Source organism: Rhinolophus ferrumequinum, chromosome 3, assembly GCF_004115265.2.
Source record: "Rhinolophus ferrumequinum isolate MPI-CBG mRhiFer1 chromosome 3, mRhiFer1_v1.p, whole genome shotgun sequence".
In the NCBI taxonomy this organism is placed as follows: Eukaryota; Metazoa; Chordata; class Mammalia; order Chiroptera; family Rhinolophidae; genus Rhinolophus; species Rhinolophus ferrumequinum.
In genome coordinates, this window is record NC_046286.1 from 96836914 (window position 1) to 97990346 (window position 1153433).

The window sequence follows — 1153433 nt, forward strand, 5'->3', positions numbered from 1 at the left end:
GGCAAACCTCACATCCCTAAAACTAGAGAAAAACATAGCCTCTGGCAAATCTGAATTTGATGTAATAATCTCTTTTTCCTTTACTTACTCGTATGTTAAACCTTACGTTTCTCATACCTTTGTCAAACCAGCACACTTCCAGCAATAATTCTGTCCAAAAATAAATAAAACCCCAAGGCAAAACTTAGCAGTTGAGAAATATCCAGAAAATTATAAGGTGAATTTTATAGTAAGATCAGTGTTTTTTTTCTAATCCAATATCGTACAGGTTATAAAACCTATGCTTAAGTCCCATTATGTATCACAAAACATGTACTATTGTCTTACTAGGCTTCACCATGCAATGCCTCTCACATAGTTGAAGAAACATCAGAAATGTCAGCTTCTGTGTACACTTTAAGCCAGTTTTTAATCAATAGATTTTTAAATACTCACCTTCCAGGTGATTCGCATGAATGTATAAAAAAATTACACAAGCAGAGTTAACTCCAAACATGAATAAAATCAAGCGTCATTGGCCAAGCCCAAAAGTGGCTGTACCAGAAATAGTTTATTCCTCTTCAAGGTGTCCACCTCCCACATAATCTCCAAGGAAATAGCTGGCGATAGTCTCATCCCAAAGGAAATGATACAGTGATTCCATTCACTAGGGTGGGAGCAGAAAGGGAACCACTTGTCTGTAAAAACTAATCACACATACGCTAAGTGAAAACATCTAAATTTGGCCTCTATGACCATCCCATTCATGCCATGGTGGCAAAAAAAAAAAAAAAGCGCCATGATGGTTATTCTTTTTTGTGTGTTTGTTTGTTTGTTGTGTTTTGTTTGTTCGTTTACGATTGTTATTCTTTGCTCGTAATATTCAAATGTCAAAGAGATTTACTTACTGGAGCTCTTTAGGGGATCAAAATTTATGTGTAAATATGTCTTAGGATTCTCTGAAAGCTAACAAACTTTAATTTGGGGATATTCGTGGTCTTTGGACCAGAGGCGGCAACAACTTCTTGACTTTCAGGGGGGGGAACAGTAACAAAAACAACGCCCACAAAGTTCATTCTGCAACTTCCGGTTTGGTATGGAAAGAACTAAGGAGAGAGAAACACATTAAAAATGGACAAATACTTAACAAGAAGACTGAAACCCGACAGTAACAGGAGTTTTCAAAAAATCATTTGTTCTCCAGGGGATGGTACTGCTCCCTCGAGGCAGTTTGGGAAACGTGAGGGCTTTTAAAGTGCCGGTGACTGGGAGGACCACGAGCTGCTAACAGATGGAGCTCAGACGCTGCATAAGCCCTGTGGGTTAGACCCTTGACAACAGAGACGTCCCCCATTAGCACAATTGCCCCACCGAATGCTTCTGCAGGTGGAAACCCAGTTTGAAATTACTTGAGGCTCTAGATCTCATTTTATCTATAAACACACAGGGAATTCTCGGCCCAGTTTGAAAACATGTTGGATTTTACGGGAACGCTATTATTCCATACGTTGAGGGAAGCCTGAACAGCAGTGAGTATGCGCAAAGACACCAGAGCTAGTCTGCTTCAGATTGAATCCCAGCTCTGTTGTTATCAGCTGCGTACCCTTGGGTAACTCCTGACGTGTAAAACGGGAATGACAGTGGCACCCATCTCATGAAGCTGTTAAATATTTATGAGGTTGGTGCAAAAGTAATTGCGGGTTTTGCAGTTTGTTGTTGTTTATGTTTTTTAACCTTTTAAACCGCAATTACTTCTGCACCAACCTAATAGAATGACGCCCAGCACCCAGCAAACACTCTATGTGTGTCGCTATTACAGACTTCTGTTTTGTCTAGAGCTTTATCAAGAATTGGCCACATTTTAGAAAATCACATTGTTGATGTCAATCTGTCCCTGGTATTGAGATGCCAACATAGCAGGCCTCTACTGGTCTGCATTTGTAGCTGCCATATCCATGGTGATTTTATATATAGATACAAGAATGAGCCTTGTGTCGTTATTTCACTATATCTTGTAATATAATTACGCTAGAGCATTTAAATATTAAAATAATTATTTCATTATAAAATATTTATATATTTATATCCATTTATATTTCCATTAGGACATTAAATTGACGTATGTATACAGAGGGCAGTTATAATCCCTATTAATTTCATTTTGGAATAGTAAATGGGGGCGACACTTTTGTGTGCAAAGGTAGGTTTTACCATCCTTGATTTTCATTTAATGACTGTAGTGGTATTATAAAACATTTATTATAAAAAGGGGTGAATGTTGAATTGGGTCTGGTAGTATTTTTTAAAAATCACTGTTTTAAAGTATCATGTCAAAAAGTGTCATTCTGCCTCTTCATATGTTAACACATGTCCACCATTAAACCTGGCTTACTACTGAGGCAAGCACTTTCTATTAGTTTCTAAGAAATCAGTATTGAACTATTATTTATATATCTCAGCAGTAGAGAAACACATAAACTTTTTTAAAGAAGCAATCTATTTCTCAAACACTATTCAGGAGAAAACCCCAAATAAAAATACACATGAAGCTGTGGAGGCTGACTGAAGGTAGAGAACCCGGAAACTTTTCTGGCCTTCCCATAAGGTTTCTGGGAAGAGTCTGAAAAAACACCCATCTGTCACAGTCATTTAAGTTGGGCACTGCCTATAGTTACGACTGACTTCTGAAAATTCATTTTCAGGATGGTCATTTGATCACAAGTGGCATTTTCTCCCCAGAAAAGGAGTTAATCTCCAGCTAAAACCCCCAAAGCTATTTTACTCATTACTCAGCCGAACTACAGCGCTTAGACACCTCCCCTAAATCCAGGGAGTGAGAGGAAGTGCTGCCGCCCCATTTTCTGGGCGTAAAGCCAGCTCAACTAACAGTAAAATGGGCAGGGGCTGGCTCCTTTTCCACAGCTCCCTCCTAGTCACCAGGGCCCTATTACCAGACCTCCCGGCCCCCACACTTGGCCCTTACCTTGTGTTAAGCACCTGATGAATCACAATCACACATGCCAGCCTCTCCTGCTCTTGGTTTGCCAAACTCCTTTCCAGCCCCCATGACACATTCATATTCTCACCGCAGTTCCCTTAGAGGTAGATAACATGCTGGCCTGACTGAATTCAATCACACAAATACCTGTTCCCTTAACCCCACCAGAAGCACTTTAAAAGGAAGATGTTTACTAACTCTAGGAATCTCCGATGCGCTGAATTTCAGTAAGTTCAGCAAAGTAAACAATTCCAGGGGTATGGAGTGTGGTGGTGTGGCGGGGAAGATTTTTGAATAGGGGATACCAGCTCTGCCTAGGTATAGACCTCAGAATAATTCTCCAAATGTAATGTACTTTATACACACTTCCTGGACACTCCCATTTCTAATCCATAAAATCCCAAAATGCGTGGAAGGGTTTATTTTGCTTTTTAACAATAGCACCCGTGGTGGCACCAGCTGTGGTGGTGACTGGTAAATCTGAAAACACCTTGAACACTCTTTTTCATTAGCTTCATGTATGACGCAAAACAGAAATATTTCAATTACATGTGACTAAGAGTAAGAAAAATATACAACTATATTTAAAACACTTTAAATTAATGAGATAGTACTTTTCCATTCTAACAAAATATCATACATTCAGTTTAAACAAGAGTTAATATATCCAGACACACTTTTCCAAAATACCTGATGCTAGTTGAAAAGTTGTGACCGTGAGACTTCCCAAGATATTTCTCATTAGCAAAACGTATACAATTTTGAAGACCTGTCCATTCTTTTCTGGAAGATAGACATTGAATAGGCCAGTGTGCAAACTCATGTATCTCTTATCAACCTAAGCCTTGTTGCTCCACTCTTCTGAATAATACTTTGGCTGCCAGCAAATCTTACAGCTTCTTCTCCTTTGAAGACAATAATATATAACAACAACAACACCACCCCTCAGAACCAACAACTTCTCTGTGTGTAATAAGCCCTATCTCAGTGTGTTCCTGTCTTTCTGTATTAACTGACTTACACTGAGATTGTTATGAAAAGGGAATTAACCAAGTGTAACATGCCTACACTTACACATGTGTTCTGAAACAGAGGCAGACACTTCCACATGTTCTTTCAAAGTCAAAGCTGCTACACTTACAACGGTGGGGTGTGGCTTGAAAAATCAAAACCAAAATGCTTCTCCACTGCCTTTTACAGGTGAAGAAGTTGGACCGCAAACCAATACGTCTATGTGACAATGGCCACCAATTTTATCTTGCCCCCAGAATGAACAATACCCCAGTTCCTCCTCATAACTCCTGGCAGAGGCTCCGGTTTGTAGAGTGTGACTCTGCGTCCCCACTCTAAGGAAACAAGGAAAAACAGACCCTACCCATTTCTTTCCTTCAGCCTCCACAAGCCATCACCTAAGGCTCTCTAGATTTGTTCCCACCCAATTAATTCAAAATTCTGAGAAGGGTGGCATACAATTCTCCCCCCAAAAAATATTTTTTAAAGAATTTGCATATGGTCTCTACATAATACTGTGGATGAAAATGACAACAGGTAGTCCACTGAGGAAGCAAGGCACTTGGGAGCAGGAGACAGCGAGGGGGTCTCCAGGAGGGCAGGGCTCAGTGAGTCAACAATTTCAGGCGAGTAAACCAGCTGACCAGCAGGGACGGTTCTGTGGAAGACGACTTGGCCCCCGAGGACACGGATTTCTTTTTGGTCCCTTCCTCCTGAAACGGAATGGTGGCGCTGCTATGAAGATCTGAACTGATGTAGCACCTGCTCCCTCGGATGTAGTCTGCGCCTCGGACCAGCTGCCTCTCCATTGTGGGCCTTGAGAAGCGGTATGGAGGAGAGGAGCTTTCCTCGATGATCGGAGGGATCCGTTCATTGCTGAAATACCGGCAAAGAGCGTCCTCACCTGTTTTCAGACAAAGCCCGTAAGTCCATTGAAATAACCATCCACCGCGCGGCGCTGTTCAGCGAGCAGGCTTCTGATGTCCCCTGAAGGTGGGCGCCCTACCCCACCCTCCTCCCGGGGATGGGCTACAAGCTTCGCAGATGGCCAAGCCCACCCCACTAGGTGTTCAGAAAGCAGAAATGGAAGAAGGCCATCATCCTTCAGGCTGCCTTCACACCTGAGAAGTGACACAGCGCAGAGCAGATCAGAGAGCCTGCCCTTCGTTTACCACTGTGAGAATTCTCATGATTTCACTTGAAATCAAAACACAGAGAGAAAGCTATATAATTCTATTATTCCTTCCCCATCTATCCTTTCTCAGTGCCTGCCACGTTGTAGCACATGCTTCTAGAGCAGTGGTTCTTATCCTGGAGCGTCCCTAAGGACCATTTAGAAAGGTGGGTGTGCCTTCAGTTGTCACCCTGAATGAAGGGCAGGCACTATTCACCTTTAATGCATGGGGTCCAAGTCCAAAGATTTTAATGGTCTGCAATGCTTGGGACATTTCGGAACAAGGAAGCATGATCCTACCCTAGATGCCAGTAGAACCCCTGGGATGGGGGTTGGGGGTGTTTACAAAACTGAATAGAAACCTACAATGTATAGCATTCTTTTGACCCAGAAATCCCACTCCTAAAAATGTACAAAGATCTATGTACTAGGGTACTTACTAAAGCATTATTTACAATTGGGGGGAAAAAACAGAAATAACTGAAATGTCCAACAGCAGACTGAATAAATAGGAGCTATACCCATAAGATGAATCACTAACGCAGCTATTTAAGAAAATGTTCTAGATAATATTCACCTTACATAGTATTACTGAACATCTATTTCTTCCATTCGGCACATTTTTTCTAAGTGTATGATATGTATATATAGGAACAACAGGAAGACACACAAAACATTCAGAGTGATTATTTCTACATTGGAGACGCAGATTATAGCTGAGTTGTATTTTCTCATACCTTCTGCATGTTTTTCAATGTACTGGTTTGGTTTTGTAATCAAAAAGTTACTTTCAGAAAAGGCCCATTGTCAAAAAGCCACATATTTATATGAAATGTCCAGAATAAGCAAATCCATAGAGACAGAAAGTACATTAGTGGTTGCCAGGGCCTGAGATAGGAAGGAATGTGGAGTGACTGCTTACGGGTCTGAGATTTCTTTTTGAGAATGATAAAATGCTCTAGAATTAGATAGTGGTGATGGATACACAACTCTATGACTATGCTAAAACCACTCAATTGTACACTTTACCAGGGTGAGTTTGATGGTGCGTGAGTTATAGCTCCATAAAGCTGTTATTTTTTTAAGTGCCCATTGTGTAGACACCTTTTTCATTCTAAAATGATCATACAAGAAAAATATGGAAAGTAGGACGGGGGGTCAAATATGTTTCCGTTTACTGATTTCACACTCCCCATCCTACCCCCATCTCTCAATATGTAAAGAAAATAAAAGGCTAAACCGGGGCTTAGAAGCCTAGCAGAATGGCAATGAGGAGGTTGACATTTTTAGATCAAAACAAAGGACAGCCCTGCCACCTGCTGACTGCTCCACAGATTTTCACATGCCAACTAGAGGTATCTTGGACCTTAGACACTTGTCTTCTCCCTTTGCCACATTAGCATAGTCCAGGTGACACGGGTACTTGGGTGACAAACTTTATTTACCAAGTCCCAGGGAGATGTCAAGGTTGATCACTTTGGAAGTTGGATCTCCAGAACGTTTTTCTTCTTCCTTTTACTATATGAGGCCTGCTGGACCTGAACTTTTCACCTGCTTTGTTTCAGCACTGCAAAAGCAAAGTTATAATGCCCTGCCAGTGTTGATAATCAAATATAAACTGGCGGAAAAAATTACAATATTTATAAATTTCCCTCAAGACCAGTGTAATAACCACTAACTGATTTCAGAGTGAATTAAACACAAGTTTCTTTTCCAACAGTAATTACTCTCTAATACAACAAGGATTTGGGAGGGGACAAAAATCCGTATCTGGTCATAAAAAAAAAAAAAAATCAAACAGACTCCAATAATCAGTCGCAAAATTTAGGATGAGATAGTTTAATGAATAATTTCTTTCTACTTGCTTAGAAATGGGACCGTTAGTGTCTACGGCCTTTTCAAAGCACACAATACTAAATTAGGAGATTTACAGTCACTAACTAGGATTGCATAATTGTGCCATTCTAAAAATAAGTAGGATCCGAGAGACCTTCAGCAGATGAGAAGATGGGACTCAGAAAAGCTCAGTCCTCTATCCAGTTATCATACCGTTAGGAGCAGGGCTGAAACTAGAGGCTGGGTCTTCCGATGCCTTATATGATGCTATTTGCTTAAACTTACCTTTCTTCCCATGACCCCGAGGTCTGGCGAAAGGGTCCACAATCCCCATCCAGCTCCCATCCGCAGGCATGGACAAAGGCCGGGGCTTGCCTTCAGAAGGAGTAGAAAGAAGGGGACAGAGGATGAGTTTGGGGACTTAGAGAATCCTTCCCTTTATTTGTAACTTAGACCACCACCCCCACAATCTCACACTCACTTAAGCAGAAGAAATAACGTATTTTAAAATAAGGAAAGTATTTTAAAGCATCATATTTCTGTAGCAAGCAATCAGGACAGGGGCGTGCTGAACTTAAATCTGTGGGTGTACAGAGCAAAGCAACTCCAAAGTTAAAAATGCAGCCTCTGAAAGTTAAAACTGTAACATGATCTCACCCACTGGGCTTTGGGGCCAGGCAGAGCAATGACTCAACAAGGCTTTGCTTTAGAGAGATGAATAAAGGTCTCATACTTAGAATTTCATTGAGGTTTATGTTTTCCTCGGATTACCCTTGGAGTCTGCCAAATTCATGCAACGATTCCAAATAAGGAAGGGGGTGGGGAAGAGAAGAACAGCAAACAGCAGAACAAAACAAACACTTGGAAACACACCGTAAGATGGTGTTTTCTGCCTCATTTTTGTGAGCAAAACACTGGTTTCCATCGAATAGCCAGGCAACTGATCAGAGTCAGCAATGGTAAATCTCCGTCGTCTGCTTTCCTGGTCCAAGAAGGAATTTGGGGACTCCGAACCCTTAGGACCAGGCAATGGTTGTTTACATTTACTGAATCCACCATAAACAGAACTCCCGTTCTCATCCCTGGAAGACAGTAGGCAATAATGAAGTAGCTTACAAAGCTCCTCTCATACCGAAGAATTATAGACCTAGACATAAGAAAATGTACATCCCCTTTTCCACTGCAGGGAAAAAAGCATTACTTTCTCAGTCCCAGTTGCCCCTCAAATACATAGAGATCCTCTTAAATAGGACTAAATACCACGATCCTACTAAATTAGGGAAAATGAAATTATTTTCGTATGTGTTCAAATGGTACTAATATGCCTTTAAAAGACATCCCTGGTTTCCAAGTATAGCTGTCCTATCAATCAATCGCCTGTTTACTACAACTGAAGGGGTGATCTGTCAAGAGTAGCATCTTTGCCAAGGTCCAGCAAAGAAGACACTTGATGCGTAATGGAGTTGTCAGATCTGAAAATTGTCAAAAAAGACAAAGGGGCCTTTATAGTCCCCAATGGGGAGTGTCTATGTTCTGAACGAAGTACGGAAACTGGCAGAAATTGGATCATCCATTCCAACTTAATTCTTTCTAAATGTCAGTTGATAATAAAAAGTTTAAATGAATTTTAGTTGAGTCCAACTTACCAGTTAGTACAATTTTCTGCATCTAGTAAATTCCTTTAAATGATCACTGTAAAAACTACTAGACAGAACACCGAATCAACTGCGTTCAGAAACAATCGGAAGATGAGCCTAGCCTGTGTGGTATTCCCAGCGAGCCAGTTGCCTGCATACCTCTCCGCCTTGACTGCATCCCCTCCTACACTCTTAAACCTGGCATATGACTTCCCCATTCACAAAGCTTTCATGACTCACCACCCGTACTCTGTAACCGTTTGCATTTTTCATTCCTCAGAAAATATCCTTCACTAATGGTGTGTACGTGCGTGCGTGTGTGTGTAAGTGTGTGCGTGTGTGTGTGTGTTTCCCCCAGGTAGATAAAAAGCCCCAGTTCCACTTCTCCCTCACTATGAACATTACCTGTTTTCCTTTTCCACTGCTTCGGTGACCCATCACTGAGACCCAAATAAGAATATTCAGGGTTGGGGGATGTCCCCCCCGCTATAGTTTCTCATAGAACAACCCACACACACTGGTCATTGGTGAAAATGTCTTTTCCATATGAACAGGCAACTACCTATCACTTTAAACACACTTAAGATCCCATGGCCACGTGACTCTGGTCTGTGACCAAAAATGGCCCTGATCACCTACGGTAACTACTCTACACACTGTAATAAGTTCTGGGCAAACCTAAGACTCAAAAAAGAAGAAAATGACATTAATTCTTCTTTGTGCCTAGAGCAGAAACACAGTAGAAGCAAACAGTTCAGCTAACAACAAAAACAAATAAAAAACTCCACTATAAAGTAAAACATCATTCTAAGTTCTGCTTGAACTTTGTCTTCTGAAATATTATAGCATAATTACACATTTCTCAATTTATTCTTGACCAGTTGACTAAGACAGCTGGCAGTTCTCTGGGGGCAAAAACTACATCTGTTTTGTATAAGATGGTAACCCAGGCCCAACACTAAATAAATGCATGTTGAATAAATGAGCCCAGATTCTCTAATTTTACCAACATATGTAAATATGTAAGTTGATATAAATAAGCCTGTATTTCATACCTAAACCATCCTCTAGGTACAACTATTCTCATTATATCATATCACATTTGAGATAGCCATTAAGAAAGCAATGATCTTTAAGAATTAAGAATACGCACACATAAATACACATGCATGTGCAAATATAGTGCCCCCACACCTACAGTCACATGGTTTCTTTCAGTGCTATGAAGAACACATGTCCTTCAGCAAAATAAAGCCACAACTTTAGTTAATCTCCCCAAAATATTTATTATCTTCCTCTCCAGAGATGAATTTGCAATGCAGTTCATGAAACTTCAGCTTTAGGGACCCCCAAACAGCCTCTTACAATGTCCAGGAGAAACCAAAACAATTTCCCAAGAGTACTTGCTTTCGTAAAGAGCCCCTGTAAAGCTGTAAAACTTCAGGACCCACGAAACCCGGATCTGTTTCCACACTACCCCCTAAAGGATCACCGTTTCATTGAGACATAATTGACATAACACTGTACTAGTTTTAAGATGTACAACATAATGATTTTAGATATGTATGTACTGCGAATTGGTCACCCCAGTAAGTGAACGTCCATCACCTCACATAGTTAGAAATTCTGTTTTTCTCGTGATGAGAACTTTTAAGATCTACTCTCTCAGCAACTTTCAAATACAAAAACACAGTGTTGCGAACGACAGTCACCATGCTGCCTATTCCAGTCCCAGAACTTACGAATTGCCTAACTGGAAGTCCGTGCCTTGGACCACCTTCACCCACTTCCTTCCACTCCCGCACCCAACTTCAGGATCACACCTTTTCACAGCCATTTCAAGACTCAACCCTGTGACACTGAAACTCAGCGACATTTCCTCTCGAGATCCTCGTGATCTTCACACCACCCTTAGAATCTCCATGGACAGGAGACAAGCACACCACGAAAATGGACATTGACATACCGGGGAGAGTAGGGAACGGCTGGTGGGGGAGGGATATAAAGATCCAGGATGGCCGGCTTCTCCTTCTTCAGAGAGGTATCCATGGTGCTTTCAGGAGACTGGGTAGTCGTGGGAGGAGGCGAGGTCTGAAACGGGAGCAGGTATGAAAGGGTAGAGGTTACCTCGGAGATTACTTTTGGTGCACGTCTCCCCTTCCCCAAAGCCAGCACCAGCCCTGTGTACACAGGGGCAAGGTCACACCATGTTTATAGCTATTAGCAACAGTCAGCTTGTATTCTTCTTTGAGACACTCAGCATTAACTGCGAGTTCTGAAAGACTAGATGCATAGCGAGAAACAGAGGCTTGGGAGCCAGGTGCCCGGGTTAAAATTCTAGCTCTGAGCAAGTCATTTAAACACCTGTGCCTCAGTTTCCTCCTCTGAACAGAGCCATACTGACAGTACCTGTTGCATAGGGTCGCAGTGAGGATCAAATGAGTTAGTGCATACAAATCACTCACCATGAGACCACTGACCAGGAGTGTGGGCTCGGGACACGGATTGCTGGATGCACTCCTGGCCACGCAGCAGTCCCACTTATATGTGGGGGGTACATCCCAAGACCCCCAGTAGCTGCCAGAAACCACAGATAGTACTGAACTCTATATACACTATGTTTTTCCCTACATACACATACCTATAATCGAGTTTAATTTATAAATAAGGCACAGTAAGAAGTTAACAATAGCTAATAATAAAATAGGACAAGTGTAACAATATGCTGCAATAAAAATTAAGTGAACGTGGTCTGTCTCTCCCCTCTCTCAAAATATCTGATAGCCAATCAGATAACCAAGACGGATACCAAGGGACTAAAGGGCAGGTAGCATCTACAACATGGATATACTGGACAAAGGGATGATTCACATCCCAGGCGGGAAGGAGCAGGACAGCAAGCGATTTCATTGCACTACTCAGAAAGCGAGCAATTTAAAACTGAAGAATTGTTTATTTCTGGAGTTCTTCATTTAATATTTTTGGACCATGGTTGACCACAGGTAACTGAAACCGCAGGTAACTAAAACCATGGAAAGTGAAACCGCAGATAAGGGGGAACCACTATACCTCTTACTAGCTGTGTATCTCTGTGTAAATCACTGAACTTCTCTGTGCCTCATCTATAAAATGGGAATAAATGGGGGTGAGAATAGCACCAACACAGGGTAGCCATGAGAACTAAGTGAAATAATATTCGTAATGGGCTTAGCATACTGCTTGTCACGTATGCCGTTTAATTTAGTATTATATACATATACACATACATACAAGTTAATTTTTAAAATATGAAATCCACACAGCTTAATGTTAATTATGTTATTGGTGTCAAAAGACCTATTTTTTAAAATCCCGTATGAGAATCTTTTCTGTAGACTAACAAAAGCAATGACAAACTTTTTCTGGTTGGCAAAGAAACAGCAAGGGAATCTCAGGGACAAGGCAGGAAGATGTTTGGTGAAGGCCAACGGCAGGCACCACATGAGAACCGTGCTAGGCCCTGGGCAGACGTAAAAAGGCACCTCAACCCTATCTAGCCCAGATGGTGATGGATGACCCCAAAGTCTCCCCAAAGTGAGCTAGATTCTAAGGACTGGAAGGACTGGAATGGCCAGTGCTCACAGAGTGGCAGCCCCATTCTCAGGGGAGACACCGAGGCAGAGAAAAACGGGCTCAGTCTTTACCTCCTGTTGCGTAATCACCACATCCTGGATGCTGGCCATCAATTGATGTTCCTCAATTCCATATTGAGTACATCACCTGTCAAGTGTACCCAACATGTGATTGATCAACATCTCAATCTGTTAATCTCGAACAATGTCTGAAAACACGGGGCCAGGATCCAGGCCCTCGACAAGTAGAAGAAAAGTAAACTGGAGCATTTTCCCAGACCAGACACTCAACAAAAATTTCAACATTGATGATTACCTCTGGATTGATAGCTCATTTACCACGACTGTGACCTAAGAGCAGAACGATGACAGTGGCAGGATAACACTAATGAGGTTGACAAGAATTAAAGAAGCTCTCTTTACTTGAATTGTCCTCTATCACTTCAAACTCAGTGATGCTCAAAAGACCTAGTATCATCTCTGCCTTCCAGATGGCTCTTTTTTGATGTTCGGATATCACCACCCAGGTTCACTGCCACGTTTCACACCTGCTGTGCTTGTTTTCCCCACCCCCCACCGCAGAACCTTTTCTAACAGTCAACACTAGTAATTAGAAAGATTAAAGACCTTGTCTAAGGTCCCACAGCTAATAAGTGGCAGAGCTGGGATTTGAACCAGAGGAATTCAACTCCGAGCCCCCCTCCTTAGCCCTATGCTGTGCTGCTTTGCGAGTCTTCTTGATCCGTCGTCTTCTAATTAGCCTCTTGCATTAGTCTTTCACTGGAATCACCCATCACGAGCCTTTTCCAGAACCACATCACCCACCAAGAAGACGTGCAACAGCTCCTACCTGGTGTTTCTGCTGTTTAGATAGTGTCACCAGCTGAACTGTGACCCACCTCCCCCCTCAAAATTCGTATATTGAAGCCCTCACCCCAAGTAGCACAGAATGTAACTGTATTCGGAAATAGGATCTTTAAGACATAATTAACTTACAATGAGGTCATTAGATTGGGTCCTAATCCAATATAACTGGTGTCCCTATAAGAAGATGAGATTAGGACAGAGACACAGAGAGGAAAGACCATAGGAAGACACGGGGAGAAGGCGGCCGTCTGCAAGTCCAGGAGCGAGGCCTCAGGGGAAGCCAATCCTGCCAACATCTTGATCTCAGACTTGCAGCCCCCCAAAATTGTGAGAGAATAAATTTTGTTTTAGTTACCCAGTCTGTAGTTCTTTGTTGTGGCAGCCCTCGCCAACTAATTCAGATATTAATGTAAAAAACAACTGTCAACCTATTACCTGTGGAATGAAGCTCATGCTCCTCAGCCTGGTCTTTGCCCACCAGTCTTCTCTCCTACCTTACGCCCTGGGAGGTTCTCATCTACGTACACCTGCAGTAGGACTGTGGTGCCCATATACCACAGCCCCTCTGCCAGCCAGCGAACCCAGCTGCCATGAGTGTCAGCTTTCTCTGGAGAATAACCCTCAGCTGACAGCTGCCCTCCTGAGTACAGCTACTGTGTTGCCCCCAAAATAAGACCTAGCCGGACAGCTCTAATGCGTCTTTTGGAACAAAAATTAATATAAGACTGGTATGTTATATAAGACCCGGTATTATATTATGTTATATAAGACCCAGTATTATTATATTATATTATATTATATTATATTATATTATATTATATCCGGTCTTATATTATATAAGATCCGGTCTTATATTAAAATAAGACGGGGTCTTATATTAATTTTTGCTCCAAAAGGAGCATTAGAGCTGATGGTCCGGCTAGGTCTTATTTTCGGGGAAACTAGGTACAAGAGCCTGTCACTCTGTGGTTAATACCTGTACAACAGGCCAAGACTAGACTTTACCTAAGACACCACCTCGCTGGCTTCCTCCTCCTTATTCTGCCACTCTCCCTCCCTTATAAGTTCTACCTGAAGGACACACCCTCAAAAATCATTTTCACAAGAATCTGTGCCACAGCTGCTGCTTCTAGGAAATCTAGCCCAAGACACCGCCCTTCCCTGATGGGAGCATATAGACGGTTTGCGGGCGTGTGTCTAAAGAACTGCGTCCATCTTCTCTGTGCTGTGCCTTCCCATCTGCCAAATCCCACCCTGTCTTCCAGACTCCAAAGTGGGGATTAGCGCAGGACATCATTGGGGGTCACCTCCATGGGAAGAGGCACCGTCACCTACCCAGCTCACCCCAATCACTCCTTCAGAGCCCAGCAGCTACCCCATGCACGGGGTAGCTGGAAGAGCCAGCATGTAGCAGGCACTCCCTCAACCACTGATGATGCGTTAAGACAGCCACGATGCTAAGTAACACCTTCTCCCCAATTTTAAAGATGTCACACCTGCACTGAGCAACGCAAACAGAAGTAGCTAGGGCATGATCGACACACGCAGTTATTATTTAAGAAAAGTGATTTTAACTCCATGCCCCTCCTTGCTGCACCCTCCACCACTAAGTTACACAGGTAGGCGTATTTCTAGTGCTCTGTGCATTAGGAAGTATCCAAATAGATGGCTTGAGGTTATCCCTGTTCCTTCCATTTGAAGATGGCCAATAAAATCACAGACAGTTACATATAAATTGCAATCTCAATCTTACAAAAGGGCATTAAAATGTCACGGCTTTTCATCCAATGGTTTAGAAAATAAACACTAAGGACCGAGGCGTAACAAAGCATTGGTCAGTGAGCACGGTCTACCCAGGTGCAGGCAATAAAGGAGTAGACTGTTTGTAGAGAATTTAAATAATAAACTCACTAAAAGGCAGTCTGCGTTTTATCATCACCCAAGACTGGCAATGTTAAACAATGTCTAAACAATAGTGATAACAAAGAACCACCTGCTCACCCCTGTGTGGATTATTCCCACTGCTCTGAGCCCCGCCTCAGGAAACCAGTGCCAAGGCCTCAACCCCACGTGGTCTCTCTAAGGTTACTGTTCAAAGTGGATACATTTCTCTAAGTATGGGTTTGAAATGAAGGAAGGAGAAGGACTAGAATGAACTTTCTGAAGTGATGGCAGCTACTAGCCATATGTGGTTACCAAAGATCTGAAATATGGCCAATGAGACGGAGGAACAGAGCCTTTCATTTTATTTAAATAGTCACATGTGGCTAGTGGTTACCATACTGTTCAGTGCAAATCTAGAATGTATATTTTCATATAAGTAGGATAATAGGAAAATTATGCAGACACAAACTCCTGAAACCAATCTCCTTCCAATTTTCATCTTTCTTTTTGACATTTCTTTTTGACATCTTTCTTTCAGACATTTGACATTGTTCGTGCACTGATACCAGAAGGCTTACACAGATAGTGGAAATAGACCAAATACCTGCACAAGAGGTGGCTTCCACCGTAGGTTTTTCAGGGGAGCAGGAGTGAAGTTGAAAGAACCTGTGGGGCGCTTCTTAAGCAGTAATACAACTCCTGTGGGATTTTCTCTCAATTTTCTCACCAGATTTTTTAGCTGCCATCCCACCTTCGAAGAAAGAAAATGAGGAGAGGGGACTCGCTCATGAATAAGGAAAAACCAAACCTGTGAATGTATCTCAAGGAAATCAGTCGTGAGCACACAGGTAGACAAATAGACAAATACAACACAAGTAGGTTCATCTTAGCACGGCTTAAAATTGTGGAAAATTGGATATAAACTGCAAATTTTAAAAATTCAAGCAAAATGGTGTTGGGTTTAGTCAAAAGTTCTCGAGGGGACTATTAGGTCTTAAGTCTCGATGAGAAACTCACCACAGTTTGCCGGTTGACCTGAATGACTTCATCACCTGCATGAATCTTCTGAGATTTGTCTGCAGGAGACTGTTAGAAACAAACAGAGAGACCTATCTTAGTTTTTAACCTTCTACTTCTTTCTGCTTCTACTTCTTCTTCCTTCTATCGTCTGTAGACAATGAGCAACGGAAATATAATTTTCTCAAGAAATATTACAAAGTGCACATGAGTGCGCTGAGACTACCTAGTTTGTAGAAGCCTGTGTTATCTATTGAATTAGTGGTCTGTTAGAACAGATAATCTGTCATTTCGGACAGCCGAGCTCATCTCACCTGTCAGGGAGAGTGGGACACACTGTCGCCAATGATGAACTGAAAAAAGCCACTGGTTCATCTAAAGATGCCTTATATGAACCTTATCAAAATTAATCTTACAGAAGCTGACCAACTGTTTAACAGGTAAAGACTCACTGTAACTCTGTCATCCCATTTCCTTTTAAGTGATTATTAAAACGGTCTTATTTTTTACTCAACCTTGTTTTTCTTTTATCACAATGCTACTAAAATAGATAGATGGCGAAAATAGAAATTGTATTTCTTTAGAGAAAATGAATTTAAAATTTTTCCATTTCAGTTGCATTCACAATAAATGAGTTTTCAGTAACAAAGCAAACTTCCAGACTTTGTTTTCCCAAAGAATACTTTGCAACAAATTTGCAAGTAGATGTAGATATAGATATATTCACGTGTGTATAGATAGATAGATTAATGTAATGTATTTGTCAAACATTTTGCCCATAGTATTCTTGTTCATTTAGTCAAACTAGAACTCTTTATGACTAAGATACCTCATCTGAGCAAAAGAGAAGGAAAGGATAAACCTTTGATTTTAAATTATAATCAAATGTTATCTAGGCCAGACTATTTTATTTGGTAACTTATATAACTGGCTGAATCTTCAATTTACAACTATCCTCAAACAAACAAAAAAAAAAAGAAAGAAATAGCACCTTTGAACATGTTGAGGGAGGTAGCAATTAAAGCCAAGATACACTTGCTGAATTTTCTCACTCAACTGTTGTGACAGTCTCAACAAGAAGTGAGCAAGTGACATTAAACTGTAGAAACATTCCCACTGATTTATCTAGGTCCAACACAAAGCACAGGTGTGACTGTTATTTTTGAAAAACATTTAACCTGCCGCCATAACAACCAGCAGTGCCTCATCTGAGAGACTAGTATCGTGGGTGCCGCAGGGCGATGGCCTAACTCAAATTTCTCAGCCACTTAAAAAAAAACAAAAACAATGTATCAGTGCTCCTTTTCGATCCTGTGTGTCAGATGTTTAACCCATAGCTTTCCAGTTAATCTTCCTGGACTAAGCATTCATTTATGGTTGGCTTCACATTATAAAAGATGGCCCCAAGGCCAGGAAGTCCCTATTTACAGATGTGCAATTTAAAAAAAAAAAAAAAAAAGCCCCAGTGTCCTGAATTGACTTCCTTTCCTAAGAATCCTCATGCATTCATTTCTCAAATGTCCTACCAAGCGATTAAGAGTTGTGCTTGGCAGAACACTGGTAAAGAGAGACCTTGATACCAAAAGTCTCCCTAGGGCAGTAGCTCTTGCCTATCTTCACCATGAGCCAGACGACTGAAAAATGATGCCCATTTTGGTATGGGGCAGAAGGGTGATGACCTGGAGAAGAATGTATCCATTCTTCAGAGGCTAATCTAATTCCCACCTCATCGTGAGGGTGGAGGATAGCAGTACGGATCGGATCCTGTCGAGATCCTGTCAAGGTCTTGAGCATCATCAGAAAAAGAAGCCAGATAGAGGAGAATCTCTAGATACTGCTTAATCTGACGTTGGAATGATCCTAGCTTCTCAGATAACCTCAGAAAAGAACAAAGGAAAAAGAAAAGGACCAAAGGACGAGATGGCCTCTGGCATTGCTTCAGCCTACAATCCAAGACAGAGGACACGGGGACACCTGGCTTGGCAATGCAATGACTGATTTCCCACCCACTACCATGCACCACACTAGGTTTCCATGAAGACATTCTGACTCTGAAGTTTTAGCAACCTTAAATGATAGCTGGAAAGCTTTCCTGGTTCTGGCATTCTCTTTCATCATTTAAGTATAAAATAATCCAGCATGAAATATAAAACATCCAGGTTAATCCCTGGGTAGGCTTAGGTAAGAAGTGGATTCTTACCTAACTTCCCACCCGCATCTATGAGACTTAGCAAGTGTTCAGCGTATTCTGGGTACTCAATGAACACAGCTGAATGACTGAAAGGATGAGTGACATTTTCAAATGGATGACCACAGGCAATAAGTTTTCCTTTTTCTGATCTTTAACTGGATGGAAACCACCTTCCTCTGGGATGACTTATACACAGTCCTTTCTGGGAGTACCAGAGTCAACTACATTCAGGTCAACCCTGAATCTCTCACCCAGTCTTTTAAATCTGGTAGGAATTCTGGTAGGAAATGTATCATTACATTTGACAGACATTTCATTTGATTCAAAGCAGCTTGTCTAGTCTCCCATTCAACGCTCATCTTTGAAATAAAATGGGGGACAGAAGGGAGGGATGTTTTGAAGAGGAGAAATCTGTGTGCCTTCTGATAGCTATATTAGTGTCTACACACTTGCCAAAGATTGAAATTGCTTCAAGAAGACCAGCGAGAGTCTAGAACCACAGAGGTCTGCTTATTCATGCAATCACCAAATTGCTAAATGACATTCACCATCCTTCTGAATCCATCCAACTCCAAAATAAGACACTGGGTGGCTACTATGTGTGTATATTCTCGTCATGGTTCAGCTGAAATATATTAAGTCTATGACAAGAATAGGGGATGAACTGTGTAATGCATTATGCATTTTTTCTTTTACACCATCCCCAGCCTAAGAGGCTGTTATTGCCTCTCAGGTGAGGCGATGTAAATTTTCCTCGTAGTTCTCAGTGTGTTCTCATTGTTGAACAATAAAGAATGCTTAAAGACACTACCATCTATTCATTCATCTGCCACAACCACACAACTTATTTATAAGTCATTGATTGCCTTAAGCAATGTCCTTGTTTTCTTACTACAAAAATCAAGTGTGTATAACAAACCCTCATCAAAGATCAGGCCCTTTTATTTTATCAAAATACCCACGCAGCTGAAGCTCAAAATGCAACATGTATTTCCACAAAACAGATTAGAAAAGTAGGTACCAATTTCTTCTATTTTAAGGAATTCTTTCCTCTTGTCTTAGTTGATTAAACAGATTAATTCCACAGACACATGCTTCTTTGACACAGATCCTGGAAACTATTCAAACATTTTAAGCTTCATATCAATGTCATTTAAAAGCTAGCCAGATTGTAGGTTGCAAAAAGAAAGCACTTAATTAGCTCTACTTTTCACAAATTCAAAGAGCCAGGAGAGCTCTCGGCCTCACGTGGAAAGGTGCTGGCTCGGTTACTGGATGGCCATCAGCTGTGGCTGGGTGGCATGAGCTGTTGCCGGTTAGCCACTGGCCACTAATATAACTGCTGTGACCACGCTAGTGGGTTGGTTTGGTTGGTTGGCAGAGAAGCAGACTGCGGATCGAGGCTAGCAAGTGCGGTTAGCAAGCGGATTATGGATTGTGGATCGTGTTGATCCTACTTCCTGTGTCTCGCCCAGCCGCCAGCGAGACTGGGTGCGGGAAGACCCCTTGTTGGGGTACTGGCGGATGTTTGCTTTTGTGTCTCGACCAGCCGCCATCGAGAATATAGTGGTATGACTCCCCTATCTGTGGCTCTGTTGTTGTTCTTTTTTGGCCTAGCCATATTCTGTGTCCACCCACTGAGAGCAGGACCAGAGACCCTGCATGACACACACCTTTCGTGTAGCAGAATTTCCAAAAGAAAGACAACAGTGTACAAAGTGTCTCACCATAGCAACAGCCCTGCCTTTTCTATTCAGAGGATTAGAGGGGGGGAAAAAACTAAATTTCAATATCATGCCAAATATTATGAAATACAACCCTACAAAAAGAATCTATGTCACACAAAAATCCTTAAAGAGTTGCTCCGGTGACACATAAATTCCATGAGACAAACAAACAAAAGGTATTTACACATTTGGCTAACAATTACAGTTCTTCTAGGAGTGATTCTCAATGGCAAAGAGATCATTGTTTTTGTATTTATGGATTAACACTTCCAGGGTGCAAAAGGAATAACACAAGCATGGGGGTGAAAAGCTAGGCAAGGTGCATGAGCAATAAAGGACAATTTAAATAATAAATTGACAACAGCTGGTGAGAAGCAGTGTCCTAGCAACAGAAATAAACAAAACAGGCACCCTCACGCTCACTAAGGATAATAAAACAGCATGCATACATTTAAATGAAAAGCATGGGGACTCTGTGTCAAATTTGCTTAAACATCCAATACCGTTTACATTTAACGAACAGGTACTTACATTCTCTGTGGTTCCAGTAATCACGTGCAATCCATCATAGGTTGATTTGATGTACATGCCCTAGAGAGAGTCACAGATATTATTAACTCTTTACACCAACATGTAGAAATATAGCCACCAAGTGAGACTTGAACTTACAAAACATTAAAGGCAGTCCCTGCAGAATAATACTCATTTTTAAGCCTCCTAAAACATTGTGAAACAAGATCCAAAGAGAGGTGAAGGAGAACTCAACAAACCAAAATACTAGTGAAAGAAATCAGAAAACAAGATCTCTTTGATATTGTCATTTGTGTGCCAGGAACACCGAATTTTGCCATAACTCTGGGGACTCAGGAGGCATCTTCTCAGCCCTGAAGAATGAATGAGGCCTTTCCAACAAGGGCGGTTCTCTTCTGACCATCTCTTTGTCTAGTGACACAATATGATCAGTTAACTTTGGTATCAGCAGTCATTACAGGGTGAGTTATTCAAGCCACTCACAATCCAGACCAGGATGTATGAATGAAGGTTGTTAAATAACGCAACATAGGAAATAAATTAGAAACAGGTACTTTTCCCTTTTAAGGGAAGCATGAGACACATACGCTCTTTTCCTAAAAGGCCTGATAAGCAAACTCAGGGGTGAGTGCCCTATCGTCGAAGAAATATTTCTGTACTCTGGCATATCATGTATAAAAAGTGTTTACTAAATTTTTATAAGATGAGGAAAGATAGCAAAAAGTAGATTGGGCAAAGAGTAGTTGCTCACCTTGGTATCAATATCACAATAATGCATTCTCTTAAAAAATCATTTTGACCCCGAACTTGCCCCTACACCACTCTATAATGAGAATCTCCTCACATACTGACACCTTTAAGGTTCTCCTTCTTCCTCTCCTTTTCGGTTACCTTCATTGCCAGAGTGATCAGATTCTCCCTCCATGCAGTCAGTACTCCTCTTCCCTGAGCATTTGCTTGTACAACTTGACCATCTGAAATGGCAACTCCATTTCTGCTCACGCAGGCATTTCTCTGCTTCTACGTGACTATAAACTCACCTCCTGAAAGCCTTCCCTGTCGAATCTATTATAATCTATCATTTACTTTGAAGCCGAGCAGCCTCCGTATACATTTCTCCACTTACTACGAATGCAGCCTGGTCATCATTTGGCTGCTTTTGTTTTCCTGTCTGAGAGTAAAGACTGTCTTGACGTCTCCCCACAGCTACGTACACGCGAGGCACGCCCCTCGTCATGCCCTCATGAAAGCAGCTACAGCAGCTGCAGCCACCAATCACCACTGCACATGTCCTGTGCAGTCCCACATCGGCCACTCAGCATCCATCATCTAAATTAACACTTTCAACAACCCTGTGAGACAGTTATTATTATTCATTTTTGATGGATGAGGAAATTGACACATAAAGCGGTTACGTCACTTGAGGGCTGAGATTTAAACCTTGACTCGACGCCTCTAAGTTTGTCAATGGGCCTCACAGCTTCTTCACTTAAATTTCAGCAAATTCATCTCATTGGCTGCATGCTAGGGACTGGGAGAGCTAGGTATCTGGGTGCTGGTCTAAGTAGTTAGGTATCTACCTACCTGGATGTATTCTCAGGGCTTGTTCTCATAGAGCTCGTACCTTACTAATGAAACATTTCTGAACAATTTTTCAGAATCATTTCTTCCAAGGAGACTCTTCTCATATTCTTCTGAAGTGCTAACAGAGACTTTCAGAGCAGATGTTCTTATGTACCCAGAGACCATCTTTCCTTTGTGTAAATGCTTTATATTTCCTTCCATTGCTAAGTCCTAAAAATAAAACTGTTACGGTAATTCCTTCAAGATATGAGTGTACAGTTTTTAAATTGTACTTATTTTTATACTTTGAAGACATAAAATATGTCAACAGTTCAAGATGGTAAAATTCTCACTACATAGTGGAAGACGGCCTAATTTAATGCTATTCAGAATTACAGTGAAAGCAATAAGGAATTATGGGGGAAATAAACTTTAATAAATGACGATGTGTTATCATTTGAAAATAAAATACGTGTGGGTCAGAATTCTTACCAGGCCTTCCCCAGGTTTAATGTTTGGTAAGTGAACTTCCTCCAGACAGGCACACTGGCTCATGACAGGATCCCTGGTAGAGCGGATTGTTTTGTCACAAATGCCATTTAAAACCTTGACCTAGAGTTAGAGAGGCAAAACGTCAGGAAAGGTTCAATCATTAATGAAGTTTATCTCAAGCTGAGTTTTAAAGAAATGCACTTGACCTATAATCTCTAGCTCTGGGCGGCAATCATTTTGATACTGCTCACCGAATGCACAGCAGCACTTGGACTCCATATTTGCAACCTGTACAAATGGTACCCGGCATTTCAACTTTGTTTAAAATGTGCAACATTTATATTATCTCATTTATGACCACTGAAGAGCACAGGCAGGGCAGAAACAGAAACCTCCATTTTGACAGTTAAAGAGAATCATGGATTCCCAGCCACCTGTATTTTTTGTAGCGATCACTCATATTCTCTACATACCAAATATTGACAAGATTATCTTGCCTGCACCTGTTTTATTTTTTTCAATAGATTTTATTTTTTAAAGCAGTTTCAGGTTGACAGAAAAAATGGGCAGAACGTGCAGAGTTCTTATATACTTTCTATCCCACCCTAACACAGTTATAGTATTATAATATAGTTAATAATAAAAAGATATTATTAACACCTTGCATTAGTGGTGGTACATTTGTTCAAGTTCATAAACCAATATTGAGAGATTATTATTAATTAAAGACCATAGTTTACATTAGGGTTCTCTTTTGTGGTGTGCAATTCTACGGGTTTTGACAAATGCCTCCTGTCATGTATCCACCATACAATGTCATACAGAATAATTCTGACACCTAAATATCCCACACTCCACATGTTCATCTTTCTCCTCTTGCCCCACTGTGAATCCCGGACTTTTATTTTTTTTTTTGGTCTCTGTTATTTTGCCTTTTCCAGAAGGTCAAATAGTTAGAATCATACAGTATGTAGCCTTTCAGATTGGCTTCTTTCACTTAGCAATATGCATTTACATTTCTTCCAGACCTTTTCACGGGTTGAGAGCTCATTTCTTTTTTTTTGGTGAATAATATTCCATTGTCAGCATGAACCACAGTTTATTTATCCATCACCTACTGAAGGACATCTTGGTTGCTTCCAAGTTTTGGCGATTATGCATAATTGTGCTATAACACTCTGTGCAAGATTTTGTGGCTATAAGTTTTCAATTCATTTGGGTAAATACCTAGGAGTGCAACTGCTGGAATGTATGGTAAGAGTATGTTTAGGTTGTAAGAAGCTACCACGCTGTCTTCCAAAGTGTCTGCACCATGTTGCATCCCCACCAGCAACGAATGAGAGTTCATGTTGCTCCACATACTTGTCAGCATTTGCTGTTGTCATGTTTTGAATCTTGGTTATTCTAACAGGTGTGTCGTGGTACTTGTTGTTTTAATTTATAGTCGCCTAATGAAACATGATGTTGAACATCTTTTCATACACTTATTTACCACTCGTATATCTTTTTTGGTAGTGTCTGTTCAGATCTGTTGCCAACTTTTTAATTAGATTGTTTGTTTTCTTGCTATTGAGTTTTCTGATTATTGAGTTTTATATATTTCAGACACAAGTCCTTTATCTGATATCTGTTTTGAAAATATTTTCTCCCTGTCTCAGGCTTATTTTTTCCTTCTCTTAACAGTACATTGCATGGAGACAAGTTTTGAATGTTAATGAAGTCTATCTTACCGATTTTTTTTTTCAATCTATAGTGCTTTTGGTGTTGTATCAAAAAACCCATTGCCAAACCTAAGGTCACCTAGAATGTCTCCAGTTTTCTTCTAGGAGTTTTACAGTTTTGTGTTTTAAATTTAGGCGTACCATCTTTTCAGTGATGGCGATATTCACATTCTCTGAATGCAAACACTAACAAAGTAAAACTTTAGAAACGATGTGAAGACCCCTATTGAGTAGTCTCTGTGTAGAAATCACAGTGGTTACGTGTGGTTACTTCCGCCAATCAGATTCATCTAACCTTTCAAAATTAAACAACCAAAGAAATCAGGAAATTCCAGAGTGACTTTTTTTTTCCAAGGGGGAGAAACCAAGAAGTGACATTTTGCACATTCCTCCAATTTGTTTAGCCTCCCTATTTATGGAAAATATATTTATAGTAGTTTCATTGCTAAATTCCTCAACATCAGTTGGAGGAAGGCCTTATCAAAAGAGCACAGGCTGGCTTATGTCAAAAGGAGGAAGCGATGATGAATAGTTATAAAATGCCTTTAAACAGTCACAGTACACCCCCCTCTATCATAAGGTTTTTGCCAAGAATATTTTTTTAATCAAACTGGTCCTAAAGTGAAATTTGCAGATCAGTTCATCCTTGATTAACAGGCTAGGTATCAATTTAAGTATCACGGCACTCTGATGAAATGTTCAGAGGATAAAAAAACAAAGCAAATGAGAAACCCCAATATATCCAATTTCAGCACAGGAATTTTCACAGTAGTTGGTCTTGTTGTTAAACGACTTTATTCTTCCTTTTCTGTCTAAATTAATAGACCCATATCCCAAAAACCAACATTTCAAAGTATATCCTGAAGTAATTAACCACAGTGAATTTACTTTAAGTAATGTGATTCCCACTGGTTTGGGGAAAGGAATTTTATGATAACTTGCAGAATATATACTTACTATGGTTAGAACTTTATCTTCCATTTCTGCTACAGGACAATCCTAAAGAAGGGAAGGAGAAAAAAATAAAAACTAAATTCAAAAGCTTAAAACTTCCAAAAATTGTTGGCTTGCCCGTCTGGATATTTCCTGGAGCTCAAGATGGTCCCTGACATGCCCCCCACCCCCACCTTGCAGCCTGAACAGTTCTGGATGGAAAGAGACCTGGATCGAAAGAGACCTGGACAGAGAGTGCAGCATACAACTGGAGCTGCCATTTAACTCCTCCTGAGGCTCTGCTCAATCCTGACCCCAGGAGCTTATCATCCCAGGAACCCATCTGAACAATTATTTAATCTGAAAAACTACAAAAATCATCAAGCTGAAATCCACCTACTGTCCAGACTGTGCAGAAGGTAGTAAGCCAGAAGTCAAAGTCCAAAAAACCTGACAATGGCTCCCAAATGGGATCCCAGGCTCCACGAGCACTGGGCCAGGCGTCTTTAGCTCTGGACCTGCCTATAAGAATAGCTTTCAAATGAGGGCTTAAATAAGCTCAGCCACAAAAGTTTATTTTAAGCACCACTGAGATTAAATCAGATATTTCAATCCTTCATAGATGAAAAAGATTCAACAAAACATTCATTTAACACACTGCCAAAAAAGTGGTCTTGAGGTATGCTATTGATGACATTAAATAAAAGGCTGGAACGCAAAGCATTATTTACTCAGCTTAAGAACAAAAGACTGGGAACTGTTAGCTGATTATAGGAATCACCATTGTCCTGTCTAGAAGCAACCAAAGCAAAACTGCCCATGTGAAATTCTCAGAGTTAACCTAGAACTTGCCTGCAGCAGAAGAAAAGGGAGACCAACCACGTTCTTCAGAGTTTTTTTAGCACAGTTAAATATAACCCTAAACTGGGGCTTTCCAGAGAAAATGCTGATTATTTCATGTACGTGAAGGGTATCAATCAATTCTGTTGAAATTGTCACTTTCACTTCGATCAAAAAGTCATTTCAGGTCATGAAGGGGGATAGAAATAGCTAACCATTTCTACCCTATGTGATTTTTTATAATCAGATTTTCAGTGTCTTTAAATTTTTAAAAATTTTTCTCTACTAGGTAAAAATCTGAGAAATAATTGTAGTTTCTCACTGCTCCCAAAATTTACATTGACTCTCAGGAAAAAAGTAGGCAAGTAAGAAAATGCTTAAAAAAAAAAAGTTATAAATTTAAACTACAGGAACAACTTCTATAAAATATGAGTGATTACAGCTCAAAAACATGCTTTTCTTCCTCCAACTTGGCACTAAACCATCAACTACCATGATGGCTCGTCCCCTATTAACACCATCTGAAGGACAAATTTATTAAACAAATGACAACTTTAGAAAAACAGAACACTAAGGTCCTGTGCTAAAACTAAAACTAATAATTTGTGTTTATGATCTTTCATTACAAATCCCCGAATGATATGAGCATTGTCATCGTCGTCAGAGGGCTCCAGGTGAGCTCCTGGGCCCAAGATTCAAGGTGGATGGGTGACCTCACAGTTCCTGATACTTGAGTCTTTGATGGAGCCAAGTCACTTAGAACATAGGTTCCTCACTGTAGCGATAGAGGCCCTGGGTGAGGGGAACTCTGCTGCCTCCCTGAGTGGTTCGAGTCAGCATGTGAAAGTGCTCACTTTTTATTTTACCTTCCGCCACCATGAACGTGGAGGATCCCACACCCATTCCTACCAGTAGGAAGCAGCTGCAGGCGTGACTTAGTGTTGTTTGGCATGAAGGCCATGGAATGGAAAAAAAGGAGCCCTGGAAATAAGTCACCCCCTCATGAGTCAGACGGTAGGAGGAACTTTGCCACATTCCTTGGTCACCCTGATCAGCATACTCAAGCCAGCCTACCTGGCACAGACCTAGCCTGGGCGGCTATCAGGTGCCGCTTCCCTCTGCCGCTGCTCTTCCTTATTCTATATTCTTACTACCTAAGTAGCCCTGGACAATCCATTTAACTTCTCCATGCCTCTGTTTCCTTCTCCATAATTCAGGGATGATCAAATCTACCTCAGAAAACTGTTGCGAATTAAATGTGGTAACACATGTCAGCATGTAACACACAACTGATTCACAATTGGCACTCACGGCTTTTTCCTCGTCTGCTTTCATGCCTATCCTTCTTTCCATTCAGTTTTCGTCGGCTTGACATTGCTCATTTCCCTCATTTCTTCCCTCATCACACTAGAATTCAGCACCTGCCACTGTCCTTTTGTCTCTTGCCATTGCGATTCCAGTTTTCATGTCATTGCAACTTCAGGAGGAGAGATTAAAGATAGAGACCACGGTCCCTTCCCACCTCGGTTTCCTTCATCTGAAATTATAGCCTGAAATCTGGACAGAATTATCAGTCCGTGGACAGAGTGTGAGGCTGTGACGGAAGCACGGTTAAAAGCAGTGTGCACTTTCCTCACAGGGGAGAAAAGCAGCAAATATTTACCCTTCCAATGGGGAGACTTACATGTTATCAGCAGAGCGAAAGGTGCAAAGAAAGTGACAAGAAAGAAGTAGGGGACAGCACCTATGTTCTCTGATTACTACAGAAAACACACGTTCACCAAGAGCTAAACATGTTTTTTCAATCTAAGTTCATAAAATGATACTCCCACATACCATGTTTCCCTGAAAATAAGACCTAGCCGGACAATCAGCTCTAATGCGTCTTTTAGAGCAAAAATTGATATAAGACCCAGGCTTATATTATATTATATAAGACCCAGGCTTATATAATATTATATAAGACCCAGTCTTATATTATAGTAAAACAAGACCACGTCTTATATTAATTTTTCCTCCAAAAGACGCATTAGAGCTGATTGTCTGCCTAGGTCTTATTTTCAGGGAAACAAAGTATTTTTATATATTGCCAGTCTTAATCCTTAAAAATTGTTCAAATTTAAATAAACCAAAAAAAAAAAAATACCAGAATGTAAGAGTAACATATTTGTTAACTTCTCCTTAAGCCATCAAGCCTGGTTCTAGAAAACTAGTACAAGGCAAGATTTTTATATTCCCTACTATCAGCTACTATTTCACGGTGCTTTGCATATGTTATATCGTATTTAATCTTCCTAATGATCTTTTGAGGTAGATATTATTTTTTAAAGTTTATATTATTTCTCTATTTTTAATTTTACATGAGTTCATAAATGTGATGATACACACATTTTTTGTAAATGAAAAAACTTTTTCTTTTTTTTTTTTGGCTTGGTGCTCATGTGCGTGCCTTCCCCATTTCTCTCCCTGCCAAGATAAACTCATTCTTCTTCCAAATTGTCCATTGTACTTATGTATTCCTTTATGTATAGTTTTTTTTTAGATGTATGTGTGTATTACAAATACTTACATACATACATTTAATATTTTTTTGGTCACCACTTGTCTTCATGTTATACTTTTCCCTCTTTTTTCTTTCTCAACAATAACTTGTAGAAATCCCACCAAATCACCTGGTAAGGTAAATATTAGTATATCCATTTTGTAGATGAGAAAATTGAGGCTCATAACTTTTCAGTGACTTGTCCAAGGTCTCAGGGCTAATTAACAGTAGAGGCAGGATTTGAACCTACGGCTGTCTGTCTCTGAGGCACATGCTCAATGAACACCAAAGGCAAAACAAAAACAAAAAAAACAAACCACAAACAAACAAAAAACAGGGTTAAATTTCTCTGAAGAGACAAATTCTCATCAGCGAATTTGTCAAAAGCATTATCTCATTCGTTTAAACGCATGTTTAAAAATCACCATTAACCATGTGCCTGCCAGGTGTCGTGAAGACCCCATAAGCAGGGGCATGATGAGACGGTGCAGTGGGCACTACGTGACTGGATCCAGATCTCCACCTCCCGGGGGTAGATTTTCTTAATCATTATTCCTAACAATCAACACCTTTATGACTACAAGGAAAATATCACCTGACAACGCAGTGAAGCCCATTCCTTCGGGACAAGCACTGAGTCACACTGTTCGGATCACTCTACATCACCTTCTCAATGAGGGTTATTCTAGCCACATATCTAAGACTGGATTCCACTCTCAGTACTTCCTGTAACTTCCCTCTTCAGCACTTCTCTAACGTGATACATAGTTTGTTTATTTATCTTTTAATTTTCTCTTTTCCCCAAAGACTGTATGTTCCATGAGGTCAGGGATTTTGTTTTTAATCTGTTTATTCACTCTAGAATCCCCACTGCCTAGAAGAGTGGCAGACACATAGTAAGTGCTAAATAAATATTTATGGAAAGAATAGTCCAAATACCTACACAGCCAACATCAACCTGCTTAGGCAAAGCAGACTGATCTTGTGAAAACAAATACTACCACCTCCACCCTGGACTTCATCACTTTCTCCTCCTCTCCCTACACTACTGCTCCTAGCAGGAGCAGCCTGAATCAGTCACACGTCTAAAGATCCTTTAAATAACACAAAGAAACACCTGTGAGCAAAACTTGCCCGTTTGCTAATTAACATGTTTAACTCTGACACTGTCATTTTAATTGATTACAAGTAAATTCTTTTAAAAATCAAAACAGAAGGCAGAAGGAAGAAGAAAAAAAAAAGAAATGCTCAAGGTATCAGAAAAATAAATGCCTTCCACCACAAGTGCTAGGACTTGGTAGCTGTCTGATTAATGTGTAACTATTGGTATCAGACGCTTTTGGTGAAAATTTCTTTACACATCATAAAAAAGCAGAAACGCAGATTCACTCTGGTTGCTCTGAGGTTTTTTCCTAAGAACATGGCCTCAAAAGCATGTGATGAAGTCACATGTGCCTTAAGTTTGATGGCTGCTCAGGACTGGACCTCAAACAGCTGCCACGTGCAAAGCCAAACTTCACTCTTCATGTTCCAGAAACAGGAGGAAAGCACATGGCTTTTCAGAATTGCATGTATTATATGGCATGGTCAGGACTGAGGAAAGGACATTCTTTACTTTTTGCCAAATTAGCAGTGGAAACAAATGTGGGATCACAGAATTTTGGAAGCAAGTGGGAGGTGAAAAAAGAACAAGCTCTTCCTTACATTTTATAGCCTCAATTCAATTCAAAACTATTTTACAAGTGTCTGCTAGGTGCCAGGTAATGTGACAGGAAGTGATCTTAGGAGCTGATGGTCTAATAAGAAATATTTTTAAAGTTCAGATCGCAGAAACTAGTTAAGTTACAGGTTGACTGATATCAATCTTCCTGGCCCTTACTAAGATACTTGGGGCTGGCCAACAAGCTGCAAGGGAAATTTCCAAACCAGAACATTTGTCAATGTTAGAACCTCCAAGTTTCTTGTCCCTCTGACATGGGGACAGGGAATGAGATACTGGTTGTTCTGTCAGCCTACATCCTAAACAAAGATTATAGTGATATTTAGTTACTCCAGAATGAATTTCTATTAAAAAAAAATTAGGTGCTCTTAATATTTTAGAGAAAGTACAGGACGATTAGCTCAACTATTTTAAAACCAAAGAAGGTAATCTTTCAGATAAAGGCCACTGGTCATTTTTCAGAAACCATGTATACAATGTATCTAATTTAAAGCCTTTCATCTCTCCCGAGTTCTGCTGGGAAGGCAAATGGAGAGAGAGAGAAAGAATGGCACTTCATACATGCATGTAAACCCTTTGATGAAGAGGAAAAAAGGAAAAAAAGTTTAGGAAGCGACAATAATGTACTCACCTTCTGGACTGTAGTGGTCAGATCCAAGCAAAGCTGAATGATTTTGTTCTTTGTTACTGAGAAATCGGTGATCCCTGTAAATGGAGCCCTAGAAAGCAACAAAATTCTCTTTATAAATTAGTGTGAGGGGGTGGAGAACTCATGGGAACCCACACTGTCTGCTGACACAGCATAGCTACACAACGGGCTCATTTAAATTATTTGTTATGTAACTGTTTCCTCTCATGTAACACACAAATGAGGAATCTGAATGAGACAGAAGTGCTAGATTAAAAATTAAAAAAACACATTAAATAAATGAGCCAAGAGAATGAACATCCCTTCAGGAGCTGACTAACCATCATACAACCAAATAATCATTCACATTTAACCTCAGTAAAACATCTTTAGCAGTCTTGCTCTTCTCTAAGCTGAGGTTAATTTGTTCCTGCGAGTCACTTTTCAGTCACTTCCAAAGAGACCCTACAATCTACCACTGATCCAGAACTACTGGAAAGGCCCAGTGGAAGGGACAAGACAGAGACGATGGTTCATTTTCCTGAGACAAAGCACAGGCCTCTGTGCATCTCGGGCCCTCCTTTCATGGAACAGTAGAACACACAGCAACTCACCGGTCCAGCCAAGATAGCAAGGCCTTGGCAGGGCCTATAAGCTCCATCACAGAAGTCAGGAACTCATTGGAGGGCTTGTGGGACGTGTTCCCATCATAAGCCGGACTTTTCCGTCGACTACTTATGTAATTCTGTAAGTTGTGGGAAGACGCTCTCAGTTTCAGAACCAAGTTCTTCATATTATCAGTTTCAAGGCCATAATTCTGGAGGGGTCGGGGGGAAATCAAAGGGAAAAAAATCAAAACAATGTCCAAATTCTCATAATAATTCAAAAATCCCATTGAGTCACTTGAATAACTCCTACAACAGCCACAAAACCCTACATGATTTACCCACAGGGCTGATCTCATCCACTATGGCCACACTGGCCTTCACTCTGTTCCTCCCACAGCCTACTCTTGCCTCAGGGACTTTGTTCTTGTTAGTTCCTCGTCCCAAAATGCTCCTCCCACAAATTTTGGTGCAGAAAATTCCTTCTCATCACTTACATCCTTATTGGTCCAAACAGCATCCCTCATCCTTGAGGCTTCCAGGGCCATTTAGAGCAGAGGTTCTCAGCCTGGACCCTACTGACATTGAAAGCTCAATAATTCTTTGTTTGGGTTGTGGGGGGAGGATTCCTGTACGTTGCAGGATGTTTAGCTGCCCTCTACTCATTAGGTATCAGAAGCATCCCCTCCCCAGTATGACAACCAAAAATGCCTCCTCCAGCCATTGCCAAATACCTCCTCGGGTCACTCTTTAGCACCTCACCTATCTGTCGTCTCCCTGAACCATCTGCTGGTTGCTGTCTTCCTCGCTGGGATGCAAGGTCTGTGGGGGTGGGGGGCCCTGCACATTGCTCACGACTGCATCTCCAGCACAGCAGACAATACAACAGTGATTGAAGAGATGGATTTCCATCGGATGAGATTCACACAGAAACAGAGCAGAAGTGACTACACATCAATTCACCTAAAATGTAATTTCCGTCTTGGGAGCTTCTAACCTGTGTTCTTTCTGAATAATGTTCAACTTACTTGGGTGCTTCCAAAAAACCAATTTCACGTGACAATATTGCCCAGACTCACTTTCAGATAAAGAACGAATCCCAGGAAACGACACATAGATCTAAGATGACTTTGACCGAAAGCGGGCAGTGAAATGTCCGTGTTATCATCTGTTTTATCACTTTAACAAAAAGTGAAGCTATTTGTGGGGTATATTATACTGTGTGGGTAGCATCCCCAGGCAAGAATGTGGTACCATTTTAAAACTGGGACTAATATAGTGGCCCACGTGACTGAACACGTCCTCTATGCCGGGAAATGGGTTAAGCTAGACAAGCATTATCTTAGGTAAACAGCCTGTGAAGCTCATGATGATATTATCTCATTTTATAGGTGAAAAATCTGAGACACAGAGACATTAAATAAATTCTCCAGACTTACACAGCTAATCAGCGATAAGGATGGGGTTCTAATCTAAGCAACCCGCACTGAGGGCACGAGCTTTGGATCACAATGCTCTATGTCCCTCCTTCCACACTCCCTGCCCAAGGAAGGGCAACGTGATAAGACAGAAACCAGGGTGGGCAGTGGACAAGAAAAAGAAAAGTGGCCAGTGAGCCTGGATCTAGCTTAAACTGACAAGCTGGTTAACTTCCCCAAATTCCATGCTGACCTGCTCCGTGCCCTCTGAAGTGTCAGCAGCTTCTTTCAGCTGTCTTTAGCCATCCAGACCTCATTTCTGAGAGGCCAGTAGGTCGTGTTTGGATCTGAGCACTGCTTTTGTACCCTGCATCTAGCCTGTCCCTTAGCCCCTCCTTTCTCACAGCCCCCATTTCTAACGCCCCAGGGAGGGTGAGCCATGTCCCCAAATCAAGATATATAAAGCATATCAACCTGAAACATAAATATAAATATACCATGAATATACCAGGGAGTTTGGGAGAACTTTTTTGGGTAGGGAGGGGCAAGATGTTAAGTAGTAACCATAACATGTTAACCCTAATGAAAACAATCCTTACTTTAACTAGATTTTATCTGAAGTTTAAATTTATGTTGCTTCCTAGCATAATAAAAAATCTTTTTAAAAAAATTTAGATAGATATTTTTTAAAGTTAACTTAGTATAAATATTAATAAAATCTTCCCAGATCTATTAACTGAAAAATGTTTTCTTCAAGCTTTAAAAAGAAAAAGGAATTTCACACAAAAAATGAGTGTCCTGTATGTATGTTCTACCTAAACCTTATGTTTCTTTTTTTTCTCACTGTCACTTTCTAGAGATTAAAATATAGTATTGTCCTCCAACACAGAGGCAAAAATTTAAAAAATGGATTTTCACCATGGCTTTTTCAATTCAGAGAATCAAAGACTCACGAGTGAATGGATAAAGGGCCACGTGACACAGTTTGCTCTAAAAGACTGGTGCTATGATTAAAAGGAACTGTCCCCTCCTTCAGTATCACGCAGACTGTCAACTTCTATCAAGAGTTCTCAACTAAAAGCAGGAAAGTCAGCTTTCTAGATAGTCAACGTCACCATAAATTACTTGGAACTTTCATTGCTATACACATTTACTTCTTGAACTCAAATAGGATTACATGCATGTCAGTGTTGCTAGAACATTTACACTTCAATCTACAAACCTACCACTTTTAATATTAAAACAAAGGGGAGTGTAGCTTCTTATTAACTGGTTCCTTTCATTACCACTCAATTTGCTCTGATTCTTTTTATTTTTCCCCCAAAGCAAATCATGGGACTGGAAAGATGGATAGATATGACTCTAATAAAGACTAATTTTTAAAAGGAGGAAGGAAGGAGCAAAGGAAGGAAAATTCCTTCCCCTTGCACCCCATTCCACAATAACAAGGGAACAAGAAACTGATTATATTAGCTCAAATAAACCTCTACTGTAGAAACATAATCAGGAAAGGATTATTGACTTAAGTGCCCCACAATGAAAGACAGAAAATGAATAATTTCTCAGACCAGATTTGATTATTTTCACTAATCTTTTCCTTTCTGTCTCCTTCAGAAATTGCTTTAAGATAAGGTATCAAGAAAATACAAACTAGGTAAGAAATGAAGTGAGTCTCCAAAAATCTACAAACATACGAAAAATTTTCCACCGAGATCTCACTTCATGAGAAGTCAGCCATCAGCAGTCATTTCCTGGTCTAGTAGAGAAATAACACAGGGGACAGGAGAAAAGGAAACATAGATTCTCCCCATTCTGGTGCCTTCAATTATACACATTTTAGCTGAGGACGAATCTGACACAACTTCTCTTCTACCTTCTTTTCCCATTCCTCCTAGCTCTGTTCATTATCTAATATATGCAATTAAGGAATGTCAGAGACACACAATCAAAACCATCTTATTGACTTGGGTCAATTAAGTTGCAACCTAAGAAACACACTTCACAGGTTTCCTAAAGGCATTTAATAAGCTCATAAGCAAGATCAAGTTAAACACAAATTGCCAGCAAGGATTACTCCTCCTGCATGGTTTCTCCCCATAAGAAAAAAAGGGTAACAGTTTTCAATGATTTGCCATGTGGGTAAATGATGAACAGTGAATACTCTTAGGGGTACAGAGTGTACAGAAGTACTCGGCAGGTGGATACATTATAGGTATTTCATTTAATCACACATTTAGGTGGCATCACTTAACACATGGACTGATTCAACCTTGTTCACTTTCTTAGACTACTTCAACCTGAAAAACACATCTGCCCCTGCCTCGGTCTTCAGATAACTAGGGTCTGGTTGATGGGGCAAAGAAAACAGGTGACAATTATACTTTCTTAACTCTCAACCACATCCCCTAGACCAATGCTATTCCACAGACCTTGCTGCTCTGATGAACACATTCCCTATCTGCACTGTCCAAATATGGCAGTCAGTAGCCACAGGAGCTACTGAACACTTGAAATGTAGCTACTGTGCCTGAGGAACTGAATTTTATTTCATTTTAATTTAAATAGTCATTTGTGGCTGATAGCTCTCCTACTGGAAAGAACAACTCTAGAGTCTATCCCAGCTGGCCACTGCCCCAGAGATAGAGGGAGAAAAACTGGGCTCCAACTCTGAATTTAATCCTGGGAAGCAGTCTTGGTTCTGCCTCATGATACAAGTCACTGTCTTAAGCCACTACTCCAGCCCTCCAAGGCCAACATTCACAAAAGGCAGTTTCTCTCCTTGCTCTCCACCCAGCTGTCTGTGGTCCATCTGCTCACTGGTTTTGGAATCTTAACCAATAGCCAGTCCCTATTTTAGGTTCCTATGCGTTCTATCTGTCCTTTTCTTTCCAAAACTTTCCAATGGTTTTGTCTTTTCCTCCCCCTTCCTTACTTCTAACTCTATTCATTTCCTGTCCATCATAAAATTAACATCCGCTAAACTCAGTTTACATAAAAACCTCTTTTATGACACCAGGACCAACTGCAATACACATTAACTACCCAGGGGATGGACTGTTCAAGGCAAAAAAATTATCACACACACACAAAAAATTACCAACTTACACATACAAAGATCTATGTGATCTAAGTGGATCAAAGAGACAGTGTAATTAATATATGCATCATAATAAGACTATTTTAAAAGGAGATTAGATCACGACAAAAAGCTATTTTAGTAAAACTCTCTAAAATCCTCCCCAGCCCAGAAAAGGCGTATTCGTTTGCGAACCCTCCCGTGACCCTCCTGTCAGATGCATTCACTGGCACTCTACTGCACAAAGCATGTCCAGAACGAGTCTGAGGTCAAAACTTTGTCTACAAAGGAAATGAGAAGGAAATTGTAGGAGATAAAACACAGCTTTAGGTTCTGGCGTTTGTCCAGCTTTGTTCATTTTAGTTCTAATATTTTAAGAGGTAGGGAAGGGGGAAAGCAAAGAGAGGCAGCTGTTACAAGTATTATCCCACTCGCTGCACACAGCATGCGTCCTGTCTGCCCTTCCTCCTCACCTATTGTGGATTTCAAAGTGATTTACCTGTCCTCAGAGTCCTAGCGCAAAGTTGAAAGAGACGATTCAAATTAGCAGAAAAGACCAAAAGGCGTTGTTCCCAGAGAGCGTAATAAAAGTCAACTCAAACACGTTTCACTGTATAAAAGAACATACAGTTTTAAGAATACACTGGACTCTTAGACATCTTCTGGGCAGTGCAAAACACTTGCATGCTAGTACATGGCCACTTCCAGGGGAACGTTACTGTACAGATGAGGAAAACAGACACTACCGTTGCCCTGGAGGTCGTCGCAGAGTGAAAAGCGTGTAGCAGAGCCAGGATGAGAACGCAGAAAGCCTGCCTCCAGGGCCAGCACTCACACCACTTGGCCACGGCGTCTCCCCTGTGGCAGCTCATTTATCAACCACAAATAATTTCCCCATTACTTTCCTAAACAAGAGCAGCGCATCTCAGAGCCAAAGACAAGCCTCTGTCCATTTTAAGAAAAAGAACATGCACAATGCAGCAAGTGTTATACAATCAATGGAACGCAGACCAGCAATGGCAGAATAATCGGGAGTGCATTCTTTCCCACCATTCTCAGTGATGTATTGTCTAGACCCCTGGCTCAGGTTCATGGCGTTACTAACCCAGCTTGAATGCTGCCCAGTCTGTCCAAATCCTGACAGTTCAGGAAACTCCATCCTTAGCATGGCACCATGACAGGCAGAGTGGATCCCACCCTATGCCAACCAGTTTATAAACACAATGCCCTTACAGGTGTTTTTTAGCCCACACCTACAAGAGCTAGCCCTACAGCCACAGGTGTTCATACACGAGTCAGAATCTGGCAGGGTTTAACTTAGTCCCTGTGAAGCCAAAGCTCAGTCATCTGCGAAGTGGAACTGAGTTCACATTCTTCCTCATTGAGCTACCATTTCATAGGTTGATTATTTCAAGCGTGAGCATCTTTATTTAAATATCACAAATAGCTGTGAAACATAAAAACGCTTTTCATAGTAACAAAAACGGACACGAAAATCAGAACCCATTTCTCATCTCGATTTAGAGGATATTTTCATTCAGGACTAGTTCCACCTTTTTATTTTTTATAAAAGATAAAGAAGACTAACACAGACTTTTTCCATAAGAGGCAAACTTTAACCATTAAGGGCAAGATAGTAAGCATTTTAGGCTTTAGGAGACCATAGATCCCCGGTACAAACTACTCAATTCTGCCATTGTGACAAAAAGCAGCCACAGACAACATGTAAATGAATGGGCAGTGTCCCCAAAAAAACTTTATTTACAAAAACAGACAGCAGGCCAGATTTAATCACAGGCCACAGTTTGCCAAGTCTTAATGTAGAAAATGCTTTCTTTTCTTCCCTTCCTATGTTTTCTTCAGCTCACTTCAATGGATCATTAAGAAAATGATATGTTAAATTGCAAACGATGATTTAAGAGCAAAAATTCTAAAGCACGTCATCATGGTACAGATCCCGTTGTCCTGAACTAACCAGTGCACAGAGAAGGTCGACGGCCTCCAACACAAGTTCCTGGTGTCCAATTCGTGTGACACCCAGCAACTCAAGATCCTGATGGGAAATCTGCAGCAGCTGCTCTCCATTTATCTTCTCCCGTTCAAACTTGTGGACATACTGCTGCAGGCAATCATCTAACCCTACCAAAAAAGCAAAAAAGGCCATTATTGTCATTTTGTTCCTTTACTCACAAAACTGCCCACATTTCAGTCAACCTAAGAAATCACCAATTACGTTCCACTCTTTGACTGTCTGCATAACACGTATCCCACCTGATGGACACCATTCAAGTGTGTCCTCATCTTCTCATCTCATACAGATTTTAAATGTGCAGCTTAACATTTCCAAATGGATCTGGCAGTTTCGTGAGTTACCTTCCCATTCCCTTTTAGCTAAAGGAATAAACACCAAACCCCTGTGGACTTGAAATGTTAGTTTTCTGTACTAGACATATATGGCTGTTTGCTAAGCAACTTTTCCTTTGGGAAACCATCCCTCTCCCAGCCCATGTGATCCCAGTGGGCCTACCGTCAAGATGCTTTGCCACAGTGGTTGCCCTAGTATTTCATCTACCAGACAGTGTTAGGTTCCAGGTTGACCATGTGACTCAAGCAGAACCAATTAAAATCTTCTTGATATTTGATATATGGACACAGGAAGACAGAGGCTCTTCCTTTCCAAATGGAAGTCACAAGGACACAACCTTGGCAATGCTGGCAGTCATTTTTCTCATTAGTTTTATGTATATAAATCCATTTGAAAGAGAAAAAAAAAAAGCCCCAGTAATGTCCTCTATGCCTGTCCCTTGCACCTGAAAAACTTCTAATGAACACAGAATCTAAAGGAGAAGGTACCAACAGCAGTACCAGAGAAAGACAACATTAAATGGGTTAGCTTGTGGGATTTTTCCAGGCCACATACTACTGCCAACAGTGTTGCATTCTGGTGTTCTTACACAATGATTAAAATAGGAAAGCCACAAACAACTTAGGAATCTGTATGCCTGTACTAGGAACTCTCTGGTCAACTTGTTTTAATGGTTTTGCTGGAATAAAATTTTATCTGAATTAATTGAACTATTGAAGCCTAATAATAAAAGCCATCATAGTGTTTTAAACGACTAGATTTATAGGAATCAATCCCAACACAAAGGATAAAAACACAATTTAACTAGAACAACGTATGTAGAAGGCATGCTGTTGTATCCTCCCTGCCTCAAACACACACACACACACACACACACACACACACACACACACTCCATTTACCCCGCTGCTATGTGGATACCCTCTGGACTAGGAAAAGTAGACACAAGTCTAGCACTTACTTCTGGCAATGCTGAAGTCCATGGATCTTAAAATCTGATGCTAGGCTAAACGACATCTCTGTCCCACAAACCTTCCTTCCCCATTTGCCTCCTGGTAAGATATAGGAAGAGGAGCAATTTCCTGACAACCATTTGGGGCTATTAAATATGAGAAGAGGAGGTAAGAAATAATTGTATGGTAACCAGATGAGTTGGAACCAACTCATGTTCCCTGAAGTGACATCTGTCTAGCAGAGGGGCTCTGTCAGACACTCAGCACGTGAGGTTGGGGACATTGATATAAACCCAGCTCCACTTTGATGGCCTGGAGCCACAAGTGAATTCTATGGCACAGGAGTCAGGCAGGCACTGGAGGCCACACAAGTCAGCAAGTATTGACAGCGATGCCCCATGTGGGCTGCAGAAGCTGGGTCTCAGCACCCGGAGCCAACCAGGGCGTCTGCAGAGGGCCAGTAGCCATCTGCGCAGGTAACAGTGACAATGGCCAAGAGCCAAGGAGAGCCTCCTAACAACTCTATTACTACTTCATAGATGACTGAATTAGGGCTACATAACCTGTCCACATTCACAGAGCTTCCAAAATGCTTCATAGATGACTGAATTAGGGCTACATAACCTGTCCACATTCACAGAGCTTGCAAAATGCAAAAAAAGAGAAGGATTTTTATAGCCATTTTCTTCAGCTTGATAAGGAAGAAAAGTGATTGAATCCAAATCAAGATCTATCTGACACAAGCTCTGCTCTTTTGCACCCCAGCTGGCAAACACAGGATTATAAAAATGCCTCTCCAAGCATCTCCCTAAACAAGCAGTAAGGTCTAATTATAAAAGTTATTAAAACAGAATCAAGTACGGACAAAAGACTAATTACTGTGAATTTTACCCAGCAACACTTAGGCAGTTCTGAGCCAGATCACAACAATACCCTACACCCTCCCCGCCCTTAGCATGTTGTCTTCCCTTGCCTACTTTTAACCCTGGTTATGGCTGAATTGTGTCTCCACAAGATTCAAATGTTGAAGTCCTAACCCCCAGTAGCTCAGAACATGACTTCTGGAAGTAGCATCTTTACAGAGAAGATTAAGTTAAAATGAGGTCGCATGGGTGGACCCGTATCCAATATGGCTGGTGTCCTTATAAGAAGAGGAGACACACAGAGAGGGAAGACCGTGTGAAGACAGAGGGAGAAGACGGCCATCACAAGCCAAGGAGAGAGGCCTCAGAAGAAACCAACCCTGCCGACACTGTGATCTCGGACCTCTGATTTCCAGAACTGCAAGAAAATACATGTCTGTTGTTTCAGCCACCCAGACTGTGGACTTGGTTATGGCAACGTAGCAAACCAACATAAACCTAATAACATTTTATTTCATATTCAACCACATGTGATAAACTCTTTCCTAAACAAAATAAACAAGGCCCAATGACCAACTGAACTGAAATTCATGTTCCCCATGCCAAGCAAGTTCATTGCTCAAAATACAAACATAAAACTAAGAGACTCATATTAGCTTTCATGTGCAGAATAAATTAGTCCATTAAAATTAAAGTGAAGAAACCATGCACAGTGGATGTTCATGAAACTTCATCCCTTTATAATAAGTAGAAATAAAGATAAGGCTGGATTTCTCTTTTAACTAACTGAGGAAAGTTTCACCGAAGAAGCAGGATTTCAGAAGTGGCTTTACAGCATTAAGGAATTATTTTAGACAGACAGAAAAAAGTTGAGATGGGAAGTCTGGTGAGGATTCTAGATAGAATGAAGAGTGAAAATTATCAGAGATTGAAAACTGAAGAATACAGAACATTTCCCCAAAAAAGAGGCCAGAATCTCCTTGAGGATTCTGAGGGAATATAAACTATCTAACCTCAAATAATCAAAAGATCCCTGAGATGTAGAGGAATTATCAAGCAGAAATATCCTGGTGCTACCTAACTAAAAACAGAATCTAGAGTGGCTTTTTAAAGACTTTCCCTCAAGGGACACATATATTGAGTATGCTAAGTTTTAAATAGTATTGCTCCCACTTTTATTATTCCAATACATTATGGTCCATTGTTCAGTTATCCTATTGTTTAGAATACAATTAAAAATTTATAAACAGCTAAATCAAACTATTATGCAGTCCCACAAAGGAGGGGAAAAAAATTGCCAATGTCAAGAAAGCCAGTTTTAGAATTTGCAATAAACCAAACACTTTTAACTATTTGTCAAATGTGCCTACTTGCCAGTTCTTTGCTTCAAGGGGAATTTACAGAAAGTCTAGCAGGACCAAGAGAAAAACAAAATGAAATCAAATGAGATTTAACACATTCCATTTACACAAATTAAGTTAAACAAATACTTCAATGTGAAAAGAATTGTGGAGGAAAAGGAGAGGGGGCTCCCACAGAATGGGAGCCAGAGTAACAGAGGGCACAGACTCCCTCCATTGTCACCAAATCGGGCTGTAAATAATCCTAAACTTTCAAAGAAATCCCAAATACAAAAAGGATAAAAAGAAATCTTTTATGGTTTTAAAAAATACTGTTTTATGATTTACATCAGAAAGTGGCCGGGCAGTGGCTAAGAGCCTGAGTTCCAATACCAGTCTTAATTTTTACTAACTGCGTACCTACGTAGAGCAAGTCACTCATTTGTGGCCTCATTTGTAAAACAGAGATGATAATATTACCTACTACAAAGATCTATAATAAAAATTAAATATTAATATTTATAAATGTTAATATTTATAATATTTATAAAGCTTAGAATACTATGAAGCACATAATGCTCTATATATTTTGTGAAATTTTTAAAAATATAATTTATTCAGGTCCTCAATTTCCTAAGTGTTCAGAATAAAAGCAGCTATAGACACGGAAACTCCCAAACGCTTAGGTAGCCCCCTCTGGAACAGAGTAAATTGAGATAAAACAAAATCTCAACAGCTCATGGTATTACCTTCCCCAGAAAGTGTTCCCAGATTTGGTAACTTGCCATAATCATTGATACCACCCAAAAATGTTGTAGGATATAAGGTTATAAGCTTATATAAGGATATAAGCCCCATGAAAGTAGAGGCTTCTTTTTGTTTATTGCTTATCCCTCAAGCGTCTTGAACATTGCTGCTGCACTATATTTGTGAAACAAACAAATGAATGCATAAAAAGGCCAAAAAACTTCACATAAATGTTTTCAAGGTCCATTAAAGCCTTCTTAACACCCAGTCACTTGAATGTCATTCCCGTGCTCCAATCCCTGCTAGTTTCTCACTGCACTTGGGATAAAATCCACAGCTAGCAAAGTCCAGTCTGGTTTGTCTGGCTCCTGCCTGCCTCTCTAACCTCATCTCACGCCACATTCTCCTTCAACCACCATACTGGACACTGGTTATATCTAGTGTTTTGAGACCTCAAGCTCTTTTCCACTTCAAGTCCTGATGGCACGATGTTCCTTCTACCTAGAAAGTTCTCGCCTCCTCAATTCTCAGTCTCAGCTCAAATATCACATCGCAGGGAGGCCCTGGCTGATCCTAGCATGTAAAGGAACCCCATAACCTCTGCCCTCCCTGTGTGTCCTGTTGGCTCCCTTCACAGGACTCAGCAAATGTGTGAGGATTTATTCATGAGCCTGTATGTGCCTCTCTCTTTCTCTAATACATAGGACTGTGACTGTGCCTGTCTTGATTATTCATCATTACACTTTGTGCATTACATGGCATAGAGGAGGCACTCAAATACAAGTTGGATGAGAGAAAAAAAGAAGGAAAACCCAGTTGAGGTTGAAGACTATAGTTTAGAAGTTATAAATTGATAAGGTTGTATGTTCCCCTCCACCCGTCAGAATTCTTCCTAGTGAAGCTGTCCAACTCTCACCTTTTCCCTTTCTTTCATTAACCCCGTGACAAGAACTGTGGACATTCGCAATGGGAAATTAGGAAGGTAGATCCCAGCCCTTGCAACGTCGGTGTACACAGTGTCAGGGGAAGAGTCATTTACATTCCTCAACACAAAATTGCCACAAGGTTGACATAATCATATCTTGATAGGACATCAGCTCTCATTTCTGGAGTGATTAAAGGGAAGCTTTTCCCTTATTTTCCAGAAAACCCAGGCTTTACTACACTCTAGAGGCCAACACATGCCCAATGTCCTATGCTACTTGAGTGACATCACTCTCACAGGTTCTCTCCTCTCATAAAGTCACCTTTATATTGTGCAGGAGGAAGAAGAGCATGGGGGCCTATGGCTCGAATTCTTTCCAGCTATGTGACCTCGAGCAGGTGACTTCACCTGTTCACTCAAGTGTGAAATGCGGGGGCTGGGAAGTTGATCATATAGTCCCACCAGTGCAACATTTCTATGATTCTGCAATCTCAGGGTGCCACCTTCTTCCCATCTTCAAATTAATAAGACACCACAGTCACCCAAAGCCCTGTGAACAGAAAGGTCAAGGGCTCGAATATGAAAGCCAGCTTCCATCAACAGGGCAGGTAACTGACACTAGATATGTATAGTCACTGACATGTGAAAAACAGGACTTCTGAGGTTATACATTATAAGATCGTAGAGGCTCAGGATTAGAGCAGAATTTTAAAGATCATACTCTTGCTTTTTGTATCATACTTAACAGAAAACCAGGTCTTCTGCTGACTCAGCAGGGACTGACTCAGGACACAGAGCCATCGGAAGAGCAGATGAGGAGATGTCCGGAGAGCTTTCTGAGCCACTCAAAAGAAAAAAAAAAAGGTTCTACATGCAGAAACATTCCCATTGACATACAGTACCAAGTATAGACTTTCTAAGTACACTAAAGAAAGTCAAAGGCCTGAATGAACGACAAAGCCTAAGCTGCCAACATCCTCGCCTGAATGCTATCATGGTACAGGAGCAAATTCAGGTGAAAAACCACCAAGAGTTCCGCATTGGGTGAAAAAAAACACGAGAGTTTTGGTCTTAGACCTGCAAAATTGATGGCTTCAAATACATTCTAACATCTTTAATGCGAAAATCAATAGGATTGATAGAGTGTACAAAATACTATGGACAAGAAGAAATCATTTATATGTGGGATATAAAACTGAAAGCAACAACCAAATAAGATAAACAAACAAGCAAAAACTCATAGACACAGACAACGGTTTAGTGGCTACCAGAGGGTAAGGGGGAAGCGAGGGTGGTAGATGAGGGTAAAGGGGTCACATGTGGTGATGGGAGAAGAACTGACTCTGGGTGGTGAACACAATGCAATATTATAGATGACACGTTATAGAATTGTACACTTAAAACCTATATAATTTTACTAACCAATGTCACCCCAATAAGTTTAATAAAAATTTTTAGAAAAGAAAGAAATCAAGTTTTCTGTGATATAAACTTAAGAATAAACTAGAATATAAACTAGGGGAAAACAAAAATATAAAATGACACATATAATAACAGCAAACGGTTAAATGTTACTTACTACATAGCAGGCACCTGTCCAAAACTGAATATAAACGCCTTAATCTTCCTAATGTCTCCAGGAACACGTACTGTAAGGTCCCGCACTGGAGATGAAGAGCTGAGGCACAGAGAGGGGACGTGACTGGCCCAAGGCCACACAGGCCAGGGCTCACACCCAAGCTGGCGTCTCCGCTCTTCACCACCAGATACTGCCTCTCCATCCTCCACTGCAGAATGTTCACAGATGTCCCTTTAACTCATCTAAGGAAAATACAGTTTTATATAACAGGAAATTACACAAGTCATTAAGCTGACTTAGTTAACGGCCTATGCTTGCCCTCAGAAATTTTAATGGCCATGTAAACACCAATGGCTCTCCCACCCAGATGGGTCAAATGAGAAAATTAAGCACTGAGGACACAACTCCTACACTCAGGTCATATATTATCAATAAGCCGTCTGCAGGAGTTGATGGCCCACGTTACTTAGTAACACTCTGAAGTATAGGTGAGATGGATTCTTTTTTTATTTTTCCCCAAGAAATCTGAATAGAATTCTTCTCTCTTTCACTTTTGAATGTGCCTCTAGAAACTGGTCCTTTGGGCCAGTGGAGACCATATAGGGTAGCAATACACCAATAAAACTGGCTGCCTTTAAAGGATTGAATATCTGTGGAATTCAGAAAACTCGCTACCCACATTTCCCAAAGTTATTTTTTAAAAACTAGAATTTAGAAAAAGACAAGTTTTCTGTATGCCATTAGCATCCCAGAAAAAGATGAAGGCAGAGAGAGAACATACTACAAAAAAAAGAGAGAGAAAATGAGAAGTAGCTGACAGTGCAGGCCCACACCTATCTGTATATCCTGAGGCTACAGGGGGGAAAAAGAAACAAACAAACCCTGTCTGTGGTTTGCTGCGTAAGCAGAGAACAGTCCAGTTCCTGCAGCTCTTGTACCAACTTGCATTTTACCACAAACAAAAACAAAGGACGCACCTGTCCTCCAGGAGCACACATAGCACCAGCAAGGAGGCTGCAAAACTGGGAAACAGCATAAAACTGGAGGATTCACTCTACCACACTCTGAGACCCAGGTTTTGCCCTCAGAGAAAGAATTGAGAACTCCCTGAAAGAAAACTTGTGCAGGGAAAGGGAGAAGAAGGGTGAGTGAAGAAAGATGTCTTAAGCTTTTCTCCTCCACTTGTTTGTTTTGTTTTGTTTTTTTACAGAGGGGAAGAAAATGTGGGAGGGCTGCTCTATGAAAAAGAGTTAACCAAAGAGAGAACAAACAGGGTAAGAATGTAGGAAGCAGGCACAGAACAGCGAGGAGGGAGGTAAAGCTTTGGGGAGAGTAAATGCAGACTAGATGGCTACTCCGTTTCCACTGAGAACCCAAAGAACTGTGACAATCATTACCAAGACCAGTCCTTGAGTGAAACAGCTACTGACGCCTTTGCCATGGCACCTCCTACCCTACCCTCACCAAACACGACCACCACCACCCCCCCAACTCACTGATATCTGCCTCAAATCACCCCCATCCTTTTCTCTGTTTCTTATTTTGGAGAAGCACGGCACTATCAACAAAACAAAAGCTTTCTGGTTGGGAGTTCTAAAGAAAAGTGACACTTTCCCCATAATAAAGAATTCATTCCATCTGAACCAACTTCAATATATTTATTTAGCATCAACCAGACACTGCCCTACAGCACTTGTGTGTTTGGGGGTGGGAGGACTTACAAAGGGCCAACAAAATGAAAATGCCATCTTCTTCTTATGATCATCAAAACATCTTATGACCTAGAAAAAACCACAGGTCATATTCCTAAGAGGTAACCTCTCAAAGTAATTTTGCATGAGGCTTATGCCTGATTGGAAAAACACACATCTAGAGTGATATTTTTCTACTAAAAAAGAAGTATTTAATTTGAAATTTATTTTTATAATATATTATTTATACTATATGTAATATAGTATATGTGTATATAGATACACACAACACACACACACACACACACACAGTCAAAAAGTAGAAAATGACAACACACACACACACACACACAGTCAAAAAGTAGAAAATGACAACACACACACACACACACACACACAGTCAAAAAGTATACAGAAGACCAGAACAATGTTTTAAACTCAAGTCTCAAAATTTGATCCTGTAAGGTGCACTGAATATGTCTGAGGGTATGCACTACACTGTATGTTCATCTTCCTAGAAAAGTCTTCAGCTAGATCTTTGCCTGGCTGACTTCCTCAAGTAAATCTAAAAAAAGTACATCAATGTATCAACCAATGATTGTTGGCACCAATTCAGTGCCAACAGGAATCCCCAATTTGAGGTGCGGTGCAGAAGGGAACTTCATTCAGTAGAAACAGCGTTTAAGTGTGTCACAGCAGAACTGTGAGAACAGCACGGCTAGAGAACAGCTCAACAGTGTTACAGCTCAAGTATGAAACAGCACAGCTGTGGAACAGCACGGCGGTGAGGCGGCTATGAGACGGCCCTCGGGCAAGGGTCCTCTCTGGCTAGACAGCTCTGTTCTGTTCTGCTCCATTTTGGTTTGCTTCAGACTCGTCTGGTCTGCTCAGCTCTGCCTGCTTGCGCTGCTCTGGCAAGATGTCATCGGTGTTTCAGTTTGAGCCAGAGAAACAGTCTTGAATCTTCGGTGGACAGGCAAAGTGTGCTCCTCAAGACAGAGGGAAGCTGACTTATAGAGAGAAGTCTCCGTCTCTGGTCCCTGATTCATCCATCCTCATGCAAATGAGGAATCCAAATTCTGGAAGTCTGATTGTTCCAAAAAGCACTGTCCTTTCTAGTCAGAAGGGAGCCACTCTAATTGGTTGAAGAAGATGCTAATAAGGATATAGCTGCACAGCTCTGAATGGACAGTCTCAGTCCTATTGGTGCAAATAGAATTCCAGGAAGTCCTGTATAAGGGTTGCCCCAGTCGGTAGGAACACAGTGCGGGCAGGTCTAGCGAGGGCCGTCTCATAGCCACCTCACAGCCGTGCTGTTCCACAGCTGTGCTGTTTCATAATTGAGCTGTAACACTACTGAGCTGTTCCCTGGCTGTGCTGTTCCCTAGCAGTGCAGGAGGCAGGGCAATTCAGCGCAAGCAGCGAGCAGACAGTTTAGTGTAGGCTTCTCCCTCAAGTGTGGCTTGCTTGAGAGGTCCCTGTTTAGAAACAGCTGCTAAGCTCTGTTGTTAAATTTGAGCCAAGTTAGCCACCAGGAGCCCTTCTTAATAGGTATCTTCTTTATTGGGGTCAACATGTATCACATTCACTTCTATCATACCACCTTTTAATTTCCTTCTTAAAGGAAATTACTATTTGAAATTACCTTGTTTATTAAACTATTAGCCTCCTGTCTGTCTCTTCCCTCTAAACCAGGGGTGTCAAAACTGCAGCCCGCGGGCCAACTGCGGCCCGCAATCCATTGTTACTTGGCCCGCAGCAAATTCCAAAAATATGTTTAGTTTACTTAAATAAACCAGGTGAGGCAATACGTACTTCACCTCGAGTGAGTGGCCCGGCTGTGTGTGTATTTTACCACATATGGTCCTTGGTAAAAAACGTTGAAAAAAGTTTGGACACCCCTGCTCTAAACTGTCTGCACTGTAAGAGTTAAGAGTCCTCATCTATCTTATCATCTTCATATCTCCAGCTCCATGAACAGATTCTTGCTCATCGGAGGCACTCAGGAAGTAACTGTTCAATGAATGAAGAATGGATCCACACCCTCCAAAACAACCAGAGGGTATGATGACAGAATGACAATAAGGTAGATATGGCGTCAACAACCTGGTTTAAAATCCAGCTTGACTTCTTCATTTCCTATGCTTCTAGGGACAATTACTTACTTTTAGACCTCAGTTTCCTTAGCTTTAAACTAAGATAACATGAAGTACTGTGTTTGAGGGTGCTTTTTAAATTATGAAGTACTTTATTATTGCTATTAAAGACATCTTGAGTCAATATTTGTAAGTGGCATCAATGAAAAGGTAAACTGGAATACATCCTCAAATAAGTGAAGTAATCTGGCGAGAGTAAACTTTCCTATCTTCAACCCCATTCTGCAACTCTGACCTTGGTGGGCTACCTCTCAACTGTGTGACAATTTGTTTACAAATTATTGTAGAAAGTGAAGTATAAAGACCCAGTTTCAAGGCCGTACTCTATCATTCAATTTCTTTAAGTTTCAACCTCCTCTCTTACATATGAATAACCCACATACCTTAGAGTACTAGTGCGAAGATAAAAACATACGGTTACGCTTTGCACAGCAGGTTAGAACCTACCCATGTCAGTCTATGTCAGACTCTGGTTCCAAAGGCCACGTGGCACCACGGGGAAAAGCACAATCCTAATAGCAAAGGGGCAATGGCAGGAGTCCCATTCCATTGTCAGTGGTGACACCGCCACATAAAGCCTTCTCTGACAAATCACACGTTTTTATGCTGCCTGATTTCTTTTATTAAAACATAATAAAAGACATAATTCCTATACCATAAAATTCACCCTTTTAAAGTGTATAATTCAGTGATTTATAGTATGTTCACAAAGTTGTGTGACCACCATCTAATTTGAGGACATTTCTATCATCCCAAAAGAAACCTCAAACCGCTCTACCCAACCCCTACAATAATTAATCTACCTTCTCTCTCACTGGACTTGCCCATTCTAGACATTTTCTATAAACGGAATCATACAATATGTGGCCTTTTGTGTCTGGCTTATTTCACTCAGCATAATGTTGTAGTACGTATGAGTACTTCATTCTTTTTTATGGCTGATATCTATTGCGTGGGTCTACGACATTTGTTATTCCCTTCATCAGCTGATAGACACTTGGGTTATTTCAATTTTGGGGCTTTTATAAATAATAATGCTATGAACATTTCTGTACAGGGTTTTATGTGACCATGTTTTCAATTATCTTGAGTATGTACCTAGGAGTAGAATTGTTGAGTCAAATGGTAACTCTATGTTTAACTTTTTGGGAAACAGCCAAACTATTTCCCAAAGGGACTGCACCATTTTTCATTCCTACCAGCAATTTATGAGGGTTCCAACTTCTGTATATCTTCACCAACACTTGTTATTATCCATCTTTCTTTATTAGAGCCATGCTAGTGGGTGTGAAGTAATATTTTATTGTTATCAGATTTTAGCAACCAAATTTTAAATAGGTCCTCAAAAATAGAAACCAAATGCCAGCTAGCAGGAAAAAAAATCCAGTTACCAAAGCATATTCCCAAACTGCAGTTATTCCAGAACTCCCTTTAGGATGTTTCCAAATTTGAGTGTCATTTCTACTACACTTACTTTTTAAAAATCAATTCAATTTTAAAATCATTTTTGAAAGAATCTTTAAATCACAGCTAAAAGTTTAGTATCTTGCCATAAATAGAATGTATCATAAACATAAATATAGTGAAAACAAAGCAAAGTGAGCTAGATATAATTGTCTCCCAGGGCCTGCTTCTTCATGTTAAAAGAAAAATCACAAGTGACAGGTGTAGAACAAACTCTAGCTACAAGCAGTCTTCCCTTGACATAGTCAGATAATCGAAAACCAACTCTAGTTCTATCGCAGGCTGCTCACTTTGGAAGTCTCTGCTATAACGTTTTAGGAAATACTCTTCCTGAAAGAGAAGGTCAGAAAATGAATTCCACAGTGATGATTATACCGGGGGGTTTCAAAGGACAATGCCCTAAGCAGCTGTCGTATGTTGGTAGCCTGTTACACTTGGCTGAGGGGCGTCCCTTCCCCATGTTCAAATTTCCAGTAACTCCGTCCATACTCGAGCTACAAGCACCTGGCCCTTCAAGTTTCAACAAAAACAACTTTCAGAGCAAATATATGTAATACAAATTAAAATAAAGAGCACCTGCCTTTGGGTAGGCAAGCCCAGACAACACGACCTGTAATGTGACAAAGTGCCTGGATGGGCCTGACTGACAGCACTGGCCCCGAGTGTAATAAAAAAGAAAACACAATGCCTGATTGTGCTCAAATACTTTCAGCCTCCCTCACCCAGCCCGACACACATACTATTTATATACAAGTTAGATAAAAACAATCAGTGACAGCATATTTGGGCATCTCCAGAGTTGAAGACTAATTATCATCTGTCATCATCCCAGCTTAGTAAAATACTAAATAGTGTCTTACATTAAGAGAAAAGGGGTGAGTATGAAATCTGAATGTATTCTATTGCCTCTTTATTTGGGCACTCCCACTCAGCCTTCAGCTCTTGGTTCAAACATCCCTTCCAATGGGAATACTTCCTGGCTCTCACCACCCCTTATTGTGTATCTCATGGCACCTATGCTTTCCCTTCATAACATATCTCGCTTTATAATTTAATACTTTTATGGTTGGTGTCTGTTTCCCCAACACAGCAAGCTCCATGAAAACCACAACCAGATTGGTTTTGTCTATCATCATACTCTCAACAGCTAGGTCAGTTCTTGGCACAGAGCAGCTATTCAAGAATGATGTGTTGAATGAATTAATTCAAAGGATGTCTAATTGTATTATACAGTATAAGGGTGGGCCATGGTTATGGTTAGAACGACCACCAAGAGTACATTTCAAAAAGGCAAAACCCCACGGGGCAAGGCTCTTCCACTTCCTGAGTTTCCTGCTAATGAACCATAATCCCATACAACAGAAGCCTCCCTTTGTTCCAGGTAACTTCCAAAGAACCAAGTAAGACACTTAGTCTATTGATGAGCTTTCATGGAGTGTCTGCTGATTAGTGGAGGAGTTGGTGACAAGGGAGGTTTGGAAAAGGAAAGAAAACTGAAGTTTACGGAGTGCTTAGAATGTGTCACGTAGTCCTTATTTAATCCACAGAGACCCTTTTTTATCACCATGATACAAATGAGACTTGTAAAATTTAGTGGCTTGCTCGAAGTCACACAGGTACTAAGTGATCAAACAGGAAAAAGTATCTGGTTCTTTGTGAGTTGAAGAAATTACACAAATGCCACAGAGACATACAAGTTGGAAGGAACAGACAAGCTGAAAAGAACAGACAAAAGTGAGCTGAAAGAGGCAGAGGAGGGCGTTATAACACAACCACTTATAAAAGCTCATGTTCATTGACCATTTTCCATATGTTAGACACAAAACTAAACCACCTGACATGCTTCATATAAACTCTGAGGTGATCATTACTATTGTCCCCATTTTGCAGAGTAAAACTGTGGCTTAAGAGAAGCAGATCACTGGTAAGTGTCTGAGAGCTGAACCCCAGGCTGCATTAGTCACAGGAGAGCACTTACCCCTTCCTCCACCTCCCACCATGAACTAGGGAGGGTTCAGAGGGGGGATAAGGAAGTTATGCAGTGCATACATTTAGTTAAGTGTGTCCTGTAGGTCAAGACAAGGCCCGGAGTGTGGTGAGCAGAGATGAATGGCATAGCCCCTGCCCTCTAAGAGTTTATATAGATGAAAGACAAGAAAGACAGAGCAGGTCTTAAGAGTGTAGGGTCTGGAGCCAGGCTGCCTGCGTTCAAACATTGATTAGTTGTGTACAACCTTGGGCAATCACTTAATTCCTGTGTGCCTCAGTTTCCTCCACTACAAAATGGAATAATAGTACCTCATGGGGCTGTTACAGAGCAAAACGGGCTAACACAAATAAAGGCCTTAACACATACCTGGCCTTAACACATACCTGGCACACAATAAGCACAAATAAACGTTTCCTATTACTAGGCTCAGAACTAATGAAAAACAAGGTAAAATGGAACAGGTATGGCCAAGTCAAAGGAGTCTGGAAGGAGAGAGGAGTTCTGTAGTATCTGAAGAATGTGCAAGATGGACGGGGGCTAACTAAAGTCACAGACTCCCTCAGGAAAGCTTCTTTCGTGAAGTGATGTGAGCCCAGCGCAGATGGCATCACAAGAGAAAGCAATGAACAGCATCAGATGACAAACTAGAAACGTCGCATGAAAGGCAAAAATTAATCAAAGACAACAGCAAGAATTTGAACTAAGTTGACTGTGAGAATTCAAACTCTAACGAGACAGAAAACGGCAACATAAAAGGGTGAACATATCTGAAAGGGAAGTAAGTGTAGGAAGAAGATGAGGTAATGCATTTCCTCCCGCACCTGCTGAGCTGACTGTACCTTTAAATGAGTCAGTAAGTGAGCACAGCCTGTGGGCATCGCAGGCTCCAGACGGGCTCTGAGTAAGGGCCAGTCCAAGGAAATTGCCATTTACCGAGCATATGCTAGATTTATATAGTGCATGGTCAAATACAAGTCTCATTTATTTTTCTGAAGAGTCCACAAGATCAGTCTTATTATCTCCGGGCCTTTCATGAGGGAGTTGATGTAAGAGGGACTAAGAAAATTGTTGTAGATGACACCACTAGAAAGTAGTAGAACTGGTCTTGAACTCCAAGTTCATCCAACTCCAGAAGCCATTGTCTTCCCACCGGGAGGCTCAGACAGAGACGCCGGGGAGATGAACATGCTTTCTTGAGAGCAGAACAGATCAGAGTTACAACACACACCTGGCCCTTTCCCTCTTCTCCCATCCTCAGCATTATTCTCCTCTTGGTCAGCCTTCCCACACCTTCTCTAACACAGCAATTGCACACTTCAGACAAGATTCAACACTAATCCTTCCCACTTCATGAACCGCCCCTACCCACGTGGAAGTGATCACCTGTCCCGACTCCCACTGTCCACCCCACCCTTCTGACATGCACAGACAAGTGTTAACTTAGGTTTGCTGATCTGGCCACCAAGTGCCACACCTCTGACGAAGAGAACTGACTGCACTGTGGCACCTTCCCTGGGGTCTCTTGCCCTCAGTGGCATCTGCATTATCTTGGAAGCTGTCTCCTCAATCCAAGGTCAACCTCCCAAAGGAAGAGACTCCTGTTCAGCCATGGGCATCCTTAGGGCTGCACTGCTCTCCTGCGCCTTCTGACAAATTCCAAGTACTGCAGCTCTTTCTCCTCCACTACTTCCTCTTCCAAACTAGAACTTGAATTTTTAGGAAGAAGCCATTTCCTGTGTTGTTCGCAAGGCCTTAAATGTGGTAGCTGCCCAATGAATAATCATTATTGTGAAAGATGGTGAAAAACCACCTTCAAGATAGTAACACCTCCAGCGAGCTCACCTCACACACCTTGGAAGCCAAAAAGGTAAGCGAAGAGCCATCTAGACAAACAGTATGAGAGGCTTGGGGACTTTTTTTTCTTTTCACTCTGCACAGCCAGCAGCATGCTCAGTAGAAATAATGATATTATAATCTTTTTTTTCAGATATGGATGCTTTAATATTAGGAAAATTTGAAAAATGTAAAATGAGTCCTCTTTCTTTGAAATGTTAAAATATAACAAATTCCATGTGCTCAAGTTCATTCGTTTGTCTTACACAGGACGTCTCATATAGAGACTCACCCAAAGCCTATTTACTCTCCTTTTTTTTTCTTAATTAAAGTTTATTGGGGTGACAATTGTTAGTAAAGTTACATAGATTTCAGGTGTACAATTCTGTATTACATCATCTATAAATCCCACTGTGTGTTCACCACCCAGACAGAGTCAGTTCTTCCATCACCATATATTTGATCCCCCTTACCCTCATCTCCCACTCCCCTCCCCCCTACTCTCCTTTTAGAAAGCAAATAAGCTACTATGTTTCCCAGCCTCCAAAAAGACAAACTGAGTAAATTCAAGAAAGGTACACCGTGCTATGCTGGTAGAAGCATCTGCTACCTAAAAACCAGGGGCATTCTGGGCGCACTCCCCAAGGAAGTCAGAACTATCAATAGCTTACACACTAATATCAAATGAAATGAGGCATATCTTGATACGATATATAGTCCTTCTTTGAATGAAGATTTTAAAAAAGTATAAGGAAAAATTTTGGAAGGCACATGTTTAACTCAAATGCAGGTTCCCCTCCCCCTTATCAGAAGCCAGATAAATATAAAATATAAGGGTTAAAATTCCCACCTCTTCCGTTTTTGTTTTTTACAATAGTTATGTCTATTGTGATCATCTAGTCATTTTTTTTCTATTTATTATGAACACGTTACTTCAATAATACAGGAAGCAGATATCCTACAGATAACTGAACAAAGCATTTTCTTTTTAAAAACCTTACGTTTAAGTTTAAAATTAAGGGTTTAGGTTAAGATGATTAAGTCTTAAAGTAATAAAGTTCGGCTATCAAGAAAATGTACATATGTGGAACAGTTCATTCCTTCATCAAGCCCAGTAAACAGGATGAGACCGCATATCAGTTCTCTCAAAAAATTTTCAGAATGTCCACTTTCTCATCTTTCTTAATTTTGCAGACAACTTAACTGCAAGACGCAAATAGCTATGAAGTCAGCTGTCTTGAAGCCTATGAAAACCTATTTTTACGTAAAGAACCCATTTTATATCAAAGCATTCCATGCATTTCAAAGAAAGATAATTCATTAAGATTTCTCAAATCTTTCTATTACTGAACTAATCAATAAGTGAAGAAAATGATTACAGTCACAGGCCACTTAACAGTGGGATACGCACTGAGAAATGCATCGTTAGGCCATTTCATCACTGTGAGAACGTCGTAGAGTACACTTACACAGTCCTGGATGGCACGGCACCACACACCTAGGCTATGTGCTACAGCGTATTGCTCCTAGACACAAGCCTGTGCAGCACGTCACTGTACAAAGCAACCGGAGATTCAATCAAGGACAAGAGACAATGATGCATTCAACAGATGTGGTAAACAGGAGATAGATGTATATGAGGCTGCTGCCGGCATAACACCGCATACTGTGTTACAGCAGACATTTTTTATCGGAGTAGAAACAGTCACATTCTAAAAGAATGTTAAAAAGTATAGTATAGTGACCACACAAATCAGTAACATCGTCATGTGTCACCATGTTGCGTATTATGTTCTGTACGTACCTTGCTATGCTTTTATATGACTGGCAGTGCAGTAAGTGTGTGTACACCCGCATCACAAACACGTAATACATTGCCCTACAACGTTACAACAGCTATGATGTCACAAGGTGACAGGAATTTTTCAGCTCTCTTATAATCTATGGGACCACTGCAGCCTATGTGGCGTGTCGTTGACTGAAATGTCGTTACGTGGTGCAGGACTGCATATTATGACATCATGACGTCTCCTGGAACGCCTGGGCAGCTATTGGCTTTGTGAGCAGGATAAACAAATTCTCGGAGCGTCTCTGTAATTTTCAGTAGTTTCAAAACACCTCCAGTAGAATGGGATTGATACGAGCTATTGAAAATGAACCAGGTAAACAAAGCTTGGGCCCATCCACCGTTGTCCGAGCAGCAGGACCACTGACATGCTCCCTTCCCTTGCCCTCCACACGCACCACGGAGCTCCCTCCCTAAAGACCTGTCGTCAGCTCTATGTGTCAGCCACACTGCTCATTCTAACACCCAAATACGCTCATGTGACCCCCACCTCGATTTAGCACTCAGAGGATCAGGTCCAAACTCTGTAACGTCACTCAACGCCAGACACTGTTTGAGGCACTGGGGATACAGCCAGACCCGAAGAAAGTCTGTGCTCTCGTGGGCCTTCCACCCGAATGACAAGACACAGGCATCAAACAGACTAACCTGTAAGAGGTCAGGTGTTAAGTGTCATAGGAAGAAAGCTCAAGCAGGGAAAGGACATAAGGAAAGAATCTAATCAGAGAAGGCCTCTCAACTGAGGGGAGCGAGGTCTGAAGGAAACAGCGTGACCGTGTGGCATGCAAAAGCCCCCCAAAGTTGGCCACAGGCATCCTGGCCAAGCTCCTCACCTGCCTGTCTTTTTGCCTCCTGCATCCTACAGCTCCTCTGCGTTAGGATTCATTCTCCTCACACACCTTGCTGCTTCCACTTTCATGCTTTTTGCATTTGCTTTTCTTCTGCCTGCAACGCCTCCCACACTCCGGTCTGACCTGGCAAACTCCTCCTGTTCCTCCGAGACTCACCTGAAGTTTGTCCTCCCTCAGGAGGCCTTCTCTGCACACCAGGCACACACCACTCCCCACCTCAGCCCTGCTTTCTGCCACGTGGACCGTGTGCTTTTATTCACGTCTCTGACTCCTTGGGAACACGGAGCTCCTTAAAGGTGGAACGTTGAGTCTCGTCCCTGTGTCCCCAGCACACGGTCCTTCAAGACAGCGTCAGCTAAAGAATGAATGAAATGCACGTCCTCTTTTTCTAATGCCATCTTTGAGAAGACCTGCCCATGAAGAAAGCATAAAGCCATGAATGCCATTTTATTTAAAACTCTCTTTGTAAAACGGACTCTTTTTTTTTCCTGAAGGCTGCATGTTTTAAGTCTTTTGGAGTGTTTTTCCCCCTATAAAATTATCTTGACACCTAGCCATGTGTCATGGAAGCAGCTATAACTCTGCAGTTGGAAAAACACTGTGCTGGGAAGGAAGAAACCTTATCTGCCAAGACACTAAAAGGATTGCTCAAGATATAATGAAAATGTAGTGCTGGACGCAATGAAAGCAGCTTATACTCTCTTTTTATGGTCTGGGATCATTTTCACGAAACTTTCTTTTTTAGGAGGATAAATTGTTTAAAAGCGGGGAGGAACACACACTCGTTTTTGGCTTTTCTTTTTCTACAGCTGAACTCTGGACCTTTAACAACTCAGCCTACACCTTTCCCATCCTCATGGGACTCAAGCAGAAGAGCAGTCAAAGGAGAAAAAGAGAATAAAAAAAAAAAAAAATAGCAGAGACCAAGACACAAGACATATGGGTCTCAATAAAGGAGACAAATTCCGGGTAAGAACTTCTTCCTTCAGGATCAAGTCCTCTACCAGTATTTTATTTTGTTTTCAGTGTTGGGCAAGTCAAAGTTTTGGAAGGGGGAGCCTCCGCAGTGGAGAGATGCTGGGTTCACAGTCAGGTTTTAACTGCAGGAATATGTGAGCGCTCGTGAGGACCAGCCTGGGCCACGCTGCCAGCTGTCCGTCCTCAAGCCCGAACTACAGTTCTGAAACTGAAGATCCTTTAAAAATAACAAAGGAAAAATTCAGCTGCTCCATCCAAACTCCAGCACAAAAGAAAGAGGGGGGAAAATCGTTTCCATATTTCACATAAACACAGATCTTACTGCAGCAGCAAGGAATGCATGAGTCAAACACGGGCTGACAACGATTACCGCACAAATTGAGCCCCTGCTAAAAATTAATACAGGAATGTGCAACGTAGAACTATAACGATGGTCAACCCTACTGTGAAATGTTTGTGTTTACGTATTTCAAACTGGCTTTTTTCTTTTCTTTTTTTTTTTCTTTTTTAATAACACGTCCTTTCCCATGGAGTTCTAACGTCTCTGTTCAAGAGGAAGCACCTGGAAGAGACTTTCAAATGTAAAACTGGTGCCAAAGTAATTTGAGATTTTGTACTTGCAACTTACTGTAACTGTATATTGTCACTGCCCCCCGTCCCCTCCAGCCCCCTCCTTCACACTGTGGTCAAGATTATTCCTGCCTTTGAACAGATCTGGGTGTACTGCACTGCAGTGGTCATGATGGGGGAGGAATGGAGGCAAATAAATCAGAGAATGGCTGCAACTCCAGAAGGGTAGTTTTCGGAGAAAGTAACTCTCTCTTTGTTGGCTGTCAGCAACAGAAAGTTATTCCTGGTGAACAGTGTTGAGAACCAAGCACCAGCACGTCTGGGGCTGGGACCAACTCATTTCACGACTAGGAATACAAAAGAAAAAGAAATAAATGCATCACAACTACCATTTTCTGAGCCGTTCTGTATTCCACAACATGAGCTGGGCACTCACTCCCCGTGTGTCATTAACCTTCATGATAACCATATGATGTATCATTATCCCCATTTTGCAGATGGGAAAGCAAGCGCTGAAGGGCTAAGAGCTCAAGGTCATACCACCAGTAAGCAATGGAGTGAGAACTCCATGGTTTTCTACTCTGCCCCGGCCTGGCTCTGTCTTCTCGCTACTGCAGGTGAAGCCATTATGCCCCAGTTTTCTTGAGAGCCAGATTAAAATAATGAACTGTGTGTATGGCATCATATCCAGACATGATGACTTCTTTATAAAGCCATGAGAGTGATAGGCCCACACCTGCAAGAAATTTGAAGTTCCTTCTAAGGCTTATTTGATAACAGTTCCAATAAAAATCCATCTCCTCTCTAGAATTTTCCTCTTTAAGGCAGCAACTGCCTTAAATGCAAAATATAAGAGACCCGATGCCTTCCAGAACAGGGAAGATTAGGAAAATCATCACATATTGCCATGTGGCCTTCATATTTTGTTTTTGTTTTTGTTTTAGATTTTATGATTTTGTGCACTTTTAAAAGAGATCTGAAGACCAGGTTCTGGTCATTTTCAAAGCACTGAAGATAAAGAATGTCAGCAGGTGACTGGCATATTGTCAAGCCATTAAGGCGTCTTCCCCCTTTGTCTAAACAGTATGTACTGAGGTCATAATGACAGCATTCCAGCAGCAATTGCTGTTCCTGAGACAACTGCTATCACACTTGGGGAAGTAGCTTCAAATGCCCATGGTCTGTTGGGGTTTGCTAAGCTCAGACACACAATACAATTTTAGCAAGTTGTCATCAAATGCTTCCCATGATGTCAGCAGGCCATGAATGTATCAAAACAATGGCCTGACCCATTTCCTTTTCCAAAGGGTCCTCTTATCAATTCTGGGTCCCACTTTTCTACGTTAAAATGCAAACTCACGGGCCGGCCTGATGGCTCAGGCGATTAGAGCTCCATGCTCCTAACTCCGAAGGTTGCCGTTTCGATTCCCACATGGGCCAGTGGACTCTCAACCACAAGGCTGCCAGTTCAATTCCTCGAGTCCCGCAAGGGATGGTGGGCAGCGCCCCCTGCAACTAATATTGAACACAGCACCTTGAGCTGAGCTGCCGCTGAGCTCCCGGATGGCTCAGTTGTTTGGAGCGCGTCCTCTCAACCACAAGGTTGCCGAGGTTCGACTCCTCGACTCCCACAAGGTGGGCTGCACCCCCTGCAACTAGCAACGGCAACTGGACCCGGAGCTGAGCTGCGCCCTCCACAACTAAGACTGAAAGGACAACAACTTGAAGCTGAACGGTACCCTCCACAACTAAGATTGAAAGGACAACAACTAGACTTGGAAAAAAGTCCTGGAAGTACACATTGTTCCCCATTAAAGTCCTGTTCCCCTTCCCCAATAAAATCTTTAAAAAAAAAAAAATTCAAAGTCACCTTGTCCTTTGAGTCAAAAATCGATCAATCTTTCTCAGACTTTGCAAAATTATGAGCAGGCTTTGGAGAAAGATACAAGTCCCACATTCTCCCTACGTCATAGAGATCTCAAAAATTTTATATGTCAGGCCTCTCCCTTTGATATGATCCTGGTGTAAGGAAAGGCTAAATGTCCGTTTGAAGCAGAACTGGTGACACAGTAATAAGCTCTCATAGCAAGAGATGAGTTCTCCCTTGTCAGACTGACCCGAGGTACTCTGCCAGGGGCCAGCCCGCCTGCATGACACATCCTCAGTCTGCTATTGAGTGGGCGAACAGCAGAACACCCAGGTGGGTGGAGCAGGACACGCTCCTGTTCCTAAAACGCACCCGGATTTTCATTCAGCCATTCCTAAATTCCTGGTAAAGTCAATTATGTCTGATTGTATACAAATCACTTGTAAAATGTTTGAGGTTTAAGTAACTAGAGTGATGTGGAGACATCGGTAAAGCAGTGTTAAACGTAAAAAAAAAAAAAAAAAGCAACTATGGATCAGATTGAAGCCATGCATGAATCCATTTACATAAATGAAAATAATTATATATGAATATGTATAAACTTTTATGCAAATGCTTAGGAAGGGTTCTGGGAGATGCTCACACTCAACTCTGAAAAAGGAGAAGGGTTTAGCCAGGGAAGAAAAAATTAGGTAATTAATTACCTAAAGTTATAATGCTTAAATTTTTTCACCAGAAAAATGTATTTCTGTATTACTGAACAAATAAAACTAACATCTGCAGGCAACGGAAAGACAATGGGGAGAGAGGTAAGTACATGAAAACAAATCATATTCCATAGCTCCCAAATGTTTAATCAGAGAGGACTTTCCATTAATATCCTTGTCATGACCGAGTTGCTCCATGAGGTTACATTCATTTCCTCCTGCCACGTGAGATGCAGCTGTTTCCCATCTTTCCTTATCTGTTTCCTCCACGGCCACGAAAACTGAAAGGCACTTCTGTCTGGTTCCAGCAACTGAACGTGTAAATCTGCACCCACACCTTCTCCCCAATGGCTTCCTAGAGGAAAGGCAGGAAGGCTTCAGACACAACCTACTGCCTTTATATTTCTGCGGCCACAGCAAAGCATTATTCCTGCACCTTCCTCCTTGACCCCATCTGAGCCACGGAGCCCCCAGGCACCTGACCATCCACACTCACCAGGACCTCTGTATAGTCACACCAGCCATCATATTCAAAGACATTAATATCCTTTAGCCTACAAGAAAACAGAGGCTCACTGATGCACTTTCGACGCGACACCTCTTTCCATTCTGAAGCAGGCCGGAGACAGTGGACAACGTAAGTACAACCTATTGATTTCTGCAACTGGAAGGGTTCCCACTACCAACTTCCCCTCCTAGCACTGCCAGTGGACTGTTTGGTCGCCTCGATATCTTCACCTAGAGGACCGCACCCTCATCTCCCATCTGGTTGGCAAATGCCCCTTTATCCTTTCAAACCATCCTCAAACAACTGTCCCCTGAACTACACACACGCACACACACACACACTGCATTCTGTGCTCCTCTGAACGGCTCCTAGACCTGTAAACACGTCCACTACTGAATGGAACACACCATATTGTGTAGTAATTACTTAGTGTTGGCATCTCCCTGCTAGACAGACTGAAAGCTCCTGATTGCTAGATCCCCAAAAGCTGACAGTGAGTCGCGTACATCACAGACGGCTACCACAGGCTTCTGTCTGGACTGCAGCACAGACGTGAAAAGGGCTGTGATGCCCACACTACTGCTGGTGAGGGGGACCAAAAAGGCCATAAATTTTAGAGGATTTGGGGGAGGAGGGCCATGACGGCGAGGCTGGGAAAACAGTATAATCAGAAACATTCAGAACTGGGAGTCTGGAGAGTTCAGATCTAATCTAGGTCCTGCCACTACATCTTAGCCATGGAACTCTCTGAGCCAGTTTCTTTAACTAAAAAAAAAAAAAAAAGGAAACAATTTATTCACTCAAAAGAACATTTATTTGGACTGCACGATCTCCAGTTTTCACCAACCCTCAAAATTACAGTTAGTGATGGGAAAAGACATGGAAATCACAGCACTTGAACCACAGTCCTAGTAGAAGTCAAGAAACACCCCAATTTTCCTAATATGCAGGCCATCTTCTCGTTCACAAACCTGAACAGGAGTAAAATCTGAGCACTGCCAACCACCTAATGTTCCTTCACTGTAAGGATCCCCCTGGTCTCCCCGATCTCAAACCTAATATGACTTTTCCCCACACCTTCCCCCAACTAAAAGGAACAAAAACGTGAAAATAAAACTAAGTTATTACCTTAATTGAGGCAAAGGCATCTGTTGCAAATTTAAGCATCGAAGGCCATTGACAGCACATGCTGGGTGCTTTAGGTTTGTGAACAGGTGGTACTCGGGCCGCCCCGGCCCCGTGGCTGCTCCTGACCTGACTGCTTCAGGCCTTCGGAGGCGGGATTTTTAGCTTGGCTCATCACCCCTGCTTTCTTAGAAAGCAAACCTGCCAGTCCCACTGAAGACAGTGCTGCCAATTAGCTTGGATTTTTAAGTCTCTCCTTATGGAATTTTTTTATGGACTTTTTTTTTAATTCGGTGTAGTAATTCGTTTTTAATTTTTTCAGTTTGAAAATTAATAGCATCTAAAATATACTGTGCCCTTAATCCATTCTTTATTGATCACATCTCTCTCTACGGAGTTCTAAAGCTATAATGTTGTGAGAGGGAGGATATAGATCTCTTACAATTGTAATTTTTAAAAGTAATGCATAAACTGATTAGGCAAATAGGTGACGTTGGAAACTGATCTGGAGGAAATTGGGTGCCAGTTTCTCAAGGGGGAAAGGATCTTGTTTGGCTAATACAGATTTATCAAGTTTTACAGCAACTTTCCTACATCGTTACTGCTGAAATCCTAGTCCGAAAGCAGGCACACATGGACTGAAATATAAAAACTCCCCTCTCCACCCCGACACACATAAAGGTGCCTTATAAAAAGTCGACAAATCAGGTAAATTCTTCAGCTTTTTATTTAACCTTGCATGCCGCCCGGCATAAGCATCAAGTGTGATGTGTCTTGCTCATCACCCAGGTCTTCTCTGAGCACTGAGAAGACCGGCAGGTAGGCATGTCTCAGGTAGGTAGGTAGGCAGGTGCCCGCTGCCTGCCCAGGTGCCTCTTTGAGACCTGATGGGGATCGTTCTTTCTCCGCTTTGCTCCTGTAACCTCAAGTCCTCTGAGAAGTTTGCAACTTTCTGTGACTTTGAAACCGAGGGAAGAGACTCCAGTAACTCAAGAACAGAAGTAATCCCCATTCTGATAGCTATTCCCACAGTGCTTACAGGAGCAGCTATTACGAAATAACTTCTTGGCTCCCGAGAAGAAACCGGACGGATTTCCATAATTGGGCTCGGTGAGACCGAGAGCCTTCCACGCGGGGCTGATGGCCAGATGAAGACAGCAGAGTATTAGTCAGTGGAATACCGCGGGCACACCCAAGTTTGACTGTCACACCTACCAGTTATCTAAAGCCACAGTAAAACAGGAAATGTGACAAGCGGTGAACATTAGCTGTGATAAAACAAGAAATATGACCTTGAAGGGCCTGCTCTGGTGACAACCTCCCCTCTGGCTTTCAAGACTATACAGATCACTACTTGCATCTGTCAAGTCTCAGGACACTGTTCGTGGATTTAAGAAATCGTTCCCATCTGGAAGTTTAACAGGTAGAATTGACCTCTCTGGTCAATGTCGTTTTATATGCACACACTCCCCAAAGGATGTGATCCAGTCTTCTCTTCACCATTCTTTACACCAACTGTAATTTACCACTTGTAAAAGGCAGGGTATCTTTGTTTAATTGGAAACCATTCTGTTAGAAATGTGAATTCCTCCCCACCCCCAGGATATCCCTATAATCTATGCAACAAAACAACAGCTAGGGTTTTATTAAGCACTTACATTTACTGCGGTCAATGGTTCACCTGCATTCTCTCACTTAATCCTCAACATCAACCCTAAAAGTTTAGTAATAGCATGACTCCAAATTTCAAAATAAGCTAGCTGACTAAACAATGTACAAATTGGCCAACATCACACATCTACTAGTAAGTAATGATAAAGAATCCGGACTTACCCCAGTCTGAACCACAATGTAATACTATAGCGGCCTAAACTAAAGGTTTAGAATGAGGAATGGCTCACACACAAACACACAAATGTATACAAGCATAACAAAGACAGACAGACACACCATTTATGAATGGATACATGAATACATTTTCTTTCCAGGCAAAATCCTTAAGAGTAGAACAATTATTCCTCTGTTGCAGGCAATAAACTACAGGCATATGCTCTTACCTTCAACCAAAGCAGATACATTCCACTGAAAGCCATAATTTTTAAATGCTGATTTCAACTTTGTCAGAGAGTCATTAAGGTTTTACCTTCCTCCCTACCAAGTATCTACCAAAGACCTTTACTGCATAACCTAGCCTTGATTTGAGTAGATAAACAGACACCATCTCTGACCATCTCAAGTGCAAATGTTAATCCTATCATTTGGCTTTGCGATAAAAATGATCTTTTTAAAAAGAGATAAAAAATGTTAACTACATGAAACAAACAAAAAAAAACAACAACAAAAAACCAAAACTCTATTCCTTACATCTCACTGCAACAATATGTCACTTTCATTATAACTTTGGATCTGTAAAAAACAAATAAAACCAACAATTACAGTAATACACAGTCTGCTTTTATAAGAAAAATAGTTTTATGTCTTCGTAACATTATAGTTACATAGTTATCTCCAGGGATGATAATTACCTACCTACCTTACCTACAAAATTGTTTTCATATCTTGTGATCACAATTAAAGTCATTACAAAAGACTGGTTTCCCTTCATTTATCACTTCCAGGAAGTCTACCACAATTGCATTTAATAAGATAGATTTTTCTCGGATCCTTAAACTTCTCCCTGAATTCCTAACATTGCTTACAGGCATTTATACGTGTGTTTTTTTTTCCCCTTTTGTTTATTAATTAGTCTTAGGAAAATGTTCCTTTTCTCCTTGATTCATTAGAACATGATTTTAGGAGACTGAATTTCTATGGCAGAACTGGAACAAGATTTATTATCTACCGCAAATTAAAGTTAACTATAAAATCAGAAAATAGAAAAAGGTACCAATAAGCATGCTATAAAAATATTTTTGCAATATCCATTCTGGGGCTTTTTAAGAAAAGATGAAGGAAAAAGCACCCTCAGGATGTGAAACTAGCCCACTGAAAGAAAAAGTTACAAAACAGAATTTCAAATTACTTCAATATACAGAGAAGGGCATTAAATTGATGAAGGTAACAGCTATAATTGTCCCCAAGGGATCACATACTCTGAAATCATGGGGTGGGGGAGAGCGGAAAAACTGGCCGGTTTTTTTTTTTTTAAATGGTAACTATTAAAAACTAAAATTTTACCATGTTCAATTATTTTAAAAGCCACATTCCACTGAATTATAATTGTGGACTGCGGAAGATGGAAGCGTTCCCAGACGGAGTATGTGTTTGACCCTGGGAATGATGTGGCAATGTCAACCACCCACAACCAGATGGGAAACAATGCAAAGCAAGAGACAGGGCAGCCACACCCCGCAGAGGTGGGTCCTCATTTTGTTGCTTTTCATCCTACCATAATCAAGCTCCATTAGTTTTAAGTATAATCTGTGTGTTCTTCCCGAGTTCAGGACCTCAGAAATGAATACCCACGTGGCTACTTCTGGAGCTGGTATAGCAAGTATGAGTCAGCTGGGCCTGGGTCTGAAATATTCCCTGGTATGTGTTCTCAAGATTTAGGGAGAAATTGCACCAAGCTAAAAGTGGAAATGGGGGTGAGGGGGCCAGTATGTCTTATGCTTTGCTCAGAAGTCCTTCTGGGGTTGGGGGATGGAGAGGCCTCCTAACTCTTGAATGGTATTTCTGACCACTTCTAGAGAATAAATTCCTACAAACTGGCTAGAGTTGAAGACTCTGAACACATAAAGACGACATTATATGCAGAGCTAGAAACAATGATTAATGATTAATCAGCTACAGGGAGCAGATTACAGGTGATAACACACAGAACACCCACAGCTCAAGGTGTGACCTGCAGGCTACACCCCCCACATTTATTGCCTCGGTCCTCTGTCCTCCCCCACCACCTCCCCCCTCCGCTCTGCTCCTCTCACTGCCTTCCTTTCTCTCCCACTACCTGGCAGCCCAGCTCCAATCTCCTTTTCAACTCCAGTCAATGTTTTAGTAGTTGCTTCTTTTTTTAGTGAAAAGTTTTTATGTTTCCTTGTGCTAAAAGTCCTATCAGTGTCACATTTCACAGATCAAAGGAAATAAATACCCAGGAAGTCAAGTTAATTTTTGCTCAGAGCCTTTAACTATTTCTCTTGAGATTCAGAGGCTCCCCTGAAGTAGTGACAAGTTCACTCTGGGTTTAGAACCCCACAATGCTGTGTTCTACAAAGAGTGGCACAATGCATCACTAATGGACTCCTGAATCACGTAACATATAGGAACCTTCAAAAATACATACACATATATGTATAGTTATATGTATGTATGTGTGTGTGAGTGTGTGTGTGTGTGTGTGTGTGTACATACATACATATATACATATCGGGGGTACCAAAAAAATGTATGTACAAGTGGACACTTTGGTCAATGTTGCTCAAGCAGTAGTTTGCCATAATCAGAAGTGTCTGGACACTGATGGTAACCACTTTGAGCAACTCTTGTAATTGCAGAAGTCAAACTGTGACTTATATTCATCTTTTGTTATCAGTATACATTGAGTATTACAATTTTAATACAGTTTTCCTTTCTTAAAATGTGGATACATGTTTTTGGCACCCTCTGTATATGTATATATTATGTACACACACATATACCTCCTCCACATAGGAAGGCCACTCAAAGATATGTCCTTCATTGGTTTCCAACTGTTCAGAGGCATCAACAGGGCCCTGGTGATCTAGCCTCCTCCCCACACACCATGTCTCCAGCCTCATCTCTGTTCATGTCACCTCATGATAGATTTAGTACAATCAAGTTCTTTCAGTTGCTAGTATACGCCATGCTCTCTCTTGCCTCCCAGTTTTCTGACCAATATGCTATTTCCCCTACTCTATGCCTGACTTCCTCCTGCTCATCCGACAGACCGCAATTTGGATGTCGCTTCCTCCAAGAAGCCCTCCAGGCTGTGCCCTTTTAAATCTGAGTTAAATATTCCTCTTCTGCACTCCTCAGATGCCCTGCAGCTTAAACACCTGTGGATGTGTCTGTGTACTCCACTGGATAGAAGGTGCCAAAGACACAGGGACCCTGTCTTGTTCACTGCACCTGGAAAAGACATTACAAATGGTAGGTGCTCAATAAATATTTGATGATTTATATTTAAAGTTGACTGGTTTACCTCTACTTGCACAATTGTCCTGTTAAGAAATGGCTTCCACTCAGCGGCTGTAACAGACATGATTTATATATGATTTCATGGCATTCTGAATATTTCAGGTAAATCTTAACAATATTTGAAGGTAAATAGTCAGCAACAAGGGATTCTTCCAAGGATTTGGATCCATCCATAACAAATCTTTTCTACCCAAGTGGGTAAACTGTGGGATAATACAGAATTCAGATAGAGATTGGTTTACTCTCATTTCCAAAAGAAGAAAAATGTAGTAGAGGGAGAGAATTTCTGCTGTATAACTCTTCTCTGTAGAAACCACCAGTACACAGTCATTCACTAAATGAATGGCTTTGTTAGTATTAAAATAAGAGATTGCATAATCTACAGTATACTGTTACCCAGTTCAGAGAGGGTGTAACATGTCCAAATTTATCAAATATTTAATTGCCAAACAGTTATCTATTTCAAAAGTTGATTAGCGATCTTAAGCAACTAAAGTAAAATGCACTCAGTACTTAAGTCCTACTGAGAATAAAAGAGTGCCATCTGTGTTCCTTCACAGATACACTTTAACACTGGGTGGCCTCTTGGAACATCAATTCCTCTTCTCCCATTTGCTCTTGAATTTACTTACTTTGTCCCCTGCAACCCACCAAAACTACCCTGTCAAGTTCACTAATGTCCTCCACACAGCTCAACACAATGGCCCATTCTCAGCCCTCTCCTTTGGCCTAACGGAGTATTCGGCCCGGTTGATCACTCCTTCTGAGGACCACAGTTTGAGAGAACCACTGACTTGTAGGAAGCTTATGCTTGATTCACTGGATTTTAGGGAAATAATATGGGGGTTTGAAAGGAGGCATATTGCTACAGAACTGTGGAAAGTGGGGCGCAGTGATTGCAGGCTGAGAGACCAGCTCTAGGAAGCGTTTGGGGTGGTCTCTCCGTGGGACGTGAAGAGGCCTGGCCTATAGCAGAGGCCTTGGGAAAGAGAGGAGGGAGGAAATGGTGAGAGAGGCAGCCTTCGCAGGGCCTTAATGTCCAGGGTTTGCGCCTCAGTGTCTTAGCACGACGGCACCATTACAAAAGTGTTGAATTTTGGGAGGAGCTGTTTTGCGGGTTCAGGAATGGGCACAACTATAGATACCAACCTCAAAAGCTGGTCTAGTTTGTAGACGCTACATCTTACGTGGTACCAACATCTTGCATGATTTAAACACTTAAAAAAACACCCTTTAGAAAGTGCCTTCTCTCACTGCAGCAGTATAATTGTCTCATGTTTTAATGAGGTGCAAATATCATGCAGTTTGGCACATGAAATGTGTTAAAATAGGATAGTGTTAGATGAAATCCAGGTCCTCACCCTTGAGTGTGAAATGATTCAATATACATGAATATGACACCCAGAATTCTTTCCCCAGAGCGCTTTCTAAGCCATAGAACACAAAATAAAATAGAGAGGATTGGAGTTCTACAGGATAGCGTGTAAGTGGAGATAGAAAATCAGTGCTGATAAATGCAAAATGCATCTTGGAAAAAGCCCTGGAGTCCTGTCCGGTGCTTGAGGAGATAAGCAGTTGTGGCTTGCAGGTCTGGCTACAATTGCTATGTGGGTGGGTGAACCGGTTCCCTGAGATTAGTGCCTCCTTTGGGTTGCCAAAGCAAGCGGGTGAGTAGAAGGACAGACCGAAAGAGAGCCAAGGGTGTGCAGGGCTCTTCATGGGCTTGGCATGAAAGGGAGGGGGTGGCAGGTCCTTCCTGAACAGCCATGACGTGGCCCGTTTTCTTATTCATCACTGGCCCAACCAACCCTCAGAAGGAGATGCAGGTTCTCCTGTGAGTTCCCTTAGGTCAAGTGAACCTGATTCTTTCATTCATAGTAACAGGATTCTTTATTCAATAGGCTCAGCTATAAAATGATAGATTATTTTCCTTAAAAAAATCTTCCCCAGTGCTCTGCACGGCGACATTTCTATTAAAACTTGCTAATTTTTCACCTGTAATTTTCAAATCAGTAGTAACTCCACATACATGATATTCTGAAGTAATGCCACTTGTCTTTCACACTGATTCTAGCCCTGGAAAGGAAGTTTTCCAGGAAGCACTGTATCCCAGGCCCCATCAGGAGAAATAGAACTAACTCTTTGCAACGCTCAGTCTGTTCAATAGAGTGACTTGTTAACTGTCTCCTCTGCCAAGACTGGTGAGGGTCAATAGTTGCCATGCCTTCATTCAATAGGTTTTTGTTAAGTGCCTACTGTGTGCCAGGCCCTGTCCCAAGAGCTGATAAAACAGCCGTGAATCAAACTGGAAATAGTCCTTATCTTTCTGGTACTGATATTCTGGTGGGGGCAGCCAGACAGTGAGTAAAATTCACAGCACACAGGAAGGATCTGTGCTGTGGGGAAAGGCCACGGGTGGGTGCGGGAAAGGAGTGGGGATGCAGTTTGGGTGGGAAAGATTTCAGTGAGCAATGCGGCTGACATGTGGAAGAGTGTCCTTGGCAGACGGAGCAGCAAGTGCAAATGTCCTGAGACAGGAGATGCCTGACACACCGAAGGAGCAAGGAGACCCGTATGGCTGGAGCGAGTGAGCGAAGGGAAGGGCAGCCGGAGAGGAGATGGAAGAGGAGAGGGAGGTCAGACAATGCAGAGGTTTCGGGCTCTTCTATGTATTTTGGCTCTCATTTCGTGTTTTGGGGAGCAGTTGGAGGGTTTTGAGATGAGGGGTGATACCAGATTTATATTTGAAGATTACAGTGGTTGCTGTGTTGAGAAGACTGAGGGGGCAAAGGTGGAATCAGGGAACCAGTCAAGGTGCTGTATCAATAATCATATGAAAAGTGACACATCGGACCAGGCGGTAGCTGTGGCCACTGTGAGAAGTGGCCATGTTCTGGAAGGCCAATAGTATTTACCGAGAGATTGGATATTGCTGTGAGAGGAGACCCATAAAGTGTCTGGTCTGGGGAGCTGGAAGGATAGATTTGCCATGTACAGTGAGGTGGAACAGTGTGGGAGGAGGAAGTTAAGGGAACATCTGGATTTTAAATTTGCAATGCCTATTAGTCCACCGAGTAAAGTTTTATAGATTATATATTGGAGTGAGTACGGCACTCCGGTTTCAGTGCTTTTCTTGTTTGTTTTGTTTCCCAAGTCAGAGCAGCAAGAAGACAGGAAGACCTGAGTCAACTGGTAACTTACTAAATCAAACAGGACCCCACAAATTAGCACAGGAATTTGGAATATCTACCCTAATTTCAGTTACACATGAAATCTTTCTGTTACAAACAGAACAGTTCTGCCAGGGGCCAATACCACACAACCAATGGCAAAGTAAACTGAATCAAGAGAAGACTGTTTCTACACTGAAAACTAAGTACCCAATGGTCTGCTGGGTTCATCAACATAGATGAGTATTTCTGCCTTAACAATACCTGCATGGAATTACATATTGCAATTTTAAAAATAATGGAATTAAACAGCAAAATGAAATTATAGATAACAAACAGATTTCCTAAATAGTTGATGAATTACTACACAGCTCTTTAGCTCTTTGTAGTCATAAAGAGGGATCTTTATAGATATGTTTGTCTCTTGGACAACTAACATCTAACCGTGGCTGTCCATAGAGGGAAATGCAAACTGGCCCACAGATATATTTGTTTTATGAAAAAAAAAAAAAAAAAAAAGAAGAAGAAGAAGAAAAAACTTGACGTTTTTCTAAAAACTGGGAAATGTCACATAGAAATCCAGATTTCCAGCTTCATTTGAAAACACCAACAAACAAAAACCTGAAGACCTGGAAACGGTAGGTCCACCATCAGCAGGAACTGAACAATAAACATGTTTTTTTGTATTTGCCACAGTTTTCACCATTCCCTGTTGTCTCTAATGCCCCACATTTAAATTCCTGACATTGCCTGCCTGACCACTGAGTGTGCAACTTTTTTTGCAAGTCTTGATGCCATTCCTGGTCTTCAGCAATGACTTCTGTAATGTAAGTATCTTTTTTTATTTTGGACTCTCTTGGCTTTTGCCAACTGCAGAGGGGGGTTGGGGCGGTCTCAAGCACCATCTGCACTGATCCAATGTCCATATACTAAAACAAAAGAGCTGTCACCTTGAGCTGCAACATACTGTGTTTCCCCGAAAATAAGACCGAGCCAGACCATCAGCTCTAATGCGTCTTTTGGAGCAAAACTTAATATAAGACTCGGTATTATATCATATTATATTATATAAGACCTAATCTTATAGTCTTATATATGATACTATATAAGGCCAGGCCTTATATTATAGTAAAATAAGACCGGGTCTTACACTAATTTTTGCTCCAAAAGATGCATTAGAGCTGATGGTCCCACTTGGTCTTATTTTCAGGGAAACACGGTATTTGCCACTGAGTACTTCTCTTTCCTGTTTTTTCTTTCCCTCACTTCTCTTTGCATCTGCATGCATTGTTCAAAGCCAAAACCTGAGTGCTGGTGAGAGAGAACTATCCACCCTCTCTCAAAATGGAATGGGGGAGAGGGTGTTACATTCTGCTCCTCTACTAGACCAAAGTCTGGAAATTCCACACAAAACCTAAACAGGTCCCTTCAGACCCTGAAACATTCCCCTCCTTCTGTGTTTTCCTGAGGCTGAACACTCACAGAAGAACACAACCAGAGGACCCCAGGGCCTGGGGTGGAACAGCTGGCTAGGAGCCCTTGGGGGGGGTGACAGCTTTAACTCCTACCTGCCTGCTTTGTGGAGAGGGCACTTACAAACTTAGGTGTATTAACTCATCCACCGAAACACAGAACAGCTGTCCCTACTGGAAAAGTCCTTACTAATCAACCATCACACATTAGCTAAAATCCAACTCTCGACAGGAATTATGGGGGACAGTCTGACTTACACCATTTATTTTTGTACACTCCACATGAGGTATAAGCCAGTGGGTCTCACATGTTAGCCAGTACCAGAATCACCTGAGGGACCTGTTAAAACACAGCGTCCTGTGTCCCACCCCCAGTTTCTGATTCTGTGGGTCTGGGGTGGGGCCCAAGAATGTACATGTCTGAGTTCCAGCGTAATGCTGATGCTGAAAAACTGAGTTCAGGAACAACAGTGACCAGATATTGGGAGGCCCCAACATCTTGTGGATGGGAAGGGCCTCTTGAAAATCTCAGTTTAAAAATATCAGGAGTCGGGTACCACAGTCGTATCTTTACAGGGGCTCATTAAACATCCCAATCAGACGGTGCCAAGTAAGAAGGAAGAATTTCTCCACCTCCAACAAGGATCTTTCTTTACAGATCAGCTTTTTATGATTCTCCAACTTGGCCTAGGGGTGCTTATAACCAAACCACTTCATACTATGTATCTCTAGACGTCTTGCTAACAAGGAATATTTATGGTTTTTTAAATACTTACTATGAACAATTTTTAGACTTCAGTGTTGTCAGTCATTTTCCCAAGTGCTACTCACAGCCGTGTCATCTGCCCATGGTTAGTTTAAGACTCCAGCTGGAACTCGTGTTAAGACGGTGCTGACAACTTGAACAGGTGGTACCTTACATGAAGTCTGGTCTACTCTATACAGTAGGCTAGTTTTCCTCTATGTCAAAGATCATGCTCCAACTAGTCTTTGAGACATTGTCATATAAAATTACTCTGAGAACATAAAGGACTGTTCGATTAACACAGGTTAAAGGTGGAAACACACACACACACACATCCACTCCTAAACCCAAAAGCACTGAATTTCCCCTCTGCTGCCAATCTCTGAAAATAGGAAATAGAATGTTTCCTTTCACTAAAAAGGTTTTCCTCAGGAAAGCATGATTCAGATTATCATAATCACTGCCTTTGCTGATAGATAACACGTAGGGGTTTTCCTCTAAGAGGGCTGACAGATATTATTCTTAAGGGGGGGAGGGGCTAGGTGTGTGTAGTGAGAGAAAGCTTCCAGGATATTCTAAGCCTACCTACCTTCAATTCTTCCCCGCTCCCTCCCCCCCTGTTGAGAAGTGACGCATTGTTTAAAAAATGTGCTCAACTCTTACTTATTGAAAATTTCTCCAAATACCAAAAGTATTGTGGTTCTATTTCCTAAAGCAAAATTAAGACAGTCTGTTAATGGAACAAAATATTTTAAATCAGATCTATCTATCAGTTCCTTTGATTCACATGTCTTTTAAGTTTTCATATAGAAAAAGTTTTCTGATGTTCCCAACCTACGGACTGTATTCTAAGGAACTGTTTTGCTCCAATAAACACAACTGCATTTGCCCTTGTGATCCCAGGTTAAAAAACTGTTCAATCAGCCATTTGATGTCAAAGAAAACAAACTAGGCTAAGTCCACTTTCACAAAAACCCTATTCATAGATGAATAAACAGCTTCAGAAACTGTAGCTCCCAGTAAAATGTGCCAGAAAAGAACAATGACGTGAACAAAGCATGTGAATGCAAAAAGACAGATTGCCACTCTCTGTTTTAAATGACAAGAGAGTATCAGGACGAGGGGAGGACGGCAGAGAGCTCTCTTAACCCTGGCAGAGAAAGAACAAACCTATATACATGTAGCTCCATCCCCATTGCAAATATAATTTGTATAACTCCTTGGATGCAAAGCGACCCATGAGCCAACTGTACTTAGAACCTGACTTCTCAGATGCTGGCACCATCACTACCTTAGACCCAGATAGCATTACCTCCAGAAGACTGCAGTGCCTTCCTGCTGGACTTCCTGAATTCATTTCTGCCCCAAGAATCCAAGTCAGATCATGTCATTCCCCTGCTTTCCAAAACAACTAAAAAAAAAATTGCAAATGCCTGACCAAGACTCGGAAAACCTCACATGATCTGGCCTCTGTGGCCTCTGTGTGTCTGTGTCTCATCTCCACCCACCACGACTCACGTCCTTGCTCTTCATGCCTCTGCCACCGTTCCTTTCCTCAAACACTCCAGGCTCATTCTCACCTCAGGGCCTTTGCACTAGCTGTTCCTTCTGCCTACAATGCTCTTCCCCCTCATTTTCTGATGGATGGTTCCTTCTCGTCATTCATGCCTCAATGTCCTCTTCTCAGAGAAACTTCCCTGATGACACCATCCAAGAAGCACCCCCACCCAGTCACGCGCCTTCACATCTCTGCTTTACTTTCTTCTTCACGCTTATCCATGGCAGGTATTTTCTTGTGCATCTGTTTTGTTGTGGTGGTTATTGTTTTTGTTGTTTGTCATCCCCACGTCTACCATAACAAAGCAGGGGTCCAGCTGGTCCCCTGCACCTAGAACACAGCTAGATTTCCAGCACCCAGGATGATACCTGGAACTCAGTAGGTCCTCAGTAATTATTTGTTGAGTGACTGAAATTCTCTTCCTACTACAGGGTGGAATTTGTCATCAACGTAAGTGTTCCTCCTAAGCCCCTTCCAAGAGAGCTAACACTAAACCTTTCTGCAACTCGACCTTCATCTAAAACATACAAGATCCTTAACGGAAGTGAGAGGAAAGTGTCAAACGCTGAGAAACACAGAAAATGAAGTTGATTTAACTTACCACCTATATACTAATAAAAGGGAGGAGAGAATTGTCATAAAGTTTTAGTAAGCATGTGAAAAGTGACGATCAGCCAAAACAGTGTTAAATATTTAAGCAAGAATAATCCAATTATGCTATATATTAACTTGGAGTTATTGTGAATTAATCAATAATTAGTTTGTTAACATTTATATGGTGTGCATTATGCAAAATGCTGCCCCTGTATTACCTCTTTTAATTCTCACTAAAACCATGTGAGTTGGTTATAATCAGTCCCATTTTACAGATGAGAAAACTAAGGGAGGCTTGAAGATGATGTTACCCAAGCTTTCAAACCAGTTAGTGTCAGATACAGAATTTGAATCCAGATCTATTTTATTCCAAAGCCAATATATTGTTCACTATAGCTGCCTGAACTTCTCTCCCAAACAGTTAAAATGAAGAAGTTATGAAGAATCCAAGGCAAGCAGGAAATGGGGCCATAAAAATTGCAGGTGTTGTTTAAGGAAGTTAAATGTATTTGTGTGTGTGTGTGTGTGTGTATGATTCTACTAAACAGAAATGTTAATTATATCAGAGAAAAAAACTATAATCTGACACTCAAAAATAAAAATTATATTGAGTCAAAATGATAAATAATTCATTCCATTACTGAGTTGCATTCTGAAACAATTAAAACACAACAAGCTACAATAAAAACAAATAATTGGCAGTAAGTAACTCAAATGCTAAAGGGTCGGGTCCAAAATATGTAGGGTCCTGCTTAATAATTTAAAAAAAAAGAAAAAAAGAAAGAAATATAAAGGAAAGAAAAGGTATGAGTCCCATGAGTATAAATCCTGAAGAAATAATCGGGAAAGACAAAAGTCTGAAGTTCTTTAAAGTTGCCCTTTCCCACACTTGTCCATTACGAGAGAACTGGATGCACCCACCTCACCCAGAGGAAGAGCCAGGAGCTGGACAGAACAACAGCACAGAAGCCTGTGGACTCTGGTCCCCACTCCTGGCCTTTGACCTTGGACAACTTCTTTAACCTCCAAAAGCTTCACTACCCTCATCTGCAATGGAGATGCATCTCCTGGGCTTATGAAAAGAGTCAACGGGGAACAAATAGGAAAGGCCTCTACAGAGCTCATACAAACAAAACTTGCTTTATTCATTAACAGTCTAGACTATGGCTAGCTAAGCCAGTGGTGAAAACTGCAGAAATGGCACGAAATGAGAGGGAAGAGGGAAAACAAGGTGAGAACATGAATGTCCCAGAGCTAGAACACAACAGGCTAAAAATGGTCAAAAATCGAAGCAGCGACACACAAATAGTGAGACAGAAAAGAGAAGCCCGCACAGCTCTACACAATGAGGTGAACACCAAAGGGAGGCATACAGGTAAAGCCTGAGCATGAGGAGGTCACCTCCCAATCTCCAAGGACAGACAACTGAGATACCTGGCCTCTCGGTACAATCTATTCTTTCACATTTTGAAAATCGCCCTGGTTATTTATTCCTGAAATGACATTCACTGTCATTTTCCATCATCAATGAAATCTCCCCCCGAATCAGCTAAGTGTGGAAAACCCCACATAGTCATAGAAGAGTGTGACTGGCCAAAATCCCATCTCATCCTCCAAAGTCCACCTGAAGAAACTGAGACCGAACTGCAACTGCAGTGACCATCCCACAAAACACCCTTCTTACTATGTGTCTTTAAAAAACAAACAAAAAAAACAATGGTGTTATAAGAATACTCCAGGTCCCAACAAATATGTAAGACAAATCTCAAGGGAACTGTCTCATTTAGTTTGCTGAGAATTACCTGATACTGTGATACTGTTGCTAGGTGGTGCTTATAAATATAAGCACACACCCTCAGATTGCCTTTGTGCTTTTATTAGTGGCTAAGTCAAGCATCTTCAAATTAAGTGTTGTCACTGGAGAACTTAAATAGATTGCACCCATGTCATACCAGATAGCAGGACCTACCAACAAAGTGTGAAAACGTGTTCACAGCTGTGTGCTAGAGCAGTGATTCTCAAACTGTAATGAGCACACGGATCACCTGGGATCTGGTTAAAATGCAGATTCTGGTTCAGCTGGCCTATAATTCTGCATTTCTATCTCCCAAGTGACACAGATGTCCAGTCATGGACCACGTGCCAGACAGGGGTCGGCCATCGACAGCAAGAGCCAGTCCTAATGCCATGCTCTCCGAAAGTCCAGTTACGATAAGAAGAAAGTTGAGAAAACAAGGTTTAAATTTATTTATGCAAAGAAGGTTCATGAGGGGTGGCCAGATGGCTCAGTTGGTTGGAGCGTGAGCTCTCAACAACAACGTTGCCGGTTCAATTCCCGCATGGGATGGTGGGCTGCACCGCCTGCAACTAAGACTGAAAACGGCAACTGGGCTTGGAGTTGAGCTGCGCCCTCCACAACTAGATTGAAGGACAACAACTTGACTTGGAGCTGATGGGCCCTGGAGAAACACACTGTTCCCCAATATTCCACAATTTAAAGAAAAAGAAAGTTCATAATATTCGCAACAGGCCTCTGTCACTGAGCTAACCAAGAACCCTCCTGACCAGCTCCTCTGAGTGGCAGGAAATCTCTTCGGCACTCACTGGTGCCCCTGAATGGTAGGAATCAACCTTATGACACACCTGACTGCTGGGAGAGAATAATTTATGTCCTGGAGCTTTAAGATAAAAGAGGAGAGTAACCAATAAAAATAAGGAGTGGTAATTTATTAACAGCTTACATAAGATCGCACAGTCAGGGGTGACACTGGGATATAAACCCAGAGTCTGCTTCCAGAGGCCACATTCTCACCACCAAGTTCCACTGCCTGGTACAGGCCATGGAAACAATGAGGTGACAGAGAGGACGAGAGCATTTAAGAGCTGCACCGCTTATAAATATGGAACCCTGAGCACATTTTCTCTCTCTTTCTCTCTCTCCTTTAGTTTGTTTTTAATACGGGCTCATAATGGTTCGTACACCTCATTGGGTTTTCTGAGGATTAAATGAAGAAGTTTAAATAAAGCACTTAGCCCAGTGTCTGACACATAATAAATGCTCAGTGAATGTTTTTCAATTTTTATAATTAGGAAAATTCTGTGGATGGAGCCTAGGAGATAGAATAGAACTGAAAACAGAGTGAAATAAAAAGAAGAGTTCTTGACCTATGGCCAAATGGTGGCTCTAAAACTGAAAAAGACCTTCCTTTTTCAGTGACTATAAAGAGGAAAGGAAAAATATAACCTAACTGGAATCAGGATGACAGAAAGAACCAACCTCCATATGGATGACGGCAGGAAGGGCACAGGAGCGAGGAGATACACTGCAACTGACCTGCAGCGTATCAGATCTCTATAGTTAACAGGGAAATTCGAGCCCCTCCATGACCAAATACTGAGGCTGCTGACGTGCCCCAAAGTAATAGACATGCCATGGCCAGATTACAGAGAATGGGCAAATACCCTGAATCGCACAGGCACACACCTTTACTCTTGGTTCGCGATGGGGAAATGGTACCCACGTTAGCAGCGCTGGAAGCCGGTCTGAGAGACTTCTGTTCTGGGACTAAAGAAGGTTTTATAGACATGTTCACTTAATAACACAGTTACTAAGAGCCTGCCCATTCCAGACCAAAGGCAGGATGGATGGGGCTGTTGAGACAAACCAGTAGCCTTTCCTCCTTGTAGAACACACTCCCCAGTGGCCTGACAGTACAAACACAACGTGGGTAGCTGCATTTTACAATGCAACTTCTGATATTTAAATCAAGCTTAGTGACCTCATATAAGTTACGGTTTTGACTTGAGAATGAGAATAGAACACTATTTCTAAAACAGAACAGGACTGACCATAGGCTCGATGTAAGTAGGAAAATGTGATGTGCGTTCAACTTTGAGAAGTAATCTGTGAATATCAGTACCTGTAAATTACTGAGTGTCAGACACTACTGGCTGCCTATGGATATCTAGTCTCCCCTTTTTCCTCACTGAACAAACTCCAATGTTTTTCAGAGCCACAGTGTACCCAACTTTAAAAAAAAATTTGCAGCATGAGATGACCATGTGAAAGCTCTGGCAACTAAAATGTAAGTCAAGTCACTTGATGGAATTTCTAGGAGGACTCTTTAAAGGGGAGACGTGGCTGCCCCCGATTCTTTTGTCTTCTCTGGGTCTCCTTTCTCCTGCCTGGAACAGGAAGTGACACTGGAGGTGGAGCAGCCATCCTGCCTGGAGGCATCACTATAAAGATGAATACCACATGCCAAGAAGGGCTGAACAGGAGACAGAAGGAGCTCCGGGCCCTGACAGCACCAGAGTCCCCACAACGTCCTGAATTCCCAATTTCCAGACTACTTTTACAAGAAAAACCAACACTCCCATTTGGTTAATCCACTGTAAACTGCATTGCCTGTCATGTACAGCTGACCCTACTCTTACCTGATAAATATTATAAGAGACTATCTGCTTTGCAAAAGCCTTTACTGAATTATTTGAAAGGCAAGGCACTATGAACTATGACTTAATTTGATTTACAAATATACCAAACATATACCATATATAGCGGATGACTCTCCTCCACTAACCCATGGTATTAACAACTCATATCATGGGAATCCTGAAGGTCTAACTCATCAATGTGGTGAAGATTCTGAGTCTTCTAGTCGTGACCCTGGTAAGAACCTCCTGAGAAGATGGAATGGAGTGAAGCCAAAGATCCTGACGTCAAATGCTGCTCTGTCACTTCTCAGCTGTGTGACATTGGTCAAGGTACTTAACCTTGCTGTGCCTCAATTGTACATTGGAAATAGTTCCTAGCTCCAAGGGTGGTTATGCACATTAAATGAGCTAATACTGGAACAGTGCTTAGACCTGTGCCTGATACATTGCTAATAGTTACTGAGGATCAACTAATGTTATGATAAATTGGTGACAGTATAGCTAAAGACTAACACATGGAAATCGTAATATGAATAGTAAAAGTCAGAGGAATTAATTCATTCTGTACACATCAACCTTTTTCCTATTGCAAGCATCTACCTAACATCAACATGAGAGCAAGCTGTAGACTGTGGTCAGATTCGGATCGTTCTAAATTGAAGGCTTTCTACAGCGCTCATAATCACCACAGCCATACTCGGGCGATACCGAGACTGGCAAAGTCTACGTGAAGAGCTGCTTATCAGTAGGATGTATTTATAAAATGCGGGTTGAGTAGAGAGGTTAGCAAAGACCGCTAAAAATAGTCCTATAAGCAAACAAGTTTGCATACGTCAGCAGTTAATGTAAAAGTCAATACTTTCACATCATTACTATGAGAAATATTCAAGTAATGTATCACGCAACATGGGAGCATGTAGCCTCCTGTCATCCAAGAGTTAGCCACGAACTTGCTCCTTGTATCTTTTCTAGATTTTAACACAGAAAGTATCCAGGTCATTCTATGAGGCTGTACGTAAGGGTCCAAAAGGGCACGAGCCTTCAGTATAAAGTTGCCACGTGCTAACCACAGGTATGTAACCTAATCAGTATCCAGTGCTCCGGGCACCAAGATACGGAACCACCAGTAATCTCTCTGTCAGGTCAGTAGGAAACTTTCCCTGATGAAAGAATCTTGGCCAAGTCGTAACGTCAAGGCAACTGGACACCAAAAACATTTTAATCTGCTCTTCCTTTTAAATGCTAAGCAAACAGAACAGGATACGAATTTACATTTCTCTCCCAATCCCAAGAGGGCCCCCCCCCAAAAAAAAAAAACAACTGACAAATCTTGAGGGTGTGAAGATCTCACTCCATAATCTTCCTGTGTGCCTCTTACCATTTTTCTGGTTGTACATTATCAGGTAGGCAGGCAGAGGTTCAGGAAAGCCAAAGTGATAAGTTGTAACCCTTTCTTTTACTGGGGAGCAGTACTGTGCAATAGCAGTGTAAGCCACCAATGTGCGCCACCGGTGTAATTTTGACTTTTTTAGGAGCCACATTTATGAAGGTGAAAATAAACAGGTGAAGTTCATTTTAGTAATAAACTTTATTTAACCCAGTATGTCCAAAATACTATCATGTCAACATGTAGTAAGTATAAAAATGTATTAATGGGATAGTTTACATGCACGTCCCATGTGTACTTTACACTTACAGAACATCACAACTCTGACCAGCCACTTTCCAAGGACGCAAGAGCCGCATGTGGCTACCACACTGGGCAGAGCAACTCTCAAGGCCAAAGACTGTGGAAATCATCAGTTTCTTAGGTTGCTTCCATGATGGGCATACAGGTACAACAGATCAACAAACTCAGTCTGGACAAGTCCCTAGATGGGGACCTGGTAGTATCTTGAATGGGAGAACAAACCCCATTTCAAAATAGGGCCTGGGTATTTATAGCTTCAGTTAATGTTTTGTACCAAGCACTGACAATGCTATTAATATCGACTGTTTTACCCAATGTACAAGTTTCATTTTTTCATCTTCATTTTAAGTAAGAGACCTGGAAATGTTGGTCCCTGGACAAACCTCTTCTCAGGAGAGAGTGTATCCCTTCCCTTTCCCAGAGGAGCAGGAAATGGTCAGACATGCCCCACTGACACGTCGGGTACATCCTATTCCATGTGGTCTATGTGTACTGCAGGCAACAGAAAGGAGATGCAGAGATGATCAGTGTTCGTTAGGCTACAGCCAATGGTGAGACAGTTTGACAGATGACCTCATCTTACCAGTATTACCTACCTCCCAGGCTTACTGTGATGACCAAGGGCAATAACAGAGAGAGAGTTCTTAGCAAACTGTAAAGCGCTACACAATTTTAGTTACTATTATTGAGAAAGACCATCATTCCTCACCTGGAAGAGCAGACAGAAGAAAGGAAAAAAGCAGTAACTTGAAACAGAGATGCTGAGCTCAGGGGGATGGGGAAAGGGACCCATGGAAATATTGGTTGTTCTTGGTGGACTTCATTCACTTGGATGCTTATAAAGAGGTCTGAGGAATCTCTATGCCCTTTCCCTCAAAATCTTGGGAAGTAGTAAAAAGTAAGGGCGACAACTCGGTACAAGTTTCTACCCCTGCGCAATCACCCATTACCACCCCCTTCCACTGCTTTTCCTCATCCCAAACACAGCATAACTCAGGATAGTTGGTTCCAAATAGTTAGAGTTCTCCCTCCCAGGGTTTCCATGTGGCGTAAAAATGCAGCGCCACTAGGGGTACTGGCGCCTTCCCGGAGCAAAAGTCACCGAGAGTCCCGGGGATTCTGGCTCAGGGTTTCTCGCCGGCGCGAGAGCCTCAATGTTTGGCTCTTGTGCTGCCCTCTCGGCTTCTCCAACAAAAACAGAGAGGCTGGGCGAGCCGCCGGAGTCTCCCTTTACCTGTCCAACCGCCCCGTCATGCCTGCGACTACTCTGGGCAGGCGGCATTTACGAGGTCCGAGGGGAGTCACCCACACAAAGGCGCCTTGTGCCTCTGCGCTCCAGGACTGGCAGCCGGAGCATCGGGCACCGCACCCCGGCAGGGTAGGGAGAGCGACCCCCCAGTCCCGAGACCAGCACCCCCAACCCTCACCCTCCACAGGGAGGCTATCCCCACTCCCGGGTTTAAGGATAGGGCTCCTCTTGGCTTGCCACAACCCGCACCCTCGGAAGCAGGCACAAGAACTAGGGGCGCACAGACCACTCCGAGGAAGTTAGCATTATCAGCGCGCTGCGCTCTCAACGCTTCTTGCCTGCAGGAGGGGCTGAGCACCCCCTAGCCCAGCTCTCCGCCTGCTCCATCCCCGGGGCTGGAGACACCGGCCCCCAGGCTCACTCACCTCTAGTCCAGTCCACCACTTGTTTGGGGCTCCATTTGGTCACGGGTTCCATGGTAAATGGCTTCGCTCCCAGCTGGGCTAGAGTCGGAGGTAAAGTCCTGCTGCCTGCGTCTGCTGTCCTTCCCGGGAGGGTGCGCCCCGCGGCTGTCCCCGCGCGCCGGAGCGCCCCGTCAAGGCTGCATGGCTGGCCGCAGTCAGCGGGTCATCCAGCGCGGCTCAGCCGGGGCAGCGCGGCCCTCTCCCGGCGCACCGGACCGCCGTGCGGCTCCTCCTCCAGCTGCCACCGTCCAGCTGCAGCTCCTCCTCTCCCGCCGCCGCCTGGAGCCCGACACAGCTGCTGCTCTTGGGCGATCGCAGCTGCGGGGAATCGGGGTTGCGACCCCAGTCCCCTCGGTCTCGGCTCGGGACCCTCCCGGCCCGGCTGCTCCCAGCCGCTCCTCTGCTCTTACGGCCGGGACCACTTCCTCCCGTGCTCCCGCCGCAAGCTCCGCTCCCGCTCCAGCTCCTCCTCTTCGCAGCGTGCTCTCCCGGGGTCCCCGCTCCGCGTGCGCTGGCGTCCCCAAGCGTTCCTGCCCGCAGGTCCCACCTCCTGCGCCTCCCTCTCGGCCGCACCGGGGCTGGGAGCGGGGCAGACTCAGCGCGCTCGGGTTACAAAGTTTCAGCTCCCGTTGCTGCTCAAGGAATAAAAGAGGGGGCGGGGTCGAGGACCAGTGAAACTCGTGGAAGGGGGTGGGTCCTCCCGAAACGGGCGACTCCGGTTACTTTCCCTCTCTAAGCCCTGCACTCGCACACCCGGAGCGTCCCGAGCCGTACTTTCCTTTTTAAGGGGCGGGTTGTAGATCGTGCGTTCATCCCAGAGAGCCCGCTGGCTTGGGTGAGGCCCGGCTCCTATTGGTAACAGAACAGTCTGTCTCGGTGTGAGCAACCATACTCTTGAAAAAGAGAAGAAAAGAAGGATCTGCATATTCTGTTTTTAATGGCTTTATATCGCTATTACCCTGCAATGAAGCCTTCCTTATTTTAAATTTCGTAAGGTAAAATTATATTACTTTATATTTTGGATGACGGCGGCAATTTAACTCACTTCTCTCTGAATGCTATGGCAATATCTCAACTTCGCCAACAAAATGAATCATAATAAAGTAGTAGCTTTCAGCGTTATATATTGCCATATTATAGTATTCATATTTGCAAAATGAGCTAATGCTCATTTGGAAGTTGTTAGCCACACACTCCCCGCCAAAAAAAAAAAACCACGTGTGCACAATTTCAGTGACTGACAGGAGGCGGGCCTTTCCACATTTCACGGGACTCAATGTGGAGACAGAGTTACCTTTGATCTGGGGGGGAATCCTAAATTCGAGTATCTACCGCTCCTCCTTCAAGCCTCCTCTGCATCCGCTCTCTAGCCCCAGGGAGTTTTGCCTCCCCTTCATAGTTAAAGATTCTTTTGGCACTTATGAATGATTCCTACTTCCAGTCATGGTTATTTATTTACATCTTCCCCTTGGATGCTGTTAACTCCTTGAGGGCAGACCCTACCTGATACAGAACTTTCTCTCCTCTCCCTCTTCCTACCACCTAGCTGGTAGCACCTACTACAACTCAAAGGGCATGATTGGTACTTATTCATTCAATAAATATCTGTGAATGCCTCCTATGTGTCAGCCATTGCACTCATTAAATATTTGAGTTAACTGTTCATACATGTCTGTTTAGATGCACATGTTGGAAATATCGCTAGCAGCAGTGCTGAGCGTCTGTTGTATAGTGTGATGAGCTAGAGTAAACAAGAAGAAACATTTTTTAAAGTACAAGAACATCACATCCACCTTCCATGCAACTTATCTACAGGACTATCTATGTCCAGGAACCAAGACAACAGAGATATACGCAGTTATCAAATACAATGATTTTTGTTTGTTTGTTTTTTGTATTTTTGTTTGTTTGTTTGAGCGAGGCTGAGAAATTCAGCACAAGCAATGTCAAGATTCCTGATAGAGCAGTTGTCCTTTAAAAAAAAAAAAAGACCTTTTAAACTTAATAACATCCATGGTTAACCATCTTTATGGCAGTAAGTAGTGAGAAGGATCTTGACATTTGTCATTGGATCCCCCAGAAAAAGTAACCAATCTTACCCACACCTTTAGTTTCAGCAATCACTGTATGTTGTATCACTTTTTATTATGATTAGAGCAACCACATCATTTATCTCCAAACCAAGATATTCCTGAATATGAAAGGGGATTTATCAACAGATTAGAATAACATGAATAAACTGGGCCATATGGTCTCTGTAACTATGAAGACAGGTCAAGTGCTAATAATTTTGCCATAGAATTTTACTTGATGTTTTCACAATGCTTTCAAATGCATTTGCATTAGCCATTACTAGAGAGTTCAAAGCCAATATTCTGGGAGTCAAGCAAGAGTTTGCGAAATTTCATCCCAATGAGTCAATACACTGTACTCAGTACAGAAATACATCATAGCTAAAAAGGAAGGCCACGCTAAGAAGATCTCTAAACAGAAGACCAATTAACTATCTAAATGAATTAGTGTTCTGTTTACACTTCAAGTCCTGAAGGCTAATTACTATTTAAATAAAGCCTTCTACCTTAATTACAGCTGTTAGCATGTGAAAGTTTTAGGAAGGCCTGCCTCCCTATCTGAAAGGCAAACTTGAAGACATCCAAAGTTACTGATTGCATATAAAGGCAGAATCTTAGTAAACAGCCTTGGAAATTAGAGTGGATACAAAATGATCATTTATAACTTTGCTAAATTGTCTTCTCTGCTAGCTGTAATCTGTAACAACACTGTTACATTGCATATGCTTGCGTTACATATGCCACTGTTACCAAACTGCAGCTATGCCACCTCCTTCAGGCACAGACCTTCTCATTGGTACCTTGATGTTTATCACAGTTCCTGACACATAACAAGTTGCTGAATAAATCCTTTTAAAAATTGCACTGAATTTGTAGAATTGCTACTACAGCCCAGGTCACCTAGATTTCTCTTTCTAGCTCCTTTCTTTTTCTTACTTTGGGTCTCCTTGCACATTTAAGTCATTTATTCAATCAATGAAATATTTATTCAGTATTTGTAAGGCACTAAACTAGGCACAAGGAGGATTCAGAACAGACAAGGGAACTTTAATGATTGATGTAATATTCACCTTTTGAGCCAGTCCATATTTTACTTTTTTTTTTTATTTGAACTTGGGATGCAGCATTTTGGATTAGTGGTTATGATTATAATTTATTCGATAAACACAGGAGCAGCAAAATAAGCAAACTTTTAAACAAATCATTAATCTGTAAAGACCCAGTCTCCTTCTGCAGTCCAAAACAATGTTTTCCAAAATGAAAGAAAAAAATGAATAAATAAAAGAAGATGCTCCAAGTATTAAACTTTATCTCACAAACTAAGATTATTTTCTTCCCATCATATTGCTTTTTTTACTATTTTCAGAACATTCAAAATTACTTAATATTTTCTTCACATATAATTAATTGCCTCATGTATGTCTCTTATGCTATCTTTTATCTTGAGATATAAGCATTCTTATCTAGACATTACCTCACTGCAAAGTCATCAGTTAACTAAATTATCCAGGCTGCTGTTGATCTTGTCTTTCATTTAATTCCATTTGGTCTGAATTCTTCACACCACAGTAACGTAGTTATCTTTCTAAATATGCCAGGTTTCCCATCAGATAATTTCAAGTAGTAAATCCACAATTTTTTTGTTTGTTTTCTTAAGTCTTACAAGTGCTGCCCTACTTATTCTAAGTCTTTTGATCATTCAGTCACATTAATGACATCATCCTGCTATGGGAAAGCTGATATTTGGCGTGGTTTTATTTTTTTGTTTTTTTGTGTTTTTTTCCCTGAGCCCTATCTGCAACTCAGAGATCAATGTCAGTTGGGTAATTGTTCAAAAACCTCACAAGCTACGTTAAATCAGATTTGGAGAAGTTGATTAAACTTTTCTAACACAAAAGAGAAACATTGACACCGTTAAATCCCATTTTCCAGGATTTGTAGCTATATTTTTGAAGAGTTGTCACATAAGGCAATACCCACAGAAGAGTGGAGCTCCCTTACCTGCAAGTGCTAAAAGAGCTAAAAAGGCACATGCTGTAGGCAAAGAGGGAACAATCAATCCCACGTTTCCCCCAGGATTTATGATCCTTTGTGTTCCAGCTCTCAAGTTACAGAGTGACCAAAAAGAACCCAATGTTGTTCTTACAGTTGTTCTTACAGTTTCCTTTTAACTTCTTGGGATTCACGTTCTGCAAACAAGTAAATGTACTGAGTTTCAGACTCAGTAATTTTTGGTTCCGACAGAAGTTCCATGTTGATAATGACAGACACAAAAAAGATTAGTGTAAGTCATTCTAAACCTCAAAATAAAACTATAATTGAATTAGGCCAAGTAAACTTTTAACATTAGAAATAAAACACAGTTTTGGCTATCATAAACACAGTAAGCTGAAATTTTATAAAATTCTCTAAAATGTTAACAAGAGGAACATAAAAATACTTGTTTATTTCTTGTTTGTATTTTTTGAATTTGAATTTGGCATAACAGAAATATATATGCAAATGTTCCCAACTATAATTAAGCAGCTTTAATGAACTTTGGGTTCTGTCTAAAACGTCTTTGCTCTTTTATTACTTAGCTACAATTTCATAAAGAGAAGGAAACTTTCTCCTCGTTTTCATCTAGTAAGGGTATTTGAATTCTGCAGCCACAGCTAATCAACACAGCCAGATTTTCAGTAAAAGCACATTCCTGCCTCCCAATTGAGATCCTTGGACATTTGAGCTTGTAATAGGACCCTATCCCTTAATTTTCCACAACTAGACCCTTGTATTTGGAAATACTATAATCATTTGGGAAGTGGGAAAGGTGGAAAGAGAAAGACCATATGAGAAAAGCAGGAAGTGTTTCAGTCCACTTCAACATCAAAAGGGAAAGGATGAAAATTAATACCAATCAATGTTTTCCTAGAGGGAGTCAGATGATTCCATAGAATTTTAAGAGTACTCCCAAAGGCCTAATCGAAGAGGAAAACTCACACTTGCTGCCAAAAAGTCAGCAAAATGGTTGTGAAAACCCACAACCAGCTCACAAATGATAGCAACAGTAACTGTTTTACAGCATGCATTCCACTCTGGAAAAAAAAACTCTCAGATCGAATCTCTTTTTTTCCATTTGAGTTCCATATACGTTTTGCTTTTAGTTAAAGAGGAATTGGGTTGCAGCCATTCCTTTTCCACTTTTTTCTCCTCCTGAGCTTAGTCTCAGAGAAGCACCTGTGGAGTGGTGGAGGGGGAGATTCCAGGAGCCTCAATTTAGAGGCCAAGAGAAGGCCTTTTGGTGGTTAAACTGAAACCCAAATCCCAGAAACTCCCTACCGCGGGATGGAATGAAACAAAGCGGGTACCTGCATGACACTGGAGAGGTAAACCAGCAGGCCTCCCTTCTGTTCTGTTCCAAATGACATCCCCTGTGGATGCCACACAGTGGCCAGCCCAGTGAAGCAGGCAACAAGAACAGGAGAAATGCACTTATAATGGTGGCCTCACGCTGTGGACCCAGGCTACACAGTCAAGGAAGCCAGGCTAGCCTTCGGTATCACCTCCCCTTCCAGGACTTCTTCCTCCCTCTTTGTGCCCATCTCCTCTGGTTAGATAACTTCATCTTCACTAAGGGGTAGGCCTAAGATAGTCCTATTCTCAGAGAATTCATGTTTTAAAGCTGGACTCTACGGTCCCAACTAACTTTATTATCCCAGTCTCTTAACCAGCCTAATGTCAGCCATGTAACCTTGAGAAAGTCAGCCTCTTTGGGACTAGATATTTACGATTTGGGTCCAAAGGAACTTTAGGGATTCTTTGAGTTTCAAAATTCTCCTTTCTACTAGTGAGATATCAGTTGCTGAGTACAGAAGAGGGAGGAGGAGGTTTTACAGGAGGGGCTTGATGGATTTCTTCCGGTCTGCTGTAACTCTGCAGGGCTCCCCCTGGTTGTTGTATAGCCTCACGGGATTGGCTTTGAAAATACGAAATGGAGCAGTAATGGGGAAAAGAGGAGGAGATTCAGAATTGTGTGTTTTGTTTATAGATTTTAACATAGAATGAAGATGTACAATTTGCCAGAATCTGTCAATAAAGTAATGATAGCAAATTATACTTTGGTTGTCAAACAGGGTTTCCCTTATGTCAGTATTGAATTAAAATAAAGAAAAACATTAAATGTACAGAAAAGCATTCATGACTATTACTAGTCATCAGATGCCAGCTCTGGCTCCTCCTTGAGGGTCTGGCTCGCCAAGAAAACAATGTCATCTGGAATGAAGGGAGGTGCCCTAATTTCATTTAGGACCCAAGCTACTAAGTCACTTCCAGTCCTGTACACTTTACATTCCTCTCCACCCAGGAGATCTCATAAGCAAACGTTATTTGAAAATTAATTTCACTGGATTTTTTTTTTCACATCTTATATTCTGTTTAGTTCTGTGGCACTTATTCCGCCCCCCCCCTTTGTTCTCAAATGACAGCATATCCACAAAATGACCTCAAATTAAATTAGTATTTTACAAAGAGTAAAAATCAGTGGTTTTGTGTTTTCAAAAAAAAGGGAAAATGTACTGGAAGTTTCTAGCATTGGCTCCATCCACATCGCTTCACCAAATCATTTCGTGTCTCTGGGATCCGAACCAAATCAACTACAAAGTGCCTCTCAGTCCTATGGCATCCTAAATTTAACCTTTGCAACACTGCGTAACATTGTGTAAAAATCAGTGTAACTACATCTGAGGTTTGCCTCCTCCTACCCAAAAGAATTTTCAGATACGAATATGGTTTTAATCAGCACTCGATTTTTTTTTTCATTTCACACTCACTGTGTAAAATATGATGCCTTCCTAGGCCGATGAGCTTTGTTCCATCCCCCTCAATATGCATCTCTATATAACTAGCTGTATCTCAGGTGTTTATGATGCTAAACTCCCCAGCAATGCAATGGATGAGGGAAAAAGTGCCTCTCCTACGCCCCCTTTTCTCTTTAACCTCAGGCTCCATCAATAGCTTCTTCTATTTAGGGCAAGATCTAGAAGTAGAGATGAAATCTCCACACAACTGACAAAGTCTGAAATTTGAATACCGTTTCTATAATTATTTTCTTATTTCTTCTTCTGATGGCATTTGTTCCTACAGTTATTTGCTGTAAAAGTGGGAACAATTCAAACAATGGCATTCTCTTTAGTTACTAATTAATTTACTAAGAAATTTAAAAGCATTCCCTTCTGGGCAAGGGGGGTCTTATATAGTTGGCAAGAGTCCTTTATCTTCAAAGGTTCAGAGGCTAAATTAGGGTCAACATCCTGTAAAGCTGCCGTACTTTCAAAGTTTCCCTAAAGGCTTTCGCATGGAAGACTGCCCAAAGGGGAAATCCAGTCATGAAGAAAAGTTAAACTTGATGAATTCCAAATTTACCATTTCAGTCATTAAGAGATAGCCCTGGAACTGTCGCCATACACAGGTCACAAAGGGGACCTTTGTGTTCTCATGAGACCTCATGTGTTCTCATGGCAAATATGATCACCAAATAGCCAAAGAATTACTCCTCCACCCTTGTTTCTCTCTCTCTCTCTATATATATATATCATATATGTCCTCTGAATAACCATACACAGTTTCTCACCAGGTTTCCAGGCTAGAGTGTAGCTGACCACGATTTTAAATTTTAAATTTTCATCCCATTATACCACATTTATGTACAGGCAAGCCTAGTGGGTTCCACACAGAAGCTACATTTCTGTGGACTATAGATGTCCAACCAAAAGTAACTTATTTAGAACCAAAGGGATTTTTCTTTCATTCCTGGGCCATGTAATTTCAGTCTCCCAGTCATTTAGACAAATCATGTCCAACACAAATGTGAAGTAATAATAAATAATCTTAAATTCATCAACTAATACCAGAAATTTTTTAAAAGGCTCAAATGTTTTCATTCACGGAACCCTAAACAGGGTTGACACCATAGCAGCAAAGCAACCAAAGCAGTAAGAAAGGAGTAAAGCTCAAGAAACCTAAATTTCCAATGGTTCGTTGTCCAAAAATAATATTAATACGTAATAAAACAACAGTTGTAAAATAAGGCATTATATACTAACAAATTATGTGTATAAAACAAGGCATAACTCATCTTAAAATATCTCTGCAATATACCATTTAATTTGTTTAATTTGTTCTTAAATGTGTCAGAGTAACTATGGTGGTTTTTAGAAATATCTGCAAATTCTTTGATCTCTCCCCTTCAAGAGACAGAGCTTAATTCCCATCCACTTGAGTGAGCGAGTCACTTCTAATAGAACATGGCAGAAGTGAAACTACGTATGTGATTTTGAGACGATGTCTTAAAGATCATGTGACTTCTGCCTCTTTCTCTTGGGTCACTCCCCCTGGTAAAAGCCAGCCTCCATGTTGTGAGAACACCCAGACAGCCCTGGGGAGTGGGCCACATGGTGAGGAATTGAGGCCCCTGTCGAAGACCAGCAGTAACTTGTCAGCCATCGGAGTCAGAAGCAATGCTTAAATCCTCATCAGCTTTCAGGTAAGTACAACTTTGACCAACATCTTGATTGCAATTTCATGAGAGATCCTGAGCTGAACCATTAGCTAAGCTGATCACGGATCCCTGACTCATGGAAAGTGGGTGAGATACTAGACACTTACTGTCTCGAGCTGCGAAATTTGGGGCGTAAGTTCTGCAGCAATAGATAACTAATATATAATAGAATATTTGAACCATTTCTACAATTAAGATTTCTATCACATAAATGTATACTATGCCACTATCTCAAACATTATTAACTTAGTCATTGTCAATCGCATCCCACTAGAACGGGTGAACTGCAAAGAAAAATTTCTGTTTCGTTTAGTGCTGTTTTGTTTAGTCACACTTACAGGGAAAAATGGTGCATGACACAGAGTACGTGCTCAGTACACATTTCTTGAGTGTCTGAATCATTTGATAAGTTTGTTATAATTTCTATTAGATAAAAGAATAGAGGATTAAAAACTTTTCAACTATTGTTTCGTCAAGAGTAAACTAAAAAAAACAGCAAAGGGGCTAAATAGTAATAACATTTTTAGTAAAGGTAGAATAGTAACTTTTCTAATGTAAAGTTAAGATAGTTTTATGTAGATACAGTTATCTGTGAAATCTATTTGTTGGCAAAAAAAGAAAAGACTCAAATGGAGATAAAATTCTATAATCTCCACATCGTGTTAACTAACAAACAAGTATGAGACGAGAGAGTTCTATAGAAAAACAACCAAAAATCCAAATACACACACGCACACACACACACCCCAGAATGTGGAAGAATAGACTAAAAGTTCTCAAATGCATGTGATTAACTCTACCAATAACTAGAAAATGTTGAGCAATTGTAACGTGCATACAATGTGGTAAGTCTTCTGAGAGCCAAAATGAATAGTACGATTTTCACTTTCAGCACTTACAAAGCTGGTGTCTGTCACTTGGTTTTCGTTGTTCCAGCAGCTTTCCTATTTGCATCTAAAGATGCATATAATCAATCTCATTATTTTGCACCCATGTCCAACTAAATCCTTCTCTACTAAATTGACTCTTTGTTCCTGTCATACAATTCCTCTGTGCTCTTCCATGGCACTCATTGTGTCTTTTGCTTTCTTTGTACTCACTGGACATTAAAGAAATGCTTAGTAAATGACTATACTGTATTTCACCATTCAGGTCTAAGACAGCTTTAACAAGTCTGGGATTATCTTGCTATCAAGTCAACAAGGAGTTGAGTATCTACCACAAGCTCCTACTGTTCAAGCTGAGGGAAATGAAATAACATTTTTAAAAATTAGATAATCTTTTCTAAAAGAAAATATAACCCACCCCCCAAAAAATGTTACCGTAGTAGACAAAATCATCACAATAGCTTTATGTTAGGCAACTGGGGGAATTGCGTATTAATTCAGCTTTCTGGCTGAATTGTGTCCCAGAGATGGAAACGATGGAAGTTCAGTGAAGTCAGAAGCAGGTAAACATTTCAGCAAGAGAAAAGTTTAATGCCAGGTCTCGTATTGGTGCTTTGAGCTAAAACCAGATTGGCTTACATGTCCTGACGAAGCTAATTCTAGAAAATAAAAAGAGAATAGGGGGAATGAACAAACAAAAATATAATAGTGCACAAGTAAATCAGTCATACAGACCTGACTTGATAATGGGTTTCCATCTTTCATAGAACAATGATGATTGATTCTTTATGAATTATTGGTCCCTGGAGAAAAAACTAAGTCATTGGATAATCTTCTGTTTGAAAGAGGAGAGAGCGGGAAGGACGAGAAGGGGTATGAGGGGCCCAGGCGGGCAACATCCACATTCCTCCCTCGGTCAATTATTGTGGAAATTTAAATACTGATAAACATCATGAGGCAAGTATACACAGCTCTCACATAATCATAATACTAGTGGGAAGAAAAATCACAGTAAAACGAAGTAAGATGCTGAAATGCAGCCTCATAAGTAATCTGAAATGTGCCTCCTAACCCCTCCCCGGCCCCATGAGTGCTGCCATCCTTTGCTCTCTTATCCTTCAGGTCCCCAACACCACTGCTCACGTGTGCACACGTCAGGCCCTGCCTGTGCTGGCCTGGGCATACTGCAGTCAACTGAACAGACACAGATCTCTGTCTTCTTGGAGCTTACTTTTTAATATGGAGGAAACAGGCAATACATATATACAGAATGAAAAACATATATATATACAGAGGGTACCAAAAAAATGTATGCACGTGACTGGTATTCATCTTTTGTTATCAGTATAGATTGAGTATTACAATTTTAACACAGTTTTTTCCTTAAAGTGAGTATACATTTTTTGGCACCCTCTGAATATATATGATAAGTCAGTGTTAATTTTTTCACATTAAACAAATATCTTTTAATGAAATTTTAAAATAAGGGGGAGAAAGTCTTTGATATTAATTCACATATTTACCCTTACCTCAGAATTATTTCTCACAAGGAGTGAGGGAACAGAGGCATTTTTGTCCCAATCATCCTCCGTCATGGGTTGAGGGCTGCTCCCAGGGGAGTGTCAAGTCCCTGACACAGAGCAGGCTCCTTGGGCAAGAGAAAGCCATCAAATGGATGTAGGTGCTGGCGGTAGGTCAGAGGCCCAGCTGGCTCTGGAATGCTAAAGGCTGGGGAAAGAGTGGGGCTGCGTTTGCTACCCTTTATAATTATACATGCTCCATTACAGAGTACATTAGGAAAGAAAGAAAGGAAAGAAAGAAAGAAGAAAGAAGGAAGGAAGGAAGGAAGGAAGGAAGGAAGGAAGGAAGGAAGGAAGGAAGGAAAGAAAGAAAGAAAGAAAGAAAGAAAGAAAGAAAGAAAGAAAGAAAGAAAGAAAGAAAGAAGAAAGAAAGAGAAAGGAAACAAGAGGGAGGGAGGGAAAGAGAGAGAGAGAGAAAGAAAGAAAGAAGGAAGGAAGGAAGGAAGGAAGGAAGGAAGGAAGGAAGGAAGGAAGGAAGGAAGGAGAGAGAGAGACAAAGAAAGACAGAAAGAAAGAGAGAGAGAGAGAGAGAGAAAGAAAGAAAGAAAGAAAAGAAAGAAAGAAAGAAAGAAAGAAAGAAAGAAAGAAAGAAAGAAAGAAAGAAAGAAAGAAAGAAAGAAAGAGAGAGGGAGAGAGAGAGAGAGAAAAGAAAGAAAGAAGGAAGGAAGGAAGGAAGGAAGGAAGGAAGGAAGGAAGGAAGGAAGGAAGGAAGGAAGGAAGGAAGGAAGGAAGGAAGAGGGAGAGAAAGAAAGAGAGAGAGAGAAAAGAAAGAAAGAAAGAAAGAAAGAAGGAAGGAAGGAAGGAAGGAAGGAAGGAAGGAAGGAAGGAAGGAAGGAAGGAAGGAAGAAAGAAACAAAGAAACAAAGAAACAAAGAAACAAAGAAAAAAAGAAAGAAAGAGAGAGAGAGAAAGAGAGAAAAAGGGAAACCAGAAGTGGCGTGCCTGTTACTAATAGGCACACTTCCTGGGCCTCTGTGGTCCCGCTCTGGCTATGGCCCTCCCTACAAGGGGGAGGCATCTACGCAGCTAAGAGGTCATGAGCATCTGGAACCCATGCAAGCCCTTCTAGACCACACTCTAAGTAGCTGGAATTCCAGAAGTCCTGCCTGGGAAGGGTAGAATTGTGTCCCCCAACTAAAAATATGTTGCAGTCCTCATCCACAGTACCTCAGAATGTAACGTTATTTGGAGACATGGTCTTTACACAGATAATCAAGTTCAAATGTTGTCATTGGAGTAGGCCCCACTCCAATATGACTGATGTCCTTAGAAAAAGGGGAACTTTGGACACGGAGGCAGACACAGCAGAGGGAAGATGATGTGAAAAGACCCAAGTAGAAGATGGCCACCCTCTAAGTATGGTGTCTCAACCAGACCCATCTCCACTAGAAAACACAGTATTTCACATGTATCAGAGACTATTTCTATGTTCTCCATTGTTCATCAAGCCAACTAATTTGCTGTTCATATACACTGATACGTTATTGGGATAGGAATCTTTAGATTTGTTAGGCACCAAGAAGTAGCAGCTAAAGCTCAGACAGACACTTGTGAAGGGGCCATCAAGGATCAAACCCAAATGCCAGGGTGGAAAGCACTCAGGAAATAATCATATGCACATTACATTCAGCAGGAAGTGAGTCGTGCTTCAGTACAGGAACACACACAGAATCAAAACCGGAGGAGTCGGAACTTGGACATTTATCCTAGCTGAGCAGAATAATCAAGAAGTAAGAGGTTTACTAAAAATAGATGATTCCAAATTCAATACAGGAATGTCGGGGTAGAATGAAGCACATTCTAGCATAAAATGGGCAAAAGGCCAAGTCAGACTGCTGGCCTAGAGCTCAGGATTCTGCCTCAGGGTGAAGGAGCCATGAACCTTGGAGTCAGACCTGGGTTAAGTTGAGCTAGGACAGGTGCGAGGTACAGAAGTGCGATTATGGAAGTCTAGCATGAATGATGTTAGGCAGAAAAATAAGCAAATGCAGTCAGAAAAATGATAGACTAATCTAGATTTTTAAACAACCACTCAGTGGCAGATTATGATTAAAACGGCATTACCACAGTCGTCTAATAAAACTTCAGAATCACTCAATAAAAGGAGAATTAAAGAATGATTATTAACTTTCAAAATAAACCTTTGATTTATAAAGTGATGACAATTATGATTAAAAATAAATAAGACATATGTTTCAATGGGCCAAGAACAAGCTATTATTTTATTTTTTAATTTAATAATAACACTAATCTTATGAGGTAAATAAAGTCAGTAACTTCAATTTACAGGTTAAAAAAATGGATGTTAAACAGGTCAAGTAAGTAGGCCAGGGTTGCGTAGGTACTAAGTGGCTGACTAAGGATCTAACCTAAATCTTCCTGATTCTAAAGGTTTTGTTTTTTTTCCTTTTGTTATTAACTACGTATTTTAATTGAGAAACTAATACATGCAAATCATGAACTATAAGTGGTTTGAAAACAAATCATGAACTATAAGTGGGTGATAGCCATTGTTTTCTACTCCAGATATTCTGCTCCCCAGTCCTCACTCCAAAAGGAACCACTATTACCAATTTTTTAATATATTCTCCTAGAGAGTCTATAAAGCATCTCTTACTCTTCACTTTTAACGCACACGATAACACACAGTACTCTGCACCTTGTAAAGCTATTTTTCTAGACCACTACACTATATTGTTTATTTCCATATGTTAATTTCTTCTGATGATATGTAAATGATGGGATTTACCCCTCCCCTACAAAAAAAAATCATATACGCTTGTATGAATGCTCTTAGTAGCATAGTCCCGAAAAAACAATCTGCAAGTATACCTGTAGACAACCGACATTTTGGGGTGGTTTAAGTGTGACCATGCCTATTAGCAAAAGCCTCTCAGTCTCCTTTAAGCCTGATGATAATGATTTAGTGTAGCAATTATCAAAATGTGGTTTGGGAACATGTCATGGTCCCTAACACCCTCTCGGGTGCTCCACAAGGTCAAAATTATTTTCATAATAAAACTAAGATGTTATTTGTCTTTTTCGCAGTGGAGTTTTCCAGAGGCTACATGATGTGGAATAGTGCAACCGACTGCATGCAGAAACAGATATGAGAATTCAGCTGTCTTCTATTAAGGCAGACATTGAAGACATCTGCAAAAATGTGTTATAAAACAATGCCGTTCTTCTCATAAATTCTTTTTGTTTGGGATAGTTATTTTTTATCTAAAAAGTATGTTACTTCAACCACCACTATTAATGCTATTTTAAATGAATTATAAAGAACTAGTTCACAATTTTCTAGTTTTAATTTCTATGATGGGTGCATACACCTCACATAAACCCACATAAGAACCCCCTGGCGTTCTTGATAATTTTTAAGAGGGTAAAGAGATCCTAAGACTAAAAAATTTGAGAACTACTGATTTGGACATTTAGAGACCTGCTTGCTGCTACATTATAAATATCGTAAACCTGGCTCCACCGGTAGAAAAATTATCTCAACATGGAAGTTGCAAGGCGAGAGGAAGAAACAAGAAGCAGAAAAGTCCACAAGAACAACAACTCTAACTGCTAAGCGTGGGCTAAGAGTATCTTGTCACCTAAAAGCAACAGGTTTCTTTTATCCCATTTAAAACTTCTTATTTTAGAATTAGAACAGAGCAGGATGAGCAGCAAAGCAGTTTCATACTTAATCATCTATGGAAGAAGATAAAACAACAGAACTCAGCTATTCCAAGAGAAAGACAGCTTCCTAAGATTTCTCATACAAGCAACATTTGGCACCGGATGTAAGCGCAGTTGAAGGATTTTCATGGTCCCTTTAAATTGATTATAAATGGAATTTGATAATATGACTAGAATGAAAACTGTAGGTAGGGATTTCCAAAAATAGGATAGGTTTCTTTCAGGTTTTCGAAATTGTAGCTAAGAAGTCTTACTGATATGAAACAGTACACCCTCAAGGGGCCCAATCACCTTTGTGCATAGCTCTGAGCTGACTGCACAGAAGAGCAGATAAACCCAGTCCAGCACTACAAAATGGGCATAGGGGGACAAGTGTGACTTCCAGGGCTCCCATCTGCCCTTTTCTCTTTCTTCACTTTCACAGCATCAACCCCCGGACTCTCCTCCCATTTCTACCCTGAGTTCACTGCTTTATGTCCAGTGTGCTCTGCTTTCTTGACATGAGTCAGGGTTCTGGCTGGACCCCCAGCTAGCTGTGGGATGTCTCCTCTCTGGGCCTCAATATACCCATTTTAAAATGGGTATAATTGAAATTTGCTAAGATAGAAGAGCCTAAATGTTCTCACCAAGGGGGAACACATAAATATGTGACTTGATAGAGGTGTTAATTAACTACGTGGGGGGAATTCTTTCACAGTGTATCACATATCAAATCACCACGATGTGTACTTTAAATAACTTACAGTTGTATATGTCAGTTATACCTCAGTAAAGCTGAAATTTTAAAAAATTATTTTTTAACGGAGAATGCTAAATACTGCCTACTACATAGGGTTATTAGAGTTACATGAGAACATTTCGTAAAGCTCCAAACAATATTAGCTTATTATTGTTATTAACACCCTAAAAGTCACATCAATGTAGACTATTCATAGTAGGCATACCCCATACTAGCTGGGGGTGTCAGATGCCCCTAACACCCTGTGTGTCTTAAGGGGACCCAGGTTAGAAGTCTTTGGCTTCAGGAGGGTGGGTGGAAATACCGTGTTTCACTGAAAATAAGACCTAACTAGAAAATAAGCCCTCGCATGACTTTTCAGGATGACATCCCCTGAACAGAAGCCCTAATGTGTCTTTTGGAGCAAAAATTAATATAAGACCCAGTTTTATTTTCGGGGAAACACGGTATGGTACTTGGGATGGGCCCTCTCCTTTCTTCTTTACTCCTCTCCTTCCACACAGCTGATCAACACTCAAGGATTCAGGGGAGCCAGCCCTTCATCTCAATGGACCCTTCGACTCCTATATGACTGGCCCTGAGCTTTGCCTCCCTTCCCTTCAAATTGTTATCTCCTTACCCACCCACTGTTGGGATCCACAGCCCTCCGACCTCATGCTCACTCTCTTGCACCTGGGGACTGGAAGCATGGTGTGGGAGGATGGAGGAAACAGGGCGTGGATCCGAGTACCAGGGAGGATTTCACACTCTCTTGGGGGATCTAGGAGGAAAGCCATAGAAGGCAAAGGAATCCCAAGTACTCAGAGGAAATGCAGTGAGATTTGGTGACGATGATGTCAGAGAGCAATGGGAGGATTCACAGGGAACATTCTGGACTGATTACAAATATGCCAAAGCAAGAACTTAAAAATATGTGTTTTTTGTAAAACTATAATTATGGCAATTATATAAAATGCTAAACATTTGTGCTTAATTATCATGCATCTCTGTGATGATTATGTTTATTGCTGGGTCTGTGTGAGCTCACCTGTATTGTTGTCTTTGATAATGACAGCACACAGCTGGGGTGCCATGCGGGGTGGTCAACAGTCCCCTGCCCTGAGCAAGAACAACCAGGCCCATAAAACACCAGCTAAGCCTGCAGGACAGTCACAGAGGCAGCCCCTTGTAAATGTGTGTGTGTGTGTGTGTGTGTGTGTGTGTGTGTGTGTATTTTCCTCCTTCTCTGTGTCTCCCATCTCTCCCTTTTAAAGACCTGCTTCGGTTTAAAGAAGAGCAAAGGTTGGCAAGTCTTGAATACTTGCTCACAGTAACTGCGTCTGGAGTCGTGATTTAAGAGTTTTTTCAATGGCAGCAGCAAACTAAAACATTCGAACAAAAGGTCCTTGTGTGATTTTTAGCTGTAAAGGAATCTAGAGAGACTGTCCTGATTGTATATCTCTTATGTCTTCCCCAATCTCTTATGCTATTGAAATGAATAACTAATAGGCAGAAATTAAACTTCATTTCTTTCTGGAAGGTCTATGATGACAATGACCTTATTTTTTGTAAATCATCTTCCAGGAAAAAAAGCAGTGATGAGAAGTATTTTTCCCTATTAATTTATGTGACAAGTTTAGAGCCGGGGGAAAATACAAAAATAAATAAAATCCAGCCCTTATTTCAAAGGCATTACAACATAGTACAAGTATGGATACTGTAATATAAGGAGATGTTATAACCTTTGTCCATTTAACAATTTACTAGGAAACTAGTAGAACAAATTTTTATATTTTCATTAAGGTTTTAGGTTTTGGGGGCAAAAAAAAAGAGGAGGACAAAAATGCTTAAATTACAAAATATTATCATAATCTGCTGAACAGATGTAGCAATAATCAATGATAATTTTTTACGTAGAAAATCCTATATTAAGAAGCTAATCTGTGAAACAAGGATTTTTGTTGTGTGCATTTATTTGTTCATTCACTTTTAGCTTTTAAATAACAGATGAACCAACCACACATTCCCTTATGCCATTTTCTGATACAGTGGATTTACTTTCATACGACATTTAGATAACAGCAAAAATTGATACTGCATACATGAATTATAAAACATTGTTTTGGAAATAATTAGAAAAGTAGACACTATAAATTAGGAATAGGAAAAAAAGGGAAATAAGAAGCTGAGGTTTTTCTAAGAAAGCCCTGTACAGATCGTGGATGTAATTCGGGAAAGCAAAGCTGATATCAGAATTGTCCGGAGAGCAGATGGCAAGAGGTGATCGTGGGCAGAGCTAAGGTTACTCAACCTTGAGTCCTGGTAGCAGTGAGGATAGGGGTTTAAGAAACTGAGAAATGCTTAGCTACATCAAGTAGCTTAAGTAAAGTTTTCTCTGAACTTTTTCCATTGCAAGCATTCAGGTCTGCCCCTCCTGGGACCATGCTGGAAACTAGGAGACCCAAATGAACAGCTCTGAGTGATAGAACCAAAGAGGCAAGAACGTGTGGATGGAGAACGGGAAAGGGGAAAAACTGCTGTTAGGGTCTATTACGTTGTAAGGTGACAATACTTTATATAGGAGCTTAGAGAAGTAGAGAAAGCAAGCCTCTGGCTGTAGTATATGACAAGGAAGGGTTCCTTACTCATTATTATTACTTGAACATGTAGAAGGTATGAAGAAACATTTTTATTTAGTGTAGTCATTTTATTAAATGTAAAAATATGCATAAGGGACTTTGTAAAGGCTAAGTATACTTTTATCACACAAAGACTGTTACTTAATTGGATCTTTGTCAGCTTTATACAGAATTAGTCATGCTCTATGCAGAAAAGCTGTTTCTGGGACTCTCCTATAGAGATGGCAAGCACGGACATTCCAGTTTTAGCACAATAGTGGTGAAAATGCCTACACTGTTTAAGTTGAAAGCAGAATGTTAATAGTTGGCTCCTTTGCCTAGTATCAGAGCTATAGGACTGTATACAGGACTTTATATATATTAGTACTATAAAGACAATAGACACTCTACATATATATGTATTAGTATATAGATATGTATACATATATGTAGATATGTACATATGTATATATATTTTTTAAGTTCTAGAAAATACCATATGTGTGTGTGTGTGTATATATATATGTGTGTATATATGTATATATATATATATATGAGGAATTTTAAGTCAAGAGAGGTACAACCTGCTTCTGTGATCACAACCTTATAGAACTACAATAACCTAAGAGAGAGCCCCGTAATCATGAGACCTGCCCAAGTTATGATCCAGGGACCAGGGAAAATACTCCCATTGAATACATTATAAGAGACAAGTGGAAGACAAAAATAAAGTTGTATTTTTGAATACATTCTATGGTCAATGTACTAATCTTCATTGTTTTGAAACTGTAAGTAAATTGGCCAGGCATGAAATAAAAGTTTCTCATGATGATCCAAATTTGTCCACTTGAAACATAGAAGAATTAATATTTTCACACATAACACAATATTTTAGAGAACAAAATTCATTTCAGAATTACTGTCTCGGGCGGCCACATGGCTCAGTTTGTTAGAGCGTGAGGTCTTAGCAACAGTGTTGCCGGTTCGATTCCCACATGGGTCAGTGAGTTGTGCCCGCCACAACTAAATTGAAAACAACAGCTTGAGCTTGGAGCCGAGCCACTGGTGGGCGGCTGGTTGTCTCAGTGGTTAGAGCTTGGTGCTCATAACACCCAGGTCGCCGGTTCTAGTCCCATATGGACCAGTGAGCTGTGCCCTCCACAACTAGATTGAAAATAACTTGACTTGGAGCTGAGCTGCACCCCCCCCCCCACAACTACACTGAAAAACAATGACTTGACATGGAGCTAATGGGTCCTGGCAAAACACACTGTTCCCCAATGTTCCCCAATAAAAAAATTTAAAAATTACTGTCTCCTTGATACTAAAAACTGGGAACAAAGCTTGACAAATCCATGATTCTAATGTGCTTGGCTGATGTGGTAGGTTCACCTTCGTGTATTCTTCACACACCTAGGCCTCTTCCCGGGCTTTTATAGATCTTTCCTCTATTAAAGTGAAAGTTCTTTATGATTTTGAGGCCAGGGACCTCATCTTAATCATCTGTAGAGATGATGCCCATATTACATGGTACAACGTGCTGTGTAGTCAATTTTAACAACATTTCGCTACATGAATTTTCTTTAATAAGTTGTTTTGAGTGTTTATCACTCAAAAGTGTTATGCGCTATTACTCTCCTATTTCACAGATGAGGAAACTGAGACTCAGAGAGGCTGAGTAACTAAAGCAAGTTCCCACAGTAAGAGTTGGGCCAAAATTCACACCAAAGTGGGGGTAACTCCAGAGCCTGTGCTCTTCTTAATTACTTCACTGTATGCCTGTCTCACTGGTTTATTCAACTGAAAATACGTAGAGGGCCTACTGTGTGCCAAACTCTGTTCCAGATGTTGGAGACAGAGCAGCAACCCGAGAGCCCAGGCCTGGACTCTCATGGAGATTACACCCTAGTGTGGAGAGTCTGGAAGAATGGAATTGCCTAATCATATGTAACTAGGTTATCCACTTAAGGAAGGCCAGCGCTTTTCCAAAGCAGCTGCACCCTTTTGCATTCCTCCAACAATACATGTGAGTTCCAGTTTCTCTACTTCCTCACCAACATTTGTTATTATCTGACTTTTTTTTTTTAATGATAGCCATGACGAGCCTCATTTTTAATTTCTGACATGATTACCTCTAAAAGACAACCATTGGATGTCACAAATCAAATAGATTAAGAAAAACAGAAAGTCTTAAATTTTGGAGTCCCACTTAACACCAGAAACAGAACTCCTGTGTGTTACCGTAGGGACAATGGTTGCCCAGGCACTCAGTGTCCAGGACACCCACCAGCTTTTTGATGCAAGTTTCCCAGATGGCCTTGAAATGATCAGTCAGGCTACTCTTCATCATTGCAAGACCCTTCCTCACATATCTTCCTCTCTGCTGTGGCCATGAAAAAAAACAGGTAAAACACTCACTCTGTTATACAGTTAAGAGGAAGCAATCTGAGAGGTATGTGCTCATTTTCTTTCTTTTCTACAAATTTACATTTCACAAGGGTCACATTTCATGAAGACAAGAGTAGATTACCAGTACATTACATTAGATCTTTACCAGAAAAAGAAACTCACCTCTTTTTAAGTGGCTTAAATCAGATCTGGGATATTTTTAAATTGAAGAAATGTAAAATAATAAATTGTTTTATATTGGGAGTATATTTTACATCCTAAATGCAATTTTTACTTTTTAAAGGACAAGTTCCAACTTTGGGGAATATTTATGTTAAAACATGGCCTAGAACAAATAAACCACCTGTGAAAAGTAAGTGGTTCATCCATTTAGCAATTAAGTTGCATAAAGTACAAAATGTAACTCTGATATCTAAAAGCCCAGCGTAGCAACCTCACCCCATATATATTCCTGCAGAAAGATTGCTACAGGCGAAACTGTGGATTTGTAATAGGAACATAAAATGACTATACATTTGGACTTCCCCATTTTTCTTTGTTATGATTAAAGAACTGCCTTTAACTCAATAAACAACCAAGTGTATTGTATTAAAGGTTAAGAAAAGAGAAAAATGGGATTAAAACCATGGCTTCGTGCCATTTTAACTATGAAAGAACATCGATAAAATGGAACTGAAAAATTCTCACCTGAAGAATTCTTTAGAGATAGTAGTTATATGAAATTCTTGTTTCGTGGTTTCTCACTTAGTGCTTTGATCTTACAACAATGTTTTCCCATTGGAAACTCCCACTGACTCCAATTTAAATAAATAGGATTTGTTTTGAGATCAGCTTCCACGGGAACGTACTACTGAGAAGCCCATAATGCACTCAGTCTAGTAAAGTTCTGCCACATTTTCTTTTTTCCAGATATGTAGACTATCTTGCATTCCTTTTCCAACAACATCGGTGACTTTCCACATAATACAATGTTAAAATCATACTAAAATAACTTGCGTCTTTCATTGAAGAGTTCACGTGGTTCCATGGACACACCTCCTGGGCCCATCCCTTCCAAGTGTCATAAAAGCATAAACTTTCATTTGCTGAGAAGGTTAAAGTAAGATGGTGCAGAATTTTTCGTACAGAAAAAGACCTTTCAGATGGTCTCCAGGTCACTAGTTCTCAAAATGTGGTCCTCAAACCACCTGCAAACTTATTAAAATGGACATTCTCAGGCCCCTCCTGGAACTATTAAACCAGAAACTTGGGGATTGGGCCCAGACAACTGATTGTCAACAAGTCTTCTGGGTGATTCTGATGCTCGATAAAGTTTGAGAACCACAGATTTAGGCCAACCCACTTATTTTATAATGGAGAGTTCAGTTCTAGTTCTGTCTCCAAACAGCTAAGTGTCCTCAGACAAATCACCTCCTTTCTCTTCTGCTTACATTGCTACAAAAATAAGAGAGTTGTATGAGATTGTATTAGAATTTAAGATTCTCTATAGCTCAGAAATTTCAGGATTCTCTGATGCTGACTTCTAAACAAATTTTCTCATTGTCACTGTGCCAGATGGAAAAAAAAATCCATTCCCTGGTGATCAGAAAATCTGAATTCCCAATGCTTTTAATTAACTTTTCCTCCATCATAAGCCTATGTTCTTTGAAATACATAACTGCTATCATTGTTCAAATAGCAAACTCTATGAGGTCTGACAATTAAGTTCACAAACTCATCCTAGAAAAAGTGCTACATACTTCATTGCTGAATATCACTACAGTCACCTTCAAAATACTCCCCCTGGGAAGCTATGCACTGACACCTGTGTCTAGTCCACCCTTCAAAGCAATTTTGGAGCTCTTTTTCTGGAATGGCCATCAGAGCTGTCATCGTATTTATTACCCAAATGTCTTCCTTTCAATATTTCCTTTATTTTGGGGTAAAGAAAGAAATCATTGGGGCCCAGATCAGGTGAGTAGGGAGGGTGTTCCAATACAGTTATTTGTTTACTGACTAAAAACTCCCTCACTGTAGGAGCTGGTGCATTGTTGTAATGCAAGAGCCATGAATTGTTGGCGAAACGTCCAGGTCGTCTAACTTTTTCACGCGGCCCTTTCAGCACTTCCAAATACTAAACTCGGTTAACCATTTGTCCAATTGGTACAAATGCATGATGAATAATCCCTCTGATATCAAAAAAGTTTAGCAACATCAGTGCACTTAATTGCACTGAACTTAGTGAACTTAATTGTCCAACCTCATATTTTGGTTATGATCATTAAAGCAGAATTTAAAGAATGAATCATAAAACTAATCAAGAGGAAAAAACCCACCAAAAACACTGGATATTTTAGCATTCCCAAGAATGGAAATTTAACATGCACCAAAGTAAATTTGCATAGTTTACTTTGTGGATTTGACCACAGCCCAAAAATAATACTTTAATACTTAAAGCAAATAGTGTTACACTGTCGGTTAAAACATTGGTAATTGACAAATTCAGCTGCTTTTCATTTGCTCATGTGGTATCATATGTTTATAGTCATGGTATTCAATACATATGTGCCATTATACATCTATACAAAACAATTTACAACTTCACTTAAAATGAAGAGGAATCGTCCAGAAGGCGGAATCACCTGGACTGCTAAAGAGAGTCATAGTACCAGTGACAGGGGGTTACAGGATCCAAGGACTGCAATTACACTGATCTCTGATCATATTTGCAAACCGAGAGTCTGTATAGGATATCAGCATGTGGAGTGCTGATGGATTTCTTAGACCTTAAATCAGGGAGATCCCATCATTAATGCCCATAAAGTGTCTTCTCAGCTCCTTATGATTCCCCTAATAGTTGCTATTTAACAGGAAAAAGTCACTTTTCAAGAAAGGCCAAAGAGAGCTGCATTGGTGAAGATCTTTTTTCCTACCCATCAGCAGTAGCTTTTGCTTCCTAACTTAAACACAAGTCTAAAGCGATAAATTCATCCTAGATTTTACATTTCTGTGTAAGAAAGCTTTTTAAAGGATAAGAACCTTCACAGTTAGATTCCAAAATAAAGAAGTTGCAAGCATCTAAATTAAATTTGAAAGTACGTGAGAAAAAAGGAAGGGAAGGAAAAATAACAGTACTTCAGGAAATTTCACAAGTTGCTTCATTAAAACAAGCTACAGCAATTTATAGAAAAGAAAAACTGTGAAATCAGTATCACAAAGAATTAATTTCATTAATAGCTCCATGAAAATACTTGCACATTTTATTTTACTTTCATATATAAAGAAAACAAGAAGTAGAAAAGAAGTTTAATTCACTTAATAACTTCATCCAAAGATAGTGAATATTTAAAAAAATAAATTTAAAAAAGCACAATATTTTAATGGTGATATTTCAAATATTCGTAGACAAAGGAAATTAGCTAGAAAGGAAATTGTAAGTAAGTCATTTTTTAGGATAGAAAGGAATATTATTTGCTTTCAAACTATGTTTTTAAATGGAAAAAAAATGAACTGGGTATTTACATCCATCGAAATATACCCTAATTGGACCTTGTGCCATATAAGTTATATATCAAAACATTGTATATCATGCCTATTCTTTACTCTCTCCTGTTGTGTCACCAAAGCCCATGGCTCTCTGTAAAGGAAACCCACATATGGATTGAACCTGGAAGTAAACTGTCATAGGCTCCACCGCCACCACCCCAATGCCCTGTCTCCCAAAGTAAGGTCAATTTAGCACCTTCAGACTGGACCAGACCGAGGTCAGCTGGGGGGATGGACAGGACAACATCACTAAAGGGAGCCTCCGCCCAAGCATATGCTGGGACAGCTCCCTTGGGTACTGTTTCCTGTCAAGTCTTATAATTGCAATGTGGCTTCTGTTTTTCTTGGACTCAGTACAGAGAGAGTTCAGTTTTGGATGAAACCGTTGGCTTAAAAAAATACCTCAGGGGGAAAGATATCACTGAACCAGAGTTAGCAAGGACCTTAGAAGTCATAGTTCCCAACCGGTTCAGCCTCCTCAGTGGCAGCTTTCTAAATGTTGTCCTGCTTCTGCCCTCAGGCCCTTGCTCTCAGGGAATTCCCTCTCTGTGTCACCAGGACAATACTCTGTATAGGGAGGGAGGCCCTGCTGCTTCCTTTGCCCTGATTCAAAGTCTTTCTCTCTCCCCGCGTGCACAGTCTACTGGCTACCTACCTGCTACAGTGCCAGGCATTGCGCCAGGCCCTCAGCGCATAGGGGCTGATGTCATCCCAAGCACAACTCTCTACTTTACAAAAAAGGCTCAAAGACGTTCAGAAATTGGCCAAAGTCATGGAACGATTCTTCAATTCTATGTTCCTCTTCCACGTCCCCAAAAGAAGCACCTCATAGTTGATAACACTGTGTAAAATAGAAATTTGCTAAGAGAATAGAACTGAAATGTTCTCACGGAAAAACACCACAGAAAGAGTCAATACATGAGGTGAGAGATGTGATGTGTTAACTAATCCAATGGGGAATCTTTTCACAAGGTATATGTGTTATTACATCGTCATTTTGTACACTTTACGTTACATTTTATCTCTCAATTATACTTCAGTGAAGCTGGGGAAAAGTGAAATAAAAAGAAACACCCCTATCAAACCTTGCACACGTATCCCTGTGCTGACATCCACACGGCCCACCCCTTCTGGAGACTTCTCTATCAATTACTCCTGTGACTTCCCTTTTATTCCAAACCAGCCTTTCCTTTCACCTCCTGTGATGTTTCATTTTCTGCATCAGCTTAACTGGGCTGAGGGCTGCCGGGATAACTGGTAGGACATTGTTTCTGAGTGTGTCTGTGAGGGCAAATTCTTGCTCTCTACTTGAGCTGAAACATCCATATTCTCCTGCTATCAGACATTTGAACTTCTGGTTCTGCAGCTTTTGGACCCAGACCAAGGCTTAAACCAATGCAAGGATTCCCCCTTTCTTCACCTCTTTTGTTCCATTAGGCCCCCAATGGATCGGATAATGTCTGCCCACCCTGGAGAGAGATCTCTTTACTCAGTTTACTGATTCAAGTGCTAATCTCTTCTAGAAAAATCCTACAGGGAGGGCTGCTCACCTGGACCTTTGTGCGGCCATCTCCTTCTCTCTAGTTAGAACTCAGCACAGTTGTCCACTGCAGAGAGGTCCTGACCTCTAGATCAACACCCAATTTGTATGTTGTTTATAGCATTTCCCAACATAGGAAAAATTTTACGTATGTTCTGAGTTTGTCTGTCTCCACCCACTAGAATGAGGCCACACTGAGGGTAGGGTTTTATTCACCACTCCATTGCCCTCCCCTCCCCCTAGTAACAGTGTCTACACAGAATATTTACTCAATAGACATTGACTGAAATAATACAATTAACCCATTGGCTTACTCCTCTCAGCTTACACACACGCGCATGTTTCTCTCCCTAAGACATGCCTTCATTATGAACTCCACTGAGCTCCACTGCTTTCTTGCATTTCACCACAAATTTTCTTGAAAGAACTTTCTCCCTTTCTTCCAGTCACAGCTCAGCTACTGCAGCTTCACCTCTGATCCCATCACTTTATTAACACTACACAGTACCTTCCTGGTGGCAAAATCCAGGGGCCTTTTTCAAATTCACATCCTATCCAACTTGGGTCTTTTCATCTTTGTATCTCCAGAGCCTAGTTCTATACCAGGCACATGATAAGTGCTTAGTATTTGTTGAATGAATTAATAATTGGTCATTTGACCCAGATGATCAACAGACTCTTTCTTGAAACTCTGTCTTCATTTGCATTCCACAACACTGTCTTGCTTCTTCCCTGTTGGCCACTTTACTAACACTCTTCTTTCTCAATCTTTCTCTTTTTTACCATTATTTTCTTTTCGTCACAGTGGGTTCAATATCCGAAAATCAATTAATGTGATACACCACATAAACAAAATGAAAGATAAAAACCATATGATCACATCAATAGATGCAGAAAAAGCATTTGACAAAATACAACATCTCAGCAAAGTGGGACTAGAGGGAACATCCCACAACATAATAAAGGCCATATATGACAAACCCACAGCTAACATCATACTCAATGGGGAAACACTAAAGTGTTTCCTTAAGATCAGGAACGAGACAAGGATGTCCACTTTCACCATTTTCTCGGTCTTTTTCACTGGCCATTTTCTTCACCAGTATATGCTCTTCTGACTATTCACCAAGGTCGAGATCTTAGCCATCTCAATCATATCATTTATCATTCATATTGAACACTCTCCAGTCTATACCTCCTGTCCCAATTTCTTGCTTAAGCTCCAAGTATATATCCCCAACTTTCAAAATATATCTTGATATTGATAATTCATAATTATATCAAGTTAAACTTGACCAAAGTGTAGCTCATAATCATGTTCTCAGCTTGTCACTCCAATCTCAGGTGTTAGCTCAATAGGCTCATTCAATCAATTGCCCAAATTTGGAACCTCTAAACATTGTCTTCTGTTCTCCACTGACTTTGTAAAACATCAGAAGCAAAAGAAAGGGGAAACGAGGAAAAGGGGAAAAGGCAACTGATAATTTTGTATTCTACCTTATTCCCTTGCTCTTCTTTAAGCTTTACAAATACAGGAAATATGCAACATGTTTCACAGACTCCAACTGAAATGTGCAGAAAAATGTAATTTCTTTAGCTTGGTCTGTTTCCTAAGTTGGGTTAATAGAAAACCAAATTGAGTTAATGTTCAAGTCTGTTGAAAGCATAGTCCAGTCCAGTCTGATAATTTAAACAGACCATTTAGGAAATACCAAGTCTGCTGGAAAAGAAAACAGTCTGTCTAGGTTCCTCCCCCTCTTCTGCTTCTTTCTTTAAATGTTATCCAGGTTGTTGATGTAAGAAACGTCCAAACCTGTAGAGAATTTGTATAAGAGTTTATTTGAGCCAAACTGATGACATATGCTGGAGAACAAGATCTCCAATGCTCCAGAAAATAACAGCTTTGCACTTTCTTTTATATATTTGAAATTAAGGAGGGGCTAAGGAAGATGATACGGAGGTAGCAGAAAGCAAGGCGGGAACTGGATTACAGGATAGTTAACAAAGTTATGTGTTTTCTTGATGGCTGTTATTTCAAAGGTTGTTAACCGAGATGCACAGAAAAAGTGGACAGGGCTGGCTTAACGCAAAGACAAACCTTTAACTGAAGAAGCTGTGTATGCCTGGGGCATGAGAACCCACTATCACCTGCCCAGGTAGGAATGTGTGATCAGATCACCCTGTGAGGTTACTTTCCATAGACCTCCCTTTTTTATCCACAAGGTGTATTGGAACACAGGTGTGGAATAAATGTGTCTCTGAGGTTTGGGGGAGAGATACACTGGGTTTCTCAGATCTACACAGCTTGATCCAGAGTGCCTCATCATCCCAGGTGTTGTTGGAACCTGTGACCAGGTCCTCTCAGCACGATCAGGACGAGAAGGGCTCGGTGGCTGCCTCCACCTCACTTGTTGCCTTGAGCTGAGTGCCCTGGGCTCCATCTCGCCCTGCCACAGGTTGTCTTGCCATGCCCCAGAAGGCTCCATGGCTGACTTAACTTTGTTCCCACATGGAAACTGAGGCTGAACCTCAGAAGGTATCCAATTGCCATATTTTTCTGAGGCCGCAGCCTCGGGTGGCTGTGGCAATGGCTCCCCTCGCCCTGGGTGTATGTTTCCTACTGATTTAATGGGCCCCCGCCCTCTCAAACTGACTTTTTGCTCTCCTCACTCCCTTTCCCCTTCACACAAACACTCTCTGTCTGTCTTCTCCATCCTGCCAGCCCAGGACCAGAAAACGAGTAGATGTTTCTTTTACTTCCCTCACGTCCTGCCCTCCTCCTTGCTGACTCCCTCTCTAATTGGGGATAGGAGTCTCTCCCTCCTCTATATGGTGGGAGAATTCTGTAAGCCCATTTCTCCATGCTAAGTTGTTGGTATACTAAAAAAAAGGAATTAAAAGAATTTGGAAAATGTTTTCTCAAGATAGCCTGGCAAGTCTGATATAAATTAAAGCTGATGAAGTGAACTTTATCCAGCAGGCTGAGGAATTTTGATTGATCCTAAGGCAATATGAGGAGCCGCTGACTGTTGTAAATGTGATAATATTTTTTTTTTCTTTCAAAGATCACTTTGGCTGCAGTGTAGAGAGTGAATTAGATGTTAGTGCTTCCCAAATTTCGCACCCATGATGCAAATGGAAAACGGTAATATTACCAGGCACAACGGGGAACAGAAAGAGGTGGCCCCAAACCCTGCCCAGCTGCCATAAGAGCTGAGGGGATGAACACACCTGGAGTTCATTTGTAGTCACCCACTGATAAAGTACGATGTGTAAGTCTCAAAAGCAGCAAGGTCGATAAAAGACAATTGCAGTAGCATGCAAGCGACGAAAATTGTCTAAACACTAGTTATTCGTAGCAGTGGATATGGAGAGAAATGAATGGATTTGAAAGATATCAATGAAATAGAAGGACGTTTTGTCTGATTGGACAGCTGGGTGAAAGGTCATCCAAGTTCATGACGTTTGGAAGGAGTTTCCAAAGCAATGGGGAAGAAGTTGATGTTATGCAAAGTCTGAAGCAAGGAAGATAGTATTATAAGGCAAAGGTGTTGCTGATAACATTACATAGCATTTTTTCTAAGTTGTACAAGACTCTGGACATCGTGTTACCCAACCTGCCCAGATAATAATAGTCTTACTGTTTACTGAGTACCTCTTACTTTTCAGGCAATGATCCAGTTGCACTACAAATGTCGTGTTATTAGTTCACAGGTAACACTATGAGGTAGATGCTACTATTTAAGAGTGAGGGCCTGGAATCCCTAAGAGATAACTAACTTGCCTGGACAATTCAGAAATTCAGGCACATAGCCAAGATTGATATCCTGACCTGTCAGTTGCCCAAACCAGTTATTTTCCCACTATCCTACATCAAAGAGAATTTGATGTATTTTTTAAAGTTGCAAATCTACGTATGTTTTACAACTTCTAAAATGCTTTCATTTTATGCCCAAAGTTATAGAGCCAATTAATCGTAAGCCAGGATTAGACGTGGGATCCTGCCCCACCTTCCAGTTGTTTTCCGTGTCCCATCACATTCCTTTCCTGAGCAAAGTGCATATCAGAAAAAATGAGACTGCATTTTGTTTGTGAGCCATGGAGGCTCAACATTTTTCACTTTACAGCTACCTGGATACCTCTAGAACTTCCCTACTTCCACCATATTACCATGCTATCTCCACCGAGACTTCGGGATTCTCAGCTTCAGCACCCCTCTTTGTCGTAGAATTCCCATATTTAGTGGTGTTTAAAGTATCATCTGCAGGTAAAGAATGGGGAAAGAGGGACAGCTTCAGATCTCCCCTGAACCAGTTCACACACACATTACGATTCTTTTTTTTTTTTTTTCACATTACGATTCTTTAAGTTCAGATCTATAGTCACGGTTTTAAGACTTTGAAAATAATTTGCATTTCATTCACTGTAAACCTGATGTCTTTTCCTTCTCCTGGTGAAAGATACAAGATAAATTACTAACAATTGTCACCCCAATAAACTTTAATTTAAAAAAAAAAGATACAAGATAACTGTCCCCATTCTTAAGGATGCAACAACGTACAATCAATTGCCCAAAGTCAGGATGATGTCATTTCCGTGTTCAACTTACCCGTGCCCTAGCCCAAGGGGAATGACTCCTTTTACTCATTATGAAAAGTCAGAGCTTTGTACCTGGGTTAAGATATGCTTGGTGATATGATTTAACTTTTGAACATTTCTAATGCATTAGGCTTACGCTAACTTAAGCTTCTCAGTCATGTATGTTTGGGGTATAAACAAATGCCAACCTCACCACCAGCACTGTCAAATTCCTTAGATGCCTAAGGAACAATTAACAGAACTAAGTTGCTGCAAGGTAATTGTATGGATTAATGTGAAATCCTAAAGAGCAGTACACCCCTGGCAAACATGAACTCCCCCTTTGCTACTATGGGGGAGAGTAGTCGGATGGGTCCGGGGTGGGGGGAGGATTCCAAAGCTAGGCTTTTGCCTATGTGACCAGTTAGGCTTGGGTGACCAGTTAGTGTTTTGGTAACCGAGGGTTTCTAACATTCCTGAATTCTTAAGCTGCAGCTGAAATGCCCTGGGAAACCCATTCAATCCATCCCCGGGCCTGGCACCATGCCAAAAGTGTTTTTCTGAGAGAAGAGAGGAGATGGGTATTCTTATGACATTTCTTCTCGGGTATAAACTGGCAACTTCTCCTACAGTTACCACTATTTATTTTCTGGGGAAAAGAAAGTTTTCTTTTTTTTTTTTTTTTAATTTGAGTCAAATTTTTATTGCTAGTAATGAAGGAAACTTGCATACTTAATCTTTTAGATAACCTGGAAAGAATATGACAGTATCTCAAGAAATGTGCCCTTGTCTTTAGTCAAATCAATCTAGATTGTAAGGGTGGGGCAGAATCTTGAGCTTATAATCCTGCAGTAATTGTAGGCATTGCTGGTCTTCATATCTAGAAGGCTGCATCCTTCCCTCTCAACCTCCTCATTTTTTTTTTTTTTTTGTCTTTCATATGGGCCAAAAAAAAAAAAATGCTCCATTAATATTCTGACCATGTATATGGTCAGCAAATCAGAGTAAAATAATTATAATTATTGCTCTGATTAAAATATTTTCTACGTTTTACTACTATGTAAGGATGTCATAAGGTAAAATTTAAAAAAGCGTTCCTCACATTTAAAGGCAAGGGAATGTGAGGGCAAAAACAATTATCAATATGCAAAACAGATCATCAGCCTTCCAGAATAACCATCTGAAAATTTACCATCTGTGTGCCCCATTAGAATTTTTAGGACCCTATAAAAGAAAATGTCCATAGACTGCTAGGCCCAGTTTGTAGCTCAAATGGGTATGCGATTTCCCTACTCATTGTAGGTCCCTTCGATGGTAAATATTTTTAATAAAAAGCAGCATGAATTTTAGAAACAAAGTTGAATGCAAAAGTCTTCATACAGTAAATAAGAAATCATTTTTGTTAAGGTTTGCAACAAGCAAACCAAACAATATTTTATTAGAGGTACCTATTTGTGAAGTAAACTGATAAAAAGATTGCTAAATAGCGAGGAAGTGCATATACAGTATCCCTGTGTCTGAAGTTGGGAGATAGCATCTGTGGGGGTACACACGGTAATTTCAATGGTATTTGTGAAGTTTTAGTTCTTACTGAGCAGCAGTGTCATTGTTCATTTTGTTAAATCAGAATATCTAGGTGGTGGAGGCCAACCAGGCTTAAAGCTGTAGAGACTGGCTCTTCAGCCTTGGTCCAGGGCTCCAATGGAAAGGTTCTCTGCTCATCAGAAGGTTTTCAGCCATACTTAACTAAGTGCATACTTGCAGCAAAGACCCTCATTGTTTTTTCCCCATCATGTGGCTAAAAGTGAGGTCTTATGGGAGGAGGGGGAATGGGACATGTTGGTGGGCCACGTCCTCAGGAGCAATGTAGAGTATAGAAGTGTCACGTCGGGAGGGAGCCAGCAAAGGTGACCGTGACCATGCAAGTTTTGTGAGAGTCATCCTATTTCCTCACAGGGACTAGCAGCAAAATCCTGAAACAGAAAACTGTCTGTAGACTGGTCTTCAGGCAGCAAAAGTGGGGCTGGGGTGTTTCCTTTGGGCTCAGCAGCTTGTTGTAGAAGAAGAAAGTCAAGACAGAGAATGAGTTGGGGGGGGGGGAGCTTTTAAAAGATAAGAAAAACATGGCGGTTCCCCCAGGGGGTGTTTGGGAGGGAGCAGAGGGGCTTACCAATGGACAGGCCATGGGTGGCCGACAGAGAGAATCTTCTGGGGCTGATCACATTTCCTAAGCATGCCTGTCACTCTCCTGCTCCTCTGAGGACAGCACCCTGACCCCACCTGGCATGGCCAGTCAGGGTATCCTGGAAAGCTACCCATCCAGCATTCTCCAGTGGGAATGGAGGACAACTGGAATACCCCTCAAGTCACCCTAGCTCTCCCCATTCTCCTGCCCTAAGGGTCTAGCTGTAACCAGGCAAGCAGCCACAGTGGAAATGAGCCAAGATCTCAATTTGTCAGACATGGAGAAAAGGCATTTTGAAATATTGGGACATGTTTAAGCCAAAAGCCATACTAGGTTCACATATTCACTACAACAAACTGCTGCCAAGTACTAGGGAAACGCTCAAGGAAAGCAGATTTGTCCTTTTCGGATTTCCTCATTTACTAGCTTCACTGCGTCAGTATGTGTATTTATTTATCCCTTCATGACCTAACTCCTGCTTACCTCTCCAGGTTCACCTTTTGCCACCAGCTATGGGCACACAGACTGCTTGAAAATTTCCAAAGACCACTCCCTTCTCCCCTCCTGTCGCTCTGGCCATTGCTAAGTTGTTCAGTAAGGCTGACCTCCCATGTGACACCCTCCAGAAGGCTGTCCCGGACCACCAAGCCAAGTCCGGTGCCCATCCTACATCTTCCTTTAGTGCTCTGTATTTGGTGCATCAACGATACAAAAGTGCACATCTCTTGCCTTCATCAGTCGGCTTTTTGACAAATAGCTCCTTAAAACACAGGGACCGGCTCTCGTTCACTGTATCTATGGTATCCAGCAATGGGATAAGTGTTCAAGAGTATTTGCCTTCATGAATGACTAAATGAAGTTCCTTCTTGTGAGTAGCAGTTTGCAAATGAGGAGTATGGCGTGTGTGGATTCAGCATTGGCTAGATGGGTGACGAGCACCTGCAGCCTGGAGGTCAAGATCAACCATGGCACCTGTGTTGAAAGTGGTAGAAACACAGCGCTCAGCACCTTGCTGGGAAAAGAAGATTTTTAATGGCTCTCGTGGTCCTAGAGGAGGAAGACTGAAGGGTCAGTCTGGACTCACCAACGACTAAAATAAGAGATTCCAACAGAGAATTCCCATCCATTCTATCTGTCGGTCTGTCTATCTACCTATCTGTCTGTCTGTCTGTCTCTCTATCTCTCTATCTATCTAGCTAGCTATCAACCTATCTAGCTATCTAGCTGTCATTTATCGCTCATGTCTGCTCTGGATAAAACAGATAGGCTTTCTCCAAATGTTGAGAGAAACAGAAACAACCACCAGAAACACTGAGCTCACGTGCTCCCAGCTTCATGAGGAAAGCCATCTCCTTGTCTTCGTCCCCATTTTATCCTGGACAGGGGCCGCCTTCTGGCCCAGGTCACCTGTTTCCCTGCACTTACTGTGTTGAGCACTTGACAGGCCTCTTGTTTTCTTATAATTCCACATGCCTCTCCTCCCTCCTGTTTTCTCCGTTCTCTCATTCTGGCACAATTGATTGATTGTCTCATTTGTTTTACATTTTTCCTCCCATTTCTTATCCCAATGTCCTTTTTTTTTCTACTTTTGGGGAGGTTTTTCTCAGAATTTCATCTTTCATAACTTCTATTTAATTTTTTAGTTATGCCATCTTCGTTTTAATAAGTAGGAGGCTCTTTTTAGTTCTCTGAATGTTACTTTTTTAAAAACTCTCATTCTTATAAGACATTTGCCTCTCATCTTCTCTGACGATATTAAGTAACAGTGTGTGGTTTGTTTACTTGTTTTTATTTGTTTGTTTTTGATATTTTCTTCTGTTTCCTCCAAGTTGCTCTTATTTGGGATCTCTTGCATCTTAGAGGTTATCCTCAGATGCCTGGCCATTCCTGACTATCTGTTGATATTCAGGCATAAAACACTAAAATGCTGCTTATAAGTTCTGAGTGCTGGTGGACTTCACAACAGGATGGCTATGATGGTTAGTTTTATGTGTCAACTTGGTCAAACACTACTCTGGGTGTTTCTTAAGGGTGTTTTTAGATGAGATTAACATTGAAAAGGACAGACTGAGTAAAGCAGATTGCGCTCTCTAAAGTTGGTGGGCCTCATCCAATCCGTTGAAGGACTGAATACAACAAAAATGCTGACCCTCTCCCAAGTAGGAGTGGATTTCTCCTGCCTGACTGCTTTCAGCTGAGATTTTTTTTTTCCTCCCCTCAGACTCAAACTGAAACATTACTCCTTTAAAAGTGTTTCAACCAACTCCCAAATAATCAGAGTCTACCCTGCAGCTCCACTCAATACCTCTGCTTTCAGGTTGGAGATTCCACAAATCTCTGAGCCTTTCTGGGGTTCTGCAGGGTAAATTAACTCGTTACTGATCAGCGGCCACATGACACCTGCCACCCCCGGCAGGCACTTAGCTTTCAACGTTCTCTAGTCTACATCAGTTACAACTTGTCCTTTCACAGTTCAGTTTCCAAAATCTTATTAGAGTCACTTGCTGTTATCTCTCTTTTTTGTCCTTGAGTTTTATGCATTTTTTTTAATTTTATTGTTATTTTAGTGGGGCTTTGGGAAGAAGCAGAAATAAATACAAGTATTAATCTGCTGGGTTTCAGCAGAATTTCCAGGGTTACAATCACATACAAAAGACTGCCCACAGACTACAAATGGGTGTAAGGTTTCTTTAGGAGTGATGATGAAATATCCTAAAATTCATTGCAGTTATGGTTGCACAAGTCTGTGAACATACTGAAAACCATTGAATTTTATACTTTAAATAGGCGAACTGTATGATATTTAAATTACATCTCAATAAAGCTGTTCTTTAAAAAAAGAGGCTGTGCAGTGTAAGTCCTTGGTATTAATAGAATCAAGAAGCAAAGCGCTATACACCAAGTTCAGATATGGGTCATGGATGAGTGGGTAAATTAATGAATCTGTGAGAAATTATAATTCAAAATTTCTTCTAAAATCCATCATAACTCCCATGAAAAGCACAATCAAGCATTTCTATAGACTCTTGTGCTTGTAATACAACAAAAATATTTCGGTTTGAAAGTGTGAACTCATAAACAATAAATCAAGTCAGGTAAGGCAATTTCGTACAGTCCATTAATTAAAAAATATAAAATTTAAGGTGTTGAAGTAGGTTCACTTTAGCGGCTTATGTCTTAAACAGCTGTCAAAATAACATTTTGTGGTGGACACTTTTACGAATAAACTATTATTCAATGATATTTTCAGGTTTTTCTGTGCATGCCAGCTGTTAGCTTTGGGGGGAAAGCATCCTGTAATTTGAGGACACGTCAAAACCAGAAGGCATGTTCAGTTCATATTTCTGCATCAATTAAATTGCTGCCAGGAAGCAGAAGACCATCCAGGAAAACTTCAATCAGGTACCAGAAATCTACAGGGATAGCTTTGTGTTTCAGTAACCGCTTTGTGGATACACTGAGGGGAAATGAACCACTGGAAGAACAACATCTGGAGTTGTCCAGATGCATTACTCCAGATCTGGCCAGTTTAAATGTCACGAGACCAATGATACCCTCGTTTTAAAATGTTTCTGTTGAAGTGCCAGATGAGGTTGGACCCAGTATTATTCTGTGTGGCATGGACCATTTGCTCTCCTAAGATCCTGGAAAATGATACGTATTTTCTAGTTTGTGTTTTTATGACTGACTGAGACGAGGTGTGATCAAACAGTATGATGAGTGTTTAAATAAAGAAAATTATTACTGTAAAACTTACTGTAATAAAAAATTTACTTTGTGGGCCACAACTTCATCTTCAAGAAAGGAAATAAAAACCCTCATGCCCAGCACTGAACAGACCAGCAGGCCCTGTGTCTAGTGGAAAGTGAACTGAGGCAGACTCATGTGACCTGGCTCCCAGCTGATAGCACATCTGCTACATATGTGAACTAATGTGGTCACAAGACCTCTGACCTTGAGTGTCTTCATTTGTTATGTGGGAATAATCACGCCGGCCTGACCCACGGGGTAAGGGTGAGGAGCATTCAGATAGCGTCCTCGTATGTGACTACAAAGTGTTCCAAGACTGAGTTATCATTTTAAGTGGATAGAGATATGTAAGAGAGGAAAAAAAAAAGGAGAAATAAGAAGTGGGACCTCTCTAATAAAGGAAATGTTCAGCTATAATTCTAACAGTTTTAAAATCAAAGGGATACTTGGATAGCATCTAGTAGGAAACCCCCCTTGAGTCAGACAACAGTGACTCTCCCGTACTGTTTCAAACACACACCAAAGCCGTTCCCCAAATGCAGGTGGCTTCACAGTCCCCCAAAAAAGCACTTGCTAATCTTTAGAGATAATTCAACCATGGCCTCAACAAATAACTCAACGTAGAGAAAATGCCGTAGAAATTAATTTTACTTGCCCAGTTCTGAACTACCCACACAGTTCTCTCAGGAGCCTGTTGAGAAAACGAGGAGATTCCCATTTGCTGAGAGTTTAGGTACCTCAGCCATCTGAGAAAATGTTGCCTGAGTCAACAACTGACAGGGTGGGCAGGATAAGAAGTGAGGGGTTGCTCAGACCTGGGAGACATGGCTACCCAGTTTCTGATCAGGCACTAGAGGACAGATCTTAAATTCTGCAGAGACACACAAAAGATTTGCTTTCTCGAGTTCAATGGTAGTCAAGCAAGAATGATATTTAATTCTCATTGGCCTTTCGATAACTTAAACCTAATACCTTCAGCCATGGTGGAATTATTTAATTGATCACACTAACCCCTTGATAACATCCGTTAGGAAACAGGAGAAATAAAGGCATCATAAGACTCTGTGCCTGCTGCTGGAGGCAGAGGTAAGTTAGTGGAGGAGATAGATGTAGGATATAGCTGATCAGAGAGAAGACCCGTGGCCCCTTCATTTAAAGGAACCATGCCCTCCTGGAGGAACCCAACTTTAGGGTGGGGGAAGGAGATCAGAAGAAGATGACAAAATCAATATAGTAAAATATTAATAACAAATACAGTTGTCTGAATACTAATTCTAACTCTCGCACTCTCACTTACAACTCAGTCTCCCACTGTCTTCTCCCTGTTCCCTTCCCCCACTATTAATTACTACCTCTGATTTGAACAAGACTTCACCAGGATAAAAATGTCAGTGATGGAGACAAGAGGCCTCCCACACAGTATTGGCTTTTGGGGGATCTTGGGGGGAAATGTGGTTTCCTTGGCTGTCTCATGAAGATTTTGTGTAGTTAAGAAAAAGGCTGCATGGATTCAAATCCCATGTATTGAAATCCCATCTTCCTCGTTTCCACTTCTTATCCAGATAATCTTGAGCAAGTCACTTAACCTCTCCAAGCTTCACTTTTATTATCTATAAATAATAGTCTGCAAATAACAGTATTCATCTGAGCGTATGTGTGTGTGCACGTGTGCACATGTGTGTGTGTATGTGAACATTAAATGAGATAATAAATAATGTATAAGGCAAGTACTCATTAAGAATTATTATTGTTCTTGGATTTACTGATGGGCTTTCTGTTTGGAGGTCATTGTTTCAGGAAAAGATCAAACGACACTTGTAGAGATGGTTTTCAAAGCTTCAAGAAAAGTGCTGTATTAGAAGAGGGTGAAAAAAATCAATGTTAGCTTTGTAGAGAGCTTTGTATTTCAATCAGCTTCTTGATGATTGTCAAGTTCAATAAAAGCGTGCAAAGTTCTAGAAACCTGATAATAATTAATAATTAAGACTATTCATAAGCTTCTTCCTAAGGCTCCTTTTAATCACTGACTCAATATTTGGGTGGTCTTTCAATTGGCTGCTTTTATTATTTTATATCATCTCTCATTCTCAATCTGGGTTACGTGCGAAAAATTTCTAAACTAGAACATTTGTTGCAACAGTGGTCCTTCTTTCATGTTCTGGTTTTAATAATTTAGTAACAATTATTCTAGAGAAACGTTTTTCTAAACTGAATATTGTTTCAAAATCTGCTTATTTACATGTCTCATGGACCTTTCTGTGGCACACTGTGTTTGGTAGGAAACATCTGTCTGTGGGGTTTTCGTCCCTGAGAGGCAGTTCGTCACCACAGGGCATGGCATACCTGCATGCACACAGATAAGTCCCCACAGGAATTGGCACGGGCACACATGGCCACAGTGACATCCACAGCCGTATCCTCAGCTGCACGCTCATGCCCTGAGCAGAGGTCATATAAAAGTGGGGTCCGAGTGGAAATGCCCCCAGAATTTCCACGGAGAATGTGTTTAATCAGGGGCAAAACTGTTGCTGAGACAAAGTCTTCAATGTAACAGCTCTTATCAAACTGAACTCTGGTCCTTTGAGGGACATGCATTTCGGGAAGTGCTAAGTAATCAGACTGTTCATGCCCCTTTGGCAGCTCTCTTTTTCATGGAACTCTTGTATGAGAAGATTACAGCAGACCATGTATGTAAAGGGTCTGATGACTCATAATAGAGTCTGGAAAATAGATTATTACCATTATTATTATCATCATATGGATCACAGGATAAAAACACTATGATTTATGTTTTTTGTGTAAACCACAGAAAGTATTAACATAGCACACACAGAATTGAAGCTAAGTAAATAAACTGAAAGGAGCTTGTAAATTGAACAAACTAGTTTAATCCAATTATCCCAAGACTTGTATTTAGTACAGAGGGTGCCAAAAAAATGTATACACATTTGAAGAAAGGAAAAAAACCATTACAATTGTAATACTCAATATATACTGATAACAAAAGATGAATACAAGTCACGTTTGACTTCTGCAATTACAAGAGGTGCTCAAAGTGGTTCCCATCCGCGTCCAGACACTTCCGACTACAGCAAGCTATTGCTTGAGCAACACTGATGCATAGATAACATCTCTTAGAATGTGTATACGTTTTTTTGGCACCCCCAGTATTTGTAAGAGACTACTGGAGGTTGAGAGAAGAAACACCATGGAAAGTAATAGTCACCAGCCTGTGGATGATTTCCTGGAAAAGTGTTTCTTTCCAGATCTCTTGTCTGAAGAGAGGTTGGACTGACAATGAAATACAGATACTGAAGCCGCAAACCTAGGAATAAGATTCTACAAGGTCTGATCCCAAAAAGAGAAGTGCATTTTGATGATCCAGCAAGAAGTTCTTTAGTGCAGAAACACATGCCTACCATCTGTCAAGGGAGACTACAATCGCCTCATCGACTCCCACACAGCAGGCAGAGCTGTAATCATCTTTTACTAGGCCACAGAGATCACAGGAGCAAGTGTACCCTCTTAGCCCCAGGTCTGGCACCACCCTGCAAGGTAAGTAATTCCCAGATGTGTCTGTGTCTAATACGGGTTGGTGAGTTCGAGACAAGTACACAGGGACCTCCCCACAACCCAGAGAAGGAGCTCAGTCCCTGACAGAAGCTCCCACACCAGTGAAGGGACGCTGGGTACCATGTGCACTTACCTACTGTCTCTTGGGCACCAAACTTAATCACACGTAGATTCAACTGCAAGCAATGACTACAAATCCGCAAGGGAAGTGAAAACTGGAAACAGTATTGAGAGCAAAAGCTTATTATTATAGTCTGATCAGAAAAAGTAGCAAAGCATACATTACACTCAGAGGTGCAGGCCAAAGGTCTACAGACTTCAGGCTTTGGACCCTTCCAACAGGCCACCCACCCAGCTCATCGCTATATATATGCACAAGGTGCTGTGTGGTGGACAAAGAATTCTGACATACATGATTTCATTGTAATCTTCATAGCAACCCATGAACATGGCTATCATTGTCCTTGTTTTAGAGTGGAGGTCATTGAGCCTCAAGAAAAAAAAAAATCAGTTGGTTCTTCCAGAACCCACACGAAATTGATTGTGAGTTAGGGATTTGAAACTGTGGCTCCTGACACAAAGTATTTTTGTGTGTGTAGTTAAACATTCTGTAGAGTCGCAGATCCCTAATTTCTGAATGTCATCCCACAGCGGTATTGCAGCTGTCTGGAGTGGGACGACATGCATTTCACCTGTGGCTCTGGGCTGAGGCTGCATTCAAGAGCAGGTAGCTCAGAGAAACAGTCCAAACAAGACAAGTGGTCATCAACCTGAAACTCAAGTTGCCAAACCTAAGGAAGTATGTTCTGAAAGTGGGATCTTGGCCAAACCAGTAATTTCCCAAAAGCCAATATGATCACGGGCAACTGAGCTCAGTGAGATAGCAGGCTTCTTCCTCTCTCTCAGTAAAGCTCGCAGCGTGGGTTGAGCAATATTATAATATTTGAAGTTCTCGGACCCTACTGATTGAATTGAAGCAAACTATACAAACTTTGCTAGAAGGTCTAGTCTTCAACTTTGGTAATATATTTCCTCAGAGTAAAGTCTTGTAAGTATGGAATCTTGACCAAAAGTTTTGAACGGACACTTTTGCTCCCATGTTATAAACTCTAAAATTCTCGTAACCTGTTTTACTAGTTAACAGAAATGTGTGATGTGGAAACTATCTTAACAATTTAAGGAATGTGTGGACACTTCCTTTGGTGGCCACAGTTTCTCTGCCATGAACCTTGATAATCCTGCAAGCTCCATGAGAGCAGGGATTCTTGTCTCATGTATCAGTCAATATCTTCAAAACCTGGCACATATTGGAAGTTGAATGAATCAACAAATTGTGATGACATGGGGACATTTTATGTTGCCTTTTGGAAGAAAGAGTTATTTATTTGGAAGGCGAACTAAAAATAGATTCTCTCATTGTAAAATACCATTATTATCTTGGTGAAAGAATATTATCTTCCCTAATACAGTAGTCATAGCTAAGACATAACCTATTTATTGCATTTCCAATAGCATGTAGGCTTCAAAATTACCATTACATGGTTATGCGTGAAACAGATAAAATACATGAAGTATAAAAGATACTAATTATGTCAGCCATGGCTTCCAATCAGCACCGAGGATGGCACACCATAATCCTACACAAGGGATTGTGGGCTCATATCTTATATAACTTTTCTGTAAGAAGAAAACCTGTTTATATTATCTGAGTCCAGAATCTAACTCCATTTTAATTCCAAACACAAAGTATTTTTGTTCCATTTTAATATATACAGAATCCTCTCGAAATGCCTATGTTGTATAATTTGAAGAAAGACTAAGACTTGTTTTGTTTAGAAATTTACCAAAAGTACTTCAATTGACTATTGAAGAAAATTACCCTCAACAAATGTTCATAGTATTAGAGGCATCAATAAGAGAGCACCTATGTCTGTTTGTTTTTGTATTTGCTGCACTCACAGCGATACTAAATTAACATTAAAATATATGTATTTAGACTTTCACTTCCATATATGAAGTACGAATGGCTACAGGAATTATTCTGCTGCCATGCATGCACAAATTGAAAACTGAACAAAATAATGAAACAACAGTTTTCAGATACTGGAAAGCTGCCAGCACTGGCCAGATTGTGATCCCTGAAATGAGAGTTCAAATGAGGTGAGAGTCACAGTTTCCCCAGCTTACTGCCTGGAGACAGTTTCCAAGCCACAGCACAGAGACTAGCAGTCTCACTGAGTCGGGGAGACAAAGATCAGAGTTAAGGAGGCCACAGTGGCTAGAATTTGTGAGGCAAAGGACTGGCAAGGAGGAAGTAGCCCAGAGAGAAAGAGAGAGAGAGAGAGAGAGAGAGAGAGAGAGAGAGAGAGAGCTCCTGACACCTGCCAAAGGGTTTTCTCAAATCTTTAACTAAGTACTGATGACAAATATGAAAACTGATAGGAAAACATACTAGATGGGATTAATAGCAGAATAGACACTGCAGAGGAAAGATCAGTAAACTTTAAGCAATAGAATCTCTCCAAAGTGAAGCATAAAAAGAAGAAAAACTATTTAAAAAATTTAAAAACACAGAGCATCAATGACATATGGAACAACATCAAGTGGTCTAAAGCATGTATAACTGGAGTACCAGATAGAAAAGGTGGGAGGAACACAAAAATACTTAAAGAAATGATGGCTGAAATTGTCAATTTAATGAAAGATATAACCTCTCAGATTCAGGATCCTCAAACAACTCAAATAAGAATAAACACAAAGAAACCAAACTAAGGATCATTACAAAATCAGTGATAAAGAGAAAAATCTTTAAGTCTTGGGGACAGGAAGTGTGGGGACACATTATATAGAGAACAAAAATAAAAATGATAGCAGACTTCTCATCAGAAACTTTGCAGACCAGAGGCAATGGGGCAACATCTTTAAAGAACTATACTGAAGAAAAAGCTTTCTATGTAGAATTCTATACCCAGAAGAAAAAGCTTTGGAAGATAAAAACAAAATAAAGACTTATTTAGGCATACAAAATCTTAATGAATTAATCACCAGAAGAATGTACTACAAATAGCATGCACGGAAGTCTTTCAGACAGAAGGAAAATAATACCAAATGGAAATTTGGATCTACACAAGGGATTGAAAAGCATGGAAATGATAGATGTGTGGGAACATGTTAAAAGACGTTTTTTTCTCATTTTAAATCTGTTTAAAAGACATTTTAATCAAAATGTTTTTAAAAGACAATTATTTCAAGCAACAATAATAGCATGTATTATGGTGCATGTATGATGACAAAAATAGCACAATGTATTACAACAATGTAATAAACAATAGGGCAAAGACAGGCAGAAAAGAATGGAAATAAACTATTGTAATGTGCTTACATTATATATATAGCAGTATAATGTTACCTAAAGGTAGATTGTGATAAGTTAAAGATGTGCATTGCAAACCTGGGAACACCCACCAAAAAAGTAAAACAAAACGTATAGCTGATCAGTCAATAGTGAGGAAAAAAATAGTCATTTTTAAAACCCCAATTAATCCAAAAGAAAAGAAGAAGCAAGAAAAAGGAGGAACAGAAACCAAATTGGACAAATAGAAAATAACTAGCAAGATGATAGATAGATTTCATCCAAACCACATCAGTATTTACATTAAATGCAAATAATCCAAACACTCCAATTCAAAGACAAAGCTTGTCAGATTTTAAAAAGCAAGATCTAACTACAGTGCTGTCTGTGAGAAAAACACTTTAAATATAAAGAAACAGATAAATTAAAGGAATGGGGAAAGATATACCATAAAACATTAAGCAGATTTTCTGGTCAGGATGGCAGGGTAGGTAAATGCTGTGCTTACCTGCTCTCACAACCACATCAAAATTACAATTAAACTACAGAACAACCATCATTGAGAATCACCTAAAGTCTTACTGGACAGAAGCCCCACAACTCCCGACATACAGAAGAAGCCACCTTGAGACTGGTAGCATGGGCAGAGATGCAAAACAGGCTGGTCCCACACCCTCGTGTGACCATTAAAAATCAGGAGGGACATCTTGGCTGTGGAGATCCCACCCCCCGCCCCAAGGAGTGAGGGGTCCCAACTCACACCAGGCTCCCCATCCCAGGGTTCCAGTGCCAGGGAGAGAAGTCCCCATAATTTCTGGTTGTGAAAACCAGCAGAGATTGTGGCTGAGTGGGACCGAGAACGGCTACACTCCAAGGTGCTCCTTTTGGAGGGCCCATGCACAGACTTACTGACGGACTTGCTCGCTCTGAGCTCCAATGCTGGGGCAGCGACTTGAAAGGCGAAAGGGTCATACAGAAAGGAACTGAGTTGTCTGGCTGCAGGACAAGGGCTGGAGGAACAGCTTTCTCCCAGCCGGAGTAGCTGGTGGAAGCCATTATTTCTTTATTGAGCCTTCCCACTTCCCGGCGTGCAGACACAGGTGGCTGCCATGTCTGAGTCTCTCTCCACCTGGCTAACGCCGTTCATTTGCCCCGCCCTGGTGTTCTTATCATAGTCAAAAATACGAGAAGAGCTAATAAAAATGTATTGAGCACAGAGGTTTTTAGGAACTGTTAGAACAACCAAGCTAGTATTTCATCTTGATGCATGACTTATTGGTGATTAAATATACCATTTCTGGTTGGTTTCATGGAAAATTTCCCAGATTTGTGCATTATAAGGATAGTTGCACATGTTTCCTGTTGGAAGTGGATGAATTTGTATCAAAATGTAAAAGCAATCAAAAAATTGTTATTGTATGCTATGACTAGAAATTTATTTTAAAATTATGTGCACGTGCTGAAACTTGCTCCACGAAGTAAAACTTTAGTAAAATTTAAATTATGCAAGCACACAAGCAAGAATTGCAATTATATGTAATTGACTTCACCAATATAATTGAAGTGGGTGGTCTTACTATATAATTTACAAATCTGTACACAATTAGTTTTGTGTGATCTTTTTGATGTCTTTTTACAATGCTATACTTTCCTAAGTTATGTGAAATCCAAAAGCCTGTTACTAAGGGCGTTTATAGATTAGTATATGTGTTTGACATCCTTAATAAAATATCTATCCCCTTGCCATTCTGGCTCTTGGCTTGACTGATTAGGCAATAACCAGTTAAGAGAGCCAAATTGGTTCTTGACTTAGAAATTATGTTCTTCTTCATAATTATCTGCACTCTCATTGTAACCATCAGCCAACCACCATCACTATTACCCAAAGCATTGATTGAATATTTGTTTGTATGTTTCATCAAGAAAGGTTTCACAAATGCATATTTACTGCCCTCCAGCAAATAATAACTTAAAGGAAATATATATCAATTATCTGCCTGACATGTCAATATTAGCCAAATCTCTGTCTCTAATTTATACCCAGATACTTGGAATTTTAAATAGCAGTTCCAGGAAACCAAAAGCTTTTTGACCACATGTATATCATGGGGAAGCGATTTCTTATCTTCTGGCCAAAAGTTGACTCCCTAACAATGTAAGGGGATCAAATAATTACTAGAACTTCTATTTCTTTATCTTAGGCACACCCTCTTTAATGATTTCATTTGGTCTTGATAAGGTCAAGTCTCACCGAGCTGTCAAGGATTGGCTCAAGAGGAGTCTCCATCATTTGTGTGGAGCTTTTAAGGAGATGGCACTTTGCAGCTTGTGTCTTTTTTCTCCAGTTCTCCTTCGATTAAGAGCCTCTCTCTTTTTGAAGGCAGGGTTTTATGCAGCTCTCTTTTGTCCCTTGAGTGCTGTCGTAGACCACTGATTATCAGAAACAGAGATTTGCTCAAGCCACATTAAGAAAAATGGAGACGTACAAAGAAATGTGGGTACCAGAGCTTAAAAGCTATGACAACATTAGGAGGGTCTTAAGACATCTCTCCTCTTCACCTCTCTCACAGCCCAAGTGGTCCCTCTTTCAAAGTGACATTGCCTCGATCTAGGTGCCTTGATCTGTGATCTCCATGTTTCTGTGAATCTACTCTGCGTTCCCTAGAAACAGTTTTGGAGAAAACTCGTCTGGCTGGCTTGGCTAATTACCATCCGTCAATATGGCAAAGTCCTTTACAGCTGGCCCTGGGTTGGGTGCTGGTCCCAACAGAGGCAGCCACAGCACAGCTGAGAGTCAGATACTGCTTCACTGAGCAGGGGGCTGTGGCCAGGGTGATTTCTATTAAAAAAAAAAAAAAAAAAACCCTGAGCCGCAGGCACTGTAATTAACCTGCCCAATACATGTTTAATCAGAAGGCACACATATGCCTCAGCCTTGGTTAGTTAAGAAAGGATTTCACAGAAGCCCTGATGCTCCCTCCTTATTGCATGTTGAACTGGTAATTCCTAAGCTTTGGGATGCTACAAACGAAAGCTTTGGCAAAACTCAACCATGAGATATCCATCCACTTTCCTTTGTTAAGTTACCCATTTGTGTTTTGGATAATTGACCTGGAATTTTGGTCTGAATATTCTAGCCATCTCAAATTCCATTGATTTATCTGTGTAATTGGAAACAATTACACTCATGTGCACTTAATAGATCAATCAGACTTAACATCCTCTCCCACTTTCAGATATTCAAAGGGTAGATTACCCTGCTTTTTGCTAACTTTCTGGTGACGTTAATTTCGAGCACAGATTATACAAACTTCAAGTCCTGATTCCCAGCTTTGGGAATAATAATAGTTTTTTTTAAGTTTACCATTTAAACAAATAATAATCACCAAGATTTCACAAAGTTGAAAAACAAAATATACTTAAACATGTCTAACTATTTTCTCCCCAGTCTTTTCAGACCCCCGCTAATTGGGGCAGTGTACCTCTTCAGAAATAAAAATGTTGCCCAAAAGTGTTCAGTACTTGCTCTGTCAAAAAGGACACTGCTAATTGGGGCAGTGTACCTCTTCAGAAATAAAAATGTTGCCCAAAAGTGTTCAGTGCTTGCTCTGTCAAAAAGGACACTACTTAAGGAAAAAGGTCATCTAAAGGAAAAAATGACTTTGTATGCTCAGTAATAGTAGTTTGGAAGTAACACTTCCTTTTCATTACATTACCGCCATTTCCCTTAAATATGTGGTAGTTAAATACATGATAGTTCTCAGTTTCAAGAAAACTAAAACTGACATGAAATAAACTGAGAGCTAAAAATGGATCCAATGTTGTGGGTCAACAAAGCCTCTGTTATTCCGATCTGATGACAGCACCATCGCACTTAAAGTCTATGCATCTGCTTCTATCTAATATGTGCACATATTTACTCTGAGCAAATGGGAAAGCAAAAGCAGTAATGTAAACAGCATCCGTGGTACTCTCAGCAGGAATCGTTTGCCCACCTGTCTTTCTTGGAAATGTTTCAACTGGTTGTTTTCTCAGGTTCATGTACAATTTCATTAGGCCCGGGAAACACCTACTCTGTGTCAACTGTGCTGGCCATTAGAGAGAGAGAGAGAGAGAGAGAGAGAGAGAGAGAGAGAGAGAGAGAGAGAGAGGACATTATATACAAGGTTCAGTTTTCTAGATGCTTGTTCAATGTATGTTAGACATAAATATATAAACTTACAGTTATAAAAAAATATATAACACATAGTAATAGAGAGTGCACACATATTAAGCAGGAGAAAAAAAAGAACCCTAATGCAGTCTGGGAGGAATAAGGAAGGGAGTTAGGGAGGGCTTCCTGAAAGCAATGACCACTGAGACTTACAGGAACAGGAGTCAGGTAGAAGAAAATACATTCTCTAGAGGAAACAGCAATAGAAAGTCCTTGGAGATGACAAACTTTGCAGAAAGTCTTCTGGATGGGGCAGTGGAGGCAGGGAGGTACTACTAGAAATTTAATATTGCTAGAACATAAAGTGTGTAAGTTAAGGAAGGACTGAGAGGAAGCTAGTGAAATAAGCATGAATACAATCATGGAGAGGCTTGTATACACCGTATTTGGAAAAGGCTGCCATGTTACAAAAGCTGTTCAGTACAATGTAATAAAAAGTAATTATTTTTAGACTCGAGAGATTATCCAGGAGATATCTTGTCACTTTAATACTCAGGCAGGATATTAAAAGTATTTTCACATTGGAAACCTTTTACTAATTCTCATCTCTGTGACACTGCCAGCTACTCTTTCATTTTTGAATTTTAGCTACTTAGGCCGCATGGCTATTCTTTAAGGATGAAGAAATAGGAAATACAAAGTATAAAAAATAATTGTAATAAAAAAAAACAATCAAAATGCTTAAATGTTGTTTTCTGAGCTGCAAAGATCATGCTATTTAGGAAGCTGACTTGAAGTCATATTTGTGTTAACCAATGTATTTGTCAAATATGGGAGGCTGAACGTGTTGCCATTGTGCAGGGATTTGCTTAGATATCTCTCAGAGCTTCTCTAGTCAAAGAAATAAAGAAAAGTTGGGGCTGCCCCAAAGGCCTCAGAAAGAGCTATCAGTCTGTGGCACACCAGTGTCCCCAGAGTCCTTATGGGTGAGTAATCCTGCCTTCCTTCCTCCCTGGTTCTCTGTCCAGGTCCAACTAAGGCAAGTGCAAAGGACAAGCTCCGATTTGACCCTTGTGAAATCGGATTTGACTCCCTGTGAAATTGCTTCTTCTCCCTAGCACACACAAAGGGGGAAGTGGGCTCACTGACTTCTACATTTACAAAGGTCAAAGAGTCCTATAACGAGGGTGACCAGATGTCCTGTCTTACCAGGCACAGTCCCGATCTGCATCTGTGCTGTCAACATAAGTCCCAATAGTAGGGTTTGTTTGGTTTTTTTCACTATTAAAAGTATCACAGTTCGGATAATAAATTATATGGAACCTTACTTCTAACCAGTTTCAGCAGAAGTTCAACCTCTGCTCCTGAGCCTCTCTCCCATTCATTCCACACAGCTGCTGCTATGATAGAATTCCAGTGAATTCCTGTAAAACATAAGAATTTAAGCAGTGTGTTAGAAATTATGGCTAAGTGTTTGATCTATAATTTACACATTTCAGGAACCTTGAGATTAACTGTAGAATTACATTTAATAAACATAAATCCTTGTTGTAGTTCTCTGAAAAATCAATAGGTAATTTTTAAACTTATAGGGAAGGCCCATTTCCCAGCTCAAGCAAAGATGGTCAAGGAACTCAGACAACCTAGGGCGAAGAGTTTAATGAAAGCAGAACTGACAGGGGGGTGGGGAGGGATCGGAAGCTCTGTTCCCCCCTGTGCGGGGCCTGTGAGCAGGGTGTCTGTCTTTCTGAGCTAGCATTCACCTGTGAGCTCCTTGGGCAGCTCGTTCCTAATACAGCTTTCCTCATCCTCTCTCGCCGTTTTGAACAGCACGCTCAGCAGAGCCACAGATCCTCTGGCTCTCTTGCCTTCCCTAACTCGGAGTCTCTCACGGAGGAGTCTGAACTGCTGTTTCATTTTATTTATTTAAAAACAACTTTGTGGAGTCATAGTTGACATGAAACAAACTGCACATACTTAAAGTGTACAATTAAGTTAGTTTAAGATATGTTTGCTCCTCTGAAACCGTCACCACAGTCAAAATAATGAACATATCCATCACCCCCAAAAGTTTCCACCTGCCTGTTGCTAAATCTTCCCTTCAGCCCCTCCCACTCCCCAACCCCCATCCTCGTGCATCTTTCATGTGGCTTAAAACAAAACAAAAAAAACAAGCAAACAAAAACTTTAAAAAAGTGATTCTTTTCAAATACTTTTTCATTGCTTAATTTAAACCTCCTGATGCTCTCAAATTTCTTCCTAATCCATGTGAAACATACACAACAATCTGCTTAGTTGTCTGGAACACTTTGCACATTAAAAAATAAATAAATAAAATACCAGAAAATTCCAAGAGAGGAAAGAACATATTTGGCTTGTTTAACAAGCATAGGGTGAAAGAAGTATTTGCTTTAGCTTAAAGCCATTGAAAGCATTCTTTCCTATGGAAAAGGGAATGCCAGGAACAGCTAGACATAGTAATGGTCCAAGTTTTTATTCAAAAATGAGAGATGGCATTGTTAAAGGAAATACCCACTCAGATAATAGAAATAAACCATATTTCACCCGAATGAAATGCCTTCTGTTTCCACAGAGGCATCAATTATTGAGCAACTTCTCCATCAATACTTTACCTAAGAAACTAACTGGAAACTTGACTTTGAAAAAAAATTGCTCATCGTTTATTCTGAATTTAGGTTGCATTTGCTTCAGGGAAAAAGTCCACTTTCTTTTAATGATGGGAAACGTTGGGGAAAGCATGATTCTGAATGTCTAGAGATTCTTCCATTAACTGACTGCCTGAGCTTACAAGTCATTTCACTCTAGCTTCTTATTGACATAATGAGAGAATTGAACTAGAAGAATCCTCCAAGTCCCTTCAAGCCCTAAACTTTATCGCGTGTGACCCTTTCAGGAATATCGTTGTCACACAAAGGGCTCAGCTGGTACATAATTGCTCTGGAGTGGACAGAAGAGAAGTGACTCAATAGTCGCCTTCCCCGTCCCATAGCACTTCTCTGTTGTAGCTGTTGTAACAGCTACTGTTGTGTAGCTATTGTATAATTCTGATTTAAGCAGAAAATACACTTATTCAAAATTTAAAATATTAACAGAAGGAATGGAGAACTATGTCACAGAACTGGTCCTGGGAGAAAACACTTAGCCCTGGTAGCCCATGACATGGTATCTTGAGGCAACCACCATTGTTCCAGAGAGAGAACCTTCCAAGGTTCCTGTAACTGTGTCACCAGCTCCTAGTTCAGTGCTTCCCAGCCATTTTCTTGCCATAGCACTATAGAAAATTATATTTTTACTGTACACTGGAGTACATAAGGATGCTTACGGTCAGAGGTGACCTATCCAAGAGGTTTGACTAGCCCATTCCGTACCCCTGAAGAATGCCATATCTCAACATTCCTGTCACCCGGTCATGGTCTGCCACTTTGCCCCAGCACACTGGTTGAGAAGCTTTGCCCTAGGTAGTCGTGTCTACTTGGTTGTGCCTAGGTCATATTCCCTAGCTGCAAAGGAGGCTGGGAAACCAAGTATCAATTTTCACTTCTTCTGTAATAAAGGTGGGACCCATAAACTGGGAAATTCCCCCAAATGTATATAGGCAGTGCAGGGTGGGGGAGAGGGTTGGGAAGAGTTGCCAAAAATCTATTCTTGTACATATATTTACAATTGCCAAGACCAACTGTGCCATATGAACGAAGGAACTGATTTCAAGAGAGCCTCATCTCTCATGATCATAAGATCTTTCTGCCTCCCTGAAGCTATGCAAGACGGCAACACTAGATTCCATGAGCCTATTCTCTCAAAGTTGTAAGTCCATGCTGCATACCATACACAGACTTGCCCATAGACCCAGGGACTGGAGCCCCTGCTTTAGAGGGTCTGTTCTGGCCCTTCAATGGCCACACTCCTCCTGTATAGATGAGACGACGAGGGAATCACTCTGAGCCTCATCTAATGTCCCCACTCTGAGCACACACGACTCACCCTTCTAGACTATACTCTGGGCATCCAGGACCCAGAATTTCCTGCCCAAATGTCCCTGAGCACATTTCCAGCGCCAGTGTAGGCCTTTTCCTAAAGAAGCAAGCATTGCCTTTTTGGGATGCACACCCTCAGGCCTGAAGGATGGCCAGTGGTGACTGTTTGTGAGGAAAGACACGCAGCCTGGAGCATCTGCACTCGTGTGTGGAGCCAATGCAGTGAAGGACAGAGCCAGGGAGGGAAAAGAAGAGACTGGGCTGCAGGTGGCGGCCTCTGTCTGTGTTCTTCTCCCAGACCTTGCATCTTCTATACCCACTCAAACGTCAAGACTGCCAAGCCATCACCTGGCCACAAAGCCAGGTTGTCTACTTCCTGTGGGCTTTCAGAGTTTCCCATACACAGAACTTGGAGTTGAGGAGCCCCATTCAGAACTGAAAAACCATGCAGAGACTGAGCTACCCTATGCCTCGGCTAACTGGGGCAGGGTTCAAGTCTTCTGACGGCAGTGAGACCAGTTTCGTCTCCTAGCAGGCGGGGGCACACTGCTCTGAGAGGGCTGTTGACAACACTAGCTAACACCTCAGAGAACAAAGAAATGAGAAAGGAGTGCATGCTGCAGGACCGAAAGCAGATAGGGCTGACGCGAGGGCCAGCAGTTTTACTCCTGCTTGGGATCCTACAAACACAGCCTACCTCGTCCCACAGCTATGACACTTAGCTCTCTTCTTAGACCAGCCGTGCTGGCGCCAGCCTCTGTCAATCTGCTTCCTAGGGGGATAGTCAGACTCCACAGCTTAACCCTCCACCACATGTCAGACAGAAGGCCCTGGGACTGCACAGCTTCATCCCTTCTTCCTGACTCTGAAGGAGCAATGCTATATCTCTGTCACTCCCACCGTTGGATCAGTGATGGGCACCTGGTCCCAAGCCAGCCAATCCATTGGCTTCCCAGCACCCAAGTGATTACTGCTCTGGAAAAACATGAATTAATAGGTAGCCCCAGCCAGCGATGGAGCGATGGTCTGATTTATCACAGGGCTGGCAGCCAAGCTGGCCTATGTGCAAGATGAAAAAGCAGAGAAAGTCTCCTGATGGAGAGAATGCATCTGATGCACAGAGAAAAACAGAGGCAAGAGGCATGTGTCCCCAGAGGAACAGAGGGGGCAGTATCAGATTCCAGATGGCTTTTCAGGCTTTAGTCTAGTTGAAATAACTGCAGTTTCGGTGAAATTAAAATTTCCTTCCTGCAGTTGAAGTCAATGGGATTTCTGTAAACACACACACACACACACACACACACACACACACACGGACAACAACAAAAAAAACACCTGATTTCACTTGAGCACAGTTCAGTGTGTCTAGCTTAAGCCAAGAGAAACTTAACAAGTTGCTTTTCAAGATCCCATTCATACAAACCAACATACCAATGTCTGGCATTCAGGTTCCACAACCATGTGAAATGCATGAACCTCCTGGGGACCTTTGGCCCTGTGCCCCTTGTTCCTAGATGGCAGCGTCACCTACCTTCCAATGCTGACTTCCCTGAAACATCATCTATACCTCTACACTTTTTAGTGGTCTTTGTAAGAGTGGAGAAGCATTCCTTCTTTGACAATGTAAACTTTGTAAGTTTCAGTTGCTATGTGAAACCTTTTTAAAGATTTCTCTCCAAGTTTTGCAAAGCTATTAGCCAGGATCATGGTGTAACAAGACATAACATTTCTCCTTTTAAGAAAAAATTTAAATGTGTGTGTAGAGTTAAGAAGCTGTTATACATTTATGATTTAAAAAAATAACTCTAAAGAGAAAAAAAGAAGCTTCCCCCTCCTACCCACACAAAACCACCCTGAAAAAGAATAGTCGAATCCTTATGTGGTTCCTTTGGGCGCAGCTACATCACATACCAGGCACAGTCCCTCCTTTAAGAACTGCCTGTAACAACCATTCCTCACACTGCACACTGCCCTGCTCTTAATCCTCAAACATCTAACCTTTTGATATAGGCCCTGTTGCTGCACTTAGGCAGAACAGCAAGCACCATCTTTCTGGATGCATCCTGGGCTTCTCAATATCTACAATCGGGCTTCATGCCAGCTACTCTCTTCTAAACACCGTTTGCAGAACGCCCATCTCAGTCGTGATCCTTCCCTATCCCTCCACGATGGAAGTGTATTCCTGTGATCTGACCCAGATCAGCAAGCAGGTACCAACCATCCATCTTCATAATTCCATAAACACAAAACTGGTGATTGTTTGGCCAAGATAGCACCTTCCTCTCTGCGAAACTAGAGAGAGCCAAAACCCTGTGAGCCCCAGCTGTACCGAACACATGTCACACCAAACTTAAAAATCCCATCAGACACCTAGTTTACCCAGAGTCACCTTTTCAATAGAAGCTGTCACAACTGAGTTCACAGAAGCAACAGTCCAGGGAAAATGGCATTATCTGCAGCTGAAGGACTTAATCTAACTGGGCAGCGAGTGAAATTATCCGCAAAGAGCAATTCCCCAGAGAAGGCCTCTCCTGACCGGCGTAAAGCACCCAAAGAGATTTTTTTTGGATAGAGAAGCTAAACATAAAACGTTCAGTCCCTAATGAAGGGCATACCTCTGCTTAGCAGTATAAAAAGTGATTAAAGCTTTACATAGTTAAACAGACTGCCTCCCCGAACCATTCTTTCTCTTTCTGCTTTTCAACTTAGGGCTTCAGAAAGCTGCCAGTCATTCTTATCTGGGAACTCAGATTTTACCGTGACACAATGACCACCTGAAAGCCATGGAGGCTTTTGCCAAATCAATAACACTGAAGCTCTTTGATGTTATCCAGACGCAGGTATCTCCTCACCCGTCCGTCTTTGTTCACACCGTGACCCCTGCCCGTGGCTTCTCCCCTCCTCTCTGCCACTGAAATCCCAACTCTCCTTCAAGGCCCAGCTCAGATTCCACCCCATTCGGCAGCAATTTTTCTCACAGCTCTGAATTCTGAGAGTGCTTGCTCCCCATGTCACTAATTTGGTTTCTATCGTGTGCCGTGTTATGTTTCTGATTTCCTACGAAGTCAGCTTTCTCACTCTACTGAACCTCCCTGGAACTCTGATATCTCTCAGCATCTAACTCTTAGTTCGGTGATATATACATAATGAGCGCTTAGTAAATTCATTTCATTGATTGGATTAGAATATTAATAATTACTGTTTCGATGAAGTGTAGGGTACTTTCTAAATATCCCAGAGTTGTTATGTGGCTTTATTGTAATACATACAGACAAATGTGTATGCTGATGAACTGCAAAGTAATAAAAGAGCCTTAAGTATTAACAAAGATTCGATTCAATATATTGTATATATGTGCATATATATACATATACATATATATGGCTGAAATAGGTACATACCTTTGAGAAAGATTTTGAGAACCAAGATTTGAAATACATGGGTTTGTTCAAATACTACTCTTGGACTTGGGGTAGACGTACAAAGTGGCTTCCAGCTAGGACACCCCCCATTCTGGGCCTGGCTAAACCGGGGCAGGAGTTAAACCCAAGGGGTCTGAATAAGTGCAAATGGATGGAAAACTGACTGGGGCCCAGAAGAACCCAGAGTCTGAATGCCAAGCTCAAGATTCGAGAGTAAGCTACAAAATGGCAAACTAAAGGGAGTAGAGAATGCAATGTGTGGAATCGTGCAAGAGAACTGTTTCAATATTAAAGTCGTAAACAGCTGGACGTTCTGCAGAAACTCTTTTCTGTGATGCCTGGGGAGTGCCTTAGGGGATTAAAGTGGAGACTGAAACCAGGCAGTGATTCTCAAGTAGTAACACTCAAGAAACCAGAAAACCCTCTCCTACAGATCCTTGCATTCCCTCAACCCGTGTATATGTTCCATCATCCATGTGTTCCCTGTGCAACCAGAACGCTCTTGTTTTTTTCTTGGTGTATCTCGAGTGCAACAGAGAGCCTGGAACCAACTAGCTTTGAAGTAATAACATATTTATTGGGTTGGTACAAAAGTAATTGTGTTTTTTGCAATTCTTTTTAATCTTTTAAACCGCAATTACTTTTGCACCAAACTAATAGCTCTAAACTCCAAACTTAGCTGCCTTGCTCACAGTGACATGCTTAGTCCCTAAAGCAGTGCTAGACACATAGCAGTCTTGATAAACATTTGTTGAATGAATAAGAATGAATGAATTAGTGAACGGATGCTTGCCAATGTGCCAGGCCCTCTCTAGGTGTTAGGGCACATGAGCTTTCCCTCTCGTAGGTTAAAGAAATTAAATTATTGTCATATATTTTATTCACTGTCAAGTTTTACAGATAGTGAATGTGGGATGGGGTATATCACTAAACAGAGGTGAACGTGAAATAGCCATTGAATCATCTGAGATCAAATGCCCCCAGATGATCTAGGTCTAGTGCTATATACAATTAAATAAGGGACTATCCAGTCATCAACCCATGGCAGACATTCACAGTCTAAGGCGTTCCTATTTAAAATACAGGGTAATCAAATGTCGGTCACAGAAAGGCTGGGCTCATTTTCATCACTCACGTCCCCCAATACTTGTGAGAACCAAACACTTCTCAATGACAAACATATGCCATAAGAATCAGATTGATAACACTCTCTCCAAGTACCCACAACTTAACCTGCGCCTCTCCTACCACCTGGACCACTGGTGTAAGTTAACTGCCCAGTCCAGCTTCCATCTTGACATAGGTGACAGCCTCTGACCCCAGCTTCTAGAGGTTCAATCTTCAGCACACACATACCGTGTTTCCCCGAAAATAAGCCCTAGCTGAACAATCAGCTCTAATGCGTCTTTTGGAACAAAAATTAATATAAGACCCAGTCTTATCTTACTATGATATAAGACCTAGTCTTTATAATATAACATATAATATAATAAAATGTAATGTAATGTAATATAATACCAGGTCTTATATTAATTTTTACTCCAAAAGATGCATTAGAGCTGATTGTCCGGCTAGGTCTTATTTTCAGGGAAACATGGTATGTACGTGCTCCATTCATACACACACACACACACACACACACACACACACACACACTCCAATGTGGCTCCTGAAGGCAGTAGTTTAATACTTCCCTGAAAACAACAGCTTAAACACTACAAAATTAGGTCACATTTGTTAATGACTCATTTATTAATTTATTCACTTATTCTTTCTGTATTTGTTAAATATTGATTGAGTCCCTACCTCTCCAAGTATTTTTCTAGGTAATGCAAACAATTCAAAGATAAAAACAAGACACATTCCTTATCTTCAAGGAGACTACAATCAATTGGGGAAAAGAGACAATCAAAGAAAAATCAGTGTGGAGTGGGGCGTACACTAACATAGAGTTATCAGAAACGACTATAATCACACTGAGGACAGGAACACAACTTACTGAGTGCCTGCTCTGTGACAGGAGCTTTTTAGAGAGTATCTCATTCATTCATTAACAGTCTTATGAAACAGGTATTGTTATACCTGTTTTCAAGTTTCAAAAAGAAAACTCGAAGAGTTTAAGTATTTGTTTCAAGTCACACCGCTAGCAAGTAGCAGAACCAAGATTTTAATTCTTGGTTTTTCATTGACTTGCCAGTCCGTTATCTGGAATATGAGGACATGGTGTCACCAACGAGATGAAACTTTAATTAAATATCGAAAGCTTAAAAATCATTTACCAGGCAGAACTCGAGAGGGCACCTAGGGCAGGAGGGACAGCCCCTCAGAGAAGTATTTAAGGAACAGCAAGTAACGGAGCTGAACCAAGGATAAGGTAAAAGACTGCATTTCATCTGGATCAGTTCCTTGTGCTTCTTGATTTCTTTTGGAGGCTATTATTCTGGATCAAATATACCATCTCCTCCTCCAGGTCCAATCTGAGTTTGCAAAGTTGGTCTGCTGCCAGCCAAAGGGATTCTGTCACCTTCCCTTGGTTGTCAGCTTAGATATGTTTCTGTTCCACCATTGCCTCTAACTCATCAAACTCATTAGGAGGAACGCAGGCTCATCAAAGAAGCATCACCAATATTTACGTCAGTTTTCAAACTTCATTTCTCGGCATGGAGGAGGAAACAATGTAGTTGTGCAATGCTTTGATTTCATGAGCACAGAATTTCTATAATTGCTTTTCATTTTGGCTGTGGTCGAAGATACCTCCCTATTTTTCCAGTCAAACAATAAACACTTCCTTTGACTTCCTGGACTTCCTGGAGAAGAAACTAAATAATAATGACTCTGACAAATTTAATTGCAATGAACTATATTTTTAAGCTCATTGTAAACAGCATGTAATATATCTCAAGTGAAATAAGATGTGAGTAAAAGAATGATTGTTTGCCTGACACGTCAATTCTATCGCATTCCCATCCCAGAGGTTGGTCTGTCTCCAGTTATTTTCCAGGAGTACAGATTGGGTGGAGGTGGTTTCCTCCCCACACCTTTTCTGAGCTCTCTCTCCTCATACACACTAAGCCCCTCGAGGGCAGGGCCCACTTCGCTGTATCCCCAGCACCTGCCCTGTTGCCTGGTATATAGTAGGATCCTGGTAATTCTTTTGTTAAATTAATGATTCAATAAATTATCCTCCGTGGCTCTTCTACCATCTGCAGTGTCTGCCAAAAAGTTATCTGTTGCCAACACAATGAAGGAACCCAATAAGGTAATTAATTTAGGACAGTTTCCTCAAGGAAGAAAAGGCCAGATTTGATCAAGGGAAGATGAAAGAAAATTGTGTTTGGACAAAATAATAATGCACGACTACTCCTGATTTTCACCTCCCTCTTCAGTGTGTCAATTCTATGCCCTTACATCCGTGTATTTGTGCAGCTCAAAGCAGGGCTGACAGTTATACCACCTGACTTTCCTGAGTTGCTTTCTTCTTTTTAGTTTCCCCATCAATACTCTGCAATGACCCATGGCCCCAATCATGCCTAGATGGCAACGAGGACAAGATTCTGACAAAGGCATAGCTTGCTAGAAGAAGACAAGGGCTCCGTGGGCTGGATTCAGTGACATTAGAAGTCTCACAGGGTTGGCCGTGAAGGCTTCCATCCAAGCAGTAGATGAGGGAGGGAGTAAGTGTTCCCATCATCCTACATGCTAGCGAGGCTGCGAAGCATGATTGAGACACACTACCCAAATGGCCCCTTGGTTGTTTCCTTACTCTCCTCAGGGAGACAGAGAAGACAGCAAGGACAGCAAGCCTGTGGCGGAAAGGCAGCGTGGTTATGGCTTCTGAGTCAAGTCCCCAAGGCTAAAAAACAAAACCGAAAAGGAAGAAAACTGCAATGACATTAGCAATGAGGACCTTGCTATTCATTATAGAGCTTTGAGTGGATCAAAAACATTAGAACTTTGTTTTTTTGAGCCAAAAGCAAGCAGCTGCTCAAAAACAGTAGTGAATACACAGCCTTGCCAAATAGAGAAAATCTAGCCAGGCTCACGTGCCTGGCTCCTGCCGCAGCCCAATGTGACCAGCAACAAGGATGGGGTGCTGGGGACAGTGGTGGCCAAAGGCACAAAGGACTGTCACAGCAACATGCACAGGCACAGAACAAACAGGGCCTGTGGGCCCAGGGACCCATCGAATACCAGGGGGTCCCTGGGGTAGGAAGCAGCACGAGTGGTCAGGCACTGATGCTGGAGCAAAAAGTCCTGGGAGAAAAAATGCGCCCACCATGCCCTCAGGCTGGCCTCCCCTCCACCCTGCATGCCTTCTCCTCCCAGGGCGGATGGCAGTAATCCCCTGGCTGCTGCTGCTACTGCTGCTACAGCCCCCAACTCACATGTTAGACTCTTTCGGGGTAAATGGTGCCTGATTTCAACTAATGGGATTTGGAGCATGGGGAAGTGAAATCAAAATGACTTAGTGGGGGAGGGCCCCTGGGTCAATTGATTGTGTCGTTGTGGCTTCCACACATTACTTACTTGCATTTCCCTACTTCTAAGTGTAAGAGCGATTCTCCTATGCAAGATCTATGGCGTATAAAAAGGCGCTAATGGAACATCACCCCCAACCCTACCACTACCACAGCCGGCCTGTCCCCTCCCAGGTGGTCCAGTAGAAACACTCCAGAATCCAGAGAAGGGGGAAGGGAAGTCATGTCTTCCTCATGCAACATCACCACCTGCCTGAGGCAGCCAACTAGTACACCCCTGTTAAAAATAAGGCAGCAGCTAGTACCCTCCTTCTAAGCTCTTGTTGAAAGTGGAGACCTTGTGATTTTCCCATTTAGAGTTGGGTCAGCTCAGACTCAGTGACTGACAAGATGGGAGGGGCCCAACAAGCCTCACTTCTTAAGCGGAAATAGTATATTCGAGAACACAGCTGCCCCGGCTCCAGTGGCATGTTGGATTTACCTGACAAAGTGGCAGCTCCCCTTGGAGGAAAACTTCATCCCCCGCTCTGCCACTTGAAGTAAAGCCACTGGATCAATGGGGCCCTCAACCTACAGAAGTCCCCTAAATACCTAGTGACCTAGGCTGATGGTTTGCCTAAACTGAAACCCAATAGTGACTGTGGGCTGTTGTGGCTCTTTAAACCCAGGGCTGGGTATGCAGAACTGAAAAGAGATGAGGTAACTCCATTCGGTGGACAGAACGAGGCAGTCCTCACAGCCCTGGCCGGCAGTCCCCTCAGTGAAATGTGCTACATTTTTACTGACTCTTGACACTATTGCCAATGGTCTAGCTTTACAGTCTGCCACTCAGAAGACCACAGACTAGCCCTTTTGGGGGGCTCTGTGAACTGTGAGAATGAGTCATAGCTGTCACTCATGTAGATTTTCTTGGCAAGGGCCCATTTTCTGATGAGACCAACTTGAATCAAGCTAATCAAGGCTGCATTCAGATTGCCACCATTGCCACGTGAATCCGTCATTGCACGGGACATGACAATGCATCTACCATCATAGACTGAGCACACAATAGAAAACGATGGTGCAGAAGATAACACTGCAACTTGTGACTCCTGCCAAAAGTTGCTCCTTTTGTCTTAGGGTGAAAGAAGCCATAGTGTGTTGGCATTAACCCCTTCTGCTCCTGGCAAATTGACAATATCAGACCCTGACCTCGTCCCAAGGGTACAGTTGGCACATCACTACTGTTGACACTTTGTCAGGGTACAGTGTTGCTGTTATAATCCAATCAGTCAACTGACCACATTATTGTGGCTCTTGAATTGTGTCATGGTTTTCTGCTTTCTGGACCATTTATAGTTAGAAAACAATGCACCTTGCGTTGCCAAGACCAAGCAACAAAGATCAATCGTCAAGGTATCCTATGGATATTCCACGCTCCTTCCAATCCACAGGCATCAGGATTGTCGAACACTGAACCAACCTCCTCAAAAATCACTTCAAAAATATTCTGACTCAAAAAATTTCTTTTAGTACCTGATCCACACAATGTAGTAAGACAGTCTGGCCACTGAACACAACTGCGCCCAGAAAGGGTTCATCCTGGGTAGTGATCAGGGTGAAAGGGGTGCGGGGTTACAGATACTTATTTTGAAAATCCGGTATTCCACCCTCACAATTTCGGGGCATGACACGTCTTTCTCCTTTAACAGCAACCCCAAGCCATCCTGGGTGGCAATCCAGCCAAAAAGGGGCCCATCATATCCAAACTTAACTCTGGTTCGGTTACCTGAATTCTCGTGTTGAACTGACATGGTCCTAGGTTATGAAGACAGTGACCACTCGGTTGGGTACACTGTTCACTGAGTTCCCAGGGGCGCCACATGGAGGATGTAACGGGTCCCTGCAAATTAATGAAAAACACTCTTGTCCCACTTGCGCCTGATCCTTCTAGACAAAATAGTTTAGACTCAGTTAGGGAACGATTAGGGGGGAAGGCGCCCCTATAGCCCTGATCCTGATGCTTCACCTTCTCTATCTTCCCTCACCTCCTCTACCTAGAGAGAACTGTGCCCTGCCTCAGCGCCCTCGTAGGTGGCAGCCTGTGTTTCAGTCATGCACGCCCACCCCCTCCGGCGAAAACCCATGGACCGATTAGCTGGTGTGCACAGAAGGGGTCTTCGTCACAGGCCCACGAATTGGGGTGCCACGCATCTATGGGCTCTGTCTAAGAGAGGCTGATGCTTGTGACACAGACAGCCTTGCCAGGGACTTTCCCTGGTCTGATGGTGGCGGCCCCTTATCTTTAATCTTCCTCCTGCAGCTGTGGGTTCTGAACCTGAAGGCTGCAGGACAGAAGACAAAACTGAAAAAGGCCTATGCTGATGTCAAGGGGTTGGGTTCACCTTTCTGAGACCCCATAATCATTGCCTAATGGAGAACTATGCCTCACTCAGTGCTACTTCCAATATTTCCACTCCCCCCATGCTTGCCCCTCCCCCTTTGAGCCAGAGCAGAGCAGCTAGGCCTGCAGACAAGGGGGCAGAACCCTGGCTCCCCCAGTGTTTGTCCTCCTACTGCAGCCCTTATCTAGGCTGCTTTGAATTATAGGTAGTTGTTTGTCACACGTCTGTTTCCCATACAAAGCTGTAGGCTCCTGGGAGTCTCGATTTTACTTATTCTCCTCAATGAAAATGAAGTTTAGCACTTTGCATGTCCTGGGCACTCGATGAAAACCTAACACTGTGTCACTTCAGCCCTGACCTTTACTGCTTTGGATCTGCTGCCCTAGGAAATACAGGCTTGGAAGAGACCTGGAGAGGCCAACTGTGTCATTTGGGATTGGGCAGGTAAAATGTTCTTGTGTTCCAGCAGAAGGAATTGCAGCCTGAAGAAGGTAAATGACCTGCCCAAGGTGGTACAGCTGGCAGTAGGAAGGGGGCAGGGCCTGGCACAGGTTCCTCTGTCCTCTGAATTACATTAAATTACAATGGACCTTGACATCTATTGAGTTTACAGGAATAAATCTTCCCAGAAAACACTGGAAAGAACATCCATAATAGCATTTGCAAAAAATGCATTAAAAGACATTCATCAGTAAAAAGAGAGGTTCCAGCTGCCCAGAAAAGCCTGATTAAGTTTGCCAAGGGCAGGAATAGAAAAAAGTTACTTTGTCTTTTCCCTAAAGTGAAACCAAGAGCCAACTGGCACTGCACATAGAGGCCCCCTCCTCCTAGAAACCTCGGTCCTTCAGGCCAAAGAGCAGTCAGCAAGAAATGCAAGTAATGAATGTTTATGTGGTTTTGTGTTTTTTTAATCTCGAATCTAAACAATGCTTTTTATCCTCAGGTTTCATCAGCTGTTCTCATTTTTGTCTTAGATTTCTTTCTCCCAACAGACATCAGAGTGAGGAAGCGTCCACGTGAGTCTCCCCTTGACTGACCCACCTCCGTCTGGTATTAGAATTGATTCCAAATTCCTTTGCTTTGTTTTCAGTCCATGTGACTTTTTCCAGAGGTGATGGCTTCTATTAAATCTATAAATCGGTCATTTGCCGATGGTCTGGCATTTTTTCCTTTGTTATGAAACATACTACTAACAACTACTAAGTTCATCCACTTGATATTTTCATTGGGATTATATATATTAGCTCTGAGTCATAAGAAAATAATATAGCAGACAAAAGTTTACGTTCTCTGAGGCAAATGACAAGAAAAATTGTAAATACAGATTTCATTGAGTCGGGTCAGCTCACTACAGATAGCAATAATTCCCTTTTGTAGACAATTTGAAGCCCTTTTTTATGAATACATTATATAATACTATACTTCTAAACCTGGGGAAAAAGTTAGAATTTATCCCCTTCTACCATCTAATTTTCTAAAAGAAGACACAGACTTGTGTGAAATTCCTTGCCATACTAATAATGTAAGATATTAATAATAGGGGAAACCTTATATAAGGGCATTTTAGTCCTCCATAATATTTTTCTTTTTTTTTTTTTGGTAAATCTCAAACTGTTCTAAAAAATAAAGTCTATTTAAAAAAAAATCACTGAGGACGGGATCAGGAGAAAAAGCTTGTTTTTCTGTTGTAGCCCATTGACCTATTGGTTTGTTACCATGCGTCTTTTTCTCGCATCACATCCCACCTCAAAGCTACCTCTCAGGAAGGAGTTTCCTTAGGGGAAAAGGGAAGAGGAGTCACTGTGCTGTAACTTCACCAGAGCCCCCTTCCCACCCAGGTATTTGTGTAGTTTGTTCACGCAAACCCCCCGGATGGGACTATAGAGATAATTAAGATCACTAGAATTCATGATGCATGAGGACAGGGATCTTTTGTTCACTGATGTTTCCCAAGTTGGTAGGTGAGTGTCTGATGCACAAAAAGAGCGCTACAGGTATTTGTAAAATAAATGAAAGCCTCAGGATAAGACACTACCCTTTTTCAAGGCATCTAATGAAATAAAATCTACATGAAATAAAATCTACATTAAATTAAATCGAAAATGCTGTAGCTGATTTTTCAAAATTAACATGCCAAAACTTAAATATGGAAATGAGTGTGGTCCCTCCAAAGCCATACCCTTGGCAGGCACACACTTAGTTCACTCCTGCTGTTATTGCTCCAAATAATTTTAGAATTCTTCACTTGGAGTCTTCAGCACTTACAGGATCAAGTCCAAACATGAAAAATGAGACCTTCGACACGCTAGGCCCTGCCAAGCTCTCGAGACTCATTGCTATTCAGTCCCCTCCAATGGTTTCCTCTAAACCTCTTCCCATGGAGACAAATGTCCCCCTGTCTGAAACCTTCCCCCCTCCGCCTATCCATTGAAAAAATTCCAATTCCACCTTAAAATCCCAGCTTAAGGGACACACCCCCAAAACACTCTTCCTTCTCATCACATCACTACCACATCAAGAGATAATTAATCATTTTTTGGTCCCACCTCTGTCCCCTATCGTTGCCCTTATCACGATGAGTTGTGTTTATGTGTTTATCTTTGTTTTCCATATGCACCTCTGAGCTTCTCAAAGGCAGGCTCCTATATCATTCATCTCCATATCCGCAGCTACCTACAGAGCTGCTAACTTAATCAGTGCCTGCTGAATGGAACGGAACAGAACAGAACTGTAATTAAGTCCAGACATATGACATATTCCTTTTCATAACCTCAGTGGTGGAAAATCTTAATGCTTTGAGGATGAATATATGATTGGGGAAAAAAATCAAAGCCATTTAGTTCGATGAACAAAGTGAGTAATGGGATTGAGCAATGCTATGTTATACAAACCCAGAAATGTCTACAAATAATGAGAGCAATGTGCTTGTATGTCTCATAAGGTAAACAGGTTCAAAAATCAGTCTTAATATCTTATAATTAAATCTGTACCTACTACAAAATGTGTACATATGTAGATAATAGAACCTAGTTACTGCAAGATTCATTCAGTCAGTCAACTAAGTACTTTTTAAAAAATGTACTAAACATAACACTGCCTAGATTTGAGGTACCGCAAAGATGAATAAGCCCAGGTCTCTGTCCCTAACACATTCACAGTCAAGGGGTAAAGACAGGTCAACTGAGATAAACGATAAACAAAGGTATAAACACAGTATTGTTGATTATAGGTACAACATTAAATAGCAAATCTTTAGAACTTACGCATCTTTCTTAACTGAAACTTTGTACCTGTTAACTAGTAACTCTCCATTTTCCTCTCCCACCAGCCCCTGTCAACCACCATTCCACTCTTTCAAGTCTATAAATTTGACTATTTTAAATAACTCATATATGTGGAATAATGTGATATTTGTCTTTCTGTGATTGGCTCATTTCGATGTCCTCAAGTTCATCTATGTTGTCACATATTGCAGAATTTTTTTTCTTTTTTAAGGATGAATAATATTCCATTATATTTATACCATGTTTTTCTCTATCCATTCATCGGTCAATGGACATTTAAGTTGTTTCCACATCTTGGTTATCGTGAATAGGTCCGCCATGAAGGTGGGATTAGTTCATTTTGATTGGGAAGGTATTTACAAAGCGCACTCAGTGAATTGTTGTCTTCAGCCATCTTTAGCTCTGAATACCTAAGGTCGAGGTGAAAAGGTCCAAAACTTTCTCCACTGACAGTTCTCTCATCTTCTGTCCATCTTCTGTGGCCTTGCTTTACAGATGAACTTATGAGATCGACTGCTAACCCCAAGAGTACAGTTAGTGTGAAAGCATCTCAGAGCTTAAGTTACCTCCAATCTGAGCTGTCCCTACACCGTTCCTTCACTTCTTCCTTTGAAACCAAGTTCATACGGTCGTTCCTTCCAAACTTCCTTGGCCAGAAACAGAAAATATTAGCACTGGAACTTCTATTGGTTGGTCACACCCTTAAATAACAAATTAGCCTTGTAGATTTTGTAACTTGTCTATTGCAACATAGCTGCCCCAGAATCCAAGCCTTCTTGATTTCTAGTCCTACCACCTTTTCACTATTTCCGCTTCAATCTTTACTCACCTTGTTCTTCTCTCAGGTACTATACCTGGTTAGAAGTTTTTCATGACAGATAGAGATTTGTGATTCCCACTAGCTAGTAAAATCCTGGCACGGGATTGTGGGAGTCAGTGTGATGAAATGAAACATACATGGCATTTGGAGTTAGACTCAAAAGCAGGCCCTGCCACACTTTAACTGTGACCTTGGGCAAGTTAGGTAACTCTCTAAGCCTCAATTTCTTCATCAGTGAAGTAGGACTAAACCTGAGTGGGCCCAGTGGAGTGCTAAGAGGTTGGACCAGCCATCAGAAGATTGACATCTACCACAACCTATGTTTAAACGAGGTCCAATCCCTTACACTGGATGGCTTAGAGGGGGTGGTCTGTATCTGTATGGCCCCCTTTCAGTTCTAAACAATTCCTTGACTCAGATCCAGGGTACTGACTAAAGTAAAACACCTCCTTGTTTTCAAGAAGGGAAATGTTTATGCTGCCTCTGCATTGAACCATAAGGAAAAACAACAGATAGCCTTCCAAAGATATAGTCCAAAACATTAAAAAAAAAAAAAAAAAAAAAAAGAAAGAAAAAGAAAAAAACAACTTGAGCTCTCTGCCAAATGAATTCAAAATATTCTTGAAGAATTCAAAACTCTGAAACTTGACCTTATGGTCAAGGTCATCACTGCCCAATGCTGTTATTTTGGTCTTCTTACCCTGATCAACGGCTGCGTTTCCTTCTTGACCAGATATGACATCCTGTAATCCTTACCGCTGCGTCCCTATGCATGGAACTCAACTTTTTATCATTTCAAAGCAGAGCTAAGCACAAAGCCTGCTCACTGAACTCTGGGCCAGAGTATGCCATATAGCTACTTTTTTTTTTTTTTAAGTACTCCCTTTTATTAAAAAACAGAAAAAGGACCCCTAAATATGATGCACGTTTTATGCATTCAGGCTGGGTTCAGAAATGGAAAGAGATGAAATGGGTGTCTTTTTCTTTAAATACCTCTCATACTTTGAATTGTATCAATGAACATGTTGTTGTTGGGGCATTTCATAAAATAATAAACTAATTAAATTTGTTTTTTTAAGGCACTCCTTTTGGTTTTTCACAAAACAGGTGTTGATGCCTGTTCTTTTTATCCCCAATTAGCCTCCATTTCCCCAGAAAGCTTCCAAAAGCAGTTTAGGAAATGGTGGACAATTTGATCTCAGGTTTACTAAATTAGCCATAAACTTCAAGTTCTCAAAAGTCTGCTGGTAAGATGATTCAGTTCTCCCTTTTCTTTTGATTTATAGACATAGCTATGTGCAGATTCACTTTCCCGGATCAATAGTCACTTAATGAATGATTAACTAAGTTGGGAAATAATTCCAAATCTCAAAGGGCAGCTGAATCAGGCTTTCTCACTCTTGTGATTACTGTCGATTGCTCCCTATCCAGCTTCCTTGGGGCCAGAATTGGACACTGATGAAGCCCTGCCCTGTCCCTTTACCAGGCAGGTGGCCCCAGCTACACAAGGTTCGTTGCTAGTGGCTCACAGTTACCCCATTCTCGGGAGAACTGTTCTCACCAAGAACTGCCTAGAAGGTTCTATGCTTCCTACCCCTCCCTTCTGGGGCAGCGCACAGCACTGGCTGAGCTAAAAAGTGCATTCCCTTGGTGCATGCCCCAGAGCTACCCTTGGGCTTCTTCAAAGCCATGTCTTTGCTTCCTTTCTTGCCATTTCCTCACTTTCTTGTAGGTTTCTCGCTCAATAAATCACGTGCCCTAGATGAATAAGTCACTCTCATTTCAGACCCAAGCCAGTGCCTTTGGAGACACTCATGAGGACTATTTATATAAACTATACATACACTTAGAGCTGACATACACATTTATGTAATTTACATTATTTCATATAATTCATAGGTGATCACAACATAACATTTCTAAAAATTTACAAATTATTAAAATAAGCCACCAGCTCACTAACCTCCATATTCAGGCAGGCCAAAATCCAATATGCTCAGATTAACAGCAAGAGCCAATGCTCCAGAGCAGAGAAACTGGTATAGAAAGCAGTTATTATGCCGGCATACATGGTGGGCATTTAATACATGTTTAGCCACTGGAGAATTTTTTTACCAAAATTTACTACATTGGAAATAACGCCCAATTCAAGAATGAAAGTGACTGATAACTGAATGCTAATAAAAATGTCTTTGATACTTTTATGTAATTTTTTGGATCCCAGATTACCCACTTAACATGTAGGGTAACTATACAATTTTGGGGAAGAGAAAGAAGGAGCTTGGGCCACACTCCAATGTCTAATTTGCCTTGCAAATTCCAACATGACCCCGACTCCATTATCCTGCCCGACAGCCCAGAGGAAATGATGGACCCTGTCTGGGTCCCAAAGAATCGAATAAAAGTACATGAAAATGTACTGACATTTTAATTAAGCTGTTTGAAACCTTAATTGGTAGATTGATAGATTAATAAAGTGAAACAAGAAGTAAAGAGAAAATACTGACATATTGGTCTATTAGTCAAATGGAATCTATTTTTTATTCATAGGAGAAGTTGGAATTTTCCTTTTTCCAGAAGAACCTATTACATAGCATGCTCTTAATCCAGAATAATTATATGTAAATAGAATTTTAGGATTGAAACACAAATGACATCCTTTCCAATTGTGGATTCTGAGCTACAATACTAAAAACTGAAAGGCAAATATGTCACTTTCTGTGAAGAAAGCAAGCGAGTGACAGGAATGTAGTTTATCACCTCTGCAACATATAAAGAGGTTAATCCTATTTTTAAATACTCTTGAGCTCTCACCATAAAACAAATCATATTTTTAAAATAAATATCCATGATTTGAACCTCTGAAGAGCATGTCTGCATTTAAAACAGTCAGTCCAGGAGAATATATATTTTTTCCAATGTGGTTGCCATTGTTGAACAATTTAGGAAAGCTTCTTTTAGAATCACCTTCACAGACTACAGCATATTCTTTTGAAAAATTTCACTGGTGAAAAGTTTTTGTACTTTGAGGTTGAATTTGACCTTAAAAACGGCCAACACCTATATTCAGACAAGCCTGAGGAAAACTAAATGACAGGGTTGGATAGTTAAGGCAATTAGAGACGTATGGTAATTTATAAGAATACTCAGGCATACTGTGTTTCCCCGAAAATAAGACCTAACCGAAAAATACGCCCTAGCATGATTTTTCAGGATGACATTCTCTGAACATAAGCCTTAATGCGTCTTTTGGAGTAAAAATTAATATAAGACCCAGTCTTATTTTCAGGGAAACACGGTAGGAAAACTTAAAACAAAGGCAGTCACCATATCCTGGCCTTCCTCATCCCATCCCAGTTGTCTGTATGTGGGTGTCTCCATGGTGTTTTGTGTTTTTTTTTTTCGGGTAGACACTAAAATCTAATGAGCTTTTCTTACAGCCCTGAAGTTCAGATCTTAGAATATAAATTGAATCATACAATATGATAAGAACACTCTCAGCAGTAATGTCTTCATAACGTTAGCTTGAAGTGTGACTTCTTGCAGCCTGTGTGCTTTTATCAATTGTGTTCCCATAAATCTTTATGGGGCAGTGATGTATGATAAGAGCATGAACCCTGTAACCTGGCTGCTTGGGTTCAAATCCCTGTTCTAATACTGAACATTAAGGCCGGTTACTTAAACCTCTCTGGGTTTCAACTTCATCATCTGTTAAATGGAGGTAAGAGTGGTACGTTCCATGCAGATTGTGTTTTTCTTATGCAGATTGACTTAATAAATTTCCAGTGCTTAGAACAGTCTGCCACATAGTCAACACTAAGTATTAGCCATAATAATCATTTTGTATGGTAGCTGTAACAGGCAAAGAATAACCAACTAGCATTCAAAAACCAAACCAAAACAAAACAAAAAACCAGCCCTTTATTGATTCAAACACTACACGGGTCAGACAATTAAGTTTGCGAACTTTCTACCATGCACTTACACAGTGGAAAAGTTCGCAAACTTAATTGTCCGACCTTCGCATACTCTCCTAACCCAAATCAGAGGACCTTAAGAGGATCGAAAGCCACACAGTGAGTCACAGGGCTCTGAATATACAGGACACAGAGGGCTGTTGAGAGGCACTTTGCCATAACTATAGATCCCAATATAATTTTAGGAACCTCCAAAGATGTGGTATTACTGCTGTTACCAGAACATGTTGGCTGTTAGACCGTATTGTGTTGAATATAAGATGCCACAGATTGAAACAAGTATCTCTGTTTCAGAGGTATTGTCGTGCGGGGGACCCTGCTCACTGCGCCATTTGTCATGTGGGGCGGCCTGCAGAGTCTCTGGTCCCGCTTCCCCACATAAGAACGCACGATATGGCGAGGCCAAAAAGGAACCCCCACGGAGCCATAGGTAGAGGAGTCATACCACTATATTCTCGCTGGCGGCACTATAGTCTCACTGGAGGCTGGATCCACACTGTCCGCAACCCGCCATTCTAACTGCCATCTGCGCTTGCCAGCCACCATCTCCTTGCTAGCTCCCATTTTTCTGCTAGCGTAGCCACGGCAGCTATATTAGTGACCAGTGGCTCACTGGTTACAGCTGATGCCCAGCTAGCCACAGCTGATGGCCATCCAATCACAGTTGATGGCCATTTACTACCTGAGCACCTTTCCACATGAGACCGAGAGCCTGAAACCTGCACTCCTGGCTCTGTCCCCACAGGTAATAGTATGAAAAAGTGTGCACCTCATAATCAGTGACATATGGTAAGAGAAGATTTTGAGAGTACCTCCAACTGGCTAGCTAGCCTCAGTGGATTCTTCTGCATGCTAGGTGGGGCCCCAGCCCTGAAAAGGGAAACCTTCCAAAGACACACTTACAAAGGTGACAACTGAGGTTTGAGTTCAGCACAGTGAGAGGGAGAAAGCCCCCCAGGGAAGACCATGTTTTATATGAGGTGAAGAAAATGTAGAAGAAATGTGGAAAATTTTGAGTGAGCATAAATTGTTCCTAAGGCAGGTGTTAAAAATCTACCCAAGTGAGTTCTGAAATTCAGAACTATTTTTCCATCTGTGGAAAGAGTACATTGTTCCAGTTGAAAGTGAAACAACCACTCAAGAGGGAAGAACTCCCAAACTTCTCTTTCCATGTTGCCCTTTGGGTTTCTGGCAGCTTCAGGTTTGGACTGCAACCATAATTACTGTCACCTGGGCTGGCTGGTCTTCATTGAAGATACCAGAGCCAAGATACCCTGCAAATAGCATTAATGAATGCAAATGGGACAGTAGGTCCCAAAGGCCCAGATTCCATTTGTAACCATTTATTTTTATATTCCAATTCAACAAACCTTAGTCAAAGAATCTGGACTAGGTGCAGGATGTTGTTTTTAAAAATGGGACCAGGTGCAGAATGTGTTGCTCTAAGATGAGAAAATGACTCAGATTTGGCATCCACCTAGAAATCCATTCAGTACAGGGGTTAAAGGGAATATAAACTGGGAAGGAGAGGAGGGAGAAGGTAAGGGGGAGGGAAGAAGAGGGAGAGGAAGGGAGAGAGGTAGCAGGAGGGAGGGTTATCTCTGTAAACAGTCCAATTTTTCAGTGTTTTGGACTGCCCTAAAAAGAACTTTACACAGAAGTGTAGGAAAGCCTGCCTTCTGGTAATCCATTGTAATCCATCAATCATAAATTTGAAAGAAACTGAAAAAGTGGTCGTAGCTTTCTTTGTATCTAGCCTCTGAAGGTCTAATTTGTAAATGCGTACCACATTTCCTATAGAAAAATGTGACTTTTGAATCCATCTCCTCAGCTGGTTTGGAAGCATTTTTGCATAACTTTGAATCTGTTGGGCAAGCCCCTGAGTAAACCCATTGCTTTTTTGCAGATGAATGGAGAACATAGTTAAAGACTGGTTCACTTCTTAGTATAAAACCTAGATAAGCAGTAGTATAACTTATCATTATTTTTTAAATTAGGGTAGGAAAAATTGTGTCTTATTTTTATCCACTAAAAAAAGTAACTTCTTTTTAGAACACATAACAGTTACGTTTCAGTACTTTCATAGTTATTTAATAATAATATTGCTTGCACCCTACTGGAGGTAATTCTAAATTGTTTGTGTTCCATTTATGATTTGGTTTCAATGTTGCTTGAATTAGATCACTGAACATCTGGGTCTTGAAAATCTTATATTTATACAAGGATTTTTAGAAAATAAGATTGGTGTTTAGTATGGCAGAATTGGCAGAGATCTATGAGGAGACTATCTCATAATATCATTTAGCTAACTCAAATTTTCCTTGGTTTTTTTTTCATCATTATATTTTTAAACGGCAACTTACAAAATGTAGAAATGAATATTATGTTTCATTAAATTGTCTCTGGTCTCTTATAACTAACCCATCAATATCACCATTATAGGTTCTGTATTGCATTTTTCTCCTTGGCAAACTAAGTCGTAATATATTCAAAGCCTGTCAGCTTTAACTTACTGATTCTCTTTCAAGCCTGATGACCTCCTGGCAATGAATTTGAAGTCTTCTCTGCCACCCCCACTCTTCCTGGTATTTTCTGAAATGCCAAAGTTCCAAGGTTTATGCCATTCTGTCTGAGTATCTAAAAGATGGCAATGACAAAGCACATGACATCATGTAAACTATGTTATTTTGACTTTTATGTTTTCCTTAAATATAAATCCTGACTACGGCTGCCAAGGAGTTTGGCAAAGGTCAGCCCTATTTTATTCTCTCTCAGTGGTTAGAACCGGAATTCCTTGGCCTTGTGAATTCTTGCGGTCTCCATGCACTGCTCCTCTTTTCTAACATCAAGTTCATCTCCAGTGTTTACTCAAATATGTTTGGCCCACTAATACTCCTTTTAATGAGAATTCAGTTTCCTGCCAAAAGTCCCATTTGGATCATTTACTTTTTCTTGGTTGATCATATCAAGCAAATCATTACAAATAATAATACTGTAATAACATAGTTCTTTCCAGGAAATGTCATCTTGCTGATGGCATCTAAGACTGGATATTATTAAAATCTGACTTGTTTTTTTCATTCTGACTGCAATGCAATTTAACACCCCTTGATGAGACACAACGAGTAGGGATTTTCTGGCTTGTGATCAGCATTTCAGGTTGGTGGTCAGATGAAAGCTGTGATTGAACTCTTTCCGAGTATTTGTTGTGCACTCTTAAATTCCTTGTTCTATGGTGATTCAAGCTGTTTCATAAAATACCTCTGTAAAAGCAGGCCATTAAGGCAGTTCATAATTAAACGGAGAAAAAAATAATTTCATTTGTTTTTCATGTTTTGAACTCGAATAATCCAAATAACTTTATTATCCCTTAATGACAAATGAATGCAAAAAGATGCCAAACTTAACGCAAAGACATTATAAAAAGTTCCATTCTGAAATAAGAGCATTTTCCTCCATCTTTTCTTTCATCTATTCTTATTCCATCTGTTCTGATGTGCTCTACCAATTGCACAGAAAGAGATTGTCCTGAATTAAAGAAGGAAACAGTGCTGATTTTAATGAACTATACAAAATCTTTCTTAAATAATATTGGTTTCCAACAGAACTTTGTAGAGCACCTTTGTAGAGCACTAAATCATTTCTCAAAAAAACGGTGAAGTACTTCTTTGGCAGTAGATGGATAAGAAGAAAAAAAGAGTAGAAACTAGGGGGGGGAAATGCTTAATCTTAATGTCAGGATGTATTTGGCTACAATTACAGAATATCCAATCAAAAATAACAAATAATCTAAGAATGTCTACGTCGCTTAGCAGAAGCCTGATGAACAGTTGATAGCACAGCTCAGCAATGTCAAAGCTCTGAGTCAATAACATCTATTGAAAGCACATTCATTCTTTCATTCAACATGGCTTTCAATATGCCCTTGGCCCCCTCTGTGCCAGCCTGTGTACTCGAAGAAGGTGGCACAGCCTTGTCCTGGGTCCATTACCACACAGGGCTCTATAGCTGATACAAACAAAAGGCAAGGGATCAGACCCCATCTTTGTCTCTTTGCCCTAAGTCTATGGGCTATTTCAGTTTATACTCCAAGACTGGCCAGGAAAAGACCCAGGCACCAGTGTGGGTCAACCCACAGGGACTGTGACTAGAATCTCTTATTTCATTCCCAAATATAGAGAAAAAGAAATTGTGTGATTCCCAAATTGTGTTATTCCCAAATCCTTGCACTTATGTATCCAATATCCAATAGGCAATACAATATGTACAACATAATATGGATATACTTTGATAACAGGGATGGGAGTGCAAGAGAGGTAAAGGGAAATTTTAAACGCCTTGGAAATGGAGTCCTATTCCATTTACTACGGTCGTCAAATTGTCAGCACAAAATTTTGAAGGAAACGCTAACATCTTGTTTGATGAAAGTATATAACTTGGCATCGAAAGTATATAAATATATAGAGTTTTTCCTACAGAAGAAAAGCTGGCTTGGTAGAATCCAGAATGTGAATGTAAAAGGGCATAAGCCACAGATGCTGGGTCAGCTACGTTAGGGACACATCTCAGAGAAGAATGCTGCTCTCATATTTCCTTGCTGTATTCTGTACACAATCTATCCTCAATTTCCTGAAATGTCATCACTCTCCATTTAATAAACAAATGACAAAGAAAGCTCATGTCATGAAATCAGTGGCACAATAATCTTCACTTGATTTTTTTTTTTTAAACGCCACAGTTAGCTCTAAAGGCCAATTTGATTTAAAGCCTAGAACCAGTGACTTTCTGAGAAGTTTCCTGTTTTCTGTTTCGAAGAAAAAGAACCAGTATGAATGATAAGAATTTGTGGCAAATTCTAAACATAAAACCTTTTTGCATTTAAATACGCATTTTCACCTGCTTTAGTTCTCACCACGGGGACTCTGGCTCTCAAAACCTCATTTCTTTTATAATTCCACAACTATGAATTTCCCTGAATATGCTTTTAGACAGCTTTCTATTAATATTTTGACAGCCAAAATAGGAATTGACTTTATTGTTTTTCTAATAACATGGGCAGTTAGGGCAAACGTATCTTATCATTTCTGTGCCTAATACTTAGTTTTCATTTGTAAAGATAAATATTCTGAAAGGAAATTTGGGCGACTGGGAGAGACATAATATATTTCTGTTTAAACAGACATTCATTAAGAAAACTTCATACTGTGTTAAACCAGACTCTGATCCCGTCGCTGACAGGGCTGTATTCTGGAAAACCATGGTTGCCTTCCATGAAGTAAAACTCAAAATGTCAAAAAAGTACTCAGAAAAACTCTAGTATTTCTGAATAATTATAATTATGCATAAACTTAATCTCTTTGTAGTTTAACAGGGAGCCCTGGAAATACGTTCCCTGTACTTACTCTTCACCTAGTAAAATCATTCTTGTTTATCTTAAAATGACTTGGTGGCGCTTTCAAGGCTGCCTCTAAACCTCTTTCTGATTTTGAAAACTTATTTCAAATCATTTCTTTATAACATCTTTTATCTTCTCTTAGGAAGAAGGAAAGATTGAATACTTTTTATTTTCTCTCGTTACTTTCTGCATTTTTATGTACTTCTAAAATCCATAAATACTTCATTTTCAAGAATTTGCTAGTAATATTCAGTCTGTAGACATGTAATCTTATCTCACTGATCCTTCGTTTTTACATCAACAAAATGAGAAGATTGGATGCAGATGATCTCTAAAGTAGCTTTCTAGAGAGTTAAACTGAACTTCCAGTGAACGCTGAAAGGTGTTCGCAATCTGCGCTCCACTTCAGTCCGAAACTTATAACAAAAACATGGTCAACATCCTGAAAGTGGACATAAATCCAATATATTTCACTCAGTTGAATTACCCATTTTTATTTTAAAATCCTCAATTAGGTTCACTAAAAGTTGCCTAAACGATGGAGAAAGTTAACAATTTTTCCTGTGCCTCTGGTCCTGAAATCTGTATGTTGAATTTCCCTGTCTTTCTTCTGTGTGACCCTCTCAATGCTCCCACATTGGTGAGGTGAAAAGTTACAAAAAGCTTCTCTAAGGTCTGAACTTACAAAAGGACCTCTTTCTCATGGAAAAGGATCCTAAAATACATCAATAAGATTTACTTAACTCAATGTGTTAAACACTGAGTATTTTGCAAAAAGTGTTTATTTTTGAAAGGTGGAATTAAGTTCAGCCTCAAATTATGCAAAGCAAATATTTCAAGTTATAATAGTAAGATTTCTTTTGATGTTATAATGGAGATTCTGTACTATGTAAACTAACGTTTAGACTGTTAATGATCTACTAGGTAGTGCTTTAAATGTTTCCTGACCTTCTTGGGCACACCGATTTATTTCTGTTATTAGATTTTCGCTTCTTTTCCTCCAAGGAGCCATTGTTGGTTCCATACGCGTCACTTATGTGGTAACTAACTTCATGACAATGGGCCTATCAATAGCAAGGCCGCCATCTAACACTGTAACAAATTTAAACTAGAGAATCTCACAAATTACAGCAAAATAAATTACACGAAGCTCAAAGGTTTAAATGTAAATGAAGAGGGGACAGAGAGGGACAGAAACAGAGACAGAGAGAACCTTAAAAAACCTCATAGCGGAGGAGGCCTTTTAAAATGTAACTCAAAATATAGAAACCGTGAAATAAAGAATTGCTAATAAAGAATTACATAAAAGCAATGCATGATGAACTGGGAAATAGTTGCAGTTCCTCTCACAGACGAAGGGCTAACTTGTCGTTAACAGAGAGATATCCTAGAATCAATAAGAAAAAGAACAATAAACAAGTAGAAAAATGGATAAAAGGTTTCACCAGACAGATCACAGAAAGGGAAACACAAATAGCTTACTAACTTATGAAAAGATATTCTACCTCACTAGAAAGACAGGGAATGCTAATTCAAACTTTACTGAGATACTTTTTTTACATGGTCAGATTTATAAAGATGAAAAATTGAATGATGTAGTATGTTGGTGCATTCTCGTACATTACTGATTGAAACGTAATCAATGTCTTTATCGAGGGAATTTGGTGATAACTGCTAATAAAATATGCATGCTATTTAATCTAGCCAATCACACACACACACAGTGTGTGTGTGTGTATATATATATATATATATATATATATATATATATATATACTCACGCCTCTGTAAAATGACATATGTTTAAGGCTCTTCATTAATTACAGTAGAATATAAAGTATCAAAATAGCAGGAGTACCTTGCAAGTCAACCGAGAGATGGCTAATCGTATTTTGACACTCCACACATTGAAGGTAGTGCTAAAGAGCCATATAAAGAAAGGATGAGGAATCTCCCTCTGTTCTGATGTGCAACAAAAATCAAGATATATTTTCAGATGAAAAAGAACAAAATCCAGAATATCATTTGGGTAAAAATGAAGGGGGAAAAAAAAAAAAAAAAAAAAAAAAATATATATATATATATATATATATATATATATATATATATATATATATATATATATACGTGTGTGTGTGTATATACATATATATATTTATATTTATATATATAAAATTACTTGAATATACAGAGCTTATCTTTGGAAGGACATCCAAGATACTGATGATTGCCTCTGAAGAGGGGCACAGAGTAGCCAGGGAAAGAAACAGAAGTGTAACTTTTCAAGAGCTGTGAATCAGCCGAGCACTTATTGCTTACACAGCATTGCCAGGCACTGTGACACACCGCGGGGGTATCTGTCCTGAGGAAAATGCAGTCTACTACAAAGAGAAAGCTAGCAAATATGATATGTAAGAAAGCCATGACATATGAAATTGCTTGGCCGTAACTATAAATGCAACTGACACACAGAGGAGCGAGAGACAGACGGAATGTAAGACTCCTGGAAGACATCTGAGCTGACATTGAACGCAGTATTCCAGTAGGAGGTGATAACAGCACAAAGGTTTGGAGGGACCAGGCTGCCTGTGTGAGGAATTGATTAGTAAGAGATCTCACTTCCTTCTTTCCTCCCTTGCTTCCTTCCTTCCTTCCTTTCCCTTTCTTATTCTTCTTCTGCTGCTGCTTCCTCCTCCTCGGTCTCCTTTTCCTCCCCCTCCTCCTTTTTTCCTCCTCCTCCTCTACCACCTCCTCTTCTTCTCCTTCTCCTTCTTCTTGCAAATGAGGTTGTTACCATTCTTATTTCATGACCACGTGTCTTTAAAGCACTTCAATAACAAGCAAGGACACTCTAACCTCTGTGATCCTGCCAGTATGTCCCTAGTGTGGACCAAAAAAGGGGCCACATGTGAAACCTGACAAGCTCAGGAGACCGAAAATAACCACATAGGATGGTCCGAACACAAAATTTCTAACTAAAAGCTGGTCATGGCAGATAGTCAGTCACATCATAGGCCTGTAGCTTCCTTGACAAAGGTCAATCTTTACCTTAAGTGAGCCTGTCTACTGTCTTTTTGCAGCTAAGATAACAAGCCCTTGGAATGTCCGAGCAATCCCTTTTTCCGGACCAGAGCAGGAAACTACAGAATCTCTCATTGTAATTCTTGTCCTCTGATTACCACCTCTATGTGCTGTAAATAGGGAACTATTAACTATGCTATACCCACCAATGTAAAAGAAATATCTGTTTCTCTAATTTACTGTTATCCAATCCCAGAGAATCTCCTCCCCACCCCCTGCCCCCCACCCCCGTTTTCCTTTCTCCCATCCCCTTAATCTACCACCAATGGATTTCATGTAAACCTCCTCTGATTCTATGTATAAAATAAGTTGCAAACCGCCATTTTGCGGAGCATTTTCTCAGTCCGTTGAGATTTTGCTTCCCTGCAATTGTCATCAGTATGGCTCAAATAAACTCTTATAAGCTTTTTCTCAGGCTGAATGTTTTATTTGTCAACACTGGGTATAGAACAAGGTCTTTATTTTTTTCTGTGTTTTGGATAAGAGTCCAACAGTCATGAGATCATTCTTATGTACCTAAAGCTCCAGATTTGGCCAACTGCTTAATATAGATAGATTAATATAGATAGATTTTATATGTATATATACATATGTATGGATATATATATATAAAATCAATTAGAAAACACATATTAGGAAGTATTCATATTTAATACTATCAAAATTACTTCCACAGCAATAGAGAGAGAAGCTTCTCTCTCTCTCTAGTTCTCTCTCTCCCTCTGATAAGCTATTGTGAACAAGAAATTTCACTAAAATGCATTTCATTAAAATGATGTATTTTATATATGGAACACTGAAAGCAACAGAATTAAAACTTCAATATCACTGGTCTTGATTCAGCAGATTAGAGGAGCAGAGTTCTGGGTTTTATTTGCTTCTTTCATCATAAGATTTCTTCCATCTTCCCATGTCAGTTCGGAATTGAAAATTCCTAATGATTGTCTAAGTCTGTGACAGAGACACACACACAGCTTGCTTCCTACTCTGGAAATCTTCTCTGTGCTTTTGGCTGGAAAGAACGCAGGAATCAAAGCATTTCCTTAAACAATGGAAGCCAAGATAAATCTACTTATTCTAAGCAACAATAGAAATGAAATTTCCACTGGGATCAAACTCAACACAGCTGATTAGCATTTCTTTCATGCTAAGCTTTTGGCTTATATATCAGGGTAGGGGTTAGTAGAGGTGAGTCCATTAGCCGTTATATTAAACATGAACATTCACCAAAGAGTAATTAACTCGTGTTTTACTTCTTCAAGTGCCCTTTTTCATACTTAATGATCAGTATTACGCATCCAATCTTGGACCCTAATTTTTGTTTGCCTTTCACATTTTTCCAGTTTGACAGTAAGAGGCTTATTCTAGGACAATTAACAAATCAGACCACCTACCAACTGCTAACTTGTAATATTTTGTTGTTTTATGTCATGTTTTTAATCCCTCTTCAGTAGCATTTGTATCCTGTTAATGAAAAGACTCAAGTTTCTTGTAGTTGTTTCTATTCAACATGTAACCTAAGTGGACAAGGTGGGAACCTAAGAAAATTCCAAAAGATACAATATCTTCTTTGGAAGGGAAGACTGACCTTGTTTATGTACCCATTACCAGGCAATTAAGACTCTTCTCTTCATTGAAGCTAGACCTAACCACAGGTCCTGGTTGGCTCCAGAATTGTGTCACATTTACTGTATACATACTTCCTTCATCTTGAGTTTCTTGTCTCTCTGTTCTTCCCCTGGCCATTTATCCCTTCGTAGTCACCCTTCATATCAAACCTCAGGTGCCAGCAGTTACCTGTGCTTTATTTTAGCCTCTTTACTCCCTTCATGACTTTCATTCTGCAAGACCTTGTCCTTCAGTTTCACTTTTTTTTGTTGTTGCCCTGATCCCAAATTTCTGGCTTCAAAGTTTGTCTTCTTTAAGTCTTCTATGGGCTTGCTTCACCTTACATCAACCTCCAAATACCTGTCCAGGTTTTTAGACCTCTTCTTTCCTTTACTCTTTGTAACTCTATACCTGCCCTTTGTTTTTGGTGTCCGTCACAGTGAGATTACTCTGGTGCAGCTCCCCACCTTGGGCAATCAGGGAATCAGGAAATACCCATCTTGGGAACTTGTTTCAAAGGGGGCATTTTACACTTCACTTTACACTAGATTCTGTGTTCATCGAGGTCCAGCATCACAATAAATGTCTTCTTCATTGTGGTATTCCCAGCCTCCAACACAATGTCGCACCTATTAGATTCTCAGTCAACAAATGTTCACTGAGTGAATTTCTAAGACGGTAACAAATGCAACTTCTGCCATTTACCCACATAATTAAACCAATGATTTTGATCTGTTGGCAAGATGCAGGTTCCCTTCTCCAATGTTTATTTTCCTGCTTTGAGGGCTTAGCTGGATTGGGCAGTACAAAATATGCCCACAATAAATTCCATGGATTCATCTAGACATCATTAAGTGACCCTTAATGGAAAACACGAAGCTACTCTCTGAGGTTATGATGAAAGTTAAAAATCCCCAAATTGATAGATAGCAAGTAAGGAAATTTGAGAAGGCTCAGAAGAGTATCTTAAAGATAATCAAGTAGTTAAAAAATAAGAAATACAATTGGTCTGAGATGCTGTAAGAATGCCTATTATATTCTTTCCCCCAAACCTCTATTTTCTTAAACCAGCTTTCATAAGATTCTAAACTTGGCCACCAAACACTCTCTAAGGCAAAGGTATATCAGTAAGTGCATTGCTATGGAAAGAGTTTACAATATAATATATGATAATTTGATAAGACTTATCAAAACAGCATGGATAATATATTTCTGTTTCTATAAAATAGTACAGAGAGAAAAATATCTGGGAGATTTTTAAAATTGATACGGAAAACCCATACAATAAAGTGCACAAATCTTGTACAACCTGATTAATTTTTTCCTTTGTATACATCCATGCGATCTCATAAAAATATAGGACATTTCCAGGACTCCAACAGGCTCCCTGAGGGCCCTTCTCTAAAGGACGTTTCCCCAAACGTTTAGTGGGTACCCTATTGGAAGAATCTTAGGTGATTTTTAACTTCCTTCTTCACACTATTCTGTTGCTAGAGTTTTCTACATTAGCATCATCTGTATAATCAGAAAAATAACAATAGCATCATTTCCTTGCAGACTTTCTGCGCAGCAGAAATACTAATGAATGAATCTCAAGGAAAAGGATTTGAGGCATCTGAATTCCTGATTCCAGCATTTACCTAGCTTTCAATGTTAATTATTATTCTTAGTTTTCTCTGTGTATTTCTGGCTTTCCTTGATTTTTTTCCCTAAAAACTTAGCAAAGCTTTCTTTTCTAACAGGCTGATCTACTCCAGTGTGCAGGGCAATGTGTCCGTCCATGCCTTCTGAGTCTCATAGGAAGAGTCGCGTGTTCCCGACACTGAGGGGCTAGAGATTGAGTGCTGGTGTCCCTCCAAAATTCATAGATTAAACCCTAACGCTCAGTGTGATGGTGTTTGGAGGTGGGGACTTTGGGGGTGAATGGGTCATGAAGGCACAGCCATTATGGATGAGATTAGTGACCTTACAACAGCGACCCCAGAAAGTTAACTTGCCCTTTCCACCATGTGAAAAGATGACCCTTACCAGACACTGAATCTGCTGGACATTTGACCTTAGACTTCCCAGATTCTGGAAATGAGAGAAAGAAATTTCTGTTGTTTATAAGCCACCCAGTCTGTGATATTTCATTACAGCAACCTGAACACACTATGACATGTGGCCATCTGAAATCAAAGTGGAATGAGCCCAATCAAGAAAGAGACATGGAGTCAAAGAGAAAAGACATCAAAATGTAAGATTTATTCCTGATAAAGTCATACTGCACAAGGCTGTTTGGACCTGTAACTACAATCAACCCAGGACCTATGGGCATGGGTTCAGCTTCCATACCTACAAGCCCACCCGACTGCAAAGATACCACCCCCTCCAGGAAATACGCCACTGGGTGAGAGATAAAGACATATGGCTTCAGAACCCAGTGCTCAAGGAGACATAGGAACCAAGCCACTGAGAGCTCAGTGCTCTCTGCTAGTCTCTTCATCCAGTGGAGGTGGAAGAGAACGCAGATGTCATCCTCCTAATGTTCCCTGTGAGGACTACAGCGGAAGTTGTCTTTGATGGAAATATGAGGATTCAGAAATATGGTCCAACCCCCCCACCCCCGCTCCACACACACACACACACTCTTGACGAATGATCCTTAAGGGCTTCATAAACCCAGATTCTGATTCCAAAGGAAGGCTTTTGCTCTTGCTTTTCTCTCCTATCTTTCACGACAGGGTTTTAAAAAGCAAATTGATAAATATATAAACAAGTAAACAAATAAATTCAGCAAAATAAAAAGAAACTTTAAAGGAGTATATGGACTCTTACACTTAGAAAATCCTCGGTCATACACAGGGCTGAAATCCACTGAATATCCGCATTATTGAAAAGCCAAAGACAAAGCGTAACTAGTAACTGATCCCTTAAGTGCCTGAACTTCCAAACGCATCTTAATCTCATTGTCACAACCTGCAATGATGAATCACTGGAGTTTCTATGTCAAGTGCAGTTGGCAGAAGATTAAATGCTGAAGCTGAAATTCCCACCAAGCCTGTTTTTGTAACCTGTGAAACACATTCAAACAATTTGGGACCCATTTCCTGAAAGGATATTTTCAACTTTCCAGTGACTCTGCTCACTTCCAACTGAACTCAGCCTTCAACTGGAGAGTGTGCAGATCCTGAGATCCTGAAAAGGAAACGATATTTTTTTTCAAGTAAAAAACTGCAGGGTGGGGTGGGAAGGGAAAAAGTTTACAAGATACTGACTCGCTTCCCTTCAAAAGATTTCTCAACAAGAGTTCATGCATATTTATTTACTTATTTTGTAAGTTCATTTCTTTTTACTGAATTATAGCATATCTATATGGATGCAAAAGTTGGACAGTAAAGAAGGCTGACAGGAGAAAAAAATTGATTCACTTGAAAAACGGTGTTAAAAGACAGCTGTACAGACACCCTGGACCACCAGAAAGAGGAACAAGTGGGTCTTTGAGCAAATTAACCAAAACATCAGTGGAGTCAGAAATAACAGAACTGAAGCTGTCCTACTTCAGGTACATCATGAGAAGGCAGGGTGTTTTGGAAAACACAATAATACTGGGAAAAATAGAAGGCAGAAGGAAAAGAGGAAGCCCAAATATGAAACAGACTGACTCCGTAAAAGACGCCCTCGGCTGAGCTGAGCAGGGCTGTTGAGGACAGGACACTGTGGTTGTCATTAACCATAGGTCACCAGGAGTCGGAGCCAAATCAACGGCACTGAACACACACATAGCATACCTTTAGGAAGCTACGCAAGTCATGAGTGAAGAGCTTGATGAATGTTTTAAGAATGAACATGTATATGTAACTAGCCATATGGATATGTAATCAAGCCATAGAATATCACTAACGCTGCCGAAATTTTCCATGGCCCTCTGTTATGCATTATCACCCCCAAAGAGACTGCTATTCTGACTTCTACCACCATGTATTAATTTTGCCTGTTTTTGAGCTTTATGTATGTGGAATCATACAGCATACACTCTTGTGTGTCTGAATGCATTTGTTCCATGTTTCATTTGGGAGATGCATCCATGTAGTCACATGTTGGATAGGAGTAGTTCCTTCATTCTCATTGCTGTTTACTATTCCACTGTGTGAATATGCCACAATGTATGTATTCCTTCTACTGTTGATGGACTTTTGAATAGTTTCCAGTTTGGAGCTATTATAAATAGTGCTACTCTGTGGATTCTAGTATGTCTCTTGATGAGCCTTGGTACACATTTCTCCCAGTTCCAAGGAGTCGATCACTAGGTTTGTGGTAACTTGTTAACCGGCAATAGGAAACTCACATAATCACCTTTTCATATATGTATATAAATATACATGCTATCCTCTTGTGAGAAGAGGATATCCATTGACATATGGATATCCTCTTGTGCAAAGTGGCTGCCTAGTTAAATCTTTTGTCCACTTTTTAAAAATTACATTGTCGGCTTTTTTTTCCCTGTGGGAGTTCATTAAATATTCTGCCCTAAAGTCCTTTGGAGATATTTATTATGCAGTCTCCCATTCCATGACTTCTTTCTTTTATTCAGTGCTATCTTTTGATAAAACAAAGTTCCCAATTTTAATCATGCCCCATGAAGTTGTCTTTTCCTTTATGGTTATGCTTTCTGTGAATTTATAAGAATATCTTGCCTACAGGGTCATGAAGACATTCTCCAAGTTACCTTCTATAAGCTTTATTACTTTGATCCATCTGGAACTGATATTTGCATATCATGTAAAGTAGGTGTTAAAGTCTACTTTTTTTTTCCATTTAGATAATCAAATGATTCAGTGTCATTTATTTAAAAGGGCCATCTTTTCCTCACTGCATTGTCATAACACCTCACTGCATTTGTAATGACGTATATCAGGCAATTGTGTAGCTCTATTTCTAGACTTTTTACTGTTCTATTGCTGTATTTTTCCATCTCTGCACCTGTTCAGAAAAGAGTTCACAAAGCCGGCCTGAGAATGCTCCTTTACAGGCCTGCATCTAAGCCTGGTTCTTGGCTAGAGTGCGGGAACCCTCCACAGAACTGATAAGAGTGGTTCACTGTCCCTGAACTGTTTGCACAAACAATAGGGTTTATACTGAACACTTGCTTTCCTTCTAAGAGTTTGGAATTTGGGTGTTTACTAAGTAGACTATGCATCCATGACCAGCCCCCAGTAAAAATCCTTGGCACTGAGTCTCTGATGAGCTTCTCTGATAGACAGCTTTCCACACGTGTTGTCATGACTTGTTGCTGGGAAAATTAAATGTGATCCACTGGGAAAAGAGTTTTGGAAACGTGCACCTGGTTTCCTGGAGACTTTGCCTCATGTGCCTTTTCCCTTAGCTGATTTTGCTTTGTATCCTTTCATTGTAAGAAACCATGTTCATGAGAATGACTGTTTGCTGAGTCCTGTGGGCCCTCCTCAAGAATCAGCAAACCTGACGGCGTCCTTGGGGACCCTGATGCAGCACCAATACCATCCCATCTTAATTACTATAACTTGATACTTATGATACTATCCGGTAATAGGAGTTTGCTAAATGTGTTCTCTTTAAAGATGGTCCTGGCTATTTTCTGCCTCTTGAATTTCCATGTAAATTTTAAGATCATCTCAATATTCACCAAGTTCAACCTGCAGAAATTTCTATTGGGATTTATTTGATCTACCTATCTATGTGGGAGAATTTACGTTTCTACTATATTGAGTCTTCCAAACCATTAACATGGTATAGTGACAAATGCAAAACAATTTTACAAATGCAAAATAGACTCTGAGAGATTAAGAAATGTGGCTAAGTCACACAGAGCTAGACATCAAACCCAAATCTACATGACCCTCCTACTTTACTCTTCTACCTTCCCGGACTTGTGAAACACAATGATTGTGCTTGCAGTCTCTTGCCCTTTATTTAATTGAAAAAAAGTTATTTTTTCAGGGAGGAATATGTATATGACATAGAGACCTAGTTCTGGTCTAGTCCTATCACCCAGAGTTATTTGAAGATCTAATCAATATCCCAGAGTGAAGTGTCAAACAAGAAACAAATTTCAAAGAACTTCACCAAACAACAACAACAAAAAAGGCATAGAACTCTTGCATCCCACACTTCCCTGAGACATAAAAGGGTGACAGATAGAAATATTAGATACTGGTGTTCTGTGTGCCCCACCCCCACCCCCACCCCACGTGGAGGTATGAGAGGTGCCTGTTCCTCTCCTTAAGCCTAGTAAGACAGCCAGTAGACTCTCTCAGTTTGGGGTGACAGTGAACTGTTTGTTCTCCGGTTCTCAGCTGAGAAATCTAAAGTGAGAGAGAAGGGATAGCTAGCTCTGGGTGGATAAGCCAAAGGAGTAGAAACAATAATATAAATGGAGCCACTTTAAAATGGAGCCGGAGCTGCCATGCTTAAGGAACTGCCTTGCCATCTTATGCCTCAAATCTTCGAAAGGTTAAAACAGGGCAAAATGACCTTTGGACTGGGCCTAGGGCAACCTTGTGTCCCCAAAGAACTGTTTGCAAAGGTAACGAGAAAGCAGTAACTTTAACTACTGATGACTACTAGATGGAAAATTAAAAACGTTGTTCAGAATTAACATCATTATTTTATGATATCTGCACCAATCGAAATGCCTGTCTTCTATTGATGGAGGGCTTCCCCTTCCCTTTCTCATAAATACCCATTGCCTTTGTCTCTGAATCGGAATATTATTTGGGTTTCTGCCTGAATTAATGATTCCTGAATAGCTCCTCTTACTGATCTCAGTAAATGCATGTTGCCTCTCACTTTGAATAGCCTTTTATGTTTAGATTAATGGGAGTGATGGCAGTGTTAGGCGATCAGCAGCTGCAGAATTTATGGGGGCAAAGATGAGTTAATGTCTCCTAAGGACCTCCTAGGAGGAGGTTATTTTAAGTCTTATCCAAAGGGGCAAACTACAGGGGCAAAGAGAACTCAGCGAAGAAAAACAGAAGGGATCTTCCAAGTTCTAGCTGCTGAGGGAATAAGCAACCAAACATACTGAAAATGTATTCTCTGTGTATGAAAGGAAGGCAGCACTCACCCAAAATATCAGTGGAAGCACCAGCCTTCAACACCTGCAGGCCCAAGAAGCGTCACCGGAAAAGGAAGGGCTTTCCTGCTCCCCACTGTCCCCCATCTCAGTTCCACGACAGCAAAATCATGGGGGAAAATCTAAAAGAGTAAGAAGGAGACAAACCAGACCATTTAGTGAACTACAGGCTCCACCCCTCACCCCACCCCCAGGTCCAGCAGGAGAGGAAAGTAGGTGCCTCAAGTTTAAATCAGTGTGGACATTTTGACTACATGAAGATGCTTTGTAAAACCTAAGAACAACTGGAAAAGTAAACTGGGGCAGAGAAAGAACTAATCCCATTCAATAAATTTAACAGATTTAAAAGATAATTAGAAACTACAATGAGAAATCACTAAGTACCCATTACAACGACCGTCATGAAAAAGGTAATACCAAGTGTCCTCAAGGATGTGGAGAAATATGAATCCTCACATTCCTGGGGGAATATAAAATGGTACAGCCATTTGGAGAACTCCAAGGCAGATTTTTAAAAAGCTAGATATAAACTTGACCCAGCAATTTTACAACTAGGGACCAACCAAGGAAGATGAAAACACATGTTCATAACAAAGGCTGTTACATGAGTGTTCATAGCAACATTATACATGATATCCCCAAACTGGAAACCATTCTAACCTCCATCGACTGATGAATGGATAATGAAAAAAGTAACACATTCATACAATGAAATACAATTTAGCAACAAAAACAAATGAACTACTGTTACATGCCACAGCATCGATGAAACATTATGTCAAAAAATATTATGCTGAGTTAAAAAAAAAAGTGTGATGCAAAAGACTACATATTGGATGATTCCATTTATATGAAATGTCCAGAAAGAGGAAATCTGTAGATTTGCAGATTAGTGGTTACCTGGAGCTGAGTGTGGGAGTGAGAATTTATTGCAATCATCCACGGGGAAACTTGTTGGGGTGATGGAGATATTCTAAACCCAGATTGTGGTGATGCTTTCACAATCCTACAAATAAACTTTAAAGCATTGAATTACAATTCAATATAAGTGTGCATTCGCTTACAGCGGGTGACTTTTATGGTATGTAAAATTATACCTCAATAAAACTGTTAAAAAAATAACTAACGTGAGATCCGAGGTGGGAATGTAGAGGTGAAGAAAGTTTGGCAATATATTGATAATTATTGAAGCTGGAGATAGATAATGAGGTTTCATCATACTATTCCTTCTACTTTTATGTATGTTTGAAATTTTTCAGAGTAAAAAGTGTTCAAACAGTAGTGAGAGAGCAAATTAAAATTGCTTTATAGAGACACACTCTATTAAGTATTCAATATAACTCAATTGTAATGCCTACTTTTAGTTTTCAAGCCATTCCATTAAATGCGGTGATATTCAACAGAAAATTGGCCAAGGAGATGCAAAAACGACTGATGTGTTGGCTAGATCTGTATTTGTATGTTGCATCCAACAACTTTAATAGGCCTAATGCAACTCAAAAATCATGGTGTCAAGAAATCATAAAGTTAAAAGAGACTTAGAGAGGTCACTGGATGACCTCTGCTTTGGAAAGGGTCTCACCCAGTAAAGCTATCTTTTCATTTTAAAATATTTAGACATGTACATAAGAGAGATTCAAAATCCCTTTGGTATTGTAGCCAACACAAACTGGCTGTGTTAATGAATACCTTCCTTTAATCTGCTGACAGCCAAGGCAAACAAAGAAAATGAGAATTAGCAAACCATAGCAAATATGTTAAAGAAAATAAGAACTATCAGGATTGAGAAAAAGAACATTAGGAAGCCAGAAGTAAGTTATGCATCCATTATATGCCTGGCTTTTAATATAGAGAAAAGACTAAAGAAGGAAAAATTACTAAGAAATTTGAGAGTTTTTAAGAGACTTTGTTTTTAAAGTATTATGATACCCAATTGGCTCATGGGACAGATGTACGTGAACCAGTGGTTGATATCTGGAGGGTTGGCCAATGGAATAGTTGCAGTGAGATAGCACCATCTATTGGGAAGAAGAAATGTCAATCATCAGTTAAGCATTTCTGATATATGAAGAAAATGTTTATGTCTTTCCAAAGTGCTTGATAATGGGTCTTGTTAGAATTAGAAGCCACAGTTCAGAGAAGCAAGTACCAGTTTGTGTGTATACATCACATCTGCCATGGAAACAGTTTATTTCTATGGGCTGGGCTGTTTAGTACACACACACACACACACACACACACACACATGAAAAATCACTATTATTTTATATGTAAAATATAATTATATAATAAATAAAAATCTATATTAATGTTTACAGTATTATAAGGTATCTTTGAAATGTCACCACCTTTACTTCCTTCCACTATTTGAAACTCCGAAAAAATTATATGTAACCACTTAGAATCTGTTCCTCTGACTTCCTGGAAGTTTTTGATCTTGATAATTATTGTAACCCTACAGAGTACTGCCAGGTTGGAAGGGATTGTTTATAAATTTTGTACAGTGTATTAAAACCCTCTTTCCAAAACAAATTAAATATAAACAAATAGACATTCCTATTGCAATGTCAATCCTTAGAAAAAATGATATGTTTATTTTGCATTTTGAATAAAATTCCTGGCCTATTACTGTGTTTCCCTGAAAATAAGACCTAGCAGGACCATCAGCTCTAATGCGTCTTTTGGAGCAAAAATTAATATAAGACCCGGTCTTATTTTAATATTTAATACTTTAATATATTAAAATAAGAACGGGTCTTATATAATATAAGACTGGGTCAAATATAGCATAGTATAGTACAGTATAGTATAGTATAATGCAATGCAATGCAATACAATACAATACAATACTGGGTCTTATATTAATTTTTGCTCCAAAAAATGCATTAGAGCTGATGGTCTGGCTAGGTCTTATTTTCAGGGAAACATGGTACAATGCATAAACATCTAAACACCAGAATACGTAGTCCTCTTACTTGAGTTCAATAAGTGTAAGAAAGGAAGAAAATGCATTATTACTGCTCAAAATAATCTAGAAGTCAATCTTTTAGATCCAAATTCTGTCCTCAACCTTTCCAGATTCCTAAAAACTCAATGTTTCTAAAATCATTCTCTGTTCTAAAAATAGGTAAAACATGAGTAGTTCCAACTGTGAGCACGGGAAGTTCTCTTGTCCTTTCCTGGAAGATACCAGCTACTATGCAAAACAAAGTATTCTTAAAAATCCGTCTAGCACATAGCCTTTTTAAATCTAGTAATTTCTCTCCTTCAAACTATGAGTCCTAAATGTATAATTAGCTTAGAAAGAAAGTGTTATAAAAGAGTCAGAGTATATACACTACCAAAAAGTTCAAGCAACTTTCATATTAAAGAAACTTACTATATAAAATCCTCCCATGACGCCGTCTTTCGTTTCTGGATCCAACTTGCTAACCATCATCTAATTGCTTACAACTGTCAACTTTCAGATGCCTTGTTGATTCTTCTGCTCAATTAACCACTTAGGAAGAATCCATTTGAAAGAATCAATGGAAGAATTGTCAGGGGGTGTAACTTTCCATGATCTAAAAATGGAGACCTGGGGTGGGATGTCTTGTTGCAATAGGAAGAAAGCAAAAATGCATGTCGAGTAGCCAGCCAACCCTTGAGTGAAAATCCCGACTCCAGTCAGAGAAATCAACCATCTGAACATATGGCATTCTTCTCCTTTCGCTTCACAGACATTGCTACTCAGTAAGAACTGAGCCTCGATCTGTCCTGAAAATCCAGTTCAACAAGTGCTCAAGGACATTCATCTCCAAAGTGTGCAGATCTTTTTGGGTTAGAAAGAAAATACCAGACTGCCTGTTTCTAGTTTTAATTTCTGTTCTTGTAAATGTTTTCAAGTATATGCAATAAACAGTAGTGATTTATAATTAAACACACACATATATAAATGGAGGTGAAAGTAAATAAATTACATGTATTCCCAACGGATGTGAGAAATCAAAGAAGTTTAGAGTCTGCTATGTTAAGAAGCCATAACCAATTACTAGGACCTCTCATAGGAGATAAAATCTACTTGCCATCACTACCCTAGAATCTCTCTAATATACCGCAGCCTCTTTCACTCAAAAAACATACAAACAAAAACTTGATTTACTACTTTACTTCTTGATCAAAAAGAAGAGTTTTCTTCCCTTTATGCTCATGACCAATACAATAATGACTACGTTAAAATTCTATTTTTCTCCCAACCTTGAATCATGCTTTTCATTTAGTAACTATAGCAAGGAACAGGAATCTTGGAATACTTCACTTTTCAGATAATTGTATCGTCAGCGTCAGTAGGAAAAGAAATTTGATTCACAAGATTTTATTTACCAGGGTTTCATCTATTTATATATGGATTGTGGTAGCTATTAGTGCTAGTCACCAAATATTTCCAGTTCTCTGACTTCAGGACACAAGGTAGGACTGTACTTCCTGCTCCTGTGAAGGGTGGGGCCATATGACTAATCCAGCCAGTGGATGATGAGCAATGTCAGTTCTATCCAGGAGTCTGTGATCGTCAGTGTGAGAGCTTCCAGGATTCTCTCTTTACTCCTCTATCATGCTGACCTTCTCCATCAGCCTGAATATTTGAACGACCCCTATGAACAACGACCTTCTGCCAACTGCTAGGATATGTAGCATGAGTGAGAAGTAAACCTTTGTTGTTTTAAGCCACTGAGATTTGGGGGATGGTTGTCACCAGAGCATGATCTGGTCTGCCCCAATGACTTCTTGAGGGGTATCCGAAATTCTACTCCAAACCCAACAAATCATAACTCCAAGTTTTGATTAACAAGTTATTGTTTATTCTAAAAGATCCAGGCTTAATATAAAAACCACAGGAATTTCTCTGTTAATAAATTCCCTGAAGAAACAAGTTGGACCTTCCTATTGCTGTAGTTTTGATAGTGAAATTTCACCCTTTGAAATTTGAAAGGGGAACTATTAGTAGCAAGGCCAGACTGGTCTGCTCAGAGGGCAAAAGGCAGAAAACTATCCTGCGTGACTCTGACTTAGAACTTTCAGCCTCAAGACCTCACCTTTCCAGGTGAGAGCTGATGAGATTTGCTGAACAGGTTACTCTTCCAGTTTTCCCTTAATCTCACTTTAAGTAAAAGGACAATTCATCTGATATAATCAATCCTTTCCACCGCCCGCCCAAAAAAAGTCTGTCTGTTTCACAGGGGATTAGTGTCTGAATATATGCTCATACTGTTTTATTTTCCTCCTACGTGACTATGGTATTTTTTTGCCTCAGTAGAATATGAAAGAAGGGCTTTGCACTGGACTGTTCCCAAAAGCCTCACTGAGGCACGGGAGGCAGCACCCTGCAGTGGGTGAGAACCAAACTTAGAACCTCTGTGTTCACGTCACAGCTCTGTCACTAACCAGCTGTGTGACCACACAAGTTACTTAAACTCTGTTGGCAAAATGTTAATTATAGTGGCCTTGCCTCACTCGGAGGTTGTCAGTGTTTAAAGAGACCTCATTTAATGATGGAACAGTTGAGTTCCATTATTAGAAGGATCGTCTGCTTGTGGTGTTTATTATGAATCGACCCAGATTGACTGTTTTCCCATAACATTTAGAGTCAAATTGTTTTCGACACTGCTCTGGTTTTTTTTATTTCTCCTCTTGAATTTTTCTCGAGTCCATTTACAGAACCGGAAACTCTAGGTTATGTCACAAAATAGGAGAGGTCAGGTCAGGGCAAAACGGTGAGCTTCATCCTCTCCACCCCAGACGTCTTCCTCTTTCTCTGGGTGCCTTCCTTTTCTTTGACACAAATTCAAGTACCTGCAGTCACCTGAAGTTTCTGGTTTCTTCCACTACTGTCCGTTACATCTTTACTCCTCAGGCTGTGGCTTTCTGTAGTTACCAACCTGCCAGTGAACTGAGCTGATGAAGTAGTGTGTGCTGATGATGGCTTACAGGGACCCCGTGGTGGCCGTCTGTCCCCAGCACATCACTAACCAGAAAAGAAATGACATGGTTGAGGTTTTGGATCAGAAAGAAAGGGAGGACAGTATTTCGAGAAAGGGCACTGTGAATCACATGCGGCCCATACACAGAGGACACTGGGGTGTGAGACGTGAAGTGGAGGTCTGGCCCAGAGCCAGGCCCCAGAGCAGAGGTAAAGCTCTGCGCCAGTCACCAGTGGAAACAGAAAGAATACCCCCAGTCCTTCTGAGCAAAGAAAGGAAAAATCACCTTTCTTATTTTGGGTTTTTTCTTTCCCCCTCTCTCTAAGGGATGGAAAAATACATGTTTGGTGTTGCCTGCCAAAGAAAACGTTTGGAATATATGTTGCTAGCCTTGAGCTTCCAAGTTGTCGAGGAAAATACAGGGAACGCTGTCAGGGGTGCATGTGTGTGCGTGTATGATTTTTAAACGATCACTGCAGACTAGTCAAGAATTTCTAGTTTTTGAGATATGTTGTCCTGTTATTATTTCTTGTTTTGTTTTGTTTTGTTTTGTTTATAGCTATGTGGGAAATGTGACATTTTCAGGGAGGAGAGTCTGGATAGGAGGGAGATTCAGGGAAGAGGAATCAAAACAAGACTGGAAACTCCCCTAATGTTCAAGCATCTCAAAACACATGACCAGAGAGGCAGTGGCAACTGAGCGTCACAGGCAGGCGTTCCTGTGAATCATGTGCGTATTTCTCTGTGATCACAGCAGCACTTCCTGTTGGAGTCAACAGTACACTCAGGGTGGAGTTCATGGGAAAACCTGCCTTACTCATGAAATACCCATTTCCAACTCGTTTATGCAGCCAGGCAACGTTCTGGAAGAATAGCATGGCTAGGCTTTGCCAAGAGATTTTGGAAGACGTTTTAAATCTTAATATTCAAATGATCCCTACCTTTTGTCACAACAAAGTCCCTTGTTAATCTTTTGTTGATCTAGTGCCATTATGTCAGGCACAAAAGGGGGTACAAAATTAATACACGGCATGTTCGCTGCCCTGAAAAAGCTTTTGGAAGACCTTCTGGGAAGTCCAGGATCTGACGGAGAACTGCAGTGTGAGGGAGGATTGGGCAGAGAAACATGACGAGTGAAAGGCACTGGACTAACTTGCTTTCTGCAGCCCCCAGTGAATGACAAAGTACATCAGAAGCCTACCCATGCTGCCTGCTGGTCCTCTGGTTTGCTTTCTTAGCAGAGAAAGACATGCTAGTTCAGTTGTCACTACCCAGGGCCAGCCTTATAGGCATCTGCCTGTGCGGATGACAAAACAGAGGTGGGGAGGACTCCCTATTCAAAACTATTGGGCCCTCACCTGTGACAGGGTGTCAGGCTCTTACAGAGAGTTCTTCCTGTGTCAGCAGAGTGATAAAGTAGAAAGAACTTGGACTTAGATGTCAGGCAGACCTGAGTTCAAATCTCAGCCCTTCTGCTCATGATGGACTTTCAAGCAAGTCACTTCTCTTGCGAACCCATCTTTCCATGTCTGTTAAGTGAGAATAATATAAAAGCACTGATACAACAGGAACGCGGCATGTGTTATTTTCTTTCCTGTCTTTTCAGGGTCCAGAAGTGTAAATACTCCAGAGTTGAGTAACATCCTAAGCGCTTATGTGCTGGCAAATTAGATGTGTCCTGTAGGGAAATTAATTACCACCGTCAGTTGTCGTCCAGAATATTGGTGCTCTAACCACTCACGGACGTAATGACTTTGGCAAAGGTTTCTCTCCTGGGATTTTCTCCCCTTACTCTCATCATCTTCTCACTTTATTAGACCATTCTGAAATCTTATTCCTTTTTGTAGTTCTGACACATGGTATAGAAAGGACTCAATAAATGTCTGTTGGATGAACGAATAAATGAACAAATCCTCTAGGGAGAAGAGCATAAGAGAGGCAGGATTGGTTAGGAAGAGGAAGTATCCCAGGACAACCAAGAGGAAAATGAGAGGGTCCCCAAAACAATAAATTTTGTGCCCAATTTATAATTTTATCCAGAACCAGAACTGCCGCTTCTGCGTTGGAGAGTCGCTAAATCACTCCTCCAATCCCCCGCCTCCGTCCAGCTGCATCAGTCACAGCTGCCGCTGGTGCTGATACTGATGCTGATGGTACTACGTGAACAGGATTAGAAAAGCACCTTTTCTCAAAGTGGTGTTAGCAATTTTTAAAATTATTTTTCTGCTCTTTTTAGGAAATTAGTGACACCTGTTTTCTAAGCCATACCTGTTTTCAATATCTTGACTACACTAAGTATGTAACAGATGTGACTTATTTTAATACAAATACAGCCTCACTGGGGACTGGGATAAGCACTGGAGGGGGGGTGCAGGGTACTTCTCATGCTTTATGCACTTACCACTGGCCCCGGACTACCTGTGCAGGTCCAGGTAGCTATGCGGGCTGCGCTGTGTCCTATACTGAGTGTTGACACCTCACTTTATGTTTAACAGTAACTCCCACACTCAGACGTTACATCCCAAAACAGAATCTCTGTGCCAAAACAGGTGAGTCTAGAGGACTCTTAAGAGATATCCACCCTCTGTGCTAAACACCAGCTCTCTCTCTGAACCCTTAGATTCTGGATTGAGAATGGATCATCAATGCAGAGGACCACTTTCCTCAAAAGAATTTTATTTCTTTCTCTTTCTTGCTGTGGGGACAGAGCCAGGAGTGCAGTTTCCAGGCTCTCGGCCTCACGTGGAAAGGTGCTGGCTCAGGTAGTAAATGGCCATCAACTGTGATTGGATGGCCATCAGCTGTGGCTAGTTGGCCATCAGCTATAACCAGTGAGCCATTGGCCACTAATATAACTGCTGTGGCTAGGCTAGCAGAAAATCGGGGCTAGCAAGAAGATGGTGGCTAGCAAGCGCGGATTGCAGTTAGGACGGCGGATTGCAGCTAGCGAGGAGAGTCGCGGTCAGTTGGCAGAAAAGCAGACAGCAGGTCACACGTCGTGTGAATCCAGCCTCCAGTGAGACTATAGTGGTATGACTCCCCTACCTATGGCTCCATGGGTGTTCCTTTTTGGCCTAGCCACATCCTGCGTTATGTGGGGAGCAGGAGCAGAGACCCCCGCAGGCCGCCCCACGTGACACTTGCCCTTCCCTGACACTGGTTCAGCCACACAGCCACACATCCCCACACAACTGGGAGCAGTTGGGGGTCGAGGTGTCTCTGAACTCATTGTGCAGATAAACCCACCCCCCTCTCACAGCACTATACACCAAGAGGAGAGGGAGGTTTGCTAAGCTTTAGAGGGTATTAAAGGTACCTGGTCACACACTACAGTGTAACTACACCTACAGTGTAACTACACCTAGAGTGTAACTACGGTGTTACCGTGGCAACAGTAAAAGGACTGATCCAAGGCTGAAAGACTAAAAAGTACTGCTCATTGTCATGCAGGGTCTCAGCTCCCACTCCCCGCACAAGAACGCAGGATATGGTGAGGCCAAAAAGGAACACCCACGGAGCCATACATAGGAGAGTCATATCACTATATCCTCGCTGGCGGCTGGGTTGGAGACACAGGAAGCAGAAGCCATGTGATCTGCAACCTGCCGTCCGCTTCTCTGCCAACCAACCAAACAACCAGTGTAGCCATGGCAGTTATATCAGTGGCTAACGGCTAACCGGTAACAGCTGATGGCCACCCAGCTACAGCTGATGGCCCTCTACTACCTGAGCCAGCACCTTTCCACTTGAGGCCGAGAGCCTGGAAACTGCTCTCTGGGACTCTGTCCCCACACTCATAATGGCCTTTTCTTCCTGAGTTACACAGAATAGTTGGCAGTTACTCTACACCAGCACTGGACAATATGTATTGCAAATAACTGTGACATGTAATGCAAGCTGCAAAATGAAGCCCCATATGTAATTTTAAATGTTCTAGTTGTCGTGTTTGAAAAAGTAAAAAGAAAAAGGTAGAATTAATTTTAAATATATTTTATTTAATCCAGATGTCCAATAGATTAGTGTTTCAACATGCCAGCAATTAAAAATTATTGAGATATTTTACATTCTCTTTTTGATACTGAGTGTTCAAAGGGCAAAGTGTATTTTACACATACAGCACATCTCAATCCAGACTAGCCATACTAAGCATTCAGTAGCCACATGTGTTATTGGCTACCATGTTAGATGAGCTGCTCCAGATTTTTAAAAAATCTGTACTCCATTACCTAGGACAGGTCCAAATTTCTGGTCCAAGTGGTATGTTGAATTCATGTACTAACATGCGCTGTCTGATCCAAACACATGACTATCATAAAGTAGAAAATCGATGTGACTAAATGGACATTTCCTCTACTTGACACTATGTCTCACTCAATCCTAAAGCCCAGATTAACCTTACTAGGAAAACACTAAAAACATTTCCATTAAAAACAGGAAAAGGACAGGGTGTCCTTTACCACCATTATTATTTAACACAGTACTTGAGGTATTAAATACCACCATTAGATAAAAGGAAAACGAAACAGTTATAAAAATTTGAAAGGTAAATATAGAATTACCACTATTTCAAGATTATATGATTCTTGACCCAGAAGACCCATGTGAATCAACTATACAGCTATTTAAAATAAGTCAACAGATACAAAAATTGACTAGATACAAAAATTAACATGCAGAAATCAGTAGTCTTTATATATATAAACAACAACCATTTAGAAGCTATACTGGAATAAATGGTTCTATTAAAATAACAAAAATAAAAAATAAAATGCTTAGGAATTAAAGAGGAAATGTGCAAGATCTATAATATATGAAGAAAATCTTAAATTACTACAAGAGATTAAAAGAACAAGATTGAGGGCCAGCCCGGTGGCTCAGGCGGTTGGAGCTCCTAACTCCGAAGGCTGCCGGTTCGATTCCCACATGGGCCAGTGGGCTCTCAACCACAAGGTTGCCAGTTCAGCTCCTTGACTCCCGCAAGGGATGGTGGGCTCCGCCCCCTGCAACTAAGATTGAACATGGCACCTTGAGCTGAGCTGCCTCCCAGATGGCTCAGTTGGTTGGAGCGCATCCTCTCAACCACAAGGTTGCCAGTTCGATTCCTTGACTCCCGCAAGGGATGGTGGGCTGCGCCCCCTGCAACTAGCAATGGCAACTGGACCTGGAGCTGAGCTGTGCCCTCCACAACTAAGACTGAAAGGACAACAACTTGAAGCTGAATGGCACCCTCCACAACTAAGATTAAAAGGACAACAACTTGACTTGGAAAAAAGGCCTGGAAGTACACACTGTTCTCCAATAAAGTCCTGTTCCCCTTCCCCAATAATAAAATCTTTAAAAAAAAAAAAAAGAAAAAAGAAAAGAAAAACAAGATTGAAAATAGGCAAGCCATATTTATGCATGTGTAGGACGATTCAATGTCACAAAAAAATCCCAATCCTCTATTTGAATGAAGAGACATACAAGAGAAATGACATAATTTTGCAAGTATTTGGGAATACTGAAGGTTTGGGGTCCGTGCCTACTTGAACATGAGTGACAGAGACATGATAAGACCCTGCTCCTTCCACCCTGTGCCTGGAGAGCCGAATTCTGACGGAAAATCAGAGGGTACACGCCCTGACCTCCCTCTGGCTGCCTTTGTATAATAGAAGAACCTTGGGGCCGCTGGGTTGGCTTCGGCAAAGAAGGGTGGCCGAGAAGAAGGAGGGCCATTCTGCCATCAACAAGGCAGTGACCAGAGGATACACCATCGACATTCACAAGCGCATGCACGGAGTGGGTTTTAAGAAGCGTGCTCCTTAGGCACTGAAAGAGATCCGGAAATTTGCCATGAAGGAGATGGGAACCCCAGATGTGCACATGGACACCTGACTCAACAAAGCTGCCTGGGCCAGAGGAATAAGGAATGTCCCATACTGCATCTGGGTGCGGTTGTCCAGGAAGCATAATGAGGATGAAGATTCAGCAAATAAGCTCTATATGTTGGTTACCTACGTACCTGTCACCACTTTCAAACATTTACAGTTAATGTGGTGAGAACTAACAGCTGATTGTCAATTAAAGTTATAAAACTACAAAAAAACAAAAAGAACATATACCTCTTCTCAGGGTCTATGGCTGCCCCAGCAGTGAATCTACATCAAGAGGAATCAACGTCAGGGGAAAAGATGGCCTTATGGATGCAGAAAAGGTAAATGAATTCTAATCCCAATATTTTTACTTAGAAACTGTTAACTTTATCCAACTGAAAGAGATCTGGACTTTATCCAACTCACTCTACCTCTCTGAGCCTCAGTTGCCTCATCTGTAAAAGAAAGATTCAAAAATGCCCACTTCCTTCCTTCCTGGGGTTGTTGTGAGGATAAACGTTGAAGTCTGAAGGTGCTTTGGAACTTTAAAACCATTTATTATTATTTAGTCTATTATCCAACAAAAACAATTCACACTCCAATCTGTGTTTAATTGCATAATATTCACACAGCTCTAAGCACGAGATAAATAAAGGTAAGCATACGCCTCAGGTTAGTTGGTTTGTTTTTAAGGAGCTTTGAGGAATGGATCTTCTCTGGAGCAAACCTGTCCCAAGCTTGCAAAGGACTGACAGGTGTGGTTTCAAATAACAACCCGGGAATATCGGCTTCCCTCCTCTTCTTCTTTTGCTATTGCCCCCCACGCCCTTTCCTCTTCTGGAAAATGCAGAATTATTTGTAGGAGAATGGATGCAAAAGACCTTGAAACCATTCAGTTGTACAGACTCTGTATGTCCTTAACCACTTGGAAGAGGGCCACATGACAGCAGCTGCGGATGCCATAAGTGAGAAATAAACTTTTGTTGCCTCAAAGTCCCCAGGCTTCCGAGTTTACTCGATTCTGCAGCATAGTCTATGCAGTCCTGCCTCATAGCCTTTGAGTTTTATAAGTGAAGTGGTGGTCAGAGAGAGGAATTAGAGTTCAAGAACTTGCCTGTGGAGCAGATCCATGAGATGGCCAAGTCTGAAGTGTGGCCACACTGACAGTTTGCTAACGTGGAGTGAAGGTAACGGTAATTCTGATAACAGGAGGGAGTTTTGTTTTGTTTTGTTTCCATAAGTGAAGCCTTTATTAAAGGTCTCTGTAAAACTTTTCTGTAAAAATGGTCATCACTTAAGGGGTAGAATTTGATTTGGTGACTGCGAAGGCAAACTCACAGTGGGTGAGTGAATGCATTTGGGACTCAGTGTGAACTGGTTTCTTGGGAAGACTCTATTGCCAACACCTTACATTTGGACGTGGCAATACAATGAATGTGAAATTCACCCCACACTTTCCATACTCAAGACTGAGAAGCCCTGTCACTCGGAAGAGTGAATGAGAGTTAACAGAGGTCTGCAACCCCACCTCATGTGATTCAAGGGCCGTTAGCAATAAATACTTTTATTTATAATGAGGAACAGTTGAAATATGGAAGGAAATGATAGAATGACAGGATTTCCTGTAAAGTATGTGAACAAAGCAATAACACACAAGGTGTCTTCATAAACAGCCCTGGTCGTTTTTACATAAATGCCTGACATGACCTTTTGTGCTTTTGAGCTACTTCAGTTACAGTAACAACAGAGAAAGTAGCCAAAAGCATTTCCTATCAATTCAAATGTTTTCCTATGAATGTGAATCAATGCGTGAAAACCAATGCATATCCTATGTTCAGACACACTCAGAAATGCTATGTACAGGCACACAGACAGGGTAAAAAAATATACATATATGCCCTTATTTAATTTTCTTTAAAAATATTACATTAAGAGAGCAGCAGCAAGCACATATAGGCTGGGGAAAGAAAGAGCAGGCTAAACTGTTATGAAGCAGGCTTATCTTCATAACTAAGCTGTTATGAAATGGGAGTCACCAAATTAGCATTCCTAAGTCACGGGAGTCTGAATGACTTCACTGAGATTTGTCCTAAATAATTAACAAGTCAAACACTTTTTCCTGAAGAACTGAGAACTTTGCAATATTAAAGAACCATTTCATTACTTAGCCATTAAAATTCATGGAGCCTTTCAATTGTAAATACTTGAAACTTTAAGTTTAAATTACTTAACTCTTTCCTGTACTTATCTAGAATATATATCATGATGTTGCCTCAACACCAATATGGAAATGAATGGCAGGCAAGACACTGGTGAAGGAGATTAGACAAGAGTAAGAAGGAGGAAGCATTCATGAACTTGAGTGGTGGTGAGAACGCACAACAGAATAACATAAAGAGGGCCGGCCTGGTGGCTCAGGCGGTTAGAGCTCTGTGCTCCTGGCGCTGAAGGCTGCTGGTTCAATTCCCACATGGGCCAGTGGGCTTTCAACAACAAGGTTGCCGGTTCAACTCCTCGAGTCCCACAAGGGATGGTGGGCTGCGCCCCCTCCAACTAAGACTGAACACAGCACCTTGAGCTGAGCTGCCTCCCGGATGGCTCAGTTGGTTGGAGTGTGTCCTCTCAACCACAAGGTTGCCAGTTAGACTCTTACAAGGGATGGTGGGCTGCACCCACCCTCCTCCTGCAACTAACAACGGCAACTGGACCTGGAGCTGAGCTGCGCCCTCCACAATTAAGATTGAAAGGACATCAACTTGACTTGGAAAAAGTTCTGGAAGTACACACTATTCCCCCAATAAATTCCTGTTCCCCTTCCCTAATTAAAACAAAAATCTTTAAAAAACAAAAAAGAATAACATAAAGAGCTATTTTAAAATGTACATCTGAGGCCCATCCTCTGAGATTCCAGTTCACTACAAATCTTATTAGTAGGCCCATGTGTCTTTTCCACAGTGGTTATGGGAACACTTGAGCCAGGTGTGAGACCCACCTGTATCAAGGGACTAGAAGCAGGTGGCATAGCGTTTGCATCGTATACCAATATCACTCCTGGCCCTGCCGACTTTTCTGTCTGACGTTTTCTATTGGCCTCATTTTCCTGGGGGAATTTTAGTTGATCTTGCTAAATTGTGAGCATCTTCATAAGTAGATTTGAATTCCTTTCACAATGTGGAGAATTTCAAGTAGGGGAGCCGGTAATAATGGAGCAGGACAATTTTCAATCGGGAAATTTTAAACTTCGTTTTACAATTCTGTCCTTTCCATGACCTTTCATTCACTTTAAAATTCCTGTGCTTGGTATTCACTCCACACGCCATCAACTCTATTCTCAGAGAAGCATTTCATATCCATGATTTACACTCAGGATAAACTTATATCAATGTGCTAACCCTCCGTGGGTGATTTGCCTTTTCTCTGGTTGCAAAATAAGATGTGTTCCCTCTTATATCAATTTCAGATATCAGGAAATGGGAGAAAATGAAGGAAATAATCAAGGACAGAAAGGTGTCTTCTCAAGCCTGCAAAACTTATACCATCCACCTGGGATTATTTTTGCTCAGGACATTTTAATGGAAAGTGTTAGGGTTTAAGTAACGATTTTAACGTATTACTTTATTAATAGTCTTGTGTGAGTCATATGAAGAGCCAAATTAATAAAAGTGCTGAAGAGAGAATCAAAGAGTTTACTGTGCGGACATTGAAAGCCATCTGAAGGGAGTTAAATAGCCACCGACTGCCCACTTACGTGGAGGGGAGACAGAGAGATGGAAAGTATTAAAGAAGAAAAGGTTAAATGCAAATAATTTGACAGTTGTTAGTCCAGGATGAGAGCTTGGGGGCGGACTTTACATCACACAGCCTAAGAGTAGCTGTGAGAGCAGTTACTGTTTGCTTTGCATTTTGGAGAAAATTTTACCCTCTTAGTTCAAACTCCGCTGTGTGGACTGAGAATATCAACTTCCCTGTTATGGATTGAATTGTGTCCCCCAAAAGATGTGGTGAAGCCCAGTACCTGTGAATATGACCTTATTTAGAAATAGGATCGTGAGGTCATAGTGGATTAGAGTGAGCCAATCCTCAGCCTTCTGGCCTATGACTAATGCTCATAATTATTTATGGGACGAACATATATTCGTAAATAGGATATACACGGATTGAATACTTGACTATGGTGAATTTTTTGTTTTATGATTTAAACTCTTCTTAAACTTAGTTTTTCTCCTTTGCAGATACATGTTTTGGTTCATTCAGATTAGATTTAAACGAAATTTTGTAAGAGGTAGGAGTGGAAGTAGAGATTTGGCAAAGGTTAATAGAAAAAAAAAAAAGAGAGAGAGAACTTATTAATAAACTTGCCAAAAAAGAAAATGAATTTGGAAATACACTGTATGTGGTATAAAATCCAAGATTGTTATAAATGAGGGCATTGTTCACAGGAATAGTAAAGTGATCATTCTATTATACTTCAAAAGAATTTAAGACCTAAAGGAACAGTGTGACTTTCATCTCAGGTGTGAAAAATCCAAAATAAGAGCTACACCAAACCTAATTTTTTTCTTTTTTTTTTCCCAAGGAGGCACAGCTCACAGTGGCCCATGTGGGGATCAAACCAGCAACCTTGGTGTTATTAGCACCACACTCTAACCAACTGAGGTAACCGGCCACCCCCAAACCTAAATTTCTATAGCATATTCGTGGCCTAAACTTGCTCCCAAACACCAACACCTTCAGTATTTCCTGCATGGGGGCGGGACATGGAGAGGTGAGGTGGCCTAAACCTACCAGCTATTTCCCAAAAGACTTGACATTTCACAGATGAAATAAATGATTTTTGCTCCCCAATATTTGGGACTAAAGTCAAATTCTCTTCAAAACAAAGGAAGGGGTAAAATAAGAGGAAGAGAAGGTAAATTGGGAGTTCTGGGATCTTGTGGCATCCTGGTTCTCTCAGAGAATAAAATCTGTGATAACCTAAGTGTCCCTTTGCAAGGCGTTAGCCAGGACGTAGCATAAAAAATTTCTACTCAGTATCCAGGGTGTTCAGGCCCACATTAGGTCATATGGGACCTACTAGTGAGAGACTAGATTCTCAAAGGAGCAGGGACTTTGAAGTTAGGTTAATTGGGTTCATATCCTGCTTCATTTATTTACGTAATAAGGATTCACCAAGCACCTTCCATATGCCAGACACTAAAACTGAAAAATAAGTAGAGCATGTCTTTCCTTTTCGGAACTTAATTACACACCACATGCCCTCGGGCAATACCAAACCTCTGTTAGCCCCATCTGTGAAATGGGTATTGTCAATAACCTCCTCCCAGATAGATGCTGTGGAAGAAGGTAGGTTTTCTTTAAGTGTTCATCTTCCTCCCCCACATAGCAGAGTGATTTGAGGAAGCTTTTCTGACTCCAAAACCATCTCTGTGTCCGCTAGCTCCTCATGGTAGTGTATTTAATAATGGATTCAGACTGTTAGAGATGAAAAAAAAACCTAGATCATGGAAGTATGTTGAAATATAAATATCATAATATGGTAAGATCTTATTATATTCATTTACTCTCCTGTAGAAGCCTTACTGCTCATTCTTAATTTTTTCCACTCCTGACTATTATCCAGTCCTTCACCCAAAAATTCTCTCTTCTGTTTTTTCAATTGCGGTTAAATATACGTAATGTAAAATTTACCATTTTAACCATTTTTAGTGCAGTTCAGTAGTATTTAGGATATTCACCACCATCATGAAATCATCACCTCCACCATCCACCTCCAGAACTTTTTCCTCTTCCCCAACTGAAGCTCCATACCCATTAAACACTTACTCTCCATTTCCCTTCCTCCAGCCCCTGGCAACCACACTTCTACTTTCTGTCCATATGAATTTGACTACTCTAGGAACCTCAGGCCAACTGTTTCCATAAACAAATGTAAATGCAATTTTTAACAGTTGATCATTTTTCAAGAGAAGTGGGAAAACCTATAATTTTATGTTTATACTTGATTCCTTTACAATTTGGTCAAACTTTTTTTTTTCAAAGTGGGCAGGGCAAATGACACTGCCAGTCTATACCTACAAGAGAGACACTAAAAGAGTGAGGTCAAACGTCATGCATCAAATCAGAAAGCCAGTAAATATTTTCTTAAATTGATATATTTACAAATAATTATTTTAGTACATTATTTCAACCTGTGAAGGTAACTAAGGGAATAAAAAGCTTAAAGCATTAAAAACAGTTGTCTTTAAGGACAGCATAAGAAAGACTATAATTTTTTTATTAGTCTAAACTATGTCAGTTTTAAAATTTTTTGCCTGTATTACTTTGATAAATTAAAAATGAAAAGGAGTAAAAATAAATTCCTCCACAAAATCCAAACTCGAATTTGACTCTCCTGGCTGGAACATGTATTCCCATCAGAAACCAGAAGCACCTGATTCCTTGCTATAGCAAGGTCATGACAGCAGCTTTACCAGCTTTGCAGAAATGTTTATGGTGCCAAGGTTCATTGAGCTCTGTGCCCGGCTTCTGGATCTGTACCTTCCTCTCCTGCACCGGCTTGCCCGAGATCTTGTTCTTTGTACATACCCAATATGTATTTCTTGCTGGCTGCTCAAGGAGGACAATGGCAATGTCTTATGACCTGCAGAGCAAGTGCAGAACCCAAGGACCAAGCAGAGCACCCTGAAAGCTTCCCCAGCCCTGTCCATTATCCAGTGACTACACGGCATTTCATCACCAATCTCCCTGCTTCCCCCCATGTCATTAATTAATCCAATGCCATCCTTGGGATTACATATCTAATTCAAAAATTAGAATTAGAATCAACCACCCGATTCACAGCGTTAGAATATCTTTGTCCCCATGGATTCTTCATCCAGCTTATCTGAGGCCATGAGCATATATTCCTATCCCCGCTTTTTGTAGAATCTCTTCCCCCATCCTTGGGACCAGAGTGGTCTGTCCTTAGCGTACCCCCAACAAAAAGATGGCAAGAAACTAATCTTATCTAAGAATGATAGAAATTGCAGGGATTTTATTTATTTTATTTTGATAAAAATAGCTAGCAGTTGTTGAAAGTTTTACTATCTGTAAGGCGTGACCCAGTAAAGGAAAAATTTAGTAAGTGGCAAAAAATGTTAACCCTAGCTCTGACTCCGGAGCCTATTCTCTAAATGACTAAAGTACATAGCCTTTCAGTGTAAAACAACACAGGAATGCAAAATGATAAATCCATAAAACAGGCTATAAGCATGAAAATCTAATTCTATTCTGTTTAGGAGATCTCTCTTTACAGGGAAAATAATTGAGCATTATTAACAACTCAATACTTACAGTCTCACGTTTCTTCCCCTAATTTATAAATTGTCTAAATGGCATGCTGAGCCTTTATAAATTAAATTGCAAAGAATATTTCCAAGTCTTGTTCGCAAGAGGTCACTCTTTTAACTGTGGGGTCTAGTTAGAGCTGAAAACTGCAGTCAACCAACAAATGCTGGTTACCATTCGATGTGTCCAGCAGATGTCACTAGAATCCCACGGATCCTGAGGCCGATTCCTTAGCTAAACTACTTTGCTTAACGTAAACATCTCACTTCTGTCAAGGAAGGTTCATTATTTTAATAAATTTTTAAATGTAACACTATTTGGTTGTCAAGAGAGTCTACGCCAAACTGACCCACAACTCACTTATTTTCTGGGAAAGCAAAACAAAATATTTTGCTTAAAATAACAAGGCAACTAAGGGGAGAAAATGAGGGTTAATTGACAGGAATGACAACTCAGATTGGGTTTGAGGTTGTTTTCTCAATGGCTTTCACCAAACGCCATACTACACCTAAGATCAGGAGCACAGATGAGTGCATATGGCTTCCAGTGTTTTCCACTGTCTGTTATCACGGTGCTCCCAAGTGTCTTAGCTTGGGCTGCCATAACTAAATACCATAGACTGAAGAGTTTAAACAACAGAAATTTATCTCTCACAGTTCTGGGAGCTGGGAAATCCAAGATCAAGGTGCTAGCCAATTTGTCTCCCTGGTAGAGGACTCTCTTCTTGACTTGCAGATGGCTACCTTCTCAATGTGCTTGCACATAATGGCAGGTGGAAACAAACTCTGGTATCTCTTCTTACAAGGACACTAATCCCATCGTGAGAGTCCACCCACATGACCTCACTTAACCCTAATCACCTCCCAAAACCTTATCTCTAAATACCATCTCTAAACCCCACATTGGGGGGCTAGGTCTTCAACATGTGATTGGGGGTGGGGGGCACAATTCAGTCCGTAGTACCAAGTTTAGTGGTCTATAGAAGTCAATGCAACCCAAGTTAAGTGAGGACTTGGCTGGGTCAGCGGAATCCAGAACACAGGCTCATGACCTTTTGAACCATGTTAGGTCTTGGAGGCCATGTCAGCCCCCCAAGGATCCACCCTATTACCTTATAAGGAATTTGTTGCTGCACCAATGGCTTACTTCAGAGTTCTAGTTCCTATGCATCAGCATGCCTTCAAAAGCCCTACCCTTACTTTCCCCCTGAGACTTGGCTATATTTATCTGGAAAGCTATCTCAATTTATCACTTCACGTGCAGATGCAACTTATATAAGACATTCATGAAAGGCTCGTGTCCACAACCCTCCCAGCCTGCAGTGGATCATGCTGATTTACTCACTGCTCATTTCATAAACACAAAATTCCGAGAACAAAAAATAAAAGGCTACCGGGTAAGGATGAGTACAGGGATAACCTTAACATCTTTTTTATTATTATGACTAAGCTGAAATCATTTAAAACTCATAGTTCCAGTTATGAAGGCTCTATTTTACCTCAGATAAAACCTACCCCCATTTTATCAACACTGGAGAGAGTGTGAGAAGTGGCACCTGCTTAAAGAACCAAATGCTGAGAATATCAGTCACGTGTTTGAAGGACACGACCAAAGCAATCAACCAGTACTTCTACTTGTACTTTGACTTGTATTAGCTTAAAATGTTTAAAAACATATCTTCATATCTTGAAGTATAAAATGAAAGAGGTGAAAGTACCGAAGAACAGTTAGTTTTTAGGCAAGTTGGGATCCTGAGAACAGATTTTTCATAGGTAAAGGGTATAAGGGGATCAGAGAACTCAGCCCAATTGACAGAATGCATTTCTGGAATATTCTGTGCACATCTTTTGAGTGTCTCTGCAGAGGACATCTGTTTGAACTGTCCTCCCTGCCTATAAATGTTATTCATCATTTAAGGTTAAGTTCAAATAGTTCCTCCACTGTAAAATCTTCTCCAACCTCCTCAACCATGGTCAGAATCAATAGCGCCGACACTTATTCCCTCAGTACGTTTTACAAAATGGCCATCATTAAAGAGCTTATCAAATTAAATTATTGCCAGACAGGTAAGGACGGGAAGGATTACCAGAGCACATCAAGGACAGGCGGGGAGTAAAGGGGAGATGGAAGAACACCGGTCAACTGCAAAATTTTCCATGGAGACCCAGAATTCATACTGATAGAATGTCAATGATTGTAAAACTAAGTTAAACCCTTATTTGGAGGAATTGAGAAAATATCTCCAACATGTTGAAAATATTGTCCAGTCCCAAAAACTGTTTATTAGTCATTTCCTGATTCTTGCAACAGGATTGGCAGTGCTCTGAAGAAGCAGAATGTACTACACCAAGACACACCGTGGCAATAAAACCTAGCTAGCTTGACAGGAAAATGCTGAACCTCCAAAGACTGCGGAAGAAAAGACATGGATTTTAGGAGCTGAAAACAAAGAAACCAAGAGTTTCCCCCAAGGAGTTTGGAGGCAGTTAGAACTATGGGAGATCATAAGGGAATTCTTACATTACTTTAGAAAGGCTGGATGCTGGGAATTGTGCAAACTGAAAAGACAAAGGTTTGGATTGCTGAATTTAGAAGCTATTATTAAGTTCTCTTCTTTTTATGTGTCTCTTGTGCAGTGATTATTATAACCACAAAGGAGACATTTTGAAGCACTTTGTTGTTTCATGTGTGTTCTTTCACCTGACTGTCTCTAATTCAATACAGCTCAGATTTAGTAGATATTACAGAATTTTGCTTAAGATTTTACTTGCAATCAATCAAAATGCATTTATTAAGTACCCTATACTCAGAGCACTGTACTAGATACTTCAGAGATTGGATTGCGTACTTGATACAAGTTCTCAAGTGGTTCATAATCCCAGTAATTCAACTGCAAAATGGTTCAACTATTAATTCAGAGCTTGAGCAGACTGAGATAATATGTTTAGTACTTCGTGCTTACACAGCGATTTCTTTGGCTTAACACCGAGGGTATTTCAGAGTGTCTCAAATCAAATACCATTTATTATGAGTCTGGAAACACATTTTCAGAAGGAACATCAAAGACCATAAAGTTCCCCCCCACCTTAAAGCTCTATTGAGAGTTGGTTATATATATGCCCACCAAGGGATCTTCCTGAGTAGATTAGATGACTCTAAATGAACTGAGTAAAAGGTTGTTCCTAATAAAGTATCACGTGATTATGACTACTGTGGGCAAGGAAATAAAGGCCCAAGCTCTTCTACCCTCAACCCTAAGCCCTGGCCCACCTCCCTGCTCCATTTCTGTGTGTGACTTCCTGTGAACTTCTTCATTCTCTCCACACCATCACCAACTAGAGACAGAAACTGCAACTTCCCTTTTTGAAAGTGAAAAGTATCAAGTGAAACTCTGATACTCTTACTATACAATGTCTTCCTGCTTTCCTCCCCGGTGTAAGATACGAGAATCTGTAAATCAAGCATGATTTCTCTTTAGTTATTATGGGGACAAATTTCAGAGTTAAAAAGTAGAGAGTACAAAGTATCATTACTCAGCAATGAATCATTTTATTCTTCACTGGACGTTGTTGTCCTCACTTCCTTTAGCAACTTACAACTTGGGGAACTCCCATCCAGCCTCTTCTAGCAACCAATGGGTTCTTTGCTCAGTCTCAGCTTTAAATAGTACTGAAACTACTGTCAACACACCTCGCCAATCTTAAGATCTAGGTGCATTCAAACTTGGTAAATCCTTCCTGTGGCCATGACCTGAGCTTTCATGGAGACTATATATTCTCCTTTCTAATTTGCTGAGAACAAATCCCTGGGGGCTCTGATTCCCCTCCTTATTGTTAGATTCCCTTATATAGGTGCCTCTGCCTTCTCCTCCCATTTCTAATTTCCTTAACCCTATCTGCCTCTCCTTTTTTCTCAGCTGTTCTTGAGATATATGACTCAGTTGTGATTTACAAATAAAACTTTAAATGTATTTGCCTCCACTTGTGACCACGTATAATAATCAAGTCACAGAGCATCTCATGAGAAAATGTTTCCACTTACAAGGAGTCTTTAAATATATATACACACACACAGAGGCAGCAGTGGGGAAAGCTGTCTTTTCAATGAATAGTGCTAGGTGAGTTAAGGTAGTGATACAGAAAAAGATAAAAATAACTTTTCCATACTTCACACTATTCACAAAAATTAATTCCAGGTGGATTATAGATCTAACTATGAAAAAAGCAATAAAGCTCTAAAAGATAACATAGGAAAAGAGTCATGACCTTGGGATAAGGAGATCTTTCTTAAGTAGGATACAGAAAGCACTCTCAATAAAGAAAGTGGTAGAAAAAAATTAAACTTCATTAACTTTCTGCTTTGCAACAAAACACTGTTAAAGCTGTGAAAAGGCAAACCAAAGAATAGGAGAGGATATTTGCAACTGCTGTTATTGACTAAAGACTTGTATCCAAAATATATAAACTCCAACAAATTAGTGAAACCAAAAAGCCTAATAGAAAAGTAGACAATACACTTGAACAGACACTTTATAAGAGAATAATTTAATGGCCAATAAACATTTGAAAATGGTCCCAAATTCATTAGTCACCAGGGCAATGCAAATTATAATGGCAATAAGAAAACACAATATGCCCAAGAGTTAAAAATAAAAAGACAGATTTCTGGTAAGGCTGAGAACAAGTGAGAATACTCCTACTCTGTAAGTGAGTATAAATTAGTATACTATGTTAGGAAACATCTTCTACTGAAGTTGAGTATGTGTGTGTGTGTGTGTGTGTGTGTGTGTGTGTGTGTGTACATTTTTTATGACCCCACAGTTTGACTCCTACATACACATATACCCAACAGAAATGCATGCTCATACACCCTAAAAGACATGTACACGTCCTCCTATGTTCAGAGCAGCATTACTCACAAGATCCAAAATCTGAGGGGAAATGTACCTGATTAGGAGGTTAGGTAAATAAATTACAGTTTACTGGTACAATGGAATTCTATACAACAACAAAAAAGAATGAACTGCTCCTACGTGTAACAACTTAGTTGGATCTTACAAACACAATGTGGAGAGTAGGAAGACAGGCATGAGAAAACATACCACATAAGACTTTCTTTACATGAAGTTCAAAAATGATCATTAGAGGACAGACTACGATAAACTTTGGGCAGACGGGACAGATAGTGATTGGTAGGAAACGTAGATAGGGCTTTTGGGTTGCTGTTAATGTTCTAATTCTTAACCAGGTGGTAGTAATCGAATGTGCTCATTTTGAGGTAATTGAGTACTTACACGGTGTGACAATTAAGTTTGCGAACTTGTTGCATTGATGTTGCTAACCATTTTTGATATCAGAGGGATTATTCATTATGAATTTGTACCAACTGGACAGTTAACCAAGTTTACTATTTGGAAGTGCTGAAAAGGCTGCGTAAAAAAGTTAGACAACCTGAACTTTTTACCCACAATTCATGGCTCTTGCATCACAACAATGCACCAGCTCACAGGGCACTGTGTGTGAAGGAGCTTTTAGCCAGTAAACAAATAACTATTCGAACACCCTGCCTACTCACCTGATCTGGCCCCCAGTGACTTCTTTCTTTACCGGAAGATAAAGGAAATATTGAAAGGAAGACATTTTGATGACATTCAGGACATCAAGGGTAATATGACGACAGCTCTGATGGCCATTCCAGACAAAGAGTTCCAAAATTGCTTTGAAGGGTGCACTAGGTGCTGGCATCAGTGCATAGCTTCCCAAGGGGAGTACTTGGAAGGTGACCGCAGTGATATTCAGCAGTGAGGCATGTGGCACTTTTTCTAGGATGAGTTCACAAACTTAATTGTCTGACTATGTATGATTTGTATGCTTTTTTTCTATGCATGTCATACTATGTACGTGATAAGAAAAAATATGCGTCAGATAAAAGATAAACGTCTAAATATTAGGACTGGAGAGAAGGTCAAAGCTGGATCATTAGCATTATTAGTAAGGAAGTTTCCACTCAGTTCTAGACAGGTAGACTCTCTAACATGCTTTACTATGTCCTAAGGACAGCCGTGGTCCTAACCACGTAGTGATATGAGCTTGTAGATAAGGTTCACATAGTCATGGCTGTGTCAAAATGAGGACTATCGAGGCGAAGGAACATGGGGTACATGCATGGGGTGACTTAACTTGCTCTAGAACCTCCAGCCAGAGCAGTAGCTGATACAGTAGATACAGACTTAAGAGCAACCTTCCGAAAAAAAAGTTGACCAGACATTCACGAGGCATGGACTTACTGAAAATAATTTGAATTGCTGTAATTTAACGTTTTGCATTAAAATTAGGCAGACTTCTAGTTTTACCTAGCCTCTTCACAGAAGAATAATAAATTATAAATAACTAATTTGTATACTATGGAGCACAAGTTACACTAAATAAATTCAAGATGTAGATTTACAACAATCTCTAAATTTCTAGGTGTCGTCTAAAATAGCTTTGTTTCCTCTCACAGCAGGAGCTAAGTTTTTACTTAAACAAAATGGTTTATGTTTCCAAAGGAACTCTAACTTGTTTATGTGACTTTATTTTTCTTAACTAGATTTCAATCAAGAAATTCTCTTTTTAAACAATCGCATTTTAGGAGACTAATAATACAATAACATTTTGAACGACCAATTCATAAGCAATCATTATATTTTTCCCACAGGTTATCAACAAAAGTAATGTTGTTGAAGAGGCCAAAAGTTTCCTGAAATCTCTGTGATTTACCAAGTTGAAAATCAAGGCTACCCAATGAACTGACTATACACAGACTCAAAAACACCTAAACTCATAAAAAGGTTGATACAATTTGAGTGGTTAAGGGAAAAAGAAAAGGTTAGGCAAGCAGCTGTAGTTCAATTTATCAAAAGCCAACTGGAAAAATGAAAGAATACATAGGAAAAGAGCAGTAACCAAGCAATCAGAAGACCTGTCTTCTAGGCCAGGCTTTCCCACTAAATCGCTTGGGTAACCTTAACCAAACTAGCCCTCTCTTTGTGCCTCAACAAAATTGTGGCTTTGTCCCTGAAGGCCTTTGTGGAATTTAATTAACAATGATGAAATGTTTACAAGATGTGTTAAGGAGGGGCCAGGTAAAGTCAGCACCAGTACTACAAACTGGCCAAATTTCGGAAAAGTTTAGTTTGGCTTGCAGGGCATTAGTTGTACCGTGTCTTAAATCTGACTTTGTTGATCACATTTATAATTTGGAAAACACCATATAAAATTACAGGTTTCCAGCTTCCGCTGAAAACAGATACAGCAATAGTGGTCCTGAATACTCATGTCTAAAAAGTGGTCTGACGTGAGATGTGGCTGCTCCTTTAGGGAAAGCACACATGTCCCGTTTGGGATGGTCTTTATACTTTCTATTGTTGCCTTGATACTGAAATTGACTGACTCAATTTCTCCCAATGCAGTTCCACTAAAGCCCAATTAGCCACTTGGGAATTAGCCACAGATACACAGAAGTGAACAAAAAGAGCTGTATCCCCAGGAAGCTATAACATGGGGACCCCAAACCTACTATTGTGAGGAGGAGGGCTTCTGGCTAAGAAACACAGGAGAGAGCTGTGTACAAGCTGCCAACCCCGCAATGCAAATAAGGACTGCCATGCTTCGGGGAGGAGAGAGAATTTCAGTGTTTCTTGCTGTGAAGTGAGACAGCTGAAAAACTAGACCACTGAATCAGTACTGCTTCCTTCAGTTTCATCACGGGCTTAGTTGTGACCCCACCTCCAACCCAAAATTCATATGTTGAAGTTCTAACCTTTAGTATCTCAGAGTGTGACTGTTTGGAGATAGGGCCTTTGAAGAGATCCTATGTAAAATGAATTCTTACGGGTGGGTTCTAATCCAATATGACTGGTGTCCTTGTAAGAAGAAGAGATGAGGACACAGACACACACAGAAGACCACCTACAACACCAAAAGAAACCAAGACTGCTGACACCTTGATCTTGGACTTCCAGCCTCCATAATTGCGAGAATATAAATTTCTGTTACCGAAGCCATTCAGTCTATGGAACTTTGTTATGACAGCCCTAGCAAACTAATACACGTTTCTTGTGCGTTTTTTCTTTCCATTTGTAACAAAAAGCTACATTCTTCCAACAATAAAAGCACAGATAAATCTATGGAATCCCTCCTGAGACATCGCATTCCTGCTCCCATCCAGACTGACTGCTCTCCAAACCTGCTACATCGTGTCGTCCTGGGATTTATTTTTCTTCCTCTCCTAACTCCTCTCTCGAGATCATATTTCCTCTTCCTTCCTGTTTTCCCCTCATTTTACTGCAATATACCCTAAAGTAACTTCCTAAGAAATGGTGTATGGGAAGTAAATTTCCTGAGTCCTTGCATGTCAGAGAAAAGCCCTCATCCAGCCCTCTTCCTTGATTAATAGTTTGGGCTAAGATTAGAATTTTACGTTAAAAATCAGATAGCCAGTCTGCATGTGTTTGCTGGGGTGCTGTAACACAATACCACAAACTGAGTGGCTTAAACCACAGAATTTTATTATCTCACAGTTCTGGAGGCCGGACGTCCAAGATCAAGGTGTCAACAAGGTTGATTCCTCCTGAGGTCTGTGAGGGGGAATCTGGCCCATGCCTCTCGCCCAGCTTCTGGTGGTTTGCTGGCCATCTTTGTGTCCCTAGGATTGTAGAAGCATCTCTGCCTTCACCTCCACATGGCATTTTGCCTTATGCGTGTCTGTGTCCACATTTCCCTTTTATAAAGACACCAGTTGGATTGGTCCTACTCCAATATGACCTCATCTTAACTAATTATGTCTGCAATGACCCTATTTCAAATATATCATATTCTAACAAACTGGAGGTTAGGACTGCAACATACGAATTGGTATGGGGGGCATATTTAACCCACAATACTCTCTTTTCAATAAATGTGCTGAACAATTACCACAGAATTTAGATACCTCCTCCCCCACATGAGAATGCACAGAAGAAAATCTTTGTGACTTGAATTAAGCAAAGAGTTCTTAAATATAATAACAAAAATATGATCCATAAAATAAAAAAATTGACAAATTGAGCTTCTTCAAAAGTAAAATCTTTTGGGCGTCAAAAGATAACCTTAAGGGGCTGGCCCGGTGCCTCAGGTGGTTGGAGTTTCGTGCTCCTAACTCCAAAGGCTGCCAGTTCGATTCCCACATGGGCCAGTGGGCTCTCAACCACAAGGTTGCCAGTTCAATTCCTCGAGTCCCGCAAGGGATAGTGGGCAGCACCTCCTGCAACTAAGATTGAACACGGCACCTTGAGCTGAGCTGCTGCTGAGCTCCCAGATGGCTCAGTTGGTTGGAGTGCGTCCTCTCAACCACAAGGTTGCCGGTTCGCCTCCCGCAAGGGATGGTGGGCTGTGCCCCCTGCAACTAGCAATGGCAACTGGACCTGGCGCTGTGCCCTCCACAACTAAGACTGAAAGGACAACAACTTGAAGCTGAACAGCACCCTCCACAACTAAGATTAAAAGGACAACAACTTGACTTGGAAAAAAGTCCTGGACGTACACACTGTTGTCCAATAAAGTCTGGTTAAAAAAAAAAAGAAAGAAAGAAAAAGATACCCTTAAGGATAAGGATAAGACAAACCACAGACTGAAAGAAAATATTTGTAAATCATGTATCTCCTAAAACACTAGTATTTATAATATATAAAAGACATTTACCACTCAATACTAAAAAGACAAAAAAACAATTAAAAATGGACCAATCATATCACTATTTTATCAAAGAAACTGTGTGATTGACTAATAAACACGTGAAAAGATACTCAAGCTCATTAGTCATTATGGAAATGCAATTAAAACCACAACGAAATACTTCTTCACTTGACTAAATTCAAAAAGTTACAACAATAACAAGCATTGGTGAGGGTGTAGAAAAACTTGAACTTTTGTACATTGCTGGTGAAAGTGTTAAATGGTACAACAACTTTGGAGAACAATTGGGATATTTCTTAATTAGTTAAAAACAAAAAGGAACTTCCTCTTGATATGTGCTACAATATGGTTAAACCTCAAACACATTAAGCTAAGTGAAAGAAACTAGATGCAAAAGACTACATGTTGTATAATTCCATTTATGCAAAATGTATAAAAAAGGCATATCTATGGAGAGAGAAGCTGATTGATGGTTGCCTGGAGCAGGGGTGGGACTGAGAATTGACTACAAATAGTTATAAGGGATCATTTTGGAGTGATGGAAATGTTTGAAAACTGGATTGTGGTAATAGTTTCACAACTTTGTGAAATTACTAAAATTTATTGACTTTTTAACTTAAGATGTGTGAAGTTTCATGGTATGTAAACTATACCATAAAGCTGTTTATATAATCATATAGCTTCAAATTTTTAATGTACCACCCCATGTTTTCTAGTATATTCAATGTTGCTATGAGAAGCCTGTGCTAGTCTGATTCCTGTTGTTTCTGGATGACCTGGATTGTTTCTTTGCTTTGTTTAATCTCTGGAAATGTTTTTTTCTACTTTCACTATCAAAAACTGTATAGACTATCGTTGGGATTTTTAAATGTACATATATTTTAAATATACATCTGAATGCATCACTTTGCAACCTGCTTTTTTCCCTTCAACATTAATTTTTTGGGAGTTATCCATGTTAATACATAGTAATTTTAACTATTATACAATAATTTGTTTCTTTTCTATTATAAACAATGTTGCAAAGAATAATCTTATTTATGTTTCCTTAAGGAAAGGTAGCAGTTTCTCCAGGGAATGTATCTATAAGTGGAATTGCTGAGTTACAATCTCTATGCATCTTCAACTGTACCAGGAATTGACAAAAATGCTCTTCAAAGTAATTGTTTCAATTTACACTTCCACCAACAGTGTATGATAGTTCTCATTTACTCACCCCTCATTTGTATATTTAAAGTTTTACATTTGGGAAACAAAATTCCTGAGCTGAATGATAGAAATGAAAATAATCTCTTTAGCCTGGAAGTTCTGAAATTTCATGATGTGTTCAGGTACTGACTTTTGTATTCATTTTGTTGGGCCTCCAATGACCTCTTTAAATTTGAAGATGCATATCTTTCAACTCTGGAAAATTCTTATTCCCTCTTTTCTGTTGTTTCTAATCTCTCTCTCTAGGTCAATGTTGTACTGCTGTACCGTTTGTGACCTGCGTGCAGTTTATAACTGATGCAGTGATAAACAACTCACCTATTGTTGGACCCACTGAAATGATGCTCACCTTACTTTTTTTCCATCTCTTTTTGCTCACCTTTCTGAGAGCGTTCTTCAACATTTTCTCTCCAGATATTCCATAGCATTTTTATTAGCAAAATCTCTCTTCTTATCTGAATGTCTCTTTTTCAGGGTATCCTTCTCTGTGTTACACACCTAGAATTTTAAAGAGACTACTAATTAGAGAAAAACAAACGTATGTTCTCTCATGTTCCCTAAGTCATCAGCTTCCTCTCAGGTGAATTTTCCTGCTTGCCCTTTTGTTCTTCCTCATTTATTTCTATGATCCTGCTTCATCGTATTGAAGACTGGAGAATTGGAAAGGTACATTGGAAGCTCTGAATCTATGGGTGAGTTTGTCACTGACAAGTGTTGGTAGTGATCTGTCCCCAAATGACAGACGAATCTGCTCTGATTTTGCCCAGACATTTCATCCTAACTTCTGAGATTTTGTACACTCATTTAATGTCTTTAGAAGAAGAAGAAAAAAATCCCTTTATTATTCTTTACATTACTGTCTCTGGGTTTAGCGTCATCCACTGTGCCGGTGCCTGCAAATTTTGAGTGTTGCCAGGGTGGTGCATAGCAGATTGGCTCTTTTTAGCAGCACCCCCTACACACTGTTTCTAGGCTGTAAATTATCTACCCTGCTTTATTAGTTATCATTGTTTCATCTATTTTCCATCTTCCCCATGCAAGTTAAAATCCTTTCTTTTGTTGTGATGATGGTATACGTTTTTCTCATCATTATAAATTTTCGTCGAGATTTGGGAAGGAAAAGCAAAAAAGCACAAGATTAGTTCACCAATTTAAACCTGAAGTCTTGAAATTAATTTGACTACTAAAAGGAATTTTGTACCCCAAATTAATGAATTAGACTACATTATTTAAGTATAATTAAGGTAACATATTGAAACTTACAAAATTATAATCCATCATATAGCAAGCACAAATGAACTTTTCCTGATTTTTTTTGTAGGGAAGCATATTAGAAAATGGAAAGAGTAGTGCCGTAAGGAAGGGAACCCACAAAAACACCAGGGAATGTCTCAGAAAATCAGAATTGGGAAGAAGGCAGACCAACTGCTCAACAACTTCCTTAGATTTGGCCTCATTTGTTCTCAATCCTACAGACAGGCCCCACCTAAGAAAAATTAATTTTACATGATTTCGAAGTGTTGGTTTTTTTTTTTTTTGATATGAGAAATATTATACATGCTCTTAGTTACTAGAGGATTTATTGATCACTGTTGATTGTCTAATTTCTGTTCATTCCCAACGTATTTATTGATGGCTTCTTACTGTATGACAAGTACAACTGCTGTAGGCACTAAAAAGAGTAAGAACAAAACCAACAACAAAAAACGAAAAACCCTCACAATCTGAACCTGAAATTATTTACAGTCTCAGTGAAATGGGGAGCTGAGATACAGGTACCCCATGAGACACCGTGGAACCATGGAGGAGGGAGTTTATCCTGAGATAGAGAAATGACTGGAAGCAACAATGTTTTAGCCTAGACTTAGAGGAGTGGAGTCTGCAATATTCACGTTGGGATTGGCATCCCAAACAGCGTGTGAGGAACATGAAGGGTTCAGAAAGCATGGGTCACTTGGAGACTTACAAGTGGTTTGATATTTCTGGAGCATGAAGTGTAACAAGAGAAGAGTGCTAACTTGCCACCACAAATAGCAAATGCAAATTCGTATGACCTGGACCATTAAAGTCACAGAAGAATTCATAAAGAAGGTTGTTATCAATTGTGCAAAAATACTTTCCTTCTAAGCCAAACTCATAGTTCAGCTTCTTTAAAAATCTCATTAGATTATATCTCAGCTTCTTCTAACAAATTACTTTGGTCAGGTTTTCTTCCTCTAGAAATGGACTTTTCTCCTTCCCTTAGGAAATATGTTGAAGCTAAAACTAACTTTTCATACACCCGAAGACAGTCATGGTTGTGTTCCTATAAAACTCTGAACAGCCACTTATTTTATCATTTCGATCAGATGAATGGGATATAGAGTAAACAGAAAACTTTGTTTACTCTATTTCAAGTTGGAAAATTGTAATTATTTGCTCTTTTCACATTTTCAGAAACTAGAAGTACCTTCTATTTTCTCATTATCTTATACAAGAAATGTATGGATTCTGAAGATTATCAAATTCACTAAAAGGCACCCAATAATAAAGACATTCAAAATAAAGTGAATTACTGGTAGAACTCAAGTGGAAGAAGACACTTTAGTATTAAATCAATATCCCATCTGCTAAACTTAAAAAAAAAAAATCAAAATTGATCATGAAATTTAAGATGTTTGGCTCGTTTCATAGGACTCACTTTTTCATTTCACATTTCTGGCTTACTTAAATATTCACAAAGGATTTTTAATTCTTGATTTTGTTCCAACATCAATGCTTAAATATAGAATCTCTGATGAGTAAGCACTTAACCAGAATTTACTCCTAAACAATCCCACATGCCCTTTTTCACTCTTAACATTGAAGTTGTATAATATACTTTTTTATTCCTTTTCTAATTAAATAGAAACATTTTAAACCAGTTAGTGTTTATTCTTCATAAACACGTCTATTAGGGACCAATGTAGCAAACCACATTTTTCAAAAAGGTATCAGTAGGCAAAAATTTTTACCAGATAATCCATTTATATAGAGGGAATGTGTAAAGCATCTACTCTCAGGATAACGTTAGGCAAGGAGAAGCAAACAGGATAAATATGGATACAGTCCCTACACATCCAGAGCACATTCTCTTCCTGTGGAGAAATACAGAGTAAACAAACAAGTAACAGTAAAAGACTATCAATGATTACATAACCAAAGAGAGTGCGATATGTTTGTTTCCTATACTTTTCCATCAAGAGTATCCCCTGGAGGAGACTGGGCCTGGGGAGGAGTCAAGGACTGTGCATTTACAAGAGGCAGGTGTTGCTCATTTAGCTAAAAGCAAAAGCAAAGTAAGCTGGTGTGCCCAAGGAGTATTTCATTAAGGAAATGTGTGTGTGTGTGTGTGTGTGAAGGAGGGGCAAAGAAGCAAAACAGGCCCCAAACCGCTGTGTGGCAGTTGAGAATCAGGAGGGATATCTTGACCGTGGAGGTTCTCCCCGGAGGAGTGAGGGACCCCAGCCCCACATCAGGCTCCCCAGCCTTGAGTACTGGTGCTGAGAAGAGGAGCCCCCACAACATCTGGCCATGAAAAGCAGTGGGTATTCCAATTATCTGGGTGGGATGGAAGGCTGCGGAGAAACCCAGACATCCTCTTAAAGAGCCCCACACAGAGACTCACTCACTCAAAGGCACTCACCTTGGGCTCTGGCGAAGGGATGGTAACTCGGGGGGTGTCGGAGGTGTACAGTGGCAGACTGAGGTGTGTGGCTTTGTGGTGAGGGCTGGAAGACAGTTGCCAGTTTTCGTGTGTGAAGGCCTCCTTTTGTGCAATCGACAGGTGGGAGCCAACTTTCTTGTATTGAGCCCTCCCCCACAGGCCAAATCTGAATCTGATTGGTCTGGTAAGCTCTGCTTGCTCCACACTACTGACTCACTAGGAACTCACCCCACCCAATTCCCCCAGCACTAGAGACACTTTCTCCGAGAGCAGCCAGCCCCACCCGAATTGCACTCTTTCTTGGAAAACTATCAGAGTCTGAGAGCCCCAGGCAGGTAGTGACTGACCTCAGTGTGCTCTGAGACTTATGCTGAGTAGCTCCAAGCTCAACACTAGCACCAAACTAGAATCTACATTGACCTGGTGACCACAACTCTTCCCACCCTAGTGACTTCCTGAGACCCTGCCTCACCCAACTTTCATATAGCATGAAGCTTTATCAGTGGTTAACCCTTAAGGGAGCTGACAGGTGGCAGCAGTCTCTGGGTGTCCTGGTTTTTGGCAGAGCTACCCAAGTCCCAGTACTGGTGGCAGATATCCTTGGTACTCATGCGCCTTTAGGTTTAGCACAGGCAGTGAACAACTGCAGATCATTTTGTAGCTCCTACCAGGTAGTCCCTGGCCAGACATAGGCGTGTAGTCAACAATATTGTAATAACTATTATGGTGTCAGATGGGTACTAGATTTGTTGGGGTGATAGATGGGAGGGGGTTGGGGACAGGGTAAAAAAAGTGAAGGGATTAAGAAGTACAAACTAGTAATTGCAAAGTAGTCATGGAGATGTAAAATAAAGCATAGGGAATATAATCAATAATATGGAGATAACTATATATAGTGCCAGGTGGGTACTAGACTAGTCAGGGAGATCACTTCTTAAATTATATAAATGTCTAACCACTATGCTGTACACCTGAAATTAATATAAAATAATATTGAATTTCAACTGTAATTGAAAAATTAAAAAAGAGGAGAAAAGGTGAAGGGGAATAAGAGGTCCAAATGTCCAGGTATAAAACAAATAAGTCACAGGGATGTAATGTACAGCATAGGGAATATAGTCAATAATATTGTGATAGCATGGTACAATGTCAGATGGTTGCTGGACTTATCATGGTGATCACTTCTTTAGGTATATAAATGTTGAGTAACTATGGTGTACCCCTGAAACTAATTTAATATTGTATGTTAGCTATGTTTTTTAAATAAAAATCTTTTTTAAAAGGGGGTAAAAAAAGAAGTAGCAAGAGTTAAAAGTAATGCAAGATTTTATTCGGGCCAAGAAAATTTTCACTATGTAGACAATGTGAAGGTATTTGAGCTGAGAAATGACATGATGAAATCAGCTTTTTTTAGCAGTACTTACCCAGCAGAGGCATTTTGTATAAATGCATGGTGACAGCCAGGAGACCTAGCCTACTCATTTATTCATTCACTTAGCAAGAATATATTGAACACCCAAATTATGTGAAATGCCCTGGGCTAAGTAGGAAGAATGCACAGCTGTAAGCACCAATGGCCCAGAGGAACTAGAACACTAATTATGGGAGTTGTCTATATTTAATCTTTTTTGGTCACTTAAATTTCTTCTTGTAGCCTGATTTAATTTAGGACTATCCTAACAGCTTTCAGTTCTGTAGTTATGCTAATTTGCCTAGCTATTTGGAGTTAACTGCATTTGTAATTAAAATGTTCTATGCAATTGTTAGAAAACTACTCTATAAGTGAGATGAAAAACAATTTTGTATCTTCTAAAATACACTTAAAATACTCCGAGAGAAAAAAAAAAAAAAAAAAGAATAAAGCCATATCGGTAGGTAGCCAGATCTTGAAATGTAGACAATAGTTAAGGAAACTGGTTTAATGCTAATGTGTTTATCAGAAGAGAAAGGAATCAATCTGTAAGCATAATAATGAATAGTGAAAAAAATTAACATTTAGAAGTATCGTTAATCACATCCTCATTGGAGGCTTGTTCTCTCGGGTGGTACTTGGTATATGTCATATATTTCACTGCAGAACTTTTGAACTCTTAGTAAAAAGAGGCACAGCCAGATGCCAAACTATTATCTGTGTTATGAGTTAATTGTATCACACATTCTAACCCGGGGAACTAGCAAATTTATTCATTTTCTTTAAATCAACATAAATCGCTTCTGAGAACCTCATCCCACCAAGCAATATAAATTTAATCCAAATTGTCCTCCCTGCTCAGTGTCAGAAGATACTAAATCCAAGTGTATCACAGAGGTCCAGACTGGTACCCACTGTCCTGGATTTAGCTTGTTGGTATATTTTATAGGCCTACAAAGTGTGCATTATGAATAAATAAACCTTGTAACTACTGGAAGACTATACAAAATCCCTTTGATCTTAGCCTATAGCCACCACCTTTTAATAAGGTTTAAAGTTGTCTTTTGCTTCATGTCCAGAGAAGGCAGTCTTAAGGGCTCAAAAGTGAGTGGTGAGAACTGAAACAAGTTAAAATACACAAAAATACAAATCTTAAGTTTATTATAAAACAGAGCAAATATAAATATTCTCAGAATGAAATTAAATAATATTAAAAGTAATTTAAAATGTATCTGAATTTATTTAAGATTATACTAAAATAAGAAAAAAGGAAGAAGGAAAGAGGGGAGAGAAGATTGAACAATTTATACTAAAACAGCTTGCCCAAAATGAGAGGGATTAAAAAAATTTTGTCTTACTGTTGGTGCCGACCATTATAGAAGTATAGATTAAAAACTGCTTGTGAATAAAATTAATGGTCAACACTGGTAAACCTCAAAACATAATAGAGTAGTATATTCTAATAATAACTGCTAAAAAAATTTCGTCGTGAACTATTTGCCAAGCACTGTACAAATTTCTTCACATGCCTCATCTCTTTTTAATCTCCATATTTGCTTTACAAAGTAGGAACTACGATTATCCCATTTTTACAGATGAGGAAATTGCAGCTTAAAGAGTATATGACACACGTACAGGTTGATACAACAAATCATTTATACAACAGGAATTAAAAGCTAGATCGCTTGATTTAGAGCACAAGCTCATTATTATTCAAATTATCTTACTTCCTCCCAATACATTAGAGAAAGTATAGCAGAGAAAACATAGTTCATATGCAAAATTATAGGGAACAGAATAGAATAACAAAAGGAAGATATAGTAAATAATTTCTTTTAATAGATATATTTGGGTAAAATTCGCATGTTAAAAAAATCATAGTAACCCTAAAACATATTCTAACTATATGCTATTTGTTGATAAATACATAAAATGAAACAAAACAAAATGATTAAAAGGCAAAAGACATGGAAAAAATATTAGTCAAGTGCAAAGACAAATGTGTTACCCCTACATTAATATCAAATAATGTACTCTCAAAATAGGCATATCAAAAAGTGAGAATTGTTTTCTGAATTGATATATTATTAAAGTATATTATTTACTTAATAGATTATATTATGAAGTGTAGACTTCAAGGAAAAAAGAATAAGAAATTTTATACCAATGAAAGTATATTTCATAATAAATTATAATTTCCACAAAGCTTTACTAAGTAGCATTGAAGCAGAATGCATAGCATCCATCTATTTGCATAGCAAAATGATTAGAAATACTGGAAAGACTAGCACATGTGGTTGGAAAATTTAACAGACCTTCCTCCCTAATATGTGATGGGCAAAAAATAACCAAGAGGAGAAATAATAAAAAAGCCCTGAAAAATAGAATATAGATGAATTTAAAAGAATAAGTTTCTGACAACAGTAAATTGTATGCATCTTTGGGATATTTACAAAATTTTTTATATTAGATCATAAAGAGACTCTCATGGTATAAGGCCAAGCTTCCAGGTCCAAAGATGATAAATGAGCTGAGGCTACTAGCTCAACTCTAAAGGAAATGGAATATTAAGACAACAATATAACCACGATACAATTTCTAATGCTTTAAGAAATACATATAAATAGCTGGTAGAATTACAGAGGGAAATTAGATAAATTGACAAATATAGCTAGAGATTTTAACAGACCCTCTCAGAAATTTATCGATAACGCATACTAAAAATAAGTGATGACACAGAGGCTTGAAAATAACATCATTAGTAAATTCACATAAATAGCTACATAACCAACCAATCAAAAAACAAAAATTCTTTTGGAACATACATGAAACTTGGACAAAAATTCCCCAGAAACACCATCAACAGACTTTTGTCTACTGGCCAGATCTGTGTGTGATGGCCACTCCTAGCTGCACAAAGCTTATAAACGAGCATTGGAATTTACCAGCCTCTATGGGAAAAGCAGCAAGGGAGAAGGATTTTGGGAATGGAAATGAGTCTGTCAAACTTCAGTGTCTGCCACATCTTGGTTCTGTCATTGTTCTGTCCTACTTGAATGATCAAGAACAACTGAATCTAAAAATTCAAGTCCCAAGTTTTTACGCTCAGAATTTTGAAGGCATTGCCTGCTAACATCCAATGCATCGAAGAGAAGTTTTATATCTGTCTCTTCCAAGTTCTTTTGTAGTTGTCCTAATGTTTACTCTCTGGAAGGTTTTAGGATCTTTATATTTATTTATATTCTTTGTTCTGAAATTGAGAGACTGTGTCCACGGGTGTGTCTTTTTAAAATTCATCGTGTTCAGCACTCAGTGAGCCCTTTACATCTAAAGACTTGAATTTAATTCTAGAAGTTTTTTCTATTGTTTCTTTGACAATATTTTCTCTAGACTTCAATTAGTGGCATATGGTGGCTCTCCTGGATTGTCTTTCTCTCCTCTTTTCTGTTTTATCATTTTGGTCTCTCCCTTTTGTTCCTTCTATATCCATGGCCTTTCTGCTCAGAGAGTGTTTGTGGCCAAGCAGTACTGGCCCCACCAGGGAGATCATTGGAAATGTACAACTTCAAGCCTCACCTCAACACTACTGAATTAGAATCTTCATTAATGAATCCCCTTTGTGATTCTTATGCACATTAAAGTTTGAGAGGTATTGTGGGATTTTATCTAACTTTAGCTTATAGTTGTACTGAAATATTTTTGTTGTAGCATTTATATTACTAGTTTATAGTCGCCCTTTCTTGTACTGTTTCTTTTTGAAAGTGGTTGTTTTTTTGGTTTTGTTTTTGTTTATGTATGTAACATTTTCTTGAGACTAATTTTATTTTAAGCCCTCTTCTGTTAAATTATCAGTTGCGTCTGGGATTTTTTTTTTCCTTGTGTATCTTGGTCTAGCTCTTTCAGGTTGCTGTGTTTTTGGGTTTTTTTGTTCCTGATACATCTGTTGACCTTGATAGTTCCTTATATTTAACAATAAAAGAAGTGATGGATTTTTTTTCATGTAGTTGGTATGGGTTTCTCCTACTCCCTCCCGATAAGCCTGTTTCTCTAAATGGCAAGTTGTCATATGGTTGGAGGGACATATCCATGGGAATGCTGTATTTCATCAAGAGCAGCCAAGGAATCAAACTCAGTGCTCAACCTCGGAAAACTCGGGCCTTCAAACTGTATAACTTTCTTAAGAATCGGGCTTCCTTCTCTTTTGTGATGCAGCCTCTGGTGGGTCAGAAGTTGGGAATGGACTAGCGCAGCTCTTCTGTATGTTCTGTAATTTGAGCTCCGTCTTATCCATCAACACACATCTGTCTAACTTTGTCTTCCCAAATTTGTTTGACGTTTCTTCTCTCCAGATCAGTCCCCCTCATCATCTTTCATATCACAGTGTTTATGTAACTTTTTCTATTTCCATAGTGTTACATCAGTGGAGTCTCAGAAGGGGCATCAGGAAAATGCGTGTCCATTATCTTGAGCCAGAGCCCTCTAAAACATTGTTGTGGTGCCATATTTAAATCATAAAACTGTGGTCATAACTGTATTCTTAAAGTTATGAAACCCACCATGGATTTGTACTTAAAGAGGATTTATGAGAGGAATACTCTAGCAGTTAGAAGGAATGTTAACTGCATTGCAGGATGCTTTTGTAGACAAGGCGACATAACGTGGATGGATTTGTATTCAATGCAGTAATCAGAAAAGACAAACTACTGTTTGATGTCAAGCTGGGAAAGGGCTTTAAAGCTGAAAAATAGACTCCTTAGTAATCAGACTTTTTTTATAGCTATTGATATAATGACATTGAGAATGTGCTGATTAAATCTTAAGATGAGGTAAAACTAGAAGGCTAATGGATTTGACAGAATCAGGATTAAAAAAAGGTAGATTGGAATGATGGGTTTAATCTAAGAGAGCAAAGTTTATGGGTTTTTTTTTATATTTTCACTTTTTTTTTTGGTTTAATTTATTGGGGTGACAATTGTTAGTAAAATTACATAGATTTCAGGTGTACAATTCTGTATCACATCATCTATAAATTACATTGTGTGTTCATCACCCAGAGTCAGTTCTCCTTCCATCACCATATATTTGATCCCCCTTACCCTCATCTCCCACCCCCCACCCCCCTAAGAGAGCAAAGTTTAATGTAGACAAGCGTAATGCTGGAACTTGGTCCAAGAAACCAACCACACAGGAGTACAGCTTAAGAGCAACAAATGTGATATGATTTAGGTGCTAAAAATAGTAAATGGAATTTTAAGTTATCCCAATAGAAGTATAATAGAGGCTTTCATAGGTCTGGCTCTTTCTGAGCATGGCAGTCCTTATTTGTAGTATTGTATTCAGTTTTGGGAACAACTATTTAAGAGGAAAACTACACTCTGGAGCAGATCTGAAGACAATGGTTTGGCTAGTGAGTTGATCATATGACAAATGACTAAAAGAAGTGAAAAAAGTATAGTTGTTTATGTCCAGCAGAAAGTGTGATAGTTTTTTAAAATGTTTTTTGAAAGACTATACTGTGGAAGAGGAGTCAAACCTGTGCAGTGTGGCTGTGAGATGAAGGACCACGACAAGTGGGTGGAAGTTCCATGGAAGCATATTTTGGCTCAGGCTGAGATAGAACTTAATAGCAAATAGAACGGAAATAAATTGGATAATAAATTGGACTTCCCCATCACTGGCACCACAAGAGCAGAAACTGTATGGCCACTTGTCAAAAATTCATACAGGAGCTAAGCATTGGTGTATGCTTTCATTCTTTTCAACTCTGAGATTTTACAAAATATGAGTGAGGAGGAAGGAAATCTATGTTTGATGCCTTCTTCAGTTAGAAATGAAAAAAGTCAACTTAGCTATTTCTGGATAATTAATCAGTGCTCTATAAATTGTGGCCTTGTTTTTGCAGCAAGGCCTAGGATATGTCCTACAGCCTTGTGATATATATCTATAACTATTATATAGCTATATATTGATATATATATCTATAAAACAGACATATTTTATATCTCAATTATCTTCTGCCTTATAACTTAATTATTCATTACTTTATTGATAGAAATTGGTTTGTTTCCACTAATATAAATAATGTATCAGTGAGCACATTTAAAGATAATACTTTATTGACTTGAAGATTATATTCTATCTTCAACAAAGGTATATACCAGGGGTGCCAAAAAATGTATGCAAGTGGACACTTTGACATTGCTCAAGCAGTAGTTCACCATAATCAGAAGTGTCTGGATGCTGATGGTTTGAGCACTTTGAGCACCTCTTGTAATTGTAGAAGTCAAACATGACTTGCATTCATCTTTTGTTATCGGCATATGTTGAGTATTACAATTTTAATAGTTATTTCCTTTCTTAAAATGTGTATACATTTTTTTGGCACCCTCTGTGTGTGTGTGTGTGTGTGTGTACATATATATGTGTATATATGTGTGTGTGTGTGTACATATATGTATATATACACACAATACATACATATATATAATAAAGTTTAAATAATAAAATGTGTGTGTATATACACACATGCACACACTAGAATACACAGGTATCAACATGGATGAATCTCACAAGCATTATATTAATGAAAAATTGAAAAATACATTATTCCACTTATACAAAGTTCAAAACATTACAGAACCAAAAATAAGTTGTATAGGCATACATACATATCTAATAAATCTGTAGGAAAAAAGCAAGAGAATAATAACTATTCACTTAATATGGTAGTTACTTGGTGGATACAGGGTACATTTTGGGGATAAAGAGTGACAGGATTTGGGATCGGCCTAATCAGGAAGTGGGTGGCAGTATAGATTAATAGCAGGCCTGAGAATGCTATCCTTAGAAAGACCTGCTTCCAAGTTTAGACCTTGGCTGGTATCTGGGAGCTTGGATTTCATCTTGGGAGAGTTCCCACCATTGCCTGATAAGAGTGGTTCACTGTGCCTAAACTGTTTGTATAAACAACACAGTGTATGCCAAACACCTGCTTTCTTTCCGGAAGTCTTAAATTTTTGTATGCACCAGGCAGCCGGAGCCTATGTGTCCAGCCCCAATAAAAACCTTGGCCACTGTGTCTCTAATGAGTTTCCCTGATAGGCAGCATTTCACACATGTTGTCACAATTCATTGCTGGAAAAATTAAATGTGTCCTGTGTGATTCCCCTGGGAAAGGACTCTTGGAAGCTTGCACCTGGTTTCCTTGTGCCTTGTGCCTTTTACCTTGCTGCTTTTGCTTTGTATTACTGTAATAAATCATATTGTGAATATGATTATTTTCTGAGTCTGTGAGACCTCCTAGCTAATATCAAACCTGGAGTTGTTCTTAGGAATCCCTTTCAGACTTGGTTATACAGTTGTTAGTTTTGTATTTTTTATATCATTCATATATTATAATTATTGTATATATTTACCAGTTAATCAAAAGGAAAACAACAAGGAAAATGAATACAAGTTACCCAAATAAAGATGAGATGGAATCGTGTAGAAAGCATTCCAGTAAAATGAAATAGAACAGCAATGTCTAGAATCAAACCACAGAATATTGCATTCGAAAAACTGAAATTAGGGACAGGGGAGTTGGAGGAAACGGTGAAACTGAAGAAGAAATCAGAAGTAGCCGTGACTCTGACCTCCAAAAGATGTTTTCTTCATTACCCCCCAACCCTATCCTCCTTCTCTGTATGCTCCTCGTCCTCCTACTTGTTGTCTATGGTGTGCTGCAAGGTTTCAGGCACATTTCCCTTCCTCGAGTCACCCTTTTTTCAATTGCCATTATTGAAAACACTATCAATTATCTTGGCAACTTCATTGAAAATTAATAAACAATATGTGTATGGGAACATACATATATGTTTTCCCTGAGTTGTCTAGTCTTCCCTATTGATACATAGGTTTATTCATACTCTGATACCACATTGACTTGAAGCTGTAGCTTTATAATAGTTTTTTAGATCAGGTTGTATAAGTTCTTCTAATTTTGTTCAAAATTGTTTGAGGTATTCTAAATCTGTTTTACCTTCAGATAAAATTTGGAATTGGACTGTCAATTTCTGGTGGTAAAAATCCCTTCAAAAATTTTTTTTTCGTTGAATCCTTCAGTCATTTTGAGAATTGACATCTTGACAATATTGTTTTCAATCCATCGGTGTGGTTATCGTTCTTGTTTGGATTATAATTCAATACAAAGAAATACAAATGCTGTATAATCTCTCCCATATGTGGAAAGAAAACAAAAACAAAAATAAACAGTCAAAAAAAAAACCAAGTCCATTGATACAGAGAACAGGTTGCTGGTTACCACAGATGAGGGTTGGTGGTTGGGAGAAATGGATGAAGGGAATCAAAAGGTAAGAAACATTGAATAAAAAACAGACATCATCAAAATGGTGGCATGAGGTGAGCCTCTGTAAATCTCCCCTGGAATTTACAACTAATCAAACAACAATAACTCCACAAAGGACTCCCTGCACAGCAGACAGGCAAGATGAAGAAGCCCACTACTGAATTCACCTAAAGGTGGGTGAATCGCATGGGGCGGGGAGGGGGGGAGAAGGGAAGGGAGAAGTGCGGAGACGGAGCTGCGGGGGCGCAGGTCGCAGACCTAGCTCAGTGCTCTGAGCTCGCTGCATCCCGGAACTACCGCAGCTGTGGGAAAGGGAAGAACTCAGACTGCTAGGGCTCTGCTTATGGCCCACAGGGCTGAGGGGGAAGCATATAACACGGCTGAACCCAACGCTCACAGCAGAGACCTTGGAGCAAAGACTGAGGGAAGAAGGCTGAAAACGGTGGTTTAAGCCCTCACTGCCTAGCAGAGAATGGAACCTTAGGCTCTGAGACTAGCCGCCCCCTCCTTACCCTCCCAGAGCTCACCCCACCCCCACCTGCCCGGTGCTAGAAGCGGAACAGTAGCAGTGTCAGATCAAAAGAACAGACTATTTGCTATTCTGAGAACTGTGGACCGCAGACACAGATTCGCAGCCCAACAAGTTCTAGCAGAGGGGAGGGAGCTGTGGAAGCAGGACCGGCTGTGGTGGTGGTCGCCACCATTGCTCTGGGCCACCTCTCACAAGTCACCCCACCCCTGGCCCCACCTATCTGGGTGGATCCCTGCAGGAGTACACAGAGCTGCTGAAACATACGGGCTCTGAATCTGGTGCAGGAAGAGCTTTGGAACTTCAAAAGTTCTCTGCATACCCACACGAACACTGCGACCTGTGACCCAAGCAAACTATTAACAGAGGAGAAGTCCATCTCCCAGGGAATCCCGCATTGTGTGAGAAGCTGGAATAGTGCAGAGAAAACATAGCACTACCGTGTGAGAGAAAAAAAAGGCTGCAGTTGGAGAGAAAAGAAAACATTCTACCAACACCTACTGGAAAACTAAAGAAAGACCTCTTCCTATCAACCTGTTGCAGAAGACACTCCTGTAGATGTCTAGGAAGAGAAATAATAAATCAGTAATTGCCATGAATAACCAAGGCAACAAGACAGCTCAGAAAGAAAGTGAAAAGTCTCCAGAAAAGGAACTTTAAGATATGGAAATATGTGATTTAAATGACAGAGAATTCAAGATTGCAGTTCTGAAAAAACTCAACGAGATGCAAGAAAATACAGAAAGGCAGTTTAATGAACTCAGAAACACAATCAAAGAACAACATGAGCATTTTATGAAAGAGATTGAAATTTTAAAAAAGAACCAAATAGAATTTCTGGAGATTAAGAACTCAATAGAAGAAATTAAAAATGAAATAACCAGCTTAGGTAGTAGAGTTGACCAGATGGAGGAAAGAATCAGTGACATCGAAGATAGAAACCTGGAAATTACACGGAAGGAAGAAGAGAGACTTGAGACTTAAAAGAAATGAAAGAACTCTACAAGAACTTTCTGACTCCATCAGAAAGAGCAATATAAGAATAATGGGCATACCAGAAGGAGAAGAAAGAGAGAAGGGAACAGAGAATATATTCAAACAAATTGTTGATGAGAACTTCCCAAACTTGTGGACAGTACTGGATCCTCGAATCCAAGAAGCAAATAGAACACCTAATTACCTCAATCCCAACAGGCCCTCTCCAAGGCACATTGTATTGAAGCTGTCTAAAATCAACGACAAAGAAAGAATCCTCAAGGCAGCCAGGGAAAAGAAGACGGTAACCTACAAAGGAAAGCCCATTAGATTATCATCAGATTTTTTCAGCAGAAACTCTACAAGCCAGGAGGGAGTGGAACCAAATATTCAAACTATTGAAAGAGAGAAATTATGAATCAAGAATAATATATCCAGAAAAGATATCCTTTAGATATGAAGGAGGAATAAAGACCTTTCCAGACATACAGAAGCTGAGGGAATTTTCTAATACATGACCTGCACTACAAGAAATAGTAAAGGAGCCTATTTGACCACCATCAACAGGGACAATTTGTGGCAACCAAAACATAAAAAGGGGGAGAGTAAAGGCCTGATCCGGAATATGGGAATGGAGAAAGTAAGTGTGCTGAAGAAAATGGAATACTCTAAATATCAAACTTTCTTTTACATAAACTTAAGGGTAACCATTCAAAAAAAATCCAGAACTGAAATATATACTGTAATAAAAGAAGAAACAGAGGGAAACATCATAGAATACCACCTCACAGAAATAATAGACAACAACAAAAAGGCAAAGAAACAATGGAGACACAGCCTTATCAGAAAACTAAACATAGAATGACAGGAAATCCTCACATATCAATAATCACCCTAAATGTAAATTCACCAATAGAAAGGCAGAGAGTGGCAGATTGGATCAAAAAACTAAACCCAACTGTATGCTGTCTCCAAAAGACACATCTCAGCTACAAGGACAAGCATAGACTCAAAGTGAAAGGGTGGAAATTGACACTCCAAGCAAATGGTACCCAGAGAAATCAGGTGTCGCCATAATGATATCAGATGAAACAGATTTCAGGGTGAAAAAGATAACAAGAGACAAAGATGGACATTTCATAATGGTAAAAGGGACTATACAACAAGAAGACATAACAATCGTCAATATTTATGCCCCCAATCGGGGAGCACCGAAATATACCAAGCAACTATTAACAGAACTAAAGGGAGAAATTGACCAAACCACAATTATACTAAGGGACTTAAATACATCATTGACAGCTATGGATAGATCATCCAAACAGAAAATAAATAACGAAATAGCAGCCCTAAATGACACACTAGATGAAACGGACATAATTGACATATATAGAGCACTTCATCCTAAAACATCAGACTATACATTCTTTTCTAGTGTACATGGAACATTCTCAAGAATAGACCATATATTGGGACATAAAATCAGCCTCAGCAAATTTAAGAAGATTGAAATCATACCAAGCATATTCTCTGATCACAAGGCTTTGAAATTGGATATCAACTGCAAAGAGAAAGCAGGAAAAAACACAAATACATGAGATTAAACAACATATTTTTAAAGAACGGCTGGGTCAAAGAAGAAATAAGAGGAGAGATCAAAAGATACATAGAAACAAATGACAATGAAAATACATCCTACCAAAATTTTGCGGATGCAGCGAAAGCAGTTTTAAGAGGGAAATTTATATCATTACAGGCCCATTTCAAGAAACAAGAAAAATCCCAAATAAATAACCTCATGTTACACCTTAAAGAATTAGAAAAAAAGAACAAGTGAAACCCAAGGTCAGCAGAAGAAAGGAAATAACAAAAATCAGAGCAGAACTAAATGAAATAGAGAACAAAAAGACAATAGAAAATACTAACGTGACAAAGAGCTGCTTCTTTGAAAAGATTAACAAAATTGACACACCCTTGGCTAGACTCACTAAGATAAAAAGAGAGAAAACACTAATTAACAAAATCAGAAATAAAAAAGGGGAAGTTATCACGGAAACCACAGAAATACAAAGGATCATCCGAGAATACTATGAAGGACTATATACCACCAAATTCAATAACCTAGAAGAAATGGACAAGTTCTTAGAAACATATAGCCTTCCAAGGCTGAACCAAGAAGAACTGGAAAATCTAAACAGACCGATCACCAGTAACGAAATTGAATCAATCATTCAAAACCTTCCCAAAAGCAAAAGTCCTGGACCAGATGGCTTCACTAGTGAATTCTACCAATCCTTCAAAGAGGATCTAATACCAATCCTGCTCAAACTCTTCCAAAAAACTGAAGAAGAGACAGTACTCCCTAACTCATTTTATGAGGCCAACATTACCCTGATACCAAAACCTGGTAAGGACAACACAAAAAAAGAAAACTACAGACCAATATCTCTGATGAATACAGATGCAAAAATCCTAAACAAAATTCTAGCAAATCGAATACAACAATACATTAAAAAGATCATTCATCACGACCAAGTGGGGTTCATCCCCGGAGCACAAGGATGGTTCAACATCCGCAAATCCATCAATGTGATACATCACATAAACAAAGTAAAGGACAAAAATCATATAATTATATCAATTGATGCAGAAAAAGCATTTGACAAGATACAACATCCATTTATGACTAAAACTCTTAATAAAATAGGTATAGAAGGAAAATACCTTAACATAATAAAGGCTGTATATGACAAACCCTCAGCTAATCCCATAATTAATGGTGAAAAACTGAAGCCCTTTGCTCTATGTTCAGGAATACGACAGAGCTGTCCCCTATCACCTCTGCTTTTCAACATAGTGTTGGAAGTCCTTGCTAGAGCAATTAGGCAAGAGAAAGAAATAAAAGGCATCCACATTGGGAATGAAGAAGTTAAATTATCACTCTTTGCAGATGACATGATGCTATATATAGAAAACCCTAAAGACTCCACCAAAAAGCTATTAGAAACAATCAACAAATACAGTAAAGTTGCTGGCTAAAAAATCAATGTACAAAAGTCCATTGTATTCCTATATACTAACAATGAAATCTCAGAAAAAGAAATACAAAAAACAATTCCTTTTGCAATTGCAACAAAAAGAATAAAATACCTAGGGATAAACTTAACCAAGGATGTGAAAGACCTATATGCTGAAAACTATAAGACATTTTTGAAAGAAATTGAAGAAGACGCAAAGAAATGGAAAGACATTCCATGCTCATGGATTGGAAGAATCAACATAGTTAAAATGGCCATATTACCCAAAGCAATATACAGATTTAATGCAATCCCCATCAAAATCCCAATGGCATTTTTTAAAGAAATAGAACAAAAAATCATCAGATTTGTTTGGAATTACAAAAGACCCCAAATAGCCAAAGCAATCCTAAGAAAAAACAACAATGCTGAAAATATCACACTCCCTGACTTTAGCTTGTACTACAGGGCTACAATAATCAAAACAGCATGGTATTGGCAGAAAAACATGCACATAGACCAATGGAATAGAATTGAGAACCCAGAAATAAAAGCACATAAATATGGACAGATAATTTTTGACAAAGAAGCTAAAAACAGAATGGAGAAAAGACAGCCTCTTCAATAAATGGTGCTGGGAGAAATGGATAGCCATGTGCAAAAGAATGAAACTGGACTGCTATCTGTCACCATGTACCAAAATTAATTCAAAATGGATCAAAGACTTAAGCATAAGACCTGACACAATAAACTGCATAGAAGAAAACATAGGTACTAAACTTATGGAGCTTGGGTTCAAAGAGCATTTTATGAATTTAACTCCAAAGGCGATGGAAGTAAAAGCTAAAATAAACGAATGGGACTATATGAAACTTAAAAGCTTCTGCATAGAAAAAGATACCATCGACAAATAAAGAGGGAACCAACTGAATGGGAGAAGATTTTTGCAAACAGTTCCTCTGATAAGGGGCTAATATCCAAAATATACAAGGAACTCATGCAACTCAACAACAAAAAAACAAACAACCCAATTGAAAAATGGGCAGATGACCTGAAGGGACATTTCTCCAAAGAGGACATACAAATGGCAAATAGACATATGAAAAAATGCTCAACATCACTAATCATCAGAGAAATGCACATAAAAACCACAATGAGATAACACCTCACCCCAGTCAGAATGGCTATCATCAACAAGACAAATAGTAACAAGTGTTGGAGAGGCTGTGGAGAAAAAGGAACCCTTATACACTGTTGGTGGGAATACAGACTGGTGCAGCTGTTATGGAAGGCAGTGTGGAGGTTCCTCAAAAAATTACGAATAGAATTACCATATAACCCAGCAATCCCTCTCCTGGGTATCTACCCAAAAAATCTGAAAACATTTATCCATAAAGACACGTGTGCTCCAATGTTCATTGCAGCTTTGTTTACGGTGGCCAAGACATGGAAACAACCAAAATGTCCTTCGATAGATGAATGGATAAAGAAGTTGTGGTATATATACACAATGGAATACTATTCGGCGGTAAGAAAAGATGATATAGGAACATTTGTGACAACATGGATGGATCTTGAGAGTATAATGCTAAGCGAAATAAGTCAGACAGAAAAAGCAGAGAACCATATGATTTCACTGATATGTGGTATATAACCAAAAACAACAAAAGAACAAGACAAACAAATGAGAAACAAAAACTCATAGACACAGACAATAGTTTAGTGGTTACCAGAGGGTAAGGGGTTAGGGGGTGGGAGATGAGGGTAAGGGGGATCAAATATATGGTGATGGAAGGAGAACTGACTCTGGGTGGTGAACACACAATGGGATTTATAGATGATGTAATATAGAATTGTACACCTGAAGCTATGTAATTTTACTAACAATTGTCACCCCAATAAATTAAAAAAAAAAGAAAACAAACAAAAAAACAAAACACGCACACACACAAATGAAATAGGTTTGTTTAAACCCAGGGATGAAATGAACCATTAATATAGGCAATAGTGTTACAAAGAGTAAGTGCACAGGAGAATTTCATTTTACTATCCATTTTGCTTATTACTTAGCTCTGGTTTTTCTTTGTGACTCACTTTCATCATCTATAAAGTAGGGATGATAATAACGCAGTTCATTTTGTTAGCTGTATGCTAGAAACATTGTTGTTGTTTTTTTAAAACATTTAATAGATACAAATTGGCACTATACTTATGTAAAATAATTGTTACATTTCTTTAGTTTTCGTTCTTTTTTTGATGAAATACTATTTAATTCTTCAAGAATCTAAAAACAGACCAAACGTGTTTTGCTGTGTGTGAACACTTTGTAAGACAAAATAAGGTGGGGGTTTAGGTTTAAAGAAAAAAAAAATCAGTACAGGGATGGAAGGGTAAAGAATGTAAGAATTTGGACATTCTGTGGAAGATTACCTTCTCTCCATTAAGAGGTCCATAACAAGGAGCAAACAGATGCATAAGGGGAGTAAGCAGAAGCTGTGCTTGTTTTCTCCACCCCTTGTGATAGGTTTTTGCTGATGGGGACCATTGCTTGGTCCCGACCTACTCCCCTCCTTTTGGCCTGAGTTTACTTTCTAATTCAAATAAAATGTAGCTTAATCCCCACCTGTCAGGGTTTGGGGGAAAAAAAAGTGCCCGTAGTATCTCAATAATTTTTTTCATGCTTGGTCCCCTAGGACAAAATAAATACCTAACAGTTCCATTATTACATGATTTTCATCCAAACAACAGTACTTATGCCTTAATTACTTAGCATCCATTTGAAAAAAAACAATGTATAATAACTTGAAGGAAAAAATTTTTTTTCAGTCTTAGATACATAATTAGTTACCAAGGAAATGTGTGTGCCTTTGGGAGCACTGTACAACTTCTCAACACTTGAAATCAGATTGGACACCTCCACCTTTATTTCCTGTTCCATATTGGTTTTCACACAGTCCTTCCCTTTTATCCCAACAGTTTTACCAACCCAACTTCACAAAGGCGCAGCCTCACGGAAAGGAAGGCTGTACTCTCTAATTTTGAAACTGAATTCCCTTGAGCTATTAGTCTTCTGGCATTCCAAGTATTGATGCATTTCCTCAGCCGTTTTCTATGCCCATCCCATGACATGGTTTGTTGCTGTGCTCTGTGGCACCTTGGGGCACAGTCTAGGAACCATGGCCGTGACCCCCGTCCCCTTTGACTCATCTTTCTCCTCTCTTTACAGAAACATTGAAAAAAAGTTGTTTATAAATCACTCTCCATCCCATTGCCCTCTGATTTTTGCACTCCAACACTACACTGAAGCTGTTTTCATCAAAGTCACCACTGAAACCTCTTTACCAAATCTAATGGAAGCTCCTAGAGTTTAAATCACCTAATTTTAGGGAAACAGTTGCTATATTTGACTGCCATCCCCTTCACATACTTTCCTTGTAAACACTTTGCTCTTGGTCCTTCTTTCATCTTTGTTGCTACTTTTCCTTTTAAAAATCACTATTGTCATGTCTTATTCATCTTTGCATATCCATTAGAATAGTCAAAATGCCAAAGTAAGAAGGTAGAAATCGTTGGGGATTTTGCAGGAGCCACAGGACAATCCTAGAAGAAAAGCCATACAAACATAACATATATCTAGGGGGAACAGACTATCTATCACTGATGGATATGAAAGGTTAACTCAGAAACTGAGCAATGAATAATTGCCAATGCAGTCACGATGACCTCATCTTCAGGGAGCACTAGTATTTCCTTTAAGGCAGAGATCACGAAGGCAGAAATATGCTAAGCCTCCAACCTGCTTGCCTCCAAAACTTTGCCTTGCATTGTGCCAACCTATTTGAATGGCAAGAAAATTCTCAAGGTTCCCCAGCCTACTAGGATACTGCAGGGTTTAGGTTACCTCAGCCCCACGGAGCACCTTGAACCGTATCTTCCCAATGCCTGCAAGTCCCTCTGGGGCCAATACAAGGTGAAAACCCATTTCCTCCTCACGCCAAAACTTAGTCCCAACTCCAAGTAAGCGTCATAGCTTTGCCAACAGTGAAGACACATTTGTATGTGATCACGCTGAGCAGTGGAACAGTGCTTCATTTTCCTGAACTTCATTTCAGAATAAAATTGTGAATTTACTTTTGGAAACAAAAAGTGTTTCCCCATCGCACACCCCCTCCTCACTCCCCCCACCAAGGGAAAAGAAGCAATTTACTCTCAAATAGAAATCCAAATCTCTTCCCAGAGAAGGACAACCCTTGGCAGGTTTTCCCGCTACTTTTAGCCCACAAGCTTTAAAAAATACCGGGGTCTCAGTCTCAGTTTTATATACCACCTCTGTTAGTTTTCTAGGGCTGCCATAACAAAGTACTACACTCTGGATGGCTTCAACAACAGATATGTATTTCTTCATGATTCTGAAGGCTAGAAATTCGAGATCCAAGGGTCGGCAAGTTTGATTACGTCCAGGTCTGTCTCCTTGGCTTGGAGATGGCTGCCTTCTCCCTGTGTCTTCATGTGGTCCTACCTATCTGTGTGTCTGTACCCCAATCTCTTCCTATAAAGACATCAGTCACACCGGATCAGTGCCCATCCTAATAACCTCATTTTAAGTTAATTATATCTTTAAAGACTTTAAATGAGAACCTGAATTCCCGACTTTGGGTTATAGGAGAAAAACCTGTATCCTAATAGTGAATTCCTTCATGCTTAAGCTAGCTCGAATTGGTTTGATGTGCTGGAAATGGTAATCCTAATATATATGTACCTATACTAGCGATACGGGTACTGACATTTTCACATCGTGGAGGGGTATAGTTGTGCATAAACCCTATTTAGTCATTGCTCTGGGCCTCCAGCCTCCCTTTAGGCCCCTCTAATCTTTCTCTACTTTTCTTCTCATGTCAAGAGTGTGCTTAGGTTGTCCTCTGCTTTTTTTTCTCTTCCTTTACCTGATCAAAGTATGCCCTCTGCTATCTTTCTGGGTGTGGAAGCTTTATTAAATTAAGTCATATAACATGTTAATACCTGATTCTATTCCTTAGCTTGAATCACATTTTAGTGTCTCAGGCCTAAGTAATTCAGTCAACATGCATTAATGAATGACTGAATAAACAATCCTTCATCTGCCAAGGCAGTGAGTGTTGAGTTTTAGAATCTGGCATGAGTAGAACTGAATCAGTCCAGGTAAACCAAGCATGGATTTACTTGCGTAATCCTAGCATGCTGGATTACCTGGACTGATGAGGACACATCTCTTGCAGGAGGGCAAAAGGATGAGGAGTCAGCAAGGGTGAAAGGAACATGAGGCGATGGCAACAGCACCGCACAGAGGGAAGAGGTACATACCAGAAGGCGGCCTCCTGAGTGCAGGAGGCTTGGCAGCCACTCTGTGGCTTTTCCTTGAAATGCAGCATCCATGAGAGGCCTCTGTAAACAATTGCTGACGGACTCTGGTTATCAATTTGGGCCCAGTTTCACCACAAGGAGTCCTTTTTGCCAGGTATATTCCTTCTTGGGGGTCAACAGTATCAATAAGCACGGTATCAACTGTAACAAAATCAGTGATAATGATGGTGGTTGGAAGTGAAAAAGAATCGTTAGGTAAGAGCCAGGTTGCATGGGTTTGAATTCCACCTCTTCTATTTCATAGCTGTGTGACCTTGGGCAAATTGTTTAGCCTTTCTGTGCCTCAGTTTCCTCAACTATAAAAAGATGATAGTATCGTCCTCAAAAAGTTGTCATAAGAATTAAATCAATTAATATAGAAATGCTTAAAGTAGTGATTGGCACATCATAAGCATTATACAAATGTCTGTTATTTTTACTGTTATTCTTCATAACTGGTTTCTACATTTGCATGTGGAAATCTTGACTTCCTCTTTTGATGAAAAATGTGCCTTCACTTTCAGAAGCTTGTATTCTGTAGTTTATTCTCGTTAAAAAAAATTAGTAACGTCAAGAAATTGGTAGTAAGTGGACCCCTCAGTTATCAGAAAAGATCATGATTTACGCAAAAAGTTTTGCAATCAGGGCTCTAACCACACCAGGTTCTTTCTAGATTCTTCATTGCACAAGTTGAAGGGTTTAAGGCAGTGGAAATTGAAGCAATTCATTCGAATACAGCTCAATGATTTGCCCTTAGTACATTAATTGGGGTTGATACTTGTTCATGCATTATGGTGAGAAACCCCTTTTGTGATCTTTGTATTTTTATTCATTAGAACTTTGTTAGTCGTAGCTGTGATGAGATTATCTGCTATGGTGCAGGCCTGTCCTCATGATGAAAACTAACACTGTGGGGAGTCTGGCTTTGCCGGGGTGGGTATGCCATGCAGCTCTATCACCTTGTACTCACTCACCCAAGGAATGGTTAAAAAAAAAAAAAAGAAAAGAAAAGAAAAAGAAGCGGCCTCCTAGATAGGAAAACAGTGCTGCCAACGAACCAAGGTCATGTGGCAGAGTGACGTGAGCAAGGGAGAAAGTTGTGAGCTGAGGTGTCAGGGCCTTCAGACCATGGTAAGCAGTTATAGCATCTGAACTGCAATGGGAATATTTTGAAGGGATTTAAGCAAGGGAGTAACCTGATCTGTGTCTAAAAAAACTCCCCAAACCCTCTGGCTACAGTCTGGAGAATGAGCTACAGTCACGCGCCACTTATTAATGGAGATATATCATCAGGTCATTTTGTCCCTGTGTGAACAGCATAGAGCTACTTACACAAACCTGGACAGGACAGCCTACTACATGCACACCTAGGCCATGTGGGATAGCCTATTGCTCCTAGGCTACAAGCCTGTAGAGCATGACTATACAAAACAACGTGAGATTGAATCACGCACAAGAGAAAATGATACAATCAAGAGACATGGTAAACACAAGATGTATGAGACTGCTGCTGGTGGAACATAGCACACTATTTGACAGCAAAGCCTTTTTTTTTGTTAAGTAGAAAGAGCACACTCTAAAATATGATAAAAAGTAAATAAACCAGTAATATAGTAATTTATTATCAAATATTATGTACTGTACATAATTGTATGTGCTATAGTTTTATAGGACTGGCAAGGAAGCAGGTTTGCTTACACCAGCATCACCACAAATGCATGAGTAATTCATCGTGCTATGTAGTTAAGACATTGTCATTCCGATGTCACTAGGCCATAAGAATTTTAAAGTTCCATTGTCGGACCACTATGTTACATGCAGTCCTTCGTTAACCAAAATGTAATCATGTGGGTCATGACTGTATGGGAAGACAAGCAGGGGACCTGTTAGGAGGCTACTGCAATTCTTGGCAAGAGATCGGGATGGCTTGGCCTGAGGATTGGAGGAAAATGGAGACGGAGAATTTTGTGACGGCATTTGATATGAAGATAGAATTAGAAGCTCTTACTGATGAAGAAGTTATCCCTTTTATCTTGTTAAGTAGCCAGTCCCCATATTAAAACTGACAATGAAGTAGACTCGAAAACCCTAAAACGTCAGAAGGGCTTGCCTTTCTGTTTCATAGGACTCTGGGATCAGCTCTTACTCAAGTACCTTGATTCCAGCAATCCTCCAAAGGAACATGCTGCCCTCATTTTCCTCCCTTTCCTTTGGGTGATCTAGGGAGAAGTGATTGCTGAAAACCACTCTCAGCACGAGGGCAGCAGTGTTCCGGGTTCAATGATACACCCTTAACTTTTAGTTTTAAAAAATGTTCACGTTTGCACGAAGTAAGAGGGAAGTCATTTTGCTAGTAGCACCTCCCATTTTATCTAGGAATATTGTATTCACTCTCTTGCTCCAAACAACCTAGGGCAAAATTCCTTTAGAATAATTCATCTTCCACAAAAGAAGAGTTCCCTTTCACCAATCCAAACCTTGTGCACCTGGGGACCCGCTTCCCGCCGCACAAAAGCACTTATTGTCTGTGCGGCATCAATCCCCCTGGATTTTATGCAGCATGAATTTCCTGCACGAGCTGCTCTCGGGCTGCAAACATACTTCCCCCATCCTCTTGCCCCCACCCGGATCCTAAGCTTGTTTCTAATGTTTCCTCTGGATGCTATTAAAATACCTGGGCACAACGTTACCAAATAAATGAATGATCAAGAACTTTTGTTTCGTCTGTTAACCTCTAGGCCACTTTCCGGTAAAGTTCTAAAGAGCAACTAAACCCAACCTCTCGTGTAAAGGGGCCAATCTGCACGGAAACAACAAAAACGTGGACAAAGTTCTTTCCTAAACTTGTGGCTTTGTAGGATCATTTGGTTGTTTTCTTCGCGCAACGCTCTGCAGTGGCCTCCAAGGACGCTCGACCCGGCTGCAGCGCTCGCTCCCGCGTCGGCCGGGAGCGGGGAGGGGGCCGAGGCGCTGGGCGGCCCGGGGCGAGAGGAGCGAAGCCTCCGGGCGGCGACGCTCTGGCCCGCGCTCGCTCGATGGTTTCCGCGCGGCCGCCGGGCCCCGCGGTCCAGTCGCCAGGGGGCGCGCTGGCTGGCGCCGCCGATCTCCGAGCTGCGCGGCCCGACTCGTTTCCGCCATATTGGATGCCGCAGCCGCTGCTGCCAGTGCTTCCTCCTCCGTCTTCGCCGTGCGCTGCTGGTTCCTGCGGCCCGAGCGGCGGGGAGGTGAAACAGGAGTCGGCTGGAGGAAGAGGAAGAGGAAGAAGGGGGTGGGGAGTGTAGGGGACGGGGCTAGAGGGTAGAAGACCGAGACAGAGCGGGGCGGAGAAGAGAAGGCGCCGCGGCCCAGCCCCTCCCCCGCCCGCTGCCAACCCGCCCCGGCAGCGCCTGTGTTCCCCAGACCGGCGCTCCGCCCGCCCTAGCGGCCATGCCTCGCTGCCCCTGAGGGAGCCCTTCCCCGCCACTGCTTGCCCTTCCACTCCTGCCCCGGGATCGCAGCGGCCGGCTCTCCCGCCAGCGCCCCTTCTCGTGGCTGCGCCGCCACCTCCGTCTAGCTCTCCCCACCCAGTGCGGTGGCCGCCGCCTCTTCCGCCGCCGGGCTCGGGGCCTCAGCACCGACAACATGGAGGCTGTGAAAACCTTCAATAGCGAGGTTGGTATTGCCGTGGAACCTCCCCTCCTGCCCACTCCTCCCCACCCGGGACGAGGCCAGCCTGAGGCGGGTGGGCACGGGCGGACAGGGCTTTCCAGGGTGGGGCGAGTGGCGGCCTAGCTGTGTCCGTGGGGGGATGGGTGTTTCTGTGCCCCGGCGCCCCTCCCCCGAATCCGAGGGGAGGGCTGGGGGAGGGCCGCCCTGGGGCGGAGGGAGGTTCCAGTGTCTCCAGCGCCCTAGTGAACGGCTGCGGGGTTGGAGGGAAGGCCCCGTTGGGCCCTCCCCCCAGAGGCTCCTGGCAGGTCTCTCCGGGTCAGTTCCGCCGAGGCCTGGCCCGCCCACCACTTTCCTGAGCCTGCGGGATTTTCTCTGCACGCAGGACATCACTGCCCAGATCTCCCGGGGTCCTTAATGAGGCAGGCACCTATTGGGGTGATGATCTGTGGTCGCAGTGCTCGTAGTGTTTGTAATCGAGATACTGTTGGCTAGGTAACCGGCCAACTAGGGACTTCAGCTAAGAGGATGGTTGGTCTAGAGGCAAGGTTATTCTGTAATTTCTTCTTCTCTTACCCCTCCCCCCAGCACGACATAAAGACACAAATGGTAGGAAGAGGTCTAGGTCTGCATGGGGAGAGGGAAGATGCCTGGGAAGCATTTCCCGTGGGCTGATTCACACGTCAAATCTAACACTAGACTTGAACAAGCGGGTGTTCAGTTTTCACTATTTATTTGGGTTTACTAGTTTGAAGGAAACCAGGTTTTGATAAAATATATCTTTAAAAATTTAGAACTCCAATTTCAATAGACCTTAATGCAAACATTAACTAAATATGACAAGTACATATCGACACAACCAGAATTATCCTCAACCTGTACACCTTAGGGGAATACAATTCTGATGTGATGTTAACTAAATTCGCGTACGTTTTTATGAACTTTTGATGTAGAAGTGCTAATTAATACACTATTCAATAGTATTATTAAGAAAAGCTTATTCACCTTTTAAAGTACCAGACGTGTTGTGATAATTCCAAGAGGACAATACGTTTTAAAAGCTTTTTACAATTTGTTTTCTTCTTTTCATTCACATGTTTTCTGTCCCTCCAGCTCTCTAAGAATTGGCATTTGGGAAGCTTAGCAGGAAGCTAAAAGTTAGATAACATTCATGTGATTTGGACTCTCCATATCAGAGTAGATAGCAATGATAACAGTTATATGAAAACAAGCACTTTTTTTGTAAAGGATTTTCTTTTTGAGTACTGGGATTTTTTAAAAACCACTTGATAAATAATTAGAGCAATAGACTTGGGAATCTTTTTCATTTTATTTATGAATTTATAGCTGACAATTTGGGACAACTTGATAAAATTTGGTTCCACCCCACAATACTGGATATAGTGTTTAAAATCTGGAATAGAAAGTATTTAATGATACAATATGTTCCATTCATTAAAAGTTTCACATCTGTGCAGGAGAAAACCCCCAGCTCTATGTAACCTTTTTATTTGCTACGTAGAGTGCTACAGCACTAACAGTGTTAAAGTTTTTAAAATTATATATGTATGTAAATCCTCTGTTATTTCCACTGCAATTATGTATCCACAAAGTTTTGAACAGGGTCTCTTATGTAGTAACAAGTGGTTAGCACACTATGGTTGTTTACAGTAGAGCACAGTGGAGTAGAAATGTTACAGTTGGTTTTTCACTTTAGAATTGACACTAAGTATAGGGGCTAACATTTACATGGCCTTTCACCTCTTACCTAATCTTTACAGGAAGTTGAGATTTGCAGTAGTATTCCCATTTTGGTGTGTCGCATTCTCCTCTCTCGCCCTATGGATTTCAAATAACTTAAAAAAAAAAAAACCCTCTTATTTACTAATATGCTCAAATGTCACCATGTTTGAAAAGTGTAATTAGCTTATTAGTAGCAGTAGAGAGTCACAGAGGAGTGGAGGAAGGGAAATATATTCAAAGCAGATTCATGAGGAGAATATGTTTTTTTTTTAAACACAACACATAATCTTGTTAGGCTTTTTTTCTGATTTTTAATATAGTTTCTGTAAATGTACATAATGCTTGCTCATGAAAATTTTGTTGCAAGTAAATATATAGCGGGAAATAGTTCAATAGTAAGTATTTTCCTTTAAATCGTGTTGCAGAGTGCAAAAATAAGAAAGGAATCTGAGTAACAGGGTTAGGAAAAAGGGAAAACAAAATGTTTACTTACAGTGAATTTGGCTTTTAAAGGCATTTTAAAATGCCTTGGGCTGAGCCCGTCAGAACTCTTCTTCTACATTTAAAGGTATCTTTGCCGCACGGAATTGTGAAGAAATTCCATTTGCTTTGTAAGGCACCACAATTTAGCCCTAAGCATAATTATTAATGTGTGTCAATGAGATATTTTGACACTTCACTTAAAATTTTTAAATATGAAATGCTTAGTTTTTATGGCTTGCTAATTCTGGGGTTTTTAAAGCCCCCCCTCCCCCATTGATTTGAAAACAGGAACATACCAGATATTTTAGTTAAGAATACAGCTCTTTAATCTGCAAATGGTGGATGAATTTCAGTCAGAAAATCCCTGACTTTATGCAGAATATGTATTGAGTCATGATTGTCATATCCCCCTGCCCCCTCCCACCATAATTTCTCAAAGGGGTTCTGTGGCCTCCCCACCCCTGTGTTCAAAATCACTGTCAGAAGATCCTTTATGTGGTAAATTATGAGTTAAGTGAGATTGAGGCTCAAGAGTGATTTAGGTGCCCGCTGTGCTAGTTTTGTGGGAAAACCTTAATTTCTAGTTAAGTGTCATGATTGTGATGAAAGAGTTAATCCTGTGACCACTAATGTCAATTCTGAAATGAAAGAAAGTTTGTCCAGATGGGAATATAAGACTCCCTGAGAGTCAATGCTTGACCTGAGCAATTGACTCGAGGAGAATTATTATGACAAGGTATTGTATCCTTGCTGCCCTAAGATGGTGGCATTTACTGTTACGGTTTAGAGTTCTCAACTCAGTGAGAAGCGTCTCCTGCTGGTCTGCTTGAATCTGTGAACTCCTTTTGGACTACAGTGATTATGGGATTGCAGCAGGTTTCTGTGAGCAGCTTGTGAGAACTCGGTCCTTAGGAATGCCGCTGGATGGAGGTCATTAGGGCAGGGTTTTGTTTTTGAAAAGAGAAGAGCAATGCATGACCCTTTCCTTAGGAAATTATAACTTCATTGTAGGGGTCACTTTTATAATACAGGAACTCCTAATATATGGAAAATACAAGAATATGTTATACATTGGTTATGCTTGTTTAAGAAAGTAACTGGTGGTGGTGAATTTTACTTGTTTATATTGGATTGTTTTAAATTTTAAGCACTTAAAAAAAAAAACATAGCCCCAAGATCATTATCGCATTCCAAAAAGTTAATAAATCTTTAACATAATCAAATGTTGATTAGTGATCAATTTTTTTGAGGTTCTTTGTATAGCTAGTTGCATTACTTTGGTTGTTTCCCCCCTGTAATCTATTTCTCTTGCTGCCCTGAATAGGCTGAGTGGGAAAATACAGGACCATATATGTAGGTATGAGACGTGTCAGGGAAATCACTGCAATTTAATGTTGGGATTTACCTTAGTTCATTAATTGAGAGGATTCTAGTACCTTTTATCACCTTTAGGATACCAGAATTCTTAGTGTTCTTGTCCGTAGGATCTTTTGGTTAGTCAGATAGCTCTTTAAACTGTTCCAGGATGCAGTCACTTTAATACCTAGTACATTTTCCTCTTCTATGCCTAGTCTTTCACATCAAAAGTGAAATCCCATCTCCGTTTTACTCTATTTCCAATTTTGCATCTGAAATGTTCATTTGCCTGACTACAGGATTTTTTATAATCTTTCCACCAATATCTAATGCTAGACATGGGTTGGTAGAGAACAGTGGGAAAAGTAGACAGAGAAATAAAAGCATGTGCATTGTTTTTTAATTTGTGTGTTTTCCCTTTGTGGTTCAGGAAAGGGAATTTATGTGAAGCAGCTATAAAACATTGCGTTTTCGTCTACCAGGCAATCTATCTACTTTGTCTTGCCTATTTTAACTTTCCAGTGGGAGTTTTGGTTAATTGTTTGATCAGGCCATGTTTTTTGTTTCTTCCTTGTGAAAAATCCCTTAAAGATGTAGCATACTGAGTGTTAACAAAGGAAGGAAGGCTTCACTAACTCCTCCTGCCCTAATGATTTAGATCAGGGTTGCTCAACCTCAGCACTGTTGATATTTTGGGCTGGATAATTACTTGCTGTGAGGAGCTGTTGTGTGCATTGAGGGGCTGTTAAGCAACAACACTGGCCTCTATCCACTGTTGTGACATCCAGAAATGTCTCCAGACAGGTCTCTTGGAAGGCAAAATTGACCTCGGTTGAGAATCACTGACTTAGGTCTCCTGTTCAGCAGTCCTAAAGCACTCCGTACTTTCCCTTCTAGTGATTACTACATTTTTAAGTACTTAGTATTTGTCTTTCCCACCAGACTAAGTTCCATGAGGACAGTGACCATATATTGTTAATGTTTCATATCCTTGGTGTATAGCACAGTGTCTTAATATGTAGTATACACTAAATAAAGATTTCTTGAATGGATGGATGATATACTAGGTAGCTGAATCACCTGGACAAAGATAGTTAACGTTTCTGAACATTTGGTTTCCTCTTCTGTAAAATAAAATAAATGACTCACTTTTTACCGGTATTTAAAAAAATTTAGAATACAAGGATAGTTGAGATTGAAACAGCAATTTTTGCGATTATATGATTTGAGGGTGTTATAGTCTTAATGATTCAAAATAAAATATACAAATTTTTTGGCAAGATTGAAACTCATGTGATATATATATTTTTATATATATATATACATATATATATGTATATATATATATAAAACACACGTGTGCATGCTCAACCACTGTATTCTAGGCTCCCATTCAGTTTGTTACAGTAATTTTGATTGAAATTTAGAAGACATGTATTGTCCAGTGTCCTACATAGTCATATTTTATTGTCACTTACTCCTTTTTTTAAGAAGTATAGTTGACTCAGAATTAGTGATAATGTTACTACGTGTTCATGGAATTTCAGATACCTCTTTCTAGGACCAGTTTTGCTGTTATTGGACAACTTCTAACTCATAATGGTATGAGAGAATGTAATCAACCTTGACCTTGAACACTGGCTGAGTTCCTAAGCTCTTAAGTGAGCTCATTTTATCTGGTGTTGTTTTCTCAACATCTTTCTCTACTCCTCTCTCTCAGGATTGTGCCTCTACTCCTGCTTGTACAGACTGCTTTTCCAGCAGCATGGACACAAGAAGCATAGTAAGATGATTATAACCCACATAAGGCAGGCTGTTTGGAAAATACTAGGTTTCAATTGGTACTGAAATGATGTCTTGATTGTATGGGCAGTAGTTGGGAAGCAGAATGAAGCTTGTCACTTAGAATATATTAGTGATCTGAAAGGGAACATGGAGGGAATAAGTTGAATTTCTTCAAAAAAGTAAGCGAAAAAGAAGTTATTTGCTTAATAGTGAACATAAATCATATATGCGTATACTCTTGTTGCTTTCTGCTCCACATAATTTCACTGTATTTTTTGTAAAAGAAGTATAACATTACCTATTTAATATGAGTAAATTAACCTCTTAATTTGATGGTTGGAAATAAAATACATCTTATATTCTTCAAACTATAAGATAACAAGTCATTGACAGATATACTGTAGGAATAGAGAAACAAAAATGACTAAATCAAATATTTGGTTTTCTAATTGTAGAGGAACAGATTTTGGTAGATGTACTATTATGAGAAATAAACACTGATGAGAAATGTTTTTGTAGCCTGTGACTTATCTGGGTTAATTCTATCAAGTTTGATTGTAAACATGATACATTTGCTCTTTCTGATTTTGGTTTTATGTGTTTATTTGTCTTTCTATTAATCTGCTTTACGAGAGTTTCTGATAACACCATATTTTAAACTCGGGAGGATATGTAAATGTGTTACAGTATCTACTGTAGGTCAAGAAATATGTTAGAATGTTTGACATTATTTAGTCAGAATGGGGAATATGGATTATTAGTTCATGTGTTTTAAAGATAGTATGGCTATTAAGTTAATGTATGCCAAATTTGTTTTTAAAATAATTCTGCAACTTAATATAATTTACATAAGTGACTTGAAAGACCTAGGATTTCATTTTTTTTCATTCATTTAACCACCACTTAATAAATGCTTACCACCTGTCAGGCACTTTTCTGTCTGTTGGGATAGTGATAAATGTGACAAGTGAAAAGCACACCTTCATGGAGTTTGTGTTCTTGTAATCCTTTGTGTGCAGTGACCTTGCTGCAGAGCTAGTGAGGCTGGGCAGGCATTTCTGCCTCTGGGTGCTTCTCTGCTAGGGACCCGAGGCTCTTGCTGTGGCATTTCTCTCCAGACTCAGTTCTGCCCTACTACTGATCATCTGCTATTCGAAATAGAAATTGATCAAGTCGACTTATTTTATTTTTTTTAAAAGATTTCATTGGGGAAGGGGAACAGGACTTTATTGGGGAACAGTGTGTACTTCCAGGCCTTTTTTCCAAGTCAAGTTGTTGTCCTTTCAATCTTAGTTGTGGAGGGTGCCGTTCAGCTTCAAGTTGTAGTCCTTTCAGTCTTAGTTGTGGAGGGCGCAGCTCAGCTCCAGGTCCAGTTGCTGTTGCTAGTTGCAGGGGGCGCAGCCCACCATCCCTTGCGGGAGTCGAACCGGCAACTTTGTGGTTGAGAGGATGTGCTCCAACCAACTGAGCCATCTGGCCACCTGGGAGCTCAGCAGCAGCTCATTGACTTCATTCTAGTTGTGAAGGGCACAGCTCACTGGCCCATGTGGGAATTGAACCCGCAGCCCTATTGCCCGCAGCTCGCGCTCTAACCAACTGAGCCACCCGTCTGCCCAAGTCGACTTATTTAAGCAACAATACGATCTATGTTATCAACAGTGGTCTACTGTGTATTAAAAAAATCTCCATTTGGTGTTTTGGAATCATAACCCTCAAAATGCAGCTATTAAGGATTGTTTCTTTTGTAAATGAGATATTCATCCCCATATGCTAATGATTAAAAATACTTTTTAAGTGGTGACCAAACCTTTATGAATTTGGAAGAAAAAATTAATTTTATTTTTAAAACAAACATTTCCTTTAAGTATAAATCTTTTTGATTCTCTCTCTCTCCCCCTCTCCTTCCCTCCCCTCTGTCTGTCTCATAAAGACTTATTTTCTGGATTTGATTCTTCAGGGCTCATTTGCATAGCTTGTGAGTGAAGGATGAAACAGTTTGGACCATGTATTTTAGTGTGTAGAACTTGGGAAATTATATAAAGATCTTTTTTTATTGGGTCACAGTATCTAAAAGGTTGAGCAACACACCTGAAATAAGTAGAATGTTATATGTCAGTTACATCTTCATTTACAGAAAAAAATGTTGACCAAATCCTAGTTAAAGGCTTTCTTTATTTTAGTAATGTTTTGATACTATAAAGTTTTATGGTAAAAAATAGATACAGACATTTGATTTTATTGAAATATTTGAAGTTATGGATAAAAAGAATGTTGAATAAGGTAAAATGTTTACAAATCAAATCATCTTACATGGCAAATATCTAGTTTCTATAACAGCTGCTCACTATGATGAAAAAAACATACCTGGCTTATGTGTTTTTGTAGTACGTTTTATTTATCGAACATTGTTAAAAGCGAGCCATTGTAATATGTAGCATTTTATAATCTGCCCCTTTTTTCCCCAACCATCATCATGTTTCAGTGGATTGTTAAGAGAACCTTGTGAGAAAAGTAGGATAAGTGCGATCCCCATTTTACAAATAAGGAAACTGAGGCCCATCATTGTGGTTTAACCCAGGAAATGCTGCTTTGTAAGTATTAGAAGACAGAATAGAAGGACCTAGGTCTCAAACACTGGTTGAGATGTTTTCTTACCCTTCTGTGTAAAGGAGAACAATCACTCGATTTTTCACAATTCCTTTTTACTGGTATGTTGTCCAAATTAACTTTATTTTTTCCCACTTTTTAAACTTTATTTTTGTAACTTTAGATATATGGAAGGTTGAAAGAATTTTTGTGTACAGTTCATCCTAATTACTTAGTTGTATTAACTATATTTACTTTCTTACTCTCTTTCTCTCTCTACATATTCATGAACACATGCAAACTTTTTTTCAGAACATTTTGAGAGTGAATTGCAATTCACGATACCTTTTACTTCTAAGTAATTGTATTTTCTAAAAACAAGGACATTCTCTTATATAACCATAGTACAATTATAAAAATCAGGAAGTTAACATTGGTAGAATGCAATTGTTGCAGACCTTATTCAGATTTCACTAATTGTACCGATAATGTCCTTAACAGAAAGAATAAATTTTACATCACACTTTGCGTTCACTTGTCTCTAGTGTCCTTTGGTCTGTAACCTTTGGTCCTTTGGTTATTACTGTGTCGTTGTCTTTTATGACCTTTGATGATATTTGATGAGAATAGGCCAGTTATTTTTAGAATTCTCTCAGTATGGATTTGTTTGCTGTTGTGTCATGATTAGGTTCCAATCATGCGTTTTTGGCCGGAATACTCCAGAAGTGATATGATACTGTGTCCTCTGGAAGCACATGGTGTCCATTTATCCCATTAATAGGAATGTTAACTTTTTTCTGCAACAGCGTTTTTTTCCATTGTAAAATTACTGTTTTTCCCTTAGTATCTTAAGGGTAGATATTTTGAAACTATGCAAATACCTTGTTACTCATCAAACTTTTCACCCATTTGTTTTAGCATCCATTTAGTTGTTGCCTGAATCAGTACTAAAATGGTTGTCAAATAGTGATTTTTCTATTACTTGTTTATTAGTTGGCATTCTTTATGAGCCTTTCATTCTCCCTGATTATTTATTTATGTATGTATGCATATCAGTAAAACTCGTGGGTTCTTTTTTATTCATTGGGGTTTTCTGATGCTTAGATTGTCTCATTTTTGACCAGTCAGAGCTCCTTCGAGGTGGCCTTTTTTAACATGTGCTCACCGTTTTTTGAGTACTCCCTTGTGTAATACTGTGTTTCCCCGAAAATAAGACCTAGCTGGACAATCAGCTCTAATGTGTCTTTTGGAGCAAAAATTAATATAAGACCAGGTATAATATAATATAATATTGGTATAATATAATATAATATTATATAATATAATATAATGTAATATAATACCAGATATAATATATAATATAATGTAATATAATATAATACTGGGTCTTATATTAATTTTTGCTCCAAAAGACGCATTAGAGCTGATTGTCCAGCTAGGTCTTGTTTTCTGGGAAACACGGTAAGATATTCTCATTCTAGTAGCCCTGGAGTAAGCCATTTCTCTATGGAGCGCTAGTTCTTCTAGTGGATATCAATTAGTAGATTGAACTAGAAATTATTTACATGTGTGGGTATACATATGTGTGTAGAGGCACACATTTTAATTTTTTTCCCCTTTTTTTTGCTTATCTAAAAGCTGTGAGTTCATCCTGATACCATTCCATCCGAATGCCAAAGGGTTCTTCTTTCTAAATCTATAATTTCTTCTTACAGCAAGAAAACTAGTTTCTGTTATTCACTATATATTGAATGATTATTTTATCAATCCAAAAATACATAGAAAGTAGTTTCAGAGTTGCTAAACCATATCTGTGAAACTAAACCTATTAACTAGAGTTTAATATTTTTTGTTTAGCCTTAGGGTTTATAGGCAAAACACTGTGTTCAAACATTGCTTGGTTAGTTTTTTTCCTTAAATGTAGGCCTGCTGTGCATTTAAAGTATAAATATAATTAGGTTCAGTTTTTTTCTGTTTGTATTCTATTTATTTTCCTCCATCCATTTTTATTTTATTTTTTTTTATTATGCAAAACAGTAAACATTAACTTTAATCCTCCTTTGCTTTTTATTATCTTCAGCAGCATAACCACTCATGCTCTGGTTAAAACATTTTTTTTTCTTCCTTAACATTCTTCAAGTCAAATAACAAGCCAAAATTCAGAGGTTTAGATATGGAGAAAGTCTTAGGTGAAAGATCTGTTTCTAATAGCACAGATCTTAGAAACAGGTGAAAGAGTGTATTCTGAACTTTTATTCTCTTGTTAATTCAATCTTCGTTCGCATGGGTCGGTAGACTTTTTTTGTAGTGGACCAGATAGTAAATATTTTAGGTTTCATGGGCCACTTAAGGTTTGTGTGTGTGTGTGTGTGTGTGTGTGTGTGTATTCTTGTTGGTCTTGCACACTTCTTTTAAAATATGAAAACCATTCTTGGCTTGAGGACCTACAAAAACAGGCCATAGGCCATACTTTGCTGGCCCCTGCTGTGAACTTGGAAACCTGAGAACTTGATTAATAGCACGCTACTTATAAATCAATTAATTGAACAAGAAGATATATTCCTTATAGGCTTTATAAGGCTTACTTTAACATTAAAAACAAAACAACTTAAAAGGCTGTGTTAGTGAAAATATTGAACAAATTTTTTGGGTACATAACCATTATTTGCAGACACTATTCTAAATTCTAGATATTTAACAATGTGCAAGAAAGACCAAAAAATAAAAACCAAACCAAAACAAAAACATAGAAAGTAAATCTTGCCCTCAAGGAGTTTACATTTAGTTTTTGTGTGTGGGTGTCTACTGCAAATGCATGTTTCGTTTTTTTTAATTCATTTAGTGACATTTTATCTAAAAGTTCTCATAGTAATTGCAGAGAGAACATTTTTTCTTGAAAACTTGATTAAAAAATGCAGCAAAGGGGGAAAACTTAAAAGTTTGGCTCGTTGCTTCCCATCTCCTTTTTTGTCAAGCGATTTTTATTTGAAAATGATTTTTAATCATGAAGCTTTCAGTGTGTAGCTACACTGACTCTCTTAAGGATAACAAGTAAAACCTCTTTAATTGGGACAAAGAACCCAGACTTAATTTAGTGATAAGTACATGTGTATCATAGAATCTTTAAAAAATATTATTCAAGTACATAACAGCAATTCAACTAATCTTTCTTTAACGTTTTAATGAATAAATGAGAATGATTCTTAAAATACTATCCTTTGTTGAGGACCGCTATGAAAGTTGTTGCTGTGTAGTTTTCGTGAAATAGGGAGAAAGTCTCCTGATAATGCTAATATTTATTTACCAAATAAAAGCTCAAGAACTATTTGCAGATTATCTGTTTTGTCCCTGTAGATTACCTGTTTTGTCCCTGTCTAAATATCAACACTGTTGAATAAAAATCATCAAAGTGAGTTTTTACCATGTTATATGTTTGTTTCTGAGATAACTTCTGTCTTAGAGTAGTTTTTCTGTAAGTGTTTAACAAACTAGTGCCCCCCCCCCCTTTTTTAAAAGATTTATTGAGATATGAGTAACTGGGTTTGTAAGGATTATTAACATCTTCGGCTTTTTTTTTTTTTTTTTTACGGCCAGAAAAGTGGTTTTTGTTCTAATAGCATTCTTTCTTGTTGAGCAGAAATGTCCAAATTCTTTTTCCTGTTCTGTCAGGGAACTCAGAACCTCTTTTAGAGGTCTGTCTCTGCTTCGGTGGCAATTACAAGATCGAGGGTGGTGACCAGAGCATCGATATCCTGAAGGAGTTAGCCAGAGGCTGCTACATCATTTTTTGTGCTTTGATTCATTTGCAGAATCAAAGGATGGGAAGTCTCAGGCCTCTTAGAGCTGTAACAGTTAATGATTCCAAATAATTCTGTGAGTGCTTCCTTTATTTTGCTAATCCTTCAAGATTGACAATTTTTTCATTTTAGTTACAATATTTTTAAATTGCTAGAATGCAATAATAGCCCATGAAAATTTCAATGTAATAGCAACTAGTGGTTGGAAAGAGTGCTAGAAGGTAGTTGCTTGTTGTATGAGCTTTATTATTTATGCATATTTGCCATTTCTCAGGCACTGTATTCTGCAGACTGGTTACCAGTGTGACTTAGATGCCTACATCTTTTTTCTCAAAGAGCTCATACTCTAATACTGGTGGGGATGGCACTGAATCACCAGAGTTAGAAGAAGGTAATGTGATGAATATTATGATACAAAGAGAGGTAGCGATTGTATACTATGTGTACACTCTTCTGTGTATATCATGAAGTACATAGTATGAGGGAGAAGACGTGTGAGGCGAAGGATAAAAATCATTTTCAAGGAAATGTCAGCTTTGGGTGGGGGTAGGGTTGGGCGGAGTGATGGAAAACTAGGCAAGGATTTTCTGATAGAGGGCCTTTGTACACTAAACAGGACCTCACTTTTAATTAAAAGAGAGTGGAGGAGATTCTGAAGGGTTTTAAATGAAAGCATAAGTTTACATTTGTGTTTTAAGAAGATGCTTAGTATCTTTGTAGAGCAGGGCAGGGCAATGGAGGGATGAGGCTAGGGAGAGAAGAAAGGTTAAATTAGTACAGAGGAAATGAGCGACTCAGCGAGTGATAATGGGAGACGGAGGGGTGACTGCAAGAGAAATTTAGTCATAATAGGGAGCTGGAAATGAGGAAGAAGAGGGTGGTGCCAGGGCTTTGGCTAAGTGACCAAGTAGATAAAATGGTACAGTACCAGTCACTGAGGTGGGAAAAGCAGGAGGAGCAAAAAACTTGAGAAAGGTAATTTGGTGAGTTGGGTTGAATGGGGGATAATTTTTTTTATCTAGAATAAAGGAAAGATCTTCAGTATGGAAGGATTGAAATCACCCATATATCAACCACCCAAAGACACCTACTGTTACTGTTATGTTGAATCCAGTAGTAGTTTTTGTACATCTTGAAGTTTGGTATCTGTGGGACATTAAGTGGGCACACACAGCTGGATATATAGGTTAGACACCTGGAGAGAATAGGCTAGAGATGAAGATTTAGGAGAGAGTACAATTGTCTAGGCACGTGATGTAGAGAAGAGAAGCAAGCTGAGGGCAAAATCTTGTAGGATCTTAACATCTTTGGTTTTTTTATTTTATTTTTAAAGGTTTTGGACCTTCTCTGTTGTATTTGTGAATATAAGGACGCTTAAAAGCTACTCTGCATGGAATATGCTTGACTTTAAATTCAGCTTATACAACCAGATGTTGTGTGCAATTAAAATTTTAGTAGTAAATTGATCCATGGATAAAAGTAAATATTTAAATTTTGTTTAATGAGATTTTTTTTAGAATTTCTTAACATTAAACCTACTCATATCGTTCAGCATTTTATTAACTCCTCAGTCACATAATGCTTTACCTTAAGTCTGTCTATAGTAACCAGTTTACTGTAAACATGGAATTGTGGTGAATTTAAAGGCTATTATCATTAGAAATAGAACCCATATTTATTTGAGAAATTCCAGCTGACACGGTTTTTGGGGATTTGTTAGGAAGAGGATTTATAATTGAATTACTTTTCCTCTTGTTGTCATTTGGCCATTTCACTGTTGTTAGTATTTCTAAAAGTAAGAGGAGGTCAAATTCACATCTTTTCATTTTGATGTCTACAAAAGACATAGGAAAGAACTGAAATTAATGGAAGATGGATTGTTTTGAGCCCAGGGAAAATTTACACTGTAAAGTCATTTTTATGTATGTGTGTATTTGTTTATATATTTTGTTTTCTCATGGAGAATCATTTCTATTCTCTTTGGTTTTAGAATAAGGTAGCTAAAGACTATTACAGTCATGTTATGCATTTGTAGCTGTAGGTATAACTAAAGTTCGTGGTTCTGTGGCTGAGTTCCTTGTTTACTTCCATGCTTAAACTTGCTTTCCAGAAATAAAAAGTTTTAGACCTGAAAGGCTTGTGATAGTATATTGTTTAACAGACTCATTTTATGGATGAAGAATCAAGACCCAGAATCAGTTTATAAGAGGCATATACTGACTTAGTGGCCAAATTAGAAATGTCTTTTCTGTGTCTGAGTGCATTTTTGTTTTCATTTTTCCGCATGGATTTTTTGAATGAGATTTTGGCAGTGTTGTGTGATTTGGAGGTGGAGGAGGACTGGGAATTGGTGATTATTAGTAGATTATTTGCATTTCATGCCAATGCTGGGCCAAGAGAAGGAATGAGCTACTGTACTGGCAAGCTTGCCCATGAAGTAGCTTGCCATAGGACAACATGCATTCCTTGAGAGGGAAGTGTTGTGCAGTGATGTCCGCTTAGCCAGCACTTTTCTAAGCAACTCAGTGAAAACAGCCTTTGAGTTCAAAGCTCACATACCTTGATTATCTTTGTAGGAGAGGAGTACAGTTACTCCGTAAGCCTGTATCCTTAGCATGTTTTTCATTTTCACATTTTAATAATGGGGTCTACTTTATAACTACTTCCTTTAGATTTTCCTAGATTACTGTTTAGAAGGCTCCTGGTATACGTGTATTAAAGTGTGACAAGTCTACAGAATTAATATGATTGCTGTCAACATAAGATGTGATAGATAACAGTTGGCAAGGAAGAAGATAGTTGTTTCATCATTTAAAAAATGGGATTAGACAAGCTAAGCTTTACGATCTCTTAAATATTAACCCTAATGAACAAGTGTTCTAATTTATTTTTCTTAGCTTTACTCATTTTAAAGATAGGGATAATGATGCTTTCCCTGACTACCTCTCAGAATTGGTTTAAATAGTGCTGGTTTTGAAATACTAAAAACATTGGTTTGAATATATACAATTATAAAATTATAAAGTATTTGGAAAACTAAAAAATAATAGTTCTAATAGTCTTGGTTTTCTAAAATAAGTTTTTCTTTTCTTAAATAGTCGTCTTAGAGAAAACTAAAGAGTACTAAGGAAAGGTAGTTTTTTAAAAAGCCACAGCTGGGATCTTTTAGTGTCATTGTGAATCTCTCTGTTGCCCTGGAAAATACCTCCATATTATAACATACTTTAATACTGGGTAAAAGTTACAGAGATTATGAGTATAAAGAAAGTGCTGGATTATATTTAGCATATTTTTAAAGTTGGAGAGATAGTTGAACAAAATTTTTTGAGCAGCAGAAAGTAACAAAACATCATGATGTATTTTAGACCAATAGCATTACTGGTTGACATTTATAAGAATTTCAGTGTTTCACAAAATCCAGCAGGGCTTTTAAGAAATCAATGTTGAACAGTTATGAGAAGGATTATTTTGCATCAGAATGTATAGTTTAAAGTATTTCACATATATACATATACATATAATGTGTGTGTGTATGTATGTATGTATGTATGTATGTATGTATAACCACTGTTAAAAGGCTGGTAGGTTGAAAATGTGGGAGAGAACCTACCAGCCTTTTAACAGTGGTTATTTCTTAAGAGAGCAGTAGGTGGATAAGGTGCAGTGAATGAGAGCTTTCAATATTTGGAATTTTTGATAGTCAGCATTTACTATATTTATTTTTTAGTATTTCCCTCAAACACAAAATACTACGTGTTTTTGCTTTTGGGAGAAGGGTGAAGTTGAACTACTTTAATATTGAATTAAATCCTTTAGAGAAAGTGAGGTTTCCTTGTTGAAACCTTGTTGAGGATTGCTTAGAATTCGTATTTAAATGGAATTTATTTAGCTGTTACTTGATCAGTAGACATTAAGCTTTGTAATCTGATGTCTTGATGAAAGTCTTCTTAGGTTGATGCTATTAAATGGTGTGTCTCCAAAGTCCTCTATCATCTTACTCAGTGCCTTAGTTGTGTGTGTATATGTTTGGTCAGTTGCTAGCTGGTGGACTTTTTTGTCTTGCTTTTGGAAATTGTGTGTCTTGGTTGCCAGAAGAACTGGGTATGGGACATGATTGTGTAGCTTAATACCAGTTTGAATTTATTTAAGTCACTTAGCTTAAGTTTACTTATCTATAAAACGAGAATAATAAATATTAGTCCAACTGATGAAAGTGATGTAGCATTTGTGGTAGTGCTTAATAATTGACAAAGTGCCATAAAGATGAAAAGTAATATTTACTACTGTCCTTTATTTTGCTACTGCGTGTCTCTTTTTGTCAGTCTTTGTACTTGTTGCTCTTATTTCTGAAATGCTTTACCCGAAGGCTTAGTAGGCTCTTGTTCTACTTATTCTCTCTTTGTTATTTGCTCTTCAGTATTTGATTCTAGATCTCTTCAACTGTTACCTCTTCAGGAGTGATTGGTATTTTTGCTTTTCCCTTTTGGGATTCAGTCCCATATCTGCTAGGTATTTTGTGTAATGTGCTCATGAAATAGTATTCTAATCACCTCAAATCTAAACTTGTCTTTCTTCCACAGACTTCTTACTTTTAAGACTTTCTGTTTGTCAGTAGTACAATCATATTCCCAAACACTCAGATTGAAAACTGGGAATTTTCCTAGGTGCCTCTCTTCTGTCTATGTCTTTTCAGTTATGAAATCCAATGAATTATTTTAAAAAGTACCTTTTGCATCCTTCATTTCCTTTTTATTCTCAATGTTAAATAATAAATATTAATACTTTAGTCCATGTCTCATCACTTCCCTCTTGGTTTAAATGTACATTGCATACGAGTATATGCAACACTGTGAAACAGGAAGATTTACTGTGTGCAAAGCTGTGCACTTTATATTCCCATCCATGTGTCTTGTTTTTGGTACTCAGTGATACTTCAGGAGGGAATTCCAGCATTCTGTTGAGATTCTCATGTATTCCCATTAGGAAATAGCTACTTCTCCAATCCTTTTTGAATATTACTGTTTGTAAAGAGATTTACTAATGACTGTATTATAAATGTAAATAGTTTGGAAGCAGAATCACAGCTGTAACAGGAATGCTCTCTTCTTCCAGTCAGCCCATTTTATTTCCATTTTCTTTATTAAACCTCTTTTGTCGTTTCCAACTAGATGGACCTTTCATTTGTCTGAATACCTCTCCCAGGAGCACTTTTTATTTTGGCACTACATTATACCATGTTTTTTTGTCTTCATGAGGCAAAAGTCTTCCAGCGTCTTCATGGATCCCCCCAATTTTACTACCACTTTCATATATTACTCCTGTTAAATGACATATGGGGGAAAAAAAGGTGCTAAGCCACTACTAGTTAAGTAAATTGTTTCCCCACACACCAACTTTTTAATATAGACATGTCAAATTGGTTCTCAATATAATTAGCCCTGATTACATTTTAGAGACCATTGGGGGCCATTTGTGAATTGTTGAAGCTGACAGTGCGAAGAATCTGCTATAATAGTGGTGTGTCTGACCCTCCCCTTCCACCTCAGCAGATTGTTAGTTATTTGAGGTGAAGGTCTTCATGTTATTTTTTGTTTTCTGAAGGGCTTAATGTTGTGCATATCTACCATAGTTAGTTAATGAATGTTGGTTTGATTTAAGTCACTGTTTAGCTTTGACCTATTAATCAGTTAGTTGAATGGCCTTGTATTTTCTTATGTGAGTGCTTATGAATAATTCTCAAAGTAAATTTGAAAATAGTATGCAATGATGATTATTATACATTATAAATGGTACTGGGGATTGTTTCAGAGTGAGACATTCTGCTGCTGTGAAAAAATAGTTCTTTATGTTCATGAATATTGGCATAGGATTATAGATACAGAATTGCAAAGATGACTAAAAATAAAAGTTCAGGGGGGAAAAAGAGAAATGTATATTATCACCAGTGGCTTTAACATTCCACTTCTTTGAGCAAAATAGATTTGTTGCATCAAAGTGAGTTTAGACACGAAGAAGCTTGATCAGTTTATTTTGCTACCTTTTATTTGGTTATCTGATTACCTTTGGAACCCTGTAAGTTATTTTATCAAAGTTAAATCATAATTGAAAATCTAATACAGGGGTACCTCGGTTTTCGAATGTCTCCGTTGATGAACATTTCAGTTTACAAACGCCGTAAATTTTATGGATCTATGGTATGATTAGACAGTAAAACTCATGTTAAACTTGCAGTTTTAGGGGTTGATTTTAAAGGTCTGGAACGGATTAATCCATTTTGCATTACTTTCTATGGGGAAACTGTGCCTTGGTTTTTGAACGTTTGAGAACTCGAACAGTCTTGCGGAAAGGATTATGTTTGAAAACTGAGGTACCACTGTTTATGCAAGGAACTGTTTTAGGCATTGTGGGAAGATACTGAAAAAAGGATACTGATATTGGTAACTATTGAGTGTTTGCAATATGTAAGGTCAGTGTTTCCAGAGAGGATGATGGATGGATAGATAGGGAGACTAAACAGAAAATAAATTATGAGCAAAATAATTTTACATTGTGATTAGATTGCTATGAAGGTAATAAGCAGGGTGTGTAAGTTACAGGAGGAGGAGGATCTATATATTATCTACACACAAACATACATAAATACACATACATATACATATACATACCATTGATGATAGGATATGATTTCATGTGTGAATGTTACTTCCTTTTCCCATTCTTCTGATTACATCTAGGAAACAATCTGAGTTTCATACCACTGTGTTTTTTGCATCTGTAGATATCTTCTTTAAAGACACAAAACGAAGATTGCACTTTAGACTCAGCCTTTGGCAAGCAGAATTATTCACCAAATTTAATCATGTTTACTTCTTGTAATTTATGTTAGTATTACTTTCTACTTAAGGGCTAGAGCAGTGACTCTCAAATTTTTTTTTACCACAACCCACAATAAGTATAGTTTGTGTGATGAGTCAATAGTTAACATATGTAAATACAATAGGAACAAAAGTTTTACCTAAGATTAGTCAGCATACTTTATTATTTCTTTGTTCTCTTCTATTTTAATTGGGATCGAATTATCTTGAGAAAATTTTCGTGTAGTGTGTTAGTTAAGATTATGGTTTGAAGAAAAGTAAAAGACCATTCTAGGTAGAAAGAATGGCAAGAAATAGAAAAAGAAATCTCTGGTAGGACTTTCGTTCTTTTTAATAAAATTCCCTATTCATTTGTTATAACATTTTTCTGAATATTTTTCCTGGTCTTGTTTTTGCATTTAATTCTTATATGTATAAAGTTGTAATTATTGCAGATATTTTATGTTTGTCATGTAACATGAGGCATTTTCATATTTGTATATTTATAATGTGTGTATTAGAATAACTTTCTCTTAGTATACCTGACAAAATCTTTTTGGACATTTTTTTAACTGTCAAAAAATGTTGATGTGAAAGTAATCGTGATTATGGCCTTTTGTTTAAAATATGTAAAGTCACTAATATTTTATAGCTCTTGTGTTTAGCACCACACTACATTTTTGTTAGGGATACTGTAATTTTTTTAGTTCAAAAAAATTTCCTTTTTTTTTTTGGTAGTTTCTTTCTCTGCTGAAAACTTCTATCTTTGCATTTATTTCATGAGTTTTCCTCCTTTACCTTATTGATGATGATTATAATTTTTTTAAAGTCTTAGATAATTCCAACACCAGTGTCATCTGGGGTCGGCATCTGTTAATTTTTTTTTCCCTCTGAGCAGTGTGGACAGATTTCCCATTTGTGTACCCGTGCTGCTCTCTTTCCTGTTTGTGGTGGTTCCGCTGTCACTTCAATTTTCAAAGCATTTATTGGTGGTTTAGGTGCACCCAGCACTTGTGCCACTCAGGAGCTGATCTCTAGGCGTTGGTTTTACACAGATTTTAGTCCTCAGAGCCTGAGCTTCTTTGGGTCTGTCTCAAGCAGGCCCCATTCCAGGACAAGCCCTGGAATGGGCTTAAGTTCTTCACACACAGACTTAGGGGATCCTCTTCTCCATCTCTGGGTTTCCCCAAACTGTGTCCAGATCCCGGGGCATCCTTTTCCCTGTGCCTCTGGCCAAAATGTCAGGTTTCTCTACAGGTTTAGCCTTCAGAGTGAAGTGGCAAGAGAGGGGAGAGAGAGAGAGAAAAAAAATGAGGACTCTCCACCATATTTTTGTATCATAGGGGCCCCTTATCCTGGTTCCTCTTTGTGGAGATGACTCCTTTCTTGGGGTTTTAGGTACTAACTGTGGCAACAGTGGCTGCCCTCCAACCCTTTGAAGGTCCTGGGAGAAAAAAGAGAGCGGGGGAATAAGGGGAATCCCCTCCCCCATAGCATGGGGGAGTCCATTTGGCTAGAGAAACGGGAGTTCCCCTAGTGGCTTTGCTTCTGGTGTTGGCTGCACCTTTTCATTCTACCAGCTCTGGGATTAAAGCCAGGAGATAATAGAGGAACAAAAAACACTACAAAATTGACCTCAACATCCACACACAGCCCCCTCCACATCTGTCACTGGTCATTACTCAGGTGTGACTCCAGTCTCCGCAGACTTGCTGAGAGTCCTCGGCTAGTTGCTTTTTGTAGTCTGGCCTTTCGGTTGGAGTCAGTGCGGGAGAGGCTGTAGTTGGCTTCCTCCATGTTGGCGCGCTGCAAATCCTGTGCACATTTTTTAAAGAGTATTTTTTTAAACCCCTTTATTCCAAGGATTTGGAGAAAATGTAAATTTGTGCATTCAATGAAAGGACCATGCAAATACATTTTTGTGGCCTAAATTTAGTTCTTTATATGGTTTTTTTTTGGGGGGGGCAGTTTTACTTTATTAACAGTTTTAAACTATAATTTGGATTCTAAAGTCAATAGCTTCCTTTTTAACAGTATTCAAAACTGTAATACTAGCCTTAGACACCTGCCATGCTTGAGAAATAGGATATTCTGCTTAATAATAGAAAAGGTTAATTATGTGAAAATGCATGTAGCTCACAGGAAAGGATAATTGGTTATAAAGCACGTAAACATTTATATTTGTCATGGTAATCTTGTTCCCACTTTTGTGTATCAAATTCTGACCTTTATTTCCCTTTTTTTTTAAACTAGAGGATTTTTTACCCCTTCAAAGGTTGGTGTATAGATTTCTTCTTACTAGACAGATGTTTGCATACTTCAGATTTATAATTTTAAGAAAATAGACGTTCTTTTGCTTTATGTATTTGTACTTTGAAACAGATTCTGGATTTGAGATTCCTAACAAGATGTATAATTTTGCATATTCTTCACCAAATAACGTTGCTTATTACCTTCATTGTGCACCTGCCTGCACTTGCAAACTGTGTGAGTTTGTTTATTAGAATATCGTCTGTCTCTGAAAGCATCCCATCAGTTTTATGACAGAGACCCGGTCTGCCGGTTCTGTTGGATGCATAGGGCCTGGCGCTAATGAGTATATTTGGGATGAGTGATGAATTCTTGTCTTGGATTATAGATGATTTGCATTTTTTGTCATCTTTGTGCTTTTTTGTATTTTCCAATTTTTCTGTACTACAAATGTTTTTATAAACAAAAAAATATGTTTTTTTTTTAAGAAAACAATTATTTATATGTTCACTCACTGTGTTTTAGACATTTCAACATTTCAGATTTTATGTGCTTTGGTGTTTACAACTACATGTGATCTTTTTTTTTTCAAAGATGCATTTGAAACTTTGTTCAGAAGTTTCCAAACTAACACATTTAGTATAAATTGGGAACCATGCCTTTGTTAAAAGCCTTATCTGGGGGCTCCTTGCAGAATATCTGTAACATATCCTTTTGGCCTCTGCTCTTTAAAAAATTCTGATTGCTCAAGAATGTTGCTACTTCAGTAGAAGTTAACCCAAGCTTATACATGGAGAGTTTTATTTCAAACATTTTTTTTATGAAGAAATTTTCTTTACAAATCTTAGGGAGAAGTCACTATTGGTTACATTATTCTTTTACAGTATGCTTTTCTTAATGTTGACTCGGGTACTGTTCATTCTAGTGATCTCTGGCTACATTTTGTTACGTCAAGGGCATCTGATTTCATGTTACTTTGTTGCATGCTTATATTGTCTAATCTTTTATATTTTATCCCGTACCAAAAGTAATATGGAAGATTGTGCTATCTAGGAAAGGATAATTTGTATGGTAGAGAGAAATTTTGGGTATACAGAATACCTAGTTTTTGACGTGTTGACATGAAGTTTGTAATAAGGTATATTGGTTCTGAGGTACTAAAGTTGGCGAGTAATACTGCTCTTTATTAAAAAATTAAATTTACTGGGCTAACATTGGTTAATATAATTTTCAGGCAGACAGCATTATAATTTGACATATGTATACTGTTGTGTGCTCACCATCCATTACCATCTCTTGGCCCCCCTTTATCCTCCCTCCAACCTCCTTCATCTCTGGTAACAACCATTCGGTTGTCTGTATGAGTTTTTGTTTGTTAGTTTGTTACTTTTTGCTTGATATGAGTAAAACGATGGTTTTTGTCCTTTTTGTCTGACTGACTGATTTAGCATAATACTCTGAAGATCCACCATGGATCTTGCAATAGCAAATGACCATATTTCATCTTTTTTGTGGCTGAGTAGTATTCCATTGTGTGTTTGTGTATACAGCACATCTTTATCCAGTCATCTCTCGATGGACATTTTGGTGGTTTCCATGCCTTGGCTGTTGTAACTAATGCTGCATGAACATAGGGGTGCATATATCTTTACGAATAAGTGTTTTTTATATTTTTCGGGGAAATACTATATGCTTTTTAAAATGACTTGATGAAACAAGTCTGATTTCTTTTTTTTCCTATATGCAGAATACTAAATTGTTATTTTTACTTTTAAAGTTATTTATGAAAAACCAGAGAAATGTTTTATTTTTAAATTTTAATTTCTAGTTTGAATAATAAAAATTTTCACGAAAATATTTATTAAAAAATCTATGTAGTCAAATCAGAAAATGGAGAAAAAGCATTCACAGCTTTGCTCTACTTTATTAGTTTTCTGTTGCTGTGTACTATGTTGCCACAAACTTAGCTTGTGGCTTAAAGCCCCATATATTCCTTTCACAGCTTTCCCGGGTCAGGGTCTAGGCACTGGTTAGCCCAGTTCTCTGCTGAGGGGCTCACCGTCAGGACTCTCATTTGAGACATGGTTCCTCTTCCAAGCTCATTCAGGTTGTTGGCTGGAAACAGTTCCTTAGTGTTGTAGCACTGAGGTCTCTGTTTAGTTTGTTGGTTGTGGGCTGGGGGCTGCTCTCAGTTCCTAGCAGCCATGTGGCCCTCTGACGTGTGTCCTCACGTGGTAGTGAGAGAAAGCTAGTTTTCTGATATCTCTTCTTATAAGGACACTAATCCTGTGGGATCAGGTCTCCCACTTCTTATGACCCCATTTAACCTTCATACAGGCCCTATTTCCAAAGACAGTCACCTTAGCGGTTGGGACTTTCAACTTACGCATTTTGTGGGGGAGAGGTGTACTGCGGAGGGCCAGTGTTGGCAAGTGCAGTTAGAACAAGATTGTATTGCATGTGATTATTGTATCTTTCAAAGTAACCTACGCAGGTACATTTTTAAAAGTACAATAGACATTTTATTGGAAGCTTTTCTTTCTCACCCTATGCTGGATTCCCCGAAGAGAAAACAGTGTTTTAGTTCTTAACACGTTAGTTCTTTTGATTATCTTCATATCACTAAGTGATATTTTTATACCACTGCTTCTTGACTGGTAAACATTATTTATTGACGTTTTGTAAGAAGAGGTGAAGCATTAGTTCATTTGTGCTGCTCTGTAACACCTAGATTTTGAGTGGTGGGCCTGTGGACTTCTACAGGACAAATTATTCTCCTTTTTGGCTCTGTCTTCTTCTGTGTGTACTGTGGTTTAAGTATTCCTCTTTGTTTTCATCAGTTACCAATCCTTACCACATTTCCATTTTCTGGAAATTTGTGACATCTTCTCTGCTGATTGTACTCCTCTCCCTATTCTGCTTTTCACTGTGAGTAGTTTATACCTTTTAAAATTATTTATTTAGTCATTTAGTTATTTATGTATATATTTGTGTATTGTTTTCCCAATAGGAGCAATAAAAAACAAATTTCTAGTAAACATGCTATTTTGAATGAAAAGTACCAAGATTGTGTTGGTTCCAGGAACTTTCGGGATATCTGATTTTCTGACTTCTTCAGAGATAGGAGGGATCGTAACTAGTACCCTCAAGACCTAAAGGACCATTGTTGGGAAAAGTGGATTGGCTTGATGACTGTTTTCACTGTTTTATGTTCACACTTCAGGTTAATTCCATTGGCCATAGGACCAACAACTTTGAAGGCATAAGATTAATCTGTAAATGAGCAAAATTTTACCCAAATTTGATGGTTCTCTGGGGGATGTCTGATGATAAGTTCTTTGTTGGACTCTTCCAAGGTCACAGTAGAGATTATTTAATACTGCTCAAATTGGGAGAGGCACTGTTTTTTGAACTGAAGAATTTGCTTGAAATAACAAGCATGGAGTGCAGCATTTTGTTAAGTTTTGGGAAATGAGCCTTACCCAGTGGTAGATGAGGGAGGCATGGATGTGCTTTCCAGGGATATGAGATTGCACATTTGTAGGATTGAGAAATCATGTCCAAATTCAGTGGTTGGCCTGCTTTTGTGTAAAAGTTTTCTTGGGACACACTACCTGTTCATATATGAATTGTCAGTGGCTGCTTTCTTTTACAGGGTAGTGTGCTAGAGACTGTGTCACCTCCAGAGCCTAAAATACTTACTGTGCTGACCCCTGGCCTGGTCAGTAACCAACAATTTAAAAATCTTTATTAGAAATGCAAGTTTTTTGGTGGAGTAGCCAGCAGCAGCTAATATATCTTAGTTTAGGTAAAAGATTCCTCCAACGTTGATTAAAGTCATTAGAAACTGATTTGATTTGAAGAAGTTGGTTTCAGATCTAAAAATATGCATTTGACCTGGTGCCTATAAGTGATAGTACAGAAGCATAAAGTGTTACTAGTTCATAGAGCACTTTTCAATGTACCTGAGGGGAGTTGAATCATAAAGAATGAATTAATTAGACTGAAAACGCAGGCTATTGTCTTTCCTTTGGGTTGATAAGTTTTGAATAGCCAAAGGAAGGGGTAGGTCAAGACAGGAGCTTCATTTCAGTCACTGGGGTCAGATGGATAGAGTTTGTCTGAGTGAAGAGTTCACACAGTGTTAGATGACGTTAGTACATAGCATATGAGGAAAAAAAGCTTGGATTCGGGAAGCAGAGTTAAGCAGGCATCGGTAGCCCTAGAAAAGTACAATAAATAGTCTTACCTGAAGGAATAATTTGATGGAACAAATTTAACAGGATCAGCAGCCACTTTAGACTGTGGAAAACATGGTAGCAGAGAGCCAGACCCCAAGCAATAGACGGTAAGTTTAAAACCTACATGTGAGAAAACTGGGCATCTGGAGAGCCCAGTGCTGGGGATCATGCAGCTGGTCTTCTGACTCAGACACAGACACAGGAATCTTCAGGCAAAGGAAAAGAACGGTCCCAGAATCAACTTGCGTTCTTCTCTAGCACTTACTTTCCCGTGTAAAACCATGATGTGTTTTCTGTCCTCAATCAACTTTTGAGAATATAGAGAGAATTACATTCCCAATTCTTGTTGGTAAGTTGATCTATCTGATTAGAGTGAGGGTTGGAATAAAGCTTGGTACTCCCTAATGGCAATCTTGCTGCAGTATTAATAAGTTAGTTGGAAATAAAGGTTTATTATTGAATGCTGGCTGTGTATCAGGCATTGTCATTTCCTGTAGGTCTAAAGATTAAATACAGTGTCTTCATATACATTGAATTATTTATAGAAGTTTAAAAAAAGCTTTGAATGGGCTAGCAGCATATTTTGTCACTATTTTTCTAAAATACTGAATGTGACATTAATAAAATTACCACCAAGTAGTCTTTGGTGGAGGTCCTAGATGATGGAGTTTGATGCTGAGGATTGAGCAAGGCTGGAATATATACTTATATTTGGAGATAGATATAAAATAGAAGGAAAACTGGATGATGACAAGCTGTCTTTGAAGTAATGTGCAGGGTTCACACTAGTTCATGAAGTGTATAAATTTATACTCCACCTACTTCAAAAAGAACTTTGAAGCATCTTACTTAGCAAAGTTAATCACAGCTGAAAATAGATCTTATTTTTGTGTACAACAAAACTAGTTAAATATAGCAGAGAAGCAGATGTTAATAGACATGTATGTTCAGACTAGTAAACATCAGCAAGATCCTTAGAAGCCAAGGAACAAGAAGGGGGAAACCTGTTAAATCATCCTTTTTTGATACAAAGTAAGCACCTGGGAACTAGCTGAGTCATTCTCCGTTTCTGAATTCAAGGAAAGTATATTTTGTGAATTCTTGTATAAGGGTAGAGATAATTATTTCTTTAATGGATTGGTAAAAGACAGTGTCCTAGAGGAAATTTTCTTTTTTTGTATGGTAACTATATTTACTCATTAAATACTATTTAAGTTTTCTAAAATACAACTTGAAAATACCCCGCATGCACGTTTACTCTCAGTATAGTGAATACAAGACCAAGTATACATGTTACGCACATCAAGGCCAGATTACAGATTTTCCTGGTTGTCACTGTCGTCTTCATCTTCGTGTTTTCTTTTCAATGCATTTGATGATTCATTGGCAGTATTTTGTGATGACACCTTGTTTGTGGTTATAAGAATGTTTTGGGGCCCAATTAGTAATGGATTAATCAGAACATTCTGAACTGATGTTGCAGGAATTGATGCTTTTACATCTGGGGACTGAAAGTGGGCATCTGGACTATAAACCTTAGCCCTGTGAGGGACATCGGAGCCCCTACTTTAGTTGAAACAGATGTGGTTTGTGGGGTTGGTGTGCCAAGTGTGGGAGACTTGGTCTGCTAGTAACTGAACCAACACTTAGTCGTGGATCTGTTATTCCTCCCACAGAAATAGATCCCCTTTTTTGTACCTTGTTTCCCTGAAAATAAGACTTAGCCGGACAATCAGCTCTAATGCATTTTTTGGAGCAAAAATTGATATAAGACCTGGTCTTATTTTACTATAATACCGGGTATAATATAATATATAATATAATATAATACTAGGTCTTATATAATATAACCGTAAGACTGGGTCTTATATTAATTTTTGCTCCAAAAGATACATTAGAGCTGGTTGTCCGGCTAGGTCTTATTTTTGAGGAAACAGAGTAGAGACTTAAGGCTGTAATTTGGAGCAGTCAAGCAGTATCTATCAGGTGGCAATCTAGGCTTGAATATGGTTTGATCAGTAGCAAAGGAGTTTGATTTCTTTGCCTTGCAATATCTAATAAAAAATCTCTTGGGAGTGGCTGGTTAGCTCAGTTGGTTAGAACGTGGTGCTGATAACACCAAGGTTGCCAGTTCGATCCCCGCATGGGCCTCTGAGCTGCACCTTCCTTAAAAAATAAGTTAAAAAGGAAAAAAATCTCTTGGCGGAGGAGAAGTAAAAGATTGGTCAGCACAACACTGGATTGCCAATTGTACACCATCTGTATCAATGGTGGCTTTTTTACCATGGCCTGAGTAAATTTTTGCATCATCTAGAATTGTGGTTACATGTCAGAAGGCAAACTCCAACATCTGATTTGTAAGTCTTGGCCCGTATTCCGTAATCCCCGTATCTTTCAGGATTTGTACCATCATCTGTGCATCTTTGGCATGCTCTTGGGAGAAGCCATCTTGCCAGATTCCATGATATCTGGTGATCAGACTTCTCGAGCTAAATCACCCACATTAATGTGTTTCAGTCCTAACCTTGGTGCAAGTTCTTTGCCTAGCGTGGTTTTTCCAACCCCTGTCCTGGTGCTCAGGATGTTCAGAAGCAGCATCTCTAGGGGAATTTTTTTTTTTTAATTGGGGAAGGGGAACAGGACTTTATTGGGGTACAGTGTGTACTTCCAGGCCTTTTTTTCCAAGTCAGGTTGTCCTTTCAGTCTTAGTTGTGGAGGGTGCCATTCAGTTCCAAGTTGTTGTACTTTCATCTTAGTTGTGGAGGGCGCAGCTCAGCTCCAGGTCCAGGTCCAGTTGCTGTTGCTAGTTGCAGGGGGTGCAGCCCACCATCCCTTGCGGGAGTCGAACCGGCAACCTTGTGGTTGAGAGGACGCACTCCAACCAACTGAGCCATCCGGGAGGCAGCTCAGCTCAAGGTGCTGTGTTCAATCTTAGTTGCAGGGGGCGCAGCCCACCATCCCTTGCGGGAGTCGAACCGGCAACCTTGTGGTTGAGAGCCCACTGGTCCATGTGGGAATCAGACGGGCAGCCTTTGGAGTTAGGAGCATGGAGCTCTAACCGCCTGAACCACTGGGCCGGTCCTAGGGGAAATGTTTTTAACCAATCTTTATAAGTTAAGGACTTAATATTAAATTCTAGTACAGGCAATTCAGAGGAATTAGATGAAACGATCTGTGCCTGGTTTCTGATGATCAGAGTTAAGAAAGAAATGAAATTTTAGAGAACCTAGAGAAATAGTTGAAACTATATGTATTAAGTGATCTTGTGAAAATTATAACAACAACGTAACTCAGTATTTCTCTGAGTAGTACCTTAACTTTATGCAGTAGATGCATTTTTGAAAGGGGTTCTCAGATGAGAGCTGACTTCAGACTGTTGAAAGTATTTTACAAGTTTACAAGTCTAAATAATATTTCTACTACCTTGTCCCCCGCCCTCCCGAAGAAGAAAGGAAAGCTTTCATGTGTTAGAATATGGACTAATACTTGATTGAAGCGTCAGGGCTTTACCACACAGAATGAAAGAAGCAATGTATTGTCAACCATAGGAAGGACCTAACATGTCGTCATTGCCCTAGTAATATAAATTACTATGCAAAGGACCTTCTTGTAACTAAGGGAATAAATGTTTGATGGATCCTTTAATGGAGAATAACTGACAAAGAGAAGGATTTTAATTTTAATAATGGCTAACCCTACTGGGCTACTTTAGTGTGTTCTAAAAGCTTTATATGCAATGTTTCTGTGAAATGAGTATTGTTTCTATTTTGTAAATGAGAAAACTAAGCTTCACAGGTTTAGCAATTTGTAGTAAGATGACATAGTTGGAATTCAAATTCAGATTTTCTGTGTAAAGCTTGTGCAGTGCTGTGTCTTGTATGTATTTGTTCAATTTATTCTTAACATCTGTTCCCTAGTGGACACAGGATACAGTTTGGAGCAAAGGAAAAAATCTAAACAGATTTAGGATTTCGTCCTTACAGCTTAGTACTCTCTAATAGAAGAGGGCAGGCGTGGATCTCTATGGGAAGCAGCCTGGGCCTGCTGAGAAATTCTTTGCTTCACACGGCTTGCTATGAACACTAGAATGTGTTGATGTTAATTTGCATCTGGTAAGTAGACTGGCATGAGTAGGAACTGAGGCTACAGATCCATTAAAATTCTCTGAGTTTTGTCAGAGGTAGCTTCTTAAACAACCTGATGAGACCCTAACCCTGGTTGAGCAATATCAACAGGTAGACACCTCTGCGGCAATTTAAAGGGAAGGATGTTTGGACATCCCCTGGGATTGATTTCAGCTTGGACAGCTCTTGGTGTACAATTAACCTCTGTTAAACTGCAGTAAGGAACTTACATCCTTTGTCTTTGATTAATACTCAAGTATTTAATAATCATACAAGTAATTATCATTACTGCAACAGATGCTTCAAAGGTGAATGACAGTACAATGAGTGCATAAAAGGTTTTGATCTGGTTGGGGAGGTGGGAAAGGCTTCTCATGAGGTGATTCTTTTAACTAAGAAGGGTGAGTTCAATTAACTAGTAGGGAAGCCCTGGTGGAGAGTATTGGCAAATAGAGAGAACAAGCCCATTCTCGTGGCTGTGTGTTAGGGAACCAAAAAAGATCATTGTGCCTGGAGCAAAGCTGGGGAGGGAACAATGGAGTGAGATGAAACTGGAAAGTAGACAGGAGTTAGAGCAGACAGGCCTTGTATATATAGATTTTTGTGTTTATCTAAAGAGTGGGAAGTCGTTGACTTTTTTTTAAGGGGTAAGTATTAATCACACGCTCAGATTAGTTTTTTTTTTTTTTTTTTTTTTAATTTATTTTTAATTTATTGGGGTGACAATTGTTAGTAGAATTACATAGATTTCAGTTGTGCAATTCTGTATCACATCATCCATAAATCACACTGTGTGTTCACCACCCAGAGTCAGCTCCCCTTCCATCACCATACATTTGATCCCCCTCACCCTCATCCCCCACCCCCCAACCCCCTTACGCTCTGGTAACCACCAAATTACGTTCCCCAGATTGATTTTCAAACCCCGTGGCCATCCTGTGGTCACCGACTGCCCTCCAATCCCCTCACCCTCCCCCCCACCCCCCACCCCCCCCCCGCCCATCTAGCAACCCTCAGTTTTTCCTCATTGTCTCCCAAACTGTTTCTGATTAGTTCATTCACTTATTCTTTTCTTTAGAATCCGCAAATAAGTGAGATCATATGGTACTTATCTTTCTCTGTCTGACTTATTTCACTTAACATAATGTTCTCTAGATCCATCCATGTTGTTGCAAATGGTAAGATTTCTTTCTTCCTTATGGCTGCATAATACTCCATTGTTCAGATTAGTTTTTGAACATGCCACACCTATTTAGGTGTTCTCTATATGAGAGTGAAGGTAATTGGGACTGCAGTTATGGTTGGAGGAGGAAGAGGAGACCAATATGGGGAAAACTGGGTAAAAATCATAGAATTCAGTGATGGTTATAAGGGGTGCTGGAGCAAAAGCTAGAGGACTCCCTAAATTCCTACTTGATTAACCAACAAATTCACTTTAATTTGCTTTTAAAGTCTGTGTAAGTTGTTTTTGCAGTGTTGTAATGGCTAAAGCTTAGTTTCTAGACTTGTATTTAATCCCTTATAGCACTATTGTTAAAATCTTAGCATCACTGAGTACTGTGCAAGTTTTAATCAGAATTCATTTAAACTTAGTCGTTTGCTTCCTAATTCCCCACCTCCTTGTCTTTGTTTTCTTCTGGGCAGTATTATTATCCTTTGCTTCTATGAGAAATTTCAACACAAAAATTTTTTTGGCAGGGGATTATTGCTGTTCCTTGATTTCTAAAACATTTCATTGAGGTATAATTCACACACCATATATATTTATATATTTATGTGTATATATATAAATATATATAACTATATATAAATACATATATAACTGTGTGTGTATGTGTGCGTGTATATACATATATGTGTATATGTATATATATGTTATATATAGTTAACCAATTTAAAGTGTATACGTAATTCAGTGGTTTTTAGAATCGTCCAACCATCACAACATTCAATTTTAGAATAATTTCATTGCCCCAGAAAGAAATACAGTACTTTTTAGTAGTCACTTCTTATTTCCCCCCAACTCCCCCAGTTGAACAGTCACCAATAGATTTCTCTCTTCTGGACATTTCATATAAATGTAATCCTATAATACCTGTTTGGTTTTTTTTTAATATGACTTTTTAAACTGAGCATAGTATAGTTAAGGTTCATCTGTTCTGTAGCATGTATCAGTACTTCTTTTTCATAGCTTGTATTTCACTGAATGGTTATAATGCATTTTGCTTTTTTAATGTTGACCAGTTGGTGGACATTTGGGTGGTTTCTACTTTTTAAATGGATTTTTTATGTGAACATATACTTTGAGCTCTCTTGGGTATTTATACCTGGGAGTGGAATTGCAGGGTCATTAGTATGTATTGCTATGTTTCATTTCCTGAGGAACTGCCAAACTGTTTTCTAAAGCCGCTGCATCATTTTACGTTCCCACTAGCAATGTATAAGGGTTCCAGTATCTCCACATCCTACTAACACTTTTTACTGTTTTTGAGTGTAAGCAAAGTGTGAAGTGATACCTCATTATAATTTGGAATTGCATTTCCCTGATGACTAACAATGTTCAACTTGATTTTTAAAACAAAGGAAGCACTTTGATTTCATTGAGAATATGAAATTGGAAATGTATGGTAATTTAATGTAATTGCTTAGAGACAATTAGTTTTGCTGAATTTAAATTTGTTCTTTTTTATTTTCATCAGTTGTATTCCCTGAATGACTACAAACCACCAATTTCTAAAGCGAAAATGACCCAAATTACTAAGGCAGCCATCAAAGCTATTAAGGTGAGTAATATTTTACTCTTGTGTTTTCAAAAGAAAATACTACAGTCATATTTTGTAGGTGGCATAATTTTTACAGATTATATGTTTTCTTCCTCTTTACAGAATTAATACATGTTCATGGGGAAAAACACAAAAATGAAAATCTAATCCCTGCAAACTCTCCCCCCTAGAGATAAGCACATAACATTTTGATAAATATTCTTCCATAAAGTTTGAAGCAGTCATTTTTCCTTACTTTTTTTTAAGGCCGGTCAGATTTGAGATATAGCCACATTGTGGAGAATGTGTTCAACACTGTTGTTGGCACAGTGACTTTACAGAATCTTGAAATGATTTCATAAAAGTTTCCTAAATAAAAAATGATGTATTGATTTTTTTCTCATTGATTCTATTATAGATTTGGAAATGGGCCATTATGGAAAATAATTGCGCCTCATTGTTTTTTGACATTGTGGAAAGAGGCCCCAGACACTTAGCCATTGCTCCTTTATTGACTCATAGATACTTCTGAAAATCTCAGGAAAAGGTTGAACCCTCTCTAGAGAAATACACATATGCACAAAATTTCTTGGCTATAGGGACCTTTTGAAACTCAGCCATAGACATCTCTCTAAGAAGTTCCTGTCACCAAAGCTAAGACACCCTGCTTTTTGGAGCGTGTTAAAATTGGTAATGAATGAATGCTTAATTTTAATTATTTAGGTAATAATCCATGAGTGTTTGGTGTTATGTTTCCCTGCTCTGAATAAGAACATCAGCCATAACCAGAGCACCAATTATCTTAAATTGTCTTTGAACAGCAGCATTGTCTATTGGAGTTAACAAATTCCTGTGTACAGAGAATTCTAGCAGAAAATTCATATACTTAGATGATTTTGCAGTGTTTTAATGGCCAAGTCTTAGTTTTCAGACTTGTAGTTAATATCTTATAGCATTACACTTAAAACCCCTGTATTTATATGCAGAATAACCAAAGCAGGGCTAAGACAGTCATGAGTAAACACATTTAAGCCAGAGAATTCTTCAAAGAAGTGTTTTTTCAGAGTATCTGGTAGGTTTAGTGTAGAATGTTGTCTCTTGTTTTCTTTGTCTGTACTATTCTACATTGTGATGTGATTTTTATTATCCTGAGAAGGTGCAAATATGTATATTGGTATCATTTTTATTCTGTAAAAATTAGTAATTGATACATTTTTATTAACTTTTTTGTTGAGCAGAATACTTTTTAATTAGAAGACTCCTTAAGGCATAGATGTTAACATTATTTCCATTTTTTAGATGTTGGAAGAGAAATTAAGTAATTTGCAGTACTAAGAATAAGTAAAGCTGGATTTGCATCCACGTTCATCTCAATCAAGAGTCTAAACGTTATGATATACTTTAATACTTTATTTTATTATTACTATTTTAAATATTTTTATTTTGAAAAATACTCAAACAGATGTAAAATATTAACACAGACTTTCCTTAGATTTTCCAATGGTGAACATTTTGCTACGTTAGGTTTAGTTCTACACACACGCAAGCGCACTTTTTCTGGCTGAATCATTTGAGAGTTTCATAGTCATTCGTAATAGCACTTAATCTTTAAATATTTGAATTTGAATCTCCTAAGAACAAAGACATTTCCTGAGTAATCACTATACACTGATCCCATGCTAGAAATTTCACTTTGGGAGTACAGCATTAGGAATGGAGACAGTGGAAATGTAATGTCTGTATGTGATGTCAGAGGGGTAGTAGATAAGTGAAGCGGGGTTATCGCTGTGTGAGGGATGTAAATGATAAATGTCTTAACTAGTACAGTGTTTTGTACACCAGAAACTAATAAAAAAAATAAAGGAAAACAAGAAATTTCACTTTGATCCAATACTTTTATCTAATATACAGTCCCCATTATATTTACCAGTTGTCTCAATATTGCCTTTAGTAGCTGTCTCCTGCACCCCTGCTCTTTCAGGATGCAGCCAAAGTCACACATTACATTCATTTGTCTTGTCACCCAGCCTTTTTGTGGTTTTTTGTTGTTGTTGTCATTGATGTTTTTGAAGCGTGTAGACCAACTGTTTTGCAGTATTATATTATTTTAAAACTGCATTTAGTATACATATAAATTGAAGTTTGAACTGCCTTTTAAATCAGATTTAAGTATTATAATGCTGTGTTTCACGATGTGGTAAGTTGTTGGTTTTTTTTTTATTATCAGCATTTAGAGAATGGATTATTTTCATGAGTGCTTGTTAACATTGGACACTGTCAACAAAACCTCATGGAGAACTTGTGGAAGAAGGCCTATGTGAATTAATAAACTTTGAATTAAAGTTTAGTAAGCATTTTTACTCTTACATGTTAATACATAAAATAACTACTTTGTTTCCCCAAAAATAAGACCTAGCTGGACAATCAGCTCTAATGCGTCTTTTGGGGCAAAAATTAATACAAGACCCAGTATTATTATATTATATTTATATTTATATTTATATTATATTATATTATATTATATTATATTATATTATATTACACCTGGTCTAATAATAAAATAAGACCAGGTCTTATATTAATTTTTGCTCCAAAAGACGCATTAGAGCTGATTGTCCGGCTAGGTCTTATTTCGGGGAAACATGATAGGAGCAAGAAGCACTGTCAAGATGTTTTCAGAAAATTATTACTTAATAAATATCACTTACTGAGTAATTATTTAATATTTTGTATATTGATTTTAAATGTCTATAGGCACCTACATATAAAGTGCCTAATAACTTTTAAGTAGTTGTTTTAGCTTTTTTACTTTAGTAATTTAAACTGTTGAGTAAACTTAGTTTCTAGGAAGGAAATTTTAGTCAAGCTTAAACTTGCTATAGATTTTCATTTGTTAATGATGAGTAATGTGGTTTTCCTTTATTTTTGATTTTATAAATATTGAATTTTATGATGCAGTTCACCTCAATGTTCTTGTCTCTTTAGCCTAGGGATATCTCATAAAAGTATAATTTGTGAGATCATAAGTATATATAGAAGCACAATTCAAGTTAGTTCTTTAAACAGAAATATGCTAATTATACAATTGCCATGGAGATTTTACAATTTATTAAGCACAACTTCTAGAAACTTTTTGTTTAATCTCTAATTTGCATTTTCTTTCATTTTCAGGTTTATTCATAGTGTTGGTTATAAAACTTAAAAGTTTCTCGTAATTGATAATATCCTATTAACTAATTTTTAATCTGTGTGCTTCACGTATGCTGATTCATTTTGGCAGATCCATTAGAACCTTATACATCCTATATTTAATTATATATACTTGCAGTTTCGGTTTCTGGGAGAAGCAGGAGATAATGAAGTTGAAAACAACTCCCTGGCGTACATTCACTAATGCTATTTGTTGACAGTTATTTGATTTTTCTACTACCCTAATTTAGTGAAAAAATGGTACTATAGGAAATCTTTTCCTTCCATGAAAGTAAGAATATGCATCTGCCAGTGTGCTTGCCACAAGTATTTTGCTGTCAGCCTAACTATTTGTGAAAATAAGCTTTCATAACGACTGGGCTAGAATTCTGTATCTGTGTTGACGTAACACACTTTAGAAACACAGACCATATATACCTACTTCCAGGATCCCTTTACTAATTAGATATCATAGAGCTAGTTGCTTATGAAGGTGAGTGACATGAATGGTTGTCTCAAAATTCATGGTTAAAATACATTGTTTTGATAGACCTTTGAAACTGTATTAAAGCAAACCCTGTGTTTAGCAAGAAAATCCTAATCTAATCAAATAGATTTTAAAACCATACTTCATTTTTTTTCTTTTAGTTCTATAAACATGTGGTACAGAGTGTTGAGAAATTCATTCAGAAAGTAAGTATATAATTTTCCATACATACACTAAATGTACTATAATGATAGATTAACACCCTGTGCTATTCTTTTTAAATCACTGTTTGGATGGACGGTTCAGAGTGATTCCATTTATTAGGTTGGTGCCAAAAGTAATTACGGTTTAAAAGCTTAAAAATAATTGCAAAATCTGCAATTACTTTTGTACCAACCTAATATTTTATTTTCGAATTAAGTAAAATGAAAGTGCCCTTTGGTTAATTTTAAAAATAATAGTGGTCACGTAGATGTTTTTGTTAATTTGCATTGCCACAGCGAGCATCTGTCCCTTGGAAAAAATGGTGTCAATATGATTTTTTTAATGAAATTACAAATTCGTTGCCTTTTATAGCTTTTAAAGAAATTCTCATTTGTCACATCCAGCTGAATGCCAAGAGAGCAGCTCTCCGTGTAGATAAGGTGTGGGGGAAATATTGCTACCAGCTACTCCTCTTCTGTCGATTTTTTTCTCATCCATTAGGGTATTATACATCTCGACACATTATATAGACCTGAAGTTCTATTTTCCAGGGTAAGCAGAGGGAGATGAGGTTGAAAGCCGCCGTCTTGCGCACAGTTAGTAATGCTTTTTGTCATCTGGGTCTGGTGACTAGATCATAGTTCTTTGCTCTCTTCTTTGTGATCCATGTCCTATTGGTGCCACAGTTTAGGGCAAGAGTACATAGACCTAAAACTTAACAAAGTGATACTATAGAAAATCTGTGTTGTAATTGAATTTAGTTTTTCCATTCTGCCCATGTTCATGTGGCTAAGTGAAAGCAGAACCAGTTTTGAGAATCAGGTAAAATGGCATTAAGGATTCAGCGAGGTTGCAATGTTTCTTGAACAAAAATAGTTGATTGGGAGAAGGGTGAATGGATCAAAGTGAGATTCCTGTCACTAACTAGCTAGGGAACTTAGAGTCAGTCAGTTAACCTTTATATAATTCTGTTTTTCCCTTTAAAGTTTTGTTATCTCAATACAAAGTATGAGTGAAACATACTTTGAGATGAACCACTAATGAATTAAGGCTAAGACACAGGGTAGTGTTTTAGGTAAACCAAAGTATAAAATAAAAATGCTGGTGGTTGGAAAATTTCATTGTTGTAAGGCTTTTAAAAGTTTTTTAAAAGGTTCGAATGTCGGGAGAAGTGCTTCTTAAACTTTTTTTTTTTTTTTTTTTAAGATTTTATTGTGGAAGGGGAATAGGACTTTATTGGGGAACAGTGTGTACTTCCAGGGCTTTTTCCAAGTCAAGTTGTTGCTCCCTCAACCCCAGCCGTGGAGGGTGCAGCTCAGCTCCAGGTCCAGTCGCTGTTGTCAGCCACAGGGGGCGCAGCCCACCATCCCCTGCGGGAGTCGAACCGGCATCCTTGTGGTCGAGAGCCCACTGGCCCATGTGGGAATCGAACCGGCAGCCTTCGGTGTTAGGAGCACGGAGCTCCAACAGCCTGAGCCACCGGGCCGGCCCCACTTCTTAAACTTTTTTGTATGGAGGAATTACCTAGGGATCTTGTTAAAATGCAGATTCTGATTCACTAATGTAGGGTGGGGCTGAGAGTTCCAATTTCTAACTGTTCCTAGATAATGCCTTTGCTTTTAGTTCAGAAGCCACAATTTGAGTAGTCGTGATTTAAAGGATAAATATGAATTTATGAATAAATGTTTTTTGATGATTTGATTTGGAGCAAGGGCACTTTTAATAAGGTATTTCAGAATCTTAGGAAGACCTTGGGTGAGTACAGTAATCTGTATTGTGAGGTAATTGTAGAGTCAGTCTGAAGAAGCAAGTCAGTATCTGGGGGAAAATGTTTTTTTCCTGACGTGAAGGAATTTAATCTTTATAGGACACTGCAAGATATGAAATTCCACATAGAAATAAGAAACCTATTGAGAAACTTTGTACAGTATGTACAATTTAGAATTGTTCAAGTGTAGTTTGTAAAAAGTGCTACAATTACAAGCCACATTTAAAAAGTTGTTAGTAGAGAAACAGTAAGACAAACTTATACCCAGTGTAGTACACAGCACACAAATTTGTGCCTCAGCTGTACAATCTAAATGACAAAGGTCACAGGAGAGCCATCCAGAACTTACAAGTACAATCTTCAGAGGTAGTTTCTGGCCCAACATTTTGATCCTCTTCCTCTGCAGAGAAATACTTCTCAGTCGATCTTAAGGAAGCTTTGTATACAGACTCATTTTCATACTTTTGTAGAGCTTCAGTTTTGTCCAGACTTCCACGTTGTTTAGTCATCATGCTAATTTTCTCAGCTTTACCTAGTTTGCCAGCAGCCTGAAAGACGTTGGAAATGGCATCCAGAATGATTTTGGTATCTTTTGCAGTTAAGGGATTCATCAACACTTGTTACGCCACCGCGAATGAGGTGTACAATCTGTTCAACTGTTCCACCATTTGTGTAGTGGGGTCACAGCCTACACCCCTTTCTTTTGTGTCTTAAAGTTTCACCTTAGAGAGAACACCAAAGAGGCATGACATTTCCTAGTCAATGTCTAGGGGAAAATTTACATGGTTTTGCCCCCTGCCCCTGTATGAATCAGCGATTCAGCAGGGGGTTAATGTAATGGTAAATTAAGTTGCATATTTTTAATTAAACTGTCTATTTTGAGGTAATTGTAGATTTGCGTTTAATCAATAGTAGATTATGGTAGGGGTGGCCTGTTAGCTGAGTTGGTTAGAGCGTGGTGCTAATACTGTGTTTCCCCAAAAATAAGACCTATCCAGATCATCAGCTCTAATGCGTCTTTTGGAGCAAAAATTAATATATGACCAGATCTTATTTTAATATAAGACCCGGTGTAATATAATATATGATATGATATATGATACCCAGTCTTATTTTAATATAATACAAGACCTGGTCTAATGTAATGGAATATATAATACCTGGTCTTATATAATATAATACCCAGTCTTATTTTAATATAAGACCGGGTCTTATACAATATAAGACCCGGTCTTATATTAATTTTTGCTCCAAAAGACGCATTAGAGCTGATGGTCCAGCTAGGTCTTATTTTCAGGGAAACACGGTAACACCAAGGTTACTGGTTTGAACCCCACATGGGCCACTGTGAGTTGCGCCCTCCTTAAAAAAAAAAAAATTACATATATATATATATATACACACATATGTATATATACATATATACACATATAAATAAATAAATAAAAATAGATTGTAGTAGTACAGAGAAATCTCATACTCTTCACCCAATTCCCCGCAATGGTCACATCTGTTATAACTGCAGTATAGTATCAGCTAGGACATTGACACAGTCCACTAACCTTATTCAGGTTTTCACCACTTTTACATGCACTATCTGTACTTAGTCCTGTGCAATTTAATCACATGTATTGATTCATATAATGGCACCATAGTCGTGATACAGAACATCATTCAGGGTCCATCATTTTTCCTTGTTTGTGTTGCCACACTCAGCTCTCCTCCCCACCGTCCCCAACATCTGGCAGTGACTAAGCTGTGTTCTCTAGCTCCATGATATTGCCATTTCAAGAATGTTATATAAATGTAGTCTTTTGAAATGGGCTTGCTTTGCTCAGTAATTTCCTTGATATCCATCTAAATTGTGCATGTGTATCAATAGTTCCTTTATGTTGCTGAGCAGTATTCCATGGTCTGCGTGTACCACTGTTGGCCTAACCATTCACCCATTCATCCGAGTTGTTTCCGTTTGGGAGGCTGTTATGAATAAAGCTGCTGGGAACATTCATGTTCAGATTTTTACATGAAAGTAAGTTTTCATTTCTCTGGGATAGGAAGTGCACGTTTCGTTTTACAGGGAATTGCCAGATTCTTTTCCAGATTGGCTGTACCATTTTACATTCCCACCAGCAATTTTTCCACATTCGTGCCATCATTTGGTGGTTTTTATTTTAGCTATTCTAATAAATGGGTAGTGATTATCTCATTGTGGTTTTAATTTGCATTTCCCTAATGGCTGGTGATGTTGAACATGTTTTCACTTATTTGCCATTTTCAGTGAATTTTTTTTTAATATTTTTCCCCATTTTCTAATTGGATAGTTTGATTGTTTTACTGTTGAGTTTTGAGAGTTCTTCATATATTCTAGGTGTAAGTCTTGTGTCAAATATATATGGTCTGCAAATACTGTTTTCTCATTTGTAGCTTGTCTTTTCATTCTCTCTCGGTTTTTAGAGGACTTCAGTAAGTTTATTTGAGCCGTCTTTTCATTCTCTTAATGCAAGGTCTTTTGCAGAACAAAGATTTTTAGTTCATGAGGTTCCAGATTGTGTATATATATATATTTAATACCAGAGGAAACTTTTTTTCCTCCTTCCTATTCTTACTGGAAGTTTAATATGGTGGAGGAGCACAGATAAAACACAAGTAAATGGGGAGTGCAGGGTTGTAGGGAAACTGAAGCCCACACCACCTGCTTTGTTTTCTGCTCCATCACCCCAAGGCACTTGAACACTGTGAAACCCACTTTGTAAAACCACTGGATTAGGACATGGTTAATAGTGGGAAATACTGTTTTAACAAATTTAGAAGAAAGTTTGTTGTGCACATTATATATAGTCAAATAAGAAATCGAAGAAGATTTGAAGTATTATTTAATGAGAGTAAACTTGTAATTTAGGGTATCATCCACCTCCGAACACTACAGATTATTCAGTTTCTCTCTACTTTCCTTCACCACCATGAACAAATAGTGCAAGGAAGGGAGGAGTGTTGCTGCAGTTGGTAATGTATTATCTGGAATTCTGTGGCTTAGCTATGAAAGATTAACGGATGGATGATGATAAATTAACAACATAAGATGATTTCCTGTGGGCCAGGAAAACTACTGGGCCTCTCGTGTGGGGTACACTCACATTTGGGTGCTTGGGCACAGACAGTTTGAAAGGAGTAAATATCCAGATTCTCACTTTCCTTGTGTACTTTTTACTAAAATTCCTTTGCCATGGGATATTTTAGTTCAATTGTTTGTCATCCACATCCCTTAAATTTGCATTTCAAATATATCTTGAGTTTATCAGTTGTCGTTAATCATTAAGATGAGAGAAATTTTTGCCTGTTGTGTTTTATTTAAGAAGTCAAGGATGTTTATATAAATGTTTCTTTTTATTGTGAAATATATGGACACATATACAGAAAAGTGCAGAAAACACGTATAGCAAAATTTTTCTAAAGGGAAGATCTGTGTAACTACCACTCACTTGAAGGAACAGAGCTTTGGCTAAAGCCCCCCAGATCCACAGTGCCTCTTTCTGGTCATCTCTCTCTCTCTCAGGGAGGTCACAGTCTGACTTCTGTGTAACCCTGTCCTTGCTGGTACAGTAGTACTCTACAACCCTGAATTCGTAAACAGCAGTGTGACCTGCCTTTTAATTGTATGTAAATGGAATCCTATACTGCGTATTCTTTTATGTACTGTTCTTTTACTCAATATCGTGTTTAGGAGTCATTCCTGTTGTGTGTAGCAACATTCGTTTCTTTTCATTTTACACACACACACACACACACGCACACACGAGTATGTATATATTCCGTTATGTGAATAAACAGCTTATCCATCCTGTTGACTGTGTATATGTTTTCGAGTTTTTGGAATTATGACCAATACTGCTGGCCCATTCTTACATACGTATCCTGTACAGCTTGCATTTCTGTTGGGGTGGAATTGCTGGGTTGTAGGATATGCATTTCTTCAACTTGGCTAACTAATACCAAATTAATTTCAAAATGGTTGTTCTAATCCACACTGTCACTTATGTGTGAGTTTATGTTGCTCCCATCTTTACCAACACTTGATATTTTTAGACTTAAATTTTTTAAAAAAGATTCTATACTAATATCAGCTTTACTCAAGTAGTTAAATTCCAACCAGCATTGAAACTTGTTTACCAAGATGTTTTTTAGACTCTTAATAGAATAAATTTCTATAGTCATGGAGCAAAATGTACTCTGGTACCAAAACTAAAAAGTAGTAGGTTGCTTTATAACTACTATTACTTTTCTTCAGATTCGGTATATCACGTCTAGCTCAACATCAGATATTTTACTAAGCTGTGTATTAAACTTGCAGTTTAACTTCGTTTCATCAGGGACTGGGATAATTTTTCTTGCTTGTCGTCTCCCTTCTTCCATGGTTGTGTAATGACATTCTGTTGGCGGGGAACGTAGTCACCCTCCTTCTCTTGCTTCCGCACTATTGTGACCAGGTTCTGTGAGTGTGAAGAGGAGAGCAGTTAGTGATTCCCCATTGCCCCCTTCTGGCTTAGGTGTTGTGGAAATAGAGTTGCTATTGTGGACATTTCTGAGATCCCACACTTTTCGGGAAAATTTGAATCATCAGAAGTCTTGAAAATGACATAGAAGTAGTATGTGTGCCATTTAAAAGAAAGTACTAGATCTGTCCATTTTTTTTGTAGTTTTAAGTTATGTAGTTTAATGCTATTTCCTTAAGAAATACTGTGTAGGTTGGTTCAAAGTTAGCAGTAAAGATCTTTTGGGATCAATTAGGAATGTTACATATGTTTAATTCTTGTTAAACCTTACTTCCCAATCTGTATGCCTTTTATTCATGTCTCACTGCATTACCAGGACTTCTGGTGTCATGTTGAAGAGCATGGTGAGAGGGGCATCCATAGCTGTTGTCATGCCTACCTGATCTCAGTGAGGGGGCATCTGTACCTGTTGTCATGCCTACCTGATCTCAGTGAGGGGGCATCTGTACCTGTTGTCATGCCTACCTGATCTCAGTGAGGGGGCATCTGTACCTGTTGTCATGCCTACCTGATCTCAGTGAGAGGGGCATCTGTACCTGTTGTCATGCCTACCTGATCTCAGTGAGGGGGCATCTGTACCTGTTGTCATGCCTACCTGATCTCAGTGAGAGGGGCATCTGTACCTGTTGTCACGCCTACCTGATCTCAGTGAGGGGGCATCTGTACCTGTTGTCACGCCTACCTGATCTCAGTGAGGGGGCATCTGTACCTGTTGTCACGCCTACCTGATCTCAGTGAGAGGGGCATCTGTACCTGTTGTCATGCCTACCTGATCTCAGTGAGGGGGCATCTGTACCGGTTGTCACGCCTACCTGATCTCAGTGAGGGGGCATCTGTACCTGTTGTCACGCCTACCTGATCTCAGTGAGAGGGGCATCTGTACCTGTTGTCATGCCTACCTGATCTCAGTGAGGGGGCATCTGTAACTGTTGTCACGCCTACCTGATCTCAGTGAGAGGGGCATCTGTACCTGTTGTCATGCCTACCTGATCTCAGTGAGGGGGCATCTGTACCTGTTGTCATGCCTACCTGATACAGTGGGAAAACTTCTAGTTTATCACTGCCAAGAATGATGTCAGTTTTAAGTTTTTTTATAGAGCCCGTACCTCTGGACCGTGAACTTCACATGTGCTTTTCTTTTTTTTTTTAAATCCCCCTTTGGTGAAACAGGATGGCTGGAGTGGGCTGGAGTTGGATATTTACCTTCCCCGTGTCGATTAGGCTCTGGTTACACTCCAGCGGGTCAGGTTCAGGTTAAGTAGTTTGTCCGGAGATCAGACCATGTTAAGAACAGAACACTGCTGCTGGCTGTCTTAAAATGATTCCTTTTCCCCTACTGTGCCAGAAGCATGAGAGGATTTTTCTACAGCATTCACGGTGAGAGCTCCTGGGGTGTGTATCAGGTACGACTGTCCTGGGACAGCCCTCTGCTGACATGCTGCTGGCGGCAGCGTTCAGTGCTTTGCAGGGGCAGCCACATCTTCCTGTTTCTACCATTCCAGCTTTGTTTTCTTTAATACCAGCTTTTAGTAGCTGAAACTGGCAGCACAAATTCTAGTAATAGAGTCATTACATAAAGTGTGCTCGTATATTGCAAAGTATGTGGTCCAATTCACCTAGAGGATCTTCTTGTCAGAAATCTGACTCATGATGGTATGTAGATAATAACTTGGGTAACATTAGAATAAAAATCACGCAAACATGTTTAAAGGTGCATTCTGTTAATGTTATTGCCTCCTCCCACCCCCACAAAGGGTTACTTCTTTGTAGCACAAGACAATGGAAATTACTAAACTAGTACCTAGTTTGAAGATTAAGTAGCTGAAAATTTAATGAAGTAGCTTTTTAAAAAAATATTTCAAAGAGTAAAAAAAATACCTCATGCCATTGGAAAGTCGTAAGAATTCTTATTTTCAGTACTGGTAGAACATGAGGAGGAAATTGAGGAAACATTTCAGGTTTTTTGGTCTTAATTCTCCCTAGTTTCTAGTTGGTGACTTATCCAACTTTAGCAAATAATTGTTTTAAAACATTGAATTATACTAACAATTTTTTTTTTTTTCCGTTTTATGTGGCCAAAATGCCTAATCTATCAGTGAAGGCAGTTCGGTCCCACAACATCTTAATATGTAGTTCGTCTAAAGATATTGTGGAAATGTTTTTTTCTTAGGCCTTATAGCTAAAACTGCTCCTGTATTTCTGAAGCTTGGTAATCTTCAGAAAGGCTCATTTATTGTATGGTCCACTCATGATTCTTCTGTATCGTGAGCTTATAATCCAAGTTTCTTTTTAAATAAATCAAGAAAAGGTGTATTTGTTGTTTTTTTTTTAAACTCGGTGCATTATTTACTTTCTATCCAGTATTAATTTTTAAAGCTCTTACCAGCAACTTATAAATTACATCCTGCTTTCCTCTCAAGATAATAATTTATATAAAATAATACATTATACATCAGATTGGGAAGATAAAAATGCCAGTAAGTCAGCTAATAAATAATTATTAACCACCTGTGTGTGGCATTAGGAAATAGATAATGTTTACCAAAGTGGATGTCCTGCTTTTCGTTACATTTTAAAAGTTTTCTGCTCTTCTCTGACATGTATGGTTTGACTGGCTAGGTACATATTTCTTTGAATGTAGGGTAGTCAAAGGAAAAGAGCGTTGGCCAGATAATGTGAACTGAAGGACACATATGCTAGATTTTGGGGAATTTGAGGGAAAACTAACTATTTCAGACTTTGAAAAATGATAATTTTAAACAGCAAGTATTTCTGAATCTTGTAGATTAAACCTAAAACTTTAAAATCCAAACAGTAACATTATTGCCCTTTTATGTAATACTTCAAGTACTTAACAGCCAGAATCTTGTGGTAGGTACTTGTGAATTGGTGCTAAAGGTCCCTTCATTTTTTTAACAATAAAGACCGTAAAGAAGGATTTTAAAAAGGACTTGAAGTAACATATGAAATACCATGTTTTTTGCAGTGAAATCACTCATTGTCTCGGCTAAAAATCTGATTAGAAACGTGTATGTGTATTCCAGGTGGATTGAAGATACTTTTCTCACTGGTACTCAGGTTTCCAAGAAGAGTTTCTGAAGAACACAGTTTTGATTTAGTGCTGTATATGATTTCCAGGAAATAACTTTGGGTGAAATGCTTTCTAATTAGACCCAAAAGTTGAACCTGCTTTTTGCAGCGGTGATTCTACTTTAGTCAGCATATGTTTGCGAAGCAGGTTTTCTTATGCTTTTGGATGTGGAGACAAACCAGGAGCGGTGAGCTTGTTAGAAACATGATTCTTCACCAGCTAGGCTGGCAGAGCTTGTGGCAGGAACGCAGGAGACATTGATGTTCCCCACTTTGAGTCGTGGATGAGAAAGTTGAGAAACGTTTATCATTGGGTAGCTAAAAAATGTTTTCATAGGCTGGATTCCGAGAGTCAAAACTCTAATGTCTCATCTTTCTTACATCTGTGATATGGAGAAAAGTTTTGGAACTTTGGGCTCAGTGTATCTAGAATGTTACAATTTGCAGTTTGTTTTTGTTCCAACATTACTACAGAAACCCTTTAATTATGTGTTTCAGATGAAGTGTAATACACCTTGGCAATGCTTTCTCTAGAGTTCGTTCCTGAATTTGCTTCCATGTGGCTTTGCAAAATCATTAAACAGAATTTTTAATGATAACAGTTCCTTGTTTGTCTTTTTTTTGGTCAGTTCAGGACAGTTATTCAGTCCTGTTTTAGAACTTAGGTGATTGGCAGTTGAAATGAGTGTGTAGAGTAGCCAAAGTAGATTCTGTTTTTTTGGGGGGTGGGGTGAGGCGGGGCAGGGTTACTGTTAATGCTGCATTTTGTGCCAAATTCCCTAAGTAGGTTCTTTAAAATGCCATTCCAGACAAAGATGGTGTGGAATAGTCAATGTCTGAATACTTGTTACCTCAACATGAAGAGTGTTTTTGTGTTTGTGTAGGATTTATGATGATTTTTGTCTATCAGGAATTTTACCTTCTTATTTCTTTCCCTTCCCACTTTTGTTTTTTTTTTATCAGTGTAAACCAGAATACAAGGTACCTGGACTTTATGTTATTGATTCCATTGTACGACAATCTCGACATCAGTTTGGTCAAGAAAAGGATGTGTTTGCACCCAGATTTAGTAATAACATCATTAGCACTTTCCAGAATTTATATCGTTGCCCTGGGGATGACAAGGTAGGCTGTTTTAAATAGATACATTACCCTTTTGGTCTTAAAACTCTTTAGATTATCTTAATTTATGATTTTATGTTATCCTTTACTCTTAGTTATTCCTGATTTGAATCTTTGCTTGTTACACTATCCATGTTCCTTTTTGTTCTTAGAATCTTCTTAAGCAGTGTGGAAAGATGTTGATTTTGCTACTTTTTAATTTATTGAAGCAGTTAGTGTTAAAGTAACTTGCTATGGTAAGCTTTTGGTATTATACTAACAGTTGTTGTATTCACACACACGACCAATTCAGAATTTTAAATATTTGACCTCGTTTACCTATTTAGTGTCTGTAAAAAATGGATTTGCCAAGCAATTAATAGAAAATAACTAAATGCATATCAGAATTCTTTTATGGTAGAGTTTTATTACTGCTAAAAACCACACCACAGTGTCTGCTAGATCTGAATGAATAAATATTCTTTACCACATAAAAAGGAGGCTTTAGATCCTGAAAGAGAATAAAAAGGGGTTGTTTATCTTTATGTGTGCTCAAAAATATTAGAAGTTTACTTATTTTGGGTGCTGATTTGGAAATTTAGTGTGCTCTTCTGACAGAGTTGATTATAATACTGATTATGTAAGAAACAGTAAGAATAGATGAAGACTAATGGTTGCTTTTAGGAAGAACCACAAAACTTAAAAGCATACCACACATCTTTTACTTCATCTTGAGTACAGCAAGATTGGGTAGTTTTTATTTTTAATAATTAAAAATGTTATTATGGAGATAAATTATTGTATCATTCTTTGTAAACTATTCTTGGATATACTTCTTGAGATAGAAGGGTTTTTTTTTTTTAATTACTTTGGTATTTTGATAATTCTGTGCAGGCAAAAGAATTTTAAGAGACCTGTTGTAATTGATTCTTAAAATAGATACCTTAGAATCCCACCTAAAATAACTCATTTAAAATTTTACGTATACATTTTTTAAAGTAAGTTAAACACTTTGATTTAGAAATTTCATTAGTTTGTACTTGGATTTCCATCACTTACTATGAACAAATCAGTGTTAAGTTTGTAGACTTCATAATAATAGTGTTTCTCAGGGAGTTTAAGATAATGGATTTTTTTTAACCACAGTAGGAAAGATTACATTGATATCATTGATATACTGTAATATCAATCATAAACTAGAAGCATTATCTGTTTGTATGTAGAATGATACATAGAATGATACCTTTCAGAGACTGGCTATTTTTGAAGTACAGGATGAGTGTCTTGGGAACTGGAAGATTTTTTTCTATAAAGCAAAAGACTAAGGTACTTTCTAAGTGCTCACGTCTTAGAAAGGAGAGTCAAATCAGAAGGTATGAAGCATTTCTTTGTGTAATTTTCTTATGCTTCATTTGAAGTACAAAAATTTGCATGTTAATGTAGTTTGGATGTAGTTTGAAAATTCATCAGTATAATATTGTAAGGGATTTAAAGGTGAACCAGATCTTCATTCTTAAAATTGCTTATTATACTATTATAAACTATGTACATTTAACAGAAGTTAATACTTAATTTCAGCCTATCATTTAAATTATTTTCCTAATGAAGTAAGTAATGTTACAGTAGTCAGTAACTAATACTTAGTGTTGTTTATATAACTTTTATATGCTGATAAGTTGTGAAAGAAAGTTTAGTTAACTACTTGATGTGAGGAAATAACCTGCCCCTGTCCTTAGTTTTAAAATGAAAGTTTTAAAAACTCATGTAAGATAAGGACTCTTTCTTGATGTTACTTATTTGTTTAAAAGATAAACAAAGTTAACAATTCACTGTAAATATCACTTAAGTGCTGTGGTGATTCCTGACCTGCCTCAGCAGCCTTAACGCAGTTTCCTAGCCAACCGTGACCATGATCTCATCAGGCTTCATTCACGTGGAAGCTGAAACCTAGTTGCCATCTCCGCCTTCTGTTAAATGTAGTTTTCATTTACCTTGTACATCTGTCAAAATGACCATTTTTTTTTCAAATGTGAGTTAGTGTTAGCAAATGCAAAATTATAGAAACATAATTTCAGGGATGGAAAGCACTGGAGAAGTAGTTTAGTCCTTCCCACCCACTGCCCAACTAGTTGCTATTTGACTGTGCTAACATTTGGAAATCAAAAAAATAAAATGTCCTTTTTCTTTATTCCTCTAGAGTAAAATAGTGAGAGTATTAAACTTGTGGCAGAAGAATAATGTATTTAAGAGTGAGATTATTCAGCCTCTTTTGGATATGGCAGCAGGGATCCCTCCTCCAGTTGTCACGCCTGTCCTGGCCAGTGCTACTGCTGCTATGAGCAATACCCCAGGTACGTTGCTTTGATCTAGAGTTCTTTTCCGAATATTCTGCTCAGACTTTTCAGGTGATTATTCATATGTAAAATAACAGTTTGGCTGCAGGAGAATTTGTCTAGCAGTAGTTAATTGAAAGGGAAAGTAATTTGAAGGAAAAATAAAATCAGATATTATATTTGTATGTAATTCTTTTCTAAAAATTAGGGAGCCGAATTGTTTTAATCCCTAGAAACATAAATATAATGAACTTTGGGGAATAGATGTGTTGGTTAGGTTTTTTTCTGATTTAGGCTGTCTGTAATCTTTAAAACTTGTATGCAAATCAGTTCACAGTATACCACAGAAACTCAGTATTTATAAGGAACCCTGAAAAACTTATTTAATGGCGTCACAAATACTTTAGTACTAATCTTAAAATCATTTTTTGAGGTATTTAAATGAAATTCATAATTTTTTATCATCATCCAAGAATTACATTTGTTAACATTTTGGTATATATTTATTTTATGGTTTGTGTGTGTGCGCGCATGTGTGCACAAATTCTTGAAGAAAAATAGTTTTATATTGCACATACTACTTTACAGTTTTTCATTGAAGGTTGTATTTTGAATATTTCGTTTCACAATTGAATTTACTTTTGTAGTAAGATTTTAAATGACTGCTAAGTATTGTAGGCTCCTTTAAAGTAGTAGCGTGGTTAACTGAAGACAAGAGTGGGTAATCTTTTTGGTACTTTATTTTAACCTACTTAATTCTGTAATGATTTTTCAATATGGAGACAATAAAAATATTTATTTAAATTTGTACATATTTTATGAAAGTGACAGCAAATCTTTCTACCTTTTCAAGCCTTATTTATTATGTATTTATTGGGTGTGATGTCGTTTTTAAAAGGAACTCCTGTGACACCTGTTACTCCAGCCACTGTGGTCCAAGGTTTACCTGATCCGTGGGTTTCCCAGATAGCAAATACTGATACGCTCACAGCTGTAGCTCAGATCCTGCAAAGTCCTCAAGGCCAGCAGGTGAGCAGCATTTTTGGTTATGCTGACAATGATTTGGAACTTACTGTATTTTCCTAATGTATTATTTCATAATATACCACCTAAAGAATATGTGTTTTTATTTTGTTAAAATAGTATCACACTATATATAGTATTGTGTAACTTGATTTTTTCATTTAGTAATGCATCCTGAACACTTTTATGTTATTATAGAATGTTTCAGAAAAAGTTAATTTTTCACCAAAATATTAATTTAGTGCACATAGTTTCTGCCAAACATTATTGTTGCTCTGGTAATGAGACAGGGAGGTCTTCTATTAAGAGATGTCTTCTTATGTTACAGGAGACAGACAATAAAAAAGTGAAAAACATTATTTAGATAGTGATATGTGACTTAAAACAGTAAATCTTTAGAGTGCCTAACTATGTCTGAGGGATGGGGTCATAATTAGAGAGGGTAGCCATGAGAGTGTGTCTCTGAGAAGTGGCGTTTGCATTGAGACTTGAAATGGCAGATGTGTGAGCATAGCCCATCCTTAGCATCTCTCTTTTTTTAAACCTGTCCTTTAAAGACCAAATTAATTGTGATCTGTAAGTAAACTTCCTGAACTTACCCACATATTCACAGGGTTTCAACTAGGGTTTCCAGGCAGGAATTCCCGCCTGTTCTCAGGAATTTTTTTTCAGTTTTCTGTTCCCGAATCCCGAGAAAAGTTGGTCGACAAATAGGGAAAATCGGCTCCTTGAACCCAGGTGGTTGGTATCGCCTGTCACTTTGTGGAAACGATTCATCATGGAGAACAGAAAACAGTTTATATTTCGGGATTCGGGAACGGGCAAGCAAAAAAATTCCTGAGAACCAGCGGGAATTCCCACCTAGAAACCCTAGTTGCAACCACCTGTAAGGTTTTGTTTAAATGTCACCCCAGTGAGGCCTTCGAAGAGTGATTTAAAACTGCAAACTCGGCCTTGCATCTCTTTATGCTCCTTTTCTCTATCACCTGCCTTAGTTCCTTCCTTAGCACTTACTACCTTCTGTTCCGTTACATAATTTACTTATTTTATTCTCTGTCTCTTCCCATTGGAATGTATGCTATACAAGGGCAAGGATTTTTGTCAGTTTTGTTCACTGCTGTATCTCCAGTTTCTATGTTATAGCAGGTGTTCAATACATTTTTTGTAGAATGAATGACTAATGTATAGAGGCATAACAATATTGGGAATATAAAAGATATTTTAGAGTTGAGTTGTCTGGAGAATAAGGTGGTCTGTGCATATAAGTTATTAGTTACAAAGTTGAAATGGCAGACTTAAGTCTGGGACCTGGGTTTCAAAACACATAAATGATTTTGAGAAATAAAGTCTTGATATGCTAAGCAGTGGGGAATTACCAGAGATTTTTATGTTGATGCCCATCACATGAACCGAGCAATACTTTAATGGATGGGAGAGGAGAAAGGTCTGGAGATAGAAGTATCTTTGTTTTGTTAACAGTGATACTGGAAGGGAAGTAATGAATATGTAAAAAATGGTGTTATAGTCTCTAAAAAGGACAGTGTCAAAAAAAAGTGGGACCATTCTAGATTTTAAAAATGTAAAAACCAATTCAATTATAGTCAAAATACTTCTATATTTTTGGGACAGTTGGTAAAGTGAATTGATAATACGTAAAATTTTCGAATTATTAATTTTATTTTGTGATGATATTTTGAAAATAATTCCTAAAACAAATATTCTCATTTTTAAAAATACCCATTAAAATAAATACTTTTGGCAGGAGAAGGGATTTTCTAGAAGAAATAGTACACAGAGAGTGAAGAAAACATAGTAATTGATAGAATATGAAGTCAGAGTAGAGGAAAAAGGATGCTGCAGTGGTTTGAACCTGGAGACTGAAAGAGTAACTGTGCTCTTGGGCAAAATGGGGGTGTCAGAAGGGGCGTAAAGGAGAGACATGGCATTTCCTTCCTTCTTCCTTCTTTTCCTCCTCTTTTCCTTTCCTTCCCCTTCCCTTTATTTCCTTCCCTCCCTCCCTCCATCTTGTCTGTTCTGCAGCTTCCTCACTGCAGTAACTCAATGGTCATACATTTTTATATTATTTTTATTTTCTTTGCTATTACATTAGTAGTCTAGTAAATGTTTATTTGATGGTTAAATGACTTGTTTGTTACAAAAAGTACAAATGTCTTGTTTAGCAATAGTTTTCCTATTTTTATTTTTCTATTCTAAACTGATAATTTTCAGATTTAATTTGGGTTTAGGTAGTGATTAGAAAAATATTAATTCTAGGATGTACTCAGGATTTATGCTTAACCATGAAATATCTTCAGAATCTTACTATCGTTTCTGTTTTTTAAGAGGCTGGATGAATGGGGGAACAGGAGTTGCTTTAAACTCCTATTGACACTGTTCAACTTTAATTTCTTTAGTTTCAGACTCTGCTCCAAAGGACAGTTTTCTTTGCTTTTCCTGCTTTCAGGAAACGTGTTTTCAGATAGCAAATCTGAAAAATTAGCAGAAGCAGTTGTTGTGTTCAGTGCTTGTTACAAAGATTAAGTTAATTCTTTGAAGAAGGGATGAAAAGCTTAGTGAAAAAAAATGAGTCTGCTTGTGATGAATTCTTTATCTGGTTATCATTGTACAACCACTTTATTTTTTTAAATAATTCTGTGACTTTCTAGAAGCCAGACAAACTTGTTAAGGAATGTACTATATATGGAACACAAGGTCTTTTTTTAAAAAAAAAATTAGCTGTTGTTTTGAGTTAGTTTATATTTTTTCCCGATCTCCAAAGACTAGAATGAATTTTATTGACTAAAAGTTTTAGGTAGGTGTTCTTGTAGGTAAAACCCAGCACCTGTTTGTATTCATTTTCCTTTTTTTTCCCTTCCAGTTTCAGCAGTTAATACAGACTTTGCAGATACAACAGCAGAAGCCTCAGCCTTCCATCCTGCAGGCCCTGGATGCTGGGCTTGTTGTTCAGTTGCAGGCGCTGACGGCTCAGCTGACCGCTGCGGCTGCCGCAGCCAGCACCCTCAACCCCTTAGAGCAGGGAGTGTCCTTTAACAAGGTAGACGTTGACACATCAGCTCTGTCCTATATCGGTTAGGGAATTCTAAGTCTGTAAATTACATTTTATCGTAGAACTATTTTAATATCCACTGTACTATAGTACGGCATCCTAAGTTTTACAAAAGGTCCAAACTTCGGAAAGAAATTAAGTGATTTTTTAATTCCACTTGAAACATTTAGAATATTTGCTTTTGACTAAAGATAAAGATTTACGGGTCAGTAAAATTGTTTATTCACCATTGGGGCAAATGATTGTTTTCTGAATTTTTAAATTTCCTTTTTGGATGTTACAAATATATTAATTACGGTTCTATGTTCTATAATTTTAACCTGCTAAAATTGAAATTGTTCAGTGTGTTAAGTTCAAAAAACAACTCTACAAGTTGTCACTGTTCTACAATATTTTGATAAGTTGAGACCTAACTATAAAGTATAATGTTTTTAAAGGTGAATATCTTTTTTGTGTAGTTTCATTGTATGGTACCCTCAGTATTCTTGTCAATTATGGGAATATTAAAATACCTCATACATGTTCTCCATATTTTTATTTCTGCTACGGTTATTTTCATAGGAAAATACAGTATTTATTTATTAGATTTTTTTTTTTAATCCAGCAGATTCCAAGTATAACTTTGACTAAATAGCTAGACCACATAAAGAGCCTTTAAATTTACCATTTAGGAAACAGTGGAAAATTCTCAGAAAACTATACTAGTTCTAGCTGTTATTTAATCAACCTTTATTGCCATTGGCAAGTCACTTAATTATTTTAATTCTAATATTCTCTTTTGTAAAGTTAGAGTATTAGTATTAATCCTGTGTGTGTCATGATTTGTTTTGTTACATAAGGCAATGTATGTGAAAATAAAGAAAAGTAAAGATCCACTCAAATAAAATGCTTTATTTCATATAGTATAACATAAAATTGTATGAAACATTTTCATATTAAGTGATAGAGATAAATTAGTGGATGGCATGACCTTTAAAATAGCATTTGTAACATATTTGTGAGAAGCACTTTTTAATTTGTCTATTTCTCTTTTTTTTTCCTTCCCCACTTAGAAGTTGATGGATAGGTTTGATTTTGGGGAAGATTCTGAGCATAGTGAAGAACCCAAAAAGGAAATTCCAACTTCTCAACTGTAAGAATTGCTATGTTTTTCCTTATAACCATAATTTTTTTCTGTTATTTTTATAAACATTGGATGGGATGTTGCAATCTGAACTACTAAGTATACTTTGAATAAGTTGGGTTATTATTTCAGGCTGTTTTGCCCTAACATTATAGAAAAATGGTAGGGTTGCTGTCTTGTTGCCTCGTTATATTATTTTGACTCTCAGATCTTTGTAAATAGTTGGGCTGTGTCAAAAGTATAGGAAAGTTGATAAATGTTGATAAATCTAGTTGTGATATTTTCTCTGTATTAGGCTTTAAATTATTTAACTCACTTGTAAGAATATTTGAAATAATAGTAAATAAGCTTGCTTCTGTTGCCAGTGGCCACTTCTAGGAAGTATATCAAATAGGGACTTTGGTTTTTAAAGAAATAGATTGTGTGTTTTTATTTAGATCAGTTACTTATTTTTTTTTCCAAAAAAATTGTGCAGAGCCCTAGGTTCTATAAAAAGGACCAGTAGGGAGTAGATTGTTGGAGAGGGGAGGTGCAGTATGTGGAAAGTGGGAGAAGGGAAGAGGGATGATGAGAATGGGGAAAGCCTCTGAGAATCTTGCTTCAAACAGAAGTTAATAGTTTTATATATTGGGATAATATGTTTAAAAATTATTTATATAATGTATAAACATACAAATAAATCCTTTTGATAAAGAGATTCTAGTTGAAAAAATTAAAAACTAATATTTTAATTATGAATTATAAAGTTAGAAGCAGCGTCTGAGATCATGTAGATCAGTGTCCTGAACAATATAAGAATCTTCTATAACAGTTCTAATGGTATTTATCCAAGGTGTTAATTAATGCCTTCCATTAGGAGAAGTTGAGTAATTGTTACTGCTGTATGTTATTTTGTTACCGAATCTTGTTTGATTTGCTGTCTACACACATATCTGTTTTGCTTTCTGAAGCAAGGAAACAAATATGCTCCATTATCTTTTGAGACATAGCCCTTCAGTTTTTGAAGATAGGTATCATTCTTCCCCTTAGGTTTATTTGCTCCAGATGACGTACTCTTTTTTTCAACTATTTCAAGACTTCTCACCATCCTGATTGTCCCTTTTGGGATGCCCTCTTTTTTGTTCATGTCTTACCTTGTGGCACCCAGAATTCCAGGTGTATTCCAGGTGTGAATTTCCCAGAGTATAGTTAAATTATTTCCTCTTCTCTAAACATTGTTTCTGTTAACATACCTAATAATGTGAATGCTTTTCAATGGAAGCAGATTAATTTTATGAGTTGATGGTCAATTATAATTGTACATTTCATATGTTATTATTGATAGAACATTTCTCCCACTATCTCATAGTTAGAGAAGTTAAAGTGACAATGTTTAAATACTTTTTAACGGTTTTTATAAGTGTTTTACTGAGCTTTTCTTAAAGTGTTCTAATGTAAAAAGTACTAATTTATTTGTATTTAATAATATGAGATAGTATCAGATCCTCATCAGAGTATTTCTAACACGTCCTATTGAAACACTATTGGAGAATATATTTCTGTTTTAACATATTAATGTTCTGAGGTTTTCCGTTTTCTTTGTTAATATTTCAGCAGTAAACATTGTAGTAAAGTATGCTTCATTTATTTGGAATTTGGGGAGGTTTGGATACTCAGTTTTATTTTCATATTATCTTTACTGGATTTTAAAATAGATTTCCACTTGTTTTTCCTTTTAGTTCTCATGTTTCGGAATCTGTGAACAATTCCATTTTTCATCAGATAGCAGAACAACTACAGCAGCAAAACCTTGAACATCTCAGACAGCAACTCCTGGAACAGCAACAGCCTCAAAAGGTTTAGAACTCTATCTTACGGTCTTTAGAGTTATTGCTGTCTGTATGCTAGGAATCAGTGTGTCACAAGTGTGGTCGTTTTTCTTCAGCTATTTCTTACTAGGACAATCAGTATTTCCAGGAGCTTTACACTTTTTCTACAGTAAAAATGTGCTCTAGCAACTTACGAATTGGTTGAGAACATTGTAGAATTTAATTTCAGTATACTGGAAGTGTAGAACAGAAGACAGATGGCATTTCACTATTACAATTTGAAACGTCATGTGCTCTCCTCTCCACTCAGTTTCCTGTCAAGAAAGCTCATGGTGGTGACTGCTGTTGTTGATGGTGATGATGACAAAATAGATTAGCTGCCTTTACTTAGGCTGTTACCACGGGGCAGGAACTTTTAGGCATGCTTACATTTATGCTTATGAGGTAGGCCTTTTGACTCCCATTTTACACCCCAGGAAGTTGAAGTTCGGTGAAGTGAAATATCTAATGCAACAGTATACAGCTGATGTATATTGGTAGTCTAGATGTATATCGTTAGCTAAGAATTTTTAATCTCTTCTAAAGGATAACATCCCATGGAGTTGTAAGAATTTTATTAATTTCAGGGCTGAGCAAATGTGAAGAAAAATCTCACCATAGAATTGATCAAATATGTCAACTTGCAATGACAGGTCTAAATCCATTATAAATCCTGTTTTTGCTCTATATGAGAAGTACTTATAGAAGTAAACTGCTTAGCATATACATGTTTGGAAATATCCCCACTCACACTTCTTCCTAATACTCAAAACTCTTTGGCGTAAATGAATGTAACACAATATCACAAACATTTTAAAATAGGGATTGCTAGACAAATGATACACACGGAGACGAACAGAAAAGCAAGACCTCACGTAACCGATTCTTTATGGAGCGACGTTCGTGTGAACACAAGGTAGAATTCTAGATTCTGTAACAGGTACGAGTGAGAGACCGGGAATGTGGAAGAGGGAAGAGTTACTTTAGGTCAAAAGGGTAGTGAACCTTAGACACTACTGGGCTCTGAAGTTGTCCTTTTAATGCAAATAGTAAATGTGAAATTAGTATTAATGATATTTGCTAGGTTGGAACTTGTACCTGGAAATTATGGAATGGAATTCCATACCTTATTTTGAAGAAATAATTCTGATAGCAGTGATTGGAGTAGATGCGGTATTTCATGTCGGGCAAATATGTTTCTGCTTGAGAATTCAGGAACTTGGAAGATGGAGCCCAATGAAGAACGTGGATGTTGTTTAAAGAACAATATAAGTTGTTGTTCAAGGAAAAGAAACAAGTTGTCAGTGATACAATAAAAAATCTCAGAGCTATTCAGAGGCGAGTGGTAGTGATGACAGAACTTATCCAAACAGCAGATTTGTTCGTGTGTAAATGTGATACTTTTGAATTGCTTTAGTTCCAGTTTTACTTCACAAGGGTTAGTAGAGGCAATAAAATCAAGGTAGTACTGTTGACCAGCTTATAATTAACACCAGGTTATTGAAGTGAAAAGTGAAAGTTAATAGAAACTTGAGACGAGTGATTCTGTCCTAAGAATCTCAGTCCCCTTCCCCTCAAATGAAAACACCTCTTGGCATCGTTAATTGCTCTATACATTATCTCCAAAATTTTAGAAGATAACTCATTAAGACCCGTTTGGAAGGAGTAGATGTTCTTTAAAGCTTTGTTGTTCAAAAATGAGTGATGAAGAAAAGGGAGTGGTGAAGAAAAACAACTTTTCTAGTGCATAAGGTGGATAGTGTTTAAAATAAATTTAGAATTGGAGAATATATTAACAGTAACAGTTAAATTTAATAAATTGTGTAGTTGGCTCTACAAATCCAATTGCCTTAGTATATTTAAGATAGGGTGAAATATACAGAAAAATTAAGCATTTTTATTTACCAGTAAGTTCAGTATGGCTGCCTAGAAGTTGTTACAGAATAGAATTGCTAGTGCCTCTCTAAACATTGCAGCCCTAACCACATCTGCATACTTGTTGAGGTCTAGTATCCCTGACAATAGGAAGATAAGCGTGTCATAAGGGGAATGATTTCTGTTGTCTTGAGGAAGTTGGAGTTCTTGGTTATGATAATTGTTTTATCAGGATATTCAAAAGATGTCAGGTGAGCTATAGCTCAAAATGAAGTGCTGCTGATGAAAATGGTAAGACTAATAAAAAGGGCTTTAAAAAGAATGTTAAGAAATAAAAGATTATAGAAGATTCAGCCACTTAATGAAGAGCTGCCAGTGGCCTGTTAGAAATATGTAACTTATTTTGCTTAAGTAATTTTTTTATATAGGAGAATATAATGGAAAGAGTAGAATTGAACATGATAAAACCTAAAATGGGTGATGTATTAAGAGCCTTGAGTTGCATTAAATGAGTTGATGTCTCTAGGCTCAAATAAATTGCATTTCAGGGTACTGAGGTGGTAGATTTATTACAATCATAAATCAAGAAAATGCTGTAGGCAAAGGATAGCATGTGTGGATTTTAGTAAGGCCTTCGACTAAGTTTGCCCTGTCACAGAGAAAAACAGAGGAAGGGGGATTTATAAATGATCAAAATGTGGCACTTAATGAGTGTTAATGCAACCTTGAAAGACATCTCTGCTAGCTGCTATTATCCTTGTCTTCTGTTTTTATTGATGCTGTGCATGAGGACATCGTTGAAGAAACGAGATGTATACTAGAATGTATACTAAGGACATATACCAGTATATAAGGAAAAAAAAAATCATAGTCACTGGGTCCAGTGGATGGAGCCTTTTAAAAAATATTTTCATGTCATCTTACAAATAATTTACAGAAGTCAGACTAAAGGGATAGGGGAAAAAACTTTTAAGAATTTTAATATAATTGAAATGTAGCAAACCTTTCTATTTCAATTTAATTCAAATGTCACATCTTCTTAGCAAAACAAAAAGTCCAGATTCTTGTCGCAAAAATACAAAATGGAGTCCTTGTTGAATGACAGATTGGATGAAAATATTCTATTTTTGTCCTTAAGAGATACATTTTTCTCTCAGTTGAGTTTGAGAAATACATCTTAGGATATGTTCATCTGAAAACTCAGTCTAATATTTCACGTAAATGTTCAATTTCACCATCATCACTGAAGTCTAGAATGAGGCTATTTCTTTGCATTCATCTTCTACTTTGTCTAATAATTGTGAAATGTGTTCCTCTGTATTATGTCATTATGGACAGAAAATGAGAAATTAAATATATAACCATATTCCAAGGAAAGCTAAAAGCAGACTACAAAGATGGTGTCTCCAAGCTTATTTATACCTTCTTGAAATATAATGCAATATTTTTGGTACTGTAGTTAAAACTGAATGGTGATTTATTTCACTATTGAAACACACTTCTCAACAATTGTAATGCTTTTTATTTTTCTTATTATTTGAGTCTTTTTTGACAATGGGGTATAATTGATGAGCAACAATGGAATAATTCTTAGGTTGATGAAATAGCAGAACATTTCAATATACTGTGTTTCCCCGAAAATTACACCGGATCTTGTATGAATTTTTGCTCCAAAAGACACACTAGGGAGTATTTTCAGGGAATGTCTTATTTTTTCATGTACAACAATCTACATTTATTCAAATACAGTCATGTCATCTCCTTCTGGAACATCGTCTTAACTTACTAAATGTGTCCGTCTGGCTGACTGTCTTAATTGGGGCTTATTTTTGGTCTTATTTTCGAGGAAACACAGTATAGGAAAATCAGCCCTATACCTAAGATTCCATAACTTATCTTAGGTATACATTTTAGTGGACTTTTTAAAGTTCAGAAATTTTCTCTGTGTTCTTCATAGGGCTTTTAAGAAAGAATAAAAATTGTGAGTTCCAGTGAAATCTCAATTTTTTTTAAGTAGGTAGAGCTGCTCAAAAAAGAAACTCAAAAACTAAAATTGGTTGCAATGGATCCTGGGAGTTACTTCCAGTGGTTAACTGGTAGATAGAAAACTGAGGGTGAAAAACAGGGAGAGGGATGAAGTAGAAATGAGGCTTAAGGTAAGTGGTGGGATAAGAAATAAATGATGTGAAGAATATATAAGTACAGAATTAGAACCAAATAGTAAGGCTCAGGATGCAGTTGAAAATTATCTTCTTGTGTTAAAAGTTTTGTTATTGTACCATTTTAAAGGCATAAGTCAGGACTGTGCTTAAAACACCTTTGATTTGTTTTGGAAGAAAGTACTGTTATTTACTACTTTTTGGGTCAATACTGTGGTATAGAACAGGTATTTAAATAATAGATGTCTTTTCTAATTCTGACTTTAGCTTTGATTTATTTCTAATCTTTGAAAATGTTACTTGTCCTCGGGGAACCTTTTCCTTCATAAATTAAGAGACTTGGAGTGGTTCTTTAATATTCTTTATGGTTCTTCATTTTATGCTATCTTTTCTTTCAGTTTAAATGTCATCTTAGACAAAGAGTCATTTTAAAAAAAAGTTTTATTGAAATATAATCGACATACAACATTTTGTGAATTAAAGGTGTACAAGGTGTTGATTTGATACATTTACATGGCGCAGTATTATACCACCGTAGTTTTAGAGAATACCTCTGTCATGTCACATAATTATCATTTCTTTTTTGTGCTGGCAACAGTTAAGATCTCGTTTCTTGGGAACTTTGAAGTTAATAAATAATATGGTTGTCTATAATCACTGTGCTAGTATTCCTTTTACACATAGGAAGACTGAAATTCAGAGTTCAAGGACCTTGTTCACAGTCAGAGTTTGTAGGGAGGGAACAGTAGTTTTCAGTTGCTCTTTACTGTAAATATTACAGTAGTTCCTATCTTGTGGGCCACCAGGAACATTTTTATTAATCTTCGTCACCAGAAACTATTTTTACTCATCTTCCACACCTGCGAGATATGTTTTAGGAGAATTTATGTAAGGAGACATTTTTTCCCCATAATGTCTCTTCTCGTTTTTACTATTACCATAGTGTATGAAATTGCTAATCAGTGTCATACTGATTAGTGTCATGTAAGCAGTGTCACTGTGTCAAGTTGCTGTAATTCTAGTCCCGGGGGAAAAACCAGTTTACATTTTAAATGTTCCTGTAATTAGGCTTCATTGCCTAACTTTCGTTAGACTTTCTGAAATGTTTTACCCATCTCAGGGTACATTCTAATGTTATTTTGTGAATTCCTCAAGGTGGAGGTTGGGGAAGGCCCAAGTTGAGAATTGTTTTCCTAGATCAGTGATTTTGATATTGGCATTTGTGCTTCATATTGCTTCTTTACACGTAATATGTGTACGTATAAGTATTAGTAGTCCCAAAATACTTTATGGGACTTTTCATTTATAGCGTTTTATAAAAATGCTAATTGCCAATTAAATTCTAGATTCATTTAGTGCCATTATATGTCATTCATCATAAATCCCTTTATTCTTGAAGGTTTATATTTTCCACACTTAAAAGTTTATTTGAATACCTACTTGATCTTACCATTCTATTGTAATCTTCCAGTCGTCTTCCCTTTTTATGATGTTCCATGCTTTTAAGTAAACTTGGATTTATACAAAAGTATAATTTTAGATTGATTATAAAAGATTAAACATGGGATTTCTTTTTGTATTGGGCTCCTTTTTAAAATTTTTATTGTAATGTTTGCATGTTTACATTTTCATTTGTAATAATATTCACTATTTCCCAATGGCTGTGTATTTGTATTCATCCTCAATAGGCAACCCCTCAGGATAGTCAAGAAGGAACATTTGGATCAGAGCATTCCGCGACACCATCACAAGGGAGCAGTCAACAGCATTTTCTTGAACCTGAAGCAAATTTGGATGATTCCATAGATATTCAGCAACAGGTAGAAAGTAAATGCTTTTCTGGGTCAGATATTTATAAATTAGTTAGGAAAAAATACTAAAAAGTATGGTAATTTTTATTTTATGTTAAATATTTTATGTGAAATAATGGTAATGTCCTGAATGATTTTCTCCCCACACTTAAGCTCCACACTCGAACGTTTTACTATTAGCCATTAATGCTACTGTGGTGAATATTTTGTACGTCAGAATTGTCAACGTACTGAGTCTCAACCAGGCATTTTGTCTGTTTGCTCTTCTTTTGACTTTTGAGGACATGGATATAGATGAAGGGCAGGATGGAGTGGAAGAGGAGATCTTTGAACAAGAAGCAAAGAAAGTGGCTGTTCGCTCAAGATCAAGAACACATTCACGATCCCGTTCAAGGTTCTACAATAATATTTAAGAATAGTTGTGTGTAAACTTTTAAAATGGTGGCTTTATTTCTTTGCATCAAGATTTAAAGAAACTTTTTTTCTTATAATGACATTTTATATTCTTATAATGACATCTTACATTCTCTCAGAAAGAAGTAATTCAGAATTTGAAAATCAGAAAATACTTTCTTCCATTTTTAATTGGCTATATCTGTGACCATTTATTTGAATATTATACATGGATCACAGCCATATCATGAGACTTAGATTTTGGATTATACCTCATCTTAGTGAATAATATTTTGATGAAACCTCAGGCTGTTAGGATAATAATGCATCTCAACAACAGTTAAATCAGGCTGTAGCAGAACAGTGTTAGAAATTCTATTGTATTTTTCTCTTAAAAGTAAAAATAATTAGTCTTTAACATTTTTTCGTACCCACTTTTCTACACATGAATACCCTGAAAATCTGAACAGTAAATGCTAGAGGAGGGGGTGGTATCTTTGATCATTTTTTTTTAGTAATTTATTGTTAGTTTCAAGAAGTTATTTGTATTTACCTCTTGTGAAGGCGAGCCTGTCAGTTCAACTTTCTCTAACTCTACCTCATGTGAACAGTATCTTGCTACAGCAGTTACAATGTTAGTGCTGAAAACTTCTTTGTTGTAGCCTAGCATAGCAGCTTCTTTATTTGTTTTGCAACACCTACATAAGCATTTTGGAGAGTTCACTGGGTATGGTTGACAGGCGAAAAAGAAACAGTGTTTCAGTATCACTTTATAATGTGAAGTTCAGCAAAATTTTACAAGTTGAAAACTTGTAAGCAGAATTATATAGTGGCCTAGTGCTCTGTTGGAAACATTCTCTGTTTTCTAACTTTAAGAATGTAACGTGTTTATCACCTAAAGGATCTTTTTATTTTTCTTTGGTATTTCATCCCTGTTCTTGACTCTTGTTTGAAAAATGAGTTGGGAGACACTAAGAGAAAGTGAGGCCCTTACTAGGATCTTGTTCTCCTGTTCTTCTTTGTGTTTGTAAATACTAACCCAGACTTAGTAAGAATTATTGAAAACAAATATCTATGCCCAGTATGGACCTAAGCAGTACATAGATTTTAGAAAATGCATGTGTGATGTTTGATTATACTTAAATCTTTTCTAAGAAGTAGCTAAATATAAGACAACCTTTTTTTCCTGTTTTTTCTTTTTCTCACCTAGTGATAGAAGAGTAACATTGATTACTAGAAATAAAATAAGGTTTTGTTTTTAGATCACCAAGAAAACGAAGGTCTAGGTCACGATCTGGTTCTCGAAAGCGTAAACACAGAAAGCGCTCACGCTCACGCTCAAGGGAAAGAAAAAGGAAATCATCACGTTCGTACTCTAGTGAGAGAAGAGCTAGAGAAAGGGAGAAAGAACGACAAAAGAAGGGCTTGCCTCCAATTAGATCGAAAACATTAAGTGGTAAGTGACACACTTGTATAAAACTGTAAGTTCTCTAAATCTTATTTTAAGACTGAGAATTTGAAAAGTGGTTTGGTAAATGAGTAGTGCTATCCTGGGTTTTGTAAAGTGATAGGGGAGAAGAGAAAAGGGAAGATCAATTTCTCCTCCAGTACTAAGGTTATTGAGAGTTGTATGTTTTTTAATGCAAGTTACAAAACATAAGCCTTGACTAATGTACCTAACGTGGGCCAAGGCTAGTGTCAGTGTCTTCTGTGCATAGTGTCCTAACCAGTTACGACCCCCAGGTCTGTAGGAGTAATTAGTGTAGGAAGCATGTGGGTTTCAAAGCCGAGGATACACTGACTGGGTCAGGACTGAAGGAGACATTCCTATTGTACAAACTTTCCCTCCTTTATGTGTTAATCTGTAATGTGTGATTAGAACAGTTGGGCAGTAGTGGCAGTTTGTTTTGGGAGAGGGCTAGGGGAGTGTTCCCTTTGTTAGAATGTGAGGTATAGGAAAATAAATTGCAGTGAGAGCCAAATTCTCCCTAAAGGATTCTTAGTGAGTGATAACTCCCGCCGTGAGCTAACAGACTGCAGCTGGGCAGTGTACATAAAATGGAGCAAATTGTCAGTTTTTGTCAAGACCGAACACTGATCAGGTTATTTGATTTCCAAAATATGTGTAAGTAAATATTTTCTGCCATGGAAATAGATAAATAATTAGTATAACTTATGGCACTGCTAAAGCATCTTGGAAATCCAGGCTTAAAATAGACGGCAGTAGCCATCTGCTTACTTAAGTTCTCGCACTTTGAACAAGCCTTGGCTTCCTGCCAGAATCCTATGTGATTATGAGCCAGTTAATCTAATGGTGCTGCTGTTCCGAACTCTGAAAGTTTCTGTGTCTCACCTAGCAAGGTCTGACCTTTAAATCTCTCCTGTGCCTCTCCCCGTGATTACAGGAGGACAGTCAGAATTGCCTATTTTAGGGCAGGGCTTTTCCACAGTCTCTTTCATTTGGTTGGTCGCCTAAATTGTCATGTTGTTGCTGCCACCATTTACATAGGTATTCACCATGGAATTCATTTCCTATCGCTGTTTTATCTTCATGGGGAAAGCACAATAAACAAATTCAGAAAGTACTTAAGAAGATGCAGTGAAAGTATGTCTCTGATTTTTTTTTTTAACCTAAAAACTTATTTTACACAGAAGTAATATCAATTTTATGTGGTCCCAACATATTTTAAACACATACAGTAATGTCTCCTTACCATTGGTCCTTAGAACACAAGAATTTTTGCAAATAATTCAGGGGCTATGAAACATCAACAAACAGTAGCATTCCAGGAATCATGTGCCCTTCTTATGGGATGGGGGAGACTCAGTATTGCTTTCTGGGGTTGGGGGGGAATGGAGTTATCCATGGGAATAATTAGATAACATTGAAAGAGTAGGGGAAATTTTGGGGAGATAAAGGCAGCTGTGATATGTCGGACAGAGTAAGAAGAGGAGGGAACTGTTCAGTGAGAGAGGTTCAGAAATTGGCTACGGTTTGGTGGAAGGTTAATGAGGTGTCCCCATCCAGACCACTGGAGCTTGTAGATATGTTGCATTGCATGGTAAAAGGGGCTTTGCAGATGTGACTGGAACCATCTTCAGGTGGGGAGATTAACCTAGATTATTCAGAAGAACACAGTGTAATCCAAGAGTCTTTATAAGAGGGAAGCAAGGTCAGAGAAAAGGTGCTGTGAAGATGGGAGGAGAAAAAGGTTGGTAGATCTGCACTGTTGGCTTTGAAGATGGAGCTGATGAGCCAAGGAGTGCGGGCTGCATGTAGGACCGAGCAAAGGCAAGGAAACATTCTGCTTTCCCCGAGAGGCTGCAGACGGACGCAGCTTGAGGACCCAGTTAGGACCCCCAGCACTGTGGGAATACGTTTTGTGTTTGTGGTGTTTTGTTGTTACAGCAGCAAAAGAAAAGTAATACATTGTCCCTTGAGACTTTGGTTGAATTTCAAGTATATGTTCTTAGGGCATGACTCCCTGACGCAAAGAAGAAACAGCAGGGAAGAACAGTGACCAGGGACCTGCTGGAGAACAATTCCGCAGGCCCACGCAGATAGGGAGATGTTGGAGCTGAGGCTAGCCAGAGTAGAGACCAGGTTGCAAACCTGTGTTCAGTGGAGACCTGGCAGTCTTAATGTGGGTCTAAATTAGCTCTCAGCCTGCCCTATTATAGGTAAAAGCTAATCAAAAAGCTGGAAACTTGTTCTTTAAAAATGACACTGACATAAATCCAAATATAGTTGACCCTTGAATAATGTGGGGGTTAGGAGAGCCGACCCCCGTGCAGTCAATTATCTGCATGTAACTTTTGACTCCCCCAAACTGACCGTGTTTCCCCAAAAATAAGACCTAGCCAGACAGTCAGCTCTAATGAGTCTTTTGGAGCAAAAATTAATATAAGACCGGGTCTTATATAAGATCTGGTCTTACAGTAAAATAAGACCAGGTCTTGTATTAATTTTTGCTCCAAAAGACGCATTAGAGCTCTGATTGTCCGGTTAGGTCTTATTTTTGGGGCAACCTGGTAATTACAGTATCAGTATCCATGGGGATTGGTGCTATGACATCCGCAGATGCCAATATCCGCGGACGCTCAAGTCCCTTACGTAAAATGGCATAGAACTGCATCCAGCTGGCCCTCCGTTTCCGCAGATCCCAGTGGGGGATTGAAAATGCTGTTTTCCATGTGTGGTTGGTTGGATCCGCGATGTGAAACCTGAGGATGTGGAGGGCTGACTGTATTTATTGAACAAAAACCTGCTTGTAAGTGGACCCGTGCAGTTGAAGCCTATGTTGCGCTAGAGACAACTGTGTATTTAAAACTCTGCAAATACATTAGCTGTAAATATTTTTAAAGTTAATGTCTTCAGGAAAAGGAGATGTTCATGGAGGCACGAACAGTGCAGCTAAAAGGAGACAAGGTGTTTCATGTGTAGCATTTGTTTATTATATATACATATATATTATATATAAAGGGAAGTGCCGTCCAAGTCTTTCATGATAACCAGTGAAGGAGTTCCAGTTCAGCCTTTTCCTGTTTGTATCTTCCTGCAAATTATTATTTCCTTAAGGATAAGATACGGTTTTCAGATTTAACTGGTGATTAGGGCGAAATATCTACTTAATCTTTCCAGTACAGAAAAATACTTAAAAGGTACGGATAGATAGGATTGCAGGGAAAAGTGGTTTGGAAACTTTGTTGCACATTAGAATTACGTCTGGAACTTTAGAACTCCTATCCTCCACTCTGTCAAACCCCGTACCATTCATCATCTGTCACAGTGGGACCCAGATACCCATAGGTGATTCACGTGTGCCTCCAAGCTTGAGAACAGGTGACACGCAGGAGGTTGACTTGGCATAGATGTGAATGGATCCCTGGGATTTTAGTTGATTTTTAAATATAATAGATACAAATGTCAACTAGCAAGTATGTTGTTATCTTAAATTTTAGTCTATTGTCATTAGTTCTTTCTTCTCAGCTCTGTGGAAGAAGTAAGTTGTCTATGTGATTTAGGTCGGTTCTCTCTTATGTCTTGCCAGTATGCAGTACTACTCTCTGGGTTGGGCAGGTGGACAAGAAGGCCACACAGCAGGATTTAACCAACCTGTTTGAAGAGTTTGGACAAATTGAATCCATTAATGTAAGTATCAGTTGTTAAACAGTAGTTTAAGGTAAAGAAAAGAATAGGGGTTTTCACTCATATAGAGAGTCCCTTCAGTTCCTTATTGGCCCAGTAGTATCTGCCTTTATAATGCACAGCTTCACAAGGATCCTTTGACTTTCGTTTGTGTTTATTCTATTGCTGTTTATTGCCTTGCTTGATTAATTGTTTAAATGGAATTCTAACAAAAATTCATAGGAGTTTTACAGCTGTGTAGCACTTGATTCCTAAAAACATTGAATGTTTGAGTTAGCAGGAACCCTATGTGTGACCTAATTTAATTCCTCTTTTTATAGAAAATGAAGAAACTGAGTCCCACAGAATTGTAATCACCTGCACATGAGCTCATACCCTGTTTCCCCAAAAATAAGATCTGGCCGGACCATCAGCTCTGATGCGTCTTTTGGAGCAAAAATTAATATAGGACCCGGTCTTATTTTACTATAATATAAGAGCGGGTCTTATCTAACATAATATAAGACCGAGTCTTATATTAATTTTTGCTACAAAGGATGCATTAGAGCCGATGGTCTTGCTAGGTCTTATTTTCGGGGGGAAACGGTAGGTAGTGTGTGGACACAACTGGAGTTGGGGTCCCAGCCTCTGCCCGCCTCCTCTCCCTCTCTTTCTGTGCCCCCCTCAAGCCTTAGGTAAGAAAACCAGTGTGGCCAGGTCATGTCCACTGACCTGAGTTAAGCCTTTCACTCCTCAGCTTGGTTCCTTTAGTGGTTTTGCTCCATCCTGTCTCCTTTGAGTATTTTCTTCCTGAAGGGCTGTCATTTTCCCCTGGGGCTAAAACTAATGAAATGTTGTATTTTTATTTGTTTGAGGAGATTTATAATTCATTAACCCTCTGATTTGATTAAGTTATACTTTTATGTCTATGGACTTTTTCTGATTATTGACTGGGCAATTGGCTGGTTTCCCTTTCCAGTGTTAGATCCCACCACTCCGCACATGGCCAAGTTTGCCTCTTCTGTGTTAATCATGGAATTCCTTATGTGAATTGAGGTTTTTCATTTCGTATTTTACTTTCAACTGTGTATGTCTGCTTGGAGGCTTACAAGAAACTGGTTAAGTAACTGTTGTTATTTTACCAGTGAGTAAACGTAAGTGATTTGCCTGAGTCACACTGATAATAAATGGTGATTGGTTAAGTGTTTCAGCTTAGCTATTTCAATTCCTTTCTCCACCATAAGAGTGTCTGTTGTAGGCTTCTCTTACTTTTTGTCTTTTTAAATTTCACCTGTCAAAACATAACTATCGTCCAGAATCCGTGATCATATAACACCTGAAAATTTTTCGAATTTTCTCCTTTCTTCTTAGCACTAGCTGCATATCAGAAATGTGTTGACATTTGAAAAAATAGGGTTGCCCGTGAGCAGTATCTTTAGGAGCCTATCGAAGAGGTGTGGTCCCACAGGTGATTCTCATGCAAAGCCAGAGTCACTGCTCTGAACAGATCCTGCCTCTGAGCAGCATTTTGGATTTTCTGGTGGCTTACGACATGCGTAGTCTTTTTTGTGCCATAGGAATCTGGGCATTAATTTGCCTTGTCTTTCTCCTCTGGATTACCTTTGAAGAGCATAGTTCTCAACAAATAATAGTCACTAAATTATTTTGTGAACTGACGTGGACTCAATGGCTGAGTGATAAAATCCAGGATTTGAAAAATTGATGTAAGATTTAGAACGCTGTTACTTGGTTTTAGGGGAGTTTGAGTACTGAGAAAAGTCTGTTAGATTTAGCATTAAGTAGGTCACTAGTGAGTTTGAAAAAACTATTTTCAGTGGGTTGGGAAGGAGTTGGATCTACAGCGTAAGAGTTGAAGTATGTAAGGGGTTAGAGAGACTTGTCTTTTGAAAGGTTTGGTATTAAAGTGACAGTAGCTTGAAATGTTAGCAAGACTGAGGGAGAATTTTTTGTTTTTATTTTAACAAATAGAGCTTACTAGGTGTTGAGTAATAATAAAGTGAGAGAACACCTTTTGAGTTCTTAAAGAAACACATGCACTGTGTTATTCTGAATTAATACATCAAGGATAATTTTATGATCTGGTAGTCTATAGAATAGTGAAATAGTTTATAAATAAAACTCTCACATCCTTACACTGAGGCAATTTTCCCATTCATTTTAAACCTCTGTCCAGAAGTACCTGGACAAAATTAAGTTTTTTAAGATTGAAGTGCCTTAGTTTTATCATTTGCTGTAGATTATAGATTTTATATTAAGGTTAAGGTACTTCTCCAAAACAAAAATTCTTCACAGGTTAATCAATATAATTGGAAAAATTAAAATAATATTGTGACTAAATTGTATGCCTTCAAATATGTCGGTTATGCATGTGTGTGTATTTTTACTTTTTAAAATAGTTCTTTATATTAGAAAAACTTTACCTGACATGACATTCAAGTTTCCACATATGTGTGTATCATGGCTTAGAGCGAGACCCAACTAGGTTTTGAATTTTGGCTTTTTTTTTTTTTTTTTTTTTAAGACTAAGTAATTTGCTGTACATGAATTGAACCAATAAACATAGCTGGGCAAAGAAAAGGGAATCACTTCATATTAGTTAATAGACAATGTTCTGTTTCATTAAAACCATAAAATGCCAGAATGAATTGCCCTCCTTGTACCCCTTCTAAAGAGACCATTTGTTTTAATAGATGATTCCTCCCAGGGGCTGTGCTTACGTCTGCATGGTTCATCGGCAAGATGCATTTCGGGCTCTTCAGAAACTTAGTTCTGGATCGTATAAAATCGGTTCCAAGGTTATTAAGGTGAGATTGGGGAGAGGGGTACATGCTCATGTTTTACTGGATTATTAGAATGTTCCTATATTTAATTCATCCTTTTTAATGTTACGGGCAAAGCTCAATGGAAATTTATTATTTCAATATTGTTGAGTTACAGAATTAGATATTAGGTAAAACAGTAACCAAACTTTAGTCAAACTCTTGCTTTGAAATCACACACACATACACATTCTTTTCATCAGCCAGGTCACCTCCATTTTATGAGCAGACCTTTTTCATTTTTACAAGTTTGTCTTTCATTTATTTTTTCCCAATGCTTCCTAATCATACCCCTTAATTATATTATTAATTTCTATTTTTTTAACATCTTGTCTTCTACAACCCCTGTGAAGGGTTTATTTATATTTTTATTTTCCTCTTAGTCTTTAAACTGAGTATTTATTGTGTATTTTTCCAGTTTTACTTCTTGTGACTAATTTGTATTTCATTTCTGCTATTTGGACATAATTTATTACATTAGCTTCTGCAACTGAATTAAAAACTTTAAAATAACTGCTTTCAAGGGAGTTAACATGCCCATACCTTTGTCAATTGATGGCAGAGAGTTTCTCTATGTAAACTAAAGTTCACTGGTCTCCTCTTTTTCTGGAGTACCAAGATTTTGTTTAAATTATAATAAGTAGTCTAATTATTGCTAATGTAGCTTGACATTTTAATGGTGAAAAGTAGATTTGGATATTATTTCTGGAAATGTCCTTTTTTAAAGTTTCAGTAAAAAGTAGAAATAAATCTCACAAACGCCATCACTGTTAATGCAGGTTTTATTTTATAAACAAACAAAAACGGAAAATGCATGGAAGAAATTTTCTTGGCTACTGTTATTCAGTGATGTTGTGCCCATTCACCTGATTTTTAAAACTAGTTTTATTTTTTATTTGTATTTATATTGTTTACATGTTTTTGAATGTTTTTTCTTGTTTTTACAGTATACATGAGCTTTCTTTTTTCTCTCTTCATTTCTGATAGATTGCTTGGGCTTTAAACAAAGGTGTGAAAACAGAATACAAACAATTCTGGGATGTGGATCTTGGAGTCACATATATACCCTGGGAAAAAGTTAAAGTGGATGATTTGGAAGGTTTTGCAGAAGGAGGCATGATTGATCAGGAAACTGTAAATACTGGTAAGAACCCTAAGGGTAGTTTTATTAAGAAAGTACACTTAAAAGGTTGTCATTGATAAGAGTTTTTCATAATAGAGGGAATTGTGTTTATTTTCCCGATTCTTTCCCACTCCCCACCCCCAAACGTGAAAAAATATGAAACACTGTGTTCAAAAACGATTTTAAAAAAGTTTTGCTCGATAGAATTGTGTATTTTGTATACGGAGGCTGTTTAAAACTAAATACAGTGGTACCTTGGTTTTCAAACATAATTTGTTCTGGAAGACCATTCGAGTTCTGAAACGTTCGAAAACCGAGGCATGGTTTCCCATAGAAAGTAGTGCAAAATGGATTAATTCATTCCAGACCTTTAAAATCAACCCCTAAAACTGCAAATTTAGCATGAATTTTACTATCTAATGATACCATAGATCCATAAAATTTACAGCGTTTGTAAACCAAAATGTTCGCCAATGGAGACGTTTGAAAACTGAGGTAGTACTGTGTTTCAATTCCTCAAATTTAAATGAGAACTGCGTACTTCAGAAGATTCTTTAAAAAACTTCCCAGATGATTTTGGTTAGTATACATGTTGAGAATGGCAGGAATAGAATCTTAGTTTAGGGAGTTGTGGTTCACACTCATGCAATTCGAGAATGCTCACTTATAACCAAGTGACCATCTGGCCTGCTCTTTTTAAAAACTTGTCTTTTTTATTTTTAAAAATTCCAGTTATAAAATGATTAGTAATTATAACCAGTAAGAAGTCTTAAAAGAATTGAAATACGATATATTTGTTATTTCTTCACATCTTAGCTCTTTTTAGCAAACTTAGCTAATTTTCAGAATATTTTTGTTCTCAGGCCAATGCATATATTCAAACTCTTTTTCACTTGTTTTCTTCTTGTCAGTTGCTCTCTTTCTTGATGGCTATTCTACCAGAGCATACATTCATGTAATAAGTATTTTAGTTCCTGCTTCCTGTTGTGTAGCAGGCACAGTTGTAGGAACTGGGATTACAGCAGTGAGGCAGATAGACAAAAATCCTGTCTTTCATGCAGTGCACCTTGTAGTACAGGGGTTGTACTAGCCCTGGGCCAAATCTTGCCGGCATTTACTCTATTTGGGCCAAATTTACTCTATTTTGTAAATAGAGTTTTATTGAAACACAGCCATGCTCACTTGTGTTTATCTATTTTATATGACTTTTTTTTTTTTCAAGAGAAGTTGAGTAGTTGCAACAGAGAACATACGGCCCACAAAGGTTGAAATATTTAGTATAGGAAAAGTTTGCCAACCCATGTTCTAGTGGAAAGAACTTAGACCGTGAACAAAATAGATACTCTATACAGTATTTCTATGTTGGTAAGTTTTAAGAAGAAAAATCAGGGAGTGAGGGAATAGGCAGTATAGGTGTGAAGCTGTTGCAGTTTTAAATGGTTGAAGAAGATCTAACAGAGAGGGTGATACCTGAAGGGGTGAGATGTGCAGGTGTCTGGGGAAAAAGCATTCCATATAGAGGGAACACCAAGTGTAAAGTCTGTTTAAAAATCCTGAGACCAGTATGGCTTGAGCAAAGTTAGTGAGGCGTGAGTAGTAGGAGATGAAGTCAGAGAGGTACAGAAGGGTGAAGTCATGTAAAGTCTTACTAGTCATCATAATGACTCTGATCTTTACTCTGAGGGAGATGGACAACTATTGGAGAAACCAGTCGAGCTTCTTCATTCGATTTTTGCATAGCTGTATTTCCAGAAAAAATTTTCTGTATTGGGTTAATATTTGTTGGTCTCCCTTGTACCTTGTGACAAAATATACAATGAGGTTTCCTCTTATGTCAGACAGCCTTTGAGATCTGTATTACATCCCTCTTTAAGTGTTTTCTCTAGATTAAATATTTTGTGTCTTTCATTTGTGTCTCGTGTGATGCTTCCTTGGACTCCTTAGGACCCTAATCAGATTTATCTGGGCAAAGCCTAGGCTGTCACCTATAGTTGTGGACACATGTTAAAGATAGATGTGCTGGGGTAGATGAAGGACTTAGACAGGCATGAAATTAAATGTGGACATAGAAATAAAATGAAAAGTTGCAGCTATCTAGAGGAAATCAATTTCAAATATTTCGTTTAGAGTGGGAAACTGTGAAAAGCTCAGAACCTGTTAAAGAGACGGTCCAGACAACTCAGAGCCCAACTCCAGTTGAAAAGGAGACAGTGGTCACCACCCAGGCAGAGGTTTTCCCTCCACCTGTTGCTATGTTACAGGTTAGTGCTGGGTGTTTTTGTTGTTGAATGTGTTGTTTTACTCATGTATTTACTTTATAAAACTTGGAGGAACTTGTCCAAAATGGAATAAATATGAGTTTAGTCAAACAGTTTTTGAAAAAAAAAAAGTTAAAGAAATGGTCTAATTCATATTTAAATGTTTATTTATTGGACAAATAAATGATTGTTGATGGCTTGCTCTGTGACATTCACTCTTCTAGGCACCTGAGATTGGGATACATCAGTGAAAAAAAACCAAACACAAATCCCTGCCCTATGGAGCGTTTGTTCTCAAAATGGGAGACAGAAGATCTAAAATAAGTTTACGACACACAGTGGAAGGATAAAGGTAGTGTAGGGTGACCAGCCTGCACAGGTGCTTACAATCCTAAGTAAAATGGTCAGGGCGAACTTGACCGAGAAGGAGACACTGGAGCCACAAGTGAAAGTTGCATTTCAGGTAGAGCATTGCAGGTAGAGGGAAGAGCCAGTGCAAAGGCTGGAGGCCAGGAGCGTGCTTGGTGTGTTCCAGGAATGGCACGTGGGCTAGAGCACAGTGAATGAGGCAGCTTAGAGGAGAGGCGATCTCTAGGAGGACTTTGGTTTTCACTCTGAGATGCGCAGCCTTTGGAGGAGTTGGAAAGAAGTGACTTGATCTGGCTTAAAGTTCTAAAGGAGTGCACTGGCTGTACTATGTTGAGAATAGATTAGTGGGCATTCATGAAAGCATGGAGACCAGTGAAAAGACAGTTGGAGCAATCCAGATGAGAGGTGATGGTGGCTCAGACTAGAATGCTAGCAGTGGAGGGAATGAGAAGTGGTCAGGTACTGGGTATATTTTGGTGGTACGACCAAGGGACTTCGTGGCATGATTAGATTTGAGTTGTGAGAAAGAGCAGAGGCAAGGTTTTGGGTCTGAGAAATTGGAAAGATGGGATTACCATTATCTGAGAATGAGAAAGAAAACTGGGAAGGAAGAGTTGTTTTGGAAAGAACTTGGGAGTTCAGTTTTGTGCATGAGAAGTTTGAAGTGTCTTTCAGACAATGAAGATGTTGAATAGACCATTGATAGAATATGAAATTTAAGAGAGAGGCACAGCCATAGTACAAATAAATATTTGGGAATTATTGTATCTAGGATGAGTAAAAGGTATTTATGCTAGGAGTAGAAAATGAATTTATGAGAAATTCAAGTCATTTTAAAGCTCCTACTGACATGCTTCCTAATGGTGGTTTGGTTATGTAACATAGCTACGTAGTAGAAACTTAGTGGGCGATGACAAGTTAAGATTGAGCCTGATACTCACTATTCAAGTAGGTGCCTGTTGCCTTACATCACTTGAATATAAGGCAGATTTCACAATCTCTCCGTGTACTATCTGTTGAACAATAATGCCTTGCTTTTACCCCAAGTGGGTTTATTTACAAGTATACGAAAAGGGAAAAAACAAAGCAACTTAATGTAATGGAGTTTGTTACCCTTAAAAAAGAAATAGAAGTAATTTACCTTTAGGTGTTCCAAGATGTAATGTTTGCTGATGGATAAAATGATTTATGGACTTTTTCTTTTCTGTCCACAAAAGATTCCAGTAGCGCCAGCTGTGCCTACAGTTAGTTTGGTCCCACCAGCATTTCCTGTGTCAATGCAGGTTCCTCCTCCTGGATTCAGTCCCATGCCTCCACCTTTTCTTCGGGCAAGTTTTAACCCTTCACAACCACCTCCTGGTAAGGAATTTTCGTCTTGTTAATGGAATTATTTAGAATATCATGTAAATTGTTCTTTTTCCAGGTTAAAATACTACATAGAGCAGTGATTTTCAAACCTTAGCGTACATTAGAATCACGTGGAAGGTGTGTTCCAGCACAGATTGTTGGGCCACCCTTTGCTACAGTAGGACTGAGGGGGAACAGTTGCAGTTCTAACAAGTTCCCAGGTGATGCAGATTGTTGGAGGCCCACACGTTAAGAAGCACCGACAGAGAGAAGAAAGGGGGTCCGGGTCCTTTAAAATCCTTGAAGTACTCTTTTCAGATAATTTAAAATTTATGTTAAAATCTTTATGTTGTAGTTCTGTATAGTTATTAGCCATTCATTAAAAAGTATGCATTTGATTATGTAGATTGTCCTTCCTAAAAATCATCGAGTTTCCATTTTGACATTAGAAATTAAATCTTAAAATGCTAATTGATTGATACGTTTTTTGACCTAATAAATCGTTAATAAACAAAAATTTCCTTAAATCAGTGTTTCTAGGTACAAGCTATAGATTAAACATCACATATCAATGAAATATAAATCATTGCTTATATAGCATAGAATCAAATAGAATACATTGATTTTTAAAAACTTATTTTTCTTTGAACTTCATGATTTATTTGCGTAGTATAACAAACAAAGTACTGTACTTTGATTTCTATAATTTAAGTGTTGAGCTCTTGAATAGAGTTCCCCCCAAAATACCAGTAAAACCAAAAAGTAAATTCATTGCTTGAGAATGGTTGTAATTTGTCATGTAACATAAAATTTTAAAATTACAGTTTAATACATAATTTGAAATTGGTGCAGATTCTAATAAAAATTTTATCTTTTTGTATCTTTTAAATATTTGGAAATTACTTTTGTCAAATATTTTCTGTATTTATGATTTTAAAATTGAAGTTTTTTTCAGAAGATATTTTTAAGTGATTATTTCAAAATTCATAACATATAGACTTTATAAAGTTATTGTCTGTCTGTCATTCATTTGTTGAAAGTCATATATCTTTATTTTTCCCTCACTTTTTGCCACTGTTTCTAATTGAATTTAATGGTTGGTGTATATTTTTAAAAAGCAAGGAAGCAGTTTTATAGTTTGATCATTTGACGTTTAAAATCTTAAAACAGCCAATATTAAATTGAAGATTTATTTCAATGTTCAAAACATAGTATAGCAACATCCAAGGTTAATGAAAGTATTGTGATCTAGTGGGTAAACAGCACATATATCAAAGATATACAGTAGCACATTTTGCAGATGAATTATTGCGTATAATGTTATCAGCAGCTTGAAATACAATGTTTAATTCCCCATGTGGTCAGCTTGCTAGCGTATAAATGGGTTACCGGGCTTGTGTTAATCTTTGATTTTATAGCATCATAGAGAGTGCCATGGGACTTAAACAAATGAGTAAGTAAATAGGATGTGATAAGGATCTCTGTGCTTCCCTAAGGATCAAGTAAGGTAGTGGACATAAAAGTCATTTTTAAAATGGAAAATATACTCACAGATATGAGCTTGTAGTAATGCAAGACGTTTTTAAGAATGTGGAATTTCACTTACAGCTATTAAAACCTTTGATTTAAAAGAAGGAACCTTGTTTACACTATTTGATTTTGGATCTTTTTTTCCTGTGTAGGCTACATGCCACCTCCAGTCCCTCCACCTGGTGTACCACCACCTGCTATTCCCCCCGTGGTGCCAACATGTGAGTGTTCTGCTCTCTGAATTCTCTCAATTCATGGTGGTGGTAATGTGTTAGTTCTAATTCTTGTGAATTCTTGCTAGTTTTTTATTATGAAAGTTTTCAGACAAACGCATCTTTTTTGTTAAATGATTTCTAAAAAAAAATTAACAGTATCATCTGACAGTCCATATTCATATTTTCTCTGTTATCTCAAAATATGTTTTTATAATTGGTTTGTTTTAGTCAAAATTCAAAAAAGAGTCCCCACATCATGTTTGTATGTTTGTGTGTGTATTAAATATCATGATATAGATTACTACTGCCCTAACCTCCCTTCCTTTTTCAATTCATCATGTCTTTAACTTACCGAATAAACAGACAGCTCACTTCTATATGCCAGATCCCAAATAATGGATTTGGGTTTTTGCTTCTTTGTGATACTAAATTTGTTCCTCCATCTCCTTGAATTTCCTGTAAATAGGAAGTTTTCAGCACCAAAGATTTGCTTTAATTCCACTTCAGCTTTTTTGGCAAAAATACTTAAAGGTGGCGTGCTGTAGACTTGACGTTGCGTCACATCAGGAGCCATGCTTTTCCCCACTTTAAATGATACTAAGATGTATCAGAGTACTCAGGTAGTGGAACCTGGTCGTAAAAAAGTTAACTTTCACATTTGCGTCAGGCGATTTCCTCCATTGATCATTATTACTTTTCATTAGTTTCAAAGTGGAGATGATCTTTTGAATTTTATAATTCCTTGCATATTTTTTAGCTAGAATTTTTCTATAAAGGAAAACTTTTATCAACTAATAGTATTTAGTTACCTTGAAATACAGTTGTGCAGGAGAGCTGGTAGGTGCTAAATTCTTTCCCGTTAAGTGCCATTTTCCAGAGCAGTGAGTGAGTTCTGTGGATATTTCCAGTAATAACCAGTGGCTGAAGCGGGGAAAGGAATTCTCTTATTTCTTCTTCTCTTCCTCTCCCTTACCCTCCAGTTCTTCCTCCTTCATTTTCTTTAGTGTTTACGGATTAATGGATTTTTAGTTCCAAGCAATTGCATTCACTTTTCTTTTTGAAGTTCAGTTTGTCTCATCTTCGGACAGTATTTTTTTGAGATGACTGTATCAGTTTTTGTGAGCTTCTTACTTTTTGGCCCAATATCGGCTCAAAGGGCTTTATTTAAAGAGAGTGTATATGATAGCTCACCTTTTGATGATATAATCCATTTTCCTTATGTTTTTAAACTGTTTTACTCTTCTTCAGTGTTTAGACAGCATTAGGATTCTTCTTTTTGGTTATTGTTGGTTAATTAGAAAGATTGTTTATTCTTTCCGAAAATTGGAAAATATTCAGCCATTTCTTAATTCACCATTCACAGAGACTCATTCTAGAGCCTACCTCCCAATTATTTCTTCTTAATTTACTCATTTTGAAAAATCTGAAATACATTTAATGGAGAAAGAGAAATACCACTGTGCTCTAGGTACTCTTCCTGTTTGCTCACTGTCGCATTTAATTCTCCTAATTCCCATGCGTGATCCCAGGTTGTTTCCTCTGTTTTATAGCTCTGTTACGTGCTAGCAGTTCGTCCAGGTAAACTAGAGTTAAATGTGAGAATAACAGTTGCTAAAAGCCTCATGTAAATTATTTAACAGTGTTGTGATATAAATTGGACTACAAATTCTAACTGTTTAATTGTGATTTTATATTTCTCTAGTTCTGTTTCATAACATATAAATGATATATACACCTGGGGGTTCTACACATTCTTTTAATTTGAATGTTTATACCTTTTTATTTGTAGTCCACCTTATTATTATTATCTCTTCCCATCTGATGAATTTCTAACCTCATTTGAAAAAAAATAGTAAATGTAAGAACCTTAGACCATTGTAATTTCAAGGGGATTGGGCAGATTTTCATTCTCGTATTATTTGTCAGTCTGCACTAATCATTTCTGTTTATTTAGATATTCATGTACTGGCATCCTTGCAAAATTATGATTTTTGTGTGTGTATTATTGAGATTTTCTTAAGTCACAGGTCCTTATTTTACTAAACATTTTTATGTGAATATTTCTATTTTTTTTCTCCTATTTTAAAAAAAGTTTGCTAAATAGAATTTATCCTCTTTCTGGTGACTCATTTGTCACTTTGCACATCAATTGTTATATAATGTTTTAGGTAATACAGAGATGCTATGAAATGATACATTCAAGCTGCCAGAAGTTAGTTTTCATTATAAATGAAATAGAGGGACCAGAAGAGAATTCCTATGTGGTAGGTCCTCGAATAACATCTTCTCATTCAACGTTGTTTCATTATAACGTTTATGAGAATCCCCTAGGACTTAACTGTTGTTTATATCAATTAGCCTATGGGAAAATTGGTTTTGTTATATGTCGTTTCACTGAACGTCACAGACCTATCCACGATCTTAAGTGAGGACGTACTGTGTGTCATGTTACCTGAGCAGTCTTACCAAACAATTGGGGAGAGAGGATAGGAAGTCCTTTAAAACTTTGGCAAGGCCATTGTTAGTCATGGTTAATATTTTAACGTAGCACATGAATTGATTAGTTAATTAAGTCTGAAATATATCTTCTCCCTCTTTAAACAGCTTTAGTGCAGCCGCCATTATCCATGACTCCAGAAACTGTGAAAGATGTTGGATTTGGTAGCATTGTTTTACCAGGTGGTTCTGTTGCCAGCAGTCTTGCTACTTCTGCTTTGGCAGCTGGAAATGTTTTTAATCCTCCAACTAAACAAGCAGAGCCTGAAGAAAAAGTACCTCATCTTATAGACCACCAGCTTCCTTCTGGTGAAAACACCAGATCAGGTAAAAAAAAAAAAAAAAAAAATCCTCAGAATCCACAGTTAAATTATAAGCAGTACTTCTCTAGAGTGGTGTTTAATTCTGAGGTGCCGTGCATTTGTAACCAGTTCAATGCGCAAATGTTTGAAATGTTGCGATTTTTTAAGAGATCACTATCTCCTAAAAACAGATTTGGCGTTCTGTTCCCGGATATTGTAGATTTTGCCGCCTTTCTCTTGAGACTCTCTCCCTGTCTTTTTTTGGCCTATTGGGGCTGCTTTCATGTCTTGCTAATCAACATAAGATTGCACCAAGTGTGTTTTCTTACAGATGAGGAAATGAACAGGTACTAGGTACAAATAACTTCTACCAGGTATTTATCTCGCCAGGTCTAGACGAGAAATGGGTTGTTTGAAAGCAGCAAGTCCTTTTTTCATGGCACCACTGTTAGTATATTAAGAATTGTTTGTGCTTTAGAAAGACTTTTGTTAAAGATGGAGAATCAGTACAAAATTTGACATTTTTGTTAATTTAAAAGATCATATAAAGATTTTAAAACAACAGTCTCACATACGTTTTAATATTTAGATGTCACTATACATGGTAATAACTTTAGTTTTGATTTTTATTTAGTATCTAGTGTACCTCGATTCTTTGGGGAATTCAAGTGGCTGATTAACTCTAAGCTAACTGCTGGAAATTATAGCATTAATAGTTAGAAATATAGTTTCCTTCTCATACCAGAATGATTCTTTTTTGTGTTGTTTTTTTCTCCTTTCCATTTTAGTGATTCCAAATGATATTTCAAGTAGCTCTGCAATTTTAGGACAGCCGCCAAATGTGACAAGCAATTCTGGAATTATGGGAGTTCAGAGACCAAATGTATCAAGTAATTCTGAAATTCTTGGAGTCCGGCCATCTAATGTTTCCAGTAGTTCTGGGATTATTGGACCTCAGCCACCAAATATTCTGAATAACTCTGGAATTTTGGGAATACAGCCACCAACTGTTTCGAGTAGTTCTGGACTTTTGGGAGTGCTCCCCCCAAATATCCCTAACAATTCTGGACTTATAGGAGTACAGCCACCAAATATCCCAAATACATCTGGACTTTTGGGAACACAGCCACCAGCCGGGCCTCAAAACTTACCCCCTTTAAATCTCTCTAGTCAAAGGATGCCCATGATGCCAATGTTAGACCTTCGTCCAGGACTCATACCGCAGACACCTGGACCAAGATTTCCTTTACTACAGCCTGGAATTCCACCGCAACGAGGAATCCCTCCCCCATCGGTACTTGATTCAGCCCTTCATCCACCCCGTGGTCCTTTTCCTCCAGGAGATATTTTTAGTCAGCCAGAAAGACCTTTTCTAGTTCCTGGAAGGCAAAGTATAGACAATAATCCAGAAAAAAGGATACCACTCGGGAATGATAACATTCAACAGGAAGGAGATAGAGATTACCGGTTTCCTCCCATAGAAACCAGGGAAAGCATGAGTAGACCTCCTCCTGTGGATGTTAGGGAGATGGTTGGACGGCCCGTGGATCCAAGAGAAGGTCCTGGAAGGCCTCCATTAGATGGTAGGGATCATTTTGGAAGACCGCCCGTGGATATCAGAGAGAATCTCGTGAGGCCAGGTATGGAGCACCTTGGCCGAAGAGATCACTTTGGCTTTAATCCAGAGAAGCCTTGGGGTCACAGAGATTTTGATGAGCGAGAGCATCGAGTCCTACCTGTGTTTGCTGGTCCGAAAGGCTTGCATGAAGAAAGAGGCAGATTTCGGGCCGGAAACTATCGATTTGATCCTAGAAGTGGTCCTTGGAACAGAGGATTTGGACAAGAAGTTCCCAGAGATTTTGATGACCGCAGAAGACCCTGGGAGAGGCAGAGGGATAGGGATGACAGAGATTTTGATTTCTGCAGAGAAATTAATGGAAATCGTCTTGGACGAGATAGGATTCAAAACACCTGGGTCCCCCCTCATGCTCGGGTTTTTGATTTTTTTGAAGGGGCCACTTCTCAACGAAAAGGTGATAATGTGCCTCAGGTTAATGGTGAAAATACCGAGAGACATGCTCCACCACCACCTTTACCAGTGCAGAATGATCCTGAACTTTATGAGAAACTGACATCTTCAAGTGACATAAACAAGGAGAAGAGTGACACAGTTGCTGATATAGAAAGTGAACCAGTGGTAGAAAGCACAGAAACTGAGGGGACATAATCATCACTCAGTAGGTAAAAGATACCTTTTGTAAAGTTGTCATCTCTCTGTAATAGCTTAATGGCTGACTGGACCATAGTTGTTCACTTTGTCTGCCAGAATTAAGTTAATCTGATGTTCATGTTCACCTTTCTCTTAAAATAATTGTACAACTGACTTGTATAGACATTGTTCTTAATATGAACATGGTAGGTAAACATTTTTTTATTTTTCTGATAAATGTTGCCCCCCCGATTCTTTTAACTTCAAGGAAATGAATAACAGCTTGTCAGAGACTTCCTATGGAAGAAAGCATTTTTTAGATACTACCATTAGGTCAGATATGGTAATAGATATATTTCAGAATAGCCAGTGGTGGTATATCTTATCCATATCTTTAGGCTGCTGCAGAATTTTAAGGTAACAGACAAAGCTGTGATATTTTATGCAAAGACTGGCTCTAGATAATTTGAGGAGCACAATACAGAGATTTTAAAAAGTGATTTTGTAAAATCTACACTATGGTCTCTGTTTCTCCAAAGTAAGTGTTTGTGATTTGTTCCTCATACTGCAGTGAGTAAAAAGAAAAAAAAAAAACAGCAACATAAATATTAAAGTACGTTTCAATGTTGGGTGAATTTTGTTTTTAGATGCCAATAAAACTTATTTGTTTGATAACAGTGTTCTAGGAATTGTATTTTTTTAACCTACAAATTCTTAAAACCCTGGATCATTAGCAGCATGTGCCTAGTTGCAGAAGTTTTCTATTACTCTTAATAACGAAATGAAGAACTGTGTGGTGCAAAAATATGTACTTTAATATAAAAATCATGCAGTTGAATTAGTTTGTATGTAATACCTGTGTGTGTTTATTGTATCAGTTATATAGGCTTTTTTTGTTTCTCTGTATTCATGCACATACAGAGAAAAACAGATAGTTTAGATAATAAAATATTCTTTCAACTGGATAGAAAATTAGAGAAATTTGACTAATTGACATTGCTCATAGTTACAGCTCTTAGCCTTTATGAAGGTAAAATAAGAAATACTGTAAAGAAACACATTGGTTTGGCAATTCTTTATTTTTTAATATAGTTCAGCATGAAGCCAGATTTCGCATGGAGCCAAATTTGACGTAAATGCTTGCATTGCTTTGTTTCACACTATTTGTTCTTCTGCATAGACAGTGCTAGTACTAAAATACTTGCCAGTCACTTGCCTGAAGAGAATATGTTACTTGTACAAAATGTATAGTGGTGGTGATGGGTCTGCAAACATTAGTTTGTATACCAGGAGCAAAGTGTCCACCGTGAGTTTTGTAGGCTCTGGGTAACATTGTTCAGATTAATCTCCAAGGTAAACAGAGTAGCAGAAAAAAATGGGGCTTGGTTTCCCATTTGCTTATTATTTTTGTTTTACTTTTCATTTATTTGTTGTTTGTTTTTCCTTTGGGTTTTACATATATGTGTGTGTGTGTATATATATATATGAAACCATTGGTGTATTTTCATTTCTAATGAAGGCTTTCATTTGGTCCTCTGAATAGTCATTTTTGTTTCCACTGCATTTCCAACAATTCGTCATTTTCTCAGTTTATCTAGAATTTTAAAGTTACATTTGTCAAGCCCCCATACCCACCCCACCCCCCAAATGGTAAGAGCACACCAGCTATTTAAAATCGGATGTTTTTTATTACCTCTGATGATCTACAGAGCTGTAAGAGCTCTAAGGTTCCTGGCCAGAAATAAAGTCTTTTTTTTCTTACAGGTTCTGAACAGAAATAGTACATTATTTATTTTGTTATTCGAAAAAGTGGATGAGAGTAGGAATTTGGTGTTTATATTGAAGGCATTTCAGTTCAGTAATGTGAGTTGTTTCAGATCTTTCCCTTAGGGTAACGGGGGAAACTGACAATGGTACAAAGTTTTAACGAATGGAAATTATATTGGCGGGGATGTCTCTCAAACTACGTTAATGGCATTTACTATAAAAATGAAGTGACATTTCACTTGGACTGAGGGATGTGAAAGAATGTGAGACTTTTCATTGAGTTGTTCCCAAGCTTTTTAATCACTGTTGGGCCGTCTTGTGCATACTTGAAAACAAAACATATGCAAGTATTGCACTGGTTTGAAAATTGTGGTGGTGTAAGTTTCTTAATCAGTTGCCAGTACGGAATCTAGAAACCCATCTTGGAAATATGGGACACTCCTAACGTAACTGAAAAAAATTATGTCTACTTGTTCTCACGTTGTCCTTGTTTTGTTTTGTTGTATAATATTTAAGTGAAAGGATATTATTCATTCTCATACTGAATTCCCAAAATTGGTATTTATATTCACCAGATTTTAATGATGAAGAGAAGAAATTGCTTTATTTGATAAGTTTGACATAGGACCTATCATGTTTTTGATGCTTTTGGTCACAGTGCTGTCACTCGAATGCTAGCAATTAGAAATATGCAAGGAATAACCTAACCAGTTTAATAAAATGATTTAAGTGTTGCAGGCAGTAACTGTGTTAGACTCCAAACCACTCAGTGTTTTGCTTTGTGATTTGTCAGAGAGAGAGAGGGAATGATGTGGCTTTCTGCAGTATCAGTGGGCTGCAGTATTGATAGACATTAGTTAACTAATTTTTAAATGCTTTTTATGTCTTTAAACATTTCAGTAAACATTGGCTTCTGTCCTTAGCCTAAGTGCATATACTGTGCTTTGATCATTTATGTTATAGAAACTTAACTTTATACTGAAGTAGTCTTTGTCTGCAGCACATTATAGGTGGAATACTCCTTTAGTCTAGTTTTCTTTTAATACATGGCGGGGACAAATACTTAGAAAGCATTGGAAGATGGATAATATAAAATTATTTGCTTAAAACTCTGAAAATTATGTAATAGTTGATAAAATTTGTTCATTATTTATTTTATCACATTCTTACCAGAGTGGTTTCTTTTGTCCTAATAATTTAGTTATTTCATTAAATTTATTGGCCATTTTTCACTCATATAAAAGATTATAGTTTATGAAGCTACACATTTAGGGTTGTTTCGGGTGTGGGACAGTTGTGTTACATTTAAGAAGAAAAAGTGACCCTTAATTTGAAAAAGTATTTTTTTATAAACACCATAGTTCATCAGATCTGAGGTGCTGTTGATTGTTAGAAGCCCCATTTAGAAATAAAAAATGCTTCCAATATGACATGCCAGTGATTATAAGACTGGCCCATCCCTAATTCAGAAATGTCAAAATGTAAAAAGTGTCTTAGAATCAAAGAAACAGGGTCTTCGTTAACTTTAAATATGTATTTTAGATGGGCACAACCTTTCAATCAAAAGGAAAATTTTAGTATTCAATTACGGTAATTTTGTTAATACCTTATGTGCCTTTATCATTATTACTTTATTGGGTGCTATATTAATAAAATGTTTTAAGGGCATTTAACTCTCAAAGAAAGAAAACTAATGTTTTAAAATATTTTACATAATATAGAAAAGGAGAGCAGTATCTTTGTACTCATTTTTAAGATAGGCAAAATAAACTAAATTGTATGTTATAAGGATTGCAATGTGGCAGAGAATTATAAGTGTTTCCTTTCATTGATTTTTTTGTTTCCTTTTTCTGCTTCCTTGAATTGGCGACGTGGTTTTATATAAAACGTCTTTTAAACTATAACTTAAGTTGTAGGCAGTCAAAGTTTTATTTTCCATTTCTGAAGAAAAAAACATCAGGGACTGGAAGTAATGTTACTAGTATAACTACTTAGATGTGGATTTCACATCAAAAACTGATTCAAGGGGTGGCTGGTTAGCTCAGCTGGTTAGAGCCGGGTGCCGATAACACCAAGGTTGCTGGTTCCATCCCCTCATGGGCCTCTGTGAGCTGCGCCCTCCTTAAAAAAACAAGCAAAACTAATTCAAATCAGTCGTTTATTTTGGCATGAGCTTTGCTCAGACATTTTTCTTAATTGTTTCTTCTTTCAGGGGACTCTTTTCATCCTGCATGTACGCTTAGAATTACTCTGCCTTGTTCTAATCAAGATAGAGAGCAACTATGCTAAGTGATTGTTATGTGTATAGTGTATCAAGAGGTAGAATGTGCTAATGGGCTAACTTATATTGTACAAGAAATGTCAGACAGTGGGCTGACCTGTAGTGAAGGACGCTGCGAGTGCTTATGCACAGGGCTCAGTGGATGGGACAGCGTGCACTTGGAACTTGAGACTTTGAACCCTGAATTCAGTGGGAATTAGATGAGGTTAATGAGCGTAATACACTTGCATAGCAGTGGCAGCTAGGGCCACTTGTCGACCTGTGTAGTTTGTCCCCTCCCCCAATCACCCTCCTGTCCCAGGCAGCCTGTCACTGTTTTGTCTTGTTTTATTTTTCTTCCTTTTTCAGAATCTTCAAGTCCTTCTCATTATAGCCCTCCAGTTTTCTTTTTGACCCATTATTCCAGGCAAGGACTATCAGTTGGGTTTGTCTGTGTTGAAAATAGTTTGCTGCCCCTTGGCTTAGTGATTTTAAGGACATTTCCCGCGTTTAATTACCGTGAGTCTGTAAGTTTTTTCTTCTGTAAAAGACCAGTTGTGGAAGCAGGAAGAACAGAGGGCAAGACTAACAATATTGGAACGCTTTTTAAGAGAGCACAGATTTTATTGGATTTTCAAAACTGGCTTTAACATTTGCAAGATGTATGTCTTTGAACAAGTTACTGTACCTCTAAGCATTATTTCGTAACAGCTAATCTGCTGGGTTACATTTTTAAAATTATTATTGATGATATTAGCTAATATTGAATGGACATGTACTATGTGACAAGAACTGGAATAATTTTATAACCCGTGTAATAGAATCTTTATAACAGTCCTGTGAGGTAGTTGTTATTTTAGTATCTATTTTACTAACGAGGAAACCTAAGTCACAAATTTAAGGTCTCGTAGCTTGTAAATAGTTGAGCAGAGATTGAAACCCACCCAGATCAATTCAAAAATTAAGTCTGTACTACCTATGGCATACATGGCATAGGTTCACCAACTAGTAATTCCTCTTCTCTTTAGATAAGGCAAATACATTGGTGCAGAAAAATACAAACTTGAACAGCCCAACTAGGCTGATCCTTATAGGGTAAGACTGCAGGTAAACACTAGACTTAGGTTGTGTTTTCGTTTTTACAAGTGTATGGGGTTGCCTTCTTTTCCTGTAGCTGAACAAGCACTGAAGCTCCATTTTCTTAGGTTCTGTCTACAGGATTTGTTTTTCTTAAGGTCATAACAACGGCATAATACTATTATTTCCTTAATAACTCACTATGTTGAAGGCAGGTTTCTGTTGCCTTGATTTTAAATAAGATTTCTTTTTGAAAATACCTTTTCCCACAAATAAAATAAAATTTCAAAATTTTTTTTATTCTTTGATGTGTTTTAATGCATGTAGGCAGAGCCAGTGCAGTGATTGCAGATGTATATTTTAGGTTGTGGCTTCGGCAGCTCCTTTTTAAAATTTGGCATTGATAACACTGTATGTCTAGTCAGAACTTAGTACTCGTTTCGTTGTGTACAAAACTCCTACATTGGGAATATTCCATGCCTTGAATGAAATGCAAGATGTAGAGTTACACGTAGTAAACATCCACTGTTAGTCTATTCACCACATGAATTCAGAGGGTTTAGAGATTAGACTTTGTTTTGGTGGCAGTGGATCATTTGTAGTTATTCTCTTTTGTTAGAATATAGCACCTGATTCTAGGTTTTCTTTCTTTTCAAGTCTTCTGTGCAACCCACTAAACTTAGATTTATATAAGGTTTAATCCACAGCACGTCATGGTGCTGGCCTTTGATTTCCTTTCCCAGAGTCTGTGGACAGTTGACTCTAAATATTGTGGCCGTATTACTTCCTGGTCCACACATCAGGGGAAATGTTTATCACCTTTGTGAGTTATACGCCTGTTTCCACTAATCTTGCCGAAGGTAATTATTATTTTGCTTCTGTTATGATTATTACATGAAATAAAATGTTCTTGCATTTGAACAATCGTTTTTTTTTTTTAATAACATGAGTCTTGTGTTTATTACTGAACTCGGGTCAGTTTACATATTAGTAAGAATATTAGTAAAATCAGACTTGTATTAAACCAATAAAATAACCTATGAAAGTCTAACAGGGTAACTATTGTTCAGGAACTGATCTTTTCCTTCTGTGATGATTGAAATTACTTTAAGCCTTTTAAGATAGGAGAGGGTAGGTAGCATTTACCATCTCAGAAGGTTCTGAGACCCTCACATGTTGTATCACTGGTCCAAGCCAGCGTAAGGGTTTAGAGATTTCTAAGCAGTAATCTGTAAAGGGCTTCAGTTAGGTAAAATTTGTTTAATAATATTTTAATTATAGCTTTCTGTTTTCATACTGCCTTTTGAATTGTTAGACAAATAATCTATGAGCACAGGTTAAAATGAATTCTCACTACAGGCAGAAAAGGGTTTGGGGTTGGAGCGACTTAATATTTTTAACCTCTGTATCACAGACATTCTACATAATTTACCTTCAGGAATGCACTGTTTGGTAGGATTTGTTACCTCTTCTTTACAAATAAAGAAGCAAACTCGAAGTCCATGGTCACTAAGCTTTTGATTTGCATGGTGTTTGAACCTAGGCTTTGCTGATTTCAGAGCAGTGCTATGCGTTCACAATGCTCCTTTGGAAAGGTAGATTTTAATATATGGTTGGTATAGTTAGTTTCCCAGGGCTGCTGTACCAACATACCAACAATTGGGGGGCTAGGACAACAGAAACTCACTCTCTCCCAGTTCCAGAGGCTAGCAGGGTGTTGGCAGGGCCTGCTTTCTTTCAGAGGAGAATCCTTCCTTCCCTCTTCCAGATGCTCTCCACAGTCCTTGGGGTCCTAGCTTGTTGGGCGATCGCTCCAGTCTCTGCCTCTGTCATTACACAGCCGGCTTTCATCGTGTATGTTCACATCAACTTCCCTCTGTGTGCGTCTGTGTCTAAATTTTCCTCTTGTAAGGACACCACTCATCCTGTATTCGGGGCCCACCCTACTCCAGTGTGACCTCATCTTAACTAATTACATCTGTAATGACCCTGTTTCCAAATAAGGTCACATCCTGAGGGACTTGGAGTTAGGACTTCAACATAATTTTGGAAGACACAATTCGTAATAGCCTGTGACTAAATTGTATTAACTATTTAAATCTCAATAAATAGACCTTTTGCATTTTGAAATATCGTGGGAAAGGTAGTACATTTTAAAGTGAGAAAACATCTATGAAATTCCATTTTTAAATTACTTTGGATATTACAACAATCAAATTTCAATCACTAATAGAAGTATTACAGACCGTTAAATACAGTAGCACTAGCTACCTTTTTAAATGAATTTGTAATGCCCATACTTTTATGTTTCTTTCGTAATACTTCCAACTAAAGGAATTTGCAAAAATCCAATAATATTAGTCTATTTACTGTGAAGTACCCTTGCATGAAAAAAATGCTGACTTTTTTAAAAGTGGAGGGTTTTCTAGACCTCATTAAATATAGCCTAACTGAAAATGTGCAAAGTGTGTTTTTACGTTTTGTTTCTATTGTTCATTTTTTTATTAATAGTATTAGCATTTTCCTTTTTGTGTATTCATGTCAATTTCCTCTTAAGTAAGTGATGTGTCTGTCACTTTGCCACTTCAGTGGTTTATTAGAAGTAGGTTGCTTTTTTTTTTAACCAGGTGACCAGTTCACAATTTTTAATTCATCTGGTATTATAACCTTAATACATTTCTTTATTTTTTCAGAGTTAGTAAAATCTATTTGATCTAGTAAAAAAAAAAAGTTTTGTATGTGACTAAAATTCAAGTTATATGGATGTATAGGTCTTTTCTAAATATGGAGAAAAGGTCTTTTCTGAATGGAGAATTCTCCTGAGTTTTATTTGAAGAGCACTTAGCACAATGCCTGGTATATATCATGTTCCCCTGAAAATAAGACCTAGACAGACCATCTAGGTCTGCGTCTTTTGGAGCAAAAATTAATATAAGACCCGCTTTTATTTTAATATAACATAAGACCGGGTCTTTTGTAAGACCGGGTATAATATGATATAATATAATGTAATAGAATATAATGTAATGTAATACCTGGTCTTATTTTACTATAAGACCAGGTCTGAATATTAATTTTTGCTCCAAAACATGCATTAGAGCTGATGGTCTTATTTTGGGGGAAACACGGTAGTACTATGTAGGTGTTACTATTGTTACGCATATAATTGTCAGTAATGGCTAATAGAGACTTCTGGGACATGCAAATCAGTGCTGCATGTTAATTGCAGATAATTCAGGGATTTGAATATTACAGCCCAAATTGGGGGGTGGTGGAAAGAGGGGAGGTAGATGTAGTTGTGTGGTTCTTGGAGCTTTATAGGTCTTCTAAAGCTTTTCTGTCTCCAAAGCCTCAACTCTTTGAACTACATTTGTGTGTCCCTAGCACCAACCTTTAAACAGCTGGCTGACTCATTTGGCTAGTGGCAAGCATCCTGCTGGCCCAAGGGGCTTGCCTGTCACGGGGAGATGACTGTGATCTAATTTCAGGAAGAGCAGTTAGAGAGCATCTTTTTGTTAATTGTCTAAATATATCCAGATAGCAGCAATTTAGTGGTTAAAAATAGCATTCCTGATATTTTTATACATTGAAGTAGAAAGTCAAGTTTTAAGAGTAGATTTTTTTTTTACATGGGACTTGAAAAAGGCTGATTCATATGAAATTAAAAGAAGATTTACACTATTCCCATGAATATATTCGCCCTAAAAAAAGTTCTGAATCATCAAAATAAACTGACTACTTCCTTAAATGTGTCCGATTCAATCCACTGTATGGGAAACCACATTTAGAAAAATGATTTAAAAATTTCGTTAGACCTTCCTATATGATACTGAGAATTAGCATAGCATATTTAGAGCCATTTTATTCCAAAGTAAGTTTCTGTCAAATAAAATTTGAGATCTCCAAAGAGATGATCTATTTGGGGGAGAAAAGTGAAGTTACCTAACTGCTGTTTCTGAAATCTCTAGTCACTCAACAGTAGCCAGTTTCAGAAGACATACCATGTTTCCCCGAAAATGAGACCTAGCTAGACCATCAGCTCTAATGCGTCTTTTGAAGCAAAAATTAATATAAGACCCAGTCTTATATTAAAATAAATTAAAATATAATTATATTACATATTATATTATACCCGGTCTTATAGTAAAATATTATATTAAAATAAGACTGGGTCTTATATTAATTTTTGCTCCAAAACACGCCTTAGAGCTGATGGTCCGACTTGGTTTTATTATCGGGGAAACATGGTAGTAGGGATACTGGTTATATTGGAAATCACAAAATGCCCCAATACACATAGTTATCTGTGCTGTCAAATGCAAAGCAGTATTTTAATTTCTTACCAGAACTTTAAAAAGGAAATAACAGATTCTTTAAGGGACAGTGTAAAATTTAATTATTACCTTGATATAGAAAGCTGAATTTGGAAGGGGGCCATCCTCTAAACTCCTATAGCTCTGATCTTTCTTTGCTACATTGGTTATTTTAAATTTATTCATTGAACTCAAATCTTTAGATGTAAGACTTACATGGAGATGTCTAAGTACCTAGTGTACCTGCCCCCAAATTCACAATTCAAAATCTTTTAATTTAAGCTGTGTGTTTAAGTTTTCTTGGTTATTTTAAATTTATTCATTGAACTAAAATCTTTAGATGTAAGACTTACATGGAGATGTCTAAGTACCTAGTGTACCTGCCCCCAAATTCACAATTCAAAATCTTTTAATTTAAGCTGTGTGTTTAAGTTTTCTTCATAACATGACTTTTTATATTCTGGGCACACAAAATCAGTAAGTAGTCCACATTTTAATCAGTGGCAGACTTAAGGTTGATTTCTAAATTAATAGCAGTTTTCCAAGGGCCAGACAGATTCCCCTCACCCCAAAAGCAATTCCGTTTGACTGATAGTAAAAGTGGGGAACGTTGGGAATGTTCATGGATGAAGGACCAATTCTGGACGACGTCTTCACCTGACAACCTGGCAGTAATGGCGGTAGGCTTCCCATCTCCTGCGCCCAGGCTGTGGTTATTCTAGCTACCCAGAAGCCCTAGGCAAGGTGTGACCTTGATTCTTTTCTAAACCACTAACGATCAGGTGGAAATGGTTTTAGGAGGATGGAGGAATGGCATAACCAGGTCTTGAAAACAGTCGTGATATCTGGGTTCATAGAACGAGACTGAAACTTTGTGGTTGATCACTAAGTCCTTTCACATAGGGTTTTCTGAACTTTTCTAAGGAAATGCTTTACTACTTGAGCAGTTTGGACAGCTCTCCATTCCTTTTTGTAGTTCCAGGTGGGTGGGGTGGTGTAGTGGGAAAAGAAAGTGATTATTGAGCTGCCTTTTTCTGGGTTTCTTGTCAAATACCAACTCGGGCACCTCAAACAGCACCTGTCTTGGCTGGGAGTGGTTGAGCCAGGTTGATTTTTCATGGTAAATATTTTTCTGCTGCTCAGTAGTGGTCTGACTTCACTTTTGTTTCTCTCTGGGCTGTTGACATTTTTTAATGTAACATTTCAAAATAGTTTCTAATCTAATCTAATTCAATTGGAAATAGACGTGTGTGTGTGTAGATATGCACACATGCATATGTGTATGTATATTTAATACCTTCTTCTCAAAGAACCAAGTCTTGTAGATGTTCTTTTATGTTTTTATGATGGTTCTTGAATAGTCTCTCAGGAATTAGACAACTTAAAACCATATCTTTTTTTTTCTTTCTCTCTATTTGAGTTTTATCACGGCCTACCACGCTTGTACTTCTTTGGGCTTTAAAGCCTGATATTTTCTCATCAGGGCCAACACAGTCTTCATGAGAAAAATGACTCCTTCAAATGCTCCAAAAACCAGAAGTTAATAATAAGAAATGTATACTCAGTACTAAATAGTCGCAGAGAATGAGAGTGGGCAAGAGCCACCTGTAATTTATAAAGCAGTAATGTTTCTGATTGCTGGCCAAAAAAATAAAAAGTACTAGCTTTACATCGTTTTTGAGTCATTGACTCATCTTCTGATGTATTTATCCCAGCAGCACTGGTTACAGCTGTTGTCCGTGATCTTCACAGCATCAGCATTATGGTTCGCTTTGTGGATGTGCTTCAGCTTCTTTCTTTAGACCGGCTGGGCCCGAAGCTGCCAAAAGTGAATTGAGGCCAAACGAGACTTCAGAGAGAAGACAGAAGGGCCAGGTGCCCGCGAGTCCTGCCAAGGTGGGCGGGCACGCGTCCCCGTCCACCTGTGTCTTAGAGTCAGTGTTCACATAAGAAGCCACCTTTCTTCTGGTTTTCCGTTTTGTGACTTTTTTAAAGACTATTTTATGGGCATACTCTTGGATGTTCTAATTGGTGGCCCACTATTCTACGCTCCATTTTATCAAGCTGATGCATTCAGAGTAAAGTGGTTTATTTCATCGAGCCAGTGAGCATAGGAGTGATTCATGAGAGTAAAGACAGTATGTTTGACTCGTCAAGTACTAAGGGTACATATTTGACAGGCCAAGCAGTAGGCCTCTTGGGATGATGATCAAACCAACAAACAAACCAACCAAAAAACCAAGACTTGTACCTGGTTTTGGGAGTCAGCCCAGGAAGGAAAATCTCTTGGTGCTGCTGCACAGGCAGCCGGATAGACACCCTGGGGCCTTCTTTAATGTTACACCTTGAACTAGTCAAGGAGAATAAGGCTCTCAGTGCCTGCGCCAGACTTGGGCCTCCCACCCTCTCCTCTCTAAGCAGAACGCAGTCTGGAATTGACCTCTCTCAACTTCTGAGACCTTAGTGTCTTTGTCCCCGGCTTCCCCGTACCCCCCTGACCTTGCAGCTTTCATCTGTAATTTAAAGTCTTTGAAACCGTAGGAGAGGGACTCATATATCCTAAGGGCCTTTTTTCCCTCTTAACTTGCACAATAGAAAGAACCCTGGGCCTGGGGAAAGTCAACATTGTAATACCCGTCAGAAATGGAGTTTGTGTTCTTGTGCTCTGGCAGTCTAGTTTATTTAGAGCAATAGAGCAAGGTTTAAAAATGTGGAAGATGTACCAGCATTTTCCTCCCTTCCCCACGAAACACGTGCACTTCACCCCCACAACTATGACAGGTACCATTAGTCTGTCCCAGACTCTTCCTGCTCAGCCCCCGGTTTTCCACATTTCTCCTAGCCACGCCTTGTCAGCTACATTCCATCTGAAACCTCGTCTTTGTCCTGGTCCTGAAGCATTTCATCATGTAGAATCGCAGGCGTTTCTTCAATGGTTGTTCCTCTCAGTTCACACATAGGGTTTTTAGTTCTTACGGTGCCGCCACATGATGTTACTTTTCCATTGTTTAATACTGTACGGATATTTTGCTGCCTTCACTTCCCTGAGGCGCGGTCACATCTTACATAATTTAATCAATCAATCAAGTGCTGCTCTCCTGAATTCTTGTATTTTTTAAAAAATAGCAGTGTAAAGTTACTTGTTAGCTCTTAATTTTATAGAAGTCATAATGCCCTGCTTATATCTTGACCTTATTTTCAGCTTTATAGGGAAAGGAATCCTCGATGAAGATGTTAAATGGAAAAATGACTTGTTTTAGCATTTGTTTTAGGTTGACTTTAACCTGATCATTAAAATTCTTTTACGTCATTATTACAAACATGCTAAGGTGTGATCTCGGAACCCAGTTAATTTTTGTTTCAGATCTTAAAATTTTATTTTTAAAAAAATGTGAAGGGGACACTTATTTGTATTGAATTACGTTGCAGTAGCAAATTTCATACGGAAACAGAATTATAAAGAACTCAGAAAAAGAGAATGGAATTAGAACTAGTGTATTTGTATTATTTCCTAAAGAAAATAAAATGAGGCCAATACAAAGACTGTGTAAGAAAAGAGCAAGCATTGTTTTTAGCACCTAAACATATCAGGATTTCTTTTTGAAATGAAAAAAGTGAAGCTTTACATCAAGCTTTCATGGTTTTGAAATCCAAGTGTGTTAGAATAATGTATTTTAAGATTATGGGTGATCGTGGAAACCGATGCATGGCCTTGATGACTTTTTAATGCTGAGCGCGCTTGAAAATTGTATCCATTTTGTTTCCATCAAGAAAAAGTAAAAGTCTCAGAAATGTGTCCTCTTTGGAACTTGACTGAACTTGAAACTTTGATTGACGTGTCCAGTAAAATCTGATTTGCTTAATGTTGGCTTTGAAGTAATTTGATTTAGTTACTTGCAATAATAGATACATAGTTATTTTTCTGTCAGTAGCTTAGGATGTGAACAGGTACTGAAATCCTTAGATTTGCTAACTGTAATTGAATTATGTCTAGATTGTTCTTTAACTATACTTATATTCTCTTTCTCAATTCTTAGCATATTTCCAAATCATGTGCAATTTTTGTTTCCTTTGAGAGGGACAGAAATAAAACCTAACAACTTTAGAGATAATCCGGTTGCTGTATGAACATGTTTTCCTTCAATAAAAGTGTTTTACTGGGATGTAGGCCTGGATGCTATTTTATAGTCAGGTTTTGGGTAAAGTGCACGGGCTTTTCCTAAATGCCCATTATCAGAGATCATGTCAGAGGCTTCAAGTGGATGGGTCACGTTGTACTTAGAGATACATTTGAATGACGTCATTATTCACGTTGGTCTTTCGGATATGAAATTTCAGCATAGTTTTTTGTCTTTTGGGCAGTACCTATAGCAGATCTGAAAGTGAATCCAATTGAACTTTCTTTGGAAGAGAAGTGGTAATATATCAAAAGCTCTCATCATTCAATATTCGATCATCTTCAGATGGTTGTGGAATCTGAAGGAGTTCTGTGCAGCAAGTGAGACCAACAATAGTGAGATTATAACCAACGTGTGGCTTCTCTCTAGTGGAGAAAAGGTCCTGCTCTTGAATATATGCTTATTCTGAGGGTTTTTTTTTAAGCACAGATGCGAATCTTTGCCTATTATATCTGAGATCATTGTTTTGGCATATTTTAGTGTGTTGGGAATGTGTGTTGAGAGGCATTCGCTCTCTTGAGGAGGGAGATTGCAAGTCCAGTTCTGTTAGCTGCACATGAAGGTGCTTCAATAAGTTTATGGATCCAGGAAAAAGAAAAATTTCGGGGGCAAAGTTTTATATTTTTGTAATAGATATTTTGGGGAGTTTTTAAGTGAAATAAATTTCTTCGCAGATCACTTTCCTTGGTAATATTGTTAATAACAAACACTGGGGATATTATTTTGCATCTGGTCTCTTTTCACTTGCATGAGGACCACTGCTCAGACTGTCCTGTCAGCAAGCACACTTGGGACATTTTCAGGAAATTCTAGATTGTTAAAACAGAAACCGTATGTTCAAGTTGTAAAGGTTGTAGTTAGAAGAGATGTTAAGTGAGGTAGCTAATTACGTCTTCTGACCGGTCACTTCTGGCATTGTGCAGTAATGAAGCTTTCAGGATGCAGCTATGAATACTAACTTTTTTCTCTACACTGAGCACAAACAGTAATGTGGACTAATACCCATCAGGGTATGAAAGTTGATACGACAGTTTTTCAAAGGTGATGCCTGATTTAAAATACCAGATTGTTTCTCTTTTGTGTCTTAAAAATGAAGTGTTGGTTGTAATGGATAGGATTTGGGAACATAATAAAAACCGTCCTGTTGAAGACTTTACAAAATTATGACTAAATTGTACATTCAGAAAAAAGAAAGTCAGTTTTTACCCCCTAAATTTCTGTTCTGGCAAACAAGAAGATGGTTGTTCTAAAAGGGAGAACACTTTTCAGGATGATTCAGTTCCTTAAATTATTAAGAATATTTTGCTAACGATCCATCAGTGTACGCTTCAAGCTCAGGTTGCTTTGGATGCTCTTTTCTGGAGAGCCCGTAAGAGGGAAGATGCTGCTTTTCAGGCCTCAGAGAATAGAAACTATTTCTGACACCCAGACAGTTTTGTTTTCCCTAGTTTTGCACCTCTCCCGTTCTCCACAGAATCGATCCAAAACTTTTCCACTGACCACAAAACATACTTTTTTCTCCCCTCTGGCAGAGGACCTTCCTCTTTAATGGTACAGCTGGTAGAAGGAGAGCACTTTGTTTGAGCAGCATCTCTAAGCTTACTTCTGGTTATCTGGTCTCTGCCTCTAAGCCAGTTGTTCTCAGCCTGGGAGATTTTGCCTCCCTCTTTCCCCCACGGGACATTTGGCAATGTCCGGAGACATTTCGGGTTGTCACATCTGGGATAGGCTTGGGAAAGCTACTGGTACCCAGTGAGGATTAAGAGCGAGGGCACTGCTAACCCTCCCGCACTGCCCGGGGCAGCCCCCTCACAGACTTACCTGTCGGACGTTGGACGCTAGACGCTCGGGCCCCTAGTCTTAGGAGGAAGTGTCACTCCTTATCTCTTCCCTGGAGTTGTAATCTTTCCCTCTTCTCTGACCTCATATTTTCCTATTAATGTGCTTAAGTCTTTCACCTGCAAAAAAGGAAAAACTTGCCCTTACCTTTTGTCATTTTCTAGTTATAGATCTCTTTATTCCTTATAGAAGATCTTTAGGAAGAATGTTTCCATTTGTCTCAATTTCTTCTTCCTTCCTCTCAGTACACCGTAGGTATGACATCACCAATCCACTGAAATTGTTCCTTGTAAGGTCCCCAGGGACATGCTGGACTCAGTGCTCTAACTCTGCTCACCTTTCCGTCTGCTGGCTTATCGCTACTGTAAACAACATGTGTTCCGGCAATTAGATACAGTCTGCGGTGCCTCCAGACTCCTTTTCTGCTTGTCTTACGTGTGTTCTACGGGGGATGGCTCCTCCTCTTCTCCACTGTGCAGGGTCCATTTGTCGTCAGGACCCCGGGCAAGCGCCACAGCTGTAGCCTCCTCTCCTCTCCCTGGGAGCGGTCGTCCTCTTCTCACTGCACACCTACCAGTGTTACGGTCCTCGTGGTTACCGTGCAGTGACTTGCGGACACAAGTCCCGGCTCTGTGAGGGCCGATCTCACCTCTGCTCCTAGTGAAGTCCCTGACTCATAACACATGTAGTCAAATTTGGTGAAGGCATCAATGAACATTAAAAAGAAATTAGAAGAGTCAAAAAATCGCGATCTGGAAAAATGCCTTCCTAGCTACACAAAGCCTTAGACCGGCAACTTAAGCATCACACTTGGAAGCTGGTTAGAGTCAGAATCTCAGTTTCTAACAAACTGAATCAAGATGTGCATCTTTAAAAGAACCTCGGGATTTGTAGGAGCGACATTTGAGAAAGTGCAAGTTCATTTCTCTTTTTCCCCTACAAATGTGGGTTTTCATATGTTCACACGGAATATACATACTAATTTTGATGTTTGTAAAGATTAGAATAGGTACTTTTATAAGTAGGCTTAATGGCAAGAAGGGAAAGAGTAAATGGACGTTTCAATGCAAGGGTAAATTTAATAACATGTTATATGTTGTTTAAAATTACATTTCTCACGAGACAGCCGTTAGCAGAAACCCAGCGTGACACTGTTTCTGACGATGTCAGGGGGAGGTCATTGTTTCAGTTAAGTGCTTCTTGGTGTATTTAAGAGTTTTGTGTGATTCTGCCTCTGATGTTTGTAGCAAGAGCCTTGAGTGCACTTCTCATGGGAATATTCTTACTTAGTCTGTAGGTTTAATTGCATTAAATCTTGGGACGCGGGCTGTGGATTTGGATTGGGGGTGTAAATTCCTGGACTTCTTTTAGCCCTTCCTGATTTGGAGGTGGCCAGTGTATCCCAAAGTTTATCTTCGCCTCACTTTGCCAGGAGCGACTGGCACTGTGCCTAGAGGGAGTGAATATAATTCAGTAAAGTATGAAAGGTTCAAAAGCAGCCATTGATAAATGAGATACAAAGATCGGAAGGAGACCGTCGGGCTTTCATCCTTTAACGTTGCGGTAAGCTGTGTGGCTCTGCTGTGCTTTTCAGATGGACGTATAATATGGGGTGAAGACTGTGACAGCACAATGTTTGTGTAATGAATGCAGGGTTTCAAATATTCTCCAAAATATGGGAAATCTGATTGTTTTGTTTTTTTTTTGATTAACAGGTCTGAAAAAAATGACAGCTCAAAGATAAATGTTTTGATCAGACATTGAAGTTTCTAGTTTCTTGCCAGATTCTTTGAAACAGTTTGCAAAACTTGATTTTAAATGCTAAGCTTTCAACTTGATTCTAAAACTCAAATAGAAATGCTTGAATGGTGAGAATTGGAGAAAGCATGTTCCCACAGGGTTTATCATGGGAATAGAGAAACAAATTCATAGTAAATTGAACAAATACTTGTTGAGGAACATATATATTTCAAGTATAAGGTTGGTGCAGAAGTAATTGCGGTTTTTGCAATTGTTTTTAACCTTTTAAATCGCAGTTACTTTTGTAGCAACCTAATACTTTGATAGATAAGGGTTGTTGGTGGTGGATGATTGAGAAAGATAATAAGGGATTGGCCAAACACAGTCTCTGCCTTCGAGAGGTTTATCTTTCAAGGTGGGAGACAGCCAGTAAACTATTTCAATAGGATGTGTGAGTTGCTCCAACAGAAGGATACACAGGAGGCCGCTGGAAGGAGCCCAGGTGCTGGATTTCAGTTAGATGTTGCCTTGTTATTTCAGCAGCTTACCTCCCTAAGCTTGTTGTCCTTGTCTGTAAAATGAAGTTAATGGAAACCTTGTTGTGAGGATTAAGTGAAAATACACGTACAATGCTTAGTACAAAACCCAACCCCGACTGGTTGCTTAATAAATGTTAGCGTACCACTACCGGTGAGTGGCAGTTACCGTGTACCTACAGAGACTCTTTCCTTTGGCGGTGTGGTTTCTGCCCCTCTTCTTCCTTTTCTTCTGTTTGTGCTCATAGCCTGCACATGCTTTGAAGGAAGCATCTCTAAAAGGTCAAGTTTAGATTGCTTTGAAAGTTTATTTTCCCTTATTGTTCTTCCTCTTCCTCTAATACGAATAACCCCAGCCTCTTCCGCTTTCCGTTTTTAAAGTTACCAGAATATTAGTAGTGTGGCCCTTTGACATTATGTTGCCTGTCAACCTCATTCAAGATCTGCTCTGTCCAGTAAGGAATCCCTTTGTCACATGTGGCTATTTAAATGTATGAAAAATTAAAAATGTGTTCCTCAGTCACGCCATCCACCTCTATTCAATAGGCACATGTGGCTTGTGGTTGTCACATTGGACAGCACACACCTGGAACATTTCCAGAAAGTTCTGTGCGATCGCACTATTCTAGAACAGTGATTGATGGTAGCATAGGACCCAGAAAGCGGGCTGCTTACCTTAGCAGTCCCCCCACTGTGAGACATGTTTTTAAAAATCCCTATCACCTTGGGTTATTGTCCATTAAAGGGCTATAATGCTTGAACAATTTAGATTCTTGTAAGTACAAACTCTGGATTGGTAATTTAATTCTCCTTTTAAGACTTCTATTAAAATACCCTGGGTTTTCAAGTAAACTTTAGTACAGTTTTAAAACAACAGTTTTAGAGAGCCATCTTTAAAATGTTATTTCTGATTAAAGTTAACTGTTTGGTTAGATTAAACATATTCAGCAATGTGCTTTAAATCCCTCCTTCTTCAGTCTTTTATATTGGCCATATGTTTTTCTGAGCAACTTGGCATGTATTTTTCAATACAGACTGTTCATTTAGGGTGTTTTATAATGTAATGTGCGCTATTACTTATGGCAGACACACACAGACATGCTGACAGACAATTTTGAATAAATCTGCAAAAATAACAAAAAGACCGAAAAGGTTCTCTACTGACTGCTGCTGGCAGATTTACAGTGAGTGGAATTGTTTGACCATTCCCAATCAGTTTGCCAAGGATTTACTTAAAACTCATCCCAGAAGTGTCCTCTTGTGTGCCTGTCTGAGACCTTTTAAAAGAAATTCTATAAGCATAATGATGTTCCTTATTTCCTGATTTGTTGCAGTAAAAACAAATTGGATTTACAGATATGTAAGTAAATCCTGAGTTTGTTTCACAATATGAAATATTACTGTTGCCTGTTCAATTCACTGTATACTTAATGATATAAAGCCGTGTTCTCTACAATATATAGAGAGAGATCTATTACAGTAATTGTAGTAATTACTCTGAAAAATTGGCAACCAGATCAGAGTTGAAGAAGAACTGAATAATCCCTTAATGTTTTTAAAAACAATTTGAACTTAAGAGTTTGGAAACGCCATAGAGATCCTTGGTTGTATTTTTACACTAGACACAACGTAGAGAGATTATGACTTTACTCATGGTGACAAACCTAAGTAGCAATTAAAAAAAACATACATACTTTACTCCATATAATGTTTGTATATAACTCACGTAGCATTCATAGTTCATACACCTCCACAGAAATGCAATGAACAAATCTGAGTTCAAAGAGACTCAAAAAGGGCAAGTTGCCTTATCTCTTGATCTTCGTTTTTTGTAAAACAGGACCAATTATTGTGTCTAGCTCAAGTGTTTGCTTTGAGGTCTTAAAAAGTAATGGATGCACGGTACTAACACATACTACAGCATGATTGAACCTGGAAAATATTCTGAGTAAAAGAAGCCAGACACAAAAGACCACATATTGTATGATTTATTTATATGAAATGTCTGGAATAGGCACAGCAGATTAAAGGCTGGTTGCCAAGGTCTGAGGGTAAGGGCTGGGGGCTGTTAGTGCATACATGGTTTCTTCTCGGGGTGGTGACAGTGTTCTGAAATTATGGTAATGGTTGCACAACTTTGTGACTATGCTTAAAACTACTAAACTGTACACTTGAAAAGTGTGAATGTTAAATGGTATGTGAATTACACCTCAATAAGAAAATAAACATCAGTAATGCACATAAAGCACTTGGGCAGCACCTGATATGTAATCAGTTCCCTGTGAAGATTAACTCCTGCTATTGTTAGGAGCCATTTGTGAGTTTTAGGAAAATAACGCAGAAAATCTAAGATGTGTAACGTTTTATTTCACTACCTGCAATACAAGTAATTTATCCACTAAAAGCTCATTTTAATGATTTTTGTCAGCAGTAGCAGTATTTATAATGTGAAAAAGATATTTGCTAACACTGGTTTCTAAATTCACATGTTAACTAGGATTTTGGGTTTTTTTGCAGGAAAGAATTCCATGTTTTTAGTTAGTATTATAATATTTCAACAGTTTTTTAAATCTAAAAATAAATGCCACCAGAATGGTCAATTTTGCATTGCATATATTTCACCACAATTTAAAAGACAATAAATGAATACCAAGTCTGGTGAGAGTTGTTCATCCTCAGTCTTTACTTGCCATGTTTATAGTCCTGTCTTTTTTATAAATTCAGAAAAAGATAATCATAGAAATCTTTTATGGTAGCAGATTATATGAGGTCTGACAATTAAGTTCACGAACTCATCCTAGAAAAAGTGCTACGTACCTCACTGCTGAATATCACTAAGGTCACCTTCCAAGTACTCCCCTTGGGAAGCTATGCACCAATGCCAGTGTCTAGTCCACTCTTCAAAGCAATTTTGGAACTCTTTTTTTCTGGAATGGCCATCAGAGCTTTCGTCTTATTATCCATGATGTCCTGAATGCCATCAAAATGTCTTCCTTTCAATATTTCCTTTATCTTCGGGTAAAGAAAGAAGTCATTGGGGGCCAGATCAGGTGAGTAGGGAGGGTGTTCCACTGGCTAAAAACTCCCTCCCAGACAGTGCTATGTGAGCTGGTGCATTGTCGTGATGCAAGAGCCATGAATTATTGGCGAAAAGTTCAGGTTGTCTAACTTTCTCGCAGCCTTTTCAGCACTTCCAAGTAGTAAACGTGGTTAACTGTCCAGTTGGCACAAATTCATAATGAATAATTCTCCTGATATCAAAAAAGGTTAGCAACATCGTTTTGACTCTTGATTTGGACGGACGGAACTTTTTTGGTCGTGGAGAACTGGCTGACTTCCATTGTGCACTTGGATGCTTTGTTTCAGGGTCGTATTGGTACACTCATGTTTCATCACCAGTGATAACACAGGCCAAAACATCGTCTTGCCTCTCCAAAAGGTCTTGGCAAACTTTGACTCTCCTTTTGTTCATCGGTGAGCTCCTTCGGGACCATTTTTACACACACTTTTCTCATGCCAAGATTTTCAGTTAAGATTTTCCTATTTTTCTTTTGATGTTTATACTTGCTCTGCTATGCTTCTCACAGTCAGCTGAGGATTTGGAAGCACAATCCCACAGATTTTTGCAATGTTTTCGTCAGTTCTGCCTGTTACTGGCCGCCCTGACCTCTCTTCACCAGTGACACATTGTCTCCCCTCAGAAAAACATTTAATCCATTTATGCACTGCCGTTTTCTTCATGGCATTATCCCCATAAACTTGGACTAACATGTCCCTGGTTTCACTTCCACTCTTGCCAAGTTTAACAAGAAACTTAATGTTTGTTTATGGCTCTAATTCAAGCTCAGACATTCTCACAACAGCACACAAAATCATGCACCAACAATAATGAACATCACCCAGCAAGACACCACTACATGTTGACGCGAACGCAGCTGTGAGATACTGATGTGCCAAGGTTATGAAACCTCACCGAGCTGTTTGCACGGTGCTGCCATGTACGTGCATGGTGGCAAGTTCACGAACGTCATTGTCAGACCTCTTACGTATCTTCAGTTTGGAGATTTAAAATCAAATTTATTGACAGCTAACATTTCATGTTCATGTATACCACATACTGCCTAGGGCATACAGGAAATAAATTCTGCACCTTAAATCCATCTCAAAATATGCTCTGATAAAAGATGCGGTGCTTTTGGTATGGGGTGTATGGGGGGAGGGTGACTTAGCTTCTCATGTCAGCTGTGATATCTGTCAGTTATCAAGTAGAAAACTCAAGTTTCAGAATCGGTAATAAACAGGTATATAGAGCTTCATATGATGCTGGTAGCAGAAAAAAGTTGATAGTTTTGTTTTAAGGACTCACATGAAAGATAGTTGAGGACAAAGACAGTTTACTAGGTGTAGCCCTGGTGCCTGGGAAAGGTGCTTGGTGTATACTGGTTACCCAGATATTTAAAAATAATTTATAGTCATTGGGATACAATTTGATAATAAAGGCATACATTATGGCAGCAATTATCAAGCTGATCCAATATGACTGGCATTTTGTTTGAGTGGGAGTCTGGATTAGGATGGAGGTATCAAGAAATTCTCTAAATGTTTTGCCTTCAAGGAACTTGGAAAGTTATTTAGGGAGGGGAGGGTGTGGAATATGAACAGTGTAATAAAACACACAGTTGCATATAGTCAAGTGTGTTAGTATTTGGTAAAGATGTGAAATGCAGTCAGAAAGGGGGAGCAGTGGTGACTGCAGTTATGGTGGAAATGGTGTTGAGGGGAGGTCTGGAAGGATTCCTAAGGTGGGGAACGGCTGCAAGGTATTCCAGGCAGGACGACTGACCCAACCTGAGCACAGGTATGAGCAAGTGTAAAGGTGAATGAACTCTAAAGAGGTTGAGATATAAAACGCGTCTGGCTGGAGCTGCCAAGGTGACGAGTAAGGTGACATGTGGTTAGATTGGTTACATTACACAGATTGTTTAGCATCAGGTGAGAAGGATTTCATCAGTTAGGCGGCGGAGAGCCACCTAGTATAGGTTCTCAAACTGAAAAATGATTGAATGAATTGATGTTTAAGGAAAGACCAATTTGGATGTTTTGTGTAGGGTAGGAGAACGGTTTGCCCTTTTGCAGGTGGCGTACACTTTTATGTGACACATAAGCTGGTCCAAGGCAGAATTCTTGGAAGTAGGTTATTACCTTCCTTTTGCCCTTTTTTTCACCTTTTCCTCTTATGTCTCTTTTATTTCCCTTGACCTCAATAGATGCTAGAAAATAGCTGTTACTGAGTTAGTGATTTTAGACATAATCTCTTTAAAACTCACTTTAATAAGTGATTTTTATAAACAGCTTTCCTTGTCAAAAATTCCTTGGAGATTAATGATGACATGACAGAGAATTCACATTTTTGGACAGGGCACACTGCCCAGCAGTATCGCACCATGGAAGAGACCACCTATAAGGATATCTCACTTTTTAAGCCAGTGTTTCTCAAAGTGTGGACCAGGCGTAACCTGAATTAGAATACTCAAAGGGTTTGTTTCAAATGCAGCCCCTTCCAACACCTGGTGGAGCTAAAAGCTTTGGGAGTACGTGGGGACATGTGCATCTTTAACCAGCAAATTCAGGTCATTTATATGCATACTAAATTTTGAGAACCAGTGATTAAAGAATTATAGTTTTCTATGGAATTATTCTAGCAGGTAGTCTGAGATAACATTTCTGTATATATTAGGTTCTTTCTTAGTGGGACATTTCCCAGTAGACCATCTCATATGTGGCATCTTATTCCCAGGTTGAAGCCAAAAGAACATAAAATAATCTGGTGGTTTGGGTCTGGTTTTGCACTTTTTTTAAATAGTGCAATCAATGTCTTGTTGCGTAGTAAAGCAAACAGTTCCCCCTTTGAAGGGTTGAATACTATCAACGAGCAGCCCATCCTGTGCTGCTTGTGTTTAATCTGTCCAATCTCATTAAATCAAATTCCTTTTCTGTTACCATGTCAGTGATACCAGTGCCTGGAGTTGAATGATTCCTGTTCTACCTGTTGGAGTGCTTATTTCAAACCCCTTGTAATTCTTAGGCTCCTTAAAGTGGGACATAATGACCACTGAACCTGCATTGTAAAATTCTAGTGACTACACTAGCCAGCCTATAAAAAAAAAAAAAATTGAAACAGTAATTCCAGAACACTGTCTATTTGGGGAGGGCGAGAGGAATTATACTAAGTATAATTTGCATCTCTCTGGGTAAAAACGCAAGCACTTGACCTTGTAGCTCCGTTTTTATTATACCTGACTCCCCTTTAGCTTCACTGATCTTTGGTTAATGTTATTTTATTATTCACTTGACTGAGACTTGACAGATAGATGGATTTCTTTATATTGCTTTTAGGTGGAGTTAGGTATGGAATTAAGAAACATTTATTCCCATGACTGCAACAGGTAGCATGCTGCTTTTCATTGTAGTTTTCTGGTAACATTGAAACTAAAATGTTTCTAATGGACTTAAACTAGAACCGCTTGTTTGTTATCTGAGAAGGACAGTAGGAAGGAAGCAGTTTGCCCATGTTCTAATTAACCTGTGAAACCCAAGAACTCTATTTGTTTAAGAAGATACATATAAGCAGCAATAATGCATTACTTATCCACTTACGATGCGGATGTGCATTCTATCTTCTTTCCTAAGAAAAGCCTTTTAACAAGGCGGGTTCGTTCCTGACTTTACCTTTTTTTCTATATATTTCCTGGGTGAATTTTTAATTTCGATTGGCCTAATAATGCATGTTTTTTAAAAGATAAGAAAAATAATTTTGTAGTTAACAGTGTTTCCAAGACTCCATCATAATGCAGATTCATTCGTGGAACTGTATAGTATAGTTAGTTTGATGTGGACTATTCAGTTATTTAGTTTGCAACTTACTTGTATATTTAAAGGAGGAACAAGTAGCTAACTAGATCCTATCAAGGTGGGTGTTAGAGCTTCTCTAAAAAAGTCTTCATCAGTAAGTTTCCAAGTAGAAAAAATAGGATTTTGAAATTCCAATTAGCTGTCAAAAAATAAAATGCTTATGACACAACTACAAAGTAAAAAAAGTCATTAGTCATAGCAACAATTAGTATTCTGCTTTTCCAGTTACCAATTTTCCAAAGATCATTTGAGATTTTCAAATCTGTAAGGTTGCGTTGTGCTGTTACTAAAATAGAAGATCAGAAAAGTCTGCTCAGAAAAGAAGACGTCCTCATTTCCATTCGGTTGTAGTAGCATTAAAGCTTTTAGCTGAATAAAGCATTTTGAACTCTTTTAAAGTATGAATCTTCGTGTCTTCAGGATTGTCAGTTATTTTTACTATATATGGTGCTAGGTTCATCCTCTTTGGAGTGTACTGTAATTTTTTATTTAAAATTTAAAAAAGAATCATAAAGGACTTAGTTTATGATTATTTTAGGGCTTAGTTTGTAATCTCCAACAGAAGCTTGCCATTGCCAGATGGTTTAACCTGGTATAGAATTCTGACTCTGATGAATCCTCATGAGGGGCAAATTCTCTACTAATCATTTGATAATTAGCTTTCCTAATCATTTGATGAATATGAGGAATATTACTGTTTTACTCTCCCAAAATGATAAATTTTTGAAAGTGGAAATGAAGTGACAGTAATAATTACAGCCACAAAAATGTCTGTTTTGTAAAATTACTCTCATTGCTGATAAAGTTGATTATGTTTGTAAGAACTCAGAACGCAGTGAAAAGTTGGGGGTTTTTCTGCTTCCTGTACATGTGTAGATTTTCATATAATGTGTAAGGTACCCACACACTGGGAATATAATCTGTAAAATACATTGTTATCCTCAGGTGATCTTGTAAAATGAGTGCAATTTACTTTTCCCTAGCTTTCTTTTCTGCTTTCTTCTCTCCATTTTCAGATTCATCTACCTCAACACCTTTCAGGAATAAAAAAAAAAAGTCCCCCCACCCCCACCCCATGCACTATCGCTGTCACACATGTATTTTTATACAGAGAAAAATCTCAACTTAAACGGATGGCTGATAAATGACCACAAGTCCAAATTCAGTTCTTGATCTTCCCACACCTCTGCTCACCCGCCATTTTCCCCACTCAGTTGCTTGTTAAGTCGTTTCTAGCCTTAGCTCAGTCCTGTTTTTGTTTTCTTCCTCCTGATTGTTTTATCTCAGTAAATCTCTACCTAGACTAGTTTAAATTGAGAATTTATATTGTGGGATTTAGTACTACATCACATAGTTGCTTTTGTTCTTTTTTTTTTTTGCCCTATAATACTTGCAAAAATTACAAGAGAAAAGAATATCCATCATAGTATCGAGGAACCGTCAAATTTGATCCCATTTAAAAGCAGTGTTGTGTTCTGAACTGTGGTTGTTTTCCAATGTTTTTACTGCCGTTTCGTTCCAATGTTTTTACTGCCTTTTACAGAGAATTCTGTCCTAAGCACAGTTTGTCATCCGAGTACCTTTAGGACTTGTACAAATCATTCAGCCTGTGTAACCACATTGCTTATGCTTTGGGGATGTGTCACCAGCTTCCCCAGGTGAGGGAGCATATAGTGTCGCCCCAAGCTGATTTCTTGGAGTGTTAACATCGGGAGCAAAAACCGAATAAAGCAAACAAATAAGAAAATGTGGGAGGATGACGTTGTAACGCTCCCATACTGAGCACCTCTCATTTAAATGTTTATTTCCTTTTAGGAATCCTGGCACTTTACCCTACCTATTCGGTCATTGCTTATTTTTTCAGATTGACATGAATTTATTTTGACAAATTTATCAAAGTACTCATTTGACCATTTGACCCGCCCCCCAAAAAAATGTTAGGTACTCTATCCCGTTCATTTTTTTTGTTGTGAAAATGTCTCATAATGCCCGGTTCCTTTCTACTTTCCACAGAACAGTTCTTTTTTGTCATTCAAAATAGTATTTATCTCACAATTATTTTTCTGTTTTGTTATTAAAATAAGACATGTTCGTCATGAAAAATGCAAGGGCCAAACGGTATGAAGTGAAAAATGCAAAATTAGCCGGCCAACCAATTCTTCTGCAGAGACAGCTGCTGTTATCAGACCTTGTGTATCCTAGACATTTCCAGTCATTCTTTTTAATGCGTGCAGAATATTCCACTGTCTAGTTAGCCAATCTTCTACTGAGGAGGATTTCAGTTGCTTCCTGTTTTTCTCTCTTATGCCCAGTCTGCTTTTCGGACATGTTCCTTTAGGGAACTGTCACGGCCTCAGCATTTACACAGAATTCCTTGATTTCGTGTTTATAATTTTAAAAGCCATTAATTCCCTGAGGGAACTAGAGATAACTTTTAGGAAATTCCTTTTGTAGCGTCGTCTTCGTCTTATCCTAAACCTAGTCAAGCATTTACCCTGTAGGCTGAGAGGAGACAGTGTGAAACACACCGGCAAGACGAGGATGAACTCACAATGGGTTTTCCCTTAGTTTTCCCCGTTCAGGGTGTGATTCCAGGGCATATTTTATGAAGAAGATTGGCTGGCGAGCAGGAGACCTGTGTGGTGGAAAGTGTGGATAGGCCTTGAGCCAGAAGCATAATTTTCCCCATTTCACCCCCAAAAAGGAGAGGAGACAGAAGATGACTACAAAAGCAGGCCCTTGAAGTGGCTACAGATAACTTATTTGGGGTGGGTGGGGTAGGGAGTTGTATACAAATCTTAGCGAGCTTTTTGGTGAAAACTGTATTTTACAGGCAAGTTATTTAAAATGTGTCCTTATTTGTTTAGCAATCCTATTTTACCTCCTAGTTGCTAATTTCTCAGGAGCAAGGATAGTGCTTTAGTCACCATTTTAGTGCTGATTGTGCATGTTATAAAACAGATACTGGCCGGTAAATTAATAAATAGCAATAATGAAGAGGAAATCTATTGTAGGAAGATTTACATCCTAGATATTGGAGTTAAATAGAAATACCTTTTTCCTAATCCATTTATTCTCACTTAAGCAATAACTAACATTGCTTGGAAAAGAATTCTACGTTTAATCTATATACATAGTCTGTGCAAAACCCAACTAACTCCCCAGTCCGCAGCTATTTATATTATGTTTTGTTAAAAAGAAAGAATGCAAGATTTAGATTTCTCTAAATCTAAATGCAAGATTTAGAGAAGCTGTATTTCCCCACAGTTGGAATGAAATTTTGTTCTGAGCATTCATCACTGAAAAGTATCACTTTGAATTCTTTCCTACTTCACTTTCTGCAGTGGAAAGTTATGGAAATTAAGTTGCAAAGAAATTATTTCAGCCTATGAGAATTAAAAATATTTCTATTGATTTTTTAAAACTCATGCTTTCCTTTGAACTCACCTACAATATTTCCATTATAATTGCATGTGTTTGACTGTTATGTAATGAAACATACGAGGGCTGTCTTTGAGGTCAGGTATTTGACATTTTTCACATGTAGGTAAAATTTGCCCTTTGGAAGTTTATATAAACTTAGTCATCCTATCTACAACTAATTTCATGTCTGATAACCTTTGAGATTTAAAAGAAAAACCCCAAAGGTTTAAATATTATTTTGAAAATAAGAAAGCGGAATATTTATGAGTAGTGGATCACTTAATATCTGACAACAGAAAGTTTCCAAACATTTAAGAATTTTAAGTATATAATTCTTGTTCTATTAGTAGTGCCTTTGGTAACTTTTCAGGTATATTCGAGGTATTTCCAAAAAAGGTTATTTTTTATAACAGTTTTGATGCCATGACACGTACTCTATTCTTGATATCACTAGCTAGATTCATTTTTTAAAAGTATTGTTCAGTTCTTTCCATTCTGTGATATTATATATCTGGTTTATTTTAGTTGGCATGTTTAATACTAGTAGAGTGTGGAAATTTTTTAATTAAAAAATTTAAAAGATTTCAGTATTAGTTGTGCCTCTGAAAATTCACTTAGGGAGAAAGTTGCTTTTCGGGATTCTGCATTTATACCAGTAGAGGGCACTGTGCACCTATGGAAGGAAACCCAGTGCTGTTGGTGACCAGCTGGTTATCCTGTAGTAACTAGTGTTCATTGTTGGCATTTGTAGGAATTTATCCACATTCCTCCCCACGCCTCACAGCAAAGTCACTTGCCTGTGGTCATCTAGGAGACAGTCATTTGTACGTGCAATGGGAGAACTTCCTGATGCTATTTCGTGGTGTCATGGCATATATATTTAGATGCATCAGCTAAAGCACCAGAAGTTATGACTTCACCAGAAAATCACAGAATCTCAGAGTTTGAAGGAACTTTAATATTCATTAGATAATAGCATCTATTATTTTAACATTTAATTTGCTAATCCAAAAATAGTCTCAAAGAAATTCTTTACAGAACAGGCATCTGCTAATTAATAGTATGGAATTTTACTTATTAGAACTGCTCATTTGTATCTTTACACCATTCTGGTGTTCCTGTTATGTAGTGTTTCATTCTTTGAGTCTGTCAACAAATAGTTCGTAGGAAAATACTGTTTTTGGAAGTTATCTCCACAGACGTGTCTGCTGGTAATAACAGCAGAGTATTCAAGAACCAAACAAATGCTCGTGTGCCCTTAAACTGCGGTGACACCCTTCCTGGTAGTCGAGGCAGACCTCGACTCCGGTCTCCAGCTAGCGTTGTACAATCCCCCAAGGTACTTTCGAGGTGGATGTAAAAGGTAATGAGGAATGTTGTAAAAGCAGCCATCGTGGGAGACAAGAAATAGTTAGACCAGTGTAATTGGGCCTCAATTTGTACAAGGAGAATATTGTGCCAGATGCTTTTACAGCTTCCATCAGTGCCAGCATCCTAACTCCTCAGTGGTCTGTGTACTGCAGAGGTTCACAGCCTGGGTCCTGGGTTCGAATCCCGGCTCTGCCACTTACTGTTTCTGAGGTTATCTTGTACTGACCTTCTGTGCACCTGAGTTTCCTCGTCTGTAACCGGGTTGATAAGCACCTGCAGTAACTAAGTTAATAGACTTAACGTACTTTGAATAGTACCTAGAATATAGTAAATATACTCAAGCTGCAGTTATTACACACCCTCATTTTTCCTTAGTAGAACCCATGCTGGGTATGGTAGCTGAATTCTTAGATCTTATTTCGTTCTTGACTGTTGGAGTTTAGTCTGTGTTTTCTTTAATCCTCAATTTTTGACATCTATATCAAGGAACTAGATGTGTATATAATTTTTAATGATTTAAGCTTTCTCCATTTTTTTGTTTTTAAAGTTGTTCTCATACTAATTCAATGAGTTTCCTTCTTTTGAACTAATACTTTGCTCTGGAATTTTCCCTGTGCAGTATAGAATCATGTTTCTGTTGCCGTTTTTAATGACTCATATTGACACTTTTTTGCGCTGAAATGCCCTAGTTTCAGTGAAAAGCACAAGACACAAATTTTTTTTTTAGCAGAATTTCTTTATAACATTCAAATTTGTTACTGTGCCTTACATCAGAAATCTATTATGTCATTTATATGGCATTTGTATTCAATCAACCCAATTAAAATATTTAAAATAGTAATCTGGCCATTTACATAAAAAGTTTCTCTATTAACTTTCAGATTCTATATAATAACAATTTATTACCCACATACCCATTCTGAATGAGGGAAACCAATGTAGACACAGTTTTATAGGTATGGATTTGGTCTTGACAAGTGAGACCAGTAAATACTTTTAAGTTTTTATTTTCACTCTATACTTTTAAACTCCGCCCCCCTAAGCAGTTGCCTGTATAGTCATTGCTTCTTGGTAGGTGGGATACACCAATCATGATGAGACAGTTTGGTTCCAGGGCGCCACAGTCTGTTACAAGTGTGTGAACTGCAGCCGGGTGTGTGTGTGTGTGTGTGTGTGTGATTTTTATCCAATTTGTTGTCTAATAAACATCTGGCATTTCTTGGGGAGCGTTGGGAGGGAGTCACTAGAAGTGATAGAAGGCCATTAACTAGAATATCTTCTTTGTTAACTTAGGAGCTGTGTATTTCTTTGGCAGAGAGTATTAAATATAATGGTGACTGAGCTGTTTCCTGAAAGAATATACTTTCCTCACACCCAGACATCTGCCATCAGACTTTTAGACTAGTCACGCATGTGGGTACCACCCCTCCAACACACACACACACACACACACACACGAACATCCTGGTGTAAACATCACACAGTACGGTATGACGCTGGCTGTTCCTTACGTGCAGCTGCACCTTGACTGTTGTATAAGTCAGCTAGCAGAGGAGGAGGCAGGTCTCTTTCTGTACATTTCTCCCCGTTATGTGAGCATCTCATGTGTGATGAATTCAGAATGTCGGGCTCTTTATGTTTATCTACAGGCCCTCGTGCCTAGGAGGCAGGGAACTTTTACCGGAATGTATTGCCATCTATTTCACAAGTCTAAGTTACAGAGGTTTTTTAAAGATAAAAATAGTTATGTGTTTTCAATGTTTTCCATGCATTTTACAAGTTTAATAAATAAGACCTGGAGTTAAAACATCAGTTTCCTAATTTATTTTAGTTTTCCAGATGACATTGTATCAAGATTTGTTTCGTTAGTAATCTTTTATGGAGGCTCAGAAAATGGCCAAGAATACTATTTAGGTCACTTTCCAGTATTTTCTTTTCATTAGATCCTTTTCCTTCTGCCCAGACCTATTCTTCGTGTAAAATTTTAACTGAAAAATTTTAAATTGGGGCATTAGGATAATGTGTGCGTGAAGAGCGTGACTTTGGAGCCAAACTTCTGTCTGACGTTGGGCAAGTTACTCAGTTGCTCTGTTTCTTCATCTGTTTAAAAGGGTTTATATAATAATAGCACCGAATACTGCAACGTGACATTTAGAATAGGACTGGCGCACGGTAAGCAGTTAAATCGTGGTAGTTATTATTTTCATTATTATTTAGATCCTAGAGAAAAAGATTTTAAGACATTAGAGGTACCAAGCCCTACTTGTTAATATTCATTCTTAAGAGAAAGTGTCTCAGACAATGTATGGAAATGGAAGGAGGGGGTGTCTTTACACTTAACGTCTCCCTCTCCTTTTAGCAGTCCTTGACTTTTTAGAAAATCATGCATTTTACAAGTGGATGATAAGGTGCTGGATATGGGATAATGCCAATAAAAGCTATAACCCCTGCCATCTTACTTATTCGAAAATAGAGAGCATTATTGTCCATAAACATGGAGGAAAATATGCAGAGAAAGGACAGCCATTCAAGAAGTAACCCAGCAGCGGGACCAGGTGGACACAGCAGTAAGAATGTTCTTTGAGAGTAACACAGCAGATGCTTCATGCTCTCTTTCCCCTCTGCCTGAAAAGGGAAAAGGCAGAGGTGGAGACAAGTCTCTGGAGGAAAGGGAGGACGCCCTGTGCAGAGGGAAGCCAAAATGGCCTTCAGAGAACCAGCGCTAGTGAGGCGGTGGGGAGTATATGAGCTGACCCGGCTCGCTGCCAGCCCCGGATAACCTGGGGTTTAACACCGAATGCTACCGGTAAAGGCACGACAGGTGACAAGCGATGCAGTTGTAGTGACAGGCTGTGACAGCTCCACGGGATCCCCTGTTCCTGTGTTGGAGCAGAGTTTGCGGTGCCTGATGAAGTACAGGGACTAGCGAAGCTGAGTGTGGAGGTACACATTCTGTCTGCGGTCCGTGAACAGATTGGCCTGGAGACTTAGCAATTTTATGGATCGTGGATCAAAGAAAATGAGAGCCGAAAGGCGCCTGAGACTTACCTCGTCCATGAATTAGAACTCGGTATGTCAACCTGGGGGAAAGCATGTTTAACGGGCTTTGTTTCATAATGCAAAATAAAACTTCAGATTCTCTTGGTTGAGGAAAAAGATGTGGCATCGGATCGTGTGCAAAGGATTGTAGAGTGTGAAATGATGACCGCCCCTCTCTCCTCCTTGTGTCCTGCTATAAAACAGGAGTGCGGGTAGCAGCTAGTTAGAATGTGCATCACAGGAAAAATTCTTGGAAGTTTGGAGAAACTGAAAAGTTGTGTTAAGGGAAGGGTGCGGTTTGTTGCACTGCCAGAAAGCACATTCTCAGTCTCTGGGAACTGAAGATAAAACAGAATTCCCTCAGGCTCTCTTTAAGGGAAGAGGAAGCAGTCAGTACAAATAGAGTTGCCGGATTTCGCAAATAAAAATACAGGACACCCAGCCTAATTTGAATTTCAGATAAACAACAAATGACTTTTTTAATAGAACTATGTCTGACATTCACCTTCCCTGGCATCCTGTATTTTATCTTCCATCCCTAATTAATTAGAAGCCTGGAGTCTCAGTAGAGCCAAGAGAAGGTCTGATGGCTTCAAGCCCTGGAATGTATACGAGTTTCACCGGGCGCTTTAGTCTTCCTGGAATTTTCTAGATCCCTAGAAATGATGTCTTTCTCCTTCCTCCTCATCCCCCGAATTGTGGAGTGTTGGAACACGCGCTTGGCCGGTGTTGATGAGCATTGTGTGATTGTCAGTGTAATTGCCGAATAATAGTAACGATCATTCTGTGTTGAGGGCCTGATTTAATAGCCCCTCCCCATAATTATCTATCTATCCTGTGAGAGTAGGCACTATCATATTACTTCACAGATGAAACGAGCAATTTAGCTCAAGTCGTACAGATAGTGTGCGCAGACGGAGGGTTCTAACCCAGGGGTGTCTGATGATAAGTCCTGTGTTCATAACATTCACTCTCTGTGGTTTGGATGCAGGCAGTGTGTAGCCAGATCCATGACAGAAAAGTACCGAGAACTTGTCGTTTTCCTTCACTGCCTACGACAGGGGCGTCCAAACTTTTTTCAACGTTTTTTTACCAAGGACCGTATGCAGTAAAATACACAAACAGCCGGGCCACTCACTCAAGGTGAAGTATGTATTGCCTCACCTGGTTTATTTAAATAAACTAAATATATTTTTGGAATTTGCTGCAGGCCAATTAAAAATGGGCCGCAGTTGACCCACGGGGCACAGTTTAGACACCCCTGGTCTACGATGTGACATTCTCTTCAGAACCACGTACTGCATTTAAATTCTGTGCTCAGTCACTTTTCAGATTGAGAGTTTGTTCATTTTGTTTGCCTAAAATAATATTTTATCTTGCTAATTAAAATAGTGCATTTTGACCTCTTTAGACAAATCTAGATTCCCTCCTCACTTTTGTCGAGTTCGGCATGAGATAAACGAATTTGTGTCAGGCCTTATATGCCACAACCTGGAAAAAGGTACGTGGGGGCCACAGTCACATGGGGCTGGGCCCCGCGTTTGTCTGCTCACTGGACACAGCCTTTGCAATGATACATATCAAGTCAAAGAATGGAAATGCATTGTTGAAAAGTATTTTATCAACCATATAATGTTTAAAGTTATTTTTATTACCGCTCTCTCACACACAACCGTCTTGTCCATCTGATTGCACTTCTGCCGTGTTCTTAGCTACAAAGGTTTTAGAAAGATAACGGTTGGTTGGGTGTGAAACATAGAATCTGTTTTTATTCAAGACTGTTGATGCAAGTTTGACAAACAAAAGGAATGTCTTGTTCTCATTTAATATGATCAGTACCTACCCAGTGAGTTTTTAGTCTACAAAATGTTCATTTTTCCTGGTGTTTAAAGATGAACTTTCGGCCTAATTGAATTTGTAGGGAGATTTTAGTTACAGGAATTGAAAACTCACGTGCACCTTGACTGGCTTCCACCAGGTGGGCCCACTTCACCTGGATGATTCCCCTGGAAGAGTCCCCCCACGTAAAAGCCCCTGAGAGCTCACCTGTGCTCTGTGCCCTGCAAGGCCTAGTTTTGGTCACCATCCTCACCTTTTAAAGCTGCCTGTGACATTTGGGAATTGCTTTCAAAATTGCATTTGGCTTTTAGTAACCCCATTTGGGTTTCTTACATATTTAAATATATAAGAAAACCACCTCTTAAAAAAAAAAATTTAAGTTGAGGGTATTTGTGTTCAGTACCTTTTTCAAAAGGAATAAAGTGGGTGAATAATGAACAAAGGGTTCAATTTTGTATAGTATCTTTTAATAGCGTTTTGGGCTAAGGGGCATGGGAGGTACTCAAATGCAGTTCAATACAATATTTTAATGTAAACTCAAACTATAACCATGAATAGTGTAAACTTGAATTCTAGTTACGAAATTAAAGTTCAGAGATATGCAGTATTTGATACTATTTTTGCAGAACCCCTTTTATATGTGGATTCTTAGGTAGAATTATGTTAAGCAGTAATAAATCATTCATGACAGAAATGATCAGGAGAGAGATTTTGCAAATTAATGACAGTAGAGCAAGGGTGGGAGTTCCATCTCATGCTGCATGTGGCAATTTCTGGTCATAATGTTTGTGACACACAGAGGTATTTGCTCTTAATTACTTTGCTAGAGAATTCCCACCCACTGATGATTCTTGACTCCTTTATCAATTTGGGAAACTTTTAGAGCCAACTTTCCCCAGTTTGGTTATTGATATCCATGAGCTAATGTTTAGATATTACTGGTATGCGGCCTTTTATCTCTGGTGCTCAGCAAAATGCCTGACCAAGCCTAGCTCCCAATAAGTATTTGTTGAATTGAAATTAATTGCCCAGTTGGGCTATTCATGTTTATTATAGTCAACAGAGAAAAAGATTTTCTTCATTTTACTTTACATGTTGCCTTGTTGTTAAGGAATGTGGAGATAGGAAATTTGAGGTTCTACAATATTTCAGTTAACAACCAAGATAGAGAACGTTTTTAGAAATATTAATAAAATCAGTTGTAAGTAAAGAGGTATTTTTTTCTCAAAAAGCACATAAAACATACTTACCTCTTTACACATAGACATCTATAAAACGAGAAAATGATGCAGAAGACACTGGTAAAATAAGAATATATGAAGACATCATATATTTTTATTCATAAAAACATATGTATGTATATTTTGATCAGCGCCTTTTACATCATTTACCCATTCTTTTTCCCTGATGCGCTGGTTTTCTAGAACAGCTATGATAGAATTCTCTAGGTAGTTTTTATGCAGTATAATGATAAATATTCTCCCCAGAAGCTATCATTAAAATTTTTGCTCTTAAAAACAAGAATCATAGAATAGCATTGACTTTGTACTCAAACTTCCCTTTAGGCCTTATTAGCAGATAACACAACAGTTAGTGTCTGCATTCTGGGGCACATCAGTGGCAATGCTATGCCCAAGTGACATAACAATAAAACTGTGACAATAACAATAAAAATTTGTGTATCCAGCTAAATATTAGATGAAAGTCATCTTGGCAGAGTAGTTCGGTAAATTTCCCTGGTTCCACGGTATTGTTCCAATAGGAGAAATCCCACTTTTATAATTACAATCAATTAGGAAACAAAAATCTGAGGTGTAAGGATTTTGCTAGAATTTATTCCCCTAAGTAAGAGTTATACCTTTAGAGCAAAATGACTGAAAGAATAGGCCCCCCCCTGAGTATTAAGTGGAAAAGCATTTTTGAAACCGTGTTTCTACTCAAAAGTTTTATATAGTAACTAATGGATGCTGCGTTCAGTTCTCCTGACTTTTTATCTGACTGTTAACGTCAATGGGGACATTTTTGGCTAAAAGATTCTGGCCCAGGAAACTTGCCTGGTTACTAAGAAAAATATAAAGTTATGTGGGAAAAACAATCTTGTCATTTAATTCTCTAAAAATACTTTGTACTTCCAGTCAATGCAAATTGTTTTACCTTCAAGCAACCCTGTCGTGGTACCCTGAGAATCTGCCCGTCTTCCTACCTTAAGCGTCTGTGCCTAGGACAGTATAACCCGAAATACAATAGGACACTGCTGTGTCATCGTCACATTGAACTTTTCCTCAGAATGACTCCAGATAGGTCCATGATATATAGTTGGAATTCATTTTGCTTCGGTAGAGATTCTTTGTCACCTTAAAATTAGCACGACCACGTATCCCAGTGTACCCCAGAGAGCCCCAGTTTGTGCCCATTGTCCCAATTGTGTTTCTCTTTACTGTGCCCATTGTCCCAATTTGTGTTTGTGCCAGTTGTGTTTCTCTTTACTCTTGAAATGTTCATCCATGGACAATAAATTAGGTGATCATCAAACTTCTAACTAGTGAAATCAGATGAATACAGTACAGCAGTCGTAAGTCTTACGACAACACATGCAATTTGAATGATTTAGGAAGGAACGTGGGAGCCGTCCAAATGTTGCAGGTTGATCTACCAAGTTGGGGTGACAGGCAGAAATAGCAATCTGCTGGTGTATTTGGGGAAGATGAATGCCAGGCAGCTGACATGTCAGATAGCTGATGCTCCCGAATGGCTTTTCACCTTGGGTTCGCTTTTAATCTCAGCAGACGTGTGCTGCGTGCCTACTATGTGCTCGGGGCCATGGGGAGCGGTGGTGACACGACAGTGAACAGGAGAGAGCTGGCTGTGTCCTAGAGCTGACTGGAATCATCCAGTTCGGGTCCCTGCCCACCTACACACACAGGTCACTATGAAACTTCCCTTTTATTTTGCAAAGCAGAGACGTAGGCTATAGATCCATAATCTGCAGACTAAGTTATGTTCTCCACAGCCGCATACCTTAACGTGCTGCTCCCGTTGGATCATAAATTCCGTGTGGTGTTTCTCTGTTGAGGGCACAGCTGTTTAAGAACTTGTGATTCACTGAATGAGTGAGGCCTCAGTAGTGCCTGCTACCTGCTGTGCTATCATAGCAGTTCCTCCAGGGAGACTCTCCAAATGGCCATTGCGGTAAACACTTAAGAGCAAAACACGTGACTTAGTTATAAAATCTTTCGGAGGAACAGGTGTTTATAAGGAGCCCTGCCTTATTTAAAGTTACTTATCCAGGACTTTCCAGTATTCCTAAACATAGCCAGTAAGAACCAGGAAGTGAGTGTCAGAGGCTCCAGAGTACCCAAAGCAGCTGTGACAAGGTGTGTTTTGGAGGAACACGTGGGACTGGAAGGCCTAGGCCCAGTACGGCATGTTTGGGCAGGCCAGCAGGTCATGGCCAGGGCAGTCGGTCAAGGTGGACATGGTCAAGACCGCAAGTCCCGGGGCTTGTTGTAAGGGGCCGTCAGGCCGCCTGGGGGTCGGTGGGGCATTCTGTGTGCGGTTACAGGCAGACTGACCGGCCCTGCGGGTCCCGCCTACGCCTCATCCACGTCGATGCAGGTGGGTTTCTCACGAAGCCCATGTGTTCATCAGAGAATGAACTCAGGTTCACATCTCAGACATGTTCATCTGTGTTTCTAGCCGACAGTAACTACAGAAATGAGGCTGACAAGATCCTGGCAGAGCAAGAAATTGCATCATCGAGTCCAGCAACTGGACTAGCGTCTAGTGACAGCTGACAGCAGGAGGTAGTAACAGCTGGCAGTTTTACACTGTGAGATAAGACAGAGCTGGATAAAGAGCCAAAGGCCTTGCATTTCACTGTGTCCAGATGTGCCACTGCGGACGGAGTTGGATTTATGTGCCATGTGTAATTGTAGTTCTGAAAAAGTATCTCGTGTGAATATCCCGTTTCTCAACATTGTAACTGAGGTTTAATGTTTATTGTAGACAACAAGTCATCTGTTTCCTTTCCAAGTTGGTACTTACATGTCTAAACACAACTGGAAATTCACATTTAACTGCGAAGCCTGATTTTCTTTCTCTGGTGGATTTTCAAGGAATCAACTTGTCACATTTAATTTTAGGCATACAAGGGGTGTGGCTATGGCCTACGCCTTTCTTGCCTACGTAGACCGTGGAGTACCAGTCTCTTTTCACTCAACACCAAATGGCTTTCTAAATATGCATTGCTTAGTGGTCTTTTTCATTTGAAAACACTTTGAAATTCTTCCAGTGTAATTAACACAGTTAATTTTTGTTGAATAAGGACAGTAGCAAGTCTGTTTTACTTGAAACTAAGTGCAAAGATAGTTTTATGTAAAACAGGCATTTTTATGTCATATTAAAGACATGGGCCTTTGAGGTTGGTCTGATTCAAACCCAGTGTCTGCCATGGCTTGGCATTGAGATGGCAGGGAAGACCTTGGTATTGCTAAGCCTAGAGCCCCTCTGTGTGGAGCAGGAATCCGGGTGGCAGTGCGTTTCCAGAGGGGTGTTGGGCATCGCGTGAGATCATATGTGTCCAGACTAGTACAAGGCCTGGTATGTAATTGATTACTTGTGACTATTATTATTTTATTCAGCTGTTTCTTTTGAAGCCTCCTGGACACTCGAGACTTAAAAATCTCTTCAAATAACATTTTAGGAGCCACTCTTGCTCCCTCCCCAGGCGCCTACTCCCAGGGGTGCCTGTGGGAACCCCTGCTGTGCTGGCCTTGACTTGCGGGAAGACAGGAGAAGGAGAATCACAGTGGCCTTGTGGATGCGCACGACCTGGCCCGCAGGGGAAAGCCGTGGAATATGTGGGAGAGCCCAATGGATCCTAGGGAAAATGGACACTTGCCATTACTTAATAAAGGAAAAGAGCTTGGCTTGTACTATGTAAGGTGAAAAACACCAGAGCAAACTTTAATTTTCCCTAAAAGGTCACTTCCAACCTTCAGTAACGCTGTCTGGAAGCAAACATGCCCCCCACACACCCCCGGCTCACGCAGCTCTAGACTACAGTTATTTGGGTGTGTATTTCATTTATCATGTCCTGTCAGCCTCAGAGTGGGTGCGTGTGTGGCAGGTATGCCTGTCTGAGGAGCAAGCAGAGCCATCTTGTATGTATTGGATTTGATGGTTCTTCAAGAATCTAGATGGGAATTGGGTGTGGCTTGCATTTCGACTTGTTTCCGGTCTCGATACCCACGGTCACCAGGCAGGCAATTAGTCATCACAATTACTGTCCAGGGCAGCAGAGCAGCTCTCTCCCGCTGACGGGGACACTTGGCAGCAAACGGTTTATAAAAGACACTTTTTTGGAAAACCCTGAACATTCCTTGTATTCCCCAAGGAAATTCTGTTTAAAATGACCACTCTTCATTATAGTTAGCTGAAAATATTCATCATATATCATCTTAAGTGCTCAATTAGGTTGACTATTTACATACATTAAACGTAGCCTTGGTTGTATTTATGACGTGGAAAGGAGCATTAAATAAACGTGTTCCTGCCTTTATAAGAAAAACCACTCGGCCATGGAAAGGAAACCGGGGAGATTGTGCAAGTTTGTGTTAGGGGTTGGAATTTCCTCTCTCTCTCTCTCTCTCTCTCTCTCTCTCTCTCTCTCTCTCTCAAGTGGTGTTGCACCTCCCTTGTGCAATGCAGAAACAGAGCCCAGGGAGCAGGGAGCAAGGTATACAGCTGGCGATACGGAGAGCAAAAGAATTAAGGGCAGACGACGTAGGTGGGACCAGAAGAGTGTAACTGGGGTAGATGCTGCCGGAAGACGCCTGTAACTCGTAGTCATTCTCAGGGGAAAGCGGAGCCCAAAGCATGAGGGCCGACCCAACGTGGATGTGTGGACGAGCAGGTCGTTGGAACACTCGCTGGTACAATGTGAGCACACAACACAGTAAAGCCTTGATAGTAAGGGGCTGAAGAATGAGTGGGGCACAGGCGTGGGTGTGTTTAATATTGCTTGGCAGATTGGGATGAGGCAGTGTTATCTTTAGAGTCTTCAGAGGGAAAGAGTCACTCGGGAAGGAAGGAGGTGGTGAAGTGACTGGGAATGCCCATTGCTCTGCCCGCTTTCTAAATAATAGTCTATTAGCCGTGGTCCTTCTAGTTTGGGGCAAGGAGGTAACGTATCATTGTGACTAGTGGTTTCCTAACAGTCAGAGGTGGGGAAATGGCGTTCTTCTGTAACAGACGTCTCACCCAGGTTCTGGATTTTCACAGGAGCTGGGATAGAGTAATGAGAGCGTTGGAAGACGGGGGTTCAGATCCTAGCTCTGACACCTGCCTTGCTCTGTGCTCACCCCTGAGCCCGTTGCTCATACAGGAGGCTGCCTTCACACCTGTCTTGCAAAAATGTGAGGCTGACTGGTGACCTTGTTCTGGAGCCAGTGCCCGCGTGTGCTTTGTAAATGTCCCATCAGTGACGTCACCTGTGATGACACCATCATCCCCAGGGCTTTGAAATGTAGCCACCATGTCAGCATTGAACCCCCTGCTCAGTGTTACAAGGACAGAGCCCTTGGCTGCAGAAGAAAGACTGCTTCCATCATGACATCCCGAAGTAGTCCTAAGAATATTCTAAATGTTCAGGACTGAAGAAACCCATTCATTCGGAAATAGGTACCGAGTACCCACCACATGTTTCAGGCAGGACAGTAGACGCTAGTTCTGCTGTGATGGTGAAAATACACATCCCCGCCGAGAGTTCAAAGAAAGTGAAGTTGCCCTAACGCCCGTTGTGTTCCGGTGTGGAGAGCGTTAGACACCAGAGTGGGCAGCCGTGATTAGTTTGCGCAGTAGAAGTTGAGCATTCTGAAACTTACAAACATTTGACTGATGACTGTCCTTGAGCCCAAATGACCAGGTACCTGCAACGTCTCCCCAGCTGCCTCTCCCTAATGTCACTGTGCTGTCCGTGGTGGCCTGTGTTGTCACCTTCCTGAATCGGCACGAGAGAAAGATACTTCACGTCCTGGGTTTTCTTTCCAAGAAGCCTGTCCACACACCGCGCACCTCGTTTCCTGCTTCACTGCTTACACTGGTGCTAATTCTACTGACAGTCTCTTGTGTATACACGTATCTCTTTCCCTACTTTGTTCTCTCTTTTCCATTCAAGGAAAGTAAAGAACGTCCCGCCCAGCCTCGTTGGCGTCCCCTGAAATAATTCCTTGGTGCCTGTACCCAACACTACACTGGTTTGTAGTTGACGGGAGGTTGACTAAGACATTGGGCCTGTATCCGTGTTTCCCGTAACCATGGCCTGTGGGTCCATAAAGCCGACACATTCTAAACCAAAAGCTGTAGGATGAGGTAGAAAGTGCCATAGTATGAGACTTCTTTTTTTTTCCAGTTTTCAAATTCAAAAACCGTATGGTAGATTTTCAGATTTAATGTATAGATGTTCAGATTTCCTATATTACTCTTTGAAATAGTACCGAAAAAGTTTGAACGATGAAGAATGAGCACGTATTTGGTCATCATTTGGCTTTAGGCTTTGTTTATTTATTTGTTCACCCAACAGATGATTGAGTGGCCAGGCACTGTGTTGGGTGCTAGAGAATAACTGCTGTCATCGGTTAGAAGCTCCGAGTGTCGTAGGAGCAGAAAGCAGGAAAGCATGGACAGCAGTGTGTACCCTGTGTTGCATGACTCCATGGGATCCAGGCCTGGCGGCTAAGAGGGACTCATCTGAAAGGTTTCATCAGGAAGGTTAGTCTCGTGGCTTTTGAAGATGGTAGGGGGTGTGATTTTACAGAAAGATGCCTGGGGTGAGAGTGGGGAGCAAGCCCAAGAAAACGAAATGAATCTCTTTGGGACACTGAGCCTTTGTAAAGACGGAGTCCAAGTTTGCTCAGGGCAAAACACAAGGGAAGTTGCATAATTTTGAAAGAGGGAATGATGTAAATACAAGTGGTGGTTTTAAATGTTTTTATCCATTAGGTTAGGAAAGATTAAAGGCAGGTCCCCATTTAAAGAACCTCAGTGAAGCTTTTTAGAAAATACAACAAAACATTTTTCAAGACATAACTGTCTATTAACCCTAGATATGAAAGACGTAAAAGGGAAAAATTATGGTGATGCTTCGTATAATTGAATCCCAGAAAATCTTGGCGCTCGGTCTGAAAATCTTGAAATAAAATGTTCTCTGGAGCATTAATTGGAAGACAGCTTGCTATCACCAAATTGTTTGTCTGCAGTAGAAACGCAAAACTGCTTAGCAGATGCACCCTACACATTTTTAAATTGTGGAATTATTTCAGCCAGCTGCCAAACCATTGATCTCTATAACTTTTAAAACTATGAAAAATGCATCTAAACCTACAGAACTTTTCGACTGAGCAAAAATGTTCCTCTTTGTACTATATACACTACGCATTTGATTTCCAAACAGACTTGCCTGGGCTGGAATTTAAATGCTACGTATTTAAATGAACTCAGGAGTTTATCTAAAAACAAATGAGATTAATCTCGTTTTTAAAGAAGAGAGTTTAGGTCACAGTCCTTGACTCTGTCATGAATTAACTGTGTAGCTTTGGACATGTTGCTTAGCATGACTAACAGATACGTCCAGGCTCCTTTAAGACCAGATTTCCAGTTTGTGAATGAACTTGAAATGCGTGTAACGTTCATACAATCAATGTAAGTTGTTAGAATATATTTAGAAAAATCCGCCAAGTATTCATGGTAGCTAGTTAATGAATTTATTGGGCCTGGGTGCCCTCTACACCCGTATGCGTTGATCCTACGTGCTCCCTTGTGGAAGTTGGTCAGCGTGGGGGAGGTAAACCGCAGGCCTCGAGGAGCCCGTCTCCACTCCTGGCCCCTCCGGACATTAAAAATATAGTTAGAAGAAAGGATGAATAATAACGTATAAGCATTGGAAAAGAAGTAGTTAAATCAGCCTCTTAAAGAAAAAAGAAAGAGACAGAACTTTGTAGAGAGACTAATAAGACAGTGTAGGGTCAAGGAAGCGTCCGGGGCTGTGGAGTCGCCGGGGCTGTGCTTCCCCTGGTTTTGCCACCTGCTCACTGGGCTGCGTGGGGCCACAGGCTGAATGTGTCCGAGTCTCTCTGCACAAGACGGGCGTATGATTTGTCCAGGTGCGGCTGGGAAGCCACGGCAGAGGCACAGCGTAAAGTGGGTGGGTGGCTGTCATCGTGGCTTTGTCCATGGGCGTGCTAGTACCGGCCTTCTCACCTAAGGCGTACCTGCTGCTCGTACCATAACGTGTTCTGGAAGACAGGTTTCAGAGGGTTCAGACGTAAATCCAGTGGTCAGAGTTTCCAAAAAGGAAGCTGACACACGCGGAATAATACGGTAAACTCAACAGTGTAATCCTGCTGATACATGTACAGTGACACCTAATGCTGATGACAAAGAAACGAGGTCCTCCTGCAAAACCTGCGCTGTGAGGGACCTGCTCTGAAAGGACACTTAGAGAAGAGGAGGATGCGTAGTCCGAGATGAGTGTGGGGGAGGAGACAGCTAAATGTTGCTTTGACATGGGGCTCGTGTAAAATACTGACGACAAGGAAAGTGTCTGTCAGTCCTGCTCAGGGTGAAAAGAACGAGGGAGGGAGAGGCCGCTGCGGGGTGGGGTGGGGTGGGGAGCACGGTGGCTTTATATTAATAGTGAAAGCAAAGACTCTACGTACCAGGGAATGGACGCCTGGGGCAGGTGGGGGGCTGTGGGAGGGCCCTCCTTCTCAGAATTGCCCTGGCCTTGAAAAATTACATCCCCGAGAACTCGAAGAACTTACAGGTAGACCTCCGAATGGCCCCCAAATCCAGGCACTGAGGAGAGCAGGCAAGGATTCTGTGCTTGAAACTAGGCAAACGTTTTGGTTTTCAGGCAAAGAAGGTGGTTTCCTAGAACTAGAGGCCAGTGGACTTGTCATCACTCCCAGCATGATGCTCAAAAGAATTAATTAAAAGATTTGTCAGCTGTTAAAATGGGATTCTCTGCCCCAACAGCACTGGCATAGGTTCACTAAGAACAATTTCTGCCAGAAATAATGATCGCAGCTTTTAAAGAGGCTTCTTTGACTGGTGAATGAAGACGGTCATACATTCTGTGTATCGGGATTTCAGTAACACGTGTTAAGAAAGTAGCTTAACGTTTCTTAAAGGGAAGGATGGAGACATAGGGCCTGGGTTGGCAGCAGCCTCAAAGTCCCAGTTCATGAGCCAGTGTCAGCCCAGAGAGGTGGGACTGCCAGGCTGACTTGGGACCCTGATCTCATGGGGGTGCCTGGGGGACACCCTCCTTACCTGCCGCTGCCAGGAGTGCGGAACAGAGACTGGAAGCCACAGCTTGGGTCGTGGGGAGGAAAGCCAGCCCGGTTGGATGAAAAAGGAGCACCGAGACAAGATGAAGGGAGCAACGGACAGGACAGCTGGGAACCAGGAGCCGCACGGCTGCCATTCGCCAGGCACAGGGACGCGTTTCAAAGATGTGGCATCATTGCCATGGCAGCGTTCTGTACATTCTCAGTGCGCTCTTGTAGATTGGCACAGGCTCATTTAAAGGGGCCGAGAGGCGGGAGAGAGATTTCTGACCTCAGACTTGCTCTCTTCATTTATTACCGATTCTAACGAAGAAATGGATACCATGCGTGCTAATCAAACCTATAGGTGACCCAAAGTGGCAAAGACAACTGAAATGTTGGCCGGCTTCTGTACCTGGGTCCAGAAAGCTCAGTTGTTGGAGGTGTGGGGTAAGGTCATGCTGCTGATCAGTCGCCGTGAGGCAGAGGCTCAGTGTCCATCCAGGCTCGTGGGGCTGTGGGACGCCGGGGAAAGCTGGGCTGCGGCGGCAGAACAGTGTGGGTCACGCTGAGACGGGTGACAGTCCCCATCAGTTACCTGCTCCCCACAGATCCGACCACACCTGAGGTCTGCTTTTTTGAGTGCCAGTTTCCACACACAGAGGCACACACTTTGAATGTGTCCATACAAGACTAACCTAGATCTGGGGACACTGTATATGTCAGGTGAGGAGTACCGTGTTTCCCCGAAAATAAGACCTAGCTGCTCCGAAAGACGCATTAGCGCTGATGGTCCAGCTAGGTCTTATTTTTGGGGAAACACGGTCACATGCTCACCCTGGAGAAAGTTGGAGGGATTTAATGGCCACGGTCTTAAAATAAATGAAGGATTGGACTTATCCTTCATAGCGCCAGGGGCATGGGTGCAGGCTCCCTAGCCCTGGGAACGGTCCAGAAAGAACTGGAAGCCTCAGGGGAGGCCCAGCCACGGGCGAGGCTGCACAAAGGCCGCTTTCAGGGACATTAGACAGCTCAGGGAGCCAAGCAGGCAACGTCTGATGACGTGCAAGCGCCTTGCGCTGGAGATTCTGTAGTTCTCATTCTATCTTTCATACTTCCTTCCGTGTGGTTGTGGTTACTCAAAGCGTCCCGTGCGGATTACAAATTGTGGCTGCACCAGAAGTGTATTTGAGATTGTCTCCTTGTTAGGAGCAGGATTCAGAACTGGAAAGTTTGGGCTATCTTCTATGAAAGGGGCATCAGTTTCAACCTGCTTCATTCTGTGAGACACATTATTATCCTTCAGGGAGGAACTTGATTGAAATGAAAGGCAGGTGCGTTGAAACTGCTGGGCCTAATTTGTGTATCTTCGGGGCCTAATTTGCATATCTGTGCTTCTGGGTGCCAAAGAGCAGAGCGATTTTTACAGGTTAAAGGGAGCTGTGTTTATGGTTTTGGTTTTTTCTTAATATTAAAGATGTTTTTTAAGTTGGCATTGTGTTAAGGATAAACATTTTATTACATTTTAAATTTTTAAAAGTTCGTTTCTTTATTGTTGTAAATGCAAAAGGAAGTCCTTCCTTACAACCTTGGGCACAAGCCGAAGGCCCAGTGCCATGGACTGAGTGATGGATGATGGCCAGGCTCCTGGTTCTGGTCAGCGCTGCCAGGACCACGACCTCAGATCAGATATTTGCCCGTGTCCTTTTGAACAGAGGAGGGGATTCAGAGCCATCGGAACGTCACTTCCAATGTGTTCCCAGGTGGACACAGCACCCCACTAGTTGCTCTGATGGGGAGCGTTGGTCCCATCAGCGTCCACACGTTCCTCCTGGTCACACGTCCCTCCTGACTCCAAAGGGACATGTGCTGGGAAGTGAGAGAATTGTTTTCCTGGTCACAGGTGTACCTTCTGAACACAGTCTGTAAACAGGGTTAACCATTGACTTCCCCAAAATGCAGGGTAGATGGTCAGGCTCTGCTGCAAAGTGAGGCAAACTCTTCATCACTTAGGATGCTGGTTTCCATGCTTCAGGGTTGGCCTGAGGGCTCCCTGCTTTCTGCCCTAAATGGCTCCAGAGTGGTTTGTTTTGAGAATGTCAGGAAACTACTCCCTCTTCCCTTTTCCTTCCCCTTCCCCCCCCACCCTCTCTCTCTCTTTCTCTGTCTCTCTCTCTCTCTCTCATGCACACACACAAACACACCCTCTCACTTTCCCACACTCCTCACACTCTCACACATTCTCTCTGTCTTAATTTAGAGAAAGCCTGAGGAGCACCCAGTCTCCATCCATGCCCGTCCCAAGCCCCCGTGACTCGTTTCCCTACTCTGTTTGCTCTGATAGCACACTTCTGTTCACTTCTTCATTTCATTCTTTCTCTAAGACAGAGGCTTTCTCTAAGACAGAGCGCTTTATTCGCCTCTTTGTCTTCAGCTCCTGGAACAGACCCAGGAATATGGTAAGCTTGCAATAATTATGTGATGGAGAATAAGAGAACTTGTAAAGGGAGTATTCTTACAGTTGGGGAAAGGAGTAAAGGACAACCATTCTGACAAATATCTTCATTTCTAGAGTGCCCACCTCGCTGTGGCACTGAACACAGCCCCTTATGTTAGCTCAGTGTTCCCGAGGTGACCCACCGCTTGACTCCCTAGTAGGGACGCACAGATACACTTAATTTCAGACACTCAACAAATAATTTTGAGTATAAGTATGTCCCATGCAATATTTGGGACATACTTATACTAAAAATAATTTCTTGTGTCTTTTCCTTTGCTAAAATGTGTAACCCTACCCATTAGTTCCCTGATCCATACTGATTTTCCGTATGTTAGGATGTTTCTGTGGTCTTTACAGTTGTCCTATGAGAATCAGATCAAATGTCAACTTTGCCCCCCAGTATATGGCAGCACTGATGGGAGCCGTGATTCATGCAAAACCTTCAAACATATGATGAGAGAGATTCACATAAGAAACACCCGCCTTTAACTCCTCTTTTTCTCCCACTCAAAACACTGAATATAAATGATAGTGACCATTATGGGGGTAACCCTGAATCCATTCTGATTTATTGCTTAAAACAAATAATTTGGAGGTTTGCGCTTTGCTATTGTCACTAAACCTGAGAAATGACGAGACAGTGAGGTTGAGGACGGGCGGGGCTAGAATTTAGTGCTAAGAAATGAGGATTGCAGATTTTATTTCACTACAGAGATGTGTTGCTTTCTTTGCAAAAGAAAAAGTATTTTGGACCCCAAAAGGACCTTTCTAAAGAGAGAGGAATGGCTGAGTAAAAGCTCGCCTCACCAGTAGAAAAACACCCCAACATAGAGTATCGTTAATAGTGAGTTGACAGTTTCGTTTTTACATGTAACAAAATAAAATTGGAATCCATCTAATTCCACTGGTGGCCATTTAAATAGTTGTAGTGAAAACCTTTTTGGAAACACAAAGGACTATGTAAATGAGAAATGAGTGTATCTCTTTTTAGTTTATATTCCCACTAAATGTTTACTTGTTCCTTAAGTGTAAAATTGCCCAGACAGTTTAAGAAACATCAGAGGCCTGAGGCACAGTTGAAATAAACCGAAAATAAAGAATATACCATAGTATCCACTGAGATAATTTTTAAATCATTCTTTTGAAACGTAATTGAGGATTGATGGAAATTTAAAAAAAAAAAAAAGACAAACCCTAACATGCTTTCGCATCTAAATTGTAGCTTGAGTTTCATTTCTTTTCCTTAAGTGAGAAATAAATGAGTAGACAAACTATTTATTTGGGTCTTTGGTTGCAGTCACCTATCTGTTGTCAACACTTCTGAAATCCCTGAAGCATGTTATGAGTAGAGTACAATGCAAACAGAACAGTGGCTATGAATCCCATCTTCCTGTCACCTGGGCCCTCCGAGTTTCATTTATGGAAACTACTAGGAGAGGATTGCCCTTCCTCCCTGAGTCACGACTCCATGCCCGTTCCCTGTGGCTACTGATGTGTTGGCCTAAGTCCAGCTGCTACCGTGTAACCCTGGACAGCTTCTCCAGAGTGACACTCCAGCAAGCATCCCGGTAGACGTTCCAAAGAATGAGCTAGAGAAAGCGAAAATTGTGTAGCTTGTCCTAACTCCAGAGAGAAAGAAAGACAGAAATGCTGACAACATTTTTGGCGGCTAGATCCTCAGGAGACGATTTGCTCACGTGCGCTTCGCTGGTGTCTCAACCCCAGCAAGGTCCTCGAGGCCTCGGGGAGCACTCGGTCGGGTCGGGTCCGTCTCACAGCCCCACAGACATTTCCTCTCCACCGGCAGCAGAGCCGTCAACAACCTCGCTGACCTGGAGACCCTTGTTGGGGGGTGAAACGCAACCCTCTGTTCAGGAAGCATCACAGAAAAGAGGACAGACTTTGGGTTCAAATGTCGGCTCCACCTCGCAGCAGCAGTGAGCGCTGAGGAGGTGGCCAGGCCTCTGGGAGCTGGCGGTCCGCATTTGTGAGCTGAGGGTAGTGGCGGCTGCTCGAAGCTCAGGAGGAGGGCTGAGGCCCAGCACCGCCTTGCCCCCGGCACCTGGCGCAGGGGAAAGGAACCCCCGTTTCCTTCCCTCCTCTCTGCCACGATAGCTTTAGGATCCCACTTCATTCCCCTCCCTAGATGTAAAAGGCCAGTCAGGTCAAAGCCATCCTTTCAGGAAAAGGAGAAACAGTTAAGGGCAAGGTTGTACTTTCTTTGAAATTGCAGAGAGGATGTGTTTAGTGGCAGGTGGTTGGAACCGTGAGGAGCAGTTTCTTTTGAAGATATAAAAAGATAGCTGAATCGCAAAGTTTTGTAAGTTGGCAGTGTCTCATGATAGACGTCGTTTTCTTGTTGGGCAGTGCTTTCTTGTAAACCGTTTACAGTCAGAGCTGTGCTCATGTTGTCCGGGAACCTGTTGGCATTCTGTTTTCCTATTTCTCCTATGTCCCAGCCGAGCCACTTGTGCCGACAGTACCCAGCCAGGTCCTTGCTCTGTCCTGTGTCATCGGCATTTGCTGTACACAGTGCTGTGGAAGTGCCGTCCTTCCACTGGGCCACAACCTATGCAAACAATACGTGGACTTAGAGGGTTTCTGTGGCCTCTGTCTCAGTGTATAGGTGTTGAGGGGAAACGGGGGGCCTTAAAGAGAAGAGATTATTCAGAACCGTGTTCCTGAGATTTTTCCAGCACCTAACTGAATGGAAGAGGTTACTTCCTCTTGAGTTATTATTTGTAAAGTGGCTCAAGCCTTCTCTCAGTACACACTGTGATTTCAGGAAGGCATTCGTCCCCAGGGAAATGTATCAATTTTCCGAAATGTGGTGCTTGATGTTGACAAGGATCTGGCTCCTAAAAGGCCGTGAGACATCTTGAAAGATGTGAATCAAGGAAGTGGCCTCTGAGTTCACAGCAGAGAGTTGCGTGTTGGGGGCGTCCCGTGTGGGCCCTAGGGAGCGCTGCGTTTGCAGTGGCCCCTAATTTGACCTGATTCATTGCTAGCGCTTACAATCATTTTAGAACAAGCCTTTCCCAACGAGTTGTGTATCTAGACCAGTGGTTTTCAAGCTGTCTCTCTGGGACTGTGGGGCAGAGTGTGCGGGGCCCCTCACAGGACTGGGCACACTGGCCCCAGCCCCAGCTGACCTGCATTCAGACATGTCACATGCTGACCTCTCACAGCTGAGAAATAAGGCACTAATTGCAAACTAATGCTGTGGCCCTCGGTGTCCCTGGCTCTACCGTGTATGGTTTCAGCTATTCCAAGCCACCTCACAGCGTGGAATAATCGGTGCTTTCGGTAAAGCGCAGAGGTGAGGAGCCTCGACAGCTAGGCAAGTGGGTGGCAGTGGGTCCCTTGGCTGGCGTGTCAGCCCAGTTGACCGCCATCCTCCATGTCTCCGCTGGGCCTTTCCTTCTCATCACTGCATACCTGTTGTAGGGGGAAATTGCGAATTCTAGTGGGATTTGTAATTTGGGGGCTTGCTAACATCTGACATGTGTCCCTCACAAATGTCTCGGGTCTCCTGTGAAAGAGCACGGGAGTCTGGACAGCGGGGTGGAATGCAGGTGCCGTGGCCCAGGAATTCTGTCCTGGGATGTTCCAGGCCACGTCGCCTCGTGAGCACATGAGGGAATTCTGCGTGGGTACTGTTAGCTCTCAAATACTGCAAACGAAGGGATTTTCTTACCCCGGTCCCTGGCCAGTATGATTATAGAAAGCAACCCATACACATAACAAAAGAAATCATGTCCCATTCTGTTCTGTGCTTTCAGATTTGCCCAAGACACATGTTCCTGAGACTGTTGTGTTTGTAGAAAATACCGTGCTCCGTGGTGGTTCATTAACTTGGGTCCGGTTTGGAGTTCTCTGTGCGCTTGCTAAACTCAGACACTGTGCCTTCCCGAAAACTATTCTGTTTAAAAAAAAAAAAAAAAAAAAAAGACATGCAGTTCAAGTATAGCGTTTGTCCCTAAGAGCAGAGTGACTACTGGATGTGCCGAGCCCAGACCTGTTATGCCTGTTAGGGATGGCTTAGCTGGCAGGGTCTTATCGTGAGTCCTGTCTGCTCTCTGGCTTTCAGTGTAAATAGGACCCTATGTGTTGCACTTGCTAATACTGCGTTGTGCCCACTCTGTGGACATGAGAGAAAGACTGTGGAATGAAGACAAATGCACACAACACATAGTAACTTGTCAAAACAGGCATGAAAGCATTTAACGTCCCGCCAGATGCACATAAGGATTAATAGTCTCTCTTTTTGTTTTCTTTTAATTTTACTCACTTACCTTCCGGGTGGTTCTTTTAAGCAGCCAATTCCCGATTTTAAATACTTATTCTAGGTAAGGAGATAAAGCACATGCATCCACCATGAAGATCTCTTGGAGGCCTAACTGAGTCCTCCATGAGGCCAGGCTGGGGCTCCGGAAGTACTTCTTCCAGCTACCTGTCCCCTCTGACCTGGACCCTTGTCCTTCCAGGCTTGCTGTCCCACGGAGCTGGGGGTGGGTGTTCCTGTCCAGAGAGCTCCAGTGGTCCCCTTTCCTGGGCATGTCAATTCTCTGCTACTAATTCATTTTGCAAATTCATTTCTGCAGCTATTAAAAAAAAAAAAAAAAAAAAAAGCATCTGCTGGACTGGATGGCCGTATCATGTCTCCTAGTTAGTTGTGAAGACAACTGAGGCCACCAGATTGAATTCGCTTTAAGCAAACTAGATCTATGAAAAGCAAAATTTAAAAGAATGGATGATGGTTCACTTTTCAAAAGGTTCCTTTGCCTTACAAAAAAGATTAACAAAAAGGTTTCTTTAAACACCGACTTCTTCCAGTATTCTAAAAATAAAATGGAATTAAAGCCCTGTGTTTCTAGAGCATATTTTATGCATCAAGGTGGCATGCCAAAAAAAAATGTATTAAAAGTCTTTCAAAGTTAACTTTTAAATTATTAAAATTTGTTATCTGATAGGTTAGTTTTACTACATAAATGTTAAATGTTACAGCGTCTATTCTTGGAAACCCAGAGTCAAACCTTGTAACCTTTAAGCTAGGAGGAGAGCTGTCGAGAGCAAACTGTCAAGCGCAGTTCAGTAGCACCTAGCGTCAGCCCCCAGCCTCCAGGCCACCAAGCAGCCCAGGTGATTCCCCTGCACATGGAATGAATGTCACAGGGCTTTTTTTTTTTTTTGTACAAATGGTCTAAAATGACTTGGGTGTGGCAAGTAGACTGAGACTTCCAAGATGACTATTTAGCGTTGTTTCATTTCATTCCTTCAGTCTTTCATTGATCGTTAATTGAGAAGCCTCGTGCCCAGGAGTGGGAGTCTTACAACAGCAAAGACAGACTTTGGCTTTGCTCTCATGGAGCCTGCAGCCTGGTCTCCCCATCCTATAAACATGCCAGGCTGTCTGAAGGTTATAGAATGGCATCTTTGATAACCTGCTCTTTTCCGCTTTCTCTTTCTGCTTCTCGTCTTCTCTCCCACGACCTACCCCAAAGTTCAGGGTGTCAGGCTGTCAAAACACAGTCTTGTCAGGTCACATGTGAGTTAACAGAAAAAAAATTGTTTTTTGTTCCTCAACAAGGGCATAAGCTTTGACTTTTTAAAAACATGCAGATGCACTGATTCTCTCCTGTGAGTAGGAATGGCCTGGGTGGGGTGGAGCGTGTTGGGAGATGGAGGAGGAAGGAGGAGAGGGTGTTGGGGCCGGTGAGCAGGGTGGGTGGAGGCGGGAAGCATCCTGACTCTAATGGCCAGAGGGGTGTGGAGTGCGTGGTCAGCAGAATCACGGATGCTCTCGTCCAGGAGGAAGGTGAGGGCTGTGGGCTTCTCGCACGCACCCCTTAAGTCATCACACAGGAGCTCACAGTTAAGGGAAGGAGGGAGAAGATGATGGGAACGGGGCCGTCCCGGGGGTACAGACCAAGGCAGGCTAGTGACTGCACCTTAGCACCTGGGAAGGCAGCCGTAGGGCGGTGTTTCAGTGGCTGGCCAAGCACTCCCGAGGTAGAGAGGAGAGGGAGCAGCATGCCCGGCAGAGGGAATGGATGGCAAACTTCAGCCTTGCTCCTGTAACCTAAGCATCGATGAGCATTCCTGCCTCCTCTGTGATGGACACTTCCGCGCAGCCCCTCACTGAATCCCCACAGTGGGCCTTGGTGCTGGGTATTAATTGTCATTTTACAGTTGAGGAAACTCACAATAGGTATCGAGCTTGTCCAAAGGTGGCACGCTTAATAAAGAGCAAAGTGAAACATGCCGAGCTCAGTGAGTCGAATTCCAGGGTGCACACTTGCACCCAGCATGCTGAGCCGCCTCTCCATAAATGAGTTTGCTGGAGGTGTCCTGCCAGACGCCGAGACCTTGGCCCTGGGACCCTGTGCCTTCCTCCCACCAGCTCACACGAGAGCGGTCTCAAGACCTGTGAAAACAGCTCAGTCCATGATGGTCCCCAAGTCTGTTATATTTGGATCATTCATGCCAAGTGGCATAATTTTTCAGGATTTGATATCTGAAATATTTGAATTAAGTGAATGAGGGATATTATAGGACAGACAATGTGTTGTAGGACAAGATATCAGAGCATCAAGTAGATTTCCAACATCTGTGTGCCCATGGGCAAGTGGGAAACCTCTGAGCTTCAGTTTTCTAGTGTTTAAAAATGAGAATTTTGTACCCTGCAAATTCCTAAGGTCTGTTTTAGCACTAATGTGATCAACTCTTTCTCTGCTGTTGGCGTTTAGTAGCTTCTTTGGGGAATCTCAAAGATTGTATGCACAATACATGTGTGGGTGTGACGCAGGAAACAAAACACGATCTCAGTTTCACAGAGGAACTCTGGGTGTCCCCCATCATAGAAATAAACTTCCCTAATGGGAAATAATTGCCTTTATTTTATTTTAATTATTCTTACACTTGGTACTTGGAAAGACCTGACTTCATGCTGTTCTAATCTAATGGGTTGTCGTTCGACACATTTTTAAGCAGGTTTTTAACTACCGAAGAATAAGACATTTAGCAAAAGATGTTAGAACATGTCTGCGCACACTGGTGCTTCCAGATCTGTGCCAGCCGTCCTGCTCCCATGTGGGCGACCAAACTGATCAGCTGGACGAGGCAGATTGGGTGCTGGCAGCGTGAATACCTCTGGCGCTTTCCTTTGACACGCCAGGGCGGGCTGGCTGCGGCTCAGATCTGAAAGTCTGTTTGGAAGGCCCTGGTGGTCTTGGTACGGCTGCATCACCTCCTCCTTCAGCCCATTGGTGATTAATCCAATGGCGTTAGTGCTGGAACACATCACACCCTGGGTAGGTTTTCTTTCCACTGGCCCCCTCCTCGCGGCGATCAGAAGAGAGCAGGACAGCAAATCTGTCAGCTTTGTGATCACTGGCAGCTCTGAGGAGCGTTTTACTGGGAGAAGAAATGAAGGTTCATTAGAAAGGGGTCCGAGCCTCTCTGTAATTCTGTCTCTCCCGGGTGTTCTCCCTGCCCTTTCTCGGCTGTAATTTAGAATTGATTCTTCAGGCTGTAGGCAGTTTGCATTTTTCTCTTTTGCAATGTGGGCTGAATGACTCTGCTTTGCAGGAAGTGAGATGTGTGTGTCAGTTCCCTGGAACCAGTAGACCCCCAGTGAGTGACCACCATGCATGGAGCACCTCTGTGCAGGTTTCCCTTAATTGTACCCCTTTTCTAAAAGAATTACCCTAGCTGCATTTCAAGATTAAGGACAGTTGCAGCAACTACATCCCTACGGCAATTTGAGCTGCAGAAAACTGGTTACTTCCAGGTAGGACTTCCACCTCCAAGCATTGCTATGTCTCAGTCTATTAAAAGAAAGAAAAGTTATGCTTTGCACCATGTTCTCATTGACAAGTGGCGTTTAGGGCCTCCCACTTTTCATTTATTATAAAATTATACCCAGTATTATGGGGATTTGGGGGCACACAGATGACGATAACAAAGAGTGATCCCCAGATGGCAGGGAATGCATCTCCGCACAAAAACTCTCTCGCTCTTTAAGGGGCTTGGAACAAGCCACCTGTCTGGAGTGTCTGCTCAGTGGAAAGTCTCCGGGGCGGTGGGGTTTCTTTATGACCCTTACAGATGGGCCTCCCTAGTGTGCATGACCCTCTGCTCGGTGGCTTCGAGTGTCCACAGTGGGAGCAGCTGTGGGACTAAAGCCAACACGGCTCTGAGTTCCAGCTTTGCTCTTTACCCGTTTCTTGATGGAAACAACTCTATCTATTTTGCAGGGTATTCTTCATAAGGCACTTAATATGTAAGGGGTAATCGTAGTAACAAAACTACATAGAAGAGATGAGTCATAATAATAATAAGTCATGAATCCATCGATGTTCAGCGTTACTGGCTGGAGAAAGCATGTAGAGAAGAAAGAGCCCTGGCCGGGGGTCAGAAGACCTGGTTCGCACTCCCTCTTAATGACGTGGTGACTCACCTACACACCGTTTAACACGGGACAGGTCACACCTCAGCTGCCTCGTGTGTAGACTGGTTCCTGGGGGATGAGGACCAGAGAGTTCGTAAACATGAACGGGCTTTAGAAACTGAAGCACTCTCCAAATGCAGGCGGTGCGACCGTGATTTCCATTTCTCTGTATCGTTATCTGCACACGTACTCGATGTTTACTTTTTCATATCCACCATCATCGGTGATGGATCATTTTACGTCCACTTACAGCCGTTCCATCAGGCAGATAGGATATATCCCAGCTAACACATCCCAGAAAACCACGGTCATAAAAATACTTGCCAGAATTCCATAATAAATTTTACTTAGTGTTTGCTTCCATTTCAAGTTCATTTGTCAAAACAGAAATATTAATAGGTTATTTCTGCGGGCAAAAAAGAAACACAGAAATTTGGTCTGTGTTGGTACGTGTGCGTGTGTTGATAGATCGTTCTTGCGTGTTCTTTACCCCACAATGTGAGCAAATGTGTGTCTTTTTCCTTTGATGCTGTATGCTGGTCTCTGTACCTTTTACCACTCAGATGCTGATTTGCTCTTGACAACAACCCCGTCCTGTTACAACCTGGCACATCTTACCCAGACTTCAGAAAATGGCTCTCTAATGTTAGACTGAGCTTATTTTCATTGTCGTTTTCTTTCCTGAGTAACTTTTAAGTCAGTGTTTGAAGGATAAACTCATTGGCAAAACACTCAGGATAATCCAAACTAATAGATGTTATCTTGGTGCCAGTTTTGTTTTGTGTGGGTCCTTCACACATTTCACAAAGTTGGATCTCCCCTTCTGCCAAAATCTCAGAACGAAAGGTGAAAAAATTATTCAGCCATTTTTCTTGTCACGCATGATAGCCAAGGGGCCTTCAAAAATACATAATACAATAATATTGTAGCATAGTATGATACGACATAACGTAACATAATATAAATAATAAATGGCTGCTTTGGCATTATCTTAAGTTTTACCAGCCATAGAGACATAAAGATCAAGTCAAAATTGCTAAGTACAGCTTTTCGATTACTGAAGCTTATCGTTATATTACTATGGGAACTAACTACCCCAAATTTCCAGATATTTAACCTAATTCCTGGTTGCACCTGTGGCAGCTGTGAAGGTCACGTTACATTTTCCAGCCCCAATCTATTATCATTTTTAACGAGATCTGGCGAGGTAGTTCAGCATAATGGTTTAAAGCATCAGATTTAGGGTTTGACTTCCTGTGTCTGGGTCCCACCTCTGCTTACCAGATGTGTGTCCTGGTAATGATACTTGACATAATTACTTAAACTCGTCCAACTAGTTGAATTTTACGGCTATGTAGTACGCTCTTACAGACTGCTTCCAGGCTATTGTCATTATTAATGTGTTTTTCAGCTTTTATAGAATTCATAATTTAAGAAAACAAGCAGATACCAAAAAAATGACATACTTAGATCAGTAAAAGATGTGGAAATGTGTATTTTCCAAATTTTATGCCCATATAACTTCATCACATCATCACTTTACGAAAACGTTAATGGCCTTCAGATGCTGAAGGATATTTTGAGATGTCCTTGATGTTCAGCTGGTTCTCAGCTCCAAGCTGAACGAGGACCACAGGCAGCCCGCGTGTAGGTGTTTTGTGAGTCAAACCATTGCCGCTGACTGACGTGGTTCTCCCTGGTGGTGCTGTGTAAGGAGCTATGGGGGCAGGACTGCACGGGCCCATCCGGGTGGTGGGGATAGGCTCCTTGTTAGAGCTCATCCGCTGAAGTCCTCTTAGGCTCTGTGTGCGGGAACCGAGGCCCAACGAGGTACCGAGGCGTCGTTAGGTGCTGGTGGAATCGCACCTGGAGTCTGGGCGGGTCTCTCCTGAACCATTCCAGCACGAGGACAGAGATGAACACTGCATACTTCATACATATTTCTTCCTTCCCTACTGGAAGAAGACATGACATTTTAGAGCACAGAAATTCATCAAACATTGAAACATTTGCTATTGTTTTGACACCATCTCGTCTTTAGGAATTATCTTGGGAAAAAAAAAAAAAACTAGGAAAAGTTATTCCGTTTACCAGTGATGACCAGTTATTGTTCCTTTTGTCAACAGGCAAGATGATGAATGAAGTTCTGGCAGCTCCCTGTGTCCCAGGCCTTGTAGAAATAAGTGAGACGTGCTCCAAAGCTCTAATGTGCGCCGCATCGGATCTTGTGTAAGGAAGCCTTAAAAGGAACCCGCCGTTGCCCTATTGAGAAGGCTCTGTGCTCTCAGGCATTGTTTCTGATTGAATCCAGAGGTTGCCAGCATGCCTCCCTGTATTACCTGTTGGAACAGGTTTAATTTTATAAATTTTAAACACAAACTCTATGAGTTTCTAGTTCATAATTGTTCTTTTTGAGGATCCACTCAGATGAACAGTCGTGCATCCGTAAGAGATACCCACTTCCACTGGACCAGAACTGATTGGAATATACAAGGCAACAGACTCCATCTGTAGCACCATCCGGTACCAGTGATGGAAAGGAGAGATCGCAAGGAAACCGCTTGGGGGGCAAAAGTCGCAGGGTGTCGGAACTACAGATTTACTAGAACCAGTAAAACCAAGGCTGTTTTCTTGAACACACATGTAGACTGTAGTTCTTCACTGGTGGCTTTAATCCATTAGTAACAGTCATCTCCTGGGACACTCAAACATTGAAAGTTTAAGCTTTCACTGAAAAAAACCCGCAGCTTTGAGAAAATCCAGGGTTCACTATAGTCTTCCGGGGGTTTTATTCCAGCTTTCGTGTCCTCCTGTCACCAACATCAGGTACTTAGGTGGTAGAAGAGAAGCCTACTGGAAGTGGACAATGAACGGGCATATTACGTTGTATTGTAAACATACTTTATAAGTACATTTCTTATTAGCTTCTTATTCAGGCAGAAATTATAAAAGTTTGCTCTACGTGTCCAGACCAGGATTTGTTTTGGAAATTATCAGTGTTCACAATACCTGTAGGGAAAAAATATATATACAGAAACTCAAATACGAGCACTCTTTACACCTAAAAGAATATTTTTATCATTCTTTGATTTGTTTTGGCTCTGTCACAAATTAAAGTGCTTGGAATGCTGTAGTCTGTGGTCTTGAAATTTAATCAATGAGAACCTAACATTTTCACAGTATGCTGTCACTTTGGACATTCACAATAAAAACTGAAACTACTATGGGTCGCCAGTCGTTTACTTTGCTGTGTAGCTTATTGCGTCTTTTGTGGTTCATGTATGTCTAGCAGCCAAGCAATTTGTGTCGCCATATATCTGGACATAGAGATGCATACATAGTTCAGGCCTTTCACAGTCTCTTGTGTTGAATCACTGTCAATTTCTGTATTTGAACAACCACTCTTTGTTATTCACGAAAAAGCTGAGATAGTTTTGAATGCCATGTCTTTTTGTTTATGCATTCTACGACATGGATTAAAGAAATTCCAGAAGACTGTACCTTCCCTTTCTTCTGATTATACTATATTATCTGTTAGATTGATTATTATATAATGCATTTTGATTATTATGTCTTTTCTACTAAATAAGTAGAAAATTGGAGAAGGCTCTGGGTAATAACCTTTTCAATGACTTTTTTTTTTTTTTTACTTTGCCCAGTGTGATGTAGTATAGTTTTATGTATTTCACAGTATTGTAGAAATTAATTTAAACACTTCAAAGAAATCCAAATACATAAGCCTGTATCGAAAACTTAGACCTTGCTTGGCACTTTCACTGAATTTGATATAGAAATAAGAAAAGACCCCTTTCCTCCTATTCTTTTGTGACTAAGCCTGCAGTTGGCAGATAGATACATCACTCATCTAGCTCCCGCCTGCCCCCACCACGTATGCCCCCTCCCCCAATAAAAACAACAGCATGGATTTGGGGATTACCATGGGCATTGTAGTGCATATAGGAGCAAATGGTTCTGGAATCTTAAAGTCGGAAAAGAAAACAAATAGGAAGTTCTGGGGTGCTTTTCTGTGGATGGGGTGGGGGGAGAAAGTATAGAACAGCGAACAAACTTAAAAATGGGATGGTTCCTTCAGAACTGAGTTTGTATGCAGTGTGGACACTTAGCTGGAGGTGCATTTTTAATGATCGGGTGGACAGCCAGGCCCCATCTGTTAGAAGAGTGATCTTTCTAAAAATCCCAAGGCGCCGTAATAAGGGCAGAGGTTGCTGCTCTTGTTCCCTGGATGAATTCCCGTTTCCGAAGCCTCCACCGCCTTCTGCCCGAGCATCTGGACAAGCTCTCTGTGAAGCAGCATAAATATGTAACAGGCCCCATATTCCATCGCTGCCTCCCTCTGCGGCACAGGAGAGCTTTCGCAAGTCATCGTCTTTAGGGACTTACGACAGGTTGAGCAGGCTTTAAAAACAGTATCTGGTGACTTTGACAAAGTGAAGCTACTTGATATTTGCACAATTAGAATCCTTGATGTGGGTGGTTTGGTTTTATAAATCAATACTGGCCTCTCACCTGAATTCTAGTACCCAAATCTCATTCAAAGGAGATAGGTGGTCTCAAGCAATTTCTTTGCGGTTAATAAATTCTTCAGAGAGGGAAAAAGAACATCTGTTTCAGAACGGTCTCTGCCTAGGAATTGTACATAGATGATGACTTTTATCCAAGACAGGTTGTGTTTTAAATGATGGAAGAATGAATACAAGCAGTTAAGAAAGTGGTCAAGTTCGATGCGTTAGAAGAAAGCCTCTTTCCATTTATTAGTAATCTCTCTAAGTCCACTGTTTCTGCCTCCCTTTGTTGAAATTGGGGCATATACCACACTGTTATGGTGGCATCAAATCAGATCATTTTTATGGCTGGGCTTTCCCTCACAGGACTGCTTAACAATTACCGGGAGAGATGCCTGGCGCAGTGTTTAGACTGGGTTCTATTTAGTGTTTCATAAATACTAACCGCACTTTTTAGTCTCTGTGAGAAATGTTATATTTACTGCTCTTATTTCTTCTGAGGCACACATCTCTTTCAAAACATTTTTAAACATATCATAGAAAAAGACTCTACCCGTCGGCTACAAGGAAAAACAAAGAAGCTCATTTTCACACATTCTTGTGTTATTGCAAAAATAAATTTTTTAACCCAAAAATATACAAACAGATCAGATGGCGATTATTACAGCCGGTTTAAGAAAGACGATTATAAACTAGAAAAATGTATATGTACATTTTATCTAAACTTTTTTTACGTACAAGCTCAAGTACTGTACTCAAATATACAGAGGGTGCCAAAAATATGTATACACAGTTTAAGAAAGGAAAAAACTATTAAAATTGTGGTACTCAATATATACTGATAACAAAAGATGAATACAAGTCACGTGTACACATTTTTTTGGCACTCCCAGTATTTTCTAAAACGATACCATTCATACTGTTAATGCAAATTTTAAAATCCATCAAAGACTCCGTAGGCCTAGAAATAAATGTGGTTTTCCAATGGCTACAACATCAGCTTATGCATTTGGGAACTAATCTGAATACACCTTTTACAATTTTGTCTGGGTGGTCATGGGTGAGGAGAAGACTATTATTGAATAGAAGCTATTGCTATTCAAAAGATTTTTAAAAATTGTTATGAAAACGGAGCCAATTCTCATTTTATATCTTCATAGAGGACCTTTCATAAAGACTTACATTACATTTAACATTTCCCCCACCATGTCAAGCAGGCTAAGGAGAGAACCACAGCAAACAGACACCCACTGGGCACGTCCCTCCTCGTTGCATTGTGTCCATCCTTTCATTACGGGCGGGAACGGGAGAAAAGCTAACGAGGAAAAGGAAGTCATTTTTGCCAGAAATGTCTATGTTATGCAGAGCTTTAGTTTGCCCGTGTAGCTGTAACGCCCATGCACATTTCATGGAACCGGAGGCCATAGCAGAGTGACCAGAATCCACATAGGTCACAAAGAAGCAAAACTGCCACAGACGAGGCCTGGCTGAAAACTGCCAGGCAACTGCAGGGAAGGAGAGGCCGGCCTGGGGTTCTGCAGTTAGAGTCAGAGAGCAGCCTCCCCGCCGAAGGTCATCACCAGCCCCAGGGATCCAGGCCCCCACTGCTGTGCAGTGTTCCATTGAACCACAATTCTACTTACAATCCAATGAAAAGTCTGGCCACAGCCGAGGGCCCATCTCCTTCACACGCTCGGACTCCAGCCCACAAGTCTGGCTTTTCATTAGAATCTTGTACGTTTGTCTCCAAATACCAATACTCTTTCATCCACCACATGCGTATTTCGGGCTTGCTAAATGCCTGGGACTGTGCTGACATCAGGTGGAGCCGTGAATGACTGTTCTGCCTGGGCACACAGGATCTGCAGATGGAAAAGGAACTTGGGTGTGTGCTGTATGTTAAACAAACTCAACACAGAAGAGGCTCACGTAGGCAGACAGAAACCAGCTGTTTCCCTAAAAATGACTAGTTGTGTTTTTTTTTTTAACTTTCCACTATAGGAAACAAAAAAACATTCTTACATGTTTTTTTTTTCCTCTTTTCTAGCCAGTAACAAATTTATTATTTATTTGGTTTTGAGCATCTTGGCCTTATTTTTACTTACACTAGGGAACCATTCCGACTCAAAAGTATATTTCCAGGGACTTGATGGGGTTTCAGTGGCCTAGCAGCAAAGTTCCCTGGAGCGAGATTTCACAAATACCTTCTCCAGTTGGACATTCCTTGCAGCAGACCCTAAAAAGGACCCATCTCTTTCTAAACCTCTAAACTTCAGCAAGGAAACAAGTACCACCATGAGGGCTGCCATTCAATTCAACACGAAACGAGACGAGTTTTAACTCTTAAGTGGAAGGAAGGGAAACCTCACTGCTCTCCAATGCAAGGACTTGGGCTTCACAACCTTTAGAAAATTATAAACAGAGAGCACAAGAAGCTATTTCTACTATCAAACCACTAGAATCAAGAGTTTCTTGAGAGATCTCTCCCATTAAAAAAAAAAAGTTGTGTTTAGTGGAATAAGAACAGAGTATAACTTGTGAGTGGGCAGAATGCATAGAAAGTTATTCTTAGTCCATAGTGACTTTGATTTTCCTGGGGCCATTCTCATGCTATACAATCAACAGGGTTGGTTTTCCCAGATCGCTGTCATAGGAAACGGATGCATAGAAGTAGGGCTGACTCAATGTTTTTAGTCCAGTTACATTGTGCCGGGAAAGATATTACTGTTAAATACAACCGAGGAAAATAAAACCAATAGGAAACCAGTGAAATGTGGGTTTCATTCACCATTAGCTCCTATCTTCCTCTGAGGTAGAAGGATGGATCAGATCTAATACAGGGGTTTACCTAACTGGTATATACCACTTACAATATGTAGGTTTGCTTTGGAAACTCAAGCATTTCCATTCAGTGATGACCGCTGTAGATACCTGGGAATACTTGTTACTTACAAGAAAGTAAAGTATTGAGTAAAAGGATGACCACCACCGAATCATTTGCTAATTATCCTGTCTTGGACTTCAGCCAAGACATAAGCAGTAACGTTCTCTGCAATTCAAATTCTACTTACCATCCAAGTAAAGGCAGTAATTCCTCAGCATGCTTAACTGGACCATCAGATTTTCCAAGCTGAGGTTCCACAAGATAACATCACAATAAACATTTCTTAGCATAGTAGGGAATTGAGGCTTTTCCAGCCAATCTCCAGTTTTTAAGGACTTTGAATCGATTTCTTAAATGCACCAACACAAGTGACCTACTTGATATAACCCTACGCAAAGGCCATAGGGCTCCACAGGCCAGCCTGGTGGCACTGAGCAGTGCCACTCATGTGCATGAAGAACCAGCTTCTAACGTACGCAGACATGAACTAGACAGTCATTCTCCCAAAAGCTGAGCAAAAAGGAACTGACTTAAGAGAAGAGCTGTGCTTAGTGTATTTTAGTTCATCCCTTAAACGCTGCGTCAGTAGAACCAGCACTCTGTGAGTTGTCTAGGCTCTCCCTGACTTAAGTTCTTTCCCTTCCCGCATTTCTTCCATTGCCCATAGGGGAAAGCAGACTCCCTTGTTCGGATGGGTCTCTTCAGCTACTCTTAGCTCAGTCTTCAGTTTGCTCCTGTTTTTATTCCCTGCTCTTGGTTTGCACGTGGGTCACTTGGTAAATGTTCGCAGTTGAAGATGCTGCCAGGAGCAAACGGTGGTTCCCAAACTGGTCTGCACATGAAAATCACCTGGGAAGCTTCAAAAACATGCCCATGCATGTCCCTTCCCCAGAGATTGTGGTTTCTAGGGTATGCCCTGGGTGTAGGGGGTTTTAAAGGATCCTAATATGCAGACAAGTTTGGGAACTACTGAGCTAGAGTGGAGAAAGGACAGGTGTGCTAAGCCTGGGCGTGCATCCTAGCTCTGAGTCCTGTTAGTTGTGTAATTTGGGGCAAGTTGTTCAACCTCGCGGAGCCATGGTTTCCTCGTCTGTAGAGTGGAGATGATTGTGCCAGCCGTGTGCTCATCTGTATGGTGAAAATACTGTTTACATTACGTGATTAGCGACAGCACATGCAACACGTGTGCACAGGAGATGGTGGCCGCCATTACTTATCTGTAGGCTAAAATAAAGCTTAATCCGTTCCAAAGACAAGGAAACACACCTTAGATGATTAAGTGACGTCAGCTTCATGAAAGTGAAAACAAGTCAGGTGACAGCCAGGCTCACTGCCTCATGGGAGGCTGTGGGGACAGAGCCAGGAGTGCAGTTTCCAGGCTCTCGGCCTCACGTGGAAAGGTGCTGGCTCAGGTAGTAAATGGCCATCAACTGTGATTGGATGGCCATCAGCTGTGGCTAGTTGGCCGTCAGCTGTAACCAGTGAGCCATTGGCCACTAATATAACTGCTGTGGCTACGCTAGCAGCAAATGGGGGCTAGCAAGAAGATGGTGGCTGAGCTAGTAAGAGTGGATTGCAGCTGGCAGGTGAGGTTGGTTGGCAGAGAAAAGTGGACGGCAGGTTGCAGATCATGTGGCTCCTGCTTCCTGTGTCTCCAACCCAGCCGCCAGCGAGACTATAGTGGTATGACTCCCCTACCTATGGCTCCGTGGGTGTTCCTTTTTGGCCTCACCAGATCCTGTGTTCCTATGTGAGGAGCGGGAGCTGAGAGCCTGCAGGCCGCCCTGCACGACAGATGCTTTCCTGGTTTTTCTTGGACAATTGAATTTTCCCTCTATTGCTGGCTTGTGGGAAGGAATGACAGAACCTTATACTCAGAGATAAGGCTTTTGTGTCGCTAAGTTCCCAGGATGGGTGAGTCGGCGTGGGGCTTTGTGAACAGGATCTGCTTGGCAGATCAATCCGAGAAAAACTGGGAAGTAGACGCTTTTGAAAAGGCCAGCTTGATTCCATAAGTTTGGTGGGCATCTTTGCTGAGGGTACCTCATCCCAGCCCCAGGCACCTACCGTCCCCAAAGACAGCAGTGAAGGGGACAGGGCTAAGGCTGTGGTGGGCTTCCCACCCGCGCCGGTCTGTTCCTCGTCCTGAGACTCTAAAACCTCATTGTAATTTTCATCGAATAAGTCACTCCTTTGCTCCTCCAATCTTTTAAAATGTATCTGTTGTCTTGCATTCACCTCAAATAAACAAAAATTAACTTCCTTAAGAAAGAACCACAAACAATGCCTATTGGGACGAAGGTGATTCCTGCAGACAGGCTTGGGGGGGGACAGCGCGCCTGTATTATTTTGTCCCGTGTCGCCCTGGGGAGGGTGGGGTGATCTTTTGTGGAGGGGTGAAGGAGGGGGGTGAGTGGTGATGGCCCCGTGACAGAATCACCGAAGGATAGAATGTCAGAGCTGAAAGGAACCTGAACAATCCGCTGAACCCTAGGGGTTCGTCCCTGTGAACACACTGAAATTATAGGCAACGTCTTAGGCATATTGAAATGTTTCCTTGATGAGGGCCGTGGCTTTTTTTTTTTTTTTACATTTTTAAAAACATTTTTATTAAAATATAGCTAACATACAATATTATATTAGTTTTAAGGGTACACCATAGTTATTCAACATTTATATACCTAAAGAAGTGATCACCATAAGTCCAGCAACCATCTAACACCATACCACGCTATCACAATATTATCGACTATATTCCCTATGCAGTACATTACATCCCCATGACTTATTTGTTTTATACCTGGAAATTTGAACTTCTTCCTCTTCACCTTTTCCACCCCCTTTTAATTTTTTAAATTACAGTTTGCATTCAGTATTGTCTTACATTAATTTCAGGTTCACAACAATGGTTAGACATTTATATAATTTAAGAAGTGATCCCCCTGAATAATCTGGTATCCACCTGGCCCTATATGTAGCTATTACCACATTATTGACTATATTCCATGTGCTTTACTTTACATCCCCATGACTATTTTGTAACTACAAATTTGTACTTCTTAATCCCTTCACTTTTTTCACCCTGCCCCTAACTCCCTCTCCTCTATCAGTCTGATAAATCTAATACCCATCTGACACCATACACGGTTATTACAATATTATTGACTATATTCTTTATGATATACCCTACACCCCCATGACTACTATGCAACCCAATTTGCACTTCTTTTTTTTTTTTTCTAATCATTTTTTTTTTAATTTATTTTTAATTTATTGGGGTGACAATTGTTAGTAGAATTACATAGATTTCAGTTGTGCAATTCTGTATCACATCATCCATAAATCACACTGTGTGTTCACCACCCAGAGTCAGCTTTTCATCAGATTTGCAAAGAGCTTGGTAACCCTCCAACACTTAAGGACCAATGTTACTAGTAAGGAAGAGGCAACAAAGAAAACTCTTCCAAGTGAGGCAGTAGGAGCACAAGGAGACTAGGACGCAAGTGGCCACACTTTTGTCCACCCCCCACTTCCCCAGCTTTGTAGCCAGCCTTCAGCAGCGACGGTGGGTGGGGGCTGCTTAAGCCACAGGTTCAGTGAATCCCCCGGATCAGCCCAAGTCAGACGGTGCCGATGCGATACAGAAGGAGGTTTCCATTTTTCTTTAACGGAGGACGTTATGTGTCCTAAGACACTAGGAAGGAGGCAGGGCTGTTATAGCTGTTGAAAATTCTCATTATTTTAACCTGCCAGGAAAAAGCAGCCTGGCTCAGAGTCCCAACCGGAGTCTGGGCAGTCAGGCCTAAGGGAACTCAGGCCACCGATTGTGAAAAGGAGGCGTCTTAGCCTGTTCAGGAGGCTATAACAGTACCACAGACTGCGTGGCTTATACACAATGGAAACTTATTTCTCACAGTTCTGGCAGCTGGGAAGCCCGGGATCAAGGCGCGGGCAGATTGGGTGTCTGGTGAGGGCTGTCTTCTCGCAGTGTCTTCACCCGGGGGAAGGGAGAGAGCAGCTCTCAGAGGTCTTTTCTATAAGGGCACTGATCGCATTCCCGAGGGCTCTGCCCTCATGATCAAATCACCCCCCAAAGGCCTCCAAACACCATCACATCGAGGATCAGGTATTTAACTGAAGAATTTCAGGGAGCATACAAACATGGTCTATGGCAGTAGACAAAGGCCTAAAGGAGGAAGGACGGTTAGCATTTTCTTTTCTCTCTTTTATGTAATTTTGTTTCCACGTGGGCTCATTGGCCAAGCAGAGGTTTGGCAGGATGAAGGAATTGGACAATTATCTGTGGGACTCTCTTAAACTGCTGACACCAACAGGACCACTTTCACAATTAGAGGGAAAAATATGACCACACAGGGCTCGCTTGTTGTGGTCTGAGCTGTAGGTGGGAGGGGTTTGTGGCATTCACTGCAAGTACTGATGGGAAAGGCGTTGGGGGGACCCCCGCTCTGCCCAGGGGAGGGGACTACCTAGTGGTTAGCAGTTCAGGCTGCGGAATCGACTTTGCCTGGATTTAAAAACTCATCTCCATCACATGCTAGCGTTTAACTTTATCATCCTCTCAGCCTTAGTGTCCCATCTCTAAAATGGGCACAACTCTGACTCCTTGGCTAGGATGACAAAATGGGAAAAGACTTGTAATTTTTTGTCTAACAGCTCCCACTTGTTCATCGTGTTGGCTCTTCTGCATTGTGAAGTCATGTTGTCACGTTATATTATGCAAAGTTAATGCTATCAACAGCACTAGGAAAGAATCGGGCCTGAGCGCTCAAGATCAAAGTCTGCGATGTAAAGAAAAAATCTTGAATGATCACCTTTGGTTTACCTTCCATATCAGCTGTGGTGTCATATTACTGACCTCTGACTTTTCTTTCTCTGTTTTTTAATTACCCAAGTAGAAAAGAATATATCCTTGTTAGAAATTATTCTAACAGGCATAGAAATTTATAGCGTAAAAAAGGTGACTAGTTCATATTTTTTCCAAAACAGTTGCTAATAAACTTTCTAGGTAAATTGCTCTGGCTGAGCCCTGCATGTGGTAAAACCTAGAAAGTGTCTTTGATGTGTATTTATTTTTTCACGTGGCCTATTAACTTAGTCTCGTGCAGTGGTTTTCTTGTGACAGATGTTTGAAAATTTTGTAGTGAAGGAAACAGTATTTCGACAGGACTGTTTCCTCCCTCGGGTAGTTTCATAGCTGCTCTAGCAATGTTGGGCCCAGGAGGCAGACTTTGGCAGGAAAGGAAGACCCATGTCCCATGTGGGGACATGGAGGGAAGGAGAGGGGAGATGCGGACTGCTCCGGGGGACAGTTCTCCTTGGAGGCAGAGGATCTGGTGTTACGGTCGCTGAGGACCAAGGCTCTCCGCCCTACTCCCCCCGCCCCCCCGCCTTCCAGAGAGGGTAGGGCTGCCGCTAGCACAGCCTGCAACTTTGTGCAAATGACCGAAGGGGACCCCTTTGCCCCAAGGGTACACAGCATGGTGAGAGGAGCACAGCTGAGTTCCAGCCCCTGCTCAACCCCTCACAGGTGCTCTTGTGCAGTAGGCAACTTGCACAACTGTGCTCAGCAGTGCCAGGACAGACCCAGGAGTTCAGCCATTCCACCCCAGCCAGGAAGAACAAGGGTAATACTGAGTGGCCAGGATCCTGCTCACTTAGGCCCAGGTTTTGGAGGGACGGTGAGGTGGAGGGGACAATCCTTGGGAGGTGGAGAGGTTAGGGACAGTCCTTTTCGAAAGTTGGAGAACGTCTCCTTCCAGCTTTTCCAGGGCTCTCTAGATGGTCTCAACCTCTCTAGTCCCCGTCTCCCCTCCCTATTGGCTGCTCTCTCAATTTCTTCCCCCCTACGGGCTCTGCTTTCCCTCCAAGTCCCCTCACTCCCTACCTGCCCCCTAGTAGCGTGACCGTGGTTTCAAAGGGCCACACAGTGACCTCTCCATGGGTGGGACTGGAGGAAGCTCATCTAGAGCCTGGCACAGAGGAACACCAAATCTCAGCTCCCCGGTGCCCAGCCTGTTACAGGGCCTCTGGGGTGTGAGGAATAAGTGGGGATGAGGAATGAATAGAGTTTGGGGCCCCTCCTCGAGCACCTCTCTCCATGTCGTGCTCTGTACACCGTGGTTTAGTTCCCAGGGCTGCCTCTGTCTCCACACGGCCACCTCCTCTCTTCCCTCTGTCGTTCCTTCTTCTCTCTTATAAGGACACTTGTCATTGAATTTAGGCCGCACCCAGATAATCCAGGATGATTCTATTTAGAAATCCTTAAGTACGTCTACGAAGACCCTTTTTCCAAATGAGGTCACATTCACAGGTGTCAGAGGTTAGGACGTGGACATATCTTTTGGGGGCCACTAGACGCCATCATCTCAAGCCTGAATTATGTCCGAATGTATTTTTCTGTATTTTCTTTAAGGTCTGACAGTGCCTTCATGCGAGCCATAGGTAGAATATGAAATATTCCAGAATATCACTTGAACAGTGCCAGGTCACTGTTAGCTGTGGAACAGAACTCCATGTAAGGGTCTAAGCTCAGGCCCAAAACGTTCACTTATGAAAGACCAACATGCCTTAAATCTGTATTTCCCCTTACTTCTGTGTTTCCTAAACCAAACAACCATCATCTCTTACTTGAACGATTCCAGTACCTTCCTGACATGCTTCCTCCTGCTTCCCTGCTTGCCTCCTTCAGTTTCCTTTCCACACCACAAAGCGATCATTCTCAAATGGGAATCTGCTTGTGCACACACACGAGCACACACAGAGACACCCACACACATCTGTTCCCATCATGCTTAAGAATAAAACCCAGATCCCTGGGGACCTGGACAGGCCTGCGGTGATCTGGCCCTACCCGCCTCTCCTCCTTCCCCTCCCGACAAGCCCCAGCTCTCAGAATTCAAGCCACACTGGTGTCCTCCCTGCCCTGGAAGGTGCCGTGGCCCGGGCACTGTGTGAAGGCACTGGATGCCCATGTGTTTATTTGAAGGATCCCAGCTCATATCATATCAAACATATTAAAATACACCCCTTCCCCACCAACACTACATCAAATATTTTGGTGCAAAGATTTTAAAGGTTTTTTTTTTGTACTTCAGCTTTTGAAATTAATTGACTATGAGTGCCTGCTTTAATTTAAGAGTACATGTGATTTCTCGGTCATCTTTCACGTGCTTGAGAAGTCTCCTGAAGTGAGAGCATCTTCACCTGCACAGTTTTTAAACTGTGCAATCTTTATGACTACTAAATCGTAACAATAACATGGACGTGTTTTGTTTTATTTGAATGTTATCAAACAGTAATTTCAACTTTGCAGTTTTCCTTTCATATTTTGGAGACAATATATTTTTTTCAGGTCTCACGCTTTTCTCTAACGTCTCCTCCCCCCACCCCGCGCCTTTGTCTGGCCAACTTCTACTCATTCTTCAGATCTCCACTCAAATGTAACTGCCCTGGGAGCCTTCCTGACCCCGCCTTCTAGGTCAGCTCCTCCTGTCTCATCATCTCATAGCACTGAGTCACTTTCCCGCAGAGCCCATCTCAGACTTTAATTTCAGGGGATCTGTGGGACCTTCAGGGGATCCTTTAGCGTTTCTCTCCAGTGCCTGACAGGCTGTAAGGGCTGTGGTCAGAGGCCACGGCCGGTTGGTCCCCACTGCATCCCACCCGCCTCTACCGAGCATGGTGGTGACTCAAAGAATGGTTAGCGTTATTCTTCTTCTTGCATGCTTAAATCTTCTAACAATGATCTAAGCATCTCTTGCCTCATTGGCTTTTTCTTATAGTTAAGCACAATCTAGCATTTTTCATTATTGTCTCGAGTGACATACTCCTAATAGCACACAATTGGAGATTCCAGATCAGAGAAATGTGTGACCTAGACATTTATTCAGTCCCCGATTCCCGGACGTGGACACTTGCTCAGGGAACAGCATATGTCCTCGTCCCTGCACATTGGTCAGCGTCCTTCTCATCATCCTGGACACCAATGCCTCGCACTGTTTACACTCTGCATTCATCCCACACCAGTGGTCTCCTAGGCCACTTGAACAATCCTCCGAGGCAGGTAATAGAAGTAACACCTCCTCTGCGTAGTTACTTGTGAGGCACATGTGGTCTGCTGTCTACAAGGCAGGTAGCCCAGGACCCAGAACCCAGGGAGCCCCCAGTCCTTTGCAGCCATTCTTGCTATCAGGCAATGAGAACCGAGATTGTGGGAATACTGTTTTGGTCAGAGAGTGCCTGATATTTAGTCCCAAATGTACTCATATCTTTGGTACTGCGGGGTCTGTGTGGCTCCGATAAATGCCAGGAGCCTCACAATGCCAGTTCAGCATTTGATTTGTAATAGGGACCCCAACCCCATAAAAATACTGTTCAGTCGTAGTCCAAATTGACTGATCATTTTGACTGTTTCTAGAAAAAAGACAAGATTGAAAAGTGATTTGGTTAAGTGTCATCAAACTTTGAGTGCTTCACTGAGAACGTTCTGCTCATTTATCTAAGCTTGGCTGGCTGACCCTCCCCCTGCGGAAGCTGGTACCGTGTACTCTCTATATCTTATTCATTCTAGAAACATTTAGTCAGTTCTTATTAAGCAAAGAGCGCAGAGCTCTTTGTAAGAGAATAAGAAGCTGAATGAGGCAAAGCGATCTTAACCTGGAGATGGTTGGGAGAACCAACATAAAACTTCTACAAGGCAAGGAGAAACCAATGCTTAAGAGAGGAGCAAGAAGGTGCTTTTGAAGGCGGAGGAGAGGGACGGAGATGGATTCACAAAGAGCTGGCATTTAAGCTGAGCTTTGACTATGGATGGGGGCGAAGTGAGCCCAAGATTAGGAAACCCCAGAGCGAAAGCAGGGAGATGGGAAAATGCGTAGGGGAGAACAGTGTGTAGCTCAAGGCGAGAGGATACAGTCCATCCATGCACAGATATAACAGGAGCTGATGGTCTGAGCACAAAGGGTAGGAACCGAGGAACTTGGCTCTCTCTACCTCTCCTGTCTCCTGGGCCTGTAGGTCAGCATTTTGTTTATTTTAAGACTTCAACAAATGTATCCATTCTTTTAATAGATCACATCTATTGTGGGCCAGGCACGGTCTAGTAACAGAAATACAACAGGCTACAGAACAAAGTCCTCGATTTCACAGAGCTTCTAATTTAGTGGGAAGAGACAGACAACAACATGAATGTAATGGGTGGTTATAGGCGCTACAAAGAGAATGAAACAGGGTAAGGAGGATGGAATGGGAAGGGGGTGGGGGGCCGTGGCTGACACTTTATGTGGTCAGAGAAGACCTCGCCGATGAGGGGACATTTGCTTGAGTAGAGATTGGAAGGATGGAGGAAGGGAGCCAAGGTTGATTAGTTGACAATTTCATAGAAAACTGAGTTACGTCTTAGGTTTGCCATGGTCGAGTAGGTTTCAGTGGTTTATGGAAGTATGTCAGCTTTTTCCCCCGTTCCCCCGATAACATCTTAAGTTCATCACTTCGGGTTCAAGCTTTGTGAAGAGGCTGTGGTGTGCTGGAAGGAGCAACATAATGAAGAGTTACGCACATTTCTGGGGAGGCAGTTGCTACGCTGGGTGTCTCTGACTCCGTGGGGAGGAGTGCTGACCAGATGTGGTCTCATTTCTGTCTCTACCACTGATTAGCTCTGTGACCGTGGACGTGTGATTGAGCCTCCTCGAGCCTCTTTTCACGTCTCTCACGTGGACAGAAATAAGATCGATGCGTACAAGGCACTCAGCTCGGTGCCTGCAACAAAAGATATTTCCAACAAAGGGTCAGTAATCGCAGCTGTCACAGTGCAGTGAGGGTGGTGCCCAAAGGATGGGTCAGCCTGGTGGTGTTTGTGTCCCGAAGTCACTTGTTTCCCCGGTCGATCTGTGGCCCCTCTCCTAACAGACTGTGGTCCTCGCAAGGACGAGATAAGAGTGTGAGTTTTGTATTCCACCCAGTGCTCTTTACACACAGTCAGGGCTACATAAGTATTTGATGGAGAAGTGGGTGACTGAGTGCAGGTCAGCTGGGACAGCACCACAGTGGAGAAGGTTTCCATGGAGGAAAAATTCTCGTCAAAGTCGCAGGAAACGAATGTGTTTTTATCAAATCTGTTTCTCTCAATTTTTCATCATTGTTTTCAAATTCCATTTTACAATAGAATTGCATGAAAAAGACATAGAATCAGGGTAACCCATTTTTCAATAGTAACCCTGGATTTTGGTGATAAAACACGCCCAGCAGGTAGTCCGCAGCACATTTAGCCAAACGGCACCGTGTGGCCACACGGGGAGGCAAGTGACACACTGCTCTTTGGAATCCATAGCCTCAGTCCCCTGTGCCTGCCACTGGCCTGGTTGGGAATCTCTGAGGCAGAACCACCAACATGGATCTCCCCTTTGGGGGTTCTAATGACTTCCGCGTCCATACGGGGAGCCTTCAGATGTGTGGATGAAGGTGGGCACGGGAACCCAAGGTACCTTCTTATGATTTTAAAAGCCCCTGGGCCCAACTTGGGCATTGGACGTAGGGGACAGACACTGCTTAGTGTTATAAGGGCGCCAGCTTGAAGCAAGATGAGGAGGGGGCCAGGTCCCACGAGTGCCTCTAAAAGGGACTCGTGGGAATCCGTTAGGGAATCCGAGAGCCAGTTTCACTCCATTGTCTGAATATCTTCGGATTGTGCCCAGCGAGAGGTGGTCATGATCTTTTCATTTACACTGTATTGATCACCGTCACGTGTTACTAAGTCTATGACAAGACTGACTGATGGTGGAGAAATCGTGCTCAGTTTTGAAGCAGCCCTCAGAATGTGTATGCGAGACGTCGAGCAAAGGCTGTGTTCTCTGTTGTATTGCCGGCCCTGCAGCGTGCTCCCGGTGTTCAGCACGACTGTTGGGAAGGGAAGCGGCATATAGAATGAATCTGGGGAGCAGGCCCTCGTACCCAGAAAACCATGGTCATTCTTTTCCTCCCCTGAACAAGGCCTGCTCGTGTGTTAGGCACGGGGGAAGACAGGTTTCTGCAATCCTTGGAGAACGTTGAAAACCTTGTGTTTAGTCAACATCAAAAAAAGAAGAAACTGATTTATATTTCACTTTTTCTTCTTATATCTACTCATCCTAGTATGCAGAGAAGTGTTTGGAAAACGGGAGTGGGAGGAGAGAGCAGGGTATAAAGGACCCTTAGTCACGGTCTTGGAATGGCCAAGGTCCGCTGTATAAGCAGCCACCAGGCTGTGGTGTTTTCTTTTCATGTTCACTGGGCCGTCTTGCGTTTGCCTCCTCACAACTTTGACTTGAGAAATTCCACCATCTTTAGAAAATCAGCATGCTGGTGTGGGGAAGATTGGTGCGGTTTCCACTTATAGAACACAGAGACATGTTCCAATATAATGTTATCATTTTTATGGAGCCAAACTGCTCGAGAGGTCCCCAAGCAACACCTGGCCCCCCGTCCTTTGCTGTATCTCTCTCAATGGCCTGAGGGCGGCCAGTGGGTCAGGCTCATCAAGTTCATAGGGATCCTGACTCAGTGAGATCGCTGATTCTTCAGAAGACCTCAGTAAAAATCGAAGATCTCAACTAGTTTATAAAATGTTCCCGCAAACCCAGAATGAAAGTCTTCGGGTTAAATGCAAGATGGTTGGTCAGTTTGAAACAAGTCCCCTTCCCCTGCCCCCTAAGGAAGAGAGCAGGGCGAGGGGCCAGATACGAGGGTAACCGGCCTCAATAGAGACCAGCCTCTTGCAGAAATAGGTTCAACGATGGAGGTTGCCAGTATCAGGGATTTTCTATGGAAGGATACACCTACCTCCCCTACACCCCTCACACTCACCCAGCTAGTCACCCCCACCCCTCACAGGAATAACTCTAATTTGTGGGGTACTTTCTATGATCCAGACATCACACCGGGCACTTTAGAAACATTTTCTCACTTAATCCTCACAACGGACCTACTAGTATTCTTTCTCATCCCTGTGATGGAATTTGGAAGCATAGGGTCACTTGTCTAATGTCACAGCTAATTTCAGTGGTGGGGCTGGAGCTGAACCCCACATGTGTCTCCCTACCTCCTTACCTGCCCACCCATCAAGATCACCCAGACAGAGACTTAGGAAGGCCAGGTAAACACCTGTGTGAGGTGTGAGGTGCCCTGCTCAGAGCCAGAGGAGGCCAGGAGCTGCGTGAAGGGAAGTAGCACTTTCATGTGCTTGGGCCAGTTTCCAGGCAGGACCAATGCCACTTCCTTTCCCGCCAGCTATTTCGGCAGTTTGGTAAAGAAAGGGATGAATGAGTTGTTGGTCAAAATTGTCCAATGAGGCGTTGGAGACCTACATCATTATGGGGCCTCCTCCTGCAGGTCCCCAATAGCATGTCTAACGTCGGTCCGCTGGCCGCATGGCTGTTGGCAGAGCATTTCACTAAAACCAAGACAGCTAAAAAAGTTGAGACTTGAATGAGGTAGGAGGGGTGGAATGAAGGGGCAGGACAAAATATGAGTACCCAACGGGTCATTTATTCAACCTTCAGCAAATATGTATCGAGGCACTGGGACCCCGTCATGAGCCAGCCCCCTTCCTATATGGGACGTATTTTATGATGCCTGAGTTGCAGGTGTGGTCTGTATGCTCTAAGATGGAAAGCCACAAAGAAATGGCGATAATAATTGTAGTGGTAATAAGTACAATGACAAAAGCAAGAGTCAGAGGGAGAGGGCAAAAAAAAAGTCGGAAGGAGAGAATTCAGGGTGGTGGTGAGAGGTAATACAAAGTGTTGCCAAGGAAGGAGTCTCTGTAAGCAAGTGACATTCCAGCTGAGACTGAAGTCTGTACGTGTCTGTAGGTGTGATGGGCAGCCCCTGAGGAGTGCTACGTGGGATGACGTTATCATTCTAATCACATCACTTCTGCTGTCACGGGGAGAACGAGTGAAAAGGGCCGAGAGTGGAAGTAGGGAGACCAGCTCTGCGGCTGTCTCCTAGGTCAAGGGAGCTACAACAAGGAGAGAAGAGGGTGCGTGGTTTTGGGGAGGGCCTCAGGAGGGCTTCCTGGTGGGCGGGGTATGAGGTGGGGGAGGGAGGGGTCAAAGGTGACTCACGGATTTCTGAGTAGATGGATGTGGTGCCATTTTCCTAAACAGAGAAAGTCATTGAAGCACAGGAACCCTGCGGTGGTCGTTTAGGGTCTTGATGAACCAGGGGAACACGGTGAGTCCCCTGATCAGGGGTGACATAGGTGGGAAGCAGAGATGGGAATTCTTGTAAGAGTTAATCCAGATAAGTATGTTAAATAAAGCCATTAGTGCAGGGCTAGGAGCTCATGATGACTCAGTACTGGCAGCTGTTATTTCATTAGGAAATGGCCAGGTTCCCCTGTCAGAGCCAGGGCAGAATAGACGAGGCGTGCATGGCAAATCTATGGAGACCCTATGAGGCTCTATGTCCTCCTAGGGTCGCCAAGGGAAAAGTAGGAAGCAGTGTAAGGAGGGCGTGGGTTTCCATTCCTGAAAAGCTGCAGGCATACGTCAGCCCTGGGAGGTTCATGTGTCCTGCAGGCTCAAGGCAGGGGCTGGAAGCTTCTAGATGTCTCTTGACTGCAGCAGCTCAAGCAGCATTTGATCACAGTGCCTCAGCCGGCCCCTGATGACCTCAGGCACGTGACCCTTTTCATTAGCAAGGTCACAAGCAGTTCCCCTCAGCTGAGCTTATTCTCCTTTCCCTGGAGAAGGGGTTCCCATCAGCCCCGGGGTGGCTTCTGCCGTTGTCCATCCCTTTCATTCCCTAACCTCTCCATGTTGTCTAGTTTGTCCAGTCCACATAGACACGTCATGAGAACACAACCTTGGAACATGAGAGGCAAATGAGAAATGGGGACCAAATGTTTTTCTGTGATCCCAATTCTTTCTGTACCAAAATATACACTCAACTTTAAAACATTTGCTTTTTAAAGCTTATAAATTGGAAAGGGACCTTGATCTGAAATCTTAACTTCTCAAATTCGATTTCCACTGACTTTAAACAGGTGCCTGACCTCAGTAAGCGGATGGAGTCAGACAGCATCAGGAAGAACTCTAACATTAGTAATCATCAGTGCCTGTCTTCTTGTCAGAAAACGGGGATAACCCCTTTACACATTTCCTAGGATGTGAGCTGGAATTAGTGACAGCTAATGTTGTTAAAAGAAAAACACTTGAGATTTCCTGGCAGGTACTTTTGAACTACAGAATATGTACCCGCTTTCTTACACACACAGGCACACGTGTGCCCGCACACTCTGTTGTCTCTTCTCATGAGACCACAGACATTTCCACGAGCTTCACCGGCAATCTTAATGAAAGTAGCTCTCACTTGCCATGATATTGCAGGAAAACAAAGGCCAGCATTGCAAGCTTTAAGTCACATGTTCCTGATTTTAAAAGCTTCTCGCTTATCACCTTCCCTTTTAAGTTTTGCCATTTAGGGTATATCAAGATTTGAAAAGATGTCAAGGTGAGGCCATTGGAAAAGCAATGTGTGCCTTCTGTTTTCACCTTTGGGAACTTCCCAGGCCTTCCTATGTCCCAAGAGGAAGGTGGGAACGTACAGACCGTCCCTATCACAGCTCATCCTTCACAGGAAAGGAAGTACAGCCTGTGCCTGGGTCTGCTGCTCCATTCTGCTCTGCTTTCCTGACACACCTTGAAGTCTCTCACCTTTAAAGGCTGGGGAGCCAGACTGAGCAGGGGGTTGGTGTCCTGCACTACAGTGAGGGACATCAGGGGAGCAACATCTGGAACCTTCCGGAAGGTTCTGCACATCCTTCATGCACACGAGTTCCCCAAGTAAAATCTTGCATGGTAGAGGCAGTTTGAATGGTCAACGGAGTGAGCCTGAAAGATGTTGCACAAAGCCACACCTGGGACTGGGGACATTTTCCTAGTATCCTTAGAGTGGCACGTCTCACCTTTTCCCATCCACGTACCTTAATGGCAAAGAAGGAAAAGTAAATTCCCATCTGGGGCCCATGGCCACAGCAGTGGTCGGTCACCAGCATCAAAATATCTCATTTTATCACAAAACTCCTCAGTGATCATAAAAACGTGTGCAAACTTTGGACTCTATTCCAACCTATAGGTTTGTTTTAATACACGAGTCATGGTTTATACAATACCAAACTACTGAACTCTGTTACTACACTTCCTCCAGTCTTTAAATAAAATCGAGGCTCTAGGACAGTGCTCAGTGTTTGTCCTAAGGCTCGGTGTGCCCTGATGTCCCCAGCTTGCACTTGTGGAGCCCTGGCCCTGGGCCTTGTCTAGGGGTGGGGCCTGTCCCGCGTAACGCTGGGCTGCTTGCAAAATTGTTCCCGTGCTGTCCCGCGGGCCTTCCAGACTCCTAGCTGCTCCATCTCGTTTGGCCTGTCAGTCTTTCTCCTTCTCTTCATTATCCGAGTTCTCCTACGTGGGTGCTTCTATATTGGGAATTTCCCCAGCATTCATTGTTTAATCTGTTAGAAACTGAGATCATCACTTTCCTGCCTCTTTTTCCTTCTCATTTCTCCAAAACTATTCAAATCTTGCAGACTTTCCTGCCAGTCTCCCAGCTTTGTTTGCCATTTGAGTATGTGGGCAGAGGCAGAGACCTAAGCACCAAATAAACGAACAAAAACAAATAGCAGCTGACCAGTGGTGTTTACAAAAGGACATGCATTGCCTCTTCTGATGCCAGCCTGGAGTTAGAGGGAATTGGAGCATCACAAATCCTAAACAGAAAAATGTTCCTTCCACATCTCCAGCGTCTTGCCAGGAAGGCAGGCCTCCAATACACCAATATATTTGGTTGAACTGTGAAACTCTGGCGAGTGATTTAACTGACCCTTCGTGCTTGAGTTTCCTACATATACCACCTTAAAGAAGTTTGTGGTTATGGTTGTTATTATTTTAATTTAGCTGACAGTGTCCCAAATGATGGTGAAAAACCTAGAAAAAAGTATGTTTTTCTTAGCTAAAGTAGACAGCGTGCAACAGTGAGGGATGAGAGAACCATCCTGGTGATTTTTTGAAGACGGTGTCTTGCCCCTCATATGAGAGTCCTATAGACACAGATAATAAAAACTCTTAGCACAAACAGGCGCTTCCTGTGGCCTGGGCCCTGGCTAAGGGCCTGCTGTATCCTGCTGCTTGATTCTCTTCACACACTCTGAGATCAGTTCTCTCATCACCCCCATTTTGTAGATAGCTTGAGGGGGACTTAGACACTTCCCCAAGGCCATGCGGCTGAGAAGTGACAGTCAATGTCCCACCCCTGGTCCCTCCAACTCAGAAACCTCACCTGCCCACTGTGTGACCCACGCAAACCCACACCCACCACCTCTCCCTCTGGAGGAAGCTTGCCTTTCTTCCAGATCAGGAACAATATCTAAAACTAACCACTCAAACCAGAACTCTGCAATCACATTTATCTTTCTGGGTATTAGTGCATTTCCAGCGTTTATTATTTTATATTTAGGGAATGCATTTAGTGAGGCACGGTGTTTATTTGTCTGCTGCATGTCATCTTGTCTTTTAGGAGTTAGAATTATTTCTAATAAGAAGATATATGTACATTCAAAATTTAGCCAACATATCTTCTTGATTAATTGTTTTAGCTTCCGAAGCTAGAACAGCTACAACCTGTTCCTGCAAAGTTTTCAACATCTTTATAAAGGCTACCTCAAGAGGGCGCTCCTTGCAAGCCTTAGATTTATTCAGTTCTCAGACCAGAAGCTTGCTTTTAAATATTTTCAGAGACTGGATTATGATCCTGTGTGAGTAGAGAGTAAGTTCCTGGAGGAGGCATGAGGAAACAAAATACAAGTTCAGGAATTTGCATTCTTAGGATGGAGGCCATGAAGATCCCGGGATTCAGATTCTGTAAACATTTACTATGAAGAAAAACTTCTGTAATTATTGTAGTATGCAGAATCATAGTACTGGAATGCCTCTCAAGAAGGTGGGGAGAATTGTATCTCCCTACTAATAAGGACTAGGGGGAGGCGGTGGGAAGTTGACAGGGTCCTCAGCCTCCTCAGTAACTGGTTATATAATTTGGGGTGCTGATTGAGTATCCTGAGGCAGGGGGTGCTAGGACTTCTATTTTTGTTCTTTATAAAGTCATATTAGCTCTTCTGAAGAAAATGCAGAGAAGCACTGAAAAAGGTAGAAGGGAAATGAGAATGGAATTCTAAAAAAATATTTTATTATTCCAGAAAAAGGTAAGAAAGGATCAGAAGAATTTAAAAAACAAACCCAGATGGGACAAACAGAAAACAAATCCAAGAGCAGGCTCATACCCAACCACATCAATTATTAACATTAAATGTAAATGGACTAAACACTCTAATTTAAAGGCAGGGATTGTTGGACTGGAGTAAAAGAAAGACCCAACGATATGCTGCCTTTAAATATAAATACAAGTAGGTCAAAGGTAAAAAGATGGAGTCATACAAACAGTATGCTTTACAAAGCTGGAGTGGCCATGTTAATATGACATAAAACAGACTTTAGGATGATGAGTATTACCAGAGATTAAAGGGAGCAATTAATTCTCCAGGAACACATTCATAACAATCATAAATCTATATATGTCTCGTAATAGAGCTTAAAACACGTGAAGCACATATTGACAGAATTTAAGGGAGTAATAGATAACTCTCTGGTCTTAGTTGGAGATTTTAATATCCCTCTGTCAGTAATTGATAGAACAAGTAGACAACAAGGCATTTGTGTTCATCTAGATCAGTCCTCCAGCAGGACTGAGCTGGTGTCAGCCAATGTGTGCTATGCTCACGATAGGTTTCTATCTAATTTTCTTGGCTAATGAAGAAACAGCTGTGTCAACATCCTTTGTTACCCAAAGGAGGTCTTGAGGCTGATTGTCATTGCTGTGAGAGTGAACCTGAGGTCTTTAGCTTGGCGGGGGAGCTACAGAGGATTCCCTCTTCACTCTCACGCTTGAGACCAATCCTGGAGTCTAGACAGGATGAGTCTCTAGTGAAAGCAGTAAATTGCTTCTGCCCACATAAGGCGAAGCACCAGGCCCCTTCCTCCAAGGAGCATTTTGTAACTCCTAGAACACCAGGCTGTCCGGGAAGTGGGCTCCTTCCAGGGCCCTTGTGCTCAGTGTTTGGTTATGCGTATGAGCCCTTGAGCGTGAGATTGGAGTTTTACCTATACAGCTAAGTGACACTTAAAATCAAAGGCCCACTCATCATCTACAGCTCCTCACTTCAAGGCCAGATTGCGTTGTGCTGGGAGCAGCCTAATAGGATTACCGTAGCACCAGGGACGGCCTCCCCTCTCTAGGCTCTCGGCTCCCTGCACAGCAGCCTCTTCTCACCCGGTCTCTTATCAGTTCGCAGCCTAACCATCTCCTGAGAATGGAAAATTTCAGTTTCCTACAGTTTTTCCAGCCTGCAGAAATAATGGATTTGAAAATGGTGGGTACTCTTTCAGGATAATGCAGAGTAGTTATTTTGATCAAAGCATCCTTTGCTTCTGTATCTGTTAAGATATGTGTGCTTGTGGAAACTAGACCCTCTGGAATCATCTGCAAGTAATTCTTATTTCTAAGTTAATGTTTTCTTGGTTAAATTGAAGACTTATTCTCTTATTATTTAAATTAAGAGGAGCTAGAAAATAGATCTGCTATTCTCCCATTCTACCCACTAGGTGGCACAGGGCCGACAAGCTTAAGTGGAAGCAAGAAGCCAAATTAAAGAAATGCACATGTTTGGTGGGTGGGAGAAAATATCCAAAATATATTTTGTTAGGCAAGAGGAAGAAGTCCTGAGATGTGTTGAATAAATAGGGAATGGGTTTCCAATAGGCTTTTATCTATAGATCAGTGACATACATTACATAAAATCCTATCCGGAGCAGGAGAAACTCAGAAAAAAACATTCGGGACAAATCATGGAAAAGAGGTAAGACTGACCACTCAGCCTAGCCTGTGAGTCACGCTGCCCTGGGACACTCAGGTTCCCGGGTCAGTGCTTTTATTTTTAGAATCAAGATTGTGATGATTGCAATATTTGTTTCTTTTGTACAGTACATTTTTGCATCTATTGTTCTTTCCATCTGGTTTCCTCCAATAGGTTAGTAACTCTACCTGATGCCAAAGAAAGTCTTTGTGGAATATGGCATTTTTCCATTTTGTCTGTAGTGAAAGAAACAGAACATGAAACAAGGCCTTTTCACTCTAGCCTCCTGAAAGGTCCTACCATTTCCCCCTTATTTTTATTACTGCTGAGATAATGAACTGGAGAAGGGGGGGCTTCTGGTATCATTTCAGCAATAATCTGATAAACCCTCTAAATTAGTTACTTCTCATCTAATGATTTCATTGCATCTTCCCAAGGGGAGAAAGACACCATTTACTTTATATAATAGATGTAGGAAAAGGGGAAAAGGGGAAAAACTTTTTTTCTACTTTTTCCTTCAAATTAACGAGTCAGAAATCATGGTACTTTAATGGCAAAAGAGCGCAGGACTTGAGTCAAAAAGATCACTAGTTGTTAATTTTGTGACCTTGGCATATGAGTGTCTTCTGAGGCTGTCCTTTCCTGCCTGCCTCATGAAGTTGTGTGAGGAGATGCACAGTACAGGTGAGAGGCTAATTACAGGTGAGGCCACGTGGTTGTCAGACAGTCCTTACCAGTCTTAGTTATAGTCTGGAACTCTTCTTTCCATTTAGTTATACCTTCTCATTACCTATTTTTCTTTCCCCTAATTTTAGGCCGTAATTCCTACTATAGCATCTCCCTACACTCCTTTTTTCCTATTTAATTTCTTCACTTGACTGGCGAGCTTAGCATGTTTTTCATTATGTACCACGTACCCAAGCTTTAAAGATGAAATGTTGGTCTTTAAAACTATGTTTAAGCCCTTCACGATACCTTCCCATTTTAAGGGATGAATTCGTGAGGTTCATTTGGCAGTTTTCTAATCTTAATGTGTGTGCACCTTCTTGTTTGGTACCGAGAACCGAGCATTTGAGTTCTGGTTTGGGAACTCGATCTGCTGGAGAACCAGAGGACATTTCTTTCTCCGACTCCCTTTCCTGGGGATGCTGGGTACTTCTATCCTCATGCTACCCTCAAAGCAGCGTAGCCAGGCCCTGTCTCCAGCAACAAACTGTACCCAGTGGATTCAAAAACTCCTTTTTCCTCATTGTCTCCCAAACTGTTTCTGATTAGTTCATTCACTTATTCTTTTCTTTAGAATCCGCAAATAAGTGAGATCATATGGTACTTATCTTTCTCTGTCTGACTTATTTCACTTAACATAATGTTCTCTAGATCCATCCATGTTGTTGCAAGTGGTAAGATTTCTTTCTTCTTTATGGCTGCATAATACTCCATTGTATAAATGTACCACAGTTTCTTGGTCACGGGTTTGAAAATTAATCTGGGGAACGTAATTTGGTGGTTACCAGAAGGTAAAGGGGTTGGGGGGTGGGGGATGAGGGTGAGGGGGATCAGGTGTATGGTGATGGAGGGGGAGCTGACTCTGGGTGGTGAACACACAGTGTGATTTATGGATGATGTGATACAGAATTGCGCACCTGAAATCTATGTAATTTTGCTAACAATTGTCACCCCAATAAATTAAAAAAAAAAAAAAAAAGAAAACTCCTTTTTGTTTTTTTTTTAAGCTCCAAACAAAAGTTCCTTTTTAAAGAATTTTAGCAACTGACTCGTCGTAAGACATTAAGCTGGAAAGTAGTCGAGTCCTTCACTGCTCTTAGGTCCCGTGTGTGATGGTGGGTGGCCTGACTCTTCTTTGGAGGATATGTCTCATTGATGTAATTCTAAAACAATTTTAAACCCACAGATTAAGAACATGTGTTTCTTCATGTCACATGTGAAGAGAGACTTCAATTCATTCTGAAATCTATACTGAAGAATGTCTTAAAGCAAAACTGCAACTTTCCAGCTACGTTAACTATAAATTATATCGTGTCTGAGTACAGTGACCCAGAGAGTCAAACCAGAGGCCCTTCCCACCTCGAATTCTTCCTTTGACAAAGGCCTCGGCTGGCTTTTTCTTGTGCCGCAGAGAAGGTGGGTAGAGTAGGGCACTGATAAGGTGGAAAGATACGATTTTCCTTCTCTCTGTCTCAGAAGGTCAGGAATGTTCCTCAAAGGCGGATCTGTCAGCATGACCTTTGCTAACTCCTTCTTGAACCTCCTTATATTTTATCGGCTACCTCTTGGGACACAAGTTTCATATTTTCATTATCTACAGTATTGCAGTACTTCCTCTTTTTGTTCTAAAATTACATCTTTCAAGCTTCAAGGAGTGCCCTCTGCCTTTAGGATTTGGACCAATGGTTCCGTCGGCATTTTCTCCATTCAGTTCCACTTGATCTTGGGGGCTTTGATGGTATCTGCTCAGCCTTTGTCAAGACCGAGAAAGCTCATTTTGGTTCAGAAACTAGAAATGTTTCAAAGGAGCCTTCCTCCGTGAGCCAAACAGCTTTTGAGCCAGGGTGCAGTGGCGTTCATTGTGGAAAGGCAGGAACACATCATGGCGACCATTGAGAAAGGATTAAGCGTCATGGACAACATTAGTAGAAGTAAAAAAACAGACCCGATCCAAAACATATAACGTATACTCCAAAATAAGCCAGGCTCGCCCCTCTTAATGGATCACTGCAGGCATGCCAAGTTCTACAGCTAGTCCATTGTATACATATGGTAAAACTTATCATACCATTCAGCGTTTGCTGCAATATGATTTTAATTACGTACAGCTTGGGTATTGGAAGAAAGCACTGGAATTAAATAGAATGAAGTTAAACATAAGCCATTTTATAAATGGCCCCGGGTTAGGTTAGGATGTATGCAGATGGCTGCCGCGGACCCTGAGAGGAATGTGTGCTTTGGGGCCACTCTGGACATGGCACATGACTCATCGTAACTGGGGACCTAGTTGTTTATCTGGAGGGGGAGAGTTTACAGAAATGGTGATTGTGCTCCTTTGGAAGTTGAAACTTACGCTGATGCTTGCACCTGGTTACTTACATCCTTCCTGACCCCCTCACGGGGTTGTCTCTGGACGAGAAATTGCCCTCAGGGCAAACACTGTTCAACTTGACAGGCTGTGGGGTTGGATGTGGCAGATGGGTAGTTTGGGAACTTTTGTTTTTTCTAACCAGACTTTATGAGGCTGTGTTCCTCATTTCTCCCAAGTTAATTTTACATAAGGAATTTGAAAGTAGTGCTGTTTACTTCATTCAAGAAAAGAAACGGCAGGGGTAGGGGGGTGGGGGGTGGAGAAAAGAAAAGAAACAGGGAGCAAATTTTGTTTTGCGTGGGCCGTGGCTGTGCAGGCTCTGGGCTGTGCTTTTCTCAACCTTTAACAACATGCCTTTGGTTTTCTTCATGACTTACCAGAATACCTTTTACTCACTGAATATCTTTTGGGTAAGCCACTCGGAATTCCAGCTTTTTCTTTTGTGAAAGGAAGGGCTGATTTAACTGAAGTGTGCCTGAAGGCGTCAGGACTTAAAACCTGGCCAAACTGCAGGCCTTGCAGACAGGGCCGCTGTGACCTCCTAGAGTGAGTGTAATACGTGGAAATGACACCCGGTCGTCTGGAGCCTTTCCTATGATTGTATCAGACCTTTTCAAGGAAGGGCCAAGCCATAATCTGCGCCTTGGCCAAGGAGCTGGGGGTGCTAGGAAGTGAATGAGGGCTGGGTCAGGCATGGAAGCTTCTCCCCAAGTATCTATGGGAAAAGGCAGCAGTGACAGGATACCCTCAAGGTCATGGCAGCAGGAGGAGCTGTGGGATCCCAATTTTTGGGGTAGAAACCACACTTCCCGTCATCTTCCCACCAGCATCGCCTTTGGCCAGGGTCGGCGGTGCCAGTTTCCATCTTCCCTGCAACGCCTTGGCTTATCTGGATGGCGGCCACGGCGGTGGTAAATGTCCACGTCCATGTCACCCACCTCTCTTTGTGAGTGTTTGTGGGTATATATGTACAGATGTTAATCTGTAGGTATATACACTCTAGTCTATTTTTCTATTGTTTGGGTTTTGGCTCGCTAATTTTTCTTGGGAAAGTCACCGATTTTAACCTAGAGCGAGTTGTGGGCTAATTAATGAATTAAGTGCCTTCAGTCTGGGGGCCTGGTTTTCCCCCGCTGACCTTTAAGTTCCCATTCTACTCGGATGCCACCACCCCTTCAAACACAGGGGCTGCCCTTTATGTAGCACAAAGCGCAGACATTTAAACACAGGATTGCAGCGCGGTATAAGAATCTGATACAGCGAAGGTGAAACCCAAGAATAGGTAGCCCGAAAAAAAGAAGCAAATAATTACGCCTGAGAGTCTCCAGGCAGGCCTTCCATAAGTGGGTCTATTGGGCAGCGTTTAGAAGGATGCATAGAGGTTCTCTGGGCAGGACTGAGGAAGGGCATTCCAAATGCTGGAGATGAAGTAGAGATAGATAGATATGCGGGCATCAAAGAACCTGATGCGTTTTGGAGAGCAAAAAATTCAGCAGCCTTGGAATAGAGGGACAATGGGTACGTGGCAATGCGTGGATATGATACTGCTGCACCAGAGTGGGGCCAAACTGCAGTCACTGTGCTCAGCTGTGATTGTTTACTGACATTTCCATCTCCTGCCAAAGTGCTTGCACACTGAGATTTGGGACTGGGTTTTACTGAACTTCACTCTTCCTGAATCCTAAGAGGACCCAATGGATTTTCATTGAATGGATGCATGAGTGGATGTTGGTTGGTATTAGAAGTTATTTTAGCCCACACTGATGAGCTGATTGGACTATAAGCTGGTCATATGCCACAGTGACTTCTCTGAACTTTGTCTCTTGGGGAATATAGAGCCATGAAAGGTTCTAAAACAGAGGAGTGATCTAATCTCTCTGCCTTTGAGGAAGTAACTCTGGCTGTAATGTGACACATGGACTGCTTTGGGGGACACTGGATGTTGAAAGGCTGGTTAAAAAACTACAGTAATGGTCCAGAGGAGATATTAGAAGGCATGAGAGGGTAGAGACTTGAGAGAGATTCATAAGGTAGAATTAGAATCCTGCCCCAACTTTTGGTGACCAGTGGAATGGCGGGGGTGGGGGGGGAACAAAGATCACTGTTGACACTAATGAAACTAAGTCCGACTTTCAAGTAGGTTTATACTCACAGATTAAAAGGACAGGAGATCCTAACACTTGGGCACTAAATGTCATTAACTTATTGAGGTTGAATAATTCATCTTAGTGTATAAGAAAAGTTAACTAAGCAATAGGATTTACATGGACGTATGATAGAAGGAGCTGTTTATATAGAATATGTGCTGTACATGTTGCTTTTATAACATACATAATATGCAAATACACAAGTAAAGAGTATGTTCTGCCGTTATAAGTATAATCAGGGCTGCCACATGTGGTCTCACAGCTTGTACGCGGCACAACTCTAGAGGGCAGTACTAATAGCAATAGGTTACCCCATAAAGCTACTGTGTGTCCTTCTTATCCTTCAGCTCCACATATTTACAGGCTATGGTTTTAACAGCAAATGAAGGCGTTTAGCATGGGAATTTGATAGACCTGCAAGGTTTAATCCTCTGACAGGAGCCCTGCTATGGCCAGGTCATTACTGTTCGATGTGTGTTGGGTCAGGGATGCTGAAAACGCGAAAAGCTTTTTTTGTTTTTGTTTTTTCCTTTTACAGGGCGTGAGAGATTATGCTCTTATGCTCCCTTCTGACAGCAACGGGAAAATCCAGCTCTTTGTCGTGGGTTATGTTTTAAGGCTTCCTCGTGTGTCACGTGTCGTAGTACTCGGCGTTTCTGCGTCTTGTTCAAAGTGAGTAATGCAGGGTGAGTGACACGTGGATTCAGCCATTAGAAGGGACGGGCTCACAGAAGCGGATGAAGAAAACACAGCCCATGATAGTCTAGACTCACAACAGTCCTAGGTGGCCTTAAAATTTATGGGGATTTTGCTCGCACGCTTCAGAGACATACGTAGCTTCAAAATGTGACAGATCAGAATGTAGGTTTGGCTTGCTGTCAGCTGTGGCCTGGTGTGGCTGGGTTTCTAAACCATCACAGCATTTCTCAGTGGCCTGAGACTCGGCTCGGAGGATGCGGGGGCCTCTGCAGAATGTGACAAAGGAAAGCATCTTCTTACATGTCCCACTGCCAGGGGCTAATGGAAGGGAAAGGAGCCTTGTTGGTTTCCAAGCCGTGCAGACCACTGCGTTGTAGACAGTCTCCAGATACTCAGGCCCTGGGGACCCAGTTGCCAAACTGTGGTCTGGAATGGGGCCTGGGCAGAGAGCAGGTAGTGTACAAAGATCCGTGCTTCTCCACACTTATTCATCTAGTGGAAACATGTCAGGCTGCCTCCTCCAGGGCTGTGCATTTATTTTAAAGAATGTCGGAAAGGAAATATATCGCTTACCATCTTCCTCCCTCTTTGGGCGTGTTTGTTGTGATTGGAAACCACTCTGGCCCACATGGCTGTGGCTTTCCCTTCGCTCGGTATGCTCCTCTGTTAAACAGCCCTCTGTGCAAATAAACAGAAAAGGGTGAAGTATTTGATTCAGCTACAGAAAAAGGAGCAAAGTTAGGTTCTGGAGAACTGGAATGGCATAACCACGGCTTGTGTCCTCTGCAGTATGTTGTTTTTTTTTTTCCCCTCGACCGAGGAGTGAGGCCAGGAGATACAGTAGGGGCCTTTGCCAGTGCTGGCGGGGACCCAACCCCAGGGAGTCTACAGTAAGTGGGAGTGCCCGCCCTGGGTTGTTTAGTACAATCTACCTGGGGTTTATCTTGATTATTCCTGTTCGGGGAGGAAATTTTGATCTGCTCTGAACTTAAAACCTAAAAGCAAGAAACAGAGCTGAAGAACGTGTGCATTTTGGATAATCATACATTTTAAAATTTAATTCCAAAGTTCATAAAACCTCCATCTGTTGTGATAATAGATTTATTTGCCATCGAAACCATTCGGAACACATTCTTAGGCAGAAGGAGCCAGATACTACCTACGACCCCTCCGTGACAGACACAGCCCCGTCGCCTTCCCCGTCGCCCCTCAAAATCCAGCCTTTGGGAAGGCAAGTGAAGGGAACCGGGCTGTCATTGTCATTCCTGTTGTCCCACTGGACCTGGGAGTAACAACTGATCACTGTATTCTTAGTTCTCTGTTTCAAAGCCATGGTTTCTTTATGTAAATCTCTTTAGTTTAAAAGAAAAAAACAAACCCCATAGGTATGGAAAGCCACACAAATCGAGGGGAAGGCCCAGTGAATTCTGTAAGCAGACACCCCGTCTGTGTGCCCCCCCCACCAATCACAGCCCCTCTTCTCCCCTGAGCACCCCCTCCTTTGCACTTCCACCGCGATCACTTCCTGTGTTTAACTGTTAAGAGCTTTATCACCCAATTGTGTGTCTCTAGATTTGAAAGTTTAATCTCACTCATTTAAAAATATTTAATATAGGGGTGGCTGGTTAGCTCAGTCGGTTAGAGCGTGGTGCTGACAACACCAAGGTTGCCAGTTCGATCCCTGCATGGGCCACTGTGAGCTGTGCCCTCCTTAAAAAATAAAAAACAAAATAAAAAGTAAAAAAATAAAAATATTTAATGTATCTCTTAATAATTTTAAAAACTGTAGATACTCCCTCTACCGTTTATAATTTACCTATTAGATTTAACTTAAATACTTTAAGTTCTACTTAAGTATTTAAAGTACCAAAGACACACTCACTTTAGTTACTTTTCTTATGTTAGCTGTAGCTTTGAGACTTTTTTTTCCTGAAGGCAAAGTGGTAACACCTAATTTTAATTGAAACATGGTAAAACCTAAAAATAGATACAATTTAAAAAGCTAAGAAGTCAAAAAACCTTCTTTTGAATCTACCCTAGCAATAGAAAGGAGGAAGTCGTTTTGCTGACGTTGTTTGATACCATTGATATATATATATATATATATATATATATATACGCATTTATCCAAAAAAATGTATGCACATTTTAAGAAAGGAAAACTATTAAAATTGTAATAATATATACTGATAACAAAAGATGAATACAAGTCACATTTGACTTCTGCAATTACAAGAGGTGCTCAAAGTGGTTACCATCAGCGTCCAGACACTTCTGATTATGGCGAACTACTGCTTGAGCCACGCTGACCAGAGTGTCCACTTGTATACATTTTTTTGGCACCCCCTAATTTTTGTCTTAAAATTTATGTGGATTTTGCTCACACGCTTCAGAAAACAGCTTACGGCTCTGTAAGAAAAAGCAAATCAACAACCAAAATCACGAGCAAGTTTAGACGTTAAAACACAACGGTTCTGGTGTCCCAGAGTCTGATTTTCTATTCTGGTTCTGTCACTGTGTGATGCTGGGCAAATCATTAGCTTCTCTCCTCCTGCTTCTTTATTTGTATGATAAATAGGACCTATTTATTAATCAAATAAATTGACTTGAATCCTTGAATCTTTACTCAGGAACTTGAGAAAATACCTGCACACAGCAGTCTAGTGGCTTGCCACAAATCCTCACCCTCACATGTGGTGTCTAGGATATGTCTGAAGGCAGTTTTATTAAAAGAACAGAAATTTTAATCACGATTTTATGCTGGTGAGGGAGATTGCAGTAACCTGCCATCCCATAGGAGGTGCTACTCTGAAGATGAAGATCATTGAAAGGACCCCACGTCCATGTCCCTGTCTCCTGCCTTCCAGACTCCACAGGCTCTCCTGCACTCTTTCTTGACAGGGGGATGGTGGGGATTCATTCTAGACCTAGCCTGCGCTTACAGACCTTCCAGCAGCTCCTACAGTTCTAGAATTAGGGCTAGGTTTGGTTTCCATCTTCTTGAGGTTTAATCTCCTCTTCTCGAGCCTGAGCCTGGCTTCATCATGCAAACACAGAACTGGTGTCATTGTGCCTCTCGTGACTGCATAGCTGCCCACCCTCTTTCCAAGGCTACAGGAGAAGGGACCCCCACCGTTCCCCTCTCTAGTCCCTGCATTTCTTTCTTAAGCTGTTCCTAGCTCTGAGCATTAGAGGTGGGCATCCCACCATTAAGAGACCTCTTCTTGGTGAGAAAGCAAAATTGTCCCCAGCTCACTCTGCAGCTAGGTGCCAACTGGACGACACTCCTCCCGCTCTCATCATTTTGTATCAAGTTCTAATAGAGCCCTTGTTACTTTGTTCTATAACTCGAGAGCTGTCACACTTTTCTTCACCATGACCTACAGAAGGAAATATATTTTACATTGCAAACCAGCACACACACAGACGTATATATGATTGATACGGGTATATTGACCCATATCCACGTGAGTTGTCTTGCCTTCACTGCATGCACGCTGACGTTTTCCATTCTCTGCTATTCTGTTCTACTTTGTTTGTTCATTCATGTATTTGTCATGCTGATCAACACTCACCAAATTAATGTCATGACCTTCTCAGGAGGCACAGACTGCTTTTTGAACCACACAGGGCCCCTCCCCCATTCCTGCTTGACTGACCTCACTGTGGGCAGGAAGCGAAGTGTGTCCATTTCTCCTTTGATACTTGGCACCCACCTTGGTGCCTGGACGCAACAGATGCTCAGATTAATATGAGATGAACTGGAAAAGTCAGCCGGGTCTCCGTGCCCATGCCCGCCTGGTGGGCAGTTGTGAGAATGGGATGGGATCACGTGTTCAAAGCAGAGGCACCAGGCCTAGCGCCAACAGCTGCTCAGTGCACATACGTTTCTTTCGGGTGTTCCCAATCTGGCTCTCCCTTTAACTGACCATCTCACTGCACTGCAGTTTTTTTTTTTTTTTAGTATAATGAGAGGTTTGAACTCCACTAGCGTAAGGCCTCAGCCAGCTCCAGTTACTTTGGATTTTCCAAGATGCCATGGAGCCAGGGACACATTGCCCTTTCGAGACAGGCTGAAGTAGGGGAAGGTCATGGGGGCGAGTCCCTTTTGTGACACCCTGGTGGGACTCATTTCTCCATGGAAAGTGGAGATTTGAGCTGATTATTAGAATTTCTTTGCAAAAATGAGACTGACTTCCACATTTTAAAAGATTATAGAATATGTTTAAAGTCAACATGAAATTTAGAGTGTTTTATGAATCAAAAGTCTTCATGAGAGCTATTGTTTCTGAAAGAGCACTGGTGGGTGAACTGATTGCACCAGTAACTGGGCCGCTAGATTGTGGGTGGGGCCGCCTCTCCAGATCTCATTTCGTCATCTATGGACAGGAGACTCCCAGACGTCTCCAAAATCCTGTGATTCCCAAATATGAACTCAGAGTCCTTCGTTTTACATTTGCTGGAACATATTAACCTAAGAGGAGGTCACCTTCCAATGGAAATATATCTGAGCTGCAGAGTCTGAATCACAGAGAGTGCCTAAAACCTTTTCTCTCTGTAACTGCTTCTTGCGACTGTCACACAGAAACACTACGTGCAATGATGCTTGTGCTGACCTGAGAGCCAAAGTGAAGTCAGGTTCTGTGTATCAATTAAGCCTCAAAAGTGAAGCTTTTACATGAATCACCGCAGCAGATTGTTCTGAATTGTACATCAGCTTGTCCATGACATGTGAGCTTTGCATTTAACGGGGTGTGAATTGATAATTCACATGTGAGTAATTTCATGAGCCCACTTGTTGTTCTCTTCTAGGACAGAAGGACGCAGAAGATCCTGGAGCCTCTAAGTCTGGCAGAATCTGAAGTCTTTCCTTTTCAGCTGTCTGGATCGAATTCAAGGTCAGTCGTGCATTCCATGTGCTCGCAGCTGGTACCTGCACGTCTTCACAGGCTCTCTATGAGCAGGCTGTCCCGAGGTTAGCAGGCTAATAAAGAGCGCCTCACTCTATAACCACCTTGGCACTAAAGGCAAGAGTTTTTTTCAGATGTCTAGGGGAAGTGCGATGCTTGGTGTGGAGAGGTTGTCAGTGCAGTTTTCTGGCCCCCACTACACACTCAGAAGCTTTTCATTTGTTCTCCCTCACCACTGCCCCCTGCGGAGATTCGGATGGAAAAGAAAATCAGATAATAAGTGGTGCCATTTGAAAGGCTAAGCTCCTGCCAAAAGATTTCAAAAAGAACTCCCTTACCTTTGTTGTTTTCAAAATGAACGTATATTCAGCTTCCCTACAAGGCAGAGGCTGTCGCATCGGTGCTGGTATAGAGAAAAAAAGACATTGGTGTCAGAAACGGTCTTTTTCTAAATCAGTGTGTTCTCTGTTGCTCACGTCCTGTCCACCTACTACCGCTTTCCATGTAAAAGAGGATGCATGTCCGCTCTTGACCCTCCCGTGGGGATGCCACTGGATGGCTCCCCGTCTCCCTTGGGATGAAAACCCAGCCTCCCAGGCTGGCTTTCAAGGGCTCTGTGTCCCCTTCCTCAGCCTCCCTCCTCTGCCTCACCTCTTCAGTCCCCGTCCTCACCCTGGGACCCATCACGTGTTGGGTTCCTCTGTGTCTTTGCTTCTCCTGTTCTCTGTCCGGCGTGGTCGCCAGCCCCTTCTTGCCCTCTGTACCGTGGGAGACTCAGTCCCGCGCCCAGCCCTCCGAGCAGCCGTTCTGGGCCCGCTGTGCTGAGTGGCAGGCCTCCCCCACGTGCTCGCGGTCCCAGCACACACCTCTGTCCTACACGCACTGCATCGTCTCCATGTTGCTTTTTTACTTTTCTCTCCCTCCTGCTGGACTGGGCACGCTTCTAGGTCATGGACTTCCTCATGCTTCGTGTAGCCCCGTATAGTCCCGGGGTGAAGGGCACAAACCCTGGATCCTTTCTACCTGAGTCAGATCCCTGTTCTGTCACCCTGGAGCCGATCTCCTCTTCTCTTTCCTCCGCTATAAGATGGAAGTAACAAAAGTACCTACGTGGCCGGGGTTTGGGGGTGTTAAGTGAATTAAAGCGAATGAAGCACTGCCGACAGTGCTAAGCACGTGGCGAGAGCTGTCTAAGTGTCTCTGTTTAATGCTCATCGCACGAAAGAGTCTAAGCTCAAGGAAACTGCACAGTTTCCCCTTGAAGATCAGAGATATGCCAGTTGCAACAATGATTTGTAGGGAATGGATATTTTCTGGCAATTGTAGAGCATTTGCTGAAGAAAGTTGAATGTGAAAATAATATTTCGTGACATCGTGTGGGTTTCTACCATTATTCTTCATTAAATAGAATCCATTGCCCGGCCAGGAAGGCATCACAGGTGCTTCTAAACTCATAGGCCTTTTGGGGGCTTCCAAAGCTCTAGCTACATTCCAGTTTCCTGTAAGGCCTGTCTGAGTCCGTTGGGGCCGCTGTAACAAAAATACTGTCAACCTAGTGGCTTATTAGGTTGGTGCAAAAGTAATTGCGGTTTAAAAGGTTAAAAATAATTGCAAGAACCGCGATGACTTTTGCACCAACCTAATATAAGCAACAAACACTTATTTCTCACGGTTCTAAGAAGTCCAAGATCACGTCACTGGTGGATTCGGTGTCCGGTGCGAGCCAGTTCCTCATAGACGGCACCTTCTCTCTGTGTCTTCACATGTGGAAGGGGAAGGGAGCTCTCTGGGAGGGGTTTCTTATCATGACCCAATCACCCCCCAGGGCGTCACCGCCTCATACCATCGCCTTAGGGGTTAGGCTTCAACATAAGAATTTGGGGGGGGCGAGAACATTCAGGCTCTAGCACCTCCCATCGCTGCAGCTCTACGGAGTCCATGCCAGGTGACCCACGGTGGGGGATGCCCGTGACGTCCTCCCCAGTGTGAAGGATGTGCTGGAGTCCCTGGGCCTCAGTGTCCTCTAACTGGACGCAGTTGTGACAACCCAAAGTTGCTGTCCGCTTGTGGGGCAGAGCGAGGAACTCGCCGCCCATCCCTGTGATGTGGCCCCTCTGTGCACTGCCCTGGGAGCCTACGGGCCGTCTGCTCTCTGTGCATAGCCCCACGGCAGCACGAGTCGCCCAGGCTCAGGGCTTTCTGGAGCTAAGGCCTTGACATCAGCACCAGGGCTCGGAGTTCCTAGAAATGCTTGGTGCCCGGCCTGGCGCCCTGCTGCCTCTCTGCGTGCTCACCAGGCTGCAGGCGCCGTCACGGTCAGCCTCTTTCTCTGGGCTCAGAGGGGCTTTGGACATAGAGGAACCACATACCCAGAAATCTGGGCCATTCAGATGTGTAACATATGCACCTGTGCCCTGGAGAAGAGAGTTGGGGTGCACGGTTCACTTCTGGAGCTTTGCCACACTTGCCCAGGAGTGAGAGTCCTTCTAACCTGCCTTAACCCTGCTCCTTCTGGTAACGCTCCAACGGGCTCCTCAAGTGCAGTGCACAGCCAGGGCTGCCGGCTCTTCACATTTTCTCTTCTTCACCTGTACTCTGCAGCCTGGCCTGTTTCCCACCGCTCTACTGAAGTGTTATGTCACTGGACACGAGTGACGGCCTTTCAGAAAGCTGCCATGTCTTTCCTGAGGCCTCTTTCTTCTTTTCCTTCTTCCCAAATCTGTCCCTGCTTCTGTTCCACTGCCCGATCCCCGCCCCCACCCCTCTGCAGGGAGCTGTCCCTCCTGCTCACCTGGCAGAGCCTGGCCTGCTGCCCTCAGCTCCTGGGCAGACCCTTCCACATGCCCTTGGCTGGGCCCTCTTTCCCCAACCCCAACAAGCAGATTCGGGGATGTGCCCAGGACCTCTCCCCTGTTCTTCCAGTGATACATTTTCTCTTCAGAGAAGTCACTGCGAGGGTGACTTCTAGATTTGAATCTCTAGCCCCGACTCCTTCTGAGTTATAATTGCCATCTGGACATTTCAGCTTGGAGATCTGTCTTCAAATGTAGCGTGACCAGCACTGACTATATTTCCCCACCTCCCCTCCCCAGTGTCTGTTAGGAGGGCATCTCTTTCTCAGTCATCTGATCTCGTAAACTAGAGCCAGCTTGGACACTTGCATGTCCTCCATCTCTTGAAAGTGTCACCTAGTTGTGCTTTTCTTTCAGAACCATTTAGACTTGCCTCTATGTTTGTCGCCGCTGGCAACAGCTTCCGTTCTGGAGGCACACTCTGGGGCCCCCTGCTGGACTGAGGACAATTTTCCTGTCAACCTCCACTCAGAAACCTTAAGTGACTCCTCTGGCCGATAATGGGTCGGTTCTTCTGCCCAGTTTCCAAAGCCCTGTATATCCTGATCCCAAAAGCCACATCTAACCACATTTCCCACACCTGGCCAGACGTTTATGGAATACCTGCTGTCTTCAAGACAGTGGCCTGGCTTCCAGAGGACTCAAACGATGAAGAATGTAGACCCTTTCCTTCAAGACCTTCCCAGGGAAGTGGCAGGTTGGCAGTGAAGTGTAGCCAGGTACAAAAACTCTAATTATGATGTGGGTGTCATTGGCCAAGGCAGAGTAAGTGCATGGGGACCCAGAGAAGAGAGCCATCAGTGCAGACACATCTGATCTGTCGCTTAGTCACTTTCTGTCAACTTGAAGCATAGCACTGTGTTTCTTGAGCCATTTTGTTAGTAACAACTCCAAATGATTCTTCTGAAATCATATGCAATTATTCAAAGTAATCTTTAGAGTAGAAAAAATATAACTACTTCCCCCCAAACAGGTTGATCTTTGAGGTAGGTTGAGAAGGGTGTATATACCTTTTTTCCTACTAATTTGCCTATTGAGCTTCTTGTTATTGGTAAATAATCCATCGAATTTTTATGTGAACATTAAACTTAAATACCTGGTTAATATGAAAATGGTCTTCATGAAGAGTTAGTTCTCTCTGTCAAATTCCTATAAAAGGACTGGTTTCAGGCGAGGTGAGATGCCCAGTTTTTCACTCTTTCTGTGAAATGCTCTCGTTTCAAGAGCTCTCCTCAGCTGCTTCCTAGGTGACCCTCCACAATAAATTTGGGGTGGAAACCTCTGTGAACCGAGGCTCCCACAGGAAGGTCTCACATCAAGAAAATTCCATTTCTGTGGAATTTCACAGCCTGCGCCCATGGTCTGGCATTCACAAGACTGTTGTGTTTGGACAAGAGGAAAAACTCGCTGCGAACTTGAAACTTTCATTTGGATGGTTCCTCCTCTTTTACTTCCTCATTGTATTAATGACTGCCCATGGATCCAAAATAAACCATTTTCCCATGCCTGCTGAGAGAACGTAGCCCGAACATTTGATGTTTTTATTGCCAAGTTATTAGGACCAGCCTCCTAATTTGCACTGGGAAATTCTAGAGGGTAAACATGTGAGCATATATTTCCATGTGCATCAAACTCACCCTGTGGGTACACACACCTTTTGTTACCTCTTTGAACTCTGAATGGGATTTCAGGAGTGTGCACTGGGGTAGACCCTACCTTTGCACGGGGTACATGCCCTACTCCAGTCCCACCTGTACGGTTCCCCTTACCGGAATATCTGAGCCAAGGGAGAATAAGCCAGTAAGTGCCAGCCCCACCCTGCCTGCCAGGCAGCTCCACCTTACACACACACAGACACACACACAGACACACACACACACGCACGCACATGCCTACAGCCCCCCACCCCCAAGCATACGCACACACTTAAGGGTTTGCAAAAGGCTTTCCTCAAACATGCACTGGATGTCCACACGGAGAGTCCCTGTATGGGAAGAGACTGTCCAGCGGCACGCCTTGAGCAATTTCTGAATGTCCTCTCCTTTCTCTTTGCACTTCCCCCGCCCTTCCTCCCTTAGCTGAAATGTATTTCCATGAGGCCCTATTCCTCATGGCTCCTATCTTTCTTCTGTCATTGTCTTTTCTCCCTGGCATTGCTCCAGCCTGAGATGGCTGTCCTTCCTATGGATGCTGCTGTGACCTGTTTTTCTGGCACTCTGTGCCGTGACTCTTCTGAGCCCGCCACCCTCTGCCCCTCCCTTTCTTAATCAATGGCACTGACAAGTCCATAGGACCACCTGGGCAAGAGAGAGCTGAGACCTGGGTCGGGCGCCAGCCCTGAGCCCCTCCATGACTTCATTCTCACCCGTTGTGCTCACTGGTACTAGGAGTTCATTATGAGCCGAGCCAGGGCCTGATTTGTGACATCAGTTTCCATTGGTCTAATGAGGACCTCTTCAGCCTAATACGCAGTGGCCATTGAACTACTCTGAGAATATATACGAACCATGTCGGTTTCGATCTTAAGCAAGTCACTGTGCACAAAAACATTGGGTGACTGTGCACGCATTTGTACAAATGTTTTCAGTCATTATTGCAGAAAATCTGGGGCCTTGCCAGTGGGATCAGATTTTAAAAGGATGAGCAAAAACACAGAAGGAGAGGAGTGAATAACCAAGGATGAACATGAGAGGAGCTGAAGGATTGAAGGATAGCAGAAGCCTAAAATGGGCCTTGGCTTGGAAAGATGCAAAAGATGTTTACAAAAAAAAAAAGAAGAAGAACCTGTAAGGTTATCTTTAGACAGAATAAAGTGAGAATGGGGGTCATGACTGCCCGCTGGAGAAATCAAGCACGGGCGGGGCGGCCATTGGTGTGGACATCACATGGAAGTTAGTGAGCAAAGGACTGGCTGGGCCACGAGACCCTTCCAGCCCTGAGAGTCAGTGATTCTATGTAGCCGATGTTGATATCCTGTCTGAAGTCCACGAATGTCCAAGGATGTGAGCTAGTCAGATAAATCTAGAAAGAGAAAGATCAGCTACTGAAAAATTATCAGTGATGATTGCTTTTCATCTAAAATGTTTCATGCAGCTTCCAAAAGTACTCAACTTAGTTCTAGGACAGGCAGACTTTATTCTCTGGGAGAACCTGATTGGTTTAGTGTGTTTCATCATTAACTGGTAATATTCTGCACTTAAATAGCCCCTTTCCTCTCTGTGACCTCAAAGAATTTTATAAGCCTTATTTTGTTCTCACATGTGACTGTGAATTTATCTGCACACTTGTGAAATGGATAGTAAACAATTTTACACCAGGGAAAAGCCAAAACACTGAGATGGTGTCTCCTGGGTGTCCCAAGATCCATCAGAAGGGTGGAAAGGACCTCATCACCCCTCGCGGTGTCTCGTCTCAGTGATGCCAAGTGTGTGACGGCTAGTGGACGAGACTTGGATGCTGATGCCCAAGTGAGCTCCAGCCCCTTCCTTCTCTTTATTTCTGCTCAGATCTTCTCACACATAAGATGTGAAATTTGGAAGAAACTTCCAGACTTCTAATCAGCACATAGATTTGAGAATTGTGTGTCCCTCTGGCTATACACAATTAGCGCTACCTTCTATTCTGTCACACACACAAACTCACAGAACTGGAGCTGTCTGGAAGGTTCTGGGACAGGACTGAACACCTTGCCGTTGCCTTGCCACCCCCCCTCCCCCGACTCCATGTCTCACATCCTCAGCCCCAGTCACCACTTAACACTGTTTAATCAGTAATAGGGAATTCCTCTGGGGTCTGAGGTGAAGGGAAAAGCCTCCATGTCACACCTTCCCACCCCCTACAGTTCACACTCTGACACTGATGTTTTCATGGTTGAAATCTAAACGTAACCTGCTGCCTTCATTTCCTCTCCCGTCATCCTTTCTTACCCCCATACTGTCCGCATCCAGCTTCTCCCCTCTGCCCTCCACTGAAGTCACTTTTTAAACAGTTCAGTGACCTCCTCCTGGAATTCCAAGAGGCATTTCTCGGGGTCATTCCACTTGACCTCCCTGATACTGCTGTCCACCCTGTCCCCCTCGAAGGTCTCTCCTCCCTTGACCTCTGTGGCCCTGAAATTCCCATTTCCTTTCACCTCTCTGGCAATTTCTCTTTTTCCTTTGCAAGGCATTCCATAAGGACCCTCAGTCCTGTGGTCCTTGAGGTTCTCTGACCCTCCTTGTGGGAACAACTCCTGCCATTCTTATCTCTGAAGGGAACAGAGATCTCTCTCCCCAACTCCCAGACAGAAAGACTGAGAGATCGTCTTCCTCCTTCTTGTTCTTTCATTTCCTATATCAAGGGGCTCGCTGAATTTCTACTTTTCCTTTGGAGTAGCTCTTAATACTCACTACCATCTCAATTTAGGCCCCTAGCACCTAGGGCATTTCCCCCAAAACTCCTTTGATCATGTACATTAACAAAATGTGTTTGCATATACTCCTCAATTTTTAAAGTTTAAAAAAATTGAGATGTAATTTACTTTTCCAATGTTTGATTATTTATGTATTATATACTGTGTTAGTCTGCTAGTGTTGACACAGACGGGGTGGCTTAAAGAACAGAGATTTATTTTCTCGCAATTCTGGAGGCCAGAAGTCCAAGATCAGGGTTGATTCCTGGTGGGAGCTCTCTTCCTGGCTTGTCAACGGCCACCTTCTCATGGTGTCTTCATATGGTGTCTTCTGTGTGCATATGGAGAGAGAGACAGAGAGAGAGAGAGAGAGAGAGAGAGAGAGAGAGAGAGAGGGAGAGAGAGGTGTGTGGAGATAATCTCGTGTCTATTCTTTTTATAAGGACACCAGATCTATTAAAAGAAGGCCCCACACTTGTGGCCCTAATTAACCTTTCTTATCTCCTTAAGGCTTCATCTTCAAATACTGTCTCATTAAGGGTGAGAGCTTCCATATATAAATTGGGGGTGGGGACACAATTGAGTCCCTAACAAATACATTTTCTATTAAACTAGTATGTTCCTTTCAAATACATCAAATATATACTCAGAAAGATGAGAACTTTAAAAGTAAATACACGTAAGAATTCCGGTATTTTCTTCTCACATCCCGGTGGATCGCCGTGAGTATACCTGGGCACATACACCGACATGCCAAATCCCGGACCTAGATGAAGACAACATGTCTTAATGGCATATCTGCGGCCAAGCTCTGTTTCGCTTTCAGCTAGCACAGACTCTGTATTCGTCTTTGTACATATAAACATTGGTTTTTGTCCCTTCTTCAGAAACCTTTGATGTCCTGTGTTGCCTAGGAGGGGACAGGCCAGCTCGCAGCTTGACCTTCCGGGCACTCCATGCCCTAACGTGACCTCTGCGTCAAGGGTCCGTTCCTCCTGACACCTCACTGGGGACTCTGCTCCTCCCCCTGTGCAGGCCCTGGGCCTCTGGCTCACCTCCACACCACCTTCCCTGTGCCCTCCACCATGCTGTCCTCGCCCTGCTAACGGCCCTGTCCCATCTTTGGGGAGATGGTCACCTGCTGCTCAGCACTGTTTTACACTTTCATGGTATCTCTCACCTGAATTAGGATCTCCAAGAGCTCACGGTCCAGGTGTCTTCTCCATTTTACGTCCTTCTCTGAGCATAGAATCTGTCCATTGTCACCACTGCACTTCTCAGTCCTCTTTCCAGGATGGCACAATTGATGGGGCGCCCTGAGCCTGCTCTGTGGTGGTGGTCGGGCAGAGACAGCCGCGGAGGCCTCGGAAGCTCTGACTTCTGACTTGCTGACCACCTGTGGACATGTGGATGGAGTGTGTTTGGGGCAGACAGCTTCCACTGCTAAGTTTCTAAACCTATTCCAGCTCAGCTTCTTGCAAATGGTATTTCCCAGAAGCTGATAATATATTCTCCTAAAGACTTAATAGAAGGGGAGTTGGCTGCTTACTGAAAAGTACGCTTCTGACTGCCAACTCGGATTACCTTAAATTAATGTTGACGAATGCGACATTTATTAGCAAAGCATCCATCTCTTTAATGCTCGATGGGGCTCAGGACATGCACGTGAATCATTCAGATGACAGTTTTCTGGACCGAGCACTTGGCCTTCACATGGGTGGCCTACCACACAGCAGTGCACCTATTCACAGGTGGCAGAGCCGGGATGTGAAGGATGATTCCAGATGATGGACACTCAGCAACAGAATGACTTTGAAACACTGAAATGGAAGTAGCCTGGAGCTGTTTGCAAATCCTGAATTCCTCTTTAAAACTCACCAGCAAATGCTGACCTGGGGATTTGAAAGCAGAGGACTAAAATGAAGCTAGAAGCTCACTTCCTGGACTTCAGGTCTGGGGCCCTGTGGCTGGAATGGAGCCATCGGTTCTCAGGTGCATCCTTGGGGACCAGGCCGTTACCGGGATGAATAGCCTTCGAGACCCCTTGGCTGAAACACTCTCTTCTTTGTTAAAGAAATAGGTGCAGACTGAACATTAATTTCTTGGCCCACTTTAGGAGGGGATTGTCCAAGAAATTGAATTAATATTTAAACTACATATTTTTTTTCTGACTTATATGATAGAGCTGGCAGACTCGGTGAATGCCATAATTGTGTTCAGAGTCCAAAAGTCACTTATGGCATGTACTTCAAGTACATTACGACTCAATGGCCTGAACCAACATTATCTTCCCAGCCTCTTTGGGTGTCACGCAATGGCCAAGGATACTACCTGGTACTGTGGGTGACACGCACGTAATTTGCACAGACGATGCAGGTTCCCATCCTGTGAGCTTTTTCAGTTTAAAGTGTAACGGCAGCTACCCTATGAGGATTAGTTATTGTAGTTTTCTCTTTGTTTCTTTATGTATTTTCATAGCTACCTATGTTTCTTACACTGAAAGCAAGGGGCTGAGTTGGAGAGAGTGCAGACTTGGGAAAAAACTAATGCTGTCCCCAGGATCTCTGTGCGTTGAATGTTTCTTGGAGATTTTCTTATTTTTTAGTTTTACATGAGACCCATGGAGAGAGACAGAGAGAGAGAGAGACAGAGAGAGAAAGAGAGTCTGTCCTGTCCAGTTTCATAAGCCCCTCTCAGAGCAGAGTTTAGCTCAGGACACAGCTTTGCCTTCCAGTCTCCACCTTCCACTGTGGCTGTTGGCAGGGGCCCCCTGGGACCATTACAGACAGCACTGGGGCAGGGATACAAGTGGTAGCTGCCATACTTCTCCTGGACTTCTGCTGCGGCCTGTGTGGGGAATACCCAGGGTGGTTGCTAAGTTAAGCGTTTTCAGAGCCTGAGTCACACAAACAGAACTTTCCTTTGTGGACACAAAACAGACTCCTAAAGAACAAAGTGCCAGTCCTGGAAGGCAAGGAAATGACCATTGTTAAGTGCCATCTAGGCACTGAGGACAATTCTCCACGCCATTATTCTGTGGCTCTGTTTTGTGAGAGGGTAATACAAACTTAGGAGTTGGTGAACATTGCCCCCTCCTCACTGTTTTCTTGAAACCCTGCTTTGCAGCATGACGGTACCAACCAGTAGGAAGTTTGGAAAGTCTGTGTTCATCCCCAGAGTTTAACTAAAATACACCAAGGCTTGCAGAAACCTGTAGTTTGGATAAATGGAAAATTTAAGGAATCAGAAACATAGGCTAATCCTAGGAAGAAAGCTCAAGTTTCCTCCCAAGCATTGGATTTCTTGCCTTCCATTTCCCTCAAGACTCATGCGTACTTGTTAAACATATTAATGATCATTTTCCTAATAAAGGATTCATCACTTTTGTAATTACAAGTATTTGGTGTTGACTCATGTAGCATTATCCGAGTGTTCATACTCTCTGCTATTCCTGAGTGATGGATTCATTTATAAACACATATTGTCGTGCACCTACTATGTGCAAAGCGTGGGGCGCTTGCTAGAGATGCAACTGTGAGCAAAAGCAGACCACTCTGGATCCTTTCCTCATGGAGCATCTCACATCTTTGTTGTGCCCCTTGGTCCTTCCATTATGTGAGGAACATGGCGTTTATCTTGGTCTTGAGGAAAGAACTTGACTTTCACAAAGTGTCAAATAGTTAAGTAAAACAAGTGATTTTGAATACAGCACTTGCCACCAGCGTACAACTATATGTAATTGAAGACATAGTTCAAGTAGTGATGAGATAGCAGATTTCTCCAAAGTACGATACACACATTACTGCTCCACGTCCAAGTTCATTTCAAAAACTCGGTAAGTCAATCAGCGGAGCTTCCCACCCGTGTTGCCAGGAGGTGGGCGTTGGGCTAAGCTAAGGCACTTCAGGACAGTGTATGTTTCTGGGCAGACAGTTTCTGCCTCCAAATCTCCTGTTCTTGTTTATAAAAGTTCAGATTCTTTAGCCTCATTCCAGGTGGGTCAGGGGTTGAGGTCAAAAATGTGCATTTCTAATGGACACGCCCCAGTCACTTTTATGTGAAATAAATTTAAGAACGTTATTTTAGGGTTGTTCTTGTCAAAACCCGTGCAAACACAATCAATCAATTGGTCAAACCAAAACAAACCCCAATCCAGTGTTTGGGGGTGGGGAGCTGATAACAGGCAGGTCTATGATAAGTTTTATTTGGCATCACCTATTCTCTCCCCCAAAATCAATAAATAATGATATGACATTGCTTCTATTCAACTGCCAAGGACCTTAATCTAGTCATTTGAGTTCTCACTTTCCTTATCTGCAAAGTGAGGGGTTGGACTTAATGATCTTTAAATCCCCTTTCATGTGACATAGACACACTATGCCGATACCTGCAATGGGTTGCCAGTCATTTTATCTTTTCCTGTCCACGTCACCCTCCACATGCTACACAAACATTGGCCATGAGGAGATTAATGGAAGAGAGAAAGAACAAACAGAATTTGGACAACAGAAACATGTCCTGAGTAAATTATGCCTAAATAATTAGACTAATTCTAATTATTTTCTCTTATGTTCCTCCTTCTATTGAAGCATGTCCTTCTTTCTTCTGATAAACAGTGATTGAGTTCACCGTCTTTAAGTCATTCATTCATTTATAAAGTCATTGATGGAACATTATGTCCCCCAGAGAGGACATCAACAGAGTCTGCTCTTGTTTTGCACGAAGAGGCCATGGGAGTGTTGGAAGGCTCCTTCCCCGGTCCTCAGATGTGAGAGGGGCAGGCATTTGATTCCATCCCTCATCCTTACGTGTTTAAAAAGACCTTCCACCGCATTCCCCCATCACGGAGAATCTCATCTGTGTTAGAACAACTTGAAACATTGTTTCCACTTCACTGTGTACAGTAACACCCAAAGAATTTGCAGGGAAAGTTTAATGGTGAGCTAAGTAAGCCACCTGTGACCACGAGAGGAGGGAAAGTGTCCTGTCCAGCGGGGACAGCTAGAAGCATTTTTCCCAGAAGGTCGGCAGAAATGTGAACTAATAATTACTTCATAAAACCAACTGTTGTGTCTGTGAGGAAGAAACACCACTGCTGGAATACAGTGTGGCTTTCAGCCTCCCTGGGTGTGGAAACACCGTGCCGGCCACACAAGAGCCTACTCACGGCACTCCTTGCCGCTCATTATTACTCACATTTCCTGGTTCTGATTTCAGACCTTTAAGTAAATTTCCTGTGAAATGGAAATCCTGACTGCTCCTTTCTGATGCATTCTTATACCTGGTAAATGGCTAATTTCTTAGAATCGAGGAAACGTCCCAAAGAAAGTAAAATTAGACTTCAGGAGAAAGCACGAAAACGTGTGTGTAGGGGGGAGATACCTTGGTATTCAAGGCAGAGTTGCATTCAATTCTTACGAATGCCTTGCACTTCCATAGAGAAATTCAGGAACTCAACACGCAGACCCGGGCAGGGCAATTTTTAACAGCTGGTCCAGGCCAGTTTATTTTCACATTGAAAAATCACCTCCTTCAAAACCCTTGAGGAGTCTCAAAATTCCACATATATCATATGTTACGTAGAACACTGTCATGCAGAGACTCAGCTCCTGCTCCTGGTAGGTGAACGCAGGAGAAGTGGAGGCTGAAAAGGAGCAACCACCATACGCTGCTCGTTGCGCCATGTGTCATGCGGGGTCTCAGCTCCTGCTCCCCATATAAGAACGCAGGACATGGTGAGGCCAAAAAGGAAAACCCACGGAGTCACAGGTAGGGGAGTCGTACCACTATATTCTCGATGGCAGCTAGTCGAGACACAAAAGCAGACATCCACCAGTACTCCAACGAGGGGTCTCTCTGCACCCCAGTCTCTCTGGCGGCGGGCGAGACACAGGAAGTAGGATCAACACGATCCACAATCCACAATCCGCGCTCGCTAACCGCTGTCTGCCGTCTGCTTCTCTCCCAACCCACCAACCCCCTAGCGTAGCCACAGCGGCTATATTAGTGGCCAGTGGCTAACTGGTTACAGTTGATGGCCACCCAGCCACCATGGATGGCCATCTGATTACAGCTGATGGCCATCTAATAACCGAGCCAGCCCCTTTCCATGTGAGGCCGAGAGCCTGGGAACTGCTCTCTGGGACTCTGTCCCCACAAACACCAAGTATAATTTTGGAAGATTTGATATTTAAACTGTAACGGTGTGAACATAGAATAAATGTGTACCTGTCACAGGCAGGGCAATGCGCTAAACACCACACTCTTCACCACAACCCAGGTGTGGGGGTGGACTGTCCTCACTGGACTCACGAGGAACTGAGGCCGGAGGAAGATGAAGTAATTTGCCCAAAGTCAACGGCTAGAAAGTAATGGAAGCAAGACTCCCATCAGCCCCATTTGACTCCAAAGCTCCTGATCTTTAATGAGCTTATGCTGTAAGTAATACACCAACATTCCCCTCAGTTGATGATTGACTGTGCAAGTGAGGACAGCTGTCACATAACAGAGCCCGTGTATTTATTTTGACTGGCACTTCATGGTACCCTATCCAAACGTATCTCTTTAGCAAGGCCGTGAGCGGAGAAGCTAAATGCAGGCTGTTTGCTTGTCCCCTGATTATCTGGAATATTCTCTACTAATGTCACTGTCTTTCCACAACCACTGTATTCAACAGCCATATGTGTTCCTTTCCCTTAAGTAATGTCTGTATATTTTTTGGAGTAATCAGGAAACAAAGCTGTGTGAAGTAAGAAAACCCAAAGAATGTGTGGTGATGGAGATTGTATGGCAGGACTAAGCTTTGAAATGCAACATAATTTCCGTTTTCCCTTTGATTGAGGTTCTGATGTAAGGTGATATTTTACCAAGTATCCCCATGTCCTTTCTCATGGTGACTCAAACCCACTTTCAGATAGAGACGTGCTACTTGGACAACAAGCCAGGGCTGTCTCCGTCCAAAAACCACCAGGCTGGTGGAGAAGGGATGACTCTGAACCCCCAGGCTGAGCTTGTTTGCTTTCTTCTTGGATGATAGGATGCAAAGTATTAGGTTTAGCTGCCCGCCTCCCCCAGCTCCCCCAGGGGTCTGGAGTGCGATTAGCCTCATACTCATCGTAGTCCAGGCTGGAACGTTCTCTAAGGCAGGAGCCACGTCCTTCATATTTCCAGGGACTGTGCTGTGCCTGGCACAGTCTTTACTTGATGAATGAAGGAATAAATGCATATGTGACGTTTGAGCAAATGGAAGATGCAGTGCCTTCTAGCTTTCAATATCACACTATGTTGTGAAAATGTTGTAGTAGAAGGATGTTGTGGCTCTCAGGCTGGGAACCCGCAGGCCAGGCTTTCAAGCAAAGCTTCAGTGAAAGAACTGGAAACTTAGAAGCTTTCCAAGAAAGATTTGAATTGTGTCTCCTCAAAATATATGTTGAATCCTAACCCCCGTACCAGTGAACGTAAGCTTATTTGGAAATAGGGTAGGGTCTTTTCAGACGCAACGGAGTTCAGATGGGGTCATTAGGGAGGGCTCTAATCCAACAGGACTGGTGTCCTTCTAAGAAGAGAAGACACACAGAGACAGAGACCTCCGGAGAGAAGGCCATGTCACGACAGGCAGAGGTTGGAGTGGTGTAGATACAGGCTAAGGAATGCCAGGATTGCAGGCAACCACTGGAAGTTCAGAGAAAGTCCTGGAACAGATTCTCCTCTAGATTCTTAACAGAGAGCATGACCCTGCCGACCTTTGATTTCAGACTTCTAGCCTCCAGAGCTATCAGACAGTAAATTTCTGTAAAGCCACCTACTTTCCAGCCCTAGAAAATAAGTACAGCTCCTAACTGGAAATGGGGGCTGCCAAACTAAGCTGAATTCAGTCATGGAAAAGGAAAGACAGATTTCTGTACCTGTCCCCACCTTTTATATTAGACTCAGGTTGTGAGCCCATCTTTTCCTTCATGGACGGCCTCTCATGTCACGTTTGGGTCCTGGCGATGCTCTGCCCTCCGTGTGCAGATCTGCCTCTCTCCACGTAGAAGTCCCCACGCTTATACCCTCAGCAGGGTCAACGGTCTTACACACATCAATGTAGCAAGTGTCGGGGTTTTTGCTGATTCTGCTGCTTTCGTGAAGCAGGCCTGAGTCAGACTTTACACAGACCAAGGAAATAGATACAGTTTACAACCATGTGTACTTTGCAGTAAAAGAATCACTCAGGCCAAGGTCTCCTCAAGGAGAGAATTACAGAAATTACTCAGTGCAATTACAATATTTTCTCATATAACCGTGTGCTATCAGGGTTGATCTGTTGGGGTGATTGAGGAGCGCCTGGGGAAGCCTCCTCCATTAAATTGCCCTCAGTGCTTAAAAGAGTGCCTGGGATTGCATCACGTACCATCGTTCCTTTGGTTCTCGAAGGTGTCGTCAGGTTTTCAATTAAAGCACACACATCCCCGGAGAAAGTTCGTAGCTTAAGCTCTTAGCAACAGCCAACAGTTGTTTACTGTGTGATTTCTCTCCTGGGACCTGGAGGAGATAACTGAGGATGTAAGGAGGGAGGCCAGAGCCAGCTCCCCACTGTGGCCGAGAGCTGGGTCGTCATCAACAGCCAGTACTTTATGAGCATCCATGTCTGGACAACGACAATTAACTTGGATGTCTTGAATGATATTTTCAAAGGAGGAAGGAGTTCATTAATAAAACAAAGAGTCCAGCCTTCGCATCCACTCTGGGCTGGCTGGTCACCCGCTCTTGACCCCAGTCAGGTTGCTCCTCACCTGTGAAATGGGATAATAATGTTACAAGATAAATTGTCTAAAGCACTGAGCCCAGCGCTTGGTACAGAGTAAATTCTCAATAAATAGTAGTGTATCATCAATCTGTGAATTTTCTTTCCCTAGGCTAGTATATAGCCGAGTTTCTCTTCATGGAGTGCTGGTTCTGTGCAAAAATCATGTGTTTTTCCAGAGTGATCCAGGCCTGTGTTGTTCATGTGAATTCAGATATGAGTCCATCACAGAGCAGTGAAGACCCCCTACGTTGGGCGAACCTGCACTGCCACCTGTTATGTGTTCTACGCATTTGAAAATGTGCAAAGTAAAATAAAGCATCAGGATAAAAGAAACCCTGCTATTTTTTTAATGCTTATATAACACTTAGATCATACTTCCTGCGTACTTTACAAATATTATCTAATTTGATTCCCATGTGATTCCATCAAATACATTGTATTATCCTCATTTTACATGTGAGGAAACTGAGGCACTGGGGGTTAGTCACTTCCTCACAAAGCTAGTGTAAGCATTGGAGCCAGGATGTAAGCAGACATTCTGACTCCAGAGTAGGGACTGTTAAACTCTTATGCAATGTAGTGAGTGCTCACGGGAAACACACACGCGCACACACACAGAGGCTTCTCCTTCCTTTATGTTTACATTCATTTCCCTGGAAAATGTATGATGGTCAGAGTTTATAGACATTTTGGGATGATGGAGAGTGATGATATGGCCAGGACAGGAAGGGGATTGGATTTTTTAATACAAAGGAGCCTCTGCTAACAGTGACACGTTTTCTGGGAGGCAGAGACGGTGGGTGAGGCAAGAGTTGCCATCTGTAAAGAGTTCTGACAACGTTCCTTATCTCCACCCTCAGAGGCAGAAGCCCACCGACATGAGACAGCGAGGAAGAGTTATCAATGGCCAGCTCCCAGATGAAAGAGGAAAACAGGAAAAAGCGGATTTTCAGAACCCAGCTATGTTAACCATGGCAACAGAGGAACCTAAAGTGACAGTAGGGGGGACGCGGGGAATGCTAAGAAGTTCTTGCCCCTGGGGGCCAAGCACTGAGTTGCCACATCACCGGTGGGGCTTTGCAAAAGCTGTGTGCCAGTGAGATGGAGGCAGTTGGACAGCAGAAACAGAGACGCCGAGTGGCATTGAAACGTCTGTGGCGTTCCACGTGCTGGGCCAGTTACAGGGACACCTCCCCTCCCTCCCTCCCTCCCCCCCGCCGTGCCCTATGGCCCACTGTCTATTGGGGAGGGGACGAGCCTGATAGAACAAACAGTCACCATTCTACAGAAGCTGAGAGCTGGCTCCACCCAGACGGACCCGGACGACCTTCACCAGCCACAGAGAGATGCCCTTTTCAGCAGGTCCTGAAGCGTGAGTGGGTGCCCAGGAGTTTGCTGCAATTCTTTGGGCAGAACCCGTGGGAATGGTGGTGGAGAGGAAGAGAGGTTTAGATACTCTTTAGGAGGTAACGAGGAGAAGGCTGGAGCTGGCGACCAAATGGCTGTGGGAGTGAAGGTGAGAAGAGGTCAAAGGTGGCTCCCAGCAGCTTGGGAATCAGGACGCTACTGACAGAGGTAGGGCACAGGATGGAGGAGGAGAGAGTCTGGGGAGGCATCAGAATGGCAAGGTGGATGTGGTAAAGGCCTCCCCTCCGGGGCGGGGGAGTCTGCAGAGGCGGGCAATCGGGTGAAACTGTGTGGGGTTGGAAATAAAATAGGAGCAACTGTAACTTGCCATGGTGGTAGCAGGTGGTGAAGAGACTGGGGTTGGGGGCCAGGAGGCTGTGGACCACGTGGGTCGCTCTCAGACGTACTGCCTGTTCATTTACTTATTTTTAGCAGGAGCCGGTAGGCTTTCGGGCCCCCAGCAAGTCTCTGCCACCACCCGTCACTCACCCCTCTGCTCACCTAACCGTGGAGGTGATGCAGCGTTGACACAAAAATACCTTGAGTACTTTCCCAGGACGGCTTGAGTCTCATTACCTCACCTCAGCCAGAAGAAGATGGATTTCTCAACCCCCGACTTGCTTCTCCAGCAGGTAAACTTGGAATGCCCTCAGGCTCCTGTGTGAGCAGGTAGTGACAGGAGCATTGCCAGTCCATTATAATCATCAGGGGTAGGTGTGTTTCTGAGTTCAAGTTCGGGTCCGGGTAGGACTCCATGCAAATTAATAATGTCCTCTCGTAGAACATGGTACTCCAACAAAGACAGTTTTCTAAAACATATGATAAATTGGGTTAACCTTTTATAACGTAGAAGGATCCTAAACTGCTTTATAAAATCTTTGACAGCATGGCAGGCTCTGAGAAGGTCTGTGCAGATGACAGACGGAGACAGTCTGTGAGGTGAGAGGAAAGAAGGGCCGCCGTTCCCTGCCCTGAGCTGCTGTTTAGTCTCCTGTTCTCAGGGCTGCTGGTGTAAAACAAGCGGTCCGTTTTTATTAGGGAATTCCACAAGGGAAAGTGTGTTCATGGAGACTCTCATTCCAATGACATGGAATAATAAAATACGCAAACATGGTTCCCCAGCCCCTTCCTGGGGGAGGGAATGGGAGTGCGGGGAGGAAGGAAGCAGGTTATTCCAGAGGCTTAAAGAGTGAGTAGCTAGCAACTATGTTTGCTTTCTTTCTTTCCCTTTAAAAAAAATGGTAAAAGGTACATCTTTTTAAAACTCTTGACCCAATAGCCAGGGAAAATTGTGGAGCAGAAAGATTTCATTAATCCTGGACTTCAGGGAACCACTGCAGACTTTGACAGTAGTGTTACAAGAATCTAGAAGATACAATTTTAATGTCAAAATGATTAAATTTTTTTAATGGAAACCTAATCTTTACAGTGTAATGATACAAAGCTAACTTTTTATAGAAAGGCTATATGTAGTCCTAGAGGAGGCTTATCTAATTTAAAAGCCTAAAGTTTGGATTTTAAAGCATGTGGCTTATTTAAAGGTTTATAATTAGAAAATTTGTGTAAAAACCAAGCAATGACCACAAGTTCAAGGTATTATGGCTATAACTTGAAACAATAAAGATTCATTAATTTATGTGTCTGTTCTTTCAGGTAAGTATATTGTGTGCTAGACACAAAATTTAAAAAGCAGATTTCTTTTTCTGCGCGACATCGTTTCTCCATTCTGTCTATCACTAAAGTTTGTAAATGCCTTTTTAAAAAATGTAACAGTACTGTGTACAGCTGTAAGTCTATATGTATTGACATTCAAATATATTTATTTCATATATGCATAGTGGATGAGGTATATGACACATTTGATGCATGCGTACTGTAATTGTCATAGGATACCCTAAGACTTTGTTTTTCTTTCTTTTGAGATATACTGGACTAAGAAGAAATTGTCAAGGATAGAAATCTGAGCTCAGGGTCAGGTTTTAGCTTATTTAATACTGCAACTTGGAAACTGAAACCCCAAATTACATACCATGACCAAATTAGAACTTTTTGAGGAGGTACATAAATGGTTAATGTATATTGAACTACACCCCAGGACACCTAACTGGATTTCACAGGAGACAGAAGTCCATGATCCACGTCATTCAACTTCAAAAATCACTCCCCTTCTAAAGTCCTGTCTATACACCAGCTGGCTCCATACCAACTACCCTTAACTTCGAATGTGGCTTAAGTTATCGTTGTCAGCAGACAGACATTTATCTGTTTTTCCTCCCTTCCTACCCACTCAGACCTGTGACATCCAAAACCCAAACCTCAATACTTTCAATAATAATAAGCAGGAGCACTTACATAACAGAAAGTTTGGAAGACTATGCCATTGAGGGCAGAGTGGAAATGACTGAACATAATGAATAGGGTTGGGAGGAAGTAAAAGGAATTCAGGAAGAGCCCAACCAGAGAAGCTGTGATGAAGTCCAAGAACAAGTTTAATGGGATGAGGGAATTGAAGAAGTGGAACTTGGGGCCATAAAGGGAAATTTGAGAGAAAAGGCATGCTCACATTTTCTAAGTTTTGCATTTCACAGAAAGTTTATGGGTTCAGCAAACACATTTCCTATGCTGAGGGCTCCAATGAAAATAAATGCTGGCTGTATAACCACTGGCGATTAAGAATTGACTGGACATTTTTAAAGTATATAGCATTATCATAGATACTTTATTTTGATTTATAAAGTATTAACTTTTACATTTTCAGCTATGTTCATCAGACTCACTTTATCAATTATGAAAAATGAAAGTAACTTAAAATAACAGCAGTTTTATCACTTAGAACAATCAGTGTCACAGGCAATTTTTTTAAGGATGTGTCTTTTGAGGGTGAAGTTCACGGTTAAGTGTTTCACTGTGTCTTGGAGGGTGTCTGCACATGGGTTACACAGCAGCCAGACTATTGCACTGGTAGACTGGGCTGCCCTGCTCAAAACTCATTCACGGTTCCCAGGGAACACTGAGGTCCTCTGTCTCCTCTTTGGAGATGCCAGAAGATGCTTCCAGCTCAGGGCTGGAGCACTGAGAGTACTGGCCCTGGCCAAGCGAGAGTCTCTGTGTGATTAAAAAAGGTTTTAGATCCAGAATCTTGAGCAGTCTTCCAAACAAACATAGAACTTTTATCATCGGGTAGTGATCCTACCAGGTAACCTTTGGTTTATCAGTATTCTTTCAAAGATATGTAAGGTAGACTCTAGCTACCGGTCAGTGGGAATGAAAACTGGTCAAAGGAATCCACGAGAAAGAAAGATCCATCACCCATGTACTGAGGTATGCACCCCGGCCCCAGCTCTGCCTGTCAGTTATACACCATACACACGTGCAAAGGGTTTGAAAGTGATCCAATGAAGAGTGGATCCAGATTTTTGGGTTAAACACAGCTTTTTGGACTTGTAATCAGTCCTACCGCCTTCTCTCTTTCAGGAGTTTGAAAAACGCAGTGAAGTGAATCATGCAAGCTCCTGAGCAGCTGAAAGACCCATTTGTATTTGGCCAAGTGATCTTCAGAAAGGAGAGAATCGGCCTTCCTTGAAAGGCTATGCCCTCGAAATCTCGACATCTCCTGCCTTTGCTAGACAGACAGCAGGACGACCAGAGTCAGTGTGGTCTTTGCTTGGTTACTAGATCCCGGGCGCTACGGAGGGAGACTGCATGAGCCTGTTAATGTTACGGGCAGGAAGTAATACAAAAGCACTTAGTGCAAGTAACCGTTTCCGGAATCCTCGTTCTGGTCCGCAAAGAGGCAATACACTAGCTGCTTTCGAGCTCCGCAGAGATAGGTATTAAACAGTCATTCTGCGCTGGAATTGCCATTGGGCGTGTGTCTAACGTCATTTCTGTAGCTGGTGGGACTCAGGGCGAGGCAGAGAGTTTACATGGCAGGGAGAGTCTCTTCCTTCAGGTGCTGGGAGAGGGAGAAAGGAGTAAAAAGCCACAACTTAAAAAAAAAAAGAACCTTCCAAAAAATGAGAAAGGGATTTTATGGAAACTCTTTTTCAGGTAGATCTCAGAGGGAAGGATGACTTGTTTGTCAAAGCCATCGGTTCAGTGTCCTGCGACGAGAACGCCCAACGAAATACGTCACATGACGGGAAAGATTTTGGAGGCAAAACTCAACTCCACAAACATCACCACGCACCTTCTATGTGCCAGAAAATGTCCTGAGACACTGGGGATGCAAAGATGAATTGGGCATGATCCTTTCCCTTATGGAGTTTAGGTCTGGGTAATTTTCCTATGAAATTTCTGCAAGAGAATATGACAAAATAGTTATTTCTAGTGAGTATTATTTTAAACTTTTTAGAAAAATAGTGTACTGTAGCTAAATGCTTTTGATGGCTAGGAAGTAAGTGGATGGTGAGGAAAGTGGATCTGCCTTTTTTCAGTCCTCACGCTGTGCTTATCTTTGCCCCAGGTGGAAATTTCAGTTTTGGAATAGATTTGCTTTGATCGGATCTTTGGTTATTCTACAGGGAACCCAATCCTGCTCTATAATGATGACCCAGAATAACTTTCTGGTTGTCCCCCATCTCCTTGGCTCCTCCTTCTCTGTTCCCTTTGCTGATCGAACATCACCCCACTTTTTTTTTTGTTTTTTTTTTGCAGAAGGGGCCGCCACCCCACCTTTTGAGGGTTCTGTCTCTTCTCTACAGTCTTGACCTTGGGCATTTCAGCCATGCCCAGGGCTTGTGCATTCTTTCTATAGGCCAGTTATTTCTCAGTCTGTATCTCCAGGCCCAACCTCTGTTCTGAACACTACACATATTCTCCTCATACTCTCCCCAAATATACCCTCCAATCTAGTCCTCACCCCCTGACTAGACTGGTGTTTAAAACCCTTCAGAGGGTTCTCATTGTTCTAAGGATAAAATCCAAAATTCTTAACATGCCTACAACAGCATGCGTGACTAGCTCTCATTTGCTTCTTTGGCCTCATCTCTTGTCACTCTGTCCCTGCTCCTGTCCCTTTGGAAGGGGCCCAGCTCTTTCCCCCCTCAGAGCCTCAAAGTCACCATTTCCTTTGTTTGTGATGATCCAACTCCGTTACCCTTCAGAGCCCAGCTCAAATGCTGCTTTTTCCAGGCGGCCCTCGCTAGCCCCTTACAGCCAGGTTAACTCTCATGATTATACTCACTGCATCTTTAGCAGAGACATAAAAAAGAACGACAGTTATGTGCCGCTTTATGACTGGGATACCTTCTGAGAAATGCGTCTTGGGTGATTTCATCGTTGTGCAAACATCACAGAGGCACTTACACAAACCTCTTGGTCTACCCACTACCCACCCAGGCTCTATGGCACAGCTCATTGCTCCTAGGCTGCAAACCCGTACAGCAGGTCATTGCACTGAATACTGCAGGCAATTGTAACGCAATGATGAGCATTTGTGCATCGAGACATACCTGAAGATAAAAAGGTAGAAAGAATACGGTAGAAAAGATAAAAAATGGTACACCTGTAAAGGGCATGTACCATAAATGGAGCCTGCAGGACGGCAGTTGCATCCACCAGTAACATAGTCATTTATTATCAAGTGTCATGTACTGTCCATAATTGTATGTGCTGTGCTTTTATACGATTGGCAGCTCAGTAAGCTTGTTGACGCCAGCACCGCCACAAACACGTGAGTAATGCTAATGCATCTTGCTACGACGTTAGGACGGCTGTGATGTCACTAGGCGATAGGAATTTTTCAGCTCCATTATAATCTTATGGGATCACCATCACTGACCAAAACGTGACGCCGCGCATGACTGTTTCTGTAAAATCATTTGTTTGCTGTCTGTCTCCCTCAGATCGTAACAATGACACGGATTTTATCCCGATTCCCTAATACAGTGCCAGGTGTTAAGTAGACATTCCATAAGTGGACTAATAAATGAGTGAGTTCATGTATTGGGCGCTAAATTTCTCTTCCTAACATAACGTGAATGTTCATCGTTACTGTAGACAGAGCTGCATCTCCATAGATTAGTTTTTGTTTAATGGTGTGGGACTCAGAATGAGGCATTGCAGCCTGGATTCTGTGGGGAGGACACTTTGGTTCCTTGTATGGGGCTCTGGCTAAGGAGAGACTCCCGCTAGGGAGCCCCATGGACGGCTTCACAGTTTGGGGACCATTATTTGGTTTTAACTTTTTTTCTTTGCCCTTCTGTAATTCCCTTCTCTTTTCCCAAGCTTTCTGTAAATTCTGTTGACCCTCACAGCTTGGTGGGAGGAACTAGGAGGAGTCCATGCCTCCACTTGGGGCAAAGCTGTAGGGGGGAAATGCTAAGAGACGACTTGTAGTAGAAAGGGTGGCAGTCAGGAAAAAATGACCAGCTGAGAGGACAAGTGCCAGCAAGGAGAGATTTGTAGAAATAATAGCATTCATTTGGAATATGCAGGTATATATTTGGGAGGGGAAACTGGACAATGTGTGGACTTTCTGAGGTTACATGGTATGCTGGTTATCAACTCATTACCTGTCAGCTCCAATTTCATCCTTTTTGCCCTGTCTGTGAAAATGGATTTGAGCCCTTTGTATAATTTCCTTTGCCAGCTGGCTGTTAAGCTTTTTGAGTGGAGGGTGTGAGGGAAACACTGCAGGACAGAGTTCTGCCTGCTGGTTGCCATGCTCTTACTCAGCTGGATCCTGAATTTGGGGGGTTTCTCCAGCGTCAGGCTCCTGCAGTCAGGGCAGCCAGCAGCACCCAGTGACCACCAGCTTCCGGCACCTTGCACTTCAGGTGATTGGGCAGTGAAGTGCTTCCATGAGACACTTCCCTGTCAACAGCTTTCCCCACACTCTAGAAGGTGTATTTTGCCAGCAAGTTCCACTGTCATGATACCAAAATGAACTTTCTACCATTTAATGAGCCATGGCCACGCCCTCCCCGACCAGATCTGGGTCTCAGCCTGGGGGAGGGGGAGGTTCATCCTTTGTTGCTCTATCTCATCCCTAGGGCGGTGGCTGCTCCTTCCATCCCTGTATCTGCGATTTCTATTTTCTTTTGAGTTCCCTTTACTTCTTACTAGTCAATTCCTCATTGCTCCAAATCCTGTTGTAGTTGATAATTCTTTATGTTAAACTTTCACTGTTTAATCACTATCGTTTATCTCTCCTGGTGGGATGTGGGCTCAGATGCCAATTACTTAGCTACCAAGGGAAGGTGTCCCTAGAAGACTGGGGAGTTGGAGACATTTGGGTCATATGTATTTTTCCAAGTGTGTGCAATGAACATATTACTTGTATAATAAAAAAAAAATTTTTTTTAAGACTGAAAAAATGCAATACAAGAAGCAAGCGGGGAAACAAAAAAGACCCCAGTGTGGCAGGTCTGTGGCAGAAGTGAATAACATGCTAAGGGGGGGAGCTCCTTGGAGGAAGTGATGCCAGGATGGACGGATGAGTGGAGTGGCTGGCATTTTCCAAGGTGTGCCCTGTGGAGACACGACCGGGTGTGGGAGTGGGGAGGGAGAGCCTCTGTAGGGGAATGGATCGGTCACCAGCTCAGCGTGCACAGAGCCAGGGGCCTTTGAAGGTGCAGAGCCAGGTCTGCTTAATCACAGCAAACCCCGGGGCTTCATTTAAAACCTGCCCCGGGGGAAGGGGGGTGGGGAGTGGGAAAGTTGATCCCATTTGTCTTTTAACCACGGGCAGCTGTGAGAGTCTTCCTTCTCCAGCTATCTGGGAGCTTAGCTGACCAAGCGCCCTGGCTGTTGTGCTCTGAAATTCACCTCTGGATTTGTGCTGAAGGCCGCACTTCCCACCTGGCTGCTCCCAGCCAGTGACTGGTAGAGACGTGGATACGAGGGCAGGTGGGTTCCAAGGAGAATTGGGACCCCTCTGATGGGGCACTTTGGATTTAGGACTCACGGGTGATCTTCCCCATACTGCTGGGAGGTTAGACTGATTGCTTCCCGCACTCCTTCACGGGGCAGATGTGCAGCGAGCCTGGCTCTCTCCCGGCTCTCGCCGCTCCCCTCCCATTTAGTTCCAAAGCCACTTCCCCTAAGAAAATCCTCCACATCTCGCCCTGCCTTGGTTGGTTCCTGCTTCTTGGAGGAGCCACACTCGCACCCCCATGGACTATATCTGCCCTCCCTCCCCTCCCCTCTCCAGGGAGAGCCTTTGTGAATGCGAGGGCAGCGATCCTAGGAAGGCAGCACTCATCCCGGTTTCTCCCGAGCGGCCTCCCCTGCCCCCACCCGGGCCTTCTGGATCACTCAGGTTTCTCTAATAAACCCGCGGTTTCTTCACCTGGAAAGTCCGAATTCTCCTGGACTCTCAGTCTCCACTCAACTGTCACCTCGATCTCTCTCCTCTCTTTCCTGCCTGCCCACGAGACTTCAGATCCTGCCTGCTTCTGTCCCTGGTGGTCCCCGAGGAAACGTAGCCACTGTAAGCTCTTTGGGGAAGGCACTGGATCTGATTCACGCCTCGCGTCTACGATGGCAGCCGGGTCGCCTAGCGCAGGGTCGGCGCTTACTCAGTGCTTGTTGAGTTCTTGGTTTTGGTTAGTTGGGATGTCCCAAAGGAAACACCGGAGGCCAGGGTCGGGTGCGGACGCCGGGGTCTGGGGATTAGAGCGAGCCAGAGTTGGGAAGGAGGGGGTGCTTGGTGGGGGAGATCGGTGGGGTGGGGTGGGGTGGGGTGGGGTAGGGAGGGGAGGGGTGGGGTGGGGTGGGCAGGGCGGCGGGGCGGGGAGCGAGGCGGGCGGAGCGGCCTGGAAGAAAGGTGCGGCAGCTCCGGCCAGCGCCCGCGCTGCACGCAGGGCGAGGGGTAGCGTGGCTGCGGTCCCGGGGGCTCCTTGCCCGCGCCGGAGAAGAACCGAGCGACCCCGCAACTTCTGCAACTCCGCCCGGGCGCCGCCCGGCGTCCCTGCGGGGCCCCGCGCGGGGGGCGCGGCGGCGAGACGGCAGCGGCCGTGTGGCCCACGGGCGGCCTGTGCCCGGCGCCGGAGCCAAGGTAACGAGCAGCGGAGGGCGAGCCCCAGACCTCTCCGGTGCCGGCGCGGCTCCGGCGGCGGCGGCGGCGGCGCCTCCCCTGCGGGCGGGCGCGATGCCGGCCCGGGGTCCCACCTCCTCCCCGCTTTGTTCCCGGCGCTCTGCCCCCTTCCTTCCCCAGGAGGTGCGCCGAGGGTCGCGGCTGCTGAGCGCAGAGCGGACGGGCACGAACCCCGCGGAGGGTGGCAGCGCCCCGGGCTCTGGGCCCGGCGGAGGGGACACTTCCCAGTGCAGGCTTACACGCGGTGCCCTGGTCCCCGCGCCCGCGAGCTCACCGCGCTCTGCCCCGGCCTCCGTGTGAGTGTGTCCGCGCCCCAAGCCTGGCCGTCGTGGGTGCCGGGGGCGCAGCGCGCAGGAGGTGCTGGCGGAGCTGATCCCGGCCCGGCGGCGGCTCAACTTTCAGCTGCGGCGTCCCTGCCAAGCCCCAGGCCCTGCCGGGCGGTGGGACCCCTTGTCGCGACAGGGAGGGGGAGAAGTCCACCACGACCGCCTGCCACGGTCCCCGACGGGCCCTGCTGCTGGGGGAGGGGGAGGGAGGTGCCAAGTTTCTGGGAAAGTCGACACGTTGTGTCCCAAATGGATCATATTTACCAAAAACAGTTTAGGAAGAAAAGAGTCCATTCTTCCCACCGTCGACTGCCGACTGCCGCCGTCAAGGTATGGGAGTAAGATTGCACCGGGGAGTTTATCTTTAAGAAGCCGTGAAACTTAATACTGATGAGCTTCCAAGCCTCTTCTTACTTTTAAAAATAGCAAAATAGGGTAACTTTACTTAATTGGGGGTAGAGGAAGAGGGGGGGAAAGGCTTGGTCCTGAAGATAATTTCCTTCATGGGGAGGTTTTCTTGTATTTCCTCTGCGGTGGCCCTGGTGACACTTGTAATCTTCTAGGCAGCCTTGGGTCGTGATATGACCTTTATTCACCACGTGATGAAGGTCTTGGGGTTCTCTTATGGTTATTCACCCATTCTCCTCCTGTTCCTCAAATATTGCTAACATAATTATTTTAACGGATAGCACCTGCCTGTCTCCAATTCCCTCTCCAATAGGTTTAAGCCTGTGTCACTATAAGTGTTTTATTTAAAGAAGTCCTCCAAGTTTCTTTCAGGCGCAGACCATATGCCATAAATATTTCAGGCCTAGGCTCTGAATAAAAAGTGTCAATTACCGGGCTCATAATTTCAGCCTAACTAATAAAACTTGTGTATATACACACTGAAAGATATTTCCTGGTGTTCTTTAAGCTTTTTGCATTCTAAAAATGCAGTATCAAGATTGGCGCAGGTCTAAAAGCAAACTCCTTCTCCATTGCATTACCTGCTTGCCTTATAGGATAAAACGTGTTACTTTAGGGTATCAGAAACTTCTGATTGGTAAATGTGAAAAATATGGCAAGGTACAACTGAAGAAGAGTTTGTTGTTTACAAAAGAAGCCCCCAATGATCTCAGAATCAGGCTTCAACACCTTAACATGCCATATAAGATGCTTCATAATCTGGTCTCTGCCTGCCTCTCCAGCCTCATTTCCTGATTGTTCCCCAGGTCTCCCTCCCCTTCCCTGCTTACACATATGCGCATGCACACACACTGCCAGACCCATCAAACTACTTCCAAGTTGTCATTTCCAGACCACTATCTGGAATGAATGAACATTCTGCTTATACTGTTCTTACTCCATTTCACCATCTGTTAACTACCCACACATCCTTCATGTGTCAGTCAGATATCTTCTCTAGCAGGCCTTCTTTCCCCATTATCTCTAGGCTGTTAAGCTCTTTCTTCTCTAGTAGTTAATTCCTCTACTACAACACGATGTTGTTATTTTGTTTGTTTTTTACACATCTGGCCATGCCACCTTGTACGGTTGTGCAAGTTGTTCACTGCACAAGGTCATCCTATCCAATGGGCAAGTGGAGGCTGAAATCCAACGTATGCTTCACTTGCCAAGGCCCTTTTGGTGCACTCCTCTCCACTGGAAAGGGGCACCTTTTGTAATTCACCCAAAGGTACAGTATGGGCTAGTGATGATCCTGCTTTGATCTTTCCCCACTGCTGTAGTCAAGAGCCATGACAGAGACTGACAGAGCAGGAACTCACTTAAGACTCCTAGAATGAGTGAGAAAAGAAAGGATCATTTCTACGGAACTCTAGAAAGAAGCAAGAATTTGGAGTCAGAATCGTCATGTAAGTCAGTATGTAGGAATGTGCTTCAGTTTGCTCTGTCTTACGTCTGGCGGTTCACGGGATCTTTAGATGTGTCTTCTCCTTGATTACAGGGAAGAATCTGACTTGTGATTTCACAGGTAGACATCAGAGATGTGTGCCAAAAGGTGGTGGGCCTCTTCTGCTGACTACCTTTCAAAGCAGAAAGGTTCGCACATCCAATTGTCCTTTTCTAAGAGGGTTAAGGGTGCAAGAATTTTGAAAGTAAGGCCATAAAGAGCTCTGTGCACATTAACATGTGCTAATAAATTGGATTGAAGTGCTATTTTCATATCCAAGAATTGAAGTCATCCTAAAGTGACATTTGCACAGAATTAAACAAGAAAGTAAGCAAGGAAGGTTTTGAGTCTGATTTATTTAGGTTCTCTAAAGAGATCAACATCTAAAGTCACAATTTACATGTGACAAATGCAGTTTCCATGTTGGGGCAACTTGCAAGTTAAGTTGGCTGCAAGATTCTTATAAGTGCTCCAAATTTGTATGTAGTTAAACACTTGTAACAATTTGTGGGGAAATCTGGAGATATCTTTTAAAGCTGCAATCAATATATAGCTCATCTCATAAAAATGTATAAAATTATGATATAAAATCATACCTTTGTCAAAGAATTTGCCAGTTATATGAAATCCTGGAATCTCTAGAATTTATAGCATAGACGAACTTTAAAGATAATGCCAATTTTTCCCTTTTATGGAAAAAGAAATTTAGTAGCGGAGACTCCTCCAGGGTCACAGAGGTTATGTAGGGGCATAACCAGGATGAACTCTTGGATTTCCTGGCTCATAATTCATTGGTCTGTTTATTCAAGTACCTATAAGAACAGCCTTCTGTGTGTTCCATCATTGGTTCAGTGGGGAAGTCTTGAAGGTCTGGACTAATTATAATATCTCAGGGACAGGGAAGATTTCCTAGCACCGAACACAATGCCCTGTGCGAAATAGGTGTGTGATACATATTTATTGAATCCAGGAATGAATGAATGAGGCAGTTGATCGCTTACTTATTTAACGTAATTACTTGATGTAGCACAGACCAAAGTCTTTGGAGTCCATTATGGTGGAATTTGGCCTAGGTGTTTGTATTCTTTAAATGCAATAAAAAGCATTAGATAAACTTTTATGGAAGAGATGGGTAGAAAGTGTTTTCTCTAAAAGTAGCCAAAACTCCTGACAGAAGGGTGTCATAGGAGAACTCAGGATTTGGAATCAGTAGGTCTGTCCAAAAACTAGCCTTGATTCTGCGAATTAAACATCACTGGCCTCGGTTTCTTCATGTAACCTCCTAAGTCTCAGTTGTTAGGATGGAGTGTGCTCACATGTGTGAAAACACTTTGCCAATTTTGGAACACTGAAGAGGAACAAGATGAGAGTAAGACTCTGTGGCAGGAAGTGCCTCCCAGGCACGGTATTAGGCTCTGTGTACTCCATCTCCTGTATTCATTTCTCTGAAGAGAGCGGCAAGGCTTCTGTGGAATGAGGAAGAAAGTGAAGCGCACACAACAGCCCCTCAACACTGAACAGGTAGTTAGTGAGCCCCTCTGATACATTGAGTACCTTTAATCTCTGAACTTCAGTTAAGAGAACTTACTTCAAAGAGAGAAGAAAGGCCAGTGACGTGAAGTGCCATAAAAGCAAATCACTTGAGTCTTAGGCAGAGGAGCAATTGGCAGGCTAGACCAGTCCCTATTTAGATTGTGGTGGGTGAATTTAGGAAAGCAAGACTGGCAGGAAGAAGATCAGTTGAAATTGTACCGATAGAATAGTGGCAGTGGAGTAGTGGGGACAGATACAGGGAGAGGTTCCTGAAATGCGAAGGAGGTGGAATGGACATGGCGAGTGAGAGAGGGTAGAGGGCAGGGAGGGTTGTATCCAGTTAATGTTCCCCGATCCCCTCCATCTGTCTCAGCTGTTACCATGTCAAGAATTGTAAGTGAATCAAGGATTTTCATGAAAACAATCTAGAATTTGAAAGCTTTTATTAGTTCATAATTTTAAGGAAGAGCAAGCAGCGCCCAAGCTGAAGCCCCTCCCACCCCCCAGACGGAGGCCAGTAGATACAGGCCGGTGCCCCTGGAACCTCCCCACCAGGCGTGTGCTGTGTATTTCCTCTCTTGGATTCTGTCTGGCCTGGGATCCGGCCCGCTCCTCTCCAGGCATTCCATCCAGCTGGACATCGGTCTGCTTTGTTTCCATTTATGAGGTTTGTACATTGAGTAACAGAATCTGGACTGCAGCTTTCATTGTGTTTTCATGGTGTTGGATTACAAGATTTCTTTTAAATTCATGGTTCGGTTTCTGAATGTGTCTCTTGGACGTGGTTCCCATTACTAAGTGATTCCTTTGCATTGAGAACAGGATGTAAAGCTAGAATCGAGAAGACTCTCTTGTCATTAGTAGTTTGGGAAATGGCATAGTAAATAAGCTTGTAAATCTTCTTTCAAACTGGTAAAAGGTAAGGAGTCCCATTGCCTTTAAATAAAGCGATGGGACTTAGTGCAATGTTTTATGTTGTTATTTTTAAGTCCAAAGTGGTTTTTTGTCTAGGAAAGAGCATTCCAGGCCTCAGGATTTTCATCTCTAAAAGGAGTGTGGCAGCCAAGCTTTCCTCATCAAAGATTATTTTGAGCATTGAGAAATTAATGAATTACTTAACGTAATGTGCTTAGAACCATGCCTGTCACAGGGAAAGAGCTCAGGGAACGTTAGCTGTTCCCTCCCTGCATCCCTCCCCCTGGTACATGTAACTCGTCTGTCTCAGGTTGTGTAAGGATGTGCAGTAGGATGGAGCTGTGTGCTGGGATAGCAAAGCATAGGCACCCTCCTTGTTTTCCCATCCCTTTGCACAGGGTTCCCTTTGTCCTCCCCTGTGCTGGTTCTTCCCTGTTTGGCAAACCCTGTTTCCTATCCAGTGAGAGTCAGCAAAGCCATCTGTTTGCGTGTGATGCACTTCCCGTGCTTCCAGGAGCTCAGGTCAGCTGGGGCCTGTATCAGTTGTTGCAATTCATTAGATGGCATTTAGCGGTTGGTGATTTCTCTTGTCACACGGAGTGCTTGGTGACTTTCTTCCAAACGCCTTCCAGGCTCAGTGTGGTACTTCAGTGATGGAAGCTCTTTAGCGGTGGTCGATGGAATGTGTGAAGTGGTAACTGAAATTGTTTTTAAAGGTAGTATAATGATTGTGGAGTTGAATGACCCTTTGCCAAATATTTGACTCTTTATTGTCAATAATACTCTGCTAAAAATAAGTTTTCTCCATCTTTGCTAAGGATGCTTTGGAAGTAGTATCCATGTCATTATGTTGGGTATTCACAGTTCTAGATTCTGGTCCTGAATACACTGTTTGCTCATTTAGTGCCTCACCTAAAGGGCCTTAGATTCCGCAGGGAGAAAATAAAATTGTTCCCTAATGATTTCCAGTGTCTTCTGATAGATGAGGCATCACATTCTTCTTACTAACTTTCCTCTTCTGGCCTCATGCTCGGGTGGTGGTTGGTAGGAGAATAGTTATATTTACACTAACCACTCTGTAGAACCATGAAGCTAGTTTAAAATGGATTTTATTGCCCTTTCAAAAGAGAGCACTTATACATATGAACAGAAACTAAGAATACAGCTGGAAAACATTAAAATGAATTGAGTTATTTGTGTTGGTGGCGTTTGAAACTGCTGAGGTCCATACCTACTGTATGAAGACATGAAGACTTGATGGATGTTTGCCAAATCAGAAACCAAAATATTGTCCCAATTCACTGGTCCATTTTGAACTTTCCCTCTGGAAAATCCTAATCCTTCCATGAAACGGGTTATCTGTAACAACGCTCCCTTAACAAGTGTCTGTTTAACTTCTTGTTGGGAAGTGCTCTGTACATCAGGTGGGTAAGTAACTTCATTTTACACAATATTTAAAAGAAAATCAGAAATCTCACTGACTGAATCCATTCATTACATATACATCCACCCCCTGCTAGCAGGGTTTTTTTTTTTTTTTTTTTCCATCTCTATCAGAATTGTAACTGGAGAATGCTGGTTTCCTCCGCCCTCCAGGCTCATCTCAGATGCCATCCTTCTGAAGCTCTCCCTAATCCTTTTCTAACCCCTCATTTTCTCTTGGAAAGTACCACTCTGTCCTCACCACTCGTAGGGTCCGTCTGCTAAATGGCTGCGTTGCCCACGCAGTGGTTGTATGTGTGCCCCCCCCTTCCCCACTCCCAGTCAGATTCCTTATGAACTACATAAAAGCGATCATTCCATAAAGTTGCAATATGTGATGTTTTGGGACACATATGACTTTTATCAGTGCCTTCACTTTTCTCCATTCTGATAGACAACAAAGGATGGACTATTTGAAAGATACGTGTATGTGTTTGATTGACTTGGTGTTTGTCCAGTCAGAGGTAATAATGCAGGTAGTCAGCAAATCATATTAAACAAAGATGGGAGCTCTGGGTTTTGGGTAGATTTGCCAAAAATAGCTGTGTGATCTTGAACAAAACGTCATTCTCTCTGGGTTTCCCTTTCTTAATTGGTAACTTTGGTGGGCAGAGCGTCACGTTGGACAAAATGGCTTTTAGGGTTTCTTTTGTCTATAAAACTCAATAATTCTCTGCGCCAATAGAGTATAATAAAGCAGAAGCAAAAACTTGATAAAAATGTATAAGTACTCAAAAACAAAAATAGCAAACAAACAAACAAACAAACAAAATGTGTAAGTACTATATTTGTCATGTGCTATTATGCTCACTGGCATTTGAGCATGACTAGGTGACAGATAACCATCACCAGTCAGGAGGACAGGGCCGGTGAATGTGTTGGGGGTCTTGGTAAATCTAGACTAAGTCATTAGTCATTGCTGAGGAGGTTCTTATCTGTGATCTTGGGGGCTACGGATAATATGGATTTCAAGTACTCTGGGACTGGATGTAGGGGAGTTCTGCGCTGAACTGGAAGAATGGCCAAGGAAGAATCTGAAATAAGATCAATGCCTTAAATGGAGGTGGTGAAGGTGGAGTTATGGAGAGCAGGGCAGGGGTAGGAGAATATATGAGAAACAAAGTAGCCATGTAGACTGCATGCAAACAAACTAGCCACTTAAATGTATGTAGAACAAAGTAGCCACTTTGGGCCCAAGGTAAAGAAAGCTACTATGAGGATGTTGGTAAAAGGACAGCATTGCTGAGTCTTAATGTAACAGATTGTAAAGATGAGTCAGAGGAGGATTTAGAGATAATGGTCAAGTCTTGTTACCTTCTCTTACAGGTGGAGAAACTGAAGCCAGTGATGGAAGGTCTCACACTTGAGTTTGCATAAATATCACTTTGGGAGCCTGTTAAAATGCAGATTCCAGGAGTTCATGGAGATGATAATTTGGGGGCCGGGGGTGCATTTTATCAAGCATACTAGGATTTGCTGGTGGCTTTTGATTGTACTTTTGAGAAATTCTGCCCTTTTGATCAGACTTGCTCTCTGAGGACAGTCAGCTTGGAGAGGGAGGTCCAGGTCCCTTTTTCCAGGCCTTTGCCCTGCATGGTCTCGTCTGAAATGGCTCAATAGGATTGTAAGATCTAACCGTGTTAGTTAATTTTCCAGAGATGGGCAAGAGATTTGGAGGTTATCCACATATAAAGGCAGTACAGTTCTCCTTAGTCCAGACTGATCCATGATTTGTAGTTTGATAGGGCTATTTGTAAAAAGACACATCTGGTCTCTAAAGAAAACATTTGTTAAATATTATAAGCATATTAATAATGAAAACTAGAAATATCTATGTTGTAATAACTATTAATGATGAAGCATTTTAAATTTTTTTCGATAAAAGCCATTTCCTAAGAAATACTAGCAGGCAATGTTTTTCTTAGTTCTGTTTTAGCTTTCTGTGTAATTGGAATTTTAAAATTACCTGTCTTTAAGAATTTAGGAATGTCACTAAATCCAACTGTTAAGTTCCACCTTAGCCATTCATGTGCGTGTGTGAGGAAATTGAATCCAGAAGGACGGTTGACAATTGCTGAAGTCTTGGTGTGTGTTGAGACGAGAATGTCATCGCAGTATGGCATTTTTTTTTTTTTTTGCAAAGCTGTCTGTCACAGAAGCTACATCTTGATGGCTTGATAAACCTCATTAGTTAGAAAATTCACTAAAACTTGAGTGGCAGCCAGCACTTGGAATTTTCAGCAACTCAGTAAATGGGTAGTTCTGAAAACAGAGGGGCACATACATATTTTATTGTTAACATTAAAATAACACCTCATATAATTTTCTTTTTGTCTAAAGGAAAACCTGTAAACATTTATAGAGTGTATTAAAATTTCTTGGGTAATTTCACAGTGTAAAAGTACATTTATATTTCTGTGTGCAATAGAAGATATGACAGACTTTAGAAGATATGTCCTTAATAGTGATACAGCCATGAAGATTTATATTCACATATGCATATTCAAAATGTCCCAAATCACAAACCATGCTGTATTACTTTAATAGTCATCATATGTCTATAGGCATTTTAGAACGCAGTAACCTTTAGGAATCATGTAATTCTACCCATTTTTCAGAAGAGACGCTTGATGTTTCGGGGATGTTAAATGACCTGCTTTAATTCCCCATTGTAAGAGTTAATGTCACGCAGAGCTGGACCTGGACCCAGAATCCCTTGCTCTAGACTTTTTTCTCCATGTTTAAAAGTTAGAAGGACTTGTTATGAGGAGTGCATCAAAAAGCCAGGACATGTGTTAGTTGTTCTGTGGGGGTAGGAATTAAACCTGTGAATTTTTGGAACTCGCAAAGGTGAAGCAACTTCTTAGCTTGTGTACTTTAGAGCCTGCTCAGAAGAGTGTTTGACTTGACTAAGAGAAAGTGGCCTGCCGCTGGAGTTGATGGGTTAAAGCCAGTGGTGTCCCCTGCACGGGGATCAGTAGGCCGTTTCTGAATTAAGTGTGAGTAGGGGTTTGAGGATACTGTATACATAAATTGACCTGAAAAGAAGCTTAGAAGCAATCTAGTTCACCCCTTTACTTTGTGTAAGAGGAAACAGCTTTATCTTGCCTTTGTTATAAGTAGTTTTAAAAATCATTGTCAGTTGTCAAATAATTGTCAATAGTTGTTTTAAGAAGAAACAACGGACATCTTCAAAGCCTATCAATTTATATTATGATAAACAAAATCATTATAAAGCAGATGTCCATGAAATTCAAAATACATTTTTGTTTTGATTATATCCAGACTAACGGGAGAAGTTAGTAATGTGGCCATAAAGAAGGTCGCTGGAGGTTGTGACTGTTCTCTGCTGTAAGGCGTGTGCCGTGCTCCCCCGTGCACCCTCAGCTGTAAGGGCAGGTCCCTGCAAGTCTTGCAGTGACAGGATGGAGTCCAAGAAGAGAAACCTCACTGTCCAGTCAAAAAGAAATCACCTGTCCATTGTAGCCTGAAGTCTGGTGTTTGAGTTTTGTGTCTTTGTTATTGGATCATTGTGCAGGCTTTTGCAGGTATGCAAGCAGGTAGGAGCTTGTGTGGGGTGAGGGCAGGGGGGTGTTGCCAAGAGATGAGGAAGGTTTTACCAATCAGATCATCGTTATGGCAGTGTAACCCTTTGTACAAATATATCTTAAGTGAAAAAATGAGCAGAAGCTGTGGCAACGTTTAAGTCCTTTGTGAGCCAACCACACTTTTCACATTATTCAATTCAGGAAATTAGTTAAAAGCTTCTCCCTTATGGACCTCCCCCCACGCCAGCAGGCCTTTCCACTTTAGGATATATTTACTTTTCAAGATGAAAGTTCATCTAGGGTGTGCTTACGAGAGAACTAGTGTAACAGATGATACTTCACAAAGGAAAAAATGAGTAGCGGGTTTGAATAGGTTGATTCGCACAGCAGTGTCTCCTAGTTTTAGACGTCTGGGCCTCATATTGTGATTTCCCCTCTGGCATTCTTGAAATGTATTAAACTAGCATGATACTGAGCTGTGGCTCACAGCGGTGAGCTAGCCGGCCTAGTGCCTCTTGCGTTTTCATTCTGCAGAAGCTCAGCGAGTTTACCTGTGTAGATGACGGACACGGACCTCAGACCTCACAAAACATGAGGTGCAGTGACATTAATCACCGCAGAGTAGGGCTGATCCAGTATCCGAGGTTTTCCCGGAAGGAGCTGTCTCAGTTTAGTAATCTTCCCACGTTTTCTCTCTTTGTCTTTTTGGTGCTCTTTTTAGGTATTATTGGTCGCTGACAGCCTACGGTGCTGTGATCCTAGTTTTCTGGAAATAAATTTCTTAGCATGTTCATCTGTTTTGAAGTTTGATCTCTGAAGGATTAGTAAATTCTTCCCTCTGGAATTATTCTCTGAAAACTTAAGAAACTTTTCTGTGACCCTTTTGGATGTGGGTGTTCTTACTCTGAGAAAAGAAAGAAATGTATTGACTGCATTATAGCAGAGTTCAAATACCTTCTCGTGAGGGCTTTACGTTTTCAGTGAGTCAGTCTCTCGTTAGGTTCAATATTTGCGGGGCAGTTGCTTCCGGTGTAGTAGGGACCTGGGGTTAGACGAGGAAGAGGAAGAGAACAAGGGAAAGACTAAGAGGGATTGTTCCAGAACTAAGATTGTCGAACTTGAGGACACAAGACTATCCAGGAGGGCTTGTTAAGACCCAAATTGCTGCCCCCCACCTTATAGGTTCTGATTGGGATATGGGATTGGCCTGAGAATTTTCATTTGTGGGAAGTTTCTGGGCGTGCTGCTGCTGTTGATTCAGGACCACCTTTGTGGAACTGCTGCCCTGGGGGCTCAGTGCTGGTCGGCACTGCATGGGGACATAGACCCATGCACAGCATTTAGCACCTCAGCGTCTGTTTTCCTATCTGTGAAATGCTACCATATTAGTGGCTTTCAAAGCTTTGAGGCATCTTTTGTTCCAAACTACATGTTGAGTGAAACTCCAAAAATACAAAAGAAATAGTGAACTGGAACTTTGTTAGCTACGGCACGGCTAGAGGGCAAAAGGATTCATGTGTCCTTTTTCTTACTCCCCTGGGGTGGAGATGGGAGAAGTCCCTGAAGAACCCAACACAGTAATGAACCAATGGTAGAGATGATTTCTGAGGCTCCAGCATTTGTAGCTTTCTCTTTGATTCTGTATGCTCTTGAAACTGTTGAAAGAGTCTGACCCCCAGACTTAACATTAAGGTTGTGCTTTTTAGTATAAGAAACTGTGCTTAGGATGTGTAAGTAGGTAGGAAGTCAGTGAGTTTGAGAATTTCATGGTAACATAAAAGATTTTCAACACATTTTTGGTCGAAATGGGTGGGGTGGATTATTTGGGTGATAGTGACGTGTCTTCTGGCCTTTGTACTCTGCAGGTATATGTCACTGAACTGAAATAATTTAACCTGTTCTTGTAAGTCTGATGGTCAAGCCTGAAGCTGAATTTCCTAACCTTTACTGGAATCTTTGCTGGAGGACTATAAAAGGGAGAGTAGCGGTACCAATGAAAGATCCCCTAAGTCACACATGTCCAAAGAAGATGTGTGCCTGCTGCTCTTGGCTCTGTTGGTCAACCACTTTACAGAAGCTCCAAAAGCTGCCTTAAGAGAAACTGTGAATTAGTTTAAACTTGACTTTGGTACTCAATGATTCTCAGTTCTGGGCTTTTTGTAAACCCTTATTTTCTCTCTTCTTTCTTAGCTCACTCTCCTGACAAGACAAGATCTAAATAGAAAAAAACTAAATATCCATAAATGTGGAACAGCCTGAAGTGAAGAAATCCAGGTGCAGAACACTGCCTGCAGTATGCAGCCCTTTGAATAAAATAGTGTTTTGCAAACTATGAGTCACGGGTAGTGACATCAGTTCAGTGGGTCAGATTTTTAAACAAAATTTTTTTTTTATTTTTTATTCTAGGAATAGACTTTTTTTCCCAAGAAAGCTGTAGTTTAATTTTTTTTAATACTTTACAAAATTCTTCAATTTCGTCTATTTTGATGGAAACTTTTTTTTAAAATCAGAATGAAACTTTAATAATTGGGAAAGAAAGACGTATAACTCGTGTAAACTAGAACATACATCGGTCTGACTACTCTCTTTCTATAGCAAATAACATAGAAGTCCGAAATCTGTAAATGTCTAATATAGTTTGTGTAAGATTTGAGGTATGGCTCTTAAAAGTCAATACTGTTTGCTTTTTTTTTTTTTTTTTTGATGCTGGCCATTTCTTTTTACCTTTTTTTTTTATTATTAGTTTCAGGTGCACAAGACAAAGTAATACTTAGACGTTTATCATTTATATAGGAATAGAGTTTAAAAAAAATATTTTGGTGGCTTTCTTTTCTTTTCTTGTTTTGACCAAGACCCATACTAAGACACACATAAGGTAGAATAATAAGCATAATATGTAATGGAAAGTATCTAAATATATGGCATATAGTGAGGATAGTTATTTTTTCTTGAACATTTTGTTTTGGTTTAATATATATTAGTATTTATATACATATATCTGTGTGTGTGTGTGTGTGTGTGTGTGTGTGTGTGTGTGTGTGGTGTATTGGTCAGGGTTCTCCAGAGAGACAGAACCAACTGGATATGTACAAATTTAATGTGTACAAATCTCTACAGGAAGAGCTTTATTATACGGGACTGGCTCACATGCCCATGGAGGCTGGCAAATCCAAATCTGTGAGCAGACAGCCTGGAGATCCAGGAGAGCGAATGGTGCGATTGAAGTCTAAAGGCAGTTTCTTGGAGAATTCCCTCTTCCTTGGGCAGGTCTTTTTGTTCTATTCAGGTCTTCAATTGATAGGATGAGGTCCATCTGCATTATGGAGGGCAGTTGTGTTCCTCAGAGTTCACTAATTTAAATGTTCATCTCATCCCCAAACACCCTCCAAGTTGGCAAATAGAATTAACCATCACGTATGGGTATGCTAAGTTACAAGGAAAAATATGTCTTACATATCTATATTTATAGATATATGTCTATATATCTGTAGATATGGATATATATCCATATATAGAGCTTTATATATATGTGTGTATAATATATAATTATATATATTATATATAATATACATATATATGGAAAATAAATATGGTTTTATACATATGGATATTCCTAGAATGGATGGATGGATTAATGGATAGATACGTAGATAGATAGATAGATACTTAGATAGATATTTGATGGATAGATATATAGCATGGAGTAGCGCTGAAGGATACACAAAGCTAGGACAGAGCGTCTCAGTCTGGAGAGAGGGTTCTTCTTCATTACCTGAGGAGCTTTTCTAAACTATGTTTGTGCTACAGCTCTTTCTCACTCTTCCCTGCCTCTCCCTTAAGAATGAATTTTAAAATGGGAAGGAAGGGAGATAGAAAGTGAGGTGTTTTTTGAAAAAGTGTGATGGACTGAAGCAGAGAAAAGACTGAAGCTCTTAACGTGGCATCTGGGACGTCAGCTAGCTGCTCGGAGGCATGAGCACTCGAGGGGCCGTGGGCCGTGCTGAGGTCCCTGACATTTCAGCGGCTCCTGTGGCCGCCGGACAGAGTAGCACCTGATGCTTCTGGAAGCGAACAGTCTCTCTGATGTTTGCTTTGCTCTCCACCATGTGGAAATCAGTGCTGCCTCCTTCCCTGCGGGCCTCAGTTTACCCCGACACTAATGTTCGTGCTAAGTCACGAAAGTACATGTGATGGTCATGCCTACGATTGTATAAGCCTGTGCCATATAAACTCCTGGGATTCCCATGACCATCTTTACAGTTTTACAAATGTGTTATTACAGCAAATCTTGTAAAACAGTATAGACATACCCTTTGAATCACAGGTGATCAACTTTGATGTGGGTCAAGTTTTCCTAGCGATGAGGGGGTGGGGCATCTGGGAGGTATTGCTATGTCCATAATATAATATGTACAGGCTGTTCATTTTCTTAAGCCTGGGAAGGAGGTAAAAGCATTCATTTTGTTAATTTTAATTTAATTTTTTGTTAATTTAAAAACTTCAGGCCTCGTGAATGTTATGGTGAACGCTATGACACGGGGTGACATACAAAATGATTCCTTAGATATTTCAGGTAGTCACTCAATTTGGAAGACGGAATCGCCATTAAGGGGTGGGGCGTTGTTCCCGAGTTGATCTTAGTTGGGGAGCTTTTGGACAGGGAACCGTTTTGTCTGTTTTATCTTTTGTATTAGGAGCTCTTCCCTTGACTCCGACCATAGAGCTGCTGCATCCCCAAAGTGTCTCAACTTACAAATCAAACGAACTGAATTGAGATTGTGTGGCTTCTCAGATTTCTATCATGTTGAAATAATTGGGTGTGAAATATTTATTTTGAACAATGTAGACAGTTACTTCAGTCACTCTCGGCCTTGAACTGGGAAACGGCGTGTCTCAGGGCACCCTGCCTACCGACTACTCTCAGAGATGTCTGATGGTGGTTTGCCTTATGACTAGTATATACTTTAAACATGTGCTAAGCATCATGTTAGTTCCTTTGGGATCAGCCTCAGTTTTTATGTCTTATCTGGCTTGGAGAAATCCATTTGATTACATTATTTTGATATTTGGCCAAGTCGCTAAAACCAGTGAACTCTCCCTTGGGAGACAGTAAACTTTTCTTGGGCACACCAATAAAAATAGAGTTCTCCTGCAAATGGACACTTTTTCAGGATTATTCCTGTAAATGCGTAGAGAAGTTGGCAGCCTTTTCATGCATTTAGAGGGATTCTGGTGGGTACCAAATGGTGCGTAGCTACTGTGTGCTCGGAAAATGTTAACAAGAGGCTCAGCTCTTCTGAATGTGTGTTTTGGCTTTTTGAGATAGCTTCCATGCAGGAGGAACCTTCTTTTAAAACCAAATGTAGACTCTGGACTTCCTCCAAGAGAAGTATTGTAAATATATCAAAGCTGATACTGTACTGAGTTTCTTTCTAGAAAGAAAAAAAGGAGTGGTTAATAAATAACATACAGTGTTTGAGTAGAGCCCACAAATTTGAAGAGATCATCTTTCCTTCTGGCCAGTTTTTTACAAACATTTTATGTTCTAGTCCCGATTCGCTCCCCCTCCTACCACCCCCCCCCCCCACACACACACATTGTCCTGTTTCATTTTATACTGTAGGACAACTCTCACCTTGGGGCCCCCTTTCTCATTCTGTTCTTTACTATGAGTTCACCCAGGAAAAGGAAGTTCACAGAGCAGGAAGAGAAAGATAATCCTTACATATTTTGATGTGTGTTTTCCCCTCCCTTTTGAGTTTTTGATGGATTGTGACCTTACAAAAAGAGTATTTTTTTCTACCTTTGTGCTGGGGTGGGGGAGGGTTTGAAAACAAAAGCAAACCCACTGACCCTGAGCAAACTCCTTTAAATCATGATTCTGTAATACACATAATGGTATTTTACAGAATTAACCGCAGGATAAATTTGTGATGCCCTTGTAGGAATCCCGTCCTCCTGCCCGCATTTGGCGACCCTGATTTATTTGAATCATAAAATACTGGGAGAGACCTTAGAGTGAGTTCAGACTTCACAGGACAGGTGACAGGAGTTACTTGCCCAAGTTTCTCCCATTGGTTAAGAGCGGGCATCACTCTAGGGCTTCTGAGTTTCCTCTCATGTCTTTTCTTGCTCCTCACACCTTGCTGCTGCCCGGCACAGGTCTGGAGCCCCCAGTTTCTTCTGAGCCTGTAGTGTGGCTGGGGGTTGAAGTTAGCAGCTAGTTTTAGATCATCTGTGCAACTGACACTGTGTGTGCCTTAGATAATCCAGAATGCAGGTAATGAACTACCTCTCTGCTTATTTACGGGGTAGGTAGTCTATAAACTTGCCATTTGGCGTAGACTGTTGTCTCTTTTGCTTTAAAATGTTTGCTTTAAAGAGCTTTGTATTTGGGCAGTGGCAGGCTGTGAAAGGTTGAGGGGCTGGCTCGTGGGAAGAGGAAAGGTGGGGCTGCTGACCTTGACTGACTCTTCTGTGTCAGCACTGTGCTAGGCTTTTGCACATAGCGCTCTCAGTCAGTGTTCCCCTCTACGACATGGAAAGGCTTTTGGAAATCTATATTGTATAGATGAGGATATTGAGACATGGAGCTGGGATTGGGTCCCAGTGTTTCTGACTTCCTCCTGCTTCTTTCTTGAGAGAGGGGGCAGGGTGCAGAGCACATGTGCATTTTACAAGCCATATGGAAATCTGAAGAGCGCCTCAGCTCAGACAGCTGTTTAAATTATCTGTGACTCCCCGTCCCTCCATCAGCATGGATGATGGATCGTGGACACTTCCCATCAGAAGAAACTTGGATCTAATCATTAGTGCTAGGCTAGCGCACATTTAAGATACTGTTAGGTAGGCTTTTTTTTAAACAACTTAGGTGGAGCAGATCATTATTTTGTTTTCTTTGACACAAAGAATGTGGGGAGCTTTCCCATGTACCAGAGTTCAGAAAACCGATTTTGACGAATCTCTTCATATTCCATTTGTATTGACTTTTTTGCCCTTGGAAATATATTTCTTCATCCCTTATCTCGTTTCATAGGTACATGTTTTAGCTCTCTAGCTAGTATTTGTACTCCTTGAGGTCACGGAGCTTATCTCTTATTTCTTTTTATCTTTCCTCAGTTACTTGGGACAATGTTTAACTCCTAGGCATCAATGAAATGTTTGAGTTATCATTTTCACTGTTTCTTTTTCAAATTACTTGTTTAAAGACGAAGTATTACACCAAATAGATTCTGAGATTTTTTTTTTTCTCTTCAAGTTTTATTTGGTAAAAAAAAAAAGCGTGGTTTAAATTCACCCTCGTGATTTTTTTTTTCCTATTATAATGGAACAGGGCTCTCATGCTGAGCTTTCATGCCGGCCATTTATAAATATCCGATTCATGAAACTCAATCAGGAGACAGATGTGATTGTAAAACGATTCTCTGCTATTTGTATAAATGGAGGATGCTTTTGACTATGGTGGATGGTTTTCCTGTTCTGTCTTTAGTGTTTGGTCATTTTGGAGTACATACATATACCCTATTGTAGTTTCTTGTCAGTTTATATTAAATGATTCAATTACTTACCCAATTTATTCTAACTGATATTTTCTCTCAACACTAAGAAAGAAAGGCACTATTTTGTCAGGGCCAGAGCTGCGGAGGGAGTTCTAAGAAGCATCTGTTTACCTTTTCTTCCCCTATCAGAGAAGGATCTCCTTGACGGGAGAGGAACCAGACATGGCTCCTGCTGAGTTTGGAGTGTGAAAGAGATGGGCTTGAAAGGCTGGAAAGGTCGGTTGGAACAGCTTGGAAGGTCTTCAATGTGTGGTTACGATGTTCGGGTTCCCCTGGGGAGGTGAGGGAAGGTTGGATCAACAGGGTCGGGGGTGTGTGCTGGAACTGGGGGTGCCAACCGGGCTCTTGCGGGAGTCCTGGTGCTCTGGGGGCAGTCTGCACCCGATGGCCAGGAGAGGGGACGGAGAACTCCCCAGGCTGGGCACCTGGCTGGATAGGGGGGCAAAGTGAGGGGAGAGTCAAATCTAGCAAAGGATGTCCAAGCCTGCGTGCCTCTGATAACGATGGCACTCCCAACAGCACCGGAGGAAGAGGAGGTTGGGCGCAAGTCAAGGGGTGTTTGGTTTGATCCTGCTGATTTGTGAGGTGTCAGCCGGCTGTGTGAGGAATGTCCCATGAGCAGTTAGAGGTCTGGCGCTCAAGGGAGAGGTCTTGGCTGGATATATGGATGTGGCTTCAGCTCCTAGGGGTGATGACTAAACCCTGTGGAAGAAAGGTGTTGTCAAAGAAGAGGATGTGAAAAGAGAGTAGAAAAGGGACGGGGACACCCCTTTGCTGTCCCTGTAATTTTTGGAAGTAAAATAAGACTATGGGACAGAGAAGGTGGCTCAGAAAAGGCTGTCAGACAAGGGACTTAATTTCCTGAGTGCCATGGAGGGTGGGAGGTGAGGGAGCGTTTTTAAGCATTATGTCTATCAGATTGTCAGACTGGTAAAAACTTTAGAAATGACAATACCTCTCGCTGGCAGGAATACTGGGAAAAGGCAATCTTCCAGCATGGCTGGTGGGAAGAGCCACTGTGGAAAGACTGGCAGAGTCTATTAAAATTTAAAATGCACATAGCCTTTGACTCAGCCACCTCTCCCCTGGGCCTCTACCCCATAGAAATGAAAGCAGCTGTGTGTAATTTGTTTGTACAAGATCATTTATTGCAGCATTGTTTGTAGTGGCAAAGAACTGGGAACTAAGTGATGCTTTCAACAGGGGACTGGTTGGATCAAATGTGGCCCATCCATGCCTTGGATTTCTGTACCGCTTGACTTGGAAGGATTCCCATGAGAAAAGAGGCAAAGAACCCTGTATAATAGGATCCTGTTTTTTGTAGAATATAAAGTGATAAAGAAAACAATCTCTGTGTATGTTAATGCTGTGGGGGAGGAGAGACGCTGGTACTGGGGGAGGAGGTGGGAGGCACGTAAGAAACAAGGCTGCTGACAAAATGTCTAAGGTAAACCACCGTGGAAAATGACCTGAGCGTTTATGTATGCATAAACAGGTAGGAGGAAGGATGGTGGTTGCTAGAATGTTCCAGGTCAGTATGTCAGAGTGTGGAGATGGAGCTGATTTTTAATTTTCTTCTTTATAACTTTTCCGTGTTTCATGCAAATGAACGAGAAGAGTCATTGGATTAGAAACTTCAGAAAGCGGTTGGGAAAGGAAGCCCCATGTCTTGCTGTCAGCAAAGTAGAGATAATGAGGGTGTGCTTTTTTTTTTTTTTTAAAGAGATTTTGAGGGAAACTCTTTGGGGGCAAAAAAAAGAATAAAAATAAAACGGCGGCTTGTGACTGGGCTGAAGAAAGGCTTATTCTGAGTGCAGTGGGAATATGGGCAGGTTTGGAAGCACAGGAGGGAAACAGACGCATTGGAAATGGAGAGGCTGCAGGAAGGTGTACTGGGGAGCGGACACACCATTCTGCGGGCCTCCGCAGGGCACAGGTGACGGCCTGGGCAGTGAGGACATCTGAGGCCAGCAGGTAGGAAGGTGAAGAGAAGGATTTCGAGGTTTGGAGGAAGGAAGTTGAGGGACAGTGTTGTTTAATATGGGAGGTGGGGCTATCTGCTGAGTGCTGGCGGGCTTTGGGGTGGCTTCGAATGAATACTTGAGTACATGCAAGGAGTTTAGAACAGCCTGTGAAGCGGAAGCTGCAGAGAGAGCGTGGGTAAACGTAGAGAACTAGAATTCCTAATCCTCCCCTCGTTAGTGACACTTCAAGACCCCTCGGGGGTCTGGCCAGTCCAGGAGCAGGGATGGAAAAGTAGACCTTTAGAATTGACTTCTGGTGCAGTCTAATAAGGTTTATCCTTGACAACTGAGGGGACAAGGGGCTTCTGGCTTGTAATGATGTCATCATGGGAATGACTGGAAATAAAGAGTGTCCACCTGAGAGAGGGAGACGGGAGATTGGAGGGCTGCTCAGAAAGGGGCCGAGGGTCAGGGGCCCCATGAGGGTGAGAGCGGGCAGATGAAACGTAATCTGGGGCGTCCTGAGACTCCAAGATCTTGGGGCTGGAGCAGTGGCTTCCGTGTTTGGTGAAAGCCCTTCCTGTTACCTGTTCTAGAACGTCACTGACTTCCTTTGTCTCTGCACAGATGAAGTCCAAACGCAGCCTGACTTTAAACCCTCTCTTTAGGATTTCTCATGAAGTCTCTGCTTTAGCCAGATTGGTTTTGTCATTGCCCCTGGAAAAAAACCCACTCCGAGCTGGTTTGCCTCGAGGCCTATGTGTCCATATCGGGTGCCACTCGCGACATGTGGCCAGTGCAACACACGTGTGCTGTCAGGGCAAAATACACACCTGGTTTAAAAACACAAAAATACAAACGAAACCACCTCATTAATAATTTTTTATGTTGTTTCCATGTTAAAATGATATTTTGGGTATATTGGACTAAAATATATTATTAAAATTAATTTCACTTGCGTCTTTTTACTTTCCTCAACATTTTTTGCATGGGGGAGGGTAACATGGCCCTAGAGCTTTATTGGTGCAGTTTCTCTCTGCAGGATGCCTTTCCAGTTTCCGTATCTTATCATTTTTCAGGGGCAATATCATTAGTCTCTCTTCTGTCTGTGACATTTATTGCCTTGCCTCTTACCATTTATTTCTAGCTTTTTGTGGGGGAACGTCACAGGTTTTCTGTCTTGTATCTTTATTTGAAACCTGCTCTCAAACATTTCTTATCTCCCTTACTAGAAGATAAGGTTGGCATTACTTTCACTAGACTATAATCCCCTTGAAGCCAGGACTGATAAAATATGTGGAGCTTTTTCTTGGCCTCTGGCAACCTCTGTAGTATTGAGTTCTGTTCCTGAGACGAGCACAAATATTTGTTGAATGAATAAATAGATGATATATTTGCATTTCATTTGATCTTAACAAAAGGCACTTTACAATTCAAATTAGTCACATAATAATACTACCTGTACGTTTTCTATTTCTTAGGCATCATCGAATTTTAGGGCAAGTATAGTATTTGAAATCGGACTGACCTGAGATTGAATCTAGAATGGTCATTTTTGCTCTGTGATTTTGGGCAAGTTATTTCATTCTTTGCACCTTCATGGCCTTGTTTGTAATGGAGATACTGATACTTATCTTTCGATACTTCTGGATACTGATTCCTTATCTTTGGAGAAAAAGCCCTGCTACTGTGCTCAGCAAATGTCTGATAAATGCCAGGTCCCTTTTCGAACTGGGAACGTTTGTTTGGAATGTTGTTTGGAATATGGGTGCCAGCTGAAGGTGAATTTACATGGAACCCTTTCTCCTCTTGAGTGCTGGAAAACTTACACGCATTTTGGCCCTTGGTTATGTTCTGATGGTAGTTTTGTTTGATTGCTTTGAGATAATTCCAAATAGCGGCAGTGTTGAGGATCCCTCCGTCTCTGCTAGAAGAGACCTTGAAGAAACATATGTTAATAGCATCCAGATTCGTAGGCAATTAATGAATGTCTGCTGATTGACTACAAATGGGAAGCTATAAGGGAATGTGTATCCAAAGGATATTTTTTAAAGAAAAATTAAGTTCTTATAAATGATTTGTTGAATGAAAAAATGAAATGACTTAAATGAAATGAAATTAAAAATCAAGTAAATGAAATTAAATGAAAAAAAACAATAATGATTAAATGAAAGTCCTTCATGGGGAGAAGGTTGAAAATGGTGGCGGTGGACTGCCTTTGAAATTCCAGCGGGACCGCAGAGGTATCTTGTCTCTCTAAACATGCTGTTCTGTGGTTTGTTGCAAAGAACACTAGACTGACAACTGGTTGACCTGAATTCTTGCCCATGCGCCTATTGGCCAGTTGTATAATCTTGGGGAAGTTACTTAACCTTTCTGAGCCTCTGCTTTCTCCTTTGCTGCAGGAAGGGGCAGATTAGAAAAGGCAGCAAGGTGGTAGAACATGGCCCCAAGTCTGACTGGGCTTTTCAGGCTGTTTGACCACTTCCCAGCCGTACTCAACCTCTTTGACACTTTTCAAAGAGTGGGAGTGAAAGGGTGTTTCCTGCCTGCTAGAGGAACCCCTGAAGAAGCTTGTGGAAATCAGCTGCAGATCAGTGGGTGACTGATCAATACTTGTGGATTTGCAGAAGGAATGGGGCAACATTTGAAGATACTTTTATTTTTAAATCAGGCATATTGATATATAGTTTATGTGCCACAAACATCATCCATTTTTTAACTTAAAAATTGTGGTAAAGTACATGTAACATAAAATTTCCCATTTTAACCATTATTAAGTACAGTTCAGCGACAGAAAGCATATTCACATTGTTGTGCAACCATCACCATCATCCATCTCTAGAACTCGTTTCGTTGTACAGAACTGAAATCTGTACCCGTTAGACAATAACACTCTGTTCCTCCCTCCTCCCAGCCCCAGGCATCCACCGTCTACTCTCTGTCTTTATGAATTTGATTGCTCTGGGTCCCTCAGGTAAGTGGAATCATACAGTATTTTCCCTTTTGTGACTGGCTCGTTTCACGTAGCATAATGTCCTCGAGTTCATCATGTTGTAGCATATATCAAAATTTCCTTTCTTTTTAAGACTGAATAATATGGCTTTGTATGTATATACCACATCTTGTCTAGCCTTTCATCCATATATGGACACCTAGAATTTTCTACCTTTTGGCTATTGTGAGTAATGCTGCTATGAATATGGGAGTACATATCTCTTTGAAACGCTGCTTTCAGTTCTTTTGGGCATATACCCAGAGTGGAATTGCTGTATCGTATAGTAATTCTATTTGTAATTTTTTGAGGAATCACCATATTGCTTTCCACAATGGCTGCACTGTTTTACATTCCACCAACTGTGCACAAGGGTTCCAATTTCTATAAAACCTCACCCAAGTTGTTATTTTCTATTTGTTTGTTTGTTTAAATAGTAGCTGTTCTAATAGGTGTGAGGGGGTGGTATAACCAGACTTTTGATAACAAAAATGTATGGGATCTAAGAACTACAAGAATTCTTCAGTAGCGTCCGTCCAGTTGCCTCACTTAAATAAGAAGCTAAGACTTTCTGTTCTTCAACTTCACTGTTATCTTTAAACCTGAAACACATACTGTGCTTTTACTCTGGATTTCAAAACCAATTCCTGGTAGGTTAAGTGACTTTACGGTGTATCTTGTCATTAACTTGTCATGGTCAAAGATACGACTAAAATTCAAGTCTCCCCACTCTCCTTGTCGCATGTACAATGCAGTCTTGTCACTCATTTATTCCCTCATTCAACACACACCACACACATCCGTCCTGTGTTAGGCGGAGGGGGAGACAAAGATGGTTCAGATAAAGACCCGCCCCTGACCTCCCAGCCTTTATGCTGCTTCACCTGAAGCCACTCAGCGTTGTTGACAGTTTAATGACCAGCTGGTAGAAGCTGCAGAATCACACTTGGTATCTCTTGCTTCTACTTCCTGCCGCTATTGTATTACTGGGCCAAAGGAGCTTATGAAAATGAGCTCACTTATCTTGATGTAGCTCTCAAAGGTTAATGTTTCCACAAATCATTTGAACAGAAAATGTAAATGAGATAAAAAGGGGGGAAAGTACAGAGGTGCTGAGTTCTCTACCAAAAGTTGTAGAAAGCCTACGGCATTTAAAGGAGATTAAACAGGGTGGGCCCTTCTCCAAGAGCTCATTTACCTCATCTCTGATACACGTAATGCTGAGTGGAGACTCCTAAACAACCTGGACGCCTGGGTTGTCTTAGTGGTGCTCTCACCTTGTAGGGAAGATTGCAAAGCGGGGCTCTCTTGTAGAAGCAATACAATGTGTCTTGTCAGAGCCCCCCAAGTTAGGAGAAGTTAAAGCTTGTTGAAGTTAGAGTGTGGTTACTACTTAATTATAGGCTCCCATTAGTGAATGTTAGAACTGACTGTGGTTTTTAGGCAAAGCATTACCAGGGCTTGTGTGCTGTTCTGGGCTTGGCTTTGGCTTTGCAGCTGTGGATATGTATAAAGTGAATTCATTTTCATATCCATCTTAGGTTTCCTGATTTCTGGCTTCTGTTTTGAAGAAGTGGTTTTTCAAACTAGGGCATTGCGAGAGAAGGAGGAACCCAGTGTTCGTTCTGTTTTTTCCTGGCAAATGAATTTACTTTATTTTGAAATCTGCAATCCTTTTTGTTCATGATGTCTGAATGTGGCTTGGATTTACTTGCAACCACTTCAGGAAATGGACTTTGGAGGAAAATCTGGGGGTGGGGGGAAAGGGGTGCGAGGGGGATCTCAGCTCTAGGTGCTGCTTGTACCTGGCACCTGGCTCTCTTTCAGCCAAATCTCAGCCTCAAGTGAAATCTGAGGGGCCAAACTCTGCCGACGCGCAGATTGTTGAGAGGTCGAGGGGAGGGGCCTTTATGATTAGAAGCAAAAGAGTTCTTAGGAAAATTTGCAGTTTAACAGCCGAGAGTTTGTCTTTCCATAAAAGACCTCTGCCCTTTTCAGCTACTTCTGTCCAAGTCTGCATGTTCTGTGAATGGGATCTGGTTCAGGCTGGCACTGTACCACGTCTGCGTGTTCTCTCCTGCTTTTGCAGCCGTGATGTGTCGGTGGCCTCCTGGCCTGAAACCAGCTGTAAGTGAATGGTCTTAAGTGGCCAAGCCAAGATGAAGATACACTTGAAGTTGGATAAAGGCAGATGTTTCCCATCATCCTTTGGAGGCCTTCTCTTCTTAGTTCTGTCCACACTCAGCGATAAAGAGGTTTAGCCCGCTTCCTTGGAGGTGGAACCCCTTGTGAACGTGAATAGTTTTGTGCTGTTTTGTTCATCATATTTAGAACTCTTACCTGAAGCCTTTGATTGCCTTGCTCCATAGACCCCTTACTGAGCTATGGGTTGTGGGTTTGTACATTAATTTCTCTGGTCCTTGCTTGTTTTTCCTCATCTGAGAAATGGAGGGATTAGAGGAAGCATTTCTGACACCTGCTTCTTCACCAGCCACATCACCTCCTTGTTGACTTTGTAGGATCCTGCCCAAGTCAGGGTCTCTGTCTGCCAGGTGCTGTCTCAGCATCCGTTTAAGTCTGCACTTCTCTAGGACAGATTCCCTCCCCCCAGTGGAGAGGGACACGGGGCTCAGAGAAGGGGAAGAATTCAGCAGCAGAGTGGGGTTGTGACCCAGTCTGAGCCCAGTGCACTTACTGTTTGGACTGACTGCACCGTGCTGTTGCCTACAGCTTCATGATTCTGGAGAAGTACTCCTTGCCACCTTTCTCTGGTAAGCAAAAGTGAATTTTGTATCTGCTTTCTGAGAAATGAAAGCAGTCTAGAATATCTGCTTTGTTAACTTCAGATTTAAGTACCAATATCTGAACCAGTGATGATAAGAGCTGAGAGATTATTAGAGACATGAAACAACGTGATACAATTTTTTTAATACCCTAGAATTTCCAGACCACAAATTTCGTGGAAGAAATTGTACTTTTTTTTTTTTGCTTCCAGAGAGTCTCATAAAAGCTAGATTTAGGAATTGTCATTTGGTGGCTGATGGACAAGTTATCTTTGATACTTTAATATTTTTACTTTATAGGAAGATTCTGTTCCTAATTTGCTGTTATATTTAGGTCTTCACGGGTGGGATCTTGTGAATTTGCTATTATAGTAGACCAAAATCTATATATAGAGACACTCAAATTCAGTGTGGTGTAAATCCATGTCTTTAAAAAAAGAAAGCAATTACTACGTTTGAAAGCCAAGCTATAAAAAGAAAGTGAAATCATAGGAGAGCCAAGACAGGATTTCATTTTAGTAAGAAAATGGCCCTAACTTTCTTCCCCTTTTGTGTCCTGCAGTGGCAGTGGGGAATGCAGATGTTTTAAAACTAGGATCCTAGACCTTTATAGGTGGCTGAACTTTGGAGATCTTCCCTGTAAACACTCATCTGATGGATTCAGAGAAAGATCTGGAAGGGTGCAGTGCTCAGGCACTCAGCTTGTACTCTGTTAAATGTCATTTTAATTATGGAGCATCCCATAGAACTTTTTTTCCTAAAAGCGTTGTTTTTTTTTTAATTGAATGTGTGCTCATACACATTGCAATATTTTTTCATCGAAGTTAAAATTAATTTTCTTGAAAATATGCATGTCTTTGGCCACTGAAGCTAGACTCCATAGTACCTGTCGAATGTGCCAATCACATTTAAAAACTGGTTTCCAACACACATACCCAAATGCACGTGAACACCTTCCCTCCCCTCTTCCCACCCATCTCCACAGAGCAAAGAAGGGCAAAGAAGGAAGGGAAGAAAAATACTTCGGAAAAGTACTTGGACCTTTTGCTGTTGAGCAAGTAAGCCTCTTCCGGCAGATTTGAGAACTAAGAACATCCAACATTCTCTGGTCTATACATTTCTCAGTAATCCCATTTCAGGAATATAATAAGCTTCTTTTATAGTTCTTTCTTGCCCAGAGGTGCTTTGCAGCCCTGCTGGAACCCTGATAATGATAGGTTGGATTTCTGTGTGGAAACATAAAACAGCTTATATTCAGGCATTTTGCTCCGTCTTCTGAAAATGCTGCGTGACTTTGGCTAGGTACTGGATAAAGGAAAGAACTTCTAAGGAGAGGAATATTTAAGACCTGGGTAAGCTGTCACATCATAAAAAGCTAAACAGCATTCCCCTTAGGGACATGTTCAGAATTTCGAATGATAAAAATCTTTATTTATTCCTCAGCAGATACAAATGATCTTGCCATCATTTCTGACATGCTTTCTCCAAGTTCTCCCTGAAGGTTCCCGTTAAAAAGACTTATCCTTTTCCAATGGGAATTGTTTCTGTTTTTTTTTTCCTCCCCAGTTGGGGTAGAATGTTTTAATGCTAAGTAGTTACTTTTATTCCCCCTCAAAATCCACAATGGTTAATTATCATGTTCTGAAGGGAATCGACCCCTACAGAATACTGAAGGAGGACTGGAAACGTTTTTGTAACCAAGGGGCTGCGTGCTAGAGGTGGATGCACGCAGGCAGGCGCTGGCAGGCGTGGAGGGGCTGATTCATCCGTGACTCATGGCAGCCTGTGTGGCCCCTTGGCCAGCCTCTGGAAGTGTAGGGGCGGAGCTTGAAAGTTAAAACATGCCACTATGATTCTGGCTTGGTTCAAGTGCGGGCTCACCCTTGGTTGGGGACTTGGTGAAATGCTGCTATAAGCAGCTCACACTCACCTTTTGGCCTTGGCACCATCTGCGACTTAGGGAAAGTGCTGGGTTTACCATCTGGGGACCGTACAACAGAACAGTGGGCTGGGAATAAAAAATACTTGGTGGTTCTAGTGCCCATCTTTTCTCCACTTATTTGAAATGCCACCTTTATCTTATTCTAAATCTCCAAACAAGTTGTATCTATTTCTGGACTTTGACTATTTCTGTCTATTAACAAACTATGAAAATTACTGTGATTTTATGGAATATCTTGCCATTTAATAGGACAGATACTCTTTTGTTATTCTTTTTTTTCTCCTCAAAATAATTTTTCTTGGCTATTCTCTACAAAGTTAATCTTCCAGATGAACTGTGGAATGAGCCTGTCACATTGTTTGAAAAATCTATTTGGGGTTGCACTAAATGTATAGCAATTTAAGAAGAATTGACCTATTAATTTAAATCTTCCTGCCAAGGAACGTAGAATGTTTCAGAATTTTTTAGGTTATCTTTATGCCCTTTAGTAAAAACTTTTATAGTTTTAAGTATAGATATTACACATTATTATTCTTAGTTCTTTAGTATTTTTTTTTGGCAGTGATGAAAAGGATTTTTCCCCTCAGCTTTTAATTGGTTATTACTAATGTGTAGAAGCCTAATTGTTTTGTATATTTACTTATGACCCCCTTACTGAATTTGCTTAATAATTCTAGCAAATTTCCAGTTGACTATCTTTGATTTTCTAAGTTGACATCATATCCATTAAAGTAGGAGCAATATTCTTTCTTCATTTCTTGATTTATTGTATTAGGGTGCATGAAATGAATTGGTAAAAAAAGCTTTCCAGGTTTTTCTATACTCAGGAACTATATGTAACATAAGGATTTGCTGTTTTTTGAAAGTTTCATAATTTCCACTCTATGTAGAGGGGGAATCCACTTTGTTCCTCAGCTACTTCACAGTCAAGTTGCCATGAATCTTACTACATTTTTTCCCCTAGGAAACAGGGAAGTGGCTTAGGTTGTTAATGCTAGACCTGAACTCCCTTCTGTAGGTTAAGAACTTGATGTTACTATGAACATTTTGTTACTATGATCCCCTGAAGAGATTAAGGTTGAGAAGGATTGCTCACTAAGGACTTGACCAAGGCTAGCCGTAAGAAGGAACGAGCTGATGATCTCTGCTTTTATCCTACTTCCAAATCACCAGTCTCCTGGTATTGTCCACCCCACTGCTAAGGGCTGGGGTGGGGGTGGGGGTCTGCTGAGGCATTGGGTACTACAGGGAGTGTTTGCTGATCCATGATTTCATTGGATTCATCATGTACTTGTGGGAAAATGTTTTAGTGAATTTCCCCTCACTTCTGTGAAATAACACTAACTTATACATCGTGAAGAAAGCTGTTTGTCTATAAAGGCGGACATTAGATTTTGGATTCTGCTGTTTAGTATAAATGTTTTTGGTAAGTGTGGCCCTGAGCTTATGGATGGCTCAAGGAGGGAGATTCCATGGTTTCCGATAATGAGATTAAACCTCTCATTTTAGTGAGTTTGTTCTATTTAGATTGAGAGCTCTGCTGTTTCTTGTTAGAGGACCTGAGAAATAATAGGCACGAAAGTCTCTGGCATGGTCATGATGTCTAATAGATTGTCATAAGATTTAATAATTTGAGAATGCATTCATGGTTTTGGTAAAATGAGTTCCCATGTGGGTCGTCTTTCTCTTCCTCGACTGTTACTTCTCTTTGTCATATATGGCCAAGAGTTTTTAGGAAATTCAACACAATTGGTGTTCACAGGACACCTGCTAACACAGTTCACCCTTTGATAGTGTGCTGAAAACGCACATTCATAAATGCTTCTTGTTCTTAATTAAGGGAGCTGATTAAAGGTGTTACTTAATTGTACTGTCAACGTCTTCGCTTTAAAAGGCCACGTACATATGTGCCTCTCTATGTGTTGGATGTATATTAGAATTGTCAAGTCTAATCCAAGGGAGTCTTTGTAAATGATTCAGTCATGGTTGCTGATATTTTAAATAATTTTTTCTCTTTTATAGTTCATCTCAGTTTTCAAATTAGTTGTCTCAAATTACAAGAGTTTGTTGTTAAAAATGGAGATGGTTCATCTGTATTGTATTGTGCCTCTGGCTTTTTAAAACTAAATAAACTGCAGAGCCTATATTTAAATAAGAGGTACTCAATGTATCAGGAGAGCTTTCTGGGTCATAGACTTCAGGATTAACACATAACATTATTAGTTTGAATGTTCTCATTCACTTTTCTTGTGTATTTAATTTGTGAGGGAATTTTGAAAAGTTATCGTCATGCCTATTTAGAAGGTGTGGAGCGTGAAACCAGGGCTACTAATTGAGGTGGCAAATTCATAGCTCCTGTAAATACTGGAAAAGACAGAAGAGATTTTCAAAATATATAATACCCTTTATAGAATATAGAATATACTGTATGGCATATAGAATAAAAGATCTATGAGGGAAAAAACAATTTTGATTCAGTGAGAGAAATTGCCTGAATGTGAGAAAGGAAATTATGTTTAGGTTGAACAGTCTAAGCCATTTTGCCAAAATGTTTTCCTTAATATTTCTGTGTGTTTCCTCCTTGTATGTACACATGTCGTAGGCCTTTGCAAACGTGTTTATCTGTGAATAAGAACTAAAAGTTGGAAAGATTATACTATAATCCTTTCTTTACTACCCCTCGCCATGGGGTACGATGGAACGGGCCACTGGGTGGGTTTACATTTGAAAAATACAGATACTGATAGTAATCTATGTCATTAATCATTAAATCCTTGTTCATACAAGCAAAATTAAATGGAGAATTGAGGCAGCTGCCAAAGTAGTTCAGGAAGAATCCTTTGAGGATGATTAGAATTTGTTTTCATCTCTGCACTCTGCGCCTCTTTAGGACGCAGGAGATTTTTACGTTAAACATTTGTGTTGTATGTAGACAAAAGGAATTTTTGGCCAATAAAAGAATTATTTCCCCTCGTATTTTATGTCTTTATGTTGAAAACAGCAATGCATTAAGTTAGTGTAGTTTCAAATTCCAGGCCACAGCTCATTTAGATTTCCTGTGTTAGCCGCATTGGCCGTCTTGCACGTGGGACTGTTTGTTGTATCTTGAACGCACATCTGGTCAAACTGGTTTTGATTTTCCTTGTTCCCAGGTCTTCTGATTCCCTTCCTGGATGTGGGGAATAGGCTAACCCAGGTGGGTCTCATGTTGAGTACATGTATCTTCACTGCCACAGTGACGGTCTTAGGACCTCTGCAGTGCTGCCTAAGCCCTACTTGAATGCAGCCCAAAGAGATCATGGTTTGTGTTGTGGCCACTGGGCCACTTCTGTGGTCTTTCAGGAGCCATGGCTAAGTTTTGTATGAGCCTGGTTCCCTAAGGGCGGCTGGCCTCTCTCTCCAAGGCAGCAGTTAAAAAGATAAAATATAGCCTTATGCTTTTGAGCAACATTGTCTGTGGTCTATAATATCTATGATTTAAAATATCCATCTCATTATATGGTATTTTGTAATCTTGTAATTGGTGTAACCCTTTGGTTCTGAAATCCAGAGTAGAAGCACAGCAAGTGTTTCAGGTTTAAAGATAACAGTGAAGTTTAAGAATAGAATGTCTTAGCTTCTTATTTAAAAAAGAGCTATGCCAGATATGAGTTATACTCAGAAAAAGAAATTTTGCCCAAGAGATAGTTGTCATGTGCCTCTTCCTCAGAGCAGCTCTGTCTGCTTCTGGGAACACCTTTATCTCTTTCCTCCTCCTTGAAGCATCTTCTGCCATTGGCCCCTGGGCCAGCTGCTTTCTCTTGGCTTTCTTTCTTTGGTCACCATTCCTTTCCTGCTTTCCTTTGGATCTTCCTCTTCCCACTGTCAAATGATGCTGTTCTCTCCAGGGTGCCATCCCAGGTCCTCTTCCGTGGATAATTGTTGTTTTGCTCCTGCCTTAAACTACCGTTTATACATGCCCATTACTGCCCAGTTAATACACTCCCAGTTGGGGCCTCTCTTCTGGGTCCAGTGCTTTTAACTTCCAAATGGATGTCTTCATTTGGATGTTTGCTACACCTCTCAGCTCAGCGCAGCAAAAAATGCAAGAAGCCTTTTTACCTCAGAGTTGCTTTTCTTCATGGAGCTCCTGCCTCACAGCATGTGCTTGAGAATCCCATTTTTGAATCCTGGCTAGGTTACTTAACCTTTTTTTCCTGACTTATCACATTGGCTAGCACCTCCAAGACAATGTTGGCTTGTTCATGGCCTTAGGTAGAAAGCATTGAGTTTTCACCATGAAGTGTGATAGCTGTACATGCTTTTGTAGATGCTCTTTATTACGAAGCTTTTAAAAATAAAATTAAAAAATATTTTTATTAGCTATTTGATTCAATATTTTTAATATGTAGAGGATCACTACTGAAAGCAACTAAAACAAAAATCCATTCTAAGTAAAATTAAGGAAATTCAAAATTATATATCAGTGAAACTGACCTAGGTCAAAAAAGCTTTCATAGCCAAAGAGGAAAAGGTAGGAACATGGTTTGGAGGAATGAGTCTATTGTTATATTTTGTCCAATCCTGGTTAAGTGCTAATTCTTCATTTGCTGGATGAATGTGTAAGTGATGTAAATTTAATTTAGCTAACTTTATATTCTTGGCATTAACTCTATCTTCCTATTGTTTAAATAGTTCAGAACAGGCAAAATGATAGTGGAATTTTGCAAAACCATGCTATTCCTGTGTGGATGTAATGACCATCATCACTGGTACTGTAAGGTCTAAGCAATTTGGAATTTAATATAGCCCCCTTTTTTCTATAATTAGGAAAATTAAACCCAATTCAGTCCCAGAAGAAGATGCCTCTGGGAAAGCCTGAAAGTTCTTATCCTCATCAGAATCAAATGTTAAAGCATTATGAACCTTGTTAATAGAAATGACCACTCAGTGGACCATGGTTAATTCTGGGACAGGGTCATACACACAATCCTTGCTTGATCGATATAAATGACCCTTGGAGGGCTGTGATGGTGATAGATTATAATTTGTGTCTCATTTGAAAAAAATATGAACATATCTGTAATTAGAATTTTTAATTTTCCTAGGACTTGAAGCTTGTGCTCAATGCTTGATTAACAATTGTTGATCCCTTTTTTTGGTAAATCTATCCTAGGCAGGTTAAAGAAAGACAAAATAACTGTCTACAGACTGTGCATCATTAAATCTTTTAGGTAGAAAGTTAAGAGATGATTAATAAGAATTTTAAAGGTACCTTAGCATGAAGTAGGCACTCATCAAACATTTATTGACAGAATGTTGAATGAAAAAAAGAGGGGAGGAGGAGATGTGTTGAAATATTTTATTTATTTCTGGTTTTGTTTTTTTTTCCCCCCCTCAAAAAGTGAATTGATCTCAAAGGTCCCTGATAGCTCTCAAACTATTAGAGTTTGGAAATCTACAATTTTTAGTTAGGTTCAGCCCTTTTATTCCAGACTTTGCCTTCATCCTTAGGCAAGAGTCTATAACTTCCGAATCCTCTTTGCCTGATTGTTACTTCACGGTTTTCCTATGCTGTTGTTCAAGAACATTCTTCCAAGTCGCCCTGGTTATCCAGTGTAACATTCTGGGAGAATTAGATCTCCTTGAGATCTTTTGGAATTAGATCTCCTTGAGATCTTTTCTCCACTAACTATTTATTGTCTGTATGCCTGTTAGTAAATTTCCTGAGCCTCCATTTTCTCACTCATGAAATTGGGCAATAAAATACCCACCTCAAATTTAGTTGTGAGCCTTAAATGATATGAAGAGCATATATTAGGTCCTAATTAAACCGGGAATATTATCATCTTTCCCCTGGGTCAAATAGCTCTGCAGTGATCTTTTTCAAATGATGAAGACTTTAGCATTTCTCTGTACCTCTATTTTCCTGAAAGAAAGAAAAAAGAAAATCACAGCCCACTCTTACCACCCACAACTAAATGCTGTTTCTCCCAATGTCGGAAATCAGCACACATAGTTTTCACTGTGTTCTCCACGGTTTCTTGCCAAGTCCTTCCTTTTTTCTGTGTCCGTGGCTGTTCTGCGTCTTTATCTGCAGCTGTGGTTGGCTGGGTGTTTGTTCTCTATCCTGTGTCTGCAATACCCAGCTGACCCTGAGGAATTCTTTGTTTCTCCATTTTCACCCTTAGGAACTAAGGAGGCAGTCTTTTTCTCCGTTCATAGGAGAAAAGAGAGCTTGACTTGTAGAAGTTTCTCCCTTGCTGAATTGCTAAGTAAGGAGCCTTTAAAAACCTTTTTATTGAAGTATGAAAGGCAGAAAATCATAGTGAGGAGCTCTGCGAATTTTCCCAAAGTGAACACACCTGTATAATAAGGCTCAAAGTAAGTTAAAGAAAAGTCCCTGACTGCTCCACGCTTTATTAAGCCTTCTCACCCTCACCATGGTTCAGATTACCCACCTGTTCTGAGGAGTGTTTCAGCCCCCTGGTGCCCGCTGACCCATCTGCCAACTGGTTCTGTGTGGACTGGGTTTTGTCTGACCTTTCTCTCTTGTCTCTGAGATGGGAAGCCTGGGGTTAAAGAGACTGGCTCTTTGTTCTCATTGTTGTCTGCATTTGAGTAGATGGCAAACAGGGAGACACAGAATGCCGTATTTCCACTTTCCCTTCAGCCGTTTTCCTTGTGGCTCGCTGGAGATGGGGTGCAGGATGCAGAGAAAATGAGGGGTGAAACATGGACCGTTTGCTTGTTCCCTTTGCCCTTTCCCTTCCCTGTCCAACAAAGTAGTGGAGGTCTTGAGTAAGACAGTGCTGATAGAAGAAGCCAGTGTATTTATGATTGAGATTATAAAAGTAAAACTTAGACTTTAAAAACTGAAGAGTAAGTGAGAGAGGTATGAGTGGTGGGAGGGAGCTTATATGGTCTATAGAAGCAGAGGTCAGAAGGAAATGGACTTGAATCAGGGTAGAGAGATTTAGGCTACCTTTTAAAGAACTTCCTGTTGGAGAGGGTGCTGATGTGTCGGAATGTGTGGGTTGCCCAGAGGTTTTGAGATCTCCTGGATAGATGGGGGAGTGTGTTTATAGTAGTCACAAAGATTGGAGTTGACCTTCCTTTCATTCTAAGTCTAAACTCCATTATTATGTAGTTTCCTAAATATGATGAAAGATAGCGGTACTTTTTACTGCCATTTGTTTAATGAGAAGTAATGGATTATACAGGCGTTCTGGTATAAATTAGGGATTTTTGTCAGAAGCAATATGCGAAATATTTTTAGGCCAAAAACATGAGTTCACATTCCAGCTTCACTGCTCAGTGGATGCAGGACCACAAACAAAGGATTTTTGGGAGGATGGGAGGTAACATATACACGAAGGACTTTATTAACTGCAAAATGTCATATACCAAAGCGAGAATTTCCACCCATATGTCAACCTGACATCTCCTCCACCTTCTCTTCTCTGGCTTTCAGACTTCCTTGTTGCTAAGTGTTACTTCGGGCCCTGGCGTAGAATTATCTTGTTGGTAGTCTGCTGTTCGGCTTAGTTTTCAGTGCTGTCCCCTCGATATAATACTGCTGGTTGAGGTGAAAGGGGAACTCTGAGAGGTGGGAGGTGTTGTATCATTTGAGAGTAAGGAAGCTTTTTCAGAAACCCTAGATTTAGAAGCGGAAACTAGAGGTAAAAAGCAAAACTGGGAAACAGACAGGCTGAGAGAGTCATCCCAGGTGTGGTGAGGGATGTGGGAGAGAACAGTGGGTTGGGCTGACTGCCATGTCGCCACTGCACCAAACGATACCCCACCCCCATAGGAAACCTCTCACTGTTGTAGGACTGGACATCAGAGTGCTCATTTCTGGATAATAAAGAATATTTCAAAGTCTAAAGTGGACATTTACAAGCTGAAATATAAGTATTGTATCTTTTTTTTAATTAAAGTGTATTGAGGTGACAGTTGTCACCGTATTTCCCCGAAAATAAGACCTAGCTGGACAATCAGCTCTAATGCATCTTTGGGATTAAAAATTAATATAAGACATGGTCTTATTTCACTATAATATAAGACCGGGTCTTATATAATATAATATAATATAATACAATACTGGGTCTTACATTAATTTTTGCTCCAAAAGATGCTTTAGAGCTGATTGTCCAGCTAGGTCTTATTTTCAGGGAAACAGGGTAGTAAAGTTACATAGGCTTCAGCTATACAATTCTGTAATACATCATCTATATATCACATTGGGCGTTCACCACCAAGAGTCAGTTCTCTTTCTATCAATATATTGGATCTTCTTTACCCTCATCTACCACCTCTTTGCCCCCTTACCCTCTGATAACAACTAGACTATTGTCTGGGTCTATGAGTTTTTGTTTCTTCATTTGTTTGTCTTGTTCTGTAGTTGTTTTCAGTTTTATATACCACATATCAGTGAAAGTATATGTTCTCGACTTTTTCTGTCTGACATGCTTCGGTCAGCATAATCTCAAGATCCATCCATGCTGTCGCAATGGTACTATTTCATCTTTTCTATGGCAGAATAGTATTCCATTGTGTACATATTCCACAACTTCTTTATTCAGTCATCTATCAAAGGACACTTTGGTTGTTTCCATGTCTTGACCACCGTAAATAAAGCTACAATGAACATTGGAACACATATATCTTTACAGATAAATGTTTTCAGATTTTTTGGTAGATACCCAGGAGAGGGATTGCTGGGTCATATGGTAATTCTATTCTTAATTTTTTGAGGAACCTCCACACTGCCTTCTATAGCGGCTGCACCAGTCTGCATTCCCACCAACAGTGTGTGAGGGTTCCTTTTTCTCCACAGCCTGTCCAGACATTACTTGTCTTTTGATGATAGCCATTCTAATCGATGTGAGGTGATATCTCATTGTGGTTTTTATTTGCATTTCTCTGATGATCACTTAGGTTGAACATTTTTTCATATATCTGTTGGCCATTTGTAGGTCTTCTTTGGAGAAATGTCTATTCAGGTGCTCTGCCCATTTTTTAATTGGATTGTTGTTGAGTTGTATGAGTTCCTTATGTATTTTGGATATCAGCCCCTTATCGGAGGCACTGTTTGCAAAAATCTTCTTCCATTCAGTTGGTTGCCCCTTTATTTTGTCGATGGTTTCTTTTGCTGTGCAGAAGCTTTTTAGTTTGATATAGGCCCATTGATTTATTTTAACTTTTACTTCCCTCGCCTTTGGGGTCAAATTCATAAAATGCTCTTTGAACCTAAGGTTCATAAGTTTAGTACCTATGTTTTCTACTATGCATTTTATTGTTTCAGGTCTTATGCTTAGGTCTTTGATCCATTTTGAGTTAATTTTGGTACATGGTGACAGATAGCAGAGTAGTTTCATTCTTTTGCACGTGGCTTTCCAATTCTCCCAGCACCATTTATTGAAGAGGCTGTCTTTTCTCCGTTGTATGTTTTTGGTTTTGTTCAAAATGATCTGTCCATATTTATGTGGGTTTAGTTTTGGGTTCTCAATTCTATTCCATTGGTCTGTGCATCTGTTTTTTTTTGCCAATACCATATTGTTTTGATTATTGTTGCCCTCTAGTACAAGCTAAAGTCAGGGAGTGTGATACCTCCAGTATTGTTCTTTTTTCTTAGGATTGCTTTGGCTATTTGGGGTTTTTTGTGGTTCCATACAAACCTGGTGATTTGTTCTATTTCTTTAAAAAATGCCATTGGCATTTTGAAGGGGATTGCATTAAATCTGTATGTTGCTTTGTGTAATATGGCCATTTTAACTATGTTGATTCTTCCAATCCATGAACACGGAATGTCTTTCCATTTCTTTGTGTCTTCTTCAATTTCTTTTAAAAATATCTTACAGTTTTCAATATATGTCTTTCACATCCTTGGTTAAGTTTATTCCTGGGTATTTTATTCTGTTTGTTGCAATTGCAAAAGGAATTGTTTTTTTTTTATTTCTTTTTCTGAGATTTCATTGTTAGTATATAGGAATGCAATGGACTTTTGTACGTTAATTTTGTAACAACTTTACTGTATTCGTTTCTAATAGCTTGTATTGTTTCTATTAGCTTTTTGGTAGCATCTTTAGGGTTTTCTATATATAGCATCATGTCATATCTGCAGAAAGTGACAGTTTAACTTCTTCATTCCCAATTTGTTTGCCTTTTATATCTTTCTCTTGCCTGATTGGTTTGGCTAGGACTTCCAATACTATGTTGAAAAGCAGAGGTGCTGGGGACAGCCCTGTCATGTTCCTGAACGTAGAGCAAAGGGCTTCAGTCTTTCACTGTTAATTATGATATTAGCTGAGGGTTTGTCATATATAGCCTTTATTATGTTAAGGTATTTTCCTTCTATACCCATTTTATTGAATGTTTAATCAAAAATGGATGTTGTGTCTTGTCAAACATTTTCTGCATCTATTGATGTAATCATATGATTTTTGTTCTTTATTTTTTTTTTTATGTGGTGTATTACATTGATTGAGTTGCGTATGTTGAATCACCCTTGTGCCCCTGGGGTGAATCCCATTTGGTCACGGTGTATAATCTTTTTAATGCATTGTTACATTCAATTTGCTAGAATTTTGTTTAGGATTTTTGCATCTGTATTCATCAGAGATATTGGTCTGTAATTTTCTTTTTTTGTGTTATCCTTACCAGGTTTTAGTATCAGGGTAATGTTGGCCTCATAAAATGAGTTAGGGAGTATTATCTCTTCCTCAATTTTTTGGAAGAGTTTGAATAAGACAGGTATCAGATCCTCTTTGAATGTTTGGTAGACTTCACTAGTGAAGCCATCTGGTCCCAGACTTTTGCTTTGGGGAAGGTTTCAGGTGACTGATTCAATTTCCTTACTGTTGATCGGTCTGTTTAGATTTTCCAGTTCTTCATGGTTCAGCCGAGGAAGACTATATGTTTATAAGAACTTGTCAATTTCTTCTAGGTTATTGAATTTGGTGGCATACAGTCCTTCATAGTATTCTTGGATGAGCCTTTGTATTTCTGTGGCATCCGTGATAACTTCCCCTCTTTCATTTCTGATTTTGTTTATTTGTGTCTTTTCTCTTTTTTTATTTGTGTCTTTTCTCTTTTTTTTAAAGACTTACCTTAGTGAGTCTAGTCAAGGTTTGTCAATTTTGTTAATCTTTTCGAAGAACCAGCTCTTTGTCGCACTAATTTTTTCTATTGTCTTTTTGTTCTCTATTTCATTTAGTTCTGCTCAGATTTTTATTGTTTCCTTCCTTCTGCTGACTTTGGGTTTCATTCGTTCTTCTTTTTCTAGTTCTTTAAGGTGTGACATAAGTTTATTTATTTGGGTTTTTTATTTTTTCTTGCAATAGGCCTGTAATGATATAAATTTCCCTCTTAAAACTGCTTTCGCTGCATCCCCAAAATTTTGGTAGGATATATTTTCATTGTCATTTGTTTCTATGTATCTTTTGATCTCTCTTCTAATTTCTTCTTTGACCCGGTCATTCTTTAAGAGTATGTTGTTTAATCTCCAAGTATTTGTGGTTTTTCCTGCTTTCTTTTTGTAGTTGATATCCAATTTCAAAGCCTTGTGATTAGAGACTATGCTTGGTATGATTTCAATCTTAAATTTGCTGAGGCTAGTTTTATGTCCCAATATGTGGTCTATCCTTGAGAATGTTCCATGTACACTAGAAAAGAATGTATAGTCTGAAGTTCTGGGATGAACTGTTCTATAAATGTCGATTATGTCCATTTCATCTAATGTGTCATTTAGGGCTGCTATTTTGTCATTTTCTGTTTGGATGATCTATCCATAGCTGTCAATGATGTATTTAAGTCCCCTACTATAATTGTGCTTTGGTCAGTTTCTCCCTTTATTTCTGTTAATAGTTGCTTGGTATATTTTGGTGCTTCCTGATTGGGGGCATAAATATTGATGACTGTTATGTCTTCTTGTTGTATAGTCCTCTTTATCATTATGAAATGTCCATCTTTGTCTCTTGTTACCTTTTTTATCCTGAAGTCTGTTTCATCTAATATCATTATGGATACACCTTGTTTTCTCTGAATACCATTTGCTTAGCATGTCAGTTTCCACCCTTTCACTATGAGTCTGTATTTGTCCTTGTAGCTGAGATGTGTCTCTTGCAGGCAGCAACGGGTTGGGTTTAGTTTCTTCATCCAATATGCTACTGTGTGCCTTTTCATTGATGAGTTCAGTCTATTTACATTTAGGGTAATTATCGATATATGAGAATTTCCTATCATTCTGTCTCTGGTTTTCTGGTAGGATGGTGTCTCCATTGTTTCTTTGCCTTTTTGTTGCTGTCTGTTATTTCAGTGTGGCGGTATTCTATGATTTTCCCCTCTATTTCTTCTTTTTTTATGTTATACATTTCAGTTCTGGATTTTTTTTTCTTGAGTGGTTCCCATTAAGTTTATATAAAAGAAAGTTTCATATTTAAAATATTCCTTTTTCTTCAGTATGCTTGCTTTCTCCATTCCTTTTTGCTGGCTCAGAGCTTTACTCTCTCCCCCCCCCTTTTTTTTTTTTTGTCACAAATTATCCCTATTCATGCTGTGGGTTGATTTCTGTACTGCAGTAGCAAGTTGTCTTTTTCCTCTTTTTTAAAGTACCCCCACCCCTTCTTTACCCTGTATGTTATATTTAAGTGTATAGTGTCCTATTTGGTGTAGGGCTTGCCATTTCCTGCTTCTGTCTCTTCATGATATTACTCATGGTTTTGTATTTTTTTTTTTTTTTTGCTTTTTTGTTTCAGATCGAATAGCCTCCTTCAGTGTTTCTTGTAGTGCAGGTCGTGTGTTAGAAAATTCCCTCAGTTTCTGTATATTGGAAAGGTCTTTTTTCCTCCTTTGTATCTAAAGGATATCTTTGCTGGATATATCATTCTTGGCTCATAATTTCTGTCTTTCAATAGTTTGAATATTTGCTTCTACTCCCTCTTGGCTTGTAGAATTTCTGCTGAGAAATCTGATGATAATCTAATGGGCTTTGCTTTGTAGGATACCGTCTTTTTCCCTGGCTGCCTGGAGGATTCTTGCTTTGTAGTTAATTTTTGACAGCTTCAATACAATATGCCTCAGAAAAGGCCTGTTGGTGTTGATGTAATTAGGTGTTCTCTTTGCTTTTTGGATTCGAGGGTCTAGTTCTTTCCAGAAGTTTGTGAAGTTCTCGTCTACTATTTGTTTGAATATACTCTCTGTTCCCTTCTCCCTTTCTTCTCCTTCTGGTATGCCCATTTTTCTTACATTGATCTTTCTGATGGAGTCAGAAAGTTCTTGTAGAGTTCTTTCACTTCTTTTAACTCTCAAGTCTCTCTCTTCTTCCATCTGTGTCATTTCCAGATTTCTATCTTCTATGTTACTGATTGTTTCCTCCATCTGGTCAACTCTATTACCTAAGTTGGCTGTTTCGTTTCTTTTATTGAGTTCTTAGAAATTCTATTTGGTTCTTTTTAAAAATTTCAATCTCTTTGGTAAAATGGTCATTTTGTTCTTTGATTGTGTTTCTGAATTCATTAAATTCCCTGTCTGCATTTTCTTGCATTTCATTGAGTTTTTTCAGAACTGCAATCTTGAATTCTCTGTCATTTAAGTCTTATATTTCCATGTCTTAAATTCATTTTCTTTAGACTTTTCATTTTCTTTCTGAGCTGCCTTGTTACCTTGGTTATTCATTGCAATTAATGATTTATTATTTCTCTTCCTACACATCTACAGGAGTGGTCTGCAACAGGTTGATAGAAAGAGGTCTTTCTTTTGTTTTCCAGTAGGTGTTGGTAGAATATTTTATCTTCTTTCCAACTGCAGCCTTTAATTCTCTCTCACACTGTAGTGTTATATTTTCTCTGCACTGTTTTCGCTTCTCACACAATCGGGGGATTCCCTGGAAAGCAGGCTCTCCTCTGTGAACAGGTCATCTGGATCACAGGGCACCACCTCTGTGGGGGGATGTGGAGAACTTCTGAAGTTCCAAAGCTCTTCCTGCACTAGTTTCAGAGCCTGTGTGTTTCAGCAGCTCTGTTTACTCCTGCAGGGATCCACCTAGATAGGTGGGGGCAGGTGCAGGGTGGGTTGTGACAGGTGGCCCTGAGCAATGGCAGCAACCACCAGCACAGCCAGCCCTGCAGCCAAGGCTCCCTCCCCTTCACTGAAACTAGTTGAACTGCAGGTCTGTGGCTGCGGGCCACAGTTCTCAGAACTGCAAATATTCTGTTTTTTTGATCCGACACTGCTACTGTTCTGCTTTTAGCACTGGGAAGGTGGGGGCGGGGCCAGCTCTGGGAGGGTAAAGAGGGAGCGGCTAGGATCAGTGCCTATGCCTTCTGTCCTCTGCTTGGCATTGAGGGCTTAAATAGCTGTTTTCACCCTTTTTCCCTCAGTCTTTGCTCCTAGGTCTCTGCTGTGAGCTTTAGGTTCAGCTGTGTTATATGCTGTCCCCTCAGCTCTGTGGGCCATAAGTGCAGTGCTTGCAGTCTGAGTTCTTTCCTGTCCCACAGCTGCAAGGAGCTGTAATTCTGGAATGCAAGGAGCTCAGAGCTCCAAGCTCAGGTCTGCTCCTGCATCCACACGGCCCCATCCCCGCACTTCTCCCTTCTCTACTCCCCTGCTTGCCCAATTTGCCCACCTTTAGATGATTTCGGTTGTATGCCTCTTAGTCTTGCCTGTCTGCTGTGCAGGGAGTCCTTTGTGGAATTATAGTTGTTCAATTTGTTTTAAATTCCAGGGGAGATTTCAAGAGGCTCACCTCACGCTGCCATTTTTATGATGTAGTCAAGTATTTTTCAAGTATTGTACTTTTATCATTGTTAAGATAATTTTCAAAAGGGTAACGGTATTAGTTATCTATTACTGTGTAACAAATTACTCCAACAGTTAGAGGCTCAAAACAACACATATGTACTCGCGTACAGTTTCTGTGGGTCAGGAATCTGGGCCCAGAAGAGCTGGCTGCCTCTGGCTCAGGGTATGTCATGAGGTTGTCGTTCTGTTGGCCAGGGCTGCTGCCAACTGGGGGTTCACCTGGGTGTTACTGGGGGAGGTTCACCTGGGTTCAACTGAGGAAGGATCTGATTCTAAGCTCACTCACATGGATGCTAACAATTAGAATCATATTTTAAATGATGTAGTAAATCTGTTTGTATTTAGGAATCCTGGTGTAAAGTGGGTGCTAGTTTGTACCCCGTTTCCCCAAAAATAAGAGCTAGCCAGACAATCAGCTCTAAACCGTCTTTTGGAGCAAAATTTAATAGACCTGGTATTATGTTATATTATATTATGTTTATATTTATTATAGACCCGGTTTTATATTAAGACCTGGTCGGCCTTATATTATATAATACCTGGTATTATATTTTATATTATATATATTATATTATATCATACAATACTTGGTCTTATAATAAAATAAGACTGGATCTCATATTAATTTTTGCTCCCAAAGATGCATTAGAACTGGTTGTCCAGCTAGGTCTTATTTTTCGGAAAATATGGTAATTTTATATAAATCTGGGATTTGATATTGGGGTTTGCTCAAAGATGGATAAACTTAAAAACAAAATACCTTATTGAGGTATATGGACATACTTTCATTTTAAAAAACATGATTATAATTTTGATCTTTTTGAAGCCAATGCAAAGAAAAAACTATGTTCCCAACCACTTACTCTCCTGTGAAGATAACTTTCAATTGTACGATGGCATTTTTTAGCTTAATAAATGAGCTTTCTTTAACTTCATTACTAAGCATTTTATATTTGTCATGTTAAATATTTGAAAAAAATTAACTAACTTTGATGGGCAGAATTTAGAGCATGGATTCTTACACCATGCTTGTCTGGCAGGCTGATGAAGATCAAGCCAGGGTGGGTTGTTTCTCCCTCTTTTTCTCATGTACTCATTGCACATGTCATATGATTTCCCATAGAGTCACCTTGCATATTTTGGGTTTAAAGATATCTAAAGAATCTTTTATTATATATAACATGTAAAAAATCTATTATATGTGTAATATATACAATGTATATATGCAATACTTATTATATATACTATATATAATCTAGTATATGTAATATGTAATCTTCTATTAGATGTGTAGCATATGTAGACTCTTCCAATCTGAAATATAGGCTCATTAGGTGATGTCATAAATCACTTTCAGAGCAGATTTCATACATCACTTTATACTCTGAAGTACCTAGTACAGTAAGTTAAGGTTCATGGTATGTACTCAGCAAATATTTATGAGACTGACATGCTACCTACTGTGCTAATGAGGCACCTCAGCAAATATTTAGAGTCTTGATTACAGTTGCTTTGATAGACATTATATTTTGCAGCCGTAGGTAATCGGGGAAAATGACAAATGTGGGCTCTCTGCTGGGCTCTCCTAGGATGAGTGATGCTTGGGAAGAGCCAGGCCACGATATCCCTGAGTCACCACATTTATGAATTTAGGACCTCCACCTTGTACGTCTCTGGGGGCACTGCTCACATTTGCTTCTCCTGAATTCCCCTTGCCTCCAGCATAAGGATTAGAGTGCATAAAGAAAGCATACTGTATAAGGTGACAAGAATGTTTTTGCTGTTTTGTCACTGCCAGCTCCAGCTCTCTTCTGGGGGTACGGCTTCTGTAGGTGGGGACCTCTGCCGTGCTCTGTACAGTAACGCTACTTCCTTAGACATGCCTCTTTCCAGGGACTGGAATGAGTGGAACGCAGCATGGTTATTGATATTGCTATCATTTGTACATTGTTTTCCCTTGACGCAGAAAGCCTTGATTTTGGTGACTGAGCTGTCTTTATGTCTGAAGTTGTCCTTGTATTTTCTAGAGACACACCACATGATGCTGCTGTTTATGGTTCTAACGGTCATGCATGGGCTCCTCCAGGGGTCACTGAGCCCAGGTGGAACTCATCCAGGCTTGGCATGCAGCTCAGGACTATCAAATTCATTAAAGAAACTTCTGGAAAGATGAAGAGCTATAGGGAGCCATAGCAGATGATGTCTTAGTTTAGGCTCTTGCAACAAAAATACCATAACTGGTGGCTTAAACAAAAAACATTTATTTTACACAATTCTGTAGTCTGGGGAGTCGGAGATCACGGCAATGGATTTGGTATCAGGTGAGGACTATTTCCTGGTTCACAGATGATCAACTTTGGTCTGTGTCCTCGCAGAAGAGTGAGAGAGCTTTCTTGGTCTCTTTTATAGGGCACTAATCCCATTCCTGAGGACTTCACTCTCATGACCGATTCACCTGCTCAAAGGACCACCTCCTAATACCATCACGTTAGGGCTTAGAATTTCAACATATGAATTTGGGGGTGGGGCACAAATATTCAGTCTATAAAAGATGGTCGTACAAGGCCTGTGAGTTACACTTTTCCCCCCAAAAGCGTTGCTCTTTGCTTCACACACCACATTCATGATCCTCGTGTTCGTGTATTGAATGTACTAGGTCAGCAGAATCTAATGGTTTAAAACGTGGACTTCCCGAATTCTGCAGTGCTAGTCTGAATTCCAACTCGTCAGTTCCCTGTCTCTGATTTGGGGTGAATTACTTTAGTTATTTCAAACCTCAGTTTTTTTCATCCTTCAAAGAACTAATAATTGTGTCCGTGGCAATATTGTGAGAATTAAATGGGGCAAGGTATGTAAAGCATTGAGTTACAATGCTTGGCACACAATTTCCTAGTACACATGAGCTCTTGTCATAGTTATAGAACCAAAGACCTCTTCTTTAAAAATGCAATTAAACCCAATCATGGTTTATAAATATGGTCAGTTCCTACTTCTCTTCGTACTTGTAAGGTGTTTTTCCCTAACTTATGGCATATTTACCATAAGTGGATTCAGGAAGTTGGTACAGGCTAGCATTCAAAGAGGGGTGGGCAAGATGTTGAGCAAAAACTGTCTCCCTGGGCAAAGGACCTGAATGCACATTTTTCCAGAGAAAGATGTACAGATGGCTAATAAGCACATAAATAGACACTCAAATCACTAATTATTGGGGAAATGTAAAGCAAAACCACGGTGAGATCACCTCATACCCATTAGGAAGGCTATTACCAAAAAAGTTCCCCCAAACCACAAAAACCCCAAGTCATAACTGTTGGTAAAGATGAGAAGTCAGAACCCTTGTGTACTGTTGGTGGCAATGTAGAATGCTGCAGCCACTTTAGAGAACGGTATGGTGGTTCCTTAAAAAATTAAAAATAGAATTAACATACGATCAAGCAATTCTGTTTATGGGTATACACTCCAAAAAACTGAAAGCAGGGATTCAAACAGCTATTTGTATATCCATATTCACAGCAACATTACGATTGCCAAAATCAGAAGCAACCCAATAGTTCATGGAGAGATGAATGAATAAACGAATTATGGTATATACCAACAATGGAATATTATTCAGCCTTAAAAAGAAATTCTGACACATGCTGTAACACAGATGAACCTGCAAGATATTGGGGAGAAGAGTTTTCCTATACCCTAGAAGGGTTCTTTCCACTGTTCTAATACAGGCACACCTTGTTTTGTTGTGCTTTGCTTTATTGCACTTCACAGACGTTGCGTTTTTTTAGAAACTGAAGGCAAGACCCTCCAGCAGTGCAAAGATTATGACTTGCTTTATTGTGATGCTTGCATTACTGTGGTGGTCTGGAACTGATCCCACAATATCTCCGAGGTATGCCTGTAATCAAGGTGACACGAGACAGGTTAATAGGAGAATAACAAATTTTTTTACGTATGTACAGGAAGCCCACATACATGGGAGAGTCAGAGACCCCACAGGCAGGTTCAGAGACAGAAAGGTAAAATGAGGGATATACCACAACGAGCTAAAGGAGGGGATAAGGGGTCTGGCCTCAAAGGGATGAGGGCAATTCATACCACAATAGGAAGAGTAGATGTTTGCCCTGCCATACAGATGGGTTACTCAGATAAGGTTGATCTCTGATACTAAGTCTCATCCTGGGCGGGACCCCCAGTTTAGATTCTTCGAGGTATTAAGGGAGGAGCAGAAGTTTCTCTTGAGCTGCAGGATTTTGATTGCCTTCAACTCAAAATAATCTGTATGCCAAAGTGACACATTTTGGGGTCTCACATTCTACTCTCCTTCAAGGACGTTATGCTAAGTGAAATCAGCCAGTGGCAAAACAACAAATACTGTATGATTCCACTTACGTGAGGGACCTAGAATAGCCAAATTCATAAAGACAGAAAGTAGAAGGATGATTGCCAAAGGCTGGGGGAAGGAGGAATGGGGTTAGTGTTTGATGGGTGTAGAGTTTCAGTTTTACACAACAGTGTGAATGTGCGTAATGGCACGGAACTGTACATTTAACAATGGTTAAGATGGAAAATTTTGTAATATGTATTTTATGACCATTAAAAATAAATAAGTAAATAAAAATCATTTAAAAAAAAAAGCCATGTCCCCTTGAATACTGTTTTACTGTGGGGAGTTAAATAAACATATATTGAGTTTTCAATTTAAGAGTCATGTTTGGTCAGTCCCACGAGAAAAATTTCATTGCCAGATTGTGTTTTCATCGTCTTTCGCAATAATCAAGGCCCCTTCCCTTGTTTCCTCTGTCCTTCCCCCAACCCGAGAAATAAAGTCCTTGAAGTCTTGTCTGGGCCCTGTCTGAAACGCAGAATCCTGGTGTCCATGTGACATCCTGAGGAGTAGCTACTTCTTTGTTGCCCTTGACATTTCCAGAAGCTGTTGGATGACTAGGTAAAGGCTGTGAGAAGTGGGTAGAGGTCCGAGGGCGATCCAGGTTTTGTTGGAGCTCAAGTTCATGCTATTTGGAGGTATCTTTAAGAAAAAGAATACAAAAAGGTCTTCTGTAATTTTTCTTTTTCTTTTGGTGTGTTAATTTTTGTTGTTGTTTCTTCTCTAACTTCTACACAAATGCTTGTGAACACATCTGGGGGCCCTTCCCAGGGCTTTAGAAGGAACTCTGGACTTTAAGCTTCATTAGTTTGTTGTAACTTGTCTGTATTCCAGAATGAGAGGCAGAATAAAGTAGGGACTGACTGCCTGCAGCCGACTGCTTACTTTTTCTGAGCTTTATTCTCAGAAGCAAAAAAATTTAGAAAAAATATGTTTCATTGAGAAGAGTGACAAGTAGCTAGGAAGCCCCAAGGGACGGAATATGGTTTGTGCAGTTTAAACTGACTCAAGTCCATGTTGAATTTAACCATTTTTCCAAACTTCAATTTGGCAATAATTTGTACTGTGATTTAGTTTTACGAAATGGCCTTTGACCAAAACCAATTAACTCTGAATTTCTCGCCTGGACTGTTACATTATAAAACTTTGGAGGCCTTTTTAAGACATTGTATAAAATTTCCATGGTAATTATGACCCTTGAGCTATGCTTATGTCACAGAAGATGCATAATCTTCTTTGTCTGGTAGTTACTTTCTCATCTTCCCCCTTCCCCCGCCACACTCTGATTAGTCTTCATATCTGTTTCCTTCCTTAGGTAAATACTTCATCAATCAGGGATTAGAATAATCGCATTACCTATGGGAATTCTTCAGTGTCACTCAGGCCTTTAATGGAGCTGTTAGGGAGCCTTTGTCATTGAAAGCATCGCTTCGTGACCAGATGAACTCCTTGGAAGCAACTTGCAGAATGTCAGGCAAGAAGACATGTATCTAATGAGGCATAACACACGCGGAGGAAGCAGTGGTGGACTCCTGCTTTTCTTATTGGCTTTACCTCCAGTAATAGCATAATATTTTCTGGGGGTAGGAGAAATGGAGCTTTCAGAAGTAGAAAATGTGTATATATTTCATATCATGAAAATGAAGGCCAATATCAAAGAATGTGCCAGGTTCTTTTTCGCAGCAGAATTCATTACCCTGAGGAAGCCTGGTACAGAGCTTCCATGGGGCCAAATCCCTTATTTTCAGATGTAGATTTCAGGGTCCAGATTGCCCATGGTTCACATGCCAAGTGGGCACTGGGATGTATTGCCAAATTCATTTTCACTTCTTGGACAAAGCCAGAATTTGAATCCTAAATTAAAAGTGAAGCACAAGGTCTCTAAGGCAATTAAACCCCATTATCATTCAAATAGGGCTTTTATGCTATTTCCGGCCACTTGAATAATAGAAGAAAAAAATATCAGGTTTCCCCCCCCCCCCCCAGAGATTTGGGGAAAACTATAAAACGTGTTCATTTCTGAAGTGCATTGAAGGCTCCTGTGCTTATTTTAGACTCTGGAAAGATGAAATTAAAATGAATTCAAAATCTGTTCCTTTAAATGTGGCAGGCATTTCCATAGGTTTGGATTTAGCCAAATTATTTTTGGCTTGATCCGTCCTCCAAAGAAAAAGGGTGTGGTGGAAAAAATGATGTTAAGGATGAGTAAAACAAAGAGGAATTTTGTATTGTTCGACTTTCTTTCTGAGTGTGATTAGTAGGCGAAGGGAGACTTTTGAAAAAGAATAATGCCAGATAAAAAATAGTTTGCATGCTCATGTCACAGCATTTGATTTGCTCATAACTATTTTCAAACGAGTGCCTAAAATTTATAAACTCCATTACCAGTGGATTCTTGGTATATAAACACACTTGAGTCTAAATTCTTAAAACCCTTTAGTTAAAATATGAACAATTAGGTTTGTTTTAAAATTAACTTCTCCATACTTTTTCCTTCTTCATCCGAGGTATTCCCATTACCAGTGTGATGTTAGTCCCAATTAGGTCAGTTTGGAAATTTTTATTTTTAGCATGAAAGGAAAATAAGTGTCATTGCTGGCACCAAATTGCTTTCAAATAAATTAACAAATGGTTTCAGTTGAAACAGTTTTGTATTGGAATGTGTTTCCTCACCCTGGCAGATTGGCTAGAAGCCAGTGTTACAGCTCTATTCTCCTTCTCCCTAGACTTTTTATCTACAGTGTTCCTTCGTTTTGGGAGAGGAAAGCCTTTTCCTGCAGCCTCCCAAGGGGCGTGAGCTCTGGCTCTGTTGTAGAAGGCTGCCCTCCCCCGCCAGCCCTTCCAGGGCTTGGCAGACTGTATATGTGACACCCCAGCTCATCTCTGAGCAGCTGCCTTCTTACTGGGTTTAAATTGCAAGCACGATCCCACTGGTTAACCTATTTTAGCAGGGATCTTAAGGATGTCACTGACCTTTTAAGCTGACTTATCTCTTCAGTTAACTTTAATTAGAGAATTGTAATAGCGATAATTACATTTTGTGGTCACCTCTTAAGTACCCGTTGCTCTACCCAGGTTCTTTACTTGCATAATTTTATTTCTCCCTTCTCACATTATGGGGCAAGCATGATTATCTCCATTTACAAGTGAGGTAGGCGGGACTCTGGCAGGATAAGAGACTAAGTCACATGGATGGGAAGAGGCAGGAAGTGCATGCAAAACCAGGTTCTGCTGCTTTCTGTAGAGCTAGAGGGGCTTTCAGAGAACGTCCTGTCCAATGGTTCTCAGCACTGGCTGCACATTAAGAGTCATCTGGGGAGTTGAAAATGAAGACTCCCTTGGTCTCATCCCAGACCAGCTACTCAGAACCTCTGGGGGTGGGCCCTAGGCCCACTGTGTTTTAGGAGCTCCCCCAGGTGATTCCACTGTGCAGCCAAAGGGACTCCCACGGGTCTCGTCCAACAGTTTTCAGAAGCCTCCGAAGCCCAGCATTTCTTCCAGGTTGTCAGCTAGTCAGTTATAAGCGTGGAATTGACCCAAGATCTTTTGACAGCCCCTTGGTCTCTTTGTTCTCATTTGAAGTACTGATACCCAGTGTCCCCGAAAATAAGACCTCGCTAGACCATCCGCTCTAATGCGTCTTTTGGAGCAAAAGTTAATATAAAACCTGTCTTATATAACATAGTATAGTATAGTATAATATAATATAATAATGTAATATCAGGTCTTATATTAATTTTTGCTCCAAAAGATGCATTAGAGCTGATTGTCCGGCTAGGTCTTATTTTCAGGGAAACACGGTAGTAGAGCCCAGATACAGGAAACATCACAGGAGAGGCTTCTTAGCCCAGAGAGTTTGTGCCACGGTGTACTTGAGGGGCATGGCTTGGTTTTGAAAGATCACAGAAAATCAGAGTGTTGTGATATGATGCAGTGAATATCAGCTGAAATACTCCTATGTAACAATAAATGTGAAGCATACTTTAAATAATATCCCTCCCTTAGTCAGTTTGGGCTGCTATAACAGAACACCATAGACTGGGTAGCTTAACATTTATTTCTTACAGTTCTGGAGGCTGGAAGTCCAAGATCAAGGTGCCAGCAAATTGGGTGTCTGGTGAGGCCCCTTTCCTGGTTCCTAGCTGGCTGCCTTCTTACTGTGTTCTCATTTGGTGGAGAGAGAGGGACAAGAAGCTCTCTGGTCTCTTCTTTTAAGGGCACTAATCCCGTCATATAGGGGCCCCACCCTCGTGGCATCGTCTAAATCTAATCACCCCCCAAAGGCCCCCCCTCCCCCGAATACCATCACATTGCAGGTGGGTATGAATTTTAAGGGGACACGAACATTCAATCCTCAACAATCCCTATATATGCACACAAGTATTATGCTGCCAGTAACATTTTAGATTTGTACAGATCTTCTTGCTTGCTAGATTATTTGCGTACATATTATTGTCAACACAGCCGGGGAAAGTTGTGAGAAGGTGTGCCTGTGACTATCTCCTTTTTCCAGAGGAGATGGACAGAAGAGGTTGCACATCCGGCGCAATCACTCAAGTTTGTCCTAGAGCCAAGACCAGTAGTAAGGTGTCCTCATTTATGGTTGGGTCTCTTGCCACTGAACCACGTGACCATCTTCAGTTTCGGAAGTGCAAGGTACGGCCACATTGCGCAGCCCTTTGGGTGTGAAGGGCAGTGCGGGTGATGCTGCAGTCACAGCATCGGGCTGTTTTCCATTCGTCCACCTGAATGCTGGTGGGGCCCTTTCAGCTTGGTGGCTCGTCTTTGGTCAGCTGGGGGAGACTATCTTCATGCTCTGGTTGTCCCCCCAGCCCCTTGTGAATGGACATTAAGCCTCTGGACGTATAGTATCCATATCTCTTAACTTTTTGTTTTGTTCTGTGATGTTTTTCAATATTCCAGCTCACAGCCTTGGTATTTAGCATGGTTCATTTTATTCCCCAAATCCACTGAAGGTTCTTTTCAGCAATCATTTTAGATTTATTTTTCTCTTGTCGAGAGCTCTTTTTCTCTGCTTCTTTTTCCTAGCATCCTGGTCTTGCTTTATGGACACAGTATTATTTCAAATCTGCCTTAAAATACGCAATTAGAATTTTTTTTTTTAAAAGGTTTCTTCTGTCCCACAAATTATGGTTCCTCTGGGGCCAGTTGTTCTGTTTGTTCATTACGGCCCTTTTCTTTCATATTCCGGGTTTCCTCAAATAACTTGTGCTCCCCACTTGGCGGTTTGCTTTAATGAATTAAGAACACCATTGATAAGCTGGGAGCGTTGACTTTGATCTTCTCTGTGGTTGCAGAGACAGCTTTCAAAATAGGCCTTTTGTAAGTCGCAGGCAGACCCTCCTTCCTTCCATAATTGTCAAAGAAAGGAGGGTGGGGCCCCTAAGTGCACTTTACCCCGGCGGGGAATTGCCTTTTCTGGTCTGGAGGTTCCAGACTACCATTCACTCTTCTCTAACACGCACACTGGGATTTTCTCCAGGCACAGAGCCCATGTTCTTGGTTTAGCTCGTGGGTCCAACCCTCTGCTGAGACTCCCAGCCTGTATCTTGTGGGAAAAAAGAGGGGAAGGAAGAGGCTGGGGAAGGACCTGGAGGGGTCAGTTCTTTGTTCCGTCTCCCTGTGACTGTCCCATGCCCATTCCTGCCTCGCCCCAGAACTCCTGTGGAAAGGTAGCTCTCACCTACAGAAGCATGGCTGACTTCCGTTTCCAGCATTACTGTTTGTTTTGTTGTCTGTTTTTCTTTATGATAATTACCCTCCCCCACCCCCCATCATTCCAGCACTAGCCAAGGGAGGCAGCCTCTTTGCTCTGTCTGCAGTCTAGGGCTAGAAGGTAGATAGACTTGGAAAATTTGAATGCAAGGAATCACCAAGTGTTTCTACTCCCCTGAGAACTTCCTCTGACACCCTGTGTCTCTCTGTGTGTGGGGGGGGGATGCACAGACTGTTATGACCCACAGGACACCCCTTCTTGAGGGGGTACCGCAGCCCCCTCCCAGATTTGCCACTGCCACTGGCATTTTTATTTCTTACTACGCTTTATTCATGTATTCCAACTCAACGTGACATGAGCGATGGCAGCAGGAATTGTAGTGGTCTGTGAAATGCATCTATGGAGATATTCTTTTTAGTCAGAGTTGTGAAGACATGATATTTGGGGGAAGGAAGAGAGAAGGAAAGATTTGAGGTAGATTCTAAGTTTCAGATTTGGTCTGGGGTCAGGACACACGACACCTTCACTTCTTTTGTTTTCTGTCCACCTCTTCCCATGGGCTGTTTGTCCCTCCCACCAATTCCTTGTTACACATCCATCCAGGAGGCTGCAGTCACTAGTTGTCCAGCATCCAAAGATCTTTATGGCTCCAAATCTGAGCTTCATGAGTAAAAGAAGCCCGCATACTGGTTCTTGACTTTCTTTGCACAAACCTCCTGAGAAGCCCTTTGAGATGGGAAACAAACAGTTTAAAGACATTGGTTAAATAAAGCACTCTCCTTCCTAGAGCAAAGAGTAGAAGACATGCATAAGGACACAGATTGTCCCTGGGTGCTTTCTCTCCATTCAGGTTCAGTGAGGAAAACAAAAGTGACAAACAGGTGACTGCCTCAGGTAACTACAGACTCAGGAATAGGCTCTGACTCTGCTAATCACTGAGGGGGGTAGAACTGAATGGGAAACACTGGTGATAGGATGACTAAGCTGGGATGACTTTAAAATTCTGATTTTATGATTGGCTGCTGTCCTTTGTAATGAGAGACATTGTTTGGAGGGGACCGTACACAGAGAAGAAAACAGCAAGTGAATACACAGGCTGCAAGGAAGAGTGTGGCCATGGAAGGAAGAGAAGGACTAAAAGGAAGGAGGCTGTGTGTGTTCTGGGTTAAAGAAGTCAGGGCAAGCGGTTGGCTCCATTGGTGAGAGCACAGTGCTCATAACATCAAGGTCGCCGGTTCGATTCCACGTGGGCCACTGAGCTGCGCCCTCCACAACTAGATTGAAGACAGTGACTTGACTTGGAGCTGATGGGTCCTGGAAAACACACTGTTCCCCAATAAAAAAAACAAAAAACAAACAGAAAAAAAACACCAAAAAACTCAGACAATACCCCAGCATGGCAGGGTTGGAGATGTGAGGAAGAGGGAGCTGGAGCTGGCAAGGCAGGCTCAGAAGGCTCTGCTGTCTTTGGGAAGGTAGCATAAGGACTGTGGGAGAGTTTTGGCTGAAATGCTCCAGAATATTTTTATAGCGTGCTAAATGCCGCAACAAACAAATAAACTCAGGGCATGCTTGAACAGAAAGAGATCTTGAAATCCTCAGTCCACTCGTTGAAAGGGCACACAGCTCCTGTTTGAGCACAAAATCGGAGGCTGCATTATAACTCCGACCTGGCTACCCAAGTACCGGTGGACTTGGGACCAGGCCTCTCATCACTTTGAGCTCCAGAGATTCTTGCTGTGGAGTGTCGCGAGTCCATTTCTGCACGTCTTCCTGGGCGAGAGGAACTGATTGGGGTAGATTACCATTCTGGGGGCCTGGGAGGGAGTGCGTGTTCACAAGTCTGCTTCTACAGCTCGTTCACTTCATGCCGGGACGATGCTGAGTCTCTAAAACAATTAGATAATAGAATATGGTTTTGTTTTGTCTCCGTGCTTTTCTAATTTTTACCTACTTAGTTGCCAAGTTTGCTCATTAGCCATGAGTCATTAGTGCTGTAATAATTGTTAGATTTGGCCATTAGTGCTGTAATAATTGTTAGATTTGGCTGTGTCTAGAAAGTTTGTCTGACTTTCCTTGCAGCTAAGTCTTGGCATGTCTGTTCGTTAGCAGGAGCTAGCCTTGCTCTGAGCGTACATTTTAACAGCCTGTTCTAACTCCAGTTTTACAGTCAGGTCACTTCTCAGAATAGTTCTAATTTGAAATAATAGCAGTCCTTAAAAAAGAGCAGTCATTAAAAAAAATTGGTATAAATGGTTGGTTGGAAAGGAAATTAGAGTAATTGACTTCAGGGAAAACAAGATACTTTCCTTTAAAATTTTAATTTTTAAGTTACAAAAAAAATCTGGTTTGTGAGAAAGTGAATGTGCTAATTATAGGGGAAAAGATGTTTTAAACATATAGCATGATAAGAGAAATAGCAACATGATGAGTATTTCGTTTGTGTAAAAGCTGAGTTGTTTTTGATAGTTTTAGCCACTTTCTCAGCTCACTGCTTCCCCTCTGCAATGGAAGCAAGTGGGCTCCATTCGAGAATAAGAAGGCTGGAGATTCTTCATGCCAAGGAGAAAGTCTGGGCAGAAAACCTCCACAAACAGAGGTACAGTTACACAGCGGAAAGGGAGAGGTTTACAGATGATCCCTGTCCCAGGAAGTAGAGCCCACTCTGACCTCTCCATTGGTGCCAGTGACGGAGCACAGGCTATGTGTTGGTTTGTTATTTTTAATCCTTTTAACAATTCAAGTTGGGTTGTATTCTCGACATTTATTTTCCTTAGAGAAGGAAAGAATCTTAGTAACTTGCCCGAGGGCAAAAATGCACTATTAATAATGAGTAGGCCAGAATTCAGACCCAAGTCCACCTGCTTCCAAAGCACACATTCTTTCTACTAAGCCATTGTGTTTCCTGTCAATCTACTGGCAAGATGTTTTTGGCCTAAAATGCCCTCTTTTCGGCTATGGTTCTTGTCTATCAAATGAGGTCTGAAATCTCACCTCTTTCAAAGACCTGAGCTAACTAATGTGAAACAAGTTTTCCCCATACTGTTCTATTTAAAGGTGTATGTTGCACTACTCATTCAGCAGTTGCCATCATGGGAAGTAGATTTACTTTTTAAAACGTTACCTGTGGTCTGTGTGGGGAGGAAGAGAGGTGGTGGGAAGAGGGGAGGAGAGGGTGGGAGAAGAACATGGTTAACTACGGTTCCTGTACACAATAAATTAAAGTGCAAAAAAATGCATAATATAATTTAAACCCCTCTGGTGATTGTACTTTTACTTGTATTTTTTTACTTATACCATTAAAATAATAATACCAGCGATTGATTTATATTTCAAACAGCAAAATAATATTTCATATTAATATGCTGTTTGAAATGATATACAACTTACTTGATCTATTGAGTAGTCATAGAAACTTAATATTCTAATTACCTCCTGATTTTGCTTAACAAACACCGAATTTTTGAAGGATTAAGAAATTGATAGTATGATATGCAGTGTAGGAAAATCTCTATTCTTCATGATCTGATTAGCTGTAAATTTTATGGTAGAAGTAAATTTTAGAAAAATATTCTGTAACTTCTGTAAGTGCTGGGACCATGTTTGTTTTGTTGACCATACATTTAACATCTAGCAGAATTGTATTATTAGTGTCTGTTGAATTACTAATAAGTATTTGTTGAATGGATGTGTATATAAATGAATGAAATTTATTTCTAAAAACAAAACCTGGACTATGTACTAATATTACTACAAGCTCACTGCAATCTTCTGTACTTTTTGTGGTATAATAGAATAAAAATGGATTATTATCATGACATTGGGCATACAGACTACTGAAACGTTATTTAAGTAGAAAGTTCAGATGATAACAGTACAAATAATTAATCGAACTATCACTCTAAGGCATGTGTATGAAGAGGAAGAAAGAGGAAACAAAGACGGTAAGGTGATGAGTGTTGGAGAAACTGAGTATCTGGGTGAGAGGCATGTGGGCATTCTTTAAAATATTCTTGCAAATTTTGTGTAGGCTTGAAACTGTTTCAAAATACTTACTACAAAATAATAATTACTAAAAAAAACATATTACTGTGTATTTTGTCACTAGTGAAGCGCTAACAAACCTGACAGCATTTACAGAGGAAAAACGATTCTCATCTTTCTCAGAATGATGAGAATCACCCGATAGAGATAGGCCTGTAAGATCTGAGTATATAACCTAACACTGCTAACATGTCTAATGCACTTTGAACATTTATGTCATCCCGTGTTTATCTGCTGTGCGAGTCGTACTTATGCAGATATCTTAGTGTGCTGGAGAGTTAGAGTTTTCATCACCAGTTAAAAGGCTGTCAGTTTCTGAGAGCTTGATGAAGTGCATCCTCCCCCGGGAGGCACTCCCACTCTCTTACCGGCATGACTTGTCCTCTGATCCTTCTCACCTGAGCTACAGCCGTGTTCTGGTCAATGGGGAATTCACTAAGATGACGGGCTCCAGGGAGGCCTCTTGGGTGAAAGCCAGTTGGCCTTCTCCAATTCTGATTTTATCGCACACCTGTTCCTTTGGACTCATACAACCAAAATTTAATATTCAAGTAAAAAAGAAAAATCTAGAAGCTAAATAATGAGTATAGATAATACTCAGATCCACCAATTTCTCTCTTTTCGTTACCTACAGTGCTGTCTGTGCATAGGAGGAAGCTAATAAATTCACTTCAAAACTGGACTTGGACAGGTGAAAAGCAGCAGAAAAAGCATGAGGTTCACACAGAAGAACAATTTTCTCTGAAGATGAGTTTATGGTCATAAATTACAAATAACGTAAAGAAAGACTCCACTCTGAAGAGGCAGAAAAAACAATAATCAGGAGTATTTGCACTCTAAGAACTTAAGATATTAAAAAGTCTGAAAGACATTATGAAATATGTGCATTAGAACTAATTGAACTTAAGAGTAGAAATAATAGTACACTATGAAATGAGATTAGAAAGATTTGAAAAAGACCCAAACAGAACTTGTAGAAATATAACATACTTAGTGCAATTAAAAACCACAGTGGATGGTTAATAGCAGATTAGGGAAAGCTGAAGAGAGCACTAGTGAATGTGAAGATAGATCTCAGATAATTACCCCAAATGTAGCATAGAGCAACAAAGAGATTGAAAACATCCCAGGAATTCAGAGACATGCAGGATAGAATGAGGAGGTCCAGGATGTCAGTTAGGGGTCTAGAAGAATAGAATTGCAAAGAGCCAATGTTTGAAAAGATAATAGCAGTTAAACTGATGAAGAACACATTTTTTTATGGGGAGAATCACACTGAATCATGGGCAGGAAATACAAAACAAATCTACATATAAGTCACCATAAACTCCCGAGTTGAAGAGAAACATCTTAAGAGAATCAGGTAAAAAAGTTAGATTGTCTACGAAGACATACTGACAACAGAGTTCTTATGTGCAGAAGAGGGCAGAAGATAATGGAATAATACTTTCAGTTCACGAGGGTATCTGTACCCATTTAAATTGTCATTCAAGAATGAGAGCAAGACATTTTCAGACTGAGGAAGAGAGGGGTTACCATGTACAAACCTAAAGGAAAGAATTGAAATCAGAAGGAAGAAATAGAATGTTAGAAGCCATGATGAACAAAGACGTTGAGAAACATGTATACAATTTAAGCCTCAGTTTGTTAAAAAACAAAAGACTAATTTTGGGGTGGTTAAAACAAGGTAGATCTAAAACACCAGACAACAATGATATGGACCATGGGAATGAAGATACTGGAGCTAAAGTGTTTTAAGGTCCATATATTGTTTAGCGGAGAATAAAGGTACTGATTACCTTCGGAGTTTAAAACTAATAAGTATGTAAACATTTTGAAAATACTGTTTTTCAAAGTTCTTTTTCTATGGATAGTAAGTATAACAGCTATGCTAAGTGAATTTGAATAATGAGTATGTGCCTTCAGATAGTATTTGTAAATCAATGTCAGAATGAAGTATAATTTAAAATGTATATCACCTGATAAAATTTGTTGTTTTAGAGTGCTATATGAACTCAGCTGTAATGTGAATAAGCACCCTAATTTAGCTCATTTTTGGAGGTGGGTTTTTATGTCAGATCCACGTATCTTGGCAGTTAGAATAGTAGAAAGTAGGAAAGGATCATGTTGATTATTGATGTCCACCTGGGCATGATATGGGGGCACTGCATCTCTGCCAACCCTGGTCTAGAAGGTCTCCAGAGCCACTTTCAGTTCTAACATCTGCAAATTAAAATACTACATTGTTCCTATGTTTTACTTTTTTTTTTTTAAGCTATACTGTCACTTAGTGCTAAATAATGCTTAGAGACAACCTCTGAAACAAGTTAGATGAGAGGAAAAAAGGAAATTGGGAAATTTTTTGGCAGTGGCCTACCATAACTATTCATAAAGTATAAAAGGGATTTCTAGCCTGTGTAAGAACAACGTTTTTAACATATAACATTGAAATTGCGATGTAAAGGATCTGCTGTGGTGTTAGTAAATAAAGGACTTAAGATTGTGTATATTTGTTGTAAAGTGCTTTTCAGCACGCTTGGGAGGACCAGAGTATTTGTGTGGGCCTTCATGACATTTGTGAAAGAGAAGGCAGGGATGTACATCGTAAAGCCGACAATTTAATTAAATGCATTGGTTTACTTGCTGTGGTCTATGTGTATATTGAGGAAATCATTTGAATGTTATGTTTTGTAGTTTGATGTGTGAGTTGGACAAGAACATTTTGTGATTGCAGGAAGCTCTGGAAGAGAATTGTTTGGCGGGGGAATTACAGTGTGGAGCCATTTCCTTCATTGGGGAGTCATTGTTTTGGGTGTGTTTCGAGTTAGAAAAGATTTGTTTGGAGTACTGGCCATTCCAGAACATATTTCATTAGAACAAGAAGTGTGTCTTTCTGGGCTGTGTATTTTCTAAGCTTTAGCTTATTCCTTTTGTGGCTCATGCTAAAATGAAAGTACCATACTTGAACAGCAGCTTGACAGTTTCAGCTTCCTTTCATACATCAGAAATATTATCATATTTCTGTGCAGAAGTCTTCCAAACAAAACATGCTTATTACCCGTGAAGTCCCTGAGGGTTAAGTTTTAGGAAGCAAGGTTATATAAGATCGAATTAATATACAGAGGGTGCCAAAAAAAATGGATACATATTTTAAGAAAGGAAAAAACTGTGTTAAAATTACGCTGATTGATAGTAACCACTTTGAGCCCCTCTTGTAATTGCAGAAGTCGAATGTGACTTGTATTTGTCTTTTGTTATCTATATATATTGAGCATTACAATTTTAATACAGTTTTTTCCTGTCCTAAAATATGTAGATATTTTTTGGCGCCCTCTGTGTTTTAGTATCATGTGATAAAAACAGTAAAATACTGACTTCTTTAAATTTTATGGGGGAATATTGGGGAACAGTGTGTTTCTCCAAGGTCCATCAGCTCCAAGTTGTTGTCCTTCAATCTAGTTGTGGAGGGCGCAGCTCAGCTCCAAAAGTCCAGTCGCTGTTTTCAATCTTTAGTTGCAGGGGGCACAGCCCACCATCGCGTGTGGGAGTCGAACGGACAACCCTGTTGTTCAGAGCTCGCGCTCTAACCGACTGAGCCATCCAGCCGCCCCCAATACTGACTTCTTGACTCAAGTTTGGAGTCCATCTTCTGAAATCTGAAACAGCTTTTGATTTTATGCATGAGATTTTCTTGCCCACTCTCCCTTAATACACATATTGAATTTGAAGAGATCGTCTGTACATAGAGACAGAAAATTTGGGGGTGTTAATGAAAGAACACGTTAGAGAAAGAAGTGTTTGCTAAAGAATTCAGCATCTATAGCCAGAAAAATCAATTCAAAATTAACTGTTTTTTTCCAGTGCCTTTTTATTTCACAAATAGTTTGCTCAAACTTCCTTTTTATTATTTTTGTCCTGTATTCTCTGTGTCCCTGTCTAACTGGCTCTACTGGATCTCCTTGTTGTTTCTCTGTTGGATTTTGGGAATTCAGTCTCCCTTTGCTTATATCTCCCTGTTTCCCATACCTAAGTTCTGCTCTTTTCTGCAAATTTTTATGACTCTTCAGAAATTTCTTTATATGCTGTCCAATGACAATGGAATGATACCATCATTTGTCACTTGGCCAAGTATCTTTTAATAATTTTTTTTGTTGTAGAACTGTTTTACGTATACAGAATTATTGCACAGATAGTATAGAGGTTTCCTGAATCTCCCACACCAAGTTTCCCCTGTTATTAACCTCTTACATTATTACAACTTTTGTTACAACTAATGACTCCATATTCATTTGTTGTTATTAACTACTGCCATTCAGATTTGCTCTTTTTCCCCTAATGTCCTTTTTCTGTACCAGGATCCCATCCAGGACACCACAATACATTTAGTCATTATGTCTCTTTAGCCTCCTTTAAGCTGTGATAGTTCTTCATACTTTTCTTGTGTTTGATGATCTTGACAGTTTTGAGCAATACTGGTTGCATATTTTGTAGAATGTCCCTTGATTTTCTGATTAGACTGGGCTATGTGTTTTTGGGAGGAAGAACCACAGAGGTAAAGTGCTGTTACTATCACATGATATGAAGGGTTCCTACTGTCAACATGAGTTATCATTGTTGCTATTAACCTTGATCACTCAGCTTGAGGAAGTGTTTGTCAGGTCTCTCCACTGTAAAGTTACTCCTTTTCTCTTTCTTTTTGGAAGAAAATCACTATGCCCAGTTATCACTTAAGGAGTGGGAGTTATGCTACATCTCCTTGAAGTCCAAGAATCTACATTAATTATTTTTAATTCAGCTTGGGAGATTTATCTGTTCTCCTGTATTTATGCAATAATTTATATCTATAGATTCATGGATGTTTATTTTATACTTTAGGTTATAATCCAATACTACTTTATTTTGTTGCTCAAATTATTCCAGCTCTGGCCATGGGGAGCTTTTTCATTTGGCCCTTGGATCCCCTTCACATACCCCCAGCTTGGTGGGCTCTTCCTGCACCAGTCTTAGAATCTGCCATTTCTCCACGGAGCCTGGTTCCTTGGTGCTGGAAACCAAGATGTGGGCGTTCGGTGTGCTTTTGGCTACTGGGATGTAGGTACTTCTATATACATATACTTTAATGTATGTTTCCTGTTCCTGCAAGCAGATTAGCAGCTCAGCCTGCCACATCTCAGATCAGTTAAGTCAACATTTTTGAGAGTAGGGCTTGGGCATCAGTGTATTGTTAAAGTTTCCCAGGTGACTTTTAATGTGCAGCCATAGAAGCAGTTATAGCCCTTAAAACCTTTGAGGATGAAGGCTGCTAGTATGAGAAGTAAATATTAGATACCTGTTGGTTGGCATTAATGTTAATAACTAATTAATTAATTAAGCAAACATTTATTGAGTCCTTGTCACCTGCCAGGAGCTGTACAAAGCAATGGCATCAAAGACTTAGCCCTTGACATTAATAAAAATGATTGGTAGCAGTCACTACTCATATTGAAAACAGACTGTGTGGAAGCACTGAGTGATCTGTGTACATCATTTCATTAAATCCTCAAACAGCTCTGTCGTAGGTTTCTTTTACCAATGAGCAAAATTGAAGCTCTGAACGATTTAAGTAACTTACCCAATATCAAATGGAATGTCGTGGAGTTGATATTTGAACTGAGATCTGCTGGGTCTCCTAAGCTCAAGATCACAATCACCCACTATACTGTCTTCCTCAGAAATCCCAAGTTTGAATGGGAGAAACAAATACATAGTTATATTAGAATGGGATCTATTTCATTCTAAAAGCCCTTGTAGGATGCTAATCAGGAAAGAACAACAACAATGCAATATTGACTGATAAATGTTATGATAGTAGCACAAAGCAATGGTATCTAAAATAGAACAGAGAGAGTGAGTGATCATGGAAGACTTCCTGGAGGAGAAGGCACGTGACCCATGTTTTAAAAGATTCCTAGTATCTGGCTTTGCAACATGGAGAGGGAGAAGTTATTGCAGGCATCAAAAGTAGGAAATTAACATTGATACAATACTATTAACTGAACTGTAGACTTTATTTGGCCTTCCCCAGTTTTTCCACTAATGTATGAGTATGTTTTCTGTTCCAACATCCAGTCCATGATTCTATGTTGCATTTAGTTGCTACATCTTCTTAGTATGCTCCAACCTGTGACCATGTCTTGGTTTTTCCTTGTCTCTCATGACCTTGACATTTTTGGTAAGTAATGATCAGGAATTTTGTAAAACATCTCTCTATTTGTGTTTGTCTGATGTTTTCTCATTGTAGGTTAAATAATTGCAATATTTTTTTTTTTAGTCAAGAAGATTTATTCTTCTCTATTTGTTTATTCAGTTATTTATTTATATCAGTATGGACCCATGACCATTTATTTTATTCTTTGGGTTATAACCCAATATTATTATGTTGCTCAAATCATTTCATATTTGTCAATTGAACACTCTTTCAGTTAGGTCCTGTGCCCCTTTGGAATTTTGGCCCTCCTGAATGGGCCAGGTCTTCAATTTTTCCCTATTCCAGCTCTAGAACGAGCCATTTCTCCCAAAGAACCCTGGTTCCTTTTAGTTGAGAATGTGATTTAGAAACCAAGGTCTGGGTCCTGGGTATGCTCATTGCTCCTGGAGTGTTGCTGCTGTTTCTAGGCATTCTCGAGACACAGAGCTAGGAAATATTTGTATATATACTAATCCATGTATGTACACGTCTGTATTCTTTCTCTCTGTCTTAAAATAGATATGAGCGCATACTGCTACCTCAGAATCTGCACACATATCTATATTTAGTTTTGTATCTATTTACTTGTGTACCAGGGGTACCAAAAAAAGGTATACAAGTGGACACGTTGGTCAGGGATGCTCAAGCAGTAGTTTGCCATAATCAGAAGTGTCTGGACACTGATGGGAACCACTTTGAGCACCTCTTGTAATTGCAGACGTCAAATGTGACTTGTATTCATCTTTTGTTATCGGTATATATTATTACAATTTTAATACGGTTTTCCTTTCTTAAAATGTGTATACATTTCTTTTTTTGGCACCCTCTGCATATTCTCCACCACCGCAGAGTTCATTCTAGCCTTCTCCCTTTTTTTTTTTAAAGCTGCTTTTTCTGACTGAAAATTTTGGCTCCCATTATCTACAATTTATTTACGAATTTGTTCAATCCTAGTATATACGTAAAGTAGTTTTAGAATTGTCAAGTGGTACTCCTGAGAGGAACAGATTTACCAACCAGAGTACAGTGTTTATGGACTTCTTATTTATTTATTTATTTCCCCCACCAACTGCAGTGAAGTTATGCCATTCCTTTGTACTGTAGCTACATCTCTTTCTTACAGGTGCGTTCCAACCTGAGATCCCTGGTTGGGTTTTTAAAATTTTGCACAACAGTTTAGTTCACTCTTTGTATTGTACAGTTCTGCAAGTTTTGACAAATGTAGAGTTGTGTACTAGTACCACCATGCCATACTCACCTGTCCTGTCATCCTAAAATTTTCTGTGGGGTCCCCCACCCAGGCAACCACTGATTCTGTTCCTAGAATTTTGCCTTCTCTAGAATGTCATATAAATGTTTTTATAAAATATGTAGCCTTTTATTTATTTATTTTTTTGGTCTGCTTTCACTTAGCAAAATGCATGTAAGATTCATCTAGTTTGTTAGGTGAATCAGTAGTTTGTTTCTTTCTATTGCTGGGTAGTATTCAATTGTACGGATGTACCACTGTTTGTTAATCATTGTTGAAGGACATTATAGTTGTTACAAATTTTGGGTGATTATGAATAAACATTTGCATACAGGTTTTTGTGTCAGTGTGTTTTTAATTCACTTGGATAGATACCTAGGAATGGGATTGCTGGGTTATATGGTAGATGCATTGTTAACTTTATAAGAGACTGTGAAACTGTTTTCAGAAGTGACTATCATTTTGCATCTCCACCTGTTGTTCCATATCATCACCAACTTTTGGCGTTATCAGTTTATTTTTAAAAATTGAGACTAGCCATTCTACTAGTGTATAGTGATATCTCCTTGTGGTTTTAGTTTGCATTTCCCTAATGACTAATGATGTTGAGCCTCTTTTCATGTGCTTATTTGCCATCCATTTATCTTCTTTGATGAAGTGTCTGTTCAGATCTTTTGCCCATTTGAAAAGCTGGGTTGTTTATTTTCTTATTGTTGAGTTTTAACAATTTTTTATGTATACTTTGGATACAAGCCCTTTATTGGATATGTGATTTGCAAATATTTTCTTTCAGCCTGTGACTTGTAACATTTTTCAAAAGAAAATAACTGGTTCAGATTTAGTGGCAAGGCAACATGATTTCATAAAAGGGATAGTGATTCAAGTCTTAGAAATGCAGTAACAAGATCTCTGCATCAAATTGTAAATGATACTTTAAATACTTTATTTTTTCCGCAATCAACTAAAAAGCAATGTCTTAGCAGTTGATCATGCTGTGGTCAACCTCTTCCTGTTTGTTTATACCACAGCTTTAATGTAATCTCAAGGATGAAGAGTGTGTGTGTGTGTGCACGAGCGATCATGTGTACATTTCCTGTAATATTTCTTGATCTGGATGATAGCTCCCTGAGTATGTACATATGTAAAAAGTTACGAAACTGTGCAGTTACAACTAGTGCACTTTGTTGCATGTATGTTGTAACTCAATAAAGAAAATATGTGGATGTACAATGGTGAAGCCTTGTGTACACGTAATAAATAGAAGAAGGTAGAAATTATGTAGAAAGAATAGATGAATACATATGGCCAGATATGCATGTGGAATGCCACCTGATTATGTCATGGAAGACTAGAGAGGCTTAGGAGGAGAGGGTCCACCAGTGTATGCCGCGTGCATATAGGCTAGATATCTTACAGCTTTGAAAATGATAGTTTTCCTTTGGGAAGTATGAGGGAGTACGTATACTAACGTGTTGGTTGTAGCATTTTATTAACAATCTACCAATTTACCTGTAAATTCCTTTTCAGCTCCTTTCACTTGGTGCTGATGAGTCATTACGCAGTAGACTTCCTTTCCCGGTGTAGGAATGTGGATGTTGTTGAGTGTTAGAATAAAATAATGTGAAATGTAGTACCTTACTTTTAAGAACTAGACCTGGAAGTTGTGGTCTAGCTTTTACAGTGCTAGGATATGAAAATTGCATAACTCGTAGAAAAGCATATAGTCTCGTAAACATTGCGACAAACCTAAAACCCTGATAAGTTTATGTATTTGGCTTGCCTGTGCCTTGATTGTGAATTGTGACTGTATTTTGGGCTGGAATTTGAATATTCGACCTCCTCAGAACTTTTGGTTTGGCCTGGGACCAAAGGTAGTATAAGAGCTGGCAGGCATGGCCGGGAAGCTCTCACGGGAATTTTATTACTGTGGCCTAGACTCTGTTTCTTTGTTTCTCAGTGGGGGCAAAATGCTTTTGAGTAATTCCAGGTGGAGGCTTGACAGGATTGGAACATTAAAATTGGTTACATAATTCTGTTCCATGGCCAGGGTGATTAATAACTCGTGTGCAAGCATATTGAAAATAAACAAGGCGTCCTTCTTTTAGGCGATGTATTTACCTCCAGTTCTAGTTACTACTGTTGTGAAGATGTACACCTCATTTTATCTTCCCTTTCCTCCCTCCTTCTCCCCGCGCACCCCTGCCTTCCTCGCCTTGCCCTCATTCCCTCCCCCTTTTTCTCTTCCTCTGCCCTTCCCTCCCTCCCCTCGCCTCTCCAGAGTAAGGAATTGGCAAAATTAATTTAGTTTATAAGGGTACACTAGGAAATCATTTCTTTCCAGTTTTGCTTATATACAAGAAATGCAAATTCTACTACAACTAAGGTTGTGGAAATCATTGTGCATTTCCTTTCTTCTTGCCCGACGTGACCTTCTTATTTTTAAATTAAAATAATTTTTTTTTTCTAAGAAAGCAAGCAGAACTTCTTTTTTATGCCTCCACGTGTGAATTTATATTTGACTCGTGCAAAGGAGAAGCAGCTTCTTTTTTTGGCATGGTGACTCTGGTTGGAAATCTGGGCAGGAATAGGCACTCAGGCCAGCTTGGCAGCCAGTCACACTGTGGGTCTGTGTTCACAGCCCCGAGCTGTAGGCGGACACGTACCAACTGGTAATTGGAAAACAAGGTTTTAGATGCAGACCTGAATCCTGACGCTGTTCTTCAGACCGGGTAGCAACTTCGGAAAGCCCAGCTGCGCTCTGAAGCTGTCCCAGAATAAGGGGCCCTTGCTGGTGCCCTCCACAGCCGTCCTGGCCCCTGGCCACACCCCCTGTCTTGTGCTCCCTCCCTCTGGCCTCTCCCCAACCTCCAGCCATGCTGCCACTTTCAGCCTCGCCTTGAAGGCTCCTCACTGTCTCTAACTCTGAGTGTGTCTGTCAGATTCTTGCTTGTCTACATCACGCTTTGTTGACATCTGCTGTCTGTTGTTTACATCGCAGTACACGTAAGACTGTGGGTAGAAATCACATCTGTGCGCTTCTGCTGGTTGCAGTTTCCAGCCTGGAAGAGTGTCTCCCCAGTGAGCCGTCTGGGTGCATGTGCACACATTCAGAGGACACTGCTGGGGACGTTTGGGTGGATGGGCTTCGATATTTTATGGGACATCTGCCTCATCTTTCTGGAGTGTCTTTCCTATCTGGCCCAGGTTTTGCATTGGTTTTGAATCCTTGGTTATAGACTTTGATTTCAGACATGGGAAGCCCAGATTTTATCAGTCAACTTAAACAATTATTTGGTGCAATTCCTTTTTACATACCTTCCTGATGTCTGTTACGTTGAAGCAAAGGTTTTTTGATGAGTTCTTTATCAGTATTTCTGTTAATGACCTTCCCAACCTGCGGGATTTGCAGGGCTACCAAAAATGTGTCTTAGTTAGGAGGGCTCTGGAGACCTAGTTGGGCAGTGGGAACTCGCTCTATACTTGGCCCAGAGCACGTTCGTTAATTTCTTATTGACGTGCAGAACAGTGTGCCATCTTGATATGGAAGGTTCCACCCTTGGCTCTTAATGACCTCTGGGGATTTCTCTGCCACAGGTGCCCAAAGTTTCCAGTTCTTTACCACATTACTTGGTTTCTCTCTTTAAGATTTGGAACTTTCTCCATTTCTGGAGCTCCTCTCCATTCATGGGTGCTAAAGACAAAGGTATGGAAAGTCTGGGAGAGGCTTTGAAACATCTGCTTTCCCTCCTCCTTCCTTCATCAGTCTCTAAAGAAGGAAAGGAGAAATTTAGAGCTTGATCTCTCCACAGATATGAATTGTGCTTCCTCTTTAGGAGACAGATGTGGTTGCCTTTTGTTTGGGTTTTGAATAACATCTTGCTTTTTTCACTCTGCCATTTTCATTCGTGTCTAGGACCCTCCTGCCGCCCTAGGTTGTATGCGATCATCCTTTGATGACAGGAACTGAATCTGTTTTTCTTTTTTCTCTGCATAACCTCAGTGATGCCCTGTGCATGATAAACACTCACTAAGTCTTGGTTAATCCATGAATTGTAAGCAGGAAAAGCCCTTACTTACACTTAAGAGATTTGGCTAAACGGAGCTTTGTATGTAGGCGCCCCTTTTTGCAATCCTTTCCTGGTTTCTGATTGTCATCTTAATGACCTTAAGGGTTTACAGGAGCTTTCGGATGAGGTAGAGGGATATTCTATTCTCACCTAGTTAATGTCTCGAGGCTATTTTTACCTGAGGGTCGACAATTATTTTGGACATAAATATAGTAATATTTGCTATCCAGTGTCTAAACATAACTTTCTGACATCCTAGAGGCAAAAAAAAAAAAATAATAATGTTTGGGGATGCATGCCCCAGTTATTAAGTATAGCTAAGTACATTATGAAGCATATGATCGCTCTTTTCATTGCCGCAGTATAAAAAGTCACTTTTTGTTATTATAGGAGCCTCACCCACCCCTAACCTGAATGCCCCCTTGTGGAGAGAACTTCCAGGACGTAATATGGAATTAACTTTACCTCCTTTCCCCAAAACTTAAAAAAAAAAAATTCTACTAGCACCATTGGAAAGAAGTTATATTTATGTGAAAAAATTATAAGGATTCCGAGAACCACCACCACCCACCACCTACGGGGGTTGTGTGGGGTACCAGGCACTGCACTGGCACCAGGACACATAGTGAATGTAGCAGACACCTTTGGTCTGAGCCACATCCTCATGACTCTCCTTCATTTTCAGACACAGCTTTGAGGGATGGTTGAGTGTGGTTTCAGACGCACTTTGTGGTGACACCCTTGTACCTGCTCTGGGACCAGTTTTCCGATGCTACAGGGGCCCACTTGGTGTGCAGGCACAGATCAGAGATGGGAGAAAGTTAACACCCCGGGCATGGCCCCAAACTAATGGGGGACTGAAGCCAATGGACAGATACTCTGCTTCGTTCCTCCAGGGGGACAACTCCAGGTGGCATCTGCATGGCTCCAGGAGGCCCCGTGGAACGGACGCCCTGCTGTCCACAGTGTTGACCTTGGTAACACACCCTTATATTTGCGGTCCCATCTTCCCTGTTTCTCTCCCTGCTCTCTCCTTCCTTCTCCCTGGGCTGACTCCCAAAGGAACCATCTGCACCCAAGTCCTTATCTCAGGCTCGATTTCAGGAACTAAGATAGTGGTACAGTTTGTCCTCTGTCTTCCCTTGAGTTTTCAGTGAAGTAGAAGAGATGTGCATGGATTAATTACCTACACAAAAATATGTTATCTCAACTATGGAAAGTTTTCTGAAGGAAAAGGCACTTGTTTGAATGAGAGGTGGACCTGTCCTAGCTTTGAGGGTAAGGGAAGGTAATAATTAGGATGGGGTGGGGTCAGGAATAGAGAATATCCTTCTACTTGGTTAACTTGGTTTAACTATTTGTCCAGTTGGTACATGTTCATAATGAATAATCCCTCTGATATCAAAAAATTTTAGCAACATTGTTGCAACAAAGTTCGTGAACTTAATTGTCAGATCTCATATATCTCAAAGTAGAGATTTATTATCCCTCTTATGTGATGTTAGGGAAGACACCTCAGAAGAACCACGTAGGTTGGTTTTGAGAATGAAGAGAAATTTGCCAAACTTGAGAAAACCGAGAAGAGCATTAGGCCAGGATGGAAGGTCTGGGTGCAGGGAGTACACAATATGCTGTGGGTTGCAGAGAATTTGCATTGGTGGCTGGAGAGGCAGGAGCTGGAAGCATCCATGGAATTTTGTATGCTATGTAAAGAAGTTTGGATTTTTAATTGTATAGGATGGATAACATTGAAAGGTTTCAAACTGGAGTGTGACAGGATCCAATTTGTGTTTTAGAATTATCCTTTGGCTGCTGTGCAAGAGAGATCTGGATTGAGAAAGGACTGGAAATATTCCAGTAGGAAACAACAGAGGCAGAGGTGAGGTCAGGTCAGTTTCTGGGGTCTGAGTGAGCACAGGGCAGCGGAGAAGAGGGAGGCACAGGTGAAGGAGGTTCAGAGGGAGAACTGACACCTGGATGTCAAGATGAGGGAAAAGAAAGGCAGGGGTAGGATAATTGATGCATTTCTATCTGTGAGAGCAGCTGGACAGAAGGGCCATTATTCTAATTTGGGTACCCAGAACCAGGTGATCTGGGAGTAGGGTAGAGTTGGAAATAATAACTTTAGTTTGGGTCATTTTGATTTTGAGGTGGCACATTCAGTAGGTTGATAAATAGGTCTGGAGCTGAGAAGATCCATTTAAGCTGGAGATGGAGACCTGGTTGTCCTCGACGACAGCGAAAGTCTTGAAGTTACCCAGAAAGAGAATATCAAAGGTAAAGCGATGAGGACCCAGCCTGGAGCTGAGGAACATCCAAGGGAGGGGTGGGGAGTGAAGGAATCCAGGAGAGGACGGAGGTTCAAGAAGTTGCATAGGGAGTATTGCTTATTTTACATTTTATGGGAATTGCAAAATGTTATGGAAAAACCGTAGTCTACAGTTAGCATTATTAAAATAGATTTTTTTTCTATAAGGAACTAAATCAGTTTTCTTTTAGATACTGCTTGTAAGTTGGTATTTCTCTTGCCTAAAATCTGCTGTTAAAGTTTAGAAATCAAAGGACTTTATTAAGACCCTGTATTAGATTGCATCATTATCCATTTTTAGTTGTCCCTGCCCCTTGTCCTGTTTCAGATTGACTAAGTACTTTTATCGAGGGGCCTGAGACTATAGCCAAGTCCTACTTTACGTAATTGCGATATTATACAAATGTTTCCACTTCAGTTTGATTTCCTCTGGTTATACAGCCTGCTTCTCACAGAGGCTCTGAGTATTTCACCTGGATTACAGAGCCAGAAAAGGGAGGTTCAGGGTCACACCCACCATAGCAGCTGAGGAGCAATTAGAATTGAAGGGCCTCTGGTCGTTGCTTAGCAGTGAGTTGCCCCACCTCCTCATAATTAAAAGTGGAGTCATAATTCTTACTTCAAACGTGACAGTTTCCTACCTGCAGCAGACACTCTTAGAAGAGGGATTCTGAACCTTCCCGTAGGGCAGAGTGGGAGTGCGTCCCAACAAATACTCATTAGCACCTTTCATCCCCAAAGATGAAAGATCTTTCAGACATCAGTAATCCCCACAAAATCCCTTTGAGGCTGGTGGGCGGAAAATGCAAGGTGAATCTGGACAGAGAAGGAGACCCAAGGGTGCTGTTCCCAAAGCAGCTTGTTAGTGGATCCACACTAAAACCAACATAGACTGATTTTATGATGTGAAAGAAGACTCACTGCAGGTACAGTCCTGCGCTGATGAGGCCACGACGATCCCAGGCCCGGCATCGGTCATTAATTCATGATGAATCAGGAGTGATACTGGCATTGATTTGCTCAAGTGCATACAAGGAATTTTACCAAAAGACAGACTTAATTGTGAGCTCCTCTCCACTCCAGAGTTAATTTACTTCTGAAGTTAGTCCTTTGCAAAATCGTTAGTGTATTGTGACTTAAAAATATCCGTGTAAGGTTTAGGATATTAATCTTATCCCATAAATTGAATGTCATGATAAACTTACTTAACATATTTGTCAAATTGTTATTATCAATAGGTCTTTTTCTTGTATGTTTACTAAGTTCTTCCTGAGAGATTGAGCGACTGTTAGTTCCTCAGCTGTGATTGATGTACTTTCTGTCTTCAGAACTAATCCCAGTGCTATTGAAAATAGTGTCGGAATCTCAGAGAACTGTCAGTAGAGGTGGATATGGGGCCTCCAGTATCACCTGGTCACCTTGCGACCAGGGCCGTGGGGAGTGAGAGCACGGAAGGCGTGGCTGGTGGCTGGTGAGAGGTGAAGTGGGTCCAGAGCCACTCTGGACAGGGACATGGGGTGCCGCGTGGGGCACCGGAAGGCACCAGATTGGGAATGTGACTCTGGCTCCTCCATGTTATCTGCTCTTATTGTGGGAAGGGAATAAGTGTTAGGTAGTAAGGGGAGACTGGGTTGGGTTAAATATTCAAATTGGATAATGTTCAAAAACTCCTCTGGTTAATTAAGTACAGAATAATGACAACAATGTGCTTAATGTCATAGGGAATATTTATAATGAAGTCCAAGTTCTGTTATAGCGAAAGATAGAGATAAGCTAAATAGAATATTGGCCTTTTTGGGTCACTACTTTGGAACTGAAAAACAAAAACCCAACAACCAACCGTTGAAGAAAATCTTCATCCTTTTTTATTTTAGTTTTCTTGGGGGTTGAGGAGATAAGAACTCTACCTTTTCTTTCCTTGCCTAATGCCACTTGGGAGTCCCTAGGGTTCTGAATGAGGTGAGAACAGGATGTGACAAAGGAATTAGTATAAAAGCACTGGTGAAGGCGGCAATATGTGTGCAGAGTGAGTGGGGACAGGCGTGGGAGGTCACCGCAGGCAGGAGTGTGATGGCGGGCCAGCCAGCAATGTGGGTTAGAGCCTGAGGAGTTACTGGTGGTAGTTGGGTTGGGGTCTGGGGCAGGGCGGGGGTGGGGTGGGGGAGAGCTCCCGTGGGGGTGTAAGAGGTACAAGGGGGTGGCACACTCATTGTGGGCCCTGAAATTTTGGTTCATGTTATATTCCTAGGCTGTACCTACCATGTTTCCCCGAAAATAAGACCGGGTCTTATATTAAGGTTTGCTCCAAAAGACACATTAGGGCTTATGTTCAGGGGATGTCCTCCTGAAAAATCATGCTGGGGCTTATTTTCCGGTGAGGTCTTATTTTGGGGGAAACGTGGCATAATGCCTTTCAGGTGCTAAAAATCGACAAAAGTGTCATCATCCGCCCCACCCCGTCTCCATTCACAGCCGTTTTCTAATTGAAGTTTTAGTTATTCATCCTCAGAAAATATCAGAGCATAAAATACTTACAGGAAATATGCACTGATTCTATCTGAAGTAATTAACATCGGAGGTCTGAAATCCTTTCGATCTAAGGAAACGCTGTGATTATAGTTGTTTAGCGATGTACCAGTCATGGAGGTCTGCTAACTGTAATTTGATGCTAATTGGTGCAGACTCTGACTTGGTCCTGAGAGGAGGTAGAGAGTGATTGCTGAATGGACGGCCACAGGAAGAGCCAAATCCGGAAAACATAACATAACACCTTCAGTCACATCCACACTTCTGAACGGTATTTGAAATTCATATCTTTCCCCTCGAATTCTTTTTATTTTGCATGTAGTTAAATAATTCACATGTAATAAATTTGCCATAAACTTATGTTAACTTATCAGCAATTCCCATTATTTGCTGTACATTGGGCCCAAAGGGTAGGAAGCTGTTTATTCTACAAACTCCTAAAGCATGCTGAGTACATTTCTTAGTGATAGGTAACTTTTCTTAAAAAACAGCAATCCGCTAGGCTTAGCTTATGCTAAACTCAGGCTAAAACCTACAACACCTGTTCAGAAGTCCCTTGCTTGTCTGGGATTCGAGGAGACCTCAGTGCCCTAATTAATTTAATTACCATTGATTTTAGAATATAATGAAAATAATTTTAGACTATTGCTGTAGATATGAAAACATAACAATCTTGAAGTCTAATTGGACAGATTTCTCAATTTACAGTTTCCCTTGAACTTATAATTTACCTACCTGCTCAGTTCCTAGAGAAATATTTTTGAAAACATCTTTTACAATATTTGTTAGTAACGAACATGTAGGCCTTGTTGTTACTGAGTCATCTTGCTAGCCATGCGCTTGTTAAAAATAATTCAAAGTTTTTAATAGTTCTTCTCACTGTGGAAGAAAGCCTGCATTTCAGCTCCAGGATTCCAGAAACCAAGATATAAGAAGAGAGAACTAACCTTTATTATTTAACCTTAACTTGGACTTGGACCTGTGTCAGGAAATTGAAAGATATTTTCTCATTTTGTTTTCACAACAGTCCGGGGGGGTAGGTATAATCATTTCCATTCTGCACGGAGGAAAATCGGGTTTAGAGAGGCAGGTAAACGAGTCAGGGACCACCAAGCGGCAGAGCTGGCCTTTGCCCCCGACCCGTACCAGGTACTCCTGCATTCTCATGAAGGAGCCCTTTTCTAGACACTTTAGGATTTCCCAGTTATCTTCATCGTTACAGAAGAACTGCTAGACAATTAATGCCCGTTCAGTGTTGATGGGTGGTGACGGTCCAGTGCTGGTGGGAGGGCTCATTCATCGCTGGCTTGTGACTTCTGCTTTTGAAGTCGTCTTCTAATGACTGAGGCACATGTGACAGCATGGACTTCAGGAGCCTCCATTTTGGGGTGTCCTGATCAGCTTCTCTCATTGCCCACACTTCATGCTGTGCCCTTCACACTCGATGCTTCTCCAGGTCAGGTGAGGTCACAGACTTCCTGGTCTCCGACCTTCTCCTATGCTGCCCTCCTTACGGGCCTCTGGTCCCTCACGTCCAGGTTGGATATCTTCTCAAGACCGGGTCCATCAGCAAGGTGTTCCTGCTCTGCCCAGCCTGGCCATGAAGTGGTCCTTGTGAACTCCTCGGGGTGGGGGATGGAGGGCAACTCCCAGGTGCTCAGTGATGGTCTGGCTGGTGTCACCCCCGGGCAGTCTTTCTTGATCCCAGCCTGCTCTCATCCTATAGGTTTAGTAGCTGCATTTATCTCTTTGGAAAAAAATTCCCTGCATCTTCCAAACCTTTTTTAATAGTTTTATAGTTTGCTCCATTATATAGGTTATTGTTTTTTTTTTGTTGTTTTTTTTTTAGGTATGTTTTTTCTTCTCCTTTTAAGCTGGGTCCAAGCTATATCTTCCTTTAGTTTAGCTTGGTGATCTCAGTGGTTGTTGCTGCTGAAAATCAAACCTCTGTTTCAGACAAGTTTAATGAATTTTTCTCTCTCTCTCTCTTTTTTTGTAAACCAAGGGAACTTTCTGATGTTCTTCACAGCGCCATCTTGCCAGCATCCCAGATGGCCAGTTTATCTTGCCTCGTTATGCAATTTATAACGTCTTCTTCCCTAACTCTAAGTCCTTTGATAAGTGCTGCTGTGCTCGACTCATCCGTGGATCATGCATTCTCAGCCCAGCAAAGCACCTTTCTGTTAATTGGGACTTACAGGTTACTAAATGTAAAATGACTTCCATGTGAACCGCAGTCAGTACAGCTGGTGATTCAGGTGTACGCGGGATGAGACTGTGGGCTGCATTTTTGGTCCTAGCATTTGCTTTATTCTAAAAGCTCCTAACGTTGGTTTGCTTCTTGGGTCATTTTGATTTGCCTTATAATCATAGAATGAAACAGCAGCAGTCGTTTGACCACTGGGGACTCTCACATGTGGTCCTTTCTGCTAAATTAATTGATAAGTCAAAAACCAAAGCAGCCTGCTGGCACGTATTTTTCTCACCTTCCAGAAAGTCATCCTTCTGTAGAGTGGCTATCACTTTTTTTTTTTTTTAATTCTTTGTTTTTATTCTTAAAATATTCCATTTTAAAAATGTTTTAAATTTTTCTTTTTTCTTTTTTTTTTAAATTTATTTTTAATTTATTGGGGTGACAATTGTTAGTAAAATTACATAGATTTCAGGTGTGCAATTCTGTATCACATCATCCATAAATCACATTGTGTGTTCACCACCCAGAGTCAGCTCCCCTTCCATCACCATACATTTGATCCCCCTCACCCTCATCCCCCACCCCCCAACCCCTTTACCTTCTGGTAACCACCAAATTACGTTCCCCAGATTAATTTTCAAGCCCGTGGCCATCCTATGGTCACCGATTGCCCTTCAATCCCCTCACCCTCCCCCCCACCCCCATCCCTCCCGCCCATCTAGCAACCCTCAGATTTTCCTCATTGTCTCCCAAACTGTTTCTGATTAGTTCATTCACTTATTCTTTTCTTTAGAATCCGCAAATAAGTGAGATCATATGGTACTTATCTTTCTCTGTCTGACTTATTTCACTTAACATAATGTTCTCTAGATCCATCCATGTTGTTTCAAATGGTAAGATTTTCTTCTTTATGGCTGCATAATACTCCATTGTATAAATGTACCACAGTTTCTTAATCCAGTCATCTACCGATGGGCATTTTGGTTGTTTCCATGTCTTAGCTATTGTGTATAGTGCTGCAATAAACATAGGAGTGCATAAAGATTTTTGAATTGAAGTTTTGGATTTCTCCGGATAGATACCTAGGAGTGGAATTACTGGATCATAAGGTAGTTCCATTTTCAGATTTTTGAGATACCTCCATACTGTTTTCCATAGCGGCTGCACCAATCTGCAATCCCACCAACAGTGCACAAGCGTTCCCTTTTCTCCACATCCGCGCCAGCACTTGCTGTTTGTTGATTTATTGATGATAGCCATTTTGACTGGGGTGAGGTGGTATCTCATTGTGGTTTTTATTTGCATTTCTCTGATGGTTAGTGAGGTTGAGCATTTCTTCATATGTCTGTTTGCCATCTGTATGTCCTTTTTAGAAAAATGTCTCTTCAAGTCCTCTGCCCATTTTTTAATTGGATCGTTTGTTTTTTTTTTGGAGTTGAGTTGAGTGAGTTTTCCATAGATTTGTGATATTAATCCCTTATCAGATATATCATTGGCAAATATCTTTTCCCATTCAGTAGGATCCCTTCTTGTTTTATTGATGGTTTCCTTTGCTGTGAAAAAACTTTTTAGTTTGATATAATCCCATATGTTTATTTTTTCTCTTAGTTCCCTCGAGCGAGGGTATGTATCAGTAAAAATCTTACTCCGGGTAATGTCTGAGAAGTTTCTTCCTATATTTTCTTCTAGGTATTTTATGGTTTCAGATCTTACATTTAAGTCTTTAAGCCATTTTGAATTTATTTTTGTATATGGTGTAAGGAGGTGGTCCAACTTCATTTTTTTGCATGTGTCTGTCCAGGTTTCCCAGCACCATTTATTGAATCGACTGTCATTACTCCATCGTACATTCTTGCTTCCATTGTCGTAGATTAAATGGCCATATAGGCGTGGATTTATTTCTGGACTCTCTATTCTGTTCCATTGATCTATGTGTCTGTTTTTATGCCAGTACCATGCTGTTTTGATTACTGTAGCCTTGTAGTATAATTTGAAGTCAGGTATTGTTATACCTCCCACTTTGTTCTTATTTCTCAAGATTGCCTTTGCTATTCGGGGTCTTTTATGGTCCCATATAAATTTTAGGATTATATGTTCTATTTCTGTGAAAAACGACGTTGGCAGTTTAATAGGAATTGCATTGAATATGTATATTGCCTTAGGCAGTATGGACATTTTAACTATATTAATTCTTCCTATCCATGAACATGATATGTGTTTCCATCTATTTATATCTTCCTTCATTCCTTTCTTCAGTGTCTTATAATTTTCTGAGTATAGATCTTTTACTTCTTTGGTTAAATTTATTCCCAGGTATTTTATAGTCTTTGGAGCGATTGTAAATGGGATTGTTTTTTTAATTTCTCCTTCTGATGTTTTATTATTGGTATATACAAATGCAACTGATTTCTGAATATTAATTTTGTATCCTGCTACTTTACTAAATTCATCTATCAGCTCTAATAGCTTCTTGGTGGAGTCTTTAGGGTTCTCTATATATAGTATCATATCGTCTGCATACAATGATAACTTTACTTCCTCCTTACCAATCTGGATGCCTTTTATTTCTTTTTCTTGTCTGATTGCTGTGGCAAGAACTTCCAGAACTATGTTGAATAGAAGCGGAGATAGCGGGCAACCTTGCCTTGTTCCTGATCTTAGGGGGAATGGTAGAGTGGCTATCACTTTTGTGTTATAATAACATTGTTCAAAACCTTATCTCTGATTTCCATACCATGGACATGAGAACCACAGGGCCTTCTCTTAGAGCTGGAACCTCTTTCTTTCACTGATACTCTTTGTCAGTGGGAGGACATCAAAACATTTACAAAGAGTGTTTAAAAGAGAATTTACTGCAAAACCTACAAATTCTTTATTTTCAGAAGTAAAGTTCCCACATTTTGTGGGCAAGGTGTATAATCATAGGTTGGCTTTTTCCTAAATATTTGACTTTGAGCAGACATTTAGGTAAAAACAACATGGCATCTTCAAGGGTCAAGTGAAGTATTGTATCTTTTAAATTATAGTGATAATGAAAGACTCTGTGGTACGTTGCTGTAAAAATAGTATCTGAAATAGTGTTTCACCCCCTCACCAACATCCTGGCCTTGGGCTGAATCAGAGACGTGTCACCAGAGGGCAGGTTAACAGTTAGAAACGAGCGTGGCCTGGGATGACCTTGATGCTTCTCTGGTGGGATCTATGGCATGAACTTTCTCAGCCAAATTCATGACTCTGAAACCATTTCCTGTAGGGCCACAGGGAAGAGGCCAATTGGAAAATATTTCTTTATCCATTAAAATATTACTTTGGGCTCTGTCTTCAGGAAGAAAACATATGACAACTTTGAAAAGTTTAGGAGAATGAAATATTTTAGTCATGTACAGAATCATTTTGTGGCAGTGTGTAGTATTAGAGCGTGTGAGAACAGAATCCAGGGATTCTTGACTCACCCCCCACAGTGAATGTGGACATGTCTAGCATCCCAGTTTGTTCATTGTTTTGTCCCTCCCTTCCTCCTTCTCCTCCTTCTCTCCACCCCTCCCTCCTTCCCTCGCTCCTTTCCCTCATTCTCCCCCTATAGTCAGTCAACAGTTGTTTACTTTTACGCACTGTGGAAAGATCATTGGTTTTTATAAACAAATCCTCTGGGGAAAACCCCACAAATTTCTTTTCCATAACATGCCACTTTTCAGCAGTTATGACTGGTCTTGGAATGAGGTAAAGTTATCCTTTGTAAAATGCCTCTGGCTCGGTCAACAGAGCTCTGAGACAAGGTGGGGCCCCCTTGATACATTATTTCCTGGGATCCAGCCTGGGCAGGCAGGTATATGCTGCTCTATAGCTTTAGGTTCCCTGAGAGTCATTCATTCCACAGGGATTTGTTGAGGCTGTTTAATGCGTGATTCCCTATAGATGGCTCAGAATCTAGAGCAGATTCGAACACACTTCCTGATAGAAAAGTGGTTGATGAATTAGTTTTATACTTGCATTTTCAGGTGCTTGCCATTCAAAGTGATGTCCAAATGTTTATTTCCTGTTTTAAAGTCAATAGAACCTCTCATTCCCCGTCCCCTTTCACTAAAGGAGCATCTGAATCCTTATTGGAGGGTAGCTTCTACTTGTGTTTTGTTCTGTTGCTCACACCATCTTTTATAAGCTATAGTGTTGTACTAATTTGCTGATACAATCAGTGGTACCTCATTTGATTTCATTTGTTTGCTTCTTCCATCCCTGTGCTTCAGTTACTGAAAAGGCAGGAAGGGGGTAAAGGAAATGATAATATGGTACAAATATTAGCTGTTCCTACATTGAATGAATGGTCATCATTTCTTCAGAAGTTCCTTTCACTGTTAAAATTGGATCGTTTGCCTGTTATAAAGATAGAGCCTTATTATGCCGAGAGTTGTGTTGGTGGAACTAAATAGGTGGGAGAATAAGAGAGATGGAGAGGTGTAAAAAGACAGTTAATTCTGAGGCCCTGCTACTTCTTAACCACCACCGCCCTATACAAGCATCTTGTTAAGTTTGGGAATTGTCTTCTTCTTTCTTCTCTTTCGTCTTGGAACAGATGCGAGGTGTGATGGGGACGGTTCAGAGTGTAGGTAGGGCTGGAAGAAGAAGCAGAGGTGGGCAGGACACTCATGTCCCTGGAGAGGAGGACAGCGAAGCAGCTACTTCCTGCTGATGATCCAGGTGGCCTCCTGGCCCCACACAGTTTTAAGTTTATGTACAAGGTGATTGCCTGACTCAGGTGTTTTCCGTGGGCCTGGCATTGTGTTGTAAGTGGGGTGTGAGCCTCCCCTAGTGCTGAATGTGTGTGACTGTTGGTGCACGGGTGCTGTGGTTTTGGACATAATAAAGAATTACTATACTGCGGTTCTCTAATGAAGAAAGTCTGGCAGCCGGCCCCCCCCCGCCCCCCCTCCCCCCGCCTTCCTCCCACTATCAGTCACTGAGTTCTGTCAGTCAACTGGGTGAGGGCCATCCCTCCGTCTGGAAGCCACAATTCAGTGGTGGCTTGAAGACAGCAATGCTGAATCAGTTTCTTTTGTCTCGGCAAGGGATGGGATAGGATCGTTAGAGGTGCCTTCTCTCGTGTTGGAAAGTATGGGGACAGGTGTCAGGTAGATAGATACAAGGGTCAAGGAAATCAATACGATGCCAGACATATGCTGCCTCAGGGCTTCAGGTCAAGTGCCTCGAGAAAACCAGGTGTACACTCGTGGCCTTATTTGACCTGGTGTGGAAATCCCGTCGTGTCACCTTGGCTGTAGTCCCACAGGTTGTAGCAGGTTCAAGGGCAGGGAGCATGGGCAGGGCCAGCCTCCTCCACAGGAGGAGTGCCGGAGAATGTGCAGACCTGTTTGGAACCTGCGTGGGATTCCAGGAGAGGACACTGAGTATGGGGAATTTTTGTGACGTAGGCATTATTGTTATGGTACGTGGCTCACACTTGAAGACTGGGCCTGGGCTACTCCTGCGAGTTTCCACAGCATCTCCCCCTGGGGACCTCCCTGTCTCCACACCGTGTTGTGCCCGATGGCTTACAGGCTGTGTGGGACTGTAGCAGGCTCTCGGCCACCATCATATTCCTGACACTTAGCATAGTGCCTTGAACACAAGAGATGTTCAACAGATACTTCTTGAATAGAATTAAGTTAATAAATGCCCTGCCCCTTAGGCACTCAGGCTGTCCTGTGCCCCCTTTTGCATCCTTGAATTTTGCCCCTGGATATATGAACTTTATGGGAATCCCAGGCAAGGCTTACTGTCGACAGAGGGCTGCCTACGAGCCAAATGGATACGCCCTGTCCTGCTTCCAGCTGTTCATTGTTGTGTGTGTTTCACATGAGCTCTTTTGGAAATCACATGGGCCTTGCTATAACTGGGTTCGTAGTAAGCAGTGAATCCGGGTCACCCCGTGCATAGAAGCCTGTCACGTGGGGAGGGCAGACGAAAACTTCTATTTTCATTGTAATCAGTCTTCCTTTTATCACAGTTGTCTGACATATCGTAGCCTACTGGGCGACTGGACAGTCTCCCTTTGTTAAGGGCAGCATCTGATGCCATCAGGTCTTTGTGCAGGAACAGTGTCCTGGTGTCAGTGTGCGGGGCTGGTGAAAGTTGTCCTGTCAGGAAGGCGTACGGCCCCTCAGGAGACAGTCTTCCCTAATGCCTTAGGGAGTCGTTTGTTATGGCTGAGAGACTGAAATCATAACTACTCCACCTGTGAACGGAGATTCTGGAGAGGCTCAGTCCCATGGCACAGACATGGGTCACCCCAGGGCTTAAAGGAGACAGGAGTCCTTTTTCTCACTCCCAGTCCCTTCCTGGCTCCTGCAAAACTTCCCACTAACTGCATTGTTCCCCGACCAACACCGACTTGAGTCTCTGAATTGATAAGCTGCCCAGCAGATAGCCAAGTTAAAAATAAACCCAGAAACGTTAAGACATGTTTTTATTCAGAGCGATGGGGGTTACAAAGGGGATTTAAGTTGAAGAAGACGTGAATTTTAGAGAGAAATTTCTCAGGGAGAAATGCATTCCTTTTACCCAGGTGGAGTAGGAGGGGCATATTTTAAGGGCATGGGTTAAGTTTCTCTCTCTCTTCCCCAGCAGTTTCTCCTTGACCTGTGTTGGGAGTTGTGCTGAGTGCTGAGGTTCTCACGCTCTGTCGCCCGACAGTGAAAGTTCTGCAAGCACTGGGCACTGTCAACCTCGTCCAGGGCTTGACAATAGGCCTCTAGACTGATTACTGCCCTAGCTGTGCTTTAGGTGTGGCCTTCCTCTCTTTTAACTATGGTGTAGCGGGAGGTCTGATTACATTCAGCTTTTAGGGAACTTTTGTGCGCAGAACCTCCAGCATTGTAAAGTCAAACAGATTTTTATCACAAGGGAGGAGAAAGTATAAAATATATTCATGTTCAATTCAAATGACATCATGGTGCCAAGCAAGCTCAGAGCCTCCAGGCCTGGCTGGTTTTCAGGCTGCAAAGAGTCTGAGTGAAACCTGTTGATTGATGACTCTGTCCATACACGGTACCTATGTGCTGTTAGAGACATACGCGTACTCTTTGTATAACTGAAAACACAGAGTTGCTAGACCTGTATTATAGATGTTGTTTACCTAGCACTGCCTTGAATCTCATAGACTTAAATACACAGCGGGCTGTTAGATCTTCCATAGTTTCAGCAAATGCCTTCGAGTGAAGAGGATATTTTACTAATAACACAGCTGAGAGAATATTCACTTGTTGAAGATGGGTTGTAGTTCATCCATCTAGATGAGAGTTCATTGTTCACGTGGCCCAGCAATACATACGGGAAGTGGAAAAGGGTGCGACGAGGACACTGGGATTTAAGGGAAAGAACTTTTGGCAAGTACCAATTTGTCACCGGGACAACACCACTGTCATCTGTTCTGGAACAGAGATGATGGAGTTGTTTGGTGATCTCAGGGCTTGTCATAGTTCTTTCCCACTGTCTGTGTGGCAGGTCTCATTTATCCTTTCTGCACCCCATTTCCTTCAGCTACAAAATGAGCAGCGTTCAACTTGGTGAACTCTGGACTTAAACGTTTGATAATCCTGTCCAAAATAATTTCAATCTGACATGATTAGTAGTTACATGAATCAGATTCTCCAGAGAAACAGAACCAGTAGGAGCCTGTTTGTCTCTCTATCTATGCATCCATCCATGCACTGAGAGATTTTTAAGGAATTGTTTTACATTATTATGGGGGCTGCTGAGTCTCAAATCCATGGGACAGGCCAGCAGCCTGGAAATTCAAGCAGAAGTTGATGTTGCAGTCTTGAGTTTGAATCCTGCATGGTGGGAGGTGGAAAAGCCAGGCAGGGTTTCTCTGTTACAGTGTAGTGGCAAAATTCCTTCTTTGAACTTGAGGAAAATGTCCTAACTGAGAAATCTCACTCTTTGCTCTTAAGACCATCCACTGATTGGATGCGACCCACCCACATTATGGAAGGTACTCTGCTTTTTTCAATGTCTACTGATTTAAAGGGTAATCACATCTAAAAAAATACCTTCACAGCTACCTGTAGACTGGTGTTTGATCAAACAACTGTGTACTGTAGCCTAGCCAAGTGGACATATAACATTAACTATCACAGTAGATAAGTTATAACTTCCCCTTTATTTGTAATATAAGTCATGTGATGGAAAAAAGCAGGCTAAATTAAATCATATTGTATTAGCAATTTAATGCATCAGTCCTTCCACTGATCCATTCATCGTAGACTTATGAGGCACCCGTATGTCAGGCATTGTGCTAGACATCAGGGAAACAAAGTCCGATGAGCTCCTCACTGTTGTTGTTTTTTTTATAGAGGATTTTATTCACTTCAGACTGAAAGCGAAGTCATATATAGAAATAAAATATTTGTTGGTTTGGGGATAGCTTAAAGGATGTGACACACAGTAGTTTACTCAATCAATTCCATTTCTGCCTTTCTCCCAATGCTCACTCTTCATACCTGCTGAATTCAAGGGCAAGGCTAAAAAAAATGGCTCCAATCTTCCATTCATGACTTCCTTGCGTGGAGTCCCTCACTTCAAAGCCACTAAAATCTGGGAAGGGAGACAGACAAGTGAAAAAGAAATACTAGGTTGGTGCAAAAGTAACTGCGGTGTTTGCAATAATTCTTAACCTTTTAAACCTCAATTACTTTGGCACCAACCTAATAGTTGCAGTGCAATTGCCTATATTAGGTAGAGTGGCGAGGTGAAGAAGGGAGAGATAACACTTCGTTTCTTGGGGAGAGGAAGGAGGAGTTCAGGGAGGGCTTCACAGAAGAGGAGATGACTTATACCGGGTGTTGAGGGGTGATGAGGAGTTCTCCAGGAAGGAGGGAACAGTATATGCAAAGGCATGAAGAATGAAAAACTATCACACTCATGACACGGCAAAGTATTTAGAATGAATGTATGGAGAGCTTCTGTCGAGTAATGGGCTTGAGACACAATAGCTCTTATTCTCATTGGAAAATTAAATTTGACAGATCTTGTATTTTGTCATTTTTTTTGGTTAGCAAATTAACATTATCAGGCCATTGGCAAAATATGACAGTTCTTGGCTTTTAAAATGGTCAGTATAATGTATTTAGATAGGGCTCACTGAAGCTTGTTTTATTTTCCATTCTTACCACTTAAAAATATTTTCTTGACTATGCTGGGTTCCTTACAAAGTGAATTAAAATTTATGTCTACATAGGATTTATCCTATAAGGCAGGCATTTTTGACCAATATGTTAGGTTTCGAAAAACGTTCTCTGAACCAATTAGGCCACCTTGGGCAAATGAGTCTGCCTCTTTAAATTCTCACCTGCAGTGAGAGGGCTCTGAGTTGGGCTGGTTTTTAGAGGTTCACCCATAGGATAATCGATGAGACTATTCATCAAAACTGTTACCTGTATTGTACCTCGTTAGACAGATGTATTTGTACAGCATGAATGTGATACCCAAACATTTTCCAATAGCGGTAATTTACAATGAAAGTAATATATTGCTACTTCAATTGAGCATTTCACTTTTCACCCACTTTATTATTTTGTGAGTACTACGCCATTAAATACTTAGAATAACCCTGAAGAGTAGCTCATAAAATATTCATTTTATAGTTGAAGAAACTGTCTGAACAGTTTAAATAACCAGGCCAGGCTCTTTCAGGTGGTAATGGGGAAGCTAGGGATTGAACCCCGATCTTGTGGTTCCAAACTCTACATTCTTTATCAAGGACTGTGACCCACTGTGCACAATTAATATCGTAACATAGTATCTTGTGTACATAGCAGAAGTGAAATAATGGCTTATGAAAAGACAAGTCTCACTCACTGAAAGCAATCTGTTTGACGTTTTAAACAATGAAAGGAAAGGGACTTTCTGGTGTTTTGGCTAATGGGACCAAAGATTTTCATATCCCTGGGTATCGTATCAAACGTAGGAAGAAGGTATTATTCTCCACAATAAGAGAGGACCCTGACACCACCTGCTTAGTAACAAAACTCCGACCCTTGACCTGACCCACGGTCACTATCCTTAGTGGGGTCTTGGCTGGTCCCTCTGCCAAGGGCTCGGTGGTCCCGTTAGGGGTCATTTCTCTAACTTGGAAGTAGCGTTCAGATCTCAGCCTAGCTGCTGTCTCAGGGAGCCATTTCCTGAGCTTCCAATTTCCAGTAGCCCCTTGTCACTCACTGTCCCCTCGTCTTCTCTCTGCAGTGCCCCGTATCGCTGCAGGATATTCTTATTTGCTGTGACTGCTTCCTCCCATTTGAATGAAGCTCAGTGAGAGCAGGGACTTTCCTATTCACAGCTCTCCCCCCACTTCTGTACTAGTAGTTTGATCACAGTAGGCCCTGCCTGCTATCTGTCTGTCTGTCTGTCTATCCATCCATCCATCCATCTTTCCCTCCCTTCTTCCTTTCCTCCCTCCTTGTATCTATCTATAAAATGCCTTGGCCATGTGAAGTTATAGGATGAAGCAGTAAATCTGCTTCTCCGGGTGGCATTTGGGAAGACCCTCATATTTTCTCTATAGTTGATCACTTAACCCTTGAATTTTTTCTTTTAGGTGCTCCCTTTTTTAATCGAGCACCAGATACAGCAGAATGCTGAGAAATTGAACTTTAATTATAAAATTCTAATTTTGAGAAATTGTTTCTCACCCCCTCTGTGTTTTTGTTTTCTCTTGCCAGGGCATGGTGCTTGAGCTACAAAGACACCTCTTCAGCCAGCGCCTTCTGGATGAATGAATGGTTACACTAAGTGTCATCCACACTACTTCAAGGGGTAAGTTCTAGGCACTTGTGTGTCTCAGAGGGGTCAATACATGTCAGTTTGTATATCTTGTGTGTCTATTTTCCGTGTAGCTCTGTCGATTGCTCTTTGTATGTGGACCTGAGTGGGGAAAGCCACAGTGGGGTCCTCAGGTACTGATAACTGAGGTTTCTTCAGGGAATTGGGGGCCAAACCTGAGTGGTTTATTAACGCACCTTAATCTGATATGCGGGGTGATCCTCTCTATGTGGAAAACTGTATGCCCATCCTCTTGGGGAGCAGAGGTGGAGAAGTTACAGCCTGAGAAGTGTTTATTTCCATCTCTTTATATATCAAATATTGGTACAGCCCACACTTCAACCCCAAACCAACTATGACCTCCTGCTGAAGAATGAACAGATCGTGAGTATATACCAGGTCTGCCAATTAAGTTCGTGAACTCATCCTAGAAAAAGTTCCACATACCTCTTTGCTGAATATCACTATGGTCACCTTCGAAGTACTCCCCTTGGGAAGCTAAGCACTGACGCCAGCGCTGAGTCCACCCTTCAAAGCAATTTTGAGACTCTTTCTGGAATGGCCAACAGAGCTGTAATCATATTACCCTTGATGCCCTGAATGTCACAAAAATGTCTTCCTTTCAATATTTCCTTTATCTTCCGGTAAAGAAAGAAGTCACTGAGGGCCAGATCAGGTGAGTAGGGAGGGTGTTCCAACACAGTTATTTGTTTACTGGCTAAAAACTCCCTCACAGACAGTGCTGTGTGAGCTGGTGCATTGTCGTGACACAAGAGCCATGAATTGTTGGCAAAAAGTTTAGGTCATCTAACTTTTTCACGCAGCCTTTTCAGCACTTCCAAGTAGTAAACTTGGTTAATTGTTTGTCCAGTTGGTACAAATTCATAATGAATAATCCCTTTGGTATCAAAAAAGGTTAGCACGAGCATTACAACAAGTTTGCGAACTTAATTGTCCGGCCTTGTAATTCCTAGTTGGAGCTGTAAGATCAGGTAAGCTCAGGAGACTTGAAGAAACCACCGAGGAAAGTAAGGTTCCATCTGTGATATTAAGGCTGTTTCGTTTTGACTGGGGTGTTTTACTAGTAGATGTATTAGTGTTGCAGGTCACGTACTAAAACGGAAAACTGATTCTGGCTGGTTCTGGGCTGTGGATAAGCTTGGTTGGGCCTGCAAAAATATGTCCCTGACAAGCATTGGAAGGGTATTTAAATTAGTTGCCTACCTTTAAAAACTGAATATTTTATATAAAAGCAGGATTTTCTGTGTTTCTTAAAAATGTGGTTTCATCTGGCAACATAGAGTTCTGTATTTCCAGGTGGGTAGCTGCCAGCCTTTTTGGGTAGGTCATGCATGGCCGGTTGCTGCTGCCCCACCCCTTCACGCAGTGTCCCCAACACTGAGTTTTTTCACTTACTTAAGTTGTTTTTCTTATCGTAGAATGGAGAGAAAACTGAAAAAGTTATACCTACTTCTGTATTAGTAGTGGCAAAACTAAAGATATTTTTGTAGCGTTTCATATTTCAAGAAAAATAGAACAGAACATGTTTTGTGTGCTGAGAAATACTGTACAAATTTAATTTGCAAACAAATGGTTTCTGTTTCGTAAGAATACAGCAGTCAGGCCTGCTTCATTCATGCATTTTAAACAGCCCTGAAGGTATGTGAGTGTGACCCCCCCCCTCTGGACTGTACAATTTTCCCTCTTCGTTCAGACACAACTTTTTTGCTTTTATTTTAGGCTGTTTCCTCTCTTTCAACAGCAGACTCCCTCTCCTTCCCTAAGATCAATTGTTGGGTCTTCGTAAAATGGGGATAGTGTGTAATTTGCACACTCACATGGACTCTGGAACTAGGTTCCAGTCTGCCTTCTCCCGTGGACCCCTAACGCTTCCTAGACTGTCTGCCCCCAACAGATGAGGGTCTGTCACCTCATTTACTGTGAGTGGGGTTAGCAAGTGGGTCTTAGCCTGCTAAGGCTCAGACCAGTCTTAGGTATCTCTCTGTGTGCATTTGATTTTTAGCGAAAAAACATAATCTGGGTTTGTTTGCTTATTATGTGTCACAAGGGTGGTTCTGGCTTCATTGTGAAGATAAACTGGAAGGGAGGGAGCAGGGAAGAACCACGAAAATTGACTTCTGTTGTTTGTAGGATGATTGGGTGAAAGAGCAGAGTGGGGTGTGTGTTGATAACGATGGAAAGACTGGATTTAATCAGTGGAAAATTTTTAGCATGGCTGGTTTGGAGTCCCTGGAAGGAATTCTCATCTCTCAATTGGTTATTAAACAGTGTAATGTGCTTCCCAATGGGGCTGGGAACGTCCCATCACTCAGTGTATGTAGGTGGGGGAGAGTGGCCCATCTGTCAGGCTCCTGTGGGGAGCTCTCAAATTAGAAGCAAGATGGGGCTGGATAGATGACCTTTCTGGGTCTCTTCAAAAACTCAGATTTAATTATTCTCTGAATTAAACTGATTAGGAACCTTTCAGCTTAAACAATTTCACTTCAGCCCATAGAAAGAAAATAATGTGAGTGGAATGAGAGCCTGAATATAACTTTTAATTACATTTAGTTCTGGGCAGGTGACTTGTACTTTCTTAAATGTTCCAATATAACCTTTCAAAAATGTTGTAAGCAGATGTGTCTAGTGGCTAGTATTTATAAGCCAGGATTTTACAAGCATATTTCCTAAATGATTTTTCTACTGAAAAATTTCATTGTACCTTAGCTGAAACTCACTTTGCAGTTTTATTTTTGGTAGCATGATTTTTAATACAGATTTTTATCATTGATATAAAAATATTACCTATTACTTATTATAAACCATTCTATTTAATTCAAAATTTAGGATTTTGTACATTGTTAGTAATTGTCAATTGTCAAAGTGTATTTAATTTGGATATAATGACCTACAGAAAAAAGTCTCTTTAAAGGAAAACTTGTGGTAAGTATTTGTTTTCTTTTTAGATTTTTATGTCACTAAATAGTTGCTCATTTTTGCAATAGTAATTAACTGGTCATTTGGTTAAATTATCGGGCCTTGCTTGTTATGTAATATAAGGTACCACTTGGACTTAATAAATATTTATGCCGTAAAATCTCTCATTTTCATGAAAATTGGCTCATTAAAAAACTTTTTTTTGTGCACATCTAATTCCTTTGAGACACTTAGAAAAAGCTTGTATTATGAAATTTAGACTTGTTGTGGCTTTAAAACAATACATGCCATGCTAGTATTTGGGATTATCTTAAAATTGACTTTTGATTTTAAAGACGTATGGCCGTGAGCTGTTCTGGCATCTTCTTGAGGTCACAACAGGCTGGAATGTGAAATGCTGCAGGAGAACAGCTGGGGAATTTTAAGCAGAAACTGTGAAAGTTTTGCTTGCTGGGCGTTGATAACACGTGGGATGGCTTATTTTAAATAAAGGGGACTTAGAGGCTCCTGACACTAGGATATAAACTGCAACATGCTATTCTTCCTTTCGTGTTCACCACCACTGCCACCACCAATGTTGTCTCTCATTCATTCATTCATTCATTCATTCACTCACTCAGTGGATATTTATTGGGTTTTCACCAAGTGCCAAGTACTTTTTAAAGTAGTGGATTCAACAGTAAACGCTTTAAATAAGATCCCCGCTTTATGGAGTTTGCATTCTCAGGCAGGCCTTGTGTTACACTATCTGCATGTACTGTTTTACTTAATCCTTACCACAGCCCAGTGAGGCAGCTACTATTACCCCCATTTTACAGATTAAGAAACTGAGAGATTAAGTCACTTGTCCAGTGTCACACAGCAGGATCTGAGGTCAACAGGGCGGAGGGTCTCTATAGCATGGGCCCTGAGCTGTTTTGCTGGCCCCCTGGGAACAATGAGTGGGTGGCAAATGAATTGCACATGTCAGTTGCACATTTGTGTGGGTTGCAGTGTGGCACGTGGGAGGTAGAACCTTCACACCATGGCAACTTTGGACATGAAGACCAGCCACATGCTCTCATGGTATTCTATGGGCTAATTTGGAAGCATTTGGGTTCCGAAACAGACTTGCTAGGTTGGTGCCTTTTGATGATGTGGGAGAAAAATCACCTCCCCAACTAATATTTCTGTGGATTTTGGGATTTTCACACGGCTATTTCACACGTGTCATTTTCTCCTAGTGTTGCCTTCAAGTAGGACAGTTTTTAATGGCATTTCTCAAGTTCTATGTTATCTTAGCCCACATTATTTGAAGAGTTGGTTTTCTGTCAGAAACAGCAGACTAAAACTGTTTTTGGAACATGGGCGTGTTACAGAGTCTTTTGCTCACTTGTATAATTTCATCAAAGTGGGTGTTTACGTATTTGAAAGATTATTTAACTTTTTGGGATCCTGTTTGGATAAAAGTAATTTTATATTTTTAACCATTATTTATTATTATTACTATTTTATGCTTATGTTTTACCAGATGAAGTCCTTAGAATTGGTATAGATTATCAATGAAGAGTGATGTTTGGTGGGATATTCTTTTTGTGTTGTTTGTTTGACCTCAAAAGTGAAGAAGAAGGAATTCAGTTTATTGAATTTTAAGCAGAGAGTTTATTTCTGACAGCTTATATTATTTTGAAAAATGTATTTTTTGATGTCACTTTTTCTTGTAACTATAGATTTACATCCTTATTTATATTTTTCTTTGTGATATGTGTTACTATTATCAACCCCATTTTATGACGAAGGAAATGGGATTCAGAAGCCTTCTAAGTTACTAAGAGATGAATTGCTAACCCAGGTCTATTGGTTTTGAAGCCTGTGTATTTCCACTACACCCTGTGGCCTATATTTTGTCATGATTTGTCATGTGGTAATAGAGTATAAGATATTTATGTCGATTAAAATTAGGTTAGCAACAAGTTTTGCTTGGTCTTGACTAGGCATATAGTAACATATGGTATTTTTGTAAAATTTTAGCTTTATTGAGGTATAATTGACATATAATATTGTAAGATATATGAAGTGCACCTCATGGAGATTTGATATGCAAAGTGTGAACAATATGGTGAATGTTTACATAAAAAATTCTCTACAGTAAAAGATACATTGCCACTAATCCCCCTCAAAATATTCCCACTCGCTTCCAACACACTTATATAATCATTCTTACCACTTTCTGAAGCAGCTCTGGAAGTCCTCTTTTGTGAGTGTCTTTAGTTGTGCTCTCATGGCTGCCTCTATGTCCTGAATCGATTCAAAACATTTACCTTTCGTGGTCACTTTGTCTTTGGGGAAGAGCCAGAAGTCACACAGTGCCAGATCCCATGAATAAGGTGGATGAGGGCACACCGTAATATTTTTATTTGACAGAAATTGTCGTACCAGAAGTGATGTGTGACATGGAATGTTGTCCAGATGGAGGATGAAACCATTTGCCCATTTCATGTTAATGTGCTATTTGTGATCCATGATTTATGGCTCACTTTAAAACACACCATCTCTCGACTGTAGCACGCACCCAACTGACTGCACCGAACAAGTTGAAACTTGTCACACACTGTTACTGAGGTTCCATGTGCCACTTCCCTTATTGAAGATCCCTGCTTTTCCATTGGTTGGCGCTTGGCAGCAGCATTTACCGTATTTTGTGATCCCAATGGAAAGGCTCTGTGTCACACATCGCTTCTGGTACGACAATTTCTGTCAAATAAATACAGTGTGTCCTCATCCACCTTGTTCACTGAATCTGGCACCATGTGACTTCTGGCTCTTCCCAAAAGTCAAAATGACCATGAAATATAAATGTTTTGAATCGATTCAGGGCATCAAGGCAGCCATGACAGTGCAACTAAAGACACTCACAAAAGAGGACTTCCAGAACTGCTTCAGGAAGTGGCAAGAATGATGGGATAAGTGTTGGAAGCAAGGGGGAATATTTTGAGGGGGATTAATGGCAATGTGTCTTTTGCTGTAACATATTTCTTAAAATTTAAACATTCACCATATTGTTTGATCACACCCCATACATATGTAGTGAAAGGAATCCCCCCATGTAGTTTTTAACACACCCATCAGCTCACATATTTATCTTTTATTTAAGTTCTACTCTCTTAGGAAATTTAAATTATATAACATAGTTTATCTACTATGGTCACCATGTTTCACATTAGATCCTCAGACTTTATCATCTTATAGCTGAAAGTTTGTCCCCTTTTACCAACCTCTTCCTAGTTCCCCCACCCCCGGCAACCACTTTTCTACTTTCTGTTTCTACGAATTTGACGTGTGTGTGTGCGCATATATATGTGTATGTCATTTCCCCAAAACCTTTTATTAAGAGAATTTGTAAAAATACAGAAAAGTAGAATTATACAATGATCAATAAGCTCACCACTTGAATTCTATAATTTTTACCATTTTGCTATATTTGCTTCTCGTGTCATTTTGCATTGTAAGTTTGAGAATAGGGTACTTCTTAAGTAGTAATTTACATAATTCTCCAGATCTTTGCCAAGGAATTTAATTTTAGATGCCTGTTAACACATATGTCCTGTTATATTATTATCTCAGAATGAAGCATTAGGTAAAGTCTAGTTTTATGATTTGGAAATATGCTGCTTTTTGTACTTTTAGGATGGAGTGCTAAACTGAGAGTATTGTATTGTAGTTGGGCAGAGTCTAAAGAACTTGAAAAAATCTTACATAGTTTGAAACCCCAAGTGACTTTATAAACTCATAGAACTAAAGTTATTTGGGTGACTTCAGTGATAAAAAATGGAACCAGACAATGCAAACCCATTGGCACTGTCTGAAGAATGTTGGAGATGGTTCAATCTTACAGGCAGTTCTGGCATACAGAGATGTACATATAAAAGGTACCAAAAGGTCAGAAGTGTCTTAAATCTGGAAGTAGGAATAGAACAGGGGCATGCAAATATTTCCATGCAGTCTATTGTTCTGATATTTTTTCATCTTCAGAAGCACATCTCTTTAAATTTCTTTCTTTCTTCTGACATAATTCCTCTCCTCCCTTCATAGCAAGTAGTTCTTGTCTCAAGGTTATATGGAAGAAATATGCTTGTTTTACGCTGGCTGATATTTTATTTTACTTTTTTGTTAGTAACAGAAATGATGTTGCTGGATCTAAAGGAATTAGAGCTCAAATGACTCAAGAGCATTCTTTCTTTTTCCATATTTACCCAGAGTATTTTTTTTTAAACACACACACACACACACACACACACACACACACACAGAGTCAAACTAACATTTTGGGAATTCCCATGTTTTCTGTTATGTGACTTGGCTTCTGTGGCAACCTTCTGACTTCAGCCCCAGGGATTGCGGTTACTTGGGTGGCATGTTCTGGCTCTGTTGCTTGCTGCTGACCAGCTGTGTGACCTTGAGCAAGTCACTTAAGGTCTGCGTTTCCTGATCCATAAAGTGAGGGATTGGGTTAACGCAGTTTTACAGGTCTACTCCACCAGGATTAAAAATTCCTTGGTTCTGTGTTCACATGTAAATTTTTGTAGAGATTCGATTAGTTTTTATAACTGGTGGACTGGTGATCTTATGTAATGGCTTTTACTTGCCAATTAAAATTAGAAAGTGTACCTTTAAGCATGTATTAACTGCATGAAAAAAGCATTCTGCTTGTGCGCGTGAGTGTACCCGTATGTGTAGATGTATATATGTGTACTTAATGACCCATTTTCTCCAAGATAAGGAGTTAAAAGCTTATATGTCTAAAGTACAATCTGGTTTTTAATATTAAGTAAGAATCTTGTCTTTTGCAAGTATAGATTCAGTCACATTTTTAAAATAATGAAAATATTACCTTAAAAAGTGGTTGTCACATATTTGTCCAGGATAACTTAAAACTTCTGTTTAAACTATTTTCTCCTATAGAATATAATTCCAAAATTTTTAACATTATGGAGATGTAATCCTGTTCTCCTGTCGGCACAGCCCTTCCCAGTAACTAATACAAACTGACCTGAAAATGCTTTATCTTTTGGGTATACTTCAAATTGAAGGTCTTGAATCAAAAGATGTAACAGAACTTAAAAACCTTTGAACCTCTGGTCTATTACTTTTTTAAGGCAACAGAATGCATATTTTTGATAAAATTGTGACCTATTGGGATTACAAAGATTGACAGATGCAAGACACTTATACCTCAGCTAACTTAAAAATGAACTAACTCCGGCAAGGAACATAGAGTAAGTGTACACCCAATAGTTTGCAAATCACAAAATTATTTTGAAGGGCTGCTCCTGAGGCTGGATTTTTATGACCATAACGTTCCAGCTGTGGTTTTGGAAACAGAATGTTTACTACCACTTTAAATGCAAGGACGGTCGGTAGGTGTGTATTCTTTCTGCTAAAAGGCTTAAAAAAGCAGCTGAGGCTCCCTTCAAGTGAGTAAACCTTTATTCAGCAAACTTTGGAGCCGCGTTCCTATGGAACTTTGGTGGTAATTCTGGAATGTGGGTCCAACAGCAGCGCAGTCATGGGCGAGCCTGGCGGCTCCAAGACCGGATGGCAGGCTGTCCCGGCTAATCGCTTCAGGCAGCCCATGGAAAACCACTTTCTGGTTAAGTCTGCATCACACTCTTCCACCAATGGAAAAAATTGAACATGATGAGGGTGTGTAGCTAGCAGACAAAAATATATCCAGCATTGCACAGGATCTGTTTTTAGCTCTTAACGGCTGCGTCTTTGAGTGTTAGACGCTGTTTCCTGCCTGACCATGGGCAGACAGAAGAGAGAGTTCGTGGATGTGCATAGAGACCTTGACTTTGTGAAACTTTTTCTACTAATTAAGCGAGTCTGAGAAAAACTGGCTACATCCAGAGTTTTGGCAAAGGTAAGGTTATAAATGTTTGTTTCCCCCCCTTTGGAGTTGAGACGTAATTTTATATGTGAGATATAAATGGTTTTTGACATGCTCCTTTGGCAATATTTTGTACTTTATTTTGTGTGCTGGCTTTTCTTTGTTTTACATTATTTTGTACATGGGCTACAGACATTGGTGTGCATAAGGGAATATTACCTTTCAATTTGAGTGTCTATACGCTTTTAAACACCTATGTAGTTGTCCACCCCATTTTACTAATTAATTCTCCAGAAGCTGATGGTATATACTGTGTAGAGTTATTTTTCCTGGTAGCTCAAGAAAGTGCCAGCTTTCAGTCTGGTCGTGGTAAAGCATGAATGATTATTACCTTATCTTTGTGAGGCACAAAAGGAAATTAAAATGGGGCAGAGTTTGTATTTTGCCATTTCTTGGTTATTATTTAACCTCACCAGGCCCTAGTTTTGAGCTGAGTGCACTACTTAGTTGAAGAGTTGCTTTTCAAACTGGTAACTTGAGGTACACTGTTTATTAAAGTTTGTCCTTAACGTTTGTTTCGAACTTTCTGAAAAAGCAATGGAACTCCTTGTAATCTGAATGTGAGAGTCACCTTGTTTAAGGAGAATGATTGGTTCATGTCGTCAGCCCACAGAGTCTGCTCATTCATTAGGCATTTGTCTCCATACTGAGCTTATCGGCAGAGATTGAGAAAGTCTGGCTTGGCATACTGCTTCCTCCTCTTTACGTTCATTTGGCCAAGCGTGTAATTCTCAGAAAATTGGTAGGTGGAGAGACAGAAATAGGAAGCTTTATTGAAGTTGTTGTAACTTGGGAGATTATTTATAGAATTTCTGGAGAGTAAGGATATGGCTGAAGAGCTGCTACAGGTTTTCCTAACACGTGGAAGCATTTCACTGTGGCCCCTCTGTCTCACTTAGGGATTCTAAAGTTGTAAACTCACTTTCAGTATGATGAGATTAGGAGTTATTTCAGGTTGGGCAGTGTGTGTTCCTTTTCAGTGTGTGTTTTCTGCGTGGATATATTTTGCATCATCAATTCCTTCACTTCCACAGAAATCTCTTTTAGGGATAGAGGAATGGTGAATGCTGTCCAGGAAGATTAAAATTAATAGAGACATTGGTAACATTTTATTTATTACTCTTTCTGTGGATCTAGAATGAGCTGCTATGACAGAGCTGGCAACCACTCAGAGCAGGAATAGAGCAAGCACTGCCTTCTTCTCTAGTCAAATTAACACTTGTCAACTACTTTGATTTTCGCCGGAATTCGTAGACAGAAACTGAAGTCTGTTGAAGAACCTTATGAGTCCAATCCATGCTGACCAGACTGTACATAATGTTTTGAATGCAAATAGATAACACCTTTCCTTCAATATTTTAGTGCAGAGGGAGTGACTTACAAAGCCCTCTCCTTAGACCAGGCCTATTCAAGGATGCCAGGAAGTGCAAGATAAGCGTCAGGCTCCTTGCCAAGAGATTGTCCTTCTGAAGTGGTTCCCCACTTAACCCTTAAGTAAAACAGATGATTCTGTCTAGGTGGTCCAAGATTGTGTTTGAGAAGAGCCATATTCCTTTTTCAGAGATTTAAGGTTAGTGCAGGGTCTCTACAACCTCTTTCTAACATAGATATCAATGGATGTGGAAAGAACACAGAGGGGAGCCTAAAGGGAAAGCCTGCACGCCTTAAATATCTGATGGGACATGTTTCTGTGTCTGCGTGTGCCTCCAGGTTTGGCCCACTTTGTAAGATTCATTTATGTGGACATAATAAATTACATTAGTGACATCACTTAGCTCAACTGTTAGATTTTTTTTTAAAAAATCATGTCCTTTTTAGGGAACATTTAGAACATAATCTTTTGGACATTTAAAACAACTTTAAGTGATAATTTGTATTTTTCACTGTTATCGTAGATAACAGCCAAGTTAAAAATGGCTTTCCTAGTAGGACAGAAAAAAAAGAGATTAGGGTATAGAATTGAAAGAAATAGCAACAATATTAAAGACAGGGAAAAGTAGTTAATAATCGTAGTCGATAAACATGAATTTCAGACTGTTGACACACAAAAGTATTAAGCATTGTGTTTATCATAGTTTGAATTCTAATAATGGTTTGAATTGAGTGTCTTTTGATTACTCAGGCCTCTCTAGAATGGGCTTGTAAGTAAGTGTTAGAAGGGTTTAACGTCAGTGTCCCAGAAATATATTCTACATTTGATTTTCAGCTACTTATATATATTCCATGGTATTGTGAGCTGAAAAGGGACCTTAGACAGTTTCTCAAATGGGAAAACTGAAAAACTAAAGAACTGAAGTGGCTTGTCCAAAGTTGCTGAGCTTGTCAGTTGCCGATGTGGGATGAGATACCAGGTATCCCATTAGTCCTTCCCTTATACTGCCTGTTTTTTTAATTGCAAATACTTTGGCATATCCTGATGTATCCTTGTAAACTGATAGAGACGTGTGTGTGTGTGTGTGTGTGTGTGTGTGTGTGTATGTATGTATACACGTATCTATCCATTTCCTTCCTTCCTTTCCTCTTATCCGTCTTCCCTTCTTACCTTTCTTTCCTCTACTTACCTACCTACTTACCAAACCAGACAGATTTAAATCTCTGGTCAAAGACAAGACAAAGACGTGTTTTTCCCGAATCCCAGTGAACTTCACAGCTGTACACTGGGTTGGTGGCTGTCATTCCCCTTGACTGTTGCCAGAGAACGTTCCAGGTACACACGTGTTACTCTAACCTATGGTGATAAGGCAGCTTTGATTAGACTTCATCTGCCAGTCTGTTCCTGTTTCAGTTTTAAGAGTTTTGTTTTCTTCATGATCCCATTCCAATAGGAGACTGTTTAGTTTTTGTTAGTTCTGTGCCTGACAAGACGCAGACTATGGAAGGGAACGCTTTAGTGCCAAGGAAATGGAAGTCACTTTACATATGAAGTGATAGGTGACATTATTGTTTCACTCTGGGTAAGGGATGTGGTAGGAGCTACACATAGTGTCAGGAAGAAGTTGATCCAGGGCATTCCCGGCACTTCAATAAAGGTTTAAAACTCGTGGGTATTTTTAGGACAATATTGGAAAGCAAAAATAATTCTTATCCAGTTTTCGCACTCGACTACGACACATCTCCATAGCTGTGGACTTGTCAGAGTAGGATTTCTAAAGCAGAGATGTGAAAAAGGGCTAACATGGTATGGAGTTTACAGGATGGGAAAGCTGGAAATCCAATTAAAAGAAACTCTGAATGGGAAGAATGAAAATAGATTTGTTTTCAAGCTGTCCGTAGTCGCTCCTGGAAGGTAGAAAAAGGCATCTTAGAAACAAATGCAAGGAATTATTATACAAAGATAGCCATAAACCAGGAAATCCCATGATATTAAGAGGTGGTCGATGGTAAAGAGCTTTGTGAAAAGTGGATGTAAATTCATGGACTACATACGCACACCCACACTCGTACATGAATGTGCATATGTTCCACTGGAAATTGATAGGATGATTACAAAGGAATCAGAAACAGCCACTCAAATTAATACAAAACAATAACAACAACAAAACCCCAGAAATAACTGGAACCTAGCGAAAACCTTTACTTACCTGCCCACCCCCAAACATGTGACTTACAGGGAATAAAGTAGAAATTCTAAGAAGACTCAGTGATAAGCAGTTTACCAAAGATTTCCTCACTGGAGTCCAGGCTGTCGTAGTCCTTGTTTCCTGCCACGGACACATATTGTGAGTCAGATGTTTCCTCTGAAGTGTCTCGGATAGTAGAGGGGGTTTGTTCTTGGGACAGTTTCTCCTCATGCGCACGAGAGTCCTTCCGCTTTGGCGACTCCCAGACAACACTAGCCGTGGGCTCTCCACTGCCGCATCAGTGTTCTCGCCAGTCATTCCATTCACATGCTGGGATTTCTCAAGATACACAAACGCAGGACAGCAACTACCGCTTTTTTAATTTTATTTTATTCCTCTATCCTTCTAGCTATCATCTGATTCCATTGTGTTCTCCATTATAGAAAAACGCCTTGAGCAAGTTGTCTCTGTTCACTGTCTTCAATTTCATTGACCTCATCCTCAAACTCACTCCAACTCAGCTTTCTCCACTCCCACTCTGCTCTGGTCAAGTTCGCTGATAACCTCCAGGGCTCTGTCTCAGTCGTGGTTGTTAGTTGAACTATCAGCCGCATTTGACTCCCGCTCAGTCTCCTCCCTGAAATGCCCTTTCTCCATTGGCTTTAAGGGCAACTTAGTCACTCGGTTTCCTCTTTAGTTGCTTCACTGATGGCTCCTGTTTCCTCCTGTGTTGCTCCTATTTCCGTGACGGCTTCATGTTGGAGTGCTATAGGGCCTCTTTGGACCTCTTCTCTTCCCTTTGTGTACTTGTCCCTTGGAGAGTTCAGCCAGTGTGTGCTTTAAACACCACCTTCCTATGGATGATCGCAAATTTGTACCTCAGGCCCGACTCGCCCTTGAACTCTAGCTCCTCCATCCAACGGTCTACTCAACATTTTGTGTCCAGCAGACATCTCAAACCTGACCTATGCAGAATCCACTCCTCATCTTCCCAGCCTGCTCTGTGTTGCCTTCTTCCAATGGCTTAGCCTGAAAATCGTGGCATCATCCCTGACCTGTCACCACTCAGCCATCCACTGGAGCCCTGTTGGCTCTCCCCACAGCTGTGTCCAGATTCAGACCACTCCTACCGCTCCCACCTGACTCTGACCCACATCCTCTCTCACCTGAATTAGCATAACAAGCCCTCCAGTTCCACTTTGCTGCCGACAGTCCAGATCCACAGAGCGGCCACAGTGGGCCTTTTGAAATATGCCCCCCGATGAGACTTCTCGAGTCACAACCCTTTAATCATGACTTTCAATCTCAGTGTGAAAGCCAAAGTCCTTAAAATGTCCCTTTGGGCAACATTCTCTGGCTCCCTGTCTGCTCTCTGACCTTTGCTGTTCTACCCACATTGGCCTCCTGCCCATTCACCTCTCTGGGCATCTGTACTTTCTGTCTTCTGTTCCTAATGCTCTCTCCCCAGAACTCACATGGTCTCCCCTCCTAGAAGTACTTGCTTAAATGTCACCAGTCAGTGAGGCCTTCCCCTACCCCCCCTTTCTAAAATGCACTCTCCCCTCACATTGTCTACTCCCCCCTTCCCTTCTTGATTTATTTTTGCTAAAGTACTTAATCACCTTCTAATATATAATATATTAATTTTCCTTGTTTATTGTTCATGTCTCCCCATTATAATATAAGCTCTGTGAGATCAGGATTTTTAAATGCTAAATACCTGTGAACTCCTATATTTTATTTTAAAAATGTAAATGATATATTTTACGATCTATATATTTCCTTATTATGGAAGCAATTTTTAAACTACTTAGCATTAGATGAAATTGAAGCTTCAGGAAGATGCCGCTCGGTGATTCTGTGGTCTTGCGTGTACCTGTCCACTGGGACTTGGTCACCATATCCCACCCCCAAGCCTGGGGGAGGTACACTGTAAGTTATAATTGGTATTTAGAATAATGGCCATGAAGCTTAAATATCAAGGAAACAAAATTCCCATGTGTGCAAATATTCTTTGTAAAGCAGTAGAGTAACTACATTTTAACCTAAAAGCTCCTCAGTTAACTTAAAACTTTAGTTTTTCATTTCATTCTCACATCCCAGTCCTCAGCTGCCTGGAAAAAAAGATTCCTTGAGAGAGAGGACTTTTTTCAGTGTTTTGTTTCCGAAAAGGGCATAGGTCACCACCATTCTTCTAAAATGGGAGCCTGAAAGTTAAGTTATACTCTCAAAAAATATATGGAATAGCTTCAGATTAAAATGTACAGGAAAATTTAAAATTATTTTGATGTATATAATACATATAAAATTATTTTGATGAAAATTTGAAATTGTTTTGATGTAAGACTTAAAAAATCCAGGTTTGAATCTTACCTTTATTTAGCCTTAGTGGTCTTCCCAAATTATTTAATCCCTGGAGGTTAAAGTTCTCTGTCTTATAAAACAGGGGTGATTATGGAAGCTTCTTGTGCCCCAGTGCACCCTGGCACACAGCAGCTCAGAATTTTTATTATTGTTAAACCCTTCTCCCTCCCTCTGTGTGTCCATCTATTATTAGCTATAATTTTTAAAATTTGAATAAATTATGAAATTTAAACTGTACCTTGTAATACTTCATTTTTCCTTTCTCTGAAAGTTTCTGTAAAGTCGCTAGCTACAATCTTACCAGTTTTGTTGTGAATGATCATATGATTTCTGGAAAAGTCCAGCAGTGATTGGTGTAGTTTTAAATGCAGGCCCAAGAACAACTTATGCTGTAGCCTGAAGACATAGACTTATAGAAACGATCTCTCAAATCGGGCTCCCAGCCGAGGTAAAGTAGAATAGTCACACATTTATGAGGGTGAGGAAAGTACCTATTTAAAACGGGGGGTGGGGGGTGGGAATATGTGGGTTTAAGCCTGTTCATTTTGTAACTTAAATGGAACAGTGTATAATGAAGAACTATTTTGCCAAGAATAACTTGGTACAATTACCAGGGTATATTTTGGTCACAGAGTGTGATTGAGATTGAGGAGTACAGGGCCTGCTTCTGATTTACCGAAGCACGTGCCTTACATATAGGTCTCCTCATCAACGAGAAGACATGGCTACAGCCTGGGATCCCGATGCATGGTCTTCTGTGTCACTTTTGGTGGAAAGCTTGGGAAGGGGCCTATCCATGCCTGCCTCGCTGTTTGTGGAGTGGTTCATGTCCATCAGCGTTACAAGCGAAGCTCATTGAAAAGTCATGCTCATCATTTTGAATCTTGTGAGTCTAGTTCTGGCATCCCACGCAGCTCAAGGTCTGTGGAGACCAGGATGTTGGCTAAATTGTGTATGAGACATGAGGTAGAATTGGTAGAAAAGGCAGAGTGGGGCTAAACATTTGATATATAAAAAAAAAAAAAAAGTCCGTTCTAGAAAGAGTGTGGACACGTATGAGATGTACTTTGAAAATCTCTAAAAGAGAAATAAGAAAAAAAGTTTTATCTTTACCAGGATTCTAAAATTTTAGACTATATTAATTTTGTAATTTTAATTGAAAGGTGATTAAAAAAAAACACACAAAAAAACCCTGAGATATTTTCAGTTTCTGTGACAGTTCAGATGTAACTGGGCCTCTCAACTCACTCACTGACATTCCAGAAACATACCAGTAATACTTGTGGGATTGTTGGTCTCACCACGTCTCTCATAAACTCAGTCCTGTTACAGTTGTCATAAACTTACTTATTGATTCTACAAATGGTTCGTGTTAATAACCGCTCCCCCTTCCCTTTGGGGAAGGGACCAGCTCATACATCCCTTTTGTTTCCTTCATCATGCCCAGCGCACAGGGAAATATATAGGAGGGTCTCCAAAACTTCATGTTGAGTTGCCACGTGGAACTCTTCTTTCACTTCAGTTCCCCAAGTCTCTGCCAACACTAAAAACGTTTTCCTCCTTTTGACAACACTGCCCCCCACACTGATCTCTGAGCTGTTGATTACTGGGGATTTCTTCCCAGATGATATCCCAAAGTGTCCCTAGGAGATGGTTCACATGGCAGTGCTTCTGGGGACAGTGGAGTGGGGGAGGGTGTGCGGAGTCGCGGGTGAAGGACTGACCAAGTTTCCTCAGCCTCCTCTCCCTCCCTCTGCCTTCTTCTCTTACCTCCTCTTCTTCATCTCTCTAAACTCTGTCCTTGACACGTCGGCTCAGACCCTGCGCCACTGATCACATTCCTGAACAGGAGTGGGGAGGGGTCTCTCCATTTAGTTCACTTGCTGATTCAGTCATTTATGGCTTCAGCAAGTGGTTATGGTACGCCCGTGTCTTTGCCTATGCCCTTTCTGTCCTTTGGAATGAATGTCCTTTCCTTTCATCATCTAGCAGAATCCCACACACCCTTCAAGACTCAGTTCTTCCATTAACGTCTTTTTGGGATCATTTTTAACTTTCATAGGAAAGGTATGACTGTCCAGTGAAAGTTTCTCTCAAGAGGTAGAATGCAAAATGGTGAGGACCGTGGGCCTAACTTGTGGTGCTCAGAGCTGCACATTAAAGATGGATAGTCCTTGCCTTTTGTCATTCTTCATATCTCTAGCTGAAGTATTTGCCTTGGGCAATGATTTTTTTCAAGTATTTTGAGACTCTCTAGACTTTAGTTATCCTTGGGTCTTACTAGAAGGGATATGCCATTCTGACGAAACTGCCACTTGCAGTTTTATGTCAATTTTTTTCAAACTCTTTGACCATTTACTCAAGAAGATATATTTTCACTTCTCAGCACAATATACAGGCAAGTGAGCAAGCACAAAAAATAATTTAGTGTCATGAAATAATATTGTACCCTTACTAGGATGCTATTCTATTCTATTCTATTCTATTCTATTCTATTCTATTCTATTCTATTCTATTCTATCCTATCCTATTCTGTTCTAGCCCATCCTATCCTATTCATTTAAAAATACTAGTATAAAGTCATAAATGAATTTCATGACCCAACAGTGGGTCATGACCCACAGTTTGACAAACACTTTTATAAGCAATGCTGCAGATGTTAGATGTTAGAAGTTTTTATAAAACAGGTGTGAGTGCTGAGACCCGGCTTGTGATAAATTGGCTTACTAAGGTGATGAACTGTGCAGGAAGTTGGACTATTGTCTCTGTGGAATTTATTGCGTTCCCTCTTTGAATACCAGCCATGCTTGTCGCCTGAGATCCTGTTCTGGGCATTCCTTGCTGCACATTGTTTTATCCATTCATCTGTTAATGTGCGTGTGGAAGGAGTCCTGCTGAACTGAACTAGAGCCAGTGGTGCTCCACAGTGGATGTGGAGCACCCTCAGCCCCTGGGCAGCAGCTTGCTTTCCTCCCACTTTGTAAGGATTACTCTTCCTAAGCACTATTCCTGTGGAGAACAGATGTTCCTTTCGCCTACTTCTTCAAACAAATTGGGTTCCAGTCTTCTTGTGATTAGAAATGAGCTCGGGTATTCAGTTCATGAATCCCGAGGGCCGTTCACTGACACAAGATGAGAAAAGCAGACTTGGGTAACACTTACAGAGTTGGTTAGTAAATTTGGATCCTTGACTTGAATGCTTGCTTTTGTTTTAGATTCTTAGGCATATTTGTTCTGTATTTTAGGATTTTTAAATGGGACAGGCAATAAAACTGTAAGGTAGGGTTCTCAGCCTTGACACTATTTATAGATGAGGCCAAATAATTGTTGGTTGTGGGGGTTGTTTTGTAGGTTATAGGATGTTTAACAGCATTCCTGAACTCCACCCACTAGGTGCCAGTAGTATAACCCCAGTTGTGACAACCAAACATGTCTACAGATAATGCCAAATGCCCCCTCGGGGCCCAAATTGCCATGGCGGAGAACAACTGTATTAAGGGAATGCTGGTTGTTCAATGAGCACATAGGTTATTTTCTAATGTTTTGTAACATGAGTACCTAATGATACAAGTACATGGCTCTGTCATCGTTTTTGTTAGCATTTGACAGATAGCTGACAAGTTAGGTAGTTTTACATGCTGTAATAATTTGGGGAATTGATCAAAATCTGACAGGTACTAACAGTGGAACTTGGAAAATTCCAAATTTATATACATAAACATATGTAATAATCAATGTCATAGTTAATAGTTAATGAAATATCTGAAACAGCAGACTATTAAAAGCTCTGCTATCATAGTACATAAAATCAAATTTATAAATAAAAATTAATAATAGCACTGTAAATTTGTGTTGCATTTCACAGTTTTTTTAGGTGGTTTCACATATATTTTCTCATTCAATTCTCAATGTATCTGATAGGTAGGTCAGGTATTTTTATCCAGAAGTTGCAAATGGAGAAAATGAGATTCAGAAGGTATAAGTAATTTGCCCAAAGACTCACATGCTATTTAAGACACAAGCAGGTCTTAAACCCAAATTCTCGGACACAAACCAGACAAGGATTCTGAGATTTGTCTCCTTAATGACTGAAGCTCCCCCAAATCTCCCACCCCCAAATAAAGGGAACCTAGTAGATATTGTTATGGGTAATGATGGTTCGTCCTATTCTTATCTTTTTCTCTGCTCTTATCACTCTCTGAAATGTTTGCCTTGGACAGTGATGAGCCTCCCTCCCATTTCAGTATAAAACTCTGGGATTATGTTAGAAGCCTTGGTGGTATCTCGTGGTGGTAGGACTTGAGCCTCCCTTAACTGCCTTGCCCGGCCGTAAACCTGCTTTTGTGCAGTGTCCCCGTGCCTGTGTTCTGCTCTGCGTCACCAGTCAGCCCCCAGCCCTCCTCTCAACACCATCTGGCCCACCAGGGGTTGCCTCTTGTTCCCCTTTAGTTGGTCCATCTGGGCAGCTGGCTGAAGGCTGGAGACAAAGCAGTGCTGGAGGATTTTAGTTCCCTTTGCTGTAAACTCTACGCTCCCTGGAAGTGGAGACTTTGGGAGCCTGACACGTCTGTTCAATCTGAAGGCAAATGAAGGAAAGGTAAATCTTGAATTTCCTCCTGAAAGATGTTTTGCTCTGGGATTTGGTAGGTCACAGTGGCTGCTGGGATGGCGGTGATGTATTTGCAAAATTCCTCCACATTGCTGGGCGTTGCCGGGGTAGTTAATTGATCACAATTGAAAAAAGAAAAAAACCCTTCCATTCTTATTTATGACTTTAGCTGAAAAAGCTAACAGAGCACAGTTATATGAATGGGGCTTGGAAGGGAATTCAGAAAATGAGACACAAGAATTTCTTTTCTTTTTTTTTTTTAGGTTCATGAAATTGTGGTCAATTTTTAAATTTTCTAATATTTTACAATTATTCAGTAATTGTAAAAAGTATATACACAGCATACAGTATACTAAGTATACAGTATACTTCGTTTTTGCTAAGTGTACACAGTCTTGGTTCCGTACAATTTATCTTAGAGTGACTTCACTTAAATTGCCTTTTGGTCAGCTGTGGGCCTCACTGCCCATTGCTATACCTGATGTGTATTATTATTGCAAGTTGGTACACCTAATGTATATAATTTTTCTATTTAAAGGCACTGAGGACTTTTACCTATTTCTTAAAAAAAAATAAATAAAGCTCACAGAAAATCTGCTGTTCCAATGTGTTCAGCACCCTATCAACAAAAAATGTTTTAACTCAAATACCATCAAATTCCCTTAGTAAAGGAGTCAGAGTCAGGGGTGCTGAAAATTTGACCTATTCATTCTCTTGCGTCCAGACAAAAATCACAGCCGAAGCAGGACAGATAAGTATCTGTTCAACCTGCCCGACTCCTCAGAACAGCCATCCCACAGTTCCCCTCAGAGATGACCCTTCCTGTCAATAAAGCCCTCGTCAATGTTGGATACATTCTTCCTGCTGCTGTGTCGGCCTGTGTTCCTTCTGCGGGGTTGACGAGAGATGTTGACCAGCTGGTCGGCATCACCCGTATGTAACAGTGCTCGTTGTTATCCTCTGTTTTTCTCTAGGCAGCACTGTGTTAAGTATCCAGACATTTCCTTCTGGCTTTATGCATTGATCTTTCAGGCAGGCCCGTTGGGAGTGAGTCCTGCTCAGTCTGTGCCCAAATCAACCTTCTCACATGTGAAGTTGCTTCCATTCAGTTCAACAGGTGTTTAGGAAATGCTTATGGGAACCCCAAAGATGTGGGCTTGCGTGGAGAGCGCCTCGTAAAGGGCAGGCTCCAGGACTACGTTTTTTTGAAATGCGATGTGAAGTAAAAAATTAAGCTATTTAAGTTTAAAAGTAGTCAAATGAGTCTAGGTTATAGTCTGCTGCTGGAGTGTAAGCTTCCAACTGGGAGCCATCCTGCGGCTTTGAATCCAGCCTTTGTGTGTCCTTGAGGGGCTGACACCGTGGGCCTCTCAATAGCAGCTTTGTGCCTCTGGTGGAGGCGAGCTTGACACCAATGCCCTGGGCACGTGACCCTCAGATCAGAAGGGCCTGGCAGAGGGGGCGGCTCTGAGCGAGCTGCCCACGAGCCCTTCACTTTCAACATCGTCACTGGACCTCGGTCTCGACGAAAGTAAGCGACACAAAAGCTCCCTCTGATCAGCTCATGTGACAGGTCTCAGTGGCAGTAGCCAGGAGCTACTGTCCACTTTCAGTGCCTTAAAATGTGTAGCTGAGAAAAGACTGACAACTCAGGTATTGAACATTTGAAAGGTGTGGTTCTCATGGTCCAGCTCGGGTGTCAGAGATGTCATGGGAGCCACCTTTTGGTGGCAGCTCAGCCAGTGACTGTTCTGTCTTTTAGAGGTTTGTGAGAGCCGCCCACTGAAAGTTAAGTGGCCGGTAACGCAGCCGTCACCATTTCAGGCCTCGTTGATGCGTTGCTGGCCTCAGTCTTAACAGACTCAATGAGTAGATTTCCTCCTGATGCCTAAGTGGAAAATCTTGTTGACATCTCTCTTTTTTTTTAATTTAAAATGCATGTGTATGGATTGCCTCGGGCAGACTTGTGTCTTGGCCTTATTGGAGAAACTTAGGTCCTGTGCCAAGTGCTTCATTCACTTTAAAAGTCCCTGTTAAACCCTCCAAAGCAGCTATACAGATGGCTAATAGGCCATGAAAAGATGTTCAATATCACTGATCATTAAGGGAAATACAAATCAAAACCACAATAAGATATCATCTCATACCTGTAGAAAATAACAAGTTTTTGTGAGGATGTAGAGAAATTGGAACTGTTTGTGGGACTGTGAAATGGTGCAGTTGCTATGGGAAACAATATGGCGGGTCCTCAAAAATTTAAAAATAGCATTACCATATGATCCAGCCATCCTCCTTCTGGGTATAAACCCAAAAGAATTCAAAACAGTGTCTCCAAAAAATATTTGTACACCCGTTTTTATAGCAGCATTATTCACAGTAACCAAAAGGTGGAAGCAACCTAAGTGTCCATTGACAAATGAATGGGTAAGCAAAATGTGGTATACGTACAATGGCATATTATTCAGTCTTAAAAAGGAAGGACATTTTGACACATGCTACAACATGGATGAACTGTGAAGACATTATGCTGAGTGAAATAAGCCAGTCACAAAAGAACAAATGCTGTATGATTCTACCTCCATGAGGTACCTAGAGTAGTCAAATTCAGAGAGACAGCAAGTGGAATTATGATTACCAGGGGTTGGGGAGAGAGGGGTGGGGAATTTTTGTTTAATGGGTGTAGAGCTTTAGTTTTGCAAGATGCAATGAGTTCTGGAGATTGATTGTCTAACAATGGGAATGTATTTAACACGACTAACTGTACACTTTAAAATGGTCAAGATGGTAAATTTTGTGTTACATGTGTTTTACCACAATTACAAATAAATCGTTTTCCAGTTTTATTGAGAAATAACTGACATCATTGTATAAATTTAAAGCATACAGCATGATGGTTTGATTTACATATATTGTGAAATAGTTACCATAATAGGTTCAGCTAATATCCAGCTTCTCATGTTGATGCAATAAACACAGACGAAAGAAAAATTAAAAAAAAGGAAAAAATGTTCTCCTTGTGATGAGAAGTCTTACAATTTTATTCTCTTAACTTTCCTGCATGTCATACAGCAGTGTTAGCTATAGTTATCACATTGTACATTACATCCTAGTACTTCTTTATCTTATAAATGGAAGTTTGTACCTTTTGACCACCTAAGTTCAATTTCCCCTCTCCCCACCCTCCACCTCTGGTAACAAGTCTGCTCTCTTTTTCTATGAGTTTGGTTTTTCTTTTTAGATTCCACATGTAAAAGAGATCTTGAGTATTTGTCTTTCTCTAACTTATTTCACTTAGCTTAACACCTTTGAGGTCCATCCATGTTGTTACAAATGGAAGGATTTCCTTGTATTTTTATGGGTGAAAAATATTCCATTGTGTGTGGAACACACATACACACACAACTTCTTTATCCATTCATCCATCAGTGGACACGTAGGTTGTTTCCACATCTTGGCTATTGATAATAACGCTGCTGTAAAGAGGGGCATGCAGGTATCTCCTCCAGTTACTGTTTTCATTTCCTTTGGCTATATTCCCAAAAGTTGAATTGCTGGATCAAATGGTGGTTCTATTGTTAATTTTTTGAGGGACCTTCATACTACTTTCCCTAGTGGCTGTACCAATTTGCAATTCCACCAGCTGTGCACAAATGTTCCCTTTTCTCCACATCCATGCCACATCCAGGCGTGAGGGGATGTCTCATTGTGGTTTTAATTTGCGTTTCCCTAATGATGAGTGATGTTGAACATCTTTTCATTTACATGTTGGTCTTTTATATATCTTCTTTGGATAAATGTCTATTCAGATCCTGTGCTCATTTTAAATTGGGTTATTTGTTTTTTTTGCTATACATCTCAGTATGAGTTCTTCATATATTTTGGATATTAAACCCTCGTCTGATACATGGTTTGCAAAAATTTTTCCCATTCCGTAGGTTTGTTTGCTTTGTTAATGGTTTCTTTTGCTGTGCAGAAGTTTAGTTTGGTGTAGTTCCACTTGTTTTTTATTTTGTTGTTTGTGCTTTAGGTGTCATCTTCAAAAAATCACTACCAAGACCCATGTTAAGGAGTTATGTATTCCCATGTTTTTTCTAGGAGTTTCATGATTTTAGGTCTTACATTTAAGTCTTTAATCCATTTTGAGTTAAGTTTTATGAGTGGTGTAAGATATGGGTCCAGTTTCATTTTTTTTATAGTGAATATCCAACTATCCCATCACCATTTATTGAAAAGAGTATCTTTTATCCATTGAATATTCTTGGCTTCCTTGTCAAATGTTAGTTGACCTTATATGCTTAGGTTTATTTTTGGGCTCTCAATTCTGTTCCGTTGATCAATTTGTCCGGTTTTATTCCAGTGCTATGCTGTTTTGATGACTATAGCTTTATATTATAGTTTGAAACTACGTAGGAAATATGACACCTCCCCTTTTTGTTCTTTCTCAGGATTTATTTGGTTATTCAGGGTCTTATATTGTTCCATGTAAATTTTAGGAGTATTTTTATACTTCTTCAAAAAATGCCATTGGAATCTTGATAGGGATTACATTGCATCTATAGGTAGCTTTTGTAAGTATTGACATTTTCACAATATTAAGTCTTCTATAAACATAGGATATCTTTCCATTTATTTGTGTCTTCATCGATATCTTTCATCAGTGTCTTATAGTTTTCAGAGTAGAGATCTTTTATTTCCTTAGTTAATTTATTTCTATGTATTTTATTGTTTTCGATGCTATTGTGAATGGAATCTATTTTTTTATTCCTTTTTCAGGAAATTTGTTGTTAGTGTATAGAAATGCTACTGATTTTTGCATGTTAATTTTGTATCCTGCAACTTTACTGAATTTGTTGATTACATCTAATAGTTTTTTTGGTTGAGTCTTTAGAATTTTCTATATATGAAATCATGTCATCTGTGAGTAGAGACAGTTTTATTTCTTCCTTCTCAATTCTGATACATTTAATTTCTTTTTCTTGCCTGATTAGCTAGGTTTCCCAGTACTGTGTTGAATGAGAGTGGTGCGTGTAGCACCCTTTTTTGTTCCTGATCTTAGAGGAAAAGCTGTCAATCTTTCACCATTGAGTATGGTGCTAGCTGTGGCCTTGTCATATATGGCTTTTATTTATTATGTTGAGATATGTTCCTTCAATGTCTAATTTGCTGAGTTTTTATGATGAATGGATGTTGAATTTTGTCAAATGCTTTTTCTGTGTCTATTGAGATGACCATGATTTTTTTCTTTCGTTCTATTAATGTAATGTATTAATATTATAATACATTGATTTGTGTATGTGAACCATACCTACATCCCAAGGACAAATTCTATTTGGTCAGGATGTATGATCCTTTTAATGTGCTGATGAATTTGGTTTGTTAGTATTTTATTGAGAAGTTTTACATCTATAGTCATTAGGGATATTGGCTGTAGTTTTCTTTTCTAGTAGTGTCTTTTTCTGGTTTTGGTATCAGGGTAATACTGTAAAATGAGTTTGGGAACCATTCCCCTCTCTTCAATTTTTTGGGAAGAGTTTGAGAAGGATTGGTGTTCACCCGTCTTTAAATGTTTGGTAAAATTCACTAGTGAAGCTATCTGATCCCGAGCTTTTCTTTGGCGGAAGATTTTTGATTACTGATTCAATCTCCTTACTGGTAATTAATCTATTTAGATTTTTTTATTTCTTTCTGATTCAATCTTAGTAAGTTGTATATTTCTAAGAATTTTTCCATTTCTCCTCGTTTGTCCAGTTGGCATATAATAGTTCATAAATTATTTTTTAAGAGGAAAAAAAGTCACTTTGGAGCCCTCACTGCTCTGCTCTCTGGGTCTGTAGAGAAAATGAAGTCTTTGTGTCCCAGCAGTGAGCACTGCCAGATGGCAGCACCCCCAGCCAGCCCTCTTCCCCTCAGAGGCGGGCCTCCTGCCCCCACCCTTTGTGTAGCGAGGCTCAAACATGTGCTTGAAGAAAACCTTTCATCTCATTTATGGGGTTAACTTCTATAACATCAGTTATTTCAGCCAAGTACTGCTTCACTGTGTTTCAGCATTTGGGGGTTTGTTTTTGTTGCTTGGTCAAATAGAGAACAATGACCTGCTCTTGCCATCTTGAAATGATGCTCCTGCAATGTTGTCAGTGTGGTGAGTCAGAGTTGTTTTCCTAGTAGTGGTGACAGATGAGCCATGACTCATTCCAGTGGTTTCACCTGCTCGCCCCTGAAACAAAGCCATGCATTTGACTCCAGAGGGCATGTTGAGTTAATGGCCTTTACAAGATTGGATGGGCAGTTCTGGCTTCCTTTATATCTTCCTAACAACCCCGATGAGTCAGGTAGTTCACAGACATTTTACTTATTATTTTGACAGTGATTCTGAACACCAGTCGTTTCTTCAGGTCATTTACATTATGCCTTTGCTTTTATTCTTTTGGGAACTTAACGTAAAATACTTGACAGAGTTTCTCATATTTCTGTTTTCCAGGGTCACTTCATGGACTTACTTCCCACACTTGTTAACCATGCTGCCTTACTCTCAGGACCACAAAAAGCCGACTGACCATTAATCTCCCTCAGAGCACAAGTTAGACTGCAGGTAAATCCAGCTCACGTGAGTTGTGGTTCACTGTCAGGTTGCATGACTCTGATTAAAGTAATAGGTAAAGGTGTCATTTTTGGTCCAGTTATTTTTGTTTTAAAATGTGTTTGATAACTGCCACCGAAGAAAAGTCGATCCATTTGACTTCCAACTTGTGGCTACCCATTCTTAGCATGAAAGAATGAAAATTAAAATCCTGCTGAATGTGTTTGGAAACATACCTGGAAGTGTCACCTCCAACATTACTAAAACTGAGAGGGCAAGGCTTGGATCAAATTTTACTCTGAGTTTGGCTTAACTAATAGGCTCATTGTGCAAATTGGGGTTTTCAGGGGAATTAAAAGAATCTCACATTTTATTTTGATACCCATATTTGATACTGTCAACTTCAAACTTTTTTCTCTCATCATGTTCCCAAATGAGGACTTTTAAAGTCTTTATAAAACTCTAGAAATTAGTTTTATTAAAATGTTTTTCTGCCCCAAATAAGAACTTTTATTCCCCTCCGTTTCAATCTCCATCTAGTTTTTGAGGACTTCTAGTTCTTTTGTGATATTCCTGCTCTGTGTGGCATATGAAAGCTCCAACAGGTTGTGGTATTAGAGTCAGGTTATTATAAATGTGGTAATTTTTTTTTAGCAGAAATCTCTTAAATTGGTGTGCAGTGGTAACTTTTCCAGTAGTTTCTGTATAATGAAAATATATCTCTCCGGTTATTGAAAAAAATCAATGTATTTGGACTGAGAGAATAAATATACTTTCCCCTCATTTTTTTTTTTCTTCTTCAAGAATTATTGATTCAAAACCTCCCAACACTAAGCCAAAAGGAGATCAGTGCCTTAGGCTGATTTTTATGCCAGTTCAATTTCTGAATTAAGTTCATACATCAAATTGTGTTCAAAGTAACTAGCGCATGAGTGTGCTGTATTTTCTATCCGGCTAACGACTCGCTTACACCACAATTCAGTCACTCTTGTTCCTACTTCTCTGAGTTATGTCAGGCACAGAAAGAAGTTGCTCAGTTCCTTTGTAATAGGAACAAATTTTTTTGTTTTAAGAAAGTTCTGTTATAATGGAATGTAATTTAGGTCATGGCTCTTACTGACACTGCTGTTCTTAATTTAGGGTAAGATGGGGAACTCCGAGAGTCAGTACACCTTTCAAGGATCTAAAAATCATAGCAATACTATTACTGGTGCAAAGCAAAAGCCTTGCTCCCTGAAAATACGCAGTATTCATGCAAAAGATGACAAGTCATTGCACGGATGGGGTCACGGAAGCAGTGGAGCGGGGTACAAATCCAGGTCCCTGGCCCGAAGCTGCCTTTCTCACTTTAAGAGTAATCAGCCTTATGCCTCCAGACTCGGAGGCCCCACCTGCAAAGTCTCCAAAGGCCATGCCTACTCCAAGCACAGGACCAATGGCTCAGGGAGTGATTTCCAGGGCAGCCACGCTGCTTTCTCACCTGAGAACGGATTCCACTGTGTTGCCCACGACCGGGCAGAAAACCGCCCGGCCTCGAAGGACTGCAATGGACACCTTCTCAACTGCTATGGGAGAAACGAGAGCATGGCCTCCACCCCGCCGGGCGAGGACCGCAAGAGCCCCAGGGTGCTCATCAAGACGCTGGGGAAGCTGGACGGCCGTCTCCGGGTGGAGTTCCACAACGGCGGCAGCCACCGCAAAGTGCCCCCGGAGGCGGCGGGCGGGCCGGTCCGGCTGCTGCGCTACTCGCCCACCCTGGGCCCGGGAGCCCCCTCGCCGCCCAGCCCGCGCCTTTCTCCCGCAGACTCGCGCCCGCGCTCCAGCAAGGGCAGCTCTCTGAGCTCCGAGTCGTCCTGGTACGACTCCCCCTGGGGCCACGGCGAGGGCAGCGAGGCCGAGGGCCCCTTTCCCGCCCCCAGCTCACCCGACCCCAGCCTCCAAGCCAGCTTCCCTCCCAGGGACGCCCCGAAGCCCTTCAACCAAAGCTCTTCCCTGTCCTCCCTCCGGGAACTCTACCCAGATGCCACCCTGGGGAGTCTGTCCCCCTCCGGGATCCGACTCTCCGATGAGTACATTGGTACCCCTGCCAACCTCAGCCATCGCGTCTCCTTCGCCTCTGATATTGACGTGCCATCCGGAGTGGGGCACAGGGACCTGGGCCAGTATGCGTCCTTCACTCTCCCCTGCAGAAAATCCAAAGCCTTGACAGACGACGCTTCAAAGAAGGACACCCTGAAAGCCAGAATGCGCCGCATCAGTGACTGGACGGGAAGCCTCTCCCGAAAGAAAAGGAAGCTCCAGGTGAGTGAGCTTTAGGGAGCATCAGGAGAGGTTCCCTTCGTTTTCCAGTCTGTGAAATGGGAGTGCCCTGGAGAGTGGTCCTGTGGCTTCAATGCGCCTAAGACCTGGCACAGTCTTGGTTGAGGTGTGGGGTTGTTGTTCTTTTCTCCCTTTTTGCACTGGCACTCTTACCCTACAACCTGTCTCTCTGATTCTGTGCAGTCATGCCTCTTGTAGTCTTGCATGAACTCCACAGCCCTCACCCAAGACGTGGCCACACTGTTCTTAGAAAGCACTGCTTTGGAGAGAAGTCCCCAGTGAATTGCTTATCTGAGAATTTTGCTAGAGCTCATTCTTAAAACCTGCACAAAAAGGATGGGAGATTGATCGTTGTTATTTTGGGAGGTGTAGCCTTCCTGAACTTCATAGATATTACTTTGGGAAAATTAAAATCTATACTTAAGTTAGTACAGCAAAAAAAAAAAGTTGATCTATCCATAGGTGTGAATATAATCTCACCAACTTCTCATGGGATAATTGAGTTTTGAAAACATCTTGTATCTAAGAACATGTAATAGTGAAAATATGATAATGCGGATAAAATAAGAATCATGATGATAAGAATAATACTTTTAATGGTGTATAATGTCTGAATGGGGGAAACAAAGTGGTTTTACCACCAAGAAAAAGTAACAATTTGCCTTTTTATGTAACTAGTAGCAATTGTTAGGTATGCAGTTGGTTGTTGTTATTTTTTGTTTTGGTTTTACTTTTAATTATTTATAGAAGAAAGCATTTTTTTGTTTTGTTTTGTTTTTTAAACTCAGTATAAGACATTATTCAAGGGACTTTGGTAGGAAATTAGTCTCTAGTAGAATTACATTTTAACCTTCCTAGACAGACTTTTAGTTATAAAATTTCATAGGGTTTTGGGGTAGAAAATAGTATCACTTCCTTGAGTAGATTGTTTCAGATCTATAACATTTACTATCACTTCTTTCTTACCTAAAGTACCCTTGCCTCCCTCCCCCATATTGTACTTTGTTGCCCTTTTTCCTCCTTTACACAGAAATAAAGAACAGATGATTCCCATCCTGTTAGGGAGCTCCTCAGATCCCTGAATAGAGTAATTCGCTTACTCCTTCATCATCACTTCTTCAGGCTGAGCCACTAAGTAGTAGAGATCTCTGACCTTTTTCTCTCAGCTTCCATTTCCCAAACAACCAATAGCAGTTGAGAATAATGGGAGAAATAGCTCCTACTTTCTCCAGGGCTGCAATTCCACACAGACAACTTTCACGTCTTTTTGAGTCAAGTGTTAGATGGCTGACTTAAATTCAACTGTTATCTGTTGAGACCGCTAATTGATGTTGGCATTGAGCCAGTTATTCCATGTCTCTTATTTGCATAGAGTGTGTCTGTCATCTACATTTGTGGCCTGGATTACACCCCGCTCTGCTGATCTCATTTAGTGTCAGTTCAATTCAAAAGCAGACTGGTTGCCACTGTGTTATTGACCCCATTCTGTCCCGTGCAAACCCTCACTGCTGGACCCACGCATGAGAAGTGAACCTCCTTTAATTCTGTATCATCCAAAGACTTAATTCTGAATGATCCGTCAGCCTGTGGAGTTAAGAACAGACTAGTTAGAAGCAAAGTATTTGAATCTGAAAGATAGAAAGGACTTCCTCTCATTTTAAAAATGAAGACACTAAGGTGTAAGGAGTTTGAAGGTCTTTTCTGAAGACACATGTCTAGTTAATGGAGAAACCCGGGCCAAAGCTGCTTCTGCTAAACCTCACACATGTGCTTTTTCCACTTAGCCACACGACCAAGGTATTATTGATAGCCACTAGTAATTACCTTGGTGTGATTGAATATTAAGATAATAAACTATTATTTGATTTTTAAAAAGTGGCCGATAAAGACAGCATTTTAGTTTTGCTTGTGTTCCCATAATTGATACTCTACAAAGGCGAACAAGGTGAACTTTTTGGGCAAGAATGCAATTTCTGTTGGCCATACCTTCGTTTTCCTTTCACAATTTAATATGAGGACCAGGTTTAGATCTTTAAAAATGTAGTCAGTGCTTGGGAGCAAAGTTTGTGACAATATACTATAAAAAAGCACTAAACACATGTATATTCGCTTACACACAAACTCTCCTGTATGCCACAGGGGCTAAGGTTCCGAAAGTCTTACCGTGATGGATAGACATACTTGTTTTGGCTTTTAAAAAGTGATGGAAAAAGAGCCACTCTTTTTTTACAGGCCTTTCTACCACTCTGGTGAGTAGGAGCCTGAAAGCAGATTACTCAGTGAAAAAATACACAACTGAAAAAGAAAAATCACTCTAATGAGAGAGGGCCGTGGGGGTGGGCACACGAGCAGGTGCTGGGGCGGAGGATGTGTTTGAGGCCAATAGGCCCTTCGTACGTGTAGCTGCCCGAGACCTGTCAGCCCTTGCTCCCGTCCTGGGTAGATTTCCAGGTCCGTCAGTCAGGGCGGGCTGGTTATGCCTAGGATACAAGAAACCCTCAAACCTCTGAGGTTTAGCACAAGCCAAGCTTATTTCTTATTCATTCTGCGACTCTGGTCTACAGTGCCCCTCACTAGGACCCCTGATTCACAGAACAGTTACAATTTGGAACACTGCCAGCCACTGTGGCTGAGGGAGAAAGAAAATCATATGTTGGCTCTTAAAGCTTCCACTCAGGAGCGACACAGTTCACTTGTGTTCACATTTATTGGCCAAAGCCCTAAAAACAAGTCACATGGACGTGAGTAACTTCAAGGGAGGGAGAGAGAGCAGGAAATGGTCCTGCCATGTGCCTTAGGGGAAGACCAGAAACATATGTGGGGTAGTTCTGATGACCACTGCAGAGGAGATTTAGGACAGACCCCGACTTTCTGGCCCTCTTAATTGTAGACTCTCACTGCCCTTTGAGGGCTGCTTGGTCACAGGTAATTTCTACAAAGGACTGGTGGCCCTTATTCCATCATGAAGGAGAATGGCATGTGAAGAACAGGAAGGTGTAAAATTGGTACTCTTTCCTACAAAGTGAGGAATGGTGATCAGAGTTTACCTTTAGCTCCCGAGCAGCTGAGTGACATCTCTTGAGCTCCTCTCTTCTCTTTGCTACAGTGCCCTGGTCATCAAGTTACATTATCCATCGTTTATGATGATCTGACTGGGGAGAAATTGAAATCAGTCTGTGTAGTGCGCTTGTGTAACATGGCACCTTATTTTCATGCCCATAACACAGTGGTTAGGAAATCTAGCTGAGAGTCAGTTTATGGACACTCATTCATTCATTCATTCATTCATTCATTCATGCATGCATGCCTTAGGCTGAAAGTTAGTCACTGCTATTAGGATTATAGATAGAAAGCTTTAGAAATTTATTAGCGACTGCGAAAGTTACCATGTCTGTGTTATAAGAATCCATTATAAATGCTAAAATGTAATATTTTCCCATTTCTCAAGGGGGAAATTTTGTCTTGCTTTGCTATGGTCAAACATTTAAAAGTTAGCGCTGCAACTTGAAGTCTCTCTCTTAGGAGAAACAATGTCAAGAGTGTTTATAGGTCATGTTTAAGTTTGGCATTTAAGTTCCTGTCTCTGGCAGGGTTTTGCTTGTTTTGAAATACCCCATGTTAGCTCCTGCTGGCAGTTTGAGAGCTCTGAGTCAGAGAGTCATATTCATTTCATTAACATGAAATCATGTTAATACTTGCTAAATTAAAAGTATTGCTTCACCTCATAAGAGTTTTTAAAGAATAACAAAGTGACATTTTTTTTTTAAAAGTCTTAAACTATTTTGAAATCTTCCTAAGTGACTCACCACAGCTGGCTTCTTCGCTCTGTTCTTGCATAAGCCTCAGTGTATAAATAAATGTGACTATGGGACACTGTGTAAGCATGACCAGAAAATAATATTTTCATTAGTGATAGCTGTGTTTGGGGCTCAGTTTTTATCACCCCAGGGTATTTGGAAACACTTAAGTCAATGATTTTCCTACAAAAGAGAGCAAGTAATTGCTACTTTGCTATTTGCTTTCTGGGTGGAATTTTGGAAGTAAAACCCCTCCACTCATTGGACTATTCAAAATAAGGCCATTGGTCAGTGATCCTTGACTCAGTTTCCCCTCATTTTTATTTTAACAGGTAAAGAAATATAATTGAAAGCCCACTAGCAGCTGAGTAGATGAGTGTTTGGCGTCTCTTTGCAGAATTACCTTAGGCTAAGCTCTAGATTTGGAATGTCAGTATTTTTTGAGCCGTTAAGTTAAGCTCACTGACTGCTGAAAAATTTAGTTACTGTTGTTTACCAATGAATGGCCTGTATGGAATTTATTTTTCTTGAGTGACTAGACTTCTAATCTATGTATAAGATGAAACATTTCGTATTTTCAGCTCTGTGCAAGCCCAGTTCAGTATTCAGTGCATGCAGTCCTAATAACTAGGGACAGCAGTTACTACATAAATATTAATTTTCTTTGGAGCCACTTACGTCTGATTTTATGTTGGAATAAATATTGAAGTCAAGAATCATCTCTTTGGTATCCCCAGTGCTAGAATAAACTAGATGTTCAAGTAAAAGGATGTGAATGGATGGTGTATTTTTTTCATGAAAGAATTTCCCCAAATTAAGTAAAAAAAATGTTAGTTATGGAAAAGAGTGACAGTTATTAGCCACTACCCTTTGTGGATGAGGAATCCCACCCAGAGCCATGGTTTTCACTATCTAAGTGGAAAAATAGGATGCTAGAGATCTCCAAGTCTAGACAGGGGCAGGTGGCGAGAAGCTAGAGCCTGTGTTTACTGGGGAGAGGAAGAGAAGTTGGTGCGTAGCAACACTGAGTCCCCATGTCCTTGCCCCCTTGACCCTGCAACTAATGATTTTCTAAATTAGATTTAAAAGGATCCAGGAGAAAACAGACTACAAGAACATGAATTCTTTCCATGAAGACACTGATACACAGTTTGCAAAGAAACATCAGTCTAGAAATCTTCACTAATGTGTTTTAAATAGACTAATTTCTTGATGGTACGCATAGGTCAGATTTAGGTGAATCGGTGGTATTTGTGTTTACGTCTTTAAGCATTGACTCGACTGGCTATAAATTGGGTTGGGCAACACTGTATCTCCAACTCTTTCTGGTTTGGAGACTTGATGATTGAAGATGCACTTTTTTAAAAAGAATATTGTTCTGTGGCAGCAGTAGGAGCAATTGACAGTATTATATGCATACCATGCTGGGGAAGGGATGCTTTGGATACACGTGACCTCTGACGGGTGTTCATCTGTGTTGCTCACAGGAGCCGCGGTCCAAGGAGGGCAGCGACTACTTTGACAGCCGCTCAGATGGACTGAACGTGGACGTGCAGGGGCCCTTCCTGGCATCTGCCTCCCTGTGGTCAGCGGGCTCGGCTCAGCTCCTGCCCCAGAGAAGTGAATCGGCTCATGCGATTGGCAGCGATCCCCTCCGACAGAACATTTATGAAAACTTCATGCGCGAGTTGGAAATTAGCAGGACCAACACGGAGAACATAGAAACGTCTACAGAAACCGCTGAGTCCAGCAGCGAGTCCCTCAGCTCTTTGGAGCAACTGGACCTGCTCTTTGAAAAGGAGCAAGGGGTGGTCCGGAAAGCCGGGTGGCTCTTCTTCAAACCCCTTGTCACTTTGCAGAAGGAAAGGAAGCTGGAGCTGGTGGCTCGGAGGAAGTGGAGACAGTACTGGGTAACACTTAAAGGTAAGTGCACTGCTGACTCGCTGAGGGCCCCTGGGTTCATTCCTCCACTGTACTCTTTCCTGGGAGATGTAGCGAGTCCAGCGTTAATTCGAGTTAACGTGAAGGGAGTTGATACAGAATCTTCTGGCATGCTTTACTACAAACACTTTCTGAAACCTGCGTAATGTGTACTTAATATTCACATTTATTTTTCAATTTAATGGTCATACCTTTTTATTTTATAGGTATGTCTGTACCATTCTTTAATACTTTCCCTGCATCTGGGGTGGGGGGAAACCCTAAAAAGTAAACAAAAGTAGTTGAGTTATTTGCAATGTGGGTCTTGAATTTCATATTCTGTACATTTCAGAACCCCAAAGAGGTGTCCTGTGCAGCTTGTCCCACTAAGAATTTCACCTGGATTTGTGTCATCCCACCTTTATGAACTAAAAGTCTAATTGTTATCATCACAAACAAATGCTTTGTTTTTAAGGCAAAGGAGCTAGGGGTAAGAAGTTGTTAAGATGACAAAAGTTGCTCACAAGCTTTGCCATTTAAAAACTAGACTCTCCTTGCTTATGGTTGGTGTATAGATTTGAAGAGATTTACATGTCCTGAGGAAGAGCGAGGCTTTAAGTCAATACAGTGTTGATTTATGCAGATGGAAACAGGAAAAGCAGCCTCACAGCCCCTGGCATTTCTGCACAATGTCCTGTGACTTTTTCAGAGGCTCTGAGTGTGGTGTTCAAACCTCATTGTCGGGTGACACTCTTCCTTATCATGGGAGAAAGTAGAAATAGGACTCACGTCTGTGGACGGTATATGTAAAAGGCCTGGAGACCTCCGCAGTACCCCTTTCTTGCTTTGTTTTTGCCTCTATTTAGAAATTGTGAACCCCTCACCCCAGCCTAGGGGTGCTGGTGTCATTTCATAATGACCCTTAAAGTGGTCAAAAGCATGTCCTCTTTAAGTGACATGCTTCCCTAACAACTGGAGGGTTTATGAAACCCAAGACCAGCATCTCACACAGATCGCTGTCCTGACCTCCGACTCCGGATTTGGCTGGTGGCTGAGAAGGGCAGAGAGCTTTCCTACTTTTGGCTTCCTGGGGATGCTGGTTCTTATATGATGGAAGGGATTTGGAAAGTTGGAATAATAGATTAAGTCTCACAAGACACAATTATGACGGGATATGTCATACTTTAAGGTTTAATCAAATAACTACTGGCGTACAGGATGGGGTGATATGGCTGCAAAGTATGACAAGTGAAGACGATTTGGAGGGTTTGATTTGCAGTCCATTCATTGAATGAGTTTCCACTGGGATAAGGCTAAAATAAAAGTACATGTGTTCTAAAAGAGTAAAAGTAATGCCTGGCTACAGCATTAGCGATGTCACGGGGTCTGCAGCTCCATCCGTCTCTCTTTCCGCTGCCCTACTCAGAGTCGGCCTTTCTCTCCTTGGGGCCAATCCTGCAGGAGACTTGTTAGTAAATAAAATGATTCTCCAAAAGGATTCTACCTGAAGCATCTCTAACTGGAAGGGAGAGTGAAAATGTCCCCTTAGGGGAGCGAGCATCTGGAATTGTTTGTGAATCACAGTCTGAAACTGCTTCCTATTTGCATAATATTTAGAACGGATGCACTCTGCTCCATAACGTGTCATGTACCTGTTTTTTTAAACGTAAAATTCATTTGTTAAAATTGATGCTTTGGGAAGTTGTTACTGTCTTATGGCTTTGAACCCCCAGTGTATACCCCATGGAGGTGAACTGGTGGTGATGGTGGTGGTGGTATGTGTGTGTGTGTATGTGTGTGTGTGTCCATGTGTCCATATCCTACTTTGAGAAGCGGGGCTGCAAGTGACACCAAAGGGATTTAGAGCCATGTCATTTGGAGGATGGCATAAGAATCTAGGAATATTTAGCCTGGAGGAAATAAGAACTGGGGTGAGAGTAAGCAACTGTCTTGTAGAAGAGACATTGAATTTAGTCTGATTCACCAGAGGTTAGGCGGGAACTAATGGAAGACAAGCTGATTCTGGATTCATGCAAAAAACAAAACAAAACAAAAAAACACCAACCAAACAAAAGAAAGACAGTACGTTCCTGGGTGCCCTGCTACTGGGGACATTTGCACACAGCCAAACTGTTGGAGGCTTCCTGGGGGAGAGCCAGGCAGGTATGACTTAAAGTTGGAAATGCCTGTCTTCAGGTTCTTATCTTCCATCCTGAAATCTACACCAGGAGCTTCTGGCTGCTGACGTCAAGGGGCAGGGACTGTGCGGGGTTGTCTTGGATGATTGCGAGGTCTGAAGTTTTGCCCGGGCCTGGCTGTCTCAGTACTTGCTAGTAAAACACTTCAAAACCTACGGATGAAGGGTGCTTTGTAAGTGTAACTGTTATCAAGTGCACATTCCTTCGTTTCCTTTGCAGCCAAGGAAAGGCATGCGATAAAGATGTCTTTTCCCCAGCATAACCTTTTCCATGTGACTTTCCACACCTCTTTCCTCTGGGAATTCAATATGTTGAGTTCAGCTTTCTTGGCTTAGAATCCAAGTTGTAATGTTTGGATTTAACTATTTGGTTTAACCTTAGTTGGAAATATACATACTCGTCTGTGTCTCTATACACACGTACATTGGTGCAGAATTTTAAAATTATCTTTGAAGTATCTAGTATGGAAGTAGACTGGGAACAGTGTTCTGGAGAGAGTAGCTATTGGCAAGCCATCTGGTTACCTTCCTACATTGAATGTATGCAGGTATGCTAAGGGCGCAAGTGTGTTTTAGGGCTTGCAGGATGTAACAAGTTTTAACAAGGATAATTCTGTTTTTCATCTGTCTTTTCCCAACAAGTGGATTTTCATGTGGTTTGTGGGGGGCAGAATGGTTGGCAAGGTCATTAAAGATATCCCTCAGAATGCACAACAGATGGGTCCATAAGTGATTTTTGGATGCTGCTGATTTTGCCCTGTGATAGACCTGAAATGGGGAATGGAGGGATGAGCGTGGGTTGAGACGGTGTCAACGAAAAGGTGGGTTTGAGTGTAGACCGAGATTAATTGCTCTCCTTCTACTGGTGATATTTCTGCTAATAGTACGTCTTCCATTATTGTACGTCCACTGCTGTTCCCAGGTCATGGCATGTCACACAGTGTGTTTTCTCTTTCTGCTACCATGACAAGAACTTCCACTGTCAACCCTCCAGGCCACCCGCAGCTCCTGGCGGGGACTGGTGGTGCTGACAGCCACAACCGTGGGGGGCGCAGGAGGCGTGGCTGTAGCCTCTTTCCATCAGAGCCTAGCGTCAGAGACGCAGATTACGTTTAACTTGATGTCATAGATTTACGGTTGATTTCCTGTTCTTTAAATTCAATAGCAACAAAAGTCTGCATGTTGTTTTAGATCCTGGGCTGGCTCTAAAACAAAATGCCCTGTTTTGGTTGCATGCTGCCACGTCAGAGCTGCATTCTGCGGCAGATAGGCTGTGAGGTTTGGCAATATCTTGGCATGTGCCCAGTATTGTAGTCATGTCCTCTAGATGTAATGGTTCAACCCATGGCCACTAGGAACACAATGTGAGGGAAACTGGGAAGTCATCGTCAACCCATTGGAAAGAATTTGGACGTGGGCATAGCCAGTGTTGCTGTGTCACCTTTGCCCTGGTCCTGGGGTTCCCAGGTCATGGCATGTCACACACGCAGCAGTAGTGTCAGACAGGCCCTTCACAGTTGAAGGACTGGGGATATTGTTTCTAATGCATCAGAGACTGATGGAGGAAGAGAAGGGCTCAGCTCTGCAGAATCAGCTGGCCATAAACCTCTTACTACTTTCCCAGGTTCTAAGAGCCTCTCTCAGCCTTACTTTGGGTGAGTTTTGTTTGTGGGAAGAGATTGCTCAGTGCTCCTTGAAATCGTGAAGCACCATGGAGGGAGAGAAGGCAGTCCTGGTGATGCTGTTTCTGAGGGCAGAGTGAGGGGCAGGAGTCTTTTTCTCTTGGCTTCTGTGCTATGCTGGGTTCCATTATACAATCTTGTATGTCCACATTAAGACTTATTTTTACAGCAAGAAGTGAAACTGGCAAGACTGAAATAGTTTATAAATTATAATTATAATAATTATAGTACACTCCTAGCTAATTATCAAAGCAGACCCATAATAACTTCTACCTACAATACTTTCTTAGGGGAAAGCTATGTACTTGCAATGATATGTGGCAGCATTTTTAGAGTAATATTTTAAAATTCCGGGATATTTAATTTCATTTCTCTCTCAATCTGAATTAGTAAGATGACAGCCATATTTCCTATCACGAGATAAAAGACTATACTAAAATTATTTTATATGGCATTTGGAGAATAAACTGGGTGCTTTCTCATAAATGTTTCCTCAGGTCTACTCAGTATATGTTGCCACATATTGTAAGTGTAAAGCTCCTTTAGTTAACGAACATGGGCTTTTCTTCTGTCTCCTGAGTTCAGCTCTCTTAAATAACGTGGTGTTGTGCTGAAGAATGGGGGCTCTGGGGCCAGAGGGTCTGGGACCAGCTGTGGACCTGCACAAGCGGTGTAGCATCAGGTTTCACACCTGTGAAATGGGTTTGTAAGCACGCCTGCCTTCTGGGGCTGCTGTGGGGACTAAGTGAGCCAGTCCGTGTGGCTTATGCAGCGGAGTTCCTGACAAGGAGTACGCAGCAATAAATGAACACTTGGTGTTGTTCTTACCCTTAGTGCCTGTATAAAAATGTCTCATTTTCACCCGAGTTATTGCTAATACACCGAGGCATATGTTGGCTACCAGAATTTCCTTTCGTATTGGATAGTTCTCTCATGCAGTTTATTATTATTATTCTTGTTGTTAGTTTTAGATGTGTCCCTTCCTCCTCATTCCTGTCCTAGATCCTCAGGACGTGTGACAGGGCCCTGGCTTTTCTTCTGTCTTCACAGGATGCACCCTGCTGTTCTACGAGACCTATGGGAAGAATTCTCTGGATCAGAGCAGTGTGCCCCGCTGTGCCCTGTTCGCAGAAGACAGCATCGTGCAGTCCGTCCCAGAACACCCCAAGAAGGAAAACGTGTTCTGTCTCAGCAACTCCTTCGCAGACGTCTACCTTTTCCAGGTACCGCTGAGCTTCCTACACATAGGTGGAGGTGACAGCTTACCTACTATTGGGAGGAGAAGGAGCGGAACTAAGGGACACAGCTGAGTGAGCAGACGCTTAGGTAGGCTGTGGATTGGGGCTTAACCAAGAGAATTAGCCTGTGTAATCCAGGTGCCGTAGGGCCAGCACAGGTCCGGTTTTTCATCCAGTGAGCATTTCCTGGGTGCCCGGGGACCCCTGGGGTGTCTGTTCCTCGTGAGCACTTGAGTGCAAGGTCCAAAATTCCCGGAGTGGAGGCTTTTTAAACGAAATTTAGAGAATAAGGAGAGAGGAGAGGTTTAGCTTCTTCCCAAGAATCCCAGGGAAGTGAAAGAAGAAGCTTTTCAGGAAACCCTCATAGAGCAAATGCTGTAAGGTCTCGTCTCCCAGTGGAAGCCGTCTTAGGACATTAAGATTCAGCTTGTTTGCTGCTAGGAGTTCTAGCAACTTTGTAGCAAACAAGAAGTCACACAGCACGGTGGTGCCAAGCCAGCTGTATTGGGGGCAGGCTTAGGTGTGAGTCCTGGTGCTGTTGTTGGGTACCTATGTCTTCTTGGAGCACTAACCGAACTTCTGTGAGCTTCGGACCCTTCAGCTGGTGGGATAATCATAGCTTCTAGGATTGCTTTGATACAGTGTACATGTGATAAGTGCTAAACACTATTATTTTACTCTAACTATTACTATTAATAGTAAGTGACTCTAAAAAAGATGGGGGTGATGGCCAGGAAGTGAAGCGCGCTTCTGAAATGCTTTCCAGTCCGCATCCAATGCTGCATGTAGGCGCAGCATGGGCTGTAGATTAGATCTGGCTGAAGGTTCGTGGAAAACCTCACAGGTCCTGGGGTCAGATCTCTGATGAAGTTGGTCCTGGATGCCCCCGGATCCCTGCAGAACCACAAAGTGTTCTCTCACTGACTCTGGTTGTCTAGAATTCTCTGAAGTGTTCCCTACAACAGGATTTCCCGGCATCAGTACCAGGTCCAACGCATTGGGCCTCTGGCCTTAATGGCTGTTCCCAACCTGACTTGACTTAACAAGAGTCAGGGCCTGAGGTGTGATTTTCCTTCTCTGAACAGAAAGGTTGCTTAAACCTTCTATGATGCTTTAAAGCAAAGTAATGAGTTTGTGTTAATCTGAATTGTATGGAAGGTAAATAGATTAAATCTGCCTGGACTTTTTAGGGGCAAGTCTGAAATGAATATTTTATTTTGTGCCTCAGGCAAAAATAGCCTTAGTTTTTAAGAAACTGTCCCAGTAGGTCCAATTGTATGATACCAGAGAGCACTGGAGATCCACGCCGTGGCTCGAATACATGTGGTTATTTTTGGACAGCAGGAAACTGAAACTGCTTTCCAGCCTGCTTAGATCCACATGTCTCTGCCCATTCTGCTTTATTCAGACTTTATTTATTGTTTCTAAAATAAAGTATTTTCCTTCCATGAAAATATATGGTCACTATGTCTGAAGGTACTGAAGAGTAGAGAAAGAAAAACCACTACCCATGTTTCCGGTATTCAAAGGCAACTGTTTTAATTTTATTGTGTACTCCCCCCATAGTCTTTCGTTGACATTTTTCATAATTGAGTCCATAGTGTAGATGAAATTTCTTACCTAGTTTTCAGAATTTACCATTTTAGTCCTCGTATTATCTCATTTTATTAAAATTATAAAGATAAGCTGCCTTTCAGAGAGTGGCGAAACGTAACACTGAGCGCTCATACCCTGGTTTCTTATGACTCCCTTGTTTGCTTATAGCTTGATTCTAGTGTGTCTTCCCGTCATATGTGGGGCTACATGATTGCTTCTTTTCTGCTTTCGATGTTCTCACAGACCCTTTGAAGTCAGGGAAGCCTGCAAACTTGAGTTGAGTGAGTGTGTGCATTTTTTAAATTAAACAGTTTTTATGAAGTGAAGGTACTTCTTGGGTTTTACACATCAAAGCCCAGCCTGCTGCTTTGGAGAACACTTTGTGGTAAAACAATTCCAAATAGGTTTTTTTTTTCCCCCACCCTTCTATGTTTAGGCCACTAGCCAGACAGATCTGGAAAACTGGGTCACTGCCATACATTCGGCGTGCGCGTCCCTTTTTGCAAAGAAACATGGCAAAGAGGACACAGTTCGGCTACTGAAGAACCAGACCAAAAACCTTGTTCAAAAGATAGACATGGACAGCAAGATGAAAAAGATGGCAGAGTTACAGCTGTCTGTGGTGAGCGACCCAAAGAACAGGAAAGCCATTGAAAACCAGGTACTATTTATTTCCATGAGTATTGTCATCCATTGCTCTTGTCACTCGCAGCAAATTCGGATGGTAGCAATATTTCTTCTATCTCTGGGGGTAATAGTTTGTGTGGCTTCTCATTTCAATTACTTAACGGTGGCGCTTTTGTGATTTGTGTGATGCGATATGCTTTACAACCTTTGGTTGCTGTATGTAGATAGTGGAATGTTTTGCGACCAAGTCTTTTTTCTTGATATTAAGTAGTTCCTTCTTGCTCAGCTGATCTTCTCATACATTGTCACTTTCAGAACAAAATCTGTATAATAAAATTAGTAGAAGATTAGACAGGTAAGGTTCTAATTCAAAGGATGGCTTTGGAAAGCATGGGTTGGTACGGCAGCTACTCCCGTGTCTGTGGATTTCAAAAAACCAGTATTTTTTCTGTATTACAGATAAGGTGCTAAAGAAAATGCTTTCTCTGGTCTAATTGCACATTTATATAATTAAACAGGTAGTTTCTATGCTGTTTGCAGGTTAGAGGAGGAGAAACAGCTTGTTAATATTTATTTTCCTTGGCTCAGACAACCTAAGCACTTAGACAAGTGTCGGTGGAAGTTCTAGCATCCTGGTCTTTATAAATGCACGATGAAAGTAGTGCTTTTGGGAGATTAACCAGGCAGTGGCTTGGAGGGCAGATTGAGTGGGGACAGTTACTGAGCAGTAGATGGCACTGGTCTGGATGTGCACTTACGAAGACCTAATCCAGATAACATCACAGAAGTGTAACAGTTTATATGGAAAATGGATTTCAGAGTACATTATTTCTATTTCTATAGAATCTTTTAAGAAAGATTTCTATTAAAATATAGCTAACTTACTGTATAGAATCTTAAAGATATTATCTTACATTCTTGAATTGAACTGTTCCTCGAACAGAATGTGCCATTTATTTAAAGAGAACCTGCCAGCAAACTGCAAACTGCAAGATCCTTTTAACAAGGAACTGAACAGGAAGTTGAAAGTGCCAAGGAGAATGAAGGAGGTGGGAGGGTGTTTGGGGTTGGACAAGAACACAGCTGCTAGAGGAAGTGCTGCCACCCGGTGCTCAGCTTATTTTTGCGTCCGCCTGCTTCCCATCGAGATGCTCGTATCTGGGAGGAGCTCAGCTCCTGATCTCTCAGCTCTCTGTCTGTGTGGCACATAGGGATGTGGTGCTACGTCAAGGGTACATGGCAAATCAGAAAGCTTGAGGAGAAGGAGAAATGGTTATCCCAGTGTTTTCGTTGTACCACGTCTCACCCATGGTGCTGAATTTCCAGGATCCAGTAGCCTCAGTCTGTGTATTGTGAGAGGTTACCTCATGGATTCAGGTGTCTGAGAGGGTTGAGGGCGCCCCAATCAAAAATCTCATTCTGATTGTAAGGGGAAAAGGTACGGTTTTAACGTGTGTGTGTGTTTTGAAAAATGATAATGTTTTATTGCTACCAGCAGGAGAGGCCTGCTGCTCCGGGCTCAGGGTATGTGTGGTCTGCGAGGAGAGGACAACTGGGAACCTGGAAGGAAAGGGGTGGTCTGGAGGCCAGCTCCCAGGACTCCTCAGATATACTTCTGGGAACGGGGAAAGGAGTCACAGCAAGCTACCACCAGGCTGCCAATAAGATATCTAGCTGCCCATCACAGTTGAGGTCCAGTTTCTTCATCATGCGGTCAAGGACACCGGAGTCCTTCCGGTTCTTTGTGAAGGCAGCCCGTTCTGTACTCGTGAAGCTCAGGAACTCAGTCTCAGAGAGATGGGACGTGTTACCGTCCTTTCCAGCATGATTCTGGAAAAGAGCAGTCAGACGCTCGATGCACTGCTTGGTCTCTGTAGGGATGATGTTTTGGCCATGTCAGAGTGGAGTGAGCAGTGAGGCGCAGAGGCTGTAAGCGGGCGCGGTGCTGCGAGCGCTGGGTGGTGGCTGGCGGCGGGAGCTGGGTTTAACTGGCTCTCTGAAATTTAAGTTTGAAGCCGTACCTAAGTCCCCTGGAGGTGATGCCCAATCTGGAGTTTTCAGTTCCTTCTATATCGTCAAATGCTTAGGTCCAGGGAGAGAAAGGAAAGTTTAATGACATCGAGCATGTCCTGGCCCATCTTGCCTCCTCCCGCCACGGCCACGAGAAGTCCAAGCCAACATTTTTACAATTAAAATTTCCATTAAATGTAATGGTATTCCTTTGCAGTTTTATTCCTAAGTTGATAAATACTTCACTTACGATGCCACAATTGGTATTATTCTCTGATTAGGAAGGGAGAATTAGTTTGACATCAATCCCTAGACAAATCCAGAGGTCTAGGATGGTTGGGTGGCCTGGCGAGAAGCTCTTTGAAAGAATTAGGGTAATTATTAGTACCTGTGGCCCCACTATCCATTCTTTGAAAGGATCGTTACGTCAGTGACTTTAAGCAGACCGTCCTAATACTGCTAATTATTAGGAGTCCCCTAATTATTCCCCTACATTCTCGAATTGAATTGTTCCTCGAACAGAATATGCCATTTATTTAAAGAGAACCTGCCAGCAAACTACAAACTGCAAGATCGTTTTAACAAGGAACTGAACAGGAAGTTGAAAGTGCCAAGGAGAATGAAGGAGATGGGAGGGTTGGACAAGAACACAGCTGTCTCGTCCCCTTCCCCTTGTTCTTCCCCTACCCCACCGGTTGCCCTCACCCTTTCCACACACACACTCACCATCTCACATTACGTGTGTCAGTTTTTGGTAAGAAACAATTTGGATGGATCTTCAGAAATTCCACCTGAAAATACTCTCCCCACCTCACGGGCAGTTTTTAAGGTTGTAATTTAGTCCTGTTTTCCCAGAGGGCTTTGCGGGAATTACATTTGTTGTGCCCCTTGTCCTTAACTCATCTGCCGGATGGTGGTAAAGAGAGCTCTTTGCTCTTTATTTGTAGATACAAAGTGTATGAAATGTTAAGGCGGGGAACAAGCATATGCTTACGATTACTTTTATGAGATGGTCTTTGACGGGAGAATGTTATGTGAGCCTGCAAAGACAAAGGTATTGACAAATCGAGACCCATAAGAACACCGTCTCCCAAATATCCCATAACCATAGTTTTCTCTAAATTACCTTTTAAAAACTTGTAAAGAGCAGTGCTTTATCTACTTAAACCATTTAAAAATTTCAACTTCACTGTAGTTTATTTTACATAGAAGAAAATATTTACTTTATTTATGTAGCCCTTTTCCCCAAAGACCCCAGGAACCGCAGATGAAGTCATTTATAGCTTAGTAATAGCTTAACTTACAGGGCCCATTATATCATGAAGATACAGTCTCTGCGACAGGTTTTCTTTGAAGTACTTGGGTGGAAAAGATCCTTGTCGCTGATCTTTCACACTGTGATCTTATCACAATGATAACGGCTCAACCTTACACTGTTGTGTGACGACGTACTTTGCTTAAAAAAGGCCTTTGCTTAAAAAAGGCCAATCGTATGGTCTTATCCTGCCCTGCAGCCTGTAGGCCTGTAGGATCTCCGTGGGTCTGGATGACACAATTTTCATCAGAACATATCCAGTGTGGAGCCGACCACGCAGCCAGTCCACGTGTCAGATTCCTTTTGAAGTTCTGAGGGAGGAAGCACTGTAAATTAAGTCCAGTTAGTACTGTAGTTTGCTTTCCATTTATTATTTCAAACAAGCGAACAGGGACAAAACCTCACCACCCTTAGGGGGTCTTGGCCTCTTCCCAGATGGCCTGCCCGCCATCCTCTCCCCACTTCCTGACTCATTCTGTGCCTTTCTCACTTCCAGTGGTTAATTAGGCCAGAAGGAGGAGGCAGTTAGAATAGGGAGATGGTCCGGTGGGAGGAGCAGACTCAGTTGGTGGGCTTGGGACGGCTCTGGGTTTTGTGAGACATGGGCTTCATTTTAAACATGTACTTAAAGTTTGAAAATCAGAAAGAGGATGGATTGAATTTAGACAATTGGAAACTGTGGTGAAGGGAACAAAGTGAACAAAGCCTTGAGGAAAATATGATATGGGGTATGTGTGTGGGGTGAGCAATTTGGAGAATAAGCCTTGGAGAGGAGAGTATTTGTGAAGGGGTTTGACAAGGTCAGACTGTGGAGTTGCTGGGCCAAGATGTGGGCTTCAATCAGCAGGCAATGCGGAGAGGATGGAAGTATTTGGGGCAGGAGATTAACATTCAGTTTAGTTCATTGAGCGCTTATTAGGTGCATACTCTGGGCCAGGGAAATTCGCACAGACTAGGGATTCCAAGATGCTGTCTTTGTCTTCAGGGAGCTCTCAGGCTAGCAGGGCAGCAGACAGTTGAGCGTGTAATTTCCACATCATATAATAAATGCAGAGCAAATGCTATTCCAGAGTGTGTGGAAGACAAACGGGAAGATTAGCCTCCTGTGTTGTCAAGGAAGACTTCCTGGAGGAGAGATGCTTGAGTTGCTTCTTGAAGAATGAGAAGGAGTTAATCAGGAGAGGGATGGAGAAGGACAGTCCGGGCCCAGGGTCAGCGTGAGCGAAGGCAGAGGGCTCTGAAGCCATGGGACGCCCCCAGCAGTGTGATTTTTCAGGCACACAAGGTGCAGGTGGCGAGAAATGTCGGGGTGAGTAGGACTGTCTTGCATCGTCCCTGTATCAGCTCAGAGGCTGATCCTCCTCGGATGGGTCTTCCAAACAAGGCCAGAGTGGTTTTTGCATCCAAAAAGCAAATCTGACCAAGTGATTACCCGGTTTCCTTTAAAACCTAAAGTCCTTCAGTGACGTTCCCTTCTAAAGTCCCTGGTAACCTCGCCTCACCTTGACCTTCATCTAGCAACACCGTACTTCCTGTTGGGTCCACTTCTTTCTTTAGCTTTTTCCTCAGGCAGAGAAGACCCACGTAGGCCATTGTGCAGACATGCCGTCCCCTCTGTCATCAGGCTCACCCCTGCTCCTCTGTGATGAAGGCTTTAGGGATTACTTCCTCCAAAGAGCTGCCCTTGACTCCCCTCCCACCCACGCCACCAGGGACCCCTTCATTGCTCAGGGTCTCTCTCTATCACTGCTCTCGCCACATTGTTTTATAATCATCTCCCGTGTATAAGGTTGCTCCTTGTATTAAATATGAGCTCCTAAGGATCCATAGCTTTCCCATCTCGGGACCCCTGCTACTTAGCTGGAGTTCACGAGTGAACGCACGCACCTATGCCTGCTTTCTGCTTTACTTCTGCGCTTTGAGTTCTTGTCTGTGTCATTCTGCACCCCACTCCTCACCAGCTCTTGGCCTCTTTCCCTCAGGCCCTCCCTCCTTCATTCCCCAGCTGATATGTCCTGTCTTTTGCCTCATACCCCGTCCTGATGGTCCCTGAGTTTTTTTATGGGCTCCCATCTCAGACTGTGATCATGTGTGATTTCACAGTAACTCCATGAGGTGAAGTTGTGTGTATGGCCCATTTGGTGGATGAGGGAATGGATCTGGGAAACGTCAGTGTCACCCAGCTGGTAAGAGGCAGAGCTGGGATTGGAGCACATGTCTGTGCTCCTAACCAATGGGCCACACTGCCTCGCAGTAAGACTTTTGTGAGTCAGATTGTGCTTCCCTTGACAATTGACCATGCGATGAATAGTTTTGTGTAGAATAGAAATTAATCCTGGATTTACTTGTTTTCATAACTTGCATTTTTTTCACCTCGATTGAATGGGAAGTATATTTATTGCAAAACGGAATGAAGTCTATGGCCTGTGAATTATATCTCAAAGGAAAAAACAAAACGGATTCTCCAAACCTTAGCTGGTTGTTCTAACCACTAGTGAACTTCAGTGTAATGTGTGTCACTGGATGAGTTTTTTTGTGAAGTAGGTTTTCGTGCTTGGAAAATACGGCATGGGAGTTTTTATTAACTTATTCCATCAAAAAGGAAAAACGAGTTATCTTGTAGGATAAACCTAGTAATGGACAGATGACCAAATGACTGAATGGTAGAAAATATCTTTCTAGGAGTGTTGGGTGTGGCGTGAATGTACTTGTCATCTTTTTTATGTGTCACTTATTCATCTGTTATTTTTAGCGTTAGACCTCATCTGCTCCCCCTTCCCACTTAGACCATAGCCTTTCTGAGCTCATTCAATGAATGTAGCTCTGTTAGCAGCAACAAGTAAACTCTCAACATTGTATTTGTGTCATTGCTTAACACTGGCAGTTTTCCTCCTTAATTTTGTTAATTTTTCCTTTTACAATGAAAAGTCACGAAAACCTCCTTCGAGTGAGTTTTCTTCATCCATGTCATTTTTATGTTTTGTGCATGGATGTGAGAAGAAGTGAAAGCTCACTGTACATAGAAGTTGCATTTTTATTCTTATGTCCTGGTATTTAGCTTAAAAAGAACAAAGAAATGTCTAGGGGAAGTTATCAGCATTTAGGGAATTTATACAAGCGGGGAAACCAATTTTGGTTTAAGGCAATTGATTTTGGGCATTTTAGTTTTCGATAATGTTAGAAAAGAAAATCTCCAGAAATTCCTTGATAAATGTAATAGCAGATAACATTACTATTTTAGTGATGAATGAAATTTACTGACAGCATATGTAAATAGCTCCAAAACTGTCCTCTATTTCTCCCTTTACATTTAAAAAAATGTATGTTTATCTCCTCCTTTACCTCATCTTTTGAGGGATAATTATCAAATACATGAAACATGACTTTAAATTTGGGCTGGAGTTACACATTAAGGCCGGTAAGAAATTGAAATGCTAAATGCCAGTATGACTAGGGCACATCAGTGAGAGTGTAGATAGTCTTACATCCTCCAGATGGACACCTGGGGATTGGTGGCGAGAAATAAAGTAGACAGTTGGATGAAAATGGACCTGAAAGTTGCTGAAGTATTTGTGTAGTGCACAGATATCTGCCTTATGAGTGAGGGGACCTGGGATTCAGGGGCGACATCATAAATACTTGGTTGTGGCTTGTCCCCCAATGTTGTTCCCATCAGGCTCAGCGTTGGGCCTTTGCTAGTCTGGAAGGACTGGGTTACTACCTGTCACCTCACTTCCCTTGTGGGTCTCAGGCTCCTCTGCTGAGAAAAGAAGGTGTGGTGATCCCAGTTGCCTTGAAAGTTCATTTTCTACATGGACGGCCTTTCTCAGTAGTATGAGGTCTGTTTTGAGCTTGTGGGTCTGATCTTTCTGCTGCCCTCTTCCCTCCAAGTCCCCCAAGCCTCTGAACCCATGTCCTCACCATGCTTTTACCTGCATATTCTCCCAAGTCCTTCTCTACAACTTCATGAGGGAGTCTGAAGAAAGAAAAGTCAAGTATTTCATTGGTTCTTAACCAACCACAAATCCTCATTTAACCTCCATGACTGATTTTTCTCTATAAAGAACCATGACCTTACGAACAAGATAATGATTGTCTTTAAATGTGGAATGCAGGTGTGACTAATGAGATCTGTGAGGATGAAGGCTTTAGTAGTTAGGGTTCTCCAGGGAAACAGAACCAACAGAATGTATGAACCAACTATATAAAGAGGTTTATTATAAGGAACTGGCTCATGTGATTATGGAGGCGGGCAAGTTCCAAGATCTGCAGAGTGAGTCAGCAGGCTGGAGACCCGGGAGAGCTGATGGTGTGGGCCTACTTCAAGACTGGTTGGCTCAAGAAGCAAGATGAGCCAATGTTTTATTTCAAGTCCAAAGGCAGGAAAAAAGCCAGCATCCCAGTTTGAAAGCCATCAGGCAGGAGGAATTCTGCCTTATTGGGGGAAGGGTATGTCTTTTTGTTCTCTTCAGGCCTTCAACAGATTAGATGAGGCCCACCCACATCAGAGAGGACCGTTTGCTTTACTCCATCTGCCCATTTCAATGCTAATCTCATCCAAAAAAACCTCTTACAGAAGCACGCAGAATAATGTTGGACCCCACATCGGGGTACCCCATGACCCAGTCAAGTAGACACATAGAATTAACCACCAAAGAGGCTCAGTTTGGATAAGGATAGGCAGAACTGTTGAAACAGAAGTCCCATCTCATTTGCATTTTCTACTAAATTCAATTTTAAAATTACCTCTATAGTGGACAGTATTGATTGAGATACTAGTTTCTGGAAATGTGATCACATGTGTGATCGAACGTCTGATCTTTATAAGATCGACTTTAAGCTGTGGGGGTCTTACAGCCGTCTTCTCTCCAACAAACCTAAGCATCTGAATCCATGTTCTGCCCATGAATTCAGCTGCCTTTTGTCCCAAGTTCTGGGTGGAGAGCTCTAGGTGTGCTAAAGATTATTCAAGCGTTTCTGACAAAATTTTATTATTTCCTGTTTAGGGTGGAGCTGTCTTTACCTTCCAGTGGTGCTTTGATGTGTAGTCACATAAGTATATTAAATGATGCCATTAAAAATACTTTGCAAACTGCAGAATTCAGTGAAAATGGAAGAGATTGTCGTCTTCCCTGATCTATAGTGATTGGCAAAAACCTGGAATTCATTTTATTTGATGTTTTTTGTCTTTTCAATCCACTGTAAATGACATGGGCTTCTTTATCTTCTGGTATCCAATGGCTCATGGGTTTTCTTTCTCTCATGCCTTCACCTCCAACAGAACCCCTGGAAATTATCTCGTCAACTATTTCACGCGGAGCTATAAATGAGAGCTAAGCTTTAATACACTACCCAATATGTAGAAATATCTACATATTAATTGGAAGACAAAAGAACGCATCTATACTTGTGGGAAATCAGCTAGAGAAGATATTTGTGAGACAGACTGGGAGTATAGATTTCTCTGGACCTTAATAGCTTGTGATAGGTGTCAGTTTATGATTACATCGTGCCCATCCATTACTTCTGGAATCTAGAATTGTCTAATACTGCAAGACCAAGCAGAGGTTTGCAGTTTCAGTTTGAAGTGTCTTGTTAGTCTAGAACAGTGGTCCTTGCTAAGGGTACGGACTGGAATTGCTGGATGTGCTTTTGAAATATAAACTTTCCTAGACCTCACATCCAATGGGTAGAATGTTCAGGCATAAGACCTGGGCGTCTTTACTTCTAAAAGCCGACACGTCCTTTGGCTCTTCATTCAAGGCTGACACCAGGATGCTATTACGTGGCTAATGAGGGGGGACAGAATGTTAAATGAGGTTAAAATCACAATGCAGATTGAGATTTTCAGTGCAAGCTGAGAATTTGTTGTTTTGCTGACAAACAATGATGAATCAACAAATTATTTGTTTAGAGCTTATAGCCATTTTATGTCTTTTGTGGAGAAAATTTGTGCAGTGACCTTCCTAAGAAATAGAGACAGAGAACTTGCAGGGGGCCTGGGGAAGACCCAGAATCGGCACTGCTTTTTTCTGGAGAGAGACTGAGGGGAACATAGTGTTAAATGTTGGGGATCTTTTAAAATATCATATTTATCCAGGATTAAGGGTTGACCTGGAAAGTTTACTGTGAAAGGTTAGGATCTGATTGGGTGCTAAACATGGCAAAACCAGAGATAGTTGTTGTAAATGGAAAGACAATTCTTGTACCGAATCTTTATTACAAGCCTTCACTACAGACCTGTTGAATTTTGAGATTGTTCTCAGCACCATGAGAAGTCCAGCTTTGTGTTCTGCTATCGAATCCCTGTGTTGGAAAGTTACTCGAGTATTCTTCACCTGTTAGTTTATCTTTCAGTGAAGGTCATACTTATACATAACGTATTTTGATATCCTCGGAAGAAGGGAGAGTGGCTCCAGAGTTAGACTGTATTTCTTTACCAACGCATGACTTCAGTTTTGAAGAAGTACATAGACATTTCTGTTGAGTAAATAATTACATGCGTTTTAATTTTATTCAGTTGTAGAGATGGTGCTGATTCTCTGAGATGGCTTACAATAGGAGTAAAGGCTCTATCTGGTCTTATCCCTCAACTCCATTTGCTTTTCACTATTTTGAGTTACTTAGAATACAGAGATGGAACGTCACTGCCTCCATTTATCCAGCATCTATTTGTGTGCAACTCAGTTAATCTGGTTTAAGATCAGAGGCTGTGAATGTGAACGGAAAGGAAACGAAGTGAAATAACTGACTTACGATTGTGCATCCTGCCTTAAATCAGTGTGATTGAGATCAGTGTTGGCGTTCTCCAAAGGGCATGCCATTTTGGCAAGGCATTTATTGGGACCCACTGGCTTGGCTTTGCTTTTGGCCGTCCTGATGAAGCACAGTGCTGTTTGACCCCCTGTGTTTTGGCGGGAGGGCTTGAGCTACAGTGAGCAGGGCAGGCTAATGTCAACCATGCCACACCAGCCAAAATGGACTTTTCCTTGAAGTGTGTGGTAGGGATCATATTTTCAATTTAACCCATGCAGACTTGTCATTTTTATTTCAGTTACCCCTGTTCTTGCTTAAACAGATCCAGCAGTGGGAGCAGAACCTAGAGAAATTTCACATGGATCTATTCAGGATGCGCTGCTATCTCGCCAGCCTGCAAGGCGGGGAGTTGCCGAACCCCAAGAGCCTGCTTGCTGCCACCAGTCGTCCCTCCAAACTGGCCCTGGGCAGGCTGGGTGTCTTGTCAGTTTCCTCTTTCCATGCTCTGGTAAGTTCCCGAAGAAGGCTGTCTCAGCAGCATCCAGGGAGGACCACAGATGCTCACCTCTCTGCAGCTGTGACCTTCAGCGCTGCTGTGACTTAACCCACTAACTGACCAGGGCCACTCAGGGGCCAGGCACTGGGCATGGAGGGTTGGAGACGCCTTCCTATAAAGAGTCCTGGCTTCTCTTAGGAACACAGCTCCTAATAGACAGTTATTAAATATTCACATCTGCACCTGCCTTTCTGTCTGTTCCACCTCGTACAGTCAGGAAGGTGGAATCCCTGAGGGGCAGCCACAATGCTGTGAAGAATGAAAGGGCTGGTTGAAGGCTTTGTATCTGCACTGCAGAGAATCTCCCTGGAGTTTCTGAAATCGCTCCTGTGCGGGTAGCTTCTGTGGGTAGGACTAGCTCAGCCGGGGGGCCCAAGGGTTGTTTTGCTGGCCCTGCTCTCCTTCGTGGAGAGGTCTGAATGTTGTAACGAACCCCGTGTTATCCAGATAAGAGAAATCTCTATGGTGGTTTTAGTTTCTGGTTATGTCAGACACGCAGTAACTTTTTGCACTGATGACAACACAATCATAGAAGGAAGGGCTTACTTCTGTTAAGGCAACGTTAACTCTCTCTGTCACCCTAATAATAGGCTTTAAGACTTTCTAAAACTGTGTTGTAAATTAGGTATGTTCCAGAGATGACTCTGCCCTCCGTAAGAGAACACTCTCACTGACCCAGCGAGGAAGAAACAAGAAAGGCATATTTTCTTCATTGAAAGGGCTGGACACGCTGGCAAGAAAAGGGAAGGAGAAAAGACCTTCTATAACTCAGGTGAGTTCCTTAGCACGCGAAGAACAGCAGACATGGAGGGAAATCCTGGATCTTCTGCCTGCTGCAAATCATAAATGTTCATCGTCCATGAAGAATGAGCTAAAGGTTGGTTCAAAGGAATGCAATCTTCACATGGACTTTTTTTCCCAAATGAAAACATGCAAGTTGCTCAGTCTCCTTTTGACATCCCCCCAAAGAGGTGTTGACACCTTGCTCACATCTGCGATGCTTAGAAACACAAACATAAGAATAATACACAGAAAAGAACCCACCCTTTTCATTGTCTTTAGTACTGATACTTATTTTTCCCATAGGTTTCATATTAAAATAAATGTGTAAAATTAATAATCATCAGTGACTGCAGCTAAATTCTATTGATAGCACCAGATGCTTTGCTCACTTGTCTTTGTGACACGAAGTAGGCAGTTTGTCATCACATTTTACAGACGAAGCGCCTGAGACCTGGAGAGGTTAAGTCACTTCCTTACCCCTGTTCACACAACATCTGAGGGGCAGGACTGGGTCTTGATGTCCCTGCATCCAAAGCCCAGAGACACTGGGATATTCCTGCTGCTCAATTTCCTTGAGGAAGGGCTGCTGTTTTAACATTTTATCAAATAAAAATAGCCTGAGCATTTACTGTTGATATGTGACCCACATACAGTGATTTTATCAAATAAAAATAGCCTGAGCATTTACTGTTGAAATGTGACCTATGTACAGTGAATTGTTTTCAGAACATTTTGAAACTCATGTCTGAAGTATTTCCTAACACTGTGAATACCGTATGTGATCTTGAATTTTATATTGCTGACTGACATGTTTTAAGACTATTATTTTTTGAGAGACTATTGAAAAGATGAGCTATATGATGATCTGATCATTTATGTGAATAGGGGAAATGTTTTTGATTAAGTCTGAGGAAGTGCTCGTTTTTATTTTTAACAGGTGGCTATTATTCTGAATATGCCGTCAATATCATCTGGGAGGGTCACATTTTATGGAACTTTATTTTCTAATTTTTGTATAGATTTATTTGATTGTGTGTAACAGTTTAGTGAATTAGTGAATAACAGGGAAAATATCAATTTCTTTGATCTGCTTATAACTCTGGAACAATAAAGGTGGAGGTGGTGGGGAGTGGGTTGGTTGATCGAAAGATGGCAGAAACACATAAAAGCTCTTTTATGTGGCTACTTTTTTTGTGTACCATACACTATCAGAAAGAATATCACATTTTAAAATTGTGGTTCTATTTGTACTTTAATTGTAAAAAGTAATCATTTGTTGGTTATAAATGGAAACGTATTTTTTCTCTATAAATTGTAGTCAACTATAAACCATTGGCTGATGGTGGGCTTATATTTTTTAATTGAATTTCTATGAAGTTTAAATAACGTCTTTGAGGCAAATTCTGATTTGGATCAAGGCAGTCAATTCTATATCATTAAATGATAAACAACTTGATAACTTGCTTATTTGTCTTAGATATTGACATTTAGCTAATTAGATACGAGCTTAATATGATCTTTACCCCGTCATATATGGTAAGTGTCCTCAACGTAAGATTTCTTGATAAATGAAAGCATTTGTTTGAATGTATTTTTTTTACAAAAGGTATGAAATTAATTATAGTGTTGGTATTTATATAACTGAATGAAGTTGACGTAGTAGGTATCCATAAATGTTTAAGTGGCCTATTCTTTAATGTTTATTATTCTGCTACAAAATCTAGAAGATAAAAATTGGAAAAGTAAAGGAAATTACTCCTAATTCCTTTACCCAAACACAACCATTTTTAATATTCAGCTATATTTCTTCCCAGTATTTATTACATGCACATTTAAAAATAGTTATAAGCTTGATTTTGGTAGCTTTGCCAACTCAACTTTGAGTTCTGTTCCACATCTTCAGAAATGTGTACTTTTTGGTTAAAAGTGACATGAAGAACATCCAGAATGATTTGAATAATGACACTTAGAAAAGTAAAATATGTAGCCATATGGGAAGGAAAAAACTGCAACTTTTTCTTCAAGTGAAAACTTTACGTGTGGTAGAGTAGTAAATAGCACAAATTGTGATATGAAAATCTTACAAAATATTATAGAACTTAAATTTTTAAGTACTGAAAAGGGTAGCTGCCAAATGAATATTGCAGAGCCAATTCATTAGTCTTTTTCCCCTCCTGTCTATCAGATATTTGATTCAAGTTGCAGCCATGGATTTTCTGGAACTCAGCTCCCTCAAAACGCCAATTACTCCAGTGAGGTAAACATTGCCATAGATGGAAGCCATCTTGTTTTACGCTGATGACACAAATGCTAAGTTAAGCAGGCAGTGCTAATTTCAAATTTTTACATGAATCTGTTGAAAATAAATTTAGAATTAAAATGGCCCCTCGTAGGTAAATAAGAGATATTCTTGGAATGCCAAGTATTTTTGAAGGTATCTAAACTCATGATAATTCCATCTTAAAAGTGGCATGACTGAAGTCAAAATAGCAACTTTATTTATTCTTCCCTATCCCTTAGCAATATTTACCCTCATTTGAGAGTTTAGTGAATTCAGAATTGCATTTTCCTCTCAGGGTTGTCAGGGAGCATCACCCAGATCCATGCTATATGAACCAGCAGCCTTTGGATCTCCAAGTGCCCTCAGTGGAACCCAGCACAGGGTCCCCTTCTAGTCACCAGAATTGCTTCTGACTAAAAATGTCCTCAGAACCATTTCTGACTGGAACTCTGGAGTAGGGTGAAGATTGTTGGGATGTCCTTATGCCTCTTCTTTGTGTCTTTTTTCAAAGCCTTGCCTTCCCCTTGAAGCTGTGTTTCATGTTACTGATCTGTTTCTTCTTCTTCTTCTTCTTCTTCTTCTTCTTCTTCTTCTTCTTCTCCTCCTCCTCCTCCTCCTCCTCCTCCTCCTCCTCCTCCTCCTCCTCCTCCTCCTCCTCCTCCTCCTCCTCCTCCTCCTCCTCCTCCTCCTCCTCCTCCTCCTTCTTCATTACCAAATCATTTTATCTTGGATTTTATGTCCAACAAACCTCTAAACTATTTGTTGAGGTTGAAACCTGATTTTAATAGGCTCAAGTAAACTTACTATGCTTCTGCAGAAGCAGGCAGTATTCATTGTAAATTAATTGGGGTAATTAGTGAATTGGGAATTTAATTTGAAAAAACTGAGGAACGGTGGAGTGTTAGACTCTGTGACAGGTCTGGGGGCATTGGGGGCATTGCATGAGGGACTTTCTGATGATCCGAAAATACACAACCCAGACAGCCACCTATTCTGCCTTCATGTGAGGTGGCCCCGACTATGGGCCCCGAGCTGCTCCGTGTGTCATGGTCGTTGTTGAAACCACTCCCAGGTGGCAGCTGAGGTGTCCTGAAATGGGGTAGCACCGCTCTGCTCAAAACCCCGTCCCCTTCACCTCCCATCCTCAGGTGGTGGGTTATGAGATATAGGTACTTGTGCCAGGAGACCATGTCGTTGGCGTCGTTCCTTCTTGTTCTTGATTCTCTTCTTTTGCTAAATCTGACCAACCACAGTGGCACAAGGAAGCCAAACCCAAAACTTCCTGTTTACAAATCATACCATCCAAATGGCAGACTTTTCATAATAAAAATTCCCAGTTCCTGCCCCTTTATTTCTATACATTCTCAGCACCTATTTCAAAATCCAGATCAAATCACACCATCCTCCAAGGATTTTATTTGATTTTGTAAAAAATTGTATTACTGTTATTTGCTTGGTTCTTACTCTATCTGGCCTTTCACTCTTAGTCATCCCAGCAAATATCTTATGTCACGTCTTCCAGGCAAGATTGTAATTAGGGCCCTTGCTCAGGATAGTTTATGTAGATCTTATGAATGCGCATATATCCTCAATCCATAGCACACTGCTAAGAATATAGTTTTGCTTAATAAATTTGCCCATCAATTGTCTAAATTAGCTGTAGTTCTTTAATGGTTGAGAAGAACTGTCATCTGCATTAAAATCCTATAATTTTCAGATTGTGTCTCTTTCAGCATTAAATAACAATTTAAAATTCTTACTTTGAACATTAAGAAATTGTATTATCAGAGCACTTTCTATTAACAGGACTTATGTTGGACTTTGAAAATAAATTTTGCTGAAATAGCCATTAATAATTAGAATTAATTATTTAAATTGGCTCCAATTACCCAAATATCTTCTTGTGATTAAATAACAAGTCCCATTGGTGCTATAACAGGTGAGAAGAAAATATTGTTGCTTTGTTTTTTAAAGCATACGTATTTAAACAGTCATCTCTATTTATTTTAACTAAGCGTTGCTTCTGGCCTAAAGACACTGAAGAAATTCCTTTTGACTTATAGGGCTGTTTTAATGGTGTATTTATTATTCCTAGTACTGTAGCACTCAGATAACTAGGTTTAAAGTGAGTTGCAAATAGAATTAAGAGTATTTTTTTTTTTTATATCTCTGGGACTTAAAATTCTGTCTCTAGCTGGTTGAATAATTAATATTACATTTCACTAGTTTTCCTCCACTAATCATTCTTGAGAATATTTATAACTTGCAGAAGCCATCTATTTGTATACAGTCAGTATATTATGTCCATTAGTGTTAACACAGAAAGGCAGTTATTCCTGAGCGTCGGGAGAGAGGGGGGTCAGGGGCATTTTTAAATATTCCACTTTAACTGGCGCATCATATAACACAGTGAGTCACCCTAATTTGAAATCTGTTGAGGTTGGAATAAAGCCAGTCTTATTTGAGCATTTTTTGGAGGACACTTTGGCTAGACCAAAATAAAAGCTTTTCATAGGTGGTACTTGATGAGTAAAAATGAGTCTCAGTCAGGATTTTATTTTTTAATTAAAAAAAAAAATTTTTTATTAGTTTCAGGTGTACAAAACAATGTAATAATTAGATATTTATCGTTTATATCCCTCACACAGTGATAACCCCCTCCCCCCATCTACTATCCCTCTGACATCACATACAGCTGTTACATTTCCACTGTCTCTATTCTTAATGCTGTACTCCACTTCTTGTAAATGTATGTATATATATATATAAAATTATAGTTGACATTCATTATTGTTCACCTTCAGCTTCAGGTGTACAGTGCAGTGATCAGGCATCTACATCATCCCTGAGGTGGTCTCCCTAATGAAACAAATGTCCATCAGATACCCTACAAAATCTTTACATTATTGATTACATCCCCAAATTGACTTTCGTAACCCTGTGGCATCTTGTGGTTACGGATTGTGCTTTCAAATCTCCTCACCTTCTCCCTCATCCCTACTCCCCACCCCCCTCTAGCAACCCTCAGTTTTTCCTCTATATCTCTGAGACTGTTTCTGATTAGTTCGTTCGTTTATTCTTTTCTTTAGATTCCACATATAAGTGAGATCATATGGTATTTGTGTTTCTCTGTCTGACTTATTTCACTTAGCATAATGTTCAGTCAGGATTTGAAGGGAGGTATTTGTTATGGAGATTGTGACAACAAATCCCCACGGAGGCTCAGGACAGACAGCTACTCCAGAAGCTTCACTGCAGAAACTGGAGCCCCAGGGCCTTGGCTCCCTCTCCTGGAAAATTGGCTTGGGGTGTCCCAACGTTCTGTGGCAACGCGTGAATAAAGTATTGTTGCATTAGTCATTAGCTCCAAACTGGAAAAAAATGCTAATGTTGGTTTTTAAAATGGAAAATATGAATGAAACCACTTCTTCTTGACTATAACATAGTAGTTTGTTTAAATAGAATATTAGTATGGAACCCTACATCACATACATACATAAACATACACACATACATACATGCATACATATATGCATACATCGGTCATTGTTTTTCTTTCATATCAACTGATGTTTGAACATCAGCCCAAGAAGGAAATAAACATTTTCTCCTCTATGACATTTTCCTGTTGTAGAGAAAACCTGGAGCATGTAAGTCCTTTTGTTTTCTCCTCATCTCACTTGCTAATCAATTTTCCATTTATCAACAAGCGTGGTGGCGTGGGCCCGTTTGTGACAGCTAGGCTGTGATTTTGCTACTCACTTCCCTTCAGTGATCCAAGTAGTAATTACAAGCCATTTGATCCAAAAGCATCTGCTGTGCGAACCCACGGAGTTTCGATTTCCTCTCCTGGAGGTGCACTGAGCAGAAGTAATTTGCCATGGTGCCTTCAGGACCATTAATGTCACAACAGTAATAAGTGCTGCGGTGGAAGTGGCCGGATCAGGATGGCTGAAGTGATTTGTCAACCTTAGCTAGTTAGTCTGCAGAGGTCAGAGCTGCGGGCCAGGGATGATGCTCCCGTTTTGTGGACGTCCTGAGCCAGACCACATGGTGATCTGAGTCACCGTGGACAGTAGCCACCACAGTCCCCAGGGGTTTGAGACAAGGGGCTTCTACAGTTGCCATCGCTGCCCACGGCGGTTAAGCCTCCTACAATATAATGCCAGCATCCACCTTGAACTTCATAAAAGTTCTTTTACCTTGTTATGGCTCTTTACAGTTCATGTACCTTCAAATGCCATTTCTCACACCAACCCCCATCCTCCAGTGATACAGGTGTGTTTCTAGCCCCCTTTAAAGGTGAAGAAACTGAAGCCCAGAGACATTAGATAACCAGCCGTGACAAGGCTGGGATTTGATCCAGATTGTCTGTTATGTTTTTACTGTCTCCTTCTGTCTTCTCCTGGAACTGGAAACCATGAATGGGCTAATGGGAAACTAACTTTTGGAGGGAGGGAGAGATGGAGTAGGAGGCAGGCTGAGTTTGCAGCAACCTTGACAGAGATAGCCAACCATGAACTTTGGGGTGAGTGGTTAAAGATTTATTTAATGTAGCAACTTTGAAAAGGATAAGCAGGGAAGAGAGTTTTCCAGACGGTTCAATTTGTTGTGCTTATTTGCAAGATCTTCTGTTTCTTTTATGAAAGAGAATGTAGGAGAATATTTTATCTGGCATATTGAAAATAAAGCATGTGTATTTCCAGTGTGCAGCATTGACCCTTGAGGAAATCAATCCAGTTTTCTGTCCAAATGGGCAAAGCTTACAACGTAGGAGAGCTGTAAGCACCAAATAGCCTTTTCTTTTTCTAGTTCAAAGTAATCAATTCCACATTCTTGACACTTTCTTGGAATAGCCAGCTTTTACCTTTCTGTAATTGTGTATACGTGTGTGTGTGTGTCTGTCTTACATACAGAAACAGTTACATATAACTTTTTTTTTAAATTAAAGTTTATTGGGGTGACAAGTGTTAGTAAAGTTTACATAGATTTCAGGTATACAATTTTGTAATACATCATCTATATCTCACATTGTGTGTTCACCACCCAGAGTCAGTTCTCTTTCCATCACCATATATTAGACCCCATTCACCCGCTTCTAGAGGCCCTCTACCCACTTACCTCTGGTAACCCCTAAACTATTGTCTATGAGTTTTTGTTCCTTCGTTTGTCTTGTTCTTTTGTTGTTTTCAGTTTTATATTCCACATATCAGTGAAATCATATGGTTCTCTACTTTTTCTGTCTGACTTATCTCTCTTAGCATTATAATCTCAAGATCCATCCATGTTGACACAAATGGTACTATTTTATCTTTTCTTACTGCTGAAGAGTATTCCATTGTGTATATATCCATTCATCTATTGAAGGACATTTTGGTTGTTTCCATGTCTTGGCCACTGTAAATAAAGCTGCAGTGAACATTGGTGCATACATGTCTTTATGGATAAATGTTTTCAGATTTTTTTGGTAAATACCCAGGAGAGGGATTGCTGGGTCATATGGTAATTCTATTCTTAATTTTTTGAGGAACCTCCACACTGCCTTCCATAGTGGCTGCACCAGTCTGCATTCCCACCAACAGTGTATGAAGGTTCCTTTTTCTCCACAGCCTCTCCAACACTTGTTACTATTTGTCTTGTTGATGATAGCCATTCTGACTGGGATGAGGTGATATCTCATTGTGGTTTTTATTTGCATTTCTTTGATGATTAGTGATGTTGAAGATTTTTTCATATGTCTATTTGCCATTTGTATGTCCTCTTTGGAGAAATGTCTCTTCAGGTCCTCTGCCCATTTTTCAATTGGATTGTTTGTGTTTTTGTTGTTGAGTTGTATGAGTTCCTTGTGTATTTTGGATTTTAGTCCCTTATCGGAGGCGCTGTTTGCAAAAATCTTCTCCCATTCGATTGGTTGCCTCTTTGTTTTGTCGATGGTTTCTTTTGCTGTGCAGAAGTTTTTAAGTTTGATATAGTCCCATTCATTTATTTTAGCTTTTTTTTTTTTTTAAAGATTTTATTGGGGAAGGGGAACAGGACTTTATTGGGGAACAGTGTGTACTTCCAGGCCTTTTTTCCAAGTCAAGTTGTCCTTTCAGTCTTAGTTGTGGAGGGTGCCATTCAGCTTCAAGTTGTTGTCCTTTCAGTATTCGTTGTGGAGGGCGCAGCTCAGCTCCAGGTCCAGTTGCCGTTGCTAGTTGCAGGGGGTGCAGCCCACCATCCCTTGCGGGAGTCGAAGCCAGCAACCTTGTGAGTTGCGACTGAGAGGACGCGCTCCAACCAACTGAGCCATCTGGGAGCTCAGCGGCAGCTCAGCTCAAGGTGCCGGGTTTAATTTTAGTTGCAGGGGGCGCTGCCCACCATCCCTTGTGGGACTTGAGGAATTGAACTGGCAATCTTGTGGTTGAGAGCCCACTGGCCCATGTGAGAAATGAACCGGCAGCCTTCGGAGTTAGGAGCATGGAGCTCTAACTGCCTGAGCCACCGGGCCGGCCCTATTTTAGCTTTTACTTCCCTGGCCTTTGGAGTCAAATTCATAAAAGTGCTATTTGAACCCAAGGTCCATAAGTTTAGTATTTATGTTTTCTTCTATGCAGTTTATTGTTTCAGGTCTTATGTTTAGGTCCTTGAATTAATTTCTGTACATGGTGACAGATAGCAGAGTAATTTCGTTCTTTTGCACGTGGCTTTCCAGTTCTCCCAGAACCATCTATTGAAGAAGCTGTCTTATCTCCATTGTATGTTTTTGGCTTCTTTGTCGAAACTTATCTGTCCATATTTTTGTGGGTTTATTTCTGGTTTCTTAATTTTATTCCATTAGTCTGTGTGTCTGTTTTTCTGCCAATACTGTGCTGTTTTGATTATTGTTGCCCTGCAGTACAAGCTAAAGTCAGGGAGTGTGATACCTTCAGCATTGTTCTTTTTTCTTAAGATTGCTTTGGCTATTCGGGGTCTTTTGTGGTTCCAAACAAATCTGATGATTTTTTGTTCTATTTCTTTAAAAAATACCATTGGGATTTTGATGTGGATTGCATTAAATCTGTATATTGCTTTGGGTAATATGGCCATTTTAACTATGTTGATTCTTCCAATCCATGAGCATGGAATATCTTTCCATTTCTTTTCGTCTTCTTCAATTCTTTGAAAAATGTCTTATAGTTTTCAGCATATAGGTCTTTCACATCCTTGGTTAAGTTTATTCCTAGATATTTTATTCTTTTTGTTGCAATTGCAAAAGGAATTTTTTTTTTAAAATTTCTTTTTCTGAGATTTCATTGTTAGTATATAGGAATTCAATGGAATTTTGTAGCCAGCAACTTTACTGTGTTCGTTTATTGTTTCTAATAGCTTTTTGGTGGAGTATTTAGGGTTTTCCATATATAGCACCATGTCATCTGTAAAGAATGACAATTTAACTTTCATTCCCAGTTTGGATGCCTTTTATTTCTTTCTCTTGCCTGATTGCTCTGGCGAGGACTTCCAACACTATGTTGAAAAGCAGAGGTGCTAGGGGACAGCCCTGTCGTGTTCCTGAACGTAGAGCAAAGGGCTTCAGTTTTTCACCATTAATTATAATATTAGCTGAGGGTTTGTCATATATGGCCTTTATTATGTTAAGGTATTTTCCTTTTATACCTATTTTGTTAAGTGTTTTAATCATAAATGGATGTTGTATCTTGTCAAATGCTTTTTCTGCATCAATTGATATAATCATATGATTTTTGTCCTTTATTTTGTTTATGTGATGTATCACATTGATGGATTTGCATATGTTGAACCATCCTTGTGCCCCTGGGATGGACCCCACGTGGTTATGGTGAATAATCTTTTTAATGCATTGTTGCATTCGATTTGCTAGAATTTTGTTTCGGATTTTTGCATCTGTATTCATCAGAGATATTGGTCTGTAGTTTTCTTTTTTTGTGTTGTTCTTACCAGGTTTTGGTATCAGGGTAATGTTGGCCTCATAAACTGAGTTAGGGAGTATTGTCTCTTTTTCAATTTTTTGGAAGAGTTTGAGCAGGATTGGTATTAGATCCTCTTTGAAGGTTTGGTAGAATTCCCTAGTGAAGCCATCTGGTCCTGGACTTTTGCTTCGGGGAAGGTTTCAGATGACTGATTCAATTTCCTTACTGGTGATCAGTCCATTTAGATTTTTCAATTCTTCATGAGTCAGCCTAGGAAGGCTATATGTTTCTAAGAACTTGTCCATTTCTTCTAGGTTATTGAATTTGGTGGCATATAGGCCTTTGTAGTATTCTTGGATGATCCTTTGTATTTCTGTGGTATCCGTGATAACTTTCCCTCTTTCATTTCTGATTTTGTTTATTAGTAACTTTTCTCTTTTTACCTTCGTGTGTCTAGCCAAGGGTTTGTCAATTTTGTTAATCTTTTCAAAGAACCAGCTCTTTGTCACATTAATTTTTTTATATTGTCTTTTTGTTCTCTATTTCATTTAGTTTCCCTTGGATTTTTATTATTTCCTTCCTTCTACTGACCTTGGGTTTCACTTGTTCTTCTTTTTCTAGTTCTTCAAGGTGTAACGTGAGGTTATTTATCTGGGGTTTTTCTTGTTTCTTGAAATAGGCCTGTAATGATATAAATTTCCCTCTTAAAACTGCTTTCGCTGCATCCCAAAAATTTTGGTGGGCTGTATTTTTCATTGTCATTTGTTTCTATGTATCTTTTGATCTCTCCTCTTATTTCTTCTTTGACCTGGTCGTTCTTTAAAAATATGTCGTTTAATCTCCACATATTTGTGTTTTTTCCTGCTTTCTTTTTGCAGTTGCTATCCAATTTCAAAGCCTTGTGATCAGAGGATATGCTTGGTATGATTTGAGTCTTCTTAAATTCGTTGAGGCTGATTTTATGTCCCAATATATGGTATATCCTTGAGAATGTTCCATGTACACTAGAAAATACTTATAAGTTTTCACTGAGGTATCTCTTGAAGGCCTGAATTTCCTTGCCCTCGGCTTTGGTAGGCATTGTCTCTTCTGTGTTCATTCCATCATAGGTCAAGTGTAGACTCAGGAATTGATTCCTCAGCGCATTTCTTGGCAGAAAGCCCTTTTGAAGTGAATATAATATGATTTTTTTCTTTTGCCCATCTCTGCATTTTCCCGTGCACTGTCTGTTGTCTAGGACTTCTTCCCTAGCAATGATCTTCTGTCCGTTTCTCGAACTTTTAGGAAAGGTTAAGAAATTGATGCTGTATAAACAAATTTGAATAAGATACTGAAAATGGACATCTTTTACCTTCCGAACTTATGCAGGACTGTGCATTTCTAGTTGCTTCCAATTCAGCGCTCATGTGTTGGGTGTGTTCTGGGTGCCGGATGCACCGTGTGAGAGGGCTGAAGGACAATGAGAATGAGGGAGATGGAGCCTCTGCTGCATTCATTGGAGCAGCCGGGGCCCTGAGAGCAGCTGGAAAGTGACTGTCCTGGTGTGAGCTGGGCTTAGCTAAATGCTGTACCAGAGGCACAGGAGAGAGGACTCACCTGAGTGGAAGTGGAGGACGGGGGACAGGAGAGACTTCATAAGATGGGAATAGCATTTGAAATATTAGGGGGGTGGAGGGTGGGAGATGAGGGTAAGGAGGATCAAATATATCGTGATGGAAGGAGAACTGACTCTGGGTGGTGAACATACAAATGGGATTTATAGATGATGTAATACAGAATTGTACACCTGAAATCTATGTAATTTTACTAACAATTGTCACCCCAATAAATAAATAAATAAATAATTAAAAACAAAAAAATAAGAAATATTGTTGAAGGTTGTTAGTAGTTTCAGCACTGAAGCCATGAGGAAGGTAAAGCCGGCAGAGGAAATTGAACTGAAGAAGGGTTTGGAGGCAAAAATGCTGTTTATTCCTTTTTGGGGAGTGTCAGGTGAGCCATTTTGTTCAACCAGAACATGGCATGTGTCGTAGAAGAACATAAAGGAATCGGGAAAGTTAAGCTGTGTCCTTCTGGGGATGGGGGAGGCAACTGCCAGGCTGATATTTCCGTATAATGTGGTAGTACAGTGGTGAGTGCTGGCTCAAGCCAGGTGTCTGGGGTCCCGATCCCCACAGTACCATAGTCACAGCCCCCTGTGTGAGTTTGGACAAGGTTATAGAATTTTCTGAGCCTCATTTTTCTCACCTGTTAAGTGGAGGGTCGTGATGGTGCCTTCCTTAGAGGGCTGTGAATAGTGAGTGAACTGACCCCATGTCAAAAGCTGCTTCCGTTTGGCCCTGTGTGATTGTCTCCATGGACAGCAGGGCACAGGGACAGGAGGGCAGGGAAGTGTGGCTGTCCATCCCCCGCCCGTCTGCAGTCACAGTTTTCTTGGTCTGCTCTAAGGGTGCAGAATTAAACAGCTTTGCCGAAGGAATCCGGACTCTGATTTCCTCTTGGCCAGGCTCTTTGTGTGGTTTCTTACTCCACAGTGACCTCTGCTGGAGTTTTGGTTTGATTCTGAGCGAGTGTGATCTGAGAGGTGGGGTCTGGGCCTTTATGGCAGTACCTTACGTGCTTGTTGCTGCCTCACCTGGTTGAAAGCACTGCCCAGATGAAAAGAAGTACCTGGGAGGTTGAACTAGACAAGAAAGTGTGACCCTGTGAGGTAAGACCCTCCAGGAGACAGTGGTGTCCATGCTGGTTCCCTGAGTCCTGTCTCCAGGCATCTGCTCCTCTGTTTCTTTTGTTTCTTTCGTTTTGGCACAGGGGGTTCACATTCATCCTGGGCTGTGGTCATCTGTCCAGGAAAACATACAGAAAGTGAGAGATCCATGACAAATCCAGAAATGTTACTTCAAAGATGAGCACCACATTTAAAAATGACAACACAGAAAGATGTGTCCTCCCTTGCTTTGCCTAAACCTGTGGGTTTTTTTTTTCTAAATTTCTTTAATACATTCTGGTTTTTAAATCCTACATAGGAGGACCTTTTGCTTTTTCTCGTTTCATGGAATTCGAAGTCAAATCTCCCATCATTGATAATTGTAATATGCGAGTGGGATTTAATACTGTGATTGAATCTGTATTAACAGTTTCTGTTGTGTAAGGTGTGTTTCCACATATATGATCTTTGCTCACAAAACTTGGTATTGTTAATGAATAACCTTAAGTAATTATATTAGTATTATCGGCTTTCACAGAAGAGGACACACAGGCTCAGAAAGGTCAATGTCCCGTTCTCGGTCTCTCCTTTCTGGAGAAGTGGCCAAGTTGGTGACTTGAGCATCAGGTCTTTTCATTTTGAATCCCACATCTTTTCTTTACCACCGGGCTCATGTAAGAACCTAGTCAGCGGAAAACATTTCTGAGTTGCTTAATCAATGTTAACTATTTTTGTTTGTAAACCATAGGTGTACTTATTAGCATGAGGTCATTGAATTACTGTGATGATGAAGTTTAGGAAACTAAACTTTTTTGGAAAAGGCTTATGTTTTGAGATGGTTTCAAAAAGGATATCTAAATGTGAAGTAGCTGAAGGATAGAAACAAACTTCCGCCAGGATTAGGGGTTGATTTTCAGAAACAAGTCGAAATAAGAGAGAAAAAAACGCTGCTTGGATGAAGTGCGGTTCAGAGTTAGGACGGGGGAAGGTGTCAGTGGCCAAGGACAAGAGTGTATCTGAAATCAGTGGGACGGTGGCTTAAATGCAGATTTCACAGTGGCCTTATCCACCTCTGGAGCAGTAAGAGTGGACTCTCAGTAGTCCTTACATGGACTGCAGTGTTCTAATTTGGGCTGAGAGGCAAAATGACATGGTAGCTAGAACACCGGACCCGGAATTAATTGCCTTCCACTCAGTCTCCCTGGGTATCAGTATGATGTGGGATAAATGAAGGAGGAAACGCTAGGCTTGTCTGCCCCAGAGGGTCACGAGGAGCTAGAGATGGGAGGGGTGTGAAAACGCTTACCCTAAAATATGCCACAAAGTGAGGGGGCATTATTTGAGTAGTTTCTCTCATTTCTTAAATCTGTCTGCATTTTCTTTTGGAATCTAAAAACAGGTTGATGAGCTCCTGCATATATATGGTTCCGCAGTAGATGGCGTTTCCCGAGACAACACGTGGGAAATCCAGACATATATTCACTTTCAGGATAATCAAGGAGTTACTGTAACGATCAAGCCAGAACACAGAGTAGAAGACATTTTGACTCTGGCATGCAAGGTAATGGATTTTGCTCCAGAAATATACTTCTGAAGAAAAAGAACCATTAATATTGCTCTCCTATGCCTTTGAAATCAATGTGGTATTTGAGACCTCACTTTCTAAACTAGGGAACATATTAACTTATTTATTACTTAACATATTTATTAATTAGCCTTCTCCTCGGTCTTTTAGAAGTATGCGTTGTTAGGTCATGACCTCTTGCCTTCGGGAAGAACCTGAGCTATTGGACTGAAATTCTATATATACTTTTATATCTAGAATAATTGTTATTAAAGGTACTTAATGATGGTGTGTGTCTAGAAGGAGGAGACGTAGGCTTTGAAGTGCTAGATTGATTTCATCCTAAATAGTTTTACCAAGTTTCTCTAGATGAAACAAGTCACTTGACACCGTTCACAGTGGCTTCATGGAGACTATGATGAGATGTTTTATTCATTATTTAAATTGGGTTTTATTTCTGAAAAGGTAGCTTATGGTAAGTCTTAAGGAGAGCCCCCTGAGATAAATGAAATAGACTCAGAACCATCAGATCATGTGTTTTTAGACCACCAGATGGCAGAGTAGAGCTGAAATAGTTTGAAGTTTTTCAGAGAAAATGCAATCAAAATAAGAAGGGTAAAAAAGGCACGCAGAGTGTGGTAACTCTTTACCATGTACACTTAATAGATGTGGATAACCTTTCATTTTAGTCCTCCTTTGTCTCCTTGATTTAAGCCTTAGTATACCACACATTTATATATGAAGCTTATATTCTTATCAATTTAATTTTCTTTTACTCCATTATGTAAGGTTTTTATTTAGACAGCCAACAATACTGTTTTATAGCAATGGTATCAGTTATTAACTTGATAAATTTTCGGAGGGATCAAGGATACCAGGAGCAGTGAGTCGGTTAGAGAGGGGTGGAGAATAGGCCTGAGATAATTTCTCACTGTTGAAAGTGTATGAGAGAGGGAGAGGGAGAGGGAGAAAAGAGGGAGGAAGAGGGAGAGGGAGAGCCCACGAGAACAAGTGAGCGTGCAAACGCATGCAAGTGTTTGTGCATAGACATTTTCCTTTTGAAAAGTTTGTAGAGCAGGAAATGCCTAATTCTGAAGTCTGTGTAGTATGAGATTATTCACATTTCACAAATTTCTCTACGTTAATAGTGGGAAACAACTTAAAGTCAGGTACAACCGGTGTATAAAGAGAGAGCATTTGCTGAGATGGTAGGATATACTCTATCAGATATATACTACTGTTACCTCTTAAAAATACATCTCTTGCTTTTAGTAGTAAGCAGTATCCTTTAGAGAAAACCTTCTTAAAAATAATTATTTCCTTTTTTGCATATTTTAATTTGAGCTGTTATATAGGTTTAAACGCAGCAACGTATATATGGTATTTGTTTTAGGAATTTCCACTTTGATTTTTCGTGAACGATGATGAATTTAGAAAGAATATTTAAAATCTGAATGACTGCCTTTTTCCTTACAGATGAGGCAGCTGGAACCCAGCCACTATGGCCTACAGCTTCGCAAATTAGTCGATGACAACGTTGAGTACAGTATCCCCGCCCCATACGAGTACATGCAAGAACAGGTAAGTGTGCGTTGTCCCTAGAAACAGAAATCTGAACCACATCCACGGCCTCTCAATTTTAAAAATATGGAATTTGGCGTGAACATTCTGTTTACATTTGGCATCTAGTTTGGAAATAATCACAATAACTCTCCAAAATATTATGACCTCAAAACCTCTGAAGGGGAGCTGACTCTGGGTGGTGAACATACAATGTGATTTATGGATGATGTGATACAGAATTGCACACCTGAAATCTATGTAATTTTACTAACAATGGTCACCCCAATAAATTAAAAATAAATTAAAAAAAAAATAGCCAGTCAGGTGAATGAAAAAAAAAAACAACAAAAAAAAAACCTCTGATTTTTTGGTTTTTCACCTTTTGTAGGTTTATGATGAAATAGAAGTCTTTCCGTTAAATGTTTATGACGTGCAGCTCACGAAGACTGGGAGTGTGTCTGATTTCGGTAAGCGTGGGGGCCACCCTTATCCATCCTTGCCTCATTCGCCACAGTATTTTCAGACCTAGTTTTTTTTTTTCCTTTACATTTTCAGAAATTGTGGCAGTAGTTTTGGAACTGTCTTTTGCTTTCTTCATTTTTATTTATTTATGTTAGCAGGCTAACAAGATATGTGTTGATATTAGGGGAAGATGCCAAAGTAATTAAAAGGAATAAATATAAAAGTTGATGAGAAATTTGAAATGATGATGAGAATAACACAGTGAATTTATTGTGTGCCAGATGCTGTTCTAAGCTGATTAACTTATGACTCATGTGACAGTTCTTTTCATCTCAGTGTCTTTGCTCTTAGCTTAATTTCGTCCACCTGGAGTGCCACCCTCCACTGCGTCCCTCTACCCCCAACCCCTACTCCCTGGTTGGATAAATCCGACTTGTCCTTCGGGAACTAACTGAAGGTCTCACTGTCTTGAAAAAGGCTATCTGATTGCTCTAGCTTCAGTTTTAACAATTAAGGGTCAGTACTACTCAAATCACTTTCTAATATTTAATTCTTGCATTTCTCTTTGTATTTAAACTTATCTTTGAGCTCTTTATAGGCTATGCTCATGCCTTACAGTTTATTTCTTTAACTCTGCCTTTTACCAGAGGAACTCAGTAATTAGATAATCCCCAATGAATGTCTCCATAGAAACCCTATTTCTTGTTAAATATAGTCATATAATTATTTTCCTGAAAAAAACTCAAGCTGATCAAATTCTACTCATTGTTTAAGTTACAATTTCCTTATTCTGATTTGTTCTTTGTTTCTTAATTTTCAAAATCTGTTTTGACCTAAATGTTACATTGATTTTTACCTCTAAAGTCCCCTTCACATTTTGTCTATATTTCTGTTCGCCTTCACTCTACTTGCCATGGTCACCCTTTGTGTATCTTCTTTGTACCTGAATGACCAAAGGACTGAATGCACATAATTGCAAACACTTTCTGGTGACTGCAGTCTCCCAGGCTCTGCCAGATGCACAGAGGAAACAGGGGAACATGCCATTCTCCTTATTATCTAAGAACTTCCAGTACTATGGGACCATGGCATGGAAGCACGTGACCCCAACGGTGGAGTCAGAGAGGAAGGCCCTCTCTGAATCAGGGAGATGCATTTAGAGGAGGAGATGTCTCACCTGGGCTTTGCATGTAGCCATGTTTAGGGCAAGCACCAGGTATTTTTCTACCGTCTTAAAATGCCTAGCCCAATATATAGTTGTTTCCTAACAAATGTTGATTTTATTGAACTGAATTTGTTTTATTTCAGTAGAATATTTTTTGGTCTTAACTTTTTAAAAAGAATTCAAAAAAATGTAATTTTTTTGGTAACATACATGTAACAAAGTTTACCATCATAGCCGTTTTTCAGAATGGTTAAAAATGACAGTTCAGTGGCATTAAGTACAGTCACATTGTTGTACAACCGTCGCCACCACCACCTCCAGGACTGTTTTCATTGTGCAAAATTGGAACGCTGTAACCATTAAATGTACCTTCCATTCCTCCTCCCCCACGTGCCCACTTCTGGCAACTCCCATTCTACTTTCTGTCTCTGTGAATTTGACTACGGTAGGTCTCTCATATAAGTGGACTCCTATAGTATCTGTTCTTTTGTGACTGGCTAATTTCACAGAGCGTAATCTCCTCAGAGTTTACCCGTATTGCCGCATGTGTCAGAGTTTCCTTCCTTTTTAAAAAGTGAATAACATGTCTTATAATTCAAAGAGTGAATAATTGTATGGATATAACACATGTATTTATCCATTCATCTGTAGATGGACAGTTGGGTTGCTTTGGTCTTTTGGCTATTGTGAATAACACTGCTCTGAATGTGGGTCGATGGTCTCAATTTTTGAATAAGGTTGTGCACTCATATTTCTTAAACCTTTAGACCTTACACGTTCCTCTTTTTCTGATTCTGCTAGATATTTGTGCTTTCAAAATCATTGTAACTTAGACTTGCTCAACATACTGTATTCATGAGAATAGATGTTGGAGAAGATACTGCTGATTAAGCTGGAGAAATTAATTAGTATGCTGAATTTAGACTTGTGTCTAAATCTCTGATTTTTATTGCCAGGGTTTGCAGTGACTGCACAGGTGGATGAACATCAGCGTCTCAGCCGAATATTTATCAGTGACGTTCTCCCTGACGGCTTGGCATACGGGGAAGGTCCGTGTGGCAGAGTGTCTCTGTTCTCTCTTAATTCAAAACTGTGGCATGCAGTCTGGCTAGTGAAATTTTCTTCTTGCAGTTTTGTCAGAAAAATGGTTCCTTCTAGAATTTTAAAGAAAGTAAACTTAATAGTGTAATTGAAAATACATATGCAAACATAGAGAGAATGTGTGTGTGTGTTTTGAAAGGGAGAGGGAGTATCTGCATACATATAGAGAGCATACATGCACATTCTATGGACGGTGGAGAAAGACTGTGAGAGCCATACAGGCAGACAGAGAGAGATACCAGGAATAGAGCTTCCCAGGGCATTTAACATCAGACACATAGAAGAACAAGTCATTTGAATGCCTCTCAAAGTGTCTCCCTTTCTGACTATTCCTTTTAATCCTAGCCTTGGGAGAGCTGAAATTTGTTTTGTTACTAGTGGCCTCCACGTACGCTTTGGTGCTATCTTTGAAGACGGCAACAGAACAGCCCCCAAAAGCACATAGTTTGAGTGCAGCCGCCTTCTTTCAACCTGGAATGTTTCTCAGTGATCCCTCTCTTTTCCCCTTCCTTGTTCCAGGGCTGAGAAAGGGCAATGAAATCATGACCTTAAATGGGGAAGCTGTGTCTGACCTTGACCTGAAGCAGATGGAGCTCCTGTTTTCCGAGAAGAGTGTTGGGCTCACTCTCCTCGCCCGGCCGCCTGACACAAAAGGAACCCTGTGTACTTCTTGGTCAGACAGTGACCTGTTCTCAAGGGACCAGAAGAGTCTGCTACCTCCTCCTAACCAGTCCCAGCTTCTTGAGGAATTCCTGGATAACTTTAAAAAGAACACGGCAAATGGTAAGCTTTTTTCTTTCTTTCTTCTTAACTGCTGGTATCAACAGCTAAAATTTTAAGGCTATTGTTTGACTTGCAAACTTAGATTATTTAAGCTGTTCAAAGAGTGTTTTTTTCATTTATTAGAACACAGATGCCAAACCAAGTAGACTTGATCAAATTTCCATGCATTTTAGTAATTATAACACTTTCACGAAAATAGAAAATAATTAATTTTACACAAAGGAACATTCTTTGAAATTGCAGAATATTTAAAAAATCACCCATGATGTTTAGTATTGTAATTGCTTTGTGACGGAAGGTAAATGAATGCCACCATAAATGCCAAAGCTGATTTTATATTCAGTTGAGTCAAAGGCAAAAACATTTTGCAGTAATCTATTGGGTTCTTAGAATAGTCGATGCTATTCAGTTCTTTACCTCTTTTGTTAAGTACAACTTTCTGAGTAAACTGCAAGCTTTTAATGCAGATCATGAATTTTAAAATCTTGTACAGGCCCCCAAATGAAAAACTGTTTGCCAGTTTATTTTTCTAAAGGTAAAATTTCCATATGAGGAAATCATTTGAAGGTTTGAATTTCTGAGCTTATCATTCATGCATATTTTATACATTGCAGTCAAGTAAATGATGGGCTCCAGCTAATACTGAAAACCTGCAGTTTTCCTCTGTGCTCCTGGAGGAAGGCAGTCGAACCTGAGGAGACTGAGCAGAGGCTTTATCCTGGAAGCACACAGTGTGATTTTTATACTTAATTACCATGATAGCGGATTTCCGATTGAAACCTCTACATGATTGCCGAAACTGAGTGAAATGACACAAAAGGAAGTTGTTAGGATCGGTTTAATTTTCAGCAGGTTTATTAGGTCATTTTTGGAATAAAAAAATCAGATTGTAAGATTTGTGATTCAGTAAGGTACATAGTGCTTTCTCCTTCTCACTGGAGCCTTCTTTCCAGTTTAAAATACTGTGAAATTGACTATTGGCATGTAAAAGTGAGTGTCATAAAACGGAAGTTGCAGTGGAACTAATTAATTGCTTGGTTCTATGAGGGCCGTGGTTCAGCTACCCTGTGCTGTGTTATAGGCCTAAGTGTTCCACTTAATACACGCCTGTGTGCCTTTGCTGGATTCATTATTCTTGAGGGATACATTCCTGCCTGCTGTATCTCTATGTATTTTATCATAATAGGAAACCTCTGCAGAGTCATAACACTTTTGGTACTTGCAGGAATGAGTTTCTACAGAAAGCAGCAAAAGTAGCAAATTTACCTTCCTTTTTTTTATCGATAGGGTCAAGTAGGTGAGTTACACTGGTTTACCACTTTTTTTGTTTTGTTTTGTTTCACAAGGAAGCAGCATAAAGCAGAGGTCCAGATATGTTAGGTAGTGCTGGCGTGACTCATCCTAGGGAACCATCCTGAGGGCATTCGCCCTTATCACTTACCCTGAGAGCGCCTGTGTGTGTGTGTGTGTGTGTGTGTGTGTGTGTGTGTGTGTGCAGATGGCCTCGCTCCCTGCTGCTTTTCCACAGTTGCTCTTCCTACAGATCCCTGCGCAGCTGCAGTGCGCACAGCTGCTCATCCTGCCATGGACGGTGCTTCCCCATCAGCATGGAGAGAGCCACTGACCACTCCCGGGGTTCCTGGAGACACTGCATGCTGTGTGGGGGTGAATCAGTCTCTCCCTGGGAAGCGCACCGACACCCTTCTACCCGGCCTTACTGTCCGGCCCCTTTACTGTTCCATAGTAATGTGCTTGTGTTGGAAACAAAACAGCCACTGTGGACTGCTTCCCCTGACACCTTGTGAATATGGAATTTATTTGTTTTCTTTTTGAAGTAGTTGCACAGCTCATGAAGGAAGTTAAATGCCTGTGAGTGAACACCTCAGGAGGAAGTCTGTGCATTTTTAAGATTAGGGGAAAAGAAAATAAGGGGTATGGATAGGTGAGAAATTGAAAAATAATAGCAATGAGCGTGAGTCTGCCATTTGTGCATAATATCATTATATGGGAAGCCTGCATTTGTGGAAACCGAGAGGTAGAGTAATGTGACAAGCATGCAGGCTTTGAGTCAGACCTTTCCAGGTCGTGTGACTTTGGGGGCTGCCCTCCACCAGAGAGGTATGGGCTTCCTTGTTTCCTGCTGAGACAAGTTTTCACATGGCCACGTGGAACTCAGTTCCAGTTCATGTGGCATCCTCATTTGCGTGCTTTCTATGGGCTTCCTCTCCTTATGGTTTTACCTTCCCTATTCCCTCACTTGGGCATCTTGGGGTCACCTTCCCGATGAACTTCTGTCCCCACATCCTGGGCTCAGACTCCGCCTCTGGAGAGCCCAGATGAAGACACTGAGCCTTGGTTCCATTCCTACCCTCGTGGGTCACTGGGAGGTTGAGAAAGTTGGTGTCTGCGCGTGTCTGTCCCAGCTCCTTACATGGCAGGAATTCCGCAAACGTGATTCTCCTCTACCCTCTCCTGTGCAGCCTAATGCTTTTTTAAAAATGACCTTCATTTGCTTTAGGAATGAATTAGAAAACAGCAATCTCATTTTCTTGCAAATAAATAAGTAAATAAATAAACAAATAGAAATTACACAAGTAAAATAATTTAAATGTCTTTGAAAAACAATTTTTTTCATACAAGTTTTGAATTATAGTTAGGAGTGCTCATTTCAAGTTCCCTGGGCATTACCAGAAGGAGCATGGGACAGTTGTCCTTCGGTATCAATGGGTGATGGTTCCAGGAATCCTATGGATACCAAAATTTGTGAGTGCTCAAATCCCTCATTTAAAATGGCATAGTATTTGCATATAACCTACACACATCCTCCCATATATTTTAAATCCTCCCTAGATTACCTTAATACCAAATATAATGTAAATGCTATAGAAACAGTTGTTATGCTGTTTGTTTAGGGAATAATGACAAGAAAAAGTGTGTACATGTTCGGTACAGACGTAACCATCATAGGCCTAACTATACAGTACACGTTTGCAACGATGTACCTTTTTCTGTCCAATATTTTCAATCCAGGTTTCGTTGAATCCACAGATGCAGAACCCAAGCATACAGAGGGTCCACTGTACTTGAGGAAAGATTTTTCCCGTTTTATTTTCCAGAGAAGCCAGACCTCTGCTTGTTAATAAAAACCAAACAGCTGGCTCTCTGGAAGGGAAGCTGTTTTATGTAGAGAAACTATAATAATATCAGCAGAGAAAGAAGAAGCCTTAAGCCGTCGTTTTGGGTGTATCGTGACTCCAAGCTGCATACCTACTGACAGGTGCTTAAAATGTGTGAGGCCCTGGGTATAAGCAACATGGAGTTCAAGGCTTTGGTCTACTTTTGATTTGGTCAGGTGTCCAGAAATTTGTATTTGTTAGCTTTAGTCTCTTAATTAGGTGTGACCAAAAAACCCCTCTTATTATTTATGTATCTGACTGAAAGAAGTCTTGGCCGCAGTGGCAGGTCCCAAGGAGCCAGCAGCTGCTGTTTAGGTTCTGTGCTTTTCTAGAAAAGAAGCATCCTACTGGTCTGAGAGACTTACTGATATGTATAACGTTTCGGGCAGTGGTTCTCACTCACCTCTGATGAGCTTATGCAAATGCAAGTTCACTGTCACGGTGCCCCCTTCAGGCGGTCTGGGGTAGTGCAAGGTCCTTTGTTAACCAGCGTTCACCCATACTGCCCAGTGGGGAGGTGGGTCTGACCTGAGCACAGGACCTACCACTTTCTGAACACTTCTGTGCCGAGGTTTTGGGGATAACATGAGATAATATGTGTAAAGTTCTAGTAAATCGTAGCTATTGTGCTTGTGGGTTGTTATTCTCTGAATTAGGGGTTATATGCCCCAAGCCTCCACCTTCTTGTGTGTATCAAAATGCAGCCAGTTGACTTGTTAGCTCACCTCATTTGTTCCTCAGGAGACACTGTCCTATCCAGCAAATTGAGTACACTGAGGAACAAAGAACTTCCAGCATCACTGGCTTTGCTGTGATATTCCCATGATGCTCTGTGAGGAGTGGAACAGACAGGAATACATTGAGACTTGATAAGCGTTCAATGTCAAGTTCCTTTGTTTCCCTAGAAATGAATAACCATTTGATTCTTGCCTTGAAGGGTTTGAATTTCTGTCCTAGTGACCCACCATAGAGAGAAGAAATGTCCATAGACTGTATTTGACTTGATCAGAAAAAGCATCTGTAAAGACTCTTTATAGAGAGAGTTAATTTTACCACTGCAATTCCCCGAAGAGGCGGGTGTTATTTTTTTAAGCCAACAAGATGAGCACTGAAGGAATTGGATGCACCAGCCCTGTTTATACCGGGTTCCTATTAATGCTGTTTTTGTGATTTAAGTAGGAAAATCTCTTTTCTAGTGTATGCCATCTTTTGAAAAATTCCAGCATCTTTTAAGGGTCTCACTGGGCTTGGAGTTCCTGAATAAAGTCTTTATGTAAGCTGTGAACTTGTTATGGCATTAATGTATTTTCCACCTATAAACAGCTATTAATACTGCATTGTTAGGGCTGGGGATTTATTTAACAGGAGACAAAATAAAAAAGACTTATGTTCCTGCTCCCATTTAGACACTATCAACCCAGCAAATACTTCCCAGATGATGAAGGTAATTACTGCCTGAGGTTCTTTTTTTAATCCCTCACCCCACTTTGAATCACTCTCTTTTTAAATTGATATATGAGTAGTGTGGTGTCGCAAACTACCAGAAGCCACTTAGATGCAAATTTACTCTTTGGAAAGAGTTGCTCCGGGAATGTATGTATCCATTATGCACCTTTTCACCAGAGGAAGAATTATAGAGCCAGCTCTGATGTGGCAAACCCACTTATTTCCTGTTTATGAGAGTAAGGGCATTTTGCCTTCCATACCCGGGTTTAGGATGACTAACAGCATTTAGCTCAGAGAATGCTCTGTGTGTGTAAAACTGCTATTCTTGTGTCTGTCTGGCTGACACCCCAAATCTCCAGATGTAAAAACATGTTAGAGTTCCTAAAGATGGTTGGTGCATTCAAAAAAAGATTTTTTTTTAAATCTGCCTGGGAAATACTTGTTTTACCAGAACATAGAGAACATTGGCCTCAGAAATATTAGTTTCTCATAAGGCTGCTGAAGGAAGTTTCAGTCTCGTTCGTGGAAGTGAGCATGTGGCTTTCTACTAGCAGTGGAAGGAATTAGGGCCGTAGGACACCAGTTTCATCATAACACTTAGGGTTGTTGGAGAATTTGGTTCTCTTTTTCTCATGCTGAGTCATTCATCTATTCACTTGCTTATCTAACAAAATAAACAACATTTTGTTAAATATTGCAGGTACATGAAGGTGAATTAGACATTATTTTTTACCCTGAAGAAACTCAGAGTTGAGTGGGAAAAATAAAACACTTTTAAATAATTGGTCATGGTTCAAAAACAAAACTTTGCCATAAAAAGAAGTAGAGGTCCAACATAGAGGTAGAATTCCACTGATTTTTCTATTTATTTCGAGCAACCAGGGCCAGAGAGGTGTGAGAATCAGAGAGAGATTTCTGGAAGAGAAAACTCAGATCAAGAGCATTTTATCTGAGCTGCAGATGGACAGGTTATATATATATAGATCAGGAGGTGGGTGGTGGGGCCCAACCTGGGACACAGAGGCTGGAAGCAGAGGCCCCCTGGCTAGTGTGCGAAGGTAAAATGGGAAGTACAATTGGAGGGTCTGTTGAGGCCAAATTGTAGAAGATCCCGACTTTTAGGAACTTAGAACATATCATGGCATGTATCTGAAAAAAACTAGTGAGTATTACATTATTTCCCCCTGCCTTAAATAAAACAGAGAGGATTTATCTGGTCATTTCATGACCACTAAAGTGTGGCTTGAGCTGCTGCCACTACTATAGTGTCATTCTTTTGGGACTTAAAGTGTTGTTTTTTATGACCAGAAGTCCCCTGTAAAATACATACTCAAATAAATGTTTTGGAGGAAAGAATGACTTACTGCAGGTACCCTATAAAACCTAAGTGCTCCTCAGCATTGTGAAGCCATATCCGCTAACGGAGGGTCTCACCGGTCACCCTACACGCAGCAGGCCCTGATGGCCTGTGGTAGGGACCGCTGATGGTAAGGGGATGCCCTGTAGCAAAGAGGAAAAGGCGGTATGGGAGCCGAGGGAGAAGCTGATAAAGTTTGCCAGCATTCTGAGTAAAAACTAGTCCTGTATTATCTCTCCTACATTAAATGCAAATACCTCTTTCAGGTAAGAATTTACAAAATTTCTCTGAAGAACATTGTATGAAATTTCCATTGGATATGTCACTTTCAATAGCCATTTGAGAGTTTTGGATAACTGGATCAAATACAGTCACTGGTGCTTACAAAGTGAGCCAGGTCTCTGTGAAATAGTAGTTCTGTGAAGCTATGGTAGCTGCTGGAAAGAAGAAACTTTATAGTCTGTTACATAAGGAGGGAAAAAAAGATCTGACTGTTCCTGTGAATGTTGCGACGGGTACTGACTGCCACATGATGCTTGTCTGCATTTCCATTTTTGTCCCCCTTCTTTTGGGCTTAAAAATGAAGTATTAATGCATTCCTGACTTACTCTCCCTATGAAGGAATTGAGACCTCCAGGAAAGACCAAGTGTGGATATCTCCTTGATAGCTCTCACTTCTACAGACTGCTGTATTGTGACGGTATCTTTAATTAGGGGGGTTGGTAATACGTGTTCATGGTACAAAAATTCGCAGCATACAAGGTTAAGCTGTGATGTATAAGTTCTCCGAAGGTATATCGCGAAATGGTTAAGAGCATGGACACTAATCAGACAACCTGGGTTCAAATCCTGTCTCTAGGTTCGCCTACTTTTCAGCTGTGTGACCTTGGTTGGACAAGTCACTTAAACTCTTTATGCTTAGTTTTTACAACTGTAAAAGAGTCTAGGATTTTTATGGGATTAATGAGGTAATATTTGGAAAACACTAGCTACTTCCTGGGAGACAGTAAAGGCCACATGAATGTTTGTTAAATAAGAAATTTCCCCCACCCTGTCTTTAGCCACCCAGTTTCTCTCCCAGAAGTAATCATTGTTCTTAGTTTCTTTCTCATCCTGGTCTGGAGACTCTTAAATGTTGGGAAAATGTTGGGGTATTTTTCTGCTTTATTTTTACTGTACTATCTTCGTACAAGGCTGTGGTAGGCAGAATAATGGCCCCCCAAGAGTGTCTACATCCTAATCCCCAGAACCTGTGACTATGGCAAAGGGACTTTAAAGATGTGATTAAGTTCAGGATCAGGGGATGGGTGGATGATTCTGGATTGTCTGGGTGGGTGCAGTGTAATCTAGGGGTCTTTATAAGAAGTCGGCAGGGTATGTCAGAGTCAGAGGAGATGTGAGGATGGAAGCAGAGGAGGCCCGTGAACCAAGGAAAGCAGGCAGCCTCTGCAAGTTTGAAAAGGTATGAAAACAGATCTCTCCCTTAGAGCCTCCAGATGGAGTGCAGCCCTGCTGACCCATTGTAGTCTTCTGCCCCCAGAACTGTAATATAATGCATTTGTGTTTATATGTCAAGCACTGTGTTTGATGGAAGAGATACAAAAATGAAAATCCGTAATCTCCATCTTCAGGGTGCTACAGTGCTGGGGAGGGTGGGGGCGGGGGTGAGATGTCTGAACAGACAACAGTCACACTCCACCATCAAAATTGCTGTAGTCCTCTGTTTCTAAACTTGTTGGGCTCCAGTTCCTTTCCTGTTGAAAATTATCGGGGACCCCAAGGAGCTTTAGTTTTATGGGTTATATTTATTGGTATTTATGATATTAGAAATTCAACTGAGAAATTTAAAAAATATCAATTTCTTTTAAAGTAATAATAATAAATCCACTTCATGTTAGCACAATAAGCATATTTTTAATGAACTGGTTCTGCAAACAAAAAAATTATAGCAAGAATAGTATTTTTTACCTTTTTTGCACAACTCTTTAATGTGTGTCTTAATAGAAAACAACTGGATTTTTATATCAGCTTCTGCATTCAGTCTGTTGTAATGCATCGTTTTGGTGAAGAAAATCCAACCACAAGTATTTGGGAAAGGGAGGAGTATATTAATAACCCTTTCAAATAATTGTGGATATTCTTTAGATATTCTTCTTTAATATTACACCAAAACTAACATGTGGTAGTTCCTTCAAGGTTAGTTGCAATGTGGAATCTGAAACATCATTGGTAGGCTTTTATTGGTTACACAGTAATTCATTGGCTTATCTTGCACTTTGAATGAATCTTTTACTCATAGATGATTCTGTAGCATGCAGTGGTTACTTGGAAAATATTAGGTCGTGAAGTTATATAGATCTTCCAAATATGGACATTTAATTATACATCATTAAAACTCACATTCATTAACATCACCACGAATTTCACTGCCAAAATCTTAAAGAATTGGGAAGCTGTCACACTCACAGTGGTGGACATAATTTTTCTAAGATTCAATTTTTCCAATTTTTCCAAGATTCAAATTTTTGTTGTAAAGTTTGAATTATAACTACAAATATTGTCAGTTTTTTTCCTTGGAAATGACAGGCTCACTTTGTTCGTTTTAAAGAAAATATTTCCTGTCAGTTGTTTTCTTGAATAAAAATTGTTTTGTGAAAAAAAGCAGCTAGTTCAGCTTGCAATAGAATTGCGTAAGTGCTTGCTCTTGAGACAGCCATTACAGAAGAGCTGTATAGGTACTTCCTGAATATGTTCTCAAGGGTTGAGATTTAGCAAAATCAATTATTTTTACTGCTTCCTTGAGGACATTCTTAAGTGAACCTGGCACGTTCCTTGATATAAGCGTGTGGTAACGAAGAATTAGTGACGACTAGTACAGGTGGTGCCCCGTCTCGATGCATGCCATGACGCCAGCAGATCACCCCACCATTGCTGTGCCCTGTCAGTACAGATGTCCTCAGATAGAAGAAGACATATGACACAGAATTATTACGAAAATAATTTTGAACTTGCAGACCCCTTCAGAAGGATTTCAGTGGCCTCAGGAGTCTACAGATGACACTTGAGAAGGGTTGTTGAGGTACATACAAGGAATGGCAATCCCATAGGAACAGAAAAGTCAGGTTGCAGGTTATTAGGGCCACTTTTGAGAGATGGTCTCACTTGTGTTAAACCCTGAAGAAAGTAGAGTATATTCTAAGTGTGGGGGAGTCTTGCTGTGAGGAGATGTATGAGTAATTCTGGGTTATTGGAGGGTCAGGCTCAAATGGGGAAGAGGAAGGAGATAAGACTGGACAGGTAAACAAGGGGTGGGTCACAAAGGATGTTGTGTGTCAGTCAGAGAAGCCTGGGTGATAAGGACACATGGGAGAGAGGGCAGGGGCTTGGTGTTGGACGTCACTGAAGCTACTCATAGTCGGGTTGAGTAATGGAGAAGGCGTCTGCCAGGTGGGGATGGCATTGAGGGGTGGATGGCCCTGTGATGCACTTCTCTCCGTCAGAGCACTTAGGTCTATAGAGGTAAGTGTCCTCCCTCAGCACGGGGACTCTATCTTACATTTTATCCCAGTAGGTCACCAGGCATAAGTAGAGCCACTCAATAAATACTAGCTTGAATGTATAAATAAATGAAGGAAGGATATAGAAATTGATAGGACTTAAGTTATGAAAAAGAAAACAATTCCCAGATCTTCCATTTCCAACGTTAGCTTTACTTTTCAACAAGATGCTAATACTTAGGCTGTATCTAAAGTGCAGTTTGTTTGAAGTGCAGAAAATAAGATACGGAGTTAAGAAGGGAATCATGGTTTTGTCTGTTAGGTGGTTCATTCTGTGGTGCAAATAATTTGACTTTGGGAGTTTTTTTTTCTTGAAGTTGGGAAATGAACTACTGTACTTAATTTTAACCTTTGTCCTGAAATGAAACCTGCAATTTTCTATCTCCACCTCCCTGGCCAAGTATTCATTACTCATGAAAAGTGCCCTAAGGCCCAAGCTGGAAAACGAGTGGTCTCTAGAAAAAAATCATTTTTTTCTGTTTTACTTTCGTTTAGTCATTGAACAAATATTTAGCGACTGCTTATGTGTCAGGTATTATTATAGGAGTGCTGGAGACACGAGAGAACACAATAGGTAAAAAATTCTTGCCCACATGGAGCTTGTATTTCAGTGTGTGGAAGTAGATAAGAAGAATAAACATAAGTGAATTATATAGTATACTAGTAGACCATGAAGTGCGGTGGAAAACAGATGGGGTAGGAGGGCTGGGAGTAGAGCTGGGGCAGGTTGCAGTTGTAAATGGGGCAGCCAGTGGTTGTCTGTAAGATGGCGACATTGGAACAAGGAGGTGACGGATGGAGCCGTGTGCACATCTGGAAGCCAAGCTTTCTAGGCAGAGGGAACAATTGCTAAGTGCTCTGAGATGGAGACGTAAGTATTATTTATTGAGTTTAAGGCTCCACAAATGTCTGTCATGCCGGGAGAGGAGCAAGGGAACTGGGGATCTGGGGAGAGGAGACCCAAGAGCACGTGTGAGGCCAGAGCAGGGAGGCCTTAATAGGTCAATGCAAAATCTGGCATCTACTCTGGAGGTAACGAGGACCATCCCATGGATTTGAGCAGAAAAGTGACATGAGCTGACTGGTGTTTTAATAGCATCACTGACTACTGAGAATAGACGGTAGGAGGCCAAGGGTGGGAACAGCGGCTTTTGCAGTGATTCAGGTGAGAGGTGATGCTGGCTTTGCTCTCAGAGGAGGTAGAACCTACAAGACTTGCTCAGAGATCCGGTGAGGGTGTGAGGGGAGTGGAGAGGAGGTAGTGATGATTCCCGGTTTGGCTGAGCAACCGGAAGGCTGGAGCTGCCATCAACTACGCTGGGGAGATGGGGAGGCTGTCTGTGGGCAGCTCTGGAGGAAACCAGGAATTCACTCTGGGACACTTTGTGTTAAGCATCTATATTCAGAGAGAATATTCCACCTGCTCCCAAAATGGTTTTAAAATGGCTTCTATTGAAAACCCATCGACAGGGATCCTACAAAATTCATCAAAATTAACATAAAGGAAAAGGGAGGAGATGGGAGTGATAAATTGCCTACTTTAAAGATTTCCACTCATAGTGTAAGGCGAAAACATGTTTGTTTATGAGAAATCAATAATGTTTGAAATACAAGTGCAGCAAATCAATGGCTATCATTTCAAACCATTCAGTTATGATTTGTTGCATCTTGTAAATTTATTTCTAACCGTGCAGGGCTCAGCTCTGATTAGCAATTTATAAATTTTCCATTCCCATATAAATCTTTTTATCCTTGTTTGCTTTTTAGCCACTACTGTCTTAAACATGTTATGGAAAAACCTGACAAAGTACGAATAACCCAGTTTTGTTACTTGTCGATAGCTCTGGGAAAGCATACTTGGAAAGGGACCTATGAACCTGTTAGCCAAAATTATGTTGTGTCTTTTGCGAGGAGCCCTGACCAGCTGCCCCTAGAGGAGGAGTAGACGCTGGACCATGTGGAGCAGTTTATAGAATGCCCTTCCTCCCAAAACTCTCCATGGGCTTCCTATGGAATCTGGAATTCCCAGGGAAGCAAGCCCTCAGAAGCTTCTCAACAGAAGGACGTGCTATTCTCACCTTTTCTGCACTCACCTTTCCAACACTAATGACCTACTGCTGCACCGCCATTTGTGAATCCAATTCTGACTTGCATGTTTCAGTTGATGAATAGTCACATCCTGCTTCTGTGAAGTCTAGGCATCTTTGCATAGTAGTATTAGCATAATTTTTTGAACTGTGTCAGTTTTTTTTAAATAAAAATAATTAAGGAAAAAGGGGGCCAGGCAATGATGATAAGAAGCTTAATACCTGTGACCCCAACATGCCAGTCATCAGGCGAGCCCTAGCCCCATATGGATGGTCTTTGGTCTTCAACAGATCAATATGTGTTCACAGGGGAAGGAGAAGGAGAAGATTAAGATATGCACCAGGTTTGTTTAAAAGGTGAGGTGTAAGTAGACATTTTATACATTTTAGATCCCTGGGGGCGGAAGTCTTCACAGAACCCATAAACTCAGTTTCTGTACCGCCCTTTTAGGACTATCTTCTATAAGAAGTAGGGGTTGCCTGTGTGTTGGCCTGGAGGGATCGTGGGTTCTTCCTCGTTGGAACTCTGAAAATATTTTGTCTATATGCCTGACACTGCATTGCCTTACAGTACCGCTCTGTGTGTGTATCATAACTTACCTACTAGGTTGAAAACCCCTTGAAAAACGGACTTTGAGGAACAGAGAGATGTGTGAGACACGGCAGCTGACGTGATTCTTGGTGAATAGTAGGTGTTTCACTCAAATAACTATGGATGGGACGAAGGTTTTTAGGGAGTCTCTTAACATGAAGTGAAGGTGGTGTTCCTGAGAGTGGGTGGGTTCTGGGGCTAAGAAGAATCCTTGGAGCTTCCCAGCTTCCTTCTTTATAGCTCTGATTGCAAGGGAATTGTGCTGAAACTGGCACAGGTGTAGGGACTCTGGGGTGGCCCCTGAGTCTGTTAGCCTGAGAACCAGACGCCCCAGCTCCAGTCTGGCTGTGTGTCCTGGGAGAACACAGCTCAGTTCAGGTCCCATGTCTACGCTGCTCTGCAAGTTTCGTGGGCTGATGGGCACCCATGGCAGAGGGTTATTCTGGCGGAGAAACCAAAACCACAACTGAAAAGGAACCGTAACTTCTGTATCACCAGTGTAGGTTAATGCTGATATGAGATGTGTGTTAAGTTTAATTTGGGAGTTGTAACATTTATAAATGTCTGTAGATCTGGAGTAAGGCGGTCTGGACTCATGCTCCAGGCTTCATGCTTGACCTTGGGCAGGTTCCTCGAACTCCTGTTTCCTCCCCTCTTAAAACGAAGGGTTGGACAAAATAGTTTCTCTCTCTCTCTCTCTCTCTCTCTCTCTCTCTCTCTCTCTCTCTCTCTCTCTCTCTCTCGTGTTCAATTATTTAATATGATTAAAGCAACAATTTAAATGGCAATAGGAATGTGCATTTCTTACAAAAGTTTGTGAAGTGAAAAAAAAGTATTATTCTAAGCTTTTCATTTTGTAGCAAATCTCTTTACCTCTTTAAATAGAATCAGGTCTTGACTGCCCTAGAGAAAGAGTCTGTTAAGTCTTCGTAATAATAGCAGGCTGTCTCAAATATAAAGATCACAGAGAACCGTAAAAACGTTAATTATCCCTTACACCATCCTGATGGAGCAGAGACATGTTATTACCATTTGACTTTCACAGCTGGGTAAGTCAAGGCACAGAGACACAATAAGTCGCTAATAACTTGGACAAGGTCATGGTGAATGTCAGGGGGCGAACTGTGTCTTATTTTTCCCTCCATGTAGGAGAAAATGTCTGGGTTTTGACCACTTTTTTTTTTCCTTTTAAAGATTTCTCTATTAACATACCTAACGTAAAACCAAATAATAATGTGCCCTGTAGTAAAACAGATTGGGATGTGGCTGAATTGGTGATGGCAGATGGCCCTTGTCTTATCTGGGTTCTTCTCTGGGAGCTGGGTGGCGATCGGAACTGATGCCCTGTGATCACGTGAGGCTTTCTCAGTTCAGGGAAAGGTCAGTTATTTGGTAGTTGTTTTCCTATCTTTATTCTCGTGCCTTTTTTGGTAATTCACACAGATTTTCATTAACCTTGCAGTACCGTGACCATACAGTTTGTGTGATTTGGTTCTTTGGAACTTACTTGTGGTAGAGTTTTACTCTCATTTCTCTCCCGTAAGAACTGCACTGACATTCTTATCTTAAAAACAAAAACAAAAACAAACAAACACAAAATCCTGAGTATAATTCACATACCATTAAATTCATCTTTAAAGTGTACAATTCAGTGGTTTTTAGTGTGTTCATGAAGTTGTGCAACCAGCACCACTAATTCCAAAACGTTTTCTTCTCTTAAAAAGAAACCCTGTACTCCTCAGCAGTCACTTGTAACCCCCCCCAATCCATCACTCCCTGGCAACCACTAATCTCCTGTCTGTTCTGTGGATATGCCTAGTCTGGATGTTTCAGATCTGTAAATGGAACGATGTAATATAGTCTTTTGTGTCTGGCTTCTTTTATTTAGCATAATATGTTCTAGGTTTATCAATGTTGTAGCATGAATCAGTACTTCATTTCTCTTGATGGATGAATAATATTCTATTTTATCTCTTTCATCTCACTGAACATTAGCACTTCCTGCAAGCAGGTGTTACACAGGTTTTCTTTTTCCTGTAGCACGTCCCCTAATATAGAATCTTGTGTGCACTGTTTTAAAGGTTTCTTTTCAGGGTCTTTGAGTAGAATTCCCACAATATATCTGTAAGGGTTTTGAACTTAAATTCTACTTTTTAAACGTTCTTTAAGTGTCTGAAATACAGTGGTGTTTGTTATATGCCCCTGAATGTAATTGAGTTCAGTGTGGCATCTGCATGGTCCTCTTAGCTCTGGTGACCATCAGCTTCTGGTAGAACCGGAACCTTGGCTGAAGATCCCTTTTGCTGTTGACCTTGTGTTTTCGTCAGGGACCCTGGTAAGGTATAGGGGGAGGCCTTTTGCCTTCCTGCCGTAGGCTAAACACATGCGCCTGTCACAGCCATAGCCTGCCTAGAGAGGGAGAATATGGGTACCCCTCCATTCCCTCTCCCGTCTTCTAAGAAGGCCTTTTCCTCCACTAGGTTGCAGTGAGCATTGGAAATGGCCTGCTGCGCATTTCTACTCTGAAAACACCTGCCACACTCCTGGTCCTCTAGCTATTCTTTTGGACTCAGAGGATATTTACCGCGTTTCCCCGAAAATAAGACCTAGCCGGACAATCAGCTCTAATGTGTCTTTTGGAGCAAAAATTATTATAAGACCTGGTCCTATTTTACTATAAGACTGGGTATGGTATAATATATAATATGATATGATATGATATATGATATGATATGATATGATATATGATATAATATAATACCGGGTCTTATATTAATTTTTGCTCCAAAAGACACATTAGAGCTGATTGTCCAGCTAGGTCTTATTATTGGGAAACATGATAATCACAAGATAATTGAATCAAGCCATGGCAGCCTGCTCTTAAGAAACATTTCCTACCAGGATTTACTTCTCTCTGTTTATCACCAGAGATCTTGCACTGTCAAGAATATCAACAACGGGCTGTGACCTCAGGTTATACGGACTTGGGAAATTTATGAAATGTACGTTTTTTTCTGGCATGGTATTTATGATGTGATAGAATTTACTTCTCTGCAAGCTAAACAATGACATTCAAACTGCTGCCTTGAATTTCCTTGACACAAGAATCATAACAATAAAGAAATATAGAGTCCCAGATACCTTCAGAAAAGTTGGTTGATTTTTATCTGTATCAGAAGTACGTGGTAGTCTTCGTGAGTGGTGCAGTTTCGGATAGAACTAGCCTTTGAATGTGGTCAACTCAAAGTTACTTTTTTCTCTCACCAAATAGTCTGTCAGTTATTTCTGTTATTCCATTTAACTGGTTTTATTTTCATTCTGTTTTGCTGACCAATGAAGAGTAATATTTGCCTGGGTGACAGAGCACAGCAAATGTGATTAATGAAAGATGTCGCAAACCACTGCATTTTTAAAGTAAAAGTGGGAGAGAAGTTTAGGGGAATCTGAGTTAATTAAAAATAATCATTGCTATACAAACTTTGCACATTTAAATTGAAAAATTGGGAGAGTTTACTCTCTGTGCAAATGAGCTCAGTGTGCTCGTGGCCCGTGATAAACTTTGCGTCATGAACAGCAATGCTGGATTTTATACGTAATAGTGGGTGAACTACAAAAATTGTAATATTGTATTTACAAAATGCTGCCTACTTCCACTGGCAGCTTGGATTGAACAAGATCTTTACCTTTTATTAAAACTGCATTCACATTTTTTAAAAAGAAAAATGATAGATAAGATGAAGGAATCGAATTGGATAACTTCTAAGTTTCTTTTCAGATCTAAAATTCATTGATTCTCTGCAATCTGTTCATTTATGGGATTACTTAGTGAAAATTCTGAGAAACTGAATAGATAAATGGAATGCATTGAGTAGATTATGAACATAATACACACAAACTGTGTCATCTGAATGTAAGTAGATATGAAACTGTTAAATGTCAAAGATGTACAACTAATGTCATGCGATTATGTAGTTGAAAACTTAAATTAACCACTTATTATTTACTGTAACTCCTTTGATCTTTGTAGTTTTTTTTCTTTCAGTCTTCATAGATTTCTATAGTTTTCACTTTGTGGTGGGGGGTGTCTACGGGTTAATGATTTAATCAACTAAGACATTTCTGAGCCTGAGATGGCAGTTCCAGCTAAATATGCTACATTGTGTGTCTGCGTGCTGTCTTTCTAATTGCTCTAGTGAGCATATTTCATCTCTTTCTTCCGGAAGTGAGGGAGCTCATGTTGGCTTTGCCCTTTCCCTGGACTGTGTGCTTTTGGTGTATTTTGCATCCTCTGATGTCACTGACCCATCCAGAAGTAAGGTGGAGGTCGTGGCTATGGAGAGAGGCAGAGATGGTTCTCAGCAGAGAGGGCACTGCCCACCAATGGTATTTTGGAAGTTTAGGGGTCTGTTTTTGGTTTCCATAATGAATTGGGGGAAAGTGGTGTTTACTGGCTGGGGACATGGTTGCTGGATGTCCTACATGTTCAAGTGAGTCCCCCACGCTGCAGAGTTGTCCTACTGGACATTCATGTAGGTGAAAACCATGCATATTTGTCTGAGCCAAGAACTATCTCCATTATACAAATAAACACAAGTTATTTTTTCCCCACAGCTATAGGGTGCTTTGACCCCTGTAGGAATGTCACAATCCAGTAAATCAAAGGAAGTTTGTCCATTGTTTTGTCCAGAACTTTGCCAAGTTTTTGTCCTTTTGGAATATCATGTTACTGGTGGCAACACCTTGTATGCATTTGAATCTCCACCAAGACACACTGGCATCGATAAGGCTGTGACAAAGCTGAGACTTTGACCGTGATTCTTTGTGGTATAAGCATTAGATGAGCGTCTACTGTGGTGGTTGTGTGCCCAAACATTTCCGTATTGAAACATACTTTTTTCATTCACAAATTATTTTTCATTTATTTTTCTCCTTGTGTTGCTATTATTGCTTTTTGTGAAGTTATGTATTGGAGGTATAGATTATATTAAGAGTGAATTTTATTTCAGGATAGTAAACGTATATATTACCAAAAAGGGGGCTTTGGCTCTGATAGCGTGGAGAATCAGTGTACCACAGTGCATGCTTTGAACCATGAAAGGCATAGTTTAAAAATAATCTCCATCCTCGTTGCCTGTCCTTTCTGTCTACTTCAAATGAAACCTCAACCCACAGATGAAGCAGAGCTTTTCCTGAGCCTATGGCCACCATCATTACTTTCTCAAAAAACGTCTTATTGTACCAAATAGGGGAAAACAAATCTCTCCTTTTGGTTTCCTGTTTTGGGCCATAGTGATTGATATCATTTTGAAATTTTAACTCAATTGCTCTTTTAGTTGCTGTTTCTGAGACCCCAGGAGGCATTCTCTGACTTTTTGGTAGGGGATCTGGATCCTTCCTTTCTAGGAACCAGCTGTGTGTCTTCCAGAGGTCGGCTCCCAGCTGTAGCACAGGCAGAGTGCCTCAGGCCCTTCTTGGTGACCCAACTGCCATGTCTCCAGGGTGTGCCAGCAGCCACCTGGATGGTGTCCGGCGACCGGGAAGAACCTGATGCTTCTTGCCTTGCTACCTGATTGAGTAAGGAGGAGGCAGCAGCCAGCAAGACTGGGATGGGATGGCATCAGCGGGATGAGCCAAACATCAGAGCTGCCTGCTGAGCAGAGTGAGAGGTCCTGAGGAGTAAGTAGCAGGCAGGAGGCCTGCAGGGTCGCCACCGCCTGCCCAAGCCCGCTCCCAGGCCTTTCAGTGCCACCCATTTCCAGAGAATTCCCTTCTGCATATTCTAGTTGGCACTCGGATGGCCTGGTGCTCCTTATGCGGACCATGGGGTGTGTGCAGGGATAAATGGCCCACATTCCTGCACACTAACTAGGCGAGATGGGATTTGGATGTAAATGTAAACTTTGAATTCACACAGTAGCATGAGCTGTGTAGGCGAGGCGACCTTAACTTTAGCATTTCCTCATGTTACTAAGTTGATACTCAGGATGTTACCTGAATGCAGATTTTGCCCTTTAAATGTAGAGGATTTGTGGTTGCAAGCTGCTTGGCTGATGGTGATACTCATGGGGTCCGTACTGACGCACAGAACAGGAGACACTGCGTTTCACGGCGTCTCATACCTCAAGCCTCGCGCTTCCCCAGTTGTCTGTAAGGAACTGTGGGGCGTGCGGGAGAGCAGGGAGACAGTCACCTCCCGGGACAGCCTGCCTGGTGTGCTGTCACTCTCCAAGAAGTGGATATTGGTTCAGGGAGAAAGCGGTCTCAGCCTGGTTTCATGTGTGGGACCTGACATCCGACCTGGTACCAGGAGCCCCCATCTGACAAGAGAAGAAATAACTGAGTCAGTCCCAGTGGAGAAACCAAGCAGCTCCACTCACTCAACTGCTGAGAGAAGCTCTTGTTGGCCACCTGGGATGTCAGATGTTTCAAACTGCTGGACCTCACCCCAAATTGTTAATTTCCACAGGACTAAGATCAGAAAGACAAAAGGGTGCATTTGCTACATAGACGTAGATGTGTTGGCTTGATTTTGTGTTTGTTTTCCATTATTTACAGTCGTCTTGGCTGAAGCCGCCTCTGGAGCCCGCCTGTACTGTAGTGTGATGAGGCCAGGGTGGGCAGGAAGCGCGTGCTGTTTGTTACCTGGCAGGGATCAAGTGCCCTAACACATGTCACAGTGATACGTCCGCATGGGAGGCTCTCCCAAGGTGGGAAGCCAGTTTTGGGTTGGGAGGGAAGGATATATTTACTCATTTGAGCAGTCGGTACTCAGGATGTGGGTAGAGAACGAGTGGGGCTATACATAGGCATTTGGCACCCAGGACAGGAAGTCAGAGCAGTGCCTATTTAAAACCGTTTGGTAAATAAGCATTCGCATGTTACTGGCCTACATGCTCTTTAGGCAGTCTGCTGTTCTCCCAGAACCCACTTTGTTCTCTTTTCTTCACTAGAAGGAATGCTAAGGCACACTACTTTTCATAGGGATATGGGCCCTGGTGAAATTTGAGGCTCCGGGAACTGGTGTCCCCAGCCTTGCACACTCTCAGGCTCGGTGTCCACTGTGCTTTGCCATCTCCACATCAGCAATGGTGCATTGCTGCTAAGGTGGGAAGAAGAGTCAGTCCCCGTAGAGGTTGTTTATCCCAGATATCAGTCAGCCTCTGGGAACTTGGTGTGGTGGCTCTGACATGTCCCATCTCGGCAGGACTCAGGAACCATCCAGAGCGTCCTCCTCTCGGGTCCCCGGGGCCACCAGCATCACTAGGAGTTGGTTCCTGTGATCCATCCTGTCCAGGCTTGTGCCTCAGATAGGATCCAAGCCACACCCATGGGCTCTTGAAGTTAAGGGGCACCAAAGGTGACAGGGGGAGCCTGGCTGATGCGCACTGAAGCCTTTTATCCTGGGGTGGGCAGGGTTTTCATAGGGAGGAAGAACATCAAATATTCTATTCCCGGCTAACCATTTTACCTCTGTAAGAGGTAAATCATGGTTTGGGGGGTTTTCAGCACTTCCGTTCCAAAGTTTTGTGACTATATGGAATAGATGAATCAGAATTCCTGTGACTGCTGCTTTTGACATCACCACGTTATTTTCCCGAGCATGCATCTGGCTCCTTCAGGCTCCAGAGCTCCTTCTGCCTGAGCCATGTCTGAGACTTCAGGGGACTCGAGGCCCCCTTCATCTTTCTATCGCCACAACTTAGTACCTATCTGACATGTCGCAGGTGCTGTAGAAATCTTCACCATGAATCAGTGCGTGCTTCTGTGTCCCGTTTCCTGTACTTGATAAACTCTTTGGAAATACCGGAGCTCTTTAGTCACAAGGTACTGCAGCAACAATGCAAATTCGCTCTGTCACTGAGGTGATGTGCTTTGCATTGCAAGGCTTCTGTGACATTGCTCTTCCTCGTTGTCCTTATACTTCTCTTCTCTGTGAAGAGAGAGGTGCCCCCTCTGAGGGCCCCTCCTCCCCAGCACACTCTGCGTTGGTGATTTCAGGGTCCTCTTCATGTGTCACTCTGTGCATTCTTCCTGGGGGCACCATCTATCCCCCTGGCTTCACTGCCAGGTGTATTGTGATGACTCCAAATCCATGTGCTTACACAGACTCTTCATGGACCACCTGGCTCCTGGGCATCTTCCATCAGATGCATCTCAAACTCAGCATTGCCAGAGCTAAGCTTGTGACTGCCACCCCCATCCTTTCCTATTCCCCAGCTACTCTGTCACGTAAGGTGGAAAAATCCAGCATCTGCCTTTCTACCTCTCTTTTCTGTATTTCCTTGTATGAAAATACAGAAAAGCAAAGAGGAGGCCTGAGGCCTCTACCTCCTCAGACTCAGGCTCTCTACCTGTTCACTCTAGTCTTTTGCTCTCTATTCTGTGTTCGTTTGGGTCCTTCCACTTCATACCCTTGGTGTTGCTATGACTTGGTGACTTATTTTTCTGCCAAGGTCTTCCCCTCTATCAGTTCTTCCATCCTAGGGCACCCTTCCTTCCCTGCTCACTCTTGCTGCTTGCTACAGCCACACTCAGCACCTTCCCAGATCCTACTGGACCCTTCCTATGATTTGCCTATTCAGCTGCCTTTCAATCACTGTCCCCACTGCTCCCCTTGCCTGGTCATCTTCAGCTTTCACCTGAAATAGATATCCCTCAGTTGTACAGACCTTGCTCAAAGGGTTTACTATGTTTACTATGTAGGCCTTTAGAGTCCTAGGGAGAATTAACCTTCCTGAATATTCTCACTTACCCCTGTGTGGACTTTTCTCACATCATCTGTGACACTTCGTTGTGCTCCTGTGTCTGTCTCTCCCTCCCTCCCAATCCCAATCTCCAGACTGGAAACTCACCTTGGGAGGAGAGACTGTGTCTCATTTATCTTTGTGTACACAGCACCTAGCACAGCGCCTGGAAAATAGCCAGTGCTCAAAAAGTGCGTGTTGGAGGGAGGGAAAAAGGGAGAGAGGGAGGTGTGTGTGTTGTGTGCTTATGCTAAACCCAGGAGGAGTATGGGCTGTCTTCTTTTGTGAAGCCTGTTGGTTGGTCTCCTATAAACAAGGTGCCCACAGCAGTCTCAGGAGCAATCGTAGGTCATTTGGGTTTAGGGTCTAATCTTGCTTTCCAAACAGTCCATCTGCTGGCCTCTGTGGTATGGTGGTAGGGACCTGGGAGGAGGGAGGCCAGTATCCCCACCTGTCACTGCTCCAAATTGGCCCAGGGGTGGCTCATGCTTTTGTGAGCAGCACTGCCTAATCAGGTTAACGAACTCTACGACCAACAACAATGAAGTGTGACCCGGACTATCTGGTCCTTTTCTGGGTGGGGTTAGGGTGTTGGAAGAAGTAAAAGAAAAAAGAAATTAGAGCTTCAGAATTCTGTAGACCATTGAGATGTTTTCTTTTGGTCCTCTCTTATCTTAAAAGCAAGTGCCTGTGTAGGGATTGGTGAGGTCAGCATGGATGGTGGACCACCATTTGTATCCACGAGTTCCCTCAATCTCTTAGGGTTCCCATAGCTTCTAAAGGTCTCCTAAAGGCCATTGTCCTTGCCCTCACCATGCTGGAGAGTTCGTCACCATCTAATCGTGCCATTTAGGTCTAGATCAACTTAGTCATGTATGAGATTGATGACTTCTCGTTGCTGCTAACTGGTATCCAAAACCATCTGGTTTCACCTAGTTAAGGGTCTACCAAATACAAGAATTAGAATGAAAACCTATGCTATATTTTGATAGGGGCTTGTCTTTCCATCTTTCTTGAATTTGTTAATTTGACAACCACTGGAAAGAATTTTTGAGATAGCCTGTGTTTATAGTTGTGGGTTGGAAAACCATGTGTTCTACTTACCTTTTACATTATTTCTTAAGCTTTACTTTGGAAGTTAAGAAAGGTTTGCTGTTCCTCTTGGGACTTTCAATGTAGGATGAAATTATGGTTGATACCAGAAAAAGAAGAATTATGCTTGCAAATGAGCAAGTGGTGGGTTGTAATAAGAATCTGTGACATTGTACCATTGGTTTTCCAAGTGATTTTGCCCTCACTTAGCCAAAAATAGGGAAGTACCAACAATGGTCACTGCTACTTGGTCCAAATTAACTATTTGATCATCAGAGTTCAGTGAAGTACAGTTTGCACAGCAATGACAAGAATGACAAGGCATTTAAGTCATTATTTTGATAGGTCATTGATCACCTTTGATCAAAACAGGCAGATATTGCTTCTTCAATTAGCCAGAGCCCAGCTGTGTTTCAGAAGACCAGCTATGTGCATGTTGTAACTTCAGCGTCATTAAGGACCACTACGTACTGCCTTCTGTTGGTTTTCCTTCCCTCTCTTTCTCTATCTGAGCCTTTAACCCAGTCATTACTAGTTTCTGCATATGGCCGAACCCACATATGTTTTTGTCACTTTTCATGCAGATTTCAGCAACGTCCCGGACATCACAACTGGACTGAAAAGGAGTCAGACTGATGGCACGTTGGATCAGGTTCCCCACAGGGAGAAAATGGAGCAGACGTTCAGGGTAAGATGCTGTCCCAGTTCTCAAACAAGGACCCAGCAGGCAAGCATTAATTTCCACCTTTACCTGAGGTGGGGAAAAAGAAGATGGAGTTATCCTATCCCTAAGTCCAGCAGTTGTTACAAACGTTTTTTTCCCTAAAGAAAATATTTTCCTTATTTATTTGAAGTAAAGTACTAATGTGAGCCATTGACTCTAGCCAGACTTCCTCCATGACTTCTGGTGTGCCACCACAGAGCAGTGCCAATGTGCCATTCATACGTTAGGATGGTTTTGACAAGAAAAATCTAAGTTCAGGTGTTCTGAAAGTCATTAAATTACTATTCTTTTCATCTCCCTACTTTTTTTTTTTTCAAAAAATAAATTAATTTTGGAATATTGTCATTTGGTTCTGGTAAAATATGTAAAACATAAAATTTGCCATTTTAACGTTGTACACTGAAGTGGCGTTCAGTACCTTCACAATATTGTGCAACTGTTACCGCTATCCATTTCTAGAACTTTTTCATCATGACAAACAAACAGAAACTCTGTACCCATTAGACGAGAACTCCACATTCACTCCAGCCTCCCGGCCCCCTGGTAACTTCTGTTGTACTTTCTGTCTGATTTGCCTATTTTCGGTCCTCATGTAAGAGTAATCATACAATATTTGTCCTCTTATTTCACTTAGTATATTGTTTTCAGGGTTCATCTATGTTGTAGCATTGTGTTAGAACTTCACTCCTTTTTAGGGCTGAAGAATATTCCATTGTATGTATGTACTTATACTGCATGTGTTTATCCAGCTGTTGCTGGACATTTGGGTTGTTTCTACCATTTGGCTGTCGTGTGTAATGCGGCAGTGAACACTGGTATACAAATATCTGTTTGAATCCTTGTTTTCTGTTCTCTTGAGTATGCCTCTAGAAGTGGAATTGCTAAGTCATGTGGTAATTCTATGCTTAGCTTTTTGAGGAGCAGCCCCGTTGTTTTCCATAGCACTGCACCATTCTACATTCCCACCAGGCATGTACAAGAGTTCTAGTTCCTCCACATCCTTACCAACATTTGTTATGTTCCACTCCTTTCTTACATTTTTTTTTTTTTTTTTTTTTTTACTGGGGAAGGGAAATGGGCCTTTATTGGGGAACAGTGTGTACTTCCAGGCCTTTTTTCCAAGTCAAGCTGCTGTCCCTTCAATCTTAGCCGTGGAGGGCGCCGTTCAGCTTCAAGGTGTTGTCCTTTCAGTCTTAGTGGTGGAGGGCGCAGCTCAGCTCCAGGTCCAGCCACCATTTTTCAGTTGCAAGGGGCACAGCCCATCATCCCCCGCGGGAGTCAAACTGGCAACCTTGTGGTTGAGAGGACGCACTCCAACCAAGTAAGCCATCTGGGAGCTCAGGGGCACCTCAGCTCAAGGTGCTGTGTTCAATTTTAGTTGCAGGGGGCGCTGCCCACCATCCCTTGTGGGACTTGAGGAATTGAACTGGCAATCTTGTGGTTGAGAGCCCACTGGCCCATGTGGGAATCGAACCGGCAGCCTTCGGAGTTAGGAGCATGGAGCTCCAACCGCCTGAGCCACCGGGCTGGCCCTCCTTTCTTACATTTTTAACTGTTCTTAGCTATCCTTTCAGAATGGTCTGATGGACATCTATTTTAATGCATAGTTCAGTTTTAACTGATTTTAAAATTATAACTATTATATTTCTTGCTTTTGTCTTAAATACAAAATAATAATGGAGGAAATATAAGCTATGTCATGTATATAAATAAAACTTATAGCAAGACCACATCTCAGCTGGGATTAGACTAACACGACCGTGAGCCAGTCCCTTGGTGTGTGGCCATGTGGGTGGCCTTTGATGACTGGTGACGGCCACTGTGAGAAGGGTGCATCAGCTTAGAGCCTGCCAGCTTCCAAGGGCATTCTGGCGGACACTGGCGCTTGGCCTGTCCTCTCATCAGCCTTTCCCTTTTCTCCCTGCACTCCTCCCTGTTCACCTCCTCCAGAATTTCCCTTCTCTTTTTTCTGATTCCTCATACAAAGCAAATATTCAACTGCCTTCACTGGTCTGGTTATGCCCCCACGATGCAATTTCTTTTACTAAACTGAAATCATCAATATTTTTAGTCTTACTACTCTTTTTTATCTCTGGTGAGTAACTTACTTTTGGGAATCCAACATTGTAGCTAGTATGCATCTACTTTTTTTTTTTTTTTGAAGTAATAGATGCTAGAGCATCAAATAGATGTGTTTTGATTGCTTTGCCTTACTTTTTTTATGAAAAGCAAATACTTCTGAAACACTCAGGAAGCTAGGCTGTCTATTTAAGGTAAGTGGGCACTGCACAGTGGGCAGCTTGGGGAAATCACTTAACACCATTAAGGATAATGAGTTTCTCTCTATTATAATTGGTTTAAGTTATACATTAAAGTTCTTAAGAAGGAAGTTAAATTTTTCCCCAAATTTTATTTTAAGATATAATAAATTAAAAAGGAGAAAAGTTACCCTGTTTAGGTCATTTCCAACTCTATTATTTAACAATGCCTACTGTAACTAAACAAAGACATACAAAATGAACATTGGAGCATCAGTTACAGATTTAGAAAAGGAGTAAAAGCTTAAAATGGGGGCTCAGTTTTAATTTTCATCGTCAAAATGACTGAAATTGGGGCTGAGTTTTAATTTTCATTGTCAAAATGGATAAAGCAGAAAGTAAATAAATAACAAACATGGAAAAATATTGAAAGAGAAGATGAGCATGATAAACATTTGCTGTCCGATTCCTCTCAAGTCGAAAGTCGTCTCACTCTTTTCACACTGGAAGATACCAATCTACTTATGGATTTCAGTTCGTAAAAAAAAATCCGAATGAAATGCCTAGCACTTACTCTGTTTTGGTCCTTAGGAAAAAAGAATCAGTGACCATCACAGTAATAATTGGGATGGATATTGGTGAAAAGAAAATTTTGAATTTAGGAATTAAGAACCATTTGTTATGTATTTTTATTTTTTGGCCTCCTAGAAACATCAGGTTATATCTAAGAGCAATCTTTTTCTGTATTCCCAGTGGTGATTTGGGTGTTTTATGGTGCGTGCCCAGCGTGTACAGGGCATGGGTCTTTCGGGATCGCCCTGTCCCATGATGCCCACAGATGGTCACTCAGCAAAGAGAAGACCTACCTCTGTTTCCAGCGCTTCTCAGTCTGACCCATCGAGCCTTCTCAAGGGCCGTTAACTTCTTTTCAGATTAGCCCCTGGTTGAACCTGGGCTGTTTGGGATATTTTACTAATAATAATCTAGACTTTTGAATAAGGAATAATTTCCCTTGAAAAATCAAGTGCAGCCTGGCTTGATAAAGCACAGCTGTAACTAGGGCTTTTGACAGCCCCACAGTTTCTGCAAATGGCTCATAATTGATCGCCTTCTTTTTCTTCAAGGGTAACTATTACTGTCATCGCTCTTTCTATGCCCCTGTCAGCCTGCCGTCTGTGGGAATTTTTTTTTCTTTTTTTTTGGTATTGTTCACAATTAGCTTGCACTATTGTAACAGTTTGGAGTTGGAAAGGAATAAACCACTTCTCTTTAGGTGAGGGGGTTGAAAGAGTTCCTGGTTTGTTCTGGGGAACTTGAGATGGTTAAGCTTCCCCACAGAAATGCTGCTTGCATTCCGGTTTCAACTCCCTGAGCTGGCTCTGAAGATATGGCACTTACTGGTTCTGTCACCTCCGAGTGGGCCCTCGCCTGCTGCCGTCCCACAGCGGGCAGCCTCACGGCATGGGGGAGAAACCCAGAAGCAGGGGGTGGGCCTTCCCCAACCCCCGTGCTGCCTGGGAGGAAGAGCTTGGTGGCGCTAGGACGCCTTGGGAATGTGCTTTGGAAGAACAGGTTGGGATTTTTCTCATTGCCTGGGGATGACAGCGAGCGAGAACGTGTGTGGCTTACTCATTACCCAACAGCGACTGTAGACGGAATCATTGCTCCCAGAGGGAGCAGGTGTCTTTGAACTTTTCCTTTTGATGTTCAGCGTGTAAGTAAACGAGGGCTTTGATTCTGAGGGATGCAGACTCTGATCCCATGTAGGCATGCTTGCATGGTTTTCTTTTCTCTGTCTTGAACGTTGATTTTACTCTAAAATGCCTAAAGACTGTTAAGCAGCTGAGAAGATGTGCCTTTCTTTCCAGAAGGGATCCTGACATTGATCTCTCAGCACTCTTTCCAGCTAAGGGTAAGAGAATTTCTGTTGGATACTAGTTATTCTGTGGCATTGTCAACTTTTCCTTTCTCATTCCACGGGTGCTTAAGTCTTTAAATTGACCTCTGAAACAATTTTGTCATTTTGAAACATGAAGCTATCAGAAAGTCCTAGGGAAATTTCCAATGTTGACTCTAAAATACCTTTGAAAAGTGAGAGGAATAATTGGAAGACCATAAATAATTTTATGCTTCGCAAATTTCCTTGGAGCACAGCATCTACTTGTATTGGGCTTAATGCTGTAAAAAAAAAAAAAAAAAATCACAAAAGTGAAACTGTTTCCTACAAGGTAAGCAGGGTTTTTACTTTAGTGATACCTATTTAATATTTTTCCGCTTTTTAGAAGAATTTTATGTAATCACCTAGTGTAGCTTTGGCCGTGATTATTTTTACAGTTTGTAGGCGTTGTGTTGATAGAACAGGGAACACTGAGAATCTGGAGATATATAGCACAGCAACTGTGTGTTGTGCTCTTTGTAATTTAACCATGTTTAAGATATATTTTGTCCTGTTTATTCTTTCAAGGTAGAATAAAGGGATATGCACTAATGGTTAGGTTTTAGTACAAAGCATGAACATAACTTGCATTTAATATTTAATGCCTCTCACCCACTCAGCTTAACCTTTTGAGTTTTTCACATGAATTGCTTTTTAAGAGCTCACATAGCTGAGAAGCTAAAGGAAAAGAAAAAGACTTATTGGGCTATATGATTTATTTTCCAGCATTCTCAAAGTAAACATCTTTCTTACCTTTCTTTGAGTCTCCTGCATTATGTCAAGGTCTCTTTGGTGGTGAGATGTTTTTGTTAAAAACTCAAACTAAGATATAATTTAATTATAAGTAGAAGCCTTTCTACGTGGCTGCTGTTCAATAGATTAATATAATCATCATCTTTTTTTCCAAACTAATACCTATTCCTCAGTGCATGCTATCTGACAGAATTCCTATATGAATGAACCATGAGAGTGCCCTCAAAGCAAACCCATTGTTTTTGAAAAATGACTTGGGATCTAACGTTCTCCAGTAGTGAGAAAGTCATCTGTCACGATGACTTAATTCCAGGTAGTTTTTTGGTAGGCATTGATATAATGGAAAGAACACTTGACCTGATAGTTGGAAATGGTTGGCAACTTGAATCTGTATCCTGGTCCACCCGCCTTTCACACTATGTGGCCTGGGGACGAGGTACCCAACCTTTCTAAGCCTCTGTGTCCTCATCTGTAAGTAACATAATGATACCACCAACGCCATGCTGTTCAGCAGATCAGGTACAACTAGAAACACAAATATGAGAGATTATTAGGATAAAAGTTTCCCTTTCCTGATCTCTCTCTCTCTCTCTCTCTCTCTCTCTCTCTCTCTCTCTCTCTCTCTCACACACACACACACACACACACACACACACACACGTTTTTGAATGCTTTCCCTTCTATTCACCTAGTGCATGCCTTAACCATCTCAGCTGCCTACCTGTCTTCTTGAGGTTATGTCAGTGGTCAGACCATGCCAAGATGTCCCATGAGACGAAAACAGATTGGAACCCAAGGACTTTGAAAATTGAGTCTTCTTAGCTCCTTGTCATCTGTATGAAGACAAAGCCTGCCCACTTTTTAGCTTATTTTTCTTGTGGTGTGTTGTGAATTGATGACCTTGTGTAAAGGGTTGCTTCCAATGACTAAACAAAAATAGTACATGTTAGATCTGCTCATCTTTAGCAGGAGTGGGCTGTGAATACTGAGATGCTTAGGGAAGCCTGAGAGACTTTCCCAGGTCTTGCAGACTTTTCACTTTTTGGAAGAAAGACGTCATGTCAGGGCATAGAGAGGTGCCAAGGACACAGGCTGAATCAAAGCTGAGCTGAGTTTTCTACCAGCTCTCAAATGCATGTTCTTCTTTCCTAACACCACACTTCCCTTTGGAGGGACTTGGTGGCAAGTCTGTGGATGAAGCAACTGTGCTTAGTTTCATTGGCGTTTGAAAGGCCATTTGATCCCTTTGTGGTTAGTTGGATTTTTTTTTTTTTTTAATTTTCCATTTTCTTAGCTTCTGGTTTCTTGTTTCTGCACTTCATGGTCTGTCCTTGATCCTTAGGGCGGATGTGTTGGGAGATACCATCTCTTTGCTGGGTGTTGCAGGAAGGGACGTGGCTGCAGCAGGGAGCCCCGAGAGCCCCATCTTCCTTGTAAAGGATCACATACACACACTATTCAGCAGGTTAGAGATGTCACCACAGTGCCAAATGAGACAGAGAGAGAGAAAACCAATTCCCAGTGCGGGCTGTGGGGAGGCCCAACCGTGAGTGGGAACAGTGAGCTGGAAGTGAGGGGTGGCACTGGGAACTCGGAGGTGAGCACACTGAGTAGTTTGGGAAGGGAGAGAGCTTGTCCTATGGAAGGATGACGAACCATGGAGTTGACGAGCAAGCAGGGAAGGCATCTCGCTGGTGGTGACCTCTCCCCACTTCCTCTCACAGCTGCCCTCTGTGCACGTGGCTGCAGGACAGTGTCCCAGGGCTGTAGGTTAGGCCAAGTGTGTCACTGGGCAGAAGAAGCAAACTGAAAAGTGGCTGGGGGGCTGTGGCCATTGGTGGAGTTGTGGGCTGACTGAGGCCCAGACACGCAGAAACTGCCAGCAGCAGGCTGTTGCCTGATGAGTGCCCAGCTATCTGTGCCTTTTCCAGGGTGGCTTTTAAAGCTCAGAGTCTGGGAATGCTGCTTGACTGAGACTTGGCTGGGGTGTGGGAACTATAGGAGGCTGTGAGTGTGTCGCAGATGTGGCACAAGGCTTGTGTGTTCTGTACTAGTACAGAATACACATCTGTTTAGGCAGCAGAGGCCAGCAGCAACAGATCTGGTCTGGAAAGCAAGCTGCACGCTCTTAGCTGTGAGAAGCCTGGGGCCAGCCACATCCCTCTCCTCTCCTGTCTCCTGATCTGTAAAGCAGGGACAAGTATCTCCGGAGTCATAGTGAAGCTGGAAGGATTAGGAGACCTTTCAGCCCTTTCTTCCCCTTACCTTTTCCTCCTGCACAACTGGCTTCCCTGTTCACAGAGCTGGTTCCCTTCTAGCCTCTTTCTTGATTCCTTCCTGCCTTCCTCTGGCCTTTGCTTTCTCAGTCTTCTCCAGACTTTCCCTTTTCATCGTATGTATGTATGTATGTATGTATGTATGTATGTATGTATGTATGTATTTGAGGGGGAAAAGTTGTTATTGAGAGTCATCTTCAGAATCACAAAATGAAGAAGAAAAAAGGAGGAAGTCACAAAGAGGAGCCGGTGAGAGCTGCAGGATGAATTACCACATGGGCTGGGCTGTGGGATCCGGGTTTCTTGGCAGGTAGAAGTGGGCTCTGGAGTTAACCTTCTGGGGAAGCAGCCCGAGTACTGCTGGGATGGTTACACCCCCTTCCTCACACTGCCAGGATGATGGCTCTCAGCGAAGTGCCTTGGAGACTCCCCAGAGCTGAGACTGCCCAAAAGTTTCACCTTGACCCGGCAGAGATGCTTATGGATGTGTGGTCTTGACTTCCAACCTCATTACGTATTTCCCGTGTTTATTTCTGATGCAGGCCTTTCCTTACTTATCCTCTCCTTTGAAACAGCAGGGACTGTGGCTTTGCTCCCATCCTGTCTGAGATGAGACTTCAAGAGGGAAGTGTTTGTCCTTTTTCAGGCAAACAAAGAGCTAAGTTCAAAGCCAGCCAGCCAGCCACATGCAACTTGGGTGGGGGAAGGGATCTCTAGCCTTGCTCCTTGAAATCTCCCCTGTCCTTCCAGCATGCCTGCCTAACAGTCAAAGATGGGGTTGGAGAGTAAGTTCCCCGTGTTCCGTGCTGGCTGAAGAGTGGACCAGATGCTTTTGGATATGGCCACGGGGGAGAAGTGGTGCCATTCCTCCATCTTCCATTCTCACCCACTGTGGCTTTCAGCCTTCTATTTGTCCACCTTTATTTTCTTCTTAGGCTTCCTGGATTGGAGATAGAGAGTTATGGAGACCTCAGTGTAATTTTATTTCTTGGGGGAGAAGAGAGCAGGGATTCTGAGTCTCTCAAAATCAGCCCTAATGTCAGTAAACCCCATTTGCAGGCTCTGCATATTCTCAGGGGAAGCCTCCAGCACATAGGGTCGTCTCAGAGGAAGAACACGGGACTTTGCCCCAAGTCTTATACTGCAATCCTTTTGTGCTTGGACAAGTCATCAAACATCTGTATCTGTGTAGCTCAGGGGTGGGTCTGCCATCTTGGAGGCCCATCCTGGCTCTGTCTGTGCTGTTGGAACACCTCTCCCAGGCTTTCTGCCCAAGTACCTGATCTAGCACAGTCTTTTGCTTGGCATAGTCTTTTTTTCCTCATGAGTTCAGAGGCTTATTTAGAAGAAAGCTAAGTTTTAGCAGAACCCAAGTAGAATTAGCAAGGGTCATTCACTGTCCTTCAGACAGTTACTGAAGTTAGAACTTCCAAGGTTTCTGAAGGTGAAGATAGTTAGATACTTTATTCGCATATCTGCTGTGGTCTTTTACTCTCTTTCCTTATTTAGGAAATTATTTAGAGCTGACCGGTTGAGACTCTGATGAAAGCGGTGGACCCTCAGAAAATTGCTCCCACACACCCATAAAAGTGGCCTACAATTCCAGGAGTTCACCAATCTCATGACGCTTAGCCATGCTTTCCACCCTTAGGACTCTAGGAAATGGAGTTTCATGATTCTGCCTTTGAGTAAACATAGGAATAGTCTGGCTTCCATCTTGACGTAATATTATTCACATTATAGAATCAATTATCAAGTGGTGCCTGCAGTGTGAAAAGCACCGTGTTTTGTTTAGTCAAGTAGCATTTTGAACTTGGTTTTTATCAAGTCTAACTGTTTGGGTGGGATTGGCTATTAGTGCTTTATTTTTTTTAATGTGCTAATAGATACTGAGAAGTGTTAAATAAATAACAACCTGTCCCTAAATGGCCAATAAATTATTATGTTGAGACCCCAAAATACAATATTGATGGGGATGGTTAGGCATCCTAGATTGTTGAATACCAAATGCAACAAAATGTGCTGGTGTTTTAGCATTTTAAAAAGTTTTACTTTCTGGAATTAGTGAAAAAACTGATTCAGAGGACCTGAATTTAAAATTTGATCTCAAACCAAAACGTTATGGAACTCGCTTTGGTAAAATAAACAGCTGTCTACTGGCCTGGACTGGATGGTTTATGTGCTCAATTCAGGGGGTGATATGTGTTTCTCTTCTGAGGGTACCAAGAGTCAAACTTCACCTTGGCAACTGTCACTTAGCAAGTGAGCTAAGTCTTTGCGACTGCTCACTGCTTTCCTTTTCTTTTGAAGAAATGACAGCTACAATTACAATCTAATTTTGGCTGGCCGCCATTTGGACACCATGCATCTTATCTACCTTTCCTATTTATCAAGAGTGGGGTTGGCGGAGTGTCCTGCTAATTTGTTCCTTAAAATCTCCTTCATAAAGGCATTGCCAGTGCTACCCATTGTTAAGAGGTCTGAAATAGTCATGCTGGCGCTTTCTTGAAATATTTTGTGTACTTAGCAACTGTCGTCAAACGAAAACTTAGTGCTGGATACCTGAGGATGTATTTGAAGCTCAGTGCCTTTTCTATGCCTTTAATCACTCATAGCAGATTCTCACTCTTCGGTAGGGTCCCATTCCCCACAGCGTGGCCGCTTTCATTTTTTAAAGAAATGAGTTCTGAGAAATTGTTCTGCGTCACTTTGCAATTTCCTCTCTAGGCTCAGCTCTGAGTTGGTGTATGTGCCACTCTGTGTCTGGAGCTAGGCAGCTGAGAGAGGAGAGACGTCGTGGAGGAACTCGGCCTAGCAAGGTTATGGCGTGCTCACCATCTCAAACTGCAGCTTCTAACTGCTGAGAGAATAAGACTGGATGATTGGTTTTGTAAATCAGTCTCCTGCTGTTCTTGATAATACCACGAAGAACAGGGCAACAAAAAATGTATTTGTCAGTAATGTGGGAGACAGGACAAAATTGAAGGTATGTGTTTGAAGGTGCCCTCCCCACCCTCCAGTCTGTCTTTTCTCCTTTTCATTCTTTTTGTTGTCACCTCCTCCTTCTGCCTTATTTTGTTTGTTCAGCTTCCCACACAAGCCTACTCCTCCATAGAGCTCACCTTCCTTACACCCTCTAACTCTTGGCTGGCACGTGGATTCTCCTGTGTTTGCAGAAAACAGATGTGAGATGAGGAAGCTCTTAGATGTGCAATTGCTTAGAAATTTCCGTACTTGCACAGGCCCGGTTTCAGTGCTAACTGCTCAGAAACCGTGAGTGTTGCGTAATATCAGGAGTCGTTTTCCTACACCTCCAGCTGCTTTGAGCTGGCATTGGAATCTCCAGAATCCATTCCCTTCATGGTTCATTCAGTCACAAGGTAAAGGACAATCAGATGAGCAGACTGGCCCGGCCACATCAGTCTGGTGGCTCCAGGACATGCGCTGCTGTCCTCTTAGTTGCCCAGCAAGGTCTTAAATACGATGGTTTTATAGATGAGTTTCCGAGACGGGAGGACTGATTATCAGGTGAGATTTAAGAACAATTTTCTAGGTCTGATGCTTTGAAAAAGAAGTTTTTAAGTTACATTCTGTCACGGTCACGTTGTCTCTGATGTCGTTTGGTTTTGCTTGTACGGCTGCCGGTCTGTGCCACGGTCCTAGCTCATCAGTTCTTCTCCTTACCAAGGAAACACAGCTTTGGTTACTTTGTATTTATTGATTTGCGAATTCTAGAAGTATGATCAAAATTGCCTAACCATTTATTGAAAATAATCATCCTAGTTTAATTTTGATTGCTTCATTTCTATTATTTAGTCAGTGTTAGATTTTAGAGATTGGTTGGTGGTGAAGTCTCAGATAAATATGTGTAAGGCAGACATTATTCTGTATGAGATAATTATTTTGAGACCCTGTCAATAAGAAATAATCCGGAATAATGTATCAAACTGATTATCACATTGCTTAAATCTAGTAAAACAATTTAACTAAAACTGCACGTAAAGATGCATGTGGGCTGTATCTGTGCTCACTCCAGGTAAACGGTGCTTTGCAGTACCCATGCCTAATTAAGGTTGTCAGGAAATTAACAGATCATTTGATGTGTCTGTCACATTTGTATGATTTTTCTACCCAAAGCTATAGTTGTTTGAAAACCTGGTTCCAAGCAATATTTTTCAGATGAATTTTAAAACCGAAAATCCAGTCCTTTTTAAACATGAAGGGGATATGGTGGGCTTCAGACAATGCTGGACCGTCTGTCCCTACCCCCATGCCATTCTTCATAAGTGGCTGTGGGGCATCCATGACACCTAGTGGGATGGCAATCAGTAGAAGTCAGTGTGATTGTTAAAGATGTCACAAAGGGACTGACCTCCAGCGGGGAATGAGGAGAAGAGTCTTCTTCGTGGAGCTACGGCGGGGGTCATACAGTGCCAGTCAGGCCAGGCAGCCATGTCAGCTTGCCCTGCATCCATGATGGCTCTGCTTCTAAGTGGCAGCGAGAGATTGTGGATGGTGAAGTTTAAACGCTCAGAAAAGTTCCTTAAGAATTCAGAATCTGTCTGCGTCCAACTTGGGCAGGGAACCGGCTTTCTGTAGCCTGCCCAATCAGAGTGCACACTCCCATCTACCTGTCCCAGGTAGGGCGACCTGGGCTTGGTTTCTTCTGGAGAATGTTACAGGCAGAGGCAAGCACAGGCTGTTTTGTGTCTCCTTCCTCGGTGTCTGAGTGTTGCTGTCACCTTGAATTGACTCTGATTGTCCCCATGGCCAGGACTATACCAAGTGGCAAATTTGCAGGTTGCATTTGGAGAGTGGGATATACTGTGTTTCCCCGGAAATAAGACCTAACCGGAAAATAAGCCCTAGCATGATTTTTGAGCATGACATCCCCTGAACATAAGCCCTAATGCGTCTTTTGGAGCAAAAATTAATATAAGACCTGGTCTTATTTTCGGGGAAACTCGGTAGAAGAGATGTAAGAGGATTCATTAGGAGGATTTCATCCCCTGCTCTGTGAAGTAGGAAAAGAAAGGTGTTTGTGTCTTAATTCACCTTTGCTGGGGCAGGTGGAAGGGGAGAGGCACCTGGTCCAGAAAGCTGGAGCCTCCCACTCGCTGGGGAGTGAGGGGGCTTTAGGAAAATCACCTCATCTCTGAATCCTTAGATCTTATCCGTGAAAAAGAATGGGGTTATATTTCCACAGCAGTTTCAAGGAGGTGAAATGAAAGAAGAGCCACATACATGAAATGGCTTTGTAAACTGCCGAGGGCTCTGAGCAGGGATGCTGACACAGCCCTTAGCGCTCACTGTGGATTTCATATCCATTATCCCCTTTAAACTCAGTTTCCCCACAACAACGCTATTGAATAGATATTATTGGCCCCTTTCATCATGAGAAAACTGAGATGGAAGAAGTTAACTAACAGGCCAGTCAGGGGTAGGCCCAGCTCTGTCAGATCCTAAAGCCACTTCTTGTCACTGCCCAGACTGCCTAGTAAGGAGAAGGTGGCCCTGATCGTAGAAGAAAGGTGAAAAAACCAACTATGTGTTTAAATACCAGCGATATGAAATATGTGTGTGTTTACCCTTGAAATGGACTTAGAGGCAGAACAGCTCTATTTCTTAAATGACAGGTTTGATGTTTGAAATCTGGACACAACTTTTTGGTTCTTTAGCTTTATTTACACTCTTGGCTAAGCTACACAAATGTGTTTTTTATTTTGTTTTGTTCTCTCCTTTCAAGAATCGATTTCATTGAGCTATGTAATGAAATTTCGTAGTTGCTAGTGTCAAATAATTTGAAATCTCTGGCAGAAAAATTCCTGAGTCCAGGGGCTCCAAGTGTTAATATCTGATATTTGCATCTGAATAGTAATTAGTCTGGAAATGTGAAGTGTAGTTTTTGTATTATATGTAGGTTGTGCTCCTACGTAAATGTTTCTACCTCCAACTTATTTTTTAACAGAAAATTTGTTTTAAAATCTGTCAGTATATAATGACCTTAAAATTAAAAGCGTGTAGTACAAAAAGTAGACACTAGTCTTTAAAAAAACGACCATTTAAAACCGTGTTTTGGGGTGCATTTAAGTACAGCAATGTTGGAGAATACCGCTTAGATCTGAATAGAAACGCTCGTCTCTTCCCCGGGCTGGTTGGGTGGCTTTCTTCTGTGCAGCTTTAGCTGAGTGTTCCCACCATGGCTAATGTCTGCATATCGCAGAGAGGTCTAGTTGTATCGAGTCTGTAATTTTGTCAGTAATTCCTAGAGAATATTTCTCTAGCAGTTTATAACCACTCACTTTTCTAATTTGAATGTACCTTTTTAATGTTGGGTTTCAAATTGGAGCTCCCTCGTTATAGAATTATTTTTATATAGACCCCAAATAATAAAAAATATCCCATCCCCAAAGGGGTAGAAGTGTCTTTGTAAATGAACTTTCCATACCCTTGCTTGTTTTTGTGTTATTTGCTGCTTTTCTAGCTCTTTTGCAAGAACAAAGTGGCACCTTTCAACAACAGTAAAAGTAGTATTAAAAAATAATTCCAGCGATAGATGTTCTAATAGCATCTATCTTGTGGATTCCTACAAAAATATCTCCTAAGATAAAATATTTGTATGGCAACAATATGTCAGTGATGATCTCCCAGTAATTAAAAAAACTCCTTAGAAAATGCTAGGGTTACATTAATTAAGAGCATTGAAGGGCAGATAACAATTTGTTGGGTCTGCGTCACTGTGAAACCCCCTGTGACCCCCCACACCCCCAGCAATAAGAGGAATCTGTGAGGGTAGGGAGAACCAAGGATTAGTTTCCAAAAGAAGGTAGACCAAGCCAACTAGAGAGAGCCAGCAGGGGATGAAACTCTACAACAATCTGGAAACTGATCTAAGACGCCCCTGGAATATCACCAGGGAACTGGAGTAGGTGCCACTGGATTATAGCTTTCTGAGCATCTTGGAAGTGCTCTCAGAGCTGAGTGCTTGGTCTGCAGCTGTAACCAGGTGTTTCCCTACATTTTATTTTTCTAGATAAAGAAACCAGGAGCCCACTTTAGTCACCACTAGAAAGAAAATATACTTCATAGAGAACCCTAGAAAAGGAGCCATCTCAGCAGGGGACAGTCTGGGCTTAGAAAATTGGTGGCTAACAAACATTTGCCCAAGCTATAGTCTGTTAAGAATTTGATTACAATTGGTGTTATTGATGCATTTTCTTTTCAAACAAAGTAAAAAAGAGGGAAAAAGAATCTCAACTCAGTACATTCTAAGACAATGGAACACTTAAAGACCTTCTCTGAAAAAATGGCTCAATAATATGTTACAATTTCCGAGAATAACGTCAGAGACATAACTCTTGAAGAGAAATGTTGTGTTAGAGAAATCCAGCAGTAAACATGGAAACCAACTAGAATGATAGTGTTAAATGAAAACATTAACCACTAAAGGGAGAGTTATTGTCAATACAAAAGTTTAAATGAATTTATATGATTATCAGAACAAAAGTTGGCTAGAGAAAAATGGAAGAAAATTAAAACGGAGCTAAGGCCTGAGATAAATACCTGTGGATGGAAAGTGGGTGAACGGTAGTGTTGATAGATAAGAAAGGTCATATCGTAAAGTATAAGATTTCCAAGAAGATGAATTGAAAGATATTGGTTTAAAGACTTCTTTAATTAGATAAGCACAGTTAGAATGAATGTTAAGTACATTCAAAGTAATCACAGAAAATATTTAAATATAGGTCTTAATGCTACAAATCACAGGAAAAGAAAACTGAATCATCCCATCCAAAAGCAACACAAAATAAAGTAAAAACTGTGAAGCGAATTTAAGTCATTTTTCTGAGCCCTGGAGCTGAGCCAGGCAAGCGCACAGGTGTTTCTGTTTTGTTTTTGGCACAGTTGAAAGCATACCACATAAAAGGGCTTATATCTTATGTGAATCAAGATGTTATTTGTAGTCTCTGGAAAAATATATAAAAGTCAGTTTTTTTAAATTTACATTTTAATTTCCTCACTGAAAAAATTCAGAATAAGGTGGCATAGATTATTTCGAGTTTTAATTCAGACTTAGTTTGAAAAGAAGAATTTTTTTTTTTTTTGATCTGGGTTCATCTCTTTATATCAGGGGTTGGCAAATTTTTCCTGTAAATGGCCAGACAGTAAATACTTCGGGCTCTGGCAGCCACTCCGCCCTGCATTTCAGTGCAGAAACAGCGGAGAACAATAGGCTGATGAATGAGCATGTGGCCAAGTGCTAATAAAACTTTATCTGCAGCAACAGATGGAAGCCTGGCCTTGGCCGGAAGGCCATAGTTTGCTGACCCATCTCTGCTCTCATCCACCTGTGTGTTTCAGAGCGGGGTCATTAAATCCTCTCTTCTACCAGAAGTCACATGTTTTTGCATTCAAACTCCGGGAAAGATGCTGGCCCACGCGCATCTTCCCTTATGAGCAGGTCTCACTATACCTCCAAAGCAAGCCCTGTGTTTTTTTCTGGGTGGACAATGGGAAAGAGAAAATGCAGTACCTGGCATGGATATATTGGACAGGACGAGGTGTTTTGTGTAAGTTACATAAGAATGACATTGAAACACCCAACATTTTATGTGGAGGAGATGCCTGGATATGTAGAACGCTGTCCTAGCCCTTGAAATATCCTTGGCAGAGAGACCGTATCTTATTCATTCCTGAATTCTAACCAAACTCTGGTTAAATAAAGAAACCGAGAAGGAGGCAGGAGGCAGGCGGCAGGCGTGTTTCACAGTGGCTGTGGATCAGCATCTTCCTCCCCGAAGGGGGCGACTCTGGTCTGGGAGCCACATAGCCCCATGTCCCTCCCTCCAGACGCACAGCTCTGAGCTGCCTTGGGCGGGGGGCGGGGGTGCCGCTGACCACTGATCATTTATTGCTTGCTACACACAAGTGCCATGGAAGAGCCCTCTGCCTTCCCAAAGACTGCCGCCCTCCCTCTAGACATCCCGAGGCCACTCCCTCCCTTGCGTCTTTGCACAAACTTCTCCTCCTCCTTCTCTGCCCCCTATTGCAGCTGCAGCCCACCCCGCAGGGCCCTCCGTATGCCTCCTCCCTGAGTTATTTTTGCCCCGGAGTCCTAACATGTCTGTCTGAGATACTGGGAGTGCCACTTTCTGTCCTCTGTCCTTGTTGCCTCTTCCCACCCTTCCTCCAGCTCCTCCTTACACTCGTGTGTGAAGGTCAAGGTTTCCATCTGTTGTGTGCAGTGCTTCATTCCCAGTGTCTAGAGCAGAGCCTGGCATAGAGGACGTGCTCACTTACACAATGCTAAATACACGAAATTGGAGTTTTCTGTTCCTTTCTTCAGGGAACTCAGAGGAAATGTATTCTTCTACACTTCTAAACATAACACAGCTGGAAAATTAAACTCCCTGTGCATTTTATAACTCTGACGGAGCGCTGGCCTCTACTGCTCCCTGGCACTGTGCTAAGTGTGTTTACATGTTTTCCCTCAGCGACTCCTCTCAAGGACCCTGCACAGTATGATCCCAGCATTACAGGTGAGCAAACTGAGTCAGGGAGAAGCCTGTCAAGGCAACAGACCCATAATGGCTGCAGCCAGCATTGTAACTCCAGAGCCTATGTGCTTAAATCTCCTGTCTGGGAAGAAGGAACTGTTTAAGAAAGCTTAGCCCGAAGCATGTGCTGAGGCACTGGGTGGGAGTTTCACACTTACAGGGGGTCGGGGGGTGGAGTCTGAGTGACACCTGGACGGCAAGCTCCGCCCTCTTTAACGCCCTCACCACCATTTACTTTGCCATCTTCTGTAAAGTACGTACCTCATAAGTGGCAGGGATAACTGTGGTGCCAGGTCGGACCGCTGCACTCAACTCCCAGGGGGTCTGTCTCCCCACACGGTTTTCCCTCAGAGCAAGGCCCCTGCCTCTGTCTCCCACCACACCTCCCGGCCTGACCTGGCTCTCCGGGAGAGGCCCCAGGTGACCCGCAGTGTCTGGCACGCTCCGTGCTTCCCCCAGCCCCAAACTGTGCTGAGTTTAGTTAAGTTTTTTCACCCTGGAGGTCATGGCTTCAATGTTCCTTGGCCCCGACCTTGCTCAGACCAGAAGAGGTCTCGCTATTCTGTTCCACAGGATCCCACACTGCTTTGGACGCTGATCAATACTCGAATTACTTGCTCAGAGCTGGTCTCCCAGCCAAACTCTGGGCACTGTGAGCAAGGGATTGTGTCAGTCTCATTCATCACTGTGTCCTCAGACAAGCAGAATGCTTACTAGGCCTCTTCTGTCTCAGATGGTTTTTGTTTTTTCTTAAGTGACAGGAAGGGATGTCATTAAATTTTTTTTAAATTAAACCACTATAAAAAATTCAGATAAGCTAAAAGATTAAAATTGAGATAACTTGAAATGTAGTGTTAACCACCTCATTTATGATGTATATGTCATTTCATTTAAAAAATATGCATGTATGTTTATATATTGTGTGTGTGTGTGTGTGTGTGTGTGTGTGTGTGTGTGTGTATATATATAAAGTTACTTTCAAAAATGCAGACCTACTTTCTTTCCTTTCCGATAATTCATGCCCTTTTTTGGTCAACGGACAGCGATCTCTCCCATCACTGGCAATTGCTGTGTATATTTAATTGCATTTTCGGGCCATAATTTATTTAGGTTAATCTTTACATTTCAATATAAAATAAGGACTCTCATCTAACATAAGCTTATGTTTAATTTTGCAAATTACATTCCTATTCCGCCTTCAGAAATAGAGCTGTCTGGTCCAGAAAATAAAGATGAGAGTTTCCTCGTCCTTTTTGTACTATTTTGATAAACATAAAAATCTCATGCCATTTCCGTAAAGTGAATGGTTGTAAAACTAGTCATCATGCGTCTGTTTTTAAACTCCCACTACATCCTGTGAAGGTGCTGAGCACGAACCCCTCCCCCGTCCGCTGAAGCTCCTGGGCGCAGCCCAGGCCTGGGGCTGCCCTCTCCACTCCGCCTGCAGGCCCCGCCAGCTGCATGAGCTTGGGCCGGACGTTAGCCCTGGAATTCTGACCTGGAAGACATGGGCAGCGCAAGTACCTGTGGTTGGACGTGCAGGATGAGGGCCTACCCTTGTTCCGTGTGGGGGGTCCACCTCCCCTGGAATCCAGTCCATCGTGTATCTGACCAATAACCTTCCTGGGGAAGCCATTTCACCCTCTGTCCTCCTCCTGGTTTCCCTCTGATGGCAATATTTGGGGTAATATTAGATTTTTCTTTAAGTTAGGGACATTAATAAGCTGCAGAGCAAGTTGAGAAAAAGTCCTCTGTACAATTTTTATTTTCTTTTAACTGAGGGGAGCTTTTCTGACTTCCCCAATTTGCTAGGATGTGACAGCTGACGCCATCGTTGCACTGTGAGATTATGTAATGGTGCAGACTCTTCCTGGCTTTCAGACAACGGACTGGTGGGTGTGTAGCAGCCAGTATGAGCACACACCATGCAGGACACACGTTCCTGGGGCCGGACAGTCCGTGAGTACAGACAGCTGGCCATTTGCCCAGGGCCTCCAGCTTGGTTTTTACTTTTCCCAGCATTCTTTTTAGGGACAGGAGGAGTAGTAGGAACCTAGTTCGTCTGTTTAGTATCCCGGTATGATGAAACTCTGTGGACATTATCCAGTCTTGGGTTTGGTCTATATCAAGGGTCCGTATAGAGCTGGTCTGTCTGGTGGGGGGAGAGGAGGTCACGGGTGGCAGCTCCCGGTCTGCCAGAGTGATCACATGTTGTGAAATGACCAGTTACCACATAGTAACGAGGGGATACTTTTAGGTCTGCGTGTTGGCAAAGTCTGTCACTGACTTCCCTCCGGAAGTTAACATCCTTTTCCTCTAAACCAGAGATTCAAAAGTAGAGCACGCTGCAAATGTTTTTTTACCTGTAAACATTTCCCTTTGAAATAGTATCCCAAATTATGCGGTACTTTTAATCCCTTTTTCATGGACTGAAGTGTTTTTGGAACCCAAGTAGTACAAACGGATGTCTTTGACAAACGAGTCCGCAGCACCTGCTCGCCCGAAATGAGGACCCGGTTGCAAACTGAGCCAGGAAAGATGGGGTGGGCCTCAGCTGCTCACCGGCTGTCACAGGTATTTCAAGGAGTAGCTACGAAATCTCATTGTCCGAAATGGATGACACGAGGGACTTATCGTCAGTGATATTTCTTTTAGGTTCCAAAACCCACAGGGAAATCGAAAAGGCTCAGGCAGTGATGCCTCCACATGAGAGCAGGGTCAGCATCCCAGCTGTCATGTGTGCTCAGGGGACAGCTTTCACTTACGGGGCCACAAGGAGGCTGGCATGATGTTCAGTGACGAGTCTTGTACTGAATCAGTTTGCGGGACTCAGAGCTTGTGGAAGAACGGGGCTCTGGACCTGAGTTTCTCCTAAGAGAGTCTGGGCAAGGCGCTTGATCATCCTGAGCGGTTTTATCCTGAGAAATGGGGCTCCTTGAAAATAGACACATGTCAACCCTAACACAAGGAAGTGATAGGTGTTCTTACGCATTTGAAAAACCAAAACAAAACAAAAATAACCCTGTCTGAATGTCTCTTTTTCCTCAATTTTGTTGAGGTATAGTTGACAATGAAAAATTTTATATATATTTCATATGTACAACTTGATGATTTGATATATGTACACTTTGTGAAATAGTCACTACAATCAAGGTAATGAAGTTACCTTTTTTTTGTTGTCATGGTAAGAACACGTAAGCTCTTAATCTGGCCATCCTGAGTGAGTTACTCCTCCTCTATAAATAAGATCAAATCATTTTCAAGCAGAGATCAGCTTCAGTGTAACCTTAAAAACATGAAAAAAACTTTTTTTTTTTAATTGCTATCACTGCTTTTCCATGTGGCATAGTTTTAGGGAAAGCTGTTTTCATTTTATTTTTAAAATTAATTCCTAAGGAAGTATTTGTTTAGTGCTCCCTTATAAAAGGTGAGGCCCATGATGACCCCAAGGTTCTTAGCACTGATCCCTACCAAGTGGAAAATACCGATCTGAGGCGTACATTTCCAGTTCCGGTATTTTCTATTCTGCAATAAGCACACACTGTAGGGTATTGAGTCCTAACACACTACCAGGCTTGTGAACATCTGTCTGTTGCCTTTGAAGCAGCACTCCTGGGGGTGGGGGTGGGTGGGCATCGGCCTAATCGAGAGGGCAGAGCTGTCTGAGGATGAGCCGCGTTGGCCTCTCTAAGCAGAGATGCCTCCAGAGGCAGGTGGCTGCCTCCTTGGCCAACTGGAGTGTGTTTGGACTCCCCTGCGTCCAGGGGAGCCCTGACCACGCAGTGGGCAGAGGTGGAGGGAGGAACAAGCTGGCTTTGCCCCATGTTCTGCTAGATACCTGGTGGCGGTCAGCCCTGTGGTGAGCGAGAGAGAAGACAAGTCTTGTGCCATCAAGGTCCTGAAGATGCCTCTTCACCCCTTAAAGTCTGGGCAAGGATTAAATGCTGGCAAGTTTGGTGAGACCACCTGTGTCTGTCTGGCATAGAGCAGGTCCTCAGCAAATGTGAGTTCCCTTTTCTCCTTGATCCGAAAGGCAATTGGAGGGGTTACTCGATGGGACAGGTACTGTTGCTGCTGTTTCATCAGCAAGGAAATTGAAGACTCAGAAATGAGTCTTGCCCAGGACTGCATGCAGGACTAGGGCGGAGACAGGACTAGAACTCGAGTCTTCTGCACCTCGTCTGTGCTTTTCAATCCCATCAGCACGTATATGTGTGAAAATACCCCAACCAAAATTGTTCCTATTCCTAGAAATTGCTGATCAGATACACCCAGAATTCCACCTTTAGCAGTTCGATGTTTATAACCATCACTAAGAAAGGAGGAACTGAAATGTAACTAAGTGATTCTTTCAGATACCACCCAAAAACGCATTTACAATGACTCCTTTTCGGGGCCCTGCCTCCTTTTGATCCCAAGCAATCCTTAAGCCTTCCCTAGACGACAGCTGGTCTATTCAGGGTGAGAAAGGTGCCTCTTCAGTACATGGGCGCGTCAGTGTGGCACCTGCAAAAGTACGTTTGCTAAGAAAATCTCAGCTAACGTTCACTTTCCCAAGTTCAACTTACCAGAAGTGTTCTTGAAATGAATTCCAATTTTCTAAAATGGCAAGATACTTTATTTTTAAAATCTCGTTATTTTAACACTGCCTCGTTAGGTGTGATTTTTGACATCCCAGCAAAGCAAAGCTGTAATCTCACCAGCTGCCATTTAACTTATGGTGCATTTTTTCAGATCTTATTTTATACAATATATGCGAGTTTAATATAGATTCTGTAGCTCTGGAGATTATTTTTCAGGATTGCAAAATTATGTTGTCTGAGCTAGTGCTGCAAATACCAGAAAAGAGATTTCAAATAAGTGAGTTTTGGAGTCTGAGTGTTATTATCTTAGACTATTTAGCTCAGGAGAGGACCAGACCCAAACCAGAGTCAGGGGTGCGAATGTGTCTGCTGCCTTCTGTCTCATGAGCTCAGTCCACACACTTTTTATGTGGCTGTCCTTCAGTGCAGAGCGTGGGGACAAGGTGATCAGGCTGGAGACAGCACCACTCCCGGGAAACCCAAACAGAATGCTTGCTATGCTGATGGTAGACCAATAGTTCTCACGTGGGCCACATATTAGCCTGACTTGGGAAGCTTAAAAAATACCCATACCTGGGGCCACAAAGATTCTGATTCAGTTGGTCCAGGAATGTGTATTTTTAAAATCTCCCAAATAAGGCCAGTGTGTGGCCAGGGTTGACATCCACTGGACAGGAGGAAAAGGAAGGGGAAGGGAAGAAGACAGAATTCGGCATAGTCTGCTGTATTCCCTAACGCTCCTTTATGATGCTTGCATCCTGGAAGAGAAGGGCAGCCACCTTTTGGCTGCACTGTTCTCTTTGGTTTTTGCTACACCTCGTTAGACTTGCATGGCAAGACTAAACAGTGTTGGAGTTTCTTCAGTAATGAATCATAAGATTTGGTTGTTTTAACCAAAGGATGATGAGACATTTTGATAGATCAAGTTGCTTTCTGATTGGTGCTTTACGATCCACCTCGTTTTCTTATTCTTTGAAAGTTTACCCAGGATGAATATCGCCTGACAGGCCTTACCAGAAATATGCTCGTGTTTATAATTAAGGAGAAAAACAAGTAGATACTGTGCATTTCCAAGGGAAATCATTACTATTTACACATGCTTTGAATTGTGTGAGAAGTAAATTCTATTACTTGTGTCTGTAGGTCTAGCTGGAGGCTTAGTACCTATTTTATGGTTAGTCTAACTTTTGTACCAAGATTAATATGAAAATAAAAGAGAAGCAGTTAGATTTAAAGAGCCCCATGGCCTGGGAGTTTCCATCACAGACATCTGTGGGGGCCTCACCTTCAGCACCCTGCGTTGGGTTTGTTATGTTACTGGGCTCATTTTCCCACTGTACCTTTGGCTCGTTCTGTGGTTCTCCCTTGGAACACACTCCTTTTGAGACCGTGTTACAACCCACTTCTTCACTGAAGCCTTCCCAGACAGCCCGTTCCAAAGTGATGCTTCAGTCGTTCATGTGTACCACATTTTTTCATTTGTTCCATACAAGCTTGTGTTAGCTAGCTTCCAGTCTGCCTTGGCAAGTCGCATCTCCTTCTGCAGGAGCTGGCTTCTGTTTCTTTGGAGACCGCCCAGGCCCTCAACTGGTACCCGTCAAATTGAATCGAAAGACTAGCCCAGAAGATCAGTGTTGAGTTTTAATGTTGATCGTATATTTCCATCAGTTGAAGGCACTGTGTTGGGCGGCGGGTAGAATAGAGGGGAAGAGAAGAAGGGAGGACAGGAGGGTCCTGTTTTCTCTTTGAGGCACTTGAGTGTGTCAAGTGACAGCTTTTATCACCAGCATGCATCAGGCCACCGAGGTTGACCAACACGCTTCTGTAAGTTGTCAGAGTTCTGAAATAGCCAAGCACAATCATGAATTTCAATGAGTATTAGGAGATGCTTCTGACATGTTCATCTTTTTACACTAGGCAGAGTGTTAGAGGTCAGGTACAAGGGCATTTAAACAGAAGAAACAAGAGTTTCAGTTGAGAGACAGAAAGTTGCCAAAGGCGGATGGATATTAGTCATTTGTATTGGGACTAAGATGCTTTGTTAGTCGATAATAATTTCAGTGTAACAGAGGTGAACTGAATACTTCCTGCATCAGCCGCTGAGCTAGGCACTTGGCTGGCAATGACAAGTGGTCCCGCTCTTGACCGTCATACAGACTGGTAGGTGGTAAGATGGGCTAGAATTTGTATGTGGGCAGAATGGAAAGAGAGACAAATAAAAAGCCATTTTAAGTGTAACCTGATGATGCCCCAGGCACTGTGGAAGCATATAGGTGTGTTTGTGACTTTCAACCACCAGCTGAAGGCAGAAGTTCACAGACGGCTTCTCCTGAGAAGGCTTTATTGCCTTTACGGTGTGTAAAGTCTAATGAAGAACTTGGCACTGAAGGCTGTTTAGTCCCCCAGACGTTCCTGCTCCTTTTTGCCTCTTCATCTGTGTGATTCTGTTCCCACTGCCTGGAATGAGAATCCTCGCTCGCCCCACATTCCCTGAGTCTGGCAATGACTACATACTTCCAAGGACCAGCTCAAGGCTCCCCTCTTCCGGGAAGATTTGCCACAGAGCCCTTTCATCCCTCTCCAGTACCCTCCGAGCTTTGCTGTGTCATCAGCGCCCTGTCTGTGCCCCCTGCTGGGCTCTGACCCCTTCATGGTAGGGACCTTATCTTTTCTATATGTCTCCATCTCTACTCCCCTTCTTAGCATCTGCAGCAGCTCAGCCTTTCTCACTCACGACTCTGCTACTTGTCCTGAGACTGCAGAGCTAAATGGTTAGAATTGAGAGCAAAACTCCACGTCCACATGGCCAAGCCATCCTAAGGTCGTTGTGATACCACACCACTCCTGAGTCTCCCAAGGCAGTTTTCTGTGGGAGACTGAGCTGTGTGAGGCCAACCGCTGAGGGCATGGAGTGGACCAAGCAGGACTGTCGCTCCCTGTGCTTTTAGGGAAGCCAGGCCCTTGATTTTAGAACGATCTCAACATTATTGCAGAGAGCGAGCCTTATGCCTTATTCTCTACTTTCAGTACTAAAGAGGCATCCGTCAGACAGCTCTTAGGACAATGAAAAAGTGTCAGGTGTAAATACAGAAGGAGCATGAGCTCCTCTCTTCACTACCGGCATCTTAAAGGATAGCCAAAGTGTTCTGTGGTGCAGGAAACCATTTGCCCTAAATATATGCCCCAGGAGATTCCTGAAAGAGTGCCGGGCAAAGATCGAGACACTGTTTGTTGCCTTGGTGGGCAGTGGATAAGAATGGAGAGTGTCCTGCACATTATTCTCCACCTCTTGTCATCTCTCAGAGTGCTGAACAGATCGCTGCGCTGTGTAGGAGTTTGAACGACACTCCGACCAGCGGCATGGAAGGACTCGGGGAGAGCCAGGACTCACCTCCAAGACCGCTGGCCCGCCACCTCTCTGATGCGGATCGCCTCCGAAAAGTCATCCAAGAGCTGGTGGACACAGAGAAGTCCTATGTGAAGGTAACAAGATGCTGCGCGTTTCTTCCTGCTCTTTCCTCCTGTCTGTGATGGCCAGTGTGTGTTGGCAGGAGTCCCCAGGTTACACCTGTCCGGGGCCCCACCATGCCTGAGGTAGACACCTGCTCCTGAAGAAAGGAATTGCTGAAGGGGAGGGAGGGTAGATGAGAGGATGGAAATGCTTAGAGGACTCGGAAAAAATGAGATTCTCAGCTCATTTTGTTACCAAGGTAGCTTTCACTATGGAAACAGATGTTCTAGTTTGTCATTTGCAATCTGTGGGAAGGGAGTCCATGCTAGTTTAGTAAAAGGGGGATGGAGATCACTCTAGGTAACAAGGAACTAGAGAACAACTTGTTCACAGGTGACCGCTGATACGCCCCCCGACCCTGCCTGAGGGTGGTCGCTGTGCAGGACACAGCCCCATGACGGATGGGCTGTCATCACACGGGTGTTGCTACACAATCACAAAGGGGGAGTGGCCGAGCATCTATAGTTCCCAAAGAATTTACTTATTTATCTCAGAAGCCTCCAGGTAGTAGTTTGGGAAACACTTTATGAAGAGTACAGGAGTTTTTTAGCTTTAAGTATTGGCTGCAGCTTTGGGCTATTTTGAGCTCTCTTCTTTGGCCGATGGCTGGAAGCAGCATGGCGCAGGGCGGTGGGCTGCGGATCCAGGCCTGGCTTTGCCTCAGTCTGCCAGCATGGCCTGTGGCAGTCCCCTCCACCTCCCTCACCTGGGGTCTGACACTGCGTGCCTGTCACAGCTCTGACTCGCTGAGTCCATGAGTGAAGTGTTGGCACACACACACAGGTGGCTGTCACCTTCTTTCTCCACGAGACAAATCTGAGCTTCCCCTTTCATTAATGTCACTGTCATTTTGTCTGGACTTTACCGAAGGTCTTACTCACAGGTAGCCCAGGAGAACTACCCCTTCCTTTGGTCCCATAGGGGAGAAAGAAAAGCTAAAGAGATGACAGTTTCATTTCATTTCCCATTACGTCTTGCCCTGCTTCTAATGTGTGGAGAAGAAATGAAAATCCAGGGAGTGCAGACAGGATATCTGCATTGTCCTGTGAGCCATGATGACGTTTTCCAAGTAACTCCGTGTGCTCTGGATGTTTGAGGCTTCAGAGCCCTTCTGACATCTAGCGGATGGTCTGGAGCTCTCACCTGCAGAGTAGAGGACAGAGCCCAAGTCCGTTGTCATTATTTCTGTTGCATTTTATTGCTAGGCCACACTGCATTGGGAGGGTCGTCCTGTGGGCATGTTGGGGAAGTGTTGAGATGGATGTGCTGGATGAAGTAGACAGAAAGGACCCTTCTCTCTGCAAGAAACCTGCACTTTGTTTTCTTAGGGCCCCAGTTGGCAGCTCTTTGCGCCCACGGCTCAGTGTGGACCTGCTCCCGGTGTGTAAGTCCCTGAGCAGTATCAGCTGGCACGAGGACTGACAACAGCCTGTCACTGTCTCTGACAAAATAACCAGCACCTGGTGTCTCACACACACATCATTTTTCTTTCTAAATTTCTTTCTGTTCTCGACATTTAACATGGAATTTTACTTGTTCTTTCCTCTAACCTGGATCTCTGCATGCGACTTGGAAATTTCAACGTGTGTGTGTTCCCGAGGATGTGATCCAGTAACTTCTCACCTCTCCCTGCTGTGGGATATGTGAGGGAGGGAGGTTTTTTTTACAGTGAAACAGTAGAAGGCATCACAGGCCTGTCCACTTGCTCTCAGGATCCACACTGGAAGGTTCTGGAAACGTCAGGCTTTACAATCTCTGCAGGTCTAGATTTCTCCATTGAAAAAGGAGGGAGGCAGAGCAGCTGACTTTGTCGTCAACTGCTTCTGGTATTTTAGGTCTCAAAACCTGTCAGAACAAGTGACACAAGAAGAAGCAATCTTTTCTGTCACTAGATTATATCCCAGTCTTGGCTTCAAATTATTAAATAAATATACCCTTTATTTAAAGGGTTTTGTAAATATAGTCAACTCCCACTGCTCTGTACTCTCCTGCTGCTGTTCACTGGAGACTGAAATGCGACCTGGATTGTAAACAGTATGACTGCTAATATTTGGAATTTTTTCCTTGCATTTGAATATGGGAGTTTGAAATTCTGCTAATACTTGGACCCCCAAATGGAACAGCCCCCCCCCCCCCCCGATCTTGTCCTGTCCCTCTCAGGCCACGTGGGAGCTGTCACTGTGCTCCCTGATGCCGAGGAGGTTCCACCTGACAGAGGCTCCTAGCCAGAACTCACTTCTCTGCAGGGAGTTGAGTGCTCTTGCTGGAGTAGTGGAAAGGCAGATCCTGGCTTCGCCAACAAGACAGTTCCTTAAGCAGAGTGGGAGATCAAGCTCTAAAAAAAAACGCTGAATCCAGCTGCTGAATGGATTGTGGCTTTAACCTCTTTGCATCAGGGGAGCAGTAATAACTGCTTTGAGGTGCAAGAATTTCAACGGGACGTGAACTTCTTCGTTCCTAATGGGAGTCATCGTTCCTAAGGGTTGCTGGGAACTCTTGGGTATTTCAGAGACGTGTTAAAGGCACTCCTTTTGTCTTTCAGGATCTGAGCTGCCTATTTGAATTATATTTGGAGCCACTTCAAAATGAGACCTTTCTCACTCAAGATGAGGTAAATAATCACTCTGTCCACTAACTCATAGATTAGTCTGTTTGCCGTTTAGCAGACCTATGAGATTATATGTACTAATCCCCAGAAAACATCTGAGACTTAAAGATCTTCAGAGAGACCCACACGTGGCCTCCTCCAAAGCCATGTGTGTGGCCTCTGTGACGCAAAGCACAGTGGCAAGAGTTTACAAATGCAGAAGGACCACTCATGCCCTTTCTGTAGTAGAAGGTGTGACCCAAAATTACTCTTTCATATGTGACTTTTTAATGTTAAATCACGGTGATTAGTTCTTTTCTACTGACTTGCATTTTTCTCCAATTTGAATTCTCGAATTCTACATCCACTTAAAAAGTTACCTTAGAATTATAGTGACCAGCACTGGAAAGCTCTCTATGCATAAACTATACCCCATAATCAATATGCTGTCTTCTTTAAAGGATTTACTTGTGTCTCCTTCTTGGTGAATAACTTGTGCTTTGTCTGTGCGTCTGAGGGTTAGAGTGGTATCTAGATCTTTATCGCTAATACCCTCTTTTGAAATCCTCCCCTTCACATAGATGGAGTCACTTTTTGGAAGTTTGCCAGAGATGCTTGAATTTCAAAAGGTGTTTCTGGAGACTCTGGAAGATGGGATTTCAGCATCATCTGACTTTAACGTACTTGAAACCCCCTCACAGTTTAGAGTAAGTATTTTAGACTGAAGTTTAAAGCAAAAATTGGTGGGTACAGTGCGGAATTCTCCCTTGAAAAATAATTTGTTGTATGTTGACAATGGACAAGATAAATTTAGTGCATTCATTGCACTGGTTTCCTCTGGCGGGTGGTACAAGAAGGCTACATTTTTGTCCTAGAGTCTGTGCTTCTGGTAATCAGAAGTCCGGGCAGCATGGCTTGTGTGGCATCTGCCTGGTTGTTGACCATGCCATGGTTTTTATTCAGCTCTACTGAAGGATGTGTAGGGCGATTGCTTCTGAACCGAGATTCGTCATCTCCATGATCATGTGACACTGGGGTGAAAAGCATAGGTAAATTGTCCTGAGAGAGGCTTCTCTTCTCTGCAGCCCTGTCTCAGGTGTGGTGGCTGGCAAGAAGCCCCTCCAGGGATGGCAGGAGAAAGGGCCAGGGAAGTACACAGACTGCATCGTTCATCCCAAGTAAAGCAGAGTCGGCTTGATTGATTAGCCTCTCAGATCATTTCGACCCCACTTTGTCAGATGTATTTTTATAGAACTTTTTCTTGTCCTTTGATTGCACCCCCTGTCAATAGGCTCCTCTGCAAGAAAGTTTTCAATCAAACTACAAATCTGCTAGGGGAAAGCCTGGGCTGCTTTCCATCTGCTGTGCAAATGGGGCAGTCCTGTGGTTATTTTACTTGATGACTTCTCTGAGGCCTCAGTTCTCTGGTATCTGAAAGACAAATGTCTAGAGACTCCAAAGCCATCAAATGCCATACCATAGCCAGCAGACACTGACTACACCATGTCTGATGTGACTTCTCCCTCCCTTTCTAGAAATTGCTGTTTTCCCTGGGAGGCTCTTTCCTTTATTATGCGGACCACTTCAAGCTGTACAGCGGATTCTGTGCTAATCATATTAAAGTACAGAAGGTTCTAGAGCGAGGTAAGTTGCTCATAACTTTTATTGTTGTGCGTTTTGTATTTTTAATTAACAAAGACTAAATTCATATTTGACAAGTAGGAATAAGTGCAACTTTAATAGATCATTCTTTGACTTTGACAGACATTTAACGGAAAGTTTTTGATTTCAGCCTATGGGTAACAGTGTCCTAAGAGCAGAGATGTTGTTTTGCCACGTGTCACTTTGCTGTTAAATTACATCTGGATTCTTTTTTTTTTTTTTTTGCCAAATTCCTTGATCTAAAAATTTGGAACCCTAAGCCTCTGAATGGAGGTAGAAAGGAATGCACACCATTTTCTTTCTTTCTTGGTAACCTTCTTCTTTCTTTATTTTATTCTTAAATATTTAAAACATTTTTCAATTACAGTTGACATACAATATTATATTAGTTACAGATGTACAACACAGTGATTAGACATTTATATAACTTACAAAGTGATCACGCTGATAAATCCAGTACCCATCTGACACCATGAATAGTTGTTACAATACTACTGACTGTATTTCTTATGCTGTACATCCCCATGACTAAATTGTAACTACCAGTTTGTACCTCTTAATCCCCTCACCCCTTCACCCATCCCTTAACCCCCATTCCCCAATCTGGCAACCACAAAGTGCTCTCTTTGAGCTTGTTTCTGGTTTGTTTGTTTATCCTGTTCTCTAGATTCTACATATAAGTGAAATAATATGACATGGGTCTTTCTTTGTCTGACATACTCCACTCAGCACAATACACTCCAGGTCCATCCATGTTGTTGCAGATGGCAAGATGTCATTCTTTTTATGGCTGAGTAATATTCCATTGTATATATTGTACCACATTTTCTTTATCCTTTCATCCACTGGTGGACATCCAGGCTGCTTCCATATCTTGGCTATTGTAAAAAATATGGCAGTGAACATATGGATGCACATGTCCCCTTGAAGTAGTGTTTTGGGTTTCTTTGGCTAAATACCCAGAAGTGGGATTACTAGGTCTTTCTTTGTCTCTTATAATAACTTTGTTTTAGAGTCTATTTTGTCTGGTATAAGTATTGCTACCTCAGATTTTTATTTTATTTTTTTTCTGTTTCAATTTTCATGAAATATCTTTTTCCCATCCCTTTACTTTCAGTCTGTGTCTCTTTTGATCTGAAGTGAGTCTCTTGTAGGCAACATGTAAGGGTCTTGTTTTCTTATCCATTCAGCCACCCTATATCTTTTGATTGGAGCTTTTAATCTGTTTACATTTAAACTAATTATTGATATGTAGTTATTGCAATTTTATTATTCCTATCTTGAATTTTTTTTTCTTCATCTTAAAAAAGTACCTCTAACATTACTTGGAATATTAGTTTGGTAGTGAGCTTTTCATTGTCTGAGAAGCTCTTTATCTGTCCTTCAGCTTTTCATTGTCTGAGAAGCTCTTTATCTGTCCTTCAATTCTAAGTGATAGTTTTGCTGGGTAGAATATTCTTAGTTGTAAGTCCTTGTTTTTCATCACTTTGAATATTTCCTGCAAATCCCTTCTGACCTGTAAAGTTTCTGTTGAGAAATCAACTGACAGTCTTATCGGAGCTCCCTTGTAAGTAACTAACTGCTTTTCTCTTCCTGTTTTTAAGATTCTGTCTTTGTCTTTAACCTTTGGCATTTTAATTATGATGTGTCTTGGTGTGGCCTCTTTGGTGTGGGTTCATCTTGTTTGGGACTCTCTGCACTTCCTGGGTGTGGATGTCTATTTCCTTCACCAGGTTAGGGAAGTTTTCTGTCATTATTTCTTTAAATAGATTTTCAATCCCTTGCTTTCTCTCTTCTCCTTCTGGTACCCCTATGATGTGAATGTTGGCACACTTGATGTTGTCCCAGAGACCCCTTAAACTCTCAACATTTTTTTGATTCTTTTTTCTTTTTGCTGTGTTCATTGGGTGTTTTCTGCTACCTTATCTTCTAAATCATTGATTCGATCCTCTGTTTCATCTAATATGTTGATTTCCTCTAATGTAGTCTTCATTTCAATTATTGTATTTTTCATTTTTGGCTGGTTCTTTTTTGTGTTTTATGTCTCCATTTTTATGTTTCCTATCTCTTTTTTTGAAGTTCTCACTGAATCACTGAGTATCCTTATAACCAGTGTTTTGAACTCTGTGTCTGGTAAAGTGCTTGTCTCCATTTTGTTTAGTTCTTTTTTGGAGCTTTGTTCTGTTGTTTCATTTGGGACATGTTTCTTTGTATTCCCATTTTGCCTCCCTTTGTATTAGATAGGGCTGCTATGCCTCCCAGTCTTAGTGGAGTGGCCTTATGTAGTATGTGTCTGTTGGGGCCCAGTGATCTCCCTGATCACCTGAGCCAGGTGTTCCACGTGTGTCCCTTGTGTGGGTTGTGTTTGTTCTTCTGTTTTATTTGAGCTGTGGTTGCTCTTGGCATGTCAATGGGAGGGATTGACTGTCAGGCTGATTGGTTGTGAGGACTGGTCATGACTACAGTGGAGGAGCTGTAGTACAGGGGCTGACCCTATGGAGCAGGATTTGCTTTAGCAGGGCTCTGGTGCCTTCCCAGTCTGCCCGTTGGGTGTGCCGTTTGTGGAGATGGCTGAGTAGTGCTCTGGTGTAGTCTGAAGCTGGCTACCAGGTGTGTTGGTTCTGGGGCCTCTTGGAAGGATTTCTGTTGCAGGCCATGGTCAGCTACTACCTATGCCCTGCCTAGGGACACTTGGTATGAGCTACAAAGAGATCTGCAGATGGTTGCCACTTGTGCTGAGCTTGAAGTTGCATGGGAGAGGATAAGCTGCAATCTAAGGCTGGCTGCTGGTAGTGCCAGGATTGGGGCCGTTTAGCAAGAGGTAGGAGGCACACTGAGGACAGATGCTGCTTGTTTCGGCCTTGTGAGCCTTTGAGAGATTTTAGGAATGTCCACAGCATGAGCCAAGACAGGTCACTTGTATGGAAAAGCCCCTGGAAGTGGCTTGGGTGGGCCCACAAGTTGGGTAGGGTGGGGTCCCAGGGAATCACCAGGGCAGGGCAAATGTGCTAGCCAGGTTGATGGAGACTTAGATTTGGCACCCACCTGCACCTGCACACTGGGAGGGAGGAGGGCTCCACAAAGGACCAGTGGATTCTGCCAGCTCCTCCCTCCAGGAGAAAGCTGCCCCTCCAGCCCTTGCCCTGCAGCCAGACAACTCAATTCCTCCCCATATGTCCCTGGTGCCTTTTGAACTGGTGCCCCAGCACTGGAACTCAGAGTGATTGAGTCCATCAGAGAGTAAGTCCATGTGCGGTCCCTTTAAGAGGAGTGGTGGGGCTGCAGCTGCCCTCCATCTCACTCAGCCACAATCTGCTGGTTTTCACAGCCAGAATGTATGTCTTTTCTACCTGGCACTGAAACCCTGGGCTGAGGAGCCTGGTGTGGGGCTGGGACCCCTTGCTTCTCAGAGGAGACCTCCACAGGTGAGATATCCCTCTCAATTTTTAATGGTCACATGCAGGTATGGGGACAGCCTGTTCCATGGCTCCACCCCTCCTACCAGTCTCAAGGTGGCTTCTTCTTTATGTCGTTAGTTGTAGGGCTTCAGTTCAGCTAGACTTCAGGCGATTTTCAATGATGGTTGTTCTGTAGTTTAGTTGTAATTTTGATGTGGTCGTGGAACAAGGCAAGCACAGCGTTTACCTACTCTGCCATCTTGACTGGAACTCTCTTGTTGACCTTCTTAAATCTGAGGAATAACTACAAAAAACCACCACCAGACAACCACCATGAAATTTATAAGAAATGTGTTAACTAAAATTAAATCCTCTGATAGAACTAGAAAAATCTCACGTTCATTACAGCTTACATCCTGTCATTGAAGTACCTTTCATCTGTCCACACTTTTATCATCTTTACTTTATTTGCTTCAATTGAAGATTTTTATTTTTTTAAGTCCAAGTAGACTGGGTAGTCAACCCTCATTGCTCTTCCCCTTCACGCCAACAGCAAACCTTCTTCTGTGGAGCTGAGAGAGATGCCTGAGCTTTGGCCACTGACTTGTAGTGGGTCAGCTTGTGGGCAGATGGTCAGAACATTGATCCACTTGGGCATTCAGGAATGGGCTGGCTGGTCAGTCCAGCCTAGAAAGTATATTCAAAGATCTGATGACAATAATGACCTTCTTTGGTCCTGCTGCTCAAGGAGCTCATGTCGCTGACAGGTGTGGAAGTATTGGAGTTTTTGTGCTGCTGTCACCATGATTGTGTCATCAACCTGAAGTTCAGTCTATTCCTGTCATACCCTAAATCGGGAATGCTTAATGGAGGCTATTCTATTACTGAAGCTTCTTTCAATCACCATACACCTCTTCAGGTTTGAGATTAGAATTCTCAGATGTCTGTCTCAGAAGGTGTTTTTCTGTCCCATTCTTTGGAATTCTCATTTCTGGTAGCAGAGACAAGAGAAGGAAGCAAAACATCACTGAGGCAGGCACAGGACATTAAGCCCTAGGCCCTGAGCAGTAGTAATTCAGCCCTCATGGAGAACATCAAACAAATACAGGTCCTCAGGAGTCTCTCCCCTTTTGTACCGTGGAAACCATCTTACGAAAACACATCTAGTGCTATTTAGGTTATCTGGACTGTCTCCAGTCTCCAGGAAAGGTCACCAGGTTACTTGTATTCTCTCAAGTGTGCTTGGAAATAAGATATGAATCTACCGAAGCTTGAACTATTAATGTCATAAATTTCCAGGATAAAAATGACTTCCTGCAGGACTTGAATGCCTTCTTCAGAGCTAAGGATGACCACCTGTGGTTCATTCCTGTTATGATTTGCTGCCTTCCTAGCAGCCGGTGAATCAGGACTCTCTTCCATGACAATGGAAAATATTGGCGGAGTGGTCTGTATTTGAACTTTTTAAGTTGTGTCAACAGGGTATTAGGAGTCAAACTAAGTTCCAAGCCCCTTCTTCTGTCTGTTGTCCAATGCTTCTTAGGAGCATTTTGAGAAAGGTTCCAGAGTTTGCTCTTCAATGTTTCTTTCTCAAAACCAGGAAAAATACTCTCCATACTATCATGGAGGGCATGCAGAGGTTTATCCCAACACTGTTAGTGTTTAACCAGGTCTAACTGACACAGTTCTATCATTTGGTTTAAATCCAGAACTCCATAGTATCCTAGAAAAAAGGCTCAAGTTTAAAAAATGGAGTCTGGGGATCTTCCAATTAACAACACCTAGCCAACTCTGTCTTCTGGAGTTCTTTCAACAGCGACCTGACTCCACTGGATTTCCTCCCAGGAACACTTTATTGACAGTATACAAGAAAATAAAAGCATACCAGTGGTTTGCTTACTTTCTCCTTTGTCATAAAGATAAAGAATCATCTCTCCATCCACTTTGTCTGGTGGTCACATTCAAAATCGGTGTGTGTCTCTTAGAAATTGTAGATTTTGCCTTTGTAGAAATCCCCCATATAAGGATATATCTTCATTCAAATGAGCTGAATTCCAAACAGCTGGTCAACCCGAGTGGCAGCTGGTGTGTCCACTGGCTCTCTCCAAACTAAATGCACTTGGATCGTGTGCTCCCTTCGTGACACTCAGACACTGAGCACAGAGGCAGTTTTTACTGCCTAGAGGAGTCTGGATGTTACACCTGGTGGAAGTTTCGAGTGCTCGGAGCTGTGGAGGTGGAGGCTGAAGTGCTAAATAACTTATTTTATAGGGGAAAAAAAAGATATTACTTTATGAATAGCCCTTAAATGTATAGGATAAGTAACAATTTGTGCTAGGACAGTTGAAAAAAATACTGGTTTATTTTGCTACATGAATCTTTTGGGGAAGGGGGTATGGTGTAGGACCCAGGTAACATGTTTTGTGGCTTTATGAATTGTTTGAAACTCACTTTTTAAGTACCTGTAACCATCTCTCTCATGAGTCTGCATCGAAATGTGCCTTTAAAGTCAGACATGCCTATATTTTGACTTGATATTCCTCTGTAGTGTGTGGACTGTACTATGCTGGCAGCCTAGTAACGTCCCTTTGCTCGCGGGATTTGTCACAGCTGTAATGCTGAATCCAGGTTGACAGCTGGGTGCTTGACCTACTGATGCATTTGGGTTTTTATTCAAGAATGGCATTAGGAGGATGATAGAAGTGGACTGATCTGTAAGTCCATTGAAAACGAAATGAAGTGCAATTGAATTCATCCTGCTGTGCTCTTCTAAGGGTCTGTTATCCATCTGCTTGTAGCTAAAACTGACAAAGCCTTCAAGGCTTTCCTGGATGCCCGGAACCCCACCAAGCAGCATTCCTCCACACTGGAGTCTTACCTCATCAAGCCTGTCCAGAGGGTGCTTAAGTACCCGCTGCTGCTGAAGGAGCTTGTGTCGCTGACAGACCAGGAGAGCGAGGAACACTATCACCTGACAGGTGAGAATGGAGGGGCCCGAGACACAACCTGACTAAGCCTACACGCGCCCCTCTGCCCCGGCTTAGTTTCATATTCTGAAACACTTCTCAGGACTGTGATTGTTCATCTTACATCTAAGTTTAAGATGTGAAAATAGCTAGATATATGGCTATCCCTTTAGATGGGCAAAATACTTGGCAAAGTGACCTCTGTGGTGCAGCCCAAGTCCCTCTGGAGGGATGATCCCATTTTCATTTTCATAAGAAGGTAATTTAAGTTCAGTGACTTGAAATCCATGGAGTCAGGTCACTGAGTCAGCAAACAGTACTGCAAGAACTGAAAATCAGGCCTGTTTTCCTACGAGTCTGTGAAGTTTTGTGGTGTTTACTGCCCAGAGGACTGCTGATCAAATACGTTGGGGGTGAGGCTCCACCTTGTGGAAATCTCTGAGCAGAGTCTGACTCCCAACACAAACTGCTCCCGGCAGGTTATGCTTTCAAGTTGCCGCTGATGTGTCTTCTTTTGTCATGGAAATTACTGGCCTAACACACCCTGTCACACAAAGCCACTCGTTTAGATAGTAAACAGAGTCTCCCTTAAAGAGATGCTGTGTTTGAATTACAGAGAAATAGTGATGTTCTGCACGCATCCAAACTAACAGTGCCAGTTACACTACATGTAAAGAAATACCTGGAGAGAGAACAACTTATTAGTAAGTGTTAGTATTACTGAATAATAAACACTAAGAAGAGTGTCAATTAAACTGGATCTTTTACTGTGACAAGCAAACTTCTGTATTATAAGTAACAAGGACAAAATATTTTTTGTATGAAAGTTAAATTCTGTAAGTAAATGCTACAAATTGTGATTAGTATTCAAAATACAGCGTGGAAAGTTAATTTAGCATCAAGATGACCTTTAAAAGGCTCTGTTAAAAACTGCCTTCCAAAACTTGCCCCAGCTGAATTAAAATGTGGAGTCAGGAGAACAAAGTATGAGGTGACCTGAAATTTTGCTTTTTGACTTCGACAAAATCATCTTGTCCTGCATAGGTCTGTGTAAAAAGTTTTAAGTAAACACCATGCATAAAGGCAACCAATTTCTCTGGCAATTAAGCATGTACAGAGACATCTGTAAGTTCTTAAACACTGTTGTAGATACAATTCCAGTAACTGGTCCAGGAGGAGAGGCAAAATTTAAGAGCAGGTGCCCTCTGGCCACTTGGTCTCGGGTTCAGATTCTGGCTCCACTCCTTATTTCTGTCTTTGGAAGTCTGGCAAACTCCTTAACCCCTCTGCACCTTAGTTTTCTCATCTGTAAAATGGGATTGAGTACTGTCATCGAGTTATTGTGGGGAATGAGATGATTCACATAAATTACTCATCACAGTACATGCCAAATAGAAAGTGCTCAATAAATGTGAGCTCTTATTATTAGCGATATTTTTAACTTCTAAAAAAACTTACTGCCTCATTTCAAAGAGAATTTAAGGTGGAAGATAATTCTACTCTTCTTCATTTTAATGACTAGATTATACTGGGCTGTTTGAGTCGTGCCTGCTGTTGTTAGTAAGTGCTGGTCTCGAATCCTGGCTTGAATCTTCAGCTTTTTCATCACTGCTGTGGGGTAGGATTTAAAGTGAACAAAAATTCTAAAACAAATCTGATTTCATATTTTGCAGAAGCACTGAAGGCAATGGAAAAAGTAGCAAGCCATATCAACGAGATGCAGAAGATATACGAGGATTACGGGACAGTGTTTGATCAGCTTGTAGCAGAGCAGAGTGGGACGGAGAAGGAGGTCAGTGGGACTTCTGCGTTCTGAGATGCTTAACGCATGTGCTCCCTGGGTCTGTAGGTGACCTCTAGGCTGGGCCACCCTGTCAGGGCTTTCCTGGAGGAGGGAATGCCTACATTTTCCCTTGTGATCTCAATGCTTATAATCCATACAGTTTAAGTATAAATCTCATGTAAAATTCATTGCATTGCTTTAAAACTGTAACCTTATGTCACGTTCACATTGTACAAAGAAAAACATGGTCACTGAGCGCATATCCCTACCTCTTCCTGCTTTCCCGTGGGGCATGTGGTGAGAACACAGCAGAGGCTGGAACCACTGTGGAGAGCGTGAGCTGGCAGAGAGAGGATGGATAGAGGAAGTGGGAACCAGCACACGGACACGATCTAGGGCTTTTTGTCTTCTTTTGTTTCTGGCTGATTACTGAATTTAGACTCTTGAGCTTCTAAAGTCTACATGTAAGAAGCAATACAGTTTAAGTAGAAAAAGGCAAGAACAGAAAACAGCTGGAATTCAATTTTTTATGACAGTCAGTTTCCGTGTTGGTACTGTTTTATTAGCAGGCCTAGTGTGGTTTATGGGTTAGAGATGGTAACTGTATTAGGTCCTGGGGAAAATGTTGACAAGGGCACTTTGGATGGACCTTGACACCCGTGGAAGTAATGCTATGGAGTAGGTCGAGAGGCAAGTGTCACACACATCTGATATGGGCATCAAAGCAAAATGCTTTCACGTTTATGTAATTTTTCATAAAGCGTGATGCTTAGCTCCTATTTTCAAACGCTCCGTTATTCAAGGCCCCATGTTAACAGCATCATAAAAAGCAAACAATGTACTTCTTTAGCAGTGACCGTATATATAGATATATGTTATTCACTATCCAACATGCAACTACCCCTGGGGTTTCCATGTCTTCTTTCTCTCCTGTTCTTTCCAATACAGGTAACTGAACTTTCAATGGGGGAACTTCTGATGCATTCTACAGTCTCCTGGTTGAATCCATTTCTGTCCCTAGGAAAAGCCAGAAAGGACCTTGAGCTCACAGTATTTGGTTAGTATTCCATTCCCAAGACTATAAACTGAAAGAGGCTGGCAGCGGTGAAGAGCGTACCAACCCACCAGTCCAGCTCACTCCTGATTTCCAGGAGGAGCTAGAGTCCTTGCTAGAATGGCTTCTGACAACGGCCAGCCTCCAACTGTTGAAAACTCTGCGCACTCATTATCTTGTTTTCTGCCGTGTGCTGTTTGGCTTAGCGGTTTGGCTTAGCGGTCCTCTCCCAGTGATACAGAACAGAGCTCCCGAGGCTCTTTTGAAACTTGCTACAAACTTCCTAGTTTGTTGCACATCAAAATGTCTTAATTCTCACTGAGAGCCGGCAGAGGGAGCATAGACTGTGTAGTCTCCCTGACATGAACACCGTGTCCTCAGCCTTCAATAAGACAAAACAAGAATTTTTAAAAATGCCAGGATCCACTTCCGATAACAGCTTTTAACTAAGCAGGTATTCTGCACAATTCAAGTGCGAACAGGAGGAATACCATTTATTTGCTCGTGTGCTGGCATAGCGGGCTGTGGGAGCTTTATAAGTTTGAAGAGCTTTGTTCTTTTAAAACGTTGAGCTCCGGTTCAACCTCTGAAGTTTGTATAAAATAATGAAAGCCTTTTCTTTCTCTTTTTTTTAGTTTTTAAGAGAGCTGTCATACTGGTTTATAAAGAAAACTGTAAACTGAAAAAGAAATTGGTAAGACAAGAATTAATTTTAATTAAAGCTACTGTTTCATGGCTGTATCTTCCTGTTAATGTTGAACTGAGATGCCAGCTAAGCACCCAGGTGTCACGGGCTAATATTACTTATTCCTAGGGCAATAGACCAAATCAAATACTTAAGGTATTTCTTATTCTTCCCACCAAAGATGTGTGTTTTAAAAGAAGATGCGGACAAATACCCATGCTGGGGCCTACATAGAAAACCAGCTTTTATATCCCTGAAAATGGCCCGGGTTTACTCTATACACATGAGAGTCTGTGTAACTTGGGTTTGTTTTCAAATGATTTTTACCTTGACTTAAAAAAAAAAAAAATCATGCTAGCTGTGGATACTATAAGCCATCAGCTTACCATTCAGAGGTCATGTGAGGACATGGAAAGCTCCGTTGTCATTCTTGGTTGGGACCTAGAACTCTGCTCCCCAAACCCTGACTCTGCCCTATCCCCGCCCAGTCTGTGAGCTCCTTGAGAACTGGGGCATGCCCGAGCGGAAGTTTCTGCACTGTGAACACCCCCACAGCTGCACGGAGCCTAGCACACGGGGTAACTTAAGGGGTCCGTACTATGCACGCGTCCTCCCTGGGCAAGAGCTTGCTGTGACACTTTCCTTGCGGCTTTCACATTACAGCCCTCCAATTCCCGGCCTGCTCACAGCTCCGCTGACTTGGACCCATTTAAATTTCGCTGGTTGATCCCCATATCGGCACTTCAAGTCAGACTGGGGAATACAGCAGGTAATTGTTTCGTGTAGTACAATGCCAGAGAAAAATATCTTAAGACATTTATTTGAATTGTGGTATGAAAGAGCAGGAAAGAATCTTGGGGATCGTTTCTGGTGTTATATAGACAAGGCAAAGAAAGACAGCAGGGGTGGTTCTGATATTTCCTTACAGACTTCTGAAGAAAGTAAATGCCAGTGGATGGCTTTTCTTAGCCAAATACTGCTCTTCATTGTTTCATTCTTTTCACTATCAACAATTTTTCAACATTTTTCTTTCCGCCTAATATCCTTGATAACCTAAAATATGTTAAAGAAACAAAGGTCCATCAATTTAAGTTTTTACACATTTAGATTCACCAGAAAATTCCTTAAGATTGAGAAATATTACAAATGGTGTACAAACAAGAAAAAAATTTTTTTTCAACCCTGTACAACACTGACATCCTTCTAGAATAACACGTTCATTCAGAGATACTTCCAGAATAACATTCTGGTGACAGTGCCTCTGGCGATGGAAAGGACCAATAGGCTAAGGAGTGCAGTGATGTCTGATTTTTGTTGACGTGCTTACGCTCCCCAGAACATGACTGAATTTGGGGCTGACCTCTCCTACCTCGAGCACTTCCTACTGTTCCTTCCAAGGCATGGGTTGAAAACAGGACCCATTTCCCCTCTCCCCCACAGAGATGGAATTCAGGGACAGGGAGTAAGGAAGCACTAAGATGGATGGGAAGCTTCAGCTGGAAATGTAAGAAATAACTAGAAAGTATTTAACTTTTTGTGAAAGTCATACACAGAAATGAACCGCAGAAGAAAATGATGAGTCAGGGCTGGGAATATTTGACATTTTAAAAAGTCACTCACTAAACGATGAATTTTAAACTTCACAAGTGTTCTTAACCACAGGCTCTTTGGGAAAGTTGTGGACTCTTGTTTGTATCGCCTTTCACACAGGGACAGAAAATAATTCCCTATGGGAGCTGATCCATACAAAGTCAGAAGTCGAAGGACGGCCAGAAACCATCTTTCAATTGTGCTGCAGGTATTACTGACTTCCAAAAATGACAGCCAACGGGAGTAAGACCGAATGACACTCTCTTAAGAAAGGGAGTTAATTTTCAGTGCCCTCCTGAACTGTGGTTCTAGATGTGTACACTGAGTAAAAACATACCCAAATCATAGTGCTCCAAAGAACTTCAGTTCTCCTTTTGTAAGTGAGGAGACCAAGGCGCACGGAAGCTGGTGATTGGCTGTCGGTCTGTCCTGAGCGCAGTAATGTGCCCCACGAGGACCGCGGGACGTGGGCTCGAAGCACCAGGACACGACACTAATGCTGCTCTTTCTCTCCCTCCCTGCCCCCAGTGACAGTGAAAGCAAAACCAACATTGTCAAGGTGATTCGATCTATTCTGAGGGAAAACTTCAGGCGTCACATAAAGTGTGAATTACCCCTGGAGAAAACGTGTAAGGACCGTGTGGTACCCCTCAAGAACCGCGTTCCCGTTTCAGCCAAATTAGGTGAGAACTGTGCTGGCCTCGTGGTTTTTCAGGAAAACACCAAGCTTCTCTAAAGGATGTATGTTGTTTTAAAAAATTTTGTTTAAATTTACTGGGGTGACATCTGTTAAAAAAATTACATGGGCTTCAAGGGTACAATGTTATACTACTGGGTGTTCACCACCCAGTGTCAGTTCTCCATCCATCACCATATAGTTGACCCCCTTTTCCCTCTCCCCGCTTCACCCTCTGGTAACCACCATACTGTTGTCTGTGTCTAGGAGTTTTTAGCTTGCTTGTTTGTTGCTTAAGAGTTTTATATCCCACATGAGTGAAGTCATATGGTTCTCTCCTTTTTCTGACTTAGCTCACTTAGCATAATTGAAGATCCATCCATATTGTCGCAAATGGCAGTATTTCATCTTTTCTTATGGCCGAGTACTATTCCATTATATATATGCACCACATCTTTATCCAGTCACCCATCAAAGGACACTTAGGTTGTAAAGATTATGTACGCCTATGATCACTGCAGCATTATTCAAAGTTGCCAAGACACAGAAACACGCTCTTGTAATACAGCAGTAAGTCGTCATTTTGTAAGTTATCAGGAGTAAACTTTGTAAGCTCTAAACCAGACACCCCAACACCCGTGTGAGAAGGTAGTGGCAACTTTCTTCCCTTTTAAGAAACCTAAACATGCCTCTTGTTCCCAGACCTTTTATAAAATAGAACCACTACCAACCCCAATTCCCATTTCCCCAGCAGCTGAAACCGTCTGCACTTACCATCTTACCTGCTTCTCCCACGGACACGTACAGCAGTGCTGGGACTTGGTTCCGCTCCCTGCAGCATTCCCCGTGCTCAGGACAGTGAAAGGCATCCGGGAAGTCAGGGCTTACTGAATTAAGATCAAGAAACCGAAATACTCGTTCTGACCCAATCAATAAGTCGGCAGGGAAACATTCCAAATCACGCTGCTCTGAAACTTTCTGCCTGTTTTTAAAATTTCAGCTTAAGTTTTTAGAACTTTCTATAGTAACAACTTTGTTACTATCTTTGATGTTGTTTTTTCAGTCTTACAAAATGTCTGTCCTTTTTGGTCACAGTTGGACCTCTTCAGATTTACTGTGTATTTTCTATTTTGTTCTCTCTTGCCCAAAGCAGCTGTGGCGATCAAAAACAGGCTGCTATCTGCAGAAACACAAGTGAGCGGAGGCTCCCCGTCCCCCCTTCAACCCAAAAGAAAGGAATTAAACACACACACACGAATGATTAAATAGTCATATTACATCTCAGCAAGTTGGTTAGCAATACCAGCAGACAGTTCTCATGAGAGATGAAGAGCATTTTTCTACTTTTAATTGAGCAGCAAGGGAAATAAAGGTGAGGAGACAGGCATAGAAATAGCGTGTAATCCTGGCTATCAAATTAATAAGTATGTTGGTGAAGAAAAGGAACCTAGATTTTATCAGTAACGAGCTTTTCAACTTGTCCATTGGCCAGATAAGAACCTTAGCCCTTATGATAGTTTATAGCTTATTCTATCTAAATAATTAGCTTGGATAACTGGCCATCTGAAAATGCCAAACTCCCTGACTTAAAAGTTTCGGAGAAACATGAGCAAGTTTCCACACTTGCATTATCTACCTGTTTGTTTTTTTGCCCAAGTCCCAGGATAGTTGGTAACTGAAGTGAGCTGATAAAATCTGAAGTAATTACGATGTTAAATCATGTAACTACCATGCAAAACTTGCACACTGTGCAATCTGTTTCTCTATCACAAGGGGAAATGTGCTTTTCTCCTTGCAGCTTCATCCAGGTCCTTAAAAGTCCTCAAGAATTCCTCCAGCAGCGAGTGGCCCAGCGAGCCAGGCAAGGGCAGCTCACTGGGTTCCGACGAGGGCAGCCTGAGCAGCAGCACCCAGGGCAGCAGCTGCCACACGGCAGGCGGCCGGCAGGATGTCCTGAAGCAGTCCCCCACAGGCTTGACAGAGTTTCCGGACGGTCTCATCAAAGAGAGTGACATTCTGAGCGACGAAGAGGAGGACTGCCACCAGCCTCGGGAACAGGGCAGCCCCACCAAAGACATTGAGATTCAGTTTGAGAGACTGAGGATCTCCGAGGACCCAGACGCCCATCCGGCTGAGCCGCAGCCCGGCACGGACGGCCAGCGGGGAGGGGAGCAGCCCAAACTGGTCCGGGGCCACTTCTGCGCCATTAAACGAAAAGCAAACAGCACCAAAAGGGACAGGGGGACTCTGCTAAAGGCGCAGATTCGTCACCAGTCCCTTGACAGTCAATCTGAAAATGCCAACCTCGATCTCAATTCTGTTCTAGAGCGAGAATTCAGCGTCCAGAGCTTAACGTCAGTTGTCAACGAGGAGTGTTTTTATGAAACGGAGAGCCACGGGAAGTCATAGTACAGTTTCAATTCAGATATGGATTGAATTGCTTGTTTCACTTTTAAACTGGTGGGAAAGTGGAAATTGCAGAAAAACTATTCCTTATTGGGTTTTGTGCAGTATACATTTTCCCACAAAATAGTTGTAAAGATTTAAGTTATTTTAATTTATTGTGGATCAGAAAACTAGATTAAACTGGTCAGAATCTGTAAATTACTTAGGTTTATATTCCTTTTGAGCAGGTATCAAAATGACTTAGGATCGTTAAAATTGCATTCTAATTATTTTAATTTATATGGAAAAAGCAAGATGGGGAAGTTGTGATTAATAGCTTTTAAAAAAAGTCCTTTTTTCCAGTCCTCTGGGCATTTTCTTTGAGTTTTTAGTTTTTGCTTTATTTAAAGCATATTTATTTTAATGTGGGTTAGGGGCACAACGTGCAGATATTTCATTTTTGTAAGGTTGTAACAGATACTGTTTTTACTAAACATGTCATATCTATGCAGTATACATTAAAAGGAAGCTTGTACTGTAACTTGATTATATTTATTTTCTCTACCAACCTGTACAGTAAATGGGAAGTAAGTCACATCTGGTAATTGGTATTTTTATTGTCATTCTGTAGAAGGCAAAAGAGTACATATGTGAGAAGCTCAACCTTGTGAAAATCAACATTTGGTAAGCTGCTAGCCCCTGAAGTGGCAGCTAGAGTCCGTAACTCTTCCTGTCATCCTCTTTTTCCTGATTTTTCCTTTTATTTTTCTTGAGTTCGTCTCTGAAATTATAAGCAAAGAGGTTTGGGTCTTCATCACACATTTTTCGGTATACATCACAGAGGCTCTTAAAATGTGAGATAGAGAGTTGCCTGGGTCGAAGAGTAGGGTCCACATCTGCCAACTCTAACAGTTTTCCAGTGCTTTCTAAGCGCTGAGCTTCAGGGAATAACATTCTAAGAAAATAAAAAAAATCAGAATTTTATTTTAGGAATTACGCAAATCACAACGTGTCCTTCTACCCTCCCTTGAAAATGACACGGTTCTGACAACTTGAAGAAGTGGAAGTGGCAGCCTGTGGGGCACCACACCAGGACAGGGACTTCAGTGACACCACCAGGCAACAGACAGGTACGACCACTGAAGGCAGAGCTAATCGCTGATCTGACTTGCAAGGCATGCGCACATGGGAAAATATTTTTCAAAGCTAAATCAATACATGCATCTTTAAGGTAAGTGTAAAGTCACGCCTGCTCATTTGCATTCTTAGCGAAATATAAGTTTGATTTGCCTCATTTTTTAGTATGAAAGTTGTCTATTCTTGTGTGATGTTATCAGTTTTGATTCTCTATAGTTTGAAATTAGCTATTGGAACTCTTTACCCCAAAAGAATGACCTTTCTTGCCAAAGTCAGAAAACAACTGATGTGGAATGCAAATAGTTATTCCCGTTCTTTAAGATATCTTGAACACCTTGAAAATGAATTAGAAGTATATATTTTGTATTTCATCTAACAAAATCGAATCATTGTTTTAAAAGGAGTAGCCAAACTGATGCTAAGTTTTTCTGATACTGAGATTTTCTTACAGCTGATGGTGCTCTCAGTAAGGAACTACATGTTCCCTACACTCTCAGGGCGAGCTGACTGAGATGTATGAGTTCAGTTTCATGGCAAGGAGGGTCTAATCATGTTTCCTAACATCAGGGACTAATTTATGATGTGACGGAAGGATACCAACAGGTGAAAGTAGGTCAGGCTACTTGGTCCATATCTGCACAGGGGACCGGGTATGTGAAATGAATGGGGCCTATCACTTAGCTAGGGGGTTGTCTTGAAAACAGTAGCTCAAACAAATTCCAGAATTTCCAAAAGTAGGAGGATATACCTTTTGTGATTTCTTCCCCACCCTCACAAATCAGGGCCATTCTATACAGAGGAAATTAAGCAGGAAATCAAAATCTACCTTGAGAAAAATGAAAACAACTTTCCAAAATGTATGGGATGCAGCAAAAGCAGTTCTATGAGAGAAGTTCACCACAATCCAAGCCTACCTTAAGAAAAAAATCCCAAATCTAATTTTACACCTAAAGGAATTAAGAACAAACAAAATCCAAAGTAAGTAGAAAGAAGGAAATTATAAAGATCAGAGTGGAAAGAAATGAATTAGAAACTAAAAAAGCAATAGAAAAGAACTATGAAACTAAAAGCTCTGGTTCTTTGGAAAGATAAACAAAATTGATCAACCTTTATCCAGACTCACTGAGAAAAGAGTCCAACGAAATAAAAAATGAAAGAAGTTACAACCTATACCACAGAAACACAAAGGATCATAAAAGAATACTATAAGTAATTATATGTCGACAAATTGAACAGCCTAGAATAGATAAATTTCTAGAAATATACAACTTTCTAGACTGAACAAGGAAGAATTTGAACAGACTCATTACTAGCAATGAAATTGAAGCAGGAAATAAAAAAAAGCTCCCAAGAAACAAAAGTTTAGGACCAGACAGCTTCATAGGTGATTTCTCCCAAACATTTACATCCTTTTCAATATATGAGAAAAAAATTGAAGAGGGAAGAATGCTTCCAAACTCATTCTGAGGCCAGTATTACCCTGGTACCAAAACCAGACAAAGACATTGCAAAAAAAAAAAAAATTATAGAACACAAATATTAAAATTCTCAACAAAATATTAGCAAAATGAATTCAACGATACATTAAAAGGATTATCCACTATGGTCAAGTGGGATTTATTCCAGGGATGCAAAGATGGTTCAATACGCAGATCAATCAACATGATACACTACATCAACAAAACCAAGGATAAAAATCATATAATCATCTCAATAGATGCATAAAAAACATTCGACAAAATTCAACATACACTTATAAAAACTCTCAATAAAGTGGGTACAGAGGGAACATACTTCAATATAATAAAAGCTCCATGTGACAAACCCACAGCTAATGTCTTACTTAATGGTGAAAAGCTAAAATATCAGGAACTAACAGGATGCCCACTTTCACCACTTTATTCAACATAAGGTAGTATTAGAAGTCCTAGCCACAGCAATCAGACAAGAAAAAGCAATAAAAGGCATCCAAAAGGAAGAAGTGAAAATCACTATTTGCATGATATTATATACAGAAAACCCAAAAGACTCCACCAAAAAAAACTATTGGAACTAATAAATGAATGCAGTAAAGTTGCAGGATACAAAATTAATAAACAGATATCTGTTGCGTTTCTATACACCAACAACAAACAATCAGAAGGAGAAATTAAGAGAACAATTTCATTTACAATTACATTAAAAAGAATAAAATACCTAGGAATAAATTTAACCAAGGAGGTGAGAGACCTAAACTCTGAAAACTGTAAGACACTGAGGAAAGAAAATAAAGAGGACACAAATAAATGGAATATACCATGCTCATGGCTTAATATTGGTAAAATGTCCATGCTACACAAATTAATCTACATATTCAATGCAATCCCTACCAAACTACCAATGGCATTCTTTTCAGAACTTAGAACAAATAATCCTAAAATTTATATGGAATCAAAAAAGACCCTGAACAGCCAAATCTTGAGAATGAAGTTGGAGGTATTAGGCTCCCTGATTTCAGAATATACGACAAAGCTATAAAATCAACAGAACATTACTGGCACAAAAACAGATGCACAGATCAACAAAACAGAACAGAGAGCCCAGAAATAAACCCTCGCTTATATGGTAAATTAATCCACAACAAAGGAACCAAGAATATACAATGGGGAAAGACAGTCTCTTTAACAAGTGAGGTGGGGAAAACTGGACAGATTCGTGCAAAAAATTAAACTGGGTCACTTTCTTATACCATACAAAAGATAAGCTCAAAATGGGTTAAAGATTTAAATGTAAGACCCAAAACCATAAAACTCCTAGAAGAAAACATTGGCAATAAATTCTGACATTGCTCTTAGTAATATTTTTTTCTGATACATCTCCTCAGTCAAGTGAAACAAACAAAAACAAATGGGATTATATCAAACTAAAAAGCTTCTGCACAGCGAAGGAAACCACCAACAAACAAAACGACAACCTAGTGAATGAGAGAAGATATTTGCAAATGACATATCTGATAAGGGGTAATGTCCAAAATATATAAGAAACTCATACAATTCAGTAAGAAAAAAACAATCTGATTAAAAACCGGGCAGAGGACCTGAATAGGCATTTCTCCAAAGAAGACATACAGATGAAAAGATGCTCAATATCACTGATCATCAGAGCAATGCAAATTAAAACCACAAATGATACCACCTCACACCTGTCAGAAACGCCATCATCAATAAATCAACAAGTGTTGGTGAGGATGTGGAGAAAAGGGAACCCTCGTGCACTGTTGGTGGGGATGTAAATTGGTGCAACCACAATGGAAAACAGTATGGTGGTTCCTCAAAAATTAAAAATAGAACTACTGTTCAACCAAGCAATTCTACTTCTGGATATTTAACTAAAGAAAACAAAACCACTAATTCGAAAAGATATATGCACCCCTATGTTTACTGCGGCACTATTTACAGTAGTCAAGACATGGAAGCAACCCAGTGCCCATCAATAGACGACTGGATAAAGAAGACATGGTACGTATAAAGTAAAATATTAGTCATAGAAAAGAATGAAATCTTGCCATTTGGGACAAAATGGATGGACCTAGAGGGTATGATGGTAAATGAAATAAGTCAGACAGAGGAAGACAAACACCAGGTGATTTCACTTATGTGTGGAATCTGAAAAAAGGAATGAACAAAATAGAAACAGACTCATAGATAAAGAAAACAAATTGATGGTTGCCAGAAGGGAAGGAGGTGAGGGATCGGTGAATGAGAATAAGAAGTACAAACTTCCAGCTATAAAATACGTAAGTCACAAGACGTAGTGTACAGCACAGGGAATATAGTCAATAATATTGCAGTAACTACGTGTGGTGGCAGATGGGTACTAGGCTTATCGTGGTGATCACACTGTAAGGTATATAAATGTCAAATCACTATGTTGTACACCTAAAACTAATATAATATTGTATATCGACTCTATTTTAATGAAAAAAACAACACACCACACATTCGCTGTCAGAAATGTTAAGAATCAGCACTTCCGGTAGTCTGAGTCCTGACTGAGCAATCATGACCTTCCCAGTACAGGGTCATTATAAATTCTGTGACTGTCGGTTTCAGTCAAAAACTGAATGACAAAACAAAACAAAACAGAAAACCTGTAAGAGATCCATCTAAAGTGAAATCAAGGTTTTTGCTTTTCCTCAGTGGCAGTCAAGCTTTGTGGTTCGCAGGAAACTGAGAGCAGTATTTATAGATAGCTTGAAGAATCCTAAAAACAAAGGGCTTAATCTTTACAAAAGTGGTTAAGGATTTTAGAAAGAGTGGTGCTGAAAGGAAGAGGAGGCATTCTTACCCAAGCCCCCGGTGGCAGTACTTCCTTCGGAACTGAAATACATTCTGCACGACTTTTTCCACCAGGTTGAACGGCTGCTGTATCCTGGGCTGTGTCAGGGGTGTGAAATGCACCACGCCCACGTCCACCTTTGTTGTAAGCAAACATACATCAGTTTGGTGCAGGGTCTAACTTTGTAAACCACAGGAGGAAGGGTTGTCAAGGGCATGGTTTTCATAAATAAACCTTTACATGGACTCCGGTTTCATCTTCGCTAGGCACGTAATATGCTACATTTGCATTTGAGCTGACTCAGAAATCACAGTTGGTTGCACTAGTTCAATAATGACATCCACTAGACCTGTGCTTGATGATCACTTAATTTTAAAATGCAGTTTTACAATGGCCTTTAAGATCAATCCAAATAATCATTAAAGTCAGTAGGCAGAGAACACACAGCATTACAATATTTTATTTAACCTGTGAATTGGTAAAAAAATAAGCTGCAGCAGCAGTTCTGACTCTTAAGACTAGTCTTCAAAACAGAGAGAGAAGGCAGATGGGCCCCCAAGGACCACTTAGTGCTAAACTCCCCAGAAAGTGAATCCATTAGGACACCACTTGTTTTGGTCCAGACACTGATTAATCAGCCGGACAGAAGTCATGAGCGGCACCTGCAGTCACATAATTTTCTGGGAGCAACTTTAAATGCCCCAAAAGGCACAGGCAGGATCCAAATAGAAAAAGGAAACCACCAAAAATGTCACCGTTTTAGTGTTAAGCTGCTGCCAGCTGGTGAGATTCTTTAATTATCAGAAAATAAAACTTTTCAGGCGTTATCTGATAAGAGACTCAGACCGTAAGTTATTCACAAAATGGGCTCCTGGTGATTCACAAGGATATATTCAAAATAACAGGAAAAATATCGAAAGCAGAGACAAAGGGAGAACGGAGTCAAAGCGGTGATCTCACACAAGCAAATGCCGGACACGAGACGTTGGTCGGGAAATGGGAAGCCTGTTAATAACTTACAGAAGCATTAGCTCTAAGGAACTGTTAAACTTGCTACTTACGCATCATACAGACTCTATAAAGGCTAAGAAAGTGCACAATTTATGAAGTGTGCATTGTACCACTGCTTTTCAAAAGGAATTCTCTTTTTTGTTTCAACTCTACAGGGGTCACCATGTTCTCTTAGGAGGACTTGCTTCTGAATAGTCTTGTAGCTATAAAAATTCCTTAACATTGGCCTGTATACTATGTGGATGAGGTGCTGTGCTTTTTGTTGTTAGGGGGGAGGACAAATACTTGCACGACATGAGACAAGAACAGAAGAAAATGACAGGATGTCGCCAGCATCAGGCGGCTTTTGGAGGCAGCGGCGTTTCTCCTAAGGGCTGGGAGCTGCCTCACGGGCAAGCTGACTCACCAGGCCCTCCCCTCTCCTCGAACACTCACTGATCCTGCCACAAATCAAGTGTTTCCGATTAGCTATAGCTGCACCTCTTGGATGTAACTAGAAGAGGTGGATGGTAGCAATGGTCCTACGCCGTGGAGTGAAAACTGCCAGTGGAGCGGTCTTTCCACACTGAAAATGTTCCCCTAAATGTCCATCAGCCTTCAGACTATTTTAGTGACGATTATGCCCCTTTGGTTGAAGACCAGTTATTCCACTTCAGAGACTGACTACCTGAAGACAACGTTAAGTTCTTATTAAATCTGAATAGTTTTCAATTGTTGCTTATTTAGTTTCACCAAGTTGAGTAACAGGTACTTCTTGTAGGAAACAAAGTGCCTTGGTTAAAAGCCAGGACTTCCCTTACTTCTTCACACCACCACCACGGAGCAGGGTCCCGGGGTCTCAGAGAGGTCTGTGATCGATACAAAGAAGAGAGGGGCTGAAGAGGACAGGGGCCTGAGGAGGGGCCTTCAGGGTTAAGTGAATGGGTACTAGAGCTTGGGAAGAAGAGTTGGCTTCATCTCAAAGCATTTCTGTAGAAGGAAAAAGGAGAGAGAATCTGAGTGGACAGTGGAAGCAGCAGCCCCAAATACACTGTAGTGACTGTAAAAGTCAGAATCCCGCTTGTAAACTCTGAAGTGTCCACTCCACCTTTCCTCCTGCTGATTTGGAACAGAGAAGTGAACCCGACTGTCAGGGAATGTTCCAGACCATTCTCTAGACTTCGCCCCACCCCGTCACTCTGTAATTCTCCATGCCATTTCCACCGTCTCAGCTTAGGGCATTCCTGCCCCTACCTCTCACCCTGCCACCCTCCGTGACTCCTTCAACCCTTTCAGTCCAATTTTTCCCAATTACCCTGACTCAGTTCTGAAAGGAATTCTTCCAGTTACCAGGTGTGATCCAACAAGACTGCCAGTCTCCAGAGGAAAGAATCTTTTAGCAAAATATGAAATAAATTTAAGCCCCATCTAACCCAAATCCATGAAATATTATCAAAATTCTACATGTTTAAACACAATTAAGAGCAAACACACAAATACTGGGATAGATGTATTCTCCTTCCAGGACAGAAACTGTCACTTCCAGCTTCCTTGGATTGTAAAATTTGACCTCATCTTTATTTGCATGATTTCATTCCTTTGAGATACAATTGGTGTTTGCAAATACAGGAAATGCCTAACATTTGCTTTATTTAAATCAAATTTTAAAACCCTGTGCAAATATAGCAGCACCCCACGTAAACTGTAGCAATAGACTTCGAAAGTTTGAATTCTGATACCCGGTTAAGTGGGCTAACAGTACATTGCAGCTAAAAAATGTTTTCCACTCACAATCAAGTACAGCTACTATTAGTGGGGGACCCTGCGAAACTCACCATAAGAAAGGCTCTCCTTTCTTATGTAGTGTGTCCTTCTCTTTGAAACCTCCTGGGCCACCTTCACCACCACCCTCTTCTCTACCCCTGCCCCCACAGAAGCCCTTCTTAGAATTACTCTAAATGACTGGAGCCCATTTTCTCTGAAACCACAGGAAAGCTGTTTGGTAACTATGGCAACAGACACAAAAAAGCTTTGTACTTATAATTGAATGCTTAAAATTATAACCATTTTGTTCTTTCCTTGACTTGAAGTCTATTAAAGGGTTTGGTTACAAAAGAAATCGGTACATAGGTACTACATGCACTTAAAAATTCTAGTTTAATGTTGCCAGCCCCTTTCCAAACTCAGTTTATCAGTACACCCAAATGACTTACTAAAATTTCAAATTAAAGGATTTATAACGAATTTCAATATTTGCCTCTCCAATTCTCTGTAACGTCAATGCTGTTCCAGGCTGAGATGATGTTTCTCAATGTCTGCAGACTTGGCTACAACAGGCTGGAGGCAGATGTTCCATTTTCCAGGCCAGGGTGTCCAGGACATGACCGATTATGGGCTCAGAGCACAGTGTGGACTCAGAAGAGACCGGGGGTAAGAAGCTATTCAATCTCAAATCTTAGATATTGACAACGCAGATCCTGCATGGACAGGATATGGGGAAACCTGGAGCACGAATGGCTTGGTTCCTGACTCTGAGATCATAATATGCCAAAGAGCTAAGTATCTACCACATGAGATACTGGCCATTATTCAAGAAAGGGTCTTTAACACCTCCCATGACGTTCAAGGCCTTAATGGACAAGCCAGTGGAGAGGAAAAATGATTAGGGAGTTACGATTTAATCACGTGAGGCAGAACCCTAACTGGGAGATGAAGAAGGAATGGTGAGAAAAGAGGATGACTACAGGGAGTCATGAACAAGACGTCAAGAACAACACGAGAAGAACGGTCCACAGTCGGTGGAACTGTCTGGGACAGACCTGTGCAGACCGGGTGGGAAGGGTCTGGCTGGTTCTGAGGCTGTGGGCACCCCTGATGGGACAAGGGGTGAGGAGTTGGGGAGAGTCACGTTCAGTGTCAGAGGAGATAACAGTTAGGTGAGCACATTGTGGAATGCTTGGTTCCTCCTCCACTACTTACTCTTCAGGTAGCGACACCAACTAATGACAGTCTGCAGTAGGACGTCACAGGCCCCCAGTTACAGCGTCCCCAGATGAGGAAAACAGAGTGGCTAGTCATTAAAGCCTGTGATTTTATAATTACATAGTCTATAAAAAAACAAAATATTTACACACAGGAATGTAAGTTCCTATAATTAATTTATTCTTCCTGTAATCCTTGTTCCAAGCCCAATTTAAGGACAGAATTTCAGTTGTAAAACCTTAAAATTCAGAACACTTTAAAAGCATTCCAGGTATTGCAAACCAATGTATTCAACAAAGACTGACACACAGTACCAACATATCTTGCTCTGAAGTTTACAGTTTGTGTTTATTATACCAATATTAATTTCTGCAGAAGTTCCACCCCACCTTTTTGTTACTCCTACAGATCTTTGAATGATTTTTCTTTCCTCTTTGGAATCATAAAACAAAACAAAACAAAACAAAAAAACAACAAAAACCGATTTTAAACAGTCATACAATGTTTCTTCTCAGAGCATAAGCATGTAAGAAAATCACAGAGAGCTGAGAGCATGATGAGGTCTGCAGAGAAAGAGGTTTTTACTGTGTAAATTATGTATGTAAATGTATGTGTGTATGCAAATTAAGCTTACTAACAACAACAACCACACCACCACCACCACCACCACCACCACGAGTCAGGGTCTCTTGGTCCCAGGAAAGGGAACAATTTCAGGGAGGTGAACACTCAATTCTAAACAAAAAGCAAGAGGGACAAGAACTAACACTGGATTAGGATTTTCTGTTACATTTAACCTCGAGCTTCCGGAGGATGACGGAGAAAACACTTCTGTAACCATGACCTTCCCCACAAATCATGACTTTGGTGTTTGTGAAACAGCGCCATCTGGAGGTGCCCTGCTCCCACGGCAGTTGTGCGTGCGTGTGGCAGGAGTTGCACAGCCTCAGGGCTGCCCCGCCAGGTGGCAGCACACAGGGAAAACCACCAGGGCCTAGCTGTTGGTTTCCAAGTCCCCAGAAACTCTGACCCCTCAGAATGAGTCAATTCCTTAGGGATGATCTAACTAAGCAAATGCACAAGACACTCAACAAGTGCTGTTGCTATAAAAAATATTATTAAAAGACCGATAAAAGAATATGGATGGAAGTATACTAATTTAAAGTGAGCCAAATATATTAACACTGTCAAAGAGACGAGACGCTTTCCTCAAGTTGCCTAGCGGGTCCATTCCCTTCCTATAAAAACCACTTATAAGTGCGAGCTCCCTCGTGATTGTGAAACGGGGGCCAGCATACACACCCTGATGCTGGATGGTCGCTGGCACCAAGCCTCAGGGCCTGAGCACTGGGCACCGGATGCCCCAGTCCAGGTGCTGTCGGCACCCAGGCCAGCCCTCCTTTCACCGAGGTGTTCTTCTTTAAATGTGGTCATGCTGTCCTGTGTTTCCTGTTTCTGATTCAAAAGACGGTCTGTGTTTTTAAAGGTGAATTCTACAGCTATTAGATCTCATCTTGACATGTTGATTTTACTAGTTTAACTCAGGGAGGTCTGGGGGGGCCTCCCAGTTCTCCCTATGTATCACAGAGGTATAAAAATAAATCAGAAATGATGAAAACTGAGGCAAGCTCTCTAATCTGGCAAGATCACAAAGTCCACCCAGGACTTTCGAGTGCGGGCCGGGACCTGGCTGGGTAGAAGGGGGACAGTCACAGGGAACAAAAGCAGAGAAAGAAGGGATGAGGAGGAGAGGGCCGCGAGGGGAGGGCCAGGCCTACAGCGGACACATTCCGCTCACAAGCTCATACCAATATATGACGGCATGTTTAAAAAAATGTCCTGCTCTTCAAAATAATGTGCAAAGAGAATGCAAGGGCAAGGCCATAACAAATATAGATTTATATTATTTATGAGATTGAAAAAACTCAGTTGATCCATGAATGTTACCACAGTCCGGAGGCAGCCTCAATATTCTAAAATAATGTGGTGAACACATTACAAAGCAATCCTCAAGGTCCTTTCTCATGAAGACAGAAAAAGGAGCAACAATATGTACAAATAAGGTGATACTATGGCAGTGCAGCCTGTATGCAGAGACACGTGCCCGACTTACCGCGGAGGTCACTGAACTAGGATAGCCTTTTTAGACATGTGGAACACACATAAACCCAAGAATATTCACCTTCATTTTCACTACAGTCAACGAATCTACAAACGACCAATTTTAAAAGTTAAGAAAGCCTTCACTCTAGTGTCAAGTATTATTTAAAACTAAAAAGACCCTAAAGATGGAGGAACACACAGCACTGATCATGCTCACAGCTGATCACAGTTAATTTCCTAAGACGGGGGTCAGAAGAAAACCATGATTTTTAAGATTAAGTCAATCACTTTAAATTTGTGGGACCAGAAGAGGTAACTACTATGTTTCCCCGAAAATAAGACCTAGCCGGACTATCAGCTCTAATGCGTCTTTTGGAGCAAAAATTAATATAAGACCAGGTCTTATTTTACTATAAGACCTGGTCTTATATAACATAACATAACATAATGTAATATAACTTAATATAATACAATAATTCCGGGTCTTATATTAATTTTTGTTCCGAAAGACCCATTAGAGCTGATTGTCCAGCTAGGTCTTACTTTCGGGGAAACACGGTATTTTATACTCTGAACTTTCATTATTTTCATGGTTGAACAGCAAGCAAATAAGAAAAGAAATTTGTTTTTAAAATCAGAACCCCAACTTTTCATTGGAATTAAGTGAGCAGTGTTTTAAACATACAATGACTGGGTATCATCATCTCAGACCAATGAAATATGAGCGACTGGGCTGGGTCCGGGGCCTCAGGCCTTTCCAAAGCTAGGTGCTGCTCCTGTGTGGGCAGGGGTGCGAAACACACTTCTGGAAAACCACCTCGTACAAAGATACGCTATTATTATTTCTCAAATATTCAGTTCAATTACCGATTCAGAAAAAGAAAAGCCTGTCTGAATATCCAGATTATCTTCACTAAGAAAAACAAACACTAAGGCAATCACACATACTTTTTTCTTAAAAATAGATGAGTGAAAACATTTTAAAGAAGAAAACAGATGACCTGCTGAGTCACTGGCCAGCTATTCTGCAGTCACTTTGCATGAGAAGAAAATGTTTATGTCTGAAGATACAGAGGTGTCAGGGTTAATTTGTCTCCACAGCTTAATCCAGACAACCACAGAAAGAAATAACTCATTAGAATGAGACTTAGAAATCCATTCTAAGTGGAGGCAGGGCTTATTCTGGGCCTGACTCCCACACCGGCTACTTACTCATTTTACGACCTTAGTCAAGTTACTTAACTTCTCTGGAGCTTAGTTTTCTCATCTATAAAATAAGGATTCCTGTTATCTCACAGACTTGTCTTGAGTGTTAAATGCCATCGTGCCTGCAACAGTCTCTAGAATATGGGAACCAGCTTATAAATGGTAGATATTACAATATCAAGGTTACAAACTTAAGAGTTGCAAAATTACTCAAAATGAATCTCTTTTGGAAAGGATAAAATTATGCAAAGGTAAGTATGGCTTAATGCTATTTTATATACTCAAAATCAGTTTCTGAATCTTTCAACAAATATTGACTGTACCCCTCCTGTGAGCCAGGCACCCACCTGGCACAGGAGAAGCAGCGATGAACAAGGCGGACGGAAATATTTGCCTCGTGAGGTTTTACATTCTAGAGGCCTTAAGCCAGACAGTCAGAGGTGGTAGGATTCTTGATCTATTTTGAAGTTTGGAAACAACTCGATTTGTTGACTGAATGGATGTTGGGTAGGGAATCAAGGATGCTTGTAAGATCCAGGGCCTGCCAAATGGAAGGATGAGTTTGCCACTGCTGGGCCTGGGGGAAATGGGTAGACTTGATGTGGGGAAGGTCACCTCTGTTTTGCCCGACAGGTCTAAGGTGTGTAATCAGTGATGTCATGCCAGAAGTTGGATATATCATACAACTTGGGAGAGAGCCGGGGAAGAGAAACACTGAGGTAAAGATAAACTAAGATAAGGCTTATCTAGGGAAGACTTAATTCCCTTTAATGTCCACATTGGAAATATATAATAATGTTGATAAATTATATTTCTCTATACACCTCTCCTTTTCAGCTCCTTTTTTTATATAAGAAATTCTGCCTGAATTAAAGGTCTGCAGTGAATGAAAGTTATTTGCATTTCAGAAGTTTACCTTTTCAAAACAGGCAGTTAATATTTTATAGGGTAAGTATTCTCATGGAGGCAGAAGAATGAAAACAAAGTTTTGAAAATAGTAATGATATTAAAGCATGCTTAACCCATTCATCCTCTGCGAAATGCATTCTGCTGAGGTCAGGGTTAGGGCTGGCTTATCCCTCCACCTGCCATCAGCCCGCCTCAGCACAGGTGAGTCGGCACGGACAACCGTGACAAGGAACAAAACAAGCCAAGCCACTGAGGGTACCTGGGGGACTCCCGATCCGGCAGAAATAACAATGCTGCTCCTGTGAGAGCCTGAAATTCAATTCTACCTCATCCAGTATTTATACAAGGACTGTCTATATATTGCCCTGAAATAAAAGAAACTTTATACATCAAAATTACAATACTGTGGCTAAAAAACAAATCCACAGGCATTAGATTTCTAACAATATCTCGCTAATGCCAGAATTAGAAAAAATTAAAACCTAAATAAATAAATAAATAATCCCAGCAAACAAAAATCTAGAAAAACCCAAATAATGGAAACATGCACTTTATTATAATTGCTTTTAAAGAAATGGTTAACATCTAACATGGCTCCTAGCAGTTTTAAATTTTTAAAAATCTAATCATAAAATTATCTTTCTTTATAGTGGCTATGAATTTATTGCTTGTAGAACTGAAATTACTTAGGAAGAAAAAAATGAGGACCTAAAATAGATGGAGGTGAAATATGTACCATTCTTCACGATCTAGAACCTCAATATTTGATTTCACTGTTTCATCTAAAATGTTTCATCACATCATTTTGATGTAATTTCTTTATAAATGTTTCTAAAAGCTCTAATATAAGTTATACTCCAGAAATCTCTCTCAATTGGAAGGAATAGAGGAAGAAAATTCAGGACACCCCGTGCCCCCCCCCCAAATACTTGTAGGTTTACTGATCAATATTCTAGTCAACAGTTGTTGCTGGTTTTTTTCATACACACACACACACACACACACACACACACACACACACACATAGCTATGGACTAAAACATAAGATTAAATAAAAGAAAGACTTTTTTTGTGAGCACCCAAATAATTCCTCCTCTTTGTACAGTGTCAGAAAACCACTTTCGGCTTTCAGGTTTCAACGAGCCCTCCCTTCCCCGCCTCTACTTTCTTAATTCTTTCACAGCTAAAAAAGTGAGATAGAGAACCTGGTATTTATCTTCTAGCACCATCAGCAGTTTTTACCTCTCAGATTTCTATGTTGCTTTTTCCTTGCTATTTGCGCGTTAACTTGCTGGAACTTCACCACTAATACCCAGAAGCTGTGAAACGGGCCTCATGTGTGTGTGTCTGTTCATCGCACTGGGGTTCATGTGAAGGTAAGTGACAGAAGGGGCTGAAGATACTGAAGGCTGCGGACAAAAGGTACGGAAAAGGAGACGCTTCCATAATGCTTAGAGACCTAAATAGAGCTCTTCAAGTGCAACGTAGTTTGAATTTTAGGTTGTAAATCTGTTTTTAAATATTACTTTTGATATAAATACTCTTGTCTGGAAAACTGACTTTACTTTTTAATGATTGCATCCACTCCAGACTTTCTGTGGGCAAACAGTTCACAAATTTAACATTCACCAGTTCTGTTCTGTACGCAGTGTTTTGGAACCAGGAGAAACTTCTCTCCTTAGAATGAAGTTCCTAAACACGACCCCTTTGCTTCTGCTTCCTTTCATGGTATTTTTCTACCACCACCACCACTACCACCAGCCCTGAAAGTATGCCTTTATTTTCTACGCAGCAGAAATTTGAGAGAACAGGCCACAAACTGTATCATGCCTGTGGTTGGAGAGGAAAAAAGATTTCATAGCACTATAGCTAAGATGCCAGTGTATTTTTACAAAACAAAAAACAAAAAAAAAAACAGAACAGTGACCTTCATTTTGGAGAACAGATTCTTTCTGTATACATTCTCCAGGCAGAAGAAAGCATTTACAGTCCAATATTCAACAGTAAGCGAGCGCTATGCTAACTGAATGCGGTGTCATATTGTTTCCGCTGATCGGGGCTCTCTGCAATTTATCACTGCCAGTACTCGTTAATTAAGATGAGCAAGCTGTCTGCAAGTCTGAATTACACTGAAATTTATAAAACGTACTGGCTAATGAGAAAAAAGGGTTATAATTGGGAAGCTGAGCATAGACTGATCAACACATAAAGGTTCCTCAACCAAAGTAAAAATGAAGAAACGGATACTAGGGATTCTTAGGCAATGTTAACAGCAGTCTCACTTTTAAAGAATCCCTAAGCTGAAAATGGGCTGGGCAAGGTACTAATTTGGCTGGAGCCTAAAACCCAAACCTGAAAACAGCTATTATGAAACGACAAACATGTGCTTCATTTTGTTCTAGAAACTTTAACTTCTGCTCTATTTTGGTCTCAGTACGAAAAGAAATGAACTGTGTGATGGCAGGAAAAGCCTAGGTAGTCACATCCTTCCAGTAGGTCTGATTCTTAAGAATTCAAAGCCTCAGGGAAAGCCTCTCCTAAAACTGTAAAATCCACACTTTAAGACTATGAACAAAAATAGAATAATGGAATTCAGAGAGCCCAGAACTTAACTTCTTAGAAAATAAATGTTAGAACTCTGGAAAGTTCGTATTTTTAATAAAGGCATGGATTAGTATGACTTCAGATATTTCCCAAAAGCCAGGCGTCAACCTCTTTGGTGAGTCTGCAATCTCTCATTCTCTCTCTCTCTCTCTCTCTCTCTCTCTCTCTCTCTCTCTTTCCCCACCACCCCCCCGCCAGGGAAAGGGAGTGGGTAAAGAGTGCGGCTGATATGATAGTTAATGGTGCGTTGTGCCTGCAGAGGTAGCATTTTCCACACTTCCAAGCACACGGGAGGATTTCACCAGAGGATTGTGGAAAAGGGGAAAGGGTACAGGCTGGAGAGAGATGGGAGGAGACGGGGATGGTGTGGACACTGCCAATGTGCGGCTGAGATCTGTGTGGCCCTGGGTGACTCATTACCTAATATCCTAATGTGACAACATGATGACTAGGTCAGCCTAAGGAAGAGAAGAGAGAAATTGTCATATGATAGAAAATAAATATCATGACATTTGCCATATGACATAAAATAAATAAAAATAGATGTCAATTATAATTTATTGAGTACTTTCTACGGGGGCAGATATTGTTTTGAGTCCTTAAAAGGCACTGAAGTATTTATCTGCATGATACAGGTATTATAATCCTTCCCATTTTCCAGAGGAAAAGACTGAGGCACAGAGAGATTCTGGAAAGCCAAGATTTGACCCAGGTGTTTTGGATTTAGAGCCCATACTGCCTTTTGTGAAATATATATATGATGCATGATAGAGACACTTTAACACATCATTCAAAGATTAATTCCAAAACATAAAAAAGCCATTTCCGAAACCACTGTATTTCTCAAAGGCAGTAAGTACTGCCAGATTAAAACACAGCTGAGCCACAAAGTAAGTGATAACATTTTCCTCTTCTTAAAAAAGAAAGAAAAGGAAGTGTTAAATTATGTTTAGTATCCGTTCACAAATAATGATGTGGTTTTTCTGTTCAGTATTTTTAAGGTTCGATGTCCCTCCTTCGGAACTGTTCGGAATAACCGGTTTTGCAGCAGGCTGTGTGCATCTGGGTCAGGGAACGATTCTGGTCCCAACTAAAAAGGATCGCACATCCTCACAGCAAAATACACTGGCTTAATTGTTCGGGTTTTGAGAATCTTGTACCTGCAGTGAAAAAAGTGCTACCCTAAGGTAAGGATTTTGTAAATGTTTATTAACTAGAAATTAGGGATATCATGCCAGTGACTATGATTTCTCTCCACGACTTTCCTCTTTCAACAATTCACCTGGGTCATGTGCGGGTACATGGTGGGCGCTTAATTAACATTTATCTAATATAACCATATTCTGAATACTTAACGTTTCTAATATATACCAGAGGTGCCAAAATAGTGTATACACATGACTTGTACTCATCTTTTGTTATTGATATATACTATTACAATTTTAATAGTTTTTTCCTTTCTTAAAATGTGTATACATTTTTTTGTATACCCTCTGTATTTATAAATCATTTTAAGGGGTGGATTTAAACTATTCTTTTCTTCCTTATTATCTGTAGAGTATTTTAATTAAGAACACGTTTTAAAAACCTGTAATGCTATTAAAATTCTTTATCAGATCACATAGCCAGAATTTGGTACGTCTGAATCTCCTAACAAGGTAACTGCCCACTTTAGCACAGGTGAAGTTTTAAAAAGAAGCAGGTGGACAGCTCGTTCCTTTACACCACGTACCCAGTACCAGCCGTCCACAGTCACACAGCAGGATGGCAGCCTGTGAAGGCCGGGTGTGAGCTTTCCCCGGGCAGCAGTGTCCTCATCCACACGGGGCCTATTCAGAGGTGCTCTCGGCCCCCACTGCACACAGAAGCCTTTCTTCTTTCTTTCCCTCCATCCTGATTTTGTCTCCTTTCTCTAGCGTTTGTTACTTGCTTCTCTGCTGCACAGAAACGGCTAAAATTTTGACCAAGAGCCATTATAATTAAGCACCAGGATTTCCTAGGCGGACAAAGCTGACGGTGACGCCATGGCCTTGGCGGGCCTCCAGCTCCTGGCTTTGGTCCTGGGCTTATGTGGGGTCTCGGGAGTGCTCGTGGCCACCGTGCTGCCCAACTGGAAGGTGAATGTGGATGTGGGCTCCAACATCATCACAGCCGTCGCGCAGGTGCAAGGGCTGTGGATGGACTGCGTGTGGGACAGCACCGGGATGTTCAGCTGCACCCTGAAGTACTCCTTGCTGGCCCTCCCCACCCACGTGCAGGTCGCGCGGGCCGCCATGGTGCTGGCCTGTGTTCTGTCTGCCTTGGGGATCTGCATTGCCACAATGGGGATGAAATGCATTCGCTTAGGATGGGACAAAGACACCAAGACTCAGGCTTCTTTTGGTGGAGGAGTCTGCCTCATGTCTGCAGGGATCTCTGGTTTAATACCGACGGTCTGGTACACAAAGGAGAGCATAGCCAACTTTCAGGATCTGACAATTCCAGAAAGTAACAAACACGAACCCGGAGGAGCCATCTACATCGGATTCATTTCGGCCATGCTGCTGTTTATCTCTGGCATGATTTTCTGCACTTCCTGCATAAAAAAGAGTCCAGAAGCTTGGTTCTACCCACCCAAGCAGAAACACATCTCTACCGCAAAGCTGGAGGGCAATTCTGCATACAACATGAAAGATTATGTATAAATAACTGTGTAACACGTATGGAATTTTTAGGTGCCCGCTGTGACTTCTGTCTTTATTTTAGATGAAAAAGATACCAGAATTGTGCTTAACTTTCTCTACAAAGATTTAAATACTTAAAAATGACAAGGTCATTTAAAATGCCAACAAACTATCATGTAACAATTACATCTGTTTTAAGGTCATTCCTCCATCACTGTTTTCATGTTTTATGTAAAGCTTCATAATTGAAAGCAGCTCTGATTGTATTAATAAGGTAATTAATTGATGGCTTTTTTTCCTTCCTTTTTAAAATAACCCGTTGATACACCTTCTGAATTGGTAATTAACTGAATTTTATAAAAGAATTAAACTGCCAAGTGTTAAGAATTAAACCTTGCCCTGGTGTTAGCAAGGGATCAGCTGCTTTTGCGATCTGTATGACACCATCACACACAGTAACTGGCTTCTGTTTTCTACCTCTCTGCCTGACAGCTTGTTAGGAACAGAAGAGCTGTCCACTTTTTCAGATGTCACCCAAACTGGCCACCCCAAGTCCCCACCTACTGTGACCGTCCTATCCCTTTGATCATGTTAGAAAAATATCTACATGAATTTGTGAGAGCAGACAATATTATATATAAAGATTATGCAGAACTAAAGGAAAGAAACTGGTAAATGCTACCACAGCAGAGCAAAGCCAAACCAAACCCAAACTCAGATCTCTAGGACTTTTAAAGCATGAAGTCCAAGCTAAGTGATAACAATAAAAGTTTGTTTGTTTGAATATGCTGAAGAAATGGCCTCTTCTGCCAGCAAGAGGATTGTCCAGATTAAGTCACTTTTCCCACTATTTAGATTTACCCCATCTCATTTAATCTCTCTGATTAGTTTTTAGATGAAAAAGTTTACTATTCGGTTGTCATTTTATTCTCAAGTTTGATTCACATTAACAAAAATAATAAAAAAAAATAACACTGCTGTTTTCTTATAAATGAGCTGCTTCAACTAGTTAATGGAGGTGAAAGTAATTTTTAAAGTATAAAGAATGCTTTTAAAAATATAAGTTAAATATCTTATGTATTTAAAATATTTTAACAAGAAAATAAAAAATGGATTTTCTAATATGCAAAGGAAACATTGCACCCTGTTGTTTATAAAATTTAATTCATGCTTAATCATTGGTAAATGGGGGAAAAAGAGCTTCTTTGTACATTAATAATTCAGGAATGGGAAGAATACCCTTATGTGAGTAAATCATTTTTATTTCTTCATATAGAAGTAGAGACTATAATGTTTTATACCTATTTTACTCAGTAGATCATTATTCTCTTCAACAATGTCATTAACTATTAATGGAATAGCTAAAATGAAAAGGTTGTGTTTCATATATGAATTAGGAAGGGAGTCATTTAAACAGGAATTTAAATGATTTTTTTTTAAATTGTATTGGGGAACATTGGGGAACAGTGTGTTCCTCCAGGGCCCATCAGCTCCAAGTCGCTGTCCTTCAATCTAGTTGTGGAGGGCGCAGCTCACTGGCCCATGTGGGAATCGAACCGGCAACCCTGTTGTTCAGAGCTCGCGCTCTAACTGACTGCGCCATCTGGCTGCCCAAAATGATTGTTTAAAGTATGTATTCCTTTTGAGTGGTCAAAATATTTTCTAAACAAATGCCGGATTAAAAATAATAAAAAGAATATTTTAATGCAAGTTAATGGGATAGGATTGCTTCGGCACCCATATGATTCTCTCATTTTGCTTAATGTGACTGGCTTTATATGCAGCCCACATTTCTTATAGTCCTATGTCAGAGTTTGTATATTCTATAGAAGTCAATATATATTTCAAAAATAATTTTCATTGAGCTCTGGCATATTTTCTTCCTAAATAGATAGAGGAGTGTTTTGAACTCTCAGAAAAGCAGCCATTTCACACAAGATAACAGCCCGAGTCTATCCAGACTGGAAATGGCGATGATGAAATGGTATGAGTCCCTCCACCCTGCAGGATTCACCCCTACTGCACTCCTCCCCGTAAACCCCTCTCACATTCACCCCTTGCCTCCCTAACCTCCCACTCATCTTTTAGGGTTCACTTGGGGCCTCCTGTGTGAACTCACTCGTGACTCCCTGAAGAAGTCTGCTGCACCCATATCTGTACTCCCAGAGAACGCTCTAGCAAAACAAATTAGTTCACAAGATTGCATCTCCAACTAGTCTCGGAGACAAGGTATGTTTCTTACCTTTGTGTTCTCAGTAACCAGTCATTGCAAGTGCTTATCTATGACATGCCAGTCCTAACCTAAATACCCTGCATACACTGACTGGTTGAATCCTCCTAAGAACTCTAGGAGGCAGGTACTGTTCTTAGCAGCTTACAGGAAATTGAGGCAGAGAAGGTTAAGTTTCTGAACTTGCCCAAGGTGGGGAGATGGTATTCACCCTGGGAACCTGGGAACCTGGGAACCTTGAGAGTCAGGCCTCCTGGGTGTAAGGTTACACAATACGTATTACTTGATCTAAGTATTGGTTTACTCATGTGAAAATGAGGAGAAAAGGTATTCACAAACTTGCTGTGAGGATTAAATGAGACTATATACACAAGCATGTGTCGGGGCTGGTGAGCATGTAATGTGTGTTGTCCAACAGTTCTCAGTCTAACCCAGTGGTTTTCCACTAGGGTGAGTTCAGCCTACAGAGGGCGCTTGGCAACACCTGCAGAGATTTCCGGTTGACACATCTGGGGGGTAGAGGTACTGGATCTAGTGGGCGGAGGCCAGGAATGCTGTTAAATATCCTACAAGGCACAGGAGAGCTGCAGCCGGTAAGAAAGAATCATCCGGCCCAAAATGTCAATAGTGATGAGGCAGAGAAACCCCGGTCTAATCTATTTGAATATATTTGCACTTTTGATTAAAAAGTTACCAAAACAACCTCCCCCACAAAATGCCAAAAAAACCCCCAGAATATCATGCTTATTTTTTATCTATGGGGCAGATCTGTGTGTATATGTATGTGTGCATGCATGTATGTGTGTGTGTGTTTGTGTGTGTGTATATCTGAAGAAATCATCTAGCAATTCTGGCAGAAATAAAGACGACTTACATTAACTCAGAATTGGGTATAAGAATGGACAGATTTAAGAGATAGGATGTAGGGGAAGACAGAAGCTGGTAACTAGTGACTGGTCGTGGATAAAGGTAAGGAGGAGTGGTGGGGCCCTTCAGAAGACCTCCAGGTGTAGGCTTGGATGACCTGGGAGATGATGACGACGTTAGCGTACTGAATATGCGGGGAGGAGCAGCCTAGGGTGGGTAGGTAGAAAGTGCAGTTTTGCACGTGGATTCAATGTTTTATCATTACATTTCTTTTATCGCTGTCTTTTTAGCTTTATGACTTACGCATACATCAACTTTATCGACTTTTCAGATTTATATCATAGCCTGTAACTCTGCGGTATCCTCTGGCATATCTCTTTATTACTCCCAATAACTTTTTTGTTTATTTCATTGCATTTTATACATATACAAAATTGTCATTTGCAACATGGCGATTTTATTTCTTTCTTAGATTTATAATTACTGTGTATTATATTCTTGAGTAATGAAAGCATAACTACTATTCAATTAGACTGTAATACTAAATACTCTTATTTTTATTCAACATTTATTTTATCTGATTTTTGAGGAGGATGACTCTGTTACTTCTCTAATTACAAAACTGGCTTTTAGTTTCCATATTTATTTTTATTTGAGACTCACCCACTTTCAAAAAAAATTTGAGGCAACTTCCAATGAAATTACCGGTACAGTAAGTACAAAAGCCAATGACAAAGGTGAACGACTAACGTTATAAAGAAAAGGAAGAGAGAAAAAATGCTAAAAAATAATCCTGGATGAAGGCTGGTAAAGGAATTAAACATGACACTTAGTTTAGAACTTCCCAGCAAACAAGGCACACAAGGAATCTGACAGCTTGGTCTGCTGGCAGGAACCCACAGAGGTTACTGTTGGCACCTCGACCTAGCTCCTTCCTCTGGGCCCAGCACCCAGGCCCCAGCGGCAGTGAGTGAGGGGAGCTGATGGCTCACAGACCTAGACCTACCTGTACTGGAAGGTTACAACATCACTGCTTCTCGGAGGAGGCCGGCAGCCACAGCCTGACCAACACAGGGGTACAAAATGCTGCTCCCTTGCGTCAAGGCAGGACTCACTCTCTGGGCCAGTTTGCACCCCAGGGCTCCCCTTCAGCCCCTACCCCAGTCTCCAGGTGGAATGGTATCTTTGCTTAGCTTTTTCCTCTGCCTTAACCTGTTTCTCTCCCTTCCATTCTCCCAAGAACATTCCTCAATTCACTTTCACAGAAATCCTTATTTCAATCTTTGATTCTACGAAACCAGACCTAACAAAGAAGAATATTAGTTAAGCAGAAAAATATTATTAGTCTTATGACTTTATGTCCAAAGGATTCTCAAATACAGGGTAAGATACAACAGAAGTAACATCCTCAATCTCAGATTTCAAAAAACACAAAGGCATGAAAAATAGCTGTTTCTTTTCTTTTTTTAAAAAACAAATTTTATTATTGGGGAACACTGTGTTTCTCCAGGGCCCATCAGCTCCAAGTCCTTGTCCTTCAATCTAGTTGTGGAGGACACAGCTCAGCTCCAAGTCCAGTTGCCGTTTTCAATCTTTAGTTGCAGGGGGCGCAGCCCACCATCCCATGTGGGAATTAAACTGGCAACCTTGTTGTTGAGCTCGCGCTCTAACCAACTGAGCCATCCGGCTGCCCCGAAAATAGCTGTTTCTATGTGGACCCATCCATTTACTAAGCTCAAGGCTATTTCACACATAGGTCGAGGCCTCAATAGCTGTGCAAGCACCGTGGAAAGCCTCTAAAAGGCTGCCCTCAAAGGCCAGTCATGGATGCCTCAAGTCCTAACCTTTTCTCTATAATATGTCATGGGTGTATCACCGTTAATTCATCTAAAATTGTGCTGATGCAATTTATGCTTTAAATCTTCACCATGTTTAGGAGTAACATGCTTCCTATACTATACATTTCCTATACTATACATTATAGGCAAAAGTAGATATAAATTATGTCTTAAAATTTATGTCTTAAAATTATAATCTGCACTACTCTAATAGGATATTACAATTTGGTCCACAGATATTTGTTTATAATCCTAACAGTAATACCTCCCTTCCACTGCCTGCCTCCATGCCTGATGCTCGTATCAGGCCCTTTACATTGATTATCTCTATTCCTCACAACAACCCTTCAAGGGCGATATTATTGCCCTAATTTGATGTATTAAAACTCAGCCTATTAACGTGACCAAGTTCTCATAACCAGGAGCGCTGGAATTCCAGTAGGTCCAGCTTACTTCAAAGTACTTCTAGTTCTTCCACTAGAGAATGCTGCCTTTCTTACGTCAATCAAAAGAAACTGTTGCAAATCTCATATTACAGCTAAGTGACTTTTCTACTAGGTTGGAGTACAGGATAGTGGTCAGAACTAACACCTGTTCATTCTGTGGGAAGGATGTTAGATCACCAGACCCATGACCACAATTTATAAAAGAAAAAAGATGACAGCAGAATTTTGAAAGAATAGCTAATAGTTCGGTATTTCTCAAATTGAGCAATATGCAGGCTAGCTGAAAAAAAAGTTACTACGAAACCCTAGAAATATGTGGATGCTCAGGGGTCTTTAGATGCCAGCTTGAGCAACTTTTAAAAAAAGTTTTATTCTCTCATGGAAGCACTTTTTCGTTGTAAATTTGCATTGTTAAACGGACATTTTGTCCTGTAATAATCGTTTTATTAACTCAACAGTGAAGTAAAAATAAAAAATTTTAAAAATTCTAACTTAAAATCCATATATGACAAACTCCAGTAGTTTCAGAAACACTAGAGTAGACCAATACAATCTAATTTTAAGAGCCTAAGAGGTTGTGTTTTCTGTATATAGAAAAGAATTTTGGATTCAAATTTTGGGGACTGCATTAGAGAAGTTAATTAAGAGTAAAGAGTTTGGCAAGACTTTTGTTCACCTTGTCAGCACAGAATTGTAATAGTTCCACAGGGGCGAAAGTTCTGCCATTAAAGCGTGATTAAGTTTGTTAATACCAGACTGATGGACAGAAGGGATAACAGAATCGCAAAGGCAAATCCTAAGGTGGTTATAAATAAGCTCTTCTTGTCATATGACAAAAGAAATTCTCTTTATCTAAGTGTTAAAGAGTTTTGGCTGAGAATAGGTATTGAATTTTAGTCAATTTCTTTTGAGCATCTATACACACCTCTCTCTTGACTCCCCCAGGAAACTTCCTGACCTCTGTTTTAGAACTTGGCCTATTTTACCTCGTGTTGTGGTTATCTGTCATTATGACTTTCTCTTTTTGCTTTCAGAGGGTTTAGCACAAGGGGCAGCCTTGTCCCGTTATTTTATCATCTCTGTAAAAACTCTTCCATTTTCTTAAGAAAACAAATTTTTAAAAACATTGTTTAATGTACCTATCATCCAAATATTTTCTGGCTTTCCTCAGAGTATTCCTGGTCTGCCCTAATATGGTAAAACTACTTCAGAGCAGAGAATTCTTTCAGAACTAAAATTTAATCCTTTGATTTACTGTTTTCCTTTATCATAATACATTTTCTCTCCACCTTGATAACTTATTTCCTAGATTAAATAAATCCTCTGCATGTAATATTTACAATCTGATGAAAAGGACGTAAAGAAAATTGCTATGAATATGTTTAATTTGCCAAAAAGCAAGCATCCCTTAAAAAAAAAAAAAAAAGAGAGAGCCAAAGACATAGCTAGCTCTTTTTTCAAATAATAAATATTTTCATAAAGCCTTCATCTTAGAGGAAAGAACGTTTAATTAACTAACAAGGGTACCTTATCCCTAAATCAAAGATAAAGGTGATAACAACCTCTAAACACCATCAAATACCCTCAACAGGGTAATTAAAATAGAATTAGAAACTTTACATTAAAAAATATTCTAATATCCACTCTAAGAAAACCTTGGTAAAATTAGGTAGCCTAAAGATTCTGGGTTATGGTAATAACTGTAACTATAAAAGCCTAAAAATAAAGATCTTGGTTTCTGACATAATTGGGTCTGACACAAACAAACATACACTCGTACCTCTGGTTTGGGGACAAAAGCCCGACCTGGAATTGTAAAGACGTGCTGAACACTGCAGAGGTACTGGGCCATAACAGAAAGGCGACTTCGCTGTTTGCTTCCTGTACCGGCTGTAAGTCTCTACGGAAAGGCAAAAAAGAATTTTGGCAAATAATTAATTAATCCAGTCTGATCATAATCAAAAGATAAACAACTAATAGAAACTATGTGAAGAGTAACTCAAATGAACCATAACCATAAATTATGCTCAACCGTTGCAAATTAGGGACATGCAAATTAAAACCATAATGAGATACAATTTCATACCCATGAAATGAACAAAATTTAAACAACAAGAAAAAGAACCTGGTAGAACCTAGTATTGCTGAGTACATGGAGCAACAGAGACTCTCATAGGTGGCTGGTGAGAGGGGAAGTTAGTACAAGCACGTTGGGCCATAATTTGGCGATGTATATAGTGAAGCTGGAGTTGACTAAGCCCTCGTGATCCTTTAGGTCTGTCTACCTTTAGGAATACGTTCTGGAGAACAGTTTACATACCTACACAGGAGATATGTGGAAGAACGTTCACTTCGGCATTATGTGTGAGATAAAAAAAAGTGGAAAAACATGAAGGTCCGTCAACAGGTGACTGAGTAAGTAAACTGTGATAATTTTGACAGTGGAATACTAAATACTACTAGTTGAAATGAATAACAAGGGTTACCAACATAGATCCCAAAATAGAGTAAAATATAATTAAGTGACAGAAAATATGTACAATATGACTTCATTTATATAAAAACTTCAAAAGATTACTCCTTAGTGTGTGTGTGTGTGTGTGTGTGTGAGAGAGAGAGAGAGAGAGAGAGAGAGAGAGAGAGAGAGAGAGAGAGAGAGAGAGAGAGAATGCATGGGAATAACGAATATAAATTTTAAGACCGTACAAATCATGGGAGGAAAAGAAAGGGGATAAAAGGCTCCAAACATATCTACATCATTTTATTTCTTAAAAAGATATGAAAAATGGCAATATGTTAAGACTGGACAAAGCTGGACAAAAAAATTAGGCAAACTTATCTTTCTGAAATTCTCCTGTGTTCTGAGAGCTCACTAGACATTCTACACCTCTTCTGAATGACGTGGGGTCAACACCACTGGAGTAATCCTGGGCTAGGTACACAGGCGGTGCGCCTCACCACTAATAGTCAGCAGCGCTTTCTGCGTGGTGTGTACTGCGCTGGCTTTTCTCTTCCCTCCTTCACGGTCATGGGCTGACCTCTAATAGATCCTTTTACTTTGCTGCTTCTGACCCGCTGTGGGCATGAAAATCACGTAATTTGGCTTTTAAGCGATTTTGCCTTAAGTAAGACTAAAAATAGGTTTTAATCTGAGATGCTGAGAAAATTTCCTACGGGCTAAGTTAACAGATTTTGTAGCATGTATTTTGTTACTCAGAAGCCACCCTTCAATCTCATTCCTTTTTCTTTTAAATTACCTGGCTCTTGTCTGTATTTGGACAGCTGAAATTATTGGGAAGTTGAGATTAAGACAAATGATGAGTATATCTGACAAAATAATCTCCTTACTAAAATGTGAAACCAAAAAAATATATATGTATATCTCAAACAAATATCAAAAATATAAACACAAATAATGAAAGTATAGATTTAAGTAAAATAATAAGGTTATGGATCAAGTGGTCAAAAATATTTCTAGTTCTTTATTAAAAAAGGAGCTTAATCTTACCACTGGTATAAAATTAATTCAAAATGTACTGGGCAAACTAGCACAGATCAAAGCAGTTGTATAAATGTGAAATCTAGCATGAATATAATCACAAAATTGGAAAATAAACCAAAAGAAATGCTTAGATTTTAAAAATTAATATTTCATCTTGTATTTTCTACCATTTTTTTTACTTTACATCTGAAAGGTATGTTTCCACTGATGATTTCAAGAGATTTAAAAATCACTTTAACCAGAAAAGCAATCCAGCGAGCTATAGAAGTAAGCTAATTTGATATAAAGACACATTTAATTGGTGTATACAAATGCAACTGATTTCTGAATATAAATTTTGTATCCTGCTACTTTACGAAAGTCATTTATCAGTTCTAATAATAGTTTTTTGGTGGAGTCTTTAGGGTTCTCTATATATAGTATCATGTCACCTGCGTATAATGACAATTTTACTTCCTCCTTACCAATTTGGATGCCTTTTATTTCTTTTTCTTGTCTGATTGCTGTGGCTAGAACTTCCAAAACTATGTTGAATTAAAGTGGTGAAAGTGGGCAACCTTGTTTTGTTCCTGATCTTAGGGGGAATGGTTTTAGCTTTTCCCCACTGAGTATGATGTTAGCGGTGGGTTTATCATATTTGGCCTTTATTATGTTGAGATATGGTCTCTCTATTCCCACTTTGCTCAGAGCTTTTATCATAAACGGATGCTGGATTTTGTCAAATGCTTTTTCTGCATCTATTGATATGACCATATGATTTTTATTTTTCATTTTGTTAATGTGGTGTGTCACGTTAATTGATTTGTGGATATTGAACCTACCTTGCATACCAGGAATGATTCCCACTTCGTCGTGGTGTATGATCTTTTTAATGTATAGCTGGATTTGGTTTGCTAATATTTTGTTGAGGATTTTTGCGTCTATGTTCATTAGGGATATCAGCCTATAGTTTTCTTTATTTGTAATGTATTTGTCTGGTTTGGGGATCATGGTGATCAAGCAGCCTTGTAAAATGAGCTTGGGAGCCTTCCCCTCTGAATTTTTTGGAATAATTTGAGAATAGGTGATAATTCTTTTTTGAATGTTTGGTAAAATTCACCTGTGAAGCTTTTGTTAGTTGGGAGCTTGTTGATTACAAGATATGGAAACAACCGAAATGCCCATCAATAGGTAACTGAATAAAGAAACTGTGGTATATTTATACAATGGGAGTATTACTTGGCCATAAAGAAGAATGAAATATTATCATTTGCAGCGATATGGAAGGACCTAGAGAATATTACGGTAAGTGAAATACGTCAGATGGAGAAAGACAAATACCATATGATCTCACTTATATGTAGAATCTAAAGAACAGAATAAATGAATAAACAGAAATAGACTCGGAGATATAAGGAAAAACAAAACAAAACTGAGAATTGTTAGGTGGGAGGGGATGAAGGTAAAGGGATTAGAAAGTACAAATTAGTAATCATAATATAGCCATGGGGATATGAAACACAGTTTGGGAAATATAATCAATAATGCTGTAAAGATTTTGTAGGGAGTCAGATGGGCACTTGTCATATCAGGGAGACAACTTTATGGACGGTGCAGATGCCTGACCACTGCAGTGTGCACCTGACGCTGAATAATATGGAATGTCAACTATAATTAAAAATATATATGGGGGGGCAAAAAACGTATACAAGTGGACACTTTGGTCGGCATTGCTCAAGGAGTAGTTCGCCATAATCAGAATTGTCTAGACACTGATGGTAACCACTCTGGAGCATCTCTTGTAATTGCAGAAGTCAAACGTGACTTATATTCATCTTTTGTTATCAGTATATATTGAGTATTACAATTTTAATAGTTTTTTCCTTTCTTAAAATGTATATACCTTTTGTGGCACCCTCTGTGTGTGTGTGTGTGTATATATATATATATACATGTACTCACAGGATGTGGAGTGCAGCATAGAGAATAGTCAATGGAACTGTAACAGCTATCTACGATGTCAGAGGGGTAGCAGATTGGGGGAGGCGGGGTATCACTTTGTGAGGAGTGTAAATGTCTAACTATTACACTGTTTTCTACAACCTGAAACTAAAAACAAAACCAAAACAAAACAAGACACAGACATTTAAGTCATTTCACTTATGTGCTACGCATCCATTCCTGCCAGGGCAGGAGCGGTCCTGACCATTGACTTGACCCATCCAATCTTTGCAGTAAATACGCGCATGGTATGGAGATGAAAACATGTGAACCATATGGCTTAATTTAGAAGGAAGCAGCACACACACCTGCCCTAACTCATTAAAGAACAATTGAAGCCACAGACCAGAAAGCTCTGCAAAGGACTTCATTAGAAGCTAGCATAAGAGTTAAGTGGTCTATCAACCATTCTAACTGAATGGATATTTCTGTGACACAGATATTATAGGTAAAGCTATGAAAATTCAAACTCCATTATAAGATAGATGACTGCAACAGCAAAAAGGCCAGGAAACCAAACCTTAATTTTTCAGTAAAAGGAAACCACTAACCCTTGAGCTTTTAAAAGCATTCTGAATATAAGAATAAAAGGGGTCAAAGAATTTGCAAGGACAGTGTTACTTTTTTTTTCCTGATTCATCTAAAAATTTTTAAGTACAAGTAGGAAAAAATGGCTGATTTTTGAAAAGTGAAACAGCCACATATCAGAGACAAAGAGAAACTATATAATTAATGAAGAGGTGACTCTCTCCCTGCTAGGGATGTGACCATTAAACTGCCAGGCTCCCCTGGAGATGGCAGGAGATAAAGAGGCTGATGCTGGACCCAGAAAGAAAAGACCATAGGTCCAGCCACACGGAGAAGGGAGCATCATGACCTTAGCAGACACATATGACCTGTGTTCAAGTTCAGCTTTCCTTGTAACTTTACCTCCATGACCTTTCTGAATGCATTCAATTACCGAGTCTCAGTTTCATCATCTATACAGTAAGGTTAGATGAGATTTGTTAAGGTTTCATTTATTGCTACCGAGTCTGATTCTATTTCATGACATGTAACTATATACTGTCTGTATGTCGCTTAGTGTGTGTGAGATGAATCCTTACATTTAGACAGTACAGTCCTAGACAGAAAGGAGTAAGAGGAGTGCGCTCATTTATTTCTGTAATGACGCTCACTTATTTGTAACTCACAAAGCCAAGCAAAGAAAGTTTGAAAGAGCTTTCGGTGGCTAAAATACAAAATTACAAATAGAATTGTCAAGAACAAAGAGAGGGTATATAAGAAAATGATGCTATGTAGTCTCTCACTGAAATTTTCACTTGCAAAATGTGAAAAATCAGTCAGAGGACCAGTGTTATCCGTACTTCTAAGGCATGCCATAAATTATAGGCTCAATATAAACTCCTTTCAATATTCATACTAAAAATTAACTAAAATCAACTTTTTTTTGTTAACGAAAAATAATCGCATATGGTGAAGTTGAAACAACACTATTATTAATAACTGCAAATAACATTCTGAGTCACTGAAAATATTACTCCACCTCTTAAGCCTCTGTTCCTTTGCTCTTTCCCAAAAAAGAATCAGAATACATATTATTTTGCATCTCTGTTGTTATTCAAGAACAGAAATACTATAATAATCATGTTCGCTAAGAAAAAAAAAATCCAAGGACAAATCCAAAGGTTGAGAAAACCAACAAAGAAAACTATTAGCATGGCCTCAATTCAAGCCAACAGAAGAGAATGAACAAATTCATGAGCACAGATTCCAAAGCCCTTTGGAAAGTACAGATGTCATCTTAGAGTTTCTAACAAACATAAAAAGGTCCTCCATTTTTGAGATGGATTTTATGGCCAAATACTCTAAAGCAAAATTTCTCAACCTCGGCAGTATTGACATTTTGGGCTGGTCAATGCTGAATAATTCTTTATTGTGGGGGCCTGTTCGTGCACTGAAGGATGTTTACCAGCATCCCTCATTTCTATCTACTAGACACCAGAAGCACCCCCCCACCTGTGACAACCAAAAATGTCCCCAAGGTGTGGGTGGGGCAAAATCACTCCCTTGAGAATCACTGCTCTCAAGGGGAAGATGGGTAAAGAGAGAGGGATAGATCTAAGAAGCAAAATTCTCATGATGCACTCATACAGTATTTGAGAGCAAGGCATCTAAAGAATTGAACTAATGTAGTCTGTCCTCAAACAAATTCTGGTATTAAAAAGTTTTATACAGAAACAACCATGAAGTTGAATAAAATATAAGAAACAATAGTTTTCATAAATGGGACAACAGGCAGTGTGGAGACGCGATCACTGACAGGGAAAGAAGGTGAGCCGAAGGCCTGCCCAGCTTCGAGCCTGGAGGCCATTGTCAGGCTGCAGCACAAGGCAGAGGACCAACATAGAGCCCAGAGGTCTCCCTGACTTGAGGAGACAGAGGCTGGAGTTCGGGGAGGCCCAGGCAGCCACATTTGTGGGGCCAACCACTGGAGATATGGAACAAACGGGTGGGGGAGGGAGAGAGAGCAAGGAAGTGAGTGAGAGCTCAGAGATACGCTCTTTCAAGTCTTTGGCTGAGCACAGGTCTGTAAGAGCATGGGCCTAATTCCTCAACACTTGGGGAAGTCGGGAAGGCTGGAGAAAGTACCACTGAAAAGCAGTAGAAGAAAATGGATTCATCAAGAACTGGAAATAGTTTTCATTCCTAAGAGCTAAAGTGGAGAGCCCTAGAATACACAGGGCTCTGGGTGGATTCCTCAGAAAGGTCATGACTTAGTAGTGAGACTTAATTACCCTCAGATTAAAAGCTGCTCTGCGCTAGTCACAAAAAGCTTAAAAGTAAGACTCAAAGCAATCTGCAAGTAACTTACCGTGTTTCCCCGAAAATAAGACCTCGCCGGACAATAAGCTCTAATGCGCCTTTTGGAGCAAAAATTAATATAAGACCTGGGATTATATTATTATATTACATTACATTACATTATATTATAGTAAAATAAGACCGTGTCTTATGTTAATTTTTGCTCCAAAAGACGCATTAGAGCTGATTGTCCGGCCAGCTCTTATTTTCGGGGAAACACGGATCTCTATGCCCAAACAAAACCCATCACTCAACTCAATACTACAAAATCCAGCCCTCAACATCAAAAAACCAAAAACCTCACAGTATTTGATATCTTGTCAAAAATTACCAGACTTGCAAAGAAGCAGAAAAATGGGACCCATGGCAAAGAGGGGGAAAATGTCAACTGGTGAAACAATACAGAAATGACAGAGGTAATGAAATTAGCAGGCAAGGTCTTGAAACAGCTATGTATGTTATACAGATGCACAGAGATGCCAAGGAAAACATGAACACGAGAGAGAAAGGAAAGCTCCTGTGTTTCCCCGAAAATAAGACTAACCAGAAAATAAGCCCTAGCATGATTTTTCAGAATGACATCGCCTGAACATAAGCCCTAATGTGTCTTTTGGAGCAAAAATTAATATAAGACTTGGTCTTATTTTCAGGGAGAATAAGACCCAACTGGAACTTCTAGAGATAAAAATGCAAAATCTGAAATGACAGAGTAGAATTAATAAGACCAGACACCGCAGAAATGTGTGGTGAATTGGAAGACACAGTAATTGGAATTAATTTTTACATATGATGAATTGCTATATTTTTTTCATAAGAGTTAACCAAATATCCATGCATTTGCTAAGTAATTCTTTCTTTTCTCTGATTTATAATCTGATCGTTATCACACACGCATGCAAAGTGGTCTGATTCCCGGCCTTCTAATCCAGCCACCGACCTGTCTCACGCTGTGTCGCAGAGCTCTGATTACTATGCTAGAGCTTTACAATACATTTTAACACTTGATAGGCAAGTCTTCTCTCATCGCTCTTCTTTTTCAAAATTTCTTACCCATTCTTGCAGGTCCATCTCTCCAGGTGAATGCTGGAACTTGACTATACTTTACGATGTTATTGAAACACATAATTTGAAAAAATAAGCATCTTTACACTAACCATTTCTCCTTCCAGGGCTAAGATATTTCTCTTGATTTATCTCAGTGATTTTTCGAGACTTGCAGTCAAGTTTTGTGGGTATTTTTATATAGTCCCTCTTTTGTTTGTTTTCTTGTTTCCAATATAAGTAATTATTTATCTCCAAGTATTTTTCACTTCTCTTTCCAATAGTTACATTTTTTATTTACATCAATCCTTACTATAGTTTCCTATTTTTCACTAATTCAATCTTAAACTTTCCCCAACCTGTGTAACTATTCTTTGAATATATGCAAACAATAGGTAATTTTACCAAATTCTTGATCTGCTCTGATGTGAACAGAATATTCTTCCTGAAGATTCCCTCTTCTGTGTTCTGCACTGGGCCTTCTGTTTCCTAGATTTCACATCATCTTTCTTCTTGGTGTCTCCAATCAGACCAGTGCTTATATGGGCTTTTGATAAAGGTCAGTGAGGGACAGACTTTTCAATAAATGGCACTAGGTTAATTGGAATCATATGCTAACAATAGTAAAATGGGCTTCTACTTCAACCATACACAAAAATCAACCCCGAGTGGATTATAGACATAAATGTGAAAGGTAAAACAACAAAGCTTCTAGAAGATAACATAGAAGAATATCTTCATGATCTCAGGATATAAAAGTATTTCTTCATCAAGACACAAACAGCACTAGCCATACATTTAAAATTATAAACATTGGCTCTTCCAAAGACACTTATAAAAAGACCGTAATAACATGTCATGGTGGGTGGAAGAGTATCGGTACCACATTTAACCGAATAAAGGACTGGTAAGAATATGTAAGAACTCCTTTAATTCAATGAGGAAAAGATAAATGCGCAAAAGGCATGCACTTCACAAAAACAGAGGTTACCCAAAAGGCCAATAAACATGTAAAACGGTGCTCAATTTCATTAGAAATCATCAAAAGACAAAATAAAACCACACCGACAACACCATTCTCCCCAGATTAACAAAAATATACAAGTCTGGCAATAGCAAGGACTGGCAAGGATATGGATCAAAATGAACTCGCACACACAGTCGACGGGAATAGAAATAGACATAAGGACTTTCGAGAACAATTTAGCATTATCTAGCAAAGGTGAAGATTTGCAGACCTTCCAATCCAGCATTTCTCCTCCCGGGAATATATTCTAGAGATATCTTGGCTGTGTTCTCCAGCTGACACAAATGTAAGAATGTTCATGACAAAACACTGAAATTCAGGGCCCGCAAACAGAAGAATGGACAGATAAATTATGACATAATCAAAGAGGGGGCAGTATACATTAGCTAAACAAATAAACCACAGCTTATGAGCAACATGAGAAAATCAGAATAAAAAGAATACATACTGTATGAATCCATTTGTATCAAGGTCAAAAATGGACAAAACTAAAGTACATTAATTACACAGATAAGAATCTTCGTGATAAACTATGCAGAGAATAACACACTCCAAATTCATGGTACTGATTACCTTGATAGTAGGTGGGGGACAGGAGATAGAATCAAAATGAGGCATACAAAAGGGGGTCAAAGATGTTGGTAATTAATTATTAACTTGACTAGTGTAGTGGGAATGCAGGTGTTCTTTTTGTTAAGCCACATGTATACATTATATACTCTTTTTCATTTGTATGTCACAATAAATTTTTTTAAAAACAATTACAGATCCCCTCCTCAACCTCTGCAGCTCAAAAACTGCCCTCGCCTACCCTGTAGGTTTACTTTCTGGAGAGGGAACTTGAACACTCCAGCCTTCGGAATGCAGGCATAGCACAGTTCAGGTGTGGGATTAGATGAAAGTCTACATACTGAATAATGAGACAGCAACCCCCTTCCTTTCTCAGCTCCAAATCAGTTATAACATTCTTTATCATCCTATTAAGTTTAACACATCAATTATAACGTATCACACATCATGCCCTATGTATTAATGCATCACGGTGTTGCGCACGGTGCCTTCCTCTCCAGGTTCCATCTTTCTCTAGTTGTTCTATGGCTGTTGTGTCCTCTGTTTACTACACTGCCTTCTCACCCAACAGCACATCATTCACGTTCTCCACGGAGAGCTTACAACGATTACATCTGTCAACACTACATGCTTCACTGTTGGCTGAGCTATTGTTGGGTTTTTCCGTGTGTGTAATTAACTTAGAAAACAGTCTGTGATAAAAATGCAGTACTATTTTGTTTTGGAATTTGATCGTATGATGAAATAGCTGGAAAAAGTTAAAACTTACCTCTGCTACTTCCTTTTGAAAAGTCAATGTCATCTGGGTTCTGCCATAAGCAAAAGGTCCATCTCTCTGAGAAACGTTTTCAAGCCACTTGATAATCAGTGGAGTTGATACACTGAAAGGCAGATTTCCGATAATGTGTACATTTGGAGGATCTGGTTGGCAGGAGAAAAAACAACTTGGAATAGTTTCATCAATATATTCTGAATACAATCTTAGTTAAGAGTAAAATCAAACTAAATATTAATAGCATCAAGTAAAAACATGCAAAGATATGGCTGAGTATTTTTCAGTCCATTTATTCTTCAAAAGCTTTTTCCCCCACAATCAGTTTGTTTTTTTTTAAATAAGGATTTTTTTTATTAGTTTCAGGTGTACAAAACAATGTAATAGTTAGACATTTATCATTTATATCCCTCACACAGTGATAACTCCCTCTCCCCATATACTATCACAATCAGCTTTGAATTATTAAGGAAAAAATTCTACCTAATTAGTGTTCGGTCAGTCAGGGAAGTTCTCAGGTTTCTGGTTTAGGAAAAATATGAAAAAGAGTTGGTTTGAGGGAAAAGATAATTTGCTTTGGACATAACGAGGTCAAAGTGCCTACAGGGCACGCAAATGAAGCTGTCAAAAGGTCAGATGCCCAGGAAGGGGATACAGGCTGGATATAAAGTTGTGTCTGCAGTATGTAGGTGAGAAGTGAAACCGCAGGACAGGAGTAATCCCGGCAAGTCTGCAGCATGAGGAGAGAGCATGCCAAAAAAAAAAAAATCTCAGAAACAACATGTAAGAGGTGGGTGAAAAAAAATAACCCTCAGCAAAGAATAGTTAGAGAAAGCTCACAGCAACGTAAAAGGAAAAACAGGAGGGCCTGGTATCAGAGAAGACAGGAACTACGAAATCTTCCATAAGAGAGTAGGTAACAGTCAAATGAAGTCTGAGAACTGTCAGATAAGATTTGAATCAATCAGGAGGTCACTGTGACGGGAGCTTGGTGGGGCAAGGGTGGGGTGCTGAGAAGAGAACAGCGTGATGGAAGGTGGAGCAGGGAGGGCAGCACCAACCACTCTGAAGGAGCCTGGCCGGGGAGAGGCCGGACACCTGGTGGCAGACAGATGGGGTGTACCAAAGTTGCTCCTCCGTTTGTTCTGAGGCAAAAAACACAGGCTATTTATCTATGTAGTCCAAACAGCTGGAACAGAGGTCCCCAACAAACACTGCCCACGAATGAAGAGTGAGAAGGATAGTGGACGTAAAGTTTAAAGAAAGGTTTGGGTCTGGCTTCACTTACTAAAACATTTTCTTAGTTTACCCCATCCCTATACGGTATCATAAAAATGACAAGCTTATTTGAGTGGAACCCAAAACATTTGAAAAATGAGACAAATCAATCAGAAGAAAAAGTAGTCAGATTTTGTATTTTAGAAGAAAGTGGGAAGCAGAAAAAAAAATTACAGTGCATATGAACTATTTAATTCTGTTCAAATAATTTTAATAAGTATAGAATATTTGTAATATATATTTTTAATATAAATAATTACAAAAGAAAATAAGAAAACCAACCCAAAGTGACTTACCATCCTCCCACTGTCTTTTAAGACTTTCTGGAAAAGCCTTTTCTATCTTAAATGTCAACACATCTCCATGGACAATTCTCAGTTTTCCAGGTGCTGCATCAGAAAGCATCTAGTTTACAAAAAGGTCAATAAAATGAGCAGCTACACTTTGGAGAATATTGAAACTAATTTTTTTTTTTTTACTTTAAATCTGTACATCATTAAATCAATCTGAAAAGCTAGAGACTAAAAGTGACCACTAATGAACTGACAGTACACGGTAGCCACTGCAACAGACAACTGTGGTGTTTCACTTTTAACACATAGGAATCAATGGGGACAGTAACAGATAATAGTATAACAAGAGCTTATAATTTCACAAATACAGAGGGTGCCCAAAGAATGTATACACATTTTAAGAAAGGAAAAAACTGTATTAAAATCACGCTGATGGTAAGCACTTTGAGCCCCTCTTGTAATTGCAGAAGTTAAACGTGACTTGTATTCATCTTTTATCGGTATATATAGAGTATTACAATTTTAATATAGTTTTTTTCCTTTCTTAAAATGTGTATACATTTTTTTGGGCACCCTCTGTAATGTTAACATAATTTTGACTCTTAGAATGACTTGCATTCCTGCATAGATTTAGCAAAAACTCAACTCTTATCTCTAAGTTTATAAATTAAAGACATTATAATGAAATACTGAGAATTAATTAGGAGTAAATCACAAACGTCGAGCTTAATTCAACTCAATCTTTATCGAGTAAATATACACAAATCATTGTACGTATTACCAAGACCTTTACCTTAATTTACAGGCAGATTCAAACCAAGCAGAGACCAAGCAGAAAGTCACTGTCAAGGCCAGGCTGCACGGGGCACTCTGAAACACGCCCCCAGCCACAGCATCCCTAATCCTAATATTTCTTCATCCACACGTACTTTCAACCTAATGAATTATCCTGTGGGTTTTAACAGTAGCTGCAATCCCAGCCTATTTTTACCTTCCAACCATTTGCTTCCCTTCCACTTCCTCAGTCTTTCTGAGTCAAAAAGAAAAAAAGGGAAGATGTGAAGTACCCCTTCCTTCATCTTTTTTTCCTTCATTTCATCCACTTTAGCACCATACCTCAAGATGTGCTGTCATAGCACTAGTGCTGGCTCCTAGCTAAAAAGAACGTTATAGCTAAGCCATCTAAAAATTTGTACTGTTTTACATGTCCCTGTAGCCAACACAAAACTTGATTCTTAAAGTCCTTGGTAAATAAAACCAGATGCAGCCCCTGAGTTTATAAAGTTTAAGATGCAGGGGTGAACATAATCAATGAGAACAAACATCACTAAAGTAAATTACAAAGGAAGAGATGACCCTCTTCCCACATTCTCAGCTCAGGTTGCTCAGAGAACCTGGACTCCAATTCAGAGAGCTTTGGTCCTGAGCATCCCTTGGGCCTGCTTCTCTAGCTTTTATCAAGCCGATTTTCTCTATGCCTCCCCTTGCCTAACTCGGGCAACTGACAGGAAGGATGAAAGAAGCATCACAGACACCAGAGAGGCCGCGTGGACCAAGGCACCCAGTTTGTAGATTACTTTTGCCTTTGGGTCAACATGTGCACGTGCTTCTTTATAGCACTTACAACACACAGCAATCGGGTACCCATAGGTTTCTTCCCTCTTAACAACATATGCTCCTTAAGGGAAGCACCTTTTATCTATCAGTACCTAAATATTCCCTGCAGCTACAACAGTACAGAGTAAGTGCTTCCTACACATTTGCAAAGTCAACAAAGGAGTGAATGACCTGATCCCATTCAGCTTTTGGTGAAGCTAGAAACTTCCTCTACTAACTTCTGAAATTTGGGGCTCCCCAAATCTGTAAGGTCAAGAAACTCGCAAAGATTTATTTCACTGATAACTCAGGTAGAATTACACAGGTAATGTTTCAGAAATACCTAACTGAATTGCCTATATTGGTAAGAGGCTAAATAGTTTTAGTTTGGGAATCACCTCATTGGGTATGTTTAGCCATGATAATTTAGCAAAAATAATTGCATACCTCTGATATTAAAGTACTTATGAATTATTTTAAATTACCATGATTCGTTAAAACTTAATCTAATGAGTTCCAAATAATAAATCTTAGAAAACGTATTAACCTCAATCTACCATACATAAAAAAGGAGATAGCTCTCTATGAAACTGGCTGTTAGTGTATAAAAACTGTGTATTTAATGATAGCATTTACCGTCAATGAAGAACATTAGAATTTTTTCTGTAATTATGCTTCACATAATTAAAACAAAACAAATTAGCATACCAAAAACAAAGAGGCAGAACTAAAAGCTTATGTTTCATGATGTCAATATATAGAAAGTAATTAAGTAATTAGTAATTAAGCCTAAAACAAAACAATGTAAACTTGGCTCTCTGGCATTAATTTACATGCTCTGATAACTCAACCACATTTGAAATGTTCATTTCTTCCACACTGACACACACACACACACACACACACACACACACAGCTGCACACCAGAAAACTGACACAACACATATTTACCTTTCTTTTCTAGGTTTAAAGTTACATTTCTATTATGTCTATTTTGGATTCCCCTTATGTCTCACTCAATGACAAACCAAATCTTCCCATTGTTTAAAGGTCTACGTCTTCCATGACTACTTTGCAGCTTGATCCTCCTCCCTCTGATGCCCCATTGTAGAAGGAATACTTGTATTCACAGCAGAGCTTTATGTGAAGGGTTTGAAGCATTTGTGGGCAGAGGGGAAAAGTGCTATCCAAACTGGAATGATAGTATGATTATAGAACACAGCCATTTAAACACCTAATGATATTCAGCAGTGACAGAGAAAGACTTTCTAACCCACCACTAATAGAGAACAATGTTTTCATTGTCATAATGATATTTGGGGATGATGGAGGCGTGGGAAAGATCCCTGTTATAGCCCTTTAGGAATAACTGTGGCGCATTACGCTTCAAAGCCCTAGAGGTATTACCCATAATGTGCTCAAAGGCACCGCGGACTATGAATGCAGGCACTTGATTACAGCCAAATGAGTATTTTTACAGACACTCTTAAATTGTTCTATCATTTTTATTTCAGTTTTCAATCCTATATTCTTCCAAAATGAGACATAAGTAAGCCAGAGTAAAAGTTATTCATTATATAAGGCTATAAAACAAGAAATAGAAAACCAAACCATGAAAAGGGGAAGCATATTTAAATTGTGAGCGCTAACAGTTCCAGAGATGAGAGAATTGTTAGCTCTTACACGCGACATCCTGAATTATATAATTCTTACTCTCTATTGGAAGTAATTATACCAAGTCTCCAAGAGAGAAAATGTTTTCTTCTGGTATTGTTTGTAAAGGGTAATGGCGCAACATAATGGAAAATGCCTTTAATGAAAGGAGAAAACAAAGGCAGATGTATTCTTCACGTGGTCCCTTAAACACATTTCTTCTCTAACAAGATCTTAGCGCACACTTTTCTGCAGGGAGCAAGTAACGATGGTCTGCCTAGGCAGTTTGTTGGTGATCTAATATGATGAGGAAAGAATTTATGCAATTCTTGGAACTCTACAATTATAAATTCCCTGAGAACAAAAACTGTATCAAACAGCCATTTTGTATGCTTCATGCCACCTTCTCATGGTGACGGGCTCATGGCAGCCCGCCAACCTTGCACAGTGGGCTAAGCACGGATCATACAGCCCAGTGTGAACAGTCTTCCTGACTTGCCACATAGTAGGAAATCAAAACACTGTTGATCTTTTAAAAACATACAAAACACATATTGAGGAAAACACTGTTGAAATAAGAGCTGGGCAAAACTGTTAGGTAAACCATACAAGAATTAAAAAACAAACAAAACTATAACATGGAATGTAATAGGTGAAAAATAAATTTTTTATTCCTAAATAGAATACACAGAAGAGACTAGTGCTATTTTTCAAAAGGAACTTCAGATGTTATAATAGACTTTTCTTAGGGTGAAGATTACAGCATGATTTCAATAGGTCAGCTGGCTTTGCTTTTTAAACAGGACCACGACAAGGAGAGTGGAAACTCATTTACTCAGGCTCATCAAGGAACTAAGACGTTTGATTTTGTAAATTTTCTATTTAACCAATGTTTACTCCTTTAATTGTTAACATTTCTTAAAAAGAAACTTATAGGTGGAAATCTTTCTAAACTGTATCGCACAATTCTCTTCTTTTTAAGCCAAGTACAATGAACCCAATTTCACCCTTTTCTTGATGACTTTTTCATTACTGCTTGTAGAGTAATGGACTGCATGGTTACGATCCCTCACTACTGTACTTTTTTTTAGTTTTTATATTTGCTTTTTATAGTTTTTCTGCCACAGTAATAACTGTTACTTCTTGCTGTAGTCAGTGGGTCTGCTTCTAGCACTGATCTCTGTACTTGTAATTTGTAGTGGACTAGGAAATCACTTTGGCTGAAGCCAACTTCTGCTTATTTGTTGAGTTTTGCCTATGTTATGATGAACCATGGTTATACCTGTATCAAGTTAGTTACATGTGTAAAATATGTAATCATGTCACAACACAAAGTTAAGCAATATTCCTTTTTAAAATTTGCTAGAGATAAAAGAATTTCAGAAAATTATTATCTCTGATTAAAGACAGCTTCTTTTGCCAGAATGACTACATCACTTTCTATGTCCCTTTATAAGATGACCGGAAGGAACACAATTATAATAGCAACCATTTATTGGATATTGGCAATATAGCAGACTCTTTACATGCCTGGCTCTTTATATAAATTTCTATCTATCCTTACAATAACCAGAAAAGATAACTTATTCCCATGCTGCGGATGAGAAAGCTGAAGCTAAAAAAGTTTCAACAATAAGGTCAAGGTCATAAAGCTAGTTAAGTGTCATACTTGGGACTTGAACACCAGCTTATTTGATTCTCAATCCTGTGAACTCTCCACTTTGCCTATCAAGTAGAAATAATCATTCTGTGTACCTATTATAAAATGCAGAGGCAATATTAACAACAATCAATGCCTTCCTATCTCCAAAATTATCTGAAATAAGCATATTACTTAATGGTTAAAAAAAATCCTAGAGGTTCTTACTCTGGCCAAAATGGACTATAAGAGACGAGATATACTCTTTTGTCTTAAACAAATAAAAAATGGACAAAATAGTTGAAGCAACAATTTTCAGACATTGGAAAACAGGAAGTACAGGAAAACCTGCAGAAGCTCAATGAGGCTCACAGACAAGAAACATAAAGGAAATGACATCAAGGCACATCACGATGAAATTGCTCAAAACCAGTGATAAAGAGAAAATCTTAAAAGCAGCCAGAGAAAAAAGACAGGAGCAAAGATAAAGAGGACAGCCGATTTCTTTTCAGAAGCAACACCAGAAAGAAGAGTGGAGCAACATCTGAGAGCACTCACAGAAAAAATCTTCCAGTATGGTTTTCAAAAATGAAGGCAAAATAAAACACTTTTTCAGACATACACATGCTGAAAAATTCATTACTAACAGTTCCACACTACAAGAAATGCTAAAGAAAGTCTTCCGGTAGAGAGAAAAGGGCACTAGATGGAAATACGGAGGAGGAGCACTCAAAACCGTAACCACGTGGGGAAAGACTTAAGAATTTTTGCTTATTATTTAAATCTCTTTAATACAGAATTGACTTTCACAACAAAAATCGCTTGTATCATGAACTTTATAACATATGGGGAAGTATGACAGTAATAGCACAGAGGCCTGGCAGGGAGAGATGCAAGTGTTAGGTTGTTGCAAAAGCAATTGCGGTTTAAAAGATTAAAAATTGCAAAAACTGCAATTACTTTTGCACCAACCTAATACACTACTGTAAGATCTGTATACTATCACTGAAACGGTATAATTACTTGAAGATAGATTGGGATACGTGAAGATGCGTATTACATATTTTCGATAAACCACTAAAACTGAACAGAACAAAGAGTTATAGATAATAAGCTGCAGTAGGCTGAGCACTGGCCCACAAAGATGGCCATGTCCTAATCCCTGGAACCTGTGCCTATGTTCGCTGGCATGGTAAAAGGGACTTTGCTGATGTGATTAAAGAGTATAAGATGGGGAGATTATCCAATGTAATCACAAGGGTCCTTGTAAGAAGAGGCAGGAGGATTAGAGTCAATAGTAGGAGATGTAGAAGCAAGAGGTCTACAAGCTAATGAATGCAGGTGGCCTCTAGAAGCTGAACAAGTAAGGACACAAATTTTCTTCTGAAGCCTCCAGAAGAAATGCAGCTCTGCTGACCTTGATTTTAGACTTCTGATCCCCAGAACTGTAAGAGAATAAGTTTGTGTCATTTTAAGCTACTGAATTTGTGGTCATTTGTCATAGCAGCAATAGAAAACTAATAATAAGGTAGACATGGTCAGATTGGTTAGAAAAGAACAAGACCCAACTGTATGCTGCCTACGAGAAACCCACATTAAATGTAAAATCACAAACTGTTTTTCCTATTTGGAAAAAAAAATACACCATTCTAAAACTAATCAAAAGAAAGTTTGAATGACTATATTAATATCAGATAAAGTAGATTTCAAAGGAAAGAATATCACTAGTGATTGTGAAGATCATTTCATAATGAGAAAGGAGCCGATTCATCACACAGTCATAACAATCCTAAATGTTGATGCACGGGATAACAGTGCTTCAAGATGGATAGAACAAAAACTGATAGAACTGCAAGGAGAGACAGACAGATCTGCAGTTAAGAGTCTGCGATTTCAATACCTTTCTCTCGATAAATAATAGAACAAGTAGACAGAAAAATCACTAAGGAGACAGAATGCTTTAATAACATCAACTTGACTTAATAGAAATTTATGCTCCATCCAACAGTAGCAGAATGCATATATTTTTAGGCAGACCGTATATCCTTTTCAAGTGCATGAGGAAATATACCAAGATAGATCACATTATATGCTATGGAACAAATCTGATTTAATTTAAAATGATTCAAGTCATTATCTGATCACAATGGAATGAAATTTAAAATTATAACAAAGATCTGAAATCTCTCCAAATTTGCAAACTAAATGAAACATGTCTAAATAACCCACAAGTCAAATAAGAAATTAAAAGGGAAATTGGATCTGAACATTATGTGGGAATTTGGAACTGCTTTTGGAAGTTTTTCTTTAAATCTAACATTTAAAAAACACTTAAAAAAAGAAAATTAGAAAGTATTTTGAATGGAATGATAATGAAAACAGAACATATAAAAATTTGTGGGATCCTGCTAAAGCTGTACTGAGAGGGAAATTTATATCACTAAAATGCCTATAAGAAAATAAGAAAGCCTTCAAAATAAATGACCTCAGCTTCCACTTTAAAAAACTACAGAAAGAACAAATTAAACCCAAAGCAAGCAGAAGGCAGGACAAAGATTTCAGAGCAAAAAAACCTATGAAATATACAAAAGAAAAATCAGTGAAACCCAAAGCCTTTTTTTTTTTTTTTAAAGAAGGTCAATAAAATTGACCAATCTGTAGTTAGTTTGATAAGGAAAAAAAGAGAGAGACCCAAATTACCAATACCAAAAATGAAAGAGGCACCTCTGCTGCAGATTCCTCAGATGATTGGTTTGCCATTAGGAAAATCAACATAATTCACCACATTAAAGAAGAAAAAAGAAGAGAAGTCATATGATTAGCTCAATAAACTCAGAAAAATTATAATATTTTTGTAAATCCAACATCCACTCATCAAAAAACAAAAACAAAAACAAAAAAACCCCCAAAAAACCCTGAAAAAACAAAAACAAAAATACCTCTCAGCAAACTAGAATAGAAGGGCCCTTCATCCTCTTGAAAAAGGAGATCTAGGAAAAATTTACAGCTAATATCACCTCACTAGAAAGAATCTGAATGCTTTCACCTTAAGATCAGGAACAGGTAAGGATGTCGGCTCCTACCACTTTTATTCAACATTGTACTATAGGTCCTAGACAGTGCAATAAGACAAGAAGAAGAAATAGTGGCCAACAGATTAGAATAGAAGAGGTAAAACTGTCTTTATTTGCAGATGGAATACTAATATGTACAGAATATACTAAGGAATCTACAAAATAGGTACTAATAAATGAGCGAAGCAAGGTTGCAGGATACAAAATCAACGTCCAAAAATAAAGAGTATTTCTACATAGTAGCAACAAACAATTAGAAATTAAAAACCAATACTGTGCAGCATAATACCGTAGTACAACATAGCACAAAAGAGTATGAAATAGGGGTAAATTTGACAAAATTTGAAAAGGCTTGTCTACTAAGAATTATAAAACACTGCTGTGAGAAATCAGAGAAAATTAATTAAATGAAGAAGGTCTGAAGATTGTATCAAGATGCCAGTTCTCCCCAAAGTAATCTATAATTTCAATTCAATCCCAAACAAAATTACATCAGGCTTTTTTTTTTTTTAATAGAAATTGACAATCTGTATGGAAATGTAAAGGACCTAGAATGTCAAAAATGTTGAAAAAGAACAAGGTTCAAAAACTTACATTACCTACTCTCAAGTCTTACTATAAAGCTACAGTAATCATTACAGCTTGCTACTGATGAATATAGATCAATGAAAGAACTGAAGTCCAGAAATGGACCAACACGTACAAGACTACTTGATTTTTGACAACAGTAATAAGGTAATTCACTGAGGAAAAGATAATATTTTCAACAAATTGTGCAAAAAAAAAAAGAATCTCTACCCTTACCTCACACTATATGCAAAAGTTAACGCATATCATACACCTACATGTAAAAGCTAAAACTATGAAAGTTGTAGAAGAAAACATAGAAATTCTTATTTTGGGTTTTGGCAATTAAAAATTTTTTTCTCAAAGTACTGTTACTCTGAAACACATATTTTTAAGTGCTAAAATTTCATACACTTACATGGGTTAAGTTTGTTCGGAAGAAATTATATTGACTCCATTTTGAGAATGTAGGGTTAGAATGATCTTGCTTAGTGTCTAAACAATCTTCCCCATGGAAAATATTTTAGAGATATCGTCATGTTTCTGCTCATTGTAAAAAGCTAGTATTATCCAGTGATTCATAGGGATTTATTGTAATATTTTATTCCAAACTGTAGATTTGTATCAAGGTTCGTGTTCCCCTCATTGTGTAAGAAGATCAAAGTGAGACTTCTGCCTTTCTTTTGTTTTGTTTTGTTATGGAGTGTTCAGAACAAAGAGCAAATTCTGGCAGGGTTATAATTCAATTCACCTGCAGCAATCAAACCACGAGGTACTCTAACCACCAAATTAAGTGCTCTACTTAACTGACCCTTGGAGAATTGGAGGGGATTTTATTTCTCTGCTTCCCATTTACTTTGAAAGCCATCGGATCTTATGTTGCTTAGAATTTGTTATTGATTCTAAGAACTTGCATATTATTCAGGAAATAAGCTTTCAACTCAATTTAGCATTCAACTTCTTTTAAAAACTTGAGATATAATTCACATAGAACATTATGTTAGTTTCAGGTGCACATTTGATATACGGCCACACCTCATTTACTGTGCTTCGCAGATTTTTTTTTTTTACATATTGAAGGCAAGACCTTCCATCAGCAAAACAGTGGTGAGAAATTTTAAGATTCACTCTCTTAGCAACTTTCAAATACACAATACAGTATTATTAACAATAGTCACCATGCTGTATATTAGATCCCAGGACTTAATTTATTTTATAACTGAAGTGTGTACCTTTTGACACTCTACCCATTTTGCCAACTCCCAGCCCCTGGTAACCACCAATCTATTTTCTGTATCTATGAGTTTCATTTTTTAATTTGTTTGTTGTTTTAAGATTCCATATTTAGATAAAACATCTAGAAGAAAACATAAGAGAACTGGAGAACTTCTGAGCCCCAATGTTTCCATAGCACTAGGGATTTTTTAGGGCTCCAAAGGAATAACCTTACCTATATCTCTTTCCAGATTAGCAGTCTCCTGATCAATCCTTAATTAACAGAGGTGCCCAAGGCATGGGGTTAATAATTTAAATGATTACTTAAATGGAAAATTGTATTGAGTGCTCACTAAATACCAGGTATTCATTTAATCCTCGTAACAATCCTATGAGCAAAATGAGAAACAGAGAGAGTTACCTGCCCAAGGACATACAAACAGTAAATGGTAGAACCTGAACTCAAACCCATGCAGTCTGACACTAGAGTATGTGTTCTTATTTTTTATTTTTTGCTGTTATTTCCATCTATTTTTAATGTATTTTAATGGTTTTCATTTTTAATTGACAATTAATTGAATACATTGTCCTTTCTAAATATATACACAGGTACTTGTATATATGGTAAAAAGTCTACTTTCCCTTTTTACCCTCGAATCCTAGAGAATCTCCAGAGAAAACCAACTTAAACTGTTGGTTTTCATTTTCAAAATATTATTCTGGATATTCTGCTATAATTTTACATATTAATGTCCATATATACATCTATAGAGTTTGGATTTTTTAACAACAAATGGGATTGTGTTATGCATGTTACTCTATATCTTATTTTCTTGTACAATATGTCCTGGAGAGTTTTCTATATCAGAATACGTGTTCTTTACCGTAAAACTATACGACAGTGCTTTCACATATTAGACATGTCTTCTCACTTCACATGCTGACAGTGAAACCTATATGAACACTATGTTCTTTCCCCTGAGCTGCTTCACGATAATACGGTAAGAATTGAATTAAGCTACAAATGACATACTTTCAGCTAGAAGATATTTTATAAATTATTACAATTTCTTTAAAAAGTAATTCTATTAGCTTAGAAATCACTAAAATGGAATCCTTAAAATAGATCACTTTTCGTCTGACTTTACTCAGTTTTATGATTAATTCAGTACCTCTAAAAGAAAGTGGTTTTACATATTGAAACATTCTTTAAAGGAAAAAGAAGTCTATTTAATATTTTAGTACCCAACATTTCTTTTCAAAGCAAATTCCTTTCCAACACACAAGGAACTAAGAAATAATTTTGCTTCTTCTACAGAAACAGATAATAAATCAAATATACATTTCCTGTAGAGTAATTTACCTTGAAATCAACCGTCTAATATTTAGAAAACAGAACACAAAACTTTTTGATAATCAATGCTACCAATTATTCACTTTCACTATTAAATGATAGAGTCAGCTAATTAGATAAATGATGCATAGCTAGAGAGAGTCAAATTAATATAAGACCTGGTATTATATGTATTATATTATATTATATTATATTATATTATATTATATTATACCCAGTCTTATAAGACTGGGTCTTATATTAAGTTTTGCTCCAAAAGATGCATTAGAGCTGATTGTCCGGCTAGGTCTTATTTTTGGGGAAACATGGTATGTGCCTAACTCTTATATGGTAGAGATGCAGCAAGGAACAAAACAGACAAAAATCTCTACCCTAATGGCTTACATTCCAGAGGGGTGAGACTGACAACTAACAAGTAAGAACATGTACATACTGTGTCAGATGATGGTATGTCTAATGAGACAAGTAAAGCAAGGTGGGTTAGCAGTGCAGGGACTGGGGGGGCAGCTGAAAAGAGAAGGGTGTAGTTCTCTTTTAAACAGTCTGTCTTGGAAGACCTTTAGTTGAGATCAGAGAGAATATGTAAATTAAGATGGGTCTGAACAAAAGTTTGATTTACCTCCTTGCCTAATAAGAGAGAACTGAATAACAGATTGAGTGTTAACAAGTTTCATTTAAGGGCAAAATAGTCAGATAAATATTCCCTATGTCCAAAAAGCACTAGATGATTAAACCTGAGGGGAATTATGTACTATTGTTCAGTTTCTTTTTATCATTTCCTAATCTCCCAATAATAATTCCACTTCCACCTCCAACTGAGATACAGATCTTAAAATAAGAAAGCAGTTCAAAGCAAAAATCATGATTCAATTTCACATTTGATCAAGGAACACGTACCATATAATATCCCAAAATAAAATTATAAATCTGAAACCAATTCTGTCAATAAAGACTGGCAAAATTAGGTAAATGTAAATACCATATAATTTCTTCAATTAGAAAAACTGGATATAGCAAAACATAATAAGAAAAATATCACTAGGTTGATTTAAAAAATCAGATGCATGCACACAAAGTCCTAGATTTTCCAACAAACTTTCTCCAATTGTTCTGGCAGAATTTAAACATTTTTCCATTAATACGCAAGTATTAGAACGTACTAATTTTAAACCAATTTGTCCTCTTGTATGAAAACAGTAATGCAGATAATTTTACTATTCTATTGGCCTCACCTAATAAATTGCTACTCATCTGAGCCAAGAGCTAAGGGCTCTTTTAAAGTTTCAGAATTAGGGAGGAATCAAAGGCCTTTAAGCCATTAAATGCCCCCTATGAAGAATTTCATTTACGAGATTGCAGCCATGATCTCTTCTACTGTTTGCCAAAGTTTTAAAAATACTTGTCTCTCTCTATTTTAAATCCACATTTGCGTCCCTCACTTCCCAACTATTTGTTTTTATTCTTTCCTAGGGAAAATCAAAACAAGTTTATCCTTTCTACTGCTAATCTTTGATAGGCAGCTCTGAATTCCTTCATTCAAGGCTTTTGACTAGTTGAAATGTGCCCAGTTCCTTTAAATAGTTCTCATATATTAACAGTTCAGACTGATTGTTTTAAAGATGCTTGTATTACTTCATTCACACCTCATCTTAAATCTCTATCGACAGACAGTGGTACAACTTCATTCCTTCACTTAAAGGATTCTTATATAAATGCCTAAGCTTCACATTAACAATTAGCCTCTAGATTTAGCATATCTTCTCCATTTTTTGCTTGTAGAAATGATTTTCTGAACCTACATGAAGTTCTCAGAAGTCATGCTGAGTCATTATTGGCATTATTTATTTTTACTTGTGTTTAAAGGAATGGGCCCTGATATGCACAACTATTAGTTTTTTTTAGAAAAGTGATACAAAACAATTTGTTTAGCATAAATGCATAAAGCAGGTTTATTCAACTGTGGTCAACAGGCCATGCAAGGAAGCTTGTTAGAAGTGCAGCTTTCTAGACCTCTCTGGACTACAGAACCAAAATTTCTGCAAGGGGACCTACGGATCTGCAGTTTGAGGAGCAACCTATATAATCCTTGGATACCCTGAGGTTTAAAAGTCATGGCCTAAAGATTTAAATTGGATTTTTAAACAGACACTTTAAGTATCTCACCTGTAATCCAGGAATAAAGCGAATGTCCTTTTCAACCACCAGAAGTTCAGCAACACTGGCATTGAGAATGGATCTTGTGATTCCTCCCGGCCCAGGGCCCACTTCATACACATAGGCATTTGTCAGATTGCCAGCTTTCCTTACAATTTTATCTAGAATAAAGAAAGTTTTAGTTACCTTGATTATTTTGGCAAATTTTGGTGTATGGAATTTAAAGAAAAATAATCTCTACAAATTCTGATCAGCCATTACTCTACATACAATATTTATCCAATTATTTCTCTCTCAGTCTAAACCAACATATAGTGGCCTTTCAATATTCTATCACATCAGTGTTTAAAAGTACCAGTCCCTTAACAAAAATAGGATTATCATGATGAATTTCCTCAACTTAAATTTAGCTAATACTGTATTTCCTATCTGTTCCTCCTCCAAACCAATCATTTCCTAAGAATCGACTGGATAAGCATGCATCACGTCCCTATGTGATACTGAACAACGAATATTTGAGAAGCAAGACTCATTTCACATTCAGAATTTTCAATGTTCCTATTTCACATTCAGAATTTTCAATGTTCCTAGTTAAAAATCCAGAAGCCAAAAGTGCTGGCTGTCTCCATTTCTACCTATAGACACCTAGTTGGTGTTCAATATGGCAGTGGCAACAAATTTCTAGATCATAGGACTTGCAGAAATTTGGATTCTTGGTCATTTTTGGTTAAAAGTTAAATTTACAATGGAGGTTTTTAAGCTTTGCAAACATGCAAGCTGATATGGAAAAATTATTTTAATTAATCAACTTCTTTAAATTAGCACACCTTAAGAAACCACGTAAAAGCGAATTTTTAAGGACTCACTACAATCAATCATCACTTCTAAAAAAATCACAATGGGCTGGTCATACAGAGATATTAGAATCCAAGCAACTGGGCTTAGCGGAAATTTAGACACTGAAAACATACCAGCACTTCTTGGTTGTTCACTGATACTGTACTTAGTTCCCATTTTTGCTTCTGTAATTGAGAAATCTACCTTCGTACCCTGTTTCCCCGAAAATAAGACCTAGCGGACAATCAGCTCTAATGTATCTTTTGGAGAAAAAAAATTAATATAAGACCAGGTTTTATATTATATAAGACCTGGTCTTATAGTAAAAGAAAACCGGGGTCTTATATTGATTTTTGCTCCAAAAGATGCATTAGAGCTGATTGTCCGGCTAGGTCTTATTTTTCGGGAAACACGGTAGCCTTAAAAAGCAAAAAATGACTGAACCATCCAAAAATAGTGTTTTTAATGGCTGTAGGGAAGTAATCAGGATCCACTGACCATCTGTCTGTCATGGGTGCTTTACATGCTTTCTCACATCCTTACAACACGTTAACTAAGAACTACTATCCCAATGTAACTACTCCGAACTTCGTAGGTTCCTTGTCTGTTTTATTTGGGCAAGGTCATCTAGAAAAAAAAATGCAAGAGAAGGGGCTCCAGCTCAGGTGTCAATTCTACAACCAATCTTTCTTTTGCCAGAGATCCATGCCTCTCAGAGATACAAAGGTGATGCATTACCCACAAGCATTATGGAGTGAACTTAATATTCTCATTTTTAAAAAGGAGAGCTATGACAGTAGGCAGGTTAGTGATTCAGCCCTCACTTTTCAGGCACTTTCAAATATAAAGAAAAAACAAAGAGGCACCGTCAGCTCACTAAGGCTTAGGTTTCCACCTTGCTCTGCTCCCACCTGAGCTGCTCACCTCAGACAAGTACATATCTTAATTTCCCTTTATATTGGTTCCCATAGAAGAGAGAATAGTATTTAGATTCTGGAATTCACTTCTGAGGGTGACTGGATCTGGGTTCCACATATCCATCTAAGGGTGAATAAAGGCTCACATGAGAAAATATATGTGATTTTTTTTTTTTTTTTTAAATATAAAGACCTTTATTTTCAGTCCTGAGAATGAAGCTTTGTACCTGGAATATGGGTAATGACTGGCAGAAAAGGCTGGTTCTGGTTACTACCAGAACCAAAGAATTTTAGAGATGGGTAACCTTCTAAACTCTTGTTGTAGGACCTTCGTCCAATTAACAGATGAAAAAACTGAAGCTGAGTTAAGCTATTTTATCCAAATTCATATTGCAACTGGCAGGATAAAGGCTCCATGGCTAAGAAACAAAACATCTTAGTCGAGCTTTGTGGACGATACCTCTTTTAACTGAAAATGAACTACTTGGTGTGATTTACTGATCTTTTTAGCTTCTGAAGAGGGGGCCAAATAGAATGAAATATTAAAACTTCAGTAATATAGTAAGTCCTCCAACAGTGAATTAACAGACACACTTGTAATACATCTTATTCTTGCAACCTCCTCTTTTATTACAGAAGGGAACATCACTAAGAAATGGTGGTAGTTAATTAAAACTCATCAAACTGCGTTTCAAACTGGAGAATTTTACGGTACATAAATTCTACCGCACGAAAAGCGACTTAAAATAGGGAGCGGGAACGTAAACACGAAAATGGTAGTTCCTCGTGGACAAACTTTGCCTTGTTCACTCCCACTTGCAGCCCCAGCACTAACATAGAGCTTGTTCAATATGCATTTACCGAAGGAGTATTTGCGCCCTCTAGGATTTCTTAGGCTCAAGCAAACGTTTCAATGACAAATCCTACGAGTGATACTCCTTTTCGAGGTGTTATTGATAAAATCCCTGCACTAATTTAAATTCGGGTAACTTTAAACTGCATGAAAAGCAAACCTAATCAGCACGTGCTGTACCGGTTCATAGTGTTAACACAGTGAGATTCGACTGTCCACAACCTTCTGCGACACGCGTACCCTTCCTCCCCTAGGAAGGCGTCTGCACGAGCTGCCTGCACGAGCCCACCGCAAAGTCCCGAGCGCGGGATTCCGTGGGCACACAAGCGTTCCACGCGTCTGCTGGGCATGGAGTTCTTTTTGCACGAAGTGATGCAAGGACCCGACTAAAGGCCGGTTGTACACCTGTGCCTGACCGTGGTCACCGGCCCGCAAGGTCCGCGCGGAACGCCCCGGCCCACGCCCCCACCGACTTTGGGAAGACATGCCAGCAGTACTGTTAAGCGATCCACCTGTTAGCCTCAAGTCCAGGAGAAAATTCTGGGAGAGCTGCTTCACCGCTTGCAGTCTGAATAACTTAATGATTTCTCGAATCGTGGGCAACGGCGGGAGACGGAAAGTGCTCAGTGTCCCAGAGGCAGCCATGAGCCACCGCGGGGACGTCCTGGCCTCGTATGGGTCTTTCTCCGCGGCTCAGACGGCACCGGCGGGGGAGGAGCCTGGGAGCACTATGGCCCGCCTCCGAGCCCATCTCATTGGTCGGAACTCTCCCGTCGGAAGCTATAAGCGCGGACAGGAAACTCCGGCGGAGCGCCTGAGCTACTTCCGGCTAAGTGCGGTGCAGGCTGGGTAGGTGCTGTTTTTCTACACTTGTGGGCGGGCGGTGGAGGAGCCCTGTGGGCCGGGCCTGTCGTGGGTGTGCGGTGGCCTCGGCGGCCAGGAGGGCGGGGCAAGGCGGGGCCTGGGCGCGATCCCGGAGGCCGGATCCGTGGGTCGGTGGAGCCCAGCCACCCGCCGGGGTGAAGTTCTGGCTGAGGGTCATTCCTAATGCTCTTCTGAACAGTTGCGGGAAAGCTGGAGAATAGAGTAGTAGAGTCAAAACTGTTGGTTGCTAACCATTCTGTCTTCTGATTAGATAGATGTGTTTAGAACTTCAGCACGGTGAGTGCTGCATGGCAGTTTTCTAACTTCTCTCAGTCTTAGTTTTTTCGTTTGTTACATGGACCTAATGTCTGCCTTAAAATTGTGAGCACTGAATGAGAGCGGTCACCTGGTGTGCAAATGTAGAGCATCGTGCAATGCCTGGCATATGGTTAGCCCGCGAGCAATGCTGTAATTATCTGGCAAGTGAATGCGCTCAGAGGGGTCACACCGGACCAGCACAGCTTGTTCGTGATAGGGCCACAGGTGGAATCCAACTCTCTGCGCCTTCAAAATGTATCCCGTCAGTGAGAAAAACCGCCTTGTTTGGCACTTTAGGAAGTGTTTTCGTATAGATCGAATATTCGTTTTTGAACCTTGCACTAACACTCTTGTGAAATAAATAGGGTATTACTAGCCTGAGTTTAGAGCAGAGGAAAGAAAAACTCAGAGAGGTGAAATAACTTAATGAAATTGACAAAGCTAGAACATTGTAGAACCAGATCCAATCTAAGCTCCCTGACATGTATGGTGGCCTCTCTTTCTACACATCTGCCTATGCGCTGAGTATGGGTTTCCAATCCTTGTTCACTTCCCCCAATTTTCTTCTTACCCCTCTGTGCTTCAAGTATTGCAGCCTCTCCTTTTAGTAACTGGAAAGCCAAGGATGAAAGGGAAGAGACCTGATGATACTAGTAATAAACATTCATTGAGTGTTTTCCAAACTACCCAGCTTCACAGCTGAGGGCTTTACACCTGTCACCTCATTAATTGTTACAGTTTGCCCTAGGCTGCACAGCTAACAAGAGGTGGACTCAGGATTTGAACTCACAAGTCTGTCCAGAGCCTGCCTTTTAACTAGTGCAGTCAATGTAGAGAGGTTGTTTGACTTGCCTAGGATACATCCAAGTACAGAGAGAAGGCTCAAATACGTATCCTGTCTTTCCATTACACCAGAGAAAACAACAGAGCAAAGAAAGGTAATAGGATCTCTCTGATCGATGGGAGAATTTACAGGGAGAATAACGCTGGTTCTTTTGCAAATTGTTGCATTGATCACAAGTGAGTCTTAATTTTTTTTTTCTTTGTTTTTCTCAGAGTTGTAAGTTGAAAATAAAGCTAATGGGAAACTACATAACTATGGGTGTGATATGAAAATAAGGAAATCCCAATGGAAAATCCAATGGAAATCCCAATGGAAAACACAACCACCTTCTGTTATAGCTATCTTAGAAGGAACTGTGAGGTAATCTGACACACCTAGCTTTAGAAAATTGGCATGTAATTTTCACAGAGGTAAGGCGATTTGCCTATGGTGGCACAGACATGTAGATAGAAAGCCTCAACTCTTGGTTCAGAGTTCTTATTGTAACCACAACATACTACACCCGAGAAGGCACTCATTCACAATTACATTCATTGTTTCATTTACTCCTCACAATGGCCCTCTGTGGATGACATTATTATCCCTATTTTACCATGAAGAAATACAGATGAGGTCATTCGACTTGCTCAGGGACACATAACAAAGTACAGAGAGAGGATGTCACCTGAGTTCTTTCTTTTCTGAGTTCTGATCTCATGGGCCACACCCATGAAGTATTAAATTTTTAAAGTTAATTATTTAATTAATGTATGTTAATTTTACAATGTTTAGATATATAGAATTTGAATCTGACTATAAACTTTAATCTTTTCATATGACCAACTAAAATCCAATTACAATAAATATACACAAAGCTACAAAACCAACACAAAAGATGCATGATGTTAAATCACTGCTCTCGATGCAGATGGGCGGGATTCTTTTTTTAAAATTCAGTTTACCAGTGCTGTAGTGTGACATGTAATGATTGGATTTTCTCATCAGTTTCTTCTGGATCCAAATTATCACCAAATCCATATTCAGAAATTTTGCCATTGTTGCTTACCTGTCTCTTGGCGGAACACGAAAGCTTCATAATAAGTCGGCTTGTGTCTGTTTTCATTAGCTTGGAAACAACTGAAGCTGAATTACTTGGCACTAATGCCATCATGAATACACACGTTGCATGGCAACTGTCGGGAGAATGTTCAGATGATCCAGAATGTGCTCACATGAACTTTTTAAAAGATTAACACCAACATAAGAACAAAACAAAATTTTTAAAAAAGGCAAAAACATTTACATGGAGAACTTGTGTATCCCTGAAAATGTCCTCAGACCTAAATATGAGAATTACTGTCTTATACCATACCATCTTAAATAACCAACATTTGTGAGGTTGTGCCCTATTATTTATTTACAAAGCAGTTTCCCATCCCATGTTACTTCACTTAATTCTCGTTTGAATTCTGTGATGTAAATTTACAGAGACATTCAGTGAGCACTTTTACAGTGCTAGTATATGAGTGTGCAGTGGAGTCTTAAATTCTGATCTTCTGATTCTATTCTTTTACTTCTGGAATGTGTTAAATAATTGTTGAACTGAATAAAAAATTCCATCTTAGGAGAATCTTCCAAGTTTTTAATAGTTCTTGAGATCTCATTTTTATCATAAATATCTGATTCTCAGTCTCTTAATTTTCAGAAAATTATTCATAACTCCTCGCAAAGCCTATGAAATCAGCAGGGGGTGTTTTAGTAGTGTATTTTACATATTAATGCAAATGGTTTTATCCCTTAAAAGCGAAGTATGCAGTTTCATCAGTTTTGAAGCTTTGAAGTATCTGCTTCATCTAGATACACAATTTAATATGCTAAAATATTGTAATTAATACAGAAATTACTAGCGCCACCTATCAGTAAACATGAAGAACTACAAATGGTTCATACTAAACCAGAATGCAAAATTCTAATTTGCACAAATCCCAGAATGGTTATATAGGAAAATTACTTATTATTATAGTATTTACTTTAATGAAAATGCATATGTGACTTTATTTGGCATAAGTAATTTAGTGTCTATTTATAGAAAAAGTGCTAATTCTTAAAGGTTGTCATTTTACATTTCCCTGAAAGAGACTTGTAAGTGACAAAGAGCAATATCTTCTTGCCACGTGGGAATTTTCAGAGAAAATTAAATGTGGCTGAGAATTGCCAAATTGAACTTTATAAAATAATTATTGTGGTATGTAAAGTGCCTTTTTCTGATAGTGTTTTATAATTCTGTATAATATGACTAAATGCTCTAGAGAAATATTAAGAGCTGCATTTTACACATATTTAGTTTTTTTTTTTTTTTTAATGGCTGTTTGATGCCCACTGTTCACAAAGGAATCTAGTGACCTACCTAGAGGGAAGAAGGAAATACATGATAATTCTGAGCAGACTAAATGCTTATTTTGTGGGGATGGAAGAAGGGTAACTTATGGCAAACAACACAGGTTAATTGCCCGAGGAAACCATGTAACAGTTTCACTATTTTTTTAAGTATAGTGTTCATCACTAGTGCAGGCAGTATTTGAAAGCCTGCTGATTATCCCCAAAGATCTGTGAATTACTGTCACGTCCCCTAATGAGATGATGAGGACAGGCAATCCTTCCCACTCAGGATGAGCTGACTCAGGGGTTTTTCCTACACAACAAAACAAGTCTTTTTGTGAATGAAGAAAGAGTCAGCAAGTGCTGAAGGCATTGGAAAACTAATTAACCTTTATTATATTAGTAGTTTATTAGCTTACGTCTCAACATTCAATTGAAAACAGATTAAGAATAAATAAAACTATGAATATGAATACACTTGGATTTAAGCCTTTTCCATGCAATGAAAAATCGATGTGGGAAAAAACTGTTGAAAGAATGGGGAGGCTCTGGGTTCAACAAGTAAATGGGTCTCTATGTCATCTTGGTGACAAACTCCCTACCTCCCCAGCAAAGGGACTATGGGTGGACCATTCAGTATGGCCGCATCTATTCCTTCTTTCTGAATTCTAGGTCCCTGGTCCTCGCGCATCTCTGCCTCAGTCCCCAGAGAGTGTAGGTCTAGGCCCTCGGAGGAAGGCATTGCTCCTGTGTGCACACCTGGCCCGTGATGCACACTCTTCTCTACAAGGGAGTGATTTAAACTCATTCACAGCAACTGGCTGCCCATTCCTCCAACGGAGAAGGGGTAGGTGAAGACAAGAAGCAGAAGAGTGGGCCGGCTTCCTGAACCTTGAGCAGGTGTGCAGGCACCTTCCCATGTCCCTCTTGGCCCCCCCAGAGCCCAGTGCCTGCAGACTACTGTTGGACTTAGCGACTTCCTCTACTCTAGTACCTCTTCCGCTGCCCTAAATCACCCCAAATTCATGCTCTCCTCACTATTCTCTACAGTACAATGTAAACCATCATTCCCCTAGTGAATTCCAGCTATTGAATTAAATGACGTAGAGCAAGCTTTCTTACTGTTCCCCAGAGATGGTTATGTTTCTCCACTTTGGGAGCGAGCACCAGCCCGACATCCTGGTCTACAGTTTAGGTTGGCAGCTTTCCTCCTTCACCTAAGGTGAGAGTCTAGACAGGCATTTCCTGCTTCAGGGAGCAGAGTAGCCGCTCACAAGGTCGGGGAGGGCAAAGCTAATGTGAACCCTCCCATGTCAGCCTTTGAAGAAGAGGAAGGCATCCTGGAAGGGCTGAGAATAAAGGAGAGTCTGTGGCTCCCAGCAATCAACATAGCCCGCATGTGTCGCCTATCTTAAATAAATAAGGAAATCATACACCTTTTGAGTCAACAATCCTCTTCAGCTCCTGCCCCATGTCCAGCTCCTCCTCGCAGCCAAACTTGTCCAGAGTTCAGTACACCTGCTCTTCTGACTCCCTCATTTCCTGCCCAGTCTTCAGCCCACTCTGTCCTTGCTTCTAAAACTAGTGTCATCAAGATTCCCAAGGACCTCCATGTCTCCAAATCCAGAGGACACTTATCTATTCTCACCTTACTCAGCGTGTGAGGGATAAGTAGATCTATCAACACTTACTACATAGCATGCTGAATGCGAGGTGCCCTGCCCACATAGACTATTTAAACATGCACAACACATTCTCCCCTTTTACTAATGAGGAAACTGAAGCACTGAGAAGTTGAGTGTCCAAGTTCACACAGCTCTTCACTGACAGAGGAGGAGTTTGAACTTGGAGAGTCTGACTGCAGCATCTACACACTTCCATTCTGGGCTGGGTTGACTCACACCCATGGCGGGCAGTATTTCAACCTCTTTTGGAAGTGCTCCGTTCTCTCCACTTCTTCCACAACTCATGTCTTTTTTCCTTCTCACATGCTGACTTGTCTTCCTCTACCCAAATTCTAAGTATATGATTTTTTGGCTCAGTCCAAGATCCTCTTCTTTCTTTCCCCTGCTTCTTCCCAGGTGATCTCATTAATTTTTATGGATTTAATGCCACCCTTATATTGATGATTCTCAAATTTATATTTCTAGCCCCAAACATGCACATATGACTGCCTGCTTTACATGCCACTGGGATGTCTCTCAGATATCTTAAACTTGGTATGTTCAAATGGAATGCTTCCTCTTCTCCATGAAACTTTGTCTCCCCACAGACTTTCTCATACGGTAACTCCCCAAAACTGGGTCTAGCTCTCCTTTCCCTCAGCACCCACATCTCATCGCCTTCGTTAACTCCTGAAATCCCATCTTGACAACAGATCTCACACTTGACTTCCACCCTCCATTTGCACAGCCAGCTTCTTCCACATACTTTCCTATAGCAGCCTCCAATCTTCTTGCTCTACAATCCATTTATATTCATCAGCAAAATAATCTTTAAAAATGTAAATTGGCTCATCTCAGTCATCTGCACACAGTCCTTCAAGGACCTCTCGTTGCATTTAAAATAAAAATCCAGTTCCTTGTTATGGCCTTAAAAACCAGGAGTTGACCCCTGCCTGACTCCATCCTCATTTAGATCCACCTTCCCAATGAATGACCACCATGCTGGTCTTCTTTGTTCTTCAGACATGCCAAGTTCTTGCTTCCTCTCTTTTCTTGCACATGTAGTTTTCTCCTCCTAGCATGGTCTCCTCCTCCTTCAGCCTGCAAACATGAATATATTAGGTTGCATAGCAAAGTGACCTTAAGGTTGCAGATGGAATTTAGGCTGCCAGTTGGCTGATTTTAAGACAGGGAAATGATCTGGATTATCTGGGTAAACTCAATGTAATTACAAGCGTCCTTAAAAGTGGAAGAGGGAATTGGAAGAGAGACCCAGAGTGATGGCAGCATGAGAAGGATGTAGCCCAATGTTGCTGACTTTGAGGATGGAGGAAAAAGGTTGAGAGCCGAAAGGGTCAAACGTTCAAGGTATACAGAGCCTCTCTAGAAGACGGGAAAGTCAAGGAGATGGATTTTCTTCCAGAGCCTCCGGAAACACAGCCCTTCCAACATTTTGATTGTAGCCCAGTAGACCTATTTCAGACCTCTGAGTTGCAGAACTGTAAGATAAATTTGTATAGTTTTGTGCCAGTGAGTTTGTGATGATTTCTTACAGCAACCATAGAAAACTAACATAGTTTCTTAAACTGCAATGTGAGAGTTGTAATGGATAATTTATAGCATTACCAAAATTTTGTAATATTAAAATATTACAAAATATGCATTGTTATATGTCATAAGATAATGCATATAATAAACCATTGAAACCAGCACATTGAAAGTATTTCACAAATGTTTACTCTCTTCTTCTCTTTTCCTGTCTCAATACACTCATCTAGCTATATATAATCAACATATGAATTGTTAATACTCTCATGGTATTGAAATCAAATAACCATTAGAATGTAGTTCCCTTAATGTTGTAACATATGACAAAGTAAGCTCAGAGAATTGCCTGCCCATTTATTATTCTGCGACTCTCATGAAAGATGTTCCCTTCTGCAGATTTTTATTGAGTGTGGCTGTTGCATATTAACTCTGTTCTTTTGCTTCATTATTTAGAGGCATTGACAATTTTAACACCAAAGAATTATCTTAAGGATAGAATTACAAATGTTATACCTTGAAATAAATATGTCATTTGATCTTACTATTACCCAGTTTAAAAACTATTCATTTTAGCCTATTCCATACTTGTTTTGTTTTTTGGGGGGAGGGTGAGGAAGGATGAGTGATTCTTCCTCCCCTTCCCCCCGCCCCACTCCGGTTCAAGCCGTTGTTTCTCAGTCTAGTTGTGTAGGACACAGCTCCCTGGCCCATGTGGGAATTGAACTGGTGACCTCCGGGCGTTAGGAGCAGGCGCTCCAACCACCTGAGCCACCCGGCTAGCCCCCAGTGATTCTAATTAGGCAGAAAGGTTCAGGTAACAGCTCTTTATACTGAAATCAAATGGCAGTACAAAACATTCAATGACCATTATAAAATGTTATATAGTATAGTGGAATGTATACACACGATGTTGTGACTGAAATACTGTAATTTTACTGCCTTAATACTATAATAATGCTACCTTTAAAACATTTGCAAAGGAGTCTCATGATGGGAGAGACAATGGGAGTACTGGCTTAGGGCTATAATAGCTATACCAGTTAATTTATACTGTATTATGTTTATGATATGACATCATGTCATTGCATGAATCATATATGTATATATATATATATATATCATATATATATATATCTCATCACATTGGACCATATGTCATATCACATATCATATAATTTACATATTGCTTATATCATGAGTTAAATAAGCTTTTGTGGTTTCATCCATGAATCCAATCATGACTTAAACTATTATTTCTATAGGCAGAATGCCTCCCAAATTCTAATGAATTTACAAATGATTTGCCACAATTGCCAAACTAAAGTCTGGTAACTGCCCCTGTCATTGTTATTCTCTTGTGCTTCAACCGGCATCCACTCCATACTCTTCATATGTACTTTTCTTACTTTTTAGACTGATCCACAGTAAAAAAAAAGAAAAATACTTTTACATTATAACCCTGTACAGAGAACCCCTCCCCATACACAAATGTTTCATAGAACACTTATCCTGTATGTGATGTAATCTATTTTCTGATCTACTCCATTTTAAATCATTTCTTTCTTTTCTAAAAACTGATTGTTATAATATATTATATTCGTTTTTAATGCTCAATAACGGATTAGATGACCTGCAGTTTGTCTTATTTTCTTATTGGCCCCTAAGCCTAAGGGATGGAACATGGTATACTTTTCCGAGATCCCCACTAGTTTTCCTTCATTCTCCTGATGACTTGATCTGTAACTCACATGACACATTTTTTTGTTTGTTTTTTAAGTTTTGGAAGTGCTAGCAGGGCAAGTCACTAGCAAATGTAGTAGCCAGGTAAAAGATTATATACTGTTTTCTCACTCTTTTATATGTATTGATTTTGAGGAGTCTCATGGTACATATCAATTTCTGGTATATTAAGCAGGACATAGAGCATTTTGCTGCTTTTCTGTTGTAAGACTAAGGATGGATGGATCACCTTCACTGTGAGAGGAAGCCTTGGGAAGAGATGGGCTCGGAGGTTTATATGAATTAGGAGACTCTTTTTAAGACAAAGAATACAAATTATGAATACAAAATTAGATATGAAAGTCAAGATTTATTTGGAATAAGGAAAAATTCACAAATTCACAAGACATGACAAATATTTAATGATAAAAAGCACAGATATCACAACATACAGAAAGGTAACCTAATACTTTCATTAACTAGCTACTTTCTTTGATAATTTTTCCCCTATATTTTTGGGACGCAAACTCTATGGCTGCCTCTTCATATGATAATATTTAGGAATTTTTTCGCAGAGGGAAGAGAAAGATAATTTAGTTTTCGCACTACCATGATGGATTAGAATTTGGTTTTTATGTTTGATAGTTTAGAAACATTTCTTGCAGCTTCCCAAATCGTTTTTGTTAATGTCATATACATTGTTAGGCTTGTTGTCACATTTGGAAAACCTCTGTTAGGTTTTTCACATAGGTGATCTGTATGTTTTTGGGGCATTCCAAGTTTCTTGTGCAGTGTTTAATTTTAAATACTTTGAATTGATGCTACTCATTAACCAGCTTGTCACAGGTGTCTTCATTGTAGTGATGTATTATGAGTTTATATTATATTAATTGATGTCAGTATTTGGTGTCACGCAATCAAGATATTTAATTTTTTCCAATGCATTCATATGATTCATTCCTCTTTATGAATTGGGTTATCAAACAGCCCATAAGCCTATTCATTACGTCTACTCAATTTATTTATTCCTCTTAGTAAATTACTGCTGCATTTGATATGATGAATTTTTTGGTTGCAATTCACATCTTGGTGGCTGTGAGTCAGAAAAAATTTCTGTTGATTTTATTGCTCTATATATCTCTGTTGCTTTTGTTTCTTACTCCATTATATTTTTACATACAATTTTTGTCTAAGCTCTTTTAATGTATAAAATGTAAAGATGGGAGAGAGCACATGCCATATTTACACAAATCAGGAGTCTATAATTTTGCATTGGTTTTACTGAAATGTTCTAAAACATTCTTCCAAATTGCATTTAAAATGTGTATTCCTAACTCAAAGCCCCTCTTCATCAGATCCCAAAGTGTCTTCTGACACCAGGATACCACCTGGGAAGAGACAGCAGTCTTAACTGTGGTTACAATGTCTCGCTTTTGCAAATTTTACAAAAGCATACCACCTTGTGAGTACATTTCCAGGGCCCATTCTAGAGCCTTGAAAGAAGCTTGTTGAGGGAAAGGTCTGACGCTTCACATTCCTGAGCTTCACGATCAATCTGCCCACATACAGGAATAAGGGCCATACTGGACGACCTCCTGGGGACACTGCCCTTAGAGGACTAGGCAGGCCACCAAGGCCAAACAAGGACTTCTTTACAGTATGAGCACTGTAATTTGTGTTGCCTTAAGATCAGAGGCAAGGATGTGGATGGCGGTTCATATGGGAGGTGATCCCAGGAAGCACAAGTGAAATGGGAACCATGCAATGGGAAAGGGAGAAAGCCAATTACATGTGGTTCAAGAGTAGTTTAACTAGGGCTCTAGGACAACTAACCCTCAGTCCCTCTGAGGGCGCTTTGAAAAACTTTGGGAGACCCAATTCAGAATTTCCCGCCAGAAGCTGGGGAGGCTCCCACAGCGGAGCCCGGAAGCTGTCAGTCCCCCCGGAACCATGGCTGCAGGTGAACTCAGGAGGACATGGGGAGATGGGCACGAACATGCACCTGCTGTGGTGTGTGGACCCCATCCCACCTGAGGACTTAGGAGCTCAGAGTCACGTAGAGTGATGAGAAATCTTCAGTGTTACGTGCTATAGTAAGTGATCTACGGCAAGAAGAGAGAGGGCTGAAAGACAACGTGGAATCACTGCAACTGGCCAAGGAACGTGCTCTAATGCACGCAGTTAAATTCTAGAAGCAAGACATTCTGAGCTAGAGATAAGTATTTTCTTTCAGCCAAATGAAAGCGTAGTTAGAATTTCTAATTCCCTCTACTTAAATTTATTAACTCCTAAGTATAAAGAACAGCGGTGAAATATCTTTGTATATACCAACAAGGAACAATTCATTCGTGAGAATGAATTTTGCCTTTCTAAGTGCTCCTATGCTGTGGCCTTATTCATTTTGAGGGAGGAAAAACTGGACGACTTTATTCCCAGACGCTGTGGTCACCTATTAAACACTGGAAATATGGTAATTCAAGGGAGAAACATAAACATTTAAAATGAGATTGGGCTAGTAGGAGAATGAAAGCCAGGCTAAGTGTTATATAGAGGTGGGTTCTTGTCCAAATTCAGTAAGCTCTGTGAACCTGGGGAAGCCATTTCCGTTCTCAGTGCCTCAGTTTCCTCATATAGAAGGCTTGGATCAGTCGACCTTGAAATCCACTTCTAGGTCTGAGGTACTGTCATTAAAAAAATTAAGGGTGTAGCAAGCATGTCATGAGGCATAGGTCTTACTGTGGTATGACGAAATAGGTTAGCCTTTTTTTGACCTTCAGTTTTCTCATCTGAAAAGTGTTAGATATTCTTTAAGGACAACTCTGCTAGATACAATCCAATGAGATAAAAATGTGTGGGGGTGAAATCTGGAAGGATGCACAGAAGTAAGCCCAGCCTGGCCACTGGGTGGCGATCTTGTTCCATGTTAAGAAAGATTTTTATAGCTTTCACCAATAGTGCCAAAGTTTGAATTAACTAAGCATAGTGAAAAAAGATTCTTGAAAGGATACTGAAATAAAATCAGGTCAGCAAAAACCCAGAATTATGGAGGAATGACAATAAATAGCAATGCCAAATAAGAGACATAAAATTCCTATTGTCAAAGCAGTAAAACAGAGGGGTGGATGACAGTTGTGCTTTGGGTATTATTTAAAGGAATATAGGGAGAGGAGCACATTGTAAATTTATATAGTTTTTGAAACGCATGGTTTAAAAGTTACTCTGACATTTAAAGATTTAACTTGTAGAGTAACCTTACAAGTGTACAAGAGCATAAACGTCTAAGCCTGCAAAGTCAAAAGCAAATCAACGAGCACGTTATTTCTTTTGTCTAAATCTAAAGGAAACACACAAGGGAATTGTAATCCTGTTCCAATATTTTAATGTTAAAGAAAAGGAACCAATCAACAAGTTTTGAGCTTTCTCACATTTTAGAGGAAAATGTGGTCTCCATAAGGCTGTCTGGCTCACCTTTAGAATTTTAGAACAATAGGTCCTGGAGTTAATGACCTACCTGCCTTGGTATCTGCAAGACTTGGAGTAGAGGTCCGTTTCTGTGGAGATAAATGAGCCTCCGTAGGAATGCAGGGGAGGATAAAGGCTTTCTGATGAAAGCACTGCCCACCTCTATCTCTGGAAAAGGTTATATTCAAAAGAAAAACAATCTCCCCAATAAAGCACCAGTGAAGGTGAAGGGGAACATCCAGGGGCTTGAGGAAGAGGGTAATGATGGAGAAAGCTGACCCTTGCATGACACCTTACATTCCCCAATATTTCAAATCATGTCTCATACAGTAAACTGAGGGGTGGTGGCCTGGCATTTTCCACCGCTGACTCCTCTGCTGTCCACGCGCATGTTTTTCTCCCAGTTACTCCTCACCCTCCCTCGGGGGTGGGGTTGGGGTGCTGGACATAGGTTTCTTCTGAAGGCCAGAGCGTGGGCCTTCTGGCTCTGGTTGCCATGGCTGCTTCCTTTCTCTCCTTTCCTTTGATACATTAGCCATTAGTTTACATAATCCTCTCACAGGATGATGTCCCCATTCAAAAAGAAAAAAAATGTTATATTGCTAAGTAACCTTTAATAATGCATAGCATTCATTATGCATCTGCTTAATGACACAAAGGCATTGTTTGCTCTATTTAAGGTGATAACAGCAGATCAAAGGCACCGAGACCAGAATGTACTTTAGAAAAGCCAGCAGAGACTGTATGGAAATAATGCTTAGCATTTATGTCGCACTTTATACTCTCAAAGGATCCTGCGATTATTAATTAATTATCCCCCACAATAGCTCTATGAGGAAGGTCAGTGTCATTAGCGCTGTTTTATGGATGAAAAATCAGATAGCAATTTAAGTGATCCTTCCCCCACCCCAAACATTTAAAGCTCTCATGTCAAAGCAGACCCAGGAGTGGGGGCAGCAGGTAAATTATGAAGTGGCTGAAGGGTAAACAGACCAGAGGTGCCCCTTGTGGAGCTTCCATTTCCTTTGATCTTTGTTGAAAACCCTCTGAATAGAATTATGTTCTGGACTTGCATGCTGCCTCCCCCTGTAACCTGGTTCCTCTTGTGTGCTTGTCTTTTCTACATAGTACTGCTTTGCACGTGATTTCATTCCGTTTTCATTCATTCATTCATTTATGCATTCATTCAGTGAACCTCAATTAGGTACTTAATGTAGTTGAAATGGGTTGGAATATGAAAGTGAAAAACAACTGATTTTTTCAAATGATTCTTGCTTTCAGGAACTTTATTTCCTAGGAGACACATACACACACCCTCCCTCCTAGGGGACATCAAGGAGGAAGGAGTCGATTTCCCTTGTGGAGTGAAGCAGAACCGCACCGAGAAGGTGATGCTCTGCCAGTCCCCCACCCGATGCCTGCCATTCAAGCAGTAGGGCCCCTAGAGACCTAGCGGAGACCAGATGCAAATAAGGGGTCCTGAATTTTGGCTACTTGACCTTTTTGCCTTAGGCCACACCTTCTATCGGCTAATCCGATAAACTCACATTCTGCAGTGTTTTAATTATTTGTGTGAATAGGTTCCCCTTTTATAGGACTATGAATAACTTGAAAATGTGAGCTAATTCCAGTAGCTCATAGCCTATGGTAGGTGATAATAGCACGAGGCGTCATCAAGTATCAGTGCCCACTCTGTCCAGTGGTTTGTACTAAACATTGTACAATCTAGATCTTAGTTAAGCCTCGCACCGACCTTTGAGGCAGGTATTGTAGAGCTCCTTTATTTTAATAGTGGAGGAAAGAAAGACTAAGAAAGTATAAACAATTTGCTCAAAGTCACATACAGGTAACCCCTGTATAACATGGCACTTCTATAACACGGTTTCCTCTCACAGGGTACAAGAATTGGGGAAAATCCTCGCACAACACAGCATCGTAGAACACGGTTTCACACTAACACACTTTGAGAGTTAGAGAAATCCCCGAACAACACGGAGCATAATAAGAGCTTTTAAGAGCAAAAAATATCTCATTTGAAATTATGGAAATCCCCGAATAACATGGAATATAATAAAAGCTTTTAAGAGCAAGAGATATCTCATTTGAAAATTTTCATTTGAGCGTGGATGCCGTATCAGATTTGACTGCAGAATTTTAAATTTATTAGAATTTTAAATCCATTTTGTGCTTGGAGTAAAGTTCAAAGGATGAAGATATCATGTCAAAAAGAAAACGTCCTTGGTTAATGGTGCTTAGTAGCGATGATGAAGAAAACATTATTTAATACATATTAATATGTTATACTTTTGGTGAAAATTGCTTTAATAAAGATATTTCTCTTAATTATAAAACAATGATACATGTTTTTTTAATTTTTGGAAACTAACCCCCTTTTTTGTACTAGTTCTTTGTTTCGTATAACACGGATTCGCATAACACGACCTTTTTTAGGAACCTAACTACCATGTTATATGGGGGTTACTTGTAGTTCTTTCGGCCATTAAAAGGAATTTAGGGATCTATGCTTTGTGCTAAGCACAGGCATCCAAATGGTGAGCAAAACAACACACTGTCTCCCTATTTTCACCTGAAGTCCACTGAGGAAGACAGACGTTAATCAAATAATAACAATATGTCGACATATAATTACAACCTATGATAACGTCTATGAAGGAAAAATAAAAGGCACAATACAGGAGACGCTAGCACACTGTGACTTGATCTGATCACAGATGAGTAGGGGTGGAGACAGATGTGGGGGAAAGGCCAAGGTCAGGAAGCTTGACCTTACCTGGAGGCTCTGATGTTTAAGCTGAGTTTTGAAACATAAATGGGTGTTAAGTAGGCCAAAGGCCTTAATGTAGGAGGGAGGAGGGAGTATTTGAGATTCGGAAAGCAGGTCTGCTGTGCAGGCGAGAGAAAGTGTGTCAAGGGGGAGGCGGGAGATGAGAAAAGGAGGAGTTGGAGCCTGACCTTGTAGGCCCTTGTACACTAGGGTAGAATTTGGTGTTTAGAAACAATACGTATTCAAGGGTTTTAAGTAAATGCATGCCATGATCAGATGAAAAGTGAGTCTGGGTGAAGTGGGGAGAATAAATTGGAGAAGAGCCAGAGCGTAAAAAGGGAAACTGGTTAAGTGGGTGTTATAGTAATTTTGGTGTGAGATGATGGTGAGACCAGGGTGGCAATGGTAGAGATGGCAAGAAAACATACTGTTTGTGAGACATTTGGAAAGTCAAGTGCATAGTTCTTGGTGACGGGTGGGGAGAGGCGGGTGGAGAGGAAAGGCAGGTGTGAAGGTTGATTCCAAGGTTTTTGCCTTGGACAAGTGAGTGAGTGGAGATGTATACTGGAAGGGACCAAGAGTTCTTGAGTAAACGGCAGAGGCAGGATTTGAATCTAAATCTACTCATCAAAATACACTCTGTCCCCTGAGGGCAAGCAGTGTGTGGCACCCTAAAATTTTATGCCTCTGTTAAGATATCGTAGTTTTAACTGGTTATTTTTAAGAAATGAAAGACTCAGGACAAATATTTGACCGTCTCCCTGACTGCCTACAAGAATTTAGGTAGAGGACCTGTTCTACAAAGGGAGCTCTTGTCGTAAGTAACTATAGGTTAATTTGAGCTAGTGTGGTCCTAGCTCATATTAAAAACCTAGCAAGGCCCATTGATCAAAGTCCTCTCTGTGCCCATTGTTAAAGACGGCCCAGCAGATATTTGTGTACCAAACATTAGCTTTCCATCTCCATGTGAGTTGCTTCTCCTTAGCTCAAAATGGCATTATAAGCCTTAACGACCCCATATTCTTAGGGAACCTCCGTATGTACATACATAATACTTTTGGTTATTTTTCTCCTGTGAAGCTGTCTCATGTTAATTTAATTATTAGACCAGCCAGAAGAAACTAGAAGGGTGGAAGGAAAATCATTTTTCCTGCCCCACACCCCACAACCTGCACATGTGTTTGAAAATCCAGTGCTGAAAATTCTTTTAGGCAGTTAGGGGGATGGTCAAATACTTTTCCTGAGTCTTTCATTTCTTAAAAATAACTGCACTTCTGGCTTGTTAATATGCATGATTGGCTTCCATCGCCAGCACTGGAACCGTCTGGAACAAATACCCTTCACCTTGGTCGTCTAATCAGTTAGTGGCATCAGTAGTAGAAATGCCCATCCAGGCAGGAAGGCAAGAGAGGTGTTTTTTGGGGAAGGGATATCTATCATTCCACACAATTTGTCCTTCGACAATTAGACAGGAAGGTTCTGGATCAAAGTGTTAGGGTTTGACACTTTCCCCCACGACTGGCTATCTCTGTGAATCTGGGCACATTATTTAACATTTCTAAGCCTTCCTTTCCTCTCTGTAAGGAGAGAATTATAATAGTATCTTCTTTATCCTGGGGTTGGTGGAAGAATCACGGCTGCTGCTAGCTTACAGGACTCCTTTACATGAATTAGAGAAGAGTTGCCATTCTCAAGTAAAAATGTGTTTGAAGTTCGTATGTTATATCTATCTTGTTAATGACTATTATACAAACATAAAACATTCTGAATAAATAATATAAATCAAAGTATTGAAGATAATATAATATACAATTTGAATTTTTAATTACAATAATTAGAAAATCAAATTTAAAAATAATAGATATCTAACAAGCCCCAAATTTTAATAACAGTTAATTATGAAATTTCCATAGCAACAAATAAACAAGCACTCTAATGCAATTAGCAGATCATTATGTAGTAATTTCTAATTTATGTCAATTTAATCCTTACTTTGTATATTGTTAATGCTAAATTAATATTAGTTATTATCAGTAATTTTTTATCATGAAACTGCCTGGATTTAAAAATAGGAACTTTGCAATCCACCCAGTACAAAAAACAAGTGCAGAGTATATGAGCTGCAGGATATTGATGCTAATAGATTTTTTTTTTTAATTTTTAGATGTAAGGATACTAATCAACCAGTACTTTAGTGAGAAAAGCAACTTCTTATTTAGGAACAAAGGTTATTTTGAAGGTTGTTAGATGATCAAGTTCGTTTAATTAAACATACTCTTCCTTTGTAAGTACAATTGGAAAGTAATTCATACAACAATCCTATTGAAAAACGACATTTTACAGTTACCTGCCACAAAACTGCCTTAATAAATATACAGCTTGCTTATCTCTGAAGTTAAAAAAGTTGTGGTAAAAATACAAAATAATTTCAGAATTGTGAGATGGCTATGAGATGGTGACAGTCTCCTAAAATGTGCTACTTTTGTGCAGTGTACAACCTAAACCACTGTATGCAGTGGTTCTGGGCAGGATTACCAGAGATAATTCTATAAAGTACACAGCATACACAGGAACTGTCATACCTGGCGTGATCAGTAATGTTAGCTTTTCATTTAAGTTATTAAACTTATGCAGTAATCGAGGTGCTTTAGGAATAAAATGCTCTTCTCCACATCCCAGTTCCCTTTTTGATCAGTACTGAACGTGCTTCGTCAGCATGGATCATGTAGTTTAAAGAGCGGTGCTCAGCTGCACTGCACAAACGCTTCCTCAGTTAACATCACCTCCTCTCTTCACCAGCGCTGCAGGTAGCGCTGTAATTATGGGATGTACAGTGCTTTGCTATTAGTTGAAGTTGCTTCCTCGTTTTCAGATTCACTACAGAGAAAAATCCACATTATGGGTTTTTCAGTGTTTCTCTTTAGTCTTGGTAATGGCAGCAGGCTGGGAAAGGAACCCTAACGCTGATTGCTAAAATAAAAACAACTAGTCGCCCCAGTGCGCATTCTGTCCTGGGATATTCAAGGGAAAACAGTGGGGATCATTTAATCCTCAAGGGTAAGTATATTTCAAGAAAAAGTAAAACTAGAACTTAGCACCATGATTTAAAATGATTCAGGAGAAAAATGAGTCAAAGATATGGGAGAGATTTTTCAGATTCAGAACAAAGTATTTAGCCCAAATTCTGTTATGAGCAGAAATGTATGAAAACGTGAACATCAGGCAGCAGCAGGGAGTGATGTGGTGAAGACTGGGCCACTGGTTTGGGCAGCAGTGTGGCAGGTAAAGGTGAACGCTTCAAGTTGAACCTGAAGGTTGAAGGCATTGGAATGAGATGAAAGCAGAGAACCAGCTAAGATGTCGGAGCCAAGCCTGACATCTCCGCACGTGGAGGTGGGTAGAGCTCAGCAGTCATTTTCTGCAGGAAGTTGGAAGGAAAGATAGCTAGTTGAGAGGAGACAAAGTTCCTCAATTTTGTTTTTGTTTATTTTCAAGAAGTTATTTTGGTTTTGAGATCATGTCCCAGTATTTTTCAAAGGCCTTTCTTTGCCTTTTTAAAGAGAAACATCAATTCAAAGCGTCATTAGTTATAGGGGGTTAATTCTAGACAAACGATTCTAAGAAAGGTGGACATTCTAAGAAAGGTGAGAGAGATGAGGAGACACAAAGAGAAGCAATTGGAAAAACCTCGAAAGGGAAGTAAAGGGTGACTGCTGTGATGAATAAGAAAACTGCTAGAGAAAAACAGAATGAGAGTGAAAAACAGACAAGCCTAAGTTCTGAAGAAGTGATAGCACTAATAACAGGCGCAGTTTTTCTATTATAGGCATGGATTTCCATATTTGCCTATCTGTCTATCTATACATATAAAATCAAGAATAATTAAGTTTGGTAAGGGCAAACTTTCCCTGCAAAACAGGAAATATTCTGCCACGTATTGAATACTTCAGGCTTTGTGGGCAATACAGTCTTTTGCAGCTAGTCAGCCCCGCCATTGTGAATCAAAAGAAGCCATGGGTAATATGTAAATGGATGAGGGTGTCTGTGTTCCAATAAAACTTTATTTACAAAAGCAGATGCCAGGCTGGATTTGGCCTGTGGGTTAGAGCGTGCTGACTCCTGCTCTAAGGAATCTATTCCCCTCACTTCCAGATAAAAATAGGAGATCCAGAGTGTTTCAGTAAGCTACCTTCTGCATCACAACTGGGTGTGTGTGGGGGTACAAATTGGAGAATAAGAAGTGTTTAGGTGTATGCTAATTTTGGAGGGATCCTGATCTTTTTAAGCAAAATAACACTCAGCTGCACTGAAATTTGGGCTCTCAGACACTTTTTAAATGCTTCACTCTGGATAATTGAGGCTTCTGAGTAGCTCAGCGGGCTTACTCTTGAAGCAACCAAGTCTTTCCATGTTAATTATTTTGGATGGATCACGTTTCTGAGATCCATTACATATGGCCACACCTTTAAAACAGCATATAATTTAACCTTTGTGAAAAAGAAGATCAGGTTTATCGTTGAAAGCCAATTTTAGAGCTAAGAGGACCATTAGGTGTCATCCAAGCAAGGGCCCTCAGAAACTACTGGGACTCAGAATCCTGCTCAGCCTACGCAAGTCCCTGTTCATTTATTCAAGGGCACCTGTCTCTTCCCCAGTGTCAGGTGCTCAGCAGTTCTCTGGCTGTGGGAGCTCCTGGTCTAGTAGCATCCATTCCCCACCTGCAGCCAACAACCAAGGTGGTCAGAAGATGAGGCTGGTCAGAACTGGGTTTCCCACGAGATTTTCTGTTCTCCCCTCCTTCTTCCTGACTACCTGCCACCCCTTACGCTAGCCGCTAGCCTAACAGAGATTAGAAGCCTCATTCCTGGGTTCATTAGTATTGCCCCAAATCCGATAGTTAGTCCTCAGGTCCCTAGCCACGTGAATGCCCCAGGCGCTGCTGCTTCCCTATTGGTTCCTGCCACACATGCCTGGTCTGTGTCCCTAATTATTTGCTGCAGCTTCTGTTTATCTCTGTTCCTCTCTGTTGGGGTTGGGGACTGCTTTGAATTTCAGCCCTCTTGTCCCAGACTTACTTATTTTTTACCCCTCCTGACTAATCCCTGTCGCCCACCTACTCCTGGGAAACAGTGGGCACCGAGTCCAGAGACCAGGGCTTCCTGCCTGCCTCCGAGTCTGGGCACAGCGGGTGTCCTTAGCACTGAATGGACATTCGAACCGGACATGAGCCGCAGGTTTCATTAAGTGCCCTGGTCATTGTGATTTGAACCATTGGCCTAATTCATCTGTGATAGACTCTCAGGCCTAACCCTGACCTTCCAGGCTGAGTCGTCGGCGCGCCTTTCCTGTCAGTAATGGAATCACAGTGGAGATGCAGCAGCTATTTCAAGGAGAAAACAGGCTCTGAGAGAAGACCTGAGGGGCTTGCCTTCAGTCAGGACACGGCTTTGAGCCAACGTACTTTTAGGGTGACTGTATGTCCGGTTTGCCTGGGCTCGTGCCAGTCTATGTTTGTTTTTCTAGCAGCATTATTAATAGTGCCCCAATCACTGTGCTGATTTAGATGAAATTGTATATGGTAACCCTACATGTCTCATCTGAAAAATGGGGGTAATATCGCCAACTGTTTCTTTCTTCTAATGTTGTTAGGAGGACCGAGTGAGATTATGTTTGTAACAGTGTTTGAAATGATTTAAAGAAAACCTGCCCTGGCAGCATGGAGGTGGTGCTATTATTCTTTGTTGTTATTAATCTATTTTGGCTTTCATAGGCTTATTAGTTCAATTCCATTTTCTTGGATATGTTTTAGATTGTTAAGGTCATGAAACAAGTTATCTCCAGATTAGAGAGGTGTTAGTATATATACGGTTCCATTAGCAGTAAAAAATCTCATTTTTTCAAGTTAACACTTCATTTAAAAATGTAATCGATTTTTACAAAATAGAAACCTTACCACCATAATTTTCCCCCCGCTATTCATGCTGGACTTCTAAATGATAAAAGAGGAAAAAAGATATACAAATAGAATTTTCAGCAAGGGATTAGCAATGAAGCACCCATTGTAGTAATATCATAAAAAGAAAAACAAAACACAGAAAAATCTAACCCTGTATGTACAAGTATGGTGTGTGTGTGTGTGTGTGTGTGTGTGTGTGTGTGTGTGTCTGTGTAGTTTTAATTCAATTTAAGACATAGAAACTTGATAAATGTACATTTTCCTGTATCTATTTATATTGAAGTGGACAAATATTCTAAGCAAGAATGGAAAGAAAATTGGGGTTGGGTAGCCAAGATGATGATGAATTAGATCCTGAATAACTGACAGGTGATCGTCTTTTAAGCAGTGACATTTCTTCTTTTTAGTAAAACAGACAATCCCATCTGTAATTAGACGTTGGTCTGATTGTTCTGCTGTATCTAAGAGTTGCCTCTGGTATAACAATGTGCTTTCTCAAATGGGATTGCTTTTCTCTTGCTCTTTATCCTGAATGACCTGATCTTCCCCGAATAGGGAGAAAATGTGTTTATCTGAAGGAAAGAATTATTTCTTTCAAGGTCTGACAGCATTATTTGGTATGTTACCTATTTCCAGGCCTCTGATGATGCCTCTGAGCAATGAAGGAGTTAATTTTCCTTAAATGGACAATGTGGGTTCCTTAAAAGGCAGAAAAGCTTTTATGGATTTCACAGGAGGTTTCTCTGGCCGGAGCTACACTAGAGCTACTTTCCTGGGCTTATTCATTGCTATTTTGTTTTCACGTGGTGAAATGTGATCTGTATTGGAATGACTCTGACGTTGAAAACTGGTAGCCTACATGCTCTGTTTGACCGGTAGCACTAAAAAAACCAACCAACCAAACAAATAAACAAAAACAAGCTTATGAAATTTCATATAATAAAAATGTAGATCTCTGGCTTCTTAAAAAAAAAATTGGAACATTTCATGTCACCAAGTTGGAGTAGTTGTTGGAAGCTGAGTCGTGAGTGGCTGTCCTTCTAATGCTAACCCCATTACAGGCCTGGGGCATTACAGACTTGGAACCCTCTCTCTAACAGACTTGGTGTCAGAGTTTGCAAGTCTTAATCTATATTTTCATTCACTTAACTAATTATAAAGACCAGTCGTATGCAAAACCCTGTTCAAGGAGCTAAGCCAATATGTACCTGGCTCCATTACCCAGAGGACCTTCTGGAATATCAGTGCCCTGAGATGCTCGGTGGAAGGCATTCCATAGACACTTGAGTCAGGATATGCTACATAGTTCCCTCTTGGAAATTCATAAAGCATATTAGCAGATTAAAGGCTCTGAAAAACCTTTCAGGAAGGAAACTTGTTAAATACTCCTTAACCATTGTTTCTTTACTAAAAAATATATTTTTAACTAACATGTATTACCTTTTCAGGAGCTGGTTCTGGGGAACACACTGTAAGAAATAGTGATCTGTAGCTTAGCTCTAAATTGAAGGCTGTTAACATTTACATAGTAATAAATGTAGCGAATAAATTAGGAACCTAGTAGAATCTCTTCCAAAAATATTCAAAGGGGAAAAATAACTGAATTAAAGACTGTTTATCTGTAACCTGCAATAAGGCCCGTAAGATGTAAAGGTTCCTATGCCTTTGTTTGTAAACAACTAATATTGGGTGGAGCTTTATATTTTCTTTTTTAAAATTGCCATTTGTGTAGAGAATTTTTCTAAAATTCAGTCAGTGTGGTAAGTGGGAAGAATAAATAAATACTCACTGTTTTGAGGACTGATTCATTAATACACTCATCTATTCATTTAACAAAGCCAAGTCCTGTGGGTTTTACTTCCTAAATGTCCCTAGAGTGCGTACACCCCTCTTTAGCTCACAGGTACTACTGTCGTCTGTCTCAGGTCGACTAAAAGGTCTCACTCTGTATGTTTCTTACACTGTCCCCAGGATGAGCTTCTTAAAATGAGAATCTGGAAACCTTTGAATGGCGTCTAATAGCTCTTGACGATGAATCTCCTTATAAAGTCTGCAAAGCCTCACATGCTTTGGGCACAGGTCTCTCCAGCCTCACCTCACTCGCACTTGCCACTCTTTTTCTGTGCTGCATTCTCTTAAGCCTTTCAGTTCTTCAGTGAGAAGTCGCCTGCCCCAGGGCCTTTGCATATGTTGTTTTTTCTTGTCTGCAATATTCTCTTCCCCATCTCCATCCCTCTCTCCCACCTTCTGCTGGGTGAATGTCTGTCTATTCAAACTCAGCTCAAATATTGTCTCTTTCTTGACGTATCAGCACCACAGCCCTACGTCTGTATCAGGTTCTCCTGTTTTATCCTTTCACGTAGCACCCTGTACAGTCATCATGATTGGTAATTACATACTCTTTATAATTATTTAATCAACATTTGTCTCCTTCTTTTGTTTACGCGTTTCCTAGCACCTGGCACAGTGAGGAACAGTCAACAAATATAAATGAAGAGGTGTGTGACAGAAGGTAGAATTTTATGCATATTGGCAAAAGACAGAATTAACCTTTTCGGAGATTTGAAAATAAGCCAAGATTGTTTATTAAGTGGGACATTGATCCGTGCTGTATATTTCCATATAAACTTTGTTGGCTGGTGGAGAGAGGCGAATGAGAGATGGGATGAAACGAATCTAGCAGCAAACAAAAACAAAATTTCTTCTGGTGAAATAAGTCATGGTTTTCAGGTTGGATAATTCTACATACACAAAATGATTGATTAAAGCTTCCTGCAAGCTTGGGCTATGCAAATATAGCAGGTGTCTATGTATATGCAAGGCTTGAGCACTGTCTTCAATTATTTTTTGTGAAAGTTGCCCCGGTTGAGTTTTTGAATCATGCTTCCACACCTGTCAGTATGTTCCAATCACTACCCAGACAGGAGTCCGACATGGCCAACGAAGCTCCACCCCCCTCCCCCCCAAAATAAAATAAATAAAGATAGTTTGGCTGCCCAGTGTGAAATGAATGTTCCAACTTACTTATTTCTGTTTTAATGAAAAAAAAAGATAGAATGCTCATGAAGGCATCAGTACCCCCTAATAAATTCATAGGCGTCTCCATAACTACGTGTTACATTGGCCGAATGCGTGAGCAAATGAGTCAGGTTAAGCAGGGAGAGAGCTCTGAGATTCTGTGGCTTTCTTCACTCGATCCCGTGGTGATCTGATATAACCAAAATCTCTTTTGGCAAATACTTTTTATGGGACATTAAATGGTGCCCTAAGGAGCTCTGAAAAAGTTGATGAGAGGGAAAAGGGCCACTTTGTTCCAGGGAGTGTTTTACCATTCAGGCTGGTCGGTGGATCAATGTTTCTGGTCCATTTCAGCCTAACTGCATTCCATTTGCAGTATCACTCTTTACAGTCATCTTCTGATCTTTTCTCCTCCTAAGTCTCATTAAGGGGCTCCTCCAAGAGCCCATGGCCACTCAAAAGTGATTTCTGTCAACGCATTTGACAGCAAAAATGCATTCTGACTCATGGTCCTGTTACTGCTCAGTTCCTCTTTGTCTTGTGCTGCAGGAAAAAAAAAAGACCATTTCAATCGGAATTGCTGAGAGTAGTGATTAGAATGGATTCACATATAACTGACACTGTTTTCAAAATCCAGTTTTTCTCATTATTGGTAAAATTTTCAAATTGACATGTATTTATTAAGTGCCTACGAGGATTGCCAAGGTTCCTTCTAATTCCAGGAAAATTCTATTATCTTTTCTGGTATAAACCATCTTAGTTTCTGATTCTGTGGCCCTGATTGATATGTGAGTCTGAGTTTAATCTCTGCTCAATTGAAGAGAATAATCATATCTATTTCTAGTAGCACAAGCTAAGAAAATAATGAGTCATATTACATAAATTAAATAACCATATTCACTGTAGAAACTGACATTAATATTTCAATTTTTTTAAAGTTAAGGATAGTAATAATATCTTAGTCGCTCTCTCAGCACCTGGGTTACTTCAGATATGAAGGAAGCAGACATGAAAGAAAACCTAGTCATTCTCATACAGAGAAGAAACGTGACAATATACATGGCAACTTCGATAATTAATTCCATTCATATGAGTGACTTTTAAAAATCCTATTTAAAATGTTTCCCAGTTAAATGTTATATTTTTTAAAAGGACAAATCTATACTATTTATCTAATGGGTTTCTTGACAATCGAGGAGGGGAGTGGGTGCTGACTCTAATGGCTAGATAGCTGCACAAGTTCAAGTTCTGCCTCTGTTGACACACTTGGCTTACTATGCCACAATGTGAAATACACTGATTTAAATGTGCTATACTTAATACTCATCTGCAACCTGAAAGTCTCTGGGCTGACATGAAAACACGTTTGTCTGGCTGATTTGCTCTTCGGAAGCTTGGCCATATATCTTAGCCTTCCTCCTCTACCGCTCGGGGAACTGGTGGAAAATTCCCCAGGCGTTCGGACCACTTCTTGTAACACAAACTCTATTCTGAAACAATCCTTTGTAGTTGACTATTTTCAAGCCTGAGATTGATATACATTTAATTATTTTAAATTATTGCTTAGGATCTTCTTACGTTTATCACAGTATTTGTGTTAAAAAGGGGGTACCCCTTAAAGAAAACAATGCCTTAAATTTAGTAATGGGCTTTGATAGATAGGAAGTAAATTCTATTACAAAAACAACTGAAGTAAGTGGAGAGAGTTTTTGGGTCCTTGTTCAGGACCATCTAAATGACACTCAAATTCTCAATGTTGATTTTGACTACTTTAAATGTAGTGTAATTGTGTGTGTGAGTGTGTGTGTGTGTGTGTGTGTGTATCTGTGCATTTGTTTTCCCTTCCCTGGTCTAAGATCCTCAAGCCCTATTTTTTTCAAATTTTAAAGCCCAGCTAACATCTCACTTCTTCAGTTATCTAAATGGAGCTAAGTTGTCTCCATCTGCAGTAGTTCCAAAAATCTCTCTGAATCAGGTGTCAGGAAACCTTACTATTTAGCTATCCCTATCCCTATGACCTCTAGTGTTCTTTTTCTGACGTCATTGAAATGATTCCTAGACTTCTTCATGTTGATTTTAATTAAAGATAATAATGTTGCCTCACTGAACTTGCCAGGAATAAAATAAGGTATTTTATAAATGCTTTGAAAACTGGAAACCTTTCACCATTTCCCTTCTCCCCTACTCGTAGGAACTGGGGCTGGGATGACTCCCAGGTGTGTAGACCACAGGGATTTTTGTCATTTTTTTCTGGCAGAACAAGAAGAGGAAGAGGAGTTTCTACAATGGGTTGAGAATAACGGGCAACAAGAATGTTTGTATGTCATCAGGAGCCATAGATTTATTTGTTCGTTCGTCCGTTCATTCATTCATTCATTCCACAAATATTTTTAGAATGCCTTCTTTGTCAAGTGGCAGGATAAAAGACTGATTTTGGGGCTGTGGAGTTTTTACTTCAGGTTAACTACTTCTGTTTTCTGATTTGTCTTCGTTCCTCTTTAAAGGGGCTCTGTGTTCTCCTACCTGTGTTTGCCACGTTCAAAGTGAGTTCAATAAATCCTTTTTATTGACAATGATGTTTACAACAAGGCTTTTAACCTAATTCAGCTGCTGCAAATTTCTTACATATGAGTTTTCCTTTTACCACAATCATTTGTCTCCTATTTTCCTTGTTCTTTTCTTTAGTATCATTTAATTTTTTTATATGATTGTTTGTCATTCCTTTTCTTCTCTCCCCTATCCTCTTGAATTCATATTCTTCCTTGGCTAACTACATAGAAATGCTTGAAGGATTTTTTACCCCAATTTTTAAATCTCTTTGATCTCTACATGACATTTTTCCCTTTCTGATAGCTCTTTCATTTTAGTGCTTTTTTCTCTTGCCTTTTATTTGGCATTGCCTTTTATTCCTGTGCACAGTGAAGTCAGTTTTTTTCGCACATTCTACTGTTTCTTTTCAAGTTGGCCTGTATCTAGTCTCAGTTTCTCTCTTTCTTCTTCTCAATAAATCTCTTTTTTTACTCTGATCTTTTCCTCTCTCCACTTCCCATTCTCTTTTCTCATTTTTTTTCAAATTGTCCAATATATCCTCATCTCTGTGTGTGTGTGTGTGATTTTCTTCTTTTCTTTTTTCAGTTCTTTTATTCCTACTTAGTACTTTAAGGGGAAGAACGATATGGAAACTTTTAATTTTTTTTTTTTTAGCTAGTGTCAGGAAAGGGTACACTTTCCAGGCCTGCCTTCCTAAGCATAACGACACGGAAGGCATTGGGTTTGAGAACCCGCCCTCCCCCTAGCCCCGTCATCAGAGCATTTTTAGGGCTAAAGAGGCAGCCACGAACCCACACCTCAGCCTTCATGCAATAATGCTCTTTCTTCTAAGATACACAGAGCCATTTATCCTTTTCTTAAAAACATTCAAGATAACTTTTAGTTTAATAAGTTTTCAATTCTTCAAAATACCTGTACCTCATTTTATGCCCAGCTTGTTGAACGAGGCAAGGTCATCTCCACTGGATGAGTGAGGCAGCTGGGGCAGGGTGAGTGTGTTTTCTGAGGTCTCTCCGCCCTGCAGTGGCCGTGCTGGGCCTGGGAATGGCATGGAGCATCATGGTCCTAGACTGCAGGTTCCGTCATTCCCTCTAGATTCCAGGAGGGCATCTTCAGTCCTTCCTTTCGTCTCTCACAGCAAGGCAGTATTTGTCACTGTGCTTCTCTCCCCTCTCACACTCCTCTTCCCCTTTACTCTTCCTTCTCTGAGAACATGGTTCATAATTAATATAGTTTTCCTTCTGTACGCCACTTGGGTTGGAAGGCATTGCACTGGGTCTCACCATCTCAGTGATTCCAGGCTGGTGTCCTCCAGTCAGGAATGCTGGGAAGGAGATCCCGGACTCTGGCTGGCGAGAGAGGACCACGTCTCTTCTAGAGGACCACGTGATTCACCAGTGGCTCTTCAGTAATTATGTGTTGTGCATGGTGGTGTGTGTGGGGAGTTTGCAAAAAAAAGACAAAAACAAAAAGCAAAAATGCAAATGTACATTCGTCTTGCTTCTGCTTAAGGAGATGATTCTTTGTTTTTACTTTTCCTGAGTTTCACAAATAAATATCCATAATTATGTATGTTCGGTCAGTCTTTTCATCTCTAGGTCATAACCCAAAATAACACAGATTTCAAGGTTGTTAGAATAAGAAGGCCCCATTCATAGGATCGAAATTTACCTCCAACTTGGAGGCCAGACACTGAATACAGTAATGTTAAGGGTAGCAATGACCTAGTTTCAGTTTTAAAAAGGGGAATATTTACCAGTGATAAGTTGTACAGACTATAAACATTTAATTTTTCAACTCTTGGCAATAATTGTATCAACTTAGTGCATTAACACTGGTTGTCTCGAGGGAAAAACTTTAAAAAATTGCCTAATGACGGGGATTTAACAGTCCAAAATTTTCCCAGCATGAGCCCAACAAGGGGAGAAGTAATGAATATGGTCGTTTGTGTTGAAAAGGTAAAGGATTCCTTCTGGGAGTCCAAATACAAATCAGTGAGTGGTTGAGGCTGAATTAGAACTCAGGAATTTTGACTCCTACTCAAGTGTTCTCACTGGAAAACAGAGCATTAATTTGTTCTTTCATTCAACAAACATTTCTTGAGTGCCTGTGATGGATCAGATAGGTAGAAAATGGGAAGACACAAGGAACAGATAGCCGAGCAGGGAGACAGCCATGTCCCTCAACAGAGTGTGACTCTGAGGTGAGTGACACCACAGGTGCTGTGGGTTCTGTTAGGGTAGGTAGAGGGTTTAGGGGAACCCCATAAACCTTATAGTCTCTGCTTTTATTGACTATTTCATGTCTGTGTTACACTTACAAAATGCGCCTATTTTATATCTCTTCATGTCTAGCTCATTTGCTTTTATCTTCTGATATTAAATTTTTCTACATATATAATGAATAGCTCTTTTTCTACTCTCAAGCCTCTCACACCACGGACGAGTATATCTCCCCTAGTCTGGTGGGTATTCAGTCAATGTTTCCTTGATGATAATGACACGAGGTGTGTTCTTCCACTTCAATGACAATCTCATAAACCCCTATTGAATTTCATTCTGTTTAGGTCTGTCCACTGTTCCAACTTGTGATCCTTATTAATTTTAACCAAGAGCATAAAGGTGGGGAGCATCCCCTCCAAATTTAATGAGCATGTTTCCAATGACTGATAAGTGGATAAGGTAGAACTCCATCTGAGGCTAACCTTTGTTCTCCGCCATAGTCTTTGCTCACCAGTGGGCTTCGGAAGGAGGCTCAGCTCGCCTAGTGTCTCCCTAGAAAGTTTTTCTATAGTCAAGGACATCAAATCAAGTCATTATTACCTAAGTGTTAATACTCATTATAGGTAACACATTAATTTTTAGTCCAATTTTGACAAGATAGAGTTGTATTTTTATGTGATCGGTGTACTTAGTCATAGGTTAAGACCCTTTCATAATCATTATGAGAGCTCTATTTTTGATCTTTTTATAAGACCTGGGGCCTAATTTTAGTATTTCAAATGACTATAAAATTTTCTAATGGTAACTTTTCCTTTATGACATATTGTTGGTCAGATTGGTAATTTATTGGATTTGAATCCTTGGTCAAGAACACAACTTCTAATTACAGGCTGGTTTCTGTGGGAAAATACAATCTGCTTTATGATGACATATTTTATGATGAAGTTTATCAGGAATTCATTGTGGCAACAATTGTAAACTACTGACTGTTAAAACCACTTCAAGTTCAAATTCTTCTCAAGTGTCCCCGAGAGAGAAAAATATATATATTATTACATTAAATAAACTAACCTAATTTCATTTTTGTTTCATTTTGTGTTTTTGAGAGAGAAAGATTTGTAAATTAGTTTACATGCTTTACAAGCAGAGAACCTAAAACCTTATTTATTTCTTATAAGTAATATTGGCATGTTTTGATTTAATATTGTGACCATTGAAAGGGAAAGGTAGAGGAAGGATATAAAAAGTGAGAAAGAAGGAATGTGCAAAGGAAGGAAGAGAGTTTGCACAAAGGAGAAATGTAGAAGAGAAAAAAGGCCCAGAGCCTTTTAAAGATTTTAAAGATTTAAAAAGAGAGAGTGCTGAGTCAGTAGAATGAAGTAAACTAACTAAATGTAAGACCTGGTAGTCACTGTTTCCATTTTTATTGTCTAAAGGCCTTTGAAATAGTGATTACCCAAGAACCACTGTACACAGACCTCCAAGGCTTATACCTGAGGTCTGGGGTGGAACAACTCAAACAGTCATTCTCTGGGATGTGGTTTCACAATGTCACCGAGGAGCAGGTGGAATTGATGCTTGATCTGTGAGATTCTCACCCCTTTTTCTCAATAATGAAGCCAGCATGTGGTACACTGGTATAGACGCCAAACCTGTACCCCTGCAAGTTCCAGAAGGCGAGTGGAATCTGGTATCAGGCAGCCTCGCCTGAGTAGAAACCCTCTGTGCAGCATTCTGCAGTCGCATTGCTACCTTCTACACACTTTGTCACTGCAAACACTGGGGAGAACGCTGTCCAAATCACGCCACAACTGTCTGAGTGTCCTCTGAGCTTACTCATCCTCAAGTGAACTAAACTCATTCTGTCATGACAAACGGATAAATGTGTGGCCCTGGTCTTAGAGAATCGCGAATAACTTGCATTCGCGCGGCACTAAAACCTCACAAACTCTTTAGCTACATTATCTTATTAATTCCTATAGCAACTTCGTAAGGGATACATTATAATTATCATTCCCATTTTACTGATTAAGAAAACAGACTCACAGAGGTTAAATAACTTGCTCAATGCCACACAGCTAGGAAGTAGCATAGTGAACGATACGACCCTCTCGTTCTAATTCTAGCAATTTTCCTATTATACCTTCAGAACGCTTCATTTACATTCAAAATAGATGCTTGATAGTATGTCAGGGCAGAGATGGTGCAAAGACTTCTTAGCTGTGGGAAATACAGGGATCTCATTCTCCCTATGGTTCCATTCTGTTGGAGACCCTACAAATCTGTTGTTCTGTCTCAAACACCTGCACTTTCTCTCTTTCACCAGCGAGGTTCCATGCCACCCTCTCTGCCCTTAGACTGATACAGCTGGTTTTGCCCCCTGAGTCTGCAGAGGGAAAACCATTTGGCTGTGGCTGGTCTGTGCTCCAGCTGTCTCTAAGCGCTGCACTTGTTTCAATTTGAGGCTGACTTCAGTTCACAAATGGCCGAGAGCCATGGAGGGGAGGCATTGGGAGAACCTTCTTCACAGACCACCAGGGCTGCCAGGGATTAATGTCTACCAACAGCAGTCACGTCGAATATCTATCCTGAGGTGCCCCTTTCCTTTTATTACACTTCATTTCTTCCCGCATCTGCTCTTACGGTTGTTGTATGTGTGTCATAAATATCACTAGAAAAGCTGGTTTATCAAATGTTAGCATAAACTACACTAATAGTATCACCTAGAACTGGATTATTGAAAAAAAGTTTTAGATCTAAGTGACATCAGGTTTTACAATCACTAAGACGTTCACATTACAATCCCCCCACTGGAAAACATTCCATCTTAACATAATAAAAATAATGTATGTTATGATATAAATTTCAGATATTATATGTAATATATAAGAATATATATTTAATATATATGTGTGTCGTATTGTACCAAAAAGACATTCAATTTATATTTCATAGAAGCTAGTTATTCTAACAAATTGCATATACCTTTATTTCACCAACTACAGTATCTTTGATGCTGAGATTAGGAGGGGAAGGATAAAAAGGAAAATAAAAATATTTTTCTTTTTTGATGAGAGTATTTTGGTGGTTTTAGCACATTGGTCTATAATTTATTATGTGGCAGGTAGTAAATAGCGTATGATGGAAAACCCCAGAACTAACTGTCTGCCTCTGAGGATTAATAAAGTTAGGTATTATTATAGGGGAAAGCATCATGGGGCTTCATGTAGTTGAATGTGGCATCTGTGCAATTGCCCTTGATAAATGGTAGGAAAGAAACCTTAAGAAACTCATGACTCACTTGCCCAAGGTTTCTGGAGAAGGTTGACAGTGAGTACAGCACAAAAGATGACCCTTGGAAGCGTGGAGGCTCGGAATGGATGGGGCCAGGTTTGGGGAAATGTAAATAAAATGTAGTTGGAGATACTGAGTCGACCTAAATAGTTCAGGAAATCCTGGGTTGCCTGCAGTCCACATGCATTCAGAAGAGGACAGGCAACTAAGTGGGTCCATCCAATAAAAAGAGAATGGATGCTGGAAAAATGCAACACAGCCTGCTGGGCCAGATGTACACGTGTCAGAAACTCAGCTTGTCTCTACTCATCCTCTGCAGCAGGCACTCTCTTTGAGAACTCTTGAGTGGGATTAGAGACTACTGAGAAGAGCAATAATTGAAAGTATTTCATGACAGAAACAAATGCTTGGAACTGAGTAACCTGGTCTCAGGAGCTCTTTTTGGCCGTCTGGTCCTGGGTAACTCCAGACTCAGCCCTCAGCCCTCCACTCGCCCTGAACACTTCCTGCGTGCCCTCATCGGCTCCTTTACTGAAATGCGAATGACTTCAGAGCTTTCATCTCCTGCCTCAGGTCCAGCTCACGCCAGACATGACTGTGTGATATTTCACTTGGGTGGTTTCAAGTATGGCAAACTCCACAGGACGAGGCTGAGTAGGCCCCTCTCCGTCCTGGTCCCACGTCCTCTCCCGGACACATTTTTCCTGTTCCTATTCACAGCGACACCATGAGCCCAGCCACCAAGTGTCAGTCATCTCGCTCATTCTCATATCTAGTCAGTTTCCAAGTGCTGTCAAGTCTTCCTTGAAAAGCTGTTGTTCTTCCTTTTCTTTGTCGTTTCTGCTCTTAATCTCCCTAGAACTGGGATACACTTTAGCCTCTTAACGGTTCCCTTTGCAGTCTCACCCACTTCATTTTGTCTGACATACTAAAGCCAGAATACTATTTTTTAAACACTTAAAAAATTATGTTGAAAAACTTGCAAAGACTTTGTTTTGCCACTGGAATAGAAATTGCATAAGACCACATGGTTCTTTAGGGACAGAGTTATGGCTAGAACCCAGGTTTTTTTTTAACTTCTTTTCCAATACTTTTTCTACTAAAGTGTACTGTGTCTTATAAATACCAGCATAGGAATGCTTTATCTGTCCTATTTTATCCCTAAATTCTTTAGTTTTTTGTGCTTCATTTTAATCTGTAAATTGCCTCCGTTCCTTTTGGAGGTAGGAGGGATCTTAAAACTTAAGTAAATCAGAACAAATGCTGGTCAAAATAAAAATGCTGTTTAAAGAGACAGGTAAAAAATACAGCGAACAGGTAGAATCCAGTTTTTTGTTTGTTTGTTTGTTTTTGTTTTTTCTTTTAAGAGACAAATCACACTGAAAGAATTTAGTTTCACATGCTATGGGCTACTGAATCCAGATGATTTCTGGTTTCGGATGCTTCCTTCACTGACTCTGCCTCCAGGGAAGAGTTGGAGGTAGCCCTTGGTACTGAATGCTGGCTCTTGTGCTAGGTTTCAAGAGAATGGAATATCATCTATCCAGGAAATGTGGGCTAAAATCCCATTTTTAACAAAATCTAAATTTGGATTAGAGAACAGGCTTTTGATAAAGCGTAAGCACTAAGAGGCCTCTTGCAAGGGGCCTGCAGCCGACTTCAGAGCTGAGAGAGTCGGGGATACTGACACACAAAAGCAGAGAACTGTAGGGAGGGCAGCCCCACAGCTCTGACCTCACAGACATTCGGGGAAGCACACTTTACTCAAAATCCTAGAGAAAGGCCGTGCTGGGCTCAGGCTCCGGAGGGCCAAAGACCCTCTATAGCCCCTCTTGAGACAATAGTTGTCTCAACTATTAGTGGACTTGTTTCTCATGCCACCCACTTAAGAACAAATGAGAAATTGGTTCAATGTGCAAAGACCTTATTTGGCAATTTTCATCTTCAGTGCACTTTCCAAATGTTACCTAATTAATCTGCTTGACAGTGTTCCATTTAACAGTTGTACATGTTTCATGTTCATAAATTCTTATAAACTTTTTAATGCTTTGATAGTTCATTTCTAGTTTTTTTTTTCCTGTGTTCTTCCAAGGCCAAATTAGCACAATACTCTGCTGTCGTGGTGCTGTATTTTCCACATTCTAAATGCCTTCGTAGTGGCAGATGGCGGAGCAAGAAAATGAGATGAGGATGTGGGAAGGAAAGAAGGAGCAAAACTACCTCACCTCTGTGACTATCACAGATGCCACCCAGAGACAGACCTGGCATTCATGCTGCCATCGCCTCTGATGGCACTACCAAGATTGATCTAGCTCTTGAGAGAACAAGTATTTATTAAGGGCCTACTAAGTGCTAGGCCTTATTCTAAGGACTAGGGATAGAAAAGTGGTCAAAACAGACCTCAGTCTTTGCCCTCGTAGAACTTAGAGATCAGAAGCTTAGACATCTCCTTCAAACACTCCCATACATATATGCCTTCTATCTATACCATTTCCCAGGGAAATGAGTTTGACATGCTTATTTTTCATGGGATAAATATAGCTGAATTTGTTTTAAAGCTTACTGTTTCAAGCTTCAAGGTCTGCTTCCAAGAATTAACGACAAAACCCACACCCTTAACATCTAGACGACTAGTTTTTGAGATTTGGGGGTTATGAACCCTGTTAAGAGTATGATGATAACTATGCATTCACACAATAGAAGAAATATAATTATAAACATATGTATATAATTTTTTTATATATATTTATATACATATATATGTATATGTGTGTGTGTGTATATATATATATATACATAATGTTAATACACACATATATGTAGAAAAATATGCATCCCATTTTAAGGAGTTTACAGTCCTTCTGAAGTCCATGCACCCCAGGTTAAGGAGCATCATCTAATCTAGAAATAACCACAATCTTATAGACTTCATCTCATTTCGATTACAGCTCTCACAACTAGATTTTATAGATTGGAGAATGCTAGTAACACTGATTCTCATAGGCAGGTGTATTCACTTCTTTGACCTCTTGGATCATTTCTTTGAATAACTTTGGCCCTTATGGCAGGACTGGAAGTGCACAGAGCATTGTAGCTGTGGATATACGATTAGTTTAGAGAGTAGAATATGATTTCTGCATGATTTTAATCTTTTAGTTGAACCAGTACATTGTCTTTAAAGTATAGCCTATTATGATGGTATGCTCCACGTTCTAGGTGACTAAAATCTCGGAATCCATCATTTTTCCAGGATAATTGGTCTTACGTTCCCCTGAATGCATTCTCTTACACTTGCCTATAAGGAATTTCATCTGCCAGTTTTCTGCTCCCATATGCAGACTTGTGAAATGTTCACAGTTTCCTCTGCATAAATGGCATAATATTTCACTATTAAAAAGAACTTAATGTCATGTGCAAACCTGAGGATTTTATTGTAAACCGCCTCTTGTTACATATTAGCATCCATTTGTGAGATGGAACCATTTAAAAATATTTTCCCTCTCTCCTCTTTTTTTGGAGCCAGTGTCGGTTCTCCTCCAAGATAAAACAGTTAATTAAATTCCATGTTTGGTCCCAAATAATATACAGCTAAATGTTAACAGTGGATGTCTCCGTTAGCTAGATTATGGATGATTTTAATTTTATTCATTTTGCTTCTCTGTATTTTCCACATTTTCTACAAAGAATGTATATTGCCTTTGCAATTAGAAGTATTCTTAAATACATGTAGTTTTTTTCAGGGAATCTTATCCCAGTATTACTAAGTATTTAAATAGAAGACATCAATTGCATTCTCTTTTCCCAGTACTAAGGAGGTGTTATCTCCCTTTCAGAAGCTATCTTGCCTTTCTTACTGTAGATTATTTTATTCTTAAATGTACAGGGGATCATATCCTTTGGTCCTTACTCATGAATGCTTGTCACATTAGCACTTTGCCTGTCCTCCATTAAATTGATCTGTCAATACAAGTTTCAATGGATCCAGAATTTCACCTTTGAGTTTCTTCTAACCTCTTGGGTAGAGCCCATTTATTTCTAGTGATTACTCAAGTTTGGGAAAGAAAATTGTGACAAAATGCGTTATCGATTCAGCCAAGAACATCCAGTTTATTTATCGCTATTTGATTTTGTACCTGTGACTGATCTGCTTCAAAAGTTAATTTAGGAGTAAGAATGTCCCTAATGCCTTCCTTTATAAACTGATTCATTCTGCTACCTCCTTTTCAGACCTGTATGGACTTTTTATATTGTGATCATCAATCAATTGGTCTCATCGATTCTCTTGTTGTCTTTCTGCCTCCCGTGATTCTAACAAAGATTTTAATATTGGGATTAGTTCCTCAGAAACCTCCCCCAGTTTTTTTTAGCTTAAATTTTAAAATTTGCATCTGTTCTGCTATGTATGGTATTCCTTATATTTTTCTACATGGACATATTAATTTTTTATATTATGTATTTTTTAGGCACTAACTTTTTTTCTTAAACTTCACTGGGCTTGCAGGTTATAGAGAAATAGGCTGTGGGCTAGATTTGGCCTGTGGGCCATAATCTGCCAAACTCTGATCTAGACATTTAAGTATGGTAGTTAGCCCTCACCCCCATGGTTTCGCTTTCTGCAGTTTCAGTTACCCGTGGTCAACTGTCGTCTGAAAATATTAAGTGGAAAATTCTAGAAATAAACAATTCGTAAGTTTAAAATTACGCATCATTCTGAATAGCGTGATAAAATCTTGGACCATCTCACTTTGTCCCCTCCAGGACGTGAATCATCCCAGCGGCTCTGCGCTGTGTAGACACTTGGTTATCAGGTCGGTTATCATATTTTGACAGAGAAAGGTTGAGAGAGAGAGAGAACATATTTACGTAACTTTTATTACAGTATATTGTTATAAGTGTTCTATTTTATTATTGTTCTTAATCTCTTGCTCTGCTTAATTTATATATTAAACTTTATCACATGTATGTACACATGTATAGGTAAAAACTTAGTGTATATAGGGTTCAGTACTATCTGAGGTTTCAGGCTTCTACTGGGGTGTTGGAACATACCCTCATGGATAAGCAGGGACTACTGTATGGCGTTTCTACCCCCAGGAGTTCTATTATATTTCCCTTTTCCATAAAATTCTGCAACTTGTTTACATGTAAGATGTCCTAAAATTCAAAGATACACCCCTCCTGTGTGCCTGTGCCATATCCTTCCTACTCAGAATTTTTGTTTGGCAGCAAGAGGCTATCTCATTCCTTACATGCTAATTGTATCATAGTCCTCACCTGTTGCCAAGTGTTCCCATCTGGCCATTTGGTCTGATAAGACTTTAATGTTTATTTGAAGAAGTTATACATACTGGATTGGTCCTTCACTGCTTCTCCCATCCATTAGCCCTTAGATTAGGACATCCTTATTTTATTATCCTCCTTTTTCTTAGATATGCTCTCCACTTCGCCCCCTGATTGCTTTATTTGAGTCTTGGATATCTCAGATCCTATGTTTTTATCCATCTTCCTCGCCATTTTTAAATTTTAAACTTTCTGAAGCTTGAAAAATATCCTTAACTGGTGCTATTTTACCTCAGCCTACGTTTTTCTGTATTGACTCTTACTCATCCAAAAGATATTCTGGTTCTCAGCGAATCGATGAATCTCTTCCTTATACCATTATCTTGTCTACAAATTCAGACTGTGGAAATCTACTTGTATCTAAAATTCTTCATAGAATCTACTTTGGAAGTTGGATCGAAGCTGCTGGCCTTATAATTTAAATTTGACACTGGCGTGATTTAAATTGAATCCATATAATTGTTAACCATTTGTCCCCTTCAACATCAGCAGCCTGTTTTGTGAAGGTCACTAAGGTGTTATGACAGGCAGTTCGGCGCACGGATCATGGTCAACATAGTCTCTTAGGAGGCAATTGTCCAATCTGCAAGTGAACCCAGCTTCTCTCTGTTCACTAGCATCCTTCATCTTGAAGAAGTTTGGTCAGGGCAAGTGATTCCGGAAAATCTTAGGAGTTAAATTTCAGATAAAGACCAATTGATTTTCGCACTATTTAAATATTTTTGTCTGGTGTGATGAAAATATCACTGAAGTAAGTTTCGAGAGATTTGAATTTTTATCCTAGTTACATGACCTTAACTGAGTTAAACCATTCTGGACCTAAGCTTCCTCAACTGAAAAGCAAAGAATTTGATATAGTAGGCCTTCAAGACTCTTTCTATCTCCAACATTCTGAGGCTCCAGTAGTGGAGTGAGTGGAACAATGGTGACATATAAAGGTGTGATTTCAAGGACCCTGACCCTTCCAGGTGAAGTAAAGTCTTATGTTTTAATTGCTTACTATGTTTCCCCGAAAATAAGACCTAGCCGGACCATCAGCTCCAATGAGTCTTTTGGAGCAAAAATTAACATAAGACCCGGTCTTATTTTAATGTAATATAAGACTGGGTCTTATATCATATCATATCATATCATATCATATCATATCATATCATATCATATATCATATCGGGTAATATTAATTTTTACTCCAAAAGACGCATTGGAGCTGATGGTCCGGCTAGGTCTTATTTTCGAGGAAACATGGTAATTCTTTAATATAAGTTTTCTTCAGGGATGATGGAAATGACTATGTCTGTCAGGATTTCAAAGAACTTTGAAAATTACAACCTTGGCTATGCATGTGAAGAATCTGAGACCCAAAAAGGCAGACTCTTCCTAAATGGGAAAAGAGTGCCAGGTCCCAGAATTAATTACAAAATTTAATAAATAATAGTTTCAGTTTGAGAAATGCATTATCATTGGTTCCAGAACATTATTTCTAATGATAGTTTCATGATATTCAGTGTATGTTGTTTCAGGTCCAAAGTTCAAGCTGGTTTTGACTTCTTTCCAAAGCCACTTTTCTTAAGAGTTACAATTATCCAAGGAGAGAGATCTCGGTTTCCTCTGGGTCCTCAGACAAAGGGTTTTGTTTTTGTGAAGAAAAATAAAGCAAAGTGTTTATGTGAGATTTCATTCAGATTTTGGATTTGGAATCTGTGTTGCTAGAAACAAGATGATTGAGTTATGACATCGAATTAAAATAGTTTATTTTAATATTAAACAATAAAATTATAGAATATACAGTATTTTCCTAATATGTCTCATATACCAGATATATTTTGCTGGTAGAGATCAGCATCTGCCCCATGTGGCAAGTTTCTGGACCTCAGGGGTGCTATTGAAAATGCACAGTGGGCCTTTCTTCAGTTTCGGCTTTGTCTGTGATGTTGCCTGTTGACATTGAACTTTTTTTGATGGCCTTGCCTACAGACACCTGACTGCTTATTTTGGCTCTCTGAGTCTGGCTTTGGTCTCTTGGTGTTTTTGCTGCATGTGTGGGAGGCTTCCAGAGAATGGTGCAGAGGGAGCTACTTGCACCATGAAAACTGGAAGGTGTTCTGACTTTATGAATTTAACTTCGAACAAAGAAAACAGGCTGTGGCACAGAGGCTTTATTTGGCATGGTGATTACTAGGTACAAGAGTCAAGTAGAAGCATGTGGTCTTATGTATGTAAAACAGCCTGGCTTATGTGTTGGTGCCATTGCTGGGTGGGTTAACAGGCAAATAAGCCATGGCCAGGCATACATAAGTGATGGGCAGAGGATAGGAAAGAAGCCACTGAAAAAGAATTGTCTTTAGTCTCAAAAATACAAAGACTGTGTGATTCCCTCTATGAGATTCCTAGAATAGTCAAATTCATAGGGACAGAAAGTAGAATGGTGGTTGCCAGAGGCTGAGAGGAGGTGGGGAACGAGGAGTTGTTCTTTAACAGGTACAGAGTTTCAGTTTTGCAAGATGAAAGAGTTCTGGAGATGGTGGTGGTGAGGGTTGCACAATAATTTGAATGTACTTAATAAACCCTGAACTGTACCCTTAAAAATAGTTAAGATGATAAATCTTACGTATATTTGATCACAATTAAAAATGTATTAAAAATCATTGTCATTAATTTATTTGGCTTATGTGTACATGTTTTCTGCTCTCATCAAAATCCACTGTATCAGTTGTTTTGCCTTATGAATTTGTTGACGTATCCTCTTAGGAAATATATGTCCTGATTATTAGGCAAGGAAGAGGTCACGGTGGTTACTGGGAGGGCGTCCAGACACTTCAGCTCCAAGATTAACTTTAGCATTTCCCCAAACCATTGAAAAAAATTAATTAGTAAAGGACCTACTAATTCCATGCTTATAGCATATGAACCTTTGTTCTCTTTCTCTTTTAATTTGAAAAATTAGAATAGCTAGGAGAGATGGTGGCAATTTCATATTTCATTCAATTGCTCTCAGAATGTCCTCCAACTTAAAAATTTAAATGTAAGACTCGTAAAACCTATTTACCTAGTTCTTTAAGTTTGTTATCTGGTAATATGTAGTATATTGTGCTTATTTACAGCACATAGAACACAAATTGCAAATCAACTGTATTTTCTTAAAATTCAGGCATTCCTGGGCATATTTGCATGACTAATAGGGCAGAAGGTGTGTCTAATTACATGAAGAACCTGGGAAAGAACTTATATGTCAGTAGAAAAATTAGAAGCTCATTGTTTGGCCCAGGATATTGGGGTTGGAGGAGGTAGGCACATGATACTCCCTATCTCTTCCATCTGAGTTCAAAATCAAAGAAGAAGAAAGGAGATGGAGATAAAAATGGCAGTTTTATTATGACACTCCACAGCGTGGCTCTGGAGTGGCAGCGAGGGCTTCCATCTTGAATTCCAGAATCAGACAAACTTACCCGCCCGATCACAGGCACAGGCTCCCCCTGTAGGCACAGAACCTTCATCATTGAGCCTTGGCACCTGGAAAGTACACCACATGAGGTGTCCTATACAGGCAGGGTCTGAGCTGCCCATGCCTCGTGCTGGCTCCAAATTTGCCAATAAGATAACTGAATCTTCCTTCTTAGAGAAGAGCAAGTGAGGAAATGGAGTGTTTGCAAGAGTGTCTTCTCACTGTTGTCCCTTCGTGTGGGAAGGTGAAACTGGCTATCAGGAAGGAGCCTTCCCTCCTCGGACCCTCACCCCACCACAGCACGGCTTGCTTGTCAGCACATTCAGAGCTGTGTTTCTGAGTCGAGCACAGCACCTGCCACACAGGCTCTTATCTGCTCCAGTGAGGCTGCATCAAGACTGGCAAACAAACAAACAAACAAAAACCCACAAGAAGAGGCTGCATCAAGACCGATAAACAAACAAACAAACAAACAAACAAAAACTCACAAGAAAAAAAACGGGAAGGGGTGGTATGGAGAGCACAGACCTCAGCAGCACTGGCTTTAGCAGCCTGGGCTGGGACTGGAGACAGCATTCCACGCTGACACCAACACTGGGGCCTTTGGGTGGTGGTGGCCTTCATGGTAATGTTGGCAGGCCCTGGTGGCAGCAATAACGACCCAGAAATTATAAAAGCAACAATAATGATAAAAGCCAATATTAATAAGCATTTAAGTGTGCCAGGAATTCTATTAAACAATTCACATGCATTATATCATCCTTTAAATTTTTCTTCTTATGAAATTTATATACTAAAACATAGAGTGTCTGAATAAGAATTGCCCATTAATTCATCATCTAAATTTAATAATTATTCAGATTTTTCTTTATTGTGTCTTTTGTTGGAGGAAGTACCTGAAGTTACAGACATCATGACATTATACTCCTGAATATTTCAATATGCACCTCTAAAATAGAAGGACTTTTTTTACATAACCATAACATTATTCTCATCCTTGGTAAAGTTAACAATAATTCTCCAATATCTAAAACTAAGTCTATATTAAAATTTCTCCAATTCTCCCCCACAAGTACTTTTTATAGTTCAGTTATATAAACAAGAATGAAATCATAACATTTATTATTTCTCTTAAACATCTTTTGATCTAGAAAAATCTCCCCCCCCTTTTTTTCCACAGTACTCCATCGCTTTTTCCCCCTAAGTTATGACATTGCTTGATGGAGAGCCCCCTCCATCTGTATTTCTCTGCTTGTTTCCTTGTGGTGTCATTGAACCTGTTCCTCTATCCCCTGTATTTAAAGGTCCAGTTAGGTTTAGTTTAAGCATTTTGGCGAGAATACGTCACAGATGTTGCTGTGCATGTCCTCTCGCGTTGCTTTGAAAGGTACCTAATTCGTGGTGTCGTACCATTAAGGACACTAAAGTTGACCACTGTGTTCAGGTGATGACAGCCTGACCCCTTTTACTGCATTACGTCATCTACGCCTCACAACTGGGGTTGTTTTACACATTCGGCTGGCATACTGACTGCAGCCTCTGTCCCCAGGTTCCCTGTAATAAAACACTTCCTTAGCCTGCCTCCTCTCTGCAGTGTCTTTCACCCATGTCAGCAGTGTGGCTGACCTCTTCTAAGTGATACAGGTCCCCACCGTAAACTGGTGCAAGAAAAGAGAAAAATGACCAAGAACTATTCTGGGTATTGCTAGGATCACCTGGTAGAAATTTATGAGAACAGAAATCAGAAAAATACATTTTGTTTTTATAGACTGGTTTCATAAATTTAAAATTTCTATTTGTTCACAGTCTTACTCTTAGATTATTTTGGCCCGAGAAAGCATGGTGGGACAAAACCAAATGTGTTAGTAGTTGCTTTCCTTCCCCTTGGTGACATAGATGCTGGGATGAGTTGGTCAGTAGCTGCAGCCAGAGTCTGGGTGCTGGGACCTGGGTAAGTGTAAGGAGGGCTCATTTGTACCAGCAGCCAGCACTCGCTGTGCCCATTCGCTTTTCTGTTAATCACAGCCAACCTTGCGCTGTTTGTTCTTGTCTTCTGCATGCTAAGTGTTATTTCTCTATTTGATGGTAAGCCCTTGGAGGATAGGCTGGGGCCTTTTGCCTTTCAGAAACAATGTTTATGGGGCAAGAAGCTGGTCTTGGGAGTCAGACCTAATTAGTTAGAATATGGGTAACTACATGTATTTGTTGGGTGACCATGTGCAAATGGTTCAACCTTCGAGTCTAAGTGTGCCCATCAGTAAGATGAGGTGATGATGCATGCTTTATAAATTTGCTCTACAGATACATTCATTCACTTGTCCATTCAACAGGTATTTATTGAGCATGTCCTACCCAGGAAGCCCAGCTCAAGGTAGGCGGGTTGCAGTGTCGATTATAAGACAAGGTCCTGGCTCTTGTTGAACTTCCACGAATCACATGCGGTAACAGGTGAAACATTTAGCATCGTTCTAGAACAAAGTAAAGCTCGAAGCTGGTTATTTCCTTCGATCTCCTCTGTACCGTACCCAGTGTTCAGCATTAGCACTAGTCTATACTGCAGTGGGGAGGCAATGACAGCTTGAATGGACAGTGAAAACATCTAGAGGCTCACCTACACTGTTGTGGGGGGATGGTGAAGACAAATGCTTGTACTCTCTCTCAGTTCTGTGGTCCATCGTGTAGTAGCTTCAACATGGAGGAAGCCTTAGAAAGAAGGGAACTGAGGTTTCCTAATTGAGTGTGTTAGGAAAGAAAGGTAAAAATACGTGTCATAAATGTAAATTAAAAAAAAAATTACATGTATACCAGAGGTGCCAAAAAAATGTATACACATTTTAAGAGGTGTTATCTATGTATTACTTTTCAAAGTTGAATGGAATTACAGTAGCAATGTATAGTATGGTGTTCGCTCAAAAGATGTTTTTGGGAGTGATCTATTATACTTCCACCAAATATTACAATTTTTATACAGTTTTTCCTTTCTTAAAATGTGTATGCATTTTTTTTTGGCACCCTCTGTATTTACGTTTTATATATATATATATATATATATATATATATATATATATATATATATATATATATTAACGTGTGTGTGTGTGTGTGTGTGTGTGTGTGTGTATTCAGACATTCTGGAGAGAGAGGCTAAATTCCTAGAATATTTTCCTTAGAAGTTAGATCATGTGGGCAACTCATTTGAATCCCCTGCCTTGCCTTTCTAATTACCTCTCCATGTGTATTTGTTTTGCTGCCCAGTTGGACTGTAAGCTCCTTGCAGACCGCTCTGCTGTCTTGTGCAACATTTCACCTAATGCAGCAGCTGTAGGTGTAATTAAGGAGTGCTCAGGCCAGAATCACAATTCAGGCGCCAGCCTTAACCATTCTGGGGTGGCCTGTGTGTCTGGTCAGCGTTTCACTGTTTCCAATGGATATATGATTTCCGCAGAAGCCTACATGGTTCTTTGATACTCTCTATTTTGGCCCCAGTTACTATTCCATACCTCTAAGCATTTTCTGCTAAAGAAGCTGACTGAGCAAACCCATGAAGATATTTTTCATTTCCTTTGATGGAGCATAATGCTTTTGTATATAAACACAATAACATAGTCATCACATATGCACTTACATTATCGGAGCGGCTGTGTACTCAGCAGCACTCCTGGCCAGGCAAGGAGCCCAATAGTTGTGCTTTCCATTCTGATCTAAATTATGTTCATAATAAAAGAGTTTTCAATCAAGGTAAATACAATTTCGTCCCAGCATAACATCTACATCCCTGCTCTCTCTCTCTTTTTCTTTTCTTTCCTTTTATTCTGGGTCACTCACCCTGATACATGTGAGATTCTCCTCTGGTCGAGATAACAGCCTTGCTCGTCCATGAACTATAACAACGGCTGTAAATGCATCTCCTGTAACATACCTCTGTGATTTGCAAAAGTGGGAATAAATCAAAGCAGGGAAGGCATGCCACGTGAAGCCAGAAGCTAAATGTTACATCATGTAGCGCGAGGCTGGGGGAAGTGAGAGGCTGCTTTTCCTGGCAGCCCAATATCTCTGTGCTCGTTACCTCCACCACGGCCCCATTAAAACAATCATTCTGAATCTGTGGGAAATTGTCACCTCTTTCTTTCCTGCCATGGCAGCTGGTAGTGGAGGCTGCAGACATTGCTCATTCCCTTCAAGGTTCTTAACACACACGCAAAAAAGAAAATGAAGCCTAATTTGTTAAAAAAGAAAAAAAAAGTGTCAGCTTACCCTCAGGCTCAGCACAGGCATCAGGGGGGGGAAAAAAGCAAAGATAAATGCCTCTAGGTGAACTGGCACTGAATCTAATTCTCCACTCACTCTGCTGCTCCCCTGTATGTATCACATTAATCACAGCGGAATGGGAGACATTTCAAAAACTTAAGCAATTTTCAAACAAAGATGCACCGTTTTAAAAACACAATAACATAACTTTATTTTGTGATGCTTTCTTTGAACCAGCAATGAATCTGAAAAATGTGCTGCAGATGTTAGTACAAATAATTAATGCTCCGGTGGGGACAGGAGGGAGAAGCAGGAGGAAACAGACAAGTGTAAGCAGAAGAGGAACAGCCGCCGCCTCCCCTTTCTCTTCTTGTGACCTTTCCCAGCTCACAGGAGCGGCCAGGACTTCCCATTCACTGCAAGGCTTAGCTCTGCCCTGGTTCCTGGACCGATTCAGACAACAGATGGGTAGTATTTAAATAGCTTCATCCCTTTGTCACATAGACTTTCATATGCGAGCGTCCCAGACCCCAGAGTCCTGGGATGTCCCTGGGCTCCGGTGTGCTCTGCTTCTAAGAACTGAACCTGCCACCCTCAGGCTAGTCCAGGGATCTCTGCCTCTGACACCCTACCCTGTGGCTTGTACCCTAACTCCTGGGTTTGAAGCTTCCTGGTGATGACACTTACCATTCTCAATCCAGTCTGTTGTCCACCCCAGATTTCTGCTACCCTGGTCTACTTTCCTTCCTGGGATGTACCTATCTCTTCTTGGAAGTCTCAATGTCCACTGTTGCCTGACCCACGGATCTTCTCTGGGCACTACTCTTTACCTTGTGTGAACAGCTGTTTTTGTACCCTCAGCTGGGCCTGCCTTCCAGCCCTCAATCTGCTGTATGTTTGTGCCGGATCCCATCTCGTATTTCCTTTCTATGCTGTGTTTCTACCATGCTCTGCTCTTACTCCAAAGTTCGAAGAAGTAAGTGCATAGCTGTGGAGTGGCGGTTCCTAGAATGTAATGTAGTGTGACTGGCCAAAGATACTGAGCACTAGAAAAGGACATCTTGGTGGACTGCAGGATCTTGGTCCAGAATCCTGAAAAATCTGAATCCCAAAGTGGCTGAGACAAGTGATTGTGTATTGAAGGATGGCCACAGTGGGAGAAGAGGCTGAGAGCCTGGGTCTCTGTCACCACAGACTTCTGGAAAATATCTGTATGTCTCTCATTGAGAGACAAGCCAGGCTTCCTTGTTACAGACACACGATGACTTGGATATGCTCTCCTTGGTTCCAGAAAACCAAGTGTCCAAAATCTCACCTTTAATTTATGGGATAGGTGCACAGAACCCTCAGCAAGGATGAACTTCAGAAACCATCCATTGAGGAAAATCCATCTGGTCCCATGAGAACCTGAGGAAGGAATCATCCCTTGTCTAGCTGAGCAAAAATCTACCAAGAATATTTTAATATTATGAAACATATCAGGTGCATACAAAATTCAACAGATGTAATACAAATTTAAAAATCCAATTTAAGAAAAATATTACTAAGACTAGTGAAGCCTTCCATCTGTGCCCATTCTCTCTTCCCTCTTATCAGAAATAACAGTGTTCTGAATCTGGGGCTTGTAATTTAATTTCTGTCCATTTCTGTGACTTATTTGCATATGATTATGTGTGTATAAATAAATAATATTGCTTTGCGTGTTTATAGTCTTATTTGAGTAGTTCCACACTACATGAATTCATTGACAACTTTTTTTCCCCCCCAATATGATTGTGAGGCTTATTCATGTTGTTCTAATTCTGGGATCAGCACGCTAACTAACTATGGCCCGTGGGCCAAATCTAGCTGGTGGTTTGTTTTTATACACCCCTTGAGCTAAGAATGGTTTTTACATTTGTAAAGGATTGAATAATAAACAAAATCAAAGCAGTAGTCACAATAGAGGCCATATATGGCTGATAAAGCTTAAAATATTTACTACTTGGCCCTTTATGGAAAAAATGTGATGACCCTTGTTATTTGATTTTGTCCGGGTTATTCTAACTCCTATGTTCTTCTAAATACACTTTTTAAATTAGCCTCTCAATTTTCACAAAATGCCTTTTTAGAATTCTGGTCGAAATTACTTTGAATTTATGGGTTGTTTGAAAGAGAATTGATGTGTCGATGATATTATACCTTTCCATTTGTGTTAGTTATCTATTGCTGCTATAACAAATTATCAAAAATTTAGCAGCTTGAAACAACGCAAATTTATTATCTTGTATTTTTTAGGTCCAACTCCAACATGAATTTCACTGGACTAAAATATAGGTGTTAGCAGGACTGGGTTCCCTTCTAAAGGGAGAATCTGTTTCTTTGCCTTTTCCGGATTCTAGAGGCTACACACGTTCTTTGGCTTGTATCCCCATCCATCTTCAAAGCCGTCAATTGCATCATTCCAACCTCTGCTTCTGTCATCATGTCTTCTCTGATTTGCACTGACTTTCTGCCTCTCTCTTCTCCTTTTAATGTCCCTATGGTAACATTGGGCCCACCCAGAAAATCTAGAATGATATTACCATGATATTACCAAGGGCATCATGTCAAAACAACCATAATTTTATCTGGAAACTTAATTCCTCTTTGTGAAATAACCTCACATATTCATAGGTTCTAGGCATTAGAATGTGAATCTTTGGGTCATTATTCTACCTACCACAAGCCCAGCTAGTAGTTTTTTTCCTTCCAGTTATTATATTTTTAAGTTCTAAAACTTGCATTTGGTTCTTTTTATATCTTCTATTTCTTTGCTAAGACTGTCTAATTTTCCATTTGCTTCACGAGTGAGTGCAGTTGTCTGTTGGAACATTTTTATGATAGCTGCTTTAAATTCTTGTTGGAGAATTCCAACATTCGTGTCATCTTGGTGTTGGAATCTGTTGATTTTCTTTTTTCGATTGAGTTGAGATTTTCCTAGTTCTTTAGATGACAAAAATTTTGGATTGTATCCTATACGTTTTGAGTATAATGTTATGACACTCTGGTTCTTATTTAGATCTTCTATTTTAGCTGGCAGTTAACAGGTTTCGGTTCAGAACACACATCCTGGCCCACTTTTGTGGTTTGTGGTTCCAATATCGACTTAGTTTCCAAAGCCTTTGCAATGCTATTCTGGTATACACCAGAGGCCAGTCTGAAACCTGGGTAGTGTTTCTCACCAGAGTTCAATTCTCTGATGATTTGCTATATTGATTCTGGTTGATTTCACACACTGGCCGCTTGGGAATTTGCCCAGGACTTTGTACACAGATTTAAGAATCTTTTTCTTCATCTCCTTCTCCCTGTAATCACGCCTCCCCGCCCCGCACCACCTCCCTCCACAAACATACAAACTCACCCTAACCTCTGTTAAATAACTGTTTAGTGCAGAGCAGTAAAAGTTGGCAGGTCTCCATTCCACAGTTTTGGGTAGGGTAGGGGACAGTGAAGGGGTAACACCTCTGTTCATGTTAGTGTGGGGTGACTATTGTTGATAGAGTTTTATAATTTTCTGTGTAAAAGTTTCATATATTTTGTTAGAATTATTTTTATTTATTGGCACCTTATATTGTTTGATGCTGTTCTTACACGTCTAAACAGTTTTTAAAAAGTAAATTTGAAGTTTGAGGTAAGCTGGCCAGAGATTTGGAAGGTGAGGCACAAAACTGTCATGTAAAAATGTAATGGTGAGGGTCCTTTCCTTAGGGGATTACTTAATTGAATCAGTAAATTGAGACTGGATGGTTATTCAGCTGTTATCTTTAATATCAATCAGGAATTTTTATAGTACTTTTAAAGTGTTTGAAATTGATAATGCTTAACACAGTGCTTCTTCTGTTCAGTCGGAGTGGAAGAACTGGGAGAAAGTAAGTTACAGGCTTCAGATAGTCTTATGAAATTTGATAGGGAGAGCAATTTAAGAATTGAAGAAAAGAAAAAAAAGTAAAAGAGAAGGGAAAAAAAACCCAGCATGATAATGGATGGTTGATGTCTAAGAAGAGACTTTCTGTTGTAATGAGGTGACCTGTGTAGATAAAAACAAGCACAACTTGCGTGCTGTCCACCTCTTAGAGAAGGGAAAGACTAGTGAGCCTGATGAGCAGGGCTTTATTTGTGCCAGTAATATGGGCTATAAATATGGACAGGTTGTTGAAGTTGAAATATGCATAAGCAATGGTGTCGATTTGGAAGTTTCTATGGTACATATCAGAGGTCACAAAAGCACAACTGAGGCTTTCATGAAATGTCTACAGGAAAAGGTGGAACAAATAAGATGATGAAACAGTGGCTTGGAATAGGGGTTTGAAGGTGTGGTGGGGGAAAAGGAATTAAAGATCACTCAGAGATATTTAATGTTTTTAGCCAAGGGATATGGGTAGACGATGGTGCCCTTCACTGAAATGAGAAAAATTGGAGAAAAAGCAGTATTATGAGGAGAAAAATAAAGAATTTGGTTGTGGATATGTAAAATTTGAGATGCCTATTATACTTCCCATGGTGGAGTAGGCAGTTGGATACATCAGACTGGAATCCAGAAAAGAAGTTATGCTAGAGTTTTAAATTTGGTATGCATCAGCAAACAGATGGTGTTTGAAGTCCTGGAAATGTATGATATTATATTACCAGGGAAGAGAGGAGACAGAAAAAGAGAAGAAGGACTCGTATGACCAAGTCCTAGGACACTCTGACATTTTAAAGTTGGACAGATAAGCCCAAGAACCAAAGTACAAAGAAAGAAGTGCTTTGAGAAGGGAGAGTTGGTCAACTGGTTCGCTTGCCGCTAACAGTAAAAAGGAGTTGAAATTCACATCCTTACGAGGTGATGATGGGCCTTGAAAATAGTTACAGCTCGGCCGATATCAATCGAATTGGAATGTATTAGAGAGAATGTGTGGACATTTGACTATGGATAGTTGGTTGATATTGGCAACAAACACACGCACATTCACCAATAAAATCTAATGCAGTAAGTTTTAACAAATTGTGCACAAGAAAAGGAAGAGAGGATTATGGAGCAAAATGGAGACCAGCACTGTGACGTAGCTTCCACTTTGCCCTACACCTCTGAAGCCCCACTTGTGAAAAGAAGTGAAGGCAGGTGAGGGTATTCTTATCTTTTTCCTCTTCTGTTGGGGAGTTATGAATGAGTAGGGAAAGGAATCAATAGAGCTGACTTTCCCTGTTGGAAGGATTCAAGCTTCACATTTAATTGGGGGAAAGAGTTGAAGCCTGGGAGTATCCCCGCATGGAAATGCATTATAGCTCCCCTCCCCCACCCAATTAGTTGGAGTGAGCCAAGATACAGGACAGTCAGTGTAATCTCAGAAGATAAAACGAGCCCAGGGACACTAACAGTCTGCACACCACCCGAGCTGAACCTCCCTCCTCTCTCACACATGGCTCCATCCCACCTGCTCTTCTTTCAGATGATAGAAAAGTGGATAAAATATGAAATACCTGGTCTAAAACCAAGCGTTAGAGGAGAAAACATGATTCACTAAAGAATTTGTACTTGAATGTAGAATATACATTCTCAACAGTACTATTAATTGCAGTGGATTTTCTTTTGTGATGATAAAAATGCTTTAAAATTGATTGGGTACAATTCTGTAAACGTGCTAAAAATTTTCAGTAGTACACTTTCAATGGCTTAATTTTATGGTACATGAATTATATCTCAATAAAGCCTTTTTTCAGAGAGAGAGAGAGAGAGAGAGAGAGAGAGAGAGAGAGAGAAAGAGAGAGAGAGAGAGAGAGAGAGAGAGAGAGAGAGAGAGAGAGAGAGAGAGAGAACATACGGTCTTAGAGATGATACAGAAAAAAAGAACTGAAGAAGTTATTCACTATATGGAAAAACGAATAAAATGTCTGGGCAGAGTCAACGGACATAAGCAAGATAAAAAAAAACACAAGGAGTATAGCAACTGTGCAGAGGAATAACAGGAAGAAAATACTGTTTGAATAAGAAAAAATAACCCAATCTAGTAGAAATCATAACACAGGTAATTCCTCAATATTGCTTCATGTAATGGAGAACTTAATGAGAACATTAATAAAGTAGAGAAAAAAGACAAAATTATAAGACAACAGAATGAGATCTGCAGGGATATTGCAGGCCTAAAGTAACAAATCAGGGCTCCAAGCAGCATCTTTATAGAACTAATGAAAAACTGTAAACAGTAAGGAATAGAATAGACACGACTGAAAGCTGTATTCTAAGTCCATAATCTCTCCCTAAGATGAAACCCCCAAATCCAAAAAACTAAGAAAAATTAGAGGATTTTTCTTGGTATCTTTGTCAGCATAATCTGTCCTGAACAGATGTGAAGTTCTTTATAACCCTTGTTTACCCAACTTGAGTATTAATATTACACTTTTCATCAAGCAACATTAAAGATTTGAGTAATGGGTACTGCTCCAGACTCTACTGGGAGCATTATACAACATAAGAAATATACATTTGTTATTTTCTAAAACATGAAATAATTTTGAATTCCAAAACATATCTGGCTCTAAGGGTTTCAGAAAGAGATTGTGGACCAGCAATAAAATAGGAGAAGCCACAAGTAAATTAAAGAGACATAGACATTAAAGTAATTAGAAATCTTGTATCCCATTAATTGAATTTCCTCTTCCCTTAAATATATCCTTTTGTAATTGTTTCAGTGAGGGACATACATTTTGGTTTTCTTTTATTTGAAAGTATCTGTATTTTGCCTTCATTTTTGCATAATAACAACCTCACTGAGCACAAAATTCTCAATTGATAGTTATGTTCCTTCAGCACTTTGAAGATATTTCATTATCCTCTGGTCTCTCTTGATGTTTTTGAGAAGGCAGCTGTCAGATTTATTGCTGTCATTTGTAGGTAATTTAACTTTTTCTCTCTGGTTACTTAAGAGTCTTCTTCTCTTTCACGATGATGCTTCTGGATGCTGAATTTTCTTTTCCTTTCCCTCCCCCTCCTTTCTGTTCTGTTCTTTTCTCTTCCTCTTCTTTCTCTTCACTCTTCTCCCTTTCCTTTGGTTTCTTTTCTTTTTCACATTTGTTTTTGCTTTTACCTTTCTTTCTCATATATATTCTCCTAGATGAACTTTAGAATATCTACCATTTCAAAAAATTTTAAAGAGAATTTAAGTTTTGATTGGAAATTTATTTAACCTATTAATGAATCTGGAACAAATTGATATTTTTAGTATGTTTATTTAATATTTCTATTTAGGAACATGCAATTTCTACACATTTTAAAATTTCTCTATAAATATTTGTTCATTTATCAAAACATCTTGCATAATTCTTGTTAAATATATGTATAGGTTGTCTACATTTTTTGTTTTTATTTTGAATAGACTGCTTTTTTTTTTAAATCCCATTTTCTATTTGGTTGTTGCGGCTTAAAGAAATCTAACATTTTGAATTTTTTTCTATTTGAATAGGTCAGATTCTACACAGTATGTATGGAAGTAGCCTAAAGTTCAAAACTAAAAAGTGGATGCAAACAGCAGAGATTTTTAAAGATGCAGCAAAATCTGTTTTTTAAAAAGACTTTATTATTATTATTTTTTAGAACAGTTTTAGGTTTATAAGAAAATTGAGACAAATGTACAGAGATTGAAATCCGCTTTTAAGGACAAGTATATTCCCATTTATTAGACAAAATTAGTTGACTAAAGAGTGCACTTTATTATCAAATATAAAGGGAAAGAAAAGTAATAATTGAATACAAACAAGAGGAAATCTTTAAATGTATTTCATTTTCCTGCTAAAGTAAAGATGGAATATACATATTTGACTGCAGAAAGTCCTAGTTATAAAGACTGAATCAAAATTAAGTGGGGAAATAAATACACAAAAAGATTGGGTGAACTAAAATGAATAGAGTTTGAATGATATGCATCAAGCAATACTTACTTAAAGATAGTGAGAAATTGCAATGCAGAGTTACTAGAAATAATTTTTGAGACATCAGGGAATATACCCAACATTGTTCTTAAAGTATATTTTAAAATCATAGAATCAATGTCAGTATCTGAGGATAAAGTAAAATAATGGATCAATTTATAATTTAGAAATACCTAAAAGAGTTTAAGTGGCTACCTGATTTTGTAACACAACTCATGTCAGAGCAGTTTAATTCTCTTTTATGACAGAATAATAGAATTAAGCATAAGATGCATTAAGGAACATTTGTAAAATATGGTCTATTTTAATTTCCATAAGTGTTTTGTTCTGTTGTATATGGCATGTTATTTATAAGCTAAGGAAGTATCGGGTGGTGTGCTGTTCTCAATGGCTAGTTATCATGAACTCTTCCCAATTGAGAGCTTATATTAACAGGTAGTGGCAAGAATGAATGGTGGAGTTCTTTGGATTCAATACCATGAATAAAAATCTAAAGAAAAGTTTTAGATATTACTAATGAAATCTGTAGATAGTACTAAGCTAAATAGTAGTATTTAGCCTCTGGTGTTAAACTTCAAAACAATTTTGACATATTAGAAAAATTAAAAAAAAAAATTCCCCAGTACTAGTAGAAAAAACTAGGTGATGTGAAGAATATTTTGGGAACACTTTTGGGGTAAGACAGCTGCAGGGTATGGAAAGATTAGCTCAGTGGGAGTATTTAATTTAAAATAGAATCCCAATATGTTTGTGAGGCAGAGGGTGAATTGGAGTATAAGTGTCAAAATGATCATAGATCAAAATGTTGTCATAAAAAGTATTTGTTAAAAGTGAGAAAGACATAAGGAAGGAAGAAAGGGAGGAAAAAATAGAGAGGCAAACAGAATTTAGTTGCATTGAAAAGCATATGGCATACAAAATCTAAAATATCACTCATCTACTTAGTACTAGTCATGCTTGTATTAGAATCTTATGTCTCATTTTAGTCAGTACATTTTAAAAGGATGTGATGAAATGGAAATGGATTTAAAGAAGAGCAACAAGAATGATTGAAGGGCTACAATATATGTCTAGGATGAAAGGTTAAGAATTCAGTGTTGTTTAGACTAGAAAACCGATAGGGAAAGGATGATTTTATTGTCATTTTCAAGTATATAAAAGATTTTTGTGAAAGATAACCCCCATTAGTGATTTCTCAGGTCTATAGAGATCAAAAAAAAAAAAAAAGAAAAAGCACAAAGGAGCTTACGTTTAAGCAGAAAAGATCAGCTTTGGATATAAGGCAGATGTCTCTGCCATCAGGGTGATGGAAATTTGAAATGACTTCTAGAGGAGGTTATAATCCGAGCCACCATGCTAGTCTCCATGTTGAATTGTGCAACATGTGTCAGTTTACCAGTCCCTTCCTCCGTGCGAGAGTTTTGGCAGTGCTCTTCCCCACAGGACTTCTTGTTGATATTCCAGCTGGAGGAAATACTACATTAGAGGGTTGAAATGTTTGCTTGCCTAAGGAAATAATCACCCTGTAGCTTGGCCATCTAGCGGTTAGAAGTGGTCCAGGAGCTTCCTGGAAGCTTGAATGTTCTTAGGAGTGGTACAGAATTGGAAGGAAGAGTAGGGAGACACCTTGTTTTGCACAGGACTTCTGCAAGAACAATAACTAGAATGCCAAGACCAGAGGAAGGGCTTTTATTACTTATTTATTTATTTCTATTTATTTTTTAAACATTGTTTTATTTAAGTGGTAAACTGACACAGGTTGTACAATGCCCATACTGTTAAGCATGATAACACGTCTGGGAAAAATTCTCTGTATCAGGGGTCAGCAAATTACCCACTGGTCCACTATCTGGTTTTGGATAACCTCTGAGCTAAGAATTTCTTCTACGTTTTTAAATCACTGAAAACAAATCAAAAGAAGACTATTTCATGACATCAGAAAATTATATGAAAATCAATGTCAGTGCTCATTAATGAAGTTTTGTTGGAACACAACCACACCCATTCACTGACGTATTGTTTGTGGCTACTCTGTTTGTATATTATAATGGCAGAGCTGAACAGTTGTGACTGAGACCACGTGGTCCACAGAACCTAAAATCATTACTATTTGGCCCTTAACAGGAAAAATTTCAAACCCACTTACACAATACATGCATTTTTATCTCCAATGTCTAGAAGCTTTCTTTGTTGTAATAAAAATGGACTCCCCTGGGGTCGGCTGATGAGTATAAGCGGCACATCCTTTGAAGGGTCTTTGAGAGAGCTTTTGGCCCACACGAGAACACGCCAATGCTGCTGCTGCAGTGAAGGTAAGAGAGGAAAGAAAGTGTTACAAAGGGGCAAAGCTAGCCAGACGCTTAGAGTTATATTAGGTTGGTGCAAAAGTAATTGCAGCTTAGGGGCGGCCGGTTAGCTCAGTTGGTTAGAGCGCGGTGCTCTTAACACCAAGGTTGCCAGTTCGATCCCTACATGGGCCACTGTGAGCTGTGCCCTCCACAACTAGACTGAAACAACTACTTGACTTGGAGCTGATGGGTCCTGGAAAACCACACTTAAAAAAGTAATTATAAAGGTTAAAAATAATTGCAAAAACCGCAATTACTTTTGCACCAACCGAAAAAAACCAGTGAAGTGGTTGTGGTTGTAACTTTATTTGTTGCTTTTTCTCCACTCACTTCCTTTTTTCTCAGATTTTTTTCCCTACTTTCAGTACCACAGTCTTTCACAGGTTCTCAGGGTCCTCTGATGCCCTGAATCGCCCAGGTAGGGGGAGCCAAGAAGATTGAGGCTGGTGGGCCCATTGACTGGGGAGGGAGTTTGTAGAGGTGAGATGGCCTCGATTTTCAGTCTCGTGACCTTGATTAGTGTTCTCTTGGATGGTGACTAGAATGTAAGTTCCTTGAGAGCAGGAACCTGGTCTGTTGTCTTCATCTCTTATTGGCATAAAGTAGACAATCAGCGCACATTTGTTGAATGAATGAATGAACACATGGTTCTGCAGGTTATTATCTGTGTGGTCTTGGGCAAGACACTGGACCTCAATCTCCACATGTGCAAAACAAAGATAATAATGACACCATTGTATGTTTAATTAAAAGCAAAATGTGATAATGCATTCAGAAAGGTTTTAAAAGTGTTCATGATTACTAATAACTTGTTCAATCCTGCCTTTTTATAGATAATACAATTTATAGTCATGTCATAGCAACATAGTTTATCTCCCCTCTTGGAATTATTTTAATTTTCAAAGAAGGCCAAATAGAAGAGTTGGAAAGGGGAAAGACATTGCTGAAATGTAGTCACCCAACAGTTGTCATCTGTAATGATGGCATTTCCGAAAATTGTTGAAGAGGTATCTTTGTCTATAGTGACTGTCCCAGGGCTGCTCAAATCCTGTGACCAAGACTACCAGCTCTTATACATAAACAACACCACCGGTGATAGGACTCAGGTTGTCTTGGAAGCTGGGAGGGGCCAGTCTCTACGTGGACTTATAGAGACCACGTTTCCCCTTCTCTTGCATTGTACTGTTCCCAATCTCTGGCAAAAGCTTAATTAGTTACTCTAGTCTAAATCAAAAGTTCTCCTACTTTGCTGTGCATAAAGTTATCTAGGCAGATTGTTAAATTAGAGGTTCCCAGGCTCGAGTCCAAGGATGAATTTTTCACAAGGTACTGAAGCACCTTGTATATGAGGCACGCTTTGAGAAACACTGTCTTAGAGGAATTCTTCGGACCCTAGGATTAGCCCACTCCACCACCTCTACCTCTTCATACCTGGTTTTTGTTGGGAAGTGCTTCTGTGGCCTCGTTCTTCTTAGCTTATATATTAACATGGTTCTCTGCCATGTATCGTATCCACGTTGAATTATGTGATCCAGGACCACAATATCCATGGTCGAATTTGATAATTCAATTACATTTCAAACTCTAGCTTCAAAGGAATTTATCAAGTGGATTCATTTACAAATGACAGTATGTTTAAAACCTGTAAGTACTATTTTTAAAGACATCATTCCCATGGCTAAATTCGAGAAAGTACTTTTGCAGAAAATATTTCCCGTTGAAAAATACGAGTTTATGACTTAATGAAACAAGTGTAAGGTGTTTATGGAAATATAAGGCAGTGGTTAAGAGTGCTGTTGGTCCCACCACTTTGTTGCTGAACGACTTCGGGAGTGTTAAGTATCTCCTCAAAGCTCCCCTGTCCTCAACTATAAAACGGGGAGAGTGGTAGTACCTCGCTCCTAGAACCTCCGTAGGATTGGACAAAACACTGCAGGTACAGCTTTCTGCCCTGTCCTGGGCACATGGGGAGCTCTCAGTAACAGGCTGCTTGTGTTACAGCCCACGTGACGTCTGCCTGCTCCATGAAACTGAATAGAGATGTGATGTAGGCTGTAACCCAGAGATGATTCCAGGTTTCCTGGATGAACTCTATCACGAGGCTTTCTGAATTCTGGATTGAAATGTGTGCAATGATCGATGGGTCAGGCAAAATCTTTCCCAGTGAGGAGTCACAGCTTGGCTCCGTGTCTGAGGCCCAGAGGTACCCTTGCAGCTAGGTTCAAAGATGCTGTTATGGGTGGTGATATTTTTCCATTAGTGTAGGTGTCACCAAAGAGATTGCCCACTGGCCCGTTCCCAACAGGCCGAGATTGCCCCTCCATCTGCAGCCACAGTGACTGCTTACAGAAGCTGGGGATGCTCTTTGATGCTCTGCCTTGAAGACTCCATTTCAAAGGCTTCTGATCGCTGGCTGCCAGGTGTACCACTGGCGTCCCCAGCAGTTCACAGCGACCTTGCTTCTTTTGAAGTTGTGGCTATTACACAGCACAGCTAAGTACACACTTTTCTGTATTCGTGTGCCTGTCATGGTCATGCAATCACCAGAGTCTCACAGAAGCCATTCATTGTGTGTCTTCCGCTAAAGCTGAAAGGCCAGTCCTTCGCTAGCGTTTGTGCATTCCTGTTCCCGCACACGGCACTTTTGCTTGACTTGCTTACCCTCCTTGCATTTGTGATTTCAAGTACAGTGATTTTGGGTCACAAATGCGAACTGTGAATCATGGAGCTGAGAATCCATACAAAGTGGTGAAGGCACAGATGCAGCAGCATTGTCTTTTTTTTTTTTTTTTTATGAGGCAGTGGACAAGTGCAACAGAACCCTAATGGGGTTGGTAAAGAAAAAAATCCTTCTATAAAGTTTAATTACCCACGATTGCTTTTAAAAAAAAGTTCCTCTGTAACAGAAATATAAAAACACGAGGCATTACTCTTCAGTTTACAGCCTGCCGAGTTGGCACACGCAGGAGGACTTGGGTCAGGGACGTTGGCGGCATTGATCAGTTTGAGCTGCTGACTTTGATGAGAAAGGGACAAATTTTACACACGCTGCAAAGATGGTTAACATTATAGCATTATATTTAACTCTGGCAAACAATAAAGAAAATCCTCTTTCCCCCTCTCTTATTTGCTAAATAACTATCATCTCTTCTCTGTGGGGTTTGAGGCGTTTTTCAAAAGAGTTCAGCAATACTATGCATGAAAGGCATTGAAAATGTCACCCACCAGGAGATTTCCGTCCCGCAGACATAAGGGAGAGTGGGTGCGCCCGGGGGTCATTCCACCATCTTGCTGGATTCCCAGTTCTGTTGCTTTGAGCCCTTCTCTCTTTAAATTGTGTGTTTGTTTTTATGTGTTGGCTTTTATGCTTGGTAAGTTATAACCCTGTAGGGGCAGACCCTAAACTCCATTTAAAAAAAAAATCAAATTACTTTATACCCTGAGTGCTCTCTGCAAATAAAATCAATAAACAGAAGCTTCCCGTGGATTTATGAAGGTTTTGAGAGAAGACAAGAGCTGCCAACTCGGTATCAGACAACGGACACAACTTCCGGTTAATCTTTCCTAAAGAATGTTTTTCATTAGAAATGCCTCCAAATGATTCCTCACATAATTATATTTCGTACAACATCTTCTTTTTCATAACCACGGACGACAATTGTGTGGACCAGTTTTTTATTTATTTATTTTTTTTAACCCATCTTGCAACTGATGGGCAGCAACCTGCTCTGTAGTTTTCTGTGCATCCTAATTACTCTGTTGTTTGTTAGGACCTACAGGCAGCCCTCCCTGACAGCTTCCTCATTGCTGTGGCACTTCTGCCCTCTTCGCACAGACTCCGTCTTCCCTGTCAAGAGTTAGGACTCTTGTCCCAGCTCCTCATCCTTCTCACTGTCCGCCAACTTGCTGAGGCTGGTCACTGTGCTTGGCTGTCAGGAGCATAGATAAGAATGTTGTCTTTGAGGGTGTCATCGTCAAAGAGCAGAGAGAAAGGAAAGTAGTTGACTTGTAGCATTGGATCCCCGGAAACGGCTGAGCCATTTTCCTGCCTATCCTGTCCCCTCCCCACTCTGATAAAACACTGAAATATACACACCTTCATACAGAAATTATCTAATATTTTTGCCATATCTAATGATTTGATAGATCATATCCCCAAAGAAACTTTGCAGAGCAATGATAAATCGACCTTGGGCTCACTCACCTCCCTAATCCCACCTACCACAAATGGAGTAGTGCCGGTAGATTTCCTTGAATCTTTCTATTTGATTATAAGTGGAGAGTTGGTATCCTCTGGTGGAAAGGCATTATTTCAATATGCTAACAATATGCCAGTCATAAGTTTATGGTGGCGTTATTTTTCTCATGCAGCTATCATTTGTGGAATTTCCATTTAAGTCTATTTCTTTGAGTATTCTGAACATTTTAGTCATATAATGAATGTGTAGGATATCCTGTTAGACAGAGGGCCTTGTAGGCTATAATCAGAATGTTAATTTCTTAAAAATATCATTTAAAACCATTTTGCACATATGCACGTACAAATGAGAAGTGGAGGGTGTGCACACAGCAAATGTGCTACCAGATGGACACATGTACTCAATTTAGTATAAAGGTATTTTTACATTCTGGAAACAATGGGTGGTCTAAAATACATTCATACAATATGGACTGGGGCTCCCAGTCATGTGGTCAGCACCTTCCTTATTATTGGGTCGGGCTGAACTGTTCTAACAAATGGTAGTATTCTTTTACTCTTTATTTTTTCCTTCCGGATAAAAGAAACATTTCTATTGAAGTTATGAAAAAATGGCCACCTCTTCAAAGTTTTTATGGTAATTAATTACATAAAGTTTCCCGCCTACAAGGCATGGTGAAGTTATTAGTAGATAAGTCGAAAGTGGCAAACTGTAAATATGTGAAGTGTAAGATCAAAGATTGGAGTCTTCTGGAAAATCATTTTGTTCAATTAATTAAAAACAACTGATCCATACATCCAGAAGGCTGAGTATGTGCACAATGTGCGTTTATCAAAAAAGTAGCTAGGTGTGACAAAAATATATTTATTTTCGTTCTGTCTACCTTCTTGGAAACGATTTGCTGATTTTCTGAATATCTGTCTAAAGCTTGGGAACATATTGAGACTGTTTACAAAAAATGAAATACAGCTTCCATTGTTCTTTAAGATACACTTTTCCATAGATTAGTAAGATGTATTTAGTAAATCTACTCTATTTTAATTGGGAGAATAACTTCCATTGTTTTAGAGGACTTTTCTATGCTTGTCTAAACTAAGCAGAGCATAGCAGTTGTGACGTGCATGCGATTTGGGGCATATCAAAGACTTACTTTTTATACTTCCACTTACTATTTGTTGATCTTCTTTTCAAACTACACTTGTGTTTTTGTAATACAGCTGATATAATTATGAAAATTAATTGTAAATAATAACAACAGAATACACTTTGCCATTTTCAACTTTCAGTCTTTGATCTGTTTAATTTTTTTCTTCTCCATTCCTTATTTGTATTCATTTTGATGTCCATCAATTTGTTTCTCTATTACTGTTATTTTTGCAATTTTCTGGTGCCTTTATAGCTTGCACTATTCTCTTTGATCTGCTTCTCTTCAAGCTTTATTTTTGGTGCTGTTTTTCATGTTCTATAAAAAAAAATATTTTTGCCCCTCTTCCCTTTATTCTTTTGATTTACCTCCTTCTTTTTAGAACAAGAACAAACTCCAGCTTTGAGCAAACAGGTAAATGTTTTTAAAAGAGTAAGCCCTGAGAATCCTTGGCTTCTCGCTGATGAATAGAAATGGTTGAGAGCCCACTTCAAAGGTCCTCAAGAACAAAGAAACTCTTTTGAGGCCACTAACAAACCCACCAATTCTTTCTGACCTAACTTTGCCAAAAGATACGAGCTAATGACAGACCTACCTTGTAAGACTAGCCAAGTAGGCTTGGGAACAAACGCATCCTTGACATAATCAGGGGAAAACATACTGTTTATCTCTTTAATAACCATCTTGAGGAAAATTAATGTTACTTTGTCCTTTGTGCAGAACCATAATTGGATTGTGTGTTTCATCTATATCTGGACAAAGGCCAGGATATTGAAATACTTCTCCATATTAAATTTTCTTGTTTAAAAATTAGATTTTATTGGCATTCTCTTTCCGAGATTTCTTCATTAAAAGCTTCATTAAACATAAATCTTCTTTTGCACAGCGGAAAACAAAATTATTTTAAGGAGGTCACTTTAAAAGTCTTTTGGGAGGGTGGTGCTAAGCTCTTGATCGGTGACTCTTCTGTTCCCAGGGAGTTGGCATTCCAGGGACAAAATGATAATTGAGCTCTGCCTACATGTGTCTAATATTAATGACATTGATAGTTGAAGCTATAGAACAAGTTGCTGTACTCTAGAGTCTAAGGCTATTTGAAATACGCCGTTTTCAAAATTTGGGCCTACGAAGTAAGCTGTAGAGGCTTGCGTCTGTGACATCCAAGCCTTGGTGGCCTCTTCTACTCTCTAAGAGATGAAGTCCTCCATATTGAAGAGAGTTTACATCCCTACTGTCCTAAAAATTTCAGCTGGGCTTTAAGTACGTTGACATAGTAAATGTTGCTTGTGGCTTCTGAAAAGGAATGAACACACTCCTCACAGGGGCAACAAGAAAAGTCACACCCATGTCGTGTTCCTATCTTCCAACTGTTCACTGTTCCTTACTCTCTGCAAAATTGGACAGACTCACTTCTCAGCGCTACGCAACATAATTCTGGGGGCAGAGTTTATGCAAACTCAGTTGCATTCTCTGTCTCTTGATGCTGTGCTTCTGGCTCACATCTTTCCTGGGGAAGGGAGATAATTAAATGGTTTGGCTTAAAAGGCTTTCCCCACTGGGCTGCGAATTTCATGTATAACAAAAATAAACAAATATTAGCTTGGTGCAAAGGTAATTGCGGTTTTTGCAATTATTTTTAACCTTTTAAACTGCAGTTACTTTTGTACCAACCTAATACAATGTGAGGTGTCAATAAAGGAAAATCATAATAAAGAGTGATCCTATCTATAAGAACTTAAAATCAAGATATATCTGCATCAAAAGCCTGCAACATAGGAATATTCATCCCACGATCATTGAAAACTGAGTATAATACATTTATTAGATGACTATATTTTTTTTTCCCAAAAGGAGAAAATAGCAATAAAAAGCCTGATGTGGCTATAACATGTGAACTTGTAGCATTTTATTAGTTTTCTGCCTATAATTTTTTTTTGAAGGAAACCACAGATAAAACGATCCAGGCTCTGCCTGTGGACAAATACCCTATGGTTGTGAGATGAAGGGTGATGACTTCCAGGGCTCAGAGGAGGCCGGCTGGGGGTCCCGGAGCCAGGACTGGGTGTTGGGAAGGGAGCCCAGAGAAACCAGATTCTCAAACTCCAGAAGCCAGGAGGGGTTCAAAGTACCATATTTGGAGGGAAGATAGGGCGTCAGAACTGAATTCTAGGCTAAGTGTCAGCAAGAGTCAAGGCAAGAGGCAAAATGGAGCAAGTGGGTTTCAGGAGTGGTGCCTGGAGAGTCCCAAGGCCACTTGCTATGGGGTTGGCTGGCTCTTAAAGGTCATCTGAGGCCGACCTAAAGGTCATCTGAGGCCGAGCCGTACGGGGAAAGTGATTGTACAGCTGGTTCCCTCCCTCCTTCCCTCAACCCTGAAGGCAAACGTTAAGCTTTTCTTGGCCTTTCTCAGAAGTCTTTTACTCTCAGGACAATCCAAGGTCAAGAATAAGTCCCCACAAGCACGCCTTCCAACTCTCTCTGCCCTGAGCTGGTGTGAATGTGGTGTGGTCAGGAGTCCAGAGACTGCACAGGGAACACCCTTGTTTTAGGTCCAGGTTTTCTCGGGCAGGTTGCCGGGGCACAGGCTGTAGAAAGGGTTGACAGGAGAATCCGAGCGCATGGGGCATGTTAAGTTGGAGAGAATTCACAAGAAAGAGGCCACTGGAATTGCATGGGTGATGAACTTTGGATGCTACCTGGTCACTCCTTCCACACCTCCCTTCTCACCAAACCTCCGTCAGACCCCAGGGAAATCTAACAAATTCAATGACAATATAAAAGAAAGTGGAATAGTTGTGACACAATGAGAATATAAGAAAAAAATGCAAAAAAAAGAGCAGCTAAACTGGCTAAAAGATGAATAATATTCACCAGAGAAGTTTTCATTCCATAGAGCATAAAAAATACTAGAGAATTATAGAAAGTTTAATGAAACAGTAACCACTATGAAGGAAGACCATAAAGTGGCAATACCAGAACTGAGTGGAGAGATGGCAGGACAATAGGGAAATCACAGGCATTAGGGAATAGTCAGAAATGCCCTAGTAGATTTTAATTTACTCTTAATGGTTCAACACTGATAAAATGGACAGAAAAAAGGGCAGGGTGTAGAAGACCTAAATGACATGATTAATAACATACCTGTGAGTAATTTAAAGTCTGTAACCTGCAAATAGAGAATATATTGCCATATCCCCCAAATATTGTGGTTCTTGGAACTCCTGTCAATCTCTATTTGCTTCTTTGGTGATCTCATCCATTTTCATGGTGCCAAACACATTTTATATGCTGACACCTCCCAATGCTGATACCTCCTAAATGTGTATCTCCAGCCTGAACTTCCCTCTACACTCCAGACTCGTATTCATCTGCCTACTCAACATTTGAACTTGGATGCATAGCAGACATCTTAAGCTAAACATATCAAAAAAAATGGAACCTCCTGATATCCAGTGCCTGCCAACTTCTCTTTTTGCAGTCATCCACATATCCTTAATTGGTAAGTCCGTTCTAACTTGAGCCATGCCTGCCTTCCACCCAAACCATCAGCGTGTCATGTCAGCTCCACCTTCAAAAAATAACCAGAATCGAATTGCTTCTCAACACCTCCACTGCTCCTAATCAAGCTTCCACCACTACTCTCCTTGCTGGTCTCTTCACGTCTGCCTTAGAACCCTTACCATCTATTCTCTCACAGCAGCCAGAAGCGATCCCGTTAAACACAAGATCGATCATGTCACTCTTCTGCTCAAACCTTTTAGTGGTTTCCCTTCTCAGAATAAAATCTACAGTCTTATAATGACGTGTAACTGTTCCCCAGTTACTTCTCCTACATGCCTTCTCCTGCTACTCTCCCTCTCATCCACTGTTCCAATCTCACTGGCCTCTTAGATCATGCCAGGAACAGTGTCTCCTATCTCAGGGCCTTGGCACGTGCTGCCTTTCTCTTTCCCAGTTGTCCACGTGGCACACTGCCTTGCTTCCTTCAGGTCTTTGCTCAACTATGGAAAGTATTCTTTAAACAAAAACAATATTAGGGCATACTGACTTTCAAGAGCCATAGATGATGGAGATTCAAAACAAAGACTGACATAGAGGACACATAATAACAATGATAAATGTTTGCATTAGTGCTTTGTACTTTACCGCGGACTTCAACATGCTGTTTGTTTGTTTGTTTTTTTAAATTATAAAAGCAACAATGACTGCATGGTATCGTCCACATTTTATGATGGAGCCCAAAAGCTTGAACAAACTAATGTTACACAGCCAGTAACATCTAGAATCAGAAAGCACAGCCTTCACTCCCGCTTTATGGTCCCAGAACAAATGCTCTTCCTCTTCTACATGCAAGTTTATTATATAATGATAATAAGTATAGTAATAATTGGAATAAGAATAATGATAGCAGCTAACATTTACTGAATTCAAAGTCTGTTTTAGGCACATTATGCATATTCACAGAAGCATAGGAGGTAAGCACTATTATTGTCTGCGGTTTCCAGAGAAGGAGACTAAGTCAGTGGCAGGATAAATCACCTGTCCAGGTGAACTGGTGGTAAGGCCAGAGCCAGGGTGTACACCCAGGCACTTGGGCTCAGATCCTGGTCTTTACCCACCGAGCCCAAAGGCCTGCTTTTATAACATTTTCTAATAACATTTTCTGTCTGCTTTGCCAGACATGCTACGTACCGCTTACAGTTGGACATAAGTGAATTCTCCAGTCGGGTGATTACAGATCACCTGTTCACCAGAGTTTTCTTGAAAACATAGGTAGTTTAAGAAACACTATCTTTAACTGAGTTTCGGTGTGACAGTTTCAACGTAATTGCTAATTGTCAGATGATATAAACCCGTCAAGCAGAGATCGTGGTTCCCGAAATACCACGACCACTGTTTGTAAGGTCGATGTTTTATCTCTAAACAGGATGCCCATTGCTGCACATTAACCGGCTTGTGCCCAATAGCCTGGCATTTCCGCAACCGTTTGTCTCTCCAGGGAGGCGCTCAGCAAGCAGAGGTGAAGGGAGTCTCTTACCTGGGGTGATGGTAGGCTATCTGCCGGAACTCATTGTTCCAGTTGGGTCTTCCATAGAAAGTTTTCTGCTTTAATCCTGTGATCACGTCAGTATTTTCATCCCAGTGTAAAGCTATGTGAATAGCCTAGAATAAAAATTGTGGTATCAGATGACATTCAGGAAAAAAAAAGGCACCTGCTACTAAATAAAAGATGAAGTAACTATGCTCATTGGTAGATTTAATACTCAAAAACATTCTTTATGGGGCTGGAAATGCTTGTCACTATCAGCTATCACTGACTCTGCATTTTAGGACAGGAGTCATATCTCGTGTTTCTCTGTACATATTCCTCCTCGGGCACTCCTGATACAAAGCCCCTTCTGCATAGTAGATGTGCAGTAACGTGAACCTGGAAGGAACACTTTTCCTGAAAAAGAGGAGAGTAATAGAGTAACTACGGCTAAGGAAAAGCAAGCACCACGCTACTTCCTTTTCTTTGCCAAACTTTTAAAAAATTAACCTGTGCCTCTGTCCCCATTCACTCACTACTAAACCCTAGGGATTTGGGAAAGCACTGCCAGATTAAAGGGATAGGAAACCTCCAGGAAGAAGATCTTACAATGAGATCTGCCTCCTAGGTTGAAATGGTTTGAAGTGTACTGTCTGGGTTCAAGTGCAGGGAAGGTGCTGAGTCTGGCAGACAGGACATGGTGGCTGAGAATAACAAGGGGCCAGGGTGGAGCTCTGTGCCCAATGGTTCGACTTCAAATAAAATGAATGCAACCAGGTCATCAGGTAACTAGTGGCTGATAGATAAGAGTCTGACCATTACCATACCTAGTGATAATTTTGTTGTTTTTGAGTTCTGGTAGCTGCTTTGCTTTTTATCTCCTGGGATTTCTGCCTCCTGTGCTCGTCCCTTAGACCCTTCTGTGACTCTTGCACTTGTGTAACTCTTTGCCACTCTGTGGCTCACATCCTAACTCTTCCTGCTCCTGTCCAGTTGGGCTAAAAACCCTATTAGGTCCAACTCTTGCCCTGCTGCACACCCGACTTCTCGGCTGACCTTCTCTTCCATCTAGGAAAACAGCTAGGGATAGGGAGGTTGAGCAGAAAATAATGGAAGTGCCCCAACAGGCCAAGTTGATGATGGTCGACGATGGCGGAATCCCAGAAATCCAGGCTGCAGGAAGTTGCCCTCAGACAAGTCTGACACCAGGTAGCACGACTGCTATTGGGACTGAGTTTGGGAGAAGAACTTCAGGATGGAGAAAAATGGCAAGAGGAGGGCAGGTTTGTCAAGACAGAGAGTAAAGATGAAGTTCAAGACAAGAGTCCAGGAATAAGAACTGAGGCGCTAGTTGAGGATTGAGCCTCGGCAGTGGGCAGAAGCCCTGTTGTCAGAGCTGGAACTCAAAGCCAGAGTTGTATTAGCCTCCAGATTAGAGTGGCAGCTTTGCATCCCCACAGCCCTCTTGCTTAACAGTAGGACTGATTGGTGCCATAGAGTAAGCTGGTTTCTGCTGTGGGCAAAGAAGACAGAGTCAGTCAATTTACTTTTGACTATTGCCAAATCTAATGACCAATTCAAGCCTTATTCTCCTTGGCTTCTTCACCACAGAACTGAAGATTGCTTCTTTTTGATCCCATTTGCATTATAAAAATCCCATTTCTTCTACTTCTCTTTGGCTCTTCTACTGATTCAAGGAAGTAACATCAGATTTTGTTTTCCTATCATGTTTTCCTGTCTCAAAAGGCAGCTGCCTGCCCAGTCTCCAACGTCAGCTCTCTGCATCTATGTTGGACCACTACTCTCCAAAGAGCTTCCATTTACCTGTTCCCAATTAACATAATCTACAAAGATGAATCCAGACTTTCTCCCCCAAGCCCTCATCTCCCTGCCTCAGTGGAGTCCAGCATCTCTAATTGCCCAAACACATTTTTATGTCGACTTCTTTTTGTTCCTTCAAATTGATCATCATAGCTAAAAAGTAATCTTCCCAAATAACGTGTGACTTCTGTTTACTTCCCCATATAATAGTCGAGTGAGCCTACAAGCGGGCAGTGTAGAACAAGGGGAGAGATACATCGAAGAAAGAGAGAAGGTCTTGGCTTTGTGAGGGACTGGTCATCGAAGGGAGGGGCAGCCCATGTGTACAGGAATCAGATCCTGATCTTTCTGCACTAAAGACAGAAACAAAGTACTCTGGAGAAATAAATAAATGACTCCAGTGAAACCCCAAGTAATTTTGATTAAGACCTTCCAGGGGACGGGGCTTTAAAACATGATTCTGTGCGGTAAGCAGTGGGGAGGAGAGAGGGCCTTAAGTGACATGTCAGGGAGAGGGGACACCTGAGGGCAGACATGAAGGTGCAGTAGGAGCACATGCATTGTTCGGTTGCTCCAGCGCCAGAGGAAAATGATGGGAATGGAACAGAACAGGTGGGTTGCCATCAGTCAAGGAAGGGCCATAAAGTACTGATGAAGAAGTTTGGGCATTATTTAATAGAAACAAAGGCCTTTCCGACTTATGGAACTGGTACCATCAAGTTACCAGTCACTAATGTTCAAGCATTTGGAATTATATTTGTTCCATATTTCTCAGCCCAATGCTCAATTAATTTTCAAACCCTGTTGATTTGCCCTGTGTAATACCTTTTCCATCTGTCCCTTCTGTGCTTGTCATTTTGCCACTTTGAGGTTGTTGAATTCAGTTTAACAATTGGCTACTTCTAAAATAGCCTCTTGATTCCTTACCAACAGAACACACCAATTAGTTTTTCCTGGAATTTGAGCATCTAAAGAATTTCCAACATGACATGGCAAAAACTGCAGAACGTGTCTATTTCAATTTACTTGTATTCAGGAAAAAAGTATGTCTTAAAGGGGCCGAGATGGGATGGGTAAAGTTGTATTGTCACAAAAATCAAACAGAGCCCCAGTCTTGCAACTCCCAGATGAGTTGCAAAACGGAAACTCAGGATCAATTCACTTCAGAAGCAGAAGAGCAAGCATGCTACCAGAAAGCAAAAGACAAAGGCTGTGCCTGAACTTCACCACGTAGATCATTAGTCAAAAATCCCACTTGAATAAGGAAAGCGTTTGGAAAATATAATTAACACTATTTAATTCATTAAGATGTTTCAAGCCTAGTTCCGAAGAAACCTATTTTCAAAATGGTCTCAGAGGAATAAATATTTAAGGCTGACTGCAAACAGGACCTTACAAATTCAGTTACCGTAGCTACTGAATTTTAAGGAAAAAAGTCTTACTCATGCAGAGGCACAGTCATTATAATATTACAGTGATGTCCTGTAGGGCCAATGTGTGTGTGTGTGTGTGTGTGTGTGTGTGTGTGTGTGTTGTGGGGGAGGGGGAAAAGTGCTTACTTGCTGCTGGCAGGAGCGCATTCACTTATAAATTTAGTGATTAATGCAAATCTGTTTGGCTCAAACACAGTTCTCTTAAACTGAATAGCAATAGGAGCTGCTACAGAAGTGCTGATTAATTAGAACACACAGTCTGTAACCTAGTAATCACTTCGCTGTTAGCTTCCATATCTGAAGATTTTAAAAAGATTTAAAATTTAATATTAATCATTTAAAATTATCAACACTGAAATGCGACCATAGTACAATATTTTGGTATACATTATTTTCGGTGAAGTCCACCGTAATGTTTCTAATACAACACACTGCAAAAGACACCTGCTACGACAGATCACCTTGATCTTTGGGGAATACACATACATGGACACAATTTCTAAGAACACCTTAAGAAAAAGAAATCTCTAGATAAATCATGCATTCATAATGATTATTTTCTGTTGAAGCTCACATTCTTTACAATATGAAGTGTTGAATGTAAATACCAGGGGAATTTTTCTTTTTAACTTGGAACAGCTCAAAGCATAAAATTAGAACCAATTAGGAGCTCAGCAAGACAGTACAACTGGTCAATAATATTCACTTGATGTCACTAAAATGACAAATGCAACTTTTAGTGACTTTTTTTTTTCCCTTGGATTTCCAAACTTGGGATTGTGTTTCACTAACCACCCTCTTTTCCAATCTTTTTTTCCATTCCGTGGCAAGTTAACTGTAAGTTCTTTCACTGCTATGGTTTGAATAGCTCTGTCTAATCTGGTTTTATTTTATTCTCCTTCCCTTTGTAAGAACATAAAAACGATTCTTTCGTGCTACTGGATAACGGTATAGCTCATTATTGAAACCATTCTTTGCTCTATTATGAAAGGACTTAGATAATATTGCTCATCTCAGAGTCTTATCAATACCTGATTTTCATCCCAGCTAGTAAGAAATATATGGTAACTGAGAAGGTGAGTGTTCCCTCGCTCACTCATGCGTGTTTCCAGTGAGAGTAAGAGATCAGCAAACCACTCAAAAGCACTGGGATCCCTGCAAATCCAGTAGAAATACACCTGTCGAGAAAAGACGAGAGAACACATTTCACAATGTGCTGATAATCGCAGACTACTTTATCTCCATTAAATTATTTGAGCTCCAATGGGCACTTCTGCAAAATAACATGCTTTTCTCTGCCAGCGAACAGTCACACTGTGATGTCTTTTGAAAAAAAATCACATTGCGTTTGAAAAAGTCTAGAATGAATTCAGAGTCAGGAGGCTGTTGGCCGTGGCTGGTCTCTCTGGATGAAGATCAGTTCACCACAATTTCTGGCTGTACTTCTTCTGAACGAGGTTAATAATCATAACTAGCTGTGCTTTTCACTGCTCCCAAAGGGGGATCAACTGTGAGGCCAGCCCCTTCATCTTTACTTATGAGCTAAGCTGGGGGTTTGAACTCTCTTCTCCAGAGACCCCCAAGGGCTTGTGCACTAATCCACTCCACCAGCACGGCCTCAGGAGGGTGGAGATTATGGTAATTGCAGAGTCAAGCCACACAGGCCAGAAGTTTCCCCTCCGCCAGACATATCGGTGTCCAAGAAAGCTGCTGGGTGGTGGCTATGGTTGTGTGTCAACTGCTGTAATAAAATTATGTCTAGGAACACTTGTTAGAAAACTTTGTGCTTAGCACGCGGCTCAAACACACTTTCCTGTGTGACAAGAAGTAGTTTGGGTTTGTTAAAAATAAAGGCTGAGTGTTTGTGCTTAGAGTTTTAGATCATTGTCTCTAGAAGGAAACATGGGAAATCGATTAATTCTGATTTTTCTCATGCTCGTACGTCCTGCTGCCCACTACTGTTTCCTGCACCTCTTCCCCAAAGAGACACATCTCTACTGCTTAACAGGATTTACCAGGGGGCTGGTCTTGGTCTCACCAGGAAGCATCTCCTCCAGTAGTCAGCGTTCTTTCTCTCCCCTCTCCACCAGTCAGCCTGCAAGCTTACCATCATTAATGAAAGTTATAGGTGAGAGTTAATTAACAGGTCAAATTCATGAGGAAAGAAAATCACAGAATGTATTTCAAGGCTAACCATCTTGTCTTTTCTCTCCAGATTTGTGCAGGAATTTAAAATACCGATAGGATGAACAGAAGCTAGTGATAGTAAAACCTTTCCTCTTAAGAATTAGGGCTTACACATCAGTGACAGATGCTACTTCGAAGGGGCATTTTGAATATTAATTCCAGGACAAATGATGCCCTGTGTTGGCCCCCCACCAATGGTTCCTTTAGGTGAATGCCCCTATGAACCCCCACAAATACAGTGATTGCGTTCATCCACTCACTTGTTGACTCAACAAATGCATATTAAACGCTTACTCTGTGTCAAGACTGTTCTTAGCACTGGAACTATAAGAGCAAACAAAAGAGGCCAAAATTCGCTGATCTCCTGGAGTTTGCACTTTAGAAGGAGAAACAAGACAATAAATTAACAAGTAAAATATAGAATATGTCAGTGGGTGATTAGAACTATGGAAAAACATAAGGCAGGCTGGAAAGGGTTGCAATATTAAATCAGATGGTCAAGGAAAGGGGGCATTTGAGCAGAGACAAGCGGGACAAAGGAGTCGAATGACTCGGTGAGAAGCTCTACAGATGGAGGGAACAAGGAGTAAAGAGCCCTGAGGGGGACCTCTCAGGGAAGAGCCAGGAAGCCGGTATGGCTGGAGCTGAGTGAGGGCGGGGAGAACAGTAAGAGAGGAGGTCCGAGGGTAAGATCAGAAGATACAGGTGTGGGGGTTCTTGTTGACGTTTACTCAGAGTCAGATGGGAAGGCACTGTCGGGCGTCATTGTCGTCATAGAGCAGGGGAGAGACGTGATCTGAGGGAGGGATCACTCTGGGTGCTGTGTTGAGAATAGCCCGGTGTGTGTGGCGGGGTGGGTGGTGAGGGAGTGGGGGGTGGGGTAAGGGCAGGACAGTGGAGGACAGAAGGCTGATTCTATATCCTATGTTGGTGATGAATACTGCTATCTTCTTCCTTTTCACTTTGTGGAGTGCCTGATCTAAATTATTCTTTGAAAACTTTATCCCTCCCTTTAACTTCCTTTGCTCCCTGTGGAAATAGAAAGCCTACTGAATGTAATGCCACTCTCCCCTATGCATGTCCCCCTCCTGCCCTCGGTAGGTTGTTTTATCTTCTTAGATAAAGCCCGAATAGTAGCATTTGGTATACAACAAACATTACTGATTTATTTTCTGTTATTTCCTCTTTTTAAGGAACATGCTTCATATACATTCATATAGGAAAAACAAACCAAAAGATCTGCTTCTTAAAAACCATGTCCATTTCAAATCCAGTCCCAATCATCCTTACTTGAAAAATGGCCCCATCTTAGCTTCCTCTACACACTGAGCCCTGTCCTTTCAAAGAGAAATCATTTCCGTCCTTACTTTCTTGTGGCTTAGCCATGGGTCAGCATTCTTAGGGTTCGCCAAGCCATTTATACCTTTTGCTTCCTTGTAATGGCTTTGTGTGTTTTTCCCTCTGAAATTGACGTATAAGTTGACACTGGGTAGCTTTTGTGCAGGAGGCAATGCAGGAAACTGAATAGGCTCAGGAGAGGTGCTCAGGCAGGAGAAGAAGAAAAGAGACTTTCAACAGAGGAAAAGGATATTTACTTTGTCTTTCTTTTATCTCCCTTCCCAGTGAGTGAGAGGGGCACTCACTGGGAAGGGACAGAAGAGTTTCACTCTTGCATTTGGGCCAGTAAGATGGACCTGGTCAATAGTAGAACAAATATCCCAAACAATAGACTGCATTCCATGATCTGTGCTTTCCAACACTCACCTCTGCTTAGTCTCCAAAAATAAAACAACCCTAAAATCAGTTACCGTGTTTTCCTGAAAATAAGATCTAGCTGGACAATTGGCTGTAATGTGTCTTTTGGAGCAAAAATTCATATAATACCCAGTATTATATTATATTATATTATATTATATTATATTATATTATATTATATTATATTATACCCAGTCTTATAGTAAAATAATATCGGGTCTTATATGAATTTTTGCTCCAAAAGATGCATTAGAGTCGATTGTCCGGCTAGGTCTTATTTTCAGGGAAACATGGTACCTATGTAAGCATGGCTTACAGGATTCTGTACCTGATACCAGAGGCCCAAACTATGGAAGGTTACTTTAAAAAGTTTTGTTGAACAGAAAATCATCCTCAGTAAAATGACGAAAGTTCTGAACTTTCATGGTAGTGAAATTATTTCTTTTACAGGACACAGTCCACACACTGTTGTAGGTATAATGGCTTCTCAGATGTTGTAGGAGACCCTTCCAGGACTGTGTAATGGGGTGAAGGGGTTCTGTGGGCATGTGGCTGGTCACAGGCGTTTGCTGTCACATCATTCCCAGGCATGAACCACCAGATAAAACTCAGCCGAGTCCAGTCTCCGAGGGCCTGGGTCAGAGCAACACTCTCAGTGCTGTGCTCTCTGCGAGCTCCCTCGCACCCCCACTGTCCCCACAGCCTAGGCTTCTCTTTAAGGATTCTGCAGTATGGCATGCTGACCAGGTTGAGGCTAACTGGAGCCCGCAGAAAATGGAGCCGTGCTACTTTTTGATAAATGATTCCATAAAATGAAATAAGAAAAGCTACTAATCTATTTTACTACCAGAGTTTACAGACACTCCCATCAGAGGTTCCGGTGCCATAGCCTGGATAGGCATCCATGAACACAAGCAGAGGACACATCCATAAATACAACCTGTAATGCTTTAGACCTCAGATCAATTTCCTAAGGATAGAATGGGTACACAGTTATTTACTTATCTATTTATTTATGGCCCAAACCCCCTCCAAAGAAGGAAAAGGTAGATGAGGGCATATGTTTAGGGAGTGATGTGGCATAATAATTAAACATTGTGGGCTCTTGAGTCCTGTAACCCGTCCTAGGCCTCTGGCTTCACCATCTATAAGCTGTGTAATTGGCAGCTATTTAACTTGAGCCTAGATTACCACATATGTAAAATGACAACAAACAAACACAGAATAACAATTTATGAGATTCTTGTGAAGATGAAAGGATATGGTTCATGGAAGCATTTAGCATAATGTCTAACAGACGCAGTAAGTGCTCAGAGCGTATAGCTGCTATCCTCACTGTCATTTGGAAGAGCTTATAGAATAAACACCACATGTTTGTGTTAGAGAACAAAGGGGGCCATTTGCCGTACTTGGAGGTCTGTGTTCCCACTAGTTACTCCTGAATTAGAGAGATGGTGGTCATAGAGGTGGTCACTGAAACTAAACTTTATTTCTAGCACGCGTCTGAGAACCTCAGCATTGGTTACAAAGACATCATCCTGAAAGACGAGCCTCTTTACTAGCAAAATGCACGCCAGTCTCCATGTGTGCTAAACTCACATGGAAGTTTTTTATAGGGTGCCAAGGTTGACCTCAACCTTGACCAACACCTCTACCCATAATGGGGCTGCAGTGTGATCTTGTTTCCTCCTGGGCAGCACTTTCTGTTCCCCAATGTCATGGATTGAATATTTATGTCTCCACCTCAATTCATATGTACAAACCCAATGTGATTCTATTTGGAGATGGGGATTGTAAAAGATGTTTAGAATTAGATGAGATCATGAGGGTGGGGCCTCCAATAAAGGGATTAGTGTCCTTCTAAGAAGAGGAAGAGATCAGAGTTCTCTTTCTCTGGCACGTGAAGACACATGGGAAGGTGGCCGCCTGTAAACCAGGAAGAGAGTCCTCACAGAGCCCAACCATGCTAGTTCCCTGGTCTTGACTTCTACCTTCCAACACTGTGAGAAATAAATGCTTTTTGTTATAACAGCCTCAGCTGACTAACACATCCACACTGTATGAAATAACAGAACTGACAGAAGCTCTGAACCAACAGGGTGATGGAGACTTTCCATCTTGGGAATCATGACCATTTTCCAAAAGGAGAACTTTTCTCTCTGAAAAGATAAAGACCGTGACTGATATTTAGAAAACATTAACAAAGCTCCTCAATAAATGGTAGCTATTATTGTCCTTCTATTTTGTTGTTCTTGCCAAGGTCAACCTGAATGAATACAACAGCAAACACATTCTGAAGCAACTATTTCCTCTTACTGAGAAGCTTCCTTTATGGGGCATCCATATCCAGTTTTAAAAAAATATAATTATGGCATTGTGTCTCTGGTTAACCATTATGAGATGGAAATGACTAAAATGTCAACCATTTTTAGTCCTTAAAACTTTTTCTTAGAGCCATTATCTTTAATGTTAACTATTTCATGGCTATACTGCTGTTTTGCCCTGTGACATTGTTGGCCAATCAAAATGTTCACTCGTAATGGAATAATTACATAAATCGTGGGATAGTAATAATACGAAATACTCTGAAGGCACCACATAAAATGAAGTCCGTAGTTATTGAGACTGAACGTGCTCCAAGCCATTTTATAAAGAAAGTAGAAACAAAGGGCATGCCTCTTCCTTTCTCCCTCCCGCCCTCCCTCTCTCCTCCTCTTTTTCTCTCCCCCCTCCCCCTTTCCTTCTACCCACCCCCATTCCTATTAATGTGAAAATAAAATAACACCCTGCATATGGAAAAGGAATGGAATAAGAGGCGTAGGATGCTCTGAACTGTTTAATGGTGAGCCCCCTGGGGACAAAGTGGTGGTGATAGTTCGTCTGCGGAGGGAGACTAATGAAGGGAGATTTTGGACGGAGTATTTTATTTGAATCTTTTACAAGGACACTGTAGTCTTGTATGGCTCGTGTGGTTAATAAACCACGATATTAAAAATATTAATACCAGTCACCTCCCCACAGGGCTGTGGTGAGGCCTGATGGGGGACTGAAGTCTTCTGAGGCCATCTGGTGAAAGATGAGAAGCACATGTGTCTTCCAGAGAGACAAACGTGGCCTCGTGCTCCCCAGTTCAATTTATGACAATGTACTCAGTGGTGAGGAGAGGTGATCAATTCCAGGGGTAGCCACAGCTCCAGCGTGAGGGGAAGTGAAAGTAAATAATTTCTCAAACTAAACAGAGTAAATTAAATGCATTTTTCATTCTTTAGAAAAGAGAGCAGGTCCTTCTTTGTTTCATTAATATATTTAAGTAGAGTATGGATTTTTGCCTTTCTTGGCCTCTGCCTTGTTCCCACTGGCCCATGCTGTCTTTTTATTTGAATTATCTGTTTATTATTAGGTTAAGAACCCAAAGGCCATTTTGCATGGGACACACTATAAATACCCATTATCATGGTTATGTATTATTGAGCTGATGAAGGAAGACAATTTATGAAGAAATTAGATTCTCTCAGTTTTTCTATAATCTATTTTATTATAGTCTGAAGATTACATATGCAGTTAAGAAAATGAACCCAGTCGTCCAGTTGGCAGTCCTCTCGGCTCCGTCTACATGGCTGTGATCGTGGGGAGAACTAAAATGTGGGAGCCAATATATTTATGTCAGCAATCTTCTCACTCCCTCCCCGCACGTGCACACCTATTTCATTCATCATTCTGACAGTTTGCACAAGCAAACTGTCCTAATTTTTTTCAAGCCCTTTACATAAATTGAGTGTGATGTAGAATTAATCATACCTGTTAGGCGGGAGTTGGAGGACGTTCATTGCTGTGGGGCCTTTATACCCGTCAGCACTCAGCTCCCTCCACATTGCATCACAGGCTTCTCAGCCACTCACACACAACCCCTTCGCTCGTCCCAAAGGAGCCTTGTGTTCTCATCTGCCTTCCACTAAGTGAAATTTGGCTCTTCCTCCTGTGTTGAAAATATCCCTTTAACATACAAAGGTCGGACAGTCAAGTTTGCGAACTTTCCACCTGTAAGTGCACGGTGGAAAGTTCTTGAATTTGATTGTCTGACCTTCGTATCACACCTTTCCCCCATTTTCTTCACAGCAAGCCATCATTATACTTATTGTTATTTGGCCTTCTTGGGAAGTCTCCTCCTATCTCCTTCTCTCCCTTCCTCTCCACCTCCTCCTGACTGTCTTTAAAAAGAAAAGATCGTTAGAGGGAAATTTTAGAAGACCAGGTTCAAACAGAAAGTGCTACACATGATCCCAAAGAAGCGGCAGGCGGTACGAGGCTCGCATGTAAAAATGTATGCCTTTGTGCCAACTGGTGTTTTACATGGGGAGGAGAAAATCCACTGCAGTTAACCATTTAGGCTTAAAATTCCAGCTCTGAACTCCTATGCTGTTTTTGCCTGTTTCCTTATTACAGAAGAGAACAATCTGAAAACTAGAGCCTGGATCTATAATTGTGAAGATGCTGTTAGGTAACTATAGACTGCTTGGCTCTGCTGTGCTTTAAAAATTATATGGATGCTGACAGTGTAGTGGAAGAAATAGTATTTATATCTCAAAAGCATGCGGGCGGCCCTGACAAATATTAGTTACATAAGACTAATGATAGCTGTACTCAAACAGACACAAAGTTTCTTTACAATAGAGAAGCTTTACTTAAACTTTTCCCATGCAGACAGACTCCAAGGGAGTGGATCTGAAGTGTAATTTTCAGCCGAAACTTTCAATAGCACGAAATCTCATTTCTTTCATAAAAGAGCTTTGACGTTGAAATCAGAAACACATGCTCCCATCCTAACTCAGAGGCTGACTTGCTGGGCAACTGCAGACAAATCACTTCCCACACTAAGTACAGATGGCTGATTTTCATTGTCAGGTGCAAAGCGAGGAGGTTAAGACCCCTCAAGTTATTTTGTGATTCTATGCTTTTAGCTTCCCTTTTCCCATATATCATTATTTCTACCTTAGTTTGCAGCTGAACATTGACCCAATATTATCCCAAATTTTTATGTTGTGAAAAACACTGTGTTTTATTTCCCATTCTCTGGTTTCTGTGTTTTGGAATAGAGATCAGTGTCCTTATTTTATAGTTTCGTGGTAACTGCTTAACCCTCCCTCTGAAACAGCCTTGAGAAATCCCCAAAACAGAGCCCAGGAATAACAATGAAATGGTGAGAGAGGAGGCAGCGTTAAGATTTTCTGGGTTCCTATGTGGACTTTAAGATTTTGTGAATTCCTATAAGAATTTTCCCTCTCAATTTGTAGTAAAATAATTGGGATGTATTATTTTAATTATAAAGTCACTGGACAAATAGCCTTTTGGGTTAAAAAAAATGAATTAACTTTAGTAATCTAGAATCTTCTAGAGAATTGTAGAGACGCCATTTTTTCATTTTTTTTGGGCACACAGACATTTATTCACTCATTGATTTATTCAAAATTTGTAGAGTGTGTGTGTGTGTGTGTGTGTGTGTGTGTGTGTGTGTGATTATGAAGATATCCAAGGAGCTCAGAGTCTTTTAGGGGAAACAACATATGTTGTGAACATGCACTGGGTGAGAGAAAGATGTTGAGAGAAGGGCGAAGGTATTGTAAGTCTGGATTGAGGACAGTGATGGGCTCTTCACGTCAGTACAAGAGGGCCTTGCACGTACTAGGTGCTGACTATTCATTGAGTGAAAAAGTGAATGCAAGTGAGACACACAATCCATCATAATCAGGTCACATGAAACATCCTGTTTAGTGTAAAGGAAACCACGAAGCAATGAGCCACCTCTATAAGCGCATTTTTCTAGGTGACAGCAAGAGGAAAGAAACGGCTTAAGAGCACTGAGAAATCATCACCAACTATAACAAAGCATTGTCGTGGGGTCCAAGTGCATAAAACAGGAGGTGTTTTGCTTGCCTTGTGCCAGAGGCTGGATGTTTCTGTCCCCCCAGAATTCATATGCTGAAGCCTAACCCCTAATGTGAGGACATTTGGTGATAGAGTCTTTAGGAGGTGATTAGGTATCTAGGTGGGGCCCACATGAGCTGGATTAGTGCCCTTGTAAAAGACTTACAGCTTTCTATATGTATGTACAGACTTCTATATGTTTTCCTCCCTGAATTGCAAACTGCAAGCCAATAAACTTGAGTCTTGCTGATTGAAAAAAAAGAAAAAAAGATCTGCCTTCTGCCGTGGGTGATGGGAAGATCTAGCTAGAAGACAGCCATCTGTAGACCAGGAAGCAGGCTCTCTCCTCAGATACCAGGTCAGCCAGTACATTGATCCTGAATTGGAGAAACACATTCTGTTGTTTCTAAGCCACACAGCCTAGGGTACTGTGTGATAGCAGCCCAGATCGACACTTTGTTAAACTTATTGCGGTATAGAGAAAAGAAGACGGGCTTTAGCACACGAAGCGCCTGGATCCAACTCTCGTTCTGGGATTTACTAGCTCTCTGTGCTTCAGATTCCGGTTCGATATGGACTCTTACTCCCTCCATTGTGTGGATCAGGAAACCCAGCTCAGAGAGGTGAACTGATTCAATCAGGGCGATGCTGCCAGAGAGAGTGGAACCAGCTGAGGGAGAGTTTCTCACTGTGAACCCCCACAGTCTGCCCACAGTACGATGGTGTGTTGGCTATGTCATCTCCTTTGGGCTGGTTATGTCATGGGAAGAGCTAGATGGGCCTGAGTTGAAGCCCTGATTCTGCCTTTTATTACCCATGTATTTTTAGGAAAGTCACTTTAGTCTTTCTAAGCTTCAGGTTTCTTAACTGGAAAACAGGTCTTGTATTATCTACTTTATAAGGTTGTTAGGAGGAATATAATAAGCAAATAAGAAAATGGATGTCAAGTGCTTGTCACTCGGAAACTCATGAAATGATAGCTAATTTTACTCTTACCTCTTAGTTGGGAAAGCCCCACTTTAGAGATCTTCTAGTCTGGCATCGCCCCCAGTGCTTCCCAGAATGTTATTTCTTAGTAAATGTTTGCTGAAGAAAGTGTCCGTGGCTAAATAAGCTTGGGAAGCGTGAAGCAAACTGAATGAGGTTTTTCCTACAGAACTTATTTAATATGCGAATGGATAATGTGACTCTTCTAGAGTGGGATTTGTAGTAGCATTTCTTAAGTTCATTTGACTGCAGAATTTTCTTTAGTGGGCCATATCATCTGACTAACGTTCCATAGGACACACACCGAGACTTGGTGATCTAATCAAGCATCTGTCTTGGATGGATGAGGAAACTGTAGCCAAAGTGTCAACCAGAAAAGAAGTGGCAGAATCAGCACCAAACCCAGGCTCTTCTGACATACTGGGTCTTCCTGAGAGGACACCACCTGGTGCCAGCAGGGCTCCCTTTCCCCTCTGCTCTAGGATCTGCTGCTGGTCTTAGGAGGGTTAAAGGAGGGGACAGAGTCTCTAAATAGGACGAAGGAAGGAAGGCAATTTGGAGGATCTAGTCAGAGAATGTACAAGCGACGACAAAAGGGATATTCGGAGCTGGATGGCAACACCAAGTAAGAAAAACCAATGAATGCCAATTATGGCATTTTTACTTCTCCTTAAGACCCTGAGTCCATGAGCGGAAGATATGGAATTGTACACTTGCAACCAGAGTATCAAGCTAAAGAGACCAAGGAAAAGGTTGCCTGTTAATATCACTAACTGCAGCCCAGTCGCGTAGCCCTTTGCAGCCTGTCCATATTTTACTGACATGAGCAATTACTCGTCCTGCAATGGCAATGAAGCAATAAAATTTATGTCTTGTCATCTTTAACAAGATTAGACATAACCCTTCTCATAAATGTAATACTGAATGGAGATTTTTAAGAACATAAGTATAGTTAAGGATCCTTGAGTTTATCCCTCATTGTTAATTAAAATCCTCCCCAAGAGTTGGCAGATGATAGATATAAGGGCGTTGAGCATTTTAATCCACAGAAGGGTGAGCTAATGATTATTTTCCATACCTTGCTCAGCTTCAGCTGGGTTTGTGACTCACAGCATTTGTACCATATCGATTTCAGAAGAGCAGCGAAGGGGGTGACCCCGATTCCCGCAGCGATGCACACACTCACTGGGTAGTGAAACACGTCTGTTAGCGCCGCTCCGAATGGCCCGTCCACTGCCAACCTGCAATACCAAAGTCTAGGCGTATGGCTCTTGAAAATAAAGCCATCCTAAGCCAGTGCTTTTATGGGATGTATTTGCAAATGTGTGCAGGCAGGCTGGCTCTGGGCTACAGAATGCCCTATTTGGTGAGCTTGAACTCAGCATGAGGATATCGGGGCCTGCCTCAGGGCGGGATGACCAGACAGTCCGGCACAGGCGCCATGCAGCGCAGGACAATGCCTGACTTCTCTGGGTCGAGCTCATGCGTCTTCCACGTGGCACACTGTTCTTACATTTCTTAGAAATGTGTGTGGTTGCAAGCATCCTCAAGCCTGGTAGAAGAGGCCTTTTCTTTCCTTTTTGTTTTGCTAGCTGCCATCAGAGAAACAAAGCGGAAGCATCAAGGTGGTTTAGAAGGCTTATCTGTCCTTTTGCTAGTGTATTTCTCCCCTGTATTTATTTATTCGGTCCCACACCTTCGTACCATATATTTATATAATTTTAGCCCACTGGAAGTCATTTGTTTGGAATAAGCAAAAAATGTTGAGATAATTCGTAAGTTACATGCAATTTCTAAAACTCGTTATTTCAGATTATGCAAACTCAAATTCTGCAGTAATTAGGCCAGGGGTGGCACTGATGTTTTATCTTTGCCTAGCAAATTTTTCTGTATAAGCATATTCCTTGAATAGAAGTGATTGTCTTTAACACGGTCCTAAGTGGACTGGCCCCTGGAGTCTGCTCCATTTGTCAGGACCCACGAGTTCTGGCTTTCCTTTCATTTCCTAAAATACGTAGTCCCCCATTCTGCCACCAGGCCTTTGCACGTGATAATCCAAGTAATGAATCACTTGGAATACCCTGCCCTAACTTCTCCCATGGACCCTTACTTGGTTAATAGTTTCCCTTTCCTTAGGTTGCATCGGTCGTCATTCCCTTGGGGAAGCCTTCATGGACCTTAGACTAGGTTAAATCCCCTCTAATATCTTTGATAGCACCGTGTACCCCTCCTCGGTAGTCCTCACCGCAGTTGACATTTTACCCTTCTTTTGAAGTGCGTGTGCATGATTTGTTTTGTGTGTGTGTTTGCTCACCACTGCCTCCCAGAGCTTCGCCTTCTCTCTGGTACGCAGTTGATCAGTAACAGTTTGTTGAATAAATCGCAAAGGGAATGTTCAAAATATTTCAGTCAGCAGAATGTATTAAAAACCTCAACTATTCCAAAAGCACACATTTACATATGAACAAAGATCTGCTAATGAAAGGGGTTTTAAGTTATTCATCACCGTTCCCGAAGGAGTGTCTGTTGAAGGCACCCCAGGTTGGCCCATTTGGGCTCATGATGTGTCATGAAAGTTCAATTGGGTTTATTTAAAAATATTACATATGCCAAACCTCCTAACAATTCAAATGAACTCTCCTCAAGTTAATCTTAATTAATAAGGCTTTGCTACATATTGATATATGGAAATGGAAGAATAAAAATAAAGGTCATTAACCAGGAAGAGTTAGTATCTCAGCCCTCCGTAGATTATTTTATAAATAATTAAATAAGGGGAATTGAGAGAGAGAAAAAGAAACTGTCGATAGATTAAAACGTCTTATTGTTAATTGTTTTTTATAATTAGTCATATTTGGGATTTGACACTGATTTGAAAAGATAACAAACCCAAGGAAGAATTGTGTCATACAACCCACAGAAATACATACTAAATAAATTTCTACATAATGAGAATTCAGAATCTAAGCTGGAATTGGCAGGAGAAAATATTTATTCCAATTTCCCTGCTAACATAGTAATCCTTCCTGCCACATCCCTGGTAGTTTGACATTTTCTGATATTAAATTGCAGGGCACCTTGTTCCTTTTAGGGGCAGCTCTAAGCATTAGAGATTTTTTCTCATGTCTCACAGAAATCTGCCTTCTGACAAAAAAGGATTTTGTCTTCTTGAGAAACACGTACCGGGTCTTTTCCCTTTTCCTGCATCTCAGCGTTTAATTAGTCATTCGTAGCTATGGTGACACCCTACTTGTTCTTTCTGGGACCAAAATATCTCCATTCCTCAAGACACCTCACAATCCTGAACCGGTGTCCTTTACCCGAATTCTCGTTTTTCAAGTTCACTCAGTGATTTCCTCTTTGATTTAGATACAGAGTTTCTACTAACGCAGCTTAGGAAACGCTTCGCAGTCCAGCATCCTGGTTGGTTATGGCCAGCAGCACCCCCCACCCACCTCCTCCACCCCCAGTCTCGTCTCTTCCAACCGGTGACCTTTATTCATCTACATCACTCTATCTATTGAATCATCACTTTCACTGTCATCTCTGCGGGAGGTGACCTTTCTGATTTTGCTAATAATCATCGCTAACTTTTCTTTATTATGCGGACTGCCACATTTAATCCTAAACAAAGCCTGAGGTACTGTTATTATCGGCTTCATTTTACAAATGGGGAAACTGTGGCACGGTGATACATACATTCTCCAGGGTCATGCACAAAGTGGGGCTCTGAACTCAGGCTGTTTGACTCTGGAGCCTCTGGCTCCAGGCAGCAGGTGAAATCGCTGAAAACTCCAGTATCAACTCTGGGAATCGGTCCTTTTTATTGCAGAAGGTAAAGTCTAAAAGAGCTCACATTCTCTCCCTTTTCCCTGGGCTCAGAGGAAGGCTTTTCTTGGCTCTTGCCTGGGTTTGCTTTTCCTCCAGGGTCCTTAGTCACCACTCGTCTCACAAATTCCTGGGCTGGATTAAATCCTTTCTGGATCCAAAGCACTGAAAAGGGACCTTGCTCTCCCCAATGTGTTTGACTGAATTCAAAAGTGAAACAATGCTGAGAAATAAAATCATCCAAGGGAAGTCCAATGAAATCCTGACTATGGTGAGGAAGTAAACAAACTCCAGGTTTTGTTTGGTTTTGATCTTGTTTTTTTGGTTTGACTGCTAATAATGTGTGCTGGCATATACACAGAGGCAGAGGTGACATGGATGAAATAATTGAAGGGAAGCTGCCCTCTTTACTACTCACTTTTATTCCTTCAGTAAATATTTAAAGCGCAAGCTACGTGGGCCTCTTCTAGGTACCGAGGATGCCAAAGTGAACCAATTTCCCTTTCCTCACGGCACTTCCATTCTCGTGTGGGGAGCTAGATGGTAAACAAGTCAACAAGCAGATACCTGGTGCGTCAGGTGGTGATAAGTACCGTGGAGGAGAAGGAAGCTGGGCTGGGGCCCCGTGGCTACCAAGTGTCAGCCGGGGTTTGTTGTTTCCTATGAGGTGGGAAGGAAAGGCTTCCCTAGAAGGACACACGTGAGCAGAGATTTAGGGGGAGGAAGGGTGCAGCCAAGCAGAGATCTGGGGAAGCGCGTTCCACGTGGAGGGACCAGCAGTGGCAAAAGCACTGAGGTGAGTATGCTCCGTGTGGGAGAAAAACAAGAAGCTGCAGGAATGGCCGAGTGCACTGGGGGAGCGGGTTGTGCACCAGGAGCCCAGGCAGTGGTGGAGGAGATCACGTCCGGCCTTAAGCGGATGGTGCACCATGGAGAGAAAGCATATCGACTACTGAGAAACATGTTCCGAGTTTTCGTCGGAGAATTGGCTGAAATGCTCACTGGTGTGTGAAGGAGAAGGCTGGTTGGTAGACTGGATACTGTGTACAGCCAGAGCAGAGACCAGGCTAGCAAATAGGATGGAAGTATCTGGCTTGGCAATGCCAAGGAGAGGGCAGGGACAAGTGGTGTACGTGTGTTTGTGTACCTACTTTTATTCCTGATTTCAAGCATTTACACTGCATTCTGCACCTTGGAATTCTGTTACATCGCTTCTTTTCCATGATGAAAAAGAAAAGATCTTTGAATGGAATAGTCAGGTGATGTCATCTGACTAGGGGCCCTGGTCTGCTTTGGTATCATACCTCTCTTTCGTACCAATGTTTGAAATGAAGGCATATGGTTCTTCCTATTCACTAAACCCAACCAAGCCCAGTGCTACGTAGTTACAGTTTGGTGTCCCATGGGAAGGGGGAAAAGGAATGATATGCTGATTCAATTCTGTGCCTTAAATTTATTCCAGTGCCTAGTGTGCCACCTGTAAATATTTGTCAGATTAAATGAGCTAAAGTACCCCTATTGGGTGCAGGTATGCATTGATTCCTTCATCACATATTTGCTTGGTACCCACTACGTGTCAGACACTGTTCGCAGCACCAGCCGTCCAGAAGAGGACAGACAGCGTCTGGCCCCAGGACCTCCCATTCTAGGTGTGTCCTTACGGTGTTCACCACTCAATTTCTTATGGCCATGACCACTGCATGGCAGTTCCTGATCCCCTCCAAGCATGGCAGAAGACAGAACCTCTTGATACTTTTTTTGAAATATTAAATTCTTTCACAAATGTTTTTCTCAACACTTTTTGTGTGTGTGTGTGTGTATGTGTCCCCGTTTAATTGGGGCCCTAAACATGGGCTTTGTGTGTTTATTGGGTAACTCTGCAGTGAGCAGGAATTGAGCTTAAGCCACTGTTTATTCAAAGGAGTCAAGGAGTGGTAGTTTACACTGGGACTTGTCATGTGCCCGGCCTTTTGTGACTAGGATGCCGTTTTGGATTGAATTGTGTCCCCCAGGTGATATGTGGAAATCCTAACCCTCAGTACCTTCGAATGGGACCTATTTGGAAAAGAGGTTGTTGCAGATATAATTAATCAAGTGGAGATGAGGTCATGCCGGAGGAGGGTGGGCCCTTAAGCCAACACAACTGGTGTCTTTATAAGAAGAGGCCACAGAAACACAGAGATGCAGACACCAGAGGGGAGAACACCATGTGACAGCAGAGGCAGAGACTGAAATGCTGTGGCTGGAAGCCAAGGAAACAAGGATTTCTGGCCAATCACCAGAGAGCAGGAAGAGGCAAGGGAGAATTCTTCCCCACAGGTTTCAGTGGGAGCACGGCCCTGCTGACACCTAGACTTCAGACTTACAGGCTCCAGAACAGTGAGATGGTACATTTCTATTGTTTTAAGCCACCTAGTTTGTGGTACTTTGTCACGACAATCCTCGGAAACGAATCCAGGTGGCATCAGTGGTCTTCTACCCTTCTCAGATCTACCCTTTGCACATCTCCCTTGTAGCAAAATTAAATCATTTGCTTACATTAGACCTTTGATGTCCTGGAGAATGGAGGCAATGTTTTGCTATCTCTACATTTCTGGCACGCAGTGGAGGTTAATTAATACTCGTGTACATGCATGCGGGGCTCACTGAATGGATGACACCACTGAATTTCTGGATTCTCAGATCATTTTGTCATTTGATGAGCTTCAGTCTGTAGCTGTTTAGTTCTTTTTCTAGTGTATGGGGCCTGTCAGATTAATTCTGACCATGAAATATCCTTCTTATGAAGACCAAACTTTACAATTATAATGAAAAGACCTCAGACTAAGAGCAGAAAGTTCACAGGACTGTCTTACTCATCGCAGGCTGCGTAGACCCAGCCAAGTGACGTTTTGGAGCTGGGAAAGCAAACTTCTCCTTTTCTCCTTCACCTGCTTTTGTTGGACATTTTTTTTTTAAAGAAATGTGTTTGCTTGTATCAGAAATCTACTAACTTACAGTTGACTCCTGAACAACGCAGAGGTTAGGGGCACTGTCTTCTGAGCAGATGAAAATCCATAATTTTGACTCCCTCCAAACTTAATGACTATATTTTTTTATATGGATTCTCTACTTTTAAAAAATGGACTCAAACTCACCATCTAGAATGAAGATATTACTAAATTCGGTAGCAGGTTGATACACTAAAATACCGTGCTTTTAAAAATATTCCAACTTATACCTAAAAGAGGAACGGGATCCAACCTTGGCAGGCTCCGGGGCTCCTTGATGGTCTGTCCCTCCGCCTCAAAGGCCGTATGTAAAGCTCTCGTCCAGTCTCCTGCTGTCCGGATGTGCACACTGAAGAAGTCCTCCTGGGGTGCGGAGGTGAGGGTGAATGGGTGCCATTCCAGTGAGGATATGGACGGGCATTGTAGCAGGACGTACTGCCCTGGTGCCATTTTAAAGTTACGCTTTTTCATGTGAAGTTCTAGGACTCCAGACGGATGGCTTACCACCTAAACCAGAGCAAGGGAGTTGTTGGTCTTTCTACTCAAGTATTAAGAAAATAGCCTTTATTCCATCAAAGGTTTTTAAATTTTTAAATCAGCTTTTTTTGAGCTCTAAGTTACATGTACCGTCTGTTATGAGCTTCCCAAGATCTTTCCCGTCCCTTTCCTGTCTGGGTTGACGACTCCAGCATGAGTGAAGTTTATTTCCTTCGCAGTGATGTCTGAAATCTGGGTAGCCACTACATCCAGGTGCAATGCGATGTTCAGCATGTGACTTTATGTCTCAAAAGGCCCCACTTTCCTTGCCACCGTTAACCAGACCCAAGAAAATATAAGCTAGCATACCATGCATTGCACTTGATTATGCTTAAAGTGATTAAAATACTCGTAGAACTATCTCTACGTCTTAAAAACATAGGTTCAGTTTTTTTTTTTTTTTTAAATCATTTCTTTTTTTTTTTTTTTTTTTTAAGATTTTATTGGGGAAGGGGAACAGGACTTTATTGGGGAACAGAGTGTACTTCCAGGACTTTATTTTCCAAGTCAAGTTGTTGTCCTTTCAGTCTTAGTTGTGGAGGGCGCAGCTCAGCTCCAGGTCTAGTTGCCGTTGCTAGTTGCAGGGGGTGCAGCCCACCATCCCTTGCGGGAGTCGAACCAGCAACCTTGAGGTTGAGAGGACACGCTCCAACCAACTGAGCCATCCGGGAGGCAGCTCAGCTCAAGGTGCCGTGTTCAATCTTAGTTGCAGGGGGCACTGCCCACCATCCCTTGCGGGACTCGAGGAATTGAACTGGCAACCTTGTGGTTGTGAGCCCACTGGCCCATGTGGGAATCGAACCGGCAGCCTTCGGAGTTAGGAGCACGGAGCTCTAACCTCCTGAGCCACCGGGCCGGCCCCTAGGTTCAGTTTTAAATGACCTGCATCTTTTCTCAATCCTTTATGATTGAACTCTGGTCTTTCTTCATTTTAAGTGGAAAATAATCTTCAAACTCACTCTGAAAGGTTTGGTTTTGTTTGAGTCAAGTCTCATCCAGGTCTCCTGCCTATGTTCTGAGTGTTAGATGTAGGAAGCATCATGCAAAAACTCTTATCACTTTTAGAAGAACTTTATGACTTGCTACTTATCAGAAGGAAAGAATGGATTTCCCTTCTTAGATTTCCATCTTATTTCCTGAAAATGTCTCCAGGCCCCCATGTCTTTTTTTTTTTTTTTTTTTTTTGGGCTAGAGGTATAAGGGAACAAAATCTAGTGTCTAGATATTCTGTGACAGTATTTTTCCATACAAAAGAGAATTTCACCGCATTTTAATCATTAGTTCTGTTTCTCCTCTGCCTACTGATATTCATTCTGATTTGGCTGTTACATTATCTCCCTAGTAACAGCTCTAGCAGATTTTTCCAAGTTTTACTGTCTAGCTTTTGATATAGCCTCATAGCCTTTGGTGCTTAACTTAAAAACAGTAACATAGAAACAGCTTAAAACAGAAATATGAAGCAATTTCCATGCATCTGCTTCCATGAAGATAGTTAAAGAGATGCTTTCTGTTAATATTGTATTAGCGAATCAGTATAGGTTTGGTTGGCAGAGAAGGTCTTCTTAGATATTGAAAAAACTGGGGGGAGAGTATTTGGTACTTCTTCAGTCTCCTGGGTGTGTTCTTGGTCTACCTGCTCATATCTTCCTCAAGCATGAGGTGAATACTGGAGAGCTACATGAATACTGGAGAGCTACAAGGTTGAAATAGGCTACTACAGAGCACTCATTGGCTGGGAGGCAGCCCCTCATATATCCTTCTTCCCTGTTTGGAACCCTTTAGCGCCCCCTTTCCCTTTGAACCCCAGAGTGTCTGTTACCCCATCTTCTTTTCAGTAATTCTAACTATTAGTATATGGGCTTGAAAATGTTTGCATGTTATTTGTGTGTTTGCAGAATCTGTGTCTTTATGTGGTGAGGGAACGGAATATGCTTGAAGTTACTATATCTAATGTAAAGCACACTCAGTCCCCCTGCCCGTTTCCCCCTGAAGAGAAACTGAAATAAGGAGGAATACAGATTCTAATGCTGTACCATAACCTTTATCAGAATTCTGTGTACCATTCTGGAGCCCTGATCCCTGCCTTCGGTAAAATTAGTCACACTAAAAGATGTGCAGGATGCGAGCAATTATTAGAACAGAAGATGAGCCTCTAAATTACTGACACTTCTGCAATAAAAATGGCAAATTAAAAACTTGGGTTAATAAAAAATTTTCATCTACACTCAGGCTTTTATTCCAACATAAAGCTACATGCGTACCTTGGTAATGACAACTTCTTGTTGAAATCGCCAGAACCTAATTACTCTTTCACATGCATACAAGACCACAGGGCCTAAAACCCATTTCCAAGCCTGCAGAGAGAGAGGAAGAGGAAATGAAAATAGAATCCAAATATTTTCAATTTGAACCCAATCAATATATACCATGATGGGGTTGACATCTCCCTTTAACTCTGGGCCAGTTATCAACAACAAAGATGTCTCCTTGTATTAAATACTATAACATTCAATTATTCCTTGAAGTCTACGAGCTTATTTAAGAGATTAAACTCTTCTGTATTGGTTTTTATGCTTACTTGATCAATGATGCCTTTCTGTAATTAGAAATAATTGAATTTGCAAAGAAATAAGAAAGCAGATTGATGTTTATGTTATATATGATAGGGTCATAAATGCTCCCAAACTCAGCCAAAGCCAAAAGCTTACAAAGCTACATTATTAAGCCAACATAAAATATAGGAAATGAAATAAAAGCATTTCGACTAGTAATTTTGGGGGGCCAACAATACAGCACAACTTGGGGGTCTGCCTGAAGAAACACACACACCTGCACACATACACACTCACATACACATGCACAGCCAGTGTTATCTGGAATAAAACACAAAGTTAGTTTCTCAGCATTTTAAATCTATGTTTACAGAATCAGAACAAAAGCCTCAACAATTGCCTGGAGAATTGTGACAGGAAATATTTCCATTCTTACTAAAGCCCATCCTACATTAACCTTCCCTGAGTAAAATCTGCATTACCAACCATCGGTTTACCAGCAGGCTATTCCTGTATCAGGTGTCTTCTTCCCCTAAAAGGGAAGGGATGGAAACTGAAAAATTTTGAAGACTTATACTAGGTCTCATACCAAACAACCCTACAAGGCATATGATAGTCTCTTTATTTTACAGAAGAGAAAACTAGGGCTCAGAAAGATCAAATTGTCCAGGGTCGCAAAAGCCATAAGAGGCCCAGTAAAGATGCAAACCCCAATGTGCCTGACTACCTGTGCTCTTTCCAGAACCCTGGTGCGTCCCTCGAGCATTTACCATGTAATCACACTTCTTCCCGTCCAACACTGACGTTGGTATTGACATTTGTTTTACAAAACATTAGAGCCGTACTCATTCAATGAATTTCAGGATGTTAAGAGTTCTTGGAAATTGAGCCTAATTTTGCATTTATAGAATTAAAAACCAGACGTTCTGGGAACGGATAAGAGTTGCCTAGAGAGACAGAGCTAGAGCACAAACAGCCAGGACTGGAACTCAACCCTGTTCATAATTTTCGTACATTCCCTCCCTGGTATTCTAAATCCACAGCCTTACTCCTAGTACATTTCCTATCTTAGAAACAGGAGGATGTCTCCTAGTTTTGAATTCAGATGTTCGCAAAACCCTCGTCGATGGACTATCTTCAGTGCTCATTATTTCCTTACCCTCTATCCTGCTCCATCTTTTCTGTTGACAGGTCACAAGCCCTTCAGCATTATTTTTACTTCTATTATCTTTCTTGTTGTTTGTATTTATCATTTGTTTATTTCTGGGTGTGTTTGCAGGGCACCTCTTCTCACCTACATCAGCCTTCTCTGCTTTTTCCCTGAGAGCCTCTTGTTTATCTGATAAAGGCTTGATTTATGCAGGCAACACAAAGCAATTTGGCCTACCTATTCTTTTCTGCCTCAGTGGGGTTCAGCAACGTGTTCAGAATAGCGGAGAGAATAAAACCTTTGTCTACCTATGCTGTGGATGAGGTGGTGATGGTGAGCAGAGGAAAGAAAAAGACAGGAAGGGGTAGACTTGAAGGATGGGGTTGGATTTAGGGAATAAGTCCTTAGGTCACTTATGCTCGAATGAACCAAAAAGTGTTTAGAGAATTGGTCTGGATATTTACAGAAATAATGGCCAGAATGCAATTCTTTCTATGTAAATTTAGAGAGATGTTTGTAAAAGCACTCACATAGTCTCTATGTATTTTTACAAATAATCTTCCTTGCCCATTTTAGAAAGTTTTAGACATCATGGCCTTCATTTTGATGGTGTCAACTCAGTCATAGTTCCTGATTTTCCCATGTTGATAAAATGGGATGGATTATTATTATTATTTTTGTATGGTGTGTCAGAAAGGAGAATTGTAAGCTATTCATCCTTGGCTCTATCTCTACTCTAGTATATAAATTGCTCCAGGAAGAGAAAACACGACTTAAGTCCACTGTGATAGTCCTGGAACCCCTGGAAGTTCGGGAGTGGGGGGGAGGTATGACCCGAGGTGAATCATAGAAGAATGTCCTCACAGCAATGACCAGGTTAGACAAGTGTGAGTGAAGAAAAGGAGGCCATAGCTCAGAGCAAAAGGGGCAAGTGGCAAGGTAGAACCTGAGCTGTGTCTCAGAGACCTGGTTTCCGGTCTTGGGGTTACCACCCCTACCCTATGCTTTAGGCAAATCTTGATCCTTTTTATGTTCAAATTTCTGTTTTGTTAAATGAGTTGGAAGAAAGTATTATTTGGGTTTGCTCCAAGCTCTTAAATGTTTTAGCTTTATGCAGAGAGATAAATACAATGTCGGGGAGATGTACCGTAGATAGCAGCAGAGAGCTGACAAATGGCGGTGGGAGAAGGCCAGAGATTCCAAAGGAATTTGAAGAGTATAGAGGTGACAACAGGTCATGGCCACAGAGTAAGAAGCTCTGGTTTCTTGATGTGGCTTTGCTGTGAATGCCCTTTTTGACCACAGATAAAAAATGAAAGCTCCTCGGGTCTCAACTTCTCCATCTATTAAATAAAGGGGCCGTACTATTTAGTATCTAGGTTTCTTTAATGCTAAAATACTCTATGGATTCTTAGCTTTATTTTTCCTTCTCCAAAACACTCAGAAAGTCATGGTACAGTGAGTATTTTATGATAGAAATAAAACCATGTTGATTTAAAAGATGTGGTAATGAAACTTGTTTCCTCTACTTTCACTCCTGGTTTTTCATCCCTACCAGAAAATAAGAACATGGTGGCTTGGATTTTATTTTATGTGTGTGTTTATGAATGGCCTCTTTTTCTAGACAATAAGGTTTCCAGGGGCAGGAACCATGTCTCTGAATCCTGCATCTAGTGCAACTCTAAGTATATAATAGGCAATTGGAAAAAATTTGCTGAATCGACTCTACCTCAGTTAAAGCTTTCTCCTGTACTGTTGACATCATTCCCTAATAACTTAAAAAGCGTCAGCCTTATCATTTTTATTATTATTGCTCTTTATTATTACTTACTGATGTCGTAGTTAAATAAAATAAGGTGCTTCTTTGGCTAAGGAAGACCAGGTATCTTTTGAGAATGGATTGCATGAACAATTCTAGAATCTGGAGTTTGTATGTGACTGTGAGTTTCAGGAGGAAAGGGGCAGTGAGACAAGTGGGGGAGAAGGAACTGAAAGATATAATTGGTAATATAATTCCAAAGGAATTGATATAATGCCTTTGATCAGTTCAGTTCCTCTGAGGTGATGTATGAAGCATCCTCCATCCTAGCATGGGGAGTAGCGCACCACTGAAGGTGAATTGATAAACATTCTATTGACAAAAGCGCCATGAAAATGCACTGAGTTAAGAGAGGCAAAAAGGAAGGGATGGAGTCCTGCCAAAACCGGGTTGGTGTGGGGCAGTGAAGCGCAGGAACCCTTCCTCGTCCTTGGGATGCCTTCTGGACTCAGTGCCTGTAAGACATCAGAGAGAATATTGTACATCCAGCCAAGCGATAATTGCACAGCCCTCACATGCTTTGAATCAGGATCCATTAAAAATAATGGGAAAGAGTGACAACATGAATTTGGGTGTGCAAGGAGGTGTTGCCGGGGAGAGTTAGATGGGTCAGTTTCCCCCTTTTAATGGTAATTAATGTCAGCCTATGCTGCTGCTGGGAGTAGGCTCTGGTCTGTATTCATGATGTGTGGGAGGGTATTGATTTTTTTATGGAGATGCTGTAGCTGAAAATTTTAGAGAGGCTTTCGTGCGCCTCATTAATATGCAGGTTAGGTAGTAGCTACTGATAGTTGAGTTTAAGACAGAGACAATCTATACTGGCCATTAAAAGAACCACATCCTAATGGGCACATCTATCCTAGCTCTTTCAGTTTTAAACAGTTTTCCCATCAGTTTTCACCCTTAAAAATCCAGTGCTTAATTTATTTGAGGATTTGAAACAGAAACAGTTGACCATTTTATTGTTCATAAGTTGATGACTGAATTCCCTAAATCCCCACCATTTATATACTATTATCCCATTTTTTATGACACATATTTTCTTTTTTTGACACTTGTTTTCTTCTAGTTTTAATCTGTTGGCTTCATTTTTTTTTTTCATGCCTCACCCAGCTGTCCCACGGTTTGTATTCTTCTAAGATACCTGAGGAGACCACATAGGATTATTATTTCTATTTATCTTTGCCACCAACACTAATGATTACAGCATACCCGGGAAAGATTTCTTTTGAGATCTTGTGGACATTATCATCTACTCTAATTATCATCTACTCTTTTGGCTACCTTAGTCATTATTTCAGTTATGGGAGCTTAATTAGAACAGGAAGTAAATGCATTTAACTCCCTATTTTTTCCCCATTCCAAAAGCTATAGAAAGAAAGAAGGCAAGCTTAGAACGAGGGTATGATTCTCATTTGCCTGTTGCTTAACATTTGTTTGAGAAGTGATGCTATTAGTTCTCAGAATGGAGAAGGGAGAGGGGAGCTGAGCTTGCTGAGAGCAGCGGGTGGCACGCCACATGGCTTTCTAATTCCTCCAGAGACATTACTGTGCTTGCGGTGCTATGAATCCTCACAATATCAGACATCCATATTTAAATGGAAGTAGAAGAACACATTTCAAAACGGACAGAGTGCTTTTGGCAGTAAACCCCTTTTAAAATTACCCATAACTCGATTTCTCCATTAACACACTTAATAAAGAAGTGGCTTTGTCTAGTGGTGACGTGGGCTGTTCTTTTCTCAAGCATATAAAAAGCTCTAGTTATTTTAACTATGGAGACAGCTATTTTAAAAAGCTCCTTGGTTCATTCTTACCGAAGGCTCCTTGCCAGAAAATTGAGGCACCGGGCACCGGGCAGCTGCCTGCCATTCGGCATAGTGGTCTCTACAGAAGGTGACGTTGTGTAGCAAGAGGCTCTCGGGAGTTTGGCCTCGCACGATCCGACTTGCCATTAAAAAGAAACAAAATGCAAAAATTTAAAATTGATTTTGTGCAGCCTGGTGGTAACACGGACATATATTCTACGGTGGGCTCTGGCAGAATACTTGCACTGTCTCGCAACGGGCTGTCATTCATTTCCCTTAGCACCTTTAAAAATACGAATTTAAGAAGCTTGGAGTAACTTTGAAGATCCCAGAAAAGAAGTGCCCCTCTGTGGTATCTGTGTTAAATTGAAAGTGTCTATATTAGAGAATTCATAATGAAGGGAAATTGTTTGAACACATCCTTTTGTAGATTGTTGAATTTAATTAGGTTACATTTTGTCCTGATTGCAGATTCGGGCTAATTGGCTAACTTTGTACTATTTGGGTCTTTGGCAGATTTATTTAACTTTTACCTTCCTTGGTTTGTTTCTGAGCACCTAGAAATTTTCAAGTGAAGAAGTCAGAAGCAGTGCCCTGAATAAGGAATTTTTTTTTACCCCAGGGACCACTGGCAGACCTAGTTTTGACAGGGTCAGAATAGGTCAGTGAGAAGTGTGTCTTCAGGACCATATTGATGAATTTGAGAGTGAAAAAGAAAGCTGGCCTTTGTGAACGGACCACTGGAACAAGAGTCCAGTAATCCTGCTGTGTTATATTTGCCACAAATGTGGTAAGGACTGATTTGGACTGGTTGCTTTGGTATAAGTTCCTCAGTTTACCCATTAGTGCCCAGGTGGTGAAACATAAGAAGATATTGAGGACATGTAATCTGAGAGTTGCTCAGTTCCTCGGTCTTTCTGAATAAAATACATTGATTTATTTTTGAGAAACATGATGCTCACAGACTGAGGCACTTCAGCATAAAAAGGCTCTTGTCCTGGGGAGTCTGTGGGGTGACATGTCCGCTTGTAAAGCACAGGGCCTGGGAGAAGGGAGCGGCAATGTCCTGGGAAACTTCCAGAGAACTGGCATCTTGGCCTTTGTCCCACTCTGTTTTAGGGAAGTCATCCAAACTTGATAACATCCCTTGGAGTTAGATGAGCAAAACTATCTCTGACTCTTCCATGAGCAAATGATGCCCAGACACAGGAATGGTGAATGATAAATGAAAGCCAGAGGAAAAGAATCTGTAAATTTTAACACTTTCGTTCTCAGGCTCATTCCCTATATTATCTAAAGAAGCCTCAGAACATTCCGATGCAGTATCTTTTTAAAAATTTTAAGTTTTTTATGTCTTCATCTATGCCATCCCATGATAGGAAGATTAGTGGGCTTTAACACATTCCAATAATCCTACTTTACTTGGCATTTCGTACAGAATTTGCAAATTACTTTTGCTGTAAACAGTAGCTGTAGCATACTTCAAGCTGAGAAGATTAAATGAGGTCCTTATCCCAAAATAAGCCTTTCAACTAAGTTAAAATGACTAAAAAATTTTATCTTATGAAATGTTATTTGGATATTAAAAATATCTCCAATGAAGCACTGCCCACTGGAATCCTCTTGTGCTTCTACAATGATCCAGGGTGTGAAGGTGGGGGAGGTGGGATAACGGGGGGTACGTGCCTAATTTTTGTGAAGAGACTTCTAGACATGGGTGGGTTGTGAGAGCTTCTTAAACATTCTACAGGGGTTAACACCCCGGCATCAGGAGAAGACTCTGCAGGGAGAGGAGGGGCTGACAGTCTTCGGGATGGAACACTTTGGGACCATACACCATCACCCCCAAGATACAAAAAGTCGGGGTGAGGGATCCATCACACATTCAGAGGAGCTAACTGCAGATATTTTAAAGCTAAAAGAGATTAGAAAACCTTGGCCAAGCAGCAGAAGCAATGTGAACACTGACTGACGAGGATTAGCAGAGGGAGAGGCAGTTGTGTAGGGTGCAATATGCCCCCAGGGGCCATTCTTCCTTCCACAGGTTTGTGTATCAGACAAGCTTATGGATGGAAGGAGGTCTTAATCAGGCATAAGCAGCAGCAGCCGATGGACGATCCCATTCTAGGAGTAGGGCGCCGAGATGAAAGGAATATCTAGTGTGTGGGGAGGTTAGAGGAGGCAGTCGACTTGCTGAGGTGCAGATCCAGAAGCGCTACCATCTGGCCCCACACTGGTCCCACAGTCACCGTGTGGTGCAGCCTCTGCTGCCATGTGTTCGCTCTTCCAGGTCTGGGCAGAAATGGAGCCCACCTCTGGTAATGAAGACCCATACTTCTGTTACAAGGTTTGGTTGTCTGAAGACTGGCGTCCTAGGTCTGTCATTTATTAGTCCTGGGAACTTAAGCGAATCAATGAACCTTCTGAATATTTGTTTCCTCCTAATGAAATGGGGATGACAGCCCTGACTGTTGGATAGGACTATTGTCAAGGTCAAATAGGTCATGCATATGAGTGTTCTTTGACATTGTAAAAGGAAAAAGAGAGGCACCAATTTATGAAATAATTAACATGGGACAAGCTAGTTTATAGACATCAATCAGTTAATTGGTCCAGAACTATTTTGATGATACAGAGGGTGCCAAAAAAATGTATACACATTTTAGGAAAGGAAAAACTATTAAAATTGTAATACAATGAATGATGCTAGCTTTCATTTGATTAATGCCATCTTTTGAGTGAATGTCATACTACACATTGCTACCGTAATTCAATTCAACTTCAAAAAGTAATACATAGATAACATCTCTTAAAATGTGTACATTTTTATGGCACCCTCTGTATTTAAAGAATAGAAAACATCGTATTGGAGAGTGTGATACTTCAGGTGCTACTCTTGCTTCCTGATGAAGAAGATTAACAGTGTCAGGTAGGAGTTGAGTGCCAGAGCAGCATTTTATGGGATGTTTGAGCAAAAAGGAATCTTAAAAGTCAAATGGGGAGACTGAAGGCCAGAGAATTTACCATATTTTGCTGTGTATAATGTATACTAACATTTGTGGCCCAAACTTTCAGGGAAAAAAATCTTCCATTTTAATTTTTTAATTCAAATTTTTATTTGGTTTCATTTAGGTACTTGTTTTTTGTTTTATAAAGGAATTTGAGCATTTATTTTTTTAACATATTATGGTACAAGAAATTTTATATAACCAATAATTACAAAACAGATACAAGGTACAAGAAATTTTATGTACCGGTAACAAATTTATGATATTATGCATCACAGAAGGCAAAGAACTCTTTGTTGTTGCAAGTTCCTTGTAAGTTTAACAAAAGCGATTATCGTATTTCAGGATATTATTTTGCATATGGATATCATTATTGATTTCTAGAGTTACACTTTTAACTCAGAAGCACAAATAGAAGAATTAAAAACATTTATATCGGTACGGAATTAATACTACCCATGTGTAATTCGCATCCTTATTTTTCCCTCACAAATCTGGGCAAAAATGTGCTCATTATACACGGCAAAATACGGTAAAGGGCTTGCACACAGTCACCCTGCTGACCAGTGACAGCGCAGGTCATGTGGTGACAGGCCATCTCACACACTATCTTCTACACCACACTGAGTTTCCTAGTGGATGGTTTTGGTCAAGCAGAAGTGACATCTGGGTGTCAAAAATACATATCCTGATTAATCCACACGTAAATTTTATTGCGCAAATAGGTTCTAAACGAAACATGGATCTCTTGTCAGCCAGCCTTTGTTACAATCCTGCATGTTATAAATATGTCAAGACGCCCCAACAGAGGTAGCTGGGAAAAATAAATATAATACTTCACCACCTATGTCACTTATTTTCAGTATTACTAAAAAAGCTATACTGTGAATTTGCCACCGTGGATGTGCTTTTTCGTGTGATTTACGTGTCCTTTAGTCCCTGCATGCCATGTTCCTCCATCCAAAGGACATTCTAAGGTTATTCTGAGGTTCGCAGAGATAAAAATCATACACACTGAGTACAGTAGGGACTTACCCTGCCCCGTGGATAGACAGACTGATAAAGAAGATGATGAACATGTGGTGTGTGTACCAGAACAACTCGTAGGAGATCTGTCTAATGAACTCGGTGGAAGAGGTCATGATTAAGATTAAAGCCAGAGAGATCAACAGGCCAGTAATGCCTGCGATTGTCGATAGCAACTCAGTGGTCGTGTTCTGAAAGAAAGAAATGCCGTGACATTAATATCTTAGCTCCAATTTTCCATTTGAGGACCAATACTTGGGGAGTCCAAGCAAGGAGCAATTCAAAATGTGCTAATCAGAGAAATATTAACTTCAAAATGGTCCCCATACACCTCAAAAAGGGAGCTTCCTTGCCCTTTTCTCTCTCCCATCTGATGGCAGACACGTGCTTTGTGATAATTTCATCAAATGCATTTCAATAATTACATTTTTCATCTGTATAAATCAATTTTCATGTCCAAGTTACTATTAATATGTGGAATCGAAATTAGGACACTATATGAAAATACATTTAAAACTAAAATACGGCAAAATATATATATATCTGAGTTTCAACTTTTTTAAGTTTAAAATAAAAATGTGGATCACCATGCTTAAGTGCATTTTAATATTAATAAACACTTTTTTTTTGAGAGGTTCCTTAGAGCAGCTGCAGAGTCTCTTCCTCTGGTAGTTATTCCTTGCTTTTGCTTTTTAATTGGAAGGACCATGACTTGCATTTCTTTCATGCCACCTCAGGAGGCTTGGCATAAGACTTTGTAAATCCTAGGTGATCAATAAAGATATAGCTATTCTTATCTGGTAGACACACTGCCAAAAGGCCAGAATTCTGACCTGGGGATTCAGGAAATGGTTAAATAGCCTGTGACGTAGAATGTGAATCACAAAGCATTTTGTTTTTATTGTGAGTTTCCCATATCTTATCAAGCCATCAGTATTCATACATTGTGTTATTATCCTTGAGAGACCATGTGCACAATAAACTCACACTGTATCTTTTGTCAGTAAAATGTCATTAATTTGTGTTGCTTTGAGATCCCGGGGTAAAATTTGGACAGGGACTTCTCCGGTGTTTACTTTTGTTTCATAGAGCAAACAGTGGAAATAAAATTGAAAGGGGTATGTCTAAAACATTTAAAATATATTTTTTTCAAGTGTACTCACACATTGTAGAAATCCACTTACATCATATGCTGTGCTAATTTCAAATCATCGCTCTTTGCTTATTAAAGCAAACCCCCCACTTCCCTTTTCTTGCACCATACTTACAGACTGGTTTGAGTTGCAATGTACCCTCTAAAATAATCTCACTGCATCTATTTAGCAATATTCTATAAAGTACTGATACTCATCTTTCTCCATATACCCCAAATTAAAGGGTTTCCTGGACTTAATCAGTACTTACATAGGATATTTCTTCTAAAATTTTGAAATAACTATACTAGAAGTAGCTTAATCATCTTAAATTACTATACGAGTATTTACAGTAAATGCTATTTACTGTATAGTCCCTTCAAAATGTTGAAGTTTATTCTTGGGTGTGCGTAGCAATGAACTTTGCAGAGCCTTAGTGGGGAAAACAGTTAACCCCAGTAGGTGCCCAGACAAATGCTGCAGCTCAAAGGAGTACACACAAAGGCATTCTCATAGGCTCAGGTCGTCTGCAGTTTTGATTTATAATTGTGAACTTTGTGCTTTTAGTTATCATCAGGTGAGAAAATGTAGCTCTACTTGATGAATGGCCTGATATTGGAAACCATCTTAGGATAATTAGGGGACATGACATGGAAAAATTTCCCCCAAGAGAGACTTTGGATTTTGCTTTTTCAAATAAGGGTACATGGACAAAATGGTCCCTTAAAGAGATGCCCCAGATGGTAATGGAGAGATTTCCATTTCTCCAGTGTATTGTCTTAGGGCTCTTCTTGGGCAATATAGATTTTTTTAAAAAATCTGCTTCATTTTCTAGATGCATATTCCAATATGGCCGTACATGGCCAAAGGTTTAGATCAACTAAGAAGAAGGAGGTAGGGGGTAGATTAAGTGAAAGGAATGTCTTAATCTCAGCAGGTGGATTTCTGTAGCTACATGTTTGGTTTTCCTTTTGTTTCCCACATGTGCTGCCACTCTGTGCACACAGGTAATTGGCATTAATGATGTCACTAGTCATACAAGTCTCATTATGAAATTAGCTACTTTGCCTAGCACCTGATTTGGCAAACCGGCTAGTCACCTGTGTGCCAAAATATGACACAGGAGAAGAGACCCAGAAGACAATTTGCAAATTGAAATTGAAGACATCTAATTGATTATCTCTGGATTTAGATGGCACTTCATATTCTTTATGATTCTAACATCAGCGGAAAAATATGAGGTGCTTTTCAATTTTAAAATATTAGGGATATAACAGGTTACTGCATTTCCTGTTAAGGTGTATTTATTATTATTTTTGCTATAAACTAATTAAGTGGCATCAGTTTTTCTCCTTGCTCACAACCTCTTAGCAATATTTATGGCAGAAAAAAAATAACTTTTTTTTTTTTTAAAAGAAGGTGAAATTGATGTTAACATTTGGCAGGAACGTCTTCTCTCGAGCTCTTTCATTAAAATCTTTTGAAATAGTGTTCCTGATTTTGAAGGGATTGGAACAGGAAGGATTTTTCAGATGAAAAACTAGATAGCATGCAAGGAGAACTCACTGTGTGGGGGGTCCGGATGGGGTTGATGTAGCTCTCATTTGGGGTGTCGCCAAGTTTGGAAAGTGCAGCCAGAAGTCCCTCCGCTTCTGCTGACTGGCTCAGGTGGTAGCGCTCCAGGTTGCACAAATGCGCCGCAATGTGGATGGCTGTGGACGAGGAGACCACACAGAGCTTACGCCAAACGGATTTCTTCCTTTGTGTTATAGTAACTCAAAAACAATGCCTATATGGTCAGGTTTCTCTGTTGTGGTTTTTATAATCAACAAGGAAGAGTGAATTATGTGTGCATCTTTCTCCGTGTCTTAAAGTGAGTAGATTGAATACTTCCGAAGATACTGTGTTATTTTCCACATTCATATTCATTATATTAAGAAATCAAGTGAATCGCAATTCACCCTAATTTAATTATAAACGTCTGATCATTCTGAAAGTAGAATAGGTATTATGTTTTATATACATGTGAAACTTCTTTCCCAAGAAATCGGAAAGCATTATTCTAGAATACTGTATCTTATACACACTGATATATATGCATATGATATATATGATAGATACCAGGGGAAGGCATTATTTTTATTCCCTTTCAAACATTATTTTTTTTAGTCCTACTTTATGTGTTTTAGCATACACACACACACACACACACACACACACACACACACACAGAGGGTGCCAAAAAAATGTATACACATTTTAAGAAAGGGAAAAAAAACCTATTGAAATTGTAATACTCAGTATATACCGATAACAAAAGATGAATACAAGTCACGTTTGACTTCTGCAATTACAAGAGGTGCTCAGTAGTGGTTACCATCAGCATCCAGACACTTCTGAGTACGGCGAACTACTGCTTGAGCAATGTTGACCAAAGTGACATCTTTCTTAAAATATGTATACATTTTTTTAGGACCCTCAGTGTGTGTATATATATATATATATATATATATATATATATATATCCCCCTACACATACACATATGCACATATATTGCATGTGGTATTCTTAGTGGATTGAAATAAGCCAGTATTTATGGAACTAAACCTCTCTGTATATACTTAAGAAGAAAAGTTAGCTTTCTACTTTTGGGAATTGGTGATGTCTAAATTCTAAATGAAGACAACAAGCTCTGGAATACAGCATTATCTAGCCTAAGTGGTGCCCAGTGATACTCTTTCCTGTCTTGTGAAATCTGTGGGAAAGCCAACAGTCACAACAAACAGACAAGGACATCCTGACGCTTTTGTTGCAAATGGAACACTAGTAGCTGGGTGGCCAGTTGACGCCTGCCATTGGAATCAGATTCAAATGTGAAATGAGAATTAATTACCAGGTATAGATAATTTCCCAGTTGACATCCTTTTTTTTTTTTTTTCTTTTTCCTATACTCACAGTAGCAGAGGCCACTACTGTATACAATCTCTACAAGTTCTGGGCAAATTCTGGAATCCTCCATGGCTTCACGTTGTGGGTTAAGGTGTGGGGAAGTGAGGGAAAAAGAAACAACAGAAACTTCTGAGAATATTGGTGTCATTTTGGTGCCTGTGGTGCTAGTACCATATTTATTTAGAAATGCCATCTTCTATTTAGCCTCTGTCACCTGAGTTTCTTCTGTCAGTGCCATTCCCTTTTCTGCCTTGCAAAGTTCTACTCATGCTTTAAGACACAAGTCAAAAGTTGCTTTCTTGCAAGCTTTCGTCAGTTCCACAGGCACAGATTATACCTCGATTATAACATTTCCAAGACATTATTGTTAAGAGTATTTATTTATACCTGTGTTTCCCAATGGACTTTGAGTCCACCTGACTGGTTCATCTTGAAACCTTAGCACCTGGCACACTGCTTAGTACCAATATGTACTTAATAGTGGCTTTCTAACTAACAATGAGATTATAGAAAGAAAGAGTCAGGAAGTTGATCTGTAGATGCAACACTGGTGGAACAGTGTTTTCTATGCTAATATTTATATATGTATATATATTTGACCTTTTTTACAGCCTTTAAGTAGAAATCAAGTCCAATATGGTTTTGGTTGAGGCCTGCCTATGACGGTAAAACCCATGGCGGTGTTTCTGAGCCGTGATGCTGACTGCCCTCATGCGTTCTGTGAGGTTAACACCCAAGAGACTATTTTCCCCTTAAGTTTCATTTGTCAACATATGCAGCCATGTTTGTGCGGTGGCTACTTTCTTTAGTCTCAGTGTCCACAAAGCTAGAAAAGCTTATCTAGGAACAATCTCTTCCAATAAGCTATATATGAAATGGGAACTTCTGCTACATTAAACACAAACATTCTCCAGTATTTCTAACCACTGTTTTCTGATCATTAACTTAATGTTTTGAAAAAACAGGTAATGTTTCTCATAGCTAACATAGATTGAATGTTTACTATCCCCCGAACACTGTTACAAATACTTTAGACATATTGTCTCAGGTAATTTTCAGTTATTAGTCTTATTCCCCTTTACAGACCAGCATTTAAAAGGTGAAGGAGCTTGTAGTTCATTAATGCAAAGGTGGGACAAACCCTGTTTGCCTGACTCCAGGGCCCCACCTTTTGACCTTTTAGTCATATTGCTTCTTTTCACTAATCAATAGTTGTTATACCGTACTTTTTACTGAAAATGAATTTCTCCTACAGGCTTGGCTAAAACACTTTGACTGGGTCACTTGGTGTCTAACCTAGAGTCAGACACCAGCTCCTATGACTTAGGACTGATTACAGCCTTTGGAGCCATCATTGAAAGTGAGTGTAAATGCTTTTCACATTCCATCACTTTGCCCTCTCTTCTCTGCTCTTAACCTTCTTCCATCCTCCCTCGGACTAAATAAAGCACACCAGACAGAGCGGAGCTGTTCCCATTTTACAGAAATAGATATTGAGCTTCAAACCAAATCAGGTGTTGTCTTTACCATTACATAATCCCCATGTGACAGTCAGAAAGGGAAAACAGGGTAAGCTCTGTGTCTTATGTTCTGCATTCTATAACATTTTCCTACTGTGTAGTGACTTGTTGATCACAGTCTATTGTCTGTTAAATTGATTACCACGTGAGAATTTGACACCGTTAAACTAAATTTAAGTACATTTATTGAATGACCCAAAATATTGCACTCTTTATTACCAGTTCTCTCCTAACAGAGCTGAAGAAACTAATGAAGTAGTATAAGAAAGCCCAAGAAACTTTTCAAGAGGTAGCTCCTGAGGGAATATGTTGGAAACTATCCTTTCCAGTTTTTTTCTTGTACTTTAACATTCATGTCTTAAATGTTCCTTTGCTCAAGCTGCCACCATCTTGGTTTTCCTTTTTTCATAGGTAGAAGATAAAAAGTGGAATAACTTACTGATCTCAGGAATTCTCAGAGAGAAAACTGCTTGGGCAAACTTTGTTTGTCTAAATGTTTTATTTCCTCTTAGATCCAATCCTAACTTTATTGTGATCTTGGCTTGGAACTAAAGCTACCCCAGCTACCAAATTCAGGGCGATTGGGACTTGATAGACACCAGGGGAGATAACGATTTTGTTCTTTTTCAGACATTATATTTTCTATTCTTCTCTTTATACATTTTAGTTATTTTAGTATGAATAGCCATGTTACCTATGTTTACAGTGACAGTGGTTTCATGTATGTGGTAAAATAGTGATATGGCTTCATTTTTCTCTTAGTCATCAGAATCATAGCATGTTATTAGAGTTGAAGTCATGCAGCAGAAAGAATACTGAACAGGATACCTCTCAGTTACTTGGCTTTTTTTCAGCCTCTGTTTTCTCATCTGTAGAATGGGTGAATTGGACTGACCTACACAATATCTAAGCTGCCTTCCAGCTGCCTGTCTCCTGGGTCTCTATCTGAAGTTAACTGGAAACATTTATCATCTAAAAGGGATCTGTAGTCCAGTCTGAAAGTAATGCAAACATGAAACTCATGTTTTAATATGTTTTCAAAATCAACACTAGATTAAAGAGGCTTTTTAAGTTTTGTGGCAAATCCAGTGCCATCAGCTGCGCAGGTCACCCTTCCTTGTGTCTCTCAGGACTTTCTGCTGAGCCCTTGGGAGAGCCCAAGATAAATATTTCCAAAACCCATGCAAACGCCAGGCTAAAAGATGCTATATTTGGGTTTTTCCACAATTTCATTTTCTCACCAAAGTACTTTTACAGTTAAAAGAGAGCAGCGATATTGGACACACTACAAATGCACATTTAATTGGTATGTGAACTTCTGAGTTCAAATAAGGAGCTTTTATTGAAGAGGGAACAAAAAAATCACGAAGGCTACAATTAGAGCCAGTTGCCTTGAGAAAGTTCTTTTCCTTCTTTCTTTCCTTCTTTTTTATTTTTCAGGAGATCAAAGGAAGCATAATTGAGGGAGAATCTTGGAAGGGTGGTCAGTTCCTGCTATCTTTTTGTCTGCCTGTCAGTGATAACAGTCATTGTGGAGTTAGTCACCTTCTAATGACATAGCCATTAGAAATAAGGACCCGGGGACAAATACTGGCAGCATTCCTGCAGCCAGAATCGGGTCCCAAACTTTCAAATTTGTGGTCTGATTTCTGCAGGAATACTCTTTGACTGTGGTACCCTGTGCATGCCACACATTTGTAAATCACATTTAATCACGCTAGGCTGGGCTGGCGAGAGAGTCTCCTTGGAGCTCCCAGTGCCTCTAGCAGAACTGGATTAGTAGCAATTCTTTTGGGATCTGGTCCTGAGAGTTGGGGCCTCTGGAGTTGTCCTCTACCTTGGGGGGGGCCTCCAAATCTTTTTTCTCAGTATGCTTATTCTGAGCGCACTCCTCTTTACCTGTCCCTGTTATTTTTATTGAGGTTTGTAAACTAATTTTAGCAACTTATCACTGAGCTGCAATGGGTCATTGTACGCCCCTGGAACTTAGCAGATGCAAGCTGCAGAATTTGCTAGAGAGCTGCCTGGGTCACTGTTTACAGCACCCTTTGAAGGAAGCTCAGGCTCCAAGTACAGCTACTCAATTGGAAGGGTCTTCGAGGTCTATTGTGGACCAGAGAGTCCAGAAAGATCTGCATTAATAAGAACGAAGAGACCGTGAAACTACGATTTGTGTACCAGTGGGGTTATAGGTGCCTGAACATGATTTATCGGTGGTGGAAGAAGGCTCCAGCAGCTCTTATCATAGGCAGGCAAGCAGGAAGGCAGGAAGCCAAAATAAGGAGCGTTCCTGTCACTGCGTTTTCGGTGATGCCCTTGATTATAGATACCACCGTTTGCCTCTTCCCTCTCCCTCCCCAGCCTACTTCCACCAGGCTCTAATTACATCCTTTAATGATTTGACCAATTAAAGCCTGCAGTTCAACTTATAGGGGAACGGATGAGAAATTAGAGGCTGGCACGCACGCTTCGATGTGGATGCATGTCTTCCAAGGTTACACACCTCTATTAAGCCAGTCAGCTATTTGAAAAGCAGCGTAATGGGCGATGCTAATAAAATAAGGATGGGGACATTTTCAGCTGCTCCCAGGCTAATACACCAGAAGGACAAAATGTGAAAAGCAAAGGTACATCTATGAAACCAGGGCTTAGCACTTTTTTCTCTCTCTAAAAGCGCAGTTGCCAGCCGCATTTCTTAGTTAATGTGAAATGTAATAATTGCTTTGTCAGGGTTGGGGAGAAGCAGAGCGCTTTCTTCCCACCCTCCTGCCTCTGCCAGGAATGGAAACAACCAGAGCGCTGCTGGTTGCCATGGTGGTCGGAGAACTGGAGCACTTTGCTCTCAAAAGCCATCTGCCTTTGCTGGGGGAGCCCCCGGAGATGTTTGGGAGCAGGCAAAGTGGTGGGTGGTTAAGTGGAAGGTGGCTGGCTGCCTGAGAGAACACTTGATTCTCTCTAGGGATTTGCAAGGGAAAGAGGGAGAAAGAGCATCCTGCTTTCTCTTGTTGCAGCCGAATGTGAGTTCATGCTCTTGGACGACTGGCATCCTTTTGAATCTCTTCACAGATCACATTCTATGTTTTTTCCACCCCAAACTGCCCCCAGTTCCCTGAATGACTCCTGTGCTGCCGGGTTGGGTACCTTTCCCATGAATTCTTTCAGCCTCTTTGGCCTGCTGGGCCATGCCTGCTCAGCCTCAGGCTGACCAGATATGCTAAGGACCTATTGTGAGCCAGGGACCAGGAAAGCCAAGATGCATACAGCGCAGTCTCAGCTCTTGGGGTGATCCGAGTCTGAGAAATTTCTCTATGTGGTAGGAGGTATGACTGTGGCCTGCAGGGGAGGGGGACCAACTGCCCAGACCTGGCAGGTCAGGGGAAATGGACCAGGCAAGAAGTCCTGGATGTGGCCACATCTTACCCAGTGAAGAAGGAGAGGAAGAGCATTTCAGACACAGAGAATAATAAGAACAAAAGCATAGACTCCTCAGGGACTGCCAGTAGCTGGGTACTGCCCAGGGGAAAAAGCAAGGGGCTGTGGGAGAGATGAGACTGGAGGAGCACGCAGCGCTAGGAGCAGAGCCTCTGGCCATGCTGAACGTGGATTTGATTCTTTTTGCCATAGCAGCAAGTGGATGGCCTTGTAGTCTGACAACTAGTCCTGACAACTAGTCTGCATATCTCATAGAGATGGAGAGATTGTATTAGTGTTCTTTTAATTCCACAGAAGGCACTTATCTGAGATCACATGACCAAGGCCTGCTGCAGGGGTTTAAAATAACTTGATTCAAGTCAATTGCTGCCCCTACATATTATACTCCATTCTGAAAACAGTACTGACCACACAGTTTCGGAAGGTTATAGCTCCTACCAGAATGTTATGTACACGGGAGACTTTTTTTACACATTGCTGATGCATTAGTACTACTGAAATATATGATTGTATATAGAGAAATATACATGCCCAAAGGTTTAAGGAGAAAACTATTTTATAACACATTTTCCCTGGTTCTTTGCTTTCTTTTCTGATGTGTTTTGATGCTGTGATTTTTTTTGTTGTTGTTGTTCCTTCTCTTTATAATATCTTTGTAACTTTTTCTGAGAGTCCAATTCTGCCTTAAAGCTATTGCATGGTGATAATAATCTTCCTGCCATTTTACTGTCGTCTCTCCTCTTTTAACGTATGAATTTAGGATTCTTAAGATTTTTAATCAGCCTAGAGAGTCCTTGAATTCCTTCTCTGAAGAGCCTTCTAAGGAGCAATCTCAACTCCACTTGGACACCAGCCACTGCAGGGAACGCAGTACTCTCAGGGAAACCTGGTTCTAATTTTAGGTAATTTTGAAGGTCTGGACAAGACTTCCATTTCTGAGCTGAAATCTGCTTCCCCGAGTCTTCATTCATTCATGTAGTCACTCATTCCTCAAAGTTATTGGCACCTATGTATAGTACTTGGAGCTACTGTGGACCTTGGAACAAAACAACGAATTAGCCTTGTTCTTTGCCCTCCATCCCTTAGCTGGTTTTCTTCAGGACATTATGTCTTTTTATTTCTGAACAAACTACAAAGACCTCTTGCAAGCATTTCCTGGGTTGGTTTAATCTGGTGTTGAGGACAATCGATGGGGAAATCTCCCCACAGGTCTCACCACACAGCCAAAGCTGTGTTAATTGGTACTTGGGCACCGTCTGTCATGTCTTGTTACTCAATTAAATCCACATTTGCTTTGAGTGTTCTTTTTCTTTGCTGTTTTTCATGCATGAGAGGATAAATACAGATGAGGAAAACATTTTATAGTTAAATTAGTTTGAGGGAAACAGTCCTGGACCATAGCTCTTTGTTGTTCAGATAGCCTTTTATTTCAATGTATTTTTTTGTCCTACAAAACCATAAGTTAGTTGGTTACTGTCCCTCTACTTGTCTTCTTCCCCAGAGTTTGATCTTGGCCTTGGATGTTAATTTTTACTGCCTTTCTCTTGAATTCTCTTGTTTTCTAACTCAAGAAATAACAATAACACTTTATATGCCTGTAAAGCTTCATATCTTTTCAAGATCTTTTTATATCCACTAGCTCAAAACTATTCAGAACCTTGTTCACACGATCTTGCTTTTCTTTTTTCTTTTTACTGCTCATGATAACATTTGATAATCATTTTTCCTACGACTGTGAATGAGATTTTGAATATAGGTCAATTTTATTTCTGATGTGAATTATATTAAATAACAAAGTGTTTATTTTTCAAGTAGGTATGTATCATTGTCAACAAGCTTAATTATTCACAGATGAAAATGAAGTTTCATAAACTTTTCCTTGACAAAGTGAAGGCTTGGTAGAAAAAACTGCATGAGTATAAGTTAGAAATTTGAAAATCCATTTATTTGATGGTCTGACAATTAAATTTGCGAACTCATCCTAGAAAAAGTGCTACGTACCTCATTGCTGAATATCACTACGGTCACCTTCCAAGTACTCCCCTTGGGAAGCTATGCACAGACACCAGCACCTAGTCCACCCTTCAAAGCAATTTTGGAACTCTTTTTCTGGAATGGCCATCAGAGCTGTCATATTACCCTTGATGTCCTGAACGTCATCAGAATGTCTTCCTTTCAATATTTCCTTTATCTTCTGGTAAAGAAAGAATTCATTGGGGGCCAGATCAGGTGAGTAGGGAGGGTGTTCCAATACAGTTATTTGTTTACTGGCTAAAAACTCCCTCACAGATAGTGCTGTGTGAGCTGGTTCATTGTCGTGATGCAAGAGCCAGGAATTTTTGGTGAAAAGTTCAGGTTGTCTAACTTTTTCATGCAGCCTTTTCAGCACTTCCAAATAATGTACTTGGTTAAGTGTTTGTCCATTTGGTACAAATTCATAATGAATAATCCCTCTGATGTCAAAAAAGGTTAGCAATATCGTAGCAACAAGTTTGCGAACTTCATTGTCAGACCTCGTATAAGGTTTATGTGGTTAGATGGAAGAAAAAGATTTCTTTTACCTAAGGGTGAGCCTTCGGTGAAAGGAAATAGACAAAACTATAAAGGTAAACCTTAGGTATTTTAAAACACATTAGGCAATGAATAATAAGCACTTACTTGCATTAATAGCTATTCCATAGGCGACCAGTTTGTGGAATTTGAGGTTTTTGTCTAACTGTCTTCTCCATGGTCCTCTGCAGCACTAGAGTAACGGAAATAAAGGTCTTGGTTAGGGAGAAATCATAGTGATGACAGTGTCATGAGAGTTAAGAGAGCAGGACTCATGCTCTGCTTCTAAATTACTGAAGGTGGGGTTATGTGACACAAAAATTAGTGGCCATTAATTAATCCAACAGGCAAAACCAAATGGTTATTACTGGCTTTTCTGAAACTTCAACTCAATAAAAATGATTGAGTTAGTAGTACCCTGGTTATAAGTCAAAACTCAGGAATGAACCTGCTAATATCCATGCTTATTTGGAAAAGGAAGATAATAACCATCATTGTCATCGATGTTTATAGTCTATAAATTAATCCTTGGCACACAAAGCAAGGCACTACAGTCATCTATATCTAAATATTTATAAAATTGTGAAGGTGAGTGTATAATAATTTTGTTTACTGAAGGTCATTGAAGGTCTCATTTTTCTGTGCAGTGTGTTTACTCTGCTTAGCAGGAGACACAGATAAGTACCTAACACAGTGAAATCAATATAATTAGGACATGTTCCTTTATATCTGGTAGGGGTTAAAACCTACATCCTAAAATTTGTGTACTCTGATTGTGTTTTCTGGGGTTGAGAATTCAGAACGATGTTTCTGTAGTGGCATTTGGCTCAACTGCATATTTGTCTCCTTTCAATCAGAAATGCTAATAGTTCAGGCTGATATAATACTTCCATCTTTGTGAATCAGGTCAATTTTATTAGCTCTACTTTTCAGATGGAGCAAATGTGTCAGGGGAAGGTTGAGTGATCAGTCCAATGGCAAAAGTACAAGTCAAGTCCGATGTACCGATTTCTGATTTTCAGTTTTAGCTATCGTGTTCTCTCTTACAAAGAAGCAAACCTTCATCTAAACACGATTATTGGGAATTTTATAGTAAAGTACATCTCTGTTTTCAATGGCACTTATATTAGTAAGTCATAACAACTGAAATTATTTCAAATAATCTGGTACTTACGATACTTGCTCCTCTTATAAATGAAATGAGGTTTCGGCTGATTGGTAATAGAATTAGCATGCAGTTAAAATTCAGGCAGACTGCAGATGCTCTTGCCCAAGCCAGTGTTGACTATTCACATGTAAAGACATGAGAAGGAGATACAGTGAAAACAAGAAAGCTGGGCCAATAGAATGTATTTTGTTTTCTGAATTGATATAGTCACCAACTCTACTTACACCCAGAATCACTCGTGTATAAAAGAAAGACTCTTCCTCTCCATACCAACGGAATGTGTCGATAAACAGATATAAATTAACTCCCAACCATAAGAGCTAGAGTAGAATGAAAAGAGAACCAGTCAATACTGTCTTCAACCTTGTCTTCTTTTCAAAATCACTTGGGGTTCTCCTTGGGGTCCAGTTCAAGTGAAATGAGCTTCTCAATATTAATCAGAGTTACTTCATGTCAGTATTTTATTGACTAGTTCTTAACAGTATGTATATTGGTAAGAAATTTTTAGCTCTCTAAAGAAGATTTTTAACACAACTGGGTATTCTTTAAGGAATTTTAAGAAAAGTACAAAACCTTCTTAATCAACATTGCTATAATGTGTTGTCTACGGTGCCAAGAAGGAAGAAATCTTTAAAAAACAACTCAAAAAGTACTCTAGAAAAATTCCAATCTCATAGTCTAATTCAAAGACTTCATTTGATTTAGAGAAACATTCATACATTATGCAAAATCAAACTACTTGACTTTAAAAATAATTAAAAATGAACTCAATTGGAAAACAACTTTACATAATTCTGTAAGGATAAATTAAATATAGCTACTGAATGTTTTCTAACAAGTTATAGTTTTTTAACCAGAGTAATACTTGAAGCTATTTAGCATTCCTATCCAAGTTATCCTAAAAATCAGAAACTATTCAATATGTATTTAAAGTTGAATAGCAAAAACGAAACTTACTGCTAATATGACAGAGACACTCTCATTCAACATCCAACACCCCATCATGACAGTTTTCCTCTCTTGCTGTTGGCAAATTCTTTCTTTCATTCACCTGTGTAGTATCCTTAGCAAGGGCTTCGCTGCTAAATTATTTTGTCTTAGGAAGCACCTACTGGGAACAGCTCTCGAGGAATTTCTAATTAAGGACGTCTTGCCAAAGGCACATCACCAAACTGACATGCCTCATGACCTGGGTGAATACAAGGCAGGTCTCTGTCTAATGATTCCTTTCTTCAAAGATCTCATAAGAAAAGAAAGCTCGTTTTATTAAATTATCCTCATGTACTTTATACCTCATTCATTTTCTACATGATTGCAGTCAAGATGATAATAAGTCTTTATATAAATTTGAGAAATAACCTAACTGCTGAATGTTAGATATAGCAAAATGCTTCCCAAGAGTTTTCTCTATTTTATTTTTCTTCTTTACTCTCCCCCACTCCACCCCTTTTAAAGCTCTTTAAAAAGATATAGAATGGTGAGTAAATAAATATGAATTAAACAATCTTTCAGAAGATGGTGAAGAAAAAGATCTTTAAAAACATCATATACGTGAGAACTCTCAAATCTAAAAGTGTGACTATAAAAGAATAAAGTGATTATTTTTGAGGGATATATGAAATAAATCCTATTTTTTCCTACCCCCACTTGGTGCACCCATGAGGTAAACAAGAATATTCTTTTGTACTTAGTGATCCCAGGAGTGGCCGTCCGTGAACCTGGCCATTCTCTGATTTTATGAAACACGGCTGTTAAACACCACTCTGGTGGGTAAAGTTGTCCCACTTGAAGCAGTTTTCTGGCCAGTCCTGGCCCAAACATTTTATTTAAAATTTTTTGACAATTAATTTGAGTCATCTGAATAATTGCTTAAGCTTTCTAGGTCTTCATGGTGAATGTATTTAGTTGTCCTAAAAGAATGAACAATTTTCAAAAACCTGGTAAGAATAATAATTGGTTATTTATTGACATAAATCATCATCATCATCATCCTAAATCTTCAATAAATAACCCAGGTCCTATGTTAAGAACATTTTGAATATTGTCCAATTAAATCGCACATTCAGTCTCCGAGGGAGGTATTACAGGTCCCATTACACAAGGTGGAAACAGGCCCGATGATGTAACTTGCAGCTGGATCAGTTGGGACTTGAATTCAGTCCCCTCTGACTTGAGCATCTTCATTTTAAACACTACCTTATGCTGCATATTTTATGAAATGTTAATATATGGATTTGTGCATCAAACATGCCTAATATGCAAATATTAATTTCATTCTTATCAATTGGACATATTTAAACTCTAGGAACTCATTTAATTTAATTTATTAATTACAAATAAATATGTTGTTATCTGTGATTCATTATGCTATCTATTTCTACATGATACCAATATAAAAACGAATATTGTCTTACTGTATGAACCATGTGTTTTGTTTTTTTATATAAAAATGTCATTAACATCTTGGGGCATTGCTGAGCAAGGAGGGACAGCTAATTCTTAATGATAGCAAACCCCTTTCATGAGAACACATCTTTGATGTGTAACCAAACCAATCCAGAGCTCATACCCCCCAATTACCTCCTTTATCAAGGTTTCACACACCAATTCAATATTCTCTCTATCCTATGTCACCCCAAGGCCGGGTAGAGGACAACTAGGCAACACCCCTGCAGCCCAGAGCCTGCTGAAATTCTTTAAACTATTCGATCTGAAGCTTGTTCAGGTAGCCATCCTGTCTTGCCCATTCTTTCCTCCAAGAACCACCCTATCGGCTCTAGCCCACGCTCTCCCCTTTGTTCCTTGGGCCTCGTAACTGACCCTGGTGCTTCCCAGGGCAGCCCTGAGTGGTGTGGTGTGTCCCCTCCTCTACGGAACTATAGGTAATAAACTCTTCTTTCAAGGCAGGTGTCTTCATGTCTATGATCTTACCATACTCAATTAGAACAAATTCCAGGTACATTTTTTAAAAACCTATATTTCTAACCATTTTGAACTTTGGTATTACAGGTTAAGCATTTTGATGAATGGGTGAGCTTTCTACTTGTCATCAGCCCTGGCTGTGTTACCTCTTTTGAGCCTTAGTTTCCATGTTTGTTTAATGGGGCTAATTGTAATACAGCCTCGTAAAGCCAATCTCGTTCCTCCTTCACCACCAGTTCCCCTAACACACACACACATACACCCACACACTCATAAACACACTTATGCACACCCACACATGAGAGGATGCCTGTTTAGGAGAAGTCTTAGATTTGCCAATAAAAATTTAACAAATTTTCTTTTCTTTAGAAAAGGACATTTTTAAAAAAGGAAATCCCCTTTTAGAAATATATATAAGTACAGGTATTTTGGAAGCATTAACCTGAGGTTAGAGTGCAGTCAGTGAAATATCTTCAGTTGCTTCTTTAACAGTGAGTAATATAAAGATGTAAAGCCTTCATATTCATTTTTTAAGCCAATAATCTTCCATGATGAAATGATTTGTTATTTCTGAAGTGTTTAGGATTTACATATCTTAGAGGCCTTATTCAGTTGGGTTATAAAAATTAATTCAGAGAGAATGCACCTAGAATTTTATCCTATCTTGTCTATTTTAGATTCAGTGAGTGTAAGGGAGAGTTGGAATTTGCTACCCTTCTGTACTCTTCACACAGTGTTACAAATGAAAGGCATATATTGCTGAATAATAATGTGTGGTCACATTGTTTTGTTGTTGTTAATTGCTTAGAATATTTCTAGTGGTAAAAATATAATTTAAAGGCTTAGGCTCAAAAACATATCTTTGCATGCTCTATTCTTATTTCTTCAATATGTGTATTCCTCATTTTGAATATGTAAAGACACATTGTGTTAAAGTATACTATTATTCATTTATAGTGTATAAAAATGGTTCATTGTTGTATTATGGATTTATAACTCATGACTTAACTTCATAGATTGTATTTTTGTAGCACTTGCATGATGCTTAGTTTACTCATATAAAAATGTGAACTTCAAATTGTATTCACATTCATTCAGAGCTCAATATTGTTGTGCAATTGATAGACATACCTTTTCTTCCCAACTTTTTTTAAATTTTTACACTTAAGAATAATATGATGAGCCACTGGTTGGTTTACAATATTTCAATCAGACTTCATAAAACTCAAGATAATTAGGCCAGCTTCATAGGGCTGCCTCTAAAGAGAGAGGAAATTGTACAAAATCTACTCAAATGATGTAAGTGCTCATAATTTGATCTAGTCTCACCTAATTGTTTTCATTGCTCATAAGTAGCACCCATTTCATTTCTCAGAATTTTCGCAGAACAAATGAAGTGAAATTTACATTGCTTGTTTCCAAGGCTGGTAGTCTTTCTAATCAAATGGGTATATTCATTGGCGCTTCCAGCAAATCCACAAAAGATGATGTGAGACTTTTTCCTTGTAAAGATCATCGATAGCAAACTTTCTGTAATGAAAAAGTAGAAGGGAAACAGAACAAAGATGATTACAAAGACAGGTTAATTGCCTGTATACATGAACACAAACTACACTGCCCACACTACATTCCTGGATCTGATTTGCTCTATTACATTTTTAGTTCTTTTTAGTTTCTTAGTTTATCACTTGACCCAACAAAGAAATGGTTTGATCCTCAAGGGCAAGATGGATCATCAAGTAGTGTTTGCTGCTGCATACTAAAAATCTAAGTTCCCTGTAGATATAGCAGAGTTCATAGAGTATAAAAATAACATTGCCGAATTTTCCTCTTCTAAGCATTAAACAGATTTTTGCCTTTTCCTAAAACATTTATAAACATTTAAGTATTAAATTGAAAAGAAATGACTAAAACAAAGAAAACAAAAAACACATAAAATCTCAAATTCTTACATGGTTATTTTGAGGAGCATTGGTTGTGATAATTAGATAAATCGTATGTTGGATGAATTCCATTTTAAAAGGAAAATCAAGATAAAAGACAAAAGTTAAGAAAGTCCATACATTAAAATATATCTGATTTAAAAATAAAATTTAATTAAGTATATCCACGAATACTCTATCCTTTTGCTGAATTAAGTATATTGTAATTTTATTTCAAGAAACATTGTGCTCTCTTAATATCATTTTAATCTGGCTTGTATCATAAACTTAGTTAACATGATCCAGTTCTTGCTTCCCCCCCACGGCATGCGTCACACGATGCCTGGCACAGTGGTGTTCGCGGTCCGGATTCCGTTATGTAGATGCTTAGAATGTAGTGAGGAAGCAACAGGTGACAAGTGCAACAACTAGAGAATCTTTCAAAGATGAGTGTGTCTTGGAGTGGCAGAGGGGGTACATCTGAAAGAGGCTGATGCACAAAGACATCTGGGTGACAGATTTAGTCTAGGGAGAATTCTTTCCAGAAGTGAAGCAGGCTGGGTTTTGTGAAAAATGATATAGTGTGCAAAAGAGAAGGAGAAAATACGTTTGAATATCTGTGTCTCTCGAAAAGTCATTTGAATAAGCTCTCCAAACATCAAACAGCACGCAAAAACACTCCTGATTCCAGTGTTCTTCCTGTGGTCACTTCTGGTCTGGAGTGTAAGCCCAGAGGGCTTCCGTGCTTCCTTCGCTTCCTGTCCTCCTGCCTTTATCTTCCTCATGGCTCACATGTTTGCAGCACATGTCTTTTTTACATTTAGCAAGTCACCTAAACCTCTTCACAATGTCATCTGGAGGACGCTGACACTGGGGATCATAGTCCTCAAGAGAACAGAGCGACTAACTCATCATTTCTTTCCCCCAATGAAGTGGCACAATTCAAAGTCTCCTATTTTTGCTAGTTTTAACTTTTTGGTTTAGGAATCTGGTGAAAGCCAGAATTATCATGTTTTCTATACTGTGTTTCTCATACATTAGAACTTAGCAAATGTTAAATAACAAGCACACAAACCACATTCATTTCTTTGCTTCTTAACACACAAGACGGTTCTGTACCAGTCCCTACACAGATACGGTTGCAGAATTTTCAAGCAGTCCTTTTTTTTCCTTAAGGTTTAAAAGTGAGAGGCAAATTTTCCTAACCATGCAGTGAATCATTTGACTTCTGAGTTCAGGAAAATTTAAGTTGAAGAAGGCTAGTCTAGAAATTCCTTCTTTGCATATCCAAGCTGTTCATCTCTCAAAAGTCAAAGTGGATGCCAGAATTCCATAGATTTCATTTTTCAAGATGAACATTCATATTTGAACATATTTCAAGCCAGATGGTTTACAGTTCATGTATTTGTTGCCATTTTCCTGCCACAACAACTAAATATTGAAGACACATATTTGTGATGAGGAGAGCACTCCCAAACCATCTTTTCCTGCTGCTCTTTTACGCTGCACACTCACTTATCCCCTGTGTGCTGCAGGGAAAGCTTCAAACAATGAATCACATTCATTTGATTTAGTAGACAGGCGAGAGGTGAAATAACATAAAACAAGCTTTCTATAAATAAATATTTCTTGTAACAGCCATGAATTATATGGTAACTAATAAGAAAGCAAATGAACATCTACTGAAATATTCTGCTTTTATGATCCATGTAGACAAGCTGGAAACTTTACTTTTAAGCCTGCTAGTAACTTACAAGGTAGTTTGCCAAATGGTGGAATGGTTTGATCAGAGTTCAGAAAAGAACAGGAAGATCAAACAAAGGTTTAGTTTTTTTTTTTTTTTTTAAAGTAAAACCATCAGATATGAAAATAGCACCTGGAGAAAGCATTGCACAATTATACCAAAGGATTGCCAATGTCACTCAACAGGTTCCATGTATCTCTCTTCGAGGATGAAATGATTTGCTCTTCACTTGTCATCTCATGTGAAATTTGTTATTATTCTGCTCTACTATTAATATTTCCATTATTACAACTTTGAAAATTTATTTCGTTGACAAAAGGCTACTAGAAAGCTGAACCAAGCTAGTACAATTTTTTTTTTTTTAATGAAAAATAGAACAAAGAATTGAAAGCACAGAAAACAGGTATGTTTGCTTGGTGCCATAATAAAATTTCTATGACTATTCAATTAGCACTAAACTGGCAAAAGGGGACAAACGTGTCCCTTGTCCACAGTCATCACGACCACCATCATTCAACAACACAGGACAGGCACACACAGAAAGACTCAGTAATATGTTTTTAGAGAGGGTTCTAGAGCTTCATACTTTGAATCAAACTTGCCCAGAATCGTAGTACTTAAGGACTGAGAGAAGCCTTAGGGGTCATGTAGAGCAATGTTCTCATTTAACAAAGGGGAAAACAGAGACAGGGAGGTTACAGCACCAGTCTAAAGGCATATTGCTGGTTCGTGGAGAAGCAGGTCTAAGAGCCCAGGTGTTCAAATCCACTGGTTGTTCCGTTGCATTACTCACTGCACCTCTGTTTTCATATCTTTGCTCTACAGCAGAGAGAGATGAAAGAATTAGCAAAGAGCATCTCCTAAAGCTCACTCTAGGAGCCTGGGTCCTCGACGATGAGTTCAGAATATGCTCAGAGGGAGGGTGTGATCACATTCCAGTAGCCTGGAGTGTGTATATTTCCGGAGGGCTACCCAGGTGCCAGGCGTTGCATACATTATGATACTTAATTCTGCAGACCAAAGAGGATAAGACCTGTTTCATCGATGAGGAAGATGTGGAGCGGCAAAGAGGCCCAGGCTCTCCTAAGACCTCCTAGTTCATAACTATCATGGCTGAGCTGCAGGCCCTTGGTGCCTGACCGCCACGCCTGTGGTCTGCCTGTCTCACCATGTTACCTTTGAGACAGATGCACAGATGCATTTACTAAACCACCGATGACAACTTCCCCGTGTACATGAATGCTTCTGTTTTGATTGACATCCAGAGCTAGAAGCATTTTATGATGGCTTGGCTAATTAAATTGAACCAGTAAAGAAAAAACGTGATTTGGAATAATTGGACAGAGGATCAGTCATCTAATGCCACTCTGTCCTACCTCACTGACAACATAACTCTTGTGAGAGTGTAGATTTTATGTCCAAGTCTAAAAATTTATACTTAAAACATACATGTTCCCAGTGGAAGAATGCAATTTAAGAGACCGATTGTCCTGAAGAAATGCCTTGTTTCTGGTACATAATTCGAAACTAAATTTTATTTTTTCCATCGCTATATTTTAAGCAATTCTTTTAGCCAAGAGGTGAAAACAAAATAATTGTTCAGCATCCATGTCAGAGTGCATTTTAAGAGAAGGATCTTCAACAAGAACAATTAAGTCCTGTGAATCAGTTGAAAATCAGTGTACGGGTCTATTGTTGCGTTTGGTGCCTAGTTCTATTCCTACATCCCTCTCCACGTGGCCTCAGCCCTTCCAGCCAATTTAAGTATCAGTTAAAGCTGTGGTGCCACAACAGCTACAGTCCTCAATCGTAACAGTTCCATTTTTCTGTTCAAAGTCTCTTCCAGAAGGTGAGACAGATGGAGTAAAAAAAAATCATCGCTGCCCATCATTTAATTTTTTGGATACTGATTGTTAAAAACTCATTTGTCCTTTGCACTTTATGCTTTTTATACATAACTTCAAGTTTTGCCTCCTAATCTCATCCTGTGTTAGCGGTTCAAACGACTTTCAGACACCTTCCTCCACATTTCTCTAGGTGGAGCTTCTTCAGCCATATACTATTCCTCCTGTAATTAATATTTACTTGATTTGCAAAGGTCTTTATTGCTGTGATATTATTGTTATAAGAAAGAGGATTTGTTGTCAGGGTGACCAAGGCGGTGCAATGTGCAATGTGGCTTTTCTTAAAACCACTTGGTCAAAATCTGCCTTTGTTCTTGTAACCAGATGACTACAAAATACCCAACAGTACCCATTGCCTCTTCCTATCTTTCCGCCTCTCCACATTGTACAGGTAGGTCTTGTCGACCTATTCATAGGTTTTCCTACTTTTGAGAACTTAATATATTTTCTAACCAACCTTGATGGCTTCCCCTCTTCCACTCAACTTGGTCTCCTCACTGATTCTCGTTGCCGTCAGAGAAATTGCTCACATCTCATAGAGTCATGGCTCAATATGATACAGGGAGAACTGGGGGGTGGAAAAAGGGAAGAAATGGGATGCACTACAAAATCGGAGGTAAGGCTCAAGGGAGAAGACGTTTTGTGGGAAGCTAAATCTACACTGTTCCTGATTATTTTTAGACTAACAGATTTTGCGGATAGGCAACAAGAAGTAATGCTTAAAAGCTACTGAAAGGAAAAAAGTGGCTCTTCTGATGTACAAACATCAGGGCTGTCTTTAATCTTCTCTTTATTCTCCCTGTATATTCTTCCATTTTTTCACTTATTTAACAAACTATTGAGTGCTGTTTCCCAAGTGTTCTAGGCTCTGGGGTGCTAAGATGAATAAGACATAGATTGACTTCAAGAAGCTACAGTACAGCAAGCCAGCCATTTGTTCATGTCACTTGATTCTGACTCTGTATCTCCACATGTCCCCTCCCATCCACTCCAGGTGCCTCACCATACACCTTTATTACATCTCACATGCACTTTTTTAATTAGTTCCTCATTGATATATCTGTCTGTAGTTGTTTCGCTTCCATCCCAACTCTGCAACCAGAGTAACTACCTTTCTAAAGCACAGAATGCATCATATCCTAACTGCTTATCTGTTTGAAATGACTCTTGTGAGAGGCTGGCCCCAGGCTTCCATTCCAACTTTGTCTCTTTCAGGTGTCAGCACAGCCTCTGAGCCAATCACACCTGAACCCATCAGCATGTCTGCAATTTGTTCCAGCTTTCTGGAATCTTCTTCCTTCTCCTTGTGTCAGTTGGGGTTCTCCAGAGAAATAGAACCAATAGGACACACACACACACACACACACACACACACACAGACAGGTTTGTTTATTTATTTTAAGGAATTGCCTCACGTGATTATGGGGGCTGGCAAGTTTGCAATTTGCCAGGTAGGCTGGCAGGCTGCAAAGTCAGGCAAGAGTTGATATTGTAGTCTTGAGTCCAAATTACACAGGGCAGCAGGCCGGACATTCAGGCGCGGTTTCTATGTTGCAGTTTTGAGAAGAATTCTTTCTACTTTGGGGAACCTCAGTCTTGGCTCGTAATGCTTCCAACTGACTAGATGAGGCCCACCCACATTACAGAGGGTAATTTGTTTTACTCAAAGTCCAACGAGTTAAGTATTATTTATATCTAAAAAATACCTTCACACACCCTCTAGACTAGTGTCTGACCAAGCAACTGGGCATCATAGCTTAGTCAAGTGGACACATTAAATTAACCTTTACATGGCTCATAAACTTAACCCCCTTCAAGGATTAGTTCAAATACGACTCTTCTGTAAGCTCTCCTGTCCTGGAATAATTTCTGCCTGGTATGATTAAGGGCTAAAAGGAAAGTGTTGTATTATAGTTCAAAGTACAGTTTGCCAGGAGGGGGCAGCAGTCTGCTCCGTTTGGGAAACGAGGAGGGGTTCTCCCAGGAGTTTGCCCTCTGGTATGAGTCTGGAAGGATGAATTGGAATTTCACCAGTAAGAAAGAGATGTAAGAGTTCTCCAGGCAGGGGCGCAGCAGGTGCGAACAGAGTCACAAAGCCACGTGGATGTACGTGCAAGCATGTACACAGAGGTCAAAGGTGAAGACAGGACAGACAAAGGGGACCGAGAGGAAGGCGAAGGCCAGATCACGGAAGGCGTTTATTAGTTTCCTAGCGCTGCTGTAACAAACTACCCCAAATCAGCAGCTTAAAACAATAGAACTTTCTCGTCTCACAGTCTGGAGTCAGAAGCCCAACATCAAAAGGTCTGCAGGGTTGATTCCCTCTAGAAGCTCTGAGGGACGATCCCTTCTATGTCTCTCGTCACTTCCGGTGGCTGCCTGGACCCCTTGTTGGGGGTGTGTAATTCCAACCTCTGCCCGTGTCCTCACATGGCCTTCTTCTCTCTGTGTGTCTCTGTGTCTTCCCCTTTTCTGTGTCTTAGGAGACACCCATCATCATATTTGAGGCCTGTTCTAATCCAGAATGATCTCATCTCAAGATATTTACCTTTATTATACTACAGAAACGTTATTCCAAATAAAGTAACATTCTGATGTTCCAATTGGACATATCTTTTGGGGACCACAATTCAACATACTGCAGCCCTGTAAGAAAAATAATCGATTGGCTCCGAGCCTGCATTCAGGGACAGACTCAGATTCTAGGTGGTTCATGTCAGTGAGTCGGGCCTGAGGTGTCTGCTGTGACTGACCCCATGTGCAGGGGGCAGCCTCTGCTTAGTTTCAGTAGAAATGTTGGCCATTATTATTGGCTTTTGAATTTTTGAAGAAAAGTCAGATTTTTAGAATTTTATGTAAAATTTCCTTATTTTTAAGTTTGGGGGCAAATTTAAATGAAAGCAAAAGACAGCACTTAAAACATCATAGTATGAGCCCAAGGAAACACATCTGTTGGCTGGAAATGGCTCATGGACCCTCAGCTTAGAACTGCCATGGTACGGGGTGATAAGCCCTGTGAAAGCACAGGTGTGCAGGCGCCAGAATATTGTATCAGAAGAAGACCTCCATCAGAGTGGAGGATGGACTGGAGGGAGTGAGCCTAGAAGCCGGAAGGCAAAGTGGGAGGCTATTGCAATGGACCAGGAGAGAGCACGTGAAAGTTAATTCAAGGTGTGGGAGCCCCTGACACATCACCGAGTCCCTACAAACACTTACTGAATGAACACAGGAATTAATGAGCATTAAAATCTCGAACACATATGAAATAATAAAACCTGAGGAAGCCACATTTTTTTTCTATGGAATTAAAATATCAAAGAATTCTTTTTTCTCTTTTTAAAGAACTAGATCTATCAACTACCATTCTACTTTCATTTTCAAATGAAAAATATAACCGTATAGACAACTAATTAAATTAATATAGCTTATTATGACAAAAATAATTTCTTTTAACTTTGTGGACAGCAGCACATTTTATATTAAGCTGCTAATACTTATAACCATATGATTTCAAAACCAACCAAGCTTGAAAAATTATTGTCTCCGACATTCCCCATGATCAAAGCAACTCCAATTATAATATTATATTAACCAAGTTAAAAAACAGTATTATAGTTTCTAAGCTTTCTCGACTGTAATTAGTCATCTAACTACGTATCCAAATTTATTTGATATATTTGCATAGTTAATGAATTATGATTTATTTAAAAATATTCCATTCGTAAAAGTTTGTTCTCCTTAGCCTACAAATCAAATTGCCAAAGGATACATTTAATTTTAAAATATCTTTTTAAAATCATGTGAAGATATGTTTAAGACATAGAAGAAGAAAGTACTGAAAATATAGAATTTATTCTCCTTAAAAAATTAAACTTTGAAAAGAGATGAGGCCTCGGTTTGAGGAACCTAAAAACTTAAATGCAAGCGAGGCACTTGAGGAGCCCTGAAGTGTTCTTCAGAACAACAAGCAACTAAATAATGAACTGGAAAAGGTAGTGCCCCTACACAGTGCTTGATGCACACCCAGAGAAAGAGCACTCAAACCTGTAAGACCTATTAGGCTTTATTACAGTGACAAATCAGTGACAGTCATGTAATCTAGACTGCAATAAAGCATCCCCATTGAGTCACTGAGAGCCTACGTATCATGCTCTAGGTCAAAATACTACAAGACGCAGATTAAATGTTTACAAAGCTTTTGAAATGAGTACCAGAAATTAAATTGGATGTATATCTACATGCACTCAAGTGTCCAGTGAAAAATTCAGTCAATTCATCTGATGTTTACAAATACTAAATTATGTGGATGAAGAAGGCTTCCAAATTTCACCCGGATTTTCTGGGCTGTGTGAATATATCTGTACAAGTTTAATTTCTAAGACTTCTGGAAAAGGCTGTGGCCTTCGTAGATGTAGAGACCTCCACTACTACTTAAAATACATAGAAATGCCAGCTAAACTATTTTTAAATATTAAGAAATACATAACCAAGTTTATGACAAAAATAGAACACCGTAGGTCGACAAATGAAGAGGGTATGAAAAGCAGTAGTGCTGGGAGGCATGGGGTTCCAGGATGGAAACTCACCTTTGGACCTACAGGTTAGAGGAGACGTCCCAGGTGTACCCAAGAGATGATAGCAGGCTCCCTGCACAGTGGAAGAAGCTGTGAATTCAGTGCCGTATTATAACCTAGAAGACAAGGGTTCGTACTTGACTGTGGGAGGGAACAGAATTGCCCTGAGTGTCAAAATCTTGAATTTGTACTGAAAGGTAATGAAACATGGAGCCATAAATTAATGTAAAAATAGTTCATAACCAGTGAAACTTTTAGGATCTTGGTAGAGACACTGAAAAATGCCTCATGGAAGGTAGGACTCAACTATTGGTTTTCCCTTAAGACTGAGGGATACTCTTAGATATTGAGATTTTAATACACGCAAGGTTTACTACAAAGCAAGACAGTCTGTAGACAATAAATTAGAAAATTACCATCTAAATGATTAGGACTAAAAGAGCAGTAAGTACACAGAGAGGAATTATTCCAAGTTATTTTTAACAAGTAATGTGAGTACATTTTGAGTTATATACTGTACAGACAAAAAACTAAAATATACTTTTAGTGGTAATATTCTAAGACTATGGTGTGTGTTGAAGTATAAAGAAAATGGATATTTATATTGATGTCATTGAGAACCAGGGTTTTCCAAAGTGATGCAGATGTGAGATCAATGAGTCTAAGTACAAATTCTATAATTATGGATTTGAATCAGAAGTGTCAGTATAAAGTCATGATGTATGTATAGCCAAAAGATTATTTTCTAGCTAAGTTCATTAAAAAGGCCTAGGGGAAAAAAAAGGACAACTAAATGGCAATGGGCAATGAGCTTCTCTTGACGCAGGGTCTGGTTACCAAATACCACTTACCAGTAAAAGAAACCATGGTAAGTGGCTGAGTCCAGATCGAGCAGGAAATTCAAGAGAGCTTGGACTATCTTGTCATACAAGAAAGCAAGGACGCTATCAAGGACTCTAATGTTAAGAAGATTTAAGAACCAAATTGAAAAAGTTCCCATTGGCCAAAGATGGGAAAATTTTAGGGCTAATAAAGATAACAACATATCAACTATGTTTAAATTCATGAATTCATAAAGGTACTAAAAAAGAAACACCTCATTTTCACCTTTGAAGCTGTGGATACACCAACTCATTATCTGACAACTGATAAATAAAGGGAAAGAATCAAACATTTTTACATTTTTATCTTATCTTTCTGTTTGAACTGTACCTATGGTAACCAAATAATTAAAGAAAAAATTCTCCTTTCAGGAAGACTGATTTCAAGCTTATAATTGCAAAAGGAATCATAAAAAATTTTAAACTAGACAATTTTCATCACTAGCTGCTAACATCAAAAAAAGAGATTCAAACAGATATTCTGAATCACTTCGTGGTATATAATATTATAAAGTAATTTTGCCAAATATAATATTGCATCCTTATTTAATCGAGCCTCTAGATCTAACCACCAATTTTCAGGAAATACTGTATTGAAGAGTATTTAAAATAATACCTGGATGCATTTAGCAAATTCCCGACTAAGAGATGCTCTAGGACAACCTGGTCAGTTTCTTTAAACAACAACAATGCAGAAGGTGGAGGTAATCTGTATATCAAAAGAGAGTTAGGAGACATTAACCAGTTTCAGAATATGGACCTTAATAAAACCTGACTGGAAAATGAAACTATGAAATTTATGAGACAGGAAGGAAAATTAAATACTGAGTGAATCTGGTGAATATATATGTATATACATATATATATATACACACATATATATGTATATATATATACACACACACCCCATATATAAAATGTATATACATATATATAAAATATGTATCCAGTATATATATGTGTGTATATATATATACGTATATATGTGTGTATATATACTTATATATACGTATATATGTACACACACATATATATGCACATATATATATACATATATACTGGGGGTGCCAAAAATGTACACATTTTAGGAGATGTTATCTATGTATCACTTTTCGAAGTTGAACTGAATTACGGTAGCAATGTGTAGTATGATGTTCACTCAAAAGATGAACATCAAAACATTAAAAGATATTAATCAAATGAATTCTAGTGTCATTTATTGTATTATAATTTTAATACAGCTTTTTCCTTTCTTAAAATGTGTATACTTTTTTTGGCTGTGTGTGTGTGTGTGTGTGTATGTGTGTGTGATATTTAGGTATGACAATGTTACTGTGGTTATATTTTTTAGAAGTTTTTTTATCTTTTAGAGATATATACTGGAATATGTATGGATGCAATAATATAATGTAATAATATAATATAATATAATGTCTTATATATTATAATATATATTATAATATATAATAATATAATATAATATAATGTCTAAGATTTGCTTCAAAATAATTGAGGAGTAGAGAAAATATGTGGAGGTAACAAACAGATAAAGATTGGCCAAGATTTTATTAATTTTGAATTTGGGACGGGTACGTGGAGGTTTGTAATATTATCCTCTCTAATATTTAATCCAGAGTTCTAGAAAAAAATAGATAAATGTGAAAGAGACTTTACAATAAATATATTTAAAATAATCAAAAAGCTAAGAGAGGAAAATGATCATTAAATAATATCATGACGCCATGAAAGACAAGTAAAACAAAATAAAGACAAAACTGAATCAACTAACCCAACAACGTAGAGGTGTTTTTTTCTAAGTATCAGCGTATACTAGGAAATACTCTATAAAATTTTTTTAAAATAGATAAATTATATAGTTTTCAAAACAAATTAGTGCAATATACTCAAGGAGAAATAGAAGATCTGAGTAGAACAGTAATGTTTAAAGAAATGTATTAGTAGCCCAAATCCTACCCTGTCCTTTTACAAAGCAATGACAAGAAAATAGGCCTAGGAAATTTTAGAAGAAAATTTATGGAACATTTAGAAGAGATCTCTATCTTATAAAAACAATTCCACACTAGCATAATCTTGATAATCAAATAAGGAAAATATAAGAAAAGAAAATTATAGACAAGTTTTGTTTTGAAACTTAATATAAAATTCCTAAGTAAAATCAAGAGCATGTAGAAAAATTTGTTAGGACTAACTAATGTTTATTAAAATAATGCAAGAGTTTCTTTTTAAAGATTAGAAAATCTCTATATATTATTCATTACATTAGCAAAGTCAAGTCAAAATCCATGCGATCATCTCAATAATTGGAGAAAAGTCATGCTATAAAAGTCAGTATTCATATATAATAAAAATGCTTATAAAACTAAGAATAAAAGTCGAGTTTTTAAGTTAAAAAAGAGCGTCTTAAAAAGTTACAATACATGTTTAATGACAAAATTTAAAAGCATTTTCATTAATGTACTTTATAAGGCAAGGATGTTCATTATGATCATCCAAACTTGTTCTAATGGACCTAACCAACAAGACAAGAAATAAACCTACAATATATAGAATTATGAAGAAAAAGGGTAAACTACAAATGATCGTATGCATACATGAGCCAAGAAAATCAACTGAAAAAATATTATAACTACTACAAGATTTTAGGACAGTTACTATACACAAAATTAACATACACAAATTAATAGATTTCTAATTTCTAAAAATATAAGGAATTAGAAAATCCCATTTATAATAGCAACAAACTTTATGAAGTCGCCAGAAACAAATTTAACAAAATATGTGTTAGGGTCTCAGAATAAATCGCAAAATTTATTGAAGAACATTGAAATAGACATTAAAGTAAGCAAAAGAGATGCCATTTTCATGAATGGGAAGACTCACAGTGATGGAGATGCCATTTCCCCCCCAAATGAATTTTTAAATTCAATGCGATTGCAATAAAAAATCCCACCATGACATTTTTGGAATTTGAGAAACAGTTTTCAAAACTGAATATGGCAAAGTGAAAGTCCCCAAATATCTGAGACACATATAAAACCAAAATTAAGCAAAAGAAATAGACATAAACAAAGAAAGAATGATGACGCTGTCAGGTACCAAGTCTTAATAGAAAGCTTAATTTATATATATATATATATATATATATATATATATATATATATATAATTTTATATATATTTTAATATAAAATTTTAATATATTTATAATATTATATATAATTTTATATATTATAATAATTTATATATATAATTTATATATAATATATAGATTTATATAATTTATATATAATATATAAATAATTTATATATATAATTTTTATATATATTCATATATAGTTGTATACTCACATATATAAAACATAATAAAAACAATATAAAATATGGTTGTAAAATAAGAACAAACTGCTGAATGGTACATAATATAATGTCTAAAGCATATTTATCTTATTTGAGAAGTTATATGAGAGGTGCCATTGCAACTCAGTGGGCAGAAGATGGACTATTTAATACACGGTGAGGTATTAAATGGCTTTCAATATGAGAAAAATATAATTCAGTCCCTTTCTCACATCACATCCAAATCAAACCTTTGTGGATTAAATGCCTAAAGGTGAAAAATAAAAATTTGAAACTGTTAGAAGAAAATACATGACATATATTTATCATCTGGGGATAGAACAGGAGGTCCTAAGCAAGGTACAAAAAGCACAACTCTAAGATTTATAAATTTGGTCACATCGAAATAAAAGTAGTAATTTATACAATAGTGGACACAATATGAGTATGTAGTTAAAGTAATGTGAAAACGGAGAAAAAATTTTAAACATATAGAACTGAAGTAAGATTAGTAACTTTAATGTAAGGAAGATAAAAGGAAATTCTAGAAATGCATAAGAAAGGAGACAAAGAACTGTCTAGAAAACTAGGCATATGAAACTGGACAATTATAAGAGGAAATCAAATTCCTTAACACACATGCAAAAGGAAATTTAACTTTATTATCAGAGAAGTACAAAATGAAGAAACAAAGTACTCTTTCTTACTCATTTGGCAAAAATCAAAATGACAGACACTACTTAGTTGGCAAGAATAAGGGAAGTGGAACTATTCCAGCCTGTGGTGGGAGTGTTAATTGTTATAATGACTTTGGAAAGTCATTTGGTAGTATGGAGGTGTCTTGAATATTTGTATACTCTGCCACCTAGCAATTCTTCTAGGTACCTGGCTTAAACTCACACTTATGTATGCAAACAGATATGCACAAAAAGTTTATTGCAGCTTTTAAAAAAAGTTGTAAGTTTTCCAAGGATGTCTGTATTGCAAAATAAAGCCAAACTCTGGGAAGAAAAATAAATAAAAAAGTAGTAAGTTTTAAACCACCTCATATCCATGAATAGAACGTATGAAAGGCACTTGATTTTGAGCTATGTTTGCTATTATAAATAATCATACTCATCTCTTGACCTGTGTTTTGCCATTGCTTTGGTGTACAGAATTCTGTTCTTCCTCGGTGATTTTCTAAAACTCCATTTCGATATATTCTTATGGATCTTTAAATAGGACAAAAAATGACCAGAAATTAAAAATAACAAAGCTTTGGTTTTAGAGGGTTCTGTTAAATAGTAACCCAAGGCTGAAGAGAAAGAAGAAATTTATGGGATGGAAGTAGGAGGAGGATGTGATTAGAGAAGCATTTGGGATGGAAAGTCATGGGGAGCTGTGTGGTACCTGGCGAAGTTGGAGGCGGCGTGAACTGATTTGGATATTAGAGGCAGTCTCCTTTCAATACTAAGTTCTAGGTCAAGTTATTTATTTATTTATTTATTTATTTATTTATTTTCTGTTTGAAATAAAAGAATGATTGAGCAAATATTGTATAAAAATCATGTTATCTCCATTAAAAATATTTTTAAAGCATATATAACCTTTCAAATAGATTCCTCTTGCTGACTTTTGGGCACGAAGACTATGAGACTATTTTCTTTTTTTATGATTACATGTTAATTAAATATTCTGATTACATTACAGAGTGATTACATATTCCCTTGCTTCAGTCTTTCCAAACGCAGAATTTTAGACAATCTTGAAGTAGTCTTTCATAAATTATCACTTAATAAAAGAAAAGAAGCGTAGCCAATTATAATTAAGTGTTCAAGAGCTAACAGTTTTTTTTTTTCTTTTCAAAAATAAGTTCTTGGAAATTGGTGCAGCCTTGTATTCTGAGAGGTGAAAAAAACCTATAGCATCTGAAAAACGACATTGTTAAATAAATGAGGTGCAAAATTTGATTTACCTTAATATTGTTACAGTCTGGTGGGGAAAATCCACAATATTCTTCATCCTGTCACTTACAAATTAGAAAAAGTATCCATTGTTTATTCAGCCCCAAGAATGCTGTGGCTGTCGGTGCAAATGCAGATGCTGTGAAGGAGCTCAGCTCTTCCACATTCAGGAACGTGTGCATGTGACACTCATGCACGCACATGTCCACTCCTTGAGGACAGGCGTGTGTGTGCGCACGCGCAATGAAATGAATGTTACTTACAATGAGTTACAATTTCGGGCCGCTGCTGGTCCTCTTCTGCTCACCTGTCTTGAGTAATTTACAAACTTTCACTCATGTGCAAATTTCGGACTCTCTATCATGCAGATAATTTAGGAGAAAATTATAAACTTTGGGTAATTGCTCTACTAAATCATTATTTAGGTTTATGTCATTGTATCCATTCAGTTTTGGGTCACCTAGGACAGTCGACTAGACGTGCCATTCAGGTTCAGGCTAAGTTTAAGCAAAATTAATTATCTGTCTAGTGGCTTATTTGGATTGTGCTCGATCTGCTAATTAAATTTCTGCAGTATATCATTAGCCAAATAAATGATGTAGGGATGACTTTGGAAGCTGACAGCATGGTACTCTTGAAGATTCTAGTAGTAGAAGATCCTAGTAGAACCTACATACTACAGGTTCTACTATATATAATATAGTTTGTTTTGTGTTGGTAGTCTTAAATTTTCACACATGACTTTTTTTCTTTTGTCTTTGTAGCCACAGGAATTAACCACTTGGTTATTCTGTATTGCCAGCCATAATGCTTTTGGGATGGGATACAGGAGTTCAACGTGGGAGGCATCAGAGTGAGGCTCACAGCTGAGGTTCCTGTGAATCCTGGTTCTGCTCTTACCGGCTGGCTAACCGTGGCTAAAGTACTAACCTTCCTGAACCCGTTTCCATGGCCGTATAATGAGGACGATGATAAAACTTACTTATAGGGTGATTGCAAGGATACATTGAGATGGTATACATCAATTCCTGGGCACAGTGCAGCATGAATGCATAAATGCATGCATGTTAGGTAGTATTATTAAAAGTCCCTCTCGTTCAACAGGAACCTACGCTTGTCTTCCATGACCCAGCCAGGAGGCTTGTGCTTGGTTTCTTTCCTGTCACCTGTGATAATGGTCCTCAAACCTGGCCGCAAATTCAAAGCACTTACGAAGCTTTAAAACTTCATACATGTCAGATCAGTTTCAAAATCAGTTGGATACGAATTTTGGCATTAGGCCTGGGTGTCATTACTTCTTAAAGTCTCTTGAAGTGATTCTAATAAGCAGCCAGGGTGGAAAACTTCTGGCACATGAAGTCTTCCCTTTAAAGAGAATTCCCTTGTTGGCTTTGGAAACGCAGGGTTGGAGTGGAGGGATCGCTCGCTCTCACTTCAGCAAGAAGCACCTGAAAATACAACTTATCCTCGTAAATCTGCTTTTATTTTCTCACCTGCCATTCTCTTTTCCAGCGATGGCAGGTAGGTCTCCCCCCTTCCCAGTGGCTTTCTAACTGCAGGATCTATGTGGTTGGCTGCTCCCTCCTCCCTTGCTTCCTTCTCCCTTGATTTTCATGGCAGCCTCATCTGGTTCCCATTCTATTCCTCCCAGTTATTCCTTCTCAATTTCCTTCCTGCACTCTTCTTCCTTTGTCTATCCCTGAGATGTTGCTGGTCTCAAAGGTTTTATTCTTGATCCTTTTTCTTCTCACACTTCATGTTTTCCATTGGCGATCTCAGCAACGCCCATGGGTTCTACCTAATGTGATGAAGCCAAATCTCTATTTCTAGACCGGCACTTCATTCATCTTGGGCTCTAGACTTTGAATTACAAGTTTGTTGTTGTTGTTGCCGCACCCCTAGGATAGTTCCTGGCACATAGAAGGGGCTTACTTATTTTTAAAATTAACCTATCAATGTATGAATGGCCTACAAGACTAATACCAGACTAAGCAGTTTGCATTTCATCTTGGAGCATTGAGAAATCATGGGAAAAATTTAAAGCATCAGCCTGAAACGATTAGCTGTGAAATTTTGGAAAGATTGTCTCTAGCCATAGGTTAGCAGATAGATAATAGGGGAGATATCATAAAAAGATGAAATAAGAGTATGGCAAAGCTAATGTGTATTGAGTTCATACTATTTGCCAGGCAAAAAGTACTGAGCTATGTACCTTACATGCATTGTTTTATTTAACACAGACACTAGCCTGTGAAACAGATTTTATTATTGTGTCCAACTTCTCTGACAAAAATCATCTAAGGATTAGAGAGAGATTTAATATTTTCATGGTGATATAAAACAAGTTAAGGTTTACAACTTGGAGCACTAACCCTGGGAAGAAAATGTGAGGCCATGAACTAAGGTTTTGGTGGTGAAGATGGAAAGGAGAAAAGTGATTCAATAATTAAGGGACCAGAACTTAGTATCATTAAGTAAGTGGTGATGGGGAAGAGCAGGGTGGTGGTCCATGAGCTCCAGGTTTTATCCTGGGCATATTCTTTTTTTTTTTTTTTTAAAGATTTTATTGGGGAAGGGGAACAGGACTTTTATTGGGGAACAGTGTGTACTTCTAGGACTTTTTCCAAGTCAAGTTGTTGTCCTTTCAATCTTAGTTGCGGAGGGTGCAGCTCACCTCCAGGTCCAGTGGCCTGTTGCTAGTTGCAGGGGGCGCAGCCCACCATCCCTTGTGGGAGTAGAAACGGCAACCTTGTGGTTGAGAGGACGCACTCCAACCAACTGAGCCATCTGGGAGCTCAGCGGCAGCTCAGCTCAAGGTGCCGTGTTCAATCTTAGTTGCAGGGTGCTCTGCCCACCATCCCTTGCGGGACTCGAGGAGTTGAACCGGCAACCTTGTGGTTGAGAGCCCACTGGCCTAGGTGGGAATCGAACCGGCAGCCTTTGGAGTTAGGAGCATGGAGCTCTAACCACCCGAGCCACCGGGCCGGCCCCCTGGGCATATTCTTTGGTCTCAATAGACATGTGGGCCCAAAGCTTCCATCCCATTAAATTATCTGTCCTCGACAGATCTCATCATTTTGCGTAAATTTGAATTGACAGTTTTGAACTTACTGTCTCCTTCCTTCAACTTGATATTATCATTTTTTTCTTCTATTTATTCAAATAATATAAGTCCTGTTAACACTTCAAGAGCTGTATCTCAAGTTTTATCTCTTCTGTGAAACTTTAAGAATATAATTTTAGCCAAAACAGAATTTCAATTCCTTAGAATATATTATTTACAACCAAATATTTAGACAGGTGATCAAAGGTTGTAGAGCATAACGTTTAAGTGCATGAATTTTGGAGCCAGAAAGACCATTGGTTCATGTGATTAGCTGATGACTTCAGCAAATTATTTAACTGCATTGAGCTGAGCTTTCTCAGCTGTAAAATGGGGATTTCAATGACATGAGTATAAAGTGCATTAAATATTAAATAAAATAATGCATGTACAATGCTTAGCACCCTGACCAACACATAGTAAGCACTTAATAAGTGCTGGCTAGTAACTGCCTTCATTATTAAATGCTTATATTTATCTTACTATTCTCATAGCGTTCTATTCTACTCGTGTATACTTTGGCTTCCCAGGAACAATGTAATTATTTCAAGTGCAAGGAAAGTGTTCAACACATCTGGCAAATTACTAAATATTCAGTAAATGCTGAACAAATGGATGAATGCACTTCTTTTGCTTTTCTTTCAGTGACTAGCATTATATCAGACCCATACTAGACACTTAATAAACACTACTTAAGTGTTTGAAGATTATTATTAAAAAGCAATGATCACTATGATCTCATGCTTGATAACCTAACTGAATGGAACTCCAAGTACATTGTAACCAAAGGAATTTTCTCTAAATTTTCTACCAGCAGAACATTGTACCGATGCATTTTCTTGGTACCATTAGTATCTGCATGGATGTCTTTACCTAGAAAATTCATAGGTCCTTCATATGTATGCCATTGCTAGGACTACAAGGTTAGGGTCTCTTAGTTTATGAAGAGGATGGAACAGATTTTCTTCCTTTCTCCTTCCTTCCTTCCGTCCTCTCTCCCTCCCTCCCTCCTTCCCTCCCTCCCTCCCTCCCTCCCTCCCTCTCTCCCTCCCTTTCTTCCTCTCTCCCTCCCTCCTTCCCTCCCTTCCTCCCATTCTTTCTCTTCCTCCCTCCCTCCTTTTTTTCTCCCACCCTCCCTCCATTTCTTCCTTCCATTCCTTCCCTTCCCTTCCCCCCTTCCTCTTTCCTTTCCCTTCTCTACCTTCCTCCCTTTTCCCTTTCCTTCCTATTTCCCTTCCTCTCTCTTTCTACCCTTTCTTCTTGTCATACCTCTTTCCTTCTCTCCCTCTTTTCCTTCCTTTCTCCATTCCACAAGTGGACATCACATGCCTACTGTGTGCAAGGCACTGCTCCAGCATTGAGGATCAAAAGAAGAACATGAAGAGTCAGTGACGATGAAGACACAATCACCATCTGAAGGAGCTTATCATTTAGGGGAGAGGATAGATCAAAGCTACAAGACAGAACAAAGCACGTGGCGTTATGGGGCAAACATGAGGATTCTTAATGTAAGAGTTATTGCACCATTTTTTGTCATCCTAGAGGTATCCAAGATGTAATTCTTTAGGCATACTAAGTTCATGAGAAAACCCATCAGTGTGGGCTACAATCTAGAAAATGGAACATAAAATTAGTCTAGAGCATCGTCTTCTCTTCTCGTATTATACATCTGATTTCACTGATAAAGTACACAATTAATTAAAACAAGTGCCTATAAAGTCCATAAAACCAAATGACCTTTCAAGATATAAAAAAGGTAAAAGGTTACTGTCATCACTCTCCACGAATCACCCCATTTTCAATATTTTGACTTTGAAGCAAAATAATAAAAAGTTTACTTAAAGCAATGACGTCAGATAATTAAACCATTCTTTGGTATTTAATACCAATATTTCAGAAATAGGATTGGAAAGCATTTCCAGATGTGCATATGTATGCTGATTGATTTTCGGTTTATCATTCTCCCCTTCATAACTACAGTGATGCAAACAGTTCCCTTCACATGGGGTGTGATTATGGTGACACTTGTTACTCTGACATTAGCTAAAACATGGCACACATGGAGAGATATAGAAATACCAAAGCAAAGGTTACAAAATGTATAAGACATTTGGTTTACTTGCATGCTGCTTTTCATTGTCTACCATATTTACCTCTTATCTAATGTTTTAATTTCTGCCATTAAGTAAATGTCCCCGAACGTTCATAAATCTATCACATAATGTTATTGCTAGAGAATACCCATCTATGTATCTGACTTATTAAAAATGAACGGCTATATATGTACTTGTGCTGTCACCCATGTGACAAACTACAAACTTGGTGTCACTACAGAAGCCACTTACGGGAACCAGAATAATTACGCCACTGCTGTAAATCACAAGAAGATTTCTCATTGGAACCATAGACTGTTAATAAGGGTTGCATTCATTACAGATTTATCAGGTTTGCATTTCTTCTGTGACTTGGCATTTACATATCCATAAATTAATTTGCATAAGAAATTGAAAGCAATTGATTGAGGCTGTTGGAAAAAGAGCTTTCAAATCTCATGAAATTGTTACCTGTATTGTTGAAGATGGAACAGTCCTAAATCTGCTGGACATGAAGCTCTTAACGAGTTTCCCTTGGCCCCCCTCAGGGAAACCATGTTTGTTTGTTTTTCTTTTCTGATAATGCTATTTTCTGAGTCAGATTTGCTAGACTACTATTTTGATCAAGCTTGCCAATTATGGGCAGCAAGATCTAGGAGAGGCAATATGCCATGCCGTTAGATAACAATGGCAAATAACAAAGGCTCTGGAATCAGATTGCGAAGATCAGAACTTGGATGTGTCTGTGGCTAGCAATATGATCTAGACCAAGTTCTCTGAATTTCTCTTCCTTCAGCTGCATACTGTAGCAATGACGCTATTTAATTTGTAGTTTTATGCTGAGAATTAAATGGGAAAACACATGTGTAAAGCACTGGGCAAGGGCCTGACACATAGTAAGTGCTCAATAAATTTTAGTTATCGTGAGACATATACATACCAATTTTTAAAGATATAATTGCCATATAATGCATTAGTTTTCGGTGTACCACCTAATGATTTGATGCTGTGAAATGACCACCACAATAAGTTTAGTTAACATCCATCACCACACGTAGCTTAAAAATTTTTTTTTCTTATGATGAAAACTTTAAGATCTACTCTTTTAGCAACTTTCACATATACAATATGGTATTGTTGGCAATAGTCAATATTACATCCCCAGGACTTATTTAGCTTATAACTGGTAAATAAGGTATATTATTTTCATCCATTTGACACACCCCATACACCCTGCCTCTGGCAACCACCAATCTGTTTTTTGTACGAACGATTTTTTTCCCTTCGATTCCATATATAAGTGATACCACACAGTATTTGTCTTTCTCTGTCTGACTTATTTTACTTAGTATAATGCCTTCAAGATTCATCAATATTGTCACAAATGGCAAAATTTCCCTTTTTGTGGCTGAAAAATACTTGTGTGTGTGTGTGTGTGTGTGTGTGTGTGTTTACCACATTTTCTTTATCCATTTAACCTGTTGGTGGGCACTTAGGTTGTTTCTGTGTCCGTGCAATGGTAAATAACGTGGCAGTGCACATGGGGCTACAGAGATCTTTTTGAGATAGTGATTTCATTTCTTTTACATAAATACCCAGAAGTAGAATAGCTACATCATATTGTAGTTCTGTTTTTCATTTCTTGAGGAACTCTGTCCTGTTTTCCATAGTGACTGCACCAATTTCATTCCCATTAACAGTGCAACATTTCAATTTTTGAATATTCATATAAGCACGTTGATTAGATTTGTCCTCTCAGATCCTTCCTCTGGTGATCTTAATGACATTGTTAGGCTTAGTATGAAAATGTGTGAGATGTAGCAGTACTTGTCCGTGTCCATGAGTTTTTGTTTCTTTGTTTTGGCAAAATGATGCAGATATTCCTTTTCAAATTTTAACAAAGTCTTCACAATTCCTGCACCCTAAGTGAAAAAACAGACAAAGATCAGAAAACATCTTCTTAAAGATAGTTTTAAGTCAGAGAAACAGTAACGATGGAACAAAAAACTAGAAAAAAATATGTTAGTATTGTATATAACACACAAAACAATTTAGTTTTTACTTAGTTTCATTTTGTTACTAAATTTATTGGGATGACATTGGTTAGTAAAACTATATAGGTTTCAAGTATACATTCCCATTATATAATACATCCTCTATATATTGCATTGTGTGTTCACCACCCAGATTCAGTTCTCCTTCCATCACCATATATTTGATTCCCTTTTCTCTCTTCTACCACCCTCCCTCCCCCCTTACCCTCTGGTAACCACTGTACTCTTATCTGTGTCTATGAGTTTTTGTTTCTTTGTTTGTCTCTGCCTTTGTTGCTTTCAGTTTTCTATCCCACATGTAAGTGAAGTCATATGGTTGTTGATTTTTTTCTGTCTGATTTATTTTGCTTAGCATAATAATCTCAAGATCCATCCATGTTGTCACAAACGGCACTATTTCATCTTTTCTTATGGCTGAATAGTATTCCATTGTGTATATGTACCACATCTTTTTTATCCAATCATCAAACAAAGGACACTTTTGTTGTTTCCATGTCTTGGCCACCATAAATAATGTTGTAATGAATATCGGGGTACATATATCTTTACGGATAAATGTTCTCAGATTTTTTTGGTAGATACCCAGAAGAGGGATTACTGGGTCATATGATAATTGTATGCTTAATTTTTTTGAGGAACCACTGTGTTTTCCATAGTGGCTGCACCAATTTACATTCCCACCAGCAGTGTATGAGGGTTGCTTTTTCTCCACAGCCTCTCTAACACTTGTTATTATTTGTCTTATTGATGATAGCCATTCTAGCAGGTATGAGGTGATATCTCACTGTGGTTTTGATTTGCATTTCCCTAATAGCTAGTGAAGTTGAGCATTTTTTCATATATCCGTTGGCTGTTTGTGTGTCTTCTTGGGAGAAATGTCTGTTGAGGTCCTTTGCCCATTTTCTAATTGGATTGTTTGCTTTTATGTTGTTAAGTTATATGAGTTCTTTATATATTTTGGATATTAGCCCTATATCGGAGGTATTGTTTGCAAATATCTTCTCCTATTCTGTTGTTTGTCTCTTTGTTTTGTTGATGATTTCCTTTGCTGTGCAGAAGTTTTTCAGTTTGATATAGTCCCATTCATTTATTTTTGCTTTTACTTCCCTTGACTTTGAGGTCTGAATAGCCAAAGCAACCCTTAGAAAAAAAGAACAAGGCTGGAAGTTATCACAACCCCGACTTCAATTTGTTCTACAAAGTGACAATAATCAGAACAGCATGGTATTGACAGAAAAAGAGACTCACAGACCAATGGAATAGAATTGAAAACCCAGAAATAAGTCCACATATATATAGGCAGATAATTTTCAATAAAGGAGCCAAACACATAACAGTGGAGAAAAGAAAGTCTGTTCAATAAATGGTGCTGGGAAAATTGGAAAGCCACATGCAACAGAATAAAACTAGACTGCTATTTGTCACCGTGTACCAAAATGAACTCAAAATGGATCAAAGACCTAAACATAAGACAGGGAACAAAATACTGCATAGAAGAAAACATAGGTACTAATGTTATGGACCTTGAGTTCAAAGAGCACTTTATGTACTTAGTTTCATTTTTTAAAATATTAACATCAGATTCTCTTACTGTGATAATGGGGTCCTTCAAACTGTCATTCAAGGATGGCAAATAATTTCAAGCACACACTACCGCTTTGTTTTTATATAGTCGGTCCTATAGACATGATATGGTTTGGTGGAAAAAACATTTAGTAGAAGACAGGGCCCTGCATTTCTACCTAATCTCTTCCTCTAAACAGCTGTATGAGAACCCACTTACCCACTCAGATTTGTCCAATGTAAAATAAGGGTGCTGGACATGTTATCTTCTAAGTTCCCTTCTACCTCTGATGTTCCGTCAACTAGGAAATTTATTACAATGTCAATATAGATTTGCAGTTGCAGAAAACCCATATCCGCTTAAGCCTTCCTTCCTATGTATAATAATGTTGGTGCTTGTTCTCACATTTGCAGCATTGCTTATTTCAGAGGGGTTGAGAAAATTTGTCATACTAGAAACATTCAAAATCACAGTCTATTTAAAACAATTAAATAATAGTCTGTGTTTTGCCATTGTGTTTGCAGTTAGGATAAAATAGCTATTTCATCTGTATAACAATTTGAAACTAATGATGGTTAAATCACCTAATACTCCTTGATATCAATGCAAATTAATCTGAAATTTGACTTCATTTGTTGGAGCATTAGCGTCTCCAGGCACTTGTATTAGATCTCCTCTAGGAAATGATTTAAAAACATTCTGACATCAAATCCTTCTTGACTTTGGGGACTGCATTTCAAAGTACAAGAATTTTTCATATTGGATCATAAATCTGCTCCATAGGAATTCAGCCTCCTTAGATTCCAACTTTTGGTTTATGCTTCCAAAAACAATTATACTAATAAAAATGTCTAAGCAGGGGATACATAGAAGTAGCAACTACATTAGAAGCCAACAAAGGTTTTTTTTTGTTTTTAACAGTCAGAGAGGGACAGACACCTCTTTGGCATTCACCATTATAAAACAGAAGATTAATGCAGTTCTCAAAAAGAAGGGTAAGTGCATAAAATAAAAGAGCACAACCATTATCCATCTCAATAGATATGCCTCCAACTTACAAATCCCAACAATACATAAAAAATACATGATGTTATTAGGTGGTGGAAGCTGGCAATATATTGTCCATAACTTATTTATATAGGACTGTGAGAAGCAGTGTTGAAGCCTGCTGGCTAGGCAGATAGGGACCTGAGTCGTTTATGGAGAGTCAGAAGGTAACTGACACACTCCGTGAAAACAGATGAAAGGCGGGACATCTTAACATCTCTGCCATTGTCTTCTGGACCAGTCCTCAGTTTTCCTCTAAGCTTCTGCTGATCTCACAAAACCAGGGTCATTTCATTGTTTTGTCTAAACTTTGTACTCAGTTGTTTACATCATTAGTGGAGGTATTAAACCAATAAGTGTCATGAAAAGTAGGAATTGGTGGTTGCAGTCAATCATGGAGTTATTTAAAAGGAATGTCTCTCTGTCTCTAGTTAAACACTGGAGCCTGGTTTGGGCTGTTTGGGATGCCAGGGGTCATTAGTGCAAGAGGTCCCCAGCAATAGTTTTTATGCCCTTGAGGGAGCTTCCTTGGTATTAATAAGAAATATCATGGGAATAAGGTTCAGCCACAGGAAAAGAACTCCTGAGTCTGGATGTTCAGGGATCCTGGGCCTTTGACACAGAAAGCATGTGGCCAGGCTGGGGCCACTCATGGGAGAAGCATTCGTTAGGTAGTTATGACAATTCATGGTGATAGCTACTATTTTCTGTATCTCCATTCTGAAAGTTTTATTGCCATAACTACCTGTAAAGTGTGTCTATATACAAACGGCTTTTACCTTTTTAAAAAAGAAAATGTATTGCTTTTAAAATAAAGATTTTAATCAAAAAGTGACGTTAATTTTAATTCAAGTAGTCAAAGCGATGAGTCAGTAAGGCCAAAATAGTGCTTATAAAAATTGCTAAACGTGTCTGTCTGTAGAGTACAAATTAGAGCTGATGTTCAGGATCCATCCTGATACTCCTTCTTTTCGTGGAGACGCAAAGTTTCCCATTAGGACATAACAGGCTGTCATCCAACTTCCTTGGTGAAAGTGCTCTTCCAATCTCTTTGGTAGGGAGAGCACATGTCTTTTAAGGTCACCCATTGATAAGGAAGTTAGATCATTTTTTTTCCTGGGGTACTACACAATTGATTTCTCAAAGGTCACCAATGAACTCTTTCCAGTGAATTGAATTTAAAAATTTAGTTTAGCCTTAAAGGGCATTGCAGTTCAGTGGTCTAAATCAGGGATTCACAATTAAAATCCTAAGCCCGGTTTTTCTGGCATATTGGTGAGGTGACAGGAGCGATTTCATAGATGTGCACTTTCCTAGCATGTGGGATCTATTTGTTTCTTTATAAAAATATAACTATTATCTTAAGAGTTTTAAGCTGATTGGATTTTATAACTTAGAACAACTTATTCTCATCAGTTAATTAGAATGCTGTTTTCCTGCTGAGCTCAGTTGTACCAGGGCGGGCTCATATGAACCATTAACTCATGAATCCACGGTACAGACCCCATCCAGAGATGCTCTGATTTGATAAGTTCATGGTTAGAACCCTGGAAAGTATATTTTGTCAAAGTTCCCTGGTGATTATAACAAAACAAACAATAGCAATACACACACTGACATATGTACACATGTATGTATATATACTTACACACTTATATAAATGCATATGTTTTGCTTAACAATATGCTACAGAAGTCTTACAGCATCAATACACTTTGTAAGCTCATTCCTTTTGATGGCTTTTCTGACCCATTAACTGGATGAACAGTTTATTTAAGAGCAAGTTTCTTATTTCTCTGTGCCTCAATTTTTTCAGCTGTAAAGTGGAGATGCTGACAGAACCTGACTCATAGTGCTGTGAGGTAAAGTGCTCAGAAATATGTGGGGAAGCTACTAGGCATTATAAAGGAGCTTGCTCTTGTTAAAATACCATTATTATTTTTAACTACAATCTGACAGCATTCCAAAGAGATATTAAAATGTGTACCCGTTGTTTCTTGTGTTTTCAGGTAGTGCCAATTGCACGAGAACTGAATAATTTTTTTTCAAACTTTTGTATGAGATGCCGTTTTGTAATTACATTTTAAGTGGACTAGAGAATGAACTAGGCGGAGGGTGAGAGGATCACAAGCTCTCTAGGAGGGAGTAGAACTTGATTCTCATTTCACTCTGCTCCTGGAATTGTGTGTCTTTGGACAAGCCATAGAGACATTGTGGGACTCAATCTTTCCATGGCTAAAATGAGCATGTGGAGGAAATGGTCTCTAAGTTTTCACCAGCTTTAACTGTGACTTGGTATTGTGGAAACAAAGAGAAGTTATATGTAATATAAAGTTTCCCCTAGAGCGTAAGCTTTACGAGGGAAGAGAGTGTGCCTTTTGCTCATAGTAGGCACTCAATAAAATTCTGTTGAAAGGATGTTTAATAAGAATGTTCAAAATGCAAAGTGAATACCAGGCACACGATGGATATTTATACCTTTTCATTATTATTATTTTTTTAATTGGGGAATATTGGGGAACAGTGTGTTCCTCCAGGGCCCATCAGCTCCAAGTCATTGTCCTTCAATCTAGCTGTGGAGGGCGCAGCTCACTGGTCCATGTGGGAATCGAACCAGCAACCCTGTTGTTCAGAGCTCGTGCTCTAACCAACTCAGCCATCTGGCCGCCCGATTTATACCTATTTTTTAAAAACTGATTATCTGAGTTTCTCTATAGGAACCTCTCTAGAAGTTTGACCAACATACCTGTTTTATCTTTCAACATCAGAAAAAAAATTAAATAGATGTAATTTTATTCTTAGCACATCAACACATATCTATGTCTATTGCCATGTTAAAAAACTCCAATTGAACCACTTCAACAGTTGCAAAATACTCTGTTAAACTAAAGAAATGGAAGATGCCTGAAAAAATTCCATTTGCACTTAGTGTGTAGAAAGTGACCATCATTTGAAAGTCTAGTTCCTCTTTGGGAAAGTATTTAAATATAGTAGTGCAATTGGAAGGACGTGGTGGACTATTAATTAGAGTGATCCTTTTCACGTTGATGAACGAGAATGAATTTTTATACAACACAAGTTTGTATGCAGTTACATTATGCTTTGATAACGTTAGCATTTGTTATGTGACTGGAGAAGAGCCCAGAGAAGTTGAAAGGTGAAACAATGAGCCCCCTGAATCTGTAGTCTTACTTTCTTTGATGATTTGAAATCACCATTTCCAGAAGTTTTGAGGCATGTATGTATCTCTGTGCTCAGAGGCCTCTGAAATAGAATTAAATTTTTCATGCCGGAGTATGGATTTTTAAAATGCCAAGATACATTTAATTAAACAATAAAACCAAACCACACTTCTTCTTAATCAGAAATATTGTGGGGGAAAGTTTGGAAAAACCGATGAATTATAATACACAATAGTGAGTTTTAATATAAAACTCACTGAAAGAGGCAACAGGTCAACCAATCTATGAACGTCTGGAGGGTAACAAGACAGTAAACTTGACATTGCACAGTATTTGACATACTGTGGTATTTGACATACAGTGAATCATTATTTACATTTTATCCAAAAACATTTACCTGAGAAAAGGTCACGACGTTAAATTTGGAGACATTTACAGCAATTGCCAAATGTTTACTATCTACATGAATGTCATGCTTCTCAGTCAAAAGCAGGTTGATGTGCTAAATGTCAATTATTTCAACTTGTTTGATGGGAGCACAGATTGCCATGCAACATAAAAAGAGGTTTAATAAATATTATATACACTGCTCACCATTAATCTTGCCTAGTGGAGGCTGGAGTTTTACATAGAGAGGATTTATGACTGGCAACAGCTCAGGACATTAAAACTCAATTATTGCAGTCCTGCATGGCTGCATGGCACTAGCATTCACTTCTGGAAGCTGCACCTTATTTCCTCTGCTTCTGCTGTCACTTTGGAGGAGGCATCAAGGAGAATGGAATTATTTCAGGAAATAGCACTTCAATGTTTTCTTTGTGTTTTCTGGTCCTTTTCGGAATCAGCAGCAAAAGAGGATTACCCAGAGTTATGTTGGTGGGAAATGCAATTGTTCCATTTTCCTTAATGATTCTAAGACATAATGATATTCTGCAAGAACTCCAACGACTGTAAGAGCACAGCAGGGAAATGTTAAGAAGGATGCAAGAGCACCAGTGTTATAAAACGTGAGGGAGCCAGCAAGGAATGACATGCAAAATAGTTTCCAGGTTGGTTTATCAGTGCTAAAACTTGAGGAAAGCCAGTTACGAAGCAAGTTATGAAAAACAAGGGCTTTTCTTTCTTTTTTTTTTCATTTTCTCCTACTAGCAAAATATGCATACAACAATGGACTCAGCAATATAATCACAAGAATGCCGTGGATCAAGTGCCCAAGGTCGATATCCTAATAAACTGGCCTTGGGCCTAAAATGAACATATATAAATGCCGTTTATACATCTATCCCTTCCTGATTTTCTTTTTATCGGTGTTTGAGTTTATGAGTAAAGTCAACTTACTGGCTTAGGTTTGCGCCTTCTGAGAAGCCCTTCAATGAGCCTTGTGGGGTCTGAAGCACAGCGCTGAACTCTGGTACAATTGATTATTGTAGTCAGGGGGGAAGATGCTTAAAATAGTGCAAGTTAGATTATGTGAATACCCCCAGAAAGGAAGAAAACCAATCCGCCAAGAGCTTAGAAGGAGAAATTATGAGCAGGATCGGGGAATTCTCCATGGAAGCATTAATGTTAGATGAGCAGGTAGAACACACTCCTTGGAAACAAGGAGCAGAGAGCACTCCAGGCAGAAAGGACATCAAGAGCTGATGTGACCATGATTGTGTGCGTGGGAGGTGGGTCCAATGGTTAGCTTTGCCTAACTCAGAGGATTTACAAAGGGAATGCGGGAGATCAGCCCAGAAGGGTAGGATTCAGATGGCCGATGAAGAATCTGGATTGCTGGATTAGACTTTGGTTTTTATTCTGGAAGCAAATGGAACCACTGGAATTTTTTTGAGCAGGTCAGAGCTGGCTTTACAAAGATTAATTTGGCAGTGCCAGGACAGTGAAAATGCCATTATGGGAAGAATAGAAAAGGGCAGGGAGACTCAGAAGGTTTGGGAATCAGGGTGACAATGGCAGGGAGACATCTTATTTAAATGCCACATCGGCAAAGGTAACCACAGGATGCGGTGACATTTCCATCCTAGGAGACTTTTAACTTTCCATCAGTCAGGGAAGGTTTAGGAGTTCTCCCTTGACAGACAGCTGAGCTATCGGGTTTCTCAGTCCTTAGAATGAAAGGATTTCTAGAAATGAGGGTAAAGAATTAGTGAAGAGTTTTCTTCCCTTGAATCTATGAGTAACCACAGGCGAATGCTTATGGTAAGCTTCTTACTTCCCACATACAAATGCAATTCAGCCGAGCTGATTTGCAGCTTATGTCAGAAGTGTATGGTCATCTCCCAAAACAAATAACATAAGCAATTATTTCAGCATTGAAACGTAGGTTTATTCTAGAATCTGAGATTTATTCCTATTATTCTTCAGCACTGGGCCCTAGGCTAGACAAATAAAGTTTATTTTAAAAAGGGTCAAAGGCGCTTGCTAGATCTCAAGATCTCATGCCTTTTAAACAACTAGGTCATGTGAGTTTGCAACGTCACATACTTATATTCCTGTTAAATATGGATGATCTCTGGTGAAATAAATGATGTTATCAGAAGAGGCTAAGTCATTCTTTCATATTCACTTATTAGTCCCAAATTCACATGGTAGATTTTTGGCAGTCACCTGGTAGGAACTCAAGAGAAATATTATAGGCAAATAAAGAGAAAAAATGGAAAGGATGTCCTGGCAGAACAAGCTGGGCAGTGACAGAAAGAAGGCATGGAGAGAGAGGAAATTCAGGAAACCGTACTTTGAGGCTTTCTTTGTGTTGTCTGGTAAAGATGATGAATAGGTAGGTAAACAAACTGCTTACTTCATAGTTAAACCTAATGTATAGCCTTCCTACCTGACCTTTGCTAGAGTCTTGGGAACTTCAATGAGCTTACAAGTTATTTTCAATATGTGATTGGCTGCATGTGTTGAAAGGTAGATTTCTGCCTGGCTTTCAGAGAATGGAATCATAGTTGGAAGCCACAGATGTTTTTCCCATCAGAACAACAACAAAAATCACACAAAACATTATATCTCCACTGTCCAAATAAACGGTGACTCACAAAGTATTGAGTTACCTGAGAGCTGAGTAGCCACTTCGGGCCTTATTATTTGGTGTGCTAGGTGAATGGGATTTAGATATCAACTGGGTGGCTGGACTAATTTGATCTTTAAAATTCCTCCCAACTTTGAGATTTTTTTGCCAGAGAGTACTGGGGATGATAAAGAGATCACACTAAGGACTGAAGCCTGAAAAAGGTGGCTGCAATAACTCACTGTGCTTTATGTGTCTCAGCTAAGTGATGAATTGGAGAGATGCAGTAACTCTCGACTACCATCTGAAGGGTAGGATTATATGTAGTGCCAAGAGGAAGCCCAATAACAAATTATGGCATGAAATTTACAAAAGGAAACTGTAGGATCTGAATTAGAAACATTTTTTCAAATTAGAGTTCAAAATCTAATGTTTTGGGCACTGTCTCCCAAGGGCAGCCATGCAGCCCCTTCGAAGAGCTCTGCGTAGCCTTGGTTGGAACAATTCAAGCATCATACACTTTAAAAAACAAAAAGCCTGTTTTGGAGGACAGGGAGGGAAGGAGTGTACAATTTCTTTTCAACACAAAGTATTCTATTGTGAGGATTTCTCCTTAGGTTTATCCTTGACGGGGCATTTCTTCTGTAAACAGGCTGCAGGCAGACCCCAGTTTACTCATGCCTGACACACATAGACTGCATAGTAAGAAACATCAGCTGGGGACATCTGAAACAGCTCTCCAAGTCTGCTCCCCTCTGGTCATGGAAGCAGCTACCTCTTAGGATAAACTTATGCATTCCATCTTTCCTCTTGGAGAATGGTTTTGGGGAGGACTGGCAGCTCTGCTTATCTTCTCCCTCATCTTTCCCCCTCCACCTAGCACTTCAGACTTTGTCTGGTGACCATCAGCCTTTATCTTCTACTTCTCTTAAGACCGAATAATCCGCTTATCACTCCTTAGACCAGTCCATTCTCCATCCTCACCTCCTTTTTCTCAATCAGATATGCCACATCTTCATTTTCACTTAAAATAAGGAGGCAGCAGCTTAGAATATGCGAGCAGTATCAGGAGCCAATAACCCCAAGTCTGTGTAACAGCCCTAGATCTTTCTGGTTGTGTAACCTAGTTATATAACCTTAGGCAAATCACTAAAACTCTCTAAAGCTCAGCTTCTTCATTTGTAAGTTGGGGGTATCCTATTTTCCTCACAGGCTACCATAGGAATCAAAAACAAAGCAATATATTTGGTGATAAAGTGTGTTAATGTGAATTAATATTATTAACAATAAAATAGACAAATCTTTCTTTGGTCCAATGACCTCTCCTAATGTGACTATGTCTTTCCTAATAAGATGTAAGTTTTGAAAGAAGGAGAGGATGTTTATTACACACTATTTGAAACCTATAAAATTTTTCAGATGATATGAGCATGCTTTATAGGGTAGAGAAATAAAGGGGAAGCTGAGAGGTTGTATCTGTTTTTTGGTAAACCAGGATGGGAAGAAACCCAGATTCTACATAGCTGGTGTTGGCCATGGAAAGAAAGTGGACAGTGTAGGTCCAGGGGAGGTGAAACAAAAGAAAAAAAGGAAAGTACGGGCTATTTTTAGATTTAATTGTTTCTGGGTTTCCTCTGAGAGAAAGTGTTATGGGCTGAATCGTGTCCATTCTAAATTCCTATGTTGAAGTCCTGACCCATAGTACCTCAGATGGGACTGTATTTGGAGTCTTTAAAAAGGTGATTAAATTAAAATGGGGTCATTAGGATGTGCCCTAATTTAATATGACTGTTGTCTTTATAAGAACAGGAAATTTGGACACAGACACACAGAGGGGTATAACCAAGTGAAGCCATGGGGGAAGAAGACCATTTACAAACCACGGAGAGAGGTCTCAGAAGAAACCAACCCTGCTATGAATAATACCTTGATCTTGAACGTTTAGTCTCCAGAATTGTGAAAAACGAATTGTTTGTTGCTTAAGCCCTGTAGTCGGTGGCATATTGTTACAGCAGTCCTAGCAGACTAATCCAGAAGGTCTGGGCCATTGTAGCCCCTCATTCTCTGGCTGCATAAACCCCTCCCTCCTCAGGTGTCAGTCATCGCCAAAGGTATGGAGTTGGCAGAGTTTGTCTTCCTCTTGGTCAGCTCAATGCCTGGTGGTGATGTGCTTCTGACACTCTAGGTTGTCATAATGAAGACATGTTTTTGGGAACATCCCCACTGCCCAGGTCTGTGAGGACAGCATTGTGTTCCAGGTCCATCATGATAGACCAGGGGTTGGCTAATTACAGCGGGGTGCCCAGCTCTGAGTTTCATTTGAACACAGGTACAGTCCTTTGTTTATGTATTGCCTATACCTGCTTTTGTGCTACAATGGCAAAATTAAGGAGTTATAACAGAGAACAGTGTGGAGACAGAGCCAGGAGTGCAGTTTCCAGGCTCTCAGCCTCGCGTGGGGGAGTGCTGGCTTGGGTGGTGGTTGGCCGTTGGCTGGAGCCGGTTGGCCAATTGGCTGCTGATATAACTGCCGTGGCTGCGTTGGTTGGTTGGTTTGTTGGTTGGCAGGCAGAAAGGTGGACGGCAGATTGCGGATCGTGTGGATCCTACTTCGTGTGTCTCGCCCGGCCACCAGCGAGAATATAGTGGTCTGACTCCCCTATCTATGGCTCTGTTGGTGTTCCTTTTTGGCCTCACCATATCCTGTGTTCTTAGGTGGGGAGCGGGAGCTGAGACCCCGCGTGACACCCTGCATGACAAACAGATAGCCCACAAAGTCTAAAATATTAGCTATCTGCTTCTTTACAGAAACAAAATGCTAACTGCTATTGACTGAAGTGGCTTCTTGTGCCTAAACCCTGAGTCTTATGGATGTACAGGTTTCTGGAAGGGAAAAAGACATTGATAAACTGCAGAATTTGCTATACAGCCAAAGGTCAGGGATTACATACTTTAAGTCTTCAGGAATGACTCCAGGGCTGACTTCCCCAGTATCTCTTAGCATATTGTCTTAATTACCATGTTCATGGTCATTTAGTTCCTACAATTTATAACAAATTAATCCTCAGGAAAAACAAATCACTCAGAACTTTCAAATTAACTTCCTATAGAGTACCTTATACTTTAAGTAAGTACTATGGGGGATTCAGTCAACAGAAAAGAGAATTCATGTCTTTAAGTAACTTCTATACATAACAATTCAAACTGCCTGGTCAATAAGCGCAATGGCAATTAATTCACGGAACTGATCATTTAAAAGGTTATTACATGAAATAATAAATATCTTTAAAATGATTGGAGAAATTAAAGTGAAATAAATTAACAAAAATGTGCAAAGCTCGTGCACTGAAAAACAACAAAATATTGTTGAAAGAAATGAAAGAAGACCTAAATGAATGAAAAAAAAAACCCCAATCTTCAGCAGATGAGTTATATATGAAGATAAATATTGTGCAAATCCTCTGATGATATGAGTTGCCATAGGACACTGTGAAATTACTGGAGGACTTTTTCAAATAGGAAAAGTTTTTATCCCCTCGAGATGGTTTTGATGTTGTCCTTAAGGTCCTCTTTGAGTTCACCGTTTACCGATGTCCAGGTACAATTTTAAAAATCAACGTTGACGCAATAGAAAAACTATCCCCTAAATTTCTCTGATATTCTTTTATTGGAGTCCGTATGTTATAAGTGAGATGCCAGATGCTGTTATTATCACCGCAGAAGTGCTATTGGCAGGGGTGCAGTGCTCTCCCAAGTTCTGCCATGGCAGGACGTTTGCTACGGAGGTACCAGCACATTTTTCTATTCCAGTTGTGTTGTTGTTGATGTCAAAAGATGGCAAATAGGGAGAATCTCCTGCTTCTGAAATATTTACATTTGGAAGGAGGTAATTGGTAATTTGTTGTTATTAGTCACTGTACCTTAATATGAAATCAAAGACTGTGGAGAAGCCAGGTGAAGAGTTAAGACTTCGTTAATGATCTGAAATGCATTCTCTCCTCTGGAGTATTGACTCTGAGTTACCAAATAAATAAACATGATATTCCCAGATTACTCACTACGCCCTAGAGATACCCCTCCTCTCTCTGCAGTTTTTTACTTCTATTCTTGTGTTTGTTAATAAAGATAATCTTGCTGTGCGTTAACTAATGATCAGTTTTTTATTATCTCCTGAAAACACAGATTAGAATACTCCAAATCTGCTCTTTAGCTTGTCAAAGAATTTTATTCTCAAAGGAAAGTTAAATTCCTTTGTTCGAAGTAGCAGGAAAGATCCTCAAAGGAGGATTAGGTCATTTGCTGGGCAAGATGCAAATACTAGCCTATGTGCTTCACTAACCTCTTGTTCAACGCCTAAAAGAGTAATTCAAAGGACATTTCCAGTCTTCACCGTCTGCGTGGTAGCTTTGACATTGTGGTCACAGTGTAAGAGTTAAATAAATTCAGGAGAGAAATATTTATTTAAACTCTCTGGCCATGATACTCTTATTTTCTTTTGTTATTGAATAATTGAAAAGGTATCAAATAGCAAAGTCTCAATTATTCATCAAGTTATTTCATTTACGAGACAAATGTCCTGTAGGCAAATAAATGACATTTGAATTAAAAACTGGCAACATCTCCCTAGGTTTGCTTATTGGGTTATCATTGCTTCAATCCTCAAATATGAAAGCTTCATATAAATTGTCCATTCACGCTTATAGAAAGGCTTTAGTATATGTGTTAGCTTTTGTTTCTGCAATAGCAGATTCCCACCGATTTAGCACTTAAAACAGTGCCCAGTTCTACAGGTTGGACAGATGTCCAGGTACGTCTTAGCTTCTCTGGGTCTTCTGCTTAGACTATCATAAGGCAGAAATCAATGTGAGGGCAGGGTTACCCCCTTTCTGGAGGCTCTGGGGATGAATCCACTCCTAAGTTCATTTCGGTTGTTGGCTGAATTCAGTTCCATGTGGTTATAGGACTGAGATCTCCATTTCCTAGCTGACTGTCAGCAAGGATTTTAGAGTGGCCCACACCGAGTCTCATACATCCCATGTGGTGTCCCTTCAGCAACAATGGGCTGAATCCCTCTTATGCTTCAAATCTCCCTGACTTTCTTTCTGCTGCTTCTTTCCTGCCTCCAGTTAGGGGTGGGGGGCGGATTTGTCTGCTTTTATGGGCTCCAGAGATAAGATTGGTCCACCCAAATAAATGCAGAATCATCTCGAAATCTTAAAGTTTGTAACTTTAGTTACATCTGCAAAGTCTCTTTTGCCATATATTTCAGCTTAGTTACGGGTTCTGGAGATTAAGGCATGGATATTTTGTGGAGCTATTATTAGGCCTATTACAGTATTGAATAGCAAGACAGAGAATTTCATTATCTCAAACCTTGGGGTTCGGAGGTTTTGTCCTACAAAATAAAATAAAATGATATAGGACTACCCTGTTAGGTGGTAACCACAATTGTAGACAGTGCACTCTCATTTCTCTAATTCCAGAACATTTGTTTTTCTGGAACTTTGTACTTTGAATTTGTACCTATGACTTATCTTTCTAATCCCTTCTTCCATTCTAGAAATGCAGCCATGCAATGTAGATTCTGATCATGCCAGGACAATCAAAATAAAAATGTACTATGTTTTATACTACACAGATCCATAGAATATACTTGTCCTGATTCTGGCTTACTGCCACCCTCTTCTATTTGTAAGCCCTATAAACTGTGTAGCGCATATACCTGGACCATGAAAACAAAACCACTGTGTTCTGAAATTCTGCCTCTATCACAGTTTCTCACTTTGTCATTGTGTCTTGCATTGGCAGTCCCTGGAAACTTTGCATTTGGTTCTTTCAACCAGACTAAGCGTCCTTCCTCCTTCCCCATCTCATGTCATTCAATCCTCCACTGATATCTTCAAACCTTTCCTGCCCTTACATGGGAAAATATTCACTTGAAAAGGTCACCTCAATGTACTATAAAACTACATTGAGGCCAAAAACTATAAAAAGCTGAGATTTTATTCTGTTTGCAAGTTAATAAGTTAGCTTGTCAGTTTCATGGATACTTGCAGAAGATGCAAGACTCCTGGATCAGAAACAATGATGTCATTATTCATGGCACAGCAGGAAGCATGAACTTCATGTTCACAATGTTTTCCTCGTACCCCAAGACCCATGGCTGTGACGTAGAGCAACGCAGGGGACACTCACATGCAATGGGTTTGTTTCATGGCTGAGAAGCCCTGAGCTTTTAAAGGCTGCTCAGGAACCAGGCTTTTAAAGGAAGCTCTGTTGAAGGGCGTGGCTAACAAACCTGCCCAATGTTTGTCTGGAGACTTTGGCCCAGAGGGAGACTATGTTCTAAGGCTCTTTGCTATACCACAAGTCCTTCACAAGACAGTGCTGCCAAAAGCTGCCAATGCCAGTGGTCATAAGATGTGCAGAAATGCTAGAGACTCATGGAAAATTGTCTTCAAACAGCTATGTCGTGTTTAAAAACTGTCTCTTTGCAGAAAAGTGGGTATGCTTATCTGATAGGAAGCAGACTAGTTTTGCTTAGGTTGAGAGAATAAGTTAGAGCCATTCATAATTAGTTAAATTATATACACTTTACATACACTTTATAATTATTTACTTATTAAAAACAAATTGCATAAGTATATACATGTATACAAATAAACACTTTCCAAGAGATATTGAAAAAGGAAACAACAAAGTAATTACCTATGAGCATATTTCTGACATTTACTCAGAAGAACAAATGAAGCAACATTCCTATTAAAAGATTGAGCGAGATATGGTTTAGACAACTGTGCTCACATATTGAAGAAAGGTTTTCTCTGGGAAAATACCACTTGAACACAACTTTGCCAAAGTTTGTTTTTTAAATACGAATTCCAACAGCTGATCCTTGAAAACATGGTCAAATAATTTGCAGGATATGTATATTTCCGCAATCACAATACAGCCTACAATATCAAAGGTTCTGAGAAGTCCTTATATGAGGAAATTGGTTATATTGTATAACTCAATATTATTCTAATCGATTTGTTAGGGAAGTCATAGTGTGTGTGTGTGTGTGTGTGTGTGTGTGTGTGTGTGTCCAAAACTTGCACCTTCTGCAAAACACACTCAAAGTGTTGTCAATTTAAGGTGATCAAGATTTATTTACCAGGTTACTCTTTTCTCATTCATCAAGGCTATTTAAAGTCTTGAAATGTACCTTTGAATTTGATTCATTCTGCACATTGCACATTCAAACACTAAATTTTTATTGGGGTTGATTATTTGGAAATGTCATTAAAGTATTCTCAGTGTCCTTCTGCTTTCTCTGATCTATTTATAAGGTCAGTTCCTGAAGTTCAATTTTCATATTAATGAGGAAATGTGCTTAATGTTACAGGATTGATTACAATGAATTTGAAAGCCAAGTAGGGAAAATCTATTCCCATCAATGAATTTGTTTTTCAAATTTTGACAACATAGTCTAGAAGTGAAAATTGCAAAAGGGTAAACATGACATTATCCCCATGTTATTTTTATTATAATTGTATATAAAAAGCAATGACTTACTGATTATAAAAATTGGATGCTCTAAATGAAACTATAATTCAAATGAAGTACTGAAAGTAATAAATATTGACGTGTGTAGATACCTAAAACTGCTTAATAAATCACAATGAAGATAAGCATCCACGAGTACTCTTTGCACTTTTAAAATATATGATGTAATACAGAATTGTACACCTGAAATCTATGTAATTTTACTAACAATTGTCACCCCAATAAATTAAAAAAATAATAATAAAATAAAATATATCTTAAAACTATTAATTAGTTACTACAAAGTACTCTAATTTTAATATTAATGTATTTATACCATTTGAAGATCTTTCCACATAGTCAACTTCAGTTTTAAATAGCCTGATTTTTCCACTGCTCAAAAAAGATTAAAACACACATCATGACACACAATAATAGGAAAAAACAACAATGTCTTTTAATGCCAATTTTAAAATAAATAATGGTAGTTTCTTTTGATTATATTTCCTTTCAATCTTTTTTTAAAAATAAGGTTTATGGATGTATAATTATACAATAAAATTAATCAAGTTTAGTGTATAGTTTTGACAAATGTATACAGCTAAGTAAGCATCACCATAGTCAAAATATAAAGCATTTTTATCAGCCCTAAACATTCCCCTGTGACCCTTTGCATTCAGTCACTCCTTTGCTCTGGTCCCTGGCAACTACTGATTTTTCCATGATTATATCTTTGTCTTTGTCACATAGTATGTAGTTCTCTGTGCCCGGTTTCTTTCACTTGCATAATTCATTTAAGAATCATCTATGCTTCGGATCAATCAGTGGTGCATTTCTTTTTATGCCTAAGAAGCAATTTTTTGTGTGGCTACACCTTATGTTTATTCATTCACCACTTGAGGTATGTTTGGTTTGTTTCCAGTTTGGCACTATTATGAATAAAACTGCTGTAAACCTTCAGATATGTCTTTGCATGACATATATTTTCATTTCTTCTTAAGTAAATATATATAGGACTGGGATTTCTGCATAGTATGGTAAGTGTACTTTCATTATAAAAAATTGTTTTGCATAGTGGCTATAGTAATTTTTATTTTATTTATACATTGAAACAATGTATAAAAGTGAAATTAATACATATTCTCACCAGCACTTGGTAGAATTTGCCTTTTTAATTTTAGCCAATTTAATGGGTATGTAGTAGGATTTGTATTTCCTTAATGACTAGTGCTATTGAGCACCTATTTATGTGCTTCTGTGCCATTGGTGTATCGTCTTTTAAGAAGTGTCCACATGTTTTGCCCCATTTTTATTCAGTTGTTTGACTTCATATTATCAAATTATGAGTTCTTTGGATATTTTAAGTACAAGCCCATTATCAGATATATATATATATATATATATATATATATATATATATATATATATATATATACATATTTTTTTTTTTTTTTTAAATATTTCCTCCAAGTCTGTGGCTTACTTTTTTACTTTTTAATTTTCTTAACAGTTTTTTTTTTTGAAGAGCAATACTATTTTAACATTATGAAGTCCAATTTATAATTTTTTTCTTATGGTTTGTGTTTCCTGTGTCCTAAGAAATCTTTGCCTAGCCCAAGGTCACAAAGATTTTCTTTTGTGCTTCCTTCCAGAGGTACACATAGGCTTATGATTCATTTTGAGTTAATTTTTGTGTATGATGTAAGGTAAAATAGTTTTTTTGGGGGAGGCCTATGGTTATCCAATTGTAGCATCATATGTTGAAAAGTGTATCATTTCCTTATTGAATTACCTTGGCACTTATGTTGAAAAGCAATTTTGAATATATATGTGTGTGTGTGTATATATATATATATATATATACCATACTGTCTTGAACTGCAGATTTATAACAATTTTGAAATCAGTAAGTTCTCTAAGTTTGTTATTCTTTTCAAAATTCATTTGACTTTTCTAAGGATTTTGCAATTCTATATAAATTTTAGAAGAGGCTTATCAATTTCCACCTAAAACTCTTCTGGTGTTTTGATTGGTATGTGTTGAAGCTGTGGATCAATCTCAGTAATATTGAGTCTCTTAATCTTTTAACACAACGTACCTTTTCCATAATCTAAATCTCTTTTAATTTCTCTCAGCAACGTTTTGTAGTTTTCAGTGTATAGGTACATATATCACGTTAAATTTATCCTTAGGTATTTTAATTTTAATGTTATTATAAGTGATGTTTCTTTTAAAAATTAATTTTGAACTCTGCATCTGGTAGACTGCTTGTCTCCATTTTGTTTAGTTCTTTTCCTGGAACTTTGTTCTATTCTTTCATTTAGAACATGTTTCTTTGTCTCCTTATTTTGGCTGCCCCCCTGTGTTTGTTTCCATTTATTAGGTAGGGTTGCTATGCCTCCCGGTCTTAGTAGAGTGGCCTTATGTAGTAGGTGTCCTGTGGGGCCCAGTGGTGCAGTCTCCCTGGTCACCAGAGTCAGGTGCTGCAGGTGTGCCCTTTGTATGTGTTGTGTGTGCCCTTCTTTTGTAATTGAGCCTTGGTTGCTGTTCGCATGTCAATGGGAGGGATTGACTGTCAGGCTGATTGGTTGTGAGGACTGGCCATGACTACAGTGGAGGAGCTGTTGTTCAGGGGCTGATCCTACAGAGCAGGGTTCACTTTAGCAAGGCTCTGATGTCTGCCCAGTCTGCCATTTGGGTGTGTTGTCCTTGGGGTAACTGGGTGATGTTTCAGCTCAGTCCAAAGCTGGTCACTGAATGTACCAACCCTGGGGCCCCCTGGGAGGGGCCCTGCCACAAGCTAACTTCAGCTGCAGCTATGCCCAGCTTGGAGCCACCTAGCATGAGTCAGATAGCAATCTATAAATGGCTGCCACCTGTGCTGGACTTGAAGGTGCCTCGAGAGGCCAAGCTGCAAAGCAAGGCTGACTCTCACTAGTGCTGAGCTTAGAGCTGCTCAGCCAAAGGTACGGGACATGCTGAAGACAGATGCTTCTTTTTTGGGCTTTGTGAACCTTTGAGAGATTTTAGGAAAGTTTGTAGCATGAGCTAAGACAGGCCATGTGGGGACAGAGCCCCAAAAAGCAGTTTCCAGGCTCTCAGCCTCATATAGAAAGGTGCTGGCTCAGGTAGTAAATGGCCGTCCACTGTGATCAAATGGCCATCAGCTGTGGCTAGTTGGTCGTCAGCTGTAACCAGTGAGCCATTGGGCACTAATATAACTGCTGTGGCTACGCTAGCAGAAAATGGGGAGCTAGCAAGAAGATGGTGGCTGAGCGTGCAAGCGGCGCAGTGAGGGTTGAGAATTGTGTGGCTCCTGTTTCCTGTGTCTCCAACCCACCCGCCAGCGAGAATATAGTGGTATGACTCCCCTACCTATGGCTCCGTGGGTGTTCCTTTTTGGCCTCACCATATCCTGCGTTCTTGTGTGGGGAGCGGGACCAGAGACCCTGCAGGCCGTCCCGCATGACAGGCCATATGTATGGAAAAGCCACTGGAAGCAGCTTGGGTGTGCCTGAAAGTTAGGTGGGGCAGGGTCTCAGGGAATCATCAGGGCAGGACAAACGATCTCATCTAAGTTGATGGAGACTCAGAGATGCTGGCTGCCTGCTTCTGCAGTCTGAGAGGGGAGAGGGCTCAATAAGGAACAATGGATTCTGCCAATACTTCTCTCTGGGAGAAAGCTGCTCCTTCAGCCCTCACCCTGAAGCCAACAGTTCAGTTCCTCTCCAGGTGATCCTGGTGCCTTTCAACCTGCTGACCCAGTGCTGGAGCTCAGAGCCAGTGAGTCCATCATTGAGTAAGTCCATGCGCGGCCCTTTAAGAGGAGTGCATGGGAATGCAGCTGCCCTTGTCTCACTCAGCCACAATCTCCACTGGTTTTCACGCCAGAACTTGTGGTGACTTCTCTCCCCGGCACTGAAACCCTGGCCTAGGGAGCCTAATGTGGGGCTGGGACCCCTTGCTCCTCTGGTGGGAAACCTCTGCAGCCTAGATATCCCTCCTGATTTTTAATGGTCACACATGGGTGTGGAACCAGTCCGTTCCATGTCTCTGTCCTCCTACATCCTTAGTTGCTCTGTATATCCTTAGTTGCAGAGCTTTGGTCAGTTAGATTTCAGGCTATTCTTGAAAATGATTGTTCTGAAGTTTAGTTGTAATTTTGATGTGGTCGGGAGAGAATGCAAGCACAGCATTTTCCTACTCTGCCATTTTGACCGGAAATTGGATTGACTCTTTTATCTTGATGCAATGTCTCTCTTAATCCCTGATAATAGTCCTTGTTCTGAAGTCTGGTTTATCTAATGTTAATATAGCCATTCCAGTTTTCTCCTGATTAATTTTTATGGTATATATTTCCTCCTTTTAACATTTAATATATTTGAGAATTATATTTAAATTTGGTTTCCTAGAGATTGCATATATATAGGTTTTGCTTCTTATTAAATATGACAATTTCTGCCTATAATTAGTTGTTAGGCAATTTATATAAATGTAATTATTGATATATTTTGGGTTAAAACTACCATCTTCCTAGTTATCTATTTGTCACATCTGTTTTTAATTTCCTGCTTTTCCTGCCTTCTCTTAGGTTAGTTTTTCATCCTACTGCTTTCTGGTTCTTTCTCCAGCATTCTAAAATTTTATGTGCAGAACAGCATTCCAGCAATGACTTCAGTGGACACTTCTACAGATCTCTGGAGCTGTCTCTGTGTAGTTCCCTCAAATCCACTATTCTGTCCTGCAAGTTTTAGACATCCTGGCTTCTCTGAACTCCAAACTTGATCTCTCCAACTCAAGGAGAACTTCAGCATCTCTTTGTTTTCTGCTTCACTGCTTTTGGTCCTAGCAATTGCCTGCAGGCAGTAAACTAGTGTAATTGTAGGACGTAATTCACTTTTTGTCCATCTGTCAGGGAGGACTGACCTATATCACTTGTCCACTGTCTGACCACGTTTATTTCATATATTTTGTCTGATTTTCTAGTTGTGTATAGCAGGTGGGAAATTCCCAGAGTAGTTACTATTTCATGGGTGGAATCTTTGATAATTTCTTTATTCTGCAAATATAGAAGTTGTGCACACAAATTTTAAGAACCATTTTGTATGTGAGTGAATGATGTTCACCTTAGAAAGTAGTCCCTACCGTGCGAAAATGGCCTCTTTCTTCCCTTCTGCAACTTTATTCTTTAAACCTTAATTATTTCTCATGAAAGAATTTTTAGGCTACAGAGTTAAATTTATATTTTTCTTAGCTGCAGCTGTTTAAGAAAATAAAGAAGGCTTTCTGAAATCTTATAAATTTATTCTTTATTAAGTTGGTTTTAGTATCTAATGGAATTTTAATTTTCTGTTCCTGTCAATTTTAGAGGAGACTTTAAAACCATTTTTCCCCCATTTACAAAAGTAGTTTTAAAATGTTCTTTTGATCCTTTGTTGGCACTGAAAAATATATAAAAAAGAGTGGAAGTGTGAAATGGGAGAAATTGTCCAATTATCAAAATACCTGTGGATATATGCAGCTTACTTTTCTACTTGGCCTTGAAAACAAACCTGTGACATGATTTAAGAAAGGGAAGGGGAAATTCAAATAGAAACAGGAAGAGGAAAATCACTGCTAGAGAAATCTAGAACAGACACAGAGGGTCTATTGTCATGTGTGGAAGAGGAGAGAAACCATGGGTAAAACAACCAGTGTGCCACAGGAGTCAAAGCCAACACCAGCATTGGGAAGAGTGGCGAGTTTACCAGTCTTCTCATGTTTGTGCAGCTCAACTCTCGGCAGACTAGCTTTGTGTAATCTTCTAGATATTTTCTCTCTGATGTGGTAGAAGGAAGGCTCAAGAGAACTGAGTTCTCTTTACTTTTCATTTACTGGGGAAAACCTCACTCGTGGCAGAAAATTGGTTTCCTGCATGACTATGCAAGCCCAACATGTTGGAGAAGTGTTTTCTCTAGAAAAAATAACCAGCTGGTATGATTAGATTCCTGCCTTGCATAGTATAAATAACCTTTTCAAAGGTGTTTCCACAACTACTTGCACTTTATAAATCAAAATTGCAGTTTTGCTTGAGGAAACAAGATGCTTAAACAGGCCCATTTTAGAAAATCTTTTCTGAGACTGTCTCTTCTCACTCAATCATTTCAAGGATGAAACCTAGTGATTTTGGCATCAAAGGTTTTTATTCAATTTCTTTTCATACTATTCTATAAGAAATGAGAGTAATCGTGCTCATTTTCCCATTTATTCTAGGTGATAAACTGTTCCCATTTCAACATCTCACAGAAATGCACTTAGACTGCCTTTAGGTATTGCTGTGTCGAGCTACACTAGCTTCTCTGCTAAAACCTTCTGTTTTAGCTTTCTCTTCCATCACTGGAGAACCAAAACGTTTCAGGAGCTGCTGCCAAGGGGTTAGCTATGCTTCCCAGGGCCTCACGGGGGAAAAATAATGTGGGCAGATATTAGTTATTAGAAATAGAAAGCTAACATAGTCAAATGCCTGGTCACTATTCAGTTTAACTAGTAAACATGTGTTGGTAGAACTTCTCTGTGACATGCCCTATTGCTTGAAGACACAAAGATGAGTAATACAAAGCTACTACTCCCTCTAGTCACATGATATTCAGATATTATCAAAACAGTGGGTTATTGCCAGGACAGAGGCCGAGGGAACTGCGAAAGCACCAGGAGCAGCGTCACCTCACCCAGCAAGGAGATAGCTACACAATAGCCATAAAAATAACTCACGTTCCTGACGTCTCTGCAACCGAGTGAAAGCTGTAAAATTCAGGAGTAGGATGTATCGCCTGTTTCTGCAATCCACCAGTGCAGGGGTTGTGCTGTTTAAAGGAGGCCTGCAGTGATGGATCCGCTGTCACACCGTTACTGCACAGTAAAGGTAGACAAATACAGTTTCACAGGAGAGTCTCTGAAGGATATTGGATCAGATCTTTGTAAACCAAGTTTTTAAAAGGAATGCTACTCATATTTTTTCTTTAAAGTTATCAAATGACTAGTATTCATTAGATTGTAACACAAATATACTTAAACACGTTCCCTTGATTTTTATATCAAATATAAGGAATGGTTCTACTTGTGAATCCCATTATAACTGATTACATCAAGTTATTTGTGAGAACAGACAACTTTCTTGTGATAAAAACGCCTGCAAGGTTTTGCAGAGTAATAAAATAAGTTTGAACAGTCACATTTACAAGTGACCCTTCTCAAGGCCTGGGATCTATAGTAATTTGTCATTTTTCTTAAAAGAGCAGTGGGAAGCCCATGTACCAGGACACCACTCTGCAGGGCACATAATCTAACAGGCAGTGAGTCTAGCTGACACCCGCAATCTGAATATTGCTTTGCTTTTCTCTACTGGTTATAATTTCCAAGTAACTCTCTTTGAAGGGGTTGAAGAAGTCATTTGAGTTTATTTTCCAGATATGACTCACTTCATTATGTAGAAAAATTTATAAGCTATAGTACGGGGTATTAATTTGTAGATACACAAAGCTCTTGGGATTTACTTCTCCCTGAATGTCAAGAGCTACTATATTACTTAGGACAAGTTGGTTTCTCAGCATCAGTTGTTTGAATTTTTGTCTCCTCTTAAAGTGATTTCCCCCCACACTTGAAGTTCCCTGAGGAGTGTTAGCACCAACCCTGTACAAGTGGGAAACGGTGCTTGGAGCATGAGGGAGGCACTGAAATTGCAGAGACCATGGATACGCAAAATTTTAAATGCCTGTTGAGTGGAGCACTGGCTGGAAGCTGCTCAAGCAAGGCTTCAAAATAGATGAGTAAATCCCAGCGGAATGTCAACTGGAAAACTCGGGTGATCTGGATAATCTTGTGGAATAGTCTAAAAATTCATATGATTGGAAAACATTATTCCGTTTTTCTCAGTCTAGGCATGTTATTGAGATGCTGCTGATCACGCAACAAGAACTGAAGCACAGTTTTCTCCCAGGGCAGTTAATGGGCCTCTTTCCTATTCTTTTAATTCTTTTATGTTCTTTTAGGTCTCAGACTATGGATCAAGGCTCCTTTATTCCTGTTTGTGAAATAGTGAGAATTTCTGATAGGGAAGGAGAGTTGTTCTTAGAGTGCTTTGTTTTTATGTGTATATAACGATGTCTAAACCGCCAAGATGGAGCATAAATTTGAGATTTAGTTTCTTGATGTAAGCTGTTCTTCCTCTTTAAGATGTTGACAAGGTTGATTGAAAACAACTCACTCCTACACGTGAATTTTGACACTCCCACAGATGCTCAGCTACCCTGTAGTATGGCGTTATGGAAATCTAATGTGCCAGCCAGCAGTCACTTGCGTCTCCCAGAAGTTAATGCCTTTAGTAAGAACTGTTTTTGCTATTAGAGATAGCTTTAAGTGATGGGACCAGACTTCACACTTCAGTGTCTAATCTGTCTTGCAGTTAAGTTTATAGCAACAAGATGGTACTGCCTAGCTATATATGCTAAATTCCTTGCATAGGTGGTATTACAGTTCTACTCTAAATAAAGCAATCAATCAATATTTCTTCTCTGCTTACACTCCAATCTTCAGAACTGCTCGTTACGCTAGCTAGATGGATTTACTTAGAGCAGTGAAAGACATTCAACAAGTCCATCCAATTTCTTGATTTATTTGCTATTGATGCATAAAATAAGCTTGTCTGTGAAATAGCCAGGTTGAAATTGCTGTTCTCATGCATTTTCATTGTTATTATTTGGCTAGACTGACTCTTGAGGGTCAAATTAAAACTCATTCATCCAGAGCTATATGAGTGACAATAGATAGCTTCTTCAGTGAAAATCAGTAGTAGTACTGTATTTGAACAAAACTGTTGAAGAATCATAGATAATATTTGGATTTACCAAATAATCTAAAAGCTAAGGAGAAAGAACATTCACATGAATTGTTCATCTTAGAATTTTGCTTAGAATTTAACATCTAGATTTTATTGTCACCAAAAATAAAAAGGAATAAGCCATAAAACCAACAATTTGATGGCAGCATATGTGGAATTTTCAAATACTAACAATAATTATGGTGATATTTGTATTTTGTATTGCCTTACAGTTGGTAAAATAATTTCACAAGTATTAAGTCTTATAATACTATATCTCAAGAGATTTTAAAAATAATTGTCAGCTTGTTTGAAGACTTGGATAATTTTGAAAACATTCCGAGAGACAGTCATTATTCAGAAACACCTAAAGGCCTGCCTGCCTTTCCAATCATTAATAATGCAAAATCCTTTTAAAAAAATCATAAATGTCTTATTTTTTATAAAAGTTATTTTTGCAAAATACCAAACGTAAAAAAATATTTTCAAAGGAAACAATATTTAGTTAATGTATTACTTTTTTCAAAATATATATTTAAAATTTTTTGACTCCTGTACTTAAAACATATGTTTCCTATTGTGCAGTGCTTAGAAATAATTCTAGTCCAAGGCTTTCATTGTATAGATGAGAAAATTAAGTCATACAAAGTTAAATGTGTTGCCCAAGGTCACACATTTAGTGTCAGCAGACACTATAAACTTCATCTTATTACTCTTAGTCTACTGTTTGTTTTCATAACACTAAATCTCCTTAATATAGTGCTATAGTTTCTAAACAAGATTATATATTGCACAGCCAGTCTCATAAGATAAAATATTCTCATGCTAAATATTCCATGTAAATCATCACCTCCTTTCTCCAATAGTGATTCTTGTTTCCTTCTCTTCCTCTGTTTTTCTCTTTGTAATCTTTAGCATCACTGAACATTTTGTTATGCTGGTTACACTATACAGTTACATATTCCTTGAAGACAGGGAAAATATTTAGAGGAGTCAGCTGAATTAGGCTTTGAATATATAAAAAATGCTGATAAAGAACCTAAACCTTTCCTAATAATGCTGTAGAATTAAAGGTGTTTTTATTATGAGCTGGTCTCCTGAAATCTTTTAGACTTAGTTTCTCTAACTTTGTGTATGTCCCTCCCATATTCCACATAGTACTGTAGTGGAAGCCAAAAAAAAAAAAAAAAAAATACCTTGATTGATTTTAGCAAACAGAAATTTGGATCTTCAAAACATATATCTTTAGGGCGTTTTATTCTTCTTGATTCAAACAATGTGATCCACAAGAGTTGAAATATTCCCGATTGCCTCCTGTATCGATTTTGGTACAGAAATTGAAATAAGGGATAAGAAGAGGGCTGTCACTCAAGATAAATTGCAGCATTAGGCAATGAGTTTTGGCTTCTCTGGTTGAGAGCCAAGTGGAAAGTTGTATTCTTGGCTTTAAGAATGCCCAGTGGATCCTAAGACCCATAAGGATTCTGGCAAGTGGTATTACAAGATCTGGTCTGCTTTTTCTTACTGTTAGACATGCACAGGCTAACAGACTTAGTCCAGGATGAAATATTGATTTGGCAATTAAATGGGTCATTTGATTCTACAGAAAACCCCTTTCCATCTCAATGTGCTGACTAATGCACCTTAGTTATCCATAGGAATCAAATGAGCTTCACTTAATAGTGAGGTAAATAGAATTCCAATATGGTGGACATTACAGTAATTTATTCACTATTGTGCCACTTTTAAGGCCACTAAACAGAAGAGACCAGGTTACGAGAATACCCAAGGGAGTCCATAAGATTTACTCCTCTTGGGGGTTTTTTCTGGTCATTTCTTCCATTTAATCTATTCTTCCCATATCTCCAAATACCACACTCCTTAGCTAGTCATTATCCTTAAAAGTGTATTTTCTTGTACTGTTGTATTTTTTTCTAGGGAAAAAAAAATAGTCTTTTTATTTAAGAATTTTGGACACATTATTTTTTATCTAGAAAAAAATCTTTTTATCTGAGAGTCTTGATCAGGAACTTGAAACATTCTATATTATCTGTTACCTTTGGCAATAAAATTAAGTCTGGAGTGAAAGAATTGAGTAACCTACAGCACATCCATTTGTCAATGTAACATCCTGCATAGTACACTTTAAACTTTTAAGCATATACATTTTTAAAAGATTTCCCTATAAATAGCTAATGGGAAAAATCTTAATGTATGAAAGCTCCAAGTCATCTGTCTCTCTCACACTGCCACTGTCATGAGAGAGGGAACAGAATTTGTCATTGAGGGTTCGGCTCATGGGGCATCCCCTTTCTGAATCTGAAAATGGCTGTAGATGTTTTGCAAAGATAGTATAGGTGCTTTGAGTAATTTGTATCTAAGGATCATGATTCCTTTATTATAATTAGAAATCATACTTCAATTATTAAAATAATAAATCTCATCAATGGGCATTATCATTGAAAAATTTTGAGAACTCTGGATGTGTAATTTTTGGTTAAACGATTTAACCCTGTCTTTCCACAAGTAGACACAAGTGACAATAGACCAAGATGTGCTGTGGTCACGCAGTGGTCAGCTAAGGAACTCAGTTCTTTGAGATGGAAATGAAATGAGCTTGAGTAAGTACACATGGCCCTGTAAGAGTCCATTGCCTTCATCTAGATTTCTGTAACTCTCTGGTGCATGGAGGTGGGAGGGTGAGGGGGATTTATATTTTCACGGTCAACTTTGGCTCTCTGCTGAGATATTGTTCTTCATTCTTTACCTTGTGGCTATTCCTACATCTCAGTCCTGGTGTTGATTCCAAGAGGAAAGACGGATCTTTTTCCTTGAGTCTCCTTCCACTCCAGAGCTGCATTAATGCCGACTGACCACACAAAGTGGGGCTTTGACTCACGATTTATGGTTTGCCTTGGTGAGCAGGCCTATCATCTTACTACTACAGTAAATAACATGACATTGTATATTAGATAGTCCTGATCTTTTACTAACCAAAGTTTTTTTCTTCGGTTTATTGTTATATAAACTTAAAAAAAAAAAACTACTTAAAAAATATTCAGTACATGCGTTAAAAATTTAAAATAACATGGAAGGGTATACAGTGAAAAATATTCTCATACCAGATCCCTGATGACCCTCATCAGAAGTAACTACTGTTAATGTTTTTTTCTAATCGTCTACAACATTTTTATACAAATACAAGCTTATGTATTATTTCAATCCCTTTTTATAAGTAAAAAGGGATGTATCTTTTTTTTCATCCTCTCCTTTCAACCTACTTATACCTTTGAATTTGAAGTAAAGTTCTTATAAACAGCATGTAGTTAGGTCATTTTTAAAAAAATTCAGTCTGCCAATTTCTGCTCTTAGTAGGCATATTTAAACATTTACCCTGAAAGTAATTGTTGATATGTTAGAAATTAAGTCTGACATCACATTATTTGATTTTTATTTACTCTGCTTCTTGTTCTTCCTTTTTTCTTCTCGTGCCTTCCTGTGGGTTACTTGAGCATTTTTAAGGATTCTACCTTGGTGTATTTATGGTATTTTTGAGTGTATCACTTTGTATACTTCTCTTAGTGGTTGCTCTGGATATCACAATATACCTACATGCTTTATCGCACATACTGTTTTAGCACTTCAAGTTCAATATGGAAACCTTACTTCCACTTATCCTTTACCTTCCCGCTTTTAAATATCATGGTCTTAAGTATTAGATGGCGTTACAATTTTAATTTCAATCAAAGCACGTATTTTAGAAAACTCATGAGGAAAGGGATAATCTATTGCATTTCTTTCCTCACTTTTTTTCCTTCTTCATGGCATGGATATCTTCTTTTTTCATTTCATTTTATTTGAAGAACTTCCTTTAGCCATTCTTTGAGGTGAGACATGAGGCTCTGACAGGTCCCTGCTGGTACTGCTTACAGGAGTGGAAGGAACGTTACCCAGCATGTCACCTCACGTGAGCCTTTGGGTGAAGGAATGGAGTCTCTGGCCTGTGGTGACAGAGAGAGCTTCGTGGGTAGGTGCTTGTTGTGGTGGGACCCTCTTTGCAGGCGCCCCGTGCCCCCACCAAGCGGTGTCTCTGTGTGGAAGAGGGGAGTCCCAGGACTGTCAAGGAAGGAGAGTGCTTCTGCTGGAGGCTTATTCTCACTGGGGCTTCTAGCCTTTCCCTGTGGTGTTTCTGTGGGCAGGACTCCCATTCGATCCCATTGTCATTAGGACTACCTGAGCCACCTTCTGTCATTAGTTTTGGAGGTGAGAAGTGCCAGGCCTGGGTTTCCTCCTTCTGTTGGGCAGGAGGTTGTAAGATGTCCTGACATCAGGTTATTTCTTCAGTCCTGGCCCCCAATCAGTGTGCCTTCCTTTTGCCACGTCTCAGAGTTCTCCTTTGATTTCCGCCTGCGTTATTTCCAGGGTTTATCATTGTACTTAGCAGGGATAAGCAGGGAAAGATGAGCTATACCTTTTATCTTGTTTAGACAGTCTCTCTTGTTAGATTTTTAAAAGTTAAATTGTTAGGATCTTAGATTCCCTTTAGTCACCACAAGGGGTTTGAGAACAAGGGGTTTCTCACTGGCCCTGTTACCCCATGTAATACCCGGACTCTTACCTTCACTATTCTATCTCCAGTGTGTCCCTGTTTTCACCTCATCTCGGGTTTTCTAGGCAATCACAAATTCTCACTCAATTATGTAGAGAACTTTGTTCTTTCTAGCCCCTAACCTATAACTCTTTTCTAAGTCCCTTTGTCTACCTTAAATCCCTCAGTGGGCTAGTGGAACAAAAGAGACTTCTGCTAGCTTGGCCAGCTCAAAAGACAGGCAGAGACCCAGGGCAAGAGATCTTTCCTTTCACAGTAGCCTTTGTCCTTTGAAGACCGATTCACTGTTTAAAATAGCATCTTCCATCACCCCTATGCGTTAACACTTACGTAGATGGAGCATGTCTGCTCCACCTTTTGACCAAAGCCTGTGATCTCCTTAAAGGTGGGGATTACGTCCCTGGCACCAAGGACAGTGCCAAGCACAGAGGGTCTGTAATAAACGTATGTTAAGTGTAGGAATAAAAGGCAGGTTGTTAGAGTCTTTCTTCCACTGTGTGAATAGGTTCAGCATGACAATAATAGGTCTGGAGGGACTCTGAAAGGTCAATTAGTTCATCTTTCTGCTTCTGTCCAAGAATACATACCAGATAACTAGGTAGCTAGTCTGAATTTAAGTACTTTAAAAGAAAAGATAATTACAGTTTCTTCTACTAACCCATTCCAGTGTTTTACGACTCCCATTGTCAGCAAGATTTTTTTTAAATATCTAACCTAAATCTCCAACATTGCATTCTTAAACCTTAGCAGGTAGAAATGTGCAGCTAGGATTTGAATGGTCTTTATTTCTTTAATTACTTTTGAGCAAGTATTTATAAGCTAAATATTTTCTTTCCATGCATCAGTTGCTAGCCTACTGTTTATCAGAAAGTATATGCACTTGTAATTTAGCTCCAACTACCAATGCCTTGATATTGGCTACTTATTGTGGTGTATTGATTGCATTAATGGTTCCAATTTGTACTATCCTCTTTGATTATGCCCTCCTGCATTGGCTCTGGGCTTAACCACATGACTTGTGTTGGCCAATGGGATGATTGAGCAAAGGCTTGAAAAAGCGCTTGCATAGCCTCTTTTGTTGTACCTCACCATGAGAACATGCTCCGGCTTACCTGGTGGAGAGATAAGAGAGCCACCTGGAGAAGAGCTGTCATCCAGGGTGAGGCCATCCAAGACCAACCAGCCTCCCGCTAACACCCCAGCTGACCACAGACACGTGAGGGAGCTCAACCAAGATCAGCCGAGCCTGGCTCAATGATCAGAAATAAGTGATCAAAGGACCCATACACTCATGATTAATGTGAATATTGTCTTAAATCTTTAATTTCTAAAGTGGTTTGTTTGCAACAAAAACTGATACTCTGCTTAGGAAGAACTTCCTGGCCCTAGTGGAACTTGATCTTACAACCAGTTCTTCTTGGTGCTTGTAAGCTTCTCTAACTCTTATTGTCTTACCTTCTTGCCTGTACATTTTCTTCGTTACTTTGCTGTAAGTGGTGAACCAGCACAAATCACCTTGAACTACTGGCTTTTGACCCTTAGCTCTTTGTTGATCAGGGTTCTGACTGTTTACCTCTGTACACGTTTGTTATACATGAGTGCCTCCCCGTGTTTGTATTCCCTGGTCCTGTCTCCTTGCTTTATCTTTGAAATCTTGCTAGAGCATAACCCATTCCAACAACACTGATATAGTATCATGACATTGTATTCTAATTTATAACTGAAAATACTTCAGAGTAATAATGCCTCCTGTGAGCTAACTAAGACATTTTGAATATAATGCTGAGTACAAATTTGTAGACTTAGTCTATATATAAGCCATTAGCTTTACCCAAAAGAAATAATAGCTGTTCATTTACATTATATTCTTAAACAGGTCAACAATTACATGAATGTACACTCCATCATAAAGGATTCTAGGCAAAAGAGAGTGAATTGCCTAAGGCCAATGATAGCCAGTACTGACACTCACATACAAGCACACCTTTTGGTGATTACGAAGGAGGGACAAATCTTTATATGAAGATACTAGAGGCACATACAAATTACTTGTGAAGAAAACCCAATTCTGTATAGAATTGGTAATCAGAGAGCGTCCATTTGGCATAACTATGTCTCATAAAATAATCAATAGAATAATTTTTTTGTTATTTTGTATAACACTGTTTTTGAATATACTAAATATTTAAAAAATGATAACACGTTTCTTTGGTGAATTCACCTAGACTCTCCCATAAAGTGGACTGATTACCAAATAGATCAAACGTTGATTGAATTCGGATCTCTAAATGTGTATGCTAAATGTGTATCTAGCTAAATGTGTATGGAAATATGCTTGAAGTACAAATGGAGGACTAGGTCTTAAAGCAAGAGATTTGGCAGTTTTTAATCTATCACCAGTTGGCTATGTAATGTCAGGAAGACTAAAGGATCTTTTGTGTTTTTCTTTCTTTGAACAATGGAGAAGAGGGAAGCTAGTAGGTGAGAACCATGAGTGATAATTACAGTTTTGCATATTCAGTGAGGCAAGGAATGGACTCTTTGACTGGAGTAGAACATGTCCAAGTCCTTTTTCCTGCCATGTTTTCTTCCATGTTTACTGAGCAGAGATAGGCACAGAAAGATAAAGATGATAAATTCATTCAGAAAGATTTTTCTATAAAAATTATTTTCTAAAGATGTGCCTCAAGGGAGGACACAAATAACTTCAAGGAATCAAAGAAATGTGGAGTGTTTTATTTTATAAAGTGAATTTTAAGATCATTTTAATACTAAATTATACCAACTTTACAGGTAACTGTGTTTCTACTCAGTAGTCTTTATATACCTCTCATGTTAATTTCTCAGTTGTTTCAGGAAAAAACCTCACTATCCTATAGCTCCAGTCCCACCTATCCCTCTCAGAAATAATAATGCCACCACCTTCTGTGACTAAGAAAGTGAAGCTCTTTTGGTATGGATCCCTTCCATGTTGTGTTAACATAAATGTGTTCTCTCCATCCTGCTCTCAAAACCCTTAATTTTGTTATTCTTTTAATCTTCTTTCATGCAAAGTTAAATTTCCCCATTTCCCTGCCAATACTTCATCCTTTAAAGTTTAACCCTTGCTAATCTCATTGTCATTGACTAATTAAGCTACATACTTAAGGTAAAAAACAATGACCTGCTACTTGTGTCAGTGCTCATATGTTTTGAGCTTTCTTGAATATTTAACACCATTAGACACCTCTGTCTCTTTCTGGAGCCAGTCTCTTATCTTTGGCTTCTGCGTTCATACATAAGACTCTGATCACTCCTTTCATGGATCTTTCACGGCTCTTCTCTCTTCACCCATCCCTAAGTGTGAAATTTCCTTAAAGTCAAGTCCTTGGCTCGCTGTCTTTTTTTCTTTATACTCTCTTTCCTAACTACACTCCTTAGGCCCTCATTCTCTCCCGATCATTTCATTCCAATACCCATCGGGCTCAACCTATTACAGTGTCCTACCCTGCCCACAGAACATATGCTTTAACTTTCAGGCAAATCATACTGACCTTGACAACTGTTGAATAAAGAACAAGTCATTTTTTCTCCTTAGTATTCAATTTGATGTGTCATAGCCAAAGTCATTTCGTGTAGAACTATGATATTATGACACACATAAATTATGTTTTGTTACTGAAACAAGCAAGCCAAACCTTGAAACTGCCAAAATCAAAGGTCTATGCATCTTTTCTTTACTGTAGATGGATGAATTTGTGTTTATGGACATACTCACGTTTATTCCAACTTATATTTCTGTTCAGTTAGGAAAATGATTCTCTGACTTTCCTTTGTTTCTCTCTTGATGTAGCACAACAGGGCATGCTAGAGAACTCTGTGGGGAAGTCTCAAAAGTAAATGAATTTTATTCAAGTACTGAATTTTCAGCAAGTTGAAGAACTTCTTTTTGAGTGATTTTATTTGGTATTTCCACCTGGTTCTTTCACTTAATGCCTCTTTTCTTTTGTTCTGTGTTGTTAAATGCATAGCCTCTGATTCTGAATGTGCCCTGGGGAGACTTGGATGCTCACAATGACCCAGTGGGGTTCTTGGCACTGGTACTCGGAGGAGGCAGGGGGACCCCAGAGTCTGCGGAGGCAAGTCAGCAGCAAGTTGCAGGCCTCCAAGGGGTGCCGAGCGTGTTCAGGTCTTCCAACGTGCCTCATCACAATTCAGGGCTTTTCCTAAAGTTCAAGGCTGAGTGGATAAATCCTATTCACAGACAAACTTATCACAGAACTTTTATTCTTTCAGTGGGTCTCAGCTTCTTCAATTTATGTCAATCACTCTGACCACTGAGTTTTATACTGTGTTGCTGTATATGATTGTGTTTCCTTTTCCTAAAAATGGGGAAAGTGTTTAAGACAAGACTCGCACTGTAGCTCTTGAATTCAAGCAATAAAGAGTCATGGTAACAACCCCCAACTAAGCATCAATAGTCCACACTTGTGAGATGAAGGGAGTTTGAATGATAGCACACTAATAAAATAATGATTCCTTCTCACACTGCAATCATGGTGCCATCAACGGACTAACCATGATCCAAAGGCCCTAAGATCACCCTTGGCATTGACCAAGTCAATGGATGCTTCTTTCTCAATTTGGGTAGCTAGGCCTTTGACAGCATGTTGCTATCCATAAAGAGTAACCAAGGGCTCACAATGAAGAACTTCGTTCTAATCCAAACCTACTGAATGAAAACTTGCATTTTAAACAAGTTCCTTAGGTAATATCTATGCGCATTCAGTTTTGAAAACAACATTCTAAGGCATTAAGTCCATATTCTAAATTTTACTCATTGATACTTCAATCTAATAACCCTTTTACTCTTCTTATATGTTTTTTTTTTCATTCTGAGTCTTATAGAGGATACATTTCTTTTGAAACACCCAACCACATACATTTTAAGATGACCCAACCACATACATTTAGTAATTCAGGATTTCTTGGTCATAATGATCAGAGTTAATATTGGTCAAACCCTGTTTAAATTATCTAATGCAAACCAGTGAGAATCTATTTTTAATTCCTGACTTGCCTATTTAATAAGCCAGTTTTGAGCTCTCTCTCTCTCTCCTTCTCTTTCTCTCTCTCTCTCTCTCTCTCACACACACACATTGCCATGGGGCATGTAAAAGTCCAGTTTTCTAGCTCCAAGTCGAGAGCCAGTTAACCATTATGTTTCAGGCACTTTTTAATTGACCCATCAATTTTAGGATCCCCAAATGTCAATAATAGAAGTGGTTCTAATACAATTCTATTGCTAGATTACTTGATTTAGGAAAATTTTTTTTTGCCAGTAGGCCATTATTCTTGCAATTATATCTTATCCAAAGAGAGAAATATTTGATCAAACTCACAACTACAACTCAATATAGTTACGCGAAACCCCCATATTCGGGTAACCATATTTGCATAGAAGGAGCAAAACATTCTTGTAGTTGACTATTGAACTTAGCCTTGTTTGTCTCCATCTGTAAGAGGAGCCTCTTGGAATTGAAAGTACATTGTGGCCTAGACTTGCTCATTCCCCAACACTAATGCCCTGAGTTTTTACATTGACTTGGAGGCTGAGCGGGATGGAGTGAGTTCTCTTGTCCAAGAAAGGAGTTAAAAAGAATTTACAGTGTTCAGGCCCAGCAGTCCTTTGGGAGAGACCATCAATACCGATTATAGAGCCAAACATCAGAAAGGAAGTGACAACTTCCATCACCAGGGATTGACTGGTCTCCTGCTTCCACTTCATAGACCTTGGTTAGAAGTCAAGCAAAGCCTGGAAAAATAAGTAGAACATTTAAGCAGAACCTAGGGATGCCATATGGAAATTCTTTCGCCTTGACTACTTTATTTATTTCTTTACTCATGTATGTATTTACTCAACAAGTGGTTATTAAGAGCTTATTACATGTTAGGCAATATTCTATGTACTTTGTTTATAGTAATGATCAAAATAAAGATACCTGCCATCTAGGCTTAACAACTTTCTAGTAGGAAGCCAGTGGGGCATTTTGAGTGGAGGTGTGATATGATTTAGCTTGTGGTTTAGGAAGATCTCTCTGGCTGCTCCATTGAAAATGGATTGATAGCATTTATTAAGTAGAATGGACTAGTGGACTATTAAAGACATCAGTGTGAGGCCTTCTCTATGTCCATCCAGGTTCATGAATATAGGTTCTCAGACCCAGATGCTTAAGACTCCAGAATAATTCATTCATCATAGCACTTTTGATTTACTATCTTTTTTTTTTAAATTTATTGGGGTGACAATTGTTAGTAAAATTACATAGATTTCAGGTGTACAATTCTGCATTACATCATCTATAAATCCCATTGTGTGTTCACCATGATTTACTATCTTATATTAAAGTTAAAGACAAGAAAATGCTTCTCCAGAAAGCATTACTTGAATCTTATTTTGCGTAGTAGACTCCATTTTACGTAGGGCAGCTTCAGGTTGAATGTCTGGTGTAGATTACTATAAAAAAAATCTTCCTAAATATTACAGTAGCTGCTGACTGTCTCCTGAAACTTCCTATCAGACTTTCATTAAAAATGCAGGTCTTGATCTCTCAATATATCACCTTGAATGAGAAATGGATTTGGGGATTAAGGGAAAAGAAGTTAACATTTGTTGATAGAATATTATGTGCCAGACACTTTACGTACATCTTTTCATTTAATCTTTGTGCCAATAATGTGCAGTGAGGTTGATATTCTTATTCCTAATTCACAAATGTGGGAAATGATCTCAGAGTAGTTAAGTATTTTCCCATGTTTCACAACTTGGTAGTGGCAGGAACAGGATTAGGAAACCCAGGCTGTCTTCTTCTGACAGCGTTATGCTGCATCAACAATGACTACCACATCAAAAAAACTACTTACTATTAGACTTCTCACCATTATTGCACCATTTCAAGTTAATTAAATGTATAAATTTAAGACTGTTGCAACTGTTACAATTCTCTTATTATCCTGTAAGTCAGATCATCTGTGTGACCACCATCTTGAGTTGCTTGCTGTACAATATTCCTATCAAAAGCCTGGCTTGGCACAGTTGATACTCGATAGGACGACATAGAAGTAATCATTGCCCACTAGGATGGCCACTATCAAAAAACAAGTCTTGATGAATTGAAATTAAAACCCTTGATGCAGAGAAATTAAAACCCTTATGCATTGTTGGTAGAAATGTAAAATGGTGCAGCCACTATGGAAAATAGTATGGAAGGTCTTCAAAAAATTAAAAGTAAAACTACCATATGATTCGGCCACCCAATATCTAGATATATATTCAAAAGAGTTCAAAGAAGGATTTTAAAGAGATGTTCACATACTCATGCCCATTGCAGTATTACTCATAATAACTAAGAGGTAGAAGCAACTCAAATGTCCACTCATAGAGAAATAAATACAGAAAATATGGTATATACATTCAATGGAATATTACTGAGTCTTTAAGAAGAAGGAAATCCTATCACGTGTTACCACATGGATGAAATTTGAGGACTTACGTTACGTGAAACAAGCTAGTCGCAAAAGGACAAATACTGTATGATCCCACTCACATAAATTATCTAAAGTAGTCAAAACTATAAGAACAGAAAGTAGGAAGGTGGCTGCGATGAGCTGGGGGGAGGTAAGAGAGGGGATTAGTGTTTAATGATTATAGTTTGAGTTTTGCAAGATGAAACAGTTCTAGAGATCTGTTGCACAACAACGTGAATACACTGAGCACTACTGAACAGTACACTTTAAATGGTTAACATGGTGAATTAATGTTATGTGTATGTGGGTTTTTTTACACAATAAAAAAAAACTGTCAAGGAAAAAAGTTACCTATTTATCAATATATCATCACTATTACCATTTGAAAATCTAAGACAGGAATTAACAATACATTCCCAGTTTACAACAGGCTCTTGGATAAATAATATTGTTTCTTTTTTTCCTTTCAAGGAAACAAAACATCTCTATAAATGTTTCTCCTGTATGGTCTCTGTTTTAAATAGCTGATTTTTAAGGGTACGTCTGAACTCACTCCTTTTAGAATAATATGGCTTTCTTGTGGAATTAGTGGCATTTTTTATATGCAAAGTTAACAATAATGCACTTACCATTAATAAAAAGAGATGATCATTGAAGGCGTTCATTTCTCCATATTCTCTAAGATCTGCCCTTGGGTGAGGTTAGGTTACTCAAATGCTATCTACCTGAAACATAATTGTTTTTAACTTTCTGTAAAAGTGGTTTGAAAATTTCTAATACAGCAGCGTGTTCTTCACCTTTATCCACGGTGGACCTAAGAAATGACTATCAAAAGTACTTCTCCATCATTTGTAAAATTGCTATTAAACACAATGTTATATAATCCTAATGTTCCTTATAAAAACACTGCTGTAATCTAGCCCTCTGATTTTTCTGAATTTGAATACGTTTGTCTACTTTCCTTATACAATATTATTCTTTATTTACCATAAAACAAAAGTAATAACACTCATTCCATTGACTTTTTGTTTAGCTTTCAGGAAACTCAGAGTCTATGTTTTTATAAAAATTAGTAATAATTTAACCCAGATTTATGGTATAATTACCACCACCATTACATTTAAGCATTACATTTTTACTTTGTATTTTATGGTGAACTAAATTTAACCTTGTTATGGTTTTAACAAAATGAAATTTCTGGACTTGTAGACCTTATCAAATCATGGTCGACTTCCCAAACTTGTCCTTGGAAGGCTTTCATACATGTGCAGTTGCCTGTTGAAGCATTTCTCAAATGTGTAAAAACTGTCCTTAAAGGAGAAACAATGAATGAGAACTCTTGATAGGATTTAGGAGCATATCCCAAATAGCCCACTACAGGCACACTATTCCTTCGTCGCTTCATGTTTTATCGCCTCTATAACTTATACACATTTTTAAAGATAAAAGGATAATTTTAAAATCACTTACCAGTGAAAGTACTTAACTCTTCCTCCTCAAATCCTTGAATAAAATTAATACTCGAGGTAGATGTACTGTCTTTTATCCTGTGACTTTGAAACCCCTTTAATTCCTAGTACTAAATGTGATACTACAGAGAAATTTAAAGCTGAATGTAAACTTGCATATAACCTTTCTCAATCCTTCATTTTCCATGTAATGAAAGTTAGGTATGGAAAAGTTCCATCAAGATCATCCAGGAAAGAATTTGTTTCTGGTCTCCTGCACTAGGGGACTGCCTTGCTCATTCTATGGTCCTATCTCCTGAAGAACCACAAATGAGGCTGGATCCCCTAATCTCTAGGTTTCTTTCCAGTTCTACTATTTTATTTCTCTGTTTCTGAAAGCCATGACCATGCTGGTCTTCAGTAATATAAGTAGAGTTTAGAAAATGGATGTCAATGACTGCTCTGAAGATGTCCAAACTTCTGCTCTCTAAACACATGGCCCAGATGGGAATATTTTAAAGGATGCCACAGTGTTCCTAGAGCATGTTATACACAAAGGTGAGTGAAAGTTTACATTTTAATTTCAACTTTCTCTTCACCTTTATTTTCATTTCAGAATGTGTCACAAGGAAAGTTATCAACGGGGGGGGGGGGATACCATTTGTGCATGAGTCCCTAGAAATACATTCAGGTCTTTGAGCCATTATTCCTCAGATAGCGCTGTGCAAAGAACTTTCTGTAGTGATGAAAATACTCTGAATCTGCCCTTTGCAATATGGCAACCACTAGCCTCATGTGACTCCTGAGCACATAAAATTGGCTAGTGCAATTAAAAAATTAAATTTTAAATTTTATTTAACTTTAATTTAAATTTAAATTGCACATGTAGCTACTGGTGACTACACTGGACTGCAGTCTCATTCTTATAGCAGAAAAGAGAGAGAGAAATTTGAGGAATGAGATGATCAACTTTCAAAACACTGATGCAAAGAATAAAGTGTAGGTCAGTAATCTTTTTTATTTGCAGTTTTTCAAAAATGTCAATTTAATCATTGTTAATTATATTAGGAAATATCTCAAAAGAGAAAATATCTTTATCTTTTTCTTAAAAAAGAAAAGACAAATGACAGTCATAAAATTCACTTCCTTAAAAAGAAAAAAAAAAGTGAACACTAATGCCACCTTGTGGATTCTGGATGCTGGGACATGTTCCGGTTCTGATGATGTGTGCTCTTTGACAAGTTATGAAGGTGAGGCAGTGTTCACAATAGCCTTTTAAATATATCTTTTGAATGTGGTAGGATGACTTGTAGTCACAGGGCCTCAAGAAATATACACAGGATACAAATCAATCTTAGAAAAAATAATCTTTTAGACTAGAATGACTGATACAGTATGCAGCTACCTGAGTTCAGTAACAATGAGCTTTTGAACAAAATAATAGTTGACTTCTGTTTTGCTTAAATTTCCACAGTAAGCCATTTAAAAAATTTTGCCTATGTCCCCCTTTACCTCTTTAAAGTATCATGGAAAAGGAAAAAAAGAGATAGAATACAGTATTTAAAAGTTTTCAGGGTTCTTGAATCAAAATAAAAGTATCTTTTATGTACATTCTTATTTTAAATTTCTGAAAATGTTGCTGATTGTCATTCGTGGTTGTATTTGTTTAAACACACATGCGCGCACACACACACACATAAACACACCTGCAGTAATTCATTTTCCTTTCTCTCATCTCACATTTGTCTCATTAAAAGAATTTTAGGGCCCTCTAGGGCAGGAGTTCTGCCCTTGGTAGCATGGTGCTGGTCAAATATTAATAATAATTTACACTTATTAATTGATTTGTCTTCTGGATCTCCTTCTACTAAAGCTTTCAAAGATACTCCCCTGGTACAACTAAGGATATGAAAATTACTTTTATTCCAGACAAGGCTTATCTGCTAATGTAAAAAAGATAATAAAATAATTTTGCACATATAATGTGAACGAGGAGGAATATTCCTGAATATATAATTATGATAAGGTATGGGGAGGAAGAGATGATTATATATTTTTTATTCCTTCCTATTTGACTCTGGGATGGAGCTGATGATTAGTATGGAAGGCATTTTTCTAACTACAATACTAATAAATAGCTTAAATTTTTTTTTATTTGACAATATCAAACTAACCATTAAGGAGGGTATTCTGTAAGCCTGAATTTGAGGGAAAGGGAAAAAGAGGGAAAGGAGAAAGTTGCAATTGATGGAAAACCTTGAATTCAGAATTCTACAAATTTAATATAGAAAATAAAAATCATGCACTTGGTGCACACAGATGTGGTAGAGATTGAAGAGAAGAGAGTAAAGACAGTAGGGACATCAGGAACTCTGGCATCAGAAGATTCTTTGTTTCCAAAAAAAGAATTTATTGGTACCATAAACTGGAATAAGGCGACACACTTACTATTCTAAAGAAAGAAATAGCAGGATTTTGAACATATCGTGATGAACAAAAAAAGGCAATATGTGCTGTAAAAGTTAAATATCAAGTTTGAGGCAGCAAGTCCAGTAGAAATGGATTAGGAACAATAGCTAAAGCTATAATAACAGACCTAGTAATTTAGGTACACTGGTGGGAATCAGGAGAGGAAAAGAGCTTCCTCGATCATTGACTTACTAGAGAATAGAAGGACCAAATTTTAGTGGGGTAGATAAGAATAAAATATAAAGGTACAGAAAAAGCTGTCTGAGAAACAAGAGGCAAATCAAGTATAATTCCCAATAAATAGAAAAGACAACAATATCAAAGCTGACAATAATATAGGTTAACATATATAAAAGCCAAGAGCATTTCAAATGAAAGAACATAGTGCTTCCCTTGCCTAAATTTCCTTTTTCAAGAATAAATTTATTGGCCAAATGTAGGTCAATGAAATAACAGTAGTAGATTTTGAAGATTTATACATCAGGAACTTCAGAGGAGTATAACTTATCCTAGGAGATATTCATGAAAGAAGACTAAAATTGTAGTGCGCATAAATTCATTTTTTTTCCTTCTGCTGGAATTTAAGTAAAAATGTTGAAAGGCAATGAGGAAAATTTATGTCATATAAGTTTAAAAGAGAAACACAAAATTAGTGTTGCCATTTCTGGTAATATGGCAGTCTAGATGATCTGAAGACTCACCTGCAACTAACAGCTAGAAATACAAGATAAAATATACTAAAACTTCTTTGAAATATGGAGCTAAACTACAAAGGGAGAATGCTAAAAAGGAAGAAATAAAAACCACTGTTGTAAGTGTGTGAGCTGAAACTGTACAACCCTGGAGTGTTTGACACACAGAAACAATCTAGAGACATAAGAGAAATTGAAGTTTCGCAAGGAAGAGAGGTGGAACTGATATACCTATAGGTTCAAAAAGCTATAGGTTCTCAAAGGGCTAAGTGCTTAGTGAAAGAAAATCTTAGGAAATTTCTGCATATTAGCTGGGGAAGATGACAAAGATGATTGTGTGTTCCAGTGTGGGCTCTGAATTGATAAGCATAGGCATCACGGCACCTTAATTTGGGGACTGAATTTATGTTGTCTCTGTTGTCTAGAAATCCTTAAACTGAGAGATTAACTTAAAATGGTCCGAGGCTGGTGATAGATCTGGGGCTCTTAGCTGAGGACAAATTATAACCCATACCACAGGAGGGTTCATTGATAAAGGCCCACATCTGCCAAATAACGATCTCACAATATTTCGAAACTCAAGCTCAAACAGCCCATCATGGGTAAAAGTCAGAATATAAAATAAATCAGAATACTGAAATTAAAAAAATTGAGATAATAAGATTGCAATATAAACTATCATATAAAATAAATGTCTTGTATATATAAAGAATTGTCCTGTTAGAAGAGGAAAATAGTAACTTATTAAAAATAAATCTTTGAAATGGAAAACCTAGTAGACAGATTAGTCGCGTCCAGCACGATGAGAGTTGTGGGGAGGGAGAGGGACTGCTCAGGGTTCAGAAAAGACAGCAGACATGACTAGAGTGCGGGCCACGGGGCCAGGGGACAGCCTCAGGGACTGAACCCCGAGTCGGGCCAATGTGTAGTTTTTATTGGTCAACTTCTAAAGAGTAAAAGATTGTTAATCTCAACATCTGTGTGTTGGTAGCCTGCTGGCTGTCTTTCCGAACGTTCCCATTGTGTTCCAGCTGAACTTTGCCTTCACACACACGCACATCTCCAAGGAATCCATCGAAGGGGAGGGACCAATATAATCCATCGAGTCTCAGTTTGTGGAGACTTCCCCTCAAAGGAGCTTTTCCCTCCATCGGGCCTCAGTTTGCTGAGGCACTCCCATGTGAAAGCCTGGGAAGAGAGCGGGGGAACAAACAGTTTGGCAGCTGTAAGGCAACACAGATTAAGCACGCTGAACATAAAATTAACGAACTATAAAATACAATGAAGGAATTGTGCAATGTTGAGCACAAAGAGATAATGAAATGGAAAATATGAAAAAGAAGTTAAGAGACATGGAGGATAGAAGGACAAGTTTCAGCATAGGAAGTAGCAGATACAGTAAGAGAAACTAGTGAGAATGGGGTAGAGGCAAAATTCAAATGCATCAGGCTAAGGATTTTCCAAAATTGATGAAAGACATACATTTTCAGATTCAAGGAGCACAATGAATTCATAGCAGGATAAAGAAAATTTCAGGTCTAGAAATACTTAGGGGCAAAAGCAGTACAGCAAAAAATAATAAATATAATTTAAGAACAATTAGGTTGTCTACACACGTCCCAGTTGCAACAAAAGCAAATAGGAAACAAAAAATAAGATTTCAAAGAGCTTTGATAAGGAATCTTAAATTAGATTTCTATACCCAGCTCAACTGTAATTTCAACATGAGGGTTAAAGATATTTTCATACAAAAAATATTGGGAGATTTTACTACTCATAAAATAATACTGAGAGCAGAATCAATGGATGAAATACAGGAAAAAGAGTTGTGAGCTCGCTCTTGTATGAGATAAAAAACAGGGATACTCCAGCAAATTGTAAACACATGGGAAATCTAAATATGATGATGACGTGATGATGATGATGATGATGATGATGATGATGATGATGACATGATGATGACAGCTGATTTAGAACGTATAAACACAAAGTTTAACTAAAATGCAGAACAGCAATAACATGTAAGATCACAAAAGTAGGATAAGTAGTAAAGCATTGTGTAGGGCCTTACATTGTTTGCAAAGAGTGTAGAGAAAATGATAAACTTTAGACTTTATTATGTTTATTTATTTAACACATTTTATTGTGTATATTAAATTTTTAAGGGCTAAAAATAAGAGAAAAAGAATGTGTGTGCATTGGCATAAAATAACTGTTTTTCCATAAAGAATCGAGAGCTATTCCTATAATAGAACAAATGGATATCACAGAAAAATAAAGACATGATTGATATACTGCATTTTGTTTATGTAACCATTATTTTATTTTTTCTAATTCAGATTGCTTCTTTAAAAAATGAGAACATTTACCTATGTATCCAAAAATAACAACATCACATATACTAATAATTCCATAATATCTTTTGGTACACATGTTGCTTACTTGTTATAAAAAATCCTTTTGAACTTACAATTTCCCCCTAAATAGAATCCAATGTTGTTTTTCCATTGTGACTGTTAGTGCTTGTTTGGCATTAAAAGGATATTCAGCTCCCCATTAACCATTTATTTAATGTTAACAACAATTGATAATCTTTTCCTGAATCAATTAAAGTTGTAAAGTGATGATTTTCAAATTCTATCATTTCTTATAAATATGTTATCTGTCATTCTTCTATAGTGCTTTTTATTTTATTAACTAAGACTATTTGGTTATCCTAAAATAAAGTTCTTTCTTGAAAGGCAGGAGAAATGCTTATTTTCTTCCTTTTACTTAACATTTTTTTGGTGTAAGGAGTTGCTTTAAAACTGGCCTCAATTGATAACAAATGATTTTTTTCCTTCTCTTTTTTTAGTGTCATCATAGACAATGGATTTTCATAGATGTCAAGTGGTCCAATCAACTACAATCATTATTATTGTTTTGATACTCCAATTGACATAATTCTGGCCATAGAAGAGCCCCTTTGAAAGGCTCCTGTGTCCTTTTAACAGACCTTATCAATATTGAAATGTTCTTGATTTTTAGCAGAACAAGATATTCCAAGATAGTGTACCTTCTTTCCAGAAGCTTGCACTTAGCCATTTCCTCAAGGACCCTTGTTTCTTTTAGTCATGAATTATATTAAAGATGCGAATCTGAGCAGTAAGGAAAGTCACTACTGCTGTGGCTACTGTCCTTTTAAACCGTTGGAGTGGACAGTCTGAGGCAGTCAGCAAGCTTATCTTCACTTTTCTCCTTCATCCCCCCTTTTCTCCTATTTTTCTTTTACTGTGCTATTTCTGCTTGTCATATAAAATTTATGTTCTTTAGCCATCCATATCTCTTACTGTATCACTGATCATCAGTAAATGTAGGGAGACAAAATTTGCCAGTTAGAACACAGAGATTCTCTCAAAAAGTCACAGATATGTTGTTTACAAGCAGCACATGAAAACATCATTACAAAGAACAAGAGTAAAGGAGGTTAGATTATATGTGCATGGAAAACAATAACCAAAAGAAAGGTAGGGTAGCTATATTTATGTTTATAGTATTAGACCAAAACAGACTTTAAGGCAAAAGCTTGTTTAGGAATAATGATGACTGTTCTGTAATGGTAAGAGAATTAATTCTTGTGCAAAACATAATGATTCTGTGACTGTACATAGCTAGCTACATAGCTTCAAATTTTATGATGTAAATTTTTCAGAATTTCTGGGGGAAATTTATAAATCCACAATCATACTGTATCATACATGTATCTGAGATGTCTTAGCATGTAAGGGAAATACTCCAATAAGCCATGGAAGTTGAAAAAGAGTCGCTGAGCAGGTTTCCTCTAATGGACATGTATAGAAGCTTGTAGCCCCTAGTTAGCCCCTAGTTACACACCCTAGTTGGATGTGCTTCCAGACATACATGGAGCAAACGTGAAAATGTCACTGACTGGGCCACAGAACAGTATCATCAAACACCAAAGCATCAATATCAGGACCACCTTCTCTAACCAATAAAATTGGAAAGCAAAATCAAAATGACAAGATAATAAAACATGTCCCTCTAAATAATTCATAAAACAAAAAAATTATGAAAAGGTTACACATCAAAACTTGTGGAATGCAAGTCAATCAGCTCTTGGAAGGAAAAGGTACAACTTCCAAATACATCTATTAGAAAAATCAGAAATTAAAGAACCAAGTGGGTGGACATGTCATTAACAAATTAAGAACTAAAATTACTTTTTTTTTTTAAAAAAAAGAAGAACCACGCAGGCAACTCTAGAATTTAGAAAAAGGAACAGCCGGTTACATGCCAAGAAAGCAAGAGAAAAAAAAAAAATAAAGTCCAAATTTAATAAAATAGAAAAAAAAAGGTAAATGGATAGAAATTGATGGAGGTAAAAACAGCTCCTGTGTAAAGACTAACAACAGAGTGGAAACCCTGGCAAATATTATCAAGAGAAAATAAAAGAAAGGCAAAAACCAAAACTGAAAATATATCGGGAATGACAAAGGACATGTAACTATAGCTTCAGTAGAAGGTAAACTCCGTGTGTCTTACTCAGGGCTGCATTTTTAACAAGCAGTGAAGTCCCCGGCAGAATGGGAACTACAGTAATATTTAGTGAAAACCTGCATGGACAAAAACTGCATGCACACATATCTTCAATAGTTGTGACTATTAATCACTATTAATATGTGGAACGAATTAATGTATCAAATTGTTTTTTCATGACAAGAAAAAGCTGAAGGAGAGAGGAATTTTCTGAAGAATAAGGTGGTGGTTTGGGAGATCCTTGTCAAAGGAATAAAGAGGCGATGAAGAAAAAAATATAGTATAGTGTAATTTAACCTCTGAATGTGTTATTCATGAGAATCCACTTTTTTTTTTTTTTGAGGAAAAAATCCCACCTCCAAATGAGATGGTAAAGAGCTTTCAGAGGTTCAATCATGCTTTTAGGCAGTAGATCTACAGTTTTCCTTAAAACTAATTTACCGAATTGAGAACAAACAGGGATATTCTAAACGACAAAGGTGTACATGAACATGGAAATGCATTTCTCTGCAGGAGTAGGTGTTTGAGCTTTGTGTCCTGCAAAGGTTTTAAGAAGGGAAAACCATGTTACCAAATTGCATGCACCTTCAAACAAAATATTATTGAAGGATTTTTCCTAAAGATATATTTTTTCTTTCTCTAATTGTTTGAAATGTTGCCAATATCTGGCAAAACCAAACCAAAAAAAAAAAAAAAAACCAAAAAATGAAAAACAACAAACAAACATGAAAGGGAAACACTGAATAACACACACAGTATACATATATATATATATATAATACCTTCATATATCTATTGAAGAGCCCACTCGTTTTGGATGCTGACATATTAAAACTCATTGCCTCCATTTAGTGTTTATTGCTAGGAAGAAATGTGATATTGAATGAGTATTGATTTGGATATGATCTTACTGTCCGTGGAGAATTTTGTATTAGAAAGTCAAGCTGTTTTTGATTGTTTTCTGAGGAGGCTGATCCTTACCAGGGTTTGATTAAGACAAATGTGGTTACATGGCTGTTGCCAAGCGATCCTTTCGGTAAACTTAGTATGAAGCATACCCTGGCTTATTTCTTAGACCCAAGAGATAGTACAGAATAGAAAAAAAAATATGCATATCACAAACTAGTAAAAAAACAAACAAACAAGATTTCATACATTGAAAGCATTTATGCTCTCGATGTCTTGATAATTGCCAAGTGATTAAGTCCTGGTGTTATAAGATTGAGAAAAGGAAATTGAAAGTTATTGTTGCACTAAACTCTCTCACAAGATGGATCTGGAGGTGGAATTCTGTGGTGGGAGAACTTCAGCGAAGGCCAACAATTAAAATTTCACAGACTTTCTTTCAGTTAAATAAAATTTGCATCTTGCACAAATTAATTGGAATTTTATAACAGATGGAGCCAGATCGAGGGTTAACAGAAAGTTTTCAGTTGATTGATGAGACTTGATGAAAATTTCCTACCTCCTTTATATAGTAAAAGAACTTTACAGAGATACTTCGGGTGCATCAGTGTAGCTTGGGCCTTAACAATGGCTACAGGCATCAAGGTAAAAATATAGTTAGGCCACTTCGGTGTCTTTTCAGCACATCTGACATTTCTCTCGTAGGAAGGTGTTTTTCTTTTTCTCTCAGTTCTGTTGGCTAAGTGATAACACAATGGAGGTAACTTTCTCGGTGTCTCACTAAGCATAGCTGATGCATTGCACCATTTAAGGGTATTTATTTCATCTTTGTGAAATAAGAAGCTCAGAGTGGCATCTGTGAATAGACTTTGTTGATTTGTATTAAAAAAAACCCATTATATCAAAGCAACCAACCACCACATTAGGTAGTATAAAAATCTCGTCTTTGTCATATGAATGGGTTAAATTTGTATAAAGTTTTGCTAGAAATGCCTTAAGCAATCTCAATATTTCTTTTTAAAGGACATTGGTTTTTTGCTTTTTTTTTTTTTTATGTGGCTTGAAAACAACAACTTTACATGCTTCTAAAAGATTGAAAAGATTGAAGGTAGAGGCAATTGCAGACACCTATGGAGATGTTTTTCTGAACATTTCTCTGACATACCTACTCAGTTTGTTGTCCTTTGGTGACCTGTATTGTGCACTGCTGCTCACAGCAGTGGTTGAATATACATTTGTCATTGAAGGGACTCAAAATCCCCAAAGTGTTACTGGCCTGGGTGTAATAAAACAGACAGCTGAACTCGAACTGATTGAAATGCAGTCTAGCCTACAGCTACAGGCAAAGTTAAAGACGCAGGCATGGCAATGCTTATAAATTGACTGAGCTTTTAACACTGACTCCATGCAGGGTCTGCCGTCCTTCTGTGTATGTGGCTTGCTGGATTTGAGGTTATGCTGGGAATGATATTCACCAGAAAGAGCTTAACAACCAGAAAGATCACCAACATGAGCTATGCCGTTATGCACATTCTGTGTGTGTGTGTGTGTGTGTGTGTGTGCACATGTGTACACACAAAGACTTGATGGCTATGGGAAAATGATGTCCAAGGGCGAAAAATGAATAGCGTGTAGTTATATTTATTGACTCATTTCACACAGAATTTTTAATCAAGTTCCAGTGTGTGGGAGGCATATGTAATTTCGGATAAGGGTTAGATCTCTATATTTGCATCTGAGACTGGAAATTGGCTTTGCCAAGAACACATCGGACACCTTCAGTTTCCCATCTTGAAAGTACATTGGGAACGCTAACAATCTCTCCAATGCCATCTTTCCTGACCCCCTTATGGCAGGGCATTACCCTAAGAAACAGGCAAGGGAGTTGCTATTATTTTAATTGGAGATTTCCAAGTGCATGAGGCATTTTTTCCCAGTGTCATTTATAGTTGTGGCCACAAAGTAATGCGATTAGATGCCAGTTTGATCTCAGAAAGGATCTTCTCATCATAGATCTTCCTCCAACACCATATGGACAACCCTCCATCATTCCAAGTCCCTTGCATTTATAGTCATATAAAGGAAGCACTGACAATCAAATACGAAATGCACGTGGGTATCGGGCCCAGGCAAGGTACTGCTCCTACCTGTCCCGGGTTGAAAAAGGGGGAGGGGTGCATTGAAAGCAGATAGAACCCGAGAGGTAAGTTAGCAAATAACTGACTGGAGTGCTCAGCTCCAGGTTAATTTAAGACACTTTTCATGGTACCTTATTGGCTAGCTGGCAAACTGTCCTTGTCCTTGTTCAAAAGAATCATAAGGGCTGAGACCATGACTAATGTCCGAGAAGAGACACTGGAGGGAAAGGAAGACCTCCACCTCGTAAGATAAAAGTATGTGTGCCTCTGGTCAGCCTTTCCGTAGAGTGATATTTCAAATCTAAAAGAACATTTCTCGCACATTCATAAGCCTGAATGATAATTGATGCAGATAATTAGAAACTAAATAAAAGTCCTACATAATTCTATCTTGAAATATGGTTTCTGAAGATGTTTTCAAATAAGAATATATGTTTTTTCTTTGTGCTACTCGTTCTTTTCTCCTTATCTCTTTCTTAAATTAGAAGAAGGGAGGGAGTGGGTGTTTTTTTTGTTTTTTTTTTGCAACATTAAGCATTGTTTACTCTGTGGTTACCTTTCTAATTAGACATTAGTACAGTTTACATGCAAATAAAGCAACTATACAGGTTTATGTGTGAATCTGCTTGTACTTGTTTCTGTAAGTGATTACAGCTAATTTTGGTAAATAATTTATATTGCACTTGGAGGCATAAAATGGATTTACAAACGAGAAAAATTAAAACAATTGTTTCACACCCTCTGACATTTCTCCACATTTTGAATGTGAAGGATTTTATCTCCCTGGTTGGCCTTAATTATTCTTATGTTGTAGTAATTCTTTCAGAAGTAATTATCAGAAAGTCGTCTTGACTTTTTTTCATCATATTGATGACACCGAAAACATTTTTTACTAATATGCTTTTATAGGCTACACTATAAAAGGTGCTTTTGAAAATATCTTGTCATTGCACATGCAACTTGATAATAGAATTTAACGTGAGCAAGCATAATTAGCCATTTGTTTCAATTTGTTAAAATTTATTAAATTTATTGAGGTGACATTGGTTAATAAAATTGCATGTTTCAAGTATACATTTCTATAATACATCATATGTATATTGCATTGTGTGTTCACCACCCTAAGTCAAATCTTCTTTCATCAGGTATTTGACTCCCTTTATCCTTTCCTACCACTCCCTGCCACCCCCCTTTTCCTCTGGTAACCACCATACTGTTGTCTGAGTTTTTGTTTGTTTTGTTCGTTTGTTGCTTTTAGTTTTATATCCCACATATGAGTGAAATCATATGGTGCTTGACTTTTTCTTTTTTTTAATTTAAATGTAAGTTTATTGGGGTAACAATTGTTAGTAAAGTTACATAGTTTTCAGATGTACAACTCTGTAATACAGCATCTGTTTCCATCTGACTTACTTCACTTAGCATGATAATCTCAAGATCCATCCATGTTGTCGCAAATGGCAGTGTTTCATCTTTTCTTATAGCCGAGTAGTGTTTCATTGTATATACAATATGTATCACATCTTCTTTATCCAATCATCAATTCCGAACAAACAAATACTCTGTTTTTCTCAATTACACCATGTGAAATGCAACTCCTTTAGTATATGTAGAGTATCTTTCCTGGGCTTCTTAACATAAAGATCCAAACACAGGCTGTACTTACGAAAACTGATTGATTAATTAATGATCCAACAATTACTTAGAGAATGTCTATTATGTACTGAGTCCAAGCAAGTTCTTAGAGATATTCATATGGGTAAGAGCCCTACTTATAGGGACCTCAAAATTTCGAGGGAAAACCCAAGTGTAAACAAATACTTAATATACGATTGGATGCCTGCTGTAATAGAAATAATCATAAGAGGCCCTGGCAATGGAACGAAAAAGTAACTAAACATACAGCTAAGCATACAGGCTAAGAGGAAGGACTCTGCAGCCAGCCTGCTGGGCTTTTCGTCCTAGTTCTACCATTTGCTAGCTCCATGGCAGTTTTCCTAGCTATAAATAAGATGTGGATAATAACACATAACTTGTAGAGTTGTTATTGTAAGTAAAAAGTGATATAATGTTTGAAAAACACTTGGAATAGAAACCCCAAAGCCCTGGTGGTAGTACGTGCTTTTTAAGTGTCTGTTTAATTAATTCTGCTAGAGAACTGGGGTTATATAGGGATGTGTTAATTGAATCTTGAAGGATGGGTGGGGATTTGTCATTGTAGATAAGGGGTTTGATCAGATGGGCAGCCTTTGAGGGTGCCACTCTATGTGGGGTGCTAACACATCACTTGACAATTAAAAGTTGGTGAAATTGTATTTATTAGAACTCCTCCCAGGGAGAGCACTGATTGTAGTTGTAAGGGATGCTATGAAAGGCTGATTGGAGTAGACGAGAGGGACTCCCAAGGGCTGTGCTCACGTAATGACAGATGGTCACTAAGTGGCTTCCTGGAGATGGGTCTGCTTAACTGCTAGGTGGTTATTTGGATGAGCTCTTACTCCACAAAGCTTTCAGTCTTTTCTCTAGATTGGTACTAAGTAGATACGGTGCCAATTGCCAGCTTGCCTTGAAGCGTGATTATACGGTTATCCCAGACAGAGCAGAGCCTGTGTACAGCCAAGGATGCACAAGCACGTGTGGTGGAATAATTCAGTGTGGGGCACAGAAAGCTTCTGAAAGAGTGGCAGGAGGTGATAATGGGAAGATAGATGGAGCCACAGGGTGAAGGGCCTTAACACATGTTAAAGAGTTGGGGCTAAGAGTTTTGGCAATGAACAGCCATTGACAGAATATAAACTGGGGACGACATAAATAGATTTAAATTTTAGTAAGATGGCTCTGGCTATGAGGGGGCTGGAAGCCAGGAAATGCTGGAGGAGGCTTTTGAAACAGTCTAGGTGCTGGAGGATGAATATCTGAAATAGGTCAGTGGTTGTGGATGAAGGATTGAACCCAAGGATGGAGAGGGGGCAGCAGCTGTAGAACTTGGTGACCAAACAGATGCAGGAGGTAGCCATTTTATTATTTATTGATTGTGAAAAAGTGAAAACTCATAAGCATGCTACGAAACTTTGCCAAATCAAATCTGAACAGGGGAACTGGGACCAGGGGGAGCTTTGGTCATGTCAGGGCAGTCTGGGCACGTGGGCGTTCCGAGGGACGCAGATTTTCTGAAAGAATTCATATCGACTATGAACTATTGTCATTCAGAAATGTAATTATTTATAACTACTCAACCCCAAACATAATGATTAAACATTGATATCTGTGTGCATGTTTTTAAGAAGAAACATTCAATGCAACTTCCTTCAGCACAAAAGATAAGTCAATGTACAAACACACTCAAAAATTATACACAATCCTATTACTCTTTTGGTTTCTTTTTTGCTTCAGTTATATTAAAGTTTCCTTGCCAATTTTATTTATGTCTGTCACTCTCTACGAGTACTAGTAAGTTCTGTTGCCTTTTCTGAAAAGAATTGGACAGATATCTATGAATCCTTTGAACTTTAAAACCCTTGGCTTTCCAGTAGCATAATTAAGGATTCTTTAGCTTAACTAGGTTATATATATCTTTGTTCCTTGCTAATTGGGCTCTGAGCCAGGTCTCTGAGCATTTCTTGACTAACATTTCTGACATATTTTTCATTGCCATTTCATTGTGGGAATGACTGGAACATCTTTGTCACTTAACATAAATTACATAATCCCATGTGCAATGGAAATTTTATTAAACTCAAAACAGTTAAAGAAAACATGTAGAGGGCTGTGATTAGAGCATTGAAATAATGTCAGCCCTAAAACCCTGTGTGAAGAGGGGCCTTCTTGATACAAGTTTTCCACATGCTGGGAGAAGCAGCCTCTGCAAGCTGAACTCTTTTAACGTGCTGCTCAGGAGTGAATTTCACTGCACAGACTGGCCCGGGTGGAAACACTGCCTCCAACAGCCCCTGTGTTTCAGTAGCTCCTGGGGAAAGAAGCACCCTGTCTCAGACTGAAAACAATACATTTCATTAAAAAAAAAAAAATCGTGGGAGAATGGCAAATCAGAATTATTCAGCAGCACCTACCGTGTGTGATGTACTTGACATACATGATAATATGTGATTCCCACTGCAAACCTGTGAAGGAAATGTTCTTCTTCCCGTTTTACAGTTGAGGAAATTGAAATTCGTAGGGGTTAATGTGCTCAAGCTCAGCAGCTGATAAGCAGTGGAGTCAGGCAAAAACCAAGTTCCTTCTACTGGCCTAGGCTGTCTCGTCAATTTTATTTTGCTTTGATTTTTTCGAATTTCATATGTAAATCCAATTTCAAAATGTGGTAATGGTACCGGGTAATATCCACATTTTAATGTCTTCCCCCCTGAAAACCGTTTATTTATAAGTTGATTGTATGGAACTTAAAGCAGGTTTTGCAAAGTAAAGATGATACTAAAATGGGGTTAGAGTAACCCTCTTTTAACCTCGAGCTTGGGGTCCTAAAATCATGGGGCCAGCTAGGAGAGGACAAAGTACATGGGGAGAAGAAGGGGAATTGAGTTCCCTTCTTATTTGCTGGGGTCAGAGTTGAGTTCCATGTAAACTCTTTCAGTTTGTAAGTTTTTTGTTGACATCTTTTGGTTTTCTTCTTTCACCGTTGGCCAGTCTCCTGGTGTCTTGTCTCAAAAGACCTTTGTATCAATCTGGGTCTAGTCAGGAGACAGAAACCACACTGTAATTTAAAGAGTGGAAATTTAATATAAAGTATTATTAAGCTGTGATAGACGAGTACTTAACGAAGGTGTAAAGAGAACTGTAAAATGTACCCTAGGAATAAAAGAGAGTACCTAAGAAAGAACAAACTTGGAAGGGGATGTCCCCTCCTTCAGGCTGGGTTTCAGTCCTTGTTGGAGAAGGTGCGATTGTGGCCACTGGATGATGGGGAAGCTTTCTGGGTTGCCCAGACCAGAGCTGGTCCAGTCACTGGGAAACCAGGAAACACCCTTAGGTACATCAAAGGTGCTCTGACCCTAGGAGGTGTAGAGGAGCCAGGGCTGGTGAGCAGGTGTACGGAGCGAGTTGGAGTGCTGCTGGGGAAATGGTGCCAGGAGTATGTGGTATTTGCACTGGGCGGACCACAGGAAGTGGCCATTGGACCTGGCCTAGGGCTATGAAGTCTCCAAGGGACTGTGAGCTCTAAGGCAGAGTAGCACCAGATGTGTCACACCTACCGGCAACACTCTAGAAGCAACAATAATAACAACAGCAATAAACATGCACCCAGACCGGGACAGGGAGCCTCTTTTTCCTTTAGTATCACTTGAGTGCCTCCTCCTGACTAAGCTTCACATCATGTTCCCTGTAAAGCAGAAGTTTAGAGTCCAGTCCATCATCACAGCTTGGCAATATGTTGCAAACTAGCCCACTTCTAACCAGGCTAGGACAATCGTGTTCCCACACCACCTACTTTCCTCTTTATCCTTACATACAGTAGTCTTATTCCTCCGTGAAGATAATTTCACGTGAATGCCAACAAAGAAAAAGCAAACCAATTTAAATAATTTTCATTGATTGTGAACCATTATCCCCAAATGTGTCTGTTGTTTTTTTAATGCTACATTGCCAGTTATTAGCACAGCACCTGGCATCTTGTAGGTTTTGATCAAGATTCATTGAATGAATGAATCCCAGAATATTTACATTTATAAAAATGAGGTATTGACTAATACTTATATTCTGGAAGTGATAGAATTTTAGATAGGGAAAATAAGTGAAATGAGAAAGGACATATAGCAAGACATACAACACTGGTAAGAAGAGTGGTTTCTGGATGAATAAATAGTTTCTTTCATTGGTGGGTGGAGGCTTAGAGCTGATATTTCAATCGATTCCCTACCTCGCCTCTGTCTTCAAAGCTTCTTCACTCCTTCATTTTTGAAATTATAGATTCACTAGACCCTCCAAATAATTTCACTAAAGTGTTTCTGAATAGAGAGAGAAGATGGATGGATCCCCTGGGCTTGGAGTTATAAGGAGAAGCAGTAGAGATATTTTCTTGATTAGGATTAATTTTAATTGGGGAACTGTCTTCATTAGCAGAAACGAGTAAGTGCCTTATTGAGAATGTGTTAAAATCTGTTTCATATCTATAGTTTTGCTTTCTTTCTTTGTCACCTAAATATGATTTAAATTTTGTTATTGCCAGGGGAATCAGCAAGCCTCAGATTTATAATCTATTTATGTGTCTGACTATTTATTAATTTATTTATGATACTCTGTCTTTTTCAAAAAGTGATTTAAAGCAAACATAATTAAACCACATCAAAGATTAATAAAAAGGCCAGGAAGAAGGATTAGAAACACATAAAAGAAGCGGGAAAAAAATCTATACCCCAAATTAGAATAATATGGTTACTGTGGAGAATGAAATTGTTGGGTGCCATATGTTGGGTGCCTAAAATATTTGTTTAGTTAGAAAAGCTATTATTTGAGTTCTAAATATCTAGAAGCAGGCTCTCTCTCTGCCACATGCTAGCTGGGTGGCCTTTGCAATCACTTTCCTAGAGTCTCAATGTTCTCATCCATAAAATAGAGGTAGTACTAACATGTTCCTGTGAGGAGTAAAAGAGCTTTTGTATGTGTACATGTTTTGGAAAGAGCCTATGCACACCTGAGATGTCACTATGAGGGAAATAATATTCATATACTTTTTCATATTAAATATGTGGGTAACAAATTGGCATTATGAAGAGATTAATTCGTATTTTCTCCTCAACAAAAGTGGTAATCCAGTTACTTCCAGGTAGACTGAAGGGTGCCTACGCTCAGGGATCAGATGTTCTCAAAAGGAAAATTCCTGGTAAAATACTTGCCTGAGTCCCAGAGCTCAGCACCACAGAATATGAAAGAGGCAAAGTGGCCTAGACATTTTTAGGAGACTATATTACCAATCATTTCCCTCAGCCAAAAGAACCCCCCACAGAATGGGAAGCATTAAATAATCCTGCCTCCTGATAAATTAGTTACAAAATATACCTTGCAGTACTTTGTAACTTTATATCCATAACACGGGTACCTTATTGTTCAGAATGGCCATTAAGGATATTTGTCCCAAATAGAACTTCATATTTGGGATGGATGGTGAGATTAACCTACAGCTTCATAAATGGATCTTGCAGGGCACACTCAGGAGGCTTGTCTTTCATTTAGGGGTTTTAAGCATGTTCCCTAGGGCCTTGTATGGTGTCCGGAACAAAAGAAGGTGTTGAATGAATGCAGTAACTAATTCTGGCTCCATAGTCTGAAAACCCCAGGAAAGCCACCTGAGGAAGGCAACGACTCCTGCGCTGACAGACCCATTTTCTTTCCTATAGCGCCACTTGTCCAGAACAGAGATAGCATGTGTAGATACTGGTCCCTCGGGATTCTGTCTGGGTTCTTGTCTCTTGCTGCTGGCCCTCAGTGTGATTGCGTCGACTCCTTTGGCATCAGTCAGTCTCCATGCTCAAGACTCTGGGCCTGAATCTGGAATTCCCACTCTATGCAGCCAACTGCCCACCACACAGCCAACTAAGGCAGTTCCCCTTGCACATGTGCTAGGCATCGCACATGCAACATTTCTGGAACTCATTATTTCATCTCCAAACTGTCTCTCCAACACAACTGACCTTAGTAGTTAAATCCAGAAACCTGGGGCTTATTCATGATAGGTCCCTTTTCCTCACTATTTCCCAATTTTCAGTCACTCAAGTGCTGTTTCACCTCTTCTCTCCCCTGAACATCTGTCATTTCAATGCCCTCTCCCATTCTCTCTGCTGCTACCCTAGATCAAGTCGCCATCGCTCTTTTACATGAGTCTACTTACGAGGTCATCTGGCTACCAACCTAAGCTTCCTCGTTTCTATTCAACCTGGAGGCCACTATTCAACCAGGAGGATTAGTCTAAAACCCACATCTGATTACATTATTTCTCTGAGGCACTGCCTGCTATCCATCCTCCAGTCTCAGTTTAGCGGTCACTAACTTGAAGAAGACTTGTCTGATTCCCTGTGGATTAGATATGCAAAGTGTGAATTATACATAGAAAGTGGGTTTTTTGTTTTTTTTCCCCATGAAAATGTGGATCATAGATAGGAAGGATACGGTGCTAAAGCCCTTTATATGTTAGGCCTGTTGAATGAACAAATGGAACTTATCAGAGTTAGTAAGAGTTATTGAACATCTGACAAAATAAACATCCCTGAAACCACAGGGTAATCACGATGTTTTTTTTTAGCACTGCATTCTGATTCATCTCCACCTTTCTAAGTCCATCTGCTTTCACCAGTTCCACTTAGAACCATCAAATCATTTGCCATAATCACCATGGTAGAATCCTTTGACCACTGGCAAATTGTTACTAGATTATTCTATCTTCTTCCTTGCTGCTTTTGGAGTGCAGTTTTTTTTGAAGTTATTTTGCACTGTGCGATTAATCTCTATTTCAGGCCTGATGCCTTGATTATATCTCTCTGTTTTTCCCCATTCTATCAGCGAGTCCCACTGTCTTCTGAATCAAATTCAATCTTCTAATAATAGCCTTGAAAGTTTTCCATCACACAGGCTCTTCTCCCGCCAGCTCTCAGAGTGATAAATCAGCTGTGGCTGTCTCCCTCTCCACGGTTCTCCTTTTCTTTTCAATAAGCCCTCAACATACAAAAACCAACCTTAGATCAGCAGTGCTAGACTTCTTCCATCTCAGAATCATTTGTGGTCTTACCTACTCAAAGGAAATTCTTCCTACTAAATATTTTTCTTTTGCCACCTGCAGTAATGTTCCCCAACACCCTCTTAACTCATTTTAAAGTCATGATATGTATTTGAACACACTATTCATGTTGATCATGTATTTCCCTGTCTTCTACAAACTTTTTATGGAAGGAACAATTTCTCTATACTGTGTAATCCAAAGTGCTTAGAAATGGTACTGTTCGCTCCACAGGTCATCAATAAATGTTTGCCGATATAGTAATCAATCTATGTGTTTATAACTGTATTGAGGATTCCATGTGGGAAAAACGAGGAGTCAAGATTCTGCCCTATGTGCTAATTGTTGTTCAGGACTGGGTTGCAAATATAATTGAATTTGTGTTACAAAGATTTTGAATATACTCAACTCCTTGGAAAAAACATCTTATAAAACCTAATGAAAAGGGAATTTGGAGATAAACTGCCATCTAAGAAATAGGTATTAGTTATTGCTGAATATGTACAGTTGAAATCTTTAAGGAGTATCTCATGTATTAGAAATATAAAGAGATATTTGGAACTTTTTCATCACTGATCATACCAATTTTTGATAGAGCTACGGACTTTAAATTATGATAATTGTCTCATGATGGCCTTTGAAAATTATAAATACTTTGCTTCAGTTGTGATTATGATTCATTAGTCAAACATCTTCAGTTACTCACTTATGATGCATTGTAGAAATTTAATGGCTTTTATCACTCCAATTTTGTAAAGTTCTGGTCACTACCTAAAAACAGACTGTGGTGGGCAGAATTCTGAAGATTCTGAAGTTCCCCCAGGATTCCCATTCCTGGATATTCAAATACTGAGTCGGTCCTGCTGCAGATGGAATGAAGGTTACTAATTAGCTGACCTCAAGATAGAGGATCCTGGAGTCTCCACATAGGTCCTGTGTATACACACGGGACTTTGAAAGCAGAGGAGGAAGGCAGAGGAACAGTGAGCTAGAGAGATAAGGCAAGAGGAAACCAGAGAGAGTCTAACCACGAGGAGGATTCTATCTGCTGTTTCTGCCTCTGAGATATAGGGAGCAACAGGCAGTGGCTGAAGGAGGGCTCTGGGAGCTGGGAGTGACTCCCAGCTGACCATCAGGAACTTCAGTCCTACAACCGGAAGGAACTGGGTTCTGCCTACAGTCTGAATCGCCATGCAAGCAGATTCCTTCTAGAGCATCCTAATAAGAGCCTGGTCCGTAGACACCTTGGTTTTCCCCTTGTGAAACCTGGGGTAAAGAAACCAGTCATGCCAACTTGAGCTTCTGACTATAGAACCTTGAGACACTACATGGGTGTAATTCTCAGCTGCTAAATGTGTGGTAATTTGTTATAGTGGCAATAGAATATCAAAGACAAATAAGGTTTGTTTTACTCTTTCCTTTCTGTAGGGGAAATACTAACTCATTTCATGTTGGGCCCTGCCAGTCACCATCCTGAAATTCACAGCGATCTATGGGTGAATAGTATGCATTCTGTTTAATATGCTTTGTTATAAAGCAAAATTTGGTGTATAATTCAAGTCAGTTTTCAATGCCATTTAGGAAGATATGTGTAAACTAAAACTGATGAGACCTCAGTTTGATAGACATCTTACCGGTAGAATGTTATTTGTAATGCAATATGTGTACAATGGCCTTTCAGGGGGTGATATTCAGAGCCAACCTCAGCAGTAAGATGGCTGAGGGTTAAAATACCACGGGTGCCAAAAAAATGTATGCCATTGGACACTTTTGTCAGCATTGCTCAAGCAGTAGTTTGCCATAATCAGAAGTGTCTGGACGCTGATGGGAACCACTTTGTTCACCTCTTGTAATTACAGAAGTCAAACATGACTTATAGCCATCTTTTGTTATCGGCGTATATTGAGTATTGCAATTTTAATAGTTTTTTTCCTTTCTTAAAATGTGTATACATTTTTTTGGCACCCTCTGTATTTATGTGGTATGATATGAGTCAACTGGAATTTTCCTCTTCATGGCAAAACATTTCTTTCATTAGCCTGGATAGAATTTTTACCTTTATAGATGAAGTATGAAATGGAGTTATTACAATGTTACCTTGGAGAAGTAACAATCACAATGCTTTTGTAGAGCTGGTTATAGTTTCCAAAGCATTTTTACATACATCACTTGATTCCCTCATCACAGTAATTCAGTGAAATAGACGGGGTAAGTTGGGTGGAATTTTTTCCCCCTTTTTGCCTCACAGATCTTTTAAAGCACTATCTCATTATCAGCACTTTTATTTCTTTATGGGGAGTTGCCTCTTCCCTATTGGATACTCTGAGTTAGAACCCTGCATCTGGTGCTCCATTCTCTGCTAGCTGAGTACCTGTGTGACGCCCCCAGACCCGCTGTGCTCCTTCCTTGGAACATGGCTGACTGAAAGCGGTTGGCACAGGTGTTCATTCAGACAAAGACCTGCTACAGTTGGGTGCCCTGAGAAGGGGCTGACCTGGCATTCTCCTTCCCCGTTCTTATTCTCAAGCTTGGCTCCCCAGTCGTCCTGTCAATTCTAGGAGCTCTTAATATCCTTTTAATAATCCCCTTTTGCTCACGTTATCTAGAGATGGTCCAGCTAATGGCTCTTTTCTAGTATGTAATGCTTTCTGCCTACCATTTAGAATGATTCTGGAGGCAATTTGGTGTAGTACCAAGAACTCTAGACTGGAAGTTAGGAGATTTGGGTTCTAGCTTTGGCTTACCATTTAATTAGCTGTAGATGGATTTGTTTCTGGAAGAAAAAAACACAAATGAAAAACACCAAAAAGGCAAACAGTGGAAAAATTCAGACTAAATGTACCTTTTCACTTTCTTACAGGCTGGGATAATCGGGCTGTTGGGAGCACTAATAATAGTAAGGAAAAGAAATTCTGCTGAATTAAACCCACCAAACATTTATTTAAGACCAATTAAAAAAAAACTTTTAGAAAGACTAGATAAGGAGAGGAAAAGACTTTGTAAGAAAACAGGATATATTGTTTGATAAAAGAGGAAACAAAAGCAGGGTTTTGGACCCTGGAGGTTGCAAACTGGGTGCAGGAAGCTACAGGATTAATGTGGCAAGTTTTCTCTGTTGTTCTTTATATTACAGTTTTTTGGGGACTTTTTTTTAGTAGTTTAGATAATTAATTTTATATTAAAATAGATATAATAAGTTAAATAATACAAAATGTGATGAACGTTAAGCAAAATGTGAGGCCCAAAGATATTCTGTCATTGTGGTGAAGTCTTAGAAACTTACACTGTCTCTTGGGAATGCCTGTTACTGGACACCTTGGAGGGACAATTTGAATATTACTATATATGGAGAACAAAGGGGAAAATTAATTATCAAATATGGGTACAACTTAGGCAACATCAGCTATTTGGCCAGTTTAAGGTAGAAAGAGAATGGATAAGAGGAGAAGAAAAAAAGAAATGGATAAATACAGCTCTGATTTTCAGTAGAAATGCATACCATAAATATACACCAATGGTTTTATAATCAAAGTTACTAAAGGTTGTTTGTTTGTTTGTTTCCTTCTGCTTTGGAGTCCTTAGTTTCCATTTTTGACATCACCCAATGCTTTCTTTTTAAATAAAAAATTCAGTTTTTTGCATTTGTAAGAAACACATAACAGTAAAACAATTCAATCAATCTGAAGTGTTGAAAGTAGATATTTCTTCCCACTGCTCCAATTTTACCCCTCAGTGAGAAGATGCTTATTTGGTTATGATTGTTTTCAGTTGTCTATATTATTAAACTCTTGATTCTAATTGTTTGACAGTTGATTTTATAAAATTTTCATATCATTGTCAAACCATGACATTTGTTCTTCCCTTCTGGTATTTATGCCTTTAGATTGTTTTTCTTATAGAAACTAATATACTGCTGAATAGTAGCAGTGACTGGGCATCTCAGCCTTTTCTTTGATATAATGGGAGTCCTAATGTTTTATGAGGCAGAACATTTATGGTAGGAGAGTTATTGATGTGGGAAGTTGTCCATATTTTTCTTTGATTTAGAAAAGATTGTATAAGATGGGAAATTTTTGTTCCTTGAAAATTGGTTAGAATTCTACCAAAAAGCTAATCATGCCTTGTAGTTCCAGGGGTTGTATCTTCATCTATGGTTTTAATTCCTTCAGTAGAGATTGTCTACCCAAGCTTTTATTCCTGAGCCATTTTGGAGAAACATTAATTTAACGTGTGCACACATTTGTTATTATACATTTTTTCTTCTAGTTTTTTAAAAATCTCCCTTATATAGTTCCCCTTTTCACACAATGTTTTCTTTGTGTTTTAAAAAATATTTTGTCTTCTTTATGCTTTCCAGTTTTCCCAAAAAGCAGTTTTATGTAACTTTTTACTGGGGAAAAATTTCACATATATACAAATGTAAATACAATAGTTAATAAATATAATGTGTCTATCATCCAGTTTCAACAATTATCAATATGGATGGTCTTGTTTCAGTCCTACCTCTACCCAGGTCCCCCTTACCCTACTCCCCAGATTATTTGAAGCAAATTCTAGACATCATATCATTTTAAATATAAATATTATAAATATTTTAGTATATATTTCTAAACAATTGTTATATTAAAAATACCAGCAACAATACTATCACATCTAAATATTAATAAGAACTTATTACTATAAAATATTAACAGTGTTCATGTTTTCAGATTATCTCACATGTATGTGCATACACACACACACACACACACACACTCAGTTTAAATTAGAATCCAAATAAATCCAGCATTGCAATTGCTTGACATGTATTTAAATCTTCAATCCATGGGTTCTCTCTCTCCTTCCCTCTTTTTCTCCGTAATATATCCATTAAACAGTCTACATGATTCGTACTGTAGAGTTTTTCACATTTTGGATTTTGCTAATTACATTTCCATTTTAACATTTCTCATGTCCCTTTTATAGCCTGTAAATTATAGTAAGATCTAGGGGCTTGATCGGACTCAGTTTTATTTTATTTTTCATTTTGGCATGCCTATGTCAGAGTGGTGTTTTCTTCCATCAGTGCTGGCTCTTTTCTTTATATGATATTTCCAGCTGGTGAGATGCTTGATGATCCCATATGAATGCCCTGAGGTTAGATCCTCTAGGAAAGGCAGGATAAATATTTGATGCTTTCTCTTTATTTACCAGTTTTCAAAATAATGAGTTTATGAATAGGAACAGTGAGTTTTTAAGAATATTATAAGTTTATAGATTTAAACATAGTTGACGTGTTTCAATTGATTGTAATTTTTATTATTATATTAATATTACTGCTCTAATTGTCCCATCTTTAGCCAGAAGGAGCTTACCCAAGTTGGATTATAAATCCTTTTGACATGACCTTTGTGGCCTTTGATAACTTTCCTCTTTCTAGTAGACACGAATCTCTCATCTTGTACATTTCCTGCCCCTGACCTGGAATCAGCTGTTTGTCTAAGGAACCCTGGTTCTTTTTAGCAAAAAATAAATTTAGAGAAACAGTCTTGGTGTTAGGGATGATCTCTGCAAAAGTTGGTCATTCTTTCTAAGCCTTTTCAGTGGAAAGACCTAGAAAATGTGGGTTTTTTTTAAAAAAATTAATTTATCATGAATTTGTAATGATACTTTCAAGTTAAAATTTATATCTTCACTGGCTTTCAAAGTCAAAACTAACCATTTTTGGTGGATTCCCTGGATTCTTAGAAGTTTAATTCACTTATTTAAATTTGTTCTATATTTCTAAAAAACGCCTTTAAAACTGTTTTTCTCTCTGAGTATTACTTTTGTTGTATTCCTTAGATTTTGATATCTAGTGTTCTTGTTTTATCATTTTAGTTCAGTACTATTTTGTTTTTCAGTTTATTTCATTGTGAACAATAAATGTTGTCTATATAATAGCAAACTCTTGGAATTTGTTGTATTTTTCTATGACTTAGTATATGATCAGTTTTTGTGACTGATCTATTCATATTTCAAAAATGTATATTCTCTTTATATTAAAAATGAAGTTCTCTATAAACTCTTAGATCAGTCTTGTTAATTGTATAATTTAAATTCTTTTGTATCTGTCTTTTGAACTATACATTTCTAAAAGAGATGTGATAAAATAACTCATTATAAATGTGGTTGTGATTATGTCAATTTCTCCTTTATAGTTCTATCAGGTTTGCTTTTCTATATTTTAATATAATTTATTATTTTATATATTTTATGTTATATTATATTATTACACACATATACTTGCCGTATATGGGTTCATGGAGTTTGTCATTTTCGTAGCAAATTTTCCTTTTATCAATTGAAATATCCCTTTGTCTGTTATTGATTTTTGCTGTTATTAACTCTTTTCACACTTGCCTTCTTTTTCTTTCATTCTTTCTTTTATTCTATGTATTACATGTTTGGACTTGTTCTAATCATCTTACTTTATGTTTCTTCTTTCCATTCTTTCTAGATTCAGTTGGGATTGATTGTATTTTCTTTGTTACACTGTGTATTTGTTATTCCTTTATGAGTTTGAAAATTATACATTATTCTCCTAGTTATCTTTAAATGTTTTTTCTCTTGTCTTCAAATTAAGTTGGTATCACCCTCTCCTTCACCCATATAATTATTATATATCATATCTGCCTCCTGGAAAAATTCTTTTCTAGAATATATCACCAAAGGATTATTTTAGGATGTATCAAATATATATTTTACAAGTTCTTGAAAACCTGAGAAGATCATTATTTACCTTCACACCTGATTAATAGCTTGTCTGTGTGCAGAGTCCTAGATTCTAAGTTATTTTTTCTAAAAGTTTCAACCATATTTATTTTTTTCATATTGATGATAAGACATTGTCAATCTGAAATGTTTTTTTTTGTATTTTTTGTCTTTCTTAAAGCATTTAAGGTTTTCTATTCATTTATAATAACTGGAAATTCAGTGGTAATATGTCTAGGGTATGCATGTGTGTGTCTTTGTTAAAATGAATTCATATCAAGACTAGATGAAGTACTCTCATCTGAGGATTTATTTTCTTCCATCAGTACTGGGAAAATTGTCTCCATTATTTCTTAGAATATTTATGTTCCATTCTTTCTATTCTTCTCTTTTGGAAATCCTGTGAGGTATGGATTTGGCCTTCTAGATCTATCTTCCATGTCTCTTGCCTCTTACTTTATAATTTTAACCTCTTAATCCTTTTATTTGGTATTCTGAAGTAACTTTTTGGTCCAGTCTTCCCTAGTCTTCCTACTCATATTTTTCTCTTCCACTAATCATTTAACCACTAAGCCCAATTGAATTTTATCTTTTCATGATCAAGTGTTGAATTTAATTCACTTTACTTGACTTTTAAAAAATAGCCTCTCAAATATGCGGCTCTTCACTGTGTATTTTCTAAAGGCCTGTTTTATTTGCCTTACAAAATGTTTTCTTGGGTGTACTTTTTCATTTTCTTGAAATTGATATATCTTGTATTGGTGCTGGTTTTTATAAATTGTTAGATTCTTGCTACTTGCTCTTCTTTTCGTTGGAGATTCCCTGTCAGGCCCTTGCTTTATCTCTTTCACACACTGCTCTGTGAGAGAGCAGGCTATTTGAAACTTACTAAAACATCTTCAGAAAGAGGAAGAAAGACATGCCTTACTGGGTGTCTTGATGGCTAGTCTCCTGGTCTCTGTTTCTTGTAGATGTTACCGTCACTGAGGATACTGATGGTGTCTCCAACACTTGCTCTTGGGTCAGAGGCAGAGGACTTCATTATTCATAGCACAGCACGAAGCATGAGCTTCCTGTTCACATCAGTCCTCCTTTCCCTGCCATGACCCACAGGGGACACCTGGCATGGCCCAGGTGGATGCTGCATCACAGAGGAGCAACCTGGAGCTTAGGGAACCCAAATTTTTATGATGAACAGCAAGCAAACCTACCTGAACTGTGCTCTGGGAGAGATATTATTTTTATTTTACTCAACGGTAAGCAAACCTGCTCTCTGCCCCAAAGAGAGATACCATCTTTGTCTTCCAAGGCTGTTTGCTGTATGCACATCCTTCAAAAAGTAGTCTTGAACAAAAATTGTCAGTGCCTCTGATTGTACAGATATACATGCAGAAACATGAGAACCATGAAGACCTGTCCCCACATACCATCTTATTAACCATCTCATTAATATTAATAATTTTCAGTCTTTCAGATTTTCTAGATACATAGTCTTAGCTGCAAATAATGATGATTTCTTTTCTCTAGTTGTTCTATGTTCATAAGACATTTTTTCTTGTCTTATTGAATTAGCTAACACCCCTAAAACAATGTTAAATAATAATGTTGTTTAAAGGATATCCCTGTCTCGATTTCTGATTTCACAGCAATGTACTTCTTTTAATACATTTGCTACTAGTTACTGGAAAATATTCTTTATTCTGTTTAGAAAGAATTCTTTGATTTTTATTTCACTTTTATTAAAAATTAAGAATGGGCTGCTGAATTTTTTTGAACACATTTTCTTCATGTGGTTATAATCATATTAGTTTTTCTTCAAAGTTTTAAATGCAGTAAAAAAACCTCAAATGCTGGTATTGAATCATCTTGGAATAAATCTTTTTTAGTTATATTACATTACTGCCATGTAATTCTGGATTAAATTTACTAATAATTTATTTCAAATTTGTATTTATAGTCATAAGTGAACTTTTCTATAATTATCTTTTGGAGGTTTGATATCAAGATGAATTAAAAAGCTTACTGTATTGAAATAGTTCAAATAACATAGTTAAAAAAATAGTTGAAATAGCTCAAATAACAAAAGAAAGCTTTATTCAAGTAAGTTATGTATAACTCCCCAATAAAATCATCTAGTAAAACTCTCTTTACCTTTTTCAAAATATTGGTTAAAACTTTTCATCTTTTATTTTATAATAACTATTATATTAACATATTTTAAGAGTCAAACAATACTGAATGGTCAACAACCAAAAAACAGGTATTCTTTGCCACAATTCTTTAAGCTTGTTCCCCGAGGCAACTACTTTCAGTTTTTCTGTTTCTCTTAATACTTCAAAATAGTGCGTTTAAACGGCCACTTTTACTTATTCATTTAGTTGCTACCTGTTGATTACCCTCAATCAATAGGTAATGAGGAATTAACTCTCTCACCTCCCTCATTTTCTCATTGCTTACCTGACCAATGTAGTGATATCATTGTTTAAAATTTAAATCAATGTTCAGTGCTTGTATTGTTGATTATTTAAATATTTATCATTTCTGATCCAGGTGCTACAGTATGATAATTTTCCCTTTTCAAGTTTTTTTTCTTAGGAGGAGGGAAGGGAGATATGATGATTGCCTCATTAAAGCAACAGGTTTTGCTCAGTTTTCTATTTACCTATTGCCAATTATTCTTCGATGTTCCATGATCAACACATCAGAAAAAATTACCTCTTGAATTTCCTTTCTCTGGCTGCTTCTCCCATCCTCTTATTCCAGTCAGGACCGTAGCATAGCCTCGACCTGTTATATAGCTATCATTTTGACACCGCTTTTCTGTCATTTTGGAAAATCCCTTGACTTCCTCCTATGTTGATCCAGTTTCTTGGATCCTGAGTCTTTCTCTTTTTTGCTTCATTAACTTAATTTTTGTGAAGCAAATCCTTCTGAATTTTTCTAAGTTAGGATACATGGAAAGTAATTTTTGAGGCTTTCCATATTGTCTATTAATTGTTTTGATGGGTATAGAATTCTAGGTTGAGCACTGCTTTCCTCCAGGATTTTGGATACATTAGCTATCTTCATTTTCAGTGATGCTGTTGAGAAGTTCAATGCAGTTCCTAGTTTTTGTTGTTGTTGTTCATTTTTTTTTTAATAAACAAAGCTTATTGAGATACTTGTATATCCTACATGGAGTACACTAATCTTAAATGTAGAACTTGATGAATTTTTACAAATGGAAGGAGCCACCTAATGAGATCAAGCTTACACAAAACATTTCCCACCACCCAGAGAAGGCTTCCTGTGTCCTTCACAGTAAGTCATTCTTGACCCCTAAAACTGAAGGCTATTCTGGCTTTTGCCTGTTTTGAACATAATCTAAATGGGATCATATAATATACAATCTTTTGTATTTGGCTTATTCTCAACGTTATATGTCTGGGATCCATTTATATTGTTGCATGCAACAGTAGCTCAATTTTTTATTTACTGGATTTAATACTATTGTTAGAGGACATAATGGACATTTGGACTATTTCTAGTTTCCTTGCTTTTATGAATAAAGATGCTATGGACATTCTTGTGGAAATTTTTAAATTATTGATTTGTTGTGTGTGTTTCTCTCTCTGGAAACATTTAAGATACTTGCTTTTTCCTTCGGTGTTATACAATTTTATTGTTGTGTATCTCAAGTGTGGGCTTCTTATTTATTTGTTTCTTTCAATCTTGAGGTCCTGGGAAACTTTCTTGTATTGTTTCTTTAAGAGTTTCTTTCCCTGCTTTTTCTCTACTGTTTATTTTCAGAACTCCTACCAATCAAATTTTGGATGCCTTGGGCTGATCCTCTAATTTTCACCTTTTCTCTTCTATTATACATACATACCTCTTTGTTTTCCTTTATGACAGATTTTCAAAACTGTATTTATCCTATCAAAAATGATTTTTAGTATATTTTCAATTTCCAAGTGCTCCTTGTTATTGTCTTATTTCTTGGAATAGTGTGGGAGACAGGGATTAAGTTTCTACTGTCTCAGATTCAGAATTTCACTTAGTCTTCCTATTTTACTCTCCACTCCTCACCCCTGTTCTTTTCTGTGTCTGGTACATAAGAGTCTGTTTTCTTCGGGTTTTATTTCTCCATTGAATTGAATTTTAGTCTCCTCTGTTCCCATGTGCATGTGAGGGCAAGGGGCTTATATCTGGTTATTCAGGATGAGAAGATACTGAGAGTCTAACTATTCCATATATACACATTTAACAAATGCCCCTAATTTAACAGAAAGGCATTAGCTTTACCTTGTACAATTCCTGGTTCTTCCACATCCTGAGCTTTTCCAGGTTCCTGTGGGATATATTGGCACACTTCTCATTGATATTCTATTCTGTAAACTCTTGGGTTATAGATTCCTAGATTTTACTAAGTCATCTGCTTTTCATCTTCCAAATGATAGTTTTATTTACTGTAGTGTGTTCTCTTGTTGTCTTGGTTCTTGTAGTTTTATAGCTTTTTATGCCTTTAACTGTCATTTTATTGAGTTTCTGTGTGGGAAAAGAGATGAAAGTATGTGGTCCCAGACATATTTCAAAATATGTGTGTGTTAGTTTTCTAGTCTCTCATCAATTGCTTTGGTGTCATCATTTTTTCTATTCTCTATTTTCAAATTTATTTTTGTGAATTTGTACATTGTATTTTGTGGTTTCTTGTAATATATTTGGTTGGTGGTTATATACGGGCAAGATTTCACATTCAAAGTAACTAAGAGGATTAATTGTGAGAACCTAAGACAAGGAAATAGTGATCTCTAATAACCAGCATGTACTTACTAAATACAATGGGTATCAAACCAGTTTCATTGTTTTTTTTCTTTTTTGACAAGTCTATACCTATGTCAGTGTTTTTGTTTCTACTAAAATTGCACTGCTGCATTTATTAGAAGTGTTGAATATAAGAAGTGGGATCTTCTTAATTTTAACTTTGGATTCTGTACATTTAGCATGAAAACTATTTTGAATCAGATTAACAGAATAGGTTTTGCTATGACAGCAAAGAAGAGACCATTTATACTTTATACTTTTACATTTACACGTTATTGACACAAAGAGTTCAGGTACCCATCTATATAAGACCTACAGACTTTGCAATAAATATGTTCCTATAGAATTCAATTTTCTCATGTCAATTTGATAATTAGAGAAGAATCTCAGTGGAAGACAATAGATTTGATATTCATTCAACAGTATTCATTCACTAATATGTCTTCTTAAGAATTCATATTACACTGGCTGAGAGGTAGCATTTTTACTGGGAACAGGGGAGTATTCTTTCCACATAAGTGTCCTCTGAATTATTGAGAATTTCAGTTGAGTCTTCAGAGATTTCAAAGAAAATGTTGAAAAACTATTCCAAATGGACAGTGGACTAAATACACCAAATACGTAAGTGAACCTTTGCAGACAAACATCAAATATGAACATCATGGAATTTCCTGCTATGAAGAGGAGCTAGACAGTGCTTTATAACTATAAATATAACAAACTTACCTCTCAGTTCAGTAGTATTTTTCTATCTTAATTATGATATTAAATAAACTTTTGAAATATCTTTATTCTACATTTATTCAATAATCAAACCAATGTTAGTAAAAATGTTTAGTGACCAGGTTATATGTGTTTTTCTTAATTCATTTTTTCTTAAATAAATGAAAACACCTTACAATTCTCTTACAAAATAATTTAGAAGAAAACTCTACTTACATTGGTTTTCATGAGGCTTTAAAATTAATTTATTAGCTGTTTTAATAACTCATAACTCTTCACACAGATAGATCTGGCTTACATTTTCAGAACCTGGAGCTGGTTACTCTAAATCTAAACCTTGGGTTCTTATCTGAAAAATTGGAAGGTGTGGGGTTGAAATGAATTACTGTACACAGAATGGTTAGCTCAGTATCTAGAACGCAGTGATGTTATTATCTTTCTAATTATTATGACTTCATAAGACCGAATAAAGTTGGAAATATACATTGTTAATAGAATGTGAAAAATACTCTGCTTCTAATTTAAAAAATGAGAAGTGTTACTTAGAGGCACAGAGTGATTGAATTAGAATACTTTGAGTATTCTGTAAGACTTCTCAGAATTCCCAATTTTAGGAGTAAAATGAGTTAAGACTAATTTCATGTTCTTACACAGATTTTATTAGCTAGCAATATACAGACTATTATAAAGATACCCATGTAAAATGACTTTTATGCCATCCATTATTTACTTTTCAGAGACATTTAAAAACATACATAATAAGTTTCTTGCAGCTTTATTATCTAATGGATATTTAAATAGATTAACAAATTATGGCCTGATAGATAACATGGGAGAATTGCTTGAAAATTGTTTTATGAGTCATAAAATGTTCATATTAAGCAAGTTTATTTTCACCAGTTCTTATACATTTCTTTCATCAGGTGAGTGACAAGTAACTCTCAGTTCTGTTGCCTTTTGCTGCAAATAACAGGAAACCTGGATGAAAATGAAAAACAGAAAGACATTCTTTTCTAACATAAGAAACCATGTAGTAGGGTAGTTCCAGGATTGCTGAATTTTTCAAGTTGGGTCTGTCAAAGTCCAAACTATGTTTAGGTGAGAAAGGGTGACTCCTGCGTTAAGCTTTTCTTTAAGAGCATTACCTACTTTTTCAGGAGCCATGGTTCTGACACAGGCTCTGCTTAAACTATTCAGGAACAAAGAAACATAATTACAACAATTGGTTTAGACTAATCAACATTTCCTGCCTGAGTCTTGGGAGTGGCCCATGAAATCCAGGGTTAGCAGATACTGGAACAAAACGGACTTTGTTGGAAAGAGGAGACAATACTTTGGAATCTACCATAAAATCACGTAAAAACACTTAGTAGTGAACCTTGAACATCTGGTGCTTAAAATCTTTCCATTTCCATTTCCATTCTCCTGGTCTCTGTATTTCTTGCCATGCCCAGCCTCCCTGGCTACATACCATGGACTGCTTTCTCCTCCTCTTCCTCCTCTCTCTGCTTCTTCTCTACCATTCCCTCCCAGAGGCAAAAATCATCTTTTTTCATGGAAAGCAGTTTGCCCATGACTCCTTGCTTTGATGTTTACGTATAGGCCTCACTTTTTACCTTTAGAAATTCTTCAAGGTGTTTTCCCAAACAAAACAGAACGCTTCCTAAAAGATGTACTCAGTTGAGCGGATACAGTAATTTACTTTTCTCGTTCTTTACACAGTGGGTTGACGTAAAAACAGAATGAGAAGTTGCGTTAGAAAATTTCATTAGAAATCTTTATAACTGTATTAGTCAGGGTCCTCCGTAGAAATACACCACATATATAGAAGGACTTGGCTCACATAATTACAGAGGGTGGCAAGTTCCAAGATGTGCAGGGTGATGTGCCATGGTGGGGACCCAGGAGAGCTGATGAGGTAAGTCCCAGGGTGAGTGTGAAGACCTGAGAACGGGGAGAACTGATGACTAGTGCTAGGTCAAGGGCCAGCAGGCTTGAGACATAGGAAGAGCTTGTGTTTCAAGTCAGTCTGAAGGCAGGAAGACTCTCATGTCGCAGCTCCAAGGTTGTCAGCAAGAATTGTCTTACTTGGGAAGGGTCAGCCTTTTTGGTCTATTCAGCCCTTTAGCTAATTGATGAGGCCCACCCACGTTTGGGAGGGTGTTCTGCTTTACTCAGTCTACTGTTTTAAATGTTGATCCCATCCAAAAACACTCTCACAGGAACACCCAGAATAACCAAATATCTGGGCACTCCATGGCCCAGGCTGGTTGACACATGACACTAACCATCACAATAACCTATTCAGTATAATGATTCAGGAGACTAAAAAGAAAAAGATGAAGGTGCTAATGTCCTTATCTTAAATGTTACTATTGGAGGAGGAATGGCTGTCTGAGTGATGGGTAAGGTTTCTGGGGTTCGGAAAGCCCACCAGCCTACCCAGAATCTGCCTTTCTTCGGCATTCACCCAGTGACCTACTTTTCCTTCCGTCGTCTTCTCTCAGGGATGTCTTCCCCAACTTCCCAGATCAGGTCACTCTCCTAAATATTCTAACAGCATCACATGCACGTCCTTTATTGCATACTTCACAGTTAGAAGCTTTTATTCACTTTAAACGCACTCCAGACTTTAATACTCACAAAGAAATGACAAAAAGGACCATGCCTAGTGCATGGTAAACACTGTACAGATATCTGCTGAATGAAATGATGAATAAAGCAAGTTGTCTAAAGTAGTTAAGCTTGAAAAGGTAAAGTATCCTTCTGGAAAAATAGTGGTGAGCCAAGGCTGGAATCCATTGGTTGAGCGAGACAAAAATCATCCGTTGGGATAAAAGATTAAAATATTGGCAAGGCAGAAGTTCTATGAGGTATGGTTGCTTTCATATCAAGTTGGAGGGCTGGTAGAATATTTAGGTGCAGTTGGGGTTATAATAAAGAATTTCAGTAACAGAAGTCAGAGATAGAGATTTGAACAAGCTCCTGGTCATCTGAGAGAATATGGAAAAAGAGATGTGTAGAAGCTAGAAAGAAATGTCTATGCTATGAGAATAAGGAGATGAAGATGTATCAGTGAAAGAGGGTGAGGAAGTATAACTGGAGACCTAGTGGGAGCACCAGGAATTCTAAAAGCAAGAAAGGAAAGGTAAAGAAAATATGAACAAAGAGGAGTAGAGCTATCACATAAAATGCTACAAAGAAGTTGAGGATGTATCCTGAGAAAAGGCTACTGGGAATGGATTTCATCTGTGTGGTTACTGAGAATATAGTGGTAGTAAAGGTTTGATCACAAAGGATAAGGAAGGGTTAGGTGAGGAGCAAGCAGAAACAAGTGTAGCTGTCTCATTTGAAAATGGTGGTGATAAACAAAGTGAAATATTGCGTGAAAGCCGAGAGAATCTTTTTGCAGAGGGAAGATATTTGCAGAATAGAAAAGGTGAGCATAACTTTGTGTGGAAGGGATGGAGGCAGTATATAGAGAGAACTAATGATAGCTCCTATAAATAAAAGCCGTATCATGTGTTAAGAATTTTGCTTTTGCAGTCCTTACTTGTGTTTTATGGAAAATGACTGGCAATACCTGAATAATTGTCATTTTTTTATCTTCGTTGCCTCAGTTGTAAGAAATCAACCTATATCAGGTCAGCTTGTGAAATGTTTCCCCCTGCCCCAGAATTGATGGCCTTGAAATAATTTCAATTGAGTTTTTCTTTAACCTCATGTTGTTATTTATATTAGAACTGTTCTCTGTTCATTCTCAAACTTTCTTCTTTCGTAAATGCTAGCAACTAATGTATACCATAGAAAGAATGATATGCGTCACTGTGCTCAGAAAGGGAGACACCCCACAGCCATCACCATTTCCTTTATTTCCTCTCATTCCATTCGGCTCACTCTGCTCCAACACTGGTGATGGCCCTTTATCACATTGCTCTTTCCAATCCTCTAACCCAATTAAGAGTGACCATTGTGGTAACTAACCCAGGTCTTTGATCATGAGACACACTAGTTAGTACAGACAGAACTCTGAGATATGAAGTGTGATCGAAATATACGTGAAATGTTTAAATTAAAAAACATTATTATAATAAAAGACACATTACCATTAATCCCCCTCAAAATACTCCCCCTTGCCTCAAACACAATTATCCCATCATTCTTGCCACTTTCTGAAGCAGTTCTGCAAGTCCTCTTTTGTGAGTGTCTTTAGTTGCGCTGTCATGGCTGCCTCAATGACCTGAATCGATTCAAAACGTTTTCCTTTCATGGTCATTTTGACTTTGGGGAAGAGCCAGAAGTTACATGGTGCCAGATCTGGTCAATAAGGTAGATGAGGATACACCGTAATGTTTTTATTTGACAGAAATTGCTGTACTAGAAGTGATGTGTGTCACGGAGCCTTTCCGTTGTGATAACAAAATACGGTGAATGCTGTTGCCAAGTGCCATCAACGGAAAGGCAGGGATCTTCGATACAGGAAGTGGCGTGACGAACCTTAGCAACAGTGTGTGACAAGTTTCAACTTGTTTGGTGCAGTCAATCAGGTGTGAGCTACGGTTCAGAGAGGGCGTATTTTAAGGTGTGCTGTAAATCATCCTCCATCATGACAATGCTCTGTTTCACACATTGCTTCTGGTGTACGGCAATTTCTGTCAAATAAAAAAACATTACGGTGTGTTCTCATCCACCTTATTCACCGGATCTGACACATGTGACTTATGCCTCTTCCCCAAAGTCAAAATGATTCAAGACATTGAGGCAGCCACGATAACTCATCTAAAGATGCTCAGGAAAGAGGACTTCCAGAATTGCTTTAGAAAGTGGCAAGAATGATGGTGTAAATGTGTTCAAAGTGAGGGGGAGTATTTTAAGGGGGGTTAATGACAACATGCCTTTTACTGTAATTTTTTTTTAATTTAAATATTCACTCTGTTATTTGATCACACCTCGTATTGTTTGGATCCAGACCACCGCAATAAACTGAGTCGTCGTCATCTTTTTGCCAGTGGACGGTCTTGCCTTCAATTTCAGTTTGTAAAAACACATCTGTGGAGCACAATAGGTGAAGCCCAAAATTTGGTATGCCTGTAGTTGCCTAACATAGTAAAACTTAATTTACTCTTAAGAAATTTGTGGGACAAGTGGAGAATTTTGGAACCTTTTGTGCCTTTATCTCCTCAAGATCTGTATTTGGCAAGTTGTAGTCATGTGGTGTTTTGTAGTGCTCTGACTTCCTTCTTAGAAACAAGTAAGGTGATTGTATTTTTCCTTTTCTTCAACATGTTTCTCATTTGTAAATAAAATTCTTTTGGCCTTTCTCTATGAACCACTGATTCAAGTCTTTCTCAAAACTTAAAACTCTCCTTGAGGGATTCAGTGAATGGCCTTTGAAGTAGTTCGGTAATTCCAGTATTTCCGTATTTTGTGGAAGTAGACTTTATTTAAATAAAAATGGTTTGCTATTCTTTTATTGTGTTTCTGAAAAAGTGATTAGACTTAAAATGTGATAGATCCATTCAATAGCCTGCCTAAGGCCTGAATTTCCTTCACTTGGTATTTCTAAAATGAATTACAGGAATAAGTTGTCTGTCAGCCTCTTCTTTCGTTCTGGGTAGGTAAAGCAGTTACCTGAGCTATTTTGATTTTCATTGAATGTTAAGATAAAGACAAAGTAAAGCTGTCTAGGGAGTATTGAATGTTTCAAATATGAATATTTTAAAAAATGAACTATCACAAAACTATGAATAGATTGCAAGAAAGTCAGTCTCCTGGAGAAAAAAGTTGGCTCTAAAGCTATTGGTGGGAGCAAGAGAGAATAAATGAACAAGCATACATGCCTATTCTCCAGAAGCATTTTTTCCCCTTACAATGTATATTGAATATGACACATGGCATGGATACATGGGTTGTCCAGTGCCATTAAAATTTTGGCCTCCTTGATTTTGATAAATTATGTTGTTCGTATTTTGTCCATTTTAATATTTCCTGTTTTCTTATAACATGAAGTATTTTATTAAGATTGTATACCCTTTTTATTATTTTTATATAAACACTTCTAGTTGTCTGACTTTTCCTACAACAGATATAAAAGGTAATCCTAATTATTGTTATAAAAATATTTCCTGAACTACTTGTCATAGCCTTATTCATAAACCTTTGAGATTGGAGACCAGTAAAAGCCAGGTCCACTTCTCCAAAAGGCTTGTAGGCTTATGTGTCTATGTATAGTGAAGAGAAAACTACAGATATATATCAATACACAGAATCAAATATAACTGAATAGTACTTTGGTAGGAGAGCAACTAGTTCAAGATCACAAGATTTTCCTCTAGTTTAACAACAACCAGAGAAGAATATGAGAGTTTTTATTTCTGACATCACACATTCTGCTGATTTGCAGTTAAGTGCGGGTGAAAATGAAAGGTAGCTATTCATATTCGTGTTATGGGTGGGATTGTATCCTCCACAATAAGATAGGTTGCTGTCCTAACCCCTAACCCCAGAACCCCAGAATATGACCTTATTTGGAGGTAGGGACTCTAGAGAAGCAGTCATGTTAAAATGAGGTCATTAGGGTAGGCCCTAATCCAACGTGCTGGTGTCCTTGTAAAAGGGCAAACTTTGGGCACACACAGCCTTCCCGCAGCATTGTGAAGCCAAGGAACTAACTACCAGTAGCTGAGAGACAGGTCTGGAACAGATCCTTCCCTAGGTTCTTTGGAGGGAGTAAGGCCCTGCCTGCACCTTGATCTCCAAGTTCTAGCCTCCAGGACTGTAAGAAAATAAATTTCTATTGTAAGCCACTTAGTGTGTGGTACTTTGTTACAGCAACACTAGCAAATAAAAACGAGTCGTGAGGGTGTGTAATGTCAGATGATGTAATAAACAAGCATCCCAATCTCAGTGCATAAACACAGTGAAAAGCTGTGTCTTGCTCATGTAGACACCCATGACTCTGGCAGACAGCCCTCCACACAGTCGTTTGGAAATCCAGATTCTTCCGATCCTGTGGCTCCGTTGATGGCTTTAGTCTTTTGCTGGGTCCTTTGTATCCACACAGCTGTGAGCTGTGGCGGGGATGGAGGGAGGAAAGTTTTATTTGATGAAGGACAGAAAAACAGGATCTTATGAGGTTAATTCTTCCCTTGGAACTCAGATATGTACCGCTACGTCAACGTAATCATCATTCAATAATGTGGAAACATTTTAAAGCACCTTATACCAGACACTTCGAAAGCACTTTACAGCTTTTTTTTTTTACACACTGTATTTGTCCTATGTAGGTGTTAATGGCTGCTACTATTATTAACTTCATTTATGATGAGGAAACTGAGGATCAGAGAGGTTAGGAAACTTGCCTTAGATCACACAGATGTACACGGTGGAGCCATGATTCAAACTCTGCCAGTCTGACTGCAGAATCTGTAGTTTTAGCTCCTACACCATGTTGCCTCCATAAGATACACAGATGAACTTACACGCATTTACAGTAGCCCACAGTCATGTACACCTGTGGCCATTGTTCAGACGAACTGGAATGAAGGCAGACTCGTATACGACAGCCTGCACACAGCCTATGAGAAAGGAGATTACTTAAAGCCCCCTCCGGAGGGAAGGAAGGGGCACAAAAAGGATGTGTGCTCAGAGCTACCCCATGTCTCAACATACTCTAAGAGCCCAGAAATTTGTTTTTAGAATTTCTACCTTTCCTTTCACACTCCCTTGCTCTCCTTGTCATCCCCAATGGCTGTTAAAGTGCCCGATGCCTGTCTTCTCATGTCCTCTCCCACCCAAGAGTAAAAATATTTACTGTGCTATTTTCTGAAACTTATTCCTACCAGTCTATGAACCCATTTGAGTAATAACGCTTCTAGGCTTTTTATTATTTAGAATTAGATTTGGTTGCAGATAAGAGTAATCCCCGAAATGAAAAACAAATAAGTAGTTTATTTCTCTTCTCTATAAAGACTAGATGTAGGCATGTAGGGCTGCTTTACTGGCTCTGCTCCATGAAAGCCTTAGATTCCGAGGCTCCTTTGTAATTCCTGTGTGGTGTGTGGCCATTGCCAAGGGTACGTTCTGTGCAAGACAACTGGTCCAGATCAGGCTATCAGACACGCACTCCAGACAGCAGGAGCGGAGAAAGGGCAGGAGAAGGACACACCTCTCTCTCTCTCTCTCTCTCTCTCTCTCTCTCTCTCTCTCTCTCTTAATTAAAGTTTATTGGGGTGACAATGGTTAGTAAAATTACATAGATTTCAGGTGTACAATTCTGTAATACATCATCTGTATGTCACACTGTGTGTTCACCACCCAGAGTCAGTTCTCCTTCCATCACCATATATTTGATCCCTTTTACCCTCATCTACCACCCTCTCCCCCCTTATCCTCTAGTAACCGCACAATTATTGTCTGTGTCTACGAATTTTTGTTTCTTTATTTGTTTGTCTTGTTCCTTTGTTGCTTTCAGTTTTATATCCCATATATCAGTGAAATCGTATGGTTGGACTTATGGTGAAATCTTTTTCTGTTGGACTTATTTCACTTAGCATAATAATCTCAAGATCCACATTTTCTTTTAGGGCCTTCCTGTAAGTTACACACACCACTTCACAACTACCCCAATGCCCAGAGCTTGGTCAATGGCCACACCTAACTGCAAGGCAGGTTCCCAGCTAAAATCCAAGGATTCCATTATAGTATTAAGTTGGTGCAAGAGTAACTACGCTTTAAAAGGTTAAAAATAGTTGCAAAAACTGCAATTACTTTTTCACCAACCTTATAGACGAAGAAAATCAGACATGGGGGATGAATAGCAATCTCTGTCACATGCATAAGAATTCTAACTGTGGAATAAAAACTAACTGCTCCTGATAAGGAAATTCCAGATATCAAGCACCTTAGAAGAACGCATTTTCCGTAAATGCCTTATTCTTCACTCAGAATCGTTGCTGTGCCGAAGTGGACTATAGGACTATCTTCTCAGGCTGGTTAGGGCAGGGTTTAGGTTGAACTGATTTTTCTTTGTTCTCTGCATTTCTGTGTTACTCTCACATCTGTGCAGTGTTTCTCAGATTTGGATGATGTGGACCCCTTTCATATTTTGTCTTCTCCGTATCTGTGCCACAACCTCAGACTGGCATAATAGCACCTACTGTCACTGCCTGGCATATCTGTTGCTTTGATTTCATTCCACCAATCTTGTAATGCAGGCTTTACTCAAATGACAAAGTCAGATTAAAACATCTCTAAGCCATATCTGGGAGGTCCATGGTGATTATTAGCAGATGACATTAGAGGCAGAAAGGCAGATAACAGCCTCAGATCCACAACAAAATAGTCTACTATGTCATACACACTGTCACAATATTTTTGTTACTTTATTCTCAATCTTTAAGCTTTTTCTGTCCTCTTCACTAACAAGATATATATACCACACTAGGTGTGAATAATATGCATTAAAGACAATTAGCATATCACTATAAAGTAATTTGTTTGTCTAACCAGTGAATACTGAATCTTAACTGATACGGAAATGAGAAAATCTTTGTTTCTGCCTTTTCCAGAACAATACAGATTAAAATAAATTTCAATTTGCTTGATCCTTGGCCACTGTTTTCTCAGGTGGCCCCTTGTCATCATTAACGAGTCATAACATTTCATATAAATGTATTTTGTTTATGCAAATAATTCTGTATATCTGTAAGGCAAAAAGAAAATTTTGAAAATTATTTTTAAAAGAAACCAAAGGGAGCTGGCATTTGCCATTGTAATTTTTATTTTATTATAGGTTTTCAGTACATTTAATTGTCAGGTTGCAAGTATAAAATAGGTCATTTATTAGAGCTGAAGTATTGCCCACAGAATGTGAAGAGGGAGGAGAATATTTTCCGTTTCATAAAGTTAACATCTGTACCCTAAATAGAAGTGCTGTTTTTGTCAGAACATTTTTTTTCCTGCAGGAAAACGATGCCAAGTCCCTTAGCTTTACTACCCTCGCACTGAGGGTGCTAATTGGATGAGTCATGGTTGCAGTGTTCCTATTGGAAACAGAAATTCAATGGACCTTCTGAGTAAAGGCTGAGCCAAAACAGTAAACCATTGATGTCAATGATTTAGCCATGTGGCTTTATTTTGTTTGCTTTGCTGAGAAAGGTAGACTACCTCCCATTTACAATGATTCGTTTGGGTTATTTTTTCAGAGTCTTTAGTATATATTTTTGTAATCTTGGTTATACTGGATCATTTTTCATTCAGGACAAGGTAGATGACAGGTGCTTCCCAACTTAATTGAGGGATAATTTACACACAATAAACTGTATTTTTTAAATTGTGTGAATTCCAGTTGCTCTCCATGCCTGCTTTCACTTTGCATTGTCAATCTTCTTTAGTTTTGGACATGGAATGGCGCTATAGTGGTATTACGTTTTGATTTTAATTTAAATTTCTCTGATGACTAATGATGGTGAATATTTCTTTCGTGTGTTTCTTGGCCATTCCTATGTTGTCTTTGGGGAAATGTCTTCTTTTCAAATCTTTTCTCATTTTTTTTTTTTAATCGGGGGTTTGACTTACTATTGAATATAAATGCTCTTTACATATAGTGTTCTAAATACTAGTCCTTTGTTTTACATGTGTTTTCTAAATATTTTCTCTAAGACTGTGGCTTCTATTTTTATTTTCTTGATAGTGTCATTCAGTCAAAGATCAAAAGCTTTTAATTTTGATGAAATCCAACTTTTAAAAAATTTTTCAGGGATTGTGAATTTTGTGACCTAAGAAATTTTTATATCCCAAAGTCACAAAGATCTTCTCCCATGTTCCTTGTAGAAGTTTCATACTATTAGGTTTTACATTTAAGGCTACAATCTATTTTGAATTGATTTGTATGCATTGTGGGAAGGAGAGGTTAACGTTCATTAAAAAATATAGATTATCTAGTTGTTCCAGCACCATTTAATTAAAAGACTCTCCTTTCTCAATTGAATTGCTTTGACACCTTTACCAAAAATTAATTGACAATATATGGATATACTTATGTACTCTCTACTGCTTTTTGTTATCTCTGTGTTTATCTGTTTACCACTTCCAATCTGCCCTGATTATTGTAGCTTTATAAAAATCATCTTTATCATATCGGGTAAGCTCTCCAACTTTGTTCTTCTTTCAAATAATTTTCTAGGCCATTCTAGTTTCTTTTATTTCAATATGTATTTTAAAATTAGCTCAACAACTTTGACAACAATAAAACATTGATTGAAATCGGATGAAATTCACAGATCTGTTTAGTTATAACTAACATCTTAGTGATACTGAGTTTTCTAATCCGTGAAATGTTGTCTCTCTTCACTTAGGTTGATAGGGTTTTGTAGATTCATTTCAATTTTTTTCAAATAGAGAACTTTGCTTCTTCCTTTCTGATCATTATGCTTCGTTATTTCTATTTCTTGACTCACTAAGGCTTCAATTATAATGTTGACTAGAAATGGTAAATATGAGTATTATTGACTTGTTAATGATTTTAGGGGGAAATGTTCAATATTTTGCCACTAAGTACAATGTTAGCTATACATACCGTGTTTCCCCAAAAATAAGACCTACCCTGAAAATAAGCCCCAGTTAAGATCATCAGCCAGACGGACGGACACATTTAGTATGTTATGATGATATTCCAGAAGAAGATGACATGACTGTATTTGAATAAATGTAGATTGTTGTACATGAAAAAATATGACATCCCCTGAAAATAAGCCCTAATGGAACTTTTGGAGCAAAAATTAATATACGACCCAGTCTTATTTTTGGGGAAACACAGTATAATATATATTAATCAGGTTGATGACGTACTTTTCCTATTTTGGTAAAATTTTAAATTATGAATATGTATTAAATTGCCAACTGCTTTTTCTGCATCTACTGGAATAATGATATGCATTTTCCCCTTTGTTATTTTAATATGGAAAATTATATATGATTTAAAGAAAGGTTCTACGTGTCTCGAATTCCTGACACCAAACCTACTTGGTAAAGATGTGTTACGTCTTTTATATGTTGCTGCATTGTATTTGCTAATATTTTACAAAGAATTCTTGTGTCTATGTTTGTGACGGATACTAATCTGTAATATTTTCGGTTTATATCCCTGGAAACTAGGTTTATCAGTGTATCTTCCTTTTGATTCTTGAAAATGTGCAAGATTTGTATTATTTTTTACGTGAATGCTTGATAGGATTCACCGCTAAAACTATTTTGTCTGCTTTTTCTTTTGTTGAAATCCTTTTTTAAACAAAAAATTCAATTTCTTTAATTGATATAGGGATACTCAGATTTTCTGTTTTGTTTTTTGTTGTTCTTATAAATGGCATTTTTCAAGGCATTTGTCCATTTCAACTAAGTTTTCAAATTTATTGACGTTAAAATATTTGATCTCTTTAATATCTGTAAACTCTAAATTGATCCCTTATACTAGTAATTTTTGTTCTCTCTTTATCTTTCTTAATCAGTCCAAGGGTTTCTCAATTTTGTTGATCTTTTCAGAAACCAGTTTTTTCTTTGTTCTTTTCCTCTGTTGCCTGTTTTTATTGTACTGCTTTTAATCTTATCTTTTTTTGTTCTTACTACTTATTTTGATTTGTGTTCTTTTTTTCTAAACTATTTTTTAGAACCTTCGCTGATTTACGTCTTTTTTTCCCTAATAGTAAACAGTGAACGCAGTAAGTTTCTCTGTAAATATTGCTTTAGTTGTATCTCACATATTTTGGTATGCTGTATTTTTTGTTATTCAGCTCAACATGTATATTAAGATTTCATTTATGATTTCTTCCTCAAGCCATGAACTTTTTAGGTACATGAATTCTGGTTTTCAAATATTTGAGGTTTACATAGGTATCTTAGTTATTTTCTAATTTAATTTCACTGTGTCCAGAGAATATCCACTATATCATCTCAATTATTTAAAATTTATTGAGAATTGTTTTATGGTTAATCTTGGTAAAAATGCTGTGTTCACTTGAAAAGATTGTATTCTGCAGTTGTTAGATATAGAATTCTACTCTATAAATGTCAGTTAGGTCAATATAGTTGATATGGTTGTTTAAATCTTCTATGTCTTTGCTGTTTCTTTTAAAAATATTCCATCAATTGTTGCATGAGAGGTGTTAAAATCTCTTGTTGTGATTGTGGAATTGTCTAATTTTCCCTGTCATTTCCCCCCTACCTGTATATTGATTCTTTGTTTGGTGCCTACCTATTTCTGTTTATTATCTCATCCTGAAGAATTGTTCCACTTACTATTATGAAATATCTGTATTTATATCTGGTAATACTCTTTGTCAATTTTATAGAGTATGCATATTGTCCCTCTAATTTTTCTTTGCTTACTGTTTGTATCATTTTCCATCCATTTTCTTTCAATCAGTCTTTGTTTCCTATTTAAAATGCATCTCTTAGAGGCAGTGTTTTATGGTGGTTTTGCTTTTTTATCCAGTGTGACAATCTCTAACTTTGAATTAGAGTATTGATCATTAATATTTAATGTAATTATTTGTATGCTTGGATTTATATCATCCATTTTATTTTCTGTTTTTCTCCTATGGGTTTTTTTGTTTGTTTGTTTGTGTTGTTTGTTTTTGTGTCCTCTTTCCTTTCCTAACATTTTTAGGTTACTAGAATACATTTTAGCATTCTATTTTAATTTATATGTTGCTATACTTCATTGTCATTTTAGCTATACCTCATTGCAATTTTTAAAATGTTTCCCCCCCACTGGGGACAACAGTATATATCCCTAATCTTTCCAGACTACTTAGATTTAATATTGTACCATTTTATGTAAAATTGGAGAACTTGCAATCATGTAGCTCTTTAATTTCTATTTTACCACATATATGTTTTTATATATATTACAACTGCATGAATTAAAAACCTGACAAGACAATGTTATAATTTGTATTTTAGAGTCATAAGTATTTTACGGAACTTGAGAAAAAATATTTATGCAGATATTTACTGTTTCCAATGCGTTTCATTTGTTCCTGAAGAACCAGATTTTTCTCTGGAAACATTTCTCTTTAGCCTGAAGGAATATATTAAACATTTGTTATAGTGAAGGTCTGTTGGTGACATATTTTGTTCGTGTTTTTTGTCTTGAAATTTCTTTATATCACCTTCATTCCTAGGGATATTTTCTGCGTGGCATAGAATTCTACATTGACAGCTTTTTTAATTTCTGTACTTTAAATATATCATTCCACTGTCGCTGGCCTACATGGTTTCTAATGAGAAATCTGTGATTATTTGCATTGTAATTCTACTATATCTATTGCATCTTTTGCTCTTCTTATTGTTTTCAAGTTTTTCTCCTTACCTTCCGCATTTTGCCATTGGAACTATGATATGGATAGACACCTGAGTTTCTTTGCATTTTCCTTTTTCTGATCTCCTTGTGTAGTGCAGGGGATCCTGCCGACTTCGCCATGTGTCATGCAGGGTGTCAGGCAGGGTCTCTGGTCCCACTCCCCACATAAGAACGCAGGATATGGTGAGGCCAAAAAGGAACACCCATGGAGCCATAGGTAGGGGAGTCACAACACTATAGTCTCGCTGGTGGCTGGGTTGGAGACACAGGAACCAGGAGCAACACAATTCTCAACCCTCACTGTGCCGCTTGCAGACTCAGGCACCATCTTCTTGCTAGCTCCCCCTTTTTTTGCTAGCCTTGCCACAGCAGTTATATTCATGGCTAATGGCTCACTGGTTACAGCTGACAGCCAACTAGCCACAGCTGCTGGCCATTTGATCACAGTCGATGGCCATTTACTACCTGAGCCAGCACCTTTCTATGTGAGGCCGAGAACCTGGAAACTGCTTTTTGGGGCTCTGTCCCCACACCTTGAATATGTAAATTTAGGACATTAACATAGCTTAAGTTTGTGGCCATTTTAAATTGAAACGTGTTTTTCCTGCCCCACTTTCTCTCTCTTTTCTTCTGAAATGGAACTGGTATTTAGAGCTGCCCTCTCCTGCTATTCATGGTGGGCAGAATGGGTCGTTACAGGAAATAGTTTTTGGTGCATGATTTGGCCTAGAGTGGGTTTTGTCAGAGCTTATCCTTTCATTCCGCATCGGTCAGGTTTTTACATTTTCCAAGTACAAGTTTCAGAAATAAAGGAAAATGTGGAAATTTTAAAGAGAATTTAGAATAACCAGTGACGACAGAAAAGCTAGGAAAAAAAAAAAAGGTGCTGCTTGTAAGTTAGAAGCACTGGGCACATTTAGCCTGGACAGGGAACAGCCCCTGATGGAAACAAAGCAATACTGTCTGACCTAGACGACAGCCTCTCAGGTGTGTTCTCAGCCTCCTCTGAATAGGGCAACTAAAAGGTGTACTGGAAGGATTTTCTCATGCTAAGCGCATTCATTCCTAGACTAGATCATGAAAGGAGGTTGTAAACACAATGTCCTTGCTAAGATTTGGGAAATAAAATAGTATTTGTGGGTTTAGGATACTTTATATGTGGTCCCTACAGAGCCTGTAGGTGCTGACTCTGTCGATCTCTCAAGGTCCTTTCAAACCCTATCATTCTATGATTCTATAATTAATAAATGAATGAGAGGATCATTTAATTAATGTTACAATTAAATATGCCCGAGGTATGCTTATATCCCTGGCATTTCTGAAAAAGCCATAGATGTGGTTTCCTTGAAAAGACCCTTTTGGGAAGTAGTTAGAGGTCGTCTTGCTGAGTTATCAAAGAATTGTCTGCCTTTTGGCATCACTGAAGGACTGTTTTGTTTATCATATACTTGATAGAAAATTAGTAATCATACACAATAGCATGGCAAGAGATCAACTGTTTTGCTTTTGGCAAGAGCTAATGATTTTTTTTTTTTTGCAAGAGCAGCATAATGCACGATTTTTTCCTTCCATTTTTCACAAAATAAAAAATTTGCATATGTTTCTGCAAGAGTGAGCCATGGTATTGAAGAAAAACTAAGAATCATCTAAATCAATAGCTTAGCATAGAGACAAAGATTGGATGTAACACAGCACAACAAAAGATAATACTAGACCTGCCTCATTGCACTGAATTTCTGCAGAGCATAAAACTTTCATCAGAAAACAAAACAGCGGAAATAATAAATGGATACTATAAATTAAAACTGGTACAATTATAAGGGGGCATCCCCCAAAATAATTCCTCTATTACAATGCGGTCTAGTTGTATTAGAAGTTCCCTCTCTCTCTCTCTCTCTCTCTCTCTCTCTCTCTCTCTCTCTCTCTCTTTCTCTCTCTTGTATTTTGCAAAACAAATTTTACTCCCCAAATTAAGGAATATCTTTTTGATGTCATGATTATAATAGGCTGTTGAATTAAGACTCTAAGGCTTTTGCAAAATAGAGAATCTGACACAATCTAATACAATAAAGCTGAATTTCTTCTATAATACAAAGCTCTGTTTTTCTACATTCAAATGATTTCCCAGTGATGCACTTAAACCCAGACTCATTATAACATATATATTATTCCTATTTCTATTACTGTGGTTAGAAAGTATAGTTGTATTTCATAAAAGGGAAGGATGTAATAACCATTGTTAAAAAGAAGTCAGAGGGGTATGAAACAACTGTTTTAGTTATCCAAAGAAAAAAGCATCAGTTCTTTTAATCTAAATCATTTGGATTTAACCTATGTTACTTACTCTAATTTTCATGGATGACTAATACTGTACATATTCTTCCAGTGATGAAAACTTATCTTTTCTGAGCTTTACTGCTGAATTATTCACCCACAGGGGAATTTGCTTCAAAAGTGTTAGACTCTCTCTCTGGGGAAACAGAACAAAACTTTTATAATCACCATTAAAAAAAAAAAAACAACCCAAAAAACAACAAAAAACAGAGTAAATATGCGTGTTCACATTTCTTATTGTCAATTTCTGCTTTCCAACCCAAATTTGCTATTGACTCTGCTGAAATGTGAATACAAAAAATATCTCCCTCCTACTTACATAGAAATGATTTGGGATGTGTAGTGGGTTATTATCCTATGGCTTCAATCTATCATCCATAGTTGGGTTGTTGACTCTCTACAGAGTCTGTTTTATTTGGGCTAAGATGTTATGTGACCTCTAAAACAGATGATTCCATGGTACTGTCACAGCAGCCCTGTCACACATATTTTCTGGATCATCAGCTACCATCATGACTGCTTCCTTCTCAGTCACCATTTACTGGCTTAATAAACTTGTGAGGTTTGTCATTGGCTCAAAAAAAAAAAAAAAAAAAAAAAGGCAGGAAGAAAATAAGGAATAAATAAAGAATAGTTTAAGCCTATGTCTTTGTTATTGTTATGTAGTCCCCTTAAACCTAGCCTTCACCACTGACTTTTGCATGGTGGTAATTTTCCTGGTAATAGTTTACATTTGAAAGAACTAGTTAAAATCATTCTGATTTTTGTTATATGTTTAGAACAGTAAGAACTCAGCTACTGGAAAATCAACATAAGTTTTTGTGACATGTGATGACTTTTTTTTTTGTTTGTTAAGAAAAAAGGCTAAGGAAAGCTAGTAAATGTAGGTATAAAAGCATTGTATAGAGTGGATTATGGGGAAAGTACAAATTCAGGCTGACTTTTGTCTACTCACCCTTTCCACCAATTTGGTTATGATGTAGCAGGAGATCTGGACAGGTGTTGCTTCATTTTCCAGATGACTTTCACTACCTTGTCCAGACCTGGCATACAGCTGATAGCTGTAACTTGGTCATTCAACACCTGGAAGAAGGTACAGTACCTCCACTTTCATTGTCTGTAACTCCAGAGTCAGCATAAGAGGGAAATACATAGAATCTGAACCTTCCGAGAAAGAAAAATTAGTTCTTTGGAAAATATTCGGAAACTTGTCTGAAATTTCCTACAAGGAGCTATAATAAAATGATGACCTTGAGATACTATACTATAAGTCTATTACTTTTTTGCATTTCACAGGGAATGTTCTCTTTTTTTAAAATAGAATATAAAGACTTTTAGAAGATGTATGAGTTTGAGTTTCACCAAAAGCAGATCCTGAAAGAATATGGAAGTAAATACCGTATTTCCCTGAAAATAAGACTAGTTCTTGTGTTAATTTTTGCTCCAAAAGACATATTAGGGCTTATTTTCAAGGGATGTCTTATTTTTTTCATGTACAACAATCTACATTTATTCATGAACAACAATCTACATTTATTCAAATACAGTCATGTCATCTTCTTCTGGAACATCTTCATAACTCTCCAAACCCCGAATTCCGGCTTGAATTTCTTGCGACTCCATTTCCTGTAGAATCATTGGCCCCAATCTCTCATGTCCAGCAATAGAGCTCTCCTTAAATGAGCACTTCTTGTCCATGTAGCCTGCTCGTAGTGCATTGGCAACACAGCTGTCAGTGATTTTATCCCATGATTTTTTCACCCAAGACATGACCTATTTCAGGCTAGGCCTCACAAAGTTTCCACGCTGATTTCTCTCCTTTCTATTTTCAATGTAGTCATTGATTTCCATGCACAAATGGTCCTTGAATGGCTTGTTTATTGCAATATCAAGAGTCTGGAGATAGGCAGTCATTCCTGCGGGAATCATTATTTGATCTGTTCTTCTCTCTGCAAGGAAGTTCTTCATGTCTTTAGCACAGTGAGTGCTGGCTGAATCCCAGACTAGCAGACCTCTTTGGCCACCTCGCAAAACAAGTGGCAGCATTAAATCGACCCACTTCCTTATTACTGCTTGTGTGCACCAGGTTTTTGTGTTTTCAAGGACATAAATGCCCCTAACATGTTCAACCTTATCTTTCTTGCCCTTAGTGATGATTAGAGGTGGGGCATTCTTTCCATCTAGACGAATTGCCAAAATACAGGTAACACGTGCACTTTCGTAACCAGTGGAGGGAATGTAGATTGATGAGGCACCCCTCTGATCAATTGTCATTTAAGATCCTTGGCCCATAAACACTGCAGTTTCATCCATAGCAATCATGTCGGAGAGTTGGTATTTAGAAAAGTCGATGCCATCAACAAAGGGCTTGAATGCAAGTGCACGTTTAATAACTTCAGTATCTTCCAGCTTGAACAGTGTTGTTGATCTTAGAGACAGTTCATGTCACTGAAAGAAGCCATCCAACCAGTGCTGTGATGCTTTGAATTCTTCTGGGGATATTTCTAACTGTGGTGCCATTGCAAGGGCAAATGCTTGAATGAATATCAGCCCTGAGCACACCCAAAGCCTTTGCTCTCCTGTCAGCAATGCATTCACAGATAATGTCTTCCAGCTCAGGAAATAATGGTTACTGACCTGATCTACACTTGCGCTTCTGAGCATTTCCCTCATCCACCTGTTGACTGAGGTTATCGTACTCTGCTCACCATTTTCGGACCATTCGGAGATCCAACTTCTTCTCTTTGCAAAAAGCCGTAAGATTCTTGCCCGGGGAGTCCTCCACGATTCCTTTCTTGTACTCAATGGAATAGCTCTCTCTTTTTGCACTCATCTTGTCAGGGTGTCAAAATATCATTCCCTTTAAATCTACCATTATATCAAGTGTTAATTGAAGACTTACGAGACAGGAGTGGCAACAAAAATGATGACAATTAAGAATGATGGTCCACATAAAAGCAACTAACAAGTGCAGGCACCAAAACTCAGAAAATATTTCACATGAGTACACTAAGTACGTCTGTTACAACACACGACATATTGAATTATGAAGATTCATATTAGACACAATCATGTCCATTCGTTATCAAGTGTGCACATTATTCGTGCATTGTGTCTGTACTCGGATTGATCCTTCGGCAATAAGTCTTGAGTTCATCTGTTTACATAGGCGTTTACCTATGTGTCATCAAAGGTGCCCTCTTGGTTATTTACAAATACTTAATTATAATTTATATTATCATTTATTTTAAGTATTAATGTCCATAATATTATTTATTTATATATGATTATGTATTAATATTACTATTATATAATTCAATATGTCCATCGAATGTTGCAACGGACATACTAAATGCGTCCATCTGGCTGACCATCTTAACTGGGGATTATTTTTGAGGTAAGGATTATATTATGAGCATCCTGAAAAATCATGCTAGGGCTTATTTTCCAGTTAGGTCTTATTTTTGGGGAAATACGATAGTTTGGAAGGTGATCCAAAAAGTGCTGTAAAGTAGTGGAGAAGTGAGGGAAGGATGGGGAAAAAGGCCAGTAACGTGTTTTAATGAGCACTTCACTGCATTGGGCCACTGGGGCTTAAGCCCAGTGGTAGCTCTCATAAGCCCTGGGAAACACATCTCAGAATTGCCTTGCAGTAGGGTGAGGAAGCTGGAGGAGTTTTCAACCAACTCCCATCCCTATTTGTTTCAGGGTTGCTCCTGTCGCACTAACTTCCTAATACTTCTGCCCTCCCCTAGGTGTGAGCCAAACACACTCCTGAGAAAAACAAAAAATCATTATGGTAACTGGATGTGTGGAGCCATGGTATATACAAGATCTGCATGCAGGTTAGCTGTGTCATGAGGGAAGGGACATGGGCCAGCCAACAACAAATCCGTATGGCTGTGTATTAAAGGGAAATAATAACTCTGAAGTCATAATCTTACCCATTGTGTCAGTTAGGGCTCAATCAGGAAGACAGAACCACATGCTGGCGAACAGGAAAATGTTGGCAAAGATTTTGGAAGACTGTTGCTTCTATGTGTGGTAGAGGACCTCAGTTTGCTGCAGGTTAGCAGGGACAGTAGTCAGGAAGAAAAGCTAGATGTGAAACAGAAGTGAGCAGGGACAAGGCAGAACCTTCAAGGACTCTTTGGAACCCGTGAAAAAAACCCAGAAGCTACGTATGTTTCTACGCCGTCTGACTTCAACAACAAAAGTGACCTACAGGAGAAGATGGTGCTTTTTGCCAAAAATCAGCACATGTATCTGGCCCCAGACTAGAGGAGATGCAGCAGGAGTTCAAAGATATGTGGACACAGCTGCTGAATCCTGCCGATGGGCTGGACCAGAAAATCAGCAACGATGTGTGTAAAATCCAACTGTGCCCAGTGCCCTATGTCAGCCTTCAGAACATACTGGCTACTTCTTATCTTCTGACTTCGCCATCTCACACAAATCCCTTCTTACCCCCAAACAATAAAGAGAAGGGATTTCTGGGCACTCCACCACATTTACATGGTACAAAACAGACACATCCACGTTATACTGGCTACATTCTGTCTCCTAGAAAAGACAAGGAAAATGTACGTCCACAAAATCTAGGAGATAAACAAAATTGATAGTTCACAATATTATTTTAGCTCTAAAATTAAAAGCTTTTTAGATATTTAGAGATACTTGAGTAATAAAATCCTCTGAATTAACCTTTTTAAACAAAATTTATTTTTTTCATGGTATTAGATAATCCAGGTTTTATTTGATTAGAAGCATGTTGTGTGTGTAGAAGGTAAGGGGATGTCTATCTGTGTAATTCATCAAGGCATGAACTTCATAGTTCCCCTAAATTTTCTCCTCCACCAAAAAAAAATAAAAATCAGATTCTCTCATTGTCTGAGCTTGAACTAGTTCCCACAGAAAGCAAATGGAAGAGTTTTATGAACCATGTTCGTCCTTTTAGGGCACTTATTTAATCCATCATTATACCTGTACTTTTAATGGTTGAGTTTTAAAGGTTTAACATGGCTTTAAGTAATGGTTCAAAGATGTTCTTGTGGGTTGAAAAACTTTTTTGGATATTGGATGTCAAAGAACTCAGAGTAAATGTATGTTTTTCTTCTGACTCAGGCTGGTAAAACATTATGAAATTCTTGTACTCACAAGAAACCTATAGGTCAGGAATAGTTATTTTGGTTCCTTGAATACTTAACTCAGAGGGGACCCAGGGGAATGGTGAAGGCCTCTGAAGGTAAGATGTAAATCAGAGTGAAGGTGAAGGTGCAATGCTGGCGGAGGACTGAAGGAAAGCTCAGGATACATACAGTCAGACATCGGAACTGGCTTGAACTTGCTCACAGGAGCTGACCTTGAGTAAATTTCCTAGTTCACCATTTAGTGGCATCACACTGGTAGCTTGAAAACAGCCCTGGTGGAAGTATTTACACCACAGAACTTGGAAGATACTGCAGACCAGGGCTTCCTCCACTCTTCCCACTCCCACCAGCCCAAGAGCTGATTGTTCAACTTTTACCAGCACACTGCTGGATAATCTCATTTGAAATAACCTAGTTGCTTCTCTTCTTTCTTATTTTGGGCAGACCTTCCTATGCACAGAGTACTACTGACTGGTGGTTGATGAAGATATGCTTCAGTCTATGATTTTTTTAAAAATCATTTGTAACTCTCCTTCTGAGATTTGAATTCAGGCAGCTTGCAGACCTTTGTTTATCATTAATATTCGTTCTGCACAAGGGTACAATACTGTGTTTCCACGAAAATAAGACCTAGCCGGACCATCAACTCTAATGTGTCTTTTGGAGCAAAAATTAATATAAGACCTGGTATTATCTTATCTTATATTATATTATATTGTATTATATTATAAAGACCCAGTCTTATAGTAAAATAAGACTGGGTCTTATACTAATTTTTGCTCCAAAGACGCATTAGAGCTGATTGTCTGGCTAGGTCTTCTTTTCGGGGAAACGCAGTATAATATAAGACTGGGTTGTATATTACTTTTTGCCCCAAAAGATGCATTAGAGCTGGTTGTCCAGCTAGGTCTTATTTTCGGGGAAACACGGTTAGTACTTATGATCAACATGGCCCCTTGTCGTCATAGGGTTTACATCTCCAGAGGCTCCCAATCTTGATGCTACTGACATTTTGGATGCGTGGTTCTTTGTCGTGGATGTTTAATAGTATCCTAGCCTCCATCCACTAGATGTCAGTAGCAACTACCCCCCATTGTGAAAAATCAAAACTGTCTCCAGACATTGCCAAATGTCCCCCAGGAAACAAAATTTCCCTGGTCGAGAACCTTTGTGATAAACAACTGTTATGTAATAGAAGTTGGTGGTATGAGAGAAGCTGCCACTTCAACAAGTACAATTGTTATCTCCTTTTTACAGGAGGAGAAACTGAGGCACTCAGAGAGTAAGAAATTGCTCAGGAAAACACCTTTTAAGTCGTCGGAATAAGATTATAACTCATGTACCCCCAAAATCACAAATAATTCTTCAATTGCACAAATAGGAAAAAAAAAACGAGCTAGGTAGCTAGAAATGGTATAAACTTTGGGAGAGAAAAATTAATAGCCAAGAACAATAGTGGTCACAGATTTTAGGATGGTAATTTTAAACATGTATTAAAAATACGGGTATTTTATGACCAAAGAACATATATGAACATAAAGCTCAGGCTTTCTATAAACAAAATTTTAAGAATACAGTTGCAAAAGATCCTGATGAAAACAGAGCGGGAGATTGTTGAAAACCCCTGCATGTGACCGTGTGGCTTCTCTGAGCTATCTGAGGAGCTTATGTTGGAAAAGGACTCATATAGGACGTGAAGGAGTTGAACCGGAATAATGATGAATGGTGCAAATTTACGAAAATGATTTCTGGGCCGGGGGGGCGATGCCCAGATTGAGCTGAGGCTTGCAAAAAATGCCAGACAACAAAAAGACCCTTTAAAGCTATGTTTTTGGAGCAAGAAAGAAACTGAGAGGCCCTCTGCTTGGAGCAGATGGCACAATGCGAACAGATGAGGGAGGGAAAGCACAGCTCTTCATCTTTGGTTCTGCTGTTTCGTAAAGGAAAATCGTGTTTCAAAGGGAAAGATATTTTAGAGCAAATATTTTGAAAGGAATCAAAGCCCAAGAAATTGAAGATGTCACAAAGCACCTGTTTTAAATATATGAGAATTGCTTCATCTATTTGTTCATTCATCCATTCATCAAATGTTTTCTGAGTGTCTACCACATGCCATACACTGGGCTGAGCAAGGGGGAAACGATCGTTCTCAGTTCCTCCCTTCAAGGACTTCATTCTTGAGTGGAAATAAGCAAATGAAATTCAGTGGGACACTCCATACATCTAGTGTTCCGTGTACCATGTGGGGGACTTACTTTGGTGTGAAGAAGGGAGGATGTCAGGTTACAGACTTCTCAGGGTCCTGAAAATGCGGGGGATTTGGCAAGGTGGAACAGTTAAGAGGAAGGATGGAGCAGCATGCTGCTGGTAGAGGAAAATGAATGCTCAAGGGCCAATGATTACGGTATGGGTTCCTGAGGGAATCTGCCTATGGGACCAACCATGGTGAATGGACGTGGTTCCAGAATACTGGAGGTAATAAAAACTTGATTTTCAAAACTAGGGTCATGCAGAACAACTGTTCCTGCCTTTCTGAATCATAACTGTTTCACTCACCCATAAAGATCCAATTTAATATTCTTTGCAGTAGACACTTACAAAGTAAAAAAGAGAGTCCTACTTAACATGTGGGTGTTGTTAATAAAGAAGGAGAGGTTCCAATTATGCGTCTCCTCATTCTCCCACATTTGGTTCCATATATGATGTTTTTAGGTTCAGAAACGGTTTTTGTGTTTTTTTTCCTTGTTTTTTTTTTCTGGATGGATGGAATTACATTATGGCACTTTTTGATTTGCGTGGGATATGCTTAGAGGTTTGTGAGCTGGGTGATTGAGACCAACCCCTATGGCAAAGTGTGCCCAACTCCAGAGGGCGCCAGTCACAGGGGGCTCAGATACCCCAGGTGGTATGGTTAGGTGCAGAGACAGTGGGCTGTGCAACAATTTAGCATAATGTTTAGAAATGTGTTATTACCACTTTCGGGCAGGAGGCTTTCAGTGAAGTATGCTGGGTTCTTAGTTCTATCCTCGGCAGCATTATTTTAGCATTGAAATGCAGTGACCATGCTTGCAGATGATAAATAACTGGGAGATATAGCTTGTAAATGGGATGAAAGAGCCAAAATTAAACAATTGCCAGTTTGCAATGAAAGACCAAAACAAAGAATGTGAAATTTATCACAGATTAAAGATAAGGCTCTGAATTTTGTTTGAGAAAAATCAATTTTATGAGTACAGGTTGGAGGAGACAAACGATTTATGTAAAAGCAGGCTTATAAGTTTAATTAATCATGAGCTCAATAGAAACCAGTAATGTGATATGGCTGCTGAGAAAACAAAGGTGATCTTTCTTTTCTCTGGAAAGTTTTCTTCCCTGATGCTTTTCAAATTACAAAACTAATGAATGCTTGTTTTAAAAAGTGAAACAAAAATACAATTTTAAAAGGATATAAAAAGGAAATGCTAATCCGCTCCTCCTTTCTGGTTCGTAACCCCCTCACAACAAAGAATTATCCACCCAAAATCTCAACAGTGATGCTATTACGAAACCGTCAGCATATCGCGTTCGATTTATTTCTCTGCATACCACGCATCCTAGAAATTACCGCCAAGTAAAAGTTTCATGCCAGAGTTTCCCCCTCTTTAAAATGGGGATAATCATAGCACCCACTTCAAGAGTTGTTATGAATATTAGACTAAATGAAACATGTTGAGCATTGAAAGCGGTGTGCAAGAAAATCCAGCACAGCAACGTGAAGCATAAGCCTTCATTCAAAAGGTCATGGTAAGAGGAGGCGCTGAAGGAACGTTCTGCGGAAGAAGGGTGAGATTTTTATAGAACTTTAGCAAAGAGAGGTCAGCTGAAGTTCAGCTAGTTGTGGAACTAGTTGCTCAGTAAGGGTTCTTGCAGGTGGGGTGAGGAGTTGCACTTTTGGTCTAGCCATTGTTGGCTGGGCAACTCGGGTTTTATTAAGAGGAAGAGGGGGGCTAGGGTCACCAAGGGGTCTGGATGGAAATGATTAATTCTTCAGGGCTTCTTACATCGGCCCATAGAATGTGCTCACTAAATGCTGATTGTTGATGCTTTTCTGGTCTCCCCCAACACTGGGCAGACTCTGTAAAACCTGTCACTTCTGGGAGCCAGTAGGAGACAAGGCTGAGGTCCTCTGTGCCCTTGGGTCTCACAACCTGACCTAGAGGTTCAAGTGCACCCCTCCAGGGAGGTGATGGGCTCCACCTTAGGAATGTGGGCTCCTTGTGGTGGAAATCAGTAAAGGCCAACCAAATGAGAAAAGCAAAGGCTATTTGTTCTGAACTTGGTATAACAAGAGTCAGCCACTGTCACTTGCCTTTGGCAAAGACTCAAAGGCAGGCAGAAAGGTGGGAGAGATTTCAATGGTGAAAAGGGGAGGCTTAGGTGTGCGCTGAGAGTGGCTGCTGGCTCAGAGGAGCTGTAGGTGGCTACATGGAAGGGCATTCAAGTGACCAGTTAGGGGTGGCTTTCTCTGGTTGGTCCCAGGTTGGAAGGGGTCACAAGAATTAGGGAGGCTGTCAGTTATTAGTCAAGTTCCGGCCATTTTGGGTCAATGTTATAGACATTTTTGTATAGCTTCCTGGATTGCTACAAGAGATAGCAATATGGTTTCCTGCAAGTCCCACTTATGAGTAGTCTGACTTCCTGGGTGAATTCTTGTATAGGTAAGGGATTGATTTCCTGGGCAGGTTGCTATAGGTTGTGGGGCAAAGTTCTGTTTTTATGTCTGGCCTGGCCATTATCCACTTGTATCTTTAGATTCAGTCTCTCATTTTCCTTTCCCTGATTATTTCTTCCTGTCTAGGCTTCTGGTTATGCTATTTGGTCTGGGGACAGAAACAAACAAACAAACAAACAAAAAAACAACAAAAAACTGGCTTTAATTGATCACATGTTCATTCAAGTTTATTTTCTAGCATAAATTTTATGATGTAAAGGGCTAAAGATTTTGATGCTCGGTCTCTGAGACTCGACCCTTAACGTTCCAAAGCTAAGAATTACAAAGGTTTGTTCTCCTTATTCCATCTTCCCAGAGGCAAAACAAGAAATCAGGGAAGGGCAATGTGTGAAAGAATATTTAAAAACTAAATAGCCCGTAACACATATTGCATAAAACATTATATGAGCATTATGTGATATCAAGTTACTCTCCCTGGAATTTCCAAACAAACCTAGAATGATTTTTTGGAAGGATTGCTGAAAAATGAGGTTTTAGAGGCAGGATTTGGGTCAAAGTCTAGCATGAGGCCTGGTGATAAATGGGGTTAGAAGATTGGCTATCTTTTTTTTCTATTTAAAAAATATACATTAATTGCTGAATTAAGTTTACAGAACTTAGTTTTATATCCTTTCTAAGCATACTTGTCAGTATGTACAGGTCAGTTTTCCAACAGCTTGTGGTATCTGTTATAGATCTTTGAGTGCATAAATTAATTAAGGCCAGTGTCTGTATCCTGAAACTGAAAAATAGTTCAAATGAATTTACTTGAATGTTGGCCATGCACCCTCTGTAATGTCTCATCAGGGTGATTAGTCTAAGGTTAATTTCTGCTTGCAATTCTCACAGAGCACTGGCATTTTCATTTTGGCATCAGGTTCACTGTTTGTAATGAAAGTGCCTAAGGATGGTTATAGCATATTTCCTCCATCTTCCTGTTTTAGACCATTACTAAATAAAACACAGATTACTGTAGCTGGAATATAGTTCCAGTAAGTTGCAACTTTAGTCATATTTATTCCTTTTGACTTTGAATTGAACAGTATTTCCTAAAATATTTATAAACTATCTTTTGGATGATGCAAATTAAAACATTTCAAGGTAAGGATATTAATATCATAAGAACTACATGATAAAAAGAAACCATGGGGAGTAGCTTTTAAGACATCCATATCATGCCAACACTAATGAGATATTTTTGCAATAAATACATTTAGTGTATGACATTGAAAGCAGTTGATTAAAGGAAAGCAAAGATTGAAAGTTAGCAGGAGAACAGATGAGATTTTTATTTGGTACTTTTTCTCTTTTCTCTTTATGACTGCATTAGTGAGTTCCCAACGAGAGGCCTACACGAAGCCTTGGTTGGACCCTGCTGGGATGCTCACCGTTAAAAGATTGCTGAGTTCTGTTTCCTCCGTCCTAATGTCTCTTCCTTGCTCAGGGTATATGAGAGGCGTTTTTATTGGTTTGTATGAGTGCAGTTGCTTTCGGAAGACTTATAATTTGACTAAAGGGGGTATCTGTGAAAAAGACATGGTCAGGTACGTCCTGCTGCACTGAATACTAATATGCTTTTGGTAGAGGCACATTATGCTTTTATTTCTGATTCTACATTGAATTATTTACACCTTCAAGGCAGCTGATTGAACTGCAGCATCAGTCAATTAGCAAATCAAAAATTTATATGATTCCAATTTAGCATGGAGTCCTTCTCTCTCTCTCTCTTTTTTTCTTTTTAGATTTTCACCCTGACAGTGACAAATTACTCCTCTGCTGGCTGAGATTGGAAATTAAAAGCATTTAGAGTTGCTCATGCATTTATGCTAATGAGAACTTCTGATATGATTTGCATGCAAAAGAGGACAATCTGAAAGCTCATCAGTTTTTCATGCTTCCGCATTTTGATGTAGCAGAATTTTTTTTCTGTTTTTCTGTGGAGCGAAATTTTTTTTTTCTCCAGGAAACAATACAGAATGTGAACAAAAAGAGTTCTTTTAAGTCAGAAAGTTCTTCGTTTTTGTACCCTCCAGAATCTTGTCAAACCGTGTGCTTGCTTTTTCAAAACTGCAGCCCACATTCATTAGCATTTTAGATGCTTATCAAAGGAAAGATCCAGTATCTGCCACACAAGATTATAGCTCAGCTTCATTTTCAATTCAGCAAGGGGGAGAAAAAAAACAAAGACCTGGGGACAGACAAGAAGAGGGACTTTGCACCCTGACAATCTTTTTCATACACCACCTGAATTAATCCCATTTAGAGCAAGTTTGATTAGTCACCAAAGGTGGCAGTTTTAACTTTCATAGATGACACTGACAAATTTTAGGCAGAATCTTAGTGTAACAGTTCTCCACTGATATGTGTATAGAAGAGGAAAAAAAAAACGTTAAAAATGAATACAGAATACCCGCGGGAAAAACGAATGAGGAAGAAATGTGCTATCCAGAAATTTCTGAAAGGAATCTAATTATTTCCATAAACATGCATTTATTAAACCATTAAGATGGCAAAGAGGGAATTGAAAGGATGGGAAATGTTTCATTTTTATAATTTTTATTTTTCTTAGAAATGAGTCCCTCTCTTGGGAGTCCTCTAATTTGGTGAAAGTTAAATGTTATATTATCAAAATGTAGTTGATGCTGTGGAAATTTTATTTTGCCATAATGAATAGGCTTTCTTATTGCTTTAACTGTTATCATTGGAGGTCTTTATTTATATTGAATGCAGTTCAGAACAATGTTGCACCAACTACGTGAGAGACAATGTACTTTGCCCCATAAATGTATGGTGCCCTCAACGGGAGAAGTCAGGAGCTTTCTTCTGCTTTAAATGCACAGAATCTAATTTACGTAAGATGTTTGAAAGATGATTCCATAGAATAGCCTTTTGGTACTGGAGTTTAACGCAACGGTTATCTATTTGTCTGCTTGTACTTGGTGCCCTTAAGCTGTCCTAACGTAGAGAAATGTATGCAGTTCTAGCTGAGGATATTGGCTGGCTTTGGAATCCATTCGAATCGCTTTGTGTATTATCTGTTAAATCTGTGTGGTTCCCTGCACACAAACCCCTTTCCCAACCACCACCAATACCTTTCTCGGGAGCCTTGGACTTCCATTCTATTTTTGCAACTTTATTGATTGAAAGTGTGTGTTTCCAGTGTCCCTGGATTTTCTCCAAGTACGGTGGACACCCTAAGCCAGGCATTCATTTTGGGTCCCATCTAATATCAACTGGCTGACAGTTTAACTTCAGGTGAGGAACTCCTAGCTCTGGATCTTCTCACTTCCCTTGTTATAGCCAAATGACCAGCTGGCTCAGCTCACAGCTCAGCTGGCCTACTTACCTGCCACAAAATGGAATTAAACCCAATGGGGTAATTTTGTATTTTGGGTAAGGGAATGCTATGCACTGAATTGTGTCCTTCCCAAAATGCATACATTGAATCCTTAACCTCCAAGGTAACTGTATCTGGAGTTAGGGTCTAAAAGGAGTTGATTAAGGTTCAGTAAGTTCATAGGGTGGGACCCTGCTCCAACAGGACTGGAGTACTTACAAGAAGAAAAGCCTGAGCTTACTCTCGTCCTCTCTCTCCCTCCTTCTCTCTCCCACCCCAACCAGAGGACACAGGCAGAAGGGGGCCATCTGCAAGCAAGCCAGGAAGTGGGTTCTCACCAGAAACCTAATCAAATGGCACCTTGATCTCAGACTTCGCGGCCTCCAGAATGGTGAGAAAATAAGTTTCTGTTGTTTAAGCCACCATTCGATGATATTTTTCATGGCAGCCCAAGCAGACTAATATAAGGAGAGAGGTAAGAAATATATTATTTCTAGACTTAAAACTTAATCATTTGTTGTGGACTACCTTATGCTTCCTGAACATGGCATGACTGTCTTATGAAATAAGCTTTCAATGTTATCCTCTATGACCATTTAATTTAATCAACCATCTTGTATGGAATTATAAAAATGAATATTCAGTGACAGAACAGTCTGTTCACTGCAGGTAGAGGCGTGCGCAATATAGACAATTAGCAGAATTGTGGCAGTAAGTTTACTGCTGGAATCCATGGGGCATCTATAAACCCCTCCCACCTACCCAGCAGTGCAGAGAGAAGTCCTTTCTGCACAGATGGAATAGACTCGTTTGTCCTCTAGGAGGAGACTTATATAATCTCAAGCTCAGGATTGATAGGTCTTCACTCAATGGTTTAAAGGCAAGAACAAGCCAAAAACAGAGCTGTGGACTCTATAAGTTTGAGAAGTTTTATCAAAAGAGACTGAAGATTCTCTGTAATGTGAATGTCAGACCTACTTTGAGAATTGCATTGAAGCTTTCCTGAAAGAATTACTGTTTTCCTTTTTATAAGGTTATATATGCAAAGGAAAGAATTAACATCATTTCCTGTATAGTATTTTTCTCTCAAATACTCAAAGGAGAACAAAATGACATTTTAGTGCTACCATCTTGATCCCGGGTGACTATTTTATCTTTTGATATCTACAGACGTTTTGAGACATGGCACTGTGAAGATGCTGGAATGGGAGTGGTGACAGCCAGGAGGGGAGAGAGTGGCAGGGACCCCAGGCAGCTGGGTGGTGAGACAATGACCCTGTCTTATTATGAGGTACAGAGAGCAGAATTACTTATCCCATTTTGCATTGCTGGTAGAAACTCTTTTTACTATACTCCTGTTATTAGTATCTCCTTCTCTGCCTTATAAGGTATGTATTCTTTTATTTTCATGGTATTTTTGTTTTCCATTACAAATGACCACCAATTCTTTCAAGGGAGGTCAATAAATCTAACAACCACTGATATTTATTGAAAGCATACCAAGTGCTGACTGTTGAGTACTTCGTATGTTACCGTCCTATGAGGCAGATACTAACATCCTACACATGAAGGCGTACCACCTAGAAAGGATGTATAGCTCGCCAGGGCCCCGAGTTTCTGTAAGTGGCAGAGCCAGGACTGACACCTAGGTTCATGTCTCACTGAAGTGGACACCACAATGATGTTAGTGACAGAGTGCTGCTGCTACCTGGGACCTCCTGACGTACTCACTGAAAATGCTCAACTCCAAAGAGAGATGAGCAATCTAATTTCCTGGAAGACAGTTCCATTTGGTGGATTCTGTGAACTTACCTAGACATGCACAGAGCATTGTTTACTTCAGCGTACTGACTTGCTGTTATTTGACTGTTCCTTGTGGTGGTCAGTCCCAAGGAAAGGTTCAAGTTAATGATGCCCCTGTGTTCCTTGACCCTTGATGTATCAGCGCAGATTTCCAGCCGGAGTTAAGACAATCCTCAAGGTTTCGCATTGACGTTACTTCAGGGAACGTGTCTCTTGCATAGCAGGAGCCCTACCCATTTTCCATTCTAATAGATTCTTCTACAGTATAACACTATAAGCTCAGATTTACCCCAAACCGTTATCAGTGTCCAGCTGATCATTCATTTACTGAAGGCTTTTGGATGTGCTTATGCTAGAGAAGGCAGGCAGACAATACTCTCCCTTTCTTTAGAACGCATGCTTTTGTGGCACAATTCTTACTTTGACAAATTACAATGGTGGTCTTGCCAGATGGAATATGGACTCCCCAAGGAAATGTGAGGACTGCTAAGGATTCTGCAAAGGCAGCAAAAACTTGCTCTACTTGGAACTGGAGGTGATAGTCAGAAGTCAAATGGGGGTTGTACCAACAAGCATTTACACTTATAAAGCCCCCTTTACAAAGGAGTCCCAAGGCACAGTGCATTTAGACTTTAAAATGTCAGTGGGTGAGGACAACCGAGAGCAGCAGCACACATAACCTTTAGTGTCGCCCTGAATACCGACAGAGTGAGAGGCTGTGCACTTTTTATAGGCAGTGTATTATAGTCTCCACATTGTCTTGAACCCACTATTGTTCCAAATGTGAAACTTCTATTGGATGTCAATGGAGTTTGTGTTGCTGTGTGATGACGGCAGGATCTGATCCTAACTCAGCTAGCACTTCTAAGATTTTTGCTACATGAAATAAAAGTGTTACAAGGCAGCTCATACATTGTATGGCTGATCACTGTTCTTTCCAAATAAGATACAGCCTAGGTATCTATAGTCGCACTGTAGTAGTCTTTCTAAAATTAGAGCATGCTTTACTGTTTCCATTCTTTGTCAAATACATTGTTATTTTTCTTATTCCCAGCTGATGGTACTGATAATTACCAATGCCCGTGTGGGTGCCCGAGAGACTTTCCTGCACTGTGTATGGAAAAAACTTTGTCTATCTTTTACAGACACAATAGTGCAATGCATTGGAGATCAGTGTTGTTACAATTCTAAAAATTTCAGATTCACAATCTGCTTTATAGTTTCCTTAAGGAAAAGCTGCCATTTTCTAAACAATGCAATCCCTGAAATTTGACAGTTTATTGAACGCATGCATACTTTTATATTACATTTTTATTCATTTAACCAGTTCTACTAAGTCACTGTAGGATACAAAATATTTTCTCTGTATACTTTCCTAATCTCCCAAAGACTGAGATAAGGAAATAGTCAGTAGGCAGTTCTAAGTAAGTTATTCATTGCTTCATGTTATCAATTCTTTCACAAATGTTACTCCCCCTTCCCCCTTTTTTTGTGGTGATAATAAAATGAATGAAGAGCTCAGACACTTTTGGGGTGATTTCATCCTCAGCTTTCACATTTTATCTTAGAGGATTTTCTTTGATCACTGAATTTCAGTTTTTGAGTCTCCAGAATTATAAAAGTGGATTTATCTTATCTCTAAACATGAATCAGAACTAATTGACAATAGTTTCTAAATTAATCCAAATCCATCCTGAATCTGACTCTTGAAACATGAACATTCTATTGATGGATTATAGATCTTCAAATTTTATCATAACGTACATGAAATTTGGCAATGGGAGGAGTATGCTAAATTCTCTATCTTAAGTCCTGATATCCACATGTCATCTTTGTGGCTCAGGAGCTAAAATCATAGAAATTCATATTTTCTTTCTTTCTTTCAGTTGGCTGGGGGACTCTGCTACAGGCTGCAGGTCTGCAAGGTGGCTAGGAAAGTGCCATGCTATAAGTCTGGTTTAGATATGCTTCACATGGAAGCTCACGTGGAAAGAAACTTGGCTACCTGGTGTATGTTCTCATAGAAATGGCAGGAGCCAAATAGAGAAACCCTATAAGTATAATCACATTTTAAGACTTTGCTTCTGTCATGTCACTAACTTCTGATTTGCCAAAGCAAGTCAAATGGCTAAGACCAAAGTTAAGGAGTAGGAAAGTACACACTGTCCTCCATGACATCGTGGCAAATGTGTGGATGTGTAATGCCAGTGCAGGAGAGTGACAACTGAGACCGATTAACCCATTTCTACTTAAATTAGCTATTGTGGATTATGTTACCTACAAGTGGTATTATCACAAGCCTTGGTGAGGTATATTGTGTTATTACCATCATTTTACAAAGGGAGATGCTGGGGCAGAGAGGAAATTAGTTACTTGGTAAAGATCACATAGCTAATAAATGGCAGAGCTTGAATTCAAACCAGACTCCAGATTCCTGACTAACTTCCCCTATGGATACGACAGCTTGATGCACCAATTTCTATCATGGGTATTATATAAAAGCAAAATATTATTAATAATAGTAAGTAATAATAATAATACTTCTATAAACTAGAAGATAGAATATTATGTTGCACTGTACTCTATTATGTTACAATATATTAAAATGCACAGAGGTTACCAAAAGTAAACTAGCACTGAAATCATAGGAGTGAAGTGGTTCTGAAATCTAGTTGGAGAAAGTAACGTGTGAGATAATCCAAAGATGGCAGACCTCAAAAAAAAACACACAAAAAACCAATCAGGAAAAATATGTTTCTTGTAAGTGAGTAGAGGCATCACTCTAAAATAATAAGCTAATATCATTTGCATACAAGAAAAGCTGCACAAGCTAGAAAGAATCACAGTGAGACGGAACAGCAGGTACATGGCAGAGAAAGTTCAGAGTTTAATGAGATGGTAGGTCTCAGAAAATTCTAGCATAAAGCTGTACTGAGATTTATGAAAAAGAGTTGTCATAGCATAGCTTCACAAGTACCGTGGTAAAGCAGGTGGATGAGGACCACGCAACATACCCCTGAGAAACTCTCACTAGAAAATATTGCCATGAGCCAGATTAAAATACTGAGATTTTATCATAAAAAGCAAATAAACAAACAAAAACACACCACAAAGCAGAAACACAATAACTCAAAGCAAAGATGATGAGAAAATAGAGAGAGTTGAAACATGACCTGGAAGAACTTAGGAAAAAAACAACAGAATAAAAATAACCAGTAGAAATACAGACAAGAAATAGTAAAAAGCCCAAAGGAGGGCATACACCATAGTAACTACAGACAGAGACCTAAAGGCTAGAGAAAGAATAATGATAAAAATAAAATGAAAAACTATGAAAAGATTTGGGAAAAATTCTAACGATAAGGCAAAGGAGGCCAACATAATACATAATTGGAGTCTGAAAAAGAAAAGCAAGAGCAGTGGAGTGGAGCAAATATTTAAAGATATACAAGTAATTCACAAAATAATAGGTTTTGAAAAACGAAAGTATATATATTTAAAGACACCTCCCATGCCAAGGGAAAGAACAGCAGAATGGTCAACACTGAGATATAGCTTAATAAATGATCTTCAAAGAAGAGGAAAAAAACTGCTGAACATATAAGGGAAAAATATCACCTGGCTTCAGATTTTTCCACAGGAACGTCTGATCCTAGTTTTGAGTAGCAGTATGGAATCATAAAAGTGTATTATAATGCCTCCATTATTAAATAATATAGAATAGAAAGAAGAGTAGAATAGTCTAGAAATAGACACCAAATGCATAGGAAACGGAGGAAATAAGATAAAATAGCACATTGCAAACCAGTGAAGATACATAGATTCTTCAAATAAGATATTATGACCATTGGGGAAAAACTGAAATTGAATCCAAAGCAGAAACATAGTTTTTCACTGGGATAAATTTTAAATAAATAATTAAATGAGAAAAATAAAACCATGAAAGTTCTAGATGGAAACAGAATAATTCTTTGAAAATGGAGTGAGGAAATTTTTCTAACCATAACTCAAAATTCAGAAGCTATAACAGAAAAGATTGGTAAACTTGCACAAAAATAAAAGATGTTGTATATAGTTAAAAAGAATATAAGTAAAGTCAAAAGACAAATGGCCACCAGAGAAAATATATTTTCAAATTATATAACACATAAAGATCATATATAAAAACCTCTCATGAATCAATAGAAAAAAAGGAAAATATGTAGGAGCAGACAGTTCACAAAAAAGGCTTATCACCATTTGACAAGCTGTCAGTCTCTACCTTAATAAGGAAATATAAATCAAACCACACTAAATTGTTATTTTTTCCCTATTAGAGTAATTCAAATATCTAAGTTTGATAATATATTCTACTACCTGAGACTGTTAGAAGTCAGACATCTCATTCATTGCTGGAGAGAGTATAAATTTATCTTACTTCAAAAGGCCCTCATCCCATCTTAAAAATATTTACAGTTTTATTCTTCTTTTCCCTTCTGTAGACCTCATTTCTGAGTTGTGTTTTATTTTGATTTCATCATAAGCAAATGTTTTGTCAAATATTTTCTCAGCCTCTATTAAAATCATCATGACTTACCCCTAGAGTGAGTTAGCAAATAAATTCATAGAAACTGCCTGATTAAACCATTCTTTTTGTGTCAATCAGGGTAGAGTCGGGAAAATGGATACCACGCCTGCTAGTTCCAAAGTGAGAATTTAAATAAGGAACCAGATACAAATGTGTTGGAAGAGCTGAAAGGGATGGCTGTGGGTGGAGAGCAGAACAAGAAAGGACAGGAACATATCTGGGAGCCAGTAGGTAAACAATCTATACACGTATGTCCTGTATACGTGTATATATATATATATATATATATATATATATATATATATATATATATATGTATACGTGTCCTGTATACGATTGATATACGTGAGATCAATCGTACTACTATCCTGTAATATTCTTTCAATACATTGCTGGAGATAATTTGTTTATAATTTTGATTTCTGTATTATATAAAGCCAAGTGAGAATGGCTTCTTTATACTTGTGTGTGTATATGTGTGACTGCTGTCTCTACTGAGTTTTGCTAAAAGGGTTATTCTCTATAGGGTCAGGAGAGTAAATTGAAGAAACGGCACATGTTTCTATGCTCTGGAATGTGGGCACTAACTTTCTCTTGATCCATTTTATTATTTTACATCTTATTTTTATAAAGTTCATTATTGAGTTTTAATTTGAAAAAATATATATTTCTATCCCTGTACTAATTTCTCTGTATTTTAATTACTATCGCTTTATACTAGGTCTTGACATATAGTATAGAAAATCGTTCATTTATGTTCTTCTTGAAAACTGTCCTGGGTATTCGAAGAATTTGTTCTTTCATATGGATTTTGAGACCAGCTTACATGAAAATATTTTTAGAGATTTGATTAGAATTCTTTTCATTTATAGATTAATCTTGGGAGAATTTTACAATATTGATTCTTCTCACATTTTTACTTATGTTCTCTATTGTGACTTTCTAGAAAGTTTCATAACTTTCACCATGAGAGTATTGTTCCTCTTTTGTTATATTTATTCCTAAGTATTTTATTGTTGTTGTTGTTGTTGCTGTCCATGATATTTATTAGGAGATTACAGTGTTTAAGTATCAGCTGAGGGAAAGAGGAGAGTAAAGCATGCCGGTACAGGAGGAAATGCAGAGTGACACTAGATGAAACCTTTTCAAGTAAGGTGTCTATAGAGCTATTACAGTGTCTAAATCAGCGAAGTGGCATGAGACATGCTTGCCAGCATATATTTGACTTCAGATGACCAGCGCCTAATTGGAGAGCTAAGATAACTCAGACGTATCCTCTAGGGTTGGTATTTGTCACCTCATCTGAATGAAGCTTGCTGGTACATGTTGTGAGCAATAGCTAAAATGGGGAACATAGTGACCAACCCATGACAGAGAAAAAACACTGAACAGTCATAACACCATAGCAATGGCTCTCATTTTTCTAAGGTGGTTAGAGATTGACTTTTATGTGTACCATACATATATTACCTTGGACATCAAACCTCAAAAGCCAAGCTCCACACTGAAGGACTAAGCTCTTATAGAAAGAAAGGTGGCTTCGTGGGAGGATTTGGGGAAGAGGAGACAGGATTTTGACAAGCTCGACATCCTTATTTCTCAGATGCATAGGAAGTTCCTGAGCTTCTGTGCTTCAAAGGACTTTTACAAATTTGCTTTCATGCTCCTTTCTTCCAATTTAAAGTAAAATCCTTATATTTCACACTGTTGACTCAGGCTTTCGTGATACTCATTTTCAGGCAGTTATTCCACTGTAGCAAACCTACAAAATTAGGAAACTAAAAGTCTGTTCAAGTAACTGTAGCACAATTGACCATGAAATGAAGGAAATTCTGATACCCAATAATCTAAGTGCATGTTCACACACACACACACACACACACACACACACACACACACTCTTCCATATCATATCAGCTTTCCTTTTTTAAAAACTCTCATATAGAGGTTTTAATATTCCATTATAGAGTCCTTTAGAAAGCCATTTTATGAATATTTATGGGGAATATTTGCCAGTTAACCTAGCATTCCCTTTGGATTACCAGTTCCCAGAGGGCCAAACATCTATCTTTCCTATGGTATACAAACTCACATCATACCTAATGCAGTACAGTACAGGAAGTAGAATCTTAATGACACTCGAGGCTCAAAGTCCATAATCAGTAGAGAAAGTTCCAGTGTTTATAAAAGCTTCAGATAGCGACCGTGTTATGTTGCATTTTAACCTGTGTGTTCTACGTCAGGCAACAGCCAGGCTGAAATATAGGGGTGACATGAACTCATTGCTGAACTTGTGAAAATTCAAAAACAAACATTGAACCTGAAGCAGAATTTTCAAGATCCGCAGTTTCCTTCACTATAGAAATGTTTACATAATTTTAATTTCCCCACCTTCAGCAAATGCCACTGTAATGTTTGTGATATAGATTCCTTTTTTTTTTTCTCAGTAGAAGTGTTTTGGGACCTACATGGTGCAAAAGAGCTAATGAGTGAGAAGGTAAACATCAAAGTCTAGAGTAGGCAATGGGCTAAGGAAGATTCTCTTTTTTTCTTAAAATTTATTGGGATGACAATGGTTAGTGAAATTACATGGGTTACACGTACATTTCTGTAATATGTCATTTATACGGTATATCACATCGTGTATTCACCACCCAGAGTCAGTTTTCCTTCCATCACCGTATATTTTTCCCCCCATATTTTAAGAAAAAACAATGCATAAGCAGTGATGTGGGGTCAGGAGGCAAAGAAAGAGAATGGATGCAACTGTGTTATCATGTAATAAAAGCTCAATAAATAGACACTGATGGAGAGAAGTCAGGTGTGCAAAAGCAATACTGTAGCAAAGACTTCAGAAAATGCTTTGAAGGTGACGACTCTTTACTCAGATGTCAAATTGGTGCTCCTGAGTTTTACCATTTCATTTATTTTTAAATTTTACATACAGTAAAATTCATTCTTTGTAGTTCGGCTCTCCTAAATTCCAATCTATGCTAATAGCATTTACAGATCACTATAGTTCCCTGCCTAAATGAAGTCAGCAGTGAGGGAACACAAACACACAAACCCGGCAACCTTCACAAAATGTCATGGGATTTTTCTGGCCCCTACACACAAAAGATCAGAACATTCATTGAAAAGAGGACAATTGTGTTCTTGTTAACATTCTAGAGATCTCCATGGGCATAGTAAGATTGTCTTGCCCCAGAGACTTTTCCTATTGTCCCAGAGACAGAAATTTATATGCCTGTAGTGTGAAAACTCTGTGCCTGGTTTTGTTTGAATCATTGTTTTGATGACGTACAGTTAAAAGGTGGCTGGGACTACTTGTCACTAAGATGTGTACCGCTGAAATACATATTAGAGAGTTAAACTTCTCTGCTTCTTTGATGAACTCCCCTATGATGAAAGAATATCCTACTCAACTGGAAAAGGGCTATCTCCAAAAGCCTTTGGAGGGGATTTCTGTAATGATATTGGATTGAAAGCTTGTGTTATGTCATTATTTTTTATAGAACCCTGCACAGTCATAAGCAAAAGTATTGTGATGATCTCATCAGAAATTCTACAGTTAAATTGTTTCCAGATAAATAATGTAAAAGATGACAAGCTCCCTTTTCATCCATGAAGATATGATCTTCTTAGAGAAAGAATTAAATGACTTTGAAAAGTATAGGGGAAATTCGGCCCATTTATACTTAGAACAAGGCTCTTAGGCACCATATAATGTACAGTGGAAAAGAGAAAAATATGTCCCATTGGCATTTATCCATTTTGTTCTGGATAAAATGATAATTTTATATGACTTGAAATGGTGTGTATTTTGGTATTTTATTCCCTTTCTAATGCCAAGACACAATGCAGTAGAGTGGCGGTGGGACTTCTTGTAGCAATTAATCCAGAAATTCAAACTCTGATTGGTAAGGATGCCACTCTTACCCATGCAGCACCGAAAACTGTGTCTGGGTCAATATAGATGAAATCATTTCAGCAACATCACTATTCAACTTCGAGATGTGGTATTATTTTCCTGAGTGCTATCATAAGATGTTTTGGAAGAGATGGGTTATTTGTTTTTAATTTCCAAATTATGTTTTATTTTATTTTGGCATATTAATATGTAGAACGGGATTTCCTACTCTACCCTGTGACTACACACCTTCCTAAAACTTGGCTGGGATCAGCCAAGGGAATGAGGTCTGTCCCCTCGTTGTCTATACCTTACAGGGAGAAGAAGAGTCACCAATAGCAGCAGCATCTCTGGGAACATTTTCGTAGAGTGAAACTCTTCCCTGTCTACAACCCCCTTGTAATACTCCCAACAACTTACATTTGCGTGGCAAGAAGCTGATTTTTCCTGTATTGGGAAAAAGAGACTCCTGCAGTCTGGATTCACCAGCTGTTAAACATATAGATTAGAATTAGATCTGAGTGAAGATTCTTGTGCAAGCCAACGTTTTTTATACAGCTCTAATGAGCCCCAATTGTATTGGTAAGCCTTGACCTTTAACACTCTCACGTTTACCCTGGTGTAGGAGACATCCAGGAAATTGTAAATTCAGGTTAACTCTCCTGTAAACACAAGTGAACTATAGGAGCAACCTCAGCTAAATCTAGGAAAGTGACTAGAGAATTCTGTGGTTCTAAGTACCCTCTTATGTCAGATAATATCTCAGAGATAGTTTCTGGGAATGCATTCAGTCAGATTTTTTACCCCGTTTTATATGAATAGGTCCTGTGTTATATGTTTGAATGAGATTTTGATTTCAAACTCTCTTGGGGGACAATACAGTCATGCTATACTTTCTATAACATCCTATGGTAAATATTATGGCAAAATACTTGGATTCATGATTAATAGTTCATACATGTCCACTTAGCACAGGATGATGGTTTTCAAGGAAGTGCATATTGACTACTGAGAGCTCTGTTTAGGTCAGACATCACTGAACATAGCCAGGAAACTATATTTTTCTATAGCCAAGATGAAACATAATATACGGGGTCTGACACTTAAAATTCATGAACTTGTTGCAACGATGTTGCTAACCTTGTTTGATCTCAGAGGGATTATTCATTACGTATTTGTACAAACTGGACAAACAGTTAACCAAGTTTACTATTTGGAAGTACATGAAAAACTTAAGATAACCTGAACTTTTTGACAACAATTCATGGCTCTTGCATCACGACAATGCACCAGCTCACACGGCACTGTCTGTGAGGGAGTTTTTAGCCAGTAAACAAATAGCTGTTTTGGAATACCCTCCCTGCTCACCTGATCTGGCCCCCAGTGACTTCTTTCCTTACCCAAAGATAAAGGAAATATTGAAAGGAAGACATTTTGATGACATTCAGGGCATCAAGGGTAATACGACGACAGCTCTGATCGCCATTCCAGAAAAAGAGTTCCAAAATTGCTTTAAAGGGTGGACTAGGCGCTGGCGTTGGTGCATAGCTTCCCAAGGGGAGTACTTTGAGGGTGACCATAGTGATATTCAGCAGTGAGGTATGTAGCACTTTTTCTAGGATGAGTTCCCGCACTTAATTGTCTGACCTCGTAGTTTCAAAGTATTGAGTGATCGACAATAAACCTATTCCCAATTTCCTTTGCTTTTTTAGGAATTTTACCTTTATCCACATGAAAAATATCTGTTAGTGACTGACAAGGTGGTCTACATTTAACTTCAGTCCTTTGTATCTCTCAGACAGAAATTCATCAATGTCATCAGATGGACTGTTAGGTCCATGAGGTTAGATTTATCCAGTGCACATACACTGCCTGGTGTAGTCACCCAGGGTCTGACGAGTGAATGAGTGAATAAATTAGCAATGCTGGATTTTCGTAGGAAGTCTACCAGATTTCAAACTAAGCCTACTTTAGCTGGTACATAACCATTGGATGAGAGTAGGGGGGAAAGTCCAATATCACTGGTTTACAGCCATTGAAAGTAAACAAAGCCAAGTGATTCCCAGGCCACAGTGGCCTTATGTGTCTCGTGTGATGTGTATGTTTCTGAAATGAACTTTAGGGATTAGGACATAAACTTGGCAAATAAGTGTGAGATTCTGGTTCCAGCCTCAAGTCACTATTTCTCTTTTCTATTTCATTTCAAAGAAAGTTATCACTGATCAATTAAATTATTTCAAGATCGAGTTTTGACTCATGAGTCATGCTCAAGGGTCTACAAGTCTGGACTCCACATGGATGTAGCAACCTCACAACCATGGCACTAAATACACAGGAAGTTGAAGCTACATTTGATTTGGTTTAATGTAGAAAGTTAGAAAAGGTAACAGTCTAAAACAGGTACAACTAACTATTGATATGTCAACAAAGGTCGGAAAAAATCCTAACCCTATATGAACCTGGTATAGAGTACTACTCTAAAACTTGAAGATGTTCAAACATTTTTCTTTTTTTCATCCAATCCAATTAGAAGGAAGATAAGCTAGCAAACTCCACTGTCTGAAAATGTAATAATTAATGGACTTTTAAAAAGATTTCACAATAATTGTAGAGTATCCTGAATGCATCTAAAAATATGTAAATGCCACCTACATTCTTTTTAACGGTAAGATGATGCACTATTCAATAAAAATACCTCAGCAGGGATTAGAAGGTTGCATTTTGATATCAAAAGCCAAAAGGCTGATGACAGCAAGACCCAAATCTGCAAGTTAATATTATAACCATTGTGAAGTTAGGACTAAGAATTAGGAGTTTGAAGAACAACAAAAATTATGTGGCTGGAGATAACTGATGAATGGGCCACTGAAGAATATTGAGGCAGATGATCGATGACGAAGGATATATAAACTAAAGTATTCCCTCTTTCAACATACTACAGGACAAGGAGAAGTATTGCTTCTCATACTTTGCTCTGATCTTTGCCATCCATGTTTTAGGTTACGAACCATTAATAAAGTTACTAGAAGATGAATATATATTTAAAAGTAATTTCTATAAGTGACAGTATGACATGATCTAAGAAGCCCAGGTTGGGGGTCTGACAATTTGGTGTATGGTCTGATGTAGGCACGGATTAGCTGTCCAACCTTTGGCACTTTACTTCAATGCCCTAAACTTCAGTTTCCTCATGTTAATAATTATAATACCTTCAGGACTGTCTTGACGATTAAACAATAAGAAAGTCCTTTTGTAAGATAGTATCTAAACATACCTCATGCAGATATTCAAGTATCAGTTATTACCATAATTAAATAACTTTGTAATAGAAAATTTTCACATACAATATTCTTTACATTTCTGTAATACCTGTCATTTGGGATCATAAATTCTCCATAAACCTTAATAGTGTATGTATAATATATACAATATTCTTAGAAACTGATATTAAAATGTACTGGTTACATGAAATTCAAGTTTCCTTAGTTTGAAAGGAGTCATCACATTTCCTATTTAAAGGTACAAATATTTTTATATAAATTTAATAGTTACATATTTAATGTGTTCAGATGATTTTAGATCCAAATTCCCAAAGAACAAAATTTTACTGTATACAAAGGGACAAAGAAAAGCTGGCACGACAGAGCTAATTTCTTAATTGTCCCAGAAACTGATCTAAATTTCCAAATGTTTGCCGGAAGGGAAGTGAGTAGATTATAATCTAAGATGTAGTTTTGATGTCCATAACATTTCTCAATTTCAGGTCTAAACCAGTCTTCAATGACTGGATGTTCAATTCAGTTTTTCCCAGGCATTTGCTACGTGCTTGGGAAGACCCCTCAAGGGTATGATATGTGAAGAAAGACCTGAAAGAAACGAGTGACTCAGAGCAGATCTGGGGGAGGAGTGTTCCAGGCAGAGGGAGGAGCGAGAACAGAGCCCTGAGGTGTTTGAGTGACAGCAAAGCACAGAGGGCAGAGCAGAGTCATGGTTACATCAACAGACAGCTGATAAAGCGGATGAGGACATCTGAAGGAACGTCAGAACTATGGGCTTGTATATCTCTGGATTGATCATGTCCTCTTTTCCTGGAATTCTCTCTTCTGCCTCCAATTTGCTCTCAAGTGTTATTCATCCTTTAAGAATCAACTCAGTGTGATTTATGGATGATTTGATACAGAATTGCACACCTGAAATCTATGTAATTTTACTAACAATTGTCACCCCAATAAATTAAAAAGAAAAAAAAAAAAAAGAATCAACTCAGATTTCTGCCCTCACTGTCTCTCCCCTGGATGGTTACAACATAAGCATCCTGTTAGCTCCTGTCAGTTCATGATTCCTATTCTATCTTGTATTATAATTAATATACTTGTTTGTATAGAATTTTACAGCTTATAAAGGTACTTACATATGCTCTGTCTTCATTCATGGTCAAAACTAACCTGTAAGGCAGCTTTGGTCCTTGTTTCAGAGAGCAGTACCATTGGTAACTCAGAGGCCAGAGCAGAAGCTCGGTCTTGGGCCCAAGTTGGGATCATCTCTGGTCTCAGCAGCTGCCTTCTCTTTCTCACGGTCCCCATCGACTATAATCAACCTGAGGACCAAGGGTGCGTGTAAACCTGTCTCCTCCTTCTCCTGTGCCCTGTGCTTTCTAAAGTGGATCCTGCTTGACCTCCACCTAGATCCCTGCCTCTAAGAACACCCTGTGAATGTTCTTCTTCAGATAGCTTTTCCCAAGAGAGAAGGAAGAAGTGCCAGGACTCTAACTCACCCGGGGGTGACTGACGGACAGCACTTTTGCCTCAGTTTGGAGCAGTTCTTCACGTGGCAGAGCCCCTGTGACGTGACAGATGAGGCAGCATCTACCCTGCTCTGAGATGGCCTGAGGTGGCCTTTGCTCCTCTGTGACCTGTCACCCCATCCTCTCACGCTGGTTGTTTTCTGGGAGTATTTCCTTAATAAATCATTTGCACACAAGTCCTCCTCTGAGAAACTGACCTTCCCCACCCCCAGGCCTGAAACATCTGACCCAAACGCCTTCCCCAGTCCCAGAGTCTAGCACAGTGTATTCAACACGGTTGGTTGATAAATGTTCATTGGATGAAAATTGTCTGTGGGCCAACCTTACAACAGATAATACACTGATGTATATGAGCATCTGTCGGTGTAATAACGGAACCATCTTCCACTTATTTATTATTCCATTACATTCATAGAAACAAGCATGACTCCTCTTTCATCAGTTACAAGAGGGTGATTCTGTTTTTAACTGAAGGGTATTTGTCCCTTTGGAGGAGTTGTATTTTGTCTATAATATAAATTGTGAAAATGTTAGATGTCTCAGAGCCACCAGGACTGACAAGCACATTTAATTAATATATAATTTTTACAGTTAATATGCAAAAATAGTGCATATAGTATTTTTAACTTCAAGTAGCAATCTCCTATGGCCATAAAAGTGGAACACTTCAGTTTTTTTCAAGTAAAAAAAGGTTTTGTTTATCAGTTAAAATAATACGGACTTCTTATTGAAGGGTTAATTTAAAATGAAGTAATCTAGATGTAGGAAATGAGACCCATAAATAATAGAAAGGGAAATCTTCAGTCTAATTATTTACTTTTTCCAAGAAACCTCATTCCCTGTTTGAACAAAAACACTCATGCACGCACACACTGCCATGTGCCTGTATAGTGGCGAATGTGTTCAAGCCTACAGTTTTCCAGTTATAAATGCTACTTGCTTAAATATGTACGCAGCAATACGTTCCCAACCCTTCTTCTGCCTCCTCCATCAGAGGAGAGCTTTCTCTCTTCCCAGGATTTCCACACGTGCCTCACTTGTGGCAATCGCATTTTTAACATGTGCTTGGTGTTCACTATTCTCATTCTCAAACCCAGCCCCTGGGCTCCTTGAGACAGTCGGAAACATATTTGTATCCCTCACCACATTTTTATAAGTGCTTTGCACATTGGAATCACTCAGAAAACTTTAAAACTCAGTAAATGATTTTTGTTTTTCTGATTATACAAATACCTGCTCTTGTAGGAAAAGAGAAATTATAGAAAATTTTAATGGACAATAATAAATGATCCAAGATCCGATAATCCAGAGACAACTACTGTTAATATTTTATGATAGATATTTCCTTTCATCATTTCTCCTCTGTGTATTTGATATATACTACAAACACATTCCACCTTGGGAGTATAATTTTTTAAAACTGTATATTGTTGTAACAATAGTTTGGTATCTGAGTTTTCCAATTTAAAATAGCATTAGAATTTCCCATTGTTTTTTTTATTGTACAAAGTCATAACTTTTATTTTACAACATCACTATATTACAATTTATTTAAGTCTCTCCATATTTTGGAGGTTTTTACATTGTTTCCAATATTTATTCTTATAATGTTATAAATAATGTTATAATAAATATTCTTACACACATGAATACAATCCTCAAAGTAAATGAGTATAACCATAGAAATATATTATTTTTGGAAAGTTTGTACAATTTATTTTCCCATGAATAGTGAGAAAAACTATACTTTATTCCCTCAACAACCATAGGCAGTTTCATTAAAAAAAGCAAAACACAGCTTACAAAACTTTATTTTCATAGATTAAAAATGCTACCTCTTTATTTGTTTTTATTTGCATTTTATTTGGTTTTTATTTTTATTTTATGAGTAGTAAAAACTAATTATTTTCACATTTTTTTCTAATGGCAATTTAGAGTTTCTCTTAACAATTTGTATGGTTCCATATGGTAAAGATATTAACAGTTTGTTATGTACATTACAAATGGTTTTTATTGTGTAATTATACTTAAAAGCAGCATAAATGTATCCTAAATAATAATTATTTGATTGTTACATGTTTTGCAAGTACCTTCTTTCTATTCATGGACTGTATTTTTGTTTCTCTCTGTTGGTTTTTTTTGTTGTTGTTGTTATTGCTGTTTTTATGTGCCTTCTCTAAACAGAAAAATCTTAATTTTTAATGTAATTGTGTGTTTCAATCTTTGCTGTCATGGTTGTTATGGTTTGTGCTGGTTGTAATGGCTTAAAAAATCTTTCTCTACTTATTCCAAGGTTGTAAATATATTTTCTCATATCATCTTGTGAAAACACTACAGTTTGAGCTTCACATTAAGTCTTTAATCCACCTAGAATTTATTTTTGTGTATGGTTTGAGGAAGGGATCCATTTAAAAATTTTCCATGTGTTGAGTCTTTGCTCCAGCACAATCTACTAAGTAGCCTCTCCACTAATCTACATTTCTGCCGTATTTTTCTGGCATATTCTGGAGTTCCATATACATTTATATATATTCATATATCTACTTCTGGGTGCTGTATTCTGCTCCTCTTGTCTTTCCACTGCATGCGCACACCATAGTTTATTTAACTAGTCTCCTATGGATGCATAGTTCAGTTTCCTTTTTCTATTATAATTAGTGTTTTAATGAATAGCCTTGTGTAAACCCTTTTAATATTTTTGTAAATGTATCTTTGAGGACTTTCTCTTAGACTAAGTTTGCTAGATCAAAGAACATGTGCATATGTAATTTTGTTTGATATGAACACATTTCCTTCCACAGGTTTTATATTATTTTGTTTCATCACCAGCACTGCATGAGAAGGCCTGTTTCTCCAACCTCCCTAGCTGAGTATTTTGTCTAACTTTTGGTTTTAGCTAATCAAATAGATGAGAAATATTATCTCAGATAATTGCAATTTGCATTTCTTTAGGCATGAGTAATGGTTTAATATTTTTTTCCTTTGGCTTTGGTGTTCTGTAATTTCATGAATGTATTTCTAGGTGCAGTTTTCCTTTTATTCATTTTGTTTGTATTTCACTAATTTGTGAGTTGTTGTCTTTCACCAATTCTGTAATATTCTTGACCACTGTATCTTTGATTTTGCCCTCCCATCATTTTCATTATTTTTTTCCTCTTAGAAAGAATACACTATTTTTCACTTTCTTAAACTATCCATATTGCATAAGCTTTCTTTCATAGTTTCTAACACTTTGACTTTGTGCTGCATTCTAGATATTTCTCCCTCTTCTAGTTCATCAGTTCTTTCATCAGCTGAGTCTAATGTGCTATTTAATTCATTCATTGAGTATCTAATTTCAATAATCAGACACACAAATACATATATATAAATATATATATAATTATATATATAATTTCTAGGTGGTCTATTTGTTTCTTTGTAATATCTCCCTAGTCAAGTTTGATCTCTTATTTCTTAATTATACTATCAAGCCCTTTTTTAATTGTTTAAAATGTATTAATGTATCCATGATCTGTTTCTGATAATTTCAACATCTTTTGTCTGTGTGGATCTGATTCTGCAGGATATTTTTCTGCTGACTCTTAGCCATGGTGATTTGTCTCCTCATCTATTTATCTTTTGGTTGAGAGATTACGGTCATTGGAACTTCATCTGTAGAATTTTTTTTGAAAACTGAATTTTAACAAGTGTTGCATTAGAAATGATTTACATTTGCTCTGTCAGGTGCCTGGCGACCACTTTAAAATACATTTTGACTTGGATTTTTCAGGCCACAAAGGCAGTGTGAATTATAGCCCCAAACACAAGCATATAGTTAGGAATTCTTAGGGGACAAGTGTTCATTTCTTTTCCTTTATCCTGAGCTAAAGGGAGATTGGCAGGCCTACTTCCAGGATTGATTTTTACCCTAGTTCATCCACTGAGGATATCACTTTGCATGGGATGCTGGATTTGTGTAGTTTCTGATCAAGACCTCACACCCTAATCAGACCTCAGGCTTTGTCTCTTGTCTCCTGTCCTAAGAGGGACTTTTAAAACCCAGGCTCTAGGTCTCCAGGGATTGACAGATGTTTCAGGGCATCTCCAGACTCTGGTGGAATTTTTCTTCCTCATTATTTCTGGCTTCCATTTGTCTCCTTTACCCTATTACAGCTTAACCTTGCTTTCAGAGTCATTTTAAAAATTTAATTTAAAATCTTTTTATTGAAGAATAACAGGCATACAAAAAAGTGTACAAGTTGTAAGTGTACAGCACGATGCAGTTTTAAAACTGAACACATCCTCGTCACCACTGGATTGAGAGACCATCACCCGTTCTCCAGAAGCTCTCCTCGTACCTCTTTCCAGTCACCTGGGATGTGACATAACAATGAGTGTAAGTGACTGTAAGCACAACAACGTGGATGATCTCATAATATTCAGTGAAAGAGGCCACATGTGGGAGAGTGCGTGCTGCCTCATTCCATTTATGAAAGCTCAGAGTAGACCAGCCAAAGCAGTTACGTCTGGAAGGAACACTCCAGGTGTTACACTGTGAGATACAAAGGTTTTAAATTTTCCATAGTAAAATCTACTGATTTTTCTCTCTATGTCATTTATCCCATTTTCTTTTGAATAACATCAGATAGCTGTGTCTCTTTAATGCATTCTAGACTTTTTATTATAAATGCATTTTCTGAGATTTATTTTGGTTTCATTCATGTACCATGATTTTCAGTTAATTGATTATTCCATGATAATTTATTAAGGTGGTATTTCTGGATTGTAGTATTATCTCCATTTTGTTGTTTGTTCAAGCATCAGTGCATTACTCTGTCTATACTTATTTAACTTTGATTATCACAACTTTATATGGTGGACTTTTTATATGTTAAGGCACGTTCCACTTTATTATTCTGTTTTTCTTTCAAAAATTTCCTGTTATTCATAACATTCATTTTTTTTAGGCAAACATTAGAACTAAAGACCCTCCCCCCATATTCCATTAGGATATTCAATAGAAGTGCCTAACTTCTATAATTATATTTGAATAGGTTTAAAACATTCAGCTATCCAGTAAAAGAATATAGATCATTTTTCCATTTATTCAAATATTCTCTTAATGTCCATCAGTAATGTGGATGCACCTCATTATTATGTGTGTTCACTGTGTATTTACTATTATAAATTGGCTCTATTTTAACATTTTATTTTCTACCATGTTAATATGCTAGCATATAGGACAATTACTGACTTTTCAATATGTTTGTTTTTGTCTCAGCTGCCCAACTGAATTATTTTATGTTGATTCTAATAGTTCTCATTTGATTCTCTTTTATTTTTCTGAGTAAAAACGATATGATATATATAATGATAACTCTACTCTTTTTCTGATGGGGTATCTACTATTTGTCTCTTATGTCCAATAGCATTGGATGCAGATGAAAAATAATCATAAAGCTAGTAGATGTCTTTGTCTTCTATTCATTTTAATAAGAATATAACTAGTATTATGACCATTATGTGCAATGTTGGCTGTTGGTCAGAATAGCTATTTTTTTACCATGTTAAGAAAGACTTTGCAAGAAGTCTATTTTACTTTGTTTGTTTGTTTTAAGTTAGGAATGGATGTTAACGTGATCTAAGACATTTTAAGATGATATTTTAAAAATCCTTTTATTCATTGGATGTGGTTACTTATAATATGTTCCAACTAGGAAATAAACCATGAATCTATGGTTGTATACATGTGGCTTTTTTTTTTATCTATATCTATAGAGTAATATATATGCATATATGAGATACGTAATCAGTTTTGTTTTTCTCCCCTAATTTACAAAATTATTTTAGGAGATTTATAAAATATCCAAATGTTTATTTTTACTTTTTCGATTCATTATATTGTGTCAGAGGATAAGGTAGACTCTCTTTCTTCTCTTTTGTACATTATACAAGCTCTTTGTATATATTTTATGGGTCTTTGAAAAAAGACATGCTCTGTAAGGTATACACAGGATATGCATCTATTAATTCAACTTGATTAATGAAATTATTTAGATTCTTTATATTCCTGTTAAATTTGTTTTCTATTTTGTTTCTATTAGTTTTTCAAGAACTTTTTGCTTCAAATAGTTTCATCTTTTTTGTACATAAATGTTCACTACTATATCCTCATTGTTTATTTCATATTTTATCAATATAAAATTTTCCTTTACACACTTGTCTTTTTTTAAACCTTGAATTTCTTTTAGTCTGAAATTAATATTATCAACCATTCTTATCTCATATATACATTTTGCTTACAGATATTTATACAATCACATTTTTAAGTTGATGTACTCTCCTTCATTCTGTCATATGGAAAATATTGAAATATTGTTCGATTCTGTTTCATAGCCTTACCTGAGTCTTTGTTGTTTAATAGGAAGCTTAAATCATTTATCTTACAAAAACTTGTATGTTATCTGTCATTTTTTTCCTGCTTTCTGTTTTTTATGTTTCTTTAATGTTAGCTTTGTTTTCTATATGTTGATGTATGGACTTTTATTTTTGCACTTATCCATTTCAGCTTTTAATTACACTAAGAGTTAACTTTTTACTTTTTCTCAAAGTACTTTTCTCTATGAAATTTAAGAATAAATGAGAATCTTTAGAGTCCCTTCTCCATATAGGAATTTTGCACATGTATATAAAAGCTCACATAAAAACCTCCTTCCCAAATTTTTGCATTTTTCACTTTATTTATGAACCTAGTTATACAAATGTATTTGTTTACTAAATTATTTATTTTCAAGCATAATTCTTGTCATGTGAATTCTGTTTTATAACCTAATTTGCTCCAATTTCCTAGATGGAAATCTGTATTTAACTTGTTAACGTCTTTTCTACAGAATGTATAATAACTTTTCTATTTTTGTATGTTGAATCTTGGCCAGATGGAAAACATTTTTTTTTTCCTAGAGGGATAAATGAGTGACATTTCATGAGCCATACATATCTGAGTTGTATTTGTAATGCCTTTACATGCAGACACACAAATCAAAACCTTGATGGGGCATAGCATTTTGAATCTTCATATTTTTCTTCAAAATTCTATAACTATTCTTCCATTTTTCTATAGTATTGCAGAGATGATTGAAGGATGACTAATTTTAGATAATCTTGAGTACAGTGAATTCTTTCAACCTGTGTGCTGATGTATTTATTGGGCTAATGAATTATTATTCAATTACATATTTATTTTTTAATTAAATTTGTTGGGGTGACATTGGTTAATAAAATTATATAGGTTTCAAGTGTACAATTCTGTAACATATCATGTATATATTGCATTGTGTGTTCACCACCCAAAGTTAAATCTCCTGTCACCACATATTTGACTCCCTTTATCCTCTTCTACCATTGCCTCTCCCCACCCGACCCCCCTTACCCTCTGGTAACCACTAAACTATTCTCTGTGTCTATGAGTTTTTGTTTGTTTGTCTTGTTCGTTTGTTGCTTTCAGTTTTATATTCCACATATGAGTAAAATCATATGGTTCTTGTCTTTTTTTGTCTGACTTATTTCACTTAGCATGATAATCTCAAGATCCATCCATGTTGTCACAAAGGACAGTATTTCATCTTTTCTTATGCCCGAGTATTATTCCATTATATATATGTACCACATCTTCTTTATCCAGTCATCTATTGAAGGTTGTTTCCATGTCTTGGCCACTGTGAATAATGCTGCAATGAACATATATCTTTACGGATATATGTTTATAGATTTTTTGGGTACACACTCAGAAGAGGGATTGCTGAGTTGTATAGTAATTCTATTCTTAATTTTTTGAGGAACCTCCATACTGTTTTCCAGAGTGGCTGTACCAAATTTACATTCCTTCCAAAAGTGTATAAAGGTTCCTTTTTCTCCACAACCTCTCCAACACTTGTTATTACTTGTCTTGTTGATAATAGCCATTCTAACAGGTGTGAAGTGGTATGCAATTGTGGGTTTGATTCACATTTCCCTAATAGCTAGTGAAGTTGAGCCTTTTTTCATATATCTGTTGGCTGTTTGTCTTTTTGGGAGAATTGTCTGTTCAGGTCCTCTTCCCATTTTTAAATTGAAGTGTTTGGAGGTGTTTTTTGTTGTTGTTGAGTTGTATGAGTTCTTATATATTTTGGATATTAGCCTCTTATCAGAGGTGTTGTTTGCAAATATTTTCTCCCATTTGGTTGGTTGCCTCTTTGTTTTGTTGATGGTTTCTTTTTCTCTCCTGTTCTGATTATTCTGTGTTCCTGAGAAACAACTAAAATTCTAAGATTTAATTTTGATCCCATGCAATTTTATTAATTTTTTCTATCATCTTTTCTCTTCTTGGTCTTTTCCTCTGTTTCAAATCTGGGAGAGTTGTAGATTTTATTCAACATCACTAATTCAGATTTCTGTAAATTAATCTTTCTTTTTTTTGCCTCTAATTTGAATGTAAGTACTTTAAATCCACAACTTCTCTCCATAATAATGCTAATTCTCATATGGCAATGAACCCTTCCTCTGTACAGCTTAGTTCTCTAGAGGGGCAGTTAAAGTTCTTATCTTTTGGGGATGACAGGAAGATAAGGCCAACAAAGGAACACTAGGCTTCTTGGTAAACAGGGAGGAAGAGAGATAGTTCCTTGTTCTCAGGATTATTCCAGTTCAATTTTGCTGAATTGGGAAGATAAAACAATGTCATCCACCTAGGGAACTCCTGGGATTGCTGCCACTGTCCTGGAAATCAGCTAGCTACAGAACCCAGAGGTGTTCCGATCAATATTTAAAAGGAGTGGACAGCTACAGGACCCAGAATTGTCCCTACTGATGTCTAAGTGGGGTGGATAGACTTTATCAGGGGGTGCCAAACAGCGGTCAAGAGCAATGTCGATTTATATTGTGTAGTTTGATCTTGTAATTACCTAACTTTGCATTTTATGTAATTGAATTTTTGGGGTCTTACTGTATTACTGTGCATCATTAGTTTCATTGAAATCCATCCACAGCTCGTTCTTCTTTGTTTTCATCGTCATTTCCTCTCTCTTTATGGTATTCTGCTCCCAGTGCCTCAGAGCTATGTCTTTTTACATCTCAGCATTTCTCTAAAATCTTCTTAACTAAAGGAATCCATGGTGACCACACCGTCCTACATATTCTCACAGGGTTCTTCCTAACTTGACAGATCCCTGCCACTTACCCAATCCATATACTTTGGGTCCTAAATAACCCGAGACACAACAACTCATTATTAACTCCCCTTCGTCATCCCCACTTACTGTATTGTGTCTGGGAGTAGCTGAACGATGTGGAAAGATGATCATGGTTAGGTGGGAAGGAGACCTCAATGAAAGTACAGAGGGCTGTAAAGTGTCACTCTGCAGCTGATAGACAGCTACCCTTTTATTGATACTTTCTGATAATTACTGAAGTATTTGTCTAGGAGTCAGAATAGTTTCCTGAAGTGCACGTATATTCAGTATTTCAATCGCTGATTGTAGCTTTGCCTACAGCACCGATCGCAATTCCCCGAAAGTAAGACCTCGTCAGACAATCAGCTCTCATGCGTCTTTTGGAGCAAAAATTAATATAAAACTCGGTATTATATATTATATTATATTATATTATATTATATTATATTATATTATATTATATTATATTATTTAAGATCCGGTCTTATAGTAAAAATACTGAATATAAGACTGGGTCTTATATTAATTTTTGCTCCAAAAGACGCATTAGAGCTGATTGTCCGGCTAGGTCTTATTTTTGGGGAAACACGGTATGTCATCAGCAGTGCAGAGCAATGGTATTTTTCTCCTGGGAATGTGACCTCAAAAAGAGCAACTGCTTTTGCAATTTGAAGGACACTGAAATTTCTCTATTTGTATGGATGCTAGTCCAACTCCAATCCATTCCATTTCTCCAGAAACTCTGGAACATGCCTGTCCTCCCTGTGAGGTCCAATTTCCCCTGTTCTACTAGAGCTATACTCCGTGTGGGTGCTAAGACAAGTATGGCTACTCCTTAGACTGGGGTTTGGGGATGAGTCTGTGTCATACATACTTCTCCAGAGGAGCCAACGGGTCATGGTCAGCACTTACCAACATTCTGTTCTGGGCCAGATACTAGCCAAGCACTCGTCATTCAATTTAATTCTCATGCCCACGTGATGAGGGAGGTGTGGACATTAGCCTCCTTTGGACACATCAAGAGCGTCAGACACACTAGAGGATCAGAGAAGGCACATCACTTCTCCAAGGTTATACCACTCATAAACGGGACAACAGAGCCTCAAAGCCTTCTCTGCCTGACCTGCGAGTCCATGGCCTTTGTCTTGTCCTGTATTCTCCTCGGATCATCACTAGCCTGGCTTGATCCCTAAGAATGGGGTTAATTTGTGGGAGCAGATGTCTAGGCAACATGGCAGAAAACGTTGGTAAAATTATGCAGTGGAATGACACTCCTGAACCTCATTGGTAATTACGTTGGTTGAAGACGTAGTCAAATATATACTGATGAACTTCCATGCTCAAGTGAAAAAAAAAATGTTTGTTTGTAAGCATGTTACATCTACCTGTATGATGTAAGATCATATTTTCTATAAACAGCTATCTTCAGTTATATAACTTGTTTCCCCATCTCTAGACTTCTAGGCTCTAATGAACCCACTTTTTAAAAAAATTGGACAGACTGCAGGAGATAGGAAATAAAGAATTTGATATAGTGTTATTCATGTATCATACTACTTTGCAAAATGGTAGCTCAACCCTACCAGTTATCGCTCACGTTTTCCTGGACTTAGACTTATAGAGGCATCTGCACTCTGACGCTTTCTACCCATCCTTTCTTACTAATGCTAAATAATATTTGTCAGACTTTGGTATCAGAAAAGAGAACAAGACAGCTAAGGTATAAAGTTTTATGTGATATTCATTTTAAAACACATCTAACTCTTAAAAATTAGCTTATATATAATATACATTTTGTCATCTTATGAACATATATTGAACAAATATTATTTATTTAAAAGTTATTAGTCTATTTGCTTTTAAAATTAATCATCAAATCTCTAATATATTAGATGTAAGAGGAATCCTGGAGAGGCCTCATGGAAAGTGGGGAGTGAATTCCACAAGCTTTCTAAGAACTGCAAAGTGCCCGGCTAAGACAGAGAGAGGCCTCTGCCTTGTAGTAAAGGGCTGCAATCAAAGCAGGTTTTAGTGCTCTGCTCCATGTCTTCTCTCTCCTGAATTCCACCCAGGTTGTCACTGATCTTTCAGGAAGCTCCTTAACATGTTAATGGCAGGGGAGGGAGGAGAGAAAACAATGTGAAACAATTTAACCGGAAGCGAAAGAACCCAAGGAAGGTCTGCTTAGGAAATCAGTTTCAAACTCTGTATGTCTTCCATTCAAACCATCAGTCCTCCCTCATCTTTGTTTCCCTGAAATCCAAGTGACACTTCAGACTCACCCTTTCGTGGAAGTGAAGAGGTCATTTGTAGAACAGGGAGGAGAATGGGTGAGAAGTGAGGCAGTTGAGAGCTCCCCTTGGAGGAGGGCATGTGGCTATTGTACAAACACGGACCCTGGGTGTCTGAGCAGGCAATAGTACAGAGGGGGAAAGTACATTCTGTCCTTCCTTGGTGGGCTGCTTCATTTCATGTGGTGAAACATAGGTCACTGATCAATTCCCTTCATCCAGCCCCATGTCATTGGAAATTCCTCCCAGATTCTGGAAACAGATTTTCCTTTGGTCTTATGTTCTGTGGTACTGTGAGTTCACTGAAACTTTTCAGCATATTTGTAGCTATTTTAGGGTGAGGTCGGAGAAAGTTGCTAAGTGTCTCTTTTTTACTTTAAAGAGTAAACATTTTAGATGACTAAATAAACAAAGGAGAAATTCTGAAGAAACCACTTCTAACTTCTTTACCTAAGGCCCATCTCTAACAGGATATACTTAATTCATTGGTATCCAATAAAAATAGCAAGTGGCTGATTTTCAAGTCACAGTAGATTATCTGCGTTTCTCCAAACAAATACACTATGTAGAAATAGAAATGCCTAGGGGTGTGTGTGTGTATGTGTGTGTCTGTGTGTGCCCTTGGAAACTCTAACTCTAAGGCTTATAATAAATGATTCTATTCTTCTTCCATAATTTGGTCAGTTCGGTAGTTTTGGCCTCCCTCCACAATATTTTTTGCTGATAATTTTCTTTCTTTTTTTTTTTTTCAGTTTCTTATTACTCTACAGATTTCAACTCCTGAAATTTTATACCTGAAGCCTTGCCATGAAATATTCAAAAGATGCTATATTTCATACTGCTGAATAAGCAGTTTGTTTATTCTCCCTTGGCAAGTATGCTGCATAACACTGTTTCTAGGAAAGGGGTTTATGTGGGATGATTAAAAATTTCATTTTCCTAGCATGTCTATGATAGACTGCCCATTCAGCCCCCCATATTTGTAGAAAACAAATTGTAATTATAACAAAACACTTCAGCCAGTGGCTTTCTCCATTGTCTTTCAAAGTGCCTCTTTTTACATATCTACCTTTTTTTCTTTTTCTTTTTCCTTCTCTGCCTTTTCAGAGAGGAAGAACAAACATTTCTCTTTTCCGAAGCCATGTCACTCCATCTGGGACTCGGGTTCCAGCATTCACCATCTCTACCCTTGTTCTCTTTATTATTCATTCCCTCCCCAGTATTTTTAGTCTCTCTCTCTTTCAAACTGCCTGTTTCTTCTCTTTCTTAAGATACATATACACTGGCTTCCATCTAGGAAAAACATTTCTTTTTTCTTTACTTGACTCTTCTGATTCCAGATGCTCCAAATAAGCTGTGTTAGCTATGTTACAACCATCAAATTCAGATCTAATCCCATACGATTTAGTCTAACCTTTCTGATGATACTGAATATGCAGTCAAGTTTACCAATAACCTCCGAATTGCCAATTCTGATATTTTTCTCATTCCTCTTTTTCTTCACTATTGGAAACTACTGGCCATTTCTTCTTAAACACGCTACCTTTGAATTTCATATTACTTTCCATGGATTTCCTTCTCAATTTTTAATCTGCCCATTTTCTTTTCCCTGTTCCTTCTCTAGCGCCTTATATGTCACTTTTTATACTATTAATTTCTTAACACTAATGCCTCTTCTTTTTTCTCTTCTTTATTTCAGTTCTTTCCCTTAGAGATTTCACCCATTTCCAGGACTTCATGTTTTTAGAATTCACTCACCATTCTGGGTATGACATAAATTATTGTATATATTTTTACAGTATCTCCTGATCGTCAATCCAAGTTTGCTTCTTGTTGAATTATTTTATCTGAAGGGCATGTCCAAAAAGAAAAACAAAACAACAACAAAACCAAATAAAGACAAACAAGCACACAAAACCCAAGGCAGAGCCAAACAAAAACAAAAAAGCAACCCTCCCCTCAAAACTCCACAGAATGTATTACCCTTCCTTTAAAATGAATATCTCCACTTTGGGTGAACATATGTTAATAATTCCTTCAGTCTCTTTAACTCAGTGGGAGTTATTTTTGGCTCCTGCCTCTCCTCTCCTCCTCTGGTCCAGTGGCCTCTGGGCCCCTTGGGAAGGCAGAGGACGCCTGGACTGACATCAGGCTAACTGGGGCAGAGTTCTCATAACGAAGCCTTCATGCCTGACTGCAACCCTACTGGTCAGGAAGAGCTTTAGAATTTCTAGGGTCCAATGAAAAATGAAAATGCAATATTCCTTGTTCAAAAGCTATTAAGAAGAGCATTTTTTTTAAAAAAGGTGGCAACAGCAGAGTATTAAACTAAATGTGGGACCCTGTGTGGCTTCACAAGTCACAAGCCCATGACACTGGACTTGCTATATATCTTCCTGGGCCAAGGATTCCTTAGCAGTTAAATGAAGAGGTTGATTTGAGTGATCGCTATGGTGATGACCCATGTTGTTCTAGAATTCAGTAATCCTACGCCGCCTTTCTCTGCAACAGCTCCGGCTTCACCGCTTTTATTTCTCTCCCACCTTGCTGGTGCAGTAGTGCCTGCATACTTCATGGTAATTTTTTTCTTACCTGTCTCCAGTCTTTCTTCAATCCACCTTGCTTAGATTATTATCTTCAAACATTGTTCATGAACCGAAGGCTCAAGTTCATACTTAGGCATCCACATGGCTTTCCAACCTATATTTCACCGTAATCGTTTGCCAAGCCTGCCATAACACAATATCACAGACGGGGTGGCTTGAACCACAGACATTTATTTTCTCATAATCTAGAGGCTAGAAGTCCAAGACCACAGTGTCGGCAGGGCTGGTTTCTACTAAGGCCTCTCTTCTTGGCTTGCCGGTGGCCACCTTCTCACTGTGTCCTCACAGGGACTTTCTGTGTGCACGTGCATCCCTGGTGTCCACTTCTAAGGACACCAGTCCTCTTGGATCAGGACCCCACCCTTATTTCCTCATTTAACCTTAATTCCCTCTTTAAAGGCCTATGGTCAACATGTGAGGTTTTTATTGCGGGGGTCGCAATTCAGTCTGTACCATTCACTCTTCATTTTCACGATTCTACGTGTATTGAGAGAAAACTCTGTGCAGGACCAACACATTAAAGACATTACACACCCCAAAGTGTTCACAGGTGAGTGAATGCTCCCTTTCTGTCCGACTCCCGGCTCCCCAGACAGGTCTTACCTGTTCTCCTCTGTGCCTTTGCTTCTGTTGGGCCCCATGTATGAAGCCGGCTTAATTCTCTCTGGCAATGTCCTCTCCCCTTGACCTCAGGCTTGCCGAATCTCCCCCGCTTTATGCTTTCACACTGAGTCTCACCTCTGGAGGCAGGTGCAACATCTTGTCCTTGACTGTGATCTCTTTCCTTTGACCCTCAAAAACATTTAAGGTCTTCACCACCTGTGTAAAGTCGTATAAGGCCTTGCATCCTGCTCTCACTTTGTCCTCACGTTCCTTGCCATCCCCTTGAGTCTGTGAGCTCCTCTAGGAAAGAGACTGTGTCCTAGCTCAGTGCTTATCAAATTTAATGTGTGTGAGCTCCCCCCGGGACACTCACTAAATCCAGATTCTGATTCAGTAGCTCTGAGGTAGGGCCGTGGAGTCTGCATTCCTAACAAACTCCCAGGTAATGCTGGGGCCGCTGCCCTATGAGCTTCATTCACGTAGCCAGGTGCTAGACTTCGGGGTGGAACTCACCCCCTTTTCTCACTCACCTTTCCCTCACAAGCAAGAATCCATCATAATGGATTGTTCTCTATTGAGGATGGTGGGCAGGTGGAAAGCTGTGATCTCTGGAGTTTAAGTCTGGAAAGGTAACATTTACTTAAACATTTATGTGGCTATGTATTCTTTGTCATGGGAACACAGGCTAAAGTGTATAATAAAGCAGCAATTCCAATCAGATGAAGTTCAATTTTCCTGTACAACATAAAACTTTGTAGGACTGTATTTCCAAGAGGAGGCTAAACACACACTGCTGTGGGTTGAGTAGAGCAAGAATGGAACTCATTGTGTTTATTCTTTGAACATGCAGTGCATTTACTTCATGTGAAATTATTTATCTCTTCAAATTTACTTTATTCTGGAAGAAAAATATAAACGTCTTTAGGGGATTTCGTTTTGTGAAGCCTATTCTTTTACTCCTGTCCTTCTCACTTTAGACATAAAATAACTTCTGATGCATTAAATTCTAATGAATAAGAACACATTTTAAAGCCCTTTCTTTGTATTTTATTCAGTAGCTGACTTCAGTTTCCTACAAAATGCTTTCTAAATTCAGTTTCTTATCATGAGTTCCATCCAGAATAAAACACACACTGCCCCGGGAGCACACAAGCTGTTTATGTACCAGGCCAATCTATCTCAGGGAGAGGTCTGCATGATGCATAGGCTATAATTTTAAAAAATAAAAATAAAAACCCAATGCCACATCAAGCACTTAGAGCCGCTCAGTGGGAAGGAAAAGCAGAAAAGTAGAAAAAAAGGCAGCTTATTAATTAGCTCCTTTTGCTTTGAACTGTAAACTTATATGCTATTTTCAAGCTACCTATTTTCACATATAATACTTCAGAGCTCATTCTGCCATGTCTTAAAGTCAGTGGAAGAAAGAGAGGATGTGAAATATGGAGTGATTTTTCTTTTAAATTAAATTATGTTACAACATTTTCAGTAAGTTATCAAGAACATGTCACTAAGTTATCACCTTTTCAAAGAATTTGAGGGTGGAGCTGTGCATCACGGCCTGGAAGCCTTTGTTTGGAAAGGGGGACTCTTTCTAGGGGTGCTGCCATCAGGGAATTCTCACAGGTCAAGTTTCTCCGTGCCTTTAGCAAACAGCTGATAGTGTGACAGGTGCTACTGCATAATCTGTTTCCCTGAAAAAAAGACCTAGCTGGACAATCAGTTCTAATGCGTCTTGTGGAGCAAAAATTAATATAAAACCCGGTATTATATTATATTATATTATATTATATTATATTATATTATATTATATTATATTATATTATATGAGACCCGGTCTTATATTATAGTAACATAAGACCGGGTCTTATATTAATTTTTGCTCCAAAAGGCACATTAGGGCTTATTGTCCGGCTAGGTCTCATTTTTGGGGAAACACGGTAGCAGCTCTTAGATTGCTGTCAGCCATCTTGACATCCATCCAATCAAGTACCCTGCAAACACCAGGTCCCAAATCTGCTAGGTGGTGGGAGTCCAGGAACAAAGGGCTTGCAACCCACGGACAGTTTCATGTTAAGCAGCTTAAAGACACTGATGGTGGAGCCAAGTGTAATGTGCCCTACAGACCTGTGTCAATGCCACAATGAAGACAGGACATAACCACCAGACGGGAGCTCTTTCTTGAGCTTAAACTTTTCAGTAACACTCTCTTTGCCAAACTCTTGAAGGACACAGTGGGCTTGTTTATTCAGTTCTTAACGTTGCCAATTGCCGGAAAGCCAACTCTGTTCATTATCGGCAGGAATGGAGTCCAACAACAGCTTTCCCATTCTCATTGCCAATGAAGATAGTCAGCTCAGTATAAAGTTTCCCTGGGGCATGATGTTATATTAGGCATGATGTGTCTTCTTCAGGTTTATTATTAGTCTCTTGTACTATATTTCAAGTAAGCTCAAGTATCCTGAGGACTCAGTTCTCAGCATGTGGAAGTGCCTGTTTAAAAGCCTGATGTTTGACTGATTGATTGTTCCATCCACCTATCCATCCATCCATCATCCATTCATCCATTCATCCATTCATCTACCCATCCATCCATTATCCATTCATCCAGCCATCCTCCATCCATCCATCCATCCATCCATCCATCCATCCATCCATCCATCCAACGCTTATTGAATGCGTACTGTCTGATAGAAATATGCATAGCACTTATACTCAAGAGGCTCACAGTTGAGAGAGGGAGATGCCAGTAAGGTAAAGACTACAATACAGTGTGACAAGAGGAGAGAGAAAATAACAGCGAGCTGGAGAGCCCCTACGTCAGTATGCAACAGCGGTGGCTCTGTTCACATAGCAGGGTGAGGGAATGACACTTTCTGAAGATGTTTAGTGCTGTCTACTCAGCCTAGACAGGGGTAAGGGAAACTGGGTTAGTGGAATAAGTTGATGCCTGCCATGCCCCCAGTGGATTCAGTTTGGTGCCAGGAAGATTGTGTCTGTGACTGTCGATGTGGGCTTGAGGTGAAGGTAGGAAAAAAAAATTGATTGTAAGGTTAGGAGGGGCGAGAATCTAGGTGTCTTGTCTGCCAGGCCAAAGGCGTTTCAATTTCACTGCTATGAAAAAATAACTGCAGGGTTTTCAGCAGGGAAGAGCCTTGTTTCCTGGTTTTGAAGGAGACTTCAAAACCAGCGCAAAGCTGTGCTACCCGTTCCTGGCCCCCTGAGAGGATAGGAGACCTAAAGAAGAAATGCTGACTTCCCTCTGGCACTTCAGTTTTCCTTGTGGCTGGCCCCTGTCAGTAGCTTCGTGGCTTTTAGTGATGTTCACGGATTGTGAGGTTGGAAGTTTCTCAAAAGAGGCCGAGAGTTTTCTCACCAGCTATTGCATCTCTTGCTGTGTCCTTAAGCAGAGCTCTATAAAACTCTGACCTAGCCAGCCTCACCATCAGAAAGGAGCTTTATTGAAATTCTCTGGGAAGCTAACCTTGCTAAAAAGCGTCAGGAACCCAGACTACTGATGATATAAATGATTCTGAAGGACTGATGAATACAAGAACTGATCTTGATGTTTTTCCTGTTTTTCTACTCTGTGAGATGTAGCAGAGTTGTAGCGAGGGTCTTAAAGCTCTACAAGAAAGAGCTGGCTTTGTAGGTCGTCCTAAACAAGCCATCCTGGTATTGCTGGAGCGTGAATACTTGCACCCCTGATGATCACCCCCAGTGAACGGGAAATCTCATTTAGGATCTGTACACACTAAATTGGGGATTTTCAAATCATGGTCAGATAAACTGCGTGAGAATTACCAGGGGTGTCTTGTAAAATACAGATTTATGGTTGTTGTCTCTCGTCTGCTGGACCAGAATATCTGTTAGGAACCCTAGGAATCTGTATTTTCACAAGCTCTGTTGTCTAGGTAATTTTTACAGTCATAAAATGTAGAGAGCCAAAGAAGAAAAGTTATATGCTCCTCGAATTCAATGCTGAGGCAGGCATAAGATAACATTTATAAACATTGTGGTTCAATAAAGGAGAAAATGGAAGGAAAATGGAAGTCACCAGTCCCAAGCAATTTAGAAATCCAGCTGGACAAACTCCATGAGGTTTCAAGGTTTGCAAGTAATCCTGAGAGTCAGGTCTCCCCTCTTTGGAATCATGGCTCCACATTTGAGGCTCTTGATTCTCCTCTCAGACATATGTGTGTTAGTAAATTTCCTCTTATTTGTGTATTTTCTATATTTTATTTCGGTACTTATTTCTAATTTCATTCCAATGTGCTGGGAAAATATACAGATAGATATTTCTCTATTCCTGCCTTTTTTGTCTTAATCAGTTTCTTGTGTACCATTTTTATCTCCTTTTCTTTTACGATATTGTCTTCAGTTATTTTCTAAGTTGTTATTAAGGGGATCATAATTAACTCCTTAATTTAAAACAATCTAATTTGGATTGGTAACAAGCTTTGTTTCAGTAGTATACAGAAATTTTGTTGCTTTATACCTCTGTTTCCTTCCTGCCTCCTTTGTGCTCTTATTGTCATACAGATTACATATTTATACATTATGTATCCATCAACACAGGTTCGGGATTATTGTTTTATCCAGTTGTCTTTTAAATTAGGTAGATAAAAAGAGTTGCACGCAAAAATACATCTTTACTGTCTTTACATTCACCTATATAGTTATTTTATTGGTATTCTGTCTTTGAATGGATTCTAATTACTGTCTATTTTCTTTTTCTTTTTCTTTTTTTTTTCATTTCAGCTCGAAGGACTCTGTTTAATATGTTTTGTAGTACAGGTCTGCTAGTGATGAATTCTCTCAGCTTTGGTTTACTTGAGACTAATTTAATTTCTCCTTCATTTTTGAAAGATAGTTTTGCTTGGTTAACACTCAGTGCTTTGAATATTTCATCCCCCCTGCCATCTGGTCACCATTATTTTGATGAGAAGTCTCTTGTATGTAATGGATCTTTTTCTCTTCCTGCTTTAAGATTCTCTCTTTGTCTTTTGACAATTTTACTATGAGATATATAAGTATGGATCTATTTGAGTTTATCCTACTTTGAGTATGTTGAGCTTTTTTCAGATGCCCAGATTAAAGTTTTTCATGAAATTTGGGGAGTTATTTGCCTTTATCTCTTCAAATGTTCTTTCTCGCCTATTAACCTCTTCTTGTGGAGCTCTCATTATGCATATGATGGTATGTTTTATATTGTCTCACAAGTCTCTGAGGCTCTGTTCATTTTTCTTCATTCTTATTTTTTCCTTTCTGTTCTTCAGACTGCATAATCTCAATTGAAATATAGTCAAGTTGGCTAGTCCAGTCTTCTGATGTTTCAAATCTGCTGTTAACACATCTGGTGATATTTTTTCCAGTTATTATAATTTCCACTTCCATAATTTCTGTTTGACTATAATTTCTAGCTGTTTAATGATACTGTCTATTTGGTGAGACAGAATTCTTGTACTTTCCTTTAATTTTCTTAACACATAGATTTCTTTAATTCTTTAATCATATTTTTAGTAGCTGGTTTAAAGTCTTTGTATAGTAAATTCAACATCGGGAATTCCTCAGGGACATTTTCTATTGACTGCTCATTTTTTTCTAATTATATGTCATACTTTCCTGTTTCTTTTCAGATCTCATATTTTTTTTTTGATGAAAACTGAATATTTTAAATAATATAATATGGCAAGTTTAGAAATCTCATTTCTATCCCTTATTCCATAAGGTGTTTTTATTTGCTTAGTGACTGTTTCTTTGTTTAGTAACTTTGCTGGACTAATTCTATATAATCTGTATTCTTTATCATTTGTGGCCACTGATGTCTCTGCTTGGTTAGCCTAGAAGTCAGCCAATGAACAGAACCCATAAGTCTCCCAAGCGTTGCAGAAGGGCTCTTTGTGTGTGTGTTGAGGCACACCTTCCATGCTTTTGCAGGTAGTTGACAACTCTGCTTTAGCTTTCACTTCCTGCTTGCACAGAACCTTATGGTCAGTCAGGGATAAGAGATCAGGGCCTTCTCAGGCCTTTTCTGGGAGTATGCATAGTCTTGCACATATGCCTTGCCTTCTAGATATCTAGGACTATATTAGAAGTTTTAAAACACTCTATCAACATCTCAGTTCCCAATGTTTTTCTTTTAAATGTTTTGGTCAGCTTGTTAGCTCTAACTGGAATCACTGCCTCAGGCAGCTGTGATATTAAACAATTGTTGCTGATTGTTTTCAGCAAAATACTTGCGCAGTGAGCTCTGAGTTGCAAACCCATTGTGCCCGCACCCAGTGCCTGTAAGGCTGCTGTTATTCACAGTATAGCTGTTGTGAGGCTGTTGCCTTCCAAGGCTGCCACAGAGCTGGGGAGAGGTGGTTGCAGATAGACCAAATTAAAACACCACAACACCTTTTGTTTTTACCATGATTCAGCTATTTTTCTTGAATAATCATCCCTAGGTTGTTGCAAGTCTCTGGTTAATTTCTATAGTTCTGAGAAAGTAACTTTTGACTATTTTTGCAAGTGTTCCTGTTGCTTTAACGGAGGAGTGGATTTTCAGAGGTCCTTATTCCACCATTCCAGGAGGGTTTCTCCTTTAGCCTTACTAAATTTTACTTATCATTTCAGACACAGGTTAGATGTCATTTCTATTAGGAAATCTCTGTGCTCATAAGATTTGTGTCTCTCCTGTATCTCCCAGAATGCTATGTGCTTTTTACATACATTTTTCAATTGCCTGTTTCTTATCTGTCTCTTTCATAAACTTCTAGATGCAATGATCATGTGCTTGCTTAAAAAGTGCTTGGCACTTTAGAGCCCATTAACTATTTTTGAATGAATCAATCTATCTGACCAATTTTATAAATGCATTAGTTGAAATAACCAATTTAATAGTGACAAAAATAATTTTGCTGGTTTTGTTCAAAGTTTTTGGTCTTTAGGATGAATTGTTTTAAACATAGTTTATATTTTTAAAGGCTAAAATTGTCCTTGATGACAGCATGGATATTTGCCTATCTTCCTATGCTTTATAAAAAATTCACTTGACCCTAAGTATTTTCCATTTTTTTCTTTCTTCTGTCCTTTCCCTTCTGTCCATCCTCTTGCAAGGATTAACAAGTTCAGACATAAGAGGGGGAAATAATATAAGGCTATCTTAGCAGTGCATGTGAAAGAGAAAAGGAATAATCATACTTTTTCTCTTGGTGATGAAGGGATGGTGCTTATAGGCTGATTACATGAATATGAGTTTTTTGCTTTTTTTTTTTTTTTTTTTTTTTAATTCTAGCACCAGCAGCAGGGTTCCTTCAGCAGAAATCCTTGATTGAGGAGCTGAAGGCGATGAGAAATAAGTGTGGCTGCTAATTAGACACTCTGAATGAGCAGAGTGGGAAAACGTGCCATAAAGAACAGCAGGGACTGCCTAGACCCTTTTGATATCTGACAATCCAAATTTTAAGACATCAGAGGCAGTAGACACACTGTTAATTGTCTCTAGACAGTTTTCATTTGAGAGTCTTGTTGAACCAATGAAACTATTGGGTAAATCAAGTCAAAGATGACTCACCTAAACAACACCCCACTCTTTAGTGTGCTTTCCAAAAGGTGTTGACAAAAATATCTGGATGTTGAGTCTGATATGTTGCGTATATCCTACTGTTATATGTAACAGATTCATAAGCAGAATGGTATTGACATTTTACTTGGTTGCTTTCTTTTTCTTTCATGTTTTTCTTTGTCATTGAAATGATAGCCAACTATTAACAGCCTGAGCGCACCATACCGTATTCTGATTCAGCATAATACAGTCACATCGAACGTGGCATGCGAGCGACCTGGTGATCTGTGCTCTATATTACTCTGCCACAACCTCAGCAAACTTGCATTTGTGCCTGATGCCCTTAAACTTCTCTGGTTTGTCCTATCACGAGAACATTAGTAATCAAGTCAAACATTAAAAGGTAAAAGTAGATGCATATTCTCTTCTGCAAGTCATCCATCCAGAAAATAACCTGTAAAACTTGAACAACACCAGCACAGGCAGTAAGCTTCAAATCAAGGTTTCAAATACAGGGTGTCAAACATTTCATAAATTTCAAGTCATTTCTTCAGACTTTTTTTTTCTACATCTGCCTGATGAATCTTCAGATGCCTTTACTGTTTTCTCTTTTGTTTGTTTTTGTGGTTTTGATGTATTGTAAGGATGTTCATTACATTGAATGTTCATTACATTGAATGTCCATTACATTAGAATCTTAAAGAATATAGACCAATTTCTTTTTATTTGACACACAAATTACAAATATTAATAATTAGAACTTAGCTTTCTCTTATAGTGTACCTTTGATTTATACAATTTAACTTTCAGGCCTATTCATATAATCATGTTAGGAAACTTATTTTCTAAATCATCCTCTATTTTTCTTCTTAATATTAATTGATGAGTTTGCTCTAAGTTATTTGTTTGCTCATTCAGGGACACATTTATTCTAGTAACATCATTGTTCAGACTTGCCATAGATTTTGTCAGACATATTTCCTGAAAAGACAGAAAAATGCAAATTTCGTTGCAAAGTTTCCTATAACTTGGATATGAGGGACAACAAATGATCCTTCCCAATAAATTTTAGTTGTTTTCAATCTAGTGGAACAATGTTCCATTGTGTTCCAAAAGTGGGTTGGCATGCATGTTTGCTGAACAAGAGCAACTGGAAAATATATGGAGAAAAATTCTACTACTCTTCTGTTTACAAGGACAAATGAAATCTTTGTCTCCACGTGTTCGAGCTCAGCTGTCAAGTTTAGAGCAGGCACATTGACTAAGGACTTTGAGAGAAACCACTGTAACAGGCGTCTGGTTCCATATTATCCACCCCCTGTGTTGAGGTACCTGTCCATCACCGTCCTGCGCTACCATTTCTGTAGTACCACCTTCTCAGTAATAGTGACTGCTGCACAGCGTTGGAAATGGCATCGATGAATGCTGACCCGGAAGTCACAAAATTCTGACTCAGGCCGTAAACCAATAGCCACTGACAAGACTTTGAAAGACTTGTTCTACGAAATCAGAAAGTGGAACCATGAAGGCTAATTAAACTTTTTTTGTGCTCTCTCTTTGAGGTGTTGACCCCAATCAAAAGTTGGTTACTTCTTATTAAAAGGGGATCCAGGAACTGAACAAATTTCCCTTCTTTTCTGTTTTACAACATAAAGAAGCTAAAAATGCCTTCCAAGCAATGATACATCATTTGTAAACATAGCTCTTAAACTTGAAGTCATGGAAAAACATACCTAACCCAAAGTCATCGTTCTAAAATGACCTTTTCCATGGGCTGTGTGGTATCCTAAAATTAAAACAAAACAAAACAAAACAAACTTTCTAGAAAGAGAATTCATCACTCAGAATTTAATTCACTTTCTATAATATAGCTTCCAATTTTCACAGCAAGTTATGTATTTAATAAAAACTGGGCCATGTATATATTCCATTCATTAAACTGTTTAAGAATTAAATTGAGGTTTCAGCGTTCTATTTATTATTATCTTTAAAAGTTGCAAGCATTAATATTGTATTGTACAATTTGTAATTTTACTCATGGATTTATTAAATAAAAGGCTTATAAAAGTAAATTACTCAATGTTTATAACCATCAATTACCTTATATGATCAAAGCTTCTGATCTTATAAATTAGCTGTGACTATCATAACTTTTTTTTTAACGATTGATCATTTCTTTTGAAAACGTTGGAATTTAGACTGTGAGGATTTCTGATTTCAAAATAGAGATATGAATTTTTAATAGCCTGAAAGAGTTTATATGTCTCCCTCAGCAGCTTAATTCCAGGGCAGGACACAAACTCTGGAGGATAAAAAGAACTCCATGTATGAATAGATAGACATGAGATAAAATGGAAGACTCATCGAAACTTCAGACAGTCTAAGGCACAACAACTTTAGACAAAAATGCTTCATCTAAAAATTTCAAAATCTCAGATATGAGGGAGAATTTTTCAAGGAGGAAATAAACATGAAATTAAATAGATTAAGAAATCTTATGAATTAAAGGGGCCATAGGAACTTGGGTAGGTGGGGCTTATGGGGAGAAACTCATTTCCTGTGTTACACTCAGATTTCTTTATTCATGTTTCCCTCCCCCATGTCCTTCTCTCTTTCTCTCCACCTGCTTCCTTTGTCTCTCTCCTGTGTTCTCTGTCTCTCTCTCTCTCTCTCCCCCCCACATTCAGCAGCTTGGCCATGCTTTGTTGAGGTGAGAGTTGAGTGCCAAATATGTAATAAGTATATATTGACCGCTTGGTTTAATGGAATAAAAAACTGGACTTGAAATAAGAAGAATGGTATTTAGTTCCAGTTCTGCAGCTTGACAAACTGTGTGACTTCAGAAAGGTCACTCAACCCCTTGGATGCTACATCTGCTGTGCAGAATGTTGTGAAGCACAAATAAAATGATACATGTTGAAGTGTTTCATACACTGCAAGTGAACATTATCCAAACAGAGCTATAATGGTATCTATTTTATGTTTGAGGTGTGCCTCATAACATAATTGCTTCTGTAGTTTTCCCTCCTATGAGAAAGTTGCGACTTCTTGGGGATAATCACTGTTTCTTATTCATCACGGAACAGCACTACAGTTTGTGCAGAGTACAGCAATGATTTTCTTAAAATTGAAATGACTATATTAAATAATAATAAAACAGCTGTTCATATAGGTCCTTGTCTAATCAAATTTAAGTTCACACAGGAAGCCAAAGCAATCCACGGGCAGTTCCAGGAGCCCCAGCTACAGGAAGGGCTCATATTCCTAGCTTCAGATCCTCCCTTAAGGTTCCTGCCTCCACAGCCAGACGATTTCAGCATCCCCTTCCCTCTTAGACCATCCCACTTTTTCTTCAAGTGCTGACATTTCTGGAGTATCCATATCTGGGTCCTCTTTTACAAATGATGCCTTGTCAGAATTTCAGAATACTACGCATGCAATAGTATTGATTTCTGTTCCTTTTTAAGTTCCAAATGTTATACTCTGCTTATGCCATTTTTAAGAAGAAAAACACCACTATTTCTGACATATCTGACTTCTTTGGAAATATATCTATCTTCATTTTGTTCCGTGAAACAAAATACATACTTTGTATTTCTTGTTACTAATTTATTGAATTATCATTTGTACACATTTTGATTTTCAATACTGGAATTTCCATGAACAGTTTCAAAGACAAACAAATTAGAGAGAAGAAAATCTGTTGCTGCTTTTAACCCAAGTGACCATACATAAAAGAATGAATTTATGCTACTAGGGCTTAAAACACCCCAGCTTTCAACACATAAAATTCTAATCTCATAGGGTGCTGCAACTTGTGTGCACTGAGCAGTCAAGGGGTTAAGCTAGCTTCCTGTTTTATGGGCCCTTAAATCCTAAGTGATGTTCTGTGTTTCACATTATGAGGGCAGCCATGAAAGGAGATATATATATATATATATATATATATATATATATATATATATATATATATATATATATATAACTTCTTTTTATTTATAAATTCTTCACATAACCCGAGTAAGATTTTGAAAGCTTGGTAACATCCCAGGAGCAAGAAAAGCATAAAAGCATTCGCCAGCCACAGAAGGCAGAGAAGATGCATCAAGATTAGTCACCACTCTGGAAAGTATATGTGCATGCACATACACGCACACACGTGCACACTCAAAGGAAACAATTTCAGAAAGGCTTCAGTTTTGCTTTTATAAAGAAAGTGAGCTCTAGAACACTTGAAAGGGTTCTTTAAAATATCAAGGTTCCTCTATAACATGGGAACATTATCAGACGTGGAAATACCTATTTAAGTTATATTTCTAAAAATATAGTATAGTCATTGTTTCTTGGTTCCTATTACTTTTTATGGGTATGGAGCGTCCTTATGGTTTTGCTTTAAAAATAAAGTCTTAAATTTCAAACCTTGATAAATTTCTCAAGATTTTATATTTTGAAGCTTTATGAGTATTGGTTTTATTGCTTATCCTTTGTAATTCATGTTAATATATCACTGTTGAAGTAATAATCTATGTAAAATACATTTATATTCTGCATTTGAAAGCATTCACTTTATGCACTGAGAGATTATAGTAGGATACAAGTGTAGGGAAATGAAATTCATACATATATTTGTGCATAATTCAAAGTGTCTCCTTTTTTGTTTTGCAAAAGGGAATCAACAACCTGCTGGGCAGAAATGTTTAAAGTATAAGAATAGCAAACTCCTTCATCTTTTAAATGTAAGACAGTAAACAAGTATATGAACCATACACATGTGAGCTTTTCTTCATAATTGGTAACAGTTTTAAAATGGACCTATGTATAGCTAATGAAAAAAAAATCTTGGTGTTAGTTACTCTGTATTAAATGTAACTAAAGCAAACTATCTTAATTAAGTGATTCCAATTATTCTTCTTCATTGTGCAAGAGCAATATTGTTTCAAATTCAAGCGTGTGAAAATGGAGTACAGAAATAGTGGACTGTAAAATACAGATCATAATAATTGCATAACTGTTAAGATTGTTATGAGGAGTAAAAAATATTTCAAATTACTTAGCACAATACAAGCACTTAATAAAGCTGGCTATTTTTACTATTAGTTATTGTTGATTTACTTATTGATAAAATGAGGATAATATCTATGTAATATGTTTCACTGGTTTAGTAGGATTAGTGATATGCTTTTCCTGCATTTATTAAAATAGTTTTTTTTCACCTTTAATCTGTTAAAGTAGGGAATTACGTTAATCAATAGATTTGCTAATAGTAACTCATCCTTGTATAAGTTCAGTTTGGGTTTTTTTTATATATTAGTAGATTTAGTTTGTATATTGTTTAGAATCCTTCCAGCTCTATTGATAAATGAATTTAGCCTTTTACTTTTGTCTTTCATATTATATGGTTGTTTTGGTATTTAATAACTTAAAATATATTGGGTAGTTTTTTATTTTTGTATATTACTATATGGAAGAGTTTATTTAAAAATAGACTAATTTGTTTCTTGATTTTATGGTAAATAAATTTTAACTAATCCTTTAACTTAGTTATGATGTTTGGGACTTCTTAATTTCTTCTTGAGACTGTTTTGCTAAATGATGTTTCTTTAGGAGTTTGTTAATTGTGTCTTGGTTTTAAAAAGTATTGGCATAACTCTATTTTTACAAATATGGTCATAATAAAAGCCCATCGCAAGGAGTTGCCACAAGGATGAAATGAAGTAATAAAAGCCCACTGAGAACAAACCCAGAGCATGTAAGACATTCAATAAAGTTTATCTAATTATCATTGCTATTATTACCTTTAACATATCTGTTCTATTTGTAGTTACATCTCATTCTACATTCCTAATATTCATTTGTCCCATTTCTTTTTCTTGTTCAACCTACCAGAGCTTTGTTGATTTTATCAGTCTTCTAAAAGAACCATTTAAAAAAGAACAGTTGATTCTTTCTGCTGTATTTTCTTTTTCTTGTTCATTAATTTTTGCTTTGATTTTTAAAATGTTCTTCCTTTCTAATCTGCTTACCTTCCACCCCGCCTGTTTTTTTTCTGTCCTCTCATGCAGTATGCCTAGTACATTAAATTTTAGTTTTTGTCTTTTCTAAACATATGTTTCTGAGGATAAATTTACATGTATATTTCTCTGTAAGAACTCCATTAGTTACATCCAAGTTTCTTTTTTCTTTTTGATTGAGGATAAGCACACGTGTAGCAAAGCGAGTAATGCACTGAACTTAAACATGCAGTTAGGAGAATGTGTACGTGTTTATACACCGTGACTAACATTTCAAGCACTCTGAAGTCCCCTCTGCCTCAATCCAGGCAACACATCCCAAACGTCCTACTTATACTGACATCTGTCACCCTGGATTAGTTTTTCTCTTTCTTTACTTTCTGATGGAATGATACAATGTGTTTTCTTTTGTGTCTGGCTTCTTTCGGCTCCAAACAATGTTTGTGATATTTAGTTTTGTTATATGTTATCAGAGATTCATTATTTTTTACTGGTATGAATATACCCAACTTTGTTTATTTATTCTAATGTTACTGGGCATTTGGTTGTTTCCAAGATTTGTCTGTCATGAACAAAACTGGTAAGAAATTCTTATCTGTGTCATTTGATAGACGTATACAACCCACAAGTTTTGCTATGTAGCATTTTCATTATAATTCAGGTTCAGTGTTTTAAAATGTCCATTAGAATTTTTTTTTTAAACATGGTATATATTTGCAAACATTTGTTGTTTTTGGTTATCTGTTTTGTTGTTCATCTCAAACTAATTGTGTTGCAGACAGAAAACAATTTAAATAACATCAATTCCTTGAAATTTGTGGAGATTTGCTGTATGATTAGTTTATATAAATGGCTAAAGTATGCTTGAAAAGAATGTATATCCTCAATTTGTTTGAATATGCAATTTGACAAGTATCTTTTACATCATGTTTGGTTTTTATATCATTCAAATTTTTTATATTTGTTTCAGCTTAATGACAATGAGAGAAATATAGTGAAATCTCACAATGACGGTGAGTTTTTCAATTTCTTCTAATTTTGTTAATTTTTGCTTTTAGTAATCTGAAACCCTTCTATTAGGTTCTATAAGTTCTAAAATTATTATATCGCCTTGATGAATAGAATTTTTATTGGATTATCTGTGACTCAGTTTTCTCATCTGTGAAATGGGGATTATAATGTGCTTCATCAAGTTGACATGAGGACTGAAGTAGTTAATGTTTACAAAACACTTAGAATATCACTCTAATGTGTATATATATATATATATATATATATTTGTGTGTGTGTGTGTGTATGTGTATATATATATATATATATATATATATATATATATATATATATATATATATTCTGCTTTGAAATATATTTTTTTTGATAGTAACATTAGTAGAAGTACATAGGACTTCTTTTTGTTATTATTTGCCTGGTGTAAAATATTCCATCCTTATACTTTTACCTTTTCAGTGTCTCAATGTTTTAAGTGTGCACCTTGTAAACAGGATATAGCTAGACATTTATGTCTATGTTTCTATCTACATCTATTTCTATACCTTTTTGAGTTTAACAACCAAGCTCACATCGCATTATTAGTGCTACATTTGTATTCATTCCTAGAATGTTATTTTGTGCTTTATAGTTGTCTTTTTCATTCATTTCTCTCCTTCCTCATTCCTTTGTGATTGATTGAGCTCCTTGTAATAATCATATTATTACTCTTCACTTGTTTCAATTTCTATTATTTCATGATTACTCTTGAAATTTTATAACCCTTACCTAACCTAACAGAAACTGAAATTTATCAGTATAGTTTTACCAGTCTCTTAGAATAATACATGAACCTTAGAATATTTTAAATTTCCCCTTTCACTATTAGTATGTTTATTTTCCCATAAGATATCTGTGTATTGTTTTTATAACTCCACAAATTAGATGTATTTTATATCATGAATATATATTTGAATTAACATACATGTTTACCAATATATTTGTCCATCATATTTTTGTGTATCAAACCTTCTTTCTGGAATCATTTTCTTACTGCATTTATTATAGAATGTTCTGTAATGAAAGTTTTTGTTTTGTTGCTAAACTTGTTTTTTATTTCAACTTTGCTCTTTATGGAAGTTTTGCAGTTTGACAGTTATTTTTCTTTCACATTTTGAAGATATTATTCTATTGCCTATGGCTTCCATTGATTCTGTTTAGAAACAGGATATTTGTCATTCTAGACAATCTATTCTTTCTGATTACTCTTTAGATCTTCTCTTTGTCTTTTTGTCTTCTTCCATTTTATTAAACTGTGGCTAGGTTGGATTTATTTATCCTGCTTGGTATTTACTGTGCTTACTGAATAATACATTTTATGTATTTTATTAATTGTAGAAAATTCTCAGCAGTATTTCTTTGAACATCGTCTTTCCTCCTGTTCTTTTTCTGTAACCCTGAGTAAACATGTTTTAGACTTCCATTCTTTTTGATTCTTAACCTTCCTTTCCTATTTTCCATCTTGGTTGTCTATGCTGAAATATTTTGAGTAATTCCTTCAGGTCTATCTTCCCGTTCACTAACTATTTCTTCAGCAGGATCTAGCATAGTTTAACAATTAGTGTACCTTTGAATTTTAAATTCTATATTCATATTACAGAAAAAAGGCATATCATTATATTCTTTTATTTTTATTTCTGTTATTTTTCCACTTTATTATATTATTTTCATTTATATTTTATTTCTAAAAAAATTATTTGGTTATTTAAAAACTCTCATTGGTTAAGTTTATAGCCTCTTTTGTCACATTTTAAATTCTGTCTTATATTTATTAAAATATATTATACATCGGTTTTATGTTCTGTGTCTGTGAATTCCAATATCTTATGATTCTTCAGGTTTAATTCTGCTGTTGAGTCATTTCTCCTGACTCTTATTTATATGCCTTTGTCTTTCATGTGTGTTGTAATTTTTTTAATAATGAACTGTTTTACTTAGAACTTTATTCATGAAAATTATTTGAGGCATGGCTGGGGGGGTGCATTCTTCCCAACAGGCATTGTATTAGTTTCTGCAAGGTGCCTGGGACACCACTGGCCCTGAGCTACCTTACGCTACCTTTAAGCTCCCGATTTTTAAAATCTCATTAGCGAGTTCAGGTTGGTTAATGCCTTCTGGAGATCACCGAACTAACTTAGAGATGAAGAGGATTGCGGAAGGGGACCGTTGGGTCCTTATCAAAACCCTAGCTATGCCATGACCAAATAGTTTGCAAAAAGCATTAGATTTAAATTATTATTTTTATTGTAACAGTTGTGCTATCCAGACAATTTATCTCTCTATCTTCTTTTATTTTTCTTCTTTCTATCCATTTCCAAAATTAATCTGTACTCTAAGATTACATAACATCAGGATGTTGTAGAAAAACAACTAGCAAGATATTTAGGGCTACTTTCCTCATATACACTCTTTCGGGAAATCTCCTTTATCGTCCTAGATTGTAGCACACGCTTTCCTCCTCCAATGTCAATACTACTAATTACTCTTACAACTAATAATGTACTTTCTCCAGCTCCATTAGATTACTGTTTATTTTTTTTATTTTTTTTGTTTATTTTATTTATTTTTTTATTTTTTTTATTAGTCATTGCAAATAATCAGCTTTTCTTTTCTTTTTTTTTTTTACCACATATGTATATATATATATATTTTTTTTTTACCATTTTTTTTTTAATTTTAGTTTTTAAATTTATTGGGGTGACAATTGTTAGTAAAATTACATAGATTTCAGGTGTGCAATTCTGTATCACATCATCCATAAATTACGCTGTGTGTTCACCACCCAGAGTCAGTTCCCCTTCCATCGCCATATATTTGATCCCCCTTACCCTCATCTCCCACCCCCCAACCCTCTTACCCTCTGGTAACCACTAAATTACGTTCCCCAGATTAATTTTCAAACCCATGGCCATCCTGTGGTCACCGACTGCCCTCCAATCCCCTCTGTTTATTTTTACGATGTACCTATACCTATTCTGTTTTATACAAGTAACCTATAACACTTCACAGCCAGGGACCATGTCTTTTTACTTGTATATGCTTTCTTATCTTTACAATATGCTGGATAAAGTCAGCACTGAGGGACAGTTTGCCGATTGATTGGTGGTCCGTCGCTGCCAAACCTTGGGTCCTGCGGTGGGCATTCTCATTAATGCTTACCTTATGCTGTATGGTTCTTCTGTTCGGCTTGCTAACTTGGTATTTCTTCCTGTAGGCTGCTTCTGCTTCTTCCCTGATCCCAATTCCTACTTTTCTAACTAATGTCTACTGTATCTTCAACTTCATCCCTTTCAAAACAACAAGGTTTTGGGGGCAGCAAGTATCTCAGTTGCAGATATCCAGCAAATTTAACCTAAAAGCAGACTACATGTCTTTTAGTCCAAATGTCTGGCTTTCATTACTCTGGATTTTATTTCTTGGAATCACCCAGTAGATGAACCAATGTGTTCCTTTTAATAGAAATTCAGTGAAAGAAGATAGGAAGGGCCTTCATAAAACCAGGTACCAACCTGGTTTGCTAATAACCTGTTTTCATTTGTACTCCAGCAGCCTCTGGTATCACTTCACTCCCAAATGCGTGTTTTCTACTTTCCCTAAGTGTTGGCAAATATGGGGCTCTAATCAGTACTCCATTGGCATAGCTTCAAAGACACGCTTGTTCCCCAGTCTCTTTTAGGTGTTGCTTTGCTTCCTAATTTTAGCAACTAAAGTATTTTCTTTCTTTCTCATGCCTGTGTCCCTGATTTAGAATGTAGGTGGCCTGGTTCCCCTCCTTTTCCATAAGTTGGGTTTTGTGCTTGTGGGGTTCTGTGGGGGTCTTTTTGTTGATCTTCCCTGATGTTGCCTATCTTCCTTGCATTACCCTTTTGTGAGGAGTTTTGAACTCTCCTGATAGTTTGTTCCTCACCTGAATATCTATCTGTTGTCTGAGTGTACCTGTCTCTGAGGTTCCCAGAGTATTTTTATGGGGTGTTGCTTATGGAAGACCACTTATCACCAAGCTGGTTACTAAAACTTTTAGAATAATCAAGGAAAAGAAATAAAGATGCAATAGTTACTAATAGAAAAACAGACACACAGACCAATGGGATAGAATTGAGAACCCAGAAATAAACGCACATAATATATGGGCAGATATCAAAAAAAAAAAAAAAAAACCCACAAAAACATACAATGGAGAAAAGAAAGCTTCTTCAATAAATGGTGTTGGGAAAATTGGAAAGCTACATGCAAAAGAATGAAACTAGACTACTGTCTGTCACCATATACAAAAATTAACTCAAAATGGATCTAAAGACTTAAACATAAGCTCTGCAACAATAAATTGCATAGAAGAAAGTAAAGGTACTAAATGTATGGGCCTTGTGTTCAGAGAGGATTTTATGAATTTGACTTCAAAGGAAAGGGAAGTAAAAGCAAAGATAAATGAATGGGACTATATCAAACTAATAAAGCTTCTGCACAGCAAAAACAACTACCAAGAAAACAAAGAGGCAACCAACGGAATGGGAGAAGATACATGCAAACAACACCTCCAGTAAGGGGCTAATATCCAAAATATATAAGGAACTTGTACAACTCAACAACGAAAAAACAATCCAATTAAAAAATGGGCAGAGGACCCGAACAGAATCTTTCCCCAAGAAGACAAACAAATGACCTATAGATATATGAAAATATGCTCAACTTTATTAGCCATTAGGGAGATACAAATCAAAACCACAATTGCATATCACCTCACACCTGTTAGAATGGCTATTCTCAACAAGACAAGTAATAACAAGTGTTGGAGAGGTTGTGGAGAAAAAGGAACCCTCATACACTGCTGGTGGAAACATAAATTTGTACAGCCACTGTGGAAAACAGTATGGAGGTTCTTCAAAAAAACTAAGAATAGAATTACCATACAATTCAGCAATCCCTCTTCTGGGTATCTACCCCCAAAATCTGAAAACATTTATCTATAAAGATATATGTACCCTGTGTTCATTGCATCATTATTTACAGTGCCTAAGACATGGAAACAACCAAAGTGTTGTTTGATAGATGATTGGATAAAGAAGATGTGGTACATGTATACAATGGAATATTCCTCGGGCATAAGAAAAGATGAAATGCTACCATTTGCAACAACATGGATGGATCTTGAGATTATGATGCTAAATCAGACAGAAAAAGTCAAGACCATATGACTTTACTCATATGTAGATATAAAACTGAAAGCAACGAATGAACAAGACAAATAAACAAAAACTCATAGACACAGACAACAGTTTAGTGGTTACCAGAGGGTAAGGGGGGAGTGGAGTGGTAGAAGAGGGCAAAGGGGATCAAATACATGGTGATAGAAGGAGAACTAAATCTGGGTATTGAATACACAATTCAATATATAGATGATGTATTATAGAATTGTACACTTGATACCTATATAATTTTACTAATCAATGTCATCTCGATAAATTTAATAAAAAGTTTTTAAAAAGATGCACTAGTAACAATAATTAAAGACTTATAACTCTTATCTCTGCTTCTAAATCTTGAATTCAGGGAGTCAATATCTCTATGTTTAGGGCAACAGGTATGAATGTATCTGGTAAAGGGTGATATGACTGTTACAGGTGTGGTTATAATTAGAAACATCAACCTTTATTTATTTATTTACTTATTTCTATATTTAATTTATATATCTTAGACACATGATGGTGTCATTAAACAGAAATATCGAATAAGCCCCAACATCTCATAAGCTTAATATACCTCTACTGGATTAACTCATTTTATTTGCCCGAGTTGTTTGTAGACTACAATAAACTGTACAATGTGAGAACGGAGCTAATAACGGCAGTAGAATTGGTCTTTCTGCAGTGTCATGATTGGACATCAAGTCATCAAATTCATAATTTTTATCCTCAGATCTCTGAAGAAAGCCATACAGCCCAGTTTCCACCTCTTCTCAGACTTGCGGGATTCCTGGAACCCCCCATCTCTGAAGTCTTGCTCTTTAATAGGATGGGGTCACTGAAGACGGAACAAAAATGGATAGAAATATACTTTCTACAGATAAGTGTTTGGCGGGAGTGTAGCGCAATCAATATGAAGCCTCTAGTTTAATACTGACTATTACACATGAAAACACAATACCAAACTTTTTAGCAGCAAAGAAACATATTAAAATCAATATTAAGCACAAGGATGCATTGGTTCAAAAAAAAAAGTCAGATGAAAAACCTGTGGAGATCAATATGATGGGACCAAAAACTTCATATATTTTCTTTGTGAGATTGTTGCTAAATGAAGAAATTCATATTATTGATATTGACAATGTGTAAGATTCTCTCATTAAAGCAAGTCCTGCCTAATAAGTACGTGCGACCGTGTTGGGTTTATTCGAAACTCTCTCCCCCATTCTTGGCATTCACTAGTGCAGGTGATTCTGATACACTTGGTGAGTATGACTTGTGTAACTTTCGCCTGGGTGTGGGGACCATAAAAGGCGTGATTTGGCAGTGGTGACAGCCTTGAGAGAGAGAGGAGGGACATTGGCAGGCTTGGGCATATATGTTTATTGGTGACATTTGCAGTGTGCCATTGAGGGAAACAAAAGTTGAGAAACATAACTTTATCCGACAGGATTTATTTCCCCCTGAATAACAGGATTAATGCATTTCCCCTAAATATCTTTTCGAAGTGTCATCTAATCTCCCTATCTCCCATCCAGAAATGGCCTTGTGCATCTGAACACAAACATTAAGTTTGATAACAAATTCAGTTGAAGTCCATTTATTTTGGGTTGAGGGTCCATCAGGGAACAATTTTGCACTGAGACATGTTTGCAAATTTCAGCAAAATTTTGTATATCACTACACAGCATTTCTTAACACCTCTTTGCACAATGATGATTAGGCTCATGAAGTAGGCAGTCCATCAGCTCAGGCTCCTCTGTTCCCTGCTTTGCTGCTTTGGCAAAACGTTAACGTCAACAGTGAATGTCATGTGGATAACTGCTTTATGTAATTACCCATCTTTTTAGAGGTTTCAGAGAAACATCTGCACCACTTACTGGCCACAAGACTGGTCACTCAACCTCATTGACTCTGTTTCCTAATTTGTAGGATGTATATAATATCTGAGCTGCATGCTTCACAAGCTGTAACAATGAAGTAAAATGATAGGTGTAAAAGTGCTTTTGAAAACTGCAAAGCACTATACAAATGTGAGTTGTCATTAAGTATGTGATGTTGGTAGCAGAGGTAGGAGAATACCATGTCAAGACCCAGGTCTATTTAGGGGCTACAAAGCAACAGTGTAGACAGCTGTCCAGGAAGAGTTTTATTTGTCTTAGATCTGCCTTGTTCTTTCACTGTATTTTGTGAGTCCTTGACCTCGTGTATCTGAAAACTGCGCTTGTTGGGGAGTGGTTAAAAACAAGCTGTGACCCTCTGACTCTCAGCATTGTATGGTGAGTATATCTGGAATAGCCACTTTAATCTATCAAAAGATAAATGTGATATCATTCAACTATGCAAAATTAGAAAGAAATTGTTAAACACATTTTCAAATCATGTTGAAAGAGATTCATAATTTGACAAGGACATGTGAATTTAGGTTCTGATGTTCAGAAGTATAAATAAAGCAATTTGCAGCCCACATTGTAAAAACTAGAGCTCTGCATCCCCCATTAGAAAACTGTCCTTTGTCTTTCCCCATCACCATAATTAACTAGTTCCTATTCATTAAACAATGAAACAGACAATTAAATAGTAATAATAGTACTTTAATTATGAAGGTATTGTTATCCGCATAGATTGTGGAAAGGGAGATCAGTTTAGCTGCATTTAAAACGTTTGCTTGTCTGCTTTATACATGCTGAAGAAAAAAGTGTTCCTATTTTCAGAGCCTCTAGGAGGAAATAGGATAGAGTCTATACCCTCATAAGGCCATTTCTGATAAACAGGACTCTCATTTATTAATGGAGTGAGCATTGATTAAGACACGTGAATTCTTAATAAGCATCCTTAGTATTTTTTCAAGAGGTGTTTGTAATAGTTATAAGAATTATCAGCAAGTATTTTTAGACACAAGGATGCGAGTGAGATGAAAGTCCTGTGCATGATGACTTTCAGAGTTTGTTAAGCACCACAATACTGGGGTTAAATCTGAATTAGATTAGTTTTTAACTTACCTTCTCTTTTTCTCTTTGGATTGAGTTTGATTTTAAGAGTATTATTATTTTCTGTTTCACTACGACTGAATAAATTCTCATATCTCCAGTTATACAAAACCAAGCTGAATCTCCAAAATATGTTTTGTCACTAAAATTGTTAATACTTCCTCACGTTTGGGATTTTATTTCTCGGGAAAGAGTTTCAGATATAAATAGTTTTCTCATTTATCACAGTCACCTTTCACTCAGTGAAATCTTAGGGCAGGGGCAGCTTTGGTAATTAGAAAGGAGGGCTTCCTTTCTATTTCATCATAGAATATAAACTTAGTGTTTATTACATGTTACATATTCACTTGCATGTGAGGTCACATTGTGTGACCATTTCATCTGGATTAGAATCTATGCTTTGACACTTAGTAGCTCTGTGGCCTTGGGCAAATAATTCCTCTGAGCCTCTGTTTCTTCATCTGTAAAATAGAGCTGCATTATGAGCAACAAGGACTAAATGGTCATTATACATAAAACACTTTGCATGGAGTCAGGCTCAATAACCTCACTTGTTATTATCGTACCCAGTACATGTTTCAGACTTTTGGCATGTTCCTTGGTACAATGAACCACTGAAAGAAACCTCCTAGAAAATATAAAGAAACAGTTAATTCTTTTGTTGCTCTTGTTGTTTAATCAAGCAGACACTGGCTTTCGAATACTCCTGAAATAGTGCCATTTTCTCCAACGCAATCTAAGCGCTCTCAAGGGGGCTTCATAAGACCTGCCCTGTAGTCACTTCTTCTGTCTATTTAGCTTTATATCCAGGTGTCCTGACTGCTGGTGTTTCCGTTTCCGAAACGGAAACGGAAGGGGTCCCTTTTTCACCTTTCCTACACTGAAGCTTATTTACTTTTACCAGTTAGACATTAAAAGATCATTTAAGGCTAGAGTATCAAAGGTTCAGGTTTAGGCAACCGCTGATTCCCTTGGAAGTTCATGTCTGGTTCCGATTTTTCTACAGGTTTTTCTACAGATTTTTCTAGCCTTTCCCTATCAATGGGAAATCGATAGCAGGATATCAGTTGTCAAATAGTTAAAAACCTGAACCATGGAATATTCAGTATAAATCCGAATATCAGAACATTTTAACTGGGATGTGTGAAATTTTAATTTACAAGGCCAACTGCAAGAAATGTAAAACCACACAGCTGAATGTATATTCAGAACTGTGGATTATATTTTTTGCTTTTTGAGTATCCAGTGCGTCAGCCTTTAAATGGCCCCTCAGGTTAATGCTCGATGTAAGGCTCTCATGTAACCTGAAGTAAAGAAATAATTCTCTGTCTTTTTAAGTAAAAACCATGTTTCTTATTGTGTGTCAAGCTATCCAATCAGTGTCACTTTCTTCTGGCAAGGAGTACAATAAACCCAAGAAAAGATACCAGTTGTGACCCCAGAATTGCAGGAGGGATGCCCTCAGCTTGAGGGACGAAGCATTTCCTGCTTGACAGTATCTGTCAGGCTCCTCATTGGATCTGAGAAACATATCGATCTTTCAAGTGCCATGTGGCTGTTCGAAGCTGTGCGATCTACTTGTGGCTCTTTTCTGAGTGTCGCCAAGGAAGAACTGTTTTGATCAATTTCATGGTCAATTTTTTGCCAAGGTCCGATTGTATTTCATTAATTTACTGTTTAGTATCTTCCTTTGTTAATTAGTGAGCTCATGAAATCAGGAAGAATTAATATCCTTTCCTTTATTCACACGATACTCCTGAGTGACTTTCAATGTTGTAATCCGCAGCTATTCAATTCCATTTTCAACTCATACTTTGAGTTCCTGTAAATACCAGTTTGGATTTGCTTCTAGTCTCATTCTCACTTCAGTCCATTTGAACAAATGTTTTCTGAGTATCTGCTGTAAGGCCATTTTCAGGGAAGATCCCACCATGAATAAAACACACACCTGCCTTCAGTTGCTTGATTATCCACTCAGTGATGTCAAGACATATTGCCTTTTAGGGAAGGTAGCATAAAATAGAATTAAAAAGGTAGAATATAAAAATAGCCATCTGGCAGATTCTGTGCCAAACGTCGTATGCACGTCACCTCATTTAATCCCGCCACTATTTTATGTGCTTAGCATGATTGTCCCCGTTTTCCATGTAAGGAAACTGAGGTGAATGATGCTAAATAACTTGCCGAGGGTCATACAGCATGGTAGTGACAGGAATGAGACTGAAGTCACTCTACTTACTGAAATATATTGACCCTGTCTATACATAGCACATGCAGACACAGGTTATAATCTGAGAAAAAAAGATAACAGATGTCATACGAGAGAAGTGAATCATTTATGACGAGATTTAAGAGGAGGGCAAGATTACTTGGGACCACAAATAATTAGGGAAATTTCACTGAAGTGGTGGCATTTGATCAGAATTTTGAAGGACAGGTAGGTTTGAGCCAGGCTGTCAAAAAGGGCATTCCAGGTGGATGGGATAACTTAAGTGAGGAAAAGATATTGGGGCGAAAGGGAAGACACATTCTGAAAATGTGAGTAGTCAAGTTCAGTGGGAGTATGAAGCATACGAAGGAGAGCAGTAGGAGATGAGTTTGGAAAGGTATCTTGGGTGAAATTGTTAGGGCCTTCAATACCTGGCTAAAGGATTTGTACTTAATTTGAGAGACAATAGAGAGCTCTAGGACGTTTTCAAGTACAAGAATCACATGATCGCTCCTGTGCTTTTCTGGAATTTTTCTAGGAATGGTGTAACCAAGCTGGAGGAGCCAGTTTGGTCAGGACTATTGGTTAATCCAAAGGAGCAGTGCTGGAAGCGTGAGTGTAGATGAGAAATGGGATGAGGGAGAGACGGGCATCTTCAAGATTTATGATTCTGAAAGACTGTAAGAATTTGGTGACGTAAATAATGGTATCGGCAGGACAAGATCTTGGCTTTTTACGTGTGTTTAGTTTGGGAGGAGGGGGACATGTTAGATGGTCAAGCGGAAGTACTCATAGGATGTCACCTCAGTCCGTTTGGGCTAATATAACAGGGTACCACAGACTGAGTAGCTCATCAATGGAAATTTACTTCCGGAGGCTGGAAGTCTGAGATCACGGTGCGAGCAGATTCAGTGTCTGGTGAGGACCAGCTTCCTTATTAAAGACAGCTGTCTTCTCCGTGTGTGCTCACATGTGGGAGGGGCAAAGGAGCTCTGTGGGGTCTCTTTGATAAGGGCACTAATCCCATTCCGGGGGGCTCCAGCCTCATGTCCTAATCACCTCCCAAAGGCCCCACCTCCTAAAATACCACATTGGGCATTAGGATTTAATGCGTGAATTGGAGGTGGGGCAAACATTAGTGTAGCCAGCATCCAAATGGAGATATCCTGGAGGCAATGGGAAAATTCTGTACAGAATTTAGAGACATGGGGCTAAAAATACAATATGGGAATCATCTGCCTCAATGAAGTTACGAATGAGAGAAGTGACGAGAAACCCGAGGGAGCAATTCTAGAGCAGAGTAATATGATAGAAACGTAAGGCATACTTAATTTGGGGAGTGGGAAGAAGAAAACCATCTGGAGGAGGGGAGGGCAAAAGGAAACAGTGCTTACGGACACTCCTGAGAACCTACTGTGGACCTGCCTGCCTTCGCTTTAATAAACCCAGCAAACCTATGAAGTAGCTGTATTACACTCAGTTTACATTAGGAATCTGAGGCTCTGAGAAGGTAAAGTGCTCAAGCTCTGCTAAGAGTATGGTCGGTGAGGGAACTGCAAATGTAATCTGCTGCTCCTGATTCTAAAACCTATGTTTCTGTCCTAGGTTAGGGGTCACCAAGCTTTCTGTAAAGGTCCAGAGAGTAAATATTTTCAACTTCCTGGGCCATATGATCTCTGTCTCAAGTACTTAATTCCGCTGCTATCGTGCAAAAGCAGTCATAGACATTAGTAAATGGGAGTGGCTGTGTGCTAACAAAACTAAATTTATGAGCACTGAAATTTGAATTTCATGTAATTTTCATGAGTCGCAAGGTATTATTCTTGTTTTGATTTTTTTCCCAACCATTTAAAACTATAAACACCATTCTTTGCCCATGGGAGTACAAAAACAGGTGGCAGTGAGCTGTAGACCTTTGGAAGAAATGGGTAGGCAAAGAAATGAGAAACATCAAACCAGGGGGCCATACTGTACTGAACCATGACTATTGACTCATGTCTTTATTTGATCGCTTATAAACACACATTGCTTTTGACGCCATCTCCTTGAGCCTGTAACACCAAATTAGCTTAACTGCAAACTGGCTTCTTAGCTTAACGGTTCTTTTGGAACTGGGGAGTCTCCTCCGGCATAATTTGATCAGCTCTATCTTCTCACTTCACTCAGCATATTTTCCTTTCCTCTTTGTAATTCTGTGGTGGAATCTGACCTGACACTTTCAGCCTTTCCTCTAGGTACACAAGCTCCATTTTAATTCTGGCTCTTGTATCAGAATAAATCTGCTTGTTAAGGCTGATACAGTCTACCTTCTTCCACAGTAATAAGATTCCAACATGAAAAGCAAAACAAATATCATTGTTCTCTTCTCATTGTTCATTCAAAATCATTATTTCAGGTGTGGTTCTTCTTGTATGAAAAGATTTGTATATTCTGTCTATCACCTCATATTCTTTTCATGTAATTACATTTTTATTTGTTTGAATGCCAATTCTGGTGACTTAAGTTCCTCTCTTACACACACATACTCAGATGCAAAGCAGCTCTTCATTTCTAAAAATGTGTGTTTTCCTTTGCTTACTTTCTTTCTCAGTTCTATTTTATCCCTTCCTATCTCTGGCCATACAATTATACTTAACTTCACTAATTTGGGGGAGATTATGTTTACTAGAAAAGACATGACTGAGGAAAGAATCAGATTCCTTGGTTAACCAGAAAAATATTTGGCAGGGGTAGAATACATTTTATCATCTCATGATTTATCTAGTTCTTCAATATTTCTCAAAGTGGGTTCCATAATGTGAACAGTTCGGGAAAAGATTTCGAGGACAGGGTTGGCCAAAAACCATATGACAAATTAGGCAAGCGTGTGTTGGAAGCCTCTTTTCAGGCTGAAAAGAGGGCGTCTCTTTTCAGGCATTCTGTCTCCTTTTCAGTCATCTTCCTGGAAATATCTTTTCTTTGTTCCGTTCCTTGCTGACTTCAAGACATTGATACCCCAGCTGTAGAGGCAAACAAACAGTGACTAATGGTAGATAGAGATGGAATTGGTGTCTCCTTTGCCTGCAACTAATTCATAAAAGACAGAATAGCTCAGACTCTTCTGGAAGACAGTATGCCTCACTGGCCACTCAGCTGACCCCTTTCCCAAAGAACCTCTTTGTCTTACTTGGCTCAAAAAGGGCAGGCGTATTCATCTCCTTCTTTGTTGATAAATAGCATCTAGTAACTTGATGATGCTGATATGGGCCATTTAGAAATCAAAGAAACCCAAGGAGTTGCTTCTGATTGAAGTTAGTCTCAAATTATTGCTCTGAATAGAGAATGATGGGAATAACTCCTCTCATGTAATAAGCAGTAATTATGCATCAGGCCCTGCACTGGGCATTGTTTCTTTTAATTCTCACTCTTTACATGAATTACCACTGTCCTTCTAATGTAGGAGAGGACACTGAGATCCAGGGAGGTTATTTATCCTGCCGCGATGTGACCCCAGATACGTTCACATCGTTCTTACCTTAACATTCCCCAAATTATATTCGACTATGCGAACCGTTAGGATTGGTAGGTTACCTTTACTTCGTATTGAATTCGGTTTTTTGAAGCTCTGTGACATCTGTACACCTTCAGGCAATTTTACCTGGGAGAGAAAAGCAGCTCTCTCCCAGGGTATAGGAAACAAAGCCACCTGGGTGCTAACCGAGCCCTTTTTCTGGCCGCATTTGGGAGCTGGGGCGGAGCCTGGGCTGGAGCTGCAGGGTTCCCCAGAGGTGTTCTTGTTCCTGTAACTGAACAGGGTGGTCCGTCCCTGGATGAAATAGATGTGGGTCTGCAAGGGGCACAGAAGAGCACCCGAGTCACCTAGGAAAGAGTTAGCTCTTACTACCAGGGGACATTTAGAGATGAGAGGAACAGATTCCAATATTTAATAGGATCTTAGATGACATGTTGTATAAAATTTTCAAAGTGGGATTCTTACATACATAATTGATCTCTGTAATTAAAAAGCCCAATTTAAAAAATAATACAGATGCAACACATAATGGTGTGATTTCTTGTCACAAAAACAAGTTATTATCTTGATCGTGCAATGCTATAATTTTCATTGCTGCAAAATACAGTATTTTCATGAATTGCATGATCAGTGAGGCCTAATTGTTTCCTCCTAATCGCCTCCTTCTTCACTTGTTAGATGAGAAGAGTCCAGTTGTCAGTGGTGAGTTGAGATCTCTGGATCAGCATCTATGGAATGAGGACAAAATTCAGGAAGCCCCTCTGGCTTTGTCCTGTTGGATAAGCAAAGCAAATGCCATCCTGTGCTTCAATATGAATGGACGTGTCACAGGAGGTCTCTAGGGGGGCTGTGTTTTGTGTGTGTGTACGCGTTTCATTGCAAATTCCTCAAGTATGCTGCCGATGAGAGCCAGGGGCCTACTGCTATGGGGTACTTTGGCCGTAAATGACCATTATATTTCTGAGCAGCCCCTTCAATTCCCCTTGCTTTCCTCCTGGTTACAGCACCATAATTCTCAGCCGGGAAGGGAGTGTAAATAGCTCTCCCACCGCTGATGCCACTTAGCCGGCTGCAAATTGATGTGGATGGCTCTTTAGCTTTGGAAACTGTACGTTTCACCTTCACAAACGCACACAGCTTTCATTGGCCTGGGGCTTCGGAGCCTGAGATAAATCCTGAACGAGAGCTTGGCTCGCTGTATTGCAACACATCAGAAGTAGTGGACGGAAATTTCAAACATTTTGGAAATTTACACCTTGTCACTCTCCTCGGGCAATGATTTTAAGAAATTATGCCATCTCCACCAACCTTTGAATATTAAGTCTAAAAACCCAGAGCCATTTCCAACTCCTGCTAAAGTGCTGAAGGTCAGAGAGGTCAAGCTTTGTGCGTGTTTCCCATCATTATGCTAATCATATGCATGGTCTTTCTGCACTTACACATTCATTTTCATGGCCCCAAAAAATACATCGTGTTTTAAATAATGTGAATATTTAAAACAGTGACAAATGGCTGAAAATTTCAAGTAAAGACTCTCATTTTGCCCTTGGCATATGACTGTTGTGTGAAGGGCGTAAAAATATGAACAAAAGTATGGTTTTTACATTCTGTTAATTCCTTTTGTTTTGTTTTATTTTTGTTTCCTAACTCTGATGTTCATTATCTTAACGTTCCTAACAACCTATTTTTCCACTGTGAGCTTTCTCATGGTGTTGGTGTATGGTGAAAAATACATTTTAGGATATACATTAATGTATTTTAACAGGAAACTATCTTGGGCCACTGAGAGTGACATTATTTGTGAAGAGTTCACTGGTTTTATGAGAGATTCCAAAACAGTTTTTCTACTGAACATTCTGGAAACAGTGATTAATAAATTAGTTAGCCTTCCCTTCGCTGGATGAAAACATTCCAACTAAATTAACCCCTTCTCACCCTTTTAATTGTGTGACACATTGATCATTTTTTATTTTCTCTGCTAAACTCTGTAATTAAACAAGCAACTTTTATTAAGTCGGGTGCTATCCTAGGCATTCTGCGCATGAAAAGCATAAGGAATTGGGGAGTCACACAGACAACAAATGGTAATAGCATGTGATGAGTGCTACGTTCCTGATATGAAAAATCATACTAAAATAACGCTCTGAGCACAGACTGATTTGTTGAGCCACATTGGAAGGGAGGTGACCAGATAGCTTCCCAGAGGAGGCCCAATGCCCAAGAGCTTGGAGGAAGAGGGAAAATCCCCTCGTGGGGGACAGAGAAGGGCTTTGGGGGCAGATGGCAAAGCACGAGCCAGGCCGTGAATAACTGAAGGGGACTGGGGTTTAGAGGGAGCAGTAGGAGATGATGCAAGGATGCACGGTAGGGCGTTTTAAGAATGAGGTTAGAAAAGGGGGCTGGGCACCAGTTGAAAAGGCTTTGAAGGATCAAGTCTGAGTTTTAGAAACATATATTATCATAAATTATGATTTTTTTCTAACTGTCCCGCAAATGCTATAGCCCTGATTATCCATATCAGTAATATTGTCACTTCAAGTGTTACATTGCTTTAGTGTGACTGACGTCTCCTGCAATGAAGAGGAAGCTCCATACTCTATATTTCTTTTCTATTTGCCTCCCAACCTGGGACTGTGGTGAGTGTACACTAGTCCCTCATAAGGCAGGAATTTAAAATAACTGACTCTGAAGTGTCTGTTGTCTCTGGAGCTCTGGATGCAGCCACAGGCCCTTTGCATAGGCTGCCTGGGCGGAGTCTTGTAGTGGAGACACTGAGTCCCCCACCTGTCTTCAGGTTTGCTACATTAAGCTAACTTCCCACTTCTGGGATCATACTTCTGGATTAAAGCATTTTTTGTAGAAAGTCACAGGGAAAATATTCTCCCTAGTGGAAAGAAAGAGCATGTAGAAGACCCAAGCATAGGATACCTTAGCATGAAATTACTGTCCGGTGAATTGCCTGTGTCTCGATGTGGACCACTGAATCTGTTGGGTTATAGTCCAGAGGTCCTGCAGGTGGAACCCTAAGCCACGGAAGGGCAATGAGACAGCAGGGGCACCAGGAGGCCGCAGAGAGAAGGATGGTCTAAGCGCCTGCATGTGGCAACTAGCCATCCAGGAGCTGCCTCGCCTTTCTCTCCAGCCCCATACATCCCTACCATCCTGGAGCACAGGCTCCCCTGTGATGATACCACGTGGCACCCTTTGTCAAGCTTGGCTCATTGTCTCCCACTCCCCATGGTGTCATTCCAGGGATATACCAGGCTACCCCCTACTCACTCAAATCTTCCCTAGAGTTAGTATTTTCTCCTCGAACCCTGATGGACCAGGCGCTCTGAGCACTCCTCTGTGAGAACAATTACTTTTCATAAAATTCATTGACTTTCAGCATTTGCTCCGCTCCCAAGTTCACTGTGAGAAGCTCGTGTGCTGGGTCAGGCCGACGGTGAGGTGAAGGAGGCAATATCCATGGGCACGACATTGAAGGGGCATCCAAAACCCTCCGCCATGGAAAGAAATGCTATTTTAATGCAAGATTTTAAAATATAAAAAAATCACTGTGAACAATCCACGATGAGCAAAAAATCAACATTTAAAAGTAAACACAGGATCTGCATTACTAATGTTTTTTTGCCTCAGGCTCCAATATAGCTCGGTACAACCCTGTCACACTGATCCTGTCTTTATTTAAAATGTTGATATTTTGTTCATCATTGATTTTGGCAATAATTTTGATCTTTTAAAATATTGCCTTAAACCCTTATTTATCTTGATTAGAGGGGGGATTTTGGTACCCCCTTAAATCTGGTACCTGAGGAGAGTGCCTTACTTGCCTTACCTAGTGCCGGTGTGGTTCTGGGACAAGGTTGTATTCTTCCTTGACACCTAAAGGTTAGGGTAGGTACTTACTAAATGCTACTTTACCTACTTCCATAGATTCAGTTTGGAATGAACTCCAGAATAAATTTTACTCTGAGCTTCTGATCTGTTATCAACACTCCTAATTCCCCCAATATAATCTCAATGGTTGAGGACACTGTTAATTGTTTAAAATAAAACTGAACCCCTAGGCCTGCTCTTCAGGCAGACCCTGAGTAGCTGACATTTCTTTAACAATGTAGCCTGGATCCATCGGTTTCCCTGCAGGCATGTACCTCCTACATGCCAAGAACTTCCGTGGACATCATCCCCGTTCCCATGGAGCTTGTTAAAGTCTGGAAGGGGAGAAGATGAGTGAATTGATGATGCGTGAAATCATAAAAATATGTACAGGATAAAGAAGAGATCCAGGTGAGCGAGTGATGATCAAAACATAAATAAAACTGTTTCCCCAGCTTGCTTTCTACTCCAGTGGCCAAAGATCATAAAATAAAGATAAGTTTTTCTTTCCTACTTGCCCATTGAAAATTGTTACTCACTTTGGGTGAAAGGATATTTGCAAGGCTGTTTTTATGACATACGGCTACTTTCACCTCGAGTCAAAGCATTTTAGAGATCAATTTTCACAGCACCAGTAGAAGGGAAGGGATATATATCTGTTAGTTGCCCTGAATTTCGCTTCTGACAGTGATTGAAATGGCGAAGACCACCTCTGCCCAACATATTTGCACTCAACATCAGTTACCTGAAAAACGACTGTGGATTATCAAAACAAAGTGTGGCTTCCAGAAATACCAAGGGCTAGTCGGTGAGGCATCTGCCTCACTGGGATGCAGTTTGGAACATATTTTGTTACTATAGGCATGAGACAGTCATAAGGAAGAAAAGGTAAAAACTGTACTGAGAATTAAACACATAATAACTGTTTCATCTTTCATATATGATATCTCGCTTTGCACTTGAGTCCAGGGACTTCGTTTTCCGTTTCGTCAAAGAAATGTTTATTAAGCAGTTACTACGATCTAGCACTACAAAGATGTAAGAGACACAGTCTCTGCCCTAAAGGCAGTTAGAGCAATATGGGGGGAGAGCGCCAGCAGGAGAGCTGCACGTGGTGGAGGCCCAGTATGCACATGTCAGTGTGTCTTCTGTAAGCAGGCCACTAACGGGGTGGGTCTGGGGTCAGCCTGCCTGTGTGGCCTTGGACAACTTACCAAAACTCTTTCTGTCTCAGTTTCCTCTTCTCTAAAATAAGGATACTCTCTCCTTAAATGAGTTAACATATGTAAAGCACTTTGGACAGTGTCTAGCACATAATAAGCCCTCGATAAATATTAGCTGTCCTTATTAATGAAACATCATGACGAGAGGATTACGTGCAGACCTCTGGGAGAGTACAAAGTAGATTCACGTTTTCCAAACTGATGGAGTCTCTGGAGAAGACGACATCTGAGTTGAGTCCTAAAGGACTCCGGGTGTCATCCAGAGGAGGAGGAAGGGGAGGGCATGCCCAGGGAACAGCATACGCAAAGTGCAAGGAGTGGACGGGCGGATGCTGCTACGCTGCACTTTACATTCTAGAGTCCAGAGGAGAACAGGCCTGTGTTTACTTGAAGCTCCAGTCTGAGGAGGGCAGTGACAGGGAACAAGACTAAGTCAGAGGCAGAGGCCAGGCTGCGGAGGACCGTACAGTCACAGAACCCTCGCAGGGTTTACATGGCTGAATGGAAATTTCAGATTGACCACTTGGTTGGCTCTGTCAAAGGTCGAGGACTAAAGAAAAAGGACAACTCTTGCCGTGGTCCAAATGAGAGAAGATGAACTCAGACATTTGCTGCAGAAATCTAGAGCGTGCATCAGTTTTAATTCATTTGTTATTCAGGTAAAAAATATTTTTTGAGTGTGGACTTTGTGCCATGTTGTCTGGATGTAGAAAAGAGATGAAAACTACTGCTGTGTCTACACTGGTGATGCTTACAATATAGTAGTGGAGAAAGCTATTAGCCACATAATTCAAGAAGGTATTTACTTATTTGTGGTTGTAATATTCTACAAGGAAAGAGTATGGAGTATGGTAAGAGTAAATAATGGGAGTATCAGTATAGCATAGAGGTTACATGCAGGACTCTAAACTAGATGCTTTGAGCTCAAATCCTAGCTCTGTTGCCCAACTGCTTCATGATGTTGGGCACCTACTTAACTTTTCAGTGCTTCAGTTTTCTCCTCTACCAATGGGGTAGTGGTACCTACTTCATAGGATGGTTGTAAAGATTAAATGAGCTCGTATATGCAAAGCACTTAGAACACAGCCCACACATGGTGAACACAATACAATTATTATCAGCCAGCCTGCTCTTAGAGGAGCTATAAGCAGAAGCTTCCTTAGGAAGCCTCAAGTAGGATGATTCTAGAAGGACAAATATGTGTCGATTAGAGTAGATCCTTCCTCTACACATGTGCAGAAGGGCACACGTGAAGACCCTGAGACTGGGAAGGGGTTGCTACATTCAAGGAACCAGGAGAGGTCAGAATGGCTGGAGTTTAGTACATGAGGAAAGTGTCATGAGATGAGAGTAGAACACTGGGGGTAGGGCGGGGAGGTACATCACACAGACTGTGGTCAGTTAGGAATTTAGAAGAATGTAGAATTTTTGAATTTAGAAGAACTTAGAATTTCAACCAAGGGAGTGACATGGTCTGATTTATGTTTTTAAAAGAAAACCTTAGCTACAACATGGAGAATATAGAGGGAGGCTGAGTAATTGTTGGGAGACTCTTTGGAGGCTGTTTTCTTAACATAATGGAGGCAATGGTGGCTTCGATTGGGTGGTGGTCATGCTGGAACTTGGCCATTCACTAAATGTGACAGGAATGATTGGGGGAGATTGGAATCAAGGATGAACCCATGTTTTCTTGCTCCTGTGGCTTGGGGAGATTTGATGTCCTGATCTGTCCAAATCAAAAAACCTGGTTGACGAGTAGGTCAGGCAACTTTAAGTTAGAATTGGGTTTGGCTGGAAATAACAGAAGACCCACTACCAATAAATTAGTTTAGAAAGAAATAGGTTTGTTTCTTCCTCACGAATGTGCAGGTTACTGTGGGCTGGTGTGGACCTCCATAGTGTAAGAGACACAAATTCTTTCTATCTTGTTACATCACACATGTAACTTTTGTTCTCAAGGTCACCTCATGAACTGGTACTCCAATATTATGTCTACACTAACCAGTGGGACGGAGGAAGTGGGAGGGATAATGGACCACTCCCTCACTTCAAGGACACGTACTAGAAGTTGGACGTACTACTTCTGCTTATATCCCTGTGATGGTTAATTTTATGTGTCAACTTGGCGAGGCTATGATGCCCAGATATTTAGTCAAACACTAGACTTGCTGTGAAGATATTTGTTAGATGAGTTTAACATTTAAGTCAGTAGAGCGAAGAGTAAAGTAGATTACCCTCCATCAGTTGAAGGCCTTAAGAGGCAAAAAGACTGGGGTCCTCTAATGAAGAGGGAATCCTGCCTCCACTGACTTTGGACTTGGGTTGTACCGTCAGCTCTTCTTTGGGTCTCCAACCTGCTAGCCTACCCTGTAGATTTTGGACTTCCCAGGCTCCCTAATCACACAAGCCGATTCCTTAAAATAGATCTCTTTCTCTTTACACACACACATACACACACACTCTATTCATTGTGTTTCTTTGGAAAACCTGACTAATATAGTGACCTAGGTTAGGCACATAGTTATGAACGGCTGGAAAATGTGGTGTTAGTCTTGGTGGTTGAGTGGCCAGTTACAGTTCAGGGGAATTATTGTTGAAGAGTAGAAGCAAGGGTAGCGTAATGGGGGACAACTGGCTTTCTCAGCCAAAATTAACTATTTAAAAATTAGCTTCAACAGATTGTGTTGGAAAACCTTATAAGACGTCCATATGTAGAGTTAGATACTTAGTTCAGAAACATGGACATGAAGCACTAAAGAGAGGACTGGGATAAAGAAGAAATAAATTTGGTCTCCAAATTATATATCCATTTAAAGTGGTAGACTTGACTGAGATTCTCCAGGCAGAGAGTATTGCACGTGTTGTGCAACCCCAACATTTAACGTTCGTGTGAGGGAGAGGAAGTTGGCAGATGAGCCTGAGCACCATGGTCAGAGGAGGAGGAGGAAATTATCATTTGAGATACGAGTAAAAGGTATTGGGTTGGTATAAAAGTAATTATCCTTTTTAAAAGGTTAAAAACAATTGCAAAAAACCACACTTACTGTTGCACCAACCTAAGAAAAGCAGTTGAATTTAGAAATTAATTAAATGTGAGGCGGAGAAAAAGATGAGTTTAAGATGACACCATAGTTTTGGTTTCTGGGGAGACAAGATTATTACCGAATAGTGAATTAGAAGAGAAGAGTGGGGAAGAAGTGAATGAACTTGAACATGTCGGACCTGTGGACAGCCCAGTATAAATGCCCAAGAGGCAGTGGGACGTAGGAGTCTGAAGCTCTGGAGAGGTACTATGGCTGGGGATAGAGGTTAAGGAGTCATCAGCTTAAACAGGTAAAATTGAAAAGCCAGTGCACTAGGTGTATGAGTCGGGCGAAGAGAAATAGATGGACAAAATTCTGAAATTTGAAAATCTGGAAAGGAAGTCTTTAAAGCAGCCAAGCTTGAAAGATAAGAAGGATGTCCCAAAAGCAAAAGGAATAGCGTAAACTGTATCATTGAGGGTCAGTAACACAAAGGCTAACAAAGGTTCCCTGAGTTGGCAATTAGAAAGATAGCACGTAATGGAATGAGTCACAGAGGTCCACTGTGGTGGTGAGGGTGGAACCCAAACTGTGGTAGAAGAATAAAGTGGTGAAGAAATAGAAAGAGGGAGAAACTCCCTGCAGGCTGACCGGAGGCTAGGTAGGAGGGGTTGTTCAGTTGTTTTCGTCTTTATAGGAGCTATTTTGTCATGGTGATAGGCAGAAGCAGAAAAATCCAAGGACAGACAGAATAAATGAGAGGGAGGTGGGGCTGGCGGGCAGAGGAGATGAAGTTAGCCGAGCTGCGGGGGTCAGAGATTCCAGGCTATGGCCTTGAGTGACCCATGTGCCTGCGGTGTCACGAGGGAGGCAGTAAGACTGAGATGAATGAAGAAAAGTAATCTCTGTACACTCACAAAATTTAAAACAGTGCCTTGCACTTAATAAATATTGCATTAGTTGATTTGGCAATCCATTGATTATTGCTTCTGTGTTATTTATCAGGTCTGCCATTTTAATACAGAAGAAACGTTGGCTTCATTGAAGTTTAGTGCAATTGTGCATTTGGGACAAGTTCTCCCATGATCCCCCTGCTTAATTCCTAATTTATTCCCGTTCCACAGCTCCACATCTTTGTAATTGAAATGGTTATCTTGGGACATAGCCAATTCAGTTCTTCTGAGGAAAATCATTTCTAGAAATTCATTAGTAGGTTTAGATCGAAAACAAAAATTAAGGTAAATCTGTCTAAAGGGAGGAAAAAGCATGGGAAGGCGAGGGCTATTTGGTGGGTAACATTGGGGCTGGGGCTCGTGGTCTGGATAACTATCCATTTCCTTTTCACACCAAATGCACTTTTGATATTTTCCTATTGGATTCATCAAACACATTCCTGATACCCTTTCTGCAAAGTGCTACCTTAGTCTCCAATTAGATCATTTTAAACAGCTTTTTCTTTCTGTCCACAATATCGAAGCAACACCAAATTTGGTGATAGCATACTAATAATGTCATTATTATTATTAAGGCAGCAGGTGGCTTCTAATGAGATCTTGAAACAAAACTGTTTCCTCTTTGTCCAATCAAAAGCCACACTTTACTGCATTAAAAGAAAACACTGAACTGTTTTTCATAGTTCTGGGGAGATAAATCAATGAAGATTGTCATTATTCTGAAAATTGAAAGTTCTGATTGAACATGTTTTTGTGTTTTACATTATGGGAAAATATTATTATTTTTTTTTTTTAGGAATGAACATAACTACACTGTCCCCCCCCCCAAAAAAAAAGAAATTAATGCAAATTAGGCCAGATCTAGTGTGAACGATTAATTCTGAACTACAACGGAGGAGCTCTATTTTCCAATTCTGAAACAACTTTATTGAGAGAAATCTGAAAGTCTGTGAAAATGCATGTACTTATTCAGCATGAAAGAACGTTCTAGCAATCAGGACTTTTAACAGTTTAGTTGAGCAAAGAGCTGCTATTACCTTTTCAAACCCAAATAGATCTGTCAATTTTTGTTGTTTTTGTTTTTGCTTGTAGCTCAGAAAGTTCACTAGAATTTCTCCGAAATTGCATTCTCTCTCTGTTTGAAAAGCTTGTTGGTTTAGAAGTAAACAAAATCCACACAGGAGTAAATGTGAAGATTTTAAACTATTGTTTTCTTAAAGTTCAAGGTCAAGGCCTCTACATACAGGTGTGGAGTCAACAGATGACCATTTATCACAAATATAGAAGTGCTTCTTATACTGCCAAAATATTAAGAACTTTGGCTTGGTGGATCACAGGTTTTTACTTCTTTTATTTCCTACATACCTGTTTGCTTATAGATGGAATCAAAAGAGTCACAGAATGAGACAATCTAGACCTCTATGCCTCCTAGGTACCAGAAGTGAAGTGTAGTCTTTAGTATAAGGGCTCTTACCTTGCCCTCTCCTTTATCCCCCAGGCATCGAGCACAACTGTTGATTTAACTTGCTTTGTAGAGAAAAGGCTGTACGGAAGTGGCCTGTTGGGCCCACTAACAGCTCACATGAATTCAGGGTCTAGGGTCTAAGAGAACCACTAGCACCTCACTGAGCACCCAGCCAGGGGGCTTTGTGGCCCTCAAATCTGTTCAAAGGGGGTGGTCCCCGATGAATGACAACTGAAGGAGGTTGACTGATGTAGTATTGTGCACAGGTTCCTCGAGTCCAAAAAAGTCTGACCAATCGCTGTGCGGAGTCTTGTCATAGCATCTCCTTGAACCAATTTCCATCCCTTAAAAATGAAAAAGGAAAGCGCTATCAGGCACCAGTGTCAGAAGGGAACACTGGGAGTTCTGGAAAGTACGTCAGTGAGCCCTGCATATGGAATGGGTGTTGGAGGTGAGGCCTGTGGAGAGGTGGCGTGCCTTAGGCGTCTGAGCCACTCGGACTGGATTCCAGGGGCCCCGAATGCCCACTGACGTATTTAAAACAGGCAAGTGACGTCAGAAGATTTGTATTTGAGAATAAACTTAAGGGAGCAAGACTGCAAATGAGGAAATAATGTAGCAAAGCAAGGAGAGATGCAAGGAGCAGGAGCTAGGGCAGCATGGTAGGAAAAGAAGGAGTTTGTAAGAAATAAAAAAATAAGCCACCAAACTGGGAATGGAGGGCTTAGTAGTGGGGACAGAGTGGGATGGAGGGTGACTTCTGCAACTGCCTGAATGATGATATCTAACATCCGTATCTGGGAGCAGACTTCAAGTTTTATAGCAGAAGTACAGTTTCATCACATTGAAAAGAGGTGAAAAAAATCGCAGGAGAGGAAGTTCTTAAATGATAGGGAACTATAACCTACTTATGTGGCGATGTGGTGGGTGGTCAGTAAAATTCTGATCTCATTTGATACCACGGGATAGTTCCAGTTTTCCGATTCGCTCCCTCTCGTATTTTAACTTACATCTTGTTTTCCCAAACAAGCATTTAGTACAGAGTAGACATTCTATTAAAATAAGTTGGTGTGTAAGTAACTCACATATTAAGATGCAAATTTTCTGTATAATACTGTACATTTTAAATATTCACATCACACCTTACATGTTGGGCAGTGATTTGAAAAGAATTGCCAGTTTCTTGTATGATGTAGACACTATTTGTTCTTCTATAACTTTTATACACAGGTATCACAATCAGGACAAGAAAAATGACTTACGGCGTTTCGGCAAAGAGGAAATACAAAGATTTTAAAAGCTGTGGTTCTTCGTAAGTATAGTTTTAATGACAGCATTTCCAGTAAATGCCAGCTCTCATTGTACTATCATTATTAACAAGGGAAAGAAAGAGTATTAGCTCACTTTATTTGAATGTGATGGAAAAACATAATTCCTAATGTTGTGAGTGATATTATTAACATTTCAACACAAGTTACAGTCTTTCTTTTAAATGCATTATTATTATTATTATTATTATTATTATTATAAATCCATTTCATTTTTAAAATATCCAGGAATCAATATTATAAGATGTCCATTTTTCCTGATTTCATAATGGAAGTAAATTAGAAGACAGGGTTTGCCTGGCATAAATTTGCTTTCCTGAAAACTATTGGAATGCTTCTGTGCCAATGGCAAGACATATTGGAATGCCTACGGGGACTACGGTTGCCATTATGTGACTCACATTTGAAAGGAATAGAAGGAAATAAGGTTTTCTATGTCTCCTTCACAATTGTTCATTGAGTTTCTCACTTGCTCATTCATTGTTACATTCATTCAAGAAATATTAATACTATGTGTGGACATTGCTGGCCACCTAACATGCCTCCCCCACCCTTGTAAGAGTCCCCTGATTTCCTTTCGGGATATTAACTTCCCTCCACCGTTTGAAACCTTGGTTGGGTGGTGAATCAAAGAAGCTGTGTTCTACTTCAGAAGCCCAATGGCTTCTCCCTCCATCGCTTTCCTTTCAGCACCCTGGAGCATCCAATTTGCTGACATATGACCTATACTTGGCCAGTTAGACACTTTCTACTTGAGTGATAAACTTTGAGGGGAATAATACACACACAGAAAATTGGTTAGAGCTGGTTCTTTCATTATGGTGTTGGTGGAAGGGAAGAAAGAGGGGTCACTCTGAGTATTTCCCGTCTCTGAAACCTTTCTTGATTCCTGCCTACTGCAAACCTGCTCTTTACATCTTCCCTTTCATCCTGTCTGTGAGTACCTTCTTATTCTTCCAATAACTTCCCTTTTCCTCTTTATTTAGCTAGAATTCATCTCTGATTCTTAAAGTCAAAGAATCCAAGCTAATAAGAACATAAACCTGAATTTGAGGACTTTACAGTCTAGTAAACACATAATAATGGCTCTTTAGATCACACTCCTTTTGAGTGACAGTGGATTGCATGTCCCCTTCAGCAATCTAATTTTCAAGCCACCAGCATTCCAGTCTTGTGAAATACTGGGGGCACACAAGGTCCCCATTCATTCATTGCACAGCAGGAACCCAGAAGTACCTTTCGGAGTTGCTCTGCTACTTCAGGAGAGTGAACATATAACAAGTAAAACATGAAGCAAGCATGGTTTTGTCCACATAGCAATGGTCAGGGCTAATGTTAAAATAACATTAGCTCTTCTCGAGCTCTGAGTAATTGATGGCAGATGTATTCTGCCACCACAAAGACCAAATCTAACCACTCAACAAGTTAATGTGTAGATCAATTTTATTTTCTTGCCAGAAAAGCCTACTTTACATTATTTTTGGCATTTGATTACATTAAAAGAGATTTAAATCAAAGGAACCAAAGCATTCAATATAATTTGATGAGAAATAAATCTATTTATAGTATATAGTTTCATTGCTTTGAGGAGATAAGAAGAGTAAATTTAACGTTTTTTCTAAATGGATATTACCGGACAACTTTCTCATGCAGCCTCTGCACTAGAGTTGAAAGGGATTTTTGCACAAATGCCAATAATGATTTTAAACAGTACAAATACTTGCTTGAAGATGAATACTAATGCTCTCTTTGGAACTATTGTGGTCTATCAAGTCAATAATATTCATTTAAAAAACTTTCCAAAAGTGTTTTCATACAATTGCCCCTGCAGATAATGAAAGGGGCATTATGGTCTCCTGAGTCAATAAGCTATGTTTTTAATATGTGCTCCAAAATTCATTTCCTTCTCTATGTCAATGTTTGTTTGAACTGTTTCAATTAATTATTGTTAAGAGGAAGAGTGGTACTCGGTTTGAACTTTAACTGTTATTCATCATACAGTGCTCATAAGAGGTTACTTCTGATATATGAAGTTAGATGATTACCCACAGCTTAGAGCGATGGAAGATGGTTTAAATCACCTGTTGGAGTGAAGCAAAAATAAATGTTTGTGGGGGGACAAAAAGGACCTTCTATAATAGCAACTTGGAAAAATTGGACTAAAGCAAGTCTGTGGGCCAGGTTGTTTCAGATAATTTCAAGTTTTCTGTATTTTTTTTTAATGTAGTTTTATGAAATGGTTGTATCAGAGATGTTAAATCTGGCCAAACAACACAAGCATGACCAACAGGCTCAAAATAGCCTGTTTTGAGCCATAATTTCACATTTATTTGATTTGTGAGCATAAGAAACACTTTAATGTTTAAAATATAGACATTTTAAATATAGTTTATATATTCAGTATCTGACAATTGAGACTAAAATTGCTTGCTCTTTCACAGAAACTCTGCCAAGGTTTTAAGGACTAAATTGTTAAATTTATTCTGGAGGGAAGCACTGACGATTTGAAAAAGGTTACATTTATTTTTTAAACATCTTGTTTGTATGTATGTATGCATGATTTAAAGTGTTGGTATTCTGTAATTTAACCGTATGATTTTATGCCTACTGCACTTTGGATGATCATGAAAATGAGACGCCTGCTCTTTGCCTCTCTGCTGAACAGTACTTCAACAAGTATTTCCTTTCCTCTCTATTGTGGTTTTATAAAAACAACAAAAAGCAAACAAACAAAAAACCTTTTAGCTAACTTTTAGCTTAATTATTTAACCTTGGTTTACTTTGCTGGGTGGAAAGAGGCTAGCATTTCTGTCTACCCCTGTTATTTGAATCTGACAAGCTTTACAATTTCAGTTAAGCAGGATTTTCTAATCTGCTGGTCTTCCCCTGCTGGCTACAGTGATATCTTGAAAACAGGGCAGCCACGGAGCTGTGAGAGCTCACACAGCTGTGTAGAGAGAAAGAGTAGGTGGCCCCTGGAGTGACCTGAATTTGTAGCATGAGGAAGAATGAGGTAGCCGTGGGGGGTCTCGGATTGGAGGGAGGCGGTACCTCCCGGATTGGAGAGTGGAGTTGAAATGGGACCACATATGGGGTCATGTGGACTTTGAAAGAGAGTTGAGTCCTGACTGTAGGAAAACTCATGTCCTTTGAACTGGGCACAGAAGTCAGTAAGTTGTGGCTAGTTCAGGGTTTATAGTGTACAAAGATAGACCATATTAGGAAAATAAAGACCAGTGCAAATGTCAAGGCTGGGGAAAATTCTGATTTCATAACTCCCATGCTCTGGTAGGGACCACTCCACTCACCTTACAAGGTCTGTGTTTGAGTTAGCAAGGCTAATCCCTGAAATTAGACTTTGATAGAATTCATTCATTGAAATTTATTGATAGCTGACCATGTGCCACATCCTAAGAGTTTGGGAAAAAATGGGGAGTAAAACCAGTCCTAACCCTTTGCCTTCATGGACCTTCATGAGAGATATGTATCAAAGTATCATAGAAATGTAAAATTACAACCAGGATAAGGAGAGTCGATAGATAGGGAGAGCTGCCCTGATTGCAAAGGCTGTCCTAGGAAACATGCTTTGAGTGAGAGCTGAATGATTATTAAAAGTTAAAAATAATAATAGAACTAATGCTTATATATCTAGTGATAACAGATCATATTTACTCTACTTTTATTATATATCTTGGTCACTGTTTAAATGTACAGTTCATTTAATCCTCATAACAACGCTGTGAAGTAGGAATTGTAGTTTGTGACATTTTATACAAGGGGAAAATGAGGCACAGAGAGGTTAAGTAACTTTCCCAAGGTCACATAGCTTGTAAGGGAGGAATTGGAATTTGAATCTACACAATTTAGCTCCAGAGTTCTTGCTGTTAACCTTTACAAGTGAACCTTCAATGCAAATGTAATCTGGAATTGTGGGTCCTCTGCAATAATTATAATAGTGAATACTTGTACATTATATAACACTTATAAAATTATTATAATAGTGAATATTTATAAAGGACTTTGTTTTTGTCAGGTACTGTTCTAAGTCTTCTGATGATGTTGTGGGGACAGAGCCAGGAGTGCAGTTTCCAGGCTCTCGGCCTCACGTGGAAAGGTGCTGGCTCAGTAGTAAATGGCCATCAACTGTGATTGGAAGGCCATCAGCTGTGGCTGGTTGGCCATCAGCTGTAACCAGTGAGCCATTGGCCACTAATATAACTGCGGTAGCTACGTTAGCAGCAAATGGGGGTTACCAAGAAGATGGTGGCTGAGCTAGTAAGAGCGGATTGCAGTTAGCAAGTTGGTTGGTTGGCAGGCAGAGAAGCGGACAGCAGGTTGCAGGTCATGTGGATCCAGTCTCCAGTGAGACTATAGTGCATCCAGTGAGACTATAGTGGTATGACTCCCCTACCTATGGCTCCGTGGATGTTCCTTTTTGGCCTCGCCATATCCTGCGTTTTTATGTGGGGAGTGGGACCAGAGACCCCGCAGGCCGCCTCCCATGACAAATGGCACAGCGAGCAGGGTCTCCCGCACGACAGATGTTAACTCATTTAATCCTCAAAACAGTACTTGGACATAGGGTCCATTTTTACCCTCATTGTACCACTGAGAAAATTTTGAACTGCCTCCAGAGTCCTTGCTCTGAATCACTTTGCTGATCGGCCTTTCACTACGGAGGTACTAGGCAGAGGCGCAGAACCCTCCAAACCAGGCCATGAGAAGGTGTCAACTGTCTGCTTGGGGACAAAGGTTGCCCTAAGTGCTGTTTAAAAGCAGCTGGATGAAATAGGTCGCACTGAAAAAATTTTGCTTCAATGTTGTAAATGTAGGAGTGTTTTTTAGATATCATACAGGTGTTCCTCGACTTCTGATGGGGTTATGTCCCAATAAACCCATCATAAATTGAAAATATTGTAAGTCAAGCATGCATTTAATACACCTAACCTACCAAACATCATCGTTTAAATGTGCTTAAAACAATTGCATTAGTCTATAGTTGGGAAAACTCACTAACACAAAGCCCATCTTATGATAAACAGTTCAATATCTCATGCAAATTATTGAATACTGTACTGAAAGCGAAAAGCAGAATGGTTGTATGTATACTCACCATTAATATACACAGCTGAAAGCACACTGGGCCTGAAGAACGTTTGAGGCATTTAACTAAAATTAATTGCATCATGAAAGAGTATTATACCACATATCGCTAGTCTGGGAAAAGATTGAAATCCAAAATTCAAAGTACGGTTTCTATTGAATACATATCATTTTCACATCATTGTAAAGTTGAAAAATCATACCATCATAAGTCGGGGAACATCTGTGTGTACATTTATATATTGTATATATTATATATATTATATACATATAAAATCTCATCATGAATAACAGGAATTCAAGATAAAGAAGAGGCCACAATTAAAACTGTGACTCTGTAGACCAGCCTGTTGCCTAGATACATAAGGAATTAGCTTATATACAAATTAAACCAAAGGGGATCCACTGATTCTAATAATTTAATATTTTTGAATGAGAGCACAATCTTTTGAATTGATTCTCTGAAAAATCAAATGCTTTTAAAAATATTTTAAATATTTGACTTTTTGTACATCTCAAGACATTTACAAACCAATGTAGCTTACAGGTATTGTAGTACCATATTCATCCAAAGCATGATTTACTGGCCTGCTGACCATTTGATTTTCTATAGAATAAGTGAGAGATGTGTTATCTGCAATTTTAGAATGTAAAACAGAAATATTTTTATACCTTAATATTTCAGTTTACAATTTCATATTGTACACAATTTCAAAACAAGTCAGCAAAGACAATACATATCATACTATATTTTCTTCCAATATTAGATTCATATGCATTTTTTAAAAGTTTAATATTAAGAAGAAAACACTGCCGTCATATTAAAGGTTGGTTCATTAATTTTAAACTGATATTCACGGAGTACATATTGGTCTTAAAAGGTCAATATACGACATCAGTGGGTCAGCAGCATAAGTGCAAAAAATGGAAGATTACTGAAAGATGCATGGAACTTCATCTGCCCCAGCCTCTGTTGGTCTTCACACACCTCAGGATGAGAAGTTCTAGTGATTTAAGATTCACTGTCCATATTCGTTAGGTTCAATCTTTTAGCAAGAGCTGGTTATTGCCAATCGTCAGGCCAAATGGAGCCATGAAATAGAAAACTGTTTTCCGTAAGTACAAACCTTGGGTTGGGCTAAATCTATTTACAGGTGTCCCCATCAGGTGGCAGGGAAATTCACCTCTTTCTGCCATGATCTGTGACCAGGGCAGGGGCTTAGGGAGCACACAGGACTTGAGTCACAGATCCGCATATTTGGCTCTTGGGAATCCTTGATTCCCATCAGCCCTGAAGGGTTGAGAGGGGTGAGTTTCCTCTAACTGCCCAAAAAGAGATTCAGCTCCATCTGCATAAATTAAAATTCAGATTTTCAGTGGTGAAATTTCTTACTAGGGTGATTATGAGTTTCTTAGACTTCCATTATTCGGTTTCTAAAGGGCCCAGATTCCAAATCAAGAAGTTAGGAAATTCTGAGTTACAGACATACATGCAAGTACATGCATGATATCCCATGCCACAAACACACACACACATTATATTCTCTTTAAATACTTAAATCTGGAGATGTGTTATTGTGCTGTTGATAGACATGCTCTTAAAAGACTTTTAATAACACTCTGTGATCTTTGGGAAATTTCAGTCTCTCCCTTATAAGAAAGTCACAATCCCAGACCCTAAGGTTTGTCATCACTTGCTCTTGGTCTGTCACAGATAGTGTGTAGCTCTGGGTACGCAAGTGAGGAATTATTGCAAATACACTTGAACTTGACACCTGTTAGGCCTCTCATAGAGCAATGAAGATGCAAAGAGATTAAAGCAATTTGTGGAAAAAGGTAATTGTAATATGTATATTAATAGAAAGACTCATCAATATTTTCTCTATAAATAGCATGTAAATTTATTTTCCCAGTATTCTTAGATTATTTCTAACTCTAAAAAGATTATACATATATATGTATATAGATATATTTTTTAAAAGCAATCATAAAGAAGTTGTAAAGATCTGTCTTCTCATCTTATCTAGGATTTATTAAGTGACATCCCTCTTCCTCTAAGTGACTGATCTCAGAAAGGTACAGACTTTTACTTAAACCATGTGAATCTAAACACCTCTATACCCTACAGTAAAGTATTTCCATCATGAGAGATACCTTTCTTTCTACTTATTTCACTATATTTGATCATGGACAATCAGATACACAGATGTATAGACATGTGTGCATTTGCCTTTCCATGGATAAAATTCTCATTAATATTTTGTCCATCATTCAGCTTGACTATTTTGACTTTCTCATCTCATTTCTTTCCTTCATGTTCATTCTAAAGCTTTCTGCCCTGACTACTAATTTTTTCTTTTCCCTTCTTTTTTTTTTAAATCAGTTCTAACAAAAGGCTGTACATTTCCACAGAGCTGGCCTTTTTTTGAAAGAGTAGTAAACAAACAAAACAGAAACAAACTCATAGATACAAAAAATATTTTGATGGTTGCCAGAAGGATGGGGTGTTGGGAGGGTGGGTGAAAAGGGGGTAAGGGTTAAGAAGCATATATTGGTAGTGATAAAATAGTCATGGGGATGTAGAGTATAGGGCATAAGGAATATAGTCAATAATATGTAATAATTATTTATGGTGTCAGGTGGGTACTGGATTTATTGGGGTGATCATTTCGTAAGTTATATAAATGCCTAACCACTACACAGCACATCTGAAACTAATATAATGTTGTATGTCAACTGTAATTCAAAAATAAAACAATTATTAAAAAATACTGAGCAACCCATTTATATTTTGGTTATGAAGGAATAATTTTCCTTCAATAGAATTGCCTCTTCCATCAAGAGAACAAAAACACAGCTCCTTCCCTTCCCACTCAAATTTTAATACAAAATCTTTAACCTAGATCTATTAATAGACAGTCGAATACACAGTAAGCCACATATTTACCAAAAGAATTCATGGAACTGTCTGAGTGCGTATTTCCTATTTTACTCAGTGTTTTGAAGAATTAGGACTAGAAGCAGCGCTTTGAGCTTTGTTTTATAATAATGATATTGGGCTTGTTTATGAGGGTCCTGTTTGAATCACATATTCTTTCTTGCTCGTAAATCAGCGGGGAATAGTAGCTACTGTCGACTCATCAACTTTTTTGATTCTGTGAAGCAAATCTCTCTGGAAAAATGAATATTAATAATTAGACAATATCCAATTAGGGGCTATAGGCCAGAGCTAATCCTTCAACTCAAAAATCCACAAAGCACATGTAATGGTAGAAACTTAAGTTAACAAACCCTATTAACATAAAATTAATGACAATATAAGGGACTTCAGACCCCCCAACTAAAGCCTATTGACATAATTTTTTTCTTTCTGTCAGGAATTTATTTTTAGCGTAAGACTTTAAAATTGCCCTTTGAAACAAATATATAATCTTCTTACATCAGTTTGAGAACATGTATTTTCACCAATTCTTAAACAAGAATACTTCTTCCACATTGAGAACACATTTATGTCTATATTTTCTTTTATTTGAACAGAGAAATTGCTGGGTTTCTAACAAATTAAATGAGGAATTGCTCCATTCCTTATTGAGATAGAGGCACCAAACATATTTCTCATAATAATTTAGTTTTATTAATATAAAACTCATTAGTATCAATTTTAGTATCAATAAAACTTAGTGTCAATAAAACTTATTAGTATCAATTTTCCTAAAGACTTTTATATTCATTATCATAGCAGTCTAGCCTTTAAATGAGACTCCATTTCACGGAGAAGGCAGTGGTGACTATGAATAGTTAAGTGACTTGCCCAAGGTCACCAGTAGGTATCAGTTGAATGACTTCTGGGTGGCAGAATGAGTCTTATGTTCTCACAGTCTGTTCCCTGCTTGTGGCCTTCGTAACTTCATTTTCTGCCAGTTACCCAGCGACCTGTGGCTTGTGTACCTCATCTTGACCCTTGGTTTTAACAAATAGAAGGAAATTAAAAGAGGTAGGAGAAATAATAAAAATAAAGTCAGTTTCCTTCAACCCGTGGAAGATTCCCTTTGGATCTAGTCTAGAGATTTCTTGATCCTTTTACAATAAATTAATACCTATATTTTCATATCACTCTCCTTCATCTTGCTGGAAACTATGCAGAATATCAGGAAAAGATCTGAAAAATACTTATGTGTCTTTCATGTAGACACAAAACTGGAAACTAACCTTCCATATTTCAGTTTTCCCATATAAATAAAATCAAGAAATGCTACTTGGGGAGGCAGGTATTCATTCAGCTTCTGAACAACGAAATAAAAAGGGCTCCAAATATTGTAAGGCCTAAATTATACACTACACACAAGTAGACACAGGCAAGACTAATCTACAAACTGTTCCCTTTATGTATAATTCAGCACACAGATACTTTTCATCTCACTAAATCAGAATTCAGTAAATGCTAAAGCTTCATTATTAACCAAATCTTCCCCTCCCCACACTCCTCCAAATGCTGATGCTACTTTTAAGTTCCACAATATAGAAATTATTTTCATGGATACATTTTCAGTATGCTTGATTGTTTTTCTCTTAAAAGTTTTTTGAGAACAAATGTCTACAGGATTCAAGTGTCATACTTTTAGTCTGGTCCTTTCTTTTTGGAATGAGAATATCTGTTCATTCTGGTTGTGAAAGGTCCTCAGCTATTCTACACTAGAGATAAAGAGAGGGAAGAAATAATTGTATCTTTTATCCTTTCCATCCATATTCCCACGAAGTTTCATAAAATGGTTATTTTAGCCAGTACAAACACTTCACCTCAATCGTTTTAACAATGCAGATTTGAAACAACAAAGAAGCACCAGTTTTAGCCCATCAAATTGGCAAAGCTTAAGAAGAATTGATAAAGCCCTGTGTCGGCTAGAGTGTGGAGAAATGGGCATGATTACACACAGCTGGCAGAATTTTAGAATTGGTACAGATGTCTGTCGAGCAATTTAGTAACATCTGTCAAAATATGTTAAAATGAACCTAGCTTTTAACCTAAAAACTCCACTTCCTGGAATTCCTAAGGAAAGTATCAGATATTTGTCCCGAAGTTTCCTTGTGCTGTTATTTATAGTAAGAAAACTTACAAAAATATCCAATAATAGTGGATTAGTTAAGCAAATTGTGGCACATTTGTATTATGTTACAAATCATGTTATACAAGAGTATTGGACATGAGAAAATATTCACTATTCCTGTGTAATATTTTTAAGTGAGTAAAAAAGAGCTCGTACAATAGGATATGCAGTATGACACTATACAACTCTAAGGAGATCTGTTTCTGGAAAAAATACACCAAAATGTTATCGGTGGTTTTATCTACATAGAAATTTCATATGTGTTCTTTCTTTTTTTCTCTCTTTTTTCCTCTGTCCCTCCTCTCTTCTTTTTATTCTTTCTTCTGAATCTTCTTTGTTGTGAGGAAATTTGGAAGAAGAAAAAAGGATTACTGGGTATCTGCAGTGGAAACTATGCATTGTTTAGAGCACAATTTTCTGTGCTATCTGATTTTAGTCTTTCATTGCTTTTGAGTTATTTACAACTCTGTAAATTGTAAATAACTGGGAGCAATGCAAAAAGATTGTTTTTAGACATACAAATTAATTCTGTCCAGTGGAGTTTCAATTGTCAGCCCTTCTTTCTGTTGGCAAAACTTGTTTGGTGTCCATATGTAAATTCATTTCAACATTCCTTTACTTTATAATAATTTGTGCTGCTTCGACTTCTTTGAACTGGCTGCACCATCTTTTTTCCTCTCTCATTTAATTAATAGATTAAAATATCTGACAAGTGTTCGTTTTATATCTGTGTGAGAGTCATGATTTTATCTTATTGGAGAATTACCTTTTATCATAGGTTTCCTACTTTTATAAATTGAGCATGTACTACTTTTTTATTAGAAAAACAAAATAACAGCAAATGTGACGTAAAAGAATAGATTGTGCTACAGTCCAGTATTACGTCAGCATAACATTTTTATAAAATTATCTCACATCAAATTTTCTTAACATCTCTACAAGTAAATTTAATAAACATTAAATGCATAGTATTTTCAGGTCAATATGCTAAATTGTAGAATATATAAGATGAATCAGGCTATGGCCATCATGTTAAACGTCTTCTAACATTTACTATTTTTATACTAAATATCAAAATATCTACCATTTCATTATCAAATATCTTAAAATAGCAACTGTTTCAATATGTATTTACTCAGAGTGGCTTTGGCCATTTCTGGCTTAAACCCTGCACGACAGAAGCTATGCGGAGAAGCACACCAGCCGCTTAGAGGAAGCAGGTGTTGATTTATGCAATAGGCACACAGGTCTCTAAAGTCTTACATATTCACAAAGGGCTCTCTGCCTTCAGAATGCAGCCATTAGCATAGAGTGGATAATAGAGTATAGAGTTGGTATAGTGGTAATAAAGAAGAATAAGACACATGACTTTGGAAGCAATTCCACTGTGATTATGCACAAAATAAAATGCACAATACACACCAGGTTGGAGAAAATACTGGCTCTGGTCATCCCAGAGTTTGTTTCAATAATAAGTGATCTTTTACGTGTACAAAGTGAATTTTTTTTTCCTTTTAGGTCCAAGTCCACAATATAGAATGAGAATATGGAGGGAAATGTTCTTTGGGGTGTTTGGGGGAGCTGCTGCTTCCCCGTTCCCTTGGTTTTCATGAGAAGTTTGTCTCAAATTCTTTTCACTTCCTGCTCCTCCCTTTCTCTTTCCCTTGGAGATGGGGAGAGCTCCAGGCATGGATTGGCCAAGTGCATAAAGCTGGTGGCTTTTCCTGCACATGAAGGAAACCTCAGGAAAAGAATGAAGGGTGCTTTTCCTTCATCAGGAAAATAGGACAGACTCCACAGCAATAGCTGTGGGGAGCTCTTTGGTCTGTAAACGGCTTCATGGGGACAGTGTTACTCCTCTTGCTCGGTCATAGCTGCTTGTGTGCTGCCATCTGACTTCCAGGCACTATGCATCCCATCTTCTAAGGGCAAAGGTAAGAATCTAGCAATGGCAGGGCATCACCATGTACTCATGATCACATCATCCCCGGAACTCTCATGGTGTCCTAGGGAGGGAACCAATATTAAGCAAGGTCGGGTCATAGTATTTGTACAGTATTAGCTTAATTAATATCAATGGCTTCACTTTCTACAGCCGTTAACTATCTCTGATTTACTCTGCAAGATTTAGAAATAAACAATTGCCCCTCCTGTATTCACAGCACTGTGTTTTGTTTCTCAGACCAATGCAGTTCCTAACCCAACTGGTTAGAAGCATAGCTCTGTGAAGAAGCTACCCTCTGTTTGAAGTGCCATTGGTTTTGATAGTGTATCATATTGAAGGTCTTACTCTTTTGTAACATCAGATAGAAACAAATCTTTTTCAATTTTCCCAGCACCAAGTATTTTAACCACTTGAATCTCCAGAATAAATATGAAATGTATTCCATGGCAGGCAGAAAGCCATCATCAAGATTTTCAGAAACTTGAGCAACTCGAAGACTCCCGCCATGACACATGTGAACACACTTGTTAACCTTTAATTAAAATATTTAGTTAGCACCTTCTATTCTTTCTTCTCTGTTGACCAATTGGACTCTCTACTTAGCATTTCCTATCAAATCTGAATTGTGACATTTGGTTACTTTTCATAATTTCTGTGTGTGTTCTAGAATTTTCAAATTAATATCCCATTTCATAGCTATAACATTTCATTTAATTGGTTTTCCAATGTTTATAGATTTTTCTGTGGAAAAAAATGTACTAGTTTTTTAAAACTACACAAAACCTGGAAAATATTGAAAAGTATTGGGAAAGGAGAAGGGGGCAGAACTCATCTGTGTTTCTTAACTGCTATTAACATTTTTGTGTTGGTTCTTATGGAATTTCCCCTTAAGCTTATTTAAAAATATGTTTTCTCTAATAGTACTGTGTATAGATTTGTGTTACAAAAACAGAACTAAAAGGGTCAAATTTTCTGCTTCTTAACTGGTCCTCAGGCCTTGTGATTATCCCATCCTCCCCTGCATTTATTCCACTATCCATCCATCAAAGAACCACAAAGGAAAAGGGACACTGATAAAAATAGCAAATAACTTTTAAAGTTTAGGCACAGCTAGAGGTTTTGTCACATATGCTTGTAAGTTTTTTCTTTGGTTGGTTGTTTTTGCTTATTTGTTTTACTTTTTTTTGGCCCAGGGCAGGGCGTGTTGCTGGTGGATTTCTAGAACTTATCAGCTCTAATTTCACCTTCTTGGGACACTTAAAGGAGTAATTTCTGAAATTCTAATTATCTGAATTTTTCATTAAAAATAATTAATTTTTCTTATTTGAAGAAAAAATACATGCATGTTACAGAAAAATAAAAAATACACAAAAATCCCACTAAGATTGTTTTAAAAGGAATAGTAAAACAAATAAGCAAACACCAAACAGGATATCATCTATTGCCCAACTACACAGAAACAATGACACTCTTCCAAATATACTTACTTGTTCCATCCATAAATATTTATTAAAATGTGTACTTTATGCCAGACTATCTTCTAGGCATGGCAGTAAATAAGAGAAAAATTCCCTACTCATAAGAAGCTTACATTCTGTTGGAGAGAAACAGACTTTAAACAGAAAACAAATTATTAACTAAATAATGTTACCTTATAGTTAGATTGTTATGAAAATAATGATCTATCTATATCTGTCTATCTATCTATCTATCATCTATCTATCTATCATCTATCTATCTATCTATCTATCTAATCTGGGAACATATACTTTCTGATTTGTAACTTCTTTGAAATCCTTCTTTTCCCATTGAGGGAAGTGGAACTATATTTCCTTTTAAGGGGAGAAGTAGGCCCAACTTCAGAAATGTCTTAAAATCATGAAAACCATGGACGGATGATGTCAATCAAATCAGTTTTCATCTTAGTTCTTCGTCTGTTCAGACATAACACTATTCATTTTCTCTTCATCTATGATCCATGGAAAGATTTGAGGAGCCTGTGCACCTCCTAAAATAGTGCACAAACTTTATTATATATGCAGTGTCTAGGGGGAACAGTCTAAAGATTTCATTAAATCTCAAAGAAATATAAAAAGTCACACTTCAGAACTCCTGGAATTAATGTCGAACGCCCACTTTTACTCCAACATTCTCTGACATCTTTGCAGCCGGAACATCCTACGATCCCAGGACACACCGGTATTTATGCTGCCATCACAACTGGTACATATGGATTAGTTCAGGGTTGAAGCAGTATTATAGTGTTTCAAGTAACGTTGTTTCTAGTTTTCTGTTAAAAATCTGCATCTCTTCTCTATTTTGGGGTCCTCTAATCTCTTCAGATTTTCATCCCTGCTCTTGCAGAATCGCTTTTCTTTTACAGTTGCTCCGAGTGTGAGTAAAGAACCATATACACACATACTCAATCTTGGTTCTGATGAATTCAAAAAGCAGAACTAAAAATGGCTGCACAATCATATCCTATGGTCTGGAATATAATAATTTTAATTACTGATCACAAAACAAATAAAGTATGTGTATGTTGCAAGCTATGAAAATGAGAAGCAGCTGCTTTAAATCCTTACTAGAACAGTCAGAATGTGTAAACAAACAAACAAACAATGATGAAAGTAGCCCTATCATCAGAGTAGCACAGCAGACTTTCTTTTGATTCCGTTATGTACACATTCTTCATTCTAAAAAATAAATGAAACCATCTCCTTGTAACTCATTTCTCCCAGTGAAAAATGTAATCTATGGTAACGGTAGTTGCTTAAGCATAATTTTGTACCTCATTGACATTCTCCAAATGAGGTCTCCCACATCCAGGAGAACGCTCTCCAATACATGTCAAGAAATTTCAAGTACCTTCCTCTTGACATGCATTATACATTGAGATACACATTGTGTCCAAAAGAAACGTTTGTGTTTCTTCACTGACATGTCATTTGTTTTTCCAACACTGAATACAGCGTCAATTCCCCTTTTTCTCAAATTAAAAAGAAGAGAGTTCCAGATTTTAGATGAAGAAAACTGATAGATACATGGGTTTAGCAACAAGAAAGAAAAAGCCTCAAGATCTCAAGCTGAAAGCTTGTCAAATAATTATATGCTCTCTCCTATTATGCTAGGAACTCTCATTCATTGCATGGACAGGTGCAACTCACCCTACCATCTATGTGCGTACATGTATCAAATTTCTGTACATTGATTCATATTTAAAACCTACTTTCTGTTGCTGAAACTCTGTGAGGGAAGGTGTCTCGTCTGCCCTTCTCACTGTTGAGTTCCAATATTAGCATAATGTCTGGTATCTACAGAAACCTTAATAGTAATTATTTGAATGAATAAATAAGTAAATGGATGAATAAATGAGTTGATTAATGAAGACTCTAGGAGATACTTCTGGTTAAGACTTCCAATGACTTCTTCAATTTCTATGTTGTCTAAATGAATATTTTCATAGTATTAATATCAAGTTCTCAAAGCACACTTATATGGACTCTAACGATTCCTTTATTAGAGATCCTTTGTTCTCCTATCAGTTGTTGATAGCTGCAATCAACTAAGGCTTTTGCATAATATCCCTTTAAGAATTCTTTTTTGAAATTCAAATGTGGAATGACCCGAGAAAGTGACAATATTCTAACTGTTGAGTATGCTTGACATAGGATGATGTTGGTAAGCAGTGAGTAGTCCATACAATTTTTCTTGAAGTTCTTAAAATATGCTGTAGCATGATTTAAGGGTTGCTGCAGGAGCCAGAACCAGGATGGGATAAGAGTCTGGAGAAACTGACCAGGTTCTGGAGCTAGCCATCGAAAGTCAGTTGGCAAGGCTCATTTCATCCTTCAGGTGGAGGGGCTAAGGGTCTCAATCTGCCTTCTGCTCAATTCTACAATGGCTCAGGGACCAGGAAGGGCTCACCTACAAGGGAAGGACCCTGGGGACTATAGCGGAAGCTTGAGAGAATCTCGGACTAACCACTTCAATATGTCAAGGAGTTAATACAAACAATGATTTCAAGAATTCTCATCCATTTGTAAAGAAGCTCTAAATACATGTAAATGTGTCAATTTGTAACTCAATGTTCTCTCTCTCAGACACATACACACACACACACACACACACACACACACACACACATTTTTCTTCAGGTTTCTCCTCAATTTAGTGTTCAAGTAGGAACTTGTCAAAGCAAAACAAACCTGGACTTAGTAAGGAGAGACTTACTCAAAAGGATTATTGCAAGAGGATGAAAGAGGCTATTGTAAGAGAGAAGGAGACTCCTGACTGCAATAGGAGGAATGCTGTAGCTTCATGTGACCTACTGGTCTGCAAGTGTCTCACGAGTTAGGCAAAAGGGTTTTCTTTTACAGAGACGGGAAGACAAAACTAGAAAGAACTGAGTGTGAGGAAGCGGATGAATGAGAGGGTGGCCTGTGCAGATAGATTACAGAATGTCACACCCTGAACCCAGCCTGCCCTCAGGAGGGTTTGTCTGCTGGATGGAGCTGAGGTTGGGCTAAAGTCCAGGCACCTGGGGAAAGGAGACACATTTATCCAAAGTTTGGCCAATGAGTATTTTGTTTAGAATGATTAGCACTTCAGCTTATCATTTATGGGGTAAACAAAAGGAATTTGGAGTGCCCCGTGTCTAGGCTCATCATAGGTGAACAAGGGAGGAGGCCTTGGTGAGTCTCGTCTAAGTCATATGGAGAAGGTGCTTCTTTGCAGGAGGCTGTTTTCCAGAACACAAAAGGGTGGAGGGATCCCTTTAGCCTTCACCGATCACAGGACTCAGGTAAGATTCAACCCTGTCAAGCTCAAGTCTAGGGCAAGCTTTTCTTTGGTAGAGTCTCACTCCATCCCAAAAGGGGCATGGTGGCTGGTACAAATCCTGGCCTCTGCTTGAGGTGGCTCCTTTCATCTCAGATCCACACGGTTCTAGCTGTCCAGTGGAAAGGGTAGAAGGGATAATACCATTGAGGTGACTGCTGGAAGGTCTTGCTTTTAACCCACCCCTTGGGCACCAATGTGGCCAAAGCTGTAGTCATCCAGACCACTGCAAGCAAACTGCCAAATGTACATGCATATGTCCAATGTCCTCTCTGCTGTGTGCATCTTCTAATAGCAAAATCCACTTATAAGGCTAAATAGATTGAGGGAATTCAAAATTTTGATACATGGATACTAAATTTCTGACAACTGACTGAATTTTCTCTCTCTTCATCATGTTAGTATAAGGGATTAACTTGGCCAAAGTCATAAAAATTATCCTTATAGTGATCTAGTGATGGAGAAGAGAAATTTGTGTGCAAGTGAAACCATCAAGATGGGAAGATTATTTTTTTCTTGAATACCTTTAAAACATAAAGAGCTATATAGTGTGCAATCATTGGCCTGGGAGTCAAGAGAGGCCAGCTCAAATACAAAAATACTGTTTCTGATTAAGAAAGCACTTTTTTATTCATATAAAGTATTTATTAGGTATTGGATTTTATAAACTGTTTGGTCCTGCAGTCTTTATTTTAAAAAGGTTATTCTGAATGCATTACCAAGTATCCTGTGGAATATTTCACATAAAAGGAAGCGGAAAATGTGTAAATGTAAACAGGCTAATTGTATGCAGATATAAATTATGGATGTTGGTCTTATGAAAAAGCATAGCTGATTTGCAGGGGTCTTACTCAGCAGTGCTGCGTCTTGTCTAAGGCAATATTTAGTATGGCTGTGATGTGCAGAATTTAAAACAAAACTTTAAATTCTGGAGAATGAAATACAGCCCAGTTGTGCTAAGACCACACTGTTGAGAGAATGAGGTTTTTAGTTTATTTCATTCCTGTCGATGTTGGTGCTCCTTAGATCTTGTCTCCAGATGCCGTGGAAAAGCACAGGTTCGGGCAGGACGGTTTATGGTGATGTGATGCTTTGCAATGGTCACTGTAGGTGACATGTCCCCAATACTCTATGTGCTTTTCATTATCAAGTGGCATATCGTACTCACAAGTAAAGACAGGATAGGGAGACACCTGGAGAGACATAGGTTACTAAATTTTCTTTTTACCCTTTTCACAAAGTAAATACAAATATGAAATGTACAAAGGAAGCCATAAGACAAAAGACAGTCTTTTGAATGGTGCAAATGAAAAGAACAATGATATGATTACCCTTTATGATGGCTAATTTGCCATGCCACCACTAGTTTTTACCAAGTTTATACCAACAACTTTAACCTTGAGTTAAAGACACTGCCTCATCCCATCCCAAAGCACTGAGGAAATATTGAAAATGAACAACTTCATGAATGTAAAATAATTGGCCTAATATTTTATGATACATGACACAAAATATTAGAGAGATTTATGTGGACAGCATAAACCTTTAGCTGACATGGGATGTAAATGCTTCATAGTAAATAATTGACTAGCACAAACTTACTTTCCAGCCATCATTTCCTTGTTAGTCCACTGAAAGAGCATAGACTTGAAACGTGAGCAAAGGCATTTTTTTTAATTCTACATCCTCAGTGGCAAAATTAATATTTAAAAACAGCAGGAGTTTCCAGGATATACAACAATAAAATATATTTAAAAATAATTTTAATACAGTCTAAAGAAGGCATCCTAGCTATTAATTCTCCAAAAGGAATGAAGTGTATTGTATAGCAGAATTTTCCTCCATGAATTTTCCTCCATTTCCAAAGCACTCTATCAAGTAGAGCCCCAGCCAATGGTTTGGTCAATTTGAGATGTGTGGACAGCCAAAGCTCATTTCCATCTGGGATCCTGTTCATCGGGTTTGATCATCTGTAACGCCTAAATTGTCCACCTACTTCCCAAAGAGACTGTTCATTTGGTGCTGTGTAGACTTAGCTTTGTTACATACACACAAACACACAGGTTGGAGTGGTGCACGGGATCTGCTTCTTTCCTTGGAATGTAATATTTGTAACCAAGGCACTCATTAGAGGATGTTTTGTTGTGTGGATCAGAGTGTGGAGCAGATTATTTGGAAAAAGTCTGGACTCAGTCTTTCAGTTCTTACTAAAACGTGTGCCCTCACCACACAGCTTCTTCTTACCTTCCCCAGTGGAACGGTTCCTCATTGTGAATTTGTTTTCTCAGCAACTTCAAAATTTCTTAGCCAGGACACGATACCCAGGGCATGCCAGTCCAATGTAGTGGAATGCCTAATTTGAATAAACTACTTTGTGTCAAAGTGTTAATATATTGGTTTCCCTGAGCCAATGTGCTTAGGTTTTCATTGTGAACTTCAAAAATGTACTTTGAATGAGCACTGTGATCTTTTTGGCAAATAATCACTGAGTGCTTCCTGTAAGCCAAAACGATGCAAAAATATTAATCTAATAACCCTGCAAGGCAGTCATTCGTTCAGTTTTTAACGTGATAGAGATCAGGGTCAGAGATTAAGGATTTACTGCCACATTGGGTTGCCCTTCATCGTTGTTCTTGGATGGCGCATTTCCAAAGCACTCGATCAAGTAGAGCCTGGCAAATGATTCGGTCAATTTAAGATGTGTGGACAGCCAAACCTCATTCCGATCTGGGGTCGTGATCATCAGATTTGATCACCTGTACTGCCTAAATTGTCCAGCTACTTTCCAAAGAGACCGTTCATTTGGTGCTGTTATTTTGGAAACTGGATGCCTCCATGTTTTTCACAGCAAATTTAACAAATCCTCAAAAATTTGTTCTATATTAGGTCCACATATTTAAAATCTTGTTTCACACCTTTTTGTTCCGTACTCACCAATTCTGAGAGAGGTTTCTGAAAGTGTTGGAGGATGGTATGGCTCTTTGTTTAGTTGTATAGGGCGTATTTCTCTTCCCCCACCTCATCCCAGTAGGCCCAGTGAGAATCGCCTGAGTCAAGCATTCACTCTGTAGGATAAGAAGGCTGACAAGTAAATGATGAATTATAGGACATAACTAAATACCTACTTGGTTAGACAAATTATCTCAGATAAAAAAAATTGGACTCATTTTCTGGAATCTAAAGTTTAAAAAATATTTTTATGACCACTTAGATAGTTCTAGAAATATAACAAACACTGTTAATGAAGTCTATTGCATATGAAAATTATTGCTATAATAACTAGAACTCTCAATAAAATTTCCAAGAAACTTGATGGTGGCTTATTGTCCCTTGAGAGAAATTATACATGTATATAAAATCTTTTTAATGCTGTAATAAGATTCTGGAAAGCACTACCTTGTGGGGCACATAGAAACTGAATTATCAAAGGGAACCCCAGAAAACTGAGCAGAATTTATATGAACTTGGAAAGACTTAATGAGTTCATCTTTGACATTTCATCTACCTGTCGTCTGCAAATGAGCTGAGAGCTACAGTCATTTCAGGCAGAAACATGGACTGTGGTGGGCAGCCACAAACGAGCATGTGACCTTTGCTTCAGGAGACGATGAAGAGCTATTTCTGGCTGTTGGAGATGCCTAAATACTGGAGACATCCCCCAGGCAAGCAACAGTCCTAAACTCAAGGTTACTTAAGTATCTGCGAAAATAGGACTACTCATAGGTGTTAGTTTAAGCTAGTAGTACATGGCAAAGGAAGTTTTGGCAAAGCATCAATAACATGTTCTTAGTCCTCATGTGACTTAATTCTCAAATTGAGTTTGGGCCATGAATTTAGACTGTAATTTATCATCAAATAAATTAAATATGGTAATTTGGGTATAAAGTCCATTCCTTTTTTTTTTTTTTTTCAAGTGTCTGCCATTATTGGTCCCATCCAGAAATTGAAGGAGTTAATTATGTATTCTTAGATACCCAAACCACCTGATTCCACCATCCTTAATTCCAGAGTCAGGTCGACTTAAAATTTCAGATCCTAAAAATGAATTATGAGCACTACACGTATACACATACACACACACACACACACACACACTCACTCACTCACTCACACACACTACGCTGTAGTACTTCAAACGAAAAATAATGAATAAACTTAACAATAAGATCAATGAAATGAGGACATCTTGTTGAAAACATCCACTACTCCCATGCTTGGTCAAGAACCCAATAGAGACAGCTACAAAATGAAGATCAGAAGTCCACTGACTCAAAAATGCAGAGCCTGTGCATGAAAATGGTGTAAAAAGCAACTTATCTCATGGAGAATATCAGTTTGTGCCTTATGGCCTAGAGAAACTATTTAGAATCACTGCATGAACAATGAAGCTTACAGAGTGGGTAAACTCATGACTTCTGTTGATTTATGTGATTTGTGTCTAATTTATTCATCAGTGAGAACTGAATAAAAACATATGAAACACGATTTAAAAAATCTGTGAACCTAATATATATATATATATATATATATATATATATATATATATATATATATAATGATTACTCATCCTAACATTCATAACCTACAAATATTCTGAATGTGTCATTCAGAATCCAGGAAGATTTCAACTACTCTGTTACTATGCCACCACACTGGACATAAAGGAGACACAAAAGATTACCTGTGAATTGATTGACATTTCAGGAGCATAACTCAGACTACTCATAATAACTAAATACATTCTTTCTTAAATCGAGTCTCTTTGATAAGTCCTCCCCACATATTTATTGGTACAATTCTTATTTTCTAATTTTTTAAACTGGAGAAGCGTTCCCTACTCTTCACAGGATGTGGCCCTGGATTTCTTCAGCTCCTAATTTCCCTAATAGTACAAGGAGAGATCACATGCTCGAACTAGGAAGTGTGCCAGCCCTCTGGGCTTCCAACCCAGGTTCTACCAATAAATATTTTACAGGCCAATGCCCTTATATCTCATTGCTCCAGTCTCCATGACCCCTTCTTGGAAATGACAACACAGGATCGTGAAGAAAAATATAAGCTTTTGTTAGAGTATTCTTCCTTCCACACTATCACCATTTTTAGGTAATGATAGCCTATAATTTTATTATTAGTAAACACATAAGAAGTAGTTTTGATTTAGTTGCAATTAGACCAAATATGTTTCCATATAGAAACATATCTATTGTGTCCCACTGTGGATGTACCACTTTTTTTCTCATTCCTTTATCTCTTTACTTACAATGTTATTATGTAATTTTCTGTTTAATCAATTCAATCCTGAGCAAAGCCAAAGAAAACAACTGAAATAATGCTTCCTATTTATCTATTGACTTACAGTTTATAAAGCATTTGGAGAATATTTACACATTTATCAACACAAAAGCTTTGCAAAGTAGGTAAGACAAATGTTATTATGTCTATTTTATAGATTAGGAAAATCATTGAGATGAGTGGCTTGCCCAAGGTCACGTGGCTAGTAAATGGTAGAGCAAGTAGTGAGGTCTAAGGGCCCCAAACTGGGGGAGGACGTGCACCGGACACATACTGTGCACACGGGGAATAGGAAGCCACTGTGTAAGCAGGTGAGTCTCCTTGAGCGTTAAATTTACTCAATGATAATTTCTTTCTCTCCCTCTTCATCCTTCCGGCCTTCCTTCTTTTCTTCCTTCCTTCCTTCCTTCCTTCCTTCCTTCCTTCCTCCTTTCCTTCCCTCTTTTTTCCTCTTCTCTTCCTCACTCCCTTCCTTCCTTCCTTTCTTTTCTTTTTTTCTCTCCCTCCTTCCTTTTCTCACTATTTATCTCCCTCCCTCCTTCCTTCCTTCCCTCCCTTCATTCTGTCCATTTTTCCTTCCATTCAACACACATTACTGAGAATTTACAGTATCTTGGACACTTTTTTCAGTATTGAAGGTACAATGATGAAGGAAAAATTTCAGCCTAGGATATGGTATGCTCTGGGATCAAACTGAGCTCTTAAGAACAACAAAAGTTTCTTTCTTACTCAAGGAAATCAGATGAGGTTGGAGGTCTCCTTCTACTGTAGCTGTACCTTATGGAAAAGGTACACACAGTCATGATGGCGGGGAAAATTGGGATAGAGGAATCACCCTGGCTCTTAACTCTTTGATCCAGAGAAGTCTCAGGTCACTTCTCCCATGGTCCGCTGGCCAGAACTACTCATATGGCCCCCACCTGACTGAAAGGGAGTCTGTAAGCACAACTGTCTGTGCCACAAACCTGTCCCCATGGAGACATGGAGTTTTCAGTCTGTGGGTAGGGGCGATTCAGATAAGTAACAAGTGAGCAAATAAATAATTCCAAATAGTGGTAGGTCCAGTGAAGAAAAGAAGCAGTAACAGATAATGATAGACAGAGCCAGACAAAAATTGGGAGGCCAAGGAAGCGCTCTCTGAACTGCGCCCTTGTCAGAGGGCAACCAGATCAGATGTGCCTGGGCTGCTGACCCCTAGAAACATTTGTTTGGTTTTAAGTCACTAAATTTAAGGTAATTTATTACACAGTGGTATAAAATTAACACAGTGTCACACTTTTCTTATAATCTGTGAATAACTATTTTTCATTAGTTTCCCTGACTCTTTAGTTTGACTTCCTCTTTAATATTTTTGTTACCATTTGCATACATACAAAAGAAAATCTAGAGTATGTAAAGTATAGAAAGGGAATCAATAATTCAAATAGCTCCCAGCTCGAGAGATGGTCTTTATCAATCCCCATGGAGTCCCTACATGCATCTCCACAATCCCCTGTCTACCAGAAGTAAATAATATCTCTGATGTTCTGTCTATCACACCTCTACTTGTCTTTATAGATTTGCCCCCTATGTGTGTCTCCTTTAAACAAGGTGTCATTTTGCTTTGCATGCCTTTGTTCTTTAGATGAATGCTTCGCACTGAAGGTGTTCAGCAAATTACTTTCCTTGTCCAATATCATGTTTTGAACTTCAACTACATTGATGTGTGTAACTTTAATTTATCTTTTTTCCCCATTGATGGATAGTATTTCATCTTCTGAAGCGTCCATGATGTATTTTTTCATTCTTTTGGGTTCTTTGTTTCCAGGTTCTTTTTTTTTAAAATTATAAACATTGCTGGAATGCATATTCTTGTCTATGTCTGCAAGTGGAATAGCTGGACCATAAGTTATGCACATTTTCAACTTTCCTAGGAAATGTCAAATTCTTTTCTGAAGTGGTTGTATCAAATTATACTCCCACCCTTAGTTTATGAGAGTACCCCCTAGTCTGCATTCTTGCCAAAACTTGTTACTATTAAGTGTAATTTTAGCCAATCTAGTGAGTGTGAAATGATATCCCGTTGGTTTTATTTGGCACGTCCGTCATGAATTATGCTGTTGAGCATCTTTGCATGTGTCTATTGGCCATCAGGGGCCTCTTTAAGTCATTGATTGAATCAGTTAGGGTTCCAGAAGGAAACAGATGGCACAATCGTACTGGGCAATTTGAAGAGATTTTAATAAAAAACAGGATTTAAAAATGTGTGGGCAGGACTCCAAAGCAGGTGACAGACAGTACTGTTACTAGTCTACTCTTAGTACTGAAGGTATGAAGGGAGGATCAATCCAAGAGGAATGTGACCTTCTGTGGAGGATGCAGCAGGCCTCAGGTGGCCCCAGCTGGAAAGAGGTCAAGCGAGGAATAGGGGAGAAAACTGCTTTCCCTCTCTCATTTCCTGCCATTGTTTCTGTTGTTTGAAGCCCACAGAGAGTCACAGGACGCAGGGAGCCTATTGCTGTGGTCCTACGGGCGCAGAGCAAGGTGGTAAGAAAACAGCCCTGAAGAGGCAAAATGGAAAGGCTCTAGTTAATGCATCATGCATCATTGTCTCTACTAGACTGCTTGGGTTGTTTTAGTGATTTGTAGGTGTTTTATATATACAGATGTTTCTTTAGTCTCTGCCTGGACTATTTCTGGGTGAGAATCTCGCTGGTATGTAAGTACCCATTTTGTATTTGGTGTGAAGTTTCTCTTTACACTGAGTCAAAATTTGCCTTTGTGAAATGTCCAGTCCTTGATCTTGTTCTAATTCCCCTTAGAATGCAGATCTTCAAAATTCAGAAAGCACTTTCAGTTCTTCTTTATTTCTTCGATATCTCTCTCTGTCTCTCTCTCTGTCTCTCTGTCTCTCTCTCTGTCTCTCTCTCTCTCTCTCTCTCTCTCTCTCTCTCTCTCTCTCTCTCTCTCTCTCTCTCTCTCTCTCTCTCTCTCGCGGTCTGCACCCTTATCAGACTGATGACGTATATGACATTTGTAACCCACTAACCACCTTGCTCACGCCCATCTCACATAATTGCTATCAATCTACACCTATTTATATACAAATTAATTTTAACCTTAAATTCTCACTGTACAATTATACCTGCTATATTTTACCTTATTCGATTTAAATCTTGAACACATTCCTGTTGCACACTGTGTAAATTTGATTATTTATAAAATGTTTTTTCCTAGCCTTGAGTCATATACAGTCTTCATTAATGTGGACTTTGTTTGGTCCAAAGAAATGCAAATTTGGCTGTGCTGCTTACAATGTGACTTTGTCCAACTTTTACAGTCTTTTCTAAGATTCATCTTCTCCTTAATAGAAAAGCAGTCATGTCTGTCTTGTAGGGCTGTGGTTCATTATTTACAAAAATCTGTAAGCATAGAGAAAATTAATTAAGATAACATATGTGAAAACACCCTAATAATGGAAACTCTGCAGCGTAATGGAGACAAAATTTTAAACACTGAATGTGCTTCCCTTTTTGTGTCTTACCAACTGAGACCTTCGCCTGAGCTCACGTCAGCCTCCAACTACCTGAAGTGAAACAGTCATGCAACGCTTCACGATGGGGTGTGTTCTGAGAAATGCGTCATTAGGTGTTTTGTCTTGTGCCAACATCGCTGAGTGCACTTCCACAAACTCAGATGGTGTAGCCTACTCCACACCTAGAATGGTATAGCCTATTGCTCCTAGGCTGAAAACCTGTAGAATATGTTATCATACTTAGTACCGTAGGCAATTGTAAAATAATGGTATTTGTGTATCTAAACATAGAAAAGGTATAGAAAAAATATGGTATAAAAGATTTAAAAAATGGTACACCTGTAAAGGACACATACCATGAATGGAGCCTGCAGGACTGAAAGTTGCCCTGGGTGAGTGGTGAGTGACTGTGAATGCCTGGGACGTGACTGTGCATCACTGTAGACTTGAGAGACACTGTCCCACATCCCAGAAATCGAACATCATAGCTGACAATGCTGCTCCATGAAGAGGGATGTAGACACTGCATTGATTAGAAATTGATTGGAAATCGAGGAGAAACTGGCTGGATAAGGCATAGATCACCATAATAGTGGCTGTCAGGAGGGAGTTTAAGGTGACCTGAGGATCAATAGAGTAAGAAATAAGTTGGAGAGGTAAAGGGACATAAAGGATTGTTATGGCAGTGTGTTTTTGGCTATTGCATGTTGGAACAGTGGTCAGATTAGGAAACTCTGTGGTAGACAATCAAGTGAAGGAACAAAAACTCAGACACAGACAGTAGTTTAGGGGTTACCAGAGAGTAAGGGGGGAGGGAGGTGGTAGATGACGGTAAACAGGATCAAATATATGGCGATGGAAGGAGAACTGACCCTAGGTGGTGAACAAACAATGTGATATATAGATGATGTATTACAGAATTGTACACCTGAAACCTATGTAACTTTACTAACAATTGTCATCCCAATAAACTTTAATTTAAAGAAAAGAAAGGGGGAAAAAAAGAAACTTGGCGGTAGTCACAAAATAAGTGTGTTTACCATGGAGAGGGTATAGAACCGAGGACTTAATATTTTGACTTTGGAAATTTGTTTTTGGTTCCCTGACCCTGTCTGGCACAAAGGGCTCTGTCTGGCATTGAACCGATGGAAGAAATAAAACTTAATGTATGCGCTACATGATAACAACCTGGAGATATTTCCAGAGTATAGGGACAAGCTGGCTCCATACTACCCCAGAAAGCTTTTACCAATGTGGCTGTGGCACTTAATCCTTGTGAAGTTGGCTCCTGAGGGTCTGTGTCCTTGTACAGTCTTAGGTCCTCAACAAAGAATTGACAGCAATGTACGTGAAGACTGTCAGGCCAGATCTGGGAGGACTGCAGTGCCCTCTGAACATGAGGTGCTAATGGGCCAGGTTCGTCTGTGCTGAAACAGGACAGTGGCTGACTGATTGGGATGCAATCTCTGTCCTCCAATCGAGGTGCCGTGAGTGAGAGGGACTCTATTGCAAGCCCCGCCCATATTGCTCCCATCATCGAAAAAGAAAATTTCTCCTGAACCACATATCATCCATTTCTCACAGGAAATTCAGCTCCGTTATAATCTTAGGAGACCACCGTCGTATGTGGGGTCCACCATTGACCAAACTGTCATTATGTGGCTCATATTGTATTGGGATTTGTTACAGCTGAAAGGCGGAGAGAAAAGTCAGTCAAAATAATATTATGCAGGAAGACAGTCATTTTCCCAGTCAGGCTATTGCCTTGAGAAAATGATTTGTTCTCTCACCTTCTTTTTCCCCTTCTTTAGCTGGTTGCAAGACTCAGTATACAACATTCTCCTGCAAATAGGAGAGAGATCTTGTCTACCGTCAGGGCCTGCCTGGAATTAGAAGGAACATATGGCATAGGTCAAGTTTAAACAAACAAAAAGCCTACCTGTTTTCTAGCCCTAACTTTTATGGGAAGAAGTGAAAACAGTGCAACATTCAGCTAGGTGTTTCCGGATTCCGTCTCTCAGAGCTTTGGCCCAGAGGGGAACAGATGGTTTAAATAAAATAAGGGAGGCCTAAAAGGCAGGAGATTTTGCCCTTCGACTCATTTGAGGTGCTGGGAGGAAGGTAACTTGCAGACTCTCCTCCACCAGTGCAAATCAGTTACAGCAAAGCAGCTTTGCCTGGTCAGGCTGAGGAAGGCCCCTGTGTTTAGCGTCCCTATGGTATCCTTGTTTCTGGATGGACATAAGCCTGATCCAAAAGTCATACTGAAAGTTTAGCCTGGGAGTTTCTCCATGGATATTGCCATAGCTGAGGTATGCATAGTGGCTGTCACCTAGAGCCTTGGCGAGGGCCAGGCATCACTACTTTTTTTTTTTCTCTTTTTTTTTGTAAAGCTCGCAAATGACTCTAATGTGTAGCCACTATTAGAGAGTCATCATCCGTTGAGGGACACTTCGGTTGTTTCCACATCTTGGCTGTTATGAATGTGGCAATGAACATGGGAGTGTGCAGTTATCTCTTTGAGAAACTGATTTGATTTCCTTTGCATATACTCAGAAATGGGATTGCTGATTCTATTTTTAATTTCTTGAGGAGACTCCATTTTCTGTAATTCCTGTACCAATTTACAATCCCACCAACAGTGAAGGAGGCCTTCCTTTTCTCCACATCCTTGCCAACGCTTAACCTTTGTCTTTTTGATAATCACCATCCTAACAGGTGTGAGGCGATATTTTATTGTGGTTTTGATTTGCATTTCCCTGATGATTAATGGTGTTGAGCATCTTTTAATATATCTGTTGGCCATTTGTATACAAGTCTTCTTTTGAGAAATATCAGTTCAGGTCCTCTTCCCATTTTCTTAACCGAGTTATTTGTTTTCTTGCTGTGGAGCTGAGTTCCTTATATATTTTTTATATTGATCCTTTTTTTGATGCATGGTTTGCAAATATTTTCTCCCATTCCATAGATTGTCTCTTCAGTCTGTTGATGGTTTCCTTTGCTGGGTAGAAGCTTTTTAGTTTGGTACACTCCCAGTTGTCTATTTTTGCTTTTGGGATCATATTCAAAAAGTCAGTGCCCAGACCAATATTAATTTTGAGATAATTTTTGTATGTGCAGTGAATTAGTGTCTAATTTCATTCTTCTGTGTGTGGAAAGCCATTTATTTTTCAACACTGGTTATTGAAAAGACTCTCTTCATTGTGTGTTCTTGACACCATTTTCAAAGATCAATTGACTATAAATGTGTGGATTTATTTCCAGGGTTCATTGTGTTTCATTGGTGTATATGTATATTTTTATGCCAGTATCTTGCTATTTTGATTACTATAGCTTTGTAGTATATTTTGAAGTCAGGAAATGTGATACCTACAGTTTTCTGCTTCTTAAGATTTCATGGCTATTCAGGGTCTTTTGTGGTTCCATATGAAATGTAGGATTGTTTTTTCTATTTCTGTGAAAAAATGCCATTGAAATTTTAACAGGGATTGCATCGAATCTGAAGATATCTTTGAATAGTATGGGCATTTTAACAATATTAATTCTTCCAGTCCATAAACACAGGGTATCTTTCCATTTATTTTTATCTTCTTCAAGTTGTTTCCCCAAAGTTTTATAGTTTTCAGCATACAGGTCTTTCAAACTCTTGGTTAAATTTATTCCTAAACATTTTCTTTTTATTTTTTGAAGCTATTCTAAATAGGACTGTTTTCTTAATTTCTTCTTTGGAGAGTTTGTTGTCAGTGTATAGAAATGTCAATGATTTTTTATGTTGACGTCATATCCTAATCTCATTGTTCTTATTGTTTCAACCATGTTTCAAGAAACAGAATCCATTTATTCTAGTTTTATTGTTTTCCTAGAGATCCAAAAGTATCTTTGATTACCTCAGAGCAATATTTATTCTTTTAGAGAAATGTTACTGTGGGGCAAAGTCTCATTCAACTAATTGTCCCCCGCCCCAGGCTCTCCTGCACTTATCTCTGAATCTAGTCCTTACCAAAGGCATGGATTCATTTCTGAACCATTTTTGAGTGACAATGCACTCTATTTCACTCTCTACTTTCTACTGTACTGTATATAAAACATTTGTAGTTTGCAGCACACTATTTAGTGCTTGCTCACTTCCAAGGTCCTTATTCTATTTTCTCTTTATTAGCATTCTTTCTTCACCTAGATTTTCAGCATGTTTAGGGCAGGATTGGGTTTTCTGCTTTTATGTGTGTCCACGATGGTCCACGGTGAGACACACAACCAATGATCAAAGACTATGTGAACCTTCCTGGTTAGTTTCTCTAAATTCAGTAACTACAGCATTGAAGTATTTTTCTCTTATGTGAAACATCTCCGTATCCCTACTCTCCATTTCCATTCTCTGAGTCCTCTCACATTATTACTCTACTTTCTGTTTCTATAATACAACACCATCTTCACTAAATTTCACTTCTTCTAGTTATCTCATGTTGGCTGGTACTTATTTCAGCCTTTTAAAAATTTTATCAGATTTTCTAACTGGCTCTTTTCCACATTTTCATTTTCAAACTTAATCTAATTTACTAGTTAACTAAATCTAGTCACTGTGAGGCATTTGGCAATCAATTTATTAGCCCATTTCTTATACAAACACTATTATAACTTTTTTTGTTCAAATGAGTAGCATGTTATATATGTTCTCATTTTTACATATGTCTGATGAATTCTTTTTGCCACCCTGCTTTGGTGATTGGTTTATATCAAACAAAATATTTGTAGTTACTGTAATGTAATGTTCTTAGCTTCTTCATGAATTGCTTGGGTGATTCACTGCTGGATAATAGTGCTCCACAGGCAGACTTTCGTGTTATTTTATGGTGTGTCCTCCCTCCATGTTTGCTTCAAATGGCCTGCAACATATTCATAGGATTTGGGGAGCCCTGAATATTTGGCTACATTACTTCCTGCCTTATACATTTCCCCCCCTATATGACAGAGCTTTCCTGGGACAGTAAAAGCAGAGAAGCAATATTAGCATTAAGAAGTAACAGTATTATTTACTTAATTTTCTCATTTGAAGGTGCATGAGGTTGACACAGTATTCTCAAAAGTTTAAAAGCACAATGATAGCATCTATAATGCTTATTAACAGACAAAGATAAATGATAATTTAGAGGTTGAAATGCTGGGGTGGAACACAATCAATTTGGATTAGATGCACACTACAAAACTGAATAACTTATTTCTGCATAATGTTTGATCATGAATCAGGTTTTTATTTATAACACTAGACTGTAGAAGCAATTGAAGTTTTGTCTTCACTCTAATTTACTATTAACAGGAAAAAAGTACAACAGGTTTTCATATTTCAAAAACAGCTAGGTTACTTAAGGGTAACGATTTCATCACAGTTTTAAGAAGTTTGGACTCTGAAATTCTTTGTCAGAGCCAAAGAATCTATTTTCATCTGAGGATGATGTTTTACAATATCAGAGGTAAAACTGCTCTATATCACACCAGAACTATGACAATTCATTCTTTATGCATGGATAAAGGAAGAAAAAATGGATGGTACATTGCCTAGCAAAAAGGAAAGCATAATCAGAATACACATGATTGCAGGAGACAGTTGGTATTAACTGGATTTAGCTTGGAGAGAGAAGGCTTTGAAATATTCAGTGATAATCATATCTGGTATAATCCAGAAAGCAATAATCTTTCTTCAGGTCTCCCAGGAGTGAAGTTGCCAGTGGAGTCTTGGGGACTTGCGGGATATTCATGAATGTGTTTAGGGAGTGAGAGTTACATCAGGTGTGAACTGTCAGTTCAGAAAGAAGACCAGCCCACGGAGCGGATGTGTCTCATCTCCAGTGGAACTGAGTACCTTGAATTTGGTATATTCTCTGCAAAACCAAATATTTGAAGATTTTTCTACTAAAAGTAATATTTACATCATTATGACATGTTTTTCCATGCTACTCCCATTTTATATAACTTACCATGTTGGTAGTCAAGAGTGTCTAACACTGAAATGCTATTTAAAACAAATGAACATGTCCCATCAAGCAATTACTCACCACCACTAGCCCCCCTCCATTAGAATTATTGAAAACATTTGCACATGATGAATTTCACAGCACAGCTCAAAGGGAGTGAAATGACTTTTAGTAATATATTTTTAAAGGAATATATACAGAGACTAAAAAAAAATACAAAATTATGCATATCCATTAAAGAAACCTCACACTTAAACAAGTAAAGAGATTTATAACATTGCAAAGGCATCTTGCTATTGTTTATTGCAGGGTATTTTTTCCTTGAAAATCCTTTCCATTATGGATACATGCATAAACCATAAATAGGTTGGGATATTGTAAAACATTTAAATTTACATTATCACTGATTTCCACTTATTATTACTTGACTACTGACGATTTTCCTCTTAAAACATACTTAGGTAATTTTTATAATATGAAATTTCAGTAAGGTAGAAAGTAGTTATAATAGATATTTCTGTCTTAGCCTCTTCTATACCTTCTATCAAATTCATTTTATTAAAGATTTTCCTGTTTGGTTCCTTGTTGTATGATGTCAAAATTTACTATTTTAATGTTTCAACAATTTTTCAGTGTCCAAGCAATTGTTCCTACTTACCTAATTCTTACAAGGAAGACCTCTAATGTTGAGCTTCCCTGTGTTGTAGCAATTTTCTTAAGGTTTTTGCTATGGAGTAACCAGCATTTGGGTTGGCTTTTTGGTCATTTCCTTTCTTCCACTAATTTTGGTGCATGATTGATTTTTTCTTCTTCCTTTCAATAACTTATTCCCTCACTCAAATATTTACTGTTTCCTCTACCCTGCACCTTCTTATATTAAGTGAATCCCATATGACTCTGGTACTACCAGATTCAATTATATTCTAGAAATATTCAGTGTTTGTTTCCTTATATCTCTCAAACTTCACACATTATGACTTATTGAGACATTCAACTCCTCCCACCCATTTTGTACTATAATTATGCATCTTCATCATCACTGTGTTTTCAATTCTGTTTTAAACATGTAGTATCTCTTTTAAACATGTAGTATCTTTTCTTTATAAGATATTATACCTAAATGCCATGGGGAAAGAGCATAAAGTGTTTTGCCAAATATGAAAAGAAAAAAAAAAAGATGATGATGGAGGTGAGGGTTGAGGGCAGGGAAAAAATTTTTAGAGTAAAATAAAATACCCACAGCAACCCACTTGGGACACAAATGATTATTCTCTTATTATAAATTTTACAAAAACCCTCAGAGAGATAAAAGAGCTTGATGAACTCATACAACTAATAAAATGACATCATAGGGATATGAAATAACAATTTGCAAATTATGATTCCCGTTTTCTTCTCCTAACTGCATCACTTTTTTTCTATGGATGAAAGTATTCCATATCTCCTGGTTGCTGTTTCTTCATAGCACACTGTAGCTCAATTACACTTATTTTGAAAAGACATATAACAGGCTGAAGCTTGACTGTTTCTGAGATAACATTATATACCATTCAAAAGACAAGCTGTGAGATAGCAGGGCACCAGAGAGTAATCATGTTTTCACCTGCTCTGCATGAAACCCTGAACTCTGGGATAATTCTAACAGAACTCTTACATTCCACAGTGGATAAAGTTGGAACACAGTCCTGATGGAAGCTCCTTCATATGTCTGATTTTAAATAAGAATGGCATCAGAAGTCCCAGGGGTTCATAAACTAAGATTACTGGTAGGAAATTTAGGTTGTTTTAATCTCTAAGAAACTACCAAAAATGTTTGTGGCTCCTCTGAACCTGGCTCAGCACAAGTCACCATTAGAAAGTCCACAATTTACTTTTAATATAAGAACCAAATTCCAAAATAATAATAAATTTTCTACATTAAAAGAAAAAGAAAGCTGCACAAAAAATGTCAAAGACAAATGACAAACTAGGAAAAATATTGCATTTAATATAAAAAAGACTAAATTCTTAATATAAAAATAGCTGTCATGAAAATGGACAAGAACATAGCTTATGGAAAAGTTAATAGAGTGCTTAAACATATGGAAAGAGGGTCATATTTGATAATAAGAAAACAAATACCATTAAAACTACATTGATCTCCTGGTTGGTGTTTCAAAAGTTTCAAATGTGGAAGAGAATAAGATGTGGGCTAACATGACTATATTGGATTTGGGAATTGGGTAGTCCCTGCTGACTTCAGTTATAGCAGTTTCTGAACGTCAATGAAAGGAAAGGGCCAGAGGGTTAAAAGATGAGTGGAACATGAAGATGTGGACAGAGATTCCTCCTCTGACGAATCTGACCATGAAGAGAAGATATGCAATAGAGCAGGTTTAAAGAAGGTACAGACAAAGGGCGATGGTTTTCTCCTTTAACGTTTAATGTTAGAGAGATGGGAACATGTTTGTAGACTATGGTATGAGAGCTATGAGAGAGAAGTTCAACTTGTGGCAATAAAGGTTAGACAACGTGGATCAACCTTTATATCAGGATTAGAAAAGTTGGACCGAAAGTAATCTGCTTAACAAGCTAACAAAGTACGGAAGAATTATGCAGCCAAGATCTGATAGAAGATACAAACTGAGAAAGATTATCATAGCTTTTCCTCTTGGGACGTCCATTGATTCCAGGAGGTTGAGAGGCTGACAAACTGAGCAGAATTTTGCTAGACTCTTACAACTAAAGTGATACAAAATAAATTCTAGGTACCACCAATGTCCAGGATATCTGGTAATTCCTGAGGTAGGGAACTAGAAGGACATCGTATTGGGAGTAAGATATTGAGTTAAATTGACCTGAATTGATAATTCTCTGAGCCACCTGCTAGAAATAATCTTTAATTTTATCTGAAAGAAGGCAGCACCATCCTAGACCTCAAATTATTTTAAATAAAATGTCAAGAATTTAGTCAACATATACAGAAAATCAAGGAGACATGACAATATGAACAAAATTTAAGCAAAATAGACATGGGAAAGAAATTAAATAAATATAAGACAATGAAGTAATCAGAAATTGATTTTAAATAACTGTTCCTAATATTTCCACAGATATAACAGATAAGGAGAATTAGGATTGAGAATTATGGCAAAGAAAAGGAAATTAAAAATAGAAATTTTGGACCTGAAAAATACAATAATCACAGTTAAGTTCTCTATGAATGGGTTTAACACATTTTAGATACAGCTAAAGAGAGAATGCATGAATTTGAATATAGATATAAGAAAATATCCAAAAAGATAAAAAATACAGAGAATAGGCAAGAACTATCTAAGATACAGATAAGAAAGCCTAGTAAAAATATCACTGGGATCTCAGAAAGGAAAGAGAGAATGGGTTAAAACCAATATTTGAGAATTTTCCAAAATTAACATAAGATATCAAGTGACACAGTCAAAAATCCTTACAAATCTCAAGTAAGATAAGTAAAAATTCTACCTATAGACGCATCAGAGTAAAACTAAAGAAAAAAAATCTTAAAAACAGCTAGAGGGGGGAAATTATGTTATCTTAAAGGAACAATTATTCAATTGAGAGATGACTCCTCAACAGAAACAATGAAAGCCAAAGAGAATAGAATGATATTTTCAGAGAGTGCCTAGAATTTTACCACCAATGAAAATATTCTTAAAGGACAAAGGTTAAGTATAGACATTTCAGATAATGAAAACAGAGATTATTTACCATCTACACTACTATAAATACCAAACACGTTTTGTTCTTTTTCAGGCAGAAGGTAAATGATTACAAATGAAAATTGAAAGATAAGGGAAGGAATTAAGAGGGTAAATATGTGACTGAATAAAATAATTATTAATATACACAACAACAGTACAAGAAGGGAGGAAATGAAAACTTTGGAAAGGTGATACAAATACAAAATAATGATAGATTTTTATATGTCAAGCGTGTTTTTATCTCTAGATTAACTCCCTCAAAGAATAATAAATATATAACTATTAAACTAATAGAGAAGAAAAACAATAAAAATGTTTTTAAGACAAGAAAGGAAAAATGTACATAATTGATGATTCAAATATAGAAAGCAAATAGTAAGACAGTAGATTTAAATAAAAAATATCAGCATCCATGTTAAATATAAATAGAGACTAATTGATCCAATTAAAATACAAATATTGACAAGTTAAATATTTTAAAAGTACATTCTCTTCACAGAAGATATACCCAATATTGTTGTATACAAATATATTGAAAGTAAAATATAGAAAAATATTCCATGCAAGTGCTGACCAAATGGAACTGTTTTAGCATACTAATATCAAGTAGACTTTAAGGAAAAAAATTAGTAGAGGTAAATGGGGATTTTGATAATAGTAAAAGATTTGATTCACCAAGGAGATATATAACAGTTCTAAGTTCTGGATGTATAACAAAGCCACAAAATATGTAAAGCAAAACATTAACAGAACTAAAGGAAACACAGACAAATTCCCAATCACAATATTTTAACATATGTCTGAATAAATCATAGAATATGCACATTAAAAAGTACTATACTAACCAGTGCATTCTTTTCAAAAACCAGATAGAGGTTGAAACTATACGAGAACAGGGGAGAGCCCTTCCTGTGACAGCCCATGTCTCAGCTATGTGGAACTACTTGGTGCTCTGAAATGTGCCAGTCTTTCACATTTCCACATTTTTCACTTTTTGTTCTCTATTATTTGAATGTCTTACTCTTCCTCAATTGGTGAATTCTTACCAATTATTTTTAATGACTCAGTTCAAAAGGAATTTCCATTGTGATTTCCCTCTTCTGGACTTTTACAGAACCTGGATTATAGGATGGCACATGCTGCCTTGCAGTATAGGGTTTTTCAGACCTGTACCATGCACTCTTTGAAGGAAGGCATTGTAGCTTACAGGTCGACATATATAGCACAGTTCTTGATATGTACAAGAAGCTCTCTAAGTATTTGCTAGATCACAATTGTCACCCTTTCTTCCTTTTGACCTCTATTGTAAAAGTAAACATATCCCGCAAGATATTCTACACATATGAGGTCGGACAATTAAATTTGAGAATTCATCCTACAAAAAGTGCTACATACCTCATTGCTGAGTATCACTACAGTCACCTTCAAAGTACTCCCTTGGGAAGCTATGCACCATGCCAGCACCGCCCCACCCTTCAAAGCAATTTTGGAACTCTTTTTCTGGAATGGTCATCAGAGATGTCGTCGTATTACCCTTGCTGTGCTGAATGTTATCGAAATGTCTTCCTTTCAATATTTCCTTTACTTTTTGGTAAAGAAAGAAGACATTGGGGGCCAGAACAGGTGAGTAGGGATGGTGTTCCAATACAGTTATTTATTTACTGGCTAAAAACTCCCTCACAGACAGTGCCGTGTGAGCTGGTGCATTGTTGTGATGCAAGAGCCATGAATTGTTGGTGAAAAGTTCAGGTCGTCTAAGTTTTTTATGCAGCCTTTTCAGCACTTCCAAATAGTAAACTTGGTTAACTGTTCGTCCAGTTGTACAAATTCATAATGAATAATCCCTCTGATAGCAAAAATGTTTAGCAATATCGTTGCAACAAGTTCATGAATGTAATTGTCACACCTCGTAGCCTGGTTTAAATTTTTTCATACTATTGAAAGTGTACCAACAGCTCAGGTTATGGAATTTTTAGAAATATTTAGAAACATGAGTACTTGAAGTGGGTAGGAAGTCCCTGGCTGCATTATGAACACCAAGGTTATATCCCAAACACCAGTCCATATGGAAAGTGAAGGGTGAATAATTAGAAAATCAGTTAATTGTACCATTGAAAATCAGTTAATTGTACCAATCAGTCCATATGGAAAGTGAAGGATGAATAATGAGAAAATCAGTTAATTGTACCATTGAAAGTTTTTATTATCAAGGCTCACTATTTAAGCAAGACCTGCTTTTGACAGAAAACAATTATTCCATGCAAGTGGTTGATAGTGCTTAAAAATGTATTTTCAGGGTCTGAAAGGATGATGTGAAATGAAACATGTCATAGTTTGTCAGCTGCCCTGTATACAACTTGATATTGCGATTTCAGCCCAAAGAGAAGGAATCTTTCTTTTGGTCACCTCACTTGGGAGTGTTCCAGGCAGCAAATGAGCTATGCTGGTCTGAGAAAATGATGGTGGGCTTATCTTGGGAATAGTCAAGGGAAAGAATAAAAACAAAATAGCAAGTTATAAAATGACACCGCCACTTGTTAGCAACACTTATCTCATTTGTAATTATTCTAGTGAGTCATTTGTAAAAATGTTTTCTCCCTACTGACCTCCTAACTGTATTCCCAGGTTAGTACATTAGAAGATTTGTAGTTTGTGCTTACAAAAAGTTTAAGTGAATGAATAATGAGTAAATGAATCTCATTCCGTATTACCATTAAAGACCTTGATTTTAAACCAGGAAAAATAGAAAGATAAGTGTCTTCCAAAAATAAATAAAAACAAAAACAGTTATTATATCATTAAATGGGATATGAACTTTTGTTCCCAATTTTATTTTTGAATGCATTTCATTTTGGTAGTCTAAATTTTAAACATGACAAGTTTCAAAGCCAAACACTTTTATACCAATCATAGTCATGAATCTCCATTAAAATTTTACTGTTTGGGGAGAGCTTATCTTCTCCCCCTTCTCTGTCAAAATATTTTTAAATATCCAGTGGAAAACTGGTTAATTTTTCAGACTAGAAAATCTGAAAACTAGAAAAAATAAGACTTCAACTTGTTTATTTTCCTGAGACTTGTGAAATTCAATCCCAGTTACAAAATGAAAAGCTTTTTCACACTTTATGCTGTCCAGACATTTAGGTGTAATCTTTTAGTAAAATAAATAGAGAATCAATGCTCCTGATTGGTGTGTAAACATTAGGCTACTTTTCTCTCTGTGCTGCAGGAGATATTCTAAGCCATTTGTTTTGTCAAGCTTTGTAAATGTAAAAATATATCAATGTAGGTAACCCTAATCTATTACAAATTCACCTCACTGTCTATTAACATACCTCAACTCTAACTTAATGGCACTTAACCCTGTATTATTTATTTTTCATTATCCCATAATCCAGGGCTCTCTGCTGAAACTCTATAAAATACAACTATTAGGTCCAAACTCAGGGATATTTGTCTGTTGGGACGTGGATTAGATCATCAAGTTATTTCAGTGGGCTAAAGCAACTGCCACTCAATTGTACTGTGAGTCTCCCAACAGTGCCTATTCAGCCACAATCCATGATTAAAAATTTCCGTATTCATTTTAGATTGCCTCTAGCACCAACTGGAATTAACTTGCCAAGTTACCATGCATTTTCAGTTACTTAGCCAAGAAACTGGCAGTCTCCTCAGGTACATTTTCATTGAAATTAGGCTTTACAAACCTCAATTTCCCCAAAGAGAGTTCACACTGAGCTGAAGTAAAAAATTTCATGTTCTATCAATCTCAGGTCAAAACATCATTTGTCAAAATCAGTTGTCTTTCTTCTCACCTTACTCCTTGTTAAGAATTCCAGCAAAATATGTATGAGGTGAAACCATGGAACAAACATGGTAGCTTAGAAAGTTTTAGAGTTTTAAAGTCAGCTTAGTATCAGGACAAAAAGCAGTGACTATAGGTTTGAATTACTGAGGTTTATCAGAGCACTTTTTAAAACGTCAGCAAGATGGAAAACCTAACTGTCCAGCAATAGGGGATGACATAAATAGATCATAATTCATCCATTCATTAGAATGCTATGTGATCATCAAAACTGATTATATAAAGCTATCTTTATTGACTTCAAAGGCAAATTATAAAATATTTTGTTTGCTGTGTGTATATAAACAATTAAGGGAAAATATTAATGGTGATTATTTCTATGATAGAAAATTTCAAGTAACTTTATTTTTTATTTTACTTATCTGCATTATTGGATTTTATTTTTTATTAAAAATGAACACATAGAATTTTGCTGCCAGCCATGATGACAGAGATAGAGGGGCCAGATTTGCCCTCCCACTTTAAATCACTGAAAAGCTAGACAAAATATATAAAACAGTGGTTTCAGACATTGGACAACAGGTGGTACAGGATAGTAATCCTTGAGAGAAAGAAAACAAATGAGGTAACATTGACATTGTCTCAGCTGAGAGCTTGGAGTGAGCTTCTAGGTTGCCTAACTGATCCTGGCAGTACCCTTGAATTGAAGAGATTACAGCGGAGAATTTGGGGGGTACAAGGTGGCTTGCAGAGTGCCAGAGATAACAGAGGTGGGGATTCCACTGCTGCCTTCAGCTCAGCACTAGTAACCACAAGCTGAGGAAACTGCTTACCACCAGGAAAAGAATCATGAGAAAGAAGAAGAGTCACACCAAGATGGAAACTGGTCTTGTTCTCAACTAGAGTGGAAAACCGCAGGATGTATAGGTATTGGTGTTAGTACTAGAAAGATATGGTCTCAGTACTGGGGCCAAATTAACCCTGGATTAAAGACAGCTCTCCTGCCTATCAAAGCATAAATGCAAGATTCAGATGGATCACTCTTTGTAGGTACCCAAACTACATCCCAAAACAAAGCTCAAAAATATTTTAAAGAATTCAAAAAGAGTTCAGTTTCCAACAGAGTTAATTCATAAGGGCTAGTCAGAAATTGTGAGGCAAGCTAAAAAAACAGGGGAGAAAGAACTATAATGAAACTAAAACTCACTCATTTAGAAAAGACAGTAATGGAAAACATGATAGGAACAGTAGACAAAGACACTCTTAAAAATTGTAAATACACTCCATATGTTCACAAAGATAGAGGAAAGTATAGGCATGTTAGTGAGAAAAATAAAGATAAAAATAGACACAAATTGAAGTTCTAGAGTTGAAAATACAATGTCTGAGATTTAAAAAATGCGTTGGGTGGCATTAACAGCTAATCGAAGAGATAAATCAAATCATTAAAAATACTCAATTAATTTGAAGGAAGGCAGAGAAGAGAAAACAGGGAACAAAAAAAAATAGAATAAATAGAACTATAACAGAATGTTGGATTAATACCACACAAATTAAAATTCACATTCAAGGTATATGTTTTAAACAACTTAATAAAAAGGTAGAGGTGATCAAATTGGACTTTAAAAAGCTTGCCTATAAAATACTTGCTTCAGTTATAAAAAATAAATAGGTAAAAAGTAAGTGGATAGAAATTGATGTGCCCATACTAACATTATCCAAAAGAAATCTGAAGCAGCTATATTAACATTAAGGCTAGGTAAATGTCCGAGAAAAGAATACTACCACAGATAAAGAAGATCATTTCATGATGATAAAGGGGTTGATTCATTAAGAGGTACATATTTATTATGCACCTAGTCACATAACTTCCAAAGACCTAAATCAAAACTCATAGGACTGGAAGGAGAAGTAGACCAATCAGTAAATATAGCCAAAGATTTCAGCATATTTTTCTCAACTGATTGGCCAGAAAGACCACGAATATAGAAGGCTTTAATGATATTAGCAGTTTGACCTAATTAATACTTACAGATCCCTATAACCACCAACAGCAGAATACACATTTATTATTCAGAGCACACAGAATGTTTACCAAGATAGGCCATATATGAACCGTAAGAAACTCCTCTCAAATTGTAAAGTATTGAAAACATAAAAAGTGTTTTTTCTGACCAAAACAGAATTAAATTAGAAACAGTAACAGAAAGATAGCTGGAAATGTCTCAAATATTTGGAAAATAACACATTCCTAAGTAACCCATGAGTCAAAGGATATTAGAAAGTATTTTGAATTGAGTGAAAATTGAAAAATTACATTAAAAATTATGGGGGATATAGTTACTTAGTGTTTAAAGGAATTTTATAACAGTAAATGCTTATACTAGAAATGAAGAAAAAATTTAAATCAGTGACCTCTATATCCCCTACGAACATAGACATATATTTTTAACAAGATTTTAATGACTAAATTGTAATGCTATATAAAAGGATACTATATCATGACCAAATAGAGGTAATCTCAGAAATTCAAGGTTGATTTAACATGTAATTCATCACATTAACATGCTAATACCATATAATTCACCATATCAAGAACTGAAGGAAGAAAAATCATATGATTACAATAGATGCAATAAACAACAACAAAAAAACCATTTAACAAAATCCAACACATATTTATGATTAAAAAAACAAACAAACAACTCAGCAAAGAAGAAAGGGGGCAGTTTCCTTGATCTGATAAAGGGCATCTAGGAGAAATCTACAACTATATTACACTCAATGATGAACACTTGGATCTTTTCCCCATAAGACTGAGGTTTAATTAATAATGTGTGTTCTTACCATTTCTAGTCTATAGTATGGTGCTGGTCCTGCCAGTGCAATAGGCCAAAGAAAGAAAGAAATTAAAAGTATTCATAATAGAAAGTAAATAATAAATTAAATTTCCATTTGCTATCCATAAACAAACAGAAATGGAAATTAAAGAAACAATACTATCAAAAATATAAAATAAAATGACAAGAGATTTGCAAACCACGTACACTGAAAACCTCAACATTTCATGGTGAAAAATAAGAAGACCAAAATAAATAGAAAGATACAACATGTTCATTGGTCAGAAAACTAAATAGTCTTAGGATGTCAATTTTACCCAAACTGATCCACAGATTTAACACCGTTTCAATCAAGGTGCAAGCATGCTTTCTACAGAAATTCACATACTGATTCTAAAATTTACATGTAAATGCAAAGTATTTAGAAGAGCCAAAATTGTTTTGAAAAAGAACAAAGTAAAGAACTAACACTACCTGATTTCAAGACTTATAAAGCTTCCAGTCATCCATATAATGTTGTATCGCCATAATGCTAGTCACATAGGTCAGAGGAACAGAAAACAGTCAGATATGAACCCACACCGATAAGGACAATTGATTTTTAAAACCAGTGTCAAAGCAATTCAATAGGGAAAGGAATATCTTTTCAATAAAAGGTCTAGAACAGTTAGGTATCCATATGCAAATTATGAACTTTGACCCTTACCTTATACCACATAGAGAAATTAACTCAAAATGGATCATAGACCTAAATGTTAGACCTAAAACTATAAAACTTGCGCAAGAAAAAGTAAAGGAAAATTCATGACCGTGGTTTTGGCAAAGATGTCTTCACCATGACACAAAACCCCCACAAACTGTAAAAGAAAAAGTCGTCAACGAATAAGGCTTTATCAAAATCAAAAAAGTTTTATTCTTTAAAGACACTGTCATGGAAGTGAAAAAGCAAGCCAAAGATTGGAAAAAAATATGTGCAAACATATATATCACAAAAGACTTGCATTTATAATATATGAAGAACTTCTAAAAATCAATAAGAAGACAATGCAATGAAAAAAAAATGGAATAAGTTTTGAACAGACACCTCACTAAAGGAGACGATCATATTACAAGTGAAAAGATGAAAAGATGCTTAATCTCATTAGTCATTGGGGGAATGCAAATCAAAATCACCACGAAATACTACTACAAAAAACTAAAACTACAGTGGTAGGCAGAATTTTAAAATGACCCCCAATGGCCTCTGACCTTGTATAATGCTCACATATAATCTCCTCCCCTCGAGTGTGGGCAGAACCTGTGAATATGATGAAATGTTATTCTTATGGCAAAAGGACTTCTGTGGATATAATTAAACTTCCAAGTCAGTTGACCTCAGGACAGAGAGATTTCTGGACTGGCCTGACCTAATCACATGCCCCTTTAAAGTTAGATCTAGAGGTCAGTATGGGGAACATCAGAGAGATCAGGAGAAAGAAAGGGATTCTATGCACCAGTACCAGCTCTGAAGATGGGGTGTAGCCACGTGTCAAGGAAAGCAAGCAGCTTGTAGGAGTTAAGAGCAGCCCATGGCTGACAGCCAGCAAAGAAATGGGGACCTCACCTCTACCACGTCTACAACATCAAGGAATTGAATTCTGCACACCCTGTGAGCTTAGAAGAATTCTGACCTCCAGACCAGAATGCAGGCTAGATGACATTTCAGTTTTAGCCTTGTGAGAATCTGAGAAGTGAATCCAGCCACATTGGACCTGGACTTCTGACCCACAGGACTGTGAGCTAATAAATGTACGAGTATGTTATTTTAGGTCACTAAGTTTCTGGAAATTTGTTTTATTGCAATAGAAAATTAATATACTGACACATATATCTGCGAGATGTGGAAAAACTGAAACTCTGACTCTGTAGGCAGGAATATAGAAAGCACAACCACTTAGGAAAACAGGTTGGCAGTTTCTTCAAAAGCTAAACATCCTTCTAGCATATGACATAGCTAATCTATGCCTAGTACTTACCCAAGAGAAATAAAAACACATGTCCCACAAAGACTTGTACACAAATGTTCAAAGCAGGTTTATAATAGCCCCAAATTGGAAACAACCAAAATGTCTATCAACAGGCTAACGGATGAACAAATTGTGGTAGGGAATTCTACTAAGGAATAAAATTGAGCAAAATATTGATAAATGTAAAAACATGAATAAATCTCAAGTAGTTTTTCTGAGTAAAAGACATCAGACAAAAAAGAATAGGTATGCACTATTTGATTCAATTCACAGAAAATAAAAAAATACTCCATAATGAATGAAGGTGGATCAGTCATCCATAGGCAATGAGGAAGAGAGAAATGGATTACATAAGATGAGGAGGAAATTTTGGGGAGTGAAGAATATGTTCAGACTGTTGATTGTGGTGATATGTCACGGGCATGTATATGTGCCAAAGCTTGTCAAATGGTACACTTTAAATAACTATGGATTATTCTGTGACAATCATACTTCAATAAAGCTAAAATTTTTAAATGACAGATACTATCTGTAAAATAAAATACAAATAGAGAGGGAAGAGTTCAAGGTTTCCTATTCCATTCCTGGCTCTGTTGCTCGTTAGTTGTGTGAGCTTAGGCAAGTAACAGTATACATCTAGTATCAATATTCTACTCTGTAAAATGGGTTGGTAGGATGAAGTGATATTTAAGGATTTTTTTATGAATCTGTAATAATATCAGCTGTTAACATCAGTAGGTTAATTAAATACCAAGCACTGTACTAACTTTATGTCATGAGATGTGACTTAGAGAAATCAATGCCTTTTTCAAGATCACAAAGAAAGTCAATGGAAGATTCAGGGTCAGACAGCTCTGCCTGAGTCTACAGCCAATGCCTTCAGCCTGTCCTACATCTACTCGTATAAAGGCAATTGTTTGACCTCTATTCACTTCCTAGTGACTTTCCAGCAGTTTAACTTTGATATGCTCTATTACCTATCTTTTGACCTATCCAGTCCCATCCTATTTGCTATCTTTTCCCAGGGTTTAACATCCAGTGTAGATAATTTGTCGTGTGATTTGTGGAATTAAACAATACAGTTCTTACTAATGTTTAATGTGAGTCATTGAGCAGAACTGTATTCACTGTGCTGAGAATTTATACGAGATACAATTGCATCGCTAACATAACAGCTCACAGATTGCAAGGGTTTAAATAATTCGGAGCCTTACTTTTTATTTTCTATCATTTGCTTTTCACTCAAGAAAAAGGAAAGAAAAAATCTATTGTATGTAGGAAAATGCATGATTTCTCCTTTTATGAAATTTCACTTCACTTGAAAGAGGAGATGAATAAATCCCTGAAGAGACCTCGCATAGGAAAGATCAGTTAGCTTTCTCTACCTTTTGCTTGCGTATATTCCTTGAGAGAGCATAGACATATATGATCAAATAAAAAATACTACGTTGATTAACTAATTAGGTTAGCTTATGAAACAGAAGAAAATAAGCTCACCAGAAAGTTTCTCCAGCACGTATCAGCGCTGGACCCTCTTTCTGTCTTAAGGAGCCATATAGCTGCTGGATTTGTAAGAGCCTGGAGAGTGAGCTGATTACCAATAGTCTTCTCGGCTTTAGAGCAAAACTTGTTCTTTATTCATAGGTGGGCTTACACGCATTACGATGGGTCCAAAATAAAAGAATTCAGTGGTGTGTGGAAGACCTTGTTGCCAAACAAGTCCCATGGAAGCAGCACAGGGTGAGGAAACCAACCAGGTCTTTCCTTGCACCTACCCCCCATGTGTCTTTCTTTTCCTGCCTTGTATGATTCTCTTACTTCTAAATTTATAAGAAACAAGAGACTAAAGAAACCCAGAGATGGAGGGCCAGGCCTCATGTCTTTTACTTCCTTCATTCTTTTTGTCCTGAACCGTTCTCAGAATAAGTAGTCCCAGGTGTCTACCAGCAAAAGGCTGGTCCATCGCTGGTGTTCTTTAACCTTGATCCATCTTGAATCAGGTACACGAGGCAAGTGATACTGGAAAGCCTTTGTAACTAGGAAACATATTTATGTAAATTTTATTATTTTTTTGATGTAGGAAGGCGTATTTCTTTTTCTGTAACTTTTAAGACTAGCTTTATCAAGTACAGTTGATATACAATAAAGTACATGCATTTAGAGCGTACAGTAGGTTTTGACATATGTATAGCTGGTGAAACCATCACCACTATCAAGATAATACACATCTTCGTCACCTACAAAAGCAAATATATTTATAACTTTATCTTTTCCTTTTACCACCTGACCCCAGTCAATCTTCGCAGCCTTGTCATTTGTGTGAGAGGATTCTGACCCTGGCTGTCTTCAGATCAGACTTAGCCCACATGCGTGTTTTGTGTGACAATTACATAGTATTAAAAATTCTAAATCAGTTTTCAAAACTTAAAAATTGGTAGATTTCATATAACAATTCAGATTTCTGCTTTTTGTTGTTGTTGTTTTTTTTTTTTTTTTTTTTCCTAGCTCTGGCAAGTCTGGGCCGGCTCTTTAGCTGGCAGCCACACGTCTGTCGGAGCTGTGCAGCTGCCAGCCTCAACAGACAAGACACATTCTCTCCAGCTTGCTTCAGTCTCCACAAGGTTTGCTTTACTTATTGATGCTGTTTATCCAGCCTTTGCTTTACCACCCCCCCACTCCATTTTCCGTCCATCCCAACGCAAGCACCCATCAGTCATCCCAAACACCATAAACTTTTCTTCTTTTTGCTCTGATCCTACAGAGAGCTCTGCTGTTCTCTGCCTAGTGCAACAGTTAGCCTTTAGCTCTGCTTGTCTTATTTTAGATCTCATTAGGAAGGATGCATTGCGCCTTGTTTTGTTCTCCTGCAGCATTTTCCTCACCGTTGTTATGGAGCACATCACATTTAGTTGTTTGCACATCTGGCCCTCCTGTGAGACTGTGAGCTCCTCAAACCCAGGACAGACATGTTTTGGTCCTTGTGTCCTCAGCATTGAGCCCAGTACCCTCCATAAAGCAGAGGCCAGCAAAAAATTGTTTTAATGTCAAATTAAATTGATTCTCATAAACATAATACATTGATTCTATTTATTCTATTCAGGAGGGAAAAAATCTCATAAACTTAATACCAAATAAAAAACAAACAAACAACTAAACATTTATCTGTAATTTCAATTTAAAAAATATATATTTGATTAGATATATAATTATACATATATGGATTATATATTGTATATTTATATTGTATATTTTTATATATTTCTTATATACATAGTATTTCATATATAAATATCAGCTATATTGTTGCTGCCTGTTGACTGAGTTAGATGCAATGACCACAGGGCCTCACATGTGGAGTTATTGAAACAGAGAGACCACCTGGCTCGTAGGTGGGATGCTTTACAATCTAACTTCCCACGTTTTGGAAGCTGTAAGTTCCTACTCACACACATGTGATTAGTACTTTTATCTATGAACACAAAAAAGCATAGCATATATGTATATGGAACTTTTCTAATTGGGAGATTCTTCTTATCCAGGAAGTTTCGTAAACACAGGCAAGTTCTTTCATTAAAAAAAAAAAAAAAAAAAAATCTAGTTTTCCTACATTTTGGTGAATTTCTGACTAGAATCCGTCCTATTTCTGACCGGAAGCCATACTTCTATTGGAAAACATTAAAAAATATATAAATAAAAAAATCGAAAAAAATCTTCATGCTATAAATGTTTCTTTAGACTAAATGTGCTGGAGTTCATTGCCATTTCTCAGTAGCAGTCATGAAAAACAAACAAACAAAACCTGACTTTTTTCCAATCCAATTCTTGTTTAAAAAAAGCATGTTGTGACTGCCTACCATGTCAAAAAGCTCTATAAGAACTGTGGAAACAAAGAAATGAATAATACTTAGTCCATCTCCTCAAGGATCTCACAATGTATGGGAGCAATGGAAAAAATACGAACATTTTGAGTAAAGGAAACAGCTCAAAAAAGCCCAGAGATGGGGACATCAGTCAGCGTATTCATAGAGAAGTCAAATACACTACTCCTGCCTGAAACCCAGTGTGTATACTGGGGCTGGGAGAGAATGTGTGAAGCTGAGTCTTGGGAAGTCAAATATGACATTGTAAAAGGTTAAATACCAGATCTGAGGTTTGGATCTATATTACATGTAGGTAACAGGGAGCCATTAAATATTGTAAATCGAGGGTTCAGATTGAAAGTGAATATTTGGTCATCTGCTCTGTGTCAAGGTACCATTTTAAGGTTAAGTTTCTCTCTCTCTCTCTCTCTCTCTCTCTCTCTCTCTCCTCTCTCTCCTCACACTCTCTCGCATCTCTCTCTCTCTCTCGCACACATGCATGCACTTACTTATTGAACATCTCAAGGATAGTTTTAAGTTAGTAACAAGGTACTGAAGACGAATGGAAAATGAGCCACTTCTACAACCCAGAAAATCCAGTCCCCAAGAATAGTTTTGTGGCATGCTTGGGATTTATGTGGCCATATAATGCTGAGCACATTATTTAAACAAATTTTGTTACATTTGTTTTGATGTTGTATGAAAAGCAACTCCAACCTGGTGACTGCTAGACCACTGAAGATGTAGACCATTATCCTGACAACTCCAATGAATCAGGTTGTATTTAAAAAACCAGCCTGTGAATCCAGTAGACAGCAAAAGAAAGCAGAGCTAAGACCCACAGGGTGACTGCTTTAAAATTCTTTTCCTGTCTTCTTCGCCACGCTGATGGATGATAATAATTTTCTTTTACCCCGCTGATAATAAATTTATGCTTTCTTCTACCAGTGTGTGAATGTTTCCAGAATTTTCTCAGCTCAGCTTTGATAAAATTATTCTTCAGAGGAAGGCGACAGAGCTCCCTGCCATGGACCATCAAGGGTGGATCCTCGGGGACTGGCTTGGGCCTGACCCACAATATGAAGCAAAGAATCAGCCTTGAGACTCTTTGCAAGGCTGAGAAGTCCCTACATATGGCAAGGAGCCCAAAGCCACAGTTAAGGACCAAAAGGGTAAGCAGATGACATCCCCTGCCGGGGAGGTCAGGTGTGGGTCAGGAAGCCAATGGCACAGCAGCCCGATGGCCCGTGTGGATTTAGACACTCGGCAGCCCGACTTGCCATTCTTTGTCCAGCAGGGAAGCAGCATTGACCAAGGAATCTTCCTGGGCGCTATCTCTCCAGGAGCGGCCAGGACACCTGTCAAGGCTGCATTGTTCATAGCTGTCCAGATGGACCTGCGCATGCTCATTGTGACGATATCAGACTGAAACGTCTCTGTGTTCTGTGGTTGAGAGTGGACCTGTGAAGTTGGGGGTTGTGAAGGAGTGGGAAGTCAAATATGACATTGTAGAAGGTTTAAATATCAGATCTGAGGAACTGGAATTTTTATTGCATAGAGATAATAAGGAACCATTAAAAATTGTAGCGTGAGCGCCCCCCCCGACCCCCCCCCCCCCCCCCCCCGCCCCCATCTGTGGGGGATGTTTCCTGGTTTCAAGCAATTTCATTTTGACTCCAAGGACTTTTTTTGTATGTGTGACATAGTCTTGGATAAATATTAAGTATGGGGTCTATTTTTAAATTTTTAAAAAACTTTTTCAAATTAAAAATAATTTCAATTACATTTGCCATGCAATATGACATTAGTTTCAGGTGCAGAGCACAGTGGCCAAACATGTATATAACTTACAAAGCGACCCCCTGTGGGGTCCGTTGCCAGCCCTTGGCTGTACCATGTCAGTGTGTGATCTGCAGGCTGGGGGACCCAGCACCAGCAGCAGAGGAGGAATCAAGACATTGCAAGACAATTTAAAAAGAGTGCTGCTCTCCCGCTAGTTGCCCATTTCTGGGCCCACAGCTAACAAGTAGAATATTATTGACAGATTGCAATTGAGAGATTCCTGCCTGGATACACTGGCAATCTCACGCTGCATGAAAGAACTTTCAAGTAAATAACAGTTATCAAGAACTCCTCACTGGAAGAGTTAAAATACTGATGAAGACGATTTTATAACTGAAGAAACCATGAGCTGAACCTGCTCACAATGATAATTTGAGGTTTAATTAATTAATGGCTAAAGTACTTTGGAAACACAAAGGACTATATAAATGCTAAATATTATTAAATGTTAATAGCCATGTTCTCAAATAACACTGATATTAATTTAAATTCCTAAACCTTGTTATCAGAATGAAATGCATGCTAATGAGGCTTTCCTAATAAATATTTTGTTATAATAAATTCGGAGTGGTATTACTTATCTCACTAGAGCAAGTATAAATTACAGCACACAGCAAAAGGGTTGCTACTTTTTCTTCGTGATAATTAAAATGGAAATGTAGAGAGATATAATGAATATATTAAACAAAAAAAAAGAAAAAAATTTGTTAAAACCACTGAGCTTCACTCTATGATCCAACCAGTGATTCCACTTCTTTCAGGAGTGGGTCCAGTATTTATTTGTCCATTTTTGCCTTCTTAGACTCTCCTAACAGTACTAAATAAAACATATTTAAATTTTAAAATGAATGGGATTAAAATCCATTTTTTTCAAAGAATTTTCTGAAAATTTGATGTCGTCCTTTGAGATCATTAGAGATATCCTGCCTGGGATTCTTTGAATCAAGCCTAGGGATTCCTTTTTATACTACTTCTTCCTGAAACAACTGACAAGCCACTATCATTGCCACACAGAAGGGAGGCAGGCTTTGCCTTGCTTTCATTGCGTGCATTGCTGAGTAATAATACTAGAGCTTGCTTCTTGGGGCATTGAATCATTTGTGTTTCAATTAGTGATGATCTGAGTGAAATCCTCAGGTGGAATGTATTCATGCATTTATTTATATGAGGTGTTTTCCAAGTGCTGTGCCTGCTTCTATTTAGGATACGGTACAGATGGCTTCATTCAGACCCCTTAAAGTTTAGGAGTCTAAAATTATCCAGACTCTGGAATGACAGGAAACAGAAAACTTTCTTTTAATCCTCTTCTTACTGGTAGGGTGTTGTACTTTGCATGCATTCTTTCATTCAATCCTCATGAAAACTCTATGAGGAAGGTAATGACATTATCCCATTTTTTAAAAAGCCCAAATGTACACATTTATTTAGGTTGATAGCTCTCTAAGGAGTTTTAACAACCTGATTTTGAAAAGAAATAGCACTTACACTCTTTAGCTTTGGTTTAGAACAATCCATTTATATTCAGAGTAATTTTATTATTGGTTTGTAAAGACATTTTATAAATTAAGGATAGTAAACCTCTGTCATTTTGGGGCAATTAGTTTTCTAATTTCCTTCTAATTTTAAATTTTTCAAAGAACATATTATAGTCAGTCATCTATGGCCATACTTTCCTTTGAGATGTCTTCCATTGTTTCTGAGATTACAAAGCCTTTCCCTGTTCCAAGGTCAGAAAATTATTTGAAGTAATTTTTTTTCTAGCTCTTTAATTACTTGAAATTGTTTAAAGATATATTTTATCTTTTTTTAAAAAAACATTTTTTAACATCTAACTCATTAATCTACCTGAAATTTATTATAATATTTAGTGTATGGCCAAGCTCCAAAAAGACTTTTTTTCTTTCAAAGGCTTGAAAGTTATTTCTAGAATTTATATAAAGCATGATTAGGGCTTAGACAAGAAATCAAGCTTATCTGTGTACCGGTAATTGTGTAAAGTATCTCTGTGCTGCATTTGATGAGTGTGTTTTTGTAGCACAAAATGTCATCCTGAAACACTCATGCTTGAAATGGCTGCCCAGGCTTGCATGTTTAGCTGAACCCTCAGGAGACGGACAGTGTGTTCTCAAGTCATTAGCCTGAATATGTGAATCCCTTGGTGTGAACAGCAGAAATGGCTGCCCTGAAGACCAAGAACCTTGGCTTTGTAGATGCTCCTATCATGCTTTCAAAGGCCAAGCTTAAAGTAGCATACTGATACATATAGCCGAGGAAAGTCTCCAGACAATATGCCAGCAATACATCAGCCCAGGATGGGGCTACAGGGTAGATGGCCTTTATGTCAATGCCATTTAATGCAGCCAGAATATTGGCTATAATCTAGTCACAGAGAAAATGCACACGTGTTGTTTAATAGATTTTTCCCCCCCAAACAGTGGCAATTTTAAGGCCTCTAAGTAATAGGCTTGCTGTTGAACTTAAACAGAAAAAAATGCTGATTTCTGGAATTCTTACTCAGAGGAGAAGAAAGAGAAATTAATGTGTAACACATCCAGCACCCAGCAACATCGATAATGGCTAACATACTCTGAGCACTCACTCTCTATTTGCACTGTACATTTTACATATATTTTCCCATCAACTTTCACAATAATCCTTTGAAGTAGTGACTATTATCTCCTGGAATAATTTATCCTCATTTTACAGACACTGACCTAGGAAGGGGAGCACTGGGTATTTGAATTTGATTCTAGAGTCTATGCACTTAATCATTTTATTGTCTATTTGAATGAGATACAATACGTACTTAATATGATTTTGAATAAATAAATGAATAATGAATAAGTTAATTATTGGGGAAGCATGTAAAATAACACTACTTGTAAATATGTAAGAGCAACAAAATTGTAATTGCCATAGAAAGATTTACTCATTTAACACAACCTATAAAATTAGTTTCAACAACTTTAAAAATACTTTAGTGTTTGGTAAAAATACATCTTTGGCTGATAGAATAATTAAATAACCACAAAGAAACATCTCCCAGAAAAGACTATGTAGTATACTAAGAATATCAATTTCGAATTATATAATTTAATTTAATCTGCCCATTTACAGATTTTTTAAATGTAAATGATAAATTACATGACAGTGAAGAAACTGAACCTACCCTTAAAATGGCCATGAAATTTAGTTCCTCAAAACAGTTGATAATGCTTATTAAATTTTATGTTATTACATTTATGTATACATTAAAAGAAATAAAGGATACCTCAGAGAAATACAAACCAAAAAGTCTTCATAGAAATGGATTATCTATAACACTTCAAATATAAATTGGAAAACTAATCAAAAAGTAAACGATTGACAATCTTTAAGAAAGTATGTATGGTTATACTTAATATAAATATTTTCAGGTTCTATTTGTAAAAATATAATATGCAAACAATAATTATGTAAACAAATAATAAATTCCACAGGTAACTCTTGAATAAGAGCTACCTCTATTGACATAATCTTTTAAAAAAATCTTTCAAAAATATAAAATTATGATGCATAATAAACGTCACTGCAATCTCATAAATTCAAATATTTAGAAAGCATATCAATTTCACATTGTAAAAATTATTTAGAAAGCTGAAACAAAAGGAAATGCAGAGCCATCATCCTACTGTTTATTGTTTATCTGTAAACATCAAAGATTTGTGGACTGCGGATAAGAAAATAAGAACATAAGTTAATCTGCAGAAATATTAAGGTCCCTATCATGGTAGGTGACATTGGACAGAGAGATACAGATATGGGAAAAATATTAAAGATTGAAAGCATCTTGATAAATAATGACAGGTAATCCCAATTGATGGTGATGGGTTAGTGACATGACCATCTGATTACCAAAAAAGTAAAGGTCACAGCAGGGCATAAGAAAAGTGCTTTTTCACATTAGTATAGTATTTTTCTCAACATATGGCACATTGAAGAAGTCACAAAACTTTAAAGATGCTACACAGAAAGAAAAATGAATAATGTGTCTAAGGCAATTGCCATGTTATTAAAATCTTGGTCAGATTCTTCTTTCTGTTTTTCTGTATTTTATAAAATTTATGTAGTGAAAAATATGTTTTTGCTAGTTATTTAAAAGAATAAGTATGTCCTCTCATATAAATTACTAGTTGTTTACTTTATGATAAAGAAAATTACACAATTGAACTCTAAAATGGAAATTTAAAAAATTCCTAACCCAAGTTTTTTAAATCAATTTTAGTATTTTACTTATTCATTCATTTATTCAAAAATTTCTGTTAAGGATACAGAATGTACCAGATTTTGTTGTACCCTTGGGGTAGGAAGTTCCATAACAAAATTCCAGCCACTCAGGTGTTCACAGCTTAGTAGGGGAAATAGACATACTATAATCAGAATAAACTGAGCATAGTTAAAGATGCTGCATTGGACCTAAAAGTAGCAAAAAGAGGGTGTGGCCAATTCCATTTGGGTGTCCCAAGGAGACAGAAGGGTGTGGAGGAAGGGGGAAGTATGAAGTGCTCCTCATGGCCTGAACACAAGATCCCTTTAGGAGAGGGTTGAGAATGTTAGAGAGATAGGCTGGTTAAGGAATGCGGGTAGCTCTCACTGTCATCCCTCCTCACCCACCCCAAAGAAGACAATGAATTGAAATGGTTTGCAGAAAACTTCTTTTTCGGAGGGTCTCAGTCCCAGATGCTGGAGTTCTTCCTGTTCTGGCTCTTAGGGAACAGGTAAGGCAAGAATGGCTGTTGCCACACCCACTAGGGAGAGAGCCTGCCATCTTTCTTCCTCTAGGCTCCTCCATTGCTCTTCTCTTCCAGCACTTGGCATGAGCTTCGTTACATGTAGGCAGAGTGCAAAGGGTTGGAGCTACTCATCCTTGGCAGGAGGCCTGTCTCTACGACCCCTTGCCTATCTCATACCTCTCCTCTCAGCACACCCTTCATCCTTGCAGAAATGCAAGCAGGAGAAAGAAGAGATTTGGGAAAGGAGTTCAGCCCACCTAACCCAGGCCAACAGGATCCTTGCTGGCTCTTACATTTAGCCCAGGTCACCGATTACCACAATACTGTTGGGACCGGAGTCCCTGCTAATAGTAATGTGTGCTTCTGCATTATATTAATCCTATTCATGTATTTTTACCTGGGAAGCATTCAGAGAGTGGTTGCTGTGATTCAGAATTTGGATGCTCACGAGTGTTCTAATCATACGATGTCTGTCTGTCTGTCTCTTTCTCTTTGCATGTGCACCCAGCAAGGGCAATGTCATCAGGAGGCCTTATACATCATCCTGGGGGCTTATGTAGGTATCTCCTAAAGGGTTTTAAGACAAATGACCAGACAAGAGTTTCTAAAAGATCATTTGGGCAGCAGAAATGAGACTGGATTGTGAGGAGTGGCAGCGTGGGGTAGCAATGCAAGAGGCAGAGGACTAAATAAAAGATGGTGAGGTCTCCTGTGAGGGAGAGGAAGACAGAGGAAGACACATTTCAGTCAATGGGGTTTAATAATGATTAGAGTGGAGAACCTGATTGGGGGACTGGATGATACAATTCACCAACTAGAGAAGTTGTTCAATATGGAGAAAAACAACATGTTATATTTTGAATATGGACAGTTTGGGATGCCTCTGGGAAATAAATGGGCTGACCTCCAGATTTGATACATGGTTTTGGTCTTTGGGAGAGAGATCGAAACGTATGGGATGTCACTGAAACTATGAATTTAGGTGAGCTCAACCAGGGAGAGAGTTTGGAACACCAAAGCCACAGAGCTGAGAATGGAAATGTTGCAGACATACTTGCAAGGTGAGTAGAGAAATGGGAAGAGAGATGAGTCAAGAAGACTGGGAAGCAATTTGCCAAGATATAAAATTCTTCTAGAATGTCTCTGTGGTGTTAGACTAGGGATCAGAAAACTATGGCTCCATGGGCCAAATCCAGCCCATCAACTGTTTTTTTTTTTTTGTAAATAAATAAATAAATAAATAAATAAATAAATAAATAAATAAATAAATAATATTTTTGGAACACAACCACATTCGTTCATTCACATACTGTTTATGGCTGCTTTCATGTTATAATGACAGTTGAGTAGCTGTATAGTTGTGATACAGATTGTGTGGCCTATAAAGTCTAAAATATTTACAGCCCTCTACAGAAAGCTTGCTGGCTTCTACTTTAGACGACAGAGGCATGACTTAGTCACTATTTTTATTAAATACCGTCTATAGAAAGAGTGAAGAGATCTTTAAGATCCCATCTGTCTCTGTTGATCTTTGCAACTATTAGGAGTACTCAACTCTGATGGTTATAAGTTCATTAGTTCCAGGGTAGACTGGGAACAAAAGCTGGGGGGAAAAACACAAACTATTTTATCAAGACGGATGCTGTCCTCACTAATCAATGTACCACTGCAAGGAGAAGTAAACAGAATCTAATCTTAGGTTTGGAGGCATTCATTCAATGTTAGGCAACTACACTTAGAGATGCTAAAACATGGAGGGTAGTGTCAGAAAACACTGAATATCTACAGAAATGTCAGAACAAGAGACTAAGAATATTCAAACCATGCCTACATACAGAAATCCAGGAACTGAAAAAAGCTAGCTGTGAAATTAATACATGAGTACACAAAGGCACAGATTGCTTCTCTAAGCACAAGACAAGAAACTGATAAGAAGATTGAAAATGGTTGCTGTGCATAGAGGCCTGAACCAGATTAGCAGCTATATGCTCCAGGAAACTCTCATGGTCACCTCGCCCAGGGCCAGGCTTCCCTGTGATGCATTTTGACCAGTAGGTACCAATGAAGATCATGGGTGCTGTTAGGAGAAACTGGCTATTTGCACATCACTGCTGAAGTAGCTAAAATTTCCTACTTAAAATATCAATATCTAAAAGTATTTGGAGAAACATTTGTAAATTTAAGAGAAACAAAATAATCTCTCTTCTGGGAAAGGCTCAAGAAAATTAAAGGGAACTCAGTTAGCTGGCTTTGAACTTTAGCCCTTCTTTTCCCACATCTGCTATAAATATCTACTCTTAGAAGCTGGTGTGTTTTAGTTGGAAAGAAAGAATACCAATGAATTCACTCTACTGAGAACGTTTATACAATCACATCTTTTATCACACCATAGAGGAATAAGTAGATGGTTTCTTACTATCTCTTCCTGAAAAGGCTGGCTACAGAAATTTTTAAGACTTAGTGCAAAATGAAAATGTGAGGCCCCTTATTCGAAAGGCAGGGGGGAGTGTCATTTTAGGTACTAAAATATACAGCTTTTTCGTTCTTGCAGAATCTGTCTCTCAACTTGTCATGGTGGTTTTTTTTTAATTTGTTATTTAATGTTTTTGTAAGTAAAGAAAAATTTTAAATCATTCCTATGTATTGTTTATCGTTATATTGTGCATTACCAGTTTTAAATGTAAATATAAGAGCGTTTAAATAGTATGTGAAATCACTTAAATTACAAAAATCAAACATGCATATGCAATTTGTTCTCACCCGAATAGGGGCGATTCTGCGTAAAACTAAATCAACCATTTTTATCTCCCTTTTTGATACATGCATATTCTACAACATTCTACCCTCAGCTCACCTGATGAGTATGGAAAGGCTGAAACGGAAGGAACTATGGCTGCCCTATCTTTCTTTGTCCCTCTATGTCATCATCTGTGGTTGGCTAATATAGGGAATTAACATGCATAATAAAAAATATGATCGAGTTCCTTGGTGATTTGTGTTTCTTAGAGACTACCATGAACTTTTTTGTGTTTGAGGCAAGCTCTAATTTGCATGGACAGAGTGGTCTCAGGACTGCCAGCATCTCCACTTATTCATGGACATAACAGGCTGACTTACACTGCGTCTCATGCAGCTCCCACCCATCGTGGGTCCACTAGAGTTCTGTGCTCGCATGTCAAAGGCTGACAAGCATATTGCACTGCATGTTCCCTGCTCATGCACATGCTGCATGATCCCATCGGACTTCACTTACAAAACACAAGTTCAAAGATAAAATTACTAAGCATTGGAACAGCAACAGCGAGCATTAAGCTATGTGGGGCCCTTCTCGGCGTGGGCTCTGGGAAACTGTACAGGTCACATGTCACAAGAAACCAGCTGTGTTTCCAGGTCTCAATGAGACTGCTACTCATACCAGCCTGTGTCCTGTCATCTGCAGGAGCAACCAGCGGCAGCTAGGAGCTGATTATACTTTGACTTCAGATCTATTCTAAGCCCCTCGCCCAGTTTCCACCTACTCCACATCCTGCTGCAGCCACACAGGATACAGCCTCCCACAGGCTCACAGCTGGCTCTCCGCTCAGTCTTAGCAGCTCTTTCAGGATCACCTAACAGACCTTCCTAAATATGATTTGTTTCTTGCTCAAGTGGCTCTGATGAGGGGGAAGCCGTGCATTATGAGCACCCAGCTCTCAAGAATCAACTAGGCTTTTTCTGTCCTTAGGCACTGGGTTCCTCCAAAGAGAGGCACAGCCTCACGCTTGCCCCTGCAACCAAGCAGAGTGGGGCTACACTGGCACTTTGTGACTCCTGTCCCAGGCAGCTGGCCTTTATGCTATCAGGACATAATGCTACTTTTGTAAACTCACACATGGTTAGCACTCAGATGACAAAAGCCTGACAGTAGCCCACGGTCCTCACACCCTGTCATGGGCTAATGAGAATGGGTAACCTTGTCTTTGAGTCTCCCACAAGCACCCACGTTTGGTTCACTTGGTATTAGACGCATCACAGGCCTCAAATGCCATCCGAACTCAGAACATCGCTCCTCTTGGACTCTAAGTGCCTAGGATTTATCCACATTTTCACTTCCCTCTTACAGGGGACCAGAATATGCCATCCCAGTATTCCCCTTTTGCATAGGATTATTTTGAGCTGATGGAAAAAAAATCAATAGGTGCAGAAACACCCCTTCTCAAAGCTTCCCCTATTTTCCTATCTGACTAAATGCAGAAACCTCTTAAAAATGGAGACTGCCATGAAACTCATCTCGTGGGGAAGTTTTACAGCCATTGTAAGTGAAAAAAAGAAAAGAAAAAGAAAGGAAGGGAAGTTGACACTAAGATGGCCCTGCACAAACAAACCTTGCTCCATTCCTGTCCCCCAGGTAGTTACCTTTCTACAGTTTGCCGCCCTTGGAAGTCTAAAACGCTTTTCTTTGTCTTGTCACTTTTCTAAAGATTTATTGTTCTTAGATGCTATATAACCCACGTTCTAACCACCGCCTTGAGTTAGTCATCATAAGGTTTCTCCCATGAGATGTGTACTTCACACGTTAATAAACTGATTTTCTCTTGCTAATCCATCTTTTGTCAGTCTAACTTTACAGAGCTCCATCGGAAAAACTTAGGAGGGGAGAAGGGTGAAGAATCTTTGTCTTCCCCTATACTATCTCCCAATCACCTAACCTAATGTGCAAGTGTGTGCCATTGCCAGGGCGCAAAATAAGCTAGACAGGGTCTCCACTCTGAAACGTTCAATGAATTATCAAATGCCTGTCAAATGATATAGCCTGTCTTCTTTGAGTCTCCTACCATAGGTCTTTAAAATATCCGTCTGCCCGACGATCCATGTATTTTCCCAGTGAAAATCTTCTCGTTGTGGGAGAAGAGATCTGAGGGCGATGCTAGAAGCAGCTGCCTGGTGAAGTTGTTTTGAAGTCTCAAGTTTTAATCTTACAAATTCATGCCAATTTTGCATTCTGTCCATAAATAATCCAAATGAGTTTTAATACAGATCTACTTTAATTAATCCCGTTATATTACTTAACTTTCCTCTCAGACTTTTCAAGAAAGTTGGTCCTCAAGAAAGATATTTATCTTGTGGTTTTATATAACACTCCCACCCAATTTGTGACGTATACATGAACCTTATGCTTTCCATTTTATTTTTTTCAACAAATATTAACTGAGCTCTGACTATATAAAGGCAACACACTGAGCACTGGGGATCCTGGGGTAAGTAAATACAGACCCTGTTCCCAGACTTCTATATACGTACCATCTAGCATCACCCAGGATGAGGGATGAAGGTAAAATTAATGTTATTTCATTGGAGTCACAAAATACAATGTCATTGTATTTTCAGTAACTGACACTCATAAAAGGCAACGACTCTGATCTTCTGAAACTGCTTGTTCAGTGGTCCTTCCCTGAACTCTTAGAAAAAGGAAAAAAAAGTTCACATGGGTTGGCTGGGATGATTAGGAAGTGGGATTGAAGGAAATAAGAAAAAAAAAAAAAAGAAAGAAAGTTTAGTGTCCATACTGCCTAAGGCAATATACAGATTCAACGCAATTCCTATTAAACTGCCAAGGACATTTTTCACAGAAATAGAACATATAATCCTAAAATTTATATGGAACCATAAAAGACCCTGGATAGCCTTGGCAATCTTGAGAAATAAGAACAAAGTGGGAAGTCTAACGATACCCAACTTCAAATTATACTACAAGGCTACAATAATCAAAACAGCACGGTACTGGCATAAGACCAGACACATAGATAAACGGAACAGAATAGAACCAGAAATAAATCCATGCCTCTATGGTCATTTAATCTATGGCAATGGAAGCAAGAATTTAAAGTGGGGTAAAGACAGTCTATTCAATAAATGGTACTGGGAAACCTGAACACATGCAAAAAAAAAAAATGCAAGCTGGACCACCTCCATGCAAAAAAAAAAAAAAATGCCGAGGACCATGCAAAAAAAAAAAAAAAAATGAAGCTGGACCACCTCCATACACCATATACAAGAATAAATTCAAAATGGATTAAAGACTTAAGTGTAAGACCTGAAACCATAAAACTCCTAGAAGAAAATATAGGAATAAAGTTTACAGATATTATCCGGAATAAGATTTTTACTGATATATCCCCTCGGCCAAGGGAAGAAAGAGAAAAAATAAACATGTGGGATTACATCAAACTAACAAGTGTTTTCACAGCAAAGGAAACCATTTATAAAACAAAAAGGGATCCTACTGAATGGGAGAAGATATTTGCCAATGATATATCCGATAAGGGGTTAATATCCAAAATTTATAAAAAACTCAACTCCAAAAAAAAACCAAACAACCCAACTGGAAAATGGGCAGAGGACATGAAGAGACATTTTTCTAAAGAAGACATACATATGGCAAACAGACATATGAAAAAATGTTCAACCTCACTAATCATTAGAGAAATGCAAATAAATACCACAATGAGATACTGCCTCACTCCAGTCAAAATGGCTATCATCAATAAATCAACAAACAACATGTGCTGGCGAGGATGTGGAGAAAAGGGAATCCTTGTGCACTGCTGGTGGGATTGCAGATTGGTGCAGCCACGATGGAAAACAGTATGGAGGTATCTAAAAAATTTGAAAATGGAACTACCTTAAATGGAACTACCTGAAAATAGACCCAGCAATTCCACTCCTAGGTATCTATCCGGAGAATTCCAAAACTCTAATCCGAAAAAATGTATGCACCCCTATGTTTATTGCAGCACTATTCACAATAGCCAAGACATGGAAACAACCGAAATGCCCATCGGTAGATGACTGGATTAAGAAACTGTGGTACATTTATACAATGGAGTATTACGCAGCCATAAAGAAGAATGAAATCTTACCATTTGCAACAATATGGATGGACCTAGAGAACATTATGCTAAGTGAAATAAGTCAGACAGAGAAAGACAAATACCATATGGTCTCACTTATATGTGGAATCTAAAGAAAAGAATAAATGAATGAACTAATCAGAAATAGTCTCAGAGACATAGAGGAAAAACTGAGGGTTGCTAGATGGGGGGGCGGGGATAAGGGGGAAGGCGAGGGGATTAGAAAACAGTCAGTAACGACAAGATGGCCATGGGAATATGAAAGTCAACTTGGGGAATGTAATCAATAATATTGTAAAGATTTTGTAGGGTATCCGATGGACACTTGTCTCATTAGGGAGACCACCTCAGGGATGATGTAGAGGCCTGATCACTGCACTGTACACCTGAAGCTGAAGCTGAACAATAATGAGTATCAACTACAATTATTTATATATGTATATACATATATATATATATATATATATATATATATATTTATTTATTTATTTATGAGAAGTGGAGTACAGCATTAGAAACAGAGACAGTGGAAATGTAATGGCTGTGTGCGATGTCAGAGGGGTAGTAGATGGAGGGAGGGGGGTTATCACTGTGTGAGGGGTGTAAATGATAAGTGTCTATTATATTGTTTTGTGCACCTGAAACTAATAAAAAATGTTAAAAATAAATAAATAAAAATAAAATGAGACTAGGGGAAAAAAAAGTTTATTGCTGTAGCCAGAGTTTTCAATGTGGATTCATTAATACAAATAAAGAACTTCTCCGGTCAACTGAACTGAGTTTAATCGCTCTGAAATAATTCAGCACTGACACAGGATGAGCCAAATGACCTTGCTCCTTGTATTGCATTTCTGGATTTTTATGAGACTTTTCCACATCACTGCAAAGTCCTCTGAATCAATTTTACGTATTTGGTTTGGATCACTTTCCTTAGGTAGATTAAGATCCAAATGTGCGTTTGTGTTTTTAACTATATTAATTGCTTGATCAACTCCCATTTCTGAGAGGCTCAGTGCAATGCATCTGCTTGCATTTCTGCTTCTCTGAAAGATGCTTCTCGCTTTTTCCTTTGCTTATTAACCCTGCATTTGCCATGTAAATTATACAAATTTTGCACTTCTGGCACTAGTAAATCACATTTATATCTGAATCCCATTCAAAGCTTTAATGCCTGATTGAGCTTGTTTATGTTCTTCTTTTCTGATGGAACTTAGACCTAAAATCTGTCCCTGACTTGATGATATGGCAAACAAGTTTTATCTTCATAAAGTTATTTCTAACTGATTCAAAAAGGGAGAAGAGGAGGAAAAAGGGTGCTCCAAATACAGACTTTTTTCACTTTTGGAACCAACTGAATTCCTAAATTGATAAAGGTTTAATTAAGCATTTTGAAATAATCACCAATGACCCAGTGAGAAAATAGTATATATATAAAACTATATATTTGCTATTCCTGTACTGAGGATAACAATGTTAACACTTAAGAAAAAACACAAAAACATACATTTGTAAGGGCAAAACAAAAAAATCAAAGTTCCAAATGGATTTGAATATCAAGAGGTCCATGAAATCAATAAGAATTGACATTAGTCTTGCCAGGAATAAAATACTGTTCCCTAGTATTTATGTAGACCTTTTAAAGCAGATAACAAAGCATGGTATTAAGTGAAAATGAACAAATTCTTTCTGGAGAATTAAAAGTAATGAGATTGTGTGAAAAGCTATCTTTCATTTTGGTACAATTTTTCTAGGTATGTTAAATATATTTTTAATATTCTAAAATAGCACACAATTAAGAATTAATTGATTTACTAAAGCATTTTAAAATTTCATATTCTCTTACCAAAGAATACAAATTACTTTGGAGATCTCTCCTTACAGTAATAACTGTTCACTTGAGAAAAAAAACAAAGAACATTAAAAACATAATTGGCCTCAGATGATAATTTTAGATTTCTTGAAACTCCAGTTATGTACGGCTACATTTTATTAATGATTTATCATATTCTCCCACTAATTTCTCAAATTCCTAATAAATGAACACACATCACATGTGGGGACAGAACCAGGAGTGCAGTTTCCAGGCTCTCGCCCTCACGTGGAAAGGTGGAAAGGTGCTGGCTCAGGTAGTAAATGGCCATCGGCTGTGATCAAATGGCCATCAGCTGTGGCTAATTGGCCGTCAGCTGTAACCAGTGAGCAATTGGCCACTAACATAACTGCCGTGGCTACGCTAGCAGAAAATGGGGGCTAGCAAGAAGATGGGGGCTGAGCTAGCAACCTCGGATTGTGAGAGGCGGATGCTGCCAGCGAGAATATAGTGGTATAACTCCCCCATCTATGGCTCCGTGGGTGTTCCTTTTTGACCTCGCCATAGCCTGCGTTCTTATGTGGGGAGCGGGAGCTGAGACCACGTGACTCCCTGCATGACATCACATATTAAAAACTACCCATTGTGTTTCCTTTTGTCCCATCCAGCTTTTCCAGTCCACTACCCTCTAACTAAGCTGGGCTAGCTGTTGGTCCCCAAGTATTTGTACACTTCTAACTTCATGCTTTGGTTTGTATATGTCATGCAGGGACTCTGTTCCCCCGCCCCGCATAAGAACTCAGGATACAGTGAGACCAAAAAGGAACACCCACGGAGCCATAGGTAGGGGATTCATATCACTATATTCTCGCTGGCGGCTAGGTTGGAGACACAGGGAGCAAACATCCGCCAGTACCCCAACAAGGGGTCTTCCCGCACCCCAGTCTCGCTGGCGGCAGGGCGAGACACACCAAGTAGGAGCCACTTGATCCACAATCTGCTGTCCGCTTTTCTGCCTGCCAACCTATCAACCCACGCAGGCACAGCAGTTATATCAGTGGCTAATTGGCTAATTGGTGACAGCTGATGACCGACTAGCCACAGCTGATGGCCATCTACTACCTGAGCCAGGATCCTCCCACGTGAGCCCAAGAGCCTGGAAACTGCTCTCTGGGACGCTGTCCCCACAGTATATTTCCAGTTGCCTAAATAGATTTCCCAGGACCTATGCCCACCATCATTCATTCTGTGCCTGTCGTTTATATCTCAACACCAATAGCAGCTTCTCTGTGAAGTTGTCCCTGAAAGTAATGTCTGTCATCTATGAGACACTCCATTTAGAATATTCTGAAATGTAGCATTAACAAAAAGAAAAAAACATGGGCTTTGAAGTCAGACCTAGATTTAAACTGTAGCTGAGCATTGCCTGTATATCTTGGGCAAACTACTTGACCTCTCAGACTCTATATTTTCTCATCTGTTAAAGAAGATCGGTAATGCCCCTATTTCTGTGGTGAGCATCAAATGAGATGACTTATGTAAGGCTGTTGGTCCAGTAGTAATGGCTCATGATTAATAACTGTTATTATATTATTACTACTCTTCACATTTCACCCATGACAAATTATTTTCGTTGGGGGAGGACAAGTCTATTTCCCTAATTAGATGGTTTTGGTAAGCAAATGTTTTACGTTTCTTTGTTTTTATCCAATCACGCTGTATAATACAATGTTATGGTACCTGATAAATATTTCTTAATTGAAAGTTCATTTTTGTGAGTACCTTAAATAGCTCCTTATAATTAAAAAAAAAAAAAGGAGAAAGAAAGAAAGAAAAGAAAAAATAAATCCAACCATTCTCCTTTCTTACCCAAGTGTGTGTGTGTGTAGCTGGTAACTTTTGGAAAGGAGAGTTAGCTAACTCTGTAGTCCCATAGCAAAAATATGAATATTTCTAAAGATTTGTCATTCTCACAATAAACAAAATATAATTAAATGTGCCAGTATTTTAGAGCATCATCAGTTAGATAATAACTCCAAACAAGTTTTCCTACTAATAAATTCTGAACAATTTAATCTAGTCAATGATATTTAGCTCAGTATCAAGTTTTCAAGCTTTTTTTAGCTTTGGAAAATTATAATTTCTGAGTAACTAAAACGAGAAATAAGAAGACATCTTGCTAGCATAATTTGTAAAGCATTCAGTGCTTAAAATTTGAAAAGAAAAAATTAGCCTTTGAGTGAAACTTAAAACACGTTTGTCAAAAGCTAGCAGCCAAAACACAGGAAAGCAATTTATCCAAAATTAGATTGCTTTGCAATCCTAAAGTTAATGGAATCAAGGTGGGGGCGGGGGGGAGAAGGTGGTGACATAATTTGGCATTGTTAAAACCCTCTCCTTCAATGGGAGATAATCTAGGTTAACTGTGTGAACATTAACTCATGTCTTAAAATGCTCCAAACAATTGGGAGCTGTTAGGAAAAAGACTCCAAGAAAAAGAAGAGCACAGAGTGATTTTTGCATCTGTGTTTTAGAAGCATGATTGAGAAGCCCGTTGAAATCCTTTTCTCGGTGAATCTGCTTTTAACTTACAAATAACTTGACTGAAAATCCAAGTCGAAAAGAGAAAACGAGTTAATCCTGATATGAATACAAATCCAATTTGTAGAATAACTTGAGAAAAACCGAGGTTTTTTTCTGTTTGTTTGTTTGTTTGTCTTGAGTCATTGAAATATACCTCCGGATATAGGGTGGAGCTTTTGGAGTGACAGATGAAAATGGTTAAGAACTGAAACTATGGGGTGAGGCTATCCAGTTGTCTCTTAGAATCTGCATCATTTACTTATAATTTTATTCATCATTTTATTTATATTGTATTCTTCATATTCAAATGTTTAAATGTGTCCAAAGAAGTATGACCACTACAACAACAACAAAACTGAATCATGAATTCTGCTTTCTTTAAATAGAAATGGATGATAACCATATATATTGTAATAGGTCCCCTTGGGTTGTACTTAGTACTTAATATATTTTTACATTACATAATTCTGTTTAGAGTGAGTTGTTCTCATTTTGGAACCCTAAGAAACTGAAAAAGTGGAAATTAAATGTACTGGTATCCAAAGAGATAGCATTTATATTTTTTGAAAAGAATAATATTATTTGTTAGAGATCTTGTTCAGTCATTTATAAATAGTCACCTTTGTAAAGCAAGAAATAACCTTGTTTAAAAAAACCACTGACATTGTTGTTCGATTGTCACCTGCTGGTAATTGAAAATGTGTTTCTGTCAGTTCTACCTAAGATGGAATGTAATTCCTTCTAAGATCTTGATCTTAAATTGGTAGCAAGAAAGCCAAAGAGGAAAAGCAAGAAGTCTTTACTTGTTCTTTGCACGAGTAATTTTGTTCTGCCCTTTCTGATAATGTGAGTTATTATTCTTACTGACTCTTGGAAGGCAGCAATAGGCTTCTATTTTTTTTTTTTCTTTTTTCTTTTTCTTTTTCTTTTCTTCTTTTTTTTTTTTTTACCACTCTAAGCTCTGTTTTACTCAATTGACATGGAAGTGGGTCTCTGCCTGGCTTTGGTACACATATTTGTAATGTTTATTTTAAAATAAAATCCAGATTGCTTTGTTAGAACAAGCATCTACACACAGTAAATAGCTAACTCCTTGCCACAATACCCTCAGCTTCATTTTTTTCTGGGAGACCACAAACTTGTTCTAGAACCTGTGTGACCTTATAGCCTAAAGTTTAACCATGATTACAGGAAATTAGTCTTAGTTTCAAAATCAGGGATCCAGAAGATCTTAGACTATTACCGACATGTAGTGGATAACTACCCGTATCTGATGTTTCAGAATGATCACACTCTGTGATGTGTATCTATATTTCAAGGAAGGCAAACAGAATTTTAATTATACTTAACACTGCCTGCAGTAATCATATCACAGAAAATACTGAAGAGCTCTTCTGAAATTCATTGTTTTTCTATTCGAGGGAATACAGAGGATAGCTGGAAATAAGAGTAACATTCTTTCTTAATCATGAGAGAATTTGAAAAATACACAAGCTGATTTAGAAGAGTTTATACCTTCTCATCAACCAAGTATAAGAAGTCACTTAATCTTGGAATTGGAATGAATTTATGAGGTCACGTAAGCAAATCTCTGCACTAGAACAACAATTTTATCTCTATTGTTCTTGATAGAGGTCACCTTGACTCTGTTTAAACACTTCTAAAAACTGGAAGCTTCCTACTTAGCAAAGCAGTGCAGCCCGACCGTTCATAAAGAGTTCTAATTGTTCAAGACATCTCTGTATTGAGGCAAAAAAATGAGCCTCCTCTAGAACTTTGTTTTCTTGTTCTTTGTCCTGTGGAGGAAACAGAGTAAATCTAATTAACTCCTGTTTCACATGACAGTCTTTCAAATATTTGAAGATACCTACCATGACCAGGGTTTCTGCTGCTGTGGTTCAACGGTGTTCATTTTATTTCTTTTTATTTCCTGCACACTGCAGGGTCCAGGAATGGGGTTAGCACCTCCTCCTTTCTCTTTTTTAACTACAATAAAGGTGTCTTTTAAAAAGGCTACTAGTCTTCCATTGCTTTTGTATAAACGCTTTGCTAAATTATCATGCTCACATTAGCTCTTCAATATATATGATATTTTATACCTAAGTATACATGCACTTTAATGTTTAAAATTTGTAATCATGAGGCACATAAGCACTTGGACATTTTAGTGAAAGACCATCTTGATGATAACATGTATGAGAGAAGCATACCTATAGTGTAGTTAAAAGCTAGAATCGTGTATACATAGCTTGTTGACATTAAGAATTGGTTCTTGTGGCATATGGGTTTTGGAAACATAAATCTGAAGCTGAACCATCACATGTTCAACTACTTCAAAGTAATATGATAAATAAGAAGCAGCACTTATCTGCATACTCATTTATCTAGCTGTTAGTATAAGGAAGTGGGGTAGATATACGTGCCACGGGTGTCAGACCTGTCCTATGTCATTCTGAAAACTTCCAATAAACTTCCGTGGCATGGTTGGGGAGTTTTCTTGGTAAATTTATTGGCTGAGGCATTCTGACAGCAACATGTTGTTGCAGGTGGATATATGAATGAACAGAGCCAGCAGATACTCTTCTGAAATCTGACATCCCTTTATGCTATGGACCTAAGAGACACGGCAGGGAGGGGGATTACGACAGAGTGGTGGTGTGATGTGGGAAAGGGCAACAGGAAACTTCCTAAATTCTGGCTTGTGATAGGTGCGTCGGCATTCATCAAGCAAATTGATCAATGCATTTCACTGTATATAAATCAGACTACTGCAACTGGAAAATAAAGGGGAAAAAAACTCAGATGAATTTTACAGGAAACTATCTGAAACCACGTGACAATATCCAGACACAGTTTTATTCCTTAGCAAGTGAATCATCACAACATGATTTTCCAAATGTTAATATCTAAAGGCTGAAATCCTCAAGATGGGAGCAGGGGAAGAAAGAGACTTTAATTTATTAGGGGCCTTCCACATGTTCAGCGGATGAAACTTGATTTTGTGGCTGCAGTGGTGCATAAATCCCATAAAGCTAGTCAGCCATTGGCTAATGGTCTAGAATCCCTAAAGCATCAGTTAGAGCCAGAGAAAGAAGTCCCATTTAACTGGGCATCTAAGATGCTTTACTGATAAAGCAGGACCAACAGCTCTGTCTAAGGCATTGCAGCATAGAGTTCCCCTGAAACTAATGGGATCACCATACTTTTATTAGCCTTTCTTACAAAGTGTCCGTTTAATGAAGCTTTGGGTAGGAATTAACTTTTTTTTTTTCTCTTTCGTGCCCAAAGAACTTCTATCTCGTTAAGGCTACTCCCTTAAAAAGCATTTTTCCTCACTACCCGTTGAATGCATCAACAAAACAGAGGTCTCAATTTCTTGTCTCAATGGAATGGTGCAATTCCAAATCGGAGAGCCTGATAAACAATGAATGCAGAGTACAGAAAATATGCAGAACCTAGACATTCCTGGACCAACTGTAAGTACAGTCTCGTAAAGATTAATGATTATGGAAAATGTTCAGTCAGATACAGCAGGAAGAGCAAGGACAACAATTCTCTTCCATATAAAACTGTATGAAAAAATCCTGGATGGTGCCTATATCTATAATTTTCTTTCTTAGGTGCTATTTAAAATACAGGGTCAAAACCACACAAACATTCGTATTTTCATGGGGTTACCTCAGTCGGAATTTTGGAGAGCAGAATGTTAATATTAATTTAGCATCATTACAAGAACATGGCTTATACTGTAAATCATCACAAACACAAAAGGTAGTGGTGTTTTAATATTACTCTAGGAGGAGGGTTGACGGGGATAAAAAGGGTTGAGAAGAAATCCTTAAGAGCATTCATGTGTGAGCGGACAAGGACCGGGAGTACATTTATTAACAACTCGAGGTGGAACTGAGAACTTAAAATATAGGAACTGAAATTACTTAATCCTGCTGTATTCTAACTTCTGGTTTCCATCGAATGAGGTAAATATCTCTTCTAGTTGATTAGTCTCAAAATATACTTTGGATCGTAAACTTGTGACTCTGCATTAGCTGGTATTTTATACAAAAATACCATCTGTCATAATTTGTTCAATCGTTGCCTAGCCAAATATCACTCAACTACTACGCAATAAAATATTAATTGGTGACAACTGTGATTATGCCTAACAAAAATACTTATTCTAATGAGGTCCTGACAATTGCAATTAGCTAAAATGCCCACCAAATAGTGATGTTAATGATGCTTTAGTTTCTTTGTTTTCATCTGAAGGAGGAAAGTGGGAGAATTTCCAAATCTAAGTTGCTTATCAGACATGGCTTGGGAAGAGACGAAGCACTTGTTCAGGTTCCTCTGCCCGGCCAGCTGAGAGAATGGAGATGATTATGATAAGACCTTAGGAAAAGAAAGTGAACATTTTATCCCCAAAAGAAACCCAGCAAAAGACTACTTTAAAAAATTCCATTAGGAAAGGAAGATAAACAAAGTCTTGTTTCAAAACCATATAAACTGCAGTGAGGTCCAGAGTTGGGAGTATAATTTGATGGTCTGTATATGTGTTCACACACATCCTGTTGGGGGCCAAAAAAAAAAAAAAAAATTCAGATGTATATATTTTCTCTTTACTTCGGAGAACCCTATGCATTTAAGTCTGCCAAAATCTATCACACAAGCCTGTGATAGCAGTAAGAGATAAGAACATAAGTGAAGGAAGGCCTTCCTGTAAAAATGCCTCCGAAATTTCTCTTCACACAAAACTGGTAAAAACTACATGCGGAGCACACCAAGAATGCTGAGGGCTGAAATGAGATTACTCCCCAAACACAGTGATATCCAGGAAAGTTAGTTTGTAACAAAGGATGAGGTACGGTGAGCGAGCAGGTTAACAGGAAAAGTGTCCTTCGGGGAAAAAGGATAAAGGATGCAGACAAACATCTCAGAGCTTCCAGCAATGGGGCCTGCTATTGAAGCAAGACTAAGATGCAAACCAGCTAGAAGGGCTCCTTGGTAAGGCCCAGCTTTTCTCTTTCAGAACCTTTCCAATTGTCTGCTCTGCAGTTCCTGGTACTTATTTATGTGCCAACTGTGTGGGTTGAATTGTGTCCCCCCAAAAAAGATATGTTGAAGTTCTAACCTCTGGTATCTATGAATGTGACCTTATTTGGAAATATAGTCTTTGCAGATGTAATTAATATATAAGTAAAGACGAGGCCATGGTCGAGTACAGAGGGCCCTTAAGTCCAATACGACTGGTATCCTTATAAGAGTAGAAGAGACACAGAGAGACACAGGGAGAGAACACTATCTGACGGTAAAGGCAAAGATTGTAGTGATGAGTCAAGAAGCCATAAATGCCAAGGATTGCTGGAAACTCAAGCAGCTAGAGAAAGGCATGGAACACATTCTTCGCTAGAACCTGTAGAGAGAGCATGTCCCTACAGACACGCTGTATTTGGACTTCTGGCCACCAGAACTGTGCGAAATACAATTCTATTGTTTTCAGCCATCCACTTTGTGGCTCTTTGTTACAGCGTCCCTAGGAAACTAATATACCAACCATAACTCATTATTAATTGTTTTGTGTAAATGTCCTGTTTCTCAATAAGATGGTAACCTCCATGAAGGCAGGGTTCTCATACTCTACTCTTATCTGTCTCCCAACTCCAAGCGTCTAGCTCACTGTCACAAGAGAAACCAAGCCTTTCGTTGTAATCACTAAGGCCATGCAGTCTTCCGGAGTACAAAGTGAAGACTACAGAACAGGTGGCAAATGGGTGCTAAAACCTGCTGGATGCTAATTGCCAAATGGATGAAACCTCTGGAGTGTATTTGTCCTAAGGCAAATTGCTGTATATTTTACTTCATAATTGTTTTCTAATGATTTCTATGTTGCTTGCTTCCATAAAATATTATACTTGAGTGACACAACTAACAAGCATAAAATAGGACAATTAAAACAACATGGAAAATGTTGGAGGAAAAAAGAAGGATAAGGAAAGCTCTGCTTTCAGCAATGAGTTAATTAGTACAACCGAGTGCTAATTATACCTCTGAGCTTACGGGCAGCCAAGGAAAAAAAAGTTTTATGGTGGGTGTTGGAGGAAAGGGAAAACATTTAACTTTACCTGAAGAGTAGAATTTCCTCTTAAAATAAAACCTAGAAACATTTTTATGTGAATCTTTAATGTAACCTTTTATGTGAACTTAATATATATTCAAGAAACTATATTGTTAGTTTAATTTAATAACTATTTTGCAAAAGATATTGACATGTTTTGCAAATAGACATTTCCTAAATAACTCCTGAAAGGACATCAAGGATATTATGGATTTCATCATTCATTCATCCCACAGAATTTTTAAGTATCTCAAATGTGTGAGACCCTGTGTAAGGTACTGAGGCCTGGATGCAGTGTCTCTCCTTAAAGAATTCTCTGAATAGTGGAAAGACAACTCATAAGACAGATATAATAACATGTAACTGGTACACTAATAACAAAAAATGGATAGAGCCCCGAGAAACATGGAACCTAGCCCAGGCCATCACATTAGGATGTGATTTAAGATAAGATTCTATGGGAGCTAAAACCACTCAGTCCAGTTGCAATTCTTCCTGGTAAACTGGCAGTACTAGAGTAGATCTGAAGAACAAATCAGAGGTTGAAAGTGAATGGCCTAATCTGACTAGTAGATGTGTTTTATTTTGCTCACACAATGATTTAGCATTTTGGGGTCCATTTAAACATTTTAAAAATTATTTAAAAGTTGGATTCCTGGCTTCTTTGACAATCTGAAGCCCTGGACCATACAGTAATTGACTGCGTGTGGTTTTCTAAGGTTGGAGAAGCAGTGCCTCGGACAGTCTCCCACAATAATCTCCAGTCAACACGTCCTATTCGTGGAGCACATTCAAATAGTGGGAAATTCTCTAATGAGCTCCAAGTGTTAACACTCTTGCTTTCCAAAATAACTTATATGTATAGATCAGAGGTATGCTAGTTGCACAGTTGTCATTCTATTGTAAAAATTTTAAGACTATGTTTTTATTGTTACCTGAGTGGAATATCAAGCTACTGTCAACCAAAATGAACTGCAAGGGTACCTGCAAAGTATGCACTACTTATGTTTACATACACTCCATGATCCAGCAATCCTGCTCTTGAATGGACATCTCAGAGAAGTTCTCTCAATGGTCCAGAAACCACATACACAGTGATGTCCATCCCGGTGTGACAGGAATAGGACTGGAGACAATTTGCTCCTCCGTTGCAGGGGTGAATGAAAACCCAAGTGGACACATTAAGTAGAAGGCTGGATACAAGTGTCTGGCATACCAGAGAGATGTCTGGTTATGATATAGAGAGTCATCAATATATAGATGGCATTTAAACCCATGGCACTTAACGGGACCACTTAAGGTGTAGATAGAGAAGAGAGGCAAAAGCCAAATATTAGATACTCCTACATTTAGGGAGATGGGATGGAGGGAGAAGCCAACAAACAAGGAGAGAAATAAAATGGAATGTCTGGTAAAGAGGAAGAAAAGGGGGATGTGGTGTCAGAAACACCTAGCAAAGCAGAGGGTGGTCAGTCAGGTCCCCTGATGCTGAGAAGTTCAGCAGGCTGTGACTCTGGTCAGAAGCAGGTTATTTGTCCGCGACCTTGATAAGTACTGTTTCTGTTTTGTGGTGGTAAAAAAGGGCAATTACAAGGGATAGACAAGAGAGTGGGAGGTAAGGAAGAGAAGGCAGTCAGTTAATACTTTTAAAGAATTTTGCTAGGAGAGTAAAAGAAAAGATGATATCTCAATATCTAGAAAGAGATGTGCAACAAGGTAGATCTTGTTTTAAAAGGTGGTTTTTATTAAGACATGATTGACAGTCCTGGGGAAGGATCCAGTAAAGATGATTTGATTTGATGGTACAGGAGAGGAAGGGAGTGAGTTCCTTGAGAAGGTGTGAGGGGACAGGGTTCAGTGCACACGGTTAGGACAGGCTATGTGGCTGGCTGCTGATCCAGGCTGGTTGGTGGAACTGGGGATGAAGTAATAACTACTCATTTCTATTTTCTCTGAGAGTATGAAATATAACGATCAATCCAAAGTGAGCAAGTCAGAGCAAGTTGGAGATTTGATAAAAGAATTTTTGAAATAGTCAACTCATTTATAAGAGAACTATTGCTGTTGGGTGAATCATTTCTGCTATGATGGAGGTAATAGTTTAGATGCTCTTTTCCTAAGAAACCTTCTCTTAGATGCTGTAACGTTCACACATCATGTTGTCATTATGTTTTTTTGCCTCTATGTGCCCTCCTACCACTTCCTCAGTCAGGGTCTAGGTTCAGGGTTTGAACCCAGTGCGTGGCTTAGTGTTCTCCAGAAATATTTGTTAAGTGAGTTGTTGTGTGTATGGAAAGGCCCTGCATCAACAGTTCATACTAAGTAGATTTTAAGGCATGAATGACTATTTTCAACCAAGTCTAAAAGTACCTTCTCAAAGATGGAAGTCAATAAAAGCTAATTATTAACCAGTAATACTGTCACCTTGATTAAAAATTTAAGTGTAATACCTCCTAGAACAATCCAACAACTTGTTTATAAATAACTGTAGAAATAATTTCATACAGATACTCGCCTTTAAAAATCAGAGAGCTATTAATGGAGAAATGACTCACAAGGATACAGACTTCATAGGGAGAAAATCTCAGCAAAACCAATGTCTCTTGTCATTTAATCACTAAGAAGATATTTAGAGTGAAATCAGTTCACAAATAAATTATTTTGTTCTAGACCTCTCTGGGCTTTATAACTCTTGATAGATTACACTTTTGTTTTGTTTTGTTTTGTTTTCCCAAGAAGCTATATTAATATTTGGAGGAATAAATTCTCATTATATGTCTTAGCTAATCTAATAACTGAAATCAATGTGGGTAGCTGACACTTAGACACAAGTTTTCCTTCATTTCACTTCAGCCTGAACAACTTCCTTTTACAATTATTTGTAGCACAGGTCTGCTGGCAACGAATTCTCCTAGCCCTAGTTTATCTGCAAATTTCTTTATGTTTTTCTTCATTTATGAAGGATATATTTGCTGGACATAAAATTTTGGGTTGATGTTTCCTCTACTCCCCCAACACCATAAAGAGATCATTCCAGTCTGTTCTGGCCTTCTTTATTTATTCTACTGAGTCGTCCCTGTTGTTGTCCTTATGTCCTTTATTTCTTGCCTATTTCAAGTTTTTCTCTTTATCTTTGGTTTCCATCAGTTTGACTATGATGTGTTATGGCTTTCTTTGTATTTATGCATCTAGTCTGCTTGGGATTCACTCAGATTCTTGAATCTGTATATTTATGCATTTCATCACATTTACAAAATTATGGCTAGTTTTTCCAAATATTTTCTCTCACTTTCGTCTTCTCTATTTCTGGGACTCCAAGTATACCCTTTGTTATTATCCCACAGGTTACTGAGGCCCTGTTCAGTTTTTTTTTTTTTTAATTTTTCCTTTTTTATTGTTCAGTTAGATAATTGCTATTGATCAATCTCCAAGCTCATTGATCCTTTTGCCATCATCAATACATCAATTTTAATTGTATTGTCAGTTATAGAATTTACATGTAGTTATTTTTCAAATAATTTTATTGAGGTACTGTTTATATCCATTTGAACTATAAAAGGTAATGATTTTATAAGTTTGTAGAATTGAGCAACTATAACCATAAACTAATTTTAGAACACTTTCATCATCCCCCAAAGAAACCTGGCACTCATTTACAGTCACCCCTGTTCCCACCCCCTGCCCCAAGTAAACACTAATCTTCCTGTCTTTATATATTTGCCTATTCTGGACATTTCTTGTAAATGTCATCATTCAATATGCGGTCTCTTGTCTCTGGCTTCTTTGGCTTAGCATAATGTTTTTGAAGTTCATTTGTGTTGTGCATATATCAGTACTTTGTGTCTTTTAGTTGCTAAATGGAATCCAATGACTAGGTCACATTTTATTTATCCCTTCTCAAGTTGGTGGACATTTGGGTTTTTTCCACTTTTTGGTTATTATGAATAATGTTGCTCTCTTTCCACCATTTTTCCATGCCACCATAATGATACACATGAATGTCCTGGCTGATGCTCTCAAAAGCATCAACAATGACAAAAAGAGAGCCAAGGTTGCTACTAGGTTCTTATTAGGCCACACTCCAAAGTCATCGTCTCGTTTCTAGCTGTGATGAAGAAGTATGGTTACATTGGCGAATTTGAAATCATTGATGATCACAGAGTTGGGAAAACTACTGTGAACCTCATGGGCAGGTTAAGCAAGTGAGGAGTGATCAGCTCCAGGTTTGATGTGCAACTCAAAGATCTAGAAAAATGGCAAAGCAACTTGCTCCCATCCCCTCAATTTGGGTTCATTGTACTGACAACCTCAGCGGGCATCAGAGACCATGAAGAAGTAAAACGAAAGCACACAGGCAGGAAAAATCTTGGATTCTTTTTCTAGGGATGTAATACATACATACAAATAAAATGCCTCAATGGACAAAATAATAATAATAATAATAATAATAATAATAATAATAATACTGCTATGACCATTCATATTCAGCTCTTCTTGGGGGCACATGTTTTATTTCTCTTGAGTACATACTTAAGAGCAGAATTGCTGAGCCATATGGTAAATCTGTTTTTAACATTTAAAAAAAATTGTAAAACTCTTTTCCAAGGTGACTATAACATTTTCTATTTCCATGCACAATATGTGAAGGTTATAGTTTCTCTACATCCTATCAAACACTTGTTATTATCTTTTTCTTTTTTTTTATTACAACCATTCTTGTGGATGCAGAGTGATATTTCATTCTTGTTTTAACTTACATTTCCCAAATAACTAATGATATTGAACATCTTTTAATGTGCTTATTGACCATTCATATTTTTTTGGAAATACCTGTTCCAACCTTTTGACCATTTTAAATTGGGGTATTTGTCTTTTTATTATTGATGTGTAAAAGTTCTTTATATATTTTGGATACAAGCCTTTTATCAGATTTGAAAATATATCCCTGCCCCATGTTTGTGGCTTATCTTTTCTTTTGCAATAATATTTTAATAATAATAATAATAATGTCTTAATAAGTACAAAGTTCTCATTTTGATCATGTCTAATTTATCAATACTTTCATTTCTTATGATTTTGATGTCAAATCTAGGAAACTGCCTAATTCTAAGTGATGATGATTTTCTACTATTTTTCTTCTAACAGTTTAGCTCTTACATTTAGGTCTATGAATCCTTTTGAATAATTTGTGTGTATTCTCTGAGGTAAGGTTATAATTTTTCTTTTCTTTTTTTTGCATTGGATATCCATATTGTTAAGCATCATTTATTGAAAAGAGTGTCCTTTCCTCATTGAAATCCCTTGGCATGTTTATTGAAAATCAATTGACCATAAAAGGAAAGGCTTCATTCTGGACTCTCAACTTTGTTCCATTTATCTAGATGTCTATTCATATGACAGTACCCTACTCTCTTGATTGTAGTACGTTCTGCAATTGGAAACTGTTAGTACTCCACATTTTATATATATATATATATATATATATATATATATATATAATTTTAATTGTTTTTAAAAATATTTTTATTTCTCTGTTGAGATTTTCTATTTGTTTATCATAAGTGTATTTTTCTTTATGTTCTTGAGCATAATTATATTAGTTGCTTTACAGCTCTTGTCTGCTAATGACAGGATCTCAGAGTTGATCTCCATGACTTCCTTTCCTTTAAGTATGAGTCACATTTTCTATTTGTCTGTATGTCAACTAATTCTGAACTGCAATCTGGACATTGTTCATGCGACATTGTAGAGATCCTGGATTCTGTTATATTATTCAATTTCATTAACAACTAACTGTAGAAGTAACAATCAAATTAGAAAATAACTCTGAAGATACTAATAAATAATTGATTGAGGTACCAATCACTAATGGATGATATATCCATTGTAGTAGGATAGTTGCATAGGATCTATATAGGCTCACAGATGACTTGCTAATTACAAAGTGAAAAATTTACTTTTGCAATGAAATGATCTTAATTCCTAACTCAAGTGATCAAACTAGCATCACCAGCAAAAAGGGCACTGTTATATGCTTCCTGATATGATATGAAGTACACAGCTTCATGTCTGAAGTACTCTATAAACATATTTAATCTGAATCTCATTAAACCTTTAGCCAGCTAACAGAAAATATAATTGAGAGAAACAAGTTAAAATATCAGAAAGAAACAATAAAATGAATCCAAAGTATGGTATATTCTACAAGACAACTGGTCAGGACTCATCAGAAAGTTAATTTCTTCAGGTTAAATAATGCGGTGTCCTCTTCTAGATCAAACTAAAAAGATGTAACAAAATGCAGTGTAAGAAGTTTGGATCTGGATTCCAAAAGACCAGTGTTAAGAAGTATGTTTAAAGCAAATCAATTGAAATTTAAATAGGGAAGAAGATTATATAATATTAAAGGGCTTTTTGTTAAATTTATCAAATACAAATAATGGTAATTTGTTTATATAGAAAGGTTTTCTTTCTTTTTCTTTTTGAGATGCATACTGTAACCCATTTTCAAATGGTTCAGAAAAACATAGAGAAAGGTTGGCTATCTATCTAAATAAATCACATATCATAACATGTATATAATTGCTGAATCTAGGTAATAGATATATGAGTATTCATTGTAAATATTCCCTCAAATTTACTATATGTTTGAAAATTTTCTTAATAAAGAATGAAAGTTAAAAAGCCTTTTGCCTGCCCAACAGATATCAGACTTCTTCTGGGTAAGAACAGATCCCAACACACTTTTGCTAATTTGCCTTTTTTCAAGGCTTTGTTATTTCCTTATCTTTGTAAAAAAATGCGAGACAATTTTCTACCATTATCTGCCTGTATCTCTCATACCTGAGAATTATTTCTTTATCCAGATATAACATCAGATAGAAAAAAAAAATTGGGATGGGGTGGTTGGGAGCGGGACAAGCTTCCGTTTTCTCTGGGGCCTTCCATTCAAGTGGATGATGAAGAATTGACGTTATTTCCTAGATCTAGAGGCAAACATCCAATCTGGCTGCCTGCTGCATCTTTGACCTCAGACTGCACAGCTCAAGCCTGTGCTGACCCCTGAATGTGACAGCATTATTCCAACTCAGCAGTTTGAAGAGAGCTCTTTTTGCAGGTATTCTATTCGTGATTCCATCTTGCCATATTGCCCAGGAAGGTCTTTTGCAACCCACCCTCACCACTCCATCCTGAAATAAAAGCTGTTGAATAGTTCAATCAGTTTCATTAGGTGGCTGGTGTCAAGTGCTATTATAATCTCTGCTATGATTTGATGATATTCCATCACTTTGTTATTTTTCAGCTCCTAATTGCACCCTATACTTTTGACATCTCTATTGGACTAATGTTAATGTCAAGTTGTCCTGATTCATGTGCTCTATTGATATCTGGTACTGAGGCAGCTGAAATATGAATCGGTTGAGGACTTTTTGAAGTGCTCTGCCTACAAGCCTTTCTTTTTGACTTCTGTAGCACCGAGAAGTAATTTTATTTTTGAGAAAAAAGAATAAAGGCTTATGAGTTTGAAATTTCACAAGATGTTAAAAGTGCATCAACTAATGTTCAAATGAGAAAGGGAAAAGGCATGGAAAGTTGTACAACAATACTTCATAGTAAGTTTTTTGAAAAATGAAAATAACTTTAAAAATTTACACTCGAACATATCCTGAACATGCAAAGAGGTTCAAAGAAGAAAATAAAAGTCAACCGTATACAAACGCCTGTTTTTTATCTTTTTGTTGCACAACTTTAAACATGTTTTTTGCATGCATATATCTACTTTTTAATTGTTTATAAAGAAAGTGCAATTAAAAAAAAAGAAAGTGCAATGAGACAACACACATTTATTTTACAAACTGCTTTCTATACATTATATGCCATACTTCTTTTCATGCCATTAAATATAAGTTTATAATTTTTACTGTTATGTTGTATCGCATTCTTTAATAATTCAAAAAAATCCCCACTTATGAAAATTCATATCATTTGAACATGTTTCCTTAACGGTATCATGAATCTAAAAACCCACTCTTCCCACCTAAGCCAACCACTTTAGTCCTACTTTGGAAAATTTCAGCCTATTGCCTCCCAAGATGACAAATAAATCCTTCAACATGAAAATTTGGGAAACACGAATAACAAAGTAAGCGGTTTTTATTACTCATGGATTCTTGGAGTTATAATTCTTTTTAATTTTCAAGAGGGATGTGGCAACCATCCTTTCCCAACCTCATTTCCTCACAGAGCGTTTTGAGGACCTAGTGTTCCACGGAAAACACTTTAAGAAACAGTGTCCTAATCTCATGCAATCTTTCATTAATTTCTGTCTGGGTGCTCAGCTACCAATTTAAGGTCATTTCCCCCCAATAAATTAGCTTATTTATAATTATTAATGAATGAAAGAAAATTCAAATTCACTTCAGCAAAGGAGACATTTATTATGTATTTACTGTCAGGTATTGTGTAAAGTGGTAGAGACAAAAATAGTCATAAAAACCAAGTCCATGAGCTTTATCATTGGCCCAAAGAACAACTAATAATTTTAGTGGACATTTATTTAGTGTGTCACTCTCCCAGTTCTGGCCAATCAGAAAGTTATACTCTCCTAGGCACAGAGACTCAATGAAAGCCAATCGGATGTAAGCTAGGGCTGTTGAGAGACTGCTGTAAAAGAAGCACCCACTCCTTCCTTTGTATTTGAACCTGGGAGAAACTGTTTATGAGGCTGCTGGCAGCCATTTTTGTCACAACTCAGTCTGAAAATCAAGTCAAATGGATAAATGCTGAGCCAAAAGATAAAAGATAGGTCCCAATGAGCTGAACCCAACAATTCTTGATCCATGTGGAGTCTAGTTACGTGAGCTAGTTTGGGTTGGGTTTTCTGTGACTTATATCCAAAAGGGTCCAAGCTAATATAACGTTGGGTTTTTTCCCTTGTGGAAACCATTCAAAATATGTTAGGAAACTTTCTTGGCTGAAGATGAATACAATTTGGTATAAATGAATTCTTTTTTGATGATTTAAAAAACATAGAATGAATTCGAAAAGTTGTTTTTTAACGAAATCTTTGATCTCAGTTTGTTTTCTTGTAGTTGACCTATTTTTCCTAAAAGTGGAAGCACAATGAATTATGATTAATTGAAGGTTTACTTTAAGTTTGGTTTTCGTTCATAAAGACTTTACTGTATATAAGCATCCCAGTAAATGACCAAATAACCTAGATAACTTTCAGTAATACTTACTTGTTTCTCTGAAATTGAGGGGATTATTGTTACATGATCCTATGCTTGTTTCACTGAAGCCTGAAGGAGTCTACTTGAAAAATTGTTCACACCAGAGAAGTTTCTGATTCAGAGCCTAGATTAGACTAGAGTTCCCCCAATAACGCTATCTTAATAGCATTATTTTTGGTTACTTATTCTACTCCTCCCATCCTGAGGATCCTCCTGAGTGAGAACTATTGCCCCCAGGTGGAATCTGCCAAATTTCCATCTCAGCAATTGGTAGTATTTTTAATTTAATCTACAGAGTGAGTTTTTATAAATCTTGCTGCTCAAATCTTAGATCTTTGGGCTGTTTCTCACCAAAGTCCAAAACCAGTATTTCTAGCAACAGTATACCATTTGTCCATTGAGGCTTAGCCTGGCCTTTTGCAGACATATTGGTCTAGAAAATTTACAATAACAAAAAATGGTCAGTTGTGGTATGTCAACTCAGATGACATAGGCCTGTATGTTTTAATGGTATTATTCAAAAGGCTGTAACAAATATATAGTTATATTACATAAGTCTGTAATGATATCTGTGTAGGTCAAATTATGGCATCTTTCTAGATATGACAACAAGTCGGTGGATGCCTCCTGATGACAAAGACTTCTCTCCTGGAATGTGTCCGGAGAAGGCTCTGGATGCCAAGTTGTCCTTTCCACAAATTTCATTGAAGCTAATAGATTTGCCTTCAAGAGATAGACATTCAAATAAAATTCGCCCTACTCCATGTCCTTTTATCTTTTTCCTTTCCTGATTCATGAGGAAAACATGCCACACTTCCATGTGAGGACAAACTATCTCTGAGCATTTTTATTCATAAAGCCATTTTGATTTAATTTCCCAGAATAGAGAAAAAAAAAAAAAGGTTTAATCTTTTTCTCCCATTGACCAAGTTGCAGGGAAAAAAAATGAGGCTTGTGGTCTGAATTTGACTGTCTTCAAAATTGTGTATTCCTCATGTGCTCAATGGCTCTATAAGATCTACATACTAGAACTGAGGCCAATGGCCTCTCTGGAACAATATGGGAAGAAAAAATGGTTATTTGGTGAGCTAGTTCTCTAAGATAGAATTTCCCAAAGTATACTCTATGGAATGTTAGCTTCTGGTTTGATCAGGACTCAAACAGAATAGCAATACCTATACAATAGAGGACAAAATATAACTTGCAATAAAACATGACAGCATGGCAAACAGAAATACAAGAGAAGAGATGCTCAGGAACCAGTTAGGAAATTTTAATGCAATCTTTTTTATCCCTTTAGAAATTTGACAGCACACTAATTGAGCCTGATGGGAAGCTGTGGCCTTATTGTTCCATTACAGTTAATTTGAGGATAGAGTTGGACATGGTATGATTTCAAAAGGTTGCGGAAACTCGGTCCTCATCAACATTGGGAGGCTAATTTTTCCAACAGTGTTGTCCTTATTTCCATTTTATTAACATAACAGTTGTGCCTTGTAATAGCAAGCTAAAATTCTTTTCAAAAATAGAGTATAAATAAGTTTATAAATGTAATAGTGTCTGTTTGTTTAAAGCAGTTATTAAGATAATATTACATAGTTATAACTTTACCAATTAATACTTTAATTTGCTCATTTGCAATATCTGAGACACTATTTACTGAAATTAACAGGCTGACAAAGAGCAAAACTAATAATTGGTCCAACCACGGACAAATCTGAATTAATATTGATCAATTCAATCAATACAGGGGAACCTGAAATCATATTAAATTGAATTAGTAAACGTCTACTTGGATTGCTTTATATAAGAAGATAGGTTTATTTGGAAGTCATCAATATCCTGTTTTTCATGCAAATCATCAGCTTCTTTTCAGTGTCTGTTTTTAGAACATGTCGGAGATGGAAGCGGCCAGGTGGCTCAGGAAACATACATACATGGAGCACGTGCATGGGCAGTGATTAGAAAAAACGGTCTCCTCATTTCAGAAGTAATGCACCTCGAGGGCTCGTCATGCTTCACAAGCCACTGCGCCTAGAATGGTGGGCGATACCGATATGGGTATTGAAGTTTTACTGGAATCTCAGGCACATGAAATTGGCTGTCATTCAATGAGAGGCAGTCATTTAGTTTGCTCGACCCTGGACAGAAGACTGAGAGTGTATCAGGAAGGTGTGGACTCAGTTGTGCTTCCTTCCACGAGCAAATAACACTGCAGGGATGAAGCTTTTCTTGAAGTTTGATTTTACACCACCTCCTTCCTCAGCATTTACCAGACATCTCTCACTATTGTGCTCAAAACCTCCTGGGTATGGATAAGACATGTTCCCTCCGGGTGGCTGCTAGCTTTTGGGGAGTTACTGAGAAAAACAGTGTTTTAATAGAAAAAGCATGGGATTTGTCATCGGAAGAACAGAACATAACAAACTTTTCATCTTGGGTAAGTCGCTTAACTTGAGCTTCAGATTTCTTGTGGGTAATTTCGGACTAACAGCAATATCCTTCCAAGTTTTGTACGGATCAAATTAAGTCATGCACTGGAAATGTCTCTGTAAACTGGGAAGGAAGCCATGAATTTTTGTTTTTGTTAGTTAAAACACTTTAACTTGCTTATCACTCGTGGGCATTTGTATATGGCATATTTCAATATGAAATAAGTTGCTGAAAATCAACTAATGCAATACTAAAATCATGTTTAAGTTTAATCCTCAGGATCTCAAATACTTAAAATATGTTATTGAATTATGTGTCGTAGAAGCAAGACAAGGAATGAGCATTTTGGTGCAGTGGGAGTTGCATGGCCAGAATTCCTTTCCATGTCTCAATAGCAAAATCATTGCAAAATCCAGGAAGGCAAAAGAAGAGGAGTTTTCTGACTGAGAACAGTTTTTGGAAAAGGCACAAAGTCCTCAGTGTTGCAGTGTTTATAGTGTTATAAAAGTATAATTATTTAAAACTTTGCCATAGTTGAAAAACTGCCATATTTATAGATGACTCCTCTGGCATTAAACCTGTTTCCTTTTTCCTCCCCTTGCAAAAGAAGATATTTAGTGGTGTTTTTAAGAGGTTTCGCCTGGTTGAAATCTTCTGTACAATATTTGCTTAATGAGCTGATTAACAACTGTTACTGAGAATTAATGAATGAAATCACAGTGGTAATCACCATATTGCAAATCACTGTGTTGTATTAGGTTAAGATGGAGCCATCCATTCTACAGCGATGACTCTTTCGTATAATGAAGGTATCTGAACAGATTGTATCCCAGGTCTCATTGAAGGTAGTCCAATAATGTTTTGGATGTAGGAAAGCCTTTTGGAATTCCCTCAACAGTAAGCAACAAAAGACTCTATTAGTAGAATATTATTCCATTAAGCACAGGAAGCATTTGGATTTTAAATAATTATTCAGAGTGCTTTTGAAACCTATTTTAGCATTCATATACATATCATAATCCAAACACACAGAAATCTCGCCATCTGATTAGGCATCTGCTTTAACTTAATTTGCAATGGAATGGCAAATAAAACATAAATGTCTACTGCAAGGGGATTTGAGTTTTGACATTTTTTCTGCTCTGCCAGATAGTTTTCAGTTCAGAATATTTAATAAAATCATCTTTTTTTTGCATTTAAGATGGTTCTAGAAATCTCATAGTCTTGACTTTTGAATTCCATTACAGAATGTTTTAATAATGAATAGTGATCTCAATAAAGCTATGGTAAAAATAATGAACAGATAACTATGATTCTGTTATATAAGGGCCAATAATGTATTGTCATGTGCTAACATTGAATGAGAGGTGTGACTAATTGATGTTGTGTAGTTGGTTCTCTAAATATTTAGTTAGAAACCAGAATTACTCATTAGCCTTACAGAAGTTACATCATTTCCCCTTTGCAGTATAGCCTCATGGTTCAAGCATTTAAGAAAGTAATTCAAATGACTTACTGCTATCATACCAGGAAAAATGGCTAAATGAATTAAATATCGTTCCTTAATTAATGTATTTAAACCAGGTATGCAGGTTAAATAGTAGAGTTTATAAAGAAAGTTAATCAAATTCAGAATATTTTAAAGAAATTCACCATTTATAATTTATTCTAATAAACATAAGATTATATAACAAAAATTGCACATAAGCCTGGATCCCAACTTGGATTTACTAGTTTTGCCCCAGTACCTCCTAGCCTCTCTCATCTGGCTGTTGTTCATGGAGTTAAATGGTCTGGGGCCCCAAATTTATTACATGTCACTTGAAATACATCAATATCAATGTCAGTATATACTTTTTATTGCAGATCTGTATTATTTCAAATCTGAACTGAGTTGTTAACCAACATTTCTTACCTTGTTTGTAGAGGAAAATTTTGTTGAAGTTCCAACAGGTTTACCAATTAACTTTGAAACATAGCTCGGTGATAAACTAGGAACTCTCTGCATTTACCAATCCAAAACCATATGCACAAGAAAGGGCATGAAGCCCACACATGGCCCCATAGTCAGATGAGAAAGCATATGCTGGCTAACCCTGTGTCTTCAGGAGTCCACCCACCAGAGCACTGTAGCTGGGTATGGAGCAGGAAACAGTTTCTCAAGGACGCCAAGAGGCAATCTGGAGGAGTGTGGCACAGCTGTCATTACCTGGGAGGCGACTGAACTGATAGGAGGTGCTGGTGCCCAGCAATCAGCCATGGGGTCGCTTGGTTTCCACGAAAATCTCATGCTGATCCTGCAGTAACAATGAGGAACCACAAGTAGCTGGGAATGGTAACAGCCCTTAACCAAAGGAATAACGATGCCCGAATTAGTATGAGGGGAGTCGTCACCAAGCAACCTTTTCAGAAACCATTATTTACACAGGAAGAGATAATAAATAATATCAGCCACTTAGTGGCTTCTCCGTTTAACAGATAACTTTATGCACTGAGATTTAAAAACAAAGAAAAGCAAAGGATAATTTTTAGGATCCACTGCCTCTTTCATAGCTATGCAAGTTATAAATTATAGTGTTTCAAAATGTAGTCATTTTCGTTCCCAGTGGGTCTTGTTCTTTGTGTGTATATTTATCCAATTGTCTGATTCACTTAAGTTTGTAACTACAGGGTCTTGCTCTGGGTTTTAGAAATGAATAGCTGTAAAAAGTCAAAGCAAAAATCAATTCTTTAAAACCCAGATTTGCCCTGCTTGGAGTCATGTAAGGATGGCTACATGATTATCCAAAACAGCCCTGACCTAGAGACAAAAGCTTGTGGAGACTCCCTATGGCAACGGGAATTGTGACTTCTCTTTGCTGTGCGTGAGGCTCAGTCAGCGAAGACCTACTCCGGTGACATGGAGCCCCTAAGGCCTTGTTCAAAAGTGAGATGGTTGGGGTCTGTTTTGGATGCTAAGTAGATAAGGACTATTCACCTTGAGAATACATAAAAAGGTTAGGGTGGTGCAAAAGTAATTGCAATTTAAAAGGTTAAAAAATAATTGCAAAAACCGCAATTACCTTTGCACCCACCTAAGAGCTCATCTGAATTTCCGTTTATTTCTCTCACAATCAGAGGAAGTTAACGTACTTAATGTGAAGGAATCGTGTTTCCTGCTAAAGCGTTAGGATGGCTTACAAACCTCAAAACCTGCTTTTCAATCAGATTTTAATCATTTTTAAACCACTGAAAGAATCACAGACTTTTTTCCCTTAGTTTCTGCCTCAGTCAGTGCTAAGAATCCTCACTGCAGCCTTCTAAAAGAGGTGATCATGTAAGCTATAACTAGGACCCAACTTGATAGTTACGGCTCCCTGCCGCCATCCAAATTCCTCACCTTCTGCTACGTCTTTTTATCTGTAAATTTCAAGCTACTCACAAAAATTCAATCTAACCCTTACAGACCGCATAGAAAGAAAGCCTGCCAATCTGGGCTGCAATCAAATAAGAATAGTAAGAAGCAGTAAGATTTTGATCATCTCCTGGCCTCTCAAAATAGGCAGTTAGCAGAATTACTTGCTTGTGTCTGCTCATGTTCACTAAGCACCTACTATGTGCCAGGCATTTACCAGAGTCTTGAAATTGAGGAAAGAACAGGCACACTCCCTTTCCTCACATAGGTAACCTACCGGTGACCACAAGGAAGCAAGCCAGAAACTGCCATGCCTTCTGTTTTGTGCCTTGATGAGTTCAAGATGTTCCAGAAGCGCAAAGAAAGGGCACCACTATGTGCTGGTCAGGGATGGCCTCCTGAGCCTAATGTGCTTTGGGAACTAGAAAGAGTTCACCAAATTTCAGGTGCCCTACACTCAAGAGCAGGGATAATCATCCCCTAAGCTACTGACTTAAAAAAAAAAAAAATCCTATTAGAAACCAAATAAGGTGAAGATTACCAGGAAACCTCTTTGTCATTTTTCCGACTTCTTAGGAATCTATAATTATTTCAAATTATCAAGTTAAAAATCAAAACAAAACTCAAATAGCACCCCCAAAAAGGTAACACTTAAGGAAATATCTTAAAATGGCCTGTTGTCCAGGTCCCACTTTGTGGGGGTGTGATCTCAGAAGCCAACAGGAAGCCTGGTCAGAAGGGTCTTGTGATAAAAAAGAACCCAGAAAAGGGCTAACCTAGGTAATAAAAGGCACACTTTGATTTCTTCCTACTGCCTACAGGGCTGGCTCTTTCAACACAGAAATGTTTTGAAAAGAGACTAGGAGAAACTGTAATTATTCCACATAATGATACCTGTGGCTCGTTTTTATATATTTCACTTCTATAAGTGCATGAAATATTATATGATAACTGGATTATTAATTAGCCACTAATAACTACCTTCTATTGTCCTGGCCATGGCTATGTAACTTTGTGTGTATTTTGCATACTGCAAAACGTTTATTGTATACTAAGAAGTTTCCTTTTAGACATGAAAGTAATTTTGTATGAAGAAGGGATTCATGGCAGGTGCATAAGGATGGTGGAAAAAGAAGAAGGTGAGAGGAGAAAACAGGAAAGAGATAAGGAGAAACAGAGTGGGGTATAAGGTAGGAGATAAAGTGGTTAGAGATGGCTTCTCAAGGAAGGGGACATTTGAGCAGAGACTCGAATGAGCTGAGGAAACAAGTTCTAAGTCCCTGCAAAGAACAGCAGAGAAGCCAGTGCCCCTGCAGCAGAGTGGACAGGTGGCAGGGTGGAGGGGAATGAGGACAGAGACTGGTGGACTATGGACTATTCTAATTTGAGTGTTGAGACATGGGGTTGTAGACATGTGCTTTTGAATGATCAGCTCTAGTAAGCTGAAAAAGATGTTGGTCCTAATCCCTGGAGCCATAAATATCACCTTTTAAGGAAAAAGGGTCTTTTAAGGAAAAAGGATCTATTAAGGATCTTGAAATGGAGGGATTTTCCTGGATTATCTAGTGGTATATCTACCAGCTCTATCACAAGTGTTCTTATAAGAGAGGCGGAGCGAGATTTTCCCTACACAGAAGAGGAGGAAGCAAAGTGACCAGGAAGGCAGAGCTGGGAGTGATGGGGCCACAAGTGAAGGAATGCCAGCAGCCCCAGCAGCTGCAAGAGGCAAGGAATGGATTCTTCCCTACAGCCTCTGGAGGGAACACAGCCTTGGGAAATGCATGATTTCAGTTCCATGACACTGATTTTGAACTTCTGGCGTCCAGAACAGGGAGAGAATAAATTTATGTTGGTTTAAGCCACTAAGTTTGTGGCTATTTGTTACATCAACCATAGGACACTAAATGCAGCACCACATGGATGATATTTAAGGACATGTAGTAGATGAGATCACCGAAAAAATGAGTGTCGACAGAGAAGTTATCAGGAAGCGAGCGGCAGGACTCTGAACATTTAGAAATAGGAGAGGAAGAACTGAGATGAACTGACAAATGGTTTCCATATGTGTGTGACACCATATGTGTGCCACGGGAACATGGTCAGATAGCACTAAATCACCAAAACACGGGTGATCATAAAATCCTAACTTTTGTGGGAATTTGCAGAGCTTGCAGGGAATGCTGTCTTTTCCCAAATCAGACAAGATAAAATTCAACGAACCTCATATGTATGGTAAAGGGCAGGTCCTTCTCGCTAACATGTTAGTGACACACGTGTGGTACTATTTTTTTTTTTGTAACATCTGTGTGAATCTACATTTAATACAAAACATTTATATCAAGTTTGGGGAGGAAGCATAAGCAAACTGATCCATTATGGATGGTTGGATTCTATTTCAAGAATTAATTAGAGCCTATAGAATATATTGTAAAATATTGGGTTTAAGTCATAGCTTGAAATGGGAATTAGGATGATGTTATCAATCTGACAGCCCGTGCATGTCATCATGTGATTAACGACTGAACAGAGAGTAATTTCTGACAAATTTCATCTTCACCACAAAAATATGGGTCTTTTTGCCTGAGTCAATGAAGACTTCCTTAAACTTGGATAATGCATCATGTCATTTTCAGTAATTTGGGTTGATATTTTCTTTGTGCAAAGCAAAATTAAATGATGAAATATGCAGTTCTTATATAAAAGAATGTGTTTAGGAACAAAATGCCATGAATAAAAAAATCAAAGGAGTGGAAATCTAAATGAGAGTCAAATTACCTCAACTGAGGTGAAAAAGATGAAGTGATTGGGGCATTGGGTGTGTCCATCTGAACAAAACCGAATGTGTTTTTTTAAGGTACACAGTAACGCATTATGCAGGAAGCCCAGACAGATCCACGGTACCGAAAAGTATAATCGAAACAGACACACCAAAAGGGATGACCTGCTGGATCTGGGTGACAATGTCAAATTATTATTATTATTTTCTCCCTTTTGCTTCCTTTTCTCCATCTCCACTCCTTCCCTCTGTTTCCTTCTCCAAAAAGATCCTGTTAGCACAGACACACGAAGCAGGTCAGTAACATCCACCAAAAAAGACAGGACCTATTGAGCCAATTCAAAGGCCGACGTACAGCCGCTGTGCTCTCCTTGTGCATTAGTTCAGAGGTGGCTTCTTTGCAGTAAAGCATCGGAAAGCTTTCATTTACACTTCCCTATAAACAAGGAAACATGTGGACTTAGGTAAAAACCTATTTGCTGAGATTTTAGCAGCCACGCCTGTGTGCATATGTGTGCAGGAGAGAGGAAGAGGAAGACAAAGGGAGAGAGAAGATACTTCTCAGTATAGTCTAAGGATTTTTAAAGCAACAGCAATGAAACACGTTGACCTTTTATTACTTCTGAATTGAGGTCAGCTTCCTCCCTTTAAGGCTTCAATTATATTGCAGGTTTTTATGATTTGGGAAGATACCAGGGTAACTTAAGCAAGGAACCCAAACCAGGCTGTGTGATGTGTTGAACTGTGTTCCGTAACCTTCCGCAGCTTTACCAGGATGGCATCAGAAATTATCCAATTACATGTTTTTAGCTTAATTTTCCAAATGCAATTAGAGTACGTGGTTTATAGGAAATACTACATCAGATTAGAAGGAAAAAAATAGAGCAGGTATATATGTAAATTCTAGGTTAATTGACTTGAAATTGTCTTTTAAATTTTGAAGAAAAACACAGTTGTTTTTTACCCCTATAACTCAAGCATTGTTTCTTTTTAAAAATTTTTTTTATTAGTTTCATGTGTACAAAACACTGTAATAGTTAGATATTTATCATTTATACCCCTCACAAAATGATAAACCCCCTCGCCCAATCTACTACAGCTAAGACATCGCATACAGCATTACATTTCCACTGTCTCTACTCCTTATGCTGTACTCCACTTCTTGAGACTGTGTGTGTGTGTGTGTGTGTGTGTGTGTATACATATATATGTATTAAATTAATATCTATGTATATTAAATTATAGTTGACATTCATTATTGTTCAGCTTCAGGTGTACAGTGCAGTGATCAGGCATCTACATCATCCCTGAAGTGGTCTCCCTAATAAGACAAGGGTCCATCAGATACCCTACAAAATATTTACAACATTATTGATTATATTCCCCAAATTGACTTTCGTATCCCCATGGCAATCTTGTGATTACCTATTGTGCTTTCTAATCCCCTCAACTTCCCCCTTATCTTCACTCCCCCATTGATCAACCCTCAGTTTTTCTCTATGTCTCTGAGACTGTTTCTGATTAGTTCATTTATTTATTCTATTCTTTAGATTTCACATATAAGTGAGATCATATGGTATTTTTCTCTCTCTGTCTGACTTATTTCACTTAACATAATGTTCTCTAGGTCCATCCATATCATTGGAAATGGTAAGATTTCATTCTTCTTCATGGCTGCATAATACTCCATTGTATAAATGTATCAGTTTCTTAATCCAGTCATCTACCGATGGGCATTTTGGTTGTTTCCATGTCTTGGCTATTGTGAATAGTGCTGCAATAAACATAGGGGTGCATAGATTTTTTTGAATTAGCATTTTGGAATTCTCTAGATAGATACCCAAGAGTGGAATTGCTGGGTCATAAGGTAGCACAATTTTCAAATTTTTAGATACCTCCATACTGTTTTCCATCGTGGTTGCACCAATCTGTAATCCCACCAATAGTGCACAAGGGTTCCCTTTTCTCCACATCCTTGCCAGCACTTGTTGTTTGTTGATTTATTGATGATAGCCATTCTGACTGGGGTGAGGTGGTATCTCATTGTGGTTTTTATTTACATCTCTCTAATGATTAGTGAGGTTGAGCATTTTTTCATGTCTGTTTGCCATCTGTATGTCCTCTTTAGAAAAATGTCTCTTCATGTCCTCTGCTCAGTTTTTAATTGGATTGTTTGTTTTTTTTTGTGTTGAGTTCACTGAGTTTTTTAATAAATTTTGGATATGAATCCTTTATCAGGTATATCGTTGACAAATATCTTCACCCATTGAGTAGGCTCCTTTTTTGTGTTATTGATGTTTCCTTAGCTGTGAAAAAATTTTTTAGTTTGACATAATCCCACATGGAAAAACAGAGTTTTGTCAGATATTGAACCATTTATGATTCTATTGGTGGTATTTGCATTTCATGAAGGATTTAGTAATCTAAAATTACGCTGTTATTGGTTGTGGAAAATTATTTTATGATGTGAAAAAGTGTTCATAATAAAGTTGGAGTGGAAAACAGATTATTAAACAGTAGATATTATGAGTCCAATTTTATTTATATATATTTGTATATCTATCTATCTATCATCTATCTATCTATCCATACATATACACTTAAAACACAAATATAAAAGGGTTTCAGTGGTTATCTCTGAATACCTGAGTTACCGATGATTTTCTTTTCTATGATTTTCTGTTTGTTTTACCAAATTTTATAATGTGAAAATTTTATCTGGTCATATGAAATCTAAATCAAGCACACATGCACACACACACACACATACACCCCAACTCATTTTAAAAGAAAATAACTTCATGTTCCAACTATATTAGAAAAATGGGCATAGGACTTACCTACCATTAAAAAAATCTATAGAACTGGACAACATATATTATACTAAACAACTGTTTTCAGGCAAAGCAAGGGTGTGCCCTTCGAAAGAAGGGAAACACACAAGGTGAGCTCAGCACTATCTGCAGCTTTCTTTTCAGGAGTTCTTTGAAAATCCCGCCCTGGGAACTGAAGCCCAGACAGAAAGCGATGGTCTCTCTGGGTGGAGGAGACAGGCTGGTCCTGAGGCAGCCAAGGTAGCTGTTGAAGGACAGGTTCCCAGAGAGAAAGAAGCTGTACAGAGAAGGAACCCCAGAATACTGCATGGGATTCCTTGAATCTTTAGCCAAATGCTAAGCTTAGCATATGTGGAATGATAAGATCTAATGGAGAATAGCTACCTGGATGGAGACTGTGAACTGAAAAAAAAAAAAAGTATATATATATATACATATATACATATATACATATATATATACACATATATACATATATACATATATATATATATATATATATATATATATATATATATATATATAGCATTTGGACAGTGCCGAGAAATATAAGCTTCTGCGTGACTAGAGTGGAAACGGATGTCTCAAAAACACTGTCCTTTATGAGTAGGACTATAATAGCTCTAGATGCAGCATAGCAAAGCCTCAAACCAAATCTCAACAGGATAAAGCACGCCAGAAAAAAGACAACACATCTGTTTCTTTTCTAGACCCAAACTGATACACCTGTTTTCAAATTCATTGACCTTTGTTCACTGGTGTTTGTTTGTAAACTAGGAGTAGGCAATACATTCATAGAGACCTCAGAAAAAGCAATTCACAAAAAAGTGATAAATTAGAGTTCTTCACAATTAAAACATTGCTTGACACAAGACATTGTTAAGGAAAATGAACGGGAAAAATCACAACTAAATATTTGTGAGTAAATCTGCAAAGCATCTATCTTTTAAAGGATGTATAGCCAGGAAATATTTAAAAAAATAATAACTCAATATTAAAAAGAGAAATAAGATCTTGAAAATGGGCAAAAGATTTAAACAGGCACTTCAAAAAAGAAAGATATACAAATGGTCAGTTAGCACAGAAACATGTGATCAAATTAATCACTTTCCAGAGAAATGTAAATTAAAACCATAACCAGATACCACTAGAAACTCATTAAAATGACTAATATTAAAGCACTACATATCGCTAAGAATCTAGAATTGGAACTCTGCTATAATGATGGTAGGAGACTACAATGTTATGGTCATTTTGGAAAATATTTTGATAATTTCTTAAAAAAAGAAAAATACATGTACATTACGACCTGGCAATTCTACTCTGAGTTATTTTCTTGAAAGAAAGAAATATCATGTCCATAAAAATTCTTCTACAAGAATGTTTATAGAAGCTTTCTTCATAATATTAAGAAAACCCAAAGTCTATCAACAGAAGGATGGATAAAATACTTATGGTATTTTATCATAGAATGGAATGCTAATTTTTGATAAAAAGGAACAAACTACTGATACACACAATACTATCTATGGATGATTCTCAAGAATATTAAGCTGAGTAAAAGTATCCAGACACAAAAGAAGTACATACTGTGATTTCATTTATATTAATCCAAACCAGCAAAATTAATCCATAGTGAAAAAACATCAGAAAAGTGATTGCTTCTGAGTGGGAAAGGGCATGGATTAATTTTAAAGGGGGCTGGCTGTTTTCTACACTATTTACATAGGTGTATGTATACAGGAAAACAGATTGAACGATACCCCTCAGATTTGTGCATTTCACTCTATGTATGCAGGTATGTTACCTTTAAAAAGAACTGTAAAATAAAGATTGAATTCTTGTTAGATTTATTTTTGTTGTGTAATGGGTTAGCAATTCTGAAACTACATTTGTATTTTCTAGACTTCAACAAATGCGTGCCTATATTAAAAATAATGAGAGACACGTTTCTCACTGCTGGAGTACAGATTTTAAATATGAAAGCATAGAATGTGTGCAATGGTGTCAAATTGGAATTGGAGTTATCAGAATGAATTCATGGTTATAAAGAGATAATTATAAGTGGGTGGATGTGTGTGTGCGTGTGTGTACGAATTTCCTAAACTGCTTGTATTTCCTACATGTTTCTAACGAGAGGCCTGGAAGCCGTGAGTTGCCCCTGGCAATGAGCATACCTCAGGCAGAGATCTTCTGGAAGGTACTAGGGCTCCTTGAAGGAAAGGCTGATTCCAAGCATGGAGCACGAAAAGGACATAAAAGTTCTGGAAATTTTTTTGTGCCACAAAGTTAAGAAAAGGCTCAAAGAATTGACAATCTGGAACAAAGTAAGGCTCTAAATAAATAACGATAGTAATGGATTACAATCCACTGAATGAAAAAACTCCATGAATCCTTTCTGATACAAAGAATAAATGGATAAACAAACAAGCAAATGAATAAGGAAGAGGGATGCGTCTTCCTTACAGTGGAGCGTCAATTTATAAATATCAAAGGAATAAATCATCAATTCATGCTCAACCTATTTAATGAAGTTTGATGAGGAACAGGATATTTACAGTCTCCATGGATCTCCCCACAAATTATTTATTATTTATCAAAGGAAAAAGTTACCTTTAAAGGATAGAAACTTGTCAGTTACCACTTAAACCAACTAATCTAAGTTACTGTCACTAATATTGGGACAAATGGACGTCATATGTCTCCTGATATTATTCACTGAGAAGGGCACAACACATCAGTGGTATTCCTGACAAAAAATACATAATCATAATCTAATAATGAGGAAATATAAGACAAACCCAAATTGAGATACGTTCTACACAGTACGTGGATGGTAGTCTTCAAAATATTAAAGTCATGGCAGAGGCTGAAGAATTATATATATTAAAAAGTCTTTAGAACATGATAACTAAATACAATGTATGTTCCTAAATCAATGTGTATATAAAATGCATAATAGGTAAATATGTGTGTGTGTGTACATATGTTTATATCCATAAAAGATATTACTGGGATGATTGACAAATTTAAATATTCATATGTATTGTAGATTAGAAAATGTATCAGTATTAAATTACATGTCCTGATTTTGGTAATTATGCTTCTGTCATATATACGATGCCAGAGGGGTAGTAGATTGGGGGAGAGGGGTCACCACTTTGTGAGGGGTGTAAATGTCTAACTAACACATTGTTTTATACACCTGAAACTAATTTTAAAAAAAGAAATACAAATAAAAGATCAATATAAAACTATGCTATTTTTTCTAGGAAGTCAGTATTATAAGTGTTGTGGGGGTAAGATCCCAGTATTTCCAATTTCAAATACAGGGAGACACTGGGGGGGGGGGGCGGAGAGAGAGAGAGAAGGGGAGAGAGAGTAGGAACGAAAGTGTGAGGGAGATAGGGAGAGTAAAATGGGACAATGCTTATGGATTGCTAAATCTGTCTAAAGGTTATATGAGAATTCCATGTACTATTCTTGCAACTTTTTTATAAGTCTGAAATTGTAGAAATATTTGTTAGTGAAAAAATGGAGAAAATACTTAGACACTTCACGAAGGAAGATAAACGAATTGTAGGTTTGTTTCCTGGAGGACTGCTGGGTGTTTGATGGGGTTCCCCAAAGCAGCTCAATGGAGGGCATAGGGTTGGGGTCGGGGGGATGGCTGGCTGTGGACTGCCTCAGAATTGTGCTTGGTGTCTCCTAGAGTACCTTCTACACAAGGTCGTGGTTGCATGTCCTGGTATCTGTGCATTTTCTTGAGAAATGATAACATTGGTAGCAATTACTGGAAACTGCATCGATCTCTTTCTTTTTTTGGAGCAGAAATTTTACTCAGTTAAAACCAATTACAGAGAGAAAGTGAAAAAAATTTTGCTATACAACTTAGACTAATTAGAAGAAAAATGTATAGTTCTTTAGAAGTTTAGCCAGGTTAAAAGAGATACTATGTTCTGGAATCATCTTTAGGAGAGGCTAGATTTTATAGTCAGCAAGAACAACAAGGCTAGAGGCCACTAATGAAAATCTAAACTGGCCCCACTCTGTTCTTCGCAGGGATAGATGTTAGAGAAAAAAAGAATTGAAAGGAAAAGTCTAAATATCAGAACTAAGTGAACTGATTTCTGACATTCCAAGAAGGATAAAGTCCCAAGAACCCAACTGAATATTCCTGAAATTACCAGTGGCTTTTCCAAATAGAGCATTAGGCAGAGTAATCCCCACAGAACGCGGGCTTTGTCTGAAAGTACTTTCTCTCCTCTCTACTCAGATTCCTTCACTTCTTCATCCAGTTCAAGGTTTTTCCTTGGAATCATGGGGACATGTGTCGAGAGGAGAACTGCCGTTTGTCCTACTCCTACAGGGAGCCGGTATGGATCACCTCGAGAATACTTTCTGGCCCACCAGAGTATTCAGTAGTAATGAAATATCCTGTACTCCAGAGTGTTCCTGACGCTTCCCTTCCCCCATATCCTGGCTTTGCCTCCAAACCTGACAAAGCGTCATGATAGCCACGGGCCTTCGGGGTTGATCCAGTTTCAAACAAACCTTTTACTGAAGCAAGTAACTTGAGGCTTTTGTCTCTCTTAAAAAGCAAAATTTAAACTCTCTCATTTTTAGCTTAGGGAAATGCCATTTCTTTAGGGATTATACTTTTTGCCCAAATGGAAGCTTTACAGAAGTATAACTCTTAGGATACTGTTTTATAGACAAGATGTATACGAGCATAGACATTATTAAAAGAAAACAATGATACCCTGTGGAAGAGTTGGTAAAGTCATGTATGATTTTACTTGTGTAGGGTTTTTTATAGGCGTTTTTAAAGCAAACATGCAAACCCAGCGTTTGGGTGTGAGTGGGGAAGGACTGAAGCTGTGTGTACATGTGGGTGTGGGTGTTTGCTGTGGGCAGCAAGCGTTTCCCGTGTTGTTAGTAATCGCTGCGGTGGAAAGAGGGCTCCTGCCTGTTTGGGGCACTAATTCTACATGAGCTGCATTTGTGATTCATTTACAGACACTTGTCAACAGAGGTTTGAATCCGGAGGTGTTGGATCTGAGGAGGAAAACGGACGCACTAACAGAGCTGACTCACTTGAGTGAAGGAGTCTATTAACCTATTTATGGGTAAGAGAGAAGACAGTTGTCTTTCAAATTATGTCACTACAGTCGGTATTTCTCTCTCTCTGTGTGTATCATATTATGATTCAGTTTTCAACTTCATAAATCACCTAACTTATCTTTAGTTCCCCCCAAAACTGTATAATAAATTCAAATGGATTATCAACCCATAAGTAAAATTTGGGGGGAGGATTACATGAATTATATAAGTTTCTCATTTAAATGAGCGGATTAATATACTTAAAGTACAAGAAGATCTAGCACTTAATAAGTGTAAAGTGTCATTATTATTATTACCAAAAATGGAACAACTTACATAACAGAACCTCTCCAAAAAAAAGATATGCTTCAGAAATACAATTGTTTTATTTCTTGTGATTGTTTAAATTCCCCCCTGGTTCTGAGTTGGGAGTGGGAAGGACAACAACTTTGAATAAGAAAGAGGTTATAAAAGAAGCTAAAATATGTGCAGAGAGAAGCCTTGGAGGAGGAAAGAAGCAGATGGCAGAGATGACAATGGATAAGATAGTTTCCCGCACTGGCCTTCAGGTGGCGCTATAATCCCTTCAGAACTACATTCCTGTACGCCTGGTTGTGGCTTTGAGCTGGAGGAGAAGAGTGTGAGAAAGAAAAAGGTGTGGTAAGAAGAGGGGAAATGTAGGAAGTATTCATCTGGTAGGATGAAACTTTGGGGAGTGTCTGTAAACAGAAAGAGGAAATGTGTACATCCAAGGAGAGAGAAGGATTCTATAAAACGTATTACTAAAATCGTCTTTCTCTGATTAAAGCAAACCAGGTTGATTTACGAAAATAAAAATTTGGTGTTGTTTCTCTGATGTTTCATTTTCACATGTTTGATCTGGCAGATAGAGCTATGTAAGCAATATAATGCACGATTGAATTTATATACTAACACGTCTAAGTAACACTGGCTAGCATCTCTCTCTGTCTAAACTCTGCAAATCAATATTGCAAACAAATCAATATATAACTGCAACAACAGGCTCTTATTTCTCTATTATCTTGGTGCCCATTTGCCTGTCCCGAAAGCAGGGATGGATCAGTCATTTTTTAAATCCATTTCAACAGAGATTATAACAATTACCTATTTAGTCAGTCTGTGTCATTAAGTATAAATGAGTCTGTGATGAGAAAAGTCAAAGCTCCATTTTATTAGTCATAATCTTAATTTTTATTTTTAGATACCTAATTTGCTTTCACTTTTGATACCTTAGACAAAAGCAAAGTCAACTGCTGATCTCTTGGTTTTCCTGCAGTGAGCGTAATTGGACACTCTTTAGCAGTAGTACAAGTGTTCACATATAAGCCACAAAGCAATGAAGCCTACTAGATTAAAAAGAAATCTCTTAATATATTTGTGATTAACTGGCAACGGTAATAAGAAATTGCAGAGAAATGGAAATAAACAGAAAAGATTAACAAGATAGGACACAGGGATGGTTATTTGCATGGAAGGCAGAAAAGGGAAACAACACCCAGGCTTTCTATTTGCCATCAACCTGTTTAATAAATAAGTAATGGGGAAAAAGAATTTCTGCCCTCAGATTTACACATTTGTTACTCCTCTAGCTCTGACCTTTGTGCACGGCCGCAAATCTGATGCTAAAGAGCGAGTCTATGAATTATGGAAAACGAGAGATGATTCAGAGGACTTCTGTTAGAAGGAGGTAGCTCCGTTCTCTTTACCTCTATTGAGGACACAGAGTTCTTCCTTGGTGTCTTTTTTCCCCCCACAGAGATTTGAGGATATGTATTTTAATTTTCTTGACAACTTTGTTCACTCACGTATCATCCAAAAGATTGTCCCAAAGAAAGTCATTCTGCCTGAAGGATAGCAGAGCTAATTGGATGAAAAGTTATTGCCATTGCTATCTACTATGGTTAATATGAGAAACTAAGCTGTAGGTTGGTACCTCGGAGAAAAATGCTGGATAAATGATAGTCAACAACAACACTATGTTGGCTCATTTCCAAAGGTGCCTGTCAGGAAAGTGGGTAGCAGAGAGAAGCCAGCTTTACTTGATGTCTAATATTAGAAAGTGACAAGCAATTGACCATAACTATAGAATCTGGGAGATGGCTACAAAATGATTTCTAGTAGCTGATTTCAATTACGTTAGAAAAAAGGAAACTAAGATGTAGCCAAACTTGCTAGGGAGTGAATAAAGTACACTGAACGGAAGAAAATTACTAAAGACTAAATAGATCGTAATTCTGTGAGACACAAAGCCTGTACGCAACCCCACAACCTTCGTAAACAAGTTAAGTATTCCTACTTTTGAGGAGGGTAAATACATTTAAAAAATAATAATAAGTCTTCTTAAGCTTAACCCTCTGTTTCTTTAGTTATGCCAATATTGCCATTTTTTTGAGAATTTAATGGGCCAAGTGCTAAATTTTATACACACAATCTTTTTTAATTAATTAATGTTTTCAGTTTTATTGAGGTATAATTGAAAAATAAAATTATGTGATATTAAAAGTGTACAACGCGATGATTTTATGTATGTATACATTGTAAAAAGATTCCTCCATCAAGGTAATTAATATATCCATCAACTCACATATTTACCAAGTTAGACTTTTTTTTTAAGATTCCACTTATAAGCAGTGTTTTTCTTTCTTTGACTTATTTCACTTAGTTTCCACCATGTTGTCACAAATGACAAGATTTCCTTCTTTTTTAAAGGCTGAGTAATATTTCATTGACATATATGCCACATTTTCTTTATCCATTTATCTGTCAACAGACACTTACATTGTTTCAACACCTTGGTATTGTGAATAATGCTGCAATGAACATGGGAGTACAGATATCTCTAAAGATAATGATTTTGTTTCCTTCTATGTATATCCAGAAGTGGGATTCCTGAGTCATACGATAGTTGTTGTTTTTCTTTAATTTCTTGAGGAAACTTCATACTGTTCGCCATAATGGCTGTACTGGTTTACATTCCCACCAGCAGGGTTTCCTTTTCTCCACAGTGTTGCCAGCAATTGTTATCTCTTGTCTTTTTTATAATAGTCACCCTAATATGTGAGTTGGTATCTCATTGTGGCACACACATGATCTTATGTAATCTTTCTAATAACTCTGTGAGGTACTTACAGATAAGGAAACTGAACTACAAAAAATTGAAGTAAGTTCCTCGAAGTCAATTAAATTAAATAGAATTCACATCCAGGCCAAAACCAGAACTCATGACCAACGTACTCATGCCAATTGCCAATTGCCTTCATGCCTTATATTCCAAGACAGCTGAATGTCACAGTCTGGGCCCAAATACCTGCTTTTCTGTCATGTAGCCAGCCATGTTGCAATTTAGGAAGACCAGCTTTTTAGGGTCTTAATAGCTTTAGTGTCAGAATAATCTTAACAATTGTTTTTTGCTGTCACTGAAAGGTGGGTTCTGCTTCCTCTTTCTTAGGTTTCTTTAACTGAGACTTTTGTTAACATATTTACACTAGATCAGCTGCTGTTCAAGCCCTCTCTGTATCAGACTTTTATTGTGTTGTAACACCTCATTGCTTCAGGCCCTCAACAGGTAGAAAATAACCCCTTGCTTACAAAGATACATGGATTTCCATTCATTAATTCCATGGTACTTTAAATAACCTGCCCAATTCTGTGGCTTTTGGAACCTGGTTCCATTAGTTTTGTGTAAGGGCCAAGCTTTTATTATGTACCTCAAAAAAGTCAAAATCTATAATTAGACCAAAATAAAACCTGGGGGTTTCTAAAGTCTCTATGGAGAAAACCACAAATCTATTCAATTGTTCCACTTAGTTTTGACTCAGCCAGTAATATTTATAGAGAGGTCATTATGCTCACAAAACTGTCTACCAGGAGCCTGAATCATGATTCCTAATAAAAATGAGTTTCAAACACTCTAAGACCTATGAGACCAATCAAGTGATTTCAAAACATTTATTAGAACAAAAAAAATGTTTGGGGGATATTGAGAATCTCTATCCTATATATTAACATCATACTCTTGCAACATAGCCCAAAAAATCAATATGATATATTATATTGAACTTTCCTGTTTGCTTGTATAATTATGAATTACCTGGCAACACATAAATCATAAATACTACTTATTTGGGCACTGGTTGTAAAACTCCAGAACTGACAGAATCAGCAAGGAAGGGTCCTCAGGTCTTGGTTCCAAAGTTGTAACCAGGTGGTCTTTTTGTTCACTTGGGTTTCAGTGTCTCTATTTTAATCCTAAATGGGGTCCTTTAACTTGAGGCCCCATAAACAAAAGACTGAGAACTAAGATAATACTACAGGAAAAATATTTTGGAGTTGTCCACCCAAGAAATGCCCTCACATCTGTCACTACATTATGTATACTTAGGTCTGATTCAATTTGGTCACTGGCATCTCTCCACCAAAGGGTTGGTAAATGAAGGCAATCACCATGTCCAGAAGCAAGTTCTCCTTTTGTTCCTGGTCTTCTTCATCTTCTCCTTGGAGGATATGACCAAATAGCCAACTTCTGTGTTATAGTAATGATTCCAAAATGAACAATATAATTTACTAATGAGCTGTAACTACTAGATTAGGTTGACAACTATCGTTAAAACTGTTGAGTTTTGTTGTTATGTTGTGTTACATTATGTTGTGTTACGTTATGTTGTTATGTTTTATGTTATGTGTTGTTATATTATGTTATGTTACGTTACGTTATGTTACGTTACGTTACGTATGACCGAACAGATGCTCAGAGGAATGAAAAGACTTGCTCATAGAAATAAAGGTACTGCATAGTTGAATAAGGTTTTAAGCTCAGTCTGGATCTTTCTGAAGCACATGGTTGTTCCTCCACTAAATCAGATCCTTCAGGATAGTCCCATGCTTTATAAAAATTGTTTTACAGCAAATGTATCTATCGCTGGTTTTTGAGCTTTTAAAAACTATAGTATGGAAACTTAAGCAACTTGCCTTATTCCACTCAATATTATGTTTCTAAGATTCATCCAGGTTGTTGCATATATAACTATCATTTACTGATTTTTCGCTCCTGTTTAAAATTCCATCACATGCATATTCCATAATTTTATACTCTCATTTTCTTGCTGTTTCCCTCCAAAATTTTGCTATGAAGAACAATGATTCTAGAACATTTGTATAAAATCCATTTGAGTTACAGGTATAAGTGTTCTTTAGGTTATACACCTAGGAATGAAATCACTGGGTCAAAGGGTATGCATCTGTATAACTTTAAGAAGATAACACCAAGTTGCTTTCCAAAATGAGTATACCAATTTACACCCATAATGACTATGTATAAGCATTCCAACAGCTCCGTATCTTGCCAACACTTAGTATTTTTAAGACTTCATTTTCTTTTTTCTATGGTGAAAGGTGATTACTTATTCTGTGAAATACCTGCTTATATTATTTACCTATTTCTCTATTCATTTGTCTTTTTATTAGTTTCTTGAAGGACTTCTTTATTTACTGGGGTCACAAAGTCGTGCAAGTTTGTGCTGGAAAAGACCTTCTCATCTGGGGCTTGTCCCACAGGCTTGTCCTCACTGTTGCACTGTGTTAAGTTGCCCTCTCAGTCTTCCCTCTTATTTTCCTCTTTATGTTTATGTTTCAAGGCCATATTTTTCATTAGCTACTGGGCCAGCAGGGCCCCGTTCCAATCTGTCTTCTGTCCTGGGAATTCTACCACCGCCTTCATACCATTCATTTCATGAACTTCTCTCTGATCACATCTTCTTTTTATCCCTCTCAGTCCCATGAGCTACACTAACCATCATGGCCTTGGACAGTCCGGCCATTTTTTCGAATGCTCTGGCCCCACTGAGAGGGTCATCAACACTGTGAGAGAGGGTGCACAGCCCCTTAAAGATTTTTAAGTGGGAGACTAATTTCTATGACGCACCCGCTAGAACACTATCCTCTTAAGAACAGACTATTTTTTCTCCAAGTTTTTTGTTGGTGTTGATGACTCAAAAAAACATAAAATTGTCCTTCTTCTCCCGAGAAACAAAATGGCTGAACTCAATAAGCAAAAACTCCCTCAAACATAAAGCTGCTGCTTTTCGAGGCAAAAGGTGCCTTTCTGCACTGTGACATCATTTAGCTCCTTCCTGCCTCATTGCATGCGAGTTACATTTGTGCTTGAGATCATTTGCGCTTGCTTCTCTACATACTTAATGCACTGCTTGAATGTCCTTTGAGCCAGCTCATTTTAAAATTTTCTCTTTTTGAATGCCTGGGTTGTATCAGTTTGAGTCACCTCACACACAAGACCTGAGAAAGCACCATAGGTAGTTAAACACTTAATAAATGCTTCTTCATAGTGATAAAAGTGCACTAAAATATTTATTAGCGTTAGGTTTTCATAGGTTCCAAAATCCTTTCTGTACCATAAATAATATAAAACCAATAATTAGGTCTAAAGAAAAACTAACCTTTTATAAGACTGTGGTAAAACTAACAAATCTGTGTGCTCTCCACCAATCTGCAATTTTCCATTACCCAACAGGTCCTTCTTTGTCTCTTTAGCTACAAAGGAAGTCAATGTTAACTGCAGGTTTCATACCTCTGGGCTGAGGCTTTTTCCATTCTTTTATCTCCCAGTGGGACCATTCTGACTGTAGACTTCTGTGAACACATAGCTATGTGGCCCACTCTTCCTGCCCATCACTGACAATCTCTCACCTACTCTGGGTTCTACCCCTGGAAGTGGTACCTGCATAGGTGAAAGGGCTGGGTGGCTAAGGTACAGGAAGGAGTGCCTGCTCTCTGGCCCTGGCGTGGGAAAGACTGGTAGAGACACTCCTCTATGTCTTGAGAAAGGAACAATCATCTTATCATTGTCAGAATTTGGACATGTACTTTGATTAACGACAAAATTCGGGGAAAAGGAATAATCCTAAACATAGGCCTGCTGGTGTGGTGGGATAACTGGGTCTCATTTACATGCTTTACTCCAAAAGGAGGGGGGGGAGGGAGGAGAAGAGGAGGGAAAGACTGAGGATGGAGGAGGCGAGGAGGGGAAGAGAGGAAGAGGGAAGGGGGGAAAGGAAGGAGGAGACAAAGAAAGTGCAAGTCTCTTATGAAAGTGAGGGGATGCCTGGAATTTCAATTAGTACTTAATCCCTTTACGCTGAGATCCTGACTTGTTTAAAAATGAAAATGTCACAAGCTGGTTGGCTGAATAACTCATTACTTTATTATCATGTCATTTTCGCTGTAATATGACAGAGGAATCAGAAAGATGGGTGGGGTAAAGGATTGAGAAAAAGTTGGGGTAACTGCACAGCTGAAAGGTGAGCAGAGGAGGAACAGCATGACATGGTGAGGTCACCAAAGACTCAGACCTCCTTTCACACGTGGCTCACAATCTGTTACCTCAGCATTATCTCTGGGCTGAATGTCCACCTCCTCCTTTACTAGGACCATCCATGCCATAACAGCAGCTGTCATCTGCAGCATTTCAGAATGGAGCCACCTTGCTTTTCCTTCACCTGCACACTTTTCACCCCCACACATGCACTGATGCACACTACACATGCAGGGTGGTATAGTGGTGGCCTTTGTAGACTGATGGACCTGGATTTGAGCCAAAGCTTTGCCAAGTGCATTATTAACACCTTGGTTTACATAAGTATCCCAAACCCCAGTTTGCCCATCTGTTTAACAGATGATTCTTGAGCCTGTGTTCCAGGGGGCATTTAAGGAATTTATGTACATAAAGTTCTTAGTATAATGCTTGGCACATAGAAAAACCCCAGTAAATGTTAGCTATTATTTATACAACACAATATCAAAAAAATGAAATAAAGATTGTGAACTAAGGATGATTTCATTTGGTTATCTGAACTAGATACTGCCCTGGGATCTGCTCTCTCTCTCTCTCTCTCTCTCTCTCTCTCTCTCTCTCTCTCTCTTTCTCGCTCTCTTTCGGTCACTAGTCTACCGTGAACCTGGACAAGTCTTTTTCTCTCTGTGGGCATCCTCTGGTTCCTCATGTATAAAATGAAGGGATTTTACTATAGAGGTCTTTTCCACCACTAAGATCCTATCACACTCTGACCCCACTTACTCCTTTTTTCTAAATACGTACACCGGCTTCCAAATGTCAAACTGAGGATGAAAAAAAGTTGTATGATATGATAAAATTGTGAATATCATCTCCATGTTAAGCCTCTTGGAATACAGACTCATGCTACAATGTACACTCCTGATGGACAGATTTTGTTTTCTTCATTAATATATTCCTGGCACCTAGAAGTGCTTGTGGCACACAGTAATGCTCAGAAAATATTTCTCAAGTGGAAAATATTAATACTCTATGTAAAAATCGGCACTTCAGGAAGAAGGAAAGTGACTGATGATCATTTTTGAAAATTTTACATTTTAGTAATCAAAGAAATCCAGTTAAAACATGGCATATGATTTGTCACGTGTTAAATTGGCAGGTGTGCAAAAATAACAATGCTCACATCATTGGTAAGTGATAGAAAATGACCACCACAACCCTGTTATACTACAATATTTCTAGAACTTAATGTCTTAAAAATGTACATATGAAAAATGTGCATGTGCTTTGACCCAGCAATTCCACATCCAGAAACGTAGCTTAAGGAAATAATTAAGGGCATGCAAAGACTTAGCCTCAAGAATGCAGTTTACACTTTCAAAATTTGGAAACAACCAAAATGTCAAACTGCAGGCAATTTGTTAAATAAAAGACAATACAGTCTTTTCATGAAATACTAATTAGCCATTAAACACATTGCAAATAAATATTTATTAACAAAAATATTCATAGTAACAAAAGTTCAATGTAACAAAAGGCAATTTATGAGATTGCATGCACAGCACAATTCCGTATAAAAATCTATAGAGATCTATAGAAAAGATTCCTTTGGCTCATATCTATAAAAATAACATTGGTTATATCTAGGTAGTGAAGGTATACATTTTTGTATTTTTCTCCTTTTTGCTAATTTTCTAATTTTTTCTACTATGGCTATACATTGCTTTTATAATGAAATAATAAATCATATTAATTTAAAAAATTACCTTTTAGCTTTAATAAATAAATATAGACTTTTAGGGAGGCTTATATATACATATATATGTGTATATATGTGTGTGTGTGTGTATATATATATATATATATATATATATATATATATGAACTGCGCTATTTGATCATCCAGACTTTCTTATACTATCATAAGCATAGCTAAATTAATCAGATTTTAAGCTCCTTAAGGGCAGGGTTTACATCTTTTCTTTATTCTTCAAAGGATCTTGCACCTCTTTTGGCTGCTTAATAAAAATTCACTGCTCTGAATTGAGTCAAGTGCAGATTCAATTCCTACTCTCATTAACTATCCCCTATAAATCAATTTAAACAGGTCTAGTAATAAGAGTATCCCCCAAGGTTTTCTTTTTATTGTAATCCAGTTCCTCACGATGACGGCCACTTGGGGACAGAGTCTTGCACTCTCTGTGCCTGTGTAGAAGCAGGGCACTATTTATTTTCCCTTCCTCCAGGGTGGCTGGACTAAGTATTGGGAAAGTGGGTTCAGCTCATCTAAACAAGAACTTTCTAATGCTTAAAGATGGACATCAGTAGGAGATGGCTGTGTAATAAGTTCACAAACTCCCTTTCCCTAGAGATACCTATGGTAAGGAGGAAAAACAACCCTGGCACATGCCGCGACACTGCATTAGAGATTGGATTAGGTGACCTTAGACAGTTTTTCCAAATCTAAATGTACCTCACTTCCCTTGGGCCTCATTGGCTAAGGGACCAAGGGCGAGGGTAAGAGACAGTGTACAGGTGAATGTCTTGTTTGGCTCAATGCTCCACATGGTTGACACTTAAATTCTGGACCCGGAAACCCCCTTCCCACCTCTCCCTCCATGGAATGGACGCCTCCCCGTCACATGGTGCACCTATGAAGAGCCCTTCCTCTTCCTCCAGAGCTGAGATGAACGTGAGCTATCATCTATTGAATTTTTAATATTATGGCAAGTTGGTAGGCATGCGATGTGAATTACTTCACTTTATACTCTTAAAACTACCGGAGGAGGTAGGATTGTACAGATCAGGACACTGAAAGTGAAGGTTAAACAATGCACCGAAGGCCACGCCACTAGTCAAAGCAAAGACAGAATTTAAAACCAGTTTGGTTTGACTTCAAAATAATGTACACAGTAATACCCCCCGGTGGCGGATGGACGCTGTCAGGGTTTCCAGGAGCTGCTCTGCGAACACCGCCAGATTCTCGGCTGCATCCCACTCCCTTCCCGGCCTCCTCTCTAGCACAGCCCAGCACCCACTCTGCTTCTCTCTACTGCTGACACTCTTCCTGCTCCAGTCGTCGGAAGACTCCAAGTATCTCTGCCCAGTGTGTTCCTTCTAATTCTCAGCCTCCAGGAGCATCCGCAGTTGTCCAAACTACAGCGTCTGGGGCCGCTGGGAAGCTCAGGCTCACGGACTGCGGGTAGGGCGCTCCATGCCGCACTGCTGTTCCTTCTCTGTTGTAGAAGTTTCAGCAAAGCTCCAGCTAAACGAACCCTCAGATGCACCTTCTTCCGCACACAAGCCCTGAAGGTCTTTGGAGACTCCCCCCTGCCCCCCAACCGCCGCCTCGTGTTCCCTGAGGCAGGAGAGCCTCCTCATTAAAACCCACTGGGATTCACTTCTTTCTGATGAGACAAGCAGCTGTGCGTAGAATTCAGTTTTGGTCCACATAGTTCTCTTGTGTCTATTTCCCAGCTAAACACATTTAAGGCTTTCCTTTCTTTCTCTCCCTTTCACAAGAGCATGTTGCCTTGCTGTCTGCAAATTCTCAAGAGTTTGGCCACGTGAGTGCTCTGCGATCATCGGTGCTCATTTTCTTCAGTGGGTCTGTCTGGCTCTCTCCTGCTGGGAACTACTGCCCTTTCTTTACTCTGTATGCAGTCCCAGAATCCTGGGCCACAGCACAGAAAGATATGCCTGGTTTATCTACCACAGCCAGAGGAGCCTGGGGGATACTGATTTCATAGCTAATGTTGGGTGGATAAACTTGTTTATAAATATTGATGGATACTGACATGTTGTTACAGGCTACACTCAAGGAGACTGCATAACTTCCCTCTAGGTTATTATTATTATTTTTTTTAGTGATATCATGAAATTAATGCAACAAATTTTCTGTCATACTGCTTATACCCATACCATAGTAAAGAAAAATGTCCAAAGAACACCTTTAAGAAGCATGAAGCCATAAAGTAACTTATGGCATTCTAATTCAGCCACCGTTTTAGAGTATATAATGCGCAACTCTTCCTGCTCTAATTTCCTTAGTTGGTGTACTTTTGCAGTGTTGTTTCTCTTTGTTCTTTGTGCTCGTCCACACTTGGAATGGTCCCTGAGATCAGGCATGTCATATGCAATAACTTCTAACACAGTGTCATGTCAGTTTAGATACACAGGCAAGATTGGCAAATTTTTTTCTTTGTTTTAATCTCAGTTGGATCGTCAGGTATCTTTCTGGTTTTTGTGGCAAATGGGTGGTTAATATGTATATCTTTTCTGAATACCAGTATCTGATATTGCATAAAACATCCAGTTGTTCATTTGTTTATTTTCTCTTCCCAACTCACACTGGAATGTAATTCCATAAGAGCAAAGACGTTTACTATTTTATTCACTGCTATAAACTCATTGGCCAGAAAAGTAGAATATCATGAGCAATTCATGTTTATCACAATAACATAAAGGTTATTTCACACTGGAAAATCTAAAAATTATAAATTGTGTGTGTGTGTGTGTGTGTGTGTGTGCACAAAACAATTGTTTAAAATAGATGAAGTCCATAAAGAGGCATTTTTGGGGAGAGAAACTGCAAACATTTAATTAGTTTATATAAAGATGCTCTATCACATTAGCAGTCAAAGAAATACAACTCTTTTTTAAAATACCATGTAACACCTACCAGATTGACAAAAGCCTAAAACTCTGACAACACGACACAACAGGATATTGGGAAAGGGGTCCTCTAATATTCAGGTGATGCAAATTTAATCAGGCACAACTGCTTTAGGCAGTAATTTGTCATTGTCTTGCAAAGTTTAACTTGTATATACTTCATGTAGTCGAGACCATCAGCATCCTCCCTTCCTCCCCTTGGCCAATCCTGGATGTGAGATACAGCTTAGATGAACAGGCTCCAGACGGGCTGATGGTTTCTTAAGCCTCGGCCAGGAGCTTGCTCAGCCTGTGTTTAGGTCAGGATGGAAGTGCCAAAGTGTTTATTCCTCTCAGAGCAAACCTGAACAATAAGGAACAGAAAGTGATGGAAAAATAGTCCAGCTTCCTCACTCCTTGGAGGGACAATTCTGACGTAGGTCTAACAGTCTCTTGAAGGTTCCCAGGGGAACTGTGTTGCAATGGCTGTAGCAGTAACCACTCATTACTACACCATTTATGGGCATTCCTTCTTTCCCTCATTTCCCCATTCCCTCACTGTGCTTCTGGAAGAACTGCTCAAATAAACTCCCACACCCAAATCCATCTTTCAGGATCTGGATTTGGTGGAATCCAAACAAAAACAGATCTACTCCTAGATACATACCCTAGAGAAATTCTTGCATGCCTTGTACCAAGAGATAGTTCTAATACTGTTTATAGTAGCATGGTATGTGATAAGCAAAACTTAGTAACAATTCAATGCCCACTAATGGAAGAATGGATAAATAAACTGTGATATAGTCATTTAATGAAATACCATATATAAGTAAAAATTAGTGAGCTACAGTCATATTGACTTCAGTACATTTTAGAAATATAACAGTGAGTAGAAAAGATGCTGAGAGTATATACAATAGTTTTATTAAACTAGCTTATTTTTTATTGTAGAATAATAAATAGTCCATTGAATGAATGTACCACATGTTGTTCATCCATTCAGCTATTTGTAGTACATCTTAGTTATTTCTAGTATTTGGAACTTAGAAATAAAGCTGCTATAAACATTAAACAAACAAACAAACAAGTAAACTGAGCAATATACTGGCAAGGGTTTGTAAATAAATGTAGTGAAATCTTATAGAAAAGCAGAAGAATGATAATAGATCAAAATTCAGGTCAGGACTTACCTTTACAAAGTAGGAAGGGGGTGGGTTGACGAAGTAGCCCATGAAAGTGTTGTGTAGGTTATTATTTCTTTGGTTAGGTGGTAGGTTTATTGGGGTTCATTTTAATTTCATGCTTCATGGCTCATATGTTACTAAAAATGGAAAAAAGTGACAATGTTTTAGATACAATAAAAACGTTTATTAAATTTCATGTTCTTTTTTGAGGAATCACTGTGATACAATATGCTAAAATACATAAATTAGTTGAGGGATATGATTGTTGTACCCAAAGACTTTACATATTTTTATAGGTTTTTTTGTTCATGTTTTATAGTCTGCAAAATCTGTAAAATGTATGAAGATTCTTTCATAGGGAAAATCTACTTTAAACATTTTGACTCTTTTCCTAGCTTTCTTTCAGTAGAATTTCAACATGATAACATAAATTTCCCAGATTGATAGCTGACATAGCCCATAGATATTCTAATAGGTGATAATACGTCAGTGATAATATATTTTCATGTCTTATATTTCTTAATCTCAGATAATACCAACTTACATTTGTGATGCTTGGAATTTGTGTGACATTATACATCCTGAGAGTTCCTAAAGTCAAGCAGAGCAAAACAACTTACCCATGTAAGGTGCAGCTTGGCACTGAGTATTCTTCTCTTTAAAAGTACATGGTGATAGACTAAGTATTTATATATCTTAGAGATAAAAATCTCTACCCTTTTATCATGGTGATAAATTACTGAGCCATATTTAATGAAAAATCCTCTGGTCTAACTTTCTAAATTTAAAACAACTTTAAAAATTTGCAATTTGATATGATGAGAATGAAGTCCAATGCTGCATACAAAAGCAGGTGGCCGAAATTACAAGGGAATTATGTGGAAAGGACACATACGATGTAAAGGAAAGACTACATGTGTTATCTTCTTCCAAAATATTATTGCCATTTATAAAAACCTATTGACCAAGTCAATTAGCAAATAATAGATTTAAAAATGTATTTGTTTCGAAAGTATGAATCCTATAATGATAAGATAAAAAGGTGCATACACACACACACACACACACACACACACACACACGGTGAGACACGTTCACAAACTTCCCACTCTGCACATACATAGTGGAACTTATTTGTTTCTGTACAAATAATTGTACAGATAATTAATTTAAAATGATTCAGTGAAGGATTAATATGGATTATGAATCCTGGATTTGTGATTTTAGTAGTGATGACAGAGCCAAGATAAGTGCTCAGAAAGCACAGGTACCCACATTGCCTTTGTACAAAGTAATCACTGCAGTCCTCTCCTAGCTAATTCCTGTAAAGATGGAAAATGAAAACATGACAGTATTTGCAAACAAAAGATGCATATCCACTTTGAGAAGTACACAGATGGGGCTAAATAGTCCACCAATGGATCAGAATACCTTTTTAATTCTTTTCTTTGTATCTTAAATGGGTATATCTTGATTCTTGTCTAAGAAAGAAGAGCTCTAGATTTGGTATTTCTTTCCTACCATATTTATGACCCTTCAAAAGGATATTTTTGATGTTAGAAAAGAAAGACAAAACAAAGAAAGAAACATTCCTTTGATTTAGGAAAATCCTTTGTTCAACATGCCATATCTGTGCTAATAAGTGCCAAAAAGTTTCAAAAATGGTGAGAAAGATAACGTTCATTGTGTACTGATATCATGCCAGGAATTGTAAGGCGATAACTAAATTTCTTTTCCATTTATAAAACTCTTTTGTAAAAACCTGAATCCTAAAGCAACACAATATTAATAAAAATGTCTTGCATTCACATGAAGCTTTTATAATTCATTAAGCAGTCCTTCTTACCTAGGGAGAAGGAAATCATTTATTGTATGCTGACTATGAGCAGTTCAGGGGCATGGAGATTTTATGCATAAAAAATTTACTCCTCATGATATATTTAAGAGGTGGGTATTATTTCTCCCAAAATTCAGATGAGAAAACAGAGATATTAGAAAATCTGAGGGAACTGCCTAAAGTCACACTCAGAAAGTGTTGAAGCTGCATTTGTAATTCAGAAGTCATGACACTGGATATCCTCTATTCGGCGTGGGCTGTCTCTAAGTCATGAGGTAACTATTAAGATACCCAACATCTGCAACTTATAAAAAGGCGACACTGCAGGGTTTTGCTGTCCAAGTCTTTGTGTTTCTCTTCAAAAGCACCCAAGAACCTCGATTCACTCCATTCTAGGCACGCCTACAGCAAAGGAGTTCATAAACGTCACCATTGTGACATTAAAGAAGGAAATGCCCCTTATTTTCTATTATTGTGCAGATGACGTTCCTGTCTCTTCGGGTAATGACACTGACTCATAATAAAGTTATTCGAACCAGTTAAAAGCCCAAAATGGTGGAAACAATTAGAGACTTGGCCCGAAAGAGGAAAATCAATAATGAGGAGAACTAAACAACCAGAGTCTATCACTGAATACATCAAAGAATTTGAGACAGGGAATTCACACAGTTCCTTTTAAAATAACAACTGAAAACTCATGAGCCTAGGAAAATAGAAAATAAGGCTTTGATATTTCAGGAACTGTGTTCCTCTCTTGGTGGTGAATTCTTTTACAGACTCACACTGCAGCTTATAGATCTTCCACTATTAAATTGAATGAGCTTTGAAAAGACTCTACCCACTTGCCTAACCACTGTCCATAATGTACTTAATTTGGCACAACTCAAAGACTATTTCCTGTACAAAAATCAAGGAAAACATTCCTTTTCATAAGACATATCACCAAAATAACATTGAGAAATCTTGTAACAGACAATATCTATTTGTTCCTGGGAAGTATTTAGTTTTCCCAGTTACTAATATTGATTCCATTCTCTTTATCCATTTGGTGTTTTTCCTAATAGGGAAGCTTCTAGGAAGTAAACTGACTGAGATTTTTAAAATATTCCCTTCCACATTTCCCTGAATTTAACCTCAGGGTACACAGGACTGCACTATAGAACTCAAGTTCACAGAAGGACTGCTTTGCCAAGTACACACCGCATTTTGAAAGCAACAACTGGTACATGTTTTCATTTGCTCATATGTTTGATGAACCATACTTCAACTGAAGAAGATGGAGTGGGATGAAATGATGAAACACGGGAACCACAGAGGCTGAAAAGTGACCTAGAAATTTCAATTTTAGCAATCATAGCTGTGGCTGAATTCAAGTTTACAGCAGCAGGGGTGAAATTATAGTACAAATTACCATGCTAGGCTAGAGAAATTACTCTCTGCTGCATGGTTATTAAGTGATAGATAAATAAATAACACTGTCGGACTGATTGACAAAATATAAGTGACCTAAAAGTTAAAAGGGGCACCATGCAAATAGTACTGTGTAATCACTAGGCATTTTAAATTGAAATGAGATTTGTCACAGTAGAGAAATCATAAAACGATATCTGCGTGAGCCATTGCTAAAGTCATTCATGAGAGTCCTTAATCCCAAGGAATTTGCAACTCAAGTGGCCTATCTTAGGCTTTACTTACATTTTTGAAGAAGACCACTAACAACCCATGGTGAGTAGAGCCTTGTGCCAGAACTATTTTTCAAATGTATTTCCACAATTTTAAAAGGCACCTCCCTCACACATGCACATGGCAACCTCTGATAGCCGATGCTTTCTTAGATTTGATGAAATATGGTAATAATGACAATATGCATGGGTTCTCCTATCTCTTCTCTCTTGATGGTTAAAACTATGGACAAACTAATTAGCATTAAAGATAAACATTGCTGCTCGTGTGTCCACTGTTGCACACGGCATGCGAACTCCACAGACTTTGTTGGCTAACAGAGCTCTCTCTGGCCCCGGACAACCTTGGAATGCAATGACATGACAAACTGGCAGGAAATGGAACTGATGGTCACTTTTTAAAATGCTGCTCCACTGGGTTGTGAGAATAACCACTTGGACCAGCACCCAGTTGAACAATTTATGATTCCCTTTTTGAAAAATTAAATTTATCAGGGTAACATTGATTAATAATATTATGTAAATTTCAGGTGTACATGTTTCTTTTTTAAATTTGCTGATTCTCAATACTAATAATACTCAGTTTTATTCTTAGACGATATAGCCTCTGAATTTAACCAATGTGTCTTTAATTTAGTTTATTAATTGAAAGATATATCTCTTACTATCCCTGTTTTCCCAAAGGTAGTCAGGGAGGGACAAAAGCTAGACCCCTATGTATTCAAAATTGTACAGCATTTATAAAAGTACAATAAGAAGTAATGGATCTAAGATTAGTCCTCTGGGCTATAGAATGGGTACCTTTAATGAAGCATGCTTGTGTAATGGCTTTCGCTGGGAGCTAAAACCTTCACTTTTAGTAGAAGTGTTAAGGCTTTTGTTTTACGGCTTTGCCATTCCAGAATCAGGAAGAGTAGGAAATAGTTCATTAATTTATCAAATTGGGGAGCTTCCAAAAGTTCAAAATTACCAGTTGTACCAACTATCATAAAATGTTAATTTGGGATTAAAAAAAAAAAAAAAAAAACACCACCAAATATCTGAAGGACAAGGCATGGGATAAAATGATATTTATTGAATTTTCTTCATTAACTACAGAATAAGATTATCCTCATGGTCTAGCCAAGGTTTCCTTTCCCTGCCCTCCAAAGACAAGCACATTTTACAGGTGAGGCTATACCTGGACTAAACGATTTGCCCAAGGTCACCCAGAGGCAACACCTTGGAGAGAAGGGGAAGATGACAGCAGACTCTTGACTCTGCCGAGTATTTGATGATGATGATGATGGTTAGTTTTGGGTGTACAAAACAGCATAGTGATTTGACATTTACACTCCTCACTTCTGAGTGTGATAGCAGTTGGAGACCTGGAAATGCATATCAGTTTTGTCCACACGCAAAAATGTAGACTATTTGAGCACCTTGTGCATTTGTTCCTGTTGTGCTGCTTCTCGCATAATGAAGAATAGATCTTAATACTTCATAATGTTCAGCCTCACTTTAAATCCCTTTTGTTTCCTTTTATTATTTGCCAACAAATTGTCTTCTCCGCAAAATGTTTAAACACATTTTCTTGAGAAATTATAGCTCGTTAGTAGTGTCAGCTTCTCTCTCTCTTCAGGAAAATGTTCTGTTTGCTACCGGGAATGACACAATTTGCTGCATGTTCAGGAAACCTATGGATAAGACTTCAGAGGACAGCCCTGGGGCAGCCCCTTGCCCCTCGTGTTCTATGTATCTGATATCTGACACACAAGCTTGGCTGGGCCATATTTTGGGGTGTGGAATATTATACTTACCTTGTTTACTTACTATGAAAATCTAGACTGATAAAAAATTTTGAATCAACTGTTGACAGCAAGTCTTAGCAGAAATTAGAACCTAGTTGGAGATTGTCTTGGGTTCTAATTGTTTCTACTTCAGTTTTGAGTTCCCCTTTTCTTGCCTCTTTAGGAACCCCATTCCTCTCAAATTCCCAAATGCCTTCATTCTTTCTGTGATTAACTCAGCCTTCTACTGAATCGATCAGGATTCCCCGCCGCCGCCCGCCCCACATCATGTTTAGAAATTCTTTGCCTTGTTCTCTTAGAGTTCTGATTTCCTACTAGCTAATTGGACAGATTCATCAGTTATCATAGTGTGATGTCAAGTGACACATGCTCTTCTATGTTAGAGTTACCCAAGCCTACCTGTCACATTTTGTGTCTGAGCCCCCAGATGTGATTCTTGCAGGACTGTTGATTCATGTCTAGTGCAAACTGCTTCCCTGTAGATGACACACTCAGACCAGGGGATTGGCCTTAAGATGTCGCCTTAATATAGAATCTTCAGGGAATTGTCCTAAGTTTGTAAGCACAGTGACAGTAGGCCATGGAACATTTTGGAACTTTCCACGTAACCGTAAAAGCAGCTGAATGACCACCAGATGGGCAAGTTAGACAAAGGAAGGATATTGTTACAATTTACTATATGTTCAAGGAACCTATGGCGATGGACCACAAAGATTCTAACTGTACCAGACTCAGTTACAAGTTTCAGTAACTCTATTTGCTATACTTCCCAAACATTTCATTTTAAAATATTTTGCTTCACAAACTCTATAAGCATATAAATGTCCCAGAAAATAGAATATTTTCAGCATCCATCTACCAGTCCCAAACTGGCCCTTACATCTGGAAGTTTATTTATGTGTCTATCAAATCAATACGTACATATAGTTTTAAAAGGAAGACAGAAGGAACACAAATAGCACTGAAATCTTAGAGCAAATGTTGAGTAAGCTGTGCATACCCCTTCCCTAATCTCAAATTCTACTCCCTAGAAGCATGTTTTTAATATTGTTGCTATTTTATAATCTATTTATTTTAGACATTACTATTGACTTCTTGTTTTACAAGAAGAGGGGAAAAATTCTCTTTCCAATTACCTACTTTTTCATCTAAAAAGTTATCACCATTTTTGGTTGAAATATTGTTAATGATTTAGTTTATTTTGACCTTGAAACATTGTTTCTCATTTATCCAAGTAGCATACTGCTTTCTGTTCTTATATAACTCTTACTAATTACTCTCTTTGTCCTGGTCCTTTTGGTTCACTTTGTTTTACTGTTTCCTTTTCACCTTCCTTTCCTCTTCTTACTCTACTGGAGTTAGCAGTAACTTTTTTTCTGTCAGCTTTCTATATGCCTATTGGAATTATTTCATAATATGTGTTAAATGACTATTAACAATTTGCCTCAGAATATTCCTTTTATCAGTTTTGTTTCTCATTTAATCAATTAACAGTCTTTTTTTTTCTACTTCAATATCAGTGAGTAATTAGAATTGTCCCTATTTCTTGAGTCCCTTATAGTGTTTATTTTTGTCTCTGCCTTTCAGGTTGGAGTCTTTCCTATAATCCATGATGACCTTGGTTGCCACTCATATTGAAGAATAGGCCCCCAAAAGATAACTAGAAAAGCCTATTTACATGAATAGAGTTTGTTATCAGAGAGTTGTGCTCTGGAGTGAGAAAAAACACAAGCGGGCATTTTCATGGAGGCATGTTTCATGGGGACGATTCAGTTTCTCCAAAAAATAATCTCTGCAATCCATTGTGAAGACCCCAAACACAATGGGATTGGATTCCCCCAATCTAGGATCTTCCGAGATCAATTTTTCCAGAGCATAAGTTGTGGCCTGCTGCAGTGTTCAGGGCATGTTTGTTACTGGCTGTATGGAGAGGGAGAGTGTATCTGGGTATCTAATCATTCCTTACTTGGGTGTCTTGTCAGTCCCTCTGGATTCAGCCTTGAATCTCCTACCACTTTCCAGTTCACTTGGTTCTTTCCACACCTGAATCTTTCTGTGATTCTGTGGGGGTAGATTGTCCTGATTTTTCCTCTGCAAAACTGTAGAGTTCCACAATTTTGTGTTTTGTTCTGCTATGTCAATTAGTAACCTTCAGTATCTTCTCCAAATTTGGTGATATCTCTTATAAGCTTTTGCTTGAGAGTTTAACATTTTTTTTAAACTTCTCTGCTTATTATTTTAGTGGAGTTCCATGAAAGTACATATATGAAGAAATATGCTCAGTTGACGATCTTTTATTGGCAGTCCCAGCATGTATTTGAAATGCCAAGAGAGGCTCAAGTGGTGTCTATTTATTGCATGACCTTGTAGTAACATGATCATGATAGTAACTTGTGTGATGGTAGACAACTGACAACTTACTGTGCTAGAATAATATCAAATTATGTGTGATTATAAATGGGACTATAAATTTGGGATTTTTTATATATAATAAAGACTAAAGTATCAGTTAGAAAAATTTAGTGATTCAACTTTCAAATAAAGGTTTTAAATTACTCATATCTTGGATTTTGGAAACACTTTAATTTAAGGATATGCTGAAATCACAAGGTAGACTATTTAGAAGAAAAAAATATATGTTACTAGCTAAGGTACTAATTGATATGAATGACAATTATTACCAGCACTGTTCAAAAAAAAAAAAAAAGAAAGAAAGAAAGAAAGAAAGAAAGAAAGAAAGAAAGAAAGAAAGAGAAGAAAGAAAACAAATAAAATTTATTCACAAATAAAGGAAGTAAAGGACGATTTTCTGGAAAATATGCCTTCTAACTCTGATAGCCAGTTTGACAGTTTGGATTGGTCAAAGTAGTCTAATTGTTCTCAAATTGATTTTATAAGTTAAAAAATCTTGTAAATTTGAATTAAAAATAAATGAAACAGCACTTTAATATACTTTATGAGTTTCTACATGAACATTGTGGTTAGAAAAGTCTTTCTTGGGCCACAAAAACAAAAGGAGAAAAAGGAAAAAAAAATATTTGAGAACTACATGATGATCTCTAAATTCCATTCCAGCCCTACAATGTCATCATTGTAAATCTCTAAAATTACTGTTTCCCCTCGTTCATAAAATTGCAATAATAATACCTCTTCTGACAGAATTGTGAGTATCAAATTAGGTACTGCATGAAGCACTATAAATTCCTTGAGATATGTAATTTATTATTGCTAATCAAATCTGTGGAAATAAGAAAAGTAAAAAGTCCATGACATTATCATACAACTTGCAATTTTCTCCTGCTAATAACATTTATATAGAGTTGTCCCTATATGTGTTCTTATCGTTTTTAATTCTAGCTCAAATAGTTGTTGAGCTCAACTCACATGGTCCGATTATGTTTGCTGTCAAGAGCTGTCTCCCGTAGAAGAAACTCATGAGATATAATTATCAGTTATTAAATTGCTAACAGTAGCGCCATACCTTGGCCAGAGAAAACTGAACACAGAAACTGGAAGTCTTCTGTTGTTTCAGCTGAGCTCCTCTATGTCACATACAGGGGCGTGTTATAATACTGCCATGTGCAAAATGTATATGAAACATGGCTTCCAAAGTCACGCCAATCTAGTTTTTCAATTCATATCTGTAACCTCAAAACTCTCCTTACAAGAGTTTCATTCAGGTTTCATTCAGTGAGTTGTTTATGGCCTTGCATGAACCCGCCAGAATTTCTGAGCATATATGAACTCATTTTACATTTTTTTTTTTGTTAGTTGCTTATGCAAAGAAAAATGGTAATACCTAGAACTTCTCCTTTTGGTCCATTTGAGTCTAACGAAGATTTTCTAGAGGAAGAAAAATTTGTAGGGACAATCTCACCTTCACTTCTTGAAGTCAATGAAAATCTCATACAAGTAGATGTAAGTTGCTGTCATATACCTGCCCTATAACAACAACAAAAATAACCAAGCCCAGTGTCAAAAGAGTCCAAACCCTGCTATCTGGTTCTGAGCAAGTATCCCATATGGTATCTGCGTTGTTGGCAGTGTGTGCTCAAATTTGGGAGCGGCTCTGTCAGGGTGACATTTCACCTAGATCTGTTTCAAGCCTACCATCATTTAGCTTTTCATTCCCTTCTTGGGTTTTGAGGTGTGTTGACTCTGTGATGTCTAATGACAGGCAGATTGGATCTTTCCTTAATTGCTGGTGACATGTCAAGTATGAGAAATGAGTGAGCAATCTTCCCTGAACTGTAGCCCTTAGGAACTGGCAAAGCTATGTTTATAATGGAAATATAGCAAATGAATACAGCAACTGTAGCTGGCATTTTTCTTTTTTTAAAAAGACAATGAAATTTCTAACTCCTGTGAGCTGGCTTCTTTTCAGAAAAGTAGGTAGGAGAAATGCCAGCACAAGTGACATATGTCACTGAACTAGAATACTACACTCCATGAGTAGCCTCTTAATGTCTGTCTTCCACAACAAGTACTCATCAATTTCAGAAGCCTAATATTACATTTTAAAGACATACCTGAAAAAGCTTTTCATTGTTGAGACCAGAATAGAAAAGAGGAGAGTCTGATAAACAGTTTGATATTTAGAAAAAAACACCTGTCCTTCATACACAAAACCAAATCCCCCACAACCATGAAGAGGTTTTGACTCTGGCATGGACTTTTGTAAACCCTCTCTGATCTAACACAGGGCTGAGGATGGGCACTCAGATTAATATTAACTTATTGTATCACTAATGTTAATTAGGTAGATGATTAAAAAGTACTCGAGATTGCACTGTACATTTTATGTGGGGGGTTATTCTTTTGGTGATTCAAAAGGTATACTGGGCTCTCTCAGGGGTTATTATAGGCATCCATTGTTATTGTACAGAAGTGTGTGACGGTACCACCCATCACTAGGATCAGATAAACTTAATGCTAGAAAATTAAAGAACACTTATGTGTAGTATTTCTCACCACAAGAAATCATTAGGAAAAGAAGCGGCATTCATTTAACATATCTTTAAGCTCCTTGAAAGTGAGTCTCAGCCTTAACTGATGGATAAATGGACACATGCTCTCTACCCAAAGTTTGAAACCGATTTAAAACTCATCTGAAAACTGGCCACGTGGCCTCTCTTGTCATGATGGAGGCCCTGTTAACTCCCAACACACAGCTTTCCAGTTTGGATAACTCTGTTTAAAATCCATTCTTACTATTAAAAGTCTTTCTTACAAAGCTTACGAATATATCTCCTCCCTTTCTTCCTCTCTTCTTTCTATCCTAACATTCTTCATCCAAATATAATTTGAAGTGGTTCTTAAAAAATAACTGTGGGAAGCTAGGTGACAAAATAAGAGTGAGAAGAAAATGGAAGGAGGGAAAGATGAATTCTGTGGTTGGGTTAGTTAGAAAGAAGCAGGGCGTGAGGTCTTGTGCACTTGGTACAGGGAAGCTGCAATTGGGTTCTGAGCTTCTGTGTTTCTGGAGCTAACAGGAAAGTACGATCAAATCTTTGATTCATAGAATGCATTGTATAAATAAAACATTTGCTCAGAAAAGGTACAATTATTTCGGTACTGAGGCCTGAGAAACATCACTTTAAAGCATGTAGTGTAGCAAGCTTAAATAAAATGGGAGAGGGCCCCAACTGCTTGCTACAGCATCAGGAATGTCACCAACCATGAACCCAAATCTTAATGACTGTCTTTTCACGTCCATTTTTATCTGTAGTTCCAGTTGAATGGACTAAACTCAATAAATGCCACTGAGTGACTGGTCAGTTGCCAGGTCCCAATTCTACACTGAGTTCCAACTCAAATATAATTAGTGATTAAGAGGGTCAGACAAGCACACTTGGGTTTTATGCTCACTAGAAAAGCTGTTGCTAAGCAGCTAGCTCTTAGAGCCCAAACTTTATTAGAACACAAAAACAGGAAATATTGGTGACTGCCAGACCCATGAATTTGAGTTTTGCCCGTAGATTTTAAGAAATAAAGTGGCATCCCAATTACTCTATGGGTTGTTAGAAGGACAGAACAGGTGGCTATTGTCTTGGATTTTATAGTCATGATAATCTTCAGATTTAGAATTGTCAGAGTATCTTCAAAGGAGGTGACAAACATAATCATTACATTTGTGCATATTGGTTAAGAGCATTAACTAACTAAATACAGACATTTAAAATACACCACAGTTTTTGTGCATCTCTTGGCTCTTTTTCATTTCTCCCTATTTTGTAAGCATCAAGGAAATAGGTTGAACTTCAAGGAAATAGGTTGGACTTCAAGGAAATAGGTGGGACTTCCCTGAACAACTGAAAAACCTTAGATAACAGCAGAAGTTTAGAACTTTGCATGAATTTTCCCAGCAGCATGAGTTCCAGGATTACAGCTACAGTATTAAGCTAGTTGTGAATAAACTGATTTGACACAGAATGGGAATGTATCTGTTTAGAGAATGTATCACAGACCTCGCAATGATGTGGCAGTCAGCCTTCCAAATGGTACCTAATGAGCCCTGTAGTCCCCCTTACACATTACCAGAGTTAATCTGTGTGACAAATATCATGTGGATGAAGTTATAAAGTAATGGTATGTCACTGATGAAGATAAGTTATAAAAAGATTGCAGCTTCTCCCTTTGTCTATATGTCTGTCTGTCTGTCTGTCATCACTCACTCCGGGAGAAGCAAGCTAACATATTGTGAGCAGCCCTATGGGTAATCCCACATGATGAGAAACTGAGGCCCCCTCTCTTACAGCCAGCCCATAATGAGCTGAGGTCTGCTCCCAACCACATGAATGAATTTGAAAGCAGATGTTTCTACCTCATGACTGTAGTCTTATGAGAGACCCTGAGTCAGAATACCCTAGTTCAGCTGGCATAACCACTAAAACATCTATTTTTAAAAGTTATGATAAAAAGCACCATAGATAAATTAAAATGTTATGTTACAAAATTTCCAAAATTAACAGAAAGAAAGTAGAAAAAGGGGAAAGAGGGAAAGGGGGAGAAACCATAATGGACAAACATAAAACAAATAATAAAATGTTACAATTGAATCTAAACATATAAATATTTATATTAAATGTTAGGGGTCTGCAAACACTAATTTAACTACATATTGTCAAATGGATGAAAACAAAGGTCCAGTTATATGTGATCCACAAGAAATTGATTTGCAATATAAAAATATAGGTAGGTAAAAAGTAATAGGATGGGAAAAGAAAATACCGTGAAAGCACTAAGCAAAAGGAAGGTTGATTCACCACATTAATAGCAGGAATGTCTACTTCAGTGCAAAGAAAACAACCAGAGACAGAGAGAAACACTGCCTAATGATAAAGTGTTCATTTATCAGGCAGACATAACAATCTTCCATGTGTATATACCTCACAACAGAGCTCAGAACACGTAAAGAATTAAAAGGAGAATTTACGTGGCTCTAAATCAATACTCCTTTCACAGTAACCTATAGATATAGGAGAAAGAAAATCATCAAGATTACAGAAGAAATGAACATCACCTTTGGCCAATAGGACCTGATTGACATTTATGGAGTATTCTACCCAACAACAGCAGATTATATATTCGTCTCAAGTACACTTGGAATATTCACCAAGATAGACCATATCCTAGGAATAAAAAACATTTTAACAAGTGAAATAATTAAAATCATAAAGGTAGTGTATCTCATCTTTAAAAAAGTAAACTAGAAATCAATAACAAAAAGAAAACAAAAAATGTTAAACACTTATAAATTAAAATTACATATCTAAGTAATCCATAGGTCAAGTAGGAAGTCTTTGTGGAAATTAGAAAATATCTAATTAAAATAAAATGAAAATACAACATATCAAAATTTGTGTGATGGGGCTGAAGCAATGTTTAGAGGGAAATTCATAGCATTAAATGTTTATATTAAAAAAGAAAAACAACTCTTAACTTACTAATCTAAATTTCCATCTTAAGAAAGTAAAAAAAAATAAAATCAAATAACTCAAAGCAAGTGGGAGAAAACAAAGAATAAAATTAGAACCGAAATTAATGACATGGAAACACAGAATCAATAGAGAAAAATCAATGGAAAAAAAGCTGGTTCTTTGAAAAGATCAATAAAATTGACAAAATCTAGCAATACTGACAGCATAAAAGAGAGAAGACACATATTACCAAAATCAGGAATGAAAGAATACCGCTACACTTGGCAGCCATAAAAATAATAAAAGAAAATACCACAAACAAATTTGTGCACATAAAGTCACATATTTAGTGAAATGCACCGATTCCTTGAAAATCACTGCCCAAACTCACCTAAGCTGAAAGACATAACCTGAACAGTGTTATAACTATTAAAGAAATTGAGCTGACAGTTAAAACAACTTGCAAAAAAGGAATTTCCAGATAAATGTGGTTTTACTGGTTAACTCTATCAAACATTTAACAAAGGCATAAAACCAATTCCACAAAATATTTTTAACAAACTAAAAAAGGAGGAAATATCTAATAATTCATTTCAGGAGGACAGCATACCCTGATACCAAATCAGGCAAAGACATTACAAGAAAAAAATTACAGACCAATATTCTCATAGATTCAGATGCAACCATTATTAAGAAAATTGTAGCTGAATTTTGCATTATATAAAAAAAATATACATCAAAACTAATTGGGGTTATCACAAGGATGAAAGAATGGTTCCGTATTAAAAAAAAATCAATATTATCCACCATATTAGCAACCTAAAGAAGCAAAACCTCACGAGCAGATCAATTGACGTGGAAAAAACATTTGGCAAAATCCAATGTCCATTCATGATTAAAAAATAATAATAAAGTTAGCAAACAAAAAATAGATGGGAAAATTCTTAACCTGATAATGGGCATGTCCTGAAACCCACAGCTAACTTCATACTTACTGGTGACTGAATATGTTTTTCTCCTAACGTCAGGTGTAAGTTAAGAATGTGCAATCACACAACTCCTGGTAAACATTATAGTTGAAGTCCAAGCCAGTGCAATAAGGGAGGAACAAGAAATAAAAACAATCCAAACTAAAGAGCAATAAATAAAATGTCCCTAGTCTCAGACATGATTTCCTACAGAGAAATTCCCAGTGGAAGGAAGTTCTGCACAGAAACTCCTGGAACTAAGTTAATTTAATAAGGACACAGGCTACAAGGTTAACACACAAAAATCAAAGGTATTGCCAAATAGTAGTAACGGACAATTGGAAACCACTGTTTTAAAATGCATTTACCACTCTGACAAAATAGAGTTTTAAAAAAAGACTATAACAAGAGACAAAGAAGGACCCAGTAATTCCACTTCTGGGTATTTATCCAATGAAAGCCAAAACACTAATTCAAAAAGACATATGCATCCATATGTTTTTTGCAACATTATTTATAATTACCAAGATATAGAGGCAACCTAAGTGTACACCAATAGATGAATGGATAAAGAAGTGGTACACATATACAATGGAAGATTACTCAGTCATAAAAAAAGAATGAAACCTTGCTATCTGCAACTACGTGGATGGACCTAAAGGGTATGATGCTAAGTGAAATAAGTCAGAGAAAAAGACAAATACCATATGATTTCACTTATATGTGGAATCTAAGGAACAAAATAAATGAACAAACAAGACAGAAAAAAAACTCATAGATGCAGAGAACATTTTGATAGTTGCCAGATGGGAGGGGGACCAGTGGGGATGGGTGGAAAAGGGGAGGGACTAAGAAGTACAGATTAGTGGTTGCCAAGGTTTAGGGGCTGAGAGAGGAAATGAGGACCAAGGAGCAGCAAAGGGACACAAAAGGGAATTTTGAAGCTGATGGGCTCTTTCACATCCTGATTGTGGGGTGAAACTATGCCTGTATTCAAAATACACAGAACTGTACACTCAACATTTTTTTTTTACTGCAACTTAATTTTTAAAATAAAATTAAAACAAAGAAAAAAGCTACTGTGAAGAGAAAACAATATATATCTTAAAAGGAAATCAGTATTAACCACATAGGTGGCCAATAATAAAGTGTAATGATATTCAGAAACATTTAAAATAAATCCTTGCTGAAAATTGGAGAATTTGAGATGTTTGAGACTCTTTGGTAAGTAAAAAGTGTTGAATCCTAGCCCTCATTTCAGATTTACTCGAAGCTGTGGACGCTCCCAGTATGTTTCCTCCAGCAGCACGCAGGGACAGGCTGAGTCGTACATCTGACAGAACGGTATCAGGTCTTAAGCCAAGCGGGGCATCATCTGACGAGGCAGCTAACGTGGAGGAGACAGGCCGCCCGCCCAGGACGCTGCCTTTGCAAGGCACGACCCGCAGTGGATGCATGATACTCTCAGGTTTGCAGGGAGGAACAGCTGATCGAAATCAACAGGCTTGTGATCATTCACTTGAAAAACAAGGAGCACGTGTGGCGATTGTCCCACTTACCTGATATATCCATGAGGAAGGGCTAAGAAGTCTCCAGGCAATCGAAAGCTTTTATGTGGGACATAGCGAGTGAAGTGAGGGCAAGTCAAGACTAAATTTTAAAAAATTCCAAACAGCATGGTTAACATGATCTTATGTAATAACAAACAACCAAAAATAAAGAAACATAATTTTGTATAAAGTATATAACTTGGAGGCAAATCCTTGTGTGTAAAATATATACTATGCAGCCATTAAAATAAGTGAGAAAACTCTTTAGATACTGGTATGATTTTGCCTTTGTATTGCCTGAAGATCATTTTGTTCTAAGTGAATCACTTTCTGTTAAAAAATAATTTTGTGTGAATTTATATATAACATACGTAATAATATAGATTATGTAGATACCGGTGTGTGTGTGTGTGTGTGTGTGTGTTGTGTTTTGTGTGTGTGTGTGTGTGTATGTGTGTGTGTTTAAGCATAGAAACAACAAGAACTATTAATGGCGTTATCTCAAAGGTGGGTTTGCTTGTAGGAGACATTAAAGGGGGAAAGAGAGCCCTTTCAGTTTTTATCATTTAAGAAAATACTTCCCATCCCAAATCTAAATATGCACACTTATCATTTCTTTTAACATGGAAGAAAAGGTAAAATTATATACATCAAATGTTAATGTTGGTTCTCTTAGTCTGATAAAGTGAGATTACATATCTTCTTTCTGATTTTCTTTGTTACCAAAATTTCTACACTAAATAAATATAACTTTTGAAAACATTGTTAAAATTACTATTGAACATAACTATTTTAATGCCATAATATCTTTATTATAAACCACCACTATTATTAAGAATTAAGTTTACTTTGCAAGTTCCACCCTACACATAGTCTCATTGCAAACTTTTTTTATTAGATAAACTTAATCTTCTAAGACATCAAAATGGCTTTCAAAAATCTTAGATTTTTTTGCCCCAAACTTATGAACAGACTAAAAATGTCTTCCTAATATTTAAAAAGTCACTTTTACCATTGCCGTTCTCTCTCTGATAGATACGAGCCCACCCTTCTCACCAGCATTTCGGTTATTTCTGGTTCACAGTTACACAGGTCAGTGAGGCGGTCACATAGTCAGGACCTGCTGAGCTGGGGTTTTATGATGAGCAATCCCCAATCTCCGTGCTCTAAAAGGACCCCCATGGATTTCTTGTTCATGCTACATGATTATGCTACATGCCACCAATGGTTCCCTAGACTTCTGCTCTAACTCCTCTTCAGTCAAGAACCCAGGCTGAGGGAGCTTCCATCTCTGTGCTTCCCCACATGCTGGGGAAAGGGAGCACGATGAATCACATTTTTGGATGTTACATACTCCTCCCAGAAGTGACCTGAGTCACTGCATGTGTTAAAGGAAGTGAAATGACAATAGCTACCCCAGAGGGGTGGAATAATCACATCCTACCATTAACTCTGAAGGAGAAGGCCCCAAAACACTTGATGAACAGAGCTAATGTCAACCAGTCAGAATCATAGGATAAGCGACGGCGGCCACCAGGAAGAATCCAATCAGTTCAATAAATTTACATTTTCCCATAACAAATTTGTTTTAACTTGCATAGTTAAAAAAAAATATTTACACTTTTTCTAGTACCCCAAAACTGTTGCTCTTAAAAAAGGAACTTGACAGATATTAGTTCATTTGTCTCTAAAGAAAAAGAAACCTTAAGGCAATTGGCTGTTTTCAGACATCAGGCACTACTGAGGAAAGGTAGAAAAGTATTAGAGAAAAACAGATATTCATTAGGCTTAACCAGAGTACTGTCTGTCATTAGCAAGACATTTTGGATGGTTTTCCCTTACCTGGTTTATTTATCTAGCTATACTTATTCACTTGACCAAAGTATTTTTGAATTCCTACTAAGAGCTATGGATTTTGCCCACAGCATGTCTGACATTTGCCCACAGCTTTGCCCACAGCTAGTCTGACATTGACAGACTAGTCAATGTCAACCCTTTGAACTCTCGTGATCAATGCTAATACCTAAGCATCATCAGTAAAGAAGGTGTAATGGAAATCTACCTGGCAATGTGTATAAGCTAGCTTTATTGCTGTTTTAAAGCTGGGTGACTTTAGCATACGTTCCATGCCTGAGGAATATGCTATATGACTGGAGCTTATCTCATGGTGGTTATTGGCACTTGCCTCAGAAACTTAAAATTCAGAACCAATACTTATGAAAATGTGCGGGCTCACAGAAGTCAAGAGGCTATGGTTTTTGACCTTGAAAGTAAGTTCTATCTTTTCATAAAATGTTGATAGTGAGACATTATGCATTCCTTCTTTCCTGCCCACGTCACTACTCACCACACTTAAGAATCTCTATTTCTATACACCATCCTGCTGGTCATACTGCCTGTCTCTGGGGAAAAGACCTCTAGTTTCAGAGGTGAGGAGACTGTGTGTTCTAATCCCCAAGGACTTAACAAAGATCAGAGCTTTTTACTTACATCTAAGAAACAGATGTGCTGCATATTTGCAAATATTAGAGCAACCGATTGCTCAAGAGGTTCATGTTTTCGATAGCTGACACTATGACTTTTTACAACCAGTTCATTTTAGGTTTAACAACACCACTTTTGAAAATGTTTCACGGTCCGGTTTGAAATCGGTCATTAATACAACAGTTAAATCCTGGCATATGGGGGATAATTTTTCTTTTAAAAAAGATCATCCCTTGAATTAAAAAAAAAAGGTATAATGGGGAATAATGTGTATCTAATTATTAATGTACTATAGAAATTAGCTTTTATATTGCAATTTATATTGCAATTACCTTCTTTGTGTTATAAAGCAGAACAATACAGAAGAAGAACTTCTTTATTAATGTCTAATAGCATGGCAATTTAAAATATTCAAGTTTCTTTAATAAGGTAGTGTATGAAATGTTACTTAATTTGACAAGATTAATTATACAATTAATTTAAGACTGCTCTCAATTAAATTAGGAAAAATTCTTAAGCTTGCTGCTTTTGAAAAGTGTTGGAACCTAGCATGAAGTGAAATACCTATTAAGCATGATATTAATTAGACTAAGAAGGACTATTGCATGTTTTGTTAGTATAAAGGGCATTGTCATTGAGTTGGTAAAGAGGCATTGTTTCATTACTTTTATAATAATGATACCTTAGCCCTCTAAACAATTTAGAAAGCTCTTCAACAATACTGGAAAGTACAGTGGCTTTGGGCAGGGCTCAGAAGAACTCACGACAACAATGAAACTATCTTGGTGATCCTGACTCCACATATTTTGGGGTTCTGTTTAGACAAAAGTATTGTGAAGGGGAGCTAACTATCAAAATACCTCCAATGTGGCATTATCTTGATGAATTCACCATGGTGCAGGGTCTAATCCTCAGCTTTTCAGGTCCAAAGACTTAAGCTTGTCAGAGCCCCAGGGTTACTTAGATCCAAGTCAACTGAGAGATACTAATTAAATTCAGAATTCACTGAAGTATAATCACAAAATCCTCATTTATATATTTACAATGGAGAAATCTACCTTTTGGGGGGCCAGAGGGTCCAATTCCTGTATTTACAGTGAGCTCTTTCATGATATCAGAGTATCTGGGAAATCATTTCAGTATTGTAAAGGTAGTTTGGTGTACAAAGAAGTGTTGCGTATAAATCATTCAGGTTATGATTGTCAAAAGCATCATTCCTATTCCATCACATAAAACACCTCTTTAGTAACTAGAATGTTCCTGTTGCTCAGATTTTCCATACATCTGTCTCTGCATCCCCAAACCTGGACCCTCTTTATGGGGCTGGACCCTGAGCTAATTCTATGGCTGAAGGACAAAAGGCTGGTGTTGAGATGAAAGCTATAGTATTTGACTGGCCATACTGTACAAGCCAAATAACAAAGGGGGGGCTAAGAAACTGGGAGAAAACCCATGGATCTGGATACAGTGAAGTTATGTCCTAGACTGGGAGTCTTTCCAAATATTTCATGTAACTTTGTGTGCTCTATGGTCAGTGTTGAATCTATTAGTTCAAGTCTCATACTTCTGGGGGGACCAGAAGCACCTAGCATATGGAACAAAATGGTTTCCGGAGTTGGGGTTGGGGTTGGGGAAAACATGGTCTCCATTAGCTTATATGGAGAGGAAAGGAACTCATTCTTTTGGGGTGATGCCAGACAACATCAGGGCTATGGCTTGGAGGCAGAAAACAGACTGGATCTATTCCAGCTGAGTTTCCGCTCTCCTTCGGCCTGAGATGGAGGAGACATTGAACAGCAGATAAAACACAACAAGATATTTGGGGACTAGCTGGAGAAAAGTTGGGAGGTAGATTACATATAGCACTACAAAGTCTTTACCCAGGACCACTCATAATAACGAGGGTAAGGTCTGCAGTTAAAACAAAAGGAAAGACGTCATAGGAATGGCGGCAGCGGGGCGCACTTTTTGAGTTCTCCTCCGCATCTTATCACAAACGGGACATCTATAACCCATCAAAGGACTCTCTGCTCATCACACAGAACAGCTAAGAGACTCATGCAAGGATTACTTGAAGGGCCCAGCTTAAGAGGCACAAGATTCAACACACCCAGAGGCCAACTCCAGACCAAACCAGAGTACTACCGGGTTTGACCTACAAGTGACACACCCAGAGAGAATTCTCTACAGGCACAAGAGCTCATAGAGGCCAAACCACATTTAAGTGATCAACCCTCACGCAGCAGAACACTCTGTGTTGGGCAGAGCCAAGTCTCACAACTAGTTAGCCTAGGAGTTAACCCCACCTACTCACAAGCGAAAAGCAATTAAGGATCTTCTTTAACAGGACAATATATACAACTCAAGAGTCACCTTTGGAGCACAGCAGAGGAGAAGAACAAAGTAGTGCAAGTCAAATATAAAGGACACATACTACATAAGGTAACCCAGCAAGAACTAAGAACTCTAGAGGATCTACCTAATACATCAAAGCAAACACAGAGAGTCAGCCAGAATGGTGAAACAAAGGAACATGTCCCAAATAAAAGAACAGAAGAAACCTCCAGAAATGGAACCAAATGAAACAGAGGTAACCAACCTATCAGACACAGAGTTCAGAACACTGATGATAAGAATGTTTAAGGAGTTTAGAGACAACATAAAGAAGGATGTAGAAATCATAATGAACAACCAGTTAGAACTAAAGAACACAATTACCGAAATTAAGAACTCACTTGAAGGAATTAATAGCAGGTTAAATGAAGCAGAGGATCGAATCAGCGACTTAGAAGACAAGTTAGCAGAGATCATCCAAACAGAAGAACAGAAAGAAAAAAGAATAAAAAACAATGAAGATGGTTTAAGAGACCTATGGGATAACATCAAGCGCAACAACATGCACATCATAGGAATACCAGAAGGTGAAGAGAGTGAGCAAGGGATTGAGAACATATTTGAAGTAATAATGTCCGAAAACTTCCCTGACCTGATGAAGGAAACCAACATACAAGTCCAGGAAGTGCAGAGTTCCAACCAGGATAAACCCAAACAGGTCTACACCAAGACACGTTATAGTTAAAATGGCAAAGGTTAAAGACAAAGAGAGAATCCTAAAAACAGCAAGAGAAAGACAGAGGGTTACATACAAGGGAACTCCCATAAGACTATCAAATGACTTTTCTATAGAAACATTGAAGGCCAGGAAGGAGTGGCAGGAGGTACTCAAAGTGGTGGAAAACAAAGGCCTACAACCTAGATTGCTTTGTCCAGCAAGGCTATCATTTAAAGTTGATGGAGAGATAAAGAGCTTCCCAGAAAAGAAAAAGCTAAAGGAATTTATTACCACCAAGCCAGCATTGCAAGATATACTGAAAGGACTTCTGTAAATAGAAAAAAGATGAAAACAATCTAACTACAAATTTAAAAATGACAATAACTATGTACATATCCATAATCACTTTAAATGTAAACGGATTAAATGCTCCAATCAAGAGACTTAGGGTGGCTGAGTGGATAAGAAAGCAAAACCCTTGTATATACGGTATACAAGAGACTCACCTCAGATCAAAAGTCACACACAGGCTGAAAGTGAAGGCTTGGAGTAAGATATTTCATGCAAATGGAAATGAGAAAAAAGCTGGAGTTGCCATACTTATATCTGACAAAATAGACTTTAAAATGAAGAACATATTAAAAGACAAAGATGGGCACTATATAATAATAAAGAGATCGATCCGACAAGAGGACATAACCCTAGTAAACATCTATACACCCAACATAGGAGCACCTAAATATATAAAACAGACATTGACTGACATAAAGACAGAGATCAACAGTAACACTATCATAGTAGGGGACTTCAGCACACCTCTGACAACAAGGGACAGGTCTTCCAGCCAGAAAATCAATATGGAAACAACAGCCTTAAATGATACATTGGACCACTTGGGTTTAATCGATATTTTCAGAGCATTTCACCCCAATGCTGCAGAATACACGTTCTTCTCAAGTGCACATGGAACATTTTCTAAGATAGACCATATGTTAGGCCACAAAACAAGTCTTGATAAATTTAAGAAAATTGAAATCATACCAATTGTCTTCTCTGACCACAGTGCTATGAAATTAGACATGAACTACAGAAAAAAAACTGGAGGACACACCAATTCATTGAAGCTGAATAACATGTTACTAAATAATGAATGGGTCAACCAGGAGATCAAGGAAGAAATCAAAAGATATCTCGAGACAAACGAAAATGAAAACACGATGACCCAAAATCTATGGGATGCCGCGAAAGCAGTCCTAAGAGGGAAATTCATAGCATTGCAGGCCTACCTAAAGAAACAAGAATCATCACTAATCAACAGTTTATCTTCACACTTAAGGGATCTGGAAAAAGAACAGCAAAATAAGTCCAAAGGGAATACAAGGAAGGAGATAATAAAGATCAGAGTGGAAATAAATGAAATAGAAACCAGAAAAACAATACAAAAGATCAATGAATCCAAGAATTGGTTCTTACAGAAGATAAACAAAATTGACAAACCTTTACTCAGACTCATTAAAAAAAAGAGAGGACCCAAATTAATAAAATCAGAAATGAAAGAGGAGAAGTGACAACAGACACCACAGAAATACAAAAAGTTTTAAGAAATTACTATGAGCAATTATATGCCAACAAATTTGACAATCTGGAAGAAATGGACAATTTTCTAGAGGCGTACAACCTTCCAAGGCTAACTCAAGAAAAAACAGAAAACCTGAATAGACTGATTACCACCAGGGAAATTGAATCAGTAATCAACAATTTCCCAACAAACAAAAGCCCTGGACCAGATGGTTTTACAGGTGAATTTTACAAAACATTCAAAAAAGTATTATCACCTATTCTCCTCAAGCTCTTCCAAAAAATCCAGAAGGAGGGAAGACTCCCAAACACTTTTTACGAAGCTACTATCGCCCTGATCCCAAAATCAGACAAAGACACCACAAAAAAAGAAAACTGCAGGCCGATATCTCTAATGAACATAGATGCAAAAATCCTCAACAAAATATTAGCGAACAGAATTCAGCAATATATTAAAAAGATCATACACCATGATCAAGTGGGATTCATCCCTGGTATGCAAGGTGGTTCAACATCTGCAAATCAATTAATGTGATACACCACATTAACAAAATGAAAAATAAAAATCACATGATCATATCAATAGATGCAGAAAAAGCATTTGATAAAATCCAACAGCCATTTATGATAAAAACCCTTAAGAAAGTGGGAATAGAGGGATCATATCTCAACATATAAAGGCCATATATGATAAACCAACAGCTAACATCATACTCAATGGGGAAAAGCTAAAACCGTTTCCCTTAAGATCAGGAATAAGGCAAGGTTGCCCACTTTCTCCACTTCTATTCAACATAGTGCTGGAAGTTCTAGCCACAGGAATCAGACAAGACAAAGAAATAAAAGGCATCCAAATCGGTAAGGAGGAAGTAAAATTGTCATTATATGCAGATGACATGATACTATATATAGAGAACCCTAAAGATTCCACCAAGAAACTATTAGAGCTGATAGATGAATTTAGTAAAGTAGCAGGATACAAAATTAATATTCAGAAATCAATTGCATTTGTATATACCAATAATAAAACATCAGAAGGAGAAATTGAAAAAAAGAATCCCATTTACAATTGCTCCAAAGACTATAAAATACGTGAGAATAAATTTAACCAAAGGAGTAAAAGATCTGTACTCAGAAAATTATAAGACACTGAAGAAAGAAATGAAAGAAGATACAAATAGATGGAAACACATATCATGTTCATGGATAGGAGGAATTAATATAGTTAAAATGTCCATATTGCCTAAGGCAATATACATATTCAACGCTATTCCTATCAAACGATCAATGACGTTTTTCACAGAAATAGACCATATAATCCTAAAATTTATATGGGACCATAAAAGACCCCGGATAGCCTCAGCAATCTTGAGAAATAAGAACAAAGTGGGAGGTATAACAATACCTGACTTCAAATTATACTACAAATCTACAGTAATCAAAACAGCATGGTACTGGCATAAAAACAGACACATAGATCAATGGAATAGAATAGAATCCAGAAATAAATCCATGCCTATATGGCCATTTAATCTACAACAATGGAAGCAAGAATGTACGGTGGGGTAAAGACAGTCTATTCAATAAATGGTGCTGGGAAACCTGGACAGACACATGCAAAAAAATGAAGCTGGACCACCTCCTTACACCATATACAAAAATAAATTCAAAATGGCTTAAAGACTTAAATGTAAGATCTGAAACCATAAAATTCCTAGAAGAAAATATAGGAAGAAACTTCACAGACATTACTCGGAGTAAGATTTTTACTGATATAACCCCTCGCGCGAGGGAAGTAAGAGAAAAAATAAACATGTGGGATTACATCAAACTAAAAAGTTTTTTCACAGCAAAGGAAACCATCAATAAAACAAAAAGGGATCCTACTTAATGGGAAAAGATATTTGCCGATGATATATATCTGATAAGGGGTTAATATCACAAATTTATTAAAAAACTCAACTCAACTCCAAAAAAACAAACAACCCAATTAAAAAATGTGCAGAGGACATGAAGAGACATTTTTCTAAAAAGGACATACAGATGGCAAACAGACATATGAAGAAATGCTCAACCTCACTAACATTCAGAGAAATGCAAATAAAAACCACAATGAGATATCACCTCACCCCAAAGTGGCTATCATCAATAAATCAACAAACAACAAGTGCTGGCACGGATGTGGAGAAAAGGGAACGCTTGTGCACTGTTGGTGGGATTGCAGATTGGTGCAGCCACTATGGAAGACAATATGGAGGTATCTCAAAAATCTGAAAATGGAACTACCATATGATCCAGCAATTCCACTCCTAGGTATCTGTCCAGAGAAATCCCAAACTCTAATTCAAAAATCTTTATGCACTCCTATGTTTATTGCAGCATTATGCGCAATAGCCAAGACATGGAAACAACCGAAATGCCCATCGGTAGATGGCTGGATTAAGAATATGTGGTACATTTATACAATGGAGTATTACACAGCCATAAAGAAGAAAGAAATCTTACCATTTGCAACAACATGGATGGACCTAGAGAACATTATGTTAAGTGAAATGTCAGACAAAGACAAATATCATATGATCTCACTTATATGTGGAATCTAAAGAAAAGAATAAGTGAATGAACTAATCAGAAACAGTTTTGGAGACATGGGGGAAAAACTGAGGGTTGCTAGATGGGAGTGGGGTGGAGATAAGGAGGAAGGTGAAGGGATTAGAAAACTGTCAGTAACCAGATGGCCACGGGGTTTTGAAAATCAATTTGGGGAATGTAATCAATAATTTTGTGTAGATTTTGTAGGGTATCCAATGGACACTTGTCTTGTTAGGGAGACCACCTCGGGGATGATGTGGATGCCTGATTGCTGCACTGTACACCTGAAGCTGAAGCTGAACAATAATGAATGTCAACGACAAGTTTATATATATATATGTATGTATATACTTACAAGAAGCGGAGTGCCGCATTAGGAATAGAGACAGTGGAAATGTAATGGCTGTGTGCGATGTCAGAGGGGTAGCGGATGGGGGAGGGGGTTCACACAGTGTGAGGGATATAAATGATAAGCGTCTAGGTATTGCTTTGTCTTGTGCACCTGAAACTAATAATTAAAAAAAAAAAAGGAAAAAGAAAAGCGGGGAAAAAAGCTATTTTCCCATGAAAGTGTAAATGAATCACGTGATAGTCTTCGCTTCCAAATGCAGATTGACTCCAATTTACAAATGATCAGAATTTCAGGTGAAAACAATTATAGAGACAATTTCTCCTAAACTTATCATTTCCAGGCGAGAGTTCAGAGAAAAGAAAGTGCTATACAACTCAACCTCGTACAATTAGTGGTAGAGTTGGAGCTCAAGCCTATGTTTTTCCTTACTCAATCCAATGTATTTTATCCCATACTTCATCATTAGGTAAATCCCATAAAGTTGCATACAATATCAATTACTATAAATAGTTAATTCCCAAATTCCAAACTCACTGGAAAATATTATTTTAATTCATATAATTCATATTCAATGGATAGTTGTCCCAAGGTGATGGTTATTAGAGAAACTATATCTTGCATTTTTCAGGCGTTTACTCTGTGCCTGCTATCATTCTAAAGACAGATCACTTTCCCGTTGACTTCCACTAGAAATTAGGACTTCATTTCCTCCACAAATGATGGCTCTAAGACACCTAAAATAAAATTAAGATTCTTAACATATAGTAGAAAGAGCATTGTGTTAGTATTCAGTCTACATGCACTTAACTCTTCTATTCAGGTTTCATTTAAATACTTCACAGGTATTTAAAAGTGAACTGATTAAAATGCACCACACATTTTTAAAATTTCCATCTTACAGAGAGTTCTGGCTGGCTCCACCCAAGTGGAATGCTGAAATAAAAAATTAAAATTAAAAAAAGTAACCATCTTTAATTAGAATTGAATAGGAAATAAAAAGAGGCCTTTTAAATGGAGTTGCTCTTGTATCTATCTATCTATCTATCTATCATCTACCTATTTATTATGTATCTGTCATCTATAAATGTCTGTTGACCCCAGTCAGTATTTTACATGCACATACATACACATACACACTCACACACACACACTTCTGATCAAACCAGTCATGATCTTCTCAAGTGTCCAGGGGGCAGTCCTTTCTGAGAATAATGGGTCACCTACAGGGACATTAAGTATTTAGCAGCAACCCACCAAGATACTGCTGCTTAGGGATGTTTAATGGAGTTAAACAGGAAGTGCCATGGTGTTTCACAAGTGCAGAATTGGTTTTCAGGAAAGACTCTAAGCAGGAATTTACTCTTTCTACCAAAAGCCGTTGAAGCCATTAAAACTCTGCACATTGTCACAAGGTAGAGAAAGGTAGAGCTTACTCAGCATGATGCAGCCCCCAAGGAGGATCTGGTGTCTAATATCAGACTCACTGTATATCCTTCATAGTTTAATGTTTACATTTATCATGTGCATAATAAGGTTGTTACATTTATAATGGCTGCCTCTTCAGAAGCTTAGAAAATCCCCTAAATTTCAAACACCCTTGAAAAATATTCTTTTAATTCATATAATACATAATTAATGGGTAGTTGTCCAAAGGTTATGGTCATTATGGAAATAACAGCATGAATTTAGTGAATGCTTACTATGTGCCTGCCATCATTTATTCTGAGCAATTTTAGTGTATTTTATTTCATTCCCATGATAACCTTATGTGATAGGTACTATGAGCAGCCCCATTTTATAAAAAAGAAAATTCTACATAAGTTACATAATGTGCTCAAGATCATTCAACTAGAAAGTAGTGGAGCCAGTTTCAAATTAAGAGAGTCTACTTCAAATCCGAAACTCTTGACCAGTATATAACAACAGCAGAGCCACCCACAGACTCATGCGAAGTGCACAGATTTCTTTAACAAAGGAAAATAAGATGAGAATGCATTTGGGCACAAATAATTACAGGAGCAAGGCATCCAGAGGCACACTCCCATGTTCTAGGACAAACGCCTTTCACCTTTAAGTTCCCACAAGGATACCACAGGGGTAACGATACTGCCTGGACTTTTAAGAAATTCTAGTCGAGACACTACCTCTAGGATCTTCAAACACTGCTGTCAACTGGCAACTCTTTTAGAGATTCTGGCTAACAGCTTGCTTGTTCACTAGGTACAATCAGGTGGTTACAACCCCAGCATATTCCTGAGATTAATCAGAGCTTGATTTCATAGGTGAAGTACCTGATAGAGGGCCCAGGATGCAGGACCCTTAGGGTCTATTCCTGGATCCCACAAAAAATAAACTATGAAAATGTGTTGATATGTGTCAGCAAGACAGTAGGCTTGATTGACTTATTTGCCTGGTAACATAAACCTAAATGTTTGCATTGTTCAACATACGGCTGCATCGAAATAACAAATGGCCGTATCACACTCTTTCGAGGTTGCCCCAAAATATTAAGTTAAAATGAAAAATGTTAAGTTTGGGAATACTAATATTTAGAATGTTTACCTAAGCATTTACCTCTTAA

General features: G+C 39.5%; 6 protein-coding genes, 1 long non-coding RNA gene, 1 other non-coding gene and 3 pseudogenes across 24 annotated transcripts; 7 read left to right on the forward strand and 4 right to left on the reverse strand.

Annotated features, from left to right (window-relative positions):
* Positions 1–398: 398 nt before the first annotated feature.
* Positions 399–82980, reverse strand: CNKSR3 (CNKSR family member 3). Of its 2 annotated transcripts, none has more exons than XM_033094702.1 (13): positions 44774–44874; positions 37977–38140; positions 31517–31719; positions 30906–30993; positions 25197–25238; positions 22519–22638; positions 20464–20523; positions 16015–16083; positions 15602–15748; positions 10602–10726; positions 7872–8080; positions 7284–7373; positions 399–4892 (listed from the first exon to the last, which is right to left on the reverse strand). In XM_033094702.1, exons 3-13 carry the CDS (start codon positions 31693–31695, stop codon positions 4594–4596), a joined length of 1428 nt encoding a protein of 475 aa, XP_032950593.1. In that variant the 5' UTR covers positions 31696–31719; positions 37977–38140; positions 44774–44874; the 3' UTR covers positions 399–4593. The 2 variants fall into 2 exon arrangements, with proteins under 2 accessions (XP_032950593.1, XP_032950585.1); XM_033094694.1 differs by lacking the exon at positions 44774–44874 and adding an exon at positions 82857–82980 and having other exon boundaries at positions 400–4892.
* A 92569-nt stretch (positions 82981–175549) lies between these two features.
* On the forward strand, positions 175550–181590 carry LOC117020714 (60S ribosomal protein L31-like; annotated as a pseudogene).
* Positions 181591–224620: 43030 nt separating this feature from the next.
* SCAF8 (SR-related CTD associated factor 8) lies at positions 224621–418160 on the forward strand. Of its 8 annotated transcripts, XR_004421939.1 has the most exons (23): positions 224621–226645; positions 231942–232004; positions 258558–258641; positions 262458–262502; positions 272872–273033; positions 275207–275360; positions 276241–276371; positions 279244–279420; positions 280485–280564; positions 282274–282391; positions 288125–288256; positions 288529–288641; positions 289903–290096; positions 293692–293792; positions 296480–296593; positions 297596–297752; positions 299859–299992; positions 301576–301717; positions 303388–303456; positions 306055–306273; positions 307037–308489; positions 401155–401240; positions 418143–418160. XR_004421939.1 is itself a non-coding variant. In XM_033096149.1 (22 exons), exons 1-21 carry the CDS (start codon positions 226616–226618, stop codon positions 308473–308475), a joined length of 3858 nt encoding a protein of 1285 aa, XP_032952040.1. In that variant the 5' UTR covers positions 224621–226615; the 3' UTR covers positions 308476–308489; positions 366158–367261. The 8 variants fall into 8 exon arrangements, 7 of the variants coding, with proteins under 7 accessions (XP_032952040.1, XP_032952047.1, XP_032952086.1 ...); XM_033096149.1 differs by lacking the exons at positions 401155–401240; positions 418143–418160 and adding an exon at positions 366158–367261; XM_033096156.1 differs by lacking the exons at positions 401155–401240; positions 418143–418160 and adding an exon at positions 350334–350448.
* Positions 253048–254197, reverse strand: LOC117016689 (transcription initiation factor TFIID subunit 9-like; annotated as a pseudogene).
* TRNAV-GAC (transfer RNA valine (anticodon GAC)) lies at positions 397962–398035 on the forward strand. The gene has a single exon. It is a non-coding gene; the product is annotated as a tRNA-Val (tRNA).
* TIAM2 (TIAM Rac1 associated GEF 2) lies at positions 401170–652134 on the forward strand. Of its 8 annotated transcripts, XM_033096123.1 has the most exons (28): positions 401170–401240; positions 512896–512989; positions 538873–538983; positions 540112–541272; positions 546575–547010; positions 551937–552109; positions 554157–554381; positions 564751–564936; positions 565610–565756; positions 567953–568024; positions 580059–580220; positions 581700–581804; positions 582175–582253; positions 584370–584462; positions 585034–585297; positions 607933–608036; positions 632739–632918; positions 635489–635557; positions 636115–636240; positions 637069–637177; positions 643392–643571; positions 645233–645351; positions 646291–646399; positions 647032–647090; positions 647745–647850; positions 648792–648879; positions 649200–649354; positions 651146–652134. In XM_033096123.1, exons 4-28 carry the CDS (start codon positions 540118–540120, stop codon positions 651754–651756), a joined length of 5112 nt encoding a protein of 1703 aa, XP_032952014.1. In that variant the 5' UTR covers positions 401170–401240; positions 512896–512989; positions 538873–538983; positions 540112–540117; the 3' UTR covers positions 651757–652134. The 8 variants fall into 8 exon arrangements, with proteins under 8 accessions (XP_032952014.1, XP_032951956.1, XP_032951946.1 ...); XM_033096065.1 differs by lacking the exons at positions 401170–401240; positions 567953–568024 and adding an exon at positions 426894–427123; XM_033096055.1 differs by lacking the exons at positions 401170–401240; positions 567953–568024 and adding an exon at positions 427656–427690.
* A 131-nt stretch (positions 652135–652265) lies between these two features.
* TFB1M (transcription factor B1, mitochondrial) lies at positions 652266–705941 on the reverse strand. Its single transcript, XM_033096230.1, has 7 exons — positions 705724–705941; positions 702614–702765; positions 689356–689464; positions 687779–687930; positions 677805–677924; positions 657196–657323; positions 652266–652687 (listed from the first exon to the last, which is right to left on the reverse strand). Exons 1-7 carry the CDS (start codon positions 705854–705856, stop codon positions 652444–652446), a joined length of 1038 nt encoding a protein of 345 aa, XP_032952121.1. The 5' UTR covers positions 705857–705941; the 3' UTR covers positions 652266–652443.
* CLDN20 (claudin 20) lies at positions 668471–671701 on the forward strand. Its single transcript, XM_033096256.1, has 2 exons — positions 668471–669167; positions 669897–671701. Exon 2 carries the CDS (start codon positions 670005–670007, stop codon positions 670662–670664), a length of 660 nt encoding a protein of 219 aa, XP_032952147.1. The 5' UTR covers positions 668471–669167; positions 669897–670004; the 3' UTR covers positions 670665–671701.
* A 52577-nt stretch (positions 705942–758518) lies between the features above and the next one.
* Positions 758519–818236, reverse strand: NOX3 (NADPH oxidase 3). 2 transcript variants are annotated; one of them, XM_033096207.1, is made up of 13 exons: positions 818023–818236; positions 817290–817385; positions 817072–817182; positions 816006–816090; positions 807012–807157; positions 804322–804503; positions 800288–800417; positions 795211–795303; positions 792666–792919; positions 786673–786835; positions 775775–775921; positions 771499–771623; positions 758519–761070 (listed from the first exon to the last, which is right to left on the reverse strand). In XM_033096207.1, exons 1-13 carry the CDS (start codon positions 818110–818112, stop codon positions 760944–760946), a joined length of 1749 nt encoding a protein of 582 aa, XP_032952098.1. In that variant the 5' UTR covers positions 818113–818236; the 3' UTR covers positions 758519–760943. The 2 variants fall into 2 exon arrangements, with proteins under 2 accessions (XP_032952098.1, XP_032952108.1); XM_033096217.1 differs by lacking the exon at positions 775775–775921.
* On the forward strand, positions 809650–950560 carry LOC117016699 (uncharacterized). Its single transcript, XR_004421946.1, has 3 exons — positions 809650–809755; positions 944250–944356; positions 950414–950560. It is a non-coding gene; the product is annotated as an uncharacterized LOC117016699 (long non-coding RNA).
* A 139512-nt stretch (positions 950561–1090072) lies between these two features.
* On the forward strand, positions 1090073–1090494 carry LOC117020753 (40S ribosomal protein S15a-like; annotated as a pseudogene).
* The last annotated feature ends 62939 nt before the right edge of the window (positions 1090495–1153433 follow it).

Coding starts and splice junctions, on each gene's coding strand:
- NOX3 (XM_033096207.1), bottom strand. CDS start 818,112: ATGAAAGAAAGAATTTGCCAACAGCAAGAGAGGAAAACTGTCATGATG. Junction 792,920..795,210: donor AAGAAGTTGTCATTACCAAG/GTACGCATGTAG, acceptor GCTCTGGTTTAG/GTGGTAAGCCATCCGTCTGG. Junction 775,922..786,672: donor CCCAGCTGAAGCTGAGCAAG/GTATGGAAAATA, acceptor TTTTCTCGACAG/GTGTATTTCTACTGGATTTG.
- TFB1M (XM_033096230.1), bottom strand. CDS start 705,856: ATGGCTGCCTCTGGGACACTGAGCACTTTCCGTCTCCCGCCGTTGCCC. Junction 702,766..705,723: donor CCTGGACTTGAGGCTAACAG/GTGGATCGCTTA, acceptor TCTTTATTCTAG/ATAAAATTGTAAGGAAAGCT. Junction 652,688..657,195: donor TACTGCCACCGGGGGCTTGG/GTAAGAATGCCT, acceptor TTATTTTCTTAG/AATGTTATTCCCTGAAGCTC.
- SCAF8 (XM_033096185.1), top strand. CDS start 226,030: ATGGTTTCCGCGCGGCCGCCGGGCCCCGCGGTCCAGTCGCCAGGGGGC. Junction 258,642..262,457: donor CAGCCATCAAAGCTATTAAG/GTGAGTAATATT, acceptor TTTTTCTTTTAG/TTCTATAAACATGTGGTACA. Junction 303,457..306,054: donor TCCCCCCGTGGTGCCAACAT/GTGAGTGTTCTG, acceptor CTCTTTAAACAG/CTTTAGTGCAGCCGCCATTA.
- CNKSR3 (XM_033094694.1), bottom strand. CDS start 82,908: ATGGAACCCGTGACCAAATGGAGCCCCAAACAAGTGGTGGACTGGACT. Junction 10,727..15,601: donor GGAAGCCACCTCTTGTGCAG/GTATTTGGTCTA, acceptor CTCCCGTTTCAG/ACCTCGCCTCCTCCCACGAC. Junction 4,893..7,283: donor TCGGGGTCATGGGAAGAAAG/GTAAGTTTAAGC, acceptor GTCTGAAAACAG/GTGAGGACGCTCTTTGCCGG.
- CLDN20 (XM_033096256.1), top strand. CDS start 670,005: ATGGCCTTGGCGGGCCTCCAGCTCCTGGCTTTGGTCCTGGGCTTATGT.
- TIAM2 (XM_033096123.1), top strand. CDS start 540,118: ATGGGGAACTCCGAGAGTCAGTACACCTTTCAAGGATCTAAAAATCAT. Junction 547,011..551,936: donor GTACTGGGTAACACTTAAAG/GTAAGTGCACTG, acceptor CTGTCTTCACAG/GATGCACCCTGCTGTTCTAC. Junction 649,355..651,145: donor TCCCGTTTCAGCCAAATTAG/GTGAGAACTGTG, acceptor TTCTCCTTGCAG/CTTCATCCAGGTCCTTAAAA.